Source organism: Talpa occidentalis, unplaced genomic scaffold (assembly GCF_014898055.3).
Source record: "Talpa occidentalis isolate TD23 unplaced genomic scaffold, MPIMG_talOcc4v2.1 talOcc4.4, whole genome shotgun sequence".
Taxonomy (NCBI): domain Eukaryota; kingdom Metazoa; phylum Chordata; class Mammalia; order Eulipotyphla; family Talpidae; genus Talpa; species Talpa occidentalis.
Window position 1 is genome coordinate 135,676,981 of NW_023604295.1, and position 1,041,697 is coordinate 136,718,677.

General features: G+C 37.6%; 1 protein-coding gene across 1 annotated transcript; it reads left to right on the plus strand.

The window, feature by feature from the left end:
- The first annotated feature begins 57,753 nt into the window (after positions 1 to 57,753).
- Positions 57,754 to 941,863, plus strand: GALNTL6 (polypeptide N-acetylgalactosaminyltransferase like 6). The gene is made up of 12 exons (XM_037526440.1): positions 57,754 to 58,476; positions 363,749 to 363,857; positions 406,249 to 406,387; positions 425,814 to 425,980; positions 772,384 to 772,569; positions 776,330 to 776,513; positions 841,714 to 841,831; positions 867,431 to 867,538; positions 889,393 to 889,614; positions 915,472 to 915,588; positions 923,354 to 923,503; positions 940,279 to 941,863. Exons 1-12 carry the CDS (start codon positions 58,339 to 58,341, stop codon positions 940,444 to 940,446), a joined length of 1,806 nt encoding a protein of 601 aa, XP_037382337.1. The 5' UTR covers positions 57,754 to 58,338; the 3' UTR covers positions 940,447 to 941,863.
- The last annotated feature ends 99,834 nt before the right edge of the window (positions 941,864 to 1,041,697 follow it).

Consider the following 1,041,697-nt stretch of genomic DNA (forward strand, 5'->3'; position numbering starts at 1 on the left):
ACTAGGGAAGATAATTCACTATGCTAATATTTTGGCAAAGCTATCCTCAGCACTAAATATTAACATTTTCAAAGAAAATAACATTTGATACTTTCATGGCTCCTAACCAATAACTGTCTGTGATTCAAACCTACTGTATTTTGTACATAAAGCTGAGTGCATTTGTTTTATTATTTGTTTTTTATTAAGGTAACAACGGTAATTCAGGATAGGAGTTTGGGATTGAACATGAGATAAATGGATGGGGAAGTAAAAGTTGCAGCAAGAGATATCAGGTATATTAGAGACAATGAGGAAACAAGGAATGTAAAGTGAGTGTTGGGTAGCACAACTCTACCCATATGACATAACTTTACAAGTTCTGGAATTTGATAAAGCATATATTCATCACACATGCAAATGCATCAATCAAAAATTATTTTAAGAACATGACTTTTTTTCCTGAAATTATCTAATCTTTTTGAATTACCTATGTCTTTACTCCTCTGTATGAAGAGTAGTTTGAGATGCATAGAGATTACGTATTTTATATTCATGGTTTGTCTTTCAAATCTTTCCAAACATAGGATTAATATAATCATCTCTTCCTATCTCTGGCTTTCCTCCAAACCTCAGAGAATTAAATTCATTTAATTAATAGAATACTCAGTATTCATAGGAAGACTTCCTTGAAAGGAGAAATAAATGATCCTTCATGAATAGGTTCATTATATTTAACCTAACCTAAAAATATTACGATGTACCAAATGTGTCATACACATAAAAATATACTCATATAAAAATATATTCAAATCAGACAAGTTAAGATGATATTTTACATGATCTTTATAAATTCTATGACATGTTCTTTTCTTATTTAAAAATTACCTACACAAGCAATGCATAAATACATTCTCATTATAAATAAATCAGTAGAGTGATATCAGCAAGACGGCAGAATATGAAGTCAGTGTTCCTTTTCTCATAGAAACACAAACTTAGCAGTTATTTAAATAACAGAATACTGTCCTGAGAGGTCCAGAATGAAATTAAGATGCTGTAGTACCTCCAGATGAACACAAAAGTCACCATAAGCCATACTGAAATAGGTAAGGAGAACAATTTTATTTTACCTGCACCAGTCCCTTCCCCAAAGTGACACCACAGTTCAGCATTGAGAGAGGTCAGAACACCCCTGTGCATTGTTCTGGCATAAAACATACTTACAGACAAAGGGGACAGAGTAGCCAGCCCAGAAGTCAGTTGGGGCATATTTGCTCCAGTGATCTTGACAAGTGTGTGAAGAATACACAATGAGGAAAGGAGAGTTCCTTCAACAAATGGTGTTGATAAAACTAGACAGCCATGTTGAAAGGAATGAAATTAGATCCTAATATCATCCACATAAACCAACTCAAGAATGGTTAATGATCTAAACATATGGTTTGAAAAGATCAAATGATTTGAAGAAAATCTAGAGGAATGCTTCCATAGAGATAGCATGACACTGGCTCTGGCAGAGCTTTCTTGAAGACACTGAAACCAAATGAAACTGGGAAAGGTTGACAAACCTGCCCGAATGAGTTCTTGGAAGCTCAGCTTGGGAAGAATGGTTTGAGCGACCAAGGATGACGACAGGATGCCGGGTAGTATAGAAGTTAGAGATTTATCAGAGAGTTCAGCTCCCAAGTGAGATACCTGAAGAATGATTTTTCAGGATGACATACATTGTGTTCTTCATGAGTTTTTGACTTTTGACTGTGTCACACCCTGCTAAGGTCAGTTTTAGGGAATGGTTGCGGTCTCCTGCTGGCAGAAATCAACCCGGTGCTTATGGAACAATCTGCATCAACACCACAAGTACAAGCACCAAAAGTGAAATTAGAAAATTGAGACTACATGTTGATAAAAGAGAAAATGCAAATATCGATTATAGTAAAACTCAAATATTAAAAAAATTGAAAATAAGGAAATCGAAATAAAAATAAATTTATGATTGGAAAAGTGATTAGTAAGCTAAGAATGACTAATAAGGTGAAAATTGAAAACAGAATAAAATTCAGAATCAGTCATTAAGTCAAAACCATTTTCCTTTTTTATAAGATTTATTTTATTTATTTATGCATAGAAGAACTGGTGTGTAGGCCAGAGGTGCAGAGGTTGAGAAGATTCACCAGAGACAGAGTGAGGAGCAGAACAGGTGGATCCACTGAAATACACTGCAGAGGGGAGCAGCGAGTGAGACAGGAGAGGTCTGTTGCTCCATGTGGCTCAGCTCCCTGGGTGGATCCAACTCAGGCCCAGTGTGTCCTTGCAGGTGATAGCGCTGAGACTTAACCCCTAGAGAGGCACCTCCTCACTGTAAAAAAAGAAAATGTTTTCCTTTAATGAACTAGACTATTCTGGAAATTTTTTCAAGGAAAAGTGGAACTATAAAACTATTGGAATGAGAGGAGGGATCAAACATTGGTAATGAAGAACAAAACAAAGTAAAAACATGAAATATATTTTTATCAAAACATTTAAAAATATAGATCAAATAGATGATTTTTCATAATTATCATATATCAAAATTACTTCAAGATACGCCTGAATATTCCAATAATTACCAAAAAAGAAAAATTAAAACATCTGCAAGCTCTCCTCTTTGAGCACACCAAGGGTGATTAATTGGCGAATCCTGAGCCTTTTAGTATTTGCTGTGTGCAGGGAATTTGGCTTTTAGGCATTTCTTTCACTTGCATTTTTACACACACACACCTCACCTTCTTTAGTGCTCTTTTCACCTTCCACCTCCTCTTATCTCCCCATTTGTTCAAAGATGCTGAATTGTTACAATACATATGACAGGGCCTCCCCTGGTGGTGCAGCCGGTTGAGCGCTGCGCTGTGAAGCTGTCCGCAGCCTCTGTAGCACCGGTTCGAACCCGGCCTGCAGGTGAGGATCCCACATGGCGCAGCAGACCTCTCCTGTAACGCCAGCTGCTCCCCTCAGCAGTGTATTTTGTCAGTCTGCCTGTTCTGTTCCCCACTCTGTCTCTGGTGAATCCTCTCACCCTCCCACGCATCTGGCCTGTACCCCAGTTCTTGTATAAAATAAATAAATCTTATAAAAAAAAAACAATATATATGATAGATCATGAGGAAGAGAAAGTAAGTCTTGTTCCTTCATTCACTCATTCATTCATTCTATAAGCGTTGTGTGATTGGTGTGTATGTGTGTGGTTCTGTGTGCTGTGCATGGAGCTGAAGAAGAGAAGGCGATAGAACTCTTTCCCTCTCCTGCCTCAAACCTGCTCTGAAGATTGAATTATCACATGAGCAGCACCGGGACAGTCTGCTCTGAGTGCAGAGATTAGCATCCCTGGAAGCCGTAGATGGCAGAGTTCCACTTATGTTTACTCTGCTAATTCAGTTCCAAAATGAGATTATTAATGTGAGATCAGAAAATTATTTGAAGATGATCATAGATTCATTTCTCCTTTCTGATTATATATGTTCAAAGTCAGAAGCTCTGTCTTTTCTTTCTTTTATCCAGTGTTAAACAAAAACACAATTGCAAGTTGATATTATTGTGGTCTCCAGAACTTCAAGGAGCAATTATTTGGTAACATGAGTTCATCTCCAACAAGTGTAAAGGCGTGGTGTGACATCCTTGTTGTTTTAACTTAATGAAAAGAAACCCATATACATTGAGCAATGTGGGAAAACACATGACAGATTCTCAGAAACTTGTTTGTGAGAAATAGAAAAGCTTACACCTACATTCCTTTAACACTTCTCCCTTATTTTTGGTCATTACATTTGCAGAGCTGAGTCATAAGTCTGTATCATCTGGAGAAGAAGAAAACAGGGATAACTTTTATGTGTGGGTGTGATTTTCCAAATTGTGTACAAATGACCCAAACTAGAGAAAAGTGCCGAAAATAAGAACAGCAACAATGGGAATGTAGTAACCCTTTTTGCAAATGGTATTATTTTTATTGAACTAACTGGTTTACAACACTGTGCATTATTTAGGGGTTTAGGTTTGCACCACTTCAGATGTCTGTTACCACACACTGCCACCATAAAAGCACCAATAATTCTCAACCACAGTCCCTTGGGCCCTGCTCACTTTGCTCCTGTATTTTGTCTTCCCCTAATAGTAGCCTCAGTTCTGCAATCAGATTTTTAGGGTTTGTTCTTGTTTACCTTTTCTGTTCCTTTGTTTTGTTCTTTATATTCCACATGAGTGAAATTGTCAGGTGTTCGTCTTATTTTTCTTAGAATAATCCCCCTCGCAGTTTCATCTATTTCATCAACATGACAATAATTTAGTATATGTTTAACTAAGTGTTGTTCTATTGTGTGTATGTACCACATATTCTTTATTCACTCATCTGTTGTCAGACACATAGGTTATTTCCATACATTAGCTAGTATTTCCATACATTAGTGTTTTGGGGGGCCTCCCTGGTGGCGCAAGGGGTTAAGAACCACACTATGAAGCTGTCCGCAGCCTCTGCAGCATGAGTTCAATCCCTAAATGGCCAAGGAGCTACTCACATGGTGCAGCAGACCACTCCTGTCTCTCTTGCTGCTCCCCTCAGCAGTGTATTTCAGTCAGTCTGCCTGTTCTGTTCCCCACTCTGTCTCTGGTGAATCCTCTCACCCCCACACCTCTGGCCTGTACCCATTCTTGTACCCCAGTTCTTGTATGCATAAATAAATATTTAAAAAAATTAGTGTTTTGCATTCTTCAAATAGATAACCAGGAGTAAAATTGTTGGATCATATGGTAGATCTATATTTAATATTTTGAGAAATCGCCATACTGTTTTCTATAGGAGCTGGACAATGTACATTCCCACCCGCAGTGTGTGAGGATCCCTTTTTCTCCACTACCTTGCTAACACCTATTTCTAATTCTTTGGATGTGAGTCATTCTAGTGGGTGTAAAATGGTATCTCTGTGTGACTTTGATTTACATTTCACTGATAAGTGTGGATGTGAGCATTTTTTTCCAGGGGCCTGCTGGCCATCTGTAAATCATCTTGGAATAAGTGTTTATTTCCCTCTTCTACCCATTTTTGGATTGGGTTATTAGTTTCCTTGTTGAATTGTATGATTTCTTCATAGATCTTTGAATACGTGTGTGTGTGTGTGTATCATCAAATGTATGACTTGAAAATATTTTCTTCCATTCAGTAAGGTATCTTTTGTTCAGATGATAGTTTCTTTCTCTGTGCAGAAGCTTTTAAGTTTGATGTTATTTAATTTGTTTATTTTTACTTTTGTTTCCCTTATTGTTTCATCGAGTCCCCAAAGACATCATTGAAGCCAATTTTGCAAATGCTTTGCCTGTATTCATCTATGCATTTTATTGTTTGAGGTCTATAATCCATTTTGAGTTAATTTTTGTGTACAGTATGAGATACCCTGGAAGTATTGTGATTTTCAATTCACTGTGCAAAAAGGTAGAAATGATAAGCCTGCTACAAACTGAATTATCTGATATCATTGTAGATTATGCATTCTCACAGTCATTGGAATTGTTCTTGCACATCCAAATGGACCACCTTCATCTTTTTTCAATAGGGCACCTGCAGACTTCTCCACAGTATCTTGTAACAGCACTAAAGTGTGCTCTTGGGACCATGCTTGTCACAGAGTTGCCGTATGTGTTAGTTCTGACTGTTCTTTCTGTTTCAGATATCTCATAGGAAAAATTTTCAACTAACTGCTGTCTTTTCCATTCTAGTTTTTTATCTGCTGTGATTGACAAACTTAATCCATGCTAATTCATTGCTGACGTGGGCATACAACTACAGAATAAGAATTAGAAACTCTAACATAAATCTTATATTCAGATGATTTATACTCATAGAATCCTATTTCTCAGCTTCATCTAATGGGATCTCATGTTTACTATTGCAAAATTATAAGGATTTTGCAGTGCATTTAATTCCAGATTTATTTGCAAAAATATCACCTTCTCCACCACACTCACTCTACGATACTGTCTTAAGGAATATGTGAAAGTTCAAGATAGCCATAAATGTTCAGAAGGACTTTTTTTTTTTTTTTGAAAGTGATTTTTTTTTTTTAGATTTATTTATTTATGTATGCAAGCACTGGGTACAGTCAGAAGCGCGGGAGGGTGAGAGAATTCACCAGAGCCAGAGCGGGGAGCAGAGCAGGCAGAAGGACCGAAGGACACTGCTGAGGGGAGCAGCGAGCGGCAGGAGAGGTCTGCGCGCCATGTGGGACCCTCCTCCAGTGGCCTGGGAACAGCTGGGAATCGAACCGGCGCTGCAGAGGCTGCGGGCAGCTTCGCAACCCAGCGCTCAACCGCTGCGCCACCGGGGAGGCCCCAGAAGGACTTTATTATAGGATAAGGCTTGCATCAAAAAGTAAAGTTGTCAAGACAGGATTTCACCAACCATCTCAACTTTGTATATGTTTGTGACGTTAACATTATTTTGATATTTAGTGTGCACGACCCTTATTTTTAGTAAATATCTCTATATTGCTGCAAATTATATTTGAGACTTTGTATTAGGATTTTTTATTTCTTTTTGTCTAATGCTGGCTTCTTTCTGACTTTGGGCAAATTATCTTATTTTAGTTACTGTCAGATTTACCACTGGGTTATTAACCAAGGTTAATCTCACCATTTCAGGATTTGATGGTAAAGATTTAAAACTGCATTTAATGTTATTAAAATAGGACTTGTGCTTGTAATGGCAGCTGTGGCAAAGACATGATGACTGATATGCATCATAATTCACTGTAAATCATAGATAGAATGAAATAGCTCCCATGTGTTTGATTTGTTCTTTGCGACCATCGCAATGATTGATATAGATGACCGCATGACTACTAGCACCTGAAACAGTATTGATCTTCATGATGTCTGAAAGGAACAGGTCAGTTATCACAAGTCTCTTGACAGTATGCGCTTAAAAAAATATCTTTGACAAATTTGAAGGCTTTGATATTTTCCTCTGGATCTACTATTCATTGAAATATTACGAAAGGACAGTTGTCTTTTTTTAAAGATTCTGCATTTATGGCAAGCCATGGTATGCTAAATAAAATAAATCAGAAATAAAAAAATTTATTCTAAAGCAAGAGGTGAAAATCTCTCTGTGAAACTTAAAATTGCTATGAGAAACAAACTGATGGCAGGGAAATATGGCACAGAAAACAGAGACAAAATATATAAGTGCAAACTCTCTGTTGTGAACTGGTTAAATCCACACTTAATAAGTAGAACATGGAATGCCTGTTGGTGAGCTACTGAGTTTGGCAAGAGATCACAAGAATAAGTGAAATGAAAAGTATTACTCGGAGGTCCTGAAAGAAGTACTTGGTATACCTTTATTTATTTGTATACTTCGTATACCTTTAGAGGCCACATGGGGAGATCATAGAGAGAATCAGGACCTGGACACTTGCTTCCATTAGAGTTCAATGGTGGAGTACCTTGGGTTTCCCAGCCTATGGCTGGCTTAGTCAATGCAAACCAATCATATGGGGTTTTGATAAGGGTCCCTTATTTAGGGGGCACTTGGTGAGTGTGGGGACTTGTTGAAATATTTTAGTTACCTTATGCATGACATATGCTTGGTGTCAGCTTCTGAAAGTTGACATGTTCCTGTCCTGAATTGTTAATGTACAGGCAGCAAGAGATGTCCTGTACAGAACAGACTCCATCCCATTCAGCCAATAGGAAATGTAACATCAGTTGATCTGTTGAGTCGTACTGTAGTTGCACCAGACTCAGGGTCTGGTGTAGTGTCTGTTTGTGGTTTGTTAGTTTGGCTCATTACTGCTGGATGACTTAATATTTAGCTATGCTGGGCCAGGCTGGGCCAGTGTAGTGGTGACAGCCAGTCTCAAAGCCATAGCCTCACCCCTGAGAGAAAATGCATTAAGATTAAATCCAAAGCAAAAATGTGATTGCTCTTAAAATTAGCTATATTTAATTTAAATTTTTACCTTCTGCCACCCCTCCTTTTATTCAGTGCTTCTGTTTTATTTTCATGAAGGAATTTGGAAATGATATATTTCCACTCTGAATAATTAATTCTTTTTGAATTTTTGTTAAAGAATTTTTTTAAAGATTTTTGTTACAGAATAAAACCCTGTGTCTTACATATCCCCAGATATTTTTTTAATTATTAACAAGTAAGGGTACTTTTTACATGCTATTTATATTTATATCATAGTCATGCTATAAACAACTCTATTTCATTGATGTGAATTATTCCTGTATATAATTAATATAATTTATTTTAAAATATATTCAAATTTCTGAACATGTATGCTCATCAAATATGATTAGTTTCATTATACAATCTCACTTTAAAAAACCCTAAGAAGGATATTTTGAGGGCCTCCCTGGTCGCACAGGGGTTAAAGTCTCAGCTATCAAGCTGTTGCCAGCCACTGCAGCATGAGTTCGATCCCCAGCCAGGGAGTTAGCCCACATGGCCTAGCAGACCTCTCCTGTCTAGCCCCTTGCTCCCCGCAGCTGTGTATTTCAGTGGATCTGCTTGTTCTGCTCCCCAGTCTGTCTCTGGTGAATCCTCTCACTCCCTGTACCTCTGACTTGCACCCAGTTCTTGTATGCATAAATAAATAAAAATAAATCTTAAAAAATTTTTTTGAAATGAAAGTACCAAAACTGCCTTTTTAAACATTCAATGTAGTAAGAGAATTTCTGTGATACAAACATAAATATAAGGAACTCAAAAATCTCTTAATTTCCGGTGTAACATATTTAGTCTATAAATAAATATTTATTATTGATTTGAATGCACTATTATAAATTTTACAGTGATTTGTTTTTCAAACTGGCTAAGAAAAAGACACTAGCAGAAAAATTGAGAAATTTCATATATGAATCTAAAACTAGTTAAAAAAGTATAAGAAGTGAACATAAATATAAACTTTTATACAGCCTTAAAGAGGCTTTATAAATGGAAATCATACATGTATTTTTCCTCTAATTTTCAACCCTCCTTGGGGAACTTTATATTCTCAAGAATCAAAGAAATTGTGAAAAGAAGTTGCTGACTCTCCATCAGTGTAAATAATTTTGCTGCTTAAGAATGACAACAAAAACACTTCATTACTCTGAAGACATCTATGAATGAGCTAGTTTATAAAATTATTTTCCATGTAACTCAGTCTTGTTTTTTTTAAGAACCACAAGATTCTCAATTTTAACTCTTGTGAGTTAGCTTTTTAAAATATTATGCCTCATCACTCCCTTCTCAAAAACTAATTTACATACATAACTGTCTTGAAGACACTCATAATTATGATAATAGTTACAATGAATATCATAATCAGCATCTTTATAAATAACATTTTAATTTCTACTCTTATAGTCATAACCCCTGTTATAATTGGTGCACAGTAAGTACAATAATTAATTAATTAACACATTTTCAGTCGACAGAATGCTAATGAAAAAGAAAAAACAACATAATGTGTTTTTATTTAAGAAAGTGAATAATCTGACTTTTCTCTTTAAAAAGATTGCATTTAACTTGCAATTATGTTCAGAATAAGAATGGAAAGGCCATTCCAAAAACATCTAAATATGAAATATATTTTTCAAAATTTGAGAAGGAAGTTCCTGTTTTGTATACAAACATAGGTTAAAAGACTTTCAGTTCATCTGATTGTATTCTCTCATCCTACAAATCAAACAGGCTTAGATAGATAGGTTATACATAGTTTTACATAGCAAGCTAGTTGTCTTTGCATAGATCTTTTTATTAGAAGAATAATTCAAATTCTACTTCAAGTTTTCAGAATTTTCTGAATCACCTGATAGCATTACCTCTTACTCTTGTGTGCTAAAGCATTTGCAAGAATTGATGCAGTTTTTATTCAATTCCCTTTATCTCCAAAATAATTTGAAGCAGTTAATCTAAGATAAGATATAGTGGTTTGCAATAAGTAAAACATGACAGCATATGACACAACTGAGAACTGAAATCAAGGTTTTTGTAGTTAATTTGCTGAACTGTTTCTTTATAATCTAAAGAAGTCTTTTTTTTAACTGCAGATACTGAAAACTATGCATGTAAAATGAACTTACAACAACAAAATGGAAAAGAAAACATTTTACTTCACTGTGCTCTAATAGACATTAACTATTTTAACTGTCTTGTATATATTTTTTCTATTTAAAAAATGGCCTAAGACAGTGAAAACTACAAGTTTGTTATTATTATTTAATCCCAATAGATGCATATTATTTAAACATGTAATATACCTCACTGTAATTCATATCAGTGTTGTTATGAAAATGTCCAAATCTTCTAAAAGTGGGAGTATATGGGTAGGGCGAGATACAGGGAGATTGAGAGAGAGTTGGAGAGGCAGTGAAGAGAGAGCTAGCAGAAGGGGAGGCAGAAGGGAGGGGAGAGAGAGCCCATGTGTGTGCATGTTTTGTGTGTGCATGTGAGTGTGTGTGTGCAGAGAGAGAGAGGCAGTGAAGGGACAGTGAGATTCTCAGAGAGTCAAAAAGTTTCTTTCTCAAAATGTCTAAAGTAGTTTTCCCGACACTTGAATGATGTGCTCCTTAATAGCTTATTATTATTTATAATTACCATGGCTTTTCTCCTACATAATAATATAATAAAAAAAACCATCTTCAAAAGCTTAAAATGTATCATCTAATAATACTTGGAGGCTAAACCCTTTTAATAGCACATGATAAAAACTCCTTTAATTCACGGTTACTCCAAAATCAAATTGTCATTTGCCATAAAAATAAATGTCAGTAAGCCATGCATAATTATGAATAATAGAAAGAGAACTTTAAATAACATAAGTAACTGTACCAAATGTGTTTCCCTCGTTTTATATTTTTAGCCATGGAAAGTAAAATTAACACACAGTTAAAACAGTAATTTAGGAAGTCATGTATGGGTAAATTCCAAAGATGTCAACCTAGTATTTTGTTTTGATTATAAATTAACTATGTCTAATTCATAGCATAAAATTAAATGAAAGAACTATTGAATGGTCATGAATTTTGTGAACAAATTATACATTTAGTCTCATTTATTTTATGTCTACACATGAGGAATGGGTAAGACTGATCAATAAAGAGATCTGAATTTCCAAAATTGATCAGATTTTTAAATGAATTCCAGCTATTTTGGAAGGTAAACCAAAAGGTAGTTGGCACTGTGTGTGTACTGTTAGATGGGATATAAAATAGAAAAATGTTTATTGGGAAAGATGTTTATTGTAGCTTATCGGATTCTCCCTGTATGCCTTGAAGTATAAGGAAAATGAAAAGAACATTTAAAATGATTCCCATTCTGTTCTTGATTCTCACAAAGGAAAGTATATTGACAACTTTACTCTTAATTTCAGAAGAATTCACAACATTTGGGGATATGTTAGACAAAGAAATCAATAGGTATGAATAGTTTCTGCATGAATTTTTCATAATCTATCATCATGTTAGTCTTGAAATCCTTGGTAGAAAGGCAAGATGGCATGGTAGGATGTGGGAGAAGCTGTATGCATGGCTTATGTGGGAGCAAGAGGTACATGGGAAATCTCAGTATGTGCCTCTCCATTTTGCTGTGATTAAAATATAGCTCCTTAAAAAAAAATTGACTTATTTCCTCATGCTTTCTAATGATGACTGCACTGATATAGTATTGTGCCAGGAGACCAAGGTTTGCTGAGTATCCTGGACATTAGCTGATATTTATAATACAAGTGCAATGGTACTTATGAAGAAGTCTGGCAGGCATAGAAACTCTAGATAGAACAGGTTTCACAGAAGTGACCTTCTTATTATTACTTTTTATTACAGTGATCCATAATATGGATCACTGACCAGTGATTACTTGTGAAATTCTAAAAGCACAGCAAAACAAAATATAAACAAAAGTTCACTAGTGGAATATGGTGATTTGATATTTGTCTGAAAAAATACTCTAAATTATGTGAATACATGTACTGTGTGTTACATTCATGTATTTGATATATATTTGTTGAGTATCTATATTACAGCAGTGATATAGATATAGCAGTGAACCAGATATAGCAGTGATATAGATATAGCAGTGAACCAACTTTCCTAAAACCCTTTATCCTTAATGATCGATCCATCCAAAGACAGCCCATTCATTCTGTTTTAAATAAAATCTGAAGTCTGTAGGTAGTTTACAAAATCTAGATCATCTGATCCTCTTTTATCTCTCTACCTGATTTTCCTCCATTCTTTTGTTTCCCTGCTCCTCTACAGCAATTAGCTTATTTTAGCTTCTTCCACAGCCTTAACAACTAAAAACTTCTATTTGCTATTGATGGAAATCTCTGGTTTCCACAGAACTCGTACTTGGCTCGTACTCTTCATTCATTTCTCAGTTTATTGTCACTTCCAAAAAAAAGGACTTCTCTGATATCCCCATCATTCTGTCACAATACCTCTTTATTTCATTCAGAGCACTTAATTCCACCTAAGATTTTATGGGTGTGAGATAGATAGATAGATAGATAGATAGATAGATAGATAGATAGATAAAAATAGACAGACAGACAGATAGATGTAGGTAAGTAGATACGCAGGCAGATAGACAGACACGTAACAGACAGATAATTGTATTCCTTCCTCTCCCACTACTAGAATATCTTCACAAATATAAAGATGTTATCAGTTTTGTTCACTGCTTTATTGCCAGCACCAAAAACATGTGGCACACATATGCTTCTCAACAAAAGTTTCTTGAATGCTAATAAAATGAATTCATTACATAATTATTTAATTGCAATTATAATTTGTATTAAATCCTTGGTGTTATGAAGGACATAACAAGTGGACTTAACCCAACATGAATGGCCACATGGGCTTCCCCACAAAGTGACAAGTGTTGCGAAGACTACAAATAATTTTCAGTGAATGACAAATATCTATAGCTGTGAGAAATAAAAAGATAACCCAAAATATTGAGAAATGATTTTGATGAGGTTGGTCTAGTGGTGTGATGGTAAGAGTTTACAGCTAGCTTTCTGGTGAAAAACCTCTAATCCATAGGATCTGCTCATTTCTGAGACAGTCAGAAATGAGACAGCTCCGCCATGATTATATGTTGCCAGTTGAATGCAGACTTGGGTAAGCACATATGGTAGCACAAAATTATCTAATATTTCCAGCACACAGATATTGTAGAGAAGTAAGTCAGTACTTTTATATTAATTTTAATCATTCTGTGACTCAAAATGACAAGTGATCTGAAATATCTGTAGTCACATATCTGTCACATATATATGAGATCTGCACAGCATCACCAAGATCTGCAGCTATAAATGGTGTTCCAGGTAGTCTTTCTCAAAGGTTAGCAATCAAAATTAGACCTTTATTTGTCATTTCCATATATAATTCTATGGAAACCATTTAGAGGAAGGTGCTTTAAGAAATTAAAGAAACTATTCATATAGCTAACAGTTGACCAGCTGAGAAGTCAAACACAGGAAAATATCACGAGACCCCACAGAATGCAGCCATCAATAGTTAAAACTGTATTTCTAGAAAATCACTAGACTAAATACAGTATTGATATTTTATTTTAGATTATCAGAATAATTTCTTTTTTAAGGATATAGTTCTAATTACACAAGGAAAATATGAACACTGTGAAATATCAAACAATACGAAATATGTTATTTAAATCAAAAGACCTCATGGCTTGATTGTCTACCTCCTGCTTCAAGATAAACAAGTGCTATCACTTTTGTTAATGTTTGATTGACATTATTAAAAGTATTTATGTGCATTCATGTGCCTTTATAAGAAATTTTTTCCACTCCACAGGCATCCTCAGGAGTAAAATGATTCTGTTTAAATGTTGCATTGCATTACTTCCTACAGCCGTGGTTTCCCAAACACGGATGGTCATCATTAGAGCTTCCTACAACTTGTTATCTGTTGCCTCAGATTTTGGTGTCCCCCAAGAATCATGCACTTTATATAAAAATCTCATCATGTTTGTGTCTCTACCATCAATCAGAAACAATTTGTTTTGTTTTTCAGAATTTCTTTTCCTTTCAAAATATTTGGTCTCCTAATGAACCCATATTCATTAGGTAGGGCTCTTTGATTATCAATAGGAGACACTGATTCTAGTTAAGGAAAATGCTTGGAATTTGATAAGTTTTCTCAAAATAGACATGAGACTAGAAAAGAGTCTTGGAAGCAAAATAGAAGGCAGAGATATGATAGTGCAAAGGCTGTGACCACTGCCTTTGGCACGAGTGGACCCAGAATATCTATTGTTCTTAAGACATATCATGAGAAGGCTGAGAATAAGCAAGAGCATTGGTAGCTATCTGCTTTCAAACAATCATCATAAAATATGAACATAAATTATTCACATATAAATAAAGTCATAAGATAATATGTAGCTGAAAATACAGTCACAGGTCTGAAATTCAAACTCATTATATTGAAACATGGAGGTCATTTCTCTTTGATATTTCTTGCTGAAAGGATGCATTGACTCAACAGTATCAAGAATATATAAGGTGTCATTACTGAACAGGCCAAAAATTGCATTTTTTTTGGAATCCTGATTAATAAGATACATGATTAGAAATTATTTTCTAAAGAATGATTCCAGGGGTGAAAGCTAAGGTGAAGTCCATACATAAATTATCCTATGTTGTTTTCCTTTTAAAAGATTTCTATCAGTTTATTACATTTCCTGAATTGTGCATTTCTTGTAAAGAAAACATCCAATTCTTTTTTCACTAGCAAACATTTTAAAGGGTGCCTAAAGTCAAGGGTATTAAATAAAGTTTTAATATGGATAAAACTTGTAGTTTTCACTTGAAAAACAGACCCTAGGCATCAATAAAACAGTATTCTCTCTTTGTTTGAAATATACCAGTTTTTCTATTAGATGAAGTTTCTAGTGGGTTTCCATTTTCAAATTAAAGTGAAATTCATTTCATGGTGATTTATAGATGTTCCACATTGTAGCCATCTAATTCTTTTAAAAATAAGGACTCATGAGCATTTCTTATTTAGAAAGAGTCATAAAATTGTCCTCTGTAATTGTTGAAAACAGACATTATTAACCCAGCACTCATAATTAAAATATGCAAAAGCATATTCTCATCTCAGAAAAGTGCTCATAAAATGACAAAAAAATGAAACCACCAGATTGTTTTTGTCTCCATTTCCAGCACCTAAATATATGTCCTTCAGTTTTCTCCCATTTAGTTTTCTACTTTATAAAAGAAATAATGTTTCTAGCTTTTTTATTCCCTCCATGAACAAAGGAGATTCTGCTTTGTTAATTTATTTTTCTCCTTCATGTTTTCTATGGAGAGTGAATGATACCACTGATAATCACTGAGAATAAAAGCAGAAGTGTGGAGGGCCTCCCCTGCTGGCGCAGCGGTTGAGCGCTGGGCTGCGAGGTTGCCCGCAGCCTCTGCAGCGCCGGTGGTTCGTTCCCTGGCTGGCTGCAAGGTCCCACAAAAAAAAAAAAAAAGCAGAAGTGTGGAGCTGAGAATGAGCTATAAAGGAAGGGGTGGCCAGGGGTTGGTGCTTGGATTGAAGAAATGGAAATAGGTGTGTTTCTCTGTTTGATTTTTAATTTTTTGGAATTATTTTTATTAAGTTTCCAATATTGTATATGATATGGAGATATGGGATCACACTACTTCAGATGTATGTTACCAAACCACACCCACCACCAGTCACTCAGAGTCCTCCACCACAGTCCATTGAGACCCCTTGCCACTTTTGGTCTTCTTCACCCTCCCTGTCCACTTCTGGTCGCCTCCATTCAACAGATTTCTAGCGTTTATTTTTGGTTTAGTTTTCTCTAATTCTTTGCCTAGTTTCACTGCATTCCACATTTAAGTGAAAAGTACTTGTTTTTCTCCTTCTGGTTTATTGCACTTAGCATAATCCCTTCCAGGTTTATTCATTGTCACAAATGGCAAGAGTTCATCTTTTTATTTTTTATTTTATAGCTGAGTAGTCTTCCTTTATGTCTCTGTGTGTGTACGTACACACACAGAGGTACATATACTATGTGTGTGTGTTTGTGTGTGTGTGTATATATATATATATATATGTATATATATTATCAATTCTTCCTATCCATCAGCACAGAATATCTTACCATTTCTTTGTGCCTTCTTCTGACATGTTTCATAATTTGATTTTTCATTATTTTTGGTTTAATTGTCATGGGATTATTGTCTTGATCTCTTTCACTTTTAGCTCATTGTTTGCATATCTGAATGCGCCTGATTTTTGTAAATTGATTGGTATTCTACCACTTGGCTGTACTGAGTTATCGTTTCAACTACTTTATTGGTTGTCTTTAGATTTTTCTGTATTATCATGTCATCTGCACATATTGCTTGTTTTACTTCTCTTTTCCCAATTTGAATTCCTTGTATATCTTTCTATTGCTTAATTCTCTAGCTAGCACGTTGCGTAGTAATCGTGAAAGTGGTCTTCCTTGTCTTGTATCAGATGTGGGAAAAGCTTTCAGTTTTTCACCATTGAAAGTGATGTTAGCTGTGGGTTTGTCATGTATGACTTTTATTACATTGAGGTATGTTCCTCCTCTTCCCATTGTGTGTGTTTTTGTCATGAGAGGATGCTGAATCTTCTTGCATGATTTCTCAGCATCTATTGTATGATCAGATGATTTCTTATCTTTCCTTTTGTTGATGTGGGGAGTTACATTGATTCCTTTTTGGATGTTGAGAACCATTCTTGTGTCCTTGGAATAAATCCCACTTGGTCATGGTGTATGATCCTTTTAATACTTTGTTGAATTTGGTTGCTAAGATTTTGTTGAGGATGTTTGTATGGATGTTCATCAGGAAAATTGGTCTGTAGTTTTCTTTTTTGTGTGATTTCTTTATCTAGGTAATGCTATTAAGGTAATGTGGGCCTCATAAACTGTGGTTGGAAGTATTCCCTCTTTCTTGACTTTTTTGAAAAGTTTGAGAAAGATAAGTTTAGTTTAGCCTTGAAAGCCTGGTAGAATTCACTAGTGAAACTGTGGGTCCTGGGAAATTTGAGGGGCAACAGGGCAGTCTTTTGATTACTGTTTCAATTTCTTTCTTTTAGTAGGTTTGTTCAAGCTTCCTATTTCTTCCTGAGTCAGTCTCTGGTGGTTGTATATAACTCTACAATTCAAATGTCATTCGTTCTGTTTTTGGTTTTTTTTTGAAAAAGTGTTTTGAATTTTGAAAATTACTCCCATGTTATAGTTAAAGATATATATATATATATATATATATATCACTAAGAGAAATGAATATATACTTTGGAAATAATTACAGCTACAGCTATTTGAAGAGAGAGACATAGTATTTGACGGTTAAATTAATAAGTGTGCATTAAATGGTAAAACATCAGTATTATTCTTCTTTGCTATGTCCCTGGTGAATGGAGTGCTTACATGATTCATAAATATACTCATTCATTATAAGCAGGCATCTCTATTTGCTGTAGCCACTACTTTATTAAAATTATAACCCCACTGAGCAGTCAACTAACTTTTAATCTCTTTTTATGTGGTGGTAAAACTCTACTGCCTGGAAATAATAATGTTATAAAGAATTTTTTTCTGTAAATTTACAAAATTTTAATAACTTTATGAAGTAATCAAATTTTGCTTGAATCTAAAACAGATTGAAATATTATTGTAAATGAGCTATGACTTTTCCCTGTATGGTATATGCCAACCTAATGAGAAGTAATTAAAAAATGCTTAAGTATTCAGTCAATATTGACCTCCATATTGAAAAATTCAGGTCAGCCCAATAAGTGCAAAAATGATGCATTCTTAGAATATACATTGTTCTCCACAGAAAAATTTTTAGTAAGGGGAAATATAAACTTATATATGTTGACTGATTTCTAAGGGAGATTCCACATCTGTGCCTTACACCTCAGGGTAACACACCAAAGTAATATTTGTGATCGTAAGGGGTATGGCTTTCATTTGCAAACTGGAAAAGTCAATGACAAATTTAAGAAAGTCTGTTTTAGGATATAGTACAGACAGAAGATGGGAATCTATAAATTGATTATCTTAAAATTTTCATTCCTGTCTTTTCCCTAAATGTCTTTCTGTGACATTAGAGAAATTTGTATCCCAGCTTGAGGACTACTCTTATAAGTATTTTGGATAACTTATGTGTTATTTTACTTGGCCTAAACTAGTAAGGGCTGCTGTAATAGGGAAAACGACCTTAGCAAAAATACTAAGGTCTTTACAATCCTTACCTATTCAATTCCTTCTTTCTAATAGCATATTCATCTTCCTGTTTTAATTTTAGTATATATTTGTTTTACCTTTATTTTTACAACTTGTTTTCCTGAAAAAACATGGCATTTCCAATGTGTTTTAATGCTACTCCTTTATGCTACTAATATAAAATCATACATTTATCAACAGTTTTTTTAAAAATCAGCAAAATTTTTGTGACATAGGTAAAATTTTAATAAATAAATTTTAATTTAACCTGAAGTACATTATTAAGATGCAAAACACTCTGGAATTATATATCAATTCTAAAATTGAAAAGAGAGTAGACCAGTTTGGACATAGAAACAGCAGTGACCGGAGAATATCACTGGAAAATCAAAGCCAGACCATGAATAACATCTAGCACCTAGATGCATCTAGAAACTTTTGAGCATATAGTGAGGTATAGTGCCATGTTGCTGAATTGTTTTACGTGTTAATGAAGAACGGCTAAATGCTTTTCAGGAACTAATTAAGATACACAGCATTTCTGCAGGAAGCAAAAGATTGATATGGACCACTAAGAACTCTCTACATACTGTCAGGAATTAATTCTTTGCCATGTTCATCACAGTGGTTCTGCTTTCTCAGTATTGCATTGATCATCAATTCTTGAAACATCATCAACTCTGGAGTACTTTTAGTATTGTCATTATTAACAAGTGAAACATTAAATTATTTAAAATGGCAATTTGTTCATTTTTGTTGGTTTCTGTTTGTCTGATATTGTTGTTGTTATTGTTGCTGTTGTTTTAGCTTGCTTTGCTTTAGAGAATATTTTCATGTAATGACCCAAGTACTCTTTGTAAAGAAGTAAAAAGTCCTTAAGTGACTTCCTGTCTATGTATCTAATGCTCACAATTTTCTCTTATTAGCCCAAAATATCACCCTTTATATACCCTGAACAATAACTCATTTTTATTTTCTCCCATCTTCTACTTTATCTATCTTTTGAGTTAATGTGATCATCCCCTCGCAGCCCACACATTACTGTTGCACAGTCTCTTTCCTCAGGCTGGGGGCTGATTGATAAACATCCTTTGGGTTCTGATGCTTCCTCAGAGAGTGAACAGCAGATTATGACAGGGGCTGGGAGGATGATGGCTGCCTTCCTGATGGGTGTGGGGTGATGATGTACCTCTGGAGAGGTGTCAGCCTGTCTCTCTAAATCCTGCACAGTGATGTAAACCAGTAATATCATGAGATACCATCTTACACCAGTGAGAATGGCACATATTAAAAAAACTAGCAACAACAAATGTTGGCGAGGGTGTGGAGAAAAAGGAACTCTTCTGCACTGTTGGTGGGAGTGCAAACTGGTCCAACCACTATGGAGAGCTGTGTGGAGATTTCTGGACCTACTAAACATAGAGCTTCCATATGATCCAGCAATTCCACTCCTAGGTATCTACCCAAAGGACACAGAAACATCAATTCCAAAGAGCACCTGCACCCCTATGTTTATAGCAGCACTGTTTACAATAGCTAAGCTTTGGAAACAGCCCAAATGCCCAAAAATAGATGACTGGATCAAGAAGATGTGGTCCATATACACCATGGAATATTACTCAGCATTCAAAAAAGATAAACACATGCAATTTGCAGCAACATGGATGGCGCTGGAAGGGATCATGCTCAGCGAAATAAGCCAAAAAGAAAAAGAAAATTACCGGATGGTCTCACTCATAGCAGGAATCTAGAAAACTTAAATAAGGGACCAGGAAAATGAATAACTATAAGAAAGTGAAAATCAGAATCAACAAAAAACTATGAAACAGAGACACTTTTGGGGGGTGGGGGGCAGGAGGGGAGGGATTGGGATCAGAAAGGGGGGTTGCAACTGTATGGGGAATATAAAAATAAAATTTATTCTTAAAAAAAAAAAAGAAAATGAACTATAAAAAAAAAAGAAGAAAAGTAATACAATTTACTATCAGATGGTTGCACTTATAGGAGGAATATAGGGGAGCCACATAAGACATCAGAGGAAAAATAACAATACAAAACACAACACAACAAAACAAAAACAGACAATTATAAACCAGAGACATCCTGCAGGGGAGGAGGAGGAGAGGGATGAGAAGGAGGGAGGCAGGAGTCCAGCGGCCTGTGGTGATGGCGCGTGGTGCATTGGTGAAGGAAATTCTGTGGGGACTATACCTGGGGGTGAGGGAAGCAAACATTGTTTAAAAATGAACAGTGATGTAAAAAATATATAAATTAAATATTTTTAAAAAGTAATACAATTGAAAAACAAAAACAAAAAAAGCAAGGCAAGGTGAGTGGATCAACATTTAGAACTAAATGGGAGTAAAATAAAAGGAAGAAAGAATTGTCTTATCAAGGGTGATAAAGAAATTTGTGGAGTTTGGTTTATCTTTCATAGCAGCAAATATTCCCCTAATTAATAGGTTGTGCTGCTTTAAAAGTATCTGACCAAAAGAAAAAAATTATGAATGTTTTGACCATGTATTTAATCACGTTCTTACAAAGTTAGCAGCTACTTGTTTGCCTCACACCTATTCTCAAACAAATAGTAATATTTATAATATTAAATTTTATCTGTTTAGAACTTTTGATGGTATTGAACACAAAAACCACAGTCACTGCCAATATCTGAGCACGTCTATATTGCTAATTGGAACTGTGAGAAAAATAAAACATAGGTGATTAAAACAGTACCATTAATAAATACCCAAATATAAAGCAAATTCATACATTCTCCTGCTTTCTAGACCTAAGTGCACCGTTGTCATTATCTATAAGTGTGTAAACTAACACTGTGAATCAATAACAACAGTTTTATAGACATTTTATAGTATCTATGAAATAGACTATTAGTGTTATAATACATTAAGAATATAGCATATTTTATACATAACAATAATAAAATAGTAGCACATTAATATGTAGGCTATTGATATATATGGAATGTTATATAAATGACTTACTAATTTAAAGTGGTGTTACATTTCCTAAAATGACATTTTATAGCAAAAAAAGTTGATTATTATATAAACCTTAGATATTTAAACATTAGAAAGTAGCTTTTTAAGATAAAAAAGTAGATACATGTAATTTATTTTATTGGAACAGATATTGTTTGTGTTTATTTCCTTTATATGTAAATACAAATATAATAATCTTTAGTTGTTTAAATGAATCACAATTTATTTTCAAATATGACAAGGGATAGCTATAAATAAACTGTAAATAGATTTATAGTATTTGAATTCTGGTCTATATTATAATAAAATGTTTCATTTATATTCATACGACTAAAAGTCAGGCATATTTTATAATTTGGATTTATCTTTGGCTCAGTAAACATTCATCCAGAGACAGGTTATCTACCTAAGTTTTCTTGTGAAAAAAGAGATTTACTAAACATACAGTGTGAACAAAGATATAGTCAGATGCTTAATTCATTGATATTTGGATTTGTTTACAACAGGTAGTGTTCTGTGCCTTCAGGAAACAAACTAAATTATGTTTACATATACATTTATTATCAAACACATACTTCTAATATAAGCAGAGACCAGATTTATTTATTTGGGATTTTTAATGTTTTAAAAAGCACACATTATAATGTATTCCATGAAAGAGTAAACCCAGTAGATAAAACATTGACCAAATATATGTACTAAATGTTATGAAATACTATTTTGAAGGAACTGAAATTTCCAGTAATTCAAACATAGGTCTTTATCCATTAGAAGTCAAAAGCCTGAAGGGTCTGGCCCTACACATCTAAAGCATATACAGTGTTATAAACAATGTTACCTCCACAAAAATAAATTAATTAATTAAAATTAATGAATAAATATATCAGAGTTGTAACACTTTTAGCAAATTGAAAAATAGTATAAAACTGTGTGCTCCTTGAGGAAAAAATAAATCCATAAATAATTTTAGCTAAAACTAGTATTTATTTATATACTGTATTTCTCCACTTAAGTCCATTTAGAGAAGAGTTAGCTCTCGTCTTTCTAATAGAAATGTGTGTGTATCCTAATGATAAAAAGAGATGACACCATTCCAAAATGCAGGGATTTTGGCTAGCACAACACAGTACATAGTGATGGTTGCCTGTATCGTTAGCTCACCTGAGGCAATAGTTGTTTTCAGGAATTAAAATTAACCTCTTAGGCTGAAATGTTTACAGTATGAATATATGCACAGGATAAAATTTATGAGTCCATCTTGTTATGTTCTGTGTTTATTCTTTGCAAATATGCAATCTCACATAAAATCTAACTCCATAAAATATTTTCGAAATCATCAAATATTTCTATATTTTTAATGCCTAACACACAATTTAAGAAAGTTTTGAGGTTTATTTTTGATGACTTTCATAAAATAAAATTATTTTGTTTTGTGTTTTTCAGATGTGGAATTCTTCTTGGAACAGTTTATAATCACTTTTTGAAACCAGTAAGTTGCCTCAAATATTTGAGTTCTTAACATATTGTTCTTTTTTATCTGGTCTTACTGATTTTTACTAAAAGTGGTATCTTTTTAAGAATTAAGTCCTTTATATAATTTTCTCATTTCCAAGACACAAATTATTTTTAGAAAATTCTTGTTCTTCAAGAAGAAATGGGTGAATCAAGAATATGTCTTTTCTATACTTTCAAACATATACCAGGCAAAATCTAGCAAACATTTCCATATATATGTTTGCTTGCATTGATTAGTTTGTACCAAAAAGACAGATGTTCACCTAGTAGAAGATAGTGGGGAATAATGGAGAAATGTAAGACTGGAAAACACAGGCATAGAATAGAAAGGGAGAACAGACACACAACTTAAGTTATAAACACTGACTTAAAAGAATTATAGTAACACTGCAGCTAAATAAAAGCAAAAAGAAGAGGGAAAGGAGTGAGGAATAAGTAAAACCAACAAAACAAGAGAAAAACAACAAAAGATAGGTAATAAATGGTTAATGTTAAAATTAAGGAGACATTTTGGACAATGAAGCGATTGATGGTGCTGGAACATAAATACTATCACCAACTACTTTTCTAAAAGAAGGTTGTTTTTTGTTTGTTTGTTTGTTTGTTTTTCTCCTTTTTTTCTTTTTCTTTTTTCCTTTTTCTTTTATTATTTATAAATATATATATATATTACATCATTCTTCCTTTTTGTTCAATGCATGCTTAAGAAGTTTGTTTTAATAGATGATGTTTGCTATTCACCCTCTAGTTTTGACCCCACTCCTGTTAAAAAAAGTTTATCTTTCCTAATTGGACCAAAGTCTGCTGACTCCTGTGCCCAGGTCTTAGCCAGTCACGGGTGATATAGCAGGTGCATTAGAAATCTTGTCTTTGAATTGGCTGAGTCTGGATTACATACTGTTCTAGATAATCTGGAAAGTACAAATTGATTGATTTGGTTACCTGCATACTTCCTACATAACTAGGGACCCAGGGCATGCCACGCCATATTGGTGTCTCTTTAAGTAAAACAAATAACCAGTTGTGCTGATACTCCATTTATTTTAAATTTTGATGGTTTATAATAAATTTATTTGCATTATTTTAATTTTTTGCTTTTTTTTGTTTGGTTTTTCTTTTTTAATATTTTATTTTATATAATTCTTACATCATTTTTCATTTTTGCAAAAATATGCATTATCATTTTGGTTATATTCCCCATAAAATTGCACACCCCCCCTTATTTTGACTCTAGTCCTTCCTTTCCCGCCCCCCCGCCACTGTAGTGTGTCTCTAGTTTATAGTTGCTTGTTGAGTTTGATTTTTACTTTGTATTAATAAGTCTTTTTCCTGGTCCCTTATTTAGGTTTTCTAAATTCCTGCTATGAGTGAGACCATCTGGTATTTTTCTTTTTCTTTCTGACTTATTTCTCCGAGCATGATCCCTTCCAGCTCCATCCATGTTGCTGCAAATTGCATGTGTTTATCTTTTTTGAATGCCGAGTAATATTCCATGGTGTATATGTACCACATCTTCTTGTTCCAGTCACCCATTTTTGGGCATTTAGGGTGTTTCCATAGCTTAGCTATTGTAAACAGTGCTGCTATAAACATAGGGGTACAGGTGCCCTTTGGAATTAATGTTTCTGTGTCCTTTGGGTAAATACCTATGAGTGGAATTGCTAGATCATATCTTTAGTAGGTTGAGCTCTATCTTTAGTAGGAAGCTCTATCTTTAGTAGGTTGAGGAATCTCCACACAGCTCTCCATAGTGGTTGGATCAGTTTGCACTCCCACCAGCAGTGCAGGAGAGTTCCTTTTTCTCCACAACCTCGCCAACATTTGTTGTTGCTAGTTTTTTTAATAGGTGTCATTCTCATTGGTGTAAAATGTTTTTGCACACAACACTAATGAAAAATGACTGATCACAAAAATCTACAAAGAGCTGATGAGACTCAACAAAAATAAATAAAATAATCCAGTCAAAAAATGTGCAGAAAAGCTAAAAAGAAACTTCTCCAAAGAGGAAATGCAAATGGCCAACAGGCATATGAAAAAATGTTCAACATCGCTTGTAATGAGGGAAATGCAAATCAAAACTACAATGAGATACCATCTTACACCAGTAAGAATGGCTTTATTTTAATTTTTTAAATATCAAATTATGATTTGATTACTTTTTTGCAATCCTCTAAATTTTTTTAAAGATTTATTTATTTATGCATACGAGAACTGGGGTACAGGCCAGAGGTGTGGGGGGTGAGAGGATTCACCAGAGACAACGTGGGGAACAGAACAGGCAGATTGAATGAAATACGCTGCTGAAGGGAGCAGTGGGCGAGACAGGAGAGGTCTGCTGCACCATGTGGGTGCCTCCCTGGCTGGGGATCAAACTCTTGCTGCAATGGTTGCAGAGAGCTTCATAGATTGTGTCTTAATCCCTTGAGCTATCAGGGAGGCCCATCCTCTAAAATTTTTTAACCAAGTAGCTCATGACACCACTAACCTCATTCCAGTGCTATTGTGTCCCCTCTTCATTTCATAAAAGCAAATTATTAGGATTAGTTCTAATATATATATATATATATTATACATTTATATAAATATATTTAATTTTACGCAAGTAAAATAGCATCATTATATAAGTTTCATATGTGCTTCAATATAGATCAACTGTTTGTACTACATCAAGTGTGTTATACTACATTAAACTTACCACTAATAATCTGATTCTATCCTTAGCCATACGACAAAACCCTTTATCCATTTTATCCACTTCATTCCCCTTCCCTTCTGGTAATCACAAATTTGATGTTCTATTATAAGTTCATCTTTGTTTTATTGAGCCCTTTTATTTGTTTTGTTTCTTTTTGTACCACATGTGAGTGAAATTATATAATGTCATCATTCTCTCTTTGACTTATTTTAGTAAGCATAATACTAAGCATGTTTATATTTGAAGCTGAACTGGAGCTTTGCTCCAAACAGTAAAAGAAACAAATAAAAATCTAACTCTAACTGAATTATGAAGGCTGAACTTTATGAAGTTTGAAAAACTAGTATAAAGAAAAAAAGTACAAAGAATAAGTGCATAATGAAAATATTTGACCAGCTTTTGTCCCCAGTTCCTGGAAGGTAGACTGCTTGGAATTTTCTGACATATCTTTTTCTTCATATTTCCTCCGCAGCCCCCACCAACACAGTCCATTACCACACTTGACTGTGTCTGCTAACATCAATCACCTCACCTCGTATCTGGATAGTTTATGATAATGAGCTGAGTCAGGATGAGGACTGGTCAAGCCAGAAAGACCAAGCATGTGATTAGTGGGGTGAGAGTTTGACATGTGATAATCATATTTGCCTAAACCCCAGGGATGGGACTGGATGATTCATAAATGAGCCCTAGTAAAATGTATAGATGCAAAAGTTCAAATGAAATAACCACATTGGTAATATTTTGCATATTGATTCACATCAATGTATGAAGAGGGTACTATTCCCTAAATGCACTGGGAGAGAACCATATAAACTTTCTCTTTGGGACCCTCTCCCCAGTCATCACACTGTGTCTGATTCTGCTTTGTATCTTTCACCTATAGTAAAACTATCATTGTAAATATAGTTTTTCCTGAGTTCTGGGAGTCTTTCTAGCAACTTATTGAACATAAATGTGTAGTGGGAACCTCCAAATATGTAGTCAAGGTGGTTTGGGGATTTCTGAATTTGCAGCTGATGTCTGAAGAGAGAGCAGTCTAGTGGGGGACTGTGCTTTTTCATCTGTGAAGTTGGCCCAATACAATATAGTTGTCAGAAGTCATTGCAGCAAGAAATTATTGCTTTGTTTCTCATGGTCCTACTTCAGTGATCTATAAGCCTATTTTGTAAGTTCTGTCTTATCTGTAAAACTTGCCTTGTATCCAGTAATCTTCATGAAGCATACTCAAAATTCCACCTTTCATCTATCAGCTTCACTTTTATAAACATCTAAGACACTTGATATATTTATTATCATACTTCTGTTAAATTACACAATCAAATGGTGGAACTGGTGACTTCTAGCACAATGCCAGGTCTAGAATGTCTGCTGACAAAATGTTCTAAGAATCAACAACCAATATATTTGGAAACTGATATTCACAGCAATCAGACATTTTTTCAGAGTGACTCTTTTATGTGATTTTCTCTGATCCTCTTAGGTATCATAATTCTGGCATCTTCTAAGTGTCTTAGATATCAGTTTATCACTGTGTGTGTACAATGGATAAGTTATTTCATGTTATGATCTTCTCATGATAAATTTATCAAGGTTCGGTAGTGCCAGATATATACTGTTCGTTGCCCCAACGAACAATAGTATAGTTATACTCATGTTTCAGTGAAGTAATATAATTTGCAAGGCATAATGTAGATGTCACATCTGAAAACATAAAATCTGAAAAGGAAAAAATTTCCCAAAGTTAGCATCAGTTCCAGAATTTCATTACTGAGCAATTAGATTCTCTACCCAAAGTGAATAGAACAGATTATAATACCAAGCATTTGAAAAGAGAAAGAAACCTTATTGCCACTGATTGCAAGGAGATGAGACAAGCTTGACTGTACCTCCCAATTTGAAAAGGAAGTGATACTCTGTGAATATGGGGGATCAGGGTTGAGGACAAAGGAGTTAAATTTCATTTGCTGAAAAGTAGGTTAAGAGATGAGGACTTGACTGAAATTAATTGGCTAATTACCAGGCAGTTCATACATGAAGTGTGAAGAGGATTTTCTTTAGATAACTGGGTCTAGAATCTGTTGATGGACCCCTTCCCTCCAGGTAACCCCTCTCCTCTGCATCTGCAGACTCTTGGCTCTAGGCAGAGGCTCAAGTCTCTATCAATGGTTAGCAGATAAGCCTCCCACTGCTAGTGTACCTGTGAAAACAAGTTTCAGAAAAAGTTTTGAAAAGTTCTCTCTCTGTCTCTCTGTCTCTCTCTGCCTGTCTCTGTGTCTCTCTGTCTCTCTCTCTCATGGTGTGAGACCCATTTGACAATTTAGCTTTAATTATATAGAAGTTCACTTCTGGCCCATGTTTCACACTGTAATTTTGTAGTCAGATCCTAATTATCTAAGAATCATATTCATCACGTTTCTGCTTATGTTTCTAATAAATGGTCCAAATTTTGCACCTCTAATTTGATCAAACTGGGTCTCAGTCATACAAGAGAGTTAGTACCCGATTTTTTTTGTATGTGTCTATGTTCTAGTAATATATATATTTGAAAGCTACTTGGTTTCAGGAGCAGATTATAAAAACAGTAGTAGGTGAACAAAAGTTGTTTCAGGCTTTTTGTGGTTCTTGGATTTTGCTTTTGATTTGAGATTCTGGGATTTTTTTTTTTTTGTATCTGTTTCAGTATGTACACATGTTAAATATTTTCCTAGTTTAAAGCGTTATTCTAAACATCATCTTGCTTTTCATTTAGTTATTTTTTATTAACATGTGTTGTATACATCACCATGTCTAACTTAATTAAGTTCATCATTGGACAACTATGAAAGTCATTCTGCTGTTCATAGTGGATAACTGAAATTGAAGAGGAGTCGATTTAATAAGGATTTGGAAAATATGTTAGCAATTTAATAAGGATTTGGAAAATATATATAGCAAATAGCGTGAAAACTAAAAGAGTTCTTCAACTGAAACCCTCTTTTTCTTAATTTTTATATGTATATATATATACAGAAAAAACTTTGTACATCTTTTCCTTGTATCAGAGATTATATACTCATTTATTAGAAATGTCTGCAAATACAAGGTAATAGAAAAAGTGTGGAAAAGGAATAATCAACTTTTCTGTGCAGTTTACATGGCTTACTTTGCTTTTACTGACCTTAATGCACTCTAAGTGAGAGCAACTCTTATGTTCCAAACACTGACATCAATTCACATACCGAAAATATAATAAGGATTATGAGTCACTTTACTCATTTAGAATCACTAAGTATGAACTTTATATATGGCTGCATATAATCCTTTAGTCTTTGGTTTGAAAATTAGGTTGTGCCATAAGCAATTTTGACAGAAGTAAATATCTTTGAAATTGGAAAATCTTTCAGCTCCATATACCTATGCTTCCCAAGTTAATATTCATGACCAATGCATTGCACAGTACAGTGGCTGTTAGAAAGCTTATCTCTATGTACACAGTAATGGTCCTTTCATTACAATGATATTATTGTCCGATTAAGTGATCTTTATTGTTTTTTATCTTTAATTCTCACACAACATTTGACTTGAATAGAGAGGGGATTTTTTTTGTTCTTTTTTTTTTTTTTTCCTTCAGAACTGATCTAATGTATTCTTAAAGCCTTCTGTCTGAACTAGGCAACTGCAATATGTTCCTATACTTAGGGCTTTTGTAATCTGCATTTCTGTGTAGCCTCAAGAGTGACCATAGACTTATGATATAGTTACAAATGATGGCAAACATCACATGCTTTCACAAAATCACAGGATCCTCCAGGTACTTGCCATGGCAAGGAATCTAGATCACATGCAACCCTAGCAATTAACACTCAACCTACACCCACTTACAATTAAGCATTGCCCAGAACATCAGTACTCTCAGGTGAGATATTCAAATGTGGATCAACTTTAGACAAGGGTGGGATGCTTGGGAGAAGAGAGTGGAAGGACATCATGGGAGTACAAACCTGGCACATGCACAAGAATCAAATAAGTTCCCTGAACTCATCCACAGAGTTTATTTATAATATAAGTTTTAGTGTCCCCTTTGAATCACATCTGAGATGTGTGAGTTCTTCTTTTTATGGGGGTCCTTAGCACTCTTCAAATAGAATTACTCTTGGGAATTGATAATCCTTGTGGCTAATTTCCTAAATATTTGATCAGTCTAAGTCCAGCTACTTTATTCAAAGACACATAATCAACTGCAACTTTTCATCATCAAGACAAATATTTATTACTCAGTTCATTCATTGACATTGTACTTCCTTCAGATCAAGCCTCTGATTGCATGTGAATTCTGTGTCTTTGCAGACATGGAAATACATTTGCATAGAATTTCCGTTCAAAACCCTAATGCAGTTAGTTACAGCATATCATTGTCCTGCTCCATCATTGCTCTTTTAAAGCAAGATTGTAACATCATCCGGATTCTCAAATTACCATGTCAGAGGAATCTACTCCTTCCCAAGATAAAATTCAGGTGTGGTTATTTAAGAATAATAATGGGTAGAAATAATGAAAAGGCTCCAGGTGGAAAGCGAAGCTCCTTTGTACACTCACAAATCTCTATTGTACCCTCACACATGACAGTAGTCAAGATAACAGACATTCTTATTTTAATGCTCAGTGGTGAAGATGGGGCTCTTTTGTTAATTCTCCATAAAATGGATGGATGGTGCTTGATCATTTTAACAATAACTAGAGAAAAAGGGATAACAAAAGACAAACATAATTAAAATATGGAAAGTATTATAAAATCATGACATCCTTTCAAATAATTTTATTTTCTCTCAGGACCTCAGAATTCCCAGTACATCTTACCTCCTGCTTTCTCTCTAGATTCTGTACACTATCGTTTTAGAGCCCAAACTCTAGCAACTACATTTATCTTCAATATAACTATATATATATATATTTATATGCATATTAATAGTCATATCTACCACCTATATGTGTATGTATGTGTACATACTTACATCATCCAGCCTATATCCAAGGAATAGATGCTACTAGACAGAAAGCAGAATCTTTCCTTTACAAACTCTCATTTTTCTCTGAAAATTTGCTTTCTCTTAGAATGTCTGATGCTCAGTATAATATATACCAACACATTTCCTTCTTTAGGGAATAACTCATACCCTATTTATTAAGATCTAGCTTTATTATATGGACAAGAGATCAGTCATATTAGAATATTAGACAAGAGATCAGTCATATCAGTCAGATTAGAATATTACCATGTACAAACTGTGGTGCTTTTCTTGCCCTACAGATTTTTCTATCCAAGTTGTATGGTCTCGGCTAAATGTTTTCTTCTGTTTTTGTGAAAATTATTTCTTTGACAATAAAACTTTGTTTCTTATATGCAAACAATCTCATTAATATTGCATATAGAAAAATATCTTGGAAATTTTTACTTGAATTACTCCTTATCTCTAGAATTCAGGTTCAAATCTGCATAGTTAGGCTGTTGGACATCATGGTGACAGTCTTAGAAATGCACTTGGAATCATTGCTTCTGACTGTGGTTTATGTGGGGAATAGAGCATAGTTATTAAGATAAATGTTAATGGAAATGACCTCAATCAATATGATGCTGTGAATTTTCTCATAATCCAGCTTGCCCTTACCAGCTTCACAGTATAGATGCTCAAAGGAACACATCAGTGGTATTGCAGTTTAAAATGCAGGATGAAACAATCAACTAAACAGTACTGTTAACATGAATGTTCCAGATATTAAATGAAAAAAATTAGCAAATAGAATAATAGAATTTTTTTCATTAACAGAAACTTTCTTTTAAATAGAATTGAGTAAATTTAGAATAATTGTATTTATTTTAGTGTATATATCAACTCATATTTCCTTTCAGACATAGCAAAAATTATAATAATAGTTACTGAACTTAAACAGAGTGTGCTCAATTATATCATATGGTCCCCAAACACAAATAACAATAACTTTAGTTCTTGGTAAATGATTGTAATGGAATAGAAAATTAATAAAGGACACCTTAGCGGTGCAGGTGGTTGAGCGCCGTGCTGTGAAACTGTCTGTAGCCTCTGCAGCGCCGGTTCGATCCCGGCCAGCCGATGAGGGTCCCACATGGTGCAGCAGACCTCTCCTGCCTTGCCTGCTGCTCCCCTCAGCAATGTATTTCGTCAGTCTGCCTGTTCTGTTCCCCGCTCTGTCTCTGGTGAATCCTCTCACCCTCCTGCACATCTGGCCTGTACCCTGGTTCTTGTATAAATAAATAAATGAATCTTTAAAAAAAATAATAAGACATTACATAGCACATTATCACTCTGTAACTTTATGATTACATTATTTGATGAGTCAGAGACTCCATAAATGAATAACAAACTCCTGGCATGTTTCCATGACCGCCTCTATTATAGTGACCAGCTGAATTCCTGGCTACTTGTTCCTACATCAGGCTGGGCAAAATTGTTCTCCAAACTCAGGTCTATCAAGTCCAATTTCTGGAATGAATCCCATCCTTATCTCAGAGGCATAAATATAAAATCTCAGTCAATTTTATATTTCTTTGAGTTGATCTTACTGTCAACTTCTCTTAAACATTGCTGTCTTAGCTTCCCAGTGGAGAGATGTTGCTGGTATATGCTCATACCCAGTCTTTTCCTGTTATTACAGAATCTTAAATTCAGATTTTCTAATAAAGGCTCTGGTGCCACTTTGAATGTCATTACTAAACTCTCCTCCACATGAGCAAAATCCCATTTTGCTAATAGGTTTTGTATTTCCCATTTTGTAGATAGAAATGAAGACCCAAATGAGAAACAGACATGTAGATCCTATTAAATCTAAATCTTTGCTATGACTTCTTTTATATAAAATATATATATATATATATATATATCTTTAATGAAACAGAGAGATGATAGATGGATAAAGTGCACGTATGAATAAAGTACATAAACTTTGTAAGGTACATAAATTGCCACCTCTGTAAAATAAAATGCATTGCTAGACAGGGGGATTGAAGTGGAAGTGATGCAAACCTGTTAAATGTGCTTGTTAAATAGGCAAGATTTAATCTGAAGTATTTTTTTATTGCGTATGAGTAAGTGTTTGAAATAAACCTATAAATCTTCAGTAGACCCGTAGTTAACTAAGGAGAAGACACTCTATAGATATAAAATGCAAAAAGGAAAAAGGGGGCAAAATAACACTAAATCCTGGTTTCCTAAATTAAATTATATTTTCAATAATAAAAACATATATTTTTTAAAGATTTATTTATGCATACAAGAGCTGGGGTACAGGCCAGAGATGCGGGGGGTGAGAGGATTCACTAGAGACAGAGCAGGGAACAAAACAGGCAGATTGACTGAAATACACTGCTGAGGGGAGCAGCAGGTGAGTCAGGAGAGGTCTGCCTCACCATGTGGGTAGCTTCCTTGCTGGCCGGGGATGGAACTCGTGCTGCAGAGGCTGAGGATTGCTTCAAAGTGCGGTGCTTAACCTCTTGTGCCACCAGGGAGGCCCTAATAACAAATATATTTTCCAACATTTTTAAGATTGACATATAACATTGTTATCTTTAAGGTGTACAATAGCATGATTTGATACTTGTAAATATTATGAAGTGTTTACCACTTGCTGTCAGTGAAGGCTTCTTCACTTCTTATAATTACCACTATGTAAGTGCTGGTATGATAAGACCATTAAAGCTCTACTCTCATAGCAACTTCCATATATAAATATTGTTGTTAACAGTGGTTAGAACATTATACATTAAATCCCTGAAACTTACTCATCTTACCACTGAAAGTCCTGCCCACTTAGATCAGTATACCCCCATCTCTCCCATCTTGCTTCCCATCATTCTATTTCTAAGAACTGTACATTTTTAGATTCCCAATATAAATGAAATCAAACAGTATTTGTCTTTCCCTGCATGACTTATTTCTCTTATCATAATATCTTCAAGGTCAATTCATGTCACAAATGGCAGCATTTCCTTCTTTTTGTGTGTAAATCATATTCCATTACAAATCCACATCTACATATAGATACAAATGTAGGTACAGATTTCATCTTTTCTTTACTATCCTTCAAGGGACACTTAAGTTTTTTCCAAGTTAGCTATTATGAATTATGCAATGAACATGGGAATGTAGACATTACTTCAAGATAGTAATTTCATCTTTTATATTTTAATATATACACAGGATTTCCACGGTTGCCTTTCCTCCACACCACTTGCCAGGATTTGTTGCCTTTTATTTTTCTTAATATCAATAACATAACGATGGTATTTATAAAAAAACAAAAAAGAAGAACATTTAAACACCTACCAACCTATTAAGTTAACTTTCAGAGAATTTTTGTTCTCTGCATGTATGGTTCTTTCATAGAAAATATATAAATAATTATATAAAGATAGAAAGCTAGCCACTCATAATGTAAATTGGAAAACACAGTAACATGTAATGATGTCTAAATATTTTCCTTTTTTTGTTTTATATTTATTTAATTTTGTTGATAAATTAAGAATTTTGTAGGGAATGAACTTATTCTAATCTCTAATAAACTAGAATTTTAATTGTTTATAAATAGAAGTAACCACTTAAATAATTAGAAGAAAAGTCAACTGAATATAAATTATACATGCAAACTTGTCAACAATTCAGGATGTAAGTTCCAACCAGATACAAGGAAATTGAAACTAGTATAACTAAATTTTCAATTTGTTAAGTAAATAGGTAAATATAAAGTACTTAACACCTAACTATTGAAGCCTTCTGAAAGTAATCATATTAGTAGCAAACATGGGCTGTAGAGTAAATAGAATGGGATTCAAATATAGGCTGTGTCTTTTTTTTTTTTAAGATTTATTCATTCATGCATACCAGGACCAGGGTACAGTCCAGATGTGTAGGGAGTAAGAGGATTCACCAGAGACAGAGTGGGGAACAGAAAAGGCAGACTGACTGAAATTCACTACTGAGGGGAGCAGCGGGTTAGACAGCAGAGGTCTGCCACACCATGTGGATATCTCCCCAGCTGGCCGGGATCAAACCCTCACTGCAGAGGCTGTGGACAGCTCCACAATCTGCTCTCAATCCGCTGTACCACCAGGGAGGCCCTAGGCTGTGTCTTTATGCCTGTGTGATATCAGACATGTTACTTAATCCAACCATCACTCAGTTTTTTCATTGGAATTTTGAAGAAATTAAATACCTTAATCTATATAAAATCTCCTGGCCATTTCCTAAAGTATGTGTGCATTTGATCCATTTTTGCTTATCTAATGCTTTGCTCCATGATTTCCTAAATATGGTCTGAAGCAGGATAATTTGAGTCTTCTGAAGAAAGACATTTGAGTAGTGAGCGAATTCTTAAGTGAGCCTATTATATGTATATGCATTTGTGTAGGCATTATATGCATGTTTACAAAATATTTTGTATAAATTTCTTGTATATTTTCATCAGCTACAAACCACCACTGTTCCTAACTCACTACCTTTTGTTATTAATAACTGGCACCTGTGGGATGGCCTATTTGAGTAGTGAGGAATCCTCATTCCTTTGAAATGAAAGGGACTATGTATGGATTTTGATTTCCTTACTAATTTTCTTTCTTAGTGTTATATTTGAGAGATAAAATTATATTGTTTATTATACCATATATTAGTGCTGCAAAATTGCACATACAAGAAGAATAATCCCAAGATTGCATCTGCCATGAGACTCCACCCCCTCATGACTGCCTGGGCCATATGCTCCCATCTGACTTGAAATGCACTGCCCAGACAACCATATTTCCTGCTTGCTAAAATATTGTTCCCTCTTACTCTATTATTTCTCCTACCACTCCTTTCTAAAAGTTCTGTTTTCCTTCCTGTTTATTCTTGTTTTTTTTTTTTAATAAAAGATTTATCTATCTATGCATAAAAGAACTGGGGTACAGGTCCAGAGGTGTGGGGGGTGAGAGGATTCACCAGAGACAGAGGTGGGAACAGAACAGGCAGATCTACTGAAATATAATGCTGAGGGGAGCAGCAGGCAAGGTAGGAGAGGTCTGCTGTGCCAAGTGGGTCAGCTCTCTGGCCGGCTGGAGATTGAACTCTTGCCTTGCTGCAGTGGCTGTGTATAGCTTCATAGTGCTGAGACTTAACCCCTTGTGCCACCAGGAAGGCCCTCTTCCTGTTTATTCTTATAGGACTGTTTGCATATGTATTATCATTGTGTAACAACTGTATTGCATTAGTTGCAAAAACAAGTTCCCCTAGATGATCTCCTTAGAGTGGACAATCTCTCCAGTGATAATAGGATCTGGTGCATAAGAGGTACTCAACATAGCTTTGTTGAATGAATGGATGAATAGATGAATGAACAATTAGATATAAAATTGAATACCATTTCACATTTAATGAAAATCACCGACCTCATATTAATCTACGAGGAATTACATAGAATATTTTTTTGCCTAATTCACAAGCATTTCATTTAAATTCTGATTCTATTATTGATTCATTTTGTTCCCAATCTATAAACATAAGTCACATTGATAGCCCTCAGTTTTGAAAACACTTGATGATTAAGAGACCTGGAAATCTTAACTTAAAAAAAAAGTCATGATCTTCTTTGAATACTGTTACCTTTAAGGAAATTTAAACAGGGTCTTATTTAGAGAAAACTTTTTATCATATGTGATTTAGTTCATATGATTTCTTTTCTGTTTCACCTAATAGCATTGACAACTATTTAAATCTTGTATATTGATTTGCTTAAGCTTCTGTGCTCATTTCTTCTCACAGTTCATGGGCAGCAGAGGTTATGTGAGCACAGAACTATCTAAAAATTGCTGCTGACAGAGAAGAGAGATACTGTACATCACATCACCCTTTTGTATATTCAAATGTTGTCACTTGACAGGCTAGATAAAAGGAACATGGAGGGAAAAGATGAGAGGATAAGAAAAGACAAGTACAATTGGTGAGTAATTGTTTAGGCTTTGAAGGTGTGGTTCCTAAGATATGTAGGAAAGATATTCCTGGTCAGTGAGAACAATCTGAAGTTTTATCAATTTTTTCAAATGGGTATAAATTCATTTCTGTTTCCTTTCCCTTTTTAAACTTGTGTACCCATATTTCTGCTTTGGCTTTCTATAGGAAGTGAGATATGATTATAAATTCTGTTATGGGCTATGCCAGATCAACCATTTATCCATCAGACAACTCCTGTTGTGCTTTTTTCATATTAGGATCCTTGATACCCTGGATTCATTTTATTCAATTTTATGCTTCCACCTTTAAACTCTAAGTGCATGGAATGGAATTATGCTTAACACATAAAACAGCCTAAATAAAATAGCCAAGTAATCCACACACAGTAATATACATACATTCGTATGTGTATACATACATGCATATGTATAAATAAAATGATTATACATAATGGCCTTTAGTAACTAAAAAAAATTTATACAATGCCTTTTAGAAACTAGACACCCACAATGCACACAAATATGTGTTATGTGTCTATACACAAACACAATTATACACCATATATGTAAATTAATTGTGTAAGATGTTGTAAGGGTTCAGGACACACCACCCCAAAATATGTCAACTTAACATGGCATGTATGGCAGGGCCAGGAAGGAATTACTGACTACTCCTTAAACTCCTGACAGGACTGACACAGGAGAGGTGCCTCCCCTTTCCAAAGAGGAAAGAAGCTAACACCCTTCTCTCCAAAGGTGGAGGGACACTTAAAGAATGTGAATGAATAGGCCTTGCTCAAGTTCCCCTAATTTACTACTCTTTTTCATATCTCTTTTTGGCCAATCACATTTTCCCAAGTCTCTCCACTCTTGATCAAAGTTAGTATTAAAACACTCAAGAGAAACTGTTTCTTTGGAGCTTCATTTCCTTATGAAGGGTTTCATATCACATGAAACAAATGAATGTGTATATGATTTTCTCTTGTTAATCTGTCTTTGGCTGTAGAGAACCATCTGAGAACCTAAGATAGGTAGAAAGTTATTTTTCCTCCCTTATAATGTCTTTAGTATCTGAAACAGAGTTTATGAAATGGCCTTGAGAAACTAAAATTGAGTATCACCCTTCTTCTAAACAGTTTATCTTACATATGAAAAGACTATGGATAATGAAATTATTCCATAATTATCTTTTCCTCTATTCCCCAATCTGTGTTCATTGCAGTGTGGGGCACAAAATTCTTTACCCCTCTGAGTTATGTCAGGCTGAAAAATAATCAAACAAGCATCTTTCGCTTCTACAAGAATAGCTATTACATGAAACACAGTTCTCAAAATCAATCTTCATCTTTGTGAGTGATCACACATTATCTTATCTTGCAAAAGTAAACCAGATGAACTTAAATATTATGTAAATTAAGTATATGCTATGAAGCTCATTGAATTGTGCCTTCTGATGCTTTTATATTTGGCTTGTTCTCTAACATAGCATCTAAAGTTAGCATCCACCCTTTAAATCAACCAAACTTTAATAATTTGGTAATGAGACATTTTAAATTTATTTTAATGCCCTTGTTAAAGTATCAAGCATGATAGAAAAAATTGAATCCCAAAGTATGAAAAAGATATCAATATTACTTTTTTCTTTTTCCCTAGATTTTGAAATAAGTACTATGCAAAAACTTGATTTTAAAACATATTACCAAATAATTCCCAATTGTTTTTTTTTTTTTTATTTTTATGTGAAATCCCCATGCTTGTTTTAAAACAACCCGTTTCACTGATCTGTCTTGGATTCCCTATTTCTAAGAGGATTGAAGACCAACCAGAAGTGTTTTGAGACTTAATTAGTTTGTACTTGAAAAGCACTTTCAATGTGAAAGGCCCCATTTAAATGCAAAGTATTATTAATCAGTGAATGCCAGATTCAGCAATTTTCTTTCACTTTATAAACTCCTAGCAACTCTTACACAAAATACTAAAATGTATGCCCATGTTTTAACTCTTTAGAAATACCTTTTGTATACATTTTCCTGTCTGCTTTTACAATTCTAGCAATAAACAATACTTTTATCTATGTTATAAAGAATACCACCTAAAAGTTAATGAAATTATTCCACAATTATCATTCCCTCTATTTCCCAATCTATGTTCATTGCAATGTGGGGCACAAAAGAAATCATTCTTTACCCCTTTGACTTATGTCAGGCTGAAAAATAATCAAACAAACATTTAGCAGATTGATTAAAATAAAAAGTCTAAAAGATGTTTTAATGAATAGATATACTTACTATGTACATGGGAGAGACCCAGCATGACTGAGTAAATTACCCACATGGCTTTATATGCCAGTTTAGGAAGCTTCCCTAAGATAGAGGACTTTGGGCAGGTGGCAGGGAAGGTTACTTAAGGAATTTTTTTAGGGAAAGCACTGTAGACAAAAATTTGCAGATATATACTTCATCTTCTGCTTGGAAAAGAGTTGAGTGATTAGGTCTGTCTGGGAGAGGCTCTGACAGGGAAAATAACAACCCCCACCCAACCTTTGGAGCCCCTTCCTGAACTCAAGCTTCTGCCATGCATACACATGGGGGAGCATATTTTTATTCCCCTCCAGCAGCATTGTTGTCACACAATTGGTGGTGTTATTAATAAAGTAGGCAATTGGTGAATCAAATTGGGGCCCTTTAAATTGTCACTCCATTACTAATAGATTTGCAGGAGAATGCATTATTTGTAAATTAGCCTTATGAAGTATTAACTATTATAATTCAGTGCAAGTTCTCGAAATTTATATAGATGCTGCTTTCAATTCAAGGGAAAATGTGAAGATCATGCTTTTGGCTCCACCATGGAGCTGAGACAAGTAACTGCAAGCTTTAGAATTTATGTCTTACATAATGAGAGTCCAATGAAAAGGAACAACTTAATTTATAACTATTTTCCCCCTACCACATATATTGTTTAACAATTATGACAATATAATAGGCAGGTAAATGTTCTTCAAAAGGCCTGAAATTTGGAAGTTAATTAGTCTTTAGATTTTTTATTTCAAATGTAAACATACATGAAGGGAGGAATGGATTGGTAGAATAATACAAATCAAATCTACCTCTGTATCTTAAAATTACCTTTTTGGAAAATACATTTCTCTAAGCTCACTTCTACCTTTTAAAAATATAATTTAGCTTTCAAAATTTGTTCTGCACTCAGATAGTTTTTAATCTAACATAACAACATATCTTACATAATCCTCGCAAGGAACAGCGAAGTTTAAAAACATGACATTTAAATACTATTAATAGTAGACTTCATAAATAATCCTTACTTTGAAATTTAACTTATGTAAAAATACCTTTCCGACTATATTTACAAAATTATAAAAATGGATAATTATGTAGTGACAGAGTGAAATAAAAATTTATTCAATATCTTACCTAGATTGAGTATTCCTATGGATTTCCATCATTATTTTATTGTACATACTGAAAGTTTGAAAATTAAAGATGAAAAGACATGCATTTTATAATTTCACCCCTTAAAAATAATTCCTTAACTAATGTCTCTTCTCAATATGAATTATTTGTTACCTGTACTATTCTGTTCTATATTGTTTGTTATCTTTAAAGAAATCAACCTCTTTATGAGTCAACCACAGAATTCTTTCTCCCCCCATATTTATTGAGGAGTGATTGACAAATGAAAATTGTTTAAACTTAAGGCAAACAGCATGATATTTTGACACATGTGCACATTGTGAAATGATTACCACAAAATAATTAACCTATCCTTCACCTCACATAGTTACCTTTTCTGTGTGTGTGGTAAGAACTCTTGACATGTACTGTCTTGGCAATTTGCAAGTACTTAAAACATTAACTCTAGTTCTCATGCTGTACCTTAGCAAAACTTATCTATTTTATAACTAAAAGTCTGTCCCCTTTGACCCCAATTTACTAATTTATAGCTGATTACTATAGTAGTTGAAAAAGTACTATTGTCAGAGGACTGGGGCAGTTCCCCCACCCCATCTGGATCATCAGACGGATTACTGAGAGAAAAGGTCAAAATTTAATAACATTATGTAGAGAATTTACATGGTGTAAATTCTAATGACTAACAGAGCGGACCTGGGATGTTTATTTTTTATTAAAAATTTATTTATTCATGCATATAAGAACTGGGGTACAGGCTAGATGTGTGGGAGGGTGAGAGGATTCACCAGAGACAGAGTGGGGAAGAGAACAGGCAGACTGACGAAATACACTGCTGAGGGGAGCAGGGGGCGAGACATGAGAGGTATGCCTCACCATGTGGGTATCTCCCCAGCCGGCCGGGATTGAACCCACACTGCAGAGGCTGTGGGCAGCTTCATAGCGCTCCACTCAACTGCCTGCCCCAACCTGGGGAAACCTGACCAGGGATATTTATTCTGTGTTTAGAGACCAAATTTCAAGGAGAGAGAGGAGAGACTACATAACGACAAGAAGGGGTCACTGCATCCCTACTCTGAAAGTAAAGATGAGATTCTTAGATTGAAGGAACATGTTCACTGATAAACCTACAACTGAATGAAATACCCCAAGCTGCCTTTCTCTAAGTCATAAAAAGTGGAGCAGTGATCTCTTCTCTGACTAGGAAGAGAGAAGTTAAGGATATGACAATCTTTTCTTTGATTAGGGGAGGATGTAGGACTTGGACAAGGACAGAAACTTCTCCTCAGCCTCAAGGAATTTGATGGCTCTTAGTTCAAAATACTCTGCCTGCCAGAACAGGCATCTTGAAGAGACCAGTTCTGACAGACTTGGGGTGGTCTTAGTCGGACACCATATAGATCTACTTGATAGTTATCATATATACATAATAGTTAACTTCCTATAGATTTAAGTATTGTTTAACTTAAAAATTAGAAAATCCGGTCTCAAAGTCTGTCATATGTTTCAAATATCTGGTTCCAGCAAGTTAGAAAAATAAGTAATTACTTGATTTAACTTGTTCTCTTTCTCTTAATTCTGACAGCATCTAGAAATAATCTATTAGCTCTCTGTCTACAGACTAATCAAGGAAAGAAACAGTTGCCTACATATTAAGAAACTCAAAAAGAAAAATGACAATTAAGATATAATGACATCCCTTAGATGTTTGATGAGGATGATGATGATCATAACAATAAGTCATGTTCAAAGTAAGTTAAATCTTGACCAATAACATGAGGGCAAAGTTGGGGGTCAGTCAGCTATGGTGACTCTTCACTATTTTGAGTTAAAAATTCTGTGTTTTCCTTCACAAATATGCTTCTGTTATATGTGTTTACTTAGTTAAAAATAGGAAAATATACTCAGGCAATTCTTTCCTTTTTTTCTTTTCCTAAACTACCATATTTCCAATTGGCTACTTATTTCAATCCAGCCCATGTTCCAGGTGTTTCTCATCTGTCTCTCATTTGCTCCTGTATGGTTCCTAACTCAGATTAGCCTTCCTTCATTTTTCTTTCCATCTTCTGCCCTCTCTGGTTCACAATTCATTCTCCACTACCTACCTGTAAGTGCTCATGATGGCCTCAATGGGCCCTATATAAAATATCATTGGATCATATAACTCCTCCATTCAGACTTGTTCTGTGTCTTCTCTTCCTAACACTTGGAAGGAAATCTTTCATTTTTTTTTAAATGCTATGAACTTGGAAAATTAGGTATAGCATCATAACTGCAACCCTCTGAAAGTCGTCTGTCTCATCTCAAGAGATATATACATTTTATTTTGCCCATGCTGCTATTGGGCAGCATTTGCCTATTTCATTATTTTGTTATATATTCTACTGACCCTTCCTCTAAGGAAAAGGATGATGGCTTATTTATCTTGCTACCTAGCTGGTGTTTGAGTCTGGTGCTTACTAGCTTTATGACTGAGCAAGAGGTGTGATTTCTGCCTCATATGTAAACAAAATTTTGACCAAAATTAAATGAATGTATGATGTAGAAACTTAGTGTAGTGCTAGTGAAAATGAATGCAAATTAATATTATTGATGCTATTCTTTTTTTTTTTTTATAGAGGCATGTTTATTTATTTGTTTGTTTGTTTGTTTGATGGTTTGTTTATACATGCACTGGGTACAGTCAGAAGCACGGGAGGGTGAGAGAATTCACCAGAGCCAGAGCAGGGAACAGAGCAGGCAGAGGACCGAAGTACACTGCTGAGGAGCAGCGGGCGGCAGGAGAGGTCTGCGCGCCATGTGGGACCCTCCTCCGGTGGACGGGGAGCAGCCGGGGATCGAACTGGCGCTGCAGAGGCCGCGGGCAGCTTCGCAACCCAGCGCTCAACCGCTGCGCCACCGGGGAGGCCCCTTATTGATGCTATTCTTATCATAATTTGTAGTTTTTTTTCTTTATCAGTATGTACCTCATAAAAGGCACTCCAATAAATATTGTTGAATTTAAATGAGAGGAGCAAGGATGCTTAATTATTCATCAAAGCAAGCAATGATCACCAACATTATTATCATCATTATCATCATCACCTTCAAACATTCAACATGTACAAAATATGTTGGTTAAAATATAATAAGATGCATTGTTTACATCTATAGTACTTGTAATCAATATGAATATTGTTTCCATATAGCACCAGTTAATAAGTAATTCAACACTATAAATTTGCATAATAGCAATGTGTTATGTGACAAGAGCAGAATTGTAAATATTTTTATAGTTATACTTACAACAAACATGTGCCTTAATGTTTCACGGACAGTGAGAATTTCAAAGATGTATGTTTACCCATTATGTCCATAAATTTCAGAAACAGCACATAAGATAGAGGATATGGACAATGTTGACAACTTAGTTACTAATTTAGATGGTGGAAGATAGGTGTTTGTAAGATTACTTTATTTATATTTTGTAAACCTGAAATAATTCACATTAAAGAGGAAATATAAAAAAATCCATATATCATTCCTAAGCCACAACTTCCAGGTTGTTTTTCCCATTCTGAAGCAACGCAAAAATTCAAACTTCTGAATCAGAAAACATGGGGCTAGTCATTGTCCACTTAGCATATTTAACTCAACTGAGCTCAGCTGATTTTACTAAATTTTAATTCAACATTTGTCTTCATGATTTTCCCTGAAAATATTAAAAAATGGATCTATATGACTTAATTTCTTTTTGCCTTGATATACACTTAGCAGCCATTTTTGTGTTTTTGAACAAATAATGGTTCATGTCTATTACTGATTGAATATCAAACATGCATGTAATTTCTTTATACAAAATTATTGGGAATATTGAGTTTTTGGTTTTTATTTCAGGGTGCATTTGCTTATTTAGTCAGTGACAAGATTGTCATCTATAGGCTGACTTGCTTGCTTTTCCTTCTTACTATGCATTCTTTATGAAATTCTACTACCAGCACTGCATCTCCCCTTGGGAGAACTACTTGTCTACCATGTCATCTCTAACAATAAAATGTCAAAAAGCTCCTTACTCGGAAAACAGGACTTAAATTTTCTGATTCTAAGTAGTGATTTTAGAATAGGAAAATTTTTAAAATGTTTTTATTTAATCTCTTCTTTCCCTACATCACTAAGAGTCCCTCCTTCCTAAAGATTAAATGGATGGAACTGCAGTGTGTAACTTGTGTTTGTAGATTCCAGATGAAGGGAAAAGCAAGGACATGTTTTGCTCAACACCTCTCCCTCCTTCATACCCGATTGTTAACAAATCTCCTCCATTCCTCTTTTATAATGTGTCCTTCTTCTGGCCTCTCTTTCAATTCCCAGGGCCATATCGTCTCCTAACTGAATTATTCAATAGCCTCATGATTGGTATCCTTATTTTCAGTTCTAGCAAGGCAAATCCTATTCCATATGCCGACACAGAAATTCTCCAACATATACCATTGTGTATGTTAATTCCCTTTAAGATGCTTTTAAATGGCTTGTTATTACCTACTTGCTGGATGTCAAATAGATTCCATAGCCACTGCCAAGTGTAGTCTATTGTCAGGCTTACATAAAGTCCTGGGAGACATAATTGTGTGAGTGGTTTCCAGAACTAATTGTCAATAATGCAGTGGTTGTTTAGTGGTGGACTTCCACCACAGGGGTCAGAATGGAGATTTGCCACATATAGAGTGTTTTCCAAGTGGTGATTTTTGGTAAGAATTTTCCAACCGAAGGTTTCCTTTTCTGCACATCTTTGCCAGCACTTCTGGTTTCTGGTCTATTCACTGTTAGCCATAAACCTGTCCTCTCAATATTCCCAAATGGGAATATTTGGGTGTATCTACTTAGGTGAAATAGTTTATGATTTAAAGCTAGATAGGAGTTCTTCAGGCAAATGAACAATATGTGACGATCACCATTTCCCATCTGTGTGAAATATGGTGTGTGTAACTTACTAGTTTATATAATAACAAATATGTGTAACAATTAATAAAATATGGGCCTCCCCGGTGGCACAGCAGTTGAGAGCTGGGTTGCGAAGCTGCCCGCAGCCTCTGCGGTGCCGGTTGGATCCCCGCCTGCTCCCTGGCCACCAAGGAGGGTCCTGCATGGCGCGCAGACCTCTCCTGCCGCCCGCTGCTCCCCTCAGCAGTGTACTTCGGTCCTTCTGCCTGCTCTGCTCCCCGCTCTGGCTCTGGTGAATTTTCTCACCCTCCCGCGCTTCTGACTGTACCCAGTGCATGTATAAATAAATAAATTAATTAAAAAAAAAATAAAATACTAAGAAGCTATTTAACCTTCTTGTGACTCAGTTTCCTAGTCATCAAATGAAGATGATAATAGGGTTGCTATAAAAATTAAATGCAAATATATATATAGATCATTTAGAGGAATGCCTGACACATACTAAACTCTTTAACAACATAGACTATTGTTGTCATCATTATCTTATTTTACAATAACTACAAGGTATATGCTATCCATTGCTTGGAGAATAAAATCAAGAAAAGCATACACAACCATGTATATAAGAGCAGAAATTTGCCTACACAGATGTGTGTGTGTACACATATATGTATATATATGAATATATGTGCAGTTAGATAAATAATGAATTATTTTTAATGTAGGTATATATTTATATATTTATTTATTTATAAAAGATTCATTTATTTATTTATTTATACAAGCACTGGGTACAGCCGGGAGGGTGAGAGAATTCACCAGAGCCAGAGCGGGGAACAGAATAGGCAGACCGACGAAGTACACTGCTGAGGGGAGCAGCGGGCGGCAGGAGAGGTCTGTGAGCCATGTGGGACCCTCGCCGGTGGCCGGGGATGGAACCGGCGCTGCAGAGGCTGTGGGCAGCTTTGCAGCCCAGCGCTCAACCACTGCGCCACCAGGGGAGGCCCTATATTTATATAAATACATTTAAATATATCTGCAGAGAAAGATTGCTTTGCCACCAGAGAAAAAAATTCTCGAATTTTCTACTCCCTGCCACCGCTACTATTTAATGAAAAATAATTAAGTAGTTAAAACTAAGGATTTGTTTGTGGGAGAAGGGAAAAAATTACTCATATCAAGAAGAATAATTACAGTCCTATTCCTGGAGTACCAGGTACTTTCTCATCCCTCGGTATTGGCATTTGCTGTTCCCTTTGTGTGAAGTGCTTCTTCCAAGCATATTCCTGGCATGCTCTCCTCCTTCAAGATGCCTGGACTGGCCTGACCTCTCCATTTCTGAACGCAATGTCCTAGCTCCCCTTTCTCTGTCCCTTTCTTTCCTTGACTGTGCCAGTCACTGTAGTGGCGCTGGGCATCAACTCTGTGTTTTATCAATTCTCTCCCTACACTAGAATATAAGATCCATGAGGACTAAGAGCTGGGTTTGTTTATTGCTGTATCCACAGTACTAAGAAGATTAACTTATATGTAGTACAAGCTTAAGAATTATGCAAAATATTAAAGAATGATTCTTTTAGTTGAAATAGTCATCTTTAGCTGTTTGAATAAAAGGATCACTGTTAATCTCCCACATTCTATATAGGGGTCTTGATTTACTTGAGAGACTTGAGAAATGAAATAAGACTTTAGAAATAGGGCTTTACACAGAGCATTCTAAAATTAATGTCTAACTACTAAATCTAAAGATTTAGTCAATAAATAATTATTATAACAATAAATGGTTGCTATACATAAGTGCATTGTTTCATTATGAAGTGAATGATAAAATAATTAAAACTTATTTTGAGGAAATAGGACTTTCTAAAACTTGGCTCAGACACTATTTACACAAGGAATCGCGGATCTTCGGTCCACTCCGATGTTTTTTGCTACTGTGAGGAAGTAGTCGAAGGTGAGCATGAGCTCATCTCCACTTCACCTTGCACGAGGGCAAGGCAAAGGGAAAAGGTAAAAAGCTCTTGTCCCTTTTGAATCAATAAAATGCCATTTTCTTGAGACGTCTTTGGATATGTGATTGTTATTCATGGAAACTGTCAGTTTTCTTAAGTCCACCCTGTAACAGGATAGATGAGTGTCAGTCAGTGGGCCATTATCTTGACAGGGTAGATCTGAGCTAGCAAAAAGTCAAGCTAAAAGGAAAGCTGAAATAAGAGAATAAGAATATTATTTTTTATGTGATGTTCCTTCCATCTACTGGGAATCTGAGCTGCATACTTTTATTTTAACTCTTAAGACCGTCCTTTCTTAGCTGACCTATTGCCAGATTACCCAAAGGAATATCAGGGAGAAACCCAATCATTCAATTGCTGATTTAGTGGTAATATATGAGGTTTTAATACTATACACTTAATATTAAAGGGATTTTATTTCAATGTTTTGGCATTAAAAGCAGTCATTATAGCTGTTGAATATATTGTTTTTATTCCTCCCCAAGTAATCCTTTCTATAAAGTATGTTATCAATGTTAATTAAACAGGGACCATAAAAAGTCCTTAAGTCATTTTTAGAAAATGTCTTCAAAGCGGTTTTATAATGCTACTTAATATATGCTTGTAATCTGAAGAAAATACCATAGCTGCTGTAGGGTAGAACAGATGAGTACAGAACAAATGATTCTACACATTCTGAGCTGAGAATGTATCATAGTTAAAAACAGATTTAGACACCACATCTTGTATTTAATAGAGGATGTCACAGGACTTCAGTGGAGGATAAGTAAAGAAGGAGGGCTGAGGGCAAAGTTGAAATCTGGTGAAGTTGAAACACAAGTGTCAATGGATCCTGTGACCTCTCTAGAACTATTATAGTTGCACAGAATTTATCCCTACTGAGGCAAAGAAGCCAATCCTCTATAGTCTTTCAATTCAGCCATTGGTTGTAGGCTGCCTACTGAAGAGCAGTGGTGTGGATGTGGGATGACCTAACAGGAGAGAGCCTCCATTACCCATGGGTGATTCCAAGAGAGGGAATTTCCAGCATCGCTGATGGATGTTAGGCCATTAAACTCAAGCATGGACTCCATACCTGCCACCACAGCCACTACATGAATGAACCTATCATGCTAGTGCTGGGTTAACTAAAGACACCTTCTGGCAGATGTCCATTGGTCAGATCTTTTTATATACTTGTTTTAGAGTGACTATTCCATAGTGGAGGCATTCTGATGGATGTTCACATGCTGTACAAACATATTCAGTTTGTTTTCACTCTTTTTGGTACAGCCATATGTCTTCTTTCCTGGAGCATCCTGCCCTACATTTCTGATATTTCTCTATCTGGGTGTCTAACAGCCAAGCCATATTCCACTGATATATCTCTCTGTGTATATGTGTGTATATATATAGATATGTATATATACACATATATATATTTTACTCCTTCCCACACAAAGCATTTTCTGAAGTTATACTGATTGAGGGTATTTCCCTTCACCATTGAATATTAGAATTGACCCTGATATGTGCATCAGAAGTTCAGTTTAGCTGTCACCCACATACTAAACATATCCATGCAATAATCAAATTTTAATTTTTCATCCTCCATTAGCTAGGTGTGACCAGAGGTGTGCAGCAATAAAAAGATACTGATATAGCAGTGGTGGGTAACATGGATGTCTTAGCTAAATGTCTGTACAGTTTACTCATGTCCTTGACCCTGGACTTGCTTGTGTCCAGAGCCATACGTAGCATATACATGCTATGAAAGATTGCTGCTGAAATCACCCAATCCTATGATTTGGTGGATTTGACAAAAATCCAGCTTACATTGGGGAGCTATGGCAGAATGGCCACTTGCAGTCCTGTGCTCAAGCTCTGTCTCTAATAAGACTCCGCCTCCAGGGATGTTTTTCAAGATATGCTTTTCTGCTTCAAACTGCATGAACTTGTCTCAGAAGTATAGGAACTGTGTTGTGATTCTCCTGCTGGGGCTTGTCAGAAATATCAGACACCATCTTTTCCCATCAGCGACACTGCTTCTACTACAGTGTCCACCAGGGTGTGCGGCCTGAATGGCAGCCCTCTTGCTCCACTGCCCACACCTACTCACAGTCTGTTCTTGCTGTGTGCCACTCCAAGCTGGCAAACTTCCTTCTCAGTCAGTATTGGTTGCATCAATATTCTCAAGTGGGAAATTCTCCATAAACCAATGAGTCCTTTCAGATATTATGTTCCTTTTTAGCGGTGAGAGAAATGAGGTCAAACAAATTTGTTCTTTATTCTAGGGAAATGAAATATAATAACTAGTGCTTTACATTGACATTCCCAGAACACAGATCATCTAAAAACTCTACTAATATGGTGCATCTTCACAGAATTTCTTTTCTCCCCTCTTCTGAAGCACACTTGTTTTATAATGTCTTCAACAAAGTGGTGCTTTCTCATCCACACCAGCTAGCATGATGTTCCTGCTATACCAAGTGGAGCTGTATAATGTAGAGGAAATCTGGATGACCTGGGCACAACAGTTAAAGATACATAATTCTGCATTCAGTGTGAATGTGAATTTCTGCTCCTTCATTCCAGAGGAAGATGGGAAAATGCATACAGCTGCTGAGTTTCCACATGCCTTTTACCCAGAAATGTTTTTATCTACTCTAGGAAAGTTTTTGTTATATTCATATTCACGCTGATTAAAATCGTGTGTGTGTGTGTGTGTAAGTGTGTATACTAGGTTAAATTAGATCTTCAAGTACTTCCAAAGGATAGAGAGCAGAAATTCATAAGTGTTGAACTACTGAAAGACTTGAATTTATTTGGATGATAGGGCAGCACAGGTTTGGGGATGAATATTTTTTTTAAATAAAATTTAAGCACATAGTTAGTGGATAACTATCAATCTTCAAGTTGGTTGGATAGATTCAGAAGGCAAGGATGGCTAACCTAATGACTTTTTAAAATATTTCCATTAGAAGTTTGAGAGGATTATTTTCAGTGAGTATAAAATCCATTCAGTTTTTGTTTCACAATAAGAAAATAAATTGTCATAAACTGGAAATATTTTAAATCTTTTCATTTTCTTTTGATAATTGCTTTCAGAGATAAATACACTTGTATAGCACAGAATTAAATGCATTCCTTGCTTTGGTCATTAAGTGCTTAACATAATTATGTTAATTAAATCATCATTATCAGATTTTCTGTAGAGATCATCCTTTCTAGTGTCTAAACTGCTGCTTTGGCTGCACTTGATGTTGTTACCTTTATCACTTCCTAACAGGATAAGGAAAACTGTAATTGTTAAATCCAGAGAGGATTTTCCTAACCTCATCACTTTGATTTAATAGACTTGATCACTCTCTCCTCTTTGAGACAATTTTTTTCATTTGACTCTTCTGATGTTCTTCAAACACTAGCCTCTATCTTTGAAGGTCTTTTACTGCTTTTTCCTCATCTTCCCAAGTTTTTATTAGTGGGGCACATTTTTGTTTGTTCTGTTACCTATCTGCATTCACAGGATTGGTAATTTCATAGTATTTTATGTCTTGAAATACTCTGAGACATTCTGACATTAAATCTCCAACTTAAATAATACACTCCCTCTACCTTTGTCATGTTCCAAAGCCTTTTTCTAAACACTTATTCAATATTTCCACTATTAGTCAAGTCAATTCTGTAAGTCTGACCAAACACCTTCACCCTTAAACCTGTTTCTCTCAAGGGTCTTCCTGTCTCATAAAAGGCAAACCTAGTCTTTCGAGAATGAAGACCAAAAACTTGGGGTGTCTTTGGCCCTCTGTTTCTCACACTCCCCCATTTATTCCAACAACTACCCAATGCAATTCTATAGTGAGACTATTCTGATCGAGCCCCTTCCCTGCCTCCGCTCTTGTCATCCTGATATAAGACACCATTTTCTTTGGATTACAGCAATCAGCTGCTTCTTCCTTATTTACCTTAATCTAATGTAACACTTCTATAGTGAGACTATTCTGATCGAGCCCCTTCCCTGCCTCCGCTCTTGTCATCCTGATATAAGACACCATTTTCTTTGGATTACAGCAATCAGCTGCTTCTTCTTTATTTACCTTAATCTAATGTAACACAAGCTACTTATTAGAAGTAAGGCAGATCATGTTACTCTCTAATCAGATCTCTCATTGGCTTCCCATCCCACCACAATAAAAGTCAAATTTCTGCTCAAGATTAAATTTCCACTATTAATCATAACATTTTATATGGCTGCCCTCTTCAATCCTGAACCTGGCATTTCCTCCCTCACCATGCTGTCTTCCAGATACATTACCTACATGGCTGATCTCTAACAGCCCAAACAAGGGGCCTTTACCTGCTGCCCCCCTTCAATGCTCCCAATGCTCTTGAATTCCATCTCTTAAGATAATCAACGTTCGCTTCCCGGCTTCCTTCAATACTTGTTCTAGTAAGGGCTTTGTATTGGAAGTTACACCACTCCTCTTTCCTTCCAGGCACTCCAATCCTCTTTCCTGCCTTGTTTAAGTCTGTCCTATTTTTTAATCATCAGGCTTTCTTTTTTTTTTTTTTTAAAGATTTATTTATTTATGCATATAAGAGCTGGGGTACAGGCCAGAGGTGTGGGAAGTGAGAGGATTCACCAGAGACAGAGTGGGAAACAGAACAGGCAGATGGACTGAAGTATTGCTGAGGGGAGCAGTGGGAGAGTAAGGAAAGGTCTGCTGAGCCATGTGGGTTGCTCCCTGGCTGGCCGGGAATCGAACTTGTACTGCATTGGCTGCAATTCTTGACTTCCTTCTATTGTTCATTCTCTGAAGGCAGAGATTTCTACTGTACTATCTCCAGTATAAACTATTCAGTAAATATCTCTTCATTGATATCAGTAAATCTCAAAATATAGTCATGAGTGAAATTTTCTAAAATTCACTTATTTTATATGCATAAATATTATATAAAAATTGGTATTCAATACATAATGTGTCTATGACATTTGTTATTTTCTCTTTTTCAAAAAAAAGGGAACATGCCATATGCCATTCAATGTTTCTTAAGCATGTGTTACTGGTTTCACTTATCAGATTAATTGTATCTTTTAAATTATTCATTTATGATATTTTGTATTGGACTATTATGAAAAATCTTTCCATCAAATTTAATATTAACTTTACTACTTCTTGATTTCACCATCCCAAATATAATTTTCACTTTTCACTGAAATAAATGGATGTAATGTACTTGTTCAACACAAATATTTTAAAGGCATAATATAAGACTAAGATTTTTAAAATGTGCATGTCGCATATAAGAAGATAAAGATCATTTCTAAGCTAGAAATCCGATATGTGATCTAGATAATATTATAGTCAGACAAACTCAAATATGGTTATATTTATATAATATATAAAAGATAAAATAGTGGATTACATGATTTTACCTTCAGCACAATCTTCTGTTTTATACTCAACCTAAACAAAAGTCATGGACAGAAAAGCTTTGAGGTTATAAAACTAAACCATCATCTCTGAAAAATTCAGTTGTATGTATAACTCCTATAATTTTCTCACAAAAGTAAAAATAAAAAAATGGGAGGGGGGAGAATTCAATTTTTTTTTAAGATTTATTTATTATTTACACAAGCACTGGGTACAGTCAGAAGTGCAGGAGGGTGAGAGAATTCACCAGAGCCAGAGCGGGGAGCAGAACAGTCAGACTGACAAAATACACTGCTGAGGGGAGCAGTGGGCAGCAGGAGAGGTCTGCATGCCATGTGGGACCCTCGCGGGCGGCCAGCTATCTAACTGGCGCTGCAGAGGCTGTGGGCCCCTTTGCAGCCCAGTGCTCAACCGCTGCACCACCAGGGAGGCCGGAGACTTCAAATCTTTTTTAGAAAAACAATGGTAGGATTTGTTTAAGACCTTGCAAACTGGAGCAAAGTGCCTTCCTGCCCTAGCACTTTCTGTCATTCTTTTGGGCAAGATGCTTTCCATCTCCTTACCTTAGATTTATAAGTTAATAAGTAGAAACAGTAATAGAATCAACATAATCAGATTATTTGTTTATTTATAAATTTATTGAAGTCATTGCTTAATAACTCTTTTTTTTTCTCTAAGATTTATTTATTTATACATGAACCTGGTACAGGCCAGATGTGTGGGAGGGTGAGAGGAATCACCAGAGACAGAGCGGGGAACAGAACAGGCAGATTGACTGAAATACACTGCTGAGGGGAGCAGCGGGCGAGACAGGAGAGGTTTGCTGCCCATGTGTTTCTTCCCTGAGGGCCAGGATCGAACTGGCGCTGCAGAGACTGTGGACAGCTTCTCAGTGCTGCCCTCAACCGCCTGCACCACCAGGGAGGCCTTAAGAAATCTTTATATAAATGCCTGGAATATAGTAAGCACTACATAAATGTTTGATGCTAAATATATAGAGAAAATATATTTGAATCAAGGTATTTCTCCCTTTTAACTCCTTCATGGTGCTAATAAATCTGCAAGAATGTTCATCTTTGTAGTCTCTTCTCAACAGCACTGCTGAGAGAAAAAGAGGGGGAGGGGGTGCAGACTAACCCAGGGTTCTTTTTGTGAAGAATATCTACTATGATAGGCACTGGGTAGTATCACATTTTAATATTAAAGTTAGGTCTTATTTACTTTTATTGTGAGGGGCAAACATTGAAATTCCAAGAAAAAAAACTGAAGATTATTTAGTGTCTGAATTTAATTGCACAAAAATTAATTGTATAATTTAAACTTAGTTTTATTAAAATTGCTACTAAATACATTCACCTTATAAACTTTTTTACAGAATCACTTTTAACTGAGATAACAGCCAGAGATAGACTAATAACAAAGTATTCTAGTAGTTTATCTTAAATGAAAAACCTTTAAGATGCATATTCCAGACATTATTATTAGAGAATAGACATAAGGAACATACATCTATTTCTAGACACATTTGCTTTATGTTCTAGTACCTGTGACTTCTGATAAAAGGTTGGAAAAAGTTCCTAATTAAGATCAAAGTTAAAACAGATATTGTTTCATTGATATATTTTAATAATCTTAAAAAGTTAAGATAATGCACTGTTTTATTACCTTAAAATGAATTAATTTTAAATCTTTTGTCTTTTTATTATATTCATTAATAAATGCTTATTAATTTGTGACTGTAATGTTTGGGGAAATGCAAAACCCTGAAGATGTTGCTGATGACCATTCTTTGGTTTATGAAACAACTTCTAACAGATACTATCTTTTCAGATCTATAGCTTCAGACTAGTTAAGCTGAAAGTCTTTGTTAATACCACAAAATCTTCAATGTATATATTTCTTTCAAGTTGCGTTTCAATTATGTCATCAGGTTTTTTGGAAATAAACCTATTTTTAAACTAAAGTCAATTCTCTGTCCTTGTAGAATTGAATATTTTGACTCAATCCAACCTATAAAAACCATTCACCAATACCCCCCTCCCCCCACCATCCCCTTTCTTATCTGGCTGGGCCTTCCTTGTGAATCGCCTCTGTGTCTTTGAATATCTACAGTAGGTTTAAGAAGACCACACGTTCTTCAAATCTGTCATTGAAATGTCACTTTTCTACCATATCCCTGCCCACCCTTGAATGTGGGTGGTTCTGTGTGTATTGCAGAAGTGAGGCTGTGCCTACTCAGGACATTTAAGAAATTTTAACTGTTTTGTTTGTGTTTTTTCCCCTTCGAAACACAGAATCTTGGAAGGTTCTCTCTTGGGTTCCAGCACTATGTTGTGAGAAACGCAGGCCATGTCAAAAGGAGAGACACAGAAAAGAATTGAGGGTTTTACTGATTGCGAAGAGGCTGTCCCAACTGAGAGTGCCAGTGGCCAATCACACGGGCCCCCAACTATTGATACATCACAAGAAGCAGAACCACCAGCTGAGCCCATCCAAATGCTGAGAATCCTGAGAAATTGTCAAATAGATGTCTTAAGTCACCAAATTTGGGAATGCATTAACAAAGCAATATCCTTCGCTTCTTTCAAGGTAGGTCTTAAGCTTGGCTCAGTCTAAGGTGAGTACAAACAGCCAAGATTTTATGCTTTATTCCAGTTGCCTTATGCTTCATTTTAAGTAGACTGTCAATTATTCAAGGTCACAGATGTGCTGTTATGTCCCTTAGTTATTAACATATTGTTAGGCACGTGCAACTATGATAACCTGAGGTTGCCACTTAAATCATAACAGAATGGAGCAAATGGGGCCAAAAAGAGTCTTTGACTGTAAGACAAACTATATAAGACTTTTATTAAACCAATATAACTACCCAATTAAAAAGAGTATGTCTATGTGATGTGTGTGTACATATTATCCAGTTTATTGAACAAAGGCATTAGCTTGTCACATAGAGGGGTTTTATTTTTGAATGTAAACTCAAAATAAAACAAATTTTAATTGGAAGCATTGTTTGCTGTTAGAAATTTGCATGTAAAATTGTGAAAGAAGATCAGATTGAAGGAAAATTATGTAAATCCAATGATGCCGGGGTTATGTTCTACAAGGAGGAGGTGAATTATAAATCCCAGATTCTGCTGAGAATTCCACATATACTTGATGTGGGACATAGCAGTTATTATACCCATTATCTGTAACTAAAGATGTCCTAGGAATGGTACTGTTTGCAAGACCATTTACTTTTGTAATAATAATGAAGCACAAACCAAGCTAGAATGCTGGATCTACTTGTGCTCCAGAGCATATTTTTTAAGGTATGTAAAAACTGGTATTATTTAAATTATGAGGGATTTTATTTTTAAAAAAATCCAATTGCACTTTTGAGTTTTTTTCCATGCTAATTGTTAGTATCTACAAAAATGACTCAATATATTTCCTTTTCTGGAGGACCAGATTATTTATCCCAGCAAAACTCATCCTAATATGTTGCTTCCCAGAATTCATACTTGTGTGTTTCAGAGCTGCAGTGGCTAAGGAAAAAGAAATCAGGAAATAATGCACAGTTCAAAAGACAGTTCGTGCATGCTTGTGTGTGTGTGTGTATGTGTGTGTGTAAGGATGATGTGAGAAATTAAGTCCTTTACTGTCTAGATTCCAAAGTAAGTCCATTGCTGTCTAGATTCCAAAGTTCACGTGTGCGAAATTGAAAGGTAACTGATCTTTCCATAAAAGACATACACAAAAACATGTACTGTGTTTATAAACTCTTTGGAAATACGAGTGAGTCACAAAATGCTCAGCACAAGGCTTGATCCATGCAGTCATGCAGTCAATGTGTGTCGTTCAAACACATTTAAAAATAATGTGAGGACTTGAAGGAATAACTCCTGCCACTGAATTCTAGGATCTTTCTGGAGAGACACCAGGAGAGAGAATAGAATTGGGAGGCGGAGGGAGTTGAAGACCAGGAGGGAGGCGGAGAGACGAAGCAGAGCGAGGGAAGGGAACAGCTAAAAAGACCACCGTCTGGAGTCCACAGCCCGCTGGAGCCCGAGCTCCTGAGCCTCACATCTGGGTGTAACAAAGAGATGACCATGACGTTTCTTTCTGGCGCTAGACAGGCTGACACGGCGGGCACTGCACGCATGTCAGCCGCCCCATCTCAGCCCCCCTTCCTTGGCGAGTTCTGAGCCCCTCATCCCGGGGGGCCAGAGCGCAGTGCTGGGCGCAGCAGGCCCCCGGGGGCTGCCACATGTTCGCCCGCGCGCAGCCCGGGGCGTGGGCGCATCTGTGTGCCGGGGAGAGGGAGGAGACCCGGCGGCCAGAGACCTCTCCCCAGCCCCCCAGCCCCCGGGTGCCGCGGGACGGGGCGCCCCCGCGAGCGCCCGGGGCGCGGGGCGCGGACCCGCAGGGCGGGGCGGGCGCGAGGCGGCGCCGCCGAATCCGCCCCGGGCCCCGCGGGGTGCGCAGCCCCCAGCACAGCCGCCCGGGCTTCCACGGGGTCGCTCCAGAAGTCGCTGCCTTCGTCCAGCGCCTCCGTCCTGCCGGGCTGCGGGTCCTCTTCCTTCTCCAGCCCCGCCACGTACCTGGCCGAGCTGGGGCCCGCGGCCAGGGAACCCCTCTCGGCGGGACGGGCCCGGCCCCGGGTCCCCCGCGCCTCTCGCCGCGCTCCCGCCGGCAGGTGGAGAAATCCGGGGCAAACCCGCCGGCAGCCGGCGACAGCGCCTCGGGAATCTCTGGTCTAGCGCCTTTTGGGTGTGAGATGAGCGGGGGAGCTGGCGTCTGCGCCCAGCCGAGCTCGCCCCGAAAAGCCCCGGCAGAGAGAGAGAATCCGCGTCGGCGGGGAGCTGCGCGCCCACCTCCTGCAGCCTCCACGCCCTCCTTAGGGTGCTCGCCGCGGGGTGTGTTTCTATAGGATCGGGGAGCCGGGCGGCCTCGCGCACCCCTCCCGGCGGCCCGCCCTCCGCTCCCGGCCCCGGCGCCGGCTCCCGCACGTGGTCCACACCCGCGGCGGCTCGCGGGAGGCGGGCGAGCGCGGGGCGCGGGGCGCGGAGCGGGGCCGGCGGCGAGCGTGGCGCATCCCCGCCTCCCCGCGCCCGCCCTGCCCGCCCTGCCCGCCCTGCCCGCCGCCCGGGCTCGTCTCGCCGCCCTCCGGCCCCGCGCGCTCCCGGCACCGGGGATGTGTCTCTGGGTTCGCTGGGGCGCCGGAAAAGAATGGTAACGCGGGCCGCGGAGCGGGAGAGCGTCGCGGGAGGCAGCGGAGAGATTGATGGGCAGAGCGCGCGCGCCGGAGCATCGCATCCCCGGCCCCGCGCGAGGAGCAGCGTCGCGGCGCCTGCCCTTCCCGGCTGGACCCGGCTGACATCCGTGGCCGCCCGCCCTGCCCGCCGCCAGGGCGCCCTGCGCCGCCGGCCGAGGAGCGCGCACGCCGCGCGCCGGCACCCGGGACTTGGGGGACCTCAGCCCGCGCGGGGGTGCTGCCCCGGGTCCCGCCGAGTCCGCCTGCACGCTGGCTCCGGAGGGAGTTGAGCTTGAGTTTAGGTGGGTGAGCCCCAGGGGAGCGCAGGAGTTGGTGCGCAGGGAAGACGAGCAAGGTGATGTGCCAATGTCACAAGCGGACACTTTTCTTCCTGACACTTGCTGGGGCTGAGCCGCTTCCTCCCACGCGGTTCTCAAGACTTACCTGCGCCTCCCCAAGCCAGCCCTCCCGCACGAAGGGGGGCGACTCCAGAACACCCCTTTTTCTTAAGTATCTGGCATGCTGTTGACTTTCTCAGAACTTGAGATCAGTCTGTGAAACGATCATATTTACTCCATAGCTTTACAGTCATGGAGGTCGATAGGCTTAATGATTTCCTCAGTCAAGTCATTTACTTCTAAGCCAATAGATAATGCCTTCGTCATAGTTTTCTGGGGGGAAAGTAACTGTGCGTTTGTTCTGCAGATGCCCAACTCCCTCTGAATCGTGCAGATTGGTGCTGAGCAGGCAACAAAAGTTTTTAGCTTCTCCTCCTTTTCTGGTGCTGAGCAGGGGAGAGGACAGGACTTTGGCATTCACACAAGAAGCACAAGAAGCGGTCGGGGGAACATCCTTAACTTTTCTTCTCTGTTGTCGTTTGCAATGAAGAGGAAACAGAAGAGGTTTCTGCAGATGACTTTGCTTTTCATGGTGGCTCTAATTTTCCTGCCCAATATTGGTCTCTGGTCTCTGTACAAGGATAAGCACCTGGTGAAATCTACAGAGCCCGGGGAGCAGCAGGTAAGTACCACCCAGAGAACCTTCTCAGGAGGGCTGGCTGCGAGGCACACGGCCCAGGGCCACACAGGAGGCAGGTGTGGGGCAGCTGTGGGGTAGCTGTGGGGTTTCTCCATGTCTATGGGGCTGATGGCACAAGACTTTCGAGTTTGGGGTGTAAGCAAGAAGTTTTAAGATCTGGGCAATGATGTATTGGGAAGTAAAATAAAGTAGAAGAGCTGGTAAGAGAGGTCAAGAAGAAGAGAAGGTGCTCTTGCACAAGTGGTCATGAGGTTGAGTTGCTTGAAGTGGATGAAGTGTCAGCGCTTGTTTGTGGGATGTGGGAGAGGGTTTGCTACAAGTTCAGTCACAAGGATTTGGTGTGGCCTCTCGTCCGGGCTCAGGTGTCTGTATTACAGTGATTGGGTCAATAAAATCATTAACATTGTGAATTCTCAAACACTACAAGCTACAGTTTCCTGTATTTTGGGTTATAATTTTTGCTTAGCAACAGCTTTACCCTGTGGAAACTTCAAGTCTCTGATTCTGCTCCCCTGTTGCTAAGGTGGTATGGTGTGGTCTACTGGCAGTTATTAAGGATGCCAATTCAGTTTCACAGTCTGGTGATAGCAGTTTGTTGCCGAAAGCTTTCCTTCCTCTCTGAAACACCATGTAGTGTGGTATGTTGTCTTTCCACTTAGTATGCAAACCATAAAGATGTGCATCGCTCGTGGCTTGACATGAATCACAGTAACTATCTCTCTTCATGAGCAATAATGCAAAAATATCCTAGATCCTTCACAAAAATGTTGATGGAATGCAATATTGTTGAATTCCTTGTTTTTTGATGACTAAAACTGCTTCTGCAATTGAACTTTTACACTAGAAGGCAGCCTTCATGGTATTGATAGAGCAGCTTTTCAGTTAGGACTGTGTATCACCTTGGAATATTAATATTCTTAATTTCAAGGGTCATCACCCATGTACACTATGCCCCTTCCACATATAGAGTGTTTATGTAGTCCATCTGTGGACAGCAGCAATAGATATTAATGGAAATTTAATATTTGTCCTTCGACTTCTCAAAGTTTCATTTTCTTTTTATGCAGTGAGTGATTAGTTGTGAAATGTATGGAAGTAATCTGCTTCATCATTTTGGCAAGTCTCTAAAATTTATTACCAGTTACTAAAATTTAAAGTTAACTCATTGCTGATGGATTTGTGGTGGATTGGAGTTTTGAGGAAAATGTTGGCATTTTTTGATGTAGTTGTTCTCGATCATCCTTTCTAATCAGGATTTATCTTTGAAGTATATACTCTGTGTTGTCATTCCAGAGGAAAAAAGGAAGATGAGCATTCTGAATGTGAAACTTTTGTTTTATTTAAAGTCCTTATTTCTCCAACACTTGATATATAAAACAAGATTTTATTAACACTAGTATTTTTATGTTACTGTGTAAAATTTCATTTCAATATTGTCAAATAACAAAAGCAAAATAGTTTAATAGTTTTTCCTTGAATTTTGCTAATTCAGTTAACAATAGCCATTTGAGATATTTGCTGGTATAGCGTATATATAAGGTACTAATTAATCTTATTAATGTGATCTTTACAACTTTCACACTCACTCTGTTGATTTCGACCCTTAATGAGAAATTTTCTTGTCCAATGGCAAAAAGAATAAAATCTGGCAAATCAACTCTCTGCCTTGTCATTGTACTCTCCAAAATAGTTTTCTTGGTTCTTCTGTAGTACAAATGATACTTAATATCAGGTATAAAAATAATAGGTATGAAAGCCATGTAGTAGCAAGAGAAGGAGCTATTTCTCAAAGTTTCATATGCTGTAGAGTAAATAATGCAGATTGATGGATATCTTATGACATTGCACTTTAATAACCCTGTGTAACAGGTTTGAAAACAAATACAAAGAAAAGGTAGTAATATGTTATAAAATGAATGTCAATCATGTACTTTACTAGGTTTAACCCAAATAATGATTTTTAAAACTAATACTTCCATAGAGATACTAAATAAAGTTGAAGAGGTAGCAATTAATGGATCACTTACTGAAAGAATTAATTGTAAAGCAGGACAAGATAAGTTTTTATTGGTTTTGTTCCATTTATAATATAATTGGAAAGCAAATTAAGATATGTTGGCAGGGTTATATCATTATGTATTAGATAAGTAAGAGTTAATATATATATATACACATATATATACATGCATGGATCAAGAGTTAATATATATACACATATATAAAAAGTGACTTGCAGTAGTGGATAAAATGTCTTTGGTATTGTGATGGAATGTTTTGCTAATGTATCTGTGCTTCAATAGTATTAGTAAGTTGGCTAAATATATAAATTTTAATGGAAGCATATAATTTAACTATTGGATAGTGTGTTATTTAAATTAAGCAATTTATTTGAAAAGACATTTTCATGGTTAATTGCAAAATGTTCCTCAAAAGCCATCTTTTACTGCATGTCTCACCAAGTTGTAAAATGCTGAGGGCAAGGATAACGTGCTGATTGAGGCATTGACAGCAATAAGAACTGAAGCTATTCAAAACTAGTCACGTGCCCAAATAAACCCTCTATTTTTACAGCAGCTATGTGTAAAATAGCAGTGCTGCTTCTGACTGTGGTGTGGCAGTGGTCATGAAATTGAAAACCTTCACTGATTAAAATAGTTTTAATTATGTAGTCAGTTGCAGGGAAATACTTTTAAGTAATGGAAATTCAAAATCATAAAATGGCTAATACTTTAAAAATATGCTTAATTTCTATTTTCTCAGGCACACCATTTATCATTTGTCTATTTACTCTTCAGTGTATTTTTTTTTTTTTTACAATGTGAGATAAATTAAAGGGAACTTAAACTGAAAACACTGATAGAAGTTGCGTGTGTTCATTTCTATGTTTAGTATTTTGCACTTTTTTCTCAGGTCTTATATACTATTACATAATGTTTTTATTTAATTTAACTAATGTAGTTTATTGTAGTTTCACATTGAAGTAATATTTGTTTGATAATTCCCATGCCATGACAACATTTTCCTCAACTATGATGCAGTAATGAAAAATAAATGAAATAAAAATTCTCAAATTATTAATTTACAAGGCCTTTTTTCTTTTTCCTCCTTGATCCTTTAACCAAAAAGGATAAAAAAATAGTTTTAATAATGCATTAATCAAAAGTTCTGTATTATTGTTGCAAGATATTGTTGGGGCTATGCAAAATTGGAATTAAGTTGCTGAAATAAACATTAAACTTTTGAGAGTTGTAAGGCTTTAACAAAATTTAAAAGACTTTATAGTTTTGTTTAGCTATTATTAAATTGTCAGTAATAATTGTTATATATTATTTTGAGTTGAATTAGTTTTGTTCCATTTTTGCACTTATTGGGATGCAATAAATATTTCCTTTTTAACCATTTATGTATACAGATACCAAAATAGAATCTGTCAATTATGATGTGATATTTAGTTGAGAAGGATCATTTTATAGTAAAGAGTATCTTGCAATTTTTGAAATGAAAACAAGGGTCAAAATCCCAGATTTTTTTTTAAGATTTATTTATTTGTGTACAAGAGCTGGGGTACAGGCCAGAGGCTCAGAAGGGTGAGGGGATTCACCAGAGACAGAACGGGGAGCAGAACAGGCCGATCGACTGAAATACACTGCTGAGGGGAGCAGCGGGCGGGACAGGAGAGGTCTGCTGCGCCATGTGGGAATCTCCCAGGCCAGCCGTGAATGGAACCCACACTGCAGAGGCTGGGGACAGCTTCATAGCACTGTGCTCAACCCTCTGTGCCACCAGGGAGGCCCCAAAATCTCAGATTTTTAAATAAAAAATTTTCAGAACTGCTTAGAATGATTTTATACATTTGTGGTTGCCTGGATTTTTTTAAAGCACATTTTAAAATATGCTCAAGTCACTTTTAATTATTTTTGTTATAAATTTAATTTTAATTTCTATTTTTACTTAATGTATTGATTATTTTTAATGCAGTAACATTGGTTTGTGTTGTAGAGGTTTAGATTTACAAGTATATGAATATATTAAAGTCACTTTAAATTGCATACCTTCTTATTTGTAGTTCACAATTTCTAGTTATAAAATAGTACAAATCATGCCACATACCAAGGTGCATAAATTACTGAGATTCAATCTCGAATATAGAAACTACTGTAAATATGTTGTTTTCAATATCTGAGCACATATATACTGTATTTGATGTATGTGGGACTTAATAGCCATTAAAAAAATAAGCAACAACAACAAAAAGAAAAAACCCAAAACTTTCCTGACAGGGATTTCTCAGCATCTTTGTCCAACTCTTAATGTTCATCAGCTTCACACTTTGAGGTGGGGATGGTTCTTCTTTGGGCTACAGATGTTTTTTTTTTTTTTTGTCATGTCAAATATTTGATGGAAAGACGGCAGATAATTGGTACGCTGTGTATGCAAACCACTGTTTTCCTTTGCCATGCTGATCATAACACTGTAAATTGTGTCTGTGTTTCTTTTCTAGCAACGCCTTAGATGTTGGAAGAGATGAGGATGGAAGAAAAAAAACTAAGGTTGTCTCTACCTGCACCAGTCTTAACTGGTCCATTATCAACACACTAGGTGTGAAATGTTGCATTAGTTTGAGCCATACTGCTCTGCTCTTAATTAGCTAAAATGCAGATTTTAAATTACTATTTTTTAAAAAAATATTTATACAAGAGCTGGGGCACAGGCCAGAGGTACGGGGGGGTGAGAGGATTCACCAGAGACAGAGCGGGGAACATAACAGACAGACTGACTGAAATACACTGCTGAGGGGAGCAGCAGGCGAGGTCTGAGGAGAGGTCTACTGTGCCATGTGGGTTTCTCCTTGGCAGGCCTGGGAATTGAACTCATGCTGCAGAGGCTGTGGATTGCTTCATAGGTTGTGTCTTAACCCCTTGTGCCACCAGGGAGGCCCTTAAATTACTATTTTAAAGGACCTTCTCTAGATTTTATGGAAAACCCATTCTGACTCCCTACAGCATAGCACCACACAGATCACTGTTTCAAGTGTCTTAATTATTTGCTGTGACCTATTACATAGCAGCATGATTTAGTTCATCACCTCACCCTTGGGGGACAGAACAAAATGGTCCTCTGTTCACAATTTGCCAAAAAATGATATCGGTTTTATCCCTGCTGCTTGTTGCTGAGTTGGACAAGCTGTGTTGAGTCAATTAGCCTCCTATAATTTATTTTCTATTAAAAAAAAATCAAGAGTGGAATATGTAGGGGATAAGGTGAGAAATGTCAGGCAATTTAACTAATGTAGAGAGGAGAATTGAGTTTTGTTTTTTTTAAGTTTTATTATGAGTAGCCATGACTACCTTCAGGGAAGTATACATCAGTGTCTCCTTGTAACGGTTCTGTATAAATGAATCTTTACTAAACTATATCAAGAATAAACTTAAAGATGTGTTAAAATTAAAGTAAGGAACAAGATTATGCACTGTTAGTGGCTTATAGAGTCAGATTTGGATGTTTTGCCTGACAGTCACTCACTTCTCATTTGCCTGACTTGCTTATGATTAAGAGGTGAGTACTGCACCCCTTATTCTTAAAACCATCTGATGTGACCATGTTTTTCTCTTTAATTTGTGTGTACGTGTGTGTTTACAAAAGTACCGTATGGGATCAAAGGTGCAAATGGGCAAAGAAGTAGGAGGTTCGGAAGATGATCATAAAGGTAAAGACCAACTCTCATAAGTTAGATGCCTGCTCACCTTCATCTGTCACTAGAAAGCTAACGATTTCTACCATATTGCAAAGTGTAGATGTAAGGCTTGAGTGGACAACAGCAACAACAAAACCAATAAGAAGCAGATGTACCTCCCAAGAGTCTGTTTAAATAGGCACAGAGTAGATAGGATGGGTTTATTTAAAGTTTAAAAAGAAGGAACAACTACACACATTCAAGACATAATTACCATCATCCTTCCTCACTATTATTCATGCCCTCTATGACCAAACTCCAACATGGTGAACAGAAGGAGGGCCACAAAATAAAGGTATATTTAGGATGCAAAGTAACTCATCAATGTTTTCCCCAAATTTTCTACTTCCATCATGGTGGGGTAAAACATGGACTGCATCAGTAGTACTCACATTAAATGCATTCTTTTCATGTATTCATTTAGCATTGTACATACGTACATCCACACATGGTCTCATATATAAAGAAAAAAAAATACATCCACCCGACTGCATTTCCTGCAATTTTATTTTGCCTTTGTAGCTTCTTGCTTTTTCCATTCTTTGAATCTACAAAGAATCAATCGAGTTTGAAGCTTCATTTAAATGTTATTAATATAATTCCAAAAAACTGTGGAGGGTGATAAAGGAAATATATCCCTCTCTAGAAGTACTTACATTTATTTAGCAAATGTGAGAATCACAATAAGGACTTAGCCTGTTGGAGCAGCAGCATGCATTGTAACTAGGGCAAAGTATTGCTAGCTGGTGTGAAATCAGTGCAGTGGGTGTGTGTAGACTAACTACAGTGGCGGCCACCAGCAATCTGTTGCAAGGAGTGGTAATTTTGAATTTATTTCAAGTACTCAAATACTCATGGACTGTTATTACGGTACTTGAAACCCAGAAAGCTAGAGAGAGGGAATTTTATTATCAATCATTTTGTACTTTCTTATCATAATAAAAATGACTCAATAGTCAGGGTTGCCACCCAAATTTGAGTGAGTTGAGTTTTTCTTATTTTTGGCATGACTTCCCAGCAAAGGAATCCTATTGAACTGAATTTAAAGAGAAGTAACAGAATTCATGTGTTCTCTTACTCTCCTTTCACATGTAATGATGCAGACTCTGGATTCAAATGATCAGTTTCAAATTTTGGTTTCAGCATTTAGCACTTTGTGACATTTAGAAGTCTTTGATCTTACCCAGGTTAGTTTTCTCCCAAGTCAAAAGCGGGAAGATTATCCTTTCTTGCAGTGATGCCTTGAGTGCTAAATGCTTACTGTCTTGAACAGCATATAATAAAAGGATTAATGAATATTGATTATTGTTATACTTATTATAAACATTTATAAGCAATCATTGCCTTTAGCAAAGTAATTTATGTTTGCTTAATAAATATTTGCAAATGGTTTCTCTTTGCAAGGCAAAGTCAAGACAGCACAGCACAGTAGTGAATATAGTTCAGGACTTGCCACTGATGCGTTAAATTTGGTAGGGAAAAATGTTGAATAAACTCGTAAATAGGGTCTAGAAAATAAAAGCTCTTTTTCTCCATAATTCTTCATATAGTACCTAAGGGCAGAATATAATTGTATTTTTCATATAATTATTTATTGCAAAGAATGACTAAAGGGTTTTATTTTTTAATATAGTGCATAAAACTTATCAAAAAATGAAGCTTTTCATACAAAAGGGAAAAAAGAGACAGGCGTGTTTTTTATAGCGTCCACCCTCATTTCCTATAACAAAGTTAGTGCCTCACAGTTACGTGTTTTGTTTTTTTTTCCCTCTACATTAATTACAAGCAAGAATATTAGAAATATTTCAGTTGTTTAAACCTGGGATGTGAGAGAATTGGATTATTCTGAAGAAAAAAGGAGAAACTATCAAAATCATAAAGCTCCTTTACAGAATTACTACTGTTGCAGTAGAGGGAAGGGATGCAGAGAAAACTTATTACATTGTTTCCATTTTTAGTTTTCTAAGTAGTAAATTTGAGAGGTAAAATTGATGTTCATCAAACAAACACTGCGCTGTAGAGTTTTCTATAAGAATGATGGGAATTTAGAGAAAAGAGGGAATGAAGTGGTCCCTGGACCCATGAGACAGGGCTTTATTTTTATAGAGGCTGAACACTGGTAGCTGCATCTTGTTGTACAAATTGGGCAGTGTCGTCATCAGGGAGAGGAAAGATCAGATACTTCAGTTAGGTATAGTTTTCTCACCACCTACTGGACAAGTCACTTAACATCTCTGAACCTCAGTTCTGCAAATGTTATCATGGGTTTCACCTCCTACAAGTAGGTTTCACCTCCTACAATTGCAGCAGAGAATTAATGGGATTAACATGCTAATTGCCTGGTACATAGTAATTAATTAAGGGAAGCTTAGCAGATACCATTTTGCTACCTTTTTCTCAATGTTTAGAACATTCATGAAGGCAGCAAATAGATTTCAATATTGTGTAAAATTAAAATATATACCTCTATCATTTTGTCTGTTGTTGATAAAATATTTATTAGATACAGTCAATGATACTGTGCTACAGCCTGAGGGAAATAAGTAATGAAAGAGAAACCTGTCTTCATGTAGCTTATGATCTACAAGTTAAGAAAAGGAATATATTCACCTATAATATAGGGCTGCATTACATCGCTTTATAAAAAAATACAAGCTCTAACTACTTAGAGTTTAGAAGAGGTGGAGAAAACATCAGTATTGTATGATATTTATGTGTGACCCTAAGTGCCTTATGCATGTTTACTCACTCGATCCCCTAACAATTCTTTGAAACAAATTCTCTTCTAACTCAATTTACACTTAAGTAAGACACAAAAGTAAAATTTGAGTGGGTTGACTCTGGATTCATACAAAAGAGGAAATAAGTAATTTTAACAGGTGCATAGTTTAAGGCAAGTGAGGACTTTGAAAAAGCATGGGGTTTGGTAATTAGTTCTTGGTAGTCTCTGGTAGTTACAACTGTCCAGGGGTAAATAAAATTGCGAAAGATTAAATGGTGAGAATAATATGTAACTTGTCTTACATTTTAAGAAAAATAAGAGCTACTGGTTGGGTCAGCTCTCACCTAAACAGCTGAATATAGGGTGCTAGCTGGAGAAACCAAAAAGTTGACGTGCTGAGACAAGGCGGAGCCAGTCCCTACAGAGAATGAAGACACACGGGGGAAAGCTGAAGGAATGAGGCAGGAAAGGAAGGTTATAATGATCTAAAAAGTAAATTTAGAACATTTGCTTTTAATAGTTTGAGTATTTCCTGCCAGAGAGGTCTGAGACATTTCCTGTGCAATTATCTTACTAATTTGGAGAGGTAATTAAACATTTGTGAAATGTTCTGTAAAGTATGAAACAATGTAAATATATTACAGATGTGTTCGCCAGCTAGATGACAGATAGGTAATTAGATGTTTATTATAGTGTATATGAATCTATAACAAGGATTGAAGAGTATAATACTGAATGGGGATGTCTCGAAACCATGAGGTCACCTAGTCAATAAGTGAACAATGTAGCTGTCAAAGTAAATGCGAATGATGACCAGATACACAGACAGGAAAAATGTATAGGCAGTGGGATGGTGTGGGGTTATTTATTACAGAACATGAAGATAGTGATATTAAGTTGCTAGGATTTTCAGTATAATATATGGATAAGATCTTTATGATAAACAACATTATGTATTATCTTTATGATAAAAGATAATATGATTAAAAGTTCATGTAACATTTACTGAATTCTCTTCATATCACAAACCATATTAAATTATTCTTAAACAGTCACAAGAAATTCACGGTATTTGTATTATACCACCAATTTGACTTTTTTGTGTGCCAAATTTGTTAAGATCACACAGTTGATTTTTCTATCAATATTGCAGTGTTGGGCTTTTTATCATTTACCATATGCTACAAATAATACTTGAAATAACCTAAACCATAGCAACATAAGAAATCATGTTTTAGCTCAGCCATGAAAGGAAATACCCACAGTGATTTAGGGCATACTTGAGCCACGTTCTGCCTTGCTTCAGTTGCAATTCTTTGACTTTGCTCGTGTGACCTTAGGCAAGTTTTTCTTTACTGTACTTTGGAATTCCCATTTCTAAAATGGGGAGAAAAGAATGGCTGCTTGATTGAGGTGATGTTAGGGTTCAATAAGTTAAAACACATAAAATGCTTAGAAAACTGGATTGCATTTGGCGGTAATTTTAAAGTCTTGGCTGTTGTTACCTAGGAGAATTCTGGAGAATTGAAATTGGATCAATCATGACGTCATAAAATTTTTGTATTAAAAAACATTTGAAGTATCTTTAACTTCTTTTTCTTACTCTTGGTAACCCATATGGAATAATGAAACAAGTAGTTTGAAAGACTTAGAACTTGGACCCTGGGTTCCTACTGCCTTTGGAAGCAAAGTAGATTTAGCAGAGAATTTTGTTCTGGTGCAATGAATGCTATTGTGATGACTGTTACCCTCTTATTTTTCATGCTCTTGTCCCCACATGGTGTTGGTTTCTCAATGTCTATTCTGCCTTGATGGGATACATTATTTTAAATATAAATTATATCACTAAATTAGTTTGAACTTTTGAAGAGGATTATCTAAAAATGTCTTCAGGGTCATATACTTTTTTAAAAATTGTATATAATTTGAACTTTAATGGTCTTGTTCTGGTTGCTTTTGAGAGTAAGGCATAATTGGGGAAAAAATTCATTATACTGCCAGAGACCAGGGTAGAATAACCTGACACAGGAATTGCTATCTCGCTCCTGCTTTTAGTGCTTCCAGGGCAAGAAGGGACTGAAAAATCAGGAAATGGAAAGCCGTATAAACCTGAGTGTTCAGGGAGAGATAAAAAACTGCTTTCATTCCTTGAGTGAGTTAAACTTTTGAGATACCTAACAGAAGGGTGTCAGAGTAATAACTATGTAATAGGGTTGACCCCTCTTCACTTCAGTAGAACTTTCAACTTTTCTTTCACAAACTGAAGGAAATGACATTTTCTGTAAGATCCACATCATTTCAAGGTAAAGATCTTGAGTTCTAACCGGAAATGTGGAGGACATTGAGGGAACCGTCAGGGAAACCATAAGGATGATATTTAAGAAAGGGTGGAAACCACAGCCACTGGATTCGTCCACCTCCCAACCTCTCCCTCATCTTCTCTCCTCTCCTTTTGAAATTTTCCTTAAAGAAATGATTGATTTGATCAGTTATCAGTCCTGTGAGTAAATAGAGACTTGCAGCCATAAAAACCTGGAGTCTTGGGGACCTCCCCGGTGGCGCGGCAGGTTGAGTGCAGCATTATGAAGCTGTCCACAGCCTCTACAGCACGGGTTTGATTCCTGGCTGGCCAGGGAGCTACCCACATGGCACAGCAGACCTCTCCTGCTGCCCGCTGCTCCTGAGTCTTTCACATCATTAAAAAAAGCTTCTGTTGAACCTAACTGCATTTCTAATTATTCAAAAGTATGTGAGGTGAATCATTTTTAGCTCAAGGCTTTAGCTGTTGATCTTTGCTGTTTGTTTTTCTTAATGCTGAGAGCTGCCCCCACCCTGAACCATGCAGTCAGACAGCAAAGTTGTGTCATGCCAAGGGACGGGATCTTTTGTAGGTTAAAAAGTACAAACTGGCACGTTGGGGTCTAAACTACGAGGGAAGATTGCCCCACTCTCTCCTGAGTAGCTCTTTGCCCTTTTCCTCAAAACTCCTGTCCCCACCCTTTGCTGCTCTCCTCAGCCTCCTCACCTGCCACCTCTTCTCTCCTCTCCTCCCTGCATAGCCTGTCCTCATTCTTCACTGACAATCTAGAATTTTCCTATTGGGAGCACCAAGGCTGTCTGCCATAAAAGCAAATCACCTACGTTTATTTTCCTGTTCTCTACATGCCTCCTGTTCCTGTGGGAAAGTGGCCCTAAATCTGGTATAAATATAGAACGTCTATCTAGATTATGGAGTATAACATTTTTTTTAGGAATTTCACTGATTCCCCCCACCCCATTCATTTTCACCCTTTTCCTCACTGATCCATATTTAAACCTGTCAGAGTAGCGAAAGGGAGCTGCCCTTCTTCAGTGCCACACAATCCTCTTTCTAGCTACTGCCCTGTCTCTCTCCTCTCACTAAGCAAACGGAATGCATCCATTTCCTCACTCTCAGCCTCTGTGCACCTCAGGCTCAATCAGACTCCTGCTAATGCGTGTAAGTGCTTTCACTGCTGTCACCAGAAGCCTCTTGGTAGTTAATTCCGAAAGTACTTCTCATGAGTCATATTACTTGATAGTCTTTAAGTACTCCCTCTTACTTCAAACAGTCTTCATCTGAAGGCAAAGAGGTAGTGGGTAGGAGTCTTGAAGAGCAAAAAGGTCGGAAAAAACAACTTTGGAAAACAAGAAAGAAGGCTGAACAGGAAAACAAGGATTCTGTACTAGTAATTTAGGCTTCACCCTGCGAGCTCCTGTTTTAATTCTCTTATCCACACTGCCCGACCCAGCCATCACCCATGCACAAACTCATTTGTCAATGTCATAGGCTCCTGTCCTGTTCCTTAAAATATATTTTTTTTAAAGATTTATTTATTTATACAAGAACTGGGATACAGTCAGAGGTGCAGGAGGGTGACAGGATTCACCAGAATCAGAGCAGGGAGTAGAACAGGCAGACTGACTGAAAGCATTGCTGAGGGGAGCAGCAGGAGAGACAGGAGAGGTCTGCTGTGCCATGGGGGTTTCTCCCTGGCCAGCCGGGAATCGAACCTGCCTTGCAGAAGCTGTAGACAGCTTCACAGTGTGGCACTCAAACCGCTGTGCCACCAGGGAGGCCCCTTAAAATACATTCTTTAATATCTCTACAATTATTTTTTTTTCTTCACTTTCCCTGAGGGTGGGGGCTATTCACCCAGTCCCTCAAATAATTTCACTTATCAAATCCTGATGACTTTCAAATCAGATTTCCCTCTGAGCATAGGATCCACCTATCAATCTGAAATCTAGAAACAGATACGTTAAACTTTAAACACCTAAATGAAATTCATCTTACATTCCCTAAACCTTTTTTTGGCCTTTGTCTCTCTTACGTAAAGGAAGTATGCCACTATAATTGCTACCTTTATTATCTTCACTCTCAAGTTCAAGTGATTGCTAAGTACGGCAATTCCTAAACTATCTCTCTTGGAATTCACCCATGTGTCTTCATTCCCCTGACTACCAGCCTTGTTGGGACAGCATGAACACTTCTCTGGAGACCCTCCATTTGTACTACTGCCTGTAGCCTTGTTTTCTTGTTCCAGACTCTCAGCAGACAGTCATTTGTCCAAAGTGCTGAACTGAATGGTCCAAGGCCATTTGCAATTCTATTGTCCTCCATGCCTTTAGTTAAAGTTCACATTCTTTAATATGGCTTTATCATAGAAACTCTTCTTGATGAGCTCAACTGCTCACCACTTAACTGCTTAAACTCCAACCACTTTGAACTTCTTTTAGGTTCCTGAGGAGATTAAGTTCTTTCTCCTCAAGAAATTTACATATGTTTTATCTTTAGTCTTGTCTGAGTAATTTCTCATTTTTTTCAAGTTCTCTCTGAGAAACTTTCCCAGATCTCCCATGCTACGTACTTATCTTACGTGTTTCCACAGGGAGAAAAGACAACTTTTCCTTGTTTTTATTGTGGAATCTATCAATGCTTATATTAATACCTGGTTTTTTGTTTAGGATTTTTTTTTTAATTTATCCATACAAGAGCTGGGGTGTAGGCCAGAGGTGCAGGGGATGAGAGGATTCACCAGTGGCAGTGGGGAGCAGAACAGGCAGATTGAATGAAATATACTACTGAGGGGAGCAGCAGGGCAAGACAAGAGAGGTCTGCTGCGCCATGTGGGTCAGCTCCCTGGCCTGTGATTGAACTTGTGCTGCAGTGGCTGCCAATCACTTCATAGTGTTGAGACCTAACCCCTTGTGCCACCAGGGAGGCCCCTATATTAATACTTGTTTAGGTAGTTTATTTTCCACTAATCACGAGTTCCTTAAACTTAGAAGTTGGTTAAAGTAGGTAGCCCCCTAAAAGATAGAACCATGTAATAATCTCTTAAATTTGTGATTGTTACCTTACTTGGAAAAATGAGAAGTGGAGAATAATGGGATGTGGAGATCCTTCTGAATGTCTTATTCAGCCTTCAGTACAATGATTAGTGTCCTCGTAAGATATACAAGAGGGATTAGACAGATAGAACAGGACACAGACAGGAGAGGGAGATGCAGTGTGAGGTTGATGCAGATGCAGTGTGAGGGAGATGCAGTGCAGAGATTGGAGTGATTCATCCATAAGCAAGACAGAAAGAGGGAAGGTGATGTAAAGATTGAAGTAGCTAGAAGCCAAGGAAGCCAAGTTACACCAATGACCACTAGGAGCTGGCAAAGGTAAACAAAGATCCCCCCCACCCAGAACCTGCAGAGGTAGTCCAGGACTGGGCACACATTGATTTGGGCTTTTTGGCTTCTGAAATTATGAAGGAATAAATTTATGCTGTTTGAAGCCACCTAGTTTGTGGTAATTTGCTACAGCAGCTCCAAGAAACTAATTTAGTCAATAATTGACTTTCTTTCTCCACATTTTGGTTTCAGTGCCTGATCATAAACTAGGCATTCAATAAACATTCCTGAAAGACTGAAGAGTGATAGAGCTGGGTTGTTTTCTATGTATTGAACTTTGTTGAATTGAGCTATCTCTATGTAAAGCATAAAAGCTGCACAATCCAGAATGTATATTTAAATATCATGTAGGTACTACCAGGCAACTATGAATGTAAAAAGGTAATCTGTTTTCTCACTCATGAATCCAAGTTCCATTTACATGCTTTCATGCTGTCGATCTTACCTTGACTAAATATACTCTTATGAAAGACTCGACTGATTCTGATACTGAAAGTCACAATGAGATTTCATCAACTGTAGACATCTGAGCTTGCTGTAGAAGACATGTATGACTCCAATAATTTTAATGACAAGATAGTCACATATAATCAAGGTGATAAAAGAACAAAATGTCATCATTGAATCAATTATTTATTAATTAAGGCAACACCTATAGTATAACTTTCATTTTGAAATATCTAGGCACTTAGTGTCTACAACTAAATAGCAATGGAGACTTAGCAAAGACTAGTTTTTAAAACTTTACTAATTTATAAAAAAAGCTAGTGATTGAGTTCATTCATACAACCTACAAGGGAGCAGTAAGCAGCATACTTCATTAAAATAAGTCATTTAGAAAGTATAGACTGATATATTTCAAGGGGGTTATTTTAATTTGAATGCTTCAGACTTTAAGGCTTTTATTAATTTGATTCTCTAGCACAGGTTCTCCTTTGAACAGCTCCCCTCCTATTGAAAAAAGTCTACCTTGATTTACCTGTGTTCATTTTAATTTTAATTAGCACTTGTATAGCAGGGATGTTGAAGCAGGGAGAGAAAGGGAAAAAATTCAAGGGTAAAACTTATGAAAGAGATTATGGAAAAGTTATAAGAGCTTGAAAAGATATGACAAGCTTTATTTCGTAAGGCATATTTAATGCACCGTCTTAGGGGGAAATGTCTTACTGTTCTGATAATTAAATAGCATTGCATTTGATGAGATGGCACCACAAGTTCTTCATAATGCTGAATTAGTTTAAGCACATTAATTATATTTCCTTTTGTTTATACTAGTATTATGGTCAGCTTTAGATTTTTGAACTTTTCATCCTGACATTTTTATCTACTGATCACCTAATTTTGACCTTTTATTTCAGTTGCTTTGTGTTCATCTCCATAGTGAATTAACATGATTTTCAATAAGAGGTTTAGTGACTGTATTCAGTTTTTAAAAAGAAGTGCAGAAATATTAGGAGGAATAGTTTAGTCTTTTCTCTTAAAGAGAATATCTGTTTGTCAAGCTGAGAATATCTGTTCGTCGAGATACCATCTTCAGATGTTTGTGTAAGATTATTAATTACCAAAGTAATACATGTTATTAAACATTGACAGGTATCCTAATATTTTGTTGCTAAATATCATTTTCTAGATACAATAACTAATGATAACATGTCCATGGAATTATATTAATCATGTGAGAAAGTATGTGCAAGCATTCTGAAACAACTTTTCTGACTTAAATACTAAAGAACTATTTTAATTTACTGCATTTTATTTGATTTTACGTCTTTTCTCTGAGTACTTCCAATTACATATTTACACTTAGTTGAGACATATTTTATCTATGTAAATGATTTTATCTATGTCAATATAGTTACTCTGGCTGATTCTTCATTTTCTATCATTCTTGTAGGTTTATACAAATATTAATTTTGTGTAATATTTTTACATGCAAAAGATTTTCAATTTCATTTTCTGATGCATTGAATAGATTCTGATGAAAACTTTCTTAAGGACTACTTAGAAATTTTTTTAATCTAAATATAGCATTATATTTGCTACAGATATTTGTCCTTTAAAAATGTGAAATAGTAGTTTGTATGTTTGTCAGTCTTCTCATTTTTTAAATTACATTTTGCAATCCAATCATTAAAAAAGGTAGGATATTTGGGCCTCCCCTTGTGGCGCAGCACCGGTTCGTTCCCCAGTCGCTGGCGAGAGTCCCACAAAAAAAAAAAAAAAAGTAGGCTATTTCTATTTTTAATGATCGAATTTTATTTTTTCCATGCCATTAGTGTTCCCAGAACCAGTGTTGTTTAATACATTCTTTTGGTAATTTAAGATTCATTTTTATCACATACAAATATTGTATATACTTCGGTATGGTTTATTGTGTTAGCACAATCTTGTCAGATATTCCATATGTCCTCCCTACATTACCTCTTCTGCAGGAGGATAGAATACAACCTGTTGAATTCATATGTGACCAGATAGCTTGTGTTGGTCAATGAAATGCAAGCAGGAATGGCACGTCTCACTTATGAACAGGAGCCTTACGAGCTACTAAGTGACTTGCCATGTTTTCTGTCCCTCTGTAAAAAAGTCATTAATGTCTCCAGATGGAGACTACTCCATCAACACTAGTCCTGGATGAAAGCAACATGGAAGAGGGTTCAGCTAACCCAAGATACATGTACACTTTGGGCAAAAAATAGATTTTTTGTTAAAGTAAACTACTGAGATTAGAGAGGCTTTGATGTGTATGCTATTTCTGTTAATTTATATTTATTTGTAAATTGTTTTGTTTTACTTTTGTTTTACTCCTATCTGGTTTTAGATAATATTTTACCTTTAGAATATATGAGATTGACTATATATGTATATGCACTCATGTGTATATTTTCATATATTACATGTGGATATGAATTTTGTCCATTGTCAGGAGTGATAGTCATGATAGTGCATTTGCAGGGAAGGTATTGAATAACATTTTAATTCCTTATTGTAGCAAAAGTGATTTTGTTTCCTGATTTACTGGATTTGAATAAATATAAAAATTATTATCAATATTATCACTTAGTAATAGTGAATAAGAATTAGTGAATTAGTGGGTCCAGGAGAAAAAGTCACAAAGTTAAAGTGTAAAAGGTAAGTTGGTCTCTCCACTAGCCACTGATGAATACTTGAGGCTTATGTATGTATGGTTCTAAACAAGTATTAATATTCAAAAGATATCTAAATCCTACTATTATCAGAGGAAAATGTATAAGATCATTTATCTCAGTTTAGTACACATCCTTGAAGTTACAAATTTAGTGATCCCCTTTCAGTTTTTAAGGTTGTGTTAAATGCTCACTTTAATCAACAGAAAGTGCCCTAGGAGGGTATCCTAATCTGATTTTAATGCTTCTCCCCTCTGGCCTATTTTATAGGACCATATTAGTCTATACTGAGCAGTAATTACAATAGATAGGCCCCCAAAATTAATATATGAAATAACTTGCAGTTATTTTGCTTGTTTTCTCCCCCCCAAACTTGCGTTATTTATGATTAATATTACTATTAGTATTATCGAGGCATGATTGACATTAAACATTATATTACTTCCAGCTATACAACTTAATGGATTAGTAGTTATATAAGTGAAGTGATAATCACAATAAGTCTAGTTAACAGCCATCATTCATAGGTACAAATAACTTTTTGTGATAAGAACATTTAAGATCTATTCCGCTTTCAATATACAATACAGTATTATTAACTATCTTTACCAAGCTGTACGTTATGTGCCCACAACTATTTTATAACTGAAAATTTGCACTTTTGGACCACTTTGACCTGTTTTGCCTTCTCTCCTCTGCAACCACAGTGTCTTCTTTGTATCCGTGAGCTCTGTTGTTTGTTTGGTTTTGTTTTCTTTTTTTTAGATTCACATATAATGAGATCTTATGGTATTTGCCTTTCTCTGACTTATTTCACTTAGCATGATACCCTCAAGGTGCATTCATGGTATTGCAAATGGCAAGATTTCATTCTTTTTTATGGCTCAGTAAAACTCCATTATATACCTGTATGTGTGTATAAAGAAATTAGACTACATAAACCTATTCATCCATCGACGGGCACTTAGGTTGTTTATATATCTTAGCTGTTGTAGATAGCACTGCAATGAACTTGGAGGTGCATATATATTTTCAAATTAGTGTTCTTGTATAATTCAGATAACTTTGTGGTGAATTTAATGTAGTACAGACAGATGTTGATTCTCATGATGCACACCTGAAACCTACATAGTGTTATAATGTTATTGTAATAAAATAAAAATGTAAAAGGGATAATAAGTGTAGACAAGAATGTCGAGATAAAACCTTGTACACTGTTTGTGGGAATGTAAATTGGTGCAGCCCCGATGGGAAACAGTATGAAGATTCCACAAACAGAATTGCAATGGCAAGGAAAATTGATTTTTCACCCCCTCTACTCTTTGCTCATAGTACTATCCAAATTATAATGTGATTTAGAGTTCTCTGTTGTTAAATTATCTCAGTATATGTATTTATATTAGTGCAGAATTTGATTTATTCAGTAAATAGTTGGCTCAGTCTATTAAATGTTTTTATTATATGAATTTAGAATATTCTTCTTTTAAATTTTTTAAAATTTATTTTTGCATAGAAGAACTGGGGTATAGGCCACAGGTGTGGGGAGGGGAGTAAGAGGATTCACCAGAGACAGAGTAGGGAGCAGAACAGGTGGATCTACAGAAATAAACTGCTGAGGGAAGCAGCGAGAGAGACAGGAGAGGTCTGCTGTGCCATATGTGGGTCAGCAACGTAGCCCAGGATAGAACTCAGGCCAAGGCAGTGATAGTGCTGAAACTTAGCTCCTAGGCCACCATGAAGACCCAGAACATCTTATGTGTTGTTAAATTTTCCCCCTCAGATAACTTTCTCCAACCCATGCTGGTCTTTAACAACTAGAAATATACTGCTTGAGCAAAATTATTTAAACTGATTGAAACATGCAATGTTACCTCCTTTTTATAACACCTTGCATGCTTGTTTTCATGCTTTTATCATGATTTGAAAAGCTGCTTTATTTGCAAAATAAAGAACATACTGTTTTTCAGTTTTAAAGTAACTTTTTCTGCCACTCTCCACATTTCCTGGCTTTAGGATGACCCTGGGAAGCTAGTTTGTAAGCAGATGCTGCAGTGTACTGTGTCAGCACTCGTCTGTCAGGAGTTTTATGATTCTGAGTATGTTCGTTAAGCCAAATATCGTTTTCCCATCTACCAAGTGGGATGATTGACATTCAGGTTGGATAACATATTTGTCTAACTTTTTCATCAGTCAGATAAAAATAACCAAACAGAGTTATTTGTTAAAATCACACCATGAGTTAAAACAATCAAGTCTAGGCTTAATTCAAGTCTTAATTTTCCTGCCGTTAATGAATTTCTCCTTTAACATCCCTGCTTTGTCAGGTATCACCAGTGCTCCCGTCCTTTGGAAACATCACTCTGGAGGCTGAGAGTGTTTAGCTTATTTTAATTGAAAAACCCAGGAGGGAACATTTAACCACAACAACAATTTGGGTATCAGAGTTAACAAAAAATAAGAGTCTGAGGGACTCCCTGGTGGTGCAAGGGGTTAAAACGCAATCTATGAAGTTTTTATCTACATCCAAATTCCTAGCTGTATCACTTTCAATATCTAATTATATACCTACTAAAAATGAGATACTGCTACTAATGAGGCTTGTACTCTGACATTTTTTTCTGAAACAGATGTATTTTTTTCATTCCTTAATTCCACAAAATGTTTGTCTGTATATAAAATATATTATGGGGCCTCCCTGCTGGCTCAAGGGGTTAAGATGCAACCTATGAAGCAATCTGCAGCCTCTGCAGCATGAGTTTGATCCCCGGCCAAGGAGCAACCCACATGGTGCTGCAGACCTCTCCTTCTTGCCCTCTGCTCCCCTCAGCAGTGTACTTTGGTAGATCTGCCTGTTCTATTTTTCCCCACTCTGTCTCTGGTGAATCCTCTCACCTCCCACACCTCTGTCCTGTACCCCAGTTCTTGTATGCATAAATAAATAAATCTTTTATAAAAAATTAAAAAAAAAGTCTAGAACTAAAGGCAACACCTATGGTTATTGTTTTTGATAGCACTTACACTTACCTCCTGAAGAACATTCTGTATTTTCCTTAGTATCTTCACTCTGTGTTTATAATTTGGGGGAAAATTTTGACAAACACATTACTTAGCATTTAGGAGTGAATTTGAAACGATTTATGAGGTCATGAGCACATTTTCTATTTAATTTTCCATCATTTTCCATTTATATTGTTGCAAGGATAAAATAGTGTTCTACTTTAAAACATATGCAAAGTTCTATAGAAAATGTTTTCCTAAGTTCAACTAAGTGGTTTGGTCCATATGGGTATATTGTATGTCTATGTACATGTGGTGGTTCTATTTCACTGTGTTTTTAATTCTGTAAGAAGAGAGTGTTTTGTATATTAATGTAAAACTTGTAACTTAACAGTAGTTTTAATATGACTTAGATCATATTATTGATCATACTGAATTTTAAGATATAGTAATTGGACAGACTGGCTATTACACAGTATGTCACTTTCCATATCTAAAGTGGCATAGAGTACTAAATTATATTTCCATTACTTACAAATATAGCATCGTTTTTTAAAGTTATTTACCATCTCTAATTGCTCACTGTGACATATTGAGAAAGCAGAATATAGCTATTTCCAATTAATTATTTATATTAGTTATCTGCATTGTTACCATTGTTTCTACATGCCTATATTTTAATTGCTTACTAATGACAGTTTTATGATATACCTTATCATAATGGAGATAACCTTTCAGATTTCTTTATGTCTTCTCATTTTAAAATATTAGTTAATGGTAATAATAACTACATTGTTTGTTGTAATGAAAGATGGAAACATTTTCTGGAAAGTTCTTGTGATAGGATGTGACAGGAAGAAAAAAGGTGGACTATAGACAGCAGTCTCTGTATACTCTTTATAGAGTCTATGCAATATTTGGAGCCAAAGGGTATGGGAAGATGGTCTCACTTAGCCATGTAGTTTCCAAAAAATAATACTACTAATAATAACAGTAATAGAACATCTTCTCTCAACACTTTTTTTCTTTTCCCTGCTCAAAACTAATCTTAAAACCTCTGATCACATGGCTGTTCTCTGACATTGCAGGTACTCATTCTGAGTCATCTCTTTAGTTTAAAATATCTAAGGACCCCATGAGTCGCCTAGTTAACATAAATTATCAGGAGGCACCAAGAATAACACAGACACTCCTCTCACTTAGAGGCTACATTCCAAGAACTGGGAATAAAAGCCATTTATATTCTTTATTACACAACTAGAAAGCAACACACTTAGATCATATCATGCCAGGACTCCTATTATATAATCATATGCCTTTCAAATTTTCTGAGGTTAAATCTTGATTTAAAAAAAAGAAGAAAATAGAGCAATTTATTATTTATTTCAAAACCCTTCTGAGCCTTTCCTCTTTCTTCTCTCCTCTCCTTTCCTCCCTCACTCCTTTATTCCCTCCCTTCCATCCTTCTCCCACCTCCCCCTCCCCCAAGATTTATTTCTAGAGTCATTTTCAGGGCCTGGTGTTGTAGTCAATTCATGTTGAGATGGAGGAGAGCAGGGTGTGAAATGGGATGTTTGCATCACCAGTGTGAGAAGGATGTGCACCCCACAGGAAGACGTAGAAACCAGGCACAGAGTGTCAGAATCCAGGCAGCCCGGAAGGGTGTCGCCCAGTCATAGGAGGTGGCACAGTGTGGGCTGTTGTGGTCCCAGCAGGGTGAAGGGCATTGTCAGAGCCCAAGCAAACCAGGGAAACTCATGCTGGAGACGACTAGCTTGGCATGCTCTGACTTTGGTGACCTGAGGAAGGCATTTTCCCAGGAGTGTCAGGTGGTGACTGTGATAGAAGATGCCTAATATGAGGGAACAAGTAAGTAAAATATTTTTTTAAAGATTTATTTATTTATGCATACAAGAGCTGGGTACAGGCTAGAGGTGCGGGGCTGAGAGGATTCACCAGAGACAGAGTGGGGAACAGAACGGGTGGATTGGCTGAAATACACGGCTGAGGGGAGAAGTGGGTGAGTCAGGAGAGGTCTGCTGTGCCATGTGGGATGCTCCCTGGCAGGCCAGGGGATCGAACTTGCGCTGCAGAAGCTGCAGACAGCTTCATAGGTTGCGTCTTAACCCCTTGAGCCACTTGGGAAGCCCCAAATAAGTGAAATATTAAAGAAAAGGGAAGTTAAGTCAAAGAAGCTCATATAGAAATAGAAAAAATAGAAGAGATACTGAGTTATTAGGTTGGAATTGGAGATATTATGAACTCATGTTTCATAACACCTATACAAGACGAATGTTGATGTAAGGTTATGCATGTAAATGCCTTATGATTAGAAAGGGGGAATAAGCAATATCACTTTGGAGAAAATTGACAGATACCACAATTAGTAAATGATTAAAATGGTTGCCGGTCATCGGTCCACTTGAAATTGTGGGTGGCTGATGGGCTGTCATAAGAACATCGTATCGCTTTTGTGGTATCCTGCCTAAGATGCAGAACCTGCTTGAAGTGATATGAAACATCAGAGAAACCCAATTTGACATATAGAAGAATGTCAGAAAAGTAACGTCACCAAGTCAAGAAAAGTGTAGGACCTAATCCAGACTGAAAGGAAATAATGAAACTTGATGTGTAAATGCAATGCATCGTTCTGAAGCTTGATCATTTTTCCTTTAAGGATTATTTGGGGGGACAGATATTGACATTCGATGAGGTAGATTTGAGGTTTAAATGACAATAATGAAAGAATGTTAGTGTCCTAATGATTATATGGGAGAATGCCACTATTCAGGGTGATGATATCATGTCAGCAACTTAATATAAAATAGTTTAGAAAAAACATATTTGTAAAGTCCTTGCAACTATTCTGAAGTTTCAAAATAATGTAAGAGGGGAAATGCCCATGGGAATATTATTAATTACATGTTACATTCCTCATTTAGAAATGTTTCCCCAAACCTGCCATCAGCTCATCCCTGAGAAATTCCTCTCAGATATTAGGAAAACACTTTTTCTCTTTTACAAACCTTAGGTCCCTACCCTGGCAATAAGCATCATATCCTTCTACTTTGTAGCTTCAAGATAAATCTGGATTCACCTGGGGTAACTTCATTGAGACTTTTCTCTATAGTTTACCCCTTTACTCTTTTATCCGTTTTCATCCCTAGTTAAGAAGTTCCAAATTCATCTCTTTTTTTATATTTCAATATTTTTCTGGTGTGTAAGCTACACAAGCACTTAACATTGTTGGTTTTCCTCTCCCCTCTTCTTTTCTCCTAATGGCAGTCATGTCATAGATGCTAAACAAATGGATGTTGTTTATCCTTCTGCTTTATCTTTGATAACATCACGTGACTATGTAAGCACTGATGAATTTGTATTCAAAACATGAGTTTCTAATACTCATTGTGGGTATGGTGGGTTTTGTGTGTGCACTTAGTTTTCAACTGCATAAGGAGCAGAGACGTTAGGCCAGGCCACAAAATGGTGGTCCAGGTCGGATGATTGTCAATACCTAAGGATGTAACCATAAAATGTAGATAGGATGGGCATACATACATCTTCCGTCCCCATGTCTTTATAGGGAGTTTCAGAGTTTAGGGTCAACAGTAAGGGCTATGCTAAGTCATGGGAGTAAAGAAAGCATAGATGCAACTGCCTTTATTGTTTTTGTCATTATTATTATTGTAATAACACTTATTATAAGTCCTTTCACATGTCAAGTGTACAGCATAGCATTGTTAACTACGAGCATTAATGTAAAACAACCTGTAGGACTTAATCATCTTGTACCACTGAGATGTTATACCCACTCCATTCGCTTTTCATTCAGCCCCAGGCAGCCACCATTCTCCTGCCTGTGTGTGTGTGTTTAACCACTTTGCTAAGGCAGAGCCACGTTGACATTCCAGAATCTGCTCTTTGCCACCCTCCATGATTATTTTTCTCAGATATAGCTTTTCCTACTCTATCGTAAGTATTCTAGCTGTAGCAGCTCACGCCATGCCCTAGCATCCATGTGATGAACTTTGAAAATAAGAAATAAAAGCCCAGCATTTTTTTCATATGGTAGCTCAGATAGCATAGTTAATAGAAAGGCTCGCAGATTTGGGTATGTGGGAGGGAGGCACATATAACAAAGGAAAGCTGCTGACAGTCATGACATTATCATAATAGGGAATAAGTAAGGAGAGCATTCTGTGCTGCCTGCTTCTCGTCCTGGTAAAATCTCCCTCAGAACTCATTCCTTCATGAATTTTTTAACTTGTGCATTTATTCACATGTGATTGTTCAATCTGATATTTTTTTATCCGAATTACTGATTGTTCAGGAATTTATCTGGAAGGCAAGTTGTTGTTATCTGTTTATGTAAGAAAAACAAGGAACTTGGGGACCTTAGTTACAATTCGCAAATTTATATCCCAAAAACTGCATCTTCCTTAATGTCCACATATATGTCAGCTTTTATTATGGTAACCCCATTAATGTCCCTCCCCTCTTCAACCCCCCCTCACACCTGAGGTATGATTGCTAGGACAGCAATCAAAAGAACTAAAAGGATTGAAATAAGAAAAAGGATGTAATAAAAAGAACATGAAAATTTTGAGTTACCAAGGTTAAAACTAAGTGACTGTAAACGTACAAGCAGAAAGGTGAAGTCCACGATTCATTTTCTTAATCTTTCTGAACTAAATAAAACTGGATGTGTCATGTCCTTTGGACTCTTTATGCATGCCTTTCATTTTACCAATATTTTATTCATGAATCTTCCAGACTTTTTTTTGCATCGTTTAAATGTATCATATCTTGACAGATTTTTCCTCTCTTCAGGCTCATCCTATTCCATTGTAATTTATTTAAGTATTTTGGTGTTTTAGAGGATTGTGGGTTAATGATGCATTTAAACTGCCTTAAAATGACCTTAGGCTAGGTAAATTACTGAAGTGGTGCCAGCCAGGGATATTTATTTTGATGGCAGTAAGCCTTTACTCTCTTGTTTAACCACACGGTGCGCAAAGCAACTAAGGTCTAGTTGAAGACATATTCGGTAAGAGTTACAAACAAATGTTATTAAGAGCAAAATAGCTTTATAATCTGACCCTATTCTACATAATTTCAAATTTTATTTTTCACCATGATTGAGTGACTTTGCCATAGCTGTTAATGGTATAGATTTGAAAAGAGTCCATTCTGAAACATTTCTGTTCCCAGACCTGGGTTCCCTACTTAAGAGCAAAGTATCTCAAAATGGTGCCCACACACATGATTGGATTAAAGGAACCATGGGTCACATGGAACCCCACGTTTGGTACCAACACAGAGAATTCTGTAACCCTAAACACCCATTCCCCTGCCGGAGATCGTCTTAACAAAATGCCTGAGTTTAGGATACACATCTTGTGGTTTTGTGCTGCTGTCTCCTGTGACAGACCTAACAGTGCAGGGAGCCTTTTGAGTAAAATAAAACACGTTAAAAGAAAACGTGAATTAAGTCCTCAAATATTTTCTCTGAATGTTTTTTCCCTCATGAATGGATCTTTAGGGAAGGAATCTTTCCATGCATGCAATAACTTTTTCTGTGACAAAGTATAATTTTCCAGGGTTTCAGCCAGGCCCCTAGTCTTATTTATCATCCAGTTTCAGTCATGTCCTAAAACAATGTATTTTTTCTGAACTATCTTGAATAATTCTCTTATCGGAATGATTTCCACAGCCCCAACTAGAAACATCCACATGATCTTGACTTATAATTAAGCTATTGAGAAAGAACCATCGGAACTTTCTTCAAGAAAATATAGGTCACTCCCATTCCTGGTCACAGGAACCACGTCATGTTTTAGTGAAAACTTTCCTACCAGGATGCTTGGAACTTTCTGATTTTTCTATCAAAAACCTCTGTTTCTTGTCCTCAGAGTAGCTCTGATCAACAAACTACTTTAAGATTCCTTCCCTGTTAAATATTTGAAAGTAGTTTCTTGGCTGACTGGCTTCTCTATATGCATCAGTTATGGGGAGAAAAAAAGACTTCCAGATTTCTTGTTCATTTCTATCTGAATTTGAAAGAAAGTAAAAACCAAAACAAAACAATGAGGCAGGGTGGAGAATCAAACTCGAGGTCATTAATTATATTGGATAAAGTGAGAAAGAACATAAGTGAAATATTACTCAGTTAAATTTGTGTCAGTGACAGAAGTTTTTAAATAGTTAATATTGACTAGATGTAGTGGTGAAATACCCATTATAAAAAATAAAGAATCGAAATCAATAAACATTTTCATTATGTCATGAAAAATACAGCCTGAGTTTAAGTGAATTACCAAAAAAAAAAAAAGTTTCCATTTCATGCCTGTGTTTAGACGATTGTTAGAGACATTTATAAAAATGGCACTAGTATGTTGCTAAAGGAAAAATGTGTACAAGCCAAACTTTTACCCAATCTAGATATGTTCTTCATGCCAACTGGAATGTAATCTGAAGTTATCACTAAGAGAGGTGGTCTCAGCTGTGTCTACACCAGTGGCATTTGAAATAGTTCAAAGCTTAAGTGTGACAGTTTCTGATGTGTCACAAAATGAAATATTTTGATGAAATACATGTTAAACTTAATCTTATAGTCACTCACAGAAACATGCTGGGAATAGTAACTATAAGGTATAAAATTGATGGCTTTTTTTTTTTTGGTGGACACTAAATTAATTTTTAGTTTCTGATAGCCTAAGATATATTAATACAGTTTTGGCATGCTATTAGTAACACTAGAAAACATGTATATAAGATCTCCCATTGATCTAATATTGGCTAATGGTTTAAAAACTTTTGAAAATGAAAATGATACTTAATAATAGAAAGCAACTTAAATAAAATGCTCTAACAAAGTGATATTCTCATAAAAGTGGATTAGAACAAGAAATGAAAATAATAAAATGACTATGAAGAAGGACATTCATAGACAAATAATACACCAACTAATTTTTAAATTAATTTCTGGACATCATATATCAAGATAAATCATGATTTAAAAGACATTTAAACTAATTAATAAACTGGGAATTTTTATTTTCTTTATAAAATTGCAGCACTGAGGAATTTGATAGAACTTAAGAAATCCTGTATGAACTAGATATTAACTTAAGGAGCATAGAAACCATGATACAAGAAATAGTAAATTTATGAACAAATTAAAATACCCTGTCATATTTTATGAAAAAAGTAGTATCTTATGTAATGCACAGCCAGTCAAATAATATGTAGGATTCATGGCTCATTTCAGAAAATCAATATTTCTATGTAAATTTTATTACTAATACTACTTGCTGTGTCCCTGGCAGAGACTTTAATACTATATTTTATAGTTCACCCAAACCTTAATAATTTGAGTTTACAAATCACACATATAATGTATTTACTGTGGCATAGAGCTATCCAGTGAGGCTGGATTTGATCCAGGCTGAGTTTGTGTGTGTGCACATGTGTCTATACTGGAATAGCATTAAGATTTATGTGTGAAAGTATACTGAGTAAAACAAACAAGCAAACAAAAATCTAGATATTTCATAAATTGTTAGGACATGCTACACAGAAGCCTGCCGGTTCCTAGACTCCTTCTATATCCTTTGAAAGCCAATAGTACAATTAGCACCGGTTTTCTTTTCTATTGGTGATTAAAAACAATAGTAGGTAGTCAATATTGATATTAAAATTACATATCTGGGAGAAGAAATGAAGAAAATATCTTTATATATCTTCTAGAATTAGATAATGACAAATATACTAACTTCAAAATATTTATCATTAAAAACAACTTTTGCATTTGTATAAATGCCTTTATACCAGCATGCATTTTATTGTGCAGTGAGATAATGCAGTGCAGGTGTACAAGGGATGAGGCAACTTTATGTGTGTTCATCGTTGTCAGTTACCTCTTAAACTTTGGAGGTGCTACCTCCCTCCTTTTGGTCTGATATGCTTGCTCTTTTCAGTGGTTGGAGGTCAGTCCTTAGCTTGAAGATCAGGGCTATGATTGTTTAAGCATTATTTTTTTTTTAACTCTTCCCATATCTTCACCATTTGGATAACTTTGCTGTCACTTCACCATGTTTATCCAAGGTATACTTTTTTTCTAGATAAGAAGATTCCTTCTGTTGCCACTTTTGTGTTCACTAGCATGATCACTGTCATTATTTTCTTAAGAAACCTCAATTATTTTGTCGCCCGCCAACTTTCTGCATAGATGCTGTAACAACTGCCATATTTTAAAGTGCATCATCCCTTTTAAACTGTTAGTTTCTGTTTTTTTTTTTCTTTTTTTTAACACATGAGGTTTGGATAAACGTTAGATTAGTACTAGTATCTCAGAGCAATTTGCTGATATGACAGATTGCAGAAGTGAAGGAGCAGAGTCTCCAGGGTGCTTTGCACTGAAGGGTGCCGGGTGCGGGACTGTGACAATGTGTGATTGGAGAAAGGACTGATTACTGTTGAGGAAAAGTGGTTCTCCAAGAACCAATCCAACATTGAGAACTGCACTCAGGATAATAGAAAACATACAAATAAATGGCACCAGGAGGGTTGCTTTGTAAAGATAACAAGCAGTTTAGTCAGAAATGGTTGCTGTGGCAAGGGTTTCTTTGGAGTTGCTTGTTTTCAGCTGATTGAGATCTCTGCAGTTTACTGCCTTTCTTGCTCCACCACAAACAAAAAATAAAATGATGTCACCATCATTTCTGCAGGGTTGCTTGTCTCCAAGCTATAGACATTAATCTTTTGTTCTTTATTCTGTGAATAATTATTGATGACCTTAAGCATCCAATATTTATTTTTTAGCTATTTCCTGGTTATCCCGTCCCATTTTTCAATAACTTAACCATTGATATTACTTCTGTTCCTCATATTTATAGATTCCATATTTCAGAATTCACCGACTCATTAACATTTATTTCTTATCCCAAAGTCAATAATTGCAAAACTTTCATGGTCATTTCAGAGATGTGCAAGTGGAGAAAAATGTTTGGTTCACTTCATTCACACATTCTCAGCCAAAATGGAATAGGTTCCTCTCCACCTATCAGCTCTTTTACAGAGTTGACCAAGTAGTGGAGACAGTAGGGGGCAGGGCAGTGCAGGACTAGAACCACTTGTGTTGGGTCAATTGCTTGGGCCTGAATCCCAATTCTAGTATCTATTAGAGCGGAGTGACTTCAATCACTTCTGAAACTTGTTTATTCTTGTGTTACATGAAAACAGTTTTTATAATTTAAGATTATCATCTGTGTAATAAATATGTGCATATATTTATTATATTTATTGTATTATAACTGTATATATGATAATATATCATGTTATGACAACATGTGATAATTTATGTGAGTGCATATGTATGATAAATAGACATCTGATAAACGTGAACATACACATAAATATTTTCCCCAGCAGCAGTGGTTCAGTATTGCTAATTCAGCATCACAGCAACTTATAGAACATTATTTCCTCCAATGACAAGAATTGACTGTGCTTCTTGTTTTCCATAGTGTCTGTTAGTATGTGTGTTGATTTTTTTAGATTAATAATGTGACTCTTCCTATATTGAAACATAGTAATTAGTTAATAATTCTAATAACTATCAAGCTGATATTGGACTGATAATATAAATAGCATTATTCCTAAAATAAAGTATTTCCTATAAAGTAATACATTCCTAAAAAAAAAAAGACATTATTTAGTATTTGTTTAATTCCTTCGGCACCTCGGTAGTTTTGACTTATTCGTAAGGGGTGAGCTCAGGTCTCACCCTCCCAGGACATCCTTCTTACTCCTACCCGCCTCCACTGAGCTCTTGTCAGAGTACACTTCAAGTTAACATGAAATTATTTGCTCACTGACTGGAAGCTTGTTGACCTTGAGCTGTGCCTTTCTGTTTCCTGGATCCAGTACAGTTTCTGGCACATAGTTCTTCAATAAATGATTCTTTTTTTTTTTAAAGATTTATTTATTTATGCATATAAGAACTGGGGTGCCGACCAGAGGTACAGCGGGGGGAGGTGAGAGGATTCACCAAAGAGAGTGGGGAGCAGAACAGGCAGATCTGCTGAAATACACTGCTGAGGGGAGCAGCGGGCAAGACAGGAGAGGTCTGCTGTGCCATGTGGGTTGGTCCCTGGCCATGGGGATCAAACTCCTGCTGCAGTGGCTGGCGATAGCTTGATAGCTCTGTCTTTAACCCCTTTGCCACCAGGTAGGCCCCAATAAGTGATTCTTGCACTGATGTAGAATAAGTGTACCAGTGTACAATTTCAAGTCATTCTGTTTAACAGATTGATGGAAATTGCTTCAAAGTGTCCTATCTCTTTCAAGCATCAATTGGTACTTTTCAGGAAGCTAGCGTTTTATAGGGAGTTCTACAGCTCCAGTCACATGCAAAGGTTGAAAGACTGAGTTTGGATGGCTCAAAACAAATCCTTTGTTTCTTTGTGAAAATTAACTCAGGTAAACCCATCCAAGAATCATAAAGGCATTTTCATACTTTAAGAATTACCATTTTTTTTGTGAATTTAGTTTCTCAGAAGTCTACTGTGAGATCTGTAGGAATAATAGGTGAAAGTAGAAATTAGCACACATCATAAAAAAGAAATTTTAGGGTCTTTATCTCAAAAAATACAGAATTTTCTTCTTTGGTTGTTTTTTTTTTTAATTCTATATTAAATTTGTCATAATCATTCAGATGTTTTTAGTAAATTATCACTGAAGTAAAATTGTGTTATAATGAGTTTCGGGTTAGTGTCGTATTAATACACATCTGTATGTACTACATTAAGTTCACCACTAGAAGTTCAGTTCCATCCTTCACCATACAATGGTGACCCCTGGGCCCCAATTTACCTACACCTCTACCCCTCCCCTTCTGGTGAACCAGTAACTCGACCTTGTGGTTTAGAAGTTTGTTGTTGTTTAATTTAGTTCACTTGAATTTATTTAAATTTTCTTGTTATCCAGTGATATTATGAGAAGACAATTGATGTTGCTCCCCATAAAAGAACTCTCATATAAAACACAGTAAATGGGGCCTCCCTGTTGGCGCAAGGGATTAAAACGCAACCTATGAAGCAATCCGCAGCCACTGCAGTGCGAGTTCAATCCCCGGCCAGCCAGGGAGCTACCCACCTGGAGCAGCAGACCTCTCCTGACTCGCCCACTGCTCCCCTCAGCAGTGTATTTCAGTCAGTCTGCCTGCACTGTTCCCCAATCTGTCTCTGGTGAATCCTCTCACCCCCCCACACCTTTGGTCTGTACCCCAGTTCTTGTATGCATAAATAAATAAATCTCTTAAAAAAAACACAGTAAATGCCCACCATAATATCAGTTGGCTTTAATAAATATATATATATACACAGTTATGGAAATACATTTAGCTGTTCAATATAGCATTAATTAATTAAATACACACTCCAACAAAACTTTGTTTTGGAATTCAATGACATTTTGTTATTGAAAGTTAAGATGATTTAATTTTTTTAAATAAAATCAAATTATGGGCTGATAAAATATGGATAATACCAAAAAATGTGTGAACATTTGCTTAGGTAAGTGTCTGTGAGGTAAAAAGAAAGTTAATAATGGGGAGGTCTGGGTGTTCTTCACACAGAGTGAAAAGCAGAGAAGCAGAGGTTCTAGAAAATAATTTCCTGTTCCTTCACAGAGAAGGTGAATGTTTTCCTTTTGAATGGAACTCCAACTTTATCTTTAAACTGCTTTAAGCCGTATACAGTTAAAAATAGAAGTAAAGAAAATCTTGCAAGCAATTCCTGAGAAAACTGTAAATATCACAAAATGTCACTAAAATATGATTTCCTATATGTAACTTTAATTCTAAATAGGTAAATTTATATTGAGAATAAAATAATAATTACATTTTTCAGTATTACTGACTGCTAGAAATTATTGCAGACTGTATTTGAGGCTTAATTCTAAGTTTCTCAGCACCTGGATAGTTAGGGGATATTATCCTCTAGCAGAACAGGTAAATGCTGTGTCACAGAACTTGAATGTCACATTTCTATACTGATGGTGTTAGCCTTTTAATAGCAGCCAAAGGCATTTCTGGTAGCGGCACTTCAAAAGGCGGAAATGGAAGTCAACATTGGGAACAAACATGAATGTAAAAAGTAGTGGTAGTTTTTAATTTATTCACTATATCTCTTTGCTTTTCAATGTATTATTTTAAATTATAGAGTTCAGTTTTCTAGCTCATGTTTTTGAGCTGGCTGGAAATTTAGCTCATCAGTGCCTTCCAGCTCAGAATTGTCATTTTTATTGTTCTATATTTTGGCAGAATCAGTCAGTAGACTATCATCCTAGCAGAAAGATGTGACCGATTACTTTAAAAATGAATACCAGGACTGAATCAAGCAAGACGGTTCATTAAAACTCTATAGAAAAATCCTCATCAGTCTCTCCATATTGCTCTTGACAATGCCTGAGAGATAGTTATATATTATGTTTATTTTTAGAGCTAACCAATCTCCTTTAAGACTGCAGGATAAGAGAGCAATAATGCTTTTAGATAGCTCTTAAGCTTAGTATGAGTGAGTGGACTTATTTCTTTCTCTTAGAAACTTTTGTCCTATTATTCACTTTGGACAGATTTTTTTTTTTTTTAGGAATTAATATAGAGAAAGAATCACTATATTTTGAACCTATCATTGCACATTCTCTTTTAATTAATAAAATATGTGAATTAAAGTCATAATAAAGCAAGGCTGACTGAATTTTATTCATCTTTTTAAGTAGCTGAAAGACCATCACATTTTTTCCTAACAAAATTGGTCAAGGTGACTTCTTTACTTCCTGTGTAAAAAATATTTCTAAAGAGCTTAAAGGATAAAGGATAAGTCACCTTCCAAGTTAAAAAATTAGAACACCAACTCTTGACTGTACTGCCATTGGATTCCTTTGAAAGTGTACTAGGAACAAAAGGTAATCAGAGGCTTTCACTCAACAGTCTTCATTTTGTTTTCCAAAGTAAATTAGAGCTGAAAGGCAAAATCAGAGTATGACACTATCTTTCAGTTACCAGACACACACAAAGTAGAGAACATTGAAAACTGCATAGTAATAGATCAGAAAATATCTAAAGGGTATTGAAAATTGCAATTAAATAGGTACAGACCAAAGATCAAGTTACAAGTTAGCTTTCAGAGCTGAGCATCACCTGCTTCTCTTTCTTTGTTACTTCTGTGCACTTTTTACTTGTCTCATTTTATCACTGATCTGCTTCCATTTATGGGTACATCACTCTTATTCAGAACAGCTGATACTCTTCTGCATCTACGTGGCAGCTACTCTGAAGCTGTTGACAGAATGTGGAGGGGGGGGGGTAGCAGTGTAATATTGATCAGGTGTGTATTGCTTAAAGAAACTTGAAAACTAAATGTCAAATGTAGAAAATCGGAAGGTGTGGATGTGTTGTATGGTGTGAAACACCATTTGGAGTTCAAGTATTTACCATCGAGTTAATGGAACGGTCAGCTTTCTTCATTTACACAACACACAAATGTTTAGCAAAGAAACACAAATTAAGCTCCACAAATTAAGAAAAGCCATGGATTCTTGTGATTTTTGGACAGCACCAGCTATCAATGGTATGCTACAGTGGATGTGGACATTAACGTGGATACAGAAAATGCTGAGTAAAATCCTAGAAAATACCTTTATTTACCTAATAGTTTACGAATTCCAGAGTTCTACTAAGAAAAAAATTACACATCCAGGGAACTTCTGTAAGAAATCAGAGGCTATAGGAAGTTAATGTGAGTTCTTTTCTGTCTCTCTTTGTTACCTTTTCTCGCAAAAATATATTCTTAAGATAGCTAGAATGTCAAAACTGCCTCTGACGAACATACAAAAGCAAGTTTGTTTAAAACCCAAGCGTGCTTCTGCTTGGTTGCATATTCCAGCTCCTCACCCAGGCTCACACACCCTCCTCCTCACAGTTCTGCTTCCCCTCTACTGCCTCCTTGCCTCTTCTCTCTCCCTTCACCCTCCTGTTCTTCTTTCTCTGTTCCTTGATTTTCTGTGCTTTCCTTTTTGGTCTGTCCTTTTACTTTGTGTTTATTCGTTACTTTCCCATGTTTTTTTTTTTTTTTTCTTTCTTTCCTGATTGCTTTTTCTTTCTTTTCTTCTCTTTCCTTCTGTCTTTTCTTCGTTTGACCCCAGTCTTTGGTGTCTTAAAATAATTTCACAAAACACCAATGATAAAACAAGCTACGGAGCTTATTAGAGAGTGAAAAAATAGAAGACACTGCTCAGGGCAGAAAGAGATCTGTCTGGAAGCTGTGGGTCAACTGGGCCTTTGTAGTCTTTTTCTCTGGGTGGGGATGTCCTTAATTATGCATCTCTTTCTCCTATCACCTCTTCCAACTGCCTCAGATTTTACCTCCTCCTTCTCCCTCTTTCTGAATCAGGGTGAAGTTGTGTGGGAAGGGTAACTATTGCCAGTCCATAGTAGCTATTTTCCTTAGCTCTAGACCTAGGGCTAAATAATCCCATCCTTCCACGCCTTCGGAAATGACCAGAATATATCTGATACTTGAAATGGTGGTGGCACCAGCAGAATTTTGGTGGGGTCTCCTCCTGGCAGGTGCTCAGGCACCCCTTGTAGTATCCCTGGCACCTCCATTCCCTTTTGACATATTTATTTTCTGCTCTTCTTTTTTCTTTTTTTTTTCCTTTTTTTGGGGGGAGAGGTCACCTTTCTTACCCTTTGCTTTCCACATTTCCTTATATAGCTTACAGATATATAAGTTCATATATGAAACACTGAAAGTATAGAAAAGATAAGATAGTCCCTGCCTTTGAAGGAACTATCAGTAAAAATGGAGGAGTAAACTAAAATAATGACTATTCAATGCAAAGTATGTACTCATTGATGGGCTAATGAAGGCAGGGATTGGGTTTTATTCAGCTCTGCACCCGTGCTGTTATAGCATTAGTTATAACATTAGTTATAAAAGATTAGTTATAACATTAGTTAGTTTTTTTAAAAGATTTATTTATTTATACATGCAAGAACTGGGGTGTAGGGCAGAGATGCGGAGGGTGAGAGGATTCACCAGAGACAGAGTGGGGAGCAGAACAGGCAGACTGACTGAGACACACTGCTGAGGGGAGCAACGGGCAAGACAGGAGAGGTCTGCTGCACCATGTGGGTAGCTCCCTGGCGGGGATCGAACTCATGCTGCAGTGGCTGTGGATAGCTTCATAGATTGCATCTTAACCCCTTGCGCCACCAGGGAGGCCCAGCATTAGTTAGGTTTTGAATAGGAACATGCTTGAATTAATTTTAATATCAACTTCTATGCATCAAAGTTCACAGAACTGACTTCATCACAGGGACCTTCTCTGTGCATATGGCCTCTTGCTACTTTTGATTTTCTTTGTACATTGGTATCAGAAAGTTGTTGCTGTAGGAAGTAAGTTAAGGAGATTTCGATGTGATCTTTGGGGTCAGCCACCGTGCCCCTGAGACCACATCTTGCTTAGTTCTTTGCTCTGTCCTATGCTGTTCCCTCACTCGTCTCCTGAGGGCAGTGCACCCTCCAGCCACTGCTTCAAGCCTAGTTTCTCCTTCTAGAGCACCGCTCGAAGGACACACTACTTTCATCACTTATTAAGATTGCATGAATGAATGAAACGTGATATAAAAGAAGATGGATTGAGTTTTCCACCACCTATCTGCCGTACACTCTGGAGAAATTTAGGCTTTCATAGATATAGGAGATATGGCCAATAAAATTATATAACTAGAGTCAAGGAATACAATCAATATTGTTGTTTTGGTTTAAGCACCCTTGGCACTTAGCTTTACTTATCATTCCTCTAGACTAGCTCAGTTTGGAATAATCAGTATGAAGAGTTAAATGACACCAAATTAAAAGCTCTGCTTTGAAATTACTTAGTCCTTTGAATTAATCTGCTTCTTCACATGTTCATTTTTTTTTTAATGTATACGGGACATTCAGGATGACATGTTGTAGCAACCATTGATTATATTGCCTCATTTTAAAAAATGTTGGATTTTATTTTGTTAATCAGGTAGACTATGGTAGATACTTTTTCCCCCCTTGTGCATGGTCTTAACTATTACTCAGCAAGTAATTGGTAGAAAAAATATTTTAACCCAGATTTTCCATTGCAACTTACTAGTTCCATACTGTGATCATCTAAGTAATAGTCAGAGATCTACAGAGACATTAGAAATTTATTTGAGAGGTAATTTTTGAAATGTCATGTTTCATTTTTAGCATATCTGTATGTGGAATTGTTTAAGAAGAGAATACAAATGAAGGTGATTTTCCTTCAGGCTTAATTTTTCACTCTTTAGGGAAAGCATTACCACACTATTGATTTGGATATTTAGGAAAAGAAAATTTCAGTGTGAAGTGAAAATAATTAGTTATTAATAAAATATGTTCAGTGTTTGAGATAGTCAAAATTTTAATTTATTTAAATTGAGAATGAATAAAACATAATTTTTGAGATTTTGGAAAATATGTTTTAATTATCATATTTGAGTACATAAGCAGAAATTAATATTTTACTTAAGAAAAAGTGAGATTAATACAGTAGATGAAGCATTACTGAATTTAAATGTTTTAATATATTTAAATTTTTCCTTATTAACAGGTTGATAGCATTTTTTAATGAATGTCATATCCTATGTAATAATGAAATTTCAAGTATCTTGATTTTGTTAAGTATTAGTTAGTTTTTTCTTCTTCAAAATTTTGTTAACATTTTATTTTCCATGCCATGAATTGAATCAATTAACCAAATATGATAACCTAAAAAAATTAGAAGTATGAGTGCCATTTGGTCCTATTAGCCCAGAAATTATCTGAATGTTTTTTCCAGGACCAATATGCTTAGGATTTGAATTAAAATACTTTCATTCTCAATGAAGAATTTAAACTGAGTGATATTTCAAACACATTTATTACAAAGACAAAAATATACAATTTAAAATAGAAATGTGGAGTAACTTGTCATCTGAACAGAAAATTTACTTTAAAAACTTTGATTGTAAAGAGCATTTTAACTAGGAAAGCTAGTTATAATATTTCTCTTAAAACTATCTAGCATTGGATTACTTGAATGCAATTCAGGCCAGCTTGAAGTTCACTAGCATGAAACGTGGTGATAAATATGGAGAAATCTCTTTTACTTAGTCTGACTGCCAAACAGCTGATCAATAAGCAAGTCCTTGTATGGTCAATGTCAGTTGCCTCTTTGGAATTTACAGTAGACATCTTGTGTTCAAATATAAGATAGGTGTTTGATTTTTGTTATTTCATATGTAGTAACTAGAAGAGCAGCATTTTTATAAATAAAAGAAAGGATTTGGAATTTCTGGAAGAAGACAACTTCATGTACTCTCAGCGATTGCCTCTCTGTTTTCTCTAAAATAACTAATGTATTCTGCCCTGTTTTTGCCTTTAGACTTTTTTTTATCTACTTTTTGATCTGTTTCCATTACGTTCTTCATAATCTGTTTCATCTTTATGTATTGCATTAGCAAAGTAATATGTTACATTAGTTGTTCTGAAGTTTATGGAAAGGCATTGCTAGATTATTAAATTTAACACTGAACAAGATATTAATCATTCATTTAAATAGATTATTAAATTTATACATCTGAGGGCCTCCCTGGTGGTGCAGCTGGTTGAGCGCAGCACTGTGAAGCTGTCCGTAGCCTCTGCAGCCTCTGCAGCAAGGGCTATTCCCAGCTGGCCAGGGAGATACCCACATGGCGTGGCAGACCTCTCCTGTCTCGCCCGCTGTTCTCTCAGCAGTGTTTTCAGTCCGTCTGCCTGTTCTGCTCCCCGCTTTGTTTCTGGTGAATCCTCTCACCCTCCCGCACCTCTGGCCTTACCCCAGCTCTTGTATAAATAAATAATTTTTTTTATTTAAATATTTTATTTTATATAATTCTTACATGTTTTTTTCATCTTTGCACAATGTATGCATTTTTATTTTGGTTATATTCCCCATATAATTGCACCTCCCCTCTTATTTTGACTCTAGTCCTTCCTTTCCCCGCCACCCCCCCCCCAATAGTGTGTCTCTGGTTTATAGTTGCTTGTTGATTTTCATTTTTACTTTGTATTAATTAATCTTTTTCCCGGTCCCTTATTTAGGTTTTCTAAATTCCTGCTATGAGTGAGACTATCTGGTATTTTTCTTTTTCTTTTTGGCTTATTTCGCTGAGCATGATCCCTTCTAGCTCCATCCATGTTGCTGCAAACTGCATGTGTTTATCTTTTATCTGAGACTAAGTCCCCAAAATGAAGATTACTACAACAGTGTGTATGTTATAATGATATACCTGAGCAAAATAATGTTGTGTCTCTAGGGTAAAGCACGTACATATCTTCCATGTGTTTTTAAGTATTGTTGATTGCTTATGAAAATATAATTTTTTTTAAGTAAAGAGAACTGGTGCCAGTAAAAAATAATTGAATATTCTTCACTTGAAATGAGGGCTACTTTCTTAAGCTTATATATTCTAAAGCTCATTATTATGTTGAAATATCATCAAACTAAAAGATTATTTAAAATTTATGAACATTATTATTTAACAATTAAAAAAAAATCTTTACAATTTGAAAGAAAAACTAAGAGGTACAAATATCACACAGGAAAGTTTCAATTTTCAGATGGTCATGACAATTTGCTTACAGAAATATAAAGATTAATTAAAATATTTTCAGTAATGAAATTATCTTTGTAGCCATACACAAATAATATATCCATTAACAATTTTATGTAACAATAATTAGCAGTTAGGACATTTGAGGAAATACTCTATTCAACTTAGTAAATGTTTTTATGGTTTATAAGATATAATAAACTTATAAAATTATATAGAACTTAGATGCTGAAAATTATAAAACTTAGGGAGAAATTAAAGAAACTATAGATGTAATAATATCAAGTATTTAGAGGTACAGTGTTTTCCTGGGTGAGAAGATCGCAAAATGTCAAATATTGCTCCTACTTATATCAGTCTAAATGGGCAAATCTAAAACTTAATTGTTTCTTATATAATTGACAAAGGATCCTAAAGTTCATTTTGTATATTAAATATGTAACTAAAACAGAAAATTCTGTAAAAAAGAGAAAACGAGAATAGACTTTCTTCAGGAAACAAAATCAGCATTCTCCCACATGCCCATCAGAAATCTGGTAATCACCCTGATTTCTGCTCCATTATTCCCCAGGTCTTTCCAATCACATTTTCCATACTGCTTACGAAGTCAGACCTCCCAAGTTTTCCATGACCACTACCCCAGCTATAAATCAGACCTTTGTGATTTTCCAATTGGATCAACACACAGCTTCCCTTTAATGTCCTGCACTGATCTTTCCCTCATATACTTCCATTCTGCTACTTTTTTGTCATGCTTGATTTTGCTATTTGGGGTCTTTTGTGATTCCATATGAATTTCAGTAGCATTTGTTCTGGTTCTTTAAAAAACACCATTGGTATTTTTACGACAATTACATTGAATCTGTATATTGCTTTGGGTAGGGGCTATTTTGACAATGTTGATTCTTCCAATCCATGAGCAGAAAATAATGCACCATTTCTTTGTGTCTTGTTATAATTCTTTCACAAAACAATGAGTTTTTTTTGCAATTCCTTAGCTATTAATAATCTAAATATAAATGCATTAGATTTACCAGTCAAAAGACATGAAGTGATAAGAAAAATCTCAAGACATACACCCAAAGTGACTGTTGTGTGAAAGCTGGAGTTGTACTGGCACAGACCAAATAACTACCAGAAGTCAGAAAAGACACTTGGAACAGGTCTTATTTAGTACAGAACAGATCCTTTGTAGGAGTCATGACCTTTGACACCTTGATTTTAGATTTGTAGAAGCCAGAGTTATGAGACAATATATTTTTTTAAGTCTCTACATTTGTGATACTTTGTTATAGAGCCCCTACCAAATTAATGTAACCATATCTTTCCTAATAATTTACCATGAAGAACCTGAAGGATTTTTACATAATTCAAATTAAAACCAATTTATTCTGGCATTATTATGTCAGTGTGTAATAATAAAAAGTGAACATCTGTATTAAAGTACATAGAGGTGAATCACAGGGAGAATGTTATGGATAAGTTAAATTTGTAATCAATCTTCAATGCTGCTTTTTGCTGCTCCCTCCCCTAGCGCATCAGTTTCATGCCTTTCCCCCTTTATTATCCTTAAGCATGACACTAGTTGTTTTGCCTGTATCATTGTATGAAATTACTAAATAATAGTAAATTTAGCAACATTTCATAAGAAATGAAAGAAAGCAGCAGCCCTCTCAGTCAGCCAGCAGAATAATGGCAGTGACACAAATAAGCTATATTTAGGTCCAGAGAAAAATATTACCTGGATTCTGGGACTCTAGCTGGCATTATTAAAATATGTTCTAAGGATTATTAGTTTGCCACATATTGCAATAATCACATCATTTCTAAAATTTAATAACATAAACCTGAGCCATCAGAAGAACCTACAGGATATCTATTGTCTTATTGATCTAAAAGTATAGCAGAGAAAGATAAGTACAGTCATGAAAGTTAAGTGTGTTGTAAATAATCTGATGTTTTACCCTTTGACAGTGATGTCTTCAAACTCTGAATGTGAACTTCAAAATTACTATGCTAGCAAAACAGATTTAGTTCTAAGCCAGGTGTCATCTTAAGTATGTTTACACACACTTCTGTTGCAATTTTGTAAAATATACTTTGCTAAATATATTTAAATGCATTTTTGCTTTTATGCACAGAGAATATCCAATATGTTACTTTATACTATATGGCAGAATTTTTGCATTCCTTTACAAATGAGACAATTTATCCTTGCATCATGCTTCAAGCCACAGCTGAACTTTGGACTAATCCAGGTAGCTATATTTATCATTTAAATGACTTTATATAATATAAGTATCATAAATAATGACAATTTTATGAAATTTTTATTTCCTAAGAAAAATAATATTTGTGCTATGATGCTTCAGGCCCTAAACTCAGTGGGTCTGTTATCTGTTAAAGAAAGGGACTTTGCTTTTGTATCTTTTTCTACCCTATATTAATATCTTAAGAATGTGATATCAAATAATCACAAGCTGAATGACTTAAACAACAAAAATCAATTATCTCAAAGTTCTGGAGGCTAGAAATCTGAGATCAAGGTGATGACAAACTCTAAATGTAGAGGAATATCTAATCCAGTCTCCCCCAGCTTCAGGTAATTTCTTGTATTCACCTGTTATATTTTTTTAAAGATTTATTTATTTATTCAAGAGCTGGGGTACAGGCCAGAGGTGCAAGAGAGTAAGAGGACTCACCAGAGACAGAGCAGGGAGCGAACAGGAAGACAGACCCAAAGCACTGCTGAGGGGTGCAGCAGGGGAGGCAGGAGAGGTCTGCAGGTATCTCCCTGGCTAGCCGGGAATTGAACCCTCACTGCAGAGACTACAGACAGCTTTACAGCACTGCGCTCAACCAGCTGCGCCACCAGGGGAGGCCCTTGCCTTTTTTTTTTTAATGCATGTCAGTCTGTATTTAAATTTCCCCTTTCTTATTAAAGACACCAAACATCCTGATGGCCTCATTCAAATTGATTGCCTCTGTAAGCATTGTTTCCAAATAAATTCACATTGCGAAGTACTAGCAGTGAGGGCTCCAACATAATGCTTTTGGGAGACACATTTCAACTTAAAAACACTCCTTACCTGGCGATTGACATATAGCTGATATTCAATAAACGTTTGTTAAGAGATAAACATGGGGAAAAAAAACCTTATCCTGAAATCATGATTTCTGAGATGATTATAACTATCATGGAAATATAAGAAGTAAGTGTGTGTGTGTGAGTGTGTGTGTGTGTGTGTGTGTGTCCGTCCAACTGTCTGTCCATCCACACATGCCCAAGGTCAGGACTGAACAGTCAGGAAAGATTTAGGTCGCATAGGAACAATTCAGGATTATTAGCCAGTTTGGCTTGATCTTCTTTGTTCTGAAGTTTAAAAGAATAATGATATTTTCTCCTTGATCACCAGAAAAGCAATGCTATATTAGACTGTAGAAGAACCAAGTTCAATTGAATTACATTCATTCGTGTTTATTGTGTTATACTTATTTCAGCATATAACATTTGCACACATTTGAGTCTTCTCTGTGCCATTTGTCTTTATCTATACAATGTGTGGAATATATAAAATTTGGGGAATGAAATATATTATTCAGGGTCTTCCAGAGAAACAAATAATAGGTACGATAGATGACAGATCGATATATGGATGGATGGATAGACAGACAGGCTAACATATTTGTTATGAAATACTGACTCATGCAATTATGAGGATGAGAAGTCCAATATCTACCTTGTATAAGCTGCAGTCACAGGAAAGCCCATGACGTAAATTTCAGTCCTAATACAAAAGCCTGTGAATCAGGAGAGTTATAGTGGTGTAAGTTTCAGCCTAAGGGCAGACTAATGCCCCAGCTCAATCAATGAGGCTCATATTATGAATTCTCCCTTTCTTCACCTTTATTTCTTTCAGATGTTCAGTTGTCTAGATGATGTCAGTCCACAATGGGGAGGGAAATCTGCATTGCTCAGTTTACAAATTCAAATGCTAACCTCATCCCACATATGTCCAGCAGTACTGTTTAACCAGCTATGTGGGTACTCTGTTTCCCAATCAAGCTGACACATAAAATTAATCATCTTATATGGATAAAGTCGTATTTCCAAATTGTATTCTTGCTTAGTTTGCCTTAAATTAGGAGAAAATGTAAAAGCAACAGCAGAGAATCTAGCTCTATATATCCACAACTGTCAGAATGCTGCCTACTTTTGAAGTCCAGTGTGTGATTTGATGAGCTCTATCTCATGTTACCCCCATAAACACAGTCCTGAAAAAACATATATCATTTTGTGTAGTTCCTGTAAAATCTCCGTAGTAGGTATTTATCAATCTGCCTATTCTGTTTAGAATTAATTATCCTAATTTTCCACAGAGGAAATAATGGTTCCACCTGTGTATCGCCTACATTCGATTCAATGATTTACTAATTCTCTAAATTAATAAGGATGCTTTTGATTACACTGTATCTTTGCTAGTGTCAGTTAGCAAAAGTGTTTGGAATTAAAGTAGAGATATGACATTTTTATTAGAGTTGTTAAAAAGTCAGTAACTTCTACTTTGTGCTTAAAATAGTAAACCTGAGTTAACAAGTGATGCGGAAGGCAGGTATGCGCTCAGGCTTATGGAAAACCTAGACCAGATGCTGAATGCCAGCAGGACTCTGTCTTCATTTCGTGACTCTGCTTTTTGTTTTTGTCTGTGCATTCATTTCATTGTTTCCTTAATATGCTAGAAATGTGAGCTTTCACCAATAGCAAATCAAGAACTGATTCTCATTTTCCTGTTTAAAAATTTCCTTGAGAAAAACTATACTAGGAGAACATTTTTATTGGCCAGTATTGGCTTAGAGAGCTATTCTTAGTCCATCAGGTGCTGTAAGGCAGGGCCGTGTACAATCATGATGAATCCTAGTATAGCGCTGTGGAGCTGGTGGAACAGCCATTTGCAACAGAAGTCTTGGTGTTCTTCCTCCACAGGAAGACAAGGAACTGAGAGCCACAATGGTGAGGTGACCCCCACAGTGACAAAAAAAAGCTAACTAAAAAATCATCTTTCATTGTGTAGGTGATTTTGAATTAAGTCTCAGAAAATATAACACTAAACATCACAGTCTTTAACCTCTAACAATGTGCAGCCTTTCATGAGATTGGAAAAGAAGAAAAACAAGCATAATTATCAAATATCTACAAGTGTTCCAAGAACATTTCCTTGCAGTTCCTTGAAATAGGCATGTTGAAAGGCATTTTTTAAGCTATTAAAAAATAGCTTGTTGGAAAAGTCATAATGTCTTTTTTCTATGTTGTCTATGCAAAAATGCATCATGACCTTTCCAACAACCCACTATTTTATAGGTAAAGGAACTAACATCCTCAAAGGTTAAATGGGCCATCCAACATGATATAACTTTCAGTAATGGAACTAGATTTTGAATCCAACCTTGATTCTAATATAAATCAGACTAAATTTGTAAGATTACCAAAAGCAGTACAAATATAATATTAGATTCATAGGAAGGAAAATCACATTTGTTACAGGATAAATGAAAGATCTTAAGGAGAAGGTAGTATTTAATAAGAACCTTTAGAGGTAGGTACGGTTTTTAAAACAAATATGGTGAGATCATGGACAAAAACTGAGGGATTAGAATCATGGTGTATATTTTGGCAACCATGACTTGAGTGTTGAGACAAATCAAGAAGAGAAAGTAGTTTAAAGTTATGTTTCAATATTTTCAATGAGAAAAGAACATAACCCTAAATTTTTATAGAATGCATATAGATGTACAAATGGCAGAGTCCAAAATCCTCGATTTTCTCACTAGTGAAAGGTTTCTTGGCAAAACATATGCATCCTTTGTTAGTAATTTTTAAAGTAGACATAGTACAAGATTTGTTGATGAATCCTGGGCTCTGAGACAGATTTTGATATTTTGATTTCTTTTTCAGTCAAATTGACGTTGCAGAAAAATGTCTAAAAACCAATGTAGAAATTCTTACAAATACTAAGATAATATAGGTCATTTCTAGAGCAGTACTGAAACTACATGAAGGCAAAATAAAATATAGAATAAGGGAAACCACTTAAAATAATCAACACTAATGCTGCAAATTGAAAAAGGTAAACGTTAAGTCTCATCTACATTAGTCTGAGTTAATTTGATAATTACTTTAATGGCTTGTTTTAGTATCATCACATAGTACTTGGTTGGCAGTCTGATATGTCTTAATAGTTAAAGTTAGTACGATAAGAAATGAGCAGTCAAACCTCAAGAAAGTCACTGGGCCAGTAGAAACTGTGGGCAGAACCATTTGTTACTGAAAATACCACCAGCCTCAATAAATGCACTCAGGTACTAATTTTAGTTAAATTTGTTTAATTTAACAGAAACCTGAGTTGTAAATAAGAACTGTCCTTGGAACATCTGGTATCAATAAACACATTTTTGTTCAGCAGGCAGAGGATTACTTTTGTAAAACATGTTTCCTCAGGCCCCATGGCCTTTGGAAGCAACCGAGAGTATGTGTGATGATTGTAATTTGACTTGATTCTAAGTTTCAACCGAATTTGGAATGATCATCCGAAATTGCCTCGTCTCTTCCATTTCACTTCAATCCTCTAAGTGCTCTTGTCTTATGCTCTGTTTAATGATTTTTTACTGTTTACCCTGCTACCCCCTAGTTCTCGTAATTCCACTGAGCCAACCCTCTCCCACAATTTACTAGGCTGAGACCTTTATTTGCCCAGAATGCAGCTGCCCCTGTTCCTTGTCTTGCAAAAATTCAGGACCCCTATTCATAGAGGGGTCTTATATTCTTTGATTCTAGTTTCCTTTACCATTTCTCCCAGGTGTCAGGGGACTCTTTGTGGACCTCAGATTCTCAGGGATTTGCTCTCGCGGTGACTACAATAACATCTTTCTTTATTAATCTATATAAAACAGATCTTTCCGTCTCCCCTCTAAACAGAGCCGCAGTGCTGTCATAAAGGCCATTGGAAGACGTGGGCTACTGTGGAGTATTGACTTGGGACAGCAGAGCATATTTCATTTATACCATATATCAACTACCACATGATGGTAAATGAAGTTCACAGGATGTCAGGCATGAATCCGAGATTGTGACAGAACTTCATGGAAAGTGCACAACTGTGGCAGGCAGCCCAGCCCCTCCCTTTCAACTCTCTCTAGTCACAGAATTGTGGCAGAGTGAAAAGAGGCTTCATTTTCTTTTTCCCCTTTTAAAAAATTATTTCATAGGCTAGAAGCAGACTCTTGAAATTACATAACCTATCATTTGGCAGAAATATTAAGGTTAACCTACTAAATCTTAACTAAGTTTGGCTTCCTTTTTAAGTACTGTTATTAGTGGTGGTGCTTTTCTGCAATAAGAACTACTTGACCTCATTCTTTTTTTTTTTTTTTTTAATAAATAGCAAAGGATAATGAGTCAGGCAGAACTAATTTTAAATGAGAACAAAATAATGATTAAACACCAAGTTAATTTTGTATACAACTTTTGATGTTGGAAATGCACTAATAAAATGACTGCAAATTAGACATTGTGAGACAAAATAAACAAGCAAAATGAGATTCACATGCCTCAGTTGCAAAATGAAAGGCTCAAATCCATTGTCTTTATCGTTTTTGCATATGTATATTACCAATCACATTAAACATTATTCTCTTTATAAATTACTTGATAGGTGGAGCAGTGGTATACAGAAATATTTATAACTCTTAACTGCTGTTAGGAGTAAGACAACAAGTATAATACAGGCTATATAATAGCAGCCACATATGTATTCGCTACTAGGATACGATTTCAAACTATGTTATACTTATAATCTATGTTATGCATATAATTTATCATCCAAATCACAATACTTTTGAGAGTGAAAGAGAATACTACTTATGATTATAGAAGTGTAGCAGGCATAAGCCTGGAGTTTCAGAATAAACCGGGGTAGATGGTCATCTTACAGTGTTGCAATAATGAGGTTTCATTGTGCTTAGCTGCTTTTAATAGTTCAGCTATACTGGGGAATTAATAAATGCATAGATGCCAGCTATTGTAGAATTTCAAAAAGTAGTCTGCAATTTCTCCCTGTCTCTTAATATATACCATTGCTTATTCTTCTTTCTATTTATTAAATTTTAATATGTGGAATTCTTTGAGGCTAAAAACCTTTGTCATAACTTAAATATGGCTACCTTCTTGTGCTGCTAACGTAGATTATACATATTATGATTTTTTATGTTATGAGTTGTCTTCTTTATTAATATAAAATATGTTTTCCAGTTTATGTTCCTTATGCTTTTATAATATTGTTGGTTCAATAAATAAAGAAATGGTTAATGGCTCATGAAGAGAATTACAGGACTGGGAGTGATTCACAAATCTAAAACTTACTGAGAATTATTGTGTGCATGAACTAAGCCAGAAGCTTCTATGTTTATTATCTCAGTTAGTTTTCAAAATAATGAACAGGACAGGAAGAGCACAAGGGACTATGCTAATGGTGCACAGGTGAATTGCGGGTAGGAGTTCTATGGGGACTACACCTGAGAAAAGAAAGCAGATGTTGTACAAAAATGAACAATGATATGAAATATATATAAATTAATAAATAATTTTTTAAAATGACGCTTTGAGAAAGGTATGCATTACCTTAATTTTCTAATGGAAAAATCTGGTGTTAAAAAAATATTTGGAGGATCTCCCCGGTGGCACAGCAGTTGAGCACTAGGTTGCGAGGCTGCCTGCAGCCTCTGCAGCACCGGTTTGATCCCCAGCCACTAGGCCAGGGTCCCACATGGGGCGCAGATCTCTCCTGCCGCCCGCTGCTCCCCTCAGCAGTGTACTTCATCACTCTGCCTGTTCTGCTCTCCGCTCTGGCTCTGTTGAATTCTCTCACCTCCCGCGCTTCTGACTGTACCCAGTGCTTGTATAAATAAATAAATAAATCTTTAAAAAAAATATTTGGGGCCTCCCTGGTGGTGCAAGGGGTTAAGACACAACCTAGGAAGCTAGCCCGCAGCCACTGCAGCATGAGTTCAATCCCCGGCCAGGGAGCAACCCACATGGTGCGGCAGACCTCTCCTGACTTGCCCGCTGCTCCTCTCAGTAGTGCATTTCACTCAGTCTGACTGTTGTGCTCTCCACTCTGTCTCTGGTGAATCCTCTCACCCCCCACACCTCTGGCCTGTACCCCAGTTCTTATATGAATAAATAAATAAATCTTTAAAAAAAAGTTTGTCCAAGAAATCAGAGCTTTTGCTAAAAGTAGAACTGGGGTGTAAAATCAGGCTTTGATTCTGACTACTTACAATTTCTACATCTTTGTATACGCTGCCTATTTGTCCTAGATAGCTGTCTTTAAAAAAATAAAATTAGTGGTGATGCCAACCACCAAATTAGTATTAAAATAGCCTTGAATATAATTATATAACACATCCATTAAACTATAAATTAGAGGGAGAATATAAATGAGTTATTATTATAACATACTTGAACATAATTGGACAATTCATCAATTTATTCAATAAACAATTAGGCACCTAATATCCACTAGGATCTAACTTTACTAAATAGTGCTTGCTGTTATCCCAGGACCCACAAGTTGATGAGGCAATATGAACACATTATCTGTATTAAAGTTTTGTTTCAATATTAAGTTTCCTCAAAATTTTTTTTTCTTTTAAACTCATCCATTCTAGTTACTAACAGTGTTTATAAAACTTAGTCACGCAAACTCTTGGCAGCCCTGGAGTTAATAACCAATTCTCCCCGAAACCTCAGCTTATCATGGGAAGCATATTATTTTCAGACAAATATATCAAGAAATATTTTGTTTATGATAAGTGTTATTTAATCCTGAAGAAATATTAAGTCACTGTTCCTTATTTATCTCACAGTAAAAATGAGTAAAAATTAACTCTAGCCAGATGGTGGCCCATTTGTTAAGACCTCTCTAGTATAAAGGGATAAGTAACACCTTCCACAGCCACCCTCATTCTGCAGACACCGAAGCCTCTAGGGCAAACATTATAAGGAAGAAAGGAGTAGCTTCATTTAGCTCAGATCTGAGGGTTGTTTCCCTTGGCATTTTGCTATTTACCTCAGGGTCGCTGGACTTGGTGTTTCTGGCTGTGAGCCTCTATTTTTCAGCCAGCTTTCTAGCCTTTTTGCTCAATGATCTTTATGACTGTTCTAAGACATGGTTACTTTGTACAAATGACCAAATGTCTCCTCTAAGTAGATCTTTGAGTACTTCAGCAATGGAAACTAAAGCCTAGTTTTTCATTTGTTGTTCCTCCTTGACATAGTTATTCATTAGCTAGCTGGTGAAGCCTTAGGGTTATCACATACCTCTCTGCTCTCTGTGCAAAGTCCTGGGAGTGATGCTTTGCCAAGCGCTGTTTTTATTATTTTTTTATTTATTTTTTTTTTAGTTGAGGTAACATGAGTATACATTATTGTTTCTGTATTAGAAATATAGGATTACCCTACTCAGGTGTTGTTGCCACACTTCCTGCCGCCAAAACTCCCAGAGTCCACCACCATGGACCACTACCACAAGGCCCCCAGCCTCAGAGCCAAGCAGCCAAGAGGCATTCTTGTGACACCAGTTACTAAATCCAATCACCACATGGAATGCCTGGGCACTAGGTAATGTGCACAAGCCCCTTCTGAAGATACTGGTGTTATGGCATGTGGCAGAGGGAGAGCTTGAGGATGGAGCTTGCTGGCTGAATGAGTCAGAGTTGAAGTGCTAAGATGCCAAGGAATAAAGGAGAAAAAAGAAAGGAAGGAAAAAGCCATCACCCATGGGTGGGAGCGTGGGGTCCAGGGAGTCAACGAAGTCTATAATAAAAGAAAAAAGAAACTAAACCCAGCAAAGTCCAGAAGGTGGAAAGAGATACAAATATGGTGTCTAGCAGCCTGTATCCTAGGAAGGTTTCTCAACAGGACTTTGCCTCTTTGTCAAGCACTTCAACATTATCAAGTGAGCATCCTTCACATAATATCTGGGTAATTTTCAAAAGGCTTCTTTTATTTTTAAAGATTTATTTATTTATGCATACAAGAGCTGGGGTACAAGGCCAGAGATGCGGGGGGTAAGAGGATTCACCAGAGAGAGAGTGGGGAACAGAACAGGCAGACTGACTGAAATACGCTACTGAGGGGAGCATCGGGCAAGACAGGAGAGGTCTGCTGCGCTATGTGTGTTGCTCCCTGGCCAGCCGGGGATTGGGGAAAGAACTCGTGCTTCAGAGGCCGCGCATTGCTTCATAGTGCGGTGCTTAACCCCTTGTGCCACCAGGGATGCCTGTTCTGTCCCTCCCCACTCTGTCTCTGGTGAATCCTCTCACCCCCCACACCTCTGGCCTATACGCCAGCTCTTATATGCATAAATAAATAAATCTTAAAAAAAAGAAAATTAAATATAGTAATTACTCTTAGTACATTAAAATATTAGAACACACTCATACACACACCACAAATTGCAAAGAAAAATCAACACTCATTTCCCCTTCCATCTCTGTAATTCCTTCTAGCTACAACCGCAAATCCTTTGGTGAGAAATAAAATTCTGTCTCCATCTCCTTCTTGTCCTCCTTCTTCCCTTGATCATCAATCATGAGGATGGTTTATCAAGGAGGAAGATTCAAATACAGTGAAAAATTCTCTGTATGGTATAGTAGGTGGAGTTGTGCATGTAGTAAATGAATGCTGAAAGAATTAAAAAAAAAAAAAAACACTTTAGAACCAATGCCTCTCTTTCCTTGCTATTTTCTTACTAAGGAGGTCAAGTGAGTTTTTGTGGACAAACTTATCAGTGGTCTCTTGTTCTAATTTTTCCTTTTCTGAGGCAAAATGTTTCATGGTCCTTTTCTAAAAGTGAGTAGCTGCAAAGCATGCGATATTAAGGCAAAGACAATAAAATAAATGTTTTTTAGTATTATGTATAATCACATTCACTAGGTCCATATGTGGAGCCAACAATAATACATGCAAATGCTTTCTCTAATTGCTTTCTTTCTCTGGATAAAAAATCCCTAACAATATTAATTTGACCTTTGAGAATTACTTCCCCTAATCTCCTTTGTTTTGCCCTCTTGATCTCTTTATACCATCTGCTGAGTTTTTCTTTGATTTTTGTTGTCTCTTATAGGAAATAGTTTAAGTATATATATTCTTGGGTGCTTTCACTGAGTCTTAATAAACAAATTTAGTGTCATTTCCATACATTCACATATTCTGAATATGGAATTTTGACTACCATTATCTTTTTGATACTAACTCCTACCTTCCCATTTTGATTATTAATTACAGTAGGTTTAGTCTGCCCTCACACTGACTTGTAATCAAACTAGGACTGATGAACCTATGACTAAAATGTGGATGGAATAAGTGACAGGAAATAGAGTTAGATTTTTGGTAGTCAATCCATTGGAGAAGGAACTTTAAGAAATGGACTGTGGTCACAGCCTGCTGAGTAAATCAATAATGTGGCTTACCAATATGAAAAAGTATTACTTTTGAAATCAATGCTAGAATGCAGACATGAAGTCACACAGATTGAGTAGAACCCTAGATGTGTTTTATTTAAATTTCCTTGTACTTTAATAAATTTTACAAATATATTTGAGGGGCTATGTCTCTTTTTAGCTCATTGGTGTCCCCATTAGTCCTTATTTCCCCGTTCACCCACCTGCTTCTTTTATGTCAGTGATTCGTCTGCCCCATAAGATAGTGGAATGCCTTGCATTAGCTTTTCTTCAGTTTATTGGTTCTATAGTAGTATTATGTTAATCTCAGTTTGTTTTTCTAAAATAAAGAATAATAAATTTGTTTGAGGGTTTAACAGATACTTGCCATTATATGTGTGCTTTTTAAAATTGAAATAAAATGGACACATAGCATTGTGTAAGCTTATGTTGTGCAGCATGTTGATTTAATATGTTTCTATCAATATATTGCAATGTTATTTCCATCTTAGCATTTGCTAACACTTCCATCATCTTCACAGTTATCATTTCTTTTTTGTGGTACATGAATATTGTCCTATAAAGGTCTTTGGTAAAAAAAATTTCAAATACAGTTTGCCTAGAATGCTTAGAGTGATGTTGATCTATGCTGAATTGTATATAATTTATATAATTGTATATAATTCTGTATTCAACAGAAGACATTTGAAAATAGAATAACATGTCAGGTTTTTTCTCCCAAGATTACTTTTTCTTTCTCTGCCTATATATTTTACTCAATGTCAAAAGAACAAGACATAATTTACTTATGACTGTATTCTTGAATCAGTCTCAAAAAAGGTCATAACTATACAGTTCTCTATAAGACTGAAAGTTGAGGTTTATTTTCATTAACTATCCTACTCTCTGAATTAATATAAATTCCCTTATCAAATCAATAACTATTGCAGATTCTTTCTGTCAGTATATTGCTTGTCGACTATATTGCAGTGAATTTCTTTTAATTATGTCCTTTGAACCTTTAACTCAGGGAGAATTTATCAGTGTCTTCCTATGTGCTTCTAATATTAGAGTGAGATGTGTCTTTAATGTAAAAGAAAGAAAAAAGTATAAGAATATACTGTAATAGTGTAATAGTGTACTACACTATTAGTATAAGAATATACTGTAATAGTGTAATACTGTAATAGTGTAACAGGATTATCGATTTGCATTTTTTTTGAGGCACTGTTGATTTACACTGTTGTATTTTACAAGTATAAGTTCTCTCCCTTCAGGTGTGGTCACCATGGCAAACCAAGCCCAAAGCACCCATAATCCTGGCCGTAGTCCCTTGAACTCTGTCCTTACCCTGTTCTCATGCATCCTCCTCTGGATGCTTCAGTTCTATGATCTGTTAGCCTTTAATGGTTCATTTTAAATTTTGTCTTTGTCTGACCCTCTGTTTGCTTTCTCTATATTCCACATATAAGTCACACCATCTAGAATTTTTCTTCTCCTTCTATCTTATTTTGCCTAGCATGATCCTCTGCAGCTCCATCTATTTTGCTACAAATGGCATAAGTTTATCTTTTTGATAACTGAGTAGTATTCCTTTGTGTATATATGACACATTTTCTTGACTCACTCATCTCATTTTGGGCACTTATGTTGATTCCATAGTTTGGCTATTGTGTATATTGTTGCAATGAACATAGGGAGTGCAAGTTTCCCTTCAAATTGGTGTATTTGTGTTCTTTGGGTAAATACATAGAAGTAGAATTACTGATTTACATAATTTTAAAGTTCTACAACAGTGGTAGCTTCAGGTGAGGCTTGATTCACCAATAACACTGGGTTATTCACCATCTCTCTGCATGGTTGCATGAGAACACATTGTTATGAACTGGTTGCCTCAGTTGTAATGTCAAGCCCAGACACAAACTAGCCATGTGGAAGAAAGAACTTCCCAGGGAGGAGGTTTCATGGAAGTTTAGCAAAACACCTCACCTTTAAAACCATTTGAATTCATCTTCTCCTTGAGTCCATCCCTAAGGCCTCCAGTGGGGCAGGTATATAGGGGAATTGCAACTGGCATATTTCAATCCAATCCCACCAAAATCACTGAAATCCTCTCCAAATTCAATGGAGACTGAAAAAAGATAACCTTTAAAGTATCTTATGAAATCCAAACCTTCATTTGAAAAGATACAGTATGCCAGTTAGCCACAAGAATTAAAAACACTTTTGAATACAAACTGAATACCTGCCAAAGAAGGCCGCGTATGTCTACAAAAATTACCAAAGATTATTTTTTGAAGATTTATTTATTTATGCAAGAACTGGGGTACAGGCCAGAGGCGCAGGAGGGTGAGAGAATTCACCAGACAGAGTGGGGAGTAGAACAGGCAGACGGGCTGAAAACACTGCTGAGGGGAGCAGCGGGCAAGACAGGAGAGGTCTGCCATGCCATGTGGGTATCTCCCTGGCTGACCAGGAATCAAACCCATGCTGCAGAGGCTGTGGACAATTTCACAGCACTGAGCTCAATCCACTGTGCCACCAGGGAGGCCCTAAAGGTTATTTCTGGTATAAGTTTATTTCAGGAGTCCTTTTGAGCTAAAATATACCAGTCATTTATTACTTAGCCAAACAAATATTGTAGTTCATTATATAATTCTTTCCCAAGAACTGAATCTTTTTTTCTTCTTGAACCATACTTCAAAATCTTAATATTTCTTATCCTAAAAGAAGACATTCCCAACGTAATGGGGGTCTTTAGAATTTAGCTGGTGTTAAATTTTAATATATGTCCGTAGACTATTCAGTTAAAGAGCAATCAAATAAACATGGTGGGGGAAAAAAAAGATATAGACTTTGCTTTCCATCATAGGAGGAATGAATTGTTTTATAGCTAAAGATTTAATGACAATTTCTCTGTGCAGTAAAATAATTTGAGCTCTGAAAAATGTTTGAGATCGTGATTAATTTAAAAATAAATAAAAGTATCTTCCTGATAGACAAGTTGTGGTAAGCATTGCTTCAGTCTCTTATTGACCAAGTTGTAGAATAACCAATTTTTCATCTTGGAAATCATGTCATTATTTTCCAGGAACTTGTATATTTATGGTAACTATATAAATTCAAAAGAATCGAAAAGAATCTAGAATGTTGTGGACTTTCATGGATATAAAGATATATGTCAAATCAGTCTAGTTCGAGTCTTCAAGAAAATCATCCCCTTGAATGAAATTTATTTTTCGAAGATTAGATTACTAAATTATATGTCTGTAAGCTCAACATACTGAATATTATATTTCTCTGATATTGACTTGATTATAATGATTTAGGTTTGGCTGTCACTATATTTAGGTTTCTAAAATGGTGAGGAAAAATAAATCACAATGAATAAAAATGACAGACTTGTTTCTAGTGACCATGCCATGTTGGCATATTAATAAGGTGGGGAAAAATTCTAGTTAAGGCCAATAATGGTTTAAATTGAGTTTTCACCATGAAAATCTACATCAGAGCAGTTGCAGTGAACAGGTGTGATGTAAGCATCCAGTCATTTTCTGTTGCTCACACTCAGTATGTTTTGAAAATAATCTACTATACTTGGCAATGTAGAAGAATAAATGTACTAAATGCCTTCCAATATTTTGACAGATAACATATAGTACCTAAATGTTAATGCTGGTGGAAAGTCCAGGAGAAAATTTTAATTCATTTAAAATTAATTTTAAAACTAATGTGTGATTTTTAAAAAATTATAGAGAGACAGAAATATTCTAGTGGAAAATTTAAAGCCTCTGCATTTACCTATTCTTTGGCCATCTCCAGTTCCTGTGCTTTTGCAATTAAGGCCATTGCTATTAGTAGCCTGGGTGTATTCTTCAAGTCTTCATGTCTATACATAATAATTTTCAGGACCTGCAAAGCCAAGTGGTTTTGGCAAGATCATACATTTAGCTGTTTTATTTCTGTGATCAGCCCAGCAGGGCATATAATAGTTTTAATTCTCCTTATTTTAAATATACTAGTTTTAGTATAAAATAAAATATTTCATTTTTGTAATTCTGAGCATCAATATTTTTAATAATTAAGTAATTTGACATTATCAATGTGAACAGTGATTTTTAACACACTTAAATTCCTAAAGCCTCAAGCAAATGACACTTATGCTCCATATTTCCATTTTCCTGTCAATATTACAGAAATAAAATTACATGCTAGTTCTCTTCTAGTAAGATATAAGATATGAACCAAGTAAAATGCTGTTATATGATAACCTGATAACCAATATTAAAGTAAATTAAAAAAAAACTCTCAAAATATGTTAATAACTTTATGGTAATAAGCAGTATAAATATATGTTGGCCTTAGCAGTTACTTTTTTTTTAAAGATTTATTTATTTATGCATACAAGAGCTGGGGTACAGGCCAGAGATGTGGGGGGTGAGAGGATTCACCAGAGACAGAGTGGGGAACCCAACAGGCAGATTAACCGAAGTACACTGCTGAGAGGAGCAGCGAGCGAGTCAGGAGAGGTCTACTGCGCCATGTGGGTTGCTCCCTGGCTGGCCGGGGATTGAACTCATGCTGCAGAGGCTGCACATTGCTTCATAGTGCGGTGCTTAACCCCTTGTGCCACCAGGGAGCCCCAGCAATTACTTTTAAAAAGCACTTTTAAGATTACAAATTATCGCTATGTATGTAACATCTTTTCTCATGAGAACTTATATGATACACAAAATAATATATATTCACTCTTTTAAGCTAGATAATGCCAGGTTGTCAAGAAAGTTTAGGGGCTAAGATCACAAATAATGTCAATTTGCTACTAATATAATTTATAAAAAGTGATTAACTGCATACTTTTTTTTTTAACAAATTAGTCCCAATCATTGTGTTCATGGCTAAGTCACTTGAAATCATCATTGCTATAAAATCCTCATTCTGATTTCATTCTTCCAGGTCCTTCTAGTCAGTTATTCCTGTTCCTAAAGCCTTTCCCTTCCTTAGGTCTATTTATTTTACCCACTGTGAGCAAAAAAAAAAAAAAAAAAAAAAAAAAAATGATTTACTAATTTAAAGCAGACCACTCCCACCCTAGATTTTTGTGTTGCAGGAATATTTTGTTATTTTCACTTTGGAGAGTGAAGGCATCCTGGAGCTAGCACAGCCTTTGTTTCCCTGACCTGAGAGCATTCCATTCTGACAGCTGGAAGCAGCCACCTTTTGGGGTGATGGAGCTAATATTCTTGAACTTTGCCATGTGTAATTGTCATACCTGTCAGTCTTAAAGAAACTTGAGGGAAGGATGAACTTGATCTAGCATTTTTATGACTTGCAAGTGGCTGTATTCATTATTGCATGTGTATTTTGGGGAACAAGTAAAAAGGGAAGGAAATTAGTTTTGATAAACCATCAATTCTGTTATTTAAAAATTCAGTAATTCTATAGTGTCATTTTGGGACGTATTTCAAAGTCTTTCAACCAACAGTTGAAGATCTGACCAGGTCATCTGGAGTAACTTTTGATTACCTGTAGCTTAGGGTTGCCATATAAAACACATTCATCAATTTCAAATGAATAAGAAATTTGTTTAGTGTAAAAGTGTCCCATTCAATATTTAGAACATACCCAAAATTATTTATTTTTCTGAACTTTGAGTATCTTACATTTTTATTTGCCAAATCTGGTAACCCTTCTATATGCGGTAGTATCTCTCAGATACAGTAGGAGGAAGATGCACCAACTAGATGTCTCATTGATGGCTTCTCAAGCTAGTATCTCCAAATTATTTCCAAAAGTAACACATTTATTTGCATACCATTTTTAAAATAAAAATCATAGCAATCATTAAATGAGAAATAGAAAGATAAATGCCCTTTCGTATGAACATCAAAATTCTTCTAAGGAACAATGACACAGGTTATCATGCTCTCTTCTCATCCTCCTTTTCTTCAAAATGATAACAATAACAATACAAGTAAAAAATATTTACAATTAAGATTTATTGAAGTTTCTACATGTCAAGCATTTTCTGTTAGTCAAAGTGTTTAATCTTTACAACTGTAACTACACCACATGTACTAAGAAGGAACTGTCTGTCCTGTTTCATAGCTCAATTTCCAGAAGCCAAGGTAGTACATAACAATTATAGGCAATATTTGTTCAGTCAATGAAAAATGAATAAGTGAGCAGGAATTACCATTCAGATTTTATAGATGGAGAAATGGAAAATTTGCTGGTATTGAGGTATGTCCTCCCACTCAAACAGAAGAGTGACATGCTTAGACAGAAACACTTGTCTTACTTTATATACTATACTTTATTAGTTGCATTAAATTACTTCAAATTTTAACACAATTCTAAAAGTAGAAAAATGTTACTTGCAGTAATACGTATCAATATGTACTGTATATCATATGCAGATTAATTTGTAAACACTATAGAGAAGGCCGATATATAGCTCTTGCATTTTTTCAAATTGTCACAAGAGTGGATTTGGGTGATGGGCAGTGTAGTTGGGAACCGCACACCTTTTAGACAGCCAGAGTCTGCTAATCTGACCTTTTCTTTCCTATGCTACAACAAATCAGTGTGCCCAATAGATTCTCAGAATCTTTAGGACACAATTTCAGGCAGTTGTCACTATTACTCAGTCTGTAACAGTACTAGATTCAACTACTAATTTCCATTCCTCAAAGGGCATCTCAACATACAGAAGACATAATATATCTGTGGAGGGCCTCCCTGGTGGTACAGGCTGTTGAGCACTGCACTGTGAAGCTGTCCGTAGCCTCTGCAGCACAGGTTTGATCCAGGCCGACCGGCAAGAATCCCACATGGCGAAGCAGACCTCTCCTGTCTTGCCTGCTGCTCCCCTCAGCAGTGTATTTTCAGTAGATCTGCCTGTTCTGTTCCCCACTCTGTCTCTGGTGAATCCGCTCACCGTCCCATGCATCTGGCCTGTACCCTGGTTCTTGTATAAATAAATAAATCTTAAATATATATATATATATTCCTCTGTGGAGATGGATTAATTTGCATAAGAACAAAACCAAACACCAACTCTTTGTGCATTGTAAGCGAATCAACCTAGCCTGTGGTTTTTTTTTTGTCAATTTTGACTACCTTAGTCATCTAGGCCATTCTCAGTTGTGTATTTTTCTCACTTTTTTTAGACTTTACAGAGAATGCTGTGTGTTGTCTTCTCAAACTTGCCAGTAATTATAGCTCCAGATTTGCTTTAATATATGGGTGAAAGAATAATCTTTTTTTTTTTTTTTTTCATTTTTCCCATCTGTTTCAGTCTTACCTAGAAATGAGATTGTGGAGTCCTTCATCAGAGTTCTTTTCCCCAAGGTTATCTGTGGAAACCCTTTGTGACATCTGAGAACTACATGAAATTTATGGGGCGATAGCACACTACCTTAAGAATTTATTCACATCCTTAAAATATTGGAATTTCAAAAGAAGTGGTGTTAACACTTGTTGATTATTAAAACATGGTACTTAATGGATTATCTACTTGCAAAAGCTGCCCCTTAAAGCCTCCAAATGATTAGAGGAGAAGAGACTGACGCATAGTGACTATGAGACTTAGATTCAAAGACAAGTCTGTTTCTTCTCGGTAAAATGTGTAATAGCATAATGGCATAGAATAGAAACACATTCATACCCAAGAGAATATGTAGTTGTGTTTCCAGAAGAGGGAAGTTGGAATAATGATAGGTTAATTTTTATTAAGTCATTTGTGTTTTCCTTAGATAATGCAACACACCATCTCCAATATCTGTTCTTATATAAATTCTGTTTTCATGATGTGAAACTAAAGAATGCCAGTCATGCCCCAGCCATTTGAAATCCACTTAACTGCAATGTTTTAAAATTCAGAAATGCAGATTTTGAAACATTTAAGAACTCATGAGTCTAAATAGCTACTTAGAAAAATCACCTTTCTTCTAAGCCCTCTTACTAAGATACCCTGCTAATATTAAGAAGCTCATTCCTGCAGACAGCTACACTAAAAAAAAAATAAATAAAAAAAAATATGTATCAGATAATGTTTTCAATGCCTCTTGTCAGACAACAAAGAGAATGTGCTCTGTGTGTTACCCAGTTACACAATTCATAGGCAGAATCCCCAAATCTCTGTATCTGTCTGTCTCTCTTCCTACCTCTTCCTGTCTTTTGTCCCTTTCTAATCAAAGACTTGGGTTGAAACTAAACCACAACCTATCATCATAACTATCTTTCCCCAAATTGCTATTTAAAATTTTTTGGATGTATACTTGCTTCATATTGATGATGCTTGCTAGTGCCCTTTGGGGGAAATAATCTGATGTGGTATTAAGACTGTCACTAAGAATTGTTCATGTATAATTTATAGTCACAATTAAAAAGCATTTTTAACCCAAGTGTCACAACACAGTGACAACTAAATTAGACTGTGATTTACATTACCATGTGCTGCCACTTGATTTAGTGTCACTCTAGAGAAACTGATAAACAGCGCGTGTAGAACAAGACAGAGGTCCTAGTCAGGAAGGTGCCCGTTCCCCCTCCCCCATGCAAGAATAAGGTGATATAGCTAGTGCATGTTTCTAAAAATAGAATTAATAATTAATTTTCAGAATATATAAAGCAATTAAAAAGCAGACCATTTAGTGATCACACAAGTCTACTTTGCTAGGCAGGGAATATAGTTTATTCTCATTTATTGGTAGAGTTTGAATTTAAAATGAAGAAGCAGCTACAGAGATTCTCAGACCCAAATGATTAAATTTAAAGAAACCAAAGCTCAATGATTGAAATGACAAAAGTGTTACTGGATCCTCCACAGATAATTTTAAGTGCATACATTGAATTAAATTGTTAAATCATATTCAAGCAAATATAAAGGGCACATTGTGAGACCATGAGCCAAAAGACTACTGAGGGATTTGTGTACCTCTTTAAGGTGAATCTTTAAATTTCAAGACTCTATAGAGTATATAAATATCCAGTGATGCAAGACATGGGGATAGATGGTTTCAGAGAGATTGAGTGGATAGAGTACAATGTCATGAATGGCGGGAAATGGTTGTCCTGGAGGAAGTGTCCAGGGACATTGGAAATCTGATGGGATGCTTAGAAGTATGATCATTTTTAGCTTAATTTTTTATTGCTTGAAAAGGTAACTGGTAATGGTGGAATAGACTCCAACTGGACGCCCTCACATACAATAAATGTAGAATACAAAGCAGCTATAGGCAAGTTAAAGAAAATAGGGCATTTTTCCTAGGACTGTCTACCCTCACCAGGAACCCCCTCCAGTGGGCACCACCTATAACAGTCTGTGGCTTCAGCCACTGGTTACAATTAGACTTATGTGAAATTCTTAAAAAAATTCTTAAACAAAATTATAGGGGCAGAAATATTGTTAGTGGTAACCTGGAGCTGAAAGTTGGGAGAGGCAATTGTTTGCAAAATATAGAAAGTGTTATTTTGGCGGGGAAGTTATTAGAAAAGTTCAATATCTTATTTGTGGTGGTAGTTCCAGGATAATGTGCACATGTCAAAATTCATCAAAATATTTAAAAAGTAAATGTCACTGTATGTAAATTATATATGAATAATTTTGGGGAGGATAAAGAGAATAAAAAAATGATTTTTTAAAAGCCCTAAAAAAGAGATTATTATGTGAGTGCAGGATATTTTTTCTTCAGTGACAGGAACGTATTGGAGCAAATGAAATGGCAGAAGGAAAAAGATTTTAAAAGGAAAACTTTTACTATATTTCTACTTTTCATGTAGTTAATATTTTTCAAATAAAGATATTAAACTAAAAATGTAATTAATAAATGTAATTAATATCTTTATTTTTCAAAAAAGATATTAAACTAAAAATGTAATTAACCAGTACAAAACACATACTTAGTATTAATGTAATATTAATGACATTTGAAATAAATATTCTTTCAGAATCTTTTTTGTATAGCAGTGAAAATAACACCATGATGAATTTTGGATCAGCTGTACTAATATATATGTATATATTATATATCTATTTAAAGAGGAGACTTTGTGTTATCAGCAAATGTTTTCTGAATATCCAGTTTATGTACAAAAATTCAGTGAAAAGAAGGCAAACAATTGGGTTTCAATACATATATTAGTGATATTTAGATATACATACATTTAGAGAATTTATTGTTTTTAATCTCTGATAATTTTAGAAAAGGAAATTGTGTTTTTTTTCTATTTTTGGTATTTACATATTTGTAATAATTAAATATATTTTTGCTTCATGATGAACACAACTTCTGAATCACTTAAGGACTGAAACATTTCAGCATAGTACAAATATCCTAAAATTGAATTCCAGTGTAATTAGTAGTAAAAAATTATTCTGTTTTATCTAGCAGCATTAGATAAAAGGTTCTAAAGATTTTATACTGTTAATGACGAGAAACATTTAAAAAAAAATTCTTTCCCTGGTCAAACTCTTTTGATCATTTGGTTGCATGTCTCTGTGTATTTGCAGGTTTTTCCCCCTATTTCAGTGAACCAGAAGCCCAACTTTCTATCAAATAAGCAATAGGTCAGAAACAAAATTAGAAAACTAATAAAAGTGGAGATGTCGGGGGCACTTGCCATTTCCTAGCAACAGGAAAATCCTTTATTTGATGTATCACAGTCAAGTATTGTGGATATGAAAATAGATGGCAAAGTTTATATTGTATGTTACTTTTTGAGAAATGTAGTTCAGACACATTTTTCCTGAAATTCACCACTTAGAAAAGAGTATACCATTTTGAAATTAGTACATCAGACTGCAAACATCACATATTTATTCATGATATAAAACAAAATAAAGAGGAAACACTAAGTGCTAGAATTCAAATTTGAGAACTCTATTGTTTAAATGGCATCTACTAATATTGGACCTCTTTATATTCAGACACCCAAAAGAAAGCCATTATAAAATCAGCAATTTCTTCATGCTAAAATCTGTTCCATATATTGCATTATCTTCATTAAGATAATTAGTTTGAATGAATTTATTTTACATAAATGCCTTAACACTTTTTATTACCCTGAAAAACAAAAGCTATTTGCTTTTAAACCCCACTTCCTTCACATTCTCATCATCTGATTAGTCTGTGCTTGCTCTTTTACTTTGAATGTTTCAGAAGACCAGAAAGACCAAAATTCTTGGACTTCTATTCCGAATATATCAGGTATTTCTATAACTTTATCAGGTTAAATGAGGGCTATGGAGTAGTATCACCATAATTATTGAATGAAATGAGTGTTTTCAACCTCCAAACACTCATGTCATATTCACTACCACCAAATTCTAAAATAAAAAACAAATGTGGTTCACCTGTTTGGTTTAATAAATGTGCTATCAGTGATCAGCAATTTCTATATGAATATATAATCCATGCTAAAACTTAAACATATTTAAAATCATTCCCCAAGCCTCATGCTTAGTGCTGTTCTAATACATGAGAAAACGTATCCTCTTTATTTTTTTTGAGAATTTCATAATGTGCTTAAGGGTATAGCATCTACATATGAAAATAATTATAATTAAATGTAATTACATCCTTAGGATAGTGAAATTAAAAAAAAATCAATTGAGAATATAATTGGTTTACAAATTACAAAAAGTGTATTTCACAATATAGCAAGAACCCATGTTCGTTTTCCCCATAGAAATTTCATAAATTCTGAGATTGAAAATGGATAAATAAAAATATTTCAACTTTTTTATAATATTAACTTGATTATGGAGGGGCTGGAAAAGAATTTAATTGCAAGCGAGAATGAAATAATGAAACACAACTTCAGTGTACAAAATAATTTACAAATATCAGAAGTTTTGAAAAAGAAGAAAAGAACACAGAGTTAATCTAGAAACTGTTATGACAGGGTGGTGAATTGTGCTAAGATTGACAGTTTTGGCTAAAAGTTGGGCAAACAGAACAAAAGAATTTTGGGAACTAGATATAGGACTGGGTCTGCAAACAGGTGGCTCTATCGGTGTTTTTTAAACCAGCAAACCTCCCACCTATATTTAGGAAAAACTGGGAAAGATAAATATGCTTCCAGAGACCAAGGTGGAGGAACCTGGGTCAAGAGCTAAGGAAAATGATTGAACTAGACACCATATCAGGGAGCTAGGCATTCACCCTATAAGAAGACGTAGGTAGGTACTCCTCTCTAGCCAGCCAGCAACTGGATTCCTGACTGGAAGGCATTTACATTCCAAGAAGCTGACCAGAAAAGCCAGCTGTTGTCAACAGCTGTGGTTGGCTGATCTGTGAAGGCGGAAATAGCAGATAGAAAAAAAATCTGTGTATAAATGAACACAGTTTAAACCCATCTTGTTCAAGGGTCAACTGTCATTTTTGTTCCTCATCCCCCACTGCCCCATTCATGTAATCGTGATAGTTATCCTCTAAAAATAGAGGAGATAAAAAGGACCAGCCATGCACATCCCTTCTATGGTCTTTTTTTTTTTTTTTCCAAGTAGCTTTGTGTTATAAAATTGTATAACTGTTGGGTGTTTGGCATTAAGAATCCGCGCGTTTGTACTACCCTAAGGTCGCTGCTTAAAGTCCACGCCTCAGTTGAGAACACAGTGCTGAAGTCAGCCAGGACTTAGATACTTTTGCTTTCTTTTAGGTGCTGAGTGAAAGGATCATGGAGTAAGCAAAGCCCTTCAGCTCTCTGGAACTCCAGAGCTGACCAGTGTGATGGGGTAGAGTGAGGAAAGGCGCTCCTTGAATTAGAATATGCTTTGGAATTCTAAATTGGATTTTAAAATGCTTAGGCAGTTGTTGAATTCATCTCAGAATCATTTATGATATCTGCTAACTAGCAAAGAAGAGAGATTGATTTGAGATAATAAAATGGCAGTTATATTTGAGAAAATATAGATATTGTCTCACACAATATTTATGGCTTTCAATAAGCTAATTATTCTGGGGAAAAGGAATCCAGATGAATGACTGCATTTTGGAAATAAAAAAGAACAAAACTAATACATGCTTACAAGCTCATCATTTTGATCTCTACGATTGCATTGCTATGAAATGTTTAGGGAGGATAAATCAAAATGTGACCAGTTCAGTTTTATTTAAGTTGAAAGATATGGGGTAAACCTCGGAGGACAATGTTTTATAGACAACAAGAAATACATAACTCAAGCCAGAGAGGTCTTGGCTGGAGGTGTAATGTCCATGGTCTGAGAATTTATTTGAAACCTTAGGAAGGATGAATTATATGAGGTGAAAAAACAGAATGCTAAGCAAAGTGCAGACAGAGCCCTTCTTATTCAGGAGATAAAGAAAAAGTAAGGTGGGGGGAGTGCATTATCAGAGTAACAAGTAGAGAATATTAGGAGTTTGGTTGTATACAAATTTGGAAGTGAGATAATGTTCAAGAGCAGATTCATTGTATGAGTGAAACTATAAGTAACCTTGTTCATTTGATGGCTGGTGAGGACATCCAGTGACTGCTTTGAGAAGGCTAAGTCCAAAAGCAATGATAATCAATGAGTGGTGTTTTAAAGGAACACAGAAACTGCACATATGATATGTGGAGAGAGACACATGTAAGAGATAAGATGGCAATTGCTGTTACAGCATGAGGGAAGAAATTATGAAGAAAGTAAAGTAGACAGGCTGGTTATTGGAAAGGGCAACATGATAGCCACAGAATATGAACTGTTAGTGTTCAACATATGTTCCTCTATAGGATTTTTTTTCCAATAATACTGCAGCAGGAAAGTCCGAATTAGACGGCGTGACTGTCTAGATGCAGTTGTGGATTTGATTACTTTAGCAGAACACAAAGAGGAAAGACACCTGTTCTATTGTAAATAGCATAGTTTTGAAATAATTTCTTCTGGCATCTTATCATCAAGGTATATACAATTTCTGTTTTTGTTCTGAATTATATCCTTTCTTGAGGTGGGGAAGAGAGAGTATCCAGGAAGGTGAACTAATTATATCATTCTACATTGCAGTCATTCAAGCTGGTCATGCAATCAAAGGTGGCCAAGGAGTCTAATATGATCAAGTGCTAACTCCTGTTCTGGCTGAAGTGAAAATAGAGTTTATTGTGTCCTGGGGAGTGAGAGGTGAAAACTAAGGACAGAATTTTTCTGAGAGTCTCAAATTATTTTATCTAGTCACAGTGACTATGGTCATGTTTTAAGCATGCTTAAAACATGCTTAAATTTTGTTTAAAAATTTAACTGCTCTATTTTGTTTAAAAAAACACAAGACCCAGTTTTAGGGAAGATGGGAAGTCAGCAGTAGGGTCTTGTGCTAAAATACTCAGTAACTGTGTGCTGACATTCACCTTGAAATATGATCTGTAAAAGAGCACTTTACTTCTAGTCTCATGACTTCATCCAATCTAAAAAGTAAACATAATGAGTATACTTGCTGAGCTCTTGCACATGATGTTATAGAATATAATAAATAAATTATTGCTAAGCATTTTTCACATTGCAGTGTTTTACTGCTACTGAGGAAATGAGAGAATCCTTGAAAAGACAGCTTGCCAATATTATTTTACAAATATTTGACTTTAAGTTTTACATTAGACATTTTGGAATGGAAAAAAAAAGTGGGAACGCAATTAATTAGAAACAAATCACTTTAAAAGAGTCTTAATATGTATGCATTTATAACATTATGCATTATATTGCAATATTTTTCTATTTGCTAAATCTTTAATGAGTATGTGATTGCTTTGTAAGTCAAATCAGCTTGTATTAAGTATTGAAGTAGAATTCTCTTTGATGCAAATAAAAACAATTGTTAAAGTATCAAAGAGTTTGACTGTTTTATCTGTTATGATTTTGAATCATCAGTGACAAACTGATAATTGAAATATCGACTATAATTATAATGACATTTTAATATAACAATAAAGTAGGGAATATGAATATTTGAATAAATGCCTTCTGGAAACTATTAAAATCATTAGTTTTTTTCCCTTAAAATAGCATATTTTCCTTAGAAATGATTTTCTAGTTAAGTTTTCCCTCCACAATCATAAAGATAGTGCCTTTTTAAAAATCAACCTATTTCTCTTACTTTTCCCCCTAATCCTCTTTTACCACTTTTATCTTCTTTTCAATATCCTTAGTTTGCTTATTTTTGGCCCATTTGTACAGATATTTCAGTTTGCTTTATGCAGATTTTGTACACAAATATGTATGGCACATAATGGTAAATTAGAATGCAAGTAAGTCAAAAAATATATGGAGTGACCAAAAGGATAATATCAAAAGCATAGCTATTACATAAATAATTCATCTTTATTTTTTCACTGTGAATTTGTGGGTTTTAAAATTTGAAATTATGTCTACCTGGAAATGACCACTTTTTTTAATCATTAAGAGCATTCATTCAGTGATCACATAAATATATGACTAGCATTTCACATTTTTCAAACTTAAATGCTAGAGATACAAGTTATAAATGACAGTACATTCTCAAAACACCTAAGATACCTATATATTAATTTATTTTACCTCATTCAACATTTTACATATTTTGAAAGAACTAATAAAGCTGAAACTTGTATGATCTCCTTGGTAGCCTAGGGGTTCAGTCTCAGTGCTATCACCATAATGGCCTGAGTTTGATCCCCGGCCAGGGCCAGGAAGCTAACCCTAAGGGCACAGCAGAACTCTCCTGTCTCACCTGTTGCTCCCCTCAGCAGTGTATTTCAGTAGATCCACCTGTTCTGCTCCCCACTCTGTCTCTGGTGAATCCTCTCACTCCCTGTACCTGTAGCCTCTACCCCAGTTCTTCTATGCATAAATAAATAAAATAAATCTGAAACTTGTATGCAGTGAAAGATTATTAGCATATCAAGATCACACACACACATACACACACATGCTTTTCATGATTAGCAATGATCCAAACTTTTAATTGATCTCTTAATAATAACTGTCATTTAGAAATAATATTTGATTACAATAATAATGTTTTACAAGAATCATTGAACAGTTTCTCTTTAACCACCTGGTTGGCATCTATTCTTTATACTTACACTTATATCCATTCTTCTTACTTCCATACCATGTTATTCTTTAAAGGTAGAGTTTGACTAAAATTACCTGATGATGACATATTTTATATCAGAGCTGTAGACAAATTTAGTCATCCAAAATTTGCATTTCACTGTTCTTTGAGTTTTCAGGCACTGATAGTCCTCAACAAATCATCCATAACATATGTCAGTAATACTCAGAAAGCAAAGGCACAAGTTAAGAATCACTAAAACCTATTAAATCATCATTTTTACTCTCATTCTGTCATTTAATGAGCAGCGCTTTTCTGATAAAATGCCATTGACCCTGAAAGGGAGTGAACAGCTTAGTGGGACTCCTGCAGTCTTGCTGGGGTGTCAAGAAATGAGATTCCTTTCAGTCTGCATCACAAAGACAGATACCTGAGGAACATTTTGTTGAGGAGGGAAGAGAAGGAGTAAAACCCCAGGTTGCATGTGATACATATGAGCTGGCTTCAGTGTAGAAGTTGTCAAAACATTCAGGGATGTTTTAGCATTTCCTGTACAAGCTTATGGAGGGGAAAAGGGGTAAGTAAAGAAAAGATTAGAGATGTCTGAAACAGATTTCCCTATGTTCATAATTAAAAAGGTCTATGCTATTGTAAAGAATGATGATATCTAGGATGGGAAATCCTATTTAAATGTTATTAATTGATAAAAGAAATGCACCAATTTCATTTAGTCACTTAGTCACCAGAGGATAGTCTTTCTCTGATGTGTTTCCTTAGCATACTCTCCTTTAAGTTCAGCCATGTTGTTGTAAATGGCAAAATTTCATCATTTTTACACCTGAGTAGTATTTCATTATGTGTGTGTGTTTTCCTATCTCATATATTCTCTATCCAATAGTCTGTCAATGGGCACTTAGTTATTTCTGCATCTTGGCTATTATGGAGACTGTAGCAGTGAATAAAGGATGCATATATATTTTTAATTAGGGTTTATATTCCAATACCATACTTTATTGATTACTGTAGCTTTGTAGCATAGTATGAAGTAAGGGAACATGATATTGCCTTTTTTTTCTTTCTTCTCAATACTGTTTTGTCTACTTGAGTCCTTTTATGGTACCACACAAATTTAGGATTTCTTTTTCTTTGTCTATGAAGAATGCTATTGGAATTTTGATCAGGATTGTGTTGACTCTATATACTGTTTGAAGTAAAAATCATCATTTTAATAATGTTGATTATTTGGTCCATGAGCACAATGTCTTTTCATTTCCTCAGGTCTTTTTTAATTGCTTTTAACAGTGTCTTACTGTTTTCAGTGTTCAAGTATTTTACATCTTTAGTTCAGTTTATTCCCAGGTATGACACTTTTTGATGTGATGGTAAGGCTTATTAGAATAGGTTCTTGATAGACCATTTTGTTGATGAGATTATTAATTCTGCTTTGAATCTTTCTGTATAATCTTAGAAATACTAGACTCAAGCATGTCTTTTTCATGAAACTATGAAAAAACAATTCATACTTTTTATTAATAGGACAATCAATATGATTTTTTTGACAAGTTGCTAGAACAGATGTTTCTTATCAATAGACTAAGGTGTTACTGAATTCTGAATTATTTATTTCTTTTGGAATCAAAAGTAAAGCATTATCACATTCTGTTTTTACCATTTTTATTGCAGTGAAAGTGTGACTTTTTCCCTCATTTCTTTTAATTTGATTGGTCTTAAAATCTTTTACTTAGTTAAGGAGTAGATATTTAGAATTTCTATTCATGTCTCTTGCACATTTCCTGTTCTTGTGATTGGTTCAAAAGTAGACTAAAGTGGCTTTTAGGGAACCAGATATATTTTCTTAAGGGGAATTGTAACTTTAATTAGATAGACAGAAAAGAGAGAGAGAAAAGTGGAACTGTCTAGAACATTCCAAGCTGATAGACTAAAAGGCAATGCTAATGGCATATCTTATTTGGAAAGTACAAAGAGCAGGATAACAGTCTTATAAATATGTGCTGTAATTATTTGTGAAATTCAGTGAGTGAATCTTGGATATACAAGAGTGTATTATGAGGTAAAAATGCATTAACAATATCACCACCTACAATAAAGATCTCTTTGTTTTACAAATGTGTCTAAACATATAAATATAATTAATAGATAAATAAGAACAAAAGCCACATTAGATATCATGATTCTCATCACATATTTTTAGAAATATTCAAAGCAAACCATGTTGTAATATAATTCTATATTGGATCTTAAAAATAAATAAAATTAAGAGTAAAACTTCACAATATGAGGAATGAAAGAAAAAATTTTTTAAAGATTTATTTATTTATGCATACAAGAGCTGGGATACAGGCCAGAGGTGTGGGGGCGGAGGGGTGGGTGGGATGAGGGGATTCACCAGAGACAGAGTGGGGAACAGAACAGGCAGATTGACTGAAATACACGGCTGAGGAGAGCAGTGGGTGAGTCAGGAGAGGTCTGCTGTGCCATGTGGGTATCTCCCTGGCCGGGGATCGAACTCGTGCTGCTGTGTCTGAGGACAGCTTCATAGGTTGAGTCTTAACCCCTTGGGCCACCAGAAAGGCCCTGAAAGAAAATTTAAAGCTATATCAAAGAAATAGATGGACTTTCTACAAACATAGAACTGTTAATATCACTGAAGCAGTATCTTTTTAGAGACCTTAAGTGGTAATGAACAGTCTACATTTCTAGATTATATGATTCAGCTAATTAAATACTGCATATGATGTTTGAAAAAGTATGGAATTAGCACATTTAAAAAGTTAATGATGGGATATGGCCTCTTCATCAGCAGTTTCTTTTCAACACAATATTCAGGAATTATATTGCTGATTAAATGACCCAGTTTTTTCCTCTACAAACATTCCAAAATTGAAATATGGAAATATGTATTAGTTAAAGTCCCTAGAGTTATTAAAGTGATTAAAAGTACTAAATTCTGGTTTATTTCCCTTGGTATTCTTATAAAGTATTTAAAAGTATATTCAATGATAAGCAAATTGAATATAACAAAAGAAACCAGGCACCAGCAAAGCCATCAAAACATCATAAACTAGAAGACTTTAAAGGGACTAGACATGTAATTTAAATAAATATACATAAACCCCACTTCCTGTGATGATGATTATATCAGAAAGCTGCCTTTGAGATTTTCCACAATTCTGTATGATTTATCTACCTTTTGGAGAGAAAAGAACTGTATTCCATTTGTTAAGTGAAAGAACCAGAAATGACCAGTCACAATCTTAAAGAGACAGAAATACTTTCACACTATATATAAATGGGAGAAAGTAAAATGTGCTAAATTTTTTGATCATTAAAAAAGGAACTTTGCATATGCATGAATGAAATAATTCAATATCTTCTAGCTAGAAAAGTGAAATTTACCCAATAGCTGTCACTTAAGGCTAAAGTAATTTATATAACCTGATAGGATCTTTTATTTTAAACCTGGTATCTGAATTCTGGACGTGCTCACAGGAATCATTGTTTTGCCATATTTAATAGTTTTATAAAACAATGTCTTTTATGTCTATATGATCTATCTGGAAATGTTTGTCTGTGTAAGCTTTTTGCTACATAAGGAACACTGACTGACAATACAGATGTTAAAAGATCAGAAAATTTGAAAATGTAGAGCACAGATTACAGTTAGATTGTTTTAACATGAATTTTCCACCAAAATTTATGTTTATGTATATATCCTTACTGTAATTATTTGCTAGCACAACATCATTTTATATCATTGTTGAGCAAGATTTACTCCCGCCTGGCATTAATTAGAATTTCTAATAAGTCGTGACTTGTAAAGTAAACAAATGCACACATATATACACAGCTTTTATAGTTAAACCCTTTAGGTGCCCCATACCCAATGCACACCTTTGCTATAATTGTCCCTGAATCTACTTATGCTTAGAGGTAGAGGGGACCTCCAGAATATCTGGCCTTTCTCTGATTACATGGTTCTAAGACTACTAAAAGAGGGATACTGATTCTAAACAAAATTCTTTTCATCTTTTATCTTTCACCTCAATGTTAAATTAACATTTCAATGAAATCTAGTTCATTTGTCTAATATCCGAGGGCTATCAGGGTAATTTCTGGTAAAGGACATTTTTTATTAAACTCTCTTTTGCTAGATACATTATTTTAGTATTTCTGCACTTGTGCCAAAGAATTTGTTAAAATGAATAAAGTGTTGGGCCTCCCCAGTGGAGCAGCGGTTGAGCGCTGGGTTGCGAAGCTGCCCGCGGCCTCTGCGGCGCCGGTTCAATCCCCGGCTGCTCCCCGGCCACAGGAGGAGGGTCCCACATGGCGCTCAGACCTCTCCTGCCGCCCGCTGCTCCCCTCAGCAGTGTACCTCGGTCCTTCTGCCTGTTCTACTCCCCGCTCTGGCTCTGGTGAATTCTCTCACCCTCTGGCGCTTCTGACTGTACCCAGTGCATGTATAAACAAGCAAACAAACAAATAAATAAATAAAAAACATGCCTCTATTAAAAAAAAATGAATAAAGTGTTTTCAAAACAAAAGGGCATTTACATATAGCAGAAAAAATAACAAGTTAGTGTTTTTCATCATTGAAATCTCACAGATCAGAAAATAAATTTTATTTTAATGAAAATGGGGCTAATAACCCCCTTTTCTGTTATTGTCCAAGCACTTGGTACTTCCTTCTCACATAATTTATAATTGTAAACTCCTTGTTTCCTGAGACTAGATGCATATATTTCAAGTGATGAAAAAAATAATGAATTATAGGAAGAAGTAGATATGTAAAGGAAATGAAAATTTCCTTTTATATAAGTATTTAGAAAAAATAAGCAAACAAAGAAACACATAATGATGCACTAACAAGCCTCTTAAGGATTTTTATTTTGTATTTTACATTTCATATTTGTTAATAAATATTAATTATAGATCAGTAAATTACTTAATTTGTGGTCTGAAATATCTTGGAAAAGGTTATCAGTGGATATATTGAAATAATTTGTGGATGTTTTTAGTTTTTTTAATATAGAAGCTGTCATTTCTTTTGCTATAATAACAGCACTTCCTGTGTTATAGGGAAGAGACTCTCATAGCTTCATTTTGGAAATGCTATTTGTGCAGAATAGAAACTTCAAAGGTTTATATGTTCTTTCATCTAAACTGTTGGAAATGCGTTGGAATCAATCATTCTCCTTGAGTGTTGAAAATATCAAGAATATAGATGTTTTTTACACATGAGTTTGACTTGTATTCTAAATTTTATCTTATTAAATCTTGGCTGTATTTTGTACTACTGACTCCCTTTAATATTTTAGACCTGGAACTTAAGCCCCAAGTCAAAGCTGTGAAGAAACTTCTATTCAGCACTTACGTATATGTATTTTGAAGGCACTTTTATTTCCAAACTCTTTACTTGAGCATAACTTTAGGGAAAACCTTAGCTCTATTTTTATTTCTAATTACAGCAAATCATAGTGTGTTCTAGGTTTATAATTCAGTTTCTTGTTTTCTTTGCATGAAGTTACCTTGTTATCGACTCAAGTATTCCCAATACTCCCTTTATATCCCAGCCTTTCAGAGCTCCAAAAGAATTTTGGACAAAGTTTGGCTGAAAGAAAGCCTTCTTTCTGTAGCACCCTCCCAAGGAACATTTAGAGGTATTGATGAGTAATATTGATAGCTAAATGTGGGAGGTGAAAATCAGCAATGGGATTTTTACCTAGAAAATCTCAAAAGGCATTTGGAGTCTTTACATTTTTATTATTTTTCCCAGTCCTCAAGAATGAGTCTTTCCTTTCAGTTTTGCCCTCAGAAATAAAATCCTAAGAGAATTTATATGAATAATGTAGTTGCAAACTAAATGGGCATATATGTTTCAGCTTTATTCTAGACATGGCTCTATCCTCCCAACACCAAACTGTGTGGTTCCGGAAGCTAATCAAAAACAATTAAAGTAGGTAGATTTTATAGGTAGCTCCCCTACTGACTTAAACATTCTCTAATTTGCCAAGAATTTGATTGAAACTCCCCGACATAGTTAAGACTCCAGGAAGAGGCCTTTAAATGGAATACATACCAGTGAGTCTATTATAGCAGTTCCTTACTTGCCGAGGGTCATTTATCAGCTTTGGAATATTAGTATTTCATCTGGTCTAGAAATACAAATAATCAAAATTAGATTTGGAGATTATGAGACAGCTACTACTTATTATCTTTTTTCTCTTCTGAAATATGACTAATCACCCCCCTTTCACCCTACCATCATTACTAATTAGCTTTCTTTTTTTTTTTTTTGCAATGAGTGCTTTCTGCCAATATTTAATACACCTCACAATTTGAGAAAATGACTATATTCGCTCCCCATCTCGCCTGCATTTGCTGTCTCCCCAGCTCCAAATCTTCAAGGCTAAAGTCTTCACTAGTCAGCTGAGATCCTGCTCCCCACATTATAGAGAGACACTCACTGGCCTGGTGACTTCCTGCTCCTGACTGCTGAGCAGAACCTCTATGGCTTTAGATAGGGATGGTTTGTTTTATTTAAATGTTGATGCCCTGGCAGATAGAGTAGGACCGTTGGGGTGCTGAGAAGTGAGGAAGTAATTATCTTTCGACCTGGAGAAAACTCATGTTTTTTTCATTTTAAAATTTTAAAAAGTATCTGGGATCCTGAAACTTTTTTCTTTCATATTTCTGGGTTAAGTAGTATAGTTATTCATTCAACTCTTGGTCAATTTATAATATTTAGGTTTCTAATATGCTTCCATAAATAATCAAAAGAAGTGGAGTTTCCTACATGGTTTAAATATATTAATGATGTTATATTCATTCAGTGATATCTGGACTCATACAAAAGACACACCTGCCCCCTGACAGGACAGTGGACACTTTATATCAGTGTGTCTGGCCCAGAATTCCTCTCCAAGGTCTGGCAGTCTCTGTTTCTGCAGCACCTTTTCCTGTGCTGGCCATAGTATCCAACATGCTTTTGATAACACAGTATTTCTTAACATAAGTTTAACTGTCAGTCAAGACATAGCAAAGTCCTCAAGGCCTGGAGTCCACTGGCCCCTTTCAGAAGACTTTGCCTACATTGGTTTATTGTACTAATTTTATGTAGCAATTCTCAGACAAGTCTTATTTCACTGGTTTCCAACTTTTTGAACCTTATATTGGGCTCTGGGGATAAATAAAATATACATTGGAGGCATAGATAGGAAACAAAGTTGTATTTTCAAAGGATGCTGTATGATGGTGTGTTTCAACATGACTGACAGGAATTCAACTTAATTTGGCTTAATAAAATAAAAGACTTCATCATGGAAAACAACTCTGGTAATTCTGGTATCAGATGTTTAAAATGTGTCATTGAAAATCCAACTCCTTCACTTTCTCTAGGCACTGATCTGTGTTTGGTTTTATTCCCAAGCAAATTCTTCTCAGTGAAGACAAAGAAAGCCGCTTACTAGCTCTGAACTCAGAAACTTCCAGCTTTAGCAACTTGGCCATGTGAGAATAAGGAGTGTCATTTCCCTTCCAGTCCTCTCAGAAGTTTCAGGATTAATTCTCGCTCATCCCCTTGGGACAAGACCATTTCTAAAATAATTGCTCTGTTCTGGGGTTCTCAAACTGTTAGCAAGCATCAGAATCACTGGCAGGCTTGCTAATAGCCGTCTGACCCAGCTCCCATCTGAGGGTTGTTTTCATTGGCATTTTCCTATTTACCTCAGGGTCTCTGGACTTGGGGGAAGAGGGGTGTAGGGTAAGAAAAGGTATCAGGCTTTTCTGCCCTCCGCCATCAGGATAGGTGAGGGAACCCTGTGATCCTGAATGCATGCTTGATGGCGGGCACCTGAAGTGGGTACACCTGTGCTAAGACTGTGCTTTTAAGGGTGGCGTCACGGGGACGCTGATAGCAGCAGCAGAAGCCGAAAGAGAAGCCGAGAAAGCAGCAGCAGAAGCTGAAGAGAAGCCGAGATCACCAGAGAGCCCAGATAGAGTGAGGATTTGCTGGGGGCTGGGAGGCCTGCCAGCCTCCCGGCCCCCCAGCACCCCTGCCTGCCACATACCTGCTGAACCCCAATAAAAACCTGCAAAACTACTGAGGACTCTGACTCCTCCTTTACCCGGTCTGCATGGGATCAGAGAACCTCCACAGTGGTCCATTCCTGCCCTCTACAAGGGGCAATGATTTGCCTTTTCAAAGAACAGCTTCTTGGGTGAAGCTGGAGCTGGGTCAGGGACCATACCTTGAGAGCCACTTCCTCTTACTGGTTGGAGAGTTTCAAGTGCACACCTGGAAGGGGGGAGCGCAACTTCAGCTGCACAACATAAACTGAATGCAAGTGAAAGGTATCGCCCCCCAGAAATCAGAACAGCAACATGTTCTCAAAAAGAGTGTGGCGGGCCTCCCTAGTGGCACAAGGGTTTAAGCACAGCATGATTGTAATGGCAGGAGGACATAGGGCAGGATCTCTATGACCGAGCAGACGGGTAAAGGAGGAGTGAGTCCTGGTGCTCTCTCGGTGTCTTTTGCAGGCTTTTATTGGGATTTGCCAGGTACACAGCAGGCAGGGGTGCTAGGGGGCGGGAGGCTGGCAGGCCTCCCAGCAAGTCTTCACTCTTTCTGGGCTCTCCATCCTCCTCTCCGCTTCTCTTCTCATGATTCGGCTCTCATGGTTTGTTCTGCTTCTCAGCTTCTGCTAACATCCCCGTGACGCAGCCCTTAAAAGCCCAGTCTCAGCCCAGGTGAATCCCATCTACCTATGCCCACACCCTATTCCAGGTGCCCACCATCAGGCATGCATTCGGGACCCCAGGGTTCCGTCCTCTATCCTAATAGCGGGAGGGCAGAAAAGCTTGATACTTTTTACCTTACCCTACAATGATGAAGCTATCCACAGCCTCTGCAGCACGAATTTGATCCCCAGCCTGCCAGGGAGCAACCCACATGGCACAGCAGACCTCTCCTGTCTCCCCTATTGCTCCCCTCAGCAGTGTATTTCAGTCAGTCTGCCTGTTCTGTTCCCTGCTCTGTCTCTGATGAATCTTCACACACCCCAACCCAAACCTCTGGTCTGTACCCAAGTTCTTGTTTGCATAGATAAATCTTAAAAAATAATCAAAAAGTGTGGCGATTAGTTCTAATGGAGATCAGCAGAGGGGCAGCCACTGCCACTCACAGCTCAGCCCCCTGGAGGCCCTTCCTTCAGTTTTGTTCTGTTTTCCATAAGAACTAGAAAGAGAATTCAAGAAATAATAGTGTTGGGTAAATGAAAATTATCAGGCTTTTCCACCCCCCTGCCATTAACATTAATGATGGATCCCTGCTGTCCTACATGCAGGTCTGAGGGCAGACACCTGGAGTGGGGTGTGAGCAAGCTTAGGTGGGTTCACCTGGGCTGAGACTGGGCTTAAAAGGGCAGCGTCACAGGGAAACAGCAAAAGAGAAGCAGAGACCACAAGAGAACACCAGAGAGTCCAGCAAGTGAAGATTCTCTGGGGGCTGGGAAGCTTGCCATGCCTGCCATGTACCTGGGTGCCACACTACAAATGATGTAAAAAAGCCACCGAGGGCTGCAGGACTCTCCTACTCTCCTATACTTGTCTGCCTGGATGACAGAGATCCTGCACTGCCTTCCTGCCACTGCAGATGGCAAGGCCATGGGCAACATTGGGTTGTGCACAACATTGGGTTGTGCAACATGAAAAGTGTGAAAGTTTAGCAGCATATCCAAAAAATAAAATATGCCAAAGGGGTTTGTTTCATAGGTGAGACAGTGAAAGTGTAGTTGTTGATGAACTATGATAAATAGGGATCATTAAAGAAATTCAACAAGTCTTAAAAGTAAATCATATGCCGATCCTCATAAATATTCAAAAGGATTTGAAAATACTGTATACTACTAGAAAACTATAATAAAACAAAGAATCAACATAAAATTTCTCAATAATTGATCCACATGTGTGCATACTATAGGGTAAGGAAAAAATGTCAGGCTTTTCTGCCCTCCTGCCATCAGGATAGATGATGGATCCTTGCGGTCCTGAGTGCATGCCTGATGGCGGGCACCTGGAGTAGGGTGTGGGCCTAGGTAGATGGGATTCACCTGGGCTAAGACTGTGCTTTTTAAGGGCAGTGTCTTGGGGACGCCAGCAGAAGCAGAAAAAGCTGAAAGAGAAGCCAAGAGAGAGAGATCACCGGAGAGCCCAGATAGAGTGAAGACTTGCTGGGGGCTGGGAGGCTGGCAGGCCTCCCAGCCCCCCAGCACCCCTGCCTGCTTTGTACCGGGTAAATCCCAATAAAAGACCTGCAAAAAGCCACTAAGGACTCTGACTTCTCCTTTAGCCGGTCTGCATGGGATCCTAGAAAACCTGCACTGTGGCCTGTCCTGACCCTACAGCATACGTACACACACACACTAACAGTCAGTGGTCCTTTTTCAAAAATCAGTGTTCTAGGGACTTAAAATAAACCTATATTGTTTTAATAGTTAAGTAAACTTGAATTTGCTGCCATGTTTTGTAATGAAATCATATAAAAATAATACCAATTTAATAGGAGCATATACTTTTCACATATGAAAAGTAACCACATTCAAATCTTTGTCAGCATATTGCTATGGACTACAAATAATTCTGAATATATATTAGTAAAAATTAACTTGTTTCTCTTTGACTTTTCCAATTGTTATAAATACCAATTGCAAATTGTCTTATAGAATAATCTGAAATACTATTCATTTTAAACTTTGATCTAAGATGTCATTAAAGAAAATAAAATGTCATTAAATGATAACTGCCTTTCTAATGTTTTATAGTCTTTAGAAAAACTAAGTTATTGAGAATGATTGGTGTCATGCTTTTGTACTTACATGTATAAATTTCCTTTGTCTTTTTAATGTATGAATTTAAGATACAAGTTTGACATTAATGAATTATACATTGATAACCAAAGCCACTATCTCTGATGAAGAAGAAAAAAAACTCAAAATACTATGATTTGATTAACACCAAAATCTCAAAATCAAACTTACTGTTTGTTTGCCTTTTTAGTGGTTTTCTTTTAGGATGAAATATTGGAGTCTATTAATCAATTTACACAGGCACATCTATCTACCTTTCCTATCCTTCTGCCTATCCATCCATCCTTGGCACCTCTCTAAACACAGTATAAGTCAGCATAGTCACTCACACATTTGCTCTGCTCAGAGCAGAGCTTGTGCCATATGTGACATCATTACCCTGGTGAATAAAACATGTCAAGTATGATCCTATTTTCACTCAGGTTCTACGAAAAACACTGCAACAACTTGCAGTCTGAACAACTTTAAGCTATGAAATTCATGGGCTGATTGTCAGTTATTCTTAAAATAATCCTTTATTGCCAATTATTCCTTAAACTTCTACTTTTTTTTAAATTGATGAGTTCTTAGTTTCATAGTAGCTTTAAAATGTCACTTGATACAGCTGTTTTTTAGGCTATTTGGACTGCTTTTCCTAATTTATCTAAGTGGAATCCTTCATTAAAAAGAAAGCCCAGACCTCTGCTAACTGGTTACTACCGTCTTAAAATAGAAATCTCCTGTAATTTCCAAACTCTATATTTAGTTAGAAACCACAAGTGAGAAATTAAAAGGGGAAAAAAATGCTCTGTTTACCTTCAAAAGAGAGATGGATTAAAATTCTGAGTATTAATATAGGTTTCTAAAGGTTTTAAATATTTTTAATGCTATAACATTTACTATCCATGCCATTTATTTGACAATGAGATAAATTATAGGTTCAGTGTGTGTATTTGCATGTGTTTTATGTGGAAATTAATTAGGCATGGCATATTTATTCACTCTGGTAGTTCCCTTGTCCCCTTTCATGGCCCTGAAATAATAGCTTTTAATGATTAGTTTATGAAATCCTTATTTCTAAGTAAAAGGTAGTTAACAAGTTGCCCCTCTCTCATTATTACCATTTCCAGTGTTAATATATGCACTTCAGTTACAGCTAACTTTTGGATAAGTTTTTGTTGCACAATACTCCATTATTAGTTGTTTTCTATTAATATTTCTATTGTGTATATGTGTAAAAAGAATCCATCTAGTGTAATAAAACTCCAGAAAATCACTGCTACCAGAACTTGAGAGCAATATTCCATGTCTTTAAAATGTAAAATTAAAAAAAAAAATTGTCTACTTTTTCTACGTTTCTTTTCTTAAACTGCTGTATTAGTTGTGTTAGATATTTAATTATAAATTTTGACATTTGCCTCTGAATTAGTGGTGGGCTGGGGAGCCATGAGGGAGTAAGTGTACCTCTTCCTACTAGCCTCTGATTAGCACCATGGAGCTAGATTAAATAGCACTCAGTTTTTGAACATTGGTTGTATGATTTCGTTATTTATTTTTCACATTTAAATTTATTTTCATTAGTTACTGATGATACGTGCCTTCCTATTTAATATAGAACTCTTGTAAATATATTACACCTTTGATTACATTTAACAAGATAAATGATATTAGAGAAGACTTGGGAAAACATCCATTTTTTTTTATTATTGTTTATCTGCTCATGCATATTTTTACTACAAAACCTCAAATGATTACTTTTACATTCAAACATTTATTTGGGGGTTGTAGATTTGCAGTTCAGTGGTGCAAATTCATGTAGCAACCCAAACTGCCCTGGTGGGGTCTTTCTGCAAGTGGGTTATAAAGAACACAAGATTGGGAAAATAGGATTTCAAAGTTATGTATCATGAATTAAGGTTGACTACAAATTACCGTTCTTGTAGTGCATTGAATTTTAATCAAACTGACTGTAGTTACCATGAAAATAAGAGAAAAAAAAATCTTTGCGTAGCTTCAGAGATGGCCACCCCTGGTGGAAACAAGCTCCTGCCAGTGGAGTTAAAACATTCAGCTAGGTGGAGTTTGGAACACATCATGGAGTCAGTTTAGTCCATTCTTATGTATCCCTTTTCACAAAGATTTGTCAAAAAATTAAAAATAGAGCTACCATATGACTGAGCAGTTCTACTTCTGGGTATTTATTTTTTCTAGAAAGAAGACCAAAAATGTTAATTCAGAAAGAAGTATGCACCTGTACCCACTTGTTAAATGAGGTAATATTTACAGTAGCTGAGATGTGGAAACAACCTAAACGTCCATAGATGGATGACTGATTAAAGATTTCGCAAACAAATCAGCCATTAAAAAAAAAAAAAAAGGAGAATGAAAAGCAAACTCAGCAAACTCAGCACCCAATCTCCTTGATAGAACAGGTTAGTGCTTGCCAGAAGCGGTGAAATGGGTTAAAGACAGCAAAAGACACAAACATCTACTATAAAACAAACCACACAGATGTAATGTACAGCATGGTGATGACAGTTACACGGTGTTGCATATTTGAAAGTTGCTAACAGAACAGATCTTAAAAGCCCTCATCACGGGAAAACAAATATTTGTACCTCTATGGGTGTGGTGGTGAGCACTTCTCCATGGATGCAAATATTGCAACATGATGTTGTGCACCTGAAACTAATAAATGTTAAATGCCTTATACCTGAATAAAAAGTAGATAAATGGAAATTTATAAAAGGAAAAAAAAAAGAAAAGAAAAAGGTGAAAAGCAAATAAAAAGGAGGTGCCGCTGACTAAAACACAAAGGGAAGTTTAAAGAGCCTTGGGCCAGGGTGGGCAATTAAAGGTCCTGGGGTGGGGGCAGGGCTTCAGCCAGCAGGTGGGAGCTGCGGTCTCTGAGCAGCATGGCGCAGTGTCCTCCTGGACTTTGGCAGCTGCTTCGTGGGTCCCTGGGCCGGTGAGTCCCAGCGCACTAGCGCTTTCTGCTCTCGTATCCTCTGGTGCGTCTTAGGGTCATCAGCTCCATTGTCTTCAAATCTAGCTGTTTTGAGGGCTCAACTCCAGGGTCCAGGTCTTACAATTTGAGGTACTGCTCCAAGGACGGGCTTGTGGGGTGGTTGTGTTTTAGTTTGCTCAGCTTGAGCAGGGGATGCTGGGCTGCCTGAAGGTTTCACAAATAATGGCATCTGAGAACTGGCTTATTCATTTAAAGCAATACTTACCTAGTTTGCCTAATCTCAGAAACAGGATATTAGTATAAAGTGATGTGAATCCACTCAATACAGAAATTCAAGTATTTTTAACAAATACATATGACAAAAGCAGTGGTTGAAAATAACTCTTGGTGAATATCGATGTGCCAGAGGTGGTTGTGGGTGGTAGGGACCAAGCAGTGAACAAAACAGGCCCCATAAACCCTGCCCTCACCTCTGGGGAAAACAAGAAAATATTTATGTGGTTATATAAGTTTGTCAGATGCTGATGAGTGCTGTGGGGAAAAAAATTAAAGCAGGAAAGGGGAGGGGATTTTCCAAAGAGCCAAGGAGAGGGGGGTGTGTTTAGCAGGGTGGCCTGGGAAAGATGATCTCAAAGGTGACATTTATTCAAACAGTAGGAGGAGGGAGAGGAGCCAACTACTTGGCAAGTGCAAAATCTCCAAAATGGGAGTGTGCCCGCCACATTCTGAGAAGAATGGGGCCAGGGTATCTGGAGTGGTTCAGTATTTAGACTATTAGATAAATATCCGACAGATATGGGAACTGTAATCATTCCTGAATCGGCTGTCTCCCATTTCGCTTCTGAATTCTGGAAAAGTGTTATCAAGTGGCCTTCATGTTTGTCCCACCAGAGTACAGCACCGCGTCTCTTGAGTAGAAGGTATTTTGTTGACTCTAAGTACAGTTTGAATCTAGAAAAGTCTGAATCTCAGGGTTCGGCGGAGCACGGCTGCAGACAGAGGGATGCCTGTCGCTAGGGCTCTGCTTTATTAGGTGGGCACCGTCTTAGTTTTCCATGCTACTGAAACGAATTGCCACAAATTGGGTGGCTAAAAATAACCAAAAGTTATTCTCTCAGAATTCTGGTGGCTTGAAGTTGGAAGTCAAGGATTAACCGCACATTCTCCCTCTGAGGCCACTACTAGTAAATTCATTCCTTGCTTCTTCCAGTTTCTGGTGGCTCCAGGTTTTCCTAGCTTTGGCCACATTATTCCAATCTCTGCCTCCAAGTTCACATTAACTCCTCTCCTCTGTGTTCAAGCTCCCTCTGCCTGTCTCTTCTAAGGACACATGTGATTGCATTTAGAGCCTATCTGGATAATCCAGGATACACTCTTCCTCCCAAGATCCTTAATCACCGTTTTTGCTAAGGGAATAGCATATTAGAGCAATGGGCACAGCTGTGCATTTCTAGGGCATTTTTTGTCCTGTAAGAAAATTTTCACTCTTTTGCCGTGTAGGGTGATATTCAAAGCTTTAGGAGAAATAAGACATGCACATTTCTTTTGGGGATAGAGTCATTATTGAATACACTACAAGCACAGTAACAGGAGCTTCTAGGCAGGAATTTCCATATTAAAATAGGATTTATTTTGAAGAATGTACTCCTGTGGAGTAGAACCTGGGGAAAGATGGATATGAGATTAGTACCCCATCAACTTGCTTGAATAAGGCCTTTATTCTCAGATGAATAATGACACATTTAGGAAGTTAAAAGAGAAACTTTGTCAGATAACCTGTGCAAGGTACAAGATGTTGGCATTAGAAGTCACTAGAAATACACAGCTGTGTCTATTGCTCTAACATGCTATTCCCTTAGCTATACACCCTATCCCAGTATATACCCTGCCCCTTATTTACCTAAAAATCCAGCAAGAGCTAGTTAAAGTGGTGGTGTGCTGCTCCCCACAGTTGTCTAAACAGACTGAGAAATGTTCTCCCACCTTCAAAGCATGCTGCCCCAAGTATCATGTCTGAGAATGGAAGGCAAGGCAGAGCATGGGAGATTGCTCCATTATTTTTAAGGCAATTGTCTAGGAATCATATATATCACTCTTACTCTAGCCAATCATATCTCTTTGGGGAAGACTGGTAGGTGTACTTAGCTATGTACCCAGAAAAATAATAAAATCATTTAAGTCCAGAAGACTGTTGTCTCTGTCACTTAGTTCTAGCAGATTCTGGTTCTGGGGCACCATGGATAATATCAATTCTGATTTTATAGTGTGAATGGAAGATCACGTTTTGTTAGTAATGATTAGGCAACTAGGATAGGCTAAATTCAAAAGATGAACAGTATGGAGCTCACAGAGGCTCCCATCTGCTACCTGCACAGACAGCTCATCACCAGTTTCTGCACACTTGACCTCTTCAGTCACTTCTCCAGCCATGCCTGTCACACTAGCCCGGTTGCGTTCATGCAGCAGCACTGCTCCTTGGTGAGAGCTCAGCCATCACTGTCGTCTTGCCAAAGTTTGGTTTCTAAAGTAAAATTGTTTTTTATTGATTATGTCAAAGTTCATCAACTGCATTGTAGTCTCTGCTAATTTGTTCCTTCACAATGTGTACTGATCTAAAATGGCAGAAGTGACTCCCCCGCAAGGGATTGAGATGCCCCGTTTATGTTGCAGTTAGGGGAGTTTTTTTCCTCAATATTACATATATATATATATATATATTAATTACATAATCGTTCATTTTTGTACAATGTTTGCGCTGTCCTCTCAGGTGTAGTCCCTGAATAATGGCCACCACCAATTCACCCTTGAATGGTCAGCATAGATCCTTGTACTCTTACCTCCCGTTTTGATCCCTCTCCCTCCCCTATGGAATATCTCTGATTTATAGTTTCCTGCTAATTTTTTTTATTAATTATTATTTCTTGATCCGTTATTTGGTTCCCCTATATCCCTACTATACGTGAAACCATTGGCATTTTTCTTTTTCCTTCTGACCTATTTCACTGAGCATCGGTTAGGGGAGTTTTTATAATTTTCTGTGTTTTAGCCTGGAAAACATTTTCAGAACACACTGAAAAAAAGTTGTAGTCATCCCTTTTCTTTTGTGATTGCTTATTGTGTCCATCCAATTAAAATGTACTCGTGGTGGGGGGGTGATTTGAGACAGAACAGCTTCCACATATGTTTTGATTTGGGTTGGTCTAGTTAGACTTTTGAGGATTATCTGTTGTAATGCCTGTTATAATTGAGTTATAATGGCACTTGTTTTAATTATAGTTGAATGACCTTACATAACACTGCCTTGTTTTAATTTCAGTGTTATTCCTTCAAAAAATCAGCTTCATTGTTAATGAGAGTTGTCCTACTACATTCACAGTGAATCGTTGTGGCTTTGTTTTATATGAAATCTCTGTAAAGCAGATTTTTTTTTTATTCTTAATGCAGGCATTCTTTAAGAATGATGTTTTAGCCCATCCGTAAATTACTATTTAATTATGCAGATTTTGAACAAAGTAAAATATAGACTTTACAGCATTGTCATCAATTTGATTACATCTCCAATTCATTTAATTTTCAGTATAAAGATGTCAAGACAATACTTTCAAATGTATAACAGATTGAGATAATGGTATATTTTTTCATTATACTTTAATTTGAAGTTAATGATGAAATACAGTCAGGATAACTCCCTGCTTACTTTTGTTTATAAAACTATCAAGAGATTCTGAGCATCTCACTTTCCCAAATCTGCCTACTAATGTATGAAAAATCTATCAGAAATCATTTAATAAAAGGTGTGATCTTGAAATTTTTACCATAAAATAGTCATGCATGAATAAGCATTTTTGAAATTCAAAACATTAGGCTAAGCTGTCTTAGTAGTGATCCATTATATTTTATGAATTATTTTTATTGAAATGGATTCAGTATGCCTTATCTAAAATAAATGGAGAAGCAGATACGTTACTCTGCTTCACATAAAATGTGATTATTTGATATTTTAATCATCTTTAACTTTACTCCTATTGAAAATTCAGATAATCTCAAAAGTATGCCACTAAAAGTGTAAAAAGAATTAAAAGACATGGACCCTACACAAGGCTTTTTTCAGAGGCAGAAACATGAAAGCTGGGAATAGTATATATTCTCATTAAATGAAATTACGTGGCACTAGAATTCTTCTTGGTCCAGATGTTCTAGAGCACACTATTAGATATCTGTTTGCAAGTATAATAAGGTATCTTGGGTTGGCTGAGGAATCCTGAGTTCATGTCAGAGTTGAGGTGGTTTTATGCCCCTGAAAAGCCAGAAACTAATTTAACCTCTGAGATAGACAGAAATCTAATCAGGTTCCAATCAATCATATATGTTCCTAGAATCACTAAATTCAAAATATGTATGAAGTACTAAAGTAAGACCTAGGGCTACGAAGACTAAATATCTAATTGCAACCATCAAAGTATTGGAAGAGAGAAAAAAAACACATCGAACACGCATGCACATATTGCAAAAAGAGACAAGTGTAAGACATGAAAGAGTAGGGGAAGGCTTTCCAGAGGAGATTTTATATAAATTGAGATCACACATTAGGGGTCTGGAAGACCTGGAAAAATTACCCCCCCTCCTCTTAAGTTTTCTTGAATTTGAATATATTAAAGTGCACTCAAAGACTGAAATTTTTCTTTAATGATTTCAGATTTAAACTTTCACATGGAATCTCTTTTCAAGTTAATGAACAATAGTTGCAGACCTACTATGTGTGAGGAATGACACCAGGGGTTCATAAAGTAGATTTGGGGATTAACCAGGGAAGCAAAAATGTATAACTGTCATTTAACATAGTATTTATCTGAGGCGTGTAAGTGTTCAGTTAGTCTGCAGCAGCTCTCATGTCATGGTGGCCTGTGTAAGCAAATAAAACCTATGCCTGCAAATGTCTCAAGGTTGAGAAATTGAAACCTCCGGACAGCCAACCTCCAAAAGCCATGTAGACTTTTCCAAATGAGGCGAGCAGCTATAGGCAATCAGATGATTCCCTTTCTTTTTAAAAATTGTTTTATTATTTTATATATTTTTTTGTCACTTTTCATTTTATACGATGTGTGCTCTATCATCTCAGGTTTAGTCACTCATGTACCATCACCATAGTCCCTTATGCTCTTCCCACCCCTGTTTTGCTCCAACTCCCTACTGCCCCCCTGAAGAATGGCTCTGGTTTATAGCTGCCTGTTGTTCAAATGGTTCCCTTTCTTTGCTTCCACACCTTCTCTCTGTAAATATATAGGCAGAGCACTTTTAACCATTTCTGGTTTGGTGCTGCCCAGTTAGATTTTTGCTCCAATAAGGTCTTGAAGTCATTACCATGCCTCGGTATATCTTTTAACAGTACTAGATAACCAGATTGTTATTGGTTTAAATATGCCCACTGCTGCATCTGATTGTGCAACTGCATTATCCTGTTGCTTCTCTCAATTGGTTGTCTGGAACAGCTTCTCTAGATTTTCTACTGCAGGGTCTCCCCAAACTGTCTTCAGATCTTGACTGGGGTTGCAGTCTCATCACAGGCTCAATGTCCCAGTGTCCTCAGGTATTTTCTTTTGGTTGTAGTATTGACTGAGTAGTTGATACAGATGGTGCTCAGGATCTGGAGACTACCCATTTTCTTGTTGAGTAGGTGACTTGCAAATACCCACTTTTACTTCACAGCACTTTGCTTTTTCTCTTTCAAGTCAGTAATGGAGGTAAAGCAAATGTTTCAGCAAGACAGCATTTTGTGATTAAACAATAGCTGTGTGACAACCGATTAACTTCCTGCTATTCCATGAGTAGAAGCAAATCCTCTGATTACACAAAGGCGGGAACACCAGGGGTCATGGGGACCACCTCTGTGTGCTGAATATCAGAATTTGAGTAGCTCCATGGGACACTTAGTCCAGCTAGGGGGGGTGAAGGAATGTGTCCTAGAAGAAATAAAAGGTAGGTGAGTAAAATTCTACAAAATCATAATCACTATCATAGCACTATTAAGTCAAGCAAAAGAAGGCAGAGAGGGCATTCCTGACAGAAAAGAAGGTGGGAGCAAAAGCATTAATGCACAGACAGTGGGTGTCAAGGGCATCAGTTGAGAAGTGTCTTGGTAGGAAGTTAGGGATCAGGTAACTGAGAGCAGGGATGCTGTGATGAATAGTTACGGATTTTTGCTCGAGGGCATGGCAGTTTCCTGACACTTGCTTTTTAGATGTAAGACTAAAATATGAGAAGGTATCCATCTGTAAAAAAAACTAGAATGAGCAAGATGAGTTAGGAAGATAATTCAGTGATCTTGTCAGAAATAGTGACCTGAATTAGGACTAGGGCCGTGGAAATGGAGGAAGAGGCTGGGAGTGGATACACCTTTAGGGAACAAGAACACAAATCAGTGTATTGTGATTCCTTGTCTTGAGAATTAGGAGAAATGAGGTGTCATGTACTTCCCTCTACGTTCCTGGCTTGTATGTAGGGTGACTTGAAGAGACAGCCTGAGAACAGTAGTGCTATTTTCTTTGGTTTTGATATGTTTTCTTTATGCCAATTTAAATTATTATAATTTTGTTTTAAGAATGTCTTCTGGTTAGTGTTGTGGAAAATCACTTTTGGAGCTTCACTTGTCAACACAGAAGATATACATTTGAAAAATTAATGTAAAAGAAGCATCTTTTCTTTGCATCACTATAGGTAACTAAATTAAAATTTTTTTGACTGCTTTCACTTAAAAAGAAATCTTCCTTTAGAGATATGATCAAAATGATGGGCTGAACAACAGTATAAAAGTGCTTTTGATGGTGCTCTTATGTAATACACTTCGAGATTTTTATAGCCAAGGATTTAAGACATATTTATTGAATAGCATTTGTCTATAATGTAGGTTTGAGGGTTCAGCATTATATTTTGACATCTGTCTACACTACATTCCTTGCAGATCCTTTAAATTCTCTCCTAGAGGACCAGCATTTTCTGGCCACCCTAATACCTATCTACTCCCCAAACGCATTTTCTCTGTATCCAATCCAGTCTACTCTGTGTTTCAGAAATGCATCTTAGATTTTACTCTCTGCCCCACTTAAATTTTTCATCTCATTAAAATAACTTCTGTCATTCATAATCGCTTGCAGTTATTCAAATCCTTTCAATCTTTAAAAACCAAACTTGCATTCTGCATTTTTCCCATGAAGACATGTTTTATGTCTGTGTAAAAAAGTGATTTTCTACTTGTAGGATTAAAATTGGAAAACCTAACATGCATTTAACAAAATATCAGTGGTGTCCAAAACAGATTCCTTTGTCACTACCTGCACTATCTGATGATTTTGTGGGCACCTTCTTCTGTTCTCTAGTACCACTCACTCACTGAAATCATCAGCAACATCATGGTAGTCAAGCATCTAGAGTGAAAGTGTTTTTACTATTATAAAGGGAGAAATCTGACAGATAACACTCCCAGTAAGCATTCTGTGGTCATTTACTGTAGTTTCAGAATTTCACCTTCAGCTTACATCTATTAAATTTCAACTGAATCTTTCCATTAGCTTTCAAAGGCAGGGGGAATACATACTGGTTTTGCTGATACTTCTCACTTTACCCCACGTATGTAGTTTGAGGTCCCTAAATCCAAATCTGGAATTGAGACTCCATTTCTCTCATAAGAGATGTCTGTTTCACTTTAGCAGTTGCTCTTCATCCTCCTATTCTCTATACTAAATGGTGGGCAACTGTCTCTCGCCATCATTATATTCAGAGACAATATAAAATGGTGAAAGCAGATGATATGTGCTTAATACTGCCATGTGATTTTAACTTCATTCTCCTTTTCTACAAATAATGTGTACCCTACATGCATGTGGGTTGAAATATATCCCTGAAGAATACATAAAAGTACTTTATGAAATCTGAAAATACTGAAATGCTAATTAATTAATAATATAAATCAATGTCTTTGCTACAAAAATCTGTAGCACACAGTGCTCTGATTTTTGTTCTTTCCATTTATAAATAATTTCATTCTTATCTTTGATATACAGTATATATGGATTTGATCCTTTTTTACACCAAAAATAGAGACATAGAGTTGGTATGCAGTTAGATGCAAAATTTTGCCCAGTGCCAGCCTTTGATTTAGTCAAAGGAAATTTTTTCCTGAAAGGTATGTCAATATTTTCGTGGTGATTTTTTTTTTCTTGTCTTCAGTGGAAAAAAATTTTGGAAAGCACACATCAGAGTAGTCTGCTAGCTCCTCTTCTTCCCAGGATCCCTCAGCATTTCCATTTTGTCTGAACTGATAGTAGACTGTGTTCACAAAGTATTTCTTCAGTCCTGTCTGCAGGTGGATATTCTACTCCTCCTTGCCATTTAACTGTGATTTTAACATTGGTTGAATACCCTGCCAAGTTTCTTGCTTAATATAGGTACAATCCAACACAGTTTTATTGAACATCTTTTATTGTACTCATGTTGGAAATTCTTCCAGGATGTTCTTGTTGACAGTCTTGCTCTGGGTTTACTGGTTATTTGAATTTATAGGTGAAGTTATAGATATTTCATATGACAACTCTGATGTACTGGTGTTATAATGCTGATTTTAAAGTAGTCAAAACATCTCCCACTGTTAATAACTAAATTTTCTAATGTATATATTAGCAAAAGAATTAAGGACTACATTCATCATTTTAAAAATAAGATGATATTTTGTTTGCGCTTCCTCAAATTTGAATCTCAACTAGGCACCATAAAATTATGGAAATAGGACAATGAGGAGTAGAATTGTGCTTTCCCTTTCCTGGTTACCTGTCCTCATGTACAACATACTGTGCCATCTGTTCCCTGCATCACAGGTGTAAGTTTGCCCTTAGTGAGAGAAGGTGGAAAATTACACAGTGAATAAAACCGAAATACTCAATTCACATTTCTATGTTGTCAGTTAATTAAATTTATTTGGGAAATCTCCATTTTAGAATAGTGTAATTATGATGTTATTCTAAAAATTATCTATTTTATTATTATTACATGGAAAAATATAGCTAACAGGACTTTTTTGGAGATCAAATGCATGCGTTATGGGATATCATAGCATCTCATGAGAACTATTTTTATAAATTGCTTGCTCATAATATAGAGCCTTACTTTTCTCTTGTTAAATCTGTTAAAGAATTCAACGTAAAAATTCTTCAATTCACTTAAGTAAAGTACTTAGGAAACATACGGCTGTATTTGTGAAAACTAGGTCAGCTTTCCTATTATATATAGTATACATAAATACTAGAATAATATCTTTCATGGCATTTATGTTCTATTCTTTTAAATCACTACTGTTTTTTCAAGAATATCTCAATAATTTTGAATATATAACATGCATATTCCACAGCCAACAACCAAAAGGTGAATTGTACCTGATGGAAACTGGTTGATGTAAAAGAAAAAAGAGCTTATTGACTCTGTTCATTGTCAACTGTGAACAGCTGCCCAGGGAAGCTGAGAGTCGTTGGCCCTGCTGGGCACCACTCTGAGTCTACAGCCTTTTGAAGCCAGGTTGGAACCAGCTGGTGGCTGAGGTGTCTTGTCTAGACGGCAGGGGTGTCTGTGTGGCTCCTCAAAGTATGGGCAAAGGACTTTAGAGGGAAAGTCTTTCCAGAGTTCTTGGCACAATTTCTCATAGGCATGTTTCATTTGTGTGTGCTACTTTAAAATGAGAAAAGGGAAATAAGACAAAAATAAGTAATAGAATGATTAAAGACTGAAATGGAATGGTAGCACATCCAAGTTTAGAACAACAAGAAACACAGTGACATACTCGATCCCTCGTTTTACAGATAGGAACATAGATGTCAAGAGTAGATGAATGAACTGCTTCAGATCATGCAGTTAAATTACCAGAGATTTGGAATTTCTATCCAGATTTCCATTTCCCTGTTCAATACATTTTTTTCCCAAGTATGCTAAATTCTTGTCACTAAAAATGTGCTCTGCAGACCACAGCACCAGCCTTACTGCTAGTATGCCAGGAATTCAGAATCTCAGGCTTTCATAGACCTATGAATTAGTAACCTGTATTTTAGCAAGAACCTGTATTTTAGCCTGTATATGTGTGTAAAATCAATTTTTAACACCTCAAAGATAATTTGCAGACTATATGAAGTATTTTGTATTTTTAAGTGAGGATTTTCAAATTTTATAATCACCAAGGAACTTATAAAATTTTACATCACTGGTTCACACAGCCTAGACTAAATTTTTCTACATCTTCATTGAATCACAAAACTATACATTCTTAATCTCTTCAGTTTGTTTTTATATTCTCTGAAGGTGGAAACTCATTGATATAAAAGACCAGGGCATTTAAGATCCTATTAGTGAGATAAAGTGGATAAAAATTATAGCATTGCTCTGAATTATGACAGATCACTGAAATGTCTATATATTTATGTGACTATTTAGAAAGTAATTAAAAATAAAGTAGAACAGTGAATACACATTCACTGAATAGTTGAGACTAGTGACACATGATTTTTTTTTTTTTTGTGAAAACAGGATGGGGCTATGTATAAAGCCACTCTTTTATATATATTGCTAATAAAATTGTTCATTTACATACTTCTAGAGAGAAAAAACAATAATTCCAATTTGTGTGAATTTTTTCTTCCCTTTTTTGCCTTTTTCATTGTAACCAATTACCCTTGTTTTGTAACTGCAATAGTATGACATTAAAATTTGTCTTACTTGGGAATAAATCTAACAAAAGAGGTAAAGGACCTATACAAAGAAAACTATAAAACACTGTTAAAAGAAATAGAAGAAGACACAAAGAAATGGAAAGACATCCCCTGCTCATGGATTGGAAGAATAAACATTATTAAAATGGCCATCCTACCAAAAGCAATATACAGATTCAATGATATTCCAATCAAACTTTCAATGTCATTCTTCAAAGAAATAGAAAAATTATTGATGAAATTCATATGGAATCACCAAAAACCCTGAATAGCCAAAGATTTCCTGAAAAGAAAAAAAAAGGGGGGGGAATGGAGGCATCACACTCCCAGACTTCAAACTATACTACAAAGCCATAATCATCAAAACTGCATGGTATTGGAACAATAACAGACACACAGACCAATGGAATCAAATAGAAAATCCAGAAATAAACCCACAGATTTATGGTCAACTAATCTTCGACAAAGGAGCAAAGAATATGCATTGGAGCAAAGAAAGTTTGTTCAATAAATGGTGCTGGGAAAACTGGGTCGCTACATGCAAAAGAATGAAGCTTGACCACTACCTCACACCATACACAAAAACCAACTCAAAATGGATTAAAGAACTAGACATAAGACCTGAAACCATAAAATACATAGAACGAAATATAGGCGAAACACTATGTGATATGCACATCAAAGATATCTTTACAGACACATCACCCAAAGCAGTGATAGTGAAGGCAAAGAAAAACAGCTGGGACTACATCAAATTAAAGAGCTTCTGCACAGCAAAAGAGACAGTAACAAAAACAAAGAGAAACCTCACTGACTGGGAGAACAATTTTGCACACACTAATGATAAAGGACTGATCACAAAAATCTACAAAGAGCTGATGAGACTCAACAAAAACAAAGAAAATAATCCAGTCAAAAAATGGGCAGAAGAGCTAAAAAAGAAACTTCTCTGAAGAGGAAATGCAAATGGCCAACAGGCATATGAAAAAATGTTTAACATCACTTGTAATCAGGGAAATGCAAACCAAAACTACAGTGAGATACCATCTCACACCAGTGAGAATGGCATATATTAAAAAAACTAGCAACAACAAATGTTGGCGAGGGTGTGGAGAAAAAGGAACTCTCCTACACTGTTGGCGGGAGTGCAAACTGGCCCAACCACTATGGAGAGCTGTGTGGAGATTTCTGGACCTACTAAACATAGAGCTTCCATATGATCCAGCAATTCCACTCCTAGGTATTTACCCAAAGGACACAGAAACATCAATTCCAAAGAGCACCTGCACCCCTATTTTTATAGCAGCACTGTTTACAATAGCTAAGCTTTGGAAACAACCCAAATGCCCAAAAATAGATGACTGGATTAAGAAGATGTGGTACATATACACTATGGAATATTATTCAGCATTCAAAAAAGATAAACACATGCCATTTGCAGCAACATGGATGGCTCTGGAAGGGGTCATGCTCAGAGAAATAAGCCAGAAAGAAAGAAAAAGAAAAATCCCGGATGGTCTCACTCATAGCAGGAATCTAGAAAACCTAAATAAGGGACCAGGAAAATGAATAACTATAAGAAAGTGAAAATCAAAATCAACAAACTATGAACCAAAGACACTCTATGGGAGTTGGGGGGCAGGAGGGGAGGGATTGGGGTCAAAATAAGGGGGTTGCAATTGTATGGGGAATATAAAAATAAAATTTATTATAAAAAATTAAAAATAAAAAAAATTGTCTTACTGTCCCTTGTTTTTTTCCATCTCAAACTTCTTTCCTAAAAATGTCCACCATAGCCCCAAATTCTGGTGAATCTTCCTAAGGCCAGCAGCATCATGCAGTATCTCTCAATATACAAGAAAAACCACTGTCATGTTCTTCTTTTGCGGGACAGATGCTCCGTGTGTCTGTTCTTCAGTTATAATATCCAGTACTAAATACAACACGGACGTCCTCATTGAATGACATCCATGGTTTCTTTGAAATTGTGCTTCTAAGTGAGATGAAATAAAACAGGTTCTTGAATAATGTCCTTTCAGTCACTTAGAGAGACTTTTCTGTTATCATCAATGTTATAACCAACAATTTTGATTCAGTGATGTTATTCAAGAAACTACTGTTCATTGATTGAGCAGTGATGTGAAAAGTACACGAAGACAGACTCCAGGTTACATTTGTAACCTTGCCTTTCTCTGCCAAAATCCCGGTGAGTCCAAAGTGAGAGTATGTATTTGGAACACACAGTCATTTAAGTGTTTTATTCTGAAATGAAACCATATGAGTAGGTACCCTAAAGTTGACTCTGTGTGGCGATATAGCCAAACCCTATATTGATAATGACTTAGAGGAGTCATGACACAGAAAAACGAAGGGCTGTTGCAAAAGAGATTATTGGTGGCTGATAGACTCTTCAATGTTATTTCAAATAAATAATAAAACATGTTTTACCTACATGTTTGAATGATGAAACAATAGTCCTTTATTTTTCATGATATTTTATCTTACGTATCAATATTTTGAAGAGAAACATAAGTAGAGCTAGGAATAGCTTGCCTCCATAAGATTTATGACCCACTACCTTAAAAGTTCCTAGGCAGGTATATAAATAAATTTTGCAAATAACAGTTTTGCTGCTTTATTTTGGTAAATGAAAAGTGAGGGTTTTTTTTGTTTTAAACTAATTCTCAGGCACAAGTAAAAAATGAAACTCTTCATGCTGAATGTGGGCTTTATGTCACAGAGAAATGAAAGGATACCAAAGATATAAAAGTAGGATTTGCCACAATTATTCCTCAGGAATTATTCTATATGTGGATAATGTGGCCTTGTTGCATAGAAAGTCACCAAAAAATGGTTATGATCTACAGATTCAAATACTAGTTCTCTAGATTAGTAAGGAGCATGCTTTGTGACAAAGTGATGTGTATACTAATATGACTTCGGGTTTTGGCATAATCACATGTCCCTTTTCGTTCAAAAGCTGTCAGTTAATAAAAGTTCGAAGATGAGCCAAGCACATTATAAATAGACCAAGTGGGTACAAAATCCTGCTCAGGCTTGGAAATGGTGTGGAACATCTGTTCAAAATAGAAAGCATTGATTTACTGACTTAATTGGAGGTGTCCTAAATGCTGAATTTTAAGGTTCTTTTCTGCTTTAACAGTTGGTTTGTTTTTATGCTCAGGTTGTTATAATTAACAAATGCAAAATTTGTATGGACATGACTTTTGTGAACCCAAGAATATTTTTGTATGATGTAGATCACTTTCTTTATGCCAGAAGGAAAAAAAATCTATAGTGTTTCAATACAAATCAGTTAGCCTCAAGAAATTATTTTCAGGCATAGTAATAAATCACTGGGAAAAATTCATTTATGCCTGCTGCTTAACAGTATCATTCTTTCCATAAAAGTTTTTTTTATGGTCTGAGCTTGTTGGAAACCCAGATCAGTTATATAAAAGTGACAGAAGATATTTAAAAACTTACCATAGTGATGAAAACCAAAAAATTTATCAGAACAGGGCTTATAATTGATGCTCTCACAGAAACAGTTTTCAGTAAACTTTGTTTTTTCACTTTAGCACTTGAGAAGAAAGCATATTCCATGATAAATAAATAATAAATACTGAACTAATGTGCTAACATCCATGATAAATAAATAATAAATACTGAACTAATATGCTAACATCATTGAGGAAATTAATGGAAGAAAATGCATTGCAGTATCATAAAGTAGACATAACCACCTATCTATCACCACTTCTCTAGCAATGACAGATGCAACCTTCCAGTTGATACTCCACTATCATATTTCATGACTTACGTACCTGATAAGACTATCCAATAGTCTATAAAACTTTTGGACTTACTTTCATGTGGAGTAAACATTCTACTGCATCAGTTTCTTAAATAACATTGATGAGAAACAGAAATACCAGGTACCACTGATCAAAACAATGTTATTCAAGGACTTTGTTTCCTGATAGGTCATTTCCCCTAAGTTTCCAGGCATCTATAGACCCTTAGGTGAGGACTTACTGTACTTCAGATATGGCTGGGAGGGAGAATTTTTCCTTCTTCAGTACACTTTAGTATTACACCTGATATCTGCTTTGGGGAAAATTGTCTCAAAAAGTATTTGGTGCATTTTTAATATTTACCTTAATTTCTAAGGCAAGAATTTGGCTTTAGGAAAGCAACTAAATGTTAAAATGCGTATAATAAAATTGAATTTTTCTTGCTATATTTTTAGGTAAATATCCAAAATTTCTTGTCACCTCTTGTTCCAATTTAGTAATCTTTATGATGCAACTTATTGTTCCTTAAACCATGTTTACTTAATTAGCAAATATAAATGTATCTAGAAGGAACTTTAGACTCCATCAAACTGTTGTTTTCTTGAAAATTACATAGCTCTGACCACAAAGGGCATGCAATTACAGAAGTGTGTGTGTGTGTATGTGTGTGTAGAAACATTACTTTTTCTTCCTGTGCATATCCAGGTCCTTTTTGTGAAAATTGGTGTTTTCTAAAAAATGAAAGAATCTTGGTTCTCATACTCTGCTTCATCCCATAATTTTCTCAGTTATCACCAAATTAGTTAGATTTACAGAGTCAATTCTCAGATAACTTGGTGTCAGAACTTCTCATCAAAACTGTCTCCAAGCAGAACTTCTCATCAAAACTCTCTCTCTTTTTTTAACAGCTGAGTAGTATTCCATTTTGTTTGTATAGTACATATTCCTAATTCACTCAGTTGTCTTTGGATACATATATTTTGTCCATAGCTTGACTAAATAACTGTAGTGAACATAGAAATTCATATAACCTTTGAATTTGTACTTTGAATTTGTATTTATGTCCTTTGTGACAATGTGTACTAACTGAAGGGGGTTATTCTAAACAAAATAATTTAGGAGGAAAAAGACAATTACCAAATGGTATCACTTATATGTGGAATATAGAGAAACTAAGGGTCAAATAAAACTAAACCAATGATAAACCCTAGAAATATGATTGCAGAATTGAGGCTACTGGTGGGGGGAGATCATCTTGGAACAGGGGTACAACTGAATATGGTGGGGGACTATGGGTGCATTGTTGGTGAGTTTGGTGTGGTCATATACCTGAAAGGTGTGATCCTATACCTTTAAATCATATACTATGTTATAAACCAGTGTTGCCTCAATAAAAGAAAGTTTTCCTGGAAAATTTGGTCAAATAAAGAATAGATATATATAAGCAAATAGAAAGCAGGAGAATAAATGAAGTCTGCTCTGTTCAATTACTAGTACTATGGATCCCATGTGAGTGTTTTGTTTTAGTTGTTTCCTTATGATTAAGCAGACAATTATTGAATCTACTTTTTTAATGGTAAAATGAGTCAGTATTTATTAAACAACAGTATTTATGAATCTCTAAAATCGATGCATTTTCATGGAATACTCTAACAAACTTCCTTTCTTTCTCCCTGTTCTGCCATGTGTCATCTGTTACAAACCTAGTTGTTATTTCCAGAACAATGGTAGCTTTTTGCATCGAAACTTCCAAATACATTAGAAATATCAGCTAAGGGTTGGTTGTTTTTGCCTACTAGGCAGTTTTTGAATATTTCTTCAACAACTAGTGAAGGTCCATGCTTTAGGAATTTATCATTTTCTGGGCCTTTTTCCAGTGTCGGTTTAGTCATTGCTCAGACTCCAGGTGAAGGCAGTTTTGAGTGTGAAAAATCTTAGGTTACTCTCATGCTATACCTATGGCAACGTCTGCTGAATGCCAAATTTTTTATAATCTCTGCCTCTTAATTTGGAATGCTGACACTTGATTCAGCAATTCTTCTCTATTCAGTGTCACCTATCACACCTGCTTGGCATGCCCTTGCCTGCTTTCGGTGCATTGCCCACTGCCCATGAAACTGTGGATGGTATTGCTCATGCATCAGAGGTCTAGAAAGCCCTAGTTTGGATTTTTATCCGTTATGATATCATGGGATATTACTTTGGAATTCACAGAAGAAATCCTCTGTATAGGTGTGAATTAAAAGCAATGTTGAATAAATACAACCTGCACATTGCATTATAACTTAATTTCAAAAGTGAGAACTGAATTTGTGACTAAGCTGAAGATAAGACGCACTCTCTTAAGACCAGTGCTTACATTCAAGAACTGGGAAGTGGAAGGGAAATGAATAGCACAAATATTATTAATGCTGGGCACACTGAAAGGAGCAGTGAAGTTTCCTATTTAGGGAAGCTAAGGCTATCATCCTTTGTAATGAAAGTGGAGGAAAAATGAAAGTCATAATAACTTTGAAAATCCTTGGCTTATGGATATGTTGCTGCAGATTAGCAAGTAAATTGTGAATTGATAGCATTTTTAATCAAGGTTTCACACCTTTCTGTTCATAAAGAAAGCTGACTGATATATAAAGGCAAATAAATTATTCCCATGGAAGGTTATTATTTCACAACTATGTGGGGAGGAGCACCTTAATTTCACATTGACCTCAAATCTCCTACTCACATCCCCATATAATTAACAATAAGGGTATACCAAATCAAATGGACCCTAGCCAAACTTGGTAATAGTTAATTCAGTCATAAACAGTGATCATTTTTTTTTCTTTGCCCCCTCAAGGAACCAGATATTTATAACTAAAGGGATTGATAATAATTCAGTGTAACCTATAATTCCAGTTGACCAAATAAGTACTGGTTTTTCTAGTTGACTTGCTTGGTTCTGTATAATTTACTCAAAATCAAATGTATATAAAAATAGTAATTTTACATTGTATTGACATAGCTATTGACTCTCACACTGATGATTTTGATAAGTGATAATTAATATATTCATTTTTAAATGACCCTTCAATAATTTTATTTTCTGCAATAAATTGTTCTAGTAGAAAATTAAGCTGCTATTTTTATACGTTCGTGAAGTGCCATATCTACTTTTATTACTCCTCGTTATTTGTGCAGGTAAAATGTGTGATTCATGGTGATTTTTGATTATCTGTGTATCCTTATATGTGGAAAATTTTGAGAACAGGCCTCTCTGGTAGCATAGAGGTTAAATCTCAGCACTATCACATAGTAGGCTGAGTTGGATTCCAGGTCAGGGAGCTGACCCACATGGCATAGCCAACCTCTCCTGTCTCTTGTCCGCTGCTCCCCTCAGCAATGTATTTCAGTAAATCCACCTGGTCTGCTTCCCTTTCTGCCTCTGGTAAATCCTCTCACCTGCCGCCCTCACTTCTGGTTTACATCCAGTTCTATTATGCAAAAAAAAAAAAAAAATTGTGAGAATGCTGCTTATTGAATCCTGTGAAACAGACAAAGTCTATTTTCAATCTCATTTAATTCATAGGTTATAGGTTTTCTGTAATGTCCAACTTCATGCAAAATGTGTTCAATAACTTCACTATTGAACTGTCATGGTGAAAGAGAAAATGAACAGACTTCATACTGTATAGATTTTAAATTATTTTCTTTTTTAAAAGAAAACCTTGCATAATTAATGAAAATGTAAATATTTATAGAAGTAATTTTTTAATAAATACCTAACCTAGATTTTACAGGGTACAGTTAAGTAATTGATAAGATAAATGCTCTGCCTACTAGGAAACAATTAATCTAAATGAGGTACAAGTTTATATTTATGAAACAATAGAGGAATGTGAATGACAGATTTACTAGTAATAAGATTATGAGAACCTATAATAAAGTTTCAAGTAGACTTGTAGTAGCGAATTTGTGAACTTACCACACAAACATACGTATTTGCCAGGATTTTCATTTTCCTCTCTTTGTCGGCTTAGACAATTCATTTTGTCCAAATTAGTGTTCTGTTTAATAAAAGAAATCTGTCTTCATTTACCTTACAGATTGAACAATTTAATGAAAAGCAAAATTGTAGTCATACTCAGTGTATTTGATAAATGTCTCAATAAAGAAAAAACCTAGAGGAAACATCAATTTATGTTCTCAGAATAGTCCAAACACATTAAAGGTAATTCTTAAAACTACTGTTGAAGAGATGGTGAATGTGTAGAGAGGATGGAAACTAGTATCTGTCTCTGATTCCTCTGGGGATTTTCACTCTACTTCAAAGGACATGTGCTGTTGAATGAAAGACTACTAAAATAAATGAATCCACAAAATAGTAGGAGTTAAACTAAATATATAATCTTCAGAGATAAAGCAATATGGATATTACAGGGTCCTACTGGTAAGGGTAAATTTATTGTACAGATGAAAAGAAAGGTGTAAGTTAACATTCTTTAACTAAAGATAGCAGGGAAGACAGGAAACCATTCTTAAACTTATGGTTCAACTCCATTAAACCACAGTATTTGTGCATGATAAGAAAATTTGTAATCAGCTAGAATCTTGTATTAAAGAATAGAGTTAAATATTAAAAGAGATTTAAAAGCAAGTCTAAAAAAAATAGCCTCAAGAATCAAGACACTCGTTATTAAGTGATGACTGAAAATTAAAATATTTGAAGTCAAAGTCCAGAGTCTTCTGTTTACTTCAGAATAAATTGGACCCATATTTATTTCACTGTCATTAGAGAATTAATGATAAATACATTAGAGTATAGACCAAGAAATTAAAATGGATTTGGAAAGAACTGCCACGCATGGTGATATGTCTGTACTGTGAATGTAGTCTTGGTTTTAGTTGACAAAACTCATCGTAGAACTCTTGGTCATACAGACATTGCATTTTGTTTCTCTACAAGAACTATTTGATCTTCATCCTGTCTGAAAATTTATCATATGATACTAGGAAACTATTAACCTTGCAATAAAGCCAATTTTCAACAGTAATTTTCCCCTGGAAATGTGATGCATCCCCCCTACCTCCTCATTCCCAGTGCTTTTAATTTTCTATAAAATGCCAATCTTATAGGAGAGGAAAATCCTTTTGTTATCTTTGACGGTAGGAAAGCACTTTAGAGCCATGTAGTCTTTATATTTTCATTTTTGGGTGAATGCCAGGTATACATTCACCACAGTTTGAGACTCCATGGCAGCTCTGAGGAGGTTCTTTATTCCATTGATCATTCACATGGCCAGGCTACTTCTGTTGTAGCTTGGCAGGTTTTCCCACCTGTCAGAAAAGAACCTCTTTCAACAGCCCTCCTATCTACTTTTATGGCTCTTCACTCTCTAGAAAGAAGTCATTGACTTTCTGGCTTCAAGCTGGCAGAACTTTTTTCACTCGGTGACCATTCTAAGCAAAATCCATAAAGTGATGTGGGTGATGTTATTTTTGAGTTCTTAAACTCATGACAATACTATCACTTTTGCATAAGCTGTTCAGTAAGTTTTTAGAAAGAAGGAGGTCATTAAGTAGAGAAAATGAAGTGGAAGGAAAGACATCTATTGAATATAGTTAAAAAATAACAGTGTACAGTTGAACACACATTACTCAAAATATACCATCTCTATTTTTATAGTTATTAATAACTCTCATGCTCAAAGCTATTCAAGGAATGGTTAAACCCTTCAGTGTAATTTTATTTCTTGGTTTATGCTATAGCAATTTTAACACACATACAGCAGAAGGGTTTAAATAACTTGCAAGTAGAACTTTAAAGACAGGAGGTGGTACAATATATACACAATAGGTTCTTGCTACCAGTAACCTGAATGGCAGACTGTGTCACCTGGTCATGATTTTCTAAACTTTCTTCACATGTGTCATTAGCCTAATAATTCCTGTTCTACCTTGTTTAATGTTCTTTTTTTTGCACAAATTTTGTTTTAATTACTATGATTCTGCTTAATTTTCATACAATAACGATGACAAACAGCGTTTGCACACTGGCTGTGGGGGAAATATACTACATTGTCTGAATTACTTCATTTCCAGACCTGTTCTTCAAACAAATGAATCTAAATTAGTAAATTAAATTAGGATAGGACTTTTTTAAAATTTTCATCTAAAGTTATTATTTTCAAGATAGGGACAGTATAGGCTGCCTCTAAAAATCAAGGTTCAACCTATTTGGGACACTGAGGAAGTTTTCTGCATACAGCTCTGATAGGTTCTATTTCCAAGAGCAGATATAGAATTTTAAATTTGAGTATTAATGGATCAGTGGTCACTGGTGTCCTTTGTGGTGGATGTTTGGAAGAATGCTCCAGACACTGAGCCTTGACTTACTGCAGAATTCTTATGACAATGTTAAACTATTGCTCTCAAAACCAGTATCTCTGTGGCTGGAGAACTAAATGCCTGTGTTGTGAAAGCAGAGACTATTTATTTACTGGTCCACAGTATGCAAAAAAAAAAAAAAATACACATATGTACACACACAAGTAGTGTTGTAAATTTCCCATCAAGGCATTTCCTCTACTCTGCTCTCAAGGAGTAGATGATTGTTTTATCATCCGGTACTTTGCTTCAGAAATATTCAGAAAATAAACCCTCATACACTGTTAATGGGACTGTAAATTGGCACCGCCATTATGGAAAGCAGTATGATTTGAGCTCTCTTGCCTGCCTCTGACTATGCAGGTGTTTCTTTTCACAAAGCTTTTTCTTTTTGCAAAGCTGCAGTGGCAGCTCTCCTACCCACCTGTGACTATGCAGCTGCCTCTCTTTTGTTCTTTCTCCTTTTCCTAATAAACCTGCCCTTTTAACATGTAAAAAAGAAATACCTATTTCTTCTCTGATCCTGGAGTTGTTTTGAAGGATTTTACTTAGACTTCAAATATTTTGGTTTACTTGGGTATTCTTTTTTATAGTTAATATTCATCTTTATACCATTATGATCTGTGAAGATGTTTAATATAATTTCTGTTTTCATGTATTTTCTGAGATATTTTTGTGTCTCCATATATGATCTATTCTTGAGAATGTTTCATGTGCACTTGAGAAGAACATTCATTTCTTTTGGGATGGAAAGCTCTATAAATGTCCATCAAGTCCATCTGTCCAACACTGTGTTTAAGGCCTTTACTTATTTTTTTAATTTTCTGTTTGAACAATCTATCCTTCAGTAGTATGTTGAGGTCTTTAAAAATAATTTTATTTTGTTGTTTTAGATCTGTTTGTAGTTGCTTTATGTAAGTAGGTGCCACTATGTCAGATGCATGCATATTAATAACTATTTTATCTTCTTGATGAATTCTTCCCTTGATCACTGTATAGTGTCCATCTTTGTCTCTGATTGTATTTTTTAGCTGAAAGTCTTGTTTATCTGATATGAAAATAGCAGTTCCTGCATTTCTTTGTGCATTATTGACTTGTAAAAGCTGCTCCAATTTTTTACTCTTAGTTTGTTTTTGTATTTCAGATTTAAATCATTCTCTTGTATACAAAGTATAGGTGGCTAAAACTTTGTGACCCACTTTATGAGTTCAGGCCATTCACATTTAGGGTGATTATTGATATATACTGCTTATTATCAGTTATTTTGTTTTTTTATTGTTTTACATTTTTGTTGTTTCTCTTTCCTCTTGTTTTTCCATGCTTTCTCTGGATGACTTTTCTGAATAATTCTATCAGTGTCTTTGCTTCTTCAACTGTGAGTCTCTTTTCTAGATTTTTGGATAGTGTTTACTATGGGGGTACTATGGAGGTTAAAATATTATAAACTTGAGTTTCTTTTAATACATTTATTTATCTGGCCACCCCTGGTTGTGCAGGTGGTTGAGTGCCACACTGTGAAGCTGTCCGCAGCCTCTGCAGTGCCGGTTTAATCCTAGCCAGCTGGCGAGGGTCCCACATGGCGCAGCAGACCTCTCCTGTTGTGCCCGCTGTTCCCCTTAGCAGTGTATTTCGTCAGTCTGCCTGTTCTTTTCCCCACTCAGTCTCTGGTGAATTCTCTCACCCTCCCGCGCATCTGGCCTGTAGCCCATTTCTTGTATAAATAAATAAATAAATCTTAAAAAATAAATAAATAAATACATTTATTTATTAAATACAAACCAAAAAATACATTTCTAATATTTTTGAGATAGATAAGCAGCATACATTTTATTTTATTTTGGAGTGTTAGAAGGAAATGAGCCATAATTAGGTTTCTAAATACGTGTTATTTGTTCTTTCCAGTAAGATCTAAATTATAATCAAGTTTAACTCTTAAACAGAATTTAGACTTAAAATTGTGCAAAAATATAAAGAAAATGACAGCCCATCTGTGCCTAATAATTTGTCTTCTGCTGAAACTAAATTGGTAATGATACCAGTTAAATTTCTATCTGTCCCCTTAGAATATTTTATTTTTCTCTTCTCTACAGCATATTCAAGGTTCTTTTTCAATCACAATTACAATAGGTATTAACAGCAGGACAATGTTTGCTGAATCAAAAGTAATACCTGGGTAAACTGCCTCCTGAGAAGATAACTCGATTGAGCTCACTCATTCAGACTATTAAATTTCAATGAGTAACTAAACTCCTAAGTGTTCATTCGAACAGAATGTTTAAAGAACATAGCATTTCCTTTTTACAACCAGCTCTCCAGACACTTAGTGTGTTGATATTTAGATCTAAATTTCATATCATAAAGCATCATTGAAACAGATGCTGGTTGTATAATTGGCTAAGAATTTGCATTGAAGATGACTCTTGGGTGTGCACTCAGGCATTCATATGTCCAATAAGAGCTACTTGTGGGGATATTCTGATCTGTTCAGAATACTTTTTTTCCTCAAAGGTTTTAAGGCATATGAGAAGATTAGTAGTTGCTAGATGAAACTAAAACAAGGAAGAATGTAATGAAGAGAATTATGAAATATACAAATTTGGTCAAATTCCCAAGTTGCAAGGAAAATCAAAGTTGAAAATTGTGTCTGTTTATTCATCTGTTCATTTCATAAGTCTCTATAAACTAGATGCTTATATTAGTATTTCATTGTCATATGTAACCAACATACATTTTGCTTTTCTCTTGAAACTTCCTCTCTTTTCTAAAGAATTTAAAATAATGGCATGCCAGATATAAAACAATATTTGTTCCTAGATTTTTTGAGTAAAGGGCATAACATAGAAATAGATTATGTTAAACAGAATGAAAGGCACACTGAAAACAGATATTAATACGCTTATAATTTTTTCTGAGTCTAACGTTTCTGGGTCAACTTTGTTCCAAATTTAAAGACAACATTTTGGTTTTAGAGGCATATATTTTGCCTTTAAGTATACTGAAAATCTAAAATGCTTGGGATAAATTTGAAGGCAGTCACAGGTGATTGACCATTATGCTGACAAGAAAATATTATTTATCGCATTATGCTTCTAAAGTCGCTCACTGAAAAAAAAATAAAACTAAACAAATTTGCAAATGGACTTTGTTGCATTAATCAAATAATAGTAGGTTATTGGTTATGGTCTACCTAGACATCTTAAAAGTAGAATTAGCAGGTTGGGGAATGTTGTTGCAAAACAGTGTCGTTTAGTCATAATTTCAGTATATTTCAAATCTGACATAATAACTATTGTTTAATTTTATCATTAGAGATTAAACTCCCAACTGTACCAGAACAGTATATATTTATAAAACCAAAATGTCAACAGTCACAAGGGATTTTGTATATTTTCTTATTAACAAAGGTTTTACAAATAAGAGAAAATTTGAATAACTAAATCAAGAAAAGGTGCAAACAAATATGGTAACTGCTGATTTTGTAATCTCAGCATTTTTTTCCTATTAGTTATTTTATAAGTAGCATTTTATTAAGTCTCCTTTGCCTACTAGATACACACCATGATGTATCTTACATTCTACTTCAAACTCTAAGGATAATGTGTTCCACAGCAGGCACTCAGTAACCACCTTAGAGTTCATTCTCATGTAACAAGCAGAAACCTGATTTTCAAATGAAAGGAGAGCAACTTTCTAGATTGCTGATGCATATTTTGGAGGGAGCAGTCTGGGTGAGAAGATGACTTCCTTGGTAGGATAATCAGACGGCCTCTTTATTGTCAGGAATGGGATGGGACAGCTGTGCATAGTCAGGAGAAAAGTTTCATTGCTGGGAAAATATTTAGTACAAAGTGCTGAGAAGGAGGACTTGGCATGTCAGAAGGACATGAGAAAGATGGTCTAGGAAGACTCAAGTATCATTCAGGGACAAGCAGGCCCTGGTAAGGAGTCACTTGTTAATTACTAAGTGCTCTTGAGTAAGGGAATGAAGAGGTCTCGTTTATATTTTAAAAACTGCTCTGACTTGTTTGTGTATAATGGATTAGATGCTGGGAGATGGGCAAGGTGGAGATATTGAGACGAACTGGCTATTGTCTCACTCGCTGTTCTTCAAAATTGTTCTAATTATTGAGTATTTTATTACATATATACATCCCACCTACCTCCCCTATGTTCCCCATTAGATTCTTATGATTCATTTCATATGCATGAAAATTGTGCTTTCTTTAAGACCACTTAAGTGATTCACTGTTTTGCTCATCTCATCCCCCACCTTTTAACTTCATGATACTAATAATCTTTTTGAAGAGTACCCTTATATTATTCCTCAAATATCATCTGCTTGTAACTGACAGAGTTGAGATACTTGCTGTGGAGCAGAACATATGAATTATAGGCTGCAAGTGAAGAAAGATTTGAACTGGGCTTGGGAAGGAGTAACTTGTTCAACAATTTAAGTGGTCAGAACCAAAGCAACTACTGCAGCCTCGCATCAGATACCTCCCTCCCTTTGCTTTCAGATACATGGGGTAAAGGACTTGAGTATTTCTCTACTTGTGTTCATGTCAAAGTGCTGAGAGGTGTAAATTATCTAAACATCAAATCAAAATATGAATTGAAGATAGGGAGATATTCATTATTTAGAATGCCATTCTTTGTACAATGACCTGAACCCTAGTTTTTAAGGGAATGATTAATAGAAAGGGCAGGACGAAACTTTTCATCCATGTGACCCACAATGAGTATAACTACAGTCTGGGGAGTAGGGATGGAGCAAAGAGCTGTTGCACTAACCAATCAGTTCCCTTTACCAGCAGCATAATACGTGCTGAGGCCTGTGTCATCAGCTAGATTCTTTTGGAAAACCAATGCTATCTACAGAGAAAAGCATGGGACTAGAGGAATTCCTGAAAATGTTACTGCTTATGAGTTTCAGTTGAACTTTTTAATTCTGATTTTATAACTTTCACCCTGTAAGTTTGTGGCCATGTCATAGTGTTTTGATGACTGGCTCTTAGGAAGTTTTCACTAAATATTATGTTTTCACAAAGCACCTTTTTTTCTTCCCATTTCACTGAGGTTCTTAGTCATCATTTTTCTAATAATGAGATGTTTGGGGAATGAAGTAATAGCATGCAATAGATACACGACAGCAACAGAGGCAGATATTTTAGTTCCCCTGTTCCTTTGTCTAAGATTTAGGTAGACTCATCTCTTAAAAGAAAATGCAATTTCTGGAAAAAAAATGACAGTGAATGGCACATACTTGTTTATTTTTCTTCAAGTTGTCAGATTCAGAGAAGAAAACCACTTTGGGGTATGAGCCTGTGGTAATTGTCATAGGAGTGAAAGGACTTAATGTTGGAGTTTTATTAGTATTGACAATATGGGAAACTTCAATTCAAAACTTGCAATAAGTAGTGTATAAAGTAATTTAGATATGCCAGTGGCTGTGGCCTTGAGTGTAAATTCACACTGTGTGAGTAAATAAAGCTGGGGTAAATTTGCCGGCAGCAAACGTTTTATGTAATCTTGGGTTTTGTGAAATTGCTTGAGGTGTGTGTGTGTTGTGTGTTTATTTTAATGCTTTCTAAATATACTCTGTCCCCTTTAGTTAATGGTGATTTATAGTCCACATATATTGATAGAATGTAAATTATATTAAATGATGGTAATTTGCTCTTATTGGCTTAAGTAATTTAAGCTACAGTAATATCAAGCTAATAATATTATACTTTCTTACAGTCAAAATCATGAGCATTATCTTTTCCATGAGGGATTCTTTCCCTTTGGTTATTTTTTGACTAGTGATATAAAATGTCAACACATATTCTGGAAAATATGCAGTACATCTCAGTACAATTTACTTTAGAAAGTGATCCCCAACAAATGATTTCTTTGCATCTGGCCCATGCCATATAGGAGACGAAATTCAATTTCAGAAAAATATGGAAAGTAGTTTTTCAACAGTATGGAAGACTAGCAAACCATTTATTTTGAAATAAATAAAAATAAAAAATTACATATTAGAAGTATATGTCTTAGCTGGCAAAACAGTATAAAAAATTTTCAGAGTCCAAAATAAAGCAAGAGCAAGCACCCAGAAAGGTGACCCAGTTCTGGCATCAGCTGCTAGTCTCTGGTTATCTTGATATTTCACTCTGAGGACCTCGGGGAAAGTATGAGACAGTGCTGGTAGCCAGGTTCTGTCCAAGAAAGCAGGAGAACTGTTTTCCCAAAGGCTACCTCATCAGTTTACTTTAAATTAAAGGACAAATCTACCAATCTTGCATGGCGATGACAAGCATAGTGCCTGTCCCTACTTTGGTTCTCAGTTGAGGCGGCCCAAACTAGTCAAATTATAAAGATTTATTTATTTATGTATACAAGCACTGGGTACAGTCAGAAGCGCGGGAGGGTGAGAGGATTCACCAGAGTCAGAACGGGGAACAGAACAGACAGACTGACGAAATACACTGCTGAGGGGAGCAGCAGGCGTGGCAGGAGAGGTCTGTGCGCCATGTGGGACCCTTGCCGGCGGCCGGGGATTGAACTGGCGCTGCAGAGGCTGCGGGCAGCTTCACAGCCCTGCACTCAACCACTGCGCCACCAGAGGAGGCCCAAACAGGTCAAATTATAAAAGTGTATTTTGATGTTCTTGGTTTCCAGGTCAGAAGAAGAAATAGAAACAAATCCTCTTTGAAAACCAGAAACCACAGTGTAGGCGCCCACTATTCTCAACAGATAAACATCTTTGATTAGCCTTAACAATAAATAAATATCATAAACTATTTGAGAATAAAAAGCAAGAGAGGAGGATGAGAAGTTAGAATGAGCCTGGATAAATTCCCAGATAATGAAATTCTCAGAAACAAATGAAAAAATATGTAGACTAATAATCTATTGAGGGGGAAGATTTCAAAAACATGAAAATAGCTTAAAAATGACAGCAAGAACAGTCTAATAATGAATAAATAACAAAATGATCAGTAAAATATTTGATATAAAACAGCTGAAGAGATGGAATAAAATTAAATGAAAATATGAAGAAATTACCTAAAAGAAGTGTGGAAAGATACTTTAAAGAGGGAATGCAGCAAAATGAAAGTTTAGAATGAAAGAAAAAAAGGGTCAAGAGTGACAGCATTAAGAGAGATAAGCAATGAAAGACAAGAATCCACAGATTCAGAATAAAATGCATCTTGGGAAAATAAAAGGAAATCCACTGGTACCATCAGAATGATGACACTGAATACCAAAGATCTAAAGAGGAACTGGAGACAAAAGACTCCCTACTTGCAGAGCAATAATTACACTGAAACTGATTTCACATTATTAAATATGGTATTAACAAGCAATGGGCTCACTACCCAATTTGCGTAGTAGCCAATTATTATAACACCAACTTTGAAAGAAGAAATAATTTTATTGTGGTAGACTGGCAAAAAGATAAGAGGCAAGACTCAAATCTTTGCACAGTATTTAAGAGGATGAGAAATAAAAACATATAGAAAAATGCAAGTTAGCAGAGTTTGATGTATTGCTCTCTGTTCAGTTGTGTTGTAACTCAAATTTGGGTTTTGAACTGCAAGAAAACTGAGCATCCCTTGCTTCTAAATGTTGTCTGGTTAACCATGAGCCAGGTACCTCCCTTTTTCATGACAATTTTAATCCCAAGCAGTTAAGAGGTCATTTTATGGACAGCAAACAGACGTTACTCTTCTGGACCTGTGCTCTGAAATATAACTTGCCAAAATCTGAAGTCTGTTTTTCCTGGTTTAAGCTAGGTTTGCTTCATTCTAGTTACATAATTTACGGTGTATCAGGCTACACCTATTACAGTTTTAAGTTTGAAAAGCTCAATCCCAGAGGAGCTTTACCTTGATTATGGGGAAAAAAATTAGATATGAGATATTCAGTCATGTATTAAAATAATTATACCAACAAGCACCACATATGAAGGGGAAATACAAGCTAGTGACTCTGAGGATGCATTTGAAACACATATAACATAAAAAGTTAATGTCAAAAATACTTTAAAAATTTTACAGATGTTTCAGTGACAGCAAAAGAGGAAATAGAAATCATGAGAAACTATTTCTAAAAAAAAAAAAAATGAGCAACGAACAGGAGAAAATATACAACCCCATTAACAAGTAGTGAGGAAAACAAATATAATCATTATTGGAAAAATTATTAACAGTGTTAGAATATTAGGGGTTTTTGGTGTATGTATAAATGGGCATAACTATCCATAAAATGACCACTATCTACTAAAGTTAGTGATATGCTAATATCATGTACCAGAATTTCCATGCATAACTATACTATGTACAAGTTTTCAAATTATTTGATTGAAATAACACACAGTTAAAAAAAAAAAAAAAAGAGTGAAAGCTTAGTGAGGAAAGAAAAAAGTAGCCTTGCTTCCTGAAAGACATTGTCATTTTCTAGTCTACTCAATTATATTTACAAAATTCTCTTCTTGGCTAACTGAATTAATTCTGTGCCACTACTAAAAAGTTGTGATCTGCTGGTTGAGATATACTTCTCTGGAACAATTCTTGAGCTGCATAATAGCAGAGGTGCCAAGAAGTTCCATAGAAACATATTTGTAATATATAAAAAAGAGTTTGTTCTGATGCCTGCTTATAAAAATAGGCAATGAATTGTGGCATGTATTCATACAATGAATATTGTACATTCATACAATGACTACAAGTACTATTATGTAGCAATAAAAATAAATTAACTTCTATTCACAAAAGTCATGCTGAGCATATGCTAAAAAATACATAAAAATACAAAAGGAGTTTTCACTTATATAAAGTTAATGTTAGGAATACCAGAGACAGACAGAAGTAGGTTATAGATAAATTCTTTTTTGTTCATGGAAGAAAGTTTGAAATCAAGTGAGTGAAAAAGACATATTCCAAAAGGAATCAAAATGGGCTGGCAGAGGAACAAACAGGACATTTTCTGACTAATAAACCCAGATACTCACCTAGCTGCCCTTGCAGATACATTATGACACATAGTTGAGACTTGATCCCACACTCATTTTCAATAAGGAGCTAGAATGATTGGCAGTGATAGGTGGCAATGACAGGTATTGTAGCAACATGCTTTTCTATAAGCAGTGACTATGGGGTTGCTGTTAGTGCACCTAAAATCTTTGCCAACCATCTTTCACTTACACTGTTCTGGTTTAGGATGCTGCTTCTAGCTGGTTAATGACCGAGCCATATTTTTCATATCACTCACTGATTCTGCCACTTCTCATTATAATTTATATTTTATTTTTGGCTAAATGAGATAGATTAGGTTTTGATTGCTTCTACTAAAAACTATCATTTTTTAAATCTCTGATATCTATTCTCATATCCTTCACAGTCACTCATCTAATACTATCTCAGTTATATCTTCCAAATAAATTGTGAATTTTTCCCACCTCTTATTGGAAATCACTTCCTTTGCATGCATGATTGTAGGTGCATATTCTATATAAAAATATCTACAATATTTTCCAGACTGCATCCCAGTGTGGAAAACTTTAAAACCCAAGGAAGCAGCACTCATGTTTATCCCTGATAAAGACTATGCTGTGTGTTTTAGTAACTAAAATTTATTGATAGCCAATCTTGCTGATGATAAGTATGAAAAAGGGAGTAGAAAAATATGAGGGAAAGTGCCATTTTAATTAAATACTTGGAAAAATAAGTGCTTACTTTTCCAGTTTCCACAAATCTAACTTGAAAACTACTACCTGATTATCAAGATATCTCTGCAATTCTATTAAAGTTAATTAGAAATTATTACTCATAAATTTAAAAATATATGTATATATACATATATATATATACACATATATACACTTGCATATCATATGCAAGAACTTTTGGAGGCAAAATTACAATGTAACTAGGAAATGGTTGCTTTATGGGAATACAACATTTTAGTAAATTAATAATTGACAGTATTCCCATAGGTAAGAGCCTAAGTCTGAGCCATTAGGTTTAAAAGATCTCATAGTCTTAGAGATTTGTAAGCAACAAGAGTTATAAAATCATTCCAAAATTCATTGTGCTGCTTTGTTCCATTTATCTTATACCCATTGTAGTTGCAATAGCTTCTCAGAATTAATGTTTGTGTGTAAACTGGGATTTTCCCTTTTTAGAAGATTTTCTTTAAATATCTATTTATGTTGGGTCTCCCCAGTGGCTCAGCGGTTGAGTGCTGGGTTGTGAAGCTGCCCGCAGCCTCTGCAGTGCTGGTTCGATCCCCGGCCACAGTCAAGGGTCCCACATGGCACGACAAAACTCTCCTGCCACCCGCTGCTCCCTTCAGCAGTGTACTTCATCAGTCTGCCTGTTCTGCTCCCCGCCCTGGTGAATTCTCTCACCCTCCTGTGAATCTGACTCTACCCAGTGCTTGTATAAATAAATAAATAAATCTTTTTAAAAAATAAATATCTATTTATAATAATGAATGGACTCCACAGAGCAACTGGCAATGTGAGGTCAAAATATCTTTCTGAGAAAAAGTTGGCCCCTGGGATAATGGCAGCACTCAAGTGGAAATGAGTCACCTGATTTCCCAAAGTAAATTGAAAATAAAAGCACTCTTCCTCATCCCCCCCCAAAAAAAATAATAATAGCAACATGAAAGAAAAAAACAAAGGTCACTTCTGAACACATTCATATTTCAACTTTTTCTTACTTGGAGTTAAAAAACAAAACGAAGCAATTAAGTTACCTTTTCCCCCATCCTCTTATCTCTTCCCACCCTGGGTAAGATAGTTTCCACTAAAACTCATGGGTGCTTATTTTTTTGTATGTAAGGAGACTTGTGACCCCAGGTTTTTTGCAGGTGTCTTCAGTTGTCATGGCCTTTTAATTTCTATCTTCTATTCCTGTATTTGGTTTCTCAGAACCACATTGCCTATAACATCAAAGAAAGAAAATTAGGATCAAGTTTTACAGTTGTTTTTTATGGGGAACCATGGGAAAGAATAATATAACGGATGTTCTAATTTACAAAATTAGAATAATATAACGGATAATAATATAACGGATGTTCTAATTTAAGTGAACTGTTTCTCGTTTGAAAATCCAACATAACTGTAAACATGGAACACTCCGAAAAATAACTGTTTTTTCATATTTTAAAATGAGAAGAGGCAAGGTTGTATAACAGCAGGATTTTTAGAACCTCACTCAGTAAATAACAAATCATCTCAGAAAAGTGTGACATGTGGTGAAGTGTGTTGCGAGTGGTGGGAGCACCCCAGGTATAGATACATTAAACTGGCAGTGTTAACTTAGTAGCTTTTTGTCTCTTCCATTTTAACAGTGAAATTAAGAAAAACACCTTGGAAAATACAATTGAGGATAGATATCATTTTTAGTATTGTGATCTGATTCATAGGACCTTAGTATGTTCAATTTGGGATAGATTATATATATGAAAGAGACTAGGATTCTCATTTTAATCATGATATAAGTGCCAGATATGTCCAACAACAGATTGATAGCAAATAACATACTTAAGGATAGACACAGACCATAGGACTTTTTCTCTATTTTATTCAGTGCAGTGTAATTTGCATAGTATCCATATTTATACTGAGATTATAGAAAATGTCCTGAACCGTGCACATTTATACTTCCAGCATATAAATAACAACTTATGTTGTAGTGTTTTAAATAGTGGCAATTTATGTAATTCCAAAAGAAAAATAGCTTAAAAAAGGTGTCAATAGTTTATGTATACACACACTTAACTTTATAGTGAAGTCATTTTTAAACTAATTATTTACTTTTGTCTATAAAGTATATAGATGTGACTTCACTTAATACTAAGAATCAGTGTCAAGCTAACTGCAAATTACTGTAAATCATTTCTTAGTTGAACCAAATCTATTTCTGTATTTATGAGCCAACTCTAGCCACGATTCATAGGAGGACGTAAAATTCTGCATTCACAAGTATTTCTATGTTGGGAGCAAACTCAGTAGTAATTCTTTTGGGGTAGTAAATTCTCTAAGGATTTCTTGTCTTTCTACCCATTTTGAGAACAGAGGCATTGAATGCCCTTGTTTCAGACGCCTTGATAAAGATGTTAGTGAATTGCCTAGGGAGACAGAACTAAGTAGATGTCTCATTGCAGTATAACAAAGATAATGTCTACCTCCAAGTCAAAGGAAAGTAGACTTAGGCACATTATAAAAGAGTTAGATGTTCTAAACTTGGACTTATGCACATTATAAGAGTTAGTTGTTCTAAACTTGGGTTTCTTCTCTTGTAATATAATCCATTGTATGTACCATTTTGCCCTCTTCCATCACCCGGTGAAAATTTGGACTCGGAATCACAAGTATAAATAGTAACACTGACTGTTACTATTGCTGTGAGCAATTAAGTTTTTATTTTTTCCTTCTGACCATGAGTTGCATATCTTCTGTCAGTATCTAAGAATCTGTGACAGATTAAGTTCCAAGTTTGCAATTAGAGTAAAACTTCAGAACCTTAACCCTTCTTGGAATTATCATCTTCCCATTTTCTGCGTTTATTCTCTGTACTTCTGTTAGATTCATATTTTTCAAGCACAATTTCATTTCAGCATATTTTCCTCAAAAATCTCTGGTGTTTTCCAATTAAATAGAGATTCTCATGAAGGAATTTAAAGTTTTCCATTATATTGATCCAGTATCCCTATGTGGCCAATTAAATATAGAGATTTATGAAGAAATTAAGAATTATTGATTATGTGACTCCAGCCTCTAATATTACTCCTTATCCCTTAAACCTAATTTTCTCATCTCTGTGCCTACTTTATTACCATGCTGTTTTTTATATCTTTTTTCTATTTTCCTTCAAGAATAATCTAGCTTACGTAATGGGGTTGTAACTGTGGCCATGTGGTGCCAACCCAAATCATATGTTAGGACAGAGTAACTTATCCTCTGAGCTGTTGGAGGTGGTACCAGCAGACAATGCTCAGCCTATTTTGTTCTAGCAGTCATCCTTGTATATACAAACCTCTCTTGCCCAAGACCATGCCTCTTTTCAAGAGGTAGTTCATGGCTTGTGACCAATGAAGGAACATTTAGATTGTCTTACACAAGGGCATACGGAGAGAGCATCTCAACTTCAAAGCCCTTCACCGATTTGAGTGATGTTTTTTGTGACCACATCAGAGTCCTTTGCTTTTTTTTTTTTTTCCTTTTCCTCTTTAAGAACTTCTTGCACACAAATCCTTGTAGCAGAATCTGCTTCATGCGAAGTTCAACTTATAATCGTTATCATTCTGCATAGGATGTAATATTTTTCAGGATGGCCATGCCTTTTCCTTTTATGCTGTCCATGTGTCAGGTATCTCTCATAATAACTGTTTGATAAACATTTGTTGAATAAAGTTGAACTTGAGTAGGAAAGCTAACCTTGCAATTTTATTATTAGCATTTAAAGTAAATGTAGAATGTGATTCTAGGGATCATCAGCCCAACCCAGTGGTGAAGGTGAAGTGATAAATATACTTTGGAATACAGAATCAATTGAAAGTGTCCTTCCACTGAAAAGGAAAGTCAGAGGAAGACTACCTTTTGAGTTGCCTCTGGGAAAAGCTGACTGGTAGCAAATCTTACGTTGCCCATCTGAAAGGAAATTATATTATATTTATTTAAAATAAATGAAGGGAAGATGTGGAAGAAATAAATTCAAAAAAAGGAAGAAAATATATTCATTCATCATCATTTTTACTTTTATGCATGTGGCCTACACAGCAAAACTGAGTGGTAGAATTTATATGTATAAAGTCAAATAAGAATGTTTCCAATTTTTCTTATTGGTCAGAACTACTTTAAACTCCCACTCAAAAAAGCAATCTTGAAAAATTATTCATGAATTTTGAAAGAAATTTTAACAATAGTTTACCCTATGAAACCATGGATAGTTCAAAGAAAATCAATGTTATAACAATAACTTGCTAGTAGAACATGAATACAAAGCTAAGAATATGAGAAACAATTCAGTGGTCTTAGGAAGCTCTGAGTATATTTCAGTCACATCCACTACCCACCTACCTATATTTTCTCATTACTCTTCCAAGCTTCAGATAATTGATATCATATTTTAAAATGTGTCTTCTCTTTGATTAAAAAAAAAACTACTAGATTATAAACAGTGTGTACATTAGGGCATATCGAATGCTTGTTGAATGTCAGGTATACTAATTTCTTGTTTGGGCTTTGCAGTAATGAAGGATCACGGTCTCCCATTGAACAGACTCCTCAATCTTTTAGTTTATCTATCATCTATTTTCCCAGATGAGTCTTTAAGTCATTGGTCCTTAACATCCAGAATAATGGCTCTGCAAGTTTCATTGTAAGTTTTTTCCCCTGTGTTCTTTTCCTCAGATATACTTCTTCTACTTGAAATGTCATTCCTAGAGAAAATATCCTGGAAAAAAATGTCACAGTTGTTAATAGAAAGGCATGAGGTCTAATTTTCATCCTGTTCATGTCTACTGTATTAATTGTTAGATACTAATATATTGCTACTTGGCAATACTTGTTTGAATTCGAATTTTCATTGCATTTCCTTCATAATGCTACAACAAAAATTATGAACAAAATTTATTCTCTTCTAATTTGATATTCCTTTCTTGTGGCATATAAATTTTGGATTAGCTATTTTTTTGCCACAAAAGTGGCAAAAGTATAAAATAAAAGCATGGTGCTGATAACTGATACCCTTGAGTACTCTATACAAGAATATAATACTTTATTCTTTGCTTATATTTTTTCACTGATTCTCATGTTAGATGCTATTGAAACTATAGATGGGACATTTATTAGTCAAAGGAATATCTCAAGTAATTATAAGATATTCCCCTTCTCATTATGGCAACAGAATTATCTCAGCACATTTCCAGTGACCTTCCAGGGAAGGAAGTGCTCCATTCTCTAACTCTGATTTGACATTAATCTTTGTTACTAGTGATAGCAAGAGTTAGTGTAGCTATTTCTTCTATGTATTGTTTCCCCTCAGTTTTCCAATCTGGCTATTCTTACCAAATTATTCTCTTTATTTTTTAAAAGATTTATTTATGCATATAAGAGCTGAGGTGTTGGCCAGAGGTGTAGGGGGTGAGGGGTTGAGAGGATTCATCAGAGACACTGTTTGGAATAGAACAGGTGGATTGACTGAAATACACTGCTGAGGGGAAAATCGGGTGAGACAGGAGAGGTCTGCTGCGCCATGTGGGTCACCTCCCTGGCTGGAGATCCAACTCATGCTTCAGAGGCTGCCAATAGCTTCACAGTGTTGAGACTTAACCCCTTGAGCCACCAGGGATGCCCCCAAAGTATTCTCTTTAAATGCCAGAACTCTATCACTCAAATATTTCAGTGGTATATGTATTTGTTTTCTGGAATGCCATATCAAATCATCACAAATTTGATGGCTTAAGACAAAAATAATTAATTCTATTATAGATCTATATGCAAAAAAAAAAATCCAAAATCAAGCATTTGGTGGAGTCTGTTCATTCTGGAGGCCTGAAAGAAGAAATTGCTCTATGTCTTTCTCCTCATTTCTGGTGACCAGCAACCATCCTTGGCATTCTCTGGTTTCTAGACACAACACTCTAGTCTCTGTCTCCATCTTTAAAAGACCTTCTTTTCTGACTTTGTTTGTGCTCTTTCCTTTCTCTTACAAGGACATTCCCATTGGTGTTGGGTGTACTCTAATTCTATGGGCTCTTATTTTGTTCTTTTCCATAAGCACAGCTTCAAAACCTCTAACAAGTTCCAAGAACTCATGAATTGTGGTATAGTTTTCAACCCATTGTAGCTAACATTGGTTTAGAGTTGAAGTCCACAATTCCCATCATGGTTTAGAAGACTTTATGTGATCAAAAACTGCTTGGTTTTCAGACTCATGACCTGTCAATCTCCCATTTTAGTCACTGAATTCTGGACTCTGGTCAGATTTCAGTCAGTTATGACACTCCACCTTCACAGGCCTGATCTCTTAGCCAGAAATACACTTCATGTGATATTCCTCCTTGTTCTGTCTCCCATTTTTTCACAAAAACTATTCAGGATAAAAATGACATTCTTAATTATTCTGTGACATTCTGTTTAGGGCAATTATTACTCTGTCGTAATCTAAGCTATGTATCATAATGATATCCCCCAGCCTGTCACTTGATGGACACTATGTCATTCACTGGGCATAACAGAAAATGAAATGGATTTGATTCCACAAGGCTCATGGCAAGGAAAATAACAATATATGTTTATAGACATTTACATGTTTTCTGTGCATGAATACACATTGAAATTAATTATTTTGTGCTTTTATCCTTTATTTGGTATGCCTTTTAGGAAATGTATTTATAACACTGTATTTTCAAGAATGGGACTTAAAAATTTAAGCTTTGTATGGAGTAACATTTTCCTTGCCTTACAAATATTAATACTGCTGAGCATAAGCTTCAAACTTTTAAAATTAAATGGAAACAAACATGGGTCATATTAATTCCAAGCCCACTTCTAAAGAATCAGAGGAGGGTCTCCTTGGTGGCACATGGGGTTAAGACCCAGCACTGTGAAGCTATCCGCAGCTACTGCAGCACGGGTTCTATCCCCAGCCAGGGAGCTACCCACATGGTGCAGCAGACCCCTCCTGACTCGCCCACTGCTCCCCTCAGCAGTGCATTTCAGTAGATCTCCCTGTTGTGCTCCCCACTCTGTCTATGGTGAATCCTCTCAACGCCCCCTACCCCTGACATCTCTGGCCTGCACACCGGTTCTTGTATGCATAAAAAAATCTTTAAAAAATAGTCAGAGGAAATTAGGAATTCAACTTGAATTTGGATATAAATTGAGAGGAGGAATTTCCCTTAATCCAACATTTTTTAAAGACTTCATATAGAACCAGGAAAATGGTTGGGTAGTGAGCTACTTCAAAACTTCATTGCCTTAAAGCAACAGACATTATTGTCACAATTATGTGGTTTGACTGTTTTGATTCTAGCCTGGGAGTGACTACAGCTGAATCTCCCTCCACGTGGTCCTTCACTCCTTAGTAGGCAGCCAGGCTTGTTTGTAGGTCAGTGGGAGTGTCCTCAGCAAAAGAGCTGTTGTGCAGGCACTTTGTCAGCCACTGCTTGGGTCATATTTATTAATATGACATTGTCCAACATTATTCATATGGCCAAACCCAGTTTCAAGAGGTGTCTTATTAGTTCATGGTCAGTAGTCACCTGTCAAGTAGAAATAAACTTTACCTTTATCTCATGTGTTTTTGTGGCTATCACATTTTGTATATACATGCATATATAAAAATTTATAGAATATTCATATAGAATCAATATTTTAAATTACTAATATATTTTACACTACTTTCTTTGAAAGTGATAACAAGTTGATATATGGTAGTTGATTAAATCTCATTAGTAAATCATTAATCATTAAATCATTCTTTTAAATTGTTAGTACTACTATGAATCCCTTTGGCTAAGCACTATGTTTGTTAATTTGTTAATCTTTCAGATATTTAGATTCGCCATTTGCTTGTTTGCTCAGGCAATATTTCCTGAGATCTGTTTGTAGTAAATGAAAACATGTGATAAATTATGCAAGTTTCCTGTCATTTTTAATGTAGAAAAATTTTAAATATAAAATTATTTAATTCAAACTTGAGATTTTTTAAAAGCAACAGAGTAGATGGAAAATGTTTTGTAGCTTGGATTTTGCTTTGTTTGAACTTAGTTACTTGTAATATGACTTTATATAATTAATGTCTCATAACTGCAAAATTTTTATCCATAAAATTAGAAATTTTTGGTGGGGGCATACCTGTACAATCTTCTAGAAACATTCAAATCATGTAATTCCCAGTTCTCACTTTTGTATACAAGAATGATCAGTTCTATTTGGTGAAAGCTTTACAAAGACTTTCTGGAGGTGAGAATTTCTCTGATTTATACCATAGAAAAATAACATTTTTGCATCTTTTTCTTAAAAGGGGTGTATTATCAGAATGATAAAACATGCTATAAATTAATGAAATACAATATTATAACCTAACAAAAATCTAAAATTATTTATGTAAGCACTTTGAATGTTCTTCTTTTTACCAGATATAATTCTTAAATTTAAATCTACCTTACCCCTATCCCTTCAAATGAGGCTGGCCTGTTTTACATTGTCAGCAGGGAAAGGAAATCTATGTGGGAGGAGTATGAGATTCAGGGTTTCATACTGCTTTGTGTCAGGTATGTCATGACATGTCTTGCTTTGGAGGAAAGTTGGGGGCAGACAATGTATTAATTTCCTATGACTGCTATAACAAAACTACCACAAACTAGAAAGCTTAAATCAACAGAAACTTATTTTCTCACAATTCTGAAAATTCTAGTTAGCACATCGAAGTGTAAAATAAAAATGTTGTCAGGGCCATAGCCCTCCGAGAGCATCTTCCCTTCCTCTTCCAGTTTCTGGGAGACCCCAGGGTCCCATGGTTCCTGGCGCATATCTTAGTACCTGCCTTCACCTCCACATGGCCACGGTCTCTGTTCTAATGAGGACACCAGTCCTATTGGCTCAGGGCCCACGATAATCCAGAATGACTTCACTCTTAACCTAGTGTTATCTGCAAAAATGCTTTTTCCCAATTAGAACAAATTCACAGGAACTAGGGATTAAAATGTCAATGCATATTTTGTGTTTTTTAATTTCTAAGTTTCAGGTGTACAGCTTTATATTTCTCTGTATTCTATAGTGTAATCACGACCAAATGTCTGGTTTATCCCAACCTGCCATACAGTCGGTCCCCTTCAGGGAGAAAGGATGATTCAATCCATATCCCAGCCTAAGCGGAAATAGTGCTATCATTTTTCAGTGCTTTTGCTTTAGTTAGTTACTATAGATGTTCAATGAATAATAACAATTATTACTTATAATTTAAATCCTATATTATTAAAAATTGTTATCATTATAAAAAGATGTATATAGCACTTAGAATGCATCAGCCCCTCTTTAATATCTTCACAATGCTAGTTCATTTATGCAACTGAAATGTGAATCCAAGTTTTATCCTGAAGTGACAATATAGCAATTAGCAAATTTTGTTTTAACCTTTAAAAAGGCATTCTTAAAATTATCCTTTTTTTTTGTAATACTTTTTTTTTCTGTTTTAGCTATGCCGCATATCCTAAAGATTTTCTATGTTTATGAAGTTGCCATTTGCAAGATATACTGATCACTACATTTATCAATAAGTTTACTTAAACTTTTTTTGTTTGGGTTCATTATTAGGAATTGAACCAATTCCAGATACCATTACCAATGAAACCATCCCTGCCATAATAGATAAAGACAACCATTTATTACATACACTTCATTTGAGTTTCTTATTTATGCTGACATCTGTTCAAGTCTTAATTACCGCATTACCACAACTGGTCCCTTGTTACATTTCCCTTAATTCACTGTAGCAGAAAACAAAAGTGAAAAATATGTTTCCAGGTAATGATAAGGTTGTTTATACATGAGATTTATAGAAATAATAGAAATAATATATAGAAAAATATATATAAAGAGATATGTAGAAAGAACAGCCTGGACACATGGTGTTTTATTTCTAAATTTGATTTTTGCCCAAAATATTTTAGAAAGCTAAATTATAAATAGGTCTTTAAATTTTACTTATAAAAATCAAAGTATAGTTAATACCCAATTATAGAAAATAATGGTTTAAATGTATATTTAGGAAATGTAATTAATAAAATGTTTTATTTATTAGTGGTGGTAGATAAATAACCTTTTACAATTTTAATATCCTAAGAAAAGAATAAAAGACTATATATTCTTTGCAAAATTATTTTATTTATTCATCATTTTAAGTACTAATACAATTCTACAAAATATTACATTTGCAATAGTGACTTCCTTAGTAATGCTTTCTTTTTTTTTTTTTTATTTATTTATTTTTTTCTTAGTAATGCTTTCTTAATGGCATTTTAAAAATTGCATTAATAGTCTCTTACTGCAAGGATGCTGTGTATTTTTTGTAAGCTTTGTAATATCGTATGTCTATAAATTATTACCAATGATATTTGTGTAGTGAGTGGTTACAATTAAAGTTATACTTCATTGTTAGAATGACTCTGGGTAGTTTAAAGTTGATTTTGTTTGGTTTCCTCGGTTGGAATAATTTGGAAATCATTGTAATTCATAGTTTTTAGAGTTTGGCTAACTCTCCACTGTGAACTCATCTGTGCCAGAGACCAACTAAATGCTCATGAAATGTGTTTACTTCTCTTGGATGCACAACTGAACAACTATAATCAGCTCTTCACGTAGAGATGTGACCCTCTCTTGTACTTGGAGTGTGAGCTGAGCAGATGGGTTACTGTGGAGGTGGTTTAGATTGAAAGTGCCTGCCCCTCACATTTTTTTTTTACCTGCTTCCTGATGGCTTGAAGATAGTGGGGCCACAGAATGAATGGAGTCTGAATCCTTGAGCCAGTTCCTAGGGGGGAGCTGTAAAAGAGACGCAACCAACAAGAACACCAATGAATTTTGTGGAAGCAAACTTTTTAGAATTCTCTCACAATTTATGAATTTGCAAATGATTTATCTAATGGTAATTTTGGGACTACATCTTCATACAACAAGCAAACTTTTTAAACCCTGGGATTTTTAGGGATGCTATAGCCATGAGTCTCAATAATTAATATATATGACTAATCATATTCCTAGGGCATTTTTAAAAGTTAAATATGCATTAATTGTCAAATGATTTATATTAAATGGTTTCCATTTCTCTTTGGATATTTCAAATGCATGTTTTTCTATGAAAATAATATGTTTTCTATAGGTTTTCTAATTTATTGTCATGGATAAGCCAGCCTAATATAGATTACAAATCCTAAGCAATGTATACAAAACATCAAACAATAGACCAATCTGTCTTATAGATTTAAAAATATTATATCGGAATAGAGGAATGTGTCCTAAGAGATATATATTCAATGCTCAAGCTGGTTTATTCCAGGAAATCAAAAGTATTTAAATATGAGGAAATTTACCAGTATACATACAAAAGATGCATTGCATATGACTCATGGTAAAATATCACCTTTTTTCCTGTCTTGTCTTAAAAACACAACCCATTGGTTGTGTGCCCTCAAAATTCATGTTGAAGTCCTAACTCTACTACCTTAGAATGGGACTTTTAAAAAAATAGGTTTTTTTGAGAGATAATTAAGTTGAAATGAAGTCATTAGGGTGTTACTAATCCTGTTTGGATAAGAAAAAGAAATCAGGACAGAGATGCAGAGAGGGAAGGTCATGGGAAGACACAGGGAGAAGATGAGAGGATGGCCACCCATAAGCCTGGTGTGAGGCTTCACAGGAAGCCAATCCCACAGACAACTTGGATGTCTAACCTCCAGAATTGTGAGGAAAATATTTCTGTTGCTTAGTCATCCAGTCTGTAGTGCTTTGTTAAGGCAGTACTAGCAAATTAATATATCCTTCTTCCTCCTTCAATATTTATGCATTCAGGGTAATGATTCCCTGAAAAATTGGGTACATAATTCCTTTTCTCTTTATTCTGGGGAAACAAATGGTTTTACAATCACTTTAAGTCACAACACAATGTCTGGATTAAATAACAAATCCTATGTATTAGTCAAGCTATTTCAACTACCATTGGAAGTCAAGACTTCCCTCTCTCTTCTGAGTGCCCAGTGCTTTAGAGGACAGCTGTGTTAATTACTAGAAGGAGATATAACTTGCTTCTCTCTTCTACACCTCACCTTTCCTTGGTTTATAGTTGATTAAATATGGGAATAGGGGAGAGAAGAGAGGGAAGGTGATAGAGTACTTCTGACTTCATTGGGTAGATTTCATGCATTTTGTGTCTGGCAGATGATTAAAGTGCTTTTTCCCTTATAGGTATTTTTTCTTGTTTTCTTTAAAGATTTTTGTTCCTTGAGACATTCACCTATGAGTTTAATGTTGTAGATAGAACTTTCCATTTACAAGCCCTGATTCATCTGTGGTCCAAATAATTACTTCACGTCACACTCATAAATTATCTTTGTCACTACACACAATAACCAATTGTTACATCAATACATTGTTCACTACATGTTATCTTGTATAATCTCTGAAGTGGTTCTCTGAGTTTTTTCCACATTTTGACAGAAGAGAAATAGGCCCAGAGAGTTTAGTGCTGTCCACAATCTAAAACAGCTCATGAGAAGCCAAGATTTTATGTAAGAACAATCTCATTCCAAAGTATGATTCTCAAAAATGTTTACATTAGCTGTCAGCTAAAGGTTACAATATGTAATGTGAAATAAATTAAAAATAGTTAAAAATATTCCTCTCTAGACATCAGATTATTATAGCAAGCACCGTAACTAATTGTTTAACTTCCAGACTAACAGATCTACTTTTATTTTGCTGACTTTCTCAATAAAATGATCCAATTCTATGATTTAACTAAATAATCAGGAAGAATTGGGATAACAAGATAACAGATAGATTGATTTTCTGAAGTGCAAATGCATCAATGTAAATGAATCAGAAATTGTTCATTCAAGGTATTTGTGAGATTGTAGTGTTGTGTGAGGCTTAGAGGAACTAGGGTAGAAATAATTTAATGGGAGGTAGAAATAATTCCCAAAAGTTACCTTGCTTTATGCTACTTTAGGAACAAGTTGAGAATATGGCCACCTTTAATTTAAATTAAAAACAAAAGGAAAATAATTGAATTTCTATATAAGCTAATATTTTAAACAATAAAGTAACTTTATTTCATAAATTAGCTTAAAGCTTACACTTAAAGCTTTAGTATTATTAAATATGAGATCTCTTAGTTTTCTTTAAAATAACATCACTTTATAAATAGTATGGGGGATTTATTTTTAGAAGTCACATGTGGTTTAAATAACAACTTTATATGTTATCTACTAAATATGTCAAACTCATAAATTTTCATCTAATTATTTTATGTGAGTAAAATATGTGTGTTGTTTTGACTCATTGCTTCATATTACCATTTGCCAGTCAAACTTTCATGGATTAGATTAATAGCAAAATATGATGACAAGATTATTTTCAGTAACTTTATCTCATGATATGTTAGTACTTTTGTAATAAAGCATCCCATGGAGGCTGTTCCTTTTTTCTTAGATTTATTTTTATTTATTTATGCATATTAGAACTGGGGTATAGTCTAGAGGTTCAGGTGGTGAGAGGGTTCACCAGAGACAGAATGGGGAGCACAACAGGCAGATCTACTGAAATACGCTGCTGAGGGGAGCAGCGGGCGAGTCATAGAGGTCAGCTGCATCATGTGGGTCAGCTCCCTGGCCAGGGATTGAATTCAAGCCACAGTGGCTGGCAATAGCTTGATCACGCTGAGACTTTAACCCCTGCACCACCAGGGAGACCCCTTGTTAGTACTTTGATGACATTTTATGAGTTGCCGAAGAATTAGCAAGAAATTTAAAAAGAAAGCATGACATTTAGGAACACACGTGAATATCTCCCTAATAAAACTCTCTTTTGCTTTTCTTTCATAAAATACATGAACATTCCATGAAATGCATGAAAATTTCATAAAATACATGAACAATACATGGTCATCTTCCCATTTGCTACCAGGCTTGTTCCTAGTTCTTCTACTGGGCTCTGAATCCAAAATGACTCTTTCTCTTCATTTGCAGGCATTAACTTTGACTATTTGGGGACATTGATGAGAGATTGGAAGGAAGGATGAAGCTAAAGGCCAGAGTATTTCTTCCCATTTCTCCATTTGTCAGAAAGCATTTTTATCGGCAATTCTGTTCTGATTTTAGTCCCTCTATCCTCTGACCTTGTAGTGCATACCTGGCTGTCCCAATGGGCTCATCTGTTAATACTGCCCCTTGCTTTTTGTCTTTCCACACCCGAGGCAGTAGTGGTGGTTTCCTCCTCATCTCAGATTGTCTTTACCTTTTCCTATTTGCTTGTATGTTTGGTAATTGCCTATTAAATTCTCTGTTTAAAGCTCTTTTAATGGGTTCTGTTTTTCTGTCTGGTGTTTAACAGTTTAACCTAATTAACCAGTCACCTTATCAGTTGTAGCTCTAGATTAAAAAAAAAAAAAAGGAAATGATCTTAAAAGAAATAAAAACTTCAAAGCCATATGCTCAGCTTTAATGAAGATGCTAAGACTAACTCTTTAAATCAATTATTCCTGATTTGTCATTTAAATGTGGCATTTTATTAGTCTCTTCCACATGCCTGATGTCACAAGTGAATGTGAATTTACGTTTTCAAAACATGCCTTATAAACAATTGTTGCAGATTTTTCCATTGTGACCAGGTATAGTTAGATGAATTTCAACAGAATGAAAAAATATAAATTATGTTGATTCTTAAAAAATCACTATTCCATGTACCTGTGTTTTCATCACTTTTGAAAATTGATTTTGATACCTCATAATTTTAAAAGGAGACAGTGGGTTGTAAATAAGACTTCTGTCACCAAATCTGGAAACCACACTAAGCTTTCTCAATCATTTTTCCCTTCTCCTGCTACTTATAAAATCCTCTACTTTTTCTCCAGATCACACAACCACTTTTGGGCTGTTTGTCCTATGCATACTCAGTCTTGCTTTTTTTTTTTTAACCTTTCAGTCAGAAAGTTCTTTACCAGCATCATTGATGACAAACTACTTCCCATTTAAAAAAAAAAAAAAAAATATATATATATATATATACTTTAACCAGCTACCCATTCCTCCCAGATACAGATCAATTTTACATTTTTCCCTTACCTAACCAAACTATGTAAATGAATTGTTTCTGACATCTACCTCCTCTGAACAAAGTTACCAGAATAGTGATACCCTGTTGTTATTTTTAGAGGGAACTTTCCATCATGCATAATTTAATTTGCTTTAGCATAACTTTTTTTTACTTTTTTGGCATATTTTTATACCATGTGCATAAATGTAAAACTCTTAACTATGTTATTCATTTATTGTTTTTGTTCATAATCTTCAGTAAATGCATGTCATATGTTGGGCACAATTTATGTACTAAAATCATTGAGAAACAGTAACCACTGAGATAGAAACTTTTACAGTCCCCATTTCACAGACGAATAAACTGAGCTCCAGAGCAATTTATCTAGTCACATAACTAGAAAACACATAGCCAGGATTTAGATTCAAATAGTGAATTTCTGAGCTGTACTCTTAATATATTATTTTGCTACTTTGTAATCACTTTAATGACTATAGAAAAAGGAGAAAAAGAGACAGTTACCAAAAGTATCATGTTTTAATTCAACTTTGAATATTATATTATCAAAAAGAAAAAAAAAACAAGACAGAAAGTACTCTTATACAAATTAGAAAATAAGACTAGAAGAGAATTCATTAAGTTCAAGAAATGATATCCACTGAAATTTTTACAGCAAATAATATAGTGTGTCAAAATAAAAGCATTAATTAAGCAGCTTCTGTTTATCATGCAATAGGCATATTACCTTATGCAATATAAGAAGAAAAATAAGAGATGTAAGGGTTAGAAAAGAAGCAGCAAAATTTTGAAATAACAAGTCTACAATAATCTATGAGAATCAAAAGTTTCTAATTTGTACTCATAAACTGACTTTAGTAATGTTGCTACTTTTAAGAGGCATAAGCAAAAAGTAATGAAATTCCAAAAAAGACATAGAAAAGAATTCAAATATGAGATCAAAAGAGAGATTTCTTTTATTAGAAAGTCAGAAAAAACATTAGCTACAGAATACATGTAAGAAAAGAAGTACAAGAATTCTGTGTATTACCTTAGATTTTAAAAAAGAAGACCCAAGTAAAGGTAATGTATTAGTAGAAAGATACTGAACCCAAAAATGCCAATTTTCTAAAATTTATTCTCCTAAATATCTCCAAACTACAGTGCTCACTACATAGTTTTAAATGTCATGCCTCCCCCCCAGTACCTCTGGCCTACACCCCAGTTCTTGTATGCATAAATATAAAAAAATCTCATAAACAGAGTAAGCTCTCAGAAATATTCAACAGAAGTCTGAGAAAGAAGTAGTAACTCAAAGATATCAATATTGTTTTAAAAAGAAGCCATGATAGATAATCTGTCGATAATTCTTCAAAAGTCCAGACACAGGTCAAAAAATAGGTGAAAAGACAGTATGTGGAGGGTCTGGATTCTAGTAACTAGTAATTTGTGATCTGCTTCTGGACCAAAAATCTTATTTTTTTATTGATATCTCTCAATTGAGTAAAATTTTCTATTACAGCTTAGATTTCTAGTAAATATTTGCAGAACTAATGAATTAACTGCCAAGAAAATAGTAGTAGTATTGTATCAATAACTATGTAAATGACAAAGAAAAACACAACATAACCACAAAAATAAAATTTTTATCAACTGATGGAATGCTGTCTCTTCAGTGGCTGAGTAGGTGTAGATAATCAACACTTATGACAAAGAATTTCTCTTTTGTGGAAAGGAATTATAATTTTCCCATTATAGCTTCTTAGATCAGATATAACTGGCTCTAAAAGCAAATTTAATTCTTATTACAATTCATGACTTGGATATCTGTTTAATGGAAGCAATGAATTGGCTGCCAATTAAATTGATGCTATTTCAATCTGCATGCATGCTCCTGAAAAAATCCTAAAAAGCTTGTGTTTAACTTGCTAACAAAAGGATCTGATCCTTACTGTTGTTTTCTTTTCTTCCTTTTATTCATTGAATTGTGTGCCCTAATCCTGAGTAGATTTGACTAAGCATAGATTAAGATTGATTCAGTTCCAAATTACAGTTGATTATCTTTATGTTATCCATATAATGTGCACTTATATAATTGATAGTCATGTTCCTTTGAAGTTCCAATTCAATAAACTTTTTAGGGGACCAGAAGAGGTAACAATAAATGTATTTGAATAAATACGCTCATAACTATACTTCCTCTTTTGTAAGAAACTTATTCTGCCTTGGAGTTTATACAATTTATCGTCGTTAAAGGGAAAAGCAGAATTTTGACTCAGTTTATAAAGCAGATTTGTGCTTCTTGAGTGCCATTAGAATTATTTTTAAAAGACAGTTTTTCAGCAAAATGTTGTAAAAGTAATAGTTATCTTTTTTTTAAGATTTATTCATTTATTTATACAAGAACTGGGGTACAGGCCAGATGCGTGGGAGGGTGACTAGAGACAGCAGGGAACAGAACAGGCAGACTGACAAAATACACTGCTGAGGAGAGCAGCGGGCAAGGCAGGAGAGGTCTGCTGCACCATGTGGGACCCTCGCCAGTCGGCCAGGATCGAACCGGCACAGCAGAGGCTGAGGACAGCTTCACAGCGCAGCGCTCAACTGCCTGTGCCACCAGGGGAGGCCCTAATAGTTTTCTATGGATGCTTATATCATATTTTTGCAAAAATAATTTATTGTTTTACACTAGAAAGTATTGTTTAAGAACCCAAGGTTTTATAAAGCCTTAGTTGGATTAACTTACTGAACTTTCCTAGTCAGCTATGTTGATGAATATCTGTGCTTACAGGAGTGTCTTAAAGCGGTAGGTTAGTAACAGTCCTATACTGTGCCCTCAAACACTCATTTATTTTTAATTTTCATGTACTTTCTGAAATGTCATTTCATCTACTTTCTGACAGGCAACTAATTGTGCTAAATTAGTTGCAGTCACTTATTTGCTATTTTATGTTGTTCTGACCCATTTGCAATTTCTTCATGTTACACATTCTCTCAAAATCCCTCTTAAAAGAATAATAGTGTATTTTTATTTCTACCAACCAATGACCTCAACACAGGATATTTAATTATCACTTGAGGAGACACACTTAATCTCAGATTGAATGACTCAAATTGTGGAATGAATAAACATATTTTGGATGATGAGTGTCTGAACAGGCATCAAGATAAATATATTTGATATCATTCTGGGTATGCAAAGTAAGGGTTCTCCCAATATGTCAACATTTATTGTGTGATAAAATGATTAACTCTTTCCGTTGGCCAAGAGATGAACTTAGAATATATTGGTAATTCTGAGAGCACAAATTTTACTCCAATTGTATGAAGGACTTCCAAACAGAATTGTCAGACAATGTAATGAATGAATGAAGTACAGAGAATGGTGTAATGCTAATGAATCACTTAGTAGTGTAAAATATAGCCTATTGTTGATGGGCAGCTAAGAAGCAGAGGAATATCTTGATAATAATTGATTAATCTCATTCATGAATAAGTATATGTGTCATGGGCTACACACACACACAGAGAGAGAGAGAGAGAGAGAGAGAGAGAGAGAAGATATTTAATGGATTGGCTCACACAATTGTGGAGCTGTGACTTCTTGGTATCAAGGTGCTGGCAGGTGGCAGAGTTGGATTCTACTAAAGTCTCTCTCCTTGGCTTGTAGATGCCCACCATCTTGCTGCTTCTTTGCAGTCATTCCCCTGAGCACTCATGAGCCTGGTGTCTCTCTGTGTGCTAGACTGCTATTATAAAGACAAAAATCACATTGGATTGGCGGTCACACTAATGGCTTCATTTCAACTTAATTACTCTTATGAAGTCCTTTGTCCAAATACTTTCACATTTTGAGGTGGGTGCTAAGAGTGAGGACTTTAACATATGAATGGCAGTGGGGTGGGGGGAGGGCACAGCCCTTAATAGTACAGTAGTAAAATCCTGTTTCTCTATTTTAAGTCAATTAATCTTTGAATGTTATTTAACAATGATTTATTTGGAGGCAGTGCTGAAGCCTGCCCTCAAAAGTCTCTGTTAAGAGACCTTAAGCTCAAGTTAGAACAACAAACACTGAAACAAAGAAACAAAAGCCTTAAAAGGTTTTAAAGCAAAAATGTGTACATGTTTATAAAACTGGAGCAATGATCAGGAAGATTTCAGAGTTGGCTTAATCCAGTGACCCTTCCTCCTGTTCCCAGTGGTTCTGACAAATCTTCCAGGTGCAGCTCTTATCTTAGAGCTGTTTCCTAAGACAGTTGACAGTTGTACTGTCCTCACCTTTCTGTGAAGCAGGAAATTTACCCCTGATGCCCTTAGGATACTTCAGGTATTTCATTTTTCTGTCTAGGGTCATATTTCTGTTAGAGGACAGGGAGAGGGGTACCCCAGAACCCCCAGACCTGCCCGCTCTAAATAAGTTCTGCCATCTGCCACATCATGACAAAACATATAGACCTTTAGTGGAAGGGGGCTTTAATACAATTAGTAAGCAATACAGAAAAGACAAAGAATATAGTTTCCAAATCAAACACTCAAAATTATCCATCCCCTTGTGGGTAAAGGTCCAGCCAAAAAGGAGTGGCCCAAAGCAAGGCCCAAAAGCCTGCTATAAATCTAAAGCACCTTCTGGCGGGGACCCATAGAACAGGGTCAGAAACAGTCAGACAAGTCTGGGAGGAAAAGAGAAAAATCAAAATCAAGATAAATACTGCTATTGTTAACCCCCCCGTGGTCATCTCACCACATCTGTTTCAACCAGTCCAGCACCAAGAAGTAAGGAGAGTTTCTTGACATGTCTCTCTGCTCCACGTGCCTTCTCCAGGTCTCCTTCTGGCTCTCCATCCTGCTTCCTTCCTTCCCCAGTCTCCTCTTCAGCTTCTCCTCCTCCCTGCTCAGCTCCACCCTCTCTTGGGTGGCACAGGGAACTGGAACCACCCCTTTTCCTGGGAACCACCCTGTTACATTTCCATTCCAGAAGAGACCCTCATGTTTGTCAGTAAACATAATTCAATTTCTGTGTTGTTTACTGGGGAAAGAGAGGTGGTATCAATGAGTAATCAAATTTAAGTCTAAGTATAGAAACAAAATGGTATATAGATTTGGGAGAATAATCCCATAATGACCTCCAGGGTAACCCATGGAAAGGAAGTGCGCCTGTCAATATAAAGCACTAAATTTGAGCACTGGAAGACTTCAGTGAAGAATATTTTGCATAGAAGAAATAGCCATTTCTGCAAATATGTGATTTCTGGAGAAGTTGAAGAGATTGACGTTGAAGGTCTAGTATTTGTTTTGCCTTCTATATTATATTACAGTCCAGTGACAATACTGTCTTTAAATCACAAGAAAATAAGTTGACTTAATATTGGTTCCTCAGATGTGGGGTGTTTGTTTATTGGGTATCGTGTTACATTTTAAATGAGTGCAGTGATAGTTTATTTTTATTTCCAGTGTCTTCAAAATATCTGAAATGTTCACCTCCTTGCTACCATTATAAATCAAGAAGCATTGACTCCCGTTTCTGACAACATTTATATTACCTTTATTTTCACTTTACAGGTTCTTACATGTTAGATAAAAACATGACAGGTCTCAGAACTGAAAATTGTATGGAAACAATGTTTAGGTCCTCTTTTTTGTGTGATAAATTGTTTATTATCCTGCAAATGTTCTTGTAGTTCAAAGCAACATGTTATAGATCTTAATTTTGCATTTGAATGTATCTAATTAGAAATATACCTTAATATATATTAACCTTGACTTTTTATTTTAATCATAATATAAACAATCTTTTTGTTTATAGATTCTGGTGAGACACAAAATGCTTTCTTTGAGGAAATATTTATATCATGATTGTCCTGCACCTATGGGACCATCAGCATGATAGCATGAGTGTTTGGAGCATCTAAGTGTTTATGACCTTGGGAAAAAAGCAGAAATTAGTAACCAGGAAGATACTCCACTATTCAATTCATTAACTTGAAGTCTCAGAAACTTTGATATATTCCTTGCAGAGCCACAGTATGGGAAAAACATTTTTTAGAACTCTTGATAATATATATATATATATATGTATATTATACATGTATCTATATTATATATAATATATATTATACATTCACATATATTAAGATGTACTATAATAATTATGGCTAATTATGTCTAGCAATATGGAAAATAAACTATTCTTAGTCATAATCATCCACCTCACAAATAAAATGAATTTGTCAAAGGATACCTATTGGTTACACAGAGGATGAACTCAGCAAAAGTCTCTCACTAGGTCTGGTGATAAAAACACAATTGTGCCATGCTTCCACCCACCCCAGTATGTGATTTCTGGTATATGATGCAGCTGCTGCCCAGCAGAGAATCTGCTAAGACTCTACCTCCTCCTTTCCCTGCTGACCCAGAAGAAATTTAGGGAGAGTTTTAAAGTGTGGCAATGCTATTTTTTTCATTCTTGTTCTTGTTTGCAATCACAAGTGTGTGCTATCATGCAAGGAAATCTTAGTGTTAGAGCTCTTGTATCTTATATCTGTATTGTCTTGGTCAATATTCAGTATCCAAACCTTTCTAACCTTTACATTTTTCTATAGCATCCAGCGAACCCCATCCCCAATCTGAACCTTTCTATTTTTTTTTCTGAAACTTGTATTCCATGACTAGCAAATCTAAGGCTCTCCATTAAACATTTTCCATGCATTCACCAAATCTGTACTTCAAGCTACAGATACCCTAGACTTTCTTTTAGGTATAGATTTCCTACTTTCCATCACCAGACTGCTCTGTCATCTTGCTACTGTCCTAGAATCTGCAAGTCCTGCTCTTGAATGCACAGTAAAGAAAAGCACCTGTCCTTCCCCAAACTGAAGCCAAAATAAAAGCTTGAAGGCCAGAAAGTGGTACTGATGTCCACAACCACAAGGAAAGGAAGATCTATGTGTCACCCACCTTTCAGAGACCCAAGACACTGACTCAGAAGGTAACCCAAATATCCTCAGATAAATGCTCCCAGGAGTAGCAAGTTTGACCACTATACCATCATCAGGTTCCCTCTGACCACTGAGTCAGCCTTGGAAAGGAAACAACACACTTGTGTTCATTGTGGATGTCAAGGCCACAAGCACCATATCAGACAGGCTGTGAAGAAGCTCTGGGACATTGATGTGGCCACGGCCAACACCCTGATCAGACTTCACAGAGAGAAGAAGGTGGATGTTCCACTGTGAGGACACTATATGATTTGGAATTGCCAGCAAAATTGGGATCATCTAAACTGAGGCCATTTGGATAATTCTAAATAGAATTTTTTTTCACCACACAAACATGGAGTGGTTTATTTCTAAACATACCTGAAATAGGTTGGAAAGATACTCTGCTTCACAGAGTTGATAGGAGATGTAGACTAATGTTGGAGGCTCAACCTCATAGCTGCATTTCTTAGAACTCATGGTCTTTCCTTACAGCATAGTTCACAAACTGGAAAATTAGACAGGGAAGTATCCCATCTCAATGTGAAAGAGGAACACCCCAAACAGTTAATAACTGTCCAGAACTAGTCATATATCCCTACTTTACTTCCAAGAGACTAGAAGAAAATTATATATCAAGGAAGAACTACTGCTTGTTATATTCCTTCACTCTGATCATTAATAAAATAGTTATAATAGTACTTGTTATGGTACATGATTGTAATCATTACTATGATATTTATTGTAAGACATTTATTTATACAACAAAATCGAATGATCTGATTTTTTTTCAAAAAATTTTTATACACAAATGAGAAAACATTTAGCCATCACCCAAACGATATCCAGTTAGGATGCCTTGAGAATAAAATGGGAAAGTCCTGTCTCAAAATAATTTAAGCACTGTTTCCAGCACTGAAAAATCCAGAGTAAATTAGACATCAGGAGACATTGAGGCAGATGCACAGGGACTGCCTCTACAGCCTACTGTGTGCTTCTCCTCCTTGTCACTCAGATAATCAGACAGGTCTTTTCCATGATGGAATTAAGAAGGAATGGCTTCAAACTAGAGGTGTGGGAGAGCAGGGAATGTACACAGCCCAGTGTTTAGTTGACAGGTTTGTTTTAAGTAAAGACTTTCTAGGGCTATGAGCACAGGGTTTTGACTCACTCGACACCCTCTTGCTGGGAAAGTGTACCTTTCACAGAAATATATGAAGAAAACCTTATAAATCATCCTGCAAAATTGAGTGAATTGATCTTCTTACACTATCAAGAGGATAGGGGGGCAATGACTTAGGTAGTAATCGAGGATGCTTATGATAGAATCTGAGTTCTGAGTATTACATCTCACTGATTTATTTTGCCTTAGGGTTTCAAATAAAACTGCTATTTTAAGAGAGCCTACCTATTCTTAGGTTCAAACTGAGTTAGAAAATGATAATTCTTTCCTATTATATCAGAAAAAGTATTAAAAGTCCCATCCATTCTGTGTCATGTGCCCATTCCTAAAATAGTCCCTAAGGAAATACATGTTTCGACCCAATTCCCAGCTGCACTGGGAGTAGAGCTCCCACAAGAGCAGGTAGAATGAAGTGGGAGAAACGGGGAGAGTGGGTTGTCACTGATGGGACATTCCATCTCATACACTCATACTACAAACTAGAAAAGACAGGGGGGAATTAAGGGTCTTGCTAGGATAGAGGTAAAAGAATTAAAGGTGCCGTCTGCTCTGTATAATTTTCATTAGTCTACTCATTGTTATTCTGGGTAAGAAAAAGGAACAAGGAAGTTAAGAGGACTAGGTGGTAACAGGACCACTTCTCTCTCCCATCTGTCTTAAAATGTTTTCATCTTTTCACTTGGTGACTTCTAGCAGCTTTCACCTTGCTAGTAGAATTGATCTATCATTTTTTTCAATAGGGAATACATACAATTTTGTACTTTTTCATGAATATTTGAAAACTCTCTTGACTATATTTGAAATTATTAGCATAATTGAATCATTGCAAACATTTATCAAGGTTTTCTTTCTTCAGGACATTCTCTATCTAATTATCTAGGATGTCCTAAGGAGAAAATAATAAAAGAACTTCACAGAATTATTTTAAATAAATTTCAAAATAGTTAGCATGATAATTGTAATTCAAATATTTCATTAAATAATTTTTGTCTATTTCATGTGTCACTCCAAGTCATAATGCCCTCCCTCACATCTTATTATCTAATACTAATATTTATGCATCTTTAAAATATTCTCCAGATTTCAGTCAAGGGCAGTCATATTTCTTAAGAGTTCATATATTCAAAAACTATTAGTGTCACCAAAATAATACTCAATCTTTAATCCAAATTTCCATATCAGATAATTCCTTAAGATTTTACAGTTGGTTGCTTTTATTTCACCCCCCTCACCCCCTTGGAAGATGAATTCAGTTCTAAAATAGTTATGTATGTATTAAGTTAATATCCTAAATCATGTGACTAATCAGCTATCTTTCCATTTCTGGACTTAGGGAATTTGTGCAATTCCCATCATATCTTTATGGTTATAAATTTCTAATCAAGAGAAGTTCTAAGCAGCAAGCTCATTTCAGTGTGTTTGAAAGAATACAAATCAAAACAATGTAAATAAGCAGTTGTGAAGGTAATGAGTCCAGCACAGAATTTATAGAACTATTTGTGGTCAACTTCTGATTTTGACTGTAATTCCTCTATTGTAATCCTGTTCATACAGAACATATGAATCAAGAGGTAATTAATTTTGATCTCTTGTGGAGCTCTTTTCAGAGCTAATAGGAAAAAAATAATTGCATGCTACTAACTATAATAGTAATAGTTATAAATAGACAAATTTAAAGTTGTTTTTAAATATTTCATCTGATTTATAATTGTTCTTCAGTGTCAATTTAAATCACTTAGTCCTGGTTATGCAGTATTCCTAAGATTAATGATTTGCATAGATTATTTTTGATAAATTTATCTTTTTTTCCCCTTTTCTGATGGATAATAATAAATGAAGAAATATACAAGGTAATCTTCAGGAAAAAGAGGAATCATTTGTAAACACTTTGTATTGAGTAGGGTAAATAGCATTAAATTGATGGAAATTCTAGAAATCTACTAGCCATTGGCAATGCTTTTTCATGAGGAATTTTAACCTGTTCTGTTTCTGCCTTCCAGGATCCTCTCAAATTCTGCTATCTCCATGATTTACATTAGATCCATTGCATGAAGCACATTCTTTTTAATTACTTGATCTGTGCTCAATTTACTAATTCTATTATTGAGGCAAAAAATGTTGCAGATATTTTAATGAAATTCAGCACACCTAAGAACATGAATGGAAAAATTAAAGTAAGAAACCTACATATTCTGATTAATCTTTATCATTTGTGGAGATATGAAAAGAAACTCCAATGTCTAATAAGAAATTACTGAGACATTGTTAAAGTAGGCTGTTTCCTTTAAAAAATCATTCTTTTCTCCAAGAATTAAACCTCTTTATCAAATTCGCTTAATTTTTGCTTAGACAAAATTACAATAGTGTAAAAGAAAAGAAGTTTAGAACTCTGTTTAATTCATTTCTAGGTAGCTAATTGTATTTGTAATCAGATATATTTCTTGTGTAAGTTCTTACAATTTTCTTTTCTACAAAATTGTGTGTTTACACTTTGTATCTGCTTACATAGTGCATCTGCTTTTTGTCTAAATTTCACAAAAAAGAGTATTTCAAAGTTGATATGAATCATGTCAAACATGTAGCGAAGGAAGTAACTAGAGAAAACAGACTGAAGATTTCCAGGAAGAGGCAAAAGAATAGTTAATAAGGGATTTGGCAAGAAATTGAGGAATGATGGACCAGTGAGATTCATGAAGGCTGGTGTGGATGATAGTCTGGGGAAATTATTTAATAAAGCTAGTTAAGAAGAAGTGTCTTCACATATGAAAGAGACGTTTGTCTGAAACTTAATGTGTTAGGAGCATCATTATATCTAAAATCACAAACTGAACTTTTAACATTTAAGATAGAGTTCTTTAAGAAATATATTTAGAAAGTTTTTCTTAAAAATTTTAATGGGCATTTTTAAATAAAGATACCAAAAGGGGAATTGAATGAGTTGAATTAACATGGCAGCATTTATTAACATTTGATACAGACATACCTACTTAAACATATGCCCTCATACATCATATATTCAGCCATCCATATTTTGAAGCATCTTTATGGAATTCTCAAGTAGGAAATGTGTTCTTATCTCAGATCCCACAACAGCGAAAATCAATGAAATTTATACTTTTCTAGGAAATGTAAACTGTAGATTACTCTATGTTGTTATTATAGATGGAGCATGAATGGTGATAATAAATAAAGGTATATAAATACATTTCTAGTACTTTATGTGAATTTCTTCTCACTAGGGAATTAGTGAAAGTTTTTGCTTAAATGGCCATTGGAATGCCAGCAATGATATGGTGCCTCTCTTTCATTACTGTGGTTCTGTCTGCCATAGGATTCACGTCTCTGAAATATACTGATTTGCTTTCACAAATGCTGTTAACTTTCTAGTATCTGATACTGTATTTTAATAGTGCAAGGAATCCATTTTTCTGGCTGTACATGTTTAAAGATGCAGACTCTTTCTATAGCAGTTGCAAATCAGCATCAGCATGTGTACTAGACAGCTATAAGTCTTCCTTATTTTAATCCATTAAGTGTGATAACTTCTGCAAAGGATTCTCTACTGGAATGCAAACCTGCCTGAGCATTTCTTGCAAATGTAACTCTGGCCCTTACTTTGTAGGTCTCTGCTCCCTTAAAGTAGATAAGGATTGTTCTGCTTAGATGCAAATGCCCATTCCTCTAATGTGCTTTGGACTTCATAACAATCGAGGCTTACTACAACAATTGAATTAAAAACTTAAACCCTTTGGGTAAATACCTATGAGTGGAATTGCTGGATCATATGGAAGCTCTATGTTTAGTAGGTCAAGAAATCTCCACACAGCTCTCCATAGTGGTTGGACCAGTTTGCACTCCCACCACCAGTATAGGAGAGTTCCTTTTTCTCCACAACCTCGCCAACATTTGTTATTGCTGGCTTTTTTAATATGTGCCATTCTCACTGGTGTAAGATGGTATCTCATGGTAGTTTTGATTTGCATTTCCCTCATTACAAGTGATGTTGAACATTTTTTCATATGCCTGTTAGCCATTTGCATTTCCTCTTCAGAGAAGTTTCTTTTTAGCTCTTCTCCCCATTTTTTGACTGGATTATTTTCTTTGTTTTTGTTGAGTCTTATCAGCTCTTTCCAAAGAGCACCCGCACCCCTATTTTTATAGCAGCACTATTTACAATAGCTAAGCTTTGGAAACAACCCAAATGCCCAAAAATAGATGACTGGATCCAGAAGATGTGGTACATATACACCATGGACTATTACTCAGCATTCAAAAAAGATAAACACATGCAATTTGCAGCAACATGGATGGCGCTGGAAGGGATCATGCTCAGCGAAATAAGCCAGAAAGAAAAAGAAAAGTACCAATGGTCTCACTCATAGCCGGAATCTAGAAAACTTAAATAAGGGACCATGAAAAAAATAACTATAAGAAAGAAAATATCAAAATCAACAAAAAACTATGAACCAGAAACACTCTATGGGGGGTGGGGTGGGGAAAGGAGGGATTGGAGTCAAAATAAGGGGGTTGCAATTGTATGGGGAATATAAAAATAAAAAAATAAATTAAAAAAAATACTTAAACCCACAGAGGAAAAAAATTCCTACTCTCCATTTCTTGAACTATGGAGTAGCCATTGCTCTTAAGTTCCTTAACTTTATCCAAGTTCATCATAGCATGAACAAACGGAGACTCTCTAGCCTCTGAGGTCCTTTAATTACAGGAGGTTAAAATAATCTGTATTCATTTTTTGACCCTCAGTCAAGAAAAGTTTAAATTATGTTCAGTATTCCCCTGTTAAAAAGGCTAGTGGATGAAGCATGTTATTAAAATGTCCATTAAAAGTTATAAACTTTATCCTTAGTATTTAATGTATAAAATTCATTTTTTGGAAAAGCCATCTATGTGAGGAAAAAAACACTTTATTAAGGAAAACCTTTCATTTTCTAATGATGGAGGATAAATAGTTACTGAGGTTATTTTCACTTGCTTAAACACAATCATATTTTGTGTCTGTTTGGCTGAAGATAAGAGCACCCCATAGAGAAAGCTGAAGAACGTATAATTAACTCATTGATATCAACTGTAATGATGTATATTATTTCCATAACATGGATGTAGACTATATTTTTCTTTGCTAATAATAGTAATCAAAAATATTTTACATTTTTGAAATTGTTAGATTACCTATTAAAATCTATGTGAGATTCAAGAAGATCATAAAATATAACTGACACATGGAGAAACATTTTCAGTTTAAATATAGCAACTGTGAATCAGAACTAGTATTTCTGAGTAATATACTGTTATGAAAACAATCAACAATGATGGCAGTAAATAGAAAGATAGAAATGACATTATTGTTAATATATGGAATCAAGTCATAGTGGGAATTACGTTCTATTGCAATTGAATGAACTATAATCAATCATTCAAAGAATAGAAATCAGTTAATAACAAATTAGAAATCATGCAGTGCCCTCAGTTATTCTGTTTAAATAAGACCATCACTTTAATTCCTACATTAGTTTCTAGAATTTAGACTAATTATTCAATTGAAATTTGAGTGAAACTATGACCTTATAAAATCTCTATTCTAAGCATTTAAATATAATCTATTAAATATCCTTAATGAACACACAGCCCATCTGGCAAAAGCACTGACATTCTTTTGATCATTTTAAGATATATCCCCTTTCTGTCTTTAAATTAAATACCCCCACTCTTTCCAGGTGGATCAGAGTTATCACTTTTAATAAAATAAGGTCAAAAGGTCATATTGTAACTCTGTGATCATTTTATTAGTTTCTTTTGAAATGCTGAAGCTTTGGATTCCTGCCATTTCCTTATAACTATAGTAAGATCTTTTTTCCTGCTATATCTAGACATTTTTAATACTTCCTTTCCATGTGGTCATGAAATTATACTTTATAAGAATCAAAATATTTATATTTTGTGGTAAGTTGTAAGCTATTTCTACTAAAAATGTAAAGTATATAATCATTTGAGAATTTAAAATATACTTTATATGAATTATTTTAATGTCTTTCACACAAGTATATACTCACAAACACACAGATGTTTAGATATATATGTGTTTGTATTTGATTATATTTTTCTATTAGGAACTTTTAATTGAAGTAATATTGTATTATATAACATAAGTTTCAGCTATGCATCAGTGAGATTCAATATGTGTAATTACTACATGAAGTTCACTGCTATAATTCTATTCTATTTTTCTCTTTTAATTATATATAATTCTATTTTTCTCTTTTACATATATATTTACACATATATATACATACATATATATCCTAAATACTAAGAACTTATTTAAAAAAAAGATTTAGTTATATCTGTATCTATATATTGTTTTTGTTACTCTCCATTCGAATATATGAGATGGGTTCTATTCCCATTTTATAGATGGAGTAATTAATGAAAATGTCCATTCTTGCATGGCTGACTCCAGAGGGAATGCTGTAGCCTGAGTGGTTTGTGGGATGTTACTCCAAGAATGATCTGATGCTAGACAGATATTTTCAACTGTATTTCTTGGAGTACAATTTAGGCAACAATGATTTTAAAGTGATGCCCACTTAGTGTCTGTCTCTGGTAATGAACATTTGTTTTATGCAAGCTGACATTTTTGCACATGTGAAGTCCTACTTCATGTCTGTTAAACACATGTGAATCCTTGATTATAATACTCATTTACTTAGCAAACCCTTTCCCAAAAGAAGTACAAGGAAACTTCTCTTTAAGTTAATCCTCTATAAATGATTATGAATTCCAAATATACAAATGTGTTTTTGTGATACATTAAATTGTTTTACATTCTATTTCCATTCATATTGCTACTGATTTTTTTTTTTGCTTTATCATATTTCTTTTGAAGCCTGGCTAGGTAGATAGGCAGTTTATTTTAATGAATTTATATATATATTTATATATATATATATAAATGCACACACATATATATAAATACACACATATACACACACACAGAATCTCCTGAATTCAAATAGGATGCTAAGTAACCATATCATTGACTCAGCTCTTTCATAATTCAAGACCTCCGGCAGCTTAAGCAGCTTCTCAAACCAGTGTGGATATTACCCTAGCACACAGCAGAAGGACCACATGCATGTTGCAGTGTTAAAGATGAGAACTATGGATGAGTCATTTTCTATTCTGGAAGGCATACAGACCAATCAAACAATTAGGGAGACAATGCAGTTTTTCTCGTTTTTAGGAGACTCTGAGGACCAAATCAACTCTGATTCTCTCACTTCCTACATAGTATATTTTATTAACTAGAACGGATAGAGTTTACTAAATGGCACTTTTATTGCTCCCCTTGTCTACAAAAAGAGCTGTGGGATCTTTAGCATCTTTATTACAAAAGCAGTCAGATATTTTATACAGTAATAAAAGCACCAGCTGCCATTTGAGACAGCTAAAGGTAGGCAGTGAGTACTATGAGTACTTTTGTTGTAGTTTTTTATATAGGTGTTCATTAAAGCATAGGTTTTTCCTAACCCCAAGAACTACTGCAATTATAAATAGCTATTGACAAGCTGCTTGAGACAGGTTAGAGAAAAGCCATATTACACAGTACCTTTGAATACATTCACTATGAAATGAATAAGGTAACTAAAGAAAAATTAATGAGGACAGTGTTACTTGGGGGTATATGATTTTATTCCCATCAGGAATTATATATTCTTATTTCACTGTGCAAATTCTGTTATATTTGTAAAAAATACTTTTTTTTTTTTTTTCAAAAAGAACCTTGTAGAAATGTATTGCTAAATGGAGTAGATTATATATAAGGTGACTTCCTTGTCCAAAAAATAGACTGCTTTATTATAAAATTTCTAAAATATCAAAATCTCTTTGTGGATCTCCCAAATCAGTCAACTGCTCTACTTGTCAACAAGGCCTTCTTTACACTGGCTCTCTACAAGTCAGCCACCAAATGTCTGGGACAAAGTGCCATGGAAGGGAAGCATCATCAATGTCTTCTGCTGGTCCTTCCAATAATTAGAGACTCATGCATTGTGAAATAATACTTAACAGTGTCAGACAAGTGCTTAATGAAAACCGTTTATATAGAGAATGTAATCCGCTAATGGTTATAGAGATCATTTATAGAGACAACCAAGATTTGAGATTTTGTTTTGTAGGATGGGGACAATAATTACTGATTATCATGGAAACATTGGCTAATAGACAAATTGTAACCCAGAGCCTAACACCTGCTCAGGACAAAAATACATGTTGGATAACCAAAGATACTTTGACACAAGGAAAACCCAAGGAATGGTCTGGAAACTGAAATATGGAGGAAGCAAGTTGTTTGGAACAAAGTTTTGGAGGTCTTTAAATGCTAGCTTGAAAGAATTAAGGTTTAGTTAGAGATAACAGATAGCCAAGTGATTTGTAAGAGTAGCTATGACCTAAAAGCCTATTACTTTTTTATATAAAAGTTTTCTGTTTCTTTCGAATGCTTGGACCAGTAGAAAGACTAACTTGCTTCTTGTCAGTAATCCTTAAGGATAGACATTATCCTAAACTCAGAATAAATTTGAATAGATCTCAGATCCCTAACATGTAATGTTCATAGGTAATAGAGCACTTTTTTTTTCAAAACTATAGCATTCTTAAAATCTGGGAAAACTAACATGTGATGAAGTAATTTCTCATATGTATTTTTCCCATAAAAACAGTAGTCACAAAAATCAGTATTATAGCCGACAATTCAGGGTGTCTTTATTAGGATTTAAGATGTGAAATCATTAAAAGAAATAAAATGCAATCTACAAGAGAAATAGAAGAAAATCATTTTTAAAATATAAGAAAAACATTAAATTCACTTGGTATAAGAGAAGGCATCAAGAAGAGAGGTGATTTGATGTTGAACTTTAAAGAATAAATTCATTTTGCACAGTGCAAAAGAATTGGAGAGGTGGTATCTCATTTAATTTTAAAATGAGACCTTACTAAGAAACTTTAAAAAATTGGGAAGGCTTTGAATCTTCATATGTTTAATGACAAGTGGTAATAAGGATAAAAAGAGCATCATCCCTAGCTCTGTTACTTTCATCAAGCTTAGTAAATTCCAGACCTCTAATTTATAAAACTGCCACCCATTTAGACCATAGAGGTCACTGCTCTCTGACAACCACCACTGCCCACCATAGGCACTTGTTCATGTGTTTTCTGCCACTGCACCTACAACCTTCACCATAGAAGAAACAGCATCCCACCATCTGAAAACTTCTTTGCCCTTGTCTCAATCTGAACAACTCAAGTACACCCCATCTTCCAGGGTCAGCTGCTAGATAATCATGTCCCATAGCACTATTTTTATAGGATGAAACCCCCTTCCACAATTTCTCTCTTCTTTTGCAATCTCACACAATGTGCTGTCTTGAAGTCATCCACTTTCATCTTTAGAAGTCCTTTTTCTATAATAAATAAACCCTCTAAACTCTCAATTTCTTTAGTGGAGTTTCCCAAAACATTTGGGAAACAATTGTAAGCTAGCTCTTTCCTGTGGTTTGCACAGCCCATCATGATTATTTACCACCAATACTGAGTCGGGGTGGGGTGTGCTGATACATATCTATTATCTTCTTTGCTTGCTTCCTTCAGGGCTTTTGGACTGTGGTCAAGATTAGGACTCTCTGCTCCCATAATCTCCATGAGATATAGTTCACATATGACAGTAATTATGCCATACCTCTTTGTATTGTTTACCTTTTATTTCTTTTATCTCACACATTGCCATAGCTTGGGTATAGTAAATAGGAAAAAGAAAAAAGAAAATGACTTCAACATTGTCCATCCCTTCCAGCACATCTTATTGTGTATATGTTTGTTGTTAATTGTTGACTGTTGTGGTAAGCTACCATAAGGCAATGCTGCTTCTATTCATAGCTATACTAAATATACTCCTTTATTTCCTCAAAAGAATAAGGAAAAATATCAACATATTGCTCACATTGAGCACCTATTTTAAAGCCAAACAACAGAACTGAAAAAAAGTCAAACTAATTTCCCTAATTTTTAAAGATGTTTATGTTTCTTATAAATTTAAAATAATTAACTTTTCTATGTTGATTCATTCATGCCTTGTTCTTTATTTCTCTCCTTTACTCAGTCAGTGCATTTCTTTTTTTCTCTACCACAATCTAGCCCTAGGTTTTTAGAATTTACTCTAGCAATTGAGGTTGTTTTTCAGGCAAGATCATCACATCAGAAAATTGCTTGATATAGATCATTTATTTTACAAATATGTGCTTTTAAGATATAGTCATTCCTTATATTTTGTTATATAGTCAGAGTTTATCTCTTTTGGGAAAACATGTAAACATGGAATACTACTATTACAGTTAAAATGTGCTTATATTACTCTCAACTCAAAATCCTTGGTGATTTCCAGTTGCTTATAAGTATAAAAATCAAATCCCTTCAAAGGATGGTCAGAATTCCAAAGCATTTATTTTTCTTAGAAACTCTTTTAGCCCTTTATTGGTGCAACCACTGAAAATTGTAATTAAACTAGAGGGCAGTAGCAGTAATGCCAATGTATGCATGAATTTTTTATTTCATTAGATGTTTAATTTTGTTCTCTTTATGCTTCCATCAAAGTACATGTATTATAATTTATTGTGACACTGAAAATAATTGTTATCTAATTTGTTTACATATATACATACCACATTTATATTTTTCTTGGAGTCAAGGGCTACACTTTTCATCTTTCTTGTTCTTATATTTTTCAGTACTACATATATTGCTATCAGTTTGAAGGAATTATTTCTATTTTTAGAAGACTCATCTCTAGTTTTAATTTAACTAGTAAAATTTTCAATTATATTTAAGTGATTATTTTATAGTAATAGTTTGACAGAAGTGGAGAGAAGATTACATGTTAGAGAATCTGACAAATTTTGCCTATTTAGAGAGATACTGTCAACTAAGGAGGAATTAGTTACACCGATAAAACACCTCTCAAATTTCAGTGTACAATAAAAGAAAAATATTTGACTTACATAGCTTTTTAAGAAAATTCCATTTGCTAATTAAGTGCATTTTAATCAAATTCTGGGTGATAAATACCAATTCTTTTCCATCATATTAGTTAAGATACCCTTTTACCACAAAATTCTGTAGTGAGCTGTATATATTCTTTTAAGTACTGGGATGTACATTGGGAGCTCTAATGCCACCTGTTAGAGGGAAAACATATTAGTATAAATGTGATGAAGTGCACAGAGCTGATAGTTCCCTCCGTTCATTCCTCCCTTCCTTCTTTTATATCTCCACTAACAGACTTCAGCTTTAGTGGAGAGAACTCCCCCACCCCATCATTTGATATCCTTCACATTGCTGTAAGTAAGTAAATTCTAAGCACAGGATTTTCCATTCACCCAAGACAAATCTTTATAACAAATGTGATTCATTAACCTGGGATGGCAACTGAAACATTCAATTAAGGTGACCCTCAATGCTTCACAGCCTGATTTTTATGAGTACATCAGATTCCAATAGACTATCATTTTTGTAGGTTGAGAATTCTGACTTCTGCAGTTAATGTTAGTAAAGGGCATTACGTTTCCGTAATAATGGGCTCCTAAAGAATACCTGTCTTACTTCCTCAGTCATAAAAGTCTTTTCAGTTGCATTCCCAGTTGAATAAGATGTCAAGTATTTAGAGGGAACATTTCTTTGCATTTCTTTTCATTAAATTGGGCTGTCATAAAACAACAAGTATGGCACCTCTCATAAAATCAGGTCATGTTTTATGAATATATAGCTTACTTTGAACTTTTTCGAAGGATATAGTGACCTTGAAAACTTCTAGTAGCAGTAGAATATTGTAACACAAAGGCCACTGCTTCTGTCATTAATCAGGGTAGATGACTGCCTAGAGCTATTGTTGGCTTTTCAAAGGGAAATGTTAAAAGATAGAGGAGCGTGCAAATATTTATTATAGACTATTTTATCATTAAAAAGGCACAGGAATAATGGAGATATAATCAGCACATGAGGAATTTTTATTTAGCATAAAGTTTAACTGTGTTTTCATTTCCTGTCAACTTGAAATCAATATACTAGTCAAGAAATAGGAATTTAATAACCAAAGTGCTAAATATTTGTTCAATGTATTTCCTGATTTATTGGACTACGGAATATTGATTTATGCAGAATCATGGTAGAATTACCCTAAACAAGTGAATAGGCCTTCCTTTTATTTTTTACACTAATTACATAAACTTCAGGAGGACATTTAAAATTCTCAGGGGAAAACTGGAAAGATAAAGAAACAAATATTTAACTTCCTGTTAATTAAATCGTATCTTTTGGAGCACAATATCAACTTCAAACTATTATTTGGGCCAACTGCAAATGTTTCAGTCAAACAGGAGGAGTGGCTTGTTAGATTTGAGTTTAAATGAGATTAAAGAAAAGTCTGCTCAATTTCTTAGTCCTCAGGAAAGGCACATATTTAGACTTTTAAGCGTGTGTGAGTCATGTCATGCATTCACTCATTCAATAGAATTCCATATCAAATTTATCTATTAGAGCTGATATTGAACTTACTCAATTAATCCCCTCAATATTGGGATTCATAAATTCAGGGATTTTGTGATTTTTAAGTTTATCTTTTCTTATACCTTTTAAAGAACAATGCTGTATATAATTTCCTTTGAAATTGTCAACTGTTTCTCCCCAGGCGTGTATTTTAATGCCATAAAGAAACTTCTGTTGTTAAATACTTAGCACAATATAGTAGAAAGATCACTGGTTTTCCAGTCAGAAAGACAGAGTGTCAAATAATCTATATCTGCATTGTCCAATACAATGATAAATAGCCACAGGGAGTGAGTTTAACAACAGAAATATGTTTAGTTCAACTAAGGAATAGAATTTTTAGTTTATTAAGACAAACTAAATTTTTAAAATATATATAGTATTTTATTAATTCAGTAAAACTGCAAATGTAATGGCTTTTTGACTCATATAACATTGTGATGTGCTTATTTGACTATTTTATATAAAAACCATATAGATCATTATTGATAAACAAACTTAAGTAATATGTAATTTACAGAATATTTAAATTATTTTCTAGTTGAAAAGTGAGGTCATTTATTTAAATTTTGAATATAAGCTTACTACTGATGAAGAATAGAATGATGATATAGAAGCTACCATAATAAAAAGAAAAAAAAAAGACGAGAAGTATTTCTGTCACCAAATTCATGATGAATGGCAGTTTTCTGTAGCAGTTTAAAAAAGTAAAACTATTGTGTTAATTTTTAAGATAATAAAGTGGATAATATTAAAAGCTATCTTGAGCTAAAATAGTGAATTTCAAAAGAAATTTTCACTGAGCACAGAATTAATGAGATTGGTGACAGAAGTTAGTAAAATCTTAATAAATGCAAACATTTCATTATCCTAGTCCAATTTAGAAAAAGTGCAATAACTGATTTGAAAAATAAACATCATAATTTTTTAACTTAAGAGTTAAGTTACAATTGGCATAGAATCACAAGTTATTTCAAGCAGCAGTGGGCAGCATGAAGGTACTTAGCATCTTTGTAGGTTGGGATTAAAGAAGAAACATTGTCAGGAAAGGAAAACTGTAGAAAAGAAACATATATATATATATTTATATATGCAATTATTTATTTTAAATATTTTATTTATTCATTTTTGTGTAGAAGAACTTGGGTGTAGGCCAGAGTTATGTGGGATTCACCAGAGACAGATTCACCACAGACAGGATTCACCAGAGACAGAGTAGGGAGCAGAGCAGACAGATTTACTGAGTTACACTGCTAAGAGGAGCAACAGGCAAGACAGGAGAGGTGTGTTGCGCCATGTGAGTTAGCTCCCTAGCTGGGGATCAAACTCAGGTCGCTGCAGTGGCCGTTGAGGTGATAGCACTGAGACTTAACCCCTAGGCCACCAGAGAGGTCCAATATAAATATGTATGCATGCATTTATGTGTTTACACTTTATTGTGATTTATTTTCATGCTGCTTGGAAATAAAGATTATACATAAAGTTTATATAAAATGAACTGACAGTCTGGGAATGCCCTGTTGATGGCAAGCAGAGTGTCCCTTTGCTAAAGTGATGTCTGTGAGAAACCTACCTGAGCAGTCTCAGATTTATGTTTCCCATTCTGTCGCCAGGCTTGATGAAGGCAAGAGGTGTAATCGTGCCCAACGGTCATCAGGGAAATGCCTTGCCTGATTTACCTCTATGACTCTGATTCATCTTAGAGTCCCAGCCATATATCAACATGACAAATGGGAGGGGGCTCACACGTGGTTCTCTGTGCCTTGAAATATCTGAGAAATGACAAACAAAAAGTGATTTGAAACAGGTTTACTCCTTCTCTTCCAAAGACCAATATTTTCTGTGAACAAATTCCTTTGGGCTTTAAAAATGCATATAGGGAAGAATCAAAAATAAACTCCCAATGTCATACAAAGTGGACAGCTTTTAGATTAGATATGTAAAATGTGTTCTAGAAAAAAATATTGTATTGTTGAGATCACTGAGCAGAAGTATACCACACATGTAAAATTCTAACAATATACTGCTTAAAATTAATGAAGGCCTTTGTCACTACTTTATGGCAAGAATGATAAAATGTTACACATTGAGTTAGTCCAGGTTATCTTTATTGAGTGGCAAGGAAGTATTAAAATAGCATGTTTTCTATAACAATGTCTGCCTTCCTTTAATACTTTGCATATATCAAGCTATCTCTGCCATTCACTGGGCAGCCAAGTTTTCTGGCATTCAAATCCTCTTCTACAATGTGAAGATGCATCTCATTTCTTTGAAATACTGCTCCTACTGTATTTCAAGGAAATGAGATTCTGTTCAAGCAAGTTGAAATCTTAATTTCAGTTCTTTTCAGAGTAATAACTTATATATAAAGTACCACAGATGGATGTTTATATTGGATATAATAACTTGAAGACTTATTTTATCTGAAAATGGAATTAGAGCATCTTGATGCCAAAATACAGAACTAAATCATAGGAGGTTGTATGCCCATCTTTTAGTGCTGTGGAAACGCCACCTTTTTCCAATGGAGCATGGAAGTCAGCACCGATTCTTATCAAATGAAATCACTTGCAAAAATGATTTCACTCTCCCAAAAGGCAATAAATGAACAAAACATTTAGCAAGCACACAAGATTCAGTGAATATAAAATACCTTATTTTACGAATGAAGTAATAAAAATGAATATAGAACTATGTGAAATCAGCCAGAAGGAGAAAGACAAATACCAGATGGTGTCACTTATATATGGAATATAGAAAAACAAAGCAAAAGATCAAATAAAGCCAAACTAAAAAACTAACCCTGGAATCCTGACCTTGGAATGGTGGCATTCCCAGGGGGAGGGGGTGGGGGGAGGGGAGGAACTAGAACTGAGATTGGAGGCAGCATAAGGGACTGGTGGTGGACTGTGGGTTCTTTGTGGGGGGCACACTATGGCCTCAGTGCCTGAATGGGGAATCCTATACTTCTGTTATGGAAACAATGATGTAAACAGTATTTTTTTATTTTATTTTTTGAATATAACCAAAATGAAAATGCATACATTGTGCAAAGATGTACAATATGAACACCATAAAAATATTTTTAAAATGTCATTTGGTTCACATAGCTTCATATTTTGTTTTTGCTTAAGCAGAAACAGTCTAAGGACAGTCAATTTGGTGACTGAAATTTGAAATTAACATTAAAATGCATTATGAAGTTAAAGAGAAAAAAATGTGTTAAAATTGCCATGGATTAGGAGACAGGATGTGAGTATTACCCATAATAAGTGAAAAATTTAAAGTTATGTGGGTTTCCTTACTCATGGACTATAGAGGGACTGGAAAGTACTGCATTTCACTACATAATTTTGGAGAATATATCTTGTGGTCACATCCAAGCTCTGATTGAGAATACTGTCACCAACTACAGTGTAACTGTGGAAAGGTGAGCACTAACTGGAAATTCATTCTTACCTCTGTTTTTTTCATACCATCCATCCCACATAAACAAATCTAAAAACAAGTTTTTGAACTTTTCCACAATCTTCCTGTCTGCCTACATGTTTGGGTGAATATAAATAGACTGATTTTGAATGCCTGTAGTATATCACAATGTTGACTGCATCATCCTTGGAATGGAAGTGTAGCTTATCTATTTTTCTGGAAAACTGAAATATGTTAAATTATAATGCGTGTGTTATCGGTTCAGGAGAATCTAAATCATGTGTGGTGGCAGAAAGTGGTTTATTTTGTAGTTTAATTTTGCAGTGAACTTCAGTCACTATTTAATCACTATTCAGAGCATGAATTGTTCTCTAATATAACAAAAAAGATACTTGAGTGGGGGAACCAAAGAATGAGAAAAATATTTTATTGTTCTAGTGTGTCAAAGTTGTGAACAAGCCCAACTCTCACCTGCTTCTAATCAGTCATTAATTCTCAGACATTGCATGAAGTGGCTGCCTGGGTCTCGCGAGTAAGCTTCTCTCTCCTGCCCATGATTCAATCCTCCTTTATTGTATAATCTTATACTCTGTAAAATCCAAATTATTATCATCTTCTAATGTGTCTTTTAGAACTAAAATTATTCCAAGCAACATTATTGTATATAATATATTGGATATGATAGATATGTATCAGACAACTGATTTTTGAGAGAAGTGATCAGTTGTAGAGCAACATTCATTATATGTGACCTTCAAGAGCAAACTTACTTGTGTTCCATAATGACAGCAGGACATTCTATAAATATAAATACTTAAAAATATTTCCTATAGCTTGGAGGGAATAATTGGATTCCAGACTCTCTCCTATAAAAATATCTGAGGAAAGGTCATATTTTAGAGTTTCTGTGGCTCATTTATCTGTTAACCCACACAATAAAATGCCCAGGTTTCTAAACCAGACCAAGTGACCTGCTGTATAAGTTAGGAGGATCCAAGGAGCCCTTAATTCCTAGGGACTGTGCCCTCCGTTAACCCAGGGATTGGCACCTGTCACTTTTTTATGGTCTGTGAATTAAGAATGATTTTTACTTTTTCAAATAGATGAAACATTTATTTATTTATATTAGTCATGTTGGTTTGCATCATTGTTTGTATTTTGGAAGGTTAGGATCCACCACCCTTCAGGTATTGTTACCATAGGGCACCCACGCTCAAGCACCCCTGGTCTACCACTATAGTCCACTGTTAAGGGATTTATATTACATAGCATGAGATAGTAAATGAATTGTAAGTTGCGCACATATAAAGTTTTACTGGAACTGAGCTATGCATCCCCTTATTTGTTTTCTATGACAGCTTTCCTGGCATTAGGCAGGTTGAGTGGTTCTGCCACAGTCTGTTATGTGACTCTTTAGACATGACAAGGGAAAGTCTTCCAGGGGACACTAATGAACTGTTTGCAGACTTCTGAGTTCTTTTCTGTCTGCATCCTCAGAACATCTTTACTTTACTACTGCCAGCTTAGACCTGCCAACTCTATGAATAACTATAAACATTCTAGATTGTCATTTTGACTATGTGAATCTATGTTTTTCAGCATGATATTACTGTTGCTAATACCATAGTGGTGCTTCCAATAAGTAGCAGTGACCCAAGAAAAATGTTTTACTGTCCTATCAAGGCATACATAATCTTTTTAGCAAATTTGCTCCAAACCAACTTATTTTCTAGCATATATAAAATAGTAAATTTATAGAAAATATTGCTAATGTAATATCCATGACTTTTTCCACAGCTAACTTCCTCTAAGGCTGAGAGGCTGTGACTCTAAACACCTGTTTGCCTGCACTTCTCTCAAGGCTACATACCAACTAAGAGGCCTTGAGAAGTTGGCTACTGCCTCTATTTTTTTAAAGTTTTTCACATAGATCATAGGAGCAGGCAATTAGTTATAATTCTGGTACAGATATGGATACCCCATTCTTCTGTACGAGAAATTTTGTATTTTTTTTTTTGGTGTGTGTGTGTGCATATTTTGGAAATGAATGGACTCATTCAGTCTCAATAAAAGTTTCACTTTTTAATATGTAAATGAAAATATTCAGCACATGTACTTTGTGTATTAAGCTTCATTTTCTTTTGAAAGTCAGACTCTGTGATTTGATATGTGCACTAATTTTAAAGCCACCTTACTTTTCCCCAACCACATGAGTACATCAATTCATGGACTTACAAACAAGAAAAGGTTACTAGATCACTTTTATTTTAAGAAATCATGTATATAAAATACATTAAAGTACATGATTAAAAATTACAACTTAAATGTGCATACTCAATTATCCTAAAAAGAGAACTGTGAACTTGTAGAACATGATAGAAAATAGAAATACAGAAAATATAGATTCTTTAGTTATGTGTATACTGCCTTAGGTATTTTTGTTTCACAGTCAAAAAAATTGTTTAGTATTAAAGGAAAAATAATTTTAAAACTTCTTGCTGCTAAATGTAGCAAGTTACAGAACAAGTAATTTCACTATCTGGATATCTTGATTTTACAGTGATAATATACATAGTTATAAAACTATGATAACTTTCTATTTTAACAAAACATAGTTTTAAGACTTCTACTATGACTATGGCATATCTCGCTCTGTCCTTTCTTTTAGTTTCAAATTGATATTTCAAAATAGTACAGACTACTCATAGTAAAATAGTTTGCTGTACTCAAGATAATTCCATAATAAAATCCTTATTTAAGAGAAAAATACTGTTTTAGAGTTAGTAGAAAAGTCTCTAATAGAAATAAGGATGTGAAAATGATATCAGGACAGTTTTTTTTTTTTTTCTGAAACTAGATTATGAAAGAAATACATCATAATTTTCATTTAAATTGAGCTCCACAAATTAGTAATATAAAAATAAAATGGACAGTAGATGTTGAGCCCAGGACTTTACCTGACCTAATACTAGTCTAGACTAGAAAGACGTTAAAGTCTATTAATTTTTGTAAAACAATGCACTAATGTTTAAAGTATACATCACATGTGCAGATAATTTAAATTTTCCATTTAAGCCTAGCTTTGGGAGTTCTTAAATCCAGGAGAAGGGAGGATATAATCTTATGGTAACACTATCAAAGCAAAGTAATACAGTTGATTGAAAATACAGTTGAGCACGCCCAGCAGATGAAGGTGTGAATTTCCCCATATATCATCTTAATGGCAACATTTTCTACAAAGCGACATGGAGCTCTCCTTCATATTTCATGAGTTCTATTTGCCTGACTTCAAAATGCCAAATGTGCTAGTGAATAGTGCTTTAATATTCATGGGTTTTTGAGATGGCTTTGACAGTTGTCAACTAGAGAAATGGCTTCATCAGGGAAGAATCTGACTTATGATTTCTGGCACAAATAAAATCATGTAGTCATTCACATATGCATTCTGTTTTAAAAGTATTCTTTGTGTAGCTATCTTTTATGAAAATAATACATATGTAAAATACTTTATGTAACAGTATGACATTTTTAAATCTTACTTAGATATATCCATAGGAATCCAGAAAATTTTGTTAACTTCACACTTAATAATTGAGCTTTATTGAAAGGACATAACCCAGTTAAGTATCCTAAAAGTTTTCTAGTGCTCACATAATCACAGCATAAATCACACATCTCTGTGGAGAATTTATACTTCTTTTTCCTTGTATAATTCAAAAATATATTAAATATCTTAACTTAGAGGAAAAAATCATGTCATTTCTCTATATCCGTGAGAATTTAGATCTTGGTTCTTGAGTCTCTCATTAAAATTTCAGACACTCAAAAACTTCAATGAAAATTACAATTTACTCACGAAATAGAGTTCATTGCTATGAATTGAAAGAGGTCTATATAATTTTCACATAATGTTAGTTATTAATAATACATTGAAGAAATTATGAGCAAACACTCAAACTCTTTCAGAATTTGTTATGTATATTACCTCATTCTGTGTTCCCATCAATCTTAGGAGTTGGGAGAATCAGTATCATAAGCACCTCTGGATTGATTTAACCGTTATTGAATACACAGTATATGCCAAACACTCTTCTAAGTACTATGTATATTTTGTTAAATTATTAACCTCTTTTGTAGATGAACAAATTAATTTACCCCAGATTTCATTATTTGTGAAAAGTTGAACTGTGATTGGGAGACAGGAAGTCTTGGCCCAAACCTAGTCTCCAACAAAATTCTCAACTATAAAAATTTTAAGTTACAATCAGAAACAAGGTCAAATTGTCACTCTAATGCTATGTCTGTTGTTTCTTCTAACACGGATTATAATTATTGACTGATAGATTTACTGAGGCTAGCTTGAAATAAACTTGCTTTCTGATTTTATTCTGTCAGCAAGGAAGTTTACCCTAAGGATAACAAGAATTCTTGGAATTAGGTCTCTTCTACTTTATTATTCTTATTCTCTAGGCTATATACATTCAAATAGGCACTAGAAACAATAGGATCAAGCAGGTAGAATGATGGCTTGAATTCCAGTATTGCATTTAGAGACTGTAACTTTTCTCATAACCAATACTAAGCTATTGAATCTATATGGATAAAAATGCAAAAGCCTAAAATATTAATTTTTAAGAGTCCACTGAGAAAATGGAGGCACACATCTTACTTTCCTTAGAGTGAATGTGTTGTCACTTAACATGGATCAATATAGCAGTTTATTTTATCTGTCTTTATATGTGGATTTTTTAGAATGGCTAAAAATGAAAAAAAAAAAAAATCCCATACTCTGAGTGTAACTAATAGAAATCTTACTGAATTTCATGACTGTATCAGAATCCTCCTACTTTTCCCTAATCACCTCTTCCTCCCATTCTCCATAGCATTTATTTGAACATCTTTCCTAAAAATATCTAATCTTTTCCCCCATCACTTTCTGCAGATGTCCACCCCATTATTTCACAGAAAACTGTAAACAATGAGACTGTAACCCCTTCAACAAGCTTACATGAAAACAAAATGTGCCTTTCACATTTCTTTTCCTCCTCCCTATCATTATGCTGTAAAAGCCTAACTACTCTGCCTTTGAAATGAATGCTATCCTACTGCCTAAACATCATAACTACAAGTTAGCTTATATTCTTCTTCTAGATGTTCAATCCCTTGTATGGGAGGGTGGGGGAGAGACTATGCTAAAATAACAAACAAACCTATAATTTTTTTGAAATCTTGAGCTATATTGCTACATCTACATTATTACCTCCCACTCAATTCTGAAAATTAGTTTCAGCTTCTGAAAATAATCATAAAAGACATTGACTTCATTTTTAAAAAAATTCTACAGAAAGTCATTCCTGAGTCCTTTCTTTCTTTGAGCCATTTTTTTGCAAATTCTGACAATGTATTTTCCTTGAGACACTTTTTTCTTCTCCCTGATACACCCTCATACCTTTCCTGGCCAGTTATTTCATTTCTTTTAGACTTAGACTTATCTCTTTATATAATCCTTAATATTGGTATTCTTCAGGGTTTAATTTTAGGTACTTTTTTTTTCCTTCTCAATTAAATATATTTTTCTTGCCCCAAAGTTAATTTGCTAAAGAGAGTTTGTATCTTCTATTTTCCAGTTTAATTTACACAAACTGACCTACATTGCACATTCTTATATAGAGAGTTCATGTCACTTAATTAAGTTAAATAACCCCCAAACCACTACGTTTGCAGTAAGTATATGAAGTACACATTTTACTGCCAATGCCTTCGTTCACAAATCACTCTGTAAATAATAGGTACCCATCATGATCAGAGACCAGTGACATCACTTAATTCCAACTCACTGCACATATTATTCATTTCACACAGACAGCAAATCCTGTAGTTGTGTTGCCTCTTTGCCTTCCAGTGATCATCCATGTGATACTTTACAAAAATATAGAAGCAAAAGAGAATTGGTCAAGCAAGGTGAAATAGAAAGTGCTAATGCTATTAATCTTAATAGTTACATTTTCTCAAATATAACACATTGACTTGCCATAGAACTAATTATATTTCATTCAATTTTTGAGATAGTAGCAATGGAAATGGGACAGGGCATGGAGTTACAGAAGACACAGTTGACCTGGGGTTGTGGACACTGCCACCCTCTGAGCCTCTAGATATTCTTTGCTGAGACCTTTTCTTTTCTTTCACTTCAAGCGTATTTTCCTGGTACCATCTAAGTAGGTGGTAAGAGCTGTGTTCTATTTTTCCGTTTATTTTAACAACAGAGTCATCTCATGATCAGCTCTCATTGCTCCTTCTACTGTGTATTTCATTGTTCTTCATATATCAGCTACATTTTTATTTCTCCAATGTTGTGAATGCTGTTTTGTAGATTCTGTTATGTTCTTAAAGAGTGTTGCCTTTTAAATTTTTAAACTGGCAATTAATCTGGTAGCATTTAAATTGCAATCTGTATTTCCTTAATGGTTGAGTTATACACAGAATATATATAGATCATGCTCTAGTTTTTTGCTTCAGACTATGTCCCTTCCATTTCCAGTAGCTACTGTTATTCAGAGTAACCATGTGGCTGCTATGTTTCCTGGTTCCTCTGGACACAATAGTTTTAGAATTTCCATAGGAGTTTTAGTTCCTCACTAGGTACACTATAGGGTCTACTCTCAGGCTGAAAGTTTTGAGAAAAGAAACTTTACCCTTTAATCACTCTCCATTACTAAACAATTACAATTTTTTTTTTTTTTTGGTTAGTGTTTGCTTTGGGGTTTAGTTCTGTTTGTACAGATATGTTATTGTTTTTGTTTTTGCCAGTAGAAACTTACTTGGTCATTACCAAACACAGGAAACTCTTGTGCTCGTTTTTCTTTTTGTTGTTGTAAATATCAAGCTTATTTCTAAGCATTCCTCCTATCAAGGATTTGTGCTCTGCCATTATGCAGTTATTTCATTTTTTCTTGCCCCCAACACAGTTAACCTTTTTTTTTTTCTCTGCTTGGACCTCCTCTCTGTTAAATTGATTAAGTTTCCTGTAGATCTTCTTTCTCTTATATATAAAATTTTTGATAGGAAGTTTTCTTGAAACCCCATACCTTATTAATATACCCTGTACATGTTATCCCATAGTATATTTTACTTCTAATACTTAGCTAGACACTATTATTTGACACTTAGAAATGTCCTAATACATTTTTGTATAATTGATATATCCCACCTGATTTATAGCCAACCCAGTTTAGGGAAACTTGACCTTAAAAGAATGACACACACACACACAAAAAGAATGACACAAAGCTGATATGTACTTATAATAGATAGATATATGGTTTTGATTTTAGGCATGAAGTTATATATGTTTTTATTGTTTTGTTAATATATGATGCTTGCTGTTTATAATTAAAAGTATAATTATGGGTATAATAAATATATTACTTTGATACTTCCCTTTACCTTTATTATTTTCTAGCATTATAAATATTGTCATTAAAATTATTAAGCTTCATTTATGCAATAAAATAAAAAGCATAAAATCATTTAAGGTAACAATTTTTCTGTAGAATTGTCAGTACAATAATTAGATTTTTATGTTTATTCAATTTTCTCTCATTTAATGTACACAATAAACCACTAAAGTGATAATCATCTTATAGTTTGATATTTCAACAAGATTGAATTAACAAAGCTGTATTTTTGTTTTAGAAAAAGATTTTTTGTAATTTAATATAGAAACATCACTATTAATCTTAATAGTTACATTTTCTCAAATATAACACATTGACTTGTCATAGAGCTAATTATATTTCATTCAATTTTTTGAGATAATAGCAAAAACATAGTATTTATGTATTGTTTACTTTTAAAAGTGCAAATGAGGTTATAGCTTTAGAGAGCTATACTTTTGGAAGAGAAATCTTTTATAACTGCATTACATAGCAAGTCCACAGTGGCTGTAAGCAAGATTTTAAAATGGGGCCTCTTTGGTGTCCGAGCAGTTAACTCAGTGCTACCACTGTTACAGCCTAAGTTCAATCCCTGGCAAAGGAGCTGACCCACAGGGCTCAGCAGACCTTTTCTGTCTGGCCTGCTGTTCCCCTAAGCAGTGTATTTCAGTAGATCTGCATGTTCTGCTCCCAACTCTGTCTCTCATCCCCCCAACCCTGCCCACACCTCTGGTCTACACCTCAGTTCTTCTACTCACGAAAAAGAAAAAAAAAAAGAAAAAAAACGAAAAGATTTGAAAATACTTGCATACACCTGCCAACTGTGTGTGGCAGGGAGACCAGTTATAATTTTCCATAAGAAGTAGAGATGCTTTTATGCCTAAGTTAAGTTTTTATAGGTAGGAGAAAATATTATCTGTTTTACATTTTGAGATTTCCTAACCTTAATTCTGTGACTTGGGGAAAGAAAGCAAATGACAGAAGCTGGGAAACTTTTTCATGAGACAATCTTAGAAACATAGGGGTAGAAATATCACTCTTTGGTGTCCAGGAGACACTTGGTGAGACGAGAAAATTAGATGACTTATTTATGTACTTTTCCAAAAACTTTGAGGGCATCATGGACTGTCACAATGGGCGAGCCTTCCAACAAGTTGCTTCTCCAGCAGGGAACAGTCATGAGGGCATCTTGTGGAGGGAACAGAAGTCTACAAAGATAGTGTGTAACATTGCAGCTGAGAAATTATTTCAAGTGAGAACAGGAGCTGGAGATGACCAGACCAAAATGCAGAGGACAAAACAAATGGAAAGTCTACTTAGAAAAATGGGGGATTTTTTTTTTTTATTATTACTAAAGTAAATAAAGAACTGATAGAACCTTCAAGGAAATGAAGCTTAGGAAACGCATTCTATGGAAAAGACTTGGTTGGCTCTAATTTTAATATATTTCATTATAAAATAATTTCATTGAAATGAAAGTTCATTTAGATACTTATTCTTGTTCTGAGAAAGAAAACTCCAGGGCTTACAAAGGAAATCTTCATTTGGATTTTAAATGATAAAAAGATTTGCAAACTGTATAAATTTGACTCAATGAGCCAACAAAAATAGCAGTCTTTTGGATAGCATATGTCTATGAAATAGTAATTTAGCTATTATAATGAGCGAAGCACTGTCACAAAAACACAGACAAAATCCCTCAAGATCCCTCAGATGTCTGGTTTTCTATATCAATGGAACATTGTAATTGGGAATAAAATTGGGAATAAGGATAGAGTATTAAGAATCATTGCATTTACAGAATCTTGCATATGAACGACATTTTATATAACATGAGTGATGAACAATTTAAATAGCTAGAAAATATTTTCATATTGATATCAAAGCCATTTCCTTGGAAAGGTTTATCTTTGATATATTGACCTGTCAGTTTTACTATTTTGTAACATGCAAAGAAATGTATTCCTCTTTCTTGGCCACTTGTATTTTTCAATTTTCCCCTCAACTTTGCTTTTCTATACTTAATATTCCCTTCAATTCTTTTTTTTTTTTTAGTTTTGATCATATTCCTACCCATGCACTCTCTTTCAGAGTACTAGTTAAATGACTTAAACTATTTTCTTACTGGTCAGCTGTTACTATCAGATAAGTAATACTTAATAATTCTAAAAAATAATAGCTAGGGGGCCTCCCCAGTGGCGCAGCGGTTGAGCACTGGGTTGTGAAGCTGCCTGCAGCCTCTGCAGCACCGGTTCGATTCCCGGCTGCTCCCCAGCCACCGGAGGAGGGTCCCACATGGTGCGCAGACCTCTCCTGCCGCCCGCTGCTCCCCTCAGCAGTGTACTTCGGTCCTTCTGCCTGCTCTGCTCCCCGCTCTGGCTCTGGTGAATTCTCTCACCCTCCTGCGCTTCTGACTGTACCCAGCTTGTATAAATAAATAAATATTTTAAAAAAATAATAGCTAGGTATCAATACTGTATCATTTGTCTTTTTAATTTTAATTATCCTTATATTAACTCTTTAATATGAATGACAACATCTTTATAACTGACAAAACTGAGAGGCAGACAGTTTGAATGACTTGCCCAGTGTGCAGGGCTAGAAATGGAATGAGCAGTGTTCCAAGTGCAATGTCCATGCTCTTAATATGTGTATTTCAAGTACTTCTTCAACTTGAGCATGACAATCTAATATATTGAATAATTAAACTATCAATATCTTCTATTAAATACTGTATTTTCTATTGACTTGCAACTACATATTATAATTCTGCAACTATCGGTTATAATTAAATACTTTCAAAACTTTTTTTTTTTCCTTAAGTGACTCAGTGACATTATATATATCAGATACACCATTAATGTTCATTCTTTGTAAAATCATTTATAAGGAACTTAAACAGTGTAAAATACAATTCTTAAAACCTCTAAGAGGTAAAAAGAAAGTTAAAGCCCAGTATCTGCTTGTTTGATATTTCCGATTGCTAATTGAAACCATTTCATCATTTTATAAATTGTTGGTGTTTGCATGAGTTGGGAATATTTTCTATTTGGTCTTTGATCCCCATGAATCATTGTCAATCACAATAGCAGAGAAAGTGTTTCAATTAGAACAGCGTTATTCTGTGTATGAAGTTTACTTTTGCTAAAGGCAATATCTGACCTTTTCTTTGAAGTCATCTTACTACTGAGCTTCTTAATATTCAATGGACAACAAGCTATCAGTTACGTAAGGAATAACTACACAGTGTTCTCATGCACCTCGCTAATGAGGATATTTTCAAGAGCACATGTTCAAAATTAAAACCTTGAAGCAAAATCTGAAAGATCTTACATTATGAGTCTCAGCTTGAGTAATTCACAGACATGTGTAACCTACTACTAGAGGAATTCAAAAGCACTAGTCTGAGATGGCATCCTAAATGCCTAGTTCCTTTAACCAAAATGGTAGGATATCTGAAATGATTCAAAGGCTGTTTGCTTTATAATTAACAAAATATAATCCCTAGATTAGAAAAATAATTTCACTGAACACTTCTTGAATACCTGCTAAATGCCTGGCACTTTGCTGTCAGTGGACTTGTTAGAAATTGATGGCAGCATAGAATAGATACTGAATGTTATGGCTGTCAATGTGACAGATAAACATTGACCAGGACACTGGCACTCTGTACATGGTAAGCAAGGTCTTTGTTCCCTCCCCTTGATTTTAATCTGATCTTTGACTGTTTGGAGCAATGAAATATTGTAGCAACTGATGTGTTCTTTCCCTGAGACCCCAGTACTCCTGTGGAAGGTTAAAATGCCAGAAAGCACCCATATCATAAGGAGGTCAAGGCTATCCTTTCATGAAGGCCACTTGGGAAGGCCATGAAGAGGGAACAAGTTATATTTAGCCAACAACCAGCCAGTTCATTCACACTAATACCATTGACATTTGAAGCAAAAATAATTTTACTTTAACATATCCTGTCCAAATTCTTGATTCTAAATTAATGAAATATAGCAAAATTTTGTCTTAAGGCACTAATTAGGGTAGCGTGTTCCACAGTAATAGATAACTGAAGTTAAGATTTTTCAGAAACATTGCTGCTAACTTAGTATGTGACGTTGGGAAATCTATTTAAACTATTTAAATTTTCAATTATGAAAAAGAAAATGACAGTGTGTGTTATAGTATTATTATGTATGAGACAATTACCCTAATGCTTTGTGAGCTGCATATGGCACACAAAACAATAAGTCCTTGTCAACTCCATAACTTATATTTCTAGTCCAGGTTTCTCTGATGAGGTCCAATTGTTAATAAGTGCCTTCTCTTTAATATTTGTATACTACAAACAAAATAGCTCAAATTTTCCCACTTCCCTCCTTCTTCCACTACATTCTTAGTTCTTTTTCATCATTCTCTCCTCTTTTTCTCTCCTCTCTCCCCAGTCCTCTCTCTCTATCTCTCGTTTCCCCCCGCTCCCGTCTCCTTCTAGTTGCTTCCTAATTCATCCCAATGCATAATGCTACTCATTGCATCACCTTTTGGCCTTGTCTCAATTGCTCAATTGTTCTCCACTATTATCAGAAAAAAAAATAAAAATAAAAATAAAATTTTTATAACCACTGCAATGTTTAAAACTATTCACTGAACTCTGTATGAATAAGTTCAAAATCCTTCACATGGTTTAGAGTACTCTCCAGAATTTAACCTTTGCTTCTTTCCAGATTGAGATGATGAGGCACATCATTGTGGACCATATTGTTTCAGCCACATAAGTCTTTGGCCTATTCTAACACACTGTGCCCTTTCTCATCCTAGAGACTTGGATAACCTCTTCTTTCTGCACACTCTGAGTTAGCTAGCAATCATTTTGACTAACTCTATTCTTTTTCCAGGAAAATGCTCTTTGACAAAGGTAGGTTAAATTTAAATCCCTTAAATTTCTTTCTTCATGAAAACACAGTTATAGTGGATTAATTTTCATGTTATTACTATTATTATCACTTGGGCTATTTGAGATTGTGGCATAGAAACAAATAATGTAAGGAGGGGAAACTAGTAAGATATAATAATCTAGGGACTTTGACATTCTTTATTAAAGGACTTTATTTAAGCATTCTTCCTTCTTCCAACAGTGTGTTCTCTCTGTGTGTGTGTGTGTGTGTGCATTGTGGGTTTTTTTTTTAAAAGATTTATTTTATTTAGTTTTACATAAAAGAACTGGGGTAGAGGCCAGAGGTGCAGGGGTTGAGAGGATTCACCAGAGACAGAGTCGGGAACAGAACAGGCAGATTTACTGAAATACACTGCTGAGGGTTGCAGCAGGTGAGACAGGAGAGGTCTGCTGCACCATGTGGATAAGCTCCCTGACCAGGGATTAAACTCATGCTATAGTGGCTGCTGATAGTTTGATAATGCTGAGACTTAACTCCTTGTACTACCAGGGAGGCCCTGTAGTCATAGTTTCTTTTCTTACAGTTCCTTAGCTTCTTAGCCACAACAAACATTTGCTTATTATCTAACTATTCCTGGCAGTTTTCTGGGAGTAGGTGTTTTTGAGTTATACCATAATACAAAGTGTTATTTACCTTCTCTTTGTGTGAAAGTTTCACAAATCACTAGTGAAGAAAAGTTTTAAATGCAAAGATACCTTCAACTTGAGCAGTATGACTTTTCGTCTGTGATTACAAGGAGACTCTTCATTTTGTATGCTGCTTTTCTTTTACATTTAAAGCTTGCAATTTTATGACACGCATATGAATTAGGGAAGTGTAACTATTCTTCATAGATATGGAGAGCAGCTTTTAAAGAGATTTGTTAATCTAGCTACAAACAGAATCAAGAAAACTCTGTATTAGGAACATCATAAAGAGGTCAAGTGTGGAGATTCAAGCTGAGCTTTCCACTTAAACATTAGGATCTTGACCAAAACACTGGGTTCCTTACTGCATAAAATTAAGAAGTGAGGTCATTTCTAAGTCTCTTCCAACTCTAACATTCTGCAGCATTAAAAATCACTGTATTATCTAAATTCTTTCTGGCCACTTCCTATTAAGGTAAAGCAAATATATGATAAAAAATACTTAGTGTCCATTGGTCATTTAAATAATCTGTGGCACTTTAAAGCCAAATGAAAATATTTGAATCATCTTTTACTTTTATTTTTGGTGTTAGCTGTTCGAGCCCAACATGGGGAATCATTAAGACAGTAAAATTCCAGCTGACCCTGGCTGTGTATGGTTTATCTTCAATATGCCTTACAAATAAAGAAAGATCTATAGGTTGTGAACCTTAAATAAAAATTGAAAATAATTCCAGTTTTTTATTTTAAATTACTTTTGAAAAACTTGAAATGAGTTAGAAATAGGTAAGTTTCTTTACAGGATAAATTGCCCCACTTAATTAATTACTCAATAAAACCCCAAATTTTAAGAATGTGTATTGCCCAAAGAGTTCAACTTTTTTTTTCTCATTTCTGTGCTTGTAAATTCTGAAAAGTTTCACAATTATTTGAAAATACTGGGACATAGATGAGATTAATTTAGGCTTTTTGAAATATAATTGATTCTTTAGACTCTTTAGAGTTATTAATCCTTTGCAATGGATTTTAAACAATTCTGAACTCAGATACTTGCCTTTGAAATTCTTATAGCTTCAAATAATAAGTGATATCCGGCAAACATGACTTACATGATTTTGAAAATCTATTTAAGCTAAGAAATTAGATTAAGCTTCTTTCACAAGATAAAGTACCAAAATCTATGATATTACTTCTACTTAATATCACTCAGTGGATGTACATCAGTGATTTTTGATTAAAAGTTTCTAAAATTTCCTTCATGAAATAGAGCTATTCTTTAAACTCTGTTATGCATCAGCAACTGTCACTTAAATGTGATTATTTAATCCCAGTTCAGTTTTGTTTCTCTATTGTTTATGGTATATATTTGTTAGGTTAGGTTTTACCTTCACTTAATATATTATTTTCAATGTCATACAGTTACTTTCATTATTGGAAAATATTTGAAACCATGTACATTCTGTTGTATTTTTTCCTCTGTACTGTACGCTAGTAGAGTATTGTGCTACCTAATGAAACTATTGCTAAGAGGCAATTTACCGAAGGCAAACTATGGCTTTGTAAAGTGGAGCAGATGGGTTTGATATTTGTTTTCATCCAAAAGGAAATCCACAAATTTTTCTCCATTTTATGTAGGAAATATAACCTAATAGTTGCAGTATGCAAAAATTTATAGATTTAAAAATCAACGTAAAATCTCACCAAGATCAAAATCTTCGGGGTTTTTCCTAGTTTATTTGGAAACAATATCAAAATTATGAGTCAGGTTTTGGAGTCTTAGAGATCATTTTAGAGTGTCAAAACATATGATTAAAGATAACTTTAGGTTACTATGTAATAGTTATTTTCCAAACCTCATACTTCAATGTGAGAGTATAACTAATTAATTAAAAATGAATCATAGACTTGGATATAAGTCCTAAAATTATAAAATGCATAGAAGAAAACCTAGGCAAAATGATAGCAATCAGTGATGTCCTGGGCACCTAGACCATGACAGCAAGAGAAACAAAAGCAAAAATAAAATAATGACACGATATATCAAATCCAAATTTTTCTACACAGCTAAAGAAGCTATCATTAAAATTAAGACACCCTTGGGGCCTTCCGGGTGGCGCAGGAGGTTGAGCGCTGCACTGTTTAGCTCTCCGCAACCACTGCAGTCCTGGTTCGATCCCTGCCGGCCGGTGAGAATCCCACATAGCGAAGCAGACCTCTCCTGTCTCGCCCACTGCTCCCCTCAGCAGTGTATTTCGTCAGTCTGCCTTTCTGTTCCCCACTCTGTCTCTGGTGAATCCTCTCACCCTCCCACGCATCTGGCCTGTACCCCAGTTCTTGAATAAATAAATAAACCTTAAAAAAAAAATTAAGACACCCTACCAAATGAAAGAGAATATTTGCACATAGTATAGCTGACAAGAGGTTAATATCCAAGCTCCACAAATAATTCATACAAACTCAAATAAAACAAAAGATCCAATAAAAATATGAGAAGAATTAAATATATACTTCTCCAAAGAAGACATACACATGGTCCACAAACACATTAAAAATGTTCAGTATCACTTATCAGGGAAATGCAAATCAAAACCACAATGAATTACTATCTCAAACTTGTGAGAATGGTCCATATCAATTAAAAAAAATTAAATATTTGTGTAGCCATGTTATATGTCATTGTTTGTGTATGCCCTGATTTACTTACAGAATCCCCTCTTAAAATATCAAACTTAGATTTGAAAAGAAGAAAGTTCCAGCTTTATAAAGAAGCAATAAAAATGTCTGGAGTATTGTTTTGGGAGACAGCACTAAGAACAATAGAACTAGAGCTGAGTGAGTCTTGGGCCGCCCCAGCAGAAAGTGGCCCTTAAGTGGCAGGAGTTCATAAAATGCAATAAATGTGTTATTTATTCTAATATAATAGGTAATTCATAGAAAAATTAAAGTCTGATATGATCATATGTACATTATGTTATATAATAATAATTCTGTCCACTATGAGGGGAATGGTTTATAAGTCACAATATTATAAACAGAGGGGTCATTAAAATGACCATTTTGAACCCAAATAAGAGGTGGAGGTATTTTCAATTCAAATGTTATGAAAGATTTTGGACATACAGTTGTCGATGGATTAGATGTTAGATGTAGGAGAGTGATAACTGTGCATTTGCTTTTGTGTTTTCTTGTTCATTTTTGTTTAGTGAGCTGATAGGATCAAGATAAGATTTGTGTATTCATCTACATTAATTTTGATATCCCATCAAAACATGTAATAAAAATGATCATTTGCATTAAGCAAAACCTAGATATTTGAGAGGGGGTGATGAGTAGTTAATAGTTTGAGTCACTAGCATACATACTGCACTAGATAAGTTGAGCATGAATAAGCTTTTCCTGTGTGAGTGTACATAAGAGAAGAGAGAGCCAAGCAAGAGGACAAGAGCAGATGTCACATCTGCACTTTAGTATAATTAATAGTAACACTTATCATTATTATTATGATAACATTGAAGAGTGGAGTAGGAATTTCCAAGGACCAACTAGTGAGTCTTAGGATCCTGAGTTGAGGATGTTTCAACAAGGAGGGCATTGATTAGTGTTTGACTTTGTCAGACCCTTTTCTGAGTAATGTATAGTAATAGTTGTGATGGTGTGTTCTCATCCTGTGTACTGAGAATGATTTCCTTTTAATTGTGAAATTTCCTTTTGGTTTAAGAAAATTTTTCAGCTTGGGAAAGTTTTTCAACTCGAGAAAGGCTTTTTTATGCATCCAGAAACACACCCAGACCTTTCAGTTGTTATTAAGAATGAGAATTGGTTTGGGGACATGCTCTGTTCACATTCTCAGCCGTTAGCCTAGAAAGCGTAGGAACCGTGGTTTGGAGAACAGCCTGCATCTGGCCTCACTGAGACGTGGACTCAGATCTCGTTTCTGTATTTACTTACAGTGTGGAAATGGAAAGTCTTATTGTTAGAGTTAATCACAGGCTGAGCAATATCAGAAAGTGGAACACTTTCTGGAACACAGGACATGGGCATGAAATCTGCCATAGTAAATCACCATCTGCCATACCTACAGAACAATTGAAGAAGGGGCTTTAGGGGAGAGCTTACCTATACTTATGCACAGTGATGGATCTGTATTATTCTGATAGAGATACATTCTGTATTTTTAGTTCACTTTTAAATTCTTTTTAAAACAAGGGTGTATGAGGTCATTTTGATCATTTCACCCCCACCGTCTATTTTGTGTTATACACTGATTTTGCTCCTTGTGACTTTGTCCATTTTGTCACTTTCCTGATACATCACCCCCATACCAGGCAGGCTTAGGAGGCGCTCTCTGCCAAAATTCCTATTGAATTCTTGTAAAATAAAGGAGAAAATTATTGGTTATTGAAACAGTGATCTGAAAGCGAACCTCTTTTCCTCCACATCCTTCTGCTCACTTCCCTTGTTTTAATTGACCGAGCCCACAGCTGCCATTCTTGCCCCCTGATGATCTGCATTGATATTTGGGAAACTTGCATGGAGACATCTGCTCTTGAATTTGATTTTTCCATTTGGCTTTACTTTCTATTAGTTTAAACAGACAGCGCCATCTCTTTCTCACTAAAGATATATGCTGCTGAAGTGCACAGACAAGTCGGGAGCCTAGGGCATTCATTAAACTAGAAGTACCATAAACATTTATTATATCAGAAATAGCAGACTGCACACCACTGACCAAACAACGGATGTGTCAGAATGATGCATTAGATGAATTTTGCCTTGTTTTCCTCTTCCTCTTCTACCTGAGAAAAAAAAACAAGGTAATGGTGAGAAAAGGTAAAATAAAATAAAATTGGAGACTGAGTTACAGGGTAAATGATATCAAAAGTCTCTGCACATCTAATAAAAGTAAATTGTTAGAGGTCCTTACTTTTCATGTATATTGATTTTTAGCAGTCAATATTATTGTTGATTGGTGAAGAAACTAATTTATCATGAAGCTCCAAAATATGAAGTTAAAGGAAGGACGAAGTTAAGGTAGTTTCATATTTGAAAATATATTTATCAACAAATATCAAAGAAAAAAGAATCAAAGAAAAAAGTGAACTTTTAGAAGTTTTCTGTAATTATTAAAAGAATAGATTTTATAAAAAACAATGAAATGTTTGTTTTTTTTAAACATCAATCACATTCCTGATTAGCATTAGTATGTCTATTTTTATATCTTTATGCTGTAATTTATGCTGTATTTTAACACTTTGTATGACTTAGGTATTTTGCTTAGCTGAAAAAAAAATGGCTAAGTAGAAAAGCAGTCCCATTCATATTAAGACAGTGTACAAATCTGTAAATAAAATATTCCTTCCCCAATACCCCCATGCACCATCACCTCAGTCCCCTGTGCTCCCCCCTCTCCCCCGGTCCCTCTCCCTCCTCCTCCCCTGCAGGATGTCTCTGATTTATAATTGTGTTTTTAGTTTGTTGAGTTTTGTACTGCTAATATTTTTTTACACTGATGTCTTATTTGGTTCCTGAATATTCCTGCCTAAGTGAAACCATCCGATATTTTTCTTTTTCCTTCTGGTTTATTTCACTGAGCATAATAGCCAACAGGCATATGAAAAAATGTTCAACATCCCTTATCATCAGGAAAATGCAAATCAAAACTATAATGAGATACCACCTTACACCAGTGAGAATGGCACATATTAAAAAAACTAGCAACAACAAATGTTGGCGAGGATGTGGAGAAAAAGGAACTCTTCTGCACTGTTGGTGGGAGTGCAAACTGGTCCAACCACTATGGAGAGCTGCCCAGAGGTTCCTCAGTCTACTAAAAATGGAGCTACCATATGGCCTGACAATTCCATTCCTCGGGATCTACCCAAAGGACACAAGAGCATTGATTCAAAAGAAAACCTGCACCCCTGTGTTTATTGCAGCACTATTTACAATAGGTAAAACCTGGAAACAACCCAAATGCCCAAAAATAGATGACTAGATCAAGAAGATGTGGCACATATACACAATGGAATATTATTCAGCAATCAAAAAAAGACAAACTCATGCCATTTGCAGCAACGTGGATGGAGCTAGAACGAATTATACCATTTTGTATTTTCTAATGCTGTTCTTTGAACAACCGAAGCTGACAACACAACAGAGTGTTATCAATAAAATTGCAGAGAAGAATCTTGTTCTTCTTTCTTTTAACCACAGTGCCTGGCATGCAAAAGAAACTAAATAGAAAATGTTGAACTAATTCAGGACTGTATAATTTCAATGTCATTTTAGAGGGGCTGAGTCATCAACTGACCAGCATACTTTGGTCCACTGACGGCTGCCTTTGATTTATCTCTTGTTGCTACGATGTCCCATTACTGTGCTGATGATACAGTGCAAAAGGTCAGCGGGAACCCACAAGAGACTAACCTCCATGAACTTTTAAAATGGGATTTATAGATAAGGGATAAACAAAGACATGATATCAAACTTACTGATATGCCCAGAACTCTTCTAGGTTGGATTCTTTATTTCCTTCTGCATCTGTGAAGAAAAATTCTGAAGCATAACTCTTAGATATAAGGGAAGTTTGCTAATTCAAGGCATTTTCCTTCAGCCACTTTAGAAGGTTATAATTCCAGATGCTACCACGAGTCAATGCTTCCTTTAAATGCTCCAGTTATCACCAGTACCATCAAGTGCACATTTTCCTGTAAGTTTGGACTAAATGCATTATGTGTATTATGCTATATGGTGTTAAATAAAATATTTTTTCATGAACAGAAATCCCTCTGAACTATGACTGTAAATGTGTATATTTTGTAATAATGACCAGTCTGTTTCAAAATTTACCATTTAAAAGTTTTTTTTCTTCCCAATACCAGAAGGCATTCTTATAGTCCATGCCAAACACCAATTGCATGCAGAGCGGAACGCTCCAATTTGCGTTTTCCAGAAAAGGACAGCTCAACCAGATTTAATGTATTTTGGCTGGCAATTTGTATGCTTAGTCTCTGCCCAACATACTTTACTTTGAAAGAGCCAAGCTATAAAGCCTAGAATTATAGTTTATAATAGCAAGCCTGATAGCATTGTTTCCAATGATATTGTACCAGCTCTAGCAGTAGCATAATTTGTATCTTAAAGAGATGGGAGTGTTCCTTGTGGACAAAAAAGATGATAGTGGGCTTTGCGGTGATTATTTGGAGAACTCATCTTTTTCTACCTTTCTGCAAATGTTGGAGACTTTTAGGTTATTTTTCCATTTATATATAATCACAAATCTTACATTGCTTTGCAGACTTCACTTGATTTTTAAAATACTGGGGCTTTATAAAACAAGGTTTTATTTTTTAACAAAGAATTCTGAAGACGTTAACTTCAGTTAACTTTCTTCTCTTTGTTGGTTTCTTCCTCTGAAAACACTCAACTGGAGAGAGACAATTAAGAAGGAAGAGGCAAAGTGGACGAGAGCTTTTGCCCAGGCATTATCTTCTTTAAACCCCTGCCTGTGTGCGATTAGATAAAGCCGTTATAGGGCAGCCCCGATATTGAGCGGGTTGCCTGGCTGTGGGTCCTCACCCGCGCGCTTAAAAGGGACTTATGAATACTCCACTACAGACACACACAAAATGTTAATAAAAGGTTTATTTACACGGGAAAAGGAAATAAGGAGAATGTACAACTCAGGGAGAAAATAGGGAAATAAAGTCTTTTATGTGTCCTATCTGATCCAACAACCTGGAAACCCAAAGGCTCTCTCAGAGCTGGCTGGACACTGCGAGCTAGCAGAGAGCCAAAATGGGGGACCCCTCCAAAGCCCATGTGTCTGGCTTTATACCAACCTGGCTGCTTAACCCCACCCTCAGGTTCCAGCCACCTTCCCTTTGGTGGTGATTGGATTTGGAGTTCCCAGTGTCTTTGGCTTTGGCCTGGGGTAGGGGTGGAGTCCACAAAGCCTGTATGGAATTAGCTTTAGGACATCCTTTTCCCCCTAACAGTAATTGTCTGCATCTTTACATTTTCTTTCTTGTCTCTCTTGGATAGATTTATTTAAATTATCAGCTATAAAGCTTGATTTACCAATAACAATCCATACAATCATAGAATGGTTCATAGATGTATCAGAGCAACATTCATGCATGGAAAGATGTGATTTTTATTTTACTTAGACTTTCAAAATCATGTTTCTTCTCAATAATGGCAATGTACCCTATCAACTCAAGACAGCAGAGGTATTTCCAGTTAAAAATGCATGATCTAGTGAGTAAACTCTCAGTCACATGTAGAGAGTCCCCCTAATCTTCTTCACACTTGTGGATGATCAACTTTAGTAATGATGTCTTAGGTTTTCTTTCCTCAGCATATCCCTCTGAGGTCATAACCTAAGTATAAGTAGTTTATGTAGAAAAGGAAGTCAGGAATACTGAGCGAAACTGAGGAAATAGAACGAAAGATCACCCACACCATGTGGTTATCAAGCTGGTCACTTATATGTATAAAGGATTTATTTTTGCTTGAGAACTTTGGGAATCTTTTACAATGCATCTCAGTTTCCTTCGGAAATATAAGGGAGGGAATATGTGTGATGCATCAACTGTTATCTATCTTTGCTTGAGACAACTGCGATCCCCAGTCGCTGGGTGCAGGTCCCACATGGCGCGCAGACCTCTCCTGCCGCCCGCTGCTCCCCTCAGCAGTGTACTTCATCAGTCTGGCTGTTCTGCTCTCCGCTCTGACTCTGGTGAATTCTCTCGCCCTCCCGTGCTTCTGACTATACCCAGTGCTTGTATAAATAAATAAATAACATTTAAAAAAAATAAAGAAATAAAAATAAAGAGTATGTATAGGTACAAAACCCCAAAAACAATTAGAATATACTAAGAATATTTTAAAAGCTGATATAAATAAAAAATAATAATTATAAATTTTTGATAAAGGTTGATCTCAGCTTTCATTATACCTCTAACATTTAACATTTAGAGATACTTCATGAGGAATCTGACACATATGTACAATTTCCTATATATATAGCAAAACTAATATTTGACAATGACAATTCCAGTGTGTAGCAGTAACTTAAGGGTTAGTGTGATTCTTATTACCCATATACTTTTTTTTTTTAATTTTTTTTTCAAGATTTATTTATTTATTTATACAAGCACTGGGTACAGTCAGAAGCACGGGAGGTTGAGAGAATTCACCAGAGCCAGAGCCGGGAGCAGAGCAGGCAGAAGGACCAAAGTACAATGCTGAGGGGAGCAGCGGGTGGCAGGAGAGGTCTGCGCGCCATGTGGGACCCTCCGCCAGTGGCCGGGAGCAGCCGGGGATTGAACCGGCGCTGCAGAGGCTGCGGGCAGCTTCGCAACCAGGCGCTCAACCGCTGCGCCACAGGGGAGGTCCATTACCCATATACTTTTATAATAGGATTTTGAATCAAAAGGCGTTGAATCTCAATTCAGTAGAAGTAACTTCAAGATGCACATCTTACAATTTACCTATTTGATTTAATAAACCAGACATGAAACATGAACCAGGTAAAATTGTGCCAGAAAACATACTCATACTTGACATACTCATGTGGCTATAAACAAGTAGCATAACAGTGCATGCTCTTCTTCCTTTCTCCTCTGTCCCCTGCCCCCCTTTCTTTCACATGCAAATGACAATTCAGAATGTTGTCTTCCCAGGATGTCCACTTGCCTGCTTTTCCTTCAAACTAGAAATGTCAGCTTGTCCCACCCAGGTGGATGATCAGAGAACTATCTCAGCAGGGCAGAGGTGCAGGGAGCTCTTGGATCTGCAGCATGAACAGAAAATGCCAGTCAGCAGTTGTGGTCAGCTCAAGTGTAGGAGGTGATGCTGATGAGAAGGGTCATGGGAGGTGAGCCAGTACTATTTCACCTACAATTTATCTTCTAACCTCTCTGCTGAGTAGTTTGTAAAAGATTAATTAGTTTCAGCAACTGGGAAATATTCATGAGGATTCCATGTATCGCATATGCACTGGCATAAATGCTGAAATGAACCAAATATAGATGGTTTTTGTGTCAAAAGAAAAATAATTTTAAAAGGTGGTAGGACACATCTGCTGTTCTCATAACTTCATATTCTTTTCATCCTATTATGTTATGTCTCCGGGGTGGAGAAGCACTTTGATGGAAATAGAAAGGGCCTTGGGACCTCAGGAAGCCCAGAGGGACGAAAATGTCCCTAAGAGGACAATTTAGGGACCTTGAATCCAGTTCAACCTTGGAAAAATTTGGTCCAGCTGGGAGTAAAGCTCTTTACACAAGTTTGTAAAAGAGCAGTTTCAAATAAAATATTTCTTCCTTCTGTTCCTTCTAGGATCTAAGTAATTCTCCCAGAGAGAAAAGATGCATTGGTTTGTGCTAAATGAAGACCATCTCTAAATCTGAATTACTAAGGACAAGAGTGAAAGTAAAAAGGCACAGTGAAAAATTTAAGGCAGAAACTAGTCTATAAATGCAAATTATGTTTAAATATCCCTGGGTGTATATGTGTGTGTGTATACATACACGTACAAATATATGTAATAATACTAATGTCTATAATATCTATATATCATGAATGAATTGAAAATATTTATTGATAAACACATGTGAATGAGAGATGCTAAAATCATGATCGTTCAATTGCCCTACAGTCCTCTATCTCTCTGTTTCTTCATATAACTGAAAAAAAGTACAAATATGTTCAGCCTCTGATTTATCCTACTTAGTAATGCTCTGTTTCATCTGAACCTTCTTGAATAATTGAAGATTATATTTCTCTAGGAGCACAAAATAATTTTAGGAGAGTGAAATAGAAGTTATATATTTTGGAATCAGAATGCATGAATCTCATTGTCTTTTGGAGAAAGACACATAGAAATATTTAATGCAGGCATTGAGATAGTTTTCTGCATAGGCCAGCCCCTCCAGAAACCCTTTTCCATCCTTTTAGGCAGGCAGTTTAGATGTCCTGTAGTCTTTCTCTCAGCATCCCATGTATGTGGAAACAACATTTTCTGCAGAGCCTTTGAATGATCTGCTGATATATGCAGAAGGATTGACATATTCTACAAAAGCTTTTCAAGGTCCTCTGGTTAATTTTTGCAGAACTTATTCCATTATGTAAATAAAAATTAACACTACATCACATGAGCTCTAAGGAAAAAGGAAAATGCAAATTGCTATGCACAGCCTTCATTAGAAGAATTTTGGTACACATGTGGGGGTAAAACAATGAATGTTCCGAGTCAGCCACAAGGGAAATGCACAAATAGACGGATGTGCAGGGAGCAGTGTTTAACTGAAACCAGAAACTATATGAAATCATTTCTTTCACAAATTCATACGATTAGAAAAGAGCCTTTTTACTTCTTTGAAGAGCTGTTTTTTATACTACATTATCACAACTTCTCTTTCCATCTCTCCTTCCAACTATGAACCTGAGTATATGATAATTTAGACATTTTCCTTAGTCTCATTCTCTTCAGTGGGCAGAGGTGGCACTGGCTCATGGGAAGTCGTGGCCTCTGCTATGAAGTTCCCCGATGTGTCCTGCGCTGAAGGCGTGCTGCTTTTTATTCGGATGGAACTATTGACTGAGGTAGTTTCCACTCCTTGTCCTTCATTTGTCTAGTGTAGAAGAGTATTTTCCAACACGTGATCTGAAACTGTGTGCTTGGAAGCTTGGTAGCTACATAAAGACACTTGAAACCAGAAAATCCAAAGTGCAACTTTAATAGCTATTTAATGTTTAATTAAGTTAGAATTTTCTTTTTTTTCTATTATGTGTACCTTTGGGCATTTTCTCTTGCTTAAACATTGTGTGCTTACATGCGCATGTGTGTGTGTGTGTAGTTTTCTAACATCTACTTATGGTTTATATTAGATTTATTTTTTTTAAGATTTATTTATTTATTTATGCACACAAGAACCGGGATCACATGGCTTCTTTTTTTATTTTTATTTATTTTTTATTTATTTTTTTTTTTAAAGATTTATGTATTTATACAAGCACTGGGTACAGTCAGAAGTGCAGGAGGGTGAGAGAATTCACCAGAGCCAGAGCGGGGAACAGAACAGGCAGAAGGACCGAAGTACACTGCTGAGGGGAGCAACAGGCGGCAGGAGAGGTCTGCGCGCCATGCAGGACACTCCTCCGGTGGCCAGGGAGCAGCCGGGAATCAAACCGGTGCTGCAGAGGCCGCAGGCAGCTTCGCAACCCAGCGCTCAACCGCTGCACCACCGGGGAGGCCCTCACATGGCTTCTTTTTAGAACCACAAAACCCCTAAATTTACAAGCTTCCTGCTCCTAAGAGCAGCTAACTTGAATGGTTAGTTGCTGTAAACAATAATATAAATGAGGGCCACCATTTTTTTTGAGGACTTACCATGTGCTAAGCATTGTGTTTTAGATACTTTGCTGCCTGTTATGCAATCCTCACTCTCAACTTTTTAGTTGATATTTCATCCCATCTTGTAGGGGAGACCATCTTGTAGTTGATATTTTACTTTGACGGAAAAATTTATCAATGTGTTTATCACACTGCTGTTAGTGACCCAAACTTGAAAAATCTCCTGTGCCTCTGAAAAGCCTATCCCCTAAACCATTACTCGACCAAGCAGAATTCTTTTGTCTAGAAATAGGCTGAATTACAGCCATATTTATGTTTCTTAAAACCTTTCTTGCAGCCCTTGCTCCTCAAGCCTAGAAATACACACATTTATTTTCTCCTTTGGTAGAAAGTCAGCTCTCTGAAAAGCAAAGAAATATCGTGAAAGAAGGTTGGCTGTGAATTAAAGCCTATTGATAAATTTTCAAGGCAAGTAAATAACCTATTGTGGCTCCATGGAATGTCAGCATACCAAAATACATTTCAACAAAGCTTGCCACACATTAAAAAAATTGCAATTCTAGAAGAGAGTCACATTTTTCATATGACTGAAATCACTTGGCCTTTTGCCCTGTGTTTCACGAGGCAGTGGCGATGTGTAGAGACAGGGAAATACAAGCCTGTTCTGGGCCTGTGTCTCTCCTGCCAACTCCTGCTATCACAGAGGCCATGAATAACTCCTCCCTGCCTGGGATCATAATTCATCACTCTATCTCCTTTCTGTTTCCTTTGCTACTGGGGAGAAGCAATGTGAAATTTAATAAGTTGAATAAAAGTTATCCACTCCCCCCATCTTTATGGATTCTGGCACGGTGCCTCGTAAAGTGGTTTCGATTATGGGGAGCTATGTAATACCAAACTCCTGCTTAACAGTTGTTGGCACCAGAGTAAGTTTGAGAAGTTCTTCAGCAGCCAAAATTTCATTTTGCTTCACATTGCTGTGAAGCCCTTTTACACATCTTAGCACCTTCCACCCTGGGGAACTCTGCAGGAGGACTGAGAAACTGAGTAACTACAGATGAGCGGACAAACCCAACACTTTGTTCAGTTTCTTAAATTGACTTCCCAAAATTCCCAAGGAAAGTAACCCCTGAACAATCCTTTACTTCACTTTTTCAATATAGTGTCTATCAGTTTCATGGAATCACAGGAAACCATAATTACCTAAGTGATGGTTGATTTCTTTTTTTTTCTAATTCGATGATATCCATATTTAAAATATATATGGAATAGTGCAGATTTCCCTAAAAATCTGAGTTATTTTCAGCTTTTCCTTATAATCTCACATTTTCTTTTATTTTGTTTGCTAAAAGTATTAACCTCTGAAGTAAGAAATTTGTGAATCCCAGTTTTTTGACTTTCTCAGAGACAAGTCTTTAATTGACTTTAAGTGATTACTTAAAGCAACTTCTTTCCCCCGATTTGAGGGTTTTCTCTGGGGAACTACAGACAGTTTCTCAGACCCCTCAAGTTGACTGGGAGGCAACAGTGTAGTTTTGTCAATTCTACTTATAGGCTGGGCTTTCTAAACTTTATATCACTTTGTCCTTATTTGGGCTGTCTAGAGTGTAAAACATTTTTTAAAAATATGGTGCAGAGAATTGCATTCCATAAGGCTTTTCTGAAAAATTATGTCCTTAAGTCTTCTATCATACATCCATACCATAGATCTGTTTCTCTTCTGTCTGTAGTATTACACTGCATTTTGCATATTTTATGAGTGGCATATTATCCAGCCCTTTTCCTATGTTGTTATTATGCTTTTTCTATAGAGTAATTTACATCAAAGTTTGTTCTCTCCAAATGAACTCACTTCTTTTTTAAAACACATATTCTCGTGTCAAATGCAATCCAGATTCTTTGGTCATAAAACATGTTCTATGTTAAAGCCCCACCCAAGTATTAGCCATATGTCAGGTTTGTAGGCCTTGCAGTCAAATCATTCAAGGGTATGTTATGCTAATTGTGTGGTCCTCATTCAATCAGATTTCCCCCTCACTTGTTTAAAGAGAGCACATCCACATCAACATTATGATTATTTGGCTTTTTGTGCTTTCTGCCTTCACATTTCAATCAACTCTAACCTGAACCATTATGATTAATGACTGTTGAAGTGTCAACTTGTGGTCAGGCACTTTAGAACTTTGAGACAAATTGGTGTCCTAAAGTGTTATTCTAGACCCAAGGACATGGGAACTATTTTGATGGTCTGTACCTCATTAACCTTTCCTTCTTTATATTTTGAGGCCCTGGGTGGGGTAGTTAGTGTTGCTGCTAAGTATGTTTTTAAATTCCAAATGTGTTCTGATATTCCAAGGTCAGCGAGAGGTGTGCCACATAGGACTTTTAAGATATAAACTCAGAAGGGAAATCATGGCAGTAGATATGGACTTGTTTCCTCCTTGTGATACAGCCTGGGTGGGGGAGACACCACCCAGAGTTCTTTCCAACTTTGGAACCTGGTTGAAAATCAAATGGAGTTATTCTCACTGCTTGCCAGTGATTTATGTAACAGTTCATCAAAAAAAAAAAAAAAAGTGAACCATTCTTCTCACCTTAAAGTATTATACTTAGTATACTTAGTATACTTCCATATTTGACTTTCTGACCTTGACCCTAGGAAAAATCCCTCTTTTTCAAGATAATTGTCTTCTCTTCATTAATATCTTATAAAATCTTATCTAGCAACTTTCACAATGCTATGTTGGAAGTAACCATAAGAAGTCTTACTTCATGAAAAAAACATAATTTGAGTTTTACCGGTTAATACATTTGAGTATTCAATGTCATTTAAAAACTTTTGGAGTTAGTATTACTTTTAATCCCACCATACTCTGACCTGAAAAACACTTGAAACTTCCCAATTCAAACATACTACCATTTGTACGAAAAAATTTTTGCTTATCGTCTTTGTATTCTGACCTCTAAGTCTATCCATTTTTAAAGAGTTAACACGATTTTGTGGCATTTTTGAGACAAAATTATTTTTCCTTATCTTTTATTCTACTCTCTGCCACAGCTGTGAATATCAATAATGGAGAAGTGATTGTTTTATGTTTTGCTCCTCTGGTATTTCCAAATTTTTTTTCTAAATATTTCCCTCAAACTATATTTTGATTAGCAAGTTTGAGTTTTTGCTATTATAGTAGCATCAGATCATACTGACATAAATAGTAAAGGAAGCTTTCCTATAAAATTTGGGTAACATAACAGAATATATGATGTTCTTTAATCTAGAATGAGCATTGCAGTAACTTATAAGTTTAAAAAAAGCTGCTTGCTTATTTGGACACATTGCTCATGGAACATATTTTATGTTCTATATTTTTCAAGCAATTGGGAGATGAAAAATGAAAGAACCACATATTCAACATGGTAAAATATATTTGATAACGGGATAAAAATATTTTAGATTTTCTGAACATTACTCAGAAACTTAGTATTCCATTAATCTAATATTAGGAATTTGATTCCCTTTCTTTAATTTTAGAAGTAAAGTCATCTCAGGTGGAAAAGAAAGGTAAAATATTATATCACTAGCTTATAAATCTGAGAATTAGCCCCTTCCTTTTGGGAATTCGCTATAATTCTCAAGAGACAAATACTTATTTTCCTCACCTCCAGACTTGAATTTGCCATCCTAGGAACTTAAAAATGCTTACATAGGGCCTCCACGGTGGCGCAGCGGTTGAGCGCTGGATTGCGAAGCTGCACGCGGCCTCTGCGGCGCTGGTTCGATCCCCGGCTGCTCCCCGGCCACCGGAGGAGGAGGGTCCCACATGGCGCGCAGACCTCTCCTGCCGCCCGCTGCTCCCCTCAGCAGTGTACTTCGGTTCTTCTGCCTGCTCTGCTCCCCGCTCTGGCTCTGGTGAATCCTCTCACCCTCCCGCGCTTCTGACTGTACCCAGTGCATGTATAAACAAAACAAACAAACAAATAAATAAATAAAAAAACATGCCTCTATAAAAAAAAAAAAAAAAAAAAAAACTAAAAAAAAAAAAATGCTTACATAATTGTCTTCAAATAGAACTTCACTTTTCTTTCTTAATGAACACATCAATCCTGTCAACTTTAGAATTTATTGCTATGAGCATAACTTTTTTATTTTTTACAACACAAGAAAGACCACAACCCATCAAAGTGATTTTGAAATGAACATTTCTTCATGTCATAATTATCCCATGTCAAGCTGAAATGTACTTCAAGCCAGCATACAAATAGAAAGAACTTTTACTTGTGATTCTCAGCGCAAAACATTACTTCTGGACTTAAAAACAGCAACTACAGAGTATTCATAGTCATACTGCAGTCACTGCAAAATTTATAATAAAGTAAAACAAACAAATGAAAGCTAATTAATTCTGACCTACTGCTAAAAGAAAATTAATTTTATTTTTAATTTTTCATTGTATAAAAAAACTTCCTTTCCTCAGAGTATTTCCCCACAAAAACAAGTAATACTATCAAAATACAAAAAATAATATTCAACCAAGTATGGATTGTTACCTCACAATTTGGAGAAAGATAATACTTTTAAAAATTTGCGTAGCTACCAAATTAGGTATGTAGCTCTTTATTTTTGGGCAAGCCAAACTAGCTTTGTCAAGTGCCAGAGGAATAACTCAGACAAGAATAACTGTAAGTGTGGTATTTGGTATCTGTTACACAGTCAGTATGTGTTGTATGTTTAACTTGGGAAGCCTTTTGCATTGTGTAATCTATACACAAAGTGGGCTGGAGAATTTCTTGATAATCAAAAGGCCAGTTTCATTCTTTGTTAATATTTATATTTTGGCTCCAGTGTGTGTGTGTGTGTGTGTGCATTTGTATGTGTGTTAAGCATTCATGTGTATGTGTGTGTGTGTGTGTGTGTATATGCATGTACATATGGTGCATGTTGATATATATTTCTTTTTTTAATATTTATTTATTTATTTATACAAGGACCCGGGGTATCGGCCAGATGCACAAGAGGGTGAGAGAATTCACCAGAAACAGAGTGGGGGGCAGAACAGGCAGACTGATGAAATATACTGCTGAGGGGCACAGCAGGCGAGACAGAAGAGGTCTGCCGGGCTATGTGGGACCCTCGCTGGCCAGCTGGGATCGAACCAGCACTGTCGAGGCTGCAGACAGCTTCACAGCACGGCGCTCAACCGCCTGTGCCACCAGCGGAGGCGCTATATTTCATTTTTATAGAAATTTCTACTTTGCTCACCTTTTTGTTGCTTGTTAAAAACTTTTTTTTTTACTTTTGGATGAAATTTTAATTTCCAGCCTTGTCTAAGATCTTTGACATTAACATGAAATGGAAAGTTAGTTACACCATAGTATATGCACATTTTACAAAGGATTAAGAGAAGTTGTAGTCTTTTATTTATTTTTTTAATATATTTTGTTGTTACTTCAATTTTTTAATTACTCATTAATTATATGACTTGAGTAATGATGACTACAGCAGTGATGATGGTGGTGATAGTATTCTCACTTTGTTGAGTGCTTATGCAGTGCCTGGTCACCATCAGGATGCTTGGTACTTTATTAAAAATTTTAGGATTTCTATTTATTCATTTTTGTGTAGAACTGGGGTACAGGCTAGATACAGGGAGGGGGGCTGAGGGCATTCACTACAGATAGAGTAGGGAGCAGAACAGGCAGATCTAGTGAAATGCTCTGTAATGGGAGCAGTGGGGGAGATGGGATAGGTCTGCTGAGCCTTGTGGGTCAGCTCCCTGGCAGGGGATGGAACTCAGGCCATTGCAGTGGGCCTTTGAAGTAATAATGCTGAGATGTAACCAATTGGCCACCAAAGAGGTCCCCACGTGAACAATTTTAATACCACCATGCAGATATCATTGTCGCCCAAATGTACATGAGAATACCAAAGCTGGATTGGGTTGAGGTTGACCATTTTATAAAGAACCATACAATTTATATTTGTTAGAAATCAGGCCCTGCTGGCTGCAAAACCTAACCCCAGTACATCCTTAGTGGTGACAAAGGGAAATGAGAAAATAATTTGATGACCTGTGAAATCTTTGAATTAACTGAAATAACATTGAAGAAATTAGGAATCACCATTTTAAATGATTTTTGTTTATGAAAATATAACTGGATGGATGTATTTGTGTTTGAGATATCCTAATTACTTTTTACCTAATACCTTTTTTAGAAAGATAAATCCCAAAACTTAGGCATTGCTATTTCCTTGATTTTGAGGCTAGACTGTATGTCTTTACTTAGTTTTTAATTTGTATCTTATTTGGACCACTTTAAAAAATATCCTACTATGGAGGTGCTTCTGCTTAGCCCCAGGATTGGTCTAGAGTTATTCTGAGTTTCAATGGTAAGTGGCCTGATCTCCTCTGGTATCTCTATAGAATGACAGAGCCGCAGGTCTCCGGAATCATATAGTGAGTGTCACCTTGCTGCCTCTGATGACACCACTGATTATTTTGATACAACATGACATTTGGACCCTTCCCATTGCTTTTTCTTCCTTCCATCTGCTTGCACACTCTCATAAATGCAAATCATTTTCTTCTCCCTAAACTTTGCTCACATTCTCAGTGTCTCTGCCATCACAGAGAAAAGAAAGGCAGTGGGTTGAGAACTGGCCTTCTCCCTGCAGATCTAGCCATGCAAATGAGTATGTACCTGCACCTCTTCCTTCTCATTACAAAGGATGAAGTGACTCCAATTTTGTCAATGCTTACTCCCCCCATTTACCATGGTTCATATTCTTATGCCACCTTTGTCTGCTTAAGGATGTCACTCTTTTACTGATTTCCCTTCTCTCCCACCTCATCAATACATCCTGCCCCATTCCAGCTCTAAGAGACAGAATCAAACAAAGAATCCACGCCAGCATAACCTTGCTGCCTTTTCATCTCCTTTGTTGGTCTGCCCTTCTCTGACAGACATGTAGGTGTCACAGTGGCCCAGGGCTCTATTTACAATCCACTTCTCTCTTCTTTTTTTTTTTTTTTTTACCTTCTCTCGTTCCTGCCCATTTTCCCTCTTTGCTCTGCCTTAGTATCTTCTCTATAATCTTTTGTAAATTCAATCTGTACAGAATAACTTCCAAATTAACATTTTTGTCTCAGAATTCTTAGCAGAACTCCAAATACATATATCCAGAGGTCTGCTTGACATCTGGCATCAGCACTTGGGTATCTAATTTGAAGGAGAATTTTAGCATGGTTAAAGAGGATGTCCAGCTTTAATGCTGTAGCTCATCACTGCTCTCCTGCCTACCAAAGTTGTATTGGCTGAAAATATAGGGATCATTTTTATCTTTCACATATCTCCTACCAAAATATCTAGCTTTATGTTTCACCAGCACCAAATCAAACGTATTCTGAATGTGTCTACTTTTTGCTCTCTCTACTGTCACTATTCTAGCTCAGAAGCTAGCTCTGTCACTTGGTTTTCTTTAATAGCTTTTCAACTAACTACAGTAGCTTCCCTGCTTCATACGTTGCAAACAGATTCCTTCATTCTAAAAATGGAATCTAAACACTTTATTTTGCTACATTTTCTGCCTCCTTCCTACTCTGTACAATCTCAAAATGACCTCTCATTCAAATTGTTCTGATCACACCTGTATAGAAGGTACTACATAGCTATGTAGATTTTCTATTGTTACCTAGAACATGATAAACCGGTTCCTGCAATTGGGCCTCTGCATTGTCTGTTCTTTTCTCTGGAGGTTAGAATGTTCTTTGTGTCCTTCAAGTCCTGTGAAATTTTCCCCATCGAATTCTCAGTAATTCTTCATTCCACTATCCCATCGATATATTTTATTCTTTTTCACTTACCTTTAGTCGTTGTGATGTGAATATATTTAATAAATCTTCCCTTTCTTTTAGAAAATAAACTCCATGGGAGCCACAATTTTGTTCATCTTGCTCACTACTTTATTCACAGCAGTTAGTAAAACTTCGTAAAGAATGAATGGATTGCTTTACTATTGAACGTATAGGCCTCATTTCAGCTTCCTAACGTCATTCTCTTGCATGGATATTTTATAAGAAGCATCTAGCAAGCTGCATAAGCAGTTTGGCACCTGCATTCTCGTTCTGACTTTGTTCATTCATCCCACTTGGCAGCACAGACCAGGGACATGGGCTCCCCAGTCTCCTCCTGCACAAATGTCAGGTTTGGTTTGGTTGCCATCCACAGATTTTTATTTATGCCAGCACACACAGATGGGCTAATGGACCGCCTAAAGAGACACTGCAGAAATTTTCCTTTCCAGCTGGAGACTGAAGAAGGTCTTAAATATGAGGAGAAATCGCCCCAATATTATTGCTAGATAGCTGGACTTATATCCTGAATATGCAGATTTTTTCAATGGATTTTGTAATCTAGGTCAGTAGAGATGATTAATATCAGCTACAACCCATAAGCATTCAAAAAGGATTCTTAAAATCACAGTTAATAGTGGCACAGGAATTCATTTAGCCACTATTCAGCATAAAAGAGATTCTTCAAAAGTAACAAATTAATCGTAAATCTGTGCAGTGTTTACATATATAGTGCTCATCAGTTTCCCATGTGTAGTACTGCCAACAAATGTGCACCTTCAGCAGGGACAAGTGAGCCCTAAATGGTGCTTCTGTATCTGGGACACCTCATCCACAAAACCTCACATAAGGGGGATTTGATATTTGCCTTGACTGATTTAGTCATTCATCAAATATTAGTTGAAGAGTTACTCTGTGCCAGGCATGATTCTGGGTGCTGAAATATAATATGAACAGACCAGAAAGCACACCTGCTTCTTGAGCATGCATTTTTGTGTGGAGGAAGAGGACAGTAGGGAACATATCCATTGTGTCATGATAAGCCTGAGAAGGAAGAATCAACTCAGTAAGGACAGAGTGGAACAGGGCCATGAAGACTTATATTCTCAGTGGGTTGTTTAGACTTTCAGATCAGGTGGCATGGAAACAGAGGCTTAAAGTTTCTGCATAGGTGGTCAGCTGATGCAGAGTATTCCTGGAAGGGGAAATAGCAAGTACACAGTCTTACACTTCTAGGAATTGTGCATTCTGACAACAGAAAGGAGGCTTTGTGAGTGGAATAGGCATTTTATTTTCATATCTTACTATGTTCATTACTGCTTACTGACTTCTTAGGTTTGGAAATATGTAGGCTACTTGATTGGAAAGCAATGGGAAATTAAGGAAGAGATGACTTTAAAAAAAAGATGAAAGAAATAGAATTCAATACAGGGCAGAAGTAAATAGTGAAAGATGATTCAACATAAATAAGATTCCTATTAGTTCACTGACTTCTAGAAAGCCCAAAATGTACTTTGAAAAGCTTATGACTCAAAACATCAGTTCTGTGATAATGTCTTTGTGAAGTCATCTGATGGAAAAATACAATTTTGGAGACTATACAATAATATTATTTTATATTATATCCAAATAGATGACAAGACCCATGAACAAGAAACTCCATTAGCTGTGTTGACTCTGGAATTGTAGACACTTAATCACAGATTGTTTTGTTCATATAATGCATTCTGAAAATAAATGTATTATAAATGAGAGAGTCAGAGCTCACCTAATAAGGTTCAGACTACCTAATAAGGGTGAAAACTAGAATAAGAAAAAGACTGCAAGATGGAATGACTTCAAGATGATGAGACATAGGTAGACTTGATAAGAATTCACCCAGATATCAAGGATAAGATAAGGGGACATATATTTGTGAGAGCTGGAATTGGTAGCCTCTCTGATTATCAACATGTGGCTTTCCAGGACAACCGTATTCCTCAGTCCCTCCCCATTGGACTTCCCCAACATTAAAGACAGACATCTTTCTTTGCTGTGTTCTGAAAAATGCATTCATAATATTTTAATTCTCTATTGATAAGGAAGGTGTATCATCTTTATTAAAGCATTGTCCTACTAGGATTCCTGTGCCAACTGGAACTGAACTTCTTCATGTTACCTCTACTGCATGATGGGACAAAAGTAAAACTCAGCATCATCAGGCAAAGTTCCTCTAGGTTGGGATAGTCCTTTTAGTGTTCAGTTTACCTCCCTTGATTATATGACTTTATTTTATTTGTATCCTCCCTTATTTCTGGCCAGCCTATCATTGCATTTAAGTTGATATTTGTCTGCAAAGAAATAAATGAAGACTAGCGAAATGAAAACAAACATAGGCTGTTTATTTAGAGCTAGCTGCTGCAAGGGAGTCAGCCACCATCACTTGCAACTTGGCAAAAACACAAAGGCCAACAGGAGTAGGAAAGCATGATAGTGCAAAACAGGAAGGTTTCAGGCATGCTCTGATTGGGGATTTTTGGCATGGGGAGGCTGGAGGAGAGCAACTATAAGAAGGACATCCCATTGTGGTTGGCTAGAGGTGCATATTTGGCTTTCTCTAATTGGACCTAAGTTGGAAGCAGGGACAGAAATTAGGGAAGCTGTCCTCTGTTAATCAAGTTCTGGAGTCAGAATATAAAAATTAAAAAAAAAAATCAAGTTCTGGCCATTTTGGAATAATTATTACAGAAGTTATTGTTTGGCTTCCTGGATTGTTGCTAGAGGTGGCAGCTGAGTTCCTATACATCTGATTTAAATTCTACCTTCCTTGGTGGCGGTAATTGGAGAAAAGAGATTCCTGGGCAGGTTGCTACAGGTTGTGAACCGGAGTTCTATTTTTATAATTAGTCTGGTCATTGTCCATGTGTATGTACGGTCTCATCTGTTAATTTGCCACCTCCCCTGTTTTTGATTGTAGCAGCAGATGTCTTTCAAAAAGACCTCCCCCAGATTACATGTTTGTAAAGAATAACTGATTACTTGACATCTCCACTTGAATATCTAGAAAGCATTGAAATCTTCCTTGAATCTCACAATGCTCTGCCATCTGCCCATCCTTACACATGTATCTGAACTTAGGTCACCATTGCAAAATAATATATAATGGGTGGCTAGAAGCACAGAAATTTATCTTCTCATGGTTAAGTTACCAGCATGATCCATCATATTCTGGTGAAGCTCTCGTCCTGGCTTGTATATGGCTGCCTTCTCTCTGCATGCTTTCCTGGCCTTTCCTTGGTGAGTGTCTCTGAAGAGAGAATGATCTTGCTTTTTTGCTTAGGGCACTGATCTCATCATGTGGACTCCACCCACATGACCTCATCTAAACCTAATTACCTTCTCAAAGGTCTCACCTTATCTCTAAATACCATCACAGTTGTGTTTAGAGTTTCATCATGTGATTGGGAAGGAGTTGGCATAGTCCAGTCCATAGCAAATCCCAATAATCCCAATAAGTGATACTTCTATTCAGTTATTCACTCAACTGCTCAGACCCATATCTAGGTCCCTTGATTTTTCTTCTCATCCCATGACCTTTCACTAGGTACCATCAACTTTATTGCCAAAATATGTCCCATACCTGAATAATTCTAAACATTTCTGCCACTAAAATCTTAGTCCAAGACACAATAATTACTTAGCTACCAATAACTGACTAACTGATATGCTTTTCTCCATTCTTTTCCCTATATACTTGATCTTTTATACTTCATTGTTAACTTTGTTTTCTTCCTCAATGTATAAAATGTCTTAAGCCCCCTACTTTCCATTTCACATGATAAAATACCATCCTTCCTTTGGCATGCAAGGTCCTACAGGAGCTCCTTCCTGCCAAATTCTCAAATGTCATTGACACTCTTCTATCCTTTTTGTCATTAAACAGTTCTCACAACTGAGTCCTGTCTCAGCAAGACGGTATTTCCTGTTCCTTTTGTTTGAAATCTTCTTCCCTCAAATTTTTACAAAGATACTTACCTTTCATCTTAAAGTCTACACTCAACTACCATCTGTTCAAAGAGGACGTTTTTCCTATCGGTGAGGTTCACAGACATTCTCCACCACATCATCCTGCTGTTTCTTCATTATAGCACTTACAAGTCCTTGAAAGAATTTCCCCAGTGGATGTAGACAGTTTGAGGCAATGAATCCATTTTTCTGATTCATTGACAAAACCACATCAGTAGCACCAGGCTGATAGCAGATACTGAATAAACATTTACTGATGGATTAAAAGAAACAATGCTAGAATGGTGTTAAAATTGTGACAGAGAAGCAGTACTCAGTTTTCCTTGGATTATGGAAGGGTAGTGTGCCTTCTGGAGATAACAGCTGGATGCTATGATCTTGATTGCCTATAAAACATTCATGGGTCATCAGGGAAAAAGAAATAACTATAGATACTTCTTTTCCTCTAGAGTTTCACCTGGGGAAATAAACAAAGGTCAAGGAATTGTGATTGATTCACCATTGACTAGCCCTTCTGAAGTAGTAATTAATTAAGGAACTAAAACTTAAGTACAGATAATCTATTGCCTGAACTAGAAAGCATCAGCAGGGCTTGCTGGCATTGGCGAGGAGCCCCATAGCTGTAAACTACAAAGGGCTTTTAAAGAGATGTTAAATTCAGCAGAGGAATGAGCTCTTTGATTAAATAGTACCAACTGAGGACAGGATGACTGTGTTGGTCATAACAGCTACCAGGTGAGTCAGACCTTATGTCAAGGAGGTAATTAAATTAGATTAAAAGAGTATTAATCTTGACATCATAAGGCTCAGAGCCTCCAGTTGTCAGTTTTTAAGGGAGCAAAGCCCTTCACTTATTTTCACCTCTGTTTCCTCTCCTGTACATCAGAGATAGTACAGTAATATCTGGTTCCTAGTTTATCATGACCACATGTAATAATAGGGTGGTTTTTCTGTTGATAAAACACTATACACATTTTAGGAATCAACCTTAAATATTCTTTTTAAAATAAATAAATATATATATATATATTTATTTATTTATTTATTTATTTATACAAGCACTGGGTACAGTCAGAAGTTCAGGAGGGGGAGAGAATTCACCAGAGCCAGAGCGGGGAACAGAACAGGAGACAGACGAATTACACTGCTGAGGGGAGCAGCGGGCAGCAGGAGAGGTCTGCATACCATGTGGGACCCTCACCGGTGGCCGGGCAGCAGCCAGGGATCGAACCGGCGCTGCAGATGCTGCAGGCAGCTTCGCAACCCAGCGCTCAACCGCTGTGCCACCAGGGAGGCCCAACCTTAAATATTCTTTAATCTTTTTCCTTAATTAAGATCTTTGTTGGCAACTAATTGTGTATTAGATTTTAACAATTATTTAACTTCCTTAAGTGTGTTCATAGTTCATTTGATAATCTCCATCACAATGTATCATTTAGAAACACAAGTATCATTGACTATTGCAACCAAATAGGTAAGACTTCCACCAAACTGTGATTACATTAACCTCTAATTGCATAAAACCTTATTTTCAGGGAAGCAGAACATTTGGCTGATTACTTTGAGCCCTTGGGTCGTAATGTCACAATTGGATTTCTTTTTTTTTTTGTGGGACCCTCGCCAGTGGCCGGGGAATGAACCGGCGCTGCAGAGGCTGCAGGGAAGCCTCGCAGCCCAGCGCTCAACCGCTGCGCCACCAGGGGAGGCCCACAAGTGGATTTCTATTTTACACATTTTCCTTTATGTGTTGTGGGGAGCAGGGGTGGGCTAGGTTTTAAATTGTGGGTATTGTCATTTTCATACATTTAAGAGCTCAGAAGCTTTTTGTTTTTAAAAATTTGTTACAGAGAATCATATGACTAACATGTTATCTACATTCATAAAAATAGGAATACATTCAGCATCTTCCAAATTTGGGCATGTTGTCCTGAAAAACACAGACGCTATCTAACTCATTTGTGAAGTGTACAGTGGACACAGACCACATGCGATTAAGCAAATGACATTTTCAGATTGAAGACTGCAGTTACAATTGTGGCAAGTATGTCAAAGAAAGAAGTTGTGGCTTATGGTCAAGCATACAAAGGAGACGATTTCTCAACTAGGAGGGTGTGGAAGTTTTACTTTCCATAACTACTGATTTTTCAGTTTTGAGAACTTATCTATTTAATGGTTATTACATAATATTGCACTATTTTAAAAACATTTTGCTCATATTGTAGAATAATGATCACTTTAGAGGCAACCCTGCATATTTTCTGACTTATTTTTATTCTCACTGTAAGAATTTCAGTTTTTGCATTTTAAGAGTATTATGTTACAATATTGTTATTTAAAAAAAAATTTCTACCATGTTACCACCTTTATCATTAGAAAATCTTGTATTTTTTTTCTCTTTTGTTTATATTTTCTCTTTTTATTTTTGGCTTTTAAGTAAGCATTTCAAATAATGTGAGAACTGCCTATCCATCTGCACTCCAACTTTTCCCTTTTACATGAATGAGATAGAAAATACTTTCTTGGTTGAAATTCTTTATATTTCATTTTGTTTTACACAGACCTTTGCAAACTATCTTTACCATACATATGAAATAAAATTGTTACATTTTCCTGAAGTTTCCACAGTAATCAAAATAATTATTGTATCTTCCTTTTGCTCTAATACACTGCCAAAAGTAAGAGAGAGAGGCAGATGGGCAGTGACTGTGCAAGGTAAATGGGTAGTCGTACAGAACAACATGGACATCATAGAACTGAGCAAGTTAATTATCCTTGAAATATTTTTTATCCTGGTGATTAATGTGTACTTTAAAAATACTTTACAGAGTCTTAATTATACATTAAGAATAAATACATATTTATTAAAAATATGTATTTATTACATATTTAATAATGTAATGCATTAAAAATACATTACATATTCTTCTGAGCTATTTTTTCTTATTTCTTATAGCTGATTTTTTTTCTTTTTCAAGATCTTTTTCTAGGTGTATGGTTAGATTATTTATCTGAATTCTTTTTTTCTTCATTTGTATTTCTGTATACTTTCCTCTTAGTACTGCTTTTGCTGTGCCTCAGTTCTGATTACTCATGCTTTCATTTCTGTCTGTAGGTGTTTTTATTTTTTTCTTTGATTTCCTCATTAACCCAGTAGTCCTTTGTATGTCGTTTGGTCTCCCCCATATTAGAGACTTTTTCCTGCTTTCTTTATGTGATTGATTTTTAGTTTGATGACATTGTGATCAGAAAAGACAATATGATTTCAACATTCATGGATTTAATGCCTCTTGATTTGTGGCCCAACATGGTATTTGTCCTGGAGAATATTTCATGTGCACTTGAAAAATATGTGTACTTAGATTTTGGAGGATTCAGTGCCTAATACATGTTTATTACATTCATGTGCTCTGTTTCCTTATTTAATTTTTTATCTGGTTGATCAGTCCACTGAGAAAATGGGATGTTCAAGTCCTCTACTACCTTTGTGTTGCCACCAATATCCATTTTCAGATTTGTTAATAGCTGCCTTATGTATTTCAATGCCCCTTCATTTTGGCTTATATATGTTGATGAGTGTTATTCCTTCCTGATGTAATGATCCCTTTGTCACTATTATAATGGCAGTCCCTGTCTTTGGTTATCCTTTTTAGCTGCGTCTATTTTGTCTGATACAAGTATGACTGTCAGTGCCTTCTTTGGATTCCATTTTGTAGGATCATGTTACAAACCTTTGCTTTGAGCCTTGTCTTTAGAGCTCAGGTGGGTCTCCTGAGATAGCAGAAAGTTGAGTCTTGTTTTCTCATCCAACCTGACCTTCTGTGCCTTTTCATTGGTGATGTTGGTACATTTACATTTAGGATAAATATTGATGTGTGAGGATTTGCTACTGCCAATTGTCTTTTGTTTTCTATTTCAATCTATTTCCTTATTCAGGGGTGTGTGTGTGTGTGTGTGTGTGTCTGTGTGTTTGTCTTCTCTTTGATTTAGTTACAAGAGATCCTCTCAAAATTTTTATTAGGAGAGGTCTAGGGTTTCCAAACACCTTGCTGGAGAGGTTTACTATTTGCAAATGTTTTTGCCTGAAAATGCCTTGTTATCTCCCTCATATATAGTAGTCTTCCAGGATATAATATTCTTGGTTAACTTTTTTATTACATATTTTGAATACATCATTCTATTCTCTTCTTGCCTGTAGAATTTCCTCAAAGAAGTCTGATGTAAGCCTAATGGGAGTACTTTTATAGGTTACCTACTTTTTTGAGCTAGTCACTTTTAAAACTCTTTTTTTTTTTTTTTTGGCTTGAACTGTTAATATTTTCATGACTATATGTCTTGGGGGTAGGACTTATTACATTTACATAATCAGATGTTCTTTGAACTTCATGAACTTTATACTCAATTCCTTTCAAAGGCTTGGGAAGTATTCTATTATTTCTTTGAAAAAGTTCTCCTTTCCCCCTATTCTATCTTCTGGAATTCTCATTCTTATGTTGCCTTTACTAATGGAGTCAGGTATTTATTTTTCTGCATTTATTTCTTTGTATTTACCTTTCTTCTTCTCCAAATTTCGTGTATTATTATCTTTGAAGTTACTGATTGGATCCTTCATTTGGTCTGTTCTGTTTTCTCTGGCATCTTTTTATATGTTGCAGTGCTTATAATTTCTTCTTTAATGCTTCAATTTCGATTTTCTGTGCTTCTATATTATTTCTCATGACATTTGTTTTTCTGAAATTTTTTGTACCTCTGTGATTCATTTTTCTGAATTCTCTTGTATAACTTTGATTTGTTTTTCTGTGTTTTCTTCCATTTTAAATTTATCAAGGAAATTTTGGACTCTGTATCTGATAGATAATATCTCCCTTGTCTTTGTGGTTGGATTCTAGAAAGTTGTTCTCTTATTGTTGTGATGTTATTCCCTTGAGATTTCAGTGTGCCATGTGTTGTATTTTTTTTTTCTTTGCCCATTTTGCTGCTTTAAATATCCCAATTTTTATAAAAGTAACTGTAGGAATCACATAGAGATTTGTACTACTTTTCCTTTTCCATTAGGTAGCAGTAGTGGACAACTCTGCTTTCCTTGGTGCTAGGATGATGTGGCAACATACACCAGAAGAAATGTGATCCCATACCTCTGATCCATATTCAGTAAACCAATGTTATCTCAATAGAAATTTTAAAAAGTAAAGTAAGTAAATAAAAATGCATTGTATATTCTTCATTCCTAGGATACTTGAAATGTAGTATACTGGATAAAGCCATTTAGTCCACTTACACAGATCATTGATTTTGGCTTATTTTGCTGTCTGGACTGTTTTTGCGAGAGCCATGTTTGGTAGAGGAAAAATATTCCTTTGAGTGAAAACGAACCTTTGTAAGTGACATGCACCAGGTTGTGTGTTTTTTTCCCTAATAGCACCACCATTTTGGGAATTGACCTAGATGCCCAAGAAAGTCTTCATTATTGAGAATTTATATTTCTCTGGTGGCTTTCATTTGCTAAATTAGCCTCTGCTGCATATTAAACATTGATAGCTAATGCCACTTTATTGCTGCTGGTCCTATTCAGCATCTCTTTTCAAAGAACACAATCTACATAATTAGAAAATAGCATGACTTCTGCTTCTAGCCCATCAGGAGGGTAAAGATGTTGTGCTCTTGCTTTCATTTCATATGCCAACCTTCATAACACTGATGTGATAATAACATTATTTCAATTTAATAATGGTAATAGGTGTACTGAATTGTCTTGCTGAAAGTACAAATGAAACAAAGGGAAGATATGAATTTATAAAGACAAGCAAAACATCACATTTAATGTAGATGTCAAGTAAAATTTTGGTTAAATGTGGTACTGCAGGAAATCACTATATCTGTACCAAGAATAACTGCAAGAAAATGAATCAAATAGTATGCTTCTTGTAAATTAGTCCACAGGTCGCCCAAAGTATTGTGTTGCTCAAATTATTTTTATATATATATATATATATTAAATTTTATGTTTCATTTAACTAAAGATCATAAAGAGATTTTAAGGTATATTATTAAAATGTCTTTACTTGATATCTCAGTTATTCTAGGACAATTTCAAGTTTTATATATGTTAATATTGAGGGATTACTGGGAAAGTTGCACACAAATTTAAGTAAAAGATCATCATTTAGTTTACCATGTACTGTGCTATGTATAGTAATTCGTAACTAGTAAATCAATTTGAGCCAGCCTTGTCTAAGTATTAAAATGCTTGGAAATATCTCAGTTATTAAAAAGGAAACAAAAATAAATAGACTGCTACAGTTGTTTACACTAAACATGATGGGCCAGATCTATGCATAAAGCTAGTATTTTAAAGTCAGTTCTATGTAGTCAGAGTAATTAAGAAAGTCCATGTTAATATATGGTCACTTTGTTGTCTTTGAGGGAAAAGTGATTCTTGTATCATTTTATGGAAAGTTGGCCTAAACATTTACAACTTGATGTGTACTTTAGATTGCACCTTTAGAATATTTTGATAGAAAAAAAAATACAATAATATAAATTCAAGTTCTATTTCATTACACATGCATTGAAAAAATAACTTCTGCAAACTGATCACAAAAATTACAACATGTTGTTTCAACAGTAGTCTTACCAGTTTGAAAATTCTCCTCCAAATGTATACAATCACATGTGTGTGAGCACAAATATATAACTATAGATGTATATTTAAATCTGCATCTATATTTATGTATTTATCTACATCCAAATTCCTATCTGTATCACTTTCAATATCTAATTATATACCTACCAAAAATGAGATACTGCTACTAATAAGGCTTATACTCTGACATTTTTTCTGAAATATACATGTATTTTTTTCATTCCTAGTTCCACAAAATGTTTTTGTCTGTATATAAAATATATTATGGGGGCCTCCCTGGTGGCGCAAAGAGTTAAGATGCAACCTATGAAGCTATCCAAAGCCACTGCAGCACGAGTTTGATCCCTGGCCTACCAGGGAGCTACCCACATTGTGCAGCAAACCTCTCCTGACTAACCCTCTGCTCCCCTCAGCAGTGTATTTCAGTCAGTCTGCCTGCTCTGTTCCCCACTCTGTCTCTTGTGTATCCTCTCACCCCCCACACCTCTGGCCTGTACCCCAGTTCTTGTATGCATAAATAAATAAATCCTTAAAAAATAAAATATATTATGAATAGAGGAATCTAAATCTTTTTTCTACTAGTTACACAGTATTCAATGATGTGGTATTTCATACTTATTTATCCAGGCCTGAATTAAAGTGCGGGAGGGTGAAAGGATTCACCAGGGACAGAGTGGGGAACAGAACAGGCAGACTGACTGAAATACACTGCTGAGGGGAGCAGCGGGTGAGACAGGCGAGGTCTGCTGCACCATGTGGGTTTCTCCCTGACAAGCCAGAGATCGAACTTGTGCTGCAGAGGCTGTGGATTGCTTCACAGTGCTGTGCTTAACCCATTGCGCCACCAGGGAGGCCCCAGATAGTTTTTAAAATAAGAAACAAATTTGAACTTAGTGAAGAAATATGAAGCTACTATGCCTGTGTCTCTATGATGTAGACTCATATCATCAAACTGCACATTTCTGAAGAAATCCACTTAGAAATTAATTATAACCTCTTGCTTGCTATGCCAAGAGTTGCTGACTTTTCCTTGATTCCTTTCCTCATCTTTAGAAATGTCCCATTTTCTCAGTATCATTCCTTTATATAACACATCAGACATTATATTTTTCATGTGAGAAATAAAGGAAAAGTATAAAAGGCAATTTAACCAAAAGCAGATAGTTTAGAGCTCAATTATGAATGGTGCAAAAACATTCACAACAGGATTCCTTAAATGATTTTGTTTTTATACTTGTGAGTAGCTCTGCATCTCTGCTCTCCTCTCTCTCCTGCATATCATTCACTCTTTGGCAGAGATAAAGAAATAAAAAGAAAATTAAGAACAAAGTTTTGGTTGCTACTTGTACATAAACAGTGAATATAATTTAATTTTTCAGAAAATGCTGTAAAAGTTAGAGAATGATGATTTAATTGCAGTTTAGTCAGGTCTGCATAAAATACACAAATCCACACACAAACACAGATGGCATACTACAGACTCACAAAGTGATTTAGAATGTCCCTTTACTTTTAAATGTGATAACTCTGAAAATATATTGTAAAAAATGTTTGTGATACTGTGATAGAGACTGTGTCCTTGACTTCTTGCTGGGTCCTCTACTTCCTGTATCTTTCCAGAAAAGACCCCAGCTCCATCCTGATATTTTTGGGCTTATTGCTTTCTCCTTCATTTGTATTTCTTTGCTACTGAGCCCCAAACTTCACATGGCACATAGTTATATATTATGTTGCATCATAAATTTTATTTGTAAGCTTTTCATATATTTGACTCGCATGCTTTTGGGTTGATGTCTTCTGGGTCAAGATCCATGTTATTATCAGAACACTCAACTAGTCAGGGTGTTAATTGAGCTCATTGTTACCAGGTAATAACTGAATGTGCTTGAGGTTTTCACTAATGTAGTGTCTTCCAGGCATGCTCTCTCTTTGTTTTACCTATTGAGGAGAAGATATTGAATTGACCCATGGATTTGTTCCAACTGAGCAGATGCCCAGTCTTTTATTATTCACTAAATGTCTAGATGGCTTTTCAAAATGAAAGGAAGTTCCATGTGATGAAATAAACAGGTTTTAAAATCAGGAAGACCTGGGTTTGTGTCTTTCCCGCATAGAAGCTGAATGACCTTGAGAATGCCATTTGTGTCTCAGTTTCCATATCTGTCACATATGAATGAAAATTCTACCTCATTTAAATATTCTCAGGATTTGAAATCTACATTTTAAAATTCCTAGAAAAATGCCTCAGTAGATAAGCAAATAAATGAATGATAATAACTTTTTAAAAAGATAGTAACTTTTTAAAAATCAGTTTAAAGAAAAATATAAGTTAATAGAGAAAATAAAATCTTTGCACACAATTGCTTTAATATATAGAGCATGTGACTTAGAAAATTGATACTCTAGAGGAACCTGTAAAAACATGTTTATGTAGGTATACAAAATCCTTAATTTAGTGAGAGAATGTACATTAATCAAATGATCAAATGATCAAAAAATGTAAACTCCCATCTGGATTAAGAGTGTTGCTGAAATGCTTGGAGTGGGACATGGGGTGGTGTGACAGAAAGTGGTACTGATGCTGGTAGAACAGGCAGGAGCTGCCACAGAGCCCTGGCAGGTGGTGGTGGCTGTGAATTAGTTGAGATGCTGGTAGGTGGAGGAAAGTGGGCAGATTCAAATGATATTTTCAAAGCAAAGTTATCATGATAGTGAGAGAGTAGATAAGAAAAAGGGAATAAAGGAAGAGTACTCTAGATAAATTAAAACAAACAAAAAAATAAAAAACCCTCTCCTCCACAATCTAGTAATGGAAGAGCAGGTTCTGGGGAAGGAAGCTTATTTGGTTCATAATAGAGTGGATTTAAGGTAACTTTCAGTATCCTAAAGAACCAAGCCGACAGTTGAAGCACAGACTCTGTGCCCAGGAGAAACCTTTGCAAAGGCTTTTGAACCTGTATTTGCAGAGGAGATCACTAGGAAGAGAGAAAAGAGTGAAATAGACAAGGGGCAAGCACTTGTGCTTCAATAACTGAGTAGAAGAGGAGGTAGCTGCCTCTAGAATAAAGAGGAAAGGAAAACACAGAGAAGATAATGTCAGAGAAACCGAGTGAAAATAATATTACAGGAGCCAGGAAACAGCTATCATTCTATTTTGGTAAGTAATTAAGTATGGAAAAAATGTAGAAACTATATTATTATAGTTACTGTAATTGAGGTCAGTGTGATTTCAGCAAGAAACTCACCAGGGAGTGTTGAAGCTGGATGAACCAGCACTAGCTGGGGGTAAGCATGGAATAAAAGATGAGGCAGAGAAGACAGCTGTGAGTGACAACAGAGCTTTAAAATTTTTCCATGAGTTGAGGGAGAAAATTGATCTCATTTGTTGACTCCTTCACATGACCATCCATCTCTTTTCCATCTGTGTTCTCTCCTTTAGTGTTTAATGCTTAAAACTAAACTATTTCCCAGGAGATTGCTACTTCTGGAATATTCTCCATCTCATTGCAGTTTAGAAAGGCGAAATTTTCAGTGTTGTCCACTTGAGAGAAACAGTCAGGCTGTGATAAAATCAGGATGATGTGTATTCAATTACTAGGAATCATGTTCTGCGCGCAGGACAAGCAGACAGTCCTGATTTGTGTCCTGTCAGGGTCAGGGAATGGGAGTTTTATAAGAACTGGTCTGAGTTTGGTTCACTTGTTGAGAAACTTTTTTGAATTGGTTCTTAAGTTCATTTGGTTATGCTTAGTTGATGGGTAGAAAGTCTCCAGAGCTGGAATAATCAGTCACTTATAGTCACTGAATTGCTGAGTCAGTCTAATTTTTCACCTGCAAGTGTCAAAAAGGCAGTTTAGAGACAAGATGGACTCTGATGGGCAAGTCCATAGAACCATCTTTGAGGATAAAGACATCCCCTTTAGACTGATCACAAAAATCTACAAAGAGCTGATGAGACTCAACAAAACAAGGTAAATAAATCCAGTCAAAACATGGGCAGAAGAGCAAAAAAGAAACTTCTCCAAAGAGGAAATACAAATGGCCAATGGGCATATGAAAATATTTTCAACATCACTTGTAATCAGGGAAATGCAAATCAAAACTACAATGAGATACCATCTTACACCAGTGAGAATGTCTCATATTTAAAAAAAAAAAAAAAAACTAGCAACAACAAATGTTGGAAAGGATGTGGAGAAAAAGGAACTCCCCTACACTGCTGATGGGAGTGCAAACTGGTCCACCCACTATGGAAAGCTGTGTGGAGATTCCTCAACCTGCTAAAGATGGAGCTTCCATATGATCCAGCAATTCCACTCCTAGGTATTTACCCAAAGGACACAGACACATAGGGCACCTGCACCCCTATGTTTATAGCAGCACTGTTTACAATAGCTAAGCTATGGAAACTGCCCAAAAACAGATGACTGGATCAAGATGTGGTACATATACACCATGGAATATTACTCATCAATCAAAAAAGATAAACTTATGCAATTTGCTGCAACATGGATGGAGCTGGAAGGGATCATGCTCAGCAAAATAAGACAGAAAGAAAAAGAAAAACACCAGATAGTCTCACTCATAGCAGGAATTTAGAAAACCTAAATAAGGGACCAGGAAAAAGACTAATTAATACAAAGTAAAAATCAAAATCAACAAGCAACTATAAACCAGAGACACACTGGGGGGGGGGTGGAGAAAGAGTGGGATCAGGGCAAGGGGGGTGGGAATTGTATGGGGACTATTGCCAAGATGAAAATGCATACATTTTGTAAAAATGAAAAATGGAGTAAAGAATATATAAAATGAAAAAATGAAAAAAAAAAATAAAGCCAAAGAAGAAATCCCTCAATAAAATACCCATGTGACACCCACCCTCCAAAAAAAAAAAAAAAAAAAAAAAGACATCCCCTTTATCCTAAGTCTCACAAATAATTTGTAAGTAAAATCCTGTTGGCCCCTTCTAGTGTAGTCACAATGTGAATGTTTTATACCATCCCTATGGAAAATTCTCTGGCTCAAGACTTTCTTTTGTTTTACCTGAATAATTGCATGATCTGCCTAAGTTACTCCCTACTCAGCTTTGCCCCTATTGTTAGTCAGTTCTCAACAGCACAGCCAGATTGATCCTTTAAACACTATTGTTAGAACCTGAGCTTATGCAGGAACCCTCTGCTGACATTTTAGCAGGATTAAGAGTAAAAGCCTTCAAGGTCATTCAAGGTCCTGCAAGTTTACTGATTCAGCCACAGGGTCAGTGGGACCATTGTTCTCAATGCCATTCCCCAAACACAAAACCACACTCCAAGAACACAGTTGTCTCAGGACCTTGGAACTTGCCTTGTTTTCTGTCTGAAAGCAGGTTCCCCCCAGATATTTGCATAGCTCATTCCCTTATTGCTTTCTTTTGTTTGTTCAGACATCACCTTTGTAGTGAGAACTTGCCTAATAACATTACTTAAAATAGCAAACTGTATCTCATTCGTCCTAGTCCCCAATGTGCCTGATCCCTTCCTTTCTTTGTTTTCTCCATAGCATTTTTCAGATGATGCATTATAAAATTTATTTGTTCATTTGAGTTTTTCCATAATGCCTCTCTCTGTCATAGCATAAGTTAAAATAGGACAGAAATTACTGACTGATTTTATCATTGTTCTATATCTAGCAACTAATCAGTGCCTCTTCATTTTCTCTGCTCATTTAATTTGTGTAAGAAATGAAAACTATTGGGGTGAATACACTCAAAGAGATGTGAAGAGTGAGTGTATAAATCTAAGTGTGTAAGTTATGGATGTCCATCATTTAAATGGGATCGAATAAAAGAAATCAGTGAGAAACCATGGGTATAAAGTAAACCTTCAGAGATTGATATCATAGAAAGCAAGAGGAAGTTAAAAGATCACAGAGTGTTATTTATTACAGAGGCTATAGAAAATTAAAATGAAAACTGAATAATTACCTGGAGATTTGTCTAATGAGATATGATTGACGATGTTGAAATGAACTATTTATAGAGTGGTTGATTACATGTAAGTGTGGGAACTAGACTGAAAAAAGTTGAGAAGGAAATGGCATATGAGCAAATGAGAAATGGAGGAAAAGCTTAGTGTGCTGATAAGCAAGGAATTCATGGTCAAAGAGAACATTTGAATTTTACCATTTCTTTTGGCTCTTAGATTGGAACTGGGTAATATAACTAGAAGAAGAAAAAGTGACTCTATTATAACCCAACTTCTTGTATCATAAAACAGATCTATGTGGTATCTACTGTTTTGCAGATGGATTGCAGTACAGGAGCTATTTTTCCTAGCTCAGACCAGTCCCCTTAAGTCAAGAGGAATCTCATATAACTATGTGACTCATGCTGTGAAACAGCAGGGATACTTACCCTGGAAGAATTCTTACATATCTGCCTAGGGAGGCATTTTTATATCCATTGCAGAATTATTAGTAATAGCAAAACAAACAAATAAAAGTAGACAGCAACTACATGAGCCTAAATGTCCATCAAAGTGAGAAGAGGATCTGCAATATAATTATACAATGAAGCTTTACTCTGCAATTTAGAAAGAACTATATCCACATGTGGAGCTTATCTGTGAACTCTCTATATAATTTAGCCAAATGGGTTGACTTGGCATTTCCTTTTCATATGTGCAAATATAGTCTACTGTTTTGTTGTTCTTCCTCCTCTCTGTTCCCTCTCTCTTCTTTCTCTCCTTTTTTCTTCTTTGAGATTATCTAGGAAATTTTTGGTATCTCTGGCCTCCAATTATTTGATGCCCTTAAATAATAGTAGGTGTGGGCTCAGTGCATATACTGAAGCAGAAGTAGTGATTATTTTTCAGAAAGGGATCCTAACAGGAATTTCTGGTACACACTGAGTCCAAAAGTCCAGTCAATAGCATTTTAGTCTTTTAGCTGTTTCCAAAAAATCCTGTCTGCTTAGATTCTGCACTTCTACTATTATAAATCAAATCAATCCTAGAACTGAGTAGAGCTACCCCGGTAAAAATTTCTGAATCTCAGCACCCTCTTCCGTGTTTTTACAAATTCAAAATATATTTATTTTTCTCCAATCTGTATATAGTTGATAAATCTGGATGCAGTTTTATTATGTGATTGCTTTAGAAGCCAAGTCATTCATCTTTCTAATTTTGAGATTAACTTACAGTGACACTTTTGTTTGTTTTGCTTTGTTTCTAAATAGAATGCCCTACACAGTTTCACCCCAGATGTGCCTAGAAATTTTATTTGTTAAACTGACCTGTGAATTTATAAAGATTAGATCAGCCAGTTTGGCATACCATATGTTGCATTTCTTCATCAGTAACTCTGAATATGTTTACTAGTACAATGAATCATATACAGGTGGTGGTTGTCAGATAAAAATCTATATTTACTAAAATAAGAGAGTAAACAGGAGGATAAATATAGCTAGGAAGCAGTACCATAAAATATATCATATTATCACATATTCATATATATTACATATATTTATTCTCACATAAAATAATTTGCCAGGATCTTTCCTTAAAACTTAAGCAATTATTTGAGAATCTGCCATTTAAACCTCAACAAGGTATCAGAGAACTGAGTCTCTTAAAGCCCAAAAGCATTAAATGTTGCCAAGCATTCAAACTCAGTCACTTGCCACCCATGAGTCAAACATCACAGACAAGAGCTGGGATTAGGAAAACTAGGTTTATTGAGGAAATGAGCATTCAGGGGAGATAGTGGACTCAATTCCTCAAGAAACTCTCAAATCATGGGAGTTGGGATGTTATGAGGGTATTTTAAGTCAAAAGTTGATTTCGCCAGAGTGATTGTTCAGGATCCCACTGCTACCCTTAGTTTTTTTTTGTTTGTTTGTTTGTTTTTACATTTTTGCAAGGTCAAGGTTGTTGCTCTGGCACCCTTTGGGTAAAGTGGGTCGTCTTGTGTTCCATATCTCTGTGATTCATCTGTCACCAAAAATTCATGTAGGTTACAACAAAAAGATGTAGGTTAATGCTTGGAGTTTTGCTTAATGCTTTTTAGGGAAGTTAATATGTTAGTGATTTAAGGGACAGAACAATTTAAGTATTTTAAAGGTTATGGTAATGACTACCTGAGGCAGAGGGCATTTTCCTGGTTTGTATGCTGTTTCAGGGGATGTCATCACAAAAGATTAGGGTATCATTTTTGGTAGCGAATTTTAATCAAAGGGATTATAAGCAAGTAAAAGTATATATAAATAGTTATAACTGAACAAAATATAAATATGTAGTAATCTGTGAAAAATGCAGTGTGATTAAACTTTGTTTTGACAATAACCATAATTTGTTGAAACTCCTGAAAAATGAAAATTTGAGAAGCACATGGGAGAAGGGTATAAGTTGGCAGATTTTTGGAGGAAAGGGAAAAGTAAAGTGGCAACATGATCACACCCAAACATTCTGGATCAATGTAATAGTTGAGGATCAATAGAAGTCTCACAAAATTGCATCGTATGGTTAATACGTGTGTAATTGGAGGAAATGAAATCTCGAGATATCTACACCCCCATGTTCATTGCCTTATTACTTGCAATGACAAAGTAGAGAAAGTGTCAGTGGGCAGATGACTGAGGAAAGAAAATGGTATTTCCAGACAATAGATCTATTCTACCTAAAAAAGAAAGGATATCCTTATTGATTTTGGTTTTTACTTTATTATAATTAGTCTTTTTCCTGGTCTCTTATTTAGGTTTTCTAAATTCCTGCGATGAGTGAGACCATCCAATATTTTTCTTTTTCTTTCTGGCTTATTTCGCTGAGCATGATCCCTTCCAGCTCCATCCATGTTGCCGCAAATTGCATGAGTTTATCTTTACCAGAGACACACTACGGAGTGGGGGGGGAGAAGGGAGTAGGATCAAAACAAGGGTGGTGGGAATTGTATGGGGACTATAACCAAGATGAAAATGCATACATTGTGCAAAAATGAAAAATGATGTAAAAATATGTAAAATTAAAAAATTTAAATTAAAAATTACAAAAAAAGAAAAAAAAAAAAGAAAGGCAATCCTAACACTTGCAACATGGATGGCTCTGTAGGACTTGTGCTAAGTCAAAAAGCTGAAAACAGAAAGGCAAATACGTGAAATCTAGCATAAACTCATAGGAACAGAGAAAAATTTCAGTTATACAAGATACATTCTAGAGATATACTGTTTATCCTAGTGCCTATAGCTAACAGTGCTGTGTAAATGTATTGTATACTTAAAATTTGCTAAGTGGGTAGATCTTTTGTGAAGTTTTATCAACACCCGTACACACTAATAATAACAACAAAAAACAACAAGAACCACAAAGGTAATGGGAAGAGAATTTGGGAGGTGATGCACAGCTATGACTCTACTGGTGGTAATGGTTTCCAAGATGTACATTTATCTGAAAACTCGTTGAGTTGTGAATATTAAATATGTACAGCTTTCATATGCCAACCACACTGCAGTAAAATGCTTTGAATATATTAATATATATGTACATTTGTAATGGGAAATGAAAGGAACACTAAAATTCAAACATTAGGAGTGAAATAGCTACAAGCTTATATGGGCAAATGGACATCACTGATATTTTTAATGCAAAAGTATTTTATTTATTTTTGGAAATAAGTTATTTACAATATATTAAAATAATTTTGAATCTACATGTATTTTAATTTAAATACAGCTTAAATGTTTACACAACACTTAAATGTAAAATACATCTTCTTGGATAAACATTTGTTCTTTCCAGGAACTAGTGGAAAGCACCAGCCAGAATCACTTTCAGCTTTGTAATTCCTAAATTTTGTGCTTTGTCACAGCTTTCATTTCAAAACATCTCTAGCCTGACTGACCTCGCACTCAAGTATCTAGATTAGTGCTTTGTACTCTGCAGCCCTTAACAAATACTTTTAGGCTAACTTAATGCATACTCTGCAAACACTGCAGCCTCTGTCCCAAAACTCAGTTACCCTCTGTGTGTTATTACTCACCCTGCCATAGAGAGTTTGTCTTTGTTTACATCAACTAAAATTCTATTGTGCTGATGGTAAAAAACATTAATATTCTCTCTGCTGGCATTATTGCCTGAACAAATTGTCCTGGGGGATTGAATAAGGTCAAATAGTAAGGATAATAATTTTAAGCCTTTATGATTAGGTGTACATATTCACTGTAATTAAACTGGGGAAAATTAACACTATGCTATTTTTAATGAGTAATATAATTATACTTGAAGATCTATTTGCAATATGTTCATATTTAACATGTTAAGAAAACATCTTGTTTGAATCATCTGTTTTCTAGTCACTTCAACAAGGTTAACTTCCCTAAACTCAAAAGATAACTGTTTTCAATAGTCATTTACATTTTTCTATTTTATTCCCATGTATGCCATTTTTGTTAGATCAGTTTAATTATTTGGACTCTAAACTTGATTCTAAAATAATTTCAGTTATTTTTTATTAAAAATTTTATTTCTCTTTGTACCTACACACAAACACACCTAGAGGTTAAATTTATTTAAAAGATGATGTCACAATCATCCCATCATTCTGCACAAAAATAATTGGCAATCGTGCCTCATATTCTCAGCTCTTCTGATGGTGGTAGCCATTATTTTAAGTAATATGTGCTTATTTCTGTATAGTGATTTATCAATTCAACATCCCTGTTTTCTTACTATGAAAGACCATAAACTATCTCATATCACTTCCCTACAATTCATACTACCCCTACCTCCCTTTACTATCCACTTCTAAATATGTGATGATTGTGCAGACTGTGGTTACCCTTTAACTAAAATAATATGTGGGGCCTCCCCTGGTGGTAGAGCGGTTGAGCCTTGGGCTGTGAAGCTGCCCGCAGCCTCTGCAGTTCTGGTTCGATCCCCGGCCACTGGGCGATGGCCCCACATAGCACGCAGACCTCTCTTGCTGCCCGCTGCTCTCCTCAGCAGTGTACTTCGTCAGTCTGGCTGTTCTGCTCCCCGCTCTGGCTCTGGTGAATTCTCTCACCCTCCCGTGCTTCGGACTGTACCCAGTACTTGTATAAATAAATAAATAAATCTTTAAAAAATAATAAAATAATATGTTATAACTTTACTCCTTATCATAAAATGAGTATATATGCTGTATTGAATGTTCCAATATGCATGGCATCCTCTCCAAGACATAACAGCCCAACAAAGCCCTCTCCCCACTCTCGCTGTCTTCCAGTCCCCAACCTTTTTTTTTTTAATAAGAATTGACTTGTATTCAAGGTTATTCATGGCAGCATATTTATAGCAGGAAAAACTGAAAAGCACCCAGATGTTCCTCTCAAAAGTGAAATGAAATGTGATAAATACGGCACACTACGTATCTTTTTAAAATGAGGTAGAAATATATCTAGTGATAGTGACCAGGTTTCATTATACATTGCTAAGGAGAGTAAAATACAGAAAAGGATATTAGTATGCTACCATTGTGAAGTAAATAGGAAAATTCTATGCATATTTAGATGCGCTTACTTTTCTCACGATTTCCTATAAAGGAACTCCTCAACGGCACATCTGTTTATCAGTATCCTTCTAGTTAAGTATTTGCTTTTTAAGTGATAATTTAAGTCACTCCATCTTATTTGCCCCCTCCTTTTGATCAATCAGGATCATTACAATATCTACCTATATCTATATCTTTATCTATCTATCTATCTATCTGTCTATATTAGTTTCAAAATATACTGAGCACATTAAAATCTTTAGGGAAATAAATACATGTCCAAGACTATAAAGGTTATAATCTTTAGGGAAATAAATACATGTCCAAGACTATAAAGGTGGAAGCTATTGATAGTAATTGGTGAATATATAGAGAAAATTAAGGTGTCTGCTCTCAATCTCTGGCACTATGGAGAGAGAAGATACCCATAGTTTCCTACAATAGCCAACTGTGTGTGCCTTAGGATCTCATGATATTTCTTCGGTGTGTCTTCTGAGTACTGAGTCAAGTGTCTGTCTCATTCATGATCTGGTTAGAAGTATGCAGGCATTCATAAAATTACAAAAGATCTATGTCTAACAACCTCACTCATCATTTCATTCATTCAATAAATATTTGTTGATTAATAGCTATTTATCAAACACTTTTTTTCTCAAATGTATTGAGAAAGAGCCTTCCACAACAGAGATACATTCTTGGTAAAAATAGAGTTTATGATTAGAGAGGGATGGAAAGACAGAAAGTAAATAAATCAGTACATAATATATTAGTTGAATACTTAGATGAAGAACTATAAAGTAACAAACAAATGTAACAAGAAGGGGGATGCTGTTATGGGAAGACTATGTAGAAGAGTTAGGAAGAAAGTCTCTGATAATTTAGTATTCAAAAACAAATAATTGAAGGAAGAAATTAAGTGCCTTTCTTTCATTGGGTGGGGGGTGACAGGGGTGAAGGGGGGACAGGGAGAGGGACGGCAAAAACAAAAGTCTTCACGTAAAAAGAGCCTTTGTATTCCTCCCTCTTCCCCCACCTTCCATCCTGTTTTACACTTAGCATGGCTCCTATCTAGTTGACGGCATCACCAAATTATTTATGAGAGGAAAATGAATGTCTGTGGGATGCTGAATTTACCTAGGAATCATGCTAACTTATTTGTGATTAATGGCTAAGTTGGTTAGAACATGATGCTTACATATGCCAGGTTTCAAGTTTGGTCCTTTTAGGAAGCAATGAGTATTTCCTGGACTGTCTGCACCATTGGCCCACTCCTCATGAAATGTACAAGAGATTGTAATTGAACATAACATGAGAGTGGTAACATGGGTCAGATACTACTTCCACTGATGTAGATGCACGTGATAGTGTAAACCATTCTTGTCTTCACTCAGTAACATTACAGACATGTAAAAGAAATAACTACTTTAACACATTCAAGTTCAGAATCTTCGTTAATATTATTGTGAGTTACTACATACTCAAAGATTTTAATAAGAGTTCACATTAAAACCAAGAATTACATTTGTTACCAAGAATTGGAAACAACTTAATGTATATAACCAACAGTTGGAAACAACTTAATGCTCATTCCTAGATGAGTAAAGAAAATGTGGTGGGTATATACAATGGAATACCACTCAGCTATAGATTAAAAAAAAAAACAACTCTAACATGCAACTACATTGATGAATAAAATTGTTTCCTGCCATGAATATATTTTATTTTGTCTCAAATATTGATGTTAATTTGATATGATACCATAGTCAATGTTTCTAGTGTGGTACCTGATATATAACTGGGCATTAATGATAACAATATTATTAAAGAATATAAGTTCTCATTTGAATGTAAGCTCCAGAGGACAGGGGTATCTCTTTTTCTTTTATTCCCTAACTCAGTTCCTGTGACATAGTAGGTGCTCAGTAAATGATTGTTCAATGAATGAATGAATATACAAATGGAAAATAATAGCTAATATATGTTGACCAATTTGCTTTGAGTCAAGAAATGTCCTTAATAAAATAACTGATGTAATCACTGTTTCTGCCACTTAAAGGGAAGGGAAACAATCTTTATAAATATACAAAACACTTAAATGATATATTGAATAGTACAGTAAAAATTTCTCATAGGTTAGCTCCAATATCCATTTCTTTTTTTCCCTATTATTTAAAAGTAATAGCAGCTTATAACATGTTTCATGTATACAGCCTTATCAATCAACAACTGTTTAAATTGCTATGTTCACCACTAGAAATCTAGTTTCGATCATTAATGTACAGTTGCCACCTTATATCCAGTTTACCACCCTTTTCCCTTTGCTTTCTGGTAATCTCTGTTAAGTTCCTATACTCCTAAAAGTCTGTTTCTGTTTTGTTGTTAGATGGTTATCTAACATTAAAGTGAAATCATAACGTGTTTGTCTTTCTCCTTCTGACTTATTCCACCTAAATGAATATTTCCTAGGTCCATCCATGCTGTTGTGAATGGAAAAATTTCATCTTTCTTTTTTTTTTCTTAATCTATAGCTAAGTGGTATTCCATTGTATATATTCTCCAGATCTCCTTTATCTGCTCATCCAAAAATGGGCATTTAAGTTGTTTCCAGCTCTTGGCTATATTGTTAATAGTTCTTCAGTGTACAAACATATCCCTATGAGTTAGGGTTTTTTTTTTTTTGTATTCTTTGGATGAGTATCTACAAGTGGGATAACTGGATCATATGGAATTTCTATTCTTAATTTTTTGAGGAATCTTTATAGTGTTTTCCATAATGGCCACACCAATTTACATTCCTATCAAAGTGCACATGGTTTTCATTTTCTCTTTGTCCTCTCCAACTCTTGTTATTTCTTTTTTTTAAAGATTAATCTTTTTTTATTTAAAGATTTATTTATTTATACAAACATGGGGGTACAGGCCAGAGGCGTGGAAGGGTGAGAGGATTCACCAGAGACAGAGTGGGGAGCAGAACAGGTAGACAGACCGAAGACACTGCTGAGGGGGAGCAGCGGGCAAGACAGGAGAGGTCTGCTGTGCCATGTGGGAATCTCCCTGGCCAGCTGGGAATCAAACCCATGCTGCAGAGGCTGCGGTCAGCTTCACAGCGCTGCGCTCAACCCACTGCACCACCAGGGAGGCCCACTTGTTATTTCTTGTCTTTTAGATGTCCTCCATTCTCAGGAGGAGGTGATATCTCATTGTTGTTTTGATTTCCATTACCCTATTAAGAGATGAAAAACATCTATTGTGTTCCAGGCATGTGTGATGTTATTTCATAACTGAAGCTCTTCCAGTAGTCTTTGAGGTTGCCATTATTATCTCCATTTTATAAATGAGAAAACAGGTTGAAAAGGTTACATTTTTTTCTAAAAAAAGATATATATATATATTTTTTTTATTATTTCCAGCTCATCCTGACGTATGAGAACTAAGTTTTCCCTTTCATTTGGGCCCCATCTTGATGGACTAAAGACCCCATTCTCTTTTTCTGGAAATGTTTAATAATTCTAGTTTATAGAATGGAGTACATGGATGGAATTTCAGGGCAATTTAAAGGGAATCATGAAAATCTCAGTGCTCAAGTTCATGTCCTTAAACTGAAAAGTCCTTGGAAGATAAGCAGTCAGTTTTGCTGAAAAGATCCAAGACAGGATCTGCTTTTTTGCAAAAGCAAAAAAGCTCATGAGATCCTCACCTGCCTCTGGATTAATATACTTAGTCTCTCGCAGTCACACCAAACCCTTACACAAGTGCTTCCCAATCCCTACCTCTTCACATTCTCCTCCTTCCCCTCCAAGGGATGCCTTATTTTCCTTCTTACACCTCTCACTGAGGTTACCTTCGCTGAGGAGTTCTGTCTGGGCTACTAAATCTCTCTCTACACTCTATTCCCATCATAGCTATGGAGCGCATTATCCATTCTGCTTTTCTCATGGCCTACTTTTTTGATTACCAAACATGTATCAGGGAGTCTAAATCCAGATCCCCCTATTAAGTGTCTCTTATTTTTCTTTCTGCAGTCCTTTAATATCATAATTATCACCTAGGGTATCTGTATGCTGCTAGTTGACTAGAGAGATATTTAGAAGAAAGTGCAAAATACATTGCTCTCTATTATCATCTACATTTGTCCAAACTCACCTATTCTGCTCCAAGGTTAATTGTAGGAATGGCTTTTAAGTCTGATCAGTAAAGATCTGGCAATAAATAAAGTCATTCATTTTTCAACTTCTTTATAATCATGTTGGTATTGTGTAGAGACCGAACTTGCTTTAATTTGCAATGATTCTTTGAATATCCTTTCTGATTTTAAATCATATCAACAAGTATATATTGACCTTTCATTGAATATCAGTCTTTTTTTTACTTTTATTTTTGCTTTTCATACCCTGATTAATTCAGAAATATTTAAAGCAAAATTTAAAAAGATGCAAATAATCAAAACCATGGTTAAAGTGAAACTAAAATTTATTTACTTTTTAATATTTTATTTTATATAATTCTTACATCATTATTAATTTTTGCACAATGTATGCATTTTCATTTTGGTTATATTCCCCATACAATTGCACCCCCCTTATTTTAACCCTAATCCTTCCTCTCCCTGCCCCCACTCCCCCTGTAGTGTGTCTCTGGTTATAACTGCTTGTTCATTTTGATTTTTACTTTGTATTAATTAGTCTTTTTCCTGGTCCCTTATTTAGGTTTTCTAAATTCCTGCTATGAGTGAGACCATCCAATATTTTTCTTTTTCTTTCTGCCTTATTTCGCTGAGCATAATCCCTTCCAGCTCCATCCATGTTGCTGCAAACTGCATGTGTGAAACTAAAATTTGAAAAAACTGACACGGCTAAAGAAACCCTTCTGATTTTTCTAAATGTCATCGTAAAAAAGAAGCATTATAACTCCACAGTTCTTGTTATTTAATCAAAGGAAACATGTCTGTTTTTCAGAAGTTTAACAAAAATCCTGACTGTGGAAAATATTAATGGAATATCTTCTTTGTGGGAGTTTTGGCTGTAGGCAGTGGTTTTCAAAATAATTAAGGAAGAATTTCTAGATAGTCTTGGGGACTATGTACCCCAGAGGGGTTTTACTGAATTAATTCCATTATAATTTATAAAAAATAAGGTAGAATATGTTTTCAATGTCAGCTTCTCAGCACTCTAGAAGCTCATTAACTCTCTTATTTTATCCTCAGATAATAATCTTGATCATAAAGTAATATAGTCCAGACATGAAATTTTCAGTTAATAGGAACTTTCTACATGAGGACAGTTCAAATAAAAGGAGGAAGATATTTTAGTGGATTCTTAGATCAAGAATGGCCACCTTTTGAATGAATTTATTCTGCAGGTCATCTGGTCAATACATTTTGGATTATGTAAGGATGATGTCAGGTATTTTACTGAGAGTAGCTGGCTAATTGGCAAAATTGAGCAGTTTTTCTTAAACCTGCATTCCAAGACCAAGCATTCAGTACCAGGGAAGTGTCAGAAGTCTGAATTGTGGACAGAGTGAAGCTTGCAGTTTTGAGAATAATTGATTAAAGCAAGAAGATCCAGAGTGAAAGGGGGAGTAAAGACCTTCATCATTTGCTACCATCATATATTCAAGAGACTAGAACTGGAGAAACTGTCCACTCCTACTGTTCCATTTTCCCCTGACACTGCATAGTGCTCTGGAGAGGGACAGATAGCTCACTGTATGTTTGATAAAGAAGATGGAATGCTACTAAATACTATGAAAGTAGAAAGACATTCATAAATTCTAAGCCTGTTTGCTTACTGTTATCATAATGACCTATATATAAGTATATATCTAAAGAGTATTTTATAGTTACAAAGTGATCAACATTCATGTGCACATGTTTTCCAGTTATATTAGCAATTGCCCTGAAGAAGTCCTATTCCAATCATTTGGAATATACTCACAGGGTAACTGGAGACAACTCTACTTTTTTTCTACAACTAGAAAATAAATGTATGCAGTCTGTCTCTATCTTAAGAATCTGCAGGATTCAGATGTCCTTGATGTGGGCTTTGAGTTCCCTGCAGTCTGTGAAGTTAGAAACACCTTTTTAATATTTGTGCAAAAGGAAAAATAATCTTTCTAGAAAGCAGAATCATTGATAAATAATCTATGCATACTTATCTGGAGTCAATCCAGTGTCATTCCAGAAGGGAGTCTTGACGACAATCCTAGTCAAACTACCTTAAGATGATCCTGGGGTCACCACAGTCCAGTCATACAAAAGCAGATACACTGGAACCAGACCAAGGGCCTGGGACAGATTCTTGGAAATTCAACCAGAGTTACTGGTGGAGAAAATTTATAAGAATATTTACTAGTCCAGAATTTGTGAGGGTTTACCAAGTCAAAGAGGTAATAATACCTGGTAATCAATTCAAAGAACACTGACCTATATTAAAGAACAAAATTTGCTTTTGAAAAATGAAGAGATAGATCAGAAGTCAAGGAGCTATAAGTAGTATATTAAATAAGGATTTTGTCATAAGGTGACCAGAAATAGCAAACAGCATTATTGTCCAGAAAGACACACTCCTCGTGTGCATATGGCAAGAAATCAATTCAGGTGTCTGTGTTTCTTTTTCCCCCTATTATATGTACTGTTCAGACAACTCCTAATGGCTAGAATATGAATAATTTTTATCTATGAGTCTGCTCTTCTGCTGTTTTCTGAATTTTTAAACTATGAGTCTCAGTTATCTGATTTTAAGCTGTCTATCCCCTATAAATATTGACAGATATTAATCACAAAAATGGGTTGACAATTCTGGCTTTGTGAGAAATCAGAATGCTTTATTTACGCGTTGCATACTTGTAACCTATGTTATACTATGTGAAAGGTAAAAAATCTATGGTGAAAAACTTGGTAGAAGAAGGCTAGAACAGTGAAAAACAAAAGTCCTTATGAGATACACTTGTGCTTGGGAATACCTCCACAACTGCTGGATTACATATGTAACAGCATGTGCTGTAGGTATTGTAAATTTGCAAAGCTCATAGGAAACAAATTGCCCCAAGAAAGAATCAACAAACGTAGCAAAAAGGATATATGCTGCCATGTGGATTATATAGTAGAAAATATAAATAGAATGCCAGTAAAAAGGGATTTAAGTGCTTAAAGGAAAAGAAACCCATTGGCAAGATCCAATCATAATTTAAATGAAATAACCAAATTATAAATACAAACAGGAATTATAGAAATAAAAAATGGTCCAAAAAAAAAAAAAACACTTAGAAGACAAAGTTTAGACTGAACGTTGTAGATGACAATTTTTTAATGAATTGGAAGACAGAGTTGAGAATAAACAGATAAAGACAAGGAATATATGAATTAGAAGTTAAATGATAAAGAGTGAGAAAACATCTTAAGATGTAACACAAAGAATACACTATATTCAAAAAATGATAAATAAAAGCAATCATGCACTGACATCTCATAATGAAGTTGTAGAGCTTTGGTACTAAAGAGAAAAAGTTGGAAGCATCTATAGAGAAAAAATAATCTATAAATGTATGCTTTTTTTAGTAAATAATAAATATTTGAAAATATAATGAAATTATTCCTTAAAAGTGCTGAATTAAATAATTGTCAACTCTGAACTGTATAAAAAGTCCTTATTCAATGTCAAATATGAAATATTTTATTGGGATATAGAAACATAAATTTTATACCCATGTGGAAATAAAGACCAAGCAATTCAATCTACATGACTTTAAAGTGAACAAAGAAAAAAAAGTGAGCAAAAGAATTTGTTAACTATGGGATATTTAATAAACCTAAGTATAATACCTAAAATCAAAAAAAAAATGCCTAAGGAGAAACAAGTTAGTATTGACACTTTGGAGGAAAATTTACATTAATAATGAAGATTCACGTATCTTTCAAACTTGAAGCTACATGTCTTGGTCTGTACAAGTGGTAAACAGATATGAATTAAAAATCCTTGCATTTTACAGACAAGAGAAAATGACTTAGCAGAAGGCTCTAGAGAAATGTTTAGGTAAACAAAAGTTAGTAATGAATTCTTATTTTCTGAGGCTGGACCCAACCTCACAAGAAACCTCACTTTCTTGTTTTTAATTCATCATTGAAAATAAAGTTTGGAATCAACTAGTATGCCTAGATTTGGGACATTCTACAACGCAATTATTTAGAATTAAAATTTTCAAATCTGCTTCAATGTTTCAGGGAAAAAGTAGTAGAATTGATGATATAGTCATTTCATATAGAGGTTGCCTATAAAATCCTGTTATCCCAAGAATCCATTAAAATATCTCTGTACTATTAGATATTTCTGAATCTTTCAACCCCCATAATAGATATATCCATCCACTAGATTTCCTAGATAAAGGATTTTTACTTGGCCAGAATTTTATTTTATCTTTGGGGTTTTATGCCTTATTGTATTAACATGTCAAAACTATATAAGGTCCTCTTGAACATTAACTGAATCTGTTGATGTATTAGCAAATTATCAATGGACTGGCTGAGTCATGAACTTCCTGAAAATTTACATTCTTTTAGTTAACATTAAATACTGAAAGAATAAATAAAAATTCTATGAAATTTTGGGACATTACAATTAAAGTATACTGCTGTTCTCTTAGTAAAAGCAGAGAGATCACAGGCCTTTAAATTTCACAGGCCAACAAAAATTTGTATGAAAGTATTTTACTTGACCAAATTCACTAAGTGTTGAGATCAAAATGGGTATAGATGCTAATGGCAGGTTTGGGGATCAAGCCAGAAAATGTTCCTCCAATTGCTTGTCCCCAGAGTTACACGAGAAGGACAGACACAGAGAACACATTAAGAAGATGTCTTCAACAGATGAATCAAGAAAATACCAGTGTAGGGCCTCCCTGGTGGCGCAAGGGGTTAAGCACCACACTATGAAGCCTCTACAGCATGAGTTCGATCCCCAGCCAGGGAAGTACCCACATGGCACATCAGACTTCTCCTGACTCACCTGCTGCTCCCCTCAGCAGTGTATTTCAGTCAATCTGGCTGTTCTGTTCCCCACTCTGTCTCTGGTGAATTCTCTTGCCCTCCTGCGCTTCTGGCCTGTACCCCAGCTCTTGTATGCATAAATAAATAAATCTTTGAAAAAAGAAAAATACCAGTGTAGGCTGTGATGCAGGGCCACCCATAAACCATTGGGTTGAAACATGGCTAAAATCTTATCAGGAGTCAGATGATCCAGTGTGAGCTAGCAGATACCCGTCACTCAAATTTTTCGTCCTACGGATGAACCGTTTAGTAGCAACAATGTCAACCTGTCAGCAATTGCCTCTTGAAGGGGAAGAAAAGATAGCTCCAGATAGAAACAGCTCAAATGTTTGTGAGTCAGAAATGAATCAAAAGGTTGAGAGTGAACAAAAGTAAAGAGTCAATTTACTGCTTGTCTGGACTGGCTGAAGCACCGAGGACTAGAGAGGAACAGAAGGGAGCAGGGCTGAGGCTGTCCATCATCTCCACTGGGTGAGGGCAACTACAGAATTCTTAGTAGGATCTCAAGAAGAGGACCAAATAAATTTAAAATCTTATAAATATTTTTGCAAGGTGTCTCCCTGGTGGCCTTGGGATTAGTCTCAGAGTTATCAACACTTGGGCCTGAGTTCGATCCTGGACAGGGAGTTAACCCATTTGGCACAGCAGACCTCTCCTGTCTCGCCCGCTGCTCCCCTCAACAGTGTATTTCAGTAGATCTGCCTGTTCTGCTCCCCGCTCTGTCTCTGGTGAATCCTCTCACCCCCCACGTCTGGCCTACACCCCAGTTCTTCTATGCAAAAGAAATGGAATCTTAAAAAAAAATTAATGAGGTAAAATATTAAAAAAAAAATTTTTTTTTAGTTTCATGAAAGAATTCTGAAAGAACTTGTCCAACAGAGAGAGAAATGATTCATTTATAGTTTAAATTAGACCAGCAATTGGTAAGATATTTCTGTCTTTGAAAGGTCATAGTGTTTCCTCTTTTTCATGGATCATCGTGAAATATAGGAGTTCTAGGAGGTTTTTCTTTGTTTTCTTTTTTGGTTATTTTTAGAATACAAAGCTTTTAAAAAGCCTTTTGGGGACTGCATTTATGGTCTGTTTAATCACGGACAGAATTAGTCAAAGAATAAAAATATTAAATTTTCTTTTATCTCTTCTGAATCATCTACTACAGTGAATTGTGCTCAACAGTTGATCATTTTGAGACAGATAATAAAACATAGTTGGAAAAAATTATCAGAGTCCATTAATACAGATGTCATTATAATTGATATCTCAACATTCTTCAAGAAGACAGGGTGAACTGTGGGGAAAATTTGCTTGGAAAAAGCAGTGACAGTGCTTTCACAATATTTGATTAGTCACTAGAACTTTTTAAAAATCAAAGACAAAAGTGCATCTATTTCAGGATGTGTGTTACATTAGTCAACAAGTATTTTCTGCCAAATGTCTTCCTAGAGAGCTCTGGGAGCAATCAGCCCTACCAGTGCTGCCAGTTCTGTATAAAACAGTGGTTTAAATATAAAGAATCCCTTTGATTGTACAGAATTGAATTTGATCACCAAGTGATTTCTACCTTAAATTCTGTGTTTAGTCACTTTGAAAGTAATTGCTTTTTACTGATTGCTGCAGACCTACAGAAGTGATTGTTTTGCATAGAACTTTGCAAATTAGGCTGATGCTTTTGAATCTCTACATATACTGACTTCCATAGCTCCTAAAGAAAGACAATGTGGCCAGTATTCACTATGATGTAACAAATAGGTTCTGAGCCATGCTCGCCTATGAGAAAAAAAAGTGGGTTGAAAAGTTAAATTACTTCCTAAATTTTACATTTGCAAGGGTGCAATTTTTAAATTTCTTTTCTAGGAGTAGAAATCTCACCTAACTCTGCAAGGTCAATTCATTGACTGTGTTTCTCTTTTTATATTTGGAAGCTTTATTTATCTATTAATTGAAGTAGTGTTCCTTTACATTTTTGTGTACAATTTGGGAGTAAAGGATCCCTCCACCCATCATGTATTGTCAACATAGAGCACCTTCCACCAAAGCACCCATAGTCCACCTCTCTAGTCCTCTGTATTCTCTCCCCACTTTATCTTCACCTTCTTCCTCTTTCCCTTTGGGGATTCCTCAGTTCTATAATCATTTTTCATGGGTTAATTTTTAAGTTTGATTTATCTGACCCGCTATTGGATTTCTCTATATATTCCACATATAAGTGACGCTAATGGTATTTGTCTTTCTCCTTCTGACTTACTTTGCTTAGATTAATGTTTCTAGCTCCACCCAGATTGCCATGAATGGCATGAGTTTGTCTTTTTTAATTTTTTTAAAGATTAATGTATGCATACAAGAACTGGGGCAGAGATGCAGGAGGGTGCGAGGATTCACCAGAGACAGAATGAGGAACCGAACAGGCAGATGGACTGAAATACGCTGCTGAGGGGAGCAGAGGGCGAGACAGGAGAGGTCTGCTGTGCCATGTGGGTATCTCCCTGGCCAGCCAGGGGATCGAACTCATGCTGCAAAGGCTACAGACTGCTTCATAGTGTGGTGCTTAACCCCTTGCACCACCAGGGAGGCCTAAGTTTGTTTTTTTTTAATTGTAGTATTCCACTGAAGAGCTCTTTTCACAGGGAGTCAGTTTCATTAGCTGAACACAGTGGCCAGAGAACAATTCCAAGGAAAGCTAACATGGCAGCATTCTGGAGTAAAATAAATTGTGGCGTGTCACATTATAATATTCCTAAAAAATCACATATATATAAGAGCTTTTGTCCACTTTTGACAACAAAACAAAGTAGATCAGTTCAGTCTTAGAAATTTACGCTACAAAGGTAGAAATGATGTATTTAGTCACTATGTTCATGCCAACACCACATGATTAAAATATATATCTTGGGCCTCCCCAGTGGCGCAGTGGGTTGAGTGCGGTGCTGTGAAGCTGTCCACAGCCTCTGCAGCACGAGTTCGATCCCGGCCTGCTAGGGAGATACCCATATGGCACAGCAGACCTCTCCTGTCTTGCCTGCTGCTCCCCTTAGCAGTGTATTTCAGTCAGTCTGCCTGTTCTGTTCCCCACTCTGTCCCTGGTGAATCCTTTCACCCTCCCGCATCTCTCGCCTGTACCCCAGCTCTTGCATAAAAATAAATAAATATTTTTTTAAAAAAATTAAATATATATCTTAGAGATGTTGTGTTTATTTAAAATTCATGATAGGGGCGCCCTGGTGATAGTGCCACCATGATAGGTGGCACAGAGGTTAATGTCTCAGCACTATCAAGCTATCGCCAGCCACTGCAGCACGACTTTGATCCCCACCCAGGGAGCTGACCCCATGGCGCAGCAGACCTCTCCTGTTTCTCCTGCTGCTCCCCTCAGCAGTGTATTCAGTATATCTGCCTGTTCTGTTCCCTACTCTGTCTCTGGTGAATCCTCTCAACCCCACACCTCTGTCTTACATCCCAGTTCTTGTATGAATAAATAAATACATCTTCAATAAAGAAATCAAACTTATGATGAATTATTTTTATTTTTAATTCAATTTGAAATTGTGTTAAACTTGAAAGAATAAAGGAAGAATGAGCTTAATTTAATAAAAATGTAATTAGTTTCTGTTTAATTGTGAGAGATGTAGAATTTCTCCCTTGCTTCAATTTTTACTACAATTTGGAATTTGTGATTTCAGATAGATATTAGTAAAATCTTCACTATAATTTTTTGAATTTGCATTTTAATAATTATTTTGGCAATTTTTATAACTGCAATAAGATAGGGTAGGGTGATTTGATTTTATAGAGATTTTGTTCGCCATCTATCTTTAATACCACTACTTACACAGTCATGAATTTATTTATTTTGATTCATCTTTCACCTAGAATACATATGTAAGTGTTTTTTTTAGTGTAAGTGATTTTTTTAGACTATCTGTGGTTTCATTAATTATGAATGGATCTTCTCTGCACTGCATCCGGCATACTTTTAGATTTAGCAAGCATGCCTTTTTTTCCCCCACTAATCTCATATTCTGATCTCATATTTCTCATTTAATGAATTTCTGCTGCAGCATCATCTATGTAAGATCTTACTTAATCTTGTTGAATATATTACCTAAAATTTTCTCTGGAACTTACTTCTGCTTCTTGATGTGATGTTAATTCAAGGATAATTTCCTTTCTTCAACTGTGTGGTTTCCAAATATACAGACATCATTTTTGGCATTGGGAAATCTGCCAGTGAAAGGCATTTTTCTTATTTACTTGGTGTTAACGCAAAGCATGTTCACCATATATGAAATAACCATAGGAGCAGAGAGCAATTTGTTGCAGTATAGACATGCATTTTACCATGATGAGAATATAGTAAGTGCTACAGGAAAATTTCCCATCTATTTCTTTTTATATAGCAAGTACAATGACTACTTAAAATGTGAAAATGCACATGTGACTCTGAGTTCAGAATGTCTGTTATTTTTCTTCTTAAACATTTTGACATTTTTCCCAAGTACTGTGAATGCTTCTTTGAATTAGATATTTCAAAAGAAATCAGAAGGATATTTATGCAGGCAGAGCTGTAACAGTTTGACTTGTGAAACTTCTTGCAAAGATACAATGGTCTACATATTTATGCCTAAACCCTTCATGAAATGGACTGAGATTTAAAGCTCACTTCAGACAAGTAGACAGCCAAAGCCATAAGGGACTTTTTAGGGTCTCTCTTTTTGATGTATTCTAGCACAATGCTTTTTATGATAAGTGAGTACCTGTGTGTTGGTTGAAACTACTTAATTGTGTTTTCCTTTGTCAAGTGGCTAACTTTTTCACTTTTTTTTTAACCTATAAAAAACTATTTAGTCTCCGAATTATTGAAATGTAGTTGTTGGGACCCAGAGTTTTTGGGCCTCAGAAGACCTGGAAATTGATAATTTATCTTGGATTTGTGGTATTTGTTTTAAAAACAAACAAACAAAAAGGTGAATATTAAAGGGATTATGTTCAGTGAAATAAGTCAGAAGGAAAAAGAAAAATATTGGATGGTTTCAATATAGGAGGAATATGGAGGAAATAAATGAGGGATCAGGGAAAAAGTAATTATAGTAAATTAAAAATCAAAATCAACAGGCAAATATAAATCAGAGACATTCTGCAGGGGAGGATCAAAACAGGGGTGGGAAGAGCACAAGGGATTATAGTGATGGGACACGGGTGAAATGGTGGTGGGAATTTCTGGGGGGGTCTACACCTGAGAGGAGAAAGCAAACATTGTACAAAAAGGGACAATGATGTAAATATATATATATAATTTAAAAAAGTGTTAGATCATTCTCTAGGAAGTTTAAAGCAATAGTGAGCACAGCTGCTTCCTGTTTAATACATGGTTCATTTTTATTATATAGTGGATTTATAATAATTGAGATGTTAGATGAGTCTCAATTACTGGAGATCTGGATAAACATTTTTTGACCTCTCAATGTTAAGGCATATGAGAGTTGAGGGACTATGTCACTATTTAAGAAGTGCCCTTCTCCATCAGTGTGGTTCAATCTCAACAACTCACCGCCCCCCAACAAAATGATTCCCACCAACATGATTGCAAATTTAATAAATTTATAAATGCTCTAAAGATATATGTACATTACATGGTTACATTATGAACTATTCTTGGGGCTCTGTGCCCTCTGTTTCTACTATCTCTTTGTCATCGTTTTAAGGATTGACATAAAGTTATCACCTTATATTACATAGAAAATTTCTGCCTAAACTCAGAAATTTGCTTTCTCATATTTTATACCCAAGCCCTTGTGAGAATGTTTTCACCTGGAAGTGAGTTCTTTGTCAGAATGGATTTTTGATGATAGCTGTTAATATAATAGTATTTAACAGGGTTATTAAACTTTCTGAAGAAACGGTTTTAGAATGGTGCATCATTGAGATTTCTAAAAAAAATACTAAAAGTAACCAGAAGGAGTTGGAGGAATTACCTTTGGCTCAAAGCAGCTAGAGAAAGGGTTAATATTTAGTACAGAAGTGATATTATAAATGACAGAGCACAAACAAAATTCACTTCGTAATCTTCCATTCAAAATCAACTCATTAGTGCTAATGTGACTTAAGACTCCAAAAGTATTGGTTCAAAAAACAAAAAAAGAAACTAGTGATGCCAATAAATAGAAACAAGTTTCCAAGTCTGGATTATTTCCATTTTAGGATGCCAAAATTTTCTTTGAAATTACAACAGATGGCCAAGGCACATAAAACATGCTCATAATATCTTACCATCAGGGAAATGCAAATCAGAACTACAATGAGATACCGTTACACACCTGTGAGAATGGCCCACATCAAAAAGAACAGAAATAACAAATGTTGGTGAGGATGTGGAGAAAAAGCAACCCTTTTACACTGGTGGCATAGACTCTGGTTCAGCCCCTCTGAAAACAATATAGAGGTTTCTCAAAATATGACAAGTAAATCTACCATATCATGCGGCAGTTCTACATTATCGTTGATATCTATGAAAACAATACCAAAAAAAAAAAAGATTTAAAGGAATATATTTACTCCTGTGTTCATTGAAAATGTTTTACAGTGGCCAAACTATGGAAACAATCTATCCAATAGCAGAGCAGGCAATAAAGCTCCTCCTGAAGCTTTTCTCTAGAGCTTCTTGAATATTATGTCATCCATAATATATACATATGTGTGTATCTTCATACACACACACAATGTGATACTACTCAGCTATAAAAAATGATGCAATCTTGCCATTTGCTACAACATGAGTGGACAGGAGGGGATTATGTTAAACAAAATAAGCCAGATGGAGAAAGACATAGACCAGATGACTTCACTCAAATGTGGAATATAAAGAAACATAAGGAACAGACAAAACAAAACCCTAGAAATCTTATTGCAGCATTGAGGCTACCAGATGGGGAGGGGCGTGAAAAGCAAAACATGGGGGCCCAGTGCACTACAGTGGAGGGCTGTGAGTGCCCCGATAGTGGGTGTGGTTTGATAACATACATCTGCAGAGATGTGAGACTATGCCTCGTTGTATCTGTTGCCCAAGCAGCTATTCAAGGATATGTTAGAATTTTTGATGTAGTTATTCATTCTTTCAACTTGTTCTCTCCTGAAGCTTTTCTCTAGAGCTTCCTGAATATTATGTCATCTAGTATTAACAGAAATGTTAAACAAAATTTCTATTCCTTGTATTATTTCTCTGAATCTTGAAAATTATATGTATGGATGGGGAGGAAAGTTAAAAAGCAAGTTTTCCTATCAACTTTAAATAGTGATAAGTGACTTTGAAAGTGTTACCCAGTTACAATGCTATTTCAGTGTACACCTTTATTTTTAAAAAGATTTATTTATTTATGCATACACGAGCTAGGGTACTGGCCAGAGGTATGTGGGGAGGAGGGGCTAGAGGATTCACTGGAGACAGTGGGGAACAGAACAAGCAGATTGACCAAAGTATACTGCTGAGGGGAGCAGTGGGCGAGCCAGGAGAGGTCTGCTGCGTCATGTGTGTCGTTCCTGGCCCCCCGGGGATCGAACTCATGCCGAAGAGGCTGCGGATTGCTTCGTAGGTTGCGTCTTAACTCCTTGCACCACCAGGGAGGCCCATACACCTTTGTTTTTTAACTGTCATGTTACAATTATTAATTCTCAATGAAATCAAAGATAAAATAGAAAATGGAATGGAATTTTTCTTAATTCAATTACTGGTTAATAATAATAAAGCAGGCACAAGTAATCTTTCTTCTAAAAGTACTTAAGCAGGGAAATATATACCTTTGCATAATTTTAAAATGGTGTCTAAATTTTTTTATACCAATCCAGGTTTTAAATTATTTTAAATGAAATTATATTAAGCAGATCCTTTTTCAGGGGATTATTTTATTTATATTGTTTTAATTCACAGCAGCATAGACTTGTGTATATATAACATCTTATTTCACTCATTTATTCTAGAATTTGTTTTTATTCATGTGTAATCAAACCATTACAATACTAACATAAAAATCAAGATCAATTTTTAATTTTAAAGTAAAATTCACCCTTCCTAACTCCCTACACTTGACATACATGTGCTTATTTAACCTGTTATCCCTATTTCTCAGCTATGTTTTTTCTTCCTCTTGAAAACTAATAGAAATTAAATAAAAAATATGATGCAGCAGAGTAATAGCATATTGCCTGAAGTTTATTGTAATTGAAACATTTTTAAATTGTTTCCATTAAAGTTTTATATTACTACTAGTCAAAACAATGAAAGCTAGCATCAACTGAGGTCTTACTATGTGACAGGCACTGTCATAAAAGCTTTATGTATATACTAACTCATATAATCCTAATAAGTAGCCTATGAATAGTATTTTTCCTTCATGAGCTGTGAGTCTAGTAACTGGAGAACCTCAGTACATCTAAGTTAATTTTATATATTTTTTTCAAAACACCGTATGTTTTTTATCATCGCCAACCTCCAGAATTAATTTTAAATGCCAACTTCCAGAATTAATTCCTGACTGTAATCAATGTAAATTTCTGGTTTCAAAAATTATATTCTTTAATAACTCATGTTTCCATCAAGAAGAGAGTAGAAAAACAAATAACAGCATATTAATTTACCAGAATATTACTTGGCAATAAAAAGGACAGATTAAATGCATTACCATTCATCTCACACCTTTGGTGGGACAAAAGAAATCAGATATAGAAAGGAAAGGGCAACATTGTATGTTTCTATTAATAATATGGAAAAAATAATATCTAAATTCTGAAATGGGTAGCATTCATCTAAAATTAAAACAAAATCAGACCAGTGGTTGCCTCAGGAAGATTGGTTATAGGGCAGGCAATGGTAGAAATTGACTACTATATAAGTATGTAGACATTCTGGTGAGGAGAAAATGTACTGTCATGAGAGGGCTCTGGGCTATCTGAATATGTACATTTGTAGTGCTAAGGTTTGTGCATTGCTGTATATGTTATTTTACCTAAAGAAAAATAAATACGGAGTACAGTAGTAATTGGGGATAGAGGTATAGAGGAGACATGAATGGAGACTATTGGTATTATTTGAAGTTGGATGATGGAAACATGGGAATTCATTTTAATTTAACATTTTATTTATATATATTCAAAGTTTTTCATAATAAAAAGCTAAAACATACCTGATAAAGTGCTTTTCCAAAGGCTTTAGAACATTATTTTATGAAATCCAGGAAGCTAATATAAAGCTAAGTTCAGGGTTTGTATTTTTAATTGAAGTAGCATTGCATTATAACATTATGTAAGTTTCAGTTGTTCATCCTTGAGAAATAACATGGGTATATATTAAGTTCATTCAGAGAAGCAGGAGTTGTGGTAGAGGAGGTTTGTATCCTGAGTTGGAAATTTCCAATAAGCAGTGATTATTGTTATCCTTTTCTGAACTGAGGCCACTTCTGAAATGAAAAACAGAGAGTTTCTAGATTTGCTCCAAACTTTTTGACTTTTGCTTCAATAGCAATTTCCTATGTGTATGAGATACAGAGATAAATCATTTTTTTGGTAATGATCCCATCAAATCTCCTATTCACTACAAAATTATTCCCATGCTAGGTACATGGCCTTAATAAGAATCGTGTGATGAAGGCACAGTGAGGGTTGTGTAAATGGTATGTGAATATTGATTTTAATATTAAACTATTGTATTTCTTGATAATGCTTGAGAAAATGTAATTTGCAATGTATTCATATAAGGCTAAAATAATGTGTGGGGTCATTTTTATTGCGCATTGTGGCTCCTATCAGTTCAAAACTATAAAAGCTGTATTTTTCTCCATTAAAAAGGCTTATCTCATTCTAACATTTCATTTCAGATTTATTTCAGTGCACTAATCATAGTAACAGAAATGTGATTTTATTGTAACACATTTTAGAAAGCTAAATGGACTCATTATTTGGTTATTATCAAGTTCTAATTCTGAATTCCAATGGGTTTTTATGGAATGTGCTCCAGCACCCTTGGAAATGCAGGAGAGAGGGACATATTTAGGAACAAGTAGTTGGCTAATGTGTTGTTGTTTTATAACCATTTTCTTGGCCACTTGTCATAACATCCTGAAAAACCACAGAATCATCCATTTGGCACCTGCTTTTAGATGGTTGTAATCTAGCCAGAGGTCAGCAGTTTTACATTTCATTTTATTTTTTTTGCTACGTGGGATCATAGAATAAATATTTTAGGCTTTGCAGATCATAAAGTCTCTGTTGCATCTACTCAACTCTGTCGTTTTAACAAAAGTGCTCACAGACAATATGTAAATCAAAAGTCCTGCCTGTGTTTCAATAAAACTATTTACAAAATCAACTTGCAGGCTGTAGTCTGCCAGCCTCTACTCTGGATTAGTGTTTCTCAAGCTTCAATGTGCAAAAGAATCTCTTTTAGAGATATAACTCAGTAGGTCTGGGAAGGAGCCTAATAACTGGAATTTTGAAGTGATTTTCTGAATTTAGGTATCTGATTGAAATATTCTGCTCCTCAATTTCTATAGCTATAAAAAGAACTTGAGCACCTTCCCTACCTAATTTACACACTGTAACAAAGATAATGCAGAATAATAAATGTGAAATTTTACATGTAGTATGTACAGTCAGAAATAAGAATTATCAAGACAATTTAGTATGTTATTCTATTCACCTGTTGATCTTTTTTCCCAATTCTGGACATAAGAATCCTAATTATATAATTATAATAGGCTCATAATAGGGTCTACTTTACATATCTTTATTCTAAAATTTTCAAAAGTATTTATGATGTGTTAGTTTCCTATTGCTACTGTAAGAAATTACCATAAACCAGTAGCTTCAAACAACATACATTGGTTGTCTTACTGGAAGTCAGAAGTCTGACATGAATCTTAAAGAATTAATAACAAGGTGTCAGTGGAACTGGTTTCTTCTGGAGGCTGTAGGTGTTGCTCCTCCATACCTTTTCCAGAATCTAAAGGCTGGATTCATTCCTTAAATCAGGGTCCCACATCATATCACTATTTTTTCCTCTGCTTCCATCTGCCTTTCTCTTTTAAAGACCCTTGTAATTACATCAAGCCTACCTGTATAACCCAGGACTGTTTCCTCATCTCAAGAACCTTAACTTGATCATATCTCGGTCCTTTTTTCATGTTAAGTAACAGAGTCACAGGTTCTGGGTGTAGGAAATGGACCTCATTATTCAGCCTTACATTTAAGGGCACCAACAAAGTAGCACAATGTGAGCTGAGTTTTCAGTACACAGAAGTTGATAAAAAGATGGGGCTCAGAATCCCAAAATTTTCTTTGCTATAATTGCTATCTTTTAGGATGCTCAAACAAAGACGATAAGGCACCCTTTCTTGCTAGGAGACTTTACTCAAATCTTAGTGTAAACTCACCAAATAACGCCCTGGAGAGATAAGCCTATCAAAATGGAGATTCCGCTACTTCAGCTGTAGGCAAGTCTAAGTTGTCTACTATACTGAACATGGACTAATGATATGTGAGTACTTTTTCCCAAAAATAGAGTATGGGAAATTGAAATCTAACTCTGTATTTTAGTGCTTCTATTATGCATGAGGGGTTTTAGATAAAGCAGATCAAAGAAAAGTATTGTGGTAAAAATTCTATTCTTATCTCGAAGTATAAGGAAGAATTTGACCCTTAGTTCACTCCTAATATTTCTAGAAAGAAAAGATGTTCCATATGGAATTGCCCCAGAACTGTATTATAGTGTAAGCTCATGGGAGGAAAAGGAGTATCAGAAGATTCAAGGAGGGGCCTCCCTGGTGGCGCAGTTGGTTGAGTGCAGCCCTGCGAAGCTGTCCACAACCTCTGCAGCGCGGGTTCAATCCTGGTCAGCCAGGGAGATACCCACATGGTGCGGCAGATATCTCCTGTCTCGTCTGCTGCTCCCCTCAGCAGTGTATTTCAGTCAGTCTGCCTGTTCTGTTCCCCACTCTGTCTCTGGTGATTCTCTCATCCTCCTGTGCCTCTGGCCTATACCCCAATTCTTGTATAAAAATAAATAAATCTTAAAAAAAAATTAAAAAAGATTCAAGGAGATAAAATGGACACTAAAACAATTCTTTTAACAATTGGTCTAAAATATATCCTTGTCCATATCATTGAATCCTTTAAGTCTTACAGCCAAAGTCCCATCAAGAGGCAAAACCAGCAATTTGAACAAAAACAATTATATTTTAAAATGTTAACAAGGTTTGAAAAGTAAAAAGAGAACACTAGATATCTTGAAGGTAGAGACTGCAGGACGCAGCTACCATTCGTAGTGGAGGTATAACAAAGGGAAGAAGTTATGACAACTCAGAAGCTTGACAGAGGGACCTGAGATCCAGAGGGGTTTGTCTGTTTCTGAGATCAGAGAAAGAGCCTGCCGCAGGGACCCACATCTGTCAAAGGAAAGCTTACTTTCTTGCACTAAGGAGGCATGACAATACTGAAAGAATTGCAAACTTGAAATAAGTGCTGCCACTGGCACAAACTGCCTTCGATAGAGGAGCAAAGAAGCATTTGTTACTAGGAATAAAATGCAGAAAAATGAACAGAATGAAGAATAAAAAACAATAGACAAAAAGGAAAGAGTAGACACTACTTCCTCCTGTCTGCCTCTAGTCTTCCTCTATCTTCCCTGCCTAGCAGAGTCTAGTGAGGAGTCAGTTGACAAAGGAGAGAGTGGCTTATTGAGTTCCAGCAATGGCATTGCAAAGATCAGTCTTGGAGTTCCTCAGATGTGAATGCGCAAATGTAGCATTGATATTTACTTTAATAGACTATATATTCAGTGAAAGGATAGACTAAAAGAAAATATGTTTACTCACAAAGTGAAATAACAGAGAAGCAATTCCTTTGCTTATTTTTGGACCTGATTCTGGGATGGACAGAAAAATGAAAATCTTTGCTGAGTGTGTGTGTGTGTGTGTGTATACATACATACATACATACATACATACATACATACATACATATATAGATCTGCATGCTACATAGAACCAAAGTGAGAATAAAACCAGAAAAATATCCAGCTACCCTACCAAACTGAAAAAAGAAAGTGAAAATTGGTTTTTAGAGAGTGTGACAGAAATATGTCCTCGATAACATCAAAGTATTATAGTTACTTTTATGTTAATTCAATATAATAAAATCATGAGGAAATAATTCACCATGAAATAAAATTAACAGAGATAATATGCAGCCATAGGGATCTCAAGATTTTCAGACAATAAAATTTCCTGCTAGATATAGACTATGAAATAAATGTTTGTTAACTATAGACTTTAAAACAAAATAAAATTCTACATTTTCAGTTAGATCTGAGAAATAATTTGTTACAATTCCAAAAACTTGAAAATACGATGTTGTTAGAAATTAAAGACTAACAGATATTTTGAGCAGCAATTAAAAACTTGCTAAAGAAAGAATTAGTGACCTGGAACTTAACTCTGAAGATATACTTAGATTTAAGTTTAATTAGATATTTAAAAGTGGAAAATATGGATATGAGATTAAAGAATAAATACGGTACATTAAAGAACAAAAAATATTCAGTTATAACAAGAAAAGAATACTGAAAGTTGAGGAGAACTTACATTTGAAAAGAAAACAGCTGATAATAAATGTTATTAATGCTGAATTTCAGACAGCACAGTGCGTGTTGAGTTTGATAAATATTGCTAATATACAAATTCATTCCATTTTGTAGAAGGTAAAATCCCAAAGTAAAAGATGTCAGCTAGAGAAAATACTGCTATAAATTGATATAATCTAATTTCAATTGTGACTGATAAATATGGTTTTCTTAACCTATCATTTAATTATATCATTTTATTTAGGCCATGAATAATCTCTTAGTTTTCTAGTTTATCTTTAGTAAGATAACCAAGTGTTTTTATTTGTTTCTTAATAGTTTTATCTATAAAATTTATAGTTGAAAATATAATATTAAATTTGTCAAATAAACTACACATAGAAGCAAGATCTATAACTCACTGGATTTTAATTGTAAAACATTTCCTCTCTACAATGAAGTTTATTCTCAAAAGTAACTTAACAAAGTATTTTAAAAGTTAACATCTCAAATTAGCATGCTATTTTTCAATCTCTGAATTTGTGATATAAATGTAAGTTGTGCTACATCCTTTTAGAAACTGTAGGTTTTAAAGTGAACTTAATCACATACCATTATTAGCATCAAAATCACTGTGGTTTTGTAGGAGTGAAGTTTAAAATATAAAGTAAATATATTTAGCTCTCCTTATCTAAAATAAATCCTTCCCAAAGAGCAAGATAATGTAATTAAATTTATATAACTGAAGGCATTGAACTCCAGAAGGAGATGTCTTATTATCTATTTGGCATAAATGTAGCATATGTGAAGATTCTGATATTATCTTTATATAACTGTGTACTATATATCGCCTCCGTTCCATGATTTTGCTTTATTTAACATCTTTAAGTTGAAATTACATTGCTAATTTTATCTTGAGAATTTAGTGATAGACTTTTTGTTGATGTATATTACTATAGAAATATGTTATATTTCACTATAGAAATAATTTTATATTCTTTTGGCTTTGATCAATGGAAATTTAATATTTAATATATGCCCAGATACTAGGGCATCATATGAAAACAAACAGAATTCTAATTCTCCCTTTGTATGAAAAAGCATGAGTCTGATCAACTATGCAAAGTCAACATCAGTTACTATATAGGATTGGTAGGTAAATAATGTTTATCACATGGTAAAGAATCAATGGGATTTAGCTCCTATTTTGTGAATGAAAACTCTTACAAAAATAACATTACGTATGAGAGTATTAACTGACCACTTAAAATTTTCTTTCAAGATGAATAAAAAGACAAAACAAAGGGGTTTTTATAAAGGAAACATCCAGAACTCTTTGAGCAGATATTTTATTTTGATCCTAATCTATACAAGATTAACTCATCCATCTGGTTACAGAAAAATAAAAGCAGTTTCTTCATTAAGAATGAAATTTTTAAATATCCAGGATTTGCTTTATCCCTGACAGTCTCTACAATGCTAAATGTTGATACATCATTTCCTTGATTGTGATTGAATTTTTCCTTTTATCAGTAACATAGCTTAAAAATTCAACAATATCTTTATTTGTCATATTTTTTGACGTGAATATTTAATTTCCTAAGTCATTAAGAAAACACTTTTTGTTTGCCACCAAACTATCATTTACACCAATAGCAGTGAAACTATGAGATTGAAAATACTTTAAATTTCATCACTATCAATTACATTCATTGGTATTTCTCCTTGTAGACTTATTTCTTCATAATTTTAGTGATATCAAATCTGGGGTGTGTGTGTGTGTGTGTGTGTGTGTGTGTTCATCTTTATATGCTTGAATGGGAATTTTTCCATTCTCTCACCAACTGCTAAAATATCTAATAATTTCATGTTAAATTTGCCTTATAAACAAGGCCAAAAATCTGTATTAGTGCTTTTACTAGATGCAAGACGTTCTTCAGGTGAATTTTATTAAATCTTTCAGTTTTATGAATGCATTTTTTAAAACAGCCCAGTCTTTAAAATGTTCTTCCAAATGAAATGTAAAAAGAAAAGCCTGTATTAATAAATCTATCATTTATGTGAAATTGCATCTTATCCTTTAAGTATCCTTTTTATTTTTAATCTTATTTAAAAAATAATTTGCTACAACTAAAAATACTCGAGAAAACTACCACCTTTCCTGCCTTTATTGATGAACAGAAACATATCAGTTTCTACTTAGTGTATGCCTTAATTCATTTAATCTCGTGTGTGCATGATAGAAACTCCTTGTATGATTTCCCAGTGAAAATTACAAATGAATGACATAACTGAGAAATGCACTTTCAAGTGACTAATGAACTAACAAAGAAAATAGCCCAAAAATTTCTTTTGCATCATCTCAAATCTTCAGCAATTTGGGGCCATTGCTAGATTATTAATTTAACACAGCAACTCAAATAATATATAACTCAACATTAACTCTAGTTTTTCTCCTTGAAGTATGTGGCTTATTTGGAGTATGTGGCTAAAGTGATTAGAAAGACTCAGTGACTGAACTAGTCGAGGCAAACAAACTGCTATAACAAATAACCCCCATATTTCAGTGATAGAAAATTGAAAATTTAATTCCTGCTCATATAAAATCACAGTGTAGGGTTCCTATTCAGCTCTCCTCAAGGCATAAAATTGGCAGCAATATTTTTTCCCTGGGGGCTTATCCATCCTGTAGACCTTGAAGTTTCCTCCCAGTGACAAGGGATGGGTGAAAAAAACACAAATAGTGCATTTGAGAATCATTTTTGCTCATATTTCATCTTTGGTTGCATAGTCACAGGTAGGGTAGGAAGTAAAATGCATGTTTGTACCTAGTTCTGTAAACCTATAAAATGACCTCTGCAGAATTTTCCAGTTATACTTCCCGTTGCTTCTCAACAGTCACCTAAGTACCAGCCATTCTGAGGAGAAAGTATGGATATTGGAGAATATTTATAATTAAAATAACTGAAAAATTTTAAGCTGAACTTATTTTAATATGTTTTATATTTTTAACAACTCAATTTCCTGATTAACAAATATTCCTGGGGCAATATTCTTGAAAATCAAATTAACTAATTGTGTAAAACACAGAGTTTTCTTAGTACCACAGAGTTTTCAACCTAGGATGTTACACAAAATTCATCCTCAAGACACTGATAGCACATCCAGAAGTTTTGACAGGCATTCTATACAAAAGCAAGAAAAACAACTGCCATCCAACCTTTGCTCTTCAGCTGAAATCAAATCAGTAATAAATTCTCCTGTGTTAATTGAAGCCAGCAAAAACCCACTACTTTATAGAAACTATCCGTCAGTATTGCAGTTGACTTTGGCAATTATTTTACAGTTTTATATATGTAAATGATTTCTGGCATAGTTTCTGCAAATATCAGGATTATCTCTGACAGTGAGGTCACATGCTTAGGTCATTCTAGTGATATCAGTAATTTAAAAGGAAAGTTAAACCATAATATCTGTTCTCAAGGAGTAAATCATTTGCATGGAGAGAGAGTAAAAAACAGTAAAAATACAGAAAAAGTCAATGTGGCAAGAAAATTATGTTGGTGATATTGGTAAATGATCCAGTGCATAGATTACTAACACACTGAGCCATGCCTCCCCAATATATGAATTTATATTTACATAGCATGTGCATTTCATATTGAACTAATAGTGTAAATTTTAAAAGATGAAAGATAGTTGAATTAGACTTTTAAATGCTTCATTCTTTTTTATCTGTGTTTTCTACCCCTTTGTTCCCCGTTGTACATAGTCCAACCTCAAGACCACAATATCACAGAGGCCCAGCAAAAGGAGAATAAACTTCAACAGGCAAAAACTTTATGAAGGATTCATACAACCAAAGAATAAGAGGTCTATTTTAGGAGCAGCGTAGGAAAATGTATGAAAAGAGGATAAAATGTTATCTTTCCAGGAGAGTGAATCTGTTGCCTTACTCAAGTAGGTAATTCAGGAAAAAAACAAAACAAAAACAAAAACAAAAACAAAACGGCCTTGAGAGCAAAACAACCTGATTTCTAATTCTAGCATCTCACTTTGTGACCTTGTAAAGTCTCACGCTCATGCACCTCTGGCTAGTACCCAGGTTCTTGTATAAATAAAATCTTAAAAAAAAAAAATTGGTACATGTACATAAATTAATGAACATGAGCTATTTTTTGTTGTTGTTTTTAAGACTAAAATGATTAATTGGGATATGACTTAAAGAGCTATGACAATCAGTTGACAGGGTTTTGTGTGTCTCTTCAAAGCTTTTGGCATAGCATCAAAGGTATTGAAAGTATGTGTATAAAGAGGGGTGGGTAGACATTACAATTGTAAATAAGGAGCCAATTGTAAAACAAGTAAGGGTTTCTCTGCACTTGCAGTAATTGGACCACATAAAAATCAGTGTGAGTGTAAATTGTATAAAAAATTGTCAAACGAAAATGACTAAGACCATTCACTGTTTTTTATTCTCGGGTGGAGATCCTATAGAGGAAACTATATATAGATATATAGTGTTATATATATATATAATATATATATATATATATTTGTTGTTGTTGTTCCTATTTCTAAATGATAAAGCCACCTCAGGTAGGTTGAGGGCCTCCCAATGGTTATTATTCCCTGTTTTTAAGAAATTCAAGTTCCTAATCCTCATACCTAGACTCGTGCAGAAGTTTTGTGGATAATACTGCACTGAACGCTGCTAGTTGTGGATAAATTTCATAGTTTACCTTCATGTGTTATAATTTAAGCACATCTCCTATCACTGAATTTATTAGATGCAATATTATTTTTAATTGGTTCATCTGGAAATATCTTTCAATTCACACTGCCAATGGTTTTTTGTAAAATTTGGTTCACATCTAGATCACCATTTAAAAAAGAAAAAATGTGGGTGATTTGTCTTTCTTAGTTTATTTTTATAATTGTAATTTATTGTTTATTTTTCTCTGTTAAGTTTTGTTTTATTTTAATATTCCTGGGCATGAGTCTCCTGATGTATGTAAATAATACAGTCTGGTCATCATAGTCTCAGTGATCCCTGAATATCAGTGCTTTTAAATTCAGTATTTGGTTTTCTCCATGACCTTGAAAACCATTTCAAGATCAAGAGATTTTTGAAATGTGCTTGTTTCCTAAAGTTTCAGTATCACTGCCTCATATTTTTTTGGTAACAGGTCTACTTAAATATTAAAGCTTCATTTTATTTCATGTATTAAATTATTTCATAATTGTGGAGAAACATGATCATTCAAAGTATTTGCACAGGTCTTTAAATATAAACAATATAAAGTAAATTATTGTGGAATATTTAAAGTCATTTTAATCATGTCCACTTGCTAAAATTAAAATTACAAAATATGAAAAGAGCTAGTCAATCTATAACTTTCAGTATGTGAAAAAATAAAAAAAAATAGCAATTAAATGTAAATAATCAGTTTTTAAAAAATGAAGTCAATTTTTATTCCAATTTTTCCTGTTGACCAGGGAACTGTCTTTATTTCTCTGTATGACTGGTTAACACCCACTTTACTGTTTTCATATAAATGGAACGTCACTATGATGGCTTAGCAGAAGCCTTGACTTGATCCATTTAGATCTCTCAGCACAGAGAGTTTGTAGCTAGAGACATAGAAGCAAAGATAATGGACCTGGGAAGTAATATTTACTTTTATTGCTATTAAATCTTATTATTTTTTATTATTGATACATATCAGGGATAATTAGCCTTTATATCACTTTTAGAAACATTTGATTACAATTATATTTTCTTCTTTAATAACTTTGTGGAAGGAAAGTTTTGACTCTGGGGGAAGAAAATTAGTTTTAGTATTTTTAAGTGTGAAATTTAATAGCTATCATATATTTTATACTTTTAATGAACTCAACTGAAGTTTTCTTAAAGCATATCATCAGTGATACTGTGTGTAAATTGAATCTCACAAAGTAATGTGGCAGTAGTTTCTTCCTCTTCTCAGTTGACAGAAAAAGTGTCTGAAAGCTCCTCTGCAGGGAACCATAACATGACCTATATTTAGAGAAAAAATAAGAAAAATAAATTTAATAACCCTAAATGGAGAGGCTGTCTGCAATGCAAGGAAAATGATGGTAAAAGATTTGCAGAATTAAATATATATATATATATATATATATATATATATATATGCCAGAGGCAAACACAGGAAGAGTAGGTAAGAAAGACAGAAAGTATAAACTGAGTTAGATATTTGAGTTCTTTCTCTGATTTTTGTTTTCCCTAGTTGGATGAAAATCTCCTTTTCATTTGGATTGATTATAACTGTGCCATTGCAAGAGCAAAGAGGCAGGTGCAAGTTGTTAAAGAATCTGGTCTTTGAAATCGGGATGCCATAGAATAGGAAAGTCAATGATTGTGCAAAGGCTTGGATTGTTTTTCTTTAGGCTACCAAACAGTAACCCAGCTGCATTCTGTAGAGTCTTGATTATTGAAAGACTTGGCAACTGGGAAAAGTCAACCTGCAGTGATTTGGGGGTGTTGCCATGAGCAGCAGCTCTGCTGCAAACTCCTGATAAAGATGATTACATATTTTGCAACATTATGTTGATGAAATAGGTTTAAAGGCATTTGAAAATATCTGCCTTAGCAGCACAAACCATTCTGAAGCCTACCAAATGAACTGAATTATGATTGGTTAAGAAAGTTCTGACTTTTCCTATTGAGTTCTTGTTATATTTTATTTGCACAGGCCACTGTGTTTGATTTGCAAAATGAAGCTTAAGAATATGCTATACCAATTATTGTGAATTGCACAGACCCCTATTTCTGTTCAACGTAGTCTCTGAATGCCTTGACCATTCTCGATATTTTGGATGTTTCTAATATTCTGTTACTCTTTTTCATTCAGTTGATTCCCCATTTCATTTTATTGAGATTCACTAATTTAATGCTTTTCTTTATTCTTTTATTTTGCTAATTAAATCAAAATCAAATTAGGTGTTCATATATATTGATTGACTTAGATTGATTTCCTGTATTTTGAATTACTTGATATCTTCCTAGTTATACTCTATTGTTTTATACTTAATTTCTAAGTTGGCTTCAGTTTCGGTAATAAGAAAATTTTAGAAAGTATTTACTAAAGTGATCATATGAATAATAAACACTGTCAACAATAAATTAGAAGGAAAATATCATATAGGGAACAAAAAAAGTAAATGTTTATTCAGAAGTAGCTTGATCTTTTCTAGGAATTGAAAACAGCCAAAGTAACTATAATTTCCTAGGTGAGGGTGTTAGGGGGAAAGGATGTCCTGAGATAATCTCATACAGGCTTTGTGGACTCCACCCCCACTCCAGACTAAAGCCATCAGGACATTGGGAAAGACAAATCCCATCACCACCTAGGGAGGGTGGCTGGGACCTGAGGGTGGAGTTGGGCAGCCAGGTTGGATATAAAAACCAAACACGTGGGCCTTGCTCGCTCTCTGGCTCGCGATCGCTTGTCTTTACATAAGTTAAACCATTTTAAGATTTTTTTTTTCCTGTGATTTTTGACATATCTGCTGTCTTGTTCTGGCTAATTCCTCCAGATGTTTTTTTTCGGCTGGGACTGATGAACTGTTTTTCCAGGAATGGAGGACTTTTGCTTTCCACAATGGACACTACCTGCAGGGATTCGTTTTCTTTCAGACTGAAACCCTGGAAAATTTTCATCTGAAACTGTATCCCAGCATCCATATGTTTGATCTTCATCACCATGGAAATGGTGGCAAAAAGTGAAAGGGGGGAATTGTCAGGGGGAAAGGATGTCCTGAGATAATCTCATACAGGCTTTGTGGACTCCACCCCCACTCCAGACTAAAGCCATCAGGACATTGGGAAAGACAAATCCCATCACCACCAAGGGAGGGTGGCTGGGACCTGAGGGTGGAGTTGGGCAGCCAGGTTGGATATAAAAACCTTGCTCGCTCTCTGGCTCGCGATCGCTCGCCTCCTGGCTTCACCGCTCCTGGCTGGCGGCCAACTCTCAGAGCGCCATTTTGGGATTCCTGATCGGCGGATCGGGTAGGACTCATTTAAAACTTTGTCTCCCACTTTTCTCCCAGAGCTGTACATTTCCTCATTTCCCTTTCCCTTGTAAATAAACCTTTTATGAACCTTTCACGTGTGCCTGCAGTAGAGCATTGATAAGTCCTTTTAAGCGCGCGGGTGAGGACCCACAGTCAGGCACCCCGTTTTGTATCGGGGTTGCTCTACAACAAGGGGAGAAGGGCCTAAAATACATTTGTGAGATCACATGGGGTAGGTCATATACAGTCTTGCAAGCTGTGGTAATTTATATCTTATTCTTAATTCACTGATTGCCTACTTCTTATACCCAGGAAGAATTTAAAGCATTTATCTTTTAAATGAAAAGTATATTTTAACTATTTAACATTTTTTTATTGATGGATGGAAAAAATAAAACTTCAAACATGAATGTGCCTTTAAAATGTTAATCTCTATGTAATTTGACACCACTTAGGTGTTCACATAATTACAGAATTTCAACAAAGTTGTTGAAAAATCAACCCTTGGCCTCCCCGGTGGTGCAGCGGTTGAGCGCTGGGTTGCGAAGCTGCCCGCAGTCTTTGCAGCGCCGGTTCGATCCCCGGCTGCTCCCCGGCCACCAGAGGAGGGTCCCACTTGGCGCGCAGACCTCTCCTGCCGCCCGCTGCTCCCCTCAGCAGTGTACCTCGTCAGTCTGCCTGCTCTGGCTCTGGTGAATTCTCTCACCCTCCGGCGCTTCTGACTGTACCCAGTGCTCGTATAAATAAATAAACAAACAAACAAACAAATAAAAAAGTAATTATTTAAAAAAAAAAGAAAAACGAAAAATCAACCCTTAGATCAGTAAAAGCTGAAATGGAGCTCTCATGACTAAGAGGGCAAAGTAACTACATCCTGTTCCAGAGGTGTCTTCACATGGTCTAACTGTTATTAGGGGCAAATTATATACTCCCAGGCTTAGACTTCAGTCCTGTCTTTTCTAAATGCAGTTATTCAGGTGTGCACTGATCAAGAATATGCTGAAAACTGAACAATCTATACTACTAATTCCAACAGGTTCATGAAGCATGTGTCATTCCTTTTAGGCAAATTTGAAACTTTCAATTATATTCTTTCATAGGATTCAGTTCTGTTCCTTTAGAATTAGGTTGCATCTTCCTCGTGGGAAGAAACGACACTATTCTCTCCACAAAAATATTTTCAAAATATATGTTTGAAGTTTTATTTTTCAGAAACCATTTCCCAAGACTCAATTTGTTAAAACCATTTTGTTGGGCCTCCCCGGTGGCGCAGCAGTTGAGCACTGGTTTGTGAAACTGCCCACAGCCTCTGCAGTGCTGGTTCGATCCCTGGCCGCCGGGTGAGGGTCCCACATGTCCCATATGTCGCGCAGACATCTCCTGCCGTCCGCTGCTCCCCTCAGCTCCCCTTCACTCTGGTGAATTCTCTCACCCTCCCACGCTTCTGACTGTACCCAGTGCTTATATAAATAAATAAATAAATCTTTAAAAAAAAAAAAAAACCCTTTTGTTTTTACTCTGATTACTCAGAAATACTGTATTTCTTATTATGATAATACTAGCCTTCCCTATTTTCTATTGAGTTTTCTGAAAATGATCATGTTGTGCTAAAGACATAATGGGTATTCAACAAGTGCTAATATTTCTTATGCAGTTATTTTTTTATTAATTGTGCTTTCTGCTCAAAATGTAAAGTCAAAGAATAGGTTAAACTCTGACATGTTATATATTCTGAAGGTGTTTTTGTACAAATTTCTGCACTCAAAATCTCAGCAAGCCTGTCCTAATTTGATAAATCACAATAAGAGTAATCTGAGGAAACCATTACATTCCTTCAACCCTGAACATTTACATACTTAAAATTACCTAGCCTTTCAGTAGCTACCTGTTACAGGAGAAGTCATGAATGAGGTCAAGTTTTACCTTCAGGCTACATTCAGCTAAAATGAATTTAAAAATTATGGTACTCTGAGGGAAAGATTATGATATTTTTTAAGATGCCCAGAAATTTAGCATACTGTTAATTTTGCAGATAATACCAGAGACTCTATCATACTTCAAAAGTCTTATTTTCTTTTACAAACATTTACATAACATTTTTACTTGTGTCAGTCATTGTTCTAAGAACTTTATAAATACCAGCTCATCCAACCCTACAACACAGTAGGTGACGAATTTTTCATTTTGCAGAAGTGTTGACCTAAGATTTGCAGAGTTCAAAAACAAATAACAACAACAACAAAAACTATAGGCAATTAGAGGAAGAATAGGTAGAAGTACAATTGTTTAACTGTTAGATATTTGAACACTGTCTGGTTTTTGTTCCCCCTAATTGGGTCAGAATCCCATTTGAATTGATTATAATGTTGTCCCATTGCAAAATCAAAGAGGAAGGTACATATTATAAAAGAATTTAGTCTTTGATCTGATTGAGGTGAAATAATTTTCTCAAGGTCATAACTAGTGAATAGTAAATAGAGGATTCAAGGTCAGGGAAGATGTTTCCAAAATATATCCTCTCAACTGCTGTGCTAGTCGCTCTAAGTCTTTAATACTGCATAAAGAGCCTGCCCTCGAATTTCACATTCATTCAGAAGATTGAAGATTTAATGTATAAGTGCAAGAAATTGAATCAAGAGCAAAGATCATCAAAGGTTAAACTTTTGAAATGATGGTTTATTTGGCAAGAGATATAGGGTGGAGATTTGGTTTGTTTGTTTTCTATCAAGGACCAATGACCCTCAGCATTAAAAGAAGAATAAAATGGCCAACAGTAAAAAGTAACATAAATGTCTTTATTACAAGATAAAAGAAATCTAGTCACCTCTTTTTTTTTAAAGTATGTTATGAAAGGATAGAGGTACAATAAGTGCTCCTGGCTTTTATATCAATTATGTACCATTTATTATAAATCTATTCATAGCTTTTATTTGATTAATCTTTGCCCCCTATGTAAATTAAATTAGCTCAAGGGAACCAAAGAAAAATGATCTTAGAGAGTGTTACTTTGATACCTTTCTTCTTAGACAGGATATGGGTAGAAAGAGCAGAGAGACTAGGGAAACAATTCTAATGTGTCTGGGCGAAGGGCTTATGGGTCAGCAAAAACACATGCAAGTTCTCAGATTTTTCCATCATTTTGAAGTGAACACTGTATTAAATGTGAAGATATAGAAATAAATTATACCCAACATGTTTCTTTCAGATCTCTTTCAATCTGGTAAGCAAGGCAAACAAAATACAAGAATACATTTACAGAACAATATGATATACATTCTATTTTTTATTTTTATTTTTTTAAAGATATATTTATTTATGCATACAAGAGATGGGGTACAGGCCAGAGTTGCAGGGGGTGAGAGGATTCACCAGAGACAGTGGGGAACAGAACAGGCCGATTGACCAAAGTACACTGCTGAGGGGAGCAGCAGGCGAGACAGGAGAGGTCTGCTGCGCCATGTGGGTAGCTCCTTGGCCAGCTGGGGATCGAATTCAGGCTGCAGAGGCTGCGGATTGCTTCACAGTGAGGTGCTTAACTCCTTGCGCCACCAGGGAGGCCCAGGATATGCTTTCTATTTGCACAACCCATCCCCTGTCATATGGAACTGTATAAATTCAAGGAAAAATTTACCTTGATTCATTCTTTAGATTAATGAAGATTATTATTTTAAGTATATCATATGCAATTTGCTTGCAGCAAGTAAAAATCAATAAAATACTTATTGTACTAAATCGGAATAACCTTAATTTCAATATTTAACACATTGTTGGTTTAAAAAATTGCTTGGCTACCAACAAAAAAAAAAGTCTATATAAAAAGGCAACAAGAAGATGGCAGAATTCAAGTTCCAAAGCTAATCAGAAGTTAGTTGAATGGGGGAGGGGGGAAGTGGAAGAATGGAAAAAAATGACTTGAAAAAAGTCAAGTGAAGCTGCAATGTGTGAATTGAGACTTTGATGCAGGCGGTTCATAGCATGGAAGTAATAACTTGCTTAATATTTAGCACTTCTCTCTGATAGCTGAGAATAAACAATGACTGACAGAACCAATGACATGAAATCTCACACACACAGACACACACACACCCTGAAATAAGGCTAAGCAATACAAAACTGTCAAAAATAAAACATCGATTTGCTAAAAGTACCAGTGTAAATGGAAACTATTATTTTATTTCATAATTTCTAGTATAAACTTCCTAAAAGAGCATGGCTATTTTATTTAACTATATAGATACAAAAACAAATAAATCTTCTATAGATGCGGGAACAAATTAGGCATGTGATAACATTTGAGTACACTTCCTGCTGTGCAATTTGAGACGGTGCCATCCTTAAACATTCAGACTTTCTGATCTTGCAAAGGTCTACATGCATGTCATAGTATATGAAAAAGGATTTAATAAGCATAAAAGTCACTACTTCCTCCACCATATTGCACTTGATTGCAATCAGCATGTTACAACCAAGTCTAATTATAAAACGTCAAATGTTTCATCAGCTTTTCTCGCATAGCTCTGCTTGCATCTGTGGTCACTGGCCCATTGAACATAAATTTTAATTCTTTTTATGTTCAGTTTGAATTTGAATTACACAGTTGATACTAAACTACACCAGAATTAAAACTCCCTTGAAGATAACTTGTCTGGTGAACTCTTTTCAGGGACATGATTTCCCAAATACCCCTTGCATCACTCATGCAGATGAGTCGTGCTTTTGAAAAATATGCTTTGCTGACATTTCTAGAATTTTAATAATAGCATATTGAAGAACACTGTAGGGAGGGTAACCATGAATTACAATTCTTTATTACTTTCGGTAATGATTACTTCAAGGGACAAGAATGGATATCTAGGATGGTGGATTTGATATTTATTAATATAACAGTCACTGAATATTATAAAAGAATTTTCATTGTCCTATTTTCTTCCCTTCTTCGAGAAGATTATCTTCATGAATTAGGTATAAATGTCCAACATATGTATTTGTTGTTTGATATCTAAACACATATTCATCATTTTAATCAACAAATATTCATTGACTGTTTTCTGAAAGTTGAGTATTAGAGAAATAGCAAAAGAATTAGCCTGGTGCTCTGTGTTCTGGGTGCTTTTATGTGAGTCCCCTATATTTACTTAAATAGCTGGTTAGTTATGGTTAATATTTCCTTGGGCATATCTATTTTTCTTTCATTTTTTTCTGAATAACTTTAAATTAAGTATATGTCTTAGAAATAGTATATGGATTTTCTATTTATATAAGAAATCTGTTAATCCTATTATTTTAAAGATTAAATTCTATATTTAATTTTGTATTTAATTTAATCAATTTAAATTTGTATTTAATTTAATCAAAATTAAATTCTGTTTTTCATCCTTAAATTGTAAAACTTAAAATACTATTAAAGCTTATTTAATCTTTTTTTAATGTATTTTCATTAGTTTCCCTAGTAGACTTTCTTTATCTGTGCTTGCTATTGTTTCCATTTTTCTTTTTACCTTTTTACACTATTAGAATGTTCAGTGCTCTATTCCTATTATGGTAATGATTACTATTGTATTTCTACAATGTGTGCCCCAAAACTCTAGCAATCAATAGTTTTACCTGCCTCCAAACTATGTAAGAATTTGTACACTTGACTAGTGCTATTTTGATCATTCACTCATGGGGGTGAAGGGAAGGTCTTATCTAGGAGTTTAATTCCTCTTGCTCTTTTCACCATGAATCATCTTATCTTGCCATCCAATAGTTATTTACACTTAACATAGTTCCCTCATGGTTCTTCATGTGGTGTATTATCGTCAATGAATTGTTGTGGCTCTCCATGCTATGGTTAGGGATTTATACCTACAGTAGTTTATAATTTGCCCTTTCCTGGGGGGTTGTAATTTATTATGTTATGCATATTTGTTTGATTAATTCATTTTTGTCAGTTTCCTGTCTTTGGAAAATAACCAAAGCAACTCAGGTTGCACCCTCCCCTGCCCAGTTTTGCACTATTAGTTCAAACTCTGTGAGACATGAATCCTCATGACTCTAGGATTATAGGGTATCTCCCTGTCTTTGGGGAACAATAAGGCAGTAGATGGAGAGGTGCTTTTCTAAACATCAGGAGCTTCAGTGCTTATTAGGAGACTTCATCGTTGTAATTAAATATTTGCATTATAAGATTTCTAAGTAATTTGGTTCTGAGAATTCAAAATTTAATGTAAGGAGAAAGAAATACAATAATATATCTGATTTCAGTTGCCCTGTAATTCAATTTTGTCAGATTTACATATTGGTGATTTGCAAAATCTAAGTTCTAGTTTAGTCTCTGCTACTATGTAGGTTTGAAACTTGACAGAGCTATTCTGACTACCATTGTCCTCATCCCAAAAATTAGATTCTAGATAAGCTTATCTCTATTTTTATCTGCAAATTGGATAGGTAAATCAAGTAAAAGGGATTAACTGAATGGTGGGGGATAGAATTTAATGTTTAATAGTGAATTTATGTGCAGTAATACACATACTGGTTTTTATTAATGCACATCTGAAACTTATAAAATACCATCACTTTAGTAAGTAAATACTAATAAGGACTTAAAATTAAATCTAAAAATTTAGAAAAAATGTAAAATGAATTTTTCTGATAGAGTTACATGAGAAACTCTTATTGTAGAATTTCATATTGAAGGGAGTGAGAAGGCATCTTGTTTGAGCTGAACCTCTCCCTTAACAAATGAATAAAGTTCTCTGAAGTTAGATGATCTCAACAGTGGTGTTAGTTGAAAACCTTAGGACTAGAGTTTTATCTTTCCTAAATCTTAATATATGATCTTTCCTCTGTATTGCTTCCCATCTTAGACAACCCCTAAGTTGTTATATAAATGTTCATATGCCTATAATTACCTACTGTGAAGATTATATGTAGTGAAATTCCCGTTCATTGTAAGAACTAAGTATATAAATACCAATATGTGTTAAATAGAACTCTAGTATTGTGTGAGACATTTCTTTAGTAGAGTTAGATCTTATGAAATATTGATTTTTTTCCAATGCATGTGGCATGAGTGATTTATTTTGTTATGAATATTTGTTTCTTTAGTTAATTGAGTGTTTCTCAATTGACTATTTCTGAAAAGTCAACAATGTTTTTGCCTTTATCCATCTAGAATCCCTGTGAAAGTTAATTGTTTAGCATTACCATTAATGTATTAAAACATCTCATATCTTGGGGCCGAAAAATGAACAATGTTTCAGTGGCTAAAGAAAACAATACCGTTCTTTTAACAATCCAAATTTAATGAATTATTTTGCTTTGATTTATGGCAACATGGGTATGACTTTCCAAAATAAAACTTTAAAAATATATCAATTTTGGGCCTCCCCTGGTGGCACAGGTGGTTGAGAACTGTGAGGGTCCCAAATGGCATGGCAGACCTCTCCTGTCTCGCCCACTGCTCCCCTTAGCAGTGTATTTCATCAGTCTGCCGGTTCTGTTCCCTGCTATGTCTCTGGTGAATCTTCTCACATAACCCCACCTCTGGCCTGTACCCTCGCTCTTGTATAAATAAATAAATAAATCTTTCTTTAAAAAAAAATATATATATATATATCAATTTCAAAAGTGTAAACCATAGGAAAGCAAAAGGAAGCCAAAAAGACAGGAAACAAAATTCATCCATAAACTTATTTCTAGAGATTACCACATTCTCTTTCTTTGCAGAGATTATCCATTTATTTGTACAAAGACTATATACATATATGCGAATTTGCTGATGTGAATTTACATCGACATTTTAGATTATTTCTCAAATAACTGCACAGTGAATATACTGTTCAGAGCTGTTTCATTTTTTCATTTTATGTTTTAATTTTTTATTGAGCTAACATCAGTTTACAACATTGTCTATGATTGAGAGGAATAGGATCACACTCCTTCTGATGTGTGTTACCTCACCACACCCACTACCAAGGAACACATAGTCCTCCACCATTGTCCACTGGGCACTCTGCACATTTTGCTTTCCCCCATTGGTAGCCTCAATTCTATAGTTAGATTTTTAGGGTCTTTTTATTGGATTGGTTTTCTCTGACCCTTTGTTTTGATTCTCTGTATTCCACATATAAATGTAACCATCTCATATTTGCTTTTTTCCTTCTGACTAATCTCACTTATAGTACCCTCCAGTTTCATCCATGTTGTTGCAAAAGGCAAGAAGTTATCTTTTGTACATCCGAGTAGAGTAGTGTTCCATTGTGTATCTAACTCCCTCTTCTTAATTCAATCATCTCTCCTTGGACACTTAAGTTGAGCTTTTTTTAAAAAAAATGCCCTAAGGCTATTTCCTAATTGGGTATCATCACTCTCACTCATTTTGTAATCTGTAATGATCTTTATCTTTCTGAGTTTTTTGTTTGTTTGTTTATTTGTTTTTGGCTGTTGTCTATCTCATCCACCAGACTCTAAGTTCCATAAAGAGACCTAGTGCATTTTCTTACTCACTGTTGGCAAATTATAGGCTCTCAATAAATATTTATAGAATAAAATGACAGAAATGATATATTAAGATAATTTGGGATTAAACCAAACTGTTTAAGTGAAAATGGAACCAAACTATTTAAGCTAATATGTGCTTTGAATATATAAGCATATATCAGCCAAAACCCATCCCCACAAAAATTATCTCTAGTTTTGCTTATGTGGAGTTTTACATCTTTAAATGAATAAAATTAAGCATTCATTTTAAATAATGGGAATTGAAATGAACTTTTAAAGTTCCAGAAAATAGCTATTTCAAGATTTCTAAAAGGAGGACATTATTTTCATGTTGTCATAGTTTACAGAAAATAATTTCATTCTAGTTCCCACATCTTGTATCTCCCTTTTGATCATTGCTTAATATTCACTTGCTATTACCAAATTTATTAAAATATTAGTCCAGTCATCTGAATCTAAAGCTTAGCTTCAATCTCATGTAGTTTTCCAGCATTTTCATCTGTTACTTTCATAAACATATTTGACTTGCTAAGCAAGAACATTTTTTCTACGTAAAATGCTGGCATAAATGAGCAGCCCCCAACACCCACTTACACAGAATTTTCAAGATTCTTAACATAAGATACAGAATAACTATAAACGTACTAAATAAATGACTATGGTTTTGTTTGTGGAAGTTGTGCAGGATAACTTGTTCAACTGATTTATGAGCTCATCCCTGGTGGATATGAGTGCACATAACTTCTGGAAGCCTGCTGAAGTATATAAAGTGTTGCCTGTTTCAGAAAGTCAGTTTACCCTACAAGGTACTTGTATTTTCATCCTGCCCTGAGAGGTGCTGATCACTCATTGTCTTTACTCATAAACATTGTATGTTTCCTAAAAAGATGTTCTGTAAACATGTACAGCAATGATTCATGATGAAAAGAAACAACTCCAGCTTACTTGAAAGTAGAATAGACAGTTTTTTTAAAAGTGTCTATAAACAAAGCATGTAGGATTGTACAGCATGTAGGATTGTACAAAAGATATCTAAGAAAGAATACTGATCCCTTGGGTGATGCCAGAGAATAACGATAAGCACTGTTTTTGCAGAACAGCCAGAAAATAACCATGAAAACAATCCTCAAATACCCAAATCAGCAGCAATTTTACTCTATACCCCTGCAATTTACAGAGACTTTTAATAGCACTATAAATCTACTCTCAGATCAACTTCTCCATCTACTGGTTGAAGGTCACATTTTGATCTTGATTAGTTATAAAAATCATGAACTTGTATGTGTGAATGTTTTCCACGATGAACACATTATTAACTAAAGGCATAATTTACTCTTTAAATTATAATACAATATGAATCGAAGAATTGCAAGCTACATTTTTCAAAACTATCTACTATATGTGTGTCATCAAGCTTCACAATTTACAATGATATTGGAGGTTATTAATTTTATTATTATAGATATTAAATGCATGCTTATTTCTCAAGACATTTCATATATATGTATATATAATTTGACTGCTGAGGAATTTTATTTACTGTCATATGGCAAGGTGACTCTACTTACTCATCTTTACAGGCACTTATGTTTTTACACATCAGAGATTCATTGTGTCTTTTTCCTCCATCTGTTTTCAAAACAGCCCTCAAATTGACAGATGATATTACTTAGAAAATCTTAAAGTGTGAGTTAGAAATCAGATTAAGAAATTAACTTCAGCTTAGTAAGAGGAGTTGTTTGGCAATCCGAAAATTGTACTAAATAAGCGAGAGCATAAACAGACTTTCCCACAGCAAATTCTTGGTATCAGAGAATTTGACAAGCCTAACTACTTAGTCTGTCAACTGCTTTCGTGTTTTTATAAATTCCCCATAAGTATTATATCTGACCTGTCTTAAGCAATATATCCTCATCCTTCTTACTCACTGTGAGTGTCTGAAACTACAGAGTGCTATTTGATTGCCTTAACTGCCATCATAAAGCACCCTTGTAGTTCACAGAACTATTTTCTCACAGAAATAGGACCATGTTGACTTATTCTGATTTCTCCGATCCTCCATCCCATCTGTGCATTTTGTAAGGTGCTTTGTCATATTTTCTTATAAAATAATAATTATCTAGAAGGACATAATAGGTAACCCTGCTCGACATTGCTATAACAGATATTTGTTGCCTAATTTTTCAGTTCACGTTGCCATGATATAATTGCCAGTTAACACAAGGGTGATTCAACAGACAAGACTTGTCCACCTGTTGTCACCATCTCCATGCCTAAATGTAGTGGATATTTCATTCCAGCTCCTATCAATACGGTGGAACTCTTGGTGAAATACTGAATGACATGAGTATCCCATGCTATTTTTTATTTTTAAAACGGCTTCACCTGCAAATGGAAATACTGTTCAAAGTGAATATCACATAATACATACACAGGGCCTCCCTGGTGGCGCAGTGGGTCGAGCGCAGCACTGTGAAGCTGTCCATGGCCTCTGCAGCGTGGTTCAATTCCCAGCTGGCCAGGGAGAAACCCACATGGCGAGGCAGACCTCTCCTGTCTCACTCGCTGCTCCCCTCAGCAGTGTACTTCATCTGTCTGTCTGCCTGTTCTGCTCCCCACTCTGTCTCTGGTGAATCCTCTCACCCTCCTGCATCTCTAGCCTGTACCTCAGCTCTTGTATAAATAAATAAATCTTAAAAAAAAATACATACACATGCTCATGTTCAATCATGCACTCCTGAAGTTTATATAATATTGTAATGCAATGTTACTTCAGTAAAAAAATAAAAATAAATAGATGTGCTATTGTGAGTTAGCAGAGGAGAAGCAGAGGGGAAGGGTGGAGTGAGGGCATGAGGGGTACTGTGGCAGTGTGGTACACTGGAGCATTGGTGGTGAGCGAGAACATGCACATGTTGAGGTGTGAAGCTGTACCACAAAATTACGTAGTTATGTAAATGAATGGTAAATCAGTACATTTTGAGGGGAAAAGAGGAATGTGTGTAAGGGGAGTGGGTATGCACATGAAGACTTCCATCATTGGCGGTCCCTTAGGATTACCTATCAAGGTCAAGGGGAATGTTCCAAGAGTTTATAAACAGTTTAGAAGAAAGGAAAAGTGAAACAGATAGAGATTTGAAGCAATTCAAGAGTCTTTGAAGGAATATTTTTAAAAATTCAGAGAGTGTGACTTGTGCTTCTAGGGCAATATTTTCAAATATTACAGTCCCTATGAATCACCCTGAGATCTTGTTAAAAGCATGTTCTGAGTCCATAGGTCTGGGCAGGGCCTTTGAGTCTGTGTCTAACAAGCTCCCAGGTGTGCTGAGGCTGCAGGTTCTGGCTAAGTTTGGTAGCTTGACTTAGAAACACCAACGAAGGGAGGGAGGGGCTGTAAGGCTACCTTTTAAGCTTACAAGTCATTACTTTTTATTTCCTTTTGCCTTGTCATTTAATAAGTTATTGAGGTCACATTGATTTGTAACAGTTTATAGGTTTCACTTATACATCATTACAGTTCAACACTGTATGTACTTTGTTGTATTCAATACCAATGTCTAATCCCATCCTTCATCATATAACTGACCCAGTTAGGGTAACTTAACACCCTCTTCCACCTCCCCTTCTGATGACTGCTAATTTGGTCTTTCAGTATAAAGTTTATTTTTGTTTCACTTAGTCCATTCCTTTATGAAATATTTTTGTTGACAAAGAATAGGAGACAGTGTATTTACTTCTAAAGTAATGAAATCACGGGCGTCCCCTGGTGGCGCAGCGGTTGAGTGCTGGGCTGCGAAGTTCGATCCCTGGTGGGATCCATGTAGCTCATGTCCTACAGCACGGTTCAATCCCCGGCCACCGTGCAAGGGTCCCACATGGCGCACAGACCTCTCCTGCCACACCCACTGCTCCCCTCAGCAGTGTACTTCATCTGTCTGCCTGTTCTGCTCTCCACTGTGTCTCTGGTGAATTCTCTCGCCCTCCCGACTTCTGACTGCACCCAGTGCTTGTATAAATAAATAAATAAATAAATCTTTAAAGTAATGAAATCATTGCATATTATTCATTTACATTTGTTGAACATTTTGCAAGTAACCTCTTTAGTGATTTCATAGCTATTTTGCCCACACACATACGTCAGCTACAACTTTGGAAACATCTGCATTTCTGAATAAGATACCATTTGTCGTATTTAAGTATTTTGAGTTGATTTTTATTTGCACTAAAGAAAAATAGTTCAGAAAAGAAGTTACTCACTCTTTAATAAGGTTTAATGGAGCAATACACAAATAAGGATTATCAGGAGAGGGGATTGAGAATTGATACCTTATAGTAAATGCAATGATTTAAAATAAATCATTTGAATACAAAGAAATGGATTGCAAAGACTGTATGAAAATTAGTGTTTTCAATGTAGAACTATAGCTCATGTCCTTATCAACCCCAATCCACAAAGACTATGCTCACTTTCCATAATTTTGTGGAGGATTTATTTTAAAACCTTAGTGAATACAGAACTTTCAGAGAAAACCAATAGTAAAAGACTTGTACTATTTTACCTTATCACTTTTCAGAAAACTTCTCATGAGCATTTACATTAATAATAGCAGTTCTTCCCTGTGCTCAAAAAAGTACAGGAAATGACTTAAAATTGCACTCAAAAAATTCTTAGAGTCAGTTCTATTGCTAAACCATGGGCTTAAGTATTAGCAATTTTAATTTAAATTCCCATTGCAGATTTTTTTTTTATGTTTGAAGATATCCTTCCATCAATATCTATCGCTTCTTTTTTTATTATTTACCAAAGAAGAATTGTTAGTGTTCTCTGAGAGCAACCTTTACTAAAATGCTAATTTAAAAAAAAAAAACTTTTGCATAAAAAAGTTAGTAGAATTTAACGCATTGTGACATATTTACTCTTAATTGCACATAAACTGCCATTCTTGTTCCTCATGGTGCTGTAGGTTTTCTGTTAGGTATTATTGTCATAAATAGCAGAGGTTGACGTGTTTGTGAATTTAGTATTCTTGTAGAATATAAAACATATGGCCTCACAGTCCTAGTAACTGAATTCAGATGTAGCAAATGCTGGCAAAAAAGCTCCTGAGAATATTGCATGACCTAGGAATTCAACATAATCATCAACCAATCTTTGCAGTCTCATCGAAGTATAATACTCTACCTCTAGGCCTCTTGACCCTTCAAGGAGGCTTTGCCAAAAGGAGACTGAGGCTGCCAACTAGCATTTAAATGGGTGTTCTAAAGAAGATTTGACCTAGTGTGTTATGAGATTGTTTCTCTATTATTTGGCACCAAGCAATTAAGTAGTGGTTTCTTTTTCTTTTCCACAGTACTTTCTTCCAATTAAAGAATGACTATTCACTTCTTGTGTTAAATAAAATAAGTTATTTTCATGAAAAATCACTAATATTGTGATTCAAAAAAATTTAAGAGCTAAAATGAAACCATATAAAGAGAATTAACCCTGGTTGCATTGTAATACTGTATATTGAATGATAACTTGCTGGTTTGTGGGTATTTTGTTTCTCCCCAAGGGAGCTCTTTGCTTTCTTGACACCTCAGAAATGAGTATGTTGGGCCTCCCCTGATAGTGCAGGTGGTTGAGAGCGCAGCACTGTGAAGCTGTCCGCAGCCTCTGCAATGCGGGTTTGATTCCAGCCAGCAGGCGAGATACCCACATGGCATGACAGACCTCTCTTGTCTCGCCCACTGCTCCCCTCAGCAGTATATTTTGGTCAGTCTGATTGTCCTGTTCCCCACTCTGTGTCTGGTGAATCCTCTCACTCCCCACACCTCTGGCCTGTACCCTGGTTCTTGTATGCATGAATAAATAAATCTTAAAAAAAAAAGAAATGAGTATGCTTCCTCTCATATATCCTGTACTGATAATTGATGAGCATAGTTCTACTTATAAAAAAAAACATCAAATTTGAAGAGAACAGGGCTTTTCCAATACCATTCACAAGGCTTATATGAAGTGTTTTATATCCTGAATGGTATAGTCCAAAGCTGGAACATTTTGAGAAAGAATTTAATTATTTAATTTTGTAAGTCAGTTTTTTATATGATTATGATTATTTAATCATTGATATTGATTGATGGATATCTTAAAACATATGTATATGCGTGTTTATATATGTAATATATGTAAATATAATCTATAATGCACATATTTAAAGTGAACTTAATTAAATGTGTAGAAGCACATGGTGTTTGATCTAAAGGTTCTACATAGTTTTCTAGAGAAAACTCAGTGCATAGTTATATCAGAATCAAACAGCTGAATTTCAGATTGGAATTGTAGCAAGAAAATAAAGAGGGTTGCCCTCACTGTTTGTCTGTAGGTAACGTACCTAAAGCAAGATAGAAGACTATTGAGTATCTGAAGATATTTTCTTTCTTATACTCTGTGTTTTCCTAATAATCTCCTGAATCTCTCTCTTTTGATTTGGGGGGGGCAGTCAACATTAATTTACTAGTGAATGTCATTGTGTTCTCAATGTTAAGATTAGCATTTTAAAGTTATAATTAATATACTCATAAATACAAGATTAGATTATCACACAATATTTGCTCCTCTAATCAATTGGAAATTGATAGCCATTCCCATAGTTGTTAAGTGCCATTACCATACAAATGTCTTGTTTTCAAAGAACCGTTGCTACTATAACCTCTATACACACACAAATGTACACACACACACATATAATAAATAGGATAGACTTTATGTTGCAAGTCTACATTTAATTACACATTTCATTATTAGTCTTCTCTACAGATTTCTAATCGAGTTAATCATTGTAACTTTTCCAGTCTCTGCAGGAGATATAGCCCAAGATTTTTAATGTTTTGTAGGATCATATCATTGTGTCAACATGCTAGACACCTTTGTTTCTGGCACCTCTCAGGTACAGAAAATTAATGCAGCATATTGTGGCCTTGGCAGCATGATTCTTGACTTGCAACTGATTCATGTGTGCAGCAACCACAGTGAACAGCAAACTTTCACCAGAAACAGATGGAGGAATGATCTGTGCTCATTGCAGCAACCTCGCTACCATATTATCCAGGAAAAACTGAGGTTTCTTCAAAATTGACCTCAATATGCTATTGGCCAGATTTGATTCACCTCAGGTGCCTGGGTCTCCCGAGCAAATAATCAGCACCAGCAAATGGACTTCTCTAGGTTTGCTCTCATTGGCGATTAAAACTCTGTTGCTAAGTCATACAACCATCAAATATTTTGCTATCTCTGTGTGACAACACTTTCTATCCATTTATGATCTTAAAAGTAAATATCTTGACTTCTAACTCCCCCGCAATCCTATTACATGTGCTTTTCTGTTCTTAACCATATTTTTTCCCAGATAATTCAAACAATTAAAAAACATGATTTTAAAGTATAGGCTTAGGTAATAAAACACCCTTTGTTCTTGACTGCTTTCTTGAGAGACATATTTTTCTGTTAGCATCTGAGTATTATTCACATCAAAAAAGAAAACTAGGGCCTCCCCTGGTGGCGCAGGCGGTTGAGCACCACAATCTCTGCAGCGCCGGTTCAATCCCCAGTCAGCCGGCGAGGGTCCCACATGGCGTGCAGACCTCTCCTGCCGCCCGCTGCTCCCCTCAGCAGTGTATTTCATCAGTCTGCCTGTTCTGTTCCCTGCTTTGTCTCTGGTGAATTCTCTCACCCTCCCATGCATCTGGCCTGTACCCCAGTTCTTATATAAATGAATAAATAAATTTTAAAACTAAAAAGGAAAACTAACATTTTTCTTTCCAATACCTTAGTTCTGTGCTGTATAATATGATGTCTTACTGTCCTGTTTATTTCAATGTGACAGTGCTGTCAATCTGCTGGTAAGGGAAGTATTGTGAGTTGTATTTTTAATTTTCAGTCACTCATCTGCTTAAATACTTCCTCTTATTCCCATGATCATGAGCAGAATTTAATGAGAAAGAGACTCAGACCAAGTCACAAAGTTAAACAGGTTCACCTTACATAATAGAATTTATGAAAGCCAATTTGTACCAAGTAGATAGATTAAGTAGACAGCATAGTATGTCAAATAGGCAAATAAGTATTTTATAAACATTGTTAAAAGGCGCTATTTCTTTGCAAAGTATATGGTACGTAGAGCTGTCTCTAAGTCAAAGGATTTAGGTTTGTATATGGTTATTAATATTTCAACAACTAGGAAGAAAACCTTTTAGGCATATAAACATACTAGTGTAAATGCTATTGAAATTATTCCTGTTCAGCCAACAAATAGAGTAACTGTTACCAAAAAATATAAATAAATAAGTTTTCATAATGTGACTTGTTTAACTTTGGAACGTTACCTTAAACCTGCACTCTTTATTTTAGCCACCATTTATTCAGTCTGCACTTAATCAGGGCCTGCTAGTAGGTTCTTTGAAAGAAAATATAATTGGAGTGCTGGAGAATCTTTGTCTGTATTGAAAGATCAAGGTATTCTCTGTGGAAGTGATATTTAAGCTGTGAATTGAAGCATGGATAGGAGTTAAGCAGTAAAGTGTGGGTAGTTGAAATATACTAGTAGAGGAAGCAGTCTGTTGTAATATGAAATTGAAAGAGAGCTTTCCTATATTTCAGGAACTTAAAGAGGTCTTCTGTTCCTAGATCATTACAAACCAGATTGGAGACTTGTGAAGCAAGATCCAGATCAAACAGAATCTTGTAGCACATGTTCAGATTTATAAATTTTATCCTAAATTTAATGTCTAAATACCTGGAAAATATTATAATAGGAAGAAATATGATTGTTCATGTATTGAAATAAAATCACTCTGGTTTTGTATGGAAAATGACTTGGAAGAGAGAATGTATACATACATGGCGAGAATGCAGGGACTTGCTGTGAGGGATTGCTGTGTGTTCTGAGGTTACCATAAGTAATGGATAGATTTGGGAAATGGCAATCCATCAACTTTTATGATGACTGGAGATGTCAAGGTTGATGCCCCAGTGTGAGTTATTAGCAACTGGATGAGTAAAGGCACCACTTAAAAAGCAAGATATCATGGAGGAGGGGCAGGTTTAGATGTCAAACATTCTTGCTTGTAAGATGTTCTCAAAGATATATCAAGAAGACCTTTGTATATAATGGATCTCCAATTTGGAAGATGGATCATATTAAGAATTTAACAGTGAATGTATTAATATCTAGATAAAATTTCTTTTTTTTTTTGCATGGAAGAGCTGGTGTGTAGGCCAGAGGTATGGGGAGGATGAGAGGATTCCAGAGACAGAGTGGGGAGCTGAACAGGTGGATTTACTGAAACACACTGCTAGAGGGAGAAGTGGGTGACACGAGAGGTCTGCTGCACCATATGTGGGTTTGGTCGGGGGATTGAACTCAGTTTGCCGTGGTCATAACACTCAAATTTAACCTGTAGGCCATGGGCCTCCCCTGGTGGCGCAGCAGTTGAGCACTGGGCCTCTGCAGTGCCAGTTCAATCCCTGGCCGCCGGTGAGTGTCCCACATGGCACGCAGACCTCTCCTGCTGCGCCTGCTGCTCCCCTCAGCAGTGCATTTCGGTCCTTCTGCCTGTTCTGTTCCCTGCTCTGGCTCTGGTGGGTTCTCTCACCCTCCTGCACTTCTGACTGTACCCAGTGCTTGTATAAATAAATAAATCTTAAAAAAAAAAAAGGAAAAAAGAAAGTTTGCTGGAGCAAACACTTTACCTGTAGGCCACCAGGGAGGCTCCCCTAGATGAAATTTCAATCCATAAAGTTGCGTTCAGAAAGAGTTTAAAGTTAGAAGGCAGTCAATATAGAACTTGAAAAGTTATCGTATGATAGTATGAGAAAAACCAGTACAGAATGACACCATAGTGACCAAGAGATCAAAGGACTTCAATTCCCTAGTCATGGTGAATGCAACTAAGGAGTCACATAAAGCGCATGTCCCTTTGATTTGCTAATACTGGATTATTGGTGACCTTAAATTGGTGACCTTACATATATAATTTTTTTACTGGAAAGTATAAAAGGAGACTAGAAATTGTAAGAAATTTCTGGTTTGAGAAGTGTGGCTTTTCATAGGATTGGAAAGATTAATATAGAAGCCATTAAATATGCTCTTTGTTTCCATGTAAATCAAATAGCCTAAAGTTTATTTGATTTGATTATTGATGGGTATCCAGTATTGGAAGATATGCAGGAGAAATAATAATAGTGGATTATTGATTAATCAGTGAATGACATACCTGAATCCCTAACAAAGAAGGTCCAGAAACTATATGGAAAACTAGACGTTTGTCATAAAAAGGAGGTGTTTCTTCCATTTTTATGGCAAAAGAGATGACTTTGCTGATGGAGTGAAGAAAAGCATTCATGAGAATAAGGGTAGAGAGGTTAGATCAAAGGTCACATGAAGAAAATATATAACAGATGTTGAAGAAAACTAGAAAACATGCTACTGGTAGAAGTAAGTAACACTGACAGGAGACCTAGGGTACTCCACAGAATTTGGTGATATTCAATCTGAAGAAAGTGGAGTGATTATTTAGTGAGCTAAAAGATATTAGATTTTGATCAAAGTTGTATTTGAATGTGGTTCATTCTCTGTGATGACAAATCAGTAAAGAATAATGCAAAGATGTTTCAAGAAAAGGAAATAATATATGAACACCTGTGAATGCAATAAAAATCTTTGAATCACTCAAGAATTTAAAATAATAGATAAATAGCTAAAGCAAAGTAAGATGCAGGACAAAGTGGAAAGCAATGAAATTTGTCCATGGGCGATATAGGCTTAAGGCTATCTCTGAAATTGTACAAAATAACAAGAAAATAGATCAGAATTAGAAGAAAACATGGACATATTTTAAATCCTTACTACCCAAGAATTTTTCATTGATTTCTTAAATTATCAATTTAGGATTAATTTTTAAGGACATATTATAATCAGAGAGTGCATTGACTGAATTAAGTAGCTTGCAAGTCACTCTGGTATGGGTGGATAGCATGGAGATAAGAAGATGGCCAAACCCAGAGATGAAAGAGTTAGACTGATTGCCTACAAGGACAACACATTATGAATTTAGCAATAAAGGGGATTGGGGGGAGTTGGGGGTTGGAAGCAGAACATCTGGGTGTTCACAGATGCCAGAAACATCTGTTATTGGAAGGAGAGTACTGGAACAACATTATTTCAGAGTATGTTTCTAAAAGATAGTTTTAAAAGAAGGGATTATTTATTTGTCTGTTCAGTCATTCATAAAATAAGGAAATATCAATGGCCTAAGAGTGTCCTTAAGAAAATTACACATATAGCCTTTCACAGGATGGAAGAGAAAAAGAAAACTAGCTGCAGAGACAGAAAAATAAGCTCCAATTTCTAGCACTTTCAAGACATGAAGGAGTGAATTTTAAAAATCTCATGACTATAGGTATTAGCACAGATTACGTTCTCATTATGAGAATATTTTCTGGCTCTTTTCATTTAAGATATTAAAAAGCAGAGGCTAATAAGACCTCAAGAACATTGCTTTTTCAGACTTAGGACAACATCCTTCAAAAAGAATTAGTAAATATTTATATATCAAAAATTAATTATTAGTCAATGCTGAATAATTAAAAAGGACTTTCAATTTTGCTGGCACTATATAAAACTATATCTGAGAATACATTAAGGATAATCAATGTTTCAAAACAATAGTCTGTGAAATACCAACAAGGTGATCATGGAGACTTAAAGGAGCCTTTAGAAGATGAATCTGACAATCAGAGCCACAGAAATCATTTCCTGTGGGACTATCCTGATGAAAATTTTATGTCCACTTCCGGCCCTGCTTCAGTGAGCTATCTATGCAACATCTGACTTTACTAATGTGTAGCTCTCATATAAATTGCAAGATTACTTAGTTAGATCTATGCAAATGCACTTACGACTTTATATAAATCTTATGAAATGCCTTTTTTAGACATTACTTTCCTCTCTAGCTTTAAATGCAATTAAGATGATAAAATTTACTAAAATTTTACATTCTGATTGCCTCATTTTAAAGATGCAAAGCACCTGTGGGTTATTTATTTTCTCTTATGGTTCTTCCCATTATCGTTAAGATATACCATTTTAAAATAGATAACTCAGTTAATCAAAGTTTGCCTTTGTTTTACTGTGTATATACTAGGTAAATAAAACTAATGTAACGTGAGGTTCTAATAAAACAAGCAAATGGTACTTAACGAGCTTAAATGTAATTTCTTTATTTGGATTTTTTTTCAAAGTAATCAAAAGTTGTAAGTTTTCATCAATTTGCTTTATTAGCTATTTATAAATTTATGAGCAATAATAGACATTTATTTAGTATATGTACATCAACGATAAAAAGGGGTTCTTTTACATTAAACATTGTAAACCAATCTAGCAGAATCTTCCATGATGACAAGCCTCTGTTGGGAGCCATCTGTAGCTAAAAATTCAGGAAGATAAGTCTCAATGGAAACTGTTCATTTTCAGAAATTTCCTAGATATGCAATCAATGGTACACACACACATAAGCATACACACACACACATCCATAAAAATATATAGCATATACACTAGAGAATTTCACTCATTTAAATCACTTAGAGGATTTAATATTCTTCATTGCTGCTATCTAAGGAACTTTAAGAAACTGAAATTTATGATAGTATCCAGTGGTGATGAAGGATGAACAGGGAATTCTAAGACATAAAACATAATAATAAACATATGGCTAACAAATAACTTTACAAATGGGACTAAGGATCTACTTTTTAGAAATACAAAGTTTTGTTCACTCATGTTCATTGCTTTTGATTTTCTGTCTGAAATAAGAAGCAGTCCACCTGGAGCTATGTGACACAATGAATGGTAAAAATGAAGTTAATTGGAAAATCTATACACTTAGTTTTACCTCTTTCACATACAATATAATCAAAATATTTCTAGGATTAAAATGCAGTTTAAAATACCACATGAATAATATTTAAAAGAAATAAATCAAAATGAGTTAAAGCTTCCATCATAGTATTTTATGAATTTTGTAAAAACACGTTAGTAATCCAGAAAGTAAAAACTTAAATTGAAAATGGGTTTTAACTAAGATTTTATTTATTTAATTAGTTATTTTTTAAAGTTTACTATGCAAGGGTTCAACTATATATGTATGAATATGGAACATGACCTTAAACTTATTACTCTAGTTATAATTCTTTATATGATCTCAATTCTCTGAAAATAGATAAGAATTTCTCTCTTCAGTTGCATGTCCCCCAAATTAAACTCTATTCAAGTGCTTGGAGAAATGCTGAGAATATTTATAGATTTCCAAATGATTGAGTTTGAGTTTTCATTCTTATTATAATTACTGTGCTAGTGTTCTCCAAACTGCAAAGTGTTAAGCAAATATTAGCTACTATTATTTGAGCTCTTCCAAGACTTCCAGGAAAAAATGAAAATATATATACGCCCTAGTACATGTGTTCAGTTCAGTGAGGAATGTGGTTTGTGTTGTGCTCCTTGCAGGGTGCTCAGTCGCCATGCAGTCTGTCACTCTTGCTGCCAATCACAATTTCTACGAGGCTCAGGAAACTTTGGCATCTTTGTCAGAGTTTTTCAAAATAGAATTCTAATGTCCTTAATTTAAGCACAGTAGTTCATTTGTAGGAGTTCTATAGTTTTTGAGTATCTCTTGAGCAATGGGTTTTACTGGGCACAGTCTATTTTATAAACACTCTATCAATTAATCCCCCTGAACTAATTATGATACTGTGAGTTGATGGAACTAATGCCTCCAAGTAATTGCTCTTATAACTTTATGTCAGTGAAACTGAGGCTTAGAAAGGCAAAAAGTTTGTCTGTTGCCATACAGTTCATAGGAAGTAGAGGGCAACCAGGAACAAAATGTTTTATTTCGAGTCCTGTTTGTTTTTTCCCCCGATCATATCATAGCTATTTTCAAAATACTTTTCAATGTCTTTGAGGAGGAAGACATTCTTATTTTAATAGGGGGAATGAGAAAATCACCCACAAAACCAGTAAAAATGCATACATTTCTTTGCAAACATGGTTTAAGTATAGAATTCTCATTTTGTTTTACTACTTTATGATATATTGCACATTTAGATTGGAATTTATTGCCTGGATATATAACAAAGGTATAGATAGTGACATATCTGAAAGGAAAACTTTAAATATGCAAGGGAATATGAGAATAAACAAAGACTAAAAAAATCATGCTTCTAATAATACTATTCTAATGATAATATATTTTATCTGAATCCCTTCAGAAAGTAAATCTTTAGGTTAAGCAAATGTCAACACAGAAATACTTAACTAAATTTCTTATCCTAATGATCACATACTTCTTCATCTATGTTTTGCATTATAGGAACAAACTGCCACATCTTGAGATAGACAGTGGGGCTGAAATCCTATGTGAAGCTTCAGAAAAATGAGAAACAAAGAAATATATAACATAAGCACAAATAAAACCCCATTTCAAAAACAACAAAAATTTCTATTAAGATGTAATAAATCAACTAGAATTAAGTGCACAAAATTAAATAAGCAATTTCACATCATCATAGCAAATCCACAATATACTTCTATAAACACAAATGCTATGCAATTTACAGGTTTAATCACAAGAGTACAGGAATATGATAAAATGTGAAAATTGCTCAAAAATTATCTGTTAAATAATAATCTATCAAATAAATTTAGCAAGTCCAGCCTACTAATTAAAAGTATGAGGATGAATAGAAAGGATAGACTGGATATTTTTATCTGAGCCAAGGGTGTACATTTATCTTGGTATATAGTATTCAGATTCTTCTTTCTTATCAGAGTATCCACTTTCCTACAAAGCAAATATTGACCTTGATCTTCCTTAATCTGTGAGGGCTTAATAACCAATTGCCTGTTTAGTGTTTTTCTCTGTCTCCTAAATGGTGAGTTAATTCAATCTGGATTTAAATTATTATGGCAAATTTTATGATTTTTTATATGCTAAATAATACAAATAAGGTGAAGTACTTCAATTTATGCTACTTAAGTTTCAATCATGGATAGCAGAGACATGTGTGCATTATACTGGATCCCAGGCATTATACTGGATCCCATGTGTGCATTATACTGGATCCCAGGCTTCTTCATCAGTGTTAATAAGGAAGTCACCCTCCACTGCATGTACAGTACAGGGACTGATGGATATATGCGCCTAAGGAATTGCTCTTATAACTTCACGTCAGCAAAACTGAAGCTCAGAGAGGCAAAAAGTTGTCTATTGCCATATAGTTTATTGGCAATGAACTATATTGCCAGTGGGTTCCCATGTAGCTCTTCCAGTAAATAGTTCATCCCGAGGAAGGACATTTCCTCTCCTAGTGCTTCAGTTTCCTTATCTCTGGAATTAACCTTCAAAGGACCACAACATTTGTTCATTGTTCATTCTTGGCTGTATGTTATAATTACTTGAGAAGTTTCACAAACTCCTAGTGCCTGCCAACACTCCAGACATGTGAAATCAGAATTTGGGAGAATAAAGCAGTAGTATTAAAAAAAAAAAAAAATCTTGAGTAGGGCCACTACTTTTAGAGTTTGGGTTTCATTAGATCCTCTCATCCTGAGTGAGACTAAACAAAACTTATAAAGCATTTGAGTGTCCAAATTCATAATTAACAGTTTAGGAGATAATAGAGGTATTGGCAAGAATGGTGTGTCCTTGTGCATAATGTGTCATAGGCAAAAAAGTCTTAAAATTCTTTAAAAGTTTATGTGTTTCTGCTTAAAGCAAAATAATAATTCTGATGAATCATTATAAAATACATGATGAAATGCATGTAAAATATAAAGGAATTAACTTGAAAATAAAATTATCTCTATGTGGAAATAGCTATTTATGAATATATATGACTTTTAAATGGAGTCAAGATTATGCTTTTGTTAGTGAGTTTTACCAATTACTGTCATGGCATAGTTTGTGAAATAAACAAGAAAAGTTTTTGAGGCCAAATCCAATAATTCTGTGTTTCATTGGGGCAGTTCCAGAAATACCTCATTCTATTTCCTGAAATACATTTTTTTTCACATTCAATAAGATCTGTGTTAGCAGTTGTCTGGAAAGTATCTTCAGTTTACAAGCCAATCCTAATTAGTTTTAAGCCTCTGTGTCTTATTTTTAATATGGTGAAGCCCATGAAAAAATTCCAGTTACCATTTGATGACAAAGAAAGAGCCCAGAAGTTTTAAATAAAAGATGGCCTTGCTAAAGTTCCTTTAAATTATTTAGCTGCTTCCTTTATACATCAATTGGTTCTGACTGTCCACATTAGGGGGTATTAGTGGTTATGATGGTTCTGATGAATCTGGCAGTGGCAGTGAGGTCAAGAGGATGAAGATGGCTCTTATCTTTCACACTGACCATGAAGATCCAGTCACTTACAGGGCAAACATAAAAGGGGTATTTTATCAGATTTACAAAATTCCTAACATAAATTTTGGAAATTAAAAGCCAGTTCATGTTTGGAAATTTTTTCAGTGTTTATCTTGGTAGCTTAATCCTAGCTCCAGGTTGAGCCTCACAGGCCTTGGAAAGACGGTGAGAAAAATTGACTTGTCCTGTAGAAATAAGGACATTAAAAAGGAGTTTGGAGTCAAAGGATACAAATGGGAATTATCGTAAGAGAAAATTCTCCCAGTCAGAAAGTCCCAATGTAAACTGGAGGAAATAAAAGGTCGTTACCGCAGATTGTCAGATGGAGACTTCAGCTAAAAAAAGGATAAATAACTTTTTCCATTGAATGTATAGAATGAACAAGTTCATTAAGATCAGAGCAATTAAATGCAACTTAATTTTGTTCTTTATATCTGGTTGCTTTGTTTTAAAGGGAAATCTGAGTCTATGAGTCACTCTATAATTGAAATGAGCATAGGTTTTTATGAAGTAAATACGATAAATACAATTTAGAGCAAAAAATAAATAAAATGTCAAAGGCACAGAGATAATGATACATATTAAATTTCTCCTTTATTCCTGTGTCTGTTAGTGCCAAGAGTGAATGTATCTTGGATATCAAACTTGATTAGTGGAAAGTATGATGAGATATCATTTTCTAACTGGATTAATTCAGTATTATCTTTGACTTCTGGTAAGTAGCTGTCAAGTGAAAAATGTTTATATCTGTACTGGTTAAATTTGATGTATCTATTAATATAGCTTCAAAATATGTAAAATGGACAAAAGGAAAAGGAAAATAGACTCACAATCACAACTGGAGTTTTTAATAAATTGTTCAATATTTAAAAGAGCAGAGAGATTTGAAGCACAAATGGACTTTCTCTATTTTGAATAATTATAAAGATTCCTGTTGCAGCTTAAAAGTTATTTTAAACAACTTCTCAGGACTCTTTCAATTCTAGAACTTCATAATTAATAATAAATGGATTGGAGTAAGATGCATTACCTATATAAAAATAGATGTCATAGTGATATGATTTGACCTCTTTTTTGTTGTATTGCAATAATTCTTACTCCTGTTTTTTAATCCCTTGAAATCTATAAGATTTCAAGATTTCAGGATATACAGATATCTCAAAAGAGATTTGTTAGAGAATTACCAAAGCAGTTACCAAGGATTTTTACTTTATATGCTTTTTCTCTTGAATTTCTTTGTTTCTCTCCATGTTTGTTTCTCTCACATACATTTTAAGATAAAAAAGTATGGATAAGGTAAAACTCAGTGTAGTTTAATGATATAAAAATCAACATCAATAAATGATGGATTTACTTTGCTTTAAAACTAGCAGCTATGAAATGCAAATGAATTAAAGTAAAGCAACTTAGAAGGGATAGACAAAAGTGTATTCAGTCTACTTATTGGATAGTTAGAAATGGCAATACTTATATCCAGTTAACTAGGTAGAGGGGTTATTAGAATTTAAATACTAGTAAAGCAAATAAAAAAATTATAGTCATTTTTATGTTATTACAAATTCCATTGATTTTTTTTTCTTGCTTTTGTTATCTGCTCCTGATTGAATACTCTCCATATGGTTATTGATCATAAGTTTTCTCATGCATTTTTTTTTTCTTTAACACCTTCCTGGTGTTTGTTGATGTGATATTCCCACTTCTGACTATAATTTAAAAATCTTGGATGTTACTTTATGTGCCACCATTTAGCGATACCTAAAAACCATGTATCGGTCAGATTCTCCAAGTTGAAATTCTCTTTCTGTTGTTTCACCTCTTTTGTTTGAGAATAATTCCTAAGGCAAATGAAGGAAAGTGGTCAGTGTTTAGTCCTACACTACACTTACGGCTTGAGATCTCACGGAGAATAATTTTAGCTATACTGTTCTGGTACTTCCTAATGAAAATTTAATAAGAATCCAGTTGTTGAAATATGTAATAAAAGACATGAAATAATTGAGTGATGAAACTGGAAGGAAATCATGTTGGAATGGTTTTAGAATTTACCTTAGATAATGGATATCTTCCTCCAGAAAAAAAGAAAGGATGTCAAGTGTTCAACAAGTGTTCAAATAACTGGTTTCGGAGGAGAATTATGAGATATTGTCTAGATTTTTACATAAATAGTTTAAGCTCCACAAAAGCTCAGCTGTTTCTGTCTCTGCTTATACACGAACAGCAAATAATTTGAACAGCATAAGAATATTTACCTGTCTTTTTTTAGTTGAGTGACACATTTGATCAGTGTTCACTTATTTCATCTACTAGCTCCACTGAGTATAGTACAATAGGAAGAGTGCAAATAGATGTAACTTTATATTCTCAACTGGACAATTTTTATATCATATAAAACCAAAGAGTGATAATATATATATATATATATATACACACACACATATATAATACCAATACAGGGGTGCATATCAATCATGAAGAAATATTTTTCTATTCTGTCATATGACTTTTATAATTCATGTGGGAGACCTTCAGAGTTGCCCTTTAAAATCTTCATAAATGATATAAATTACTACATTATATTAAAAAGAACTTGATGCTGATTTTTAAAATATTGATTTATATGAAGATATTAGCTGGTGTAATGGAAAGTGAATGGACTTTGGAGCAAAAAAAGGCTTAACCTGGCACAGTGACTTATTAACAACGTGGCATTTGGCCCTAAGCCTTGATTTCCTCGTCTATTAATGAGAAACGTCAGATTGAATCTACAAAATTGTTATAAGGATTAAAGATAATAGTACTTTGAAGAGTGCCTGTCGAAGGCCTTATTGGCACTGGATAAATGCTTGCTCTTTGAGTTCTGTCTACTTTATTTACAGTCCAAGGAAACACTGCATCACATAGACTCAGAATTTCTCTGTCTGGAAGGGCTTTAGAAATCACATGTTGTAGAGCAATCTGATAAAAAGGAATGTGGTGTACTTCACACTAGGTTAGCCACGTGGGAATCTGGTAATTGGGTGCATTAAAACAAAGTATAATCTTCCTCAGATACAGAAATCCAAAGACTCAGCTTTAACTCATTCTTAGAGGACTGATCATTATTAACAAGCTATATCATTTAGATACTAACCAGTCACAGAGTACCTGCAGTGACAAACACGAATGTTGCATAGACATAATTAATGTTCAATCCCCAAAGAGAGTATCTACTCAGTAGACTAGATCAACCAACTTTTTGTTGAGAAATATATCAAAACCTGTCCCATAAAACTGTGATATCTGTTGGTCTCTATAAATATATTTTTCAATTCTTTCTTTTATTCTAAATACCAAAAATTCTTTTGTGATGAACTACAGATTTATGTAATGTTTTCATTCAACTATATTCATCATTAGTTTTTATATAATGTTTTCTTGTAAATATATTCATGATTAGTTTATAAAACTAATTATGTCATTAGACTTCTCATTCTTCTGTATTCTGTAATTAGATTAAACAGGGGTATATGTAAATCAGAGAAAATATTCTCAGAGCCTTTGGGAAGTTGATATCTAGCTTTGTAAGTATTCACACTAAAAGACTGACCCATTTTATTGATTCTCATTGATAGATGGCAGTCTGATTTGCTGTAAGATCTAACACTTTAAGATCCATTATTCATTTAATACACCTCTGTGTTAGCTTGTTTTGTGACAACCAAAATCTCTATCAGGGTAATCTAAAACTTATTTTTATTCAATCAATAAATATTTATCAAATAAAACTAGGTCATCTTTAGAAAATCCCCAACATATTTTTCTATTTTATCCATTTTCCCCAGACTTTAAAGACAGCAGAGTACATAAAAAGTAAAGAGTAATATTATAGTAATATTATAGTCTCATAATATTCCTGAAATATTTAGAACCATTCCTAAGGTTTTATTTGCAGAGGGATTATTTAGGGATTTCCCTGAAAAATAGATGCTGAAAGGAAAGAGAGTAAATTTAGCTGTCAGAATCTATCAGTGAGGATACTTTTTGACATGACTAATTTAAACTAGCTTAAATAATATGTAATTTATTATTTCCATAGCAGGAATCCAAATGAAAGTTGGGCATCAGAATTGGTGGATTCCAGTCATGTCCATCTTCTTGTGCTAAGATCAGCAGCATCTTCTATATTCATTTACTTTCCCAAATTGCCAGGACATATTTTCCAGGAGCCTTCAGGACTGAACCAGCCCTTCCAGCCCATGGAATTCCATGGCAATGTGTGACTGCCTTGAGCTATGTTGGCTACAGAGTTACAGAAATGTCTCGACTGTACTGATGCTAAGTAGTCCCTGACAAACATTGAATTTCTCAGAAAGAGGAGAATGGTGGATTCTGTCTCAATCTTTTTTTTTTTTTTGATGGGTGTACTTATTTAAATAGTAATAACATTGGTGTATAATGACGTGTTTATCTTAGGAGTAAGGATTCACACTTTTTTATGTATGATACTACAGCATGCCCACCACCGAAGTTAAAAAAAAACCCTTTAACACAGTAGACTGAAGCTCCTCGACCCATTGCTCCCCCATACACTATTTCCTCTTAGCAACTACTGTGCTTTTGTCAGAATCCAAGAGTTTGTTTGCTGTTTTTTCTGTTCATTTTATTTATCTTCAACATATAAGGGAACATAAATGATAGTTGTCTTATTCTATCTGAATTACTTCTTTTTTTAATATATTTTATTTTATATATTTTACATCATTTTTCATTTTTGTATAATGTATACCTTTTCATCTTGGTTATAGTCCCCATACAATTCCCACCCCCCCTTATTTTGATCTTAATCCCTCCTACCACTCCTCCCCTGCCCCCACCCCATAGTGTGTCTCTGGCTTATAGTTGCTTGTTGATTTTGATTTGATTTTTACTTTATTATAATTAGTCTTTCTCCTGGTCCCTAATTTAGGTTTTATAAATTCCTGCTATGAGTGAGACCATCTGGTATTTTTCTTTTTCTTTCTGGCTTATTTCACTGAGCATGAACCCTTCCAGCTCCATCCATGTTGCTGCAAATTACATGAGGTTATCTTTTTTGATTGCTGAGTAATATTCCATGGTGTATATGTACCACATTTTCTTGATCCAGTCATCTATTTTGGGGCATTTGAGTTGTTTCCAGAGCTTAACTACTGTAAACAGTGCTGCTATAAACATGGGGATGCAGGTGCCCTTTTGAATTGATGTTTCTATGTCCTTTGGGTAAATAACTAGGAGTGGAATTGCTGGATCATATGGAAGCTCCATCTTTAGCAGGCTGAGGAATATCCACCCAATTTTCCATAGTGGTTGGACCAGTTTGTACTCCCACCAGCAGTGCAGAGAAAAAGAATATGCAATGGAACAAAGGAAGTTTATTCAATAAATGGTGCTGGGAAAACTGGTCGCTACATGCAAAAGAATGAAGCTTGATTACTACCTCACACCATGCACAAAAACCAACTCAAAATGGATTAAAGAACTAGACATAAGACCTGAAACCATAAAATATATAGAACGAGATATAGGCAAAACCCTATATGACATATACCTCAGTAACATCTTTAAAGACTCATCACCCAGGGCCTCCCCTGGTGGCGCAGCTGTTGAGCGCTGGGCTGAGAGGCTACCTGCAGCCTCTGCAGTGCCGGTTCATTCCCCAGCCGCCGGTGAGGGGCCCACAGAAAAAAAAAAAAAAGGGCTCATCACCCAAAGCAGTGATAGCAAAGGCAAAGATAAACAGCTGGGAGTACATCTATCTGAATTACTTCACTTAGCATAATCCCTTTTGAATTCCATCTGTTTGTTGATAATGTCAAGATTTCATCTTTTTTATAGCCATGTGTTTATATATCTCTCTTCTTTATCCACTTATCTGTCACTGAGAACTTAGGTTATTGTGAAGATGCAAAGCTATCCATTTATTCACCTGTATTTTTTCTGAATGGCATGTATAAGTGAAGAGCTATTAGAAAATTGAAATCACTGCCATATACAAAGATAAAAGTAGATTACAATGAAAATTTTTATAATGATTAAAAATTGGTATACTTCTCAAAAAAAACATATGGAAGGATGCTGAGTATCGGTAGTTACCAAGGAAATGCAAATCAAAATTGTAATAAAGTACTTTACTTCCACAGAATTGATAGAAATTGTAATCAAAAATAACAAGTTTTAGCAAAATTATGGACAAGTTGGAATTCTTGTACATTATTGTAGAAATGTACTGTTTCATTAGCTGCAGAAAACAACTCAACAATTTTTCTAAAAGTTAAACTTAGAGTTACTATATCACGAAGCAATTCTATTCCTAGTATGTATCCAAAATAATTAAAAATGAGTACTCAAATACAGTACACCATGCTCATAGCAGCATTAGTCACAATAGCCTAAAAATGCAAACAGCCCAGATGACCATCAGTAGTTAACCAGATAAACAAGTTGAGACATATTCATGTAATGAACTATTTTTCAACCATAAAATTAAATGAGATACCAACACATGACACAATGTATTTAAACCTGTAGGACATTATGCTGAGTGATGGAAACCAAATGCCAAAGGTCACATATTATATGATTCAATTTACATGAAATATTCAGAATAGGTAAATCCACAGATTAAGAATACAGATTGGTGGGCCTCCCTGATGGCGCAGGTTGAGTGCTGGGTTGCGAAGCTGCCTGCAGCCTCTGCAGCACCAGTTCAATCCCGGCCACCGGGCGAGGGTCCCACATGGCACACAGACCTCTCCTGCCGCCCGCTGCTCCCCTTAGCAGTGTATTTCATTACTCTTCCTGTTCTGTTCCCTGCTCTGGCTCTGGTGAATTTTCCCACCCTCCAGCACTTCTGACTGTACCCAGTGCTTGTATAAATAAATAAATAAATAAATCTTTAAAGAAGAAAAAAAAAGAATACAGATTAGTGGTTTCCAAGCCCTGGTAGGTGGCAGTTGGGGATTAAATTCTTAATATGTATAAGTTTCCTTTTGGGGCAATGGAAGTTTTTTAGATAGAAGTGGTGATTGTATGATATTGGAATGCATAAAATGCCTCTGAACATTACCACCAAGTAAAATATTCACTAGCATATATATAATGTATAACTTGTTTTTACAAATCAAAAATTGCCTGATGTTATAACTTGTATCATGGAAAATGATTTGTCCCTGATTCCAAAACTCAAATGTAATTTTAACATAACTTTTCAGCAAGCCTTAAAAAGTCATGATATTTATAAATCGCTGTGTTTATATCATGCTACCAAAGGAAAAAGAATCCAATGTGAAACAATTTAAATATCTTTCAAGGTAAATGCATAATTGTTAGAAATGGTGCTTGGGTGAGTCTTTTAACCTGACTAATAAGGCATATATTTCAAAATTATACTGATACTTCATGTTCTAGGTCCATTTACTCTGTTCTTAAAGAACTAATGCTTAAAGTGAATTTTTTGAATCAAATTAAATATTTAATTACCTAACTTCAGTTTCAAAACAAGTAATCAAAATGATTCAAATTCATTTGTATTCATTACAGACTTTCTAATTGACACCAGTTTTATTTAAAAATAGTTAAATTCCTGACATGAAAATGTTCATAACAGTTGTCTCATAAGAAATTCTACTTCTTGACAAAAGAGTTGCTATCAAAGGTTTGCAGGATCTGCCCCCCTTAACCTTTACAGTGACAATTTCAAATGAAGAAAATAACCTTTATCTGTCTTGTTCAGGCACAATTTAGAGGCCAAAAGTTCACTCTTGACATATTCTAAGGATAATGGATATTGATGGCCTTTGATAATTATGTGACATTAATATTAATGATGAAATATTAAGTGCTTTTAACTTATTTATTTAACTTGGACAGCGAACTTCACTTTTAAAATGTTATTTTTAGTTTTTAAGAATGTTTGTCCTGTTTTGCTTATCTACATTTGTGGAATTTTTATCAAATGAAGCTCATATTTTTAATACCATCAAGATAAGATACTTTAAAGACTTTCCCTTCCTGCATGTTCCTTTTAACCCATAATTTGCTTCTGTAGTCTGTATTTTCTGTCTCATATACAAGTTGTTATAGTGTATGAACTGATGATCTGGTCTAGTCCAATTCACCCTTTAGAACATGAAGTTTCTATTTTTTTTAACATGAGCAATGAGATTAAGAGTAGATTCTGAGACTGAATTCTTTCTGATTTATTTAAATCACTCAACATTTATTGAGAAAGTATTTCATGTGCCTATTGTATGTCAGGAATTACAGATATCGAGACATCACATATAAATGCTAGAAATCATGCAACATGAAGTCTAATGTTCACGAACTGTTGCATGATTCCCAAGATTCTAAGAAAGTTCCCAAATGCTTTCCAAAATGAAACAAGAAAAGGAAAATGTTTGCAAAAGACAAACATAATATTTGTCCTTCCTACACAGAAATATCCACCATGAAAAACATTATCTTCATATTTGATCATTCATTTATTCAGTGAATGTTTGTTGAGCTATGACCAGGCACCAGAGCTCTAAGCAGTGTGGGTACAGTGGATAGATAACAAAAGAAACAAGATTCCTACCTAGTTGAGCTTAAGGTGAAATGAGGAGAGAGAAACTAGGCATTGTCTTTTCACTGTTTAATACTAATAAATATGTAAACATAAATTACTGAAGTTTTATTATATAAACTAAAATAAAGTTTTTTAAAGATTTATTTATTTAAATGATGTAAGAATTATATAAAATGAAATATTTAAAAACTACAGCTTTCAAGAAAGAATTAGGTTAGAGGGAACAAGATCAGCATGCAAAATTCTACTATTATATTACAAGCAATCAGCCCTGGCAATGAAATTAAGGAATGAATTGCATTCACAATAAATATGAAAAAGTAAAAAAAAAAAAAAAAGTTTTATTATTTATACAAGAACTGGGTACAGACCAGAGGCATGGGAGGGTGAGAGAATTCACCAGAGACAGAGTGGGAAACAGAAACAGGTAGATGGATGGAAAACACTGTTGAGGGGAGCAGTGGGCGAGACAGGAGAGGTCTGCCGTGCCATGTGGGTAGCTCCCTGACCAGCCAGGAATCAAACCGGTACTGCAGAAGCTGCAGACAACTTCACAGTGCTGCGCTCAACCATCTGCACTACCAGGAGGCCCTAAAGTTTTATTATATAAAACCATTTGGTACAGGACCCACTTAGGTGAAGGGGTAGGTAGAGCATTTTGGGCAGAGGCAAAAGCAGCAGGCAGAGACTCTCATGAGGAAGGTGTTTCTACCTGGAGGTCCTTTGGAGATATTGATAGAAAGTGTCATCTCTGGACTGACGCAGCAAGCAACGCAAGACAGAACATGAGCAGTGTGTAGGAGCTGAAAAGTTAGAAGGTTCTATACTTTTGAAAATGCATCTAATCTTCATAGGCGAATACCTAAGTCTCAGCAAAGTTTTAAAAATACATAAATTCAAGTTGGCAGTATCTGTGTCAAAGCTGCCCATCAAAGTCCTTCTTGTGAAGCCATGTTTTCAGGATGGTTGAAGGTTTCCTCATTTAAAAATACTTTGTGGTTTCACCCATTTCTATACTTTACCTGATGAAGACTATGCTATGATAAGATTTAACTTTTCATGGATCCCTTAGAGACAGAGGAGGCGGTGCTGCACAAAGCAAACAGCCCAGAACTAAATATAAGTCATAGATTAACTAATATTTACCTAAAATCTCTCTGCAGTTCCATTAAAATCTGATGAAACATAAATATCAATTATACCAAATAATAGGTAATTAAAACTTATGTAGACCCCATGGGAAACCAGAAAACACTGTGACTCTGAGAGGCCAATTGCTTCTATTTTATTTAATCCTCCTTGAGGCTCAGAAGGGCTAGTTATTTCTATGTTGGTTTCTAGCTCTGTAACAAATGGAGGAGTTTCAGATCAGTGAGGGATTCCTATTCTTAGAAATAACTGGTGATTAGAAGCAGACACAGGGTTACCTTCATTGTTCAAGGAGACTGAAGGGCAAAATGTTAAGAAGAATACATGCTGAAAGTATTGCAGGCTAGTTTATTATTTTTAAATGGTTTCATTAGTCACGGACATGACCATATTATTTACACTTGAATAAACTTGCCCTTTTAAAACTGAGAAGGGAATTAAATTCAAAAGACTTTATTATATAAAACAAAATTTCCTTTTAGCAAAGTTATTTTTATCTGCCTAAAGTTATATGCAGTTGGTCTGTCTGCTAATTTGGCATGCAGATAATTCAATGATAATAATAATGGTGCTAATAATAATAACTCTTACACTTACTAAGTTGAAGTGATAAAAATATAAAATCCAAGCTGCTATTCCTCTATAATCACTATGCAAATATTCCAACAGCTTGTATGATTTTTTAAACTGTTATCACGAGAGCAACAAACCATTATGGAAAACTTGAGAAAGACAGCATAGTAAAAAGATGTACTTATAGAGTTTGGGACCAATTATAGTCAGCTCAACAATGATTAAAATATATCCACTATTTTTAAAGGATACAAGTAAGAAAAGGAACAGTTGGAGATTTTGTTTGACAACATTTCCCAAATAAGATTTGTGAATAAGTACGTGTGTTTGTATGTGTGTCTTGCATAGTATTCTCACTGTCCTTCTCATCATTTAAACATTTTGAATCTCACTATCTTACAAGTCTCAACACCTTATCACTCCCTGCTACCTCCTTTATCTATCTTCCCCATTATATTCACATTTCTTAAGAAAAAGTGTTAAGTAGGTAATTTCAATTCCTCACCTATCTTATTCTTTAGTACCTACTGTAGTTCATCCATTAATTCACTTAAGAAGTAATAATGGGTCCATATAACTTTGTGTGTGCTGAAGACTCAACAGTAAGTCAAATATGGTTGGTGCCTTCCCCCAGGAAACTTCACCTGCAGCGATAGTTCATAGCAGATGTACATTACAAGGAAGAAACTAAATGTTTTTGACTATGATATTGACTTGGTATGGTATTTGACCCATCAGACATTTAAGAGATGTCATAAATGAGGAAGTACACTGGAGAAAAAAGGAACATAAGTTGACATTGTATGTCAACAAGGTTAAGTGGACAGGCAAGGAGGGCACATTTTAAGATGAGACTAAGGGTAGAAGTAAACATGGAGCATAGAGAGCCAGTGGTGTGTAGTTAGTGTTGAGTGGTAGAAGGAAAGTCATCTGCAGTGGCCATTGGAATGAGGCCACACAAGCTTCAGAAGCCAGTTTAGGCATTTTTGTCTTATTCTCCAAACTGTTAAGTTTTGTTTCCACATTTTAAGGAACTGAAGCATGATCAGAATTTCATTTGGAAGAAATAACTTTGTTTACACCACAAAGAAAGACAGAGGATGAAACCTTTACCATTGCTCTGGGACTGTAATTGAGTAACCTTTCTTTGTGAAATCCAAAGGAAACATTTCATTCTCAATGTTACTGGAGCACCATACTTATCTTCCTTATCCTTCTTGTCTAGCAACGTATAAATTGTCATTCTCAGTGATTTGCACTCATCTGTTGAGTTCATCTTCCCCAGAAGAAATGTCTTCCTTGGCGCTTCAAATACAGTGTGTTCAAAATTGTAGCACATGTTCCCCTTCCCCTTCCATGGTCAATGGTATTTGTCATAGTTGCCTATTTGCAAATGACTTCATTGTCCACATAAACCAGGATCTTTCTTGAAACCACTCTTATCCCACAGATCTTATCTAACACCAATGTCCAATCTACTCCCTAATTCTCTCTCAAAGTCTTCCACTGCTGTCAGCCTCCATTTTAAGAGGTTTTTGATCTACTATCACTTTTTAATTAACACAATCAAATAACAGACTATCCTCTGCCATTGCCCCCCTAGAAAATGTTCTGCAAATAGTAACCCTGGGATCCATATAGAACAAATAAATTCCATAGCTCTTCTCTGAGTAACTCCCCCCTGATAAAGAGTCCAAACCCCTTAACCTCTCTGAACAGCCCTTCTAGCCTTTGCAGTCATATCCCTACCACTTATAATTTACATTTTTGTCACACTAAAATGAATGGCATTTTGTTTTCATGTATGCGGTGTTCTTTTAAATCTTCACACCTTAACATAAACTCTGCTCCTTGTTTATCTAACTCTTTCAAAGCATACTCTGAGACAAGTAAATTCAATTATCATGCCTCACTACAGACATCACATCACCCCCTCTCTCTCCTACCCCTAAGAATTTTTTCAAGTGGCTTGAAATCTCGGTATTCTTCAATATGGCATTTGTTTATCCCTTTATATTTAGTCTCCAGAAGTCATGAACCACAGGCTAGGAAGCCTCTTTCTATAATATTCAGCATGATATCAGCTCTACTCATAAATTCATAGACATAATAGCTGTACAATAAATAATAAAATTTCTCTAAATTGTAATTTTTTAATAAAGTGATGAAACAAAAGTTTCAAGAATCAAACTCAGAAAAATTGCTGTGAATAATTTCTATATGCAAATAATTTTATGACACTCTAAGAATCTTAAAAATTGCCTGAAATCAATTATCAACTTCAAATCATAGTATCTATAAACATTTCATATTTAAATATCAATATTTTATAGTCTAATCTTAAAGTTATTTAGAAACCTTTGAAATCTATAGATGTTATAGAAACCTTGTTTGACCAGATTTAACTATAAATCACATCATCAAAAGGATTTTTTTTTACTCTAGACCTTTTTTACAAGTTTTATTCACAAGTAAATGTTTATGTGACTTTATATAGATAAGGGATGTAAAAACTCAAACGCCTTCCCCATAATTACACAGCTGGTAAGTGGCCAAGCTGAGATTCAAATCCAAGCCCGTCAACCTGGCTCTGAACACATCCATGTTTTCATTATATCTATTAAATAGCTCTTGAATCTGCTCTCACCCCCACCCTCACCTTTATTTTCATTTCCTTACACTGTGTTACTTCAGATGTCCTTGTCTTCTTAAATTCAGTTTAATGAATGTCTCTCCCAGAAACCATTCTTACGTTTTTCCCCAATCAAATTGAGCACCTCTTCTATGTGCTTTTATAGGTTTTCTGCATAGCTCAGATTGATTGGGGTTACATTGTACTGAATTCATATTTTTGTATATACCTCTCTCACCAGAACGTGATCACTATAAATTCTGGTTCATGTCTTATTATTATCTATATTCAGTGTGTACAATGCAGTAAGAGTTTGATAACTGTTGAAAGGAAAGAAGGAAGAAATGAAATAATGAATTGGATGGTCTGTTTTAAAATAGAAATGCCCTATGACTAAAGAAAAGAACTTTAATTCTTTCAGAGGCAATGAATTGATGGCCATGAAAAGACAGTGGGAACTTCTAGTGTCTTTAAAGCCCATTGTATATTCAGGATAATTTTTATAATTTCCCATTTTGAGTTTCTCTTTGTTATGCTTGGTTTTGGATATGTTTCAGATCCCCTAGTTAGCTAAAGCTGAATCTCATAAGAGTTTTAGAATTAAGACTAGCCAAGTCTTCCATCACAATGAAGTAAGGTCATTGTTTTGCTTCATACTCTGGAATCATTTGTTCTAAACCCAGACTAACTTGGGAGGTAAATGCTATAAACCATAATTTATCTGACCTCTAGATGAAGGATTAATGTAGCATTTTCTATAACTCAAAGTTACTTTTACCATTTACTTTAAAAATAAGGTGTTGAAAAATAACAAAATTATTGTTGCAAATTTAATACTAAATAGAAAGCATCCTCATTTTAACTTGAAGAAATGAGTAAAGAGTATGAAGTAGAAGTATACATAGTTTTAACTTATTTTAATTATTTCTCAGAGAATTGAAAGAATCAAAGCAAATAGGAAAATACACAAATTAGAAAATAAGTTGAACAGTTGAGTCACTAAATTAGAAAGAAACAACATTAATTGGCATTTTTGAGGCTTCCCATATAGTAGATATAGTTCTCAGAATTCAAAGAGTTAGACATAAAAGTATATCAAAAACCCCTATTATAAAGATAAGGGATGTAAAAACAGACTCAAATGCCTTGCCCATAATTACACAGCTGGTAAGTGGCCAAGCTGAGATTCAAATACAAGGCTGTCAACTTAGCTCTGAGATTTTAATTACTACACTCTTCTACTTAGACTATTAAACTCCTAGAACAACAAGAAAATAAATGGCTTGTAAAATTATGTTAAGGTAGGGCCTCCCCGGTGGCGCAGCATTTGAGTGTTGGGTTGCAAGGCTTCCTACAGCCACTGCAGTGCCAGTACGATCCCTGGCCACTGGGGAGGGTCCCACATGGCATGCAGACCTCTCCTGCCATGCCCGCCCCTCCCCTCAGCAGTGTATTTTGTCAGTCTGCCTGTTCTGTTCCCTGCTCTGGCTCTGGTGAATCTTCTCACCCTCCGTGCTTCTGACTGTACCCAGTGCTTGTATAAATAAATAAATAAACTTTGAAAAAGATAAAATAAAATTATGTTAAGGTAGCACATCTAGTTTAAACATCTGTTGCACTAGCATTCTTTTTCCGCTATATGATCATTGAATTGCTAGGTCTTTATGTGGCAAAATCAACTTAATAATCTATGGAGTAAGTGAACCTACAAGGGCCTATCTTTAAAACTGTGTTTTATTAAATGTACAGAAAAATGTGTTTTTATAAGCACCCAAGTACTGGATTTATGCAAGGGCAAGGAAAGGAAACCCACACGGTCGGTTCAATGTTCATTGAAGAAACTGAAGAAGAGGGGCCTCCCCTGGTGGCTCAGTGTTGAGCGCTGGGCTGTGAGGCTGCCCGCAGCCTCTGCAGCGCCGGTTCGTTCCCAGGCCGCCGGTGAGGGCCCCACAAAAAAAAAAAAAAAAAACTGAAGAAGAAATCAAAAATGCTGGCAAGGAATCAATGAAAAGAGTACAGACAGTAAACATGATCAGATATGGCATTTTTGAGATACCATAGAAGTTAGATTAAAAGAGGGTTGACATTGTCTGTCTAAAACAAAATAAGTAGAGAACATCTGGGAGGTCATTCTAATTAAGGAGATACACATATTGGGCCTCCCTGATGGCACAAGGGTTAAATTGCAACCTATGAAGCTGTCCACAGCCACTGCTGCACAAGTTTGATTCCTGGCCAGCTGAGGAGCAACCCACATGGTGCAGCAGACCTCTCCTGCCTCGCCCACTGCTCCCTTCAGCAGTGTATTTCAGTCAGTCTGCCTGCTCTGTTCCCCACTCAGTCTCTGGTGAATCCTCTCACCCTCCATGCCCCTGGCCTGTACCCCAGCTCTTGTATGCATAAATAAATAAATCTGTATTTTTAAAAAAGGAGCTACACATATTCACATCAAATGATACACATATTCTTTTGCCTCAGTGTTCTAGCGAGAGAGCTGGTACATATGCTCTATGGACATAATAAAAGGACCAAGGAAGAATTCATGCATGTTAAAAGAAGTCATGCTGTAGCAAATAGAAGAGAAATAATTCAAAAAACATTATAATAGATACTAATAACATTTTAAAAGCTAATGAAAACTGACACATGCATAATTACAAGAAACTTTCAGAAAGGCTAGTCATTGAAACTCTTAGATTACATATAAATATATGACAGAAATAGAACCAATATTTTTGACAATTCATAATTCCATATTCAACAGTGGACCGCATTAGGTAAAATTAGAATTTAAAAATATTTATCACTCAGAAACACACAAAAAAAATAACAAAAACTTGAAAAGGATCTTGATAGCCAATTCCTTCAGCTCAAAATACATAACAGTGAGTTAAAAAGGCAGAGATGATTGTGATAATCAGCCTCCTTCTTTGAATGAACTGTTTAACCAGCAGCCCATGAGCTTGAATGGAAGGAAGGGATACAAATATTCAGACTATGGGTCACGTTCAGTCCTGGGCCAAAAGCACATACTTTCTGCCACCTTGCAGTGTTTCCTAATCTTAATGAGATTGTCATCTAAATCTCATCCATGTTTCTGATTTTGAAGAGACTTCTATCACTAAATTCCTCCTCTACCCGTTCTTTTCTGTCCAATTTACAACATTGCCACACTGATCACTGAACATCCTGAAAGTTTTTTAATTGCCCTCAGTACAAACTCTAATTCTGTAGATATGTGGCATTCTCAAATACACATTTCAAAATACCAAATTTCCCTAGTTTTGATTTCAGAAAAATCAAACATGTCATGTTTTCATAAGATAGTTCAGTCTCCAATTATCCATGAAAGAGAGCCCATATGTTGGTGTGTAGATAATTCGTAGGAGTGAAATGAAAAGGGAAAGAAATCAGCACATACTCTACCTAAATTGGATGTTCTCTTCTCTCTTTGACCCTAATTCTGCAGACAGTGATTCACAGGGGCATGACAGGATTCAGGCTCATTTTAAAATGAACTCAGTATTTTCCCTTTTCTCAAATCATTTCTTCCTCCATTCTCTAAATTAGCCATTTGCATTAGAATTTGTTCATGTTATCGAACTGAACAACCAAAAAAAAAAACCTTCGGAGCAAACTTGGTGCCTATTTTTATGGCAAATTTTCACTTATATCTTTTTTTTAAAAAAATTATTTATTTATTTATACAAGCACTGGGTACAGTCAGAAGCGCGGGAGGGTGAGAGAATTCACCATGGCCAGAGTGGGGAGCAGAGCAGGCAGAAGGACCGAAGTACACTGCTGAGGGGAGCGGCGGGCGGCAAGAGAGGTCTGCGCGCCATGTGGGACCCTCGCCGGCAGCCGGGGAGGAACCGGCACTGCAGAGGCTGCAGGCAGCTTTGCAGCCCAGCTCTCAACCACTGCGCCACCAGGGGAGGCCTTCACATATCTTTTTTGGTTTCTAAGGTCAGCAATATCTCTTACCTGGATTATTGTAATAGCCTTATAAATGGTCTGTCACTGCTCTTACTATATTAGGGTGACGCTGCTTGCTCTCACGTATTAACCCTGAATTCTTCGGGCCTTCCCAAAATATGATTTCAGTGTTTGTGGATCTAAAGTCCAGTTTCTAATATAAAGTCCAGTGAGAGGTGACGGGTGCCTTTCATTTCACATACACTTATAGTAACTTAGACTGACAAAGTTATTCCATCATCAAAACATTTTTAAGGTTGTCCTGGAAATTGTTCTAAAGCTGGCAGGTAAGGGAAGAAGGAACATGGGGGACTGCATGCAAAGTAAGGAGAAGTGGTGCTTAACTGGGCAACTACATCCTGATAAAACCTGGGCACTGCAGAGAAAAGCATAAAGCTATGGTGACTGGCCATCTCTGCTAGAGGCTTTCTCTTGAAGCTATTCTGTTTTGCAGGTAGTAATTTCTCTAATACATTAATCTGATTTGCCAATTATCACTTTAACGACATTATATGACTCAAATTGCACTCACAAAAGATAGAACCTCTTATATGTATAATTTATTGCCTAGCAGGAAAATTGTGAGTTAAAAAGGGTGCCATTAAGTAATTATGTTGGGACAACAGGTGCAATTAACTGTTATGTTAGGATTGTTATGAGCAACCAAGGCAACTTATAGTCATCCTTCCAATAAGAGACTTTACTATCCATTGCGTACTTGCCTCTTTCAGTATCACATCCAAGTTACACTGTACTGATGCATGTAATACCCAAATTTCACCAGGTTAATTTCCAAAATGAATGGCACTTTCTTACTTTCAAGGTTCTCGTACCTCTTTCTTCTATTTGTAACTAACTCCAGTTTATCTTTCATTTCCTCCAGGAGATGCTCCCATTTTTCCTACGGATGGCCCTCTACACTTCTTTGATTGCTTACTATAACATCAATTAAACTGTGTTATAATCACTAGTTTGCCTATATGCATGCTACCTCCCATATCAGTCTTATTGATAACAGAATATAGCCACTAATTTATTTAAAAAAATATTTTATTTATGCATGCAGGAGCTGGGGAATAGGCCAAGGTATGGGGTGTGTGTGTGTGTGTGTGTGTGTGTGTGAGAGAGAGAGAGAGAGAGAGAGAAAGAGAGAGAGAGAGAAAAGATTCACTAGAGACAAAGTGGGAAGTAGAGCAGGTGGAGCTACTGAAATACACTTCCAAGGGGAGCAGTGGGTGAGACAGGAGAGGTCTGCTGCACCATGTAGGTCAGCTCCCTGGCCGGGGATTGAACTCATGCTGCAATGACTGGTGAAAGCTTCACAGTGCTGAAACTTAACCCCTTGCACCACCAGGGAGGCCCCCGATAACCACCATTTTATCCTCATCTCCCAGAAAAGGAGTTATCACAGAATAAATATTTGATAAATATTTGTTGAGTAAATGAGCAAACCTATTTTTCCTTCTCATGTTTATTTCTACAATATCTTTTGGTTTCTTCATTATCAGATGAGTAAAATAAGAATTGTATTTACTTTATAGGACTATTATATAAATTAATGGATCTGGTATGATACATAAAAATACTTTGTGTTTGACACAAAGACAGTCTCAATTAACTTTAGCAATTACTATTTCCTGTGTTTAGACCAAATACATAATGTGATCACCCTGTAAAGATTTTCCAGATAACTTTCAATCAAAACTATTTTTCTTTACATTTTGTGGATTTTGGATAATTCTCTCATCATGTCACCTGTACTATAATTAGTTGTAAAGAATTCTGTCTCCCTTGGTAAGTACAAGTCCTCTATAACAGTCATGTTTTAATCATTGTGCTGTCTGGTTATTGGCATAACATGAATACTGAATACAGCATTGATAGAAAGTCTTACATTTAAAGAAAATTAAAAACTGAAGAAATATAACTTTGAGGAATCTCTATTCCGTCAGAGAATTTATGATAACTTAAAAGAAGATACCTCTTGGTATTTAGGTCATATTTACTTTGAAAGAAAAATATTTTCTTGCTTGTTTTAAAAAGTAGAAATGACCTCATACATTTAGAAATAAGACAGTATTTTCAGACTGTGTTGACATAATCTGAAATGACTATTTCTTCAATTTCTAATGCAACAAAGCCATCTGCCTCCAGACTGATTCCTCTTCCAGTAATTCAGATGATCATCATTTTTTACAAACCTAAAAGGGCCTTTAAAAACTTCAATCCAAATCCCCTCATTTTACTTATGGTGAATCAAAAATCCAGAGAAGTTAAGCGACTTTGAAATTCTAACAGGCAATAAAGTGGGGGAAATTTAATCACTATTTATCCAAATAGTTAATGTCTTCAAAAGTACCAGTAATTTACATGAAACTGTCAATTCAATATATTCTAGATGCAGTAGGGCTTAATTGAATGTCTACTTGAATTATATTCAATTATATTGATATTTCACTAATATGGGTTGCAATGAACATAACAAAATCTTCTCCAAACTTGAACATTTTTCTCATGTTGTTAAAAGACTCCAGCTTAATTATTTTTAATTTAAAGCTAAAATTTAGAACTGCTTCTCACGACTGCACTTCGATTTCACTTGTATTAAGGAAATCCGATAACCTGGAATCTTTTATATATATTTACAAATCACAGATCGTGCTTTTTTCTGATGTTTGGGGATAATTATTTCCATGAATGCAAATGTCAGCAATATGAAGAGCAAGTTGTGGAATGGAATAAACAAGTGGTACCAGAAAATATTTTATAATTCCCTGCGTAATCCATCATGTCCTTCATAAGCTAATGCCATTTGAAATTGTGCACTGACACAGATGGTAGGCCAGTGAGTTTTGGCATTTTGCATTTTGTAGTATGTACTGTAATTTTATTTTGCTCATTCTATTTCAGCGCCCTATATCTGAATAGATACATAAATGCAAAAGTAAAAGAATGATGATGGCTAGGATGTATCTTTTGGTTTTGCAAATACTTAAGTGATCTTAATTTTTTTTTTTTTTTGGCTAAAAGAGAATGACATTAACAGTAATGTCAGAATTTTCCATGAGTCAGGTACAGTTTAAAAAATACGTTCTTAAACAATAATCTCATTATTATAATACCAGCTCCTAGTGCTGCTACAGTAAATAGTATATTCACATAAAGAGCTTGACAAAATGCCAGGCACATAGTATGCACTTGTGATTTTTTTTAACCAAAGAAATCTTTATAGATGTTAGTCAATAGCATACTTTATGAAAGAAATGCTAAAAATCGCCTCCTCTAAGTCATTACATTATTTCCTGAAAAAAGAGACAGAAAAACAAAACTTAAATCAATTATAGAGAATATAAGAAACTATGATTTATCTTTTTCAAATCAGGTGGAAGAATGTCATTTTATTTTGAATAACTTACTGAGGCTAATTGTTTAAGACTTGTTTAAAGTCTCTAGATAGTCTTGTTATTAAGTAGTTATTAAATAGGGTACAGAGAAACTTATACATTCAGCTAGTTGCCACATGAGCTAGAAGATAGAAATCCACTGTGGAATTTACAAACTAGTTGTAAAATAAAATGATGCACACAAAATATTAATTGCTTTGAAAAGGAACATTTACAGCAGTTCTAATAGTATTGTCAATTACAAAAGACAGTGGTAACAGCCACTATTCCAGACTACCTTTTGATTGTCACTCTTCTATGGAAGCACAGATAGGTGGCTAATTTTCACTTGGTGCCAATTCAATCTAGGCTGGAAAAACAGATAGCACCAAGAAATGGGTGGGAAAAAAGTAACAGATGTGATGGACTCAGCCTTGTTATTTGGTGACTTGCCTCTTTGTGTAGAATTTAAAAAGCATGGAAACTTTCTGTTCTGCTACTCCTAAATTTAGTTTGAACCTTGAGGCAAAGAGTGAGGAATTAGTGAGGAATGTCTTTTTTTTAAAGCGGTGTAAATATCTTGCTTAGCTAATTAAAGCTTCCTCAGGCTTCTTATACTTACAGTTCCTCAAAGCATCATTGGCCACAAGACCAATGACTAAAAATTTGCAAGAGTCTTTATAAGTCTATGGATTTTGTGATTTTGCTATTTCTAAGAAACTATTGTAGATATTTGCAAATATGGTGAGTTGGTTGATTTGAAGATTCTAAAAGAGAATAAGGTAAATAATTTCAAATGGGAAAAAAACCTCAAGTTGGTTCAGTAAGTATTAAATATCTTTTGAACTGTAGTTGTTATAGGCCAATACTTAAGTAAAGGGATAAAAGAATGAAAATTGGGAATATTTACACATTTATTACTTTTTATACTTCTGAAATTACATAATTATCATGTTAGTACTGAAATAAATATTTCATATATTTCATAGTATCCAAATAAATGTGCATGTATGGAACTTAGATATAGACATATTTTAGGTATTGATGTGGTTTAGAACTTGATGATGACTATGTGGATAGATAATGTTTATTTGGTGTGGTACAATTTAAAAATATCTTCTTGTGGGACATTATCCCTGAAATAGATTATTTAGATAATTTAATTGTGAAATCACTGTGGTCTGTGATTACCATCTAGTGGCCATGTTCTTGAATTACAAATACTCAGCACCAAGAAAGAATCTATGGGGACTTACTAGGTTGATTCAACCCATTTTCTTGATGTATATGTCACAAATATTTGTTATTCTATAACATCATCAACCACACACGTCTTGGAAAAACCGTTTCATGAGAACTAATGGCTTTGCTTGAAAATAATTAGAATAAAGCCAACAGGAAAAGACTTTAATCAGTTTAGATGGATAGCAAAACCAAAATTGGGCTAAGAGGAAAACATTATGTTTAATTTAATTAAATTACAAATAATGAGGCATATGAACAGCAAAACAAAATCCTGTGCAGAATTTGGCAATATGTACTACTTAATTTTTTAAAAATTAACTCTTGCCATTTGGGACAACATGGATGGAACTGGAGGGCATAATCCTGGGAAATAAGTCAAAGGAAAAAGAAAAATACTGGCTGGTTTTGCTTATATGTGGAATGCAGAGAAATAAAACAAAAGGACAGACAAAACCAAACCAGTAACAAACCCTAGAAACCTGTGAAATTGAGGTTGTAAGAGGGGAAGAGACCACAATAGACCTTGGTGGAGGACTGTGGGTGCCTTGGTGATGGTTGTGGGGTGGTGACATGTATCTGAGGTGGTGCCTCTATATCACATACAAGTTGTAAACCAGTGTTACTTAAAAAAATGTTCTAAATAGAAAATTGCTATTTCTAAGAAACTATTATAGATATTAACTAAGACATTACAGTAGTGCCTTTTCTCAAAAAACAAAAAGAAATTGATTCATGCAAGTGGAGAAAGCTTCCATTATCTGTTTGGAAATGTGAATCTTCAACCACAACCTTTTCTAAAGAGCTAAAGCATTTGCTTCCCTTGCCAAAATAAACCTTTGACTTAAGCCAAAACATAGGTCTTTCAAAGAAATTGCATGGTATATTCCTTAAAATAAGGTTTCAGAGCTAGACTACCAGCTTATGAATTCTGGCTCTGCTTGTTACTAGCAGTGTGAACTGGAACACTTCACTGAATTCTCTGACCTTCAGTTTTCTCCAGTAAGAAAGAAGAGATAGTTATTATAAGTTCTCACTAATAGATTTGTTAAAGATTAACATAAAACCATTATAATAAGGCTTGACACATACTAGGTAGATGATAAACATTAAATGTCTTGTGAATATTCCTAAAGTACAGTGTTTCCTAAATTCACAGTCTTTTAGGATATATATTCATTCTGTATTACTTTTTTCTGCACCCTTTACCTATTAAGCATTTTCTCCAATTCTTAATGTGGGCTATCATTATTTTAGTGAGTAAAAGAGTGAGAAACCAATTATCAATGGGATACTATAATTAGACATTTGAATTATTTTAGTTTTTTATGGAATACCTATTAATGTAATGTGGATGTCATGCCATGAGTTCAAGTTCAAGGGCACTATATAGTTCCCTGACTAGTATATGTTAGAAATTTAGCACTTATTGGAGGCTCTGATCTTAAAATGATACTGTCCTTTTTTTTTTTTTTCCCAATGAGTTTAAGGTTATTGAATGTATCCTTTTGTATCATTTCTTTCTTTGAATTTTAATGAATTTAATAAATTGTTACTTTAAATGTGAAATCATAGAATTATATAGCAGAACTAGTATTTTTGAAGTATATATCTAGACATTATCATCTATCATCTATGTCTCCATAAGTAACCATTGTAATACTAAAGACATTGAGTCCTAAAACAAATGTAACTAAATGAAGTGAAATGTTTCATTATAAACCTGGAAACAGTACAGAAGTATTGCTAAATAAGGCGTCCCTGAGCTTTTGAAGGAGCCAAACCTGCTGATGCAGGCCTCTACTCGAATTGCACCACTTGACCTTATAAGCAACGTTAATGAGAAGTTCGATGGTATATTGTCTCTGCTTTACGGAGTTGAGAGACTTTAAGATTTGCTTCAAAAATCTCACGACTGAATAAGATATTCAAAAACAAAACAAATTTTATAAAATAGAATGTTCGGGGCTGTAGCTTTTATTTAAAAATACTGATTCCTGAACAAGAGGTTGAAATTGCTTCCTGATTTGGGCAAACTCTCCCCGGAAATTTAGAGAGGGATGCTTGTTAACATGTGAATACTGAGGATGATGTGGAAGACTCCAGCAAACATACCTGTGAAACACTGAAGAACCTAATTATGTTCAAATAATTAGAGGACTGATGTGCAGAAGATTTATTCTTTTTTTAGCTTTATGTGAAAAGTGCAGAGACTCAAAAAGGAAGGGATTTCAGGCACATGTGATTGCTCAAAATACATGAGACAGATTAGACTACAGAAATTCTCAAGTGCTTCTTTTCTGGTTATTTTTTCTTGATTACACTGTCTTCTAGAAAAGGGCTGTGCTTCAAGGATGTCTACTTACATTCAATAATATTTGCTCAAGATTTTTAGGTCATTCTATTTTCATATATATACAATTATGTCTCTCAAAATTCACAAATAATCTCATAATCTTACATATTGCAAATTGCAGATAAAGTCTGATCTAAGCAATCTCACAAAAAAACTACTACGAAATATTTCAGCATTCTGAATTTATCCATTACAAGCTCAGTGTGTAGAAAGAGTCCATAAATCCTCTGGGAGACTCACACTATTTAATCCCCCAATATCATCCATGTGAGTATAATTCAAGAGACTCTACATGAAATATTATATATTTTGTCTTTCTAAAGGAGGAAGATCCAGAGTCATTGATCAAAAAAAAAATAAGTCTCCATTTTAATGCTACTTTTTATTGAATCACAGCAAGTATGTAAACACAAGAAAAACAATGACAGTGTGACATCAGTCTCCAATTTTTAAAAAGATGACCACAAATCTAACTCAATGAAATGAACTTACTTTGGTCTCTTGTTTTTTTTTTTTTTTTTTTTTTTTTTTTGTATAGGCATTATAACATAGGTTCAGAATAATGAATTATATTAGTAACTACCTCTGAATAACTACCTCATTTACTTATTCATTGGTTTAATACACTGAGGCTAGAGCTAGCCTTTTAATTTCATTCAAATTTATATTTGGCATTCTACAAATTCATTTTGCTGAATGGGTTCCTATTTCTTGGTCAAGCTGGCAAAAAGTCTCCTGGGCACATTAGAATTTTAAGTAATATTAAGTCAAATAAGTACATAAAAATAATCAAAATGAGTAGTTTATTGTACAACATAGAGAATGCAAATGTCATATTTCCCCATTATTGACTTCATTGTTATTAATTAAACCTATATATACATCATAGTAAAGAATGAGAAATGTTAACAATGGTGTTATGTATTGAAAAGACAAGTATACACTGCAGGATATGCATAGATTTAATAATATTAAAAATATAAATATTATAAAAATTCCAAATTCATTGCTAAAACATCTTAGGGTCATTTTTAAGTAAACTTCATCAACCTAGAGCACAGTTTCTCCTATTATCAACATATTAGCAGGATTCATTTATCACTTTTAAGGAAGTGATAGCAATACATTGTTATTAGCTAAAGTTCATACTGTATAAATATTTCCTTAATTTGTACCTAATGTCCATTTCCTATTCCATCATGCTTTCTGGTATACACATGTCACTGAATCATTGAGTCTCCTTAGACTCCTCTTGTTATTTCCTTTATTTTTTATTTTTTATTTTTTACATTGTTGTTCATTTTTAAACAATATTTGCTTTCCCCTACTCCCTCAGGTATAGTCCCCATACAATCTCCTTTACCAATGTACCCGTGCACCATCACCACAGTCTCCTGTGCTCCTCCCTCCATCCCTCTGATCCCTCTCCCTCCTCTTCCCCTGCAGGATGTCTCTGATTTATTTATTTATTTTTAAAGATTTATTTATTGATGCATACAAGAACTGGGGTACTGGCCAGATATGCGGGAGGGTAAGAGGATTCATCAGAGACAGAGTGGGGAACAGAACAGGCAGGCTGACTGAAATATACTGCTGAGGGGAGCAGCAGGCAAGACAGGAGCGATCTGCCATGCCATGTGGGTATCTCCGCAGCTGGTGGGCCGGGATTGAACTCGCACTGCAGAGGCTGCAGACAGCTTCACAGAGCTGAGCTCAACCACCTGCATCACCAAGGAAGCCTGTCTCTGATTCATAATTGTATGTTTTTGCTTTGTAGTATTTTGTATTGTTTTTTTTTTATTTTTTTATAAGATTTATTTATTTATTTGTTTGTTTGTTTGTTTATTTATTTATTTATTTATACAAGCACTGGGTACAGTCAGAAGTGTGGGAGGGTGAGAGGATTCACCAGAGCCAGAGCGGGGAACAGAACAAGCAGACTGACAAAATACACTGCTGAGGGGAGCAGTGCGTGCGACAGGAGAGGTCTGCGCCATGAGGGACCCTCGCTGGCGGCCAGGGATCGAACCGAACCATCACTGCAGAGGCTGCAGGCAGCTTCGCAGCCCAGCACTCAACTGCTGCACCACCAGGGGAGGCCCTGTATTGTTATTTTATTATTTTTTTACACGGATGTCTTATTTGGTTCCCTTATATTCCTCCTATATGTGAAACATCTGATATTTTTCTTTTTCCTTCTGTCTTATTTCACTGAGCATAATTCCTTCTATCTCCATCCATGTTCCTGCTTGTTATTTTCATACCTTACTTTAATTTTCACACCTTACTTGTTATTGATGACCTTGCTAGTTTTGAGGTATCCTAGTTTTATACTTTACAAAAGGCCCCTCCTTTGTGATATGTCTGCTGCTTTTCTGATGATTAGGTTGGGGTTTTTTTGGGGGGTGGCTGCCAAATGAAGTTCCCCCATATCCCTCTGGGTTCTTCTAGGCTGGCAAATAGTCACACAAGAATCTGATTGATAATGAGCAAAAAGTGAAAAAAAAAAAGTTTATGTGTGTGGCTCATCATGACCGAGTAACACCCACCCAGCTTTAGACACCATCTTATATAGCTCTGCCAGGACAAGGGAGGTTGTGGGGCATAAATGGGTCAGTCCAATGGGGAGTTTACCACAGAAAGCACAATCAACAAAGGTATGTTTTGTTGGTGTTAAGTTCTGCCTTGTTCTTTGAAAAAGGATATTAGGTCTTTTCCTACAGTGAAGGAGATGCCCTTACAGAGAGAAGTTCACACAAAACTGTCTTTTTCAAAAGCAACCTCCACCCAGTTTTCAGTGTCCCCACCCCATGAAATCAGCTTTTCATCAAAGGCATATTCTGAGGTGGTAGATTTTTAGTCCCCTACATTGTTATGTATTGGGGGAAGGAAGACCACTCAAGTAGCCTGCCATTCGTATGATTCATAGCAGCATATCAGGGTACTTAATATCATCATCATTATCAACTGTGATAGAGACCTTGATCACCTGTTTCTCCACTGTAAAATTCTTGCCTCTGCTCCCATCTGCCTTCAAACTGTGCTTTTTGGAACAAGGGCCTGTTCCAACACTTAAAGAATGCAGTTATGCTCCATCTACTGGAAAGAGAGGTAGCTACATGAGTTTTTTGGAATTATTTTACACAGAATATTTACCTTTTCCCACTTTATTATTTAGTTATTTATATTAGTACAATCTCATGGGCATTTGCTTAATATTTCGTGTTATGATCTAATATCATCTTCTTTATTTTGTTATTCAAATTGTTCCAGTTTTGATCACATAGGACGTCTTTCAATTGGTTCTTGTGTCCTTTTGAATTGTCATCAGTGTGGGTATTGGTTGGTTTTTGCTGGCTTTTTTAGACGGTTGATTTAATTCCATATTTATTTGTTTGTTTATTTGTTTAGTTATTTAACACTTTATCTTTTGAAAGTCACATAATTGACAGGAAGGTAAAAAGATTCCCATATGTCCTCTGATTTCATATCTGCATACCCACATTCATTATCAGTATCCCCTACCAGAGAGCTGTTTACAATGGATAAACCTACATTGCACATCACAATCACACATCAGGGTTCACTCTTGATGTTTTGCATACATAATGATACAAATCCATCAGTATACTATCATACAGAGTATTTCACTGCCTTTAAATACTGTGTTCTCTCTTTGATCCTATCCTAACCCATGGCTCCTAGCAACCACTTATGAGTTTACCATCTCCATATTTTCACTTTTTCCAGAATGTCATATATGGGAATTATATAGTATATAGGCTTTTTAGATTGGTGTTTTTCATTGAGTAATATGCACTAAAGTTCATCCATGTACTGTAGGATCCCCAACAAACTCTTCCCAAATTTTCCCTCCTCTCCCTGATGACATTGCTGTCATTTGCATCACTGAATTGAGCTGATACATTGCTATTATTTTAAACCAATTATAATATTTTAGATAAATTAAGAAATAAAAATTAGTAAAAATAATGTACTTTATTTTACTCTCACTTATTTCAGCTCTGATGTTTTTCCTTTATGTAAATCCACATCTCTGAACTATGTAATTTTCCTTCTCTGAAGAACTCTTTCAACATTTCCTGCAGGACAGGTTTGTTGGAAATAAATTCTCTCACTTTTTGTTTGCTAGAGAATCCATTATTTCTTCTTCATTTCTGAAAAAATAATGTCACTGGTTATTGAATTCTATGTTGGTGTTATTTTTATCTTTCAACACTTTGTATTTCACCCCACTGTCTTTTTGCTTTCATGGTTTCTGACAGGAAGTCTTCTAAAGGTTTTGTCTCATTCCTCTAGATAAGATGTTGCCAAACCTTCCTGCAATATTGTGATTTGTAAGAAATATGTATTTGATCATTCATATAACCAAAATATATTTCTCATTAGACTTGATCTTCATCTATGTTTCCTGCCTCACCACTCTCAAAATCCTTGGACTTTTCTGAGAAGTAAGAGCAATAGAATCATCTTTGTTATAATATTTGGCCACTTGGTCTCAGTTTCTGAAATAGCTTCATAGTAAAGGTGAAGTGGGTGTATTGTTATTCAGAGCAAGCTTCTTTCCACCCTTGCTGGAGGAGGCGACTTTTTCACAAACCCCCTATAGCTGGGAGCTGGTTAGTAGGGGGCTGAACTATGAATACAGGGCTGTAACTTTCAATCTCACCCCTGATTTCTGGGGAGGGGAAAGGAACTAGAGTTTCAATCAATCATCAATTTAATCGATCTTATCTGTGTAATGAGACTTCCATAAAAACCCTAAAGGAGGGTTTCTGATACTTCCAGGTTTTCAAAGCACAATGTTGGACTCTAAATACCATTAGAACAAAAAACCTTCAGTTTGGAAACTGTTTGTTTATCTCTTCATCTAGCTATAGATTTATATCCTTTAATATCCTTAGTAATAAATTGGTAATTTAGTGAGTAAATGAGTTTCCTGAGTTCTGTGAGCTGATGTAGCAAATTAATTGAACCCAAGGAGGGGTGGTAAGAAATTTATAGCTAGTCTTTTAGAAGCACAGGTAATAACCTAGGCTAGCTATTGGCATCTGAAATGAAGGGCATTCTCATGGTACTTAACACTTAACCTGTGTGATCTGATGCTTTCTCAAGGTACATAAGTGTCAGAATTGAGCTGAATTGTAGGACACACAACTGGAGTCTATGAAATGCTTGCTAGTGTGAGGGGAAAGTGAACAAATTAACATTGGGTACACAAACGTTTCCCTCCCTCCTGCTCTGACTTTTTCCAAAATTTTCCTTTTATTTTCAGCTCTCTAAAGTTTGAATGTCATCTGACTAGGTGTAGAAATTTTTATATTCTCTGTGTTCCTTGGGTCTTTGGTTTGGTGTCTGTTATTAATTTTGGAAATTCTCAGTGATTATTAAATATTTCTTCTCCCACACTTTTTTTTTGTCATTACTTTTTCTCTTTGAATTTTAGTTTGTGAAACTTCTTTTGACATACATTAAAGCCCACTGAGTCCTTCCTTGGTCATGGCTGTTCTGTGGAAGAGGCTGTCAGAGTTAGCCCACACTAATGTCAAGTCTTTTTGATTTCTAGCATTTCCCTTTGATTCTTTATCTGAGTTTCCAACTTTATATTTCCCATCATTTGTGGCATATCATCTACTTTTTTCCATTAGAACCCTTAACATGTTAATGAAATTTGCTGTCAGGTAATTCCAACCCTTTGCCATATCTGAATACGGTTGTGATGATTACCTTGTCTTTCAGGCTTTGTTTTTCTTGACTTTCTGCATACCTTGTAATTTTTTTTTGTTGAAAGCTAGACATGATATATCAGGTAATAGGACCTGAGATAAATCAACCTCTACTATAAATTTCTGTGTTAATCTGGCTAGCAACTGGACTTATTTAAGGTTTGTTGTAGCTTATACCTAACACAAACGTCAGGTTCCTCTAGTAACCCTGTATTGGTCTCTCTTCTTTCTTTTTGGGTTTCCCTAAAAACTCCTCTTTAGATAGAACATATGCCTTTCAATGATAATACATTTTTATACCTCAGCCCTATTAGTACCATGGTAAGGTGTTGGTGAGGAAAAGTGTCCTATAAACTTATGATTAAATCCTATCTTTTAGTTGACCTTATCCTACAATGATATTTTAAATAGTGATCTTTAAAATAGTTTCTTAGTGACCCCATTCTGTATTTATCTTTCTCTTTCTGAGTTATTTCAGTTAGCATTATCCCTTACAGCCCTATCCATGTTGCTCAAATGGTATAAGTTTATCTTTTTAATTGCTGAGTAATATCCCCCATTGTGTTTATATACTACATCTTCTTGATCCACTCATATGTTTTGGGGTCATTTATGTTGTTGCCATGATTTAGCCATAGTAAATAGCCCTGCAATATAAAGCAAGTATCGTAAGAGTCATATAAATACAAGCTTAAAAAACTAACCTTTGTAAGCATACTACAGAACTGAAGTACTAAGGAGGGAATTAATTGGGGGAGGGTTAAAACAAAGAGGGAAGGAAGCACAATGGACTATAGTGGTGGAATATAGGTGATTTGGTGGTGGGTGAACTGGTAATACCTGATGGGGGTATACAAATAATACCTCAATTAAAAATTAATTAATTTTTTTTATTTAAAAAAAGTGCTTCTTAACCCCACTCAAGCCCTTGAGTGAGAGATAAAAGCTAGAAGAATTTGGATAAAGCTGCAGTAAAGTCTTTTTCCCCACACTTGTTGGAGAGAACCCTCTAGATATATTTCAGAAAGATTGCTTTTCTTCTCCTCCTCAGAAACATGAATAATTTATTTGGATTTTCTGGTATAGTTCCTGGAGGTAAAATCCAGAAAAAAGGTAGGAAGTTCCTAAAAGTGCAGTTGAAGGATTTTCTGATACTCATGCTAATCAATGCTTAGTTTGCATCAATTCATCAGAAATATTTAATTATTATCTGTTTGAGGTTCCTGTAACCTCTGTTCCAAGTGAAAAGATCTTGCCTGTGATGTAGGATTTCTGGGTGGTGATTTCCATGAAACCTTATTCTTCTGATAGATCCAGGAAAAAAATGTGAATTTTCATTTTGTTGGGTTTTGCTCATATGGTAAAGATAAGAGAGACAACTTTCAAGTTCTTCACAGGATAGAGCAGAAAGAAGAAATCCCAAATGGTCATTTCTTATAATTCATTTTTAAAATATATTAAAAGAATTTTAAACATTTGAGTTTCACAAACAGTTATTCTATAATTGTTTATTTTGTTTGGCAAAGCATTAGCTTAAAAACATGTGACTTAAGTTATATTGAAGTGGTAAATATAATTAACTTCTCATCAGTGGATATATGTTTGGTTGTATTTATGTACATTTACTGAGTACCAAGTACTAAAATAGATGTTTTGCAAGTGTGTTTAAAATTTTATTCGCATCTTATAACTATATGAGTTAAATATTTATTACTCCCATTTTGTAGCTTAAGAAAGTAAGGCATCAAAATTGGTACTCTTAACCATTAATTTCTTTACCTCTAAAAACTCAGATACTGCCTACCCAGATATTTAATATGGTAGAAAAACATACATTAAAAATTTTAGCCAATCAAATTTGTAGCTTAGGTCAATTTGCAATCAGAAAAGATAGTATCTCATGTTAGGTAATAATGTCTTGACCATCAGTCCTTAAACATACACACATGAAAAAGTAACCCCGATTATATAAGTAAAATGTAGTATTTTTACTCTTTGGTATCTATAATTCTCATTATATGTAAGAAATATATCCCATGTTGATACTTTTCAAGGCATCAAAATGACTAATTAAAATAAATTATTGTGTAGTTGACGCTCTTAATGAAGAAATGATAACTACCACACAGACCTTTGTTTTGTTTCAATATTAAATGCAGATAAATCTTTTTCAATATTTAATAAGATGCTGTTCAATTTCACATCTACAATCTATATAATAGTATGTTTTTAATTTAGTTCTAGTTTTAAATTTTTTTTTGCAGAGTAGGCTATAATTATAATAATCGAAATTGCTTTCCCGTAAGTAAATTGTTTTCAGAGTATAGAGCAGATACCAGAAAAACACAATGATCTATTGTCTTTGATGTCTATAATTTGTTGAACAAGATACTCTAAATTAAAAGCTTGGAAAACAGCTTTGCTTGTATTTGAAATAATTAGCTGTGAAAGTCATGGTCTGAGACCCTTTTAAGATTTAGATTTTAAGTGCTTTCCCTCTACTTGTCAAGTCTTGGCATTTTATCATTTGGTGTTTAAAGAAGTGGTGAACACACTTCTCCACCAAACACTGTAGACAAATTATATATATATATATATATGTATATATATATATATATATATGTTAGATAATCAATAGAATTAGAAGCAACCTGATTTATTCAAAAAGCATTCACCCTTCTGCCTGAAAAGATGTTTGCAGCCCACATAAGACTAGGTTTTTATATGCAGATACACTACTTTGTCTAAATAATATTTTACAGTGAAATTTTCCAGTGGGAAAATTGTTACTGTTCTTTCAACCAGTAAGTCCAATTACCGACTAGGTTCATCTGCTTTTAGGTCTTAGACATCTTAAATTCAATATGTCCAAACCCAACTACCTGTTACCTTCCTCTCTCTCCCTCCAGTACTTTAATTAATAAAGTGAATAATTGGTTTTATTAATCTACATTAAAGTATTATTTAAGAATAAGTAAATATATAAAATAATTTATGCTTAATAAAACTAATAAGATTGAAGGCAATATTATATTATTTACTTGTTATGTATTTTTTAATATTACATTTGTAGAATCTAAGCTTCACAAAGGCAAGAATCTTCATCTACTTTATTGACTGATAAATTCCCAGTATAAGTTCAATTAATATTGACTGAATGAATGAGTTTCTCATCTTACTAAAATATAAGATCTCTGTGGGTTGCAATTTTGTGTGGCTGACAGTTATATAATATACATATTATATAGAGAGAAAGAGAGAGAGATGGTTATCAGAAGAGTTAAACAGGAAAAAATACATCATGACTTTTCTGACAACTCATATACACACATACATGCATACATATGTGTGTGTTTTTGATGTTAGAACAGGTGTTCTATAAAGACCTGCTGACTGATGGTTGAAAGGTGAATTGAATAATATTAAACTAGTATTGAAATATTGATATTAAAAGGAGAACATAATATAAAAATACCTCTGCTGTCTCCAAGCAATATATTAGATTTATCAGTAGTCCATTTTACATAAATTTGCTTGTTAGATTGTGATATTCCACAAAATAATTGTTACTTATGATTTACAACTATTACCATTTTATTAAAATTTTCTCAAGATTGAGCTAGCTGAAAACACCACCTCAGATATTACGACAGGCTAATAATCCTATTTGTCTGAGTCTTTTAAGTATGAAGTTTGAATATCCCAATTGTTTGCACCCTTTAGGGCAATTTCTTTCATATAAAAGTTAAAAGTGATCACTATGAAAGCCATCTAAAACTCCAATAATACTAAAAGTAGAAAAGCCCCAATTGAATGTTGAGTTCTTACATCTATATGTACATGGTTGTCAGAATGATGATTTTAGTTTTGGTGAAAATGACCATGAGTATAGCCGAATTAAACATTTTTTTTTATCCAGTGAAATTTGAAATAAATGTTTCAACCATGCTATAGTCTATTCATTTCTTAACTATGAACTAATCCTATATCCTCAGTTGTAGTTCTGAGTCTAGTGCTCTCACTGCTTAATTCATTAGTGCTATGTAAAAGCATTGGGATGACCTGTAACTTGGCACAAGACTGACACTGTTTTGCTTTCTGTCACTATCACACTTACCATGACAAACAATTTTTGCTTTTTCTTGCTAATTCTTATTTCATCTTTCTATGTTATATGTTTCCCTTTAGACATAGCACAGTGAGTTCAGATTAATAAGAAAATAGAGTCACGTGTTAACATAATATTGATTCTGGATAACAACTGAGGATGTTTTTTCCTTGAAGAATTGATAGGGTGGAATTCTAGAGGCACCATTTGATGTCCTTCTGAAGAAAAGTTCAGGGGGTCATGAAACCCAGACTTAATACCCCCAGAAAACTGCAAGTGTTTGGATTCTCATCACCAGGGGGCCAGGTGATTCTTGAAAGGTTAATATAATATGATTTCTTTTTTGAAATGATCTTTCTTTGCATTTACATTTTCACAGAAATGCTGTCCACTTCCCCACTAAGTTGTCTTTATTGTTTTTTATCTTTCCCCTTAGGAATCACAAAGAATACTTTGAGGTGGGAAAAAAATCTCAGAAAAATTGTCATTTTTATAAGATGATGATCTTCTGAATATTTCTCCAAGGTACGCTGCTTCATCGCCATCAGGGATATGGAGGGCTTTCTTGCTGAGTTAACATGTTCCTGCTGTGATAAAAAAAAGTAAAAATTACAGTAATTTTGAGGGTCAGTAGTACAACTCTCCTGTATCATATGCATAAGTGGAAATACAGTATGTCAGCTGGGTTGTGACTACTGCTGAGTTTTAATCCTATTTAGTATCAGGGGGGATTTTACTAGGCACTTTCAGTCAATTTTCTTTAACTAAAAATATTCTTAATAATGTCCCTTATTCACAGGAGATAGTTTGCTACTGATCTCTCTTGTTACTTACTAACAGAAGTTTTTGTTCACTGAGAAAAATTCTGGTTATAATGTTAATGAACCGTATGCAGTAACAATATAGAAAAAAGAGAGTTAAAACACAATGTTTTTCCTTCCTTTTTCAGCTACCCAGATACGTATCCCATCTAAACAGAGAGGCATCTTCAAAAATTCTTCACAGATACCCCAAGAAATCATGAAGTGAAGGTCATCTGACCTTTACAGATGCAAACAGATGTTTAAATCTTGCCACTTGACCAAAGAATGAAAATCTCAACCAAAAAAAAAAAGTTTCAGAGAGATTAGAGCAAAAAGCAAGAGATGTTAGTAAAACTCTCAAATTGTGTATTTCTTGTATTGCATGAATATGGTCACTTAAAATAAAATTCAGTATTCTTATGAGTATGATAGCAGCCTTTTTTTCCTAAATAAACCCCATAGAGAAATATGTATACGAAACGATTCATATGATAAAATTCCATTCTGCAAGTATGTGTTCGATGTAATTGTGCCTCATTAGCAAGAAATGGATTCATCTGGATGCTGAGCAGCAGGCCACTCAATTGTTTTGGTGTTTTGTATGCTCAAAATAAAGAATACCATTTAGCTACCATTTACCAGACCTGACTCTTTATCAAACTTCGTCACTTTTTCATATCTCTTCACCAATCTTGCCTCAATGTATGTCTTTAGTAGTAATCTACAAAGTCATGTTGTAGATAATATGTTTCATTAATATATTGTGATATATGAAAAATCATGCCTTATTCTCAATATTTGAAATGTTAGTACAAATACAGAGGATAAATGTACAAGCTCAGGGTCCGATAATCTCAGTCAAGTTTACACCAGATAAAAAGCAGCTTAGTGAGGTCATCATGAAGATGATAGTTAAAGCATAGCCATTCATTTCCCAATGACACGATCTGACCAATATATGGTCAGGACAAATACTTTCTAAGTATTTGTTTAAAATTTTAAAACTAAGATTTTTATATAGCAGCCCAGACTTTCAGATTCCATTAAGTTTTTGAAAGTAACATTGCATTATACAAAGCAGGTGTACATTAAAAAATCAGCGTGTGAGCAAACTACACTAAATTTTAAGATCTAAAAACAAGAGCTCATTAAGGGGACACTCCTTAGTATCCCCTCCTGCCTACTTCAAACACCTGAATTCTCAACCCTATTTCAGATGTCATGAGTACCAACAGCCCGGAGGACCATTGAAGCTTATTCTACTTTGCTAGTATTTTGGAATTATGTTAACAATGCCACATCTGAGAATTTATACAGAATGTAGAGAACCAGATGGTATATTTACTAAGAAAATGATTTTTATGTCTGAACCTCCTTATCAATATGTTCTGTGAGAACCCATTCTGGACCCATTGAATGCTGTGCAGTTAGGTTCACACTCAGGAAGTAAAGCAATATTAGAACAATAACAAAACTAACTTCTGCATAGTATTTTATTATATTTCTCTTCAGTTTAAGAGTCTTTAATAACTCAGGAGCCCAGTGGACTGTGGTGGAGAACCATTGCTGGGGAGAGTTATGGGGGTAGCCATGGTGTGGTGCATCTGAAGGGATGTGAACCTAAATCATGTACAAAGTAGGAAGCCAGTATTACCTAAATAATAAATAAAGAATAAGACAGTTAAAAGTGAATTAACTGGGGCCTCCCCGGTGGCGCAGCGGTTGAGCGCTGGGCTGCGAAGCTGCCCGCAGCCTCTGCAGCGCTGGTTCAATTCCTGGCTGCTCCCTGGCCACCGGAGGAGGGTCCCACATGGCGCGCAGACCTCTCCTGCTGCCCGCTGCTCCCCTCAGCAGTGTACTTCGGTCCTTCTGCCTGCTCTGCTCCCCGCTCTGGCTCTGGTGAATTCTCTCACCCTCCCGCGCTTCTGACTGTACCCAGTGCTTGTATAAATAAATAAACAAACAAACAAATAAATAAATAAAAACATGCCTCTATTAAAAAAAAAAATTACTTTAAAAAAAAAAGTGAATTAACTGAAGGGAGGAAAATACTCAAGTGTGACTTTTTAAAAAATAGTCTTTAATAACCTCTCATTGCTTGATACAGCCTACAGTCCTATGTATGAACTCTTTTTTCTTTTTTTGTTTCATTTCTCATTTTATTTCATAACATTTTAGTTAACTTGATATGTAATAATGTTTGAATATATTAACAATAATAGAATCATAATTAGTTTCCATGTTTGTTTATTTTTAGTAATTCATAGAATGTAAAGAGTTAGTGCAGATTCTCGCTTGCTACTTGTTGATTATGTGACCTAAAGTCTTTATTAATTATTTGACTTAACATTGCTGAGTTCTAGTTCAATAACTGACTCTTATGAGGAGTAAATTAGTAAGAATAGAATAAATGTTAGTTTCTGCTTTTTCTTATCCATGCCACCCAATATATATGTATATAAATCTTTACTTTTTCAGAAGAGTTCTATTTGCTTAGAACTGTCACCTCCCAGGTGACATCAATATATAAAAAACTTAGCCACACCCATCACTATATCCTGTTAATATCTATTGTACTAGAGTTCGACCCATATAATTTATTATTTAATGCACATAAGTTTTGTCTGCATCTATGCCAGGGCTTTTTAAGGGAAATGAAAATAACTCAAATATATATAAAAATAGCAGAGATGGTTTAAAGAACTGACATTTATATATTGCTTTATCATAAACCAAGGACTTTCACATACTTTATCTGATTTACTACTCAAAAAACTTGTCAGTTTAGTAAGGTAGGTATTATTTTTATTACCCTAATTTCAAAAATGCATTAATATGGGGGCCTGGAGGAAATGTAAGTTTCCTTGCATTATGGTTTGAAACCCTAATTTATGTCTTCTGGCACTGGATCCAAGCTACTTCTACTACATTATCTTGTCTTCTAAGGATCAAATATAATGGTGGGTATATGGCTGATTTTGAGGATAAAATTCCATGGGTGTTGATAATAAAATCTAAGGTTTTAGAATACAGTCTTCATAGAGATTTCACAGATGTATCTTTTTAATACCATCACCATCTGTTTAAACAAAATTGCTCTAATTTAAAGACAAGAGATTTTTGTTTGTTTTTAATTCCCTGGAGTTTTCCAGACTGACAGCTCCTGAGAGGTGTTTCAAGATGATATAAGCGTGAATAGCAGTGGGCAGGTGGTCCATCACTGCCTGGAGTACTACCCCCAAGTTCTTCACCCATGAATATCACAACTCTGAGTCCGGAGGTTGCTTACCTTTGCAGCCTATGGTTAACACATTGGTAATGAATAAACTTTTAGTCTTCAAAGTTTCTCTCATACCCATACTCAGGTATGTTATTTTTTGACAAGCACTAGGGTTCAGCTTTACTGCATATGGTTTCTATTTAATGGATTCTGATTCTTCACGTCTGCTGTTTTTTAGACTTATTGTAATCTGTGACTTTACAGTAAGTAAAAAGCCCATAAAGTGAAAAATAGGAAGGGTACTCGCACATACATGCCCCCCCTAATGAGGGCTCTGAGATATGGAGGTACAATATTCTCATGTATTTTACAAGGGCATAGGTAATGGATCTGTGATATATAATCATGAGGAGGTCACATGGGCCTGGGCCCTGGAGTTGCTCATGTGGAAGGAAAGGTCAGAATACTGATGGGCCATTTACCGGGTGGTTAAGCTTTCAGAACCAAGGTGATACTGTACAAATGTACTGGATTGATTTAAGTTTATTCACCTGCCTTTCTGGCAAGCGAAAAGGATATAAACACATTAATCCTTATGTTGGTCATCAGCCCTCAACACGAAGAGGATTCTACAGTAGATTGAGTCACATGTATTGCAAATGAGTCAGACTTATTTTCTTAATAATATAATAGTGTTAATTTCCTACTTGCATGGATTGCTAGTGGTTTTCCCACTTTAATAAGCCCCCCAGTCACCTGGAAAACTTATGCAAATATAAATTTCAGTGTCTCTTTCCTCTTATAGTTCCTGATTTAACAGGCATGAGTTGGGACCTAGGAATTGTGTTTCTAACGAGTTCCCTGGTGATGCTGTGCTGTTAAGCTGTGGGTTACCCTACTACAGATAGAGGAGGTTTTAGTGTGACAAATCCTCAGATAGCCTTTACAAGCACAGTCTGCTTTAACCCGATTCCTCTGCTGTGATGCCTGCATATTTTGGCTGGAGCACTCATAAATGCAAAGACAGTCTAAAGATTTTATTTGAGATTTATATAAAGTAGTATTTACAAGTAATTTTTGAATGTAACCATAAAATAAAGCCTGTAATGGTAACCAACAGTCCCCTGGCCCACTTCCTTCTACTTGCAAATTTGATATCCAGGGACAACACATGCATCTTTCAGCTTTTGTAGTTTGTAGCTTTTGTAGCTTCCATATTTTTAGAAAGCAGGTGTATATTACTTTTCTTTGACTTTTTTCTCCATTTTGGTTTTATCTATTGTTTTCTACTATATAAAATGTGTATTCAATTATCTTATTCCACTCTTTCCCTCAACCTTTGGTAAAGTTATAGCATCAATTTTAATTAAATCAATATTAAGATAAGAGCATTCATACCTGAATCAAATAGTGTGCTATAGATATACTTTCTCCCTTGTACATTTTTCCCTCTAATCTTAATTGCCATGTTTTTCATTTGCTTAGACTTTTGTACTTGCATCATTAATTCATCCCAATCTCTTTGAAAGAAGTGTGAGACTGCCAGAAATAGGACTTTTAAAATAGCGAAGAATAAGTTTACTTATCTAGGTGCTTTTTCCTGCTCACAGAGAGCCTCCTGGAGCTGCTACCCACCCCCTCAAGTGCCCTCAGGACCAGCTGATCCCTGACCTTGGGGCCATTTTGCTACCTGACTTCACTGCTGTTTCATTTTGCCTGTGACAGTCTTGTTTCTGCTCCATTTCCTTCTCCACTCCCTCGTCTTCCTTCTCTCCTTCTTTTCTGTTTCTTCCTAATGTTCTCAGACATTTCCAAAGTGTCTCTCAATTCCCATATGCCTGCAATCCCATTTTCTCTGTCCAATAACTCTTTTGTTATTCTCTAAATTCTTCCTAAATTTCTGTTTCTGTAGAGGAACTTTTTCTCAAAGCTCTTTGATGAAATTAAATGCATCTACTTTTCGACGTTTTCTTCTGAGTGTTACATTGCCCGTTCCCTTCAAGTGTATTATCTATTTTGTTTATTTCAACTTCAGAATTTTATGTTAAAAGTGCTCTTAAATACCTGGCATCCTTCTGAGGCTCATGCTCATGACTGAGGTCGTGAAAATGCTACTATGAAGTTGCCTGTGTGGAGAAGTCCCCAAGCAATTACTGGGGTGCACCAGGAAGCCAGTGGACCCGTATCGCTTCTGATCCCTGTTTTCCAGAGGGAAATTCATTTCCCTCTATCTACCTGGAGTAATGTGGATGGCAGTTTTCTAAAAGCCTAGTGTAGAGAGATAGCTTTTGTTGACAGCACTTGGTAAATAGACTTACATGGACATTGGATTTTTTTTTTTACTGCTCAGCAACCTGTTTTCAACTAATTCTAGTAGCCCCCAAACATACTCTCTTTCAAACTCCAGTTCTCTTTGGGTGACTGGGTCAGTGACTGGGTCTCAGAAATTGTTTGATTGTTGGTTGGTATTGGGGAGAAGCGCTGTGTAATGCCCCATATAAAACACATGAGTCTTTTTGTATTAACCTTTAACCTCACTCTAAGAAATATCCAGTGCTTCCTTTTTAAGTATTGTCAGGATTTCATGAATAAAAAATATGCTTCCCTTCCAATAATTGTCATTTACAAAAGTTCATGTCAATTTTACTCTCTGTTTCTTTATTCATTTGATGCTTCATTGTCATTATCATAGCATTTATGGGGAAATAAAAGGTTAATTCTAATTCTTCTGTTAAATTTGCCATATTAACAGTTGCTAAGAAGTCTCTACATTAAATATATCAAAAAATGGAGATAGACTAAATATAGTAATCAGAGAGAGCTTTGAGTATTTGGAGTTCACACAAACTCTATATTTCATGTCAAATTTGTTTTGAAACTTTCTACTTTTATCTGAAAGTGATGTTTACAATTGGTATTAGAAGATTTTCATTAGTGTCAGTACTTACCAATGTAAATATTTGAGACAAATACATTGGTTGCGTTTTAATGTTGTTTCTGAATTTTATTAGTATTTCTAATTATAGAATTAACATCAATCAGAAAACAATGCATGCCTTTTTCTAATGTTTGCAATCATATTCCCCAAACTGATTTCTTAATTTCTTTATAATTTTACTATATCCTTTTTTTTGTGAATTTTCCCATAACTTTTCTTTTCCTGCCATTCTCTTTTAAAATTTATCTTTATAATTTTTAATATTTTGTGTAAACCCTCCATTATTGTTGTGTTAATTCTTGTTTTCTATCCTAAACTCACCACTATTATGAACAAATTTCTTTACATATGTGGAAAATAGAGATGATTTTAGAAAATCTTCCCTCTTATTTTAACTACTTTTCTTTGTAACATTAAGCTTTTTTCACCCTTTCAAAATAAGTGGATCCTTTATAAACTATAATGATGGATTGATGGTACTTGCATTAACTCTAAAGAATAAGGCATTCCATTTTGCTGGCAGAATAAAATTGCAGCACTGAAACTACTCAGTTTTATCTTTGCTGAAATTGAAACTTTAAAAATTTTTCTGCTCATCATTTTGTAGTTGTGATATTTATTTCCAAAACTGAACTAAAAAGGAAAATGGCACATGAATATGACAACATATTTTACATATATTAAATATTAAGATTATGAAAAAACAAATTTCATTTGAAGCATTTTTGCTCCCTAATCCTAGAAAAATACACCATAACAAAAAGCAGTAGCCTCAACAATATACACAGAAATAATTTTCAAATAGACATTACAACATACTGGATTTGAGCAAAGCACAAGACATGTTGTGACTTCAGTTGTCAAATGGATGATGATTCAGCTCCAAGTGTAAGCATGTACTATTGTTTAACAGGAATCCAGTTGGGAGATAATATTGAACAGTTGTTATGGTCACAAATTTGATCTTAATAGAAGTGATCTAAATCCTAACTTCTGATTTAATTCAAACTATTTTAGTTCTCTGGGCATCTGTTTTATTGTAAGAAAAGTGAAAATGTACAACCAAAGATTATCATCAAAATTGAACAAACTCTTTACGCAGGCTACAGCTATCCCTGCTTTACAGAAGTTCTTTTTGTGTCACTTCACCTCTTTGACGCACGTTAGTTGCTGTTTTTGCTAACTGGAAGAAATTCCAATTGGATTTTCATTCTTATGACAAAAGGTGAAAAGTGAAAATCAGGTTCAGAGTTGATTTGCAATGAATGCTTATGGAAGCAGCGCTCACCCCCACCAGTAAGAGGACAACTACCAACCTCCTTTCTAGGAACTATAATACTTTATATAGGCTGTGTATTTATCATCTAAGTTTTTTTTAATACAAGAACTGGGGTACAGGCCAGATGCTCGGGAGGGTGAGAGGATTCACCAGAGACAGAACGGGGAACAGAACAGGCAGACTGATGAAATACACTGCTGAGGGAAGCAGCGGGCATGACAGGAGAGGCCTGCCGAGCCATGTGGGATCCGTGCCATCTGGCCAGGATCAAACCCCCACTGCAGAGGCTGCAGACAGTTGCATAGTGCGGCACTCATCCTCCTGCACCACTAGGGAGGCCCTATCATCTAAGTTTTTGCATTAACTATATGTTAGTTTTTAGTTTCATGTATTATTTGCTATGCTTTGGTAAGTTATTTTGGGGGATCTGGGAACCTTAACAAATTTTCATATAAATTAATGGTAGTTGCTTCTTCACTTACGCAATATCAGTTTACAAAAGATTTCACAGGAACACTCTACATTCTGATAAAGTGGGAAACTATATTTAACATAGTACCTGGCACATAGTAAGCAGTCAGTAAATGATCATGTCATATGCATGATCAAAATGAATAAACTGAACAAATTACAAACGTAATTCCATTTAACACCAAAACTGAAAGCTTTACCAGTATTTTAACTTTGGGCAAATGAAAATGGCAGGGCATTTATACTTAAAGGATGTGATATACTGAATTATTAATGCCTAGTATGTCATGAAATAGGAAATAGGTATTTGGACGACACATCGTCTAATTTTAAAAGCTTAAAATCAAGTTGTAATGTGCAGTCATCTGGTCACTAACAATAGCTCTCTTTTCTACATACTCAGAATTACTAATTCAACACATATTCTTTGATTGTCTGTTATGTGTCTGGCTGTTTTTAACCTACCTTGCAAACAGAAATACCTCCTTTTTATACTCTGAATGCTTTCCTTTTCCGCAGACATTTCCACTGGGCCTGGGAGATGGGCAGTTCTATGCATGGACAGATGGTTTGAGAAGAAAGGACTGGCATGACTATGAAAGCATTCAGAAAGAGGCAAAGCGCTCAGGTATGAAGTTCCTGTGTACGCCAAACTGTTGCTTTACTTACTGCAGTGTTTCATTTGTCACTTACAGGATGTCTAATTAGTATTTCTTCACAGGGGAAGATAGGTCTCATGGGGATATTTGAAGTCCGTGCTGGAAAAAACTAATACAATCTCGAATTTCAGAAAGAAAAAAAATAATGAATAACCTTTACAACATTGAGAGGAGTTTGTTGAAGTTTCGGAAAATTATAGCACTTTATATTTACAAATTGATACTCAATAATTTCTAAGATATCTTGGAGTTTATCAGTGATACTTGACTTGTAGACCTGTATATTTAGACAGATTTACTCATTAGGGCTAAAGTATACCTAACTGGCGCTGTAAAGTGTCAAAGGGATACCACAGTTCCAGACTTTGGCAGGTGGATGTTAGGAATTGAGAACCTGAGGTTGGCATTACTTGCACAGACTGGCAGTTGTCTGTGTTTCAGAATTCTACTCTTAGACTAGAGAGAGAGGAATTAGTTTACTTCTTAGGAAAAGTGATGAAAGGAAATTAAGTCCTTCTAGAAAACTGAAAAGTTAAATTATTGAAAATGGATTCAGAAAAAATGGATAAATAAGGAGAAATTGGAGTAAAGTGAATAACATATGCAAGGAAATTCACATTCTCTTATTCAACCAAAGGCGTTCCATTTCTTCCATAGTGAGGATGTCACAGAAACAGGGAACTACTGTTTGGTAAAGATATTTGAGCAGTAATGGGACTCAACAGGACTGCGTTCCAGTTATACCTAAATAATATACCTAATATAAATATACCTAATATACCTAAAATAAATATACCTAAAATAAAATTATAATTTTATTTATAAAATAATATACCTAATAATATACCTAAAATAATATTAGGTAAAATAATATACCTAAAATAAAATTCAACAGTCTCAGGTTTTTCTGGGCAGCCTTGCTCGTTACTCACCCCCTTGGGAAAATTAAAGTGACAGTATTTTAACAGTTGCAAAATTTTTCAGGACTATGAAATGTTCTTCGCTCTGGGTCCTGTGTGGTTGCCTTCATCAATTTCTCCCTTCATTTGCTTCTTTCATTCTTATACTCCAAATTAAGTTGTCCCCATCACCCCATTTCACCAAAGCTGTTCGTCCCAGAGAATCAGAGAATCAACTTCTTCCAAGTTTCATTGTGTTTCCATCTTGGCCATGATCCTCTATATGGTCACAAAAGTGAATTCCTTACCCACATCCTCACTTTTCCAGCCTTCTTGTCTTTTTCTTGCATTTGCTTGATCAGCCCTATATTAATCTAGTGATCTGTTCCTGTTTGTAACCACAAGAAGCTGAGGATTTGGGGTGATGTTCACATAATCTAACTCAATGAAGCTGCCAAAAGTTAATAATAATAATAATATAAGCTAAATTTATTGAAAGATGTTTTTTGCCTTACTTATTCTTTTAAACCTCATAGTGGCTTGAATAGGTAGGTATTATTAGCACCAATTTGTTAGAGAGAAAGAGAAAAACCGAGTCCTTAAGAATTTATTAAATATTATCCAAGGTCAAACAACTAATAACTTGCAGAGCTTGATTAGAAGTCAGGTCTTATGCTCCATTAAACCCTACTGCCAGACATTAGATAATAATATTAGGGCAATATGACATAATGACAAGGGCACATATGGGAGAGACATGCCTGGCTTCATATACTAGCTTTTCCATACATGAACTGTGTAAGCAGCAAATCAACTTGTCTTTATGATTTTCTGTTATGCAGAATTGCTATAATTGGTAAGGATAATATACTTAAAATAATTAGCCAATTATTTAGATATATTAGAAACTTAACTAATGATAACTGTAATTATTAATCCATCTAAATTTCTTTCACTTGATTTGGTATATAGATCCTTGACTGGTGTCTATGAGTTTTTAATATGTAGTCCAGTACTTCACATTTATTTCTGGTTTTTGCCACATTTTCTTCCTCCAGGACAAATATACCTTTTTTATCTTCATCCTCACTTGAGAAAGGAAAAATGACCTACAAAGAAACAAGATAAAATAAATTTTCTAGTGAGCAAACTTCTATGGAATCAAAAAGCTTGTAAATACCAGTATTTAAATGACTCACTGAATGTTCTAGAATAAGTGCAATAAACTATACTTCATCATTTTAAAAAATGTTAAATCTAGCATAAATAAAGGCAATTTATACACACAAAAACATACACGCAGGTACAGAGTCAATGTGAAATATATATCTCTGTTTATGCATAGATCAAGAAAAGGGGATCACTGGTGTTGATCTATCCCCTCCAAAGTGGGAAATTTGAGTTACACTTATTTTTCTCAATAGTTTTTTATCCACAAAGAAAGTTTGTTGCAGTTTGCTTGTGTTTGGATTTTATCAAAAAATTGAGTCATAATGCATGAATTTCACACTTCCATGTTTGAGGATTAACCAGTTTAGCTGTAGAAGAGGATACCAATCATAGAATATCAGTGACAGAAAGATTTTCTGAAAGATATAAACAAAATTTTAAAGGATAAAGTTATATCTCAATATCTAAAAAAGCTATGGTTTCATCCAATCAAATATCTGATTTCTCTTTCTTATGGACTGCTACGAACACTGTCATAGTGTAGACATTCTTTTCTAGTCAGACATTTTCTATATGTGATCCCATTACATTTCATTTAGTTTCATGTCATTTAATAATTTTTTGACACTAGATTTACTCTTGTATTGGTTTGCTATCCTTTTGAGTTGTATTCTAACACAAAACTGATACGCATATTTTTGAATCATCATTTGAATTATTTATAAAAGTTGAATGGAAACAACAAAAGTATGGATTCCTTTTATATAATATGGAAAACAGTACACAGACTGCTATTAATCCATACTCAATGCTTATTTCTATGTTATACATGATCCAAACAATAGTTCTAATATCTAAAAACTATACAGCAGACATTTCTTCATTAAAATTTGAAAATAATGGTATTACAGTTCTGAAATAAAGATAAACTTTGGCATTTCCCTAAACTGTCTCTAACAACTTCTGCTGAATATTAAGAAGAATACGCAATTAGTTTCTTAATTAGTATGCAATGTTTTCTGATTCTCACAACATCCTTTCCTAAGCATAAAAAAATGGTGTGTGAGCATGTGTACACATGCTTATGTGTTTTATAAATATTTTTCAAGATTACTGAATTTGTATTTTTTAAAGTACTTATTTCTAGTTCTGAAATTTGCAATTTTCTCTTATTCAATCTTCTTATTTTAATTCGGAAGATTTTTTAATAAATTTATCATTGGTTTTCAAATTCAGTGTAACTAAATTTGACTGAGAAAAGACTGTTTTCAATGTTTTTGAAGTATTTTTTTGAGTTGGTTATACCCTCATGTAATCACAGTCAACACATACATCCTGTAATACCCTCAAGAATCCTACGAAATTATATCTAACTTTACCACTTCCATTGTCTCGGTTAGTCATAAAACCTTGAACACCCAAGTTCATTGAGTCCTATCACTTTATTCATTCAATCACTCATTCAGCAAATACGTTTAAATGTCAATATATCTCAAATACAGCTCCAAACTCAGGAAGAAAATCTAGACACAAAAGATCTACAGTAGCTGTTGAACAGCATGCAGTGTAGTTGGAGGAGCTTTCACTGTTCATTTGGATCCAAACCATTTGTCTGTCTTTCCTAAACTAATTTAAGTCTCCTTAAATTATCAGCTCTTCAAATAACAACCAGATCATCTAAAAATATATAACTGGATCATTTCACTCTTCTGCTCCAAAACCTACAAAGTCAGGTTATCATATTCTAAATTAAATCCAACTCTGTATCCTAACAATGAAATGCAACATGATCTACCCTGACATGTGTCTGTCTTTATCTCCTGCTTATTAATGTTGAGGCTCTTCACTAGACACCTTGATCTCTTTGGTTTTCCGTAAACATGTTAAATATAAGTTTTCACTTGTTGTTCCTAGTGCCTGGAACACTTGTAGTCTGTGTACTCATAATCACTCTCCCCTTCACTAAGGTCTCCAGAACACAGATCACCTGCTTAGAGAGGCACATCACTCACCATATTATCACATAGAGAGGAAACCCCTTTCATTCATTTTCTATCATTTTACCTTACTTACTTTTTATAGCAATTATCTTTCCTTCTCTATTTATACACACATATATTTATTTAATTAGTTTTTTTTTGATTCTGCAAAATAGAATCACTCTCCTAAAGGCTCCATATCATAGCATTATCTTGAATCTTGTGAACTGCATTTTTTTTTGAATAATGACACTTCTGCATGTTCACCTGACACAACATAATTGCTATTTTTTTTCCTTTTGGAAAGCCATTTCCTCTTAAGATTCATAATCTAAGTTACTAACAGTTCATACTAATTGTGAATTTTCATAACAAAACATCTAAAGGGTATGAACGAAAACACTGTTTAGTGTAGGAATGTGCCATGCTTTAAAATGATTGACAGTAGACTTTCTTAAATTGCTTTAAAAACAGCTCACTTTAGTGCTAATCGGGGACCCATTTTGCTCTTAAATGTCCTAATTCTACATTATTGAACAAGATTGCCAACCAAACAGAATGGGAGCCAGAAACTAAAAAAATGCTACTTTTGTTCTAATTACAGTGACTCCTGGTCATCTTTTATTGATGCCTCTTCTATCTTAAAAAATAATATCTGGCATCTTTTTCATTATGTATCTATGATATGCTCTCAATAAATTTTGTAATGAGATTTGCTGGGAGGTGGTCAACTTTGAGAAGTATTACCAAAATAACATTCATGATTATTCATTAGATTAAAATTAACTTTTAATAAAATATTTCCTTTGGCAGTCATTGTATAGTAATGAAAATGTAAAATAGAGGTGAAGAGATTGTTGGATGTATCATTTATATGTCTAATAATAGAACAAAATTTAGCTGAGACTGAAGAGACTGGCAATTATCTAGGGAAAATCCTTTCACCATTACAATATGAAAATTGCAGAAAAAAAATCTCAGAATATTTATTAAACTGCAATCAGTTTGTGTTAAAAATTAAGACAATATGTTTTGAAAAATAAATTTAACTACTTGTTGCAAAACTTGAACTACTTCTTTGCTCTGAAATCTGAACTTCCCAAGGGCAAATGTGCATGAGATTAGTTAGCATTATTTTTCTCATTAATAAAACATGGTTTAATAATAGCTCCTATCATAGAGAGCTATTTTGTGTTAATTAAATTATACAGACTATCTGGAATGTAGTTATGCTCAATATGGGTTATTTGTAACCCATATTCCTACATGTATATAATGATTTGAATCACCTGTCATAATTTTTCTCATGCCTTACATCTAGTCAATTGACATAAATTCTCCCAAAACTTCCCATTAGGGGATTCCTATTAACTAATGATTCAAAAAGAGCTATCTCTTTTTATTTTAGGATTTGTCACAAATACAAACATTTGCAAATATCTTCCCCAAACCTGTTCCCCTTTAAATATTGTATTGATGATTTGTCAAAAAATCTGTTTCACAGGGTGGTTGTTTTGATTATTATTAATGTTTTTCTTGCTCTAAATGCCCACCTTGGGGAGTAGTCATAGGGGTAGATCATAACCCTGGATCACGAAGAAATGACAAATCTTCTTCTGAAGGAAGATGATGTCCTCTAAGAGCCAAGAACGAAAAGATAAGAAACATCTAGCAAAGCAATGATTTCACTTTAAATGGATCAAGTAGACTAAGGTTAAATTGACTTTATGTCTGCCATTCATTTTCCTGAAGTCTTGCACGCAATTTTACTCTTCTCTCTTTTAACCTTTCCCTGTGCAGCTTTGAAGTAGCTGTGAAGTATAAATCTGTAATTTCTAGCAGCTTGCCAAGCAGAAAACTGGAATATCTACCCTATCTATCCTTTTACCTCAACCCCAGTGCTCTCTGTCTGCTCTAAGTAGCTCTGATCTTGAAATACCACAAAGTTAGACTTGCTGTTTTTGCTGTGACTTTACCTTGCAGGAGAGGGAGTTTAAATTTAAGCCATTTATGTACTTTTGTAACATATGTAATTTTCAGGAAGAAGCAGCAACTATAAACCAGAGACACACTACAGGGGTGGGAGGAAGAGGAGGGAATAGGATCAAAACAAGGGGGGTGGGAATTGTAAGGGGACTATAACCAAGATGAAAATGCATACATTGTGCAAAAATGGAAAATGATATAGAAAATATATAAAATTTTTAAAAATGAAAAAATAAATAAAAACAGAATACATTTTGATGACCAAAGAATCTGACATTACCATGATTGAAAGTTTTTGCAACGGGCTAATGCTGCAAAATTTGAGAATTTCCTGTGGTTTGAGATGTTGTAATTCATTCAAGCCTAAATTTTCATTCAGGCATTGTATTTTAGGCATAATTCATAGAGATTCAAGTGATTATTTGAACATCCTCCAAAATTCTTATCCCGGAACTGGCACAAATTTATCAGTAATGAGCTCTGGGCCTTGCTGGCTGCAGCATTTAATGAGTGCTATAGAGGAGATGTGTGTGTTTACCCACTAGGGGAGGGAATGTGCCAGCACTGGAGAGGGATAGCAACACTTTCCAGCATTCACTTTAGAGCCATAAATGCCAGTTTGACTTGATGCTCTTTGAGTGAATAGCACTAGTTTTTGAGCAGACTTCATGCCAGATGAGAACAGCTGAGCCTTCTGACGCTTCACCATCAAAGAAGCACAGTATAACTGGTTCTCAGAAATGGTGATGCTCGGAACCAGGATTATTTTCTTTTTGAGGAAAACATCACTGTCCAAAAACATGTATAACAAACTTGCATTCTTTATAAAATAGATATTATAACATGATGGAAAAATAAGACTTCATGGATAAATAATTTAATACTGCTTGACTCACTGATATGAGATGATTAAGACCACAATGGAATTAGTATTATCAGCCAATTAATAATGATTTGAATTTCCATGGTGACCAACTGAGCCTAAGGGATCCAAATTCATTATTGTGCTGGAATGACTAGATTAACTTAATAGACATTGACCTAGATAACAATCTAATAGAATTTAGTGGTACACATTAATAGGGATTCATATATTAGTAGCAGAATTCACACATGCATATAAAATTTTTTTAAAGTTATTAAGGAATAACTTTTGAAATTATTATGGCAATTAATTTATAAACAAAATTGTTAGATTGATACATAAGTTTTAGTTCTTGTGTTTTACAATAGAAATACATTATGTAGCATAATTAAATATTTTGTCTTGATTACTCATTATCAGTATTTTTATAATCAAAACAAAGACAGTGAGTTTATTATTCAAATTTAGGAAGTCAGTTTCATACTTACAAAAAAGACATCACTATTGTTGTAAATCCTGTATTATTCTTTGAATGCATTTCTCTCATTTCATTCTTTTCTATATGCAAAGTGCCTTAATATGAATATAGTTGCTTTTTGCACGTTGACTTAATGTCTCTATAAAGTAGGGGTGATTAAATGTTATTAATCACATTTTTTAAAGAAGAAAAAAATTTAGAAAAAATATTTAGAAAAAATACATATACATGTGTGATTCTATCCATGTGACTTCACACATGTACATGTATGTTACATCTAACATATATCTAGTGATTCTATGTGCACACATTCAAATTAATGGCATAATTCCAAAGAATTCTGGAACAATTCTGTTTCTATATATTGCTTATTCTTATCTATTGAATAACTTTTCCTGCTTTGACTATTTCCCACTAGGACACATGTAACCAGAATTTCCCTGTGCCTCATCCACCTGCTTATTTAATGGACTCCGTATTAATAGTGGTGTCTCAATTTCTCTGATATCTGCTCTCTATCTTATACAAACTTCTAGTCTCCTCTCTATAAAGCCTCACTGTATTTCTGAGCTCTATGGATGTCTGTAATTTGCCAAACACTAATGTTTCTCTTCTTCTGCCTTGGCCATGCACTGACAACTGATGGTGAAGAGTGACTCAGTCTCGGCATCTCACTGCAGGGACCCGAAGCAGTGTGACCTCATGTCCCTACAGTGTTAACCTGTGCTTTTCACCCCCCACCAAGGTTCCCTAGGACTGTGGGTAGGGAAATGCCTTGCCCCTCCACTTTGTACGCTAGGTTGTCATCCAGGCACTAATGCAACTACACTGCGGGCCATTCTCCACCGCACATTCTTACACAAAACAACTACTTCAATCAGTTCACTCAAAAGAGCATAGACAGCTACATGTTTAGAAAATCTGACTAGGAATCAACATTGAGTAGACACCCTATGGCTGTTCTACACCTTTACTTCCCCTGATCGACAATCTGTGAAAACTTTCTGGAATATGAATTGAAACCCACAGACTCCTCTAGGCTGCTCCATCAGCTGAGTAAAACCTCACCAGACTTGAGCTGGACCCCATACCTGGAGATATAGAAGTGGCTGTAGATATAAATAATGATGTAGAAGACTCTGTTTTCCTTTGTCACTGTTATGCTAAAATAAGCAGAAAATATAAGCTCCTAGTCAGCAAACTAATTATGAACTATAGTCAACTTATTTTTACTTTAAACTACTAAAAAAAAAAGCAAAACTACCTCTGTTTATAAAAAAATATTTGTAGGCATTTTTTGAAACAATGAACAAAATATATTTGACAATCAATGCAATAGTTTTTAAAATATAAAATGTACATTTCCCACCCCCTAAGGTTTTTGGACAGTTTAAATATGCCTTTAAATGTTTCTTAAAAATAGTAATGTATTAGTCCCTTCATATTCAAAGCAGTGGACACACTGAGATTACCTTGGTCACTAATGGAAATTAAGTTTAAAGTAAACATGAACGTGCTAAAAAGCAGAAAATACTTGCATAAGCAAGGTGAGACTGGAACCACTGCTTTGTAGTATTTGTAACCTCCCAGGAGCTTCATAGACTCACAGAAATATCAGCCCCTTCAAACTGCTTTCTGTGTAGCATGGAGATATGTCTTTGTGCCATAATTTATTCTACTTTCTTCTCTCCCTATTTCTTTTAGTTTATTCCCTTTGTTTAATGACTCTCTCATTGTATGTCTAAGCAGAAATGTCCTAGAAGTGAGGATGTGACTGGCTTGAGCAGTCACTCTTCAACTGAGGGTATCACTGTGACACAAAGCGCAAACGTCAGCCTTCCTCAAACACAGCAGGACCCCTGGTATTAGTTAGTCCATACGTCCATTTAGTTCAGACAGTAAGCCATGGTTAAAAACCTGCAGCCAGAGTCAAATAGGAACTTGGTATAAAATGCAGCAAGTCTGGCTTTCTGAATTGCTTTTGCTCATTATTTAGAAAGGATCAATAGAAATAGCAGACACTTGGAGCTCACTGTGCATTAGAATTTTTACATTTTTCCTTGTTACTCTGAATAGCAAGTGCCTCTCCCGAAATAAAGAAATGTTGGGGCTAGGAGATGTGATCAATGCTTGTATCACAGTTCCCAAAGAAGCAAAACCAATGAGAGACAGAGATTTATTTTAAGGATCTGACTCATGCAGTTTTGGAAAACTGGCAAGTACAAAATCTGATGGGAAGGGCTGACAAGCTGAAGACTCAGAAAGAACTTCAGCTCAAATCCAGGGCAATCTACTGGAAGAATTCTGCCTTGCTTGGGAGAGGTCAACCTTTGTTCCATAGAGGTCTTCACCTGATTGGATGAGGCCCACCCACATTATGGAAGTTGGCAATCTCCTTTCTCAAAGACCATCATTTTAAACATCAATCTCATCTGAAAGCATATGGTCTATAGATGGCCAGAATAATGTTTAACCAAATATGTGGACACCAGGATCCAACTATGCTGACACATGAAATTAATCATCACACGTTATAACCAGGCCTGGGTAGTAATAGGGATTAGTGCCACTGGGGCAGGCAAGCCTGCATGGCACACTGGAGGGTTCTGAAGAAGTACAATTACTCTTCTCTGCACCTGGTACTTGGTGAGGAGAAGCCCTTGCAACTTCCAATTCCAGGAACAGAGGAGCTTCATACTAATATAGTAACCCCAATGAGGGACCGGTGATTAATGACTCCCCACCAACTTAGTTATTGCTATTAAGTAAAAGCAGGCAAACCTGAATTCCAAGAAAAAATGACATCAAGTGTAATAAGGAGCATACTAACTACCTAAGGGGACCAGCAGCCACAGAAAGAAACATACAATGGACACATCAACAGAAGATTAGAAATCTAGTAAATAGAACTTCAGGAGGAGACAAAAGACAGCCTCAACAGCAACCACAACAGGCCATTCACAGAGGAGCGACAATAGTACCAAGGGTTTTATGGAGGTAATGTGATTGTCAACACATTTAATGCAGTTACTGAAGGGGTAGATGAAATGAAGTTTGTGAGAGATTAGTGGGCAGGAAGATGAAATAGAAGAATACAAAAAAGTGGCAGAAATTATGCATAAGAATGTTTAAAACTATTAAATAAGTGCATGAATTTAATCAAATGAAAAATTACAACCATTCCACAAATAGTTAAAGTAAATGCCATGGATCTGAAGGAATATTTCAGTTCAAAATTTGTAAATGAGGGCCTCCCTGGTGGCACAAGTGGTGAAGCACCACGCTATGAAGCAATCCGCAGTCTGTGTGGCATGAATTGAATCCCCGGCCGGCCAGGGAGAAACCCACATGGCACAGCAGACCTCTCCTGACTCGCCTGCTGCTCCCCTCAGCAGTGTATTTCAGTCAGTCTGCCTGTTCTGTTCCCCACTCTGTCTTTGGTGAATCCTTTTACCCCCACGTCTCTGGCCTGTACTCCAGCTCTCATATGCATCAATAAATAAATCTTTAAAAAAAAAACCAAAATTAGTAAATGAAAGAAAATGTTAATAAAATAAGACATCTAAGCATATGTTAGTAAAATTTCTGAACTTAGGATAAAGATGATTTTTTCAAAGCTTTTGGCAGAAATAAGAAGTTACATATAAGGGAAAAAAATCCACTCTACATTAAAATCATCTACAAATCTAAGAATTAGGGGAAGGAAATATAATTTCACCATTCCATATAAAGATTGAGAGAATATCTTAACCATATGTACATTCCAAATAAAGTAATATAGAGAAAATTCAAACCAAGGAACAAATAAATGAAAGTAGAATTTCAGTACAGAAAAGAATACAGAAAAATTTTATGGATTGTATTTAGTCAAAAATAAAATGATCCAGAGAAAGAGATGATGAGAAAAAATGCTTTTTAAAATATGCAGTTTTTAAAGTGATATATTCACAAAAAATCATATTAATAATATTGAGAGTTTAAAATTGCATGTTACCTTACCAAAGGTAGAGACGGTTTCAGAGGCTAATAATGTTCTAAAGATCCTTTAAGGGAGAGGGTGAAATGTGGGGAAGTGAAACAGATCTAAAGGTTACCTCTTATTAGGAGTAGTGCCTTGGTGGGAGGGAGTAGTTGATGTCTCGTTTTCATGTAATAGTAGAAAAACAGACGTACGATGAGGTGTACACAATTTGGGCTAATAGTGAAAGGAGAAAGCCACAAAATAGTACAATGGGCATCTTGATCATGTACAGATGAGAGATAATATAATGCTTAGTGTTATTTTGAAACCATGTGAAACTGATCATAACCAACCAAGAGCTAGAAAAACAGCAGTTTTCAGGCCTTGCTGGTGGCGCCAGGGGTTGAGACGCAACCTATGAAGCTGTCCAAAGCCACTGCAGCATGAGTTTGATCCCCGGCCAGGGAGCTACCCACATAGCGCAGCAGACCTCTCCTGACTCACCTGCTTCTTCCCCCAGCAGTGTATTTCTGTCAATCTGCCTGTTCTGTTCCCCACTCTGTCTCTGGTGAGTTCTCTTACCACCCCCCAACCTTCTGGCCTGTACCCCAATTCTTGTATGCATAAATAAATAAATATTTAAAAAAAAAAGAAACAGCAGTCTTCTAAACTTCAGTTTCATGTTTTCATGTATGAAACATAATGTTTTCTTTTTTTTCTAAAGATTTATTTATTTTTATGCAAGAGCTGGGGTACAGGCCAGAGGCATGGGAGGGTGAGAAGATTCACCAGAGACAGAGCAGGGAGCAGAACAGGCAGACCACAGAAATACACTGCTGAGGGGAGCAGCGGGAGCAACTGGAGAGGTCTGCTGCACCATGTGGGATTCTCACCGGCTGGCCGGGATCGAACCCACACTGCCAAGGCTACAGACAGCTTCACAGCATGGCGCTCAACCTGCTGCACCATCCGGGAGGCCCAATGTAATGTTTTCTTCACATCATCAGAATGAAGGTACTATATTTTCCATTTCAATTAAAAATTATGCTAATGGGTGGATTATAGAGGCTGGAAAAAATTAGGAGATCCGTATATAGTAGTGATCAGAGAAAGCATCTGTGAGAGAGGTGGAAATTAAATAATTAGACTTGGAAAGATGACTAGAAGACCTTCCATGATGGGGAAGGGTCGTGTTGGAAGGAAGGAAGCTACTCAAAGGAGAAAGCTGTTTTAACTGTTAGCGTGGATTGTCATAAGAATATTATGGCCAAAGTGAAGACTGATGAATGTCGTAGACTAGCATGATATGTGATTAGCATATGAAAATCTGTTTTAAATTGAGATAGTCTGTTTCACAGTGACAAGCATTTAGGCAGTTGAAAAAGGGGAAGTGACAGTAGTGCTGGTGCTAACCCATTCTTTCAAACATGGCTAAGAAAATACTGAATCTCAATTAGTAGGTACCAGGGTGGGGGGAGATTCCAAAGTGAGATGTCTCATGATATTCTGCAAGTTTGCATGTGACTGGAAGGTCACATTGTGATATAATAGATATTCACATAGATTTACTTTATCAGAAAGTTTATGAATGTAAAACAATTAGCATGTGTGTTTCATTTATGTCGTTATAATGAAGCAGTTATTGATGTCACAGAACACAGTATACGTTGGCTTCCTTTGAATTTGTTTTAGAATCTGGTAGAATTTCAATGGGTATTAAAATAAAGATGTGTATTGTTACTAATGAAAATTTTAATTATTATAAGAAGGAGTGTCTGTTTTAGAACCCAGAAGCAAAGCACTGATGGACACTTTCAAGTATAACTAAATCTGTGCTTTACCTACCTGGAGCTTTTAAACAACTTATCAGAAAAGTCAGTGATTACAATTGCAGCATACATGTTATTCAGAGAAACGTATTTGCTGTCACTGACAGTGTGAAACCACTCTCTAAGACATCAACATTTTGCTAAAAATAGTTCTATTAATTTATACAGGATCTTAGCTTTATTTTCACAGGAAAGAATGCCAACACTTGAAGACACACTAGTTTTATTTGTACTGAAGTGTCAAGAATGATACATGCCAAACTTAGAACATTTTACACTAAAAGAAAAAGAATATGAATCCCTCAATATAATAGAAACACAAAATATTGTGTATGAGCAATTATATATCAGTGAAAAGTGAGCCTGTCTATTAACTTATCTCCTACATATTTGATCCATCAGTAATGACTTTCTTCTTTACGTCTAGTTACCCATGGATTCATTTCTCTCTTTCTACACCTCCACCATCATTCGTCTGAAGTTCTAGAGTAGCTTCCTAACTAGTCTCACCTATTTCATGCTTGCCTCTACAACTTTAATAATTGAAAATGGGGTGGTAAATATTCCTCTGTCTTCCCAAACCTTGAGCAAAGATGTATAAATAGACCAGGTCTTCATAATCACGTAATAGCATAGGAAATCACATGAATGCTTTAGAACAAAATAGGAAAGTTTGTGTTCCTTTAGAGTTTATAAATAAAAGCTCTTACATAGGTCAGTCAAAACTTACTAGGTATATTTACCTTTTCTTCTCCATACGAGAGAATATTAAGTTTCATTAGAGGCTGTTATGATTTACACTTCAACATGGAGGTGGGGTGAGTTTAACTTCTAAAACAAAGTAAATATATATTTTTACTTTATTTTACTCCCCCATGTGGAAATTATTCTTCTGCTGCTATTATTTCTCAACCATGGCTACTAGAATCATTTGGGAGAACTTAAAATTAATAATGAAAACATGGTGTTCAGCTTCTACTCCAGAAGACTTAAATCAGAATTTTGAATAGTGGGAACGGAGCACTGGGATGATTTTAAATGTTCCCCCAGATACTATGTAATTGGATTGAGAACTACAGAGACCTGTTGAGGTTGTGAGCAGGCAGCCTGGGTTCCAAAGCCTGAGCAGCGAAGGTGGGAGGCAAACCAGATAATCACAGCCTGAGGAAGGCTGCTGAGGGTATACGAATAGCTGGAGGAAGACTGCTTAAGGCATACAGCGTGGCTGGTTTGACTACACTTTACAAAGCGTTTGGGAGATTCACCTGAGGAAATAAATGCTTCAAGTTACAGTTACAATGGTTCTCAATTCCCTGAGGTTCGAGTCTTAGAAGCAGCTGAAGGTACAGTTTACACAATAAGTTGATTCTTCTAGTATTTTGGTAACTCAAAAATTGATTGAAGAGTAGAGAATATTTACTAGTAATTTAATTCTTATTCCATATGCCTAAATAAGATAACTATACAACATTGTAGCTGTAAAACATTCATTAAAATATATTAATATACATGTAAGTACTCATTTGTCTGTTATCAAATATTGCCTATTTTATAACACAATTTAAATGTTGTCACTATAGACATAAAAATATTAACATTTCCTTGTACACTGAGAATTAATTGACATATATCACTATATACATTTAAGATATATAGCATGATGATTTGATTTGCATACATTGTGAAATGATTGCCAGAGAGATTTATTTTTAATCTCTTTTGTCAGTAATATTTTTTAAGGTTTATTTATGCATCCAAGAGCTGGGGTACAGGCCAGAGGTGTGGGGAGGTGAGAGGATTCACCAGAGACGGAGTGGGGAACAGAATAGGCAGACTGACCAAAGTACACTCCTGAGGGGAGCAGCAGGAGAACCAGGAGAGGTCTGTTGCGCCATGCGAGTAGCTCCCTGGCTGGCCAGGGGATCGAACTGGTGCTGCAGAGGCTGCAGACAGCTTCATAGGTTGCATCTTAACCCCTTGCACCACCAGGAGGCCAACTTCAAGAATATTTTTAAAGTTACTTAGTTACTTCAATTTTTACAACACTTTTAATGTCTTACTTTCTGTTTGTAGTAATGTTAGTAATCTAAATCCTAATATAGATTACACTTTAAGATTGCAATCTCCTCTCCTCACTACCAACATTTTACTTGTTCTTTCTTCAATTGAGTCAGATGTTCCTAAATAATAATAAAACAATTGCCTAAGTTAATTTTTAAAATGCATATTTTTGAAATTAGGCCCAGAAATTCTGATTGATTAGATATAAAATAGCATCCAAGTATTTTTTATTTTATAGTATTCCAGTTGATTTTAAGTTAATTGGTCCTTTCAAAAACAATGAAAAAATACAGCAGGGTTCTTACTGATTCCCTCAATTCATAAGCTCTTTTTCATGTCCTGGGTTGTACAATGTGGTTAAAAATGCAAATACGGGCAAGAAATAGATCTTGCCTTCAAATGGATATGTTAGTTTAAGATGACCTTTAGACATGTGATAAGAGAGCTACAGAGGCATTTCAAAAGACATTTAATGACATCCACAAAGGATTCGTCTAGAAGTAGCATTCGTGAATCTGTAATGCCATGAAAATGGAATAAACTTAATAACATTCAAGGTACATGGAACACTGAGAAATGGCTCAGACTGGAATGCTTATGGTTTGTCCAGGCGATAATGCTTGGGTCTGGTTGAACAACGTGCCTTGTCAATGCTGGCAGCCAATTTTCAGTATTTTTTAATGGTTCTTTAAAACTATGGAGTAACTTAAAAGAAGATTAAATCTAATTTTTCTCAGAGAATCATGGAAGCTTCTATTGATGTAGTGTCTGTACCATCATCGAGCTAGAATTTCTTTCTTGCTTATCTATAAACGATATGCTGTGAGAAAGCTTAACCAAGGAAAGTATCCTGCCAAAGCTGGGTTCCTCTTGGATTTCCCTTGAAAGATTCTCCATCTTGAGACAAGAAATTAAGCAAAGTAGCATTCTTTTTTTTTTCTTCCTCATATAGTCTTATGTCTAGAAAACTAAAAATGTTCTTAAGAAAAAATGATTTCTAGGTATTAGTAGATGAATAAAATATGCTACAAAAGAGCCATTTGGCAAACAAAACCATTTAACTCAGAATAATGAGGGAAGCAAAAAGACAAAATGTTCATATTTTCCCCCTTTTCTCCTTTTCTTCTATTTTGCAGCCTCCAGTTAATTACCCAGCCACAGGTTCATACAGCTTCTCAGTCTTTATGGATCATATAACCTTCTGATAATTTACTAATGACCTTTTCTTAGGAATTAGAAAAATATCAGAACCTAAGTATGTGGATAGTCAGTTCTAAAGTTTTATACCTCAGTTTATTCCATGCGAGAAGATATCTTGGATTATACGGATTAACTTTTAAATCTTCTAATTATACCAGACAATAAACTTGCTATGCTATCGCTAGGTACTTCTGATGCTACATTCTGCTTAAATCTTTGGAACCTATAACAGGCTAGGTTATGTGTGAAGCAGACTCTGAGTCAAAGCTTGGTTTGCAGGAAGTTTATTAAGGAATGTTCTTTGGAAGCACCATGTGTGTGTAAGAAGGAAAAGAAGCAGGGTTGGGGAAAGTGTGAATTTGGGCTATGATGTATCTCAGGGAAAGTCAGCTACAAACCAGCTGAAGGTGAGATAGCCTTTCCGTGTTGTCACACTTTGAGGTAAAGGAATTGGACCATAGCACTCACCACACATGGGCCAGGAATTGGACGCAAGTTGCATGTGATCTGGATGAGTCAATTCCCTTCAGCAAAGGCAGTTCCCAACAAGCACTGATAGCTGAGCACCTTTATATGTAACACTGCAGTTTGGGGAGATGAATTCGCAAGTTCTAAAGGAGGAGCTGTGTGGCATGTCACAGCATTTTACTTCATCTGAACAACATTTACTCATGGCTTCCACTTGCCTACCAATCAACTATTAAATCTGAAGTCTGAGTATGAAGAATAAGTTACCATATTTTCTTAGTGTTGTGTACCTACCAACATTAGAGTTCACCTATTTCCAATCCAGCTGATAATCCCTTTTGCTTTCCTTGCCATTGTATGTGTTTTCATGCCTATAGGTTCAACAATACAGTAAAACTATGAGTCTCGTTTAAAAAATAATAATTAATTGAGCATCCTAATATATATAGATATTGAAAGAGAGTTTTTATATATTCAATGCTATTTATGTATGGCTCTTCATTTTATGCTATTTTTATTTATCTTAATAAAAGCCTTCATTTTTCTTTTTTTTAAAGATTTATTTATTTATGCATACAAGAACGGGGGTAAAGGCCAGAGGTGTGAGGGGTGAGAGGATTCACCAGAGACAGAAGGGAACAGAATAGGCAGATTGAAGTACACTGCTGAGGGGAGCAGTGGGTGAGTCAGGAGAAGTCTGCTGAGCCATGTGGATCAGCTTCCTGGCCAGGGATCGAACACATGCTACAGTGGCTGCAGTAAGCTTCATAGGTTGCATCTTAACCCCTTGTGCCACCAGAGAGGCCCAAAGCCTTCATTTGCCTACCTAAATTATATTTTGTTAATTGGAAATGTTTTAGTATCTTATTTCTAAAAATTCCTTTTCCATATCTTTTTCAAAATATTATTATAAACCTTAGATTTAAAGGCCAAGTGCAGTCACCACTTGGATCAATTAAACACAATTTGCTAAACTGAAAAAGAGAAGTCAGTGCATTGCAGAATCAAGATCCACAGGAGAACACCCAGATCTGGACAAGTCCCTCTGCTCTCACATGCTGTCAATAAGCTTAACATTGTGAAAGAGAACACTTAGTGAGGACCACAACCCAGATTTTAGAAGCTTAGCAGACCTCTTCTAGCCACAACTTTGTAATGGTGAAACCTTTGTAACAGGTTCCTATGGATGTGTTCTGGGGACTTCCACATCTGAGCCAGATACACTGCATCGATCTTGGGACTGTTCAATATACATGAAAGCTTCAGATTGTATCATCCAGCCTGTTTACAGCCCTCGTTTATCACCCCAGAGTCTCTGCCCACAGTGCTTGGACCATGCACTTTCCGAGACTCACAACTGTAGGAATAGGTCAGTGTCAATTACACATACATCTCTTGGCGTCATGCTAAAGATGCTTAAGTAAGCTACAAAGCCCACCCTACACCTGTAACCATATGGCAGTGTCTGTATCTACATCTACATCTGTGTCTATGCATATGTTAGTCCACTCAGGCTACTGAAGAAAATACCATAGATTTTGTGTCTTGTAAACAACAGGAATTTATTTCCCACCTCACTGGATTGGGAAGTTCAAGATCAAAGTGCCACTAGCTTTGGTGTCTGGTGAGAGCCTGTTTCTTAGTTCTTTTTAGCAAAACTCCTTTAAGAGTAAATTTATATTTCCTGTTTCTGTGTTCTATTTTTGTATCTCTTGAACATCTTCAACCACATTTATCCCCGCTACTCCATGAAATCATCTCTTACATAGCCTCAAAATTGAGAAATACTGATTAGTATTCATTTGGACCTATCAGAATCGTTGATGCTGCTTGATTGCCTCTCCTTGAAATAATTTTTAGTGTTGGCTTCTGGCACAACACACATCAGGCTGTCTTCCCACTTCTAAAACTACTACTTCTTAATTTCTTTATTGTTCTGGCTTCCTCTCTAGTCCATAGCAGCTGGATCTCTCTAATTTTCAGTCCATAGATCCCTCTTCCTTTTTTTTTCTGCAGGTACTCCAGATTTTGGCAATATCATCTAATTGACTGACTATAAATTACACCTAAATAAAAACGTATTTCTCCCTCTAGCCTGAACCTTCCCCCTGAGTTTCAAGTATACTTTTGGAACCTCAAACATAGATGGTCTAAAATTAAATCTTCACCTTAGCCCTCCCTCCAAATGTGTTCCTTCTGCAATCCTCATCTCAATCGATCATAACAAATTTCAGGTGCAAAGGAAGTAAATCAATTTTTAAAAAAACCTTAAAATTATCCATAATTCCTGTTTACCAGTCATACAAATGCAAATCAGCAACATGTCCCCTCACTTCAACCTACCAAATAGATCCAGAATCCAACCACTTATCAATAGCTTCTCTACAAACACCCTCTGGAGCAAGCATCTTCATTTATCCTGTTATTTTAATAGCTTCCTATCTGTTAGCTTCCTATCTGATTTTGTGCTTTTTTGTTTGCTTTCCCTACAGTCTACTCTCAACACATCATCCAATTACATCCTACTACAGGGGGAAAAAAGTCAATTATAGCTTACTCAATACATTTTAATGAGTTCCCAAACTCATCTATATGAATATAAAAATCTTTCTTACGATCTTGTGTCCCTCAGTGTTTTTGTCCTTGATAACTTTTTAACCATCTTTCTTTCTTTCTCTATGCCTCATAATAATAGTCACCTTGCTTTCCTTAAACATGCCAGATATGTTCCCCTTCAGAGTCATGTCACTGACTCTTGTTTGCCTATATTTCTCATTCCCATGACAGACAGATGACTCACTCCTTCACCTGTTTGTGAACTTTGCTCAAATATTACATTCTCAATGAGGTTTTTCCTGATGGTCACCTGGGAAATTGAAGTCTACTCACATTCTTAATCCTCTTCTATTTTATTTTCTCCATGACATTTATTATCATAGTATGTATTTTATGCAATTATTAATTGATTGTATAAATACCACAGAATATAATTTCTGCAGGACAGTTTTTTTCTCTCTTATTTTACACCACTATATACCCAACTTCTGGGGGGAACATTTGGCACATATCAGGCACTAAGAAAACATTTATTTAATGTATGAATCTTTTCCATGTTACGCTTGTGTTCTATAATCCATACTGGACATAACCACATCTGGTATTGCAAAATAGCACTAGGTCAACATGTTAATATCATTATTAACATGATAATGTTATTAATGTTATCATTATTAACATGACAAGCTTTCTTCCACTCCTTCTCCAGATCGTGGCTTGCCTTTTACAAATGTGAGATTAAAAAGCCCCTAATTAATTGGCAGAAGACTTAGAGGAGGTGGCTCCTATGGTAGAAGGTAAATCAAGAAAAGGAATAGTTCCCGATAAGGAAATATTACTATTCATTTAAATAATCAATATAACAGAAATATATTGAAGATGATTATGATAAGATGGTTGATTTGATTCTTGATGACTGTTGCAATAGGGTAAATAAATTTTGAACTTATAATAGCTAAGATAAGGTATTTGCACATTGATTTATTTTACTTCTAATTATGCCAGTAATCATTTCTTGATTGTTTGGGTACAAGTAGGAGTTACAAATGGTTTGTTGTGTAAAGACTAATTAAGACCATGCCTTTGGAGTCAGTCATGTGGGGTCCTAATTCCAGAACAGTTACTAATAGTTGAACTCAGGCAAGATGCTTTAATTTTCTAAATTCAAATTTATTTCTTTTAAAATGGGGAAATACTTCATATATTGTAGCATATAATGACTTATGGCACATAGTAGCTGTTCAATTAACAGTGCTATTATTTGGGGCCTCCCCTGGTGGTGCAGTGGTTGAGCGCTGGGTTGCGAAGCTGCCCGCAGCCTCTGCAGTGCCGGTTCGATCCCCGGCCACCAGAGAGGGTCCCATATGGCGTGACAGACCTCTCCTGCCACGCCTGTTGCTCCCTTTAGCAGTGTATTTCTTCATCAGTCTGCCTGCTCTGCTCCCCGCTCTGACTCTGGTGAATTATCTCACCCTCCCGCACTTCTGACTGTACCCAGTGCTTGTATAAATAAATAAATAAATCTTTTTAAAAAAAAGTAAATTTATTTCCTTTAAAAAAAATAGTGCTATCATTTAATTTTATGAATTGAGATCTTTCACTTTCCCACATGTTAATAATCTGATAACATTTTTTTTAATTTTTGAGCAAAAACATTTACTGCTTTTGAATGTTTTACCCTTAATATTAACAGAGAAATTTAAAATAAGGTTGTCTATATATAATAAATGAACAACAAGTACACTAAACATTTGTGAGATGTTCAAACAACAATGGGTTAGAAAGAATGGATGTACACGGTTTTATGTAACTTTTTATTTTCACCCAGTTATTGATTGCTTAACTTAATCTCCAAGGCATTTACACAAGTTGAAAAAGAAATAATTTATTCTCAATAAGAATATAAATGATAGAAGAACATAGATTCATGGTTCTTAGGGACTGAAAATAAAACACAGCAAAAGTTATACAAATATTCTGCAACAATGTAAATTGATGTGAAATCCTGCCTGCATGATCCCATTTAATATGTTGAAGCTGTCCTGATAATGGATCTATTGCTATGGAAGCAAGTTCAATCTTAGTAACACTTGGCTGTGCCCAAAGTGGATTTTACATGATTTTTTTCCCCAAACATAAACATACGCAGAAAAATAACAACCAATTATGAAAAATACATAACAGTGGAATAATCTGGAACCAACAAGTAAGCATCACTTGTTTTCACACAGTTCATCCTTACATGGCAATTCAATGTCAAGAATTGAGATTTGTTTTTTGCTTTATAGTTACATTATCAACAACTAATTCAGTCTGGTTTCTTTTGCATAATTTTCCACCCTGACAAATGTGAATATTTGCTTTATGACTGCAACTATCTAGAACAAAACCAGTATGGGGTTTGGTTTGTTTCTTTGGTAAACTGCCTTAATTTCTCAATGTGTAAAAATGGAATTCTACCCTTAAATGTGTATTTAAAAGGTGGAATTTTCAATCCCTACTTGTACACATGGCTTTTCATTAGTTTTAATATATTTAAATATAGAAATATAAATTATACTATTGTAAGTTTTTTTTAATTTTAAATGGGATACATATCCCTCATTAAAATATAAAAATGGTAATGTACAATGTTAAAACAACTTAATACCACTTTTCCTTTTTCCAAATTTTCCAGTGCTAGCACTCTCAACTCTTTTATCCAGAAATTTTCAAATAACTAGTGAGTAATGCTGTCTCTTGATTCATTGATTTACATTATCATATACTTCCTATTTTTGTAGATGAGAACGTTATCTATGTTCTGTCCAGTTTTCCATTTACTAGTTTATTTTGATTTACTGTTTTCATTATTGTAATTACTTAATTTCTTAAAGTTGGGACAAATGGTTATTTCTTATGACTGTATCTGACTTAGACTTACTAAGTGCCTGCTTTGTTCTTCATTTGTATAGAATTCTCTGCATCCCTGTCTAAACCTTTATATACATTGTCTGATTATAAATTGCCAATCAAAATATTCTGAACACATTTATCCTTCCTGCTTGATCATCTATTTGTCCTACTTTATCCATACTAGACCTTCCTAGCTTATGGTTACAATTTGATCTGATTATTCTCTACACCTGCTGTATCATTCTGCATCTCCCCTTCAATTGCATCCTGGGCATTCCCATTGCTTCTGTTTTCTGCTAGATCAGCTGTTTCCTGATCCTGTCCTATCTTTCTGAGATTTACCACCATGCTTAGGGAACTCTTCCAGTAACTTTCTGAAAATGAGAGTATAAGGAAAATTTTTGAAGATTTGTCTTAAAATATCTATTTTTCTAATCTTATCTTTGATTGATGGTAGAATTCTGTTTAAAAAATGCTGATGCAAATAGCCAAACATCAAGGAGGGGGAGGGAATAAAATTGGAGGTCTGACACTTGGCGATTTCAAAACTTATTGCAAAACTCCATGTTCACTGCAGCACGATTTACAATAATCAAGCTATGAAAGCTGCCCAAGTGCCCCAAGATGGACCAGAGCATCAGAATGTGCACCCACATTGAACCTTGTCTCTTTCTGTTACAGAGTCAGCATTAGGTGAGGGGGAGGAGTCCTTGAGGAGTCACATTCCAACTTGGAATCACCAGAGTTCTAGGCTTTGAGTGATGATTTTATTTGATAACAAATTTAAACATTTTATTTTTTTAATTTAAACTACTTAAAGCTATTATTTAATGCAGCACACCTGAATTTAAAATGTATTTTTTTGCATCAAGATTGAAATACTTTATAATTGGTATTAATCCACTAAAGTAGCATCAAGCTCTAAATACATTCTTTATGAAAGGGTATTTTTGTCTCCTTGAATAGATAAAGAAATCTAACACTTATACCTAGTGAACTGTTATTTTATCATATGAATTCACTGTAGGCATTTTTATTCCCCTGTAACATTAAATTTAATTAAGTGAAACAACTTCTAAAATCTTTATCATTTTCCTTTAAACACAGACTTTCACTTGACAATTTAGTAACATAATATCCAAGGTTTTTCTTTTATTATATCATATTTACAGAATACAAATTAAAATAACATTATTATAGATACATGTTTTATGGTTTTTCAATTAAAAGCAAATATTCAAAGTATTTTTAAAGTAGTCCTTGAATTTCAAAGTATTTAGTCCTTGAAACAGATTCTAAGTGCTTAAATAAACAGATGAAGCCTTCTTCATTGTTATCTGACTTTACCAACCCATAACTTTTTTAATTGTGAAAAAATGAAAAACAGACACATAATCTTTTGAATTAGAAAAACAATATAATCATCACCAATGGTGCTATGATGTCATATCACAGAAGACAAAACCAAATAAAAGGCATTGTTCACTTATTATTTTTAAAACATCATATAATACATTTGTATCATGAAATATCCATTGTAAATCAAGAAACAGCATTCCAACTAATAATAAATCTTGGAAACCTACCCATGCAAAGCAGAATCAAAACATGAGCGTTAGTATTACATTTCTTACTTAATCTTGTTCTGAAATTTCTTGTAAATTAAATAAAGCGTAGGCTAAAAAATGAAACATATTAGGGACATGTAACAAAGTTATTTATAAATTTTAATTAACTAAAAGCTGTTGAAATTAGCAAGAGAAGTTAGAAAACAGGCTAGGAAAAAATGCACAAATGTAAATATTTTTTTCTGTTAAGAAGTAAAAATGGTGAGATCCTGTAAACACTGGTGATACCAGTAGTTTGTTTAAATAAAGGCTTGACAATAATATATGCATTAGAAATCTGTGGGAAAATGTAAAGTATACTGAAATAAAGGAAGGAATTTTCCATCTAGTGATCATGGACTACATCTTTCAGGCCTAATCTTCAAGCAAAGCAAATACAAAACCTGGAAAACGTCAACAACTGCATTTTTGAAGGCTTAAGGGAGCTGTAATAGCCTAGGAAGAATTAGTGTCAATATTTTTGAGCAGAAAACTAAGACAGCCAGCCCAGCTTTTGGGACCATACTTTCATTTTGGGCATCATCTACTCTGGAAAATTTTAAGCCAACTTACAAGCCAATCTTACTAAAAAATGTAGTTGAAATGTTATAACAAAATGGTGACAACCCAAATCCAGCAATACAGAAGGGTGATTACAATCTCTGTCAATTTGGATTTATTTCAGGAATGCAAATTTGTTTCAACAATCAAATCTAACCACATAAATAGAATACAATAGAAAAAGTATATGATCATCTCAATAAATATAGATAGATATTTGTTGCAATTTTACATCCATTTTACAGAAGTAGACCAGACCTTCCTCAATATGATAAAGACTTCTCAAAATTAAAAGCAATCATACTTAATTGTTAAATAGTAGATATTTACCCTTTCAGATTATATTACATAGGATGTCTGCTGCCACCACTTCTTGGAGCTCACATTAGTGCAATAAAGCAAGAAAAATTAAGTGTATGAATTTGTAAAGGAAAAAGATGTCTTATATCCAGACCAGCTGAGATAAAACACATACTACAAGATTGCATTATTCAAAGTCAACATTAAAAAACCCCTTATACCATAGTAAATTTTAATAAAATTAGAGTTTTGTTTTTTTTTTAAGATTTATTTATTTATTTATACAAGCAATGAGTATAGTCAGAAGCGCGGGAGGGTGAGAGAATTCACCAGAGCCAGAGTGGGGAGCAGAGCAGGCCGAAGGACCGAAGTGCACTGCTGAGGGGAGCAGCGGGCGGCAGGAGAGGTCTGCGTGCCATGTGGGACCCTCCTCCGGTGGCCGGGGAGCAGCCGGGGACCGAACCGGCGCTGCAGAGGCTGCGGGCAGCTTCGCAACCCAGCGCTCAACCGCTGCGCCACAGGGGAGGCCCTAGAGTTGAAAGCACCAAAAATATAAAAAAATAAATCCAATATAATATCTGCAGAACATATACATGCATATAAGCACGCATATACCCACTTGTGAAAAGTAAGCAGCTGCAATATTATTAAGATAAATTCCAGGTAAATTATATTGCTGTACTAGTTCCCATTGTTGGCCTAACAAATTTCCACAGACTTAGTGACTTCACACAACACAATTTTTTTTAACTAGCTTATGTATCTGGAAGCCAGAATTCCAAAATGGGTCAGCACAGCGTATTCCCACTATAGGCTCTGGGAGAAAATGTATTTTCTTGCCATTTCTAACTTCTATAGGCTGCTTACATGTCTTGGTGTACGATTTCACAAAACTCGAACCATCCTTTTGTTGTCACCTCTTCTCTGAGTTTTGATACCCTGATTCCCTAACAAAGCGCACTGTAGTATATTGGTTTCACTGAAAAAATCTGAGAACATCTCCCCATCTCAAAATCCTTACCTTAGTTAAATCAGCAAGTTTCTCTTTTCCATGTAAGGTAGCATATTTATAGATTCCTGGTGATGTTTCTGATGGGCATTTATGGAAAGGGACCATTATTCTCCCTAACATAAGATCTAAACATGGAATCAAAACAAGATTGTCGGGCCTCCCTGGTGCCGCAGCAGGTTGAGTGCAGCGCAGTGAAGCTGTCCGCAGCTTCTGCAGCACAGGTTTGAATCCCAGCTGGCCAGGGAGAAACCCATATGGTGTGGCAAACCTCTCCTGTCTCGCCCACTGCTCCCCTCAGCAGTGTATTTCGGTCCATCTGCCTGTTCTGCCCCCTGCTCTGTCTCATGAATCCTCTCACCTTCCCGTGCACCTCTGGCTTGTACCCCAGCTCTTGTATAAAAATAAACAAATCTTTTAAAAAAAGCATTAAAAAAAAAAGATTGTCATGCTGGGGTGATGGTGCACAGGTGTATTGGTGAAGGAAATTCTATGACTACACCTGAAGGGGGAAGCAAATATTGTTTAAAAGTCAACAGTGATGTAAAAAAAAAAAAGTAAAAAAAACAAACAAGATTGTTATGAATATGAACATAGGAAAATGTGGTAGATTAAAATATTGCTCCTAATTTATCACCTCAAATATTATCTATTATTATATTGTCATGTAATTTTCAGGTTCCTTCTACAAGTGTAAGAATATACACCCTGGCTTCTTGATTTTGAACTCAGCCATGTAACTTGATTTGGATAATGGAATGGAAGCAGGGATAAAAGAAGTAAGTGCTTTAGATGTACTTACCCTCTAAAATTACTATCACCATGAAAAAATGAAACTATAGTGAGTCCCCCTTCCAAAATCTACGTGAAGCAGACATAGATCTAGCCTTAACTTAAAGTCATAGCCATCTGATCCCAGTCTAAATCAGCTAACTTACAGTCAACTGCAGATACCTGAGTCAGAACAGATTGTTTTAAACAACTGAATTTGTATTGATTCAATATGTGGCATTATTGTGCTTTTAATTACCTGATAAAAAATACTTTTAACTTCAATTAATATTATTAAGGAGGGGCTGAGGGAAAAATATTATTATGGGATTGGAATTTGGAATATGATACAAAAAGCATTAACTACAAAGGGAAATATTGATAATTGTATTAAAATAAAAATTAAGATTTCTGTTCATCATAGCACACTCAGTAAAAATTTAAGGATAATAGCTGACAAAGGACATATGTACCTATACGCTGAAATGTAAAGAATTTCTATAAATTAGTGTGGGAATGATAAAGAGATAATGATTAAGACATTTGAGTAAGACCTTTACTAAATAAGTAGTATATATATATATATATATATATATAGAGAGAGAGAGAGAGAGAGAGAGCATTGCATTACTTCATCAGAAATTAGACAATCCTGAGACCCCAATAAGATACAATTATCCACCTAACAAAATCAATAAAAAACACTGACAGCTCTTATATACTACCTAGTCTACCATTCACTACTACTGGCAAGTAAATTGCTATGTTTTAGAAAACTACTTAGTACTATCTTATAAATTGGAACAAATGCATATCTAGTTTAGAAAAGAGAAGGGAGGTCAATGTAGGGATAGTATCCTGAGGTAAAGAGAGACTAGGATAAGATAAGTTTGAAGGATACACAGAAACTCAGCTAAGTGGTGCCTTGTAGGATATAGTAATAATGCAGATTTAATTTTAAGTGCAATGAGAAGACATTGTCAGGCTTTAAGCAAAGCTATGTAATTATACAAATTATAGTTTAGTTTACCATATTGTTGCTGTGTCTAGAGAATGATTCAAAATGGAGTAAAAATAAAACCCAAAAGAGCAATTTGTAGGATTGTGTAGCTGAAAGTATTAGAAGGATGGCATTGGAAATGGGAAGAAGCAGATGGATTCAAAATATATTTTGGAAGCATAATCAAATCGATGATGGTTTATTTGGGGGCCGGGGGCATGATAAAACAGGAGAATTATGCGTCTCCTAATTTTTGAGTTTGAGGAAATTGGGTGTGTGATATGGTCTCTGAGACTATTAAGATGGAAAGACGTTTAACATGCGATTTAGCCCTTAAATTTTGTCCTTACTTTGATAGACTGATTTTTTTGTTTCTCCTTATATTTCTCACCCCCACTAAGCATTGGGATCTGGTTTGATGGAGAGGCATATCAAGGGGAAAGCAGTGCTTTTAGGTGTATAAATTACCATATCCCTCTAATTTAACACTGCTGAGTTTAGACTAGAGATTGTAATTCCATTGCTTCATACCTCTCTGAAAAAGAATGGATAATAAAAAATGTATGAATTATTTGTCAGGTAAGCATGTAAGAGCAAGTCAAAACTATATAACACTGATAATAAAGATTCTACTTTGAATTTTTAAATAATTTGTGCTTTAACTTTAGTTCAAGAAAAAAGAATTCCATGAGCTAACCATATGTTTTATGGAAAATGTGCTAATTTCTTAGAAAATAACCAATATGTGGTACCATCAAATATCAAGTTAATTGTTACAGTGACCTTTATATTACTCTGTCTATTATAAGCATAATTGTCTTTATCATCTATCTGGGAAATGCACATTGTTAATTATTAAATCATTTTTCTAAACAAAAGGGTCCAACATTACTGATTTTAGCAAAACTAGAGATTAGCACAAAGCAGTGTGTTATTCTTTTTAAAAATTTATTTTGCATCCCCACACATTTGGTTATGATAACATGGGAGATCAATTTCATGCTAATTAGTGACGAACAATAAAAGATGAACAGACTAAATAGAAAGCCATACTTATAATGAAAATACACTATAAATACTGGGAAATTGTTTTATTTAGATAATTTGGATTTCAGCTTCCAAAATAATTATCGTAGAAGAAACATTAGCTTTTCGCTTATCACAAATTTGATTACAATATTTCAGATCATTCATCACCTTCAAAAGAATGTCTATTTCATTTTTACCATTTGTGGTGACTAAAATGAGAAAAAATATTGATTTTTAGGTCAATGGATAATTGAAAAAATTAATTTCTAACTAAAATATAATTTTAGTTCTCATCAAGTCCTTTTTTCTTGGCTCCTTCATAGACTCAGTCATATATATGTGGATACTAATCATTGACATGTGTACATGTACATGTATATGTATATGAATATATATGTATGTATACAAAAATGTGATTGAGGCTATAAAAGACATATATGTCCACAAATGTATTTATTTGTATTTCATATACATGATTGAAGGTAGAGCAACCAATATTAATATATTAATAGATTTATTTATATGATCAAATGTGAAATAATCTTAATATATTTGTGTGTATATATATCTATACATATACCATTGAAGGCAGAACTTGAAATGCTAAATTTGCTATAAACCTGTTATTCATCTATCCTCTAGGATCCTTCTTTAAAAAGGAATTATAGACATTTTATTTTATTTCTAACTATTATTGAGATAAGAATAAATAAAATAGGCTAAGAATTCATATGAGAAGATCTAATCTTCAGTAGCTGCCACACCCTATGTCTGAAAAGGTTAAGATAGGAAGTATATTTTTGTTAATGATATTTGCTTACATATATTGAGGGGATTTATTGCTGTAAAATTTTTTCCTATATACTTGTAATGCGCAAGTTTGAAAGGGAATTTAGAGACATTTTTCATGCTCTGAATTTATGGATAATGAAGTTGAAAAATATATATAAGATTTGAATATTAGTTTATAGTTTCAGGAATGCATGCAATATATATTCTTCTCTAAAATAAACTGATGCCTAATCCCTGTGCCACCAGACTAAAAGGAAACTCAGTCACAAGACCGCCCTTCCTTCTCATGAGCAAGGCAAGAATCTAGCAAAACTCTGATGCCTAATGCAGAGTTAAATATTTTACAAAGCCCCTCTGTTCTGTTGCCCATGCTCCCTATAACTGTGCCCTTGGTCCAAACCAAAAGGATTTTTTTTTTAATTTTAATTTTATTTTTATATTCCCCATACAATTGCAACCCCCTTATTTTGACCTCAATCCCTCCTTTCCCCGCCCCCACCCCCATAGAGTGTCTCTCAAACCAAAAGGATTTTATAAATCTTTCAAATCCAAAGGCTTAGAAGATTTCTGCTATGCTAAAACATAGAGCTCTTCGGTAAGGCGTAGAGCCCCTGCTTCCCGAGGGAATCTCCCTAAATTTGCCCTGCTTCTTTATCCTCTGAACCTCAGTCATTTCCCTGACATTCTGGGGACATGACAAGCTCTGACTTGGAAATCTGTCCCCTTTCCCTATAGCTGAAATTACAGACATGCCTTTCTCTTCCTCTTTCTGCTAAATGGAGCTCCTTTAACAGACACGAAGACATGGGGCAAACACTGCCCTTATATTTGTCAAAAGCCTTGTGGCAAGTGATTCAAAGGGACTGTGTATTTACATGGAAAATACAAAGGATAGATAAAACATCAACATCTCAAATATTATTTTGCAAGGAAAAAAAAAACCCAGTGGATTACAAAACTCCAAATGGATTACCGTGGATTACATACCATGAGTCAAAAGCATTAGAACCTTTATTCCCTAAATCAAACCTATGTGTTTTACTATATCATTTTGTGAACATTTTTCCCTCAATTAATCAGGATCAGTTTTGAGATGATTATGTGTTCTTATAATTTTAGTTTTCTTACTAGTTTGTAACCCAGGGAAAACGTGCTGAAAAGCTCGCCTACTGGGTTGTTCACCTGACGGTAGAGTAACAAATAGTTCAGTATATCTTTAATTTTGAAGAAAAATTTAAAATAAATAGTAGTTGACTTTCTCTTGAAAATAAAACAATGATGTGCTCTTTGAATTCACCTTTATCAGTGAATTGATAATTACTCAGGAGCTGGACTGGTAATTTGGTGAAGAGGTTCCCTACCCAGGTGTGATAATACTATAAGAGTAAACACATCGTGGTTATTTGAAAGAAAAAAATCTAAACTGAGACCTGAAAAATATGTAGAAGTCCACCAAATAAATGGGACAGGGTTGAGGTTGGAGGGATAGTGTTCTAGGCAGAGTAAATCGTAAATTCAAATTAAGACTTTTCATGGAAGTTCCCAAGAATTAAAAGATGTTCAACAACATCTTCAAGTCTTATAGACAAAGTTAAGGAATTCAAATTTTGTCCCAAGGATTTTGAAAAAAAAAAAAAAATCATACTAGGGTTAAGGAATTCTATAAAACATTTGTCAAAACCAGAATAGTATTTTTCGAAAGATAATTGAATGGAGAATGCAGGATGGAGAAAGCTAGTAGCCAGGGCCAAGGGGAGAATTTGTAGATTGACCTTGAAAGTTCTAATAGCATTTCTAGGTGCTCAGACCTCACCAGACCCAGCAGCACGATTCCAGGCTCCTGGGACTGTGAAGCCTGCAGAAGTGGGGAGGAACATCCATCTTGTTGTTTCTTTTCTTCACTGAGTTTATCTGGGAAGCAGTCGGTACCTACCCGAGCCTTTGTTTCATCAGGCCAGTGTCCTTGGGGGATCAGAGCATGGGAGATAAAACAGGCTTTCTTTGGCTAAAGCTTAGCTAGGTTTCTTATTTCAAACTCTTACCTCAGAATGGACATTCTTAAAACATGTGATGACATGATCATGCTTGGAGAACACTTCATTTTTCTGTTATTTTGATTAAGAAGAGTTTATATTTTCCCAATGCAAAATGGCACAGGGATAATTGCCATCTGCTTCTTTGGACCAAAACTCAACAGAATCCAGTACTCAGCCTCAGCTCTTCTGGCCCATTCCTGTGAAACGAGAGCTGCCGACCACAGCTAGCAGGCTTCATGTTGAATGCATGCCAGAGGACTTGGGCTTCAAAACTTCTATTTTGAACCTTAATTAAAATCACTGAGCAAATACCTGACTGGTTGCCTAAGGAGATCTGCAAAATAGATAGAGATGGTGTTTTATATATCACTACCCATTTCTACAGAGACATGCACATTATAATTTGCAGCAAAATCATTATGTAGCTGATACAAAGATGTCTTATTAAGCTAAGAAATAACTACTGCACTAATAATAGAGGGGTAAATACCCACAGAATCTCACAGATGTAATTATTCCACTGCTTGGAGATTAAGTCTTTTTTCCTTAGAAGCTATCTGATGGTAACTACTTTTAAATGAACCTAAAATGATTTCTGATGTGGGACAGAAGACGGGGTGAGAGAGCACACCACATGTGGAACTGCCTTGTAGAGAAAAAGCACTGAGTTTGAGGAGATTAAGGAAAACTCTAAAATAGAAGTAGCAAATCATCCAGCTAAAGGGTAAACTATTCAAAATGCTTAAAAGAGGGGAATGGTATTCAATGAGAATTTTCTTAATTCTGAACACCTTACCTGACACTATTTCCCCATTTGTTCAATGTCCATGAGGTTTGGAGACATGTAAGATTCCATGTCTGTTTTCCATTTCCTTCTATAGTTCCTAGCATGTAACAGTAATGTGATAAGTACTTGATGAATTAATGAATTTGCTTATGAATGTGTTTGGTCAGAACATTCTTTGAGGCTTGTGCTTTTTTTAAAAAAAAACTGTATTTTTTAAATTTTTAAAAAAGATTTATTTATTTATACAAGAAGTGGGGTACAGGCCAGAGGCATGGGAGGGTGAGAGGATTCACCAGAGACAGAGCGGGGAACAGAACAGACAGACTGATGAAATACACTGCTGAGGGGAGCAGCGGGCGAGACAGGAGAGGTCTGCCGCGCCATATGGGATTCTCGCCCAGCCGGGATTGAACCCGCACTGCAGAGGCTGCGGACAGCTTCACAGTGTGGTGCTCAACCGCCTGTGCCACCATGGAGGCCTGAGGCTTGTGTTTTTGGACAGCAAATTGTAACTCGTGGATTAGCTGATTGACACAGAATTTATATACAATTCATTATTCAAACATTATCTGGTCAAATTATAAAAATTCAGGGACTATCTTAGCAGTAATTAATATACCAATTTCAACTCCAGTTTACATTTACTTTGTTCACAGCCTAGTAGGAGGATAGCTGTGCATATGCACTTATTTAAAAACCACTAGAACAGAGGCCATATTCATCTGCAACGACCCTATGGATGCCCATCATAAATGTTGAAATGATCATATTTGTGCAAAAGATTGCCATGTATAACATGCTCTAAAAAATTGAATGGCTGTATACATGCATGGTTTCATTCTCTTTGTTGCTTTTTCTTTCACCCACCAGTCAAATTTGGAAGATAGACTTAGTTTGATTGGAGAGTAAAATTTGTCATCAGAAGAAAAGTTGACTTTTTCCTCTAAGTTTTCCTGGTGTCTTTTTGATACACATTCTCACATGTGTGGTCTCAGGTCAATTTCTCATCATCATTCTTCAATCATCTCCTAACTGCATTTCAGATGACCTCCTATAATAGGTTTCTCTTCTGAGGGCCATCTCCTTCTTGCTTTTGAAAATATGCTGTTTTAATTATTATTTTCCTATTTCATGTTATCTGGTGATTATCACAACTTACCTTCCTAGCTATCATTATTAAAAAGGGGTTTTCTCAGATTGCAATTTTCTTCTTTTTTAAAAAAGATTTACATATTTATGCATACAAGAACTGGGGTGTAAGCCAGAGGTGCGGGGGTTGAGAGGATTCACCAGAGACAGAGTGGGGAGCAGAACAGGCAGATGTGCTAAAATACACTGGTGAGGGGAGCTGTGGATGAGACAGGAGAGGTCTGCTGCATGTGTGGTTTAGCTTCCTGGCTGGCCTGGGGGATCAAACTTGTGCTGTAGTAGCTGGCAGTAGCTTGATAGTGCAGCCTTTAACCCCTGTACCACCAGGGAGGCCCTGCAATTTTCTTAATGACCATAATTGTTTTGGACAAAACACTTGTAAGAATTATGAAGTCAATTGGTATCTCCAAAACCTGTTTTTTTTACATCCTCAAACTCAATGTCATTTAAAATGACCTGAGAAGCTAGATCCCCTATGCCCTGGTAAAGATTTACTCTCAAAGGGAGCCTGCAACTCAAAGACTCTTCATGCTGGCCATGTGTTCATGAGTGAGACAGAACATACAACCAGGAACTCAGATTTCCTCAACCTCTGCACAGCTAAATGCTCATTATGTGACCAGCTCTACAGCTCAGCAACTTGCCTACAAGATAAAAGAATCCTCCCTTCACAGATGCTTAAAGGACCTCCATCAAGAGACTTAATCTCTTCTGCAGACTTCTCAGTTAGTCATGTAGTTAGTAGAAAGTCATCTAATAATTTATTCCTTGTACATCCTGCCTTCTTATCTAAATCATAATGTAACGCAAAGGGTTTCTTCCCTAGATTCTCACTTTGTCACAATTTATTTTCTCTATTAAGCTTAAATATGGAAAAGGAGATGAAGAATTATCCCTAATTATCTTATCTGCTTTATCTGGGAATGAAAACTATTGCACCTGTAGGTCTAGCGACTTCTTTCATCTCTGCTTTGGGATCAGTTTGCTTTAACTGGAGAGAATAAATTTAATGAGTTCCTCTGAGATTGAGGGAGAGAGACAATTTTAATGAAACACTATGAATTGTAAGTTTTATGGGGAAGCTTTTGGCTTGTATTTGGATCCTACAATCGTCTCTTCTTTAAGTCAGTAAGTATAAAATGGAACTACGTTTTTATTTTTTTAGTTTTCAATAACAACAACAAATAAGAAAATAATTCTTGTGGTGACATAATAATAAAGTGGCACTTTTAAATCTAGTTTATCCTTGCTTTCTTAGCTTTCATTGCATTTCGTATTTTAATCAACCAGGCAGCAAGTGCAATATATGTTGAATCCAATATCTCTTGAAGAAAATACAAGAAAAACACATTTAAAAAGTATACATTTTAACAAAAAGTAGAAAACCTATTTGGTTTATTAAAATATATACATCTTGGGCCTCCCCTGGTGGCGCAGGCAATTGAGTGCAGTACTCTGAAGCTGTCCTCAGCCTCTGTAGCCAGGCCGGCCAGGGACCTCTCCTGCCATGCCCGCTGCTCCCCTCAGCAGTGTGTTTCAGTCAGTCTGCCTGTTCTGTTCCCCACTCTGTCTCTGGTGAATCCTCTCACCCTCCCACACATCTGGCCTGTACCCCGGTTCCTGTATGCATGAATAAATAAATCTTTAAAATATATATAAATATATATATACACACATCTGATAGTAATGATTTGAAAGTATCCTTTCAGAAGTTACTCTAAATCTAATCCACTTCTATATTCCATTAAAATCTCTTCACTCAGAAACTTTATTGAAATTATTTACACATTTCCAGGTGTCTATGTCTGTGTTCTCTGTCCACCACATTTGTTGGAACAATTGGAATTACAGATAAGGATCCTTGGTAATTTTTCATTCCATTATCTAGACATGAGGTAGATGCTTTGGTTCCACAAGATTTTAAATCCAATTATATTTAAAACAAGACTTAAATATATTATACATTTCTTAGTACAGGATTTCATGAGTTACCTTATTTTGTCTATTTGATATTCAAAGTCACCCTACCTGCCTACCCACCTAAACACTCGGCCCAAAATGACAGTGTGATATTTGTGGTGATGTTTGTTGAATGATGTTAGCAAGTACTATCTTTGTCATTTCATCTCTTTCCATGCACCTACTTTTCTTTTATACTCTGTTGAATAAAAATATGCTTGTCCCTCAGCATCATGCAAAATGTTACCACGGATGGCATATGCTGACGTTCATAATCAAAATATGAGATATTATGTCGAAACTTTCATTTTTATAATTGCATTTGTTTATTACAGTAAATTTGGTTTATAACACTATGTGATTAGAGATATAGGTTCACATGTCTTCAGATGTGTATTATCACACATCTTGCCACATACCCATAGTCCACCATAGTCCATTGGGTCTCACCCCCCCCATTTGTTTCCTGATTCACACCCCCCCAGTCTCCCCTTTTGGTAGCCTCAATTCTACAGTCAGATTTCTAGGACTTGTTTTGCTTTAGTTTTTCTCTGTCCCTTTATTTGGATTCTTTATATTTCACATATGAGTGAAATCATCCATATTTTGTCTTTTTCCTCTACTCCAGTTCCATCCATGCTGTTGTAGATATCTGTACATATAATTATTGTATCCCTATTCAAATATAATGAGATAATTTTTCTTGAACTTATTTAGGATCACAGCCTCTATATTTTCATTATATAATATTATGTAATTTCAGTCGTCTACTTATACTGAATACAATGTTAATAATAATGGATTATAAAATTAAATATAATTTTATCAATCGCTCTTTTACTGCTTTACTGCAAAGAAAAAATTTATTGAAAGGCATAAAGCTCCACATCCTCCCCAACTTCACTGCCCCCCTCAATCTTTCCCTTTCCACTTGGGGTTTTCTTTTCTAAAATTTTTTTCTTTGGCTGTTTTCAGTCCATTTTGGCCTTTACCCAAGGGCCTCTATTTCTTTCAACTCTCTTAGGTAGTTTTTATCTCAACTTTCTATATGCTTCAGTGACATATGGAATACTTCATGATTGTGTTATATTATTTTCTTAGAAGTGATAAAAATGTCCAATACATGATATTCTGACAGTTTATGATTTTACACAAAGGAAGCTGCTAACAGACCAAGTCAGGCACATTTGACAGTAATGTTCCATTTAGTTTGAGGCCATAAAAAAAAAGAAAAAAGTTGTCACTTTCCGGGAAATATACTGCATGGGAATTAATTCAAGCACTTTCCCTTAGGAAGATGTAAGAATAGGAGGGGAGAAAGAAAATACAGAAATCCTTTACTGTGTCAATTACAGATATTTTTTGAAGAAGATTTTTAAAATACTTTTTATCATCAGTCTTTAATGACTGACAAGGCCTTTAAACGTGTCTGTGTAACTCATAACACCAGTCATGAAGGATGATAACTAAGCTTTAAAGTGATTGAGATGTTGCAGTGGAATATTTTTTAACGTGATTTCTCCTATGTTGGGTAAAGACAAAGAAACTTTTAGATGACAATTTGGAGAATGACTTAACAGTTAGGAAATAAGACCTTTTTCAGAAGTTCATGCTAAAAGCTGAAAATGATAGGACACTAAGATTTCTATACAAACATATCTATTTTAAATGTTGAATCATAATTTCTTTCATAGCAAATTCTTCCTAACTGAAACATCAACTTGCTCACATAGATTTATGTTATTTCTGCTTTAAAGATCTATCGCAGAATGAATATAAATGCTTCTTGTTTAACTCCTTATATGCTAAATCAGAAAATATTAATATAAATTTTAATATAAAATTATACAAATCTCTAGATATTGGAGATACTGGACAACCTTTCATTTTAAAAGTAAAGTTTCCATAATCAGAGAATGGAGCCAATATATTTGTCAATAATTACTACATATTATTACTATTTTTATTACATTATTTTATTTTTATGTAACCAAATTTGTTCTTGTTTATTCTATAAACAAATAGGAATAACTTTAATTTTCACCAACTATCTTTTTTAATACTGTGTTGGGGAGTCTACCACCCTTTATCTTCCTAATCAGAGTATACGTCCAGATTTTTCAGACATGAGGTCTTGCTGGGTACATTTTCAATTTCCTATCCAGTAGTGCATTTTAATAATCAATGAACATATCAAAAATTAATATATCAATCTATAAGACTATCATAGTAAATAAAATGTCATTTTATCTGTAGATAAAATCAGATACATACGAGAAAATTAACCTGATTTTCATGATAAAAATATCTACTATATATGCTGTGAATATGCATAGTTTCAAAGACATGTTTATAAGATTTAGCAGTTTTCTCCTTAGTACCGATGTATTTGGATATAATATTTCTATTTTGATTCTTAAAATATTTTGGTTTTGCCTCTCATACTATTTTTAAAAGTAGAAGATAGTAAAGAATATACTTTTATATTTAGGTTAAAAGACTTCAAACTTACAATGGATAACCTGTAATAATAATGTGTTTTGTGTATTAAATAAGTAAATCTGAACACTAAAATAACTCTAAAAACCTTTAAATCATATTATTCTTCAATATAGGCATTTTTTTTTTATTTGGAATGTTTTCCTTTGAAGAAATGTCAAACCACATGAGATGTTACCCCAAGGTTCTATATATTAAAACTTATGAAGAGTTGGTAGCATTTTGTAGTAAAATCTGTTGGCTCTGTGCATAAAAACATAAAATTTTAAAACCTATTTTAACAACTGCAATGAAGAAATTTCTAGTATGTCTTCACTGATGACTTACAAGTTTTGTTTTATAACTTTATAGAATCACACATTCATTGGAAAAGCCTTACCTCAGGAGATTTATCAATCTAAAGACTAAATTGTTGTACAAAGAAAATGAATTTGCTTTTGATTGACAAGTGTTTTAATGAATGTGTCACTTTAAAATCTTTTATTTGTAGTCTTAAAAGTGGCTCAATCTAAAAGCTCAGCATTAAAAATATCTCTACAATAATTACAGAAAAGAAGCCTTGGTTGTGTGTGTACATTTTACTTAGTACATATAAATTTAAAAATAAAATTTTATTAAGGATTGTAAAGATTACTGTGTACTATGATTTTCTTATTAAATAGGATTTATGGAGTGGCCTGTAAATCCAATTTATAAAAACAGAATATACAAAGTGAAAAGAGTTTCTCTGGCTAATGTAGTCCCTCGTGTGAAAAAGATTTAGATCTTTTAATAGTTTCCCCAGGTTTGACAGCTAATTGCAAATTGTGGAAATGCATATTGAAATAAACCAGTCTTTTGTTTACTTACATGTAGCATGGCAGGACAATATTTCTTAGTGTACTGAGTCCAAAAAGTATGTAATAAAATGTTTACACATAGTACTTTGTACATCTTGGATACTCTGTAACTAGCTACCCTATGAATAAAATTTCTTGCAGTTATTTCTTTTCCATTGAGGTTGAAAAATAGCAAGCAGCATTTTCTCCTAAAAAAAAAAAAAGAGGGAAATAGGCAAGATCCAGTATTTTCTTTTTGGATGCCAAAAGTGGCATTAAATTTTGTTTCTTGCTCTTAAAATGGAAGAGATTTTCAGCCTGCTCCTTGAGCTTGTAAATCCTTATCCTCCCAGCTGTTTGATCTTTGCGGTTGCCTCTGCTGAGGCTAATGTCCTTCGGGAAAAGCTAGAAGCTACCAAAAAAAAAAAAAAAAAAGATATCTATACCTTAATTTGAGAGATCACTGATATAGAAACTATAATTCCTAAAAAACCAAACTGAATTCCAGTGGTTACAAAGAATCTCTTGCGAAATCAAAGATTAATAAAGTGAAAAATATTTAAAAATCTCTTATTAAAAATTTGCAAAAGCATTTGGTAACTTTTAATATCCTATTCATGAAACAGCCTTTAAAGGGACAAGAATTGCTTGTTAACATGATAACTCATACACAGGAACACTTACACACACACTTAGAAACGTGTCCAGTACTTAGCTTACATTAGCAATTTTTAGCAGGAATCTCATTGAAATCATTACCAGAGTAAATATCTGCTTACTTCAGTGTTCTTTATTGTACACTATGAAATCAAACCAGAAATCTGAGAGGTATGTATCGTATATGTGACAACTTTTTTGATTGGATATTTTCTTTCACCTGTTTCAACCTTTGTTTTCCATGTTTCTCAATTTTCTAGGATTCTACTGAGAGCCTCACACTCAGAGAAAGTTCCCTCAGCTGTGTCCAGTCTGCTAATAACCTCATGACAGGCATTTTTCATTCCTGTTAAAATTTTTATCACTACCATTTCTCTTTAGTTCTTTTTAGTTACTGGACAAGGGAGCAGCTGGTGATACCCTCAGTCCAATCCCACTCTCCCCCAAAAAAACAGGCAGGTCAGCTCACCACACAGCACCTCTGTCCATTGTTGGCCTGGCAGGAGTTGGAGGCCTGCACCGTGGGGTCCTGCTTCCAGGATAGGACGTGGACTTTTGAGAAGCTGTGATTAAGATTAAAAAGAGGCCTTCACAGAGATACAAGGAGACAAGGAGTCTGGGTTTACTGACTAGCAAAAGAGCAAGAGAGTGCTGAGGAGCAGTCTCTGGTCATGGGAGAGAGGGCGTGCAAGGGTTCAAGGGCCTATGTGAGTTTTAGGAATGGGGCTTGATATAGGAATTAAACTCTGTTGGTTGAGAAATCAAGGTGGGTGGACTTGGCTGAAACCCATGTGCTGTTGCTAACTGTGCACACGGATCAGCTGCAGCCTGGGGTTCTGCAGGCCCCTGACCACCCACACTGTGAGCATCTCATGGCAGACCATGCCGCAGCTCCAGGTTGAACCCATCTGGCCTCAAGCTCTGTGACTCCCTTTTTCTTTTGGATCTTTTCACTCCTGTTTCCTCACAGCAGTCAACTTGATAAGTTGTGGAAAGATAGCTCAGAAATGCCCAGCCTCAGGGAAATTAGTAAGAATACAAAATTTTAAAAAAAGGTAACCAGGAAATGTATGGTCAACAGGTTTTTAACCTGTTTATCAGCTCATGGGAACAGTAAAATTCTTGCAAAATGTTTGTCTTTGATTCCTGTCTCGTCCCTGTCCCTGTCCCAGGACCCTTTCACAGTCTTTCCAGCTCTCTGCTTACATCGTCCATCTATTCTTGCATTAGTTCTATTTATTCTGTAACCAAATTGGGATAGTTTTAATTTTCTCCATTTCTTTTCTTTCACACAGTGGTGGGTATTCTAGCACCCTTTACCTCCCTAGTCAGATCATACTTCTAACTTTTTCTGACCTAAGGTCACACTCGACACATTTTCCATATCCTTACCCACTGGTGCAGCATCGTCTGCCTTAGCCTATTAATCCTGGTCCTTTACGTTCCCCACTCTGATAAATCCAACACCCCTGCCTTGTCTAGTTCTGAGACTAGCTCTCTGCATTTTCAAATTGTGCCTTGTTCCAGGCCCTGTAATTTTTTTCTTGATACTTGGACATGATGTAGTGGGTGAAGGAACTACTAACATCAGTCTTCGGTGCCGTGACAATGAGGTGTGGGCAGACAGGATGTATTTTACTCCCAGTATTATGTCTCAGGGATCCTGTGCCTCTGCTCTGTGGGCTTCATAACTCTCTCAGTTTTTTTCCTCTCCCCTTGGTGGACAAGATACTGAAGCAGGCTGGAGTTGGTATTTTCTTCCTTCCAGGTGAATTGGATATTCAGATTCCCCAGTTAGTGAGGCACTAGTCAACTAGCTCCACCTGAGGGTGGTCTTCTTAAGAACAAACACAAACAGTGTTCTGGGCTTTTCAAGATGGTTCCTGTTTTTCTTCTCTGCTCCGAAGCACAAGAGGATTTTTCTCTGATATTTATTCCAGAATTGAGCTCTTGGAGATAAACCTCATAATAATATTGAAGCCTGCCTGGAATTTTTAATTCGCAGGCTTGCTCTCACAGAGCCCCTAACAATTTGTCAGTTATAGTTTAGGTTTTCCTACCCCAGAGTTCGGTCCCAGCATTTCCATGGTTTCCAGTTGCTGAGTCTCTGCTCTGGTAAGTCTGGGCTCCCTGTTCTAACTTGTCTCTCCAGTCTTGGGGACAATCATTTGTTCTGTGTCCTCCTCTTATGAATCCAAAAATAGTAGTTAATTTTCTATCTGTTCAGCTTTTCATTTGTTAGGTTGAGGTGGCCGCTTCCAAGCTTTTTACTTAGAACCAGACACCAGAAGTCTTAAGTCAGATTTAAATAAAAGAAACTTAGAAAATATTTACACCGGGTATAATTAGCAAAGATTTAGTAAGCATAATATAGGGCTATAAAAATATTTTTTAAAACAGCAATTACCTTGCATTGTAAGATATACAAATGATAAAAGTACATGAAGTTGTTAATTTCATTAATAACCAAAGAAGGTAAAAAAGTATGAATAATGTTTATTCCACTAGTAAATTTTAAAATATTGTTGAGTGCTTCTGAGAATGTGTGAAAGCTGTCATATTCATTCAAAAAAATATATTATCCTCTCTCTTCAAACATACATAACTGGGAAGATAAAAGCAAAGATGTTCACTTCAGCATTGCTTATAATAGGGAATCTAGAAATGTATCTTCAATGGGTTGGTATAAATGTGGATATATTCAATAATGTAAGCCATTGGAAGTGAAAGGTGGCTTTTTATATATTTATTTGGATAAAAACAAGTTATAAAGCATTATGTGTGTTAGAACCTTCATTCAAATATTAAGAAATATACACTGAAAGTCTTAGCAGTAGTTCTCTCTGGAGAACTGTATTTTTTTAATCATGAATGCATTGTTTTTCTAAATGAAATCATATGTTAGAAAAGCTTGCTGCTAGAACCTTCTGTGGAGTATAACAGATGACTAACCAAATGTACACTTAAATTTTATTTTCTGTTCTAGAAAATGAAATGGCTTTTACACAAGTGATCACTCCATTTTTTTACTCTTTTTAGGGAAAGGTGAACATGGAAAACCTTACCCCCTCACTGAAGAGGACCACGATGATTCAGCTTACAGGGAAAATGGCTTCAATATTTTTGTCAGCAACAACATTGCTCTAGAGAGGTCCCTGCCAGACATTCGCCATGCTAAGTGAGTACCAGCACACCCTGAGGGCAAGTGCTTTTCTTTCATCTGTTTCATGATATTTAATGTGTATCAGAGTGGGGTATGCAAGTAAATGTTTGCCTAAATAATTACATAACAATGTTTTGTATTTCATCATCATAAATATCTTTAAAATTCCAAAAGAATAACTACTCACTGAATATGCATCTTTGTTATTGAGCTAATTATCACTATTTAAAATGAAAATATTTTAGGAAAATATTCATCATTTGACCTTTGGTCATGCAGATTGGGAAGCACCCTTTTTTTTCTGGTGATTAGTACATAGAACTATCTACACATGTGCCTTCCATCGACTTCATTCTTATACCAGCCACAGTCAGTGTCATGTTTACATCTTCATTAAGGAGTGGCTAAGTGAAACTTTCATAATCCAGAGGTAATAGTTTCCTCCTCAATTTCCTGTCACTTCTTGGATTGCTTGTGGCTTGTCGATTGTGAGTTCAGTTTTTATAAAATCATGGCTAAATATAATAGTGTAAATGGAAATAAAAATAATATATTATATACAGTTAAGTGTTTAAAATCCCTCTTCTCTCTATTCCATCTACTCCTACTGTTGCTTAATGTACTTGTTTTCTGCTCTGTTTTTAGTTTCCTTGTGAGCCAATACAATGCCAAAAAGACATGCCAGGAACACAGAATGTGATCAGAATTTGAAAGTGTGGACTAGCCATGTATATTTGATAAATCTGTCCAACTGTCCCACTCTACATATCCCTCTCTCCTCTGCAGACTCCCCTTAGAAATATTGGTGTCAGAATCAAAAAATGAGAGACAATAAGGACAACTAATGAAAATAGAACTAGGAATCTGCATTAAAGCAGTAATATGCAGTAAATAAAATTCTTTATTGTGTCCAAAAATAATTAACCCTTTAGAAAAAAAAGTCAGCAAATTATGGCTTGGAGTACTATTTTTTAGTTGCCATAGTGTGTCTTTTGTAATTTATTTTCAAGTATAAAAGAATTACGGGTTTTCACTTCAGGTTGTGTGTGAATTTGCATTTCCCAATATAGTTAAGTAGAGAATGAATGTGAAGAACAAATCAATTTTTTTCCCTCAACTGAATGCTTTATATATTGGTCTAGGCCTTCTAGCTAGCCAAATTATTCCCAGGTTGCCTGAAATTATCTACAGTAATTCCCACTGACCGAGAACATTTCTAGTTATGAGAAATTTTAATACCTAATTGCACACCATCAAAGATGCATTAAATTGCATTGTTGGCATAATAAATATGCTCAGAGAATAATTTCCATCTACCTCCTCCCCCATTCCCACCCTTCCAGTCTTTTAATGTGTATTCAAGTGGAAAGAATCGCAGATGGAAACTATACAGAAAATCACTGAAGTCAAAAGAAGGCTGAGCGTCCCATTCTCTGCAGTGTGTATTTTTAGTGTAACTACCACCTTTTGAGAAAAGACAACAGTGGCAAAGAAAGTGGAAAACTAGAAAGAAAATGTTTTGTAATTTTTAGTTTCTGAGTTTATAGTGTTTGAAAAATTATTTTGAATGTTAGGGAAGAAAAATGTGGCAAAAACATGGTCAGTGATCATATTCTTATGTATTAAGGCTGGTTACAGCAGAACAAACAGTCATGTAGTAAAATGACATATAAACTCCACTTAACAGAGGTTGAAGATGGATGACAGTGCAGTGTTAAACATAAGACCACCAGGAAAGAGTTTAGCCTAGTTAGTCCAGAATCTGACTCTCAGCAGTGCCGGAAGGGAAATGGAAAATGGATGTTGCCATTGATTGATTAATTTTGGTCAAGACCCTACCTGCAAGAAACCAATGCCAGTGAAACTTTTACAGGATGCCACTATTTCAAGTCCTGTGTGTATGCCTTTGACTTCACTGCTTCTCAAATTGCAGAAGATAACTAAGAGTCTGTAGCTCTGGCTAAGCAGGCCATATTCCAGTTTTATCAATTTAACTAGGTTGCAGGTAATTGACCATAGCTTCTTTTTTTTTTTTTTTTTTTTTTTCACGTGTTTTCCCTTAACCAAGGCAAGGCAGAACTTCTTTTTTTTTTTTTTTTTTTTTTTTTTTTTTTTGGGACCATAACTTCTTTGTATTTTTTTTAAAGATTTATTTATTCATGCATACAAGAACCAGGGTACAGGCCAGATGTGCAGGAGGGTGAGAGGATTCACCAGACAGAGCAGGGAACAGAACTGGCAGATCTACTGAAATACACTGCTGGGGGAAGCAGTGGGTGAGACAGGAGAGGTCTGCCATGCCATGTGGGTATCTCTTGCTGCCTGGGATAGAACTCATGCTATAGAGGCTGCAGACAGTTTCACAGCACTGTGCCCAACCTCCTGCACCACCACCAGGGAGGTCCAATAACTTCTATATATAGAAGCAATCTGTGGAAGAAATGCAAAACTTGTGTAATTAAAAAAAAAAGTGTGACTTTTATAATCAGGCATAATATTTCTTTTTGTTTTTAGAAAAAGATTGATTTTTATATATGCATATAAGAACTGGGGTATAAGCCAGAGGTGCAGAGGGCAAGAGGTTTCACCAGAGACCAAGCGGGAAGCAGAACAGGCAGAGTGACTGAAATACACTGCTGAGGGGAGCAGCAGGCTAAACAGGGGAGGTCTGCTGCACCATGTGGGTGTGGGTAGCTTGATAGCACTGAGACTTTTAACCCCTGCACCACCAGGAGGTCCCGGGCATAACCTTTCCTAGCAAGTGCACATTTGCAATAATCCAAGTCAAATTATTGATTCGAGTGCCAAGAGAAGAAAATATATTTTTTTTTGCTATAGGATTTTGTAATGAAAAATATTGGGGAATACTATTTTACAGTATTGCTTATTCCACAACACATAATTGTAGTTTTGACGCTACTATCTACACCATGAGCATTCTGTGCAATGCCAGTGCTTTTGCTCATTCCTATTTTCACTTTGAGTGAAAGTCATAGATGTAGAAATTTGATAGGCTTAGTTCATCACTATGAAGAATTTTCAGAACATGAATTATTTCTGAAATCCCAATTTAGAAAGCATTTTTCTTTAATTATATGCCTTTCTTCAGCAGAATAAAAATGAACTGCTTTCTTTTGACTGTTATTTCATTGAGTCAGTGATAGATTCTGATTAAGTAGAAGCCACAGATAATGGAATGTCAATTGTCATATGTGCAATAATTTGATCATTCTTATTTATACCTTAATCATAAATTCAAAGCTGTTCATGTTTTCAAATTTCTTATTTTCTTGCCAAATGTTCATGATGGTGTCAAATTTTCCACTTCTTCCATACTCATGGCCCTGTACTTTCAGTTGACTTCTGCACTTTTTTGAAAATGTGTTTATGTATTTAAAATACTGCTTTCAGTTACTGCCTAATTATATCTCTATCCATAGCATCTTTACTCAACCAGATAGCATTCCTTAGAACACCTTATCTTTATATTTTATTCACGGCAGAGTTGATAAAAATTTTACATGAGAGCCTTTACATGACAATGTCCAGCCAGTGTCCAGTTACCAATGGGCAACTGCCTTTCTTCATTTTGCCACACTTGAATTTAACCCTACCTGTATATTGGTTGTGCATTTTTTTGTCTTCAGTTACATATTTGGGAAACCACATCTATGTATGCTATAGAATATCTTATTTTGACTCCCAGTTCAAGATAGGCAATATAAAACATATTTGAATACAAAATATACATAAAATAAGGTAGTAGAAAACCACAGAAAACTGACCTGTGAGAAACAGATAAATTTATGTGTGAATATCCTGTTTGCAAGATAAGATTGAAGAATACTCAGTGTTACTCCTTGGGTATGAATCAATTCCTTAACAGTTACCACAGATACTACCTAAAACATGACTTAATTAACTATTAAGGTGAAATTACATCTATAAAAAGAGGGAGTGCTTGAGATTAGGATATGTAAAAGTCACATGTAATATGAGTTGAGGCAAGCATGCAAAGAATTCAGGTAAATGCATCATTGAGATGCCATAAAGCCATCATTGATGTTTTATTTTTTTTGCTAACATAAAAGTATACATAAAAGATAAACATAGGGCCTCCCCTGGTGGTGCAGTGGTTCAGCGCTGGGTTGCGAGCTGCCTGCAGCCTCTGCAACACCAGATCGATTCTGGCTGCCTGGCGAGAGTCCCACATGGCGCGCAGACCTCTCCTGCCACCTGCTGTTCCCCTCAGCAGTGTACTTTGTCAGTCTGCCTGTTCTGCTCCCCGCTTTGGTGAGTTCTCTCACCCCCACCCCGTGCTTTTAACTATACGCAGTGCATGAATAAATAAATAATCTTTTAAAAATATATATACATAAAAGTATATCTTTATAGTTATATATTCTTACACCTAAATATTGAGATGCATTTATAAGATGATTTAAAAACTGGGATGTTTTTGAATAAAAAATCATTTTCCTTTCACTTGTATTCCCCAGATCGAGGTAGCTTTATTTTCATAACTGAAACAATAAATAAGTTACTATGTGTTGATAGAAAACTCTGTGTGCTCTCAAATCTTGAGAAAGTACAGGAAAATTTTTGCAACATCTTGGATTATATGCTTGTTTCAGTTGTGTTGCAGTTATATCGGAGCAATATATCACAACTCTTCTTCCTTTCAATTTCCAAACAAAATGAGTCTTTCCCAGAAATGGTTTCTATTAAAATTTTACCTTTTTACTAATCAAGTTCTATAGGTAGTCATGGTATAGATATGGGTCAATTGTGATTGCTAATAGTGAAATGCAAAATTAGACACATTCAAGCCACACACATTATTGACCGACACTGAATAATTGTAAATGTCACCTGTGGAGGACAGAGTAGGACATGTGAGCTCATGCAGGTTACGAGCAGGTTAATCTCACATGTGAGCTAAAGTAGGACACAAGCAGGTTAATCTCACAAATAGGAAGGAGAAGCTAAGTAAGCACGGTAAGCTCCACAACTCAAATCATCAGCAGTGTGTCTTCCTTTCTCCTGGGAAGAACACATAAGAACATGGAGAGAGGGTGGAGGTGATTCTGATGGTTGCCTCTCCACATGAGACCATCTAGCAAGTGTGATGTGGTTTTTGGAGTCAGTGGGTTTAGAGTGCAGAGACTTTGGGGTCACTCTGGGAAAGGTTTCACCAGAGCTTCCGTTTTCGTGCTTGGGGTGAGTTTCCAGGCGACTTTCTCCATAAGACAGAGATGTTGGGGCCTCCCGTGGTGGTGCAGCAGTTGAGCGCTGGACTGTGAAGCTGCCCACAGCCTCTGCAGTGCCAGTTCAATCCTCAGCCACCTGTGAGGGTCCCACATGGCCCACAGAATTCTCCTGCCATGCCCTCTGCTCCCCTCAGCAGTGTATTTCATCAGTCTGCCTGTTCTGTTCCCCGCTCTGGCTCTGGTGAATTCTCTCGCCCTCCCATGCTTCTGACTGTACCCAGTGCTTGTATAAATAAATAAATAAATCTTTAAAAGAAAAAAAGACAGAGATGTTGGTTATATTTAAAGAGCAGGTTTATTAGGGAAAGGGACAGAAGAATAAAGGGCAATTGCATAGACACAAGCGGGCAGGAAGAGCTGCCCCAAAAGGGACAGGCTTGCCACGAGAGGCCTGCATGGTCGCAGGCAGGTGGCCTTGAGGAGAGCTGCCTCTGCTGAGAGAGGTCAGTGAAGAGAAGTCCCAACAGGTACAGGTCATGGGCAGGCAGGAAGCTGCTGCCCTGCAGAGGGAGAGAGTTGGTGAAAAGTAGCACCTGCATAGTCACAGGTGGGCAGAGGTACTGCTGCCTTGAGCCAGTGCAGAGACTGCCCTGGTATAGTCTTCATTAGGGAGGAGCTCACTCATGAGCCCTCAGTTAGTTGCTGATTCTGGACAACTATGCAGAATCTGAAAGGGACTGGAGAGTCTACAGTGGGCTCAATCTCCGTATCTTTACCTTTGGGACTGCACCCTGGACACGCCCTATAGCATCTGATACCTGCTTGGATCTTATGCTTTGTAATCTAGGCATTGGTGCCAAAGAATCTTGGTTTCTATAGCTGGGCCAATGGCTATGCTAATCCCCTACCCCCACTTCCAGGTCTTGGTTTTATGTGAGCCAGGTTTCTGGTCTTCTAGCACCTCCTTTCCAGTTTTTCTGTTCTTGTCCTCCATCGAAGGGGAAAGAGGTCTTCTCTCTAAAATAGTGTGTGGAATCCCCAGCCCTCCTTGTTATAAGCACTATTGTCTTGATGCCCAGAGTTCCTGGTCAAGCTAAATGTACAGTCAGGCAGGGAGCCTCTCACCAATGGCAAAAGTCCTGGTAAGAGGAACATACCTAGAAACCAGTATCTGCAGAAAACAGTAGGCAGATATTATGGTCAGATTAGCAAAATCAGCTAGAATACTTGTAAAGATTAGCAGAAAGTTAGGTAAGAATAGGGACTATAGAGATAGGATGCTTTGATTAGCAGGAACTATGGCGTCCCCCAAGCAATAGCCTCTGGTCACTCCACCCTAGCTTGCACCAAACAATGATGCATCCCCGATAATGCCTCCCAGTAACACACCCCCACACATGTATATTCCTCCACATATTTTCCCATCTTCGAATCTGGTTCTAAATCTGAGGTTGTCCATGGATGGAAACTGTACCTTTTAGGTGTAAGCCCCTCTAGGCACCTCATTTGAACTTTAAGTAATCTCTCATCCCATGCAGCTTCCAGTGGCTGCTACCCCTCTAGGCAAGAGTAATACATAGTATCTACTTTGAGTATGACTAAAGACAATTTTGTAACACATATACACATTTGAGTTAATTTGAGTTTTTTTAGTGTCTCATCTAAACACTACTACCATGTGGAAATTATAAATTCTAATAAAGTAGACTTCCATGATTTGCTCTATGATGCTGAGTGAATAAATTTGAATTTTTGAATTTCTGTTTACCCAGCTCACTAAGAGATGCATCTTCATGTCCCTCACTATGTGTTAGGATTATTAAAATTGAGAATAGTGTTTTCAAATCAATGACAGCAGGATCTATTGAGTTATTTATCTTCTTTCTAATAATAAGCCTTCTTAATTACATCATAAATATATAAAATATAAAGGTATCTAGTGAACTATAATTTTAAGTTAAATGTAAGAAAAATTATACTTTGTAATTTTTAGTTTCTTAGGAAAAATGTGTCCAATTTCATTTTAAGTAGGACTTGATAATATGCTTAAGAAGATATTGATTTCAATTTCATATGAAATTGAATGCTAGACTCATCCCCAGAAATTTTTTTAAAGATTTATTTATTTACACAAAAACTAGGGTACAGGCCAGAGGCACAGGAGGGTGAGAGAATTCACCAGAGACAGAGCGGGGTGTAGAACAGGTAGACTGATGAAATACACTGCTGAGGGGAGCAGTGGGCAAGACAGGAAAGTTCTGCTGCACCATGTGGTTATCTCCCAGGCCGGCCAGGAATCGAACCCACACTGCAGAGACTGTGGACAGCTTCACAGTGCTGCATTCAAGCTGTTGCACCACAGGGAGGCCCAACCCAAAAATGTTTATGGCTAATCACCCCAAAGCATGTCAGGATAAAATGTTACATCTCAGTTTTAAAAGTTCATAAACATTATAAAGGCACTAGCTTTCTTGCTTGTTTTTATTCTGATTTACTTGTGAAGTTGTTTAAATACCTCCTTCCTACAAGTTCACAAGCAAAGTATGAAGCAAATTAAGTAAAAATGACAGTTGATGAACTCTGATCAGATGTGAATCCTGGAGAGAGGGGGGTGGAAAATGTATCCCCTATATCAAGTGTTGTTTGAATCTAGGGTATATCTAAATAAGGTTGGGGAAAAAGAAAACATTTAACTATAAGAGCAGATGGAATAAAATGATTAGGAACAATATACAGAAAATAACCTTTCAAAATTGTTATTTGAATGATGTCATTAACTCCTTTTTGAAAGCCAGCATATGCAAACTAACTTAGACATCACTTTCTTAGTGTATTTCTAAGGGTTATTTTTAAATCTGATGAAAAATTTATACATAGCTCATGTTTTTACTAAAATCTGAAAGATGAAAGTGTTTTTATCACTGCAACTAAAAGATTGTCCCTGCTGAAATGAAAATCCTCCTAGGATAGATAACAGTTGAACTGCCATCAAACATTTAGCCTTTGGAATGTCAGGTCAGGTGGTAGATTCTTTGAAAGGCAGAATGAGAGGAACACAAGGGCACCAGGGTATGAAAGGGTGATAATGTAAGAGTTGTGCACACATGTGCACACACACACACACAAACACAAACAAGCTAAAAATAAATGAGCTGCTTCAAAGTCATGTCTATTGAAATTTAAAGCTATCCTTTATAAACTTTTAAAGTGATAAGGATCAAAGAAAGCTAAAAGTAAGCATAAGTTTGAAAAATACGTTCTCAACTTTAATTCCTTAATGAAAAGAAAATGGAAGTTTAATGGAATGATGCGTATTCTGAAAGATTAATCTATCAATAGAAACTGCTAAAATGAAATGTACTGATATCAGAAGTTTATTCAAATGAGGAGTGATTAATATTTTAGTTTATTTCTTTAAATATGAGCAGAAAATTTTCTATTTTGAAAATATTATATTTGGTGGTGAAAAACCAGATGCATTTCCCCTGTGTTCTTAGTGTATAAAAGGAGTAACTACTTGTAGTTTCTATCCAAGATTCTATAAATTCTAGCCTAGACAATTAGCAAGATAAAGAAATCAAAGTCACTTCAATTGAAAAGGGAGTATTCAAACCGTTTCTTTTACTTGTTTATTAATGTTCAACATCATAACTCATCAGGGAAATATAAATCAGATCAAAATAAGATACTTTACATCTATTACAATAACAAAAGCTAAAAAGTCAGTTGAATATGGAAGATTTAGACATCAAAATCTTCATACATTGCTGGTTTGAATGTAAAATGATATTGATGCTTTCAACAATGTTCAGGGAGTTCCTCAAACAATTAAACACAGAATTAGCATGTGACTCAGCAATTCCACTCATAGAACCATACATAGGTTCATACTAAACTTATACATAACTGTTTATAGCAATATTATTTACAATAGCCATAGCCAAAAGGTGGAAACAACCCAAATGTCCACAAATGGATAAATGCATAAACAAATGTGATCTAGCTCTGTGATTGAAGATTCCCACCTCAAAACAGGAGTAAAAATACTTATAAATGCTATGACTGGGTTTAACAATGAAAATAATATGCTAGGTGAAAAAATTAGCTCCCACATTCCACATAATAGATGCTTCTATTCATGCGAATGTCTTGAGTGGGGATTATATGGAAACAGAATGTGGACAGTAATTCCTTAGGGCTGTGAGGGAACATGGAATAGGGTAGTTACAAATAAGGGTATGGCATTCTGTTTTGAGTTGGTAACTGACTATATTTTAAAATGGACAGTGCCAATGGTTGCATGTGTCTGTGGCATACAACAGTCTCCCATTTTCCACAGGTTTGCTTTCTGTGCTAGCAGTTATCCACAGTTAGCTGTGGTCCAAAAATATTATGTATAATAAGATATTTGAGAGCATATTTACATATCTTTCATAGCAGTGGGTTATCATCATTGTTCTATTATTTGACCTTGTTAATCTCTTACTGTAACTAATTTATTAAACTATCACTAGTGTATATATATAGGAAAATTAGTTTATATAAAGTTCAACACTTGTCTGTGTGATAATGTGTATTATCCTGTAAGATTAATCTAGTAATATGAATTCTGATGAAACATACTGATTCATGTAAACGAAGTGGAGGCAAAAAGTTAACATGGTAGCAGATGGGGTAAAAATGGTCAGCCCCCATTGGGCATCTTGGAATACATCCCCTGCAGATAAAGAGAGAGGGGAGAGACTATCCTAAAAAAAAAATTAAATAGTGCACTTTAAATAGTACAACAAATGAATTGTGTGGTATGTGAGTTACAGCTGAATTAAACAGTTTTTAAATTTTCTCCTAGTCAAGTAATTTACTTTTTCTACATTTTTTGCCAAATTAAGTGATTATTTCCTCTGGTGGATGTATATACTGTAATAAGTATTAATCACTCAGATTTTGTAACTAGTATGTAGCGGTAAGTGCCTATTATTTTGAAGTATGAGATATATAAACACTAATTCATTTTCTAGTAAAATTCCATTAAAAGTCTGGAACTCCTGCTGTGGAAAGATTGGTATTCTCAGTAGAAGTGGAAAACTTAGTTATATACTTATATATACACATACATATACTTAGTGATATAAGTATATGTGCGCGCGCACACACACACACACACACACACACACACAGAGCTTATTTTTCTGCTTAAATTAAGCAGAAAACAAAAACATTGCTTCATCCAGATTTATAAATTGCTCCTGTAGCCCATATTTCTCTCCTACCATGAGTCCCATTTCCTATATAGATAATTTTCTCAACTCCCATTCACTTTTCAATAGTCCTAATTTGACTCAAGACACTCTACTGTCCTCAAAATTTCTTTGCCAAAGTCACTGACCTCATGTTGCAAAATCTAATCTATTTTATTGACTGTGTCTTGTGAAATTTGCCAACAACTTTTGACATACTGGCCCTCTCTCATTTAAAAGCACACTTGAAAAAAAAAAGCACATTTGTCTGGGTTTCAAGAAATTGAAACAAAATTTCTCTCCATTCCTTTTCAGTCTCCTTTGCAAACAGCTTCTCTTTATCTGAGAGGCAAATATGCAAGTTCACTGATGCTCAACAGTGACCCCTAGGTTCTTAGTTTTATTTACTTTCTCTTTGCTGATCTCATCTATTAAGGTCTATTAATTCTATCTCTAAACTCTAGTACCAAACGTGCCGTAAATCCCTGCATATGTCCCTTCATCTCAACCATAGGCATTATGACATGTTTTCATTGGGATCCTACAATAACCACATAATTTGACCTCTCATAAACTCCTTCTTGCTCCTGTGTAACACATTCATGAGAGTCTTAGAATTAACTGAGTGCTACATCCCCTAGCCCCCTGCAACCCATCTACAACAAAGACTTTATATTACACTAAAAACAACTCAGAAAACACCACCACCATCCTCCGTATCCTGATCCCTGCCTGTCTCTGGCCTTCTCTTACCCCCACCCCCCACTGCCTACTATGTTCCTGCCATAGTGCTTCAATAAACAGCTGCATGAACACAACAAACTATTTTGTTTCTAAGTGCAGACATAAAGTATCATATTAAAATGTTAATCATTCTATGATATAAAATACTGATTTACAAAGAGTTGATGTAGACTGGGGAACAAAAGAATGATGACCCTCCCTCCCAACATACTCACCTATATTTGCAGTCCAAACTAATTTTTCAGTCCTGTCAAAGTAAAATAAATTACCAGTTATCACTGCTTTATCAAACTCAACTGACACTGCAAGATTAGAACAGAAAAACAGTGCTACTAAACCAACCACTGAAAACTGAATACACTGACATTAAAACAATTACTATGTAAATTGGTGCTTGGAAATGACTTACACAGATATGCCCTATAGTATGCTTGTCACTAGCCAGATGCCAACTTGACATTTTATTCTGCTGCTATTGAGAATAGGGTCGAGAAAAACTTCAGCTGAATCGAAATGGTTTTGCAAGAGTGCATTTAAAAAGGATAAAAAGTTAAAGAAATCTCCTCCCCTTTTTGAACATGACTGCTTCCCTTAAAAGTACTTTTTAAAAAGCTGATTCACTATAACATATTTAATTATTCTGGCAATCTTGTTTAAGAAATATTTTAAAACACAAAAACAGTGCACAGGACTCAACTACCTGAATTATCATCTATCAGTAAAACTATTTTTAGAAAGCTTTAATCTACTAGGAGACAAGAAATTAAGGTGCTGCCCAAGGTGCGGACACTGCAATTTGTAAATGTATCAAAATATAACTTTTGCTACAGCTATAAGTTCAAATAGGTTGTTGCATTTTGAATTGTTTTTTCTCTCACTCACATCCTAATAAAATTGACCATAACTGAGTCCCCACTTGCAGGAAATTATCATGATTATTACAAATTGGCACAAAAATATAGCCACTTGGAATGTGGAACACTTATATATGAAATATCATTTTAATATCAAATATGCTAATTAGGGAAACTTCAAGAGCATACCATCACTCTTAAATGAAACTTTAAGAGAATTGAGATAATTTAATCAGCAAAGGTATGGCTAGTAACATAATTGCAGATGTTAAGTTACTTAAACAATCCTATCAATAGATATTCACACCATATGAGCCAAATCCTATAAATGTCTTTTTTATATTGATTTAAATGTATAAACAAGGCATTAATTCACTTAATTGAGGTCTCTTAACATCCTGATTTCAAATACAAAGCTTAAATTTTACTTTTTGAAAGAATGGCTTTAAATATTTTGGAGATTTTAAGTCCTCTCTCAGTAATTAAAGAAGAAAAAGAAAGCAAATTTATCAATAATTTGTTTTTCTTAATTTATTGAAAACTACATCAAATAATTGTATAGTATGCTTTTAAAAAATTACGTGAAATAGCTACCCAAGTAGACCATCAGCTAATGCAAAAACAGCTCTAGATAAATATCATTGAATTCAATTAATATAGACTATGTTCTCTCACCAAACAAATTAAATTAAAAATCAATGACAGCAAAATATACTCAAAAGATGAAAATATTTAGAAATTAGGTAACATTTATGAATAACCCAAATATCAAATGTGAAATGAAATAAATTGGAAAATATTGCAAGTCAAATAATCATTGAAAATACATCTAAAAGCTCGTGTGTATGCTTTACATATAAAGCAGTACTTGCAGGTAAATTAATAGCTTTCAGTATTTAAAATTCAGCAAAAATGATTTCTTTGATGTAGTAATCTAATCTAGGTTTAAAAAGGAAATAATACATCAATAACTGTGTCAAAAAATAAGATATATAAATTAAAATTTTATTACTTTACATTTATAGCATTTCTAAACTCCCAGAAAGTATGTATATGAAAAAAGAGATAAAGAGAAACTAGCAGCTACCTTTATCAATTATGAAGGAGTGGATATAACTAAGCCTCCAAAAGATAATGATGTTATGAGAGGTTCTCATAAACATCATATCAAAAATGTGACAGATTAAATATAAACTCAACTTGAAAATTCAACTGACATGGTCACAAAATAAATCAGAAACTCTAGAACTATAAAATCTATTACATTTGTGACGAACGCTTGTCAGCAGCATACTGATTTCAAAATAGGAAGAAATTGAATTTTTATTTTTTAATTAAATGTATTAAATACAGCAACCGGCAATTTCCTTTTTCCTTGTTTGCAATAAGGCAAAAGGTTAAAATGGCCACATTTATCAGTTACTTGCAAATATTTTTGATTATATTCATTCTGGACCATGCAGGATTGAACTTCCTGTGCCCTGGACTAGATGACTAGTTTGGATCAGTGAGTTGCAAACATAAAGAAGTATGTCATTTTTAGAGAAAATCCATCTAATTACCAGCTCACCACCCATGAGTGTTCTCATATTTCCTCTAGCACAATGAATGGTGATGTCAAAATGTTGTCTGTTTGCACTGACAATGAAGAGACACCACCTTGCCAATCACTGAACAAACAGAAAAAGCAAGGAAGAGAGTATTTGCTGATTTGAACCATTGGAATTTAAGGATATTTGTCATTATGACATAATGTTTTGTTTGTTTAGTATAAGTACACAGGGGGGAAAGGCAATTAAAAAAGCCAAATTGTAGATAGCTCACAAAAAAAACCTAAGGATTAAAACAGGCATATACCCTTCATTCAAATAGTGTACTTTAATATTTCAATCCTTGAGTGTGAATTCTAAAAATGTGAGTTTTCACCTTATATCCAAAACTAAATATTCAACCTTAGGGAATAGACATGAATATGTCGGTGGTAGTAAGGGGAATATGAAAGTCATAAGAACCTCAAATGCAAGTTTACCTAAATGCACACAGTGTAAATGTTGACATTGTTGCATGAATAATAAAGTATATTCTTTAGAAAAACTACATAGCACTAGCAGTTCTTTGACTTATTTCACATATCTGTAATGAAAATTTTTGACCTAGTTTATTACTGAATGATGTGCATGTGTTTTGTTACACCAATGAAATTATCATGATAAATTAATGTAACTATGAAAGGAATGAGCGTTAGGTGTTTTCAATAAATGATGTTCTTAAACTACATATATTCTTAAATCTCAGTTTAGCAAATGTCAATTGGGAATATCAGAAAATTTTTGTGTATTCTGTTTTGGGGAAAACAGAAGAGTGTGATAAATTTGCTATTGAAGTTTATTTCATTACTGTCAATGATTTAGCAAAATGTTTCCAGTCTATTTTGTGGGGTTTTATCAGTTTTTAAAATGCTTTCATGATTTGTCATTTCTCTTAAATACCATTTTAAAGAATTTCAACTGTTTCTTTTGTCTCTGCTGCCTTTCAAATTTGAAGAATGTATTTTCTGTCCATTTACATAAATTCTTACTCAACAAAGAGCTGTCATCAGCTGTGAGCCATTCCTAAACTCTAAGTTAATTATATGCAAATGCTTATTTTAAGATAATACAGCAATATGAAATGTTATAATTATAGACATTTTCATTCATATTCCTATAAACTTAATGCCACAAATGTTTTAATGTGCCCTTTGTAAATTTGCTACATATCTGTAACCATAAACATGTAAACTGTGCATGACCATTTCTTAAAAAGTTCCATATTGTTATATTTCCTTCATATTTAACACCTTTCTGTTCTCAGCCTGACTTGAGATTAAGCCTAAAACACACACATTGTAAATTCTTAATAAAACCCTGGCTATTCTTCCATATTTCTAATAATACTTAGAAACAGTCACCTGGACCACACCTTCTCAAATCCAATGGCTGAATTTGATAGTAAATTCAGTTTTCTTTGGAGCAGGTTAAGTACTAGAATGACTAAATATAATTCAATCATATTAAACACTGTCACCAAGAGGCTGGCTTTTCTTGACGTAAAAATCCTATCAGCGTTCTCATTTTTTTTTGCCAGAACTATTACAGTCTCTGATCTTTCTCCCTCTAGTCCCTGCTGTCTTCAAAACATTGTCTGCTCTGCTGCCAGAGAAATATGTAAACGTGGTCCTGTCTTCCTCATAGCTAACAATACATGAAATACTTCGCACTGACTTCAGGCTAACATCCAAATACCTTAGAATCACTTTCAAGGTCTGACATGATCTGTTTTCAATATACAGACTCATCTGTAAAGTCCTCCCTAATTCTTTCAGACAAAGTTAGTCATACTTCCCACAGGCTCTCCTTCCCCGTGTTCCATCTATTATGTCACTTATATCGCTGCCCACTGGTCTACGAATCCTCAAGGGGAGAAGCTGTAATTTATTCATCTTAGTATCCTAAGTGTCTCTCACTTTTCATCATGTATTTCCTGTCTATCCCTGTTCCCTACAGCCTTCAGAGGACTTGACAGGTAAAATAGCTACAACTAATGCAATGGTAATGACAGTGATAATGATATTTGTTAAACCCTTGCTATTATCAGATATAATACTGTATGAAGTGTTTTTGTGGATTTTGCATTTTAATTATCAATACTTTATTAAGAAGTAGGTATTTTTTTTGCCTCCACATTGCCCCATGTGAGAAAATTAGTCTTAAGAAATTTCAGTGACTCACCCATTAATAGATAGGTGTCATTGACAAAACCATCTTTCAACATAAACAGTTTGAGCTATAAACTCTTATTTTTGAAATTTTGAGAAATAATAATTGCCACAAGATGTAACTGAGTTTGCTAGGTAGTTTAATTGAAAAATATTATGTACATTAATGAAGAGATGGAAACTTTACAACTAATAGTGTAGCGGTTATGTTAAGACCATTTTTATATGTACCCTGTGTTAAGCCGGGATATCAATAGTTGTTTCAGAGACAAAGAGAAGGGTCTCAACAGAATAGTCATAATAATTAAAAAGTTGAAAGAAAGAATAAAACACATGTGTGTGGAATTTTTTGGAAAAACAAAGCTTTATTTTCAAATATTTTCAGGTGTATCCAACTGCAAGCTTCATAACTCAAAATAAAAGCAATAATGTTTCTTAAAGAATTTTAACAATCACTTTGTATTCCATTCTTGACAAATGCAATATGATTTATATATTGATGTGTAAGATTGGGTTCCCCTAAAAGCAGACCCCAAGATAAAAACGCAAGTGACTGCAATATTTGGAGGATAAATCAGAAAGTGCCTAGAGTCAGGGACTTAAGAAGTAATACAGGGAAGAGAAGTAGCAGTAAAAGTTGCAATGCAGGGAGTCTCCCTGGTGGCGCAAGGGGTTAAGCACCATACTATGCAGCAATCCACAGCCTCTGTAGCACGAGTTTGATCCCTGGCCTGCCAGGGAGCAACCCACATGGTGAGGCAGACCTCTCCTGTCTCTCCCGCTGCTCCCCTCAGCAGTGTACTTTGTCAGTCCACCTATTCTGCTCCCCGCCCTGTCTCTGGTGAATCCTCTCACCCTCCTGCGCATCTGGCCTGTACCCCAGCTCTTGTATAAATAAAATAAATCTTTAAAAAAAATGAAAACCAATTTTGAGTGTTGTTTTGTTACTTATATAAACTGATAGGGAGCGGGACCATCAGAGGAAAAAAATGAAACAAGCTTGGCTCACTCCAGGAGTACATGGTAGTTAATGATATTAATTACATTTATGTATGCTTGAAAGTTTCCATTATTAAAGAAAGGACTTGAAAATTAAGGGGTCTCATACTTGTGGCTGTTTTCATCAGTTCTAGCAAAAATGCCACCTTTGGTTAAGCAGGAGCTGTGTTTAATGCAGTGCATCTTCAGAGACACAGCACACCTGGCTTTTGTAGCACCACAGTGGTCAATTACATGTGTGTATTATATATTTAACATTTGCACTGATATTGTCACCAATCTCTAAAACAATTATAGATAGAAATAAACTGGTGAAATAGGACTCATTACTTCTTAGGCAATAGGCATGTTGGATGACATAATAATAACCTTAATTTTAAGGTTGATCATAAACATGGCCTTCAGTACAGATACAGCAATGGACAGCAAAATTATAGTAGCTGATGAAAAGTAAATCTATGCTTAAAATTAATTTCCTGCCCCTCCTTGGTGGTGCAGTGGTTAAAGACACAGCACTATCAAGCTATTGCCAGCCACTGCAGCAAGAGTTTGAGTTCGATCCCCGGCTGGCCAGGGAGCTGACCCACATGGCAAAGCAGAGCTCTGTTGTCTTGCCCACAGCTCCCCTCAGCAGTGTATTTCAGTAGATCTGCCTGTTCTGCTCCCCACTCTGTCTCTGGTGAATCCTTTCATCCCCTGCACCTCTGGCCTACACCCTAGTTCTTGTATGTATAAATAAATAAATCTTTAAAAAAATAAAATTAATTTCCTTATTCTCTTTACTGGATTTGGAAATGGAAACTGTTTCATGGACTGAATAATCATAACTTTCTCAAAATATTCTTAATTGATTAAGCATACTCCTTCATTCTAAGAACAAATAAGGAAATGAAATTTTTGCCCAAGTTTTTTTTTTTTTAATTTGAGGTATAACTGACTTTATATTCATTTTAGGTATTCAACATAATGATTCAATATTAAAATGTAACTGTTAAATACTGTTATAAATAATTCTGAGATAAAATAATTGATAATAAAGGAACCAGGTAAAGTATTTATATTGAGTATTTAGATTATTTATCTAAAACATTTAATTTTATTTCATTTCCCAGGATAGTTGTATTTTTTACTTTAATTACAATACATTGTATTGTTCTAAACTGCCAGGTGAAGTCTTTTGTTTACTCACTGCAATCTTCAGTATACTCTATTGAGCTCATAGCAATAGTACACTGAAGTGTAGAAATGAAACAAAAGAAAATGAAAAAAATTTAATATTTTGAATATTCTGGGGTGTTTATATCTTTTTATCATTTTTGCATACTTAATATTTGTTTTCTCATCTCCATTAGATGGTAGCCAGTGTCCAGGGAAAAGATGAAGTATTTATTATATGTTCCTTCATCTAAAGAGAAGCTGTGTCTATATCCAGATTTCCAGTCTTTCAGATTTACATACAGGAAAATAATTGACAGAAATTTTAACCTATTTTAGTTTTGAAGAATTGCAAAGATTTTGCAAACTGCAATGAATTCACTACTTTCAAGAAAACTTGGCAAACTATGACTGATGCTGATTTGGGAATTAAGTGAGATTTGAGCACAAGTTTCTGCCCTCGTATATCTTAAAAATTAATTAAATGAGTTCTTAAAATGCAAAAAATAGCTATTACATGTAGTAGTAAATTGCTTTTAACTGTGTCAAAAGTTGAAAGTGCCTGCCTTTTTGTCCTCCCAGATTGTTTTGCAATGAAAAAGGCAGCATGAAATTTCTTATTATAGTTTCCATTAGGAATGTAATAATGTTTTGGTTCAGATCTTAATGTAATCTTACTATGTGGTTGTATCCGTGTGATTATTTAAGGTTAAACTTTGTTTTCTTTAAAACTGTTTTTTTCTCCTAGAACCTTAAATGCAGCCCAGTCATTGAAACATACCACAAGCCAAAATAATTAATTGAACATAATCATTACAAAAGTTAAATTTTCAAGCTTTCCAGGCAACCTTTCTGAACCTTAGTCAGGTAGTTGGTGGAAACAGTGTTGATGTATAAAACTGTCCATTTTAGATAGCAATAGGAAAAATATGTTTTAACAAAAGCACAGGATTTCAGTCTACTACTTACCTTGCTTTTGAGTCTCTGATACAAAAAAGGTAAATATTGGGGCCTCCCTGGTGGCGCAGGTGGTTGAGCGCCACACTGTGAAGCTGTCCATAGCCTCTGTAGCGCAGGTTCGATCCCTGCTGGCCTGTGAGAATCCCACATGGTGCAGCAGACCTCTCCTGTCTCGCCCTCTGCTCCCCTCAGCAGTGTATTTTGTCAGTCTGCCTGTTCTGTTCCCTGCTCTGTCTCTGGTGAATCTTCTTACCCTCCCGCACATCTGTCCTCTACCCTGGTTCTTGTATAAATTAATAAATCCTAAAAAATAATAATAATTTATTTTTAAGTGTGAATGTCAAAGATGATCAATGAATTATGTGAATAAGTAGCTCCTGTGATGTATAAGCTCTGGTTGAGAAAGTATTTGACAAAGTTTAGTTTCCCAGTTGTTGGGTAACAGATGAGGAAACGGGTATGAGATGTACTAAATGCTAGAATTTTGCACTTGACATAGTTGTGTTCTTCCTCTTTCATCTCCAGCTGTAAGCACAAGATGTATCTGGAAAGACTACCCAACACCAGCATCATTATCCCATTTCATAATGAAGGCTGGACTTCACTGCTGCGCACCATTCACAGCATAATTAACCGAACACCTGAGAGTTTAATAGCTGAAATCATTCTAGTTGATGACTTCAGTGATCGAGGTAAGATACAGTTTATATCTTTATCTGATTCCGATATCACCTACACACTCATTATAGCTTTTAAGAGAAGGCCGAAGATTCTGTCTGGCTTCTATCTGGAAGGTAATTATGGAATTTTATCTACATTGTGATTGTGATTTTATAAAATGTTGACCAAGTGCAAAAGAACTGAGTGAGAAATTAATGATATCATTTGGGAAACTATAAGAAATTTGCAATTGTTGAAGTTACGTAGGTGCTGGCAAAATGCATCAATTTCTACTTTCAGCTTCGGGGAAAATGCTGCAAAATACTTTATTGTAAGTACATGTGCATGGTGAAATATTTCAGTAGAAGTCTCAAATATGATTCTGTTTATAAAAGTATCTGCTCTGTCATTTACCAGTATTACAATATGTTCTGTAGTCTATAACTGTGTTCCTTCATAGATGCTAGAAATTATGAGTAATGCAAATATTTTTACTTGGCAGTTCTAGCTATTTTATCATCTCTGAAAATGACCCCAAAAATCTGGTATAACACTATAATATGTTTTAATATTTTTATCATTCTGATGTTGCTGAATACCCGAATTTTCAGCTGCCTGCCATGATTAGCGAAATATGAAAGACAAGAGCTGGGGGTGGAGAGCTACGTTTACTCAGAAATCTGGTATTTCTGGGGAAAGAGTGGGTTCACACCCTAGAAAACCTACCTTGGAGCTTGGGTAGGGTTTTTATAAGAGTATCTAGAAAAACCCCTGGAAACCCCCTAGAAAAAACCCTGGGTTACTGCAGGTTCCCACAGTTGTCTCTGAACCTGGTTGCAAGCTTGAAGTTGAACATTTGAAGAAAGCGGGAGGGGGTTTCTGGGTCCAATCTCCATGAATATCTGTCAACAAGAAACTCAGCAGGGAATGTCGAAGTTGGCTTAAGATCTTTTAGGGGTGTTCATATGTTAATGACCTAAGGAATTCAACTAAAGGGTATAGTAATAACTGAGGCAGATGCTTTTTTTCCCCCACGTTGTGTTTTGTTATTTTGCTTCAGTGATAATAAAAGTACAATGTGTTACATGAGGTGGGGGTACACAGTCTATTTCCTGAGATTCGGGTTTCCTTAATCATGTTTGGAAGGAGGAATAATCAGTACTGCAGAGAAAGTAAAATCTCTTTTTGACTGGTGTGACTGGAGAAAAGGAATCCTTCTTTTAATGATATTCATCTATCTGGGAATACAAATGTACACCTTTTGTTGCATTGCATGGAGGATCTCTGCTTGACCATGCTGTATGTCTATAACAAAGAGAGGCAATACAATTGAAGATAGCTCTTATGCCTCCCGAGAGAACACATCTTGAGATCATATGGGTGAATTGCAGTTTTGGCAGTATCTTTTGCAGAAATGTCATTTTCTTCATAGAATTGGTAATTCTTTAAAAGTAAAACTGCTTAATGTGTTCGTTTTGTGGTTTCATTAACAAAATTTTTTTTGTCTTCGGTGAGTTGCCTGATATACTTATTCACTGTTTGCCTGATAACATCCACTGAAGTTAATATGACAAAAATGAGATTGTCTAACACCATTCCATTGACATAGTAAACTACCAACTTGTTTAAGTTTGATTTCAAAGTGCTTTTTTGCTTTGTGTCGCGTAGGTAGATATGCATCCAGTATACCCTTAGAATAAGAGTCAGTCTCTAAAACTGAAATTTATTATTTAAAAAATCATTTAGATAGCACATTAATTTATTCTTTATTCTAATTGGGGCTACTTACTTCAAAGTAATTTTTACCTCAGGCTAAAAATAGGCATTTAATGTGTTAATGAAACGAAAACTTTGCTTTTCAATGAATGAAAAAATGGGAACTAAACATCTGGGATTGTACATCACCAAGTTAAGTGCTCGTTTTTGGTTGACTGGTACCAAGAGAAATAAGGCAGTGTATCTTGGAGACTTTTCTACATAATTAACTTTGTCTTGGTAAACTATTTATTACAGCAGAATTTTGACCTGGGGTGATATAGTAGGAAACATCTGGTTGCAGAAAATTGTAGCTAGCAGAGCTTTTTTTTTTCTTTTTTCTGAATATTTCTGAGATATTTTCTGATTGAAAGTCATTAAGGAGAGAACATATCATAACATCTACATCTGTCTTGACTTCAAATCATTGTAACCTTTTGTACCATAGCAAATTTGATGGACCATCTTCCATATATAATGTTACTGGAAAGTAAGTATGCTCCAGATGACCATCAGTATAGTATGTGTTAGTTGAGAAGAACAACAGAAAAAGGATTATTGGAGATAGTAGTGTGATTTTGGCTCTCTTTTCTATGGATGTTTTTATGAATAACAATTATTTTGATGGTTATGTGCATCTTTAATTTAGATATTCTATCCTTACTGAAACCAGAAAATGCTGGGGTGGGCTGCCTGTCATTGCCAGAAGCCAATTGAGCGTAGACAGGAATTGAATCCAATAGACATACTTTATTGTCAGAAATTCAGTGATCAGAGAAAACGGGAGGTATTTTACCCCCAAAACCCATCTAACATCTTATCCTAAATTGGCCATTTTCTAGTGAGTTAAACAGATATAGCCCATCACAACAGTCCATCACAATCAGTCTCCTAGTCTTCATCATGTTTAGCACCCAGAGTTTATGGTCACCATCTTGGTAATCTTGACACAGTTACATCTGTTTTCCTTTTGGTTTCTCAGACGTCTCCCAGTCAGTTCAAAACAAAAGTTTTAGTTCAAAGAAAACAGGTTATTAATCACATCATATTTGTGTGTAATCTGTGCTGTGTGTGTGCAGATTCCTATACTCAATATAGACATATTCCCTCCCTTCCTCCCTAGCTCCCATCACTATGAAGTACCAAGCTGAAATAAGTTTATGATCTTAAATTTTCAAAAGATAAAATTGTTTTGAGTATTATTTTTCTTTATTTTAACCTGTTGATATGTATAAAGTAAACATGTTCTTTGAAAGAAATAAGTGGTAAAAATACTTCCACAATCTTTCAAAATATCTCAGAGTTTCAAAACTGCATGAAATAGAAAAGACCCTTCCAAATTTTTATTTCAAATTACAAAATTTCATCTGGTACAATATTGGGGTTTGTGGATTTAAGAAACATCTCTTCTGCTCTCTGAATTATGGGAAATCAAAAAATTAACTTGACAAACACCATTTAGAATCCCAACATTACTGTTAACTATATGACATTGGGTAAAATAAACTTCTTAGTTTCATATTATCAAATTGGCGATGATGACAGATGGACCTTGGATGATTAAGTGACATGCATTACACTGAGAACAACTGCTCTCAACTATCCATTTCTACTTACCAAATACCTACCACTGTGATATAAATGGTCTCTGTTCTTGTTTGAGGTTATCCTTTCAAATTAAATCTTATCTACAAGAATCTCCATCAGTCTGTCCATCTATCCATCCATCCACCTACCTGTCATCTCCAGAGGCAACAGAAGTCAGTTAGAGGAAATGTCAAAAACTGTAATTCATAGTTTTGAAGAAGCTATGTGAAGAAAAAGCTAGTGAAGAAAAATTTTAAACGAAAGGTAGATAAAACCACTACCTACCTAAATTATATGATTACCTCTATGAGTGTTTATCAAAATTCCTTTCAAGATCATTTGCACTATTACAAGATAAGGAAGCTATCCCAAAGCATCTCCAGTTTACAGGGTCTCCGAGACAGAAAAGTTTTTCTATTCTTTTTTTTCTTTTAAAGTCATACTGCTAAAAGCAATTGCATTTTATATTTGAAAGTATAGTTAGACTTTTTTTTTGGACAACCTAGAAATCAAAAGTCTATAACATGAAGAATTTTTTTTACCAATTCCTTTAAAATTAAGTAAGCTACACACATTTTCAGTACAGGAAAACATTGGGATATTTTTGGTTTGCTTTAGGAAATTATTTCTGAAATGTTAGACTTATTTTCAGAAATATAATTCTAACTGTAGCTTTTCTTGATGTTTTGCAATGTCCTTTGGCCAAAGGCAATAAAATTTTAACAAGACTTAATCAAACATTACTGCCTCATATTTTATGTCCTCCAGTCATTGAAGAGCTACCAAGCCAAAAAGAAAAGTCAACATCTTAGCCATGTTATTGCATCACCAGCAATTCATATTCCAAAAAATGGAAGCTTTATGATCATTGGCAGATTCTGTCATAGTTGGTTTCATAGCAGTAAAGAAAAAGCGAAAATACTTTATAATTATAGTGTAATTATAAATGCTAGAGAGTTTTACAAAACTGTTATCCAATTATCAATCTGCTTCTTAAAAAAAAATTAAGTGAACATCTCAGTTTAGATATTCCTCCTGAAGCAAGTTTGGTAAACAGAATGCAGTTTTAGCCTCAGACCATAATGTTACTTTCTATAAAAACACAAGGGTACAGGCCTGCAGGTAAGTTTTCAACAACAACACTCAGCTTGTGCTATCTGAAGCTTACCAAAGTTAGTGAATATGTTTTTTTTTTTTTTCACCAGTAAGCTCTCAGAAATACATTTAACAACTTAACTTGAGGCCTATAAGAAGGCTTCCTGATGACTTTAAAGCAGGACTAATCCTGGGCTTATCTCCAAATTCCAGGCAACCTTAACAGCATCCACATGGAAAATGCTGAAATGTGTGAAATAAGCTGGGACTTAACCTCAGAGATAGGGTATATTTGAATCTGACGATTCTCAAAGCTTTATGTGCTTAGGTGAATGCAAGTTCAAATTGAGGATAGTCACGGGAGAGTTGCTGACATACTTCTCTCAGTGCAAATGTAGAATTTCTACTGTGCAGTGGGTACACACACACTCATGCTCACACTTGCCCTGTCTGGTTTCAAACTCCTGGTCAGGAAAGGTAGGTGATTGAGTATTTGAGTTTCACAAAGATTATCCTTCTCTATGTACTCGTTAGCAGGAAAATCAGAGACTTGAAAGTACTCTTCCAGTCTAGCAAAGCCAACAACTTTAAAGAAATCCAGTTTACTTTTCCCTAGTTAACATAGATCCCTGCTACCCAAAGTATGGTCCATGGACCAGCAGTATCAGCATCACATTGAAATTAGAAATGCAGACTCTCAGCCCCCATCTGATATATCAGAATCATCATGCATATAATTTTTATGCAAATCAGAGTTTCAGAATAAGTATGTGTTTCAAAACTGAGATAGAAGCTTTGATGAGTAATATAGAGGCATAAATAGCATGACTTCAAAAATCTGTCTCTTGCACATATTGTTAGAAAATAGATTTCTATTGTATAGTGTATAAGTAATATTAGATTTATAAATCTGTAAAGGAAAGTGAAGGTGAATTTCTGTAGCATTGCATTATTTCATGTCACATTTATTATTATAGTTCTTTGATAGATTGATATATTCACAAATTTGTAGACATTTACTCTGCTTTCTTGTAAACTCATTTGATACCATTTTATGTTTAATTTCTGGTTACTGCCCTTATCCCTTGCCAATTTTCCTTCTTTGTTATACAAATGCCTTCTAACATCTCTTAGTTTTTTTTTTTTTTTTGCTATGCAATCATTCAATAACTTTCATTAAAAGTTCAAAGAGGGTCTCCCCAGTGGCACAGTGGGTTGAGCACAGCGCTGTGAAGCTGTCCGCAGCCTCTGCAGTGTGGATTCGATTCCCGGCTGGCCAGGGAGATACCCACATGGCACAGCAGACCTCTCTGTCTCACCCGCTGCTCCCCTCAGTGTTTTTGGTCATCTGCCTATTCTACTCCCTGCTCTGTCTTTGGTGAATTCTCTCACCCTCCTAAGTCTCTGGCCTGTACCACAGTTCTTGTATAAATAAATAAATCTTTTTTTAAAAGTTCAAAAAGAAATACATATATAGAAAGATACATGATAGGTTTCTTAATGGCAAAAAAAAAAAAAATATTTAAGACTCTTCCTGTGATTGGAAGTATTTACAAATCTTTAAGCCAGTGAAGATGTTTTCACTAATTTCATAAGTGGTAATGCTAACTCTTGAATTTTAAGTTGTATTTTATTGAGTGTCTAAGTATGCGTTAAGGAAAGCTTCCATAAACAGACAAATCAGCACAAGTTTTACAACAATTCAAAACTGGAAGATATCATCAGTGTGAAAAGGTTATAAAATAGTTGAAGAATGGTCGTGCGTTTCTATTTTATATAATAAAATACTAACACTAAAGTGCACATAAAAAATCTGAGATGACAGTCAACAAAAATGTTTTAGTGCTGGTATTCCATCAGATACTCCACTAGACTAGGAGACAGGCAATTTTTATGTCTCAGATTTATTGAGAGCTAGTCACTCCATATGAATCTTAGAATTGTTTAGATTTAATATTCATATTTTAAATTGCAAGGATAATTGTACTTTAAAAGCAAATGTAATTTTAAATACTAATAAGAGGCAGGAAGTAAACACAAGCATGTGTTTGAAAACATAACTTTTTGTTTAGAAAATACTTTTTCTGTTTAGAAATGCAGCAGCATCTGCTACGGAATTGAAAGAAAGCTGTTTTGATTTCTGACAGTAAATTTGTATATCATGTTGCATAGTATTGAAATGTATAGTTTTAATAAAACTGTTCTACTTCAATAATTAGCTTACTATTTGTGGTGAAAGGCATCTAGGACACAGAGTAACACTGATTGCCAGGGCCATAAATAGAAATGTGGAACAGAACAGTGTTCTCAAAGTCAAAGGAAAATGAGCCTGCAAATTCTGAGTTCTGGAAATTACAAAAGACAAAATCAACTTATGAATATTTTTTTTTCATTCATAAAATACAGGTATTACCTATCACTGGCAGAATATGCTCTGAATAGAATCTGTTTCAGAAGGCAAAGTACTTCTGGGATTTCTCTCCTGTTTACTGTTAAATTAAAAATCCAATATCACATAATGCAGGTATCTATATAAACAAATACTCTATCTGACAAAAATAAGGATAGTGATATTTGCTTATGGAGCCTTCCCTTTTCCTTAACATTCAGAGTAGGATTTCGTTGTCTTCTTTTACTTCTAGAGCAAATGTGAGTATTTTTTTCAGTTTTCAGCAATGTTATTTAATGTTACATACACATTTACAATCTTATAACTATTACTAGAATATTTTATTCATTTTACTAGAAATCTTTAATTAGATGCTTATATTTCAGATTAGGAAAAAGGATCCTGACATACTATAAAGTTACATATTCTTAATGAATTGTTTTAGCGTTACCTTTATACTACTTGCACAGCTAGGTTTGGAAAGCTGCAAAATTTCTTATGGATATTATGTTCTGTCTTCTAAATAAAATAATACATCTACACTTGATGAAATTAATTTCAGTCTCAGTAATTTATAATATAAATTAAATTTAAATTCCAGATGTATCTGTTAAAACTTCCCCACATAGAAATTATTTTTAAATAAGATTTTTATTGATCACCACTGGTTTGCAATACTATTTGTGTCAGGAGTATACCACACCACACCTACCAGCAAAGTATTAGTGCTATTTACCACCATCAAATTGATGCCCTCTAGGCCTGTTGGTTGTTGGTGGGTGATGACTGGACATTTGGTGATGGGGTGGTGTGCTATGTACATTTGCTGAGCGGAGAAACTCAGAGACTTGAAACCTATACAGAATTGAAAGGTAATGTTACTAAACAAAATGGAGCCACCTCAACCCCCTCCTCACTTACCCCTTATGCTCCCCTCTGGTAGTCATCAAATTTTTCTGAGTCTAAGATATTTTTGTTGTCTTTTATTATTTTGTTTGCTTAGTTTATTTAGATTCCACCTATGAGTTTACTTGTAGTCCACGTATCCATAGTATTTGTCTTTTGTTCTCTTCTTAATCATTAGTTATTAGTAAGTTTTGGAAGCACATGAAATTGTCCTTTTTGGAAAAACATTAGTAGCTGACAATTTCATGTATTTCAATCTTAATTAAGTGTCTTCAAGCCTCTCTGTTTGGACAGAACAGTTCTCAGGGCTCATGTTTTAAATCAGTTATCTTAAAGATAATGGGGCAAACCCTGACATCAGGTAGTGGATAAGCTCATCTGGATTTCCACTTGGTTTTTCTGGAGCAAAACTCCACATGGTTGAATTAATATGGGTTTGGCATAGAAGATGCTTCTTTTCAAAGCAGAATTGTTATAGCTTACCAATGTCACTAAGGCATGACTTCCTCGAGAAAAATAAATTGTGCAATTCATTTTATGGCAGATTAAATCCCATTTATTTTGCTTGCAGACAGCTGTTTTGAGTAGGATGTCACTTATAGGAAACCATTTTATGGATGTTGGGCTTCAGATCTTGGGCAAGCATAACTTGTGCTGATGAAAGAAAAGGTTATATTTTATGATTATTCCTCTTGTCAGCAAACCTCAGCTCATGAGCTTTAATAATACAGTGTTCAGTGTTTTAAGCAGCTCTTTTGATGTTTGTATATCCATCTGCTCTTAATTTAAAAAAAAATCATTGTATCGACACAATGCAAAAAGATGCAGATAGTTCCTTCTTTATACTGAATTATAACACTTAGAAAATTATCAGTCTCTCATCAGTCAAGGTTTATGATAAGCTGACAAGGCTTAAACATCAAATGCATATTTGTTTATGAAACACATCTTAACAAAATTCTCCTAATAAGAATTAGATGTTTTATGTCAGTTGAGAAACAATTCCACATTAAAATGACAGGATCTTTGAAATAACGGCATTTGGGATCATTTCATGTCATTATTGTAATGATACTTCTGTGACATTTTATAAATGAGTAAATGGAGTCTCAGAAAGGCGGCCTTCTAGGTCACACACTAGGTCAGCTTTGTGTGCTTAGATAAATGTGATATTTCTCAGGAATGTAGGACTCTTCTCTGTAGTTTTCTAAGATGTCTGATTCTGGGAAACTGGAACCATTCTGATAGCTAGCTTTAATTTACTAAAACTGTGCTACAATTATATAGACACTCTAGATAATTGAATCTAATTTATTACCCAATTTTTGCCTTAGGAACAGGATCATAATGGACTTCTATTTCACTGTGTACACACATGTAGTGGAATAGAGGATTCATAAAAATTACAATGACTTGAACACACAAATTCCAGGATCCATAATGGCCTGTAGGACTGCAGGGAGCCACCAGAGTGCTCCCCTTGGAGAGAGGAGTGCTGCTAACATTTGAAAAGTTTGCCAAGTAGGGAAATCAGTCATAAAACATGGTTATATATGTTTCATGTAGCTTCCCAATCTAATGTAATGTTGAATTAATGGATTTTAGGCTGGTCTATGGTAGTTCATCTGCTTTTAGCTCTTTCTGGATGTTTTGTTCCACAATTTGGCCATGTAATGCCATTGCTTAACAGAAACCAAGACACTTTTGAGATTGCCTAGGGCCACACTGGTGTGTAAATGTTGACAGAATATGAACATCTTTCTGGAACAGAGAAGTAGTGCTTAGGAGTGGGCTGTAAGGATAAGTGGCTGGGTAAATATTTGCATTGGACCCGACACTAGTGAACTTGCAAACTAGTTAGAAAATGCGTGCTTTATCTTTCCTATTTTTAAATCTTTCCTTGTAAAATCCAGATAGATAATTCAACATGGAATGTATATTTAAAAGTTGCATAAAAATTATGGTCGCCTCACAACAAAGAAAACCCTAACCCCAATTTTATAATGGGGCAATAACAAAAGAAAATGTAATTTTATATCTCAAATAAATTTTAGTCCTTTAAATTATAATCTTGATATTTGCATATTTAAATTGTGCAGGATTATTAAGACCCCTTCCAACTAGAAGAAATTACATCTGGGGTTTGAAGTTAAAATTAAGCAATTAATCTTCTGTCAAGTTGGGTACTTTTTTCTCCCGGTTTTACCAAATTATAACACTGCTCCTTAGGAAATAAATGAAATTCTCTAAGTGAAAGAGATAATATTATTTATTTTACAACACTGGGTATTATAAAATTACAGATTCCTGGATCTTATAGTTAGTAGATGAAGAAAATATAGTTTAGTAGATGAAGGCCGAGTTTTGAAATAGTCTGATATTTAGGTCCCAGATCTGCCACTTACGGGCCCCAGTCCTTAGAATAGATTACAGAATAGAACAGTCCTTCGTACAGATTATAGAAACCAGAAGACCTAATTTCATTTTTATTCATTTCTAAGAAAAATTATCTTTAGACTAGAAAGGATAGGGAAAATATATACCTAAAATACATACTCCTTTATATAGGGGAGAGAAAATAATCTATAACTGCTTCAGGTGAATTCATGCTTGGAGGTCTAAACCATTGCAACATGCTCAGAAAAATAGCAAAATTCATCCTTTGGCCAAGAATAATCTTCATGAAATAATAATGAAGGAAATAACTTCCCAAGACTAGAGTCAGATAAATAGTGTTCATGTAAACAAAAAGAATCCAAAGTTCACTGCACTTGTTTTTGATCTTTGGAAATATTCTAATGTAGTTGCATCAATATTTTTGAAGAAGTAAGAGAAACATTAAGTACTATGAGTTAGTACAGTCTGTTAAGTTTTAGGTAAACATTATCCCAGTAAGAGGAATGACTTCTAGGCTCAGATTCTCTAGAACTGGGTTGCATCTCCCCACAGGAGTGACCTTAGAAAATACATGCCATGAAATTCAATTAATCAAACTCTCCCTGGGGGCACAGGTACAGGAAACATGGTTTTCCCAGGTCACATCATTAAACATCAAGGGTTACCCCAGGGTGCCTGGCACCAACAGCCTATATGTATGCACTGACTAAACCATTTTATCACACTTCCATATGAAAGATGAGGCAGGTATAGTAGATTTACTTCCACTGAACTAGAAGCCGGACTAAGTACAAAAGATAATCTAACAAGAGAACTCGCCAAGATATGGAAACCTTTTGGAAATACTGTTTTTGCCATTTGTATTTTCATCTTTTCCTTTGCTCAAGATCTCTCTACATGGCTATGAGGCTAATGACATTCCTAAGACCAGAAGTGACACTGTCACCTTTTAAAACCACAGAGCGTCCTCATTACAAAAGGATTTATTAATCAAAGAAGTGATACTGATGGGCAAAGAGTCAGGGCTGTATAATCTCCAATACAGAGGTCTATATTTAAATATCTACAGCATCTAAGTAGGATACTATAAAACAAAATGGAAATATTTAATGCTATAAGCTCATAAAAGATGTATACAGTTTTATGTGTAGAGGTTCCTATGGGAATGGTTTCTAAAAGCTTGCCCTTAGTACCAATAAATAAGAGCCACATAATAAATGACTGCTTGATTTTACCCATGGGTCCATTTGGCATTTAGGACACTACATTTTCATCCAGGGTGACATGAAAGACTTCAGAGTATCTTGTAATTTTGTATAATGAATCAAAGATTTTTTTAAAGCCCCTGTCAATCCTTTTCATTTCTAGGATGAAAATGTCTTGCTCCTCTTACATGAACAGTATTATCACTGAGTTGTATAATAGGGCCTCATTTACTAATGATCAAGGAACTGATAATTTATATCTAATATTGAACCATCAAGCACAGGGGAGTGATGGAGTGAATTCAACATAGGCCTGGAAAAGGAGGGGACTGAAATCAGAGGGAAACACTGATGGCTTTAACTGAAAACCTACTTCAGAACTCTGTGCAATTGTCCAGTTCTCATTAGAAGTTGTAAGCTATTTCTAGAATATAGAATTTTTAAAATAGCAAGGATGTTTCAATTAAGATTCAACTCCATTCTTTCAGGCTGTCATCCAGAAGAAGGCAAATCTATCGTGCAAAATAATGCAACTTAAGTTCACGTAGCAATGCCTAGAAATCTCTTGGAGAGGCAATTACTTTCACACTCTGTAGAATTTTGCATTTTCTTTTCAGCTTATTCTCTAATTTTCTTCCTCCTTGTAATCTCTCCTTGTAATTGAAAGATGTGGATACACAATGGTTCAATGTACTGACAGCTGATGATTAAGAATAGTGAGTAAAAATACAAATCAACGTAACATGTCAAACATGCTTCAGATTTTAGAAATATGGCCACTTTCATATCTAAAATTTGTTTTTAACAATTCCAGAATTCAAAACATGATCCATTTTGTTAATTTTAGGAGAAACTCATGTTGATACTGCAGACTAGTTTACATGTTATGCTATTTCCTAAACCTTTACCATTGTGGATTGAGTGTTTCTGATGATTCAGTATAGAGAAGGCTCTTTTCTGGGGAGAGAAATTATAAGGCATCACTAGTAACAGATAGCAAATAATCTTTTCAAATTCTTAAATCCATTTTCCACTTTAGAATCCAGGAAGATCTATGAGGCAACCTAAATCCAATACACACAGTGAAAAATTTGTCACATTCCCTCATATTAATATTGAACATCATATGGGCTAGATTGAGAAAGTGTGCATTATAGCTCTCTACCAAATCTAAAAGTTGAACCCAGGATAAGCTTTTGCCAAGACAGCATGTGATGATTAATCTCAGTGTGCTCTATTCATTCCATTATCTTCAATTGTGGTTAGTAATCTGTCAGCAGTGAGTCAGAAGAGGCAGGAAATGGGACATGATGTTTGGGAAGTGGTGTTCCACTTCAGTAATTATCTAGACATGACATCAAGTGACATCAGACTCCATGTGCCACGAGCTATGCTTGCTGTGTAAAGAGCTTATTTAGGCGTCACCCTAGGTTTGAATCCTGGCTTAACCTTTATAAGCTTTGTTACATGAACATGTTATCTCATTTGACATATATTCACTGGGAAATTTTCTATTGTGAAGCAAGTAATTAGTACTGAGCTGGGTAAAAAGAGGGTACTCTAGATTTCCATCATTATTATCCTTGCTATAATAGATAGGTATTAAAATAGTTGGTCTCTAATTCTATCTTGAATAGTTTTGAGCATAGCATTAAGACCTGTGCTTTATAGATTATAAAAAGATATTAAACTTGTAATTGTTTCTTTCCCTCAAGACACTTATGAAAAGTTGCATTGAATAGTCCAGTAGTGGGAAGATTTGCTCTATTTTTTACAAAGAGCCAATGGGCAGTTTTCAGAGGCTTCTGATAATCTCTTTGACGTCATAAAGTCAATTCTGAAATTGTTCAAGTTCAGCTAAAAATTATATTTTTTTAAAGATTTATTTATTTATACAAGCACTGGGTACAGTCAGAAATGCGGGAGGGTGAGAGAATTCACCAGAGCCAGAGCAGGGAACAGAACAGGCAGACTGACGAAGTACACTGCTGAGGGGTGCAGCGGGCGGCAGGAGAGGTGTGCGCACCATGTGGGACCCTCACCCGGCGGCCGGGGATTGAACTGGCGCTGCAGAGGCTGCGGGCAGCTTCGCAGCCCAGTGCTCAACCGCTGCACCACCAGGGAGGCCCTAAAAATTATAATTCTTAGTAAATATAGAATCCAATATGCTCTTTATATGGAGGATTTAATAACAGTATCTTAAATACTTTGTAACTTATTTTCATTCAGTAAACAATTTTATTTAGGATAAAGCAATTACATCATATCTATATACCAAAATGTTTACATATATATCATTTCCATATCTATCTCTATTACCAGTTAAAGAGCTCTTTAAAGAAAAGTTTCACCACAGTGAGTATACACTCATAAAATTATTGTAAAATGAATCAATCTGTATATTCACTCACTTATTCAACCCTGGAGATTGAAATCTTTCAGTTCTTCAAAAGTAAAGAGATGAAAATGGGTTTCAGTTATTGAGAGTTTGTTTCTTCTGTTCCCTTAATTAAAGTGGTTGAGAGAGTTCACAAAATAGAAAATTTTGCCCCAGCACAGTAATAACATGCTAGAGCTCATGCAGCTTCCAGGGACAAACTATCCTTCTTTGCAACAATTATTTCTAAATATTTAAAGTTCATGAGCTAGCAGGTGTCCTCACTTACTTGAATCTTGGCTTAAGTAAATTGTAAGTAAATCAAACTGTGGTGTTAATTATTTTCAATTTATTATTTGCTTTCCCCAGGGCAAAAGAGTTTCCAGAAAATATGATAGATTTACTAAAATTAGGATAAGCACTTATCCATGTCAAAGGGTCTTATGTTAAATACAAAAATAATTTTAGTAGTTTTACTTTTAAAACTCTGATCTCTAGGAATTTTCAATTCTAAGAGCATCAATATTTTTAAAAAGATGACACGTCTGTCAATACCGAGTCTCACTGGCAGCGGGTAATGGGGGAACATTTCCCCTCTGGGTTCTTGGCTGGACAAGCAAACAAATTAACATCAGAAGAGAATAAGTAAAACCAAATTCAATTACATATGCATGGAGAATTTATGTGACTATAAATCCTAAACTAAAGGAACAAGCTGAAGGTTTATGTTTTGGACTGAAGAATGGGATAGTAACATGGGACTTCAGGACAAATTCAGGGTTCTCATAGGAGGAGGGAGAAATGATGTCATAATGCAAAACCTTGCCTCTAGAAGTTTTCACTTCCTTTAGGTTATTTCTATGATGTCCCTAAAGATAAGTAATCTGCACTCTTTAAAGTTATGGTAACAGTGTCCCCTTAGGACCAAAGGGCTCCAAGTGACCTTAGTTCCATATGCCAAGGTGAGATGTACTGGGGAAAAAACTAGCTCTGGAAGTCACAGAAGAGGCCTGAATATTTTTGAGTATTTTATAGCAAGATGGTATTGAATGGAAAGAGAAATATTTATTAAATATATTTAATCTAACATTATATACAAAGATTCAGAACTTTATATGAAATATGTGCAGAGGAATGTGTTTCTGACTAATCAAAATGAACATTGAAAAATGCAATAAGAATACTCAAAAGATGCACAGACCAAGATATATATATGTATATGTGTAACGGGGAGTATTATACATATATGTGTATATATATATATATATATATATATATATATATCAAAGGGAGAAATGGATTTTTTTCTTTCTAAACAATTTATATCAAATTAAAGTGGCATATGTATGACCTGTTTCCCTGTATTATACCATAACCTTCATGAGGGCAGTCACAGCTGTGTGTTTTGTTATCGCTACCTTCCCAGTGCCTGGAGAGTTAATATCTGTTAATTAATTAGTCATAATTGAAAAAAAAGCTTCCATTTCTGAAATCAAGCTATAGTTCCCTTTGCCTTTACAGTTGCAAAGAATCTCAATTTTCTTTACAGTTGCAAAGAATCTCAATTTCTAGCCTTGTCTTGTTCGTCTTTAGAGTCCTTAAGCATAAACTCGTGAGTTCATTTTCAAACCTAGTATGAGGAATTTTTTAAAAAATCAAAACATATGTAGTGTATTCCTTCAAGTTTTAACTTTTAAGTAAGGACAAAAGTTCATGGAGTCCTTTTAATTTGGTAACCCTGACAAAAATCAGAGACATTTTAAGAGCTTAGAAAGCTAGGCTGACCCACCTTTAGACACTGGGTATAATTGAAGACAATTTCAGCTTCCATTAAGAGCTTTGTTATGTACAGGGCCTGTCAAAAAACTAAGATAAACCTAATATCACTGGAAAAAAGCAGCAATTCATCTGCATTCATTTCAATTTGAAACCTGCTGGTGGAAGATATGAGATAGATAATTTGACAGCATGTGTTTGGGGATTGTTATAGCTTATGGGAGGTTTTCTAATGTTTTTTTTCACCACTTTTTATAAGATTGTATTCCCAAATTCCATATCTGTATTACTTACGGTCACATAATTTCTTGATACGTACCTTTGTATAGATCTGATGGACAGATTAAAAATGTGTATCAGTTAAATTTGAAATTCATAAAAAAATTTCAAACCCTACTATTTTATTTACAAAAATCACAAAGTTGCTTATATGTATAAACCACAAAAACAGTTGCAACCACTTAAATTCACTAACTGTAGGAATGCGAAAAATTATATTTATAATTGCCATATAGACATTTTATACTATCCCCTTTTAAAACATATATTTTTCTGCTTTTCTTAGGACTTTAAAAAAATTATTTGTCAGTTTCTGATGTGTAGTGAATGATGACCATGTGAGATGAACTAGAGACATGAATTGTCTCAAGTACACATTTGTTATAAGGCAACCCCAGTGGCAAACAGGGTCTCACCTATGCACTTAAGATCCCAGGACAAGTCCCAAAAGCAGACATGCAAAGAGAAATTTTAACAAAAAAAAGTTGCTTTACAAAGGGGATGAGAAGCAGGAAAGAGGTAGAACAGAGAGTGACAGAGACAGAAAGAAGACTAATTGGTCAGCACATGCTACCAGCAGTGTCATCTGAGCTGAGACCCCAGGGTGCAAGTCCTAGCCTGGAAGCACGAGACCAGAGCATGCATGTGCTGGGTTAGCAGCCCACGCCTGGCAGTTAACTTCGCCCCTAGTTCCCCGCAGCCCCACCTCGGGAAGTCAGGTTCATGGCAGGCAAGTTCTAATTCTTGGTGCTTCAGATTGTCTCTGCTTGGAGGTGGGAGTTGGAGTCGCATCTGTCAAAATGTCAGAGGGTGGATTGTTCCTCTAACACAGTACTTAAAGGCTTTTCTGTGGTTTCCACTAAGGAATTAGAAATGGTCTTTGAAATGTAAGCTTTAAAATAAACAATCATTGAATCCTGAAAGAAAGGTTCAAAGCCCCTTGAAAGAATTATGTCCACTGGTCCCCAGGTCTGTGAGAATTGACTGCTATCAGAGGGTTGGGCTGTCTCCTTGATTTCACCCTCCGCCCTTTCTTTCCTTTCTCTACCTTTAATGGCAAGAGTGAGAATAAAGGCAGGGGAAGGAGTTGTATCCTTATGAACTTATGGTGTTTGCTGTTTGTTTCTGTTTGTTGACTAGGAGCTAGATGGGGTGCTGGCCATGCAGTGAGGGTGAGAAGGGCTCTCTGTGCGGATGTATTTTCCTCTCTGTGTGCTCAGCCTCATTAATGACTAACCTGCACTTTTGCTGAGATCTCTGACAGAATTGGGTTTCAGAAGTTGCACAGCTCAGTCCTACTTTCGACCTTGCTAAATATACCAAATAATGCATCTCCCCTTAATGCCACCAGATGGACAGGTTACTTGAGATGACACAAATAAGGGTGTAAGCTTGGGACTTGTACTTCTGCATATGCTCTATATTGGAAAAACTTAAGGTACATGAAAGAATGTTACCCCTATGTGTTATAAAATATAGCTTATTTCTTTTACTCAGTTCTAGTTTTTAAAAAATATCCTAATGTCTTGACCTACATGTAGAAAATATGGTAGGGGTTGTACTAAAGTATTTTAATGGATATATTTACAAGGTAAAATTTCCATTTTATACTTCTACAAATTAATAGAACAAAGTTTCCTTAAATTGATAGATTATTTATACTATGTAAAATCTTAATTCATACTTGTTTTCCAATGAAATTCAAACCTGACACAACACACACACCTCCTTAATAATCTCAGGTTAATGTAAATTTTCAAAGCTCCAAATTTTTAAGAACATTTCACTCTTGTCAACCTGAAGTTTCTACAAAATGACAAATATTCTAGTTTAGTTTTTCCCTATTATCTGAAGATATAAAGTGATATTCAGAATGTATCTTAGAAATCCTTTGATCTTTTATTACGAAATTTTGAAAAATAATACTAGCAGCATAGTGTCTATAAATACTCTAACAGTAGAAAACCTTGAATTGGTTTTATCACGTGCAAAAAAAGTAGTAAATATCTTATGCTACTTGTAAATATGTTCTCCCTTCCATGTACACAGATGTAGAAATAGTTGTGTAATGAGGATTATAAATCTCTTACTGGAGACCAGGAACATTGCAATATGCACTTGTGATGTTCTGGGACTGCTTTGGAAGTCACCAAAAGAGTCATCTGAACTATATTCTGATACAAAGTTCTTATCCTTAAGACTTTTAGGCAATTTTTTATTGCACATGAAAAAACTAGTAGGCCATTCCAATACCATTCCTAGGAAAGCTACTAATGCTTGGAAGCAGCACAGTAGAACTAGAAAAAGACTTTGACTCAGGCTCATTCTTTGTCCTCAAAAATGAGAGTAATGGCAGTTCTTGCCCCAAGACTGTCTGCCTGTGTCTATGCAGCTGCCTCTTTTAACAAACCATTTTCTTTCTAAAGCAGCAGCAGTTCTCTGCTCACCTGTGTGTATGCAAGGGCCTCTTTTTTTTCCTAATAAATCTGTCCCTTAAAAAAGAAAAAAAAAGAAGGTATAATGATATTTAATACTAACAGCACAACCAAGGATTGCTGGGAGGGAGAAAGATCATTTGCTTTGTTTATAAGCATTTGGCACAAAATTAATGTTAATTAATTATAATGCCAATTTTATTTGCCTTAAAATACATAAAAATAAATAAGCATTAATGAAATACTATTATTCAATGGAATTCATTATTAACACCCTTCAAAATAAACGATAAAAACAATTCTTTGGTTTTCTGCTTTATTTTATCCTCAAATGAATAAAGACAGTCATTTATATTTGCTACTCTAGAAGTTTTTCTTATAGGAAACTAAAGCTTGGTAATACAAATTATGAATTTTATAACAAACAAAAAATATACTACATAAATACTGGTTTATGATGTATACATATCAGCCTCAAATTGAAAAAAAAAATCTCTTTGAGAGACTGCATTATGAATTAGATAAAATTGATATTTATCTTTTATTTACATAAATCATGATAAAATATTTCATTATATAATCTATCTTGTTGACTTTAAACTCAATATTCAATATCAAAATAGTTCAATATAAGATTGATGTTATTCTACTAGAATTTTGCTTTAGTTTATAAATATACATTTTTTTAGTGTGCAAAGATATACAGTTAGGTTTAGTAGGAAAAAATAACATCACACTCTAATATGCATCAATTAACATAAGTAATCTATTTTAATGGGATTTCAGAACAAAGAAAAGCTCTTCCCTTAAAGCTTTTAAGATGTAATTGGAATCTGTAAAATATATTCTATATAATTTACCATGTAAGATAAGTGGCAGTCTAAATATGGTCACATTCCAATTTTTTGTTATTTTTTGTTTTTTGTTTTTTTTTTCACAATGAAGATGTTTAGAACATCTATTTGCAAAGTAATTGTGGTTTCTGTGTTGATTTTCAACTTGTCAAATTGTTTATTCCTTTTTCTTTTTACAATAGAATGTTAATGAGAATAATTTTGTTTTTGACAACAGTTAAATTGAAGAGATAATCCAGCAAATGTGAACATCATCTTAACAGTTTCTGATCCTGTCTAACTTTGATCTGTGGATTTTTTTCAGCTGTCCTCTGCTAACAAGTTTTATGAATTCATCCATTTTCTAAGGAGAACAGTAATGTAAAAGGAACTTGATTTCAACTCCACAAATTCTCACAAAGATTTTTTTTTCAATTTTTCTAAGAATTTCAAAAAGATTAAGATCTGTGCTTTGGATAAAGCAATTATGTCCTTTGAATTTGTTTCCTTTTATTTTTTAGTGAAAGTTTTATTGCTACATAACTCACATATTGTAAATTAACCATATTAAAATGTGCAATTCAGTGATTTCACAATATGCAGAATTGTACAGTCATCATCACTGTCCAGTTTCAGAATATTTTAATCATCTTCCAAAAAGATAATACCCATTAGCACCTCTCTTCCTTTCACCTTCCTCTCAGCTTCTGGGTACCATTAATCTACCTTTTGTCTCTGTATTTATTGGACTGTTCTGGGCATTTTATATCAGTCAATGGTATAATATAATATGTGATTTTGTGACTGACTTCTTTCCTTGTCATAATGATTTGCATTTCATTCATGTTGTAGTATTTGTAAATACTCCACTCCTTTTTATGAGTTAGTAATATTCCATTATATGATTATATCACATCATGTTATAAATTCATCAGTTGACTGACATTGAGTTCTTTCTGCTTTTTGGCTGTTGTCAATAATGCACCTGTAAGCATTTCTGTACAGTAATTATGAGGCTATAGGCATTCATTATTTAGTTATATACTTGGGAGTCAAATTGCTGAGGCATAATGTGTTTACCATTTTGAAGAATTTCCACTGCTTTACAAAATGACAGAATCATTTTATAATTTATCAATAATTTATGAGGCATTCCATTTCCCTCATCCATACTTGTTACTTTCAGACATTTTATGCTTTCTTATCTTTCTGCAGGGTGTGAAGTTGTATCTTTTTGAGGTTTTGATGTGTGTTTTCCTATTGAATAATGATGTTAAGCATCTTTTCATGTCCTATTGGCCTTCTGTCTATCTGCTTTGGAGAAATATCTACTGAAATTCTGTGTCCATTTTTAAATTTGTTCTTTACATTGTTAAGATACAGTGGATCTTGATATATTCACCATATCAAATATATAATCTGTGAGTATATTATCTCAATTGTGGATTGCCTTTTCATTTTCTTGATAAGACCTTTGAAACAAAGTTATCATCTTCCTTTTCATCACTTGTTTTTTTGGTGTCATATCTGAAAAAAAAAATGTTGCTAGCATAAGTGGAAATCAGTGGACTATTGTGCAAAGTTATTGGGGTTTTAGTGGTGGGCATTGAGTGATTACATGCATTTGTAGAATTGTGAAGCAGAAAACAATGTTGTTGCCCAGAATTACCTCAATAAGCACAATTTTTTAAAACAAAGAAAAAAAAAAACTATTGCCTAGCAGGAGGTTGCGGAAAGTTATTGTATGTTTCTCTTCTAAAAGTTTTATAATTTCAGCTTTTATATTTATGATTTTTTAAGATTTTTTTTATTTATGCAATTATTTTGTGCTTTTTGTGTGAATTAAGGGTACAAATCCATTTTTTTGCATGTGGATATCCAGTTGTTATAGCACAATTTGTTGAAACGTATTCTTTCCCTGTTGAATTGTCTAAGCATTCATATTTAAAATCAAATGACCATAAAGGTAAAGGGGATATTTCTGAACTCTCAGTTCTGTTCCTTTGATCTACTGGTTGATACTTGTGTAGCATATACTATATTGATTACTGTAGTTTTGCAGTAAAATTTGAAATGAGGTGTGTCTTCCAACTCTGATCTTTTTAGATTTTATTTTGACTATTCTGAAATGGTTGCATTCTCTCAAGTACACACACACACATATATACATATATGTATATATGTATATCAGTATGGGTACATATGGATATGTATCTGTATGCATATATGTGTATATATAAGTACTTAATACTATGTAGATGAGCATACCCTCTAATTTATGGATTTAATGCAACTCTACCAAAAACTCAGTTGCCTATTTTTTGAAATTCAAAGTTGATCTATGATGTAAATCTATACCTATTTTAATACAATTCTATCATAACATGGAGTTACTTATTTACATCTAGTAAAACTACAGTAATCATTATTTTAATTTACTCTTTTTTTTTTCTCTCAACAACTGAGTGTTATTCTGTTTTCACCCTTCACTAAATGCAGAAACCTGGTCTACGTTAACATCACAAGATAATATTAAACCTCAGTTTTGCTTGCTAGAACATATGATTTTAGTCACAGGTTTCTATGATCCATGAATGCAGTGGAATAATTTTATGTAAGTGAAGTATTAGGTTAGTGTGCTGTTGATGCTGTTTAAGAAAGACCAAGCATTAAGTCAGTTTGAAATAATACATTATCTTGGTAATTTGGATATTTGAATCAATTTAAACTACTTAATGTTATAAGTCAATTATAACTCATGGAGTTAGGGCTCCATTTTGGTGATTCTTTGTAGATAAGGTACAAGTGTAAGTTTACTTATGTGGACTAGAGAAACAGCTTTTGTGAAAGAATACAGGCATTTGTTAAAAGTGGTATGGAAAATATTAAATGACACCAACCTTTATATGGTGTTTTAACTTCAATATGCAAGAAATAGTATATATTCAAAAGATGATCCTTTAAAATGAAAGGTAGTTTATTTTGCTGATATTTGACATTAGCATTTTGACTTCTTCATCCTGAATTCCAATGTGTTATTTAACTCAGTATGGTCCCCATATGAGTACTTTCTAGAATTCATAGTCAGCTGATTAGAAGAGCTGCTCTTGTCCTAGTAATAAGACCATTATGTTGACTGAAATAATCAATGAGGAAATCACTTGCATCTCACATAGGACATTTAATTAATTTCACAATACTAGCTTCTGTGTTAGCTCCTGCATTAGGAGAAAAAATCAATTGTGTCATGCTGAAGTGCATACCATCCGAAAAAAAAGGAATCATCTTAACTATTCAAAAATGAGCAATTGGAAAGTTTGTGTAGCATATGAATATTTTTTCCTTATGAAGTTTTCTTTCCTTAGATAACATAATCCCTAGTGGCTTAAATACTATATTTTGACCTTCCTCTACAATCAAAATTTAGATATGTTTGATTGTATTAGACAAGAGCTCAGGATTCATAACCTACATTTTATTTTGTGTTCATATGAAATCTTTTAGGGTAATTATGAGATATTTGTGCCTAGTATATTGACATTCTAACACATGTTAAAATACACTCCTGACTCTATTATAATAAAAATAAGATAAAAACTCTTTAAACTTCAACATTTAAAACTTTCACAATTAATAAAATTGATTAGCTATGTCCAATTCAAAAGGTTAAGGAAAGACAGAAGTGAAAATAAAAAGGATAAAATTAAAATAAGAGTAGAAATTATAATGAGAGTAAAAATATATATACTGATGCATTATTATAAAACAATAGTTGCTGCCATTTTCAAAACTAAGAGGCAAATTTTCCCAAGATTTATTGCAAAAATTAAGTGAATGTTTATAAAAAGGTAAAAATTGAATAGGAAATATAAATAAAAATAGTCAAAAACTAAAAATAGTTTTTGTCTATGTAGCAATTAAAATGAATATATATTTATGGCATGTTAGTTAAAGCTCAACTTCATCATAAGTAGAGCTAATTCTGAGAACGAGAACAGGTAGTTCAAATCACTAAGAGCTTTCTGGCTGTCTTCAGCTATTTCTCCAAAATGTTGTTTCCTTACAAATAACATAAGTATTTAAAACCAACATGGCTTAAATAGCAGGATTTGACAAAGCTGAATGATGAATATACGGCTATTTATATGCCTTATAATTTATCATAATAGTATATAAAATTAATTGACTAAAAGGTTGTTGGAGAGCATTAAAAACTAAAGTATTATGAAAAAAAGAAAATCCCATTAGTTCATGATTTACAACAAGTGACACTTGCCAGTTTACCTTAAACAATTACAGCTTTCTGTGTTCCATTTCTCCATTTGAATTTGATGTAGTGACAGGTGTGCATTGCTTGACGGATTGCTTGGAAGTGACTGATGTACTCTCCAACATTTGTGTTGTGGATGAATGCTGGAAACTGCTGATGAAAGCTTTTTTGCTGCTTAGATTTTATTTTTCCTGATTAGCTAAATTTGCTTTAGCAAAATAAAGGTTATTATAAATTTTCACCAAAAAAAAAATGAAATATTTTTTCAGCTTGCCTTGTAATATCTTGAAAATTTAACTCTTTTTCCAACTCTTTAATATCCATTTCCAAATGATGCTTTTAACATATTCTCAGGTTTTCTCAGAATATGTGTAAATCAGAGTAACTAAGGACTGTTTAGGATTTAGTGACCAGAACAATATTTACTTAGGGAAAAGAAGAAACACTTATTATGACTTAAATGATAATTTGTACAAGTGAGAAGCAAAAGTAGAAAATCTAATTATAGCATTAAATTAATGCAGAGAAATGGAAAATGCAAAAAAGTTTTCTAAGAGCTATGATTACAGAAAGGGCTTGTGAAACTAAAATCCCCTGTGGTCTTAAACAAGTCCCATGAAAAGATAAAAAGATAAAAGTGAATGAAAAGGAGCTCATGAAAAGATAGGAAGAGTGGTTAATTGTATCAAAACAAGCCAATATTCTTTCTTTTTAAATTAATTTTTGTAGAATATGGAATCCCCAGCCCTCCTTGTTATCAGGCTGTTGTCTTGGTGCCCAGAGTTCCTGCTGGTCAAGCTAGATGTACAGTCAGGCAGGAGGCCTCACACCAGAGGGGCATCCTGGGAAACCAGTGGCTGCTGAAAACAGCAGGCAGATATTATGGCCAGATTAGCAAGAGCAACTAGAATACCTCACTTATAAAGATTAGCAGAAAGTTAGGTAAGAATAGGGACTAGAGATAGGATGCTTTGATTAGCGGGAACTATAGAGTTCCCCAAGAAATAGCTACTGGTCACTCCACCCTAGTTTGCATGAGACGGTGACGCATCCCTAATAACACACTCCCACACATGTACATTCCTCTGCATACTTGCTCACCTTCTCTAAATAATGACTGCCCTGGATCATGGCTTCGCCTTACTTCCCTGTGTAGCCCCTCTAGTCTCCTCATTGCTCCACGTGAACTTGGAGTCATCTTTTTCTCATCCCGAGCCACTCCCAACGCTGCTGCCCCATGAGGCAACAATAGAGCTACCCTTTACAGCACTGTGTATGATTCAGCGGCTCAGGCTCACACCTCTTTAGACTTTTGTTTAAACATATTAAATTGGGCCTCCCTGGTGGTGAAAGGGGTTAAGCACCACACTATGAAGCAATCCGCAGCCTCTGCAGCATGAGTTCAATCCCCAGCCAGCCAGGGAGCAACCCACATGGTGCAGCAGACCTCTCTTGTCTCGCCCGCTGCTCCCCTCAGCAGTGTACTTAGGTCAGTTTGCCTGTTCTGTTCCCCACTCTGTCTCTGGTGAATCCTCTCACCCTCACACATCTCTGGCCTGTACCCCAGCTCTTGTATGCAGTCGGCAGGGTATTGAACTTGTATTGCAGAGGCTGTGGATTGCCCAATAAATAAATCTGAAAAATAAAGAAATAAATAAACACATTAAATCATTACATTGTTTTAAAAGGCAATGTATAGGCTAGATGGATAGGAGTCATAGTTCTTAAATTTTAATAAACTCAATGTCTAATTGCTATGAACAAGTAAGGGGCTACTGTCATGTAGTGGGGAATATATATTTTATATATTTACATATATATGTTATATATATAAAATATAAATAACATAATTTAGAAACAACTATTGTTAGACCACCCCAATTGTTAACTCTCTATTGCCAACCACATGAAGAAACCAGAAAGGTTTTAAGGTATTACATTGAGGCATGAAATCATGCATATCACCACTTACTAGCTAGATGGTATAATGATTTCAAGAATATTTAAAGAAAGTGTTGCTCTGGCTGCATCACAAAGGGACCTGTATAAAGCATCTGTGCATCCAGCACTTGTAGGGATGAGCTATGTACTGAAAATAGCCTTGGCTCTAGTGCTAGATTATGTGGATTTGATTCTGTACTTTCTTTGATTTACCAGTTTTATGGCCTTTGAGAAAAAGGCACAAATTCTCCTCCTGCTTTCTGGGTATCAAATAAGGATAATTATTTGTGTCATGAGCTCAGCAGAGGTATCTATAGTAATTTTGTTTTTTTGTTTCCCTATGTATTATATTGCTTTAATTATTTTCATTAAGGAAACATTGGTGTGGGCCTCCCCAGTGGCGCAGCGGTTGAGCGCTGGGTTGCGAAGCTGCCCGTGGCCTCTGCAGCGCCAGTTCGATCCCCGGCTGCTCCCTGGCCACCTGAGGAGGGTCCCGCATGGCGCGCAGACCCCTCCTGCCACCCGCTGCTCCCCTCAGCAGTGTACTTCGGTCCTTCTGCCTGCTCTGCTCCCCGCTCTGGCTCTGGTGAATTCTCTCACCCTCCTGCGCTTCTGACTGTACCCAGTGTTTGTATGAATAAATAAATAAATCTTTAAAAAAAAAAAAAAAGGAAACATTGGTGTGCCACACTGTATGTGATTCACAGGTACAGGTTCACACCTCTTCAAATGTGTGTTATCCCATCACATCCACCACCAAGATGCCCATAGTCTTCTACCACATCCTCTGGGCCTTCTCCCCCATTTTGTTCTTTACCCCATTTTTTCCCCATTTGATTGCTTCAATATTGCAGTCATAATTGTAGGGTTTTTCTGTTTCTTTTTATTCCACGTGAGGGAAATCATTCAGTATATGTTTTTCTTTTTCTATTTCACTTAGCTTAATCCCTTCAAGGTCTCAAGGTCCATCTAAGTCACAAATAGCAAGCTTGTTTTTTTTTTTTTTTTTTTTTTTAAAGAGCTGAGTGGTATCCCAAGTGTATGGGTATCACATCTTTTTTTTTTTTTTTTTTTTTTTTTTTAAATATTAAATTTTATTTTTATATTCCCCCATACAATTGCAAACGCCCCATTCTGACCCCAATCCTTCCCCTCCCGCCCCCCACCCCCCAAAAAGTGTCTCTGGTTCATAGTTTTTTGTTGATTTTGATTTTCACTTTCTTATATTCATTTTCCTGGTCCCTTATTTAAGTTTTCTAGATTCCTGCTATGAGTGAGACCATCCGGTATTTTTCTTTTTCTTTTTGGCTTATTTCGCTGAGCATGATCCCTTCCAGTGCCATCCATGTTGCTGCAAATTGCATGTGTTTATCTTTTTTGAATGCTGAGTAATATTCCATGGTATATATGTACCACATCTTCTTGATCCAGTCATCTATTTTTGGGCATTTGGGTTGTTTCCAAAGCTTAGCTATTGTAAACAGTGCTGCTATAAACATAGGAGTGCAGGTGCTCTTTGGAATTGATGTTTCTGTGTCCTTTGGGTAAATACCTAGGAGTGGAATTGCTGGATCATATGGAAGCTCTATGTTTAGTAGGTCCAGAAATCTCCACACAGCTCTCCATAGTGGTTGGACCAGTTTGCACTCCCACCAACAGTGCACAAGAGTTCCTTTTTCTCCACATCCTCGCCAACATTTGTTGTTGCTAGTTTTTTTAATATGTGCCATTCTCACTGGTGTGAGATGGTATCTCATGGTAGTTTTGATTTGCATTTCCCTGATTACAAGTGATGTTGAACATTTTTTCATATGTCTGTTGGCCATTTGCATTTCCTCTTCAGAGAAGTTTCTTTTTAGCTCTTCTGCCCATTTTTTGACTGGATTCTTTTCTTTGTTGTTGCTGAGTCTCATCAGCTCTTTGCAGATTTTTGTGATCAGTCCTTTATCATTAGTGTTGGGTGCAAAAATGTTCTCCCAGTTGGTGGGGTTTCTCTTTGTTTTTGTTATTGTCTCTTTTGCTGTGCAGAAGCTCTTTAATTTGATGTAGTCCCAGCTGTTTATCTTTCTCTTCACTATCACTGCTTTGGGTGATGTGTCTGTAAAGATGTCTTTGATGTGCAAATCCCGTAGTGTTTCGCCTATATTTCCTTCTATGTATTTTATGGTTTCAGGTCTTATGTCTAGTTCTTTAATCCATTTTGAGTTGATTTTTGTGTATGGTGTGAGGTAGTGGTCAAGCTTCATTGTTTTGCATGTAGCGACCCAGTTTTCCCAGCACCATTTATTGAACAAACTTTCTTTGCTCCAATGCATAGTCTTTGCTCCTTTGTCAAAGATTAGTTGACCATAAATCTGTGGGTTTATTTCTGGATTTTCTATTCGATTCCATTGGTCTGTATGTCTGTTATTGTTCCAATACCATGCAGTTTTGATGATTATGGCTTTGTAGTATAGTTTGAAGTCTGGGAGTGTGATGCCTCCATTTCCTTCTTTTTTTTTCAGTAGAGCTTTGGCTATTCGGGGTTTTTGGTGATTCCATATGAATTTCATCAATAATTGTTCTATTTCTTTGAAGAATGCCATTGAGATTTTGATTGGAATAGCATTGAATCTGTATATTGCTTTTGGTAGGATGGCCATTTTAATAATGTTTATTCTTCCAATCCATGAGCAGGGGATGTCTTTCCATTTCTTTGTGTCTTCTTCTATTTCTTTTAACAGTGTTTTATAGTTTTCTTTGTATAGGTCCTTTACCTCTTTGTTAGATTTATTCCCAAATATTTGATTTTTTTTGTTTCGATAATAAAAGGGGGGGGTTTTTTGATTTCTTCTTCTTCAGATTTATTGTTTGTGTATAGGAAGGCTACTGACTTTTGCGTGTTGATTTTGTATCCTGCCACTTTACTGAATTGATTGATGAGTTGAATTAGTTTTTCTGTGGAGATTTTGGGGTTCTCTATGTATATTATCATATCATCTGCAAATAGTGATAGTTTGACTTCTTCTTTTCCTATTTGGATTCCTTGGATGTCTTTCTCTTGTCTTATTGCTCTGGCTAGGACTTCCAGTATTATATTGAAAAGCAGTGGTGAGAGTGGACATCCTTGTCTTGTTCCAGATCTTAATGGAATTGCTTTCAGCTTTTCACCATTGAGAATGATACTGGCTGTTGGCTTGTCATAGATGGCCTTTATGATGTTGAGGTATGTTCCTTGTATCCCAAGAATTTCAAGGGCTTTTATCATGAATGGGTGTTGCACTTTGTCGAAAGCTTTCTCAGCATCTATTGATATTATCATATGGTTTTTATATTTCTTTTTGTTGATGTGTTGGATAACGTTGATTGATTTTCGGATGTTAAACCATCCTTGTGCCCCTGGAATGAATCCAACTTGGTCGTGGTGAATTATCTTATGGATACATTGTTGGATTCTGATAGCTAAAATTTTATTGAGGATTTTTGCATCAGTGTTCATTAGGGAGATTGGCCTATAGTTTTCCTTTTTTGTGTTGTCCTTATTCGGTTTGGTATTAGTGTAATATTGGCTTCATAGAACGTGTTTGGTATTGTCCCTTCCTTCTCAATTTTTTGGAAGAGTTTGTGAAGGATAGGCACTAATTCGTCTCTGAATGTTTGGTAGAATTCATTTGTAAATCCATCAGGTCCTGGGCTTTTGTTTTTGGGGAGGTTTTTAATTACCATTTCAATTTCGCTGCTTGTAATTGGTCTGTTTAGGTGTTCTATTTCTTCTTTATCTAGCTTTGGGTGATTGTAGAGTTGTAGGAATTTGTCCATCTCCTCTAGATTGTTGAACTTGTTTCCATATAACTGTTCATAGTAGTTACTGATTATTCTTTTGATTTCTGCTGTGTCCGTTGTGATTTCTCCTCTTTCATTTATGATTCTGTGTATTTGTGCTTTCTCCCTTTTTTCCTTTGTGAGCCTGGCTAGGGTTTGTCTATTTTATTTATTTTTTCAAAGAACCAGCTCTTGGTTTCATTGATCTTTTGGATTGTTTTTTTAGTTTCAATTTCATTTATTTCTGCTTTGGTTTTTATTATTTCTTTTCTTCTACTGGTTCTGGGGTTTTTTTGTTGTTCTTTTTCTAGATCTTTGAGCTTCGAGATTAGGTTGTTTCTTTGAGTTCTTTCTTGTTTTTTGATGTGAGCTTCTATTGCTATATATTTTCCTCTTATTACTGCTTTTGCTGCATCCCATACATTTAGGATATTGGTGTCCTCCTTGTCATTCAATTCAAAGAATTTTTTAATTTCTTCTTTGATCTCCTCGTTAGTCCAGTGGTCTTCCAGTAGTGTGGCTTTTAATCTCCATGAGGTAGGATAGTTCCTTGCCTTCTTTTTATGATTTATTTCTAGTTTGATGCCTTCGTGGTCAGAAAAGATGGTTGGTATGATTTCAATCTTGGTGTATCTATTGATATTTGTCTTGTGCCCCAGTATGTGATCGATCCTGGAGAATGATCCGTGTGCGCTTGAGAAAAATGTGTACTCCGTTTTTTTTGGGTTTAGTGTTCTATAGATGTCTGTTAAGCCCAAATGCTCTAGGTCCTTATTTAGGGCTTTAGTTTCTTTACTTATTTTTTGTCTTGTTGATCTATCCATTGTTGATAGTGGTGTGTTGAAGTCTCCCACTACATATGTGTTTTCTCTGATGTCTGTTTTCAGAGAGGACAACAGTTGTCTGATATATTTTGGTGCTCTTTCGTTTGGTGAGTATATGTTAATGAGTGTTATTTCTTCTTGAAGTATTGTCCCCTTAACCATAATGTAGTGACCATTGGGGTCTCTTTTTATTTTTTTGAGTTTGAAGTCTGTTTTATCTGATATAAGTATAGCTGTTCCTGCTTTCTTTTTTGGCCCATTTGCTTGTAGGATTGTTTTCCATCCTTTGACTTTGAGCCTATTTTTATCTTTTGTAGCTAAATGTGTTTCCTGGAGACAGCAAAAGGTTGGGTTTTGTTTCTTAATCCAGGCTGCAACTCTGTGTCTTTTTATTGAAGAGTTTAGTCCATTTACATTTAGAGTTAATATTGATATGTTGACATCTCTATTTGCCATTGTGTTTGTCTTTCCTTTGATTTTATTTATTTATTCTTTTAATAACTTTTTTTTTTTTTTTTGGTCTTCTTTCGTTGTTATTCGTCCCTCTGAGGTTCTGGCTTTAGGATTCCTTGTAGTATTTTTTGGAGTGGGGGTTTAGTCGCAATGAAATTCCGGAGTTTCTCTTTGTCTGGGAAGGTCCATATTCTTTCTTCATGGAGGAAAGAGAGCTTTGCGGGATAGAGTATTCTTGGTTGGCATCTGTTTTCTTGGAGTCTGTTGACTATGTCCCTCACTCTCTCCTTGCCCGTAGTGTTTCTTCAGAGAAGTCTGATGTCAGCCTGATTGGTTTTCCTTTGAATGTTATCTGTTTCTTCCCTCTTGTCAGCTTCATTATTTTTTCCTTGTCCTGGATTCTTGGGAGCTTTACTATTATGTGTCTTGCTGTGTTTTTCTTTTCGTCGTGGAAGTTTGGTGTTCTTCTTGCTTCTTGTATATCAATTTTCAGCTCCTTCTTCTCATTTGGGAAGTTCTCTTCAATTATATCCATGAATATTTTCTCTGTTCCTACATCTCTCTCCTCTCCTTCTGGAATTCCTATAACTCTTATATTTCCTTTCCTCATGGAGTCAGATAGTTCCCGAAGTCTTTCTTCATTCTTTTCCTTCGTACTTCTCTTTCCTTTTCTGTTTTGGTTCTTTTTATTTCTGTGTCTTCAAGATTACTTATTCGTTCTTCCATTTCATCTATTCTGCTTTCATTGCTTTTCCCAGAGTTCTTTAGTTCCTCCATTAATTCTTTGATCTCCTGCATTTCTCTTACTTCCCTCTTTAGGGACTCAATTTCCTTCTTCTGATCTATCACTTTTTTAATCATGGCAATTTTAAATTCTCTTTCTGGAAGGCTCAGAAGTTCTTCCAAGTTGCTGTCGTTGCAATCTGGGGAGTGGTTTTCTTTTTGTGGTGTGCTTCTTTCCTGAGGAGTTTTTAGGTTGCGTGTGGTTCTTCTACTCCCTACTGTCTGTTTTCTAATTTGTCGTATGCGTTGGGACACTGTGTTGCTCGGACTGACTGACATCTTGGGTGAACTTCTCCGCTCCCCTCTGGCTCTTCCAGGAGCCATCTCTGTCTTCTGGGGGAGCTTTCTGCTGGTTTTAGGCAGTTTTTACTGAAGAAATGTCCCTGTTCTCAAATGGCGAAGAGGGATGCAGTCCCTGCGCCTCCGGTTTCAGGCACACTCTTCTGCGCACCCGGTCTGCCCCGGACGTGGGTGCCTGCTCCCTCTGTGGGCTCAGACTGCTGGTCGGAAGGGGCCTGGCGTGGAATAACTTCCCGGCTGCCACTGGGTCCTCCAGAAACCTTCTGCCCTTTTCAAGCAGTCTTAAGAAATGTCCTGTTTTATAGGTTGTTAGTGACTTTTTTTTTTCCTGGTCGCTAGGTGGCGCCAGAGATCTCTCCTATTGTCCTTGGGGGGCTGTTTTTCGCCTCCCCCCACCCCGTGGGACAGAGAACAGAGCGGGAATGGTAGGGTACACCTCAACAGCTTTGGGGTGCTGTGTCTGCCTTGTGCCCCACCGTCGTGGAGAAACCACGCCCCGAATTTTCGTGCCCCGGGTCTCAGTTCAAAGCCCTCAGTTCCAGGACGCGGGCTGTAGCCCAGTTCAGTGGCGCGGGAAGGGCGCCTTTTGCACCGCTCCCGTGCCTGGGCGCCTGGTTCCTGCTCACTCAGGGAGGGACCTTCACCTCATTGAGGACCTCCGCGCGTCTCCCCGCAAGCCTAGGTCGTCTCCCCGCAAGCCTAGGTCGCAGGCGCGGGGACCTGGGCAGCCGCGATCCAGGTCTGCACTTGCTTTTCAAGCGCGCCGAGCGCGCCGCTTTCCCGCGCCAGCTTACTGGCAGCCCGGGCTGTATGCGCGTCTCCCGGGGTCTTTGTTCTTCTCTAATGGCGCCCGGAGCCGTTCGCTCACCGCCGCTTTGGATCCTGCAGGGTTCGCCTCAGCTCCCGTTCACGGGGTGTGGTGGCTGCAATAGTTCCTTTCCGCTTACAGTCCCGCTTGCTGCGTTGTTTGTTCTTGTGGGCCGTTTTGGTTTGTTGTTTCCTCCTCTCTGCCGGTCGGAGAGTGCCGCCTCTGTGGGCGGGGGAGGGGAGCCTGGGTATCACATCTTAACCCAGTCATCTCTCATCGGGGTCCTTAGGTTGTTTCCATAGTGTGTCTAGACCGTGGAGTGTCTAGACTCTAAGAGAAAAACTATGAAAAACTATGAAGGTGAGAACAAGATAAACACTTCTAAGAGTTTGGCAAATGACCACCAAGGCTGTTGTAAACCACCGCTTTTTCTTTTTGAGCCCCCTCTTGGGCTATTCTCAAGTCAAATTTACCATTAAATAAGATAAAGAAATAGCAATAAGACTCCAATTCTGAGTCACAGGTCAGGAACTTCAGTGTCATTTCCAGGAAACATCACAGTTGTCAAGCACAGGCCCATGGCTTGATGGCACAAAGATCAATAACCATACCACTAGGTTTTGAGAAAAGAAATAGTTTATTCCAAGGTTACCTGGCAAGTTGATTAGAAGCAAAGCAAAACTGAAATCAGTCTCCCCAAAAATGGGATTTAGGGCAGTATATATTGTGTTGGGGAACAAATAAAGTATTAGTGGCCTTTGGTAGAGTCGGATAGGTTGCCTTCTGTTGAGTCAAAAATATAACTCAAGTTTGGGTCCAGAACTGAGCACCCCTCACTTGTGGATGTTGTCCATTTAACTATGAACTGGGCATCTTAATTCGTTTTCCTATGGCATTTTTCATTTAGGGCAGTGAGAGGTCACCTTGATGAAAGGGAACGCTGTTCTGGGCCTGTGCTCTAAAACACAACTTGTCCACTTCTGAAAAATCTGGTGTTCTCCCCATTTAAGTTGGTTAGAGTATTTTTGCTCCATTGTTTCACTCTTGAAAGTCCTGTCATTCTTTAACAGAAACTAGAAAAGACCAGCATTTTCATGTTTGTTTGTTACAGATACATTGGATTAGTATAGCATTTATTCTAAATCTCACTCTTAACCTTTATTGAATATTTACTATATACAAAAGCCCATATGTTCCATACAAAAATATTTTGGTTATTCAAAGATCACATACATATTGTCATACAGATTTCCCTGTGATGAGGCCATCAGCAATACTGTTTTATTCAATTAAATATGCTATTAAGTGCCTGACTGATTTGGCTTTATTTAACTACCTAATTTTCATCTCCAGAAGGCCCATAATTATTTAAATTTTCTGCTAATGTTACTGTATTAAGGCTCCTGTTGAAACTTCAAATATTTTGAGAATTTTACATTATATTTACCTTCAATTTCTCAACCATAATTTAGTCGTCCACTTTATAGGTGTGAAGAATTTGGTATATATTTTTATTATTGTTCAATAGGAGGCTTGTTACTAAGAAATCACATATAAAAAGTCAGTGAAAAACTGCATCAAAGAGATGAAAGTGGTTATTTTTAGTTAATCTAAAAATCAGTACACAAGGAATCTGATTTTTAGATGTCTATAAATATTTCATAATTTTGGTGCGTTTCTCTTTGCCACAATTTTTTATTAGCCCTATATTATGTTAGTTAACATTAGACTTTTGTTTTCTGCATTTTTTCTTGTTGTTGTAGTAAGCAATTTCAAGCATTCTAATGAATTGTTTCTAAGGAAAAAAATTATTTTCACATAGGATTATGGGAGAGTTTGTGTCTGGGATAAGTACATGTATTCTGAATATTTTTGAAAGACCGTGTATTTAGAAATTAGCAGTAGGATTGCAGTACATTTTCTCTTTCAATCACTTAAAAATGAAAGATTGAATCAGTTAAATTTTCTGCTAAACATGCTAATGACAGCCTGCCAAGCACACTAATGGTATTACTAACAGGGAGACTCATATGAAATGAATTTAGCAGGGTGCATTTGATCGGTTTAGGCTGCTTACAGAGTGCCGGCCACATAGAAATTATAGGTCATTAATATTTATACATTAGGTGTACTCATCATTAAAATGTGTTCTTTTAATCCATAGGAAGGTCATAGAATAAATAGCAGTTTCTTCCCAGTCTTCAAAGTTTTAAATCAGTATTAGCAAATTTAGTGATAATGCAAAGCATCTGACTTTAGAATCTCTGCCATAGAAAAGACATTTTGACATACTTTTAGTATCTTTGGAAGCATTCTGTATTTATGAATAAATTGGAAATCAATGTCTATCCACACAGGCCATCACCACCATTCCTGTTCAGTAGTTAACACTCATAAGTCCATATATTTCCATAATGGTAGGTGCAATACTACTATAAATATTAAAATGCATTGTAACTTTGAATTTTTTATTATAAGTTTTGTTCTTACAGAGATTTACACATAATATAGGCAAAGACTGGAAGAAAAATATAAGGGTAAACAGAAAAGATGATGATAGCTTTTATTTTTGTATATTTTTGGGTTTAATTTTAGAATTATTTATATATAAATTAAAATATTTACCATTGTTATAATTAACTTTTGGTAAATTTTGTATAGGTATTATGTCATGATTTTCTTTTGAACATTTTACTCATTGAAAGACACATAGGTCAAGTCATTAGGGGCTAGATCAGCCTTTACAGAAGCAGGGGTATTTAAAAATTATAGATTTTCCTTCCTAAAGTACAATATTTTCTGTGATACCAGACTTTCAAAAACAGTGATAATTATGTATGCTTCCAGTAGAGGGATAAGCAAAATGCCTTGATGTAGTTAGCAAATAAAAAAGAAAAGAAATAATCTGTGGACCCCCTGCTTTCCATGATAATTTTTATTTAAGAGGTAAAGTACATGGATTTAAAGTAGGGCAAATAGCAAAGTTTCCTCTGTAGTGAGCAAAGTTTAATTTTAAGAATTTAATCATCAATATAAATTTCCTGCAAATCAGCCTAATTGTTAATACCCAATTAGCAGTTAATATATTCATTATAATTATACAAACAATAACCACTGCTTCCCTGATGTGAAAAATATGAGTCTGTGAACATTGGAAATTCACTGCTTTATTTTCTGCCCTCACATAGGTAAACCCATTTAGAGGCTAGATCGACCTTTACAGAAGCAGAAAGTAGTTAAATTATCCTAATCTCCTTTCACTTTCTAAAAGGCTATAGGAAACATGCCCACTTTTTACCAAACACAGAGAAGATTTCTGCCCAAAGAGTCAAAAATTGTCTAAATTGAATATATATGTTTTTCTTTGCTGTAACTCTAAATCCCATTTTTGTCAGTAAATTTTTCTTTCCTGGCCTTAATCTTCCTTCATTCAGGCTGAGTTGCCAGTGGTTTCCTGAAATGTTTACTTCTTCATATTGCTAGGAAATCTGACGCCTACTATTTTCTCTTATCAGGTCCAAACTTCTATTCCTGGTCCTCTCTGGCTTTATAATTTTCTAGTTACATCAAAAATATCTTTCCAGACCAACTATCCCACGGAATACTGATAGCTTCCAAAAGTTTTTATGAAACTCAAGCAAGGTGAGGATTTTCTGAAAGTAAGAGACGGTCCCCAAACTCAGCAAGTTTTTCCATCCTTAAATTAATTCTCAATAAAACTATTCACCTGAATAATTATGTTACTGATACCAATTATAACCCTGTTTTAAAAAATTTCTCATGTCAATATCTAGGAAATGTAAGACTTTCTATGGGGATAATTGCAATGGCTTGAACCAAGAATAGAGAAAATCATAGAATCGCATGAAAGTGACTTTATTTTTATGTAATTTTCAGCATATTGCAATTAAATGAAAAATTTAATGTTGAGTATTAATTTGAAGTAATAGTTAAATGTGAAATCCAATGTGTTTTGTCCACTTTCAGAATTAGTAACAAAAGATCTATCATATGGAATTTAGAAATACTCTTTATTGACTTAAAAATATCACACTGTCGTTCAGCGTTTTAAATGCTGATTTTTCTTTGGTTATGGTATCTAATATACAATTACTAACAATTAAATTTTTAAAACTCTGATGACATGAGGATGTAAAACTTGACATTGAATTAGTGCATGAAAGATGCATCTTAGATGTACCTCTGTGTCTGTGCAACCATTTAATAGACAGAATCCATAGATAGGTGTGTTTGAAGTAGTAGAAATTGTAGTAATTACAGGTTTGTGACAGTAAGGAAAATGAGTTAAGTTAGGCTCTTTTTTGCCTTCTAAACAGCAGACAGCCTCTAACCTTGAAAAGTATCAGTTGTGTTTTCCAGCAAACAACAGACAGGCTTTGTATGGGCAACAATGTATCAGTTGTGTGACTCTGGGCACACAACAATATGAAGCAGTGAGGAGGCTCACTTGCTATTGGGTCTTTTGGTCTTTCTGTCTCCCTGCCTGCCTGCTGAATCCCTGCTTCAGCATGAAAGGCATGTCAGACATACCTAAGGCCCTAAGATACTTTTTATGTTTGCCCAAATCAACAGTGACCCTGCCTGGACTGGGACAGTTGCATAACAGATAGTTAATATAAATTCTTTCAAAGTTTTTATACTCTCTTATTATCCTTCTTTGTTTGGGCTGCTATTACGAAGTTCTGGAGGCTGGAATTCCTTTAAGTTAAGGTGCCAGCACAGTCAAGGCAGGGGCCCCTCCCCAGCTGCAGACTTCTCCCTGTATCCTCACAAGGCGGAAGCCACAGGCTGGTCCTCTGCGTCCTTTTCCAGAGCCCATTCATCCCATTCATGATTCTACTACCCCCTGACCTAGTCCCTTCCCAACATAATACTATCACCCTAGATTCTGGGTTTTTAGCATAGGCATTTGGGGAAGACACAAATATTCAGACCACAGCAATTTGAACTCATTTTTATTTATTAATGTTAATTCTTCCATATTAGACTTCACATTAAATGTAATAGAAATTAGTTGATCTCTTTGACATGCATGAAAAGTTTATGATAAAAAAAAAGCATCCCTGAAGTTGAGGGTATGATTTAGAGAGTAATATTTTGCCCTGCAATTGTAATGTTGTAAGGTACACAATATTGGAAGCACTAGGAGCCACATGCTAATTTCTTACAAGTTCAAGGAACATTTGAGTGATCACACAAATGTAACATTTTAAATGATTAACTTCATGTGAGCTCTGCATTGTAGTTAGAATAAAAGTAGATTTAAATGTTCTAAAAATAAGTATTTCTGATTCTCTTTTTCAAATATGATTATAGTTAGTATCGTATAAGCTGTGTCTTTCTTTCATTTCATTTTGAGTTCTATCCTCCTGTGCATTCTTCATTCTGCTTAACTCTTTCTCTTATCTCCCTTAACTACACATCAGCCATTAGCCAATTGTCTTTCTAATCTGTCCCTGAAGTTGTATGTACTTTATAAATGTTTTTTACCACTTAGTCTGACCATTCCATATGAAATTCCACATGAAAAACAATTTCTTGCTGTTGCCATTCAATATTTTATGGAGAGAAATTTAGGAAAGTAATTAAATATTCTTACCAATTTTCTTAAATATGCTTAATTCTATTTGTAATAGAATAGGAACAAAAGGAGTTAATGCTTATTAAAAATAATTAGTCACTATCTACTTAAGAAGTTAGCCTGACTGACTGGCAGTAAAATGAAATGTCAAAATAACAAGCTATCAGGGGTACTGATCTTTTATTAATAAAATGAATAAATATTTAAATGGCATTTATGAAAGAAATGGCAGATGATGAATATAGTGCTACATTTTCATATCCCATTCAGGGTATCCTCATCGAATATGGGGGGTGTATTATTAGATTTGATCCATTAGAGGTTGGCACTGTCCTTTTCAAAATGAGATTAGCCTTTAGCAATCTGTTTATTACTTGAGTTATGTGTTGAGATGAAAGAAAGAAACTGACAGTAGTCAGGCAAAAATTCTGTATTCTTTAGTGTAACAAAGTAAGCCATAAAAAGTATATCGGATTGTCTATAATAATTATAATTGAAAACAGCCTGAATACCTAACAATTAGGGATTGATTCAATAACCTGTGGTATATCAAGTCAATAAATGAATTCAATTTCTTAAAATAATTTTATAGAAGTATATTCATTGGCATGGAAATATAAATCAATTTGTACTTATAGACTTGGTTTAAGAAATATTTTTTCAAGGTTCTTATACCATTGTCAGCACTTTATGAACAAACTGAATTATCATTCAGTATTTAGGAGCCCTAAATACGAAAAAGACTATGGTGTTTCACTTATTCAAAATAAGCAGTACTAAAATTAGCAAAGAAAATCTACTTTAATACTTTAAAATTGATAGTGGCCACGCTTATTTAAGAAAACAGATATAAATTATTAAAAATACATATTTTATCACCACTACTGTTTTATTAATTATGTTAACTTTTACTGAGGTAACATTGTTTACAACACTGTGTGGGATTTAGGGTAATTGGGTTGTAACTTCTCAAATGTAACTATTCCCCACACCACACCCCATCAAAATCACCCACAATCTTTGGCCATAGTACTAACCATATGGTTAATCTGCCTAATGGCTAGTAATAAAGCATCTTAAGCAGAGTGTTTTGCATGAAGAGTTACACAGAACAATTATTTAACCTCCAATTAAAGAAGTGAAATTTAGCAGTAAGGGTGGCACAAGGGTTAAGATGCAACCTATGAAGCTATCCATAGCCACTGCAGCACAAATTCGATCCCTGGCCAGGGAGATATCCACATGGCGAGGCAGACCTCTCCTGTGTCACCTGCTACTCCCCTCAGCAGTGTATTTCAGTCATTCTGCCTGTTCTGTTCCCCACTCTGTCTCTGATGAATCCTCTGCCCCACCCCCTGCAGTTCTGACCTGTTCCCCAGGTCTTATATGCATAAATAAATAAATTTTTAAAAAAAATTAGCAGTAAGATATCTATATGCTTGTATATACTGTGTATATGTAACAAGTACATATTGCAAAATACATACCCTTTAATTCTCATCAAAAGATTACATTGGTTTCTATTTCTGGCTAACATTCTATATTGTGTATATTTTTATTGTGAAAATAATCTGCAAATGTACACAGAGTAAACAGGGAACACATTAGTTTGCATGATGTATCTTTTCAGTTAAAGCTTGACATCATTCCCAGGAATTTTATTTTCTTCCCAAATTTCATAAATTTTCCAGAAGCCACACAGTAGTATGCATTCATATTGTTAGTGGTTTGATAGTTCCTCAGTTGACTGTGGCTTCAAAGGATTCAAAGACACATCAAGGCAAAGGAAAACCGTTTATTTATTGACAGTTCGCTGGGAATAAGTGAGAGAGGGCAGAGTCCAAAGAAGAACAACTGCCCAGACTGGAAAGGGATGTCAGGCTTAAATGGGGTACAGGGGGCTGCTCTCTCTGTCTCCTTCTGGGACCATTCATTTTACATTCTTTTTTTTTTCTGACCATGATTTTTTATTATTTTTTAATTTTATATATTTTACATCATTTTTTATTTTTACACAATGTATGCATTTTTATCTTGGTTATAGTCCCCATACAATTCCCACCCCCCCCTAGTTTTGAGCCTTATCCCTCCCCCCCCCATAGTGTGTCTCTCGTTTATAGTTGCTTGTTGATTTTGATTTTTATTTTATTATAACTAGTCTTATTCCTGGTCCCTTATTTAGGTTTTCTAAATTCCTGCTATGAGTGAGACCATCTGGCATTTTTCTTTTTCTTTCTGGCTTATTTCACTGAGCATGATCCCTTCCAGCTCCATCCATGTTGCTGCAAATTGCATGGGTTTATCTTTTTTGATTGCTGAGTAATATTCCATTGTGTATATGTACCCACCTGCAGTGCTGGTGGGAGTGCAAACTGGTCCAACCACCATGGAAAGCTGTATGGAGATTCCTCAACCTGCTAAAGATGGAACTTCCATATAATCCAGCAATTCCACTCATAGGTATTTACCCAAAGAATACGGAAACATTAATTCAAAAGGGCACCTGTACCCCTGTGTTTATAGCAGCACTATTTACAATAGCTAAGCTACAGAAACAACCCAAATGCCCAAAAATGGATGACTGGATCAATTCAGATTCTTGTTCCACCCTTGGTCACAGTGGGGAGTTTTAGTCTTTATTTGGCAGTACTTGACCCAGCTGTCATGGCCAGGGGCTGGAGTGGGCCTTGTGATTTAAAAGTCATTTCACCCATACACAAGTGCTCCCTGGTCTTGCCTCTTGAACCCTGCAGGTTTTTCTTGGTGTCCTGAATATTCTGGCCATCAGTTATCTTAAGTGCCACTCCCTACCCTAACTACCTAATGATATTAGCATCTCAAAGACCAAAGAACTCATTTTCAGACATCCACACTATTTGTAAAAATCTCATTTTAAAATATATTTTTCTTGGGCCTCCCCTGGTGGTGCAGCGGTTGAGCTCTGGGCTGCAAAACTGCCCGCAGCCTCTGCAGCGCCGGTTCAATCCCCAGCCGCTGGCGAGGGTCCCACATGGTGCACAGACCTCTCCTGCCGCACCCCCACTGCTCCCCTCAGCAGTGTATTTCGGTCCTGTCTGCTCTGCTCCCCGCTCTGGCTCTGGTGAATTCTCTCACCCTCCTGCGCTTCTGACTGTACCCAGTGCTTGTATAAATAAATAAATAAATCTTTAAAAAATATATATATATATATATTTTTTTTCTTCCTTAATGTACTATTAGGTCACTGTTCCCATATCATTTCTACTTCACATAAAAAGAAACCTAGGTAAATGTTTCTTCTCTGGCCATGTGATTTTTTCTTCCTACTTTATTTATTTTGCAGAAAATAACTTCTGGGATAAATCAATTTCTCATTCACCAGTGAACTATTCTTGTCTATAAAAAAAAAATCAAATTGATGTCATTTTTGGAATCAATGGGTTTGGAGTGCGGGGTCCTTGGGTTCACTCTGGAAAAGGTTTCACCAGAGCTTCCCTTACAGCAGCACGTAGCAAGTTTCCCAGGCGAGTTTCTCTACAAGACAGAGATGTTAGTTACATTTAAAGAGCAGGTTTATTAGGGAAAGAGACTGAAGAGTAAAAGACACTTTCATAGACACAAGTGGGCAGAAAGAACTGCTCAGAAAGGGACAGGTTTGCTGAGAGGTTTGCTGGAGGACAGGTTTGCTGGTTGCAGGTTGTGGCCTTGAAGAGAGCGGACTCGACTGAGGGAGGTCAGTGAAGTCAAGTCCCTGCAGGTACAGGTCCCAGGCAGGCAGGAAGCTGCTGCCCTGCAGAGGGAGAGAGTTGGTAAAAGGAAGCACCTCCATAGTCACAGGTGGGCAGAAGGACTACTGGCCCTTATGGGAGTAGCGATAGGTTTTATCATCTTCAGGGAGGGCTGGTCTTTGTGGATGGATGGTTTGTGCTCCTGACATTCCTTAGAGTAATCTGATAGTTTCTGGGTGTTGTGCCTGCTGATCTGGGTGATGATGCTCAGGGTCTTGGTTTCTATAATAAAGTTAATGGCTTACGATAATCCCCTCTACCCCTACCTCCTTGTGTGGGATAGATCCTTGACCTTGTATCTCCTTTCCAGCTTTTCTATTCTTATTCTCCATCAAAATCATGATACTTAAGTTGAAACTGATTTTATTCTATTTGCTTTATGAAAGCAAATGGTTATGGTTTATGGTTCTTTATGAAAATAACATTGAAAACATCTTTCATTGTCTTCCTAAAAAATATTTTCCTAAGTCTATTCATAATGATAATTTTATTCATTTTGACCAAGAACATATTTTTATCTGCATGTACTTTGCTTCTCTCAGTTAAGCTTATGCCACTGTTGTCAGATTTATAAGAACAAATCAGTTGGAAATTTCAGCCCTTTACTTTTTCTGAAAATTATGAAGGTCTAAATAGGATCACAACAGGTACTTAAAAGTCCCAGATTTGTGGGCCTTTTTAAAACTTTAGGAAAAACATCAGTTATGCTAATTAGGACTCTCAGCCCTCAATTAACACCTGCCTGCTTTCTTTGTGTCTTTGGAGTCAACAAGTATGTAGATTTTGTTGCTTTTGAGAGTATTGGTAGGTCAAGTAAGTTCTAGCTAAGTTCAAAATTCAGCTCAAGATTTTCTGGCAGTTAGATAGTATTTACTTTATACTACTAATATCCGTCTTCAAGGAGAATACAAGTCAATTTCAATTTTGCAAAATTGATTTGCTATCATAAGTTATCAATATGGACAAAGATTTACTAGGAAATATCAAAACATAAACTGAAAAAGTGATGAATCTCCAACATAATATAATAAGTAGTATTGTTAGGGGGAAAAGGCTGTCCTAAAGCTAATTCCATACAGGCTTTGTGGACTCCACCCCCATCCCAGGCCAAAGCCAAAGACACTGGGAACTCCAAATCCAATCACCACCAAAGGGAAGGTGGCTGGGACCTGAGGGTGGGGTTAAGCAGCCAGGTGGATACAAAAGGCAGACACGTGGGCTTTGGGGGACCCCATTTTTGGGCTCTCCGCCAGCTCGCAGCGTCCTGCCAGCTCTGAGAGTGACTTTGGGTTTCACGCATTAAAGACTTTATTTCCCTATTTTCTCCCTGAGTTGTACATTCTCCTTATTTCCTTTTCCCGTGTAACTAAACCTTTTATTAACCTTTTGTGTGTGCCTGTAGTGGAGTATTCATAAGTCCCTTTTAAGCGCGCGGGTGAGGACCCACAGCCAGGCAACCCGTTCAATATTGGGGCTGCCCTATAACAGTATAGGAAAAAACTTTGCTAGTCCTGAGATACTTATGGCCTTACCGATGAGCTGAACCCAATTGCTACAACGTGGTTTAAAGATACAGGCTAACAGGAGACTAGAAACCATGGGGAAAGCTAGGAGACTTTATGGGGCACTAGAACTCAGGGAACTTGCTTTTTTTTCTTTTTGTAAAGCTTTTTATTATGAAAAATGTTAAATATATGCAAATGAAGACTAGATGCCCAATGCTCTTTCAGTACCAACATTTTGCCATTTGGTTTAACTTTCTGCAGCTCTGTGCTTGTCCTGGCTGCTGAAGTATTTCAGGGGAAGGTGAAGGAGGATGCCCTGTCTGGAGAGAGTAAAACCACTGCTCAGCTATTCTGCTCCAGGGCAGGGAGTGGAAGTAGAAGAGCTTTTTTCCTCTTCCTGCCTTCTGATTTCTTGCAGGAACCTCCCTTGGGCTAGACATATCTGAAAGCCAGAGGGCCAGGAAGTCCCAGTGGTCATACTGTCGCAGAAATAAATTTTAGTCTTTTACCCAGGCAGGGGAAGAACTGTTAGGGGGAAAGGATGTCCTGAGCTAATTCCATACAGGCTTTGTGGACTCCACCCCCACCCCAGGCCAAAGCCAAAGACACTGGGAACTCCAAATCCCATCCCCACCCAAGGGAAGGTGGCTGGGACCTGAGGGTGGGGTTAAGCAGCCAGGTTGGTATAAAAGGCAGACACATAGGCTTTGGGGGTCCCCCATTTTGGCTCTCCACCAGCTAGCAGCGTCTGGCCAGCTCTGAGAGTGACTTTGGGTTTCCAGGTCGTCAGATCAGGTAGGACGCATTAAAGACTTTATTTCCCTTTTCTCCCTAAGTTGTACATTTTCCTTATTTCCTTTTCCCTTGTAAATAAACCTTTTATTAACCTTTTGTGTGTGTCTGTAGTGGAGTATTAATAAGTCCCTTTTAAGCACGCGGGTGAGGACCCACAGCCAGGAACCCGTTCAATATCGGGGCTGTCCTATAACAGAACAAGCGGTACTTCAGGAATGGCGAGGTCAGGAGAAGCTTTTTCACTCATGCATGAGGTCTCAGACCTGGGTAGTCCCATAAGGTCTGAGCACTGGTCTGAGCACTGGTCTAGAGACAAAGAGTTTCTTTTATACACAGCCACTTTACATTGATGAAGTTGGTTAGTTAGCATACAAATTCTTGACACAGGAAAAGGGGAAGGATGCAGATCTTGGAGGATGGCCTGGGAGATCAATCAGCCTAGCAGGCTGCCAGACCTTGTTTAGATAGGCTTATTAAGGAAGCAAACTTGTTATTTACCTTACATTTCCAGGTCTATGACTCTTTAACAGGGAAAGATTTCCTTTGCTTAGCAGTTTACTTTCAATACCTGAGGAGGCCCACTCCTGGGGCAGGGAAGAGGCTGGTAAGGATGCGAGGGACAGAGCAGAGCAGCCAGTGCAGCCAGCACAGCAAGGATACCTCTATCTGTGCACCCCAGTGCCCATCCTCTGTAGAACTTATGACACTTTTTTAAAGGCCATCTCATTTTTGAAAGTGCAGCCTGTGTGAAGGCCCCCAAATGGAGGCACAGAATACAGAGGGGCAGAGATAAGAAGATAGCAAGGCCCTTAGGAAGGGCAAGAGGAGTTGGGCTTGGGGGAAAGGAGATGTTAGAGACGAAAGACTAATGAGAACCCCCAAAAGCGATTTCCACAGTGTCCACATTGTAGGAGGAGCCCCGTGAAGTCAGGCCTTTATAATGAGCACCTCCCTAGGCTAATCCCCACGACGACTGTCTTCATCTTGACTGTGTTTCTGTTTAGTAAGTGTGGCTGACATGCATTTCACAGGAGAGCTGTTCTTTTTGTCAGGTGAAACCTAGGTATAAAATGTTTCACTGTAAATGATGAATGAGATAAGGAGGGACAAAATCAACTCACAAAAATAGATGCTAGAAAGGAAATCCAGTTTATCTTGCAGTTGTGTTAGTGACAAAGAGAAAGCTTACTCTAATCAAGGTAATTTTCTTGTTTTTTGTGTGTTTAATTTCCATATTTCACATTAAACTCTCATATCCTTTCACATCTATTGTTTCTAGCACATCAACAATGACTCACGTATAAAACACGCACAGTCACACTGTAACAGGGTGGTCCCAGGAAAGGGGGAGGTTCCAGGTTTCTTGCTCCACCCAAGGGAGGGTGGAGCTGAGCAGGGAGAGAAGAAGCTGCAGAGGAGACTGAGGAAGGAAGGAAGCAGGATGCGGAGCCAGAAGGAGACCTGGTGGAGGCACATAGAGCCTAGAGACACGTGAAGAAACTGCGCTTGCCTTTGGTCATGGACTGGTTGAGGCAGATGTGGGTGAGAGACCCGTGGGGAGGTGACCATGGTGTTTTTTGTCTTGATTTTGATTTTGCTCTTTTCCTTCCAGACTTGTCTGGTTGTTTCTGACCCTTTTCTGTGGAAGATGCTTTAGACTTGTGGCAGACTTTGGGGCCTTGCTCTGGGCCAATCCCATTTAAATGGACTTTTACCCACAAGGGAATGGGTAACTTTGGGTACTTGATTTAGAAACTATATTCTTTGCCTTTCCTGTATTGTTTCCTAGTTGTATTAAAGTTCCTTCCCATTAAAGTCTCATATGTTTTGTGTTGATGCGGCGGATGGCGGAACCTATTTAGAGCAGGCAGGTTAGCAGTGTCTGGGCTGCCCCTCTCCCTGCCCTGTAACAACATAAACACACAAGTGTATGAAAAGCACACTGAGCTTTATCCTTCTTGGATGTGCATTCACTTCTTTCTGTCTGAAATCCAGATTTATTTACTTATATTTTCTATTGATTTTATGTTTAAGGATTTTTTCCCCTAAGGGAGGGAAAATAGAGCTAAGTTCAATATTCCATATGGCTTTCAGAATCTAACCTTCAGGGTTTACTGTACTCATTTTATGGACACTAAACTACATCTTGTTTTAATCTCTCTAAGTTTATTTCTCAGTATATAAAACGTCCCACTCACTGCAAATATTTTTAAACTATAAAAATTAGTTTGTGCTCTCTGGTTCTTTATGAAAATTAACATTGAAATCAATTTTAACTTTCATTGTCTTCCTATAAAACTAGGACCTGATTATTTACGTATATACATACTCTTTTAATACACTTTGACACAGAAATTGTACTACTTGTAAGTTGCTTCATTAAATTCATTTCTTAATTAAATGATACCATATATATGACAAACTTTAGACAGATACACGCATGGACATGATAATGTGCAGATCTTTTTAAGTTCCTTGATATCACTAGTACACTTTCCCTGGCTTCTGGAAAATGAGAGAGAGTGTGGGGGGGGGCAGGGAGGAAGAGAGAAAGGGAGAGAGTCAGGAGGGGGTTGAGGAGGAACTAGAAAAGACAAGGGGAAGAAGGAAGCATGGGGAAAGAGAAGGGGAGAGAAATTTAACAGCAAGAAACACCCAAAAGAATTTTCAAACACCACAATCTCTGTTCATCATACATCTTACCTTGTTTAAAAAAAAAACACACTTTTTATGACTTTTCAATTTCATATGAAATATTTTTCATAAAATGTGCCATTTCATTTCATTCTGTGGGTCTATCAGGAGGGCAGCATTTTTGGTCTCTATTTGAGGGGCTTCAGACTTTGTTCTACACGTTTGCCTGGCTTAGTACAGTGTACTTAGTGCTTGTGACGTCTCGGTTATTCTAAAACGACTCTACCTTATTCTTGAAATTAGATCTATGTTCACCTGGTTGGCTCAGTAGTCTTCAAGATGATTTATAAACCTGTCATTTTAAAAGATAACATGGCAAATCTCTCATAGAGGTCCATGGCACTGCTACCTTTTAGTGAGATCATTTTCACTATTGAAATACATCGAAAGCATAATTCAAAATCTGAGGTAGTTAACTACCATAGTTGGAAAGTACAAAATATACTTTTTAAAGAGACATACTCCATTTTCCTAAAGTTTGTTGAATTTCTTCGATGAAGTAACCCCAGAGATAAGGACTTCAACTTTTTTTTTTATAGAGGCATGTTTTTTATTTATTTATTTATTTGTTTGTTTGTTTGTTTGTTTATACATGCACTGGGTACAGTCAGAAGCGCGGGAGGGTGAGAGAATTCGCCAGAGCGGGGAGCAGAGCAGGCAGAAGGACCGAAGCACACTGCTGAGGGGAGCAGCGGGCGGCAGGAGAGGTCTGCGCGCCATGTGGGACCCTCCTCCAGTGGCCGGGGAGCAGCTGGGGATCGAACCGGCGCCGCAGAGGCCGCGGGCAGCTTCGCAACCCAGCGCTCAACCGCTGCGCCACCGGGGAGGCCCAGGACTTCAACTTTTTTTCTTTGTTATAGATTTCTTGACTAACCTTATTTAAAAAAAAAAAAAAATCACTTCTCATTAACACAGTAAGAATGCAAGTGAACACAAAACTTCCTTAAAGCAAAGGGAACACTTTCACTAACAATGAAATACTTGGTTGTTTGATTTGTTAACGCTTAACTCACTAGACTTCAGCTTATTTTTATTTTGAAGGATGCTACAATCATTTTTACAGTTTAAAGTTGTTGACTTAGTAAAAACCATTGATACTATTCCTAAATGCAAAGTTGAGGGGAAAAAAGAACAAATGTAAAGTATATGCTTTTTACTGTGTTGAAAAATGAGTAACTTCTAATCAGCAGATATTACAAAATAGGTTAGGTCATTATATTTCAAACTGTAGATTAATTCTCTAACATTTGACCTTGAATGGTTGTTTTTTCTAAGGTCTAATGCTATAAAAACACCTTGAGGAGTCAACATCTTTAATCATCTTTAATTGTAGAAGGAACAAGACAGTGCTGTTCTCTTCAGAATACCCCCCAGCCCCACCCTGCAAAGCTGCAGCCCCCGGGGTCCAGCACAGACATGGCCTTGCCTCTGGTGGGATCTGGTCTGGAAACAGATCTCAGCCAGCTGGCCTGGGGGTAGACTCCTAATCTGAATCACCTTGTAAACTTCCTCATCATGTCAGTCTTAGTGTGCAGACTGAGGGACACCTCAGGGCCCCCAAAATTGCACACTGTAAAGGGTTCTGCCATCTATTGCACAAAGACAAGCAAACTCGTAGTATAAAAAAATCTTTAATAGACTTAGTATGCGTAGGAAAAAAAGAAAGGATAAAGGCCTGAAAATTTGCTGAAAATCTAAGGTACCTTCTGACAGGGAACCATAGGAAAGGGGTGGAAGGAACCAGGCAAGTCTGGGATGACAGCAGCAAAATCAGAATAGAAGTCACTGGTTTTCTAAAGAAAGTGGTGTAGGGTCAAGGCCCCAAGCCTGCCCAGGTTCATGATGCCAACAGACAGGACAAGAGTCGGGAGCCCTGGGCAGGCCCAGCAGTGTGTCTTTATGAAACAGCAGGAGCAATTGCAGTATCTGCAGCACATGGCAGGCGGCAGGCATGGTCCATGGGCAGCAGCAGCTGTGGAGGCTCCTGGACTGGCAGGTGGCCAGTCCTTGGGCCCCTTGACCTCAGCAGCAGCAGCACCCCCACAGGAGCCCTATTAGTTTTTATATGATTTATAGACAAAACTGGCACCAGGTCAAATTTATGCCTAGGTTACAAAAGTATGTTTTTGCACATGTGAAATATATATCAAGGTTATATGTTATTTATTGCTTTTTGCACATGGGGATGACATCTCAAGGTTACAGGTTATCTACAAGGCCTATGCTGGAAGGTCATTGCAGAAAAACATTCTGAGAAACTTTTTCACATGCACTACAAGGGTAGGGGGGCTTTGAATAGGAGTATTAACTCTGCCATAGAAAATGCTGCCGGTAAAATGTAAAAACGTATCATTACTGATTCTTTTTTGTTGTTGTTTATGTATTTATTAATGTTGGTACTCACTTAATGTCAACTATTTGGAATATAAAATGAAGCAATATAGTCTTTTGATTAAAGAAGTATATACACTGGTTGTCGAAAAGCATAATAATCTGCAGCAAAACCCAATGACTCATTGACAGATTTTTTTAATCAGTTATCTTTGGGGGTATTAATTGTTTTAGAAATGTACTGTGCTGCTTTAAATGTAAATGTACATGAGTACATTTATAACTGTGTAAGTGTTTAGCCCAGAGAAGCACTGCCTAACTCTCCTAAATAAATGACACCAGATAAAATACAGGGTGCACCAATTTAAATAAATATTTTGTATTTTTACACTAAATATGGCAAACCTTCTCTAAAAGTCATACCAACTCCTCCTTCCTCCATTGCTACAATTAGTAGGCCGAATGTTCCAGATCAAAAACCCAGGAAGAAGAAAGAATTCACAGGAACCATAGTAATAGCTGTCAGGTATTAAGTATCTAGTCCTGAGACACACACAACTGAAAGGCTAACTCATTCCTCTGCTTTGGCCTAATTTGAATCTTATTCAATTTTCATGTGCCCTGGTTAGGAAATAATTTGGTTCAGAAAGAAATGTTTCGTTTCCTCCTGTTATGTTTTTTTTGTTTGTTTGTTTCTGATTTTTTCCTAAGAGCCTTAAATAGCTAAGGCTTGATCTTAACATAAAATATCTGAACATAAATCTTGGGCTCCCTCTTTAATTATAAAAATTGTGACCATTATGTAGCTGATCTTGCATATACAGAAATATCCAGGGCTTTAATTAGGCTTACTTTACTTAAGTGTTAAAGGCAGCAACAGGTCTGCAATTGCCCGGGCACTAATAGTACATAATACAGCCAATTGCAAACAGCAGTCTAATTTGTTGATTTCAAGTGCGGTGTAATTATATTGCTTCATTTGCTGAGCAAATCATATGAGAGTTTCTCTAAATCAGCCTGATTGTGTAATGAAGAGCTAATTACAAACAGCAGTGTTCTCGCAGTAAATTTATTGTAAGTGCTAATGCCAGGTTGGCTCCATTGTGACAATGGCTCATTAGTACATTAACAAAAGCAACTGTGGAAAAGTGCCCAAAGCAGGGGCTGTTGGTCTCTCAGTTTCAGAAGGCTACAATGATTACATCTTTCACCATGTAATTATTAAGAAAATGGCATTTGATTTAGGTTTTGGCAATTTTTTAAGGAGAAACTAAAAGACATTTTTAGAGCAAAATAAAATGGTTTGGAAAACCTGCTTGTCAGGCTCAGTGTGGGGTTCATTGTACCAGGTGTGCCCTGGAAACCTCATTTCACAGGAAGCTCTTTTAGTGCTAGACCATTCTTGACAACTGAATTCTGACTCTTCATCATCCAAATGGAATCTGTGCCTTTAGAAATTCTCATGCACACACATACACCTCTATATTGAAGTGATGTGCTTAAATGAAGTTCTCTCGAGGTAAACAAAATAAAGGTCATTAACTGCAGACAGTGCCATGTTATTTTGCATCCATGTGTCTAGACGGGGGTGTTTCTTTCTAATCAAGAGGGACCTCTCTTAGCCTTGTGCTGGGAATAGCACTCACCCCACACAGCTGGAATTTTATTTCAGTTGAACGAGCTGGTCTTGGGATGGCCATCATGCCAGCTCACAGCCCCAGGACACTGCCCCTTTAGAACATCTCAGACTGTCCATCTCTTCCTTTTATTGATTTCATTGATTATCACAGTTTTCTTCTCCTGTGCTCGTTCTACCGTGGAGCTGGAAGATGTAGACTTTTCCAGAATCACTAACAGGTTCAGTAAATCATCTCATGAATTTGGGGTATGACCTTCATGGCAAAGAACCATCCCAAAGATGTTGATTGTACTGTTACTGCAACTATTAAGTTTTATTTGTTAGTTTTCAAAGCACTTGCACATACTTTTTCTACATTTTTCTAATTGATGTTATGGGACTTGAAGTTTCTATGCTCTCAAAATATCTCAATCTAATCTCACTAATCTATCAACACTGTTATACTCTTTCCTAGTAAAGTGATCATAAATAAATGCAAAATTTAAATGTATGTCTGTTTGTATGAGTATCTTAATAAGAATTCACACTTAAAAGAACTAAAAAATTAAATCAGAAAGATTTTTATAAATTGCAAAAAAAGATATATCCCTAACTAAAAAATTTAATTAAAAAAAATTACAGAAATGACCTCTGAATGTACAGACTTAAATCATCTCATAAGATTACCCAACCTGGGAGCTAAGGATCATTAGCAACAGAAAAAAATATTGTCTTCAAGACAATAATTAAGTAAAATCTCAGATAGCAGTTCTGTAGTCATAAAGTTCTACCAGTAAAATTAGTTTTTTTTTTAATTAGCATTCAGAAATTTTAGAAAGTTTTATAGATAAAGAAATTGAGGCACAGGGAGGAAAAGTTAGATGCTCAACATCTTATAGTTAATTAATGGTTGAGCAAAACTGGAGATACTTATTTTCTGACTGTCATTCGCTATTATTTTACTACTTTCCAATTGTCATATTTCATATTGTGACCTTAGTCTGATTTTGCATCTTAAATTATTGCTATAGCAGATATCAATATTTGTCAAATTTTATATCAAAAAGAATATTGTTTCATATCCTTTTTTTATTTATTTATGCATACAAGAACTGGGGTGTAGGCCAGATGCTTGGGGGGGGGTGGTGACGGGATTTACCAGAGACAAAATAGGGAGCAGAACAAGTGGATCTATAAAATACACTGCTGAGGGGAGCAGTAGCCGAGACAGGAGAGGTCTGCTGCTCTATGTGGGTTAGCTCCCTGGCCAGGATCAAACTCAAGCTGCAGGGTTGCACTGAGGCTTAACCCCTTCACTACCAGGGAGGCCCAATTTTTCAATCCTTTAAATTTAAAATGTTTGTCTTCAAAAGTTTATGAGATCGGGCCTCCCTGGTGGCGCAAGGAGTTAAGCACTGCACTATGAAGCAATCCACAGCCTCTGCAACACGAGTTTGATCCCTGGCCAGCCAGGGAGAAACCCACATGGCAAGGCAGACCTCTCCTGTCTCACCCGCTATTCCCCTCAGCAGTGGATTTCAGTCAGTCTGCCTGTTCTGTTCCCTACTCTGTCTCTGGTGAATCCTCTCACCACCCCCCTTACCCCCCCTCATCTCTGGCCTGTACCCCAGCTCTTGTATGCATAAAAATAAATAAATAAAAGTTTGAGATCTAAATACTAAGTAGCTTTTGTGTCTATATACATGGATCAACAGTTGCTCTTTTCTACTATCTCCCCCCAATAGTTAATAACAGAATCATCTGATACAGTTTTGTTATTGCATGTCTATTAAAAGAAAATGTATGGGTTTTTCAAGATCTCTCAGGTCATCTAAATGCACATGGTTTGATTCCATAGTTGCAGACCCTTATTCTAGTCATAATCACACTTTATTATTGCTCTGTATTCATGCTTCTAATCAGCCTTTTAATTTTATGGTATGATTACTAATCATATTATCCAATATGAACAGTGTAAGATCAATACTCCAATTTAGGGTATAAGCAGGAAACCAAGTGTGTGGCAGCACACCAGTGATTTATGCCTCTGTCCACATGGAAAGCAACATTTATTCAAAAATCACAACAATGAAGTAATCTGAATTAAGTGATAAAAAATTCATGAAGATGCAAAATTATTCAGCCATGTGACAGATTCTATGACAACAATGCCACAAAACAATATTAATTTTTACTATGTGCAAATGTAGCGTTCCTTTCATGGACATTACTGTCATTTTATATATCAATGCTTCATTGTTTTGATTTGTTTAGAATCTATTTGAATAACTCTTTGTAAGATATTGAACTTCATATTGGGGAAAAGGATCAATCACTGTGTAATGAATTCACTTTTGGATTATGTCTATACAACAAAACATAAAATGAACATTTGCTTTATTTGATGATTCAGACCCAAGGTCCATTGACTTTGTGGGCTGAGTGATTATATTTGACTTTATTAAGAGTCTAAAGTAACTATATCCATCTTTAAAACATGCTTTCTGTTCTATGCATAATTAGCCTCAATAAAGAATAAATGGAATTGAAGGTTTAGCCAAATTCTATGTAATAGCTTTACTACCTTGTAATTTACAAGCAGCAGGTAACCTAAGAAGGTGATTTTTTTTTTCAAGATTACTGTGTAGGATATAGAATCAAATCTTTATTCTGTGAGCAATAATTTCCCAATATATTGCTTTGCTAAACATTTTTAAAAGGATTACTGTGGCTGTGGAAAATATATAGGAAATCAGGATAAGGAAATTCTACCTCTTGCTGCTAATATATAAATTGTAGCTAGTTTTTTCTTGTTCTCACAGCATTTGGGGATTTAGGTAAAATACCACCTGGAGAATGTTTCTTGGCATCCCTTATTTTTATTGAACTGTGAACTTGAAAATCTATCATAAAATATTATTATGTGCAAATAGTGGAAATGTATCCCATTAGTACGAAAGCTGTGTATTCAGAGTGCTGCCATTTGTCTTCTCTATGAATTTTCTATCTAAAGTAGGAATGATTGTACACTTAGTATGTCATCTCTTTACTATACCTACATCCATACAGGGATGGCTGGGACACGTGCAGTATGGTATGGATATGAGGGAAATGAAGGCCAGTGTTTAAGATTTGAACGTGCCCTAACCAAAATGAACATCCATATTAACAAAATAAATTTGAACTGTTTGTATACATGTGTATATGCAAGCAGAAATACTTTTAGTTAGGCACATGTGGTTGTAACTAGTAAATGTCCAAAAAAAAACACGTGTTGAAAATAAAACTATTTGTACAGATGTGTGAGTCTACACACACATTTTGCCTTCCCTCTGCTTTTCTTCAGTGGGTTGTGCCCATAGGTTTGACTTCAAACCATAAAATATTTTAGGCAATACTCAATTTTTCTTGAGTTGTTGATGGCATTGGTAGGTGAAGAAATACTTCTCTGTATTGTTTAATGAGATGCGTTGACAGAAACTATTGGCAGGTGACCTGATGACTTTTATTGTGTCCTAATCCACATACCCTACCTGGTTATCAGAGCTCTACTAGGGTATGCCTTTATTTAAGGTCCACACTGAAAAAGTCTTTAACCCAGAAGTTGATTTTTACCCATGGAAAGCTTCAGGACCTAACATGGCATTTATAACAGTAAACATTATAAATCAGTTACCTGTGTACTAGGTTGTTTCCTAACATTATTATTCTCTTTTAAATTAAAAAGGTGTTGAGTATTTTCAATTCCAAAATATTTGGTTAAGAGCAGTCTTTAAATCATTATGTCTTTAGTTTAAAAGAAAATACTATTTGAAGATAAGAACAGTCGTAAGTACTTTTCACATATGAAATGATCAGCTAAAAACCTCAGGAATTCTTTTCTATGTAATATCTTCCAGTTGAAGACTAAGCCAGTGTTTGAAGTAGCTGAGTAGAACTTAGATCTCAAGATTGATGCAGCAATTAAGAGTTAGTATAAGTATTACCAACCATAGTAGTCAGAAGTTTATACAAAGTCTATTAAGAGATCTTATAGGGTCCCCATTAACAAAGTTGGCCTCAAATAATTTAAAATATAAATAATTATTAGATTTCAGTCTACTTGAATGCTGCTTACATGAAAGAATATTCAGATTTTATAAATTATTAACCTATTACCTGTTTATCTCATATTATATATGAGTTGGTCTTTGATGTTACTCTAATGAATTTGTATGGCATGCATTTCTCAATTTGGATAGCTGTGATCTCTGTAAATATAGCCATGGAGAACTTAGGCTATGTGGCTCTAATGAGAATATTATAGCAGGGGAAAATTACAATAAAATACAAAGTAGAAATATTCAATTTTATATTTCTAAATTCCCATAAGTGTTTTCTTAAATTGATATTTAATAACTTTTTAGGTGTAGTTAAATTGATATTTATGTTACCTGACCTACAGCCATTTTTCCTTAGCCTATTAACTCAAGAGAGCCATGGATGTTTTTCTGGTCTTTATTTTAACTGAAAAGAAGCTCACACATGTTGAGAATTTATTATGTGCTAGTATGTTCTAGATGCTTCTTTATAGATTATCTTGATTAACCTACGCACTTAACCTATAAAATAAATAAGCAGAAATCAAGACTTACAGAGGCTTAGTATCTTTCCCAAATCACAAAGCTCATATGTGAGGAGATAGAAATTTCCTTTTTTTCTTATATCAGATTTACTTGTCAGGCTAATTATTTGAGAATACTCTTACCATTAAATCTTTGTGCATTAAAAACAAACAAAATATAGTACCTTTCAAAATTATAATTTTCTTGATTAATTTTATACTTGAAATAGTAATCTTTGTACATCGTGTTTAATATTAGTGAACTTATAACAGAAGCTCATTACCTAATTTGTTCCTATATTTTTTCAATTTTAAAATATATATAATATAAAATTACCATCTTAACCAATTTGCCAACTACAAGTCAGTATTATTCAATATATCAATAGATGCCATTTGCAACTAATGTGAAGGAGTCTTTTGCATAATTTTTTTTATTCAATGCCTGGATAAAGTAAATTTAGGTTCTAGAATAACCATTTAATCTTGGCTATTGTTCCTAAAAACACTTCTTAAAATATAGGAGAGGCAAATGACACAATAGCATGGTGTATTTTAGAGAGATTTGGTTTGTGATACTGGTATTATATAGGAAATATGACTTTCTAATTAGCTACCTTCAAATCTTAGCCACCTCTTATTGTCTGCAAAATTGTTTAGACATAATTTCCTAATCAGAAATTATTAGGAATTTGACCTTACTTGTTTGAGCCCCTAAAGTAATCTTAAAATAACCATAACAACAACCAAAGCAAAACATATGAATGCATCTCTTACTTTTACATTGACTTTTGTAGGTATGGGAGCTCAAACATCATCAGTTAATTGTATTGGGTTTTTTATTAGCTCTTTTATTTCTCACTTTATTTTCTGGGTTGCTTTATGATGTTGTGACACATTGATTTTCCCTCCTACCCCTCATACCACCAAAGACTATAGGAAATAAAATATCTTTATTGCACTATAACTGCACAACAGCCAGAACATTTATTATAGAACTAAATAAGTGAACGGGTGGCTTTTTATTTTAGACAAAGTGAGCAACATTTAAATAGACCTTGGAGTTTGAAATGTTCCCCAATTGTGTGACTTCATGAAATAAGTCCAGATTAAAATAACTGTCATCTTAAAATGAAAGAAAAGTCCATTTTACAGTTTTTGAATTTTAATTCTCCATCTTTAATATGTGAATATGAATATGTTTAGTCAGCAAGCATAAATGTGTATCTGCTGATGAAGTAGCTACATTAGGACCACTGGAATTTTAATGTAAGGAGTTGGTAAAGATTTATATAGGCGCTCTGGGGTATGCTCTTATTATGGAGAATGACACATAACTCTACTGAAGGGGAAAAAAAAAACATGATTAAATCAGCTGGTATTGCTGATGTCATAAACCACTAATGTAGAATCTGAGTAGTTTATAAATTGCAGAGGAAACCGGTAATGCAATTACTATATTAGTATGCAGTTGGAATCTGGTTTGGAACTCCAAAATACAACCCAAATGACTCGTTTATTTGCCCTTGGTCGTGAAGATGGCAGCCACCTCCCCCCATCTCTAAAAGCTTTTCAGTGAAATTGTCTTTCACATGTTCTATACCACAGTGAAGTTCTGAAACTAGATAATCATGCAGTGAGCTAAAAAATTTACAGTCGTCCCTAGCCTTTTTAACATTGTAACACTTATTGAGTGTGTGTGTGTGTGTGTGTGTGTGTGTAACACTCTGGAACATACAGAAGAAACTTATTCGCAAAGATTCCAGTTGTCCTAAGGGATAAAAAAACATCATCTTGACTCATTTTCCATCTCCCTTGCACATAAGGATGTTGTGGAACACGAGGTACCCCTAATCCACACAACATTCACCTGTTCATTCGACATTCATTTCTTCATTCAGCATATACTTACCACATACCTACTAAGTGCAATTTCTTTCTAAGGGTATGGTAGGGAACAAATATTCTGCCTTTCTCAAATAAACTCTGAGGGAGAAGATAGAAAGTAGACAAATTAAACAAGGGAAAAATAGCATGTTACATCATGATCTTGTTAAGAAGAAGGGAAAAAATAGAAAACTGGGAATGAGAATTTAAAATATATTGTAGATTATGAAATAGGAGGACCTCACAGAGAAAAAAGCTTTCACTGGGATGCAAACTCTATGTGTTAATGTTTGAGGGAGCCTGAGAATATATATATATATATATTTCAGTAATGGGGCCACAATTCCCCCAAATGATTATTTTGACCACAGACTGAGAACTGAGGAGATAGCCTGACTTCTGTCTGAGGGGAAAAAAGGACAGAAAAAAATCTTATTTCTGTCTCTGACCCTTACAACACTAAAATCTGATTGATCCTTCTGAATTAAGCCTCAGACTCTGAGATGTGGACTAGTCAGTTATCAGGCCCACTTTTGCATGGTGTTTGCTTGGTTGATCACAAGGCTAAGTGTGATTCTTTTATCTCCAAGCACCACTTATGAAGGAACAGGTCTATGTACAAGAATCGCCATTAACCAGGAACAGCAGAAAGTGTACCCACTCTTGTCTTGTTGAACATGAATAATGTTTAATGCCCCTACCGAATAGCTGTGGTGGGAGTTTATTCCTCATTCATTCAATGACATTCCTCATTCATGTCCAGTGCCTCCTTAGCTGTGACCCAAGTGGTGCTCACACATAGTGTTTCCAAAGTTTTGGTTTAAAAGTCATTGAAAGACCAGTACAAGAAAGAGAATGGAAAAAATATTTTTGATGCGCCAGGTTTTAAAGCTGCATACTGTGTTTTTGTTTTTGTTTTTCCCCACTATCCATTGAACTTAATTATACGACCCAAACTAATTGGAGATGAGTAAACGGATTGATAAGAAGTACCATTATCTCTGCCACCAATAAACTGTAACAGAGCTGTCAGGTTATCTTCCAAGACAGCATCTGAGCAGTCTGAGAAATATCACACACAGATTGCTGGCAGTTCCTTAGGGTCATATTACATGGACTTTTTCACTCATTTCATGAAATTGTCTTTTAATTAAGAAATATTTTCAAATGAGAAGTTTTTCTTTATAAGAAATTAAATACGAGCAAGGCAGCATAAAAACATGTCATTTAAAAACTCAGACATGATCTGAAGTCAATTAGACCTATCTGATAACATATGAAATGTTAAATGATAACATTTTAAAGCATCACTAGAACCCCTTCATTATAAAAGAGAAATGCAAACACAGGCTCTGAAATGTTGTCCATTATAAGTGTTCCAAATGATTCAGAATGTGATACAATTAAATTGCTATAAAGTATTTAACATTTAAATCTTCGGTATTAGACAAAAAGTCTTCCATGCCTAGGAATCCCCTAAATCAACATTTCTATAACCCTATGACTCTTAGATACAGAACTTGGAAAATACGTTTAGAAAATATTTGATATTAAGTAACAGGAATCCTGGCTCATAGAATTAGAATGTCAAGATGGTCGCTCCAGATCCTTCTGGCCTTCCCCAAATTCAGGTTTTCTCAAGGTCACATGATGCCCATTATGGCTCGAGAAATAGATTGTGTTTGCACCAGGAAGGTCTAGAAAAAAGCAGTGTGCCAGTCATCTCAAATCCTTTATTAGGAAGGAAATCCATCCCCAACCTCAGCAGACTTACCCCTTTGGAATCATGAGCGAGGACTGAATCACATAGCTTGGAAAAGCAAAGAGCAGGGAATTCCTGATTGACTTAAACTGGGTTTATCACAAAGCATGTGGGTTATCCCACCTGGTAGAGTAAGTTTCTGTTACTCTGAAGAAAAGGAGATAAAGCACCCCATCCTAGGTGGGCAACTATGAATATCTTCTACAAGTGGATACTTTGTAACATGTGAGGCTTCACCTTTGATTTTAGCATCTTGATTTGAATTGTACCCTGTCACTAATGTTATTTTTCTGGAGGCAATTCTAATTTAACATAAAAAGTGAGTCTAGCAATGTCTAATACTTGAACGCCATTGTTCATAAGCAAAAGCCATGATAACAAATATTTCCCTGTTGGTTTTCAGCAAGAGTGAAAAGAAGTCAAGTTGGATCTGTTTTACACCCAAGTGAACTGTCATGTAGCAGTGTGAGCTGAGAACAGGATAGGATGAGGACTTTTACTGTGGCCAAAAATGTTTGTGCTAGTACCTCTACTTGCCATCAAAGGTAGTAATTTATCTTTTTCCCTTAGTTTTTCTTGCTATCAGTAAAACTAGAATAATACCCTGTGCCTTTTAGAGATGATACAGATTTCTTGAAAAGGAAAGTGCTCTAAGTTTCCAAAATGCTCAATAAATTGCATGCAGTAAATAGCTACAGGGTTATTTGACAAATTAGAAAAATTTCATTGATATATTTTCAAAATCCTCTTCTCATTTTTATGTCTTGATCTTTCTCCAACATCTAACTATATTAAAAGTGGGTGTTTTTTCATCTCATGTACAAAAGATACTTTACATAAATTTCCTGAGCTGTGAAGGAATTTTATGAACCAGTTTATTTATACAATGAATCAGAGGAAAATTCAGTATCTTCCAAAGATATTAGTTCATTTATAGGGCATTTTGAAATGTTTATTGATTCGACTCTAACTATTCCAAAATTCACCTAGATTTTTACTTTCTTCCAAGATCACAGTGTAAGATATAGTAATATAATGACACACCCAAACTAGTCATCATAAATAAAAATTTAAACATGACTTTGTCACTTATTAGCTCTTTAATGTTAGAAGTTATTTAAAGTCTTTGAACTTCAACTGTCTCATTTTCATATATGGGGATAATGATGCTACCTTTCCTGCTATGCAAACAGTATCACTGTAATCTAAAATATGCCAAAACAGAATGAAAGACAATTTAGTTTGGGCTTTCTATGCTATTTCATGCATAAGACTGATCTTCAGGTCTATTTTCAAATGTAGGCAATACACTGAACAATTTGAAATATGGTAGCTTTTCAAAAACTAGGAAAGTAGAGAATATAAAACCTGTAGCTAAAAATTAAAAGAATTTGCAAAACTTGCTTAATTTTGGGCCTCCCCTGGTGGTGCAGCAGTTGAGTGCTGGGCTGTGAAGCTGCCTGCAGCCTCTGCAGCACCGGTTCAGTCCCGGGCCACGGGCGAGGGTCCCACATGGTTTGACAGACCTCTCCTGCTGCGCCCACTGCTCCCCTCGGCAGTGTATTTCGTCACTCTCCCTGTTCTGCTCCCCGCTCTGGTGAGTTCTCTCATCCTCCCATGCTTCTGACTGTACCCAGTGTTTGTATAAATAAATAAATAAATCTTAAAAAAACAAACAAGCAAGCAAAAAACTTGCTTAATTTCTATGCAGGTTTCATATCTGATTTAGGCAGAACTAATATGAGCATCATCTTCGTTACCCAGCATAAGAAGGGAGACAGATGAAATTGCAGAAAGGAAGCATAGAATAGGAAGGTGTCTTCCCACCTTGAATTCATATCTCTAGACACACAGTGTGTATGATTAAAGAAGAAAGAAATCAGGGGAGTGTTTGGGGAAATCAGGGGAGTGAATGGGTAAGTGTTTTCTCTTACATTGTGTTTTTAAATTAAGTCTAAAAAATTTATTCTACTCATATCCCATTGATGCCACCTACCCTCCTGGTAAACTAGAGTCCTGGTAAATCCCCAACCCCCCACCAAACCACCAAAAATATTTGATGAGCACTTTCACTTTGCTCATAGTAATTCTTTGATGTAATACAAATCCTTTTACTCTTATTTTACCAAACATGGAAAGCTCTCAGTATCTCCCCAAAGAAGGTATCTCAAGAAATACCCACGTACCATACCTATCTCAAACTTTAAGATCTTGTGTAGTGTCTTATCATTGCTCCATTAGTTTACATATTGAATCCATTAGTTACATATTGAATATATATGTGATAAGATTTTCTTTTAATTGTGTATTTTAGGAAAGAGTAACACAATGATCATTATCGTACTCCGTTTTTCTTCCCTTGTGTATCTGAGAAAACATATTTGTAAATTAAGTGAATAGTCCCAAATTTTTCATAATAAGGAAGTCAAGGACATGTATATGTGCCCAGCACTATTTCAATTTCTTTTTACAAACAACTTTTATTGGTATACATAAATAGAACTTTAATTTTCTCAAATATGCAATAATTATATACAAAATTTAACTTTGAATGAACATTTTTCCCTCTAATGAATATTTTGATTAAGGTAATAAACCTTTAAAAGGAGAGATCACTAGAGTAATGTAAATGTGGTCTTAAGAACAGCCAATACCACACAAGACATGAAACTTTTAATTTGGAAACAAGTCTCCTTCACATTTAATTTCTTTTTCTCATTTTCTTGTTTTGCTGAAATTAAAGACTTCCATGAAAAGAGAATAATTGTTTCTTAAAAATTGTCTTCCCCCATGAAATTCTCAATCCATGGTTTATAAGCTGATAATTGTTTGCAGCCACTGATTGTAATTTCATGAATAAAAATAGCCCCAGGTAGTCAATCAATAGGAAACCATTGTATAAATCTCACTTTTATCATAATTGAATTTCTGTATGAAATACATAACAAAGTGAGAAATCTAGGAAACAGTGCCTGAACACTTGGTCATTTCTGCTGTTGTCTGATTTGCCCTCTTATTTTTTTTATGGCTTGATGTCCTTAATAGAATATTTTTTCTAATGTAGCAACTCTATTGGTTTGGTTCAAAGAATCATTTAACTGTCAAATGAAAGCCATCTGGGGTTCTCATTCCCAAAGGAAAATATGGACAAAATTCAAGAATAATATTTTAGTTTGTGGCTAGGTCATTGTTTAAAAATCTTATTTTTTAATATAAAGAATGTTTTAATTGTCTATTATATTGATTGGCATAGACTGTGCTCTTCCTCTGGGGACTATAGTCTTTTTCTAGATTCCTAGCCTCTGATGGAGATATCTTATTCATGCAGAACTTCAAGAATTGCCCAAACTTTCAAAATATGGGTCTATCCCACCCCTATTTCCTATCCTGGACCCCCATTTCCAAGTCCTGAAATTCTTTAACCACTTACATTTTGTATCTAGAGGCATTATGTTTTTATACTGTTAATTTTGTATTGATCTCCCAGTTCCAGATATTCAATTTGCTTCTATAAGTAGATGTTGCTCCAACGAAACAAGAAAGTACATTCATCTATCTTTATTACCTCAAAAGAGTAGAGTAAGGACGTCAATTTAAAGTGATTTTTGGGAATCTTCTATACCATGATGCTTGGATTCAACCTAAGTAAATGCTTTAAAAAATGCCATTTAATTTTAGTGTGTATATTAATTTGAGTTTCAGGGATACATACTGAATAAAGAGACTAAGTGTATTTCCGTGAGGTGATGGAAATTACATTTTGCCAAATTTCTGTGAAGTGGAAGTTGACACACATTTTAAAGGTTAGAAAAATGATGATGTCTCAAAATCTGGGTTTGTATCTTGGGTTTTCCTAACATATAAGGAAAGGCAGTTAATGAGTCTAGTCTCAATTTGCTAACTTGTAATAAATTTATATATTTGGCTAAATTATGTCTAATGTTTTCCACAATAACCAGAATTCTAGATTAGCCAATGTTAAAATAATGTTTGATATCTGCCAAAATATATTTACAAAGATTCACATAGAATAAATTAATATATAAATAATAAAATGGCAACCAACAATTGTGACAACACTTGTTGTGTACAATGAACTGAAGAGCAATTTCAAATTGAGCAGAAATATAACTGATAATATGTAAAAATACCATGAAGCATCAAATAACAAATAATAAAGTCCCAGAACCCCAGATACCAAAAACCTACTTTTTTTTTTTTTTCCCTGAGAGCCAAGGACTTCTTTACCAAGCATATTTCATTTTAATAATGTTTCAAAGTTTGGATTCACTTGAGGCTATGCTTTTCCTAAAAAGCAGCCTCCTCTCCAAAAAACATTTTAAAATAAAATTTGTGAATATTTTAGCCTTACCACTAGTCTAACATGTTTTCAAATCTCACTTTGTCACTCACTTTGTGAATGTGTGGTAGTTTCCTAATAACTCCAATCAGGATCATTCCAGCAGAACTTTATGGGTAAATAGGGATAGGAAGCAAGATTGGGAACAAAACCCCAAAAGCAGCTAGTTTGAATGGTTTACTCTAAAATAAAGTATGATGCTTTGTAATTGAAATATAAGTGTCTCAGCCATTTTACATGAGAAGTTACAGACCGTTCACATCTGTCCTCTTATATTTGCTCCATGATACCATTTTCAGAAAATGATAATGTACCAATGATGGTGTTCTTATAACATCTTGTATAGGAAAGAAAATAGAGGAAGTAAATACTTGAGAATAGGAATATTCCAATTGTTAGACTAGATATTATATATGCCAACATCATCAGAGATATTTTGCATTTGATTGCTATGGTTTAAGCATGAACTTTTGATTTCGAGGTTAATCATTCCGATGGTCTGGCACTCAGCAACTGTCCCAGGCTTTGTATGTGTGACTTCTCCACCCTGTGGGTAAAAATGTATGATTGTGTTCTGCTTGTTTTCAGCAGGTACTTTCCTTTTTCTGTATATAGTGCTAGAGCAATAATCTAAACAGTGCCCATGAGTGTAACCCATGTAGAGACTGGAGCTCATTGATGCTGCCGTAAAATCAGAGTGTTGAGTGAGACATTACTCACGTTCTTTGAGCCTATTTCATTTTTTAGATGCCACATTGTAATACCTTTACAACATTGAGATGCAGCCAGCAGACTCGCTTGACTGAACATCATTAATCTCTCTCTACCCAACAACTGTATACTTAACAATTGTCTTAATTTCTCTAACAGCCAAAGGCAAATCATCAACAGTAATTATGACCCCATAACAAAGTTGCCAAAATACTGAATTATAATAAATATTGTTTTTCTTTTATTGATTTATTAATATTAAGAATGAAGAATAGTAAAACATTCCAGTTTGGGGTTATCTTCAAGGATGTCTGCCTAATATGCTATTTTATCATAGTTTGTATTATTCAGTAATACTTCTTAGTGAATATTCACTACTTAACTCTCACTGGCAAAAGAATATATATATTTTTAAAGATTTATTTATTTATGCATACACGATCTGGGTGTAGGCCAGAGTTGCGAAGGGTGAGAGGATTCACTAGAGACAGAGTAGGGAGCAGAACAGGCAGATGATTGAAGTACACTGCTGAGGGGAGCAGTGGGTGAGACAGGAGAAGTCTGCTGCACCATGTGGGTCACCTCCCTGGCACTGCAGCAGCTGCTGATCACTTCACAGTGCTGATGCTCAACCCCTTGTGCCACCAGGGAGGCCCGAGAATATACATTTTTCCCACATGGGTGCTTTGGCTGATGGAATGCTAGCAGACATTGCTAGCAGAGACCTGCCTGAAATGCACTGTATTGTTTGACTTGACTTCTGCACCCTGCTTATTTGCAGTGAGAACTATAGTCTCTGCCCCTTGGGCCCAATTCTAAAACACCCACATATGAAGCAGATCTGAATCTATCCTACATCTTGGAACTTAGCCCAGTCAACCTATAGCCTGAGGCAGAGCAAATGACCAAATCTAAACTAGATCATCCAAACTGCAGTCACACTGTAGACCTATAACCTAAAGAATAAATGCCTGCCGTTGTAAGTCACTCTTATCTCAGAGTGGTTTGTTGTACAATATTATAGTGGCAATCCCGACTGATATAACACCTAATAGAATAATTGGAAATATTTTCATCATATCGTGATACATGCATTGAAGAAATACATCTATGTGACAAAGGAGGAAGATTATGTAACATAGAATGTGCACAATACAATTATTTTGAACTGCTAGAAATATTGCCCAGAAACATCAGCATTTTGAATTCAAGGTGATTTTTCATGATAGTATTCCGTTTAATTTCTGAAACCATTATTGAAGTATCATGACAAATAACAGTTTTTGACAAGATTAATCATCATAAGAAATTTCTGTTATTTGGCATATTCCCATATCATTAGTTTTCTTAGGAAATCAGTTGTCCTTTTCTACCTTGAGGATTTTGTTACGATATTGTAGAGATAGTGAATGTGGTACATGTATGCGTGCAAATGCACATGTAATGATGCACATTCTTCAAAGATTGGTCAATTCCATGTACAATGAGGATTTTAAAAAGTATGGCCCTAGTGTTTTAGTCGATATCTTATTAATTAAGAATCAGACTATGAAATCAGGCAACCCTGATTTCCAGTCCTGGCCCCAGCTCTTTCTGACTATCTAATCTGGAATGATAATAACCTAGCAGGTGTACTATGGAGATGACATGTAACCACGTGTTTGAGGCCAGGAGCACAGTGCCTGGCACATGGATGCTGTTCAGCTAAAGGTTATGATTTAGTTTTCAGTTATAACTGATTGATTTTTTTAAATATGTTAAAGAACCACCTGTTTTTGTAATGTCTTTACAACACTGAGTACATTTTGTGTTATTTGAGGCTTGGGATGCTAATTCTATAATAATATAATATTTTGTAAATTTAAATTGCTACCTATAAAAATCTCTGAAATGACTCCTGAACTGAGATTTTATGAAGTCAACAAGAAGAGTTTATAGTAGAAGTAAAATTTCTTTCAGAAAGGAGAGCTGTATGCATTGTACTAGATAGACATTGTTCCACTCTGCAAAGGGTGTGGAGGGGGGTTGTATCTGCATAGTTTCTTTCTGCACAGAATGTCCTAATAGTTTGTACAGGGACAAATCTTTGTTCACACCAACCATGATCTCAAATTGAAGTCTATTTATTGGGTATTTAATTTTTATGGGCCTATTTTTGTTTCTATATTTGTTTATGTCATTACTAACTGCAAAAAAGTTGATAATTCCTTTAAGAAAACATTTTTGGTGTGATTCTACTTGATTCTAGGCATTTATAAGAATAAGACAGTGGTTCTGCACTTCAAACAGTGTACTTATTAGTGAAAAAGAGATGTGGATTTTTAATATCCATGATCGAACCATAAACTTCAGCTATTTTACCATTATATGCTTATTTACCCAAGTCTCTAATGAAAATCAGTTCAAAATTTGTCTGTATGTTACTAGATAATAGGAAGAAACTCTGGTTAATTTCTCTATGGAGTTTTCACTATTTGGACTTTTTGATGAGTGAGATATTTTTCTGAAAAAAAATAATATAGTGATTGGTCACTTAGTCTGTTTTGACAAGAAGATTCACCTTGTGCTTCAGGTCAGAACCGACAAAGGATGGTCCACAGTATGTACCACAACACCTCTGTGCAAGTCCATAAAAAAAAGTGTTGAAAAGAAAAACACCCAATCTTCTAATTACTTCAAGGTGCAGTATATTCTATACAAGCACCACATGGTAGATGCACAGAATAAAGTTAAAGGATAAAGTATTCTTAAGTGATCTGCCGCATACATAGGCAGTAATAGTTGAAAAACAAATTTGGAAGAGATTGCATTAGCCATTCATCCTTTCTGGTGAGATTCTCAGTGAGCCACAACACGATATCAACTTTGAATGGCTCAAGTGTATCAGATCCAAAATGGCTCATATTAGAGGGGGAAATAGTAAACTTTGCACACTGAAGTTTATTATATATATTTTTAAATGTAAAGAAATCACTGGTCTTAGTAGGTGATTATAAGATACATAGACTAATTTTACAATGTAATAAATATTTCATATAAAATTATTTGTGATTAGAATGTAATTAGTTTGTAGTATGAGTCCAGATAGTGTCATAACAATGTTTTCTTGGTTTTTCAGAATGTTAGGTTATCTTTATCCCTCATTGTTCAAAGAATGATTCTATAACATTGTCCTCACCTGTAAAACCAAAACAGCCATACTTCTTAACGCAGAAGTTTTTATGAAGATTAAATGAAGGTAAATAGATAATTAACATGAATTGAATACTTCCTGGAACTTAGGTGCCCAATTATTGATAACTACAAATATTAGTCTTAAAACTATTCTGTGAGCCAGAATATGCCGGACACAATGCATAAACAAAATGATACTGTTTTTAGAAATTATACATTATATATTAGAAATTATACATTCTATATCTAACCTTTTTGGGAAATCCATTTGATGCTAACTTCATATTCCAAAATCCCATCAATTCCTAACTTCCCCACTAGGTCTATTACAGTTTGAGTTATGTCATCATCTCATCGGATTTTGAGATAGTACATTTTATCTAGTCTGTGAGCTTCTATTCTTTCTCCTATTTAATCCATTCTAGAGATCAAAGCAGTCCTGTAAAATGTTTCATGATATTACTCCTCCTCTGAAATCCCTACAATGACTCCCCATTTCTCACAGAACATAATCACTTGGTGGCTCATAAGACTTTAGATGACTTGCCACATGCCCCACTTTATCCCCTGACTTTGTCTTTTATAGTCCTCCTCATCAGCTCCACTGGCCCTTTCTGTTCCTTGAATCTGCTAGGTACATTCTTAATTTGTAGAACTGACTGTTCCATTTCTCTCTAATGATCTTCCCACATATATATTTTATAACAAGTGTCCTCACCTCTTCAGAAGCCTAGCCTGTCCATCTATTCAAATATGGACCTTGGATTATACCATTATCTTCCACTTGTTTTTAGTAGCATTTGTCACTGCCTTATATGTTAGAATTTATTTATTTATTGTGCTTTGTTCCCCCATATCCTCTGCTACAATATAATTCATGCGGACATCCACATTTTATTTACTTATGTCTAAATTGTTAGAACAATGCATGGCGCGTAACAGCCAATTAAGAAATATTTGTTAAATTAATGAATCACATGCAGCAAAGGCTAGTTGGATTTAAGGTTATCTGTTGTCTTATAATTATAGAAAGAAGAGCACACTAAATTTAGCATTGCATACAAGTTATTTCACATGATCTCTTACATGAATACTTTCGATTCCAACTGCAGCACTAATGTTGCGTACCATACAGTAAGGACATTCAGCTATTTATTGCATTTGAATTGTGCAGTTATTTTATGTATTATATGTCATGAGTTTTTCTCTCATAACATCAGTTTTAGCATATAGAATGATTACTAGAGTTTTATAATTTAATGGTTCTGTATTTCCTGTGTTTACTCTTCATCAGTGCAATATTCTGCAATCGGCCAGACTGTAGTAGGTTGAAACACATAAATTTGATTTTCTCTTAAAACAGCAAGTATTAGAGGAAGTGTTTTAGTCAGTGATCTAACTACTACATAAAATAAATTCAAATTAGAAAAGTGGCCAAATATAATAGATGTTTATTTCTCATTCACTCAGCCTAGGCTGTGCAGTGGTTGCAGAGTGTGGTGATGGGAGGTGACTCCAGGTGCTCACTCCTGGCTTGGACTGGTGGAGACTCACATCTTTTGGCTTCCAAGGTGGTCCTGACCTTGACATTCAGCAGGGAGAACAGAAAAGAAAGCATAAAGAAGTATTTGTTGCAGGTTTTTATGGACCCTTCCTGAATTAGAAAGTACACATCATATTAGCTCACATTCCATTGGCTAGAACTGTCTCATGGTTATGTTCAAATGCAGGAGAAGCTGGGGAAGGTACTCGAAGTATGTGTTCAGAAAGAAGAGATGAGGAAATGAATTTGCTTTCAAGGACTAGCAACTTTTGTTACTAACTCCTTTGTCATCCCAAAGTCAGGAGTGGAAAATTCTCATTCTCTCAAGAATCAAGCTTGACAAAAGTGAAACTCTCTACCTTTTTTTGGGCTTTGTTGCAGTGGGTTTATTTTTCTAAAGTACTAATATTGTATTGAATTTTTGTGAATAGTGCAGTTGAAAAGGATTCAACATACCAAATAGAATGATTTTAAAACATCCATATCCTAGTGTTGAGTACCACAGCATAGAACATAATTTTGACAGAGCAAGAAACTTCCTAATCATATATGTGAATAATGCATCTCAATTATCTGTTCCAATAGAGAAACACGATGGCACAAACACAGAAAAACATCAGATGTATATAGCATTCCACTCCCCCTTGGCTTCTTAGAAATTTGAAAAAAAAAAAAAAAAAAAAGAAAATGAAAAGTTACAAAGCATCATGGTGACTAAGTTAGACAAAAGTTTCTTCTCACATGCTGAACAAGAAAGTGTGCACATGTGGAGCATGTGCTTGGGTCTTTGCTGTGGTCTGAATCTTTGTGTCTCCCCTAAAATCCTACATTGTAATACTAACCACCAAGGTGATGATATTAGGACTTGGGACCTTTTAGATGTGATAAGGTCATGAGGGCATGGATAGGATTAGCGACCTCACTGAAGAGACCCCAGGAAGCTCCCCGCTATGACCATGTGATTCCGTAGAGCAATGAGCTGTCTAGAAAGCCGGCTCTTCTTGATCTTAGACTTCCCAGCCTCCCAAAATGTGAGAAATAAATGACTATTGTTTATCAGTCAGTTCATGAACTTGTTAGAGCAGATGGAACAGACTAAGATAGTATAACACTAATAGTGAATAAATAACCAATAATCTTTGAAATTAGCTGAGTATAATATTAAATGAATCACTGTTCTCCCAAACATATACACTCTGAGAAAGTGAAAAACAGGACTAAGAGTAATAGCACAAGCCCCTTGAAATTCTCCAGGTTTTATGTATAATTTGAACAAGCACAGCCGTGGCCATGTTTTCACAGCATATACCTCCTCAGAATAAGACCAAGTAATGCCCTTGTAGTTCATCAGATATTATGGAATGAAGGAAATTGAAATGGCAGGTAAACTTAGGGAATTACTTTCAGCTTAGTTCAGAGAGCTCATTAAGTAGTCGATCTATTGAGGAGCTTCTAGTAAAATAAGTTTTTTTTTTATTTTACTAGATGCTATTTAAATGTCAATAAAGTTGAAGATAGCACAATTCTTAAAAAAGCAATGTTGTGAGGGCTTGACATTTGCAACAACATGAATGGAACTGGAGGGGATTATGCTAAATGAATTATGCTATATAAATCAGGAGAAAGATAAATATTACATGATTTTACTCATCTGTGGGATATTAAGAAAATAAAAACAAACATAAGCCTTTTGACTCTGACAAAAGTGAGGTAACAGCAGGAAGGATGTGATGAAAATGGGCAGAAGGGCCGATTGGCTGGTGGCAGATGGTGAATGGACATTTGCCAGATTGGAGGTGGCAGGCATGGTGAGAAAATGCAGTCTTGGAATCTATACAGCATTGTAACTAGTGTTCCTTCAAAAAAACAAAAGTCTGGGTATGCAAGATAAGCAAATTAAAAAGCTATCTTAATCATAAAACCTTTCTAGGTATATGTTAGATGAAAATCAGAAAATACCCTAGAACAGAAAAAGAAAATGTAAATCAAAAAAGAATTTGTGGATTTAAAAACAAAACACATTTTCCCTTGCTCTGACTGACTCTGATTTACTTTAAATCTTAAATAACACTAAATGGAGCATATTTGTCACACCTGGGTATCTTTGTGTAAAGGCAGGACTGGCCACAGTGCAGGTTTTCTGATCCCATGCAGACCGGGTAAAGGAGGAGTCAGAGTCCTCAGTGGTTTTGCAGGTCTTTTATTGGGGTTCACCAGTCATATGGCAGGCAGGGGTGCTGGCTGGGGGGCTGGGAGGCTGGCAGGCCTGCCAGCCTCCCAGCCCCCAGCAAGTCTTCACTCTATCTGAGCTCTCTGGAGTTCGTTCTGCGGCTTCTCTCTCGGCTTCGGCTTCTACTGCTGCTTTCTCTGCTTCTGCTGCTACTGCTGCTACTGGTGCTGCTGCTACTGCTGCTACTGGTGCTGCTACTGCTGCTGGCGTCCCCGTGACACCCCCCTTAAAAGCACAGTCTTAGCTCAGCTGAATCCCATCTACCTATGCCCATACCCTATTCCAGGTGCCCGCCATCAGGCATGCATTCAGGACAAGGATCCAACATCTATCCTGATGGCGGAAGGGCAGAAAAGCTTGATATTTTCTTTACCCTACACTTTGTTTTTTTGTTTGTTTTTTTACAGAACTCTGTAGACTAAATAGTATGTTCTGTCTTTAATAGTACTGTGGTATAATAGTGATCTCGGGGCTGCACTCAAAGACTATTCCTTGGGAGAAGAGCCATATCTTACTCATCTCTCTATCAGACTCTTGTACACTGTGGCTTTCTAACTTCACTTGAAATGTGATAAAGCTCCTCTGAGATATGCTTTCTCTGATTGTTAAAGGGTGATAAAAAGACCACAGTTACTTGTTAAAATATTTGTGATAACATCAGTGGGACAGGCATCCATTGCAGAGTGTTTAAAAACAGTACACAACTCTGCTGCTCTGTCCAGGGATGTCCAGCTTGTCATGCCAGGACTAGGCCACAGTAGCAGGAAGTAGCACGAAGCCTGAACCACAATCCCTTCTTCAAATAGCATCCCCTGTTAAATTTCAAAGAGCCATCCCCTAGATGTTTCACAGAGACTAAGAATTATCTTTGTGGTGTTTTGCCAGTTTGTTCTCTTCAGTTATAGGGGAGGGGTTTAAGGGAAGTGGGGGGAAGTGGTAGGAGAGAGGAAGGCCGGGCACTGGGGCTGGAACTCTGGGGCAGGGTGAGTGAAGACAGTGCACAGATGGAGGGGTGAGGTTGTCCTCCCAAAAGTAGATGGTTATGCAAGTGATTGGAAAATTTATAAAATCCATAAAAAGTAAATAAAAATAGATACTGTCCTTTTATCACAATTTGATGGGAAAATATGAAAACTATGGAGGCAGAACACACAGAGGCATTTGAGAAGAGAGACAAAACATAACTGCAGATCTATTTAAGTACTAAAAAACCCTTACAACTCATAACAAATTATATTTGATGTGTAACTTGTATGTATTCAGGCATAAATTAACAGAATTGTAAATTCTGTATCTTCCTCACCCCAGAGCTTGACATGAATCATTCTGAACTATCATTTTTATTTTATTTATTTTTTAAAGATTTATTTATGCATGTAAGAGCTAGGGTACATGCCAGAGGTGTGGGGGTGAGAGGATTCACCAGAAATAGAGTGGGGAGCACACCAGACATATCTGAGGGGAGCAGCGGGAGAGTCAGGAGAGGTCTGCTGCACCATGTGGGTAGCTCCCTGGCCGGGGATTGCACTCGTGCTGCAGAGGCTGCAGATAGCTTCATAGGTTGCACCTTTAATCCCATGCGTCACCAGGGAGGCCCCCAAACTATCATTTTTAACTTCATAAAATACAAAGTTTTGAAGAGAGGAAAAAAGGGTGGGAGGAAAAAGAAAGGAAATATGGAATGAAGGTTGGTGGGAGGGAGAAGGGCAAGGGAAGGGGGAATGAAAGAACAGAAAAGGAAAGACAAACATGCATGTCAAACACATGTTATTCAGCAATGCTTAAAGATCATGAAGCAGAATGTGTAATTTGCTGAACATTCATATGCATTAATAATGACCAGTGATTATGAATCTGCTATAAAAGAGATACCTGCTTAGGGGAAAGCCACAGAATGAATGGAAACACATTCACAGCCACTACTGAAGCTGTGCTCAGACTTCTCTTTAAAACTGCGACACCACTTTTCACACTACTTGGTATGAAAACATCACATCTATATTAGGAATTAAAGGAAAGGCTGTCACCTTAAAGGAGAAATACTCTTGAGAAGACCTGATATGCTCTACTTATTATGCATACTTGGTGAGAAAAAGATTTTTTTTTTTTACTAACTACCAATAAGTCTGGGTGTTTTTGAAAGAAGAAAATGAGTGTTTTTTATCGAAAAGGTGGAAAGTAGAACCTATTTACTCTGCAGTATCTACTTGCTGTCACAGTTTATCAAAAGACATTTAAAAAGTTGAGGTTCTTCAGGCAAATGCTTTATGATTAGTTACTTAAATATATGCTATTTATATTGACATGATTTTAGTTAACCATAGATCCTTGATATAAACATTAATATAATTACCTTTCAAAATATCAAAATAGGGCCTCCCCTGATGGCGCAGCGGTTGAGCGCTGGGCTGCGAAGCTGCCCACAGCCTCTGCAGCGCCAGTTCGATCCCCGGTCGCCAGCGTGGGTCCCACATGGCGTGCAGACCTCTCCTGCCGCGGCTGCTCCCCTCAGCAGTGTATTTCATTGGTCTGCCTGTTCTGCTCCCCGCTCTGGCTCTGATGAATCTTCTCACCCTCCTGAGCTTCTGACTGTACCCAGTGCTTGTATAAATAAATAAATCTTTAAAAAAAACAAAACTTTACAAAAAACCCACAAAATATCAAAATATAAAACCTCTTCAATGCTTTGAAATTCAGTAATAAGTTTCTCTGAATAGATCTTATATAAAAGTAAGAATTAGTTAAGTAATATGTATATTAAGTGAATAAATTTTTGTGGTGAAAATCAGTATCCAAAGATTAAACTTAGTGTGTATGAAAGTATATAAAATATAAAAAGAAAAAAGTATTAATAAATTGACAACTGTTCATTTTAAAAAAAAACCTGTAAATTATCCTTGAAGTTGTGGGAGAATAAAATAGAAAATAAAATGTTTTTCAATTTATGATGATTACCACAGACCTCTAACAAAATAGCATCTACCTGAGCATGCACTGTAATTATATCATCAGTCCACAAATATGTTGGACAGAAGGGCGAGCAGAGGCCAATAGCAGTCTAATCTCTTAAAGGATTATTTGTTGCATTGATCCTGGAAAATGTGTATGCCATTTTATCTCTCACAAAATGCATTTGCGTCATTTGCATGGGTTGGTGCCAGGTCCCCCCTCTTACTCCCTCCTAGCTTGGTCAGATTTAGACAGTCACACATATTTCATACTTTAACAGTTAAACTCTTTAGTCTCCATTTTAGTTTTTCATCCAGGGACAGACACTTGAAATTGGATTTTCTAGCATTCCTCTACTCCCTATGAACTACTAGTATATTTTTGTTTGTAATGAGATATGCAAAGTATGCTATGTATTTCATGAAATCTTTTGACTTTATCCTTTATCTTTTGTGATTAAGCTATAATAAACTCCTGAACGTGTCCATTGTCAGATGACTGGTTCTGGTTGGCATAGAAAATTCTGGTTTAACTTAGAGTCTGGCATCATCAGGCATTCCTTCTTATTCTCAGAAGTGTCTCAAGTTGACAAAATATGACATGATCTCCTTACCTACCTCTCACCAATTGATGTCTCTGTAAGTGAACTACAAAGTCCTTACAGTTTTCCTTTTTCATACCCCTTCCCATTCTCTGTTCAAACCAAGGGTATTTGTACACGAGTTAAATCACTGAATCATTGGCTATGTTGGCTAAAATTTAGGTTAGACTTACAAATAAATTTGTGGGTACTCTTAAAAGGTCAAAGGATAGAAGCAGAAAGTCTAGGGATTTTCTGATAAGAGATATCTTTTTGGTGGAAAATGGATTTAATTCTTTCTTTCCCTAGCTTAGTTCAATGACTTTCAGACTAATTCGTTTTCCAGTTGTAGCAAACACCTAAAGTAACATGAAAAAAATCCTTAATATCAGTGATGATAGTTGCAATCACAAGGGAAAAAAAGTGAACTAGAGTAACCAGATTATTCTGTAATTAAGTCAAATTAATAAGTGATAAAATGTATCAGTGGTTAGTACATTGAATTTTACTGTTCTTGGTGTTTCTTTTTTAGAGTTATAATTTTTTAAATAAGGTAACATTGGTTTACAACACTTTATATGATTCAAAAATATAAGATCCCAATTCTTTGGATTTATATAATCACCCAGTACCCACCCCCAAGGCACCCGTATTTCTCCACCATAGTCCACTGTGCCCCCTCCCACATTTGCTCTCCACCCTCTACCCCACTGACAACCTCAGTGCCACAGTCAGATTCTAGGTTAGTTCTTGGTCCAGCCCTATCTCACCCTTAGTTTTGTTTCTCCTCAGGATAATTTCTGATCTCCCACATTCCCTCATAATGCTGCTGAGTCTGTCTTCCTCACTAGTTATATAAAATCCCTTTGAGGAAAAGATTTTTCATAGCAATTAGCACGTAAAAACATCATCAGTCATTATTAATTTTTATAATATTTTCTATAGGGGATATAACTAGAGACTTTCTTTAGAAAAAATATCTAAATATATAGCTAACTAATATCCTATTTCCTTTTTTCTTTAAAAAAAAGCTACAAATAGAGGAGTATAAGCTTTGGAAAACTAAAGAACTATCTGTAAAAGTAAATTAGATTTGCACCAAAGTTTTCATCTAAACTTGACATTTGGTTTGAGGATTATCCTTCCATGCTTTCATGTGTGAAATTGAAGGGCTCCTTTTGGTTTCTGTTGAAAAATGCCTTGAGTTCAACACCTTAACACCAGACTGTTTAACAGGGACTACGGATTGGTGATCCTGCGTCTTCCTCCTTATCCACGTTGTATCGGTTTGCTGTGTGTTCAGTTATCTAGCGAAGCACCTGGCAATCTCTATTATGTCTCTACACTAACTATAAGATCTAAAAATCATATACATAACTTTAAGCTACCCATTCTCTTCAGGATGGACATTATGAATTAAGAACCTATAGCAGCTGTTAATACCATATAAAATACAAGTGCACACCAAAAAAAAAAGGGAATATTGCAATCACCAGATGCTTTGACATAGTCAAAAACCTTTATTTTCCAAATATTTTGTTTTTTAATTAATTTATTTATTTTACACAAGAACCAGGGTACAGGCCAGATGTGCGGGAGGGTGAGAGGATTCACCAGTGACAGAGTGGGGAACAGAACAGGCAGACTGACAAAATACACTGCTGAGGGGAGCAGCAGGCGTGACAGGAGAGGTCTGCTGCGCCATGTGGGACCCACGCTGGCCGGCTGGGATCGAACCAGCACTGAAGAGGCTGCGGACAGCTTCACAGCGCTGCGCTCAACCGCCTGCGCTACCACGGGAGGCCCTACTTTCCAAATCTTAAGCTCATGGAATAGAAGATAAAACAGAGGTTAAGAACCCTGTGTTGTAAGCACAGATCAGATGTCTACATGTGTCCTGGCTCCCCCAGCAGTCACTGGAGTTGGGTAAGCAGACAAAGCTTTGCACAGCAGCTCCCTATTTTTCACAAGTCAAACTTCTCTATAAGTTTTTACTAAACAAATGCTTTTAAAGATGACAAGGAAAAAATATTGGAAATCAATGCCCAAGTGAAAAACCACTTTATCCAAGGACAGTTCATGGCTTTATGACATCCTTCTGATGATGAGGTGGAATCTTACGCTTCTGATTTCCACCCACTGGTTTTACTTCCTTGCCAGAGACCATAAGGAACAGCAGCTTTTTTCTCTCCTCCGTGACAGGTTTTGTTCTTGTTCTTGTTTGTCGGTATTTGAAGAGTTGTTATCTTGTTCCCCTCAATAATCAGCTTTCAGCTTATTTTCCTCAAATGCCTCCTTTTTCTTTTAAGTGGTGCTTGTTTTTCTTGTGTGGGAATGGTGGGGAGGGAGCATGTTTTCTTTGGTCTGTTTGGCATCTAGTTGTCTTAATATGCTCCTTCCTGGCTTCTATATTTTTAAAAATTATTTTCTCAGTTCTTCATATATAATAAGCTATACTAAGCTTATGTATGCAGTTCTATGACTTTTTGTGTATGTATCCATTCGTGGACCACCATCCAAATCAAGACATAGGACAATTCATCAGCACAGATATTTCATTTATAATTTGCCAGTCAACATGCACCCTCTACCTCATGGGTACATTATTTTGACTTATAGTATCTGTGCTGGCATTTCACATCAAATATATCACAGTCTTTCCTTACCTGTGTCTGGGATCCTTCGTTAAGCATAGTATTTTTTGAGTTTGCCTAAGGTCATTAAGCATAGTGTTTATAAGGAAACAAATAGCATAAAGTGAGCTCTGAAGCACACACAATAGTAAGTCAACAGAGGGTTAGCCATTCCTTGGTAGTGAGCAGGAATCAGAGTGAGAAATAATAATATGCAACATAAATATGTAAAATAATTTTGAGACTGAGTGTATAAAATAACGGTAAATGATAGGAACAAAGTTACAGAGGAACATCCCTCTTCCCCCAGAAGGTATTCAAGGCAATTCAAAAAATAAAGCAAAAGAAAAATCTTTTCTATCTTTCAAAAACAAAATCTGTCTTCTTGCCCCATTAAACAAAGACCTCACAAACTCCCACTGTTCAGGGGATTTTGGATTTCTTCTCATTTTCAGTATTCACATCATACTTTTTCTGCTACTGAAACTTAAAGTCTTGTAAGGGTTAGAACTCTGGGTAGTGAGCAATACTCATACTAAATCACAAAGACCCTCATCTAAATTTATCTTGGATTTCATTTCCAAGTGTTAGGATCCTAGGACACCTGGTAGTACCTCCTTCCACTGCCTATTGACCTTGGTCTACATTCCATGAAACTCCAGAGTATGTTTCTCATCTAATGGATTCAACTGCCATTAAGTATGATCGGTATGCAACTGATAAAAAGTATGTTATTTCCTATCTCATTTCCCTCTCGACCTCTCCCTGCTAATCTTTGTTAAAAGAACTACCTGACCTACTATTGTCAAGAGGTCTAGAGACACTGCTTCTAGGTAATTCTTTGTATTTTATGAATGCCATCGGCATGTAATAACTGCATTACTAAATGTGTTCCCACTATCTTTGAAAGATATCTTCAGAGTTTTTTTCTTAGCATAATTCAAATGGAAAATTTCTAAGTTCTTTTTTTTTTTTTTAACTCCTTTGCGTAAATAGCAAGAAGTATGGTTGCTGGATCTTATGCAAGACTCATTTAGTTTTGTGAGAAAACACCACATTGTCTTTCATTCTGTATTCCTCAAGCCCCGTATCCTTGCTAGCATCCACTCTTGTCATCATCTCATGTCTTGGCCATTCAAACAACAAGTATGCAGTTCTATCTCACTGTTGTTTGAATTTATAATTTCTCAATGACATATGATGTTGAACATCTTTTCATCTACTTATTTACTATCTGTATATCTTCATTGGTGAAGTGTCTCTCTTAAATCCATATTTGATTTGTCATCTTCACTTTCAAAATATATCTGAGGTTGAACCATTATTCTACCCCCTCCACAATCTTCTTGAAGTAAACCATGGTATCTTCTCTCTCACATGACTGGTGTTATAATAGTTTACTAAGTGACCTTGATGCTTTGTCCTTGACTTTTTACCCTCCATCTTTTTTTAAAAATGTAGATTAAGCCATTCTTTGAAATTCTAACATATTTTCATATCTACATAAAGTCATTAAAATGACTTAACAAATAATCTGCTCCTGGTATCTCTCAGACAGCATTTCCTAATAATCTCTCCTGCATTCACTCAACACTAGCTCCAGCTACCTGAGCCTCCTTTATATGCCAGGTAAACTTCTTGGGGCTATTGCTATTTTTCTGCTTTAACCTTCTGTTTCCATATGACGTTCTCATTTCTTTCAGGGCTTTTGTGGAAAGTTAACATCTCTGTGAAAGTCTGTTTTATCTTCTATTTAAAAATATAACACTCCTCACTCAGCTCTCATAACCCCTTTGCAAACATTTCCCCCACCATTCTACTCGTGGCTATTGAATATCCAGTATATCAGACACACTGGTATTTCTTGTTGTCTCCCAGGTATTTTAAATGCTAAGTGCATTAAGATATGGATTTTGTAGAGTTTTTTTAGTACTATATCTTTAGCACCTAGAAAAATCAATGTTTAGACCCACCAGCAACACAAGAGGTAGCCTTGCTTCCCATAATTTCGTCAATAAGCTTATCAAAAAGAGATCTTTACCAAGACAGATTTTGTTAGAAGTACCAAATTGTTTCATTTTACAATTCCCTTAACATGAGGCTTCAGCATAATCTTATATGTTAGGAGTCAGTCATATTTATTTTATGTGAATTGTCAGGTATCCATTCACTTTAAAAATGTTATTGGTCTCTTCCTTATTGATTTATATGGGCTTTTGTGTTAAAATTAGACCTCTGTATACTATTAATCAAAGATTTTTTTTATCAATTTTCCAATTGAATTATGCTAATGCATTCATTTTCTTTTCAGCTAAATTTATCAATGTATTTAATAGTTAGGGGATTTTGAGACATATTTAGAAATAACTTGCTATTCTAAAATCTATACATTCAAGTTTTCCTCTCATATTTTATGGCTTACTTATTAGCAATCTAACATCTCTGTCCTCCTAATTTATTTTTATATTAGAGGTGATGTTGAAATTAAAATTCATTTTTACTTTAAATGGCTACCCATCTAGGTCAATGTAATTTATTTACATTTTCTCAACTTATTGCAAATATGGCCTTTATAATAATTTCCATGTACACTGGTCACTTTTTTAACTATAGTTTTATACATGAAGTAATGACACTTTGTTTTAATTAATAATACTTTAAAATATGTCTGAATATCAAGATGGCTATTACTCACTTTTAGTTTCCAAATTTGTTAAAGTATTTCTGCAGTATTTGGGGTAAGGGCCGGAAGAGGGAATGAGTTTAGGAATAGTTTATCTTATTGTGACAACCCAAAGGAACAAAGACTCCCTTGTGGACAATTTTCTCCATATCCAGTGTTCTAAAGAGAAACTTGTAAAACACAGAGCATGGAAAGTACCTACTCTGAGACACTTATTCTGTTTTCTGGTGCAGATTACTTTGCACTCTGCTGTCCCCTCTCAGGGGACATTGGAATTCTAGCATATCACTCGGATGTCCCCTCTCAGGGGACATTGCAATTTATTAGTGATTACGGGGAATTGAGTTATTTCAACGCAACTTTTTGAGACATGCATGTTTCCCTGAAGTTTTATCTTCAAAAGGCACAAGAAATTAAATCAAAATATCGTAAAATTACTAAGATATATACAAGAAATGTCAGCGGGTTTTGTGTCGGACGAGAACGTGAGATGCGTGCTCACGATGGTCCGAGCACTTCGCGACGCCACTTGAAAAGAGCGATAAGGGGAGTTTGTAGAAGAAAGGTTGGTTTTCGAACATAGTGCGCACTGTATAGTGAGATATATAATTACAAATAAACAAGTCTACATCTGGAGGAAAAGCTTTTCAAAGCTGAGCTCATTTTGGTTTAGCTTCAAGCAGTGCACATAGATCTAACGAGGAGAAAATCGGAAAAGTGATTCTTTTCTTAGTGAATAAATTGTTTGGTGAAAGCTATTTTGGTAAATATCATCTTGTCAGTCAGTAATAACAATTAGAAATTTTCAACCCATGCATTTATTCATATTTTTTATTAGAACAATGGCAAAGCGTCCAACCACGAATGAGTCTCATGACACAAGTAGTAGTGAAGATGAGCTCCAGATAGACCTCCATACAGACTTGTCAAACATGCACTAATCAGCCTGCAATGCATATTGGGGAGTGTTCCAAAACTTATCACACTGTACAAAATTATAAACAATAAAATATTGTTTTTTTTGCAAATATACATTCCTCGATGTCACCCAATTCATATAAGTCCAATATCATTATAATATGTTACTTGGTTCCAAAATTATACTAAATAATACGAGGGTCTGTAAATGCACATTTCCGCTGCAAAGTAGCGTCGAGTACCTGGTAGCCAATGTCCAGAATGGTTTGGAGTGCAAAGGGTTAATACTTTCCTTGCCATGTAGTCTTGCATAAATTCCTTAACCTCCATGAGGCTCTTTTATCACCTATGAAATGAATACAAACTTACAATAATCTCATAACATTTCCTGTGAGGAATAAATTAGACGATGAATCTCAGTACCTTGGCATACTGGCACATAGTAAGTGTCAACTATCATTGTTAGAAATAATTTAAACTCTGGTTTATACATGTAAGCATGAACAAGACACGATATAAAAATGCCACATGGTATTTATTTTGGTATTGATATGAATCAAGAGAAAATATAAAATTTCTCTTCATTATTTGTGGATTCCAAATTTGCAAATGCATTCATTATTAAAATTTATTTGTAATCTCGAAATCAATACTCGGGTGATTTTTGCATCCTCAGTGTTGTGAACAGACACTTGTGCGGAATTGTGAAAAGTTTGAGTCACTATGGTCCCCCGCTGAGGTCCAGAGGCAGATCACACTCACTACAGCTCTCATAGTGGATCAAAGTCTACTCAGTCTACATTTTGCATTTTGTGCTTTTTGTCTGGTGATTCTGCTGTTTCAATGGCCCCTAAGCACAGTGCTCAAGTGCTGTCTTGTGTTCTAGGTGCACACATACAAAGGGTCAGCTCCTGTTTGCATATAAGTTTTTATCTATTAATGACTAAGTTTCTGACTTATTTATTTTACTTTAAAGATAGTATGTGTTGATCTTTTCTTCTAGTTGTAAAAATCACATTGTATTCAAAGTAGAAAATTTTAAGCTTTGTGAAAGATGTAGAGGGAACTATCATAGCCATCCATATTTATTAATACATGATATGTGACACCATGGAGTATACTTCTTTTTTTTATTTGAAGATCTATTTATTTATACATACAAGTGTTGGGATACAGGCCAGAGATGCAGGGGGTGAGAGGATTCACCAGAGACAGAGTAGGGAACAGAACAGGCAGACTGACTGAAATACACTGCTGAAGGGAACAGCGGGCAAGTCAGGAGAGGTCTGCTGTGCCATGTGGGTTGTTCCCTGGCAGGCCTGGGATCGAACTTGTGAACTCATACTTCAGAGGCTGCAGATTGCTTCATAGTGCAGTGCTTAACCCCTTGTGCCACCAGGGAGGCCTGGAGTATACTGCTTAATCTGGCTTATTTCAATTAACCTATTGTCCTCAAATTCTATTGATATTGTCACAAATGGAAATGGGAGTTCCTTCTTTCTTTTAGCTGAATAATATCTGTGTGATGTGTGTGCACATACATGTATGCGTATATGTATGTCAGTACATATAACATGTATGATTTGCAAATATATATCCAGACCCTTAGATTGTTTCCATCTCTCGGCTCTGATGAATAACGTTTTCATGCGTGCAGGAGTTCAGATATCTCTTTGATATCCTGTTTTTAATTACCTTTGAATATACACCCAGCAGTGGGAATACTGGATCATATAGTAATGTTGTTTTTAGTTTAATTGAAAAACTTCAATACTGTTTTCCATCTTTCCATCAACCATGTATCGAGTTTCCCTTTTCTCCACATCCTGGCTGATGCTTGTTATTATTATCTTTTTTATTATAGCCATTGTAACAGGTGTGAGGTGATACCTTACTGGGGTTTTGATTTGTATTTCCCTAATGATTTGTAATGTCGAGTCCCTCCTCGTGTGCCCGTCGGCCTCTGTGTGTCTTCGTTGGAAAAAAAATATCTTTTCAATCGGATAAGTTTCAAGACTGAGAAGTTTCAAACATTTCCCCATATTTTAATGCATTTTTAGATATTAACACCTTTATTTCACTGTTTACTGCTTGTTTACTTTTGCTTTTGTCATGTTGGTTTTTGGAATCCAGTCTAAAATATTCACTGCCAAGTCTGATGTGAAGGAGCTTTTTCTTGATGTTTTCGTCTAAGTGTTTTATGTTTTCAGGTATTAAATTTAGGTCTTTAATCAATTTGGGGTAAATATACCACTTTGGCAGCTTTGTGGAAAACAAGTTTTAAAGGGACAAAAACAGTTAGAAATATGGTTCAGTCCAGGGGCAACTAACAGAAGACAATCAATGAAAAAAGCACTGGTTGTAGAGGTAGTGAAGGAGAGAGAAAAAGACACATGGGAACACTTTTATATAAATTCAAGTCTTTGAGACTAACACTTTATCTGAATGCCTGGGTGTAATTTGTGAAATACTGGATGATTGATTGTTTCGGTTTATAACTTCTCAGTTCAAATCATCTTTTATGCCTTAAGTGATCCAACAGGCGACATTCCCTGAGAAGGTAAACTGAAGAAAACACCATTTGTCAGCCCACATGTTGACACTGGTATAAAAAGTGCCCTATTTATTGTGCTACTTCATGATTCCCTCGTTTCCAGCTATGTTGCTACCAATAATTATCTCAGGTAAGACTGTGTCTGTGGCCTTGACACACTGTCTAGAAACTTGAAGAAGTGCAAATGACTTTTTGTAAATTGGTTATTTTGGAGCTAGAGATTCTGTTTTGAGGCTGAGAAATGTCTTTTCCAGCATATGGATTGTAAGTTTGCAACTTTGCAAACCACATGTTGTAAAATACAGATATATTTATGTTGTAGACCTTGCTGTTTCTGGAAGGAAGACTAAGACAGTACTTATGGCTGCAATCTTCTTTGAAAAACTGCTGTGCCATGGTATGAGTTATATGTCCTAGAAGAAAAACCATTATAGAAGAGTCTTACTTGAAAGGGCATGAAAAGAAAATACTAATGTGATAAGTTATCCCATGTAGTTTTCTATTTACCTAGAGAAATTAAGCAGAAATAACACTTCACCCTAATCCTCCTTATTCTGTTCACATCAGAAAACTAATTCTTCAGTGGCTTCCGTGAACTTGAATTCTGACTATACTTGTTAGGAGAGTCATACAACCAAAAAATGAAGGAACCAACAATCCGTCTTCCTACTCCTAGAGTCCGACCTCAGAATAGATGTGGATGAGAATTGAGCTATGGCTATCACTAATATTGTGCTACCATTTTAGGTCAAAATTGACAACCTCAATCATAAAACACCCCCCAAATGAACAATACACAAGGAAGCCCCAACCTGTAAACAGGGCACTCCGTTCCCTCATAGAAATCTTTGTTCCATTTGAGATATTACAAGTCCAAACCTCCTGTTTTTTTCCCTCACCAGTGACATCAGAACATACACAGCTAGAGTTCGCTGTGATGGAGTCATTCATGCCTAAGACTAACCCATTAAAATATTTCTATTGCTAAATATTTGAAATAATCTATTTTACCTGATGATTTTCAGTTTAGCAATCCTAGAACTCAAATAAAAAAAACAACTGCAGATTAACCCAAAATTTCATATAAGAGCTCATGACAGATTTGAGAAGGACCAGTGGTTGTTCTGGCTGAATTGAAGGCTTTCTGACAGAGTGTCTGATGGATATATAGGTAGCAGTGGAGCCATGGGTGCTGTTCATGTAGCTAACTTCATTGTGAGAACTGGAACTTCATTATCACTAGAGTAGAAAGGCTCTAAGTTTGTGTTGTAAGCTTGTTTTTTGCAATGCAGAACAGCAACTCTCCTTATGTGCCCTTCATAGGAGTATAAATACCATGCCAGGGGAGAAATCCTTTTCTTCCAAAGATGCCTGTTTTACAATTATGAATGACTTATGCTCAGGTTATTATTTCTGTAATTGGTTCCTGGATGATCTATATCTCTAGTCACCTGCTATTGTTCTTAACAATATCATCTTGCCTGAAGTGTGCATTTTAACTCATTTATTCCACACTTACTAAGTGCACACTATGTATTGTTTCCTACAGTAAGTCTGGTAACACAAAGATGAGTGGGATCTAATCTTAAATTGTAGGATCTTATAGTTTTGAGAAAGAACAGAAATGTGAATAAATTATGCCAACATTATGCTGAATGTGCTATAAATAGCAGTATGGAAATGAAGCTATATGACAAAGGTAAAATAAGTAGTTCAGAGACTAGGAAAAGGTTTTCCAAAAGAGGCCACCTTTGAGACAGTATTTCAAAGAAATGTTCTTTCTACCCTTCTTGCCTGCTTTACTTATTTGGCCTCCATAGAATTATTGCTTTAAGAATCAATGTTGTAAAATACAGATATATTTATGCTGTAGACCTTGCTGTTTCTGCCATCAAATGTTGAACCAAACCAAACATCTCTTTGGTTTGTATGGGTTTGTGATGTAAAAGGAGATAAATGTATTGGTAAGTCTAATTCAACTGCTTAAGTACTCACTGCATTTGGCATCTTGTCTAGGTCCGTATTTTACATTTCCCCAGGGCTAGAGATGAGGTGAAAGAACAATATGTATAAAAGCTCAGTGTTGGTGTCCCTGACTTAAAACTAGCAGGGAAGAAGTCCTTTTGTTCCAACAAATATCTTTTAAAAGCATATTATAAATGTAAATGATGGTTTTATGAAGTAAATGGAGATACTAATACTCTTATGGCCAGTGTCAAGAGTTCAATGAAAATGGTCCTATACATCGTGCTGTCTTGAGTTCAGGAAGTCTTATTATAAGTAATTTTAAAGATTTTTCTTAATAAAGATCAGGGAAAGTATATATTACTTAATGTGGGTCAGAGCCTGTACTTCATGTAAAGTCCACATATTACTTTATTACCAGGGCGAGGGTTAAGTAAATATTTCAAGATTTTGGAAAAGAAAGCATTTTATTTATTGTAAAGACAATCTTAGCCTTAGGAATAGGTTGCCTACCGAAAGTTCAAATTGCAAGTTATTTTGTCTTCAGCCTTCATTAACATATTGAAAGAAACCAACGAATTGCTGGCATTAAATAGGAATGATTCTTGATCTTATTCTTTTTTTTTTTTTTTATTTATAGAGGCATGTTTTATTTATTTATTTGTTTGTTTGTTTGTTTTGTTTATACATGCACTGGGTACAGTCAGAAGCGCAGGAGGGTGAGAGAATTCACCAGAGCCAGAGTGGGGAGCAGAGCAGGCAGAAGGACCGAAGTACACTGCTGAGGGGAGCAGCGGGCGGCAGGAGAGGTCTGCGCGCCATGTGGGACCCTCCTCCGGTGGCCGGGGAGCAGCCGGGGATCGAACCGGCGCCGCAGAGGCCGCGGGCAGCTTCGCAACCCAGCGCTCAACCGCTGCACCACCGGGGAGGCCCTTGATCTTATTCTTCCCACCATTTTTGTCCATTTCTCATCATCTCCCCTAATATGATCATTGCAAAAGCCCTGTCCTACATTCACTGAATTACTGTAATACCTTCACAATTTAATTCCTTTCCTCTATTTCCAGCTCCTTCATTTCAGAATTATATACAGGATCAAGTTATTTATATTGTATTATATTTATAATGTATACATAAGAGCATATCACCCCCAGCTTACAATCCCAGTGGTTTCATGTTGTAATCAGATGAAAGCACCAGTGACTTGCATTGCCTGTCAGTTCCTTGCCTTCTTCTCCAGTCTCATACTACTTTTCTCTGACTTTGGTATCGGCCATGTTGTCTTCCTTTTTGTCTGTTGAACAAACCAAACTCATTCACGCTCAGAGAAATCTAAAACTTTCCGATAATTTTACCTGAAACACTCTTCCTGATATATTCTCTTGGATGCCTCCTTTTAATAGTCCGAGTCCCAATTTTAAGTGTTATTTTCTCAGAGTCTTTTATTAGGAAATCAGACCCCTTCATTCTCTTTGATGTGAATCTTTTTTATCTTTTACAGAGCACTTTGTAGTATCTGAGGTTGCTTTCTCTATTAATTTATGTATCTGTTGCCTTCCCGTGTGATAATGTATATTCTGGATGTATATTCAGAGTCAGGGACTCTGTTTACCATATTCCTAGGGTCCAGACTCTGCATGGCATGTAGTGTAAACCCAGTTATATTGCCAGTTCTAGGCCAGGTCACTAATTTTCTACTGACAATGTTAAATCAGCAACCATGATTTCTAGAAAGATTTCTCATGGTGATTTAGTCAGCATTTCATGTTCCATTTTATGTCTAAATGTCATCTTCTGGGAAATGTACACAGAGCTCTTACCTTAAATATAATAGACACAATTTGCTAATTCCATTTGTTTCTTATATTTTAAATGTTCCTTGGAGATGTAGTGAAGAATTTGACTAAGAGCTTCCCAGAGCAGTCACTAATTCAAAACAAATGTTCATATATTAAATTATTTGTAATAGTTCCTGGCTCTTATAGCAGTCCACAAAGACCTATTAACCTTTATGGATTTCTGAATGGATAGAAAAATGTTACAAAGTATGGGTGCTTGCCAGCAAAAAATAGAGATTGGTAAGAGTTAGTAAGGACTGACTCAAGGAATAGGGTAGGAGAAGGAAGAAATTGGGCATCTGGCTTCCTTAACTTACAAAGATACAAGTTGAGTCAGATGCTCCTGTAGCACTGTGTTAAAGAGAAGTCAAAGTGAGTATATAATATCAGAATATCACATATATTCTCTATCGTGTTTTATATGTCCAATAGATCACATTTATAATATTAATGTAAGTTGGTATCAGCCACCAACTTAAAAACATAAAACATAGGGCCTCCCCAGTGGCGCAGTGGTTGAGCGCTGGGTTGTGAAGCTGCCCGCAGCCTCTGCAGTGCCGGTTCGATCCCCGGCTGCTCCCTGGCCACTGGAGGAGGGTCCCACATGGCGCACAGACCTCTCCTGCCGCCCGCTGCTCCCCTCAGCAGTGTACTTCGGTCCTTCTGCCTGCTCTGCTTCCTGCTCTGGCTCTGGTGAATTCTCTCACCCTCCCATGCTTCTGACTGTACCCAGTGCTTGTATAAATAAATAAATCTTTAAAAAAAAAAACATAAAACATAAATATTTTGCATTCTATGTATTCCAGTACAGAATCTGCAAACATTCACCAAGAATGTGTGATGTGTTGCTATGACTGTCATTTTGTCCACAAATGTAATTCAAATTCAATGCTATAGCAGTTATATTGATTTGAGGTGAGGGTGTTGGAAATTTTATTATTAAAGAAGATAAGTCTATTTATTTATATTTTTTAAATGCTATTCTTTTTTTTAATGTGTTCATATATTTTTTAAAAGTTTATTTATTTATTTATACAAGCACTGGGTACAGTCAGAAGCATGGGAGGGTGAAAGAATTCACTAGAGCCAGAGTGGGAAACACAACAGGCAGATTGACGGAGGACACTGCTGAGGGGAGCAGCGGGCGTGACAGGAGAGGTCTGCGCACCATGTGGGACCCTCACCGGCTGCCGGGGATCAAACCGGCGCTGCAGAGGCTGTGGGCAGCTTAGCAGCCCAGCACTCAAACGCTGTGTCACCAGGGGAGGCCCAGTCTATTTATTTAACTATGTAATGTACAGTTAAAAGCTAGGACCTTTTTGTGAACGTGAAGGCAAAATCACAGCAACAAAATAAAGAGCAGGAGAGGGGGTGGTATAGGACTATGGGGCTGATTGAATATTTGACTATCTCCTCTCTGCTCCTAACAAGCTACATAATCAGAGACACTTTACCACCTTTTTGAACCTGAGTGCTCTAAGTTTTTAAGTCGCAACTATATATTTGATAAGATCCTTAACAAAAAATAGTTGATATTCTGTGTTACCAAGGAGATAACTTTGGCTGGCTATCTTATGCCTGTAAAATCAGATCACTCCTTAAACTTAGGATACTCAGATTAAAGTGGCTCATGAGTTTTGAAAATAAGGGGGTGAGTACATTTATTTAGATAATTAAATTTCTGTTTAAATATAGTAGCAGGCTTTATTAAAATATATTTTAATAAAGAAAATGATTTGTATAACATACAATGTAGCTACTGATGTGTAATAATTCTTGACGTTTTAGTATAAATATCTTCTCTAAAACTTTATGAGATGTAAATTTGTAATCTATTGTCTTCACTAATAAGCTCAACATTTCTAGAAGAAAAGGACTATTAAGGAAGACATTGATGGCTAAAATCTCAAATTGGATGATTATGTAATGGGAGATATGAAATACAGGGCTATCAGTGCTATCAAATTACCACCTCCAATGAATGCTGATCTAGACCTAACGAAGGCATCATTTAGTTCGGGAACATACGGTGATAAAGAAGACAGAAAATTTAAAAAGAAATGCATGGGAAAGGTTACACCTTACATTAAAGAAGTACTGTGTGTGGTGATTATTTAATTCAAAATCATGCTACCAGCTCTCCTTGAAGCCTTTTGGATTTAAAGCTGACTTCCTTAGAGTTGTCAATAATTAAGTAAGTTTTAAATGACAGCTGCAGTTGTCTTAAGAGGAAAGAAGGGCCTCCCTGGTGGCGCAGGCGGTTGAGCGCAGCGCTGTGAAGCTGTCTGCAGTCTCTGTAGTGCGGGTTCGATCCTGGCGGGCCAGGGAGATTCCCACATGGTGCAACAGACCTCTCCTGTCTCGCCTGCTGCTCCCCTCAGCAGTGTATTTTGTCAGTCTGCCTGTTCTGCTCCCCGCTCTGTCTCTGGTGAATCCTCTCACCCTCCCGCCCATCTGGCCTGTACCCCGGCTCTTGTATAAATAAAATCTTTAAAAAAAAAAAAAAGGAGGAAAGAAGATACATCACAGCGCTGGTGGATCTGAGCATTTACAGTTTACCGAATGTCTCTCTGCTTGCCTACTTTTCAATGTCTGAAATATGTCATCAGTTGTCCAAAAGGTCATGAGTAAAATTTGAAAAGTTTCAGCAGCGGAGGAGGAGAGTCACAGAATGATACACCAGGACTTACGGACTTAACATAATGTTTTCCATGTATTTTTTTTGTTTGGCAAAGATCCTAAATGCATACACCTTTTTCTCCCCTGTATTAATAATCCAAAGAAGCATCCATAGGAAATAGACAAGTAAGTCCAGGGTCTTAAGCAACAGTAAGAAACATGACAATTACTGCTAGACCCATTCCTGAAAACATGCCCAATGTAAAATAAATGAGAGAGTCCAACCTCAGGATCTGTGGGGAAGAAATACAGCAAAAATACCACCAATGACTCCATCTCTTTCATTAACTGATGTGGATTGCTCTTTTATTGAGAACTTTCTAAAGCAGAGGTCATGCTCCATACTACCCAAATCTCCAGCGTTTGCCCATCACACATGTCTATAATATTATAGTGGGGAAAAGACAACTATAAAATTGTATTCAAGGTCAAAGATACAAATTTCGTAAGGAAACAAAGGGCTTCAGGGTGTCAGAAAAGGAAGACAGCTCTCCAAATTGGGAACATTGGGGAAACTGATCACATGTTTCCCTAGTACATGCCTGATAATCTCTAGTCTGTCCCCAGTATAGTGCTCAAACATAATTGAGCAGAAAATCAAGCATCATCAACTCAGTCCTGTCTGATGAAAAAAGTCCTTCCCTAAATCCCCAATGGAAACAAATTTGAGCTGCAAGTTCCCCTTGGGTGTCCTTTACCTGTCTTTCTCAACTGGGTCCTGTCCAGAGGTTGGTGGCTCCCACATTCCCATTCCAAAGCTGGTTAGGGGTTTGGGCAAAGGCCCTTATTTCCTTCTGGGCTCTTGCCAAATCTCTCTAAAACTGAATCCCCTGTGGTAGTTACCTGTCTTGTGTGGAGGGGGAAAAAAGGAGATAATATTAACAATAAACAACTGTTACTATGAAAACATATTGAGTGGACTTATTCAGACAATAGATCAATACAGAGTTTATATATGACTATATCCAAAGGGACAAAATTTATAAAAGAAGATACAAATATACAGTAACAGTGAAAAGAAGTTTCTAAGGGAGATTTTATGTTCCGATTTTGATCACTCACCAACTAAAAATAATGACAGACAAATACAAGGGGACCAGAATGAGCCCAGAAGAACATCTGACAGGTGACAGATACACAGGACTGCCCTCTGAAATGTAAGTTGCAGTGGAGGAGAACAGCGAGCATGTTCTTTGGAAATGTCTGCAAGAGGAAGGAAAAGCTAGTGGGGCTCAAGAGGTGCAGCAGATAAAACATAGGCTAAAAATGACTGAGAACGACCAAGGCCAAGGTTGACAGATACCTACATATTCATAACGAGTATATTCCACAGCAATTCATTTTAGCCACTGACGGACAAAGTAGGCTCTGAAGCCCACCCCAGAAACTAAAGTGAGGACTGATAAACCTGGAGATTGCCTCTCACTTACAAAGGTGTCTGTTTCTGGGCCTCCCCTGGTGGCGCAGCAGTTGAGTGCTAGGCTGCGAAGCTGCCCGCAGCCTCCACAGCGCCCGGTTCGATCCCCAGCCACCGGCGAGGGTCCCACATGGCGCGCAGACCTCTCCTGCCGCCCGCTGCTCCCCTCAGCAGTGTACTGCGGTCCTTCTGCCTGTTCTGCTCCTCGCTCTGGCTCTGGTGAATTCTCTCACCCTCCCGCACTTCTGACTGTACCCAGTGCTTGTATAAATAAATAAATAAATAAATAAATCTTTAAAAAAAAAAAAAGGTGTGTCTATTTCCCATGTAGACCTTCCATCCAGAGAACAGCGAGCAGAAGACTGTCATTTGATTTATTAAGTTTTATTTTTTTAAGATTTATTTATGCATACAAGAGCTGGGATGCAGGCCAGAGGTGCAGGGGGTGAGAGGATTTACCAGAGAGAGAGTAGGGAACAGAGCAGGCAGATCTACTGAAATACACTGGTGAGGGGAGCAGTGGGTGAGACAGGAGAGGTCTGCTGCGCCATCGGGGTCAACTCCCTGCCCAGGGATCGAACTCATGCTGCAGGGGCTACAGATAGCTTCATAGTGCTGAGACTTAACTCCTTGTGCCACCAGGGAGGTCCCATTGATGTATTAAGCTTTTAAATGAGTATGTGAAGGGTAGAAAGATGTAATAGATGTAAATTGGGAGAGACCACTTTGCATTGTCTGCTTTTGTTTTTCTAAAGTATATACAATATGAATGATGTAGCTAATAAGGCCAGTGTCACCCCCTAGCTGACTTGCCAAGTCTCACGGGCACTACCCCCAGGTAGAGATCAAACTCAAACAGAGGCCTCAAGGATGAGTACTGTGCACAGCTGCCTGTCCAAGGCCCCTGCTTCTCAGAGCACTGCCACCTGTAGAGGCAGGATGCTACCAACACAGATAAGTGGGAGAGAGTGCCTCCTCTCATCTGTCTGAACATCTAGATCTTTTTCAGTCTGAGGAGTCTTTCCTTAGTAATTAGTGAAATTGCAATGTCAACTTCAGTAGAGATTTTGTGATTTAGCCAGAGTGCCAGACAAATGACTTTACCTGCAGAGGTCCATCAGCACAGCTGCTTATTGGAAATAAAATGTCGTCTCCTATGTCGTGAAAGCTCTAGGTTGCAGGTCTCACCTTGTTCACTGCTGTGTCACTGTCACTGTGCACAGTACCTGAAACCTGATATCCAGAAATATCTGTTGACATGTTGAATGAATTGGAATGGATATCAATAGAAAGGGAAGGGAAGAGGAAAAGTTGTGAAGTTTCTTTCCACCTTTGATACTGGGGAGGATTTCAGGAGGGAGATCTTTAGGGTGAAGGGACTCCAGATAAGGAAAGCCCCTAAGCAGAGACAATCCAGGATGATTTGGAAAGCATTACGGGCGCTGGTTGTAAGGAGGCATAATCTTGTTTGTGTAAAATTTTGACCAGTGCCTACCTATTCTGTCCTCTCCGATGTTTACAACCTGGTGTCCTTACAGTTCGTTGAGTTTCCTTCCAAGTTTGTTTTGTTTCTTCTGTGCAGGGAGGTAAATGATGAGCGCTGTTGCAAAAAACACAAGCGCTTAAAAGGATTGTAAGTGCAGTTATTGATTGAAATGGAAAAATACATGTAAGTCATATTTTCTGGCTGTTTTTAGAGCAGAAAAAGAAAAGAAAATGGGAGAAAAAAGAAAACAATCTCTTTCCAAGGTAACACAACACTACACCAAAAAAAATAAAATCATTATACTGAGAAAGAGGAAAGAAAAATAAACGCCTGAGAAATATCTGAAGGAAGATTAACATAGTGTAAAGGAAGAGACAGCAGCATTATTTGTAGTTATAATGTCCAAGCGGGTAAATAGACAGCATAACAAAAGAAGTGGGAGACAGACTGAGTAAAAGCAGAAATCCCTTGTGATTTGTGAAGGTGCGTCCCTTTTCCTTCATCATTCATGCATCTGTCCCCTACAATGCACGATGCTGGGTCCTGGAGTGTTTCAGTTACTGAAGCAAGCACCCACGAGATAAATAATGATGCCATTACAGTGTGATAAGGGCTATGAAAGAAAGTTCCAGAGTGCTGTGGGATGTGTAACTGGAAGATGATCACTTAATGAAATTAGGAAAGACTTTCCTGAAGAGTATCATTTTAATTTGCAAGCAATCTTGGTTAGTTGAAGGGGGTTGTGTGATGCTCCTCTGATAAATCCTATCTCACTGTTTTATTTTTTACATTTAAATAGTACATGCCCTTAGTTCTCAGCCATTGCCTGTAGAGCAAGCACCTGTGAGCAGTAAACTCTCGAGGCCAGCTGCCTGGAGAGGGAGCACTGAATGTCATTCCACAGAGTTCTGATGAGATGAGAGCTGGTCTTCTAAACCCAGGGACAGCCAGAGAGGAAAACAGCCCTCATAAGACAGGAGTAATAGTTTTATTAAAGATCATTTATTTATAGAAGAACTGGGTTGTAGGCCAGAGATGCAGGGGATGAGAGGATTCACCAGAGAGAGAGTAGGGAGCAGAACAGATAGATCAACTGAGAGGAAAAACAACTGACAGGAGCAGCGGGTGAGACAGGAGAGGTCTGCTGTGCATGTGTGTCAGCACCCTGGCCAGGGATCGAACTCAGGCCTTAACAGTGATTGCACTGAGACTTAACCTCTAGGTCACCTTGGAGGCCCATATATTGTATTATAAATGTAGTGCAAACTGCAATGTTTAAAAAAAAAAAAAAGCCAACACATTACATTCTATAAGTATTTTTTGAAAAAGTAAAATGTGAATTAATGTAGAATTTATTTTTAATGCCTAAAAGTAATGTGATAGATGAATTTCATGACATGACCCCATAAACTTTCCCAATTAACTTAAGACATTTGTCATACTAGTGATAATGTTTTAATTTTGGGAAAAGTCAATACCTAACAAATAGAATAATACAGTATACTTACTTTTCTGTTTTATAGTCTGATAGCTCATGATTTGCAGCTAGGTTGGAGTTGACAAGTATAGCACACTGTTAATGAGGTTTATTGAATAAAAATATTAGAAATAAACAGAAGTGCTTTATGAAGATCATTGGTCTCTGCTTTCCATTTTATACTCCTTAGATGTAAACAACATGCACTGTTACTGAGTTATCCCTATGCTCATAAATGTCCATTAATTGTACATTTGAAGAAAAATAAAGCTTTTTCACATAATAGAAGCTGGGATTGGAGCATGCACTGTTGCATGCTTTTTAAATGCAACAAAACCAGGAGGAAATATAAATAGCATTACCTAAGATAATTTTCCTTTAAAAATTCCCTGTGAACAGTCTTATACTATACATCTTTTATCTTATTTCTTTTCTTTTTTCCATCTCAGGATCTTTGTAGACCTCCAAAGCTTGTAAATCTTAGGAAATTCGTATTACATTTTGCTTTGTTGCAAGTGCATTAGGCTTCCTTAGCAATGCTGTGACTGACATTACCTTAGTCACTTTTACTTCGTGCTATTTATTGTCTGGGAGAATGTCCAGAACTCAACAGGACAACTCTAAGTCACTACACATCCACAAGTCTTTTTAACAATAGACTCTCAGGTGTAAAAGTTTAAAAGTGATGCATTGGAATAACACATTATTTCTGGGCTCAGGAGAAGAAAAATTAGTAATATAAAAAAGTAAAGGGCAAAAATAGTTAAAAGCAGCATACTTCAGGCCACTGTGGAACTGAATGTATTCCTACTAACTGTTCTAAAACTACTAGCTTGCCTGTATCAATTATCTATGGTTTAACAACCTCAACATTCTCTAGTTTAAAAGATCATGTCTGGCTTAGCCCAGGATTCTGTAAGTCAGCAACCTTGGGCTCAGAATGTGGTGCTTCTGATATCTTCTGGACCACTTGATGAACTGAGGGTCTCCTAAGAGATGGCTTCTGCAGCTTGGCTGGCTGTCACTTGGGGCACCCGTGGCTCTTGCACGGGGGGCCTCTCCTCCTCCAGTGGGGTGGCCCCAGGCTTTCACGTGGCAATGGAAGCTTCAGGGGAGGACAGAAACAGCAAGCGAGGGCACAGGAGAGGGAAGGAGGAGAAACAGTCGTGATCTTAGGGCATTTGCCCACATGCTTTCATTTCTACCACATTCTTTTGGCCGAAGTAAATGACAAAACCAGCCCATGCTGAAGGAATGGGGAAATTAACTTCACCTCTTTTTGTGTCCATGAATTTGGAATGTGGAATTAAAGTCATCTTTGCAGCCTTCCGTCTTATACTTCCTGAACACTTGTCAACAGATAAAAGAAGTCTTTCAGGTTTTCTAACGTTGTCTTAGGATACAATGTGATAATTTCATGGAATCATTTTTGCAAACTATCATTGACATATCCATCCAAAGTTCTTGCTGTTTTTATACGGTTAGGATTTCTGAATAATTTAAAATAAAGAGGAATCTGATGGAGTGATATTTTGTTTAAGACTCTCAGAAATACACAGCTTGGAAAGATTGCTCAATAAGAACTTTTCAGACATTTACTTAATGACTAGTATTATTAAATAATATATTGAGTACAAACTTTCCTGTCCACAGAGAATTGTATTTGTTTCATAAGAACAAGATTATATGTAGATGATAGCATTTATTAGTTAAGAAATAAGAGATCTATTTGACCTATTTATGTGTTTTTATAAATGAATCCTCCTATAATATTCTCACACTTCGGTCTATAACTTGAGAACGTTGTCATATCAATAAAAGATTAGGTTGTGAGGCAAACAAGAAGCACTAAAGAAATTAGAGTTAAATGGAAAAACAGGCACAAGCCTGTTAAGGAAAATTTCAATGAGAAAGTGGGGCTTGAACTGGTTCTTGAAAGCCGAACAGTCTGTAGAGGTTACCTTTTATTTCGAGCCATCCCTTCTATGCTTGTCTGAGATTTTAGAGCTGGTTGGCTCGCAGCAAACTCATTTTTCCTTTGTAGTTGGTGCCCTGCTGGATTCTGCCAGCAGGGGGCACGAGAGGAAGCCTTTTCGTTCCTGTGGCAACTGTGCCCTCCCATAGCAGCAGTAGGATCCAGTTTGCAAATTTAGACACCAACATCACCGTCTCCCCTGAATCCTGGCCCCTGGTGTGTCTCTGGCAGTTGATAGCTTCAGTCCTTCCAGTTGCCTAGTTATATTTATTTCTGTTTAAGTTCTTTGTATTAAGTGTTCTGTGCTCATATAACTGAGTGGTGTCAGTCTGTTATGGATGGAGGTAAGCTGGCCATGGACTTGCTGTTAAGACGCGCCTGTCAGTCATACTAAGAAGGCCTTAAGAGGCTACTTTATAGGGGATGGGAGTGGAATGCATGTGTTGAAAAAAATAGAAAGTAATTTTTTCTTCCTCTGAGACTGCTTCCAGGAATGGCAGGAAAATGGCTGATCAGCCTTTGCTCTGCAGATCAGCACTTGCTCACCAAAACAAGGTCTCTCACAAGGGAGCTGGGATGGGGAAGTACATGCATGGAGGGTCAGGAGTGGCCCCAAGAAAATGCAATAGTTCCGGGAAGATGAAAGGAAATGATGACAACATTGGCTCATTTAAATGAAAGGCATGTGTCAGCAGTGGTGGAAAATGTACGTGGATAGAGGACCTCAGAAGTCAGGCGGAATGGCTGTTTTGACCAACACTGCTACAGGATTACAATAAATAAATACTTGACATTTCAGTCCATATGTTTGTTCCTTTAGTGATGATCACAAGCAAGTTGCCATTTAAAGGACAGAGTGAATATAATTGGTGATGCTATAATGCTTGCTTAAATTGAAATTGATTGTTATATATTCTACGTTCTTTCTCTAAAAGTGGTTTTTACGAGAAAAGCTGATTCAGTAGGAAAATTCCCTGGAGCAATATGAATGGCGAGTTGATGACCCGCTACCTGGGCTTGTGCCAGGAGCATGGGATGTGGATGAGAACCCTAACCCTATTCCTGCTGAGATGACCACCGTCACCAACCTTTTCAAGACTCACCTACACGAAATGTAGCACAGTTGCAAAATTCTGGACAGTAAGATCTGATTTTTCAAAAATGCCAGGCAATAATGAGGACAAATGAGTTTGCTCCATTTAAAGTAAAGAGAAGGGGCCTCCCTGGTGGCCTGGGGGTGAAGTCTTAGTGCTATCACCACTGTGGCCTGAGTTTGATCCCCAGCCAGGGAGGTGACACCTCTCACACCCTGCACCTCTCACCTGCACCCCAATTTTTCTCTGCATAAATAAATAAATACTTTAAAAATATTAAAAAAAAATAAAGTGAAGCTGTGCAGGGCCACAGAGATCCATGGGTAGCACAGTGCCTGGCACATCTAACATTTATTAAATATGCATTACAGGTGCCAGGCAGGAGGCTAAGAATGCTATGTGCAATGTTTAATCATTATGATAACCCTATGAGCAAGACGATATTGTGTCACAGAAGGGGAAAAAGACTATGAGACTTGATGTCTGTATTTGAAGCCAGTCAGGAGTCCAGAGCTCACCTTTAACTGGTAAGCTTTACTTAGAAAGGGCTTTGTGTGCAGGGAGTAACCAATGGAATGAATGGATGCAAAGAGAAGGCCTAGTTTCCCTTTACCTAGGGGTGTTTTATACCCATGGGGATTGAGCACTCCGTCAGTGCAATGCCAGATGATGCTTACGGGAAAACAATGCTCACGGGGAAAAGGACTTTCAAAATCAATTAGGTACTGAAATTTGGAGAGAAGAGGTTATTCATAGTGCCAAAATGTTCCCTTAACTTTTGATAAGAAGCTGGTGGTGGAAAAGCCTGGCTACATTTCAGATGTGGGAAAAAAAAAATGATTCTGCTTCTTACAGTGAAGCCTATTAAAGGGTTCTTCTTAATTGGAATTACTGATTTTGTGATTCAAGTCAATCTAAAAATCAAAACATGTTTCTACTTTGCATGGAAGCATACACTGCTCCATCTGCATGTGCCTGTGCACACAAGCCCCTCCCCACACACACAACATGTGTACGCACACAGACTCATCATATGTGAGAGTAATAGGACTCTAGCTCCCCCACCCCCAGTTTTACAGATTTCACCTACTTAGTTCATGGCTCAGGGCTGGTATTTACATAGTCCACTCCAGTTTGGATCTACCTGACCAAACACTTCCAAGCAGCTGGCAAATAGAATAGTAACTATCTCTAGTTTTCTAAGGGTCTCCAACTCCATCTTGCAGTGAAATTCCCTTAGTTCGTACTCCAAGATGCCTGGATCCAGCACCTATAGGGGGGCCTTGTGGTATAGCAGGAGACCTGGTGAGCTCTGCACCTGCGTGCAAGTTGATCAATATTTTTAGTGTCACTCCTGGCTCAGGCCTGATTAAAACCCAGGTCTCCAGTCTGGAATGCAGAGTCTTCCTTGTCTGACTTCCCACCTTTCTGAAAGGCTAGCATTTATTGCAGTATAGCTAGAATTCCTCATCCATGCTGCAAAACTAGGTTCAGTTATTGAGATAACCGTTCCCCCTCTCATAGAGAGACTAATTCCTTTTACATAAGTGTTTATGTTGTAAATTTTCTCTGCCTAATTGTGTCGAGTTTATTGATGGCGCTGTGATTCCAGCGCTCTTCTATTTCCCATTAGTTTTCTCTTTAAATGTTTTGCATCCCTTCTGTGTTTCTCCAATTCTTCTCAGAAATTGTTCTTTCTTTTTCCTTTCTGACAGTTCTTTCTCTACCAACCAGATGAAGATCTGAAAATTATACCTATAATCAGAGTTGAATGCTCACATGTCTAAACCACATTTCCCTCTCTGTACATTATAAAAATATTTATTGAAACTCTAAACATGTTATTAGCAGTGAATCATGAAGAGGTAACTTGATAAATAATAAATGTTTTGTGTGTGATGCTCAGAATCTAAGTATTTATAAGAGCTCACTGTTATGTCTTTAAGGACATTCATGCTACTTTCACAAATGACAATACTGCCTAATTTCACTCACTTAATTCCCTGGTAACTTATTTATTAAGTCAAGTATCTAATATTCCCTCTTTCCCCCCTAATATACCAACAATAGAACAGTCACGCTTCTAGAGAAATGGCCGAGTAGATATGGATGTTACAGAAAGATTAGTCAAAAAGGAAAAAGAAAGAACTGTTTCTGAGAAGAATTGGAGAAATACAGAAAGGAGATAAAACATTTAAAAGAAAAGTAACGGGAAATAGGAGAACACTATAATTAACAGCAGCATCTATAAACTCGACGCAATTAGGCAGAGAGATTGTTGCAACATAAACAGGCTTAAGTTAAAAAGAATTAAGTCTCCATGGGAGGTGGGAAGGTTATCTTTAATGTCTAAGGCTAGTGTTTTACAGGATAATCAGGGATGTTCCATCTAATTACCTGCTTATTGTTGGTGGATGAGATATTCAGCCTGTCATGCAGATACTTTTTCTTAATATCTATACTTGACAATTATGTCCAATGTCAGTTATAAACTATAAAGAAGGAAATTATGTGAAAGTTTAGAAGGGATGGGGGTTATTCTTGTAAATTCACAAGTTAGTGTGTTAATTTATTAGACTATTATCATACTACCTCTCTGTGCTACGTATGCTATTACAAATTCTTACTGGTTTTAGATAAGGTAAGGGAGCAGTCTGCAGTTGGATAATAATATATACAATTACTATGTGCCAGGCACAAGACTAAGTATCATATAGGCCTTTAAATATTTTATGTGGATTATCTGATTTGATTTTCATGCAAAACTATGGGATGGAAATTATTATCTCCATTTTGCGAAGGAAAATTGAGACTTGAAGAATTTAAGTAATTTTTCCAAGTACATTCTGAAAGCAATGGAGATATTTTGACTTCTAAACCTGAACTCTTCACCATTACTCATTTAATCCCTGCTAAAACCCTGAGGCAGGTGGTATTTGCATTTTCCTAAAGTGGATACTGCATTTGGATGATGTTATAAATTCAAGAATTATTTCCCTCAAAAAGATGTCTTGAAATTTGAGCCATCCCCATACCTCTGAATGCATCTTATTTGGAAATAGTCTCATTGAAGATGCAGTTACTTAATATGAAAAAAGGAAATTTGGAAACCAACAAAGAGGGCAACAGCAGTGATTAGAGTTCAGCCCCCACAAACCAAACATCGCCTGGGGTACCAGAGGCAGAAAGAGACAAGGAAGATTCTCCTTGAGCCGTGGAGGGTCATGGCCCAACCAACACCTTCATTTTAGCCTTTTGGCCTTCAAAACTGTGAAATAATAAATTGCTGTTGCTTTGAGGCACCCATTTACTACCCTGGGAAATGAGTACAGGTAGTTGAGAGTTTTGCTAAAGGTCTTGGTTTAATAAGTTGCAGGTAACAAATTATTAATATTGATGAATGCATTCAACCCTCAGTCAGATCATGCCTCTGCCCCACATAGAACTCAGGGGCTTTCCATTCAGCTCAGTAAAAGTCAAAATCTTCAAAATGGCTTAGAAGCTCTACTATGATGCTCCCCACCCCTTCTTGTGACTCAGCCGCTCCCTGGCTCACTGCCTTCCTTACCTGCTGTCTTTGAATGTGTCATCTGTCTTCCACGCCTTGCTTTCCTCTGGTTCTTTACTCAGCCTACAATGTTCTTTTCTCAGATATTTGCTTGACTAACTTCTATGTCCCTCAAATCTTCATTCAGGTATCACTGACTCATTCAGAACTTAGCTGGCCCTTCTATGGAGTGCTTCATTGACTATGGCTTCCCAATCCTTTATTTCCTACTCCCATGTTTCATTTTTGCCATAAAAATGTAGTTACAGAAAATTCAATTTCTAGGTTCTATTTACCACCCCCCTTCTGTCCCCCTATGTTAAAATGGAAACTTTTCAAGGATAATCAGTGTTTCTAGACTATTTACATATATATGTAATATATATATATTTAATATATATGTATACACACACACCTCATATACACACACATATATGTGTATATGCCAAAATCTGTATATACTGGGGTATATGTATATATATATGTGTGTGTATGTATATACACCCCAGTATATACAGATTTTGGCATATACTGAATGCACAGAAAATGTTGAAGGAAGAAACTAATCAGTGATATCTGAATTCCTGTATATTAGTACTGATATTAAAATTTTTCTTGACCCTTTAAATAAGAGTAAACCATTCTAATAAGACATACCAGTATTTCCATAAGTTTATACTTTTCAACATTTTACATGAAAATAATTACTGGGAAAAGAATATGACAATTGTTGACTTTTTTCATAACTTGTTTTTGGTTTATATTGTTTTCTTGACTCTTGTGGAGTAAATGAAATTTTCTACCTTAGGCCATTTGTCTGTCATTAAATGAAATAGAAAAAGCTAACTATTCTGTTTCTTGTACCCTATTTCTTACTGCATTTCATTGCACAATCAATACTGATTTACATTAATGCACTACTGATTGCCTCTACCAAATGAACCTCCAAAAGTTTCCTCTGAATAAATTGGAAAAATGGTAATAAATGTTCAGCAAATCTCAATCCATAATTGGATAGCTGTGCCCCCAACTGGTAAAAAATTGTATGAGGTGCTGAGTGTAATCTTATTTATTGATTTCCTTCATTCTAGAGTTGGTGAAGGGCAGAAAGAGGAACAGTTAAATCAAAATGTTGAAATGTTGTGATTTATTAATAGAAAGAATGTGTCACATCTCTCTGCACACCTACAAAATTGCTTATTCGTCCTAAATGTATTTTCAGACAGTTTTTTTTATTTGGGGAACCAAAATGACGACCAGGCAACTTTATGATAATCATTTTCTCCTTTCTGAAAAAAAAAAAAAAAAAACCTCTCATTTATTTTATGTATTATGATTCATGGTAAATTATTTCAGCTATGACCAGATAATTGGACATATGTCATGATTTCCTCTAATCTTTATTCTCATAGATTTTAATTTCTCAGTTAGAGCAATCCAGTCAGAGACAGACTTGGCAGCAGAAACAAATTCATATTTCAGTTGACAGGTGCGGTATTGGACATCCAAAAAGGCAATCAGGCAGGCATTTTTCCAGAGGGTTATAAAGTATGGTGCATAAAGCTTGCTTTTTCGGCACTTTCAAGTTAGAGATAGAAATAGATTTACATATTCTCCTTGGTAATTTGGTTCCTGGGAATTTGCTTCAATTTTATTTATCTCTGGACTTAGAATTTCAGATTCTGTACAAATATAGAAAATGATCAGCCATTAGCAAAAGTCAAAGTGGAGATGACTGTGGACAATGAGGCAACATCACACTTCCATCAGAGTTTTGGTTTAGATCAGTTTTCATTTATGGCCTTGGGGTGATATGTGAAGTTGACCCGGAGTTTTGTTCTTTGAGGAGAATGTTTTATAAGAACATACCCCTCCATGCCAGTTTGTTCCTTGCAGAATTTGCTTGAACCCAGACACAAAAATTATTTTTTTGCATGAATTAAATGCAAAGGTGGAATTTTCATAGTGATGGCCACGAGTCATGTAGTGCCAAGAGCTCCTTCAACTACCTCAGTCTGACATGCAGTTGAAGGGGGGCTTCATTTCTAGTATGTGTATGTGCTGGTGTAAGTATGTGATGGGCAGCCTAAGACTTGAAGTGGTCTCTGTTAGAGAGAAGCTTCCCTATCCTCATTGAATGGGCCACTTCTAAAATACCTCAAAGGACAAACCTCTGTCTCCCTGTAAGCCATCTGCATGTGTCATAGGCCCAGCCAACACACCGTGTTCTGTGTCTCATGGAGAACTAAACACTTCACTCTGAATTTGGCAGCTTGAAGGTAAAAACTGGAGAGGTATTTGAGATGTTCACCCAGCCAGAAAATGTGCTCTTAGACTTTTGCACTAGAAAGAAATAGAAAAATATCACAGTGAGTTTGATGAACAAAGTAGAATATTTGTTCTAACTGGTAAAGCACCTGAATTATACATAATTTAGAAAATAGTGTTGCTTTCTTCATTTTAAGTATGTGGAGAAAACATAAATATGATTTGAGAAAATTTTAAGGGATGCACATTTAAATTAGAGAAGTCAGAGAGAGAGAGAGAGAGAGAGAGAGAGAGAGAGAGTATGCCTAAGAATATTATAAAAGGTAAGGTGAAGAAGGAGACTTCCTATTGAATTTAAAAGAAAAAATAAACTTGAATAATCTAAGAAAGAAAATTCTAAGAGATAGTTTCTGTGTAGTTGTTTTTGATTATTCTTCTTAGATTAGAATGGAAACTCACCCAGAAGCCAAGCAGTACAGCGTAGAGAGGATGAGCAGCTTCCCAACTCCCACCTCCCTCTGCTGTCAGGCCCAACAGATCTCATTGAAATCCAGATCCACACTTTGATTGTTCTGCATTTAACAGTCAGGCTAATTTTATTAATCAGTTTGGAGGTTTGTTGTAAGTGGAGTCTGAAAATCAAATGTATATAAAGGAAGGGCTGCATTGGACACTTTTCACCAGTCTCAGCAAATCAGGACTGACTTTTCCCCTCAAAGTTTCCTGTTCTAGAAATAATGTAGCCAGTAGGGAAGAGGAAGAAAAATATGGTCTTGGTGGAAACAAACTTCTACATTATTTCCTTTGAATTATTGTGGCTTCCTATGTTAGCCCAGAAGATAGTGACCTACAGGTCAGCAGTGGCCTGTGGTATAATGGTCTAGTCTTTGCAGTATGTCCCACCTGTGGAGTTCATTAGACAAGAAACAGATGCCCTCAAAGTCACTTCTGCATGAGTTTACGTGCATGACCCACTTTAACAAAATACCTCTTAAAATCAGAATCTTTTTTTTTTTTTTATAGAGGCATGTTTTTATTTATTTATTTATTATATTTGTTTGTTTTGTTTATACATGCACTGGGTACAGTCAGAAGCGCGGGAGGGTGAGAGAATTCACCAGAGCCAGAGCGGGGAGCAGAGCAGGCAGAAGGGCTGAAGTACACTGCTGAGGGGAGCAGCGGGTGGCAGGAGAGGTCTGCGCACCATGTGGGATCCTCCTCCGGTGGCCGGGGAGCAGCCGGGGATCGAACCGGCGCCGAAGAGGCCGCGGGCAGCTTCGCAACCCAGCGCTCAACCGCTGCGCCACCGGGGAGGCCCTAAAATCAGAATCTTATTAGAGGGTTGTTATAAGGCGTTTGTGTAGTATCTATAAATTGCACATAATTTTGGCTTAACTCTCAAGCCCCACTGAGGTAGAAAAAATTACTGAACTTGCAAATGTTGGTTTACTGATTATCTTGTCAGAGACACATGTTGTAAAGAGAGCATAGACGCCAAGCTGACAAGGCTGCAAGCTGGGCAATTCCAACTATATGCCATTCTGGAAAAGGTAAAAATTGGGGGATAGTGAAAAGATCAGTGGTTGCCAGTAGTTGGAAACGTGAAAATGAATAACAGAGTGTAGAGGATTTTTAGGGTAGCAAAACTATTCTGTATGAGACTCTAATGGTGGGTGCATGTTGTTCTATAGTTTTCTAAATGCAAAGAATGCATAAAATCAAGAGTGAGCCCATCTTAATATAAACTGTGGACTTAGGGTGAGTATGATGTGTCAAAGCAGGAATATCCATTATAACAAATGTACTGCACTGGTGAGGATGTTGGTAGGGGGAGAGTCTGTGGGTGTGTGGAATGTAAGATATATGAGAATTTTTGCTGTGAATGTAAAAGTGCTCTCTACAAAGTGAAGTCTTAGAGAGAGACTTGTCAGGTGCTCCTCATGCCATTTCCACTTTGACCGTCCTAGCCAGAGTATTGCTCATTTCTTATTTATCACTCATGACCTCCTTTATGGCCTTTTTAGCTAAAGTAAATTCTGCTTTCCTTTAGATCCAAAACTATTGCTCTTTTAAAAGCTATTCTTATCTTATTAGGCCTATGGTCAAGTCCTTTAATAGCTAAAATCAATTGAACTATTATTTAGGTAACTATGATGGAAAGTACAGTGAGTGAGGGATTATTCAGCTAAAAAAATAGTGAAATAGAAACCCTGTTCTGCTTTTATTGGTGATATTGTAGGGAATTAGAATGAGTAGTTACTGAAAAATCAACCATGCTGCAATTCAGTGGCATAAAACAATTAGAATGTGTTCTTGTTAATAAAGTGTTGGGTCAGCTGGATGGTGTTTCTGGGCTGTGGTCAGATGTGGGTGGCACAGGCAGTTTCCTGTGAAAAAGACTCCACTGCATGTTAAGGAAAATACCTTAAAATTTACCCATCAGACTCTGCCTAGATTCAGGATTTTCATTTTTGACAATCTGGACATTCCCCAAACATGTGGCAGTTTGATATTTTGCTGGGACGTGCTTCTTTATTTGTCTTGCCTTTATTGTTTGTCTTCCACACTGGTGTAAACTCCACGAGGGGTGTCGTCTTTCTTACTCATCACGTATCCCCAGTGTTTGAACGACCCAGCACAAAGGGAGCACTCAAATACACTTACCGACTGACTGACTGATGACTGAAAGCAAAGGATATAACATGATCTGACATAGTCATTTACATTTTTATGCCATTTCTATTACAAAGTTTCTTCCTTGATAACATGAGACTAATAGCGGTATTATCTCAGGGTAGTTGTGAGGATTGAGTTAATATATGTATAGAAAATATAAAGAGAGTGAAGAGGGGCAGTGTGGTGGGCAGGCAGAAAAGAGGGTGGGAATGCAATGGGGGCTTTGGTGGTGGGTGAGCTGTATTGACACACACCTGAAGTGGTGTGAACCTAAACTCCCAAATCATACTGTTATAAACCAACTTTATCTCAATGAAAAATATTTTTTTTAAAGCAGGGTGTTTGGCAAATTGAAATATTACATATATATGCAAAGTCATTTCATGACATTTAATTTCAATTTTTTTAAAAAAGATTATGCATACAAGAACTGGGGTACAGGCCAGAGGTGTAGGAGGTGAGAGAACTCACCAGAGTGGGGAGCAAAACAAGCAGTTCTACTGAATATACTGGTGAGGGGAGCATTTGGTGAGACAGAAGAGGTCTGCTGCATCACATGTGGGTTAGCTCCCTGGCTGGGGATCGAACTCGTGCTGCAGTCACTGCTGATAGCTTGATCGCACTCTGTCTTTAACCCCTGCACCACCAAGGAGGCCTCTAATTTCAAATTTTATGTGGAAAATTATCTACTAAATATTATCTTAGAATTTGAGGATTGATGAAATTCTCAGGGGGCTCTCTAAAGTACATATTCTACAAACCAATATGGAAGGTAGAGAAGGGGCCAAGGTCAGGAGTAGCATTGAGGAGAGACTTTGTGAGATAGATGGTATCAAAGACAGATGTTTGGCGGAGGAGTGCAATTTCATGAGTGGGATGGAACTTTCTAGAAATGGCAACATTATGAAGAAAATCAGGAGGAGGCTTAAAGAATTGGCAATAGAAGGAAAACATGAGACTGATCTGGGGATATCCTAGGAGACTAATGGGGAGCAAATTTGGGCAGGTACTGGCCCACCTTAAATGGGCCTTATAGTGGCCTTTGTCTTTCTGTAGGTCCTGAATGACCACTCATGATCTCTTGAGCAGCAATGATTTGAGCTTCTAGAAAGGAAAATCCACTTGGAAGCAATGTCTAGACCAATTATAACGGAACAGTGATAAAAAGTTGAGAGAACTGAGAGAATAGTGTGAGTGTTTAGTGATTAAATTTGTTGAGAGTATTGAGTGGGACATAGGAAGTGACTGCAACAGGAAGGAAGTGATGTGAGACATATTTGATATTCAAAGAAAATGGGGGAGAAAGGCAGAAAAAGGGAGATGATGCAAGCTACAATGTCCATTGGGAGATAAGGGCAAACATTTGTGAAAGTGGGAAATTAGTAGAAAACTAGGATGCATGCTAGAAGAGTGAATGAAAATAAATAGGCATGGAAATAAAGGTTCTAAGAGTCAATAGAATCTCTAGCATAGCTAAGAGACAAATCGAAGGACAGTAGAGAATACTAGTTCGAAATAAGAGAGCAGAGATATATACTTCATATCTATCTTTATAGAAGGAAAAGATTAAGCACTAGGTATGAAGATTGCCTCTCAGGAAGAAAGAGAAATATGAAAAACAGTTCAAGGATAACCCTGAGAGAATATATCCTTTTGGACTATAGAAGAACATGTTCCTTTATTGAAATAAATTCCTTTTGTTTCATATTGCTTAGTTTAATAACTAGGTGTGGTTGATTTGTGATACACAGTTTAGAAGATCTCAGCTAACCTGACACAAGATTAAAAATACTCATGATACTTGATATGTTGGGCCCACAAATATTGGCCTTTCATTATAATGATAATAATGTGAATAGATTTTAGACCTTATATTACTTGGTGATTGGTTTTTCTGAGATAAATGGCACCTGTTTGGAATTAGAGTTCAGGTACTAGTATAACAGGAAGCGTACTTAGGGAATGATTAATAATAAGCTATTGGCTGAAAGTACCAGTTAGCAACATGGATGGTGCTGTTAATTATTATTTAATGATTTTTCCTAGACTGCTGAATAATTGACACTGATGAGAAGGTGACTCAGAATTGATTTATAGTACTGGGAATGGGTTGTTGAAATGCCAATAGCAATAGTGCCTTATTAAATGTTCCATATAAAGAAGTAAATATTTCTAGTAAGGCTTTCTCTAAAGAGAAAGATCTCAATAGTACATGTTATTTATTTATAAAAATAGGAATTATCATCTCAGTTTATAAGATGACAAGCACCAAGTTTTTCTCTGAAGACATATTTAGTTAGTGACAGAATAATAAATAGGATTCAATATAACCCCATTTTGGAGGAAAAGTAAATTTATGCTTTATAGCTTGTTTTGTATAAAAATGCGTTGATATTTATATCACATGGTTTTAGAAGCTCTATTTTATTAATGAATTCATCTTTAAATTTAATTGGTATTATTTTTTAAAGGACCTGCATTTTTAATGTAAAAAATGATATAATTGGGAAAGAAATGTTGTGGAACTGATTTTGTTTTATCAGTATTTTTATTATTAAAACAAATAGAAGGAACAAGATAATTTTCCTAGTATCAGTAAAAAAATGTTGTATAGCATATACACAAAGGGCATTTTTGTTCTTCAATCAAGAAGGTAACCGGGTTATAGCATCCCTGTCTCCTGCCCTTTTTTTTTTTTTTTTTTGGCCTTCATGCTTGTTCTGTTAGCCAAATGGTGATTTTTGTACCATCTAAATTAGTGTTTTTCGAAGTGTAGGTCCTAATCTATGAATGAGCTTGTGATTCAGGATTCATATTTTTTAAACATAATAATAGAATGAGATGGGATGAATTAAAAAATATATACTAAGATACATCTCACTAAATGTTACTAAGTATTTTGTGTATTTTTTACATGCATATGTGTCTGTTGAGTCACACTGTAACATGTATTTTTGATCAAGAAAGTGTTACTACTTTCTTGATAGCTACTGATATATTTTGAGATATAGCTTATAATTATTCCTCCATTCCAAATTAGTTTTAAATTAATTGATCCATTATTTATAAAGTATCTGCTATGTCAGTGAGAATTAACTACCAAAAAGAAAATACCTAACTTCCTATTATAAATGATGACATGCAGGATTAGACAGTTACCAAAGGAAGAGAACTGCTAGAAGGAGGATGTGCCAGGCATTGCTGTTTAATATTAACTTTTTTTTCTTTTGCCTCTTTGAACTGTAGAGAGTTATCATTTATTTCTGTATCTGTAAGAAGAAACTTATATTTTGCCTTTGCCCGTATTTCTAGCACAGTGCTCCCAAACCTTTGGAATTTCCTGCATTGAGTGATAAAGGTGTCCTTTGTTATGTTAATGAATGATTTGGTGGCCCTTAAGGTTAGGGGCTGCTGGTCAGAAAGCCCACAGCCCACCTCAGGGAGGACAGGGCCTCTGCAGGTGACTCAGTTACTGATGCCAGTGACTTCATCAGTCACGCCTATGTAATAACCTGTCCATAAAATTGCAAAAGGTTGGCTATCTGAGAACTTCCAGGATCACGAATATGTGGAGATTTGGTGAGAGTGGCAAGTCCATTTGGAGAAAGCATGGACACGCCCTGCCCTTTCCAAATATGTCACGCTACATACCTGTTCTAGCTGGAGTTTTATCTGTATCCTTTCATATCCTTTCATAATAAACCAGCAATCCAGTAAGTAAGATGTTTCCTTGAGTTCTGTGAGCAGCTCTAGCAAATAAATACAACCCCAGAAGGGAATTGTGGGGACCTGATTAATATAAACCTGTGTTCAGAAGTATAGGTAACTACTAAGGCTTCAAAATGACATCTGAAGTGTGGGATGGATTGGGGTACATGACACCTGAAGTGTGGGGGTGGATTGGGTCTGGAAGTATTGAACCCTTAATCTGTGGATTCTGAGACTGCTTTAGTGCCTGCTCTCAGTTTTTTCTAATTGTGACTTTTGCCTTTTAGTATGCCTTGTAATTCTTTTCTTGAGAGTTGGACACAATGTACTGGGTAAGGAAAGACTGTAAACAGACCTTTAGTAACATGGCAGTAAGGGGTGGGGAGTGGAGTGTTCTGCTCTCAAATAAGGTCTTAGTCTGGACCTCTGGACTGTGAATTTACTAACAGTTTCAGTTTCTTTCCGCCCTCTCTAGGAGGCTCAGAATGGAGAAAATAGGCTAGACTTGGGTATTTCTCTTCTCACATTTTAGTTAGGCTCTAATAATCTCTCTGAAGGTTGGCATCTGGTTTACTAGTTTCCTCTGAGGCAGACATTGTTCAGTAAATATGTTCTGGTGTACTTTTTTATTTTTATTTATTTTTTAAAAGATTTATTTATTTATTTACACAAGCACTGGGTACAGCAGAAGCACAGGAGGGTGAGAGAATTCACCAGAGCCAGAGTGGGAAACAGAAAGGGCAGACTCTTGAAATACACTGCTGAGGGGAGCAGTGGGCGCAGCAGGAGAGGTCTATTGCACCATGTGGGACACTCACTGGTGGCCGGGGATCGAACCGGTGCTGCAGAGGCTATGGGCAGTTTCACAGCCCAGCGCTCAACAGCTGTGCCACCAGGGGAGGCCCTGGTGTACTTTTTTAAATGGGCCCTTTCCCTTTCCTCTTGTTAGAGGATTTTTCTCAGATATTTACTGTGGGAACCCATGGACCTCCTAGAGGTGAGGTACCCCATATTGTACAGCCCCCATACTGGGTCCACCTGAAGTAGGTCAGTGAGTGTTCAACTGAATGTCCAGCAATTCACCAATTATAGTTCAGCTTCTCCTTCCCGACACTGATTCCTATGGCCACTTCTGCTCTCAAGTCTCTACTCCAGCAAGCCTCAATTCACTATACCTGCCTGTCGCTCCCTTCTTGGGAGCAGGAGTTTTTCCTAGGTAACCCCCTACCCCCATTACAGATCCAAGAAGAGTTCTTCATTTTTCAGGCTGTTGAGCTTTTCATTTGTTGCTAGGGTAGAGTGGTAACTTCTAAGCTCTTACCAGGAACTGGAAGTTTCTTTAAAATTTGCAAACATGTGTTTTGCAGCAATTATTAAGTACCAGGAATCATCTTAGCTGCCCTGGGAAAAGTGATGAAGACAAGTCATGTGCTCTGGAGATTTTAGTCTAGGACAAGAGAAACAAATATTTAACTTTTTTGTTTGTTTTTTTTCCACTTTTGTTTATAGGGAATAAAGAAAAGGCTCCCAGGAACAACAGAAAAAATGGCTTACATATAGACTCACCTTATTACTTTTTAACAGATCAGTGTATGAGGAAATAATTCATATGATAAGGAGAAAAACAAAAACAGAGCAGTGCAAAATTCTAGAAAGAACTGTTACGGTCTCTCTCTGTTAATTTGTTAAAAATCCTAGACAGCTGACATATGGATAATATGTGGTTGGATATAAATATGAAATGGAAAAATTACACTTATATCACTTAACATCTGATTTTCATGTTCTATAAAATCACTTCCAATTTTCTTGTCTTGAGGAAGATGGACCGGGCATTAGAAATGCCCATAAATGCCAGGCTTGCTAGAATGTGTTTTGTACACGAGACTATTAGATTGCCTCTGGTCTTAGCCTAGATCTCTCTGATGATGAGCTTCTAGAAAAGCCTGCATTTCTTTTGCTGTTTGCTACACTGATTTTATATTCAAAATAACTTATGTATTCTACCCATATTTCCTCTGCCACACACATCTTTCCTTTAATAGTAGCTTTCTGCTTTCTTGTGGAGGACCTGCTGTGATGCTCTTACGTATTAAAAAAAAAAATGCCCCTAATTTTCCTCTCAAAACCATTTTCACAATATTTAGCAAAATAGACCAAACTTTCTGAAAGTAAATTTAAGATGTTTGTGGATAAACAGGATGTGTTGAAACGAGGATGTATTTCAAGCTGTCTGAAGCAATATGTTCAAATGTAAACATTTCTTGAGATTGACAAATTGTTTAAATCATCTGTTCCTGCAAATCATTAAGATCAGGAAATTTGTATAATACCATCTATAGATTTCTAATTCAAAACAAGGCAAGTAGGTCTGTTGATGAGCAGGTAAACTCCAGTGGCGGGCCTGAGATGCCAAGACTAGATGAAGACTAAATTTTCAAATAAAAGTTGAGTAGATAAAATAAAATTAAAATAAGGATAAATACAAGTGAATGTAGTGCAAGATAGAAATTAAATCTTTACTAGTGTGTTTTATTTTTATTTGGCAACCCACATTGTGACAGTTCATTCCCCAGTACCTGAGGAATCAACTTAGTGTTAGACGTACACTAGGAAATCGAAACACAAATTACATGTTATAATAAAGGTCCATAAGGCCACAGGTATCTGGGAAGTTGTTCACATCCCGGGCTGCCTCACTGAAACACCCTTATCCTTAAGTTTGCAAGAATTAGGTATTACCAAAGAATTTCTTGAAAATTAAGAAATGAGTAAGAAAAAGGGCATGACTTCAGGTGGAGGCATTTCCCCTTTTTCCTGTCTTTCCCAGAATCCTAGTGTGTAGTTACTCTTCTGAATATTGATCACAAACTATTGTTGTATCCTGAGTTATCTTGAAAATGCACATTTGGAAGCTAAGACTACTGCAGGAGCTGGAGAATGAAGCCACAGAAGTGCCTACCTTTCTAGTACCTTTCAGGGACTCTCCTGTCAAATGAACTCATTTTACCTTGTCACAGGCTTAGAAAAGAGCAGTTCCATTAAATAAAAACTATTGTGTTTTCTTATTGCTGCTGCTGCAAAACAAGTCTCAAAATGTAGTTTATTTTGCTTGCAGATTCTATGGACCAGGAGTTCAGACAGGGCTCAGCAGGAATGGCCTTTCTCTGCTCTGTGATGTCTGGACCTCATTTGGGAAAAATGGCCACTGGGTGACTAGATGGCTGGGAGCTGATCCACTAAGGCGTCCTCATGATGCACCTGAGGGTGGTTGCTGGTAACTGGGGGTGTGCTTACATGAGGCTTATCCTGGGACCTAGTTTCAGGTGCAGGGGTAACTAAGGATTCCAAAGACAAGTGTCCTGCAGATACCAGAAAGAGGACACATGACTTATTTTCTTAACCTCCGAAGTCAAGAGGCATCTCTTCCTGGCACTCTACTGCCTGGAACTGCGACCACCTTGCCTGGTTTCAAGGGAAAAGGACATAAACCCCCTCATTTGATGGGAGGGGTGCCAAAGAATTTACAGACCTGCTTTAGAGCCACCACAGAGGTGAGCATTCTGTACCTGGGCTGCAGGGACTTGTGTCCTGTTTCTGAAGGCCGACCTGGGGAGGTGGGCACCAACTCTGTCAACACACAGAAGAGGCAACATTCTGCTCCACTGGATCCTAAATTGAGGTCATAGCCTAGAAAAAAAGGCAGCTCTGAATATCCCTACTGCCCTGGCCACCTCATGTCTCTACTCAAGACAACAACATTAGAAATGATTGTAAGAGCTGAAAATAAGATATGAAATGATTTAACGTTTCCAAATCACATTTATAGCCAAAGACTACATTGTATCCAGTAATTTTCTCTCTATTTCAACCCTCAGGAAACCTTTCTGTTCTTCTCTACTTAAGAATCTTAATGCCAGTGTTGTAGCAGCCTGGCAATTTATCCAGAGCAAAATGCCATGTAGTTAGCCTGCTTTAGTAGTACAGTGGACATTTTCACTGTCCTTGTAGTATACACACACACACACATAGAGATAAAAATAGACATTAACAAAACCTTAAAGAGTTAGTATAAATACCACTTGTGGAAAACATAGACTAGAGAATATCAGGGAAGGGAGGGGTAGTTGATTCATGTATAATTGATCGATGCCTCTGTGTGTGTTGAGTGTGTGTGTGTATGTTTTATATCATATATATTCATGACTACATCTATGACACATGCATATATAGATATGTAAACTGGCTTGGTTGTAAATGTGGTGTATCTGTGTGTGCAAATACACAGTGCAATAGCTGTGACGATTCAAACTAAAAAATTTCTTATTCACTTTACACTGATTCAGTGATTATTTTTTACTAACATTTTTATTAAATATTACCTTCATTATCAATTAACTTGTGCATATTTGCTTATTTATTTTGGTAAAATTCCTTGCGTACTAACACTCTAAATGTATAATATGGGACTATCTATTTCATGCAGTGTCATACCTGTACACTCTAAGTACTTGCTACTCAAGCAGAACTATGTTTTGTAGAGAAGAATTGGAATTATTGGCCATTTCACTGCTAACACCCTCTGATTTTGCGGTTGGAACATTTGGTTGTACTGTACTTTCATTAAATAATATAGTAATTACCACTTTGCAAGATGCAATGCTATTCATTTACATATAATTTACCAAGTTGCATATTCGATACAAAATAATTAGATACTGAAGGAAAGGAGTGACAATGTGGGTAAGCAATCTGCTGTTGCTTCCAACATATGCATCTAGTGAAGCAGATGGAATTGTGTTCTTGGGATGTTTAAGGACTTTCAAGTGCTTCATATCAGCAGCATCTGGAGACCAATTACTGAACACTCTCCACAGGGGTCTTGCCTCAGGGTTTTTAAATGGATGAATAATATATAAACTCCATGACTTCCCACTGAGAGAGACCGAAGCAGCATCAGAAAGAAATCGTCTATTTGAGTTGAACTAAAATGAAATAATTTGAAATTTGAACTAAAGTCTTTTGTGTTTACATATGTAGTTGGTTGTCAGGTTACAATGCAGGGGCATAATGAATAGGGAAGCAAGAAACCTTGCTAAGAGTCTAAGTCAGGATGAAAAAGAATGTGAAAGAACTGATCTCCTAACTCATACCTTTTGAGAACTTCAGTAGCTCATTCATTCATTTATTTACTCATGAATATTTATGAAGCACATCTCTCGCCTATATGCCAGGCATTGAGATAGGGGCAGAGAATGCAGCAATGAGCAAGACCAGTGTTGTCCTATGTGCCCTGTAACTTAAAACCTTGTGTCATCCCCAAAAACTTGCTTGTAAAGTTAATTAGGCTGCCGCTGTTGTATTTTACATGTGAGAAAACGCGGAAAAAGATTACTATTAGCATGGATAATAAATAAATCAAATCTCCTAATTCTTGCAGTATTCTTAGAATGGTTTAATATTCTCCCATTGATAACCAAATTTTTATTTAATAAGAATTATCTTTACTTATGATTAACTAAACAGTTGAAAGTTTGGTTGCCCTCAATATAGGCCATACAAATAATATTTATGAATTATCCGTGGTCTGTGCTTCCATTTAGTTCTTGTTTATTTGTGGGTTTTTTTTTTTTTTTGTCCTTCCATTTAGTCCTTGTTTGTTTTTTTGTTTTATTTTTGTTTGTTTTCTTATTAAGTGATTCACCACATGTTTATCTTTTAATGATTTATTTAATGAATAAAACAAAAGTGGAGACAAATGCTGATATAGTAAAATGGAAGTAATTACTTTATTGATGACCAGTTATAGTTTTTAAAAATAATCATTTTAAGTAAGGTGCTAAAGCCTAGGATTAATATGGACCTCTAGCATTGGCTTTCCAAATTATCTACTTACTCATTGCACAATTGTTGAACATTAGACATTTCATTTTATAAAATATAGTTAGTGGAATTAGAAATTTTGAGATCATTGTTTTCAACCTGCGAAAAGAAACTAACTGTTCCTAAAGAAGATCATAAAGCAAATTTAATCTCATGTGCAAACATTGAAATCTTTGCTAAAGTTAACTCCACAAAATTTGCACTTGAGACTAAGAGAATCCCATCAGGTGCTCTTAATAGTCTCTCTGCAGTGAAGGCAGATACAATGATCTCAAGCAACAGAGAAACAGTCCTTGTTGCTGAGAGAGCTTCTAATATTAATTATTACAGAAAAGTTTTCAATATAAATATGTAGGAAGATTCTACATATAACCATCACTCATTTTCAACATTATTGGGTCATAGTCCTATCTATATTCAATCCACTCCTCTTCCCATATTATTTTTAGACATATCCCAAGTAGCATATAATTTTCTCTGTAAATATTTCAGTATGTATCACTGAAGAAAAATACTTTAAAATTTATCACATTCAAAATATGCTGACACTAATTTTCATGAGTAAGTGTTAAAATGTAATGAGCATCTTGCAGAAAGAACGAAAATAAAATACTAACAATAGTGAGAATTTCCAATGCAAAAAGTAAATTTGTAGAACTTACTTTTAGGTATTAGTTCATAAAAATTGGGAATGCTGATTGACAACATTTTTATATTAGAAAGAAGAAAATCTTCAACTTGAAAACATACATACATGTGTATATTAAGTGTACACACACACACAATTTAAGCATGAAATATTTTCTTCTTGTTTGGAATTATTTGTGAAGCACTGAGATTTTTTTTCTTGCTATTACCTGTAAAGTGAGTGTATACTCTTACATGAAGATATGGTTAGTGTATCCCTGGTATTGATAGTGTAAGAATTGAAAGATATCAAATTTAAGCACTGAATTTATTTTCTTTTGATCTTCCCCATTTTAAAGACCTTTTCAAATAGATGCCATTTCTGTTTCAACTTCTTCATCAGTCTGCCTGTTCTGCTCCCCGCTCTGTCTCTGGTGAATCCTCTCACCCTCCTGCGATTCTGACCTGTACCCCGGTTCTTATATAAATAAAATAAATAAATCTTTAAGAAATAATAAAAAATAAAATAAAATTATTAGGGAGCAGGTTCTATGTCAACACTAGTATCAAAAGTGGTCACAGAGGTAGTATGGTGATAGCTTCGATATTCATCAAAAGGAATATGGAAATTGAAAGAGGAATATCTCCATACTGGAAAATGTGCTTCATGGTAAAGCATTCTTTCTCAAATTTGATAAAGCAGAATGTGTTTTGATATAGAAGGATGAAATTTCCTTCATTGACTTATTCCTCTAATGTTGAGTGAATGCTTATAATGTGTGAGGCATTGTAGTAGTTTCCAGATGCATAATGATGGGGTGACATAGACATGATCCGTTCATTCATGAAACTTCATTCTAGCTATTTCCTTATACAGTTTATTCATTAATGGTGATTCAAACATTTTCCCTTAAACAGCAAAATCCTTTATAAAATCATTTTATACAGAACCCTAATATATAATATACATTATCATAGTAGTTGCTTTTATAGATAATATGTCTAAGGCGCACATTTCTATTATCAACATATAAAGACAATCAGAAATACTAATGTGTTTTTTATATAAACTGAAAGCAGGGATTATAGGTGAAAACTCAGGCTTCTATCAGTCTTAGATATAACATATCTCTGTATGTTATTTTGGTTGCACCCTTTCAGAGAGCTGAGTCTTGATATACACAATAGTTGCTTTTTTTGGTAAGATTTATTTATTTATTTTATTTATACAAGCACTTGGTACAGTCAGAAGCACGGGAGGGTGAGAGAATTCACCAGAGCCAGAGCAGGGAACAGAACAAGCAGAGTGACGAAGTACACTGCTGAGGGGAGCAGCAAGTGGCAGGAGAGGTCTGCGCACCATGTGGGACCCTCGCTGGTGGCCAGGGATCTAACCGGCGCTGCAGAGGCTGTGGGCAGCTTCGCAGCCCAGAGCTCAACCACTGTGCCACCAGGGGAGGCCCACACAATAGTTTTAAACATCACTTCTTATTTTAAAAAATACCAAAAATTTGAAGGAATTTTTAAATTCTCCATACACTTGAAAGTTTGCTAAGAAATAATTTCATTAAAAACCAAAAAATTTTAATTTATGCTCATAGTATAAAGTAGTAGTTCGGGATTTAACTTTTCAGGTGAAAAGCTTTTTCATTCCTCATCTACATTTTATTACTTCTGCAGCCTGGGGAAAAAACCCTCAGTTGGTCTGGGATTGGTTTTAAAAATGCAGGTAATAAGACCAGCATTACTGAAATTATTTAAATAAATAATATATAAGATACATACTACTCATACCATACTACTTAGTGTTGAATATAAGATACTTGGACTCTAATCCTATTTAATAAAGTAAAAGCCATGGTGTAGGGAAGCATCTCTAGTCTACTGACTGGAAGTCATTGTAACTCAATTTACCAAATCTTGTTTGGCAATTATGCATTAACCTGCACAACACCTGCAAAATGGCAGTGTGTTACTGTGATGAAGACTGTTTCATGCTTGAAGGACTAACTCAAAGAAACATTGGAGGTGAGAGGCATTCCAGGCAAGCGGGTGGTGTGAAGCTATCCCTTGAGTCAAGAAATTGCCCAGAACACTGTAGTTTTCACTGTGACTGAGATGAAGAATTATGGGGGCTGAATGAATCACACACATGCACACGCACACGCACACACACACAAGATGCAATGGAAATAAGCAGCTTTATAAATCAGGTGAATGATTTGGAATTTTTATCAGATGGGACATTAGAAGCCACTGAGGTTTCATAGACAGTTGATGATTTGGCACTAGCATAACAGTTTGCTTTGAAAGTGCAAAAAAAAAAATTAGAAGCATGATGGTCAATTAGAAGTCTGCAGCGGTAGTTAAGGACAGAAATGAAAATATTCTGGACTAGATATTATTGGGGGGGGAGAAAAAGAGCAGATTCTAGTAATGATTTGGAGGTAGAATTGACAGTGTTTGCAATACATGATGGGTAGAGGAATCAGATCCTTAAGGGTTTTCATCTAAGATCCTAAATAAATAATTATGCCATTTTTATGAGATTAATTATTTATGAAACTAGTTTGAAGATTTTTTTTCATTTTGTGTATATATATATATGTATATACACAAAATGAAAAATATATATATAGCTTAGGAATCAACACATTAGAAAAATATCTCTTATTAGTAGCTATGCAAGCAGTCTCCAATAAGGAACTGGTGATCAGAAAGAAAAATTATACTGAACAATGCAATTTAATTTTAGTTAATGTAGGAGTGTTTATTAAAGCTTTGAGTATGAATGAGATCATGCTGAAAGAATATGTAGAGCAAAGTGATGACCTTGCAGAGCTCTGAGGCAAACTAACATTGAAGGGGTGTTAGAATGCAGAAGATGCAGCAAAGAAAGCTGGCAAGGAATGGCAATGGGGAAAAGAGAAAAATTAAGAGCATTGAGAATTTACAGAAGTCAAGAGAAAACTGTTTTCTGAATAGTCAGCTACTGGTAAGTTACTTCTAGGGCATGAAATCCATGGACCTGAAATGTGTCCACTGGATTTAATGACTTGTATGTGATTTCAGCAAAGAGGTAAAAGCAGAAGTCATATTGTGATGGGTTGAATTTTAAGTGGAGAGTGAGGAAAAGAAATACATAGTGTCTTTGTGATGTTGTGGGTCCCAAAAGGAAATGTGTAGAAGTAGCTAGAGGAAAATCTAGGAACAAGGGAGGTTTTGATTACTTGTTTTGCAGATTATAGTGACTTGAGATATTTGAAATGCTGTTGGCAAAAATCTCACAGAAAAGACAGAGTCAAGATAAAGAGGAGAGGGAGGAAGAAGGAATATAACAAGCTCCCAGATGAAGCAAGAGGAAATGTGGCTGAGAGCATGATGGGGAATAGAGTGGTTTTAAGTAGAAGGAGGAATCCTGGATACAGATAAACTAATAAGCTAGAGTACAGATTTGAAAAGTTTATTGTGAGAGAATGCTGGAGCTCCTTGTAAAGCAAGAGAGAAGGTCATCTGTTTTGAAGAGGGGTACACAGAAAAATAACTGCGTAATTGGATTTGATGTTAAAAAAGAATGTCCTACATTGAAATTGTAGTAGTTGCCTGTGGCAGTTTGCTAAAGAGAGTTGCCTTGAAAATATGGTAACATTGCACAAACTCATGTGCTATTTGTCTGCAAAGTTTCAAGTTTGGTATATACTATTAGAACATTTGAAATGGGGCTTTTTTTCATCATTTATCATTTAATTGTTTAAGAAAACTTGTTTTACAGAGATGTAGATTACTGGCATTTACTCTAAAATCTTGTCTCTCTAAACATAATTTTCGTATTTGTTTTGCCTCCCTATCTGTGTATGATCCATTCTACTTCAATGTTTTTCTCCTATTTTCAAACAACTTGATTTTATACACAAACTTTTAAGAACTATGTTCAACTTTCAGGCATTTACCTAACTTCATATTGTGATTTAAATTTCGTATTTATTAGTAAAAGATCATGAATATCAGAACTTTTTATATTATATTTAAGACAATAGCAAATATACTCATAGCTAATGATTATTTGATTCTCTTTCTTTAGCTTAAAGAGTCCGGTAAATTTCCAAAATTATCAAGATTTCTTAATAAAAGCTGTAGGTAACTTGGATATTTTAGTAACAAGTATTCTTTTTTTTTTTTTTTTTTTGTTTCCTACTAACTCAAATGCAAACAATACTTTGAGAGCCTCAGTGGGTTACTACCGGAAAGAACATCTTAAAAAGATATTACCTTGGAAGCTTGGCTAAGGAAAATGGCTAAGAGATATTAGTTTTGTGTCAGATAAAGATTGTGTCTCCAAAGAGAAAAAGTACTTTTACTAGGAAGGATGATTACATTGTACCACTGAGCTTTCCTCTGTAAAGGTTACAGATTCCTTTCCTGAACTGATAGCTCTGGAAGACCAATATTTTTAGCACTTACTTGGTACCAACCTTAAGTGAGAAAAATGTGGTAGATGTGATATATGGCTGGGTATTATTCACAACCTTAGCCAACCTTTGAGAAAACTTTCTAAAATAGGTCCATGACCCTTCTCAAAGGGGACTTATCAGCAAGTTTAGCTGAATGACCGTGGGTTTTGTAGTACATCTTGGTAAGTAATACCCCCTTGTTTTGGGAGATTCATGAACGTACTGCCAGAAACACAATAGTTAGATTCATCTTAGGATCTGTGTTAAGTGCCTTAATAGCTTGTTAGTCAAGGAACCCTCAGTTAAAATGCAGTCTCTGGGATATTGCTTTTTTCCTTATGCAAAGCCCTGTTCCCTCGCATCCTCCCCAACCATCTTGACTCCTTTTGACAAATACTTCTTCTCTTTTAAAAGATTTAGTTTACTGTCTGGATCACCTCAAAATTTCTCCTCTCCTCCAAATTTCCTTGAAATTAGAATTTAGGAGACACTCTGTAATTTTTTAACTGATACACCTTGTATATATTCTTCACTGAGGTCTTTAACAGGGAAAATATTTCAATTTTACCCTGCAGAACCACATACCATATTTTATAGAGATATGCAATAATATTTGTGCAAAAGAATTAGTGCGTGAAAATGAGATTTATCAATCACGCTTTTATACCAGCATTATACTCTTGAAATATGTTTTTCCAAAAAGATATTTTCAGCTTGATTTCACTACATAGGAATGAAAGGAGAATTAAATAAAGGAAACAATACACAGGATTGTGATGAATAAGGTCAGGCTACAAACCCAAGTTTGATTATGTCTTCCATATTCTAAATGACATTTTCTTTGAACAATACGATATAGAGTTAATTAACCAACTGTTTTCTCCTGTGTTCTCTCCTTACACCCTTACCCATGCCATTCAGGTAGGGACCTAGTAGCTGGCAAGTGAATACCAAATGCAGACAGGGAAGTCAGACAGCCCCCACCCAAGGTACATCACTGTTAAACTGCCAAACGCTTAATACCAAGGAAAGTCTTGAAAACAGCAAGTGAGAAAGACGATGTAACACCATTTCAAGTTACTTGTTTGAAACCACAAAGGACCAAAAGAAGTAACACATTTTTTGAGTAATTAAAGAAAATAGCTGTCAAACTGAAAATTCTGTATCTAATGACCATTTACTATAACATCAAACACAATAAAATACTTAGGAATAGATTTAGCCAATAGATGAGCAATCTATACCAAGAAAACTCTCAGATGTTGATGGAAGAAATTAAACATGAATATGTGGAAAAATACCCTTTGTTCTTTGATTATAAGAATTAATGTTGTTAAAACATACAACCCAAAGCAACTATAGATTCAATGCAATCCCTTTCCACTTCTAGTGTCATTTTTCTCAGAAATAGATGAAGCAACCCTAAAATCCACATGGAATCCCAAAAGCCAAAGCTTTTCTTGAGCAAGAAAAGCAAATCTGGAACCACAAAGTATTGAGACAATCTTAGTATATAGACCTTGTAGTAATAGTCTACATAAATAAATATAATACTGCTGTTGCTAACAATATTTTGGTTTGCCTTATTTTTTAAATCAACCGTTACTTCAAAACCATTCATTCATTCATTTTTGTTTGTTTTTTAAGATTTATTTTTTATGCATACAAGAGCTGGGGTACAAGCCATAGGTTTGGGGGGGTGAGAGGAATCACCAGAGACAGAGTGAGGAGCAGAACAGGCGGATTGACTGAAGTACACTGCTGAGGGGAGTAGTGGGCGAGACAGGAGAGGTCTGTTGAGCCATGTGGGTTAGCTCCCTGGCCGGGAGTTGAACTCATGCTGCAGTAGCTGCAGATTGCTTCATAGTGCTGATGCATAACCCCTTGCACCACCAGGGAGGTCCCTATTTCAAAACATTTATAAAACAGCTAGAGTTGACTGTACATGGGAAGGCTATCTGACCATATTACATTAATGTAATGGTTTATCTGGACACAGATATATTTGTAGTTTTGAAAGAAACATCAGTCATTACAGAATAAACATCTTGAAACTTCGTCTATAATATAGAAATGACTTAATTTTAAACTGATAAGCTGTAAACATAGTAGTAATTCTGCTTGTTAAAATCTGTTTATTTTATGGGAATTATATATAAATACATATTTGTCAACTGCATCCATCTCCTTTCCAGTTACTTATAATATTCACTTAAACAATTTTAATATTCACTTTAAACAATTTGCATCATAAACTGTAACTTTATTTAAAGCTCTTGTAACATGGGCTACTGTGTTATTACAGTCAGATAGTCCAAATATTCTCACAACTACAACTTGACTGTCATTAGACCTGTTTCATTCAGAGGTGCCTTTCAAAAACTCAGTATTATTTTATGGATTTCTTGTAGATTCAGGAGCAACTGGGATATGAATCAGACAGGTTATTTACGCCAGCGCTTTGGCAATTTTCTTGAGCTGTCTCTTTACTATTTGAATTATGTCCAGGTTTGGTCTACTAAAACACTAAATTGTAAGTAAATGGACATTAATTAAAATAATTCTTTTTCAAATCACAATTTTAAAATCATACATGAGGACACTTGAGTTCATCTAGTTGGATCCACTTTAAGGATGAAGCAGATGGGAAGTATCTGCTTTAATATTCCAAGACAAACTCTCCATCCTGAATGTGGATGAAGCTTTAATATTCCAAGACAAACTCTCCATCCTTTAATGTGGATGAAGCTATATATATTTATATATATTAAAGAATGGGAAGTCTTGAGTTTTTAAACTCTGTGACTTTCCAGAGATCAAGAGAGTTTAATGAGGAAAAACTACCTTTAATAAAGACATAAACAACTGTGGAGCCCTTTTACTGTATTTCAGGAAAGCTCCACATTTGGGGGTTGATTACACCTTAGCATCATATGTTACAGACTGAAACTCAGACAGAGGTTAAGCCACTTGCCCTGGACCACAGCAGGAGTCTTCAGGAGCAGTATGTCTTTGGACTCTATTAGTCCAAACCCAATATTAATCTTCTTAGAGGAATGGATTTAATGGAGAAAGCTTAATAAATATTCATGAAATAATAGGAAACTTAATATTACAGAGATTCTCGATAACCTTTAACTGCTCAAAATCACCACCTACACAATGAAACCCAAGAAAGGTTACCTAGATCCAAAAGATGACAGTCTCTGCAATTTAAAATTGAAGAAGCAAAAAGTGTGTTGAATCACATGGTTGTGTGACTTTAGAGTAACTTGAGTGGGGAATGTTAGTCAAAAGCTGATAAAATTGTCCCAAGAATGGCTGTTTATTAAAGTTGTTATTTACTTACCAGACAAACCAAAGGGAAAAATTAATTGGTCATTAGTTTTAAAGTAAAATCTATGAAAGCGAAATATCTTATTAAATATTTAACAAGAACATGGTCCACATACTGCTTAATTTATATACTATTGCAAGCTAATCCACTTAGGTCATCATAACACTTTAAAAATTATTTACCTAAATTCAGCTCATCCTGACTTCGGTTCCTGTTTTCCTCAAGCAATTGTTTTTACCATAAAAGTGTTTTTTTCTCAAATAATTTTCTCAAATAATTTACCAATAAAATTAACAATATAGGACTATGAGTTCTTAGAAATTGATAAAAGATAACACCATCCAAGCCTGCTATGAAACACAACATTCAGTAGAGTAAATGAAAAGATTATAGATACCTTTGCAACCAACCTCATGGCATTTGAGACAAATTAAATAGCAGAACACAATGGTGGTGATAAACCCCAAAGGGTTTATTTTATATTTATTTTTTAAAGATTTACTTATACATACAAGAACTGGGGTACAGGTCAGAGGTGCACAGGAGCTGAGAGGATTCAGCAGAGAGTGGGGAGCAGAACAGGCAGACTGACTGAAATACACTGCTGAGGGGAGCAGCGGGCGAGACAGGAGATGTCTGCTGCGCCATGTGGGTCAGCTCCCTGGCTGGCAGCCAAGGGATCAGTGCTGCAGAGGCTTTGGATTGCTTCTTAGTGGTGTGCTTAACCCCTTGTACCACTAGGGAGGCCCCAGTGTGCCTCAAGCTATCTTCAGCCACTGTGACATGAATTTGATTCCTGGCCAGGGAGGTGACCCACATGGCGCAGCAGACCTCTCCTGTCTTGCCCACTGCTCCCCTCAGCAGTGTATTTTGGTCATTCTGCTTATTCTCCCCACTCTGTCTCTAGTGAATCCTCTTACCTCCCGCAGCCTCTGGCCTGTATCCCAGTTCTTAGATGCATAAATAAATAAATCTTTTTTTTCAAATGTGAAATTAGTAGTGACTTAAAAGACGTGATGCACTGTTGTGGAATATACCAATTCCATTCTCAGAATTCAACAGGGTTACACACAGGTACAATTTACTTATATTATTAACAAGGACAAAACGATATCCTGAGTAGTAAACACCAGCTTTAAGAGACAGACATAATTAACAGCTAAAGGCGATAAACATTGCATCAAAATGGGCAAGTAATGCCCAAGGAAAATTCTGTTGTAAAGGGGAAACAAGTTTGAGAGACTTTGGCAAAGTGAGTGTAGACGTTATTCAGAAATACTGATATTTCCAGAGATTACAGTTTTGATACAGAAATGCCTGGTTTGTTGCTTCTGAGTTTTATAAGCAGCAGTCCTTCTTAGCCTTGTAATTGTTCCACAGTGAAAATTCTCTTGAAGGTAAAATCATTTTCCTCTGATAATGAAATTACTCCCCAAACAGGCCATGGAATCTTTAAAATTCTCTGCTGCCCAGTCAGCCTTGCTTTCCTTTATTGTCTTTCTCTAATCTTGAATTTAAGTCCTCATCCATACTGTATTTTTTCCAAATACTTTGAATCACAAGGAAAAAACTGCAGGTCTGGTCTTTAAAAGCTTGAACACTGAGAACAAGAGTGGGTGATATTTAGTATCTGTGAGGCAAGGCAGATTTGGGTACATGCTCAGATTGAGGAGCAAATATTTGGGCAAGGTTATTGGATAAACTGATGCATGTATTTGGAAATAACAGAAAATTGTAACTTGGATATATACCTTTATGCAGGAACCTAAAACATATCCTGGCTAGAACCCCAGATATGTAATGGGGGGGAGGGGCTAGGAGGTAGGATACTTAGAGTAGGGAAAAAAAAAAAAAGGATGATGATATTCGGGTTCTTGCTGTCTGCTTGAAATGTTGGTCATCTGGCCCAGCCCAAGGATCAAGTCCAATTGAAAGAGGATAATAGGTCACCTTTTTTTGTCATATTTTCTTCAGCCTTATTTTAATATGGCTCCAGGGATGTCAACTTTCTCACAGTGGAGGGACTTGGTAACAAAATGAAAGCTAAGCAGGGAGACATAAGTTCAGAGCTATGCTGTAAAATTGCTTTATTAGCAAGTGTTTAGATTCTAGACCCAAAATACACTAATGTTCCTCTGTTATCTCCACCCCTATCACCAAGCCAAGCCTCTCTCTCTCCTGATAATGCCAAGAGATTCCTGGTTAACCTTTGCTTCCCTTTTTGTCTTTCTGTAATCAGCGCTCCACGAAACATCCAGAATCATCCTTAATAAGTAAATCGATCTGTGTCTCTGCTTAAAACTATCCAATAACTCCCCTTTGTACTTGATCCCAAGCTCTCATCCTGGCCCCTAAGTCACTGCATTTTCCAGGCCCTCTGTGGCTCTAACTTTGTCTTCCTCTCCTCTCCTCCTCACATTATGCAGGAGCCTTCTGGTTCCTCACACACCAAGAGTATTCGTTCTCCAGGCTCTCTGCACCAGCTACCTCCTGTTTTGGGAACACACTCCCTGCAGAGCATGACTACCCTCTCATCTCCTGATCTCAGTTCAGTATCATACCCCGACAGAAGCTGTCTCTACTCACTGGTCTAAAGTCATCATTAAGTCATTTTGCATCACCAATTTTTACTTTCTGCATGACTATTGAATATTTTTAGTTTATTGGATAAATGATCAGAAGTTTGATAAAATGCAAGCAACACAAAAGCAAGGTCACTGTTTTCTTCCTGTTTCTCAAGCATCAGAAAGTGCTCAGTATATTATAGATGCTCAATATATGTTTGCTGAATAAATTAACAAATGAATTATTTTAAGAGTTTTCTAAAAATATATTTAGAAACAGAAGCAATTAGAAATTACTGATAGAGTCCTAGAAGAAGTAATGAAACGTCAACTAGAATTAGAGTAGCGATATGGAGGAAAGGATAAATGTAGGATGTTTATAAGAGCATCAGTGCATAAAAAAAAAAAATTTCTGTGTGGATTTGAAAACTGCTTTATTTAGATGTGTGTTCAGAACATTGCAGAATCCACATCATACTGGAGAATCTGGGAAAAGGAAGGAGCAGTATTTAGGTTCAATAATTAATTAATTGACCATGGCTGGCCTCAAAAACTGTTTGCAGCTGATAGGGGAATAATCAGGACTGACACTTAACCAATAATTTCCACTGTGACTCAGGCTGGTGTCCTTACCTGGATCCTTTATAAATCACCCGTGATTGTAAGCATGATTTCTACTGGTGGACAATTGTTCAGGAAAAACTAAAATGAAAAACAACATGTGCAGGAAAATCTTTTGTGGAGAAATGTGGGCATGAATTAACCAATATACCATAGCATTCCTTGTTCAAGATTGTGTGAATAGGCGAGATGGCTTTTTAATAGTAATAAGATGCACAGGTATGAAGTTGATGTCTGTGTTGTTTTTATAGTCAGGTCCAACTTAGTTGACAAGCTTTTAATCACAAGCTTTTATTTCTACGGATGGAGGAAAGTTTATCCTGCCCATTCAAAATAACTCAGTTACTTGTGATTTTTTAAATTGTCCATTTAGGATTCAATCAAGTAAAGTTCTCCTAATTTCTCAAGGGTGGTACATTCTTATCTACCTGGCATGGAGGAAGGGTTTCTGGTCTTCATCCATCTACCATACTTACTTGGGTGGCCGAGTTGTGTTCCCCAGCCCTGGCCTGCTGCATTATGTCAGAGGACAACCTGTAGTATTAAGGTCCATTCAGTCTGGGTTCTCCCAAAATCTAGACTTCTTTTTGGTTACTTATGGTGTTTTATATCTGGTTGTCCAGAAATTCACTCTGAGACTGATATCCATTTAGTTTATTGGGGGAAGGGAGTCCTTACCACCAACACCCTTCTGGTAGTGAAGGAAGTAGGTTTGAACAGAGGGTAGTGATAACAGAGGCCTTGGGGAGGTCCAAAGCTGCCCTCACAGAGAACCCCCTTTGAGGCAACAGAAACAAACCTTAAAAGCAGCTCCTTCCTTTGGTTGGTCACTGAAATCAAGTTAATCCCAGGGCAATTCTAGAGATACTCAGCGAGAATAACAACCACCAGTCAGCAGTAATCGGAGCTGCTGGAAAGGAGTAGCTCATTTCTGAAGGAAAATCTAAGGTGATATAGCAAAGTATCCACTGCAGTAGGTTTCAGTATATCAGAGCTGTGCCCTTACATGCTGTCCTCACCTGTGACTAAGGAGCTCTTGGCTCTCAATTTATAATTCTACATGGATAGAGCTATAGATACACATGTAGGTAGATACCTACAAACACATACACATACATGTTAATACATGATATATTCACTTATATATATTCATTTTTTCAAATATTCATTTGTTAAGTTTGTCTCCTAAGATTGAAATTGCAAATGGACAAGTATAATGTTTGCTTTGATCACTTCTATGTATCTAAACATCTTGGGGGACTTCCTAGTTTTTTTTCAGTAGATTTTCTATTCCTTGTTCTTATATAAAAGATAAAAAATTATATAAGGTGAAAAGTATCTTGATTCCTCAAAAAATTAAAGATTGAAATGATGAATATATAATCCTGCAATTCTACTTCTGAGAATACTGCCAAAGAAATTGAAAACAACATCTCAAATAAACTTGTGCACTTGTGTTCACAGCAGTGCTAGCCACCATAGCCAAGAGGTGAAAGTAGCCTGTGTGTCCCTGGACATATAAATGGATAAGCAAATATATGGTATATATAGACAATATAATATCGTGCAACCTTAAAAAGGAAGTAAATTATGACACATATAACAGCAGGCATGAAACTTGAAACCATGAGGCTGAAATAAGCCAGTCACAAATAAAAACAAAGATTGTATTATAATCACTTTTATGAGGTGTCCAGAGAAGCTAAATTCATAGATACAAAAAGTAGAATGGTGCTTGTCAGGGACTGGAAAGCAGAGGGGAAACTAGGGAGCAGTTATTTAATAGGATAGAGTTTCAGAGCTTTTGCAAGATGGAAAAGTCCTGGAGACTGGGCTGACTGCACAAGAATACAACCAGACTTGCTACTGAACTGAAGACTTGAATATTATTAAGCTGGTGCATTTTATGTTACGTGCATTTTGCCAAAATGAAAACTTTTAAATGAAATTAGGAACACGCAACCCACATCTTAGTTCCTAGGGTTGAAACCTATTCCTGATGGACAGTGTCTGATAGGGAATAGGAGGTGTTTAATCTCTGCAATGAAAATAGAGATAGCACAGGAATCATACAGGGCTGAGCATTTCTTCAACATTAGCATTTTGGCTCATAGTTTGACCTCTTGACAATCACTGGTCATCTGTAATAGAATTATCAGAATATGGACATTTTCTGCTGCTCGTGTGTCTATGAGAAAGTAGAATAACTGGAAAAGTTATGGTAATATGACTTCATGTGATCCATATTTATTCTCTATCAATGGTTTTCACTTTTGATAGTTCTTTTTATTATCAGTTTATCCTGGAACTTAATAAGAAAAATCCTGTACTTTTTAGTTTATGATATGTATCCTTTCTGTAATCAGAGCATGGACAATCATTCTAAAATGTTAGAATGGTTCTCATCTCTTCTCTCCTAATTGAAATGACTACCATACCAAAACAGCTTGCTTTTTAACACTTGCTACTGAGATTAGAAATTTCTGAGAGGGCAAATAGATTACAAAGGAGTTCTTTTTAACATTAACAACAAATTGTATTAACAATAATTACAATCAATTTTTCAGGTAGAGTAGGGAGGCACAAAAAAAATCAAATCTACTACTTACTGAATATTTTTGAATGCTTTTCAGTCTTCCTTTGAACTAAAAGCAGTCCAACTTAAAGCAGATAGGGTAAGTGCTAAAAAAAAAAAAAAAAAACAGTAAAATCATAGATCTTCTACATTATTTCCAAAGACTACTACAGTTACTCAATTTTCCAAAAGAATTTTAACAGATATTCTGCCTTAATGTTCTCATAGAGAATTATCAGAGATTCTCAAAGGCTGTGAATGTTGTTCTTTTAGCTGTAGGTTCACCAAAGGGATCTTGGAGATTTATTAAATAGTTTTTTTAAGAAATGAAAAACAGGAAAGTTTATGAACTTTTAAATTCTAGTTTTCTCCTTAATTTGGGGGGAAATGTTTCAGAAATATCTAAAAATTAGCAAACCAAAGTGAAAATTTTGAAGAAAAGTTCATAAATAAAAATTTCGCCTAAATGCCCTGTGGGAACTTGGTATTAATAAATTCTTAATCATCTCTTGTTTTTAAGGAATATAGTATATATTGTCTACTGGAGGATTATTTTTTTTAACCATACTAGTTTTGTTCTCATACATTATGCAAACTTGTCTTCGTTTTCTTAAAATCTGGAGAATAGCAAAGATGATGATACTAGGATTATGTGACTTTTCTCCAGGTTAAAGGATTCTCTGTTTTTTTTAAATACTATGATTCAATTTATTTTCAGAACATCCTTTATGTTCTCTGGACTCAGACTCTCAGGTCAGAGATACACTCATGAAATAAATTTTTAATTGATAACTTATATAATTTCAAATTACCTAAACAAATTCTGTAGTCTTTCAAAAGAATTTCATATATAATGAAATAAATATAATATTATTGTTCAAAAGGCATATATAATAGACAAATTTAGTAAAAAGTGACCTATTATTAATAGTGTTTCATATATATTTATACATACACATGCACATGCACACGCAGTGTTAAAAAAATTGCCAGCAATAGCAAAAGGATCATTTCACATAAACCATACAACAACCCAATGTGGTATGCCTTATTATTTAATTTTTTAACTGCAAGAAATTAATATCATGTCAGTCTCTTTCCAGAACCATGATGCATTCTTAGTTTCAGTGTATCTTACAGTGTAAGATGTACAATGTACATTATATCTTACATTTCCAGTAATCATAATGAATAGAAGATACATTCTTCTCTATCATTTTATTTTGGTTTATTTTTTTTTACACATAATCCTGAGGTTTCAATCATTTTGAGCCATATTATTTTCAAGTAGAATAAAGATTTTTATAAAGTTATTGTCTTAGAAATTTATTTTCCTTTTTGGAGACTGCAGATGCTTAATTATAATTTGATATTAATATAAGCTTCTTCCTTAGTAAGGAGAAATACTTTGGTGGATAAATGTTGAGTATTTTAATCTAGAAAGTCAACTAAGGTATTGTTATACTTGGTCATGTTATATAGATCGTTACTATTTCCTTTCTTGTGAAATAGTCCAACCCACTGTTGAGGAGAGTTATTTTGTAGGTGTATATTTAGCTGTATTCACTAGGCACCAAGGCAGCAAAGTGCCACTTGCCACAATGTCACTTTGAATGAGAGATACATCCACAATTTTTTACTGAGAGTGGATTTTTTTGACAAATGGGTGTAAAAATTACAAGTCGTGAAAGTGGAGAAGAAAAATTTGAAAATAGGTTTTACTCATTTGTGAGAAGGAAATTTTTCTCAGGCTCCCCAGAATTTCAAGATAGAATTTGCAAGAATGCAGAACTATAGATGATAATATCTGGCATAAGACCGACAGCATCAATAGATTTCACATCCCATTCATTATCCACTATTTAAAATGGGGACACAAAGCTTTGAGACAGCTTCCATTTTGTTCTGTGGCGGCATTTCTACAGTCTTCAAAAAAAAAAAAAAAATAAAAGGAAATTGGCAACAAGCCTGTCAACACTTGACTGATGAGTTCTTCTAATTCACAGTTGGTATAAAATGTTTTACCATAAACAGAGCTTTGCCTTTTCAAACACATTGCAAACAGCTGATACAATTTGCCATACTTTTTAGTACATCATTTAAAAAAAAAATCCATAACCTCAGTCTCTAAATGTAACCAGCATATTCTCACTGTTTTTCCTGCTGTGGCCTACCAATTACAAACCACAAGTAACAAAAAAGTGTACCTCTGGAGCAGCCAATTCTCAGAACCATTCATTTTCTTTAATATTCCAGATTTATTCCAGGAATGGGCAAGACAAGAAGTAAGACATTTCATGTCACTGTAGGATAATATCATGTAATTCTAGGGTAATAAAGAATTCATAAGTGATCCGATAGTGGAAAGTTCATTTACATTCTCTCCAGAGTTTTATCTCTTCAGATGTGACCTTGTATAATTAAATATATTTCAAATATCAAGAGAAACAGCAGCTAAGCAGACAATGGAATTCTTCATTCTAAGTTGAACTGAAATAAAGAGAAATTAAATTATATGAAGCAGTCAAAGTAATAAAAGATAAAAGGTTCCACAGAAATTCTTTCTATCTGATCTTATTCATTAGCATTTTATAGATGGACAATTATATCATGTGCTGTGTAGTTTTATTTTAAAACTGCCACTTTATTTCATTACTACTTCCCCAAAAGGACTCAAATGAAGTATCCCAGAGACTCGTTTGTAAATGTTACTTTAATTCAGATAATTCATATATGCATTTTGACCCAACACAGGGAATTCACCATTTAAAATAAAATAGAATTTGAGGGGAAAAAAATCAATTCTCTGTACCATAATTAAAATTTTGATTAAATATATCAAGAAAGATGATTAAAACCATATCTAATATATTTCTTAAAAGAAAAACCTTTAAAGAAACACTAAGGGAATTATATCCAAATTAATTTTCATAATAATAGTAATTATTTAAACACACCAATGTAATTTTATCATGATACTTTAACATTTGCATTCTCTTAATTTTCTATCTTCTTTAGAGGTTTATCTTTCTTCTCCATTCTTTGGTTACTTGAGATGTAAAGTGTGTTTTATTACAGTCAATCTAATTATAAGAATGAGAGTTGGTAATAAATTAACATTGAACAAAAAAAACTGTAGTCATTTATAAAGCTATTTTCTTTGTTATATTATTTAACTATTTTTTTAAGGTTTATTTATTTATTTATGCAAGCACTGGATACAGTCAGAAGTACAGAAGAGTGAGAGAATTCACCAGAGCCAGAGTGGGGAACAGAACAGGCAGCCAACAAAATACACTGCTGAGGGGAGCAGCGGGTACAGCAGGAGAGGTCTGCGTACCATGTGGGATCCTCGCTGGCGGCCGGGGATTGAACCCTTGCTGCAGAGGCTGTGGGCAGCTTTGCAGCACAGCGCTCAACTGCTGCACCACCAGGGTAGGCCCTTATTTAACTTTTTTTAATAGTTAGAGTTTACTGCCTAATAAAAGTGAGGTTGCAAACCCAGGATGAAGTCCAACAGATTTTAGTCATGAGAACTGTTCCAGCAATTACAAATTTGACTTTAGCTAATAGAGATAGGAACAGTGAGTCATTGATGACAAAAATGCAATTATTCTTTTCTGGGTGGGGTGGGAGGGTAGCGCAGAGGACCTCTGGCTCCACCTATAGGCTTGGACCTTTCAAGTCCCTGAGTTCTCTTGACCTACAGCTATGAGGTTGCACTCTGTCCCCAGAAGGGTTTCATCACCCCCCTGATTTCTAAAGAATATTCTGTGGAGATGCAAAGCTGAGTACCCAGTGTTTAAATCTATTTTATCTGACTCCTTGGTCATTAGCTGGGGGTTGAAAGGCCACTCCCCCAGGGATCACAGGCTCTGCAGCACCCAAGGCAGCAAAGTCCCATTCCGTCTCACCCCATTCCAGCCTCCAGTAGCCAGTAAGAGCCCAGGGGCAATCATGGTTCCTTCCCTCCCAGATCTCTGACTCCCCACTCTCAGCTCATCTTGAAAGGGCAACAGTTCCAGATACCAGTAAAATTATTTTTTTTTTTTTTTTTTTTAATAATAAATTTTATTGTTGTATTCCCCATACAATTGCAGCCCCCCCATTCTGACCCCAATCCCTCCCCTCCCGCCCCCACCCCCCTAAAAGTGTCTCTGGTTCATAGTTTTTTGTTGATTTTGATTTTCACTTTCTTATAGTTATTCGTTTTCCTGGTCCCTTATTTAAGTTTTCTAGATTCCTGCTATGAGTGAGACCATCCGGTATTTTTCTTTTTCTTTTTGGCTTATTTCGCTGAGCATGATCCCTTCCAGCGCCATCCATGTTGCTGCAAATTGCATGTGTTTATCTTTTTTGAATGCTGAGTAATATTCCATGGTATATATGGACCACATCTTCTTGATCCAGTCATCTATTTTTGGGCATTTGGGTTGTTTCCAAAGCTTAGCTATTGTAAACAGTGCTGCTATAAACATAGGGGTGCAGGTGTTCTTTGGAATTGATGTTTCTGTGTCCTTTGGGTAAATACCTAGGAGTGGAATTGCTGGATCATATGGAAGCTCTATGTTTAGTAGGTCCAGAAATCTCCACACAGCTTTCCACAGTGGTTGGACCAGTTTGCACTCCCACCAACAGTGTAGAAGAGTTCCTTTTTCTCCACACCCTCGCCAGCATTTGTTGTTGCTAGTTTTTTTAATATGTGCCATTCTCACTGGTGTAAGATGGTATCTCATGGTAGTTTTGATTTGCATTTCCCTGATGGCAAGTGATGTTGAACATTTTTTCATATGCCTGTTGGCCATTTGCATTTCCTCTTGAGAGAAGTTTCTTTTTAGCTCTTCTGCCCATTTTTTGACTGGATTATTTTCTTTGTTGTTGTTGAGTCTCATCAGCTCTTTGCAGATTTTTGTGATCAGTCCTTTATCATTAGTGTTGGGTGCAAAAATGTTCTCCCAGTTGGTGGGGTTTCTCTTTGTTTTTGTTATTGTCTCTTTTGCTGTGCAGAAGCTCTTTAATTTGATGTAGTCCCAGCTGTTTATCTTTGCCTTCACTATCACTGCTTTGGGTGATGTGTTTGTAAAGATGTCTTTGATGTGCAAATCACCTCAAAATGGATTAAAGAACTAGACATAAGACCTGAAACCATAAAATATATAGAAGGAAATATAGGCGAGATACCAGTAAAATTAAAAAGAACAAGAAAACAACAAACACCTAAACAAAAACGTATTTAAGTTTTCTTATTATAATAAATTAAATAGGTATGAAATAATATAGAAATTTTATCCTGTATGTAGCTAAATAATTTATTGCAAACCAAATATTCTTATTACTCTTACCTAGGTTTTAAAATAGGACATATAACTTCTTCAATACCTCTTGACTACTCTTACTAATCAACCCTACTCTCCTTTCTTCATAACTCACCTACTAACCTGACATTTATGATAATAAATTTTTGTTTTTATTTATATCCTTATCAGCTAAGTATACATTGGCTCTCTGCATTTATATAAAAAGAAGTACATATTTTTGTTCATCATTATGTTTGTAAGACCTATGCTATACTTTATTTCAGGCATTTTTACTGTTCTATAGTGTTCCATTTTAAATAAATCATAGTGTATTCATTCATGCTACTACATAGTAGTATTCTTAGACCTGAGAATATGGTTCTGATCTGGTGCTATGGTTTAAATCATACTGCCGTAGCTTTCCTCAAGCTGTGAAGAAACTATAGGACCAAAACAAAATGACAGAGTATATCTTTTAACACTTTACTTGACAGGCAGAATCCTAATACGGCTCCTAATATTTCTCATCTCCCCCTACTGGATATGCCTGCGTAATCCTTGCCAGACCAAATATGATAGATTTTACTTCATTATTAGGTGATGGTATAACAGTTGACCATGAGATAGGAAGACTTGATGACATGGGAAAATTTAGACTATTCAGGAGGGGAAAGATACGCAAATGCTAAGATTGATTCTGAAACTATGGCATAAAGAAAATGCAGAGGGTATACCTGTACCACCTTTTTCTAAACTTAAAAAAAAATCAAAAGATAAGAATGCTCAGTTATACAGACTGCTCTTTCAAGTGATCAAGGATTTATTCACAGATCTGGAGGCAGGAATTGGAGGACCTATTTTTAAAAGCTTAAGGGCCTGCTCAGTCAAATCAGTAGAAGCTAATGATAGAGAAGAGATTATGTTTAAAACATCTATAGCTATGACTTGGCTTAATGGAATGAAAATCAGTGAAATTCATGCTAAGTTCAGAAAGTTTTTGAGACTATTATTTCAGTGGAAACATTGACAAGCAGGGATTGAAAATGAAAAGTTCTAGCAAGAAGCAGGCTAATCACCCACTCAGCTGCAAACACATGCTAACTTTCATGGAAATAGCAGGATGACACAGAGGATGGAACCAAGAACCCACAGTGAAGCAAAAAATCAGATGGCAGAGTTGAGAAGCAAAGTTATTTCCAGGCTTTGAAACTTAATCAAGGAACTATGGCTCAAGCTCACCAAGTCAGCATTTAAAACTACTCTGAACCAATAAATTTAACTTACCATTTACCTTTTATTTTTACATTTTACCTTTTTGACTAGTCCAATCCCACCATTGTTTGTGGGAATGTTGGGGGAATATGCCTATTTCTTTAGTTTTATATTTTCAAAGATGGAAAGTAATCATATCCCTGCAGTAATAGTTAAAAGGTTATGCCCAGGAACCTCATCCATACCTGGTTTAGATAATTTAGAAAATGGGATTTTAAATAACTGAGTACCTGAGATTTTTGGACTTGAACTGATCCAGCAATGGGATAAATACTTTGGAAATAGTGTGAAATAGTAAATGTATTTAGCATTTGGGAGGTACATGTGTCTTTGGGAACCTGAGGGCAGATTGGAGCAGAAAGAATTCTAAGACGCCGCCAGTACTTACCTGTCCTGTGTTGTATGTGTCCCCCAAAGCCCTGGGACTGTGAATATGACTTTTAATACTGAAACTAGTTTATGTTACCTGGCATAGCTGACCATAAAATTAGGAAATTAAACAGCTGGCCTGACCAATCACAGGAGCCCTTTAAAAGAAGAGTTTTCTCTGACTGGTTGCAGAAAGGAAGTACAGATTCAATCTTAAGAAGAATTTGAAACACCATTATTGGTTTAAAAATGGGGAGGGCCATGTGTTACTGGAGAAGGAGGCCTCTAGGAACCCGGGTCAGCTCCATGGACAACCAGACAGGAAACAGAAGCTCAGCTCTATGACTGTGTGTAATTGAATTCTGCCAGCGACTAGTGAGTTTATAAGACTGTGATGCCCAGATGTGAAACATGGCCCCAGCGAATATCTTGATTTCAGCTCATTAAGATTCTGAGCAGAGAATTTAGCCACAGCATTCCAGACTTGTGACCTACATAGCTGTGGACTGTTACTTGAAGCTACCAATCTTGTAGTAATTTGTCCCATAGCAATGGAAAAACTAATACAGTTTGTTATCTTGATTTTAGCTTCTTAAATTTTAACTTTTAATTTGGGAGCGTGAAGACTATGTTGCCCCCATTTGTATTCCTGCCCTGGGAAACACACAAATGGTATGGGTCAGAACTATTACCAGTAATGGATGTGTGGGTTGTTTCCAATAACAAATAATGCTGTTGAAATTCTTGTGCCTTGGTTCACGTGCATATGTTTGTTTGGTGTAATGGCTGAATCATAAAATAGGAGTAAGATGGAATATAATGTCAAATCAGTTTTTAAAGTATTTAAACCAATTTAAAGCTCAACAATAGTCTATCAGTGCTTATATTATTTTCTCTTTACCAATGCTTTTCTATTCTAACAATCCTAATCAGTGTATAGTGCTACAACATTGCAGTTTTAATTTACATTTCCATGATTGATTAGTAAGCCTAAGAGCTATTTCATAAGTTCATTGGCCATCTGCATATTCAGTTGTGCGAAGCCCCTTTTCACTCAAGTACCCATTTTTGAATTATTTATCTTTTTCTAATTGATTTTGTATATTCTGGATTCAAACATTTTGTAAGTCTGAAGTATTGTGATGATTTCATGCCATATGTTAGTGAGTTCAGGCTACCATAACAAACAAAATACCAGATTCTGTAGCTAAAACAACTGAAATTTCTTTCTCATAGTTTCAAAGTCTGGAAGGAACCAGAGGAAGGTTCTGTTAGGGTTCAGTTTCTGGTGAGAGCTCTCTCCCTGACGTAGAGACAGCCACATTCTCAACGTGTCCTCACATGGGATGTGAAGCATCCCATGCTTCAGAAGCAGGGATGTGTGGGTTAAGAAGCAGGGATGTGCATTTCAGAGGGCAGGGTAGGGTTAGATACAGCTCAGTCCATAGCAAACTATTTCTCTTTGCTCTCTAACTTGTCTTCTTTAAAAAGAAATGATATTACCTAATATAATATACATGCAGAATATTATGCAATAAATAAAAAGAATATACTACTCCATGATTCAACATATAAGGAATTTTCTGGAAAGGTCAAGAAATAGGACTTTGTCAGCATCTTGGAAACTCACTCATAACTGCTTAAAATCTTTAACACTCTCCTCCCAGGACAACCTGAGTCCCATGGTAATTATATCCTTTATAGTTTCATCACCTAGTACTAATACCTTTACTCTATAATTTAACTTTGCCATTTTAGATTTTTCTGTGATATTGTACAGATTCTAATCTGTGATTCCTTTTGCTCATCTTGGGTTTGTGAGATTTATGCTTGTCTTTGAGTGGATGAACACCGTTTCCCTTGCTACCCAAGAGTAGAATTTCCTAATTACTATAATCTGGTAAGTTATTTTGGGGGTCTTTGAAATACTGTTACCATTAATTAATTTTTTTAAGATTTATTTATTTATTTTATACATGAACTGGGGTACAGTTCAGAAGCACTGGAGGGTGAGAGAATTCACTAGAGCCAGAGCAGGGAGCAGAACAGGCAGACAGAGCAAAGACACTGCTGAGGGGAGCAGCAGGTGAGGCAGGAGAGGTCTGCTGCACCATGTGGGGTTCTCCCTGGCTGGCGGGGAATCAAACCGGTGCTGCAGAGACTGCAGACAGCTTCGCAGTGCGGCGCTCAACCGCTGCGCCACTGGGGAGGCCCCTGTTACCATTAATTTATATGGAAACATTTTTAGTATTTCCAGACCCAAAAATTAAGCTACCACATCATGTAAAATAGGAACACCCTGCGATAACAGAAAATCAGCACTTCATCCATTCTCATTCCTGCGTATCATCCCATTAGGAATTCGACAGTTTACTTGTTCTTCCTTCTGTTGATAGATATGTGTATATTTCCCAGTTAAGGAACCGTGTGGATAGTGTTGTTATATAAGGTCTCTTGGTACACTCTTGCCCATATATCTGATGTATATTTTGCTATGTAGGATTGTATTATATGTTCTAAATAGGAATCTTTGTTACTTATATATGGTATAAACATCTTCTCCCATTAAAGGAGACTTAGTACTCCTTTCATGGCATATTTTTGATAAAAACAGAAAGTTCTGAATTTCAAAGTGGTTAAATAACTATCTTTTCTTTGGCTAGTATATTATTTTATTTGTCCTGTTTAATTATCTTTACCTACCTTGACATCAGGAAAATAATTTTGTGTGGCATGCTTTATAAGCTTTCTGGTTTTTGTCTTTCATATTTAGATTCACAATCTACCTTGATTAACATTTATATATGGTGAGTTAGGAAGGTAGAAATATAATTTTTCTGGAACCATTGCTCAAAAGGTTATTTTCCCTTACTCTCGAAATTACTTAAATCCGTTGTCTATTTCTAGATTTTTATTCTATTTCATTGTTGTATTTACCTTTCTTTGTGTCAATAGCACACTGTTTCAATTGTCATGGTCTAGCAAGTCGTCATCTTTTGTATTTCATTCTCAAAGAGCATCTGAGCTATAAAGGAGCTATTTGCATTTCCACACAAATATTTCAGGGCCAGCTTTTCAAGCTCCACACACTTGTTTGGGGAAATGCAACATCTTTACAGTATTGAATCTTCCAGTTGGCAAGCATAGTATTCCTCTCTGATTATATCTTCTTTTATTTTCAAATTTTGTGTGTACTTATACTTTTGCTAGATTTGAAGTTATTATAAATGGCGTGTTTTTTTTAATTTTTAATTATTTGTATCTGAAAAACAAACAGGCAATTTTTACATACTGAGCTTCTAATTAGCATATTACTAGCTAGAAGCTAGTAATGATTCTAAAAATTTATCTGTGGATTATTTGGGATTCTCTGGTTACATAATTGTGCTACCTATTGAAATTGTGTTTTAGTTCTTCCTTTCAAGTTCTTATATATTTCATTTATTTTTCTTAAATTATTGAACTACATTATGGCTCTAGTACAATGATGAATGGAAGCTTGTTGAGTAGACCTTGATGGTGTATTGTGTGAAAACTAGTGATTCTCTTCCTGCCAAAAACTAGATGTTGGGGGGAGAGAGGCAGACGAATTAAGGGAGGGTACCAAGGAAAAAACTCAGTGAACAGGGTATGGTTGCTGAGCAGAAATAAGCTGTTGCCTTCTCCATTGATAGGAATTTCTAGAGATCTGGAGATTTCTCTTATAGATGTAAATACTCCTTACAAAAAGGTACTTTTACTTGGTCTCCAGAGTTTTTCCGAGCCTGCTGTTTTTTAAGACTAACCATCTTAATATTATCCACATGCCAAAGAGTCATATTTGCACTGTAGATTCTGCCCCCTTTCACTTTTAAAAGGAGAATATTTTTAATCAAACTCATGGTCTAGTGACATGGGAACCATGGCCAGTGTAAAAGTGGAACAGGATTTTAATAAAACTTTTAAATTCAGAATCCTATTATTAGGGTCTGGGCTCTTTATTTACCTGCCTTTATCAGGTTCAAGAAAATTGGTTTCTTCACACTCCCTGAATTTCTTCTGTCTAATCCCTGTCCTTTCACTCAGCAAGAATCTCCTGCCTTATCCATATGCACCAGCTATCATTTTCATAAGCTGGTCTGACAGGAAGAATATTTGGCTTCACTTTAGAGTAAAATGTCACCAGAAACCAGCTCTGGAACTGCATTTTGTTGACAATGAGGGCTCCTGCATGGATGCAGTAACTAGAGGAACATTTCATTATCTTATGTTAGTATCTTCATAAGAGTTTTGATGGATGTCTTGCCGTTCTTTTTTGCAACTGTATAATTACATGCAAAATAACCACAAATCTAGATTACGGCATTGTAAGAATGACATGCAAGGTAAACTAGGTTCTTTTAAAGTCATTTCTTTGTATATGAGTAAAAGGGAAGGATCATAATATCATCTTAACAAGGATACTTTTGCATCTAAAACAGATTTTGCTTGCAGCATATCTAATGAAGAATTCTGACCCTACCAAGGGCCTTTTCCTTCATCTGATATAAAGACTGATGTGGACACCTATCCTAGGTTACAGAGTAAAGAGGGTGTTGGGGAAGAGGGATATTTTCCCCTTTCTAAATTCTCTTGGCTGGCAAATAATTGTATAAACATCAGAAAGATTGAAAAGAGGAATAAAAACTAAAGATGTTGACAGTAAGTGTACATGTTAATATTAAGCATGGAAGAACCAGTAAAACAGAGTAACTTAATGAAATGGCTTAAGTCAACACCTTAAATAACTTCAGCTACATTCAAAGGATAGTGGGCAGGAAGGAGGTCATCAGGACGTCATAGCAAAAGGACATGGCATTGCAGATTTTAGTTGCATCCTTCTCTGTTCATAGGATTTAAAAAGACTTGTCCTTTCTGGTACAGCGAGGGAGAGGCTCAAACAAAGAAAGACTTTCTTTTGTATACGTAAATATCTCTTATAAAAGGACAACCTCTACCCAGCCTTCAGAGTTGCTCCTATGAAATAATCCTTAGACCAAAGCAATATGTTTGGGGATGGAAGACTTTATACCACTACAAGAACATGTTGATTTTACCAGAACATTGACTGAGCTGCTTAAAATTCCTTAAACTACATTCATGAAGTTGACTTGATAAAACTTGAAAGACGGTCATTGACCATAAAATTATGTAGCTATATCCTAAGAGATTATAGATTCTTGCTTAGCCAAGTAAGGCACCACAGCCCCATGGTGATACAACTGTCTTCTGTGAGGGAGCAGTTTGCTTGTGCAGTATTGTCTTGCCAAAGCTCTACACTCCTTTCCATGTAGCCAGGTTTCCCGTCGCTTTTAAGAGGCTTCTTGTCCTAAAGAAGCCATTGCGATGCTTTAGTTTTGACCATATAAGATCAGTTAACTTACATGTATGATGTGGTAAGTTAGGATTCTGTGGCAAGCCCAAAACAGAGCTTACTGCCTTTCTGTTTCACTAACTTTTAAGTGTGTTGGAGCAAGGTTCAGATTTTTCCAATGAAGTTAAGGCATTATATTTTCATTATGATCTACAAATTAGGTGTGTTAGTCCATAAGATAGAAGGATTAATATTTAGCTTGGAACTCAGTGTTCACAGATTTCCCATTAATATAAAAATAAGTATCTATTATAATTTATAACCTTACTATAATTTGATATTACTTTATTGTCAATTTTTTTAATTTAAACTAAACATGAACATACTATTTAAACAATTTACAAATATAAACTAATTCTGAAAGTAGAGTGTTCAATCAACTACAATATTCAGAAATCTCGTTCTTCTTTACTAAAAATCTTAATTTCACAGTTCAAAAATAACAAAAACTTTCTGATCTTTGACTTATAGACCAATGCTTTGTGAACATAGAATTTTTACTTGCTGTAATTTCCAGGATTCAGCTTTTAGTTATGGGTGTGAGAATGTATAGAAGTGTAAAAGATGACACAACATAAACATACATCAGGCGATAGATAAAAGATAACCACTTAGTGATTTTATTTAAGAACTTGCTAAACAATGAACTGTCATTATTTGGAAGCTAAAATGTTTCTAGAATTGAAAATGTTTTTGGAAATTTAAGACTTTTTCTATTCTCCAATAATATTTTTGTCACAGGTCTATTCTCCATGAGGATTTATAGACATCCTATTATGTTTCCTGTACTATGTTACATACTTTCACATATATAATAGTATTTAATCATCACGAGAACACTATACTCTAAATATTCTTTATTCTAATTTTGTATAAAAGGAAACAGTGCCTTAAATATTTTGAGTGTTTGCCCAAAGGCCCATATGTTGTGAACAGCAGAGACACAATTTGAACCCATATTTTAAATTTTAAGTGTAGTGGCCTTTCAACCATATCATGTTGGCTTGTTCATGTAGATAACAGGCCTCAATTAAAAGAGTATTTCTTAACTGCACGCTTTCTGCCAAACACCGAGTAGATAGAATATAATTCTACCTCAGAGCATTAAAATTGAGCAATGACTTCCTGCCTAGTACACAGAGAAACCAATCATTATGATACCGGCTTCAGAGGGAAGAAAGAGTTTATTTTGAAGTCAACCAGCAAAGAGACAGAGGCAAAGCTCAAATTTGTCTCCCTGACATGGGAACTAGGACTGATTTTATACAAATGAGAGCAGGAAAGAAAAAAAAGTTGGGAACGGAAAAGTTTTGTTATTGGCAAATTCTGATTGAATAGCTACACATTGGTCCATTATGGAAACAGTTCTGGATTTATAGGATTTTTGTTGGTGGGCTCCTCACTTCTAAATGTTTTCTGGGCAGCTGCCAACAGACACCCTCACTTTTCAAAATAGTCTGGGCTGTCACTTTCACGTATGTCTTGTTTCTGTGTCATCAGTTACTTGGTTCCTGCTGACTTGGAATTTTGCTTAAGACCATTTGCTACTGAGCAGCTCGGGTTATATGACTCACAGTCAAGGAGCTCACTCTGTTGTCTATGTAAAAACAGACTGAGATGTAGTTAAATATGCAAAATTATTCCATGAGATTGGCCATAGTTTCAATATAAGTAATCTAACTGCATTTGTAGGTTGAATTATTTTAAATATTCTTGGTAATACAATACACTGTTTTAGCTTTGATACCTTAAAATAGCCTTTTTTGTGTTAATTTGTTGACAAAAGTTAAATTATTCCCTATATTACTTTAGATTATGATACCACTAAGTAATAGGAGTGGAAGACCTGTTGAGACATTGTATTTTCCTTTCTATTCTGTTATGTGTAATAATTCATTTTAAAATAGATGTGTGTATGTGTGTGATATAACAGAATGTTTGATAGTATATTTTCTTGCAAAACATTTGCTCTGATAAGTAATTAGCTTTCTAAAATCTACAGGTGCATCATAAGAAGTTCAAGGATTTCTCCCTCCCTCTCTTTTGTCCATATGCACTGTCATAGATACAGAATTAGAGTCCAAAATTCATTTTATAACACAAGTTACTAAATTTCCCAATTAAATTTTTCCCAAAATCCTAGAGCACAGCACAAATTCTAAGCATTCATCCTCTATGACTGTGTCCTGTCTCTGTCCTAATTGATATTCCAGAAAGAAAAACTAACCTCCCAGGCAAAGACACCCAGTCTAAAGCATACCTTCTCCCAAAATTAATCTTCAAAGGCTCAGTGTTCTGCAGGTCACCTATATCTGAAATATTATTCTCCATTTTTAATAAAATAGTCAATATAGTTAGTAAAGGGGAAAGTTATATGCCTACCTTCTTTGGTCTTAGATTACAAAGGAAATCATACTGTATTCCTCTGTGTTCTTCTAGACTGGCAAAAAACCAATCAAGTTTATATAGATTGACAAGTGAAAAAAAACAAGAGTTTAATAATAACATGTATATGCCCCAAACATGGGAGACCCAGTAAGATTGATTAACTGGCCCATGAGCCTCAGATACCATCTTCAATAACCTCAGCTAAGACAAAGGATATTGGGGGAAGGGCAAAAGGGAGGGTGTGTTAGGATGGTTACCAGGAAAGACAAAGTAAGCATAGGTATAACTGTTAGGTAGATTTGAGTTCTGCCTTCTCCATTGCAAAGACTAAGGGAGCTCCATCTTTAGCAGATTGAGGAATCTCCACACAGCTCTCCGTAGTGGTTGGACCAGTTTGCACTCCCACCAACAGTGCAGGAGAGTTCCTTTTTCTCCACACCCTCGCCAACATTTGTTGTTGCTAGTTTTTTTAATATGTGCCATTCTCACTGGTGTCAGATGGTATCTCATGGTAGTTTTGATTTGCATGTCCCTGATTTCAAGTGATGTTGAACATTTTTTCATATGCCCATTGGAAAAAATACATAGCAAGAATTTAGAAAACTTAAATAAGGGACCAGGAAAAAGAATAATTATAATAAAGTAAATATCAAAATCAGCAAGCAACTATAAACCAAAGACACACTACAGGTGTGTGGGGGGGGGTGGGGAGAAAGGAGTAGGCTCAAAACAAGTGGGGTGGGAATTGTATGGGGACTATAAGATGAAAATGCATACATTGTGCAAAAATAAAAATTGATGTAAGAAATATAGAAAAGAAAAGGAAAAAAGAAAAAGGCGAGTAGGTCTTCCACATATATAGAGAGAACAGCCCTGAAGGGAGATTTCCCTTTTCACTTGGAAATGTTTCTTTCAAAAGCAGTCTTCGACTGGATAAGAAGATGTGGTCCATATACACCATGGAATATTACTCAGCATTCAAAAAAGATAAACACATGCAATTTGCAGCAACATGGATGGCGCTGGAAGGGATGATGCTCAGCGAAATAAGCCAGAAAGAAAAAGAAAAATACCGGGTGGTCTCACTCATAGCAGGAATCTAGAAAACTTAAATAAGGGACCAGGAAAATGAATAACTATAAGAAAGTAAAAATCAAAATCAACAAAAAACTATGAACCAGAGACACTTTTTGGGGGGTGGGGGGCGGGAGGGGAGGGATTAGGGTCAGAATGGGAGGGTTGCAATTGTATGGGGAATATAAAAATAAAATTTATTATTTAAAAAAAAAATCACATCTCTAAAGATGCCATGTCACCACACCACACCCACCAACGAGGATCCTCATATTCCTCCACCATAAAAAGATGTATTAATAAAGCCATTATCTCTAAAAAAAAAAGCCAGTCTTCACCAAATCATTAGAGCACCCCCAAAATGACTTTTTACCAAAAAGACATACTTGTATGGGTAGATTTTAACTCCCCTATAGGTGCTAAAACATTTTGATTCTAGCATTCAGATGTAATCTTACTTTTTAAATGTTAATTAACAAAATTAATCAATTTTACATTTTATAAGACAAACTAGAGTTTTATATTTTACTCTATCACTTGATAGGCCCACTTAACAGGTTGCCTTTCTAAAACACAGTTTTCTTATAAATAAGGACATTAGTATTCCAACCTAGAGGTGTAAGAAGATAAATAATACTTAAGATTGCTTTAAGTTAATTAAAAAGCATCAAAAGCATCAATAATCTTGTGCTGTGAAAATTTGTAGATATTTTTTCTTCTTTTTTTTTTTAAGATTTATTTATTTATTTGTTTGTTTGTTTGTTTGTTTATACATGCACTGGGTACAGTCAGAAGCGCGGGAGGGTGAGAGGATTCACCAGAGCCAGAGCGGGGAGCAGAGCAGGTAGAGGGACCGAAGTACACTGCTGAGGGGAGCAGCGGGCAGCAGGAGAGGTCTGCGTGCCATGCGGGACCCTCCTCCGGTGGCCGGGGAGCAGCCAAGGATCGAACCGGCGCTGCAGAGGCTGCGGGCAGCTTCCCAACCCAGCGCTCAACCGCTGCGCCACCGGGGAGGCCCTATATTTTTTCTTCTTTAATGAAAACCATACTTTACTATGTATAGAGATAAGATTGAATAATATTGATAGTTATAAATGCTTCTTTTATTGTCAATCATAATGCTTTCATATGTCAATCAAAATGCTTCTTTCATATGTCAACATAGTTATAGAACTTTGGGGTTATATTTTTGCACCTCCATATATGAACAGGCTTTCTTCCCCCTCCACCAAAATTCCCTTCCTTCCCCGATCCTCTCCTCTCCACCCCTATTCCCTCTGGTAACCACTGTGTTTGTCACAGAGTCTAAAAATTATTTTTTCTGTGCTTTCCCAGTATTTGACCTCTGGCCATTCATAATCACAAATAAGTGAAATCATTAGTACCTGTTTTTCATTTTCAGACTTATTTCATTTAGTTTACTCACCTCAAGATCTGTCCATTTTTGTCCCAAATACACTGTTTCATCTTTTTTAACAGCTTAGTAGTATTCCATTCAGTATATTTTTCCACAATTTCTTTGTCCATATAAAATATCTCTTATTGTCATCTCAGTGTTTAGCTTTTTAAAGGAAGATAAAATGTTAGACAACTTACAGAAGGACTCCCACCTGCTGTGTTTAAGAAGACACAAAGAAATGGAAAGATATCCCCTGCTCATGGATTGGGAGAATAAACATTATTAAAATGGCCATCCTACCAAAAGCAATATACAGATTCAATGCTATTCCAATCAAAATTTCAATGTCATTCTTCAAAGAAATAGAACAATTATTGATGAAATTCATATGGAATCACAAAAAACCCCGAATAGCCAAAGCTCTCCTGAAAAAAAAAGAAGGGAATGGAGGCATCACACTCCCAGACTTCAAACTCTACTACAAAGCCATAATCATCAAAACTGCATGGTATTGGAACAAGAACAGACATACAGACCAATGGAATCGAATAGAAAATCCAGAAATAAACCCACAGATTTATGGTCAACTAATCTTTGACAAAGGAGCAAAGACTATGCATTGGAGCAAAGAAAGTTTGTTCAATAAATGGTGCTGGGAAAACTGGGTCGCTACATGCAAAAGTATGAAGCTTGACCACTACCTCACACCATATACAAAAATCAACTCAAAATGGATTAAAGAACTAGACATAAGACCTGAAACCATAAAATACATAGAAGGAAATATAGGCGAAACACTACGTGATTTGCATATCAAAGACATCTTTACAGACACATCACCCAAAGCAGTGATAGTGAAGGCAAAGATCAACAGCTGGGACTACATCAAATTAAAGAGCTTCTGCACAGCAAAAGAGACAATAACAAAAACAAAGAGAAACCCCACCAACTGGGAGAACATTTTTGCACCCAACACTAATGATAAAGGACTGATCACAAAAATCTGCAAAGAGCTGATGAGACTCAACAACAACAAAGAAAATAATCCAGTCAAAAAATGGACAGAGGAACTAAAAAGAAACTTCTCTGAAGAGGAAATGCGAATGGCCAACAGGCATATGAAAAAATGTTCAACATCACTTGTCATCAGGGAAATGCAAATCAAAACTACCATGAGATACCATCTTACACCAGTGAGAATGGCACATATTAAAAAAACTAGCAACAACAAATGTTGGCGAGCTTGTGGAGAAAAAGGAACTCTTCTGCACTGTTGGTGGGAGTGCAAACTGGTCCAACCACTATGGAGAGCTGTGTGGAGATTTCTGGACCTACTAAACATAGAGCTTCCACAGGATCCAGCAATTCCACTACTAGGTATTTACCCAAAGAACACAGAAACATCAATTCCAAAGAACACCTGCACCCCTATGTTTATAGCAGCACTGTTTACAATAGCTAAGCTTTGGAAACAGCCCAAATGCCCAAAAATAGATGACTGGATCAAGAAGATGTGGTCCATATATACCATGGAATATTACTCAGCATTCAAAAAAGATAAACACATGCAATTTGCAGCAACATGGATGACGCTGGAAGGGATCATGCTCAGTGAAATAAGCCAAAAAGAAAAAGAAAAATACCGGATGGTCTCACTCATAGCAGGGATCTAGAAAACTTAAATAAGGGACCAGGAAAATGAATAACTATAAGAAAGTGAAAATCAAAATCAACAAAAACTATGAACCAGAGACATTTTTTGGGGAGTGGGGGGCGGGAGGGGAGGGATTGGGGTCAGAATGGGGGGATTGCAATTGTATGGGGAATATAAAAATAAAATTTATTAATTAAAAAAAAGAACAAAAATCACTTGAATATAAAATTTATAATGACAAAAATTATGTAACAGTTTTAGATACAGGAAGCTTTTGTTTTTTTTGCCTCAACTTTCTGAACTAGTTTGTATTTGGATGATACCAATGGCCCTCAGTAGAGTTAAAATACTAGAAAAGCCTGGAAATGGCATAAGACCTTGAAAGGTTTTAGAAAGTCCATTATGTTTCAGTGAGTTCTGTTTCTCAGGAAAACTGCTTATTGTGATTGTCTGTGGTTAATGCATTCCTCAGTTCAGTGTGCAGTCTCGAAAGAGTTGAGTGTTGTATGGAATTAAAGACTGGAATTTTCTCTAGACTTTCATTAGCTGGTTTAGGGCTTACAACGTCGTCATGTGATTCTTTCTGAGCTGGTTAGAGGTCTGCCAGCTATCACCGAACCTAACTTGCTAAAGGAAACTTGCAACACTCAAATTATAGTCACTTCAAGATTTCTGAATAGTCAGCTGTCTACAAACACAACTAATAAGATAAATAAAATGTTTGGTTTTTTTTTTTTTTAAATCTGCTGAAAACTAGTAAGCAAACAGAAAATTGTTTGAAGGTAGAGTTAAAGTGTTACTTCAGTTTGACAGCTATTATTTATTTTATGAGACTATGACTGCCTGGTTTGTTTGTTTTTTAGCTAAAATGATAGAAATTTTAACATTGTCAGCATTAAAAGGCTGTGTTAAAGTCTCTGTAAGATAGATACTTTGCCAGAGATTGAAAGATCATTCTATCTAGTTTGTACATAACATTCCCCTGATCATTAAGCAACTTGTTTACTTGGTCTCTTCTCAGAGCTCATCTTTAATTACTCTTGCTAGCGAACATAGTTTAAGCAAAACCTAGCAATAGTGATTATCTCAATTTAAGTCTATTCAGTTACTGCAGAATTATTTCACATATCACAGAATCACATTTTGCTGAATATCAGTTGCTTTATTTTTATATATGCTTCTGATTTTGTATTTTCTCTTCTATGTCAGTTTTTAATATGTTACCATCAGTAATCAGCTGCTTAAGTGAGAGCCAAGAATAAAATGAGCTGGGTTAGAATTCAGTACAAATGAAGTTTAAAAAAAAAAAATCAGTGAATTCCTGGATAGCCATTTAGAAATAGTGACTTGGGCAGAACCAAGTATCTCTTTGTCCTACCCCGTACTAAATATAAACTGTTTATCTCCTTGATAAACAGTAGGAGGGAAAATGAGCCTTAAAACACTTCTTAAATATACAAAATGATTCCTTTCTTCCACAGTCCCTCTTGACTGTAAAGGTAGTTTATGAAAGTGGTCAGTTATATCTCTCAGGCATGGGAGTGCTTTCTTAGCAAGTGCAGACCCTTACAGTCCCTAGGACCTTCCTATATAGCCCTCCCTCTGTGCTTGCCAACCTCTGGCTGACTACACCCCACAGCTGACTCCCTCGCCCTGTCTGTCAGCTGCTAGACCTTCTCCGAGACAGTCATTGGGAGCAAGTCAAGCCAGTCTTCTCTCCTTCCCACACTCACCACTGATCACAAGTGGGTAAATGACCCCAAAGAAACATAACCTGTGCACCAGGACACACTCAATACCTAGATCTGGTGCGGGTGAAAGTGTGTCACCCACAAAATTCATAGTGGCACTGCCAATCCAGGAGATACAAAGATTCATCTTCAAATATAAAAGCACAATTTATTCATTCCACTGATTCTGCCACTCTGAATTCATCTCTGGAACTGGCCTAAATTTTCTGCAAAACATAAATAGATAAATAAACTCCTTGCTTCACAGTCACACTTGGCTTTTCACCGCAAAATTGTATTACTCAGGTTGATAATCTATTTTCCACAGACTTAACTATGAATTACTTTTTGTTGTGTCCACAAATCCAATCCATTCTCAAAAGATGATTTTTCGGGCCTCCCCGGTGGCGCAGCGGTTGAGCGCTGGGTTGCGAAGCTGCCCGCGGCCTCTGCGGCGCCGGTTCGATCCCCGGCTGCTCCCCGGCCACCGGAGGAGGGTCCCACATGGCGCGCAGACCTCTCCTGCCGCCCGCTGCTCCCCTCAGCAGTGTACTTCGGTCCTTCTGCCTGCTCTGCTCCCCGCTCTGGCTCTGGTGAATTCTCTCGCCCTCCCGCGCTTCTGACTGTACCCAGTGCATGTATAAACAAAACAAACAAAGAAACCAGGAAACAAATAAATAAAGCATGCCTCTATAAAAAAAAAAAAAAGATGATTTTTCACCACTGACAATGTTAATAGGCATTAGAACAATAGCCACACCCTCAAAGTATACAGTTTTTTGAATTAACTGTTTTAGAGAAGACAATACCCATTCAGTTTCACAGCATCCAGTTCTAAGATGTTTTCTTCTATGGTAAATTGACTATCCTAGATCAAACTCAGGAAAGGTTTAAGAAAGGAGTAGCCCAAGAGCATTCCATGCAATGTCCCTGGAAAACTTTTGCATTCATGGAATACTCATGGAAGGTGCCAGGGGCACTTAGGTTGGGCCCTGCAAAATGACTGGATTTTGACTTCTCAGTGAAGATTCAATTCCATATACTAGTGACATATAGATGCCCGTGATAGTTATTCCACAAGCTTGCTGAACTCTGAGGTTTTGGGGCAGTCTATAGATTCAAATAATATTTATACAAACTACAGTAAGAGTCACAGATGTTAAGAGCAGCTAAAGGCATCGGGACAGCCAGGAAAGAGGATCAAGAAAACGATTTCTGAAGCAAAAAAAAAAAAAAAAATAGAGTAGAAGTAAAGCATATTACAACGCAAAAGTAATTTAAAGGAAAGGACTCAAGAGAGAGGGAGAATATTACCAAAACAATTGGATACAGAGATCTTTACATTCACTGGAAGAATATGCAAAGAGAAAAATAATCTGTCATTTATATTGTTGGAGATTCTCATACTAGGAAAAATGTACTTAGTGACTTTTAGTGCTTCCTTCCAAGAATACTTTTTATCATTGCAACATGTCCCCATCCACCTTACCACCACCATTCATCAATATGGGGGATCATCATCAGCACTGCAATCACCATCATTATCATTCAGAAGACATTGCGGTTGTCATCATCATCATTACCAAAAAATTTATCTAGACCTGCCACTAAATACACACGAACTACTGTTCCCTTGAATAAAGCAAGGTTGAGCAAGATGATGTTTTTATGTTTCAATTTTTTTTTTCTTTTTCACACAGTATAATTCTTCTTGTTAATTTGGAGAATATGCTTTCCTCAAATAGAGAGGAAAGATAAATATCTCTTTTCTGCTTCAGTTCATTTCAACTATATATCAATTCACAACAATTAAACTTTGGGTGAAAAGTTGTGTCACAGAGCTGAGTAAGGAGTGGACTGGGAATCACAAAATCATGACATTCATCCCAGTTCTGACAAATTACACAACCTTTATCAAATTATTTCATTTTTCAGAAAGCTAGGGAGTTAGAACTGACAATTTCTAAAGTCCTTTACAGCTCTGAAGCCTTATGAACTTACCTGAATTTGTATACGACTGTTAAAACTGTACAGTGTGGTCTGGTTAAGCCATATCGTGCTAATCATGTTCCAGACACAATTTAATGTGCTTTACACACACACACGTATATTATCTCATTGAGTTCTCATGATATCTCTGTAAGCTAGGGATCAGTGTCCCCATGTGAGAACTTAACAATTTTGAATAGTTAGGTGACTTCTCAATGGTTAGGTGACTTCTCAATATAGTTGTTAAGGACAAAGTCATTATTTTTAATCCATCCTATGATATAAAACACTCATGTTTGAGAAATACAATGCAAAACAGAATCTCTCAACTGAGGAAAACTCTCCAAAAGACAGGAATCAAGGAGCTTTTTAAATTGACTAATTATTAAACCAGAATGTGATGTGCATCAAAGGCAAATCTTTAGCGATTCAAAGAGAGAAAGAAGCCCACCCTTTTATACAATCAAGTGGATACAGTAAATGTTCTCAAGGAAAAGCAATGACTAGTTTGCAAGAGGACTTGACATGTCTATTTACCACAAAATAGTTCCACCTAAATTTATTTGGTATTGGTGTGACTAGCGGGAGTTAATTGACTTTATGCTAAGGAGAAATCAACTTTTCATGTCTTTCTCACAAGAGGTAGTTTTGGAGCAAGAATTTAGGCTTCTATTCTCCCACAGAAACTTGAAAATAGACATGCTATCTTTCTTGATGATCTCATCTTGAAAAATTAGTTCCCTGGTCCCTGACAAAGACTTTGCTTGTCTTAAGGCTAACCAGAAGGCTTACTTAGCTTTTCAAAAGTTTTAGATACATTTCAGAGATATAGAGAAGGAACTCAGAATGCTAAGCTTTTTAAAGTGAATAAATGCTTTAAGGATCCAGAGGCAGAATGAGGAGTAGGGGTGGGGAAGTCTCCTCCCTTCTCTTCAACAAAGAAAAGAAATCTCTTCCCTTTCGTTTGTATTTGTCCTTATGCTGTGCTGCCAATACTGAAAATGGACAAGTTATATAGGAGCATGACATCCTGTCATAAAGATATTACTGAAGATGTTGAAGGTGAGGATAATGCAGTCCCTCAATAGAATTACTGTTTTTAATTAAAAAGGATTTTACATGTCCCAAAGTGCTAGTGTGTGTATGTTTATTGTTTCACACAACACCATATAAAAAGGTATAAAACCATCCTTTGGTATTTTATTCTTATTATTATAAAAAAAAAAAAAAAAAAAAAAACCAGACTCAGAAAGGTAAAGACTTTTGCAGCCAGGAATACAAGGCAAGTAGGTAGTTTGAGTACCATCCACCTGCTGCTATGGTCGCCATCTTCTCTGGCAGCTACAGGGAGCTGCCGTGTCATGTGGCTGACAATGGGCAGTGTTGGTTTCTTGCTCTCCACAACATATATGGGAAGTGTCGGGAAACCATATTTGGAGCCATGTCTCCTTGCCTCTAATTTGTTTTGTCCTCTCTAGAGATCTAAATTCTGATACATTGTACTATCTTTCTTTTACACTTTTATAGGCTCTTGATTTCTGGTTTCTATATCTCTGCTTCAGTTTCTTGTTTTCAAATGTTCTCTTCATCTTGCTTGATAATCCCAATCTAAACTTCCCACCCATTATAAATACATGACTGTATCATCTGAGATGGTCCTCATTCCAACTCATTTGTTGATGTGGATGGGGTTGGGGACTATGCTTGCTAGAAGCACACTTGAAGGAATGAGTAGGGTCACTTTTACTTTCAATTTAAATTACAATTTATTCACTTGTTTTTAGGATTCTAACAGGAGTTTGTTTTTATTTTATTTTATTTTTTGCTGAGTTTTTTAAATTGGTTTTCAGTACTATATATGTTTTAGGGATAAAAGTTCACAATTCTTCAAATATATGTTACCATAGTTCTTCCACCACCAAAATACCAATAACCCTCCCCTGGACCTAATCTCTTCCTTGTTCCCACTCTCTGCCCCTTTGGCAACCTGAGCAGGATGACTTTTCATCTACATTCCTTTCTTCCCCATACTTATTGTGTATTCTCTCCTCTGTATCTAAGGAGGAGAGGATTTATGGAAAATACAGATATTTTCCCCCCCGAGAGGAGACTTTTACTATTTTAAAAAACATGGTATTTTAAATGAAGTGGGAATACTTCTGTTTTTCTAACATGAATAGATCTTAATGACTCTTCAAACATTTTAGTTCACCATATGTACAGTATGGAAGTAAAACATAATTGTGAAATTGTATGTGTGAAAAATAAAATCCTAATCACATATACATAGAGCACTGTGTAATCTAACTAGCCATCTGTTTCATACTACTCAAGGGATTCTAGATTTTTTTTTTGCATTCCTGAGATTTTGATTTATACTTACTGAATCATGAATTACACTTGTGCAAAAGTACTCCAGATTTTTCCCAGTGCTTATTTCAGTAAATGTATAGTCACAGAGGGACACTAGAGATTTATGCATGCCAATATAGTCTACTATTAAGATATGTATGATATATACTTTACGACTTACTTTTCTATCTTCAATCCTTTACTCCTCCAGTGCACAATTTTTTAAAGTCTTGCATATTGGTAATGTGATTCATAATAATTTTATTTCTAAGAATTAAGTATTTAATGGACAGCATAGCCCTTACTAAAGTATAATTGGAGTAACTGAAGGCATTGCTGGGTAATATGACATAGCCAAAGTAGTTCAGAGTGTCCCAAACTAGCCAGCAGCCCTAAGGCCACCATTTTGTAATTTATCTCATGAAACCAAAGCACTGTGCAGGAAACAGGTGGTGATTCGTGGGTGAGAGAAAGTATGTGAGCCCCAGTGTTACTAGCGTTTGTGCCAGAAATAGAAATTAAGTTCTCCTAACCTCTCCCCACTTCATCTTCCACTTGGAAAGAAATTAGCTTCCTAATTAACTGCTATGGTCTTATTCAAAAACTGTATATGGATTTCTACAGTCTTTGTCATGAGGTCCTAAACAAGCCTGGCATAGAAAGAATTCTAAAATTTTGCCCTTCTCCTAGTTCAGAGATTAAAACATTGTGTTTTCATCATCATCATCATCACGTACCTTTGTGGTTATTCCCTCAGTTTAAAAACCTGAGAAGCAGGGTCTCCTTCCTCTGGGCATGGAGTTGCCCCACACACAGGCACATGCTAGGGCTTCAGTGAAAGGGTGGTGAAGAATCAGTGAATCAGTGTTCATATTGGCTTCATGAATGCTGACAATTTCATAACCAAAGCCTTGTCCCTCAATTGCTTCTACTTCAGGGATATATCTGTAGACTGTTTACTGAGTAACAAAGGACCATTCTTGTTCATCAGCTAAGCAAAAGATTGAGATATGCTCTGCATTGGAATACAGTGGAGTAAAGGTGTTTTCATGGTGTGTGCAGTGTAACAACAGCACCCAAAGGGAGAGATCCTGTACCTCTAAAACACAAACAGTAGTGTAAACCATTGCTACCTCAATTTAAAGAAAGAAAATAAAAAATGCCATTAACCTTAAAAAACCTGTATTGCACTTATTTAAAAATATACTAAAATAACAATAATTAAAAAAATACTATTAACGTACCACATTGTTTGTACTTATAAAACAATATTTTAAATCCTGTGTGTGTGTGTGTGTGTGTATATATATATATACTATATAAATAAATGTGTACACACACTCGCGCGTGCATATATGACCATAAGATGTAGATGTAGGGTTTGCATTTTATGGCTAACAAAGCTGAGTGTCACATAAATGGAGTGACTTAATCCATTCCATACACATGTAGAAGAAGGGAAATTTGCTTTTTTTGTTTTTAGTTTATTTAGTTCATCTATTTGTTCATTTTCTCCATATGCCACATATGAATGAAATCCAACAGTGTTTGTCTTTAAGGTCCATTCATGTTGTTGCAAAAAGGAGGATTTCAATTTTTTAAAATAACTGGCCAGCATTCAATTCTGTTAATTGTGTTAATATACAATATCTTCTTGATCTATTCTTCTGTCCATAGGCATTTAGGCATTTAGACTGTTTCTGAGAGGTAGCTTTTAGAGGAGAGACTCATTCATTTTTTGAACAACTTTGTGCATGGATACTATGGAGACAAAACAGTGAGATTTCTATCTCCTTCTTGTCTTTCGGGTGCATATAACAAGAAGGCCTGGATAAAATCTAAGCCTATTCCATTCAAATCTCTCTTTTCCATTTCCTGTATACATACCATTAACGTGCTCAGTTAGACATGACTTGCTTTGCAAAACTAAATCCTTTATATTCAAATGTGTTAAAAGCAAGAGGCTTCATTGAGAACACAGAGCCTTATCAACTTTTCAGTGCAACTTTGATTTAGATCTGACAAATAGGCAAATGTAAAATACTATCTTCAATGCAGAGCTCAGTGGGATTAAGCCCACTCACGTTATCATGTAGCCGTCCCTATATCCATCCACAGAACCTTTTTCACTTTTAAAACTAAAACTCCGTGGCCATTAAATTCCTAATTTCCCACTTCCACAGTGATCCTTCCTTCCTATCTTTATGAATTTGATTCCTCCAGCTGAACTTTTATAGGAAAGCCACCCATTAGTGAACAGTGATAGGTTGTTTAGCTCCAGCCAACTTTCTACGATGCTTGTCATTTGGATTCAGTTGCCTCCGATGAGCCGATGAGTGCGCAGAAGTTGAGATCCAGGCTTTGGTTTGGGTCACTGGGCTATCATGCCACAGTAACAGCATCATGAGACACAAACACACACAATTCATTGATTTTTTTTTTTAATGCCTACAGTACCATGGGAAAAGTTTGAGTAACACAACATCCTCTATATCATGTCTTATTTCATCCCGAAGACAACTTCACTCACTTTCCCTGTCTTTTCTCTAGAATTAATGATGTGATCTGATTTCTATCTGGCATTTTTTAATTAAATTTAGCTATAAAAATTTCAAGTGCTTGGCTGTGACCCTATAGAATTTTCTGTACTTCACAATACCAATAGAAAAATAACCTTTCATTCAGGGAATCTATATTTTGGCTCTGCCTCTTAGTGTTTAAGCCAGCTCCCCACTGTGCTAAGTCAACCTTCCCAGAAGCTAATCTGCCGTTCTCAAGTGGCCTTGCTTCTGAAATTGCTTTGATGTTCTAGCAGTAGAGAGCTCCTGTGAGATGCACGTTACTTGGGTTTAACATGACTTGGGGTTGGGCCCATCCTATCACCTTGGAAACAGTGTCTTTGTATGTCTGCCCTGGAGAACAGAAGGGAAAATCATCGCTGGTTTATTCCTCTTGAGAGTTTGAGGATTCCAAATAAAATTAATGCTAAGGAATAGAGAGGAAGCTGTAATTTTTTGGTAATTTTTTGGTGTGTGGCTTTAGTTTTGAATGTTTTAGTATTAGTGAAGGAATGAGAGAATTGCGTTCCACCATACCATTTCCCTGGGGTAGTGTCATATATTTTTAATGAAGCACTTCATATTCACAATAAATTTTGTAATAAGTAAACATAATATCTGGAAGTCCAGCACCACTTGAAGTGACATGTGACAATTAGGGGTTCATTTCTGTACATTTACATAATGAAATGTGGCTGTTAAGTTAAAGTCCCCAATTCGTGGTATGTAGTTTAATTTCAGTTATAAAAATAGCATAATCTAACAGTTAAATTACATTTATGCATATTTGAGACTCCATCATCCAAGAAAAATACAATTTCAGTCTCTGTAAATATGAACAGAAATCAAAATCTGATGCCTTCAAATTTTTATCATCTCATCCTAAATTCATGCTGCCCAGCTAACACAGTAGAAGAGCACATTTTAAAACACCACAATATATATTATTCATATTAGTGTTTTTGTTTAGACTTAGTTTGACAAGTATTTCCAGGAAATAGTTTCAAAAGAATTGTGCATCCATGAACAGTAGGGAGATCTGAATCTCTCTGCATCTTCTTGTATGTGTATTTTTCTAATCAGTGTTAAATATAATAAGGATTTACGTAGGCTGTTTTTCTAATACAGCTTTATAATATAAAATTTTAATGTTGGGCCTCCCTGGTGGTGCAAGGGGTTAAGACGCAACCTATGAAGCTGTCCACAGCCTCTGCAGCATGAGTTCAATCCCCAGCCAGGGAGCAACCCACATGGCGAGGCAGACCTCTCCTGACTTTCCCACTGCTGTGTACTTTGGTCAATCTGCTCCCCACTCTGTCTCTGATGAATCCTCTCACCCCTCCCCATGCTTCTGGCCTGTACCCCAGCTCTTTATGCATAAATAAATAAATCTTTAAAATAAAATTTTAATATTCTATGTGCTCAGGTTATTTCAGTTCACTCTCAAAGTAGATACTGAACTACCAGGTAGATGTTTTGATTGTTACTGATGTGTTTTGTTTTTAAAGTCAAGTTTATTGAAGTGTAGTTCTCTCTTTTAGATACATAATTCTATGAATTTTGACCAATCTACATATTCATGGAATGATCATCAAAATAAAGATAAAGAATGTTTTCATGATGGCAAAGTTTCTTTGTCTCCTTTTGTGATCAATTCCTAATCCCAAACCCTGGCAGCAAAATTGATGATTTTATTTTTGTGCTATTTCTAAAATAGGTGTATTGTACATTGTAAGACTCTTAAGTAGTTTCAGGAATTATTCGTATGACCCCATTTATGAACAAGACCAGGTTGAAGCAAAATATAAGTATGTGTTTGGGGTTTTGTTTGGACTGCAGCCAAGGAGATACCCATTCAGGGACTTTCTGAATCCTGCTCAGTGTTGCCTTGGGATGGTTAAAGCTTATATCTGCCAACGAGAGCACTAGTTCTCATTTCTGACAACTATGCAAATTAGGTTAAAAGTCTGTCAAGTTCCAATTGGTGCAAAGACATGCAAGTGAGGGGACCTTAGTTGAGCAATGATTGGGTGATATTCAGTCCTGGTGGTCTGTGGCTCCTGGCTTTGCTCTGCTTCTTTCCCTAAGGTAGAGGTGCCTGAGCATGCCTGGGTGTAATTTTTAGCAACATTCTGGCGCTCTGTTAGTTATCTAGACTCAAATGACTTCATTTTGATTCTGATTTCCTTGTTACTTGCATGTGTTTTCTATGCTAGATTTTTCAAACAGTCTTACCAGTCTGCATTAGTGCTGTTTGAACTTATTAGTCTTAGTCTCTCAAGGAATCTTCTGACTGCCTAACATATTTCTTGTAAGCTGATTTCACTTGTGTTACCTTACGCATGCCATTTGTATTGAAATCTATTAGTCTGATTTTTAAAGGAAACTCTAAAAGTTTTCAGTTTTGTCGTTTTTTTCACTGCCTCTTACAAACCACACAAGGAAAATATGACAAAATTTAGCTTGTCTTCTTGTTCGCCTCCATAATGTTTCCATTATAGTAATGTGTACTGGCTAGTTCTGTGTAATCAATTTTTAAAATAAATATTGTAAATGTATTTGTAGGTGCAAAATTATTTCAGGCAGGTTGGGGGGAGAAAAACAGAGTAAGTGCCACAAATACCCATTTTGTGGGTTTTATGGGATTCTTCTGGGCTTTCCATTTATGTTTTTTTTTTTTCCATTTTAAATAAAAATAATGCAAAAAAAAATCCACAGAGTTTTCTTTTAACCCAACAATTTGTCATAAATGTCTGTGTCAGAAATATGGAATAACTGCAATGTCTTAACTAATAAATAGTTTTTAACAGTGAAACATTGATAAACACACAATTTGCCTCAGCTATTTCCCCATAAAGATATGCATGTATTTGTGCAGTTGTGTGAATATCCCTTATAGTAAAGATTCCAAGAGGTGAAACTGTTGTTACAAATCATCTGTGCTTTTAAAAATTTGGTAGATATTATCCATTGCCTTCCAAAAGGGAAATACAAACTACATACTCATCAATATTTTGGGAGTTTTCTTACTCATACCCTTCCCAAAAAAGAATGTCTTTTTGATTTTAGCCTGTCAGAGAGATTATAGTTTATCACTGTTGTTTAAAGTTGTAGTTTCTTCATCATAAGTAAGGTTGAACATTTGTTTTTAGGAGTTTGTTAGAAATTTATATTTACTCTTCTGTGAAGGTTCAAAATTTTGTTAGTGCCTACTTATTTTAATTGGGTTATCAGTCTTGTCATTATTAATTGAAGGGTCCCTTTGTGTTTTAGGAAAATTAGCTCCTTCCTGTGCATGTGTGCAATATTTCTCTGAATCTGTGTTCATCTTTTTAACTTTGTTCAAGTAGCAAAGAGTTCATTGTTGTGGAAAGATTAGGACTGGGGGCTTAGTTTTTAATCTTTTGAAATTGTACACCAATATTAATTACATTTTCCTCCAAGAACAGTGATTCCCAATTCATGTTACAGATTAGGATCATGAATCAGCCGTTATAAAAATACTGCAAACTGGGTCCCATACAGAATCAGTTTCAGTTGATTGGGGTGACATTGGGCCAGAGTCCCCCAGGTGATGCTAAGGTATAAACAAGGTTGAGAAGAATTGCTTACTGTGCATATAGATCACTTGGGGATTTTGCTAAAGCACAGAACTTGGGGTGAAGGATGAGATTCAATATTTCTAATAAGCTCCCAAGAGATGTGAATGCTGTGGGTCTATAGTCTGTACTTTGAGTAGTAAGAATTTATAGTGTCTGGTTTTTGGTTCTTGCTTAAGAAAACTTTCTCCATTTAAGATTACATTTCTTTTCCTCCTGTATTTTATCTAATATTTTAAATAATTTTTATAGAGATATCAATTCATTCAGACTTTCAATTTTCTAAAAATTTGACAGTGAACTGTAATTCTGTACCTTAAATCAACATCAAATTGAACCCACCCCATTTAATAATTAGATGTAAATGTTATCATTTCAAAGTGAGTAATATATTTTTACTTTTATTTTTAGAAGTCTCCAAAAATACAATGTCAGTAGAAGAATATTTGTTTGAATAATACATAGTTTAAATTGGTAAATTTTTTAGTCTAGAGAATAAAAATTATTCCTAAAATTTCTAGATCAAAAAATTTTTGTCTACTTGATATTTAAATTTCACACTCTAAACATGACATTAGATGCCAAATTCAAGAAAAATAAGCATGAATGATGTCAGTCTTTGTGATTACTGCAAACTATACAGTGACAACCTCATTATAACAGTAATTCAGTGATAAGAATGCTATTATTTTGGAGAATATATTGATAACAAGGACAAGCGTCTGCTGAATTCAGGATACGAGCTCTTTCTTCCGATCTTTAATATATTCTATCCTTAGAAAAAAAAAAGTCACTAACTAGGCCCAGATGCTGATGATGTTGAGATTTACAAGGGAAATTTTGGAGCGGCCTAATGTATAGAGAATTTCAGGTAGTGCTCCTAAAGGAATATAAGGAGTAACTGAAATATGTTAGAGTTTGAATAACCTAAGCTGAGAAATGAAAACTGAAATAAGGAAACCATATCATCTACATTAAATTATCTCACTATGTAAATACTTTTTCTAAAGAGAATAATGATTATCAAATAAATGAGTTGTGCAGCAGCATGAATTTTACTAATTTAGCCTTGTTATTTTCCATTATGATTTTCCAGTAGAACTAAATTTCCACTGACTAATATAGCCCTTGAGAGCTCTATAGACACCTGCCTTTTATCTTCTCATAAAGTCACAACTTATTTAATGAAATTGGTCACCATTGCCCAGTTACATCTTTCATACACTTTTTAACAAAATGTAATTTCTTCAGCTAGAGACTTAAGGAATAGCTTTTAGAATCTGAAATTAAGTTTTTCAGAGTCTCTATAGCTAAATAATTAAGTTCTATAGTTTAAGCTGCTTTTTTATTAAAGGAACAATGGCTATGGAGCTGACAAAGCAAATGTATTTCTTGTACTCAACTAGAAATATCATTCTTCCAATAGTTAAGCAGTAGAAAAGTCAGTACTGAAGTCACTGAGGTTTATATGGCTAGGAATAATGAAATCCAAATTTCATGATTGCTTTGTCTGTCTAAAGGCAAATATTGAAGGCAGAAATAAGTTAAAGGATCAAATCATCTCTCTGTGCCTTAAGTCGTGATGGGTTGTATTTCTAAATGTACCAATTTCTCCCCTTGCTTAAAAACATGTATTTCAGAGTTAATCTCAGAAATTGACTTTAAAAGTTAAAATGAACTATATTATTTTTACCAGTGTGTGGTAAGGGAAGCATCAGTATAAATTTTAGATACTGGCAAATTTTTAAGAAGCTTTCTTTTCTCACTTTTGCCAGGATTGGCTAGATTGGATTTGCAATACTGGCAAATATATGGGGTCATGTATACTTTGCAAACTCAGGTTTCTCAGCAAAGTGGTCTTAAGGTATAGTGGATTATCATCATCTGTACTCAGCGGGTATTCTCTAATCCTTTTGTTTTGTTAGCAATCATTGTATGTATGTATTTAACAAGTTAAATCATATGAAATAGCCAGTATTTGGCTTTTTGATGTATAGAAATAGAAATTTTATATGGTTCAAGCTGATACTTCTGTTTTGAGTGCGAATTGGGGATTTCTTATTAGGGCTCTCCTGGTGACCTAGGGGTTAAGTCTCGGCACTGTTACTGCTATGGTCTGAGTTCGGTCCCCAGCCAGGGAGCTGACCCACATGGCAGAACAGACCTCTCCTGTCTTGCCCAGTGACAGGAATCAGCAGTGTATTTCAGCAGATCCACCTATTCTGCTCCCCCACTCTGTTTCTGGTGAATCCCCTCCTCTCCCACCTGCCCCCCAACATCTCTGACCTACACCCCTGTTCTATGCCAAAAAAAAAATTGAAAAAAATTTTTTAAAAAGTATCAGACAGGATTACCATGTTATGAAGCCTCCTGTTTTCTTTAACATATCATAAATTATACTGAAATAATAAGTATGAGAATAATAACTAGAGAGGTAGCAAGTTTAAAATAATTTTAGGAAGTGACAATTAAAGATTTGCACTGTATTTAATATTCTCTAAGTATAAAACTATGTTTTCCTGTGTTGCTGAAATGAAATACGATCCAAGATTATTATGACTTTAATGAAAGGCTGTCAGATAAACAAATCCATTTTAAAAGAATATTTAACTCTAAGACTGAGTAATTCTCTCTACATTACTGTAATGAGAATATTGAACTTTTGAAATAAGTATTAAAATAAGGAAAATGTTAATGATCTTGAATTGCACATATTTTGTGCTATGAACATTTCTGGTTGCTAAATGCTAACTTTATTATGCACAATGTATGATGTGGGTGAGTTAATGTTGCTTGGGAGCTTCTAATGTCTAGATTGCCTCACTTCTGTGTATTTAAATTTGCAAACTCAACATTACGTTAGTATACCTTCTGGCACTTAATTAAGTTCCATCCCATGATTTTTAAACTTAAATGTACTTTAATGTGTAAGATTTTGGTATTTTCATCTTCCATTCTATTCCTTGTTCCTGGTAGTTAGAATAATAATATAGTATAATAGAGCACTTTACCATTCCTAGTAGACATAAATGCAAAATATCCTTAGAACATTTTAAACATATTTATGAATGTGCTGTTTTCTCCTAGGAATTCTTGTTTTTTATTATTGGCTATAGAATTTGCAACCCAAATACCATCCAACAGAGTGGCTTTTTGAATGCCAGGACACATCCATATGCAAAGACATGAGGCTTTAGCTTAAAAAGCCAAGACTCTTTATACAAGGCACATACATAGCCCCTAAGGTTGCCCAGTTTAGTAAATACACCAGTTAAATGTGCATGTCAGATAAATGACATTTTTTGTATAAGTATATTCCAAATATTTTAGGGAGCATACTAATACTAAAAAATATTTATGGTTTATTTGAAATGCAAATGTAACTGGCAATTCTGTATTTTTTATTTGGTAACCCTTTATTTCAAAAAAGCAATAATGCATGAAGCAAACTACCACTACAACTCTCCAAAATGTTTTCTCTATTGTACTCAGAGCAATAAATAAACACCACCTTTTAGAATCCTTTTAGAATCAGTAATGCCTGTCAGGGGGAAGAGGTGAACCCTCTTGCTGATAGCTAGATACAAGGATGATTTAAGGAGAAAATGTGAACAATAAAGAGACAATAGACCTTTCTTGTACTTGGAAATACACAGACATTTATTGGCTGTATGGAATACCCTAGCACACTTCCAAAGTAGTAAGCTATTAGACAAGACTATTAGGAAGTAGAAAGTCAAAAATCTTTTTCTATATAGAGTTCAGTCAATGAACATAGGACATGCATTTCCCAAACTGGTCTACATATAACATATGTTCAATAATATAGTAATAAGTGCTCCTTGACACCATATTCAAAAGTCAGAGTGTGTAAGTGTGGGTTATGTTTTCCCTGCTCTATCATAACTGATGGGGTTTAGCTAAGAGCAAAAACTGCATTGAATCAGTCTTGGTTCAAGTTATGTTCAACTATTCAGGCAAGTAGTTTAACCTGAGAATTCCTCAGTTTTGTCACCTGTCAAGAGAAAATAATTGCAGTAATTTCTTGATAAACTAAAATTATATTTTTTAAGGAAAGCATAGCAAATATATCTTAGACATGACACAAATGCACTAACCAAAGAGAATAACTGATTAAGTTGGGCTTTCTCAAAATTTAAAATACCTGTTCCTTCAGAAGGTACTATTCAGAAAATTAATATGTGAGGCATACACTGGGAGAAAATGTTTACAGTACCTATATCACATTTAAGACCTTGATACTAATAAAGAATTCTTTCAATGCAGTAACAAAAAGAAAAATGACTTGAACAAAATGACAAGAATAATGAACTAATGGTTTGAATATAAACTTTACAAAGGTGATACACAGATGGTCAGTAGACACATAAAAAATTACCTATCACTTGTCATCATGAAATTACAAAGAAAAACATGAAACACCACTACATATACACTAAACCAGCCAAAATGAAATGCCTTACAATGTTAATTGTTGGCAGTAATAGAAAGCAACTGGAGATCTCACACATTTCTGGCAGGAGTATAAAATTGCATAAACATTTTTTTAAAAATCCATTTTTTGAAGATAGTACAAAGTAAGGGATATTTCATTTTGTTTTATCTTTTAACTTTTTATCAGTCTTAAGTTCTTCTATAATTTCTTTTGTTCAAATAGAAGTACCTATATTATTTTATTGAGGTGGCGGTGGTTTACATACTGGCTATTAGTATTTTGCAACTATAGGAGCACTCTCTTATTGAGCTGCCATATGAGAGATTCTAATTTAGACCATTTGGCAGGAAAAAAATATTGTCCAGGATTTTATCCACTGATATTTGATAACAATAAAATGTATCTATCATGCAGCATTTCAGATTTCAGTGTTTCAGAGCAGGTAATGTAGATGAGAACTTTTTAAATGTGTATATACTCAGCAAGATTTTTAACAGATACGATAGCATAGACTATCCATTTACAGTGGTGATAAAATGACAGGTAAAATTAGATAGGATTTTTTTTTAATTTCCATGGATTTTAAATCTTTATGGAAAGAAAGCTGTCACACTAATCCAGGTATAAATTATTGAAATAAAATATCCATCTATAAGGTGCTTGATATACTCCTCACAATATCTTATTTCATTCTCACATTTTTTTGATGTAAATACCATTTATTACCTCAACCACAAGACAATACTTTTATCACCTCCATTTCATGGAGAAGAAATGTAAACACTTGAGGTGGGAAAAAAAAAATGTGCCCAAGTTCACAGAGCTAATAGGTGGAAGAAGCCAGATATGAAGACAGCCAACCTGATTCATGAGTCCGGGAATCTAATTCCTACCCTCTATTCTCTAACTGGGCTCATTTTCATTTATGGATTAAGGAACACATGTTAAAGGCATGCACCATTATTGAATGATTTGCTCAGCTAACATTATGCAACACCTATTATGTGTCCATTGCTGCTGCTTATAATTTAGTAATAAGCAGGAAATCATTCCAATATGACCAGCCTTGTTCTTTTAGCCAGTTGGACCACCCTTCCAGACAGCCCATAATGCTTGGTTAGAAAAAATTTCTGGAAGAGAAATGTCATTACTGTTTGATCCATCAACACATTAAGGCATTAGCTCTCAAAACCTGTTGCATTTTAGAATCAACTGGTAAGACTTTCAAAATTCCAAATGTCCAGGCTGCATACCAATAAAAATCTCTTGGGGTGAGACCCAGGCATCACTAATTTATCAATAGGTCTCCAGGAAATTCAGCGTGTGGGTACATTTTGAGAACCCATGTGTTATAATATTTTTTTAATTAGCAAGCTGTCCAAAATAGTCTCAAGTACACAATTACCAACATGAATAGTAATGAGACATATAAGTGTTAAATTATCTGAATTGGTAAGATTACCTAGCATGGAGGTCAAGCAAACTGTGATTCATATCTTGACTCTATAGCTTCATAGCTATGCAACTTTGGGAAAATCACCTTTTATGAACCACAGTTTCTCTATCTGTAGAGTGTGATGATTATCACCTCTCTGCATCTTTGTAAGGATTAAAAAGGAAACTAATGAGAAACCAGAATGATGTGACTTTCCCAAGCCTATACCTTGTTGTCATTAACTGCTGTGCTCAAGGACCATTAGCTTGATCCCCCAGCAAAATATCCCCAATCTCTCTTTCTTTTTTCTCCTTCTCTCTGAGCTTCAGGGTACCCTCTCCTGCCTGCTCCCTAAGAATTCCCATATGCATTTCCCTTCTGGCGACCTCACTTTGCCTTGTAGTAACAGCCCTGGAGGCCAATTAGTGACACTATCACTCATTTGAGAAGTGCTTTCCTCTGCTGGCCCTCTTGCTATCACCCTCAATTTGGCCTCCAGCTCAAACGTGAAACAAGCTTTCCTTCTTAATTCACAATAGAACGGCTGAGAACAAGCTACAACTTCCAACAAGAATTTATTGAAGTTTCCAACATGACAGACTGACTTACAACTGCTATTAGATGTTATTAAGCTCAGAGCTCACAGGCCTTTCCTGGTTTTAAGGTTCCTTACCATGCCACCTTTCCCCAGTTCTCTATTAGCCTCCACACACAAAGGTCCATTTGTGCTCTATCACTAGGATGGATTGTTCAGTGTGGCGATGTAGTTTTATTTCCCAAAATATCAGAACACATTTGTCAAGGGTCTGAGCCATTTGATCTCGAATAGCCCGTGAGGAGTGGCACTAATTTCTAACCAACCTCTTGTCCCAGTCTCCCCTCTGACGTAAGGAATAAATCCTGCCTGCAAGTCATTTGCTGCTCCCACAAACAATGCTTAGTGATTTGTAATCACTGATCATTCACTGCCTCCGTCTCAACTCTCTTCATTTCTCTTCAACTTCAGCCCAAGTATATTTTGATCTCCTGCAAAATTTGGAGTAAATCAGAGTTTGCTAGCAGTACGAGTGTCCAAATGAAAGAAGTGGAAAGAGAAAGGGGAAAAAGCACTAATTCTGCTCTTGTTGCTCTAACTGTTCATGAGACTGCAGTGCATATTTTGAAATTTATATCCATGTACTCCAGTGGGGACCATTCAGTGCCCCCTTCATAGTGCACAATGTTGAGTGATATTGGCCTGTATCTGTGGGACTGGAAAAAAATTTTTTTTCTCATCAGAATGTGCAATTTTGTTTTTGTGCTTAACCTGGAGTTCTGTTTGTAGCCAGCTGGGGGTTCAGCAGGGCACCAGCGTGGGGTCTGGGGACCTGTAGTTGCCAGAGAGCAAGCACTGAGGTGGTTTGGCAAACGACTTGACATCAGCCAAGGATCTGTAAAAGCCCCTTTTACTGAGCATTCATTTGGCCTGCAAATAACCCTATACTTTGCCTATTTTAAAATTTCTTCACACAACATTTCCCCAAGCCTCTTGTCACTAGTCACCTGACCTTGTTTACAAATCCCTAACCTATCTGCAAAATTCTGAGCTTGCATCCATGCACTTGTCTTCTAGTAAGCGGTGTAAATCTTTTGTCCTTTGGAGTTTCCACTCTTTCCTAGATTGTCCAGAATAAGCTGTGATTCTCTCAGTCACTGCTATTCAAAATCTAAGTGTCATATTGATTCCTAATCTGTGCTCTAAACTTGATATTAGAGACCTATCATGACTGTGCATGTAGCTGACATTGTAAATCAACAATTACAAGTTGAGATTCTATTTTTAATATACAACAATGTCACTCTAATGCTATATGAAATAGAAGACTCAAGGTAGACATAGAAATCTATGTTTATATGGGTCTGTATGAACTAGTCATCTAAAACCTTCATGCTGTTACCTTTTTCCCTTTAAATTCTCCAGTGAAATTACAAATGGAGAGCTCAAACAGCCCTTGTGCCTGTGCCCTGTAATTTTTTTTTTATGATGGCAGCCATTTACTCTGGCCAGAACTTGCTTTCAATACACATTACAGATAACACTTAAGTAAATGTTAATAAATTTTAGTAAACATTTAGTCCTGCCTGACATGCAGTACCTCTTGCCCAAGATTGTTGGGAGCCTGAAAGTAGGCAGGGTGTGAAAGTAAAGATTCGTAGAAAGTGGAACCTGTAATCCCTGGAGCAGATACAGAGATGCAAACCTATTTTACCTCAATAAACATCAGTTAGGGGAAAGAAAAGATAATATTAAAAAATAAGGGTGACGGAAATTGTGTTCCCCTTAAACCTAACCAAATCAAATCCCTATACTCTTCTTTCCTTGATGATTTTTTGCCCACCTATACTTCTCACATTATATCTGACCACTCAGTTTTTTTGTTACAGACAGACGAACCTAATATAGCTAGTTCAAGCTCAAAAAGATTTATTTTAGTTTCCAAGTTTGTATGAAGATATATAGTCCATGTTACTATATATCCCCATGTCAGGGCATTTGAGACTTGGTCATGATTAGAAATTAATGAGAATTAGTAAGTCCCCACCATACGTACTAGCTCTGGAATAATAGTATGTGTGCCTTCTTTGGGAAAGCTGCCATTCTAAGAAATCACCTGTCAGGTCAGGCATTCACTGTCAGTCCTGCATAATCATGCTAATTTGAATGTATCATTCACATCTTATGTATTATAAAAATGCATGCTTCTTGTCCCATCATTGTTCCCATAAAATTTTTTTGCAGACCAGAACCTTGCATATATACACATGTCAGTGAGGAAACCCAAATTACACCTGGAACTTTAATTACAACAGAGTCTGAGAAATGTAGGGTTTTAGCTCTCCAGCCTTACTAGTGCTCTCAGGCATGCTACAATGATGTTATAATGAGTTACGTGTGTTGGCTGAGCCAACCAATAATGTGGACTAAGTCACACAGTGCCTTGTTTATTAAACTGAAGATGCTGGGCCTCCCCGGTGGCGCAGCGGTTGAGCGCTGGGTTGCGAAGCTGCCCGCGGCCTCTGCGGCGCCGGTTCGATCCCCGGCTGCTCCCGGCCACCGGAGGAGGGTCCCACATGGCGCGCAGACCTCTCCTGCCGCCCGCTGCTCCCCTCAGCAGTGTACTTAGGTCCTTCTGCCTGCTCTGCTCCCCGCTCTGGCTCTGGTGAATTCTCTCACCCTCCCGCGCTTCTGACTGTACCAGTGCATGTATAACAAAACAAACAAATAAAGAAAGAAAGAAAGAAAACATGCCTCTATATAAAAAAAAAAAAGTGAAAAAAAAAATAAACTGAAGATGCTGATTTTAACCTCATAGTGGCCTTTGCAGATTACATTTTCATTTCAGAAATATTCTAGAGTATTGTTAGAGACAGTATAACTGCAACTGTAAGATTGCAAAACCAGATACTGATTTATTTACTGGATAGTCTTATAGTCACTATAGTCTTATAGTCATTTATTTACTGGATAGTCTTATAGTCACCCTGAAGTGTTGATGAAAATCTGAACTAAGGCAATGGCCGATTAGGAAGAAGCTTGGCTGCCAAAATGAGAAATGAATTCATAAAGTTCCTTAACTTACCAATTATTGAAGTTGATAAAGATACAACTCTACAATGAATGAAAACATGATCTATGATGGTTGCTGTCTCGAAGATTAAAATGAGACTCCTTAGATTAATATTTAAGTCACTGTGAGAAATATAGGAAGACTTGATCTAGGCTTAAGGATCATTTGTGCAGAAGTGTTAAAGGGTAAATATGTTAAAACCGGATTTTTAAAATTTAACTGTGATATATGCTTCCCATATTCTGAGGAATATTATAGCATAATATTCCTAACATACCCCTCAAGATGTTCAGATTATTTATGAAATCTCTATAATTTCCTTTTATCATTATCCTTTTTCTTAGTTTCTATACCTGAATATGACAGTGTTCAATGTGTTTGTTGAACCAGAAAGATTTTGAAATCTTGGATCTTTGTGTTTCTGGAGAAAATACTATTCCGAATTATGATTGAGAGTTCTAGGCATGTCGTTGAAAGATGAGAATCACTGAATAATACTGCAGATGTTTATAGAGAAATAGACCTTCAAATCCAGTCACTTGATTTAAAATCCCTCATCCCCTCCCTTGATATTTCATGTCTGAGAATGTTAATCTCTATTTTCAAATGATGAAGTGAAAAAATTTTTATAGAGCCACTTGATTTCAGATTTCCTCAATTTTTCAAATATGTTAGTCTTGTAATTATAATCCCATTCTTAACATTATAATCTATTTGCTATTATCTGATGATATTGAAATTCCCTTGTGCTTAACTCTGCCTCATTAAGTTTTATTTTCTATTATTAGATCACATAGTATCTCCCTCCCACATTGTAAAGGATTCATTACATTTTATTCTCTAAGAGGATTTTACAGTTCTCAGTTGCCTGTATGTTGAGTCCTTTGGGCAATCTGTGTAAATAATTAAAGTAAAACAAGGAATTCATCTCATATTCTCAAAGTATGGGCATTATATTCTTGAGTGATTTTGACCAATACATGGTCCAGTCATGATGAGAAGAGAAAAAGCGAAGATGTATATACCTTGTAATGAACACCCCTCAGTTCATCTAAAAATTCTTATTGATTGATATTGAGGTAACATTAGATTACAACACTGTGTGATTCAGAGGTAGAGGGTCAAGCCTCTTCAGAGATGTGTTACCACATCAGACCAACTACCAAGGCACCGTTACTCCTCCTCCATGTCCACTCAGCCCCTCCACACCCTGCTCTTCAGCTTCCCCCTTTGCCTTCTGACTTATCAGAAGGATGGAAATAATAAAGATCAGAGCAGAACCTATGAGAGACTAGAAAAACGATAGAAAGAATCAACAGAACTAAGAGTGTTTTGGGGCCTCCCTAGTGCCACAAGGGGTTAAGTATCAGCACTATGAAACAATCCTCAGCTACTGCAGCACGAGTTCAATCCCCAGCCAGGGAGGTGACCCACATGGCACAGCAGACCTCTCCTGTCTCACCTGCTGCTCCCCTCAGCAGTGTATTTTAGTCAGTCCACCCATTCTGTTCTCCACTCTGTGAATCCTGATGAATCCTCTTATACCCCACACACACCTTTGGCCTACACCCCACCTCTTGTATGCATAAATAAATAAATATTTTTAAAAAATGAACTGAGTATTTTTAGGATCAATAAAATTAGCAAATCCTTTAGTGAGACTAAGAAAAAAGGGAAAAGACTAAAGTAAATAAAACCATAAGCGGAAGAGGAGATGTTACAACTGATGCCACAGAAATTAAAAGAATCCTGAGACTATTTAAAAAATTACATGGCAACAAATTGGACAACCTTGAAGAAATAAATATATAACAATTTCTTTATTAACTCTGGTAGTTACCTTTAGTTGACAAGAGACTTCTGCTTTTTCTAGCTAATTCTTTAAAGGGGCTTTCATAGAAAGACTTTTTGGCAGTGATTTTTTTTTTTCATTGTGTCACAAAACTTTCTTTATTCTTCCCATTCACTTGGAAGTGAGAAGGACTGTGGACATATCTATATTAAGAGATAATCAGGGGTAGCCTCCCATTATGCCTGCGAAGTTCCTCTTCACTCGTTAATATTTTTTCCTCAGAAGCACAAAATTTGTTTCTATGCAATCTGGTAGTCTGGCTTTCTTTGGAGAACTCCATTCTCTGAGAAAGATCAGCAAATATCTGAATTCTGGTTTTGGACTAAATGCAAGTTTTTTTCTTAGAGTTGATGGGCCCCATGAAATAATATGACTAGATGTGTGTCCTACATTTTCCCTCAAAGTTAAGTTCTAAAACAGTCTATGATGGAATGATGGTTGATCTAAAATATTGAAGAAAAGAAAACATTCTTGCTTAATTTTACAAATTTGCATCAGAATTGTCTCAGGCCACAACCTGCGATCATAACACTTGCCTATAGGTGTAGATAAAAACAACTTTCTGATCATAAATCCCACTTGTTAAGGCATTATGTTCTGTATGGGTGGCTGTTTACTTGGTTCTCCGTAAATACTGCCAGAATCTTAGTTGAATTGTTAGTTGGAAGTCACAGGAACCAGATGATTCACTGCCATATTACCAAATTCCTTACTTAACATAAACAATAAAATATGAATTCAGAAATACTTAATTTACACAGTAAATACTTATATTCAGGTCTTGACAGTTACAGAATAATTAATTCATAGTATAAAACTCCCCTGAATATTAAGTCCTTTCTTAAATTTAATATTTCTAAGTGGGTTTCACGCTAACACCATGTAAAGAGTAAAAAAGATTCTCACATACAAGTACCCTTGACTTTATTGATGAAATATCCTACAGTGACTGAAGTTGAGTCCCAATGTGTTCTTTATATCTTATGTTATTATATTGAACAAAGCGTGACTACTGTTATAATTACTGGAAGTGTTTACTCAGATACATATTTGTCAAGTTTGATTCCCCCTTAAAAAATGAATCCTTTTAGATCTAATTCACTAAGCATCAATAAAAAAATAAAAACAATTATAAATTGAATTTCCATGCAAATGTGGCCTTTTCCCTACTCTGCATGAATGCACATTCATCACACTACTATGCCTTGTTGTTGACATAGTAAAATAACCAAAAAAAAACCAAAAAACAAAATTGTGATCTCATTGTTTTGTTAGTTACCAAGGTCAAGATTCATTTTTCCCCAAGAAAGTTTATAAAGGTCATTAGAGCTTAATGAAAATTTGGATTCCCTACTTATCATAAAGCTGCAGAATAACTAATTCTCATAAGCATTCAATTAGGTCTTTCAAGAAATAGATTCATGTTTCTATCAACCGCAGAGAGAGTTAATGCTAAATTTCTCACTCCCAAAGGACTTAGAGCAATTGCAGCATTTAAAAGAGTTATTCCAGTAATTTATTATAATAAAAAATTAAGTGGTATGTTAATGTGCAAGAAGTACTAGCTAATCTGACCACTATAGTTAGTCTTGATCTATTCTTCTTCAGAGTAATGATGTGACTGGGTCTCAGATAAAGGAGTATATAAGGGTTTGCAGAAAGTTCAAGACTGAAACTCCTGGATGGCTAACTCACAGTCCTTAAGAATTCCCAGGGGCTGTGTCTATGTGCGTTGTATTTTCAAGAATGTAAAATCCTTTATTTAGTGCATGATTCAGCACAAGTGAAACAATCTCACTTTCAGGACCTCTGCCACTAACACATTATGTAGATAAGCTAGCATGATTAGTTTAAATTAGATTAATATTTCAATCAATGTCTCTAAGATTGTTTAAGTGACCAGAGCAATAGATGCTGCCTCTCGCTCACTGAAATGTAGATTTCTCACACTTCCTGCCATTAACACTCACACTCACTGTGCAGAAATTCATATTCCTAAATAGAATTAACTGAGGAGGGGGGAAATTTCCCTTTATAAGTAGCATATTCATTCCCTCTTTCATGTTCCCAGATTGTAACTGATAAAGGTTGATTAATTACAGGTTGAAGAGTCAAACAACCTGTGGTTGCTTAGGAGAAGTACAAATACAACTTAAGTTAAAGTAAATGTTAAATACTTTTTATAACTGTAGTCCTAACATCTGAACCTGAAGTTTGACTGGCAGTAAATCTGTAATTAGAACAATGTCACAAGAGCTTGTTTATTATTTCTCAAAAATGATGTATATTCTTTACGATGCCTGCAAGCACACAAACACATACATTTGAAGGTTCCTGTGGGCTCTAAATAATTATACCTCTGGGAGGACTATTTGGAGCAAAAGGCCATCGCCATTGTATGTACCTAGATGTCACTGCAAACTCAAAGGTGGTGGAAGAAAAGTCGTCAGTGGAGTCTTGACCTTGCCAATAACAGCTCTTCATACATGGAGTACTCATTACCTGTTATATGCTAACTAATCCCCAAAATATTTTGAAGTTGTCATTAAGTTCAGCACAACGTTTATTTTCAAGTGTTTGTCCATATTAATGAATTTTTCCTTCTAACCATCCTTCTAATAGTAATGATATCTCACCTTTATTCTACTATATATCAGTTATTTCATGATCATAGAGATAAGTCCAACTATTATTTAGGGAATTTGACTAATGCATGTAGTCTGTGTAGGTAATTTGCATCCACCAACATTTTTGGGTTACTTGACACAGCCCTGTGTGCATAGATAAGGAAACCAGTTCAAAAATTAAGAAAATCATCCTTGGTCACTGCTTAGCCAGAGAGATTTGAAAACAGATATGATCCTAACCCCACAAGCCTTCCACAAGTGCATGGTACCAATAAACTGACATCTGGATCTGTCTTAAAATCAAAATCCCCTTTACTTACTGTTCCACTTTCTACAATTTGGGCTGTAGTGTCATTACCATTGTCAAAGTTTGATTTGTTATTTTCATTTAATAGTTTTCTTAAGTGAATTTCTTCGTAGTTCTCTATTATAACTTTCAAAGCAGTAGCATATTTTAAAGACAGTGTTTAATTTAGAAATTGTTTTCTGAAATGAATGATTCAGTGTTTCAGATTCAGCAGAATCTTGTGATTTGTTAGATATGTGATGATTATATCACTGAATTCGTTGTGGTCGTAAAACTTTGCTTTCAGGCAATACAGTGTTCTTAGTGGGAGTTTTCACAAAAGACTGGCATTTATCTCTCAGCAGTGTGTTTTTATTTTCTTTACCATTTCAGAGAAATGGTTTTCATTTCTAGTATACATCTAGATTCTAGTACAAAATGTTGTCATGAAGGATGACCACTGCAAATGAATTTTGTGGTGTCAAGAGTTGCTACCCCAGTGAAATTAAACCAGGTACTGTTTGAGCAAACGACTGGCTATTCTGTTATAGACTGATTTATTTTATAATATGATCCTTAATTACTCATATGGTTGTTTAGCGTGTCATTTCAATTATATAAGGACTTAAATTCAAGAAAACATAATGCTTTCCAGGTCTGCAAACTATGTTAAATAATGCTTGTCTGTTTTGATTAATGTTCAATTAATCTATTATATTCAAATCCCTGGTTTAAAAATCTAAACCTTAATAAACACGCATACAGAGAATTAGGAGTATAGTATGCCTTACTAATAGCTCTGTTCAAGGCTGATTTTTTTCTTAGATATTTGGGTTTTTTTTAAAGATTTATTTTTATTTATGCATACAAGAACTAGGGTACAAGCTGGAGGTGCGGGGGGTGGAAGATTCACCAGAGACAGAGTGGGGAACAGAACAGGCAGATTGACCGAAGTACACTGCTGAGGGGAGCAGCGGGTGAGTCAGGAGAGGTCTGCTGTGCCATGTGGGTAGCTCCCTGGCCTGCCTGGGATTGAACTCATGCTGCAGAGGCTGCGGATAGCATCACAGTGCTGTGCTTAACCCCTTGTGCCACCAGGGAGTACCTACTTAGTTAAGTAAACATCTTATTTTAGAAATTTGGAAAAGCATTTTACTTTGTCAGTTGTTTATGTTTTTGATGAATTATTTTGTTAATTATTCTCCCTTTTATAATGATAGCACTATGATCTTACAATTTTCCATCTAAATTATAAAAATTATTTGATTTGTAGAATTGATAACTTTCAAATATACATTTGCTAGGGTTTTTAAATTGGAATGTATACTGTCATGTGACTAATTGTATGTGCTGTAGATAATTTGTAGCCGTATTTTATCAAAGTATCTCTTTGCTTTTTGGTTTAGTAATTTTTGAACTTATTTTGCCATCAATATTTTAGAATCCAAAAAGAAATTAGCCAAATGAACATGAAACCAAAATAGGATACTATCATGGAAATTTCTCTACAGTCATCCAATATTATACCTTTACTCATCTTTGTCTTATCATTTAAAACTTGGTTTCACTGCTTGCTTAAAAGTAATGGGTGGTAGAGTATGGGTATTCCATTTATTTTATTCATCCTTGTAGTGTTTTGAAGAAAATTACTAACAGAACATTTTCTTCAACATCATTTTCTTGCTATTTTTTATACCACCTCCTGACAAGTTGAGTCAACTTCTTCCTTATGTTGCAATTGCTACGATTGAAGAGGGATGCTTATGTAAGATTTTCATGTTGCTTGCTGAGTGTTCTTTTTTCAAAGATTTATGCAGTGGGTTCTTGCTCTCCCTTCACAAAGTTTTATTGTGTATCATTTGTGTGGCCCACCATGACATGCTCCATTATTCTAAAACTTCTGGAACCATAGTAAGCTGTTAGGTAAAGGGTTCCCCTGGACACAGTGTATTTTTGATTGATCAGTTGCGACCACAAACAGGAAAGTTCAGTTATGTATGATTCATTGAATTTGATGAGTGATTGCCTACAGTTGATCTAGCAAATCCATCTCACCCACAAACCACCTTTTATTCTGTTCTAAAGCAGAAACCTCTCATTAGAACAAATGTCCTTTATTATGGGTTCTTTTAAATGTTTAAGAAAATCACAACAAATGGTTTCCATTCACTCAATTTGCCACATGATTCATATTCTACATATTAAAGGAGCAATAGGCTGGAAAACTCTAGGTCAATTTGATGTTCCTGTAATAACTGTGTCATCTCTTGTGATCGGCTTATTATTTCCCCATCTCAAGGCAATTATTTTCTATTTCCACTTTTATAAGTAAATGAAACTATTTCTTAGTTTGTTCACTTCATGATTTTCTTCCTTCTTGTCCTATCTCAGCACACACATTTTACACGATTTATATTTTCAGAAAACTGATAAACATAATATTACCATAACATGTGTGAACGTTTTCTCTAAACTCAGAGATCCCCAGAGATCTCATTCCTCTTAACAGTTCATTTTTGTAATAACTGGTGCCTTTATTTTGTTTTCTACTGTATGCTATCTTGGATTTTTTTTTTTTTTTGGCTTGCTAACTTTATTCTCTTGTGCCAGTTTCTCCTGGTGGCTGTTTACACAGTTCTACAAAGATGCTTCATTAAAAGGTACTGTTGCCCAAAAATTCAAGCACTCAGTTTCCTGATACACATGATGCCAAGAAAATATGCCACCAGGGCTTGGGAAAGGAAAGGGCTTTCATGAAAAGTTGGCTCAGCAGGAAACAGGAGTCCCACAACTCAGACCTGTCTCCCCAAACGGCTGGGAGGAGGCTTATATTGCATTTAATAAATGGGGCTTGAGAAAATGAAAGAGTTTAATTTCACTGACTGCAGAGTGGGCTGGAGGTAGAGCAATGTGGGTGTGGCAGAAACTCATTGGGTGAAGTACACGGAGGTTAGAGAAATGCAGAGTTGAGTGATTACCGTTGGTGGAGGGGACTCTTGTCCATATTTAGGCTGGTGGTCAAATCTCTTCAGTGCTTGGATTTCTCATGAATAAGGGCTGGACCCCAATCGCTAGGCTTTCTTTATCTGGAGAATTGCTGCTTGGGAAGAACAAGCGATTTGTGGTATTATAACAAAGCAACTCATAGTTATCTGATTTAACTGGTCAGACAAAATCCGAAGGGGAGAAAAACAAACACAAGCAAATCAAAGCAGTGAGGCTGGTTAATAGCTAAGTTATGGGCAGAAAGAATGCAGAGCTACTTTCAAAGATGGTTTCAGCCTTGGGGGTCTGGTTTAGTACATGCTGCGCCTGCGTGACCCAAGTCAAGCCAGTTACTCCTGCTTTCTGTGTGTCTCAAAGTCACAAGAAAACCCTCTGAAAGGCCCAGACACTCAGTAATCTCCATCACCTCAGGTAATTTCAAATTCTCCATAGTAAAGATCAACAAATAACCCCTTCCCAAAGAATAATGATAATCACAACCAAACATTGTACTGGTTTCTTAAGCCTTTGGAGAAAAGAGAAAGCAGAATAGAAATAATAATGAGGAAAATAACAATTCCTTGCAATTTTATGGAGCTTTATACTTTCCAAAGTACTCCGTATATAATATCCCTCAGAACACATATTTCCAGAGCAGATTGACAGTGAAACTGAGGTAAGGCTAGCATAAGAAATGTTTTCATACTGAATACTGTATGTGGTAAACATTTTCTCTTGCTATAAAATGGTCTATTTTGTGTTTCATAAGAAAAAAAAGTTTATTGCTAGTGCTTGTTCATTTAACAAAGGAAATATTTCTATGCTGTTGCTAAATTAGTAGCTTTTGAAATAATTGGGTGTTTTTAACTACATTTTATTTCAAATTTCCCATACCTAATGAAAGAAAAATGCACAGAATATGTGTTGTCAGCCTAAGCTACTTCTTGTCTTCAAAATCAGTTTATCATATGGTATTAGAACAGCCAATATATGTTTAAATGTTAATATGTTTAATTACTTTGCTCTTTACTAATTACTGAACAAATATGTTTCCAAAGAGGAGTACCTTCAGATATTGCCTCTAACCCACCTCCTCGATATGCCTTCAGTAACAGGAGTAACTTGGGTAGTATTTCTACAAGAAATATCTCCATGTGATTTACTCATTTATTCTAATTAAGAGCTCACTATTGGACATTCTTGTGGTCATTTTTCCTCTGACACCACATGGTGTCACAAAATCCCTCAAGAATCAAATTTTCAGCAAGCAGTGTTAAATAAATTAAGTTGTAAGCCAGACTATTTTTATGTTCTCACTTAGCCTGGTATATAGATTGGGTGAGTCGCTGCATTTCTCCCTGTGAATATAACTGTTATATTAATGACAACATAAATCAAATCTACATGAGCCTATTTTCTTGTTTAAGGACAGGAAGACTGAAATTTTGAAACAATGTGATTTAAGTCATATCCTTAAATAATAGGAAACTGACTTAAACCCACATTAACATTCTACAGAAGACTGCTGAGGTGTCGATTTACATCCAGCTTTTGATAATCAGTTGACATGAGTGGTGACAATTTGAAAAAACTAACAAGTAGGATCTTCCCAGAGACATTGATTAGAAAATAGAACTTTTCTTCAGTGCAGAATATCTTAACATCAGCAAGTTATGTACTATGCAGTGCAGACAACATTCTTTGTCCCCCGACATCAAGTTTTGCTGATATTTCCCATTTAAAGGCAGCTAACACATTCTGAGAGCTTACTTCACACTAGGTTATTTTACATAATGTAGCCTCAGTAGATATTCAATTTTTTTTTTCAACTTAGGTTTTTTTTCCCCATTTCTGGTGACAGACAAAACATTCAGGAAAATCTCTGCTGTTAACAAATACATAAAATACTGAAATACACACACACATACACACATATTTTTTTTTTCATAACATGGATAATTAACTAAATGAAGACTTCCACATAGTAAAACTTGTTCTGGAAGCAGAGTTTGCTCAATACATTTGCCAGTTTTGATAGTGGGTCTAGAATCCAGAAGACTAGAGAACGGTATTCCTCAAAGACTGTCGTTTCACGAGTCTCCATTTCTCCCAGAGAGTAGATGCTAAGAACACATAATTACTAAACAAATAAAAATCCCCTCCACATGATTAAAAAAGTTCCTAAACATAGAAATAGCATCCTTAATTGGAAATTACTGACCGAGAGCCTGGTTCTCAATGAGTCATGGAACAGCCAGGAACAACTGTAGAAGGCCATATCAGAGTGAAAGGCTGGAGAAATTTCTCTAATTCCAGGCCCCTGCACCAGCAACAACTTCAATAATTAGACTGTGAAGGAGTTCAGGCGGGTAGGGAGGGAGGAATTTGTCCCACAAGAATAGATGATTCTCTGTCTTCTTTGCCTGTGGGAGAGAGAGAAAAATAACCAAGTCTTCTCTAAGAATTTCCAAATCAAATTCATAGGGATTTATAGCCAAAAAAAGCCCCAAGTCAAAAAAAAATTAAGATGAAAATGTTTCCAGGTTGATAGGACATTCAGAAGTAAACATAACTATTAAATGGATGGAATTTGGACAGATGCCTCAAAGCTGACAGGCATATTTCCAAGGAATGTGGTTTCATAATACAAAATGACTCAACCTATAGAGAAAACAAGCCCCCATGAGTGAATCAGTGGAAACAGCAAAGAGCCCATCAGGTCCACAGAGATTCTAATATTAGAGATGAATCTGGGAGTTGACAGAGAACAGAGCTCAGAGCTGGGACTCACCCACATTGATGAGAACGGGGCTTTAAACAGGGCAGTGACCTAGTTTGCTTTATATACTTAAAGAAATTTCTCTAGTTGTCATGTTGAGATGGACAAAGGTGGGAAGCGATAAAATACATTTTAAAAAAAATTAGAAAGTGCTCTTAAGAAGGTGGTGGCTATGTTTGGAGAGGATAGATTTAAGAAATATTAAGAAATTAAATTTGTTGTGAGTAAATGGATGTGGTTTTAAAGAATGACTGTTGGTTTCAGGTTTTCAGTAATAGTGTCATATGGAGTCTCTGAATCAGGGATCGTTGAAACAACTGGTTCGGGAGGTGAAATAATGAACTTAGTTTTGTACAAGTTGAGGCTGAGGAACAGAAAAACATCAAAATGAAGTCTGTAGTTGGAGTTATGTTGCAGGAGCTCAGAAGGTATATTTGGGTTGTGAAAAGAGGTATGGGAATTTCCATTGAGATACTAAAGTCATGAAAGAGATGGCATTGTCTAGGTGAAGTACCTGGAGTAAAATGAGAATAGAGCTATAGACTGACTTCTGAGGAACACCAATATTTAATGGTTGGGTAAGATGGAAGATGCTGTAAAACACCTGGGCAGTGCTGATTTAAATAATAGACACTTATCCAAGAGAATGTGATGATACAAAATTATAGTTTCTAATAGTGCCCACATAGAGATTGAGATAAGTATTCAAAAACATCTTGTTGAATGGACCAATGTGGATATAATTGAGCTAACAAAAAGTTCTGATGAAGTCTAGGTGGAGAAGAAATGGGTTTGGGTGTGGTTTTCTTTTTTCTGATCTGTTTTGTTTTCTTCATGGATCTCACACTTTTCATTGTCTCTCCAGCTAGCTGTTGAACTTTTTGAGCAAATGAAACATGTCTTCTTATTCTTGGTATTCTTGTGCCACCTGTTAAATACATAAATTAATAAGTCTCATTTGACTTATCTATAAAGAAGAGAGAATGTCATCTCCATTTTTATTTCTACAAGCAGATTTTAGGATCATAACTTACATGACACAATTGTAAAATTTGAAATCAAACAGAAGTGATAGTTGTTGCTATTATTTCTATATCCCAACAATTCAAGACCAAAATAGAATAGGTTGTCACAAGACGGTCTGTGATTTATTGCCAAATGAATATTTACTAGCAATGGTTGCTCTGGGGGCTCAGGAAAAAAATAGGGCATTTCAGGCTGAAATTATTATGGGGTACTTTGAAGAATTGTTAGGAAGGTATTCAGGGTAGTGGGAAATGAGACATGAACAAAATTTAGGACTTGGGTGCCCGGAAGGGTGAATAAATCATTGAGATTAGTGCAAGATAATTTTCAAACTTTTAAATTTATCCTAAATTCTTGGCTTAGACAAAAAAATATGCATTATTAAGGTTTAATGATTTTTTAAAGGGGTATTTATTTCTGTTCTGCAGAATGTTTTATGATTCCAATAACAGACAGTACACGAATACAACAACTAATTTGCCCTCTTAGTATAAAAATGGACTCCATCTTTGAAGAATAAAGCAAATCTTAGTCTAGAAATGTATCCTAATTCCTTCCTCCAAAGTTGACCTTCTAATATGGAATGCTCACCTCTTGATGTTTGTTTTCTGCTTCATATACAAATTTAATGACTTAAATTATAGTAATTAATGTGTAAATATTTAGCAGCAATAGTTGCTTTGGGAGTTCAGGGGGAAAAAAGGAATTTCAGGTTGAAATTATTATGGGGTACTTTGAAGAATTTTTAGGAAGACATTCAAAGTGGTGGGAAAGTTAGAATGGTGTGTAAAATGAACCATATATAAACTCTTAACATTAAAAAAAAATTAAATGAAAGTTAAAAATACATAGTGATCACCACAGAGGAAAAATGGTTCCAGATATGCAAAGATGTTCCTGTCATATATAATTTTGAAAAAAAAAAAAAAAAACCTTTGAAAAGTAAGAAAATAAATTTTTTCTATACTTCTATAGATTTTTTTAAGTGTCAAAACCTTTACTAATGCATTCTGTGATTTTCATTTCTATTCCGTTCATCTAGAATTTGAAACAGGAGATATGTCTTAAATTGATAGTGTGATTCTGAATGCCCTACAGTTTATTACAAATGTATATGAATATGTGTCAGTGCTGACAGTAGCCTTTTCTTAGCCCTCACTATCCCTCATAGCTTCTTTATCCCTTCTCTCTCTTTCATCTCTCTTAATACAGTGTTTTTAATCCAGTATTTAATCTAGTATTTTTCTTTGCCATTATACCTTGCTGGACTACATATAATTCCCTTAAACTCCTTCCATTTTGTTGTAAATGGCAGTATTTCAGCTTTCTTTATGGCTAGGTAGTATTCCATATTGTGGATACCCCATAGCTACTTGATCAAATCTTATATAGATGGGCATTTAGATTGCTTCTGTGTCCTAGCTGTTGTAAGTAGCTCTGCAATAAACACTGTTGAGGGCCTCCCCTGGTGGCACAGTGGTTGAGCGCTGGGCTGCGAAGCTGCCCGCAGCTTCTGCAGCACCCGTTCAATCCCCGATCACTGGCAAGGGTCCCACATGGTGCGCAGACTTCTCCTGCCGCACCCGCTGCTCCCCTCAGCAGTGTACTTTGGTACTTCTGCCTGTTCTGCTCCCCACTCTGGCCCTTGTGAATTCTCTCGCCCTCCCGTGCTTCTGACTGTACCCAGTGCTTGTATAAATAAATAAATAAATCTTAAATAAATAAACACCGTTGAACTTAGTTTATGAGCTGCTGATTTCATGTTCTTTTATAGATGCTCAACAGTGGGATGGCTGGGTCATAAGTTTGTATTTTTAGTTTTTGAAGGTAAATCCAGATCATATTTTATTTGGCTACACCAGTTTACTTTTCCACCAACACTGGTTTTAATTTGCATCTCTCTTATTGGATGGAATAATGAATGTTTTTCATGTATCAAACCTCTGGATTTCCTCTTTGGTGAATTGTCTGTTCATCTCTGCTGTCCATTTAATTGGTTTGTTGGTTTTTTGTTAAATTCTGCAAGTTTTATGGCTATTGATCCATTGTGAGTTATGTAATATGTAAATAGTTTCTTCAATTTAGTAGGAAGTCTTTAATCTTCTTAGATTGTTTTCGCTGTGTAAAAGTTCTTATTTTGAGGTAATCCTAATTGTTTATTTTTGTTGTTTTTTTCCTCTTGTCATATGGTTTGAGTCTTCAAAAACGTCTTTTTCACTGATGTCATGGGACAGATTTCCAATATCTTCTATATAGATAGATAGATAGATAGATAGATAGATAGATAGATACAGATAAATCTTCTATAAAGCTATCTTATATCTAAGCCTTTTATTCACTTGAAATTTATTTGTGTGTATGGAGTTAGAGAGTGATCCAACTTCCTTCCAGTTTTCCCAGCACCATTTATCATTGCTGTACAATGCTGCTTTAGCATAAATTATCTCACAGAATTTTGGAAGGAAATTAACAATCATTTGCAATGTAAGGCACAGAAGAGAAATTTATTAATTTTGATAAATTACAAGGTCATTTCTTATAATGTTTTTGTAACATCCATAGACTTAAAAAGTAGGGGAAAGAATATAAAGGAAAGAATGTGAAGAATGTGTGTATCTTGCATCTGTGGAAATGTGTGTAGTCTAAAAAAATAGTGGAAAAGCTCTATAGTCCCTGTTCTCATAAAAAAAGATTACTAACAGACACAAAGGAACCCTCCAACTTCTGGACCTTGCACTGCGTTTACAGAGACAGGAAATGAAGGAAAAAAGATCCCTCCCTTGACATTTCTACAAAGGATAATCAAATGGACAAGATCACTCTTCCTGCAAGTCACATTACATCACTCCTGTCGTAGATGACCTCACTGTCTCCAGTTTCATTCCCTATCCGTCCTTTCTTCACAATACTGCCAGAGGGAACTTTATTCGACATAAATCTGTTTTGTTTCACTCCTTGTCATATCACAAAATGTGATGACTCACGTTCCCTTCAGAATGTAATCAAAACTCCTTAGACACATAAGCAAGGCTTTCCTCCTGTGTCTCCCACCAACCTTTCCAATTTAATCTCTCATCGCCACCTACTGTGCACTCTACACTCAATCTAAAATGTCATTTGCATTTCTAAATAGCTTTCCCCTCGACTCAGGGTCCTCCACACTTGCTTTGCTCCAGCTCACCATTTCTTATCTACATTCAAGTTTCAGCTATAGCCTGCCTCCTCCAAGAAGCTTTTGTGTAATTTGATCAATCTCACCACCCAGAGCAGTGTCTCACACCCAGAGCAATGTGTGTGCAAGTACAAGAATGTGCCTGTGTGCGTGTGTATGTGTGCATGTATGTCTGCATGCCCAAGTGAACTATATTTTATTCCCAATTGCCCCAACTCCATGACTTACTATGACATTAATCTCATGTGATTATAATGATCCAGTTGTCTGTTTTCTTGCATATCATGAGCTATGTGAGATTTTAGTAACTACACACTTAACAGGTCCTCAAAAACTAGTTCCTGAATATTTAAGTGAACAAGGAAGTAAAGGTGGAGTTGATATTAATATACTTTAGCAAAGAAAGCACCCTAGCATAGCACAAATAGGACACCATGGTGTCCTATATGTGCAGATGTGAAGTATTTGTTCCTTTCTACCATAAAAAAGGAAGTTGATGTGCATTTTATTCTAGTTTTCATCAAGGGTTTCATAATATAGCATGCTCTTTCAGTTATTTCAGTTGTGAAAACACAGTTTCACGTGGCAAAGATACATTCAAAAGGCCTCTGGATCATGGTTAGTTAAGGACACCACAAGAGCTGTCATTTGATAGTGTTTTTAAAATTTATGCAAAGTCTTTGTGTTGGATGTCTTTGTAACAGTCTTCTCAAAGATCACTCTAGAAAACAATGTAGTAAGTGTTTATAATGTGTAAGTCACAAATAAATGATACAGAAAAAATGGAAAAGATTACTTTCCTATAATGTGGTGGAAATATTATTTCCAGTGATGCCTTCAGATGGGAATCTAAAAGTGCTGCTTTTGAAACAGATTTTTGATACCCAATTCTGGAAAACTATTAGATAACTCTAGAAATAGCTCTAATTGTAATGAAGAAAGTGATGTCAAAGGTGTATATGAGTTAAAATGCTTTTATAGAAATAAGAATGTGAAAAAAAGCATTATTTCTAAGCAAATATATTTTATGTCCATGACTTAAAATATGTCATGTGTAACTTAAATATAATTTCTAGACATACAACTATTTAATCTCATTTGCAAAAGTTGTCATTTATATCTGACCTGTTTTAAGAAAAATCTTTCCAAGGAAACCTTGTTTGGGAAATGAGGGAAATCATTTTACATTTGCCTTATATTTAGGCATACATTGTTTAATAGTAAAGTTCTCACGTGAGGAAAAATGATTATTTTCTTCCAACTATCAAGGCTAGATAAGCTAATACTATTTGATTTCTTGATATCAGAAAAATAGATACATCTTGGAAAGAGATATTTTCATTTGCAAATACATGCAAACTTGACCAGTTCTTAAATGTTGAAGAACTTGGTACTTCAAGTTATTTTATTTTTTTAAATTTGGGAATGTTTTGTTGGTACAAGATCCTGTCAGAGGGAAAGCATTAGAGGATTTTAACTGAGTTCCTAGTGCCTGTCAGATAAGAAATATCATGAATGAGAACTGCATAACACTCCTTTGTTTAAAAGGAAAGCAGGCATCTTTATAGACCTGGACACTGAGGCTCTGGGAGGTTAAATGACAGGATCATGCACCAAAGGGTCTAAAATCACCGTCGATACTTTACCTCCCAGAAGTAGCAATGCTGGATATCATAGAAAAGTAGCTGTTTATTCATGAGTCTAAACTCTATACCCTTAAAACTTAAATGCACACCAGTCTTGATTCTGGTGGTTGGCAACAGAATATTTTCCTACATCTCTCTACTACTTTTCCAAATAATTTGCCCATCACTTTAAATGAATGTCTTAGTGCAGCATTATGTTTCCTGTTCTGTTTTATGAAGTCCGATTGACTTTCCTTGTGTTGGTGTGTGCCTGTGCTGCCGCCCTCTGGCGCGCTCCCTCTAATTGTACTGTCTCTTTTGGAAAATTTACTACTTCTGAGAATGCACATAAAGGACCCATTTTTTTACCCTGTGTAATTCTAGATGAAATGTCTACAGACCAAGAGAGCAATCAAATCTGTCCTTCTAAGCCAAATAGCAGCGGAGGAAGGGGACCTGGGAGCCCTGGCACCTGTCTTCCTTGTCACTTAATGCTTCTTTGCACAACCAAACAGATATTTTGCTTAAAACCCATCTCAACTCCTGCTGCCTCCATTTTGTGACATAATAGTTGGTTTGTGAGGAAAATATTATGACCCACTTGTCTATGTGCTGCTTTATGATCAGGTGAGAGAGTGTCAGCATTGGCTGACTTTCCATCAAAAGCTTCTGAACAAACTTCTGGCAAAATAGCAATAGGGTGAAACATTAGCAGAAAGACTGCAGATGGACGAGCAAATCTGAGGGACACTTGTGAGAGCGAATCCTGCTCTTTCTCCCACTTTCCGACAACTTCTCGGTCTTGGTGTCTCCACTGGGGGACTGAAAAAGGGCATTATCTCAGGTCTTTCTGAACCACACCTCACCTGCGGTCACCTCTTCACAGGTTGAGTCCAGTTTCCAGCCCACCATTAGTTTCTTTTATAGTCTTTGTCCACAAATAAATCTCCCCCTCAATTTAACAAAGACAAAGCTCTAAATGAACTCTGTTCAGATTGAACACAGTATAATTTACTTTTCAATTTCACACCCAAAGATTCTGTAATGGGGGAATGTAGGCGGTTACGTCTTCAGTCATACCAAATGGGTTTTTAATATTTAAAATCCATCCGTTTACTTACAAAGAGTAAATGCCTGGAAATGAGACTTATGAAATGCAAATGAAGAGCTACAAGACTTATTTCTGCTTGGGAAAATTCAACACTTTTCTGACAAAGGGGAGTAATAATAGCTCCTGTAGAATCCAATAATATTATAAACAATGTTTGATCCAATAGTGCATGATACGTGCACGGGGAATCCGCGGTCTCTTGTTTGTTATGACTGGATGGTGAAATGCTCCTTTGAGCAGAAGAGACTCAAATTAGTGTAGTATTTTGAAAAGTCTGCTGTCACAATTTTTAAATGTCTTAGCTTATGGAAACAACTCACAGACTTAAGAAGTTAAACATGATTTCAGAAAAGGCAGTTTCTTTTACCATGTGGAGTGGGGAGCACCCTCCTACACCAAGTTTGTATCAGAATTTAGCCTCACGCTTTGTTTTTTTTCACTTTGAGAAATTAAAGTTGGCTTTATTTTTAGGAGATTGTTCTCAGTTCATGATTTATAAGGAATCACTTATAAGACAACTTTATATAAATTAATATACAGAAGTTAAGCATTGATAGATCTATAGGTAAAATATTATGAATTTTTCAAACAACCTGGTCTTTATTAGAAGTTAATAGCATGAAAATTCAAGGAGGTATGTCCCCTTGGGCAGATTTTCCCTAAATATTCACAGATTTTGATTTAAAATATTGGTCTACCTAAGAGAACAGGACCATGAATGTTCATCCCCCTTGTTTGAAACACTTCTCTTTTAGTTCTCAAATAATGAATGTCATTTAGGGTAATGTTATCTATCATTACTTAAAAAGTCCCCCATAGGGCTTCTCCTGGTGGCGCAGCAGTTGAGTGCTGGGCTGTGAAGCTGCCCACAGCCTCTGCAGTGCCAGTTTGATCCCCGGCCCCTGGCGAAGGTCCCACAGGGGGTGCAGACCTCTCCTCCTGCGCCCGCTGCTCCCCTCAGCAGTGTATTTCGTTAGTCTGTCTGTTCTGTTCTCCGCTCTGTCTCTGGTGAATCCTCTCACCCTCCCGCGCTTCTGACTGTACCCAGTGCTTGTATAAATAAATAAATAAATCTTTAAAAAAATAAAAAGTCCCCTATATAATGGTTGAGCTGATATAAGTTCATTTCTCATTCATATAAAGTCCCAAGCGTTTTCCTGATTGGCAGAGAACTACTTTCTAGTTCTAAGTGTTTTGCTTATTGGAAACCATGCTTTTTCCATTTTATAACTCAATTGCTTTCATCATATATCATTTCTTAACTCTGACCTAGAAATGACGCAAGACAAGTTACTCTTACTTCATTGTTGAGTAGTAGTCCCATGGCCCTGTGTAGGTGCAGATGCAAGAGAAGTAGGAACTGGAGTCTTTGGGTAACCAATTTTAAAAAATCCACACAGAGAGGAGTAAAAATCTTTGAAAGTCAGTTAGGCCAATTAGTCAAATATCAGCATTGCTTTTTTGAGTGTGATCTCCATCTTTAATGCAATTCTCTGGAAGTGTAGCCTACTTTCATAGCCCTGAGCCTCACATTGGATCTACGAAGTCTAAATTTTAAGGTGAAGGGCCAAGAGTTCTGGATTTTAATTAACTCTTTGTTATTCTTAGGAGCACTGAATTTCAGAATCATTTTTCAAAGAAATAACACATTAAAATATTCTAATCATCATTTCACAGATTGAAAAGTAGCCTGAGATAGTGTGAGTAGTGTGAGTAGCTTGTATTTGATGTCTAGTCATTGACAAGTCATCACTTTAAACATGGGTACGGGATCAAAAGAGCATATCTCTGTGAAGAAAATTGTGTTAAGGGTGGAGAGAAATAAGACATATACAGATGACTAAAATATAAGGCCACCTTAGATGAGTGCTTTAAGAATCTCTTTCGTAAAGATATTAAAGATACAAAATGGTTGTACAGAAAGTTAAAATAAGAGTATTTTAGGCTAGGGAAAGATGCTTCAAGGACAAGATGGTATTTGGGGATGTTCATAGAGATGGTTTATTTTATAGGCAGAAATGGGAGGAAGAACAATTCAAAGGGAAAAGATATGGAAAAGACAGAGGTGGTTTAAGGAATTTTAAACAATCCAGTTTGACTTGAATGCAGCAAGTAAATTGCGTTAGAAACCAAGTTAAGTGGAGAATAAGATTTAATTCCTGGAAGGTATATTGGGACTAAATCATTGAAGGCATCAGTAACCATATCAAGAAATTGGATTTCATTTGAAAACATCAGGGGACAATGGGAGTTTTGTGAGTAGGGAAGAGAGAGGATCCAAAACAGCTACTCTGTGTCCTGATTCCTTCCTTCTTTGAACTCCAACTTTTCTTCTTACTCATACTCTCTTGCCTATGACTTTGTTCTACTCTCCAGAATAAAATCCTTCTTTGCCTTGCAGGAAAGTCACCATAAAATGCCATTGCACGTATTCTTTCAGTTTAGGGAAATTATTCAGGCTCATAATGCCATCCATGGCTCTCGACTGGTACTAGAAATTTCAGATTTTGTTGTTTCTTCTTTTTTTTTCCATATACGTGGCCTTCTTCAACATGGTTGATCTCTGCAGCTTTGGTTCCAGCCATTTGAAAAACTTCCCTGGGCATCATGAAGCCTGGCCCACATGCTACTGGGGTCCAAAATATCTGCAGGCAGAGTCTTATCCCCCCATCTCTACCCTATTTCTCCTCCTCAATTTGGCCTCTTTTCAGTTTCCCACTTGTTGGGATATACTTTAGGGACATAAGCATTTTCCTTTTTCTTTTTTAATCCTCTATCAAGTTAGGATAATAGCACCTGTCCATAACATGTTCTAGCAGTGAAACCAAAGTACCTATTGTCCCCAGTGCTCTCTTATAACCAAAACTTCTCCCCACCTGCAAACCAAAATCAGGGGCACTTTAAACTTTTTTAAATGATAGTAAAACATGTAAAATATGTTTTATGGGAATTTTATGCTCTATATTCATTTGCTATGAACATAAAACTGCTCTAAAATATTTATATCCTGAGATTCCCTCACACCATTTTTGACCAATTCTGAAACTGATGAAAAACTCCAAAGCAACTTTCTTTGCTATTGAGTTTGACATCTTGGTATTTAAGATTAATGCCAAATGAGTGTGTATGTATAACTTCCTGTGCATTTCCTCCCATAAAGTAAATGAAGGACAATTTGTTCTAGAAGCATATTTCATTTTAACGGTCAGCTTTTTTATCTTGGGAATTGAAATATGAGCATCCTGAATCTAATTCAATTCTAATTAAAATAATATTCAAGTGCTACCCCTGGTTATGTGATTAATGGTGCTAAATTAGGGAATAGACAACCCTCCACCCACAGGGTGTTTATATTCTATAAAACAGAGTAATAAAAACTGTTTTACTTTGATCTTTGTAATGGTCTGCTAGTTTTCTCCATTATTTATATTTAAACCATTTACTGATATCTCAAACACAATCTGCAATAGAATTTTATTTCTTTTCTTTCTAATCTTGTTTGTCATCTTCTTCGACTTTTTTTTAAATCTGTCAACTCCATCATCATCGACATAGCCTATTCTTCTATTATTAAATGTTTCTTTTCTCCAATCAGGAAATGTATTGCTCTTAGATCAATAGCTTCTTTAATTAGGTATATTCTATATACTTACCAAGTGACTGACTGAATAGAATATGCAGTGGTGCTATTATAATACAATCATTAGTGATGCTGCCTAGATATTATCTCTAAAAAAAATGGAAAGCGAAAATTGTTCATTCACCAATTGACCACTCTATTGGTGAAAATTAACTGTGGGTATTGCTTAATATACCTAAATTATAATAGAGTATGTGACTCTTGGTGGATATTAACTTATATTTTTGATCACATGGTATACACACTGATTACCCACTAAATATTCCCTACTTTATTTCACTACCTTTGGAATGGATAACAGAGAAACTAAAGAAATATCGTCTGGATGAAGCAAATCTCCCCCCTACTAGGACACCAAAAATACAAAATACCGAAGGGTATTTTGTAGAATTTGTGATGTTTCCTTTATGGAAAAACTTGAAGTTGTAAATCATACATTTTAACTTATGTCAGCAACCATTTCTATATCTATATCCAGGTTTATTTTATCTCTTCTATGATGTATTTATACACTGATTTTATCACTTTTATAGTAGTGCTTCCATAAAGTCTGAGAAACCCAACATTGTGATCCTTTTCCTTCATCTCAGAACGACGAGATTCCAAGTACAAAGAGTTAAATCATAATTATAGTTTGATATTATTAGATAAATATTTTCTATCTATATAAGTTTCATAATTTTATAGATTTCAATTATGTCTTCTCCACCTTCCTACTCTGGTTTATCTTCTTACATATGAAAGAATAATTTTTGCTTGCAAAAGTCTTCAAACATGATTGCTTTAAAAAACAACCTCTTATATTATGTTTTAATATTATACAAGTTTTAAAAGTTACATATATGTCAAAACAATGTAAACCAATATGAATTAGTTTTAAAAACTGGATATAAATTCCAAATAAGTTACTGTATAATGCAAAGTATGGTATAATTTATGCCACTGGGGAAATATCTTCTTGAATTATTTGTGTGTTTATAATAAAAAATATCCCAAGGAGACTGCTAATAAATATTACAGAACATGATAGAAAATACAAACTTCCATACCTTTTAATGAGGAGACATTTATATATTTATCAGTGAATCGGGGATTTTAACACAAAAATGACTCATAAAAGTGAACGCAATTTGGGACAAATTTGTCATTTGCAGTATTACCATCTTTTTCACCTTGCAGAAAAGTTCAAAATTAATTAGTTAAGTAAATCCTATTATTTAACAATATAAGAGAATATTAGCTACCCAAATATTGCCAGGCATAATTAACGTCCTCAGGTATTGTCCTATCAGCTCGCATTCCCTGGGCTGGAGTTAGAGAACTAATGAATTGCTGCTAAAGGTCATCAGCTGGGCGTGACTCTGCCTCACCTCTCTGCACACCCCCATCCTATTGTCTTTATTATAACATGATTACTTTTCATTTGATTCTACAAATTACATTATATCCAATTACCATAGTGAAGCCTGTGCTATGATACTCTCACTAATTAAAATCCTTGTTATCTCTATACTTGGGTTAAAATAGATAGTTATTCTGGTTTCTTACTAACCACTGGAGAAATACATTAGGAAACACTTCAGGCTCAGCATGTTTTGTGCCATTAAATAATAGCTATTTGTGCTTTGCCAGATGCAGGAAACAGGCTCCATTATTTTGCTTTGGGGAAAACTATGTAGCAATTACAGTAAATGCTAAAGTTCGAGTTTTCTAAGAAGTGAAATTCTAGTCAGGTAGGATTTGAGAGACTAAATAGACCGGTGACTGGCTTTCCATATCCTAAGAGACCTCACAATAAGAAAAACGTCCACAATCAGTCAAGTTTAATTTGTTGTCAATATAGCGTTGAGACAGGGCTTTGAAAACTTGCAGCATATATGCAGGAAACACCAGCAATATCAGTAAGATTGCTTCAGTGCAGAGACATTAATTAAGTCACACAAAAAGCATCTGATAACTCTTTATTATTTTTGTCCCCTTCCTCAAAACTTAAGAAAGCCCCAGGCAGACAGAGTCCTACTTTGAATGCTGCTGCCTTTTTAGATTTTTTTAAGGTAGGATATTTAGGTCAAATTTCATTGGTGAATGTTGGGGAAAATTTTGCTGCTTCAGATGTTTTGTCTCCATAGCATTTTCTTCCTTTGTCAGATATTAGATCTGTCATGAGATCACCACCTTGATATTCAGGAACATAAGGCAAATTCCCTGGCCTATCTGCATGGAAAAAAAAAAAATCCCTGGCTACACATCATACAGTTTAGACAACACCAACGAAAACCTGCTTTTTAATAAACAGACCATCTGCCTTGGCTAAATAGAAGTATCTGAAAACATAACAGTTATAAGATAGATCGCCCAATCATCTTGGTGGTGATTTTGAATATCAACTAAGAGAACCTGTCTCTTTACCTTAGAAGTTTGAGACAAGTGACCTCTCTATACCTCTCATAATTATTGCTTACTTCCCAAATGCCAAGTGGCTCATATACAACAGCAAAATATAATGAGAATCTGCAAGATAATTGCCGTCAGAACTAAGCCATGAATTGTATCAGCGCATGCCAGGCACTTGATTATGTCCAGAAACAGACAACAGACCAATGTCAGTCTGGCATTTCCAATTTTAAGAACCCCAGAAGTAAGTATTGCAGAAGTAAACCCTCCCTCCTGCACCTCTCAGCATTTGTGCATTCCACGAACATTTCTAGGTTTAGCTCTATAGTTTTATGTTTGATTTGAACAGCTTTAAATAATATAATTGGATAACTATCATTCATTTAAAAATAAGCATGTGATGCTCAGCAAAATAAGCCAGAAAGAAAAAGAAAAGTACCGATGGTCTCACTTATAGCAGGAATCTAGAAAACTTAGATAAGGGACCAGGAAAAAGAATAACTATAAGAAAGAAAACATCAAAATCAACAAACAACTATGAACCAGAGACACTCTATGGGGGGTGGGGAGCAGGGAGGGGAGGGATTGGGGTCAAAATAAGGGGGTTGCAACTGTATGGGGAATATAAAAATGAAATTAATAATAAAAAAATAAAAATAATAAAAATAAGCATGTGAGTTAATTCTCTTCTAACCAGTAAAATCTTGCAGTTTTTCTTCTCCTCTTGAGTTTATACTTTGATTCTACTATCCTTATAAAATGATTGTGCTAAGCCTTATTTATCCATTATCTACATCAAAATTACATTAACCAACAATGAACATACACACATATATGCCCTTCATGGTGAACTTAATGTAGCCTATACAGATGTTGGTTTATATTGATGTATACACACACACACACACACACACACAAACAAACATTGGTAAGGTTATAATGCAGTTTTACTTCAGTAGGAAAGTATAATAAATAAACACACATATAGATGGGCCTCTCAGTTGTTAAAAAATAGAAGCAAAATTTGATAACTTTCGCAGTCCCAATATTGAAGAGAAGCACATGACTCTACCTTCCCATAGTCAGGCTGCTAGAGGCAGGCTACTGACACCATGTTTTTGCCCAAACCAGCAATCATCACCATTAAAACCATCCATTTCTTTTTGACAATAGTGTACTTGTTAACAAGAGCTCTGGAAAATAAGAAATACATAGCAATAACAAAATTTAAATACCAGGAGGGAGAAATTCTGCTTTATAAACAGAACAATCCTCAATTAAACCATAGCATTTTTTTAAAAGATGTTATTTATAGGATTCTGTCTTCCTGTACACTAGCCATATTGAACCTTTCCTTCTTTGTCATTTTCCTGTGAAAACAAAACTTTTAACATGTGTCTGATTTCTATTAACTTTTTCCACTCTGGACAAGTTGATCTTGGTCTCTTAACTCACAATTCACCTCTTCCTAATCTGCACACATTATATGAAGACTTGGACTGTGTATGAGAACATACTGCAAATGTGGGTCAGGTTCTGTCTTCGACTGTTTTCTATCAGCTGGTTTTTCTCTGTTCTGTAGCCACAGAAAGCATGCCATACTCATTGAAAATTGTATATGCCATTCTTTAAAGTAATAAGCAGAAGATGTAGATGGTCAGGATAAGTACTTCATTGTACTATAAATAAAAACATCATTCTTGCCCTATTGAGTGTGAATTAGTAACATTATGTTTGTCAAGAAAGTTTACCATAATATGATTTTTATCATTCTCCATGCTGCTTGGCATGAAAGGTATTTAAACAAAAGAGAAGATAAAAGGGAGATAAAATAAATGTCTTTCAAATTTCTAAGAGCTGTAAGAAAAAGCATACTATCCTTAATTGCTTATATATCAGTATGTGTGTGAGTAAATGTATACTATATACAAAAATGGGTACATATATATATAACACATTTAATTATGAATAAAGAAGTGCAAATACAGAGAGGAATGTTTAAGAATTAAAAATTAAATAAAAAAATTAAATACTGATCATAGCTACCCAAGAAGGAACTATACTTGGATAGGTTAATGGAACAAATCCCATAATCTCAGAAAAATTTAAGCACAACTCTGAGGGACATTTGCCAAATGCAAAAAGAAAAATTAGGATCTGTATAAAATGCTGATCTCTGAGGCCTTTGAAACTTAAAGTTCCTTTGTTGCATGGTAAAGCCTCAATTTTAAATTTAGAGGTAATAACATTAAAATATGATGAAACACAAGATGCTTATACATTAACCTCTGAAAATAATGATTTTCCAGACAAGTATTTCTTGGTCTTTTTCTACTGGTTTTCCTGTCTTCTCTGTACTCTAGCTTAACAACTCACAATTTTTCCTTATCTTTGGCATTGTGCATCCTTAAAATCTTCAGTAGCAATGCGAGTGAATAACTATAGTTGAGATCTTTCAAAGTTAACATGACATGTTCAGGGTAGACCCCGAGCGCTAATCTTCACTAGTGTTTTCTGAGAAGGCAGCAGGGTTTACTCTGTCAAAGTGCTCCCGGTGTAGCTCTGCCATCTCTTTGTTTCCAAATAATTCTCTTCAGGTAACTCAACGACAGTGAACAAGCACATCAGACATGCTATAACTATACAAGCACAACTATTGGCATTAAAAAAATAGAAAGTATCAAGCATGAATTTGAGAAAATTGGATAAAAGCATTTTATAGACAAAATGGATTGCATCAAAGCCACTGACAGGAACCTCAGTCTGCATAGGTTAAACTGTAGCAGTTACCTTTCTGGTTTCCATACGTGGCAAACTTGAACTTAGACTTGTAAAATGTGCTACTGAAGTGCAGGAAAAGTATGGCTACATTATGCCTTTCAAATGATTTTCTATTCTTGTATCTCCCTAAACATTCTACATCCCAAATATCCCCACATCAATACTCAACAAGTCTTTATTGAATGTCTGTCTTATACTACTCAAGGTCATTGTCATTTTGGGTGAATAACAAAGAAGAAAGAGGTACCTTGAAAAAGAATCAGGCTAATGGAGGGATAAATGGTCAATTTAAAGTGGAATGAAATAGATGCCATAACAAAAGATAATAACAGAATGCTCTAAGAAATTTGAATGATTTGAGGGAGTAATTTGATCTCCATAATAAGGACTTCTAAGAGGTCTCCAGATTGAAAAGAAAATGCAGGATATTCCAGACAGAGGAAATAAAGTGAACAAAGGCACATGGCTTGAAAGGGAAAATTAGGTTCAGAAAAAGGCATGAGGTTTGGTCTGGCTAGAATACAAGCTGTAAAGGGAAAGGGAGATTCAGCTAGCAGAAGCAGGAAAGGCAAGATTTTCATGGGCTTTGAGAGCCATAATAAAGCCTGAACATATAAAGGATCCTACAAAGGATGGGAAATCAATATAAGATTTTAAAGTGTGAAATGATAGGCTTAAAAATTTTTACTGATAAGAGTGGAGAGAGTAAAGTGTGAGTGGAACATGGACAGAAGAAAGAGAAACTTTTTTTTAAAAGGTTTGTTTATTTCCACATACAAGAGCTGGGGTGCAGGCCAGAATTTCAGGGGCTGAGAGGGTTCACCAGAGACAGAGTGGGGAGCAGAACACGAGGACTGGCTGAAATACACTGCTGAGGGGAGCAATGAAGAGAGAAGTTCTTATAATAATCAAATATGGTGAAAGATAGCAAAGGATAGCAACTAATTGGTAATATTGTTGGTTAGAAAGGAGAATCTACTTTCAGGAGACACAGCTTATAGAGCTGGTCATTTTCAAGGTTAGGGGAGTTTGACTTGATGCTATTTATTCCGTTGGAAAACTCAGTGAGGGGCAGACTTAAGTCGAGTGCAAATCTGCACACATCGAGTTCGAGGAAGCAGTGCATACCCTGGCAAAGGTATCGAGTGGTCATTTGAATGCATGGATCTGTAGTTAAAGAGATAAATCATGACCAGAAATTTGAACTTGAGAAGCACTGGCCTATAAATTACATCTGAAGCTTTGGAAGCATTTCTGATCCCCACAGAAAATTGAGAGGGAAAGTAAAGAGCCAGATAACATATGAATAAGTGTCAAGCACCTATTGTTTAATCTCTCTCTGATATTTCCTGAAGGTCCCTTTGCCATTCTTTCCCCCACCACCCATATATGATGGAGCTGGAGCTTCTAGTTCCCCACAATGTAGGCAGATACAGTTCATACCAGTATGTATATTTCCACTCCTGATCTATGAGGCACGTGAAATGAGATGCAAAGTTCAAGTGTGGAGGTGTCAGACCAACAGCAATTCAAACTTTGACCTCATCCTTTATCAACAGTGAGACTAGGTGCAATTATAGAGTCTCAGTCTCGTCTATTTTTAGGATGAGAGGGTAAAGCATGCCTTAACCTAAATTAGTTTGTGAAATGCCTGCCTAATAATAAGCTCTCACCAGTGATGGCTGTTCATGGAAAGATGAAAAATGTTAGGGGTGGGATAAAGAAAATAGAAATTTCCTTGAGTTTTGGTTTATCAACTAGGCAAAACTAATACCAAGTTTATAGTGGTGTTGGGGAAATAACAATTTTGTGCTGGTGTGTGTGTGCATGTGTAAAGGTGTATGGGATGCAGATCTAATAGTTACTTGAGAAAAATTGCATTTATCGCATATAAAGAATGTCTAGAAGTAAGAAGTGCAAGAATGACACTGGAGCACAATAAAGCCAGGGCACTGGGCATCAGAATATCATGAAAGCTAGAAGAAGAACATCCATCCAAACAGATGTTCCAGACTTACTCCTGCAAACTTATTCTTGAGTCACATTGGGCAGAACTAGGTCTACCATCATGCCCACCTGCAAAGAAAGCAGGGAAAGGATTTCCTCACCTGAAATCCCATAGGAGAGATGAATGGTAATGGGCCGCCAACAAGGAAAGTCTTTCACTATTGTAAAAGAGGCTTTTAATGTAAAAATTTCTCCTAAAATTTCATTTTCCCTTAGGCTAACATGCTCATATATACTTAAACACAGTGAATATATACTTACAATAAAGTGATGGTGGTTACTAAGACCAGACCAAATTCAAAGAAGGAATTTGTAATCTAGTTTAGCAGTTTTCGATCATTTTTAAGTCTCAGAACATTTTCTTTTCTAGAAATGTTGCAAGGAAGCCCAACATTTAAAATGAAAAGGAGCTGAACTTCTCTAGAAGAAATTAGACACCAGAACACTGACCTTCATTAGTCCTTGCACTCCATGGTCCAGCATTGCCTCTCTTCTCATTGAAGATGCTCCAGTCCCACTTTATGCTGCCTAGAGCAGTCCTGTGGCATTCAACAGATACTCATTCACCTTCCACAGGCACTGTGCTTGGCACTGAAATTGACTGAAAAGGCAGATGAGGCCATTAAGTATATAAGGGCTATTCCCCAGGGAAAGAGACAGCTATCTACATGGGGCAGTTGGGGGAGGGGGAACAAGTAAAATTAAAAATGAGTGAACTAATTTCAAAATCAGGTGATTTCCATAAAGGAAAGAACCAACAGGCACAGATAAAGGCTAATAAACCTTGCTTTGGACGCAGTGAGGCTGGAACACCATTGTAGAACAGAGACTTGGCGAAAGAAGGAGCTGTGATGTCTAGGGGAGTGGAGAGCCTATCAAAAAGACAAGCAAATGGAAATTAGATGTGTTTGGAGACACACAAGGGCCAGGTCCTACAAAGGCTTTGAAAACCATAAGAAAATACTTGGATTTGTTCTTGGAGTTGTGGAAACCCTGGGAAGGGAATTTTGCAGGGAATTCTAAGACATTGTTTAATTTGCATTTTTTATAAGAACATGGAAATGTAGAAAAAAGACAAAGCCTATCATTCATATTTTGACAAGATATGTTTTTGGAATTTGTAATTATGATGTGCTCTCTGAGGTTGGGGGCATCGTATTTTTGGAATACTTAGACATGATGCCAAAATGGCATGCCATAGCCCTAGACAGAAATAAGCTTCATCTCATCCAAAAGTGTTATCTTTTCTGCATCTGTTGAAGAGCTCAATGCTGAGACTCCAAACTCACAACAGTGAAGCTTACACTAAGGGCAGTGATTCATCACAGCAATTCAGAGATTCACCAATGAATTCTAACAATTTCCATTTTTGTTCTTCTTTTTGGGTTTTTGCTATTAATTGCCACATACAATATTCACCCCCAAAAGGGATGAGTTTTTATAATTGAGATATTGCAGAAAAAAAAGTATGTTTCACAATAAAGATGTATGGTACAGTTTGATATGCATAAGCATTTTCAAGTATTTGAAAGGAAAAAGTTGGTAACTTATTGAGATAAGATTTGCATCACACTGCTTTCTAGGAAACATGGAACCAATTTTATTGAACCTGTGGGCAGGTACATAAAATGCTTATTGTTAAAACAGCAGACCTCTGCCAACCAAACAGGCTGTTATTCTGAAAAGATGAGGGTAGCGCTGCCAACATCGTAAGCCTAATAAGGTGGGTGATGTGGATCAATTTGTACTGTCCTTGACTTTCTGCTTCTATTAGAATTCTGAAAGATCATTAGCTTCCTCTGGGATATGTTTGATTAATGGGTTTGGTTAAACAAAAAGGTGAGGTCAACTGTGAGCAGAAATTTAAAAAAAAAAAAAAAGTGTATTCCAGAGGGAATAGATGTTTCCAAATTGCAAATGAGAAGTTCATTCCTTAAGCTTGTGCTCATCAATGGGGTTGTGTGTTCTCACTGAGATGACCCAGCGGAGCACTGTAATCCCCCTGTTTAGATGCATTTCAGCCCCAGGGCAGGGGACCTGGGTCACTGGGGGTTGTTAGCACACCTGCTGAGATCCTGTTGGTCTAGTCAAAGCAAAGACCCCCCAAAGCTTACTATTCTTTTTAAAAAAAGATCATTTTTTGAGTAATATCTCATAGTGAGAACAATTCTATTAGAGAAGGTGAAACATGCACCTTCTTTTTCAAAAATACTATACCTTTTAGTCTTAGCTCTTTCATTAAAAATTAACCTCTTTTGAATAATGCATTTTCATCTCTTATCTATAATAGCACTTTTCCCAATGTTTCATGAAGAAAAGATAGGGGCAACACACCAAGAAAAGGGTGTCACTTTACTTGCCAAAATGAGACCATAGTTTTGCTTTCACCATTGTTTTGCTTTCTCCCCTGTTTTGGCTCCCTGTACAAATTAAGCGAATTTTATAAACTAAAGATGCTCTTTCTGTCTATTAAGTTCTCCTCAAAATGAAAGCAAGGAGCTTCATTCTATTTATTACACTGCTCCTTACAATTAGTTTTATGATGTATGGCAAGAATGTGCACCCTATAAATCCAATCTATAACTCTTACATGTCTCGTAATGGTTGTGAGTCCCCTGAGTAGAATTGAAAGTACAATCTATAACCACTCAGTCTGATTTATAATCGCCATGGCACTGTTTAACCCCTTTTATTCAGATTCGTTTTTATAGACCTTTTAACTAGACCTGAGGATCCAAAATCATCAGTTTCCTCAAAGTGAGACAATTGCTCATACTTAAGGAAAATCAGACAATTTCTGATCCTTTTATACAGACATGTACACGTGACTGCTAATATCTGGGCCCCTTGTCTTCATTTCAATAAACAGATACTTTAAAACGCGTTGTATGGAAAAGGCATTATGCATCAGAAACACTTGAAATATTTGAACTGCTTGAATAGTTAGCTGTCTGTGGAGCAGACTTTCAATGTAAGAAGAGCTCTCTGCTACCATCCTCTGCCCATAACTGGTAATATCTACTTTTGGCCTTTTATAACCATGTGGAAATTTGGACATGAGCCTCATAAAGCAGAAAGCACTGGATCTCATTTAATTATACAAACAGTGAAGAAAATGTCTTATTTAACCTGTTACTCAATCTTCTTAATTGTAACCAAGTGCACTTTTTTTTCTATTTTCTCCCCAACACCTACTTTTCTTTCTTCTTAATCCTGACTGACTTCTTGCGCATGTTGCTCACACACTACAAACGTAGAGCTGGAACTACTTCTATTACGTGTGTGTACGTTGTCTAGCTGGTACACCTGTGTGTCATGATAACTTTGGTGTGAGAGAAATCTAATTTCTTTATTTGTCCAAATAAAATTTGATTTTGCTACACCCCCTCCCTGCCAAGTAGCAAAATTGGCAGGAAATCATCTCCATCTTTTTGCAAAGCTTCCTTTTCCTTCTGCTCTGGGGACTCCATTGGAAGATTTAGAGAATAACAAAGACTTGAAAGATGGGGAAAGGAAGACTCTGGTCTTCAGACTAACCTGTCTCTAGTTCTTATTTGTCCTTGTTAAACCTGAATGTTCTGAAGGTGGGCGGCCCTAAAATTATGACATCAAAGTGCAATGCAACAGTCACCAAAGAAGCTTCCTTGCACACCACAGAATTTCTGGGAGTCCATTTCCATCACAGTCCCCACCACATCCCTCAAGGGTCTGAATCCTCACAAGTTTCTCTTCATGGAACAGGACATGTTTTATCAAGGAACCTACCTTCATGGCTTTTCCTTTTCCCTCAAGAATAGATATTCCTGGAAAGTGTAATATTTCAATGAAGAGAATGCTGAATATATATTCCCAGAATAACCCATACCTCCAACACTTGGCTTTGCATTAGAACGTGTATTTTTTTGTAGTGACCCAATAGCCAAAACCTGAAATTCAGTATCTTCCTGAATTTCAGGAATTACTTCTCCTATGTAGCTAGTAAAACTGTGGTCAGAGACTATTTTTGAAAAGTCCTCGCCTATTTCCCAAGGAATAGTCATTGTGTTCTCTTCCTGTATACTGTTACCTCCTCTTTTTTGAGGAACAATTGCAGGCCTTTTTTGCATAGTCATCAAAGCCTGGGCAGAAGAAACCAACCAGCACGCATTCTAACAAGTTATGGAGCAGTTCTCTCTAGGGTACTTACACGGCCCCCAGAAGTAGAGAGAGGGAGTAACGTGATGACAGCAGCCCTCTAAGTTCCTCTGGAACACGCACTCAGTCCCACCAATGAAAATGAACATGTAGCCCATGGATAGGTGTGAGCAGCCATTAGGCCTGTGCTCTAGGACGTCCTTCCCCCTGGCCCAATCAGACACCTCCCTGCTCGCCACTTTTTTTTTATTTAATATGTTTTATTTTATATAATTCTTACATCATTTTTCATTTTTGTACAATGTGTGCATTTTCATCTTGGCTATATTCCCCATACAATTTCCACGCCCCCCTTATTTTGACCCTAATCCTTCCACTTCTTCCCCCCACCCCCCATAGTGTGTCTCTGGCTTATACTTGCTTGTTGATTTTGATTTTTTCTTTGTTATAATTAGTCTTTTTCCTGGTCCCTTATTAGGTTTTCTAGATTCCTGCTATGAGTGAGACCATCTGGTATTTTTCTTTTTCTTTTTGGCTTATTTCTCTGAGCATGATCCCTTCCAGTTCCATCCACGTTGCTGCAAACTTCATGTGTTTATCCTTTTTGATTGCTGAGTAATATTCCATTGTGTATATGAACCACATCTTCTTGATCCAGTCATCTATTTTTGGGTTGTTTCCAAAGCTTAGCTATTGTAAACAGTGCTGCTATAAACATAGGGGTGCAGGTGCCCTTTTAAATTAATGTTTCTGTGTCTTTTGGGTAAATACCTAGGAGTGGAATTGCTGGATCATATGGAAGCTCTATCTTTAGCAGACTGAGGAATCTCCACACAGCTCTCCATAGTGGTTGGACCAGTTTGCACCCCTACCAGCAGTGCAGAAGAGTTCCTCTTTTTCCACAACCTCATCAACATTTGTTGTTGCTAGTTTTTTTAATATGCACCATTCTCACTGGTGTAAGATGGTATCTCATTGTAGTTTGATTTGCATTTCCCTGATTACAAGTGATGTTGAACATTTTTCATATGCCTGTTGGCCATTTGCATTTCCTCTTCAGAGAAGTTTCTTTTTAGCTCTTCTGCCCATTTTTTGACTGGATTATTTTCTTTGATTTTGTTGAATCTCATCAGCTCTGTAGATTTTTGTGATCAGTCCTTTATCATTAGTGTTGTGTGCAAAAATGTTCTCCCAGTCGGTAGGGTTTCTCTTTGTTTTGGTTATTGTCTCTTTGGCTATGCAGAAGCTCTTTAATTTGATGTAGTCCCAGCTGTTGATCTTTGCCTTCGCTGTCACTGCTTTGGGTGATATGTCTGTGAAGATGTCTTTGAGGTGCATGTCGTAGTGTTTCGCCTATATTTTCTTCTATATATTTTATGGTTTCAGGTCTTAGGTCTAGTCCTTTAATCCATTTTGAGTTGGTTTTTGTGCATGGTGTGAGGTAGTAGTCAAGCTTCATTCTTGCATTCTTGCCACTTTTAAAGCCTCTTCCCATGGAATGGTAAGGGAGACACATTTGAATCAGCCCCTGTCTCCATACCTGACCAGTCCAATCGGAAAACTTCTTCCCTGCAGTAAAAGCCATTGCCACAGAGTTGGGCTGTGTGTGTCCAGTGGGCAGCAGTACCACATTAAGTTCAGGTACATCCTACAAATAGGAAATCAAGAAAGAAAAACTAAAAAAATCACAAAGAAGATATTTTAAAAGAATTTTCTATACCTAAATTTCCAAATTAAAAGAGCCCATCATATGCCCCCATAATGGGTAAATAAACCCACTTCAAGGAACAGCATCTTAAAATTTCTGACGGCAAAAACCAAAAAGGAAACTGTAGTTTTCACTGCAGAAGAGAAATGGATTACATACAAAGGACTTAGGGCACATTTTCAGATTTCTCAAGAACACTGGAAGCTACAGATTAGTCTAAAGAAAAATTATCTTCTACTTAAAATTCTATGCCAGTTACCTGTCAGCTCTAAGGGTGAAATAAAGACACTTTAGACCTGCACATTTTCAACTCTTTCACCTTTCAAAAGAGAAAGCTACTGGATCATGTATTTCTCAAAGTCAGAAGGAAGTTAAGGATAAAGAGGTGCATGAGGTGTCTGAGCTGGGGAGTCAGCCGATGAAATGTCAGAAGCCTAGTGAGGGTGAAAAGCTCCGCCTGGAGGAAGGTCATGTACAGGTACCAGGAGGTGAGGGTTTGAAGGATCTGGACGGGTTTTTTCAGTATTCAATTGATGGTGAGACATAGACAACAGAGGGGTGTGAAGATCGAGCAATAATAGGTACCTAGAAAGCTACAAGAACAAAAATGAAGTCTATACTCCCCTCCCCAAATGAAGAGGTTTTGGAAGAAAGGAAAAGTAATCCAGTTTACTCCAGCACTTAATTTACAGCATAACGATAATGATGTAAACACTAAGGGCTCAACTAAAACTGCTGCAATTTAATTACAAAGATGATGGAATGAGCAGTGTATGCAATGGGGGAGGCGAGGGAAGAAAAATAAAGTCTAAGTCTTTATCCTTCATGGTAGGAAATCAATACACAAAATTGAAAAATCAAGAAGTAACAATGCAAACAGGTTATATTGAGCTATGGAGATTATACCCAAAGCCTTCACTGAAAGAGATCGAGATGATTGTTTAGGGATTGGGAATAGAGAGGTTCTCTGTTGATGTTTTCCTAGCAGATCTTATAAAACAATTTGCTCTTGAAACTACATGAATATATAATTAAATTGCATGTATATAGGATTTAAATAAAAATAAAAATTTAGAAGTACATGGAGGAGGAAAAACAAGTGAAGAAATAAGAGGAAATAGAAGTCTGGAAGCCAAAATGGCCATGTTTTTAATCAAATAATAGGAATTTTAATGCTAAAGGTATTGAACAGAATGCAGAATAATATAATTACTAACAAAACAAATTTAAGGTCATATTTTATCATCTAATAGGTATGTTTTCAGTCAGTTTTTTCATCTCTCGTTCTTTGGGAAACCCAACTAATTCTCTTGCAATAAATTGAATTCTTGGCTGGCATTCTACCACGGGCAGAATGAAACAAGATGCCTTCCAGTCATGTCCTTTCATACAAGGACTTATTATTGTTCTGACATTGTGCGTGAACTGGACGTGAATCTGAAAAATATTTATTTTTATGTTACTTCAGATTGGGCCTAGGTACAACTTAGGCTAGTATTTAATTTTGTCAAGCCTCCAGACAATTCTCACTTCAGTATCATTTCTGAAATCTTATTCATGAGATATTTACTCATCAAATACATTTTTCCATGTTGTTTTCTTCCATTTACCCATTGCAAAACTACTTTGATTTATAATTAATCATGGGCTCTGAGTTTAGGATAACATTTCCAAAATTCACATGTTATAGGAGGGTAAAATTTATAACCATGGTAATTAGCCAATATAATCTAAAATGTGATTTTCATCTTAAGAATTTGCCCATATTACTGTGAGAACCAGCACACCTTTGCCTGCAAGAATATAAACTTTTAGTGGAGGGAAGGAAGAAAAGGAAGGAGAGAGATTCAGAATATATCTTGGGGGCCTCCCCGGTGGTGCAGCAGTTGAGTGCTGGGTTGCGAAGCTGCCCGCAGTCTCTGCAGTGCTGGTTCAATCCCCGGCTGCCGGGCAAGGGTGCCACATGGCGCACAGACCTCTCCTGCCTCCGGCTGCTCCCCTCAACAGTGTACTTCGTCAGTCTGCCTGTTCTGCTCCCCTCACAGTCTCTGGTGAACTCTCACCCTCCCATGCGTCTGACTGTACCCAGTGCTTGTATAAATAAATAAATAAATCTTTTAAAAAAAAAAAAGAATATATCTTGGGCACAAAAGGTAAGATGCACAATCAAATCTGGAGAAACTACACAAATGCTGTAAAGAAAGCACCATCTTTTTTAAATAATTTTTTATAGCTGTCTCTCAATTTACAACTACATTAACTTTTTCTCTGGCCAGATCAGCTTTCTCTGCTTCTCTCTCACCCAACAAAAGAGGTACATATTCCTGCACTACAGCTTGCATGCAGTGAATCTGTATAGGACAATGTTCTGGGGATCCCAATATCAAAATCCTAGATGAGAGCATGTCCCTGATGTCAACATAGTTTCCAGAAGGATATTCTTTGAATATGAAGGGATATTTCTCAGGGAGGGAAGGCAGACATCAAGGATGCAAAAAAGTGTCAACTATCGTCCAAATAAGCTAAGTCACACAATAGAATTTTTAGTACATTCTATTTCATCGACATTGTTTGCACACATCTTGTTTTCCTCATGACAATTTACCATGCTGTGCTCTTTGAAATAAAGAATGATGTACTCATTTACACATGACTACATAACAGGGACAACTAAAAGAACTCTTCTGCTGGCCCTGTAACTCAATGTTATCCTAATATCTTTTTTGATCTGACCCTTTTCTTTTACTTCCTTGACCTTTTAAACTATTTTCCTGTGATTTATTTACTTGGTTTATTATTGTAATGAAATTCACATTAAGAATCTTACATACACTTTTTCTATTCAGCAGTTAGTATTGAAAAGAAAATTGATTTACAATACCGAAGAAAGGTTCACATAGATATTGCCGTAAAGTAGTTTGTTAAATACATGCATATTTATTTCAATACATTGAGGGGTTATTTCCCAAACACTTCTGGACATAATCGCCTATTTTTTATATGCTTCTTACAAATTTCCGTTTGTCTAATTCTTTCCATCATTCAAAAATATTTAAGGGGCCTCCCCGGTGGCGCAGCGGTTGAGCGCTGGGTTGCAAAGCTGCCTGCAGCCTCTGCAGCGCTGGTTCAATCCCCGGCTGCTCCCCGGCCACCAGAGGAGGGTCCCACATGGCGCGCAGACCTCTCCTGCCGCCCGCTGCTCCCCTCAGCAGTGTACTTCGGTCCTTCTGCCTGCTCTGCTCCCCGCTCTGGCTCTGGTGAATTCTCTCACCCTCCCGCGCTTCTGACTGTACCCAGTGCTTGTATAAATAAATAAATAAATCTTAAAAAAAAAAAGGAAAAGAAAAACACCTAAACAAATGAGAAATGGAAGAGAATTACTTTAAAAAAAAAAAAAAAAAAACAAAAATATTTAAGTATCTCATAAATATGAGGCATCATTTTGATGGCCAGAGAAAGAGGAGAGATAAGCTCCTGCTATCAGGATTTATAGTCTAGTGATGAAGAAGAGCCCTAATAAGCAAGTACACAAGCAAATAAATGATAAAATACAGAGGGATGAATTTCCAATCTGAGTGACAAGAATGGGCTACCCAATCATGCTGAAATGAAAAGGAAGAACCCTCTACACAGAAGACAAAGGCAGGCAAAAGCCAAGCAAAGGTCCTGTGGTCAGTTAGCTGTGTGTTGTTGGAACCTGGAGGTCTGTGTAGCTGTAGTGTGGTGGGGAGGCATAGCAATGAGATTGGAGGAGCAGGCAGGGGTCTGATGCATGTAAGCCATGGTGGGGATCTAGATTTTGTTCTAGTAAAGATAAAGCCACTGAAGTATTTTAAGCAATGGTGTGGCAAGGGTGAACTTACATTCTTTTTTATTTATGTATTTATGCATACAAGAACTGGGGTACAGGCCAGAGGTGCAGGGGGTGAGAGGATTCACCAGAGAGAGTGGGGAGCAGAACAGGCAGATCTACTGAAATACACTGCTGAGGGAAGCAGTGGGTGAGACAGGAGAGGTCTGCTGTGTCATGTGGGTCAGCTCCCTGGTAATAGCTTGAGAGTGCTATCTTTAACCCCTGCGCCACCAGAGAGGCCTTTAACTTACATTCTTAAAATACTGACTTACCCTGTAAATACATACAAAGTGGAATTGGCAATAGAGTAAATTTTGGAGGATTATTTGGTGGTGGTTGTTTCTGTGTGTGTGTGTGTGTGTGTGTGTGTGTGTGTATGTATATGTATGTGTTTCTAGTATGGATACCGACTTGGTGGGGGGACAATACATGGATGTCACATAGGTGATTATCAAATCTCATCGGAATTTTTGCTTCCTTGTTATACGTGTCCATACATGTCAGCAATTTAAAGCTCTAAAGTACTCATTTTCCACATGAATTTTAATATTATTGTCAACTGCACATTTATTTAATCCAAAACAACTGTCTCATTCTGGCATCTGTCCAGGACTCATAGTAACGATGTTGTGAATGCAACGTGAGGCACAAGACCAGAATCTGTCTTCAGTCAGCTACAGTTTGCGCTGTGGTCACACATGCCTGCAGAGGTGCGGTTCTAAACCTCTGCATCACATACGGTGCTGTAAACCAGTCTTACCTCAACAAAGAAAAAGACACAAAGAGAACATTTGAAAACTCTCTATCCCCCTAGGGAAGTGAATTGATCCTTTGAAACTGGGTGCTGCTTGTGGTCTAGGCAAACCATCTGCCCCTGCAGAGAGGGTGTAACAAAAACTGCCTCCTGCCCTGAACCTCTTTAGACCAAACTGATGATTCTTCAGGGACGAAGCAATGGGCCCGGGACACAGGCATCAGCTGTGTTACTCTGTGAACAGGTTGTCAGTGTTGCATAGCTAATGCTGTTCTTTTCTTCATGTGGTGCTTCCAAAGTAGGGATTTCAGAACGTTTTTTTTTTTTTTATTATACTATTTCTTGTTTATTTTTTTTTTTATAGAGGCATGTTTTATTTATTTATTTGTTTGTTTGTTTTTACATGCACTGGGTACAGTCAGAAGCGCGGGAGGGTGAGAGAATTCACCAGAGCCAGAGCGGGGAGCAGAGCAGGCAGAAGGACCGAAGTACACTGCTGAGGGGAGCAGCGGGCGGCAGGAGAGGTCTGCGCGCCATGTGGGACCCTCCTCTGGTGGCCGGGGAGCAGCCGGGGATCGAACCGGCATTGCAGAGGCCGCGGGCAGCTTCGCAACCCAGCGCTCAACCGCTGCGCCACCGGGGAGGCCCAATTTCTTGTTTATTTTTTTGAAAGTGGATTAACTTCATTTTATTTGGTTTTTTATTTTATATATTTTTACATCATTTTTCATTTTTGCACAATGTGTGCATTTTCATCTTGGTTATATTCCCCATACAATTCCCAGCCCCTTTATTTTGACCCTAATCCCTCCTCCCAACTCCCCCCATCCCTGTAGAGTATCTGTGGTTTATAGTTGCTTGATGATTTTGATTTTTACTTAATTATAATTAGTCTTTTGGTTTCACTCATAGCAGGAATTTAGAAAATCTTTTCTTTTTTTTTTTTTAAAGAAACACAGATTCCAAAACCATGTGAACTTCTAAGCAGAGAATATCGTGCATGTTTCTAAGTGATTTTAGTAAATACTAAAAGAAATCCTTCTGTTTGAATTTAAAGAAAACCTAACCCTATTTAATCCAGTTTTCTTATATTACTGACCTAGAGCATCAAAACTTAACTTTCCACATGCCAGGAAGCGTCATCTTCATGTGGGGGAGTCATAGCCCAGTTCCTCCTCAATACCCAGGAGCTACCATTCACCCCCAAATCACTGCTTCATCTGTATGACACTTAATATAACTCTGAGTAGGAGAGTTTATTTTATTTTGCTTGATTTTAACTTGCAGTGAATGAAGAGAAGCAAATTATTTAGTACAGGGGAAAAATACTTTTCAGTAGTATTCAAATTTAAAGACTATCTGAAGAGTCCTAGAAGAATTAAGTTACCATATGTGGGAAGGCCCATTTTGTCACTAAAAATGAAGCATTTTGTCCCCACTTTGTTCCTCATCCCTAATCTTTCCCCCCTATAGTAGCCTCAATTCAGTCATATTTCTAGAGTTTACTTTGGTTTACTTTTCTCTATTCTTTTGTGTTTTTTATATTCCACATTAGTGAAATTTGTCTTTCTCCTTCTGGCTTATTTCACTTAGCACAATCCCATTCAGTTCCATCCACGTGGCAAGAGTTTATCTCTCTTTATAGCTTTTTTTCAGCTTTTTTTTATCTACTATCTATCTATACCACATTTTCTTTATCTGCTCCTTTGTCTTTGGACACTTAGGTTGTTTCTATTCCTTGGTTATGGTAAATAGTGCTGCAGTGAACATAGGACTACAAATATCCCTTTGTATTAGTGATTTTGCATTCTTTGTTTTTTTTTTTTTTTTAAAGATTATTTATTTATTTATTTAGACAAGCACTGGGTACAGTCAAGTGCTGCGGGAGGGTAAGAGAATTCACCAGAGCCAGAGGGGAGAGGAGAGCGGACAGAATAACAAAGTACACCGCTGAGGGGAGCAGCAGCTCTGCAGGAGAGGTCTTCACGCCAATTTTGCATTCTCTGAATACCAAGCATTAGAAATGTTGGATCATATAATGTATCTATTTTTAATATTTTGAGACATCGCTGGACTCTTTTCCACAGGGAGTAGACTGGTCTACATTTCAGCCAACAGTGCACAAGAGTTCCTTTTTCTCCACACCTTTGTCAACATTTATGATTTCTGGCCTTTTTGAGGTGGGCCATTCTCAAAAGTATGAGGCGGTATCTCATTGTGATTTTGACTTGCATTTCCCTGATGATAAATGATGATGAGCATTTTGTTATGTGCCTATAGACCATGTGTATTTCTCCTTTGGAGAAGTGCCTGCCTAGCTCTCTGCTAATTTTTATTATTGGGTATTGTTTTCTTCATGTTACATTGTATAAGATTTTTTGTAGTTCTTGGATATTAACCCCTAGTCAGATATATGATATGCAAATATTTTCTCCCATGGAGCAAGATATTTTTTCATTTTAATGATAGTTTCTTTTGCTGTGCAGTTTTTGAGTTTGATGTAGTCCCATTTATTTATTTTTGCTTTTGTTTTCCTTGCATTGGAGTTGAGTCTCCAAAGACATCTCTGAAGCCAATGTTGTGGAGTGTTTTGCCCATTTCTTCTATGTATTTTGTGGCTTCAGGTCTTACATTCAAGTCTTTAACCCATTTTGAGCTAGTTTTTGTGTGGGGTAAGAGAGTGGTCTAGTTTCGTTTTCTGCATGTGGCTCTCCAGTTTTCCCAGCACTATTTATCAAAGAAACACCATGTACACTTGAATCCTTTGTCAAAAATTAATTGTGCATTTAAGTGTCAGTTTATTTGTGGGCTCTCAGTTCTATAACATTGGTCAGAAAAACACAGACTTCCTAATAGGAGCATCTACATTGAATTCAGGTATGAGGTTATGAAATTATTCATATTCTTTATTTTTTAATTATTTTTGTATCATTTTTCATTTTTAAGCAATATTTGCTTCCCCCACCCCCTCAGGTGGAGTCCCCATAGAATTTCCTTCACCAATGCTCCTGTGCACCATCACATTGGTGAAGGAAATTCTATGGGGACTACTCTTTTTATTTTTATTTATTTTTTGTTTTAAATAAATAAATTTTATTTTTATATTCCCCATACAATTGCAACCCCCTTATTTTGACCCCACCCTCTCCCCTCCCCATAGAGTGTCTCTGGTTCATAGTTTTTTGTTGATTTTGATTTTCACTTTCTTATAGTTATTCATTTTCCTGGTCCCTTACTTAGGTTTTCTAGATTCCTGCTATGAGTGAGACCATCCGGTATTTTTCTTTTTCTTTCTGGCTTATTTCGCTGAGCATGATCCCTTCCAGCACCATCCATGTTGCTGCAAATTGCATGTGTTTATCTTTTTTGAATGCTGAGTAATATTCCATGGTGTATATGTACCACATCTTCTCGATCCAGTAATCTATTTTTGGGCATTTGGGCTGTTTCCAAAGCTTAGCTATTGTAAATAGAGCTGCTATAAACATGGGGGTGCAGGTGCTCTTTGGAATTGATGTTTCTGTGTTCTTTGGGTAAATACCAAGGAGTGGAATTGCTGGATCATATGGAAGCTCTATGTTTAGTAGGTCCAGAAATCTCCACACAGCTCTCCATAGTGGTTGGACCAGTCTGCACTCCCACCAGCAGTGCAGGAGAGTTCCTTTTTCTCCACACCCTCGCCAACATTTGTTGTTGCTAGTTTTTTTAATATGTGCCATTCTCACTGGTGTGAGATGGTATCTCATGGTAGTTTTGATTTGCATTTCCCTGATGACAAGTGATGTTGAACATTTTTTCATATGCCTGTTGGCCATTTGCATTTCCTCTTCAGAGAAGTTTCTTTTTAGCTCTTCTGCCCATTTTTTGACTGGATTATTTTCTTTGTTGTTGTTGAGTCTCATCAGCTCTTTGTAGATTTTTGTGATCAGTCCTTTATCATTAGTGTTGTGTACAAAAATGTTCTCCCAGTCGGTGGGGTTTCTCTTTGTTTTGGTTATTGTCTCTTTGGCTGTGCAGAAGCTCTTTAATTTGATGTAGTCCCAGCTATTTATCTTTGCCTTCACTATCACTGCTTTGGGTGATGTGTCTGTAAAGATGTCTTTGATGTGCATAGGGACTATTCTTTTTAAATAGGAGTATTAAAGTAAGATATTTTGAGATTGCATTCTCTATGTGGCAACCAATTTTATTACCTTTTATTTAAAGTTTCTAAATTTATTGTGACTGTGATAAAAAGTACAAATTTTAAAATTCAACAATTCAAGTTATTAAACATGAAGCAATGCATATAGACCATCAGTGCTGGTATGGTTTATCATATCAATCATATGTGTGCTTCTGAGTGCTGCATAGCAGTGGGGATTATAACGGTGATATAAAATATTTCCTATTAAATAAAACCCTGTGCACCTGGGAAATCAGATTTCAGCATAATCTGTATAAAACTCTGAGTTTAATAGATTCAAGATGCAAAAATCATTAAATATATAGTTGTCACTTTAGGGAATCATTTATAGTTATTCCCTTCAGAGACAGTTATTAGCAATATATTGAAAGATCTCCGTCCCTGGCAAGTCTGTCTTTACACAACACATGATTTTCTGTAGTTAACTACAGAATTCAAGGTTTGAGAATCTTACTGTTATTGTGATGATTTCTGGAGTCGTACTTTCGTCTCTGAAAATTTTCTCCTCCTCTTCCATCAGCTCCATCAGCTTTTCTCCTCCTCTCATTTGCGAACATCCTGACTTTATCTCATTCCTGTTTACTTACTGTCAGTATTGAACAGGTTTTCAGCATTTGAAAAAAAGAGAAAATTTGACAGTTAAATAGCTAAAAAGACTCAATGAAATAAAAATGCAAAGCCTGGAACTTGAGGCCAAAGGATCAAACCCAAGCGAGACTAGAGTCTTCCAGCCTAAATACCTGTCAAAAGAAAATTCAGACAGCTTCCCTTGACATGAATATATTATTCATAGAGAAACAAACTGTTTGCAAACATGGAGACTTCAAACCCAAAATTGGTATGAAGTTCAGAGGCGTGCCTTTATGAACTGGCTTCAAAAGTGAAAATGAGGAGTTGTCACTTTATATTGATTGGTTATTACAAGGAGGGTTTCCAGATGGTAGAGATTGCTTCAAAGTGATTATCTTGTATAGCTTAGGAAGATGGCATAAGTTTCCTTTGTGAGTTGCAGAGACACTTACAAGAAAAAACAAATTAATTTCCTCTTAGGTTCACAAAATAAGTTAGATTTAGTTTTGCTCACATGGTTTATATGGTTTTTTTGTCTGGGCAATTTTCAAGCCTCATCTCTGATTGTTTTTTCCATTTTAATATATCTAAGAAATCATCTGAAATTCAAAACTAAGGTCATATCGTGCAAGAACATAAATATACCTTCTAGTTTTGCATAACAGATAATCTCTACAGCAGTTTTCCTACCAGAAATCATAATTATATCTATCAGTTTCTCTGGGGGCAGTCTCATAAAGCTAATAATACACCTGCATCTCAGCCAATCACATTGCCACAGGGAGGGGAAAAAAATTACAGTTCTGCCTCTGAATCGTAGTTAAGAAAATTAAGATAGACATTCAATCTGCATTTTTAAAAATTTATTTTTAGGCTTTCACACAGCTTGGTTTGAAAAGTATTCTCTTTAACCACTTTTCTTGTATTCCCCAACTCCGTAAGACAAGTTCCATCTAATATAGAAACAAGCTATTTCTAAGGAAATAGCTGTATGTCATATATATGATATATGATGTTTATATGATATTATATGCATATATCTATTATATTTTCTATGCTATAATATACAAAATTGAAAATATAATTGATATTTCAGTAGTTATATAAACATATTGACTAACAGAAAACAAAATTGTTTTGAAAGCTAGCAGGTTCCAATTATATATGTTGGTGCAATATATAATCTTTATACAAAATATTATTTACAGAGTCATTATGTAAATGAAACATGTTAAATGAAAACATAAAATTCTCTAAGCATCTTGCAAGCACTGATTTCTATAGAAGTTTTTTATTTTTTCAGTGCATAGTAATTTTATGATGTTTTGAAGCTATGTGAAGACAAAATTTTCTGATATCCTAATACTAGAACGTATTTCTAAGGATTGATTTCATTGTTTTGCTGATATCTTTTCTTCTCTGAATGATTCAGTCTTAACCTGCTAAGAATAAACTATGTCTATTCAATCATTTTGATCATCAAAGGGAGATTTCAAGAAAGTTCTTTCAAAACTCATAATGATGTTTTTGTGAAGCAAAGCAAGTGTGATTTGCTTTCAAGATTCCCGACATCTCCAGTGGAGCCAATTTTTGTTGTTTTGCTGTAACAAATAATGCATGTGCCTGAATTTGGAAAGTATGGGTTCTTTAAGAAGGAAACACATCTTTTTTTAAAACTAGGAGACATTTTAAAAACTTGTATCACAATGAAGCTAAACAGAGCTGAAGCCATTAATTCACAATTGACTAACCACCACAAGTTGTATCAAAAATACAGGACAGTCATATGATAGAATTATGCAGTCTTTAACATTCAGATTTTGAGCATATATAATCACATAAAAAATGTTGCATTACTGCATTTAAAAAAATGGGATGTGAATTTACATGCTGTGGTTTTCTACTGTTGTTGTAAAGTGTACCACAAACAGGCCTATTTTGCCTGTGTGAAAATAGAACAGGCAAGATAGGACAGGAAGTAGTATTCCACATCATAGGAATGATTGACTTTTTTTTTTTTTTTAAGATTTATTTACTTATACAAGCACTGGGTACAGCCAGAAGCATGGGAGGGTGAGAGAATTCACCAGAGCCAGAGGGGAGAACAGAGCAGGCAGAGTGACAAAATACACTGCTGAGGGGAGCAGCGGGCGGCAGGAGAGGTCTGCATGCCATGTGGGACCCTCGCCCGGTGGCCGGGGATCGAACAGGCACTGCAGAGGCTGGGGCAGCTTCGCAACTCAGCGCTCAACCGCTGTGCCACCAGGGAGGCCCTGACTCTGTCTTTTGGGTGGCATTTTATCTTTCTTTGTATTTCTGTAATTTCCAAAGTTTCTACTGTGGTGTTTAATCCTTTCATGCGATCCAAGACTTACTAAATATTATTTTGGGGGTCAAAAGCATATTCTGTTTTCATTACACAATTCTAATATTATATTTTTGATTAACTTTTTAGCATTGCTTTGAGTATTTATCATATAGTTTAAGAATCCCTATTTTTTTGGGGGGGTAAATAATGAATGAAAAATGAATGAAAAGTTCTACCTAGACTTTTCTTTGTTCAGTTTTGTTTTGTTTTATGCTCAAGAGGCACAGAGCATATCTCATAAATTATATTTTTTAAAACTATCTAGATCCTTCAAGATTATAAAAATCATACCTTTTTATAATGAAAAATATTTTTTTCCCCTCCATGACATAGAGGTTTGACAGTGTCTGGTAAAGCCAGACACAAGAAAAATCTGGCCTTCAGAATGTTGGAGTGGGGAGGAAGTTGTGAGAAATGTAGTTTCTTAATGCTTCTGTAATTAGCTCAAAGAATAGGCTGAGACATGGCTGAGACATGACATGCAGAAACTGACATTTCTCAAAGGAAAATTACCTCCAAACTGGAATGACAGCAGCATTCTGCTAGTGGCATTTCGTGAACAGGAGACCTTGCTCACGGCTGTTTGCATATATAACGTTCAGCAGTAGTGTTTTGACATTATTATAATCACTAACCTTTCTGCACTATTTCTTTGTTAACTTGCTAATCTTTTTTTGTTAATAAATGTGTTCCTGACGTGGTAACAGTGACTCAGATATATAGTTGCATACTTACAAAGACAGTTAATAAAGCACCTTACTCTTAAATGGTTAATAAATATTATATACATATAATAACAGCATACACCTGACTTACCTCTTACTGCACTAAAAATCATCCATTGGATGTCTCTAGAAGTCGTGTCAAATTGCAATAGAATTCCAAATCCAGTGGCCCAATTCAAACTGTTACCAGCACCATTGTACAAAAATAGCTACTATCCTTTGGTATTTCATAGGAAGTGAGGATATTGACTAGCCCAATAACTTTCTAACCCAGAGCAGCCATCTAGTAGGAACTTCTGAGATCCCCTTACCCAGACTTGCAGGCTCAGCCAATCCACTTCTATTCTTTTTTTTAAAAAAAAAAAAAATTATGTATTTATTTATTTATTTATTTATTTATTTATACAAGAGCCAGGGTACAGGCCAGATGCACAGGAGGGTGAGAGGATTCACTAGAGACAGAGCAGGGAACAGAACAGGCAGACTGACAAAATACACTGCTGAGGGGAGCAGCGGGCGAGGCAGGAGAGGTCTGTCACACCACGTGGTACCCTCGCCCACCAGCCAGGATTGAAACGGCTCTGCAGAGGCTGCGGGCAGCTTCACAGTGCAGCGCTCAACCTCTTGCGCCACCAGGGGAGGCCCCACTTCTGTTCTGAGGGGGGTCGATGGAGCCTGGCTTTCACGTAGCAGGCTGGCATTGGTAGAAGGGCTTTTGACATTTTTCTTGTGACCATTTTTTGAAGTTCGCTACACTAGTTCCAGCATGATTCTCAGATTTGTTGCCCATGTCAAGTGACTACTCAAATGGTATGAGTTTTGCTGGAGAACTGCTCTTGACCTTCCTTCCCTGACTGTCATGGGTTTCATAACATTGCCCAGGCTAACAGTCTACCCTTTGGAGGCCCCTTCCTAAACTCCAGTGGCATAGATCCCTGTCTCTCTCACTCACCTGCCAGCTGAGAGACCAGCTGAGTCACTGAGTGTTCCTCTCTGACTCATCCTTCCTCTTCTCTTTTCCTTTCTTAACAAAGCAGCTTCACCATGCCTCTGTGCATGTCAAATCATTCCACTCCAGTTCTCATCTCAAGCAAAGTAGTCCTTAACCTGTGTCCAATGTAGCTCTCCCCCATCTAACTACCAGCCACACTCCAGATTCACCTCCAGTTCTGTCCGACAGGACCCTCTAGTCCAAGAAAACAAGTCTGTTCCTGGCACATTATTACACAGCCTTTCTTTACTTCATGCCTGTCAAGTAGAATATTTTCCCTCCAGCCAACTGGAAAATGCTTCAAGATGTAAAAGCAAGGGTGGGACAGATAGACTGAGTGCAGGTAAAACATCATTTGGAGACTTTTTTGTAGACTGTGCTGTGGTCAATATTTAAAAATTGGAAATTTTTATATAAAACTCATAATTTCCATGGCAACAGTTGTCTGGAGCCAAGTAGTAACCACACCTTTTTGATGGGGCAGAATATGTGCTCTTTGGTCAAGACTGGTTTTCATTTCTTCCTTTTACAGGAAGTCACAGGATTGCAAGCTTTTCATCTGTGACTGAGGAGTGCAGTGCTAATAGCAAACAGTAGAACATCACTTAGGGGGGAAAGTCTCAATAGCCTCAGTAATAACACTATTTAATCTACACAAAATCAATCACAATCACAAGTTTGCCTGTGCTTAATTATCTTATTATAACTTCATCAATACCAATCTTGTTTTGTACCAAGTGTTGGGCAATGGAATGTGGATAAAGAGAAAAGCACATTTTTTTTGTCTTCCCAGAGTTCATAATATAGTGAATTTTATGGAACTCTAAACATGTTATTATAATATAATGCATGCAGAAGGTGTATGCAAAAGGCACTCAGTCTATCCATCCCACCTTTGCTTTTATATCTTACATTTTGTATACAAAAGGCACAGAAAGAAAATTTTGGACTATTAAATGTATTGCATCCAAAGAGCTATCTTCTCTATAGACATTATTAATGAAAGGTCAACAGATTTGATGGCCTATGTTGATTTACTTTTTACAAGAGTGTTATAAATATCCATGTCATTATTTGGGGAAGAAGACTAGAAGTTATAGTTTTAATTTTGCATGAATTATAAAATACCTCAATTTTTATGAAGCACTAAGAAATCAGTACCACACTTTAGAATATGATTAAAACCATATTTACTTCTGATCTATTATTTATAAGTCTAACCCAAATAAATATTTTGGATGTTTGGATTAAGTGTTCTACTCGATACATGTTATATGTCAGTTGTTGCTGCTATCAATATTTTAGAATATTTTTCAAATACAGTGCAGCCTAGTAAGATTCATTCCAGGTAAGGATTATTTTGAACTCTCACAGTTTAAAATTCTGGCACTTAAAGGCAACTTCAGGAATTATTACTACAAAGCACATAGACTAATCTAAAGACAACCCTGAACTTTTGTTTGGGGGTTTTTTGTATAAGCAAAATTTACATCCCTGTGATTTTGACCCATTAATCTCTTTCCCTTTTAATACCTTTTCCAACTATTTGAAAAAAGCTATCATATCTTCTCAACACCCCACTTACTCAGGTATTTTGTTGTACTTGAAAATATCTTTTGATGATTCACGAGACTCAAGTGCTGCATTTTCATGTCACCCTGTCCCCAAATGTCCCTTCATTTTATAAACATCCCGCCTATAAAATATAGCACTAGAACAGAATGCAACAGTTTAGATTTTGAAAGATAATTCCAAGTTTGGTAGAGTTTTTCTCTTGGTATGGAAAATATAATTCTGTTAGAGTACATCAAATATTTAACAACTATTTTTGGCAGCCACATCATACGTTAGACATGCACTTTACTTATCTGCCTCATCTCAGGAATTTGGCTTGTCAAGTAGTCTGTAAAATTTAGATAGTAATACACCTACAGCAGTCTAGCTGTTAACCACAGATTTTACATTTCTTAAAATGAATTTTCAGCCCACCTTTTAAGCATTATCTTCACCCAAAGGTACAAATCAAAAAGCAGCATGATTTGCATGAAGTACTTAGTGTTTCAATCAGTGTTCACTACTTTTCATGATACGGAGGCCCTAAGGACAACAGAGTCCTAGAATCAAATTTATTGCACAATCACTCTAACACAGAACTTCATGATATTTGGTAAAACAAAATCAGACTCTACTCTAATAGACATTGTCCTAGTATAAAATAAAACCAGTAGTAGTCATAAGTCTGCTATTCAAGAAAAATCTAAATGGCATGTCAACATCTATTTATGTAATAACTGTACATCATCTTATCCAGTAGCAGAAAATAGAAATTTGTTGAAATTCTGGTAACTGAATAATACATATACCCACTTCCAAAGGTGTTGACATCCTAATCCCTAGAAACTGTAAATAATGCTAGTTTGCATGGCAACAGGGATTTTACAAGTGTAATCCTGTTGTCTTGGAATACTTAGCTGGGCCCAATGTAATCATAAAAGTCCCTGTAAGACAGAAGTTTGCAGGTCTGAGTGGAGAAGGCAGTGTGAGATTGGAAGCAAGGTCATAGTCACATGACAAGACTTGCAGATTTCCTATAGAAGTTGAAAAGTGGAGAATGAATTCTCCCCTACAGTCTGTAGAAAGAACACAGCTCTGCCAACCCATTTTGGAAATCTGAACTGTAAGAAAATTAATTTGCATTGCTTTAAGTCACTGAATTTGTGGTAATTTGTTACGGCAGCAATACTTTCCTGAGGTAGAATAAAATATGATATCTATTTATTCTGAAAGATGTTCATTAAAGAGTATAGGATGTTCTCTTCCCAGTAGTGACTGCAATAAATTTTGATTTTTTTCCAATCCTAGTATATTTCATATGTCTTATATGGTAAGAAATTAGTGTGGTACATATTATATTCTTCAGATTTGTCAAGGTAATTGGACTAGTAAATATTTCCAATCATTGGCTCCTAACACCAAAAACCTGAGTATACAATTAGTTGGAAATGTTCTTAAAAAGAATCTTTCTTTCCATTAATCAATTCTTAATTACTCATATTCATTATATTATTATTAAATGCTTCTTAAATGACACCTTTCGGACTTAGTAAATTCTGGCTGTAATAAAGACTTAAAGCTTCACTTAGGATAATAGAATAATGTGAAATAAGGATGACACAATTCAGATGTTTAGAAACGTATAAAAGGGTATGAGAGATTTATTTAAGACATTAACTATAGAGCTAATGCATTTCTAAATGATCATAGGCTGCTTTAGACAGAAATAGAAAAGCATTAAACTAGAGGTTTCAGCCATTCATTTCCTAGATGGTTATAGGATTTATTAAACAAAATTGATTCGTGAAATCAGACAGAATTGGTGTGTTTACCTTTCATTAACATGAATGTAACTGCACCACTAGTTAAAAATATTAATCACATTGATTATCCTCAAGCAATTTCTAGTTTATTAATGAAAGCATAAGTATTCATTTTTCCCAAGTATTCAATAAGACCGCCTGTCAAATTAAAAACCGAACAATAAATTCTGCAAAGTGTGGTGAAACAATAAAATCATTTAACATAATTGAACATTTCCAAGGACTGCATAAACATTCATCTCAAGGATAAATCAAGAAGCAACATGATTTACTGTGTAGTCAGAGTCTTAAGTTCTACATCTGACTCTGTCACAAAAAACACTCCTTGAATCCACTGGAAATAATTTAATTGTGGCCTTACGCCTCTTTATGTTACTATGTAGGAAAAAACTCATTTCTTCCTCCTGGGTTTCTCCTTCACTCTCACACAATTACCACATTCACAGGCACACTTCTGATACCAGATGTGGGGGCTGGAGTTTTTCTCACACCAAGCAATTCTGCAATGCCAGCTGGGCGTCCTACAATTTAACTTAGTTCCAACACTACCCAGAGAGAGTGTCAGATCCCATGGGTTAAGGGCTCAGTCCCACAGACGGCTCCCCACCTTAGATGCCAATTGCAAGTAGAGGATCCCCAGGTAAGTTACAACTTCTGTCTGACTCAATTACAAATTAAAGGCTCTTGTGTCCTCCTTCCCATTGGATTAGGTCATTTGCTAAAACAGCTCACAGAACTCAGGGAAATAACTTATTTTTACTAGTTTATGACAACAGATAAAAATGTACAGTCAAAGAAATAGAGCAAGATCTGAAAAGTGCCCCCGTACAGCAGCTGTGTCACCATGAAATTGGCCTGTCCACCCTGCTGGTATGTGGATGTGGTCACCAATCTGGAAGCTCTCTGAACCCCATATGGATGATATCCACATACCAGCAGGGTGCCACAGGCCAATTCCATGGTGACACAGCTGCTGTACTGGACCCCTCTCCCCTCTCTGGAGTTGCAGTGTGGGTGGGGCTGAAAATCACAAACTTTTAATCATGCTTTGGTCTTTCTGGTGACAAGCCCCATCCAGGAGCCCACCAAAGGTCAACTCATTAGAACAAAAGATGCCCATCCCACAGGAAATTCCAAGAAATTTAGGAGCCCTGTTTCAGGGATGGAATCAAAGATCGAGTACATACAAACACACATACAAATGTACATACATTATATCCTTCTCAAGGCATCCTATCAGGTGACACATAATATTAATTTGTCTCATTACTGTTGAAGTTGACTTTGACCATTTGGTCCAAGCGGTACGTGCAGCTCTTCCACTGTTAAAGCTAGTATTTCCCTTTATAATTAATAAGTATCTTGTAGAGAAGAGACTATAAATATATTTCTCATCACACTTTTGTCCACTGATTTTAGTCCATGGGTGATTCTTACCAATAATTATTTTTTACCGTGGCATTTGCCAAATGGCCATTCAAGGACTTTTGACACTACTGGGCCCGCCATTCCATTGGGTTTTTGAGTGTTTCGCTATCCTCTGCACCTTTGTGTCCTCACTTCCCCATTTATCCAGCTCAGATTCAGTGCTCACTCGTAAGTACTCTCTTACCTTAACTCTCAGCTCTATTAGCCTTCTCCTGCTCCATTTTGCTCCATAAACCATAGAAGTTCCTCTATGCGTTGGATAGGTTTGAGTGTTTGAGAATTGCTGAAGATAAGTACGCAAACAAACTGACTGGTGTCTCTCAAAATAATGTCTATAACCTCAAGAGAATCCTTACTGCTGTTAGGTAATTCTATTATAAATTTCTAGTTCACTTTTACTTTGTAGCTACTTCACACCTTTTTCTCTCTTTTTCCTCTGGTTCCTAACACCTCTTCCTCTTTCATTTCCTTTCTCAATTGATGACTTTGCATCTATTGTGAAATATAAAGCAGTTGGATCAGACATCCAACTAACTCCCACAATTAACTTTACTTACAGCAGCTACACTCACACAAGCAGCCCCCACTATTACTGTGGACACTGATATTAAGCATAGAATCACATCCTCTTTCACCTACTCAAGGACATTTTGCTCCTGTAGTTTTTTCTTTCTTTAATGTCATGTAAATTTTGTCTGCATTGGATTATTCTAATATTCTGGTATTATCCCTAACTTTGAAATAAAATATTTGATGCCATTTTTTTCCTACCCCATTACTTTGCTATTTATAGCAAAACTCCTATGCATTTTCCCTCCAGTGATTGTCTCCAGTTCCTCTCCTTCCATTCTCCCTCAGATCTGCTCCAGTTCATTACACTGAAAATGCACTGTTAATTCTCTGTACTCTTCCTACTTGACCTAGTAGTGGCATTTTTCACAGTTGAATATTCCCTCCCACATGTTACAATTTGTTCACTTAGCTTCAAAGAAAACATTCTCTTTGTTTCCTTCTTATGTGATTGGTGGCTCATCCTCGTGAGCCTTTGCTCATTCCAACCCCTAATCATTGGTGCACCCCCAGTTTCACCCAGTCCCTTGATGATTTCATTCAATCATTCCTTTAAATGACTGTTAGGTGGCATATTAGTTCGCTAGAGATGCCATAACAAAATACCTAAGACTGTGCGGATGGTTTAATAATAGAAATGTATTTTATTTTCTCACTATTCTAAAGAGAGACTAGATGTCCAAGGTCAAGGTGTTGGCGAGTTGGTTTTCTCTGAGGCCTCTCTCCTTGGTCTCCAGGTGGCCATCTCCATGAGCCCTCATGATGTCCTCTCTTGGTGCATGTGCGCCCCTGGTGACTCCAAGTATGTCTCTTTAGGAAAAGAAAGACAGATAATACATATAATTGAGACATAAATTATATGATACTGATACAGTGTTTGGGAATGTGTGCCATGATCACCGGAAAAGACCAAGTTGACAGTGGGGTGGGTCCAGCAGAGCTCAGGAAAAATATTTATGGATTGATTTACTGTTCAATATTATTTAATATTAATTGGTAACTCCAAATGTGTCTCTTTTTATGTGGATACAACACATATTAGGACATAGTAATGGTCTTTTCTGACTTCTTCAAAGGCTCTATTCCCAAATACAGTCCCATTTCAAAATATGAGGATTCTACATAGGGATTTTGGAGGGATGCAATTTAGTAAATAATAAATATTCTAAAATGTATGTCCCTAATCAGACTTCTCTCCCCAAATCCAAAAGCCTTCATAGCTCTACCTGAATGTTTTACAGATCTCTCAAAATCACCATCTTCAAAACTGCAGTCCTGTACTTTCTCCTGAAAAGCTGCTCCCTCCACAGCTATACTCATCTCAGGACCCAGTTGTTCCATTTTATCATCTTTCCACTATGCTGATAAAAAGCCTGTCATCTTCCCTGATCCTCTCTCTGGTAGCAAATGCCTAATCCACTGATTTCCTAATCATGTGATTCTACCTCAAAATATATTCAAACCTGACCATTTATCATTCTCTTCACCGAATTAAGCTCTAGCTTCTGCCTCAGTTACTGCAATAGCTTCATAAGTGGTTTCTTTTTATATCCATGTCCATTTATAGTCTGTTGTTAACACAGAAGCCACATAGTTTTTTGAAGATATATCAGACTCTATTACTCCCTACTCAAGACTCTTCAGTGGCTTGGTATTTCATTTGGAGAAAAACCAAGTTTTGATGATGGGCTACAAGCCTTGAATGATCTAGATCCTAAACCTCACCCCATAACTCTCTGACTTATTCCTGTTATTCTTACAGTTGGTTGTTATACCTCAGCCGGACTGGCCTCCTGTTACTCCTCAAATACCGGCCATACTCATGCTTTAGTGCCTTTGTGTTTGCTACTCTGTCTGAAAGGCTCTCCTCTCAGATATCTGCATAGCTAGTGCTCTCATTTAAGACTAAGTTTACATCTTATTATATCAATGAGACTTCACTGATAATTCTATTTAATACTGCTTCTGAGCTCTGCTACCCCACCCCACCCCCACACTCAACCTGGTCTTTCCATTGTTCATGGCATAAATTCCCAAATACCATGTCATATAATTTATGTATCAATTATATGTATTTCTTATTTGTCTTCCAAACTGAAACATAAGTTCCACAGTACAGAAAACTTTGTTTTCATCACTGATACAACCAAAGTGCCTAAGACAATATCTAGCACTTTACAGGTTCTCCGTGAAGATTACAAATGAGCAAATAACAAGTGTCATGTATGTCACATATTTCTTGAGACTTAGATTATTTTTTCTGTGATACAAAGGTAAATTAGATAATTTCTGTTTTCTACTCAAAACACTGAAACTTCGTTTTATAATTCTGTAGATCTTGCTTAGAAAAAAATTGATGTATAGTAAGCCAATCTTACACAGTAGATAAATTCACTATTTTTAAGATTTCTTTAAAAAACAGATTACTACTGATGCACTATATACCCGCTGATAGTCCTGTGATCACAGATGGGAAGGTATAGTCACCCAAACTGAAGTGTTGATGTCTCTGTCAATTGAAGGTCAATGGTAAATGAAGATAAAGCACCTTCAAAATGATCACATAAATCTATAAGCAAATGACTTTGATTGCAATTATGATTTAATTAATTAAAGGGGTACATCTGTTTCATTAATCAAGTTAAAATCAGTTGCAGAATTTAAATAGAATACGGTATCTTAGGAGACTTAGCTTTTTTTAAGTAAACTTTTTATAAAATAATAAATGCATACCCAAAAAGTGCACAAATCATATATTTACTGTCTGATGATTTTTCACAAAGGGAATATATTTATGTAATTATTACTCATATCAACAACCAGAATATTACCTGCATGCAAAATGTCTCCCTAAAGTTTTCATTTAGCCACTGCCTCCCAATTCCCAACAATAACTATAATCCAGGTTTCTAATCCCAACAGTTGTGTCTATTTAAATCTTTTTATAAATGTAATCAGACAGTGTGCACTCCTTAACATCTGGCATTTTTTTCAACATTCTTTGTAATATTCACATCATTATGCATAGTTACAGTTCATTTATTCTCCTTGATCTATAATAACCTAATACATGGATATACCACAGTTTATACTATTCATAGAAATTTGGATAACTTCTAGTTTATTATTTTAACAACGGCATTGCTATAAACATTTTTGTATATCTCATTTGGTAAACATCTCTGAGTGGATAAGGTAGTATTGCTTGCCATACAGCATGCTTTTGTTTGCTCTTAATAAATATTACTAAGTGATTTTCCAAAAGCAGTAGTTTCTGTTTATATCCTACCTTCAATATATAACAGTTTCAGTTATTCCTTGCCTCTTTCAACACTAAGTACTTTCTGTCATCATCTTTTTAGTTATTCTGGAATATGTGGAGTGACATATTGATTCAACTTGTGTTTGTGGGGTTTTAGAATTGAGGTATAATGTACAAAAAGTAAAGCACAGACATGTACTGAGATTGAGTTTTTACTTATATATGTGTGCACATATATAAACACATACACCAGACCTACCCCCATGGAAACAACCATCTCAAACAAGGTATAGAACATAATCAGCTCTCTAGAAATCTCTCTCTTTACACTTTCAGGGTAATAACATTCACGAGAATATAAATTACCAAAAATAAGCTTTCCTTGTTCTTTAACTTCAAATAAACAGAATTATTGTGTTTTGTGACTGAGAGTCATCTCTGTATTGCATGTATTGCATGTTAGTGTTTTATACTATTGCAATATATAAATATACCACAATATATGTGTTCTCTAGTTTTGCTGGATTTCTGGGTAAAGTACAGTGGGTATTCTTGTATATATGTAGACCACATGTGGAATTCCTAGATCATATGCTTAGCTCTATAAGATACTGCCAATTTTCCAAAGGATCCTTGTCAACTTATACTCCCATCAGTTTTGTATCCTCGGTTTACCAGCATCACAATAGTCACGTCAAAGAATGGAGAGTAGTTTCACATTCTCACCTGCATTTCATGAAAACTAATGATGTTGAACAACTTTTCATATATTCATTGGACTATTTGACTATCCTGTTGTGTGTATTCTAGTCCTTTTATAATTTTTCACTAGTTTATTGTTTTTGTTTTTGATTTGTAGAAGAGCTTTTATATTCTAAATACAAGGCCAGTCCTGGATGTATGTATTACAAATATTCAGTGTATGGCTTTTCTTTTCATTTTCTTAGGGTCATTTGAGAAATAAAAGATATTAATTTATACAACAGCCAATTAATCTTTTATGGTTAATTCTTTTTACTTGTCTTTTTTAAGAACAAATACCCAAAGTTCATGAAGATTACAATCCAATTACAATTTTTGTTTATGATACAAAGTAGAAACCAAGGTTTGCTTCTCTCTGTAAAGGTATATATTTAATCTATGGTCATTTGTTAAGAAAGTTACCAAGTTGCAGAAGCACCTGTTTTTGAAAATTTAGTAACTGTTTGGGAATATTTTTGGACTCTATTTTGTTCCTTTGGAATCTACTAGAATGGTATGTCTTTCCAATCTATGAACATGGTATGCTTCTCCATTTATTTATGTCTTCATCAGTTTTTCTTAGCAATAATTTATAGTGATGAGTGTAGAAGGCTTCAAAACTTTTGTAGATTTCTTCCTAGGTATTTAATTATATTTTAACATTGCTGTTAATGGTGCTTGTTTTTGTTTTCTATTTGTTGCTGCTAGTCAAAATACACTTGATTTTTATATTGTCTGTGTATCTAGCCTTACTTTTATAATGATATGTACTCCATATTCTCATGTATAATACTTTTATATAATATAGAACTAATTGTTATGGCAGTTGATTTTACTACAGATATACTGGCATACCTATATTACATCTTGTTTTACAAATTTTCTTGATGTAGATTTTCAAGTAATAGAACAACTGTTTTTAGAATAAAAAGAAATCTGTAGAAATGCTCTTCACACAAAGCTGTGAAATACTATGTTGATATTGTCAATCAATCATACTGTTTAACAACATGCTGTTAATATTTAGGAATTTAAATTGCCATTTTAGATCTCGAAAAAGAATTTTTCTAGTCAACACAAATCTTGACATTTGAAAATTACAGGGAGAATTATCCTTTATAATCATTTATTCAAACTAATTTAGGTTAATTTGTCCCTTTGGAAGTAAGAATAACAATGAAAATCAGAATTTTGAGTGATCTCTTAATAGCACAATTATAGGTAAAGACAACATCAGCATTATAAACCCACCCAGCAGAGGTTTCCCAGGCAGGACAAAGTGAAGAGGTATCAATCCTTCTTTAATCACAATACAAGTTGTCCTCAGGGAAATTTCTGGACCTTCAGGGTTAATTACTGTCAGTTACAGACAACTGTCCCTCCCTCCCTCTGCCTACATCTAAAGTGCCAGGTGGACTTTAAAAGAATAGAGGTGGTGAGGGACTTTGCAAGGTAGAGCAAAATTAAAAATTATATCTGATTTTTCAATATGCTTCCTAAAAGGCAATACAAAAGAAGCAGATCAGAAATAAATCCCAGTTCTGATTACAAAGGGACACATGAGGCTTCACTTATTATCTCACCTAGAATAAAAGTGCAAAACAGTGGCTACTGTGAATTTCTAATATTCCTCTTCACTTCCTTGCTGAGTGAGTGGTAGGGTGGATGAGGGTCAAGGAGGAGTAGAGGAATACAAAACTTTCTCCAACCCAGAGTAAAGAGGTGGGATCTTCCATCCCAGGTCAAGGACCAGTCTCCTAATGTGTTGAAAGTCAAGCATCCCTCCTATTATCCAGATTAATTTCTTAATAAACCTCCTCTGATTTACATGAAGCTCCAGAGCTCTCTTAGCTATATAGCTTTGAGTTCATTTCCTGCAAACTAATAATGCATCCCTTTTCCACCACAGTTCTGGGTTACATAACAGTTTCCTAAATTAATGAGAAATCCTGAATCACTTCTTCCTATTCCATTTTTTTATATTTTTTTCCTGATTATTGAAGAAAGTAGAGCAACCTCACTGTACCCTGTAATATTAATGCCATTATTAATAGTAGAAGCTGTGGAAGCCACAGCAGTATTTATTATTAAGTTTGTTGAGTATCTCCTATATGTCACACACATATCAAGAAAATGTGCACTGTTGAAGATCCAAAACAAGCAATAAAGGTTGAGTGTTTTGCTGGGTGTGGAAAGATAATTGTGTAAAGCAGAGAGTTCAGCTTACTGGGTTTGAGGAAATGTGGAGCTGCCCAATCAGTGGGTGTTTTCAAGTGTGTATTTCAACAGATTTGCTGACCTTTAGTCATGGAGACAAATTATTGGAGCTAGGCTGACTCCTCTGACTTTTAGGAGCTGAGTTCCTGAGTTATTAGTTGTTGCTAATTTACATCTATAAGCAGAAGGCTACCACTGATTAGCTCTTTTGCAGAAATCCAGTTACTAAAGCAAGTTATCATTTATCATTAAATGTAGTTCAGAGTGGTGACTTGTGAATCGTGAAAAAGCAGTCCTTTCCTAGGAACACAGTATCATTGATTCTCATGATACTAAACATTATCTATCATTTATGTATAGTACACAATCTACTTTTCACAAAAATCCTTTCAGAATTTGAGTCATTAGAATTTCAATTTTAAGATTTGGTGGACGGTGAGTGAGGTAAGTATACCCAGGAAGGTGAGCTCCCAATATTAAGCAAATAAATAGCAAACCAGCCAAATTTCAGGAAAAAAAAATTTCCATTTTATAGATGAGAGAATTAGCTTTAGCTTACCCAGCGGCACATGACAAAACTAGGACTAAAATTCACATCAGGCTTCAAAACAATAACACTGGGATTTGAACGATTTTAACTCCAAAAGAATCAGAACTTACCCAACTCTGTTTTTATTCAGACTTCGTGCTGAGTAGTTTCATGCCAGGCACAGCTGTAGCACTTAGAATGAACGTGTATAGAACATGTAAAAATCCTTTGTTCTTCAGCTCATATGCTTGCTAGTTTTTGCTGATCTTTGCTCTCTGAGACCTTCCTCTGATCTACTTCAAGATGTCATCCAATAACTAGCTGACCCTAGATTAAGTATTTCCCTTTTAAGTCTTCTCTCCAGCATTGAGCCAAAGTCATTAACTTTTGTCTTTTATTGGAGTTCTTCATCTCACCTCTGAAAAACCAGGTTTGCATTTGATAACCACACTTCAGATGACTGAAGGAGATTAAACCCATAACTTCAAGTTCTCATTTAATGACTGACAATTTATTAAGTTACTTTGCACCCATTTTTGAACCATACCTACTAAGTTTACTTTTACCCTATTCAAGATGAAAACAGTCCCCAAACAAAATTTAGCAGGAGTTTACTTGTATTTATATCTTATATAAAAGATGTTGTGGTCATATTCTCAATTTAGTTTATTTTGAGCAAACAGGGGAAGGAGTTAGCCTGATACAGCCTTAATCAAAAGCAGTTTGGAATGCTCGGAAGTCACCTACAGAAATGTGTGTTTGTTTGTTTGTTTGTTTTTTAAGAAAGGGAGATAAATTCTTTTTTTTTTTAAGATTTATTTATTTATACATGCACTGGGTACAGTCAGAAGCACGGGAGGGTGAGAGAATTCACCAGAGCCAGAGCCAGGAGCAGAGCAGGCAGAAGGGCCGAAGTACACTGCTGAGGGGAGCAGCGGGCGGCAGGAGAGGTCTGCGCGCCATGTGGGACCCTCCTCCTGTGGCCGGGGAGCAGCCGGGGATCGAACCGGCACTGCAGAGGCTGCGGGCAGATTCGCAACCCAGCGCTCAACCCCTGCACCACCAGGGAGGCCCCAGAAATGTGTATTTAAAAAATTAATAAAAGGGAGGGAATAAAGAAACTTTACATGGATTGTAGTCTTCACTTAGTGTTCAGCCTCTCAACTCCAAGTGTTGAATGCAATTGTAAATAAAACCTCGTAGATGACTTCAATAACACTAACAGATTATGCTGGGGAAACAAATGGACACAGAATGAATTTATAAAACCGTCTTAATAAAAACAAAAGACTTGGTTTATTATCCGGTAATAATGTGTTCACTTTGGTGTTAGAAAACTCACAAATGGCTCTTAGAGAAAATGAAATTAAAGTTGAATATGTGTATAAAGAATTTCTATGAAATTGTTTTCTGGATAATCTAAAACAGCACTACTTTAAAGTATAATTGTACATAAGTGATTTACACATGTTTGTATAGTAAGTAAATTAAGGACTGAGTAGATATATGGCTATTTCACATTTATTGCTGAACATTTAAGCTTTCAAGTTAACCAAGCCAACACTGATTTGACAAAACAGCAGACTGTCTCATAACTAGGATGACCTTATGTTTAGGTAGATTGTGAATATTTTTTACTTTATATCTAACAGGCATTTAAGAGCTTTGAGAGGCACAGATCTCATTAAGTACAAAGCATTTGTTTCAGCCTAAGACATGATAGTCATAGCTCTTCTGGCACACTCATGTTTTTAAGTATCTTCAATATAGAGGAACTCAGCAGAGAAAGAAGCTTATAATAGAAGTCTCAAAATTCCCATGATTATATTTCAAACTTTCATGCAAACTGATCATTTTCATGCTATAGAAAGAGGCTCAATCTTTTGGTCTCAATCTGTGAATTTGTTTGGGATATATAAATCAACTGGTATTCAGAGCAGGGAGATCAGTGTTCAGAGTGAGTTCCCTTCCCCCTATAGTACCCCCGCCAAGTCAAGGCCCAAGAAAGTGCTTTTGTTCTTAAAAAGACCACATGGATAACTTTATTCAGAAATTTCCTGACTTTTCTATGAGAAGAAATAGCAACTAAATAACATGTAAACAAACAGCAAAAAGTCACAATGTCACTACCAAAAAATAAAAACCTACAGCTTAAAAAGAGAAAAAATATTTCTCAAAAAATAATTTTAATGCATTAGAAAATAATCAAGAATTTCTACTTTTCTTTATTGAGATCAAGAAGGGCATTGCATCTATTAAACAAGAATATTTTGCATCAAAATAAACAGAAAGTTCAAACAACCCGGATCTTAATAGAACAAATAAAAATTCAATCATTGTAAGCCTTCAAAAGCTGGCTCAATTCTGCCAGGTGTTATAGAAAATGAATCTGAATACATATCTACAATGTGGAGGGGCTGGAAAGAGATGTCAATGTCACAGGCCAGGATGGACATGTAGAATAGAATGTCAATAATTGGCTTTGAATACTAGTTTTGCCAAAAAAGAAAAGGTACAAAGGCATGAGAAATGATAATCAAAATGTAAAATAAAATGAAATTGGCCGTAGTAAGCTGTTAACTTCTCATAGCACCTAAAGAATTGAATATATTAGACTGAAAGTTTTCTTCAGGATGACAGCCTAGAATACAGCATGGCATTATAATTTTTTTAAAGATTTATTTTTATTTATGCATACAAGAACTGGGATGTAGGCCAGAGTTACAAGGGGTGAGAGGATTCACTAGAGACAGAGTGGGGAGCAGAACAGGCGCATCTACCGATATACACTGCTGAGGGGAGCAGCATGTGAGATAGGAGAGGTCTGCTGTGCCATGTGAATCAGCTCCCTGCCTGGCTGGGGATGGAACTCGTGCTGCAGTGGCTGATGATAGCTTCATAGTGCTGTATCTTTAACCACTCTGCTGCCAAATTAATCATTTTTATAGAGAGTTATAAAATGTAAGTTCTGCTGAAACATGAATTAACGATTCACATTGATAATAAGTGATGTAAATGCCATTTTATCATAGTCAAACAACTCCAGATTTCACAATATTATACAAGAACTAGAAGTAAACTCCATGAGTGCAGGGATGTTTGTCTCGTCCACTTCCAATCTCCAGTATCTATAACAATGTCGGGCATATAGTAGGCACTAAAAATTACTTTCTCCCACTGACAAAGAGATTGCTTCATGTCGACTTACTGGTTTAGCTAAATTCTTACAAGTAACTTTTGTGAACAAAGAGGAAAAATTATTTAATTTGCCATATTTCACACACCATAGATTTTAAATTGTCATAGATTGTGATGCATTACTATTTTATGTACCAAAAAGAAATTCAGTTTGGGGAATCTAATAGGAAATCTCCTTACCAGACAAAGTTGGAAAGCAAAGTATAAAATTAATGAGAAATAAAGCTTCCAAATAGGAAGCAAAAAACTATATTTGCATATCTCTCTCTTGTTATTGGACCAAAAAAAAGGGCAAACATTTCCTTTGAGAATTTGAACCACCCAGAGTATTTATACAGATTTTCCATTTTGAAGTCATAGAACCATTCAGGCCCCCCAAAGACCTCAAAAACATTGAGGTGTCAGATTGGGAGTGGAAGAAATACAGTGTTTCTCTGGAAGAACTCAATTTCAGTTTTGACTCAGGGCAACTGTAAAACCAAGATGCTAATATATTCTTAGAATCCATGACATGCAGGCATTAGAAATGTCTGTGTCTTTCACAGAACTATTGGGAGAATCATCTAGTTTAAGTTTAAGGAAGTGCCTCAAGCTATGGATCAAAATGATTTTACCCTTTGTCACCAAAGCCCATCTATAACTGGTCATAAGCATTGTCAACAATCATTATCAATACCCAAGCTTTTTTCAGAGGTGTGGAGACCAATCATAATCCCAAAACTCTTCACAAAAAAAAAATAGAGGAAGAGAGAGAACAGGATACTGTAAAAGCAAAATAGAGGAACCTGGAATACTACATTAAGGAACATGTCTGTTTGAATGCCTTTCCTAAGGCTTAAAAGATATGTTGCATTAGTCAGAAATAATTCTGGGAAAGATAGAGCATGTTCAAGTGTTGTGAGAATAGAAAATCATGGCCTTTCCATGTTATTGAAAGAGAGTTTGCAACATAAGTAGCAAAGTGGAGAGAAGAAGAAGAGTCTGTGGACATGATGCAAGACATTCTCATTATTTTAATAAAATATCTATCAATTTCTAGTAGTTTACAATATTACATATTTCAGAAGTCGCACTTCACACCTCAGTATGTGTATAGCCCTAGTTCTAGTGCCTTTCACATTGTCACATTGGTGCCCTCTACCCAATACCCTTCATACCCCCTTCTTCTTTCCTGCTAGTAACCACATTTTTCTAAGTCTGAATTATTTTGGTTGTTATTATAAGTTTGTTTGCTTCATTTATTTATATCCCATATATGAATGAAACCATACAGGATTTGTCTTCGTTTTCTGACTAATTTTACTTAGCACAAACACCTCAAGTTGCATTTCTATTGTTGCAAAGGCAAGACTTCATCTTTTTAACCACTGAGTAGTATTTCATTTAATATATGTACCACAACTGTGCAAGGCATGCTTAATATTTATCTAAAAACATTGGACTCTATCCCCAGGGTGTGGATTTTAATGAAGGGAGAGAGATTACTATATTCCCATTATTTTCCATATGTCCTCACATCTTCCTTATAATCTTTGTATTATTTCCTATCTAAAATAGATTTTTAACTAAATATTGACTCACTTTAATTTCACTCCATAGTTAAGTCAATACTTCTTAGTTTCATTCAACAGATATTTTATCTTCCTCTCTTAAAAAGGCTTCCTGCTTTCTAATCATAAGATTTTTCCTTGATTCAGCTCCTATTTCTTTTAATTTCTATGAATTCTTTCTCTTTTTTAATATTTTATTTTGTGTAATTCTTATATCATTTTTCATTTTTGCACAATGTATGCATTTTCATTTTGGTTATATTCCCCATACAATTGCACCCTCCTTATTTTAACCGTAATCCCTCCTCTCCCCCCACCCCACCGTAGTGTGTCTCTGGTTTATAGTTGCTTATTGATTTTGAATTTTTTCTTTATTATAGTTAGTCTTTTACTTGGTCCCTTATTTAGGTTTTCTAAATTCCTGCTATGAGTGAGACCATCTGGTATTTTTCTTTTTCTTTCTGGCTTATTTTGCTGAGCATGATCCCTTCCAGCTCCATCCATGTTGCTGCAAATTGCATGAGTTTGTCTTTTTTGATTGCTAAGTAATATTCCATTGTGTATATGTACCACATCTTCTTGATCCAGTCATCTATTTTTGGGCATTTGGGTTGTTTCCATAGCTTACTATTGTAAATAGTGCTGCTATAAACATAGGGGTGCAGGTGCCCTTTTGAATTAATGGTTCTGTGTCATTTGGGTAAATACCTAAGAGTAGAATTGCTGGATCATGTGAAAGCTCCATCTTTAGTAGGTTGAGGAATCTCCACACTGAAACTTCTCCAAAGAGGAAATTCAAATGGTCAACAGGCATATGAAAAAATGTTCACCTCACTTGTAATCAGGGAAATGCAAATCAAAACTACCATGAGATACCATCTTACACCAGTGAGAATGGCACATATTTAAAAAACTAGCAAAAACAAATGTTGGCGAGGATGTGGAGAAAAAGGTACTCTCCTGCACTGATGGTGGGAGTGCAAACTGGTCCAGCCACCATGAATTCTTCCTCTATTAATTAAAAAGATTTTTAAATACTTGGTCTCTACCCATTCTTCCCAGCCCTGTCCTTAATCGTTTTGATCTTAGTACCTGACAGGTTCATCTAATTTTTAATTTTAAAATTTTATCAAAGTTTAAAATTCTTCTGGAACTACCTGTTCATCAAGGATCACAATTTACTTCTTTCCTATCAAACCTAAATGCTGTTTGAGACTCAGGACTGTGAATTATCCATTACTGTATCCGCAGCACTTGGTGCTTGGTTTTTAACGATAGAGTAAGCACTTACCACACATCTCTAATATGCAAACTGCTAGGTGTGCATTGTGTTTGAGAACGTAAATTTTCTATATGTTAAGGAAACACACTACTCTCTCTGCCTCTCTTTCTCTCTCTCTGACACACACATCAACAAGATGCTTATATTCACAGTGATTCTGATCATTATTAAACCACTTGCATTGAAAATATATTCAAAGTTAACAAAGGAAAATTAACCTTCTTCATATTGGTTGACTTTACTCAATATAAATGATAATGGCCCAACAATATAATTAAAAACTACACATTTTTTAAAGTGGAGGCAAGGTTGTTTAAGGTGTGCTCTGGGTGATAGCAGTACTATGATGTTATATGATAGATATAATTTTATCATTTTTCAGATGTAAGCATTTGTTTTCAATAGAACCATTAACTCCGAAACCAGCCCACCCCCCCCCAAATAAAATCTTCCTAGTGTTCTATTTCTTGTGTTGTGATCACTCTGAACTTCTGTTCACTAATTCTCTTCACAGTGCTCCACTTAATTTTTCTTTTTGATACTATCTTCATATTGTACTTTTTTCCTTATTTAAGTTAAATTTTATTGAAATAGGTTTCTGATAAAATGGAATTATGTGATAAATTCCTTTGCAGTATCTGGCAACATCCGTTTTGTCCTTTAGAAATTCCACAGTCTGGCTCCCCTCACATGTGAGCTGTCACTACGTGCTGCCTCTGCTGATCAGCCAACTGTGCCAAGCAGTGCTGTCATTTACTTTAAAAAAACAAGCAAACCCTTCAATCATCCTGTTTATGAAGGGAAGTGGAGAAGAAAAACAGAGCATTTTTCCCATCATTGTACTATGATTGTGAGACAAAAAGTAACTTCAAATTATTGTAATAAGAATAAAACCAATCAAGTGGTTTACTGTTATAAACACTTTATAGTTAATAGTTACTTAATCCTCAAGCAACATATACAGTAGATACTATAACTATACCCATTTTACAGATGAGCAAAATGAAATAGGAAGATGTCAAACAATTTCCCCATGTAAAACAGCTGGTAAGGGGCAGAGCTGGGACTCAGCGTCTAAATTTAAAAGCGTATATTTTCATAATGTTAAGATGATCAATACAATTCTATAATGGTTATATTTCAGATCACAAATTTTATATTATTTGACTTTAGATATAGAAATTTGAGAAAATAATACTTTGATTTTTCTTTGTGCTATCAGAAATAAATTCCTTTCTATTATTCAAAAACCCTTAACTATTTCCAACTACCTGGTAAATTTTAGGGTTGTTAGTGATGGTGGTGGTGGTAGGGAGGGGTCCATGTAATGTGAACATAAGTGTCTTTAAGATAATGGCTTTGTCACAGCCATATGTCTACTGTATATTATTGGGTGGACTCATCACCACAGCCATCAGACCCAGTGACCCTTTCTACTTTAAGCTGTTCTCATCAGACTATTAAAACTGAGCATTTATTTAGTGCCTGCAATTCACTGGGTATTATAACAAGCATTTTCCCTGATCCTAATCGTCACACCATTCTTTGATTAATAATATATTGATTTTCTAGGTGAAGCTTAGATAACTTGGCCAACGTTACACAGTTCACAAAGGGCAGAATTGACACACTACAGACCTCCTGTCTCATGCCCCACAGCACATAAACATGTTTTATTTCTTCCCAATAGAAAGAGGTATCTTCAAGAATAGTACCTCAAATAACATGCACTAAATCTTCTGCCCTGTAATTTTAGAGTTATAGTCTTGGAAACAAATTTGATCCCCAAAACATATCTTGGAAACCCAATTATTCCATATGTTCTTTCTAAAGATTTTATTCTTATGGGAAAAAAAAACTCTTGGAGGATGTTAAGTTTGTCATCTTCATTTTCTTCATGTTGGGTAGAAAATTTCAGTTTCAAATTTTCTTAGATGAAGTAACTGAAATTACCTCCTTCAACTGTAAAGAAGAGGAAAGAAAAAAGTGTAATCACTTGATTTTACTATGGATTTAGTAACCATTGGTCAAGAGCAAACATGACAGACTATAACAGGTTAATTACACTGCCTTTTACCTTATGGAGCCTGAGCAAACAATATTCACGCCAGCAACACTAGTGAGGTGAATGGGTTATTCAGTAAGCAGAGGAGGAGCATAAACACCCCGTTCCTTTTTCCACAAACCCTACCAGTTTCCTAAGCATCCCTCTCCCCCTATGTAGTCAATGAAAGGTCATTCTGTCTCTAAAGATAGATAACTATCTTACTACTTTATTAAGCTGCTTAGTAGAGATGGGCCACTTACTAGAGAGGGGTCTATGACCTGTTAGTTGTCTTAACCAAGAGATTTCTGAAGGTCAACCCTGAGGACCTCAGCATGCCTAATATTTCACCTTAATTCTAACAAGCAATATATATGTGAGGCATGCTGCTCTCTTGCCTTTTGAAAACTTAAGCAAATGTGCTTTGCACTCTCTACTTTCTCAACATGAATTGCTTGCAGAGAGGAGATCTATCCATATGAAGTACTTTGGAGTTCAATGAAAAAAGAATCTATTTTTTCCTTTCTGCTCTGTTATGAACAAAAGGCAAAGAATTTGGTTTCAAGGTTTATTATGTCTTTAAAAATCATAATAACATCCTTTCATTAAAGAAGAGAAAAAAAGAGAAGGGAGAAAAAGAGAGGAAGAAAGATTGTGGCTATTGCTGAGTTTGCCCTGTATGTGTTAGCCATTAGTCAAAAACACCAGCTGATAGGCCAGCGTGACTGCTAGACGTCTCTCCCCCTTGTCTCTTCTTCAAGCTTTATTATACTTTCTTGCAATACACAGACAAAACTTACTGTCCTGGTAGCTGGCACCTCTGTGCCGGAGTCGTCCATGATTAGAGTCAGTAATTACGCTGGGGCCTGCAGATAATCCATCATGGCGGTTTTTGTTTGTAGCTCCTGATAATTAATGATGATTCCACAGAACAGCAGTTACACAGCATAGAAGAAATTCATCTTTTTAAAGGTCAGAGAAGGGTTGAAGCATGAAGTAAAATAAGCCCATAGCTGTTAGATATTTTTTGCCAATCAATCTTCGTGAGTTGTTTGTTTTTCTTTTGAAAGGCATAGTGAAAATATTCATATATAGGCATTGTCTGAAAACAAATCTACCTTAATATAGGCATTGTCTGAAAACAAATCTCTTGATTTCTTCATAATCAGAATAGGAAGGGATTTTTTTTTAAGTTCCCTCAGGAGGAGAATTGACTTTGCTTAGAATGTATGCATGAGGCAATTTGGTGAGTATGCGGATAGGGAAGGGGTGAGTCTACCCTAACACCCAACTGAACTCAAAGACTGGTCACAACCCTACAAAAATATTAACTAAAATACTGAAGAATGGACTAGTTAGTGAAGGACAGAGAATGTGAAAACCACATGTGAAAGGGTGGAGTCTGAGGGAACAGTGGGGTTAAAAGAAAATGTGACTGTGTGTACAATCACTTCGTTACCATTCAACAGAGTCAGCTACCCTCAGAAATGTCTTGGTGAGTGCCAGGGAAAGGGGCTGTGTTTTCACACTTAGACATGCAAAGAGGACACAGAGGGGGAAGTAAAAGTCAGGAATGGCCTCCCAGGAACGTTCAGAATATTAGGGATGGACACTGAGTTTTCAATCATAGGTTAATAAGTGAGTCAAATTGCATTTATTTATTTTTATTTTTTTAAAGATTTATTTATTTATGCATACAGGAACTGGGGTACAGGCCAGAGGTGTAGGGGATGAAAGGATTCACCAGAGACAGAGTGGGGAGCAGAACAAGCAGATTGACTGAAATACACTGCTGAGGGGAGCAGCGGGTGATTCAGGAGAGGTCTGCTGGGCCCTGTGGGTAGCTCCCTGGCTGGGGATTGAACTCATGCTGCAGTGGCTGTGGATAGCTTCATAAGTTGTGTCTTAACCCTTTGCACCACAGGGAGGCCCTCAAATTGCATTTAAATCTGAAAAGATGGGGTGACGCCAGCTAACCCTTGGGTTTTAGAATATAGGTAACTAGCAATTATTTCTTTTGGTCTATACAAAAATAATTTAAAGTTCTGAAAAACACCACGATGGCAAATGCAGAACCATAGATGGTGACACAACTCTGCTTCTCTGCCTAGTCCTGATTGACACAGACACAAAGCCCAGGAATTTCGCCAGTGGCCTGTCTGTGCTATTTCATTTCCAACCACTTGAGCCTTAATTTTATTTTCCTTCCTTTTCAATCTACTTAGGAATGTTCAGCCATATGTTGCTTTTCAGAAGGGGAAGCAAAAACATAGCTAGCTGGTTGAACTAAGATCACAAAGTTGGTGTCTATCTAAAGAGTAAAGCTGTCATTTATGAGAATTTGTAAAAATGACCCATTTCTCAAATTCCGTGACCTCTGTTCTGTAGCACAAACACTACTCTCTCACTCTCGGTGTATTGGAACAGTAAGAAGACCCACTGGAGCATACGTCAGACTTAGCCCTGGACAACAGCCTCCATTAGATTATGGAACTGAAGCATAGGAAAACTCAGGCATCTGTTTCATTTTCCTCAAGAGGCAAAAGGCATCAACTTTACTGCCCTTATATCATCATTAGCATTTCTCTTCACAGCTGTCACCTGAGGGGAGGAGGTGAAACGTCAAGCCAGAGGGAAAACTGTCCTCACTGAGGAAGTTCAGGTCGCCCTTGTCCTTATTTTCAAATGCTCTGCTTGGCTGACTGGCCTTTTCAGTTCTGGCTAACAGGGGCTGAGTTGATGCAGCTACTTGTCATTCATGTCTTAAGAGCTCAGCATCTCTACCTCTCAAAGTCATGTGAAGGAAACAGACAGGACCCAAAGTTCCTGCTCTATTAATGGCCCTACTTCTCCATAAGCACACACTTTGCTCAAGTATATCATCAGAACTCCTAATTATAATGCTATAAATTATAACAGAAAATTAAAAGGAGATATAGAGGAAGGAAGAAATATGAATATTACTTAAAATGACAAGGTAATTAAGTTATCCTCTTCCCTCTGAGCCAGTTCTGGCTGTTTAAAATAAGTCCTAATAACAGTGGTAAATGAACTCAAATAGCAAATGAATATTAAACTGACCTACTTTAGAGATTTCATAAGTGGTTTATTAAGGTAGTTATTGTTACTAGGGAGATTTGAATCATTCTTAAATATGTGAACGTAAGCGTGATAGTTAATTTTATGTGTCAGTTTGGTTGCCCGGCTCTTTGGTCAGATGCTATTCTGGATGTTTCTGTGAAGGTGCTTTTTGGGGGGATAAGATTAAGGTTTAAATCGGTGGACTCTGAGGAGAGCTGATTCCTCTGCTCATGCAATCCATTTAAGGTCTTCATTGAATAAAGACTAACCCCCTCTTCCCTCCCCCATGAGGAAGAATTCTGACAGCGACTGCATCTGAACTCCAACTATAATTCTTGGTCTCTCTCAAATTTTAGATTTCCAAAGTCTCCAAAATTGCATGAACCAATGTTTGAAAATAATAATTCATTCTCTCTCTCTCTCTCTCTTTAACCGAATATTCTTAGTTGGGACATCGCCCAGGTACCAGGAACAATCCTTACAGTGTGTGCTTCTGTTCTTTAGGGCAGGTATCAGTGGGCTTCTCATAGCCAGGATGTCCCTTCTGGTTCAGTCCAGTCAGGCTGTTATAATAAAATGTCACAGAATGAGTAGCTTATAAACAATAGAACTTCATTCCTCATGGTTCTGAGGACTGGATGTCCAAGTTTGAGGTGCCAGCCTGCTGTGTTCTTGTGAAGTTTCTCGTCCACACTGCAGACTCCTTCTGTCATCAGCTCGTGGTGGAAGAGGGTAGGGGAGCATCTTCCAGCCTCTTTTATGGTCACTAATCCCATTCATGAGGCTTCTGCCCCAAGACCTAATTACCTCCCAAAGGACCCCACCTCCTAACACCTTCACATTGGGCATCAGGTTTCAACAGATACATTTGCAGGAACACAAACATGCAGACCATAGCACTTTCCAAAGAGTTCATAGTGACTTCAGGGCCACTTACTGCCAAGACTTCTGGAACTCACCTAGATAGATGAGCAATCACTAGGAAGCTCAGAACTCTGCAATTTGTTAATCCAGCTAATATTTATTGAATGTCATTATCACAGGGAGGCGATGGTGAACAACAGCTCTATAGCCTCTAATGTCCTGGAAGTCAGAATCTGCGGGGAGATGCAGGTGTCATTCAAATAATCTTGCAAATAAAGGTTAAGTTACAAATAGAGATATATGCTATAGGGTGGATGTCCAGTAATTTGAGAGCCTATAACAAATATCGAGACTGGTCTTTCTCCTGGCTACTCAATGTGGTCTACACACCAGCAATATTAGCACCACTGGGAGACAGATAGAAAAGCAGCCTCTCAGGCCCCATCCCAGATTTTAGCATGTTGCTAAAATCCCCCAGGCGATTCATAATCACATTAAATTTAAGAGGCAACTGCCTTGAGAAAAAGGAAAACATCTTTACTCTTGGATAGAAGATTGCAGTCGCTGTCTGAATGGAAGGGGAAAGCAATCAAAAGGAGAGGAAACAGAATTCATTCCTATGCAGCATTCTCGCTAATTACCAAATATTGCCAATGCTCTTCTTGTGTACTTTGTAGGACTATCTTTCTCTGTCACCATAAGGTTGGATCTGGCCAACTCTTTTCTCATGAGTGCAATCTGATCCTAATGGACTTGTGAGGTTTGGGAGTGGAGTCTTGAGAACCACAGTGTAGTTGCCTTTTTTTTTTTTTTCTTTCCACTGTAGCTAGTTGGCAGAGTGGAGTGGGGAGGTCTCAGCCAGCAGGGAGCCTGGAACAGAACCACCAACTGACCTGGAGTGAGCATGTCGCTGGACTGAGTGATAAAGGCTGTCCCACTAAGTTTCTGAGACACGACGGTGATTTGTTCTTTCCTAACTGAGAGTGTATCATCCACTGATTCATTCAACAACTATTTGAATCCCTACAAGGCATCCAGTATTGACCCAGGCTCTGAGGATTCAGTGATGAAATTAGCCAGACTAGGCCTTATAGGAACTTCTCTTTGTCTGGAAAAAAAAGATGGATAAAATACTTGTAACCACAAAATAATTTCAGATAGGTGCATGTGGTGTGAAAATGAAAAGGGATGGCTAAGAGGAGGAAGGTACAGGGGCTTCCCCAGATGGTGAGCCCAGGTCAGGGACTGCTTCCCTCTCCAAGGAGCTGCTGTGTGTCCTGAAACCTGGAAGAAGAAAAAGACCAGACATTTGAACATCTGGAAGGAAGAACCTCTGCGGGGGAGGAAACACAGTGTCCTTGAGGCAGGAACAAGCCTGGCATAAAGAAGCAGCAGGCACACAGCAGCTGGGAGGCCCCGGATGCACACGACGGAGGAGGAGGTGGTTTAAGATGAGGCTGGAGTGACTTCCAGATCCCAGAGGTCAGAACTTTCAGGTCTGTTAAGAGGTTTATGTTTTATTCGAAGTGCATTGGGAGTGTGTGATCTGAAAGAGGTTTTAATAGGCTCATTCTGGACTCTGGATTCCTCCTGAGCCAAAGTCTTGTAAAAAGGAGCAAGAGCACATTAGGCATAAAAGAAGGTCAGTTGGACTGATATAAACTCAGAGGCAGGGAAATGCAGTGCCCCATTGGCCAGGATGGAGAATCAAACACTGATAGAATAGCAGTGATCACTGGCACCGTCTGCTCTCTACCTGTGTGACAGACATTTGCTCCATCTTGACAGAGATGATGCACCAGTCCTCCCAGAGGATCAGAATCTGTGGGCAAGGAGGCTTAGGCCCTCTGGGAGAGAAACATGGTGGTTTCTAAATCAAGTTGGAGTATAACTTCTTTGCATTCAGCAATCTGTGAACTAAAGTCCTCACTACATGCCCACCCTCCTCCCACCACTCGCCCACACTCAGTAGATGATGGTGGAACTAGGATACGATGATTCAAAAAAGATTCACAGTCTGAAAGAGGAAGAATTGCCCATACACAGCTGACCTTATGCACTTGGTCTCAGCTCTTCTGGAATCCCACCAGGCAGTTAGTGTGAGGTCACTACCTTGGGGCAGAGAAGGTTCCCTCATTGGGTTGTGATTCTCATGCCTCCTGGCAGCTCCCTTGTGCAGAGTTTTTCAAATCCCTGGCTCCATCCTCAGAGTTCTGTTGATACCATTCTCCTTGGCTTCAATCCAAAGTGCTTATTGGAAAACAATGCCCACTTCCAGCCCCACCATAATTCCTGAATGGTTCAGTCACTGTCCCTTTCAGTCCTGCTGCTACAAAAGTCTCAAAAATGTAGCTGACTTATTCAACTTTAGCATTTCTTTTTTATGCATACTTTTACCAACTACTTCTGCATTCTCACTGTCCAAGATGCTTTCTTTCTGAGTATAACTGGGGGTTCTCTCTCTCTGGATACCTCCCAGCTTAGGTGGGGGAGCCATTGTGTTAATTGAAAAGATTTGGGTGCTACTCCTTAACGGAATCATTGCTCTGAGCGGAAGGTGTTGACAATGGCCTGGCAGCCATACCCTTGATATCTCACTTGCTGCAAGAGTGCCCCCTCAGGGCGCCACATTATTTTTTAAGCAGTGGGATTTTGCCCTGCAAGTCCCCAGGCTTTGGAGTTTCTGGATACTCTTTGTTTAAACATACCAGATGGTCATTTCTTTTTTGAGATTATTTTTGCCTCCTCAGTACCCTGACAAATGCAGCCAGTGGTGACCAAAATGAACTACCACTTCATGCTTTGCTCAAACTGGAAGGTAACCTCCTTGAGGGCAGAGACCTCCTTAATTTTTTATTATAGCTCCTTAGCTCTTTGTTGTATCAATGAATATCATTATTTTTATGTGATTTGAACATTTTCTTTCTTTCCTGTTTTTCCTTATATTTTTCATAAATATTTGAATCTCTCTTGCCTCTCAGCATAAAGAATTAAGTAGTATTCATACCTTTTTTGCCTCCTATGCTGTAAGAATTTAAGAAATATGTTAAACTTTGGGGCCTCCCTGGTGGTGCAGGGGTTAAGCACTATCAAGCTATAAATAAATTAAAAAAAAAGAAAAACCAATGCTAAATTTTGACCTGTTCCTATACACTCAGATTTATTTCACTGATTTTTATTTCAGCAACTGGAATTTAAGCTACACCTTTTTTTAATTTTATTCCGCATTAGGTCTTTAATATTAGAAATCATTCTTAAGACATTAAACCTGAATGTACAGAATCAGTCAGCCACAATTAGAGTAACAAATAAGTTCTTTGTGTTTATTACTCACCACTGTTTCCTCCTGTTTTCTTGAGTTGTCGGATTCATTTATTGTTTGACTATAATACTGGCTCAATTTTTTTTTTTTTTTTTTAGTGAAAATGACATGGTGAATAGTTGATGTGTTTCTGAATCCGTGCATGTCTGAATATAAATTTCTTTTGAATTCACATGAATGGTAGTTTGTTGGGGTGGTTAAATGGAGTCACAGCCTACTTGCCACAGAAATCCATATAAATACTCGATTGCCTTCTAGAATTTAGTTTTAGGGATGAGAAATCTGATGCTAGGTTGATTCCCTTTTCAATATGGATTGCCTATTTGGGCTTTGAGTTTCTGGTTTTGGTTTTGGTTTTCTCTGGCCCTTTTTATCTGAAAGCATTTGAAGTCCCTTGAATTCAGAAGTTTCCCCAGGGCATTCCTTCCAGGTGCACATTTTTTTTTTAATATTTCTGATTCGGATTAGAAGCAACATTCAGATCTGAAAGACTCAATTTTTTCAATTTATAAAATTTTCTTTTAATAACTTATACTATAGTTATTCCATTGTTTATCCATTTTTTTCTGTATAAGAATTACTACCTAGATTTCAGTGTGCTTTGCCCAGTTCCTCAGAATTTCTCTCAGACTATATTATTATCTTCAAAGTGTTAGCCTTCCAGTTCAACTAAATAACTAAATTGAAAGTAGGAAAGTAATCATTCAGTCCCTCGGTGAGTCTAATCATTTTTCCCAGCCATCACTTTAATTTCAAAAATAGTTTTACTCTTTAGTTGCTCCTTCCTTATATGTCAGTAACGGACCCTTTGAAATATCATGGTGAATAATGGTTGTTATTTTTTATATTCTGCTCTAATTTCCAACTCATTCTGTTCAGTAGAAGACTTGCTCTCTGATTTCTCATCTCTGTCCAAATCTTCCAAGCTGCTAGTTTACATCATTTATTGCTGGATTTTTTTTGGGGGGAAGGAGGAGGTGAAAGGATTGAGGCAGTAAAGAAAAGGCTAAGAAATTTATTGCACTCACAGGTGAGGTTCGCCGACCCCCATGGGGGTCGGAGAAGTCTCACCCATTGGGAGATAGGGCAAGCTTTCATAGGGCAGGGTCTGGCCTTGGAGGGAGGTAGAGAATTCGGAGTCTAAGTTGCTTTTCAAAGAAGTTTTTTCTCTGGGAACTGGTTGTTCTTTCAACGCTGCTTATCAGGGCCCTTGCAAACCAGGCAGAGTCAGCTCCCAAGATGCAGGTGGCGGCAGTTTCAAGTTCCCCTCCCCCCTGCTCTGAACCCCATCTCTGCCCGGGCCTCTACCTTACAGAGGGGAGGGGGGTATTCTCTGCTTATATTTCTAAATAATGATCTAGACCAGTGTTAACTCAAAATGTGGCACAGCCGACCTCTCCTGTCTCAGCCCAGACTCCCCTCAGCAGGGTATTTCGGTAGATCTGCCTGTTCTGCTCCCTATTCTGTCTCTGTTGGAACCTCTCACACGCGCACCCCCACATCTGGCCTACACTCCAGTTCTTCTCTGCAAAAATAAATAAAATCTTAAAAAAATAATGCACTCCTTGGTCCTTCACCAGCAGCTTAAATGCTAAAATTGTACCCCGTTTTCATAGTAAATCTTAATCAGAATCTCTGATGTGAGACCAAGGAAGTATTTTTACACGCCTCCAGTGATAGAAGTTCTTGCATTCATAGGAATAACAGTGACTTGTGTATTGAAATGGATTCATAGTTCACATGCACTTCAAAGTTTGAGCAGCACTGGGAGTGGCCCTTGAGAACCGGCCCTGTTAGAGAGCCCAGCAGGAATTGTGGAAGCAGCTCCTGCCTTCCAGCGATACCCACCCCTGTATACCAGCAGGCATGTGAGGACCTTATAGCAGACACAAATAGCAAATGGTTGACTCTAACCCAAATATTCTGCTTCATTTTCAAACCTTGCCCCACCAAGTTGAGCCTGGAGGAAGAGGAATCCCTTGCTGTGTGAATTTCAACCCTTTTATTCCTCCTTTCTAGACTCTCACCATCATGCCCACACCTGCTTTCCTCCATCACTTCATGGAGGCCAGTAGAGAGAATTCTGGGGGAATCTTGTCCAATTAAAGTTCTACCTACCAATATGAACCAGAAAAAGAATTCTAGAAGATCAGAATAATAAAGAGATTCGAGGCTGGGATGGCTATTTGTATGTTTTGTTTTGTTTTCCCCTCCAGGTGTGTTGTCTCAGCCTGAAGTTAACTGATCCCTACATCTTTTCCTCGAGGCCCCATGGTCTCTGTTAGGAGCTCCCTGCAACAAATTATCTGTAATTACTACATAGTCTGAGCCATGGAGACCCGTGATAAAGTCTGTGTCCATTGTTATATTCATTTTCTGTGGCTCCTGTAACAATTATGAATGTATCTGTTTAGAACACCCATTTTTTAGTCTCCCAGCACATGGGCCAGAATCCTGGCACAGGCAGTGCTCTGCTCTGGGTTTCAGAAGTGGTGGGTAGGTGTGTTCTTTTCTGGCCTTTGGTGGTGAATCCACTTTCAAGCTCAAGCCATTTGTCAGCAGAGCTCAGTTGCATGTGACAGCAGATCTCCTGTGCTTGCTGGCTGTCCACAGAGGGTCATTCTCAGTTGGCTGGGAACCACCTCCATCCAGCTCCCAGTCCAGCAACAGTGAGCTAAAGCTTTATCATACTTTGAGTCCTCCTGTTCCTCTTCCACAGCATTTCTCTGATCAACTCTTCTACTTTTTTTTTAAGATTTATTTATTTATGCATACAAGAAGTGGGGTGTAGGCCAGAGGTACAGGGGGGTGAGAGGATTCACCAGAGACAGAGTGGGGAGCAGAACAGGCAGATCTACTGAAATACACTGCTGAGGGGAGCAGTGGGAGAGTCAGGAGAGGTCTGCTGCACCATGTGGGTCAGCCCTCTGGCCAGGGATGGAACTCATGTTGCAGTAGCTGCCAGTAGCTTGATAGCGCTGTGTCTTTAACCCCTGAGCCACCTAGGAGGCCCCCCAACTCCTCTACTTTTAACAGTGCTTGTGATTATAAGAACTCACTCAGATCTTCTGGAATCATTTCCCTTTTTCTAGGTCAGCTGATTTGGTAACACTAATTCCACCTGCAAAGTCCCTTCACAGCAGTACCTGGATTAGCATTGACTGCATAACCGTGGGGCAGGAATCTTTGAGAGGCAGCTTTAGAAATCTGCCAGCCGCAGCTGCTCAAATGTAAGCCATTTGCAACAAGAATCTGCAAATCCTTATTTTGACCTAATTCAACCCCAACACTCAGTCCTTCTGCTTATCACTTGGAGGATTTCATGACTCCCTCAGGAAGCATTTTCTCTTACTTCTCAGGAACCCCCTCCTTGGCCAGTGCTAAATTATGTAGTGCGAATCACTCATCAGCATTCCCCCCATGAAAACACAGTTGCTTCCTTCGAAATGGAAAATGACTCAGAGATTGCTGCTGATGACAGTCTTCCTCTTGCCCGAGTCTTAACTGTGGATTTGTTGTTGTTGTTGTTCTAATGTGTCTTCCATCAGAAAAATGGGATTTGACGAGTTAAGTGTGCTCAGTTCAGTATCTAGAGATCAGGAGGAAAGTGTGGTTCTTGAATATTATCATCATTGATGTTTCACGGCACTAGAATCCTCACTAGGAATTTGAATGAAATGGAATTGAATGAATTCTACTTTAAAAAAATGAATTGAAAATGACAGTTCACAAGAATCAAGAGCTAAATTTAAAATGGCAGAGGTTATATAAATCGTATAGAATTTGCTAACCCTTTAATGAGAAAGGCTCACAACACTGAAGTCTCAAACAGTTTTTCAGAACACTAAAGAAAAGTCACGTAATTTGAGAGTGTCATCACTGAGAGTCCTGGAAAGAGAAAGATCAGCAGCCAACATGGATTTAGGCCATGAAGAGGTTTAATTTAAGAGCTGAGAGCAAAATCAGAGTCCTTTCATAATTATTATTAGGAGACTGGATACACTCGCTCTCTGGCAGAGCCTTGGTACATAATGAAAAGAGCATTTCTCTCCTGCTTGGCTTATTTTCTTCCTAATCAGCAGCAGTAGTTCAAATTAGCTATCGGCCTCTCTCAACCATAAAAGCCTTTTTTCTCTCTCAATATTAGCATAACTTCCCATCGAAAGTAACAGGAAAAGCCCCCACTCAAAGGTTATCTCCTTCCTTGAATATGACCCCACATTAAGGGGTTTGTCACATGATTCAAAGGGAAGTGAAAACTACCTGAGGAAAGAGAAACAGCCAGGTTCCCACTTCTAACAGCCCAGCGCCATACGGATGAGGTTCAGGGAGCTGAGGAGACTGAAGTTCAGCCAACAGAGGACTGAAGTCCTGGACTTGAGTGCTCTTAAACCCAGAAAGTGGTTCAAAAACAGGATATTCTTTTAGGGGGGAAAGCAATGGTATATCACTTTGGTTCTGTAACATAGATGTCAAATGTTAAGATATTTTGACTTTAAATCCGTCACTTGTGGGTTGGATTGTCTGTTGCTAATTTGACACCATTAGCAGCACCCTATGTGGTGTGAAAGTTGAATTTCACAAGAGAAAATCTAAGCATTGTGCTCACTGGTCTTTACTTCACTTAACCTCTGTAGTTTCATAAATGTGGCTCACGGCCATGAGCTTAGCTTCTCTGTTATTCAAACATTTTTCTAATTTTGGCTGCTTGCGTTAGCCCTGAGAAGAGTGGCAATTCTGAGCCCTCAGTTAGCAAACCTGCACAAGATATGTTCTTGTTAGCCAAGGAAGTCTCAGCTGTCAATCATGGTTCTGGCAGGCACCCTGAAATACTTATGTTCCTGAAAGTAACGAAAAAGTAAAATATTGTCATTGTAATGAGGTTTTAATGTGTCTTGAGTTTGGAGCTTGCAGAGAGACCTGGTTCAAATCCTGACTCTGGAGCTCACTGGTTTAAGACTGAATGCACAAAACTCCAAATAACAGTTTTATAATAAATAAGGAGAAATTATCTTATTATTCAGGTTTGTCATAGGAATTACAGGCAATATCTCTACAATACCTAGCTTGGCAGGGGCCTCCCTGATGGCCTATAGATTAAGTCTCAGCACTGTCATTTCTGAGTTCAATCCCCGGCCAGGGAGCTGCCCCACATATGGCACAGCAGACCTCTCCTGTCTCGCCCACTGCTCCCCTCAGCAATGTATTTCAGTAAATCCATCTGTTCTGCTCTCTACTCTGTTTCTGGTGAATCCTCTCACACCCCCATACCTCTGGCCTACACCCCAGCTTTTCTACACATACACAAAAAAAAATCTAGCTTGGCAGATAATAAGTACTAAAAGAGAAAAAATGGCAGTTTAGATTTTATTATTATCACATTTCTCATATTAATTTCAAAATATCTGTGAGGATGAAAGCTGATCAGATATTTTTCTTGCCTTTAGCTGATGACAAGGGAGGCAAAAATGTTATTATGGACTGTTAGTGTTATTGTCTGGAGGTATTTTTAGACATCAGAAGCATGCTCAGCTATTAAAAAAAAATGAACTCTTGCCTTTTGTGACAATATGGATTGAACTGGATGGGATTATGTTAAGTGAAATATGCCAGAAAGAAAAGGACAAATACCAGATGGTTTCACTCAATTGTGGAATGTAGAGAAACAAATAAAAGGTCAGAGAATTTGAGCATTCTCAAATTGGATTCCTTAAGAGCAATTAAAGTTTAAAATCTAGGGGTCTCCCTGATGATGCAGGGATTAAAGTCTCAGCACTCTGAAGCTATCCCCAGCCACTGCCCCATGAGTTCAATCCCCAGCCAGGGAGCTGACCCACATGGTGCAGCAGATCTCTCCTGTCTCACCCGCTGCTCCCCTCAGCAGTGTATTTCAGTGGATCTACCTGTTCTGCTCCCCACTCTGTCTCTGGTGAATCCTCTCACACCCCCACCTCTGATATACACCCCAGTTCTTATATGCATAAATAAATAAATTTTAAAAAATGTTTAAAATCTAAAGGCTTCCGAGGCTACCAGAAGAAGGTGGGAGGCAGAGAGCAAAATGTGGAAGGAGCCCAATGGACTATAGTAAAGGACTATGGGTACCTTGGTGGTGTGTATGGTAACATACATCTTGAAGAGGTGTGAGCCCATACCTCACCTGTATACAGTGGTATAAACCTATGTTACCTCAATTAAAAAAAAATATATTTTTTAAAAAACCATTCTGCTGAATTTTATTTTAACGTAATATAGCAAACTTTAAAATTGTATGTTGGAAATTTTGTGCCTGTCACTCATTCCTAACTTATTCAATTCTTGCCTATTATTTAATGCTAACCTGCATAATAATACTGTGACCAATATAGTACTTTCTCTAACCAAAATATTCTAGAATTACCCCAGATAATAATCTAAATGTATGTTTCTGTATAAATATACTCTAAGGAAACAAACAGAGGGCTCTCTGGGATGGTCGGCCACCAGGGCCTGGGAGGGTAGATGTTCATGATTGGGAAGGCTAGATAAAGTTGAAGAAACTTCTAGTGGAAGTTTGAGTTTGGTTTGGATTTATCTGCAGACATATCTTTCTGTTATGGCCACATTAAGTTGTTAAGGATTTCTAGAATGTTGGAGGAACTTAGGAGATCATGTCATTCAAATAACAAGCACTTTACAGACTGGAAAAACAAACCAAAACTGGAGTCCAGAAAGGTTATGTATGTGACTCAAGACCACACACTTAATAAATGGCAGGTATCCCAATTACTATTGTTTCTATCCCACAAATCTTCACTGAGATTTGAGTCATCAACATATACAGGGCGCTCACTCATACTGGCCACAGGCAAACAGGAAGATGTCTAGTGCCCTGAGGGGGTCCCCCGTTCTAGTTTCTCCATATTTGGTATCATCCCTGAACCCTCGAAGCACGCACATCCAGAAAGTAGGAAAAGCATCCTCAGATTGGATTCCTTAAGAGCAGTTAAAGTTTAAAATCTAAAGCTAACTCCTCAGTTATGAGAAAGCAAGAGAAAATGAAAAAAATTTAGATGTTGCCTGAAGTAATGTGTTAAATATGAAAGTATATGATAGTTTGTGACCCAGAAAAATGTATAATTTGCTTAGCCCAGGAGGCTCATTTTAAGTTAAAATTATGTCATGGTCTAATGCTTTTAAATTAAACTTTTACTACTTAGCCATGTAAAGTATTTGATTTTTGAAAAGACTTTATAATCAAGTAATTAACAAAAGAATACAAGGACATTTATAAAATGGAGAGACTAAGAGGGAAACAGCCAACTTTAATTCCTTTCCAATTGGGAGATATTTTTCCAGTCTTATTTTACATTATATACTTCTCTCTTTGGGAGAGGAAAAAATAACTTCTCGTGCTTGTACCTGCAGGGAAAAAATTCATGAAGCAACACATAATGGTTGCAGCAATAAATATTTGTTGCTCTAAGGATGTGAAAATACAAGCGTCTGCAATCACAGCCTTCCCACAGCCAAATGGGCACCAGTCTCCCTGGCTTGCAGCGCCATCTCCCAGAAAGCTGAATCCTCCTGTATTTCAGTCCCAAGCAAACTGAGCAAGTAATTTCCTACTTGGTTCTGCTTTATTATATAAAACACAAAGCATGTCTTTAAAAATATGGGTTATTCATATATTATCCTAACAGGCACTGTTCTCCATATGACTCATAAAATTGATGGACACCCCTCAGATGAAACAGGATGAGGTGGCTGCCTCCTGCATTTCACACATCCACACACATTTCTCTTTTATAACTTCGGTTGCTTTCCGATTTCTCCTGAGAGATTTCTCTCTGAGCAACTGCTTAAAATTGAGTCATAAAGATCTGCTTGCATCAAAAATAGGCTCTCAAATGTGACCCTTCATTTCCAAGTTATAAAATAGGAAGGAACATGTGGGGGTCCTCTAAGGCTTCTCAGTTTAAGGGGACAGGATTTAATAGGTACTATTGACTATACCAAATGCAACGTGTGTGCTTCCATCAGAGTCCTGTGCTTGCTCTGCTTCAGGGTGCAATTAAAGACCTGAAATGCTAAACATAATCTGTGCAAGCTTGGTTAGGTTCCCAGGATCAACTTGTTATTTTCTTGGCATTATTCACCTGCTCTAGCTAATTAAGTTTTCTATCCCTTAAAAAACCAGATATTTCTCACAAGTAACTAAAAAAGAAAATGTGTCCAAGTTCACTGCTTTTAGAAACTGACCTGCTAATCAGAAGAGACGCATTTTCTACACTCATGTTTAATGACTAGTTCAATGTATGCTCATTACCCTGCACATATTAAGGATTACTTAGGGTTAACAGTAGAATATTTTCATAGGTGGAGACTTGTGACTCTATTGGCCTCTGACCTGGTTTGGCACGTCTTGATTTTTAATAGGACTTATTACTTTTCCTGACACTAAGTTTTTGTTGTTGTTGTTAAAGACATCTTCACCTTGGAGAAAGGTGGTTGGGGAGAGGGAGAAGTACCTTTAGCATGTCATTTTAACAGCTGCACACTGTGCCTCCACTCTGCTCAAAACACTGAGCTTAATGATGTGGGGAGCAGCAGGTCCCAGCCCTGTCCTCCTAGAATTTAGGGTTCAGGCATGGTTGCCCAATGCACATAAGCACTGGGACAGGAAAGTAGAATGAAATAGAAGTGGAGCCGAAGAATTGTGGAAAGACAGATGAGAGAGGGAACAGTCCTCATTTAATGGTAAGATCTTTTTCTCAAAAAGGAGGAAATAGAATTTTGAAGGGTAGGAAAGATTTCACCATCAGAGGATGACAATTCTGGCTGGGAACGCAGCTGGAGAAAATGCATTGGGAAGGGAAAGTTTAGAGCATTTGGGGCCAGTTAGTAAGTGCAACCAGTCCTCACACAGACATTTTCAATCTTTTAATGCTAGATCCTTAGGCAGTTTCCAGAAAATAGCCTGTTCCCAAGTGGGGTCACAACTAGGGGCCCATTTGGCACTGGCTGTGATTTTGTTATTTCCAGAGTGGACCAACTCTAGGGCAGAGGGTCTAGAGCAGCCAGAGCTCAGGGGTACAATGAAGGTAGAGGGACATTTCCTTCTAAGATAAAACCTCTCTTCTTTTGCCCATTTGTTAGTCTTTGAAAGAATATCCATTCATTTGTAAAGATCATTTTTATTCCACCATCTTCTTCTCCAAATGTTGGGAGCAATCACTGACATAAACACTATCTCAACCTTTTCTTGCTCTGCTTCAGTTTATTGGTGGGCATGGAGAAGGGTCTCGCTCTTCGCTCTTGAGTATTCATCTGTGATAACACGTTTCTCCTTCGCAGTCAACTGAGTTCATTATTTCTGAGAGGGATCTTCATTCTTGTGTCTGATGGGGATAGTCTCTCACACATGATTTAATGATCTGAAACAAAGGACAGCAAATGTTTTTAGTAAATAGCCAGAGGGTAAAAATTGAGGCTTTGTAGACCAAATGCTCTGCTGCAGCTACTTGTTACTCTGCTTTTGTAACACAAAACACAGCCATAACAATATGAAATAAATGAATATTGTGTTCCAATTAAACTTCAGTTATGGACACTGAAATCTGAATTTTGATCATTTATCACATGGCATGAAATACTACTCATTCTTATATATTTCAGTGACTTAAAAATGTAAAATTCACTCTAAATTTGTGGTTTAGAGGGACAGAAATTGGCTTGCAAACCAGAGCTTGCTGGTCGCTCGTCTGAAATGTTAACAGGGTGGACCCAGTGCACATGGCGTCACTAAGGGGTTACCTACTTTTCTGGATACTCTCTGTGAGTATGTGATTTGTGTCTGTCATTAGACACTGACCTGGATGCTACTAATTATTCCTTCTGAAAATGGTTTGTTATTTAATTTTTATAGATAGTAAAAGCACTAAAATAGAATAGTTAACAATATGGCATTGTACACTTTAAATTTGTTAAGAGAGAGTAGAACTTAAGTGGTCTTACCACACAGTAATTATGTGAAGTGATGGAATTTGTGTGTGTGTGTGTGTGTGTGTGTAGAACTGGGGTGTAGGCCAGAGGTTATGGAGTGAGAGGATTCACCAGAGAGATAGATCAGGGAGCAGAACAGGCAGATCTACTGAAATACACTGCTTGAGGGGAGCAGTGGGCAAGACAGGGGAGGTCTGTTGTGCCTTGTGGATCAGCAACCTGGCCAGGGATCAAACTTGGACAGCAGAGGTGATGATGCTGAGACTTAACCCCTAGGCCACCAGGGAGGCCCCCTGATGGATGTAACTAACTTGACATAGTGATCATTTCACAGTGTGTATATACATCAAATTATCTTACTGTACACCTCAAATATTTAATTATCTGTCAATTAGACCTCAGTAAAACTGGAGGAAAAAAAACAACAGAGAGAGTTAAGGAATTTGCCCAAAATTAAAGAATTTTTGAGTGGCAGGTGCAAGATTCAAATCTATTTGCTTTTTGTATACCAGTTCTCTTGAGAACAAAATATGACTTCTATGAGTTCTACCAATAATTTCCCCCCTATTTTCACTCAGACATAACTATAATTACTTTCCCCCCTCATTTTTAGTGCTTATAAAATTCTTATCTAATTATATTTTTCCACTATAACTGTATATTGACATTTTAATCATCACAGTATGTGAGATAAAAGAATCAATAGCATACTTTATTAATTAAATTCTTAAAATCTACACTAAATTGGGATAATAATAATAGTAATGCAAAAGTTTTTGAGCCAAGCTCCAGAAAGGAATTCATTTTTTTTCTCTTTTTTTATTATTTTTTATCTTACATTGTTGTAGTCCTCATAGTTCTCCCACCACCATATCATCCATGAACCATCATATTTTGTGTTCTTCCCTCTCCTGTTTTGATCCCTCTTCCTCCCCCTCCCTTGCTGTGCACCTTAGGTCTATGGTCAGCTTGCTGGTTTTGTCTTTTTCTTGACCTTTTGCTTGATTTCTCTATATTCCACATATCAGTGAGACCATCTGATATTTATCTTTAGGAAAGGAATTAATTAAATAGGTTTTAATGTCTTCAGTTTTTAATCTGCTATATGCCTATGAAATGAATACTAGTATTATCTCCATTTATAGATGAAAAACTGATTATGAAGATGCTACACTGCTTAAGATTCCACAGGTAGTGACAGAGCCAGAACACAGGTGATCTGACCCCAAGACTACATTTTGTTAAGCTAATAAGATAAAATACTAGCAATAATAATAAAAGAAAAGAGGAGAGGAGAGGAAGAAAGAAAGGTAGCAAAGGAAGGAGAAAAAAACCTTTAACAGTCCCTGTGGGCACACGTGATTTATAATATCCTAGCTTTTAATCAATTCTGAATTTAGGGATCACTCATTTCTTTTGTCTTCTATGCGTCTCCCTTTTGCCCTCTGTTAACTGAGTCCATGAGGCTGGATGATCTCCATGATCTTCTATTTCCATATCTATGATCCAATTTAAAAAAAAAAAAAACTTTCCCCTTCTCTTCTCCTTACTGACAGAAAAGCACTTCTGAGACCTCAAACTTTATTAGATAAGGCCTCTTTGATTATTTAAAATCCGTACTAGTTAAGTACAATCAAAGACTGTCAAAACAGATATTTTATGTCTAGCATGGATTGAAATGCAGGATTCCCTGTAGAATGCACGGGTTACAAAATAGTAATCAGTTGAGACAAAGATTCAAGATGAGTAAATGAATTTCACTGCAGAATTATAATCAGCCATGGCTAAGCCCTTTTCCAAGAGTCAAAACAGAATGAAAGAGACCCTGGGCATGTAGACACAGAAAAAGATTCCTCTTATTGACAGGTACTCTAACCTCGCTCCCACCTCAGCAGCTGTCTTTTCTGATTGAAGAGACCCTAGGGTGTCCTTTTCCCAGGTTCTGAATGGAGGCTTGCCTTCTGCCAATATCACTCACAGAGGCTAATGGCAGGTAATCAAGGAGAATTAATCAATTGTTAATGCCTGGTAAATAATAGAACCTAAGTCAGTTTGTTCTTTTTTCTGTTTAAAGAGTAAACAGTGTTCTTGTAGTCTCTGTCATTCTTTGTGGCATTTTTACTCATTTCACTCTATTGAAAATCAGATTTTATTGATGGAATGGACAGGGCAAAATAACTACTTTGACAAATGTTTTATATGGCTTCATTAAAGATGAATTGAAAACAAATAGTGAAGAATATACAAAATAGTCTCTCTCTCTCTCTGTGTGTGTGTATTACATGAGATACACACATACACACACACATGTGTATATATATGTATATATACACACACTGTTCATTTCTGGACAGTATTTGATTTCTCCCCTCAGGTATAGTCTCCATATCCTCCTACCACAACAGCACCCTGGACCCATCACCACAATTCCTTGTGCTCTTTCCTCTCCTGTTTTGAATCCACTCCCTCCTCTCCCCCTGCTATGTGCTGCAGATCTATGGTCAGCTTGCAAGTTTTGTCTTTTCCCTGACCCTTTGTTCAGGAAAGTTTGTTCAATTTCTCTATATTCCACATATAAGTGAAACCCTCCAATAATTATCTTTTTTCTTCTGACTTATTTCTGTTAGCATAATCCCTTCCAGTCCATCCATGTTGCTGCAAATGGCATGAGTTTATCTTTTTGATTGCTGAGTAGTATGCCATTGTGTACATGTACCACATCTTCTTGATCTAGTCATCTCTATAAAACTAGTATCTTAAGGATGTTTAATATATACGTGAAAGTCTATGTATCTACAAGACTTAACAATGTCCTGTAAATAATAAATTGTAATTTAACATAGTAAAATAATTTATGTTACAATATTTTATGATTTATAAATCACTTTCATGAATAAAAATGTATTCCTTAGGTCAAGGATTTGTGAATATACAGTCATGTGTCACTTAGTGATGGTGCTATGTTCTGAGAAGCGCCTTGCTAGACAATTCTGTAATCGTGTGAGCATCATGATGGCCAGTACAGCCTCCAGCACACCTGGGCTGGATGGTCACCTGTCAGGCCCAGCATCAAAAGTTCAGCCCACTGTTGACCCTCACCAAAATGCCTTTAAGTGATGCATGACTATATTACTCTACTATAATAATTAAGAGGAGTAAAATTTAGGATATTGTCATTATCAGAAGGACACATAGCTATCAGCGTTCAGAACAAGGAGCTATCTGGGACGGTGTGGGTGGCCAGGCTTTATCAGGCCAGCGTTCTTTCCATTAGCCCATAGCTGCCTCACAGGGAAGGAGAATAAAGCAAGAACACCCAGACCTCTGAACCTCCCATACTTTCAGAATCACTGTGTCTAATCTACCTTAGAGTATCTCTGGATCCAGGAAAATCTGGGGCATGTTATGTTGCTTTCTCCATGTTTCTATATACAGTATTCAATATACAGTATTTCCTCAGTAAAAACTTCCCCTCTGCTAATGTCCTGAAAGGAATGATGGGACAATCATAAAATTCCACAAAACTGAAACTTTCAGAACAAATGAACACAAGCTCGTGTGAGAAAGGGGAGAAAATGGAGTAAGGGAGGAGATACAATAATGGGGAGGCAGTCAACACTTGGTGGACATAAATATAGATTCACAACCAGATAAAGTGAGGTAGATGGACCATAAGAAATGCTACATAAACTCATGACAGACAGATGTATTCTGTTTAATTATTTAAGATATTGAAAAAAAAAAGCCTTATTTTAGATAACTTAAATGCAGTTGCATGAGAATGGTAACATTAATAAGATGGAGTTGTCTTAAGAAGATGGTGTATTTCATTAAATTCTTTGGTGTAATAGATTTTCAATAGAGAATAGATTCTCAATAGAAAGTGGTATCATTTGCAATAAACCAGTGGAACTGAATAAGCATAAAATCAAAGTGACTTTATATGGAATAGTAAAATCAAGGGTAAGCTTTAAAAAGTATGGCACCTAGCAGAAATTTTGTAAAGGAATTTGGACTAGGGTTTTTAAATAAAATACAAGGTGCCCACTTAAATTTGAAATATAGATAAACAATTTTTGGTATAATTATATCCCAAATTTTGTGTCACGTATTTTTATTTGCTAAATCTGGTTATGCTGTGTTGAAACATTAGCGTAAGGATGTGCCGACAGGAGCCAGTCTTGCCAATAGGGCCATGAGTGGGCTGAGCAAATACTTTCTCCACATGCAGAAAAACCATTTTTGATGGTTTCATAATCATGTCATTTAACATAATTTTAACCTGATCCATTCCATGAAGTTTTGCTAATAGAGATTTTAGTTTGGTGTCCTACCTGAACGTGTTCAGAGAAGAAAATTATAAGGAAAAAAACTTGACACCTTGTCATGCAGCTGCTGCACAGTGGGGCTGACATTCACATTGTACCACTCGTAATTCTTACACCTCACCCATCTGATAGATAGCTCTAACCCATTATGCAGATGAAGATAATGAAGTTCACAGAGCAAGTTGATCCCCCCAAGTATGAACAGGGATATGAACTCGTCTCACTAGCTCAGCTTCCATTGGAAATCTCAGGGTGTCTCAAATATTCTGGCCAGAGAGAGACTAACCCAGCTGAATAGCCTCTGTGTCAAAGAAACCACACGTCTAAGAGAGCTTCTGGGGTCTGCTCAGGCCTCAACGGGGCACTTTATCAGGTCAGAATGATCAGCCATTATAGAACCCAGCATCAGGAAGAGTCTCCGCTCCCCAGAACTGGCAGAAAAATTTCTTCACTTGTATATGCATGTGTTTTACTGGATGATGAAAAATGGATAACCATGTCATTATAAGGCAATATTGAAATACTTTGGCAATTGGGTATGTTTGAATCTGAAATGACACATTTTCTTTCTTAAACCAATGTGCTAAAGTGTGTAGAATAATTCCTTTAACTCTTTTTAACTAAAAACACTTTCTTTTCTGGCTTCTGAGAAAGATTTTTGGCTACATTTGTTGGAAATCCATGAAAAAGTAATCACAGTTTTACAGGAAAAGATACAGATCTTATTATTTGTCAATGGGTTGTAACTACACAGTATGTAATAACTATTAAACCAGAGATACTACAGTCAGAAATACTGAGTAAAGTGTCAACTTGAGTCCTCTGAGATAAAAATCTAGTTAACCACTGATCCTTCCACATGTAAATTGAGCAGAATGAAACAGTTAAATACTAAGATCAACAAGGAGATTAGATGAGTTTTCTTTAAAAAAAAAAAAAAACTACCAGTTCACTGAGAGCATTATTCTTTATTTTATAAACAAATAGGTGAAAGTGGGCATTAACTTTTCTGTGTTAGCAGTTTAAGCCAAAGACAATACACAGAAAACATTCTCCTGCCCTCCAAAGGATGGCTCATTCTCAAAATCAGTATTCACTCTGCCAGAAATAGAAATCCTGCATCCCAGCCTCCACCTTTGCAAATCCAGCCCATTGAGCTTTATTTTAACTTCTTGAGTGGAGAAGGTTTTTGTTATTCAAAGTTTCTTTGCCACTTACATCTAATTTTTTAAATTGACACTGAAGCACCATTGTTTTACATCCCTGCTGGAATTTTGACCATGTAGGAATTCCCCCTCAGCATTCCCACCACACAGTCCATTGTGCTCTCCTCCCAACGCCTCCCCCATCTGGATGCTTCAGATCTATGGTGACTTTTCAAGAGATGGTTTTAAAATTTGTCTCTGACCCTTTGCTTGGCTTTTGATTATTCCTCATATTCCTCATATAAGTGACACCATCCAGTATTTATCTTTTTCCTTCTGATTTATTTCACTTAGCATAATCCATCAACCCTATCCATGTTGCTGCAAGTGGCATGAGTTTATCATTTTTGACTGCAGAATAGTATTCCATTTTGTATATATACCGCATCTCCTTGAGCCATTCATGTGTTTGGGGGCACTTAGGTTATTTCTATATCTTGGTTATTATAAATAGTGTTGCGATGCGTATGGGAGTGTAAGTTTCCTTTCAAATCAATGTTTTCTAGGGGGAGGGAGGTGGTACCTAGGAATAGAATCACTGGGCATATAGCAGATCCAGTGCAGATGAATCTAAAACAACAGATAGGTAGCGGTCTATACAATTATTGCTGGAAGTAAGGCATATCTTGCTAGTCACTACCTATTTTAGTAGCTTAATAACATAGTAAACAAGATCAAAACCTTTAAAACTGAGTTGAGTGTTTTATACATAAGGAGTTTGTGATATAAATTATCAGATATTATATGGAGTACAATAGCCTTTTATTTCTAGATCCCAGACTCTACCTAGTGCATTCATTACTTCATTCAGGCATTTATCTATTTGTTTATTCATTTATTTAGCAGCTAAATAAGTGTTAATTTGAGTAGATGTTTAGTGAATTTATGTACATTCTTGAGTGACATATATATATCTAAGGCCCAATCTTAGATACTAGGGAATCTAATCAATTGCAAACTAGTTTCCTTTCTTAAGAACCTTCAGATAAGGTTCTATAGATTTTTTAAATGCCTATGTGGAATATTAATACAGTAAATTAGATGGCCCAAAAAGTATATGATTAATGACTCAATATATGACATGCGAGAACTAGAGCATGTAAGGGGGGTAAATTAAACTTTTGAAAAAGCAAGAAGAAATTAGGTAGACCTTTAAAATAATGGCGGGAGAGCAGCAGAGAGCTTCGAAGAAATGGCACAGAGTAAAGACTGAGCTCAGCAGGAATTGATTCTTTAGACTCACTCCAGCTCACACAGTCTGGTGGAACTGGTGAACACCAGTGACAGAGAGAACCACACACCCAGCTCTTGGTAGTTTCAAGACTGAAATATAAACCAACTAAAAATATAATGATGATATGCTGATAATGATAATAATAAATGATACCGATAATAATGATATGACAACATATTTGTTAAGTGCGCTATAGGACACATGGCAAGTCACTGCTAAAGAATCCCCTTTAAATATTTCCCCTATTTTAAATTCTTAACAGATGTAAAATGTTCTTACTTTCTGAATCTCTATAACTTCCTTATACTTGGACAATCAAATACCACCTCAAGTAAAGATAGAAAATTTCACATGTTGACACCAGTGTCATGTTGGGGTTAAAAAGCTCTGTCCTGCAAGTGCTGAAAGGGTCTGCATCATTATGGATAAGGAAGATGGTTCTGGTTTGATCACATCATCCTAATGATCACACTTACTGAGTGACTCCTGACTGGTACTTTTCCAACCTTTTCCACCCACTCCTGCTATGAAAATTCCCCCACTGGCACTGCAGATGAAGCATTTCTCCTGCTGAGTCCAAGATTTTTCTCAACATATTCTTGCTCAACACACTGGTCAGAGTTTATGCATGAAATGAAATTGATGGGTGTACTTTAATCTGCTCTGTTCAAAGCATCATGTTAAGTTCTGTCTAGCGAGATCTTAATGAGGATATGTAGATTCTAGAGTGAAACAAAATATCTAACTAGTAATTACAACAATCTCAGGAGATTAACAGCAACATATCATCCCCTTTTTACATGTGAGGTAACAAAAATACAGAGAGATTAAACAACATGCCTAAAACCACACAGGAAATGAGTGATGGATCTAATACCCAAGCCAAACCTCTGACTCCCAAGTCAAATGCTAGTGTTATCAAAGCCATTTAAAAGGAAAGAATACATCATCTTTCCACCTTCTAGAATCTTTTTTTTTAAAGATTTATTAATTTATGCGTACAAGAACTGGAGTACAGGCCAGAGATACGGGGGATGAGAGGATCCACCAGAGACAGAGGGGAACAGAACAGGCAGATTGACTGAAATACACTGCTGAGGAAAGCAGTAGGCGAGACAGGAGGGGTTTGCCTCACCGTGTGTGTTGCTCCCTGGCTGACCAGGGATCGAACTGGTGCTACAGAGGCTGCGGATTGCTTCATAGTGTGGTGCTTAACCCCTTGCGCCACCAGGGAGGCCCTTCCTAGAATCTTAATCAGTAGGATAACCAGACAAGTACAGCAGATATATACTTATTAGGGTGCTGGTTTCAACACTGAGGAGAGAAACTGCATGTCCAGCAACTTGAAATTGATTGAAGAAAAGTTAGTTTCTATATAAAATAGGATGTTTTCATCATAAAAAAATTAAGTGGTGGATTTATATTTGTCAACGTAAAAAATTCTGTGCTAAGACATCAAAATGCTAAAATAATGAAACAGTGACATGATCAAATGCTGGTGAGGATGTAGAGAAACTAGATCGCTCATACATTGCCAGGAGGAATGAAAAATAGTACAGCTCTTCTAAAAAATAATTGGGGATTTCTTACAAAACTAAGCATGCACTTACTACATAACAATCCAACCATTATACTTCTGGGCAATTGTCCCAAAGAAATGAAAACATGTTTACCCAAAAACCTGTTCCTGAATGTTCATAGCAATTTTACTTATGATAACCAAAAACTAGAATGAGTCCATCTGTCCATTCTTCTCACAATTATACTTTGATTGTGTACTTCTTGAGTCAGACCATTCAATAGTACCCTGTCGCCTACCAAATATTGTCTGAATTTCTGACTGGCATCTAGGTTTTCCAGAAAAAGCCTGCTTTGTCAATCTTGAGTGTTCTAAGCTTCCATCACACTGAATTGCTTTTCATCCTCCACACACATTTCATTTTCTATATCCCAGCCTTTGCTCATGCTGCTTTCTTCATCTGAAATGATTTTACTCTTCAAACTTCACATTTCCCAGCCCCTACCTTCTCTCTTTGGTGACTGACTACTCACCTGTCAGTTACGCCCTAAGGCTTCATGCTCACTCCAGGTTGAATTCATTTTTGACCAAAGAGCAAATGATCAAACTCACAGCACCTGTTCATTATAGGGTAGTTACCTATATGGAGGTGTTACATCTTCCTGACCAAATTTTAGCTCCTGTAGCATGTATGATATTGTCTTGAACACATTAAGCTATCCAGAATTGAGCTCCTAAAAGTTTAGATACATACCAGGACACTCAGTGTGTGGTGGGTGGGGGGAGAAGAGGAGAGTAAAGAACAGGGCAGAGGGGGGCACTGTGGAGGGTGGTGGGAAAACCATGGTGACTGCACTTGAGGGGAGAAGTCCTGTATTGTTAAAAAAAAAAATACAGAAGGCTGTTTAATTTTTATTTTTTAGTTTAGATATATATAGATGAAAATATTGTCCCTGGTGTCGTAGTGGTTGAATCTCAGCATTATCACCACTATGGTCTGAGTTCGATTCCCGGCCAGGGAGGTGACACGCATGGCGCAGCAGACCTCTCCTGTCTCGCCCACTGCTCCCTTCAGCAGTGTATTTCAGCTGATCAGCCTGTTCTGCTCTCCGCTCTGTCTCTGTTGAATCCTCTCACCCACCACACCTCTAGCCTACACCCCAGTTCTTTTTCTTTAAAGATTCATTTATACATACAAGAGCTGGGGTGGAGGCCAGAGATGTGGGGGGTTGAGAGGATTCACCAGAGACAGAGTAGCAAGCATAACAGGCAGATCTACTGAAATTCACTGCTGAGGGGAGCAGCTGGTGAGACAGGAGAGGTCTGCTACGCTATGTGGGTCACCTCTCTGGTGGGGGATTGAACTTTTACTGCAGTGCCTTCTGATAGCTTCATAGTGCTGAGACTTAACCCCTTGTGCCTTTAGGGAGGCCCCATCCCAGTTCGTCTATGCAAAAAAAAAAAAAAAGTATAACAGAAAAGGGGAGAAATATGGAATGAAAAAAAAAAATTCAAGATTAATGGAGACAAAGGTGTGTTGTTTTTTTTTTTAAGTCTGGGTAATGAAAGACCAAAGCAAGTCATTCAGTAAATCTTGTTCGTTGGTTTAAAATTTGACTAATCCTTGGCATTTTTTCACTTATTTTTTTTATGAGCATTGCTACTCAATTATGGATGACTTAATTGTTAAAATTATAGCCTGAGCCAATACAGCTCTCAGGAAAGATCTATGGAAAATATAGTTCCATTTCAGCCTCTTTATCCATTTATCTGTTCACTCATGCTTAAAGAAATATCTATTACTGTGATATCCAAAGGCACAAAGAAAGCAGTAGGCAGGAATTGTTTACCAGAGTTCCCAAAATATAGAGAATCTCAGCTGTGTAATGCAAAATAGGTCTTTGTCCTACAGAAAGGATTAACCATCTTTTTTTTTTAAACTGAATTTTTTTTTTGTAAGATTTATTTATTTATTTATACAAGCACTGGGTACAGTCAGAAGCATGAGAGGGTGAGAGAATTCACCAGAACCAGAGCAGGGAGCAGAACAGGCAGACTGACAGAATACACTGTTGAGGGGAGCAGCGGGCGGCAGGAGAGGTCTGCGCGCCATGTGGGACCCTCGCCGGTGGCCGGGGATCAAACCGGCACTGCAGGGGCTGTGGGCAGATTTGCAGCCCAGCGCTCAACCGCTGCGCCACTGGGGAGGCCCCCATCTTTCTTCTCATGTGCTTTCTTTTACATTTTCAAGCTAATTCTCCTATAGCTTCTCATCCACCCATCTGCCACCTGCAACTGTTCTATATTTTAAATACTAGTTCATAGTGGATTCATTTTTAAGCCTAGAAATAAAAAAAATAGTCTGTGCTATAACATAGCTAGGAACTTTATAAAACTCATTGATTTGCATGAGTAGTGTGTTGGAATACCAAGGGGTTGGGGGGAAGGGCACTGTGTCTATTTCTGACATCCTATTTTCTCCATTCCCAGTCTCTAAGCCAGTTACAGGTGCAGTCAACAGGTAGTCTATGAGCGCCAAATGCTCCTGACCATCTGTTAGATATCAAATGTGTCCATATCCTTGCACAGTGTTCACCAAAGACATCACTGAGAGTAAGCCAACTGGAAGGCCGTGTTAGGCATTTGATTCATTCAGAAGAATCAGACCATTCTATTTAAGAAATGAACCTGCAGAGATCAAGTTGCAGTGAGCACATCTCCCTCCTGATGCAGGGAATTTAGGGGAGCTCGTCATGCCTGTGTTCTCAGATATCACAGCCAAAGCCTTCAGGCTCCTCTAGGATGGGGGAACCGCACAGGGAGCCTCCTGTCATCCCTCTTGCCTCCCACATGGCCCTGCAACAGCAGAGTCTCCTGATCAGGACTTCAGGTCCCACCTCAGAACGACTAAATTCAAATCTGCATTTTGACGCAGACTAAGATGATTCATATGCTCACATCACACGAAAATATAAGAAATGCCTTTCTGACCACCAGGGACTTTGATCTGCCACACACACTGACACTTCCTCCAAGGGAATACATTCACAAAGATGAGATTCTGGCGACATGTTAGTTAGATGTAAAGGCAGAAAAGCAAATTTCTATTGAGGGCACTTGAGAAAGTAGATAAAAAGCATGATAGGAAAAAAAACACTTGTGTTTTAACTTTATTAAAACCTAGTGCATCAAGTACTGAGTGAATGAATCATGCTTAGGAACAGGGCACTTGCTTTTTGCTGTTCTTTGAGTGTCAATGTGCCTCTGAAGAATGAGTTTTTTCTTCAAGTGATCTAAACATAAACATGCATTTTCAATGCACTTGAAACTTGAAGTTTGTTTCCGGCCTCACTGTTCTGCGATCAAAATAATGTGCGTGTTTTGTTTCAAATTCAGTCGCACACCCATGCAGGGAACTTAGAGGAGCTCTTCGTGCTCTCTTTGTGAATATATTCCCTTTGTGAACGATGCCTGTATCTGAGAATACAGATGTGACGAGCTCCCCTAAGTTCCCTGCATCAGTAACAATTCCTGACAAGAACCTCATATTGTCACATACCATCTGGTTCCTATAACTCTCTAGGGCAGGTAACATTTTCCAGGTAAAGGGGCTAAGGCTTTGAGATTCTGATGATCAATCCAAGATCATGAAGCCAGTAAATAAGTGACAAACCCTATATACACTTAAAGCCAATTTTGTTGGTTCTACCTCAATGTATACATGTGATTTGTTTCCTTCCTACTCAGATAGAATCTGCTGGAACACAAACTTCTATAGGATTTGTATTTCATAGATTTTTTTGACAGGCAGGGGTGGGAGAGAGAGCAAGGAAAGGAAGGAGAGAGAAGGGGAGAGAATGGGGCAAGAGAAAGAGAGAGAATATGAGAGAAAACTCCTGAGAACTCATATCCGAAATTTCCATCTGCAATACATTTGGTAATAGGACCTTCAGGTGTGAGCATGAGTGTGTGTTTTCAGGTAAAAGCAGGTGAATGTCTAGTTAACCCTGTTAATGATTCCTGGAAGCTACTGAAGTTAACTTTCAAGATCCCTACAATTTATGCACGAAGGCTAAGATTCTTTTGACCGCATTTGGTGGAACATAGTTTTAGCATTTGGCAGATTGCAGAGAATGTTGGGCTGGGTAAAGCCCTAAGGAATCAAAAAGTATGGGACAGTGTCAGGATCATTAATATTCAATTCATAGCTGCTTCTCTACAGGCAGAAAATAAGGATTTTACAGCCATAAATAAGCTCTGAGTTTACCTAGAGAAGCTGGTTACCTGACATTGTCCTAACTATTGATATTCTTTATTTTTTTTTTAAGATTTATTTATTTATACAAGCACTGGGTAGAGTCAGAAGCGTGGGAGGGTGAGAGAATTCAGCAGAGCCAGAGCGGGGAGCAGAGCAGGCAGAAGTACACTGCTGAGGGGCAGCGGGCGGCAGGAGAGGTCTGCGCGCCATGTGGGACCCTCCTCTGGTGGCCGGGGAACAGCCGGGGATCAAACCGGCGCGCTGCAGAGGCTGTGGGCAGCTTCGCAACCCAGCGCTCAACTGCTGCGCCAATGGGGAGGCCCTAACTATTGATATTCTTAAGATCATTTTGATATTTGCTAGTTATCATAAGTGGTAACTGTGTTCCTACAAAAAGAATACATCGCAATATCGTTTCCTAGATATCTTTCTCTCTTTATTCGCCAGCCGTTAAGAATTACTTACCAAATTTCACAATTTGATTAAAAATTAATATGACAGATGTAGTCCACCAACGGGGAAGGACCTCATGAATAATGCATGTGGCAAGCTATTGAAGGAATTACTAATAAGTCTAGATTTGTGGTAAATTATTCACATTAAGGTAGCGTATGTGATTCTGTTATTTCTCTCAAGTTTAGAATGTTTGTTTTAATAAATTTGGCAATAGATGCCTTTCTGTAATCTAAGGTGAGAAATCAAAAATTATGGCAGTAAACTGGTGATATTTAAAAAAGAATTGATTGTCCACCTCTATCAACATTTGGAAAAGAGATGTCTCTTAGAATTTCCTGTTAGAGTTCTTACACTTAGTACGGGTGTCATACTCTGTGTTGTGATGGACACTTGCTAAATCTGCACTGTAACCTCACAATGACTTTGACAGGTGGGTCTTACCAAGGTGATATGTGTAGCAAGTGGTGATGTTATTATAAAGTCTGTTATTAGAAAAAGGAACCCATATTTTTAACCATTACCCCAGTCACCCTGAACCTCCAGAGGCTCTGGTTTTCTTTACAGAAGAGATGGAGATCATCAATATTTTTGTGGTTGGGCTTCCTGTTAAATAATTGAAGTTCCACCTTCTGGCCAATCCGAAGTTTTCCTTTTCTAAATATCCTACTCATAATGGTTATAGAGAGATTAGAGCTTACTCTTAAGCCGATAGAGTATGCTAAAGGGAAATACATGTCTACAAGTTACCTTCTCACACCAGTTAGAATGACTTTTATCAAAAAGATGAGAAAATAAGTATTGATGAGGATGTGGAGAAAAGGGAAGCGTGTCACACAGTTGGTGGGAATAGAAGCTGGTACAACCATTATGGAAAACAGATTGGAGGTTCCTCCAAAATTTTTATTTTTTTTAAAGATTTATCTATTTATTTATACAAGCACTGGGTACAGTCAGAAGCGTGGGAGGGTGAGAGAATTCACCAGAGCCAGAGCAGAGAGCAGAACAGGCAGACGTACGAAATACACTGCTGAGGGGAGCAACGGGTGGCAGGAGAGGTCTGCGCGCCATGTGGGACCCTCTGCCGGTGGCTGGAGAGCAGCTGGGAATCGAACAAGCACTGCAGAGGCTGCAGGCAGCTTCACAACCCAGCGCTCAACCTCTGCACCACCAGGGAGGCCCCCCTCCAAAATTTTTAAATAGCAATACCATATGGTCCAATACCGCACTTGTGGTTGGGAAAAACCAAAAAAGGGAAAAAATCCATATGCAAATGAACAGTTAATACTCTGTTTAGATTATTATCTCTTCACATATGATGACTTACATTCTTCCATTTAATTCTTTGTTTTTAATTTCTTATCTCAAATATTTTCTAATTTTTGGCCATTTTGACTATTTCCAAAATTTGCAATTTTAACAGTACATGTTATTAAAATTTTGCTACATTCTAGATTATTTCACAAAATAGGTGAGATTACTGGGTTAAAGTAGATCTTTTTTTTTAAATATTTATTTATTTATACAAGAACCGGGGTAGAGGCCAGATGTGAGGGAGGGTGAGAGGATTCACCAGAGACAGAGTGGGGAACATGACAGGCAGAATGACAAAATACACTACTACTGAGGGGAGCAGTGGGTGAGACAGGAGAGGTCTGCTGCGCCATGCGGGTTTCTTCCTGGCCTGCCAGGATCGAACCTGTGCTACAGAGGCTGCAGACAGCTTCACAGGGTGGTGCTCAACCACCTGCACTACCAGGGAGGCCCCTAAAGTAGATCATTTTAAAGATTTTTTTTTTAAAGTACATTGAACGCCTCAGGGGTTATTTTAATTTTTTTTTTTTTTTGCATAGAAGAACTGGGGTGTGGACCAGAGATGTGGGTGTGAGAAGATTCACCAGAGACAGAGTGGGGAAGAGAACAGGCAGACTGACAAAATACACTGCTGAGGGGAGCAGTGGGCGAGACAGGAGAGGTCCACTGCACCATGTGGGTCAGCTCCCTGGCCAGGGATTGAACTCAGACCACAGAGGTGATGGCACTGAGACTTAACCCCTAGAGCATCAGTGAGACCCCAGATCCTCTTAAAGATGTACATTAACAAATTACTTTCCATAAAGCGGATATCAATTTATACTTATGTCAGAAAGGTATCCATTTATAACTCCTTTTGTAGAATCAGTTATATTAATTTTTAAATTATTTTCAAATATTACACATGAAAATCATGTTTAAATTTTCATTTTTCTAAGATTAAACTACTTTTAAACACCATATTACTAAGTAGTTCTTTTATAAATTGCCTTTTTATGCCTTTATTTAGCTTTTATGGGAAGTAGAAGACCTAAGAAACCCCTAGCTTTATTACTATGTTGTATGTAAAAAAAACTAGAATGGGAAAGTTTGAGATAATTTACAATAATATTGACACAGATTATATAAAAATTCCTTTGGGAACAAAAAACTTTCTAACAAAAGCAGCCTGTGTACTGATGGCTAAAGAAGTGTATTTGAGTGGTTCAGAGAAGGCAGATTGGCAAGTAGTGGTGCTGTTTCTGTAAATGACTTTGCAGTGCTGGGTGTAAGTGAGTGGAAACCAGCAATCTATGGAACTAGCAACCAGGGAGAAGCCAGCAATCCAGGGAACTAGCAAGCCAGGGAAAGCATCTCATCTCTCAGCAGAGACTGGAACAAATATGAGGAAAATGAGAGTTTTTGCTCCATAGCTGAGCCCTATAGGTCTGCTGTTCCTTCCTAGAGGAAGAAACCCACAAAAGGAACATGCTTTCTTGTGGACCAGTGAGCATTTTGTATTACTTCTACCTCCAGTGATAAATTTCAGTGGGTTGATTGTTAAGGAGAGCTATTTCTACTCTTTTAAATTAAACTAATATTACTCATGGGCTATTAATCTTTTTCTTTGATGACTCCAGAGTGTTCATAATTATGATTACCAATTCTTTTCAAATCACTATTATGTAGTGAAAAGAATATTGAGTTTGGCCATTCACTGACTATGTAATCTTTGGCAAATCATGCTTGAGAGTCATCATCAGAGAAATAAAGATAATTCTATGTACCTTGTGAATTTTTGTAAAGATTAAATGATATCATATAAAGTGCCCATCACAGTTCCTAAGGCATAGAGGAAATCTTATAAATTAAACTAGTCCACTTTCTCTTCTCTTTTTATGCCATAGATACAGAAAACATAGGAAGTAAAAGTTTAAAAAATCAGAACACCAGACAAAAAAAGATGTAATAATTAACTTTATTGAAGCCAAAAAAAAAAAAACCAGGAAAGACAAGTAAACAGTGAGAGATGAATGTAAGGTATATTTTGCATTACTCATTCATTCTTAGGGCTATATCAATCATTCATCAATTCCAAGATTATCTTTTAGAGTTAATGATTTTCTTGACCCCCTGTACTTTTCCATGATGCCATTCTGTTTAATATTTTATATTACTCTAATCATCCTACTGTAGACCTTGAGATCAAGTGGAAAAGAAAATTTTATCAATGACATAAAAGTGTCCAAAAGTACCGACGATACCAGCAGACCTTGCAGCTCCATTGTGAGGTCTGACTCGTTACTTCCTCTCCATGCAGTTTCTTCTTCTCTCCCAGGGATTCCTCTCTGTTATTTCATTTTTTCCATACTTGATGGAGTATGCCTTCTTTCTAATTTGTTTCACCCAAGTCATTAAATTTTTCAAGGTTCCTCTCCTGAATGTGAGCACACCTTTGTCCTCTATGTCATGTATTATTCATTTATTGTCTCTTGATCAATGATAGTGTGTGTGACTCTGTCAGTATAAGAAAACTCTTAGTGAAATTGTTCTAATTGTACCTGTCAATTTCCAATCTCCTAATGAGTTTTCTAATCACAAATCAAGATGTCTTTCTATTTGCCAAAGTGCAAAAATTGGGGGAAAAAAACTTAATTTTTGCAAATCACTCTGAACTATTGGGTTAGTCATCCTGAATTTTTCAGAATGTTTAAAAATTTTCAAACATCTTTTCCTTTTGCTTCCTCAAATAATATTTAAGATTTGAATTGAAAATATGATGGATGCCTCTTAAATAAACGAATAAATCACATAGCATTTGAAGAGAGGGTGATCGGTTATAATAAGCTAGGAGGAATAAAGCAGACATAAAGGCACAGTTAGCAATAGAATTGCAAGTCTGGATGTGAAAAATGGGGATCAGAACATAGGTCTCCTATTGCTAACATGCCTCTCCTCCCACACCCATGTCTAACTCCCCAGTGAGACCAATCAGGTGGAATACAAGGAAAAAAGACATTGATCTCTAAGTATTAAAAGAAAAACACTAAATAAACAGTATGTTTCACTGGAGAGCAGTTGAATATGTTAAAGCTTAAGTGTATAATTGAAGCTAAGTAATAATTACAAAGTTTTTTTTAAAAAGTCACAAGTAGATAATTAAAAGAAAGAAATGGATCAGGAGGACAAGTAAATGATGAGAGAAAATAATTGTTATTGGAAGAAGGGCTTTGTTAAGATGTAAAGAACTTGAGTATCACTTTGGTTTATCTACACAAAGAAGTAATAAAGCCTGGAATGGAAAGCAGTACTTATAAGATAATTAGGAGAAAGGATGAGATGAGACAATTGTAAATACACTGTATTATTAAAACTTGCTCTGATGGCACATCTTTAGACTTCCAGACGGAGCCACACAGTGTCACCTAGCTAGTGGTTTTTCTGGGTGTCAAGCATGAGTCCCAGAGAGCAATCAGAGGGTGAGTTTTCATTTTTGATTTCTGTTCTTACAAACTTGTTCAGTGACCTAGATCTTCCCAGGCGCCTTGATAAAAATCCACTTCATAATAGTGTGCTCACTCCAAAGCAGTTAAAGAGTGCTTCAGTCTCATTAAGTCACAAATCTAGCCTTGATTCTGTAATTCAGCTGTCCTCTCCTATCTGATTATCAAAACTCTCTAGTGCCTCTGAGGTTGATGCCTTACCTGTCCCCCAGGGCAGGCTTAATGCAGGAATAGCTCCTCCAAATTAATAAGTTGGATTTTACCAGCCCCTCTTCCTCTGGGTCTGAGAAGCCCCTTCCCATCTTAAGAATAGAGTGATTTGATTGCCAGAGGTAGTTTGGTCTGCCTGGAGTGGAGTTGGTGATATTCTGTCTTTCTGGGCTTGGTGGGTGTTCAGAGCTTTCCTCCTGCTCTCATGCACTATCATGAGGTCCCTGAGCTGGAAACTTCCCCCTTGTGTTCACTAAGCCTGGACAATTGTGTCAGTACCCCAGCTAGTTGTGGTTCCCCTACCCAGAACTCTTGGACAGAATCTGAGGTCGCCTATTGTGAGTTTTGCCTCATATATAGCTGCATATTTTCTTTTCCCTTTACAAACCCTGGAAGCATGGTTATTTTTAAAAATACAGACCTATACTCTGCTGCCATGAGCCAGCCCAGACAACTGTCAAGCTCTGGATGCTCAAAGGTGACTCAGCTATAATTCACTTTGACCTAAACAGGCTGTGTTTGGGGAAGAGAAGGGATGAATCAATATAAACTCTCCAGGTGATTCCCTGGAAAACTAATAATCTTAGAAGTTCCTCCCACCCCATCACCTGTAAAGCAGGGGAGCCACATCGAACAAATTGCTCCAAAGAGATGTCAAGATTTCTTTCCTAATTTCTAATGACTGACCATTTTTATGACATCAATAAGGACGAGAAGTATAAAGTCACCTAAACAATTTCCCCCAACATCTATTTTGCAAATTCTGCATGGGAATGTTTTACACCTGTTAACACTGCATTTCAACATCCTGATATATGTATATGTGTGTTTATATGTTTATATATACACACACATTTATTTACATATGAACATATACACACACATACATACACACAAATAAGTAATACATGCACACATAGTTTAGTTTGACTAAACACAGAATTAAATTAGACTCACTTAATATATCATACACACATAAACATACACATCAGGTCTAGTTTATTACAGTGACTTTCATAGCTGTTTGGTCCAGGGAGAGAAATGAGCTTCACTTACAAATTACCTTCTCTGAGGTTTTCATAGAGGATGGTAAAAGCAACTACTTTCTCCTAGAAATAAATCTGCAGTAAAAACAGTTTAAAGGGAATGAGTTCATATAATGTGAAGGACTGAAATGCCACATCCTCAAATCTTCACTAATCCCAAAAAGGGATATGAGCAGATATTATAACCATGAGCGAGAACATAGCCACAAAGAGTTATATAGCAATAGATGTGCTATGAACATGTAAAAGGGCATTTTAAATTATGTCCTTCTGAATAAGCTTAGTACTTAGGGCCAATGATAAAATACTGATATATATCATGTTATATAGATATGACTTAATATATACACATATGTATTTATTGTATATTATAATATACTATAAATACATAATATAAGTACATATATTGCAATGTACAATAAATACATGTTATATATTATATAAAATTTTATATTTCTTTGGCTTTTTTCTGAAAGTTAAACCAAATATTAATAAGAAACAATTGAAGCCCACAATAGAATAAGTATGAAGACACTAACTCCAAGTCTTGGGGAATAAAAACTATAAAGGCAATTACTGAAAAAAATCATAATAAAAAGGAATGTTAATTATCTGTCCAGAAGTATTTATCAGTAATGGGGAAAATTCAGTCCTAAACAACCTACAAACATTGCTAATGATTGATTCTAACGCAGATTATTAAAATTATTTTAACCCTATTCAAAGAAAATTGATAACCAAAAAAAGTCAACATAGCCTCACTGGCTTGATTTAGATGAAAATAATTTGATTGCTCCTTTTCATGTCTATAGTTACGGCTGGTCAAAATGCAATGGTGCCCTAGATCTTGACAAGACAAATAATGTTGTTAAAAACAACATGGTCGCTTACGGTATTGATCAAAATGATGGGGGTTTGCAACTGGCTGAGTGGTTAATGACCAAAGGTGCTAATTTGAATGGATATAATTGCAGTGGGATTATTATCATATATTATTCACTTGCTATCCTGAAAGGCACTGTTCATAGTTTTCCAATGAAGATAGGACTCCATTGTCTAGTCATCCGGGGACTCAGAGCTGGTGTGATTTACCTGGTAGAAACCGCAACCTGCTTTCCTCTGTCAAACATCTAGGGGACAAGGAGGTGCCCTTGTCAAAAGGAAGAGGCCAGGGAGATGTTCTCCCCAGCACTTGTTACTTTGCACTCTGCAGAAATTATTAGCCCTGTTGACATCTACTCACGCTTCTTACTTTTGAACAGAGATTTCTTCCTTTTGCTTTACAAAGACATACAAAGCAAATAAGAGTGATTTCTAAACAAAGCAGATTTTTTAAATATAAATTTGAGATACTATATGGTTTTCTCCCTTGATGTAGACAGGCAGTGTATCTGTGGAGAGAGGGGAAGCGTAGTTCATTTTAGCAGACACCATAGCAGTCTGTTAATTCCATCTGTCTCCTCTAAGAAGGGAAAAATTGTTACATATGGGGCTCAAGGAGCCTGAGGCCTCATGGAACAAGTCTTAAAACCTCTACCTAAGAAGTAGAAATTCAGCAATATAGCTTATGTAGTAGATTTTATTTTCCTTTAGAGATGCCGTGGGTGTCTTTTCTACACATCTTTCATCTTATTTATTGATAAACTTTCAAAGGAGGTTGAAGAGTTGTTCATTGATTCCAGTTGAATAAATTGACTTTTCAGTAGTGTGGAGTTTTCCTTGGTAGGGAATGTGTCATTAGAAGCTTGATGAGCCTAGACTTAAGACCTCAGATATTCATATATCTACGAAGTTGAGTCATTAGTCACATAGACAATTAAATTCAATATAGAAAGTAGTTGCTATAAATCTTGGTAGCAGACAAGCCAACAACTGAAACTGATTCAGGCTAACATAAGGAAAAGAACTTGATTTCTTGGAAGGCAATTGAGTTTCTCATAGAACTAAAGGAAGATTAAAGGAACCAAGTCTGGGACTCTCATTAACAGGAGATAGCCACCAGTATCTCCAGAGTTCAAGCATTCAAAATTCTGGAAAAGAAAATCTGAGTGGCTGGACTTGAATCACACTTCACCCTTAGCTGTAGCAGAGGCTGACAACAATCTTAGCTGGCAGTCTGATTAGGGTTACAAGGAATGGAGGGTCCACAAAGGAAAATTATTGCCAGCTCTCTTTTCCAGAAGAAAGGACAAGGCACAGTAAGCAAGCAATAACAGAAATTCACTCATTTAAAAAGGGCCCACTGCATTTGTAATTCAAAGATTGTATGCAAATAAGGTTCTAATTCTTGGATTGGGTGATTGGCTCAAGATTAATATACAGTAAACCTGAGGTATAAAAATCAAATAAAAATGTTCATATCATTACTGGTTTGGATAACAACATGATAGGTAATGAAGAGAATAAGCAGTCAGAAAAAGTCATTTTACACTGCCCCCCACTACTTCCTTAAATCATAGATTACAAGTATGTCTTAGCTAGTCTAGGTTTTTATTTTTTAATATCAGTGTTGTCAGCTTGTCAAATTCCACACACACAAACACACCCATTGCAATGTTTATTGGAATTGTAGTGAATCTATAGATGTTTTCAGGAGACTTGACAAATGTGATTATTTCATCTTCTTATTCATGAACATCCCATCTCTCACATTTCTTCTCATTCCCTGCATCCTACTTTGTATTACCTCTCCTTTTATTAAGTCACCTTTAATATGCTTCCATAACATTTATACTTTTCTCCATACAGGCCCCTACAAAATGTGTTGAATATATTCCTAAGGCACTTTACAGTTTGTGTTGCCTTTATAAAATGGTATCTTTTTCTAGATGTGTGTTACTTGCAGTTGAGTCTAGGTTAACTCTCTTACTAAGTTCTTTCATTTGTCATAATTTTTTGTAGTATTGAGCTCTATGTATAACAACCAAATTCTTTTCCAAGACTGATAGTTTTATTTACACATTTCACATTCTTATACTTTATTTTTAGGGGTCTTGTCTTGAATGTTAAAAAGGATGTTTTGTAAACTTTTCCATTTAGAATATTTGTAAGTATTATCACGTTAAGAAAATTGGTTTATATTGCAGTCTTTTTTTTATTTTGAATGAGTGTTGAATTTAATTGCATGCTTCTTTTACATATTGTGAGATGATTGTGATTTTTCGTCTTTTGATCAATGTGATGACTAAAAATGGGAAAATCTGAAAATGAACCCATATTTCCATTCTTGGGACAAATTCAACTGGTCCCGGTGTGTTACCTTCTTAAACACTTTTATATTTCTATTATATGTAAGAAATATGCATCTCTTTAAATGACTAATATCGATTTTTAGTATTTTTTATTTCATCTCTTCTTCTGGCTTTGATATCAACATCAAACTAGTCTTTTACCATGAATTGGGGATGGTGATTGTGAGAGTCTAATTATGTGATCCTTGAAATACGGAATAACTTCCCCATTACATCACCTTTACATTTCTTTTCAAGAAATCTTTTAAAATAGTCATAGAATTTATTCCTTCTGAGCCAGTTATAAAAGTAATTCTTTTCTGTAGAATTTGTTCCACATCATGAAAGACAATTCTTTTACTCCCTTGCTCTTATTCTCAGTCCTTATCGCTCTCACTTAAAGTTTGTATTGTCTTAGTCATTTAGAAACCAACTTATTTGATCTATTTTCTTTCATCATTATTCATCTACCATTATCTACTTCCTTTAACTTTTTAGAAAATTTCTATTAAGAAATTTAAAATTGGACATTTATTACATCAATTTTCAGAAATGTCCATTGAAACCCTATTTCTGATGATCCTACAAATTTTTATATGTAATGTTTTTACTTTTAGTTCTAGTGTCTTTAAAATGTCCATTATTATTTCTTTTTTAACCCATGGTCTGTTTTAAAATACATTTTTTGTTTCTAAATACATGAAGATTTATTGACTCTAACATTAATTGCCCTGAGGTCTGAAAATAGGCTATGACTGTTCTTTCAAATTTGTTAAATCTTAATTAATGAGCTAATATCTGTTTTTTGTTTTTAATTAAGGAGATGTGTTTTTTCCTTATCCAACATATACAAAAATATTAAATATACAAACGTGTGCTTGGGTGAGAAAAGAGGTCTGAGGGGCTGGGCACCAGATCATAGTCAATTTCATGGGATTTTACTCTGGGAGGAGTGAAGAGTTCTTGCAGAATTCTGAGTACAAGTGTTGAGTTCTTATATGTTGACAGTAATAAAATGACAGGCAGCAATAAGCCCTCCAATGAAGGCTCTTGCAATATTCTAGGCAACAGATAGTGAGGCTGAGTGATAGTTATGGAAGTAAAATAAGTGGTCTGATTCTGGATATATGTTAAAAGTTGTATCATACTCTGATCATATCATAATTTTATAGCTTCTGCTGAAAAGCACAAATCGCTTAACATTCCTCTGGAAAATCTTCAGCTGACTTATGTTGTTCCTACCTAGTTCCCTTTCAAAATCTACCTCTTTTTTGCTGCTGAGAAATTCAGGGACCATGTTTTGTGACTGAATATACCTTAGGGATTTTTGTTTTCTTAAGGACAGAGTGGGGAACAGAACAGGCAGATTGACTGAAATACACTGCTGAGGGGAGCAGGTGAGTTAGGAGAGGTCTGCTGCACCATGTGAGTCACCTCCCTGGCTGGGGATCAAATTCATGCTGCAGTGGCTGCGTTTTAACCCCTTGTGCCACCAGGGAGGCCCACCTTAGGGATCTTGCATTCCAACAGAGGTGGGAATTAAAGGTTTGCATCCTTTGGGTAGGAGTGGAATTGCTGGATCATATCAAGGTTTTAAGGTATTTCTTCTGATGAAAAAATGTAGAGCTTTTTGGAAAGGCATTCTTTTGAATAGTCTTTTCTACTTTTATTGGCTTACCCTGAGTGTTTTCATGTCCATAGGCATGATCTTGGGTCCTAGTCACAAGAGGTGCAAGACCCCACCTGCAGCTGCTCACCTATCTACCCTCCTCACACTACCCAGCAGAGTCCTGGCTCCCCCAGGGCTGAGCAATCCTCGGTCTCCCCACCAATGCACAAAGAGAAAGAAGTCAAAAGTGACTTTCGGTCATTTAGAAAAAGTTTAGGGTGCATACTTTATTTCAGAAAGCTACTTTCCAAGACAGGTCTTCAGCTGGATTTTCCATGACCTGCCTTTAATGTGCACACAACAAAGGTGCCTGTAAGAGAAACAGCTGAGGATTTGTTCAGTCTGGGAATCAAACAGTTTAGAGACTGGGAGCAGGTGAGCTTTGTTTTGATGTTTTTATTCTCTGAAGTGCTGTGTCATCAGCAGCCAGGGCCTCAGCTCAGAATGCCCTGTGGGGCCCCAGATGCCTGTGGTATGAAATTCTACACTGGCACTGATATTTTATACAATTTTATAGTATTCAGTGCCAGTGTACTATGGCAGAATAAATTATAGACTTAAATGTTTCAAAAAGAATGAGACAACAGGACAATTAGAAAAACAAAACGGTAAAAATCAAGCAAGAAATCATAAAGGAGCTGATAACTTTGATGTATGCAATTTAAGAAGCTTTTATATGTGAATAAAAAATGACAAAAACTAAGGGGTAAAGAAAAAGCTGGCAATTCACAAAAGAAAATTTTAAATGACTAATAAACATATGAAAAGCACTAAACTTCACTAATAAAGTGTAAATTGCTTTAATAGATACATTCTAACTCACAAATTTAGTGATAATTGCTTTTCTAAGATAATTCCTATTGTTGGCAGGGTGTGAGGGAAAAGAGCATGCTATTTCTGTCAGAGAGTGAAAATTAGAGCAATGTTTTTGGAAAGCAACTTGGCAAATGTAAAAACAGTCTCAAAAATGTTCTCGTATTTTGATTTGCATTTAATCACTTATGAAGAAGTCAGAGATTTTTTTTTTTTAAAGATTTATTTATGCATACAAACTGGGGCACAGGCCACAGGTGTGTTTGGGGTGGGGGGGAATGGGGAGGGGGAGGTGAGAGGATTCACCAGAGACAGAGTGGGGAGCAGAACAGGCAGACTGACTGACATACACTGCTGAGGGGAGCAGTGGGAGAGCAGGAGAGGTCTGCTATGCCATGTGGGTAGCTCCCTGGCCGGCCAGGGATCAAGCTCAGTGGCTGTGGATAGCTTAATAATGCTGCGACTTAACCCCTTGCACCACAACAGAGGCCCAGAGATTTTTAAAAACAAGCACAAGGATTTTCACCTGTTTTATTTGTGATAGTAAAAAGTTGCATACCACCAAATGTCCAAGAAAGAGAAAATTAAAATACATTATATCTTATTCTATCTCTATGGTATCCCAGTACACGTAAATCTGTTTCCTTGCTGTCAACAAAATTTTACATTACAAAAAGAAAACTTGTAATTGATATGGAGTCAAGTTATTTTAACTATCTCCTGCTTTGATTCCAAGCATCTAAAATCTGATATAAATTTATTGAGTTTAGGGGTAATTGCCTTCCAGAGAAAGAATGCTTTTGATTTGAAATATGGGGTTACTGGTCCTATTTGATTAGACTTTTTGATGAAAATTACTGAAATGATAATTTTTATAATATAAAAAATTGTTTTCTCAAGTTTTATTTCATTGGTATAAGGGAAACACCTAATTGACTCATGCTGATACTACACAAAATGCAAGCTAAGAATCCTATGCTTTCAGTACAATACTAATTATGTTTAATATTTATTCAGCAATCACTGAACATATAGCAGTTATTTATGGGGCTCCCATTATATACCAGGCACTCCTGTAGGCAGAGCGGATCCACAGTGAGGTGCAGTGAACAGCACTGAACTGCTGTCCAGTGAAAGAAGCTCTCAGTAAGCGTTTATAAAATAAGAGTGTGTGCGTTTAAGTGCCATCAAGCAAAGTAAGGCAGGGACGAGAAATACAGCTGTGGTAGGGGGAATATGATTGAACTTGAAAATACCAGTCAAGAAATAATCCCACAACATTTGATCACAGCCCAAAGTCTGTGTAAGATTGTGAAAGTGTGCGCCCTGTGGTCTAGGGGAGAGCATTCCAGGCAGAAGAGCAGCATGTGCAATGTCCATAAAAAGAAATGGGCCCTTTGTGTCTAGAGCTGAATGAAAACAGGGAGAGGAGCGTGTTCAGATCCTTCCAAGTCTTGGAGTCCTTTGAAAGGAATTTTCCTTTTGCTCCAGATGAGATGGAGAGCTTTTAAAAGATTTTGAGCTGAACTGTGGTACTAACTCAGTGAGCTTGCATTTTAAAGAGATCCTTCTGGGTTGAATACAGAATGAAAGGAAGCCAAATTGAATATATGCTCGAAGAAAAGGAGAGGGCCCAAGGATAATTGCCAGGGATTAGAGCGAAACAACAGGAACAATGGTGTTTCCACTTACTGAGAGGAGCGGGTTTGGAATAGTTTATTTTAAACATGCTAATGTCCAAATTGGGGCATGATCATTAGGTTTCTGAGTGGGTGTGCGGAGTAGGCAGCTGGATATACAAGTATGCAGTTGGACTTCAAGGGCAAGGTCTGCACTGGACATCTGTGCATTAGCCACACAGAAATGGCATTGAAGGCCATTAACCTGGGAGAATTCCCTGAGGAATAACTAAGAAGATGGGAGGCCCAGGACTGAGCCCTTGGGCAGTGCTGTGTTTAGAGGTCAGGTTGATGAGCAGGAAGCAGGTGCTGTTAGGGAAGCAGAAGGAAAACAAGAGTGTGGGTTTCCTGGAAGGCAGGAAAAGTGTTTCAGTAACAGAAAGTGGTCAATCCTGTCCAGTAAGATGAGGCCTAGGAGTAGATGTAAGGTTTAACAAGCAATGTTTTTCCACAATGTCTGTTGTTGTATAGAGGAAGCGGTGAGGTTGTCTGGGTGGGTGTCTAATTAGAAGTAGATAAAACAAAATTTTAAAAGAGATAGGGTATGTAATTAAAAATGGTTCAAGTAAAATTGTAACAAGAATTTATGAACTTTGCATTATAAGTTGTTTTCAAAGCGAAGCAGATTTAATAGCTGTTTCGTTTTATTGCGGGAACACTGATTTATAACATTGTGTATGATTAAGAGGTACAGGTCCACAGCACACCCACCATACGACCTGTAATCCTCCACCATAGTCCATTGTGCTCCCATCACACTTTGCTCTCCACCCTCCATCACCTCAGGTATCTGTGATTTAAAATAAATCTGAAAGATTTATTTCACTCTGTATTCCATGAGCTATTTCTCCATCTCCTGATGTATTTCACTTAGTAATGAAAAAGAAGAACACTGTCCATTGTGACACCATGGTGGGGATTATGCTGAGTAGTATTTGTTGTGTATCTACCATGTCTCCCTAATCCACTCATCTGTCCCTGGACATCCAGCTTGTTTCCATAACTTGGCTGTTATAAATAGTGCTGCAGTGCACATGGGATTGTATATATCCTTTCAAATAAGTGCAGAATGGGAGAAAGTTAGAAGTGAGGTGTTTTTTCAGTGGTGTAGAGGCCCACAGTTCACACTGGGGGGCCTCCCCTTTCTGTTTCACAAGAGGGTGGCACAGGCAGCTGTGGGAACCCTCATGAAAAGAAAGGGTCTCACCATAATGGTGCTGATACATCTTAGGACCAATTTGCTCCCTGCCATATGGCAGTGTGGAGGTTCTGGAGCCAAGTCAGACTACTGTAGTAAGGATGACCCCCAACTATTGTTGGAAGTATGAGGCTCCATAAATTATAAAGCACCCAAAATACTTGCTGTTACATGCTGGTTTCACAAATTGCTATGTTCTAAATATCTTTCCAACCATTGTTTCTAATCTAGTATCTGTTTTAATTTAGCAGAGAAGGACTAGAAAAAAAGTGTTCAAATGGAAAATCGATAAGTGACATGACAGAGAGAGAATACTGAATAAGGGAACTTGGGTCAAGAAAGAATCAACTATTTCTGAAAACCGCCTACCCAGTGGAACCACACAGATTCAATTAATTCGGTTACAGTTCAGTGGCAGACAGACAGATCCCTTTAGTCAATACATAGGCCAATTAAAATTACTGATTTGAAACTCAGTATTCAGGAAAAATCAAGATGAATGGAGGAGGGGAATGTGGTAAGGCTCACTTACAGAACGAATGAGCGTAAGGACATATTATCTTAAATACATTACAACAGAATTTACACATCATGTATTTTAACATGAAAAACTTCTGTGATTCAAATATAAAATTGTGTGCATTTGAAGGACCTGAACAGTTAGGTGGGCTATTGAGATTTAATTCTCCACACTATTCCTTTTTTCAGCACTGCTAACTAACAACTCTAAGTGTAACATTTGCACAAAAAAGGTGAAAAATTAACCCAGTCCTAAAAGCCAGTCTATAAAACCCTTTAATGAAAACCTCGTTTCAGACTAATCTAGAATATCTAATTTATCCAATGAAACAAAAATGCTTGTGAATTCACTATTTGAAGTCTAGCGATTTTATTTTTTCTTCTCTGCAATGGAGACAAGCTCATTTATCAGGAAGAATTAAAAAAAAAAACCCAAACCTCATATACCTTCAGAGGACAATGCCCATAAGAAAAACCACATCAGTGTATGTGTGAGAACCAATGTTGATATGTTCCCATGATCGCTATCTCTGCTTCTATTATAATGGAAAGACCAGCAGAGAGAATACAGATCCTGCAAACAGTAGATCGAGATCCTGAGCGAAGGATGAAAGGAAATAAGGTCTGTGAAGGCATTCTGAGAAGCACACTTTCCAAACACGAGGAAGTAGTACTATTGTGTTGCTAGTGTTATTATTGCTGTTATTTGTGAATAACTAGAAGAAAGCAAACTTATGTCTTTTGTATTCAGAGATGAGTTTGTCACAGGCATACAGTTCTCTAACATTCCAATACATAATAAGTGACATTCTAAGAAGGCATTTTAATTAGCATATCTATTTAAATTTCAGAACTTAATTCACTTGCTACTTTTCATAATGGCAAAGATAACTAGATGGTCCAGTATGTGGCTATTAGAACCATTTTCAGCGACACATCAGGCTCAGTTCCTTGAATTAGGATATACTCGAATGCATCTATAGAAAAAGTATGATGAACTACATATTGCTTTGTGAACTATTCTAAACAGTGTGTTGTATTGCCTTGCAATCAATTAACACTGAGGTCCCAATTAATCCCTGGTAATTAGTCATTCATCCATACTTCAGATGCTATAATGGTACCAACAGAGAGATCACATAGACTTAAATGTCTAGATCAGGGGCTCACAACTGGGATAGTTCTGTCCTCTCCACCCATGGGATAATGGCTGTTTCTGGACATTTTCCATTGTCACAACTTAGTGAGGCAAAGTGCTAATGGCATCCAGTGACCAGAGGCCACAGAACTCTGGTACATTCTATATACCAAGAAAGAACTGCATGGTCCAAAAATGTCAACAGTGCCAAAGCTGAGGCTACTGAAAATATGGTGCATGGACCAGCCGCCAGTTCCATAAGATGAAGGCTTGCACCAGGATGTCCATCAACTGTGTCACAGAGCAGCTCAAGTAACACTTTTTTATGCTAAGACTTTGTGAAGAAACAATATATTGATGGCTCTCTGGGATACACTCCTCATATGCTGGGTTACGGGCACTCCAGGTGGCACTGCTCCCCGTGTCTCCCAGGTAGTTTTTGGTCAGTCCCGCCACCTGACCCTAATTTCTCAGGGATTCACAGTTCCATAGTAATCCACTTTCAGGGGCTTCCCCAAGCTTAACTCTCTTTTCTGTAGCACTTCTAGGAACAAAAATTTCAAATAGACTTACCAAACCAGAAGTTACATTTTGCCATGGCTTTTTCAAATAATTTTTGATTTGTAGATTTTTAAAAAATCTTTGCCATGACTTTTGCATTTTACAAATATGCACATTCTACTGAGTTTCAATACGGAAAAGGCAACATAGGAAAATTTAGTTTGCCTTTCATAGTTATGCTATAAATTTTTTGACTAGAATTAAAGCTTTGATTTATTTTTTATGTAGAAGATATGGGGTGTAGGCCAGAGGTATTGGGGGTATGTGTGAGAGGATTCACCAGAGAAGAGCAGGGAGCAGAACAGGCAGATCTACTGAAGTGCACTGCTGAGGGGAGCATCGGGTGAGACAGGAGAGGTCTGCTGAGCCATGTGGGTTAGCTCCCTGGCTGGGGTTTGAACTCAGACCCTCATGGTGGAAGCATTCAGACTTAACCCCTCAGGCCTTCCTTAGACCACTAGAGAGGCCCTAAGGCTTTGAGTTTATCTAATCCTTTATATGCTATATATTTTTATATGTTAAAAGGCACCTGATAAATGTGTGTTGGTTTTAAGTAGACACCAAATGCACACATTTGTAGATGTCTCCATATATTGAAAATTTTAATAACTAAATCCCTTGGCCTCAGCACAAATGTTATCCTACCAGCGTTAAACATTAATGATCCTGTATGAGAAAATGTGACACTTAGCTACAAGAAATTCAGCATTATTTAATTTTCAGTAGCCAAAATAAAGCCTTATCTAAAATATATTTTCAACCATTTTCTTCCTTAATAGCTCAATAATATTACGAGCAGATTTATACCAATAAAAGGCACCATGCTAGAAAGAGCTATGCTCTTAAATGTTCCAGTTAATCATGGCACTCTAGGGCCTCCCTAGTGGCGCAGCAGTTGAGTGCTGGGCTGCAAAGCTGCCCACAGCCTCTGCAGCGCCAGTTCGATCCCTGGCCACCGGTTAGGGTCCCACATGGTACGGCAGACCTCTCCTGTGGTGCCCGCTGCTCCCCTCAGCAGTGTACTTCTTCAGTCTGCCTGTTCTGCTCTCCGCTCTGGCTCTGGTGAATTCTCTCACCCTCCCGCGCTTCTGACTATAGCCAGTGCTTGTATAAATAAATAAATCTTAAAAAAAAAAAAATCATGGCACTCTAGGAAAGCTATATTTACTATACCTAGCTCAAACTTGGTGCTCCTTAAATTGGACCAAAGTCCATTCTCTACAGAATGAACATTTAGTGTTCAATGTGCTAGAGCTGATCCCTATGCACTTTAGCAAACATTGGTCAAATGAATATTAGAAAGTTCTTGAGAATCAATGAAAATGCCACTTTAGCACCAAATGATGGGCTGTTACAATTGAATGAAATACAATATACCAGATAACTACAATTACCATGCCTGCATAATTCAGATATTAGAATCAAATACATGAACCCTTAGGAAAATCATTTACTAAAGACTTACTGACTTGAAAAAATGAATACATTTTGGGTCCCCAAGAACACGCCTAAAAGCAGAAAAGTCCCAGAAGACTCCAATTGATAAATGACAGTAGAATCTGAGGCAAGGTGTATCCAACTCTGTGTATCTCTATCTGTAGAGGAACCTCATTTTCTGTTCCAGTGATTGAAAGGCATGCCATCAGATGTTCAATTATGAAAGCTTTCAAATTTATACAACTATAGTTTTAGAAATGGAAATACAGGCAACATTGTTAGCATGTAATAATGTTTATATCCACTAGAAACCAAGTAGGTAGCAGAATGGCATGTTTTAAACCTCTCTTCAAATTGTGAATAGAAATTTCACGCTATTCACAATTTGTGGAATTGTGTGGAATATCAAGAAACAAAGCAGATGAAAAACAAACTCTTAGATTGTGACAACAAAATAGTGGGCACCAGAGAGGAAAGGGTTTGGGTCTGTGGGTGGAACAGGTAGGTGGTCAATTGTGTGGTGGTGAATGGAAACTAGACTTGGGGTGATGCTCAGAAAAATACAGGTATGGAAGTAGAAAGATTTATACCTGAAACTTATACAATGTTATAAGTCAATGTTATCTCAACAAAAAAAATTGTGGTTAGAAAGAAAAAGTCTGACCTATTTAGGCACTGAGTAAACACAGCTCCATTGTTCAGATACTTACAGAGAACCTCCCCCATCATCGTTAATGATTTGTGACTTAAAAGCAAGTTGTTTAAATTACAGTATTTTTTTTGCTAAATACACATTTACTAGTTTATGTATTGTCATATCATAATTGCAAATTGAAACATACAAGAAACAATTCTTTTTAAATACTTCTCTATAAATATGAGAGCACAGCCCCTTGAGGGACTCCCATATGTTTTTAAGGCAACATGCCAGGTCTACCTTGAGCAATACCTAGTGATGCTTCCGAGTTAAAATCATCAGAATTTAGGAACACTATCATTTTATTACTGCCACGGAATCTAAGTTTTAGGAATTAGAGAATCTTTTTTAAAAGATATAGTTTTCTAAACAATTAAAGCAATTATATATGCAAGCTGTTTCAACATTAGCAACTCAGTGCAATCACTCTCCAGTTTGTGTTATTTAAATTACAACATCATAATGGGCAAAAAGCCAGAATTCAGAATTTTCCCCTTTGAAAAGCATCAAAAGGATTTACCCTTGTGGGCTAATTTTTCTGTAACTGCTTAATAATATATATTTAAATTACAGTGGAGGAGCACAGTTTAGAATAGAAACTAGTCATCAAATTAGCCCTTTCTGCGTCCATAAAAAGGAGACACATTCAGAATGAATTAGGTTTGTCTACATGCCTGAAACTGAGAACCAAGGATGAATTTTCTACATGAAGGCATAGTAGGAAAAAAAATCTTAGTCATAGAAGTTTCAGTCCATACCTTACTTTTGATTTGGTGCCCTAGAATCAGTTATAATATTTTTTTGATTCTTAGTATTCTCGTTTGTAAAATGGAGAAAATGACACTAGTGGAAAGTAACTGAAGCAATGTGCATAACACACTTAGTCCATGATCAGGCACACATGTTTTACATCCTGCCTTAACTTTCCTTTCAGGAAAGGAGAGCATCCCTGTCCCGGGAAGGCAGCATGGATGCTTGATGAGAGCAGTTTGCCAAATCCATAGATTGAAGATATTTACAACAATCATAGGTTAAAAATAACAATTGTTGATTTTTTTTCTCTGAAACACCAGCATACTATTAAATGTTAAAGCTTCTGCCAAACAATACACACAAAAATAAAAATGGCTGGCAATATTTTTTAAAATCAATGTGATTGAAGATGTAGACAGATGTATGGGATCTGAATGCCTTTATTTAGCATGTCCCTCTACTGGTAAAGAATGAGAAAAAGGACATGACTTCTCACTGCTAGCCCATTTCAATTAGAATATTACCTCCACTTAATACTATTCCGCTCATCTTTAAAGAACTTGCATGCTTGCTTCTTTTTTTTTTTAATTTCTGCTGCACCATGTGGGTATCTCCCTGGTCGGGGATCAAACTTGTGCTGCAGAGGCTGCAGATAGCTTCATAGGTTGCATCTTCACCCTTTGCGCCAACAGGGAGGCCCTTGGTGTTACATTTTCTAGGGTGATTCTTCCTTCTAATTGAATTACATCTGCCTTGTGCCATATGCTCTAAATATTGCATGTCACCATAGAAGGGGATGAAAAATATTACACATATCCTTTATGTAATGGCATTATAAAAATTATCCAGAAATACAGATGGGAATAAAAAGGATAGTGACATAGAAAAATGGAAGGATCCTTCTAAATTGCTTTGTGAATTTAAAATGCTATGTCATAAATGTCACTATTTAGTCAATAACATTTGAAAAGATTGACCCAAGATAGTCATGAATTTTATTTCCAGTGCATCTTCCTTTAATATCTACTCCACAATGATAACCCTTGGAAACCATATATATGGAAGAAAGTGCAAGGGTAATGAGAAGGGGGAGAAAATAGAAGAGAAAGAGGCTCTCTACAGCACTATTAGTATCCTTTGAGCAACTTCTCAGCAGGAAATAGAAACAAACTTTCCCTACTATTAGGTTTCTGCAGAAACAGCAAGCTTTGCTGCAAATAGGAAGTTTGTCAAGTTTCAAAAGACACATGGAAAGATGTGAAATCATCCAGTGATTTCAGTCTTCAACTTCCCTAGAGAAAGCCCATAACCAGGGGTCAATAGAGCTGGTAACCGCTAATGTCACAATTTTCGTGTCTGTGTGACCTGTCACGACAAAATCATTAAGGCTTTACAATTTACACATTTCCCAGTGGGTTGTGCTGCATTCTTTGTCAGCTCAAATGAATGCTGTGAGCAGATAAACACACTAAATGACGGTCATTAGATTCATCCAAATCAATACTTTATTTGGTCTTTCAGATGCAGGTGCACCAAACAGCACTCACTCTACTTGTTATCCCTAATCAGGTACTGCATATGCAATGCAGTTATAGTGCAGGGAATAATGAAGTTGTATTAAGCATTATCCCAAGACTGCACTGCCAGCTTCATTAGGGCTTTGCTAAATAGGAGAATTTTGTTGCTTAGTAACACAAATATTGCAGTGGAGGTGGCACAAAGCTATTTTTCTTTTTCTGAAACCATGAGTCCCTAATTCACTTTCAGTCCTGCAAGAACAGAATTCTGATTAATGATGCGGCTCTTTCCTGACAATGTGATCAGCCTATCTTTTGAATACCCGGCAAGGTACAAACCAAACCTCATTTGTATTAGCAATCTTTGACTTAAATGGATTCACCTTTCATATGTTTTTATCATCCTCCCCAGTAAAATTGAAAGTATCACCACAGTCCAGCTTTAATTGTGTAAAAACCCCAGGACAAGTGGGACCATATTTATGAATGAAACTTGCATATCACTGGAAATAAATAAGTCTGTTAAGGGCATAGAAGCAATAAATTGCTGTGGCAAGTACTAGCTCTTCTCAGAGCAAGCATTTACAGAGTTGGATGAAAATTGAGAAAATTTTTTTCTAATTTTTAAAATCAATTGATCAACTATATCCCATATTCTTATTTTTTCTTTTGGAAGGGGTCTATGAGGGGTTAAGCATGCCAGTCTACAAACCATCTCTCCAGTTTCATACAACCCACTTGAGTGGGTGCCTTCTTCTATTTCCCCCATTCATCTGTCTCTCTCACTCTCTGCAATGCTTGATATGAAAATACATGTGTGAAAATACACAGAAAAATGCCAATAGAAATAGAAGATCAGAAATTGTACAGAAAAACAGGAAAAAATATTTTCATGTCTGTGTCATTACGATTGAACTCAAAATTGGCTCTAATATTTTGGTCACCCAAGGCAAAAAGGAAAGGTCATTTTGTTGTGAATAAATTTCATGCTAACTTGTGAGTGACTACAGAGTTGCCCAGATCCAAGAGGAAGGAGAAATTTAGCAGAAAAGTTGGAGACTCAGCAAGTGCATTAGTTTTCTATTGCTGCCATAACAAATACTGCCAACTCAGTGACTTAAAAGGCACAAGTTCTTTCAGTCCTATCAGCTATATGACCTGCACAACCTCAAGAGGCTGCCCCAGTTCGCTGACCTATGTATCTCTTCCCCCCTCTTTAAAGCCAACAATATTGTATCTCTGACTAGTCCTCCATAGCCCCTGTGCCCTCTTCTCCATGATTACCAAAAATTTATCTTCTTTAAATCTGAGTAGATTGGACCAACTCTAACAATCCTGGATTATTCCCCTACCTCAATGTCCTTAATCATGTAAACTAACACATTCACAGGGGCTGGGGTTGACAATATGGACATTTTTAGGGGCCATTTATCAATCACAGTAATGTATAATTTTTAAAAAAAAGAGGCCCTCAAATCTAGCCCTAAGTTTGAAATCTATCCCCCGCAATCGCTAGTTAAGTGGCCGTCGGAAAGTTAAACCTCATAAACCTCAGTTTCCTCTTCTAATAGCAGTAAATAGTTTTAAGTATTATAATTTTGTGAGATGATTATGGTAAACAGCACAGAGCTCATTTCATTGAATATATTTGATATGTAATGTATTTGACATATAATGTATTAATGTAAGGTATGCAACCTTAATTTGATTGGTTTATGTACTGTGATAAAGTTGCTGTCGCAGTGCTATTTAGCACCTCTATCATATGACATATCCTTTATTCTAATGGTTGGTTTTAGTTTTAATAAGTTTTAATTTAGTTTTATGGTTGGTTTTAGTTTTAATAAGTTTTAATTTAGTTTTAATAAGTTTTAGCATGTTTGATGATTATGGCACAATATTGTTTTCTACATTCATTAAATTGCATATGTCCCCAATTTTTTTTGGTGAAAAATAAGTAGACTGGCATAAAGTTCCTTCCAGAAAAGGAATTCTATTTCTTAAACTAAAAAGTACCTTTGAACAGGGTTAGATATAAATAAAGCTCTGGGCCTGGTCTAAAACCAGGACCACTAAATATTAGTAACTGGGGAGATAGATGTGACCTGGAAGAGGGCATCTGTGATGATGTGGTAGCCCTCCCCACCTCTCAATCCAGCACACTATTGTTCAAATCTGTTTTACTCTATGAAAGCAATCACTCGATGCTCTTTACTTATACTCAAATTCTTCCTCTCAATTTCTCCCACCCACACTACTTCACATCATCATTCTCTATTACTCAAGGTATCACCTGGCACACATTCAAACCCAAGCCACAGAAGACCCAACCAACACTGGCTTAAAAAAAAGTGTTTTCATTATGTAACAGAATCTGGAGGTGAGAAAGTTCAGGATTAGCCAGCAGTCAGGGACCCACAGCCAATCTCCTGTCCCACCAAACTCCCCCCCACCCCGCTACTGCATGGCTTTCCCTGGCATGTTACAAGATGGTAGCCATGCCTATAGGTACTTTACTCACATTTCGTTCAGGAAGAAGGGTAAGGGCAAAGAGTCAAAGGCAAGAGGCTACAGCCACATGGCAGCCATCTGTGTCCCTTTCATGCAATGTTCCCAGAGTCCTCATCCAGTGATTTTCACTCTTACAGCATTGGCCAAAACCATATCCATGGCACTTGGAGGAGGGAACTCAAGACACTTTACTTCCCTGACAAATTTTGCATCTTGTTACTAGGACCTAGGAGTACCTGCAGTATCTTGTCCTCTGCTGTACTGTAAATCTCTAATACAGAGACACCAATGATCTACACACTCTGTTTAACCCTTCCCACTGCCATGAGGGATTTGCTGATCTTCCTAAGAAACAAAACACTTAAAATGGGTTTTAGCTCTTTGTCCAGTCCATATGTCCCCAAATCGTTATCATAGCACATTAAGACCATCATTTCATTCCAATGTATTTCTCCAGGTTTATCTCCTTTCTACTTCATTTCCCCTACATTTCAGCCACTTTCAGTTTCTCACTATTCTCCTAATTCAGTGTATTTCTCTGCTTCTGTATTGTTGCCCCTATCTAGAAAACCATTTTTTTTTATCCTGTACAACATCCCGTTCTTATATTAACACCCATCATGAAAAACTCCACTTTTGTCAAGTTTTCCCCCCATTTTCCCTTAGAGTTTGCTGGGTATTCTTGTACTTGTCTTTCTATGGTAGCCTTGACACAACTGTTTTGTGCTTTTGCTATTTGCAAGTGTCTCCTACTTCCATAGTCTATGATTCTTCACATTGGTTTTCCTAAACATTTTCCAACACATAGTAAACCCTTAATACATTATGTAATGATTGATTGCATTAATAAGAGGCTATTTAATCAAGTACTAAAGAATCAGTTTTATATGTGAAAATATAGCAAAGGAATCAAGTTTGAGGGGAAAAGTAGCAGGTAATAGATCTAGGACTCAAAGGAATCTCAAATTAAGGACTCAGAATCTGGATACCAAGGGCGAGAACAAGAAAGCTTGAGAATTACCACTGTGGAAGCCAGACACCAGCTGGGCACTCCCTTTCCAGGCCAACTAGATAGGATTGTGTTAACAGATAGACTGAGGCACATTAATATTTGAAAGAGTTTGTTAGGGCATACATCCATTCAAACGAGGCGGCACCATGTATAAAGTGGCAATGAGGACGCCCTCCCCCCCCCCCCCCCACCGCCAACAAGAGTGAGCCGAGAGGTGTTTATGGAGAGGACATAGAAGAAAAGCAAGGAAATAATCTAATTGGTTGTAGCTTAGGAGGCTGCCTCATTTAAGAAAGCCTAGCTGGTTGGTAATGATGTTTGTTCTTAGGTTTATTTTCCAGAATTCCAGTGTGTTGACTCTGGCTTATGTTTTGGTTTGCTTACGTGGCTGCTAAGGCATTAGAGTCACCAAATCAAACCTACTTTACACACTGTGAGCAAGTCATAATCTCACCCCGCTGTCACTTTCAGGTTTTTTGAAGCATTTTTCTCTTTCCAAGCTCCTGTTGGTACTGAAAGAGCTTGGGTCAGAGATTTTTTTGTATCTAACAACTTAAAGGTAACTTTCATTCCCTTTCTCAGAAAATCCATTTCACAAGTTATTTGCATGCATAGTAAACACTGCAGAGTATTTGTGGGGACTAATGAGGATTTTAATTAGCAAAAATAAAAGCAGATTTCAACTGAATATTAAATACCCTCGTTCTTAGTCTTTAGGCCCTTCACCCCCACCTGAACTTTGTACTGCATTGCAAGCGCCCCACAAACTGACAGTCTTCTAAGAAATCTAAATTCCCTTTAGCATACCAGGCCAAATAGTACCATTCCTAACCTGGATTGTAAATCTGCTTTTCATATTTAAATCCAACAATGATATTTTCAGCTGACCAAAGGGGCTTTCCAAAACATTAAGCCACACTCCATGAATGATGACTAGTGTAATAGAATTTTCATACTTAAGTGAAAAATTCTGGCTAATTGTATCTCTAGTTTAAAGATAAGATTGAAAATAAGTGCAAAGGTTTAGGCACAGAACATTTAGGATTAGAGTTTCCTGACAAATGTTTAAAAACCTTATGTTCTTTCAAAGTAGTATGGATTTAGTTAAATAACAAGCATCAGTTTCCTAATCCATATAAAAATGTTATTCATTCTATGTGCCACATAATATTCTAATCATGTGGATGCAACAGCAAAGAATACAGATGAAATGCTTATTGCAATAGGACTTAGAAGTTTGTAGGGTTAACTGTATTTACATCATAGGTTTAAAGCTGACAACACTAAAGGGAGGGAAATTATTCAAACTAGAAAGTAAATCTAGTAAATTATCATAGAAAATTTTCCACCTTACTAATTCAAAATTAAATGGAAACCTTTTTTACTTAATAAATGAGCACAAACAAATCTTTGCTTTTATAGAGATCGTTCCCAGTACTTTCAAGGTGCCGCTAAATTGGTTACCTCCTATTGCTGATATAGTATTAATTGGCCTTTAGAGAAGATATTGACAAAGTACATCCTATGCTACTAACTTTGAGCCAGGAAGCTCAATTTATTGAAATCTACCCTAATTTTGATTAAAAGCTTATACACAAAGATGTTAGTGCTATGTATACTAAGAGAGATTATTTAAATTCAAACAATGAAAGAATAAATTATGGTATGTTTCGCTAAAATATTCAATGTCCCTAGTATGTTTTTATGTTCCATGTATGCTTCACTTCATTCCAAAAACCAAATTATTTTTAATGCAGAATACATGGTTATTTATGAATCATTTAAAAGCTCTTTCTACTAGAAGTAAATGGAGCACATATTAAATCAGTGGATAAAGACAATTTAACATGTGATGTATACAGCACAAAATGGAATATTATTCAGTCATAATAAAGAATGAACAGTTGCCGTGTGTGACAATGTGAATGGATCTTGAGGATGTTATGCTAAGTGAAACAAGTCAGTAGGAGAAAGACACCTTATTATCTCACTTATATGTAGAATCTAAACAAAACTCACAGATGCAGAGAACAGATTGATGGTTGCCAGAGGGATAGTGGAGAAGATGGGCAAAATGGGTGAAGGTGTCAAAAGATACAAGGCTCCAATTATAAAAGCTGTCACAGGGATGTAACATATAGGATGAGGACCATCATTAATAATACTCAATAGCATATTTGAGTGTTTCTAAGAATTTAGATTTTTTTTAATTTAATTGTGATAACTTTTAACTCTATATCTGGACTTAGTGTGGTGATTATTTTGCAACATTTAAATATTGAATCATTATGTTGTATAACTGAAGCTAACATAAATACATGGATCCAGATGTAAGAGATTATTAGTTAAGCTTGGTGGTTCCTAAATGTAATTCTTCAGTCTAATTCAAAGGTCTTCCATTTGGAAATCATGCAACCTCCAATTTTCTCAGCTACTCATCCAAATAAATCACAAGGCCACCCCAGGTAATGTCAACCTTACTGTCCAGTCCTGGTGGGCAGGTCCTATCAGGAGACACTCCTCCTAGGAGCCAATGGTACACTCACACTGTCACTTTGGACCTGACTCCTGTGGGGAAACACTCCAGTGTTCACACATCAGGATAATAACTTCACTCATCCACTTGCTTCACTCTTGCAAATTTGTACCTCCTATAATTGCCATCAGTAGTTTCTGTATGTACATTGGAAACTGCATAATATATTATAAACTGTAGTTTGTGATATTATAATTTTCAAAGAAATCTTTGCAAATTCAACAAAGTTTATTGCATTTACCCATGGTTTTGTGATTTCCCTTTATCTTTTTTCACGATGTTCTGAAAGTAGTTCTTTCAGCCACTATTTTAAGGTAGATAACTGAGACACTTTGTTATTCGTGTGAGTCTGGAGTTTAAGTATTTTTTTAAGTAGTCTAGTTTCTAGGAATGTACCTTAAAAAAAAGTCCCCTTTTGCACCTGCTCCCCTATGTTTATAGCAACACTATTTACAATAGCTAAGCTTTGGAAACAACCCAAATGCCAAAAAAATAGATGACTGGATCAAGAGGATGTGATTCATATACACAATGGAATATTACTCAGCAATCAAAAAAGCTAAACTCATGTAATTTGTAGCAACATGGATGGAGCTGGAAGGGATCATGCTCAGTGAAGTAAGCCAGAAAGAAAAAGGAAAATACCAGATAGTCTTACTCATAGCAGGAATTTCAAAGATCTAAATAAGGGACCAGGAAAAAAGACTAATTATAATAAAGTAAAAATCAAAATTAACAAGCAACTATAAACCAGAGACACACTGCAGGAAGCAGGGGAAAGGAGAGATTAGGGTCAAAATAATGGGGGTGGGAATTGTATGGGGACTATAGCCAAGATGAAAATGCATGCATTATGCAAAAATGAAAAATGATGTAAAAAACATAAAATGAAATAAATTCTCAAAAAAAAAGTCCCCTTTCAACTACAGATCTTTTATGTGGGTTGTGATGTTGTGATGAAAGACCACGTGGTGGCTTGTGGTGATGACAGGATTTCAATATCCTGAGGTGGGGGGTCGCGGGGGAAGAAGTGGGTTTGGGGGGTGTTTTAAGAGCACACATCCTGAAGGGCCAATTCTGAGGAGTGACATGCTCCACTGACAAGAGGTCATACTGTCACATGCTGGCTGTTGGTACCTGATTTTATACAAGATTTTACCTTTTAACCATGTGCAGGTAACAGATATAATTAGCACTTGACTAAGAATGAAACAGGAGGGTAAAAAATGTTACTAACTCACGTTCAACGGCTGTTGAGGCTTCAGTCTTTCAAATATTATCGAAATCGTAAACAAAATGCATTATATCAGTGATTACATCAAACAGCAAATGCAGTTAGACTCAGAGTGGAATTTCATTCAAGTAGTGTGCCAATATGGCTTCAATAATGCGAGAGGGGAAAGAAATCTCACCACATCCAAGTTGAAGAAAATATTGATCTTAAAGGTATCAACAACACTAATTTTCCTCTGTTACTGTTTGAGAACCTGGAAAGGACAAAGTAAACTCAGAGCAAGGCATTCCTTAGAGTCTTCCCTGCACCACAAAAAGGCAATGCCAATTTTAGGAAGGGAAGCTGCAGGCTGCCGTGATATCCCTGAGCCTTTTGAAGTCAAAGAAACAGAGGGTCGGACCCTCATTTTCAGACTTCCTGGCACAACACTGCCCAATTGGCAGCCTCGAGACACATCCATAACACACAAAGGCCAGCGTCTGTCTGATGCACTGTCTGTGATCTCTGGTCTCCCAACGGCTGTGAGAAGCATCAAGCAAGTGCAGCAGCACCCCGAGTCTGGGCAGCTACGTCTGCTGACTTTGCTAACAGCTGCCTCCTCGGCTGGCTAAATTATTCTGTCTGAGTTTGCCAGGGAAGGTACAAAGTCATACGTGCTTGTACTTCTCATGACCCGGCAGGATCTCTTTCATTAAAAATATCAAGGTAGAAAACCAGCATTATGAGATTAATGGACTCTGTGGTGGCCCAAGAGAAGTAATTATGCTAAGTAAGCCATATCAAGCCAACCTTTATTTTTTTAAAGCCCACAAGTAGAAACTTGCCAAAACCCTACAAGTGAGAACTTGCCAAAAGTCCTATTGTGAATAATGTAAATAATACATCTATTTTAGTAAGCTTGTTTTATAGATGCTTACTAAAAAACTAATTTATATATTATATATACACATATATAAATCACTCTGTCTCCTTGAGTAAACAAATTATGATGCCCAAGATTCTTGAATGGTTATGAAACTGATCATAAAAGAGAAAAAAAATTGTAAAGATGTGATAAAAATATACTAAAACAGTTATACTCCATTTTCCCCCAAAACATTATGCATCCAATTTTGCAATACAAATTTGCTTAACATTAAAAGGTAAGTATTATCCCACATATATATATATATATGATCTGTTAATCATTATTTTTAATGACTATGGTGTTCATGCACTCAATATAACATGATTTGCTTAAACATTCCTTAATTTTAGATTTAAATTTTATTTTTAGACTGTTTAATGCAGTACTTCATGAATATAATCTCTTCCATAGGTTGGATGATCTGCTTCAAAAATATATCCATAGAATTGTGTTCAGTATTATGATTTTAAAAATTTGTAGACACTTCATAATTTATTGTTAATGTTTCTGATTATATAACTGTTCATGCTCATGTTTAACAAAAGTTCAATTTTCTAACCCATAAATTAAACAATTTTATTATTCCTGTTTTTCTGTGAAGATATTTTATAGCAAAAAGAATAAAAGAGTAGAGTATAAAATTTTAATATTAAAAATTTGAGAAGTAATAGTTGAAGATATTTTGGGTTTGTAGGACTTTTTACCAATCAAATTCCCTCCATATTCTAAGTATTTTAATGCTGGCAGTCATTAGAAGAACTATAAATCTTCATTTTCCACTGCATATACACACAAAAAAGGGATAAAAAATAGATATTTGATCTTGGTGGCCAAATGAGTATTTTATATTCATTGCCTCTCCTATCTTAACTCAAAAGTAGAAAATTAAGTTTTAATATATAAATGAATGTTTTTAATGATTGATATTTAGAAATTTTTAGTCTAACTGTTGAACAGAACAGAAGATTCTCATAGCATTCACAACAAAAGTAAAAGAGCCCCACATACATGCAAAATTTGAGAACAGTTTAAAGCTGTAAGTGGAAGAAGAAAAGGATTGGAGAAAAAGGAGATGATCTTTGCTGTCCCTAGGTCTTCCATAGAACACTCGTGGTATCACCTACATGACAACAACATTTTATGGAAAGACATTTGATGATGACAGACTATGCTGTATCCCACCTGTTCTAATTGACCAACTATTACTATTTTCACTCTAACTTTGAATCCTAGTACATTGCCCAATTTCAGATTCTGCTGCATCACTGAAGCCTGTTATAGAAGCTTATCAGGAGTGTGTTAGAGACAATAATATGTGACATAGATAAATGATATGATAGATGCATATTTACAAAATGTTCACTTCAACTCAACTTTAAATTGAAAAAAAGTTTTATTCACTGAGTGTCATTTGCTTAACCCAGGTTTCTTAAAAAATAAACAGAACTAGGTTTTCTTTAAGGAAAGTAAAAACGATGCTGCATCCAGACATTAATGAAGGGAGCAGATCCCTGCTGCTTCCATCTAATTGGTCTCTCCTAAGGGATCAATATTATTAATCTTATAGAACAGCATAAGCATTGCTGGTGCACAGGGGCGGAAGCCTGGAGGAATTTTTTTTTTTCCAGTATTAATAAAATTACAATCTTATTTTTAAAATAAAGTATCAGGAAAATGTAGCTATATTCACTTCACTCATTTATGAGATTAAAAACAGACACAATGTACAAAAGCATTTCTAGTTTCAGTCTAAACTCTGCAGACTTCTGGAGATTGCACTATGATATTTAAATTCTGCTAAATTGATTTTGATCAACTACTTTTACAAAGTATCCTTCAGCTTCTGCTAATTTTTCTGTGCCACATCCTTCCTGTTTCTTGCATTAACCATTTTCATTATATTTTCATCAATAGCCTTATTTTTTAGTTTCAATCACTTCGTGATATTTAATTCATTCTTCTGGCTATTAACCACTGTGAAAAGCAGTAGTTAATAAATCTCCCTTCAGTTGGTTACCAATGAGGAAGCAAAAGTATTAATAAACATTTTTCTTTTTAGATCTCAATCATTATCAAGCCATATACTCATCTACAAAAATGAAAAGGTAGTAATGAAAGTGTTTGTAAAGCTATTAAATCAACCTAATTCCAATGTACAAAGTTGTAGAAAGGAAAATTTATACTGGAAGCAAACTGAAGCAAAAACAGTAACAGAAATTCATGATAAAAGTTCTGTAGGCTTTAGGTGTTAAAAAAAATCTATAAATATGCAAATTTAAAAAAATGAGACAGTATTACTTGAAACACTAGTGGTTTTTCTATTGCAGTTATAAGAAATAAGATGATCTAGTTATCACAGAGTTCATTTTATGATTATAATCAATACTGAAGCTATGATTAAGGAATTAGTGTTTCCTTTCGAAAACATGTTTGTGTATTTCCTATAAGAAATAAAATATATGGTTGACTTCTGTTTCTAAGTATTTTGCATAAAAACTAATATGGGGGCCTCCCCGGTGGCGCAGCGGTTGAGCGCTGGGTTGCGAAGCTGCCCGCGGCCTCTGCGGCGCCGGTTCGATCCCCGGCTGCTCCCCGGCCACCGGAGGAGGGTCCCACATGGCGCGCAGACCTCTCCTGCCGCCCGCTGCTCCCCTCAGCAGTGTACTTCGGTCCTTCTGCCTGCTCTGCTCCTGGCTCTGGCTCTGGTGAATTCTCTCACCCTCCCGTGCTTCTGACTGTACCCAGTGCACGTAAAAACAAAACAAACAAACAAATAAAATAAATAAAAACATGCCTCTATAAAAAAAAAAAAAACTAATATGGGGCCTCCCCTGGTGGCGCAGGTGGTTGACCACCGCGCTGTGAAGCTGCCCGCAGCCTCTGCAGCACCGGTTCGATCCCGGCCGGCCAGCGAGGGTCCCACATGGCAAGCAGACCTCTCCTGTCTTGCCTGCTGCTCCCCTCAGCAGTGTATTTCATCAGTCTGCCTGTTCTGTTCCCTGCTCTGGCTCTGGTGAATCCTCTCACCCTCCCATGAATCTGGCCTGTACCCAGTTCTCATATAAAATAAATAAATCTTTAAAAAAAAAAAAACTAATATGACATCACCAAGATGACAACATAGGTTATTCCTGACTTTGGTGCACCTCCAAGAACCACCACCACCAATTATTCATGAACAGGATGACAATGAGCAAATCCTGGTACACTGGTGAGGCTGAAGCTTTCCCCAGCGCTACAGAGAAACAGATGATACTGGAAGAGTAAGAGCTGCACACTGAATACCCTGTGCAGAGAGGTGTCCCCAGAGTGGGAGGACCGTCCACCGTGACATCCAGCCCTCCTAGCATTGTGGGTTACTTTGTGGGAGCCCAGAGTCTGCCCCTACCCATGGCAATTCCAGGGACAGCTATGTGATTCAGCCACTGGGGATCCGAGATGGGGAGAGAGATTTCCAACAACCAGCGCTAGGATCTTCAGACTGAGTTCCTATCTAGAGTTCATATAGTGGCCCCAACCAGCAGCTTTCTTCATCTACAAACCCAGGCCGTCCGCACATCTGCCTTGGGGACTCTGTGATACAGATCTGCCTGGCTCAGAGGCTGCCCTGGAGCCCAGCCTGCCCACAACCAGGCAAGAGCTGGGTCCTGGGCCACCTGCTGGGAAATGTGGCCCCCGGCCCTGTCTGACCAGAAAGGCTGACGAGGACACCTAGAAGGTATGTAATGCAGCAACACTCCATCTGAGAAGCAAACAGGCAGAGCTGATTGTCCACAGAGCAAAGCTAGCACCAGATGTGGAGGGAGTCACCTGAAGTGGGCACACATGCACCATCTAACCCCGCAGCAGAGCTCCATAACCTCCTCTGATGCTGACTTTGACTCCTACTGACCAGAGGGCCTCCAGAGAATTAGTGAGAGTTCCATAGCCTAGTCAGCATGGGCAGAGATGATAGTCTGGAGAGAAAAACTAGCAGTCCTATTTGGCCAGAGAACTTGGTGTGTGGATAGGCTTGAGTCAACCCACAAGAAAAATGCCTTACAGGCATTGGAGCTGCTTATCCCACTGAGCCCAGGCACAGAAACTGGCAGAGGAGAGAGAAAAACAAGTGCTTTTTGATATTTATATGTGGAATCTAAAAAAGCCAAATTTGTAAAAATAAACTAATTGTTACCAGAGGAAAGAGGATATGGAGTTAAGATTGATTTTACTTACGCAGACCAATTTGCAATGAGTAGTAAATAAGCCATAGTATCTAGTGCACGTTATGATGAATAGATAATAATATTGTGCTAAAATCATGTAATGTGATAAATACAACAGCACTCATTACAGCCTATACCTTTACAGAATTTCATAACTTGTCACTGATAAATTTAAAGTATACATGTCAAATAACCAAAAACTACTAGGGATATAATGTACAACATGACAATTCCACAGTCATGCACACACATATGTGTACGCATATATGGTCATCATGTACTTTACATCTATACATATATATGTACATGTGAAAGTTGCTAAGAGTAAATCCTAAGAGTTCATCACAAAGAGAATTTTTTTCCTTTTTCTTTTGATTGTCTCTATATGAGATGATGGCTTTTCACTAAAATTATGTGGTAATCATTTCCCAGTATTTTTATTTTTTTATTTTTTTTTTTAATAGAGGCATGTTTTATTTATTTATTTATTTGTTTGTTTGTTTGTTTATACATGCACTGGGTACAGTCAGAAGCGCGGGAGGGTGAGAGAATTCACCAGAGCCAGGGGAGCAGAACAGGCAGAAGGACCGAAGTACACTGCTGAGGGGAGCAGCGGGCACGGCAGGAGAGGTCTGCGCGCCATGCGGGACCCTCCTCCAGTGGCCGGGGAGCAGCCGGGGATCGAACCGGCGCCGCAGAGGCCGCGGGCAGCTTCGCAACCCAGCGCTCAACCGCTGCGCCACCGGGGAGGCCCTTCCCAGTATTTTTAAGTCAAACCATTATGCTATGGGCTTTAAACTTAAATGATGTGTATCAATTATATCTCAATAAAATTCAGAGGAAAATTGCAAAGTATTAAGACTCATTCTCATCTAAATATAACCTCATATTTTACATTAGAAAAGTAACCAGCTTTCATTTCAAACTGTATTTTTTAATTATTTCTTTAAAGATCAAATTCACCTTTGAGCTATTCCTACAGTTTAAGAATTTATGTGTGTTATTTGATAGCAAAAGTTCTGCAAAGCCTTCAATTTCTTCTTTTTTTCCCTTAGTTTGTACTAGACCCTGTAACTATACAAGAACTCATAACACACAGTTGATAGAGCTTCTATTGCTGAGGCATCAGGGGTGCCAGGACTCAGCACATCTTTACCCTGTGCATTTTCTAATGCATAATCTTGTAGGCTACACTGCAGGTATGCCCAAGGAAAACAAAGCTACCATTTCCTTAACCTTAAGATTTTTCAAACAATTTCTAAACTAGAATTAAAAAGCATGTACCCGTCTCCCTATTCCACTATACCATCCCAGAATAGTTCTACTTTAAAAAAAAAAATTAAATTCAGAAATCAATGTACCATACACATAGTGCTGCCCACTCTCCCATGTTTTCCTGTAGGAAGTGCAACTGCTGACAAGAGAGTTGTCATTTTCCCCATTTCACTGTGAGAAACTGATGCTCAGTGAGATTGAGATTTGGCTCAAGTCACACAAGGAGGCACTCACCCCAAAACGTGAACTCTCCAACTACAGCCTCTAAGTTCCATTTACTCGCAAAACCCAGAATGGAAACATTAATCAAATTCAACATCATCCTTCAGAATTATGCCAAGTATTTGCAATTCAACATTCATGAACTAATTAAAAAATAGTTAACATCACACAGCGTAAGAGAAACAATCTATAATATTAACAGCTGAACATATCTATGTGATCCATCTCCTCCAACTGGAACTAAGAGTTGAGATTATACTCCCTTTGTATTTTTCTATTTCTTTTCACTGTATTTTACATGATTCTCGAACCATTGTAAAACAGGAAAATGTCCAGAACATAATTAGAACAAATAGTTGTTATACATGTCCTAACATTGTAACGGTTGGCAACTGGAATGATTGTGTGGTGCTTACATGGACATCTTTAGATTTGACAAATTTTACATAGAAAGAAAAGTATCACTTGGCTCTCTCCTCTGCCAAGAGTTAGCCAGTATAATACATGTGGCCTGACCTTCTGGCCATGTTTACATGCACACACAAGCACAATATACATCTACAGGTCCACAGAATTTTATAGGACAGAATCATATACATGTTTGAATTTTATATAAATGGTATTACATTCCACTTCATGTTTTTTTTAAAAGATTGATTGATTGATTTTTTTATTGATTTATACATACATACATACCAGCACTGGGTACAGTCAGAAGCGCAGGAGGGTGAGAGAATTCACCAGAGTGGGGAGCAGAGCAGGCAGAAGGACCAAAATACACTGCTGAGGGGAGCAGCGGGCGGCAGGAGAGGTCTGCACGCCATGTGGGACCCTCCTCCAGTGCCCGGGGAGCAGCCAGGGATCGAACCGGCGCTGCAGAGGCTGCGCGCAGCTTCGCAACCCACCATTCAACTGCTGTGCCACCGGGGAGGCCCCCACTTCATATGTTTTTTTCAGTCAACTTCACAATTGAAATCAGTCTTCCTATATATCAAAATGTATTTTTTAAAGATTTGTTTTGTATTTATGTATGCATACAAGAACTGGGGTATAGGGCAGAGGTGCAGGGGCTGAGAGGATTCACCAGAGACAGTGGGGAGGAGCTGGGGAGACAGGAGAGTCTGCTGAGCCACGTGGGTCAGCTCACTGCCCAGAGATCAAACTTATGCCACAGTGGCTTGCAATAGCATGATAGCACTGAGACTTGAACCCCTGTGCCACCATGGAGGCCCCAAAAATGTGCTACAATGGTAGCAAAATTAAGTGTCCCTAATATACTATTACCTTCATCTGCCTTTACCTATCTACCTTCTAACCCTATAACAATAGGAAGGAGGAGGCAGCAAAGTATAAAAGTAAAATGTCTTTAAACCCCTCAATAGATTCGCCCATTAATAGTAGGGGTGTCATAAATGACCAATACGTACTAATAATTCTCCTCTGCTGCTGGGTGAATGACTGGGCCATAGGGACACCTAATGGTAATAATTTGTGTCATCACTTCTAGCATTTTCAAACAAATACCTACTCCAAAACAAGTCTTCAGGCTTTTTTGCTCCTACCTTCCCACCTTCCTCCCAAGAGGCTGACACCACTGTGATAACCTCATTTCCGCTGTGTAGAAAACATTGAAGTTCTGCTTCCCCGCAACTTCCCTAAAACAACCTGTTGATTTCTGGCTCCCTGTACAGTCGATGAGTAACAAATGAAGCAAATGGTCAAGGCTATTGATCACTGCTGATCTGCCTCCCCAAAGCCAATTTCACTCACTGCTGAGTGGGGTAACTGCCCTCCTCTGGGGTGGTCTGACTACCCTGCCCCAACCTCAGAGTGGCTTCCTGAACAGAGAGAGGTCCCAGGGCCCCTGACAGCCGGGGGTGTCAAAAAAGTCCACAGAAATGAGACAATAGACAAACCCACATGGCTCAGCAGACCTTTCCTGTCTCCGCAGCTGTTCCCCACTGTCTCTAGTGAATCCTCTCACCCCCTGCACCTCTGACCAGTTCCTTAAATGCAGTGACCAAATGCAGAGTCAATACAGAAGACAGGGAAGAGGACAATAAGCAAATGAGACTTGAAAAAGGTGTGGACCAAGAGAGAAGAGAAATGGATTTCGCTGGTTGGGCTCTTCTCTGTTTGTGGCAGGAACAAGCAAATTCTAAGGTAAATATCTAGATGAAGACTAGATCGGACCTGGATAGGCAAGGTGAGTATAGACAGGTCTATAGAATGTGTATCCTCTTCAAGAGGAGGAGGTATTCCTATAAATACCTGCTTTTCAGTAAAAAAGAAAAATATCAGATGGTTTTACTTATAGGAGAAATACAAAGGAACCAAATAAGGGATCAGGAAAAAAATAATTAAAATAATTAAAAAATAATTAAATCAAAATCAAAATCAACCGGTAATCATAGACCAGGACATTCTGTAGGGAAGGCGGCGGTAGAGGGATCAGGACAGGGGTGGGAAGAGCATAAGGGCCCATGGTGATGGGGCATGGGTGAATCGGTGGTGGGAATTTCACAGGGAAATTATACATTGTACAAAAATGAAGGATGATGTAACAAATATATTAAAAAATAAAAATGAAAAAAGATATCTGCTTTTCAGCATGGAAAATTTTGGTGGTTCAACTTGGAAAATCTATAGCCAGACCTTTTATTAAATCTCAGAAATTATTCTATCCACCTTGACTCTGGATTAAAGGATGCTTCCTAGTAGAATTGCAGTATGGTTCTACGCATTCACTTTCACATATGGGGAAAGAATTTTATTATAAATCATTTAGGAACCATCCTTTAACATAATCAATACTCAAAATTTAATATTACATCCAGAAAATTACTATTATTTTGGATAAACTAATGAGAGAGCAGCTCTTTTTAAGGATTATTTGATGTCTGTTTTTTCCCCTTGATTCCCATTTTCCTGGAATATACAATGGGATCGTCCACTTAATCAACTTAGCTAGAATCATGTACAAGGTACAAGTATATGACCAGGGAATGTAAACTGTGCTAGATCAAAAAAAGATAAATAGTTTCTGGTCTTCTTTCCCAATTAAGACAAAATTTTGTAACTACACATGGTGATAAATGTTAACTAGACATATTATGGTTATTATTTGCACTGTGTACAAATAGAGAATCATGTCATACACCTGAAACTAATATAATATTATATATCACTTACACCTCATAACGATTCCCCTTGTTCTTGGGTAATTTATATAATTTTTTTTAAAAAGCTACCTACCATATTGTAGAGAAAAATTGAAGCATTCTTATTTTATAGATTTACTTTTTAATAGCCTAGAAAAGCTTATTTGAGCATCATTGATGCATTTGCTCATTCAACTGCAGACGTACATGAGAGAAAAGTCAAATATGGGGAATTTACAGATTTGAATATCCTGTTCTTGGGGGCTAAGCTGTATAAATGTTTTCTATTAATGAAACTGGCTCCATGCCATTTCATTTAGCTTTTATTCAAAAAGCTATTAAATAATTGCCAGTAAAGAGGGACTAAAAACTAATACTAATAACTATGCCAAAGAAAAATGACTGTGTGCAACTTAAAAGAAAATTATGCTATGAAACTACATGAAATTGCCACTGAACCTTCCCAACCTACTGCTTCCCCTTTTGTGATCTGCTTTGTCCCTGTCCCTCCCCTACCTGCCCCATTGGTAGCTCTTCCAGAATAGTTCAAATCATGGAATTTTCCACCACGTGACATTCTGAATTTGTCATGACATTAATCAAGTGCTAGAGAGAAGAAGCACTGGGGCATGACCATAGTCTGATAATACCACAACTAGTTCTTAAAACAGAAAATCCAGGTTGGATGAAAATTATCCTTCAAAATGCAGACTTGGGGGCCTCCCCTGGTGGCACAGCAGTTGAGCACTGGGTTGCGAAGCTGCCCGCAGCCTCTACAGCACCAGTTCGATCCCCAGCCACTGGTGAGGATCCCACATGGCGTGCAGACCTCTCCTGCAGTGCCTGCTGCTTCCTTCAGCAGTGTATTTCGTTAGTCTGCCTGTTCTGTTCCCCACTCCAGTAAATTCTCTCACCCTCCCATGCTTCTGACTGTACCCAGTGCTTGTATAAATAAATCTTTTAAAAAAAATGCAGACTTGGTCAAAGACTGAGTGAAAGTGGCATCTATTTTTTATTTCCTCCAAGTATTTGGAGGATTTGAAGTTGAGAAAATGTATTCCCTATATTCACAATAAAGAAGGTAAATATTTAGTAAAACAGAAGAATTTCACAACTTAGTGTTTCCTCTTTGCTCAAATAAATATTTCTTAAGTCTGCCATTTGATGGTGGCCAGTGACATACTTGCAACCAAAAAGTAATTACCCACAAGATTCCCCTAAGTTGTTAGCTAGGGAGTTCCCATTCACTCAGCACAGACACTGCACATACAGTGGGAGACAGATGAGTAGTACAAAGGAAGAAAAACTCATCACTGCTGAGTGACTTACATATCTAAAGAAAGTAAAAATGTACATATACTAGGAATATTTTTAACTAGAAAAGCAAAGCAATTCATTATTAAAATCTATATGTATATGTAATCTGGAAATGTGAAGCTCACGTATATCAAAACAATGGTCAAGAGTATTCAGCAATATCAGGTGTTTTCTAACATTAAAATGTTCTGGTTTTATATTCATTTTCTCACTGATGAGCAAAAGAGAACTTGAAACAATTTAATTTCTATTTCTTTCACATACTTAAAGGACTTGGGTCATACAGTGGAATGAAGGAAACCAGTTTGAAAACCATGGCATTGTATTTTACTTTACAAATTCTGCTTTTCCATTAAAGTTCTTAAAACCAGTTACCTAAGAATAAGACAAATAATTACCTTGTAAACATCTTTCTGAAGCTTTCACATTCATCATCCCGAATGCCTAAAGTAAAGGAACTGCCTCTATTAGCTCCAAGCATGGATACTCACAAGCATTTGACAAATAGCTTTAATGAGAATGGTGATCTCTCCAGACTTCTGGAATCAGAGCAATCACTGTGCTTAAAGAGGCTTAGTTTTTCTACAAAACATTGTGTATAAATTATTTTGTATACCCCTAGAGTTAAAACGAAGACCTGATGTGATCAGTATGTCAGTAATTTAAAAACATAAGCTACCCTCCAGAAAATGCAGATAGAAATGACTAATAAACAAATCAAGAATGTTCCATGTTGCTAATAAAGGAAAGTAATTGCAAACAAGATACTAATCTCTCCTAACATAATGAGGGAAAATAATTTGTCAAGGTGAGAAAGTCTATTACAACGTCATTTAAGGCCATTTGGAAATATATGCCAAAGTTGGTTTTTTATTATGCACTGTGGTAATCATTTTCATACTAGGAATCTAAGGGAAATAATGAGCCAAATCTCTCATTGTGCAGTTATTCTGAATAAAAATATATTTAAAAATTATGAGTGGTGAAACATATAACCCTATAATGTATAACAAATACTTCATGTTTTGTGAAGAATCATTATTAAAATGGATGAGTGCTTAATTATTGAATCAAAAGATATAATTTCCTATATTGTTTATGTGTATGTGTACCTGGAAGGAAATAAGTCAAAATTGGGGTATTGGATCTTTCTGAAACTTTTCCATAAACTTATGGAAAAGTTAAAAGACACCATATTTCAGGGGTTAGAGTCATGTTTCAGTAATGGCCTATTAGGGGCAGAAAAAAAGCTTTCAAGGACTTAAACAGCATTAAATGTGACATGACAGAGGAAACAAAAAATCATTAAAAATTTGGGGCCAACAAAAATCCAGGCTCATATATTCAGAGAACAGATTGGTGATTGCCAGAGGCGGGGGTGGTGGGGCATGAAATGGGTGGTGCGGGGTCAAAAGGTACAAACTTCCAGTTATGAAATAATTATGTCATGGGATTGTAACATGCAGCATGGCAGCTACAGTTAATCATGCTGCATTACATATCTGAAAGTTGCTGAGAGAGTATATCAAGTTTTCACAAGGAAAAAAAATATGTGTGGCAGGTGTTAACTAGTCTTACTAGTTATTTGTAGTGTATGCAGGTGTCAGATCATTATGTGGTACCCTAAAACTAATATATATCAATGATACTTCAATTAAAAATAAGTTGGGACCTATAAAATGTTATATTTTAAAAGGGAAGGTAATTATTTTAAAAGGGAAGGTAATTGTTTTTCCTACTTCTCCTCTGCTCCTGTTCCCCACTCCTGCTCCTTACAGATTATTCAGCATTTCCTTGGCTAGAGCATATTCTTTCAGTCCCTAAGCTTATTTTAATATGTACAGTTGTTGTAATAGAATTTTCAGATTTTATGCAGAAAGGAAGTACTCATTCCCAAGTGAAATTTTTGGATATTTTAGAGACAATATTTCCTCCCCTGAAAACTGCATTTTACTTATTTGAAGTATTTTATATGCATTCCATGTCTATGTTGCAAAAAAATCCTTTTCCCTCTTGTACTTTACATCAAATTTGCCTAACAAGTTTTGCTGTCTCTGTGGCTGCTTTCAATGGCTCTAACAGAATGAGAAAAAGAATGGGAGACTTGAAGGAAGAACTTGAACTAAACAGTACTGAGAATATTTAAATGTTCAGATAATGCAGCACGCCTAAAAGATCCCCAGCTCCAATTCTCATTGAAAAGGACCATGTAGAAGCATATTAAATATTTTTCTAGATATATAAAGGCAGCTAAATCAGGTAAACTTTCACTTTTGTCCTTCCAACTTCAGCTGTAAGGTTGTAAAGGCCGCCAAAATAATTTTTAATGCAATTGTTGCTGCTCTAAAATAACAATTTTACTGTCAAGAAAAGGATAAATGCTTTCCATCGAAGGATCAGGTTACAGCTCACAGACCTCACTAGGAAGAGAATAGTGCCAGGAATTACTGCGGAAGTCAACCTGCAATTTCAAAGTCCATAAATAATGCAGGGAGAGCGTATATTTGGACAAGGAATTTATCAGCCATGGCTTCATCCGTATGCAGTGGTGGGGATGTCATTCTGACTCTTGCTGGTGGGGTATTTGTATCCTACTTGAGGATTTGCATATTGATGAGGTTAAGAGAACCCAGAACTGTGTTCCCAGGCATTACTTTTTTCAGCATTGTGCAGCTTGCATATGTGTTCTTGAAAAATAGTTAATAAATCAGAGGTAAAGAACCTTGAAGCCATGTAAAACTTGTCTGCAAAGAGCCACACTGAGCTGTCTTTCACCTTTCTGTGTCAGATCAGAAACAACCAAATGATGCAATTTATTTGTTGGAACAAGAACGTATGATCTTGCATATACCAAGATACTCAATATAAACTGATAAAAGATGAATCAAAGTAGACCACTGAGGCCAGATGTTTCACAAAACATGGTTTGATATACCAAGGAGCATAGAGAATGATTCTAAAATGCAGCCTTTGTAAATGAAAACCCATGTCCATGACATCCAGATTTAACTATTCTTGCAAGTGTCTTCTCCAGCATACACCCCCACTTAGCCTGCTACATCACCCACTCTAGGCCTATGTAATCTTTCTCTTCCCTAAAAGAAAATCTGGTAATTGGGCCTCCCTGGTGGCACAAAGGGTTCAGTCTCAGCACTATGAAGCTATCAGCAGCAACAGCAGCACAAGTTCAATCCCCAGCCAGGGAGCTGACCCACATGGCTGACCTCTCTTGTCTCGCCTACTGCACCCTCAGCAGTGTATTTCAGTCACTCCACCCATTCTGCTCCCCACTCTGTCTCTGGTGAATCCTCTCACCCCCAACCTGCATCTCTGGCCTACACCCCAGCTCTTGTATAAATAAAATAAATCTTAAAAAAAGAAAAAATCTGGTAATTAAAATTATTGCTAGGTAATCTGAAGTAGTTTAACATTCTAGCAAAATTAGAAAATAATCTTCCTGTGTAAAAGAAGTTTGGTTTATTTCTTAGGAAAACCCAAGAACTCTTATTTTAACAGAATGTAACACAGTATCCCTAAAGTGGAATAGTATTCCCACATTTACCACTTACCCCCTTTAGGCAAGTTTCTCTTTGTGGTAGAAGGATGCTAAATGTTGAGATGATTATCCCTTTTAAGAGTGTAAAGAATTTAAAAATTAACTTTTAAAGTCTTTGCAACTATTTCACTCATTCAATAAAAACAGTGCTTAATTTGCATAAATTCTAGAATTGAAGGTAAATAAAAACAAGAGACATATGGCCCCTGTGCAAAAGGAACACAGAATTAAGTGCAGAGAAGAGGTAGCCAGCTTAAAATTATGCAATTGAGGTTGGAATGAGTAAGAAAAATACAAGTCAAGAGCCATGGAGTTCTGAGGGGAAACTCCTTCAAAGAGAAGCATTTTTGCTTAACTGCAAACAAGTAGGTAGGTCAGTAAAGGCCTAGCTTAGTCTATTCAGTCTGCTATAACAAAAACACCAAAGATTGAGAAAAAATGTCTGTGAAGCCACCCAAACTTCTGAGAGATTGGAAGTCTAAGATCAAGGTGACAGATTCAGTGTCTCGTGAGAGCCCCTTTTCTGGTTCAGAAACAACTGTCTTCTCTGTATTCATAAGGTGGAGGGGACAAGGGAGTTCTCTGGGGACTTTTATAAAAGCATTCATCCCATTTATAAAAGGATTCCCCATTCAGTGAATCCCCAAAGAGCTCACTTCCAAACATCACACTGGAGATTACATTTCAAACCATACATCTGAAGGGAGGGGACACAACTGTTTAGTCCATGTAGAAGGATAATGCCTATGTGGGACCAGTGACCAATATCATTTGGCTGCAGGAAGGAAGAGCAGAAGTGATGGTTCAAACCGAAGCTGTTGGCCAGGTTCATTTATTAAGCAGTTAACTGAAGATTTTATATTCAATTGTAGGGCTGCCAGAAACTAGCTAATAAAAATACAGGCCACCAATTAAATTTCAATTTCATATAAACATTTTTTACTCTAAGTATGTCCCATGCAACCATTAAATCCAAATGTAACAGGATCCTGCGATGCATCTGCCAACCCTCCAATACCGTAGCTGTGAAGCTGGTGAGCACCTCAGGCGTTGCAATTAGGGCAGTGACTCAGAAGCATGCTGTGGCACCAGCCAGGTGCTGGTTAGAGGTGCAAAGGTATGTCAGGAAAGAAAAGCAGTCTGGATTATTAGAGTAGTAACAGCAGAATCAGTGAAAAGGGGAAATTTTGAGAGAAAAATCAACAGGGCCTGGTAATTGGGCAAAGGAATTGGGAGGAAAAAGGAAACTGGGAACAGCCACCAGTGCAAGGCCTGAAGATCATGGAGCCACTGGCAGAAAGGAATCAGGAACTAAAGACATGAGATCCAAGAGAATGAGCTCAGTTGATGACATTTTGAATTTTAGGTACTGGAAAACCCTCAAAGGACAGATGTCCAGTGACTTTGGAGAAATGTCAGAGCAAGAGATAAAGATTTGAGCATTATCTGCTTAAAGGCGAGAGAGCCGCGGCCCCCTATTGCTTGCTCTCTTTAGGTTATAGTTAGCTTCTCCTTGACGTGATGTGGATTCATCTTATAAATAAAAGAGGTTTACGAAATTCCTGCTATGAGTGAGACCATCCGGTATTTTTCTTTTTCTTTCTGGCTTATTTTGCTGAGCATGATCCCTTCCAGCTCCATCCTAAATAAGGGACCAGGAACAAGACTAATTATAATAAAGTAAAAATCAAAATCAACAAGCGACTATAAAGCAGAGACACACTGGGTGTGGGGGAAGGGAGAGGTTAGAGTCAAACTAAGGTGGCAGGAGGGGGGATTGTATGGGGATTATAACCAAGAAGAAAATGCATGCATTGTGCAAAAATGAAAAATGTGAAAAATATATAAAATAAATTAGAAAAAAAGAGGTTTACACCATAATCAGTCTTTGTATTTCTTGTAATAATATAGCATTGATGATACTTTCAATGTTAACTGTCACTGAAAATAGTATCATGTAGAGGATCACTGAGTTTGGGGTTAAAGCAATTTAATCTCAAAAAGTCAACTTTTCTCTCGTCACACAACTTTTGACCCTCTCTGCATCTTAGTTTTCTTACCTGCAGCACAGAGACCTACATGATGACGAGGAACAAATGAGCTTTTATAGATAAAAGATTTAACATAGTACCATCCACATTTTAGTTAATAAATGGTAGTTATTCTTTTGTCAAATTTTGTGTTTCTATTATATCAATTAAAAAAAAAAGCTAAATGTACTGAGATGTTCAGACTACTATACCAGGTAAAGAACTACTTATATTTGATATACTGTATTTAAGAAAGTTAATCCAACCAAGATAAGGATATTCATGGACCAAGCAACTAGTAGAAAAGCAGAAATAGATCAATCGATTTCTCATTTGTACAAGTGGCTTTGATACTGAATATGCCACTTGCTCTGGCACCATGAAAATGTAGCAAGCACTATTCATGAATTACATCTCTGTCATTTCCAAAGTAAGCTAAGTAGAACAACTGATCTTGTCCTAAGGCTATTTTGGCACAAAATAGCTGCATTTTTAATAAAATTCTGGGGTGCATTTAACTGTAATATCAGACCCAAGGGGAAAGATATATTCGTCAGAGGCAGTTTTGAAAAGTCAGGTATACACATTTCCAGAAGAAACTAAATGCCCTAAAGGTTAGTTGAATTGAGCAACCCTGCACATTTTATTTCTAAACGTATTAAATTTTTTCAAAACCATGACATAACCACCTGGCACGGCCTGTTTACCCAAGCGAAAAACTTGCCCAAGTAATCTAGTGAAAAGAAAAAAAAAAAACAAATAACAGTGGCTTTCCTAATTGAGAAGTTCAGTAATTTGAAATTGAAGTGGGAAAGATTTTATAAACGCCCCAGGGACCCAATTTTCTCAAGGTTCCAAGAATTTCAATATGCCTTACTAATATCAGAATTTATCATTTCTTGCCTACATCAATTTTCTGATCATTTGCAGTTTAACCCATGTTGGAGAGGGGTTGGAGAGCAATGTCAAATCAGTCTTCCCAAACCTTACATTATGTCACACGTTCAAGGGTTCCCCCAACACCCCTCTCCCCCATGGAGTTTAAAACAAAGCCCCTCATTATCAGTACCTTGCTTCTTGCTTACTTGCTAAATCTCCCAATTACCTCTACATTGGACCACTTAAATAAATATACATTTTTACCAAAAAAAAAAAAAAAAAAAAAAAAAGTTGCTTTTTGGTTATGCTCACTCGGAGGAAGCAGAATTATTCCTGACTGTCACAGTAGACCTAGCTGACCCAGGTTCCCACTTACAAAGCTGTCCCATTAAATACTGTCACAGGCAATTTAATGTAAACTGGGGTTTAAGAACACAGGCAACAGAGCCCAGCAACCTGGGTTCAAATTGTGGTTCTCCCATGATTTAGTTTCCCATCTAAAAAGTCTGAGACCGTATTATACACCCCCTTAGTGGGGATTAAATGAGAGAAATGAGAGGAAGAGAGAGGTGTAATAGAATAGTAGAGTTCATGTCACTATCGTTTAGTAGTGCTCATTAACAAGTACCTTCTCTTTAAAGGGCACTCGGCGAAGATGATTAAACAATAAACTGTTAATTGCGGAACTGTCACCAGGCCTGGTCACTGAGGACTCTGCACAGCAGACTGGACTGAGGAACACTTTGGTGCTTTTTGAATGCTTCTGTGATCTACATGGCCTCTCATTCTTAGCTGCCTTCTGTAGACAACTTCATCTTCCTCTGTGATCTGTGATTTGCTGCCTGTGCACCATCCCAGACCTACTGTGTATCAATGTCTATATTTAGGAATCTCAGTGAATCTTAAACATGCTCAAGTTTGAGATTCCATATTCTATGGGCTGAGAGATGGAAAGAGGAAATTCAAACTTTTAGCCAAAGGACTCACTTCTTATTGAAGTAGAATTAGAAAATTCAGCACCACTTTTGCTGAATTATTTGGCTTCTAATAGTTACATTAGGCTTAGTTTACCCAGGTTCCTTTAAATATTTGATTATTTGAAATGTAAACACCTAGAATTTAACAATCTAGCCTCCCTAGCTAATCTATCATAGGTGCTCATCTAGGGAAGTAACCGCTTGGCTTTTAGAGTGATTTTTTTTTTTTAATAGCTACAAACCTAATGCTTATGATATCTGGGATAAATGAAAGTTACCATTCCTAACTTCATAGCATAAATGACGTAGGAGGCTGAGGCTTTTCACAGAACACAGAAATTCAGGAAGCTTTATTTTTATATAGTTTCATTGGCATATTTATCTATCCTTATGCCAAAACCACAGACTTGATTACTGCAGCATTATAGTATATATTAAAATCAGGTAGCATTCATACTCCAACTTGGTTCCTCTTCAAAATTGTCTTTTCTTTTTAGACTCTCTGCATTTCTACATAAATTTTAGAATGAGTTTACATTCTCCATGGTAGGCTGAATAACGGCCCTCAAAGTTATGCAGGCTCTAATCCCTGGGACCCTGGAAATATTACTTTATATGGCAAAAGATACTTTGCAGAGGTGATTAAGTTGAGGATCTCAAGTGGGGAGACTGGCAGGGATTGTCCAGGTGTGCTATAAATACAAGTGCAAGTCTTCTTATCATAGGCAGACAGAGGCTTAAGAAAGAATGAATCACTGCCATTTGCAGCAAAATGGAGGGAATTTAAGAGAAATACATGTAGCAAAACAACTCAGAATGACAAAAACAAATACTGGACATTTACATAGCAACAATTCGATAATTAAACACTTTCAAAACCTAGTGGACATCCATAAGCACTGTGAGGGCTCTGAGGATAAAGAGAGGAGGAAGCACAAAGGGAGAAAAGAGGCAGCAGAGGGAGACTTGACTACAGAAAAGGGCAGCGCGACAATGAGACATATTGGTGTGATGTGGCCACAAGCTAAAGAATGCTGGGAACACACAGAAGCTGGTTGAAGCAAACAGGATAGCCCCCCGCCGCCTGGGTACCTCAAGGAGGAAGCAGACCTGCCAACACCTTGACTTCAGCTGATTAGACCCATTTCAGAGTTCAGGGCTCTAGTTGTAAAATATTAGGCTGTGTTGTTCTATTTTTTTTTTAAGATTTATTTATGCATGCAAGAACTGGGGTATAGGCCAGAAGTGTGGGGGATGAGAGGATTCACCAGAGACAGAGTGGGGAGAACAGGCAGGTCTACTGAAATGCACTGCTGAGGGGAGCAGCGGACGAGTCAGGAGAGGTCTACTGCACCATGTGGGTAGCTCCCTGGCCGGGGATCGAACTCGTGCTACAGTGGCTGCAGATAGTTTCATAGGTTGCGTCTTAAACCCTTGCACCACCAGGGAGGCCCTAAGCTGTGTTGTTCCAAACCATTATGCTCTTCATACATTGTTGCGCCAGTATAGAAATCTTATATTGTATTTTTAAAGCCTATTTGGGGGTCTTATTGATTGAATCTATAGATCAATTGAGGAATAACTAACTTTTAGCTATACCAAAGTCTTCCAATCCTTGAATATAGTATTTCTCTCCATTCATGTATATCTTCACCATTTTTTTCTGAGCAAAGTTTCATCATTTTCTCTGTGTAGGTCACACACCTCTTTCATTCAGTTTCTAAGTATCTACTGTTTTGATGCAACTGTAAATAGAATCCCATCTTATTTTCCCCATTTATTGCAAATCTATAAAAATAGATTTTGTATTAACTGTATATGCTAAAATCTAAAATTGTTTTCATGAGAGTTACTAGGTGAATTCAGGTTTAAAAGATCACAGAGAATTTCTTCCCCAACTTAACAAGAAAATCACGAATAATTTCAGCTCTCTGAAAATTGTGCCTTCTCATCTCTTTAAACCCACCCATCTGAAGTCCTTTCTGACAGTCCGTGATTCGGGTCTTATTGAGACAGAAGACGAGCAGCATCTTAGCAATTCTTAGGATGGGTTTATAAGAGTAGCTCTAAGCTTGATCCATGCAGGTCCAATTCAGAAAAGCCTTGGTGATTATATTTCAAGAGAGCTGCAAGTGAGTTGAGATGTTTGAAATGAGGTGGCTTCTCAGCAGTAAGGCACACTTTACCTGATCACCACTAATTTGTTACTGCCAATTACCCTGCATCTTGGGCTCTGTCTCAGGGAATGCTGGTGACATTTTTTCCAGTCATGCATAATAAGCATTTCCAAAAGTTATTGTGCCTTAACACTGCTTTTTTCTCTGAAATCACAATAATGGGTAAGTACTGTGCTTCTTTCTCATTAAGCACACACTTTTCTTCAATTTCCACAGTTGGAAGATTGCTGTTTTTCTTCCTTCTGCATTGTATTTTTTCTGCTAACAATTTAATGAATGAACTAGTGTGAAAGCTAATCTTAAACCATGAAAATGAAAGTGTACCTAGTCCCAGATTTTGAGCCATCTGAAATCGTTTAGTTTCATTTTTTCTTTTAGGATGCTAGGAGGATAAAGGAAAGTGAGGAGGAAGGTGGATATAGATCTTACAAATAATGCAGCCTCAATTTCAAGCATCCATGCTTATAGCGTAAGGTCTTTCCTTTTTATATACACCTATTGAATTGATAATATCTGTCCTGTGAAAAAGACAGGAAAGTAGAGGCTTTGGAATACTGAGTTCCCTAATAGACTCAAGATTATCTAGCTAAGAAGGCGTAAAAGGTTTTCCAGCTGAGTTCCAGGGGTGCAAGGCAGCAAGACCAGTAGAAATCAGTTCCCCAAATTTTCACCAGAATTATTCAGTCCCTCTTTCAGTCCTTATCTGACTTCCTTTTGGAGACTAGCTGATCCTTTTGTCCAAAGTTCGCCATTTAATATGTACCAGTTATTACCTCCCAGTGTTTAGACCCATATGTGTGCATGAGCATTTGCCCCTGTCAATATTTCTCATGTGAGATTTATAAAGTAAAAAGAATTTATTTCCAAGTGGCCTATATATTCAGGCAAAGTGGATCAAAAACTAACAATACAATTAAGGCAGAGCTATAGTCAACTGAATGGGCTTTGAAAGAGATATTATTTCACCTTTATGTTGGCTGCCGGAATTATTAGGGATCAGGAAAGTAAGCACATCCCAAAGTCCCAAATCTGAGCGAGGAAGTAGTATTAAGCATTGAAAGAAGAGATACAGCCATCAAATACGTAAAATGTTTTGAATATATATATAAGAAGTTGAAAATACATGTATTTTAGAACAGATATATATGAGCACTACATGGCTGTGAATTTCAAAAGGTACAAAAACTGACAGTGCAAATAAGTTTCTTTCCCTCTGCTGTCTCAAAGCCCTCAATTGCCCCTTCTGAAGACAACTGATATTGGCTTGTTTCTTCCATCTTTTGGGAATAAAAAGTCTTTAGAAAAATAAATCACTCAGGAATATGAAAGGGCTATTTGCAGCCACAGAGACTCTCTGAACTACACGCTTCACGGCATCTCACTGCTACACACACTGGTCACTGTGACTGTGGTCGGAGCTGCTGCTCCAACTGGGTCCCGTGCCCGCCACTGGTGGTCAGTGGTGTGTTGTATTCTAGAAAGCCAGGCATCTCTGCAATGCACAACGGCCTTGATGGTGTCGCACTTCCCTTTATTCACAACTGTTCTTCAGATGTGACAATGTTTTCATTTTATTTTAGCTTGCTTTTTCATAGTGAACTCACTAAGATTCATACCCTGCTGGAAATTCATGCTTACTCCTTCAAAGCCCCTACTTCCCGGACCTCCCCTGGTGGCACAGGGGTTGAGCGCTGGGCTGCGAAGCTGCCTGCAGCCTCTGCAGCATCGGTTCAATCCCCGGCTGCCGGCGAGGGACCCACATGGCGCACAGACCTCTCCTGCCACGCCCGCTGCTCCCCTCAGCAGTGTACTTCGGTCCTTCTGCCTGTTCTGTTTCCCGCTCTGGTGAATTCTCTCACCCTCCCGTGCTTCTGACTGTACCCAGTGCTTGTATTAAAATAAATAAATAATAAATAAAAGCATAAAACAAAAGCCCCTACTTCCCTTATCTGCCTTCATTTAGAAACATCTTAATGGTCCTCCTTACCACGGCATTTAATGATCAGTCAGGAGACTGCAGTCAATTTCTAGGGTGCTTTTAAAGCTCGGATTGGCACCCCTAGCTGCTCTGTTGTTGCTATAAAGCAATGCAGGCTGACTGCTCTTCTCTGTGGACTTTTAGTTCAGCCTTTCTTGTTTCATTTGCTGAACTGCCTACCAATCTCATCACCACCAGAAATAAAACTTATTTTTCTCCATTTAATGCTCCCAAGTCTCTCCTTACTCATCTTCCCACTGACAAAAGGCATACTCCTTGAAGATATGGCTATTGATCATTAGCTGTCCTGGGGATACAGTTCTTCTGCGGGAAGAAATCATCATCCCTGGGTGTGAGCTGTGTTACAGGTGACACGCACACCCGAGGAGCTGATGTGTTCGCAGAGCCCAGGTGTCTCAGTGGCCACATCAAGTGGACCAGCTGGGTCTCTTTCAAACACAGAGGGACTTCAAGATTCAATCAACAGTAATGCTCCATACGTGAAAGCAAGGAGACAGAAATGAAAAAAGCAAACATTTATGGAGGCTCCGTGGGAGTGGTGCCCTGGTGGTTTGAGTGAAACAGACATCACTATCATCCACATCAACATAGTGAACCAAAATTCGAATCTAGGTAGCTAAGGAAAAATCTCCAGGCTACTGTATTTTTACTAATTACAAACCAACAAGTTGAAAATCAATTAAATGGGCCAAACCTCATTTTTTTTTTAAACTGAATTACCTGGTTGATTAAAAATTTTAAACCAGCCAACTGCTTTTAATACTATTTAAAAATGACATCAGTGAGTTTCATCTTCATGTGCGTTATGATAAGGGAGAGACAAACATAAGGCAGTGAAATTTACTTCTCCAAATTTTTGCCTAGATTTAACCAAAAAACTTAAAAGTTCCTAAGTCCATTTATCTTCTCTTTTGAGTAGACTAAAATAGTTTCAGTGATGAGAAGCCCAAAGAAAATCTTAAAGGCAATACTGAATTGAAATGACAACCTCAAATGATGAATAGGCATATTATTTCACTTAAAAAGATTCAGAAATTTTAGGTTTGATGTTTCTTTTTCAGAACTTCACTACCTTACAGTTTGTTACTTTAAAAAAGTCCCAGAATAAACCTGAATCTTCCTTCCATGACAACCCTTAAAATTATTGGTTGATGAACGGCTCAGGTTGTCATAAGGTGATATCTAATTATGCACCACTGTTTCACTCATTATGTAGTGAAGTAACAGCACGGCACATTAGTTTGAGAACAGAGAAAGGAATGCCATTCACTAAGATATATGTTCCCCCTATTTCCTTTTCTCCTTCCCAAGTAAGTTTCAATCTATGCTCAGTTTAGCTCCACGATGGGGAAAAAATTCTCTTTACATCCTCGACTGCAGCAGCAAAGTATTTACTGCTACAAATGACCACTGGAAAGATTGTTTGAATTAGCTTTAAGAAAATTGCTCCCTATTGTCACAATTGCCATCAGTAAATGTTGGTAATTGTAGCTTTGTACAGATGGGCTTTCAGCAGCTTTAACCCATTCTAGACTGCGAGTCTGTCTATTGTAATCATTCAAAAAAATGACCCTTTGCTTTGTTACAGTACTGGCAGTAGTTAGAGAACTGTGGGTTTTCACTTGGTGGGTTGCCTAGTCTCATATGAATGAGAAAGAGACATTTGAATGGATAACAATGAGCCCCAAAATCTAACTTTGGCAAAATTCTCCCCTGTGGTGACAGAAAGCCTGCACATGAGGTGGGGGGTCCCGTCTGCTCTGCAAGATCAGCACAAACTTCCTTTTTGTCAATAACCACGCGAACAGCTTTGGGCAACCGTGTGCATACCCAGCGCTTGTGTGAGTTCAGGCTCCCAGATGCTAGAAGGCCAAGCTTCAGTTTCTGAAGCGTATGAAGATGATTGTCAACTTCTATAAACACCTCGTTCTTACATGTGGCATCACTGCCTCAACTACTCAGTGCCTCAAAGACAGGGCAGTTGGATACAGGGACTCTAAGTGTCAAGCTGTCCTCACCCACGACACAAATCCTTCTTGGGCACTTACTATATCATAGCTGCCCTTCTATGCTCTGGGTACAGAAAATGATGCACAAATATAAGTGTTTGTTCTCATGGAGCTCATGTTCCAGTAGAAGAAACAGACAAGTGCTGGTGAGGGGTGTTGCTGACGTGAAGAAGTTTTAGGAGAATGACTAATAGCGCTAAGTAAAGGAAAAGTTCTAGGGCCGAGGGCTCAGGCAGGGGTGGAGCAGGAGAGGCATATGCCATTGGCTGAAGAGTCTGAAAAAGAGTCCCTGAAAATTTCAACCAAGACCTGCAGGGAGCAAGGGGATAAGAAGTGTGCCTAGCACTTCACTCCCTCGCAGCTGACAGCATCCAACGAAAAGTTCATGTTACTCTCCTGCAACACACGGACACTGTCCAGGTTGGATGGTGGCCTTCCCTTCTCCCAGACTGTTACAGTACTGCTAGATTCCCCAGCTGCTACAAATCACCACCGATTTCAACATGCCGTGGCAACATCAGAAGTCACATGCAAAAATATCTTGCCCATTGGCACTTCATTCTGCCCACAAAAAAAAAAAAAAAAAATTCTTTAGAAGTCTACCTCATGAATCACTGACTCCAGCTGTACTTAATCAGCAATTCACCAGCCCTCCAAACACCATTAGAATTTACGGTCTCGACCACTAATTTAGCCACCACGTCTGATGAGCATATTGTGGCTACATATGGCTTTACCTCCAGACTTATATCACATTCTACCTCCAGACTTAAATCACATATGCCTAGATGCAAGAGCTACATTTTATTATTCTGTATCAACATAACACTTACAGCAGGTGGAATAAATAGTTCTGTGCTGCCAGGTAGATGTCACTGGGCCACCTATAACGTGGTACACATTTGAACATGCCTGGCAGTTTGTTAAAATCATAAATGACTCATAATATGGAAAGGATGTCTCTATTAAATAAGTGACATCTAGATGCTAACAATCCCACACTCCAAATGCAGTAAGATGAATATATCAATGGCCAATGCTACTTACTGTTGGAAACAGCTTCTATGCGAATTCTCATTTGTATTCACAGACTGCCTTTTCCTAAGCTCTTCTGCTACATAATTACAAAGTGACTTTATGCTTATTATTGTTGTGACAATAAATAACAGGACAATGGAAAGCAATAAACAAACCTGTCATTGCCACAACCAGGAAACTCGACACAGCACATGTATGTAGTCCAAGTCCCAAATGACTTCATTATGATGCGCGGTCCTGGGATCTCCTGTGTGCACATCACTGCCTTGGGCGGCAATGATGGACTATGGTGCTTGGGAAGAGACGGACCCATTTGTAAACAGGTTACAGGCAACCACTTGTGAAAGAAAAATCTCTTTTTTTAGGAAATACCTTATTTTCAAATGATGTTGTTTTTGTTGACTCCTTATCAAATGATAGATCAAAAATTAAACTAAAAAGCAAAAGGCAAAGGCAAGGAAATAGCCTGGGAATTTACCGAGCACCTACCATGAGGAGGACACAATGAAAAGTATGTTTTCTTATCTGCAACCCCACGAGCTAGGCAGAAAGATCACAATGGAACACAATTCAACTTGAGAGCAGTCAGCTTCCAATGCCTCCATTTCCACAATGGGAGTCAGAGACCCAGCTCTATCAAGTGATCACGAAGGTCCTCAACAGGAAATGATGACAAAACAGTTTTTGCAATAATAGGTAAATCATTTTCTTTTTAGCTGCTGCTGACACTACCCTGATCATTTCTTCATTTTCTAACCTCTGACCAGAACAGAGATGAATATAGCAAATCGAATATTACCACATAATTTACCCATATCTATAAAGACTGCTCCTCAATCCCCAGCTATTTTGGGGGAACATTTTTATTTTCATTTCCCTTTGAATTGGAATGCCTTGTTTCCCTCTTCCCTTCATTTTCCAATCCATGCTACGGAAAACACAGAGCATAAATGCACAGTGTCATCCCTGAAGGAAGAGTGACAGACAGCAAAGAAGGAAACCCAGATCTGTCAGCGTGCTAACTGGGTGCACATTTTGGACACTCATCTAGTAAAATCCCAAATCAGAAATCAGCATAGTAGAGCACAAAGGAGACTCCGGGTACCTCAGCCAGAGGTAAAGGGAAACCCCTCTTGCCTCAAGGCTTCTCCGTTATCCCCTGACTCCCCTCTGCTCTTTCCTGTCCACTTAAGTCTACAACATCTCATAAATATCCCTTCATTAAATACAATTTCTCAGATTAATCTGTCATATTCCTGTCAACAGTATATAGAAAGTCAAACTGCTGAAAGCAGATGGTCTAAAAGAAGTCTGAATAATGAATGTTAACTGGGCCCTAACAAGCAAGTGCTGTTTCACCCTATTTAGCGAGTCAATGCAGCTCAACGTTGGACACTTGTCTTTTAAGCTACAAGTATTAGGAAAAATACCAGTCCTCCGGCAGCTGCTGGCTTCCCATTTGGGGCACATATTAACCATCTCTGGGGTTACTGCACAGTGTAGAGTGGCTCATTCCTTGCTTCATGGCAGGAGCAGAGCAGTAAAAATACCAGGATCCTTGCAAAAATCTCACCATAAAGAAAAGATGATTTTAAACGTGATAGTTTGAAAATCTCTATTGTTGCATGCCGAATTACAACAAACCGAGGAGCTTGCAAAACACACGTTAATTATGACATGGTTTCCATGGCCCCTCAGGCCCGCCCTGAGCTCAGGGCATCACAAGGCTGACATCTAGGGATCTGCCAGGCTAAACTGCGCCGGGGAGGGGTGAGTGCCGCTGCGTGCAAGCGCCCTCAGGCGGTGGGCAGAGAGCACTGCCTGCCAGCTTCAGATGGGCCTGGGCTGAAGCAATGACTGTTGGCCAAACACCCTGCCACCTGGGTCTGCAATGTGGCCACTTACTACCAAGCCAGTCAGGGCTTCTCTTTCAATCTGCTGCTCATCTGTTTAGATGAGATCACATATAAAGCACCCTAACCATAGGGACAGGGTTGCTGGAAGGTGACAATCCATCGCCTTTACCAATCTACTGGTTAAAGCAAATTACAGATTGTACCTATTTTCAAAAGTATAGGACAACAGGGCCTCCCCGGTGGCGCGGTGGTTGAGCGCTGGGTTGCGAAGCTGCCCGCAGCCTATGTGGTGCCGGTTCGATCCCCGGCTGCTCCCCGGTCACCGGAGGAGGGTCCCACATGGCGCGCAGACCTCTCCTGCCGCCCGCTGCTCCCCTCAGCAGTGTATTTTGGTCAGTCTGCCTGTTCTGCTCCCCGCTCTGGCCCTGGTGAATTCTCTCACCCTCTCGTGCTTCTGACTGTACCCAGTGCTTGTATGTATGAACAAACAAACAAACAAATAAATAAATAAATATTTTTAAAAAATGATTTAAAAAAAAATAAAAAAGTATAGGACAACACAAAGGTGTGAACACAAGGAAGTGAGAATATGGAGGGGGAGGAGTCACCTAGAGTCTGTACATCCAAAAGTGTTAACGCCAGACCAAGGAATCCTAGATTTAGGGGTTCCAGGTGGCTGTGCAGTTGGATTAGACGTGTGGCAAAGACTGAGTGGAGGGGGTTGTGGACAGTGCAGTATTGCATGATAGATGGAACGCCGTGTTTGTGCTTAGCAATCAATGCATTATGGTGAAGCTAACTTTCAGCCAGGAGGAACTTGGCCATCAACATAGTGCCATTGTATTAGTATACCTATATATCTATTAGTATATCTATTAGTATATATGTATATCTATATATTAGTATATCTATGTATTAATATATCTATCTGTATATATTAGTATATATACTATCAATACATGCAGTAAATATAGCATATATACTGTATATAGTATATATATACTAGTATACTATATATACTACATTACATATACTATTATGTGTATACATATATACTTGTATGTACAGATATACTTATCAATGGAGAGATATTAATATGTGTACATCTTCTTAGATATATGAATTAAAATACAAAAGGCCATGAATTAACCTTCACCAATGCATATAATCCATCTATTCCACTTCTGGATGTTTATCAGCAGGTACATGGTACATGAAACACTAACATGAAAAGATGTGTACCCCCCCCTTTGTTCATTGCACATCACATACAAGCCAGGATGTGAAAACAATTAAGTGTCCAACAGTGAACGGATGGACAAAGACAGGGTGTATATGTATACCTGATGGGATACTACTAAGCTATTTTTAAAAGGAAATCTTGCCCTTTGCAACATCATGGGTAGACCTAAAGGGTATAATGCTGTTAAATAAGTCGCACAGAGAAAGGCCCTATGATTTCACTCATGTGTGGAATATAAACAAAGACAATGAATAAAAATTTTAAAAGACCCTTTTAGGCTCAGAAAACAGATTGGTGTTTACCAGAGGGGAAGGGGTCTGAGGTCTGGTTGAATGGGGAAAATTAGGGAAGTGGACAAATTGTATGGAGATGGATGAAAAAACTAGACTATTGGTGGTGAACATGATGCTGAATTATGACTATGCCCCCAAAACTTATTTAATGTTATAAACCAAAGTTATCGCAATGAAAGTAACTGAATGGCACATTCCTTAGAATAAACAATATCACAAAGAAATAAAAGCTTCAGAATAAAAAAAAAAAACATGACTTCAAGCCAAATGAAAATGAAACTCCAAGTGAGTCCTGTATGTCAGTTGTGTTACCAAGAGAGCACTTGGCTGAGTCTGAGAAACATGCATAGTTTAGGATTATAATTGTACAACTGTACTTGCTGAGGCTGTATATGTTCAGTCATATAAGAAAAAATACTAAATTTCCCTCATCATTTATCACCTTAAATTTATGGTCATTCCTTGACTCAGTAGACCATGAAAATATTGTTAACATTTCTGATCAGATCCCATTTTTAAAATACCTCCCCAAGAGATAGAAAAAAAGGACTTTTGGAAAATGAAATTCTCAACCTCAAACCTGTGTTTTATCCCCTTCCTTTTATTATTCCTAGGCAATAAGAATCAGATTTTAGGTAAAACAACTCTATGCTCTCTTTATAAGAGAAATTGAGAGTCTTTGTGTTATCACATCCTAGGGGGTGGCCTTAATAGGCTAGAAACTAGCTGGCCTTTTTTTCCCCCCAGAAACAGCTTGTTATCAATTAGGTTAATGCCAAATCATGTCTGCACTCCCTGCTCAGGAGAACAGTATTAGCAGCCCCTAGAAGACAGTCAAGATACAGCACATTTAAAATCAGATATTCCACAGGAACCACACCAGGACAGGTACTACCTTCTCAAAACTGTTTAAATCAGTCCCTTCTCATTCACTCCTTCTGCTAACTTCTGGATCTTCAGACGAATTATTGAAACATTTGCACGTGCCTAAAGTTACTTGTGGAAGCAAATTCATAGTATTGATATCCCCTCACCTTGCAGCATAAAAATCAGTTGATTCTTCATTGAGACAGTACAAAAACACGGACCTGAATTTTAATAAATGATCAACATCTCAGTACACAGTTGGAATAATGAAAGTGTCCAAGTCTTTTTTCTCCCTGAGTCTCCTTTTAAGCAACCACAAAATGCATTCAGACACTACCAGCACCTTCAACTTTAATTCATCTTGTCCAGAATTATTTGAACCATTTGCTATTTGATAGGCATAGTTTAGGGAACAGGTTCCTGCTTCGCAAATCTGGAGAGTAAGTACTCTAGTTTCCACATAGACCTGGGCTCAAACCCCACCTCAGTCACCTTGACCCAATTCATCTACTTCTTTGATCCCAGTTTCATCTGAGTATATACCTTGCACTATACTCCATGAATGTGCATTGTACATACAAAGCACCATTAAGAACACCAAAAAAATGAAAATGGACTCATTACTTAGTCTCCTAGAGAAATGATATCCAAGAACAATAATTAAAATAGCATGCCCTTAGTTTTTATTGAGGTCAAAAATAAGAACCATCTATTTAAAGAATATTACATAATTTTTGGCAAAACTATCATTTTAAAGACACTACAGATAACCTTAAAAGATTGTAATAATTTTCCTTCTCTGTTCTATGATTACCCAGAAAGGTCTAAGCAGTTCATTTCATTTCCCCTTGGCGCCTGGCTCAGAGCACCAAGTCGCTTCCCTGAAGAGACCGCTTCATTGCATTCACACAGCCCAACCTCAGGTGCTGCAGAAGACATGGGAACCATCTGAACCTTACCCCAGCAATCACGCTTATTAGCAGTTCTAAGTCCTGTTTATCATGTTAAAGGACTTTTGTTTCACAATCACTTGAGAAATGAATAGACTGTTAAGAATTACATTTTGGTGCTGTTAAGTGTCGCTTATCAAATCTCTTCATACATTTTGACATCCCAATTCAGTTATGGAAACACTGCTGAAAACTGGTTGTTAGCAAACTGCTAACAAATCACATCACCCGGCGTTTGCAAGAAATCCATTCTTTGCTTATGAAAGAATAAGATTTCTACAACGAATCTGCCTTGATTTTTGGTAATTTCTTTTACTCAATATAAACCTAGCTTTTACTTTTTTAAAAGTTAGGCTAATCCACCTCATTGTTTTAAGCTGTAAGTTTAATTCTATCATTATAAATTTATACAGTAGATAAAAATAAAGATTCAGAACACACAACATCAGGACAATTCTAGGCTTGCTTAGTAGTTAAGACTTCTTCTCAAACAAAGCCAGCCCTCAGACTAACATTTTCCTTCTCAATATTCTTAAGTTTAATATAACAAAGCACTTGTTATTTTGAATATTTTTTCATTAAAATACCAAACAGTGACTCTCATGAAAACCAGAGTATCAGGAATATTTTCCAGACCAAACATGCCAGTGGGCTGTACTGTATTAGCTTTCCTATTGCTGGCCTAACAAAACACCATAAACTCAGTGGTATAAGACAAAAAGTAATTATTAACTTACAGTTGTGGTGCTCAGAGGTTCAAACCGAGTCGGCGGGGTTGTTTTCCTTCCGGAGGGTCTAGGAGAGAGACTTTTCTTGATGTTCCCAGTATCTAGACGCCGTTTGCTTCCACTGCTCTCAGCCCATCTGTCCTTCATCTTCAAAGTAAGCAACGTAGCCCTGGCTTTTCTGCCACCCCCTCCTCTATAAGGATCCCCTGATTGCATTGGGTCCACCTGGAAAACCCACATGGCCACCTCATCTCACACGCCTTAAAATCATCCCAGCTGCAGAGTCCCTTTTGCCATACAAGGTAATATCTTCACAGGTTCTGGCAATTTGGGGCCCATGATTCTGTTTACCAGTTACTGCAGAGCTGAGAGTTGTGCACGCATGGATGAGGGAGCTGTGCAGTTGTAAAGATTTCCAGGGAATCTAAAATTCACCCTCTTCCCCCAAGCCTCTCCCCACTAAAGCCACTGAGAGAAAAGTATGTTTGTAACTTCTTGATTCAAAATTTAGATGAAGTGCTTTATTTGCTACTTATAAAAATAAAAGTGATCTTTGTTATGGAAACTTTCAGAAGCACGATTGGGAATGGTACCTACAGGGTAAATGAAGATTATTCGGGCTTTTCCGCTGCTGGCCTCTCTGGCTATCACCCCGGTCTTGAATGCAGGAGGTGCTTGGGAGGTGGGCTCGGGGTACGCAGGCCTGATGGCGGACACCTGGAGTGTGGTGTGGGCATGTGTAAGAGGGCTCACCTGAGCCTGGAGGCTGAGCATGTAAGTGGGGCAGAGAGCGGTGTGGGAGTGCAGAGAAAGCGGCAGAGATCTGCTATGAGAATCAGAGAGAATGCCAGAGACCCCAGAGAGAGTAAAGATTAAGGGGCCTGCCTGCCCTGTGCCTGGTTGCCACACTACAGTTGATGTAGACAGATCATTAAAGCCTGAAAAAGCCAATCCAGGACTCTCCTTTACCTGTCTACCTGGATCCATAGAGAACCTGCTCTGGGCCTTCCTTCCACTACATACCCACTGAATGCCTGTGAGCGTCATGTTCCTTCTGAGATCTAGAACAAATCCAAAGAAGTCATCATTAAAAGGAAAATTAGGTGAGATCAGTATCTACATATCAGATCCTATAGCTTTCTTGCCGGTGTCCCGAGTACACAGTACACACTAGAATGTCTTCTTTGGCAAGTAAATGGTATAAAAAGAAACAAAACCTGATGGAAACACAGTGAGGTTCTTATCCCCATGTTCTAGAAGCTCTATTATTCTTAGCCTTTCCTTAATGCAAAGAAGAGAAATTAAATAAATACAAGAATATTTCTGAAAATTGGTGAGTGAGATAATGATAAACAGAAAGACATAATAAGGTCATAATATTCCATTTGAAAAAATGTAAAAATCAGCCTGTATAGAAATAGCTTCTCAAGAAGTCTTAAAACTTCAGGATAACTTATGCTTTTCCAAACATTTCAGTATTCATTGTCTGATTCAAACTATATTTATCCATCCTAAAAAAAAAAGTCAAAAGGAAGATAATGATTTTCCATTATATACAAGGGAAATCATTGATATCAGAAAGGATATGGTAGCATTTTAAAAGTTGAATATTCTGGAGGAAAACTATAAGTATATGATTTTGGTTTTGATAATTACAAAAAAAATAGTCAAAAAGAGATAAAGAGGGGCTTCTCCTGAGTCAAAAACTATCTTCATGAGTTACTCTGAGTACAGTTCTGCTTTGAGTACAGAGATTTGGAATCCACGGTCTCTCATTTTAAAGATGGTAAATTGTCAAAGTAATATTACAATAATGTAATATTAGGTGAAGGATGAAGTAATCCAACAGCAAACACAGGGGAAGTGGAATTATGTCTTTAAAACCTACTCATTGGGAATGCAATTTACTTTATGGCTGAGTCCTTACTATGAGGCAGAAACTACTCCATGAGCAGTGAAGAATATAAAGGGGTCCCCACTCTCCTGAAACTTAGATCCTCTGAGAGAATAACCATAAATAAAAACACATAATTGTGAGAACATCATAAGTGTTAATAAAAAAAATGTAGATTTAAAAAAAGAGTGATGGGAAAGTTGAATTCATGTGAGTGTTAGGGTTTTCCAGAGAGAAATTTATGCAGAAGACATTAATCATCACTGATGATCTGTTTGGTTAAGACTTGACTTTTACTCTCTGGAGCTTATGTTTACTGCATGTGTATTTTTGCTGGTGTTTTTTTATAATTTATTTCCTTTCCAGTTGAGGAAATTTTAGGTCTTCAGAAATTGGTTCCAATCCATTAAGATTAAAAGTAATCAATGGTCTTGCTCCTGAGAGTGTCACAATCATTTAAGGGAAATCTCAGTTCTACTACTGCCCGGTTAACAGTCTCATCGTTGAATTGTGTGCCTTGAATTCTGTGGAATGAAAAAAGTCAATGACTCCCAAATAGGGCAAGCTAGAGGTGCTAATGGAAATGATACCTGAATTTCAGTTCTCTCCAATCAGCTGTCTGCCAACTATGCAACTCAGCTGCTTTTTTTTAAAAGATTAATTTTTTTATTTATACAATAGCTGGGGTATAGGCCAGAGGCGTGAGAGGGTGACAAGATTCAACAGAGACAGAGCAGGAAGCAGAACAGGCAGACGGACCAAAGGCACTGCTGAAGGGAGCAGCAGGCGTGACAGGAGAGGTCTGCCGTGCCATGTGAGAATCTACCTGGCCGGCCGGGAATCAAACACATGCTGCAGAGGCTGCAGACAGCTTCACAGCACTGTGCTCAACCCACTGTGCCACCAGAGAGGCCCCAACTCAGCTGTTTTAAGAAACCTCAGAAGACATAAATTTCACAAAGGGGAAGCTCAGAGTATTTCTCAAAAGGGAGTATTTTCCTTTGGAGCTGTATCAATAGCACTCTATCTGGAAATTTGCAAACATAAAAGTCTTGATCAAATTTCAAATAGAATTGTCATGGTCACTTTGTGGTCCAGTATTTTTCTTCCTATTTTAGGATCTTGCTTAATCTACGTAGGTATCACATCATGGAAGAAAAGGGTTTTCTTTCATCTACTTTATAAGATTCTTTAATATAACAAATATTCGGCTGAGATTATTTTGTCCTTGTTTCACATTTTGTTTTGCTTTGACCTACTCACACTAAATCCAACAAACTCTTCTATCTATACATGCTTAGGTTTCCATTCTAAACACACAAATTCTATCCAAAAGTGACATGTTCCTAACCTCAGTAACTGGTTTACTTTAAGATACTAACTTAAAAGCAGATAGAAAGAGGTCCCCTCACCAAAGTGTTCTAGAAGGGCACATTCTTATAGAATGTTGCAGTCTGCCAGTTCAGGAAAGGAATATCATATGCACAGTTATCTTAAAATATAGCAATGAAAAGTAGTTAAAGCTCAAAATTTTACTAGGATGATTCTCTTAATTTTCATATTAATTGAATTCATGTGCATGAAGAGATCAAGCCATTGCAAGCTTTGGTAGTATATCAAAAAGTGAATTAGGCGCAGTTTGATTTGTTCTATAAGAGTTTTATTTTCCATCTTTCATGACCAGTTAGCTATCAATAATCCCCATATCTCTCTCCACAAGGACCTTCTATTCTGGACTGCAGTTCAGGATTCCCTTCACTGCTAACACTGGTCAACCCATTCTCCAGGGAAAATAAATAATAGAACAAAGAGGGTAAAAAGATAAAATTCCAGGAAATATTGCCAAATTATGCCACTAAGGAACAAAGGCAATCGGACTAGTAGAGGTGAGATTCAGATATAATGATCTCATTCAAAACATGATCACATGAGTTTGAAATTAGAGTTCATTTCTAGAACCAAATAACACAATTAACTAATCATTTCTCTTTTTCTTATTATTTTAACCACTTTCAGACAGATCAGTGGTTCTTAACCAGAGGAAAATTTGCCCTATAGGAAACATTTGGCAGTCTGGAGATAATGCAGTAATCAGAACTTCCAGGGTCTGATTGGGACCAAGTAATGGCCATCATGTTGCATTTACAATAGTCCCCATAGCGAAGGCTTATCAGTTCAAATTGAAAAAAAAAACTAAGAAACCGTAACATAGCTCTTCTCAAAACTGAGGTCATTTGACCTTATTTCTTAAAGTGAAGTATCCCACCATTATGTTTTTGTTCTCAGAGGCAGTGGAAATAACAGAAAAATCAGAAGGTGCTGAGCACAGGGTGGGCTATCATCAGCTCACTGGGTGAGCTGAAATCACAAGAGAGATGAGAACTGAGGGACAGGGAAGGGTCTCCAGGAACACCAGCCTCTAAAGGTTTAAGAGCAGAATGAGCCTGTCTAGAAACAGAAATTACTAAAAACACAGAATCAAAAAGCAAGAAAGAAATTTCAAAAGAAGTGGTAAGATTCAATGAGGCAAGAACTTTAAAATGTGTGTCTGCTTTGATAAAGAATTTGAATATATAAGTGAGAGACAATAACTAACAGAACAAAACCCCAAAGCTCTTGTATATAGGTTTCTTGTGCTTTCTGCATAATTAACTTTACAAAAATTGAGGAAGACAGGTTATTCCAAAAGCAAAATTTCTGAATCATTACATTTGTCTTTCTTTAAATGTTAGCACTCTAATTCAAATTTTTACCCCTTTTTTCGGTTAAGGCTAATTTTTTTTGTAATTGCATTATAACACTGTCTATGATTCAGAGGTAGATGTTCACACATAGTCAAATGTCTGTTACCACACCACACCCACCACAAATGCAGCCATAGTCCTTCACCAGAGTCTACCGGACCCTCCCAACTTTCGCCTTTTATCTGTAGTTCCACAAAAAGCATGTTCCTTAGAACTCACTGCTGGTTCTTGATTATGCGCTAGATAAATTCTTGATAACACAATAGATAAATTCCTTACTGAACTGAGTGTTCATTGTCTTCCACAGTCTATATCCCTACACTGCTTTTCAAACCAGTGCCTAATTAGCAATGGACCCACCACTCTGGAAATAGCTGATCATTGTTTCTTAAATACTCCTTTCAAGTCACAATGTCTTTCCACATCTTAACAATGAACCTGATCAAAGAAAATGACAAAAAAGACTGAGCGATCTTCCAAACACCTACTGTGTGCCAAGGGTTATGCTAAATACTCAAATGGACCAGTAGAACGAGACAAATATGTAAGCCAACAACTGCCACCCAACAATCACCATGTAGGCAGCACTAAAGTAGAAACAAGTAAAAGAAGCAAAGAAGAGATAAAGAATCACTTTTATATTCCTTTTGAAACACTATATTTAAATATAAGAACTGGAGAAGAACTATTCAATACCTGCTGGAGAAAGACAATGGGTTTAGTCATGGTGTTTCCAACAATAAAGGAACTTGTTTTCAATATTTTGTGCTTAGCCTTGCACTTCTAACTTGAACCTTAACTTGTACATTTGTAGTTTTATTAATTTTAAAAAGCTTTTTGTTTACATTGGTTTCCTCTCATCTTAAGAAAATAGGTAGCAAGGCTAGCTTCAGATTCAAAAACCTGGATTTGGTCTAACACAAATTTTGAAAGACGGGCCAAACTTACAGGCTAAATGATCTTTATAAAGTAATTGGGAAAAACGAATCTCTCCTGGGAGGAAAGCCTTGGGAAACTCATGCAGTCAGAGGCTGTCTGTCCCCTGAGAGTGGAAAAAAAATCAACGTGTATCTTTCTCTATTTGCAGCACACTGACTGACGGTGCCCCCCTCCACCAATGAACTACATCAAGTGTGAAAATAACCCTGGGACCGTGGGAGACATATCATTAGTAGGGAAAATATATATCTTTGCTGCAGCTCAAGGAGATGCAGCCCATTTAAATGAAGATAAAGAGGGCCAAACAAAAGAATTACAGTAGAAAATTTGTGGCTGGACTATCAGTGGAGGAGACATAATGCTACCCTTTATCATGACTTGTCACGCCAGTGACAGACTATAAAACTCCTACTGCTCCACAAGTCTGTATTCGTCATTTTCTAAGCCAACTTTTGCTTTGGCAGGTGCTTGGCATGTTTTAGATGTATGATTTATTGCCTCATTTAATCAAGACTGTGGAGGAAACAATGATCTATTTTTTTTTTTGTAAATTATAAACGAGGCACCTCTTATTCTTATGACAGATGTGATATGTGCATATATGTACCTGTGTGTGCGAGTGTGTGTGTGTGTGTGTGTGTGTGTGTTCTCCAAGGAATGCCATTTATTTATTGCTTGGTAAGAAATTTAAATGATAATTTCTATTCCTCCTGCCTGCTCAAAAAAGAGAAATTTATGCAGCAGTGTAGAATATAAATGCAGTCATCCTGCATCAGGGTTTTCTGCTTTTTATTGTCATGGAAAAAACCAGCCCAAGCAGATTCCAATACTAATAAATGACCCCGCTATGTCGGTTATTGGCAATTTCAAGACCGTATCACTTCATTTGGCTTCCCATTTTGCAAATATATTTTACATTCTTTTAGACATTTCTTCTAAATTTGGGGGAGAAGCTCTGCCTTGACAGTGAAGGGGAACCCAGCACCCAGCGAGTAAGCAAAATTTCCTGGAAAGTGTTACCCATTTGAAAATGGCTCCTCGGCACATTGATTAAGTTGAAATGAAGTGCATATAGTAAATGCTAGGTTGTTGTCTCACCTAGGGAGAAAAAGCATTTTTTAGAGTTCAGTGGTAAATAGGCAATTCATTTTGACATAACGAGCAAAAGTGATGTTAACAGCCAGAGGTCACAGAAAGCAGAGATGGAAAAGACCTATTAGATCATTTTCTCCATTCCCGAGAGAAGAGGGACAAATTATATTTCATAGTGCTGGGTCCAGTTTAGCTTTCAATTACTCAAGCAAGGGGCTTTCACCACTGCAGACTTTTTCCAGAACCTATATCTTGCTTCATGACCCCCGCCTCCCTGGATATATCAACCAAGTATGAATCTTGGTCAGAATTAACCTGCAGGTGACCACAAAAGTACTCTATCCTCACAATTAGACCCAAATGCTTCAGAACCCATTTTCTCTTCTCTGTCAGTGAACTTCAAAATCATTTCCTTGATAATGACTCGCTTTGTCCTTTCCAGCTCTACTTCCAATTCAGTTTTTCTCATCCCATGCCTTCTACTCTCCATCTACACAAGAGCTGTGCCTTGGCAGAGGGAGTCTCCTCTGAAACAAAGCCCCTGCCAGTTTCCAAAGGTAGTTGGTCATGGTCTCTGGGACACTGCTATTTTGCACAGAGCCCCATGAACACTGAGAGTGAATGCACAGAAGGGGTAGCAAGTAGGGGGAGATGCAGTGTAGCCATCTAAATGGCTCCTTCACAAAATCCTGCTGAAAAACTGAACTAGACGAAGTGGAGAGAAGCTGGAGGAGAGCATGGTTGAAGGTCTGCTTGCTAAGAAGAGGGCTGGCTAGCACAACATTTTGGTTTAAAAGTGGAGTGAGTCTGTAGAAAAACCAAAGGTGAGGATGCCGGGAAGAGATGGGGCACCTTGCAGAGGCCATGTTGTCAGGAAGATCATAAGGAAGGGGGCCAAGTGCACAGAGGACAGGGTGGAACCCTGGGGGTGCAGAGAGTTCATCCTGTTTACCAGGAGAGACGAGAGATCCTGAGAGGTGGTGGTGGTTTGGTGGCATGAGAGAGAGCTCCAGTTCTTTTCAATAGCGAATGGGTCGTATGGCCAAGGATGAGTTCTCTTCCCCATGCCAAATACTTACACATCCTAGCAAGTGACACAGAGCTTTGTCTCTTCCAAAGAGATGAATTGTTATAGCCTTTTCACTTAAACAGACTCATTCTCTATGACGTATTAGTTCCAGCTCTTGGAATCCCTTCTATGGAAAATTATAAAGAAACACTCTCGAAAGTTTCATTCTCTATTATTTCTGAGGGTAACTACAGTCATGTAAACAACTGAAATCAACAATAAGGAAAAAATTATGGCACATTTAAAATGTAATATTTCATGATATTAACCTGAACAATTTTAATATTAGATTTAAAAGAACACATAGGGTCTAAATATAAGCACCAATAAAGGAAAACATGGACAGCGATTGACTTTTTCAGCTTCATTGAGGTATAGTAGAGAAAACTAAGATGTTTAAAGTGTCCAGTACGATGATGGGTACATTGAATTACCACATCACCTCCAATGTTTGCCTCTGGGGAGCGGAGTGGGTGGTTAGGAGGAGAGAACATGTAAGTTCCAGCTGCTTAGCAAATTTCAGTTATACAGTTACTATCAACTATCATCACTGTGTTGTCATTAAACCCTCAGACCTTATTCATCTAACTACAACTTTGCTCCTTTTACCCTTCTGTCCCTATTAGTCCCTCACCCTCTGCCCTAGGCCCTGGCAACCTAATTTCTACTCTTCGTTCCTATGACTGCCACTTTTTTTTTTTTAAGAGTCCACATTTGCATGATAGATCCAATATTTGTCTTTCTCTGGTTTATTAGCAATGACTGACATTGGTAGTAAAATTTAGTGTGTTTTTTTTCCCTTCCTTCCCACCTGCCTAAGTTTTCTAGGTCTTCTGTAATAATTACACATTGTTTTTGTATCTAATTCTCTATATTAAATTTCCTTATACTTGAAATGGTACAATTGGGTTTGAGGGTTTTTTCCTCCTAAAATATAATCCTTGACATTTATTGGGTACTTAACAATATTTCCAGGACTATTTTACTGCAGGATCTTAGGCCAACTTAACTTTCCTGACCTTCACTTTCCTCATTTGTAAATGAGTATAATTTTTCTCATCAGTAAAATGAGGACCTAATGAATCAATATATGACTCTGTCTTAATACAATGCTTAGAAATATTACAAGCATTCAATATAGATATCCTTATTGTCATTTATTATTATATTGTTATAATGTCCACATATTGTCATATTATCTTTTTGGTTCTTTTCATTCAAGAATATGAGATGCATTTTTGTTCCTCTTAACATGTTATTTTTAAAATTTGAAACCAATTTGAAGACAATATCTTATATGAACCTTTCCTTTTCATTCTTTAATAGCATCATCAAGAAATGGAGCAATTCCATGAGAGACATACCTTTAGCAGGTCAATTTTCCTCAACAAGGGCAGACAGCCCATTTCCTGCATGCCTCCTTCTATACTGCAGTACAAGAATATTGAGAGAACTCAGAGTTTCTGTAGCCTTGGGAACAGGACCAATTCCCAGACATTTAATTTAGTTCTGGTCTCATCTAAATTGAAATTTTGACAAAGCATTTTTCTCACACTAACTGTTCGGAGGAATTCTTTCCAATTTGTCTTTATTTATTGTGAAGTCAAGCCAAACCCCAGAGGTCTTTATGGCTGTTTGGCAGTTATAGGTGACATTATTCAATCACTATACACATGCTAATTTGAGATTAAGGTACCGAGAACTCTACCCATGTGGCATTCCACCTAGCAACTCAACTTGATGTTTCTAAGAAACTGGAGAAAACAAAATGGCTTTTAGCATGTGTATTTGAATTAGACTATTTTTTTTTCCAACTGGAAAGAAACTGAGAATTGAAAGTAGTTTTGAAAGGGCAGATTTTATTGCTCCCTTTTAATATCTGTGCTGGTATATGGCATTTTAGAGTTTGCTTTGTTCTTGTTTTTTGTTCTACCTGAATTACATGCTTTTTCACTCACTGAAGATCAATTTCTCCCTTTTCTCAAATATCCTGGCTTTGGTTTTTCATCACCTTGAGTTTTCTAAAAATTGCTTAACTGAATTTATAAATCCCATAAAGTTCAGGGTGGATTCTATGAAGCTTGCTGATTTGATATATTCAGTATTTGGGTTCAATGAGAGGCTGTGACTTCACCTTTCTAATAGCCTTGTAGATGTGGCTCACACTGCTACTGAAACACTTCTCTGAGAGAGGAGCATAGAATGGGTGCCATTTTCCCCACCCCCACTTCTACACAGTCACCTTGGATTACAAGTTCCAGTGTGCCATGAACTGAACCCTTGAGCAAGGGGAACTACTGGGGGCAGAGGTGAGCATCCAGGTGGACTTGTATAAAATGGCAGGAAGACAGAGCTGGCTGTCTCTTTCTTTTTTACCTTCACCTTCACCTCGTGCAAGATGATTTGAAGGAGAGACATGGAGGAGAGACATGTCAGGGAGAGGCTGCTCCTGGTTCTTGGCAGAGACTATCGCCACCATTATTTTGACTTCATGTTGGATTATGTGCTATATTTTGCATTTTCTCTTTCCTTCTATCCAAGTTCTCTGGGATCTGCCTAACACCTTTCTTGTGGTGCCCTGCCAGAAGATACCTTAGACTTGTGGCAAGCTTTCAGGCCTCAGCAGCCCTGCTTAGGCCAAGCCTATTTCACTGGGCCTTTGCCCATTAGGGGATGGGTAATTTTTACAGTTTCATTGGAAATGCCCTTTCTTGTTTCTCTCTTGCTCTATGCACATTAATTTTATTAAAAATGTGTATTACTAAGAGTCTGCTTCCTTTGCCTTTGTGCACACAGATGGACAAATTCCTTTCAGAGTACACCTCTTAATAGTTTGGAGTACCTGGGTACCCCTTGGTCATGTGCTAACATTACCCAGTAATAATTTAGGCCCACAGTTTTCATTTCTCATCCTCTTTTGCCTTAGCAAAATAATCTATAGGACATCATTAGTTATTTATATGGGAAAAACTTACTCTTAGTCCTAATTTCTAGAGATGGACATTAAGAGTCAGACTAGCTTAACAAAAGGCTACTTATTTAAACTATGAATATATGTGCAGGTACAAGTAAATCAAAAATTAACAGTTGCATTAATGTTAGAATACTAAAAAATTGCTTTAAAAATCACCAGTGTTCAACAAAAGACATTAATAAGTTTTTTAAGTAGCAAGGAAATTGTGAAATTTATAAAAGTGACTTCTAAGGATTTTAGAGGGTAAAACATGAATATACTGGATCTTTTGATGTTTCTTCTTTGATAATTTTTAAGTAGTTTCCCCTTCTATCTCAAGACATATTACCTTATAAAAATGAGTAATTTTGACAGCCTTGGAGATTAAGGAAATCATTAAAACATAAGGAAATGAGATTTCTTGGAAAGGGGGAAGATGATATTTAAAAGATGTATTGGTAAATATTGGACTGGGATTAAGATAATCATGTACAAATTATCATTTAGGTCCCTGATATAATTGATAATGAAGAGGGAAGGCTAAGAAAAGGCAACAGCCTGCAGTCCACACAACTAAGATTGAAGGAGGTAAGATGTACAGAGAGGAATTGGCACAAATATTTTTAAGCCAGTGTTGTGAGCTTGATGATCACGAGGACATGTAGATTGGAACTAGGTTATTTTGAGGAAGGTGCTCTTAATGAATCTATATTGCAGAAAGGGAAAAGGCTTTTCTTACACTTCAGTCCTAAAACTTTGGTGTCTGTACTGTTTTTGTTACTTTGGTAGCTGTTGAATTCTACATGGAAAATGCCATTTTCAGTACTCACTCTTCTTTCTTTATAGAATATTTGATAACTAGTGGATTAGGAAGAATCCTTTGGGGGACTTTTTTCCAAAGTCAAGAGGTCTCTTAGGGTGAGAAATATCTCAAGTCCTTTGTATAACTGATAAAGCTATAATTGATAAAAAACAGCAGTTGTTTATCTTAGCCAAAAGAGGAGAATATTTGGTACACTGTGGGTTTCACAGTGATCTTGTTTTTGCCTCATTTTGCCATAGTCTCAGAGTGACCTTGTCAGATGCTGCTGACTTGTGAGGCTGTTATATCCAGCAGTAAAACAAGATGAACTAGCCATGAACAGCAGACCTATTCTCAGACATCGGGGGTGGCTTTTGTTCTTTCTCAACTATATTTTTCAATCAGGATCCTCTCACTGAGACTGGTTGATGTGTTTCTTAAGTGTCCTTTAATCTTTAGGAGTCTCTTTCCATTTCTTTTCTTTTTTTCTGGTAATTTATCTGTTGAAAAAAATCAAGACATTTGGTCTGGGGATCACCCATTGTTTAGATTTTGCTGATTACATCCCTGATATGCCTTTTAACATATTCTTCAATCCTTTATTTCTTATATGTTGGTAGTTAGATCTAAGAGCATGATCAAATTCAGAATCAATGCTTTTGGCAAGAATACAGTGCTTTTGGCAAGTGATATGGCCTTTATCAGGAGGCACATAATAGGTGGACACTAATTCCTTTTGTGATATTAGTAATTGTTGATGACTTGATCCACTAGTTCATTAGAGGTTGCAAAAGGGTGATATTCTAATTCTGTTTTTAATATTAACTGGAAAGTATTTTGTCCATTTATTTAAGGTTCATGTCCCCAGCTATTTTGCAAATGACTTAAATTGCCTTGCATATTAAAAGAATGGAAAAAAAGGACATTCAGAGATAGGACCCAGTTGCAATCATAATAGAAGCAATTGAATATGGTTTCAGCAATTCTATTGCTTTCCTAGTTGAATATTTTGTGCTGTAGAGATAATGTGAAAATGTCTATATTTGAATGCTATCAAAAAAGACAGATTTAGTGTGGTCAACCAGGACACAAAAAGACTGACAAGTTTGGGCCTCCCTGGTGGCACAGGGGTTAAGACACAACCTATAAAGCAATCCGCAGCCACTGCAGCACGAGTTTGATTCCCGGCCGGCCAGGGAGAAACCCACATGGCAGGACAGATCTCTCCTGTCTCTCCCGCTGCTCCCCTCAGCAGTGTACTTCAGTCTGTCTGCCTGCTCTGTTCCCCGCTCTGTCTCTGGTGAATCCTCTCACACACACCCCCATCTCTGGCCTGTAACCCAATTCTTGCATAAAAATAAATAAATCTTGGGCCTCCCTGGTGGCGCAGCGGTTGAGCGCTGGGTTGCGAAGGTGCCTGCAGCCTCTGCAGCACCAGTTCGATCCCCGGCTGCTCCCCGGCCACCGGAGGAGGGTCCCACATGGCGCGCAGACCTCTCCTGCCGCCCGCTGCTCCCCTTAGCAGTGTACTTCGGTCCTTCTGCCTGTTCTGCTCCCCGCTCTGGCTCTGGTGAATTCTCTCACCCTCCCGCGCTTCTGACTGTACCCAGTGCTGGTATAAATAAATAAATAAATAAATCTTTAAAAATTAAAAAAATAAATAAAGAAATAAAGAAATCTTTAAAAATAAACAAATAAATAAAAGACATGAATTACCTGGTAAGATATTAAAAAAAAAAAAAAGACTGACATGTTTCAGGAATTCAGCTAGAGTCTTTAAAATCTATATTATTTCTCCTGCATAACAAGTTTAGAAAAGTTTCTACAGGCCCTACTATGTCGGGTTATCATTAACATTGCCACTTTGGGTTAAAATATACATAGGTATCACGTATCCCAAGTAGATAAGAAACAGAAAAATACATTGTCTAATTGTGAAGTATTTCTTGTCACTGTGATAAAACCTTAAATTTCCCAGAATGCTGAGTTGCATTCAATAGTATATTCTTATCATATAAGGATTAACCTTAAAAGTTTAATATTTTTATATTTCTGTATATTTATAGCACATTTCCTTCCAGAACTTATAATTAGGACTCACTACTCTATATGATCAAAGGTCACGCTCTACTACATTCTGCCAGTACCAAAGTATAAACATCAAAGAAATTTCATCTCCATAGGTATGTACTGAAATACACAAATCCATATCTTGAGATAGATAGTGTCTCTTTGCCCCTCTTGCTCTCCCCTTGTGATGTAAATTGGGGGATTTTGTGGAAATGGAAGAACTGGGCAACAAATTATAGGGACTCAATATCAGCTGCTGAGCTAAAGGGCAAGCTGTTTGGCCTCCGGGAGTTCTCCACTGAGGTCACCCTGGCCATGGCTTGTAATGTTGATGGTCATGGACTGTCCCCTCGAGAGCAGTCCCTGAAGGGATTGCAGAAGTAGATTAGAAAACTGTTTAAAACTTCTACCACACTTTTCTGACATAGTAAACACAACTGATTGAATAGACTTATATCTTTGATGAACTTACAGTGCTTCAAATTCATTATTTTGACATCAGTGACAATCTTATAGACAGTGAACTGCAGAAGATTAGAGAGAGGCTGTATTGACCAAAGAAAATCCCCTGGAGTTTGCTTTTTGACTAAGCCTTTGATAGATGTGAGCTTTATTTTTATTTGACTCTTGCTTTCAAAACTGAGACAAAGCCCAAGGAAACAGTGAAATACAAACCATGAGAAAGATTTTTAGGAAAAATTGAAGTATTTGATAGGACTGTATCTGCTCTATCAGTAAAATTTCACAAGGGACATCATAGAATCATAGAACTAGAAGGAATAGAAGATCACCACATTCCCTTAACTTTATACCTGATGAAATGGGGTTGAAAGGGATCAAGTGATTATCAAAGGCCTGGGCCCAGCCAGCAACAGGTCTAGACCTCATGCCCTTGACTCCTGACTGTGCAAATCGTTAAGGCGTTATCTTTAGTGTTTAGTTGCTACCCTAAACACTAAACTCACTAATGAATGATATATTCTCCATAAAAGTTCACAGGGCATAAGTAAGATCCTTTAAAAAAGGGGAACAATACATTCAGAAACCTGCTAAAATTTAATATTCACAGTAGCAAGATACCACAATTTAATGTGAAAACAACCTTTCATTATTATTGTTGAAATTAAACCCTGGCAAAACCTGGGGTATTTGAAGTTGTGGCCACTCTTTCGGGTAATCAGGACATCATTCAGTGATTTTTTAACAGTAAAATATCCACTTACAGTGAAGGGCCACCAACCAAAAACATTATAATGGTTCTACAAATGAAATTGTTTTATAAAAATACTATAAATTCTCTCATTATTTAACATTAAATGAGTCAATGATACTACACTTGAATTAAAATAATATAAAATCATGTTTAAAATCATTTGAATAATATTTTAGAAATGAATCTAAAATCTGCTCATATAAAAGAACTACAAAATGCTTTTAATTTAAAGCCATTGCCACCATCCCCATAACTCCCTTGAATGAGTCTGATTTGCTAATTAGACTGATGAGACCTGTCTTCATTGTGAGTTATGGGTAATTAGATGTTACAACTGAACTGCTAAGAGAGAAGGGGCCCCTCACTAGGGCAGTCAACTGAATCATTACTGTGAGGCAAACCTGCCTAATTATCACCACAAAGTTCAACCTGGAGGAACTGACCTGAACATTTGGGGGACCCTAGTTAAGGTCAAACCCCTTTTACTTAGTAAATTCATATGGTACAATCCTGTTAGTACCTTGAAATGGGCTTTCATAAAAGAGAAAAAACAAAGATTCAGAAAATGTGCATAGAGGGGAAAGAAGCAGGTATAGATGGGCCCTTGAGTTCAAGAGAATTTTCTATAAACTAAATAGTGTGCAAGTCTATTTGAATCTCAAGACCACCACCCTCAGCCCGTACTCTGATTCTTGCTTTTGAATACCTGGGTGGGACTGTCTTCTAGACCCACTTCCTCTTATGCTGCCCAAGAGAATTACTCATCTCTTCCCAAGAGAGACCCCTTTGGTTCTTAGGAGTCTGTATGGAAAGAAGTGAAGGTGCCAGAACTGTCAAGATGGCACTCATTGAGTATATTTTACAAAAGAACCATGAAGTTTGAAGAATGAAGAAAAAGTCCTGTCTTACTTTGCTTAGCATAATCACCTCAAGGGCCATCCATGTTATTGCAAAAGGTCAAGATTTCATCTTTTTTTTAATGCCTGAGTAGTATTCTACTGTGTATATATACCTCACCTTGAAAAAGAGATGCTGAGTGATCTCACAAAATAAGTGACAAATTAACAAACAACAAATGGACAAAAACAAAACAAAACCTTAAATGCTGGCAACAAAATGGTGGCAATTACTAGAGTAGATGGTGAAGGTAGAGGGGTCAACTGGATAGCGGTCAATGGTAACTAAAACTTTGGCAGTGGGGTGTGTATTATAGATATTCCTGAAGCTATATTTCTGATACATAATATCATAAAACATCAATAAAGTAAAAGAAAAAAATGATTCTGGTGGATTTCACAGATATTCATGATCTATTTTCAGTTCCTAATAACTGTCGTAACACTTTCCGGGAGACAATACATTCTGTGGTACAAACAACCGATTTACAAATAGACTTAGAGAATTACTCTTGTTTGTAAATGGCTGTCACAGAGGATTTCAATGTCTGAATAAATTACAGTAAAGAGATTAGAAGGTTTTCTTAAGCGTTTATTTCTGTGGGAACTCCTATCAGGACCCAGAGTTTACAGACTGGCACACACACTGCTCTGGTATTGCTCACTCATCACTTAGTCCTTGCCTTTGACTGCACAGGGGGCGCGGGTCTCTGTTTTGTATCTTTAACAAGGGGAAAGCTCCAGTCTTATTCACAGTGATGCTATGTTGTAGAGTCCTTGGCATCTTCACAGATCACATGGAAAGAAGCAGGGGAGGAGTAAGCAAAAGGGAGATGGGCAGGAGGCAGAGATGGTGAAGCCAGCCTTCTGGCGTAGATAGTGAGAGCCCATATGTTCATATCTGTTTCTTACTGGCCAAAAGCTTTTTCTTTAAATTTCCAATACAAAGAAGATGATAAATTATCAAAATCTCACTAGGAACTAGAAAATCCTATCTTTTTCATTTTTCAGACTTACCATTCCAAAGCTTTTCTTCAGTTTCACAAGCATGTACTAAATATAAGTGACTTACTGGCATCTCCAATTATTTACTTACTGTTTATTGAACACTGAATACTCTCAGATCTCTAACCAAAACCTTAACCCTGCACCATACTGTAGGTGGGAAGTAAAATCCCCTAGCTTCCCTATTTTTGTAGGTGAAGAAATCAAGAATTAGAGAGTTCAAAGACATTGCTCTTCTATTCCACTGCTGAGACATCCCAACGGGCCTCTTCTGACTCATGATCCTATAGCTACTGCTTTCTGTTGTCTATCTCCATCTCTCTCTTCATTTCAGGAAGAACAAAATAGAGGGGCACTTATTTTGAGCCCCAAAAGCATATACAAATTTGTAGAACAATATGATCTCAATAAACATAGTATAAAACAAAAGAACATTCTCGTGAAAGATTCCACAGGTCTTCCTTTACAGTGACAATCAGAAAGTAAATATTCTTTAAATGCCCCATTTGTAAAATATAGTTAAAGGGCAGTCAAGAAAAAAAGGAAATTGAGAATTTTAAAAACACCATACTAATAATAAGAAGCAATAAGAAGAACACTATACTCTTATGTACAGAGGAAATCCAGTGCAGAGAAATTCTGACATCTGGTAAACTGGATAGCAGTGAAGGGTCATAAAAATCCTTCCATGAGTCCCTGTGACTATAGGAGGAGACTTAATAATAACATTGCCCTTGATTGCAGACATGCAGAGAAAGTTTGCAAGTGAAAACTACAGAGTACACTGCAGTACACTGCATACTAAGATTCTATTTCAAGAAACTCCAGTAAAGCCCTCATAATGCCTTCGATATGGAAGAATGAAAGCAGAGGATTCGGATTATACCAGTACATATCCCATGGAAAGCCAGTGGAAATGTTTTATTCTACTAAATAAGTTACCTGCTGTGATTCTATCCCCACTGTTTGCTTTTAATTAGAAGCAGACATACTTCTAAAGTTTTATTTTCCAATCTTAAGTAGCCAGGTTCCTAGTGAGTTTGTGGAAACTCACCTGCCTTCCCCTTTCTTTTCACAGTTAGTTGGCCCTTTCGCCATTTCAAATCTGAAACCAGATGCCAGCCTGGCTCACCAGCTTGCTGTTACTTTGTAGGGGGAGATGGTCTGCTTAGGTCTTGTTGACTTGATGCCACTTTTTTTCTTTCTTGTGGTTTTACATGCATTATTTTCATCCCTGAGAACACAGCAAGGCTGCCAGAAAGGACCGGCAGGTGGGCGAGTTCCCACAACCCCATCAGGAAGCAGAGAGGAGAGATGCCACTCTGGAACACACGCAGCAGGGCTGGTGCTGGTGGCCGCCGGGCCACGGTGACCACGCGGTAGAGCGCTAATGTGTCAGCGTTCCAGGGCCAGGATTTGCAGTTTAGGAAGCACTTTGGAAAATGTAAAGTATAAAATCTCAAAGCATAAAATCTTATTTGTATCTCCCCTCCAGATGAAGAGAAAAATGGACTTAAGCTTGTATCCGCCGTTCACACATTCTCGATCATCACCCCATGAACGAGTCCCCTGAAACTAATGCTTCGTGCTCTTTCTGTGCACTCTCTGCTTCCTTCCCAGAACACTTGAAGGAGAAGTTAGAAGAATATATGGCCCGGTTTTCCAAAGTGAGGATTGTCCGCACCAAGAAAAGGGAAGGACTGATTCGCACCCGACTCTTGGGGGCGTCGATGGCCAGAGGGGAAGTGCTGACCTTCCTGGACTCTCACTGCGAGGTCAATGTGAACTGGCTGCCACCGCTCCTCAGTGAGTACACACCCCAGTACACACCCCAGTACACACCCCAATGGGGCCTGCTGGGGAGGGGTGGGCAGGAGCAGGCTGGGGACTGGATCCCAGCAGAGGGAGCACGTGGCTTGCTTGTTGCAGTGACAGCAACGAAGGCTAGAGACCCCGTCCACAGTTTTTACATAGGAGCCATGAATTCTATTCTATCTTAACCACAGCTGAGGACAAACAGCTAAATGGAAAACTGCATTAAAATCGACATTTTAGATAATGCCAACTGCAATCTAGCTTCAGGACTGGAACGGTTTCAATTCTCTTAGAAGTTTCCTGTACTGCAGTTATAGTCACCGTGTAAAGAATAAAGTGGGGGAAACGTACTAAAACACTACCTATAAGGACGGTAAGATTTCAATGCACACACACATAGTTTAACAATTATTATAGGGCTGTTAGGACCTAAGAAAATTACTCAGCCCCAGATTACAGTTAAAACACCTTGACATTTTCTGAGATTCATAATGCCAGACCTCCTTTTCACTTCTGGCACCAGCCTGCAGCCCTCAGCATGTGATCCTATGCATTGACATAAACTGTCTTGCACATGGAGAGCTGCTATCCATCCGTCTCGAAGGCTCACAGTGGCTCTGACGCCTTGCACTTGAACTATTAGACACAAGAAAGAACTGGAGGCCTTTCGGCCTACAAAACATTCATGTGGTTCAATGCAAACTGAACTGTTTTGTTTTTTATTTCCCAGTAAAGTCAGATATAAAGTCCACTAGTGAATCAGACATAAACCAAAAGCCTAAAAAAAGCCAGGTGTTTCTTAAAGTTTTTGGTGCACCCATATTGTCTTTCTTTCTATTCTTCCAGATTTCATTAAATCAACTTTTATTGTAAATATATCCCTGGTCTTGGAACTAAAGCCAGTAGCAACTGCTTCCATAATACTTGCCTGAGAAAGAATGATTTGCTATTGATGATTGTGTAGGATTTCAGCTTGAACCAGCAAAGCTCCATTAGTTAAAGATGGGGGAGGGGGGAGGGGGGAGAAATCGGGTGGCTCAATTGAAACTGCATAGGATTTAAAACAGGAAACAACCAGCAACTAAGCCCCCAGCACACCTCCCATCCACACATCCCTGCAGACGAGTGCCCGGCCATCCTCATCAACAGGAATGTTTCACTGCTCTGAGGCCGGAGCCTGCTCTGAGCTTTTAATTAAAAGTAGCTTGTCCAAGGACATAGCAATTTAGAATTTCATCAGCAACGGTGAGATTCCCTCAAACTGAATTTGTCCTATGTGCTGTTGAATACTCAAGGAACTCAGCCAAAGTCCTAATTTATTTACGTAGCAGAGCAATCCCTAAATGCCAATTATTGAGCCCCTGATTGTTCATTTGAATCTGCATGGGGGAAGAAATAGAAAAAAAGAAAAAGACAGAGAGTAAAGAGAAACCCACTTTTTCTCATTAAAGCATTTCATTTCCTGTAGGCCTGATGGATAAGAAATGATTCAAGCTCAGGATCACTATCTGTTTTATTTTCCTCTATCGGTGTCCAACACATCATCCAAAATGAAAAAGCGGGCGGAGCCACGCTGTTTCTTGGTTCATTTTTCACCTTGGGATTATACCTGAATTTCAATTTCCCATTAAGAGTCTGTTTGTTTGATCCCTGGAAATTGAAATGTAGGCACAAGCCTTAGATGAGAAATTAGTCATGCTGCTTTCACCCCAGCTAGTGCGGCTGGATGAGAGCTGGAAGGAAATTTGAAGGGAAAGTTGACAGTTAATTTAACAGACTCATTCTCTTTGGGTCACCTTGGGACTCCTTGTTGGTCAAGGAACTTGTAAATCAACCTGGTTCTGAATTTGATTGAAGAAAGTCACTGAGACCTTAATACTAAAATATCTGCAGAAGTGATAGAAGAAATATTTTGGACACTGCAATGATGCTCTCCTCTGTCAAAGACATCCAGGGGGAAATACCATTTAGATAAAGATTAAAACCCACTGTAATGCTTGCCCAGGTGAAAATGGATGCTCCTAGAGCCCTTGGTGGAGATTAACTTGAAATAGTGCTGGGCTAGGGAGGGGTCTCTCTCTGCTAATTAACTGAAATGAGATTGAGGTGACCCCCAGGCTCTCCAAGGCCTATGGGGCCATACTATCTAAAATTGCAATGTTTTCCACATGCCAGCATTCAGCATTTCCCTTGCTCCACCTCATTTTCCTTCCATCCTATTTATCACCTTCTAACATACTACGTCTCACTTAGCTATTTATCATGTATATTGACTGTCTTTGCTTCATTCCTGAAGACAGAGATTTTTCGTGCAGTGGCCATTCCCTGCTATAATCCCAGAATCTAGAACCAAGGCAGGCACATGATTTCTACTCAATCTATAGCTGGTGAAATGTGAATGAATGAAGGGCTGAATGAAAGAAAAGGCATAGAGATCTAGGAGAGATGCCACAAGATGCTGGAGTTTTCACACCCTGCCACATCGGTGTCATTAAAATAACAATACTGAAACAACCAAACCTCATTCTTTCTAGACAGTAGATTTTTTTTTCTTTTTTAAAGATATTTAAATATATTTTCTTCCATATGCCATGAACCAAGGTCTCCCCAATAACCAGAAAGCAGAAGTTCATGCTTAATGAAAGTTCTACTAGACCGGGCTAGTTTGTTATAACAAATATTGTTCCATGCATATTCTTAGGGGGAAAATTCTTCACTTGTAGCTGTTCTTGGTGAGTCACATGTGCCAGCACCAGTTCCCTGTGCCTCACAATAATGATATCAACATGGAAAGGGAGAAGGGGGAGATGCAACTGAAAAAGAGCTCCCCTTTCTGCCACATGAGAAGCCCCATGGCAAGCCAGAAGGGCAAGGTTTTTACATAGGCTTGCATGTAGGCTTGCATCCTTCACATAGGCTTGCATCCTCGGTCTTGATCTCCAAAGTTGAGTGACCTTTGACACGCCTTTTAAGGCCTCTGAACTCAAGTTCTTCATTTGAGATTTGGAATGATAATAACTACCTCGCAGATTTACCAGGGCAATTAGAAATAACATAGCTGCAAATAACTTAGTAGTTGTTCAAGAATTTAATGGTAGTAGGAATAATAATAGCCATATTGTTAATATTTTTCTGGATACGATAGGAGATCAAAGTATACAGCCTTGAGAAGCAGAGCCTATAGCAAAGAACAATAGCAAAATAGGACTTGATGAAATCTCTGGTAAGCGTGAGAGCAAGGAATTCTGTGGATGATCTGTCGGCATCTGGGGAGGACAGCAATCAAGGCCACCGTAAAATCAGAGGCTAAAAAAAAAAGACATGAAGTTAAATATTTACATTTTTGGAACCTCTAGAAAACAGGCCAGTATTGTCTCAGCAGGCCCCAGCTGTATGCTTGAAGGAACACAAGAACCGGTTATACTCCATGCATGTTGGATGTGCTGTATCATGACAGATTGGGGACAGGCCAGAGCAAAAATGTGACAGAGGTAAAGCAAAATGGTTCTTCCAAGTCTGTCTGGCACATGACTTTCTTAAAGGCAAACACAGAGACACTAATTGTATCTAATCACTGTCCCGCCACGTTAAGTCCAGCCTTCAAGCAGACCCCGCCAAGTGCTCTAATGACCACAGGCAGCCAGGCTGACTGCGCGGCACATCCATAGCAAGCTCTTGGCTTCTCTGCTGCAAAGTGATAGATGACCTAGACAGGCCTGTCATTTCCTATTTTTGTGCTTTCATTTTTCAGACCAAATTGCACTAAACCACAAAACCATCGTGTGCCCCATGATCGATGTCATTGACCACAATCACTTTGGGTATGAGGCACAAGCTGGGGATGCCATGCGAGGCGCCTTCGACTGGGAAATGTACTACAAAAGAATCCCCATCCCTCCAGAGCTCCAGAGGGCAGATCCCAGCGACCCTTTTGAGTGAGTAGCAGCCCAGGGAGGGGCCAAGGGAGAGAGGGCAGGTAACTCATTCCAGGTGTATCAACTCGAGACCCACGAGGGCAATTATCGCTAAGAAAATGACCCAAAACAGGTGGCAACAATATGCAAAATACTGGAGAAAGGTCTGACCTACGTGCTGTAGAAAATTGCAGGCTGTGCTGAATACATGGATCACCCCTCCTCAAACTCTGCTAAGCGCGAGAGCACGTATGCAGATGAGAATCAGGAAAATGCAGATTTTACAGAAAATGTATGGAGAAGGAATGCATATTCTCCCATGTAGTGATTCTCTGAGTAGTTCTCGTTTATTTTCAGGTCTCTCTATTCTTTTTACTGTTCCCTTAAGGATTCTTTCAGTTCACTATTACACTTTGGTTTAATTGGGACTTGACATAAAATAGGAAACAGCATTGCAGCCTATGATCTGTGCCTGTTGGGAACTGCCTCTCAATGAGGGAAGGCAGTGCTCCCGAGAAGGTGCTCCCATCAATAAAACTTGGGGAATCCAGTCAAAATGATATATCCAGAGTAAATAACCTTTGATGGCCCTGCTGCTAATTTAAATTCTATAAAGAGAGGACTTTTACAATTATCTACTGATTCCTACAAAGTTAAATTCTTTGTTTTTCCAATGTGGACATGGGAAGTGTACACGTCAAGGAAAGCAAAATGTCACTTACTTTGGCAAATCATAACGGTCATTATTGGTTAATGGTGAATCTTTTCAAAAGTTTGTCTAGAGATTGCCCAGGGCATACTATTATCAATTCCTCCCATTGCACCCTTTTGATCTCATTAAAATTTTTTTAATTTTAAAACTTATATTTCTTAGTACTAGAAAAATGCCTGCAATCAAGTCTTTGCACACTCTTTAAGAGTGCATTTAGATGCATTAAATCCGCATTGTCTCTATCAATAATATGCGCAATAAAGTTTGTAGAAGAGATGTTCTCAAGCATGAAAACCACTTCTGCAGCACTCCCTTAGGTTCCTGGATCCAATTCAACATATGTTCAAGGGGAGACTTCCACACAATACCAAGCAATTATCCCAACACCAGGCTGTCTTGACCCAGGGTGTCCTGTAAATCAACTTAATTCTGACACTTGTCAGGTTCCACGAGTTAAGGATTCAGTAGTACAAGAAAACACACACACACACAGAGTCAGATGCCAACTGCAAGTCCAGGTCATCACCTGTAATTATAATAAACTAGCTACAGATTGGAGGGCCCAACAATCCCCTCCTTGGCTCCAATTAACTGCTAGAACAGTACACTTAACTCAGCAAAACAGTTTACTTACTAATTACTGGTTGGTTTGAAAAGGATGCAACTCAATAACAGCCAGGTGGAAGGATGCATAAAGGAAGATATGGGACAAGGGCACAGCTCCTGTGACCTATCAGAGTAAACCTCCCTCCCAGCACATCCATGCACCCACCAACGCAGCAGCTCTTCAAACCCTCTCCTCTTGCGTTTTTATGGAGGCTCCATTACACAGTCATGATTGATTTAAGTATTGGCCACTGGTCATTCATTGAGCCTCCAGATCCTCTCCCTTCCCCCAGAGGTTTGGGAAGGGGCAACTGAAATTGCCAGCCATGTCATCACAGGTCAGTTCTCCTGGCAACCAAACCCGTTGCTAGATGCATTCCAGAGATCACCTTAATAACCTAACAAGAGACACCGCTGTCCTTTTCATCACATAGACAAATCCAAGGATTTCAGGAATTCTGTGCCAGAAATGGGTTGAAGAGCAAATATATACTTATTATAAATCACAATATCACAGATGCTAACATTTTAAATTACAATAAACAACAGGAAAATGTTTCCTCCAATTCTAGTCTGAAAAGACAAACTCTTGGGGAAATCAAAGGGGATTTTAGAAAACATTAGCCTGATTAAAAAAAAAAAGAGAGAAATCATTTCTCCAGTGATATGAAACACCTTCATTAAGTATACAGAATTTCAGAAGGTAGACCTCTTCACATTTTCATATTGCTGGAGTGTTTCTGAGAAGAAATAATGAAGTCCCTTATTACTCTTCTAAATGCTTCCCTTAAGATTTGGGGGCTATTCAGAGCTACTAAAGTTTTTTAGTGTGAGCTTCTAGTAAGTACCTGAAGTGGGTGCAGCTGACAGAAGCTCTTCAGCTTTCTCCCAAAGGGAGTCACTGAAAGCCTTGGCTTCTGATGTGATTTAAAGCCAAGTTGGGGGCTACGGAGAGGATAAAAAGGACGAGGAACAGGTAAAATTGTTACTGTTACTAGACAGGAGATAGGCCACCCCAGAGTCCCCAAACCTGCCAGCTTCAAATGGGTTCTGCCATGTCATGTGCCACCTCAAGACAAAATATACTTTAGTATACATAGGACCTTCAAAGGAAAGGAACTTTAATACAACTGGTGTGCAATACAGAGAAGAGAAGAGAAAGAATATACTTAAAATCGTTTACCACAAAACACCCAAAGCTACCCATCCCCTCATGGATAAATGCTCAACCAAACAGGACTGGGTCAGAGCAGGATCACTGAGGCCCAAGAGCTTGCCATGAGTCAAGGGCACCTTCTGGTGGGGATCCAACAGAAAGAGGCAAAAGGAGCGAGACAAGTCTGGAAGGAGAGGAGCAAAATGAAAATACAAGTCAAGATAAAGTCTGCCATTGTCAGCCTCCCCAGGGGTCTCTCACCCGCACCTCTGTCTCTTCAATGTCCCCCACGTCCCTGGTGAGAGTCCAAGGCTGAGAAGCAAGGGCAGCTTCCTCACAAGTCTCTCCATTCCATGGGCCTCCTCCAGGTCTCCTTCTTGCTCTCCTTCAGTCTTCTCTAGCTTCTCCCTACTCTGCAGGAAACCTGGAACTTCCCATTTCCCTGGGGATTACCCTGTTACATTACTTAAGGGCAGGTGACAAGACAGTAGCCACAGTGCGGGTGCTGCTCTCCCATGTTGCCATGTTTTTAGGACTAGAATGTATCCAAAATGGCTTTCCAGGGCCTCCCTAGTGGCACAAGGGGTTAAGACAGTACTGTGAAGCTATCCACAGCTACTGTAGCACAAGTTCAATCCCCAGCCAGGGAGGTGACCCACATGGCGCAGCAGACCTCTCCTGACTCACCCACTGCTCCCCTCAGCAGTGTATTTCAGTCACTCTGCATTTTCTGCTCCCTACTCTTTCTCTGGCAAATCCTCTCATCCCCTGCATCTCTGGCCTGCACCCCAGCTCTTGTATGCATAATAAATAAATCTTTTTTAAAAAGTCAAAATGGCTTTCCAAATTCTGGAATAGTGACTAAATTATAATGAACATCTACTTGTAGTTGTTGGGGTGCAAGGGAAATTTTCCCCACCCCATCTGATTTCTTCTGACTCTGGACAGATAAATTAACAGCAGACAGATTAGCAGGAGAAAAGGCCAAAGTTTAACAACATACATGTGGAGAATTCACATGTTATAAATTCTCAAGTATAATGGAATGAACCAGGGATGTTTTCCTTGGATTCATGGACCTGGAGCATCAAGGACAGAGATGAGGTGACTTTACATGACAGACAAGAAGGGGGTGACCTCTTCTTTACATCTAGAGTGAAGAGATTATCAGGGAGGATAAGCCTACCCCTAGATGATACCCCCAAACTACATTCTTTTAGGTAAAACAGTAATTTCTTCATTGACTAGGAAAAAGGACTGAGGACAAAATCTCCAAGGTCTTTACTGCTCTTAACCTAAAATAATCTGCATTCTTTGAGAATGCAGACAGACATCCAGATGTCCACGGAGCCCCACTGACCTCTGGTCCCCACAGCAAGGTGATGCCCATTGCAAGGAGCCTACTCTGAGCACATTGGAAAAAGCTATCTGAGCCTATGCCAGAGACTGACCCCACAACAGTGTAGTAACAGAGGGGGCCCCCACTTTCTGCAGAAATGAGTTCACGACACTACCAAGGAATCACAAATGGTGCAAATTATAAAAGTTTCTCAGTCCTTGCACTGACACTTGAAATTTTTGTCAAGCAGACCCGGGCTGTGGTAGATCCACGCTCGGGCCCCGTGTTCAACCCCAGAGCTCACGGAGTTGGCAACGTGCAGAATTCAATTACCTCTGCTCCTGTCGCCCACTTAGGAGGCTGCTGTCCTGTCAAAACCCCATCTGTCTGTTGAATACTACTCCTTTCTGCTCAGCTCCCTTTGATTCCTAGGAACGTGGACACTTTAGCCTTTTGTAATAAATCGAGCTTCCAGGAGGTGTCCACTTTGATCTTAAAAACTGCATTTGCCTTCCTGATAATAAAAGAATGGTTACCAAGCAGCTGTGAGCAGAGTATCAGCAATTCCATTATCTCAGTAGTCACCTGAACACGCTCAGAAACAGACACGCTTTAGGCTAAACCTGCTTCTCTTGATGTAAAGCTTTAAAATGCACCGAACGAATACAGTCTGCCCAGAGCTCTCTCTTCGTTCAGTGTTCTGAGAGGCCACTCAGAGGGGCATGTGGCTTTTTGGAGGAGGCAGGATGGTAGAGCTGGAAAGAATGACAGGAGCTAAAGAGTAGTGTGGAAATGGGTTACAAGCCCCGGGCCTTCTCCTACAATGTGAGTGCAGAGGTGATCTGTCTGCAGCAAGTTTATCAAATGTCCTAGGTGACCAGACCAGAATTTTCTCTTCTATTTTGCCAGCACTGTGTTTTCAGGGACGAAAGATTGACTAGACATTCTCTTCAATCTGTGAGTCCTGTAAAATTAATGGAACATGAACAGTATTTAATTATTAATGAGTTCTACTGAAAATTTCAGACTATTATACTGGCATGTAAATACAAATAGCAGTTCTCAAATATTTTATATCAGTTATAATGTACATATGAGGCTGGGTCACGGCATACACTGTATTTCTTAGTATGGGTTGCATGGTCAAAAGAGTTCTAAATCTACCAACTCTCTAAAATGGGGATCAAAAAACCCCGAGAAACTTCCCTGGTTGCCTAGGGGTTAAGTCTCAGTGCTATCACCGCTACAGCCTAGGTTTGATCCCCAGCCAGGGAGCTGACCCACATATGGTACAACAGACCTTTCCTGTCTCATCTGCTGCTCCCCTCAGCAGTGTATTTCAGTAGATCTGTCCATTCTGCTCCCCACTCTGTCTCTGGTGAATCCTCTCACCCCTCCACACCTTTGACTTACACCCCAGTTCTTCTACACAAAATAAAAATAAATTTTATTTTAAAAAAAAGAAAACTCTTAGATAACTTTAAAACAAAGAAAAGATGTATTTATACTTAAAACCTAGAATGAGAGAAAATGCAATATCCAAAGTGTAGACGACCACATGGCAGTCATAATTCTGACTGGACTAGGTACGTGTGATAAGTATTCTTGTCTTTTGAAAAAAAAATGTATTTTCCAATGGCTTCTATCATGATATAATTCTTTAAGGAAATTGTTATTCCAGGCTTTTAGAAGGCATTCATGTTCCTGGATTACCTCTAATGCAGGGCATTTTTGAATGGAAGTCTTTTCTTTTTTTTTTAAGATTTATTTATTTTTATACAAGAACTGGGGTAAAGGTCAGAGGCACAAGAGAGTGAGAGGATTCACCAGAGACAGAGCGGGGAGCAGAACAGGCAGATGGACTGAAAGCACTGCTGAGGGGAGCAGTAGGCGTGATAGGAGAGGTCTGCCGTGCCATGTGGGCATCTCCCAGGCCAGCCAGGAATCAAACCTGTGCTGCAGAGGCTGCCGACAGCTCCACACCGCAGCACTAAACCCACTGCGCCAGCAGGGAGGCCCCTTTATTTATTTATTTATTTTTTGAACAGAAGCCTTTTCTCTATGACAAAACATAATAAGCTCCTTTCATCAAATCACAAAGGGAAAGATGTCTGTTTGCTTTCTGACCTCTAACTTACTTCTTCAACCTGATGGCAGCATCTCAATATTTAAAAAGGAACAGAAGAAATTATCTTGTCCAAATTCCCTTTAAGAAAAGTTAACACTAGACAACGTCTAAGACAAGCTGCTTCTAGAACTAGTCGGGAAATAGTGCTTGCTCCCTCCAAAAACAGTCCATTCTATCACACTGATTAATAGAAACCTTTTCCCTTGGATTAAGAAAATTCTGCCTTTACCATCCCAAATTGTCCTATTTGAGACATAACAGTGTCTAATTCCTCTTCAATGGTAGAGAGGTTAAAATTATTTGAAAACAGTTACTATGTCTAGGCCCCCAAAAGGGTTTTGAAAAGGGAAACATTTTTTTCTTTTCCAGGCTCACTATCTCTAGTTCTCTCTCCCCAGGCCCTGTAGAATCCTGTGAAAGTTCATGTTCAATAATATAACTGTTATATAAATTCACAGATAAAACTGAAACAAGATACTTGAGTAATAATCTTTATGTTTACATACATAAACATATATATTCACTTGACTCTGCAATCACATTCAAATTTCTCTAACTTCTTCACAAGGATAACATGAAACGGTCTACTTAACATATCATGTATTCAGGTCCTAATACATGAATCTGTCAACCATGAAGTTAATTTCTAGGGAATTTGCACTGATTCCTAGAGAGGTTATGTTTCTTTTTGCTAAGTACTCACAATATTTTTCAGAATTCACCTTTAGCCCATCTTTGAATTGTGAAGAAATTACTTCTACTCTGCCAGACCTCCTTAACCACAGCTTGACAATTCCTCAAAGACTTTGAAAACATACAGTTTTAATCATCATGAAGGGAATCCTTTTAAACAACTACATAGCAAGGACTGTACTAGCAAGAACTGATATACTTGATTTTCCATTCACATAGACCACCAACTTCCAAAATTTTAAAAATAAGGATATCTCACTTGGAGAGAGAAAACCTCAGAGGCTACAAATATTCATTCATTCTCTCAAGAACCCCTGTGTCCATAGACATTATTAGTTGGATTCAGTGTGTCTGCATCTGTTAGGGGCTAGAAATACCCCCAGGGCATGGATTGTGATGGCAATGACCCACTGCCAGGTATCTCAAGGTGGGCACTTCAAATACAGAAGATCCCCAGGGATCTAAGTATTAAAAGCAGACTCATGTGGGCTGGTTCTGCCAGCCAGAGTGAGAGGCATAGCCAGTGCCACTGTGGATACAATTCCACCTCTCCATTACAGCCAGTTGGGTTCTATCCCTGTTACGCGGGAGTAGAACATCTTACTAAGTCTCCTGACTGTGTCTTCCTTGGTTCTTCCAAGGAACAGAGTGAAGATCCCTGAGAACTTGTTGATTCTCTTAAGCAGAAATGTCAGGAAGGACTGATGCCAAATCAGGTGAAAGTCAGTCTCTCCTGGGTTACAAACACAACATGCTAAATTTAAGTTTAGAATCTAATTGAATCTGGAAAAAAAGGTATAAATAATCCTAAGCCCATCAAGTTAGAAAAAAACCTTAGAGACAATTCAACATCATTTTTAAAAAAGAAGAAAAGTAGACAGAATCAAAATGACTAATCTAGGGTCACACATAACAGGTTCTACTAGAATTTGGGTCTGGGTCATTGGCCCACTACTTCTGTAGTTCAGTCATTATTCTTTTGAATGTTGATATGATCTTCAAGTAATTGTTTCCAAACTTTGTCCCCCTTTTGAGAAAACCAAACTGATACCACGACTGTTGTATTAGCTGCCTCAGCCTCAACTTCCAATCAGATAATGCTCTGCGATTGAGGTTTTGAAACTGTGGTCTCCACTTTTTGAGAGAATTAGGCTGGAAATGTATTCATCAATTTTGTCTAGTGATCAACTCCAGGAGAGTGAAATAGGATTCTAACTCTCCAAAACTATAACCACAAATCTTACCTAAACTTTGCATTATTCTGAATATCCTTCAATTAGTCTAACCCAACAACCTATCTCATTAAGCCTATGTAGTATGTAATGTAAAAACTAACATTTGTCTTGTGTGTCACAATTTGTAAAATACTTCACTACATTATCTAATTGGCACCTTGTAAGAATCCTTTGGTGGAGGTAAAGCTATTATTATTTTTCCCATTTTCCAAGTAAAGTAAGTGAGAGCCAACAAAATTAACTAATTACAGGCAAAATTAGGATTTGAATCAATGTCTTCTTTCATTCATGCAGATTTCAAACCTTAGGTTTAATCAATAATCTCATAGGATTCAAATCAATGCCTACTTTCATTCATTCAGACTTTAAATCCTAGAGTTAATCAATACTTTTCCTCTTCTTTGAAGAGAAACTTAGATACCCATTAAGCGAAGTCATTTTATCAATTAATGTTTCACAGTGTGTCTGTAATACGAGCAGGAAGGGAGACAGATTGCTCCTTCTCCATTCTGTTCTTATCGGGAGACCAAACTCGAGCTGATAGGTTGAAAATGTCAGCTTTCAGTTTCTTCCTAATGAAGGGAAATGTCAACAATGCCAGCTTCTGGTATGTTTATAACAAGATCTAATTCAATATTTGACAACCGCAAAAGGACAAAATGTTTAGGGAAAAATACTGTCGAATTTCTAAATGGTGTCCTAATCTACAGAGAGTTGAGAGTAAAAGAACAGAAAATGGCTCAAGGGTCTCAAAAACGAATGAAAACATTGAATAAAATCAATCTCCCTTAAAGCCCAGATGAAGCCCCATGGAAGATTTTTTTTAATGCTAAGGAACATGCTGTGACAGCGGCAGAGATGCTGCAAAGCAAACTTGTAAATTACGCATCTCTCGGCTTTGAAGACCTCTCCCCACTGCTTGCTCCCCCAGCCTTTGGCGGCACCTCGTAAGGCTGGGAGGCAGTCACCATCTGATCAACAATTCACACCAAGGGCTTGTGAGACTATTTTTCCCTTGTCAGGACCGGCTCACCAGAAACAATGACTTCTTCGCCTCTGTCAGGCAACCATCCCAAACCACACCACACCATCCTGGCCACCCTGGCTTCTCTTCTCGCGACCACCGAAGGCCCCCAGGTCAAAGAAGATGGGTCCTGTTGAAAGTGGGTTCCCACCACTACCAACTGCACTCTAAGTCTCCGGCAGGGATGCGCTGATGTGGAGGGGATGAGGCTTGGCTGAGGGCGCATGGGCGGTGAGAGGGCAGGAAAGCCTGATACTTTTTCACTTACCCTACAGCCCCCCTTGGCAGTGGGAATGATCTTTGCCTGGCCATGTGCTGCCTCTTGCTCGTTTCCTTTTTTAGCACCCAGAATAATATTAACAAAATTAATTCCTAGACAAGCAGTCACTGCCATAATTCCACTTGTGCTTCCCTGGTCTTCTTTCCTGGTTCTACTTTCTTGAGACCTCTGGCTCCTGGGCTGGTCCACGTTCTCTGGTTTCTGACCATGTGTTTGGACTTCTGAATCTCTTCTTGCTACCACCACTTCCATCAGGGGTCACCCAATCACCAGTGGGTAGGGGAAGCTATTTTGCAAGGAGGTGGGTCCTAGTGCTCTGTTCTGAGGTAAAGAGATTTTTATCCCTGTCTGAACCATCGTGCCAGTGGGACTCAGGTCTTGCCCACCCAATCCTACCATGACTCTGTTCAACTGCTCCACACCCTTGTTTCTTTGGCAACGTTTCCTCTTGAACTTGGATTTCTGACTTTCCTTCCAGGTCTCACCTCACAGCTGCCAGGTGAGTTAGCTCTTGCATAGCTAGATCTGAGACTGAGTCTTCATCCCTAGCACCCCAAGCAGATCAGTCATCCCCTCTGCACCTCCAGTGCCATCTAAGAGTGACCAAGAAACCTGCACCACTGAAGATTTAACAGTGACTTCCTATGTGTTGAAGAAGGATGGAGTTTACACACTTGATGACATCTGTTGTCCATCTACCAGTCCTTTCAACCATTGACGGCTTCACTCTGCCACTTTTATGCCCAGTTAGCAATTGTTACTCAGGACAGCACCATACCAGCGCTTGGCAGAACTTAACAAACCGATTGCTGGTCACACAGCAGTTACCACCCCTCCAATAAGATAAGACTATTAGACCCATGGCTGGGTTATAGTCAGCTGTTTTTTCATGTGATTTCACTGCCAAAGGCCCACTCCCCCCATCTAAAGTCAATATTCCTTTTATTTTCCTTTAATAATTATTAACATTGATACTAGAATGGAAACTCCATGAGGGCTGGGAGGGAGGTATTATTTAATTTTTTCAGTATTGCATCACTAGTACCTACATATACCAGGAACTCAATATATATTTATTGACTGAATGAAACAAACAATAAGCTCAGGAGAGGGAGTAATTCCACAAGGCTGTATATCTTTGATAAGAGGCCACAAGTGTTTCAGAAAAAGGTATTTGCTAAGGAGAATGCTCACAGTATTTGTAGGGTATCATCCATAGACCAGACTGAACAGAGGCAGGAAGTGAGGCCAATGCCTCCCTGTTCTGGAATCCTAAAACTGACCCAGAATCTCCTCTCTCCACTCCCACCATGAAAACTGGGTCAAAGTCTGCCAAGTTTGTCTTGCTGGAATCAACAAATTCTTTTCCTGCTTCACCACACCACTGCTTTTGCAAATGAAAGCTCTGCCTCTTTGAGACTATGTTATTTTCAAAACCAAGCTAGCAATGAATTTCCTATTTCTGGTGGTGTTTGCTTCCCTGTAATGCAATAGAAGACGCAATTCCAGTGGGAAGAAGTCCAGATGCAGCAAGAATTTAAAAGAAAAAAAAAATCTTAATAATAATTTCTTTCAAAAATATTATCCCATTACACAAGATTTTTCAGGGCAATCTTTCATGTTAGAATAGGGAACAAATTAAGTAAACATTGATCCACATATTAGATGTTGAGTGAAAAAAACAAATGTATTTCTGCTGGGAGAAAGTGTACTGAAGTGCCCCAAACCTCAGTCAACTCTCTTTTTTTTTTTTTAAGGTTTATTTATTTATGCATACAAGAGCTGGGGTGTAGGCCAGAGGTTCAGGAGGTGAGAGAATTCACCAGAAACAGAGTGGGGAGCAGAACAGGCAGACTGACTGAAATACACTGCTGAGGGGAGCAGTGGGCGAGGCAGGAGAGGTCTGCTGCGCCATGTGGGTCACCTCCCTGGCCAGCCAGGATTGAACTCATGCTGCAGTGGCTGGCAACAGCCTGATAGAGCTGTCTTTAATCCCTGAGCCACCAGGGAAGCCCCAAGTTAACTCTCTTTATTATGCCAATTGCCTTTGCTACACCCAAACCCCATGAGAAGGGAAGCTGGCCTGTTACCACAATACCGCTCCCTTGGGACCCACAGTCAGCCTGGCCAGGAGGGGAGAACCACTCCCACTGAGGAATCCCACACCACCCTCCAGACAGACAGATGAGCCGAGCAATCTATCAGTGTTGTTTCTTCAAAAGTCTGATCCGATTACCATAACTTACTGAGTCAATATAAAAAGGAAAAAAAGAATAAACTAACAGGACAATTAAACTTAAAGGAACAAAGATTCTTGTTTACAAAGTCAATCTTCATCCAAAATCTAGAACACTTTCTGTGAAAGAGGAACAAGAATCTTCATGAACATTTAACAAAATTCAAAATTCAGTGGAAGGACAGAACAACAGAATGCATGGGGCTGAGAGCCCCAGCTGGGGATCTGGAAGTGAAGGTCACAGAGATCTCTCATGCAGTAAACCAAGAAAATGGACCCCAAAGTCAGATTAGTTCCCTAGGGCTTCTGGAACAAAGTACTATAGGCTGAGTCACATAATGCAAGAGAGAAGCTACGCCTCATAGTTCTGGAGGCCAGAGGTACAAAGTCAAGATGTCAGCAGTGTGGTGCCTCTGACAGCTGCAGGGAGGGACCTGGCCCGCCCCTCCCCTGGCTCTGGCAGGCCCCTGGCTCCTGGGTTTGAAAATACTTCATTCCACTCTGTCTGCACAGGGAGATCCCCAGTGTCTCCCCTCTGTGTGTGCATGTGGTGGAAACTACGGGAGAAAACTGACAACATGAGAGAGAAGAATGCAAGACATTCACTACCCATCTAAGTGTTGTGAAGACCTTCTTAGAAGAAACAAGTGATGGCGAGGATGTGGAGAGAAGGGAACCCACAGTCACTCCCGACAGGAGGGAAAACCTGTGCAGCCACTGCGGAAACAGCACGGAGTCCTCAAAGGAGCAAGAATATGTCTTGTTTTGATCACTGAGTGTGCAGCACGATGGATGGAGCTGAAAGGGATTATGCGAAGCAAAATAACCCGGAAGGAAAGAGATAAATACAGATGGTGCCGCTTATATAGAAAATATACAGAAACCAAACAAAGAAAAAAGACAAAACTTGCAAGTTGATCGCAGACCTGAGGCATCCAGTGGGGGAGAGGGAAAAAGTAGGCTCAGCACTGGAGGGGAGAGCACAAGGGACGGTGGTAATGGAGCACGGGGAGAAATCAAATACTGTCCAAAAATGAATAACAATGTAAGAAAATTATTTTTTAATTTTAAAAATTAAAAAAAAAATAGAAATAGCACAAGATCCGGCTAGTCACTCCTGGGCATCTACCCGAAGAAGAGAAGCACTAAATCAGAGCTGCAGCACCCGCATCCACTGCGCGTTATTTTCAGTACCCAAGGGGTGGAAGCACCCTAAACACCTATCGATGGATGATGGACCAAGAAGATGTACTATGTATATTCCATCTATATATCACATCCATACACACAATCGCATACTTCTACTTAGCTATTAAAAAAAAAAAGATGAAATTTGCCATTTTCAAAAACAGGAAGGGATTATGCTAAGTAAGTCAGACTGAGAAGTCAAATCCCTATGATCTCACACTTATGAAAAATAAAAAGACAAACTCATTGACCAGAAGAACAAAATGGTGAGGTCTCCCTGTTGGCGCAAGGGGTTAAGACACAACCTATGAAGCTATCCGCAGCCACTGCAGCACGAGCTCGATCCCCAGCCAGGGAGCTACCCACATGGCGCAGCAGACCTCTCCTGTCTCACCCACTGCTCCCCTCAGCAGTGAATTTCAGTCAGTCTGTCTGTTCTGCTCCCTACTCTGTCTCTGATGAATCCTCTCACCTCCCACACCTCTGGCCTGTACCCCAGTTCTTTTGTGCATAAATAAATAAATCTTAAAAAAAAAAAAAAGAACAAAATGGTGGTTACCAGGCATGGTTGCCAGAATGGGGGTGGGTAACTTGCATAAGGGGATCAATTGGTGGTGGTGGATGGAAACGGACTTTTGGTGGTGACCTCATAATACAGATACATAGTGCACCAATGTGCAGGTATAATGTACTCCTGAAAACTGTGTAATGCTTTAAACCAATATTACTTCCAAAAAATAAATTAAATAAGTAAATAAATAAGTCTTAAAGCAGAATACAGGTGTGAGATAGTAATAAGGGAAAGGGAGAGAAATAGGCCTCCGTCCAAAAGAATGTCAGCCAAGAGCCTGTCTCTCTCACCCGCAGCTGATACGCTGATGGCAGCTACTAAATAAGAATTCACTGGATGAAGCAAGAAGTGAGAAATCAGTATTTGCAAGACACCCCTTGCTAGATCTTTCCTTCTACCCACCCCTCGATGGAGGGGGGGTTGCTTACTGCTTCTCAGGCTCTGGTGTCTGTTGTCTACTTTTTTTACCAGTACAATGCAAAGAGAAGTTAAAATATTTACTGGTCAAAGGGGAGCTAGAAGCTGAAATCCATAGTAGGAACTTTTTTTAGCTGTAGGATGAGAAAATACTCTCAAGTCATAGAAATGCATATTTACACACAAGAAATTTCATGTGGTATTGGATACCACAAACAGTTGATGCCCTTTACCCACAATTTTATGGTATTGGATCCCATAACTGGAACTGTGTATTAAATCATAACTAAGCATCTTAACTAGTCTGTCTTTTGGGGGAATAATCGGCAGTACATACAAATGTCCTTTCACAAGAGATTGCTGGCTGCTGACAGGCTTCTAATCCTTGATTCTTAGTCTTCAAATTTTTAACTAGGCACACCCCAAAAACTATTTTATGGCTCATCTCACATGTAACTAATCTTGGTCTGATGACTATTTTCTTCCAGTTTTATTTAAGAAATTCCTAAAAGTTATGGATAACTAAATTCTGAGAAACTAAAACTAATCTAATTCTGTAAACTATGTTGAGTCTAAAAAATAAACTAATTCTGGAAGTTTGAAATAACTCTGGAAGACACATACTCCAGTAAATAGACACACATCTGGAACTTACACATTCAAGGAAATTTCACAGGAAACTTTCTCAATTGAGATAACATCATAGCACAAATAATTTTGCCTTACTATAATATAATGAAATAAATGGCAAAAAAAATGAAGTAAGACTAATACATATACTGAAACAGTTAGAGAGTTTTTCTTAAAGATCCTCTTTTGTTTTATATTTTCAAGTTAGAGATAAAGTCTGACGTATAGCTAGGGCTAAATTTTCCCACCTGAGAAAGTATATAAGAATGATTGCAGGTGAAAGACAACTGATATAATAAACCTTTTAAAAGCGCTTGTCTTTAAATTTAGAATCATGGAAATCCAGTCCGAATGGGACACCTGTGACTAGGATGCTAACGTGAGCCTAAAATACGCAAAAATGTGGCATCCTCAGACTATTGTTTGTGTTATACTGCCACCTGCTGGAATAGAAGGTGAATAGTTTTAAAGCACATTGACCAAACCTCTAAATCCTAGTTTTTGCAAAGGAAGTTTTGACTCTCAAGTTAAAGATAATCCACGCTGAAAATTAAGACAAATAACCTCCAGGTCAAATGTGCAAAGTATCCACGTTGAATAAGTACAAAATAAACCTTCATTGTAAAAATCATCAAGCAATAAGGAGGCATGTTTTATCCGTGAGATGAGGAAGTGACACATCTTTCTGACATCTCAGCAGATCTCTCCTAAGAATGTGGGGACAGAAGAAAAACTAGATCCAGGGGTTGTCAGGGGCAGTGTAGGGCGGTATTTGGAGATGGCGTCTGGTGCGCTGGATGTAGACACAAGACTGGGAATCGGAACGCCTGGCTCCCTGACGGGCCCTCGGATGGACAGGCTTGCAGGCTGGAGGCTCCATTCTGAGAGCCCAAAGGAGCAGGTGGGAGAAAAGTTAGGCTTTTCCCCTGTGCTTTGCACCCCTCGCTGCTGAAGACAGATGGTAACACCTGCTGCACTCCGTGATCAGCTGCAGTGGGTGCTGTGCACACAGCTCTGCTTAGCCGTTCGGGGGTGTGATTGGGGTGATTCCCTTGAAAAAAAATGGCACAAGGTGTTCCTAAAAGGAGCATCTTGGTGGTCGCTGAGGTCTAAGCCACAGCATAGAGACACAAGCCTGAGTGCAGCAGGGTTAAAGTGACTTGGGGGGCTGTCTTCTGAGGACCTGCTCCCTCCCAGGAAGGAATGCACACCAGAGATGCTCATGTATCGAGTCGCCCACACCCGAGGACACACAGAACTACCCCAAGACCCAACTGATTGATCATAATGACAACACGTCACTGGTTGCGCCACCTCTGACTGCCGGTTCTACCCCCTACATCTTTCACTTGTATTGACCTGAGGCCTCACAACCCTCCTGTGGCTGATAACTGTTATTATTTCCATCTCACTGATGAGAAAATGGGGCCTCGAGGACAGTAAATAATTCGCTCCGAGTCACACAACTAAGTGGCAAGATTGAGATCCGCGTCTAGATCTGACCCTGCTCAGACGCACAATATTTACCCGTTGTCAGAAATCAACGATGCGAAAGTCTACCTGTTTCAAGGACCTTGTGTGGGAATCATGGGAAGTTAATTCCTTACCCCTAGGTCTTCAACAGAACTGAACTGGGGGTTTACTGTGGAGAGAATGTCGTCCCACCAATATTCTTTGGCTGCATTGCTGGCTGAAATAGTCTAAATTGGACCATCCTGATGCTTTTGGAGACTCTCAAGAGCTTTCTAACTTAACACTTTTATTATCCCCTCCAGAAACAAACCCTAACTTCATGGGGTGCAATTATGCTAAAATCACCACCGTGTTTGCAGAGTTGCAAAGTGACTGCAGAGACTCCAAACGCCCTGCAAAGACCATCAATTGCCTAGCCACCTGGGCCAGCTGTAGGAAGCTCCTTCCTCAACGGGAGACACAGCAGGCCCAGCCAGGTGCCTCTCCCTGACGCTCTCCTATGGCTATGGGATGGTATGGGAGTGGGTTGAGAGGGGCTTCACTTCCATAGCAACCATCTCTTACTGGATTTCCTGGAGAGGACCAGCCTTCAGCTAGAATATTAAGCAGGCACTTCCTCTTTCTCAACACCATCTACTTTCTTCATTCCCAGGCTACCAAATGACTAATAACACCCTGACCAATAAACCCTGATTTGTTCCTCAAAGCAGCCAGCCCACATCACTCTTCAACCAAGGTCTGTCAGGTGTGGGTCTGCCTTTCCTCTCCCCTAGGAAACACCTTCTATAATATGACACTACTAGGCATTTCGTGTTTAAAAGTTTTTTGTTTAAATCAATTCATCTAAAATATGCATCTCTAAAGCAGCCCTTTACCTTCTAGCACCTGGATGCTTCGTTGCCAAAATGAATCTTTCTCGACACATCAGGAAGTTTAGAGAAAGATATGTATGTTTCTGTAGGTATTTTCTCCAAGACATCAATTTTTTTTTCAGATGCTGCCAAAGGAAATGGCCTAATACTACTTCAAATAACATTCAAAATACTCCCGCTATTATTAATAATGACGTCCTACATTTGTCTAGAGATTTCCAGTTTGCAAAGTAATTTCATGTGCGATTTGTATGTCGCTTCCTAACAATTCCGTGAGCAGCCTTCATAAGTGTTGTAATATCCACCGTATACCTAAGGAAATGGGTCTTTAGTCCCTTTTTCCTTCATATGATCAACAAGATGATGAAACAGAAGATAAGCCCAAAACTTCCAAGTCTCTTTCTTTTCATAGGAAATGCTATTTAACCAGTGTTCTCAAAGGACAACTGGAGAATTCCATGGCAACGTGGGTCACTCAAAACCAGGGAAAAAGGCTGGCATCCAAGGGCCTCCCCCGACTCAGCGTCCTGTGATGATCTCGGCTACAACCCATTCTTCAAAGACGGAGTATTAGAAAGGTCGCCCAGTTCCACGGGGTGGGGGTCACTGCCTCAAAACTGGAAGGTTTTTTTTTTTTTATTAGCTATAATAGCAAAAAATTCCCTCTATCTAGAGAAAGATGCTCAACATCAATGAAAGAAGGGTGGAATCTGCTTTTCCACGGCCCAATTTAAGAGAAAAGGGCCCCAGACCGCCCCTGTGAGGAGGGGCATCACGGGGATAGGCGTTCTCTCTCTGTTTAGAAAAGCATGTGCCCATCTGGATTGCCCCCCATCAGCAAGCAAAGGAGTCCCAGCACACACCCCTTGTGCGCGGAGGCCCGGGAGAGGCTGCTGAGTGTGCTTGGGTGGCGGAGCCTGGAGGCTGCAGTGTGGATGGAGCAGCCGGTGATGGCAAGATGAGAACAGACAACTGGGGCCACACCTGTGTTTGGCTACTTTTGTTACCTACCAGGACACGCACAGGGAGATTCCTCTTGGGCCAAGTGGGTAGAAAACCAGGCTTGCAATTTCCTTGAAAGACTCTTTGCAGGAGAACTGCCTGCCACGGAGACCGCCTGCCAAGGCTGATGGCACTGGTGGGTCAGAAAGGCATCCCTGTGCTAGTGGGTAACACCCTACACATGCACACACCTACACACTCAAACACACATGTGCATACACATACATGCACCTGCCCACACATTCAAACACATATGCACATATACACACGTACACACATGCACAATACTCAAACACATGCGCACACACAACAGAAAAACTCTGGTGGAGAAGGAGCATGTGTGAGTCAGTTGGGGGCACCTACCATGACAGAATTCCAACAAGCAAGACACCAATCCATGGCACCAGCTAGGAAACAAAAATGACCACTGGCCCCTTTCCTCTGACCCTGCTCCATCCCCAGGAGAGCCAGAGGCCACAGGAAGAAAGAAGGGGAAGCAGCGTGAAGAGAAAGGCCCGTCCGCTCCACCTGTTCCCTGGACTGTGCCTTGACCTGGGTAGAGGGAGAAGCTTTGGTTTGGATGAAAGCCCAAAGCGTGGATTTCTGATCAGAGTGTGAGACTGTCTCATTGATACTCGGTAGTATCTGAAGGAGCTGTTCTGGCTGAACATCTGGGACCTGCAAACATGTCGCTTGGGGCAGGAAAGGTAACCTGACAAAAAGCATTTGAATATGATGATGGGAGAATAATAGAGCAGTTTCCTGATGGTGCCTCACCAAGTTCACCGGATCGATAAACTGCCTTCACAGCATTTCATCTTTAATTCTGTAGTGAAGGCTTTTCTCTTGGAAAAGGAATTTATAGCAGAGCGAGCCAGTGAAAGAAGCACTGATTACTCACAAAATAATCCGGATAAAAACTACTTTATATAACGTGGTGCCAGAAAACGCCAGCTGGGGTTGTGGACCCTGGGCTTGGACCTGGAGGCATTAGGAGACTTGGAAAGTATAGAGGAGAAAGGTCAAGCAGTTCCCGCTACGGGCACAGATCCGTGACCTAGCCAGCCTGGCTGCTGGCTCTGTGGCGTGTGACTGTCAGTGGGAAAACCAAAACCACCGAGTAGAATCCACATATGGTACATTTAAATCTAATCTTAAAAATTTGGGTTTTCTTCACTAGATAAAACCATAGGAAGCTTTGGAGAGGCAACCTCTATGATCCCATCTGTGTTGTTAGCAGATCTCAGGTGGCAGGATACACAATCCAGAACAGCGCAGCCAGAAGGAAGTGATTTTACTTACCCTAGTCAAGAAGTGAATAAGGAAAGAGTCAATAATGAGACAAAATTATGATTAGGGCTGTAGAGATGGCAGAATAATACAGAGAGGTGAGGCAGGACTGAACTTGAGTCCCCAACAAAGACTTGTCTCCATGAATATATGACTGTTATCCTGAAAATTGTAGCCTCCAGCCTCCATAGAAATCACCTCATTCCCTATTAAAATTCAGGACTCCAGAGCATTATCTATGATGCTTCCCTGGCTCCCAGAGCTAAGCTGGGGCAATAAAGAGGCAACTTCTAGGGCCTCCCTGATGGCCTAGGGTCAAAGACACAGTGCAATCAAGCTATCGCCAGCCTCTGCAGCATGAGTTTGATCCCCGGCCAGGGAGCTACCCACACGGTGCAGCAGACCTCTCCTGTCTCTCCCGCTGCTCCCCTCAGCAGTGTATTTCAGTTAGTCCACCTGTACTGCTCCCCACTCTGTCTCTGGTGAATCCCCTCACCCCCCACACCTCTGGCCTACACCCCAGTTCTTGTATGCATATCTTTCAAAAAAAAAAAAAAAGTCAACTTCTACCTGAAGGTGAGTCCATGGCTATTGGGGCTACTGTTTTCGGGAGTCTTTGGAGCACTGCTCCTCCCTGTAGGGCCCAAAAAGACCAGAGGGACCCTGTCTTCTGATTCCTCCCCCGTGGACAGCAGGAGGGTGTCCTAACTCGTCCATCTGCCCACTTCATTCAGCACAGCCCTTCAGCAGTGATGGACAGAGAAGGGCACTCAGAATGTTACTTGAGATAAATTTTTCCCTCACCTGGAGAAACTCTTGGGACCACTACCAGAAAAGAGAATGTTCAGACTGTGGCTTTCATTCCCTTGTCCATTCCCAGTTAAACTTCTCCACGGACGTTCTTATGGGGGCTACGGATGTTTCCCACATAGTGTTCAAAAATAATACTCTGACCTTACGCGGTACCTGATTATATCAGCCTGGGCTTGGAAATGACTGTCAGTTACCCTTTCATTGGCTTCCTAAGAATTGTAGCAGTCACATCACATTGGCTGCAGAAGCCCAAGCATCCGAAAGAGGGGAAAATCAATGTAAATAAATGTAATTTCTAAATAAAATATGCTTTTACCTAATTGAAAAGTCATTATCAATTAGTCAAATACAACTTTAATCAGACATGAATGATTGAAGAATTCTATATTCTGAGGAAGAACACAGGTTGGCATTTTAAAACCCTCATGTCTCATGCCATTAGCCTTGAAAATCTTTTACCAGGGAACGGAGGTGTGAGTTTTAATTCCCAATATCAAACCAAGAATAAAATTATTTTAATTATGGTCAACTGGGTAAGGAACATTGATGGTCTAATTGCTAAGCAGTAATTCTGTATTCTGTGCCCCGGAGACACACACCTGAGCCAAGTGCTTCAATAATTCATTAAAGCACTTCCCTATGCATCAATTATCAAATCATGTGCCTTGATTACTTAGGGAAAGGTACCCTTGTGAAAAAGACTTTTACCGATCATCTAAACATGGAAAAGGCCTCTACCCTAATATACATTTGATTTTCGTAGGAAGAATATAAAATCCTACTATCGTTCTCAGTATCTAAGGCACAAGTGCCAAAGCAATTTGTAGGAAAATTACAGCAGTGTAGCTTGACCAACTTTGAGCAAATTATGAGGCTGGCACATTCAGGGTTCCTACCTGCCTCTTTCTTGTTATGTCAGTAGTTTCATTATAAAGAATTTTCTCTAAATGTGAAAATATATGTTGTCCAGGATAAGATTTTGTCATCTTTCTAGCCTCAGGATGTCAAGTTCAATGCCTTGGTCATATATAGCAGATCACAAATTGCTGCTTCTTCCCTAGGGATTTGTGACTTTGATAATCTATTGATATTTACATTTATTTTGCCCAAATGCCAATGTGGGAAAAAAATATTTTGAAAGAAAGGAAAAGAGAATGAACAAATACAAAAGCAAAGGTCACTAGGTGAAAAAAGAAAAAAATGTAATGTCAAGGGATATTTCCCTACATACATAGAGAAGGCATTCCATAAATACATGCAGGATGATAAACCTACAAAAGACGGAGGGTCATAAGAAAACCACACATACTTTCAACTTGGGGCCAAAGTTTCTGCCTAGCTGGCAAATGAAAAGGAGCGATATTTCTCAACATGAAACTTCTCTCTCCTTCCTGTTGTACTCCAACTGCCTATGATAAAGGTAATTCCACACAGAAAATGGCTGCCTTCATGACACCCAGAGAAATGAAAGCGAGGACAATTCGATGATTGAATAATCAACCCCTAAGAGCTGAAAACTATCTCCATGGGTTCAGTAGCTCAAAATAACAAGAAGCGAGGAGTATATTCCACTCTGTGCTCATGATCACCCTCCACTCTCTAGTTGACCAGGCAGTTTTAAGTGAATTCTAAGGGTCAGTGTTGACACCGGCGTTGAGTACAAGGGTAAGGTTTCTCCATGCTTCTGTACTTTGTTATTTCTGTATCAACTCTTGAAAGGAACACCTCCAAGGCAGGAACTCAATCTAACAGTCATGTGTCCATGTGTTTGTACAACATGGAAATGGGCTTCCTACATTTGGAAATCTCAAGGTGGGGTTAGAGGGCTTGGGGGGGGTTGGGTGGCAGGCAGAGGACAAGCCCTGAGTTCTGCCTCTCCCCCGCCTAACTCCCATGGTACCCATGGTCCCCTTGAGGTCAGTCAGGGATTTTGAATCTTGCAGGAATGGAGCGTTGTAGGGGCAGGAAGACCACAGTGCAGGAATTCTAATCCAGCAGGACAGGTAAAGGAGAAGAGAGTCCTGGAAGCCTCAGTGGATTTTGCAGGTTTTGCAGGTCTTTTATTTAGATTTTACTAGGTACATGGCAAGTAGGGGTGCTGGGGGGCCGGGAGGCTGGCCCCCAGCAAGTCTTCACTCTATCTGGGCTCTCTGTAGTTCTGCTTCTGCTTCTTTGCTTCTCCTTCTCTCAGCTTCTGCTGGCGTCCCCATGATGCCGCCCTTAAAAACTCAGTCTCTCAGCCCAGGTGTACCCACTTCAGGTGCCCACCATCAGGCATGCATTCAGGACCACAGGGTTCCCTCATCTACTTTTTTCTTTAATTTTTTAATTTATTTATTTTTGATTTATTTATACGAGCAGTGGGTACAGTCAGAAGCGCGGGAGGGTGAGAGAATCCACCAGAGCCAGAGCAGGGAACAGACCAGGCAGACTGATGAAGTACACTGCTGAGGGGAGCAGCGGGCGGCAGGAGGTCTGCACGCCATGTGGGACCCTCGCCCGGCGGCTGGGCCGGGGATGAACCAGCACTGCAGAGGCTGCGGGCAGCTTCTCAGCCCAGCGCTCAACCGCTGTGCCACCAGGGGAGGCCCTCCCTCATCTATCTTAATGGCGGGAGGGCAGAAAAGCCTGATGCTTTTTCCTTACCCTACAAGCGTGCATTCAGGGACAGAGATTACGCACATGGCCACAGCAGTGCGGGCAGAGTCAGGAGCTCAACAATATGGCAGCTCTGCCCACCCACAAAGGAGTCTAAAGGATGCTCCCATGTAGTGTGTTCTCTGGAAACTGCTACTGTGGGGGAGCTGGGTCTTGGTCACCTGCACTCTCCTGTCCCCCACCTCTTTTCTACAACTGGACTCTTGTGTGAACCACCTGAGGTCCTTCAAACAAAATTCTTTAAATAAGAAGGGTTTCTTGTGTGCACAACTTAATCCCTGGCTTGTAAGGAGAATAAGATACAATTTTTTTTTAAGTGTAATTTTGTGGGAAGGGAGTTTAAAAAAAAAAGCAATGGTTTAAAATCTCTCGCTTCCCCATAGATCTCATATCCCTGTGTTTATAGTGCTTTCTTCTGATGTGTATGTGACTCCTCTAGTCACCAAAGACTGTACTAGAAGCTTGTTTACATTTTTGAAAAATACTCTTTGCCAGCTTAATTATTAGAAAGTAGCCATAGATTTGGGATTTAGAGAAATCTACAGGTAATCGTGTTAACCTGTCACCAGAGGGCCTAAATCAATGAAGGACAGGAGGAGTCAATTAGATGATCCAATTAGCTTCTGTTAACAAGTGAAGGAAAACCTAACTAATCTAGAGTTTGTTTCATTATACTTGCTATAAAAAAAACCAATTGGCTTTCTCATTTGAAGGTAGTTATTGCAGATTGTAACAGCCAGAGAGTTTGTAATAGAGAGAATAGCGCAGATAAAGGGTTTGGTTTTGCTTGCGCTGATAAAAAAAATGTGAATGCCCTGAGATGGTAAATATGCAACACTTGCCCTTCCAGGGAGGAGCCAAGGTCATGGATATGGCTGAGACACAGCAGGTGGGGCCTGTCGCGCCCAAGCCATCACACCAGTGTTTCATGGAGGACGTAAATACTAACGATTGAGATGACCTGAAGTTGCTAATCTAATTCCAAGACAATATTAAATTTAAGTAAGTGATGGGAGAAAATTCTCAGATATTCTGCCCTAGTGTCTAATAATCACTATGACCTTTTACTAGGAAGCTAGTTTAAATAAAAATTCTCTTATGTTCTTGAGTCTTGATTAAACTATGAGTCATGTCAGGTCATAGGAACATAAAGGAATGAAGATAATAATGTGTGTATGTAAAATATCTGAGATACTATCTTATTATTTCAAAATATATTCTGTCTGATTTTACTCCAAATTTTTGAAGAGGTCCTTGTCGAATATTTATCATTATTAAAGTTGTTTCTAGACTGCAGAATTGATAATCCTCAGTCTTACAGGAGATTTAATTGACATGCCAAGCAAAAGTTTTAAAATATTTATCATTTTATCTGAAAATACAATTCTGTTTCAAAATGTTGAGTGACGTTAGTGGGAAAGAAAGAATGATCTAAACATTAAAAAATTTAAAATGTCTAACAACAGAAAAATTGTTGTTTTCTTTTTTGAAATAGAAAAGATAATTTCTTGGCATATCAAAAAGATTCCTTTGTGACGAGAACTGAAGAGCAGAGTTTCTTTTTTTGTGAACAGTTGCAATTTTCAAGGAGACTCTAAGGAAAAGTCACACAATATTGACGGCCCAATTTCTAAAGACTAGTTGTCTTCTCCCTTATAGACATGAGCCTAACTTCAGTGCCAGAAGATGAGGCAAATACTTCCAAACACTATACTGATTTCTTAATATTCTCAGCACTAAAAATAAATAAATCCTCCATAAGAGATCTGTTTAAAAAAAAAGAAAATTATGAAATATCTCTAAAAGCATCACAGCAAACATTTGTTTGTTGTCCGTAATTGTCCCTACTTCTGAAGAGATGAAAATATGGCTAGTAATGTATTTTTATCCCTAAATTTTTATTGACCTTTTAGGGCACTTGTGTATTTTTAGTCAGATAATCACTACACAGAAAAGCTCTAAAAACTAAGTTCAAATTCTTCTCCTAGATCAGTTTCACACCCATCAATTGCATTGATTTTAACCATTTATTTTCAGGCACCACAAACTTCCTAATATGTATCTCCCCTGTCCCCAATTGCCCTGCACCATTTAATAGTTCTCATGAGATCAGCAAATTTGTCTCATTCTCTTTTATGGTCCACAAGTTCTTTATTTTTTAAAAATATTTATTTATTTATGCATACAAGAACTGGGGTATAAGCCAGAGGTGTGGGGGAAGAGGTTAGAGGATTCACCAGAGACAGAATGGGGAGCAGAACAGGTGGATCCACTGAAATACACTGCTGAGGGGAGCAGCAGGTGGGCCACACAGGAAAGGTCTGCTGCGCCATGTGGGTCAGCTCCCTGGCCAGGGATCGAACTCATGCTGCAGGGGCTAGAGATAGCTTGATAGCACTGTCTTTAACCCCTGCACCACCAAGGAGGCTCTGGTCCACAAGTTTTTTATATGAACCTTTCTCTGTCCTTCAGCATTCATGAATTCCCTTGGTTGTTCATTTTTTGAGCAGGCACTACACACTGAGCACTATTTTAGATCCTCGAGAGGGGAAGATGAACTAAAACAAAGTATCTGCCCTCTGGCAGCTTTTAAATCAATAAATGCTAAAGTCCTACTTATACTGAATTGTAGATTGTATAGAATTACGAATTTTTTTTTTTTTAAGATTTATTTATTTATTTATACAAGCACTGGGTACAGTCAGAAGCGCGGGAGGGTGAGAGAATTCACCAGAGCCAGAGCGGGGAGCAGAGCAGGCAGACAGATGAAGTACACTGCTGAGGGGAGCAATGGATGGCAGGAGAGGTCTGCGCGCCATGTGGGACCCTCGCCCAGCAACCGGGGATCAAACCGGCGCTTCAGAGGCTGCAGGCAGCTTCGCAACCCAGCGCTCAACTCCTGCGCCACCGGGGAGGCCTGAATTACAGATATTTTTTAATAGCACGAATACAACTGTCTCCATGCCTGGCAAAGAAGTATTTTGATAGACAAAATGGGCTCCCTAGATTCACCTTCATGGAAGGACTTGTTCCAGCTGATAGGGGGTGCTGCAGGCAGATATCCTTCAGATGTCCTCCCTTCAGGGGTTGTCCCACACCCTTGCTCCAGTCACCCCAGGGCAGCCTGCAACCAGTGACTGATGAGAGGGACAACCTTTGCTGCCCAGCACCATGCCTTGCTGGGGTCAGTTGCCTGTCAGGCATTCGAGCAACCTGGTTTTCTCGCTCCTCAGTTCTACTTCCTGCACCTCCCCTTCTTGGGGGTTGATTCCAAGAATCACCCTAAAAAACCTGATGTCAGAGCCTGTTTCTGGGAAAATCAAACCAGCAACATTCTTGCATGAATTTTTAAAATAAACCAAGGCCCTAGCTTTCTTTTTTTTTTTTTTTAATTAATAAATTTTATTTTTATATTCCCCATACAATTGCAATCCCCCCATTCTGACCCCAATCCCTCCCCTCCTGCCCCCCACCCCCAAAAAGTGTCTCTGATTCATAGTTTTTGTTGATTTTGATTTTCACTTTCTTATAGTTATTCATTTTCCTGGTCCCTTATTTAAGTTTTCTAGATTCCTGTTATGAGTGAGACCATCCGGTATTTTTCTGTTTCTTTTTGGCTTATTTCACTGAGCATGATCCCTTCCAGCGTCATCCATGTTGCTGCAAATTGCATGTGTTTATCTTTTTTGAATGCTGAGTAATATTCCATGGTATATATGTACCACATCTTCTTGATCCAGTCATCTATTTTTGGGCATTTGGGCTGTTTCCAAAGCTTAGCTATTGTAAACAGTGCTGCTATAAACATAGGGGTGCAGGTGCTCTTTGGAATTGATGTTTCTGTGTCCTTTGGGTAAATGTGACCCTCAGGAATACACTACTGGAGTCTGCTGCATTAAATAGAGGGTAAATAACGATAACAATACCTACAGCAAAGATGGAACTAGGATTTACCCTGTGCTGGGCAAGGCTTCGCGAGTTCTATACATGTCAGCTCATTCAGTCCTCCCAGTAACTTTCTAAGTGGAGGCTATTATTAACTCCTTGCAACTAATGAGTAAAGGGGAAGACAGGAGAGTTAAGCATCTTGCTCAAGGTCATGCAGCTATTAAATGGCTCCAAGGCAGTACAGCTCCAGAGAAGAGTCTCTTAACTACTAGTGTATACCATTTCTCTAACCCTCTGGTGTCATAACGAATTGCATAGCAGCATTTGTAACTAGAGTGGAATTATGCATTAGAAGCACTTTTAGATAATAAGTAACACCTACAATTAATGAGCCCCTATCTCTGTTGTCATCCCTTTATAGATTCAAATTATTGTCAAAACATCCCTGTGAGTTGGCCTTGACTCAGTGATTCCCATTTTACCAATAAGAAAACAGGTTCATAACATTACCCAAAGTCAGAATTCACAAATAGCAGAGGCATCTAGTATTTAGTTTCCAAACAAAGTTATTTAGCTTTTACTATGCCTATCTATTAGTTATAGTTAACCTAAAATGAGTGAAAGTGACCATCTTTAGGATCCATCAATTTTATTTTACCACCATAGATATTCTCCAAACAGCCCAGAATTACAGAAGCCCCACCACCCCCCGCCCCTCAGGACGGCTCAGGCTTGATCTGGGACCTTCTTTAATAACCCTAAATCACTCAGACTCCTTCTCCATGCACATTCTGGAGCTTCCCTGAGGGTATCTGAGCGCTTCTTGCCAAATAAAGAGAAATCATATTCTTCAGTTTTAAAACCAAACGCTATAAATGAACCACAGTCTATAGTTCACTCTATTTTTAATGTAATGATGCAATTCTAGGAAATCCCAGATTGCAAAGTATAATAATGATGTCATAATCTGTTTTTTGAAGATAATTTTAATTTCTACGAGACCACTGAGGCCTTTGCCATGAATAAATCTATTAAATTCAGCAAGTAGTGGTCTCCCCTGTGACTGAAGTAAGAGACTGGGGAGCTGTGGGGTAGAGTGTAAGTAAGGGGTTTTCCATTTTGTCATTTTTTTCCATGGAGGTAGAATTACATGAATTTAAATAAATTTATAAGTTATAAATTGTTCTTAGCCAAAAAGGGGGGAAGGAACAGCTCTGAGCTGTGAGGAAAGAATAGCTCTCACCCCCATGGGTAATGCCAGCTTTGGGGCAACAGGAGCAAATGGACAGAGAAAAATGACTTCCACAAGGTTTGCTCCTTGACTCAGGAAACTCTCTCTTTGTCTCTATTATTTGCTGCCTGACAATTTTTCCCAGCAGTGAAAGGCCAGCTCACCCTCTGGGAACGGTTCAGTACAAAAGACTGAGATCCTTGTCAAAGGTCTACGGTGGCTGACACCCCCTCTTTTCCACCCTCAATCCCCCGAAGGGCACTTCATTTTTACTTTATTACTTTTTTTCCTTTAAGGGCAGATTAAGGTCCAGGAAAAATGTGCCATTATAAATGGAGGTTCTTGATTATAGGTCAAAAGTTCTGCCCTCACTCACCTCCAACTCCCATCACTTCCCTTGGGCCTCTTCCCAGCATCACCCTTTCCTGCAATTGCTGAAGCCAGCTGACATCTGTAGCACTTGAAAGTGGCTTGGGTAATGCCTGCTTAAGACCTTTTATGAATAACCCCTAATGAACATGTACAAGCCCTGCAAACTGTTCCTTCATTGTCCATTTTCTCTGCTTTCAGCATGACAGCTGACAGCCTCCTGTGCTGAAGGAAAGAAAAACTATGACAGCTGAGAGCCACAAAAGGTTGACTTAACTTTCTCTTTTCTTGTGAAGTCAGGTTTGCTCAGCTAACATTCTCTTCCATGATCTGGTATAAAATTTGTAGGCATGTGGCTTTTTCTGTAGAGCTAAAACAAAGCAACCACACTGACAAACTACAAAAGCCTGGCTTTTCAAAAGCTCCAAAATAATAAAAATCATAGAATTCCTCACAAAAGAAGTAATTCTTGACAGCGCAATTCAACAACCATTGAAAAATAATGGTTGGTTGCCTAAATCTGGACAGGACATATGACAGAAAAGAGGTGACACACATTCTACAAAATAAGGTCTCAGTTCATTCATACTAAGCACATGGAGCCACACCTGCTGTCACTGTCTGCCATGTAGAGTGGCAATTTCCATGGTGGGAAGATGTTTTGCAGCATGTGGACCAAATTCTGGTCAAGTTAAAGTTTGATTATTATAGCTCCGAAGTCATAGCAAAAATGTTAAAGGTCTTGTATCATAGCAGTAACGTTACAACTCTTGATTTGCAGCTCAAGAATCACAGCAAAAGTTTGTACTCTGCAGATGAACACTCAAGGAGCTCTTAAGCTAAATGCCTGAGGAGTGCTGTGGGTAAAAGGGGCGGGACTAGGTCTGCTTTATGCAAATGAGGGTTCCAATCAGTGTAGTTTTGATTGGTGGAAAGTTTGTCAAGACATGGCTGAATTTCAATCCTGGGTGTGGCTGCCAGTGTGGTTTCATTTCAGTTGTGGACGCACCTGTGCATGTCCCAGGGTGGTGAGGTGCTGAAAAGTGCCTGAGGCCCAATCCTCAAAAGCCTCCTAAATCTGGTTGTTACCCAGACTTGAGATGGCCCCATGCATGTTTTCCTTATTCTATTTACCAAACAGCTGAGACTCAACATCATATTTATCTCTATTATCTTAACTTGATCTTCATAAACACCCTGTGAAGTTATATGGCAGCTGTTGATATATTCCCATTTCACAGAGGGGAAAACTGAGGTTTGGTGAGTGTCTGCTATTGCTCAGGCACCTACAGCTATAGAGTGGCAGAGCTAGAACTTAAATTCAAATCATCTTCCAAAGCTAAGGTGTTGTTCAAACTCTGCACTGGGTTTTAGCGGCAATCAGGTTTTCCCCACTATCTGAAAGTAAAGCATTGCTACTTGGAGAGATTTGGTAGGTTATTTCTTGGGCCTGCGAATGCAAAAAAAAAAAAAGTCCACATACCAAAAATAATGGTAATAGTAGTCCCAGGCCCCCCAAACAACCTACTAAGTCACACAGAATAGAAACTTCCTTCTTTTAGATTTTGCAGGGAAAACCTGTACCAAGTTCTATGAAAATTTCCAGTTAAAATTAATTCTACCTAGGTAATCCTAGCTCTGCTTTCTCAAAATATCTAAAATTAAAATGTCTCCTTTCTTTGTCAGGAAAAATGGTGATTTTGTGGGTGTGAGTGTATTTAGAATTAACTTTTTTAAAAATGATTTGATTCACCAAACACTATTTAAATTAAAATGATGCCAAATGTGGCCATGTTCTCACTCTGGCAACCACAGGTCAATTATGCAAGCATTTCATAAACAGCTCTTTATTGCCAGTTTATAATTAAATTCACTAAGAGACTTATTAACCTCTGGGAAGAGTTGTAACTTTTGCATAAAAGCAAAATTCAAAGAATGTCCTTGGTTATGAAAAGTAAAATTTGACGCAAAGGTGAAAAAAAATTCACCTTATTCACATACATGTAAATATCAATTATTCCTAAAATTCAGATTTTCTGGCCCCAGAGATCCAATCAATCTCAAGTAGGTTCCAGGAACGTTTCATATTTAGAAACACATTGGACTGTGGGTGGGAGGGCGTGGAGAGGAAGTAGGTTCCAGATAAGAGCTGCTATTTGGAACTTGCAAGATTAGACAAAGTTACCCTCCCTGAGACTCGCTTTGAATAGAATCATTGTTAGCAGTGATATATAATTAAGTTCTGCCTCCCCAAACTGTTGAGAGTAATAATAATTTAGTGGATAATAATTTCACTAACTTTTAGTTTGATGTCTCTTCATTGCCTCTTACTATTTGTGGTTACAACAAACCCTCATTAACTGAGACCTTAAATGGACCCAAGTGAACCTATAAACTGTTACAAAATAGCTTGGGCAACAATGGGGGGAATTTTTTTTGACCTTCGAATTAGCAAAGGGTTTGTTTTTATGTTAAATTTCTTTATAGGAAAGGCAGGAAAGTTCATATATTAACTGTAGAAATATAAATGTGTGGTTCACTTCAATCATTCTTGAAATTAATGTGGAGGGGGCCTCCCTGGTGGCTCAGCTGGTTGCGCGCAGCGCTGTGAAGCTGTCCACAGCCTCTGCAGTGCTGGTTCAATCCCCGCCAGCCGCAGAGCAACCCACATGGCATAGCAGACCTCTCCTGTCTCACCCGCTGCTCCCCTCAGCAGTGTATTTCATCAGTCTGCCTGTTCTGTTCCCCACTCTGTATTTGTGAATCCTCTCACCCTCCCTCACATCTGGCCTGTACCCCGGTTCTTGTATAAATAAAAAATAAATCTTTAAAAAAAAAAGAAAAAAAGTAAGGTGGAAATGTATACCATAAGTTTTTAAAATGGTCGTACTCTTTGGAAGTTCTATCCCAATGAAAGTTCTTTCCTAATGAAAAATGTGCACAAAGATTGATAATCAAATACGTTTATAATAGTAAACATTTTTTGAACAGTCCACAATAGGGAAATAAGTAAATTATGGTATCCTTAAATGATGGAATAGGATGTCTCTCTTTTTTAAATGACCTATATGAGTTTAAAATAATATGAAAGGTCCTTCCTGGTGGCACAAGGGGTTAAGTCTCAGAACTACGAAGCTATCAGCAGCCACTGCAGCACAAGTTCGATCCCCAGCCAGGGAGCTGACCCACATGGCGCAGCAGACCTCCCCTTGTCTTGCCCACAGCTCCTCTCAGCAGTGTACTTCAGTAGAGCCACCTGTTCTGCTCCCCACTCTGTCCCTGGTGAATCCTCTCACACACCCCACAACTCTGGCTTACACCTCAGCTCTTGTATGCAAAAATAAATAAAATAGATCTTGTTTTTAAAAAAAAGTAAAATAATATGAAAAAAGTTTTTCGTGGAAAAGAAATCAGAAATACTCCAAAGTGCTAAAAATGTCTACGGAAGGTGAGATTGTAAATAATTATTCTTATTTTCATATTTGTCAGTGGAAAGCATGCTTTTTATAATTTTATAAGTAATTTTATTAAAAGGCAAGTTTTGCTTTCCTTTTTAATGTAATATAGGCTACAGTTACACTACACAGTTACACCCTAAGTACATTAAAACACTGAAAGGAAAGATTGCTTCTTTATATTTTTGTCTTACAATATGGCAGCTGGCTTCTCTCAAGGAACCAAAGAGAGCACCCACGAGACAAGCCACAATCATTTGTTGCCTCTTCTTGGTAGGGACCTTCCATTCCCTCGCCCACATTCCATTCATTACATCAGGGACTGAATCCAGTCATCACTTAGGCAGAGGGTGGCACCGCAGGACATGGGAACCATGGAGAGGCTGCTTCAGATGAGAGTAAGCACTGACTCCATTGCCAGGGGAGGGAGAGGCGCTCAGTTCTCCCAGACACAAAACCTGGAGACTGACTTCCCCAAAGAGAAATTTCCTATGGCACATGCAAAGGTTTCTCGGTTATAAATGCTCAAGCTCCTAATGTGGCTCCCGACTGAACCCTGGCCCTGCACCCACACTGAAGGAGCCGCTACCGAGGAGGGGAGAATATGCATTCCTGGCAACTCAGATCGGGATTTAATATGTATTTTCCTGGAGAAAAGAAAGTATTATAAATGGTCACTGTCCCCAGACCACTTACAGACGCCCATTTAAACCCTACATCTTACCCTTTAACAGGACCATTTCAGTGCCATTTCACCATCAAATCTGACATTATAATTGTTATATGGAAAAATACACTTTGAGCTCTAAACAACTCACTTACAGACACCAGCTCTTTATCTGTCCTCTATATTTGCACAGAGAACATTACTGTATGCTTTTTTTTTTATTAGGATGAAAGCTCAATTCTGAAACCCTGAAAATAATGACTTTTAATTTAATCCTAAGATACTATTATTTAACAATAATAGCAACGTGCTTTTTATTTTCTGTGGGGGGGGAAATGAGGTCATCTTATAGAGCGGGTTTCAGTTTGTTGTTTTAATAACAGCTATCATGTGAAATTACCCTTAGTAACATGAGTGAGCTCTGCAATGAATTTTGATTCATAAAGGAGTTGCATTACTATCATTCTTACTAACTTAGAGAGCAATATCACATAATGTATTTGCTGATAACAGTGCCATGTACACTGTGGGGGTTCAACAACTGATAAAAAGGAAATTTTGAATCTTAATATTTCTGATTAATCCAGTCCCAAATATTCTGAGTACACCAGTGTCTAGGGGTCTTGTGCAGTTAATATACCATATCTTATTATGATGATAATTTTTTTCTATCTTATATATTTTTTTAATTTTCCTTCCTTTCTTCCTTTCTCTCCTTTTCTTTTCATATTGCTCCTGGCTTAGGTTTCTGATAACTACATACTAAAATTTTTTTGCAAATATAAGTCACAGTCACTTTTACTCATTGGCATAGAAGGGCAGTAAGAAAGGGATTGCATTTTCTTTTGCTCACAGATTGAAAGCAATCACCTGCCCTGTAGTAATCATGAACCAAACTTTATTTTAGAGGTGTGTCATTTCAAGGGTGAACATGGTGTTGCATCTCCTTTGAGGAATTTATTTCAGACAATTCTATCAAACTTATATGAGTTCTTACCGACTGTCTTGGCCTCAGATGTGTAATTTCCTATCCTTTTCTTCTTTGGATCTAGCAATGCATTCTATTCCATTATAGAGCTCTCCAAAAATGAAATATTCATAGATACCATTAAGATACATGAACAAATGAGAAAATTCAAATTGGGTGGAACAGAATATGATTTTGCTTTGAGCATGTGTGTTTGTGTACACGTGTGCTCACAGTTATGATTATTCTATTCTAAGTACTTTCCTTTGCATTTAATCCTACTTCAGCTGTTTAAATTGTCATATTAACAAGGTTATGTGGATGGATTTTTTTAAGCAAAAATTTAATGAGTTCCCGTATGGACCAGACACTATCCTAAGTATTAGGAATTGGATGAACAAATGAGGCATTCTCCACCCTTGTTGAGCTTTCAATCCAATGAAGAAAATGACATTAACTTGATAGTAACACAAATATCTTTTGTAATCCCTCACTCTTATTAAGAATACAAGAATATATGTATAAGTCAATTTCTAAACCTATAAGGCATAGGAGATCCATAAGCTGCCAGTAAGAATGCATGATTGGGGAACTTAAAATTGGGTTTCCACATTTTCCAACTTTCTTCCTCCACCAGTCATTAAGTAAGTGTAGGAGCTACTCAAGGCTCAGTTTGAGAAATACTCTTTCTATGGACCCTACCCTCACTAGGTAATTTTATTATACATAATCTGTAGCTTTAATTATCATGTATATAAAAGTGATACAGACATTTATATTGTAGTTCAAAATTCTTTGGGGGTATTATATTTCTTTGGATTAGATAGACATGTACCAAATGGTCATTTAACTTCTTCTCTTGGGATAAATTTTAGGTTTTTTTAATATGCGCTACCTGTGTCTGGTATATAGGACTGTGACAACCTGGTCCTCTTGCATTGCTCCATCACCCTTATGTATCCATATAAAGATACCACCTTTCTGTAAGCCTTTCGGAGTAATATAAAGTAACTTATTGAACAAGGCAGATTAGTTATACCATGTAATATTAACTTTCTATATGTCCATAAATGATACTTTCTATGTCTTTGTAGTTCTACATAGTAAAACAATACTATCTCTCGTTTTAAATTTGCATGTAAAATCTAGAGGCAAATGGCAAGCAGTTTGTCGAGTCATTTAATTCATATTTAATGCTGAAAAGGAATTTTTTAAAATTGAAAAAGAAAATAAATTTTGTACAGTTCTGAGTTAGAATGTGGTGAATGAGAAGGGAGTCATACACTAACTGAAGTTGTTTAGAATCTTTAAGGGCTTCAAAAAAATTTCATTTAACTCCTTGTTGAAAGGGACTCCCTCCTAAAGTCTTGTCTTTTTATGCTATATGCTATGTGAAAGCATCCTTCAGTAGGGAACTGTGGACTAACTTTACTTGATAGGTTATGTTTATATATTGGAGGTTATAGGTTAAAAAGTGCAGACCCTTAAAGTTTAGAAGGTGAAAACAAATTTTATAAAGGACAGTAGCAGTTGACCACAAGAATAACTCTATAATTCGTGTAAGCTTCAGACAGAAGCTAACATTGCCCTCTTTCGCCCTCACAGCACCTTGAATTGACTCATCCTTGGGATATTGAGTATGACAAAGAATATATAGTTACTGGTCTTTCTGCTCTAAGCCATATGAGGACACAGTGAAAAGACAGCCAACTACAAGTCAGCAAATTGGTCCTCACCAGACATGGATCTACCAACACCTTGACTTTGGACTTCCCAGCCTCTAGGACTATGAGAACTAAATGTTTATTGTTTAAGCTACCCAGTCTATGAATATGTCATAATAGCCCAAACTGACTTAGAGAGAAATTCTTTTTTTTTAAGATTTATTTAATTTATTTATACAAGCACTGGGTACAGTCAGAAGCACGGGAGGGTGAGAGAATTCACCAGAGCCAGAGCAGGGAACAGAACAGGCAGACCGACGAAATACAATGCTGAGGGGAGTAGCGGGCACGTCAGGAGAGGTTTGTGCGCCAGGTGGGACCCTCGCCGGTGGCCGGGGATCGAGCCAGCGCTGCAGAGGCTGCGGGCAGCTTCGCAGCCCAGCGCTCAACCGCTGCGCCACCGGGGAAGGCCCCCCAGTCGCTTATATAATAAATAAACCCTGAAACCTCAGTGCCGCAATACAAATGAATTTTTTTCACTCTAATTCCAATCAAAGAGTAGTCTTATTCTAGAGATATGCAAGTCATTCAGAATCCCAGGCTCCTTGCATCTTGAGACTCCATCACCCTTATATAGTCAGAGCATTCACTTCTGGTAGTAGAGGGGGTGGGAAAGGATGTAGTAAATCACATTCAAAAAGTTAGCAGATCAAGACCTGGCAGTACATCACTTCCACCCACATTTCACTGACTTTAATTCAGTCACATGGCCCCAAGAAAACAAGAAACTCAAACTAGGAAAGAAGAAATAGAACTATCACTCTTTGCAGGTGATATAATAATATAATAGAAAACACTGAAGTTTCCACTAAAAAAACTATTAGAGACAATACATCATTAGAGTGAAATGGCGGCCTACAAAATCAATATACAGAAGCCCATTGCATTCCTATATGAAAATAACGAATTAGAAGAGAAAGAATTTTTTTAATTCCAGTAGTAATGAAGGAATTGACCTAACAAAAGATGTGAAAGACCTAGTCAACAAAAACTACAAGACATTATTTTTTAAAAATAGAAGATTTGTTTAAGAATAGGAAGAGAGACCTGAGTTGCTGTTTTTTCTAGCCTATGGGAACACAGGGAGAAGGCAAGATCTGCAAGCCAGGAAAAGGGTCTGACCAGAATATGAATCCACCAGCGCTTTGCTCTTAGACTTCCCAGACTCCAGAACTGTGAGAAATTAATGTCTGTTGATTAAGTTTATGGTATTTTGTTATAGCAGCTCAAGTTGATACACACACTAATCCCGCCGGCACTCAGGGAGAGGGGAATCACTCAAGACCTGAACACGAGGGACAGTGATCATATGAGCCCTTAGATTGTGTTTACCACACCAGGTCATCCTGTGATAGGTGTGATTACATCCAGACAACTGAAGAGAAATCTCAATAAAATCAATAAAAATAAAGAAGTCAATTAATTTATCAATTGCTATATATTTTGTAAATGATAAAGGAGAGGTTAAAATCCAGTCAGGTGGACCCCATAGTTATCTTGTCACCACACTAAATGACAAGTCTTTTAGGGTTCCACTCTAAAAGACTGTCTTTAGGGTTCCACTCCTACCTCCTCCTTCGAAATTCCTAATCCTTTTGCATGTCCAGGACCCTCCTGTGGATTCCTACAAATCGCAACAGACCTGATCATGGACACCGGGTCCCCCAGGATAACCTGTATCAGAGGTTTTACTTCTCCCCCAACCGCTCACCCACTCACCTAATTGTCCAATATTAGGACCTTGCAAGGTGACCAAGTAACTAATCAAATAAATCAAATTGTGCTGTTATTGCATTCTGTGACTCGGGAAGCATATTTGTATTGTGAGAGGGTTATTATGACAGAGAATATCTTCCAGATTTATATTCCTAATACAATTTTTATGTTTTTGCTTCATGGGCACTGCTTTCCAAAGCAGACTCTGTTAAATGCCACACAGAGCACCGGCAAAGTAATTTAACCTCTTCATAAAATGAGGGGAAAAGATTCCATGATGTCGAAGATCCTCTCCAGCTCTATGTTTTCATTTTGTTCTTTCCTCGGCCACCTCCAGTGACCTCATACAATGTAATTTCCAAAGTTGCTAGTCAGGCATTCAAGAACCTACATAATCTTGCCGAATTTTTCCTTTCCAGATGTATTCAATGCATGGATCCTATGTTTAATCACTCTCCTACTCAAATATAGCACATGCTTTCTGTCCTAGAATGCCTTACCACCCTCTGCCCTCCTACTCAAATAAAATGTCTTGCCTCCTCCTCAGTGCATTTCCTTCCCCTCCTTTCATGAAGCCAAGAGCAAGCCCCGGTCTCCCCGATGCCATCCCCTACACCTCAGCATATTCCACTCTCACAAGTCCTATCAACACTCATCTGCACATTCAATTGGTGCTTGGATTGTCTACATTTCAGAGTATCTCTGAATGAATTTAAAACTCTTTAAACACAGAAAATACCTTCTACATCCATTTATCACTCCCAAGAAAATAATTAAAAATACTATGAAGTAAAAAAAAAAAGTCAAGAGTGTGAGCTAGAAGGAAGTAGGGAGTCTTGCACATCCTCATGAACACATCATAACCTGCTGTGTGTTCCTGTCACACGGAACAGCCCTGAGTTCCCCTATTTTCCAAGCTGCCGCTTTCAACTAGGATGTCTTTTCTCACTCGCTAATCACTTGTAAAACTCTCACCGGTGTTCATGGTCAAACTAAGTTTCTTCTGTCCCTACAGAAATTTCCCTACTTTCTTAGTTGGAATTAATGGCCTGTCACTTCATTTTTGCTTTCTGACTTCCTTTGTCCACTGATTACTAGTTGTATGGCCTCTCTGTTGCACAATGAGATTGTCAGCTTCTGGAGAGTGGGGACTGCTTCTTTCGTGTTTTTCTCTTCCTGAATACCCACACAGACCCCGCAATAGCAGGTAAAATAACATTTATTCCAAAAAACTTGGGGAAAAGGTCCAGCAAATCCACCTGTCTTTATAAAAAATGAAATCGATGTTTTATTCACTCTCTTCTAGAGAGTGAATTTAAAAGAAACCAAGCAAAACTATGTTTTATTTAAAACAAAAAGCAAAAGAGCTGATCTGAAGAGGGAATAATTATACCAGTGGAAAGAAAGCTAAGATTCTGAGAACTTTCAGGGAAAAAGCAAAGAATGGTTTTACAAATGCTTTTCTGAAAATGTGACGCCTGTAGCACTGGTGATGTTTCCGACTGCATCATCAGTGGAGAGAGACTCTTGTTCTTTTTCATATAGTGTATATAATTTAATGTGTGTAAGAAATACAAATAATTTGTATTAGTAATACCATTCTGCTTAGGTTGAAGCTCAACTAAAAGTTAGCATTTAAAGAAAGCATTAAGAAACTAATAAATAGTTCACATCATATAGAAGATGCCAGGAGTCCTAAGAAGCTGACACATAGGACTACAGCTTGGGAGACAGTGACCTTTCTTTCCCATTTACTACTGGAGATCGAGGTCATAAAATCTCATTGGCACCCCTAATTTCTCACATTCCCCCTGGCCTCTTAGGTCACTTCTGCAAGATCTCTGCATATAAAGCATAAGCTTTTCTCAAGGGTTTTCAGCCCTGGGGTATTTGCTTTATTAAAAGAACACATGCTATCCTAGCCATATGAGGGCGATTTCTACCAACATCCCTGAATTTCCTCCATGAGAACCAATTCTTTTTCCTGTAGATGGGCTTCCCAGACCAGGGTCTCAAGCTTCACTCTGCAGTGTGTGTGATTAAGTGTCTTTGTCATGGCTAAAGTGCCTCTCCTCTTCCGTAGAGAGGCCTGCCTGTCTACTTGCAGCAAAATCCCCTGTCTGTGGAGCAATTATGATGCCTCAATTTGTTTTCAGTCTGGGTCTCTGAACAAATGACCAGGTCCAGAGGAGTGATTCCTTTGCGGCGACCCAGCATGAAACTGTGCGTCCATCTAGCAAAGGACAGCTGATAGCTCTCTTGGAGGGCTAGAGTTTCCAACAATACCGCCCTTGGCTTCATTTAGGAAAACTACTTCATCAGCGGCATTGTTATTCTCACTTTTTGTCAGTTTCTAATCAACAAATGTGCTTGGTTATTCCCACTGATTGTTAAATGAATGATTACATATTATCCTTCTTCTGACCACCTCGTGATCCCTGACGGTGTTTTTTTATGGAATGAGCCATGAAAGCAACTCCTACCTGAAATCATGTACGCTCCAAAAGCAACAGATAGATCAGGTTGACAAAACGGGGGATAAAATGGCGTGGGACAGGAGAACCAGTTGTTTCAATACAACCTAACCTAAAGACCACACGTATCCACACACTTTTTCAAATTATTTAAAATGCCATGCTAGTTGGGTGCTTATTTCCTAATCTTCTTACTTCTATGGTCAGGCTTGAAAAAGAGATAAGGAAAGACATGCAGATTCATGAAAACAGCAGAAGCCAGCACCATAATGGCAAGGCAGCAACATCATTGTCGCTGTCTACAAATAAGAAAATATGCTCTTTTTGCAGACTGATAAAACATGAAGGTTCACCGACTGTGTTTTCTCCTCCTCTAGCAGTCTGGCTTCACAACAGCCTCAAATTAAGAGCAGACAGTACAGCAGGACAATAAAGTGTCCAATCCCATCAGCTTTCAGCTCTTTTCTTCTTTATGGTGAAGTGGATTCCAGTGTTTTTTTTTTTTTTTTTTGTCAAGTCTATTTTTGAGAAACCACTTTCACAGCTTTTACAAGAAAATGTCACTGTGCCTCTGGTGTAGGCAAGGGGGAATCTAATTTCATTATAGTTAAGTGCCTGCCTCCCCATGACCCCTCCGTATAGCCTAACATGGTATATTATAGGACTTTAATAAATAGGAAAGATGTGGGTTGTGGCACATTTTAGTAGAAACCAAATTACTTTGGGCCACACATCTGCCTCTTCAGTTCATCCTATTTGCCACCGTCTCACAACCTAATTACAGGATTTTCTGGAAATTGCTGTCCAGCGGTAACTGGATGACCTGCTTTATGTAGCAGAGACAGGCAGTTCCACTGGCTTCACTCTTCATCCCTGTCACCATGTAATTGCATTGGACTTCCATGTTAATCCCCATAGGCGGGAAGTAAATGAAATATTATAATTACCTTTTATTCCATGTCCCCTGAAGCCTGGATTAGGGCAGTGTGTGACCAAAGAGAGAAGAGTATTACTGAGGGTCTGATCAAAGAGAAATAGTCCGTCTCATCCCCAGCTTTTTGGCTGAACACAAGCCACATCATTAGCCATATGTCTCATTCACTTAGCAAAGTATAAGGCCCCTGTCTGTTTAAATCAGGATCACCGTGGGGCACATTGGAAGGAGTCTGGAAAAAAGGCCTATTATATCAGTACATGTGTGCAAAACATAAGGTTTTGAAAGGATCTGTGTGAAGGAAAGTGACAGGTATTCAGAGCTTAGAGAGGGACTGGGCATTATCAGATTATTCAAATATATATAGTTACAGATATAGATAGATATAAGATAGATATGAGTTCATTGCTGATCCTTTTGAGAAATTTTATTGGGGTCCTTTAATTGAGATATTACGGAGAGACCTGAATTTTTCAGAGTACATGATTTCAGGACTATATTTCTCTAGGCCTTTAGAAAGAGACTTTAAAATCCAATGGTTCTTTAATGAATGGGATAAAAGCAATTCTCCTAATTAAAGTTTCGCTCATAGGCCCATTAAGAAGCATACCAGAAATCCCTAAAAAATCAAATCTTGGCTTTGAGGAAAGAAACGACTCTCCACTGTGTTTCATTTGCCCTCAGGAGAGGAGGGTTGAGTGTAACTAGAGACCAATCGCTGGTAACCCGATTACTCTGTAAGCAATTCTTTGAAAATACAAAAAGAATGGAGTTCACTTAATCTCCACTTTTCTGCTGAAGAGTTCTAAGCTGGGACAACAGTTTGTGTCCTTGAAAAAGCTACCTTTTGAGTGTCCTTTATGGGAGTCTCATCACATAGATACAATTTCCCAAAACTGCATCTGCAATGACTCAGCAAAAAGCACCGTGGAAAGAGTCATCCCCTTATGCCAGGTGGCTCCCCTGAAGAAGAAATTGTTCTCAATTTTTAAGAGTTATGTTCACTGAGTATTCAGTCATCTGTTCATTCAGGGAGTGTTTTCGGGGTGCAGACTTTGACATGATGCTCAGAGCTGGGGACGCAGGAGTAAAGGAGACAACCCATATGTCTGCCCTCATGGAGCTCATACTCCAGTAGGGAGCCATCCAGAAAAGGAAATATAACACCCCAAGATGTAAATGCTGCGGGGAAATAAACCTATCCCAAAAACTCACTGCCACGTCGTTCTTGGCAGGTGCTTTTACGCTGAGTTGAGGCACAGGTAGACTCTCCCAGATAACTTCTTCCAATACTAGTGAACACAGCCGGGTTGTAGACTCAGCAGTACTTTCTCTATAAACCTCAATAAAGATATTTTAGAATAAAGCTTGTCAACACCACTCCTCCATCCCATGCCTGGACAGAAGCAGCACCTTAGTTGTTGCTGTTTTCAGTCTGTTATGAAGATGGGTCCATTTATCATAAGCAAGTCAGTTTTACATATTCACCTTAGCCAAACCTGAACACACTGAGCTACTGGGCAGATGTGATTCTAAACAATAAAAACAACAAAGAGATAAATCTTTGAACTACCTTTGCCTGCTGCTCTGTCAGATTGCAACCTGGCAGCAGAAAGAAAATACTTAGAACTTTTAATTATGTATTTTCTATTTTTTAAAGATTTATTTTATTTATACAAGAGCTGGGGTACAGGCCAGATGTGCGGTAGGGTAAGAGGATTCACCAGAGACAGGGAACAGAACAGGCAGACTGAGAAAATACACTGCTGAGGGGGGCAGCAGGAGAGACAGGAGATGTCTGCCCAGCCATGTGGGATTCTCGCTGGCCGGCCGGGATCGAACCCGCATTGCAGAGGCTGCGAACAGCTTCACAGCACAGCACTCAACTGCCTGCACCACCAGGGAGGCCCTATGTATTTTCTATTTTAAAAATTGAAGGAACATATCTGTTTCACGGAAGCACCTCCTTGTCAGGCTTAGCACAGAATAAGAGGAGGTTGTGTTTATGTTGACACCTTATCTGAACATTTGAGATAGGGAAAAAAAAAAAATCACACAAGTACTTGAATTATCTAAATTATCTGACCACATCATCAGATAAGTACAAACTGAGGAAATGCTGGTTACTTTGGCTGCAAACAGCTGTTGAGACCCTCAGAAGGTTTGCACACTAAAATGAAATATCTGGACATGTCTGATGATGGGTTCTTCAATTGTTTTACTTTTTTTATAACAATTTTATTGAGGTATAATTGCTACCCCCCAAAAAACCACACATATTTAGTCTCTACAATTAATGAATTTGCATAGGGAGCCTTGATGGATGACCTCCAGTTTTGTCATCTTTGGGGAGCAGAACTATTTACAGTGGAGTCTCCAAAAACACCAGCCTACTGTGGTTCTGAGGTCTATTCCTCTCTATGTAACCGCTCTATGTCTGCTTCCCTCATGGGGGTAAAATAAAATTACAATATCAGATGATGAGAAGAGTATCTAAGACTGGAATCATTTGCTAAATGTTACCTCTTTTTTTTTTTTATGATTTATTTATTTATTTATTTATATAAACACTGGGTACAGTCAGAAGTGCAGGAGGGTGAGAGAATCCACCAGAGCCAGAGCAGGGAGCAGAACAGGCAGACAGATGAAGTACACTGCTGAGGGGAGCAGCGGGCGGCAGGAGAGGTCAGCGCGCCATGTGGGACCCTCACCGGTGGTCAGGGATGGAACCGGCACTGCAGAGGCCATGGGCAGCTTCACAGCCCAGTGCTCAACCGCTGTGCCACCTGGGGAGGCCCCACCTCTTATTTTTATTGTCATTAAATATTACAAATATATGCAATCCTAACAAAGAAACACATGAAAGTTTGTTATTATCTGAAGCACACTTTGAAATAGACTAGGTTTAAATATCACAGAGTTCAGGGTCTCCCCTGGTGGCGCAGCGACTGAGCGCTGGGCTGCGAGGCTGCCCACAGCCTCTGAAGCACTGGTTCACTCCCTGGCCGCCGGCAAGTGTCCCACAAAAAAAAAAAATCACAGAGTTCATTCTGTCTTTATAAATACTCTTCTGTATAGGTCTTGGGACTGTTTCTATGCTGCATATGTATTATTCACTGATAAGATTATAACCAATTTGAGGACAGAGACTACCTCTTACTCAAATGCTCATGAGCTACAGCATATTATAGTAAGTAATAGAGCATTCCTGTTTTAATTTTGTTCAAGAGCTATGAAATTGAACTGCTTTTTCTCTTAGGAAATCTACTAGAATAAGAATGACCAAAAAACTAGCATCTAATGGCTTTTAAATATTTTGATGAAGCTCATTGGTAATCCACTGCCTTAGGCCTTTTTGATCTTTATTTCACAATGAAAATGCACATTGATGCAGATTAAATTTTCTCAGCCTTTTTTCACTCTTAAGAAAAATCAGCCTCTGTGTCTCAAAACACCTCTTCTTTATTTCAAAGGAAAATATCATGTGGAGGGATATCATTATGTATATATTAAGCCATCAGATGTTCTACAGAGAAGTGCTATGCAAACTAGAAAAAACTAATAAACAGTGCAGAGGATGCAAACTCTATTTTACTGTAGTGTCTGTAAGTGAAGATTTTCCTGAATTATGTATTGAGGAAAGGAAATAAATAAATGATGCCTAAAACAGTTAAAATTAGGACCTCCCTGGGGTGCAAGGGGTTAAGCACAGCACTGTGAAGACAGCCGCAGACCTCTCCTGTCTCACCCTCTGCTCCCCTCAGCAGCGTATTTCAGTCAACCTGCCTGTTCTGTTCCCCACCCTGTTTCTGGTGAATCCTCTCACCTCCCCCCGACACTGCACATCTGGCTTGTACCCCAGATCTTGTATGCATAAATAAATAAATCTTTTTTAAAAAATAGTTAAAAATAGACCACATTAATGAGACTTGGATTGGATTCAGGCCTGAGTGCTTTTTTATAGGTGAATTTTATACTGTTACCTAGCAATAGTTACTTACCAACTTGAGAAAAGCACCTGACAGTTTTGACTGTTTTGTTTAATAAGTGCTGTGCTTAATTGGATAAAAAATTCCACATGGTTTTTTCATATATAAGTATCACTCTGCTCATCAGAAATATTGATAACATCAGCAAAACTACAGCTCAAGGCTTTGTGTTTAGCTTGCAGAAGAGAAACTTGGGTGCTATTTTCTTTTCTCAGGAAAAATGGAAACTCTGTTCTTCAAAATGATTGATAGGACAGATAAACAAATATTTGTAGACTTCATTCAGCAGAGAAAATAGTCTAGAATCTTCTGCATGGCACTGGGTTAAATGAGATCTGCAGAGAAGCTGATGGAAATATACTTCCTATTTGATCTGCAGGACCCGCCTACCCTAGCTTGTTTCTGCAGCTCACTTGGCCATGAGGGGGCACTGCGCCATTCGGCTTTTGTTTTCCTGTGTTCTTGGTTCTTGGTTCTAAGCCCATTTCAAAGCATCTCCACAGAGACTTTCACTTCCTGAGTGGTTGCAGGTATAGCTCATGAGTGCTTGAATTAGTCAACCGTGTTACCATGGTGAGATCAACGCCACGTTCAAATTACACAGACTGTGGGGACTCCATGCTGATGCAAGGGGCTAAGTCTTGTGAAGCTATCGGCAGCCACTGAAGCACAAGTTCGATCCCCGGTCAGGGAGATACCCACATGGCGCAGCAGACCTCTCCTGACTCACACGCTGCTCCCCTCAGCAGTGTATTTCAGTAGATCTGCCTGTTCTGTTCCCCACACTGTCTGGTGAATCCTCTCACCTTCCCTGCACCTCTGGTCTGCACACCAATTCTTGCAGGTATAAGTAAATAAATCTTTAAAAAAGAAAGAAGTAGAATGGAGATTACCTGGTAAGTTTGGAGAGACCCTATTGAAGGAAGGAAAAGAACCATTTTCTCAAATGCAGGAGTCCTTTCTGTTTCTAGTACAGTGTACTATTTCCCTTGCACATGGTATCTCTACTTCAGTTTCAGCTATGACATACATTTAAGTCATCTATTTACTTTATAGGACTAATGGGGAAAAAATACTTGCAGATACTTCAAAGAAAGTTTATTTTAATCTATTAAAAATCTCAAAACTGGGCCTCCCCGGTGGCGCAGCGGTTGAGCGCTGGGTTGCGAAGCTGCCCGCAGCCTCTGCGGCACCGGTTCGATCCCCGGCTGCTCCCCGGCCACTGGAGGAGGGTCCCACATGGCGCGCAGACCTCTCCTGCCGCCCGCTGCTCCCCTCAGCAGTGTACTTCGGTCCTTCTGCCTGCTCTGCTCCCCGCTCTGGCTCTGGTGAATTCTCTCTCCCTCCCGCGCTTCTGACTGTACCCAGTGCTTGTAGAAATAAGTAAAATAAATAAATAAATAAATAAATCTTTAAAAAAAAAATCTCAAAACTATATGTAAGTTATGGCATATCACATACATTAGACTGGGTTCAGGGAATATTTATATCCTTTTTCCTTTACATAGTCTTTGGTGTTTTGTTTTAACTGTATTTGTGTATGTGTCACATTTCAAAACTATTTCAAACAATTCTGAAAGGTGATGGATAGCGACATAAATAAAATAAAATTCTCAAATAAAGGCAAATTATCAGTGTAACAAAACCCAGATAGGGTTACAGTTGTAATTACAGTGATAGTATTGGATCTCCTTGCCTGAAAGGATTTGGGTTTTGTTATCTTCCAAGAAAAAGAGAAAGTTAAGAAACTATTAACCTTTGATAACCTTTACAATATTTTTTTTCAAATTTGCCATATGCTGCCAAGGGAACATATCCAGATAGAGCAGAAAATTCATTAGACTTGAGGGTTTCAAATATCTATATCAAGGACAAGGACAAAACTGCTGTCATAGAGAAAGGACTGGTACTCTAGGGCACAATAACTTCAATTTTTCTTCATTTGGGTCTGGTGACCCATTCCATGAAAATGCCAACACGGCACTATTTCATCCAGATGAACCGGGGTTATGACATCAAGATAAACACCACTTGTTCAGAAAGCCCCAACACGCAGCACTGCAAGCCGATATTCCTGATACTATTCAGTCTCCAGCTCGGGGGAGTCAACAGTGAAATCTGGATTGTATGACCTTTGCAGAACTTGTAACCAGTCTTTCTGCCTCCTGAAGGTAAAAGCTTCAAATCAGTGGTGCTACTAGGTTTAAATTAAGGTGCATGGTGGTAGTCAGACCCTTAGGTACTTAATTAATGAGCTGAACAGCCACTATGATTCTGACATCTTTAAGTATCAATTGAGTTTTTTTTTAATTGCCTGTTTTTTTTAAAGATTTATTTATTTATACATACAAGAACCGGGCTGCAGGCCAGAGGTGTGGAAGTGAGAGGATTCACCAGAGACTGAGTGGGGAACAGAACAGGCAGACTGACAAAATACCCTGCTGAGAGGAGCAGCGGGCGAGACAGGAGAGGTCTGCTGGGCCATGTGGGAATCTCACTGGCCAGCCGGGATTGAGCCCGCAGACAGCTTCACAGCGCTACACTCAACCCGCAGCACCACCAGGGGAGGCCCTCAATTTAGTTCTATGATATTTTCAAATACACTCATGAAAACCAGTTTAAGTGCTCTATAAGACAGACATTAGCCCATTTATATATTTGCTTTTCCATTTATAGAGGCTGATTATGCCAACTGGTATCTATCTTTTGTCTCCATTCACCATCTTCTCCACTTTGACCTCTCCCCTCCCTTGGCTGTGGTGAAATAATTTGACTCTGATTTCCCTGGTGCCTCTTTCCTTCTTAGACCCCTTAAGGACTAAAAGGTCCTGCATCCTCTTCTCACTCTAGCTCTGCCCTTGGTCATTACATGATTTCACACTGATCAATCCTACATCTATACCACAATCCCAGGCCTCTCTCCCGAGTCTCAGTCCTGCATGTCCTATTACCTATTTAATACACCCATTTGGATAGTGCAGATAACTCATACCAAGCAGGTCCCAGACTAAACACAGCATCTAACGTGCTGACACTCCTGATTCCAAGTTTCGAGGGCTTGTGCCACCTGACTGAACGCCCTGGATTTCCAAAGATACCAAACTTGAAAGTGAAACCAAAATTGTCAACCTCCCTTTCAAATTCTGTGGATTTTCTCTCCCCAACACCTCTCAGATCCATTCCCTCTCCTCGCTATCTCCCCTACTTGTGCCCTGGTTCAGATTCAGATCCTTCCCACTGGATGCTGGGAACAGCCTCCTAGTAGGTGTTCCAACTGCCGGTATGTACTCCAAGCTTTCCTCAAGGAAATCTTTCCAAAATAGGAATCTGCTCATGTACTTTTCCAACTTTATACTCTTTGAAGGAACCTCATTGACTCTGGGGTGGCATGTGTCTATTTTCCTGTCTGAAGATGAAACTAAAGAGGAAGAAAAGGAGAATGAGAAGAATAAAGAATATGCTAGACTTTGGTATCAAATTCTCCTGATCTGAAGACCCAGACAACTGAAGTGGGGGTCATAGCTAAATCTAACTCCTAGAGGAATTACAAGGACAAATTGAGATAATGCTGTTCAAAATACTTAATCTAGTGCCTGCCCTATTATTAGGTGTTTGATCAGTGGTAGCTATTATACTCACTTGAAAAAAATCCTGACTTTTCAATGGTATGGACCTAGTACCTCCTAACCTCATCTTTGGCCAAACCCTTCGCATCCCAGGATTCTATGTGTCAACTAAAGTGCTATGGTTTTAAACCTCCTGCAGTGGCTATCTGCCATCCCTTGGAAATGTCCTGCCTGTGTCCTTCCTGACCAGTTCCTACATACCCCTCTAGCTCTGATCAGGCATTTCTTACTCTGGATCACTTTCCTTATCCCACACCTCTATCTGGGTTATAGGCCTGTGCTATGAATTTATAGTCATTTAAATCAAAAATTGAATGCCCACTGTGTATCAGTCCATTGCCAACTGAGAAGAAACTGATAACTGGAAATACAGATCTTGGCTGAAGAAACTGACAGGGTATGGTGGGATAGCAGATGCTGAGCTAGCTGTGCTTCCAGACTCCATGGAATTATGTAGAAGGAGTTCTTAATCCTGAATTTCAGGGACTCAGGTATTTATCTGGAAGAAATGAAATTTCCAGAATCTTCTGAGTAGACTAAATTTGACACATGTTAATTCATTGTCCAAATCAAGATATTCTTAAGAATGATAAATACCCTCTGCAATAGGCATAACCAGGGCTGTCCCTGACAAGAAGGACTAGTGTCACCTACTTACAGCTCTACTGTAATGAATGTGTCCCCGCCCAGGTTATCAAGAGAGTGCCATCTGTGCAGAGGACAGTTTCTGACACAGCTTAGGAGAGTCAAAGTAAATGTTTGCTGAATGCCTGGAATTCAAGGGTTTTAGAAGACATGTGGTCTCCCTCTGAAAACAGAAACACACTGAGTTGGCAGAGGAGAAGGAGATAAGGGCCTCACGAAGGAGAAGAGCCTCACACCAGGCCATCAGGAACACTCAGCTATGAGTGGACTGAGGGAAGGGAATAAGCTCACCTGTCTTCTAAGCACCTTGTGCCCTCCTTGGTGGAAGAAAAGCTTTAACTCCCCACATTCTATGAGCCCCATCACACAACCACATTTCCCTGTCTTTGTGAGACAAGCAGATATGCCTGCGACCCAGAACATCCAGCACAACAATTAGCTTTCTCCTTTACAACTCTAGGGAACAGAGAACATTATGACCACCCAGGAAGACTAACATTTTCTGTACATATGATTATCTGTGCCACACGACTGACACATGAACAGAGCAATAACAGCGGAAACACACAATTTGGAATAACCAACACTTAATAGGAACTGGTACGTGTACAGAATTAGGGGTAGTGCCCTCCCCTCCACACGCACTCTGTGTATTTATTCCTCCAAAGGGGTGTCTAACAAATGTCATGTTACAAAGACCAGAAAAGCTTCCTTGGGGCCCCTTTTTGTATTACGGGAACACAGCAGTGAATAAAATGAACTCTAGGCGGGTTTCTTTCTATTTATAGCCCAAACTGAATATTTAGAAGCCAAGGGTGACCTGGTGACTGCAATTTACAATCCCTGAAGGAATATAGAAATAGATAAATGGTTCAAATCCAGGCAAGTCCACAGCAACCCAACACCATAATCACAGTCTCTTTTTGCTGATACCATCAGCTGAAATGAGACCCTGGCTTGGAGCAGGTCAAAGCACTTAGGAGATTCTTTTTACTCCTTGTCCTTTCAACATCTTCATGAGCTAGGATGAGGAAAAGATTATAATAGTTAGGAATTTGGAAAAGGCTATGCATGTATTATAGAAAAGTCTCCTGAGGAGAGAGAAAGTAGGCAGTCAATTGTTAATTTCTGCCTTTTCATATCAGAGAAAACCCGTCTTTAAGATATCTATTACTTCAGAATAATGTATCAGTGGGTCTTTGGTAGAGCTTCAAATCCCAAGAATTACTAGGAGAAATATAAATGTAAGTTGATCTCACTGACTCACTCATGGAAAATAAAAGGAGCACCAAGCTTGGAATCAAATCTAAAATACTGAGTACACTTTTTTTAATACTAGGACCTGAGGACACTGAACAAGTTAACTGAGAAACATGACTCGTCTTCTAAAGTTTGTCCTGACCACAATCTCAAGAATATCAAAACCTATCAAGTTGACATGCTACATGACAACCTGTTCATTTGTCATATATGTTGGGCATTAAACACTGAGCAGACATTAAATTCTGAACCTGATTCCAAAATGGAATCAGGATACCACTAGAGGATCTAGTGGTATTCTATTCTGGAAGGCAAGGAGTGGCCTTTAAGTATCAGAAGATGTGGAGAAGAATCCTAATGCAAATAATTTCTGGTCACAAATTTATATGTAAAATCCTTAAGTTTAATATAACAAATATGTATCAGTGCCTCCTGTTGTAAATATCAAAACAGCCAATAGCTATCAAGAAGTTGACTTAGGTGGAGTTTCTTGGAAGCAGAGCTTGAGACAAGGATTTGGATGCATTACACTTTTTTGTAGTAGTTGCTTCAGGAAAAAACCCACCAGGAGCAGGGGTTGGGATAGGGAAGGTAGCCCAGCAAAGTGGGTATAATTTTTTAAGCCTCTCTGGGCAAGCCAGCTGCCTTCCACCAAAGACACATTTGCAGAGAAGCAGTAGATGGAGCTGCTCCCAGACAACTAGAGAGGTTGGGTCCAGGAGGACATCAGCAGCGTCTAGGACTGAAATATGTAGATGCTTTCATTACCACTGTAACACCACCGATGACCTAACTTGGAAACATACTTGATTCACTACTCAAAATTTCTACCATTTGCTACCCAAACTCCAAACTTGAACCATTATAAACTTCTCTTGAGAAGAGACCCTGTCTTCCATTGTGTTCTAGTGTCTACCATACTTTGAAGTGCTATGGATTCAGTGTCTTCTGTGAATGGGATGGGGTGGGATGGGGTGGGGTGGAATGGAGTGGAGTGGAGTAGAAAGGAATGGAATGAAATGGAATCATTCCCTTCAAATGAATGTTCTTGACATATACACAGCTAGACATTATCCTCATCACAGAAAACATGCTAATTATTTTTGCATGAAACACTACCCATTATTTTTTTTTAAGATTCATTTATTTATGCATGCAAGAACTGGGGTACAGACCAAAGCTGTGTGGGGGGGGGTGAGAGGATTCACCAGAGACAGAGTGAGGAGCAGAACAGGCAGATCTACTGAAATACACTGCTGAGGAGAGCAGCGGGCGAGACAGGAGAGGTCTGCTGCACCATGTGGGTCAGCATCCTGACCATGGATCGAATTTGTGCTGCAGTGGCTATGGATAGCTTCAGAGTGTTGTGCCTTAACCCCTTGTGCCACCAGGGAGTCTCCTCACCCCGCTCTATGCTTAGTCCTTACCATTCAGTCTCAACACTGCCGACTTAGGTCCAGTGCTGTGTGAGTTGTGCTCACATGTGAGCAAAGACCCTGTGATGCATGTCTGCTTATGTGCCAGTCAACATCCACTTACATCCTGGCAAGCATACTCGGATTTCTCTCCAGGAGCAACTCCCTCCTCCATCCTTATTCTACATGTTTCCATGGAGCTGGTCTCGAGTTAGGGAGCAATCAACCCTCGCATAATCAATATATTCACTCTGTGCTAGTCATCTTGTAGGATCTGGAGAAACTCTTACAAATAGACAAGGATCGACAGAATAATCCGAATACATGAATATATAATCATTCATATATTCACTTGTGGCCTACTTGCCCTCTTTATTTCCTTAGTCCACACACCCTGGTATTTTCTGTGATCTTTCCTGTCAAACTTATCAGTTGTCTAAAAAGACAGACATTCCAATATCTCCCATACCTGTTCTCTAGGAACCATGGGTAAATTTTATTTTATTTTCTTAATCAAATTGTATTGATTTGCCATTCATATACATACAATGTAATTTGGGGAGTACAACCTCACCCCTCAATATGGTACACGCCTCACTCACAATTCAACCAACAATCCAGTATCTCTACACCATCTCATTACCGCTTCTACCTCCCCCTCTCACCTCACACCACTGTATTTTTTATAGGGTCTTTTTTTTTTTTTGAATTATTTATTTCTTTATACAAGCACTGGGTACAGTCAGAAACACAGGAGGGTGAGAGAATTCACCAGAACCAGAGCAGGGAGCAGAACAGGCAGAATGACAAAATACACTGCTGAGGGGAGCAGCGGGCAGCAGGAGAGGTCTGCGCGCCATTTGGGACTCTCGCCCGGCAGCCGGGGATTGAACTGGCACTGCAGAGGCTGCAGGCAGCTTCGCAGCCCAGCACTCAACTGCTGTGCCAATAGGGGAGGCCCTATAGGGTCTTTTCTATTGTGTTTTGCCAGTTTGTTTTCTTTGCTTATTCATATTCACATAAGTGTGAAACTATCCAGTAATTGTCTATCACTTTCTGACATTTCACTTAATATAATCACCTCAAGATCCATCCATTTTATCAAAAGGCATTATTTCATTTTTTAATAGCTGAGTTATATTCCATTGACTATACACCCCAATTGCTTTTTATCCAATCATCCCTCAATGGGCTTGTAGGTTGATTTCATGTCTTGCCTGTTGTGAATAGTGCTGCTATGGATATAGGGGTGAATAAATCCTTTCATATCAGTATTTTCATATTCTTTGAACCATGGGTAAGTTTAAAGAGCATAAAAACCTTAGAAATCAAAGAAAGTTCTACTTTTGAACCAATTTGTATATTGTCCCATAACTGCTGTAATTGTACATTTTCTTGTTACAGGAGAATTTAAAACTTTGTAGCATTTTTTTTATTATATCAGAGTAAAGAGCCCATTTCTTCTGCATTTTACAGCATCACACAATTTCAGGTGACGTCCCTTCCCTTAGGCCGTGGCCTGGTGCATTTGTTCTTTGGCCCCTTTATTGAGGAATAGTTTTGCCAGCAATTGTTTGACACAAAATGAAAAATGTTGTTTCTCAGAACCATTAGGTGCCACAGAATAGATCAGTCAGGACCAGCTATAGAGCAAATTGGGTCCTGTTCTGGTTTTAGAGATAATTAAACAGCTCTGACAAAAATACCTGGTTTGCGGATTATAAATCTCGACCCTTATAGGTACATGAGAAATTCCGCTCAGTGTTTACTAGGAAAATGTGACCAAGATTAAAGTAATAAAACATTTCCTCAGAAAGGATATTGTAATAAGTTCCTTGTAAATACATCTGGTATTCTCTGGGCCTATTAAAACCAAATACAGGTGCAGCAGACCTCTCCTGTCTTGCCCGCTGCTCCCCTCAGCAGTGTATTTCAGTCAGTCTGCCTGTTCTGCTCCCCACTCTGTCTCTGGTGGATCATCTCACCGCGCCCCCCCACACACACACCTCTGGCCTGTACCCCAGTTCTTGTATGCATAAATAAAGAAATCTTAAAAAATTAAAACCAAATACAATTTGGCACAAGTGTAATTTGGGATGCATCTCCATATTGACATTGCACTTGAATATTCAGCCACAAAAAGAACAAATAACCCTATTAACAAATGGGCAACAGGTATGGACAGACAATTCACTAAAGGGGATATCCAGAGGCCAAGACTCTTTGAAAAAGTATTCATCATCACTCCTAATAAGAGAGAAGCTGATTAAAACTATGAGATACACCTCACAGAGATAAGAATGGCACATATCAAAAAGACCCCCAGCAACACACATTGAGAGGATGTGGAGAAAAAGGATCACAATTACACTGTGACTGGTGACCCACTATGGAAAGCAGTCTGGACTGACCTTAAAAAATTAAAAAATAGAAACTTTTTGATCTTGGAGCTCTGAGCTATCACCAGAGAGAAGCTACATGATTTCTCATACACCCCCTTGGGAGTCACAGGGTGTCTGGTCTGTGATGACCCAGGGGTCAGAGCAGCCAAACCCCACCCAGATTCAAGGGCAGGGATATAGGGGCCACTTTGTAATAGGAAGAGGGTCTAAGGACTTGTGAACATGTTGCAAACAATACAGAGCACAGCGAATGTGGGTTTTCTCTCCTGCCATATAGAATTAGCTGGAACTTCTTTATGGACAGGCTTGACCTAGAGGGGCAAAGATGATCCTCTTATCCAGATTTATTCTAAGTTAGAGCTATAGTGTTTTTTTTTATTATTTGTTTGTTTGTTAACACCTCTTTTCCTCAGGCACTTTTTTTAATTCTGTTATGTTTTTCAGACTTAAGATCATCAAGCTGGGGTAAGGGGAGATAGATGTACAGTATGAACTTATTAAAAGGTAAAGATTTGACAAGAAGTATTAAAAGTCCATGCCACTTACAGTCAATTCCAGCTTGATATAAAATGCTAGGAAATGGGACAAAAATTGCCTTCGAGTTGCAATCAGTGCTGAAGAGAAAAAGCATATTTTGCATTGAAGGAGTAATGTTTTCATAAGAAGAAACTGTCAAATGTTTATTAAATAAATGAAGCATAAAACAAGCTTTCCTGCAGCTTTATCCATGTTTGGATTTTAATAACTAGCATTTATCCTTTGAATGAAAAGTTCTATTTGTATGCAAGAAGAAAGGCCCTCGCTCTGCACATGGGACTTTTAGCACCCAGCCTTCGCTGTTATTGATGAAATAAGTGATCTGCTCTGCCGGCCACATTATTACTGTGCTTCCTCTGACGTCAGCGTGGACAGGAGCGATGAGATCCGGCAAGAGGGAAACAGGATGATGCCTGGGGCCAAGGCAAAGTGGGAGGGGATATTCCAGACCTGAGAGACTAGAGAGGCACCTACAGTGATGTGCACTCACCAACAGCATGAAAGCATCTGAAGGTACCTCCTGGTCCAGAGAGTGGGTTTCAGGAAGGGAGGGTCATGTTGGAAGTGGAAAAGGACTGAAACAGTAAAGCTTGGGAATTTCCATCCAGATAATATTAGGAAATCTGGTTTGTGTTTTATGTAAGAGCTGCAAGGGGCTGAGTCCAAACTGGAATTCAGGGGCTGTGTGCTGGGGGGCTGGCCACATAACAGAGGAGGGGCTGGTAGCTTTGCTTTTTAGGGTAAAGGCAGGCAGGTGTCTTTGTTCATGCCAGCAGCTATAATGAAATACCACAGACAGGGTGGCTTGGAAACAGGTCTACTTGTCACTGTGCTGGAGGCTGGGAGTCTAATGTCAGGGGATGCCAGCTTGGTCAGGTTCTGGGGGGCTCCCTTGAGGGTTGAAGACTATGGCTTCTCGGTAGTCATCACATGGGGGAAGGCACAGGCAAGCATTCCCCGGCCACTTTCATCTGGGCACTCAGGCCAGGTAGCTGATCCTCACCGAAGGTCCCACCTCCTAATACCATGACCTTAAAAATTAGGTTTCAGCATAGGAAGAGCTTGAGAGACTTAGAGAGGCAAAAAGACAGTAAAGAGAATCTCAGCGTGATGGATAGGCATCTGCCCCGCCTGGCCTGAGGAGCTGGCGGTGGCCCTCAGGAGGGTGAACTTCATCTCAGAGGCAGAATGAGCTGTGCTGGGAACAGACTCAGCCACACTGTGAGCAGCGTGGCTCAGAGTTGAGGCCTGCAGCAGGGTTCTAAACTCCAAGCTAGGCCCAGAACAGCCTTCCCCAGGCAGGCCCTTATAAGGGAACCACCAGCAGGGCCAGACCATGATCAGTGAGCCCCTTTCTCATGGAGGAGGCTGGCAACAGCAAGATGACTTCATGGGTTGGAATAGAAAGATACAAGGCCTTTTCCTAAGCACACAAATGACTTCCCGAGAGACTCCCAGAGAATAGAAAACTTCAGTAGGCAGGAGACTGAAGTCCTTCTGTCTGGCAGATGAACCCAAAGACCTTGAAGAACCACTATCATCTGATTATTAGTGTTCACGTGATCTCATCTGTCCCCTCAGGCAGGGAGAGCTCGCACCGTTTCCATTACATAAGGTGAGGACTCATAATTGAAACTATCACCGTGGTCATTACCCTTCTAGATAATATGAAGCTATGATTAAAATCTGTTGCCATTTAGAAATTAGAAATGAATGAATCCAGGAAGAACAGCAAGGCAATTATACAGGGAGCATCATTTTGGAATGTAAAGGACATTCAAAGCTTCACTTCCTGCCAAGTCTCCGACCCCTTGCAAGGCTCCAAGAGAGAGAAATGGACAGGAAGTGACTTAAGAAAATGAACGGTCACATTCACACTTTATGCTTCCCTGGACACCTTGGTAGAGAGTCCCTGGGGGAGACCAGGCATATCCACATCTGAGGAGTTGGGTGTGGTTGGTCCTAGGATGGGGCTTAGTGTGCACCCATTTAAAGGGCAGGATAACCGGGCCTCCCTGGTGGCTCAAGGGGTTAAGACGCAACCTATGAAGCTATCTGCAGCCACTGCAGCACGAGTTGGATACCCGGCCAGGGAGCTACCCACATGGCACAGCAGACCTCTCCTGACTCACCCAGTGCTCCCCTCAGCAGTGTATTTCAGTAGATCTGCCTGTTTTGTTCCCCACTCTGTCTCCACTGAATCCTCTCACACACACACCCTCCCGACACCTCTGGCCTGTACGCCAGTTCTTGTATGGTATGCATGAATAGACAGATCTTTCAAAAAAATAATAATAAAGGGCAGGATTATCAGGAAAACAGCACTCACTGTAGGAGTGAGAAGAGGTATTTTAGAACTAGTCACTGTGGTCCCCATTCTTGTTAGGTCCTCAATTTGCACATATATAAACACACACACACACACACATACACACACACATACACACATACACATACATACACACACACCATGGTTGAAGCAGAGAAGTTTAAGGCACAGCATCTTGGTCACGTAACAGAAGATTTAGGCTGAAAGAAATATTCTCAAATTTTATCTATTCTCCTCCTGTACCCACTAAGACAGTTGTTGCTGTAGCTCTTTGACATCCAGAATGTTCGATTTCATCTCATGTTAGATCAGGGCCAGCCAATGAAGATGGGTTGAAAGCAACATTCCTGTGAGAACTTAAGAGCCAGTCACTTAATTGGAACATCAAACCGAGGCCATCACACTATTTTTATGCTGCTAGTCTGGTTTAATGAGCTACATCACATATACTGACATACGCGAGATTTCTTCCTCATTAGCTCTTGAAATCCTTTCATGGAGAGTCTACCATTCTAAATATAAAGTAGGCAGCAAAAAGCATACTCAATTTGATAAAATCTTTTAAACTATTACAGAGTATTTGTAAGTGTTTTGGCTTGTGATACAAAACCAAAATTATAAATCATAGTACAAATTTTATATTATTTTGTGCTGTGATCCATAACTTTGTTTCCCTCCCCTGGTTTTGGATTACTAGTTAATTGGTCCTTATTCTTTTCTATGAAAAGGAATTGTTTTTGTAAATCTAAAAAAACAGAACCCCACCTCTTTTTTTTTTTTTTAAAGAAAGACTCACTTTCACGCAGAGCAGGTCTGAAATCCAGTTATGTTTTCAGTGTCAGTGATTTTTTTTTTTTAAATAAGCCTATGTTAGAGCATAGAAATTAGGAAACTAAGCAAATCCTAATGTTAGCAAGGATTATTTTTATTTACAAGTCACATTATGTCCCCGTTAAGACCTTGGGATTCAAAGCGAGGTCTGTTATCTCATTGACAGAGTGTGAGGTCTGGTCACTGTCCCTGGATGCCTGGCAAACCATGCCAGGGTTTAGGGGCTTAGAACAGCTACCATTTAGTTGACTTGCAGTTCTCAAGGTCAGTTCAGACGAACCTCCACCGAACAGCTTTTCTGCTAGACTCACCTCCATAGGATGAGCAACTCCTCTTGCTTTAACAGTGACCATCTCAGTTCTAGCATTAGAAACTCAGCGCGTAGGGAAACCCATGAGTCTCCAGCAAAATGGGGCGGTTGGTCACCCTATACCCAGGTCACTCATATGCAGTAGTCGGGGGCTCAGTGGACAGGGACATTCAAGGACAGTTGCACTCACAGCTCCAGTGGCTGGTGCTGCTTGTCAGGACGTGTGTCTCCAACAGGGTAGCAGCCAGGCTTCCAGAAGAAGAGCGTGCCAACCCCATGGCACGAAGCTAGACCAAGTCTTGCGCCAAGCAAGGCAGTGCTTACAAGGTCATGGAGACAGGAGCCATGATTCCCTAGGGCCATTAGCATAAGGTCACGATCAAGCATAAGGTCATGTGCCACCCAAAGTTCAAATTTAACCAACCTGAGATCCCATCTTGTTCCTGGGGTTACTCCGTCTTCCCCTTGGGATGTCAAAGAATCCCTCACTCCTAGGATACAGTCCAAATAAGTGTTCCCTCTCAGGGAAAACAAAAAAAGGCAGAAAAACCCTATTGCTATTTTTGCTACAGGTGGCACTTGTCCCTGTTTTAAAAAAAAAAATAAAAGAATTTTAGTCTGGCAGTTTGAGGCAGCCTAGTAGAATAAGTAAAGAAAAAAAAGTATCTGCTAAGGCAGAAACTTCAGCATCCTCGGCCATAGGGCTTCCTCCGTCATCAGGGAGCAGAGAGGCGCCTCAGCTGACCCAATTGTGATGACCCTCGGCATGCACGTGTGGTAACCGTGTGGTAACCGTCAAGGCTCTTTACTTAGACAATTCTGTCAGGTGACACATTATTCAAGTCATTTCTCCCATTATGCATCCATTGTCCCAAGAAGGATGAGTCAGAAGAAAGCACAGCTTTCTGTGATTGGAATCAAATGTTCTCATTACTCGACATCCTGGTCTTCCAAAGAGGACTTCTCTCTCCTAGCCCAGGACATACTGCACTGCTTGCCCCCCAAGTGGCCAACTCCTTGCCAAACAGAAGGATCACACTCCTCCCTCACCTCTATAATTCTATAAAAAGTAAGGAAATCATACAAGGTAACTTTTAAAGATAAATCATACAAGTGAATTTACCAGTAGTTATTTAGCCACTCTTTTCAAAATTCCAATTGAAATAATGATACAATACTTAAAAGAACAAAATTGTTAAAAATATTATGTTTTAATCTGCAATATCATTTTACTCAAGAACTGAATTCTAGCTGAAAATAATTCTCTCTTTGCCGTAAGTGTCCTGAGTCATGGGCCAACTAAAAATTTCTAGTTACATAATTGAAAATTTTATGGTTCATCTGCATGTTGATTGACTTGGCTGGATTGAGTCCTGAGGGACATTGTGCCATTTCATTTCTGATCAAATTCACATTGCCAACCACATGTCCAGAATCCTCACTGCAGCCAGTGAGAAGTGAACAGAAATGGAGAGGCGATTTCTTTTCTGATAGAACAAAGTGAAGATTTCCTTTAGATTTCTGAGATTGTTTTAATTACTAGCAATTAAAAAAAAGTTTGGGATATTAATCTTTTAGTATAATGTCATGTTTTTATTATTCTGACCCCCAAAGGTCATAGGAGATATGTCAAAATTTAAAATAATTCTTTATGTCTGAAATGCAAAAGATAGGCAAAATTATCCTGTAGAAGTTTTTTTATTAAAATGCCACCGTGTTTTCATATAGAGAAAATAGAATCACTATAAAATAGAAACTAAGGAAGATCAGCAACTCCTTGGAATGCCATGGAAATTATAGGGTGAGCCTTCACGCATTAAGAACTACAGACCTCCCTGATGGCGCGGGGGTTAAAGACAGCGCTGTCAAGCTATCACCAGCCACTGGAGCACCAGTTCGATCCTCAGCCAGGGAGAAACCCACATGGCGCAGCAGACCTCTCCTGGCTCACCCACTGTTCCCCTCAGCAGTGCATTTCAGTGGATCTGCCTGTTCTGCTCCCCACTCTCTCTGGTGAATCCTCTCATCCCACCCCCTGCATCTCTGGCTTACACCCTAGTTCTTTTATGCATAAATAAATAAATCTTTAAAAAAAGAACTATATCTGGGTCAGAACTATATCTGGGTCAGTGAAGACAACCAACTACACACTTGAAAAAACACATTGCAAATGAGAACACGAAGAGTTTTTTATTGGTACAAAATAATAACTTTACTACTCTTTTTTGCATTTTAACTTTATAAATTTAAAGGGAAAAATTGATGTAGAAACGTAAGCTGGTCTACCACAAGGAAAAAGGAAAGCATACTTTTTACCAGCCTCGTTAGACTTCACATAAAATAGAAAATTGATTTCCATTAAATATTTAGAAAAGTTAAATTCTATGACCTGAAGAATAAAGGATCTTCAATGGGAACATGTTGCCTCCATGGTTACATTAATTTTAAAAGACATCCCAAGAATGACAGTTGTTTTTTAATAGCAAAACTCAAAACCCAATCTGTGCTATTATGAACTATTCACAAAGTACTTTATTGTATTAAAAGATACATAGACACAGAACTACATTAAAACACATCTACAGCACGTTAACATTCTGAAGGGAACAAAACCAGCTGGAATATTTGGAAGAAATCAAGAAACATGATAAACAAATAAGAGACTTTGGGAAATATGGCCAGTGGAGAAAGTTTCAAGCAATATATAGTAACATATTTAAAATCAAAAACAGAGGACAGAAGAACCTGCTGGAAGGAATAAACTACTCGCCTCCACTTCATCTGAGGAGGAAATAATGTGACACATTAAAATCCTTTACCTTTAATATGTGCAGAAACAACCATCCTTCTCTTGACTTCAGTGCAACAATGCACAAAAGTTAACTCATATTTGGATGGGGTGGGGGGGTCTGGAATTCTTTCACAAATTCAGCTGTGTGTGATCTATCACAATGTTAATTCTTCGGAGCCACTGGAACTCAACTCTTGAGTTCTCTTCACAAAATGAGTCAGGAATTCAGCGTACTTGTCAGGGCAGATCCCCCTTCTCAGAAAGGCCAAGAGTTCTAGAACTTTACTCAAGCCACATCACCAGGGTTATCCTTCCGATTATCATCAACAGTTAACAGCAAGATCGCCTTCCCCAGCCCTACTGCCCAAGCCACTGGGTTATTTCAAATGCAGGAATTCTGCCAATTTCACGCAAAACAAAGTTTGTCAAGGCCAAGGTCTGAATGTGTGGGGTTTTGCCTCCATTGTATTTCCTACATGTTCCCTGACAACCCCCAGGTGCACTTCCACAGTGCACAGTGGGCTTCCATGGCCCAAGAAAAGTAAAAGGATGTAAAGAGTTATAAATATTAGTATTTGGACAATGCAAATACTAAAGAGTTCTAATATATCTATATTAATATGAAGACAAAGGAACTAACAGAGCAAAGAATATTACCAATTCATGGATACATCATACACAAATATACAAAATATAAAAGTCATTTCATTTTGATAATGAGGTTAATACATCAAGAATGCATAGAAGTCATAAATATTTATATATCTATTGACAGTTACAAAATACATGAAGCTGAAAACTGATAGAACAGCAAGAAGAAACAAATCCAGAATTATAGTGCTATATCTCAATATCCTCTCAATAACCAATAGAATAAGGAGACAGAAAATCAGTAAGTATGTAGAATACTTGAACACTATTAACCAGCTTTACCTAGTAAATCTTTATAGAGCACCCCACACTTCACTCCACAGCAATGAAATACACATTCTTTTCAAAACTACATGAAACATTTACTAAAACCACATTCTGAGTCACTTAAAAGTGTCAATAAATTTAAAAGAATGTAAGTCATACAAAGTATATGCTTTGACCACATTAGAGTTAAATTAGAATTAATGACAGAAAGATCTCAAAAAATCCCTAAATATATGGAAACTATATAACAATAAGATGAAATTAGGAAATGTTTTGAAATAATGAATATTAGAACATTACATACATTTTTGTAGTCTTCCGCTAAAGTAGTACTTAGGAGGAATTTTAGTACTAAATATGAATAGAAAAAAAAAATCTCAAATCAAATATCTGAACTTCCACCTTAAGTATCTAAAAAGTGAAGGACAGATTAAGTACAAAGTAAGTAGAAGAATTACAACAATACAGATCAAAAAGAAATCATTGAAATATAAAACAGAAAAGCAATGGGGAAAAAAATCAATGAAAGCAAATGCTAGTTCTTTAAGGAGATCAATAAACTTAATAAACCTCTAGCCAGACTGGTTAGGAAAAAAAGACATAAATATGCTAAACATCAGTAAGCATTCTAGAAACACAAACTAAAACCATAGTAAGATGCCACTACACTGCTACTATAATACTAAATTTCAAAAGACTATTCATAGCAAGTATTGATGAGGGTATGGAGCAAATGGAACTCAAACACTGCTGGTGAGAATATAAAATAATACAACCACTTTGAAAAACCAGGTTGTCAGCTACTTAAATTTTTTTCTTTTTTTTTTTTTTTTTAAGATTTATTTATTTATTTATGCAAGCACTGGGTACAGTCAGAAGCGCGGGAGGGTGAGAGAACTCACCAGAGCCAGAGTGGGGAAGAGAACAGGCAGACTAATGAAATATACCGCTGAGGGGAGGAGCGGGCAGCAGGAGAGGTCTGAGTGCCATGTAGGACCCTCTCCCAGTGGCCGGGGATGGAACCGGAGCTGCAGAGGCTGCAGGCAGCTTCTCAACCCAACGCTCAACCACTGCGCCACCGGGGAGGCCCTGTCAGCTACTTAAAAGGTTAAATATAGACCCATCATATGATCTATGTCAGATGATCTTATCCATAGATATTTCCTAGAGAGAAATGAGAGCATTAGTCCACATAAAGATTAGTGCACAAAACTCAAAGCTCCTTTATGTGTAATAATAGCCCCACACTGGAAACAACACAAACATCCATCAGTAGATGAACAGAAAATCAAACTGTGATATTCATGCAAATGGAATACTACTCGGCAATGAAAAAGAATGAATTATGAATTACTAACATCTGCTACAACATGGGTGAATCTCAAAATAATTATACTGACAAAAGAAGCCAGATCAAACAAAACAGAGTACATACTGTACGATTCCACTAATATAAAATTCTAGATTATGTGAGCTAATCACAGATCAGTCGTTGCCCAGAGGAAGGAATGACATGGACAGGATCAGGAGGAAGGAATTTCAATGAGGAAACATTTGGGAATAATAGATATTTTCACTGTCGAATGTAGTGACGATAAGGGGTTAGATATTAAACAAAATGTATCAAATTATATACTCAGAATATGTGCAAATTATTGTATGCCAACTGTACCTCAACTGTTTAAAAGATTATTAGATAAATATGAGTAAATACGTAAGTAAATAAAAGGTTTTCTTCTTACCAGTCATTCACACAAGTCAGGATAGGAAATACTATATTTCATTTTCTGTTTGGTAAAAATATCAATGAAGGTAAAGAGGATCCATTTTATTTTATTTTATTTTATTATGCCTAAAAATTAACTTAAAATATACATGAATTTTTAGAAACTTGTTAAGAAAACAAGTTAATTTATTTCTTAAAAAATTAATAAAAAATCAATAGACTTCCTTTTGTCTAATATCTATAATAATCTATATCTATGATAATTCTAGTGTGGAGATTCATGCTACACAGTATTAATTTTCAAACATTTTGGTCTCATGTTCTACAGAATCTAAAGAGAATAGATTTGTATAATTTTAAGATCTTTTTATTTGTGGTTCACACTGAACAAGATTGAGTATTTCTTTTTTTTTTTTTTTTTTTGAAGAGGCATGTATTTTTATTTATTTATTTGTTTTGTTTGTACATGCACTGGGTACAGTCAGAAGCGCAGGAGGGTGAGAGAATTCACCAGAGCCAGAGCGGGGAGCAGAGCAGGCAGAAGGACCGAAGTACACTGCTGAGGGGAGCAGCAAGCGGCAGGAGAGGTCTGCGCGCCATGTGGGACCCTCCTCCGGTGGCCGGGGAGCAGCCGGGGATCGAACCGGCGCCGCAAAGGCCGCATGCAGCTTCGCAACCCAGTGCTCAACCGCTGCGCCACCGGGGAGGCCCAAGATTGAGTATTTCTAATCATTTCCAAACACTGCAGAAGTACAGTTTACACTGCAGTAATATATTCATTGGGGAACTGTACCCAATAATTGCTACAGCACTAAGTTTGTTCCACTCTAAAGTTCAGTATGTGGAAAATGAAAAAAAAAAAAAAAAAAAAAAGGTTTAGGTGGCTGGAGAGAGGGATAAAGTAGTTGCACTTATTTCTAGAATTTTTATTTCAAAGTATTAAATTGCATGAAAAACTTTTATTTTCTTGTGTCCTGTTCACTTTCCTAGAGTAGAAAACAAATCCCTCTTCCAACCTTATATTTCCATCTATATAGAGCCTACACATTAAAAAATATTCTTAAAGTGACATAGATGCCATCTTAACATGCAAAATCTTTGAAAACGAATACAGATAGACAAATTCACATTCTTATGCTCAAGTGCTTCATAAATGTTACCAAGAGCAAATCTTCACTTGGTCTGTAAATTGGTACATCTAATCCATTTGTGAATATTTTTAAATGTGTATTTTCAACATTTAATGCCTTGCGCTTTTATTTATAAATATCCTGTTTCAAGCATTTTCAAAACTATGTTGAAAGTGTGTCTATAAGGCCTCCCCGGTGGCGCAGCAGTTGAGCGCTGGGTTGCGAAGCTGCCCGCAACCTCTGCAGCGCTGGTTCGATCCCCGGCTGCTCCCCGGCCACAGGAGGAGGGTCCCACATGGCGCGCAAACCTCTCCTGCCGCCCGCTGCTCCCCTCAGCAGTGTACTTCGGTCCTTCTGCCTGCTCTGCTCCCCGCTCTGGCTCTGGTGAATTCTCTCACCCTCCCGCGCTTCTGACTGTACCCAGTGCTTGTTTGTATGTATGTATGTGTGTATGTATGTATAAATAAATAAATAAATAAATAAATAAATTTAAAAAAAAGAAAGTGTGTTTATAAACTTGCTTGGTCTGCATGAAGATTATTCCTATTTGTTACCTAGTCACATTTATACAGTAGTCTCTCTTCACCCCCAAACATGGAGACAGAGAAAGCTGAGGTAACAAGTTTAAGGGCTTTGAAACCAGAGGACCTAGGAGCAGTTCCACCAACACCACACACTAGATTCAACTTCGGACAACATTCCTAACTTCTCCCTGTCTGTTTCTTCAAATAATACATAAGGATGATATTCATATTCATGTTGTTAAGGATTCATCAAGGCACAGCTCTCAGCCTAGAACCCAGCATACAGTGGGCACTCAAAAACTCAACAGATACCTTTCAATCACTAAAAGCTTTAGAACAGCAGCCAAAGATTAAAAACTATCGATAACAGTTATGTAATGACGTGATTATAATGCCTCCTAGTGCAGTGGAATACTTGAAAGTTATTATTTGATCAAAAGGAGTATCTTTTAGGAAGACAAAAAAAGCCAAAAAAATAATATACTTAAAGTGAAAAGATCTAGTGTAAATTCCATCTTCAGCATCTTCATTAAAGAACCAATTGGTTATTTTATTCTAACTGATCGTTTCACAGTCTGTAGAGTGGACATGAGCTGTGAATGTTTGGTGCTGGTAAACACCTATGCAGAGATTAACTCAAAGATATCGCTTACAATGCTATTTTCTATATTTTGATCTGATAGTAAAAGACTCCTTTCACTTTAAGAAAAGTCCTAAAATAGAATGATAGTTCTCCAAGTATCGATTAATCATAGGTATGCCTTTCTTGCTAAAGATAAACATGTGCAGCAAATGTGGCTCCAAGGGGCACTAGTTGCATTAGAAGCTGAACTGCAAAGTCTGATGCTTTTGGGAATCCCAAGATGAATTACAGACCAAAGGAGAATCCTAAATCTTCTTACAAAAATCCAGGGGTGAAAAACTCCAAACCCTTAACCAGCAAAACATGTCCTGACATTTTCTTTTTTTTTCCCCCCAAGCAAAATGCCACTGCCCCTGGTGTTTGTAGTCCTTTAAAGATGACCTTATTCATTTCACAGGTCTCCCGTTATGGCTGGCGGGCTCTTCGCTGTGGATCGAAAATGGTTTTGGGAGTTAGGTGGCTACGATCCAGGTTTGGAAATCTGGGGAGGAGAACAATATGAAATCTCTTTCAAGGTAAGCCCTCAAGTCCCCTTCATACATGTCTTCATATTTTTGACAATTCTCATAGAATATCGTTTTTATTTGTGACTTATGCTGTGAGAGGGTTTGGTGAAAATTGGCATGTCCAGCCATGCCATAAAGGAAATGCAAAAAGAAATAATTCATAGTCCTGTTTGCAGGCAGAAAGGATGGTACACCCACAGGCCTACTGCTCTACTGACAAGTGCTTTCCTTCTAAAGTACTTAGAATAAAGAGTAGATGAATTAACATAAAAGAAATTCAATTACTGGAGTTTTGCCCTTTGTGTTTGTGCTAGAAATAGTAGTTCACACTTCAATCATAACCATTTATTGCAAAATTTCAATATCAGAAGATAATTTTAAAAACTGAACGACAAAACTACTCTTCAGATAATTCCAAAACAAGTGAGTCTTTAAATTTATTTTTATCTAAAGTTGCCCAGGTCTCTATAGCTTCAGCTATAAATGCTTAGTAAAGTTATACATTTTATTACATCTGTACACATATATATAATAGAATATCACATTTCAGGGCCTATAAATGAAAAAAAAAAAATTACCACAGCAGATAAGCCAAGCAAACAGAGAAAGACCACACTCCAAATATCAAAAAAAATTTGTTTTGAGAAAGCAGTCACGGAAGGGAAAAAAAAACATTTTTCTTTCTTTCCATTTACCTTTGTCATTGTCATTCATTATATAAAAGTATAAATTGATTCTTAGAAAACATATCCTACACAGGGGCCTCGCCGGGGCACAGCGGGTTGAGCACAGTGCTGTGAAGCTGTCTACAGCCTCTGCAGCACGGGTTCGAATTCCCGGCCGGCCAGGGAGCTACCCACATGGCGCAGCAGACCTCTCCTGTCTCACCTGCTGCTCCCCTCAGCAGTGCTTTCTGTCTGTCTGCCTGTTCTTTTCCCTGCTCTATCTCTGGTGAATCCTCTCACCTTCCCACACCTCTGGCCTGTGCCCCAGCTATTGTATAAATAAAAAATAAATCTTTAAAAAGAAAAAAAAGAAAATGTATCCTACACAAGTCTCCTGTTAAGTAAGTCAGTTTTTCCTAATCATTTTTATCATAAAATCAAACCAATTCTTGTCGACCAAAAAAAGTCAGACTTAAGACTCCATCTAAACTTTTTGAATTTATGCCTAAAAAGGAAATAATAAAACTGAGTTTTACAAAATTCTAACTACTATATTCAATGTGTTAGCAGAAATGTTATGTTGTTCTCAAGTGTTATAAATAAGTATCCCCAAAGAGAAACTCAGGAGGCATGATTGCAGGCTGTGGGACATCTAGAATTTTTCCTCTCCCTAGGCTAGCAGTAATCCTTGAAATACCCTGTATTACATTAGTGTATTTTTTATTTCCACCATCATTCAAACACATCTAATTTCACATCTAAGGGTAGTTTTTTCCTTAACTTTATTATAGACACCTAGTTTTAAATCCCTGAATTTACCCATGATTTTTGGGTTCCTCTGTTATAGTAATAGCACTTGTCACGGAATAGGTGGCAAAAGGTATGATAATAGTGGTAATAATGGTAGAAATAGCATCTACTTAGTGATATTGTGCTAGATGCTGAGCTAAGTGTTTCATATGCATTATCTAATTTAAAAACATAGGTGTGTATTGTTCCACATTATAGAAGAAAGAAGCAAGATAATTTTAAAGACTTTAGATGAAAACTTCTTAAGTTTTAAAAATTAAATAAACTACCTGGTTTCACTTAAGGATGAAAAGACTCCATGTCTGCTTAATTGCAGAGAATGTAAAAACAGAAAATAGTCTGTTATGACACCAGGTCACCATTCAGAATTCATTGATAACCTTTTGTTCTCTACCTAATGACACCTCTCATTGACCAGAGGCTAATATATTCATTCTACTTTAATAGCACAGCAACAAACTTTCTGCTGACCCTGGCAAATACTATTGATTATCAGATATTGCCCAAAGCTGGGTGCAGAGTTTATAATAATACCTTCAACTAGAAAAACAGAATATTACATTTGACCCCAGTATTCAAGAAAAAATAGCACTGCTGAATTTGCAATATCATCAGAATTTAGGAGAGACTTTATTTTCCATGGCTCAAGAAATCTTTTTTTCATAAATTCTCCTCACTCATGAATTCTTTAAGTTTAAATGTTATTAGGAAAAATTCTATTAAGCAAGAGATACCTGGTTTTGAATAATAAACTGGATGAAGGATAAAGTTTCCCTGGGAAAGTCTACAGAGTAAGCAGAATATACGTTTGCATTCTAAATCACAAAGGTGGTTTTTAGACCCACACAACTTGAATCTCTCGCTTCTCTGTCACTTGCATCTATCACATCTCCTCCGAGTGACCTGAGATTTTATTGCCCCATTTCCTGTTTTTCAGTTATCTGTCATTCTGAAGAATATAATTGGAATGCAGCCCTGTGGTCTTTGTCTAGAAACCATGGCAACAGCACTGGAAGTGCAGGACTAAATTGCCCCAGGTTGTTTGGTTGGAATGACAGATTCTTGGGTGACAGCTATATCTTCTCGTGCAGGGTCCCATTTCAGACCTATCCCTTCATTCTTCTCACTATTGTGTGCTGACCTTGGGGTTCCTGTCCTTCCCTCTTAGTGCCTCTAACATGAGGGAGCCGGATTTGAACAGACTTTTGTAGAGAATTTGCATTGAAGCAAGAGTTTTCTCCATGCGAAAGGAATCAAAAAAACTAAATGTAAATAGCTCTTTTAAATGGTAAATAAAACCTAAAAGAGAAAAATCAAATGCCTGTATTTTGAGACATATTCTATATTCCACATTGATTAATTTTACAGTGCCAAGCACTCTAAGATATACGCTGCTCAGCACTTAAGGTGTGGGACAGATAACTGACAGTTCATAATTCTATTTCATAACATGATATAGAAGTTGTATTAGGTCTACAACATAAAAGCTATAATGCAAAGGATCTCTATCTGTGATTTATGACCAGGCATCGTCCTGTCTACTTTTCAACCAAAGAATTATTTCCCTGAAGTTTATGACAAGTTCCATCATTGAATGAAAATATTTCCAGAAAACTGCTGCATAGGAAGGGCTGGGTTTCTGATCCAACAGCATCTAATTAGGAGTGCTCCTCTGTTCACTCTCCATAAATATCGTTCTCTCCTTTTTCTAACATCCCATTAGAAGAGTAGCTTTCATGCCATAAAGTCAATGCAGTGTCACTTTCAGGAGTCAATTAGGGAGGGGTCAATCCACCCCTGAAAGAGCTTTCTAGAGAAAAGATCTGTCTGCACTGTTCTCAGTGTGGCTCTGAATCAGCCAACTGTCTTCCAAACATTGCTAGGTTAGCCAGCTGCTAGGGAGGAGAGAGCAGCTTTTGGTCAGTCATTGCACAAACTTTTATTGAGCGTCTAATTTATGCTAGGCATTATTCCAGGTACTCAGTTTAGCATCGGGCCCGCAAAGAGGAAGCCAAGAGGAACTGCACAGTGTAGCGTGAAAGAGCTAACCCACATCCTTAAATGTTGTCTATCGGTTGAGGTTCCTAGAATAATATTAAAACCATGATGAGTCTGATGTTCCGTAGTGCATTATACATCCACTCCCCCATGATAAAAGTCCAAATGTTAGCATTTTCCAAAGATCTGTCCTTCAAATGCAGAAAACACTTTTCAGAAAGTAAAAGTGAAGAGTAAACACTAGTTAGACACCCACAAGAATCAGAATGAAGCCCAGGGAAGAGCTTTTTTCCACAAAAGTTCTCTGGCACAAGACAAAGTTTAGATCCAGGCAGTAGGCCATTATATTTAATTTAGGGTGTCCTTTTCCACCCCCATAAGCTTACAAACATGCTCCCATGTTGATCCAGTACCTATGGGAACATCTTAGTCTGGGAAGAGTTTAGATTACTAGACTCAGCTACACAGAAACAGTTTGGGGCTCCAGGTAATACTACATGTTCCTGAAGGAATTGACAAACCAGAAGCTCCCCAGCCTATTTGAACCCCACTCCTAATAGTTTGACACACAATGTACATGTTAAACATCCTTCCTGTGTGTTGAGTTTAAGATTCAGACTTCTAAGGAAACTTTAACTCTCAACAATCTTTCAACTCTTAATCAATTATTAATTCATTCAACAGTCATTCACTCATCATTACAATGGCTGATTTGAGCTAACTCTCGAGATTCGGGGGTGAGAAGATTCTCACTCTGGAGAAGCTTACTCTCCAGTAGCAGCCTAGAGAATTAATTCACCACCATTACTCATTCTACCTGCTTAGAACGTATTTTATGTCCGTGGTCGCAGTAATAACTCAGGACATATACAATACCCTTCTCAGTAGCATCCCTTCCTATATTCTTTTGCTGTTTCAACGTGTCTTCATACTTCATGCCTTTATCTCGAGTTGTTTTATTTACCCTTCCGGAAAGTTCACAGTTGCTCCTAATTACTACACAAATCAAATGAACAGACTGAATCACCACATGAAACATTCCATTAATTATCTGCCTCACCTGTCTCCATCTGCGCTGCAAACCCACTTAACTAGTACTTTCCTTTCCTTCCCAGAAAAGATGGCAACTCATACTTTCTTTTCCATCCTATTTATGGCAGAGATTTTTAACGAACCACCCAAACTTTGTTCGTTCCTGAGAACTGATTACGTAACTATCAATCAGCAACCCTCACCATGAGTCCATGTACCATTCAAACTAGACTGCAGAAGGCAAAAGAAGCCTTTTCATAACTATATTTCATCAGTTTAAGTGATATTTAATTAAATTCCATAATTACAAGTTTTAAAAACCAGTACAATCTCATTTAGTCAGAAATGTGAAGTTTAAGAAGAAATGAAGTTTAAATGACACAAATATTTTTCCCATTAAACATAAACATTGATTAAAACAAGAGAGTTTTTTGCACATACAGGATCTGGGGTACACACCAGAGGTGCAGGGGGTGAGAGGATTCACCAGAAACAGAGTGGGGAGCAGAACAGGTGGATCTACTGAAATACACTGCGGAGGGGAGCAGCAGGCAAGACAGAAGAGGTCTGCTGCGCCATATGTGGGTCAGCTCCCTGGCCAGGGATTGATCTCAGGCCATAGCAGTGATAGCACTGAGACGTAACCCCTAGGCCACCAGGCTTCTAATGTGAGAGACCAAATCTCTTCCTTCTTCATTTGGATCCATTGACAGGTTTAAAACTAGAGGTTCACAAACCACACCCACATTGCATTCTCTTGAGCTCCTTTGGGTTCTTTTACATTGGAATAAGAACTTGAAGACTCTTTGAAGCTGTCTCAATTCAGTATAAGAATTACGTTATGTTTGGGCCTCCCCTGGTGGCGCAGGCGGTTGAGCGCCGCGCTGTGAAGCTGTCCGCAGCCTCCGCAATGCTGGTTCGATCCTGGCCAGCCGGCGAGGGTCCCACATGGCGCGGCAGACCTCTCCTGCCTCACCCACTGCTCCCCTCAGCAGTGTATTTTATCAGTCTGCCTGTTCTGCTCCCCACTCTGTCTCTGGTGAATCCTCTCACCCTCCTGTGCATCTGGCCTGTACCCTGGTTCTTGTATAAAAATAAATAAATCTTTAAAAAAAAAAAAAGAGTTCTGTTTAAAAGAAAAAAGGAATTATGTTATGTTTATGATTTCACCCAATCTTTCATGGTTACTTCACTGCCATTTAATTTCACAGCAATTTTTTAACAATCTTTTCAAACTCTTCAAATTCATTTTGACATGAACAACAGTTCTTTCTCTTTTCATAACTGTATATCATCAGTGTAAGTGATATTTAATTAAATTCCATAATTACAAGCCTTATTTACAAACTAGAACTAGCACAATCACATTTGGTTGGAAATGTGAAGTTTAAAAAGAAATGTTTTGAGATAATCATGTAACTTAGCCAGTGACAGCAGAAGCTTTCAGGTGTATTCAGTGCAACCTGCATTCTTCCATAATATATTGACCATAATCTGAATACCATCCAGTGCCTTTATAGAATGGATGGAGAGTGACGGTTAATCACTGAGTTGAGGGCCTCCCCTGGTGGCGCAGCGGTTGAGCACTGGGCTGCGAAGCTGCCCGCAGCCTCTGCAGTGCTGGTTCAATCGCCTGCCGGTGAGGGTCCCACATGGCGGGCAGACCTCTCCTGCCGCCCGCTGCTCCCCTCAGCAGTGTACTTCGGTCCTTCTGCCTGCTCTGCTCCCCGCTCTGGCTCTGGTGAATTCTCTCACCCTCCCGTGCTTCTGACTGTACTCAGTGCTTGTATAAATAAATAAATAAATCTTTAAAAAAAAAAAAATCACTGAGTTGATTGAACAGAAATTCAGTCCTTGCCATCAAAAACGTTCAATCAAAAGAGACGGGAATACCTGAAGTAGCAGAGTCAGGTAACTTTCCCATTTGTTAATTTAGGACTGGGATGAGGTTTTCCCTCTGGTCCTCATCCCCATTCAGGTTCCCAGTCCCCTCACCTTTATCTGGGGGGCTTGTGAGTCCCAGTTTTGTTGAGTGAGGCTGGGCTTGGGGGGGGCGGGGAAGGTCAGTCTTGGAGAGGTAGCCTTCTCATTCTCTTCCACTCTGCTACCCCCACATACCAATTTCCTCTCCTGTTTTATAGTTTCCACTTCTTTTCCCTCCCCCAGGCCCAATCTTGCGTAGTCTTTCTAAAGTGTAAAAGGGGAAAAATCAGTCCTAAAATAAGCCTCTGGGCTTTCTTTGAAACTTTGTTTCATGGATAGGTTCTTGGAAAATGCAACTTTAAGCAAAAGGGCATAAAAGGAAATCAGGTTTGAGAACAATGTCACATAGAGCAATGTCAACTTTTTTTTTTCCCTCTCGTCAACATCCTAAGGAAAGGACATTGATTGAAATGACCTTATTCAAGGACCTGTGATACTTGGGTGTGAATACAGAAAGCTTCCAGGTAAACAGAGAAGATGAGAAACACATGGGACATAACGAGATGTGTTAGTTGTAGTCCTTCTAAACCAAAATAATCCAGCTTCACTTGAATTGACCACCCTGTGTCCAAGACTTTGACAGCTTCCGTTTGCTTCGTATGCTTTTATGACTTACAAATCTTTACTTTGAGCTACCTGTTTCCCAAAGTTCTGGCTATTCTTCCCATAGTGGTAATAACTATTATTTATTCCCTTAACAAAAAAAAAAAAAAAGTAATGAGTTAGCCCTGAAAGGTCATTGAATTTAATTTCTTATTCCATTCAGCACTAATGCAAAGTAAAAATATAATTTCTATTTCATAATTGCAAAGACAGTCCATTACGTAGTTAATATCAAAGGAAGGTTAGAATTTAGGTTTGTTCTCAAAGCCATTAGCCTAATTTCTTTTAGCTAGAAAAATAGAAGACTCTATGTCCTTGGTGGAAAAGTGCCTGTCACTCTGCAAAAGCACTTGAAAAAAGAAATGCAGTTTCCTTCTCTCTGATTTTTATTAAAGATGAGGGCTGACAACTCTTGTTATGATTTAATGTAAAATTTAATTTTTTACTATCTTCAAAATGCAATGGTTATTCAATAAGGGTTGGATATACACAATAGGGACTAATCATTGAGTATAGAATATTCAGTCCTTTACTCCAACAAGGTAACACCCATCAACTTGGTATGGCTATCATGCAGTAAATCATATATCCTAGACCTTATTCTCCTTACAGAACTTCTCAAGAACATAGATTTTATCTATTTGTACTTTAAAAATCAAAATAATAACCTAACAATATCAAATTTTAGTTTTCCCACATGGTACATAAGCCATCAAAAAAAAATTAAGTACACTTATAGTTTAAAAATTGAGTATTATACAACTACAATAGATTTACGTTTTAAAATGGCAGAGAAAGATCTCTTGGAGATCAGGCCATTGCCATAAAGGTCTGTCCACAGCCCTTATGCAATGTGGCAACTCATTTCTTCATGGTGGATAACATAATTTCTTTCACACTTCAAATATTTTTTGTCCTTGGTGAGCATTTTAATTTTTTTTATTAAGCCATTAGCCTAATGTTGGTACACAACACTATGTGCTTTACACTTCAAATATTCAAGTCACTTCCTTCAGAGTGGGCTGAGTCCCTCTTAAAGTTCCACCTGTAAGGCTGGCCCCGGCCAGGAGAAACTCCCTTTGATTAATTCAAAAACTAACTAACTTGGGACCACAGCTATATCTGCAAAGTCACTTCACCTTTGTCACATAATGTCATCTAATTACATGTACCAAATCCATCATATTCATAGTCTCTCCCACACTCAAAAAGCCATTCCCTCCAAACCTGATTAGGTTTTTCCAAACCTCTAGGAATAGATACTGTAAAAGTTTTCCAAAACTGTTCCCTGATAACAGAAAAGAAAAAAATCTCTTGAATTGTTTGTCAAAGCAGCATAATATTGATTAAAAATCTGACCAAGATAGCACCAAAAAAATAGAAAAGTACAGGGCCTCACCTAGTGGCGCAGCAGTTGAGCACTGGGCTGCAAAGCTGCCCGCAGCCTCTGCAGCACCAGTTCAATCCCTGGCCACCAGCAAGGGTCCCACATGGCGCGCAGACCTCACCTGCCACCACCTGCCACCCGCTGCTCCCCTCAGCAGTGTATTTTGTCACTCTGCCTGTTCTGTTTCCTACTCTGTCTCTGGTGAATCCTCTCACCCTCCCGTGCTTCTGACTGTACCCAGTGCTTGTATACATAAATAAATAAATCTTTAAAAATGAAATAGAAAAGTACAGATGATCAACACCAACATTAAAAATAATAACAGTCATACAAAAGAAAAATTAGTCAAAGACTAATTACCAAAGTAAGTGCCTGTCTAGGAAATTTCCCATGAAATTATTATTTAATGCTATTTAGTATTACTGTGGAGATAGTAGAAAATTCAGTGAAATGAAAGGTAATAAAATTGGAGGGAAATGTTTCCTATATCTACCTGAACAATTCAGGTTGAACCACTGGAAAACTATTATGGACAATAAGAAATTCCATAAGTTGCCTGGGTAGTGTGTGTGTGTGTGTGTGTGTGTGTATGTGTGTTTTATGTATTCAAACAAGCACCAAAGAAAGAAACCACTTACAATAAGGGAGAAAAATCAACTAAAAAGAAACTTAAGAAATATTGTGGACATCTTTGAGGAAACATTATACTACTACTAAGGAATATGCAAAAACACTCTTGAATACATGAAAATTCATAATGAAGATGATTCTCCCTAAGCATCAATCATAAATGTAATGCAATCCCAGTAAAAATTATAACATGATTTTTTTTTGGGTGGGGTAGGGACTGGACAAAATGCTTCTAGTTCATAATGATAAACAGATAAATATAATAACATGAAGGGCCTCCCCGGTGGCACAGCGGTTGAGCACTGGGTTGCGAAGCTGCCCGCAGCCTCTGCAGCACAAGTTCGATCCCCGGCCACTGGGCGAGGGTCCCACATGGCGCCACAGACCTCTCCTGCTGCCTGCTGCTCCCCTCAGCAGTGTATTTCGTCGGTCTGCCTGTTCTGTTCCCTGCTCTGGCTCTGGTGAATTCTCTCACCCTCCCATGCTTCTGACTGTACCCAGTGATTGTATAAAAAAATAAATAGATAGATAAATCTTTTTTTTATTTATTTTTATTTATTTATTTATACAAGCACTGGGTACAGTCAGAAGCGCGGGAGGGTGAGAGGATTCACCAGAGCCAGAGCGGGGAGCAGAGCAGGCAGAAGGACCGAAGTACACTGCTGAGGGGAGCAGCGGGCGGCAGGAGAGGTCTGTGCGCCATGTGGGACCCTCCTCTGGTGGCCAGGGAGCAGCAGGGGATCGAACCGGCGCTACAGAGGCTGCGGGCAGCTTCGCAACCCAGTGCTCAACCGCTGCGCCACCGGGGAGGCCCTAGATAGATAAATCTTTAAAAAAAAAAAAAAAAGTACAAAATCCTGGAAGAGTTAGTATGGAGAAATCCCCCCAGAGCTTAAAAGAACTTGGAATAAATTAAAAGAAAAATTAATTCATCCACATGAAAACTCTACATGAAAAAACAGACAAAAGTCAAATGAGATTCTGGGAAAAATTACTTGCAACTAATACACTTAATCCATAAAAATGTCCTACAGATTAAACTTTTTTTAAATAGTCAAAATATGGGCACAGACAATTCATATAGAAAAGGAAAAACAAGTGATTCTTAAAGATGAAGAGTTACACATCCTCAATTACAATATGCAAAGTATAATTATAATGTCATATTTTTCACCTATTAGCAACAATCAGTTGATATCATAACACGTTGACAAAGGTTTAGAGAAACAGATACTCTCAAACCCAGCTAATCCAATAAGGAACAACTAACTGTATGACTCCTATGAGGAATATATTAATTATTTACCTATACTGTGGACTATAGTGTAACCTTTAAAAAGAATGCTACAGCTTTATTTTTATTAATATGGAATAATATCCAAATGTATTATTAAATGAAAAAAGGCAAAAAACAGGACATAGTTACAACAATTAAAATGGAGGAAGATAATGTATATTTACATTAATAGTTTATATCTATAACATGTAATGTAGCATATATGCAAATACTTTAAAACTAAATTTTATCCTTGCATATGCCGGCAATAGTCAGAGATGTACTCATATATATGGCATGTATTTATTGAGGGCCTACTATGTGCCAGGCAGTGAGAATATAGTAGTCAACAAGAAAAACAAGTTCTCCCTCATGGAGTTTACTGTGAGGAGAGAAAGAGTAATTTCTGGCATTGGTAAGTGCAAAAAAGAAAATAAACCAGCTAATATTACACAGCAGAAGCCCCAGAGCAGAGACAGTTGTATTAGTCTAGCATGTTTTTTTAAATATTTGCATCTAAACACCAAGGAAGAAGAGGGAGACTTCACTGTTTTCTGCCCCCCCCACCCCATTTCTACCACGTTCAACCTGCTATCTGACTGTATATACATAGATGGTCTCTTTTGGCCTTTATAAGTTCCTGACATGACTATCTTCTTAACGGGCAGAGTATGGGGGGAGTGGGGGTCTGAAAAGTTCTCTAAAGTGCATTGGAGGGTCTCCCTGGTGGCACAAGCACCACTCTATGAAGCAATCTGCAGTCTCTGCAGCATGAGTTCAATCCCCAGCTGGCCAGGGTGAAACCCACATGGCACAGCAGACCTCTCCTGCTAACCTCTCCTGTTAGCTCTGAACCTAACCCCTGAGCCACCAGGGAGGTCCCTCCAATGCACCTTATTTATTTATTAAGATTTTATTTATTTATGTATACAAGAACTGGGATGTAGGCCAGAGGTGTGGGGGGCTGAGAGGATTCACCAGAGACAGAGTGGGGAGCAGAACAGGTGGATTGACTGAAATACACTGCTGAGGGGAGCAGTGGGAGAGACAGAAGAGGTCTGCTGCGCCATGTGGGTCTCCTCCCTGTCCGGGGATGCAACTCATGTTGCAGCAGCTGGCAATAGCTTGACAGTGCTGAGATTTAACCCCTTGTGCCACCAGGGAGACCCATCAGGATTGTTTAAATACAAACTCTACAAATTCCAGATTCAGATCAAGCTATAACATTCAGTCAAAAGCTAAAGCAAGGACTTGGGTCCACTAGAAAACCCTCGAGTAAAGAGATTCAGTCATTCAGTCAATGGCCCGGCCTCCCCTTCATGGACCTGGACCCCAGCGTGGCGCATGTCCTCATCCCTTTACTCAAACAACCTGAGAGCCACTCGCCTAACCACCACCACAGCAGGAAATGAGCCCTCTGTTACCTGGCCAGCACATACATTTGTAGGAGAAATGACAAAATAATGCCACACTAGCATCCCCGAAGAAAGTGGATCATTCCCTGGGATCCTGTCCCAAGGGGGGTGGGGCCTTCTGTCCCACCCACCCCCCCTGCACCCGCACCCAACGCTTGCTAATTTCTATACTCTTGGGTCCCAAAACAAGCCTCTGGTACTCCAGAAAAAAACCCTGTAGTTTTAATTAATAAACATTGATCACTTTCTCCTTAGTCCTCTGAAAATACAAAAACCTCCTAGGGTGTTTAATTTATACTCCTAAAATAGTTGATTTGCCTCCCCAGAAGAGTACAACTCAATTTTATTTAGAAGGGTGCTCTTTCTCCCCTAAGCCATCTCCCTATAAACTATCATGATGATACTTTGTGCAAATGGTTTTGTTAGAAACAAATTCAGCCTTATAAAATGTGCTCATTAGAAATCCTGTACACGCCAAGGATGATTCCAAAATATTTTATCTACCTTTTCATTGCTTTTATGAGACAGCTATATTAAAGACCTCTCCATACATTGAGCCTGCAGAGTACCTCAAAGTGCCATTGCATTTTCTATCTAAAATATGACAGAAGTCTTTTTATGGCACATCATGTACCTTCAGAGACACAAGAAAGTATCTGGAGTTGCTCCTATGGGCTTTTTCCCCTACAGTATTTAGCGCAGGAGACATAAAAATAGTCACTTTAGTTCAACATGCCCAGAATTGATCTGCCAGAGAAAATATTAAAATGACTCTAAACTCATTGAGAAATTCACAGATAAACAGAAACAGCTGCTAAATGTCTCACACGCCAGTCTGAGACTCATTTCAATTAGCCAACAAAAGATACCTCAGGTGTAACAGTATTTTCAAGTTAAATGTTATGCCCATTAGATATAAGCCTAGCGGCAAGTCTGCATTCCTCCGGGCTGCTACTTTCTTTATGTCTGATAGCATTTCCTAATTCCCTCTTTAATTTTATTTTAGTTTTTATTGATAGTTGTAAAGTGAGCAAGATGTCACAATTTATACAGCATTCAGTACCTGTGTTAAGGTCAACTTGACTTCCTATTCAAGTCTTTCTACTATTGAGATTTAAAAACAAATTTTCTGGTTATCATTTTTCTCTAACACGAAAAACAAAATAGAATCTAACCACTGCAATGTAAATCTATATAAAGCAAGTCAGATGGTTGTCAAGCTCAGGAGGTATCTGCACAGAAAGTTAACACACACACACACACACACACACACACACACACCCCACACACCCCACACCCACCCACCATACAATTCTCAAGTCCTTTACCCAAATCTCAATGACAACACTGTAGAGAGCCTCAGCGTATATGTGCACATGAACTTTAGATGTATACAGATTTGATTTTTTTTAAGATTTATTTATTTATACACACAAAAGCTGGCATGTAAGCCAGAGGTGTGGAGAGATGGGGTGAGAGGAGTCACCAGAGACAGAGTGGGGAGCAGAACAGACGGATCTACTTAACTATACTGCTGAGGGGAGCAGCGGGCAAGACAGGAGAGGTCTGCTGAGCCATGTGGGTCACCATGTGGGTCACCATGTGGGTCCGGGCATCGAACTCGTGCTACAGTGGCTGCTGACAGCTTCAAAGTGCTGAGACTTAACCCCTTGCACCACCAGAGAGGCCTCAAAGGATTTGATTTTTACACTCTGCATCAAGGACAGCAACCTATAACACACAGGCTGATGGAAGTTGACCCCACATCTCCCTCCTCCTCTCTAAACTGTGAGAGTGACAGTGGAGAACACAAGCCACCATCCCAACACATGCAACTTCACAGGCCTGCGTGTAGTCCCAGGCCCTGACCCCTCTCAATAGAGACCAACATGTGGGCATATAACTTCCACCCCACATAGACCCCAACATACCAGAATAAAGGTGGGCCGCTAGGCAGACCATATCAATGGGTCACCATTCTTGAGCACGTACGATGTGCCACAGGAAGGCATTTCGTCCTCTAACCACCCTAGGAAGAACTTTACTCCACTTTATTCCATCTTCTTTACAGAAAATGAAAATCAGACTCAGATAAAGGCAGTGACCTGTCCAATTTGAACCCTAGTCCTAAGGCTTCTTTCCACTCTACCTTGTCATGGAAGTCTCTCCACTTCTTAAAATAAAAATAACCTGTAAATATCATGATGAACTTTGAAGAGACTTCACATTGTTCACTTTGATGAACTTTCTTCTTACTGAATGTTGCTTTTTAAAAGGTAATTGCTTATCGGAAGCTTAGAAAACCCTTCACTTCTCCAAAGTTTTGTAATGGATTCACCTAAGGAGCTTTTGAGGGGCAGGATTGTTTCCAAAGACATGCTCTCTGGATACTCCTGGACATCACACCCTCAGAGTTCAAAAGGAGGGACTTTTTATTTGGAATCTTTGATTTACTAAAAGATATAAACACAATTCAGGGCCTCCCCGGTGTTGCAGTGGTTGAGCGCTGGGTTGCAAAGCTGCCCACAGCCTCTGCAGCGCCGGTTCGATCCCCGGCTGCTCCCCTGCCATGGGAGGAGGGTCCCACATGGCACGCAGACCTCTCCTGCCGCCCGCTGCTCCCCTCAGCAGTGTACTTCGGTCCTTCTGCCTGCTCTGCTCCCCGCTCTGGCTCTGGTGAATTCTCTCACCCTCCCGCACCTCTGACTGTACCCAGTGCTTGCATAAATAAATAAATAAATAAACAAACAAATAAATAAATCTTTAAAAAAAAAAAAAGATATAAACACAATTCAGTTTAAGCTCAAAAGAAGGGAAAACCCCCATGGGGCCTCCGTGGTGGCCTAGGGGTTAAATCAGTGCTACCACAGTGAAGGCCCGCCATGATGGCCTGAGTTCAATCCCCAGCCAGGGAGCTACCCACACATGGTACAGCAGACCTCTCCTGTCTCTCCTGGTACTCCCTTCAGCAGGGTATTTCAGTAGATCTGCCTGTTCTGCTCCCCACTACATCTCTGGTAAATCCTCTCCCCCACACACACACCTCTGGCCTGCACCCCAGTTCTTCTATGCAAAAATAAATGTTGAAAAGAAAAAAGAAAGGAGACCTCCCCGGTGGTGCAGCAGGTAGAGCGGCATGCTGTGAAGCTGTCCGCAGCCTCATCAGTGAGGGTTCGATCCCGGCCAGCCAGGGAGAGTCCCACATGGCGCAGCAGACCTCTCCTGCCTCGTCCACTGCACCCCTCAGCAGTGTGTTTCATCAGTCTGCCTGTTCTTTTCCCTGCTCTGTCTCTGGTGAATCCTCTCACCCTCCCATCCCTCTGGCCTGTACCCCAGCTCTTGTATAAAAATAAATAAATCTTTTTAAAAAAATTTAAAAAAAAAAATAAAAAAGAAGGGGAAACTGGAAAAGATGCTTATGTAAACAGACTGAAAACCTCGAGGAAATGAGTGAGCTTCTGGGAGGCCTGAAAAAGGGCCCCCAACACTGCTAGAACCCTTTCTCTGAGTATCTCCTCTCTGCCTCTCTCTGTCAATTTCAACCCCTCCAACAGATTCTCCTGTCAGCCCTTAGATAATGGCCCCAAAAATCCACCCATGCTCTCGTTTTCTGTTTCAGAACCAGGGGTAGTTCCAATTTGATGAAACCTCAAGAAAGGACTTCAATATAGTCTGGCTTCAGTTGGGTGTTTCCACCTCACCCCCGCCCCTTTAGGGAGGTCGTCTGATTTACAGCCTACTGGAGGGGCAAAAGGCCAAATGCACAAGTTTGGCTATTTTCCTTAAAAAGAGAAGTCATTGTTCTAATACAGTATTTTTTAATCTTTTCAAAGAATTTTATTTTTAGCAGATGATAAATCCAGAAAATTAAAGCAATAGGCTCAAAATGTGGAGACATGGCAATAATGGTAAAAAAAAAAAAAAAAAATGCACCTTCTAAAATATAGAATAATGAACTAAGGGAAATAAGGGATTATGTCCTTAATCACAATGTTGTACTTAAAGAAGCACTCTTAAGATGTTTTAAGATGTTGAGATCCATTCTTTCCTCCCTAAAAGTTAATGTTTTCAATAAACCAATAGGTGATGTATCTGTCTCCACCCAAATCACTGGTGTCATTGCAAATATGAACACCGAATCTTCAAAGTGTCACCTTCTGAACAAGGCACCTTTCACGTCCCTCCTACCCCGACCCACAGCTCTTGGAGTTCAGTAAATGCAAACTATCTTGGGTATGATTCTTTTAATACTGACAGAACATTCCTACTTTGAAAACTTCCTAAGCAGATGGCTCAAGAACCTAGAGCTTTCCCCCTAAAACCACCTGATCCTCATTAAAGACTGAAACTATATTTTCCAATTTCTACTTTTATTATATTTCATTCAACAAATAGAAAGTGGAGTCAGAGAAGGTTAAAATGAGCGGTTCTTTCTTTTTTCTTGATCTCAAAGAATAACCTCAAAACCCAGGTTTCTAACAATAAACCAAAGAAATGTTGTGTGGGGGTGTGCTGTCCCATTTTTACCCATTTTTAGATCAAATCATACCAAGAAGGTGTAGCTTGTAGTACATCTAGTTCAGAAAAGTATTTTAATGACAGACATGGCCCTTTTCAAAGTCTACATGCCAAAGCTTTTAGGTATACAATTAATGCTTTAATTTCTAGGTAGGTGGAAAAGTGGTTAATTATCTAGTGTTCAGAAGATTTTCAAAGTTAACCTATTCAGGTTACACCATACAGTGAAAAGATTTTCTATAGTCCCAGAAATTTCATTACTTACGTACAAATAATGTACTACATTTTAACATAAATCACTTCCTTATTTTATAATAAACCAGTTACAAATGAAAATAAGCTTCAGATAGCTTATTACCCTGAAATTTGTATTTGAATCTTCTAGAAGACCCAGCTCTTGCTTTTAATGGCAGCAAAATGGTGGGTTATCATTATTAAATAATTCAATTGTCTGGGATTAACCTCACTTTATATTAACAAAACAGTAATCCATTCCTTCATTCACAAGTACTTAGAATGCACCAACAAAATGCCAGGCATAGCCCTAAATGTTAGGATACATCACTTAATCAAAGATACAAAAACCCTTGTCTTTGTGGAGGACAGAGGCAGACAAATAACAAACACTATCAGATGCCTGGATGAAGAGGCTGTGAAATTTATTCTCAGTGGAATGCTACTCAGCTATTCAAACAAGGTGAAATAGCACCTTTTGACATAATACAGAGGGATATCAAGTGAGGGTGTTCAGTGAGATAAGTCAGAAAGGAAAAAGCAACGACTGTGCAGTTTCCCTCATTTGTGGAATACAAACAACTAAAGAAAACAAACTAGAAAAACACAACAAAAATAATTCTTAGATTCTGTGAAACTATGGTGATTACCACGGGGTGTGGAGTGGGGAGCAGAAGGGGAGAGGGATGAGGGTAGAGAGGGGTAGGTGATGGGGTACAGGCAATGCAGCCTTGGTGAGGGGCCAGTGAAGCATGTGACATGTCAGAGGTGAAGCTGTCCTCCCATGCTTACATATCTTTGCAAACAAATGGCAAACCAATAAAATATTTGAAGACAAAAACACCAAAAAAAAAACCCCTTAAAATAAAATGAAGCATCTACTGAGTTCAAAGGTGAAAGTGCTGTGAAGATAGAGACAGAGTAGGGCTTTGAGGGCTGATGTGCAGGATAACAGAGGGGTTGGGACATGAGGATTTGGGGCTAAGACTTGAAGTTGATGAGGGAGTTAGCCATGGGGATTTCTGGAAGAAATTCAGACTGAGGGAACAGCCAGGACAAATACCCAAATATGGGACATTATCTGGTGTGCTGGAGGAAAGGAAAAAAGCCAAAATGGACTGAGCAGAGGAGGGAGGGTGGATGAACAGCGATGAGATAGCAGATGGGGTGGTTTGGAACTGAATGCATTAATAAAATTTTTTGAGAATTTGATCACCAGTTCCCTATAGGACATTGTGTATCATATTATACTTGATACTAATGTTCCCTTAATATCCTCCTGGCAATCAGTTTCTTACTGAAACTAATTTTGTATTCTGTGTGACCAATATAATTGCATGATTCCATTCAATTTAACATTTTCTAAGTCTAAATTCTAGTTTGCGGCTGATATTGAAAAGTGATTAAAAAAATAAGGCAAGCATTCAATTATTCAGTCAATTTGAACTACATTATGAGAAAAAATGCTCTGTGCTCATTCATGGGTAAAATAACATTGCTTTAAAATATTTATGTTGTCAAAAGAAGACACATTGTTTGTAAATCCAAAACATTTCACCGAGAATTAGATACTTAAGTACAATAATGCCTCAGATTTTTTTTTTAGAGTAGTATCACATCGTCCTACCAGGAAATGTCTTTTAAAAATACAAACTATACCTTTCAGATCAAATATAGGATTTAGAAATGCCACAACAAATGTGCTTCCCTAAAGAACCATCTCCCCACACTGTTACCTAAACATCTTTCTCTCTAATGGCAGGATGTGAGCAGTTCTACTCAAATAGGCATTGTTGTTGGAAGACTGAAAAAAAATAAAGAAGTGTGCAGTGATCTCCAGGGTATAGAAATAAAAACATGGTGATTAGGGACAATTGCCCTGGCATGTTAAGGGTGAAAAGCAGGTAGGCCCTGAAGTTGTAAGAAGCAACACTACACTGGAAAGGCCTAAGGTCCCCTATGTAAGTACGTACATAAGTACCATTCAAACAAGAGCTGATGATGCTCAACTTTCAACTAATATTCACTGAGCATCTGTAATGTGTTAAACCCTTCATTAGTAGAAGGAAACACGTAATGACTAAAATTGTCATCGAACTTTTAAGCTAGTGAGCAGAGATAAATACTAAGCAAGTCATTCCACAAACACGAATAAATCACTTAATTATGCCCATCGCATGTTCCGTCTCCACATGAAAGGAATCTCCACATGTTCACACGCTGTGGCTCGGGAATATCGGATGATGCCTGGCGTAGAGCAAGCACTCGCCATGCCTTCGCTGACCCCACTAACGTGGGAAGTGACAGAGAAGCATTGGGTGGAACGGGAATGTCAAACACAAGCCTAACCCCATCCAGGGCCTCAGTTGTGACAGTGGAGCTGAGATATGAAAAATAAATAGGAAAGAGGGGAAGGAATTTAGAGGGGGGGATTTCCCTTTGGACATAACAATTTCTAGCAGCAAGTCCTGAAGAAAGGAATTTGCTGCTTTCTAAGGAATTTTTTAAAATAGCCTAGAAAGCGTGGATGGTATAGGGGTAAGGGACACATAAGCAGAGGCCAGAACATGCAAGGTCTTGAATTTACTTCTCCCTAACAACAGTAGGAAACTACTGACGGACCTAAAGTGGAGGTGTAATACACTCACATTTACGTTGTCATATAGCACCTCAGCAATGTGGAGAAACAGATGCTAGGATCCTGTGGTTCTTCTGCTTTGTTTTAACACTAAAGTTAGCATTAAAAAAGACTTCCAGAAGTTTCCTGAGTTTGACTTAGCTATCGAGAGAAATTTTTGATGAGAAGATTAAGAATTAGGAGGAGGTTACTGAGAGAAAATAATACATTTTAAAAAATGTGACTGTGAAAAATAGAATTCTAAGAGGACCCCCTTGTTTGGTTTATTCCTATGATTATGTTACATGACACGGAAAAAGAGATTCGGCAAATGTGATTATGGTTAGTAGTCAGTTCACTTTAAGATAGGATGATGAGGGCCTCCCCTGGTGGTGCAGGAGTTGAACACAGTGCTGTGAAGCTGTCCGCTGCCTCTACAGGGCGGGTTCAATCCAGCCGGAGAGAATCCCACATGGTGCAGCAGACCTCTCCTGTCTCGCCCGCTGCTTCCATCAGCAGTGTATTTTGTCAGTCTGCCTGTTCTGCTCCCTGGCTCTGTCTCTGGTGAATTCTCTCACCCTCCCACGCATCTGGCCTATACCCAGCATAAATAAATAAATCTTTAAAAATAAATAATAAAAATAAATTTTAAAAAGATAGGATGATGAGGGCTCACAGGAGCGCTCTGTGTCAGAGAGTTTTCTCCATCAGCAGCCATAAGCCATGAAACACAAGAAGCCATAGAGATGTGAAACATCAAAAGGATTCTGTCAGGGAGGTTAACAATTGTGTGGTGAGAGGGACCCCTCAGCCACTGGCTAAGCAAGAAATTGGGAATCCCAGCCCTACAACTTCCAGGAACCGAATTCTGCCAACAATCTATATGTGCCTGGATGTAGATCCTTCCCCAAAGACTCCAGAGAAAAGTCCAGCCCGCAGTCACGTAAACATCACCTTATGAGATTCTAGTTAGAGGAACCAGACTTCTAACCCACAGAATTATCAGACAAGTGCATGTTGTTTAAAGCCATAAAGTTTATGGTAATTCATTATATCCTATAAGAAACTGATCCAGAGATCGTTAAAAACTGCATTTGCCCTAGAGTGAGTCTCTGAAGATTAGCTAGAACTTCATTTCTGTGAGCCTATTAGACTGTTTTGCTATGTCATAGAAAAGAAGGCAATGATGATTTATTTAACTCTCCACTGTGGCAGTTCTCCCCGTGCCAAACTCTCTGAAAAGTGCTTAGTGACTCAACTTCTGCCTATTTTCTAAGTATTCCACAAGCTGATGTGAATCAAAAAAAAAATAGATTAAGATCAAAGAACGTAAGGCATTGTCCCAGACTTTGGTCTCACGTCTTAGCCTCATTTGTCACCATCCCCTGTTCTGCAAGAGACTGGCCACTTCCACCAACAGAGCTGTATGGCCACCTTCTTCATGCCCACGCCAACAATTTACCCTCTCCTGGACACTTGCTTATCTTCAACCAACAGAAATTCACCTTCAGTTATGCACAGGAAAAGCCTAGCATTCCCTGGCCTCTCATTTCCAACTTCTTCACCTGTTGTCAACGACTTTACCTTTTTAAAATGCAGAAATAATAAAAGGAAATAGTCTTTCAAACAACTACATTCCCTAGATTTGATATATCAAAAGAGACTAATCCTGGCAACTTCACATCATAATTTCTCTATTGCTCCCATCACAGTTGGGCCCAGGTTTACTCATCCAAACACGTTTTCAGGGACCCAAGACCCATCCGTTTAGGGGTGGGTCATCTTCTAGGGTCTCAAAGACCTCCTCTGGATTTTATGCAATTAGTCAGGCTCTGAGGGCGAAAAAAACCATGAAGAAGGTAGAAAAGGAAGCCCACTCTTAATTATTTTGGCACAGAGTTAATGCACATCACTTCCTTTTGCATTCCACTGCAAGAACTAGTCACAGAGCCCCATTTATTAGTCATACAGGGCCTGAGGATATTTGAGTCAACGACAGACCACATATACCATGTGTGGGCCCGATAGGCTATACACAGAGCCTCGGTGTGGAGTGGTCATGCCACCGAGGGAAGAATAATTACACTCTGAGACATTCGCACAATAATGAAATTGCCTAATGATGCATTTCTCAGAATATATCTCCATCGTTAAGCAATGCATGACTGTACAAAAGAGCTGGAAATTATAGCTTGGCTGTATGCCCAGGAAGAAGTGAGCATGGAAATTGGTGAGTTCTAGCACTCTCTCTCCCAACATAGAATAAGATGGAATCTGGGGGTGAGCAACAGATTTTGGTTCTCTGTGCTAGCAGTTCGCCTTTATCATGCATTTGCAGATGTGTAGCTCTAGTTACTATTGCTGCATAACAAAGCACCCCAAAAACTAGCAGCATAAAAAAACAATTAATCTCACAGACTCCATAGGTTCCAAATCCAGGAAACTATGAAGGGATAGCTCATTTCTGCTTCATGATACATGGGGCCTTAACTGGGGGTGACTCAACAGCTAGAACCTAGACTCCTTTACAGGAATTTTCCCTTATATGTCTAATAGTTGAAGCTGGCTGTCAGTTAAAACAACCGAGGCTGTTGACCCAAGCAACACATGTGGCTTCTCATGTGACCTATACAATGGCACCAACGACAAGATGGCAGCTCAGTGTTACAAAATTCACTGCCCCATGGACAGTCAGAAGCTACATTGCCTTTGAAACCTAAGCTCCATCACGTCCTCTGTACTCTGTTGATCTAAGCATTCATCAGCACACCCACATTCAAGGAGAGAGGACGTAGGCTACTTTTTAAAGGGAAGGTACCAGGCCTCCCTGGTGGCGCAAGGGGTTAAGATGCAATCTACAAAGCTGTCCACAGCCACTGCAGCACGAGTTCAATCCCCAGCCAGGGAGCTACCCACATGGCGCATCAGACCTCTCCAGACTCATGCGCTGCTCCCCTCAGCAGTGTATTTCAGTCATTCTGCCTATTCTGTTCCCCACTTTGTCTCTGATGAATCCCCTAACCATCCCCATACACACACCTCTGGACTGTATCCCAGTTCTTGTATACATAAATAAATAAAAAAATAAAATAAAGGGAAGGTACCAAGGCCACACTGTAAGGGAGTATGTGCAATGGGCAATACTCTGGTGTCCGGTTTTGGAAAATACAACCTCCCATCTCTATTATCTTTGATTCACTAAATACCAGTGTTTTTAAAGACTACGTACTTTACAGAAGAGTGGTCATGACTGGCGCCTCCTGCCTGTTTATTTGCAAAATGTTATAGAAATACACCCATGTCTTTTCCTTAGCAGAGGTGCCTGGTTGCAAGAGAGGTCATAGAAACTACAGAGCTTAAAGTATTTACAGACAAGGCTTGCTGACTGTAGACAGATTATTAACTAAGCATGGGCACTGGAGACCGCATCTCTGTTCTGGAGGTGGCCAGTAGTATAGTTTGTGCAAATTATTCAGTCTCTGTAGGTCACCTTTCCCCCACCTTTATAATGGGAGAAATGGTAGAGCCTGACATTGAATGTTATTAGAATCACCTTAAAACAGCAGCTAGATCAACTGTCCATCCAACATTATCCACTTATGTTTAAAGTGTCATCAACTACCAATTTCAACACATCTAATGATTCAGGGAGCCCATTTTGACTTCAATCATTCTGTCTATTAGAAGAAAGTTCTTCCTTCCACTGAGTTGAAATCTTTATAGCTCTGTTCTATTAATCCTAGTTCTATCTCCTTGAGGCACTATAGAAAATCTCCACTAAATATTAGGTTGTTCAATAATGGAAAAGGATTTCTCTGAATTTTACCTTATCAAGACTACACATCTCGGGCCTCCCCTGGTGGCACCGGTGGTTAAGTGCAGCAGTGCTGTGAAGCTGTCCACAGCCTCTGCAGTGCCAGTTTGATCCCAGCCGGCAGGCGAGGGTCCACATGGAGCGGCAGACCTCTAGTGCCTCACCCGCTGCTCCCCTCAGCAGTGTATTTTGTCAGTCTGCCTGTTCTGTTCCCTGCTCTGTCTGTGGTGAATTCTCTCACCCTCCCACGCATCTGGCCTTTACCCTGGTTCTTGTATAAATAAATAAATAAATCTTTAAAAAAAAAGTTTTTTTAAAGACTACACATCTCCAGTTCTTTCCACTGTTTCTCCTAAAACACAGTCTGTATCCCTTTTCCACATTAGTAACCCTCTTTAGAAGAGAATATAAAGCATGTATACTCAGAAATTAGCATAAGAATTCAGGCAGATAGATCAGGACCCTTACTAAACTCTCCATATCATGCTAATGATGTGTTTTATGCTACTCCTAATCCTGATCTGGGGCAGTTGATTTTTATATGACCTGGGGTAAGTCTTTATATCTACTCATGTCATTTGTAATCTCATATAACTCGAGCCTCTCAAGATCTTTCCCAGCGCACTTACTGTGATGTGGAATGCTCACCATCCCTACCAGACAGCTCACCCAGGGAGACTTCTGACATCCTGATCCAAGCATGAATAAGTAGTTCAAGTTGAAATTGATGCCATGAACAGTTCTGAACTTCAGAGCAATTGAGTATTATTTTTAATTATTGAATTTCCTTCCTCATGGGCTTCCATTCACCCCAATCACTACTTGTTCACCGGTCTCACGTAGGGTGTCATGTATCTTAATGAAAGAAGATGGAAGCAAAAACATTTCTTTCTCTCCTTCAATATTACACTTTTTTTTTAAAGAAATCTAAAAGATTTATTTGTTATTCAAGAACTGGGAGGGTGAGAGAATTCACCAGGGACAGAGTGGGGAGCAGAACAGGCAGACTGACTGAAATATACTTCTGGGGGTAGCAGCAGGTGAGGCAGGAGAGGTCTGCTCCCATGTGGGTTTCTTCCTGGCCAGTTGGGAATTGAACACACGCTGCAGAGGCTGTAGGTAGCTTCACAGCACAGCGCTCAACTGGCTGCGCCACCAGGGAGACCCCAATATTACACTTTAAACAAGCTGTATGTCTGTGTTAGTCAGGGCTCTGCAGAGAGGGAGGGAAAGAGAAATTTCAAGGAATTGGCTCATATGATTGTCAAGGATTAGTAAATCCAAAATCTGTGAGGAAGACCAGCAGGCTGAAGACCAATGTCAAGAGCTGCAGTTCAAGTGCAAAGGCAGTTCACTGGCAGAATTCCTTAATTCTATTCAGGTCTTCAACTGGTTGGTTGAGGTCTAACCACACTATGGAGGGTAATCTTCCTTACTGAAAGTCCACCAATTGAAAAGTCAAAAAGTAAGTCTCATGCAAAAAAAAAAAAAAAAAAAACACCCTTATAGAAACATCAGAATAGGGCTTCCTTGGTGGTGCAAGCGGTTGAGCAACACCCTGTGAAGCTGTCCACAGCCTCTGCAGAGCGGGTTCAATTCCCGGCTGGCCAGGGAGAAACCTACATGGTGCAGCAGATCTCTCCTGTCTTGCCTGCTGCTCTCCTCAGTAATGCTTTCAGTCTGTCTGCCTGTTCTGCTCCCCACTCTGTCTCTGGTGAATCCTCTCACCCTCCCCTGCATCTGGCCTGTATCCTGGTTCTTGTATAAATAAATAAATCTTAAAAAAAATTCTAAAAAAAAGAAACATCAGAATAATGTTTGACATAATACCTGAGCGCTGTGGTACCGCCACATAAAACCAACCACTATGGTATCTCTTTTCCTTTTTTTTTTTTTTTTGACAAATAAAATAACTAAAAATCTATTATATATGTAGCCTGAATTTATGTTTTGATAAGTAATCCTTTTATAGGAAATAGTCTGTTTTATATAAAAGTATGATTAAGTATGTTTCTGTCTGAGTAGGGCATTCTGCCAAAATGGTACTATTTCTGTTACTAAACATAAGCATAGAATCTCAACATGTACCTTGAGTTTAATATTCCCTGAGCTGATATCATTAATCAATTATTTTCCATATTGGAGAAAAGATCAAGGTTGGAGAGAAATTAGAATGCAACTATAATTTTTAATTTTCAGAATCTAGATGTAACTTAAAATATGCATATATCTAGGCTCATTTGCCCTTTCTAGAAATTTCTAAAATTTCAATGTTATTTCTTTAAATGATTTCACAAGGTTGTCAAAACAAATAAAAACAGTAGTTCAATGCAATACCTGTGAAAAATTCTTACTAGAATTTTTTTAAACTGCCAATATGTTGTCCATGGAAAATAGATTTTACTGAGCTAGTATTTTGGTTCTATACTTTTATGAATCTAGAATGTTTGAAAATATGGTCTTCTTTTTTGGTTAGGCACTTATAAATAAATACAAGCTGTTATATTTAGTTTGACTCACAGACTATGAGAAATTCGGAGAATTTTTTATGACATTGACAATAAATTCTTTGTTGTGGGAGATTTACTGTTCTCTTTTGTTATACTTTTAAATTTCCCTTCTTTAGGTATGGATGTGTGGAGGAGAGATGTTTGACGTTCCATGTTCTAGAGTTGGTCATATCTACAGAAAGTACGTCCCTTATAAAGTTCCATCTGGGACCAGCCTGGCAAGAGTGAGTAACTGGGGATCAGAATAAATTGGACTTGATAATGACTTTCTCAAGACAAAGTAAGCAGCCTCACACAGGGTATAATTTAAGGCAGTCTGACAGAAACACCGGAATAAAATCAAAATGCCATCACTTGCCATTGCATTTAGCAGGTTTTAGTATTTAGAGAGTTTTATGCCCATTCCTTATTATTCATTTTTATTCATTTTTTCAAAGTACTTTCACACGCATCATATTTATTCTTCACCAACCTAAGGCTAGTATTCTGACTTTTATTTTGTAGTTGACAAAGCTGAGGATCAGCAAGATGGCTTGATCATGCTCACATAAAAGATAAATAGCAGAGTAGGAGTATAAGACCCAGTAGGCACTCAACCAACATTTACTGAATGACTAATTACTCAGCAAAAACTGAGACAAGAAAGTGCTACAGGTGTAAACTCTTCCTAAAATTTGAACAGTTTCATGAAGTGTAAGATTTTCACTTATAGTGACTGTTTGGGGGAAAGAGGAGCCTTCCTTAATCCCTTTCTGAAATTATTTTCCAACAGTCCATTTCTCCATAGGCACAGTCATAAATTCCTTTATAGCAGTTACAGTAAACAGTAGTGAAGTACATTGCACCTCCATGAAGGAATGTAGTCATATTTTCTACCTTCCTCAAAAATGTAGCCTGATATTAATGACATACTGCACTAAGTAGCCAAAGAAATAAGCTATCTGAAGCAAGGTCATGGAGCATCACAAGGTCATGGAGTGATTAAAGAGCTGCATCTTGGATTAGGACATAGGATTTAATTTTGTGCTAATACCTAATACATTGGGATCTGAAAACTCATTCAGAAAAACAAGAATCTACCAAAAAGGTCAATGAACAATTTTGACCATATATCACAAATCAGGAGTTTAAGATATCCCAAAGTAAAAAAATAAAATGGGGCCTTCCCTAGTGGTGCAGGCAGTTGAGCGCAGCACTGTGAAGCTGTCCACAGCCTCTGCAGCGCCAGTTCCATCGCGGTGGCGAGGGTCCCACATGGTGCGGCAGACCTCTGCTGTTTCACACGCTGCTCCCCTCAGCAGTGTGTTTCGTCAGTCTGCCTGTTCTGCTCCCCACTCTGTCTCTGGTGAATCCTCTCACCCTCCCGCGCATCTGGCCTGTACCCTGGTTCTTGTATAAATAAATAAATAAATCTTTTTAAAAATATATTAAAAAAATAAAATAAAATGTCCCAAAGTTAATGATGACCCTCCTTTTGTCCTCACTCACTCATAAGGTCTCCAACTAGTGTCTCAAACTGAACCATTCATTTGCAGGATGGTCAGTGTGTGTCTTGGTTTATAATCAAAGTTGAGTGGAACAGCTGGGGGAACATTTTAACGACCTGAAAAGGTTTACTTTCAAAAAATAAATCTGTTCACCTATTTTTGAGTAAGAAATAAAGTGTTTTTTCAAGAACTGTCAAATATAGGGAAACTAGGACTAGCCTATAAAATATCCAGCAAAAAGTATTTATTCAAATGCAAAAAGTCCATGATTCTGATTTTTAATCTTTTCCACTTAAATTTTATTTGAGGGCTCATCATTATTTTTTTCTGAACTGCTAGAGCAATCAGAAAGTCATATATATTGAAGTTCAACTGTCACTATGAGGAACATGTTATGATTTTCTAAATAGAAAATACTAAAATGAAAAATAATTCTGATGTTCTATGAGAGAACCTCAAAAACAGCTACATCCCACATTATTACTACACCCTACATTCTTACTAAATCATCACAAGTGATGACTTTGAAGCTGCTTCCTATGCAGGATCCCCTCTACTTAACAGGCAGAATCATCTCTGCAGCCTCATTAGGAAATGGAGGGAAGTCAAACTCCAAAAGCTTGTGTTCTCATTTTACAAAGTTCTTTTCTTTTTTTTTTTTTTTTTTGTGGGACCCTCGCCAGTGGCCGGCAGCCTCGCAGCCCAGCACTCAAGTGCTGGGCCACCAGGGGAGGCCCTCTTTTAATTCTTTAAAAACACATCTTTCATTTACGAACCTATGTAAATTGAGGATTCCAGCAGACTTCAAAAACATATACACATGGGCATCCCTGGTGGCGCAAGAGGTTAAGCACAGCACTGTGAAGCGATCCACAGCCTCTGCAGAACGAGTTTGATCCCCAGCCGGCCAGGGAGCTACACACATGGCGCAGCAGACCTCTCCTAACTCGCCCACTGCTCCCCTCAGCAGTGTATTTAAGTAGATCTGCCTGTTCTGCTCCCCACTCTGTCTCTGGTGAATCCTCTCACCACCCCCACCCCCTACACCTCTGGCCTGTACCCCAGTTCTTGTAGGCATAAAATAAATCTTTAAAAAAAAAAAACTACACACACATACAAGTGTGTGAGCGCCAGTGTATGTGTATGAACAGCCCACAGTCCTCTAAACAGCATACAGGTGTATATTATAGAAGTAAGTTCAAATATTTATTCAATTCCTTCTGTTTATAATCTACATATTCATATATGAAACCAACAGACAACAAATAATTTTCAAATTCATTGTAAATGTAGAGGAGAGGGCCTGGGTTCCACAGCTTTTGATTGAATGAGGACTCCAGGATACCTTGATTAAATGAACAAGGTTCATAGAATAGTGGTTCACAAACTCAGGACCAGTTTCTGGCCAAGTCTTCAGCCAATTCCAGTGAACTGGGGAATATATAAATCACAAAGCTAAGCCTACTCAATTCAGTGACACCTTTTCAACACAGTAACTCAGTCTTTTTCTCTTTTTATGGCAGGATGTGTGATAGTAGATCTTTACTAATGGACTTATTTGGCAAAGATAAAAATTAGCATTCCTGTGTCAGTTCCCCCCAAGTGCACAACTCCTGGAAGCAGGGGCTGAGCTTCACCTGGGAACCGGGAGCACTCACTTGCCATGCATAAAGCTAGATTATTTTGCCAAGAGGCCTCAGAGTTCAGTACCAGTCAACCAGTGTCTTTTTGCCGTGATCTAACAACAGCCCTGAGGGAAGGGGAGGCCCTCCCTAGAGCTGTATGGGGACTAGGGAGGCCCCAGGGCTATTGACAGAGTCCCTTCTTTGGGATGGCACTGAGCCTGCATCACAGAAGAGGAAGGAGCAGCTCCTCGGGGAAGGCCCTGGGCCATTTGCTGCAATGCTTTGCATAGACGCTGACCAGGAAAGATTTCTCTAAGAAACCTTCCACCGGGCTGGCTGGGAGGTGAGCCCAGCGCTGTGCTGAGGAGCAGCAATCACTGACACCTCAGACTCCCCAGTGTTGCCTGTGTGTTCCGGGACAATCAAAGTTACTGGGCCTGAGCCAGGTGGCTCTAGCAGCAGGGACAGGACAGAGCTAATTGCAGCCAACAGTAGAACACAGAGGAGACACTGGACCCAGGACTGTTTCCCAAAAGGGTCCCATGGGGCATGGAGGGGTAGCCCCAGAGCTCACATGGCTGCCTCCCTAGCTCCACCGGCAGGCTTTCACAGGAGACCCCACCCTCACCCTACATCTGCCAGGGACAACAGAATGCAAATGGAGGGACCATATCCTATGATTTGTAACTGACATAGTGTCAATAACACCTTCTTTTCTAGAACTGCATTTGCATTTTATGGCCATCATTATCTATGTTTTAGGATAAGAGCTATAAAGCCCAGGAAGTCAAGTCCCCATAAAAGTCTGAAAGCTCAAGATTAGCCTATAGCTCTTGAAAGTGTAAATCACTTTAAAAGGTTAGAGGTCAAAGGTCAAGTAAGCCAACCTGAGATGGTGGACCCAGGCCTGAGTCCAAAGATGACCTCAGTCATAGAAGGCGTGGAGTAAATAGGATCAGCAGGAGGACAGTTAGGGCAGGGGTGCCAGCACCCCCAAAGTCCCAGGAGGAGGGAGTGGGCACGGAGGGACAAAGGATTGTGTTGGGGATCTCTGGAGTTGAACCAGGAATGAGCATTGCAGGCAGACCCAGAAGACCCTGGGGAGCTGGAATGCAGCCCCAGGTGTCCACCTGCTTTCTATAGACAGCAGGGAGGCGCCTGTGCATTTTAATTATTTTTTTTATATTTATTTTCTTACAAGGTTGTTCATTTTTGAACAGCATTTGACTTCTCCCCTCCAGTGTAGCCCCTGCAGTTCTCCCACTATCACAGCACCCGTGACCCATCACCACAGTCTGGTTGGCTATTCCGACCCAGGCTTTGATCCCCTCCCGCCCCTCCCCTGCCGTGTGCCTCAGATCTACCCAAAGGACACAAGAACACTGATCTGGAGTTTTAAAAAGGAAGTGCAGGCATAAAAATAGCAGGGGTATGTTGGAAAGATCAACCAGCAAGTAAATATTTAAGGGGAGAAAGTAGCACTTGCAATGCAAGCAGCATTTGTAAAGAAATCTTGCTCAGTCATTTGTATTGATTGTCCACAGTGTACAGGGAGAGAGGACCAGGTGTGGCTGTGAGGTTTGCATCGCGGCAGCATGGGAGAGAAAATACTAGCAGGACAAAGAGGGAGTCAGATGAGATTACGCTGACAGGGGTTTGAGACTAGGGGGGTTGGAAGTGACGGCTTTATGTGGGCTCAGGGAGACACACACACCCTTCTCGTCCAGAAGTCTAACAACCCACAAAATCTTGGGCCAGATTTTCTTTACGAATAGATTTTTCTCTTCTGGGAAAAGAAATATCGTGCCAGCTACTGTGCTAGGTCGCAGAGATATAAATGATGACCAAGATAAACAGAAGCCTTGAATTCTCATAATAAATGACCCCAACGGTGATGGTAAAATAGAATCCACACACCCAGCAAGATGTATAAAATAGTGAGGACAAGAGAAGGTTAGACACAATTAATCAAGTTCTGTGTGGAATGAGACCCATCTCTCATATACTTTACCTATTGAAAAACTATTTTGTATAGATTATAATAATTGCAATTATGATTTATAAGAAGTATATATCACAGATAACGTAGTAAGATTATATAACATATATAGTGACATATGTTCTATTTTTTTATAGATTATATTTAATGATCCTGTTACAGGGCTGGGAGAGGGGCACCCCAAAACCCCCAAACCTGTCTGTTTTAAATAGGTTCTGCCATCAGCCACATCAAGACAAAACATAATCTAGTGTGTAAGACCCTCAAGGGAAGGGAACTTTAATACCATTAGTGTGTAACACAGTGAAGAAGAATGGAGAAGAATAAAGTTTTCAAGCACCCAAAGTTACCCGTCCCCCTCGTGGGTAAATGTGCAGCCAACCAGGGTTGGCCCAAAGCAAGGCCTGAAAGCCTGCCAAAGGTCTAAAGCACCTTTTGGTGGGGACCCAAAAGAAAGGGGAAGGAGGAGCCAGACTAACCTGGAAGGAAAAAAGCAAAATCAAAATCAAGATAAACGCTGCCATTGTCACCTCCCCACAGGTCTCTCACCCACATCTGTGTCACCCAGTCCGGGACCAAGAAGCAAGTGCAGCTTCCTCACATGTCTCTCTGCTCCATGTGCCTCCTCCAGGTCTCCTTCTTGCTCTCCATCCTGCTTCTTCCCTCCTTCCCCAGTCTCCTCTGCAGCTTCTTCTCCTCCCTGCTCAGCTCCACCCTCCCTTGGGTGGGGCAGGGAACCTAGAACCTCCCCTTTCCTGGGGACCACCCTGTTACAATCCCATAGGCAACTGTGAGCTAAATATAAGCAACAAATATACTTGACTTTATATATTCACTTTATATGTCCACTTAGGGTTTCTTAGTAGAATGTAGTGACTTTTGAACCTTCCTATGTTTATTATATTTTGTAAGCATGAAGGTTAAATCCAATGTCTGAGGAAGAAGAAAATAAATTTTTTTTAAGGATTTATTTTATTTATGTATGTATACAAGAACTGGGGTCTAGGCCAGAAGTGCAGGGAGTGAGAAGATTCACCAGACACAGAGTGGGGAGCAGAACAAGCAGATCTACTGAAATACACTGCTGAGGGGAGCAGCGGGCGAGACAGGAGAGGTCTGCTGCGCCATGTGCATTAGCTCCCTGGCAGGGACTCAAACTCACACCACAGTGGCTGGCGATAGCTTGACAGCGCTGAGACTTAACCCCTGCACCTCCAGGGAGGCCTGTTTAAAATGACTTTTAAACCTCTTTCCCCAGGTACCTTACTTCTACTGTCTCATCCCTGGTGACAGTCCTGCTAACTGCCTCTCAGATCCTCTAAATCCCTGGGGTGGCGGATGGTGTAGAGGAGGGACTTTGATGTCAAAGTCAGATGACCTGGGCTTATTAATGAAAGCCCCCTCGTTGTTCATTGCCATCTCAAAGTAGTTTAAACAGAAGACTGCAACATCTGATGCACGCTGCTCTCTCTCCTTTGTTCATGTCAGAAAAATCCATCAGTTGAGGAAAAGCATTAACAAGACCAGAATGGTTCATTTGAGGTCTGAAAATAAAATTACCAACAAGGCTCTAAAGTATGATGATAAATGGGAAATCGACACTGGCCCAAATTGATGTTTCTCCCCCCATGCCTGTAAATCAGTTTACTCTCATAAAACTGCCCTGCAAACTCAAGCTGGAGCGGAACAACCACAGCTGTCACCAGCAGCCAACACTTCTCCCTAATATAGAGTTGAGGTGCTTTATTTGAAATCATCGTTGAGTCCAGGGTCTTGGTGGCTTATCACGGCTTTCTCCCAAAAAGCAGGAAATGAGGAATTCGTCCCAAAAGATTCAGCCTGCATGAATGACTAGGACTTCTGCATAGAAGCAATTCCTCTGAAAACAATAACTATGTCTATTTCTTCACTAGAATATAACGAAAATGGAACCTGGACTCTGGCCATACTTGTAGCAAAAACTAAAGATGATTCACAGACCATGACCAAGGTTTTGTTGCTTTTGGCCTCATTTTAAAATAGAATATTTCCTATTTAGAGGGAGCTTTTTTTTCCCCAAGAAATTCAAAGATCATCCATAAATAATATTGTGTTACCCTTCACGAGAGTCTCCCTAGAAGTCAGTCGTAAGTTCATTCTGTGATAGTAATAATTAAATTAATCATTCAGGTACAATGAGTCCATTGTATGTTATGAAGATAAATGTCCTCTTGAGCCTCCAAGAAGATTTAGGCTAGAGAAATTCTTCTACAATTATTATGTCAGATGCCTGCTATGTGCCAGGCAGAAATGCCTAGGACATGGACCTTTCCAAATTATATCCAGTCAACCCTTTGTAAAGAAATGTCACCTCACCCAGGGACATCTCCCCATTCTGGAGATGAGTATCTGGAACACAACACAGGTAGAGCAACCATACTCAGTCTCTAATGATGTTCCTTTTTTGAACTCTAGACAGTTTGTATGTGTTTTTGCAGATTAGGAAAATAGGCAAAGTAAAACTATTCAGTCTGTCAAGGAGCTAGAGAGAGAAAATGAGAAAACAGGGTTACTCTAAGCGAAGTGAGCCAGAAGGAGAAAGGTACCTGTGGAATCCAGAGAAACCAAACCAAGGATCAGATAAAGGCAGACTGACCCACCCTTGCAGAAAATATATCTGAGATTCAGGAGGGCTGGGGGTGGGGGGGGCAAGAAGGGAGCAGGAAAGAGTAGAAAATAGGGGGACGAGGCACAGTGGACTGTGGTGTTGGAGAACTATGGCTGTTTTGGTGGTGGGAAAACCGAGGTGACTACACTTGAGGGGAGATTTCTATACTGTGAAAAAATAGACAAGGATGTTTAAAATTTTTTAAATTAAAAAGTCCAAATTTGGGGCCTCCCTATTGGCTTAGAGGTTAAGTCTCAGTGTTATCATGCTATCATAGTTATGGTCTGAGTTCCCTGAGTTCAATCCCTGATCAGGGAGCAACCCCCATGGCGCATCAGACCTCTCTTGTCTCTCCCGCTGCTCCTCTCAGCAGTGTATTTCAGTAGATCCGCCTCCCCAATCTGTCTCTGGTGAATCTTCTCACCCCTTGCACCTTTGGCCTACACCCCAGTTCTTGGATGTGTAAATATATAACTAAATCTTTTTTTAAAAAATCATCAAAATTATAACCATGGTTAAAATCTATTCTTCACTGCCTGATACTGTTACAGGGCAGGGAAAGGCCGCACCACCCAGTTATACTTATTTCCTAGCCCTGTGGTATCAGAAATGGTTTTCTGTGTCCATAGACACTTGACTCTTGAACAGCAGATGACCTCCATATAGTCAAAATCCACATATAACATCTGACTCCCCAAAGACCTAACTACTAATAAACTGTGGACCAGAAGCCTTGCCATTGTCATAAACAGGTGATTAACACCTATCACGTATTATACACTGAATTCTTACAATAAAGTAAGCCTGAAACAAGAAAACATTGAGAAAATCATAAGGAAGAGAAAACACATTTACAGCCTGCACTGCATTTACAGATACCATAAGCTGATGCCATCTGTTTACAAGACGATCCACGAATTGCTGGACCCGCGCAGCTCAAACTCATATTGATCGAGTCAGCCTTACCTTTTCTTTATTTGTTTAATGAATGCAAGAGTATTACACACTGACTTTAAACTTTTTAAACAATATGGAGATAAAGCATAGAATTTTCATGCCAAACATGGACACTGAACAAGAAAATGACCTAAAAGATCACTAACAGGAAGGACCATTTTTTTAAAAATAGGGGGTAAAGACATTATTTTAAAGTAGCAATTTCCTCCAAATTCAGTTTTGGTTTGGATTCCTCCTATTTATTTGCTCTACATATTTTTCCCAACACTCCAGAATTGTTATATTCTTCCCAACATTATTTTGCTTAGTTACATTATTTCAAATATTTCTCTGTGCATTCCCAAGTTTCAGCCTCAGCTATGACTGATGAATCAATTAGCAATTAGCTAAGACTTGCTAGTCGAAAAGCAGAACCTGTCATGGAGCTGGCAGGCCCCCAAGCTGTGGGGACAGCCTTCAACTTTACTCAGGTTCTCCAGGCAGGACCAAAGTCTCACATTTGTTTTTGCTCAGCCTACTGGAAAATTCTATAGTAGATAGGATTTTTACATGATCCTAGGTATTTACATGATAATTGCCTGCCATGACGAATTACTTCCCCATTCTTAATGAAATTAAAGTGGGATTTACTTGCTCTTTCTTAAAAAAAAAATCTATTTATTTATGCATACAAGAGCTGGGGTGCAGGCCGGAGGTGTGGGGGTGAGAGGCGTCACCAGAGACAGAGTGGGGAGCAGAACAGGCATATTGACTGAAATACACTGCTGAGGGGAGCAGCGGGAGAGTCAGGAGAGGTCTGCTGTGCCAGAGAGCCATGGAAGCTCTCTGGCTGGGAATCACACTCATGCTGCAGTGGCTGCGGATAGCTTCATAGGTTGTGTCCTAACACCTTGTGCCACCAGGGAGGCCCTACTTCCTCTTTAAAGTAACTTTCACTGTTTGTTTTTGTTTATTTCTCCCCCACCTAGAGCACCTTGGCACTCTATGTTGTTATTCAGCATTCATGCAGCTTTCTTTTTTCAAAACTCTTGAGAAACAAACTACATGGTGAACCCTATTTGTGGACTAGGGGGAATTATAACTGCATTTTTATCATTATCCCCATTAAAGGGAGCATTTTCCAGCATTCACAACTCCACTTAGAGGCTTAGAGAGGAGAAAGCTTGCTTAGACAAAATGGGTCCCTGCTGCTACCAAATTAAGTGGCTAAAACTTCAGCACATTAAGATATTTTAGCACGCGGTAATCTCAATAACCAAAAATGCAACTCTTGCAAGAGGGCGAAGGGCTGGCTGCTTTCTAACTCCGCTCTTAGGACCCAAATGGGGTGATGAAGCCACAGGAGCTCCTGGCAGCAAAGACCTCGTTTGGGAAATTAGCTGGGTGGCTGAGGTGGCTGCTGCTGCATTTCCATTCTATTCTAATCACCCTTGTTTCGAATAGTTTATTGGTTTATGGCAAAATTCCATTTCCAACAGTAATCCCAACCCAAGTGTCTCTCCTGTTGGATGTCATTTGTGGTGGAGAAAATTCACTCTTCTTGATACCCTGTTAGCTGAGAAATGGCCACAAACCACATGGCAGCCTGGTGTCTGGATGCTTTCGGTGTTCTATTTCTGAAAATACTTTATAAAACTAAAAGTTCACAGAATGCTAAACTTGGCACGGATATCATTTCAACCTAAGGACTCTGCATGAGCTATTAAAAATGAAGTATAGGAAATAAAACCATACTACTAATAACCCATGGAAAAAAATTTGGGGCAACATTTAGCTTAATCTGTGTGTTTGACAGCTTGTTCTTGCGAGGGAGCAAAACACTTCATATCATCTTTGGTGGCTACAAATGCTGGGCATGATTTATTTAAAGAAGAAAAAAGCAAAGGTGTTAATAGTCATCTAAAATAAGATCCTCCTGCCTTTTGTTTTCAGCTTTAACAATTTATTTCATTTTATTGTGAGCTGTACGTCAAAGAGTAGCAGAAAAATCCAGGTTTAATTCTCATAAATGGACAAAATGAAGGATTGAGACAGGGTGAGGAGTAAAAGAAACTTTATCCTAATCTTATATACTGGTATGAATATAAAAATTCTTTATGAATAGCATTTCATCATAGGTATCCACACACTATTTTTGATAATGAACATTTGTTTACCTAATCAATTTTTAAATTTTCATCCTTCCTTGCTAACTTCCTAAGTATGCATATAGTCCTTAACTTGATCCGGCATTTTACACTAAATTTATTCAGAAATATTTCCCCGTTGCATTGTGGAGTTTGGTTTTTTTAAAGATTTATTTTATTCATTTATGCATACAAGAGCTGGGGTGTAGGCTAGAGGTGCGTGGGTGGGGGCGGGAGGGTGAGAGGACTCACCAGAAACAGAGTGGAGAGCAGAACAGAAATACACTGCTGAGGGGAGCAGGAGAGACAGGAGAGGTCTGCTGTGCCATGTGGGTCAGCTCCCTGGCCAGGGATCAAACTCATGCTGCAGATTGCTGTATTTTTGCTTCTGGTGTGTTCATAAAAGTTGTTGCAGCTTCCACCCTGACCTTGAATGGCTCACTTAGGGGGAAGTCACTCAGGCAGCCCGGCAGGGAGGCCCACGGTGGCGTGAACTGAGTCCTCCCACCAATAGAAATGCCAGTTTGCCAGACATGCGAGTGAACCACCTTGCAGGAAGATCATCCAAGCCATTGAAGACTTAAGAAGACTCTTCATCAACCAAAATCTGACTGAAACACAAGAAATCCAAGCCAGATGGTTGAACCAAGCCACTCCCAACTTACAGCTTTACCGGCTTACTGGCACGGCACAAAATCGTTTTTCAATATTTGTTATCTTAATGTACTCCATTTTGGGAAAATTTGTTATCTATCAGTAGATAACTAATACAGCAGAGTTTCAGTTCAGGAAGATGACAAAAGTCATCTTAGATGTGATATTATAAGCACGTACCTTAGAAAAATTAATAATTTAGACTCCATCAAAATTAAGGTTTCCTACTCTTCACAAGGAACTAAAAAAGTTAAGACACAAGCTGGGAGAAAATATTTACAAATTACATCGCTGACAAGGAATCTGTATCTAGAATATGTAAAAAATTCTCAAAGTTTGATAATAAGAAAACATGGGTACAAAATTTAAACAGATACTTCATCTAAGAAGATGCGCAGATATTAAATAAGAACATGAACAAAAATATTTAACATCATTAGTCATTCGGGAAATGTAAATTAAAACCACCATGAAAAACCACTCCACACTTGCACATTTACAATGGCCGAAGCTATGATTGGTCACATGAATGTTGGAGAAGTTATGGTGTAACTGGAATGATTGTCCACTGCTACTTCGCAGTAGCAATTGGAGCAACCTCCTCGGAAATCAGTTCAGCAATTGCATTAAGAGATAAGAGGACATCAAATGTGACCCCAGCAGTTCACTTCAAGATATTTAACCAAAGGCCTCCCTGGTGGCATAGGGGTTAAAGACAGAGCTATCAAGGTATTGCCAGCTACAGCAGCAGTTCGATCCCTGGCCAGGGAGCTGCCCCACATGGCGCAGCAGACCTCTCCTGTCTCACCCGCTGCTCCCCTCAGCAGTGCATTTCAGTCAGTCTGCCTGTTCTGTCCCCACTCTGTCTCTGGTGAATCCTCTCACTCACTAGCACCTCTGACCCACACCAATTCTTGTATGCATAAATAAATAAATCTTAAAAAAAAAAAAAAAGATATTTAACCAAGAGAAACAAAAGTCCCTAAAGACTTGTACAAGACTGTTTATAGTTGTTTTGTTTGCAATCACCGAACAGTAGAAACAACCCAAACATCCATCAACAGACAAATGGGTAAACCAGTTGTGGCATGGTCATGCATGGAAGGTGATAAAGAGGGATACCTGCGAGTACATGGATGAACCACTGAGTAATTAGACTCAGTGAAAGAAGCCAGACAAAATGAGCATGTACCTTATGAATCTATTTACATAAAAATCTAGAAAATGCAAACTAAATTATAGTGCCAAAAGTAATCAATTGTATACAACACCAAGTGTGAACGCTAATGCAAACTATGGGCTCTGAGTGATGATCACACATCCGTGTAGATTCAGGAGTTGTAACAAATGTACCACTTTAGTGGGGTTGTTGATAAGGGAGGAGGCCATTCTTGGAGGGGTGGGATGGGGGTATATGGGAAATCTCTGCACCTGCCCCATAGTTTTACTAAACTGCTCTAAAATCTTATTTAAAAATTTTTAAAAATACATCAGTGGTTGTTTGAAAATGAAAGCATCAGAAAAAGGGAGAAAAATTTCAAAAAGACTATGAAATGACATGGAGGTGATAAATAGGTTCATTATCATGATTTTGGTGATGGTTTTGTTATAGGACAGCCCTGATATTGAACAGGTTGCCTGGCTGTGGGTCCTCACCCGCGCGCTTAAAAGGGACTTATGAATACTCCACTACAGACACACACAAAAGGTTAATAAAAGGTTTATTTACAAGGGAAAAGGAAAGAAGGAAAATGCACAACTCAGGGAGAAAATAGGGAAATAAAGTCTTTAATGCGTCCTACCCAATCTGCCGACCTGGAAACCCAAAGGCACTCTCAGAGCTGGCCGGATGCTGCGAGCTGGCGGGGAGCCAAAATGGGGGACCCCTCCAAAGCCCACGTGTCTGGCTTTATACCAACCTGGCTGCTTAACCCCACCCTCAGGTCCCAGCCACCTTCCCTTTGGTGGGGATGGGATTTGGAGTTCCCAGTGTCTTTGGCTTTGGCCTGGGGTGGGAGTGGAGTCCACAAAGCCTGTATGGAATTAGCTTTAGGACAGCCTTTCCCCCTAACAGTTTCACTCATAGAGACACATGTCAAAATATACCAAATTGCATGCTTTAAATATGGACAGTCATATCAATTATTCCTCAATAAGACTGTTTTTAAATTAGGCTTATGTGCATTTTTAAAAATAAGATATGTAATAAAATAATCTGGAAGGTTGTATTTGCTTTGTGGTCCTCTATCTAAAGGCTATGTTAGATGCTATCAGACACACTACCATAAACATCCAAAATGTTCAGCTAAAAGTATAATAGAGATATAATTAAATTATATCAAAACAGCCTAGAGCAGGTAATTGCTCGCAAAATTCTCACATAGCCTTAAGCAAAAGAAAGGAAATTGCTTGTCAGAGAAGCCTCCCTTTTTAGGTCTGGATTATCCATCCTCTCCTTATGCTAAAGACTTCCCACTGACTTCAAAGAATTCAGATCAGAGAAAAGTAGCACTGGCTGGATAATCATAGTGAGGCTGAAGCTCTCTTAAAGAGATCTGCTTTGAGCTGTATCCGTGATGACATCACATTATCAGTGATAAGAGGGCTTCGGGGTGGGACAATGAGCTACTAGATTGCTCTTAAACTTCAAAGGGGAGACAAGAAATGCATGTGAATTGGCACAGAATTTTAAATCATGGGATAAAGGATGCAATTCTTTGCAGGAAGAGTGACCACGGCAAATAGGACGCTGTTTATGTGTGAGATGGGCTTTGCCAGATATCAGCAATTTGTAGAGTAAAAGTAATAATTATAAAATAAAAGATAGCTGAAGAAAGAGAAATTTTGTTACTGAACCCTCTGTAAGGCAATCGCTTAATACTGACACAAGCACAGCCCGGGGTTGGGGTCACCCCAGTATGCATGTAATGACTAGACCTGCACAAAGTGATAGAAACATGCTTCTGAGGGAAGATGGCCCTGATAACACACATGCACAGGACAACCTCGTGCCAGAGAGCAATTGGCTCCAGTATATATGCTCAAACACTGAACAGCGATTGTATTTTTAGGATAATCCAACAGTAGGGTCTGAAATGTTGCTGGCAAAAAAAAACAATCAGTGAATTGATTTCTGCAGTTTCATGAGCCAGCAGGTATGATGGAATTATCTGGTTTTGCTCCTGCTGCACAAAAAGATGATGATTCAGAGCAGGAAATCTGTTCTAGATTTTCTGAGTTAGAAATACGATTTAACACTCCTGGAAAAAGATCAGTTCAAAAACCTGATGAGCCCTAGAATTAGGGAAATATTTAGTGTTGATTAGTGCAAAGAAAACAAGACTTAAATTCTAAGACCTCTGGTGGTGCAGGGGTTAAAGACAGTGCTCTCAAGCTATCACCAGCCACTGCCACACGAGTTCAATCCCCAGCTGTCCAGGGAGGTGACCCACAGGGCGCAGCAGACCCCTCCTGTCTCGCCCACTGCTCCCCTCAGCAGTGTATTTCAGTGCTGCTCCCCAGCTCTGTCTCTGGTGAATTCTCTCACCTCCCCCACACCTCTGGCCCCAGTTCTTGTATGCATAAATAAATAAATCTTTAAAAAATTAAAAAAAAAATAATGCTGAATGAATGAACTCAGTGATGGCCTTTTGAAATATATTTGGGCGGTGCAGGCAGCAGAGAGATTAACAGCAGTTTTAGTTGAACAAGGGAGCATGTTGTGATTCACAAGGAGCCACAGAAAGGTGACATAAAAATAGAGGATGCCCTCGAAGTCTGGTGCAGAGAAGGTGCTCAGAATAACAGCTTTTAGCTCACTCTCATTTAGAAAGTACGAAGGTCTGCAGTTTTTAAAAAGAGAGAGATCCTTCCTTTACTTTCCATACCAAAAATAAATCTATTCCTCAGCTCCTGTGGCTGCTACCAAAGTTGCGGTCCTTTTACCTTCTTCAGGAAAGAATTCAACAAAGAGGTTAGAGGATCTCCTCTGGCTATCCATTAGCACTACTATTCTCTTTAGCTGGGGGGCTGCTTCCCTACCTGCTTGGGGGGGGTGGGGGTTGTTAAAAAGAGAAAAGCAGTGAAGTTTTATTAAGCTTATACTTGTGCACAAAGGAGGTAGTTACTGGAAGAGGAAGTTTCCTGCCTGGTTTCCCAAAAAGAGTTGGGAAAGAGGTTTTTTTTTTGGGGGGGGGCAGAGGGGAGCAGAGGGGGAGGAGCAGAGGGGAGCTGCAGCACAGCCTGCTTGGGGCTGGACTACGCTGGGGCATGCGTGGGTGGGTTACAGGCTTCTTCAGATGTCACAAATCTCAGCATCTTAATCCTCCATCCAGGTGTGTGCATTTTAGCATGTTAATGAGACCTTAGTCTCCTTGGTCAGGAGAGTTGGTCAAGATTTTTATTGATTGTGCACACAGGGTCCTTGACTATCCCCACCCCACCCAAAGAAAATTGTAAAATAACCATTTGTTAGGATATAGCCCCTATTGCCTAGTATGGTGCCTTTGGTCGGTCTAATGGGACAGATTGTTAAAACAAGACCTTTAGCAGCACAGTTCAGTCCACCTGTTCAAACAGGATGTTGGGCAAACTCATCCTGTCAGCTCACAATTTAATTCACCTAAGCTATCTCATAGCTATCTTTCCAACTGTTAGGTCACTTCCACACTGGATATAACCCCTGCAGGTGAAAACCTCCGGGCTGATCCTGCACCCTCAACTAATCCTCCAACTAATCTTATCCAACTACATCAGAGTCGAGAAGAAACCAGCCCAGTTGTGAAGAGACAGGAAAGCCTTCATCTTATTTTCAGACAGATGTTTACAGGAAGCCCTAACTCATCCATTCTAGTCCTGCTGAGCCCTCACCTCTGGCTATCAATTAGCAATACTATTCTCTTTAGCTGTGGGGCTGCTTCCCTGCCTGCTTCACAGGTGGAGGGCCAGCAGGAGGCCTGTTAGAAAGAGAAAAGCGGTGGGATTGGAAAGCATATTTACATCAACCATGTGTTATAGCAGCCTTCTCTGCTGAGTGCTTGAAACTTCTCTGGAATAATTTCCCACAGAAGCAAAACATTCACTGTATTGGCAATAGCATCAAACGCTGCCAGATTCTGCATCATCATTTAATGAATTAAAAAAACATTTGGTTCCATATATGCTTATTATGTATATCAGGAGTAGAGTTGCTAGCTTAGCAAATCCAAGAAAGGAGGTCCAGTTAAGTTTGCATTTAAAATAAACAAGTAATTGTGTTGGCCTAAGTGTATCCCATGTAATATTAATAATACAAGTATGACATGAGTGTTAACTGTATTTTAAAAATATGTGTTGTTTACCTGAAACACACATCTACTGTGCCCCATATTTTATCTGGCAACACTAATAGGAAGAAGTAAGAAGAGAGTTTCCTAGTGGACATGATTGGGCAAATGGGAGAAGAGTGAATTGAAGCAGGTGAAGCTGTGGACAAAGGCAGGGGAGGTTGCATTTTTCTCAGTGGTGATGATTAAAGCATTTCTCCCGAATGGAGGTTTTTGTGGGGAATAGAATTAAAGAGGGTTGTTGGGGGCCTATTGTGGAGTGTCTTGAACAGTGGGCAACCCTTTGGAAACAAAACTTTGGGGATGGGGCATAATTCAAGAACGAACTGTTTAACTCAGGGTTGGGGGGGGGCATTATCTCTGCTTAGCAGAACACCTGGGATTGGACATTTTGGTTACAGAGAGGTAGTTTGGACAACATAAGCAGCAACGACGAGAAAGCTGAATTGCTCTGTATGAAAAGAAGGAAGAAACTATGATATTCTGGGGTGGCCTCCAAAGAAGACATAAGAGGGGAATTTTGAGCAGGCTTGCACCGAGGCAGGAAGTTAAAAGCCAAGAAGGCAATTTTGGCCAGAGTGAAATTCTTTATAGCAGCCAAAGAATCTGAGAGTTCAAGTGAAATACTCCATCTTCATCATTGACTGAGTTGCCGATACAGTGCTGCCATGTCCTGAAAATCTTCACCCAAATCTCTGCCTAGCTGATCTACCTGTTTGAGAGATGAGGAAAAGCCCCTGCACACCCCAAATCTCAAATCTCTGCAGGGCCAGAAGAGAGCGCAAGTCTGGGGAAGGATGCCAGCAGGAAGGGAAGCTCCCCAAGAGGAAACTGGAGGATGAACGTGCAAACAGGCACCCCTAGAATCCACACCCATCTCAGGGAAGACAAAAATGTACAATTTGGGGAATGAAGCAATTTTATTTAAATCTCGAGAAAAAAAAGCATCCCAGCTAACAGCTTGTTCCCATATAGCAGACAGTCTTTATAGTTCATCTCCTGAGAGCTGGGGAGTGTCCCAGTCCACGCTTTACTCCTTTCCTCTTAGTAACTTTCCTCTTGTACCTTCACCTATGCTCATTCCAGAGAGAGACGGCTCAAGCCAGATTGTTTTTCCCTTTGCTACTGTTATAGGGCAGCCCCGATATTGAATGCGTTGCCTGGCTGTGGGTCCTCACCCGCGCGCTTACAAGGGACTTATGAATACTCCACTACAGACACACACAAAAGGTTCATAAAAGGTTTATTTACAAGGGAAAAGGAAATAAGGAAAATGTACAACTCAGGGAGAAAATAGGGAAATAAAGTCTTTAATGCGTCCTACCCAATCCACTGACCTGGAAACCCAAAGTCACTCTCAGAACTGGCCAGACGCTGCGAGCTGGTGGAGAGCCAAAATGGGGGACCTCCCCCCCACCCCGCAAAGTCCACGTGTCTGGCTTTATACCAACCTGGCTGCTTAACCCCACCCGCAGGTCCCAGCCACCTTCCCTTTGGTGGGGATGGGATTTGGAGTTCCCAGTGTCTTTGGCTTTGGCCTAGGGTGGGGGTGGAGTCCACAAAGCCTGTATGGAATTAGCTTTAGGACATCCTTTCCCCCTAACACTACCATCTCCTGTAAGAGAGGGTATTCAGATGTCTCAGTTTTATGATTCTCCATGTGTGTGCTCAGCTAGGAATGTCTGAGTGGGAAGTATTGCTTTGTTTCTATCCCATTGCCTCCATATATATTGATCTTGGTTAGCCTCACTAACGTTTGTCATGATCCTTTGAGTCATTTCCAATCGAACGTATCTGAAGTAGTCAGTGCCTCTGAGTTTTCACAATAATCCCCATTTCTATTCAAAATGCCAAAGCAAATAATACCTATACTTTTGCAACAGTATTTTTAAAAAATTGGTTCTAATTTCAGGGTCCTGATGAATTCACATGCTATGAATTTACTCATATTCATTTTATAATATGGCTTTTTATAAATTCAACAATTAGCATACCCAGATGAGTGCATATGCGCTTGCAATCAGGAAAAGTGCTGGCATTTAATCCCACCCTCAAAAAAACCCAGACCTATCCTTGACTTTGTGGCATTTACTGTCTTAAAGCACTTATTTACCCAAATTAAAATAGACTTCTTGTGACAAAGCTCTCCTGCAAGCCATCAGAATTTTGAAGGCATGGCTCTACTTAATAAAGTCACTTTTTCATTACGCCTGGGAAATTTACCTCTTTGCCTCTGCTTTTTGCCATTCCCCTGCCTTTACTCATGCTCATTTATCAGAAAAGCATAAAGTCAGTGAAAATTAAATATTTTCACTTTATGAAATAATTGGGGTTAGAATAAAGGTTGGAACGACAGCCTAAAATCAAATTTGAATATAAATAAAGTTTGGATATCATGGATTAGTTATTCTCCATTCTATCTTTGAATCTTTTCACTGACTTTAAAAATTATCTACCCATGGACAAATGAAAATGGAATGTGTTTCCTCCGGAACATTTATCAGAATGAAATGATACGGACGACTCCCACGGAGAGATTACCTGGCTAGTGTCCTGGTCAACTGCACTAAAATGTCCCTAACGTTGCTGACAATTACCAGCTACAGGAACTACAGGAACACACACACACACACACACACATAGTACATGTATATATATATGTATACACGCACACATGTTCACATATATAGTACACGTATACATACACATGTACACACATATAATACATGTATATAGACATATGCACACATATATAGTGATATATACACATATATACAATATATAGTACGTGTATATACACACATGTACACACATACAGTACATGTATATACATGTGTACACAGATATAGTACATGTATATATATATATATATACATGTACACATATATATAGTACATGGCACCACCAAAAGCAGGAGCTTCAAAACATCACCAGTTTCCTTTCCCTCTGCAAACAAATCAGTTCACAATCTCTGGCAAGGGTTAGAATATGACAAAACCGGGATGACTCTGACCACCTGCCAAGGTCAGCTGGAGTCAGGACAGTGGACAGTGTGATGGGGCGAGGCGAGGCCACCGAGAAGTAAAGCAGCGGGCGAGCCTCAGAGAACAAGGCTCATGATCTCCACACCAGGAACATACCAAGCAAGGAGCACAGAGGCAACCAGGAAACCAGAGGTGTCTCCTTTATGCACGCTGCTGGATTCACTGAGCCCTATCTAGGACCCACCATTGACCAAAAATAACCGAGTCCATGGGGAAAGTGGGGTTCAAGGTCAGATGGGGAAAGGCCCACTGGGGGATGCTGGAGGTGGAGGTGGAGGGACAGGACAAGAAAAGTGAACCATCTCATTAGAAATAAAATATCAGGGCCTCCCTGGTGGTGTAGGGGTTACATCTCAGCACTATCACCGCTGCAGCCTGAGTTCGATCCCCGGCCAGGGAGCTACCCACATGGCGCAGCAGACCTCTCCTGTCTCTCCAGCTGCTCCCCTCAGCAGTGTATTTCAGTCAGTCTGCCTGTTCTGCTCCCCACTCTGTCTCTGGTGACTCCTCTTAACCCCTGCACCTCTGGCCTGCACCCCAGTTCTCCTATGCAAAAACAAAAAAGAAAGAAAATATCAGTGAACGAGTCTCCCAGTAGAACAGATTTCTAGGTGTGATCCAGATCTGCATTAGGATTTCATAGAAATGTGTACAATACAGTGATTTTCCTAAATGTCACTAGTTTTTGTTTTAATCGCTATGTCAGATGTTGTTAAAGTTTCCAGTCATTCTGCTCATTTTATCTTCTAAATGCCAATGAGAAACTAGTGCTTTAAGTGCCAATGAGAAACTTCTTCTCAAAGAAGTCTGTGTGGGCCAAGCCCGGGACCCAGGCTCTTGGATTTCCAAGCTGCACTCTTAGTGTTGTGGGGGGATGTCCTGAACAAACTCCACAAGTAGGTTTTATGGTCACCACCCCCACCCCAGACCAAAGACATCCAAGACACCAAATCCCATAATGTCATCACCACCCAAAGGAGGGTTGCTGGGAACTGAGAGTGGAGTTAAGCAGCCGGGTTTGGTATAAAACCAGACATGTGGGCCTTGGTGGTCCTTGGTTTATTGCCAGCTCTCAGTGTGCTATTGGGGTCCCAGCTCAATGGAACTGGTAGGCGCAGTCACCAATTTATCTCCCTCTCTTTCTCCCTGCGTTATTCTTTTCTTCATTTCTCCTCCTTTTGTAAATAAACCCTTTATTAACCTTTTTGTGTTTGCCTGCAATTGAGTCTCATTATAAGTCCTTTTGAGCACGCGGGTGTGGCCCACAGTCAACCCATTTCACACCGGGTTGCCTGTACCGTTAGCACTACTAATAATAGCGCTGAGCTTCATAATTCCTGCAGTGCCAGGTTCAAGGGTGGCCCTGCTTAATCCCACAGCCACCCTGCATTGTTACCATTACCTCATTACTATGATGTAGGTACGTTTTACTGTGTGTGCCTTCTGCGAGTGAGGAATGTAAGACCCAGAACCAATAAAACATTTACTCAATTCCAAAACTGACAAAGGGGCTGAGTTCCCGCCCTGAGCCCATTCACTCTCTGTCCCTGAGGGCTGTGTTTCCATACCTACATCCTCTGGGCCTCCGCCCCAGGGAAGCGAGCATCGGGAAGACTGGCTATGCTGCTTCCTGAGCCCTGCCTCTCCTTGGTCATTTGCCAGATGTCATGGCTGCCATATTGCACACATCAAATATCATCAGAACTCGAGGTCTTGAATTTAAGCAATGCTGGGTTCTTTCTATAACTGGGAAAAGACCATAACAGCTTATTTGCTCTCATTCTTTCTGCGACTCCTAACAGCTTCTTTGCTCTCATTCTTTCTGCGACTCCTAACAGTTTAAGCAATCTAATGCCTAAAAGGAACTTCATTAGTTCCAATTTCAACTCCTTTAGTTCTTTGTGGGGAAAAAAAACAATTCTAATCATGCAACAAGGATGAAAAAGTTGCTATCACTGTCAGCGGAATTTTAACCGACTCTGATAAATTAATTCTCTACTGGGCATTTGAACTCCATGCCAGGAGCAGAAATGCATGCAAAGCCTCAGGCTAATCATATCACACTCCTTGCAATTTTGAACACTTATTGATAATGACCCACCAACCATAGCTGCTGAGGTTGTCTGATTTCTGTTACTTTCTATTTTTCAATCTGTAGCGCAACTAAACCCTTGGAGTGTGCGGGCCAATAATGACATTCTTTTCTGCTGCACAGAACCTGAAGCGGGTGGCGGAGACCTGGATGGATGAGTTTGCCGAGTACATTTACCAGCGGCGCCCAGAGTACAGGCACCTCTCCACGGGGGACATCTCCGCCCAGAAGGAGCTGCGCAAACAGCTCAAGTGCAAGGACTTCAAGTGGTTCATGGCGGCTGTGGCCTGGGATGTGCCTAAGTACTACCCTCCAGTGGAGCCCCCGCCCGCAGCCTGGGGGGAGGTGAGGAGAGGCTGCAGGGAGAGCATCTCGCCTTGGTGTGCCTGCCCCTGGTGGGAGGGGTAAGGGTGGGGTAGGGCTGAGAGTGGGGGGTGAGAGTGGGGGTGAGGGTGGGCACTGGCCAAACCTTCCACTTCTTTGTCCCTCCATCAAGTAAGATTCACTTAAATCATCATGAATAAATGAATGTCAGACTTCTCTTTAAAAATTGCTGGGAATGGGGATTCAGCCCTCAGTCTTCAAAGAGCTGCCACCGCTCCCCCCCAAAATCTTGGTCCCAAATGGATTTTTTATTTTTTTCTAAGATTTTTTTATGTATACATACAAGAACTGGGGTACAGGCCAAAGGTGTAAGGGGGGCGGGGGTGAGAGGATCCACCAGAGACAGAGTGGGGAGCAGAACAGGCAGATCTACTGACATACACTGCTGAGGGGAGCAGCGGGCGAGACAGGAGAGGTCTGCCGCACCATGTGGGTATCTCCCTGGCCAGGGATCAAACTCATGCTGCAGAGGCTGCCAATAGCTTCGGAGTCCTGCATCTTAACCCTTTGCACCACCAGGAAGGCCCCCAAATGGGTTTTTTAAATACACTTGGAAAAACATTTTTATTTGAGATGCGTGAAACTGGCATCAGAGCTTGTAAGAATAAAATATCTGTCGTGGTCCTGTGTAAATTCCAGCGACCTGGTGTCCATGATGAAATCCCCGCTGGTCCTCCAGCACGCGGGCCCTGTTGCTATTTATCTTTGCTGGCCTGTGACCAAGGGGGCCGCAGCTTTTGCTAACAGTGAGCTCTGTGCCGGGTGTTGCAGAACTGCAAGTCCACAACACCCAAAATGGACCGGGCTCCGTCAACAAACACTAAGCTTTCACTTCCGAACATGTCTCTTTGATTTTACTCCATGACAGGAAGAGCTGAATAGCCTCAGTTTTCTGATTTAAAACTCCCCTTTCGGTTTCTGTCTCAGTGCTAACACCCCTACAGCCTGGGTTTGACCCCCGGCCAGGGAACTACCCACCTGGCACAGCAGACCTGGCCTATCTACCCTGCTGCTCCCCTCAGCAGTGTATTTCAGTAGATCCGCCTGTTCTGCTCCCCACTCTGTCTCTGGTGTATCCTCTCACACCCCTGCAACTCTGGCCTCTACCCCAGTTCTAATACAAAATAATTAAATATTAAGGGGAAAAAAACCTCCCCTTTTGAGCACAAAAAGGATGACCACACTGAGTTTGGTTCCATTGCATCCTGTTACTATAGTCTCTGCCACAAGCAAAGCATGTGCGAAAGCAAGGGCTAAAGTTGGACAGGGAGGGTTTACCTGGGCACCTTAGTCTGCTTTCAGCAGAGGCTAAGGGGGAAATGCAGGCTGTGATGGGGGAGCAGAGGGAGGTGATTAAGCCCACCCCAGTTCCCAGGACTTCCAGAAGCCAGGAGTCAACTGCTGGGCTGTGGAGAGGCCTTTTCACCGCGGTTGGCTGTGTGGCATGGGAGAGAAAACTCTCGCCTGCTCCTGCCTGTGGCCTGCCAGAGCTCCAGAAAGAGTGTGGTAGGAGAGGCGGGGATGGAGCAGCAAGACCGGGTGAGCTGACCCCGCTGCCCTTCCCACAGAAACTGTGTTCAGCAAGTTCCATGCATGCATACTGTTTCTTTTGCTGAGAAGGTCCAAAAAGATGTCATTCTCTGCCTGTGTCTAGGATCCCAAAGGCCAAAGGAGGGCCAAGGCCATGACTGGGTGCTCCATCTCCTACTCTGGTTTGCATCTGCACGTGGCCCCATGCTGGCTGCTCCAGTCAGTCATTTGTTCTGATCCTTGCATTCTCAACGTTTCATTAAAGCTTCCCTGAGATATTAGTAACAGCCATCTGCTTGTATTCGGTGTAGCTCTCTGCTGTGGCTTGGTTCGTGGCAATGTAAAGTAGACCCCAGAGAGAAGTTTCTTAGTCTAGGGCATTGGGGGTCATGAGAACATGTTATCCAATATGCTGGTAAGTTGCTTCCCAGGTATTTCTGTGGTTAAGGCTCTGTCTGCCCTCTTTCTGTGATAATTTAAGTGCAGCCCTGAGTTAGGGACTAAGAAATACACTTGAAGACCTCCATCTTGTTGGGAAATCCCAACTGGATTAAAATCTCATCAATCTTTTCTCTGCCTCATGTGGAAACAAATTCTTAGTCTCCCAACTACTTCAGACTGCAGCTAGTCACATTTTCATGACCAGTATTTATAAAACACTTTGCTTGGGAACAGACTCAATGCTTCCATTCAGATTCTAGAAAAGACACGACTTTCCAGGAATGAACAATGGAAGGACTATCCCAGGGCAGGTAGGCTATGCCAGAGTGGCCGTCCCCCTTATGCCTGACTGCCTCACACCTTCTGTGGCTCAGAGATCCCCAAAGGACATTTATATTCATCGTTCCTGGTCTAAACATCCAGACATTGAGAAGATCCAACTTTTTTTTTTTTTTTTTTTTTTTTTTTTGACAAGAGGGCAAATTTCTTTCCCCAAAGCTTTAAGACAGCGAACAAACACAGGTCATATTTATACCTGAGGAAGGAAGCAGGGATATAGTTGCAGGGCCAGGTACACCCCATGGCATTTGCTCAGTGAACGTCGGGGTGTATAGTGAGAATGAAGACGGAAGTCTGGGGGAAGGCAGGAAGAAAGAAAATCAACAAGTAACTAGGTTTTTGGGCTGGTAAATTGTTTTGAAAAGTATCTATTTTGCAAGCAGAGTAGATTCTGAGAATAAAAGTAACTTACATACATTTAATGCCGGGAGCAAGGGAAGTGTTTGAAATGCAGCTTAAGTCAAATGAAATCAATAAAGGAAGAGTATTTTCTAACACTTTATTGGGTAATAACCTACTTTTTCATCGCAGATAAAAATTATTAAACATGCAGAATATATATGTGGCCCATTTTACCTTTTTTTTTTTTTTTTTTTTTTTTTTCAGATTTATTTATTACACAAGCACTAGGGTACAGGCCAGAGGCACAGGAGGGTAAGAAAATCCACCAGAGCCAGAGCAGGGAACAGAACAGGCAGACTGACTGAAATACACTGCTGAGGGGAGCAGCAAGCATGACAGGAGAGGTCTGCCGCTCCCTGCCCGGTCGGGAATCGAACCAGCGCTGCAGAAGCTGTGGACAGCTTCACAGCACTGTGCTCAACCCGCTGTGCCACCGAGGAGGCCCCATTTTAACTTTTTAAAGCAATCTTCCAGTGGATTCACTCCGGTGTTTTTTCTTTTCCCCCTAAGGGGACTTTCTTGTAAATAAATGTTTAATTTTGAAATAATTTTATATTTACACAAAAAAATCACAAAGATAGCACAGAAAGTTCATGCATCCTCTTCACCCCACTTTTTCTAGAGTTAGCATCTTACCTCTGCCACATTAACCACAGTGCATTTAAACTAATGAACGGGGACAATGCTATTAACTAAAACACAGACTTTACTCTGATTTCACCAGCATTTTCACTAATGTCCCTTTTCTGTTTCAGGATCCAATCTAGCATAGGAGAGGGCTGTTTAATTTCCTATGAACTTTAAATTAATTGTTGGAATGGGCAAAGCTCCTAAATAAATGCAATGGGTCAATTGCTGTTTTAGTAAGAGTGTGAAAAGGGAGATTCAGACTGGTGGTTCTTCTCAAGCAGTCATGGAAGGAACCACAAGCCTCCGGCAACGTAAACACAAGAATACTTTATGGGAGATCTGTGCCAAGAAGCAGCTAACACGCTGTTTTATGCACTTGTATTTGGAATGGTTTTCCACCTGCTTTTTTGTGCCAGCCTGATTCTGGGTAAACAATGAAGTGCTTAGGCAATTTTTGGCTCTGGTAGTTAGATCCCAGCTTGTAAAGAGTACGTTACAGACCATAAACAGCCAATAAATTGCAACTCATTTCCCTGACAAATTCAGCTGGGTTATTGCACTTGTCTCCTAACTCATCTCTCTGCTTCCATCCTTCCGCTTTTCTGTTATTTTCAGCTTGGGCCCACTTAACGTGTGAGATCAGATCACCCCTCCATGCAAAAGCTTACAAAGGCTGCCATCTTTCTCTAGATAGAAATCAAAGTCCTTGCCTACACCCTGTTTGACCCTGTTGTGTCCTTTCCAACCTCATCTCTTGCTGTTCACCCCTCCCCCCTTACTCTTCTCTGGGCACATGGGCCTCCTTACTCTTCCTTAAAGGGGCCAAGCACAATTCTACCCCAGGACCTTTGCACTTGCTGTTCCTCCAACCTCAGAAAATCCCATAGCTCCTTCCCTCACTTTGTTCAGGTCCTTACTCAAAAAAATCATTCAGCAAGGCCTTCGCTATCATCTTACCTATTGTGCACAACAATTTACACACATATATATTCATACTTTATGACTTCTAATCCACCTTACACCCTTACTTCCATCACTACATCACAAGGCAGGTAATGTATTTATTTACCCTGTTTCTCATCTACCTCCCCCACTAGAAAGCAAGCTCCACAACCCAGGATTTTTTAAGTTATTACAGCTCTTCAGCAGCTAGAAACTGTGTTTGGTACAAAGTAGATGTTCAATAAATCTTTGTTGGATGGATAACTGCAGAGTCTTCACTTCCTGTTGGCCCTCTGCCCACAAAAATAGTGGGCTCACATGTCTTTACTGCACAGAGTTAGAGTCTCTATACCATCCCTCCTTGGCCACGCAAAGTTCATGTCTTTGGGAAACTTGATGAAGAAGACAGCTTGAGTATTAAATCTGGAGACACTAATTCTGATGGGCTGTCAGATCTGTGATTCCCAAGAATCAAACAAGATACCAAATATTCTCTTCTGACGTATGAAGGAAAAGACCAGGAACCCTCAAATGTGAAAATCCTCTATTCTGGCTACTTCCAAACTCTCCTGCTAGCTTCCTACCTAAAAGGCAAGAAGGGATCAAAGTCACATCTGCTAGAAGAGCACCCTGCAGAAGTCTTCCATCCTCTGGTGTGCACAGGCAGTACGTGGAGCCAGCAGGCACAGGAACCCAGAGGGCACAAGTGGAATTTGGGGCCATGTCATCACTAGAACATTCCTCAGTGCTATTCAAACAGAAACAATGTGCTGTTCCAGGATGTTCTGTTGGGTAGGGTAAGAATAGGCTTAAAATGGAAAAACTATTCTTAAACCAAGCACATATGGAGTGTCTCATTTTGTGTCAAGATGCTAAATGAAAAAAAAAACCCAGAAGTTCCTATTCTTTCTCTCCCTCTTACCTCGTCCCCTCCTTAGAATTCATGAATCTGCTAAAGTCATTTATAGTAGTCCTTTATAGTCCAAAATGAAGAGCTCTGCAGAATCCCAAATACCATGTATAAAATGGAATAAAAGATGTAAAAGAGACAAACGTGTCTTTTTCAACCAGTGCCATAAATTCTTTGAAGTGGTGTCTGCTTACTGTCCTCAATGTGCCAATCTTGATGCATCCATTTGTCATCTTGCGATTGTGCAAAACTTTTTAAAAAATCTTTGTTTTAAAAATTCATCTCAGCGCCAGACTTCTTTGACTGCTATTTAAATTCCTTCCTTCAAGATTCATGTCACCCTGCACTGTGGAGCAATTGCAGAGACAGGCACCTTGAATAATTCCAGCCCTTCTCTCCTGCTTTGGCTTCTTTTGACTTGCTTGCTTGCTTTCCCTTTTTTCTAATAGTCTCACATCACACAAAGCTTTTCAAATCTCTCCCTATCAGCTCACATGAAAGGAAGTTCGACAGTAGGAGGTGCATTATCAGAAAGACCATCTGGAGCCGTGATGTTGTCTCTTTCAGCAAACGCTGTATAAGTGCTACTGTAGACCGCAGAGTCGAAAGCCAGGGTGTGTTCTACTGGATGACTGAGGCTCTGTCCACATTATCTTGGGAGAGGCATGTCAGCTCCTCGCCTCCCCCGTAACCCCATCTTGCAACCAGGAAAGCTACTCCCCTGGCAATTAGGCAGGGACCGCCCCTGCCATTCAACTGGTATACATTGAAACCAGATCTTTAAATTAAGCATCATCTGCCATGATTTGTCATTCTCCGAGTGTAGTAGAGTTGACTTGCTCTGTCATTTATTTCCTCTGGCACAGGCAATGCTGGTGCATTCTGCTAATTCGTCTCTCTAGAGCTCAACAACCAGGTTGAGAGCCATGTAAGAACACATAAAGAATTGCATTATCCTTTCAGATTTTCCTGTGTTTTCTGAGTTCTCAACAGTTGAGACCGTAGAAGACAGGCATAAAGTGTCTTATGATGAACATGATTTTAGCTTCATGGTCTCCACTAAGCGAACTGGACATCTTAGTGTCTCAACTGAGGCAATTTGACCCAAGTCATAATGAAACCAGAGGTGTTTCAGAGCTATTTTTTCCTTCTCTTATACAAAAATGCCAAATAACTTTTCTGTCTTCTCTTTCCACTTAGCTTTTTTCTGCAAAATATATGTATTCATACTGATCTATGTCTGCACATACCCTATATATGCTTTTGGGTTCATGTCACAGGAGTAAACAAATTTTAAGTGCATGTTCCCCTAGTCATGAGATCATTTTAGTATTTAATTTTAATTTTTATTTAATTTTATTATTTTTAAAGGTTTCTTTATTTATGCATACAAGAACTGGGGTCTAGACCAGCAGTGAGGGGGTGAGAGGATTCACCACAGACAGAGGGGGGAACAGAACAGGCGGATCTACTGAAACACACTGCTGAGGGGAGTAGCAGGCAAGACAGGAGAGGTCTGCTGTGCCGTGTGGGTAGCTCCCTGGCTGGGGATCTAACTCCTTTTGCAGTGCCTGGTGATAGCTTGATAGTGCTGAGACTTTAACCCCTGCACCACCAGGGAAGTCCTTAGTGTTTAATTTTTAATGAAAATTAGTTACCTTCTAATTCAAGAGTGACATAAAATTAATAGAATTTGAGTATCACTCAATTATTTGAGTGATTTCCAGTCCACAGCCTCAAAGAATTAGCAGAGATGGAAAAAAATTCAACAAACTTGTTATATTCACGGACACAGAAATACCTCCATCCCACCCAGCCTGAAACAGAGTGCCCAGCTGGCTTCAGTAACAGCTAAGACTGGTCTCTATAGTGGCAACTTTCCTTAAAAATCCAGTGACCCTGTGCAGATTGGTCGAAGAAAAGAATAAGCACAGACAAAAAATGGGGAAGATTCCTCAGGTTCTAGAATAAAAGTGAATTTATTCTGCACGTTGATACTACCTGATCCAGACTGACACTAGTGGCATTATTGTGTTCGAGATTTGGTTTTAGTTCTTTGCAAGGGAACAATAGTTAAAAACAAGAGCTGAGATTCCTCTCAGTGTCCTTGCGATGTATTGAGGTATTTGTTTAGCAGTAGTTCTTGGCAGCACTGCTATGGTAAATACAGTGATTGCATGCTTCAGGGTAAGTTTTATTCTGTTACATTCATAGGACAGATTCTTTAGGTGACCCAAAGGTCATCTGTCATTCTTAGATTTTGTGAGCAACTTGAAATAACACTGCCTCAGTTTACAAGGGTTAAATAAACCCTCCTGTGCTCCCCTGAAGCCGTAATGGCTAAATTCTTTCTCACAATTATCTTTCTGTTTTTTACTTACTTGATTAGATTTCTTCTTACTAATTTTAAGAGATACAGAAATTAACTTTGACCAGCTTAGGTTTCCAGAATTCTGTTTGCATCTATTCAACAACCCAGTAGTAATTGACTAAACCAGCTCTTGCCTTAGATATTTTCCTTTTTATAGTGAAAACCATAATCCTTTTATTGAACCACTAAATTCCAATCTAATACCTATTTGTGGATCAATTTCTAAGATGCTCTAAGCTTCAGGTCCATTACAAAGAGGAAAACTAAAATAACAAAATAATCTCAGAAAAAAACTTAATGCCCTAGACCAATCGAACTGGATGGACCAATCCAATTTACCCAGTCGTATTCAAGACCCACATCATCCAGGACCAATTACAGACACACACCCACACTCTGTGCCTGGGATGTTTTTGCTTTGTGTTGTTTTGGTTTGGTTTTGCCAGAACTGCATGCAAGTTGGTGGCAAATAGCTTGGTTCCTGATTCTAACATTCATTTACTACCATCCTCTTGGAAATATTGAAAAAACATAAGTTGTGATGCTAGAAATCAAAAGCAAAATACCTCACAATATTCTTGCTTTGGATATTTTGGGATTTCCAGTGCCAAAAACACAGTAGCAGCATGGTTTTGCTTTATCATAAAAACCAGAAGGCAGGCCTCCCTGGTGACGCAAAGTGTTAAGACACAACCTATGAAGCTATCCGCAGCCACTCCAGCACATGTTCGATCCCTGGCCAGGGAGCAACCCACATGGCACAGCAGACCTCTCCTGACTCGCCAGCTGCTCCCCTCAGCAGTGTGTTTCAGTCAGTCTGCCTGTTCTGCTCCCCACTCTCTCTCTGGTGAATCCTCTCACCTCCCGCACCTCTGGCCTGTACCTCAGTTCTTCTATGCATAAATAAATGAAGCTTTAAAAAAACAAAACAGAAGGAACATTTAGAAGAGAAAAAGAAAAGATGTTCAACACGGATATCCTCTTCCATAAAACAGGTAACCAGAAGCTCCAGAATATGGGGCAGCGTAACCTCAACCCCAGACAGCAGTGGGGCTGTGGGGGATCAGTGAAAATGAGCAGCTTGGAAAGAAAAGGACAGTACAAACAGTTCTGCACATGGCTTCTCAGAATCAACACACAGCCGCCCCCACAAGAAGAGATCCTTTATGGAACCAGGAGCTGAGGCAATGCAATCCAAAAATCACCAGGAAATTTAAAGACCTCCTCACAGGCGCCAAGGGGAGGGCAAGTGTGAGAGACCGCAGGACACCAGGAAGGGGTTGAGGGAATCTGAACCCTGCAGAGTCAACCTTCGCTTGCACATATCTTAGAAACAGTCTGAAATACTTCCTTTTGGAAAGACAGAGACTCATTCTTTCCCCCTTCTCTCCCTCACTCCCTTACTAAAAAAAGAATAAACCTCCCGGTTTCATCCAAAAGGAAACACTGGGACACCAGGGAGACAGAAGCCCTCATAGCAGAGTTGGAGGGTCTACGATAGATCCATCTGCAGAGAGTAACGAACAACAAATGCATGTAAAGGTAACAAGACTGGCCTGGCAGGAAAGACCTTTAAAGGACACAGAGTAAGAGGCAGGACATTTTCGTGAATCAGGTTTAGTCCTGGAAGACAGTAAATGACTGTGTAGAGAACAGATTTCTTTTTGTTTTGTTTTTTGGGTTGTTTTTTTTTTAAAGATTTATTTATTTATGCATACAAGAGCTGAGGTACAAGCCAGAAATGTGGGAGGTGAGAGGACTCACCAGAGACAGAGGGGGGAACAGAACAGGCAGCCTGACTGAGATACACTGCTGAGGGGAGCAGTTGGCGAGTCAGGAGAGGTCTGCTGCACCATGTGGGTAGCTCCCTGGCCGGGGATCGAACTCGTGCTGCTGTGGATTGCTTCATAGTGCAGTGCTTAACCCCTTGTGCCACAAGGGAGGCCCAAGAACTGTTTTTTTAATACTTCAAAGCAACAGCAGGGAAAAGAGCCCATAGAGGAACTTTCTTCTGGTTGTCTATATGGTATGATAAGAAACTATTTCACTTCTCTATGGAAAATGAAAAAGATTTTGTTTATATGTGGAAATATATGGAAGTATATGCAATAGATATGACAAGGATAAAGATAGAAATGAACCAAATAAAGTTCCATGGATAATAAAAACATACTACAAATATGACCACAAAGAAGATGAAGACTGAAAGGTAAATTTCAAAGTGAACTGAAAGAATCTTAAAAGCACTCAAAGCTTGAAAGGACTATACAAATCAGAATTAGAACCGCTCAGAAAGGGAATGCCCAGGATGACATGAACGATGATGATATCAAAAGAGAACTGAAAACTCAGGAAATGAAGAGAAAACACAAGAAGAAATATTTCAGAAATACAGGCCAGACACTTACCTGCCCATGGGCATTTGGTTGCTTCCATAGCTTGGCTGCTCTAAGTGGTGCTACAGTGAACACAGCATATATCACTTCACATTAATGGTTTTAATCATTTTTAAAAAAGATTTATTTTATTTATTTATGCATACAAGAACTGGGGTGTAGGCCAGAGGTGTGGAGGGGGTGAAAGCATTCACCAGAGACACAGTGGGGAGCAGAATAGGCAGATCTACTGAAATACACTGCTGAGGGGAGCAGCAGGCGAGACAGGAGAGGTCTGCTGCACCATGTGGGTCACTTCCCTGACTGGGGATCAAACTCTTGTTGCAGTGGCTGGAAATAGCTTGATAGTGCTGAGACTTAATAGCTTGATAGTGCTGAGACTCCCTGCGCCACCAGGGAGGCCCTGGTTTTATGTATATATATATATTTTTTTTTTCATATGCCTATTAGGGGAAAAAAAAGAGAAACGAAGGCTACATTAAAAGGAACAAAGAAACAGAGATCATGAAACACACAATGAGAGTCCTTGAAGTTAAAACAAGGAGAGTGAAATTAAGAAAGTAAAGTAGAGAAAAGAGACTAAAAGATTTTACCAAAGATTTGGAACATCAGATACAAAGAAGATTGAACATCAATTCCCAAAGAAGAAATCCCTCCCCCTCAAAAGTGAAAGCCAAAAAATATATAAAACAACAATTCAAGCAAACTTCCACAAAATTAAAGATTTGAATCTACAAATTGAAAGGCTGTTTCTGAGAAAGTCACCTAAAAACCATCAACACTGGACATTTCCAGGAAGACCAATTTTTTTGAAGAAAAACAATTTTACGAATTCAAACAAAACCAATAAAAGCTAAGAGAGATTTTTGAGGCACAAAACATTTTGTACCAGGAGACAATAAAACATTTTAAAGATGCTCCAGAAAATAAAATGTGCACCAAGGATCTTTTATACACCCAAGGCATGCTTCACATATGAAGGTCATAGAAGTATAAATATGCAAGTACTCAAAGGATTGGGTCCCAAGAGTCTTTCTGAGAATCCTACTGGAGAAATAGCATCAGAAATCAACAGATGTAGGACCTCCCCGGTGGCACAGGGGTTAAAGACAGCACTATCAAGCTATTGCCAGCCACTGCAGTATGAGTTTGATCCCAGGCCAGGAAGGTGACCCACATGGCACAGCCGACCTCTCCTGTCTCGCCCGCCACTCCCCTCAGCAGTGTATTTCAGTAGATCTAACTGTTCTGCTCCCCACTCTGTCTCTAGTGAATCCTCTCACCCCCCACACCTCTGACCTGTACCCCAGTTCTTGTATGCATAAATAAATACAAAAAATAATGAACAGGTGTTCAGAGGAGGCTGGCCTAAGGGCTGATAGATTGCCTATAATGATAAAATAATATGCAAATTTGATATGCCCTGATAATGCAGAAATAACATAGCTAGCAAATAGGAAGAGTAAGTGGAAAACAGTAAGTTTGCTGATTGTTCCCCAGGCATTAAATAGGATTAAAGAATATCACCTATGTTTAGACCCCAGAGGAGAGGGTTAAAAGGCAAAAAATTATAACCAACCGTAGAGTTAAGCATCATCTTAAAAAAGGAATAGTGGGGCCTCCCCTGGTGACGCAGCAGTTGAGTGCTGGGCTGCAAAGCTGCCCGCAGCCTCTGCAGTGTGGGTTGTTCGATCCCCAGCTGCCAGCGAAGGTCCCACATGGCACGCAGACCTCTCCTGCCATGCCCGCTGCCCCCTCAGCAGTGTACTTTGTCAGTCTGCCTGTTCTGTTCCCTGCTCTGGCTCTGGTGAATTCTCTCACCCTCCCGTGCTTCTGACTGTACCCAGTGCTTGTATAAATAAATAAATAAATAAATAAATAAACAAACAAACAAACAAATAAATAAATCTTTTTTAAAAAAAAGGAATAGTATATCATGTATCACGTACACTATTAGTGTAAAGGTAACCAGTAGGGAAAAAAATACAGACAATAAATACAAAAATTAAATATCAAAGATTAGAAAAAGCAAAGAAAACAGATCACATACTGAATGATCTTCTAGATACAGTAACTATACATTAGTATGTCAAAACTAAGATCAAACATATTTAAAAATCTATTTAAAGAAGAAATTCAGCCAGACCAATAAAGAACATTTGACTCCAAGGCATACCTAAATCAAAATAATAAAGATTGTTTGGATCCTGAGCAGAATAAACTAAGTAAAAAGGGACTTTGTTAGACAATCAGTGGAATTTGAATATGGGCTTAGGTGATTTAGGTAATTAGTGTCAATTTTTGGATATGTGAGAACTTCTCTCTCCCTCTCTCTGGCTCCCTCCCTCCACCTCCTTCCCCCCAAGAGAATCTCACTATTTAGCGATGAAATGACTGCTATGTGGGGTTTGCTTTCAAATTCTCCCAGAAAAAAAAAAAAAGGAGACTGAAAAGTGAGCAGATAAAGAAGTACAGAAAAATGTTGATACTTTTCAAAGATCAGTAACTGGTACATAGAAATTTTCATAACAAAAGTTTTTTTCAACTGCATTGCTTTGGAAGGGAAGCAAGGAACATAATAATAACAGGGAAAGAGAAAGAAGATAACATGTTGGTATTATTGTAGGTAGGGCTAGATATAGGCATTTTTATTTTACTTGTACCCTAGAACTAAAATCATTAGATTGAAATGCATCATCCTATCCTATTTGAGTGCGTAATTCATCAATAATATAATCTTTTACTTAAATGTTATATTTAGGTTATTTATCAGCTGTATCTGAGAACTGATGTGGAATAGTGAGACAAAATGCTATATAATATATGAACAGATGGCCCCTTTTTGTTGCCATAATCTCCCTCCCCTGTCTTTTTTTCTCATTTCTAAAGGTTGGCACACTGGTTATTAGTTATGTATAGAGCTTTCTTCCTTTGCATCATAAAATAATATCAATTTTTGAAATTATCTTATCATTAGCAAAATTCATAAAATAGTTCAGCTTTTCCAAGTGCTTACTGTAATTGTTTTAATCCTCAAAATGTACATGAAACACACAGTCCAATTAGTCATCATATAACAAGCCAGCAACAGGGACCATGCTGGTGTTTTTAAAAAGAGGGGGAATCATGTTCACCAGGGATTTTAGTTACTTGAGACAACAATTAAAATGTAACAATCTGAGTTCATTTTTTTTAAGGGTGGAAATAGCCAGTTCATTTTCTGGAAGGAAGAAATAATCCTATTAGAGGAAGAAAAGTAACTAAAGATTATGGACTAAAAAGCCCAAGTGAAAGCAGTCACATGTCTACAAACATTTAGCAGGGCCTCTCAAATGTACATCAGCATAACCCATGAGTATCCTCAGGGATGAGCCCAGAGAAGCTGGAGCCACAGGAAACCACCACTTACCTCCCAGAGTGTCAGTTTTATTCAGGTTATTAGGAAAATAACATATAATGCAGATAGGTTATAGAATAGAATGCCCAATATATCACTTTTTTTTTAATAAATAAGAAGACTCCTGCAAGAAAATGCTGTACTGTGGTTCAAGATGCTCAATCCCCACACACATGTTCACCCGGTGTCCGTCAACCTGGTCATGTGGAACAGTATGACAGGTAGCAGCGTAAGGCCGGTGGAGGAGCCTCACCGACCTTTTCAGAGTTCTAGAAACTCCCTTTTTTCTGACGCTCACACAGTGATTAGCTCCCAAGAGACTGACTTACCCCAACTAAGAGGCACAAAGCTAAAAAGCAATACCAAAATATCCACTATTTATTCTCAGTGAAACTTGAACAGTCACAAAGCTCAGAAATCCACCCATGTGTGAATAAAAACCAGTACATTTAGTCTCAGAATGGTGTGCATGCTCCCAATGTTCACTGGAAACCTCTCCACTGACAAATCACTATCACAGGGGACACAGAACCATGAGCGCCACCTTGGAGACACGTTCTCTCCATGTAAGCAGACAACGAAGGTCAACAAGTTTGCTGGTGAGCACAGGACCAGAACAAAGACCAAGAGAATATTTAATGGCATCAGGTATGCCAACGCATTTGATCTGGCAGGAAGAATAAATTATCTGGTTGGCTACAGCCTCCCACCTCATGATGGGAGTTGCACACTATGAACCACCTGCCATTGAGACGGGAAATATTTACAGCAGGTAGTAGCTGGGCAGCACTGGATGGCAATGCCTACATTTACTTCCCAATCACTGGATGGCAACGCCTACATTTACTTCCCAATCTAGTCTTCTGTTACTCAAAACCCTTCCTAACCAACACACTTTACTATGCTGATCCACCAAGTGAATCCACTGTGGAATTTTCTTGACCATCCTGTCTCCTTCAGGTGACCTTACATAGCTATTATCCATGGGAAGCTCCTAGCATAGGGTCTAATGTAGCAAGCTCTCAATAAGATGTTGGCTTCTATTCTTATTGCCATTGAAACTCTGGTTTGCATTTCATATGGATAGAGGAGGCAACATATTACCAAAGTGATATAAGAAGCACAGGTTCAAGAGAATCATTGTTTTTGCATGAAATACTACCCAGTTATATTTTTTTTAAGATTTATTTATTTATGCATGCAAGAACTGGGGTACAGGCCAGAGGTGTGTGTGGTGGGGGCATGAGAGGATTCATCAGAGACAACGTGGTGAACAGAATGGGCAGACTGACTGAAATACACTGCTGAGGGAAGCAGCAGGTGAGTCAGGAGAGGTCTGCTGTGCCATGTGGGTAGCTCGAACTTGTGCTGCAGTGGCTGCGGCTAGCTTCATAGGTTGCATCTTAACCCCTTGCACCACCAAGGAGGCCCTACCCAGTGATGTTTTAAAATGAAAGCTATAGACATTTTTGTATCTCCCAGTTTCCGTAAGTACAGGGAAAGTATGACATCAAGCATCCAAAGAGAAAATTCCTTTTTTTAAAAGATATTTTTTATTTATTTATGCATACAAGAGCTGGGGTATAGACCTGAGGGGTGGGGAAGGGATGAGAGGATTCACCAGAGACAGAGTGGGGAGCAGAACAGGCAGAACCACTGAAATACACTGCTGAGGGTACCAGCGGGCAAGACAGGAGAGGTCTTCTGCGCCATGTGGGTCACCTCCCTGGCCGGGGATCGAACTCGTGCTGCTGTGGCTATGGATAGCTTCATAGTGCTGAGATTTAACCCGTTGCACTACCAGGGAGGCCCCCAAAGAGAAAATTCCAAGCTCCCGTGTGTCTGTGTGCTGGGGGAGTGAAGAGAAAGCTATAGGTGTGACAAAAATGTGAAATAGTCTTTCTGGGCCACCAGATAGCTAAAGCAAGAATACTTTCCATGCCAAACTTTGTGTCTGTATACATGTCCATTTTTCTGGAGAGTCCATAGCTTTCATCAAATTTTACGGGAATCTTGACCCCCCAGAAAATTTAAAATCTCTTACATTAAATGATACTGACAGCCTTGAATGAAAAAATTAAAATGGGCTCAAAAGAAAAATAAGACAAATGTCACATTCATCTGGAGGGCCACCTGTGGCTCAGAAAGTGACTGTTGGAGTTTGCCTGTGACCAGTTCCAGCAACAAGAGATGAGCCAGGATTTGGATGAGGGATTTGAGAGATGAATGCAAGTTAGTGGCTTTGAGACTCCAGCAATCTCCCAAATAGGTCTGGGACTTGTATAGCAACAGAAAGCAGATGTTAAACACATCCAGTGAAATGTTCTAGCAATAAATTCCTTTTAAGTCCTCTAAAATTCAATGTTTGATAAAGCCTCTTTGTGAAACCCTAAGATCAACTACAAGAATAATAATAAATAGCTACAATTGTGACCCCTGTCATTTATCAGCAGAGAAATTTAAAAAATAGTTCACATTTTTCTTTATTTAAAGGGAAATGATTAAGTACTTGGCTATTAAACCCAAGAATGAGTTCAAGAGAATCCATTTCTCCAGAGAACTTGAAAAGCCCACGACCCCCAGGGTGTCAGGGGATTTTGCTGCAATTCTGCCCTAGGGTCACATCCTTCTCAGAATCAACCTATGATTTTGATTTGTTAATCTTCATGAGCAGTCCAGAATTTTACACAAGATTTTAACATCTCGTGTATTAGAGAAGCTTTAAGCCTGCCCACACTTCAACAATCTATTTTGAATTCAAAGAAAGCATTATTTAACCTAGACACCAAGCTACTTGAGTAGTTTGTCCATGTTCTAAAAAGCTGCTTGGTTTTCAATGTCCGAGGCTATTGCCCTTGACTTTGGGGATAATGTTGGAGGTGACCATGATTATACAGGAACTGGGGCAAATCTAGAGTGCGTGCATTTGTAAAATAACACTGTAAGGGGGTGGGGGGTAAGATAGGAATACTAAATGTGGAGGCATTAATTCAAACACGTAGGCCAGGCCAGCACAAGGAGGTTCTAAGTGACATTTTCTAAGTGGTAGAGCAGGAAGGGTGGTGACAGCACCTCCACCTGCAGTCCACCGGGGTTTTCTCCCCACGACGGGGCTGAGATGTGCCTCTGCAGCACACATGCCAGCTTCTCCTGGGCTTGTCTTTGCCTTCAAATCAGCACCCTCTGCTTATGAACCACCTGACAGAGGTGGCGTCAGTGTTAGGTCTTCCGTAGATGCCTGCTCTCCACAGGATCCTGGAAAGCCCAGGTGAACATCTGACTTTAAATGCCTTTCCTGATTTCAGATATCCTTTTAAGAAGTTTTTCAGTAGATATTCTTGGACTGTCACTGAATAAATTTTCATTTATTTTCTCTCCTCCCCTCGACTTGTAATTTACTCCTCTGAGTTTTGTCAATTGCAGGCAGAAAAGGTGCACAAATCAACCTGTTCATCCCCTAAGCTACTCTTTTCACTTAAAAAAGTGAAAAAATGCTTTCTTGTGTCTGACACACATTGACTTTGTCTCCTAACACACGTGTGGAAGTCATACCAAAGCCTGTCACCACGTCACCTGTTGATGCCTCACCCATGGCACCACGACCCTGCTCTGCCATGTGCTCCTGAGGGGGTTATGCTAACATAGGTCCATCCTGAACTTTATGAACTTACAACATGAAAATTTAAGGGGAAAAAAATCCAAACTGGAAAAGAAAATCATAGTCACTAGGAATTCAAAGGTATACTGTTGTGTGTTCAGAAAATCAAGATTAGCCAATTTTCATTTTCTCTGCTTTGCAAAGGAGACGCCTGGCGATTGAACATAAAAAGCAGCATATTCTAGCCAACTATATAGGTCAGGATAAAGTCATCCCTCTTCTGCTATAGTCTAACTTTTCTTTGCAGAAAATGGAAGTATTTTTAAATTCAGATTCTAAACCTAGAGTTTCATGCAAAAGTCAGGAAATGATTCCTTCTCTTTAGCCCTTATGAGGTCCCCTTAGACGACCACAGTGTCCCTCTGGGTCTACCCACCATGGGCGACCACCTGGTCTGCCTGTCTTGGACCTGCATGATTTTATGTCGCGTCTGTATTCCTTGACTTGGGATGACTTTACCAAAGCTCCCTGAGCATTTATATGACTTTATTTCTTTTTTAAAAAAAGATTTATTTATTTATGCATGCAAGAACTGGGGTACAGGCCAAAGGTGCAGGGGGTGAGAGGATTCACCAGAGACAGAGTGGAGAGCAGAACAGGCAGACTGACTGAAGTACACTGCTGAGGGGAACAGTTGGCGAGTCAGGAGAGGTCTGCTGTGCCACATGGGTCACCTCCCTGGCTGACTGGAGATTGAACTTGTGCTGCAGAGGCTGCAGACAGCTTTCAGAGCTGTGCTTAACCCCTTGCGCCACCAGGGAGGCCCTAAATGACTTTATTTCTAATCCTGCTTCTCCCTCTCTATCCAGTCACACTCCACCCTAATTGTAAACCTGGATAGTTCTTTTCTAAACCCATGGATTCCATCTTCTTTACTCTCCATAACTCCTTTGAATTCAGTAAAGATTTTGCCACAATTTAGCAACCAAAATTGCACTGTTCTGGCAAACTAAGTGTAACCATTACCAAGAGGGGCATAAAGAACGCAAATCTGGGCATCAGAGAAGTTACAAATCCTACCCTCCACCTTGAATGACCTTGAACAGACAACTTGCTTCCCCAGAGCCTCCAAACGCGAACAGATGCACAGCATGATGGGAGGGGTAGGGCAGGAGGTGTAAAGTGATCAGCCCAGTTTGGGATGAGGTAGACAATCTACTTTCCTCCCCTTCTTAAAATTTTTTTTTAAAGATTGATTGATTGATTGATTGATTGATTGATTTATACATACATACATACAAGCACTGGGTACAGTCAGAAGCACGGGAGGGTGAGAGAATTCACCAGAGCCAGAGCGGGGAGCAGAGCAGGCAGAAGGACCGAAGGACACTGCTGAGGGGAGCAGCGGGCGGCAGGAGAGGTCTGCGCGCCATGTGGGACCCTCCTCCAGTGGCCGGGGAGCAGCCGGGGATCGAACCAGCACTGAAGAGGCTGCGGGCAGCTTCGCAACCCAGTGCTCAACCGCTGCGCCACCGGGGAGGCCCTACTTTCCTCCCCTTCTATCAGAAAAGAGTTGCTGATCTTAACCCAATGAGAAGTGACATATTTCTACAAATCTTCCTTTGTATCTACTTGCGAAATTCAAATTCTTTCTGGCAATTAACCCTTACATTAAAAGTGGTATTCCGATGCCGTATACATCTCACAAACCACACTAACAATACTTCAAGTGGCAGGCCGAGGGTTAGGAAACAAGACCGTTTGGAACAGAACCCACAGAAAGCTGAAGGCCCTGTGGGAATATTTCTTCCATGGGCTCATCTTTTTCTTGCATAATGTAACAGATTCCGCAGTGGTAGCTGTAGGAACTCCCAGGGCTACAGAGAGGTGCCAAGGCAATCACACTGACGGTAAATTCAGAAGAGGAAAAGGTGCAGAAGATAGGAAGAAAATCTCTGTGGGCATAATTTCAAGGAAAGGCAGTAGATGGTCTCTGCAGCAGTCACTGGGTGCCACAAGCATCGAGCAATTAGAGAGGGAGCAGATTTGCTCTAGCAAAGATGGCTTGATTACCCCGAGGCAGAAACGTCCACAGCGAAATGTAAGGATAATGAAATCACTTTTGTGCTTTGTATTTATATACTGGTTTTAATTTCTAAAAGCACCTCACAGTTGTTTTTTTTTTGTTGTTGTTGTTTTTGTTTTTGTTTTTTATCTGAGTCTCAAATGAATTAGGGCAGAGCTTATCTGGAATTCTATGCTCCCCACCCCCAAAAGGTTGCTGCTTCTTCATTCTGCCCATCACCGGTATATCTTGCCCGTCACTGTCAAGCGTCCTGAAAGAGACACAGGTGCTGGTTGGCTCTAACTTTCACCCCCCAATTTTCTTCAGCCCACTCGGCAATCTCTCTCCTGCCTTCATTCCTCGCACCACAGACCCCGTGCTCAGAAGGGAGACCAGGGACCTCCTAGCCGCAAAGCCCAGCAGTTCTCCCCAGGCCTTCTCCTTCTTGACCACTCTGGAATTTGACCCTCTTGACCCTTTCAGTCGCGTCTCAAAACTCTTCCTCAAAATTCTGTCTTCTTTCCGCTTCTCTTCCTCCCTTTCTTTACTCATAGCTACATTTTTTTTTTTTTTTGCCCACTTACAAAGTGGGCAAAGTGCCCCAGATTTCTATCCTCTTCCTAGTCTTTGCTTGTATGATGCTCTTCCTTCTATGATTTGTTTTTACTCTCATGTGGCCACATCACACACACACTATTACCAAGAATAGAAAACAAGCGTGGACACGGATGTGAAGAAATCGGGGTCCGTGTACACTGCTGGTGGACATGAGAAGTGGCGGTGCCACTGTGAGCACAGCAGGACAGCTTCTCATCAAGTTAAGCATAGAATTACCGTCCGGTGAGCAATTCCACTCCTAGGCATATACCCAAAAGGATTGAAAACAAGTATAGGACCAGATATTTGTGTGCCAATGTTCACAACAACATTATTCACAATAGCCAAGATAGAAACAACCGAGTGTTCATCAATGGCTGAATAACTGTGAAATGGTTCTCAGAGATAGACAGACAGCACGATGCATAAAATGGAACATTATTCCATTAAGTTAAAAGAAGAGTCGAAAACTTTTTGACCCTTAAAAAGAAATAAATTCCTCTAAAAGAAATGATAAACTTTGAAAGCACTGTGCCCAGTAAAATAAGCATGACCCAAGCACGATTATGTCTCTACTTACCTGAGCTTCCAAGAAGAGAAAAATATCGTCACTAGAATAGTGGTAACCAGGGGTGGAGTGAGCGGGGAGTGACGAGATTATTGTTTCATGGTCACGGACCATTCAGGGTAATAAAAACATTCTGGAACTAGTGGTGATGATTACACAGAATTTTGAATTTACTGAATGCCATTGAGTTGAGCGCCTAAAATGGTTAAAATGGCAAATATCAAACTATGCATATTTTACTACCCAAAAATCCATGGGGGGATGTTTAAGGCCCGTGAGACCAGCGAGGAGGAGTTGGGAGGTGCAGTGTTAAGGGCGAGGATCAGCAGAGATGGCTAATTGATGGGGGGCTGGCCTAGGAATCATCCTGATGCAGGCAGCACTGTCAGGATTAACAGAATCGGCCGGAGGAACGAGCCACGCGTGTTCAGTTGTGGATCCTTCTTATTGACGTGCCTGGGGGTCACCTCTCGGTGTCACGGGAATGTGATGGGACTGTGATGTCACCCCATTCACCATTTCAGTGTGATCAGCTGAAAAGCTAAGTTAACAAAGAAATCAATAGTGGATGACATTACTGACCAGTTCCGTGCTCGACACACTGTCTGACCCTCTGCGTGAGTCAGTTTAAGCTTTACAACCTCTCTCTGAGGCATGATCGTCTTCATTTTACAAGGCTTAAGTCGAGCTATACCAACTTATGTGCATTTCCTTTTTTTAAAAAAAAAAGTCTGCGCTGTCAAATCTCCATATTTGTGTACATTTCTGATCTCTAAGGTTACAGCGTCCTCTGTCACTTCACTCTCCAGACTTAATGCTGCTCATGCTCCAGAGCCCTGTCCGCCATCGTCATTTAGCATTTTGTGGTCTAACAAAACACCTCCCTGTGACATCCTCCCTGAAGACTGTGGACTTGGAGAGCAGAAGCTGTTTCCTTTGAACCTCCACCAGTAGTTGTCAAAGTGTCTTTCTTTTGGAGGCACTCTTCAAATGCTGACTTTCTATAAATCAGTAGAAATCCACAATCCACCCCCCCCAAAAAAAAACTGATATAGTGAGATTTTGAAAAGGGGCATATGGCTAAGGTTATAGGAAAACTACATTCCCTGATAGGGAGGAAGTGGGGGGTGGGGGGCAGAACTCAGACCTGCCCCATCTCCACTCAGTTCTCTCCCAAGTACAGTCACGTCTCTTTCTAGCTCTGCGGATCAATTTGATTCTACGCTTAGCCTCAGCCCAGCTGCGGGGAGCAACTTGATGCCTTCTGCCATATTAAAAATTCATGGCCAGAAATAATGGAAATCTCAAGCCTTCCTCCTATTCATGTGTTCAGAAATCTCCTCACTAGACCAAAAACTTCACAGAGGGGACTGATCCTTTTTTTCCCCCCACGCTATGTTCAGTATCTGGCAGACTGCCGAAGACACGGCGGGGAACTTACGCACATTTATTGAATTATGAACCTTCTACTTCTTACTAAAAAGACCCCCAAGTCTAGGCAGTTCTTGTCTTTCAAGACTGCCCTCCTGTGTCTGTGCAGGTGTCTCTCTTTCTTTTTTTTTTTTTCCTTCCTTCAATAAACTTGCCAAGTGCTGATAAAAATAAATAAATAACCCCCAGCTCTATGAGGGAGAAAGCAGCAAGCCATGCTCTCTCACTTGCTAAACTGGGGGTCGGCTACCCCAATCCTCTGCGCACCTGCACCTTAACAGCGCAGCCCCCTCCTCTTGCACCTGTTATAAGAGCTCCTGGGGTGGGGGAGGTGGAGGACGGAGCCTCACTTCTCTTGTCTACCTAAGAAATCCTCACACCTGCCAGACCTTTTCCTAATCCTCACTCAAAAAGGGGTTTATCTCTGTAATCCTGTCAGACATAATGATTCCCTCTCCTCCATTTTTCTCCTGCTTTCCACCCATTCCTGGTGAAGCCTGCCTTGCTGTCTAACCCGGCACAGTGTCACTCAGGAGTCCTTCGCATAACGCTCACGATGCCGTGTCCTAAAGTTGGACATCAAAGGAGTAAAACATGACACTGACCTATTCTGTCTTAGATTTATGCCACATTCCGAATATGCATGTAAATCTCATGCCTTACATTGGCAGAGCTAGTGGGGCGGCGGCGGGGGTGGGGTGGGTGGTGTATGGTGTTTGTGGGTGAACAGCCACAGGTACAGAATCATGTGGAAAAGTATATGTCATTTGTCAGTTTTCTTCTCTACATTTTTAAAAATTTTATTCCAATGATTGCACAAGCATGAGAGTCTGTTCTATTGGCATTTTATTCACCGGTTTATTTTTGATGGAGCCATGTTTGTGAGCAAGGACAAGCGTGTGAGTATGCACTGAGCAGAGAGCACAAGGCAGATGCTTGACATTAATCCTGTGTCCAGGTGCCTCGCTCGGCCTATATTAAACTCTCAGCATTTCCTCTCTGGCACAACTATGCGTTGAAATTTACACAGATGTAGACAATTACGCCTTTGAAACTTGAAATTTGGCTCCCAAAGCAGTTTATCCCATTGTCTATACAGATACCATCTGAGTGAGAATTCAGAAAATTCAAGAGTTTAGAAAATGGTTTCCTGCAGCCCTGCCAGAGCCCTTTCCAGCGAACAGCATTCAGAAGGAAAACAAGGCTCTTTGAAAGGCCTTGGTGCGTGTCCACACGCAGGTTTGGCAGATCCGCTGCTCAGTGTCCCTGGCCCGCACATGTTCTTTAGTTCCCCCCACACATCCTCCTTCTCCAAGAGCAGAGCCCCTCCAGCGACAGAGCCTCGCCAGCCCCCAGAGGAGGGCGCGCGTCCCCCCTGTGGCCAAGAGACCCTAAAGCGATAAGCAGTTGCTTTTTTCCCTCTAACCGTGGCTCAGAACTCCCAGGATCAAGCAGAGAGAACAGCACCCTGCAGAAGTCTTTGGCATAAGTTGAGACTGATTTTCCAAAGAGAGTGTGCCTGTGAGGTGCACGGCCCGAGAATGAAAAGGCAGCGCTGCCCCCAGCCCTGTCCACGTGCCCCGGTGGCAGACGCTTTGGAAAAGGGACACAGGGACTTGATAAGATCAACGAGGAGTTTGTTACAGAGTTTGTGCCAGGCTCAAGCCAGTGATGGCAGATCAAACTTTTCTGGGTGTTTCCATTTCACCAAGGAAACTCGCACACTGGGGGATTGATTTTACTAAAGGTCTCTCTATATATTTCTTAAGTTGGCTCTAAAAATTCCAGGGTAAAGTTCTGCTCTGGCGCTTGTTCTCGGAAGGTGAGAGTGAGTCAGGCGCTCTCTGACACCAGCCAAGTTCATGACCATCTTTTGGGATTTCTCGAACTACTAGGCAAAGAGGTACATTCTGCTTGCAAGGGGAGGGAGGCAAGCATTTCCCCTAATCTGGGGTCAACTGTGGAGTCTACGGGTGCCAGGAATATAAATGCAAAAGGGCTTGTTTGTGTCCACTTACAGCTCTGTTTGTTTTTGCAGCGGTGTCCATAGCTTTTCCTTAATGGTCAGAGAGGTCTGCAGGCTAAACTAAGTTAAAAGAATCACGGCTCCGCATCCTAACTTATTTCAGATGCCCCGTCATCAAGCACAGAGCCCATCAGAGTAACAGCGCCACAGTGGAAGGGGAGCCCACATTGTTGTCAAATGCCCTGGATAAGGGATTGGTACCCACTGCACTGACTCCCTCCCGAGTGGCGTTACACCACCCTCTCCTCCTACAGCGCCTAAAATACAAAATAGCTCCCACCAACACCACCCTGTCCCAGAACGTTCCTTTCATCAAACCCAGGATGTTTCATAAGAACCTTCCTTCAGCCTCACTGCCCCACCCCTTCCAGGCATCCCGGTGTGCTGGAGATGCCTTACCTTACCCACCGTTCTGGGCAAAAGTACCTGAACAAAAATGATCACTTGTGTGCAACCTCTAGTTTCCATTAAAGGCATAAAAGGGGTTGAGATAACTGAGCTTACCTAACTAGAAACAATTCCCACCTCAACCACAGGAGGCTTCCTGGTGCGCACAGAATCAGGGACATCTCCAGTTGGGGAAATCTATTCAGGCAGGAGGATTTCATCTGTGTCTCCATGCAGATTCTTTCTGCTGTTGATGCTTTTTCCCAGCCCTAACTATTCAGTTCTTTATATCAGTGTTAACGTAATTAGACCCAATTTTTTTGCTGATTCTGCGACTTTTCAAGGTTCAGACTTTATGTAAAGAGCCTTCATCCAGCATGGGACTGCACCAAGTGCTGCCTTGTCTGCTTTGCTGAAGTCTAGGGTGACATTTATCAATGAGGAGAAATGCTAAACCATGACAGCAGGCAGGTAGACAGGAGGTCACCACGTCCTGCATGGGACATGCTCAAGTGTTCTCTCTTCCGCACCACCTGCCTGGCATGACCCCTCTCCGAGCTGAGGCGGTAAAGACAGCAGGTGCTTTGAAGCAGAGAAGTGACACATTCCAAGTTCAGGGAAATGCAAATTTCCTAAATTTGCAAATTTCCTAAATGCAAGTTTTCTAAATTTCCTAAATTCCTAAAATGCAAATTTCCTAAATTCCAAACTCCCTAAAACTGAACTCCCATTTTACTGAAGTCTTGAACTCTATGCTGCTCCCTCTGCTTTCTCAGACTTCCCTTTGCTGCAGCCAACAGCAGTTTAGATATTCAACCACCTCCCGATCCTTTGCATGCAGACTAGACTCCTCGTTACAGTGGGCTTGCTGGTGTTTCTCCACAGGTGGTAGGTGACTTTGAGGCATCATTTAATAATCACATGATTTTTTAATCTATTTCTTACATCATTTTTCATTTTTGCACAACGTATGCATTTTCATCTTGGTTATATTCCCCATACAATTGCAACCCCCTTATTTTGACCCCAGTCCCTCTTCTCCCTGCCCCTTCCCCCTGTAGTGAGTCTCTGGTTTATAGTTGCTCGTTGATTTTGATTTTTTCTTTATTATAGTTATTTTTTCCTGCTCCCTTATTTAGGTTTTCTAAATTCCTGCTATGAGTGAGACCATCCGGTATTTTTCTTTTTCTTTCTGGCTTATTTCGCTGAGCATGATCCCTTCCAGCTCCATCCATGTTGCTGCAAATTGCATCTGTTTATCTTTTTGGATTGCTGAGTAATATTCCATGGTGTATATGTACCACATCTTCTTGATCCAGTCATCTATTTTTGGGCATTTGGGCTGTTTCCAAAGCTTAGCTATTGTAAATAGTGCTGCTATAAACATAGGGGTGCAGGTGCTCTTTGGAATTGATGTTTCTGTGTCCTTTGGGTAAATACCTAGGAGTGGAATTGCTGGATCATATGGAAGCTCTACGTTTAGTAGGTCCAGAAATCTCCACACAGCTCTCCATAGTGGTTGGACCAGTTTGCACTCCCACCAACAGTGCACAAGAGTTCCTTTTTCTCCACATCCTCGCCAACATTTGTTGTTGCTAGTTTTTTTAATATGTGCCATTCTCACTGGTGTAAGATGGTATCTCATGGTAGTTTTGATTTGCATTTCCCTGATGACAAGTGAATAATCACATGATTTTAAAAAGAACTATCCAATCTAGTCCAGGACCACCAGGAGCTAGGGGCATAAGAAGAAACATGCCTCTGCTCATTTCCTTCTTCTTTCCACAGATTCGCAACATGGCCGCCAATCTCTGCGTAGACAGCAAACACGGAGCCACGGGAACCGAGCTGAGGCTGGACATCTGCATCAAAGATGGCTCTGAAAGGACTTGGTCTCATGAACAGGTATGTGAGCTCCTGGGAGGGTGGGGGACAAGGCAGGAAGGAGGTACAGAGAGAAAAAAGTTCTAGATCCGAGCCAGGCTGAGCACCTGGGTGTGTTACTAAACAGCTCTGCAGTTAAGTGAACCACTTACCTTCTCTGCATCTGTTTTTTCTCAGAGAAGTTGGAATCATCCATTGAGAGCATACATAAAAATATGCTTTCAGTAACAGAAAGGATAGTAGGAATGTTGATTCTGACCCTAGCTTTTTATTTCCTTCCCCAGAATGATCATTTGCAAACCATGAAAAGCCTGCAGAGTGCTATGGGTTTCTTCCAAGTGACTTTCATGGTTCTAATGAAAGATTCTTTGTGGCTAATAATCTTACTCTCCCCTCTGCTGTATGTACAAAAGAACACTTGATATACAACACCTCCTGACGTTGTAGCAGTTCGCAACATTACACACAAGGGTAACTTTGAGGCAGTGGCACCCCCACATGGACTTCAGGGGATACCTTAAGACCACTGATTGCCTTTCATTGAGAACCATTTCAAAGCAACTCAGTTTATGCAGTAAGGTGTGATTCCTGACCCTCTTTGAAACTTGACATTCCTCGTAAGGAGTGTTTCCTTACACTGTGCCACAGGTAAAAGAGAAAGATAGCAGACAGAATTGTGTCTTCCCTTTAGTGTTTTAATCTTTAATTATAAAATATTTCAAATAGAAAGGTAAAAAGACAGGATAGCAGACGCTTGTGTATTCATCACACAGATTTAACAGGCATCTTCGGCTATTGCCATATTTTTTAAGAGACTAAAAATGGGGACTTCCTGGTGGAGCATGGGGTTAAAGACAGTGCTATCAAGCTATCCCCAGCCCCTGCAGCTTGAGTTCCATCACCAGCCGGCCAGGGAGCAACTCACATGGCACAGCAGACCTCTCCTGTCTCGCCCGCTGCTCCCCTCAGCAGTGTATTTCAGTCAGTCTGCCTGTTCTGCTCCCCACTCTATCTCTGGTGAATCATCTCACCACCCTCCCACCCCACACCTCTGGCCTGTACCCTAGTTCTTGTATGCATAAATAAATAAATCTTTTTAAAAATGTATAGCTGCATTAAAGCCCCTCCTCCCATTCCTGCCCCTCTTCCCCTCTGCAGAAGGACATGACCCAAGTTCAGGACAGAGTTTCTTTCCTGCCTGTGCTCGCTGTTACCTAGAACTGACCATGAAAACAAAAACAAAAGTCGACAGGCAGCTTCAGTAAGGCATTCCTTCTGTCCTACAGCTGCATTCCTCCAGGTCTGTCTTTTGTAGCAACCTGGTAAAGGCCCACTGTGCCCAGCCTAGGACATTAAGGAGTTGTGCAGGTACCCTAGATTCTGCTTCCCTCTTCCCAGCCACTGCCCCATCCTGTCCCACCTCTTGGCTGCATTACAGAGCACAGCGGCCCCCTCAGAAAGGAACCCTGGGCCAAATCCACAGCACAGTCCAGAATGATCAAAATCATCAGAATTATCATCACTGAACCAACACCTGCCATCTCCTCCCCACTGACCAGTCCTCTTGGTGTTCTAGAAGGATCATGGGCCTGCCGTCAACTTTGGGTTTCAGCCAGTTTAACATGTGTGGGCTCATGAAATTCTTAGATCTTTCCAGACCATTGCCAACAAAGAAGCAGCATCCTTCCCGTGGGCACAGAGTAAATGTGCTGCCCCTTCTGCCACCTCACAAGACCCCCTGTCCACAATCCTGTGTGCCAGCACCAATCTAGAAATTTCTCTTAGGTCCCAGGGAACTTGCAAATAAAAAATGCTCTTTATCATTCATTCAATATATCCTGTGGCTTGTGTCCACATGAGAGACAGATTTCTAAAGAAGGAACAAGGATTTCAGCTTTTACTGATTGGAAGGAAATACTGGTGAAAGTTCACTTGTCTCCCTGTTGCCCCCTTTCTTCTGTAAGCATCAGGAGGATATTACAGGGATGTGATAGTGGCCTAATACCAAGAAGCCATTCCGACTTCAGCCTGTGAATAAGAGAGAAGATTTCAGAGGGCTGCAGGACTTTCATCTAGAGGGGAAAGGATATTTTAAATAGGAGCATGTCATCAGGAAAAATCCTCATCTGTTGGCTAAATCTGTTGCACTGCTGCTGTTCAGTGCAACCTGGAAATGTACTTGGGCAGCGAGTAGATCTGAAGTATGCATATCTGAGTGCCTGAATCAGGACTAACTTCTATCCCCTGGAAAGTTCTAGAGTGAAATGTGTACCAGACTGATCATTTTTTGACAGCTGAAAAATGAATATAAACAAAATCAGCAACACTGTATAATCTCCAAAATTACTGGTTCGTTTCCCCTACTTCTTCCCCTTCACCTTTTCAGCTTAGCAGGCAAAAATCCATGGTCTGTAATTCAAAAAATAATCACCAGAGGGCAGCACTAGACAAGTAGACAACTTTAAAAGAGGCACAGAACGAACAGCTAATGCAGCACTTTGAAAAGATTTCCAGTCTCCAGAGATTCTGCAAACCATGCTGCAGGGAGATTAAGCAGGTTGGCAGCAGGTAGAAAATGCATCCTATGTGAAATATGTGCTACCATATATCGACCTGGAGGTTAAAATATTACAACCTGCCAACCTGCTTTGTTCTCCAGTAATAAACTGTAAGCTTTACTCAGTGACTTAGAAAAATCATTCTTTTACATTTTGATTTAAATTCCTGCATGAGAAAATAAATATAGCAGGACAGGGAAATTACAGGCATTCTTTTTCATTCACATTCATTCAAAATCACCTATTACAACACCCCTGCCCAAAATTAATGGCAAAAAATAAAATACAAATGAATAAACAAAATAGTTGCATGGGAATTGGAGGAACCTCTAAGGGTGAATCTTTATAAGAAAATGTCTTTTCCTGCAAAGAACTAATTTGGCTTTTATGAACAAAGCCAGTGTATGATTCATTTCTCCGAGACGGTTTTTTTTTTTTATGCAATATGTCAAATTTTATTAAACTTCTTTTTTTTATTAATTAATTTATATATATTTTACATCATTGTCCATTTTTAAACAGTGTTCACCCGAGGCTGTGTTTCAGCTGTTTGCTATCACTGTCATATTCTGTGCTGGCTTCAGTTTCTTTAGGGACCAAGAAAAAAGGAAATAGACTCTAATAAGACTGGAAGGTCTGGAAAAGATACGCCCCAGCTGCCTCTGTGAGTGTAAAGGAGAGAAGGGTGGAGGCCTGGCGCAGCTTGGAGGCAGCAGACTCTGTGTCCAGTGGGGCAGAAGAACAGTGGCAGAGCAGGGCCTGCTGGGAAGCAAATGCTCCCTCTCCAAGAGGCACACAGGAGAGGAGCAAGCAGAGACAGAAGCAAGGCTGGGGAGGTGGGGGAAGGGCAGATTCTCCGTGAACAGTCTCACTCAGGACAGATACAATATCCCTGATCTCTGCAAACCACACAATGAAATAAAATAAACTACCCACAGAGAGAACAATAGTTTCCATCTTCTCAAGTCAGGTAGCAAGATTAAGATAATAAGTGAATTTGCAATACTAAGTCTAGTGAGCTTATTCAAATCACACACTGCGGTCCCAGGCAGCATTACACACAGAGCATGTTACTATTAAAACAAAGAAAGGGCCTCCCTGGTGGTACAAGGGGTTAAGTCTCAGCACTATGAAGCTATCAGCAGCCACTGCAGCATGAGCAGGGAGCTGACCCACATGGTGCAGCAGACCTCTCCTGTCTTGCCTGCTGCTCCCCTCAGCAGGTTATTTCAGTCAGTCTGCCTGTTTTGCTCCCCACTCTGTCTCTGGTGAATCCTCTCACCCACCCTACCCCCATACCTCTGGCCTACACCCCAGCTCTTGTATGCATAAACAAAATAAATCTTAAAAAAAAAATAGAAAAGAAAAACACGTTGTGTGTCATTCTGAATCTATATTTAAAAGTATCACTCAAAACAAGGTGGAGAAACACCAATTCATACTAAAATCGAGGGATTTGAAATTGAAAAACAGGGCAGGTGTTATTGTACAGGAAAACTGAGTGAAATTTAAGTAGTTCTGTCAATAAGAAACAGCCCAAGGGCAGAAGACAAGCCATGAATGTCACAATAACATCACCCACTACAAACAATGGAAATCCTTTCAGCATATCTGCTGGTTTCAGCTTGGACATGATGGCACACAGAAAGGTGTGCCTAACAAAATGAAAGGCTTAGAGCCTCATTTGTTTGATATGGTATTAGGATAAGACAAAGGTCAGTCGAAAGCACGTCAAAGATGTAACAGAAAAAAATTTAACTAATGATAGATGCAGAAGAATAAAACAATTGACATAATTAAAGATGTAGACCTGGGATTCAGGAAAATATGTAAGAGGAGCAGGTAGTTGTAGGTGGTAGCAGTAGTAGCAACAATGATGATAATAATACATGAAACACTGTGATGACTATAGACTAACAGTCAGTCTACAAACCTAAGAATGATCATTGCACTATAGCAACAAACCTAGAAACAAGAAATAAAAGTCACTAAAGGGTGGCCTGAGATATAACTGTGACAAAATATGAACAAATCTATCCAAGAGACAAATTCACCTAAATTTGCCCCAATGTAGCAATTTTTTTTTAAAAGATTCATTTATTTATTTATACAAGCACTGGGTACAGTCAGAAGCGCGGGAGGGTGAGAGAATTCACCAGAGCCAGAGCGGGGAGCAGAGCAGGCAGAAGGACCGAAGTACACTGCTGAGGGGAGCAGCGGGCGGCAGGAGAGGTCTGCGCGCCATGTGGGACCCTCCTGCGGTGGCCGGGGAGCAGCCGGGGATCGAACCGACGCTGCAGAGGCTGTGGGCAGCTTTGCAACCCAGCGCTCAACCGCTGTGCCACCAGGGAGGCCCCAGAAATGTGATATTTAAATAAAATAAAGACTTAATCAATACCAATGGCAGGTTGATAGGCCTGGAAATTGCAGTTCCAATAATAGGCAATGATAGTCTACAACTCTTGAAGTTGAAAGTTTGAAACATAGTAATGTTGATATTGGTGTAATTAGACACATGCTACCCAGACCCATTTGAGATACTAAAAGGACTAGTCATTCATCTTGATAGTATCCCAACATACTTTCTGTTACTATAATGAAGCACTTGGTAGAAGCTTTGCTGGACATTATTATATGTCAGTAACTGGAGACACAAGATAAACAATGATACCCACCACCAAGAGCCTCACTGCCTCGTGAGTGGTAGAGACACATAAATAGACAATCTTGATGCAATAAGGTAAAGGATGAGAAGGGGTCAAAGAGTAAAGTTCAATGCCTTTTCTAGACAGTTCTTACTCTTTAGATTCTTACTTTTTACTTTTCTTAGTATTTAGTAAATGGATCTGATAAGTCTGAAAAATTGCTATGTTGGGGCAAACATAGGTGAATTTGTCTCTTGCATAGATTTGTTCATATTTTGTTCCAGTTATATCTCAGGCCACCCCTAAATTTGACTGGTGAATCTTGACCTTCCAGTCAGAAGACTCTAATGAATGGTCAGGAGGGGGTGGGGTTGGGGGGGGGGTTGTTGGGGGAATATATTCTGATCAGTGTAAGGAGCTACAAGTATCTAATTGTGTCTGGAACATAAAGAGCAAGGGATACAGCTGGGGGGTGGGGAGGCAAAGGCCAAATTGTAGAAAGTTCTTCATATTTTAGAGAACTTAAACTGAATTCTCTAAAGGTTATGTGAACAAACTTTGAGGTTTCAGGTGAAAGAGGTATTGCAAATAGATGTGAAGGAACCAAGAAAGGAAGGTAGAAAAGAAACCAATGAAGGGCAAATTGATAATCCAGATGAGAAATGTTGAGAGCAAGGGTAGTGAAGAGAGCAGGAGAGTCCCTCCAGCAACGTTTAGAAGACAAAAAGGCAAGACTTGGTGACTGTGTAGATGAAGTGGGTAAAGAAGACAAAGGTGTTAAAGATGTAAGATTCCAGGGTTGACCAGCTGATTTGTATCAACACCAAATAAAACAAAATGTAGACGGAGGAACAGGATTAGAAGAGAAGAAAATCTCTATATATTGACTTGGAGGTGTCCATGCGAGAAGCGGTTGGGAGATCCTACGTGCTTGGACAAGTCATGGATCACGAGTTACCAACATTTTGGCAAGAGCCGAATTGAGAGGGTCTAAGACTAACCAAAGACGGTACAGGGGAGGGTCCCAGCAAAAGCCTAAGCAGCACCTCTGGTGAAGACGGGCAGGGGGAAGGTGCAGTTCCAGGATAACAGAGAGCGCTGTATTTCCAAAGCCAAGGGAGTAGTGAGTTCTACTTTAAAGGGAATAATCAAGATCAGAAATAGCTGAAGAGACACTCGGGATGTCAGCCCCTCAAAAAGGATTCAAATGACTCTAAAAATGTCTCAGTCCACAATGGCATTAAATTTTTTTTTGAAAAAACCAACCTAGGAAAAAGGACTGCACAATTCCTTTTCATGGATCTATTTTAAACACCTAACCTAAAGCCCTTTGTCTTTCTACTTAAATCATTGTTTTGTGGTGTCTTCCAGAGGAACACTCCCGTCACTCACCATTCCTCAGACCATTGATTTTCATGGTGATCTAGATCATTTCTTTCTGAATTTCTTCAGACCACTTAGCCCAGTTCCTTCAAGTTTTCTAGTTCCCCCCCACCCCTCCACTTAACCGTTGTCATTAGCCACCCTGGAATCTTACAAGATTGCCTACATTTTCTTTCCAAGGTAGGATCTGAAATACACAGAGGGCCTGGGAAGTGCTAAGTGTTTTATCCGCACAGCGCTCAGCACTGTGCTCTCTTTCATATCCACGGGGCCTCCTTGACAGCTCTTCGTTAGCAGTTCACAGCTTGACTTCACCAGCCAGGCCTGCCTTCAGCCCTGCTAGAGGAATTATGTAACCTTATTATAATTTTAGAATTGGAAAAAACTGCAGAGCTCATCTAGTCCATGTTTCCCTTTGCTTAGGATTTCTCTTTCTGCTGCCCAGCTTAAAAAAAAATCTCAGAAAATATCTTCCACAGGAGTAGTGTTTTACTACATTGTAAAATCAATGTAATGCATCAGAAGCAGCATTTTTTAAATAATAGAATGAATGGATAGGCTAGACCAGACTAGGTTAGGAGAACTTTCGGTGGGGTACAAGCATCTATTAAACACAGTAATGATAGATAATGTTTTCTGAAACTTCTGTTTCACTTTGGGTGCGTAAACAGTATCTGTTACTGTGAGTTACTGTCCAAAATTTTCTACACTGCCCTGCAGAGTTACTCTGCCAGGGCCAGGAAATGAATTGGTCTGTTTACTTCAACAAGCTTAAGCTTTTGTTTAAATCAGATTTTTCTTTTTTAGGTTGCTAGCACCAAGACAGCTCAAGTCTACTCTTGATTTTTATCAGTGATTCTGCTCATTTAGCTAACTGGGTAGCGTGTGATCCAATAACAGGGAATCTGAATGAAGAGCGTGAAGGCAACATCCTTCCTTTTTCAGGTGCCACCCATGACACCCCATTATTTTTCCTGGGACCTAACTGAAAACTTGTTTGCATTTTTTGCAAGGCCCAGCTGTTGCTGCAGGAGCACTTCAGCATGCATGCCTTTTCACCGCCTAGGATGCCCGGACAGAGTGCATTCTTGTAAATCTCAGTGCGGGCTCCACGTTGCTAAAACACTTACCCCCACCTCCCGCTCTCCAGCTCTCCAAATTAACCTCATCTCTGCTTTTCTGCTATTGTCGCTTTGTTAGCTCTTCACTTTTGGATGGAGAGAAGATATTCGACCCGGTGAGCCGCTGCACACCCGGAAGTTCTGCTTCGATGCCATCTCCTACAACAGCCCGGTCACCCTCTATGACTGTCACGGCATGAAGGGGAACCAGCTCTGGGGGCACAGGAAGGTAAGGTGGGCTCACCTCGGGGGTTCTCATGCTGCCCCCACTTCAAGTTTCCTACCTCATGGTTTTGCTCTTGCAACCCGCTGTCTTGCTGTCAGCGGCTACCTGGACACGGGGTGCACAGTTGGCTCATGCACTGGGAGGCCAGCAGCAGAGAGGAAGGAAGATGGACTCGTCTTGTGGTGTTAGGCTCATGACACTCACTTATGACTGACGGTGGCTTGGCGCCGGGACCCGCACAGCAAGGGAAGGGAAGAGGTTTTTGTTTTTGTTTTTCTGAGAGGATTCCTTTCCTTTTTTAAAAATATATTTATGACATCATCCTTCATTTTTGTACAATGTATGATTTTCCCGTGAAATTCCCACCACCCATTCACCCGTGCCCCATCACCCTAGTCCCTTGTGCTCGGCCCTCCCCTGTCCTGATCCCTCTCCCTCCGCCTCCCCTGCAGAATGTCCCGGTCTATGGTTGCCTTTGGTTTTGATTTTTACTTTATTATAGTTTTTTTTTTCCTGATCCCTATTTGGTTCCTCTCTATTCCTCCTATAAGTGAAACCATCAGATATTTTTCTTTTTCTTTATGAAAGAGGTTTTAACCCAGAAAATGCCCAAACTAAGGGACCATGTACCCAAGAGACAAAAATACACATGTGAATTTTAAGAACCCCAATTTTCTCTCTCTCTGTCACTCACACACACACACACACACACACACACCACCCCACACCACACACCCCTATTCATTGTTTATCTCAGGCTTATTTGCTTGGGAGCTACCTGGGTTAGGACAGCTGCATTCACGTAAATATTTACACCCTCCTGTAATGTAACTGCTGAAACTCTTGCATAGAACGTGGCCAAAAGCCTGCCCAACTGCAGCAAAGGAAAACTTATTTGGAGAATTTAAAGATTTAAAGAATTATAAAGTTAAGGTTTTATGATAGAAAAAATAGTTCAGAAATAAATATACGATCACATTTTGTTGAGCTAATAAAATAAAGACCAATTATCATCTTAAAATGTTTTCATTAATTAAAAAGCTGTTAGGCAATATCCATTAGAGTTGAGCACGTCTGCTTTATGACCCAATAATTCCATTCCTAAGCATATCTCCAACAGAGTTTCTCAGCAGAAGAATATTATAGTGCTTTTTGCTTTACAGGATAATATATAGAAATGAGAATGAATAAACTGTAGCTTCATGCACTAACATAGCTGGAGCATGTAAAATAATCTAGAGTAAAAGGAACCAGTTTTCATTAAGTTGTCTGATAACTTTTAGGTTACTATACAATCTTTTCAACTCATTTGACTCTTAAGGCAGAACTTGGCTGTCAATTAGCAAGTGTTCCAGAAGCTTCTTTCTGTCCCTCAGGTACATAGAACTGCTGGAGACCTTCCAGACAGGTGGAAGATGCCCTGTTTGTCTTTTCATGCTCTGACATAGCCAGCCTTCCCCTAGGCTAGGAGGAAAATGTCACACCCGTCACGGTGATCATGAACTTGGCTATCCCTCGACTGAGGCCAAGTCGTCCCCTGAAATGACAGAAAGCTAAAGGGAAGCCTTCGCAGAGAATCAATATGGGAGGTGGGGTGAGAGGAACCTGTTTTAATACCCTTCTCCCACTTAATACTCTCTCTGGTATCTACTGCTTAGAGGGACACCTAAAATTATATTCAAAGGCAGATCAGTTTGTACATGTTTCTCTCTCTCTCTCTCCCTCTCTTTCACTCACACACACACACACACACACACACACACACACACACACACTCCCCACACACACCCTACCTGGCAGATTACGGTTATGTGCCCCCCCCAAAAAAGGTACAAATTGTCAATTGTTATATCCTGTAAAATAATGTAAAATCAAAAGCGCTAATAGCATGATATCAGATACAATCTGGGGGCCAAGGGAATCACAGCAATAGGAAAACTTCACTGTTTTCTTTATAAATGACTAAGCCTATCACATGCCTTTGCTCTGCAATACGACACTGCCGGACTGTGCAGCCATAAGAAAGTTTTTAGTTTGGTTTGGATTCTGACCTTTAAGGAGTTACTTGCTGGGTATCAATAAAGCACCTGATTCGCCGTCAGCCTGGTGTGCTGCTGGCCCCTGATGGGAGACCATCTCTCATTACTGCACATTTATTGCACGAGAGACAGAACACTCAATAATGTGCAATTAAGCCAGGAAAATACAGATGTTTTCATTAGGGAGCGTACAAAAGCTTACAGATGGATAGGACCAATGAGTACCTGTGCACGCCGAGCTCCTGGGGAGAAAAAAACAGCCTCCGTGATTTCAAGAGGTAACTGGCAACTTTAACACTGTAAACCTTTCCACGATCCAAAGGGACTGATGAGGAACCAGGAGGTGCCATGTGTGGTGGTTCTTTTCTTAGATCTCTCTGTAGCTGGTGGCCTTGCATCGCTTAGCAAGAGGTTGCACTCACTGTGTATTTATATAACAAGCAAGGTATTTATACCTAATCAGGAAAAAGCCAAAGGCTCAGAATGGAAAGTTCCTGAAATATCTCATTTGATTGATGATGCAGGGCTACTCAAGTGTACCTGTTTTAGAAAGATGCTTTACTTAGTTTCAAGGTCTATGCCCATGGCATCAAGGGAGAAAGCACAGAGGCAGGAACCCTCGGGGATGCTACCTTGCTGTTCAGATGCACCACGCGACACTGGGGATGCTCCCCCTTTTATTAGCATATTCCTGAATTAACAGGGATCCCTTAAACTAATACTTGTCTGAAGGGGCTCAGTGGCCCATCTCCAAAGCCCTAAAGTAATCATCACCGACTGGGAAAGAGGCACTAAACTGGTGCTTTGCACAGTGACCTCCGCCTCACACTTTCCCAGGCACTGTCACATACAATCACAGAGGAAGAAACTGCTACCAGGTCTGTAGCAGAGTCAACATTCAAACTCAGGTACATCTGGCTTTAAAGTCTCTACTCTTTGCTCTGCCACACTCTTAAGAAATCAGAACAATAGTCCCTGGGCAGCTCTCCAATACCTAGGTTCCCCTCCACTGATACCAGCCACCTCCTCTAGCTACCTGAGATTTCTCAGTGGGAGAAGGTGCCAGAAGCTGCCTTGCTTGAGTAAGGCTGTTGTCAGGTCCCACTTTCTGACCCACAGGCAGCTATCAGCTCCCAGCTGTTTTTTTCTGGAAGATTCCCTCCCCCTCCCCGCTTTCTTGAGATATAATTAGCATATAATACAGTGCAAGTTTAAGGTATCCCATACAATGATTTGACATATGTATAGACTGTGAAATGATCACTACACTGAGTTTAGTTAATACATTTATTAACTCACATAGTTACCTTTTTTCTATGTGCTGAGAATTTTTTTAAGATTTATTTTATTTGTGCATATAAGAACTGGGGTGTAGGCCAGAGAAGCAGCGAGGGGTGAGAGGATTCACCAGAGACAGAGCAGGGAGAAGAACAGGTGGATCTACTGAAATACACTGCTGAAGGGAGCGGCAGGTGAGGCCGGAGAGGTCTGCTGTGGCATGTGGGTAGCTCCCTGGCAGGGGATTGAACTTGTGCTGCAGTGGTTAGTGATAGCTTCATAGCGCTGACTTTAACCCCTGTGCCAGCAGGGAGTCCCTGTGCTGAGAATTTTTAAGGTCTACACTTAGCACCTCTCCAGGATGGATGTGGCATTGGTCACTGTCGGCTCCAAGCTGTCCGTTACATTCCAGGACTTACTCATCTTAGAACTGGAACTTGGTACCTTTGACCACCTTCGCCTATTCCCTTCCTCTCCACCCCTCACCAGCTTTCATTTCTTTTTATCTGAGGCTCCTGGCCACTGCCCAAAAAGGGGGGAGTTCCTATTCTTTGGTCTTCTAACTAGGCCCAGGTACACAACTGTACCCCACAATTGCAGGTGCCCAGGATAAGGAATGCTGTCCTTGGTTTTCTTTTGCCACCAGAGGGACCCCTGTTACAGAAACATTGAATTGCTGAATCGACCTCAGTAAAAACATTTATCACTCAACATGAGAAGCAAAATAGAATCTGTCTTCCCTCTTCTCCAGCCTCTACATCTAATTAGCCACTGAGACTTGGCAGCCCCTCCCCCAGGCAATATCTCTGAAGTCCCTCCCTCCTGTGTCCTGCTTGCAGCCCTTCCTCGTCTTACCTCTGGATCATGGCAGTAGTCACCTGGAGGGTCACCTGCCTCCTGCCCTTTCCCCTCCAGCCACTTTCCATCCTGAACCTTACCACTGCATTCCTGTCTCTTACAATTTCACCTGTTTCCCACTGAGTAGAAACTCCTTCTTCTCCCAGTTCTTATCCTGACTCTTCACAATTGGGTCAGTGTAAAGACTGCCTGTGGCCTCCCTGTTGGCACAAGGGGTTAAGTCTGAATACTATGAAGCCATCAGCAGCTATTACAGCACTGAGTTCGATCCCCGGGCAGGGAGCTACCCACATGGTGCAGCAGACCTCTCCTGTCTCACCCGCTGCTCCCCTCAGAGTGTATTTCAGTAGATCCACCTGTTCTGTTCCCTGTTCTGTCTCTGGTGAATCCTCTCTGGCCTGCACCCCACAACTCTGGCCTGCACTCCAGCTCTTGTATGCATAAATAAATCTTTAAAAAAAAAAAAAGAAGACTGCCTGGCCAATCTACCACATCCTAATTCATCCTGGAACTCTAATGTGATCTCGAATCAATTATTTTGCAGCTATGATTTTCAACTTCATCAAATGATAGGGATAATAATTGAGAGAACACATGTGAATTTCTAGCACAATTTTATGATCAAATTTACATCTCTGTGGGTGACAAATGCACAATTCCCTGTATATAAGGACTTGTTATTGGAAGGCTTATTGTTTCATCTTCTACATTTTGGTAAATAATTCATTGAAATACTTTTCTGTGTATAATGCAAGTCAGCTATTGATCCATTTTCATGTTTATGTCCAACTGGTCAACAATCTTTTTTTTTTTAAGATTTATTTATTTATGCATACAAGAACTGGGGTAGAGGCCAGAGGTGTGGGGGTGAGAGGATTCACCAGAGACAGAGTGGGGAGCAGAACAGACAGATTAACTGAAATACACTGCTGAGGGGAACAGCAGGTAAGACAGGAGAGGTCTGCTGTGCCATGTGGGTACCACCCTGGTCAGCCGGGGATATAACTCATGCTGCAGTGACTGGCAATAGCTTGATAGCACTGTGTCTTTAACCCTTGTGCCACCACCAGTGAGGACCCTCAACCACCATTTATTAGAAAGACCATGTTTCCCATTACACTGAAGTGCATTTTTGTCATAAGCCAGTGGGCCTTAAAATACATGCTCTATTTATGAGTCCTCAACTTTTTACTGACTAGAAAGTCTTAACCACATAGGAAGTAAGCTAATAGAAATAAACTAACCTAATCTAATAAGAGGATATCTCAAACTCACAACCATCACCACTCTTTAGTGGAGAAATGTCAATACTTCTCTCCAGATACCGGGAATAAAATGGGATATCTGATATCATTACTTCTGTTCACCTTGCACAGAATAGCTTACCCAGAGTAACCAGGCAAACTAAAGTGATTAAAAGCTTTAAGATTTGGAAAAGAAAAAATAAAAGTCTATATCCAGATGACATAGATATGTAGAAAATACAAAAGATTGTGCAGCTAAGCTATTAAAATAAGTACACAGCATAGTCCCTGTATACAAGGTCAATATCAGGATATTAATAGTCTATACACTAGCAATCAAAAATAGAAAACAAAATTCAAAAATGATTCCATTTGATCACTATGAAAAGCATCAAATAACTAGGAATAAATCACATACAAGTTGTATAAGTCCCTTACACAGAAAACTTCAAAACATCACTGAGAAGAAATTTTTTAACATAGAAGGATCTCTCTTTTTTTTTTTTTTTTTGGTAAAGATTTATTTATTTATTTTATGCAAGAACTGGGGTATAGGCCAGATGTGCAGGAGTGTGAGAGGATTCACCAGAGGCAGAGCGGGGAGCGGAAGAGGCAGACTGACAAAATACACTGCTGAGGGGAGCAGCGGGAGAGTCAGGCGAGGTCTGCTGCACCATGTGGGTTGCTTCCTGGCCAGCTGGGGATCGAACTCATGCAGCAGAGGCTGCAGATTGCTTCATAGTGTGGTTCTTAACCCCTTGTGCCACCAGGGAGGCCCCCATTGTTCATTTTTAAATAACATTTGCTTCCCCCATCCACTCAGGTGTTGTCCCCATAGAATTTCCTTTACCTCAGAACCACTTACACAGCCTCCCAACGACCAAATGTGAGAAGTTTAGATAACTTTTCTTAGTTACTCTCTGGGGTATTCATCTAGTTTAACTTCCACAGGAAAGGACTCAAAAATAGCATCAAGCAGGAAATAGAGATAAGAAGTACCTGTCAGGCTAAATTGATAACAATGCAACAGTCACATTCATTTAAAAAGTAAGGGGGTTGAATTCCTGCCATGTGCCTACATTGGACTATTTATTGAAACTTATGCTGTATGCCAGAGCCTTGGCCTCTCCATTCATAACATCATATTGGTCCAAAAAGATGCCAGATGGCAGGATGCAAGGTTGTTATTTTTAAATCATCTTGGTTAGGTATTGATTCAGGACCCAGAATGAGGAAAGTGTATACAGAGTTTAATTAAAAAGGCATGTAATTTGACATCGGGGCTGATATATGAAGCCCCACTACAAAATTCTGCACTTGTGGTCACAGTCAGGCCACCACACTATCCAGAAACAGCCCATTCGGATGTGGACAGTTCCCCGGTCTCTGGTGACAAACAGATTATACTTAATCCATTTTGTTCAAGACAGACCCCAAATATTTGAACAATGTTTGCCTGATACTTACACTTTCATCTGATAGAAAGGCTCAATTTTGTGTTACTATTCTCCTTATGACTTAATTTGGATCTCCCTCAGCCTCCTGGACACTCAGTCCTAAGGTATCCAGGCCATCCTGGGAGGGTCATGATGCCCAGATGTGAGCACAGTATTCTAGGTGTGTTTTAACCAAAGGAAGTAGAATGAGTATGTTTCTAGCCCCCTCTGTTAGGAACATTCTTTTGTTATGAGCAATGTATTTTTGTGAATTTACCTTGAGATGATTGACTTTCTGCCTTAACTTCACATACTTGGATTCTTAATGAGTTTTCAGTGTGTGTGGATCTATATCTGTCTGTCTGTCTGTCTATCTATCTATCTATTATCAATAGCTATAGATAGGTATCCCTCTGTATATACATATATCAATAGAGATCGATAGATAGAGCCACAGTCTTTTTCTCTTGTTTTACTACAGACACTTCAGTCTATACCTGTGCAGTTCATCGTTTATACTTGTGTAACTATTTGTTTCTACAAAATGCTAGCTCACCTTATTTACTCCAACCTGGATTTTGAGTCATTGGTGCAATTTATTAGCAATAGAACTAGTTTTGTACCATCCATGACCTCAACCTGCATGCACTCATGCCCTCACCGAAGTTGTTGAGCCCAATACACAGACCAAGAACCAAGCCCTGTATTCTATCACAGAGATGACATTGCCCCATTAATGAAATTACTCGACCAGATATAAATTCACCCAAGAGTACGATCTTCTAGCCCATAAGAAAGTAACAAACTTTTAAAACATCTTGCTGAAAACCCAATACACAATGACCCCCATTTTGTAATAGGAAACAAATCATTGTACTCTGAGAAGCCGTGATCCCTCTACAGAAGAATTCAATTCAAATTGATGATTCAATTGAATCAAGAAGAGAAAGGATTACTTCCAAGAAGGGGATACATTCCTCCCAGTAATGAAGCTATCTTTTTTTGAGAAATTCCAGCTACCTAGTAATATTCCTACCCATTACCATATGACCTAACACACTAAACCGTCATTCTCTGGCCACTCAGAAGAAGAAAGATTCACCACAAACTATCTGAAGCTCCAACTTAAGGACAAAGTCTTCCTGAATTGAAAACTTGCCAGGATCTAGACTGTCAAGCAGAAAAGAACCTTGATAACAGAAACTGTAAAAACACTGAATGAGTATTTGTTAATGAGGACAATATCTGACTGCTGGGCAGGTACGGGAGCAAGACGGCTCATTGGCTCAGTCAGGAAGAGGGAGAAACTAATATAGAGATCTAAGATACAGGTTCTGTGTCCTGAGGAAGCTGAGATTTGGGTTCTGGTTCCATTGTAGGTCCTAACTCTGGAATCTTGGGAATCTCCCTTACAATGCACATCTGTGCCCACATATATAAAAGATGGGTAATAATAGCATCTCCACTAGAAGAATATTGTGATGATTAAAAAAAATTAAATGCACCCAGGGCATAAAAATTAATAAAAATTCAATTTGTGGCCTCCCCGGTGGCATAGGCTGTTGAGCACCGCGCTGTGAAGCTGTCCGCAGCCTCTGCAATGAGGCTTTGATCCCAGCCGGCCAGGGAGAATCCCATATGGCAAAGCAGACCTCTCCTGCCATGCCCGCTGCTCCCCTCAGCAGTGTATTTCATCTGTCTGCCTGTTCTGTTCCCCGCTCTGTCTCTGGTGAATCTTCTCACCCTCCCGCACATCTGGCCTGTACCCCGGTTCTTGTATAAAAATAAATAAATCTTTAAAAAATAATAAAAATAAAAATTCAATTCACACTAACTACGACTATTCCACATACTCAGCAAACTGTCTTCTGACTTGACTCTCCAAGTAAGTTTATGAACAGAAAAAGATAGGCTGACCAGTCGTATTTCCATAAGGCATATTGATGTGCTCTTTCAACTATTTAGCTATAGTTAAATAGTAGAATGTAAATGCCATTCAGTTGTAGATTTTCGCCCCTGATTTCTTTCATGCAGTGCTTAAAGTACTGCTTGACACATAGTAGGTACTTAGTGTTCTTTGAATGAATGAATAAATAAATGAGCCCAGCTTCTTGTTTATCCACATGTCTCTTCACATTGTTTATGTGGTTCGGGTAGATAAAATGAGAAAATCTAGGTAGAACTCTTAATGTACGTGATGAATAGCAGTTATTATTATGTTCATGTAACTTCCGGCAGGTTTCCTGAGGGGAGATGAAGAGGTATGGACAGATGGAAACGAGATGCAGAGCAGATGGGCTTTCTCTACCCTCGGAGTGCTCAGTCTACTGGGGAAGCAGACAAATAATGAAATAAATTACATGCACAGGATAGTATGAGAACACAAAATACTGGGTTACAGTCAAATCAGAGAGGTAGGCAAGGCTTCTCTGACAGACTGAACTTTTTAGTGGGTACAAAAAAAGGAGTAATTGAATAAGTGGAGAAATTGATCAAGGAAAAAGATTGCAGATCTAGGAATCCACTTGTGAAAAGACCTTGATATCGGCAAAGTCTTATTTTTCTTGGATAGACAGAGAGAAGCCCGTGGTAATGCATGAGACTGTGAGGGTTAACAGTGAGCTGAAGGCCAGAGACCTTGCCAGGGGACAAGACTTACAGGACCCTGTAGGCCTGGCTCAGAACTTAGCTAAAAGACCAGGAAGCCTTCGAATGGTTTAATGGGCAGAGATTTAACAAATCAGAACAGATTTCTATGATGAATCTGGCTGCTACAAGGAGAATTGGGGATACACTCAGTATCCCCTCGCTAGCCCAGAATAACCAGTGAGCAGGGCAAAGGGAGGCACTGAGGTCTTTCTGTGGCCCAAGGTCATTTGGAAGCATTCTTGTTGATCGGTCAATTAGCCAGTGATGCAAGACCAATTTTCTCCTCCTGTGAGAAAGTCTACCTGTCAAAGGGAAAATGAAGGATAAACAATCAGACTGCTCATTTGCATTCTCCCAGATGCCACAGGAAAAATAGACAGAAAAAACCTACGTAATTTGTCTTTCTTCCAGCACTCAAAGGACATGATATATTGGTCTTATTCTTCTCTGCAAAGAGGTGGGAAAGCAGAGATTTTTATCCCATATGTCATTCCACAGATGCAAAATTTGAATCAAAGATGGTCAGGTATAAAGATGATCAAAGACGGCCAGAAATAAAACCAAGACTGAAAACTTAATTCCAAGCCTCCATTCTCCCATATCCAAAACAGACGCAACAGGCTGCGGACATCACAGACTCCTCTCCCGCAAGCGCACTCTCTTCAGTGTATGTTACAGAGAAATCAACAATGTGAGGGAACATACAAGTCCCCCATTTTACCCAGAGGAGTGATCCTAATATCTGCTCTACACCCCAGCTCCTGGCCAGGCACCCAAACCTGCCTGTGCCATAAACATCTCCAGCTGGTTCTATGTATGGAAAACCCAAAATCCTGATCATCCCTACCCTGAATCCTGTTACCCTTCCTGCATGTCCAGTCTCAACACTGCTTTTCCTCCAGGCCCTCCTTCACTCTGCCTTCACCCCCACAGCCCATTCGCCAGGAGCCCCTCTGCAGCATCTTCTCAAATACCTGAGATCACTTCTCAGGTCACCAGCAACTTCCCCCCACTGCTTCTGCCTCAGTTTACATCGGGATGATGAGAAGCCTCTGACTTCTCTTGGCTGTAGTCAATGCCTCCTCGCACCCTCACTTCATCCTACTCTCCATCACTGGCGTGGCCCCCACTAAAATGCAGGTCCTGTGGCTCTGCTGTTTTAAATCCTCAAGGATCACCACTCACACTTGCAGAAAAAATCAAGCCTCAGCACTGTACCCCAATCTCCATGAGGTGACCCTTGCGTCTCTCCTGGATCGCACTGTCTGGAACAACCCCCCCACCCTCACTGTCTCTCACGCTCTGGCCATGCCAGACTTGGGGGCCCCAGCACATGAGCAAGCCTCCATTGCCTGGGGCATGCTCTCCTGTCCTCCCTCACTCTGGCTTCCTTGCGGCTCCTCCAGCCCACACCATGTGCTCCTGCTTAGGGTCTTTGCCCCGGCTCCCCCCTTCCTCCCCCCTCCCCAAATATTTGCATGTTTAATTCCTTTACCTTCTTCCAGACAGCCCAATGTCTTCTCAGGGAGGTGCTGTCCTATTTAAGCTTGCACACTGGCTAAATATTTTAAGCCCACTGTTTCTTGTGTGAGCCCTCTCTGCTCCACCCCCAGTCCTACCTCTACCAGGAGGGTGGAGACTTGGGTCTTATTAAGTTCATTGATATTTCCCATCTACCTAAACAGGTGCCTGATAAGTACTATGTACCCACTGTGTTGTTTTCTTTTTTAAGATCTTTTTTTTTTTTAAGATTTATTATTTATTTATACATGCACTGGGTACAGTCAGAAGCGCGGGAGGGTGAGAGAATTCACCAGAGCCAGAGTGGGAGAGCAGAGCAGGCAGAAGGACCGAAGTACACTGCTGAGGGGAGCAGCAGGCGGCAGGAGAGGTCTGTGCGCCATGTGGGACCCTCGCCCGGTGGCCGGGGAGCAGCCGGGGATCGAACTGGCGTTGCAGAGGCTGCGGGCAGCTTCGCAACCCAGCGCTCAACCCCTGCGCCACTGGGGAGGCCCCCCACTGTGTTTTTATTGAGTAAATTTGACTGTAGATTTTTTTGAAGATTTATTTATTTATCATACAAGAGCTGGGGTACAGGCCAGAGGTGCGGGAGGTGAGAGGATTCACCAGAGACAGAGCAGGGAGCAGAACAGGTGGATCTACTGAAATACACTGCTGAGGGGAGCAGCGGGCAATACAGAAAAGGTCTGCTGCGCCATGTGGGTCACCTTCCTGGCCAGGGATTGCAGAGGCAGCAGATAGCTTCATAGTGCTGAGACTTAACCCCTTGTGCCACTAGGGAGGCCCCTTGAGTAAATGTTATTGAATGCATTAAATGCATAAATATATAAATATACTTACTATTTTGCCTACTCTTCCCTATGCCTGAAATGTCCTTGTTCACCCTATTCCCTGTTATTTACAATCTCATTTACATTTTTTTTTTTTTTTAGTTCAAACACATTTTGTTTATGTATTGGTCTCCTCCACTTGGATCAAGGGATCTATCTCAGGTTATCTTTGTGTACCTGTATCCAAAGACAACCAGAAAATAAAAGGCATTCAATACATATTTGCTGAATATCATTGTATTTTGGGCAAAAGTCCTAGACACAGAGATCAGATGCAAACTCTGACCATAATTATAGAGAGGAACTCAGTCCAGAGCCCTGGGTGATGTTTGTCCCATAAAGCCTTCTGCTTAAAACCAAAGCTACTGGTGGATTAATTGGATAACTAATTGAGGCAAGAGCTAGTGGTTGCCAGTTCTGTCTTGCCAAGATTTCAGGAAATGAAATCTGGTCTTGAATAGCTGGTCTCAGATCATATGGTTAGTACACTGTGATTTTTACAATTGGGGATGCACCTGACTGCAGATAAATTAAGGGATTGTTATGTCTATTTCTTAGTTACTTTGTGGAGGACACTGTGCCAGCAAGTTCACATATTTTTTTTAAGACTTATTTATTTATGCATACAAGAACTGGGGTGAGACCAGAGGTGCAGGGGGTGAGAGGATGCACCAGAGACAGAGTGGGAAGCAGAACAGGCAGATCTACTGAAATACACTGCTGAGGGGAGCAGCGGGCAAGACAGGAGAGGTCTGCTGCACCATGTGGGTCACCTCCCTGGCTGGGGATCAAACTTATGCTGCAGTGGCTGGTGATAGCTTGATAGCACCAAGTTCACATAGATGAACTCATATTTTCCTCACAACAAACTTGTGAGGCAGATGTTATCTACAGTTTACAGATGAGGATGCTGGAGTTCACAGAATTAAATAGCTGGCCAAGGTCACACAGCGAGTAAGTGGCATGACTGGAAATAGACACCAATGACCTAGGAATGAAACCCCAGTGCCATTCTGAGCACTAGGCTGCCTCCTCTCACTGTGTGAGAGTATCCTCTCCAGTCACCTTTCTCTACGTGAGAATCACAGCCTGTGCTATTGTCTTTGGTGTTTGGTTCTTGTATTACCCTAAACACAGTGTGAAATGTTTTCTAGAATGAACTTGTTCTTTCAAAGTTCAGGTACTAGGGAAAGGTGAATCTAATAAAATTTAGTGCTGACCTGCAAATGCACAAAAGGTCACAAAGATGCCCTGCAGGGTCTCCTCGGTGGCACAGCGGGTTGAGTGCAGCACAGTGAGGCTGTCTGTAGCCTCTGAAGTGCGGGTTCGATTCCCAGCGGCCTCAGAGAGACCCACATGGCGAGCAGACCTCTCCTGTCTTGCCCGCTGCTCCCCTCAGCAGTCTGTTTTTTCAGTCTGCCTGTTCTGTTCCCCACTCTGTCTCTGGTGAGTCCTCTCACCCTCCCACGCCTCTGGCCTGTACCCCAGCTCTTGTATAAAAATAAATAAATATTAAAAAAAAAAAAAAAAAAAAAAGACGCCCTGCATGAACTGAGTCCCTTTCAAGGGGCTACCTGAAAAGTCCCGCCTTCAGCGTTCACGTGCATTCTGATTGGCCAGCACCTTGCAGTTAGCTTGACCTGATTGCTTGTGAAGAATAGTTCTGCAACCCTGCACCTTAATGTTTCTATTTTCTGGATTTCTAATTTTCTATTTTCAAGGATTCCCAATTTTCTGATGCAAAAACAAAACAGAAAAAACAAAAAAAGAGGCAGTTAGGCAAGTTGAGAGGGTGTGGAGGTGTGGTTTGCCGTGTTACATGTGAACAGCAGGGATTATACTGAGCCTTCCCTCAGGACTGAACAAAGAATAATCCAGTTAAAAGCACCCATTAAGGGGCCTCCCCTGGTGGCGCAGCAGTTGAGCACTGGGCTGTGAAGCTGCCCGCAGCCTCTGCAGCGCCGGTTCGATCCCCGGCCGCCGGAGAGGGTCCTGCATGGCACGACAAACCTCTCCTGTCTCGCCTGCTGCTCCCCTCAGCAGTGTATTTCATCAGTCTGCCTGTTCTGCTTCCTACTCTGTCTCTGGTGAATTTTCTCACCCTCCCGTGCTTCTGACTGTACCCAGTGGTCGTATAAATAAATAAATCTTAAAAAAAAAAAAAAAGCACCCATTAAGGACAAAAAAATGGCTACAACACTGGAAGTCCATTCCAAAGAAAAGACTGTATTCAGTTCTGTTACAGTCATTTCTTATCTTGACTAAGATAAGGATAGAGGCATGCAGGGCCATCACAGAACAAGAGACCATATTCAAAGAACAGTGACTTGATCCACTGACTTAATACCAGCCAGGAAAAACCTCAGTAAAGGCATTTAGTAATCCAGCAGAACCTGACAGAAACATAAAGATAGCAATTATGTAACCCCAAGGTCAGACGTGCAAAACCCTTGCTCTGCGAAGGCTAAAGGCTTTCAGAAGCTTCTCCTCCAGGACACACAGACCCTTCTCCAAAGACAAGGACAAGTGGAACTCGGTCTTTCACAAGAAACAATCAAGCTGTGGGTCTACCGAAGAGTATTGATAGTCCCTGCACAGGTGTCCTGTCATTTGTCTCTGTCATGAGTGAACTTTGGAATAAATGTTTGTTCAATTTTACAACTGGGAGCAGCCCTAGAGATTGATCTGTCCATCCCCTGATAAAGCGTCTCAGACATAGATCCAACTCTTAGGAGAGCATAAAACAGAAAACACATTCTGGATTTTTCCGGGTAGGGCTGCATTTGCATCTTCTGCCTGGCTGACCCCAGGAGTCTACTTACATTCGTCAGAACATGTGTTTCAAGTTGAGATTTGGAAAAACATGCTCACCTTGTGGCTCAGAAAAAAGGTTGCGAAAAATGAAATGTTCAGAAAATCTGGTTGGCTTTTGCGTCTAAGCTGAGGTACACAAGCTGGTGAAGGGAAGAGGAGAGAAACATGGTCTACTCCTTTCCTCATTTTTTTAGTTTTTCTGGAAATTGGTGCTTTGGGGGAGAAACTGGAGGCCTATGAAGGTCCCTACTTGAATTGTTGGGAAAAATAACACTAGGAAGAAATACAGGTCATTAAATGGATCTGGATTTCTGATATACGCGTGAATGTGGAATGCATGAATGTGGAACTAAGTGAATTTGAATTTGAATTTAGCAGGTCATATAGAATGTTCATGAATGTAACAACTTAATAATGCTCTTTGAAAAACTCATCTAAATTAAGCTCCACAGAGTTAAAGTGGTTGACATTGAGGCTGGGAGAGCGCAAGGAATGCTGAGAAGTAAGGGATGAAGGAAATGAAGGAAACTCTGCCAAGGAGCTCTGGTAACTGGAGAAGTATATAGTACAGCAAGCACATCTGACCCTCTGTGACAGCAAGCACATTTGTCCCCAAGAGGGAAGGGTGGGTGCTGCAAGCCACACAGCCCCCCTCCTTCCTTCCAGAAGCTGCTACCTCTGCTCTCAGCAGCCAAGAGTTCCTCTGAGCCTTCCATTGGGTCAAACAGCAGCAGAGCTAGTGAATCAGGAGGCAAAGAAAATGGAGGGAGACCTCGGGATCCCTCTTTGTGTATGAAAAATCAAACCCACGATAAACTCAGGAAATTTTAAATAAAGAGAACAGAAGAGAATAGTGAGCCTTTGTATGAGGCACAGCTCTGTTGACACTGAAAACAGAAACAAACACACTGAATGGCTTTTCTCCTTCCTTGTTCTTTCTTCCTTCACACAGTGCCTAACTCTGCAAACATCCGGATCCTATTGGACATTAAACATTGGTCACCCGAATCTTACCATACAGGAGCAGAAATATTTATATAGGGTGCCTGCAAAGCTAATTCCAGAAGCCATGCGAGTGTAATTGTCCTCAGTGAAAGAAAATCATCAGAACCTGTACACATTTCCTAAGCGAAATACAAAACATTACTTTCTTCTGAAGTTTATGTTCTTGACATTTTTTTCTAGCATGAACACTGTAGAGACAAGTTTTGATTACCAGTTAAGCTCTTTTTTCTTAGCACGGACTTCCTTTTCCCCGGCTTGCACAATAAAAAAAGGGTGTGTGCTCATAGCGATGCAGATAATAGGCTGGCTCGATGCCCTGGTGGTGCCCTGATAACACCCTCATCCACAGGACGCGTTATCGTGTCCTTACTGACATTTTCCGAAACATGAACACAGCCTCCTCCATTTTACAGAAAGCTAAGAGAATCACACCACAGGAAGGGTGTGAAAGCAATAAAGTGGTTGAGAAGAGACGGAGCTCAAGAGCTAACAAATTTGAGTTTGCACTTTGAGTTATTGCTTGTGGTCTTATCCCGGGCGTATCCCGGGCCCGCATCCATCTTCTGTGCACTAGCTCATCTGGCTCCGGTTGCTTTTGCACATCCCCTTCCCTGAGGCTTCAGTGTAAGGGTCAGGAAATCAAGGCTCTTCTGTGTGGTTGTGCTGCGCATGCCTGCTTGCGTGGACGTTAATGTACCCTGTGGATTAAATTACCATTTTTGTGCCCATGTCTCTCATCAAATTGCTAGATTATAAACTACTTGACAAGTAACCTCATATAACTTTTAGTGTCAAAACCCAACATGTAGAAAAATGCTAACCACAAAATAGGAAATGAATATTTTTTTTAAAAAAGGAATGAATGAATGAATGAATGAATGGTTTCTGATTGGACCAGCTTGGAGGAGAGCAAAGTACCAATGGATTGGAGGAAGCATTGGTCCAGGCGGCAACTCAGCCTGTTACTGTTTGATTTAGGAGCATGTCTGCCACACAATGGGTGTACGCTGAAATGGAAACATGGAAATTTTACTTCCTCTGTATATTTAAGATGCTCACCATGCACTATATACTATGTCAGTCTTTTCTTTCTCATCAATCTAGGACAGAACGTTATTCCATCCTGTGAGCAACAGCTGCATGGATTGCAACCCGGCAGAAAAGAGGATTTTCATGGCCAGATGTGACCCTCTCTCGGAGACTCAGCAGTGGATTTTTGAACATATTAATAAGACTGTTTTAGAAAATTTTAACCACCGTGCCAGCTCCTAGAGAGAAAGAAGGAAGAAAGAGTGATTACCTACAGATTATAAACACTGCATTTTAGCCGGCATCCGGGTCGAAGGAGTCAGGAATAACATTTCCTAGATCCAGGAAGCCTGGTTTAAAGATCTGTAAATGCCACGTCCAAGTAGGTTGTCCTGAAGAACTTCCTGCATCTGAAGAACTTGGCTGAGAACCTCACCAGCTGCTTCTGAGAACTTGAGACTAGTGGTTCCCTTGCTGGCCAAGGGCAAAGATTATTTAGGGACTTTTCGAAACAACTGCTGAGTTAATAAATCCTAGCCTTTCTCAGGTCAAATCCTGCAGTAGTGAGTAGCTATGAATGGATCCTATTATTTGGGTGGGAGGGGGGTGAATAGGAGCGCATGTCTGTTCTGACAACTGAGGGTACAGCAGGTTAAGAACTAGCCACACTTAAGGGGTGAGCTGTCCTCCTTGGTGCCATTCTCTGAATAAGAATGGGTTAAGCAGGTTTAACCCTTAAAAGTGCTGCAGATGATTTTAGAGTGCTCATACCATTCTGTTTTCTTGTTTATTTTGAAACAGGGGTGCGCTATCAAATGTAACACAGATCACATCACGAAATGGATCTCCCAGCGACCCGTTTCCTTCATTCATATTTGCCATTTTCCTTTCAGAGCAGAAGTTACTTAGTGTCCATGAAAGTTCATGTTCTATCAACCAACTGAAGTTCTAATTCAGTGCCCTTGTATGAATCCAGTCGAAAACAAAAAACTATGCTACCCAGTTACTCCAAAGAGAAAGATTTCACAGAAGCAGCAAAACCATGTAAACATTAGGAGAGGGATTTCCCTAGGAAATCTGTTTTTACTTTTCTATTATTTTTAGAATCTTAAACGTTTGATGTTTGTCAAGTCATAATTTTTATTAAGGAAGGAAATGGAGTGAGGTTGATGTCATTTGTTTAGGAGATTCTTAAGCTCAAATAAATCTACACTCCAAGTGATGTCTGAAAGTGACTTGGTTCGCTTCAATTCTGTTTGATCAGCCCTGGGGACGCAGAGTGGTTTTGTTTGGTTTGAATTTTTTTGGGTTTTATATTGTTGATATTAATGATGTTGCTATTTTATTTGGAAGCATACAGAAGGAACTTCCATTAATAAAGTGCTTCTAACACCATTTTCTGGTAATGGGATAATATTTCAGGGGTGAAGAAAGGAATGCTTAAAAAACTAAGTGGAACATTAAATCTTTAAGAGAATTTTTTTACTTTTCAGTAATAGTGGGGGTGGGGGAGGAATAAACTGGGATCTGGATGGGTCTAAAGAAGAGTCAGGTTTATTATATATTTCTCAAGTTTTTTTCAGGTAGAAAAAAATTTATATTTTGCTTTTGTTTTTCTTTTTCTTTTAACTTGGTGTTCTTGTTAATAAAAATGTGTGTATACATATATATGTATATATCTGTGTGTGTGTGTATATATGCATATTGTGGATATAGAAATATTGAATTTTAGAACTGCGGGAGTCTCTTAGAATCCAAACCCTTTGCACAGATGAGTAACAGAAGTCCAGAAAGGGAAGGTCTAATTTCTAGCAAGGAGAGTGGTCTTCTGACCTCTAGTCCAGTGCATTTTCTCCATTTGTGCTACTTCTGTTATCCTAGGTGGTTCTGGTGATTTCTCTGATTTAACTTGAAATTTTCAGCCACTAGGTGAGGATACCTGGAGACACCTAGAAGAGCAGCTTCCATGTTCAGAAGCTTTAATACATGAACTCTCTTATTGCAAATGTTCATGATTTTGTTCTCCTCAAAACCTAATCAAAATGTCCAGTTAAACTGTCCTGCTAATAGTTGGGGAAGAGTTATCTTGTTATCTTTACTGATTTTTCAAGCATTCTTTTGAAGAGCTATTCTTTTTAAACTGACAGTCACAGAGATTTTTTGTGTGCAGGTCAAGAGATCTTGAAGCATTCAAGAAGCATAGTGGAGAAAATCAATGGGAGAAATTAACCTGTGTTGAACAATTTCAAAGAGTGAGTGGAGATTTATCTCAAGTGTTCAGAGAGCAATCTGGTGGTAGCCTTGGATGAGCCTATAAAAATTCACATTATGTCACTAAACATTGACTGCTATAGACAGTGCCACCAAAGAGCTATCTGCTTGGGTTCCACACCCTGGTAGCCTGGAAAACTTGCAATTTGTTAGGACATCCTAATCCTGGGAAGCAAGTGATAATATATCTGGTACTTTCCACTGAGAAAGCCTGACTATTGCATCATTTTAGTGTAACTCCCAAAGATCAATAAAGGGGTGTTTCCTGGTCTGGGGGGACTGGTCTATTGGAGCACACCTCAACCTTTAATAAGAGGATGGAATACAAAAAAATTAAATTTTCAAACAAAGTGTTAAGAGGCACCTGAGACATTAAAGCCAAAATTAAAAATTCAAGCCGCCCAGCAACTGTTAAATATTTATAAGTGGAGAACATCCAAGTGAAATGAAATGGAGCCTGGAGAATCCCCCCTAAACAGAACAGTGCACATTGAGGAGGAATTCCCAGTAACAGTAACTGGGACTCTGCTTACCACTCTGAAAATAGAAAACTTATACATGTTTGGATATTTATTTGGCAAACAGGACTGGGCCGTTATCAAAAAGATTCTCTTTTCTGGAACATTGTGATTTAGAACTGGAAAGGTACTGACCTACCTTTTCTCAGAATGGAGGGAAAATATCATAAATTTAATCTGGCCTTAAGGAATGGCTTGCGAGAAGTTAGATAACATTTCATTTTATAAATCCTTTTCATGTAAACAGGATGTGCTAAAAAACAATTGCAAACCAGTAGTGGGATTTCTACTTTGTTCCAAGTCCAGATTAAAACCATGGCAATGATATCTTGGCTTCTATGTCTACTGCTATTTCATTAAATATATTAATATGATCACATGACAGTTTTTAAACGTATATATCTCAGTCAGTATTGCAAGTTCCATGAATTGGTAACTTATGTAATAAATGTGTAACACATAATGAAAATGGATTTATGGTCAATGAAAGAAAGGGCTAGGCCATTCAGTTTGTGTTCTTGTAAAACATACAACCACTGCCAATACTTGACACCATTTCCTCTAGAGGCAACTATGTGGCTTAAAAAAACAGCCAAAAAAAAAATAAATAAATATCTAGTTGTGCTTTTACCTTTACATGAAAACTTCTGTTTCAATCCTTTGGTAACTCTCTCCATAAGGAATTAGCAAAAAGAATCCTTTATAGGAAAGTTTATGGCAGACCCAATGAAAGAGCCACTAAGAAGCCGACTGTCCCCCCACAACCATCAGCTGACACAGGACTTCACACACCGGAGGACCAGAACAGTCTTGATGGTCAGGTGTGTGCTTACACCTCCTGCCCCTGACCTCCTGTCTGAAGTGTTGTAGGATCCTGCCCAGGAGCAGTCATTCCCCTGGACCTTCCAATGCAGCCAGATGATGTGATTAAGTAAGAACCACCCGAATAATGCAATTAAGACCATCATTGATTTATCCCTGGGGATCCCTTCGGTGAAATATCTTGAGGCTTCTTACCACGCAGGGATATAAGACTGTGGTCCACTTTCATATACAGCTGCTGGAGATAAGGAAATACGGCATGGAAATAAGGCATTTTATCTATATCCTGAGAAGGAACACCTTACATGGGAAATATTTTTATGTGATTCTGGGAGTCAATATAAATGGTGAGAGGTGATTTGTCTCTGCAGATGTGGAAGTACGTCATCCTCTCCATTCACCTCACTGACAAGTCCAGCCTGGCCCATAACTCTCAGACGACCCGCTGGCTGTGATTACTCTCCACGTGCGGAACGGTGACGAGAAACCCAAGCATGACAAGTGGCCGGCCCTTCCCACACGGCTCGAGTTGGAAGATTATGCTTTTATTTATGTCATAGTTTTTGCTTGCAGAACAGGGAGCTGATTGCAGCTCTATTTGGTAGACTTGACATTGGCCTGCAGCTTTTATTCACAGTCACTCATCTCTACACACGACACATCAGGCTGATGTGTCTGATACTGTGGCTTCCAAGCAGACAACAGCTCAGACACATGTTTGAAACTTCACTTCAGAGAAACCTGGGAACATTTCTTCTGTCCCTCCTGCCTGAAGTTGCCCCTTGGGCTCACCACACAATGGTCGCCTGGTGCTGGGAGTCCCCCACTCTCCACGTTAGCTCAGCGCAGCAGAGAAGCTACTGACCACAGTGCAGAAAGGCCAGCTGTATTCCAGAATCCTGTTGCTGAGGATTTGTTTCTGACATTACTCACTTGGGGACGGGTGTTTATATAAATGACATAGGTCCTGGTTCGCCAGGGCCATCCAGGCTTATGTCTGCTGTCCTGTACAATTAATAATGCCCGTTTACACTTCTAAATGTGTCCTAGTTTTGAATAACAAGTTGTATTATCACTCTAACTCTAATCCACCCACCTTTTTACTTCATAGGTCCTCTAAGGAAAGTTAAAATGTCCTTAGCTTATGAATGCATATAATCTGTAAGAAATTAGCTAGTCTCACCCCTTCCTTCAAACAGGACCTAAGATGGGCCTCCCTGGTGATGCAGTGGGTTGAGCACAGCCCTGTGAAGCTGTCCACAGCCTCTGCAGCATGGATTCGATTCCCAGCTGGCCAGGGAGAAACCCACATGGCGTGGCAGACTTCTCCTGTCTCGCCTGCTGCTCCCCTCAGGAGTGTATTTCATCAGTCTGCCTGTTCTGTTCCCTACTCTGTCTCTGGTGAATCCTGTCACTCTCCCGCACCTCTGACCTGTATCCCACTTATAAATAAACAAATCTGGCCTCACCAGGGGCACAGCGGTTGAGCACTGGGTTGCGAAGCTGCCTGCAGCCTCTGCAGCGCTGATTCGATCCCCGGCCGCCAGGTGAGGGTCCCACATAGCGCACAGACCTCTCCTGACATGCCCGCTGCTCCCCTCAGCAGTGTATTTCATCAGTCTGCCTGTTCTGTTCCCTGCTCTGGCTCTGGTGAATTCTCTCACCCTTCCATGCTTCTGACTGTACCCAGTGCTTGTATAAATAAATAAATAAATTGTAAAATAAATTAATTAATTTAAAAAATAAACAAATCTTAAAAAAAAAGTGAAAAAAAAAAAAAACCCAGGACCAAAGGAAAATGGGGTATATTCTAATGATTGTGTATTGCATTCACGTGGTTCTTTATAAGTCACTTAATAGAAGCTTTTAAGTAAGAGTTCTTATACCCACCTAATTTTTTTCAACTGAGATAAGACAATGTTAATTTAAATATATTTTCATGGTTTGAAAAATTTATTGAAGTGAACTATTCACCTTTTTTTTTTTTTTTTAATTTTCCAAGCAAAAATCAGTAGATCCCAATCTACTAATATGATCTACATTAGTAGATCATATTCTCAATATTATGGTAAGGGATAGAGATAAATCAATGATGATGATGACTGATAGACTGACAGAAGCTATGTCCATTATTACTTTTATTTTTCAAAGCAAGTTTACATTTATCTCACTCTAGTCTTTATAACTACCTCCACGGTAGATGATCTTACTATCCTTATAAAGAAAAGCAAGAACTGGGCCTCCCCGGTTGCGAAGCTGCCCACAGCCTCTGCAGCGCCAGTTCGATCCCCGGCTGCTCCCCGGCCACTGGGCGAGGGTCCCACATGGCGCGCAGACCTCTCCTGCCGCCCGCTGCTCCCCTCAGCAGTGTACTTCGGTCCTTCTGCCTGCTCTGCTCCCCGCTCTGGCTCTGGTGAATTCTCTCACCCTCCCGCGCTTCTGACTATACCCAGTGCTTGCATAAATAAATGAATAATAAATAAATAAATAAATCTTTAAAAAAAAATAATAAAGAAAAGCAAGAACCAATATGAAGGAATATCAGGTTAAGGTCATTCAACAAGTTCACAGCAGAGTCAGGACTAGAATTCAGGCTTCTTCTGTGAGTGTCTCAACATCTACTCTCCAAGGTACTTCATGCCCCACTATGAGATCATAGCAAAACCAAATATGAGACATACTGAGCAGCTTAAAACAGCTTGAGCAATCGTTCCTATATGTAACATAGAGGGTTGTGTCTTCAACCCTTTAATTATGTTTCTCCTCTCTGTACTACTTTTGTTGGTTTTCCCACAAATTTATTAAAGTAAGAACACTAAACTGAATTCAGGGTTAGTCTCTCTTAATGAGATTTTCAGGTTACTTTGAAAAACAGAAGGAATCGACTAAAACTATTTGCATAGTTCAGGATGATAAATCCTAAAGCAAATACTGTGTACTTTGTGGTTAAATGAATTCAGCTTTGGGGGAGTGGGGTGGAAAAAAGCTGTTATCAAGCAAAGATGATTCTGCAGTTACTTTGCAGAAAGTCTCCAAATTGATGTCTTTCAATATTCTTATTTCTGAAAAGTTTGGTTCAGGTATATCTCTTAACCATTTGTGACTCTAAATGTACAGATGTGAGTTCTCTCTAGAAATTTTTCTCTTCTGGGGGGTACTTCCTAAATATCTAGATTCTTAGGCCTTGACTAAAATCTACTAAGTTGGAATTTGGGGATAAGACCACTAGATAATGATAATTTCACAATTGGAGAGATAATAAATTGATTTGGCCCTCAGCTCTTAATGTCTCAGCACTAGTAAGTCCAAGTTAATTCTCTGACATAGTTGTCTTTCTCACATGAATGTATAAAAGAATGGTCATTTCAACCCAAATTATATCTACATTAAGAGTTGCATATTCAGTTAACATTTTATTTAAAAAGTCCTCTAGCTTCTATTAGTCCTGTGGTTATTAACCTCTAGCATTTAAACACTTGAAGGGATTGTTAAAATACTGATTGTTAGGCCTCAGTCCTTGAAGCTCTGATTCATTCAGTCTGGGATAGGGCCCAAGAATTTACACTTCTAATCTGTTTCTAGATGTTAATGGTTTGGGATCCAGACTTTGCAAGTCAATGGCTTAGATCAATAATTTCATCATTTCGAAAATATCTTCTTAAAGATGATCTTTTAAATGTGGCTTGTGTTTAGAAACCATTTATTATATTTAAAATCATCTATTGGAGGGGGCCTCCCCGGTGGCGCAGCGGTTGAGCGCTGGGTTGCGAGGCTGCCCGCTGCCTCTGCGGCGCCGGTTCGATCCCCGGCTGCTCCCCGCCACCGGAGGAGGGTCCCACATGGCGCGCAGACCTCTCCTGCCGCCCACTGCTCCCCTCAGCAGTGTACTTCAGTCCTTCTGCCTGCTCTGCTCCCCGCTCTGGCTCTGGTGAATTCTCTCACCCTCCCACGCTTCTGACTGTACCCAGTGCATGTACAAACAAAACAAACGAACAAACAAATAAATAAATAAAACATGCCTCTATAAAAAAAAGAAAAAAAAATTAAAAAAAATAAATTAAAAAAAAAATAAAATAAAAAAAAAAAATAAAATCATCTATTGGAAATGATAAAACCCCAAATCACTCAAAATTCAAATGAGCAAAATTCAGTTCAATATATATTTATAGCCAGAAGAAGGTTCTTCATTTAAAGCTCTTTAAATCAAGATCACAGAGCTGGAAGGCTAAGAACAAGCACTATGAAGGTATCATACCTCAATGTCTCTTAAATAACTTCCATTGCTCAATTAAATTATAATGAATAGGTCAAGACCCCCACTGTTAAGTACCTGGCATTACAGAGCACATTAATAATTTAATTATTGTCATCCTTCCTCTGAGCTGTCAGTGAACTTTACACTACCATAGAAGAGTATTGAAAATTAAATGAAGCCATAGATGGTTAAGCAATCTCCTTGACATTGTTTTCAGTATATCAACACTTCTAGCCCAGATCAGGCTTTTACTCAAGTTCTACCTTGAGAAAAAAAAAGTTTTGGGTGACAAATAATTGACCAAACTTATTTTGAATACATCATGCAGGTATGAAGGAGCCCTGGTTCTTCTCATCTTTGAAAAATGCTGCAAGTTTAATTAAAAGTCTTTTAAGTGTAACAATATCTCACTATGTTCAACTCAGTCCAGTTACCTCATTAGAAAAAGCTACAGAAAGTAAAGAAATGCTCAGTATTTCTGCCATGATGGAACCACAGTTCTCTCCGATTTGTAATATTCTTTTCATTGAAAATAAACACTAAGATGTTATTTAAAGCTTATTTCTCCCATGTCCTCCCTCTTCAAAAATAAGAGTTAATTGAGGATTTTTTTTTTTTTAGTTTATTTAGTTTCAGTCTCTAATGGTACACGATATAAAACCTTCAAATCACTTTGTTTTCAAATATCTTTCTGATTTTGTGTGCGTGTGTGTGTGTGTATACTCAGGACACACAACAGTGGGTGTATGAGGGAAGGGCTTCACTTTAGCGATGTTACCATTCAAATTTCTACCACCCAGCAAATTGCTCCTTATGGAATGTCTGATGTGGACATGTGCCAATAATCCTAGCCATGTGTGTGCAGATTCGATAGAGAACAAAAGGGCAGTGAGTACAATAAAGCATCCTCGGGCCAAAATCTAGACAATGCATTTCAAATCAAAAGGATAAACTTTAATCATCAACACTTTCCATTCTTATAAAGCTGGTACGAACCCAAGAAAGGGGGCCCTCATCAGGGCTCCCCTGTCCTAGCACAGGAGGGGTCAGTGGCAGGGGGTGAGACTGAATGATCCATGCTTTCCTTTCCTTGAAGTAATTTTTCTAACGTCCTGGAGGAAGCAGCAGGGAAGTGTAGGAGTGTCTGAGATGTCAAAGAAATAATCTCACAAAAGAAACGCTGCTCTGGAAGCAAAGGAGCCACTTCTCATTAATATCCACCTGCTAGTGAAGGGAGCGGGTCAGGCACATTCCGGCACATTCACATCCTCCAAAATGGCTTTCCGTTGGCAGACAAAGATTTATAAAGGACGGGAGCTCAAACAAGAATTAAATAACTATGCAGAGTCACTGAAATGTTTAAAATAAAACAATCTCTGGGGCAATTCATCTGGATAATAAATGCCTCTGCTTGAGAAAGGACATGGAGTTGAGGTTCTTTTATTGTGAATGACAGCCAGGACTTAACTGGGGGAAAGCTAATGACCTTGTTTCTACATTCCTCAGACATCAGTGGGCTGCCAGAACACCGCCTGTGGGGTGAAGGCAGTGATGGTTTAAAATGGCCAGGGAGAAAGGCTAAGGGGAAAAATGAACTGTAGCTTTGGTGGCAGCTTCTAAAGATGCTGATGAATCTCCCCCCAGCCCTGATGCCAGCAAAACACTTTGCACTCTGCTACAAGAGCTGAGCCACTTGGCAAAGATATTGGCAAGGGCCTGCCAGAGAGCGTTCTTTTCCTCGCATTTCTTTTTTTTTTTTTTAAGATTTATTTATTTATGCATACAAGAGCTGGGGTACAGGCCAGCGATGCGGGAGGGTAAGAGGATGCACCAGAGACAGAGTGGGGAACGGAACAGGCAGAATGACTGAAGTACACTGCTGAGGGGAGCAGCGGGTGAGTCAGGAGAGGTCTGCTGCGCCATGTGGGTAGCTCTCTGGTGGGCCAGGGATTGAACTCGTGCTGCAGAGGCTGCGGATAGCTTCATAGTGTGGTGTTTAACCCCTTGTGCCACCAGGGGGGCCCTCACATTATTTTAACTCCCTCCTCTATTCCTAGCACCTCTCAGCATGCTTCCTCCAAGAAAGAAGTTAAACCATCAGATCAGCCTCCTTCCTTTGATAGTTTGAAGAAGTGAGAGTATCGCTCTTGTGGGGGTAAAGAAAAATGTTGCAACAACAAAATCCCCCACCTTCCTCTTCACATCATCCCTGTTGTGTCTCGTCTTTGGAAGTAGACAAAGGGTTTCCGACAATGTCAGCAGATTGGTCTCCTTCCCTGAGCACACAATACTCTCTCCAACTGTAATTCAATAAATGTTGGTTGAGTACCACCGGGAGTGGCAGGCCAAAAGTAACGAATAGCTAAGAAAAAGTTTCTGGTTAGCGGTCAAAATATTACATTCTTGCCCTGGCAACAGCCCTCCTTCCCATTTGAGACTGGGAGAGTCCTGAACATCTCTAAATCATCCTTGAAGGATCGTAGTAATGATGACATCTGATAATATACATGCAGTTGTCTTGTGTCTTGCAACAAAATGTAAATGAAGCATGTTAATATTTAATGAAAGTCTTTGTTCCAGCAGCTTCTATGTGAGCAAGGTAATTCTTAGAGATGGTGACCACATAACTTATTATACAAACCAGCTCATTTTTGAGTGAAATGGAGCGTTATTAATAACTATGGGGGAAGACAAGAGATGCAAACTGGGGAAGCTAGGACAGAGGGTCATCCTCTTCTTAAAGACACTAACAAAAGATTCGTGGATATGATGAAACATGATGACTGAAGCTGCATCATCAACGTTTAGGGGTAACTGGGAAGGTAAGATCTTTTTCTCTACAATCTTAAGATTGTTTGGGGGAGAAGGCTATAAATTAAACTGATAGACAACAGATCAGCAAGTGAAAAAAGATTTAATTAGGAACTTATGGACAACAATTACAAAGATTTGTGAGTCAGAGGCAGGAAGAATTTGGGACTCTAGATCATTTGACTAGGAGATGGACAGTAGCAGAGGGGACTTTGGGAAAGCAAATGGCTTCTTAGATAGGGAAGTGGGAAAAAGAGCATTTATGGAAAAACAATGACTTTTTTGAAATATAAATGAGCCCTTGTGAGGAGAGATGGGAGATGTTTGGTGACAACATCTATCTGGGTGTAGTGCAGTCTTCTTATCTGCAAGAGATTTGAATTCTTCCAGGCATAGGCATTTGTGATAATAGAATTCTGATTTCCTTCCAGAGCTTTGGTTTTTAGGCAGGTAAATGATCTTAGGTACTCAGATACTTTAGCTTAAAATAATTCTTATGCCAAACTGGTATATTTTGGGGTCTTATATCCTGATCCCCTTCAAGGTTCATAAAGTAATTCTGAATTTGAGTACTTAAATTCTCTTACTAGGATGATCATCAAAATCAAATAGTTATTTGTTATATTTTGCTAACATTAGCATGAAATTTTATCTAAAATAAAATATTTCATGTGTGATTATAAGTAAATTCTAATATCTAGGCTACTCATTGCTTGAAAATGCCCTGAAATCTTCATTCATCAAATCAGGGTCTCAAAATAGCATGAAAATAACCAACTAAATTTAGAGTATTTAAATGAAAATGTTATGAAGAAGGTGCTTTACAAAGGCAATATAGCCTCTACTCTGTTTTGATATGCAATTGTATATACTTAATTTAAAAATGAAAGAAAAAGAAAAATAGAACTTACAAAGCAATTGAATTACTAAATACCTCCCACAATATTAATATTGCTATTTTGCAGTTTTCTTTATGGAGATTGCCAACAGAGTTGTGTTGTGCTTGATGAATGAGGATTTGGGAAGGAGGCTGCTGTCAGGGAATTTAGCAATACCACAAAATAGTAAAGAAGACATTAGGTTTTTATTGCTAATTTACTTCCTTGGCATTGCACTGAACCAGAGGTGATTCCTCTATCAAACTGTGGTAGTCATGCCTGATAGACATTCCTGAAAATATGCCCCAGCTTCAAGATGTGGGATGAGCTGTGTTTGTGCAATTTTACTGCATTCTGAGACAAATAAAGTAGGGAAAAGGCTGCTTTGAAATGAAGCTATTTGCTACAGGGTTTGTTCCTGACATGCTATATTGCTATATATGTATCACACCCCCAGCAAAACCAAGAGACAATAAATCATCTTATTTATAACCAAAGCTACTAAATAAACCAAACCAAACAAACAAATAAACAAAAAATAAATGAAACCTCCTAAATGCTACTTCAAAGACAGGGCTGCAGAATCAGAAATCCGTTATCTAAAATGTGTATTTATTAGGTGCTTAAATTTTTTGTTGGATGGATGGATGGACAGATGAATGGACAGACAGATGAACAGACATGGCAGGAAAAATGTGTACTTCCCCTTGCTACTCTCATTGGTTCCTATTAACTCAATCTTGAAAATGGAGAACAGAAAGAAAGATTCAGAGAAAGTGTGTGAGAGAGAGAGAGACTGAGAGAGGGAGAAAAATATTATAATGGAAGTCCGCACACTAAAGCATAAGTAATATTCCTATATACCTTATCTGGATATTTTGATTGATGTGGTGAGTTGTTTTATAATTGCTATTCCAAAAAAAAAAAAAAAAATGTGGCACAATCAAAAATGTACCCCATCAGGCAGTGAGCAGAAAAACTTAAGTCTCTAAAGAGTAGCACAAACCCCAGTCTACATTTACCTTGACAGTGGGACTTGCTTGATTCTCCCACTGTGGTGTCCTCCCTGCAAGAAGCACAGATCACAAAAGAACGACCCTCCTCTGTTCCAGCTCGTGCTGAAATTTTTGCCACTTTCAAAATAGATGTCAGAGGAATCTGATAAGTAGATTCCTGCAATCTGATAAGTAGAAAAATGATATAAAGTGCTCCCACTTATTGACAGAAGCGGGAAATATTCATTTTAATGGCTTCACCTGTGGGTCTGCTACTCCTGGGCAGCCTATTCGACGGCCATTTTGTCACCTAAACAAGGTCAAAGTGGCCCGGCCAGTTAGGCACAGGAGCCCAAACCCTTAAGCCCTTCAGATCAAATAAGAGTACAAAGCTGGATCACAAGGTATGTCCAGAACGCCCAGAGGGCTGAGGACCCATGCATAACATGTGCATCAGGAGGTATGTCCGGAATGCCCAGGGGGCTGAGGACCCATGCATAACATACTCCCAATTTATACCTCACGAGGTATGACCAGGAATGCCCGGGGGGCCGAGGACTGATGTATGACAAGGGACCCCAGAAGCTGATCAGTGGAGGGCCTTGTTGATAAGATTAGAACCTTGGCTGGGGATTAGGGTGTAGCATCAAGTAGATAAGAAGTGCCTGGAGGGCAGACTCACAATCCCTAATCTTCTACACCCTTCCCCTTTCCTTAATCTCCCTAATCTCCTAAAAACCAATTACATGTGTCAATAAAAGGGCCAGGATCTTGCTCTTCAGCAGCACCCGGCATTATGGAGCGGTCGAATAGGCTGCCTAGGAGTAGTAGACCCACATTCACCTTCGGTAACGCTAAGACAAAAGTGTCCCATCATATCATCATTTCGGCCCCTTCACTATTGTTTCTTTTTTTAAATTAATATTTTATTTTATATAATTCTTACATCATTTTTCATTTTTGCACAATGTATGCATTATCATTTTGTTTATATTCCCCATACAATTGCACCCCCCCTTATTTTGACCCTAGTCCTTCCTCTCCCCTTCCGCCCCCCATAGTGTGTCTCTGGTTTATAGTTGCTTGTTGATTTTGATTTTTACTTTGTATTAATTAGTCTTTTTCCTGGTCCCTTATTTAGGTCCCTTATTTATTTCTAAATTCCTGCTATGAGTGAGACCATCCGGTATTTTTCCTTTTCTTTCTGACTTATTTCGCTGAGCATGATCCCTTCTAGCTCCACCCATGTTGCTCGGCCCCTTCACTGTTAATGAGCAGGCACTTTCCAAAGGAGCTCAGGGAAGGCAGGAAAGAGTGGAAGCCGTGGTAAGTATGTTTACCCAGCAACTTCACATTTATCCATGTGTAAGCAGGAATCTGTGATTTGAAAGCTTTCCAGAGTAGTAGAACCTAATTAAGCAACAAGATATGCACGAAACTGAGAAAGGAGCAGGTCTAAGGCAAACACTGGACTGTAGCAACAATAAAAAGGGCTTTGGAAGGAACAAGAAGGCTTACTGACTGTTGTTGACCTACAAACTCTACTTCACTTTTGCTTGTGCTGCTGAATCATACAAATAGAAAACAATCCAAAGCATTGGATGCAGTAATTACTTTCCTGATATTAACTGTTTTGCCCTGATGTGAATTCATGTTCCTAAATTTCTTCAAGGCACAATGCATTTGACCAGCAATGATTATTTTTTTTCAATTTCCACAAGAGGAACAAGGCTTACTTTGTTGCCACACACATCGGGAAGTTATTTGTTCTGGTTTCCAATTCTCAGGTCACCAACTCTAATTTTATTGATGTTAAACTTTGCTACTAATTAGCTGCATAACCATGTGTAAATGACCTAATATCTAAAATTCAGGATTTTCATTCTTTTTTTAAAAAAGATTTACTTATTTATGCATACAAGAACTGGTGTGCAAGCCAGAGATGTGGGGTGTGAGAGGATTCACCAGAGACAGAGTGGGAAGCAGAACAGGCAGATCCACTGAAATACACTGCTGAGTGGAGCAGTGGGTGTGTCAGAAGAGGTCTGCGGCACCCTGTGGGCCAGCTCCCTGGCCTGGAATCAAATCGTGCTACAATGGCTGGAGACAGCTTGATAGCACTGCCTTTAACCCCGCCACCACCAGGGAGGCCCCAGGATTTTCATTCTTAAACAGCACTGCAATCTAATGTCCTTTACAAACAGAAAATTCTGTGATTTTATAGTAATAATAATGTAAAAAAAAGGATTCATAAGCTATCAGTATTTAATCTGGAGAACACAGAAAGTGTTTTCTCTCATTTGGAGGGCTGAGATAACATTGGCGATAGCAAAACAAGGTAATATTATCTACGCACCATACAGAAATGAGATAATGAATTATAGGTACTACAAGTGACGGGCAGTGGGAGAGTTCTATCAGTTATTGATTTATTTATTCATTGAACATTTATTAACTTCCTGAAGAATAGTCACTGATCACACACATTAAAACAAACTTATAATAATGCTTTATGGCAAAGCTTTCTTCTATGAAGCTGTTTATATAATCAAATTCACAGAAATCCCAGGCGAATGCTCTGTAAATCTTGCCAGCAGGCTGAAAATCTGCTTATAGGATTACAAAACCACAGTCAGTGGTCACATTTAAAGGAAAACCATTCTTAATAGTAATCTTACTCTCCTTTACTTTTGTTTTTAATAGATGGCTGACGCTTTCTCAGAAAATACAATAAAAAAGAAAAGGAAAGAAGATATTGAGTACTTTTGAAGCCTTTAACTTTTATTAAGTAAAAAAAAAAAAAAAAAAAAAACAGTTATTTTCAGTAAAGGAAGGAAACTAGGAATGCACATCCTGGGGACTAGAAAGCATCTTCTCTCCTTCCTTTTCCAGAATATTCCCTTCTGTCCAGTAAGCTGATAGAAGAGTGCTGTTTCATCTTTGAATCCTGACAAGAAAACACAGAGGGCAGGATTTCTCAGTTCCTTCCTGTCTCTGTGGATGTATTTTGATCAGTTATTGTCACAATTAACTTAGTAATAATTGGTAAAGCACTAACGTTTATAACATTTTTATGGAGTTAAAGAAATTTGAATTTTCCCTAAAATAACATCGTTCTCACTCATTTGTGTCCTGCTATACTTTCTCAACAGCATGAGAAAAGGAACAGTGACAGTCTGAAATCTGAGAATAATCCAAGTTCTGGCAATGGGGAAACATCAGCACGTGATGGCTATCCATCAATGTCACAACAGCACAGGCTAAAAACAGATGCTTTAGGGAGTTCCTCATGAATTCATTCACCAGCCTTTCCATCACCTTAGGAACTCTGAATTCTGATGGTAGAGTAGAGAGGATTAGAAATGAGATAAATATTTCCCTCTCAGGAAGGTCCTGAGAAAGCAGTGCACAACCTACTGAAGTATGAAATTGTTCATTCTGTTGCAAAGTGATTATAAAAAAGCCAACCAGTAAAGGATTAAGTTTTGTCTACTCATGCCAACACTTTTGATAAAGATGAATTCAAACTCTTAATTAGCAAATATTAGTTAATTCAATGGCCATTGATCTACTAATACTAAGCACACTTCCATTATTCATTCACTGGCTACGAATTTCTCTTTAAAAAGACATTGTATACAGATGGTAAGAGATTGCTATTAACAAGTATATGCTGATAAGTTCAATAGCCTTAAAGAAAACGCCAAATTTTTAGAAAAATATAGTTTACTAAGATTAAGCCAGAAAGAAAAAAAGTTTAATAAGCTAATCATAATCATGGATTGAAATAGTAATCATAAATCTCCCCCAAAATAAAAGTCCAGGGTCAGACAACTTTATAAGTAAATAATATCAGCTTTTTAAGAAGAACTTACACCAGTCGTGCTCAAATTATTTCTGAAAATTCAAGAAGAGAGAATAGGTTACAATGCCAATATTACCTTAATACTGCAACCAGAGAAAGATAACACAATAAAACTATAGACCAATATCCCTGATGAATATTAAAACAAAACTCTTCAAAGTAAACAATATATTACAAGAAGTATATAACATGATAAAGTGAGATTTATCACAGGGTTGCAAGGATGGTTTAATATACATCAATCAATAAATGTACTATCAACTAAAAAAAGGATAAAAATCATGTGATGATATCAATACATGCAGAGAAAGCATTTGATAAGATTCAGCATCCATTTGTGACAAACACTCTAAAACAAGATGGAAATAGAAAGAACCTACATTAACATAATAAATGTCGTGTCACAAACCTGTAGCCAATATAATACTTAATGGTGAAAAACTGAAAGTTTTCCCTCTATGTTCAGGAACAAGACAAGAATGCCCACTGTCACTTCTGTTTAATTTAATATTAGATATTTTAGCTAGAATATTCAAACAGTAGGAAATTAAAGAAATCCAGGTTAGAAAACAGGAAGTGAAACAATCATTCTTCAGAGATGATATGACACTATATTTAGAAAACCTTAGAGACTCTGCCAAAAGCTATTAGAAACAAAAATGAATAAAATGTATGGTTACAAAATCAATATACAAAAATTAGTTGCATATTTTTATATACAAACAATGAATGAGATGAAAAAGAAACTAAGAAAATAATTCTATTCATAATCACTTCAAAAAGTCAGAACCCTAGGAATTAAACAAGGAGGTGAAGTACTTAATACAACAAAAACTGTAAGAGATTATTAAAAGATTTCCTTCATGATATAAGGAGATAAAAAGGTATTCTATGCTCATGGATAGGAAGAATATGGTCCAAATGACTACCAAAGCAATATACAAATTAACACATTCTCATCATAACACTGATAATATTCTTCAAATAAATGAATAAAAATTATTAAAAAAAGACTTTATATAGCAAAAAAGACTTCATATAGCAAAAGCAACCCCAAAGGGAAAAGGAGAGAAATGGAAGCACTACATTACCTCTCTTTATACAATAAAGCAGCAGTAATTAAAACAATAAACACATGGCTCAATGGAATAGAATTGAAATCCAGGAAATAAATATATATATATTGATATATCAATACTTAATTCATGATAAAGTTGCCACAAACATATAATGGAGAAAAAAGACTCCCTTTAACAAATAGTGCTAGGAAAATTGGATGGCCACATATAAAAGAATGAAGTTGGATCATTATCTAATTTCATACATCAAAATAAATACTAAGCAGATCCAAGACTTAGATATAACACCTGCAACAATAAAATACACAGAAGAAATTACTGGTGATATATTTTAAGACATCAATAATAAAAGATGTTCATAGAGACTCATCTCCTTTAGCAAGGGAAATAAAAGCAAGAATAACTTGGATTGCCTCAAATTAAAAAGCTTTACACAGTGAAAGAAAACATAAGTAAATTAAAAAGACATCCCACTGAATGGGAGAAAATATTTACACATTACACAATGGACAAGGGCTAATATCCAAGATATATTAAAAACTGACATAATTTGACAATTTAAAAAATCAACCCAATTAATAAATGGATAACAGATATGAACAATTCACCAAAGGGGCTATCCAGAAGACCAAAAAACACATAGAAGACACGTTTATCATTGCTTCTAATAGGAGAGATGCAGGGCAAGACTATAAGGAAAACCCCATAGTAAAAAGAACCCCAATAACAAGTGCTGGAGAGGATTAGGAGAAATAAAAACCTATTGGTAGGAATGTAAACTGGTGCAGCCATGCGAAAGTGATATGTATTTATTTTCAAAAACTAAAAATGGAAATACCATTTTGCCCCAGTAATCCCACTTTGGGGCATCTATCTAAAGATCAGGAAACCATTAACTCAAAAAATCCTATATGTTTTACAATGTGCATTGCAGTGTTATTTACAATAATTAAGACAAAGAAACAACCAAAGTGCCCACTGAGAGAGGATTAGGTCAAGAAGATGTGGTATATCCACAAGATGGAATACTATTCAGCCCTAAAGAAAGATGAAATGTTGTCATTTACAGCAAAAATGAAAGAATTCAGGGAATTATATATAGTAAAACAAATCAGAATGACAAAGATAAATATTCAGCATTTACATTGTATATAACTTGGTGAAGCAAAATAGCTACAATACTAGTTGATACTAATAAATGCAGTGAAGTTTCTGCTTAAAAAGGAAGAGGGAACTTAAAGGACCATAAGGGATATTGGTGAGGGGAAAAGAAATAGTATATGTGTATTAAACAACTCGCTGAATTTTTCCAGCTTGGCAGGATATGTGTGAGCTTTATCAGCCATCAAAATGGGAAGACCATTCTCCCAATTGCCAATTTCTATCAATCTAGTAATTAAATAGCCTGGGCCCAATCATTATAGACAGATTAACTGTGCAGTGCTTGATAAATACTCCTGTGTGACTGCCTTAAGGCAAAATGAAGACAGTACTGGATAACAAGACAGCTGCAAAAATTAACATTAGATCCCCAAGGAGATTGGAGTTCAAGATCACAGGCACTATCCCTGGCAAGAGAGATACCTGTTACAAAAGAGTGATGGTTATTAAAAAAGCAATAAGCCACTGCAAATACATTTAAAGCATTCTACAATCAATTTTCAGATAAGTAACACTGCTGAAGTTGAGCACAATAAGATAACTGAAAACTGTGGTTCTGCTTTAACACTTGAGATTCACAGCCTCAGGGAGAGAGCTGCCCAAAATACAAACTCTATCCAAATTCTGTATCAAACTCTTGCCATTAACTTCCTATTATTAGGAGCAAATGTGGCATAAAGGGATTTTGAAGAAGGCTACTGGTTCAAGGAATAGTGGCATTTTGTGGGTTAGAACATGGGTCTTCCAAAAATCGTAGCTCCTCTTTAAAATCCTTCCCAGAAGCAGGCAAAATCTACATGCTAATCATATTTCCAATTGGACTAAAATGGAGGGACATTAAGAGGAGAGCACAAATCTGACTCAGAGGGCAAAGGGACTGACATGTGAAAAGAAATGATTAAAGGATTCTCAAATGCCCTGCTCTGCAGAGTCGCGACCTAGAAGAGACGTGACTCTCATTGGAAAATGTCCACAGAGTGTAAACAACATTCAGAGTCATTACTGGGTTGAATAGAAGGGATAAATTGGGGTGAAATTAAGGACGGAAATTTAAACTTAATGTCTGTGATGAAAAGAGCTGCCAGAGTGAGAAACATCTCCCCAGGGGCAGCCATGAGCCATCTTCCCGGGAGACTTTAAAAGGTCAGGCTTCATTACAAATACAGAGAGCATTTTCCGACCCTTTGGATTGGAAAAGCCCTTCAGAAAAGAATAGGATTCTATTTTTTTGGAGAAAATAATTATCTAAAGTTCTGCTCAGGGAAGGAAAAGTCTATGGTCAGAATCAACAGGGAAGCCAGTTTTAGAGGGAGTGAGGAAAAAGGCAGAATGTGTGGGCAAGAGGCAGCCATTGGCAAAAGGGAAAAGTGGGAGGCGCCCCACAGGTCTAGACACTTTGGAAAGATGGTGACGGACTAGCCAAGCCACAGACTTCCCTGACGGTTTCGTGTTGAAATCGAGAACACAAGGCACCTCTTAGTTCATTAGCATGACCTGATATTTCCTACCTGTAGTCCCAACAGTGGGTGGCAACCGATCACCCATTTTTGTGGGTGTCCTTAAGTTTGTGTTCTTAAACTAAGAAGTCATTCTCTAAAAACTATAGTAAGCTAATCTTTGTAGCATATTCTGTTTTAAAACAACAGGGTAATGGCTTAGAACATTAGTTTGGCATTAAGCAAACATGGGTTCTCCACTTCTAGGTATTCTACCCAAAGGACACAAAAACGTTCATCCATAAGGACACCTGCACCCCTTTGTTTATTGCAGCACTATTTACAATAGCTTAGCTATGGAATAACCCAAATGCCCAAAAATAGATGACTGGATCAAGAAGATGTGGTCTGTATATACAATGGAATATTATTCAGCAATCAAAAAAGATAACCTCATGCCATTCACAGCAACATGGATGGAGCTGGAAGGGATTATGCTTAGCGAAATAAGCAGAAAGAAAAAGAAAAATATCACATAGTTTCACTTATAGGAGGAATGTAGAGGATCCAAATAAGGGATCAGGGAAAAAAATTATAATAAAGTAAAAATCACAATCAACGGGCAACTATAAACCAGAGACATTCTGCAGGGGGTACAAGAGAATAGGATCAAAAGAGCAGTGTGAAGAGCACAAGGGACCATGGTGATAGTTCACAGGTGAATGGGTGGTGGGGATTTCATGGGGACTTATAATCGAGATGAAAATGCATACATTGTACCAAAAAATAAAAAATGATGTAAAAAAATATATAAAATAAAATAATTTTAAAAAAACACAAATTTTAGCTCTGATCCTAGCCAATTAAGATAATTTTCAATGACCCAAATTCTCAGCTGGAGATGGGGTATCAGTATATACCTCTAGCAGTCAGTTTCATTGGTTGCAAGAGTTGCAGTGGAAAACTTATACGAAAAAGGAATTTATTTGGAAGGTACTAGGGAGCTAGAATCAACAGCAGAGCAAGATGAGTAAGTGGATGGGAATTAAGGGAGTTGGGTCACTCCAAGCCGTCAGCAAGGTTATGCCACAGAAACTGTCACTGCTGCTGGGCAGCGCCAGCCTCTGCTGCCAGGGACCGTTGACACTGCTTCCAGTCCTCTGGGCCTAGTCATTGTGAGATTTCTGCATTGTGTCCCCCTCAGTGCTGATTAAAACTTGCCACCGGGAACATGTGAAGATTAAAACTTGCCAGGACTGCGTCACATGACTATAGATAGCATCGCTGCCAGAGGAGGGAGTGGAAACACCTGATCTTCATCTTCTCATGGAAGGCAGGACTCAGCCCACCATGGAGATACACATAGCAAATTCCTCAAAATCAGGGCCTCCCCCCTGGTGGTGCAGGCGGTTGAGTGCAGCGCTGTGAAGCTGTCCGCAGCCTCTGCAGTGCAGATTCGATCCCGGCCGGCGAGGGTCTCACATGGCGCAGCAGACCTCTCCTGACTCGCCTGCTGCTCCCCTCAGCAGTGTATTTCAGTCAGTCTGCCTGTTCTGCTCCCCACTCTGTCTCTGGTGAATCCTCTCACCCTCCCGCAAATCTGGCCTGTACCCCGGTTCTAGTGTAAATAAACAAATAAAAACCTTTAAAAAAATTTCCTCAAAATCAGATGGCAGGCTTAAATGCTGGGAATCCAGAAAAAGAACATATATCTCTTCCAGTTCATCTATTTATCTGTCCAACCTTGCTCACATTCTTCTTCCCCTAGTTAAATTTCCCCAAAAAGGTCCTACCAAGCAAGTGCAACTGCCTTTATACAGTCAAAAATTCACAAACCTGGGGCCTCCTTGGTGGCTCAAGGGGTTAAGTCTCAGCACTATGAAGCCATCCATAGCCACTGCAGCCGAGTTCGATCCCCGGCCAGGGAGCTACCGACATGGCTCAGCAGACCTCTCCTGGCTCGCCCATTGCTCACCTCAGCAGTGTGTTTCGCCAGTCTGCCTGTTCTGTTCCCCACTCTGTCTCTGGTGAATCCTCTCATCACCCCCACACCTCTGGCCTGCACCTCAGTTCTTATATGTATAAATAAATAAATATTTTAAAAAAATTCACAAACCCTCTCCCCAAAGGAAAACAAGATGTTAGGTCTTGTGCCAACTTGAACACAGGCTCTCTGAAGGATGTTAACCCCTCCAGCTCCACCAGAATCCCATCTTAACATCCAGAAAGTAAGGAAAAGTTGTAACATGAATAGCTCTACCCCTGCATTGTTGGAAAGGAAGAGAAAAGAAAATGGTGATTAGCAGATATGCTAATTTTGTTTACCCAATTCTAACCCAGGTTCTGGGTTCAGAGAACAAGGGTTGCTACATGTCTATTTCACAGCAAACAAGGAAAGGCAGGTAGGAAGGAAATGTGTGCTGACTGTATCTACAATTGGTCATTTCTTCTTCCGCATCCCATTGGCTGCACAAGGCTCTTTTCCTGGTCAGGTCGCCCCGATCGTTGTTCCTGAGGCATCTCCTCTGGATCCCAGTCCAGACCTGCCTGGACAGAACTGCATTAGCTTCCCCCCTAACAGAATGGCAGCCTTGGGAGCAGAGCAGGATGAGGAAAGATGACTCAAAATCCAAGTGGGTTTGGAGCAATGAGAGGCCTAGAGGGACTACACCAGAAGTAAGGTGCAGCCCCCACCCAAAGGCTGTCTCGGATTTATTAGCATCAATTATAAAGGTGGGGAAGTACATATGCAGTGTGCATGCATGGGGGACACATTATCAGGGATGTAAGCCAGGGTGGAGTGACGGGGGGCACTGCTCCATTGTTCCTGCTGGCCAAGGGATATTCTAATATCTGCCTGCTGTTTTCAGCAGATACCAGCTTCCCAGAATGTTCCTCAGGTCAGGACTTTTGTCCTTGGTGAGAGGCCTCCTGCCTGACTATGCCTAGTTGACCAGCATGAACTCTGCGTACCAAGACAGAAGCCCTGAGAATAGGAGAGCCAGGGATCCCACACTAGCTCTCCACTCAATTTTACCTCTGGCTATAGTAGAACTCCCCAAAACATCACCTCAATGTCATAGCAGCAGTCCACTTTCACCTTGATACCCAGAGTCAACCACCACAGCCAACGCCAAATGTCAAAGCCCCCTATTCCAATGATACAAGGAGATCTAAATGATCAGGCAGTGATCTCAGTTTCTAGTTCAGTGAAACAATTATTATGTTTTCAAGTAGACACATTTATCTCTGGAGCACCTGAGGTGCTGATCAATAGACCAAAAATTCTGAATTGGTCATTAGGTATAATTATTTACATTTATTAGTTCCAAGATCCATGTATTCTAACTAGCAAAGGCACCATCAACTGTTCCAAAATCAAATAGTTGAATGCCCGCATAGAGCATCTTGCAAATGTTATATCCCAGCTGGCACCATGAGTATATACTCAGTAAGTCTTTCCAGAAAGCCAGCTGCCCCTGGATGATGGAGCTCATGTAAAGATCAACATGATGATGAATCAACTGCTGTTGTTAATTCACTATAAAGCGAGTCCTTGATCACAAGCAAAGCTGTATGAGATACTATGTATAAGGTGTTCAGTAAATTCGTGATTACTGGGAACCCACTCATCAGCAAACCATTATCATGACAGGTATAAAATCTTGCATCAGCCATTCTCTGTTCTAGACTTAGTAGAGCGAAAATACGTGCTGTTCAGAGTGTCCCTCCTACTGGGATGAATTACCTTCATCACCCCTGTGGGCCAGGCAGAGTAGCGGTCGCTCCATAGGATTCCATCTACTTCTAGCTCATGCCAATCTGAGGTTGCAGGCACTAGGTCAAGTTCAAAGCACTTGCTTCTCATTATAGTAGTTATAGGAATTATAGGGAACCCTGATGAGGCCAAACATGTTTGCACAGTTGTAAAATGAATATTAGAAGATTGTAAGGGTGAAATAAAGTATTTAAAGCAGTAAGTTCCAGAGTGTGACATAGAATAAATACCCTACAATCCAAGTCACTCTTGATGCCAAAGAACAGGTCAATAGTACGTTTTAAGGGGCCTCCCCGGTGGCGCAGCGGTTGAGCGCTGGGTTGGAAGCTGCCAGCAGCCTCTGCAGTGCCGGTTCGATCCCCAGCTGCTCCCCGCCCACCAGAGGAGGGTCCCACATGGCGCGCAGACCTCTCCTGCCGCCCGCTGCTCCCCTCAGCAGTGTACTTCGGTCCTTCTGCCTGCTCTGCTCCCCGCTCTGGCTCTGGTGAATTCTCTCACCCTCCCGCACTTCTGACTGTACCCAGTGCTTGTATAAAATAAAATAAATAAATAAATCTTTAAAAAAAATAGTACGTTTTAAGGTAAAAGCAAATATTTAGGTAAGATAAGCCAATGAAATCAAATACAGGATTTTCTTAATTCTGCATACTTAGTAAATAAGAGTGCTCAATAAATACATCAATGGGTACACACTTAGTCTCCTGTATTAAAGTTATGCATTTTATTTTTTTTTTATCTTTTTTTTTTAAAGATTTATTTATTTATTTATACAAGCACTGGGTACAGTCAGAAGCGCGGGAAGGTGAGAGAATTCACCAAAGCCAGAGCGGGGAACAGAACAGGCAGAAGGACCAAAGTACACTGCTGAGAGGAGCAGCGGGCGGCAGGAGAGGTCTGCGCGCCATGTGGGACCCTCCTCCAGTGGCCGGGGAGCAGCCGGGGATCGAACCGACACTGCAGAGGCTGCGGGCAGCTTCGCAACCCAGCGCCCAACCGCTGCGCCACCGGGGAGGCCCTAAAGTTATGCATTTTAAACCAAAGTGTTGGGTTGAAATACACAGACAACATTTCTTAATGGATTACACAGAAAAAATAATATATATATGATGTCAAATAAAATGGGAAAAGTCTAAGTATTTTTGTGTACACATACTTTCTACCTACATTCTCTTTGCAGAAAAATTCACTAGTCTAGTCCAGGAGGTTACTAAGGTTCTGCAGCTTCTCAGAAACTACCACCCTTTACCCAACTCTATCCTTTTAGCAGATCCAAACTATGGCATTGAGAAAGGTGTCCACAGAGCACACACAGAACAGCTTGAGATGGGAAGTGGCATCTGTGAAGTCTTCGTTCTCTGACAATGTCATCCAGAGGATTACCTCTCTAGATCTTCTCCACCAAATCATCTTTTCCCAAACACAAATATAAATGCCAGGGGGAAATGAGCACAGGAGACATCTGGAGAAACTCAAAAACCCAAAGGTGAGAGACTGCTTGTGACACCTCCTCCTACGTGCTATATTATTCTAGAACCAAGTTTTGGAATGTCTCTTATAGCAAAAGTGTTATTTAATCACAATTTCTCCTTCAACGATCCAGTTTTAAAATAACTGAATATTTAATTAATTCTCCAGCAGAATCTAAAATATGCAGTTTCTGAATTGATTAAGGAGAAAAATTTTTGTGACTTTTCTGTAGCTCTAACTTCACTGAATTCAAATGAAATGCCCAAAACTGTTAGGCTACACAAACCAGAAGGCATTTCAAGGTAGAGTTGAATATTAATTACAACTAGCAGACCATGGACTAAGGCTTCTGGGCAGCCTTCATCCTGGTTTTCACAATTAAGCTGTCCCTGAATTTAAAGAAAGGAAGACCAAGCCTTATCTCCAATTTTTGTGAAAAATGTCATTGTGCATTTGTAAATGATGGTCCAGAGTAAAATTAAGTTATATGGTGGAAATGTTTAATGGGTTTAATGTTTAATTACATTAATGTTTAATGTAAATGTTTAATTGCTTACTTTCACATGACAAATTAAAAATTCTACAACAGAGAAAGGTAAAGTGGGTTCCTGGTTCTTACCTAGTTGTGACTAAGCAACTTGATAAACAATTCATGGAATCAATGCCATAGTTGGAATAGTAGGTGACTTAAGTCTGATTACTTACCAATCAGACTTAAGTGAATGAACAGGAAACTTAGTTTCTGTCAAACAAAAAAAAAGCCTCTGACAGACAGACAGACAGACCTTCAACCTGTAGGTGGCCAGACAGGTGTCCACACCCCACGGTATCGTAAATACAATGCTACCTGTCTGCTCAGATGATCAACTAAACATCTTCCTAAAAATTAACATTTTTATCCAGATGTCTGAATTTGTAGATTCTACTGTGAAATATTGTGTCGAATGTTCGAGAAATGAAATATTGGCATGCACGCCTTTCAGTGTACACCTAATACCCCAAGTATATTCACACTCAAACCTTGGTCATCCAAAACTAGGTCATCCCCAAAGGAAGTTTTATTTTGTTTCCAGTTTCTTAGAAGAAAAATAAAACTCACATTGCTCTGTCTGACCAGGTCTGTCTGGTCCTCCCGGTGGGTGGGGCCAAGAGCTTCCCACGGAGGGCAGGAAGCTTGGAGCCTACAGAAGGGGAGGCCCTGTCAGCCAGGCACATCAGCAAGGAAACAAATTACCCAGCACAGATGAAAGCAGCATGAGCAAAAGAAAAAGAATCTCCAAAAGAGAAATCCAAGTGCTAGTGCAAAAATAACAAAAATAGGAGCGTCAAGTTCAGGGGTTGAATGTGACGTTTTCCTGAATGGAAAGGAGCTGAGAATCGCTGGCAGACACAGGTGGTGAGGCAACATATTACACCGAACGGAAGTCAGTTCTTCAGGATAGGTAGAAATCTGGGTGTTGGGTAAATGGAATGACGGTGCAAAACTGGAGTGGATGATGTAGATGTCATTAAATCAGTTCCAGTTCCTGTCATTAAATCATTTGGTGTTAGTGAGAGAGTTAATATGCCACAAAAATACCCAGTCATTTTGTTTTCTCCCAAAATGCCACTTAGGAATTCAAGGTCAGATTTGAATTTGTCCTTTTCTTCCCTAAAGCAGATGGAAGGGCAAGATCTCCAGCATCCATCTGAAATGCAGCTTGTTCAGAAGTCCCGCTGTCAGGCTGAAGGCAACCCCATTTTTCAGGGGAGGCCAGCCGAACAGGCATTTGTCATGCGCAGAGCAGAGAGGGAACAGCACCCACAGGAGGAACATTAAGGGCACAAAATCAGGCCAGGTGGCAATAACCAGGCCCCGCTGTGAAGCAGCAGCAGCACCTGGGAGAAGGTGAGTCATTGCGAAGAGAGGGGATGTGTGTCACAAGGAGCAAGAAAAAAAGATCCGAACGAGCAGGTTTTGCAAATGGTGACCACAGACAGTCTCCAGTTCCAGGCCATATTAGGGATTGATTCCAGAAAGGACTGCATGAAAAACATTCACCCACGAAAAGAGCTCAGTCTTTCTTACAAATGTCACAGAGAGGGCCCCAAGGAGCAAGTGCAGCTTTAATAGCCGTACTTTGTAGCCACAGTGTGAAAGAAACGATCTCTCTTTTAATATCACTTCCTCTCTTTGGGGAAATTTCTCCAACAATGGAATAAAAAATTTTAACCATAAATCAGTTACTATCAGAAAATTTTAATAGGATGCTCAGATCATGATTCTCGATTTCTGAGGCTACTAAGTAGACAAATTATAGCTATATGACATTTTTTACTCTTGCACCCACTCACTCATGTATTCATTCATGCATTCATTCAACCAACAATTATCCAGCTCCAGCATCAGTCAAACCCCTGCAGACCTAGGGGGTCCTAGGGGGAGCCGTGCAGAAGTGGCTCCTGCTCTCTGGGAAGGAACACTCTGGTGCAGAAGTCAGATATGTCAACCAAATGGCCTCACAGTTTCATAGCTACCAATGCGATGTGCTAAAGAGGGGAGCCATGGCAGATCTGGTTTACAGACTCAGGAAAGGTTTTTTCAAGGAAATGACATTTCCTCCATACCAAAGGACGAGCACAAGTATTTTCTGGGCCTGCCATGATTTTTGTGTGTTAAATATAGTGTGATGGAAATTTCATGGAAGTGAGATGGTTTTTCTGTCCCTTTTTACCCCCCCTCAAGCAAAAATGGTGCTACTTTTATTTATTTATTTTTTTTAATTTTTTTTAATAATAAATTTTATTTTTATATTCCCCATACAATTGCAGCCCCCCCATTCTGACCCCAATCCCTCCCCTCCCACCCCCGCCCCCTAAAAGTGTCTCTGGTTCGTAGTTTTTTGTTGATTTTGATTTTCACTTTCTTATAGTTATTCTTTTTCCTGGTCCCTTATTTAAGTTTTCTAGATTCCTGCTATGAGTGAGACCATCCGGTATTTTTCTTTTTCATTTTGGCTTATTTCGCTGAGCATGATCCCTTCCAGCGCCATCCATGTTGCTGCAAATTGCATGTGTTTATCTTTTTTGAATGCTGAGTAATATTCCATGGTATATATGTACCACATCTTCTTGATCCAGTCATCTATTTTTGGGCATTTGGGTTGTTTCCAAAGCTTAGCTATTGTAAACAGTGCTGCTATAAACATAGGAGTGCAGGTGCTCTTTGGAATTGATGTTTCTGTGTCCTTTGGGTAAATACCTAGGAGTGGAATTGCTGGATCATATGGAAGCTCTATGTTTAGTAGGTCCAGAAATCTCCACACAGCTCTCCACAGTGTTTGGACCAGTTTGCACTCCCACCAACAGTGCAGAAGAGTTCCTTTTTCTCCACACCCTCGCCAACATTTGTTGTTGCTAGTTTTTTTAATATGTGCCATTCTCACTGGTGTAAGATGGTATCTCATGGTAGTTTTGATTTGCATTTCCCTGATGACAAGTGATGTTGAACATTTTTTCATATGCCTGTTGGCCATTCGCATTTCCTCTTCAGAGAAGTTTCTTTTTAGCTCTTCTGCCCATTTTTTGACTGGATTATTTTCTTTGTTGTTGTTGAGTCTCATCAGCTCTTTGCAGATTTTTGTGATCAGTCCTTTATCATTAGTGTTGGGTGCAAAAATGTTCTCCCAGTTGGTGGGGTTTCTCTTTGTTTTTGTTATTGTCTCTTTTGCTGTGCAGAAGCTCTTTAATTTGATGTAGTCCCAGCTGTTTATCTTTGCCTTCACTATCACTGCTTTGGGTGATGTGTCTGTAAAGATGTCTTTGATGTGCAAATCCCGTAGTGTTTCGCCTATATTTCCTTCTATGTATTTTATGGTTTCAGGTCTTATGTCTAGTTCTTTAATCCATTTTGAGTTGATTTTTGTGTATGGTGTGAGGTAGTGGTCAAGCTTCATTCTTTTGCATGTAGCGACCCAGTTTTCCCAGCATAAAAATGGTGCTACTTTTACAGCTTCTTCCAGCTTTTGGTCTGAAGATGTGATTGTTCCAACATCTTTAAGATTTTGGATATCACTACAATTGCCTGTGGCTGTGCAGTGCTGGTGGGCTCTTATGCAGAGAGAGGAATGGCAAAGGCATTTTGACGTTTTCAGCCTTTTTATTATGTTTTCCAAGGGTTGAGATTGACAGCCAATGGGAATAATCAGTCTTTATTTCTTACCGAGTCCAGGACACTAAAACACAAATTTCCCCCACTTTATCTAATAATATAAAAAGGCAAGCAACTATAATCTCTAAATTAAAACAAAAGAATGTCTTTGAGCAAGGCATTCTGCAGGTTATTACAGTTTCTCTTTGGGGGAGGAAAATCATGGATTTTGATATATGAGAGCAGACACAATCTTTTAATACCATCTGTTTTCCGTAAGAAGAAACATTTTCATAGCAGAGAATGAAGGCCTGTAGGTCTACGAAAGAGTGAAGGCAGCTGTAATGAGGCATGAGGAGAATATCCAAAGAAAAAGAAATATGCAGGTGACCTTTGAACAACATGATTTGAACGATGAGGGCTCAACTGTGCCCAGATATTTTTCTGGCTGTGGTTCCACGCTCGTAGACTCAACCAACCACATTTGTCCATGGATGGGCAGATAGGAAACTGCTATCAGAGACTAGAAGTCAGGAGGTGGAGTCCACTATACACTATATTTTTGACTGCCAGGAGGCCAGCGCCCCTAACTTCCTGCATGGTTCAAAGGTCAACTGAAAGTATAAAGCCCTTGGGGTAGAGGGTCACGGTGCTTATGAGGAGTTAAAGAACAGTACCGTGACTACAGCTAAGGACTGAGAGGGCGAGTGGTACAGGTGGCCAAGGAGGTGCCAGATGAGAGAAGTCTTGAAAATCATATTAATGATTCAATCTTTTTCCTTAAAGAAATAGAGATCAAATTGCAGGATATTTAGGAGGAAAGTAAGAACAACAGATATGTGTTTTAACAGATCATATTTTGTACAACTTGGAGAAAAGATTAGACAGGAACAAAGGTAGGTAGAGAGGCATAGTTAGGAGACCACAGTAATAGCTCCAGAGGGAGATGATGGTTGCTTAGACAGAGGATGGAAGAAAAAAAAATGAAATTAATAAGACCTGGGCCTCCCTGGTGGTGCAGGTATTGAACACAGCGCAATCGAGCTATCGCCAGCCCCTGCAGCACAAGTTCGATCCCCGGCCAGCCAGAGAGCAGCAGACCTCTCCTGCCTTACTTGCTGCTCCCCTCAGCAATATTTTTCAGTAGAACAGCCTGTTCTGCTCCCCATTCTATCTGGTGAGTCCTCTCTCACACACACACACCCCCACACCTCTGGCTTGCACCCCAGTTCTTGTATGCATAAATAAATCTTTCCAAAAAATAAGACCTAATTAGAAATTAGACCATCAATGATGAAGGAGATAGAGGCATCAAGGATGAGTTCTTTGTTTTGAGCATTTTCTATGAATGGATGGCTGGTGATGGAATTCATCACAAGAGAAAATGCCCTACTTCCAAGGATGTGCTTAGGAATGTTGAAATTGAGGTCACTGCAGATACCCAAGTGTATACATTGGTAAGGGAAGGTGCATATTTATTCCATACATCAGAGATAAGGGGGTCAAGATATTAAATTCTAATGCTGGTGGTGAAGAAAATGAGATTATCTTAGAAGAGAATAAAGGAGACAAAGATGATACATAAGCAGAAAAACAGAGGTGAATGTTGCAGAGAGGACTAAAAGATACCTGCTGAATCAGGGCCTCCCCGGTGGCGCAGCGGTTGAGCGCTGGGTTGCGAAGCTGCCCACAGCCTCTGCAGCGCCGGTTCGATCCCCGGCTGCTCCCCGGCCACTGGAGGAGGGTCCCGCATGGCGCGCAGACCTCTCCTGCAGCCCGCTGCTCCCCTCAGCAGTGTACTTCGGTCCTTCTGCCTGCTCTGCTCCCCGCTCTGGCTCTGGTGAATTCTCTCACCCTCCTGCGCTTCTGACTGTACCCAGTGCTTGTATAAACAAATAAATAAATAAATAAACGAACAAATAAATAAATAAAAATAAATAAATCTAAAAAAATAAAAATAAATAAAAGATACCTGCTGAATCAGTGACGTGGTTATTTTTAATGGAAGGTAGATATGGAAGAAAGTAAATATAAACTAGGCTAAGGAAGGAGAGAGAGGCCAGGGCGGTGAATAGAGTTAATGTCCACACGTTGAAGTGTGATCATAGGACAAGTAATTACACATGAAATCTGGAAAGATAGGAAGCAGCCAGCAGAGAGAACTCAGATTTGTGATTTGGAAGTTGAAAAATGTTGGGTGGTTTCAGCTCCAGGATCTGACTCATGGAGTACATAGATGTGGAGAAGGAAGTCATTGAAAAAAGAAAGTGAAAGAAAAAAACGGGGGCCAAGTTGTAAAGCATAGGTCAGGTGCCTGCATCTGGCAGCGGGGGTGGTGGTGGGGGGGGTAGTGGTGAGAAGATCACTAACAGGCGGACACAAAACTCATTAATAAATGAGTGGGAGTAAAGAGGAGTCAGAACAATGAGTCAGCAGATAGGTCAGTAGAAACAAAGGCCTTTGCTTCAGTAAAGCATGATTTTCAGCAAGACTGTGGGTGTTAAACAGAAATAACAATGAAGAGCAAGGAGGACCTTGTCTCGAATCCCAGAGGCACATGGGGCTTGAACAAATGAAAATCTCCCTGCTCCCCCCAAAAAGCACCATTTCCAAGGCAGCCCTACAGTCTGCTTCAACCTCTCCAGACCATCTCCCTTCCTCGTATATACCTATCCCTTCCCTCTGTCAAAGCCTCTGAAAGCACATGATCATTTAAAAAAAAATACATGTGTGTATTATTTATGGTTTGAAAATGGCATTTTTTGTTTAATTCAATTATAAATACAGCTAAAGCAGCTATTACAGATCTAGTAAGATTACCTCAAAGAAACCTAGATAACATCCCACCTTTTTGAAAAGCCTCGATGTGCGTTTAACTTTTAAAGTAAGACCTTCAAGGAAAATTCCTCAGGGAGTCACATTCACCTTCTATTCAGTAGGTATCTGTGGATTTGATGCTCGATGCGTCTATAATAGCACACTTTCACACTTCCACATTTCTACAGTTACAAGGTCTTAATCATAATGAATCATAATGAACTCTTCTTGGTAAGTGGGATTAACATTCCTACATGAACTTGAGACACTAAATTATTAATAGCCTCCTAAGGCTTTTTGGTTTTTACTGTGATGCCTGAAATGCTTTCATAAAAGTTTAAGATCATTAAAATAAAAAGTAAGCTCAGGATGTAAAAGTGTTTTAAGCGAGCCTGCCTACTGTGGTTTCAATATTCTTCAAGGTGAGGAAAAAAACGAACAAAAGACCAACACGAGCTTCGCTTGAGGTATATATTAAGTGAAGCACTGAACTTAGTGTTACTTTTAAAATGTTATTGTACCAGTCTGAGAAAGAATAGACTCTAGACATTTTGTTTTCATTACGTGGCATTTATGGTTCATCCGTATGACCTCCCTTGATGGTCTATGCTGGCATTCAACCAATACTACTCAATGAAAAGTGAAAAATTGCAACAACTGTTTATATTGCCCCCAAAAAACATGGAGTTTTATTAGGTTTTGCCTATTTGTTTTCACTCAGTTCATTGGGGAAGATGACATAAGAAAATATTCATGAGAAACCTTGATAACAAAGAAGACATCTCTATGAAAATTCAAGCAAACAGCATGTGCCTGGAGTCAGAGAGTGTGGGCAGATCATAAAGCTCAAAATCACTTCTTGGAGTAATTTTTGAAAAATTAGAAACCACCTATAAAAAAGAACCATGTGAAGTGATTGGCAACAGGCATATCTCAGTGATTATATTCATTTGCTGTGGCTATTGTAATCAAGTACACAAACCAAGCAGCCAACAGAAATTGATTTCTTCACAATTGCAGAGGCTAGAAGTCTGGCAAGGATGTTTCCTTCCGAGGACTGTGAGAAGGATCTGTTCCAGGCCCCACTCCTTGGCCTGTAGATGGCCATCTCTCTGTAGACACAGAGTTCTTCCTGTAAGTATTTCTGGGTCCAAGTGTTCCTTTTATATAAGGACACCAGTCCTACTGGAGTAGGAGACTACCCTGTTCTAGAATGACCACATGCTAATGTCAAAGGATGCCCCTTCGCAGCATGGGGAGGGGCACTTTTGGAGGCCCACAAGTATGGGCATCACTTTCCCTGCCCCAGCTACCATGTCTCTGACAACTCAGACACCTTACAAGACAACTCCCTGCATGCCATGAACTGGACTTCCTGAGCAGAGAACTGCTGGCAGGAGGATGAGCGAGGTGGCCATCATGTAAGGAACAGAGAACACAGTGCTTCTGCTTTTTGCTCTTCACAACTTCAGTAATTTTTGGTAAGCGGATTTTTCAGAGACAATAGCAGCCGTCATCTTGACCTCGTGGTAGATTATCTAGTTTGGATGATATACTCTGAACTTGGGGTATCTCCTTCTCTCCCCACTCTTTGAGCCCTGGCCAGTCCTCCTGCTGGCATATGCCTGGACTCACTGTGACAGCTGTGCTTCTGTCCAGTAGCCTCTCCCCTCAGGCCCTACCTAGTTGGGTATTTGCCCAAGAGGGGATGGGTAACTTCAGAGTTTGATTGAGAGTCTGTTATTTGAAATCCTACTTTCCCCTATGCCTATTCTCTTTCACCCCATCTACTAGTAAAAATCTTGGAACACTCGAGTCTAATTGCTCTCCCTTATGCATGTGAGATGTGCAGACCATTAGAACGGGCAATATGGCTTTTTCCCCTTAATGGTTTGGAGTCCCTGGGCATCCTTGGTTTCACCAGTATCACTAAGTTAAACAATTTCATGTTTAATGATCCTGTTTCCAAAGAAGGTCATATGCTGAGGTACTGAGGGTTTGCACTTGGACATAGGAATTTGAGAAGGACACTATTCAACCCATGACAGTGATCAGCAAGGTCACCAATCAGCAGAATGCCAAGCAACAGTGTGATCTCTGGGTCAGCCAGCTGTCATCTGAGGTCTCCTACTTGAAATTTTAAATACAAATTAAATACATTCATGCTCTGCAGAGGGTCAACCCCTCCAGTGCATAAGCAGGACTTCTGTTGTCAAGGTCAGTTCTGGCTTCTGACACCTGGTCTCATGCAGTCTCCATACTGTGCTGCAATGACCTAGAAGTGCAATGCACCCTTCCTTTCTTTATATCTTAATAAATAACTAAGAACCCACTAAGCATCTGTGATGGTGAGAGACATTACTATAGGTCTGAGGGTCACCAGTAGAGGCAGAGGCAGAACATATAAAGAGCACACATGAACAACTTAAAATCACAGGTGAGCTTTCCTGCTATTAAGAAGCCTTTGGGCTAGTTTGCCACCATGCTTCTATGCCAAGGTTGCAGCCTCCTGATACCAGGCAAATCTTTGAGTTGCCAAGTCAACCCTGTATCTATCTCCTGCCTTTCTCCAGAAGCTTGAGTGAATCCCCTGAAGAAGAGGAAGGAGGTCCTGCTCCTAATGGAACACATTTGTCACCCCAGCCCCAGAGCAAGGCCACCTGTAACCCTGTCGCATAGTGGCCCTCTTCGGATTACAGCTCTCTCGGTTTCCCACTGGAGTCTCTGTCTCCATAAGACTCATTCTTGCATGGGATCCTCGGGAATCAAAACACAAAGCCAGGCTTCCCTCCTGCCTTCCCTCCCTTTCACCAGGGCACAAGCAAAATGGCTTTACCTCACTTCATGCAGATAAACTCTTTACAAGTCCACCCATGAGTTTAGACTTGTCTAAAATATATTCAAAATATATTCAAATGGGACTTCTATTTCCTTTATGTATTGAACTTTCTGAAACAGGAGTTTCAGCAATGAAAAACAAGAAAATTCCTGTCAGAGCTGAAAGAAATGGAAAATGTAACAGAAATGGTCTAAAGAAGTGAGGATCTGTCAGAAAATGTGTCAGAAAATGGGAACCTATTAAAATATGATACATAGAAGCCTTTAATGAGCACACTAAAGATTCCCAACTGCAAGAAAAGCCAAGTACAAGGTAGGGAAAACGAGAGTAAAATATCAAAAGACAATATTCAGAGACAATTTTGTCAACAGAGTCAAGACTGATAAGAGAAGAAAAGAAATCAAGCAAGATTAAAGACGTTTCCTATAGACATTTTAAGTATGCAAGAAAAGAATAAAGGATGCCAGTAGGCTTAGAAGCTAAAAATAGATTTGAGTTTCACCCAAAGAAATACAAAGATCTTTTTAAAAAAGCACTGCATAGAATTATTTCTAGAACAAGGAATAAAAAGGACTCGTTCTAAGGGAGCTTCCCAATCCCTTACAAGCAATGAATCAACTTCAACTGTGGGGATGGCTTGTGGTCCTACCCTTCAGGGATTGTATCAACTGGAGGAGGCCCTCACTGAAGACCACACCCCTTCCCAGGGTAGCCCACATCCAAGGATGCTTCAATTCAGGGCATAAAGGCCCAGCCACCTTGACCCAACTCAAGGACCAACCAGTTCCAGAGTTTCCCTGTGGGGAACCCCTGTGGGGTTGCTGAGCCTATCCTGAGATCTGTATCAGTTTGACCGCTCCATCTACCCAATCTGTTTCCACCTCGCCCTTTCTTCATGGTGATACCAAAAACATTCCTTCATTAATATCCTGCCCACTGGGCCTCCCCTGGCAGCGCAGCGGTTGAGCGCTGGGCTGCGAAGCTGCCTGCAGCCTCTGCAGCGCCGGTTCGATCCCCGGCCACCAGCAAGGGTCCCACATGGCACGCAGACCTCTCCTGCCACCCGCTGCTCCCCTCAGCAGTGTACTTCGGTCCTTCTGCCTGCTCTGCTCCCTGCTCTGGCTCTGGTGAATTCTCTCACCTTCCCGTGCTTCTGACTGTACCCAGTGCTTGTATAAATAAATAAATAAATCTTAACCAAAAAAAAAAAAAAAGTTAAAAAAAAAATATCCTGCCCACTAACCTTCATCTCAGTCTGCTTTACTGGAAATCCAACTTGTGGAGGGAGTGATTCATTTATATGAACAGGCATATATGTTTTGAATAAGCAAATGAATTTATTTGACTCCTTGAAAGTAAGTGGCATAGCATCTTAGTCCATTCACGCTGCTATAGCAAATACCATCAACTGAGCAGCTTATTGACAGCAGAAAATTTTTTCTCACAGTTCTGGAGAGTGGGAAATCAAAAACCCAGCAGGCTCTGCAGATTCAGTGTCTGGGCAGCGACCAGTACCTAAGATGGTCTCTTCTCCTGTATACTCATATGGCAGGAAGGGCTAGAGAGCTGTCTGGGGTCTTTTTCAAAGGACACTAGTCCATCCACATAAGTTCTACTCTTGTGACCTAATCACTTCCCAAATTCCCTTCTCAAAAATACCATGGCATTGGGGATTAGAGCTTCAATGCATGACATTTAGGGGATTACAAATATTTGATGGATAGCAAATGTTATGAATAAGAAGCTGAGAGGGGGAGAATTCCTGTGTTTATAACTTCACTGCCTCCTTCTTTGAAGTCCAAGGATTATCTGATAAAACTTTCAATTTTTAATGTCCTATAGAAGAAAAGTCAATAGTTTATAGGAAAAAAATGTATATTCGAGTGTTAGAGAAAAAGGAAAGGAAATTAGAGCCTGAGATTACTAAAACAGTGGATAAATTTCTGCTATGGATCTTGTTGCAAAGCCTAGTGAGTGTGGCAGAAACTTGATGGACAACACAAAATGTGAGCCATAAAAAGCTAAGTACAGACAAGCAGAGAGTTAAGTGTGACTGCCTGTGACTTACGAGAAACAAAGAAGCAATAGAAAAGAGTCTGTGATATGCTAGGAGGGTATTTTTCCCTTTACCATCACAATAACATACAAATCCATAGTTCAAAATGCTATGCAGATATAAGAACACAGGGTCAGTCACTCACAGTGTTATCCTAGATTCAAATCTGATGGACATTAGTAAGAGGACATCCTTCAGAGAGGATATGGATATGCCTGACTAATTCTTGTTCAATAAATTGTGTGGAATTTTATGCTTATGTTAACCTCAAGCAAAAAGGACTTAGTTATTTCACCAGCAAAATGGGTTTATTGGGAAGCAACAAGAAAAACAATTGGGATAGTATAGTCTCGCAGTGAGACGTGTGTGTATTTTCACACTTGCATGCAGAAATACAAATTGCATGCGTATGTGTCCATATCCACATCATTTGTTTTCCTTCAGCCTTCCTGTGTCCTTTCACTAGAGATGGTTTCTTTTATTTTGTCCCCACCCTTCCTGTCCCGTGCTGGCTGAGGACTTACCTCTTTACTGTGTTGTGATTGTTGCCTCCATATTGTTGACACATCCCCAAGCTCTGGGTTTTGAGAGTCTCCAAATGCTTCATTTTTCTGTGATGTATATTTTTCAGCCCCTGAAACTTACCAGTTTTATCCTGTTTTATCCTGTTTCTCAGAAGGACAAAATACAGCCACGACTGCTGACTGATGAGAACAGGAGATGTCTACCTTCCATCGTCCAATGACACCCCCCCCTTTCTCTCTGCTATAATGATTTTACTCCCAAGACTGTCTGGATCTTCAGTTTTATTCCCAAGTACCCCAGAGAACTTGAATTAAATGTCAGGAATAACTCTGTGACGGTGCTCTTAAAATATGCCAGATACTCTGGCAGTAAAAGCAAGCATTTGGAATTCTCTTTACCTTTTTCATATTTGGTCAAACTGCTCCCTCTCAATTGCTAGTTTTTTCAAGTTGCAGTCTTCTTGTTCATTATCAGAACAAACATTTTTCATTGCTTTATTCAAAGGTCCACATCAAATTATGCTATAAAAGATGTTTCCTGGAAAATTGACTATTGTTGCTTAAATGCACATTTATCAGAAAACTCTAAAGTATTCTTAGTAAGTTTTTACATTTACATAAGATTAATTTACATCACAACTATTGCCATTTCAGTGCCTTTCTTTTTTCCTGTTTTTAGCATTTGTTTCTTAACCTCTTCTTTTCACTGTGTTCTCTAAAACCTCACTGTGTCCTTGTCAGAGGGACACTTGGGTGGAAACTTCAGTAGATGATATTACATTGTTTCTAGGGCTGAGGGATGGATGCCCTACTTTAGCTGAGATGTCTTCCATTATTGAGTCCCGTCCTCTCGACACTAAATTTTCTAAAACTGTTTTTTTCTTGTCCTGTTATTTAGTTCAACTCTCTGCTGCAGAGTAGAGTAGAGAAAGGGAGAGCGGTGGAGAGCAGAAGTAAGTTCCTAAATATAGCAAATCAACTTGGAAGAGCTATTATCCATAGCAGGCTAAACTAGGAAACTTTCTTTTAAACAGTTGCTCGAATTAGGCTGAGTGAGGTTTTTCCATACACATCTTGAGGGGACACCCCCATCAAAATAATCCCTTCCTCTCTGAGGTCCCACAGAGAGGGAGAAAAGCAGAGGCAATAGGCCTCTCAGCAGTTACATTCTAAGGTTAGGATTGACAAAGAACTGGAAATTTGAGTTTAGAAATCCGTCCATCAGATCCTATTTAAGAGTCAAGTTCATCTGGACTTGACTTTGGGGCCAGGACAAGAGAAGAAACAGTGGAGTGTGATGATGAAATTCAAAGTGCTTTTGTGAGGCCTGGGTTGGGATCAGATCAGTTGGGTCTGGGATAGGAAGGACGTGGCATATAGTCTAATACAGGTACAGGGAAATGTGCAGACCCAAAGTAGGTCTGGGAATGGAGACTGGTAGGTCAAGTGCCTTATTTTACCATCCCTCTAATTTGCTTCTTTCCCTCTAGCTTTTCCTTAGCAAAAAATTTCCTAGTAAACAATTATAGAAAGTGTAGGATCCACAGGATACTGTACTTCATAACACGCAAATTAGGTAAGACTATTCCATTTTAGTAATTACCCTATTACAGGGATCCTAATCTAGGCCTTTACTTCTTGAATCATTACTATTCCCATGTTATTTTCTGACATTTCGTTTCTATAGTTAAAAGACTGTAGCAATGCGTATGTAATTCCACTGTTGAGTAATCACAATTTATCTTAGCAGAAGAAAGGTACTGACAGATGCAGCAAAACAAAATGTGTGTATTTAACTCATTATGTCAACAATTTATTTGGCCATAGAACTCTATTTTTTGTTTCTCATAATATTTTTTAATATCCTAAATGAGGTTATTTTTTTAATATATTTATACTGGGTGATTTAAAGTATTTGTCAAGTAAGTCCAACATCTGGATTTTCTCAGGGATAGCTTCTATTGACTGTTTTCTCTCTTTGTGATCTTAACTTGCCTCGTGGGTAGATCTTCACACTCAGAGAGCTCTGATTCAGGTAAAACACAGAGAATTCCTGAGAATAGACCTTTTCAGTGAGCTACCACACAAGTCAAGTAGTGACAATTCTCTGGAGATGGGACTTTGGGGAACTCCAAAGCTGTTCTGCCCCCAACAATGCTCCAGTTTGCTACTTTTCACAGCTCAGTGATTAGTTTTAAGACTAACAGCAAACCTGGAGAGGACAGGATTGGGTGAATAATGAACAGTTTGCACATTTTTCTGTGTCTGTGTCTATCTCTACCAGTTAGCACGAAATATTTACATACATAGAAATAAAGTCTAATTCCAATCCGTTTGCCCAAGATTAAGTCCAGTATGTACTCTGTAAAGTACGTACTCAATCATATTTCAAATGAATGGGATGTAATCTATTCCTGATCCATTATAGCTTGTAAACAGGTTCTTCCTCAGAAAAAGTTCAATGTAGACTATGAGCAAGAAATTAAAATATCTGAACTAAATAGAGACCTATAACTAGCATGGATTAAAAATAAAATTTCCTCTCCCTCTCCCATTAGTTCCACAGCAAGGGGAATGATTAGCAAATTCATGAATTAACCTTCTGTTTATTAAAGGATTTCTACTTAATTCTTGCTTCAGGCTTTAATTATGCATGGTTTCATGTGTCTTATTAAGAATTCCTTATGTTGCAAGAAACAGAGGCTGCCTAGAGATAGTTAAAGTAAAGGGGAATTTTTATAAAGAATCACAGATATTTCATGAGCACAGAATGCAAAACCTGAGCAAAGCCTCTCAAGAGGTTGAAAGTCACGATTAGAAAGTTCATGGTTAAAAAAAAAAAAAGTTCATGGTTAAGGTCACTTCCTCCATCTCTCTGACACACCCTTCTTGGATTCTAATTTCTTCTCTTTGCACAACTGCCTGTCTGCTTTATTTTTTCCTTTCTCCCCAAACACCTACTTTCTCTGGGTCAGCATTCACAAGGTCACTTTGTGCAGGCTTTACATACCTTCTCTGCTATGACATCTAACCAAAACTAAGTAGAGTTTCTGAGTCCCTCTTTCAGTTCCCATTGGAGTGAACCTGTTGGATTAACTTGGAACAAAATAGCTATTGAGATAAATAGCTGTTCTCAGGGGGCAGGGTTACATGTCCCAGTAGTTACTAATCTAGCAAGTCTGTGCCTGCTCCCTTTCTAAAAGGAAATAGACATAGAGGACTGGCCTGTAGGTGTGGTGGAATTTAACTGAGTGGACATCTATCTATATGAATCTATTCGGGTTGTCATAACAATACCAGAGTGGCTTAAGCAACAGAAACTTACTTTCTCACAATTCAGGACCTTAGAAATGCAAGATCAGGGGCCATCAGGGTTGATTTCTAGTGAGAGTTCTCTTCCTGGCTTGCAGTAGACACCTGGCTATGTCCTCCGTGGCCTTTCCTCTGCACACCCTTGGAGAGAAATCTCTTTGTCCCTTTCTCTTTTTATAAGGCTATCAATCATAATGAATCAAGGCCCACCTTATGACTCAGTTAACCTTAATTATTTCCTTAAAGTCTCTGTATATGACTATGGAGTTTGGGCTTCAAAATATGAAGTTTACAGGGACACAATTCTATTTATAATAGCATCTAAGAGCTCTCCTTTGTATAATATAAAATGATATCTGAGTTTAATTTCCAAGTGTAATGCACATTGTTTTGTTTACTAATGGTGAGTAATAGTCTAGAATTGCTAAATATTTGTTAAAAATTAATATGTGAATAAGTTTATCTTCTTCATAATCAATATCCCTACAGGTGTACACGCATGTGTAAATGTGACCATGTAGAGCCAATTTTCAATGATCCAGACTAACGAAGCTGTAAGTAGATAATTCAGGTAACTTGGAAATCAAAACTATTTTTACAACTGCTCTATTTAGTTATCAGCTGTTCTACGGGAAGAAACAGGACCAATAAGAAGACACAGGCCATAACTTTGCCGTGCCTTTCTATATAGACATACACACTCCAAATTAAGTAGGGAGAGCTGCTCTGTTAGAGTCCTATTTTATGCTTCCTTCTAATTTATTGAGTAAGAAGACTACACATCAAAAAGCATGAAACTGAACCTCCAAATAACAAAGTGAGTAGGCCTGGCAGAAACCAAAAGGGACTCTTTGTAGTACACCAAGGTCAACTTAAGTACATCCTATTTATCATGCCACTCAGAGGATTGAAACTAAGCTTTAGCAGGGATCAAAAAAATCCCCCTATAAACAAATGCCACTCAACTTTGTCACTAAAATCCATTCATCAAAAGCCAATGACTTATTCAGATTGTATTTGGGTACCATTCTGAAGACAAAAATCCTAACATCTCACAAGTGTCGGGATATTGTTTAGCTCTCCGTAAACACTTTTGAGCACTTTAGGTCCTCGGGAAGCTGGTAATATGAAAATATGGTTAAATCTTGAGTCCCAGAGAATGCCCCAGGGGATACTACCCAATTCTACAGTGTCTATCTTGGCTGCCCACATAAGGGAAGGAAACTGACACAGACTGAGCACTCACTGTGTAATAGTAGACACACTATGTCACCTACTCAGAATAGTTTTATTTTTATGTAAGTCTACTACTAGTCAACCATTGCCTTTAAAATATAGACAATAATAGACTAACATCTACTATATTTGTTCATAAATTAGTATTTATAACTCTTATTGCATAAAGCTATAGGGTAAATGCAGCATGGCGTGGTTAGGATTAAAGACTCTGGAATTAGAATATCAAGGTTCACATTCCAGCTTTACCACTTACCAGCTGTGTGCCCTTACCCAAATCACTTAAACTCTCCTGACTTCATCATCCTCATTATAAAATGAGGGTAACAACTTGTACTTTATAGGATTGTTGGGGGAATTAATGAGTAACAAATATAAATGCTTGAAAAGTGCCTGGAACATCATCTGTGCTATTAATTTTTGCTATAATTATAATTTCTATTTTCTCCATGACAGCACTATGGCAGGTGCATGCTGAGATGGCCTCCGATGAGCCCCACTTCCTGGAATACACACCCTTGTATAATCCCTTCCCTGTGTGTGTGTAGGTGGGACCTGGCAGTTACTTCTAGTCAATAAAATACAGCAAAGCTGATGATGGTACACCTATGATTTGGTTACACAAAGTGGTTGGCTAGCAGACTCATTGACTTCCATGTGTTAATAAAACAAGATGCCACCTTGGAGAGGTCTATGTGGCAAAGAGCAAAGTCGCCATTTCCAATAACCACCAAGAAAATGAATTCTGTCAATAACCAAGTGAGTCTGGAAGCAAATCGTTCCCCAGTTGAGTCTTCATATGAGACCCCAGGCTTGGCCTACACTTTGATTACAGCCTGCAAAAGACCCAGAAGCAGAGAAGCCATGCCCACCTAACCCATGCCCAGATTCCAAAACCACAAAAATGTGCGATAATAAATCTGTGTTGTTTAAACTACTAAGTTTTGAGGAACTATGTTCAGTAGCACTTAATAGTAATATACCTGGATCACGCTTAATACAAATAGCTTCCCAAATAAGTATTCATTCTCTTTCCCACTTCGGTTATATATTTTTCAATATGATTTTGCCTAGAAATCATTCCTTAAAGTATTATTTATTAAAAAACATACACATGGGATTGACCCATACTTGGCTTCTGTCTCCTCTGGTAATCATTACTCTCTTGCTTTGATCCAGTTGCTTCAACAATACCATTCTTTATGAAGCGCCTGGGTATGCATGCACGGGCTGTGTGCTAAACACCTTATCCATATCATCTCACTCAATCTTCACGAACCCCTGAAGTGTGAGCACTAATACCTTCATTTCACAGGTCAGAAGGCTGGTGTTCCGAGAGACTGAAGTCCTCTGCCATATGGCTACATGCTCTGAATTCTCCAAACAAAACAACACAAAACCACTGCTATTTATACTCATGGCTGTTCTCAGGACAAATGCTTATTTTTATGCAAATAATGCAAAAGATGATTAAGGTGTTATTTTTCTTCTTTCTTCTTTTTGCTCCCTGAGAAAATCCCCATGCATCAGTGACCATTAAATCTCTCTTTCTCTGCTTATGTGCAATCAAGCAATGCTCAGGCTGAAGGACAGCAGGATGTATTTGGAGTTCTACTTAGGGGTCATCTTCATACAGAGTTATAGCTGATAAAAACTAGAAGATGACTTTCAGCAGCTCAGAGTAAGGCCAAATGCTCTCACTGCAATATGCAAAGGAGCCTCCAAAACATTTTTTTCTGTCTAAAGTAAGGTTTAGGCAGAAACAGAGCTGAGATTTATGTCCAGAAATATCAAGTTCAAAATGATGGCCCCCATGACAGTCATAACTTACCCTCAAGCACACAGGTAGTAATTTCAGTCGTTAGGTTATAGTAGGAATGCTGCAGCCTGAAATACGGGTGTGATATGTTCAGATTACAGCTAACACAAGGCTGGTTAATTTAGATTTCCTTTACTTCTAGGTTGTTTATATATATATATATATATATATATATATATATACACACACACACACATAAGCTGATTCGCCTGAGTGTGATTCTTACACTTAAAGAAATATGCATTTCAAATTCGAGGGGAAATAATTGCTTGCAAATTTAAATTAAAGTAGTTAGAGCTTAAAATAGGTAGTGTTTGAGCTCAACATTCAATGACAGGTAGTGGGAATAAGATAACCTCAGAGCACATTCAAATATTTAAGTTAAGGAGACTCTGAGGAAGGAGGGCTATCTTGTTTACAAGGCAGGAGAGGAGCCTCAAGGTTAAAGTAAACCATACCAGTCAATATAAGCATTATATTTTATGTCCTAATGATATAGATGCTTGCACGTAAGTATTTCTTGTAAATGCACTCATATATTTAGAGTCTCCAAAAACAGTATAAAGCAGGTATGAACATTTAATCTTAAAAGCTAGTTATGTGATCTTGTGCCTGGATCTGAAAATAAATTCTGAAGAAAAGAGAAACAGGATATGAGCGAAAAGGAAGCAATGTATATTTAGCTTTCCCTTCTGTTTGGATTTCTCAGGTACCAGTGGCTACTTTAGGAAAACCATGAGTGGACTAACTTCAGTAGATGATTAAATTATCTGAGTCCATTCCAGACAAGCTCCAGAATGTTCCTGATCACAGCACTTTACTCATAAAAACACAGATTTCAGAAACAATGTTTAAATACCCAAATTCTTCTTTGTCCATAAATACTACAAATTTCTATATGCAAAGACAGCAAGCTAGGTGCACACACGCACACACACACAGATTTTTTTCTTCACTCAAAATTTTAACTATGAAAACTTTGAGCCACGAGGGGCAGAAAGGGATTTAAGCTCACTCAGAAGTGGTAGAAAGATTTAGAATCATTTTAAATGCGTAGGCAGCACAAACGGGGTTATTTAAAACTTTAAACTCGCTGGTTTAAAAATAAGTTTAGTTGGTCTTCCACTCCAGCTTTCAATTCCCAATTATCAAAACCTTAGTGGTTAAGGGGAACAAAATGTTTCTAATGAGCCAAACTTCTGTGATGGAACCAATACAGTAAAGTAATCCCACGTGCATATCCGTTTGCCAAAGATTCATGAAATGAAAGGCGTATTTTAAAGCAGTTATTCTCCAGGTGCGGGTCCCTGAACGAACCGCATCGACTTTGCCTGGCAACTTTTCAGAAATGCAAATTCCTCCAGCCTCTGTCCACTTGTACAGACACTCTAGGGAGTGGGATGCAGAAGTCTGTGTTTTAACAAGACCTGCAGGTGACTCTGATGCAGACTAAAGGTTGAGAACTGGTTTGAAAACACAAATCCAGAGGAGCCCAGAAACAAGCAACAATATCATCAGGAAAGAAAAAAAAAAATCGAGACATTCTTGAGAAAGTAGAAAGCAGATTGGATCAGATCCTCAAAGCAACAAACCAAGAGAAAACAATAAATCTTATCTCCTCCAGGAGAAACGTCTGCTGGGTCAGGAGCAGCTCAGGGAGGGGATTCCCTTATCAGAGAAAAGTGGTGGGAGTCGAGGGGTTTGGGGCATGGGGCTGGAGGACCCCTCAGTGGTCAATTAGGAGGCGGCCCTGGGACACCTGGGCTGGGCTGGCCGCTGCCCTCCATCTGGTGACCCTCTCCCCAACCCCCGGCCAAGTCGCAGCCTGCTGTGCCCTGACCTGTCACAAGACGGGGCTTGGCTGGTGCCAGTGGAGAAGGAGAGGCCCCCGTGGAGACTGATGGAAAAGCTAAGTGGCCCCACACCAGGAATCTGCAGCTGCCTCTCCCCAGCCATTGTTACTGACAGACAACGTAATGGTGACAGGTTGGCCACAGGGTGTGGGGTAAGTAAATCATACCAGGCTTTTCTGCCCTCCCGCCATTAGGATTGATGATGGATCTGTGGTCCCGAATGCATGCCTGATGGCGGGCACCTGGAGTAGGGTGTGGGTCTAGGTAGATGGGATTCACCTGGGCTGAGACTGGGCCTCTAAGGGCGGCGTCACCGGGACGCCAGGAAGAGCAGAGAGCAGAGCAGCAGAGACCACCAGAGAACACCGGAGAGCCCAGAAAAAGTGAAGACTTGCTGGGGACTGGGAGGCCTGCCAGCCTCCCGGCCCCCCAGCACCCCTGCCTGCCGTGTACCCAATAAAATCCCAATAAAAGCCTGAAAAGCCACTGAGGGCTCCAGGACTCTCCTTTACTCTGCTCGGGTCATAGAGAACCTGCTCTGGCCCTTCCTGCCACTACAAGGGACTCTTCATTACAGAAAGGAGGACCCCAAGAACTGGAAGGAAACCACCCGGAGGAGCACCGTTTCACAGGCAGAGGACCTAATCAAACTACAGACGGCCCCAAATGTAGGGCAGTTCGACTTACGATTTTTGACCTCACAGCACATGCAAAAGCGTAGAAGTCAGTAGAAGCTGCTCGGAAGTTTAGACTTCATCCTCGCCTCCAGCCCAGCGCAGGCTTTCTGGCCTCTGAGCCGCATCTCGTGCGACCTCGTGCGACCTCGTGGTCCTGGGGTAACCGACGGATCCTCCAAGGTGCCCTATTCCTGTGCTTCGGGATATTGTTTTGGGTTTTTGCCTCCTATGCCTACAAAATACCCATCTAGTTTTGAGATATCCAACACCTTATAAAATAGATGATTTGGTTCCTCTGTCGGCTAAGGTAGATAGATGTTCTGAGCAGGTGAAGGTCGGCCAGCATAAACTAGCAGATGTCTGGTGAATTCGCTGTATTGTGTGCATTTTTGAATCTTTTCTACTTTTGATGTGTTTACCCGTAATAAGTGGAGGAAGATGTCATAAAAATAAGGTCACTGAGAGCCCTCCCTCGTGGCGCAAGGGGTTAACTCTCAGCAATGTGAAGCTGTCCACACCCACTGCAGCACGAGTTCGATCCCCGGCCAGGGAGATACCCACATGGCTCAGCAGACCTCTTCTGACTCTCCCGCTGCTCCCCTCAGCAGTGTATTTCAGTCAATCTGCATGTTCTGTTCCCCACTCTGTCTCTGGTGAATCCTCTCACCCCCACACCTCTGGCCTTTACCCCAGTTCTTGTATGCATAAATAAATCTTTTTTTAAAATAAAGATATAAAGGAGGTAGGCTGTTCTGTTAGTGAGAATAATGCCTGTTTGTGAGCTGTCCTTCCACCCTGAAATCCCTGAGCAAGCAACAATGACCCCAGAACACAAGACATCTTGGTGATTAAAGATTTTTTCCTTCAAGCAGTTCTCTGCAAGAATGTGGCCAGGACCTCAGTCTTATTTAGCCTTGCGTAGGCTAAGAAATAAAGAGAATGTTGCACCTTTGAACTGATCTCTACCTGCAGTCAGAAACAAATATATAAAATTATGACATGACTAGAGATGTATAGACAGTCCTAGGTTTGGCAAACGTTAAAGAAAAAGCATTCAAATTAGTCAAAAATAAAGTGATACAAAAAGATGTAACAGATTCGGCAAAAGTTGATATTGTAATATTAATGTTAAAATGTAAACAAAACATTGGTTTTAAAAAGTAGATATTTTATATTTATAAAAGCTACAAACCACAAAGACTGTAACAGTAGTAAAATTTTATGCATCTCTGAACAAGCTGTGAAGTCTACAAAGCAAAACTGACAGAAAAACAATAAGAAGTGTGAGATTTTGGTAGATCTCAGAAGTGGATAAATAAATTTTTAAAAAGCAATAAATTTGACCTAACGTATTAGTTTCATTCTCTTTCAGTATCACAGAAAAGCTTAATATTTTGGAAAGATCAATAAAACAAACTGACAAGAAAAATATTTTAAAAACACAAATAGCATTAGAAATTAGAATGGATCAAGGGCCTCCCTGGTGGCGCAGGCGGTTGAGAGCAGCACTGTGAAGCTGTCCGCAGCCTCTGCAGTGCTGGTTCGATCCCCGCCAGCTGCGGAGCAACCCACATGGTATAGCAGACCTCTCCTGCCTCGCCCGCTGCTCCCCTCGGCAGTGTATTTCATCAGTCTGTCTGCTCTGTTCCTCGCTCTGTCTCTGGTGAATCCTCTCACCCTCCCGTGTGTCTGGCCTGTACCCCTGCTCTTGTATAAATTAAAAAAAAATAAAATTAGAATGTATCAAGCTGCAAATAATGACAAGGTTTTTTTTTGCATTTTCTTTATTTTATTTTCAATTTCATTTATTTAATTTTTAAAATTTATTTTTAATTGAGGTAATATTATAATACCCCCATCAGGTATTACCACCACAGTGTACCCACCTGCCAACTCAACCATATACCTCCACCATAGGCCATTGTGCTTCCTTCCCTCTTTGTTCTTACCCCAAGCCCACCTCCAGCCCTTTCTGGATGCATCAGTTTTATAGTCAACTTTTAAGGGTTAATTTTTAAGCTAAGAAAAGATTATTTCTCAGTCTGCCTGTTCTGTTCCCTGCTCTGGTTCTGGTGGATTCTCTCACCCTCCCGCACTTCTGACTGTACCCAGTGCTTGTATAAATAATTAAATAAATCTTTAAAAAAAGAAAAGATTATTTTTATTATAAAAGGAGACAAAGCATAATTTTTGCTCCAATAAATTCGAAAATCTAGATCACAAAGATGATTTCCAAGGGAAAAATAGCTGATTGAAAAACAGGTAAAAATATACCTAAAATGATAAGAAATTATAAAACAAACCAAAAACACCCTAAAAGTTGATTAATGTATTTTTAAGGCAAGACGACCAAATAATTTTGGTTATTAGGATGAACTAGAAAACATGCCACTAATTTTGACAATAAAGCTGGAAAACATAATACAAATAAAGCTCCCTGTAAATATGGATTAAACAAAAAAATAAGATATTAGTTTATATTGGGGTCTCCCCGGTAGCACAGCGGGTTAAGTGCAGCACTTTGAAGCTGTCCACAGCCTCTGCGGTGCCGGTTTGATTCCCGACCAGACACCACATGGTGCAGCAGACCTCTCCTGTCTCACCTGCTGCTCCTCTCAGTAGTGTTTTCTGTCCATCTGCCTGTTGTGCTCTCCGTTCTGCTTCTGGTAATCCTCTCACCCTCTCTTGCCTCTGACCTGTACCCCAGCTTGTGTATAAATAAATAAAATCTTTTAAAAAACGATATTAGCTTATAAACTCCATTTATGCTTAGGTGCAATCTATACAATGACTGCAAGGAGAGTTCACTACAGTAAAATTCCCTACAGTAAAGCAGATCACTTAGCCTGTCTGAGCTCTGCTAATTTTATCTTTAATCTCTCTCCCAACTTTAAAAGTAAATGATGGGGCTTCCCCGGTGGCGCAGCGGTTGAGCGCTGGGTTGCGAAGCTGCCCGCAGCCTCTGCGGCGCCGGTTCGATCCCCGGCTGCTCCCCGGCCACCGGAGGAGGGTCCCGCATGGCGCGCAGATCTCTCCTGCCGCCCGCTGCTCCCCTCAGCAGTGTACTTCGGTCCTTCTGCCTGCTCTGCTCCCTGCTCTGGCTCTGGTGAATTCTCTCACCCTCCCGCGCTTCTGACTGTACCCAGTGCATGTATAAACAAACAAACAAACAAATAAATAAATAAAACATGCCTCTATTTAAAAAAAAAAAAAAAAAAATGTGCTTTAAAAAAAATGTGCTTTAAAAAAGTAAATGATGAAAAATAAGATTTTAGAAAATAATGAAGACTTTTTTCAATTGGGGTCACATTGGTTTACTACACTGTGTATGGTTTAGAGGAATAGATTCACTGCTCCTCAGATGTATGTCACCATATCACACCCACCACCGATGCACCCATAGTCCTTTACCCTACACCACTGGGCCCCCTCCTTTTTGTCCCCCCCACTTCTGCTCTTCCTCTTCCCTACTAGCTTCAACTCTGCAGTCAAATTTCTAGGATTTCTTTCATATTTCAAGATCCTTTCTTTTGTTTCTCCATATTCTACCTTTGAGTTAAACCATCTGGTATTGTCTTTCTCCTGATTTATTTCACTTAGCCTAATTCCTTCCAGTTCCATCCATGTTGTCACAAATGGCAAGAGTAACTTTTTTATAGCTGAGTAGTATTCCATTGTGTATATATCTCACATCTTCTTAATCCACTCATTTGTCATCGTACACTTAGGTTGTTTCCACAACTTGGCAATTGTAAATAGGGCTGTAATGAACACAGGTGTGCATATAACCTTTCAATTTAGTGCTATTGCATCCTTTGGCTAGATGCCTTGGAGTGGAATTGCTAGGTCTTATGAGAAATGTCCATAGTGTTTTCCACAGGGGCTGAACCGGTCTACATTCCCACTAACAGTATATGAGGGTTCATTTTTAGACTCTTTTTGTAATGCTTTCATCAATGATCATGAAGTTAAATATTTTAAAGATGAAAGTGCTTCCTGAGTCTTTTGTTAGGGCCATTCCTAGTAACTTATTGAAACAGTGAAACACTAAGATCTGAAATGTAAGAGTGGGAATCAAATATTACTTAAAATATGCTAATACTCATAAAGTAGTTATAGAAGACAAGTAACTAAAGTGTACCTGTAATTACTAAAAACTGCTCAAGCACATACTCCTCAACAGTGAATCTACAAAAAGCCAAATGAATTTGAAAACTGTTAGGTCTAGCAACTGAGGTGAAGCACTATATTTTCTAGGCACAGTGAGAAATACATTTTCTAACACCTTCTAATATTTCCAAGTTATTCCTCCGTTATGAGATGTTAGTAATGAAGTGTTCTTACTCAACACATCATGAGGCCATGCAACATCCTTGAGATGGAATATTATGCAATCAATAAAAATAAAGTTTACAAAGAATAAAAATCTGTTTTCAGAGAGACTCCCTCTAAAATAGTGTTAATTTTTAGGAAGCATAATGTAAAATTATAAATACAGTACAACCCACTTTATCAAAAATGAACACATATATATGTATAAAAACTACAAAATATATATAAGCTTTGGGTCCTCAGGATCTATAGCCATCTGAATTCATTCTTTCCTTTGAAGTGAAAACAATGTCTTCTGCAATTTTTCTACATATCCCACCCTTTCCTTGATGGTCTACCTTTGCATGTAGCTCCCCCTCATCTGATTACGACCTTCTCTGAGGATGGCAACCCAAATCTCAATCCTAAGAGTATCACTAACATTAGGCAGTTGGATGAGATGACCTTTACTAGAATTTGAGGATTGTGGAAGGCAGTTACTATAGTGCATTAAGGAAATTACCTAAAATTAGCTAGAATAAGTGGAGCTATTCTGCATTAAGTCTATTAAAGAATTGTGGTATTGAATCTAACATAGATGAATGGAAAAAATACTATATTCACAAATTAAATCAAATGTATGCAATAATTTAGTAGATGATCAGGAAAGAGTGCTAAAAATGTAGGGAAATAGCAGATTTTTTTAATAGACAACTAGCAAACAATTTTTTTAAATTAAGTTAGATTCCTCATCTTACGTTTCTTCCAAAAGAAATTTAGAATGGCTTAAAGATTTACACATACAAAATTAAAACATTTAACACCAATAAAAGTGAACATTGATAAATTCTTAGAACAAAGGAAGGAATTTGTGAAACAAAAGAAAAACTGGAAACTTTAGAAACGCACTAAAAAATAATGAAAAGCAATTAAGAAGACAAGAAAACAAATGTGTGCTTACAATGGTGCTTATGCTAGCATTATGCATAAATATAAATATCTGAACTAACTTAAACATCCATCAATAGGATCAGGTTTAGTTATGTGATTCTTCCATATAAGCTACAAATTAATGCATGTTTATATTTATTGATAGAAAAAGTTGTTCTCAATGTGTTAATAAGTGGAGAAGAGAAAAAAGTATTTCAAAACTGTGCACAAACACACACACACACACACATATATAAAATGTTTAAACTTAGAAGTAAAACTAAAAAAGAAAAAAGGTAAAATTCCTTCCTCACAAAGCTTCCTGCGGCTTCCCTAATGCCTGCAGGCACAGTCAGGCTTTTCAGCATTAGCATGACATACAAAGGTTTTACATCAAAGGCTCCTTTTTCTCGATCAAGAAAATGTACTTTATTCTCACGAATCTATTATCCTGTCCCAAAGTGTTAGCACGCAGACTAAGGGGCACTGCGGGACCCCCAAACTTCACACTCTAAAGGGAGTCTGCCATTCACCGCATAGAGACACAGCATACTCTGAGCGTGTGGCATCTGGAATGGAATTGTTAGGGGGAAAAGGCTGTCCTAAAGCTAATTCCATACAGGCTTTGTGGACTCCACCCCCACCCCGGGCCAAAGCCAAGGACACTGGGAACTCCAAATCCCATCACCACCAAAGGGAAGGTGGCTGGGACCTGAGAGTGGGGTTAAGCAGCCAGGTTGATATAAAGGCAGACACGTGGGCTTTGGGGGGGCCCCATTTTTGGCGCTCCATCAGCCAGCAGCGTCCGGCCAGCTCTGAGAGTGCCTTTGGGTTTCCAGGTCTGCGGATCGGGTAGGAGGCATTAAAGACTTTATTTCCCTATTTTCTCCCTGAGTTGTGCATTTTCCTTATTTCCTTTTCCCTTGTAAATAAACCTTTTATTAACCTTTTGTGTGTGTCTGAAGTGGAATATTAATAAGTCCCTTTTAAGCGCGCGGGTGAGGACCCACAGCCAGGAACCCGTTCAAAATCAGGGCTGCTCTATGACAGCTTGGCGCCCAACGTGCTTTGCAAGCTTCACCCGTGGTTGACCAGCCCAAAGTAATTTTTCTTGTGTTGGTCGTGCAGAGAAAGGGGAAAAGGATCCAGTTTCCCAAGGAAACACCCAAAGTTACCCATTTACATGGACAAATGCCCAGCTTAACAGAATCCACCTGAAGTGGGGTCGCTAAGGCCCAAGAGGTTGCCGCAAATCTAAGCACCTTCTGGTGGGGAACCGTCCAAAGGAGGTGAAAGGGGCCTGGCAAAAGGACCAAAGGAGCAAAATTAAAAATAGCAGCTGCCATTGTCAGCCTCCCCATGGGTCTCCCGTGGGTCTCACCCCCAGGTCTCTCCCACGCCTCTCTACCTGTCTCCACTCCGTGCGTCTCCTCCAAGTCCCCCAAATCCCTGCTGCAAGTTCAAAGTTGAGAAGCAAGTGTGCACTTGTTCTTCACTGGTGGCTCTGCTCCTGGGTCTCCATTTTGTTTCCTTCCCTGTTAAACAGCTACACCTGGGCACTCAGCTCCCCCCTCATTAGGTGAGGAAGGGAACATGGAACCTCCCCTTTGGATGGAGATGCCTCTGTTGCACGAGGACTATGTGCTGTCATGTTTCCGTGGTTCTCATGTTCTCTCAACCTGGAAGGAAAGATCTTCCATGTTGCTTACTGAAGAAATAATCTTCTTGCTTCAAGTGTTTGCTCCAATGTCACTTTTTGCTTGAAGCCATTATTAATACCATCCTTACTCTTCCCTACATTCTCATAGCATAATACTCACCCCTCTTCCATACATCAAATTTTTTGACAACCCTCTTTCACATACTGAGCTGAGTGTATGCTTATTTTTTTAATTTTTTAAAAGAGATTTATTTTTATTTATGCATACAAGAACTGGGGGTACAGGCCAGAGGTGTTGGGGGTGAGAAGATTCACCAGAGACTGAGTTGGGAACAGAACAGGCAGATCAAAATACACTGCTGAGGGGAGCAGCAGGCACGGCAGGAGAGGTCTCCTGTGCCGTGTGCATTGCTCCCTGGTGGGGTTGCTCCCTGGCTGGGGATCAAACTCATGCTGCAGCGGCTGCAGATAGCTTCATAGGTTATGTCTTAACCCCTTGCACCACCAGGGAGGCCCCTGACTGTATGCTTATAAGAGGTGCTCCAATATGTTCCCTTTTGTTTCCAGCGTGTGGTCACAGTTCTTGAGTTCCTCCTCAAGACTGAAATGAGGATTCTAACCACAGTAGTTGATTTTGAAGCTGAGGTTTATTAAAGTGATAGAGCAAGAGGATGTTCAGGGATACATCAAAGGCGAGTGCCTCTCTGAAGAACAGTCTGTCCTTTAAATAGGCCTCACACAATGGTGACTTCTCCTACATGTGGGGTGAAGAGCGGAAGGTTTGAAGCATCCCTGCACAGCTCCAGGAGAACATGCTTCTCCATGCATTGTGTGCTCAGAAAATAGGGGACAAATCCCACATAGGGCCAGAGATCTTAGTATGGTAATGAAGACAAGGTCAATATAAGTTCAGGCTTCTTTTCAAGATGCATGCATCACCAACTGGATCCGACTGGTTTGTCCATGGGCTGGCAATGGTTCTGCTTTCTAGTTACAGAACTTTTTTTTTTAACATTCATTTATTTTAACATTCTTTTTTTTAACATTCATTTATTTTAACATTCATTTATTGCATACAAAAAATGGGGTACAGGCCTGTTGAGACAATGGACTAAAACAAAGAAGTTACTAAGAACAGTGAATTAAGGAATGATTTTCTGTTAATTGTTAAACAATGATGAATAGGTACTATATTGTTAGTGTTCTTATTTCCAAGGCTACACACAAAGGGAAAGAAGTGAGCACGTCCAAGAAACTCTCTGGCTCACTTTAATGTATAGAAGGTCTATTTCTAGCATTTTGAGAAATCGCCATACTACTTCCCAACAACACTCTATGAGGGTTGCACTTTCACCACATCGTCACCAACACTTGTTGATTGTGGTCTTTTTGATATGGGCCATACTTAAAATTGTGGATGTTATCTTGCTGCAGTTTTGCTTTGTAATTCCTTGATGATAAGCAACGATAACCATTTTTTCATGTGACTGTTGGTCATCTGTGTGTCTTCTTTGGAGAAACAGTTATACAGCAATTCTGCCCACCTTTTTCTTGGATTTTGGGGATTGTTATATTGTATGAATACTCTATAGATTTTGGATATTGGCCTCTCACGAGATGTGTGAAGTGCAAATATTTTCTCCCATTCAGTAGGGTGTCTTTTCATCTTTATGATCCTTTCTTTCCCTGTGTATAAGCTTTGTAGTTCGATGGAGTCCCATTTATTTATCTTTTCTTTTATTTTCCTTGCTGTTGGAGACAAATCCCCAAAGATATCATTGAAGTCAATGTCAGTTTGTGTTTTGCCTGTTTCCTTCTATGTATTTTATGGTTTCAGGTATAACATCCAAATCTTTAATCCATTTTGAGTTAGTTTTTATATATGGTATGAGATAGAGGCCTAGTTTCATTCTTGTGCATGTGGATGCCCAGTTGTCCCAACACCATTTATTGAAGAGGCTTTCCTTTCTCCTGTATATTCTTGGCTCTTTTGTCATACATTAGCTGTCCATACATGTGTGAGTTTATTTCTGGGATCTCAATTCTATTCTTTTAGCCTGTGTATCTATTTTTAGTCCAATAACATACTATTTTGATTATTATAGCTTTGCAGTGTAGTTTGAAGTCTGAGAGTGTGATACCACCATTCTTCCTCTTTTTTTCAGGATTGCTTTAACTACTGGGGGTCTTTTGTGGTTCCATAAATTTCAGTAATGTTTGTTCTATTTATTTGAAGAATACCATTGAAAAACAGGTATAGCATTGAATCTAAATATTGCTTTGGGTAAGATGGTGATTTTAACAATGTTAATTCTTCTAATTCATGAACAGAGAACATCTTTCCATTTCTTTGTATCTTGTTTTATTTCTTTAACAATGTCTTATAGTTTTTCATTGTACAGATCCTTCACTGCATTCTCTACGTTTATTGCTAATTATCTAATTCTTTTGATGCAATAGTAAATAGGATTGTTTTCTTGATTCTTTATATTCTAGTTCATTATTTGCATATAGGAATACAACTGATTTTGTAACCTACCACTTTATTGTACTGGTTTATTGTGTCTATTACCATACAATCCAGCAATTTCACTCCTAGGTATGTACCCAACTAATGCAGAAACACTAACTCAAGGGAATATGTGCATTCTTATGTTTGTTGCAGCATTATTTATAATAGTGTAGGTATGGAAACAATCTACAAGCTCAATGACAGATGAGTTGATTAAGAAGATATGCATATATACACAAATAATGTTATTCAGCTATGAAAAAAGATGAAATTTTGCCATTTGTCACATTGTAGATGAAACTGGAGGTGATTGTGCTAAGAAAAATAGCCAGAGAGAGACAAATACTGGATGATTTCACTCATGTGTGGTATATAGATTAACAAACAAAGGGAAAGACAAAAATAAAGCAAAACAAACCCTGAAATTAGACTGTAGAATGGAGGCTACCGGAGGGAGAGGGTGAAGGTGAGGAGGAAAGATGACAGGGCACCCAGTGGATTATGGAGGGGGACATGGGTACCCTTGGTAGTAGGGTGGTATGGCAACATACACCTGAGAAGGTGTCAACCTGTACCTCTGAATCATACATAGGGTTATAAATCCATGTCACCTTGATTAAAAAATACAAAATAGATAAATACTTATATAATTATGGTAATTTTTTAATTTCTCAAAATTTCAAAATTAGATAAATCTATCATTTTCTGGCATTTTTATTGTTTTTACTAATTAAAGAAGAATAAATAGAAATGGAAAATAGTAAATAAAAGTGCCTCATAATTCCACCTCCAAGACAACCTTTATTAAGAATTCTGTATCTATACACTTTTACAATTTGTTATATGTATGCCTAATTTTTCTACAAAATAGCATCATAACAGGAAAATTTTCATCAGATTAGCAAACTTTCTTTCTGAACCCCTTTGATCAGAAAAATGTACAATACTGGTTATCTTCAAAATTTTTCCCACTTCTTTCAGTTTACACCAGGTATTTGCTTTTCATTTGTTTTGACGTCATCCATAAATTGTTGATTTGTCAGGAACTTTCATGATACATAGGTAATAATTCCCCATGAGTCAGCAGGCCTGTTTGGACCTGTCTGTCTGTCCAACTCAGGTCTCTCACACAGTCTCCCAACTTTGGTTGGGCTGATTTTCGGTTTTCTCATTACTGTACTTAGGTGGTGATCAAGATGTATTAATGAGATAACACACAGAAAATTGCACAGTAACTATTTTTCAAGCATTATCTTAAGACTTCAGAGAAAGAGAACTTGCTTGGTGACCATATCCAGGGTCTTCTTGTGTTGCTTCCCACATTACTTGTCACAGTGAATCATTAGTGCCTTTGACCTCAGGGTCTCAGTTTCTGGATCAATAATTGGTTGGCTGGACACATTAGGAATTTTTCAAACAGTGTTCCAAAAGTGTTAGAACTCTAAGAACATGCTTCAGAGGTTTCCAATAGCAGGGAAGAGAATAGGGGCCTCCCTGGTGGCACAAGGGGTTAAGATGCAGCCTATGAAGCTATCCACAGCCTCTGCAGCATGAGTTGGATCCTGGGCCGGCCAGGGAGCTACCCATATGGCGCAGCAGACCTCTCCTGGCTCGCCCGCTGCTACCCTCAGCAGTGTATTTCATCAGTCTGCCTGTTCTGTTCCCCACTCTGTCTCTGGTGAATCCTCTCACCCCCAGACCTCTGGCCTGTATGCATAAATACTTAACTCTTGTATGCATAAATACATAAATCTTAAAAAAAAAAGATGGTAAGAGAATAGACTTATTTAGTGAATAATTCATTAATAGAAAATCACAATTAATCAAATATCTCATCTTGGAAACTACTAAATATGACAACAAAATTAAAAAGGTAGCCTTATTTTCTCTATTAGCATAGTACATGGCATAGAGGAGAAATCAACTGTTAAGAAATGAGCCTTAGGAACCATCACGCCTAGTTGGTATATTTGAATCTTAAAGTGTTAAAATATACCCTTTTATTGCTGCTGTTTCACTTGATCTCTATGCCCCTTTGAAAATCTTTCAGAAGTAGCCACTTGCCAGCTCAATTTCATCTACAGTAGTCAGTTTCTGACTTCATTACTTTTATTTTTTTATTAAAGATTTATTTATTTATGCATGCAAGAACTGGGGTACAGGCCAAAAGTATGGGGGGTGAGAGGATTCACCAGAGACAGAGCAGGGAACAGAACAGGCAGATCTACTGAAATACACTGCTGAGGGGAGCAGCGGGCAAGTGAGGAGGGGTCTGCTGCGCCATGTGGGTAGCTCCCTGGCCAGGGATTGAACTCGTGCTGCAGAGGCTGCGTATAGCTTCATAGGTTGCGTGTTAACCCCTTGCACCACCAGGGAGCCCCTAACTTTATTTGTTTTAAAAAATAGAAATAAAGAGCTCCCAAATGGAGTCCATCATGATGGGCCTCCACTCAGACTTAACACCTAATCTCACCATAGTTTCAACCCCTCCTGTACATGTAATTCTAAACCAATCAAGGAGGAGTTTCACCACACCAGTGAGGTAATCTGCCTAATCAGAAGCTCTGACTTCCCCTAAATTGGCTTTACCTGGAATAATCTTTTCTTTTGCTAATAACCTTGTCCTCACCCTCTTTCTGTCTATAAATACCTTCCATTTTGATGAACACTTACAGTATCTAGATGAGATGCTGCCCAGTTCATGAATCATTTAACAAAATTAATTAGCTCTCCAAATTTGTTAATTTTTTTTAACAATAGAAATAATAGAATAGGAAGAATCCTGGATCCAACCAGGCAGAGAATTTGAATCTGAGCCTCAGACCCACCACTACCATGTGACCTTGAGCGAGTCACCCATCTCTCTGGAACCTCACACAATCATTTATCAATCAATTTTGAGCATTTACAGCACACTTGATAGTAAACCAAATGTTGGAAATGCTAAAAAATAACATGACCCAGCCCACTTTCCTAAACTCACACTGCAAGGGGGGGAGGGGGGCAGATGGCAGAGAGCTACTGATATGTAGAAGTCTGTGGCAATGAAAGAAAAAAAGAGAGAATAGCCCAGGATGGCTAAATACATTTCAAGCCCCAAAAGTATGCAGCTCTATGGAGGGGAAAAAGTAGTATTATTTTCATCATCCTAAATACTGTGTAGGTTTCCTCCTCAAATCACTGAAAAATGGGGTTGGAATTTCAAGCATGGAATGTGAGTCCACTAGCTCCTTCTCCAAAATGCTCCTCCTAAGCTGGTCTGAAGCTGCCACCAACAATTAACAGAGGTGGGCTCTCATTACATGGGATCCATAATGAGGGGTTGGTTCAATAAATTCTTTTTGCAGGTGAAGAGAAAATGCAGAATGAATCACAAGTCTTCTAACTTTTTTCTATTGCTATGGATCTAGTAAAGCCCAAGGCGTCGATGAGGGGGGTGGGGACAAGCAGGCACAAAAAGTCATTCAATGGGACTTAAACCCGGACAGTTGCTCAAATCATTCTTTGGAAACTTTCCAAGGCTAATTTTCCAGCAAGATGAAAATACTAATAATGATTGAAGATAATTATCAGTTTTCATAGAGTTATAGATAAATGTTTTGGCCTGTTAGAGATCAAAAGGAAAAAAATATTCCAAACATGAATGCGTCTTTACATTAAACAGGCACACCTTGAACTGCTAACCTAACACAGATGTTCATATTTTGGCAAATGCTCTATACACGCCTGTGTGGTTCAGCTATGTATGGGAAGGCGTGATGGCTGACCTTTTGCCAGCAGGCTGGGGAGGAAGGAAAGGTTCACTGTACCTGTTAGGGGGAAATGATGTCCTGAGCTAATCCCATACAGGCTTTGTGGACTTCACCCCCACTCCAGACTAAAGCCATCAAGACATTGGGAAAGACAAATCCCATCACCACCAAAGGGAGGGTGGCTGGGACCTGAGGGTGGAGTTAAGCAGCCAGGTTGGGTATAAAAACCAAACACGTGGGCCTTGGGCTGGCTCACTATGGCTCGCCTCCTGGCTTCACGGCTCCTGGCTTGCAGCCGGCTCTGAGTGCCATTTGGGATTCCTGATCACGGCGGATCAGGTAGGACGCATTTAAAACTGTTTCCCACTTTTCTCCCTGAGCTGTACATTTCCTCATTTCCCCTTCCCTTGTAAATAAACCTTTTATTAACCTTTCGCGTGTGCCTGCAGTAGAGCATTGATAAGTCCTTTTTAGCGCGCGGGTGAGGACCCACAGTCAGGCACCCTGTTTTGTATCGGGGCTGCCCTATAACATACCTTGTATAGGAATTTGCACTTACACACATAGCACAGGCTGCATGTGCACACTATATGACTCATGATCTATTTTCTTTAAACTAAAACTCTTCTTTGAACTGAGATTCCTGCCTTGATGATGCCTGAATGAGAGCAGGACTGTGACACCATCAGAAATTAACCAGGGAGGCCAGGATATACGGAGGTCAAGATCATCAGGAAGCTGATAACAAACTCTGTGGGCTAAACATGAGGAATACCAAGAATATCGACTCTGAATAGGCTGTTGTGATAAACTGATCCACTTATAACTGTTTTTGTTTAGTCACTATAAAACAGCCAGCTAGAGATGAGATGTTCAGGTGGTTTCTTCGGGGTGATATGCCCACCACTTTCGGATGGCTGGCCAGCTATATCAACACGCTTCTTGTTTGTTCAGTTCGTGTCTCTGCTCATTGGCTTTCTACAGTGACAGGTAACAGAGCCTGGCATTTCCAGCAACACTGTCTAGAGTAGGGGTCACCTAGTTTAGCTCACCCAGTGACATCTTGGGCTTCCAGGTATGGCATGGGAGCAGGGAAGGGTCCTGGCAGGGCTGCCATGCACCGCAGCTGCCCGGTGAGCAGATGCAGAGTACAGCTGTTTGGTTCAGAGCTGCAGAGAGAAAGAATACTCCTGCTGCCACAGGAGTCAGCAGGGAGATCTGCTATTCTTGCAAATTGGTCTATATTAAATACATAATTCAAGGGCTAAAATTAAAACTAAAATGAACCTGCAATTTCTGGAACCGTCTTCAAACATTCCAGTCAGAGCAGTGCTTCTTTTCCTGCAGCCAGCCATCTTCTGAGGCTCAAAAGGAATTCCCTCTAAACAGAAAAGTCTGAAGAGAGTTCTCCAAAGACCCTTGAGGGAAACTCATTCTGATAGCAGGAGAGGAAAGTTCAAGATGCTTCAGAGACGGCAAACGTGGAGAACTACTTTAGACAGCCAAGGTCGGAGGAGGTCATCTTAGAAAATACATGAGAAATCTGTTCAAACTAAAAGAGCAAGATGCCGCTGAAGATTGAAGTGTAACACAAGGACCCAGGGCACAAATACATCCACAGGATGCACTATATGTGTGCACATTCTAATGCAGGGGGGGTGTCCAAAATATTTAACAACTGCAGAAGCAGCACAGGGGGACCAGCTGTCCTGGTTTGTCAGGGTTTCCTGACGTGGGACTTGTAGTGCTAAAACTGGGATTGTCCTGGGCAACTGGGAGGTTTAGTCACCTTATGCAAGAGTGCTAAGAATGTTGTAGAGCAACCCCGATACAAAACGGGGTGCCTGACTGTGGGTCCTCACCCGCGCGCTTAAAAGGACTTATCAATGCTCTACTGCAGGCACACGTGAAAGGTTAATAAAAGGTTTATTTACAAGGGAAAGGGAAATGAGGAAATGTACAGCTCTGGGAGAAAAGTGGGAGACAAAGTTTTAAATGAGTCCTACCCGATCCGCCGATCAGGAATCCCAAAATGGCGCTCTGAGAGCTGGCCACCAGCCAGGAGCGGTGAAGCCAGGAGGCGAGCGATCGCGAGCCAGAGAGAGAGCAAGGCCCACGTGTTTGGTTTTTATATCCAACCTGGCTGCCCAACTCCACCCTCAGGTCCCAGCCACCCTCCCCTTGGTGGTGATGGGATTTGTCTTTCCCAATGTCCTGATGGCTTTAGTCTGGAGTGGGGGTGGAGTCCACAAAGCCTGTATGAGATTATCTCAGGACATCCTTTCCCCCTAACAAGAACTAGAACAGATGTCAGCCTTCCACAGCCCACACGGCCTTGTAACTGATCTCACCTCCTATTTGAGAGTATTTGTACTGGATGAATCTGGGATCCATGCAGTCCTATATTCAGTTCCCAAAATTTCTCAGGCTTCCTGCTGCCTCTTTGCCTTTGCATGAACTGTTCTTTCCACCTAGAAAATCTCTGGCCAAAATCTGTAACTAACTTCCTGAAGGAAGATTTCTTGATTCCAACCTTAGAATTAGGTATGTCTCTGATGGTATTCCCTAGGATTCTGTATTTATTCCTATGTTCAGAATTTGTGGGGCGAGGTGAAGCAAAAAGCCAATTCCAAAGAAGCAAGATTCCTCATCTCAATTTACCTACAAATGAGTCCTAGGGCAATGTGGGGATAATGAGGCCGCTTCAGGGACAGTGCAGGCAGGACTTCAGGAGGTTAAGGAAGCTTTGAAAGGGCAACAAAAGGAATAAGGGAAGCTCCAGAGATAAGGGCCACAAATTCCAAAGGGAACTAACCAAACACCCCAGGGCGAGGGGCAACAGGACATTCCACCAAGGATGATACAGAAAAGTATGCTAAGCCAAGGGCTGGGACACAGAGTCTTAATTCTGGGCACAGAGACAGGAAGGCAGAGGAGTGAGACCACCGAGAACTAAGCAACCACAGAGACTGATGGGACTTTAGAATAATCAGGGAGAGAAGGTGCATATCCCCTGAGGCCCAACTCCGCTTCGGCTTCCTTGCCCCTCTCTGGCTTGGTTCCACCTGGGCCTGGGGGTCCCACTTTATTTCTGTTCCTTTTCTCCTCAATAAACTTTTTCTTTCTCTAAACAAATTTGCCTCTTTCGCTTGCTTGCCTGAGCGTCTGAGAATTTCCTGCTGCAGCTTCATGAGACACCAGCCCGTGGGGGTCTAGTGGCTGGGGCTCAGCGCTGCCCCCACAGCCTGGAATCCGCTCCTGGCTGGGAGACTAGGCCTAAAGACCCAAAATTACAGTATTACAAATGAGGAAGAATCAGTAAGCATCTCTTAGCTGTAAGCACTGTCTAAATCCCCACCCCTAACTTCTGAATAGAAGTAATTTTATCACAGTTGGTAACAATTCTCAGGGAGCCACTACAAGCTATTATAGGCTTTTGTTCACGCTGCCAGGGTCCCAGGAAGAACAGAAAAGGTTCTGAATCCAGTGATTTCTGGCACAATGAGGACGACCCACTGTTTCTGCGGTCCAGGCCACAGTCCTGGTAATAAGAGAGTATTTTTCTTTAGATTAGGTTATGCTGTGTAGTCTCTGAGAAAATAATGTATGTCCTTGGGAAGGGTAATTAATTAATAAGGTACCAGCAGACCAGAGCCCACCCAAATGAGGAGACTGAGTGGGACCTGGAAGAACGTGGGGTAGCCTGGCCAATTAAATACCCATCACCTTCCCAAAGGAAGGACAGGCGGATTCAGGAAAGAAGCAGAGCTGAATGCGTGCCTTCTGTGGCAGGGAGCAGCGTTGCCCCAGGCCACGTGAGCAGGGGTGTGGCTGATGGTCAGGGATGGAGAACGCCCATCCCTGGAACTGAACCCGGGTCCCAGTGGAAACAAATGGAGGCTAACAGGGCAGTCTGAGCCAAGCTTGTAAAGGGTCTATTGACAAAGGCGTGGGCAGGGTGTAGAGAAACCACAAGGGATTAGTGCGATTCCTGGAGCTGGCACAGCAGGTGTTACCACCCCTAGGCTGATGGAAGGACTGACTACCAGCCTCCTAGACCTAGACAGGTCAGTGGGGAGTCATCAGATCAGGAGCTTGACACATGTGGCAGGACGAGCTCACCTCTCTCCCCTCCTCCAGAATTCCTCCCCCCTCAGCATGTTCTGCTAATACTCCTCAAGGGAGCCTTCAACACACTCCACCGTCAATCTCCTGATGCATGGAGCAGAGTGGAGAAACACAGAGAAGTTCTGAAGGGCAAACACAAGATGCCCAGCATGTGGGCACTCATGTGCAAAAGCCCTGGTCTTGTGGTCATTTCCTTTAAATGTATAAAGAAAACTCCAGATTCCTTAGACCTTGAATCTTGGCAGTGGTGAAAAGCATTGGTGACTGCCTAGGTTAAAATCCAGGCTCTCGTGTCACCTAGAACCAGTGGCTGCTCCCTCAATGACCTGGTTGTCTCGCCTGTCAAATAGGTAGAGTAATAACATCATCACAGGCTGCTGAATTTCACTAAAGCATCCACCATAATGAATGGCAAATAGTAATCAATAAAGCTTAACATTAATTTTTCCAGCTATCACTATCACAGTGTTTTGATAAATACCATGTCATTGATGTTTTCCTTTTGAAGAGTCTAAAAGGTTAAGGAACATGGGAAAAGTACAGGAGTCTCTCTGTCCCATTCTCTCTGGCACCAAAAGAAAGAGTCGGGACACAGAGATCAAGAACCCCAGAATGTCAGAGATGCCAGAGAAGATTTCTGCAAGAGAGACGGTAAGGCTGAACTTCCTAGCTGGTGTGTGTTAAAGCATCCACCAGGAAAGGGGTAGGAGACTCAGACATTCCTGCTCTACTTCCAAGAGGAAGCAGATGAGAAAAATAAAATGAAGATTATGTAGAACCATCCTGTACTCATTATACAGAGAAATTAAAACTCTTCAGCAAGCCGGTGGTGATCTTAGCATGGGTTTGGGAGAGCAAAGAAAACAGGATACTTCTGACAAAAAGTCATGGTCTCAAGCTCTCTCTGATGTAAGCGGCCACAGTGTAAGTAAATGGGGAGAATGATGCCATTCCAGGGCCTCTTACAGTTTGGAAGCTCAGCATTTCCTATCCCACTGAAAGTACATCCCACCACAGGGCTCATTCTTTCCAGTAAAACTTCCTGTTCTGACAACTTGACACAGCTCAGTTAAAAACAGAGAATTAGTATTGGCAAGTTAACAGCATTCTATGGATCCATGACTCACTGAGTTCACTGCCAGATCAGAATACAGATTTAGGGCAGCAGAACACAATTTCTGCCAAGGGAACAGGAATGAATTGGGAGCAAAGGACTAAGGCCGAGGGCGTGTGTGATGCAGCCGCTGGCTGAAGATACCCTGGCTGAGAATCTTGCCTGTTTTGAATCAAGAAGTATAGACTCCTGGTTTTTGGAAGATTGGTTTGGGTTTTTTTTTTTTTTTAATAACGAATCTATTGAAATCTAATTCACATACCTCACAATTTACCCATTTTAAGTACACAGATCCGTGTTCTTTTAATAAATCCACAGAACTGTGCCACCGTCACCACAGTTTTAGAACATTTTTATCACCTCAAAAAAGAAACCCTGTACCCTTTAGATATCACTTGTTTGTCCTCACCCCTCATCTTCTCCCTCCCCCAGCCCTAACCACTAATCTGTTTTCTGTGGATATGGATTTACTTGCTCAGACCATTTCATGTAAAGGCATTAATATGATATGAGAGCTATTATAGCTGTTTTCTTTCAATAAATATGTTCTCAGAGTGTAGCATGTTGTAGCATGCATTAGTGCTTCATCTTATGAGTCCTATAATATCCATTATATATATATGAGTCCTATAATATCTATTATGAGTCCTATAATATCCATTACTGTGGCAGAATATTATTCTGTTGAATGATATGCCACATTTTGTCTATCCATTCACCGTTTGATGGATTTCCGGGTTTTTCCAAATGAGTGATTAATACTGCTGTAAATATTCATGCATGATTTTATATGTGGACATAGGTTTTCATTTCTCTTGGGTAGATACCTATGAGTGAAATTGTTGGGTCATAAGGAAACGTTACCCTTAGCTACTGGTAAAACTATCAGATTGTTTTTCAAAGTACCGGCACCATTTTACATTTCCCTACTCTATTTTTTCCACCACCCTTAAAATTGTTACAATGATAATCAATTTGATATCTAAGTGAAAATATGGATTGGTCTCTATGCTAGCCAACTCCACAAAGGATTCTCCATAATAAAGTTCTCTTCTCATTGCCCATTCATTCCATCTTTAGCAAGTCACCATAAATCTTAGACAGTTCAAATAAGAACTACATTATCTTTTGTAGTATCTCTTTGAGGTGTATTCATCTTATTTATTTTATTCTCACAAAACAAAGATAAGAAGGAAAGGCCTGACTAGCTCATTAAGCTGATCAGGAATCAAAAACACAGGAAAATTTATAACTTGCTTAAAGACACATCTCTGGTTATGCTAGGGGGAGTGTCATATATTTCCGTCTCTTCCATCAAGCAGGATTGACAAGATATTGACGTAAATAATAACAATGCAATTGACTCAAGCCTGTGCTATGAGTCAAATAGGTGATAAAACCAAAACATAATGAGTGCTGTAGAAAGTCAGAGCATTTGGGGATAGGTATGTATTAAAGAGGAGAAAATGAGGATTTCCTGGAGGATCTGAGAGGGTGGCAGTGACCTGCAAAGAATGCAAAGGAGTTTGAAAGTTTGCCAGATTGAGCTGAGAGAAGATGCTATTGACCTATGAGGAAGCAACACCAACAATTTGGAAAATACAAGCTGAGCCAGGAAACCATGAGTAGTCTAGATTGAGTGAAAAAATGTTCCCTTATATTTAGTTAGGTAGTGATAAATAATGAATTTAAACATGGATGTCAGATTAAAGATTCTTGTCTTTACTGTAGACAAGCTGTAGAGAAAATTTGGCAAAAATTTTATTAAAGAATTTTCTTATAGGGCCTCCCCTGGTGGCGCAGCGGTTGAGCGCTGGACTGCGAAGCTGCCCACAGCCTCTGACTGCGAAGCTGCCCACAGCCTCTGCAGCGCTGGTTCAATCCCCGGCCACCGGCGAGGGTCCCACATGGCGCCACAGATCTCTCCTGCTGCGCCCACTGCTCCCCTCAGCAGTGTATTTCATCACTCTGCCTGCTCTGTTCCCTGCTCTGGCTCTGGTGAATTCTCTCACCCTCCCGCACTTCTGACTGTACCCAGTGCTTATATATATATATAAATAAATAAATAAATATTTTTTTTAAAAAAAAAAGAATTTTCTTGTAAGTGTGGTGCTTTGGTGGCAGTACTATGTGGGGGAAATAATAAAAGGTTGTAATGTGAGATGAAACATTAATTAAAAGACTGTCACAATAGCCCAAGTGTGACATAACAAATGTCTAAGTCAGAGGCTCTCAATCAGGTATATTTTGTCACCCAGAATATTTTTATAATATTTGGAACATTTAGCACATTGCTGTATCATTTGAAGATAGACCAGGGATGCAACTGAACATTCTACAATGCACAGGAGAACATCTTATAACAAAGAAGCATCTGGTCCACAATGTCAATTGTGCCAAGTTTGAGGACGCCTACTCTAAATTAAGACAGTAACCGTGAGAATAAAAGAAAATGCCAGGTAATAGAATTATTTTCAAGAATAAAACAGAAGGGCTGGTGATGGATTGAGCCTGGAAGCAAGAGATAAGGAGCATGTGGTTTATAACATTCATGACTGATAATATTATAACAGGAAAAACAAAAAAGTTTTAAGAAATTTGTAGTAAAAGAAAGAAATAATGTAGTGAATATGTTTTTATTCTCTCAGGATCCCTTTCTATGAAAACAACCTCCTTCTCAAACTATAATATCACCTGGGTGGGGAAAATCACACCTTCAGCCACACTCTTAATGGCACTTTTCTGATTGAGTCTCACCAATCAGAATCCACCATAGACACGGCTTCAGTTAATGAGTCTCTGTTGGCATGTGACCTGAACAGACCAATCAGAGCTCTTTCCAGAATTTTATATATATCACCCAATAAGTCTGTCTGAGAATTAACAAAAGCAAGTAGAGAGAGAATGAGAGAGAGAAACAAACTGAGACAAAGACAGAGTTTAAGTGATACCATTCAAGCGTCTGGATCTAGCTATGCATTAAATACAAAATTTAGATGTTCATTCTGTTAAGTCAATAAATTTCCTATTTTAAACTCGTTTGGGTTGGATTTCTGTTACCTGCAAATGAAAATGTGTCACCTACTATCAAAAGAATGAGATTTATTTTTGATATGTAAACATGGAAAACTCATTAAACAGATATAAGTGGGGAAGAAGTTAGAATTTATGGGACTAGGTTAAGTTAAGAGATACATTTTAGAAATGAATTTTTTTGAGGTGACAGATGCCAGAGCAGTTGTGACCCTCATGATATAGACCAACAATAGAAAGAAGACTTGGTGTTTCTTTCATAATTTATAATAAAATAAGGAAGGAATTATAAATTATTATTAAGAAGTCTAAATTACGCAATTAAGATCATTCAGAGTAGTAAAGTTGTAATAGCAAAGAGATTGGAAACAAATTACTTATGAGTTATTTTGAACTACTTAACCACAATTAGAACTATTTTGAATTTGTTTGATTTTGACCCGTCCATGTGTTCATCATTTGCCTATTTGCTCTTAGATCTCTTTGCTGTGCTTTCCCTGCTCTGGGCTGTACTCTAGCAGACTGATTTCTGCCCAGGCTTCCTTGCCAATTGGCTTCTGGTTAGTTTGACCAGCGAGCATCCCTGCCAGGAGCTTGGGTGTGGGAGGTGGAGAGAAGCCAGACTGTGTCTCTCTTCCCCTTGCTTTTGCCAGTATTTCTGGCAGCCATTGTGTTTCCCCCATGGTCCCATCTGCCCCAGGCAGCCTTACCCCTGGCCGTCCCAGCTCCCTCTGAGCCGCCACAACTCCTAAACTCCGGTGAACGCCTCCTGGTCTGTCCCTCCCAGCCTAGAAGTGATGGCAACTTCTTGCCCTTGCAAATCTCTGGTTGTGCCTTTTGCTGTTTGCCCTTTAAGATCTCCCAACACCTGAATATCAGGTCTCCATGTTCAATCCTTTAGCCAAAACTACATGGAGTAGGTTCTCCATGCTCTGACTCGTTCATTGGCTTACTGTCTCAGTCAGTTTGAGGTGCTATAACAAAAATACTATAGGCTGAGTAACTTGAACTACAGACACTTGTTTGCATGCCTGGAGACTGGCAGTCTGAGGCCAGACTGCCAGCATGGCCGGGGGCCTGGTGAGACCTCCCTTCCAGTGTAGAGACAGCCGTCCTCTTGCTGTGTCCTCACGTGGTGGAGAGAGACAGCTTCTCTTTCATGGGGGCTTCACCCTCATCATCCACTAACTTCCCAAAGGCCCCACAAACACATGCCATCGCATTGGCGATTAGGGTTTCCACATGTGGATTTGCAGGGGACACACACATTCAGTCCACTGGGGAGATGGACAGAGGAACAATAGAAGCCCATTGACCATTGTTGACCCTTCAATTCAATTAAGCAAGATACACAAAACTACACTGTGTTGCTAGTGGTGGATATAAAAGTATGAAATATAGTTCAGAAGAAACATGTAATTCAAAGTCATATTTAAATAAAATTAAGACATCAAAAGTATAGCTGTAAGTATCAGCATGGAGGGGGGTGATCAGTGTTAATTGCAGGCATCAACAGAAGGCTGAACGAAGGAGATAAGAACAGAGCTGTGCTCTGAAGGTAGAAAGGCGAATAGAGGAAGGCAGAATTACAGGAGGTTCACATGGGGAAAGGGTGGAGCATAAGGAAGAAGCGGAAGTAGACAAAATGTGCTCGTGGAAGGTTGGAGGGAGGCACTGATGGGTAAATGGGTTCAAATCAGTACAGCAAGGTCACATTGCTAAAGGCCTTTAACAGTCGGCAGAGGATGTGAAGTCTATAGGATCAATTCCAGAAAAACTGGATGGAAAGCGGAGTCCTTTGGAAGATAAAGACTAAGCCGCCTTTTTCATCTGGTTAATGAAACATAGAACAGAGCTTTGGAAGGTGGCCTTTATTCCTGTTTCCTGACCCATTTTAGAATCTTAAAATTGCAGAACAGTTCATAAGACATAAGAGTCATGTAAAAATTGCTAAGATTTATGTTGTTTTGCAGATTGCTAAGCATTTTTCAGACATTTATTACACACCTAATCTTTAGCTAAGCCAAGGATGATGAGGTCAGTTTCATTTTTTTCCAATGTCCAACTTACTCCTTCATAATAAAGATGACTCGACGTTGCACAAGAGTTAACCAGAAAGAGGGAGTTCTCCCAGAACCTCGTTCTGAAACATGCAGACTGAATGGTGAATCTGACCTTTAAGCCCAGGATGGAGGAAATGAAGCAATAACTTTAACACAGTCTGTTAACTGCTTTTAAAAAGTGAAAGTGTACATCAACCCGAGAAAGAGGGTGTCATCCCAAATGGGATGTATTTTGAGAATGAAAATGAAATGCATGAATGCAAAGATTAGCAAATTAATTTAGAATGTATATAGTAGGATAGCTGGCAGGTGGCAGATGAAATAAAATTCTACACCCAATTTTATATTAGAGTGAATTTGTTTTGTCATGTGTATTATAATTCACATTAGAAAAGCCAGTAAATGTTCTGCTGTTAACTCCACTTTCATTGTGGGAAGAGCCTGCAGAAGCAGTATCTTAGCTCTTATCCACTGCCAGGAATGAATTGCAGACAGAACAAACAAAAAGACTTAATTATAACCTTCAAGTGAAAGCAGGAGTCGTACACGTGGAATTGAAATTTTATCCGAGACGAATTATTTTAGGGGGGGCATGGGAGGAGACATGAACTGGGATTTTAGCTTTTGGAACTTAATTTCTACCCTTCTGAAAATGGTGATCACCTTAAAAATTAGCTTGGCATTTTAAGTCTTTGAGAGGCTATTCAACTGATGTTGACTCTGTTTTGCTAAGGTACCCCAAAATACTATTTCAGTGCTGATAATATAAAAGATAACAATATACCCTTGTGAAAGAAAGAGTCATGTGACTTGAGCATAGTTTGCAAAAATGGGTCATTTCATCGATGGCTTAGACAGGAGCGAAAGGTGTTTCATAGAAAATAGAAAAATAAACTTCATAGCAGAAGACAAGTCAAAACTCACCAGTCTCGTCATCATGGCATTGGGTAAAATGAGCAGGCCAGAAAATGAGGAGACAGCAATGGAAAGGCGTCTCAGTTCTGAATAATGACATGGCAAGGCAAGTCAGCTTAATTGTTGCACTTCTACAACATGATGATACTGAGCGGTCTCTGGAGTTTTGCAAGATTTTCAGCTAACCCTTAATTGTTAAGTCATTATAACAACTACTGATGTGTCATCCCTGCTATAATTGCTCATGCTCTTTTCAGCAACTGTTTTGCTTTTACTGTTAGTGTTAAGAGACGTAACACAAATGTAAAATAAGACTACTACTTCTGTCTACTGCATGCGTACGTTTGTTACAAAACAGTTTTAAACACACGCGTGAACAAGTGCCAGGGGAATAATCTTAGCGTTGGAGAGAAGAGCCTAGCTTTTGGCACTCTGAAGGTCAAAAGCTGCAAAGACAAACAGAAACTCAGAAAAAAAAAAAAAAAGCAAAAAGCAAAAAGCAAAGCATGCATTCCATGTATGAGCACTTTCAAAAACCCTTGAAAAGAGAAGAAAGTGGTATTTTTCATGTGGGTGGTTTTCTGTTAGAGAAAGATTTTGCTTAGAGATATTATACCCTCTGCACCTCCCCAAAGCCTATGCCCCAACATTACTTAGGTTTTTGAACCCACTTGCAGCTCAACCAGAGGCCCACGGAGAATACGGAGCCTAAGAAATCATGGGAAATGAGGTTCCTGGAGGCAGAGGCAAACAACTTCCACCAGGTCTTCTCACCCCATCCGGCCCCTCAGGTCCATGTCAGCAGCTTGTGAAAACAAAGCCGTCAGCATCACCTTTGCACATTCCTGGACTTTCCTGAAAGGATTTAAAGAGAATGGCTGCAGAACAGTTACATGAAGATTTTGATCTCTCCTGATGGAGGTTGGTAAGATCTAACCAGAGACGCTCGGTTGTCAAGCCCACATACTCCTTATACTCCTTGTCAGTAACACAGAGTGACTCACTGCACTCCCATCCACATACAAAAATGTATGTATCCGGCTGGAGCTGTGGCGTTGACCTATATTCCACTGTAAGTTCTCCTCTCTCCTAGACCTCTAGAAGGACAATGAATACCTTCGCTCTGACTGCGGGTCAGGGGAGAGCCACACCCATAGGATTTAGGACAGCACTTGGTTAAGTTAATTCTTTAGCCCAGCTGACCTATGGAGCGTGTAGAGTTTTGTCAGTCCCACGCTGGTGACCCCTTCATGTCGGTGCCCCCCATGTGGGCGTATAACCCATCATCCACACACAGGAGGTTTTGAAATCCTTCAAATATCAGAACTACCCGGGGGGCTGAGTGGCCTCCTCAGCCCTGGAGCTGGAGTTATCTTGTTTTAGAACTGACATTTCAATACTTTCTTTAACATGCATAGTGGATCAATCGACGTTTCGAAAATGTGTTCGCAGACAGATTTATCAACCCTAGTTCTTTTTATCATCACTGGAGAAGAGTGTATAGAAAGTATATCTTCCAATATGACCAATCTGGAAAAGAGGAGAATTAAAACAAACATACTTCATTGAGGTGGAACATTCAACCACAAAGACCTACAGGAGCGATACAGGATCTACTGTTTTTTATATGGGTGACAAAAAATAATATGGGATGATGTCAGGAGCTAAAATAGTGGATACACTGGACCAAAAAAGTGAAGCCAACATGCAGCTAGTGTCTGAAAGTAAGTGAATTTGTGTGCCTTAAAAAAAAAAAAAAAAACCAACTTTATAGTCCTCATACAAGATAACACTATGCAGAGAGTTTGCAAAGATTTTTTTTTTTTCTGTTTTTCCTGCAGTAGATGAAAGCAGTGTGTGTTTCACAGAGAGAAATCTACTCACAGGACACCAAGGGAATAAATAAGAGGACTGTTAGATGACAAAGAAGACCCCTCTGGATTTCGGGATGCCACTCTAACACTTCCCCGCAGAGTGGCAGAGGTCATTTTACATGAGAGCATGCTTTTGCTCATCGCCAAAGGGAAAAAGAAATAAAAGATCCCACTAGATATATTGGAGCAGGTTTGGGTATTGGATGGAGAGAATCACTTATCGTTTGTTGTCGTTGACTTAATACCCCATGGTCCTGTTTCCTGGCGGCTACCAGCCTCAAAGATGTATCACTTTGCACCTTCTTGGAAGCCACTTGAAAGTCAGCAGATGGTTTCTTTCACAACAGCCTTGCTAGGCACTTTTTCTGATCTCTAACTCTGTGATGGATGAGGTATAATTTTTAACACAAGAGTTTGAGGGCAGACTCAGAGGATAGAAGAAAGGAACAGGTGTTGGGTGACATAAAGGCATGGAAGATCAGGTTAGACCTGAAACACCACTTCTCTTGTTTTTCTGACTTGAAAGTCAAGAAAGCGGCACACTCCTTGCAGACAGGAGACTTGGAAGATGGAAATGCAAAGTTGGGGATTTCAGACTAACCTGTCTGAAATTTTTTTGATGATGGAGACATCATAGAAAAATTCATGAGCTTCATGGGCAAAGATTAAGGGCAAGATGGGTCTTGGAGAAAGACCTGTTAAGGATGTGAATTGTTAGGAGAGCAGAGTGCAAGGGTGGCAAATTCACCTACTCTCCATGAACAGCGAGGAAAGAAATATATAATGGTATCTGTGGCTGCAAAAAGCCCTCTAAAGATTTATGACTTAAACTGAATATAAAAGATGAGTGTGGCAAAGCCAGCTTGTCTGCAGCCACTGCAGGCTGGATTTGCAAATGCGCATGATTTGGAGAAATGGCACTTGGTAATTTGTCCACCAGCATCATAGATTATCCAATATTCATTTAGTTCCTTTGCCCATACTGCAGACCAAAGGTATTGTTATTTAGTGAAATTACCCGGCACATGAAGCAGGAGCTGGGGAGAGGAGAGGTGAGGAAGAGTTATGTTACACAATAATGTCTTCCTGGAAATTATCTTGCCTTAGGATAAGCTAGTGAGCAGCTGAGAAGTCAGTTACAGAATATCTCATACATGCTTTTTTCAGCAGAGTCCAGGCATACTTGACGGTTTATCAGTACACACACATAACTGCATTGCATTTCCCTTGGTTTCGCGCTCATCTTATTTAATATTTTTTCATAACTTTTCACTTAAAATGCAGCATGGAGATGTAGAAAGAAAATCCTATGGCTACATAAATAATTCATATGCACCTGAAGGCATAAAACTCATGCTAGACAAAAACAAGTAGTAAGAAAGGTGAACAAGAAGTTAAATCTAAATGTTGTTTCAGAAAAAAACCCAGTGGAAATCTGACTGAAGGAGTCTGAAAACTAATAAAAAATGACATCACTCTCTCAATTAGGATGTGTGTAACCTTGCTCTTTGCCCCACATCATGGTAATTGAACTAATTCATCAGGGATTGTCTTGAACTTTAATAACTTTAGTGTCTTGAAGATTGTTAAATGTTAAAGCACTGAGCTGCCAGCTCAATACAAAGAGATTTCCAAATCTATTTACATAGGGTTCTTCTTTAGCTTCCAGGATAATATTCTGAACTTTGCTCATGCCTCTTAGAAGCACTGATCAATCCACTTACTTTAGGGCCACTGCGTCTCCTGACATCAGAATAACAGAGGGCCCAGTAAGACAGTGACTTGGTGCGCAAAGGTCCCTGTATGAGTTTAAAACAGAAATTACTTTGAGAAAGGAAGTTGTACAGCCCTAGATTTGGTACCACTTTGCAAAGCATTTAACCATTTTGTATGTATTTCTATTTTTTTTAAGATTTTATTTATTTTTGTGTAGAAGAACAGGGCTGTGGGCCAGAGGTGGGGGTGGTGAGAGGATTCACCAGACAGAGTGGGGAGCAGAACAGGCAGATCTACTGCAATACACTGCTGAGGGGAACAGAGGGTGAGACAGGAGGGTTAGTTCCCTGCTCAGGACTGAACTCTAGAACTCAGACCATGGTGATGGGAGCTCTGAGACTTAAGCTGTAGGTCACCAGGGAGGCCCTGAATGTATTTCTATTGAACGTTGTATTTAGTAATTTATTTCCTGATAATTATTGAAATGCATGTAAACATAGAAAAATATCAAATAGTAATCTCATATCTCAAAAAAAAAAATTCAGTGCCTAAGTATGAAAATCAGTCAAATTATCTTTTTTAGCATTACACTTTCCTATCTGTAAATTTCCCTTTATTGTATATGCTGATAGACTGATGATAATAATAATGATTAAGATTCTTTTAATACTTATTATGTGTCAGGCACTGTGCTAAGTACTTTAAAAGATTTCTCCCATTTAATCCTCTCAACAGCCCTATGAGTTAACCCAATTTATAGATGAGGGAATCTATGTAAGAAATGTGTTCAGTGTAATAAAGTTGTTAAGGGAACTGGTTGCCTGCTGTCTGATTTCTAAATACACACTCTTGAATACTATGTTATTTTCTGAACTCATTAAAGAAGAAATTGTCACTGGCCCTATTGTAACACGGTTTCACCTATTAAGTTGTCCCAAAGGTTATGAAATTACAGTGATCTGTATTATTATTTTCGAAACATCATCTTTTCACTCAGTAAGCATTTATTGGTCACTGACTGTATGCCTGGCTTTTACAAAATGGTAGGCAGGAGGGAACAGGAAATGACTTATACAGATATTTTTTCTAGGCAGACATTTCTCAGCAAGTTTTCTTGATGTTTGTTTCATTTAACAAATGATTGATACTATGAACGACAGTGTAAGCCGGACTGCAGCTCTCCCAGGCTGTCCCTCTGCCTTCAATCCTTTCCTCTTCCTTATAATGAGAAAAAAACTTTAGCCAAGGAAAAGGGAGATCACTTGCAAGAGATTGAAAGGCCACATCTCTGTTTAGAACTTTCTTCTCTGTGGTGGTTTAGGTTTGTCTCTGAACGCTTTCAGTCTGGGAAATGAACAATCAAGGAGATATAACTGTGGCTTCAATCCTCACAGGTCTAGAGCTTCAATGAGGCACCAAGTGCCCTGGATAAAAGGAAGTAAAAGGGGAAGCAAGAAGGAGCAAAGCAGAGAAGAATGGTGAGGTCTAGTCACAGGCTGGCTGCCTGCTCCCCAGTTTCTCTATCCTGATCAGTGACAAAGGGTGTAGGGTAAAGAAAATATCAGGCTTTTCTGCCCTTCCGCCATCAGGATAGATGATGGATCCTTGTCCTGAATGCATGCCTGATGGTGGGCACCTGGAGTAGGGTGTGGGCATAGGTAGATGGGATTCAGCTGAGCTAAGACTGTGCTTTTAAGGGCAGCGTCACGGGGGGACGCCAGCAGCCCCAGCCAGCAGCAGCAGAACCAAAAGAGAAGCCGAGAAGCAGCAGAACGAACGCTAGAGAGCCCAGATAGAGTGAGGACTTGCTGGGGGCTGGGAGGCCTGCCAGCCTCCCAGCCCCCCAGCCAGCACCCCTGCCTGCCATATGCCTGGTGAACCCAAATAAAAACCTGCAAAACTACTGAGGACTCTGACTCCTCCTTTACCCGGTCTGCATGGGATCAGAAAACCTGCACCTGTGCCCATGTCCTGCCCTTACAATTGGCGTATGTCGGCAAGATCCATGCAGACGGGTATTGGAGCCCTCCGAAGACCTGGAGGGACTAAGGAGAACAGACTTTGCCTGTGACGACGCTGGAGGCACCATGGCGGTATAGAAGATGGATACGTCCACGAGCTACAGGATGAGACCTGGCGTGAAGGAGACGCCCGAAAGGACCAGCCAACGACACCGGAAAGGACCAGCCAACGACACCGGAAAGGACCAGCCAACGACACCGGATAGGACCAGCCAACGACACCGGAAAGGACCAGCCAATGACTCCTGAGGCAGCAGGCCATTGCTGAAGCAGGGAGAGGCCAATGGACTGATAGACTGATGAACTGATGATTTTGGACTGACAATCCCGCCAGAAGGCGGAGGACCTTAGCAGGTTATGTTTATTTTTTGAGAATCTGGGGGTGGCCAGTGGGCCTAGATGGCCAAAAGCAGCCTGTGTATGCCCAGTGGCCAGGTGGAGGAGAAAAGCCATCTAAGGTGGCAAAAGCTGGTACTGATGCTAAGTTGAGAAGCCCTAAAGCGGCTGTTAAGCAGCCTGGGTATGCTGAAGCCCTGTGAGTCTCGTAAAATCACCTATGGGTGATGCCCTGCTCATTCTTGAGTGAGGGTGAGGAGCTGAGGAGCCCGTCCTTGGGGGACGGGTGGGAATGTGGCTTGGGGTAGAGCCCAAGCCAAATGCAAAGTTTGGATCCCCAACCCATGTGCTTGTGCAGTGGGTTGGCTTGAGAGCAGGGGTCTGTGAGTCGCATGGGTGGCCATGAAGGCCGAGTGTTGGAGCGACTGCAGACAGAAACCCTGAGGGTTGGCGATTACCCCCAACAGAATAAAATTGCCAATCCCAGAGCTAGTGCATCCTGGGGGTGGATGCGGTGTGTGCCTTGTAGCCGAGACTACAGCCAGAGAAGGCCAGGAAGCCTGACGGCTCCTGGTGTGATATAGCAGATGCCGTGTGTGATTTCCCCTCCCTCGCATGAGCAGTGCCTTCGGCAGCAGATTTGGTGGCTCATCTGCTGGTACCAATAATTGTCTTTTGCACTTGGTTGGTGCCCTGCCTGGACTTATTTATGTTCTGTTGTATTTTGTTATGTTGTATTTTGTTATTTGATGTATTTGCTTTTGTGGGCCATGGCTGCATTGTTTGTTTGCTTAGAAAATTGTGTATATATGTATAGACTGTATGGCAGAAAACCCTGAGGGGTGGACTGTAGGGTAAAGAAAATATCAGGCTTTTCTGCCCTTCCGCCATCAGGATAGATGATGGATCCTTGTCCTGAATGCATGCCTGATGGTGGGCACCTGGAGTAGGGTGGGCATAGGTAGATGGGATTCAGCTGAGCTAAGACTGTGCTTTTAAGGGCAGCGTCACGGGGGGGACGCCAGCAGCCCCAGCCAGCAGCAGCAGAACCAAAAGAGAAGCCGAGAAGCAGCAGAACGAACGCTAGAGAGCCCAGATAGAGTGAGGACTTGCTGGGGGCTGGGAGGCCTGCCAGCCTCCCAGCCCCAGCCAGCACCCCTGCCTGCCATATGCCTGGTGAACCCCAAATAAAAAACCTGCAAAACTACTGAGGACTCTGACTCCTCCTTTACCCGATCTGCATGGGATCAGAAAACCTGCACTGTGTCCAGTTCCTGCCCCTTACAAAGGGGTTAATCTCACCCGGATGTGCTTTCTCAAGGACAAAAATTATTTTTTTAGTGAATCCTTGATTTATAAGAATAGTAATTCTAAAGCAGAAATGGAGGTGTATTTCTGAAATAAATAGTATTGTTCCCCCTAAAAAGCAATAAAATCCATGAAGAAATCTGAAAATAAATATAGTGCTATCACTTATACATACACACACTAATGAAATCATATTAAAAATGACATAAAACTTGTTGATTCTCAATGAGGAACACCTTAAACATATATAATGCTATACAGCAAAATGTTACTTCATTAAGAAAAAATTACTTAAACCATTTCCCAAAGTGGGGCAATCTATGGATTCTAACATTTGTTGTTTATTACTATCCATCCACATCTTTAGGAAGGATTGGGGAAAGGAATAGATCCTTTGTGTTCTACCCCTCAGTACCAGGCTGACCTCATGGTGTGAGAAATTTCTACAGTCTGCCACATGAGCCTAACATTTGGAGATGGTGCACTATCCCTTTATGTCTTCCCAGTTCAGAGAACTGGGGTTTGGAGTCAGCCCTCAATTCAAAACCCCACTCTGCATTTTACACTTACAGGGGCCTAGATTTATGTAGTGTTAAATGTTTCAAAGTGTATGCCTTTTATTTTTTTTTAAAGATTTATTTGTTTATTTACACTAGAACCGGGGTACAGGCCAGATTTGCGGGAGGGTGAGAGGATTCACCAGAGACAGAGTGGGGAGCAGAACAGGCAGACTGACTGAAATACACTGCTGAGGGGAGCAGCTGGAGAGTCAATAGAGGTCTGCTGTGCCATGTGGGTAGCTCCCTCGCCGGTCAGGGATCGAATTTGTGCTGCAGAGGCTTTGGATTGCCCCATAGAGCAGTGCTTAACCCCTTGTGCCACCAGGGAGGCCCAGGTGTAAGCCTTTTTAATGAAAAAGTAAAAGAATACCCATCCCATTTGCTAAATGGACTAAATAAGTTAACGTATGCAAAAATGCCTACTTTGGAGTGGCTAGTATGTTAGTGCGGTGATTTCAAGTTCGTTTCTTCCACTCCATTGCTTTCCTCCAGACATAGCAGAGCAGGGCTGCACAAACATCATGTTACAAGGGCACCAAGTATATTATCATCTGTGGGTGGCATGGTCTTGGTGTGTGTGAGAAAGCAACAGATCTGATTTTTATGTTTTCCTCTGTGTACTGCTGTATTTATTGAATTAAAAAAATCTCCTCTCTTGTCATACATGTAAGTATTCTTTTATTATCAGCATTTAAACAGCAGCTGTGGCTAGAAAGAGGATTCACTAAAAGAAATGTTGATTCTTCGCTATGTATTAGCCCTTCGGCCCCACTTTTTATATCCACTTATATCCTAGAAATATTTATCATTTTCTGAAGTCACCTTGGTGTAAAGAAAAGTTAGGGAAACCTGTAATAGGATTTGCCAATGATTGCCATGTGGTGTGATGCTAGAATTAAATTAACATTATAGCTCTAAAAGGCTAAGAGTAGGAGAGTGAATTCTTCATTCGTCTTAGACCTGATACTTCTATTTTGGAAGCTGAAAATGCTCTTTGGGTCTTGGGAGAGGCACGGACCTTTATACCAACATTGACCTTACAGTTAACAAAAACTTTAGCAAAACTGTAGATTCATTCATTCATTCATTCAGAAAATATTTATTTTTGGTCTAATTCTGTGTACTATTCCACATATTGGGGAGGCACAGCACTGAAAATGATCAATAAGATTCCTTCCCTCATAAAATTAACACAATAAAACTTTCAATATAGTCCATGGTAGCCACAATATAATTTGAATTTTTAAAATAAATAAATAGAAGAACTCCTGAGTTGTTCCCCTGATTCTCTTCTAGTCAGGAAATCTCAGGGTCCAAGTGACATGAGATCATATTACTTTCAAAAATAACCCCTTATTTTTTTTTCTAGTCACTTGATTTATATGAATGCAAAAGAATGCTCCCAATAGCTGGACTTCTCCCAGCTATTGTGTATTAGACATGCACTATCTGTTTCTCCCTCCCCATCACCACCCACATCTTTATATATTCAAATAAATCAATGCAATTTGTGATCTCCTTCTCCTGGCAGCTACCAGTGGTTCTTTGGATAAAACAAAGCTTGTATATTTTTGTGTATGGGCTTGTGACAGCACAGCTAGGATGTGACACAGTGATGAACTTCAAGATCTCAGAGGCTTAAAGCACAATGGTACTTATTTGTAGCTTGTGCTGTGTTTCGATTACAGGTTGGAAGTAGAGCTCTGCTTTGATGATGGCTCAGGGACTCCAGCTGGCCAAGGAGCTGCCATCTTATATATTATCAATCACAGAGCCAGAGGGGAAAATGGGTGTAGGGAAGGGGATACTGCCTGTCCAAGATTTCGCTTTCTCTAGCCAGTGAAATCACTTGCCACATCTCATCCAACTGCACAGGGAACTACAACCTTTCCTAGTGTTAGAAAGAACCCACCTAGAATTGGGGACTCACCATAATGATCACCACAGGAACACTACTTACTAATTGTATTTTTCCCTCCCAAAGTAATATTACCTTCATGTGTTCCAAATCTTCCTTTGGCATGTATGCTAATGGGATCAATTGGTGCAATTTATAATAGTGCATTAAGTTTAGGACGTTCTTATATTGTCTATCAGGAATCATCATAAATCTTGAATATATTCTCTAATTAGAAATTTCACTTTTAAATATCAAAGAAGTAAATCATTTTATACTTTAATAATAGAGTGATATTGATATAAAATACTTACTTAGGTATCTGAGAGGTATAAGAGGTATAAGTAAATCCCTAATGATTTTCCTAAATAATCTAGTATATCCATATTTTTATGGGAAAAACATGAGAGACTCGTGGTTTTTCAATAAAAGTTAGGTTTTCAGAATTTATTAATTGTGGCCTAAATGTAGCCGTGGCAAAGTACTTCCGTGAACTCTTCTGCTCAGCATGTTTCTGATACAGTTGGGGGTCCTTACAAATTCAACCACCATTTGGAGCTCAGTTTGTGAAGAAGTATCTGGCCAGCAGCCTATTCAGGCTTGTCTTTCTTTTGTAAAAATTCTGTTGCGAGTAACAGTGTTTTCTTTATACTGTTCACCTTTAAAGAACCAGATTTTGATCTTCCCTAGTATCCTACAGGCTTTCTCGTTTGTGCCTATTTTGTTTGTGTTGATGCACTATTGCTAGTACCTTTGATGGAAGTGAATATTTTTTTCTTATTCTTTGTTTAGTATAGAAGGCTGCGCCGTGTGCCCTCCTTTCTTCCTTGAATGGATTTCAGTCTTTCAGAACTCCCACGTGAGGACGACAATGAACACCATCAGTGATTGTTGACGAAAGCTTCTGCTTGGTGCAACAAAATTGAATTGTGGAGAACTAAAGCTTGTTCCTCATCCTGCTTTGTGTTCTGAGAAGACTTACAGGAAGCTCAGGTACAATCTGTATATGTGATTCTTTCAATTTAGCAAATGCATAGAAGATACAACCTGATAAAAATTAACAAGATAATTTGACAAACTGAATCTTCAAGTGACTAGAAAATACTATCATGTCCTCTTAGGTTTGGTTTTCTATCTCTGAGAACATAGGGTATTCACACACCCCAGAACTCAATTAGCTTGAGATGATTTACCCATTCATTATTGCCATAAATGACAATTAATAATAAATTATCTATTGTTGATTGTGAAGTTTGTATGTTTTTTGAAGATGTAAGTTATAAAAACTTACCGGTTGGAAGCATAAACTGAATCTAATGGCTTTCTCCACTTGTTTATTTCCTACTCCATAAGCTTTGGTGTAACTTACAATGATAACTACAGTACAAAAGAAAACAGTAATTGGGAATATTCTGGATATAAGAAAAACATGAATGAGAAAAGTAAGTCTATGACAATCAGTAAAACCAAGAATCATTTAAAGAAAGTTGATGTGGGAGGCAGAACTCTGACCTTTTGCACTGAAATTACAAAAATTTGAAATTTAATTTTAACATCAAATCACATTGCTCAAATCGGGGTGGGGGTGAATAGGGGCTCTGGTGGTGGGCAGGATGGATGTGAAAGTATACTTTGCAGAGGTTTAAACCTATAAGCCCTGGAGCAGATCCAAGGATGTACACCTACTTTACCTCAATAAGCATAATTTGGGAAGAAAAAAATAAATCACATTGCTTTTCCTAAAAATTCTTGTTACTAATATAATATTAAAGAGCAAAAGCAAAGTTCACCACCTAATCAGATTTATTAATCTTTTCCTTTGTAATTTGCAGCTTTTGTATTTTGATGGAGAAATTCAAGGTCGTAAAAATAATCTGTTTGCTTCTATAATTCTTCAAGTGCTACCATTCACAGAAAAGCCCTGATTCATCTCGGATCTTATGCCTGAAGTCGTGAGAGAGGAGTCCATTTCATCCTCGTAAACAGAAAATGAGTGAGTAGGAAAGTGAAACTAGCTCTGTGGCTGACTTAGTATCAAAGGCGTCTGCCCACCTCAGTGAGGCGGGGAGAACAATGATGATGTGACCCTGCCTGGGACACAGCTGTTTGGGGTATCTTGACTCAAAACTTGGGGTTTTAGCCGTTCCAGTTCCCTTCCATGTAATAAAGTCTCATTATTTGGGGCTTCATTAATTCAGATATTGTTAGAATTCACACGGAACCTCTACTGAATTTTAATTTTATACCAAGAACAACGACAAAGATTGCAAACAATGTAGGTGGTATAAAGGAAGAGGTTCACAAGAAAAAAAAAAAAAACTTGTTTATGATGTTATCATGTGCTGAAATATATGTTAAAGTCAGCCCATCTCTTAGGAACTTCTACCAAGGAATTATTACAATTGCTAGGGAAAAAAATGATATTTTTCAAAATAATTTGAAGTTAAGTTTTCTCCCAGAGTCTAAGATCATTATTAGATTTGTTTTTCAGAAATACACTGCAATACTGTTTAATGAGTGTAATAAAACAGAAAATAATGCTGTGGTTTCACTTTCCTTCCCAAAGCTAATTGTTAATTTTTCTAATGTCCTGTTGGTAACCATTCTTCATTGTTTTACCCATAGGGATAAATTTTAAAGAAAACAATTAGGATAAAACAGAAGTATTAAAATTTGTCAAATCATCTCATTTGCTAATCATTTACCATATCGGATTTATTGATTTTATTTATCTGCTGTGAGTTTAATAATCTATAGCATAACAAATTACCCCCAAGCTCAGCCAAGCAACTTAAAACATTGAACATTTATTATCTCACAGGCTTTCTGAGATCTAGGCCTCTGGGGACTGCTTGGTAGGGGATGGTTCTGACTCAGCTGTCATTTGAACAACAGTCATCTGGAGGCGCAGCCTTGAAGGCCCCTTGTGTGCTCCCCCACGTGATTGCTGGCATTCCTCAGGGGCTGGAGACCTCGGGGCCTCCACACAGGTGCCTCTCCAGAGGCTGCTTGTGTGTCCTCTCACAGGAGAACTTGCTTCTCCTGAGTAAGTGACCCAAGAGAGAATGAGTATGAGCACCTCATATGGAAACGTCTATCAGTGTGGCGTCAAGACATACCCTCTACAGCTCAGAGTCCAACCCTGGGACAAAGTCCAGCCCTGGGAGGGGACAACACCAGGTGTCTGGAATATACTACACGGATGTGAGGAACCAGGAAGTGAGGAACCTGGGAGTCATTTTGAAGGCCTGGTGATCTCACTACGGTATTGAGGAAAGAACATAAATAAGAAAAGGAATAAAGGAAATAGCATTATATGGGGAGCAGGGGATATTCATTCAAGAAAAAGCCTAAACAATATAACCACATACATATAAAAGCATAGTATACAAAAGGATGACATTTATATATACTTGAATATGTTTCTGAGTTTTCTATTTCAATTCATTAATCCATCTATTGGGGCAGATTATTATGGTTTTGATTGCCAAAGCATTATAACACAGTATATGGTAGGGAAAATAAACACAGAAGTAAATGTTGATTTTTAACTGTAACAAAATTATACTTTTTAAACTGGGTTTTATTTTTATGCTTAAATAATCTATCTTCCTTCCCTTGCAAATTCATTCATCTCAAAGAAGTGGTTATGAACCATTTATAAAAAACAGAAAATAATTTTAACAACTTGGAAATAGAATGCAGGATAATGAAGCTAAATAATCATGGGGGAAATATTGTGAGTGGAAGAGATGAACAATTGGTTCCCAAGGGCGAGTCGGCAGCTCTACGTTTGGGGAGATGTGGCACAGATGTGCAGAACTTGTTTGAAGAAATAAATGGATAATAGCAAGGTACTCATTTAAACTTTAATGGGTTGGTTTGGTAACTTTTCGTTTTATAGCTGCAACTTACATCATGCGGTTTTGCTCGTTATATTCATTTGCACGCACAGTAATATGGTGTTACTGGCAAACTAGAAAGCAGGAAAATTTGCTTTCTCTTTCTCCTACCCACTGTCTCCCTTCACCAGCCGTAAAATTCATTGTGTATTAACTGCTAAAGAAACAACCCCTAACCTCAGGGGTATGATGTACAACAGGTAAGCTTCTTGCTCAAATCACAGTCCATCACAAGCACATAGGGGGGAGAGGGTTGTTCCACACACTCCCTCAGGGCACCTCTTCTACCCCATAGATCTCAGTATTTCCCAGAAGTCTGTGCACCTGCTGGTGGGACCAAGGTAAAGACAGAAGTTGGAGGCCTGTGCAAGCTGATTTTTAGGGGCCAGGCCTGAAAGTGGAATACAGTGACATGAACAGAACTGGTCACATGACCTCAACAAGACCATCTGGGAAATGTTCTAAAACTGTGTCCAGGAAGAGAAAGGGATGGAATTTGAGGAACACGTAGTGATCTCTATGGAACACCCCCTTTGTCTACCTGGAGAAAGTGTGTGTTGTCTCTGGTAAAAGCCCTTCCACACAATCTAGTATTCACTTCCTTTAACTTATAATTATCTTATATTTTATGCTTTGAAACATTTATTCTTCAAATTTGTAGGAATCAGAAGGGACTTTACTCAATCTTAGTTAAAAGTCATCCAATAAGCCCTGAAGATGGGTGGAAAAAATAGGCTCCAAATGGAGGCCCGGGACTAGTCTGGAGCTGTTGTGAGTTATGAGGTGAGGCTGTGGTATTTGTAAAATCACTTGTGCTCGAATACTAGGTGATCAGTAAATGCAGGTTTATGGAAACTCATATATAAGCTGCTCTTTTAATTCACAGATCCTAAAGTATGAGAATGCATATTTAAAATGATGTACACTTTTTAAAAATGAACTAGGCAGGTGTGAATTCTTATTCATAGCACTTTTTTTCTATCTGTGCAATCAACTTAAAAAAACTATGAAGTAATCTGCACTTTAAAATTGATATATGTAATACAGTAACTTCCTAAGCTGTCACTTGAGATTGGAAAAAGAGAAACATAATGAAAAATTCTGATTTTTCATGCTGAGATTTCAAAATTAAAGAGGCAAAGTAAAATCGAAAACCCCAAAGTCAACAGATTTGAACTATTTTTCCCTTGATTGTTGTTATTAGCATTGCATGACTCATTAAATCAGACATCACATATTCCTTTGCAAACATTTCTTTAATTGACCTATTTCTAGGCAAGAGACATAGTTCTAGTCATTTGGCAGACTTCACAAGGGCAATTGGTGACTGAAATTGTATTGAATGCTAAAATTAAAAAGTGCAATAAGTCATTTCCTCTTGATAACATATCCAATTTAAGATCTTCTCAATGCTTAGCTTATGTAACTGAAGATTTTCCTTAAATTACAGACACTGGTTGTTAACATCCTGTTTTCTCATTGGTTACAAATAATTCTGATTTGTTGTATAATTTTATCTTTATTTCATGTCTCCTCCATTCTGTGTTCCTCTAAAATTTTGCTTATTTTTTTAATCTGCAAAGAGTTTCATGTGTAGCTATGCTCATTAGCATTTAGCATTCTATCTCTCTCTCCTCCTCCCTCAACATAAGGAATTAACTAGGATGAATCATGGCCATGAACTTCCTTAATAAATTCATGATGCGAAACATAATGGAATAACACTAAAAACCTCAAAAAAAGTGTTTTTATATAATTCCAGTAAAAAAGGGATATTTGAAAATATTACAAAATGTAACCTGACATGTTTTATAAAAGGCAGTAGTGAAGAGAATGACCAAGGAAGAGAAATACTTCCGGTAACCATTAATCATTCCATTCAGAGTTTCCAGGCTGTAAATTGCAGAATTTACAGAACAGTGTATCCTGGGCCTGGTACAGAACAGTGTATCCTGGGCCTGGTACAACCAGTCATTCAGTATTTGTTGAATGAACACATTAATGGAATCGTATGTGAATTAGCATGTTTCAAATAGAACCAGAAAACTTTTTATGTTGAGATGGAAACATTTTTGTAAGAAGAAAGCTATACAAATGTTTTTCATACACAATAGGTTATTTAAGTCTTTTTTTAAAAAGAATACAAACTGGACGTTCTTATAAAGTTTTCTGGGGTCTAATCCTTTGATTTTCTTTATTCTGCAATGAAAGAAAACTGTCTAAACACACTGAAAATGTCTCCTTACCATTAACACAGTTGCATTGTGGGAGTATAGTTTGCTGTCTATTCCTTTTTTTTCTGATTAACAAAAGCTTCATTCCCCAAACAGAAAATGGTTCATCACTTTTATAATCTTATGAGCTATCTCACTATTTAGAAAACGTTAGGAAAAAAAAAAAAAACAGGAGTATGTTGGATTTCAACCATCTTATTTAAAATTGTGTCAGAAATAAATGCAGGAATGACATGTCTCTAAATGTTTTTGCAGTAGGGGGCACAAATTAAAGTTGTCCACGTGATTTTAGCTGCCTTTGTACAGCATTTGCTCGTAAGTTTCTAGCTCCCACTAGCCCGTAAGCTCCTCGGAGGCCAGGAACAATGTCCTCTATTTGCATCCCTGGTATAATACCTGGCAGATGGTATGCACTCATCTTTTAAAGCAAAAAGCAATTTGGTAGCATAAAACTAAAATTAGTTCTTAATCTTTTTTTAAAAAGCCAAAACGCCAAATTTGCTTATCCTTGCATAGAATCCTGAGATCAATTTGGTTGAAGTTTATTAAAACATGAAGCAGTTTGCAAATACCTGTACGTAGCCAGGCCCAGTTGTTTCATTTTGTTGTGTTCTATCTTCTCATTACATTATTACTGCGAATGAGACCCTGTAGCCACCCCCGGCCTAGGGCAGCAGACACTCACTCCGCATTTACGTGCTCATTGACTCATCCATCCTGCCAAGTGCAGGTGGTGTCGGCCCCTGAACGCCACAGCTGTGCGGTAAACATCTAGTGAGCAGCCTGCAGGATCGCATCAAGTAGAAGAGCACCGGCTTCTCCTCCCTGCAGTCAATGTTGAGGAAAGAAATATATTTGCCTTTTCCCCTCTTGTTTACTATCATTGCTTTAAATGTTCTGTTGAGGTGATGCTGGTTTTCGTCTTTGTGTTTTGGGGTATGGACTCTCCCCGTTCAGGCGTAGTTACCAAAGTGCTCCCACCACCAAAGCTCCCATCATCACCCCCCTAGTTCTTTTTGCTCCCTCCTTACTTCCTTCTCGGCCTTTCCCCTCTGGATCCCTCAGTTCTGTGGTTAGCTTCCAAGGCTTCATTTTTAAGTCTGATTTATCTGACCCTCAGGTTTCTCTGTATTCCACATACCAGTGATTCCACCCAGTGCTCGTCTGCGTCCTTCTGACTTATTTCACTCAGTGTCATCCCATTCAGGGGGCTCTCGATGGAACCGTGTGTATTCTGGGCTGTCCAGCTAAGGCTCTCTGTGGTTCTCAATCCACACCCAATTAGTCTCTCCTCTGCCCTTCCCATGTCCTTGGACTTCTAAAATCTCTGGCATCAGTGTAAAAAAATAAAAGACAGTACAAAACACAACAAAGCAAAGACAATTATCAATCAGAGACATCCTGCAGAGGAGGAGGAGGGAGAGGGATCCAAGGGAGGAGCACAGGGGACTGAGGTGATGGTGCACGGGTGCCTTGGGGAAGGAAACTCTATGGGGACTCCACCTGAGGGGGTGGGGGGAAGCAAATATTGTTTGAAAATGAACAATGATGTAAAAAAAATTAAAAAATCAAAATCAAATCAAATCTCTGGCTCAGCTATTCCCTACCCGGGAATACTCCTCCAGCCAGGAGCGCTCCGTTCCCTTTTTCTCATCTCTGAAGATGTGCATGTTCTCCTGCCCCCACCGCTTCCTCACAACAAAGCAAGTAAAGCAGCTTGATTCTGTTTGTCATGTCACAGTTCATGAAGAGGCACTTGCATGGAGATGAACTGAGGAGAGAGGTTTTGGTGGCCCTGAAGATGATGGCCAGCTCCCTCCATGTGGCTGCAAAGGCAGGTCTGTGGTGTGCGCCTGTCCACAGCTCAGTGGGTCTGCAACTCTGCCTCTTGGGGACCCACCTCCCTGCGATCCCGCCACTCGCTGACCAGCAGGGCCCAGAGCACGTCTATCTCTAGCTTCCCCAGCACGTCTATCTCTAGCTTCCCCGGCACATCTATCTCTAGCTTCCCCGGCAGTGCGCACAAGACAGCATCGCTGCTGTTATTTTATTTATGAGCTCTGGCCACTTGCCTCGGTGCCAAATGACATGTACATTTGTGGGTCTCCACGATTCCCATTTCAAGTCTAATGAGGTCAGTCAGAACTGAGGCCAAATTTACCATCTATTATTCATAATTTATATCCAACTTCAAAAAAGATGAGTCAATTTAGAATAATATGAAACAGACTGTTTAAATCATATACTGCGAGAGAAAAGATGAGGTAGTATTAAGGGGGTTGGAGAACAGTTTACCAGGACTAAAGCGACACATAATAGGGTTAGGATTTAAGCATGTGAAACGGGGCAGATGGGACATTACTACAGATCCTCCATCCGAGCGTTTCACTCCCCTATTTTCTTACTGTCCCCTACATCTTGTAGATATACGAACATCTCTTTTGAGATTTCAAGGAGGGGAAAAAAAAGAACAATTCGTAGTTCCTCACTAGAAGGACCATACAGAAGGGTTGGTTTTTCTTTATCAATGATTCTTGTTTCAGTAGTTGAAATATACCCACAGGCGAATGCAGGATGGAAGGAGTTTATGTTCTAGGAACTCAGTCACTCCTAATTTGTAATGATAACAAATACCTCAGCCGATGTATGGCCACCAGGATTCAGGAAAGGGCTTGTTCCAAAAGGCTGTGCCTCACTGTGAGTGCTAAAGGTCTCCTGTCGGTGAGCTCCTCCGAGGACTTCTAGATGGGATGTGTGCTGAAAGATTTTTGCTTTCTTTTAAAAGCACAGGAAAAGAAAATTTTGTAGGTGTCTACTTTAACCTACCTAATGTGACACGTGGAGTTGTCCCAGATCTCAGTGACAATGCTGACGTCACCCATTTTGCCTTTCTCCACACCCCTGTCTTGACTTAAAAAACATGAGACTCAAAACCTGGTGACTTCACTCATGTGGAATATAAACAAAACAGATGAAACTAAACCAAAACAAACCCTAGAAATCTGACTGCAGAATTGAGGCTGTGGGGAGCAAAGTAGGAAGGGGTCCAATGAGCTGTGGGGGAGGGCTATGGGTGCCTTGGTGATGGGTGTGGTTTGGTAACCCACAATCTGAAGAGGGGTGACCCTGTACCCCTAAATCACATACAGTGTTGTCAACTAGTGTTGCCTCAAAAAAAAAAAAAAAAGACACAATTGCAAAAAATAAACTGGTGCTTGGTTTGATAAGGATAAAAAAAGTGAGACTTAATAAACACAAAACCAGAAATAACCAAGAAACTACACCCTTTTTAAGAACATGTCTCTACTCTGAGGCTTTCCCCAGACACAGCTTCTATAAGTCACTTTGCGATTTTCAAGTGTCATGAAACCCAAAGTTTCTCTCTACTTTGTCATTCAAACAGAAACCTTCACCCACGGTGTAAAATTAACGACCGACTTTTTTGCTGTTTTTACTTATCATCTCTGGGAATGAGATTAGAATCTCGACAGTGGGGACCTCGCTATTTCACTCATTTGAGCTAGTTGCAAACCAAAGAAACCTGGTCTTCAAAAAAAGTCCCCTGCAGTGCCAACCTATATATAACACCTATTAAACATTCACTTTTTGGTACTTATACATAAACATAAGTCAGAAACTAGATCATAAGTCAAAATACTAGATATTCTGTCAAATGGGCCAAACACTGGTTACACATGGTCTCCAAACACACAGAAGCTTGAATTTAAAAAATCAAATAGGTAAATGCAACATACAGTAGGTCAGTGATCACTAAAGTATGGGGGTAAGAGACATAATTAACAGAAGACAAGTTTTTATAATTATGTATTTATTTTAATTATGTGTAGAAAAACTAATACTACAATCCTGTAATTTTACTGGTATCACTGTGTAGAGAAAATGAAACTTAATTGTCTAAGAATGAACAATTATCTATAAAAATATTAAAGCAATAAATTCACTGGAGATATGATCAAGGGTGGTACAATCCAGGAAACACTAACACAGGTCACGGGCTAGTTCTGGCATCACACTACTCTCTGATTAAAGTGTTGTAAAACTGAAATCAAGGTATCATATTAAAGTGTGGTGATGTGGCTCATCAATTACCACATTTCAATAGCATCATTAGGGTAATAACAGTTCCTTAGCACTTTGTGCTTAGACTTGCTCCTATTTACTCTGGTCAGTCATACTGGCTCAATGAATGAATATGGATTAAGTATCTACTATGTACTAGGCCTCTGATAGACAATTTCCAGTAATATAGAAATCTTTTAAAGACATGCCAAAGAGGGAACAGGAGAGTGTGACGAGGGGATGGGGCAAGGAGGCAGATGGGATATGAGCACAAGCGGGTTAGTGAAGGGTGAAAAAAAAAAATTACAGCGATCGAGTATAAGAGGACATGAAATACACAGAAAAAGAAAATCTTGCCATTTATGACAACATTGATAGACAACAAGGACATTAAAAAAAAGACATGCCATTTACCTTAAACATGTTTTGGTATTTGTTTTGAGAAGCAACACTTTTATTGTTAATAATTTAGATGAAAAACATTGAGAAGACTCCCAGATCCACTGTTCAGAGGTCAAAATGTTATTTCCTTATAGTTTAATAAAAATATTTCTTTTATTAACAGAGCTAGAACCAGAGTGCATTTGTTTTGTATTGTGTTTTTTCCCCCATGAATATTCTGTTGCTTCTATCTCCCCATGTGAATATATACTCTCTAAAACATGACTGGAAGGCCCAAATATACCATCTCAGGATGCACCTGCCATCACACATGTGGCTGAGTTCTGGTGATGGTAAGTGGGCAGAAGGGATGTTCGTCACCCCCAGACATAGCTCTCAAAACCCCTCTTGGGGACCCTACCACCTGTGCTTTGCTCCCTCAACTGCCAGTTACAGAGAATCCAGGGGAGGACTTAGGAATGGCAGATCCCCTGAGTAGGAATCGTCTGGGTCCCTAAAGGGTTGTGTGTGGCTGAGCTCCAGAGAGGAAGGGATGTGATAAGATGCATTTCTATTACCTGAAGCACCTGAAACTTGGGGATTGTTTGTTGCAACAATTAGTCTACCTGAATTATGTTCTTTCTCTAAGTCTTAAAAATCACCCAGCTCCGGTTGCTTGCTGTGTAGCACTTTTTCTATGTGCCTTATTTTAATTTTTTTCAGTTTACTTAATCTCAGGTGAAATGATTTCTCTAGCTGTCACCAGGTTGTGTGAACATACTTGGTTTCTTTTTACTGCTTCTTCTCTAACCCAAAGCGGGTGAGCAGACAGCTGTGCATTATATTGTCCTGCAACATGAGGACTTATCTTACATGCTCCTGCAGGAGCTTCTCCTTCTCTCTAGTTTTCTCACATTTTGATTCGAAGAGTCCACGAAACCTATAAGCTGCAGGGTAGAGTCCTGGGGTCACAGACACCCTGGGCAGAGCTTGGAGGGGACAGATGCCCACCACCTTGAAAGGCTGGGCCACCAAATGTTGAATGTCTATTTTAGAAAATTAATTCCAGTAGTGGTAGCAAGACTGGTTTTAATAAATAAGAAATTTGAAAGTGGAAAGATGATGGGGAAATTGCGAAGGACCCTGAACCATGGCAGTGGGAAAAGATATGTAAGGAAATGTTTGTGACAGAGCCTGAGTTTTTAATAATTAAATCTAGAAGAAAGTATTGACAGTATTAAGAAATTTCTTTCTCAAGTGTGAATGGCTAAATCAGGAACCTAGGGAGAAAAGGAGGTTTGGTGGGAAAATAAATGAATTATGTTCTGGGAATGCTGGTTTTGAAATACCAACAAAACATCCAAGTAGGAAAAACCCTGTGGTTTAATGCTAGAAAATAAGTCCTAAAAGTTAAGGTGGGGCCAGTATTAACACAGTGGGAACTTAATGAGTGGGTTAATTCAGGCAGAGATGAAAAACAGAGGAAGAGGTAGAACTGAACTTCTCAATGGTGTGGACTTCTTAGATAAAGCAATTAGTGAACACGTCCAGGGATGAGTTGCCCGAAAGACAAGAAAAGAAAGGACCAAGAGTCAGAAGCTAAGGGATGGAAAATTTCAAAAGTAACAATTCTGATGTGCTGTGTAACCCATCCACTACCTTGCAATTTTGTATTTCTGCTTTTTATCGCTGGACATTAATTAGGTCTTGCCTCAATGTTACTCATATTTTTGGAGCGCTTTTCATTTCTTGAAATGTCCTAAACAGTTTCATAGTCCGTGTCCACTAAGTCCCACAGCTGAATGTTTCTGGTGGATCTTGCAGCACGTGGCTGCTGCCGGCTCTCCCTCGGGGTAATTTTCATCTGTGAGCGGCTCCTTCTCTTGGGCAACCACAAGAAGACATGTTGTGTGAGGTGAAAGGTTCTTTTGAAGAGCATTTGCATTTGCTTTTCAGGTACCTCGTAACATTCTTGGTGACCTCTTGGTTTGAGGTTTTTCTAGCCACCGAGGTTGGTGTGACTTTTGGGCGACAATTTGCATGAGAGCCAATTAATAACTTCTGGTTTCTCAGCTGGCAGTGTGGGGTATGTGCAGAGGGAGGTTTCCCTTGGGGGGCGGGGCAGGGAGTGGGCTCACTTAGATCTCTCTTACCTTGGGGTCCTAGTTTTTGAGATCCAGTTAGACTTTCCAGGGGGTGGGGTGGGCCGGCCCTAAATTTGTTTCCTGTTCCTAAATCCTCGAACTCAGAATAGAATGACAGGCAAATCTCAGGTTTGGTCAAAGCTCTTAGGTCAGCCAAATCCAAGTTCAGTTCTCCGTTTCTCCCTTTTAACTCAGGTTTTGACCTTTGTCTTGGTTTTCTCAATACCCCTGGATGTATTTAGAAAGACTTCAAATATATTTTACTGGTGTTACCAGTCTGATCCTGGCACCTAAAATGCCATTGTCATGAGAGAGATTTTATTTCCAAATACAGGTTCTTCCACTTGAGAATATATTCTGTCTATGAAAATCTGAAACAATTGCTGAGTAATTACACCGCTTCTTAAAATCAGGTGCACTGCCAGAGCATTTAAAGAGTTTGCTTTACAGGTTATTAATTTAACTCATCTGGAAGCAAAACAACAAGCTCAATTGTTTGAAGCAGTAATGGCTGAAAAGTCAAAACATACATATTCTGACCTAGTCTGGCCACCTCTGCGGTCCTAACCCCAGGCCAGCCTACCACTCTCCCCATGTGGATTATCAAAATAGCTTCCTCACTGGACCTTGATTTCAGCTCTGTTCCTTTCCCACCAAACCCTGAGCTGGAGATGAGCTCCCGTTTAGATGTAAGTTAGATCAGGACACCCTCTGCATTGCCAGCGGCTTCTCATCTCCCTAAAGTTATAGGCCTTTCCTCACCACCTCAGCAGATCAGTTTCCTGGTGACTTTGCTTATTCCCTGAAAAGCAGGAATGTTATGGCTTCCAGGCTTTTGTATTTGCTATTCTTTCAGACTGAAGTCACTCTCCACTTGGCTTTTTTTCCTCATCCCTTCAAATACCACCTTCTGAATAAGACTTTCTCAGGGCCTCCCTGGTGGCCTCGGGGGTTAAGTCTCAGAGCTATCACTGCCTTGGCCTGAGTTCAATCCTAGGTCAGGGAGCTGACCCACAAGGCACAGCAGAAGCCTCCTGTCTCCCCCGCTGCTCCCCTCAGCAGTGTATTCCAGTGGATCTGCCTATTTTGTCTCTGGTGAATCCTCTCACCATGCCCCCACCCCCACTTACACCTCTGGCCTATACCCCAGTTCTTCTATGCAGAAATAAAAGTTTTTTTTTTTTTTTTTTTTTAAAAAAAACCTTTTCAGGTTATGTAAAATGGAACCCTTCCTTCACTGTTGCCCAGCACTCCAAATGCCACTACCCTGCTTTATTTCTCTCCATAGCTTTCATCTTCTGATACACCATATACATAAAATTCTTAGAACAATGCACGGCACACGTGATATATACGCTTATTGGATAACAACATATAATCTTGTTTATTGTCTGACTCCAACAGGACAGGGGGTTCTACTCTTGATTTACTGCTCTCATTATCTAGAACAAGTACAAGACACAATTTATTTATTCAAAAATACATTGAATAAAAGGAACATCTCTAAATATAATAAATGCTCATAGAAAAATGATCCAATTTGCTAAAAATCATTTAATGTAGTTTGAAAGATAAACACTATCCCATAAGACAAAGTCCTCAAAGACCACTCTCCAAAAAAAAAAAAAAAAAAAAAGAAATGCAAATTTCAAAGCTCTTTGCAATACACCACTAGGTACATTTATCTAAGTTGACAGTCTTTGGGCGCCTCCAATGATCAGCACCCCTGGCCTCGCATCTCCCTGGCGTGGTTCTCCAAACAGTCATTTCACATGGAGCCACATGTTCAAATAGAGAGCAAATGTACTTACTCGTAGACAACATCTAAGGAAAATATGAACTACCTGAGCATCAGCAAAAGGTAGTACTATAGCTGGAAAATGAAAAGGCCAGGAAAGCCCAGAGACCCACTCCCTGTTCAGGATCTACTTACCCTGCTCAGTTAGGGGAATGTCTCTGCAGATCTTTCTGTGATCTGTACCTCAGTTTCTTTATTTGCTTGTGTTTTGCAACCATGCTAGGCCCGGTAGGCACACCACGGGTTCTGACAGTTTAAAAGATAACCTTGGAGCCCCGGGCATCATCTTCACAGGTTTGAGTATAGGGAGGGGAAACAAGCCAGCAGGGAGACGCCACCTTTTTAATCCCCTCCCTCCTAGGCACAGGTGTGCACACTTGCACATGCGCACACAACAATGCTCCAGGTGTCCACAATCAGGCATTCGTGCCCCACGCCCACGTTTCTGCGTTAACATGATCAAGGCCACAGGTGATAGCCATAGAGGCTAGTGGCATAAAAACCCCGATTAACTCATTGACCCTACAACCTGTAACTGCTTGTTTCCTCTGAAATATCTGAAAAGGCTCCTAGGCATGGTCCCTGACTAAAAATAAGCCAATCTTATTTATAACACATCAAAAGGCATTCAGGAGACACTGCAAAGCATTTCTCCATGGTTCCAGTCATGCACCATTGAGGCTGGAGGGTGTAGATGTGTCTTGCACACTTCCTCCTTGGCTCCATTCCCCTGATCTATGGTCTACATGTCTTCACATCCCTTCAACATCCTGCTTACCCAGCTATGCACTCTGTGGTGGGTTCAGAGATCCAGCAAAATGCAACATCCAGAATCTCACCTTCTCTTAACCGTGGGAACCTGATACTTTCCAGACAGACTAGCCTCTGGCTTGGTGCTACTGGTAATCTCTTAAGAGCATCACTCTGAAGCACAGGGATGGAAAGGGAAGAAGCTAAGTCAGTTAGACAGACAGAGAATCCATCCTCCCATACGTAAAATCAGCCATCTGGCTCGACTCTCATATTTAATTTCCCAATTTCGTGAAATTAACGCAGGAAAGTGACTGAAGAAAAGACTCCATTTTTCAGGAGGGCAACATGGCAGAATAAAAGTCTTCAAAAAGAAATTTTTTCAAGATTTTACTGTAAGTCCTGTTCAAATTTGTGCATCTAAATCTCTCCATCAGTGAGCAGAGTCATTCCAAACAGCTGTTAGCTTGTGCTCTTGGAATTCTGGTACTCGTATTGCTGGGGGAAAGGATGTCCTGAGGAAACTTCATACAGGCTTAGTGGACTCCACCCCCAGTCCATCAAGGCACTGGGAACTACAAATCCCATGATCACCAAAGAGAAGTTTGCAAGGACCTGAGGGCAGAATTAAGCAAATATGATGTTCTCTGTTTGAGTATTTAACCCACCATGCGGCTGGGGGTCGCTCTCTTGGCCATGCGGTGTGCTCGGTTTTTTGCCAGCTCGGTGGGGTCACTGGGATTCCAGGTCAGCAGAACAGGTAGGACGCATTTACAACTTATCTCCCTCTTTTTTTCCCGAGTTATTTATTTCCCCATGGTCCCTTCCTTATAAACAAATCTCTGTCAACCTTTTGTGTGTGTGTGTGCAGTTTAGCATTAATAAATCCCCTTTAAGTGCGCAGGTGAGGATCCAGTCAGGCAACCTGTTTTATATCAGGGTTGCTCTGTAACAGTTTTGCCCAATAAAAATTTAGAATAGTGTCCCCCCCTTTCTCAGGCCCTAAATAAGGACAAACCTGAAATTAAGGACAAAACCTGTAAAATACTTCTGAAAACATTTAGCTGGGTCACCTATTGAGATCTGTTAATTTGAAATTATTTAGGTATGGGGGAAAAGTATCACTTCTGTACACATTATCAAGATGTGAAGACACTGAAATTCGTGACCATTAAGAAAAACGATGGTAAGGAATTCCACAGCTGGAGTGAAGGGGTAGGGTACAGCAAGAAGGAAGCTTCAGTTCCCATGATTTTTAATTTTTAGTAACAGAACCACCGGACATATTTTTTTATTAGTTTTATAGAAAATTGGGTTTTTCTTTTAGTAGTGGACTTTGCCTGGAAGCCTTTTGAGATATTAATAAAGCAACTGAAGCATGGACTACAGAGAGAGCCAGAGAGATTACCCTAAATGATCCAGGAATTTGAGGAGACAGGGAATAAAATATCTGTTCATGCCAAAACTTTCATTTTCCAACTATTTCATACTACATCCTACTAAAGCCTGGAAATGTCATCTTTTCTTTAGTTACTTTCTACCAGTCAAACAGTAAACAAGCACATTCTCTTCTGCACGTGTTCAGTCTACACTCCTGAACTTCTCCACCCTTAAAACATAGAGGAACACGTGACAAGGGGACAACGCGACATGGACTTTCTTTCATTCACTCTCAAATATCTCCCATGTGCCAGGCACTGTGACCACTCTAAGAAAACAAGGCCGAATGAGACCACTGTGCTCCGTGTCCTTAAGAAATTTGGTCTACTGGGGGGTCACAGACCATTGAATAGAATCACAAGATCCACCTCTTCGTGCCATGCAGGGTGTCCAGGGTGCCCTGAAAGCATGAAGTAGGAGCTCCTAAACCAACAAGGCCTGGGATCTGAAGAGAATCAGTGGTTTCTGAGCAAAGTGGTGGGTAAATGGGAATCTGAGGGAGGTTCAGGGGTTGGTGGGAGGGAATTTGTGCCAAAACTAAGAGTGTTTCAGGTGAAAGAATAATGTGCATGAAGTCTAGAGACGAGAGAGAATGTGGCCTGTTCCCAAAATGGAAAGCTCAACATCATCTTTGATTTGAGTTGGAAACGGGGGTAACTGACCAACCAGGAGGCTATGGAGGTAAACAGAGGCAAGCTTGCAAGGTCTTTGTAATAAATGGAGAGATTTGGGCTTAATTGTATGGGCAATAGGAAGCTGCTGAAGAGGTTCCAAACAAGAATGGTAAGAGATAAAATTTGTTTCAATTGCCTCTTAAATAAATGGTTAAATCAGAAGAGCACTTCTGAATTATGGGAGTCCGAAAATAGTACTGAATTATGAGGCGGTAGTATTCTACATTGTTCAATCTAAGAGAGTTTTTAAATAAGCATTTTTGCTGTCAAAACACCATAGGAGACCATTAACCTCATCAAATGGAAGCTCTAGTGACAACAGTCATCTCTTCCATATCAGCACAATTCAGGAAATATCCATCTATTAAGTTTAAGATAGAAATAGTAGCCCATGTCAGGGGATGGAAAGCATAAGGCAGAACGTGACTTGGTCATGTTTGGCACAGGAGTGCACACGTCTAAGTTGCAACCATATAGCACCATGACAGGCCAGTCTCAACCTATCAGTGTTGGACAGGACGTCAAAGGTCTTTTGGTCCAGCTCCATCTTACAGGTGAAGACAATACAGGACATTTCTTCGCAAGATAATTAGAAAGTCTTAAGATCTGGATGTTTTTTAAAAAGACTTCGGGGGCCTCCCCTGGTGGCGCAGCAGTTGAGCGCTGGACTGTGAGGCTGCCCGCAGCCTCTGCAGCACCAGTTCGTTCCCCGGCCACCGGCGAGGGTCCCACAAAAAAAATAAATAAATAAAAATAAAAAGACTTCGGGGTGTTGTAATGGTAACAGACTCACTAGAGATGAAAATCTGTGTTCTGACCAGATATTGGATTCCTAAGGCTACTGTCAAGCCCCCAAAAGGACTGCCAACAGCCCCCGCCTCTTAATATTCACACCTTTCATCCCTCTCTCCCTCCACACCTTTTCTTTCCTCTACCTTCCTTGGTCCCTCAGATCTTACCCTCTGAAGAAGTCAGCTGCCCTGTCTCGAACAGTCTGAAGGAAAAGCCCATGACAAGGCGCGGAAGCCTCTCTTCAGCAGCCAGGGAGGAACTGAGTCCTGCCTAAGGGCCGTGGGTGCCAACTTGGAAGCGGATTCGCCAACCCAGTGGAGCTACAGGATGACTGCAGCCCCGGCTGACAGCCTGCGACAAGCTTTAGAGGGACCTGTGCCAAAACCACTCAGCGAAGCCTCGCCTGGACTCCTGCCCCCGACACTGTGTGAAATAAGATGTTTGTTGTCTCAAAAGTGCTAAAATCTGGGGTGACTGCTAGGTAGTAGGAGATAGCTAATATGTTACCCAGAATTAGTATCTTCTTAGTGAACGACAGCCCCATTTTAAAATACCAAACTCATCTCATTGTTTAGAGCAGAAATACTATTTAGATTTTAGATATTTTAAAACCAGACAGTTAAAATAGTAATTGGTTGCAGACGGCAATTGCCCATGACTACATGTCCCCATTTTAATCCTCCTTCCTTCCTCTCGCCCTCCCTCCCTCCCTCTCTCCTGGGAAAGCTCAGTGGATACAAAAATCTAAATTTAAATTAAAATTATCAGTTTCCTCTTAGTCCTGAATAGGAGCTGGAAGAAAGGCGAAACCACAGTTGATGAGGATGGCCACAGGGAAAATGATCACTTTTCTAATGAAGTAAAAACCTCCAGGACCTCCAGGTGTGAAGGAACAGCAGGTAAGGTAGCCCTCACCCCTCTTCCAAGTTTCATCTTCCCTTATTATTCTCCATTGTGTCAATCATTCGGCATTCCACCAAAAAATAATCATCGAATCCATCCCACGCACTCAACAAGGATACAGCTTTTGTGCAGGTGTTATTCCAGGCAAAGCGAATTCCCTGTGCAAAGGCCTGAGGCCAGGACATTCAAGATGCATTTAAAAATTTAGAAGTTGTTCGAGTGTAGCATAAAGGAAGGAAGGGGGCGGGGGGACACCTTTAGATGGCAGCCGGAGAGGGGGGCGTGCTTCCTTTTGGTGGGCAGGCTGTGAACAGAGCAGATATGGGGAACTGAAAAATGAACAAAACTAACAACTCTGCAGGCCCTGATCTTTTGCATCCTGCCTGGAACTCATTTATATTCCAGGATCAGAAGGCTGTACAGCCTGGCAAGGAATACATAGGCAAGAATGAGGAGGTTAGGAGGAGGTGTTTAGAATCCCTGCTTGAGAAAGGCAGTAACACCAAACTCCCTCGGGTCGTGGGCAGATGAAATGACCAGTGTGAAGCCTCAGAAACTTCTCTCCCCTCCCATTACCTTGCTTCTGAGTCCCCACCAGGCCTCCTAGCTGGATGCACACCTTCATGTCACCATCCACCACATGTGATTCCACAACCTGGCAGAGGACACCCCACGTCCCTGATTCATTCTAGTCTCCACCCCTGGTCAGGGAACTCTGGGTTAGAAAACCCAGAAGTGTTCCTACAACACTCTCCCTGTCATGTAAGAGCTGCAGCGCTCATTAAATATATATGTACATGTGTCTATAGATGCATTCACACTCAGCTGAGGCGGTTCCGTCACACCATCTGCTTTATATTTGCATAGCGACTAGACCTCCATTATGCCTTTTGCTAATGTGGTGAGGGGGGTATGGTGACCACTTTTTGGCAGATAAGAGCCCAGGTTCAGAGAGGTTAAGTGACTGACCCTGACCTAAGCTTTGAAGGCAGCACCTCATTTTCTAAATAGTGCTGTCAGGCTGTATCCCCAGAAATGTTAAACCAGCAAAGATTTTAAGGTATCTCTTTAGCTTCTCTTAAACACTGCTGGTAGAGAAACATGGGCTTTTAGGACATACCCACTTGTCAATTTCGCACTTTGTTCTCTTTCACACACATTGTCTTATTTGCAAAACGAAAGGGGGAGGGTGTCTGAATGCTAGTTCAGCCCAAGAACCTTTCTCATCATTTTTGTGATAAGTGCCATTTTCAATTTGCATGCCTGTCCAACTCTGCTCCTGATATTAAAAATAAAACTTCCCTATTTTCTTGAAAATGAAAAACTGATGGTGAAAATGAGAGCACAAACGAAGGGCTTAATTTTGCCCAGTGATTTCAACAGATTTCAAATGCTGTGATCAGAAGGTCTCACTAAGGTCACCTGTTCCCAGCCCTACCTCTGTCCAGGACTGCTCCGCAAAGAAGTCTTCCTGGATTCTGACCAACTCCAGTTGGGTCCCCAAATAATTAACTGGATTCTGCCCGCCAAAGTTATCTGAATCACCCTTTCTCCCCCAAATGCCTTCTTTTCCAGGCTTGTCCCCAGGTGATGTGCAAATCAGCTACCTCACTCACCTGGGGACTTTTTAACAGGTGATTCCTGGATCCCAACCTTGACCCCCTCCCC

Bases quoted from the DNA above. Each gene is read 5' to 3' on its own strand.
- GALNTL6 (XM_037526440.1), top strand. From the start codon at position 58,339: ATGAAGAGGAAACAGAAGAGGTTTCTGCAGATGACTTTGCTTTTCATG. The intron at 425,981-772,383 runs GTAAGATACAGT...CTTCCTTCCCAG, and splicing joins TGATGACTTCAGTGATCGAG to AACACTTGAAGGAGAAGTTA. The intron at 889,615-915,471 runs GTGAGGAGAGGC...TTCTTTCCACAG, and splicing joins CGCCCGCAGCCTGGGGGGAG to ATTCGCAACATGGCCGCCAA.